Source organism: Pleurodeles waltl, chromosome 9, assembly GCF_031143425.1.
Source record: "Pleurodeles waltl isolate 20211129_DDA chromosome 9, aPleWal1.hap1.20221129, whole genome shotgun sequence".
Lineage (NCBI taxonomy): Eukaryota > Metazoa > Chordata > Amphibia > Caudata > Salamandridae > Pleurodeles > Pleurodeles waltl.
In genome coordinates, this window is record NC_090448.1 from 536,538,247 (window position 1) to 537,691,679 (window position 1,153,433).

At 44.4% G+C, this 1,153,433-nt stretch overlaps 2 protein-coding genes across 3 annotated transcripts in view; both read right to left on the bottom strand.

Annotated features, from left to right (window-relative positions):
* Positions 1-101,232: 101,232 nt before the first annotated feature.
* On the bottom strand, positions 101,233-721,508 carry SLC35F4 (solute carrier family 35 member F4). 2 transcript variants are annotated; one of them, XM_069205978.1, is made up of 8 exons: positions 720,651-721,508; positions 352,442-352,630; positions 331,882-332,176; positions 188,076-188,295; positions 167,298-167,423; positions 151,621-151,813; positions 108,248-108,337; positions 101,233-101,670 (listed from the first exon to the last, which is right to left on the bottom strand). In XM_069205978.1, the coding sequence occupies exons 1-8, from the start codon at positions 720,751-720,753 to the stop codon at positions 101,429-101,431; spliced, it is 1,458 nt and encodes a 485-aa protein (XP_069062079.1). In that variant the 5' UTR covers positions 720,754-721,508; the 3' UTR covers positions 101,233-101,428. The 2 variants fall into 2 exon arrangements, with proteins under 2 accessions (XP_069062079.1, XP_069062080.1); XM_069205979.1 differs by lacking the exon at positions 720,651-721,508 and adding an exon at positions 412,303-412,488 and having other exon boundaries at positions 101,239-101,670.
* Positions 721,509-1,072,961: 351,453 nt separating this feature from the next.
* The window catches only part of LOC138259608 (potassium channel subfamily K member 1-like), a 190,282-nt gene continuing 109,810 nt past the window's right edge, over positions 1,072,962-1,153,433 (bottom strand). The window contains exons 2-3 of the mRNA XM_069207444.1: positions 1,109,773-1,110,168; positions 1,072,962-1,074,417 (exon numbers count right to left, since the gene is read on the bottom strand). Of these exons, the coding sequence (XP_069063545.1) occupies positions 1,074,149-1,074,417; positions 1,109,773-1,110,168 (665 nt within the window). The 3' untranslated portion in view covers positions 1,072,962-1,074,148. The remainder of the gene's footprint in view (positions 1,074,418-1,109,772; positions 1,110,169-1,153,433) is intronic.

Sequence of the window (1,153,433 nt, forward strand, 5' to 3'; positions counted from 1 at the left end):
AATAATGCAAATTGGAGGCATGATGTGCCCCTAAGTCCCAAATGACTTTCCCAGAATCTTGGAGCTTGCCTAAGTGAGTTGGGTACGTTCTTGGCGTTCTAGTGATAATATGTGTGGTGTAGAATTTGCGCTTGCTCAGCTTATGCATATAGCAGGTGAATTGTGAGGTTTGTGTGAATTTAGGCCAGGTAATGTTTTAGTAGGAGTGGGCGTACTCCGCAGTATGAGAGTAGGGAAGTCGGCGAACTTCATGTGAGTGTGGCGCTTCGTGATAAAAAAAATGTCCATATGGTTGTTGGTGATGTACGGACCCGGCGTGGTCTGGGACTCCGGAGTATATTGAGAAGTGTATGAGACACTTGGTTTATGTTGTAATTTGTGCGGTTTAATAGGTCAATCGGGCGTGGTTGACAAGTCTGGTTTGAGTCAAGGTGTGCGAGTGAAACCTTCGATGGAGATTTGGCAATTTCTAAAGTGCACTAGAATGAACCATTGACAAGTCGAGAGTAGGATTTGCGGGTCAAATTCTGCTTGCGAGTGCGGGATCTGAGAAGGAGAGAGTAGCGGCCGAGGCTTCAAGTGAAATCTCTGTAAAGTTCTAAAGCGATTGTGTTACCCTTCCTGTAGTAAACCGGCAAATTTGAGTTTGTTGTTGGAGTACTTGCAATATATTGCATTCGTTTTGTGTGGATTTAGAGTGAGGAAGACAAGCCGCAAGACTTTGTCCTACGCAGTGTGTGTGTGTGACGTCATTGGAGCCGCGCTGGGATAGGTCAGTTGCCGAGAGGGGTCGCGCACGGATTGGCAGCCGTCCATAAGAGGCAATTGGTTGAGAAGGTAGGCGAAGAGTGTTCTGGGAATTAAAGTCACTTCCTGATTAGATTCTAAGCAAACTAAAAGACGCAAAAAGGAAGTTTTTCAAGGCTCTAAAGAGTGCTTTGAGGGGAGATACATATATTACCGCGAGTGTGGGGGAGCCTACACCGCCAGAGGATACTCTGGCTTATACTGTAATGGAGGAGAAGGGAGTCGCGCCATGTCTTTGGCTAAAGCAGTGGTGCAAAATGACAGAAAAGGAGGGCTGTTTGGAGTTTCCAGAATATGGAACGTTTAATATAAGGATTTTTGAGAATTTGTGGAGAGTGTTAAGTGAGCAAAAACCGCCTCCGAGACCAGCTCAGTTTGAGGCATTAGCAATTTGGGATCTAATGGCCATACAACAGAGGCAGCAGAAATTCGTAAGGAGAATGAGAAAAGCAGAAAAGACTCTAGCGGAGGCTAGATGGGATAATGAGACCAAGATGTGGAGAAGGGGAATAGTAGACGGAGTTAGGATGTTTCCGGCAATAACTCAAGAAGCCGAAACACAGGGAAAAAAGGCCACTTGTAAAACCAACAAGGGCTCTAGTAAGCCAAAGGAGACTCAGAAGTCTTGGGTGGATGCAGATGATTCAGACGATGATGAGTTTCTAAATCAGTTGTTACATGATCGACCGCCACCTTATGCCATGAATGATAATGAACCGAGTACTAGTGTGGATCCTGAAGATCCGACACAAAATAAGGGAATCATGAATGCAGTACAGACGAGCAATACAGTTCCGATACAGAATGGTGTCAGTGTATCCACTCCACCAGACACGCAGATACAGTTGCAGCCACCACCAATTCAGAGGCTTTACCCTGATGTCCCAGTACTAGAGACAACTACGAACTTAATGGTGCCGCCTGATCCGGTATACACAAGATCAAAGTTAATGCAGATCGAGCCAACTCCACAATTGCTGCCCCAGCCGCAGCAACAGGTGGTTCCGAATTACACTTTGGTCACAGGACCGCAGTCAGTAGCTACAGCACCCATGATGAATCAAGCTGTGGGAGTTAATGTTCCACAGGGTTTGGGGACCGGACAGACACCAGCTGCTATATCATTGCCAATTACTGTTGGCCCGCCAATAACGCTGTATGCGCAAGCAAAGCATAACGTATGCGACCAAGGGGTAATGACTCAAGAGGCGATAAGAGGAGGGTTTGCAGGAAGCTCCCAAGTAATAACGCAAGGAGAAAAGACGACCGAAAAGTCTAGATCTTTGTTGGACTTCAGTCCGATTGGGGTTCCTTTAGAGACAATGAGGCAAGCAGGGTTGGGTACACTAACCCCACAGGTAATGAGTGCAAATACGTCACAGACATCAATGATGCAATCTGGAAATGTTTTGTTGCAAGGCTTAACAGCGCAACAGTTGAACGAGTGGTTAGATAAACTCAACACTCCGCAGACTACTTCAGTGACCACAGAGCGATCAGAAAGAATTTTGTGAGGCTGGGTGTGGAAGCCACAGAGTTAGTAGAAGGAACGATGGTGGTGAACAGAGTAGAGGCATACCCTGAAGCGGAATTGAGGTTTCTGTGCCCCAAAATAACCAAAGAAGTGAGCAGGGTACATCAAAGGTTGGTAAACCTAGCGGACAAATACGGTATAGACTTAGACAAATCTAAGCATTTAAAGAGGAGTTATAGGTTAGACTTTGAACCTAAGGATTTCGATCACTCAGATCCACTGGAATTAAGGCACACCTCAAAGAGATATTGCAGAGCGCTCAAATTTTGGGAGCATTAGAGGAGTGGGAAGGCAGATGGGCAAAGAAGCAGGCGAAAGCTGTGCCGGACACGGGAACAATACAAATGTTACCAATGAGAGAAACAGCTGGAGGGGTACTAGTCCATGTACCGTGGTCTAGAGGTGACATTCTGTCATTCACAAATGACTATTCCAGGTTGAGGGAGAAACCAATAGAGTGGTATCAGCAGACTGACAGGTTTGTGAAGCTCGCGAAGTGCCTTTGGGAAGACTTGAATACCCTGTTTGAGATTATAGTTCCAGCAGATTTATGGCTTGAATGCAAGAGGGGTGTGGATTGGCCAACAGAGGAACCGGCAAGGGACAAGATTACTGGGGCACCGTCTTCTGAAGTGATGAGGTATTACCATAAAGTGATTGAGTTTTTGAAGCAGAAGGTGTCACCGAAAGTCACTGATTGGCAGAAGATTGATCGAACATCACAGGAAGGCAAAGAGTCGATACATGCTTACTATGAGAGGTTGTTGAAGGCATTCAAGCACTATCGTGGCACTGAGGTCATAGAACCGAAAGACATGAATCACCTTGTGTTCAGATTTGTCGAAGGGTTGAGGCCAGAGATTAGCCAGATGATTAAGAATCATTTGATCTGTTGGCAAGCAAAGCCAATTGATGAGGTTTTGCAGTATGCAAAATACTGTATCAATGAGATTGAATTGAAGCAGAAAAAGTTGAAAGAGAAGGTGATGGTGATGCAAATCAGAGCAGCTCAAACAGGGATGCAGGGAAATGGAGTACAGCAGATGGTACAGCAGCAACAGCAAGGAAACGGGATGTTTCAGACACAACCGAGGGGACGAGGTCGAGGAGGTTTTGTGAACTGTGGTCCAGATTTGTATACCGTTGTAGTTCAAAATGATGTGCAGGGAATGAAAAAGATGTTGCCATGCGTGCGGGGGTGTGGGACACTGGAAGCGGGAGTGCCCAATGATGGTGCAGGATGGTGCTGTTCAACAAAGCAATGATGTCGGTACATTTCAAAATGTAAGGGGTCCGAGAATGAGGGGTTCAAATCCAAACTTTCAGAATAATTTGGTTCAGATGCAGGGTCTCCAACCTATGCAACAAATACAAATGCCACTTGTTCAACCAGCACAGATGCAGCAGGTACAGCAGCAGATTCCCATTGTACCTAGACAGCAAATGCAGTTACCATTAGCTCCAATGGGACAACAACAGGGGATGCTTCCTCAACAGGTCACAGGCCAAACAATGAGTCAAAATAACACAGTACAACAGTTTCCATTGTGTGATGAGGATGGAATAAACGATGAATGGTCAGATGATTGTTCAGATAGTGAGGAGTGCAGGCTTGCAGCGTCCCTAGAAGTAGATCAGAGGGGACCTTACGTGCAAGGAAAGGTGATGGGTCACAAGGTTTTGTTCCCAGTTGATACAGGAGCTACACACTCTACAGTCAAAAGTGCAGAGGTTCTGAAATTGCCGCTTTCAGGGCGTACCATAAGGGTGGTGGGAGTAGCAAATCAGCTCCTGACAAATCCGAATACAGATCCGGTTCAAGTTGAAATTGGTACCTTCCAGGGATTACATAGATTTGTAGTCTGTGATTCAAGTCCCGTATCCCTCCTGGGAAGAGACTTTCTGTGTAAGACGAGGTGTTCGATCACCTGTTCCAATGAAGGGATTGAGGTGCAGACAAACAGTGATGATGAAGGGGAGGATGGTCAGATCTCAGAACCAGAGACGGAGACTGTAGATGAGGAATACCCTTTGATAACCTTCTTCCCGATGTTCACAGTTACTGATTTGCCAGACGAATTGCAGGGAACAGTAACAGAGAAGGTGTGGGACCTGACAGGAAAAGAAGTGAGATTAATAAAAGGGGTAGAACCAGTCAAGGTAGAAGTGAAGCCAAATGCAGTGTTTCCTCAAGTACTGCAGTACCACATGGCACAAGATGTCCTAATACAGGTGACGCAGATAATCGCAGACTTTGTGAAGCAAGGGGTCCTAAAAGAAGTGATGAGCAGCCTGTGTAATTCACCAATAATGGGTCTGAAAAAGCCTTGTGGGAAAGATCGAATTGTCCAAGACCTGAGAAAAGTTAATGAGATTGTGGTAAAATGTTGCCCCATAGTCCCAAATCCAGCTGTGATTATGTTTCAGGTTCCGTGTGATGCAGAGTGGTTCACAGTTGTGGACCTGTCTCAAGCATTCTTTTCAGTGCCTCTTCATGAGGACAGACAATTTCTCTTCAGTTTCAAATTCCTGGACAATGTTTATAGTTGGTGTCGAATTCCTCAAGGGTTTTCGGAATCACCTTTCATCTTCATCCAGATATTGAAGAAGGACTTGGAATCATTAGAATTGCCTTTTGGTTCTACTTTAGTACAGTACATTGATGATTTGTTAATTGCGTCCAAAACGAAAGATGACTGCAGGTACGATACTATTGCCCTACTGAATCATTTGGGAAAGAACGGACATAAAGTGTCCCCAAAGAAGCTACAGTACTGTCAGAAAGAGGTGAAGTACTTGGGTCACCTGATTGAAAAAGGGTCAAGGAAAATATCCAAGGAAAGGGTGACAGCCATGTTACAGATGACTCCCCTGACAACCAAGAGGGACGTTAGGATGTTTTTGGGATTGGTGGGCTACTGACGTCAGTGGATTCCCAACTTCTCAATTATCTCTAAGCCTTTGGTGAGGTTGACTGTCAAAGAAATTCAGGATGGTCCGGGTGCCATAACCATGTCCGAGAAAGAAATGAAGGCATTCATTGAAGTGAGGGAAAGCATGTGCAGGGCACCAGCTTTAGGTATGCCTGATTACACGAAACCTTTTGTATTGTTTTGTCTTGAACGTGATGCTTGTTCTTTGTCTGTCTTGAGGCAGGTCCATGGAGGTGCAAACCTCACAGTAGCATATTTTTCAGCTACTTTGGACCCAGTCGCAGCAGCCTTACCGGGTTGTTCGCGTGCAGTTGGTCAAAGGCTCACTCAGTGTGAAGGTATAGTGATGGGACATCCCTTTACAATAATGGTCCCACATTCAGTGGGAATTCTGTTGACACGAACAAAGACTCAGCATATGACGAATGCTCGTCTGACTAAGTATGAAACAATTATACTGGGGTCACCTAATGTATCTTTAGAGAGATTTACTGTGTTGAACCCGGCAACTTTGCTTCCTAATGAAAATGCAGATATTGATGATGCTGAGGAGGTAGAACATGATTGTCTTGAGGTAACAGATCTGTGCACCAAACCGAGACCTGACATTAAAGACACCCAGTTGGAAGAGAATGATTACATTATCTTTGTTGATGGTACATGCCTGAGAGACTCAGTAGGAGTACTGAGAGCCGGATATGCCGTGAGCTCAAGTGGCTGAACTGGTTGCTCTTACAAGGGCATGCCATGCCGCCGAAAATTTGAAAGTCAATATCTATACTGACAGCAGATACGGATTCGGAATTGCCAATGACTTTGGCCAGCTATGGTCACAGAGGGGTTTCCTGACCTCTTCTGGTTCTCCAGTGAAAAATGGCAAAAGTATCAATGAATTGTTGCATGCGATTCAGTTACCTCTTGAAATTGCCGGGGTGAAATGCAATGCTCATGTAAAATCACAAGACTTTGTGTCAATGGGAAATGGATATGCAGATCAAGTCGGAAGGTTTTGTGCATTGAACTGTATATCGTTCCAAGACCAGTGGGAATTGTTACCTGAAACTGAAAACGAAACATGCTCAAGTTATGCATTAAGGGTGGTTGACACACTGGAAGAGTTAAAATCGTTCCAGGGACGAGCCAGCAGAGAGGAGAAACGCTCTTGGATCAAAATGCAATGTGTACAAAGACCTGATGATTTATGGGTTTCAGAGGAGGGGAAAATGGTTTTGCCAAACAGCTTTTTGTCACAATTTGCGAGGTTTTACCATGGTCAAGAACATGGTGGGAGAGACGCAATGATCAGGTTGTTCAAAGTCGATTGGTTCAATCCGAAATTCAGACAAGCTGCATAAGCTGTCTGTCACAGGTGCATCATCTGTCAGCAGATGAATGCGGGAAAAGGGACCGTGGTGAATCTGAGCCACATTGGGAGAGCAGGAGGTCCATTTAGCAGAATGCAAATGGATTTTATTGAGATGCCTGTGTGTGGAGGTCTGAGGTACGTGTTGGTGATTGTGTGCATTTTCAGTCACTGTATTGAAGCCTACCCTACACGTAGAAATGACAGTCTCACAGTAGCGAAGCTGCTGCTTAGAGAGTTGATACCACGTTTCGGGTCTCCAATCTCTTTAGAATCAGATAGGGGAAGGCACTTCAACAATGAGGTGATTAAGCTCTTGTGTGCTGCAGTGAACAGAAGTTGCACTGTAGCTACCGCCCTGAAGCATCAGGACTAGTGGAGCAAATGAATGGTACCTTGAAATCGAGAATGGCAAAAATGTGTACAGCTACAAATCTGAAATGGCCAGATGCACTGCTCTTAGTCCTAATGTCAATGAGAAATACACCCGACAAGAAAACAGGACTGTCTCCTCATGAAATTCTCATGGGCCGAGCTATGAGGTTGCCCGCAGTGCCTGCAAATGCTGGTGTGAATTTCACTGATGATATGGTTGGACTACTCAAAGGGTCTGGCTGACAGGGTCCGCTCTTTTTCTCACCAGGTGGAAGCAACCACACTGCCACCGATAAATGATCCAGGTCACACTCTGAAAGCCAGTGACTGGGTTGTTGTTAAGAAACATGTGGGGAAGTCGTGTTTGTAGGCACGTTGGAAGGGGCCGTATCAAGTGATACTGACAACTACTACTGCTGTGAAATGTGCAGGTCTTCCAAACTGGATCCATGCCAGTCTCACAAAGAAGGTGACATGTCCAACTGATGAGGAACTTGAGTTGTCAAAAACAACAGCTGCAGAAAAGAAGTCTCAGGGCCCGAGAGTAATCAAAGGGGAACTGAGACTGAAGGAGAGCCTGTTGAGGACAGCTTGGTCACTCAACCAGCAAACTAAATCCAGAGGGGTGACGGTGAGCCTATCTCAACTGAGGCACCAGGAGGACCGACCCAAAGAGAGGTTCTCCCAGAAGCAGACGGTTACAGGTTTGAAGTTGAACCCCTGACAGACCCTGAAGGCGAAGGAGGTGAGGCAGAAGGAGGTCAAAGTGTTCAGACTCCTCCTGAGGCGCTTGCAGATCCATCAAGAGAAAACACCATAGCACAAGAGGAGGGCACTGGTCAACATCCTGAAAAGACGAGTGGTAGCTAAACACTTCAAAGAGATAACTGGCCGGAACCACAAGCTGCAAAGAAGAAAGTGGTCCTTAACAAAACAATAGAGGAAGAAGTTGACACAACAAGGAAAGAAGATCTCAGTGAAGGAGAGTTGCAGGGTGATCGCAAACTTAAAAGAAAGAGAGTTGCAAACAGGAGATACGCAGGTCCTGAATGGGCTTATGCGACAACAGCTGAGTGGCAACAAGAATTCTTGGCATTTTGTTTTGATTGTGAAATTCCAGGTCAATATTATGGTACTTGAAGTTGCCCGCAAATAAGAAACTGTGTTAAGCTGAAATTGAATAAAGAAAGAAACCTGAGAAAAGAGACTGATAAATTACCGGATGTGACACTGTTAACCTGAATTGACTCTGAAAAAACGATTATGACAAACTGCTAACCTGATTTGACAAAGGGTCCTGGGAGTGAGTGAAACGCTGTAAATACATGCTAAAGAAAGACTTTGCTCGAAAAAAAAAAAAAAAAGGGAGCTTTAGATCTTCCTCAAATTGATTGGTTGCTTTATATTATTCCATTCTCTGATTCTTTACAGATCATGAGTAACATTAGAGATAATGATAATAGGGGTAGGATTCGTAGTTGGTTGAGTGTTATTTTGGGTGTTGTGAGTGCAATAGTTATTATAGGTGTGATTGTGGGAATGCCATTGGTGGATAAGCGTGTGGGTAACAGCGCTCTGACTCCTGAGACTGCTACACTAACACCATGAGAGAGGTTTGAGCAGGATATGAAATATTTGCATGAGGGAACTAACACAAAAAGGGAACTATCTACTAATGTTTTCTACCGCTTGCTGAATGAGTATGTTGAAACAAAGGATGCGAAGAATTGTTATATGTGCACAAAGATTCCTTCGTCAGTACAAGAAGGGGTTACTTACCATAGTTTGCCTCTAACCTACGGTATAAGTTGTAGTTTGCTATTAACAAGGTTTTATAATCAAGAATACATTCAGTACTTCTATTCTAATCTTGATGTAGTGTTTTCTTTTGTGCCTATAAATGAATATTTAAGCAAGATAGCTAGAGATAATAGTATAAAAATAGTTAGGGGTTTCTTTGAACCTACATTGACATTTGGCACGGCTTATGCGCATCGCAATAATCTAAACTGCTTATTAACGCCTGTAGAAAAGAGCTTTTTAGATCACACTGATGATAGAAGAAAAGCGTTAAAGGAAAAGCTAGAAAAGGGATTAGGAAAACAGACGTTTGCAAATGATTATGCTTATAGTGCAATAAAGACGCAAGGCAAGTTAGCTATAGATGCATTACACGTAGGAAAGCTTTGTATATATAGGCCAAAATCTGATCATTACACTTTATTTGTGGGAACGAGTGAGTGCAGACGTGTTTTTGTTTCAGAGTAAGTGGATGTTCATGCTAGATGGACAGGATCCAGCGATCCCTGGGATCTATTATATATGTGGACTCAAAGCTTATTACTGTCTTCCAAGGGGATGGTATGGGACATGTTATTTGGGAATAGTTTTCCCAAAGATTTACCAAATTGATGATTTAAAGGAGTTTCCTAAGATGTCTGAATTACATTATACTAGACAGAAGAGAGAGACAGCGGCTGCTGTCGTAGGTGATATATTTGGAGCCATAATTCCTTCAGTGGGGGCTATCTTAAACTCCATAAAGATTTGAAAGTTGTCTATTATTGTGGATAACATGCTGACAAACTTCACAGGGGCTATACTCCTGATGGATACTGAACTTTCTGCGGAGAGGGCTATGACTCTTCAAAACCGGCTTGCTTTAGATATTCTTTTAGCGAAAAGTGGCGGAGTCTGAAGGATGCTTAATAAGCGCCATTGTTGTACATTCATACCTGACAATAGTAATAACATTAGGAGTATGCTTACTAACCTAACAAGAGATAGTACAGATTTGAAGGAGCTGAAGGAACCTGGAGTTTGGGAAAAGGTTGGAAAGGGACTTGCTAAAGTGGGAAGCTGGTTTGGTAGCGTTTGGAATGGGATACTTGCAAAAATAATATGGGGAACATTGATTGTTCTAGCTTGTTTATTGGGACTATGGTTATCATGCAAAATGAGTAAAAGAGTTAGAGAAAAATTGGCAAAACGCAAAAAGAGGAAAGAGGAGAAGAAAAAGGAGAAAATATTCAAAGAAATTTATGAAAAGTCAAAAAGGGGGGAGGAAATTGAAATGCGTGAACTAAGAAAGTGAAAGGTTGTGAAGAGAAAGGTTTATGTGTGATGACAGGTGTCATCAGAGGAGGTATTGTTGGAGCGTAGCTCTTATAATGAAAATTAACATGAGAATGTTTATGAACTAATGCATAATAATGCCGCATAGAAAATGTATTAATGTATTTTACTAAACGTGCGTTTGAAACGTGCCCACGGAGTGTGGCCACCATTATATACAGTGATTAATAAAATTGACTAATAATGAATTATTGATGCACTAATGTATGATTTTGTATTAGTATTAAGAGTTATACATTAAGGTTTTACTAATTAAATCACTAGGCCTTAGTTAGCATGAGTCGGGGCCTAGCTGCCCGGTTTCATATTAAATGTGTTTTTCTAACGTGCAGTGTGCAGATTTGCTGAAGGACATGTAATCGTATTTTCCAGAAGCTAAAAGACGAGTGTAACTGTAGTAGATCCGTTCTCGTGAAATGTGACTTGCTCAAGGAAACATTCTTGCTGAATGCAACAGTGTAGACTCGCAACAGGTACAAGGTTGCCTAAACTAGTACAGACAATGGAACTACTAACTGAGGATGCGAAAGGACCACGAGAATATGAAATCATACCGGACATTCTACCCATTGGAGACGTCAATCACAAGAACCAATGAACTACGTGAGAACTGTTATGAGGTGACAATTTTGATAGGATGATCAGAAAACCATTGGACGGAGATAGTGGTGTGCCAAACCTGCCCAATTGGAAATTAGGGGACTGTACAACAGAAAAGGGATAAAAACCTTTGACACGAGGAGCCATTGGAGATGCCATTGCGAACTATTCTTGCTATTACCCAGACACTTTGTCACCCTGCCTAAAGACTTTGCTGTGATTCTTCAAACCATCCTCACCCTTATCTTGCCCGTTCTGTACTTCTCCTCCTTATGAGGGAAGTGTCCCTACTTACCCTGTCTTACTGAATCTTTGCAGTGTTTCCTGGCTGATGGCGAATCAATTGATGTCCTGAGGACGAAGATTGACTCTGTATGCTGACCCATTACGGAGGGTAACTATATGATGACGATATTGTAATTGTCTGTTTGCCTTTCCTTTCTAGGTACCAACTGCTTCTTTTGACAGAGACCATAGTTAGATTTTTTCTAAATTTGTGTTACCAAAAGTGTTTTGCATGAAGCCCAACATGCCAATGCTAATTCGAGGTTAGTTAAGGGGTTCATTAAACTGACGCAAATAGACAAATGACTGAATCTATGTTTTGTTGAACAAAGGCGCTAATAATACTCTGCTAAAATTACTCCATGCTGACGTCGTGCTATGTTCTAATATTCATAATCTTCGCTTTGCTGAAATCTTATTCGAGTTGCCATATTATGACAATGTGGATGTGCTTCTTGGCTTTGAGACTAATAAACTTGCTGGTAGAGTGTAATCAATAGGGAATAAACATCACTAACTTGCTAAATCTGGTGTGGTTATTCATGACTGAAAGGTCATGGTGTGTCCTGATTCTCATTAATGCTATTGAATTGACTTGCTATGGTGAATATTGATGACGTTATTGACATATTGATTGACATGTGGATTAGTTATCTCGTCTTAAGGTGTCTTCAATCAGGCTCAAAAGATTCATCGACCTAAAACGAGTCCCAGAGTGAATAAATTATCTAGTTTGGGACGCGTTATCAGTTCTAATACATTTGTGAATCATCAGACTGATTTGTTTCAAGGGTGTTTATTTAGGGGCTAATAAGTATAGGGGTATGTGCAAGGGGCTGGGGTGATGGTGGAGGAAGGTCCATGGTAGACTCCAGTCTCTTGGTATCACATGTGCATTGTCCAAGGGGGCATAGGAAGGGGAGCAATGAAAGTTCAAGGTGGACAGGGTAACAGAGTGGGACAGATGGGTGACAATCAGGAGGGTCCTATTTCCTAACGGGGGTCTTGGCAATGTTCTCAGTCTTCTGCCTGGATCGCAGGGACCGTTTGCGGGGTGGTTCTCCTTCTACAGGGGGTGGGATGCTGGTGGCCTGTTGGCCCTGTGGCGGGGTCTCCTGTCCACTAGCGCGGGCGGAGGTGGAAGGCTGTTCCTCGGTTTGGCTAGTGTCAGGGGCCCTTTGTTGTGCCTCTGCCTCCCTCATGGTCTTGCCCATATCAGCCAACACTCCTGCTATGGTGAACAGGATGGTGTAGATTTCTGTGAGGTCATCCCTGTTCCTCATGTACTGTCCCTCCTGCAGCTGCTGGGTCTCCTGAAACTTGGCGATTACCGTGTCCATGGTCTCCTGGGAATAGTGGTATGCTCCAATTATGTTTTAGAGTGCCTCATGGAGGTTCGGTTCCCTGGGCCTGTCTTTCCCCTGTCTCACAGCGGTCCTCCCAGCTTCCCTGTTGTCCTGTGCCTCTGTCCCCTGATCCGTGTGCCCACTGCCACTGACCCCAGGTCCCTGATCGTCCTGGGTTAGTGGGGTTGCCTGGGGTCCCTGTAGTGGTGGACACACTGCTGATTGATGTGTCCTGGGGACAGTGGCATGGGCCAGCAGGGTGGGTGCTGTGGCGGTGTTTCCTAAGGGGGGGGGCTCTGTGGTGGGTTGGGACTGTGGCAGGGGAACCGGCTGTCCCGAGGCCCTAGATGGGCCAGGTTGGTCATCGTGATCCAGGTGTGCAGAGCTGCTGTCATCACTGTGGGCCTCTTCTGGGGGAGGACTGGATGTAGCTAGCACCTCCTGTCCGGTGATGTTGGATAGGGGTCCTGTTGGGATGCAAATGCATTGTTATTGTATCTGTGTGTGCCATCTTGTGCAATGGTTGTGTTTCCCTTATAGAATTGTGCTTTCCCTGTTGCCTTGGCCTTGTGTGATTACGGATTGTGTGGGCTGGGTGAGTCTCTCTACTGGGCATAATGTGGTGATGGGTGTCCATGCAGGGCGGTGATGGGTGTCCATGCATTGTTGTGGCATGCAGGGCTTGGTATTGGGATGGGTGGGTTATGCTAGTGGGGTATATGTGAGTTGGTGGAGTTATGCGGGTGAGGGTAGGTGTAGGAGTTTGTGATAGCATGCAGGTAGGGTAGGGGGGATAAAGTAGTAAAGATTTGACTTACCAGAAACCAGTCCTCCTGCTACTCCTGCAAGGCCCTCAGGATGCATGATCGCCAAGACTTGCTCCTCCCATGTTGTTAGTTTTGGGGGAGGAGGTGGGGGTCAACCGCCAGTCCTCTGTACTGCCATCTGGTGTCTTGATACCATCGAACGCACCTTCCCCCATAGGTCGTTCCACCTCTTCCTGGAGTCATCCCTGGTTCTTGGATGCTGTCCCACGGGGTTAACCCTGTCGACGACTCTCCGCCATAGCTCCATCTTCCTTGCAATGGTCATCTGCTGCACCTGTGATCCGAGTAGTTGTGGCTCTACCCCGATGATTTCCTCCACCATGACCCTTAGCTCCTCCTCAGAAAACCTGGGGTGTCTTTGAGGTGCCATGATGTGGTGTGAGTGATATGTGTGAGGTGATGTATGGGGTGATGTGTTGGGATGTATAATGTGATGTGGGTGGATGGTGTATGAGTGATGGTGTTCTGTGCCTCTGAGTGATTGTGTGCTCTATGCTTGCCTCTCTCTGCTTGCTATCTTTTTTCACTGTAAGGGGTTGTGGGTAATGTGGGTGTGTGTTTTATAGTGGTGTGGGTGTGTGGGTGTGGTGTGTGTATGTGTGTCAGGTGTGTGTAGTATGAATTGTCCCATGTGGTGTAGTTTTGTAAGTGTGTGTGTATTTTGAGTGCGGAGGTGTGTTCCGCCAATGGTTTACCGCGGTTGAAAGACCGCTGCGTTGATTCGTGGGTCGTGATACTGTGGCCGCATTCCTGTTGCCGTGACGGTGTGGGTTTTGCTATCGCCAGTTTATCACTGACCTTTGGTTTGGCGGACTTGTGTGGGTGTCTGTATTGTGGCTGTATTCTCTGTGTGGGTCATAATAACCATAGTGGAATACAGCCGCGGTCACGGTATGTTGGCGGGCCGTCAGCACGGCAGCTGTTGCTGGGAATGAGGTGGAGACTGCAATGCAGCAAGCAGGAGTGGAAACTGTTGATTTTGAACACTTAGCAGCACAACTGAACAATGACCAGAAAGTAATTTATATTGAAGTAAAAGATAAAATAGACCATGAATTTCTACATGGCAAGACATAATGGGAATGCTCTTCGTTTAAGCCAATACTACTATGCATCAGTGTCAAGCTGGTACTGGGAAAAGCTTTCTAATTAAAGTTCTCACCGCTTATCTACAGAGGAGTACAGAATCAAATTTGTGATGTGTAGTAACAGCACAAACAGGATTAGCTGCACATAACATTAAAGGAATTACTCTACATCAACTACTTATGCTACCTGTTGAACATGACAATAAACTGGAATACCAGAAGCTTGTCATGAGATGTCAAGAGTATTGAAAATAATGAAGCTTTTAATCATTGATGAGGTGAGCATGGTATTGAACTTAATCCTTGCCATCATACACTTAAGAATGCAGCAGATTTTAGGGACAGACTATGATGTACCTTTTGGAGGAAAGCAGGTAACTGTGTTCGATGACCAAATGCAACTAACCCCTGTAAAAGAACAACCTTTTTTCAAAACACTTCTCCATAATGAAACAAGAAAGGATTTGGGGAGTACTGGCAACGTAAATACTTGATCAAACTTCAAATACAAAGAACTAGTGAAAAATGTGTGTCAAGCATCTGATGTTGAATATGGAAATATTCTTAAGGACATTAGAGTGGGACTTCTGACAAAGGATAGAAAATCTGCTGTAGGAAATCGTCTTATCCAGAAACTATTTCCATCTAAAATCACAGCAGCAGAACTAGTGTACAATTTCATCAAAGAAGAGAAATCTATAGTCTGTTTAATGTCAAGACACTTCAAGAATGCTCCAACTTCAGCAAACAATTGCTAAAACTGGAGAAAGAAGATATTTTGGAAATTACAGTTATCGATAAAGTGGAACATCAGAGAGAGACAATACAGCTCATAGAGAAACTACATGCAAACTTTGGATTTTTTTTAGAAAAATGTGTATCCAGGTCTGCAGGATTAGAAAAGCGTTTATGAGTGTGCAAAAACTTTTGAGTAATTTTGCAGCACAATTTAAATGTTGAGGAAGGGTTAATAAATGGTGCAATGGGTAAAGTTATTGATTTCAATATTTTTTTCACATAGAGATGAGGTACAATATTTGGCTATAAAATCTGATCAGATTGATGGCGTGAAGCAGTTTGGCTGATGTACTGTACGTTTTTTACGTGTAAAAGACATATATCGGTTGGCAACAGTCCCCACTCTCTCTAGCATATTCTGTAACTATCCATAAATCTCAAGGATGAAGTGTAGATGCAGATTTTATTAATAATGGAAGAACAGTATTTAAGGAAGGTATGTCATATATAGCATTATCTCACGTTAGAACATTGTCCAGTTTGTTTTTGGTTGAATTTGATGATAGGAAAGTTAGTGCTGATCTAAGCTGTGTAAGAGAGTACAATGGTGAAGAAATCTACATCCTCCTCATTTAGGTCAATACTCTATTTATGAGAAACTGATAATTTGTCCAAAGCGGAAGCTTACAAAAGAATCAGCGGCTGTTCTAGAAAAGAAGGAAAAGAAGGACAAGCTAGAAGACGTTAAGAATGAAAAAACTGGAAATTGAAGACAATATTGTAGGCTAAAAGCTTGAAACAGTTTAGATGTCAACTGCTATGTAAATGTTGATCTCAATTTACTCTTTCATTTATCACATTTTGTAAATGGAATTCAACAAAAAATAGAAAACAAATAGTTTCCGCACTGCATCATTGCTACAACATTTACTCAGTGATAGGATTGTAATACATTCTGCTTCAAGCATTCGAGGCCTTATAGGTACAGGTAGTAGATCAGTAGTATTTACTCTCAACAGTCAACAAGCTGCACAAGAGAAAAGAACAAGTAACTATTGTTGAGTTATTTGGACTGACTTTCAAATGCTACCATGACTGTGAAGATTTCTCTTTTACATCTGGTACTCAAATAAATTCTGAGTGATTTCTGTACTTAACTCTACTGGATTGCAAAACTGTACCTTTTGACAAATTGATTAAAATGCTAACCAAAATTTCCTGCCCAAATTGTAGATCAGATGTTGTGTATATGTTACATCTACAAAGAACTGGAAAATACCTTATGCTAATGTTACAATGAAGAAGTGTAGATGGATCTAAATTGGAAATTTCAGGAAAAACCTAAACTACTATAGCTATTAATTTTCTCGAAGGAGATAATATAACATCTGAACACTACTCCGTCTATTTAAAGAGTGAAAGTGGATGAATGGAATGCAATGTTAGTAATCTTATGTTCAAGCCAAAACTGCCTTTCAAACTACAAAAATCATACCTTTTGTTTCTTCAACCAACTCTCTGAGAAGTATGTCTGGAACAAATAATGGACAAGTTTCTTCTATGTGTATAGTCAGTGCTTTAGACATAATTCGGCCTACCATGGGTGATGCCTTTAGAAAGCTCTCAAAATTGAGGAATCCTTTTATCTTCCAGGGAAGAGTTAGTTAAACATCTAGACACACAATACTCTAATTCAAGAGTGTCACTGGATGGATACAATGCAATCATTTCAACCTTAAACTGATACAAGGGCAGCCATTCAAAGTACAAACTTGACAGCTTTTGTTTCAGCAAAACTAACTTCTATGAAATATTTCTATAAAAAAATTAATATAACACATTTCATCTACAAGGATCATCAGTGTTTTAGACATCATTCGGCATATCAGGGTTGATGTCTTCAAAAACATCTCCAAAACAGAAATTTCAGTTATATGTATTATTACTGTACCAGGTACAATAATAATAGATTTAGACACATTTGAATAGATTAGTTTCAAATTGTACGTACAACAATTAATTAAGTGTTTTTTAGTGAATGCAATGTGTAGTGTTGTAGTGATATACTGTGCACTTTTGTTTTTTTCTACAATCCATGCATTCCCCCACTGTTCAATGATGAATATTTATATGCAGCAACACTTAAGATGTATAAGTATAAAAGCTGAGAACAGAAAAAAAGGAAAAATAAAATGTTTCATAAAATGTAATATACTGTTACAGCATAAGCAATGTGCAATGGTCTGTTTCTCAAATTGTATAAATGTAATACGAATTCATATTTATATTCTTTTTGTTGTTTACAGTGGTTGGTGTGATATCTCTTCATATGTATCAATATACTTAGGGCCGAATTTGAGAAAAGTGGTGCTGCATACAATGCAGCACCACTTTTCTTGCACCTCACTGCGCCACCCTAATGCCACCATGTGTACGCCGCATTTAAGATACAGAGCACCATGGTGGTAGTTAGAACAATAGCATCAACTTTTTTGACGCTATTGTAGCACTTTGCTTCACCAGCGTCCAAAATTTAGACACTAGTGCAGCAAAGTGCAAGGATTGATTTAAATGGGTGTGTCATATTAACGCCTGCTCAGAGCTGGCGTTAAAAATGACAGAAAATATGACGCAGTAAAATCTTATAAATTTCACTTCACCATTTTTTTGGGCCTCCTAATGGGGTAACACCCCCCCCTTACATACATTATACCTGGTGCAGGCATAATGTGGCCCAATGGATTACAAAGTGGCACATGCCTACATTGCACCACTTTGTAACTGTGGGGTTTGGAAAAGGCCACCTTAGCGCCGCCTAAGCGTAAAAATAAATTACGCTAAGGCAGCGCTAAAGTGGCGCAAGCAGCTCTTAAATCTGCTCCCTTGCAGTGCAACAAAAGTATTTGTTGAGATAGCCCTGAAGATGGTCTTCTTGCATAAAGAGTACTTCACATAGTTTTCAACTATTTACTGTTCCCTGTATCACATGCTCAAAATCTGCTGTGCAATTTACTGTCACTTTGCTAAAGGTCAGCCCTTCAGATACCTATGTTCAACAGGATGTGGCAACTGATTTTCACTGATACCAGTTATGCATATAATAACTAACACACCCCGTCACTCTACTATGTAACTACTAATACACCCAATCACTTGCACATACAGTTACAAAAACATCCTATCACTCCTCTGAACAGAGAAGTATCAACTTACTTACTTACCTATACACCTACATTAATAGACACTCACATACACACTAATACAGTACTCATTTATACAGCCACTCACACACCCACCTGCCATTCACTCAATCATAGAGCCACTCACACACCCAGTATCTCACTCATAAAGAAATTCACACCCCATGCATTCACTTATACAGACATTCACAGAACCAGTCCTTCACTCATACATCTACTCACACAACCACTCAATCACTGATACAGCCAGTACTCACACAGATACTCAATCACTGATACAGCTACTGACACACCCATTGGCTCACCCATACAGCCTATCTCACACCCACTCACTCAGTCATACAGACATTCACACACCCATATAGACATGCACACACCCAGTCACTCAAACAGCCATTCACACACCCAGTGACTCACCCATACAGTCACTCACACACCCAGTGATACACTCATACAGCAACTCACACACCCACTGTCTCACTTATTCATACAGCAGCTCACGCCTCGATCGTTCAGTTATACAGCCACTCATAGTCACTCAATTAAAAGGCCACTCACACACCCAGTCACTTACTCACAAATCCACTCACATCCACAGTGACTCACGAATACAGACACTCACACTTCCAATCACGCACTCATACAGGCACTCACAAACCCACTGCCTCAGACATGCAACAGCTCACAACTCCACTTGTTCACTCATACATCTACTCACACAGCCACTCACTCATAGACCCACTCACACACCCAGTAATTCACCCCCACAGGCACTGAGACACCCAGTCACTCACATATACAGACACTCATCCAGACAGTCTCTCACTCATGCAGGCACCATCACACACAGTCACTCATCCATACAGTCATCCACACTCCCAGTCACTCATCCATACAGCCACTTCCACTTCGATTCAGTCACCCATGCATCTACTCACGCTCCTAGTCACTCAATCATACAGCTGGTTATGTATCAATTCCCTCACCCATACAGCCACTCACACTCCCAGTCACTCACCCATACAGCTTCTCACACCACCATTAGGTCAGTCACACAGGCACTCACACTCCCAGTCACTCACCCATACTGACACTCACACACCCAGTGACTCCCCCCATACAGCCACTCACAATGACAGGCACTCACTCCTACAGTTACTCACATCCACAGTCAATCACTCACACAGGCACTCACACAAACAGTCACTCACTTATACAGTCACTAACACAGACACTCACTCACACATACAGCTACTCTCACACTCACCGACACCCATACACCTATTTACACTTCAGTCAGTCACATATAATACCACTCACACTTCCAGTCACTGACCTATACAACCACTCACACAACCACTGACCCATACAACCACTCACACTCTCCGACAGTCACTCTTACAGCCACTCATGTTACCAGTTGGTCAATCACACAAACATTCACACAGTCACTCGCTCATACAGCCACTAATGCAGCCAGTCACTCATCCATACAGCCACTCACACAGTCAGTCACTCACTCATACAGACACTCACACACCCACTCACTCAGCCATATAGACACACATACAGTCACTCACTCATACAGCCACTCACACAACCACTCACTCAATCACAAAGGCATTCACACACCAACTTCCTCAATTCTACCTGCACCCACACACCCACTCACTCACCCATATAAAAGCTCACACACTCACCTTTACAGATATTCACAATGATAGACCCACTCACACACCCAGTCACTCACTCATACAACTCACATGCCCACTATCTCACTCATACAACAGCTCATGCCCCACGTGTTCAGTCAAACAGACACTCGCACAGTCACTCACTCATAAAGCCACTCACACACCCAGTTACTTACTCATAGACCCACTCCCACACCCAGTCACTCACCCCTAAAACCATTCAAACACCCAGTCACTCACCAGTACAGACACTCACACACCCAGTCACTCACCCATACAGCCACTCAAAATTTCTATCACTCACTCATACAGTCACGCACATCCCCAGTTGGGCACTCACACAGACACTCACACTCTCAGTCACTCACTCACAGAACAACTCACACTTCCAGTCACTCACTCATACAGTCAGTCACCCACCCACTTTGTCAGTCATAGAGCTCTAACACAGGCACTCAGTGACCCATACACAATACTCACCTAACTACTCACTCACCCATACTGCCACTCACAATCACAGTCACTCACTCATACTAGCACTCATACTCCCAGTCACTCACCCGTACAAACAATTACACTCTTAGACACACACTCATATAGCTATTCACATCCACAGTCACTCACTTGTACAGCGACTCAATCACTCCTACAGCCACTAACACACCCAATCACTCACCCATATAGTCACTTACACACCCATTCACTCATTTATATAACCACTCTTTCTTATACATACACTCACATACAGTTTATCTTTTTTTAACCATAAATTGCGGTTCAAACAAAAACCTTTTTTCTGAAATATTTGTTATTGTTTTTTTGCAAGTTTTGTAAAATTTTGTATTTTTGTATTTTTTTGTTCTTTTAAAAAAATGGCAACTGGAAAAAATGTAATAGAAAATCAAAAAGGGGATAACGAACTTAATGTAACAGGAAAAAAATCAACACTTGTGGTCTTTAGCTGTCTGCAAAATTATATCAACTGACTGTTCTTCCACAGTTAGGACTTTAATACAATCAAGACAAAAATTGCCAATCCTCTTGAGTTCTGGAGTTTTTTCTGGCAGGTGTTGTTGAACCTCAGCAGGGATAGGCTCGACTGGTGTTAACATTGCAGCTCTTGATGTAGAAGGTTCAGTCGCACTCAGTTCCCTCTGGGCGCTTCCCAAGTGCCTACTATGGTAAGAGTTTAGATGGGTTAGCAATGCTTTAAATGGGCCGGTACTCTCCGGTACTGAGTACCGGCACTTTTTTATTTTGAGAGGGAAAGTACCGGCACATCTCAAGAAAAACGTAATACTTTTAATTGGAGAGTACCGGCACTTCTCAGAAACAAGCAGGTACTCTTGTACAGAGTACCTACACTTCTATTTTTCCATTTAAAGCAATGGTTAGCATGCTGGTGGTCCCACACGAGTACTTTTTGGAAGTGCCCCTACACAAAGTTTTGCCACAAAGAGAGCACTTGACATGTTTCATTACGGTCTTCTTCTCCCCAGAGGGGATAGTAAAAAAAAAACAAGCAATTGATTGTTTGTTTTGCAGGAGGTTCATCCTCTGAAGAAGTATCCTCCTCATGGTGTGGCTCCTGCTCTCCATTGCCACCAAATGCAATTGTATACTTTGAAAGGAAACTAACGTGCAACATTTTTTGTAAGGAGAAACTGCAGCACTGCAGGTGTAAAGAAAAGGAAACTGAGTGGGTTCTTCCTTTCCAGGATACTGAAAAATGCCTTGCCCAATGAAATCACATTGTTTGATAGTCATGTGATATTCGCGAATGCCAATATCGTTACGAATCCCAACATCATCACGAGTACGGGAAATGTAATAAAAAAGTCTTCTAACATAAAATTAACTATAAATAGTTCAGTTATGATGTTTTATAAGTGAGCTACGGACATCAAACATTAATTAGAATGTCTGCATATATGTTATTTACACTTTGTCAAAAACATGCCAAATGCACGAATATCCAGGACACCAGAACTTACGTTACGTAACATTTCACAACACATTTGTGAATAATAACAAATATTGAAAAAATATTGGAGTAAGCAGAACACTAAATAGACTCCTTATATTCACAGCACTGAGTAAAATCACAGAGCAATGACAGAGATATATTTTACTAATTCTCCAAAAAAGTGCCCAATTTCGCTCTTAAAACATATTCATAAGGGTAGAATTAATTATGTGCTACAAATTCTTTGCCTCAATGTAACTGGTCTAAGACCTGGAACATGGAGAAGTACTACTAAACATACAAAACTCCGCATCTTCCAATATTACAATTATTATTCACTACTATGACTCTCTTAGAACCTAAAAAACATATCTGATGCATCATGTAATAGACAAACATTATACTTACAGTTTTTTATGTAAAAAATATAGAAAATCACTCAAGTGCTCCGAGCCCAGTTTTGTGCTTAGCTACCTATCTTTCCCTCCTTCTCACTGTTTCCCATTGCTCTCAGCTCTGTTTTGTGTGTGCCTGCTGAATGCCTTTACATCCTTCTCACTGCTTTCTTCTCACTATCTGCCTCGTTTTCTGCATGCCTTCTGTGTACCTTTCCCTTCTTGTTGCGGCTTTTCCTTCCCTCTCAGCCTCGTTTTGTGCGTGCACGCTGCGTACCTTTCCCTCCTTCTTCCTGCTTTCTCCTCTCTGTCAGCTCTGTTTTTTGAGCGCCTCCTGCATGCCTTTTACTCCTTCCCACTGCTTTCTTCTCACTCTCAGCCCTAATTTGTGTGTGCCTGCTGCATACCTTTTTCTCCTTGTCACTGCTTTCTCCTCCCTCTCAGGCCCCGTATTGTGTGTGCTTGCTGCGTGCCTTTGTATCTTTCCTACTGCTTTCTCCTCGCTCTCAACCTGTTTTGTGTGCCTTCTGCATGACTTTCCCTGCTTCTAACTGCTTTTGCCTCGTTCTCAGACCTGTTTTGTGTGTTCCTGCTGTGTTCATTTCCCTCCTTCTCACTGCTTTCATCTCCCTCTCAACTCCTTTTTGTGCATACTGCATGTCTTTCCCAACTTCTCACTGCAGACTCATCGCTCTCATCCCCATTTTGTGCATGTCAGTGCGTGCCGTTCCCTCCTTGTCACAACCTTTTGGAGGACACGTTCTAGATGCACAGGTAAATGATTATATCTTCAACAAACAAAAGAGAACCTCATGAGTGCCACGGGGTAGGCCGCAGGGTTGGGTGGGTATAGGATGTTGGCTGCAGGCCCTTTGGTTTCTTCTCACTCTCTGCCTCGTTTTCTGAATGCCTACTGTGTACTTTTCCCTTCTTGTTGCTGCTTTCCCTTCCCTCTCAGCCTCGTTTTGTGCGTGCCACCTGCGTACCTCCCCCTCCTTCTTCCTGTACTCTCCTGTCTGTCAGCCCTTTTTTGTAAGTGCCTACTGCATGCCTTTTCCTCCTTCCCACTGCTTTCTCCTCACTCTCAGCCATGTTTTGTGTGTACCTGTTGCATATCTTTCTCTCCTTGTCACTGCTTTCTCCTCCCTCTCAGGCCCCGTACTGTGTGTGCCTCCTGCGTGCCTTTGTATCTTTCCTACTGCTTTCTCCTTGCTCTCAACCTGTTTTGTGTGCCTACTGTGTGCCTTTCCCTGCTTCTCACTGCTTTTGCCTCACTTTCAGCCCTTTTTGTGTGTGTGTCTGCTGTGTACATTTCCCTCCTTCTCACTGCCTTCACCTCCCTCTCAGCTCCTTTTAGTGCATACCTACTGCATGTCTTTCCCAACTTCTCACTGCTTTCTCATCGCTTTCAACCCCCTTTCGTGCATGCCAGTGGGTGCCTTTTACTCCTTGTCCCAACTTTTTGGAGACACACGTCCTTGATGCACAGGAATATGGTTACATCTCCAACAAACAAAGAAGAACATCATGAGTGCCATGGGGTAGGCCGCAGGGTTGGGTGGGTATAGGAGGTTGGCTGCAGGGCCTTGCGCACACCAAAGGCTGCGTGTGGCAGGGGTTGGATTAAAGTAAAGTAATTAAACTTACTTTATGGTAAAAAAAACTTCGAAATTCACTGAAAAAAACAAAGGTTACAGGGACTTTAAAGTTGAGAAATAAATTTAAAAAAACTTAGAAATTCACTGAAAAACCAAAGGTTACAGGTACACAAAACAAAATACAAATTCAGCTGTTATAGTTACCAGCCCGAACTATAACTTACACCCCCTAAATACACTGCTTATGACCGCTAATATTACTTCACTTGTGACATGGTCAGTGGCATCACCTATGACATCACTGATGACATCTCAAATGACATTACTGATGACATCACTGATGACATCATCCACCTAAAGGCACTCACACCCCACTCACACGCTCATACAAAATTCTCATACAGTCACTCACACAACTACTCACATACCCATTCACACACTCATACAACTACACACAAAAATACTCACTCACACCCATAAATTCACTCATACACCCACTTACTTAACAATACAGCAACACAGACACCCAGTGATACAGATATACAACCAGCCAGACAGAGTCACTCACCCATAAAAGTACTTGTACACCCACTCACTCATACACACAAAAAATAATACAACCAGACACTAACCTACACAGTTACTCACTGTTAGAAATGGGGTCTTTGGTTGGCAGTCAGGTTACCCCCTGTCCAAGCAAGGACCCTCACTCTAGTCAGGGTAAGTCACACACAATCCAAATTATCCTGTGCCCACCCTCTGGTAGCTTGGCACTGAGCAGTCAGGCTTAACTTAGAAGGCAATGTGTAAAGTATTTGTGCAATAAATCATACACTAACACAATATAGCACCACACAAATACACCACACAGTGTTTAGAAAAATACATAATATTTATCTGCGCATTTGCAGGTCAAAATGATAAAAGATGCAATATGAAATTGTAGAGGTATCACTGAAAAGTGATATAAAGGGGGTCATTCTGACCTCGGCGGTAAAAGGCGCTTACCGCCGGTAAGAAGACCGCCATAACACCGCCGCGGCCGCAGTAAACCGCCACAGTCATTCTGACCCGCAACTGGCAAACCGCCAAAAACCCGACATCCACAAAAGTCCGCCACACCAAAGGTCAGCGCAAAAATGGCGATGAACAAACCTCCACCGTCACGCCAACAGAAATACGCCCATACCATTCCGACCCACAAATCCACGCGGCGGTCTTTCAAACGCGGTATTCCATTGGCGGTACACACCGTCGCGCTCAAAATACACACACACATAGAAAACTCAGCCACATTGGTCAGTTTGAAATACACACACCTGATACACATACTAACACCACTCCCACACACCCAACACAATATAAAACACACACCCACATCACCCACAAGCCCCTACGACCTGAAATTATTGACGAAGGCTAGAGAGAGAGCACAGAATAGACAATCCCACAACACAGTGGCACACAACACCATCACCCACACAGAATCCACGCACCAATCACCACACACCACCACACGCACCACACTCATCACCACAAACGCCACCCCACACCTCAACCACACCACCCCATGGCACCCCAAAGACACCCCAGGTTCAGTGACGCCGAACTCAGGGTCATGGTGGAGAAAATAGTCTGTGTAGAGCCCCAGCTCTTCGGGGCACAGGTGCAGCACACCACAATTGCCAGGAAGATGGAGCTATGGCAAAGGATAGTGGACAGGGTTAACGCGGTGGGACAGCATCCACGCAATCGGGAGGACATCAGGAAGAGATGGAACTACCTACGGGGGAAGGTGCGTTCCATGGTATCAAGGCACAACATTGCGGTGCAGAAGACTGGCGGCGGACCCCCACCTCCTCCCCCCGAATTTACCGCATGGGAGGAGGAAGTCTTGCACATCCTGCATCCTGAGGGCCTCGCAGGAGTAGGCGGAGGAATGGACTCTGGTAAGTCAAATCTTCACTACTGCTTCCCACCCCCACCCCACCTGCATGCCAAATCATACCCCCACCCTCACCCCCACCCCCATCACACCAACACCTAGCAAAAGGCTCACCATCACAACCCACCCATCCCAACACCAAGCCCTGCATGCGACCACAAAGCATGGACACCCATCACCAAAGCATGCCCACTGCACACACACATCACCCCCACAAGCCACCCTCACAAAAGCCCCCACAAGGAAATGCCTGCACTTGGGTACACGGACACCCACCCATCACACGAAATGCCACACACAGAAGCAATAACCATACCTTTATACCCCTGCAGGACCCGAATGCCACCACACCGCCACTGAGGGTCCAGAGATGTCCATCCCACCCCCAGAAGAGGCCCCCAGCGATGACAGCGGCTCTGTCTCCCTGGAGCCAGATGACCAGCCCGGCCCATCAGGGACCTCTGGACAGTCGGTTCCCCACAGACAGCCACAGGCTACACCAGACCCAACCCCCTCTGGGAACACCAGCAAAGCTCCCACCCAGCGGGCCCATGCCTCTGTCTCCAGGACACGTAAATCAGCGGTGTGTCCACCACTACAGGGCATCCAGGTTGACCCACCACCCCAACAACAACAGGGACCTGGGGGCAGTGGTAGTGGGCACCCCGTCCAGGGGACAGAGGCCCAGAAACACAGGGGAACTGGGAGGGCTGCTGTGCAACAGGGGGGGACAGGCCTGGGGAACCGACTCTCCAAGAGGCCCTCTCCTCCATCATGGGAGCATACCACCGCTCCCAGGAGACGATGGCGACGGTACTGGCCCGGTTCCAGGAGATCCAGGAACTGCAGGAGGAACGGTACATGGGGTTCAGGGAGGAACTGAGGAACATCGGTTCCGCAATGGGGACCATCGTCGTGGCCCTTACCCAGATCGTCACCACATTGCGGGACCATGTGGCACCCCAAAGGGCCCCTGTCACTAGCCCAGGCCAGGAACAGCCTACCACCTCCGCCGGCGCTAGTGGACAGGAGGCCCCCACACAACGACAGGCCACCAGAACCCCACCTCCTGCAGAAGAAGAACCACCCGCAAGCGGAACCTGAGATCTCACAAGAAGACAGAGTAGGATTGCAAGCCCCCCGCCAGCCTAAGATACCCCCTGATGTCATCCCACTATCCCACATTGTCACCCTGTCCAACCTTGAACTGCCCCTGCTCCATTCTTTCCCAGGCATATGGACAATGCACCTGTGCGACTGAGAACTGGACTCTGCCATGGACATTACTCCACCCCCACCCATCACTGTTTCCCAATCATGTACCTATATGTAGCACTTAAAATAAATCACTTATTGCACTTAAAATAACAGGAGTCTGCTTGTATTCTTAACAAATGTATTACACATAACGGTGCAATAATGTCCAGTTACTTTGTGATGACAACATACCAATTTCAATAAGCTTTAGTCCATGGGCAAACAAAGCTGAAGTCAGGCAGTGGGTCATACAGCTCTGAAAAGGGAAGGGAAAGTCACAAATCAGTTAACAGGAACTGGGGGGAAACACAGACAGTAGAGACGCATGAGGCCTTAAGTAAATGTAAAATGGCGTGGCTGATTCTTACCTGTGTGCTACTGAAAATATGGTTGTATGACTGTATCCCTGTTGTCTGTGTCGTCCCCGTCGTCTTCCTCCTCTTCACTCTCCACAGGCTCCACAGCTGCTACAACACCACCGTCTGGACCATCCTCCTGCAGAAAAGGCACCTGGCGTCGCAAAGCAAGATTGTGAAGCATACAGCAGGCCACGATGATCTGGCACACCTTCTTTGGTGAGTACATGAGGGATCCCCCTGTCATATGCAGGCACCTAAACCTGGCCTTCAGGACCCGAAGGTCCTTTCTATGATCCTCCTAGTTCGCCCATGGACCTCATTGTACCGTTCCTCTGCTCTGGTCCGGGGATTCCTCACTGGGGTCAGTAGCCACGACAGGTTGGGGTAACCAGAGTCACCAATTAGCCACACACTTTGTCTCTGTAGCTGTTCCATCACATAAGGGATGCTGCTATTTCGCATGACATACGCGTCATGCACTGACCCAGGGAACTTGGCATTTACATGGGAGATGTACTGGTCAGCCAAACAGACCACCTGGACATTCATCGAATGATAACTTTTTCTGTTTCTGTACACCTGCTCACTTTCTTTGGGGGGAACCAAAGCCACATGGGTCCCATCAATGGCACCAATGATGTTGGGGATATGTCCAAGGGCATAGAAATCACCCTTCACTGTAGCCAATTCGCCCACCTCAGGGAAAATAATGTAGCTCCGCATGTATTTCATCAGGGCAGACAACACTCTGGACAAAACCTTAGAAAACATAGGCTGAGACATCCCAGATGATATGGCCACTGTTGTCTGAAAAGACCCACTTGCCAAAAAATGGAGTACTGACAGAACCTGCACCAGAGGGGGAATCCCTGTGGGTTGGCGGATGGGGGACATCAGGTCTGGCTCCAGCTGGGCACATAGTTCATGTATAGTTGCTCTGTCAAGCCTGTATGTAAGTATGATATGTCGTTCTTCCATTGTCGACAGGTCCACCAGCGGTCGGTACACGGGAGGATTCATCCTTCTCCTCGCAAGTCCCAGCGGACGGTGCCTAGGAAGGACAACATGGAGCACAGAGTCAAGCAACCCACAGGTTCGTTCACACAGCTTGCACAGTACACGAATCGCTATGCATTGAAAGGCTTGTATGAGTGGCAATGCAAGGCCTAGGCCTGTGTCACGCAGTAGAAATCATGCCATGTGGGCCCTTGAAATGGCGGCTGCCTGACCTGTGAAGTGTGACAGTGGGATGTGAGGTCACTGCGCTGGCGTGGCACACCGTGGCGGTAGGCGGTCGAAGACCGCGGCGCAAAGCAGCATTGGTTAACATTGAACCCTATGGGTCTCAGGAGCCAATGACGATGTGCGCCGGCGGTCGCGGTACGCACTGCCGCGGTACGCACCGCCGCAGGCGTGACCGCCATTTTCTATCTGATTAATCACTCAAGACCTGATCATCCACAGGAAAGGACCTATACTGCAAGTGCTGCTGTGACCTCGGTCTGGGAGATACAATGGCTGCTGCGACTGGGGAAAGGCCCCCTGCCTTCACTTCCGAAGAATTGGAGAGACTTATTGATGGGGTCCTCCCCCAGTATGCGCTACTCTACGGTCCTCCAGACCAACAGGTTAGTACACAGGGTGCACGTTGAATGGGCTATGCCTGTGTTGAGTGGGGTGTATGTAAGATGGTGGGGAGCGGAGCGAATGAGGAGTGCAACGCACGAAGGATGAGAGCATGTGCCACATGGCAAGGTTGGGGAGGGGGGGGCCACTCACATTGACCAGGCAGAAAACTGATGCGATTTCCTTTACCACCCTGTACATGTCACATAGGTCAGCGCCCATCAGAAGATCGACATTTGGCGTGCCATCGCCAAGGACGTCCGGGCCCTGGGGGTCCACAACAGACGGGGCACCCACTGCCGAAAGAGGTAGGAGGACATCCGCCGCGGGACCAGAAAGACTGCCGAGTCTCTGCTGGGGATGGCCTCCCAACGTAGGAGGGGTGCCAGCCGCCAATTGACCCCCCTGATGTCCCGGATCCTGGCGGTGGCCTACCCCGATTTGGATGGGCGCGTGAGGACATCACAGCAGACACAAGGGGGTGAGTATCAGCACATTCTGCTATCTTTGCGCGCAGTGAAGGTGTCTGGGTGGGGGAGGAGGGCTGTGGCTATCTCCAGGCCAGGGCGCATTCTGTAGGCTAGGCCCCTCCGTTAGACACGGCCCTGTGCCCCCGCCCCCCACCTCTGTAGGGTGCCAAGTACAGCTATCCATGGTCCGGCCTCACCCATGTGTGCATTTGTCGTCCATAGACCTGTAGGCCTAGTCACAATAACTGAGTAGTGTACCCCGATTGCGCGGCCTAGTTCAGGGGGCTTCTGTGTCTGTCCTCTCCGACAACGGTGTTGCCAATGCATGCACTCAACCTGTCTTCATTTCTCCCTCCCCCCATTTTCTTTGTCTTCCTGTTCATGTGTGCATTAGCATCATCAGGCGGAGGAGAAGTGGCATCGGCGCACGAGGGAGCTGCATCTCACATGGCCCCGGAGGGCCATACAACAGACTCCGAGTACACCAGTGAGACGGAGGGCGAGTGGAGCTCCACAACGGGGACCCGTGGAGACGTCAGCGACACCGACACGTCCTCGGAAGGGAGCTCCCTAGCGGTGGCGGCAACATCCGTGCCCACCGCCACAACAGGTACAGCCGCCACCCAGCACACCAGCCCCGCCCTCCCAGCAGCCCCTCAGCCTTCGCTCCGTGCCCGCTCGGCCAGGAAGGCGGGCATCTCCTTCGCCCCAGGCACCTCAGACCCTGCCCCAGTTACCCATGCTGCCCTCAGTGAGGAGGTCATTGACCTCCTCAGGACACTCATTGTTGGGCAGTCTACCCTTTTGAATGCCATCCAGGGTGTAGAAAGGGAGGTGCATCAGAGCAATGCATACCTGGAGGGCATTCATTCGGGTCAGGCTGCCCATCAGCGATCGTTCAACGCTCTGGCCTCAGCACTGACGGCAGCCATTGTCCCTGTCTCCAGCCTCCCTCTTCTGACTCCCTCCACCCAGTCCCAGTCTCCTGTTCCTCTGCCTATCCCATCCACACCATCAGACCAGCCTGCACACACCTCTACACCCAAGGGCAGCTCATCCAGACATAAGCATCACAGATCCCACAAGCATTCACCCAAGTAACATCCAGATGCAGACATGCCAACAGTCACTACCACCTCTGTGTCCCCCACCTCCTCATCTCCCTCCTCCCTCCCTGTGACGTCTCCACTCACACCTGCATGCACACCACCATCAGCCAGTACTTCCATCACCAGCACACCCTCCATTACAGTCCGCACACGTGCAGTCACCACCCCCACTGCCATTTACACGTCCCCTGTGTCCTCTCCCAGTGTGTCTGTCACCCCCTCTTCCAAAGCACACAAACGCAGGTAGCCACCCACCCAACAGCCATCCACCTCACGACAACCTCCGTCACAAGCACCTGTACCCAAAGACAGCACACTTGACTCTCCTACAACCACATCCTCTTCCTCCACTCCCATACCCACTACACCTACCCGTCCCTGTCCTTCCCAAGTCGTTTTCCTTTCCAACCTTGAGCTCGTTCCAATCACTGACCCACCCCCTCCATCTGGTAAGAGTAAAAAAAGCACCTCAGCCACCACCAGTCCTGCATCTACTGTGACCATAGTGCAGGGCTATTGGAGTCCACCAGCTCCTAGGGCAGGAACATCGGCCAGCAGCAAGGGGACAGCCAGCCCACCCCCTGGGAAGAGGACAAAAAAAAAAAAGCCCGGCACGACAAGACTGAGACGGCTGCCACCAAGGACAGTAGCCTTGCCCCGTCACCTGCCACATCATCCAAGGGAGGCAAGGGCCACAGAGCTTCAGCAAAGGAGGGCAAGGGTAGCAGGGCGGAGAAGTCAGGCAGCAGGCGAGCTGCCCAGGAGGGCCCCACCAGCCCCATTCCGGTTGTGACGGACGACACCCACGGGCCCAGGACTCCATCACAGGAGGGCCCCGCGACCGCAAGTTCGGATGGCGAATGAGCGGGAAGTCTTGCCCAGGTCTGGCTCCCTAGACACACAGGACAAGCACCGCTGAACAGGGCCCCGCCGGGAGGAGCACCGCTGAACAGGGCCCCGCCGGGAGGAGCACCGCTGAACAGGGGCCCGCCAGGACAAGAACCGCTGAACAGGGGCCCGCCGGGACAAGCACCGCTGAACAGGGGCCCGCCGGGACAAGAATCGCTGAACAGGGGCCGGCCGGGACAAGCACCGCTGAACAGGGCTCCGCCGGGAGGAGCACCGCTGAACAGGGGCCCGCTGGGAGGAGCACCGCTGAACAGGGCCCCGCCGGGAGGAGCACCGCTGAACAGGGGCCCGCCGGGACAAGAACCACTGAACAGGGGCCCGCCGGGACAAGCAACGCTGAACAGGGGCCCGCCGGGACAAGCAACGCTGAACAGGGGCCCGCCGGGACAAGAACCGCTCCGCTGGGCCCTTCATCTCAAGCACCGCTCTGCTGGGCCCCGCCGTCTCTGCACCGCTCCGCTGGGCCCTTCCTGTCAAGCACCGCTCCGCTGGGCCCCGCCGTCTCTGCACCGCTCCGCTGGGCCCTTCATCTCAAGCACCGCTCCGCTGGGCCCCGCCGTCTCCGCACCGCTCCGCTGGGCCCTTCCTGTCAAGCACCGCTCCGCTGGGCCCCGCCGTCTCTCCACCGCTCCGCTGGGCCCTTCATCTCAAGCACCGCTCCGCTGGGCCCTTCCTGTCAAGCACCACTCCGCTGGGCCCCGCCGTCTCTGCACCGCTCTGCTGGGCCCTTCCTGTCAAGCACCGCTCCGCTGGGCCCCGCCATCTCTGCACCGCTCCGCTGGGCCCTTCCTGTCAAGCACCGCTCCGCTGGGCCCCGCCGTGTCAAGCACCGCTCCGCTGGGCCCTTCCTGTCAAGCACCGCTCCGCTGGGCCCCGCCGTCTCTGCACCGCTCCACTGGGCCCTTCATCTCAAGCACCGCTCCGCTGGGCCCTTCATCTCAAGCACCGCTCCGCTTGGCCCTTCCTGTCAAGCACCGCTCCGCTGGGCCCCGCCGTCTCTGCACCGCTCCGCTGGGCCCTTCCTGTCAAGCACCGCTCCGCTGGGCCCCGCCGTCTCAAACACCGCTCCGCTGGGCCCTTCCTGTCAAGCACCGCTCTGCTGGGCCCTTCATCTCAAGCACCGCTCCACTGGGCCCTTCATCTCAAGCACCGCTCCGCTGGGCCCCGCCGTCTCTGCACCGCTCCGCTGGGCCCTTCATCTCAAGCACCGCTCCGCTGGGCCCTTCCTGTCAAGCACCGCTCCGCTGGGCCCCGCCGTCTCTGCACCGCTCCGCTGGGCCCTTCCTGTCAAGCACCGCTCCGCTGGGCCCCGCCGTCTCAAGCACCGCTCCGCTGGTCCCTTCCTGTCAAGCACCGCTCCGCTGGGCCCCGCCGTCTCTGCACCGCTCCGCTGGGCCCTTCCTGTCAAGCACCGCTCCGCTGGGCCCCGCCGTCTCTGCACCGCTCTGCTGGGCCCTTCCTGTCAAGCACCGCTCCGCTGGGCCCCGCTGTCTCTGCACTGCTCCGCTGGGCCCTTCCTGTCAAGCACCGCTCCGCTGGGCCCGCCGTCTCAAGCACCGCTCCGCTGGGCCCTTCCTGTCAAGCACCGCTCCGTGTCAAGCACCGCTCCACTGGCCCCCGCCGTCTCTGCACCACTCCGCTGGGCCCTTCCTGTCAAGCACCGCTCCGCTGGGCCCCGCCGTCTCAAGCACCGCTCCGCTGGGCCCTTCCTGTCAAGCACCGCTCCGCTGGGCCCCGCCGTCTCTGCACCGCTCCGCTGGGCCCTTCCTGTCAAGCACCGCTACGCTGGGCCCCGCCGTCTCAAGCACCGCTCCGCTGGGCCCTTCCTGTCAAGCACCGCTCCGCTGGGCCCTTCATCTCAAGCACCGCTCCGCTGGGGCCTTCATCTCAAGCACGCTGGCCCATTGACAGTGCCGGTTCTGTGTCGAGCAGGGCTTCAGGAAGCACTCTGGGCACCATGCCTCCTCCATTAACAGTGGAGTCGGTAATCCATCTGATGGACTGTGGCTTGGCACTTCCCAGGATGGAACAGTGGCCAACCCACCCACTGTAGAGACTTGAGAGACTGTGGCTTTGCACTCCCCAGGATGGAACAGTGGGCAAGCCACCCACTGTAGAGACTTGAGAGACTGTGGCTTTGCACTCCACAGGATGGGACAGTGGGCAAGTCACCCACTGTAGGGACTTGAGAGACTGTGGCTTTGCACTCCCCAGGATGGTACAGTGGGCAACCCACCCACTGTAGAGACTTGTGAGACTGTGGCTTTGCACTCCCCAGGATGGGACAGTGGGCATGGAGGCCCCTCGTGGATCTGGCGTCAAGGACTCATGTGGCTGAGGTGCCCCCCCTTCCCTTCCCCCTGAGGTGCCTGTAGTTTTATCATCTGATGCCCCAGCAGTGTTCTCTCCAATGGTATCTGGTCTCCTATGTGGGCTTTGCCCATGTGTTTGTGCACATTGGCCCACGGACTATGGAACTTTGACGGAATGTGCAGGACTTATTGCTTATGTATTAATTGTTGACTATGTTCATTCCTTATTTTTGTATCTTTTATATAGCATATTTCCCATACCTTTAATGGAGCTATTTATACATATATTTTATAGATCATTTTAATTGTGTCTTTGCATTATTCCGGTGGGTTTGGGTGGTGTCACTCTGACTTGTTGCTCGGCATTGGGGTGTAGGTATTTGTGGTGGGGGGGTGAGTGTATGGCGCATGTGTGTGCCCGTAAGCTTTCCTCCTCCCCCCTCCCCTGTGTCGTAGGTGCAGTACTCACCGTTGTCGTCTGCGCCGGCGTTCGTACTCCTGGTAGATGAGCAGGTAGACAATAGTTGGTAGGATGTTTAATTCGGGTTCCATGCTGTCCTCCTTCCTCGTGGAGTGTGTATAGGTGAGCGTTTTCCCGTTCGTAGTCTGTTTCCGCCGTGTTTTTATCGGCGGGGCTCCCGCCCCGGAAAAGGTGGCGGATTGGTGAGTTGTGATAGGGTGGGCGGTACATTGTCTGCCGCCTGCCTGTTGGCGGTGACCGCTGCGCTGTTTGTCTGTCCCGCCATGGAGGTCGGAGTGTTAAAGTAGCGGGCTGTGTTGGCGGTTCCCGCCAGGGTCAGAATTCCTTTTTTTTGACCGCCTGCCTGTCGGCGGGTTGGCCGCCGCTTTATCACCGACCGCCAGGGTCAGAATGACCCCCAAAGTCTCTTTCAAGCACAAAGTACCTGGTTTGGAGTGGGAAATCTCCCCAAAGGGCCGCTGAGGAGGGGATATGTGGAAAAATGGTGTGTGCATCGGTTTCGCCCCTTCACACACGGACTTGCGTTTTCCGGCACGCGGACAGTCTCCTTCTGTTGGTCACGGGATTACTAGATGTCCTGGGGTCTGTGCGTGGAATCCTGGGCTTGTTATCCGGCTGCGCGTCGTTCCGGTGGGCTGTGCGTGGAATCTTCTCCCTCACGGCAGGCGTTGCGTCGATTTCCTCTCTGGAAGTCGTGCGGCATTGTCCAGGCGGGCCGTGCGTCGAAGTTCCGGTCGCTCCGCAGGCGTCGCGTCGATCTTTTCCTTGCGAGGTCGAGCGGCGTCTTTCCGGATCGGTGTGCAGTGAATTTTCCACCGCGGAGCAAGCTGTGCATCGAATTTGGCGGCGCACAAGGAGTCCAGTTGAAAAAGAGAAGTCTTTTTGGTCCTGAGACTTCAGGGAACAGGAGGCAAGCTCTTTCCAAGCCTTTGGAGAGCAGTTCTGCAGCAAGGCAAGAGTTCAGCAAGGCAGCAGGGCAACAGCAAGGCAGCAGTCCTTTGAATAAAGCAGTCAGGTGAGTCCTCTAGGCAGCCAGGCAGGTCTTCTTGGCAGGATACAGGTTCTGGTTCAGGTTTCTTCTCCAGCACGTGTCTGAGGTGGTAGGGCAGAGGCCCTGTTTTATACCCAAATGTGCCTTTGAAGTGGGGGAGACTTCAAAGAGTGGCTAAGAAGTTCACCAGGTCCCCTTTCAGTTCAATCCTGTCTGCCAGGGTCCCAGTAGGGAGTGTGGCAGTCCTTTATGTGAGAGCAGGCCCTCCACCCTCCCAGCCCAGGAAGACCCATTCAAAATGCAGATGTATGCAAGTGAGGCTGAGTACCCTGTGTTTGGGGTGTGTCTGAGTGAATGCACAAGGAGCTGTCAACTAAACCCAGCCAGACATGGATTGTAAGGCACAGAAAGATTTAAGTGCAAAGAAATGCTCACTTTCTAAAAGTGGCATTTCTAGAATAGTAATATTAAATCCAACTTCACCAGTCAGCAGGATTTTGTATTACCATTCTGGCCATACTAAATATCACCTTCCTACTCCTTTCAGATCAGCAGCTACCCCTTCAATAATGTATGAGGGCGGCCCCAATGTTAGCCTATGAAGGGAGCAGGCCTCACAGTAGTGTAAAAACGAAGTTAGGAGTTTTACACTACCAGGACATGTAAACTACACAGGTACATGTCCTACCCTTTACCCACACAGCACCCTGCTCTAGGGGTTACCTAGGGCACACATTAGAGGTGACTTATATGTGGAGAAAGGGGAGGTTTAGGACTTGGCAAGTACTTTTAAATGCCAAGTCGAGGTGACAGTGAAACTGCACACACAGGCCTTGCAGTGGCAGGCCTGAGACAAGGTAAAGGGGCTACTTAAGTGGGTGGTACAACCAGTGCTGCAGGCCCACTAATAGCATTTAATCTACAGGCCGTGGGCACATACAGTGCACATTACTAGGGACTTATAAGTAAATTAAATAGTCCAATCAGGTATGATCCAAGGTTACCATGTTTAAAGGGAGAGAGCATATGCACTTTAGCACTGGTTAGCAGTGGTAAAGTGCGCAGAGTCTAAAAACCAGCAAAACTGAGGTCAGAAAAAGAGAAGGAGGAAGGCAAAAAGTCTGGGGATAACCCTGCAGAAGGGCCATTTCCAACATATCCCCCTTCCAGCCTAAAGCCAGGGTAGACTAATCAACACTCTGATGAACTTCCCTGGCGATAGAACATGGACAATGGCCCACTACTGCAGGAGCACTTGCCAGTTCTACGCCTTTCTGAACTCAGTGAGGCTTCTTTGTCTATACTCTCTGGGGCCACTGAACTGGCCCATGGGGAACCCTTCTCATCACCTGAGGACCCCATCTGTAAAGCTCCTAACTTTAATTTGCTCACAGATGCATCCCAGTATGCAGACAGTACGACCATGGCTAACAATGTGATGTGGCCCATTCCATTCCTTGGGTCTGACTTCTGTCCCCAACCCAGGGAAAACTCTGCCCACAAGGACAGAAACCAACAGATGCCGCTGACAGCTGTCAGTGTCATGAGCCAGGCCCCAGACAATCCACTGCTAAGTGGAGACCCTGAGGGGGGGCGTTGGATGAGCTTCTCCTCCAGCTGGGGGGCTGGTAGAGAGCTCCCAAGGGGCTCCTGAAGCATCCCAGAATGGGGGGCAGTAGCCCCAGGGGTCTTGCACCCCTTCTCCATTCTCACCAGGTCAGGGGTGGGTCCCTGATACTGGTTACCTAGCCCAGGGTCTGTACCCTGAGGCTGAACAGAGGACAGGGGTTAGTCCTTCCTCACCATGCCTCCCCATCTGGGCTCACATACCCTCCTCTGGGGAGTGGTACTGCCAGACATCTGAACTGTCAGGGCACCCTTAGGGGTCAACCCTCTCAGCTCTCCTGACACTAAGGGAAACTCATTCCCCAGAATGCAGTCAATGGGCAGCTGAGGACTAACTATGACCCTCCTCTGGGACATCTCCCACCCCACTCTAGGGACACCAGGGCCATGGGGCGGAAGAAATCTTCCCCAATGGCTGGAGTCACTCTACACACCTGTCCGGTGTACTGCTCTGGTGACACTAGTCCCTCCACTATCATGGTAAGACTTGCCCCTGTGTCTCTCAGAGCGGTGACTGGGACCCCATTCACTCCCACCTGGTGGAAGTGACGACCCCCTCCCTCGGGGATCACCAGTTTACCCTCTGAATCCACCTCCCAACTAAAGGAGATGAAGGCATGGTCTATGACCTGTCCCCGGGGACTACTTTCCCCTAAGGCCACATTGGCCACCCCTGAAGAGGTCCCAATACTGGGTGATCTATTTGGACAGACAGAGTCCCCCTTCCTGTGTCCTAGCTGAGAACACTCAAAGCAGCGGGGTTGGGAATGGGATGCTTTGGGCCACTGCCCACCAGAACCACCACCCTGTTTTTCAGATGGGGCACGGGAACCCTTTCCTCCCCCCTTACTCTGGGACTCGTCTGGGTCATCTCTAACCTCCCCCTCACTCTGTCGGGGGAACCGGAACCACCCTTCTTGGGGTCACTCCCAGATACCTTTTTGGACACTCTGGTGCTAGCCCAGAGGTCCTCCTCCTCAGCAAGCTTCCTGGGATCAGTCAGCTTACTGTCTACTAGGTGCTGGCGCAACTCTGTAAAACAAATACTGAGCATATGCTCTCTCATAATCAAATTATATAATCCTGTGTAATCATCTACTTTGCAGCCCGCACCCATCCATTCAGTGTCTTACTGGAAAAGTCAAAGAAATCTACCCATGTTTGTGTGGATAGTTTGGTGCTGTCCCTGAACCTCTGACGGGTATTTCTCAGGGGTCAGCCCAAACCTGGCAAGTAAAATGGCTTTCTGAAGTGGGTATGTGTTTTGATCCTTTATATCCAAGGTGAGAAGTGTGTCCCTCCCCAAAGGTGGCACATAACTCCACATAGCTGTACCCCATTGCCCTTCAGGAACCTCATGAGCCCTTAGTGCAACTTCATAAGCAGCTAACCATTTATCTATGTCATCTCCCACCACAAAACTGGGCACCACATTTTTGGGTATACGAACCTTCTTTTCTCCAGCAGGTCCTGTCTGTATGCTGCCACCATTACTGCTGGATTCAGACTGCTTTGCCTTGAGATCCAGCTCCTTGAGACTCAGTTCATGAGCCAACAAAAGTTTCTTTTCAGCCAAGGCTCTCTCAGCTGCTCTCTCTGCCCTTCTTTCCGCCTGTTGAGCCTCAATTTTCAACCTTGCCATTTGCAATTGAAACTCCCTCTATTCTCTCCTTTCCTCTGCGGTCAGGCCTTGCTCAGAGATACTGCCCCCTGGTCTGGAAGGGGGCACAATTGCAGTGGTAACATCACCCACTGATGGCAACAAATCCTCTAAGGGGCCATTTTCTGGCTCCTCTTCCTCATCATCCTCCTCTAAATGGGCTTCTGCCCAGGCCCTCAGCGCCACTTGAAAGTCCTCCTTTCTGGAGGCCCCTTGGGTGGGTACTCTCATCACCCTGCAGAACCATTTTAGCTGTTTGACAGTATATGTCTCCAACAGGGCTAGGTCAAAATCTCCTGCTTGAGACCCAGCCAGAAACATGTTGAGTGAGGATTTAGATTTAGAAAATTGTCAGGAAAAAATGAATTTGCAAAAGAGATAAAAATCAAGTTGACCTTTGTAGGAAAGTACCATCTTGCCTGGCATGTTACCCCCATTTTTCACTGTATATATGTTGTTTTAGTTGTATGTGTCACTGGGACCCTGCCAGCCAGGGCCCCAGTGCTCATAAGTGTGCCTGTATGTGTTACATGTGTTATGACTAACTGTCTCACTGAGGCTCTGCTAATCAGAACCTCAGTGGTTATGCTCTCTCATTTCTTTCAAATTGTCACTAACATGCTAGTGACCAATTTTACCTATTTACATTGGCATACTGGAACACCCTTATAATTCCCTAGTATATGGTACTGAGGTACCCAGGGTATTCGGGTTCCAGGAGATCCCTATGGGCTGCAGCATTTCTTTTGCCACCCATAGGGAGCTCTGACAATTCTTACACAGGCCTGCCACTGCAGCCTGAGTGAAATAAAATCCACGTTATTTCACAGCCATTTTACACTGCACTTAAGTAAGTTATAAGTCACCTATATGTCTAACCTTTACCTGGTAAAGGTTGGGTGCTAAGTTACTTAGTGTGTGGGCACCCTGGCACTAGCCAAGGTGCCCCCACATTGTTCAGGGCCAATTCCCCGGACTTTGTGAGTGCGGGGACACCATTACACGCTTCACAATGGTAACTCCGAATATGGCCATGTAACATGTCTATGATCATGGAATTGCCCCCTCTATGCCATCCTGGCATAGTTGGCACAATCCCATGATCCCACAGGTCTGTAGCTCAGACCTGGGTACTGCCAAACTGCCTTTCCCGGGGTTTCACTGCAGCTGCTGCTGCTGCCAACCCCTCAGACAGGTTTCTGCCCTCCTGGGGTCCAGCCAGGCTTGGCCCAGGAAGGCAGAACAAAGGACTTCCTCAGAGAGAGGGTGTTACACCCTCTCCCTTTGGAAAATGGTGTTAGGGCTGGGGAGGAGTAGCCTCCCCCAGCCTCTGGAAATGCTTTCATGGGCACAGATGGTGCCCATTTCTGCATAAGCCAGTCTACACCGGTTCAGGGACCCCTCAGCCCTGCTCTGGCGTGAATCTGGACAAAGGAAAGGAGAGTGACCACTCCCCTGACCTGCACCTCCCCTGGGAGGTGCCCAGAGCTCCTCCAGTGTGCTCCAGACCTCTGCCATCTTGGAAACAGAGGTGCTGCTGGCACACTGGACTGCTCTGAGTGGCCAGGGCCAGCAGGTGACGTCAGAGACTCCTTCTGATAGGCTCCTTCAGGTGTTGCTAGCCTATCTTCTCTCCTAAATAGCCAAACCCTCTTTTCTGGCTATTTAGGGTCTCTGCTTTGGGGATTTCCTTAGATAACGAATGCAAGAGCTCATCCGAGTTCCTCTGCATCTCTCTCTTCACCTTCTGCCAAGGAATCGACTGCTGACCACGCTGGAAGCCTGCAAAACTGCAACAAAGTAGCGAAGATTACTACTGCAACTCTGTAACGCTGATCCAGCCGCCTTCTCGACTGTTTTCCTGGTGGTGCATGCTGTGGGGGTAGTCTGCCTCCTCTCTGCACTAGAAGCTCTGAAGAAATCTCCCGTGGGTCGACGGAATCGTCCCCCTGCAACCGCAGGCACCAAAGAACTGCGTCACCGGTACCCTGGGTCTCCTCTCAGCACGACGAGCGAGGTCCCTTGAATCCAGCAACTCTGTCCAAGTGACTCCCACAGTCCAGTGACTCTTCAGTCCAAGTTTGGTGGAGGTAAGTCCTTGCCTCCCCACGCCAGACTGCATTGCTGGGAACCGCGACTTTTGCAACTACTCCGGCCTCCGTGCATTTCCGGCGGAAATCCTTTGTGCACAGTCCAGCCTGGGTCCACGGCACTCTAACCTGCATTGCACGACCTCCTAAGTTGTCCTCCGGCAGCGTGGGACTCCTTTGTGCAACTTCGGGTGAGCACCATTTCACTCCACTTCGTAGTGCCTGTTCCAGCACTTCTGCAGGGCTGCCTGCTTCTGAGAGGGCTCCTTGTCTTGCTCGACGTCCCCTCTGTCCCCAGACGCAATTGGCGACATCCTGGTCCCTCCTGGGCCACAGCAGCATCCAAAAATCTTAACTGCACAATTTGCAGCTAGCAAGGCTTGTTGGCGGTCTTTCTTCAGGAAAACACTTCTGCACGACTCTCCACGGCGTGGGGGATCCATTCTCCAAAGGGAAAGTCTCTACCCTTGTCGTTCCTGTAGAATCCTCAGCTTCTACTGTTCAGTAGCAGCTTCTTTGCACCCACAGCTGGTATTTCCTGGGCATCTGCCCATCTCCGACTTGCTTGTGACTTTTGGACTTGGTCCCCTTGTTCCACAGGTACCCTCGACTGGAAATCCATTGTTGTTGCATTGCTGGTTTGTGTCTTTCCTGCAGAATTCCCCTATCACGACTTCTATGTCCTTTGGGGAACTTTAGTGCACTTTGCACTCACTTTTCAGGGTCTTGGGGTGGGCTATTTTTTTTACCCTAACTGTTTTCTTACAGTCCCAGCGACCCTCTACAAGGTCACATAGGTTTGGGGTCCATTTGTGGTTCGCATTCCACTTTTGGAGTATATGGTTTGTGTTGCCCCTATCCCTATGTGTCCCCATTGCATCCTATTGTAACTATACATTGTTTGCACTGTTTTCTAATACTATTACTGCATATTTTGGTATTGTGTACATATATCTTGTGTATATTTGCTATCTTCATATCTTCATACTGAGGGTACTCACTGAGATACTTTTGGCATATTGTCATAAAAATAAAGTACCTTTATTTTTAGTATATCTGTGTATTGTGTTTTCATATGATATTGTGCATATGACACTAGTGGTACTGTAGGAGCTTCACTCGTCTCCTAGTTCAGCCTAAGCTGCTCTGCTAAGCTACCATTATCTATCAGCCTAAGCTGCTAGACACCCTATACACTAATAAGGGATAACTGGGCCTGGCGCAAGGTGTAAGTACCCCTTGGTACTCACTACAAGCCAGTCCAGCGTCCTACAACCTTCAACTGTAGGTAGGTAGTGAAATACTTAGCTACTGTATGTCACTGCACAAATACAAGTCCTATCCTCACCGCTGATCACCAATGTTATAAATGGGGTCTTTGGTTGGCAGTCAGGTTACCCCCTGTCCAAGCAAGGACCCTCACTGTAGCCATGGTAAGTCACACACAATCCAAATTATCCTGTGCCCACCCTCTGGTAGCTTGGTACTGAGCAGTCAGGCTTAACTTAGAAGGCAATGTGTAAAGTATTTGTGCAATAAATCATACAATAACACAATGTAGCACCACAAAAATACACCACACAGTGTTTAGAAAAATATATAATATTTATCTGGGTATTTGCAGGTCAAAACAATAAAAGATGCAATATGAAATTGTAGAGGTATCGCTGAAAAGTGATATAAAGTGTCTTAAGTGTTTAAAAAGCAAACAAAGTCTCTTTCAAGCACAAAGTACCTGGTTTGGAGTGGAAAATCTCAGCAAAGGGCCGCAGAGGAGGGGATACGTGGAAAAATGGTGTGTGCGTCGGTTTCGCCCCTTCACACATGGACTTATGTCGTTATTTTTCACGCGGGGAAGTCATGCGTCATTTTCTGGTGCGCGGACAGTCTCCTTCTGTGGGTCGTGGGATTACCAGATGTCCCGGGGTCTGTGCGTGGAATCCTGGGCTTGTTGTCCGGCTGCGCGTCGTTCCGGTGGGCTGTGCGTGGAATCTTCTCCCTCTTGAAGGCGTCGCATTGATTTCTTCTCTGGAAGTCGGGCGGAGTTGTCCAGGCGGGCCATGCGTCAAAGTTCCGGTCGCACCGCAGGTGTCGCGGCGTCTTCCGGATCGGCGTGCAGTGAATTTTTCACCACAGAGCAAGCTGTGCACCAAATTTTTCTCGGCGCACAAGGAGTCCAGTTGAAAAAGAGAAGTCTTTTTGGTCCTGAGACTTAAGGGAACAGGAGGCAAGCTCTATCCAAGCCCTTGGAGAGCACTTCTGCAGCAAGGCAAGAGTTCAGCAAGGCAGCAGGGCAACAGCAAGGCAGCAGTCCTTTGTAGAAAGCAATCAGGTGAGTCCTTTAGGCAGCCAGGCAGTTCTTCTTGGCAGGATGCAGGTTCTGGTTCAGGTTTCTTCTCCAGCAAGTGTCTGAGGTGGTAGGGCAGAGGCCCTGTTTTATACCCAAATGTGCCTTTGAAGTGGGGGAGACTTCAAAGAGTGGCTAAAAGTGCACCAGGTCCCCTTTCAGTTCAATCCTGTCTGCCAGGGTCCCAGTAGGGGGTGTGGCAGTCCTTTGTGTGAGAGCAGACCCTCAACCCTCCCAGCCCAGGAAGACCCATTCAAAATGCAGATATATGCAAGTGAGGCTGAGTACCCTGTGTTTGGCGTGTGTTATAGTTAGGTTCTGAATCTACTCGAACAAAAACCATAGAAATTCTACTGTTAGAGTTCATTCAAGTAACTATAAATCGCGCCCTAAGGTACCTATAACTCGCGCTCCTGCCATTCACAGTTTTCTTATCAATAATGTTAATGCTAACGTTACAGTGATATCAGAGATGCCATACAAGATCTCATCAATGACATAGTATGTGGAGTATTTAGCTGTGCATGGCGAAAGCGTAAGTTATAGTTACCTTAGGGAAAAAAATGAGAGCGTTGGTGAAACAGGTGATAGAATTCTTTTTGCTAGACAGAAGCTTAGGTGGGAAAGTCAGGAAAGTTGAGCATGTGCCAAAGTATTTATCTGACCATTCTGCTATCAGGTTATATCTCACCTTGGATACAATGTATGCTCTTGCTAGACGGACGGTAAACCATTCCTTGTTTTTGCTTCAGATGGCCATGAATGGTTTAAAGCAAGGCACAAGGGAAATTCTTTGATTTAAACTACAGCTCCACTTCTCTTCAGGTGGGTTGGGATGCATACAAGGCTTTATCAGGGGCAGGCTGGTTAGTATGACCGCATATGCTCACAAATAGGAAAGAAATCAGTTAAGGGGGTTTGAGTTGTCCATCCTGAAATTGCAGTGCAAAGCTGGTTCAACATTGGAAGAGCAGAAATCACTTAAACTAGAAGGACAGATTAAGGCAGCCAGTGCTGAGTTAGATACAATCCGAGAAATTAAAAATAGGAAAAGATGGTAAAGTAGTAGATTTGCTCATTATGAGTATGGCGAGGGGTGTGGTCAGCTATTGGCTTGGAAGAGTAATGTAGAGCAAACGGGAAATAATTTTATTAGTGTTTTGAATGAAGATACAGGGACTAAGTTCACAGAACAGGTGTTTACCTCCTTCTTTCAGAAGCTATATATCAGATGATTTAGAATTCTCAAGTGGCCAGATAAAGGAGTTTCTCATTAAGACTCCGGTCCCCTGTTTAGAAGATGACCTGAGGCAGAAATTGGAAGTGGAGTTTTAGTACGGATGAGATGTATGTAGTAATAAAGAGTCTGAAGAGGGGGAAAGCACCTGGCCGAGATAGCTTACCAAACAAGGCTTATATCCTGCTTAAAGATGAGCTGTTACCAATTATGGTAGAGATAGTTAATATTGTTTTCTCCAAAGGGTCAGAGGCACCAAAGTCTTGGGATGAGGCCATCATCAGTCCAATTTCAAAACCAAATAAGAACCCTGTATTACGTACATCTTATAGGCCTGTCTCACTTTTAAATTCTGATTACAAGATCTGTACCCACATTTTAGCAAGGCACCTGGAGAAGGTGATTGGCTTAATGGCTCACGAAGATCAAAAGGTCATGTTAAGCATCGAGAACTTTTTGAGTTAACAGACAGTTTACTGGGTGCTATAGATCTTGCAGTTAAAAATACCCTTCCACTGGCAGTGCTTACTTTTGATGCCACCAAAGAACTCAATCAAGTTAGCTAGCCTTTTTTGCATGCAGTGGTTGCCCTCTCTAGATTTGGAGATATCTTCTCCAGGGCAATTAGGACACTGTATAAGAATCCAGTGGCAAAGATATTGATTGATGGCAATCCCTCTCAACAAATTAAGATAGGTAGGGGGGCCGTCAAGGTTGCCCGTTCTCTCTACTACTTTTTAATCTGTAAATTGAGCCCTTAGCAACTAAGATTAGAATTAACCAAGTTATTATTCCTTTTCAATACAAAGGTTGGGAGAAGCAAGTGGCACTTTATGCTGACGACCTACACAAGTAATTTGGCCGCATCACTTCAAAGTATTTTGTATTCATCAGAGGAGTTTGGGAAGGTGTCGGGGTACTCTGTTAATCAACAAAAAAACTGAGATTATGCAGTGGAATACTAGTTATGACAATCCCATGGTTAAGGAGAAAATTAGATATTTGGGGATTCATATAATGACTAACTTGAATAAAATTGCTCAGGTCAAATTCAACAAAACATTGTTAGCTATTAGGAAACTGCTAAAGGCCTGGGCTGTGCTCCCGCTCTCTTTTATAGGGAGATCAAACATTTTGAAGATGATTATAACCCAAACTTTGCTTTCATATTTAATGTGACCCCTTAAAGTTTAAACTGGCACAGTTCAAGAAATTACAGGGAGAATTGAGCAGTTTTGTGTGGTCATCACGAGGAGTTCGAATGGCCTGGGAAAAACTATTTCAACTGAGAGAGCTAGGGGGTATCGAAAGTCCAGACCTTTTAAGTATTACTTGCCATTTCAGTTAAAGAACTTCAGAGGGTTACTGAGTGACAATTCCCACTTTGCCCCTCTTTTGAAGGCCATGACTAAGCATCTTCCCGACGGAAGCGATAATTTTTTATTTAAATTTGACCATCCAAAGTTTTTTTTAAAGATCAGACTAAAGATTTTGGTGGCAGCTTTGTAAACTCTGGTTTCATGTTTGGCAGCATTAGAAATAGGGTCTTTGGTTGGCAGTCAGGTTACCGGCTGTCCAAGCAAGGACCCTAACTTGAGTCAGGGTAAGTCACACACAATCTAAATTATCCTGTGCCTACCCTCTGGTAGCTTGGCACTGAGCAGTCAGGCTTGACTTAGAAGGCAATGTGTAAAGTATTTGTACAATAAATCATACAATACCACCATATAGCACCTCAAAAATACACCGCACAGTGTTTAGAAAAATATATAATATTTATCTGGATAAATGCAGGTCAAAACGATTAAAATGCAATAAGTAAATGTTGAGATATCACTGAAAAGTAATATAAAGTGTCTTAAGTCTTTTATAAGCAAACAAAGGGGGTTATTCTAACTTTGGAGGAGGTGTTAATCCGTCCCAAAAGTGACGGAAAAGTGACGGATTTACCACCAGCCGTATTACGAGTCCATTATATCCTATGGAACTCGTAATACGGCTGGTGGTATATCCGTCACTTTACCGTCACTTTTGGGACGGATTAACACTCCTCCAAAGTTAGAATAACCCCCAAAGTCTTTTTCAAGCACAAAGTACTTGGTTCGTGTGAAAAATCTCCGCAAAGGGCCGCAAAGGAGGAGAAGCGTGGAAACAAAGGGGTGTGCATCGATTTCTCGGGCCGCACACGGCAATGCGTCATTTAGTTTCCATGCAGGGACGCCTATGCGTTGATTTCCGGCTCTCGTTCATTGATCCCTTTCAGGCTGCGGGGTTTTTCAGACGCCCCGCGGACGGTGCGTGGATTTCCTGCGCTGGCAGGACGAAGTCATAGGAGCTGCGTCGATCCGTTAGGCGTTGCAGCTAATTTTCTACCGCATGGCAGGCGCTGCATCGTTTCCTCTCTGGAAGTTGGGGTGCGTCGTTCCAGTGGGCCACGCATCGAATTTCCGGTCGCTACTCTGGTGCTGCGTCGATCTTCTCATTGCGAAGTCGAACTGCGTTGTTCCGGTTCGGCATGCAGTGGAATTTTCACCACTGTGCAGGCTGTGCACCGTTTCTGGCAGGCTGTGCGTCGAATTTCACCGCTCAAGGAGTCCTTCTTGAAGAGATGAAGTATTTTTGGTCCTGAGACTTCAGAGAAAAGGAGGCATGCTCTATCCAAGCCCTTGGAGAGCACTTCTTCACCAAGGCAGAGAGCAGCAAGGCAGCAGGACAACAGCAGAAAGGCAGCAGTCCTTCACAGAAAGCAGTCAGGTGAGTCCTTTGGGCAGCTAGGCAGTTCTTCTTGGCAGGATATAAGTTCTGGTTAGAAGTTTCTTCTCCAGGAAGTGTCTGAGTTGGTAGGGGCAGAGGCCCTGTTTATAAACCCAAATGTGTCTTTGAAGTGGGGGAGACTTCAAAGAGTGGCTTAGAATTGCACCAGGTACCCTTTCCGTTCATTCCTGTCTGCCAGGGTCCCAGTAGGGGGTGTGGCAGTCCTTTGTGTGAGAGCAGGCCCTCCAGCCTCCGAGCCCAGGAAGGCCCATTCACAATTCAGATGTATGCAAGCAAGGCTGAGTATCCTGTGTTTGGGGTGTGTCTGAGTGAATGCACAAGGAGCTGTCAACTAAACCCAGCCAGACATGGTGTTATGCTATTAATTGTGTTTGACCAATGACTTTGTGTTTCACCACTGCGCATATTAGTTGCTCAATGTTCACCAGTAGCACATTACATGTTGTATTCAGTTTAGCTGCCTATTGGCTTTAACGTGGCATTAGAAATTACATTTGGTATTTAGGTTAGCTGCCTATTGGCTTTAACATGGCATTAGACATTACATTTGGTATGTAGGTCAGCTGCCTATTGGCTTTAACATGGCATTAGACATTACATTTGGTATTTAGGTTAGCTGCCTATTGGCTTTAACGTGGAGTTAGACATTGCAGTTGAGGCATTGCAGATGAGCTGTGTTTTTCCAAGCTGTGTTTTTCCACATGATAGACCAAGCTGTGTTTTTCAAATTGAATTCACACCAAACCCTAGCTGATAAGAGAATGTACATTTGGTGTTTTCCTTTCTGCTCAGCCTTGGGAAGAGGAGGGGTCTAGGAGATCTGGCCAGTCTCCAAAGGCTTGTTTTCCTTTCTCGAGTCTGAGAGGAGGAGGCACGGTTTTGGAACGATGGCCCTGGGCAGCAGCGGGGGGAGAGATCTTGAATTCAGGCAGGAACGGACGTCAGTTGCCTGTCTCCCGTTTTGGTGGAAAATCTCTTTCTCGCAGTTGAACCGAAGTCATCAACTTGCAGCCAATAGAAAGATGAAGCAGAGTGATAGGCCCTACGGTGATGCAATTTTGACTTTTATGCTTTGCTTTGAAGTTATGCTATAATATATTCACATGTATTTGCTGTCTACATTGCAACTGAGAAGTACTTTGATATATTTTGCTTTAATTGTTGCGACTACTTTTAAACGTGTGCTTCCAATGTACTAATCTCCTCTTTCAGGAACCTCGTGGTGAAGTAATAATAATAATAAATGTCTTCTTTAAACTAAGAAGTGCATTCTAGAAAGGTTTTGTAAGCTCGGTCATATGATAAGAGAAGGAACGCAGAACACATGGTGTGAGGCACAGAAAGATTAAAGTGCAGAGAAATGCTCACTTTCTAAAAGTGGCATTTCTAAAATAGTAATATTAAATCCAACTTCACCAGTCAGCAGGATTCAATGTCACCATTCTGGCCATACTAAATATGACCTTCTTACTCCGTTCAGATCAGCAGCTACCACTCAAACAATGTATGAGGGCAGCCCCAATGTTAGCCTATGAAGGGAGCAGGCCTTACAGCAGTGTAAAAACGAATTTAGGAGTGTTACACTACCAGGACATGTCAACTACATAGGTACATGTCCTGCCTTTTGCCTACACAGCACCATGCCCAATGGATTACCTAGGGGTGTTTTATATGTAGAAAAAGGGGCGTTTTAGGCTTGGCAAGTACTTTTAAATGCCAAGTCGAATTGGATGTGAAACTGCACACACAGGCCTTGCAATGAAAGGCCTGAGACAAGGTTCAGGGGCTACTGAAGTGGGTGGCACAATCAGTGCTGCAGGCCCTCTAGTAGCATTTAATCTACAGGCCCTGGGCACACATAGTGCACTCTACTAGGGACTTATAAGTAAATTAAATAGTCAAATTAGGTATGATCCAATGTTACCATGTTTAAAGGGAGAGAGCATATGCACTTTAGCACTGGTTAGCAGTGGTAAAGTTTGCAGAGTCTTAAAACGAGCAAAAACAGTATCTAAAAAGTGGAGGAAGGCAGGCAAAAACATTAGGGGTGACCACCCTAAGGCTCTCAGGTCTAACAGGTGGGTTCTAGTTATACCGTATTACAGTAGCCTTGCTCCTATTTGGGACTCACCGGACACTCCTGGATAAGCTATCCATCTTTTTGAGGGAAAAAGGAATTGTGGAATGGGGACAAATCCTGGAGGATAACATGCTGATATCCAGGTCAACACTTACAGAACCTAAGGAGGGCACTGTTTCAAAATTGAAATACTACCCGCTTGTAAAGTGGGCAAGAGCTCCACCTAAGGAATGCCGGGGGATGATACTTGGGGAAAAAACTGCTCCAGAAACCCCCCCGCCGCATTGTGGTATTGGATGCTGATGGAGGCTCCGATCTTGTCATTAGCTAAGTGCGGGAAGGACCTACCATCGCAGGACGTTATCACCCTTTGGCAAGTATCAATGGCCATGCTTTGGGTTACAACTAAATCTGTCTCCTTAAGCTTAAAAAAGAATCATCAAGAGTTTGATGGCACTAGGAACGTGAAAGAAGAAGAAGTGCCCTAGATAGGATGAAGAGAGGGCAGATGATGTCCATATGTTCTTGTAGTCTCAAATGCCTAATCATTTCTGGCATGATGTGTGTAAGGTGTTTGTAGATGTGATTAGTCCAGAAGGAAAGGTAATCCTTCCCTTAATCATTTTTGGGTGCTGGATAGTTAAGGGGAAATTAAAAAAACTCAATAAGAATTAAAGGTCACTCTTGTTTGTATTGGTTCTGCTGGCCCGTCGGGAAATCTGTTTGAAAAGGATACTGCCTTCACCCCGTACGGTGCATGAATGGCTCATGTCAGTAACAAAGTTTCATTGACTAGATCAGAGCGGCCTCACAAGTAAGAGGAGGAGGTTTTGGTTGCTGTAGGACAACTGGTGTAATGCGTAGATGCATGATGGTGGGTTGCCCCCCCATGAATCAAATCTGGCAGTCCCCTTAGCCAATTGAATTTACAATGAGGTCACAAAAAAAACGTGAATACGAGTATGTAGGAAAGTACCATCTTGCCTGGCATGTTACCCCCATATTTCACTGTATATATGTTGTTTTAGTCTATGTGTCACTGGGACCCTGCCAAGCAGGGCCCCAGTGCTCATAAGTATGTGCCCTGTATGTGTTCCCTGTGTGATGCCTAACTGTCTCACTGCTAACCAGAACCTCAGTGGTTATGCTCTCTCTGCTTTCCAAATTTGTCACTATCAGGCTAGTGACTAAATTTACCAATTCACATTGGCATACTGGTACACCCATATAATTCCCTAGTATATGGTACTGAGGTACCCAGGGTATTGGGGTTCCAGGAGATCCCTATGGACTGCAGCATTTCTTTTGCCACCCATAGGGAGCTCTGACAATTCTCACACAGGCCTGCCACTGCAACCTGCGTGAAATAACGTCCACATTATTTCACAGCCATTTACCACTGCACTTAAGTAACTTATAAGTCACCTATATGTCTAACCTTCACCTGGTGAAGGTTGGGTGCCAAGTTACTTAGTGTGTGGGCACCCTGGCACTAGCCAAGGTGCCCCCACATCGTTCAGGGCAAATTCCCCGGACTTTGTGAGTGAGGGGACACCATTACACGCGTGCACTGTACATAGGTCACTACCTATGTACAGCGTCACAATGGTAACTCCGAACATGGCCATGTAACATGTCTAAGATCATGGAATTGTTTCCCCAATGCCATTCTGGCAATGGGGGGACAATTCCATGATTCCCCCGGGTCTCAGGCACAGAGCCCGGGTAATGCCAAACTGCCTTTCCGGGGTCTCCACTGCAGCTGCTGCTGCTGCCAAACCCTCAGACAGGTTTCTGCCCTCCTGGGGTCCAGGCAGCCCTGGCCCAGGAAGGCAGAACAAAGGACTTCCTCTGAGAGAGGGTGTAACACCCTCTCCCTTTGGAAATAGGTGTGAAGGCTGGGCAGGAGTATCCTCCCCCAGCCTCTGGAAATGCTTTGATGGGCACAGATGGTGCCCATCTCTGCATAAGCCAGTCTACACCAGTTCAGGGATCCCCCGGCCCTGCTCTGGCGTGAAACTGAACAAAGGAAAGGGGAGTGACCACTCCCCTGACCTGCACCTCCCAGGGGAGGTGCCCAGAGCTCCTCCAGTGTGTCCCAGACCTCTGCCATCTTGGAAACAGAGGTGCCCGTGGCACACTGGACTGCTCTGAGTGCCAGTGCCAGCAGGTGACGTCAGAGGCTCCTTCTGATAGGCTCTTACCTCTCTTGGTAGCCATTCCTCCTTCCTAGGTAGCCAAACCTCCTTTTCTGGCTATTTAGGGTCTCTGCTTTGGGGAATTCTTCAGATGACGAATGCAAGAGCTCGTCAGAGTTCCTCTGCATCTCCCTCTTCACCTTCTGCCAAAGGATCGACCGCTGACTGCTCAGGACGCCTGCAAAACCGCAACAAAGTAGCAAGACGACTACTAGCAACCTTGTATCGCTTCATCCTGCCGGCTTTCTCAACTGTTTCCAGGTGGTGCATGCTCTGGGGGTATCCTGCCTCCTCTCTGCACCAGGAGCTCTGAAGAAATCTCCCGTGGGTCGACAGAATCTTCCGCCTGCAACCACAGGCACCAAAAGACTGCATCACTGGTCCTCTGGGTCCCCTCTCAGCACGACGAGCGTGGTCCCTGGAACTCAGCAACCCTGTCCAATTGACTCCCACAGTCCAGTGACTCTTCATTCCAAGTTTGGTGGAGGTAAGCCCTTGCCTCCCCACGCTAGACTGCATTGCCTGGTACCGCGTGATTTGCAGCTGCTCCGGCTCCTGTGCACTCTTCCAGGATTTCCTTTGTGCACAGCCAAGCCTGGGTCACCATCACTCCTTCCTGCAGTGCACAACCTTCTGAGTTGTCCTCCGGCGTTGTGGGACTCCCTTTTGTGACTTTGGGTAGACTCCAGTTCACTTTTCAGGTACTTCTGCGGGTGCTGCCTGCTTCTGTGAGGGTTCCCTGAGTTGCTGGGCGCCCCCTCTGTCTCCTCCTCCAGGTGGCAACATCCTGGTCCCTCCTGGGCCACAGCAGCACCCAAAAACCTCTACTGCAACCCTTGCAGCTAGCAAGGCTTGTTTGCAGTCTTTCTGCATGGGAATACCTCTGCACACTTCATCACAACGTGGGACATCTGTAAAGAAATGGCTCCCTGTTGCAGTTACCCCCCACTTTTTGCCTGATACTGATGCTGACTTGACTGAGAAGTGTGTTGGGACCCTGCTAACCAGGCCCCAGCACCAGTGTTCTTTCACCTAAAATGTACGATTGTTTCCACAATTGGCACAACCCTGGCACCTAGGTAAGTCCCTTGTAACTGGTACCCCTGGTACCAAGGGCCCTGATGCCAGGAAGGTCTCTAAGGGCTGCAGCATGTCTTATGCCACCCTAGGGACCCCTCACTCAGCACAGACACACTGCTTACCAGCTTGTGTGTGCTGGTGGGGAGAAAATGACTAAGTCGATATGGCACTCCACTCCCCTCCCCTATGCCAACCTCACACTGCCTGTGGCATAGGTAAGTCACCCCTCTAGCAGGCCTTACAGCCCTAAGGCAGGGTGCACTATACCACAGGTGAGGGCATATGTGCATGAGCACTATGCCCCTACAGTGTCTAAGCAAAACCTTAGACATTGTAAGTGCAGGGTAGCCATAAGAGTATATGGTCTGGGAGTCTGTCAAAAACGAACTCCACAGCTCCATAATGGCTACACTGAATACTGGGAAGTTTAGTATCAAACTTCTCAGAATAATAAACCCACACTGATGCCAGTGTTGGATTTATTAAAAAATGCACACAGAGGGCCTCTTAGAGATGCCCCCTGTATTTTACCCAATTGTTCAGTGCAGGACTGACTGGTCTCTGCCAGCCTGCTGCTGAGAGACGAGTTTCTGACCCCATGCGGTGAGAGCCTTTGTGCTCTCTGAGGACAGAAACAAAGCCTGCTCTGGGTGGAGGTGCTTCACACCTCCCCCCTGCAGGAACTGTAACACCTAACAGTGAGCTTCAAAGGCTCAAGCTTCATGTTACAATGCCCCAGGGCACTCCAGCTAGTGGAGATGCCCGCCCCCTGGACACAGCCCCCACTTTTGGCGGCAAGTCCAGGAGAGATAATGAGAAAAACAAGGAGGAGTCACTGGCCAGTCAGGACAGCCCCTAAGGTGTCCTGAGCTGAGGTGACTCTGACTTTTAGAAATCCTCCATCTTGCAGATGGAGGATTCCCCCAATAGGGATAGGAATGTGACCCCCTCCCCTTGGGAGGAGGCACAAAGAGGGTGTACCCACCCTCAGGGCTAGTAGCCATTGTCTACTAACCCCCCAGACCTAAACACGCCCTTAAATTTAGTATTTAAGGGCTTCCCTGAACCTAAGAATTTAGATTCCTGCAACTACAAGAAGAAGAGGACTGCTGAGCTGAAAGACCCCTGCAGAAGAGGAAAAGAAGACACCAACTGCTTTGGCCCCAGTCCTACCGGCCTGTCTCCTGCCTTCTAAAGAACCCTGCTCTAGCGACTCTTTCCCCAGGACCAGCGACCTCTGAATCCTCAGAGGACTGACCTGCTTCAAGAGGAACAAGAAACTCCCGAGGACAGCGGCCCTGTTCCAAAAAGACTGCAACTTTGTTTCAGAGGAGCAGATTTAAAGACCCCCTGCAATCCCCGCAAGAAGCGTGAGACTTGCAACACTGCACCCGGCGACCTCGACTCAACTGGTGGAGAACCAACACCTCAGGGAGGACCCTCCGGCGACTCCGAGACTGTGAGTAACCAAAGTTGTCCCCCCTGAGCCCCCTCAGCGACGCCTGCAGAGGGAATCCCGAGGCTCCCCCTGACCGCGACTGCCTGACTCTAAAATCCCGATGGCTGGAAAAGACCCTGCACCCGCAGCCCCCAGCACCTGAAGGATCGGAACTCCAGTGCAGGAGTGACCCCCAGGAGGCCCTCTCCCTTGCCCAGGTGGTGGCTACCCCGAGGAGCCCCCCCTTGCCTGCCTGCATCGCGGAAGAGACCCCTTGGTCTCTCATTGAAACCTATTGAAAACCCGACGTGTGTTTGCACACTGCACCCGGCCGCCCCCGCGCTGCTGAGGGTGTACTTTCTGTGTGGACTTGTGTCCCCCCCGGTGCCCTACAAAACCCCCCTGGTCTACCCTCCGAAGACGCGGGTACTTACCTGCTGGCAGACCGGACCCGGGGCACCCCCTTCTCTCCATTGAAGCCTATGCGTTTTGGGCACCACTTTGAACTCTGCACCTGACCGGCCCTGAGCTGCTGGTGTCGTGACTTTGGGGTTGCTCTGAACCCCCAACGGTGGGCTACCTTGGACCCTAATCTTAACCCCGTAGGTGGTTTACTTACCTGCAAAAACTAACATTACTTTACCCCCCCCAGGAACTGTGAAAATTGCACTGTGTCCACTTTTGAAATAGCTATATGTGTTTTATGTAAAAAGTATATATGCTATTGTGATTGTTCAAAGTTCCTAAAGTACTTACCTGCAATACCTTTCAAATGAGATATTACATGTAGAATTTGAACCTGTGGTTCTTAAAATAAACTAAGAAAAGATATTTTTCTATAACAAAAACCTATTGGCCTGGAATTGTTTCTGAGTGTGTGTTCCTCATTTATTGCCTGTGTGTATGTACAACAAATGCTTAACACTACTCCTTTGATAAGCCTACTGCTCGACCACACTACCACAAAATAGAGCATTAGTATTATCTCTTTTTGCCACTATCTTACCTTTAAGGGGAACCTTGGACTCTGTGCATACTATTCCTTACTTTGAAATAGTGCATACAGAGCCAACTTCCTACAACATCCATCCTCCAAAGGGGAAGTTCCGAGTCCTCTTCTTTCTTGCAGAACTCCAAGCTTCTTCCAACAGGTGGCAGCTTCCTTGCACCCTCAGATGGCATTTCCTGGGCTCCTGCCCACTCTGGACACTGTCGCGACTATTGGACTTGGTCCTCTTGTCTTACAGGTACTCAGGTCCGGAAGTCCACTGTTGCATTGCTGGTGTTTGTTCTTCTTGCAGAATCCCCCTATCACGACTTCTGTGCTCTCTGGGGGTAGTAGGTGCACTTTACATCTACCTTTCAGGGTCTTGGGGTGGGCTATTTTTCTAAACCTCACTGTTTTCTTACAGTCCCAGCGACCCTCTACAAGCTCACATAGGTTTGGGGTCCATTTGTGGTTCACATTCCACTTTTGGAGTATATGGTTTGTGTTGCCCCTATACCTATGTGCTCCTATTGCAATCTACTGTAATCTCACACTGCTTGCATTACTTTTCTTGCTATTACCTGCATAATTTTGATTGGTGTACATATATCTTGTGTATATAACTTATCCTCATACTGAGGGTACTCACTGAGATACTTTTGGCATATTGTCATAAAAATAAAGTACCTTTATTTTTAGTACTTCTGTGTATTGTGTTTTCTAATGATATTGTGCATATGACACCAGTGGTATAGTAGGAGCTTTACATGTCTCCTAGTTCAGCCTAAGCTGCTTTGCCAGAGCTACCTTCTATCAGCCTAAGCTGCTAGAAACACCCCTTCTACACTAATAAGGGATAACTGGACCTGGCACAAGGTGTAAGTACTTCTGGTACCCACTACAAGCCAGGCCAGCCTCCTACAGAGTATTATTCACTATTAGTATAATAAAAAATGGCAGAAAAGGAGGGTGAGCCCTGACAGACACTCCCATAAAGGAGAGCCTTCCCTTTGTTCTTGCTTTTCACTTTGCTCTCTGAGGCCAGTGGTTGCAAAGGCAGTGCCAGGGGTCGCAAGAGGTAAACCAGGGGTGCAGTTGCGACCCCTGGTGGCCCCAAAATGACATCCATGTTGCTCAACAAAGATGCCTGTTTCCAATGGCTAGGTATAAGGTGCAGCTATTGGAAGGAATATGTAGAGATAGACACTGGCAGAGAAGAACGAGTGCAATTGTCATCCGAATCACCCGAAAAGCCTGTAACACTTTACCCTAATTCAGTCACATACAGTAGTCGATGGAAAGAAATTTGTACCATGACAGAGAGAACGGGGCAGAAAATACAACAGTGATGCTCCCCCTGCTGGCTGTTCAGGACACTTGTCACAAGAATGATAGGACATTTCCTGGGGAAACACGACAGAGGGATTACTCAAATAAGGAAATGATGTCGAAACTAACGTAAACCCTTATAAAAGAATGCATCATATGTGCTTGCCAAGAATCAAGAGTGAAGTGAGCTTCAACCACCTTGAGAAGGGCTTTTTGAGTGAATCACCCTAAACTTTATTGATAATTGAAATTCCGCATGAGGAAATGCATGGGTCAATTTTTAAAATGTTTACATTTCGTAACAAAAGACTTACTTTTGAAAGTTAATTAATTAATAAATTGCGTGTGGCACAAATTCCAATCAGATTAAATGTATACCTAGGTTCATGCAGCTCAGTGCTTAATTTGTGCTTGTTGTATCCGGTACTGAGCAAAGGCGCTTATTTTTGAGGGCCGGGGCTTATTCTTCTGCCTCCAGCATTTGCTGCGAGCAAAAGACACAAATGAGAAAGAGAAAAACGAAAAAGCGTCGCAAAGGGAGAAAACAGAAACCTGCTAGAGTGAGCTGAAGGGGCAGGGAGTGGCTTTATATAATTTGAAGAGTTATCCATGTTCTCACATTTAATTGCAGCAGCCGCGTGTTTAAAAGGAGAGCTTTGAGCACCGGCACGTTTTTATTTACAAAATCAGCACTGATGCAGCTGTTATATGATAGAAGAGCTACTGGTCATCAAAGTTTTTTAAATCTATTGGACCACTAAAATAAAAAGAAACCTTGTCAATGAGTGGATCTAAAATGAAGGTAATGTTATTTGGCAGTCGCTTTGGTAGGTTTTCAGCTAATTAGTTGTGCCTCCTAGAATCTTACCAGTACCTTCGTTTAGTTTTATAGATCTTTAAACTCCCTATTATATTTTAATAAACTCTAATTAAGATCATATACGGGATTGAAAGTGGCGAATAAGTGAGAAACAAGATGGTTAAGGGCTATTTTCTAACCGCTTCATTAAGGATATCTAGCACGAAAGGTTTTACATTCTTCTATATACAGTCCCTTATTGCTAGAGTTGAATGTGATTAGGGTGAGAGTTTTATCCACACCGTCATTAATTTTCTACATTTTTATAAGCACTTATAAAGAGTCACTTTGCCCAGACCCAGCTCACAAACTGCAGCCGGTTCATAGCTCTTCTAATCAAATTTCAGCTATTGGTGTAGTGGCGATGTGTTGATACCACTAAGCCTAAATTTCATATTTCAATTAATGAAAAGAATCAAACGTGCAGAGATTAATAAAAATAGGAACTAGCTGTCACATATTTGGAGAATTTGAACTCTTAAAATAACTTTCCAAAGTAGGTAATAATCACATTAAGTACAATTTTATACAGTTCAGTTTAGGCAGTAGTACATCTGTCATCTGGGAGGGGCCAGGCATAAGATTGCCAAACAAAATAAAATGTGTCCATTGTGCTAAGTTTTCTAGGAATCCGTCAAATGCATTTTCTTGTTTTTCTTCATTCGAATTCCTCTGTACAGACATTTCCTTAAACCAGCGTGTTTATCTTCAGGTTTAAAATAGAACAAGAGACCACTGTGATATTCAGTAAGGCTGTAAAGTGTTTTAAATTAGTGAATAAATAATTGAAAATATGGAAATATATGGAAATACATTTTGGATGTAAGCTAAGTTCTGTTCATTATATTCCTATTTATTTGGTTAAACCCATCAAATTTACATGAACGAGAATACTGATAATAACTCAGTCATGCAAAATAATAGCAAATATAATGTGTCAATTTTTGTGTACAAGTTAACAGTAAAACATTTTGGGCCAGATATAATAAGGCATTTTGCATTCATAAACAGATTTGTCAAATTGTACCAGTTGCAAATACAAGCATTTTGGTATGTACTAAAGGCATTTGCTTTGGTAGTTGGCAAATGGAATGGTTACAGAATCAGTAAAATTACAACTCCAAATAAGGAATCACATTTTGTGATTTTCTATTATTGATTCCTTATTTCAATGTACGAAGCATTCACACATTGTGACTAGTCGCAGAATGTTCGTTTTGCACGTGCTATTTACCACCAACTCGAAACAAGTGGTGACTAGGTGTAACATATATTAACAGCCCCAGAATGCCTTTGTGTTTTCTACAATAGGCACTGTAGATAATGGTGAGGAGAAGGCCACTAGTTGGTTTAAAGAGAAGGGGGAGGAGACAGGAGTACGTTTTTAGAGTTACAGGTACTATTTTTGGCTAAACAAAGGAGTTTAATAGCTAAAATTCTACCTCAACTGGAGCAAAAACAGGCAGGAGCAATTCGGTTTCCCCCCATGTGCAGGTATTATGCTCACTGTGCCTCTGAGCTAGTAGGGTGTAGTGGCTGCTGCAGGGAGGGTTTCACAAACTGCATTCTCATGCTTTTTACTGGGAATTTCTAGATGCAATGCTGTCTAAAATCAATGATTATAATACATTTCCTACAGCAGCACAGACATTGCAGGTAACAAAATTAGGGGCTTATTTACAAGCCCCTTGCACCGCCGTTCAATCTTTTTTTTTGATGCAGTGATGGTGCAAAGCAGTCCCCTACAGTGCACCACATTTACAAACTGGTGCAATGGGTCCTTTGCACCAGTTTGTAAAGCCTTGCGCCACACTATACCTGCACCAGGTATAATGTTTGCAAGCTAGACATTCCCCTGATGAAAGCCACGTTAAACCGGCACAGTGAAATTTACAAGATTTCACCAGGCAATTCTGCACCTTCACAGTGTAAAATTTTTAATGCCTGCTCGGAGCAGGTGTTAAAGTGATGCTGTTTTTTTTAAGATTGGACCCCCCGCATTGCTGGAGCAGCATTATTTTTTTTTTACGCTGGTCCATCAATGCGTCAGTTTATTGCCACAGAAGCATTAGAATTTCTGACGCTTGTGTCAAAACGTGCGTCATGGAGCACTGTATCATAAATACAGCACTACCAAGGCATCGTTAGGGGGTCCAGGGCTGGTGCAAGAGAACTGGTGCATCGATTCGGATGCTCTCGTTTCGTGTAACCGAGGCCTAAATGTTATCAGATAGCTCAATTTCCTCATGTCATTGACTGTATTTATGGGACTCGTGTTCAAATATGCCCTCAACATGAGAATGTGTTATATTTAGAAATCCTAAAAATACTAATTCTTTAATTTAAGCATTCAAGTTGTTTGCAGTGCCTCAAGTATAATTTCAGATATAATGGACAGATTCCCAGAAAGTACACGATTCCTACATTTTTAGGCATAGTGGGGTTTACACGTGTCTTCTTAGAGGATAATTTGGTGATATTATTTGAAAACATATATGCTGAATACCTACATCCATTTGCATACAAAAATACATTTTACTTTAACATTGTAGAAGACAGTGTTTATGCTTTGCACCGGATTTTAACACCGTCTCTGAACCCTGCATCACCAAGTGAGCGTCGCTACAGTGCTGCCTATAAATTGACCATAACTGTAGTTGAGATTAATTTTGGAGTGCTCAAAAGCCAATCTTGATGTATTCACAAAAGCGGTGGGGCACTCTAATATGGATCAGACACCAGCTGCAAGATAGTGGCAACATGTGCTATTTTGCACAATATTGCAACCCCTGAAGGGAATACTTGTCAGCTTGTCCGATCTTGAGTCAGATACAGATCACCACAACATTACCCTCAGGATGGCTCAGGGGCAGGAGAAGGCAGAGAACAAGTGCTGACACCACAAGAAGTTATTTGTAAAGTACGTTTCACATTAAAAGTTATGCAGAAATGACATACAACTATGCTTCTTTAACAATAATATTTTAAAAACCTTTGATTCAGGTGTTATGTACTTTTTATATTTTTTAAATAAAACAATAGCAGATGCTCATAATGTGCAAAATAAAATGTGCCTATTTTGACATAACAAATATTTTTAACTGTACATATTAGAAACAATTGCAGAAACATGTTGCTACTGCTTCTTTCCTTTACACCTCTCACGGCACTTGCCCCTTCTTTGTGCTCAACATTGTGAGTTTGGGAGAAAATCGGTAGATGCACTTTGCCTGTAACTGCAACGAAGTCTCATAGGTTCTGGTGCTGAAATTCTACCGAAGCTTGACATCTCCTTACTTTGCTCTCCATCTAACTCCCCAGCTTCAGAGACGCGGGAAGTGTGAATATTTTCTAATGCACTGGTGACATGCACTAGGTCACATGCTACGTCGCCACTGTAGTGATGTATCCCCGCCTGCAAGTGCACCAAGATAATGTTGCTGTAGCCTGTATGAGCCAGGAAAGAGACCTCTTGAATCCATCTAATCAGCTCATTAGCTGATGATGATGGTGGCGTCTGTGAATGATGTGATCCTGCTCCATTATGCTGTATAAGTTGTAACAGCCTCTTTGAGTTGTTTAAAATTACCTGCAACCAGTTTTTGCCACTTCTCAACAGCGTTATTCAGCTTATTTAAGTCTTAATTAATACGTTCAATGTTTTAATTCATGGACACTAAGGCCCATATTTATACTTTTTTAGTGCCGCATTTGCGTAATTTTTTTACGCAAAGCGGCACAACCGTACAAAATACAATTATATTTTGTAAGTTTGCGCCGCTTTTGCATCAAAAATGACAAAAATGCGGCGCTAAAAAGTATATATATGAGCCCAACTGTCTTAACTGATTTAATGTCCCTATATATTGGGCGCTGCACAGACGGCATTGACATTTCGAAGCACCAAAAGAGCTGCAGTGTCACCTTCATCTGCAGACCAAGGAAGGCCTAACCCTTGTCTTCTGGTTGCATTGAATCGGTGTTGAAGAAGGGTCTAATGCATTTGTATGCCTCTTCTAACACTATGGGTTCCAGGCATGTCTGTTGTTTAGTTCTTTGACTCGTCAGGAAAAATCAGGCAGTGGAGAGACTTCTGCTCAGTGTCTGGGTGGCACAGGTGGTGTTGGTGTGGTTGTGGTAGCATTATCTTCCTCCATGTCTGAAGGAGTGTCCTGAGTTGCCTCATGCTCACATTCTTCAACTCGAGTGGATGGGTAATGTGTAAGATATGAGAAGATTTTAATTTTACTCAATATCAGAATAATGTTTGGGTTTTACTGATTAACACAAATTAAAAGTTCATTTCTACAAATTCTCTTCTCAACGTCTTTCCACTCACTAATAAATGTTTATCAATGATGAAAAAAAAATCACATATTTATGCTATATTGCATGAACAATAGTTCCTAGACATGAAAAATAAACTATGTTTTGCTTAAAATGGTTGCTGGGTCTACTATTAAAGTGGATGTTTCAATACCAAAACTTTTAACAGGATTATCATCAGGACTCTTGCTATAACAAAACCCGAGCGCTTAAGATGGAACTATGACTTTTACAAAACTCTGAAACAGATTGCACACTGAAACTACACTAAGGGCCAGATGTAGGAAGACGGCAAATTGCGACTTGCAATTTGCGAGTCCGAGCGACTCGCAAATTGCAACTCGCAATTTGCTAAGCAGAACAGTGTCTCAGACACCGTCTGCGAGTCGCTATGGGGTCGCAAAGACCCACGTCATTAATATTAATGAGGTGGGTCGCATTTTGCGCCCCCATAGCGACTATGGGCACTCACGGGGATGGAGGCCTGCTGGGAACAGCAGACCTCCATATCCGTGACTGCTTTTAAATAAAGCAGTTTTTTTTTTCCAAGTGTAGCCCGTTTTCCTTAAAGGAAAACGAGCTGCACTTAGAAAAAAAAAAAAAAAACTTTAGTTTCGGATTTTTTCAGGGCAGGTAGTGGTCCCTTGGACCACTGCCTGCTCTGAAAAAATATTTTGGGGTCCACTCACAAAGGGGAACTCACTCCAGTTTGCGAGTGGGTTACCATCCACTTCAAGTGGATGGTAACTGCGACTCCATTTGCGACCGCATACGCGGTCCCAAATGGAATTGCATACCACTGCGAGTCGCAAATAGGAAGGGAACACCCCTTCCTATTTGCGAGTCGGAAATGCATTTTGCGAGTCGGTTCCGACTCACAAAATGCATTTCTGCATAGCAAACACACGTTTGCGACTCGCAAATGGAGATTTTCGCCGTTTGCGACTCGCAAACTGTTTGCTACATCTGGCCCTAAATGTGGAAGGTTCACAGGACGTGGAATCTAGATATGCCCGTACCCTTCAATGCGTATGTCTAATGTCCCCAAAGGCCATTAAGAATTGGGCGGGAAAACTTGTGGTGCCAGAGAATTAGGGGCCGATGAGAGTGGCTGGCTCAGAGGGAAACAGAACTGTGTTCCAGCAAAGGTCTTGGGTGGGCAGGTGAGGGACGTCACCAGAAGCAGTGAGTGTGGAAGCCATACTCTGGGATTCAGTTATAGCAAGAGTACCGATGGCAATCCTGTTATGGGATTGAAACATCAACTTTAAATGCGGACCCCACCACATTGGTTATAATTGATTAATGGGCTGTGCTATTTTCGGGTTTTCAGATACGTACATTGATCACTATTCTCACACATGTGTATCGCTTGTGAGAGTGCACCAAGCACGTGTTTTTACCTACATCCTCTGTGCGGTCTTTTATGTTTGTTGATAGAATCATTTTCCATTGCTATAGATATATATACCGTTTGGTTGCATAACATTGTTTATGGTACATTTCTAGTGACCATTGTTCATGTAATGGTTACCTAAGGTGCCTGAAGACACTTAGGTCCCTTTGTTAATTAGAACTACAAATTAATGTCAAGCCTAATGTAAAGTCCATGGACTGCAACTCCCTTAATGCTTCATAAGGTTATTCTAAGCATTTCTCAAGATTGTATTTTTGTCAAAAGGTTGTTTTGATGAGGCCGTCCAGGGGTGTTGAATATTGCTGGGTTGAGGGTCCCCCACACGATCCATGGGCCTCTGGAAGCTGGCTTACCACTTTCTCTTTTTCGTGTGAACCCAGATCCTACCAACGTTTCCTCACCTCTTCAGTGGTAAGCTCTGTCACTCCCACAGCACATATGTTGTCCAGTGTGCCCTTGAAGACTTTGCTTTTCTGGCTGTCTGGAACCTGGAAAAATGTTTTGTCAGAAAGTGCATTGTGATGTGCCATGCATTTTTTAATGAGCCCTTCAGTTCCTTCTCACTGAAATTGAGCTTCCTTTTGAACTCTTCTGCTTCCTTCTCAATATTTTCTGAAAAGAGTTTCTCCAAAAATCTGTCCAAAAGGCCCCAAACACTCAGTAAGGTACTCTGCTTCCACAGCCTCCCTCAACTCAAATCAAGTGCTAATTTTTCGGATGCAATTTAGTCCCTTTTTGTGATTCCGAATTATCACAGCATTAAATCCAAACCATTAATCTGCTTTAAAGCTTTAATCTGTCACCCTGACTTTCCTTCTCTGAAGCCTTCTTTATTCTGAAAGAAACTACAACAGAATGTATTCTGTCATGGTGGGTTATTCCTGTGGTGGGATAATCCTAGGTTCTGTGTCTTTAATAGAATCCAGATTTTCTACCACCCAGGCTGTGGAAAATCTACATTTTATGTCAGGACATGGAGGCTAATATTATTTAAAGTGCAGATAGAATAGTGTCAATTGCATTCACAACAGGTTTAAAGTAGCAGCTTCTGAACATGTTGAAATATCTTAAAATGTCCTGCAATCCACCACCCTTTACCAAAGTCTTTGATGCTGATGCACCTCTAAGCGAATGTACTCCAAATCTAGTCACATCCACACCTGCCGCTCTCATCACCTCTTTTACCCATTGTTCTAAAGCTGGTCGTGAAACTGCCTTATGAGGCCACCTTTAGGAGAGTTCTGACATGTTCAACATTATTGCTCAAACTTTTAGTTCATCTTTGATATTCCTTCAGACACTTAACCACGCCCAGTCTTTCAGTTGACTCAAAATATAGGTACAATATAGTCCTTGATAAGGTTTTCACTCTTCTCTTAATGTAAAACCACCTTCTAACTGATAGGCCCTAATTGTAACATATAGAGCCCTCGCATCGGAAGTCCTCCTAAACAACACTAAACAATGTAGAAGCGTCAGATTCCAAGAAATCTGTCTTAGAGTCAGGTTTAAATTATCACCCAACTTACTAAAACCTCTAACACCAGTCTAACATCCCGTAATGAAGTATATTTTGCCATAGACAGGTTCAACACCCTCATACTACTCATTATTTTCTTAGTCAGTAAATTCTAATGGACAGACACATAGGGGGTTATTACAACTTTGGAGGAGGTGTTAATCCGTCCCAAAAGTGACGGTAAAGTGACGGATATACCACCAGCCGTATTACGAGTTCCATAGGATATAATGGACTCGTAATACGGCTGGTGGTATATCCGTCACTTTACCGTCACTTTTGGGACGGATTAACACCTCCTCCAAAGTTGTAATAACCCCCATAATTTGCTAAGCAATGGCCTGCCGCTATAGCTGACCTATAGACATTTACTGTTGTGTACGATAGGCCAGTTTCAAACCATGCAGTTACATAATTAACCACATGAACTATATCTCTTGAAATGGGATCATAATCCTGTTGGATACAGCAACAAACCCAGTTCTACCAAACCAATCTGTATGCCATTTTAGTTCCTGATGGCCAGGACTCCGATATGAGTCTGAAAAATTCTGCCGAAAGTCCTGGCATTTCCCACTTTTTCCTGAAATCCTCCATGACATCAAATCTAGAATTCCTTGTTCTACCAGACTGTGAAACTCTCCTCCTGTTCCTAGAATTCCCTCTCTTAACCTCAGTATCAAGACAGGAAAATATATTTCCATTTCAAGCATGACTGGAAACCAAGCTTGTGACCTCCAAACTGTAGTTATAACCATTACAGTCTCCCTGTATCTGTGTTTTTGCAATGGAACTCTCTGCAACATTGCAAACAGAGAGAAAGCATAAGGTGCTAATCCCCTCTAATCTTACAGGAAAGCTTGCACTCCCCAAGCTTCACGGTCTGGTCTCCAGCTAGAAAACCTTCTCAACTCTGTGTTCTGCCTGTCTGCAAAATGGTCAACGCCTAAAGGTCCCCATTTCTCTTGAATCCCCAGAAATATCTCTCTGTTCGTCCACTAGTTGCTTGAATCTCTAAAATTCCTCAGGAACCAATCTGCTACACGATTGCTTAGACCAGGAACATGTTTTGCCACAACTGAAATTCCCTTGCTCAAACGGTATTCCCAAAAGCCTTTTGCCAAATCCTCTAGGCTCTTTGACATGGGCTGCCCATCCTGCTGATGTATCTCACCACTGACATATTGTCCATGTGGAATATTACACAACATTTTATCATTCTCTGGGTAAAACAACATATTGCGAATTCAACTGCCAACAATTCTAAACAATGGATACATAACCTCTTCTCTTGAACTGTCTAACGTCCACCTGTGGATGAGTTCCCACATCTTGCTCCCCATCCTTCCAAACATGCATCCGACTCTATCAAAACCTCTGGGTTCTCTCCAAAAATAGCCCTGCCATTCCATGCTTTCGCATTCCTGAGTCACCATCTTATTTCCTTCCTCAACTCCTTATTCAATGTTATTAGTTGAGAATAAGACCAGCTGACTTGCAAACGCCTCAGTTTCAATCTCTGCAGGGCCCAATAACACTGCAGCCCAGGGAATATTGCCTGAATTGATAAGAATAACCGACCTACAATCCTTGCTGAGATCCTCAAAGGTATCACCTTCATTCCTAATGCCTTCCTCAATTCCTTCTGTAACCTCTTCATCTTCTCTCTCAATAGCTTCAGTTCTGCCTGAACTATGTCCACAACAAACCCCAGAATCCGAGTTTCCTAAATTGGGATCAAGGAAGATTTCTTTCTGTTTATCACAATGCCCAAAAGGTCTAGCAATTCCATAGCCATATCTGTATGGCTCAAAACTACTTCCTTGTCTTGACCCATTATTAGAATATTGTCCAGACCTATAAAATGTCACGGTCTGTCGCGGCTCTGGGCGGTTCTGTCAGGACTCCAGGCGGAGCACCCCTGGAGGTCTCCCTCTGGATGTAGTGTACCGAAGCAGAGGAGCAGATAAAGGCATACACCAGTGATGAACAGCCATACGAAAGCACAGAAGCAGGATAGTGAAGCCAGAGCAACCTTAGTGTGAACAAACAGGGAATGGATCAGTAATGGACACTCACACTGGGGTTACCACTAAGGTTGTACACAGGTACAGCTCAGAACTTCCCACAGCAACAGGGAACATCAATGCCTCTGTGCAGATTACTCTTACAGATAGTCACCCCACAAGCCCTATAGAAAGGAGGCAGCAGAACTGATTCTTTCTCTGGACCCTTAGGGCACAAACAAGATTTGTACTTACATATATAAGACAAGCCCTTGTGAGTCCAACCGGAGACACAGTGGCAATTCCTGGAAAACAGCAGTGGCACACTGTCACAGAAAAGCACTTAAAACTACATACAACACAAGACATAGGACAGGGCAGGAATTGCCTCCTGAAAACCAGGAGCCAAACCCTGTACAAAGGAAAACACTGTAGCAAGCAGGAACAGGACTGGAAAATGGGACACAGGCTCTGGCTGAAGCAAGCAGGAACAGGTCTCGTAAACAGGGCACAGGCTTTACCTGAAGCAAGCAGGAACAGGACTGGAAAACAGGACACAGGCTCTGGCTGATGCAAGCAGGAACAGGACTGGAAAACAGGACATAGGCTCTGGCTGATGCAAGCAGGAACAGGACTGGAAAACAAGGCACAGGCTTGGGCTGAAGCAAGCAGGAACAGTACTGGAAAACAGGCCAACAAGAATTCCGGTACACAAAGGAAACAAACTCCTATACACAACAGGGAACTTAAGGAAATGGCAGCTTATAAGCCGTTCCAGGCAGCAGCAAGCCCATGGCTGGTCTGTACAAGAGTGGTCACAGGTGTGTGCAGTTCCAGTCTCTCACAGGTCCTGGAGGAGAGAATCCAGTACAAAGGAACTGCAGGATTCTTCCCATAGGAAGCAATGGGCAGCAGAATCCCAGTCTTACTGACTACTAGGCAGTGCAATATGGGAACTGAAGTCCATTGAAGCAAATATAGTTCTTCAATAGCATACAATATCGAAATGGGAAGAAAGAAGGAGTCAGAAAGGGACTCTGAATGAGTGTTAATGATGATTCCCAGGCTGCAGATAGTCCGTGTACAGTGCCCTCCAGAGATGGGACGACAAGTCGTAACATAAAACCTTTCTCCTCACAACTGTAGCTATGCTGCTACTGGGGAAAGCACGTTCGTAAAGCACAAAGGTGCTCAGGACAGATAGAATGGAGGACTTCTGAATTGCCATAACTTCCCCATCCATTTGAACTGGTGGAATCTCCGATGTGATGCCCAATTCAGGATAGTCAAATACACATCCATCAGATACAACCTTGCTAACAAATGTCCTTTCCTTAACACATCTCTTAACAGATAAATGCCCTCCATCTTGAAGTGGTGATATACCACTCATCAGTTCCATACCTTTGCCTTTTTTCTCGACCAAAACTATATTGCTGAGGAACCCTAGAGCGCTATCCATGACCTCCTCTATGGCTGCCTTTGCCAGTAAGTCCTCTACCTCTTGCGTAACCATCCTCATATCCACCTCCAAGAATTTTCTTTCCCGAGGTGTCCTCATCTGTACAGAAATATCTATAAACTCCAGTTTGTATCCTTTGACAGTCTCCAAAACCCAGGGATCCTGGGTCAACAAATTCCAGTTCCCTCAAAACTGGGTCAACCTGCTCCCCACCACTATTGGGGTATCTGAACAGACTTTGGATACTGTGACCTGTTGACATTCCTCTTTGTCTCTGATCCCCTCTGGATGATCTGTCTCAAAACCTCTGTTTCTGGGGATACAACCCCTGATGAGATCCATGCCCTGTCTGGGTGTACCTTGCACCACGTCCTGAGGAGGGTCTTGATCCAGACTGTCCTTGGTTGAGGAACCAACCCCTCGTTCTCCCGGTCCTACAAAAAATGCTATCTGCAAAAACCTTTTTGATATCCTTCTGGGACTTCTGAATTGTGCTAAAAACCCCAGTATATTTTGCAATATATCTTTAACAAACTCATCTCCAAAAAGCTGGCCCTGTGAGAAAGAACCCCCTTCCTTACTCGCCAGTCCACTAACCTAGAATGAATTTTAAATAGTATGCTCTTCCTCCATTCATTCGGAAGTGCTGTATTAGCATTGCCAATAGGCAAATGGCCCTCTGCACCCAGTGGAGTAATTCCTTTGAATCCACAGGATTCTCACTGAGATAGGCCCCTTCTACCATTTCAAAGATCTTTGTTAGGTGTACAATTATGTCTCAAAGATGATCCTGAGTAGATTTTAACCATCCGTTTCATGGGTCCTTTCCACTTTTATTAATGAATGCCACTACATTTGTATCAAATTCTAGGGTCATAGCAACTTTGCCAGATAAAGACGGGCATGGAAACTCAAATCTCATTTGAGACTTGACCTCTTTACGTAGCTCCCTCCTTACCCAGAAGGAGATTTTGGGCCTGATTTAGAGTTTCACAGAGGGGTTTGCTCCGCCACAAATAGGAGGGATAGCCCATCATCTGCTGTATTACGAGTCCATTATATCCTATGGACACCATAATATGGTAGACAGGATATCCGTCACAATTGTCAATCAATCAATCATAGCTTTGTAAAGCACAGCACTATCACCCCTAAGTGTATCTGGGTGCTGAGGGTGCTGAGTCTCCATCAAAAACCATGTCTTGAATCTCCTTCTGAAGTCCGCCAGGGACGGAGATGTTCAGATGTGGAGGGGCAAGCTGTTCCAGGACTCAGCTGCTGTGTAGGAGAAGGAGGGGCCTCCCCTTCAGCTGCGATGGATGTGGGGTGTGTGTGTGAGGTTTAGTGAGGTGGAGCGTAGTTGTCTTGCTGGGATGTAGAACCTCAGTCAGTGGTTGATGTAGGACAGTCCTAGGTTGTGGAGAGCCTTGTATGCAAGTGTGAGGATTATGAATTGGCATCTATTCTGGATGGGGAGCCAGTGGAGGTTCCTGAGGTGTTGGGTGATGCTTGAGCGCTTAGGGAGATTGAGGAAGTGTCTGGCTGCAGTGTTCTGTAGAGTCTGGAGTCTTTTAAGTAGCTGGGAGGACATTTCAGCATAGAAAGCATTGCCATAGTGAAGGCGGCTGGTGACTGCCTTTCAGGTGTCAGTAGGGATCCATTTGAAGATGTAGCAGAGCATATGGAGGATGTTGTAACCTGTCCAGTTTGTGATGGTTTGACCTTTCCGCCAAACTCTAATTCAGCCCTTCAGTTAGCCACATGCTGTGATGGTGCCCATTCTGAGGATAGAGTATGTTTTATTAAAAGAGGATCAAACGTTTCACCCCCCAAAGGGTCAACTATGCCAATTTATAACCCCGAAGCCTTACCTGCCTCTTCTGGGGTTCCTCTTCTTTTGACCTTGATTACTTTGTGGTTGAAGTCAAACCCTGCAGAATATGACAGATGAATTTCCTGCTCTCAAGCCTCAACACTGTCCAATGATGCCGGAACACTCAGGCATTTATTTTGCCAATCCACAGAGCCACCCACAAAGCAGCCCTCAGTGACTTCCACCGGCAAATCAAGGATACCAAGAGAGCAGCCATCACAGCCCGCATCGACACAGCAGACAATCACACGAAATAACTATTCAAAACAGTTAAGGGATACAATCTGGCAGTCACAGAGAACACACTCCACCCTTCCCAAGAACTCTGAGACATCCTCTCTGAATATTTTCACATCAAGATTGCCACCATATACCCAAACTTTGACCCCCAACCCATAGTTCTCAACCTCAACGGTCTCGTCCAAACAGCGCACACCAGCCAAACGATCTCTGCATCGACATCCCAGACAAACCACCACAGGCATCATGTCATCTATCCACTCCGGAGCACCCACTGACCCATGCTCCCACCACTTTTTCAACCACAGAACCAATCACATCAGCATCGAACTCACCAGCATTCTTAACACCTCCTTTACCACTGCAGTCTTCCCAGACAGAAGAAAACACGCAGAGATCAGACCACTCCTAAAGATAACCTCCGTCGACCCCAGCAAACTAAAAAAAATGTACGATCCCTCTATTCCCTTACCCTGCCAAAGTACTTGAGAAGGCCATCAATCAACAGCTCACTGAATATCCAGAAAAAAAACAATCTGCTTGACATCTCCCAATCAGGCTTCTGAGCCAACCCCACCACTGAGACTGCACTGATTGCATCCACTGATGACATCAGAACACTCCTCGATTAGGGGGAGACTGCTGCCTTGATCCTCCTCAACATCTCAGTAGCATTTGACACCATATCGCACCACACCCTCATCAACAGTCTCCACAACATCTACATACAAAAGAATGCCCTCAAATGGATCGCCTCCTGCGTTACAGGACTTACTCAGAGCATCTGGCTGCCTACCTTCACCTCTGAACCCAAGAGCATCACATGCGGTGTACCCCAAGGATCACCCCTCAGCCCCACACTGTCCAACATCTACATGACATCATCAGATCCCACAGTCTCAACATCCTATCCTACACAGACGACACACAGCTCATCCTCTCGCTCACTGAAGATGCCCCACCACCACTACCAGAACATACTTGTGTGACGCCATGACCCACATAGCCAACTGGACGAAAGCTAATTGTTTCAAACTTAGCTCTGACAAAACAGAAGTACTGATCTTCGGGAGAAACACATCAATTTGGGTGGCCAGACAAACTCGGACCCACCTCTGCGTCAACACCATGCACACAACTTCAACATCATCCTTGACACTGGACTGACTATGAAGCAACAAATCAAAGTAGTCGCCTCCACCTGCTTCCACACCCTCTTCACCTTCCGCAAAATCTTCAGGTGGATCCCAGTCAACACCAGAAACAGCATCACCTAGCCCCTGGTTAAACACCCACCTCAACTACGGCAACACACTCTACTCTGAAATCTCCACCCAACTCCGCAAAAGACTACAGACCGCGGAAGCTAGACTTATCCTGTACCACCCCAATTCGGCCCACATAACCTCCCACCTCAGAAACCTTCACTGGCTCCTGATCCAGAAGAGATGTCAGTTCAAGATCCTTGCGCATGCCTACAGGACCTTATATGGTCATGGACTGGCCTACATCTCCACCGACTGAACTTCCATCAACCCATCAGACACCTTTGCTCCTTCTCACTAGCCCTTGCACACACACTGAATCCATTGCAACCACAGAGGTGGGTGTTCCTTCTCCTACATTGCCACCAAGACCTGGACCAACCTGCCCTCTACCTTTGAACCGCACTCTCCCTTGCAGACTTCAGAAAGAAGCTCAATACCTGGCCGTTCAACTGGGACCTTGCACCACAGCACCCTGATAACCCCAGGGGTAACAGTGCTTTGCCCTACAAATACTGATTGATTAACTGATTGATTGACTACTGGACAAGTTGTTATATCCACACCATCATCTATTAATCTTTCTTCTCCTACCTTTCCTTTCTTAGTCTTGTTATGATGGTCGCCCCCTGGGGTTCTTTTTTACTGAACCTTATTTACCCAGCCTGAGCATTCTGCTGGTTCTACAGCCTTCCTTTCTCTGGTGCCTGATATTTTTGAAACTCTCTGTTTTTCAGCTAGTGCCTGAAACCTACTCTCGGTGGTATTAGTTAGCGACCCATCAACTTCCCCAATGCTTTACTCAACATTCCTTCTCATTTTTTCTCTAGTCTGCCCTCTAACTGTTCCTCAGACATTTGTGATACACAATATTATATTCTAATATGATAGAAAATATAAAATAAACTGTCTGTTCTTATTATCCTGACCAAAAACTCCTTAAACTTAAAACTCCTAAGCCACTTACCAAAATCTCCCCTTAATGCTTCTCAAACAAGTTCCTGGCCAATGAACTGCAACTGCCAACATTTCTTTTACATGATGCATTGCTGTGTCTCAAACACTCAAAATGTCCATCTGTGCAGTAAGGTCTGTGTATTCCCAAAGTTCCAAAATGACAGCTGACTCGCCGGTCATGTGTGAGGTGACCAGTGTGTTCGGCCCTTGCCATGGGTGTTTCTTTAATTAATGTTTTGTCCCCCCAACAGCAGCTGGAACTTCAAAATGAGCACACCGCTCGATGACAGGCCGAATGAGGTAGCTGCACTGTGAACAGCTCAAACCGCATTACTCGAGTGTCAAGAGAGGACGCGTGGCAGCTCTGGAAAGTGGAGCGCATTTTCAAAAGGCGTTGGCGACACTGCAGTTCAAACGGGGCTGAGACATATACTGCATCGGAGTCCACACAGTAAGTTAGACGAATTAAGACTTATCAGAGGCATACATGAAAAATAAAAGAAAAGGCAATACTAATATGCTACAACATATGTCTTGATAACAGCAATCCCATCCATACACATGACTAAAAAACTTTCAATTAAAGTAATCCCAAAGTGAGATTAATGGGGATACTTATCTTGTGAGCAGCAGCTTCAACAAAAGGAAGATTGCTGCATAATGCTGGACTTTATAGATTAATGGAATGTGATAAAGGTTCTGAGTTCTTTCTATTGTAGCTGCTGTGAGTGGGCAATAAAAGGTTTATTGCATAATATTATCCTCCATGCCATGCCATAAAATTGTTTACATTATTCTATCAAATGAGGCAAACCCAAGTAACCCTTAGATCTGGGTAATTAAATCAAAAATGAAAAATCTTTGGTCCTCAGGGAGAAGTGTAAGCCTACACAGCACCTTTAACTTTCTATTCAGAGGCTATTTATAACCAAACATACCATCGTTAATCAGTATAAATTACTTTTTATTTGTATCATCTTAACCGAATCATTCTTTAATTGCAAGAAACGTTTTCATTTTTAAATCATGAACCTTAAGTGCTCCTACAATATAACGGCACAGTGCATTGATTGTAGTGATCATTAAAGTGCCATAGTGTTTGATACAGTATTTACAACAATGTGGTTAAAAACAATCAAGAAAACAAAACAAAAATAGTGAACTTCAAAAGGACCCCTTTACTCCAGGTGTCTTGAAATCACGTTATACGTTAAACCACATTTAATAGTCAACGTTTCGACCCTGTATAGAATTAATTAAATGGTCATCTTCAGGACTAAGAGTTTTTTATGTCGGTCGCACCTCTATTTGTAAGGTTTTTTTCTTTAGTTCCATTAATTTCTTCCAATCAATTACATTTTTATAACTTTCACTGTGTTGAGCAAAATAATCTAATCATCCAGTTATTCACTGTCGTGGCGCAGAGTCATATGTGCCCTAGTATCCTTTTGGAGCACTTCGTTTTAATCTTTGCCGTGTGTGCCTTAACGTGGTCGCCTGTCGTCTAAACAGAGGCTTACACTTCTCCCTGAGGACCAAAGATTTTTTATATTTGATAAAATTGTTGACAGGAACTGCTTGAGATGATTTTTGAATTTCTAGTCTAATATACAAGCGGAGCATATTGTCTTGGAATAAATCACACACATGTGAAGATTAGATGGGGTAAGAACAGAAAATGATTATTTTGAGACAAATTATATGTGTGTACAGTACACTATGTTTGATTTCACATTGTTATCCTTTGTTCATACTTTTCATTTTCCAACTACTTAAGATTAGGATGGACTGTATGATTGTGAATATGATATATAATACAACGCCCTCAGTTTAAGCATATAGATATATAGTAATGCATTGTCGTTGGGGTGATATGTAATTGGAATACAGGTTTGGAAGTTCATTTTATATTATGGGTCCATAACCCTCCTGGGATGGATAACATGTGTTTGTGGATTGTTACTGTTAGACCTGACAACCTTAGGGTGGTCACCCCCAACTTTTTGCCTGCCTCCCTTCACTTTTCTGACAATGCTTTTGCTGGTTTTAGGACTCTACCCACTTAACCACTGCTAACCAGTGCCAAAGTGCATATGCTCTCTCCCTTCAAACATGGTAAAATTGGCTCAGACCCAATTGGCATATTTAATTTACTTGTAAGTCCCTAGCAAAGTGCACTAGATGTGCCCAGGGCCTGTAAATTAAATGCTACTAGTGGGCTTGCAGCACTGATTGTGCCACCCACATAAGTAGCCCCATAACCATGTCTCAGGCCTGCTGTTGCAAGGCCTGTGTGTGCAGTTTTAATGCCACTTTGACTTCTTGACTTTTAAAAGTACTTGCCAAGCCTTAAACTTCCCTTTTTTTAACATGTCACCCCTAAGCCTGTCTCCAATCAACATCTAGGATGGGCTGGTTGACAGCTCCCTTGTGCATTTCTCCCAGACAACCACAAACACAGGATACTCAGTCACACATGCACTCATCTGCATACTGAATGGGTCTTCCTGGGCTGGAAGGGTTGAGGGCCTGATACTTAAATTTCGAAGGCTAGTGGCCTGCCCTGACACAATGGACTGCCAAATCCCCAATTGGGACCCTGGCAGACAGAACTGTACTAAAAGGGGACATTGTGATATTGTGATATTCAAAATCACTCTATGAAGCCTCCCCTACTTCAAAGGCATTTTTGGGTATATAAACTGGGTCTCTGACGCCACCAAATCAGACACTGATTGCCTGTCAAGAGGAATTGCCTGGCTGCCCAAAGGACTCACCTGGACTGCTTTGCTGTGAAAGACTGCTGCCTTGCTGTTGCCCTGCTGCTTTGCTGGCCTCTGACTTTGCTGAGAAGTGCTCTACAAGGGCTTGGATTGAGCCTGCCTCCTGTTTTCTGAAGTCTCAGGGCCAAAAAGACTTCATCTCTTCAAGTAAACTCCTTGTGTGCCGACGCACAGCCTGCTGGAAACGACGCACAGCTTGCCCTGAGACAAGAAAATTGCTGCACAGCCGAACCAGAACGATGCAGCCCGACTCCCCGAGCGAAGATCGATGCAGTGCCTGCATTGTGACCGGAAATTAGACATACATCCCTACCCAACCAATGCACAGCTGTGCCCGAATGACACAGCCTGACTTCTTGAGTGAAGATTCGATGCAGCACCTCCTGTGAGACAGAAAATTAGACGCATCACCTACTGGGTCAACACAAAGCCTGTGACTTCGTCCCAAACGATTTCCGTGCATCGTCCCTGGGTGTCAAAAGAACCCTGCATCGCAGTGAGGACCCTAGAATGCGCGCCGGAATTCGACGCAAAGCCCCTTGCAGCATGGAAAGAAATAACGCACTGTCTGTGCCGCGTCGGAATATCCAACGCACACCCTATTGTTCCATGCATCTCTTACTGTGCGGTCTCCGTGTGTGTAATTTTGATGCAAACCAGGTACTTTGTGCACACAAGAGACAACTATTTATTTTTAAGATTTAAGACTTCATCTCTTCAAGTAAACTCCTTGTGTGCCAATGCACAGCTTGCCATGAGACAAGAAAATCGCTGCACAGCCGACCCGGAACAATGCAGCCTGACTTCCCGAGTGAAGATCGATGCAGTGCCTGCATTGTGACCGGAAATTAGACACACATCCCTACCCAACCAATGCACAGCTGAGCCCGAACGACGCAGCCTGACTTCTTGAGTGAAGATTCGACGCACACCTCCTGTGATGCAGAAAATTAGATGCATCACCTACTGGGTCGACACAAAGCCTGTGACTTCGTCCCAAACGCTCCGGATTTCCATGCATCATCCCTGGGTGTCAAAAGAACCCTGCATCGCAGTGAGGACCCTAGAATGTGTACCAGAAATCGACGCAAAGCCCTTTGCAGCGTGGAAAGAAATAACGCACTGTCTGTGCTGTGTCGGAAAATCCAACGCACACCCTATTGTTCCATGCATCTCTTACTGTGCAGTCTCCGTGTGTGTAATTTTGATGCAAACCAGGTACTTTGTGCACACAAAATTCTTCTTAACATTTCAAAAGTGATATTTCAACTTTGGCTTATTGACTCATTATTGTTTTGACCTTAATTTAACTAAATAAATATCATGTATTTTTCTAAACCTGTGTGGTGTATTTTTGTGGTGTTTTCACTGTGTTATTGCATGATTAATTGCACAACTACTTTACACATTGCATTCTAAGTTAAGCCTGACTGCTCAGTGCCAAGCTACCTGCGGGTGGGCACAGGATAATTTGGATTGTGTATGATTTACCCTGACTAGGATTATGGACCCTATTTGGACAAAGGTGTACACCTCTACTAACTAGAGACCCCATTTCTAACATTGGTGATTAGCAGTGAGGATAGGACTTGTGTTTTGCAGTAACAGACAATAGCTACTTGAACACTACCTACCCGCAGTTAAAGATCAATTTGATTTTTTTCTCTTTTTATTGCAATTTCTCACGCCTTGACATTTTTAATCCAATCCTAAACAACATGTCTCTAGCTGGGTCTTAAGGAGGAGCTAGAGAGTTTGACCTATCTAAGCTGAAGGCATACACTGTCAGCCAGCTGAAAGGGTTCTGCAAGGGGATGGGAGTACCTACCAGGGGTGCCTCAAGAAAGGAGGATTACCAAAAGGCACTGAGGGCCTGGGCGGAAACCCAATCACAAGATTATGTTGAGGTGGAAGAGCGATTTGTGCCCCCTGAGAAAGCAGGGAGCAATCAAGGCCTGACCGCAGAGGAAAGGAGGGAGGAGAGACAATTTCAACTGCAGTTGCCAAGGTTAAAAATTGAAGCTCAACAGGAGGAGTGGAGGGCAGAAAGAGAAGCCAAACAAGATGAGGCTGCAGCTGAGAGGGTCTTTGCTGAAAAGAAACTACTTTTCTCATAAACTGAGATCCAGATTTAAGCTTTGTGACGCAAAACTGCGCTAATTGCGTCAAAAAGCTTAGAGCTGACTAGCTACATTTTTTAATCCCACCCGGGCATCATATTTATACTATGGCGCTGGGTGGCGCTAAAAATAGTTTAGAGTCAATTTTATTGATGTTAACCATTGCACCTTGTTGTAAGGCAACATGATGTTGACGCCAGAAAAATGACTCTAACCCATTTTACGACAAGTAAACCTGTTGCAAAACGGAAATGCACTATTTTTACCCGTATCAGCGTCAAATACAGATGCTAACAGAGAAAACAGTGCAAAGGAGAGGTAAAATGGAGCCAGAAAGCCAGGAGAGACCCCAGGGTGACCCCAATCAACCAGGAACCTGGCAGGAGGACACAGACAAGAACCACGGGAGGGAGAAGAAAAAGAGAAAGTGTTGTTTCAGTGCTGAGGAGCACAAAATACTGGAGAGAGAGGTTATGGAGCATCAACATCAACTCTTCATAACCTCAAAAATTGCCAATTGGCAGGAGAGAGGCAATTTGGCAGTAGATAGTAGACAAGATTAACAGTGTGGCAGAGGTGAGGAGAACTGTAACAGAATGCAAGAAATGCTGCCATGATTGTAAGTGAACGGCAAAGGAAAAAATTGCAAGGAACAGGAAGGCAGCACTGCAGAATGGAGGTGGGAGTCCAGCACCATAAGAGGACTCGGACAAGATGGTTGCAGCGGTCATCCCAGAGGAACTGGTCACTGGAATTGCAGGACAGCGCTGACTACCAGGAAACACCACAAATGCAGGGTAAGTTGCATAGGGAAATTAATGCTAAAATGTCAAGTGCAAGAAGGGGTAGGCACATAGGACTCACACAATGCATGTCAAAGTAGCGCAGAGGGACACATTGTATATGAAGCAAGTAGCACCAGGTTAACGTAAGCTACACATGTACCTAGGCCTTGGTATTGCCATGCACCATCACACATACACAACCTGGACAGATGTCAATCACCAGGCCTAAAGACCTACATGTACATATGCAGTACATGGGATGGATGGCATGTATAATGACTGTGCCTCTGGCTGTGTCATCACAACATCTCTTGAATATAGTCATATCAGCCCTACCGACACAACCAAGACTTCAGAGAGTAGATAGTCATTCCTGGGGTTATGTCATGATGGTGTCCCTTGCAGTAACACATTGCAACTGCCTAGCCTCATTGCCCAAACACATGTGTACTGCAGCTTAAAGCACACAATTTATTGCAACTGTCCCAACAGTTCCCAGACATGTGCCGGTAACACCACCACCCCGCACATTGACAACTCATCCACATAAGGCAGCCACCACTCCATCATGCAATAAGGATGCCCCCTGGGTGCAGGGAACAATAATCTGAGCAGGTGCTGGGGGAATAGCAGGCTGGTCATGTATCACTGGAAACATGCCACTACCTGATCAACTAAACTGGTGTAGTATTGAACCACACATCTTGATGCTGAACAGAAATGTGCCACTACAGAAAATATGTACCACAGATAGCAAACTGTAGGTCACAACAGTTACAGGCTGAGCCCACAACTACTCGGACACAACCCTGTGAGACACAAAGGAATGGGGAAATAAACACACACATACAACACATGGTGTATGACTGTGAACATAATGGCATATAATTCCACATTGACGGGCGGGGAATGGTGCATTGGCAAGTCTGGTATTGGTAAGAATGCCAGTGCTTTGTACCCTTTGCGGATGGCATGATGAGTCACACGTTGGGATGGCGGATGGAAATCTGTCTGCTCATGATAGCTCTGTGGGGCACTTAGCACCATACTGTTGATGGATCAAATAGAGTCAGTGCCAGTCTTGGGGTGCGTTGGGTGTGACAGGACACTGCAAGTCAGGCAGTGGAAAGGGCAAAGGGGCAGGGCATGGGACCCCCTGCACTGTCCATGCCAGGTGCATGGGCTCTGCAGGTGCACCCAGGGGCACACCACACCACATCCCCACCAACCTTTGCATGGGGCTTTCACCGCCATGCAAAGGCTAGTGGAAATGTGGTAACAGACCTGGAGTGTAGCGCTGAACGTAATACTGGTCTGGTGTCACAAGACAGATGGCATTGCCAGTCTGTAAGCTGTTGGAAACCTACCAGTGCCAGGCCATTGGCACATGGGGCATTCTCCATTGCAACAGTTGCCACTAGCACCTGTGCTGTTGGGAGTGGTCATATAGACAATGGCAGTCAGGTGGTCATAGGACTTCCACACTTGAAATGAGGGACCCGTAGGACTACCTGCAAAATCATCATCAAACTACCTTGTGGCTCTGACCTAAGTTCAACTCCAGTTAACTGGCTATGTCGATAAACTCATTTACCATCAGGCACTGTCACATACATAATGATGTAAACAGCAAAAATATTATACCCGTGCTGGCCATCCCTGGGTCTACCCCTGTGCCGTTGTCAAAATAGCTGCACTGCCACCATGCTGCTTCTCATGTATCATAGAGTAAGGATGGCTGCATTGAGGGGGAGATCATGGGTGAGTAGCAAGGTGCACCTACCTGCACAGACAGAAGATGAAATTGAACTCTGCTAGATCCATGTGTGCTGTGCAATGTAGCACACTTACACATACATCAACGTGAGGAGCTATCAATGGTAACAAGAGCATAGTGTCCTGGCAATGCTATCCCTGGGGTGGTGCAAGGTTTCAGCACCACATGGGTGTATGTGGAACATGTAAGACTGGGACAGGGGCATATTGCCATGTGTGGTGCTGTGGCTTGAGCACTGCAACACCCATTGCAAGGCCTCACCATGCAAATGGATGCATAGGGAAGGTTGACAATGACAGGAAGGTGTAAGTCCACAAAAAGGAAATACATCACACCTAGTAGATATGACTCAGCCAATTGCGCCTCCTGATCTTCCCCTCATGTGACACTCAGGTGTGGATGCATGGATTCCAGCAGTGCCCGAGGGACATAGCTGCTGCCATAAGGGAGAGGCCACAATAACTGCCCTCCCAAACTGGCAGTAGCGTGATTGAGAACAAGCTGGACTCCATGTCTCTCCCAGGACAGACATGGCTGCCTACCACAGGGATGTTGCTGCTATCCTCACAAATCAGCTGTTCCTTCTTGCTGCAGTGATGCCATATGTTGTTTCACAGACTGCAGCTGCCGGGAATTGGGAGTCCACATCTCGAACCACTGAAGTGTGTGTGGCCCTCTGTACCTACCCACCACCACCAATAAGGTCAGAGGAGACACCACACACATCGCAGGATGAAGATGTTGAACAGATCATCTTCACCCGTAAGAGTTCCTGGTAGCACCAGCCCATGCCACATGGGCAGTGTTTACCTTTGTCCTGTGCTTTAAATCATGCCAGTGTTAGCACAGTTATGTATGTGCACTCTTCAAAGATACACTGTTGACCTGTTTGCTATGGACTGTCCTTGTTTCTCACCTACAAATTGGCAAATCATGTTCCTCTGTACTTGACGACACTTCACCCAAGCATGTCCCATGACATGTCTCTCAAACCTGGACTTGTGTTGTGTCACAATTGCATGGATTTCACTAATGGGGTCACAGACCTGGACATTGTAAATATTGCACTACAACACTTGTAAATAAACACCTCCTACACAAACAGCATGCCTTTGTGTATTGTGACACATCTACTACGCTTAGGAATTGTGATGTGTGTAACCATGTCATTAGTCACAGAGTGTCAGTACAAGAGTGCAGGAATATGGGGGCACATATCTGTGCATAGGGTCCCTACATGATAAATGACAATGTTGGTAACATGACCTACAAGCAACACACTGAGTATGTCAAAAATGTAGAACACATGTATGTTTCACTCACTAAATACTGCAAAACTGGCTGTGAAACAGTTCTCGGGCAATATTGTCAGCTGGGAGTACCAGTAGAACACATTGGTGTGAAACACAGGTACATAACCTTATCTGTAATGGCCACTGGTCAGTTTTGCAGGATAGATTTTAAATGTAGGCTGTTGTCAGATGTGCCACAGTGCCCAACATTCCTACACAGTACCCTAACACTGACAGCTGAATTACCATACCAACCTGTCCAATACAAAGTAAACATTGTCACCTTGAGTGGTGGGTACACTGGATGGCAGATGTATAGACAAGTAGATGTGTTGTTGCTGCTAATGTGACAGCTCAGTTATAAACAGGTGATGAACATGTCAAGAGAGGGATTTAGAGGCAGGACGTGATCCCTAGGCCAACACAATTTTCATTGTGCACTCATGGGAGGACCCTGAGACACAAGCATATGACACAAAAAGGGAAGGAGTACCCAGAAATGTTTATTAACCTATTCTAAATATACTTAACCAACAACTAAACCTAACTACCCTATGCTAAACGTATCTAACACATTTAAAACCACACTCTAAACATTGCCCTCCCCTTAAGTTATGAGACACATGCAGGACAACATATACTAAACTACACATTTACTAACTATATCTAAACAAATATATATATTTTTTGTATTTTTGTATTCTTTGTATTTATTTATTTATTTTAAAACACATATTTAACCCAAAATGACCACCCACAAATTAACATGTAAAAAGTGAAAAAACCCACCCACCAAATCCACGCATCCTATCTAAACTACATATCGACACTAACCTAACACTAACTATCTAAAACCCACTATAAAACATGAATAACAATGAGGAGGGAGGGGTGTAGTGTGGTCAGTTTTATGTATCCTTTGTGCGTTAGCTTCAGGCTTTAGGCCTTTGTGCACTTTGCCCTGGATGTATTTTATTCCTTTGCTCGCAGCTTAGAGCCTCTGTGCACTTTGCTATAAATGCTTTTTATTCGGCGTTGTACTGTTATTTTTCAAATAACCAGTTCACCGGTCTTGTTTTATTTTTTATATCACACTGTTTAGCCTACTTCAGCACTGGAGTTCTAAATAACACATTCTTGTTCACTCTGTGCTTCAGTCAAGGATACAGTCTGGTACATTGCCGATAGACGTGGTAGGAGTTTAGTCTTTGGCATTCTTGCGTAGGGACATTTTGTGATCACACTGACATGTTAGTTATAAAAACACTTCCTTGTCCCAATACAAGAGAGAGGGAGATTCCGACCAGGGAACCACAACTAGACGCTGACTGCCTCGTTGCAGATGCTGAACCAGATCACAGGCCTTTGCTCAGGTATGAGGGGTTATGGCTTCCCAGGGAATCTGAAAGGCAAGTTAGAAGCTTAACATGCTGTGCTCGAAATAGAACTATCTGAGAAAGAGTAGAAATTATTAACACCATGATAGCGTTATTCTTATGTTTCACTCTCCTCGTGACTATTTCAATCCTACTGTGTTGTATGGTTCTGGTTATTGCGGCTCACACCTTAATATCTAAAATGCAGTCGTTTTATTAAAACAATCTATAAAACTCAAACTGCCTTTGTCATTTGTATATGAGATCGTACTGTAAATGAGAGAGCTGGTTTGGATCTGAGTGACCACGACTTCCCTGAGAAGTTCTAAGATGTCATGCGCTCGGCTGCCAAATCATCCCTTCCCCTTGGGAGAGATAAGGCACTGCTAGTTAGCCGGAGGAAAACCGGATTTAGGGTGACAGAGGTCCTTCCAAGTGGGTCAGACTCAGTCTCCCACACCGTGAACGATCCTGCTACCTAGAAATCCAGTAGTCTCATTTAGGATAATGAGAGCCCACGCGACAGGGGAAAGAACTGGGAGGTGAGTGTTCCAAAGGCACTTTATAGTTTTGCCTTCTTGTGGGTTTTCTTAATGTATTTCAGTCTCTTTGTATTTGCTGTCACCTCCTTCTCCAAACTGTCCAACCATTGCAATGCAAGTGAGATGTCCCTCTGCAGATCCTGCAACATTTTAGGGTCTATGGCAGCAGGTGGTGTGGGCTGATGCATCGAGATCGATGCTATTGCAGTTGTGGGTGTTGTCGTGGTGGCAACTGTGCCCCCCTGCACTGCTGTGGAGCTGGGTCTCTTCTGTTTGGCCACTGCCAGTGTGGGGCCCCCTTGTGTGAATGCCCCCCATTCCCCTGTTGATCTCTCAGCATGATAGTGGTGAGCCATCCTCTGTAACCTAGATTCCACTGCCAGGATATGGCTGTAGCGGACTGCCCTATTTTGGAACGCATGCAGTTCCTCATTGGTCATGTTGGCAGCTGTTAAATGGAGACAGGAAGCCATCAGTGTCAGCATTGTGTGGAGTATATACAGATTATTGGCTTACACTCTACATCTAATTACACATGCACTCCAACTCACATTCCAGAAGAGACAATGGGCCTGATAAATGTAACGACAATGCTGCCTTAGCATCATTTCATTGACACCAAAGCGACAAAGAACAAGCTTATGAACCAAACCAATGGAGGTATGCATTGCTTTTGCGTAATATGTAATGATACAAAGGCAGTGTAAACTTCACAAAGATCAGGCCTAAACATCCTCATGATCTGTGTCAATTTTCAACCAAATATCACCAGTAACATGAACATGTTATTAGGAGGATGGGATGTTGTTGGTAAGCACAAGAGGTCATTGCTGATAGGTACACATGGAAGCCTGATCAATATGACGGTCACCTACACTGTGAGCATCACATCTACCTACAAATTTGGTATTCCCCTCCCCCTGTGCCTAAGGGGGGATGGCCATACAATCCATCATCTCATCATCCACCAAAGCATACCCACTCACTGTTGTGTGTGATGAGCTATTGATGCACAAGTCGGCAACATGGTTGTACAGGATATGTTGTGGTCCATACATTGTGTCCTTCAGTTATCACATACCAGTGATGAGGCTATTAGGGATGTTTGTGATGGTGGCAGTAGAATCTTACACATCACATATGATGTTACAACAGTACTTGTCAGATTTGTATTTGTAACATGCTCCATAAGGTTAGACTCACAATCCTATGGTATATGTAGTGGAGACTGACGAGACCAAATCAGGATTGGCTGTATAAGTGAAGTGTTTTTTAACAAAATTGACAAGGTTATTTAAGTGGTTCTTAAGTGAAAAAGTTCTCAAATATGTGCTGTCTCCAGCGTAGCCCAGCAGCTGTGTTATGCTGTTCCCCCTCCATTTCTACACAACCATCCTCCTCCTCAGGCAGCTCATCAACCTGGTCATACATGGGGACGTTCATCCGCACACATATGTTGTGCAGGATAACACATGTCATGATGATTTTGCAGAAAATGTGTGGGGCATATAGGAGGCTGCCTCCTGTGATGTCCGGGCACCTGAATCTTGACTTCAGTATGCCAAATATCCTCTCCACAATATTCTGTGTCCTACGATGTGCCTCATTGTATGCACGCTCTGCTGCTGTGCTTGGGTTTGCAAATTAGGTCATAATCCGTGGCTGTAAGCCATAACCCTGATCCTTTGCAAAAGATAATAGGAGTGAGTTGTTAAAGCTTGCAACAGGTTTGTCATGTAGCATGGCAGTTGTAATTTTGAGGTGGTTGTGACTCATGTGTGTTTGTGGTATGATGTGAGTTCCTGGCCTTCGGCAAAGTTTTCTTAGCACTGTGTGGATGGACGTGACCATCTTGAGTATTGACCTGGGACATATGATTTGGAATCCTAACTGATGGTCAGTATGTATGTGCCATGCGTTTTGTAGTGCACCTTTGTATCAGTGTGCTATCACTAGAGGGGACATGACACATCCTCACAACACAATGGGGCAGATGTGGTGGCAACATGGTAGCACTACAGAGCCTGGACATCCCAGTCATTTTGACATGTGTCATTACAGATGAAGTGCAACACTTAGGCCCATTTAAATGAGTAAGTGACAATGCACAACACAGCTCCAATATTGGCAGCACTGTGCTGCAATATTTTGACTGTGCAGGAATGCACCATGTATGACATGTTACTAGGCACACCTTTATTGTCCCCTGCACCACTGGCTTATTTGCAGCCGTGCAGCAACACTACCAACCTTGCATCAGGGTGCTTGGCTAGCTGCCCTGTGGAGGTGAATGTATCTGTGCAGGAAGGGACACCTCCCTTTACATATGCTGTTTTGATGGACAATTGGCTCTTTCTGTGTGTGCATCAGTATGCAGCATGCGTTGGTTGGCACATTCATATGAGTTCATATCACAGTCTATTTCCTTATTGCAACCTGCAAAAGGCACCCCTGGGGTGGTGTTTGATGTTGGCACTACCTCAGGTTTTAGGTGTCACCTAGATCCGAGTCAGCATCATCTAGCTATGTATCTTGTGGTGATAGACCTGCAGCAACACACATTGCACGCCCTGATTTCCAATGTGACTTCAAGTCATGTATGAGTGGTCATCCAGAAACTTGTACATACAGTGCAGGCCATGACAATGTCACTGGGGGCTCTTACATAAGTCCCTTAGTGATCCTGAGTGGCAGCTGATGTTTGTGCCAGCCATCAGGTGCCCAAGGGTGTGTATCACATTGTTTCAGGATGATCATTTTACTACCAGTGTCTCTCCTATAACATGATTCAGCATTTATACTGTCGACACATGCACAGTGGAAGCTATAAGATGGTGCTCAGCTAGTTAGCAAATGTGTCCCTTGGCAGGTCAGTGATGCCCTCTATACTCCTACAGGGTCCCACTATGGCATCCATGATCTGGACTGTTTAACAGTGTCTCTGCCCCATGGTGGGCCATTTATTGTTTATGGTACAAACATGATGGTGTTGTGGGTCAGTAAGTGGCACATGTGAAGTGGCACTACAGTAGGTATGGAGCCACTTCTCACAAATCTGGGACATGGTATGTGATGGGCATTAATTTTGGATTCTTGTGTGTGACCCAATGCGTCAGGAAGATGTATATGCACACTCCAGGTAAGTCATGTATGTGTTGATGAGAGGTAGTTGGCATTGGCACCAGTTGTCTACCATTTGATGTTTGTTCTGGCAGTGACCTACATGACATGATTTGAGGGATCTGTGCCTATGTGAGACTTACATGAGCATGGTGTATGCCATTGACATTGCTGTGTTATTCTTTGTTTGGCGTACTGTGTGTGAAGAGTGCGTAGTAGGCAACCTGTGGACACTTTCAGTGGTTTGTGTAATTCTTCTGTTGGCAAAGGGTACATATCTGCACCTGTCCTTCACGTGGTGTGTCTGTCAAGTTGTGGGTGTGTTACTTACGTATGGGTGTATGTGTTTGTGGTGTGCACTGATTGTGCTGTACTCCAGCATGGTGCATATGTGTTGTTAACTGCACATCTGTGTTACCCTGGCCATATTTTTGTAGTGGTGTATGTCTTGTGCGTCCTACAGGATTGGTGTGTTGTGTATATATTGCTAGGTTTGGTGGCTTACCACAAGTAGGCCTTTTCCATATTGTCCATCCTGGAAGTGTTTGTTGATCCTGCTGTGCCGGAATATGTAGGCGTATTGGAGTTAACGTCAGTTTTTGGCTCCGCCTCCCACCCATGCGTCATTTTTGCCTGGGTGGATAAATATATCTTTTGGGGCCTAGAGTCATTTTTTGAACTGGAACGCCTACCTTGCATCTCATTGAAGCAAGGAGGTTTCACACATCCAAAAAATGACCTCAACTCCAATATTTTGACGCTAGAAAGCTAGGTTAGGGTTCCCACCAGAAGAAGGAGGGGGAAGAAAAACTTAAAAATAAGGAGTTCTCAACAGGCCCCCAAAATAATTCTCATGGGGATAGTGGTGACCAGCCCCAACCGGATTCTGCAAAGAAACCAGGATTCTTTGACCATAAAAAAGGGCGGTTTGTACCCCAATGCATGGAGTGCACCAAGTATGGTCACTCCATGGGTGACTCCAAGTGTCTAAAGAGGGCACAGCCCCTCTCTGGAGGGCAGACACCTGGGTTGGCTAGTGTAGCGCTCTAGGAAGAGGTAGCCCCAGATAGTTTTGGGGAGTAGATAGAGGTAACCCTAGTGTCCCTGGGAGATGAGGAAATGTTGCCAAAAGCCCACACGCCTGCTAATACTTCTAAGTATAGGCAGTGGGTCACCATTAATGGGGCAAAGGGTGGAGGCTCTGTGTGACACAGAAGCCAGTATGACTACTGTCAGGGGTCAGCTGGTGTCAGCAGAGGAGGTTATCCCCAAAACATTCCACCAGGTTCTAGTCGCTGACAATTGCAAGAGCCACCTACCAGTAGCTCTGGTTCCCTTTGAGTGCAGGGGGTCTCTGGGACCCTGAAAGTAGCTGTGAGTCCTGCCATGCCTGTAGATTGTCTGTTAGGCAATGACCTTGAGCACACTACCTGGAAGGAGGTATAGCTCAGGTCTCACCTAGAGATGTTAGGTTCGCCTAAGTGGGTCTGCAAGACCACAAGGTCCATGGCTGCCCGAGATTTTTTTGACGGAGACACGAGGGACGTAGACTCATGATGCGCGGCGCTCCAATGTACAGGCAATAAAATACTCTTTTGTGATGCTCTGCATTGCATGAGAGGTACATGCGAATCACATCGTCTCCCAGTTGAGATCAGGGAGTTAAAGTAAAATTAAGGAATGCTTCAGAGCATGGCATAGGGGCGGGTCTAGCACAGCTGAATGAGGAGGACCTAAACCAACCAGTAGCCTTTTTTAGCAGAAGGCTTTACCACAGGAACAGAGGTGAAGTGCCATAGAGAGAGAATAATTTGCTGTTGTCTGGAAACGGAAGAAGCTGAGACATTACCTGTTTGGGCCTCACTTCCGGGTTCAGACAGACCACAGGCCTCTCCGATGGCTCATGCAGATGAGGGGTAAAAATACTAAGGGCCATATCTATACATTTCGACGCACAACTGTGCCAACCCAGTTGTGCGTCAAAAAATCTAACGCCGGCTAACGCCATTTTGAAGCGCCATGCGAGCGCCGTATTTATTCAATGACTTTAGCCTTCGTTAGCCGGCGGAGCTGTCTGGTGTGCGTAAAAAAAATGACTTACACCAGGCAGCGCCGGCGTAGGGGAATATGGAGCTTGGGCGTCAAAAAATGGGGCAAGTCAGGCTGAGGCAAAATTTTCGCCTCAACCCGATTTGCACCATTTTTTTTTACTCCCAACCCCCATTGAAATGACTCCTGTCTTAGCAAAGACAGGAGTCATGCCACCTTGCCCAATGGCCATGCCCAGGGGACTTATGTCCCCTGGGCATGGTCATTGGGCATAGTGGCATGTAGGGGGGCACAAATCAGGCCCCCCTATGCCACAAAAAAAAATACTTACCTGAACTTACCTTAAGTTCCCTGGGATGGGTCCCTCCATCCTTGGGCGTCCTCCTGGGGTGGGCAAGGGTGGCAGGGGGTATCCCTGGGGGCATGGGAGGGCACCTCTGGGCTCCTTCCGAGCCCACAGGTCCCTTAACGCCTGCCCTGACCAGGCGCTAAAAAACGACGCAAAAGCGGCTGGACGTCATTTTTTTTGACCCGCCCACTCCCGGGTGTCATTTTTGCCCGGGAGTGTAAATACGCCGCACATGCCTCAGAGTCATTTTTTAGAAGGGAACGCCTACCTTGCATATCATTAACGCAAAGTAGGTGTCCACGCTAAAAAATGACGCAAACTCCATGAACTTTGGCGCTAGATGCGTCTAACGCCAGAGTATAAATATGGAGTTTGTTTTGCGTCGAATTTGCGTCAAAAAAACGACGCAAATCCGGCGCAAACAGAGTATAAATATGGCCCTAAATTCTTGTCCCTTGCAGAGAATTTCAATACAAACCAGGTACTTTGTGCTTGCAAGAGAAACTTGTTGCTTTTTAAAGACTAAAGACACTTTATATAATTTGTTTCACTGAATTTCAATGTATACTTTTGAATCTTGATAGTTTTTGACCTGCATCTTACCAGATGAATATTATATATTTTTCTAAACACTGTGTGGTGTATTTTTGTGGTGTTCTACTGTGTGATTGCATGATTTATTGCACAAATATTTTACATATTACCTTCTAAGTTAAGCCTGACTGCTCAGTGCCAAGCTACCTGAGGGTGGGCACAGGATAATTTGGATTGTGTGTGATTTACCCTGACTAGAGTGGGAGTCCTTGCTTTGGTCAGGGGGTAACCTGACTGCCAACCAAAGTCCCCATTTCTAACAAATGGTAATACTCCGGAAACAAAATAGGAAGCACAAGCCTAGAAGTAAATTCAGAGGAAGGATTTCTACCTATTAATTGAATTAGCAATAATAGTTCAGATCATAGCTCTGCCTGCTCATATCTAAAAGTAAGACTCTGATGGTAAGGCTGAGGAACCACTTTCCGTCAGGCATTGGTGTAACGAAACATGAGGGGGGCCCCTGCGAAGTAGATAGAGGGGCACCCCTGTGGACTCAATCAGGAGCTCTCAGGCCAGGGTCCTGTGCTGAGGGGGGGCCCTGGAACTAAGGGACCTCCACACAGCAGGGCGGATGCAGGTCCTTTGTTATGCCACTGCTATCAGGCTAGTATGTCTGAGAATTGTTGAAACATTTCAAGTAACAACAGACTGACGAATCAGATTAAGAGGGAGCTGTAGTGCCCCTGAGATCAGTTGATCAAGAGTGGTGTGGATTGTAAACTCTTTTCAGCCAGTGGGAATACACTTTCAAAGAAGGAAAAAACATGTCATCATGCAGTTGCTTTCTCTACAGGAGATATTGTGAAACAAACTTTTTGAGGTATATTAATCTTGCAAGAACCAGATTCGAATTATGCCTTTCCGACGAGGTGCCTGTGATGAGAAACGTAGTGTAAGTCTTCCTAGGAGGATAGCCTACCACTCTACTATATGAAGACATTACCTCTTCTCAGCCAAGTGATGCAGATCCCATCCACTTACACAGGCTGATGCAAAGGAAGACACTAATGAACACAAAATTGGTAATGAAGGACTAGCTTTCCAGAAAGGAATACTACATCCGAAGCTAAAGAAAACAGCACCAAATTATTCTACACTAGGGCTCAAAGAACACATTGCCAGGAACAGCAAAAAAAAAAATCCAACTCTCTTGCTTGATAATTGAAACATTTCCTCCCTGGAGATGATTTCGAGAATGGCAGTTCAAGTCCTAGGCCTCTGCCACCTAGATGGAGGCAGCACACTGTTCCACAGCATACAGACCCCCCCACCTTCCACCTTTGCTCACCTGAAAGGCATCTTTCAGGCTGCAGCACACCTCAAAGGACTGGAGAAATCTGACCAATTCACCCATGAGCTAAAGGCTCTATACAGACTCACCCCGCTAAACCTTTGGGTACTCTGGTCTTCTGAAATAATTTATAGGTTATACGGCGTGTTGAATGCAACACTAATTGAGGCACAATGCTTTGCCAGTTTTCAAATTCTTTGAATGTAAAGATAACACCTGTTATGCTTTAATATCAGAAATAAACTTTGGGCATATGTGAAGCAATACAATGAAATCCAGTTTATTCTGAGAAGTCGATTACTAGTATAGATTGTAAAATGTATGCACACATTTACAGAAAATGCTCTCTTTTGTAGGTTCCATTTGAAGCCGTTGACATATACAATGAATTCTAAACGTACTTATTAACTGCCATCTCAGAATATAACAGGCCTCCATAGCTTGTTATTTCTGGATACTAGGCCATTGCTTCCAGCGGGTCTTTAAAGATCTGAGGGTGACGGTGTTTCGGTGGTTGGCAGTCCACGGTGATGACGGCTTTCTCCTACTTTTCTTGGGTCTCCGCAGCCCCAAAGGAGACTCTGGAATGCAGGTGGTGCTCTAGGAACAGCCAGTTTTCAGCTCTCCTGTCACGCAGGTCTCTGTGGTGCAGCGGGTGACAGAATATTTTAGCCTTTTCTGTCAGTGAGTGCCACACAGCTGTTATTGGCGCAGCATCGGCACTCCTTGACACTGAGATTGGAGGGTGTGACTTTGGATAGGCAACGGGTGACGAATGGTTCCCAAGATTGTGGACGAGAGCAGCAGGATGCCATCTATTACTTTTGAAAATATTTGGATATAGAGGACGTTACAGAGCAGGGTGGAAGAAGGTGGCAGGGACTTCAGGTGTGTTTGTATGTTTGAAGGGACGCTGTATAGCAGATTGTGGTGAAGATAACGGCAATGCATCTGGCATTTTATTTCAATATTTGACAGAGAAAGGGGGGATATAGCCAGGGAGTAGTGAGAATAAGTGACAGGACACCAGGTAGACACTAGTTTACAGCTTGTAGGTCTGGGGCTGAGAGAAGAGTGGACTCCATGGTTTCCCGTGAACCTGTAAATTCTCTTAGTCTGTATAGCAGGCCCTTTTGAAGAGCTGGGCAGCGGACGAGGATTTAGACAGAATATTGCCCTACCCATCCTGAATTCTATATTTTTTCAAGCAATATATCAATTAAATTCTAGAACAATAAGGATAAATAAAAGCATAGAATTATGAACAATTGTATTCTGTTTTCAAACAATGTCACAAAAAAGAGGAAACTAAAGACGAATGTGGAATTCACTACACAGTGAGTAGTGCTATTTTAAATAGGGGAATCTGTTGCTGAAAGGGCGCCCAAAGGTTCACATAGAGATTTCTTTGCATCATTTTTTTCGGCACTTTTAATGCCCGCTCAGAGCAGGCGTTAAAAGGAGGCACACCATTGTTTACAATGGGCCTCAATGGGCTTTGCAGGATTAGCGTCAACATTTTTCACGCTAATCCTGCAAAGTTCCGGCTAGCGTAAAAAAATCTGCAGCTAGTTCCTTAACTACTGCCATGGTGTGCTGTATCTTAGATACAGTGCACACATGGTGGCGTTAGGGGGAGGCACTAAGAGGTGCAGCTAAAGTGGCGCTGCAATGGTGCAGCACCACTTTTCTTAAATCAGGCCCAACATACTATGCTTAAACATAGTTTATAACTTTTACTACAACTGATGTGTGCTTAGTAGATAGAGCTTTATGTCATGGGAAACTCCCTTGATACAAAGCAATGCTACTCAACAGTGGTGCTACCTTGCCTGACTTTAGGGGTACTTTCCAGCGCAAATAAAAATATGCCAATTACCTATTTGCACTGATTTGTGTCATTTTGGTAATGCAAACCAGGTGCAATAGTAACATTCCCCATTGTACTGAAGAGTGGTGAATGCTAGTACAAGTACTCATCTCTGCTGATATTCAGAATGCACAACAGTCAAAGTCACGAGGTCGCACAGGTATGGAGGTATGGAATTCACAAGTGTCAAAGTATTGTGTCACAAATGTACGAATTTGAAAACTGGCAAAGCACTGTGCCTTCCAAATGTGGAATTCATAACTGTAAAAGTTTCATGACATACAGGCACGGTATACACAACTGTCGAAGTAAAATGTCTGGCAGGCAGCAATGGCATTCGCAGCGGTGAAAGTATTGTGCCTTCCCATGGAATTCAGAACGAGGAACGCGACTCTGAGCTGTTATAGTGCTGCAACTCAATACTTAAGGCATTCATGCCTATCAAAGGTTCAGTATCCCACATGCACTCAACCTATTTGAAGCATTTAAACTAGCTTTACTGCCTCTCTTATAGAGGCACAACGTCAGCAAAATTGCTAAAAGCAACGTGCAAACGCATATGTCAACACATATACAAAGTGACTATTGCAACAGTAAACAATTCGTCGTAAAACTACATTAGAGATTATATTGTATATATTATATAAACCAGACAAAGCTAAAATCAATAAAGTATATAAGTAGAAAGGAGCTGATACAACGCTTACTTGGCATATCCACCGAATTCCGAGAAAATCTAACATTAAAACGAGGTATTGTTGACAAAGTTTTGCATCTGATTTTTGCAATGATTAACCAGCAAAAAAGAGGCAACCATTTAAAAGATGTGAAATTTTCCTGAGAAGGTAGCAGAATGGAGCTTCATCTATGCCCGTTTCCGGAGGGCAGTGCCACCCACTTATGTGTTCCCAGAGCGGGAAGGGCACCTAGTTATTATGATACAAAAACAACAAGGTGATGTATTCAATGCTTGACTTAATCTCAGCCACTGGCGATCGCTGGATGCCCCATCCCGATCCATCTTTTTGTGATACTTCACGTTCAAAAAGAAAAAGAAAGATGAACTCAAAACAGTGCTGCATTTGTAAAAGAATAAGTGCTGGGCACCCAAGTTTTCCTCAGAAGGCCACGGCCGGCACTACCGAGTATCAGCAGGTGTGTAGTCTTGATTCCACCTCCATGCCTCCTTCGTCCACCACCAGACACTCATCTCAGACATTTATCTCAATTGAAGGTTCCTTTTCATCCTTGCTTTGCCCCTTCATCACTGTTTTTCTGTCTTTCTGTTGCTCTTTGTTTTCCCCTTTAGCGTTTTTCTTTTTCACTTGCTCTAAATGAAAGTCTGTTGATCAAAAATAAGAGCTGGTGCCCAATAATTAGTGCTGGTGGGTCCTACCTGCAACCCACGGCTCAAAGTAAGCACTGGCTCAAAAGCTCCAAGACCTTTCTCATCTTAAAAAAGAGATTGGGTCTAGCCTTAGAGAATAGTGGGATAGAAAACAAGCTAAATGGTCTCATGCGTGACAACGTTCAGTGACCAAAAAGAGGTAGGACTTTTAAGGTGTTTAAGTTGCTAATTAGCACATTGATGACATCACGGGAATTTATATCACATTACTTTTTAACAGTGATGACATCAGTGCGACTCTCAGGAAGAACCCACACTAGCATGTTGTAGAGGACAGGGGCTGTCAACAGCTATTGTACTTACATATCTGTTTCAACAAGCTCGTGCAAAGCCATGAAGGTCTGGCCTTGGCAAGCTGGTGCAATTGTTAAATTTCTTTTTCTCGTTTTTTTACCGACAGCAAATGCCACAAAAATAATGGTGCCAAAACGTGAAGCATTACGTTTACAACAAAAATCCTAAATTTAAAAATAATTTATTAATCACATAATATTTTAATAGAATAGTATGGGTACTCCTAATTCGGCAAATGTTCCTAGAGCAAAAACACTTTTTAATGTATTAGCACATCACAGAAACATATGATTGTTATTGACCCAAAGGAAAGGTACTGTTGACTTTGATTTATTTTAACCTGAAGACAAGGGCTTAAACACACAAGAAAGACTAAAAATAAAGATCACAAAAGTGCAAACAATTGAAAGGAAAAATAATAGACCTGTATTTCATGCTTACCACTGAAAGTGAGGTTGCAGATCTGTTGACTTCAGCTGTAAACTGTTGCAATGAATGAAAGAGCCCCCTTGAGGCTGAGTGGGTGGTGTCATCTAGAGTCACTATGTCATACTGTGCTTCAATTTATGAGGTCAAAAATCAGCACAGCCTCTCATCCAAATACAAGTTTCCTGGCAAAGCATAAATTCAATGCACTTTACAGACACAGTCCTCTTGCTCTTTAGCTCAAACTATCCAATTTGATTTATAATGATGTATAAACCAATATAACAAAAAAGAGAGAGATATCATTTAAAAGCTGGCCCTAAATGCATTGGCCCTCACCTCAATACCCTGCTTCGTTCCCCTATGGAAGGTGCTTCTAGGGCAGCCATGGACCTCGGAGTCATACAGCCCGATTCAGACATGCCTAACATCTCCAGGTGCGACCAGAGCTCCACTTCTTTCATGACAGTGTGCTCTAAGTCATTGCCCAACAGACAATCTACAGTCATGGCAGAGCTCACAGCTACTGTTAAAGATCTGAGGACCACCTCCTTCAAAGGGAACCAGAGCCACTGGGTTTATGACTCTCATGTTTGTCTGAGACTATGACCTGGTGGAATGTTTAGGGATGACCTGCTCTGAGAACACTACATGACACCTTACAGTAGTCAAATAGGCTCCTGTGTCTCTCACAGCCTCCACCCTGTGCCAACAGATGGTGAACCACTGCCTATACGTAGAACTATTTGAAGGCATAAGGGCTTTGGCACCATCTCTCTATCCTTTAGGAACACTGAGGTAACTTCTGCTCTCTCTCTCTCCCATGCTAACTGGAACCACCTCCTCCCCAAGGACTACACTGACCTGCCGAGGTGTCTGCCCACAATTGTGGGGGGGCTGTGCCCTCTTGGGACATTTGGGGCAGATTTACAAGGCCCTAGTGGCACCAGAGTGTCACCTTTTGTGACGCTCAGGTGGCGCTGTGCAGTATCCACTTTTTGTGTCTTAACACCACCTTTTGAATACAGCCCCTTCACACGCAACACTTTGCATGGAAATGGCGTGCAATGGGAGTTGCTGTGAGCATTCCCCAGCAACGCCCATTGAATTTTTATGCTGCCCCAGATTTACGTGATTTTGTAAATTTGAGGCAGCGCCAAAATCTAACGCCGCCCCAGGGGTGGAGTTGCATGGCACAACAAGGAGAAATGCTTTCTCCTCTTTTTTTGCTCTTTCTATGTGTGCTGCACTCTGTTGCCCACATAGAAAGAACAAATTGTCATAGAAGATTGTTTTTGTGCAGGAAGGTGTACCTTCCTGCACAACAACAATCTCCCCCTCAACGCAGACATCCTTGCACCGTGGGGCAAGGGTTGCTGTGTTGCACTTGGCAGCAACTTTAGCACAGGGGGAAGCACAGGGGTGCGCCGTTGTATTGTAAATATGGAGTATCCCTGTATTTCCAAAATAGTACAGTGGGGCACTGCTAATTTTGGCGCAGCACTGCACTGCACTAGTTTATTGTAATTCTTGCCCTTGGTGTCTCCCTAGGAGTGTCCATACTTGTAGCACTTAGTCCAGTGGGAGACAAACCTCCTTGTCTGCTTATAAAATAACCCCTTCTTCTTTGGTTCAGAGTGGGACTAGTCACTGTTGTTCCCCTTATAATTCTGGGGGCCTTTAGAGAACTTCTTATTGTTAAGTTTTCCTCCCTGCCCTTACGTCTTGTGGTACCCCTGACCACCTTTTTGGTGATCCCCCCAGACACATTTTTGTACACTCAGGTGCTGACCCAAAGGTCCGCTTCCATAGCAAACTCTCTAGGGTCAGTGAACTTACTTTCAATCAGGTGCTGATGTAACTCCATAAAACAGATATTGAAAAAGTGCTCTCTCTCAGAATCAGATTAAACAACCCAGTAAGATCATAAACTTTGCTACCCCACACCCAACTGTTCAGAGCCTTGCTTGTGTAATCAAGAAAATGCATCCAGGACTGGTTCTGCATCTTTTGGCTATCACTGAATTTTATGTGGCACCTCTTAGGGGTGATCCCAAATTCGGTGAGAACGATGATTTTCATTGGAGTTTACGTCATCTGGTCCCACACTTGCAGTGAAAGCAATGTAGCCCATTCCTCTGTAGGTATGTGTTTCTAGAGTGAAAGCCCAGAAAACTCTTCTGAGACCCTGTGCATCCTAAGGGGTGACCTCATATGCAGAAAACAAACCTCTTGTCAATGTCATTCCCTACCACATAGCTGAACACCAGACCCTTGGGTAAGTGAACCTTCTTGTCACTTTCAGACACTTTGGGCATGTTGCCAACATTGTTAATTGACTCTGTTTGCCTAGCTCTTATGTCCAGCTCTCTCAGAATCAGCTCATGTGCCATTCTCCTTTCCTCCATGGCTATTCTCTTTTCCTCCAAGGTTCTTTCAGCCTCAGACTTCCTCTCCTCCACTTCCAAGTTGAGCTTGGCCATTTGCAGCTTATCCTCCCTCTCTCTACTTCCCTGCCTGCTAACTCCTCTGGGGGCAGGCCTTGTGAAGACAAACAGCTCTCTGCTCTATCAGGATGTTCCAACTCAGGAGACAAGTCACCCCCTCCCCTGGGGGCTGCAACTCAGGGCTTGCATCCAGACACTGATCCTCCATACCATCCTCATCTTCTTACTGTCTGGATGTTAGCAACTGGTGAACTTCCGCCCAGGCCCTCAGAGCTTTATGAAGCTCCAGCTTCTTTCTGCCTTTCTTCATTGGAAGTCCCATTTCCTTCCAAAACTGATTGAGCTCAAACATAGAGTAGCCTAAATTCCAATTCTGAAGGTATAGCCACAGACATTCAGGTAGAATGAGAATGGAATTGGAATAAACAAATGAGGCAATTAAGGAGAATTTAAAGAACTCAAACTGTTATCAAAGTATTTATCTGGGATTTTTGTGTAATACAAAATCACCCTGTGGAACTGCACAAACACAAGCCCTTTTTTCACAGCTGAAAACCAAATTAGGAAATTGGGTTATTGGGTTTCCACCAGTGCAAAACTAAACTCTAACAATAACTGTCCGGGTTGCCCGACAGGATCTTCACACTACAGTGGTGACCATCTATGGACCATACACTATCTGCTCCTGCACCTGTGAACCTAATTATTTGTGCTGGACTTTTGAAGGTAATTCTTTCAGCAGGACTAACCCAGTCCCTGTATCCAGCCTGTGCTCCATCACGGTCAGTGTGAAGTTGTGATTTTCACCTGATCTTGCATGACCTGATTACTACAAGTGGCGCTTTGCTTTTAGGCACTATACTTATCTGAAATCTTTGAAACTGCATATCTTTGTTTCTATTGACTGGGTTTTTGTTTTTTTGGTCTCATATCATTTATTCAATTTTACTCTATTTTTCTAAATTTGTGTGTGATTTTTCTTGTGTTGTGTGTTCACTTTATTACCGTTTGATGTGCTGCATAAATACTTTACGAATTGCCTCTAAATTAAGCCTGACTGCTTCATGCCAAGGTACCAGATGGTAGAGCACAGGCTAATTTGGGGTTTGCTTGTGTTTCACCCTGACAAGAATTGTAGTTGCTGCTTCAGTAATCACCCAGTAACCCAATTTCCTACAACCATCAAATAACATTTTCTGGAAAAACGCTTTACATCATACTAGTTTATGTAATGCAGAGGTACCACAATTTGTGGAGGATCCACTGTATGAATCAATATTTAGGATATAGCAGGATAAAAACAAAACTCGGTTATGCTAGTGACATAGTTCTCTGGATTAATTCAAAACAGGTTAACGAGTCATTGGGAAAGGGATTATTACGTCATCTTTTATCCCCCACCAAATACTCCAGCGATGGGAACGTCTCCCTAAATACTTAACAGATTAAGATAGCACAGACTACAACAAGAAAACGGGTTTGCCATCTATTTACACCTTCTGTTTACTCCTTTCTGCTCATTACTTCAGATCAGGCTTGTGTTGTTGAAACATAATCCATATTTGTATAATGCAGCTTGTATTACTGATCAGTTTGGTAGCTATCCTTCTTTTTCTAACTTGGGATATAAAGTTTTTATATGCGATGTTTCCTCCAACTAGCTTATTCATGCTATATGATCCTTTAATCTCTACCATGATGTGCTTGCTTCTCAGCATTACAAAGGTTCCTGAAAGCAGGCACTCGACAGCAGGAAAGGTGTCCCTACAAAAAGGTTATAGGGAACATTTTACTGGTGTTGCATATGAGAATCCTGAAACACATTTTACACCTTTTAGCTCTTTCATAAAGCCTTTTTTGAGGAATTTTTCACCAGCCACTTTTTGTTACACTTTACCTTCTTTACGAAGCTGTCACTGGTTTAAACAACATTAGGAAGTAGGTGAAGTAAAACCTTTCCGACTTCATAAACCGCTAAGAATGACGTCCTATTTCACAAAGCCAATGACGTACTCAACAGAGGGTGGGGGTGGGTGGGGAGGGGGCTGGTGGTAGGCGGGGGGGATGTGTGTGATGAGGTGAACAGGGATATAACAGAAATCTGGCACAGTCCTGCCATGTTTCCAAGGCCCGTATACGACTAATTCATCTGCCACACGTGTCTTTTAACAATAAATGAAATTACATGAATGAATTCTTAGGTGCAGTTTTTTTCTTGCATTCTGGGACCAGAATGCCCTCCTTAGCATGAGCATCAAATGAGATTGACTGTGGCACATGTAGTCTACAAGAATAATTCCCTCTCTCTGCCTTGGAACTGCAACGATATTGGAATCAATTGTGCAACTTAATGGTAACTATAGACAGAGATAGTGTCCTGAAGGCTGGGCGAAAGCAGGGCCTCGTAATGCACGAGTCATCAAGGTTTATGGGGCTGTCTGACTGCCAATTAAGGAAGGGGCATAAAAACAGAGCATTGAAGCTTCACATCCTGCATCAGATATTGCTTTTCGAAGATATTATATGCAGGATATACTAAAGACTCAGCAATCAGCAATGCTTTCCATTTTTAGATCCACTGCACATGGGCAGATAAGCATAGCAGGTACATAATGGCAGTGCAGGTAGTCAATGGGTAGACCTAAACAATATTTAATGTAATGTCTACAAAATATCTCGACTCAATAACAGCACGTATGCTAAATTGTGCCTATCCGAGGGGTGGGGGCATGGGGGAAGGTGGCACAATAATTGGGGGATGCTTAATGGAGTGATGGAAATGGATCTAGGTAGACAAGTGGCATGAACACAGAATCAGGTAAGAGAGATGTATTGTCAGTGTTTGTAACATTACTGGGCCGAAAAATATAGGGCTTGATTTAAGAAAAGTGGCGCAGCAACCAGTGCAGCGCCACTTTTCTTGCACCACTTAGCGCCCCCCTAACACCTCCATGTATGCACCCTCTCTGAAATACGGTGCACCACGGCGGTAGTTAGGGGAACTAGCGTCAACATTTTTGACGCTAGTTTGGAGTTTTGCAGGATTAGAGTAAAAAATGCTGACGCTAATCCTGCAAAGCCTATTGAGGACCATTGTAAACAATGGTGTGCCTTCTTTTAAAGCCTGCTCTGAGCAGGCATTAAAAGTGCCCTAACAGGGGAATGCCCCCTTTGCATACATTATGCCTGTCGCAGGCATAATGAAGCGCAAAGGGTTACAAAGTGACACAATATATGCATTGTGCCACTTTGTAAATGTGGTGTGGTGATTTTGGCCTCGTTGGGCCACATTAGCGTTAAAAAAATGACGTTAATGTGGTGCACGGAGGCACTAAGAGCTCTTAAATCTACCATATATTTCACAGTTAGCATCCGTAAGACATTCTGTTTACCTATACACCACTCTTCTAGACTAGGTTCTTTTTTATTGAAAAAAACATATGCCCATTTTGGTAGTTTGGGCACAAAACCTAGCCAACTGTATTTTTGGATCACTCCTCTGTGCAGCTCTAAAACCCCTATATGGCTGAAACATAAACAGATATTTGGAGACTGAGTTCCACATGACTGAACAATGACCAATGAGTGGAATACAGGAGGCAAGAGACTATTTTCAATTACATATGGGAATAGTTGACTCACGTCAAATCATGTGGGAGGCAACTAAACCACTGCTTAGGGTCAAGGCAATGGTATTCCTAAAACAGACAGACAGGAAGAAACTGAAGGAGAAAGGTTTACCAATGCCAATAACGCTTGAATTAGAGAAGCAATGCAGAAAGGACACAACGAAGTAGGGACGAAGTAGGGACACAGAAGACTTCCCTTAAACACATCATCATGGATACTTCCAGGGCAGTCTGGAGCATAGTGGGTATTTCAACTAGGTACCTTCTGATTCGGCTTAACTACCTGTACCAAATGTCGAATACCTGAGTAAAACTTTGTAATACGAAGCAGGATCACTTGTCCAACCGCCGAAGGTGCTTTTCTGAAGGAGGAGACTTAATTCATACAGCGGGGCAATGCTCTATGCATTTCTGGGGATATAAGAAAGGTTTTATCTACAGTAGTGAGAAATTAATTGACATAGACCCCAAAAATCACTATTCGATAGTTACTGGAGGATCTTGAAAGTGCCAAGCAACATGAAATCCTGATTAAAATTTGTTTGCTCATCACAAAGGAAGATATATTTCAGAGAATTAAAGAGAGACAGTTGAGGATTAGCTTTGTGGTATGGATAGGTGTATGATAACGAACCGCTTCCGCATAACGGTGGAGGTTGTGCGCAGAGGTACTGTAAAATATTGATGCCCAGGATGACACACTTCAATGCCGAGTAACTACCACGGGATGTATGCAGCTTGGATTCTGCCCCTTCTCTGTGGATTACCACTGGTATGGATTTGCCGTACAGAGCACTGATGTGGGCCGCACATATGTTTTTAAGAAAAGCACAAAGGCTGACATGCCATGTTTTCAATTTCTATAGCATTAATGTGACAGTCTATGTAACTTTGAAAATGCCAACAAAGGAGTATAAAAAGATCAACAGAGAAATAAAAAGTAAAATAACTTACAGTTGGAAAACGTTCAGTATAAAAACTTTTATTGTGGCCATTTACACCTGTTCCTTTATAACTGTATAAATCTGAACATTTATTTTTTTCAATTAAGTAATAATTCATCTCATATTAATACTGTCATTTAAGCATACAAGTAGTGAGAAAGGTCAATTATATTCACAGAATATACATTCACGTGCATTCAAAATGTCGGCAGTTCTAAGCCAGCGGAATCGACACTATCCCGTTGGCTCGGCTTCTGCTCCTTGGATGCACACTAGAGTCTGCCATGTCCTCTGGGTGTTCTTCGGCTTTCTTTTCCTTCAGACTGTTGATGAATTTTAGCGTGATCTCGTCCCACTCCTCAGGAAGAAGCATCAATAGAAACCCAACGCATATGATGATGGTGGCACCCAGTCTAACCACACTAAATATCACTTCGTGTTTCAGAAGATCGATCGCTAAAATGCATTAAAGAATGGTTAATTATTAATTTTTCCGGTATGCATGCATGGCTAAACCGTGTTACTTCTATTACCAACAAAGCTCTCAATAAGACCTCTTTTCTTTATTCCAATTACAAAATATACGTCATTACCAACAAAAGACCGAGAACAAGACACAAACTAGACAAATAAATGACCTCCCTGGGTGAACATTGCAAAAGGGAAGCAATTTTTCGTGACTCCTAGGAAGTGCACTTCTTCTTCAGGTTAACTCTGAGATAAAATATGTCCTTGATCAGCCGTGTGTTTTTTTAAATAATGTAATAATAATTTACGTATTAAACTCTTTGTAAATATCTAATTATAGGCTGTAACAATCGGGTATTGACAGAGCTGCATGCTTTCAGCTCCACGTTGAGATTCTTGAACTAAGATGATATATAAGAAGGTGATGTTTCTGAAGATTAACATTGGCTACTCTTGCGAGCAAAAATTGGGTTTTAGGCGTCAGCCGACCGAAGGGAAGGTGTGCCTCCCAGGGACTTTGGGAATGGGTGCAGTCAAAATTGACAACATTCCACATCGTATTGGACTTGGCCTATTTCTAAGCCCAATGTAGCATCATTTCATATTGAGTGGTGTTTTTTGGGTAGCCAGCTACTATTAGGTTTTTAGGTGACCTGGTGGCTGAGTTTTTGTTTCCTGTTTCCAAATTTGGTTTTTGGAACATGGAGTCATCTGTGGCGAAGGTGGTCGAGGCCATGTGGCAGGTATGGGAATCAGGTTGCATGGACTTTCTAGTGCAGGATACGGGGACAATAGGATGGCCGGTGTGAAAGGTGTCGGACTTCGTAGCGGTGGCGAACATAGCCTTTCTCATGCCGTACAAAGTGAGGGTGGCCCCACCACAGGTGAGAAGGTGAACCGGTGTTGCTCTGCAGCACACGGCCTTGCATGAGGACACTGGTAGGCTAAACAGCGCGGAGGGGGAAAGCACACCTGAGGATGGGAAAAGCACCTGTGCACCCCCGCCGCCTGCTTCCAAGCTGAGAGGGGCACTAAAACAAAGGTGGCCATTGTGAGGGAGACAGCTGCACACAGGGGAGCAGCACATCCCTCACCAGAGTACATGCACACCCCAGGTGTGTGAATGGGACCATAAAACCCTCGGAGAATGGGTGGGGGGGCCATCGACTCGCTGGCTCAAGTGGCAATTAATTTATTGGTGGCAGGCCATGGCTAAGGGAACAATTGGGGTGTGCCTATGGTGCCTCCAAGTGATGAGATGCTTTGGGACAGGGGTTGAAGGAGTTGATGCTTTAAAAAGTACCCTGGTTGATGTTTGCGGGGTCCATGTAGTTAAAAGGGCACCACAGAGTAAGGCAGCAGAGTGGCCCCATTTAGGGGTGGCAGATAGGGATAAGGACCCTTGGTCAGGATGGTGGGACTGGCTTCAGAGGGCCACACAGGCACTACAAGGGTAGTGGGCGGACGGTGGTCCTGGGGTGACAGCGCTGTTGAAACACGTAACGCTGGGCAGCAAGGGGCAGGGTGCGAGGTACAGGACACAGAGGTGCGCCAAGTGCAGGTTTCAGCAATAGAGGCAAGTTACGGTAGTGGGCCTCACTAGGAATGCAGCCCCCATTTGTAAGTATGAGCAAGGCAAACAGAACAGGTGAGAGTGGGCCACAGATCCAGGTACAGGACTGGACGGTTGGGAGCGGGGTGCCAGAACAGTCCTGTCTTCTGTTTTTCAGGTCAATAACCAACAGTTTTTTCCAGACTCGTCTGAGTAAGGAGCAGCTCAGAAGTGTCGGGATGCAGAGATGGCTGGGCCCAGCATGGTTTGACGGACACACGCGGGAGATTCGGGTGCAGTCAGTGCAAGTAGGTTCATGATTACCTCATTGTCTCCAACAATGGGTAGGTCCAGGGTGACCCCCAGTCACGATGGAGTAATGGATGGATGAGTGGTGTCCGCAGATCGGTATGGTAGGGTCCTAGCAGCCCTCCTGGGCACCAAGTGCAGGCCCACAGTTGGGGGATAATGCCTCATTTCCAGTAGGGTATGGAGGAGGAGGTCCAAGTTAGTTTAGGGAGGAAGACACATGGAGTATGTCCATGGTAGATTACGGCGAGGACAGCGGGTGGATGCAGGTTGTGGCACAGGGGAGGGGGATAGATTGAGTAAAGGTAAGTATGTCACAGATGTAGAGGTGGGCACAGAGGTGGAGATTAGCCCTGTGGCTCTAGCAGGGTCAGAGGGAATGAGTAAAGGAGGCAAAGGAGCACAGAGCGAGGGGGGAGCAAGGGCCAGTTGTGTGCAAAGTACAGACAAGGGAGGCAGTAAAAAAGAAGGGCCTGAGAACAAGCAGCTGAAGGTAAAGCACTTACCCTACACGGTAATGAGCCTATGGAGGCATACTTAATGCTAGCAACAAAGAAAACAATTTGAAAAGGGGAATATGTAGAGATGCTTACGTTGATACATAGGGAAGTGCATTCAAAGGAGGGGTACCCCTAACAATAGAAAATTGGACAGCAGCGTTTCTAATATATGCCAGTGTATATTGCAAAAAGCTTCCTGAGGACTGTGTAGCCAGGTTTACATACATGGACGTCATTCGCGAAGCCTAGCTTACATTTGGTGGTTATGCACAGGCACAATACAATGAGGAATTCAGGGCCCGAATGGCCTGGGACCCAGAGGCAAAATGGGGGGAGTTGGACGCTGACCTTTGGCAGCATTCCATGGGCCCGTGAAATTTGGTAAGACATTCTTCACAGCTAGCAGACTCCCCATAGTCTACAAACCCATGAGGGGGGTTGGGGGTGGGGTGGGGAGGAGGGACAATCTCCAAAGCAAACTGAAGGGAACCAAAGGGGCGTGCTGGGGTTTTAATAAGGGACTGTGCACTAGAGAATACCGCAAATTTCGGCATCAGTGCTCTAAGGGCCTGATTTATACTTTTTTAGCATCGCATTAGTGTCATTTTTTGATGCAAAAGCGGCACGAACGTACAAAATTCAATTTCATTTTGTAAGCTTGCGCTGCTTTTGCGTAAAAAAATAATGCAAATGCGGCGCTAAGGGGAGGCAGGGGGTGCAAAGACCTAATGCTAAAGGCTCATATGCCAATTGATATGGAGAAATTGGAATATTGGTGGGTCTCTTATGACCAAACACAAGAGGCACAATTTTTTTGAAGGAGGTCAGACAGGATTTTCATTTGGGTTATGAGGGCCCCAGGGCGAGGAGATGGGCAGACAACTTGTGCTTGGCAAAGGATCACAAACAGGCAGTACAGGTAAAACTAGACAAGGAAATTGCAGAAGGGATGATGGAAGGCACCTTTTAGGATTGGCTTATGGACAATTTGATTATGTCGCCTATTGGTGTTGTACCCAAAAAGATTCATCATTTGTCCTGGCCAGATGGCGGATTGGTGAATGATTTTATTCCAGAAGAAATGGTGTCAGTGTCCTACTCATCCATGGATGTGGCCATGTCTCTAGGTGTGGCAGCCAGGAGAGGGTCGAAGTTGGCAAAATGCAACATAAAGTCAGCCTTTTAGTTGCTCTGAGTACACCCAGATGAGTTCGTTATTAGACATGCAATTCAAAGGAAGACGGTATGTGGACAAGGCCCTGCCCATGAGATGCTGTATATCTTGTTGTCTCTTTGAGTGCTTCAGGTCTTTCCTACAGTGGCTTTTCCCATGGCAAATGGGCCATAGCTTGGTGACCCATTATCTGGATGATTTTCTGTTTGTGGGGGGCACCTGGCTCGGTAGACTGTCAGCAGGTGTTGGCAAGATTCCAGGAGCTCATGGGTGACTTGGGGGCTCCTTTGGCACCTGAAAAAACAATAGGTCAGAGCACAGTGCTGTCTTTATTGGGGATAGAGTTGGATGTGGAAAGGATGGAGGCAAGGCTACCCCAGGACAAAAAGGAAACCATGCAGGAGTTGTTGGTAGCTCTGCTGGCAAAAGAAAAGGTGAAGATGAGAGACATACAAGTCCTGCTAGATCACCTAAATTTCGCTTGCAGGGTGGTCGGGACTGGAAGGACTTTCTCTAGGAGGTTTGGTCTGGCCCTCTCAGGAGGTAGGCTACTGCACTATCATGTGCGGCTATCAGCTGGGGTCAAAGAGGACCTCAGGATGTGGTCTTTCTTCTTGAGCTCTTTCTATGGCATCCCACTGGCCAGACGGGAGGACCTAGACTGGGACATACAATTTTTTTCTGACGCGGCTGGCGGTTTGGGTTTCGGCCTATATTGGCAAGGCAGGTGATGCATATAAGAGTGGACAGAATAATGGAAAGCTGGTGGCAGAAGCATTGCTTTTCTGATATTCTTCCCCTTGGTAGTGGCTATTTCACTGTGTGGTGAACAGGTGGCACACTGGAACTTTATGTTCCAAATTTTTGTTCAGGTTTGCCTGCAATATCACATCTCTTTCAAGGTGCAACAGGTCCCAATGGTGGAGAAGGACATTGTGGATGCTCTGTCTTGTTTTCATTGGGAGAGATACTGTAGGCTGACCAAGGATGCAGACAGATGCAGGATGCCCATCCCATTGGAATTGTGGTCAGTAGATAACAAAGAGCCAAAGGCTGGTACAGTTGGTTTTAGGCTCCCTAAAGGAATCAACTAGAAGAGCATACATGCAGGCATGGATGAGTCCTTAACTATGCACAGGCCACCAGGGTGGCGTAGGAGAGAAGATGTAGTGCAATTGATTCTGGGCTTGATGGAGAAAGGGCTCTCGTGGGTGACTATCACAGGGAAGCTAGCAGGCATTGGTTTAATGGGAAAACTGCTGGAGGCATACACCCTGTCGGCTGGAGAGTTGGGGCACAGGATGCTCGAGGGATGGGCCCAGGTGCAAGGTCACCTAGAGTGGCCCAGGCCTCCTCTTCCCTGAGATCTCGCTGGTCGGCTCATCTGTCACCTGCCCCAGGTATGCCAGGGAAGAGAGGAGAGACATATATCCTCCACATTAGTGGAAGAATCTCATGTAGGCCTGGCTTCCTATGGGGTCCCTGTAATGTAGCTAGTGCATCAACAATATCAGGCTCTACAGTGAATTTGGGTCTCATGACCGGGTTGTCCTGAGCCACAGTAAGTCCACTCCTTGGAGTTTTAAAATTAGAGACCAAACATCACGCCTACCATGGCATCCGATCTAAGTGTGGGAACCATGCCAGAGCTCCTCAGCTTTGCATCCAACTGAGCGCTCAGCTGATTGTGTTCACCAGCAGAGATTTTTTTATTTTAAAGTGCCTCCAAACCTGACTGCATGAGTCTGATTCACAAAGTCAAGATGAACATACAAATCCAATGGATTGAATTATGAGTGCCAGGATCTCACAAAATGTGAACTCAAATTAAATTCCCCCAATGCGTATTATTATCCTTCTGTGGTGTATAGTTGAACATGGCTAACTCTCCATTAGATGGGTGAGGAGTGTAAGTCCTACTCAGTGGGAATGCAAGAAAAAGTTGAGGAAAGAGCATACTCACTGGAAGTGGTAGTCCAGAGCTGTCTTGTATTTCTAAGGATACTTGGTACGCAATCATAGCAGCCACAAGCCCCTAGAATTTGGGAATCTAACAATGCTGAAACAGACAAGCTAAGGGAAAGGTTAAAGTTGGAGCCGCAAGTCTAATAAGATGTAGCAATTGAATTAAGATTTAGGCCCATATTTATACTTTTTTAGCAGCCCCTTTGTGTAATTTTTTGACGCACAAGCAGCACAAACTTACAAAATAAGGCCCATATTTATACTTTTTTAGTGCCGCATTTGCGTCATTTTTTGACGCAAAAGCAGTGCAAACTTACAAAATACAATACAATTGTATTTTGTAAGTTTGCGCTCATTTTGCATCAAAAAATGACGCAAATGCGGCGCTAAAAAGTATAAATATGGGCCCAAGTTTGTAAATTTGCGCCGATTTTGCGACAAAAAACGACGCAAATGCGCCACTAAAAAAGTATAAATATGGGCCTTAGAGAGGTGCGTCGTGCCCACAAAGTACTCTGTAGCCACTGCATATTTCTACCACTGAGTGCAATAAGTTGAAATTGTGCACTTAAAGACGATGCAATGACCCATCATGTCGGAGCATAGCACTTTTGTAAAATGTTGCTGTTATCTCATCGTTCTCAAATGACTTTAATAAATTAAGGCATGTCCCTAGAATTTAGGAGGCCATTTAGAAAAGTCACGGTGAAACTGAAGCTTGATTTTTGAAAATACATCCGTGATTTCGAAAGTGTACGTAAAAATGGAACTCTGCTCAAGAACTTATGATAGAAACCAACATTTTGAAATTATGACTAATTTTTAATTCAGCCCACGCTCAATATTGCCTTCAAATGGACGTGCGTTACGTGCCTGATATATGGATGGGAACCTCTATTCTAAGCACATTTCAGCACCTCCCCCTTTAATGCGCACATAGTATAATACATTTACTAAAATAAAAACAACTGATGGTACTGATTGTGAGCAGTACAAAGACATTCTCTGAATAATATAGTAAAAACAATACTGTGACATGGTTTCTAAATCATTTAGTATAGTTACCTGCATTACCAGGAACACTGAGAACAGTACCGATCGAAATTAGTATTGGATAGGTAAGCATCACGCCGACATTTATCAACACATTAAAAGCTGGAAAGAAAAACAAGGATAGACATGGTTAAAAGTAAGGACAGAAGCAAATGTCGCCAGTTATTTCTATTTTACATAACATCTTTGGTATTATTTCCCATCTCAAGTGCAACGAAAGCTCTTGAAGCAATTTAATTGAGCATCATGATGACTTGAACAAATGTTACAGAGCAGACAATTTAAGGAACTGATTGATCAGTGATTAGACCACTAAATAAAGAATAACGAACAAAGTACAACTAGTGTTCATATATTAGAATGTACATTTTTAGCTCTAAAAGGGTGACCAAAAGGGGTATTTATTTTTTTGCAGGCATCCTGCATGCCTGCTTGTGCGACCAAAGGTAAGATCCTCTACTGTGATGACAGAAGACATCCAGCAAAGTTTAGAGGTTCCCCACTGGATGGCAAGTAACTCCAGGCATCAACTCTTATTCTCTATCTCGAAACCTGAAAATATGAATTCTCCCCATGATCTTCTGTAGCAATTCCTAGAATTGTTGCTTCCAAAACAGAGTGAATAAGCAGAGTATGGCATAGATGGTAATTGTGGATTAAAGGAATTCAATTATATTTAAGAGAACCTGCTTCTTAGATACTTCACCCACTCCTTAGATCCAATTTCCTTTGAATTTATAGGAAGAAATTGTAAACGAGAAGAACTGATGATTGTAAGGAGGCTGGCCTGGTTTGTAGTGGGTACTTATGGTACTTACACCTTTTAACAGGTCCAGTTATCCCTTATTAGTGAAATGAAGACAGTGTCTAGAAGCCAGGCTCTTTAGAGGCAGCTGTGGTTGGGCAGCCAATGCTTATCTATGAGCCATGCAAAGCTCATGCAATACCACTGTAGTCATACAGTACTCACACACATGAAAGCAAACACTCAGTGTTACAAAAATAAAGGTACTTTGTTTTGGTGACACAAATACCAAATATACCATAGAGACTATACTCCCTTAGGAGGTAAGTAATACACAAATTAAATACACTAGTATGCAGAAATAGGCATAAAACAGTTAGAAAACAGTGCAATGAGTGAAAATCACAATAGTTAGAAATGGGCCTTGGGGGAATGCAAACAATGTACCAAGAAAGTGGAATGCGAATGTCGGTTTCCCGCCTAGGCAAGTGTAGTGTGCAGAGAGGATCTGGGAGTACTATAAAACACCAAAGGTAAGTACTAGAACCCACCCCAGTGCTCATGAAAGCAGGAGTAAAACACAGTAGCTTTCTCAGAACACACACAGAAATGAAAAAGACTATGCAAGAACCAAAAGAGACTGCCAGACACCAACAGTGGATTCCTGGACCTGAGGACCTGTGGAAGAAGGGGACCAAGTCCAAGAAGCATGGAATAATCCAGGGAGAACAGGAGCCCCTGCTAACCAGGATCAAGGTGCAAAAGAAGAACCACCGGTGAAGAACAACAGTCAGTACTGCACCCAAGAAGACAGAGTCGGGTTCCTGGTTGGTACAAATGATGTCCCATGCTGGATGGAGGATTGCAGTCTGGTTTGTGTCGCTGGAGTCCACCAACAAGCCTTGGCACACCCAAAGCTCACGGTTAGCAGAAAATGGCACTGCCCGGGACCAGGCAGGACCAGGTTGACTCTATCCAGGAGGGGGAGCCAGAGGGAGCTCTCGGCAACTCAGAGAGTCCACAGAAGACCAGGCAGTGTGCACAGGAGTCCCACAGCACGAGGACAGAGAAGGTGCAAAAGAGGCACTATAACAAAGGCTCCCACGCCACCAGAGAACCACTCAGGAAGATGTGCATCTCAGGATAGAGTGCTGGGGGCAGGAGCTGGAAGGATGCCAACAAGCCTTGCCAACTGCAAAACACACGGTGCACGGGGGTACTGTCTTGCGTGGGGAGGCAAGCTCTTATCTCCACCAAAGTTGGACAGTGGGACGTCAGGACCGTCGGGACCACTCCAGTCCACCACTCGTGATGCAGGATCCAGGCAGCTCAGCAGGAGAGGGGATCCACGCAGATGGTTGTTGTTGCAGTAGGTGCCTACTGAAGGAGGGGTGTGACTCCTTCATCCAAAGGGAGATTCCTTTGTGTTTCTGGTGCAGGCTGAAGATGGGCTGTCCTCAGAGGATGCACAACCGGGAAACAGTTGCAGTTGCTGGCAGGGGCTGAAGATACAATGTTGCAGAAGGAGTCTTGCTTCTTTGTTGCAGTTTCTAGAGTTCCTGGAGGGTCCATATGCAGTTTCTTCGGTGAGAAGTTGAAGTGGAGGATGCAGAGGATTCCTGCTGGAGTCTTGCAATCTGAATCTGAAGGACCACACAAAGGAGGGAACCTAAATAGCTCTGAAAGGGGAGTTGGTCACCTAACCAGGTAAGCACCTATGAGGGGAGGGCTCTGACATCATCTACTGGCACTGGCCACTCAGATGCTCCCAGAGTTCCCTGCCAACCTTGAATCCAGGATGGCTAAACCCAGGGACCCTCAGGAGGAGCTCTGAGCACCATCCCTGGGGTGGTGATGGACAGGGGGGTAGTCACTCCCCTTTCCTTTGTCCAGTTTCGCGCCAGAGCAGAGATTGTGGGTCCCTGAACTGGTGTAGACTGAATTATGCAAGGAGGGCACCAAATGTGTCCTTCAAAGCATTTCCAGTGGCTTGGGGAAGCTACCCCTCCCAAGCCTGTAACACCTATTTCTAAAAGGAGAGGGTGTAACACCCCTCTTCCAAAGTTCTGCCTTCCTGAGCTCAAGCTTTTCCATAACAGGAGGGCAGAGGCCTGTCTGTGAGGTGGCAGCAGCTAGGGTTGCCTGGAAAACCTCAGAAGGCTGTAATAGCTATGCCTGGGGTCCTCTAAGGAGCCCCCAGAGTGCATGGAATCATACAACCAATGCTTTGATACCAAACATGTCTATGTTCAGATTTATCATTTTGGAGCTGGACATAGGTAGTGACCTATGTCCAGTACACGTGTAAAATGGTGTCCCCGCACTAACAAAGGGCCTCATTCCGACCCTGGTGGTCATGGACCGCCAGGGCCGGGGACGGAGGAAGCACCGCCAACAGGCTGGCGGTGCTTCTGGGGCAATTCTGACCACGGCGGTAAAGCCGCGGTCAGAAGAGGGGAACCGGCGGTTTCCCGCCGGTTTTCCCCTGCCCCAGGGAATCCTCCACGGCGGCGCTGCAAGCAGCGCCGCCATGGGGATTCCGACCCCCTTCCCGCCAGCCAAACCGCCAGGAAGAGGCTGGCGGGAACGGGTGTCGTGGAGCCCCTGGGGGCCCCTGCAGTGCCCATGCCACTGGCATGGGCACTGCAGGGGCCCCCTAACAGGGCCCCATTCAGATTTTCAGTGTCTGCAAAGCAGACACTGAAAATCGCGACGGGTGCCACTGCACCCGTCGCACACCAGCAACTCCGCCGGCTCCATTCGGAGCCGGCTTCATCGTTGCTGGGGCTTTCCCGCTGGGCGGGCGGGCGGCCTTTTGGCGGTCGCCCACCCAGCGGGAAAGTCAGAATGACCGCCGCGGTCAATTGACCGCGGTGCGGTCTTCTGGCGGTCTCCGCCTGGCGGGCACCGCCCGCCGGGGTCGGAATGACCTCCAATGTCTGGGAAAATGGTCCTGGAGGTCGTGGGGGCACCTCTGCTAGTGCAAGGGTGCCCTCAGACACAGGTACTTTGCACCCTGCCCGAAGATCTGGAGGCCTTGCTTGAGGGGTGACTTATAAGTTACCTGGTGCTGTGTAAATGACGGTGAAAGGGTGATTGCACCTTTTCACCCAGGCTGCAATGGCAGTCCTGCAAAAGACTTTGTATGGGCTCCCTATGGGTGGTAAAATATATGCTGCAGCCCATAGGGATCCCTTGGAACCCCAATGCTCTGGGTACCTAGGTATCATATACTAGGGACTTATAGGGGGGGGCACCAGTATGCCAAATGTGGGTGAAATACTGTGTTAACAGTACGTAACAACCAAATTTAGAGGAGAGATAGCATAATCACTGTGGCCCTGGTTAGCAGGATCCTAGTGAACACAGTCAAGCACACTGACATCAGGCAGAAAATGGGGGTAACCATGCCAAGAAAGAGGGTATGTTCCTACAATGACACCATACAGAGCACAGAGCTGACCATGCCTTAGGCAAGGAGACTTTAAAACCCCAAAAAGGTCAAATGAAGCACAAGCTATGGAGCACACATAAGGAACAAGAGCTTAAAGAAGATATGGCGATTTGTCTTTATGGCCAACTTTGGCACCTCCCTATTTGTGGCAATGCTAGAAAATGACGCAGACACTGCCCTATGTGTGATAGATTGGTCTCGATTACCTTAAAGAAACAGTTGCTCACATCAAAAGTAGAGCTGGCAAGCGAATCCAGCAGACAATTTAGACCCTTAGAGAAATGGCTACAAAAGGAACAAGGGCTGGTTGTGGTGTTGTAGGCTAAACTACTTAAGGGAGTACTGCTTCATTGATTTGTGTTTCTCCCTTGTTTACAATGCTGATCTCCTCCTTATATTGTTTTCCATATGCGATTAGGACATAATAAATATTTTTCTTCTCACATACTCCTGTGGCTCACTTTTCCACTGTAAATCGCCTATGGGCGTTGATTTTTGGTATGTGAGTCAGTAAAATACACGTCATGTGATTTAGATATTTCAAGAGTGAAGGTCACTCTATTCATTGGTAGAAGGTTTTGTTGTTTATGTGACCTTTTTGGGTTGCTCGACTGGAGTCTTCACTTTCTGTGGTGGGTCTGGTTATGTAAGTGTGTTTTTCTTTGAAGTATCTGCTCTCTCTTTAGAGCTGTGAAAGACTTTTTAATGGCAACGTGCTTCCTTCCCTTTTGTTGCTGTAAAGCTCACTTTCTGGTTGTAATGGCTATGACTTTTCCAGCTATACCTGGCTTCGTGATATCGCAACTTTGCCAAATCCTTATTTGCTCTATGGTACCAAAATATATTAATACTACAGATACCAAATACCTACTAGAATTAAAAAGTTGGCACTCATACCATCCCTGTGCTGGAAAAGACTCTCAGAGATCAATTTAAGAAGCAGTGTATTTTTGGAGTCACATCATTTTTGGATGTGTGGTCTGGTCTTTCCTTCAGTTTTGATATTTCCTGGTGATTTTGATTTGTTATGATTTGTGTGGGAAAACGACAGATCAGTGTAAATAAATTGTGTTCCATCACGGATACTGTTTTGTGGTTAGGCACGCTTACTTTGATGAGGCATATCATCAAACTCTTTACAGTATGGAGTAAAGGTACTTGACATGCTGTATGCAGTTATTCGTTTCATCCCAGGCATACAATCAGTAGCTTTGGGGGAGATGCTAATTTTTTCACCATAATTTTACATATTGGGCCGGTTTTCAGTCACTCCATAATATTTTGAAATGTTCTTTTTTGTTTTCCAATGTCAGCAAGAGCAGCAGGAATGTGACTGAGTCATAAGTTGGTTAGCCAACGTAGCGGGCAAATAGAAGCAAAGGTGCGGTTTCATTGGTGGATACAGAGACCAAGTTGCGAACACATGTATAGGATTATATGGGATGCAAGGGGGCTTGTTGTGATTGTCTGGGGAACCTAATTTAAAGGCATATTGTTTTGATTGAGGCACAATCCTGTACATGTTCGTGCCTATAGTCAGTACATGTGCCTTTACATGTGACCTGGAGCCGTAAGAACTGTAATTCCAGTCATAGTGACGTTTAACGCTGTGCTTCATTTTGTGCTCACAAGCCCGCTTCATGGAACTGTTGCCATGACTGCAGGTGTTTCACAGCCTGCTTTCTAGGTCATTCTACATGATGCTTTGAATACAAAGCCGAGGCTTGCTTCAACGTTCATTACTTCCCATTAGAATTTACTGAAGTCACCACTGAAAAAGTGCAATTCGTCTTCAGCGGGATACCCAAAAGCTGTGGAAGCTGTAGTCTACACAAAGTGTGCCTTTTATCACCTCACATGGTGAACAGATGTTCGAAACTGTAAAAAGTACCAGTGCACAAAACAATTGTACTGGAGAAGCAATGTGGCCTTCTGTGTAGACTACTCAACTTCGTCCTGAGTCCTGGCTCGGTTCAATATCTTGTGATTCTGTGACATCCACACTATCGTCCTGTGCTTAAAAATTAAAAAAAATAGTACAACAGAGTCTGGTTCTGTTGTAAAACTACCGAATACCCTTGGCAAAGTTGGGAGTTATTAAACAAAAGCCCGAACTGTTCATAGCTCATCAGAACACCAATAGTTCCTTGTCAGCACGTAAAGCATTTTTTATATGTAAGTAGCAGTTATGATGGGGTCATGATGAATTTTTGACAAGAAGGGAACTGATTGCTTGATGACTTGATATTTGTTTCTAATTTATTATAACAAAGTTGTCTTTTGTGGTGACACTGCCTATCCTCTCAGACCTTGACTGCTATTGTTATTCCCTACATCAACATGACATTATTAACCTATTTAATATATTTTGTAGGCGTCAATCAAATACTGCATTTAAACAAGGCGCTGCATATGGAACTTTCAAAGAGACATGTATTAAGCTTAAACCACTGACAATGGCTTTTCTTTCTTAGAATCCGATGACGCAAATGTATTTTGAAAGTACAGAATGAATAGATTCGTAATGTTTTAGCTTTCTCATACATTCAGCTTGCATAAGAAAATAAAGTAATGAAATATGAGTCTGATCTTTTCAAAGTGTTTCCTTATGAATACGTTTGTTAATAGAAGTGTATGGGAAATGGAGTGACATCACTAAGTTATGTACTGTTCTTACATGACCTGTTTTGTCTTATAGAAAAGAAACACTGAGAGAAAATGCTGAATTGATAGTTGTGTTAGGTATTGTAGTATTGTAAGAAAACAGGCTTTTTGCAGGTTTCTGTCATCTTTTTGGCCAACTTTGGACTATTATCTACTGGTTTGCGTCTTTCCTTTTCAAAATGGTATGTTTAATTGGGTGTCCCCATTTTGAATGTGCTGACTAGTCCCTAGTATATGGCACCCAGATATCCTGGACAGGTAAGGCTGGCTGTCCAGACATGAGCTGCAGCACTGGTTGTGCCAGTGTGTGCATAACAATGCAAAAACACGACTTTCAGCTGCCATTGCAGACTGATGAGGCTGCGCATGCTTTGCACACTCTACTTTGCCATTACCACTAATGTCAAAGTGCCCCAGTCCCTTAACTATATGTATGTCTCCTCTGAAGCAAGCATATGAAGCCCTATTGCAAGAAGCGGTAAATTCTCAAGGCAGATATTATCTAGTGCCGGTCGCCATTTGGTAGGTATAGTTAGGACCATATTTCCATAGAAAAAGCGATTTTTTACTTGTCTATATCTTCGGCACTGTTTGACGAATCTTCACCAAATTTTCCCAAAAAAGTGTTGCAGTGATTCTTGTTGCACACACAAAGTTTTGGGGTGTTCTGTCAAGCAGTGGCTGGAAAAAAGAGAGGCTGAAAAAAGGTGTGTTTCCCATGTTAATTCCAATAGGAACTTTCAATATGTCTAAAGCCGAACCGCTGGACGGATTACACCAAATTTGGCACAAAGCTAGCTTTCGCTACGCAGATCACACTTTCGCTTATTTGGTGTGAAACCGTTCAGTAGTTTTTGAGATATTAAAGGGAAAATAAATTTGTATATCACTGGCTGTGATGACTTCAAAAATATTTGCAAATAATTTGCGAATATTCATGAATACGCGTGCAACAAGAATCACTGCAATTGGGTGACCACAACCTTACTAGGATGTTGCAGCCGCCATTTTATTTCACAAGACACAGTCCCTGGGGGTGAAAATCCAAATTGAAAGTGGCATAAGGGGTAAAGGTGAAGGTACCCTAACCCCTGGGGTGTGATGTAGGTGTGTATTAGGGTCAAATTATATGTTTAAAATAATTTTTCATCACCATGTCCAAATTTTCACGAATTATTCACAAAATATTCGCAAAATGAAACAATTTGAAAGAAAAGTCATACACTTATTCATACACTAATTCATTCACTCATAGATGCACTCAGAGACTCAGGCGCCCACTCACACACCTACTCATACCAACTCATAAACTCACACACCGACTTTCAGACCAACTCAGACACTCACGCACCCACTCGCAGATCCACTGACAGACACAGGCCTTGTGGCCAACCTGCGCTCCGCACTGCCAAAAGCTGTGCGTGGCGCCGGGTTGGGTGGGTGCTTGACTGGAAGGCCTGGCTGCATGCCTAAGGCCATGCACGTCGGGGTTGGAATAACGTATAGTAATTAAAATTACTTTACATTAAAAAAAAACATAGAAATTCACTGAAAAAAACAAAGGTTACAAGGACGTTATGGTTAGGTTCTAAATTTACTTATAGAAAACCATGGAATTTCAGCAGTTATAGTTCTTTCAAGTAACTATAACTCACGCCATATGGTAACTATAACTCGCGCCTTTGCCATGCAAAGATAATTACTCCACATATTACATCACTGATGATATCTTGGATGGCATCTTTGATATTATCACTGCAGCATTTGCAATACAATTATTGATAAGAAAACTGTGCATGGCAAGGGAGCGAGTTATAGTTACGTCAGGGCGCGAGTTATGGTTACTTGAAAGAACTCTTAACTAGAACTGCTGAATTTCCATAGTTTTGTACAAGTAAATTCAGAACTTAACTATAACACCTGTAACATTTGTTTTTTTCAGTGAATATATACATGGGTATGTCTCTACAGCAAAGCCCTAAAGTGTGGTTTTAATGAGGACAGTTAAGTAGCCTTATAAAGTAATTGCAGGGTTAACGGTTGGCACTCCAATGCTTCTAACTCCTGAGATAGGCTATCTAACTATACTAAGTAAGGTATCAAATTAAGGAGGACATTAACTGTGACTCAATAGTGCAGTCAACATTTAAGTCAAATTTAATGCTTGCAACGTTTGCAAAAGTTGCCATTCTTTGACCCAGCTGGCCCAGTGACTTTGCAGAGGAACTGGACTAAGACAGGTTTCTTTCCGTCTAGGGAAACTTGTGAATGACTCCCCTGCTGGAAACACTGGCTGTTGCCACACTGTAGGTGTGACCCCCCAATCCCACAGGGTGGGTTGGCAAGGGTCTTAGTCCAAAAGGCAGACATCAAAAGTGACCTCACTTCCTCACAGGAAGCATTTTATTTCCCCCACACATGTTACAGTCAGGGCAAAGGGAGGGAAAACCAGTTTCAGAAGTAGTTTTCCATGGATGTGCTGTCCATAGTAGCCCCACCCCCAGGAAGTGGGCTACCAAGGTCCTTGCACTCAAGGAAGTCTTCAGCCATGCTGTTTGTGGTATGCAAGTTGCACTCTGGGATAGTCAGATGCCACACATCACTGGAACTGTGTCACTAGATAGGAGGAGACCTACTAGCCCATTGGCTAGTGACTGTGTTGTCCCTACAGGCACTTTACTTCGATATAATAGGCACCCTTGGGACCCAAGACTTCAGTACTCACTGGATTTGGATCAAGGACGAGAAGAAGATGCTTTGCACCAGTTAGAGCAACACAAGAGAATAATGGACAAAATGCTGAAACTTTTCAGACACTCATCCCCAGTAACAGATCTGGGTTCAATCCATCATCCATTTTCTCACAATGCCACCCCAGTTTGAACCCAGCCATATACAAATCATTCTTGACTATGTTCCCCATTAGAACAGTCCAGACTGATCTGCACCTCCTGGTCTTCCCTAAACTGGAAACAAACATCTTGGGACAGGTTTCAGGCTATCACATTTCATCAACCAGGCTAACTTGAATCCAGTGGCATATTGGGCTCAGGACCCACATCAGGCCATACCCTTCCCACTTAGGGCAATTTTAGCAACACAAAAGGATAAAGAAGGGAGTGCTAAAACTTTTCAAACACTCACTCCCAGTCAAAGATCTAGGTTTAATACATCATTATTTTGCTCACCATGCCACACCAGTTTGGACCCAACCATATGCAAATCAGTCTTGACCCTGTTCCCTATGGTAACAGTCCAGCCCGAACTGCCAGGCAAGATCTTCCCTGGACCGGAAAAAGCATTCTTGGACCAGTTTCAGGGTATCACCCTTCATCACCCAGGCTAGCTTGAATCCAGTGGCACAGTGAGCACAGGACCCACATCTGGCCATACCCTTTCGATTTAGGGCAGTTTTAGCAACACAAAAGGATGATGGAAGGAGTGTTTGCTTTTGTTGCCCTAAGTGCACTGGGTATGCCCAGACTTGGGTCCCCGGTTCACTGTTCCACTGGATTCAAGCTAGCCTGTACCCATTGGGAACAGGGTCAAGACTGATTTACATTTAGCTGGGTCCAAACTGGGGTGGCGAGGTGAGTAAAATAATTGATGGATTAAACTTAGTCCCATATTTATACTTTTTTAGCGCCACATTTGCGCCGCTATTTGATGCAAAATCGGCGCAAACTTACAAAACATAGTTGTCTTTTGTAAGTTTGCGCCGCTTTTGCATCAAAAAATGACACAAATGCGGCGCTAAAAAAAGTATAAATATGGGCCTTAGTTCTGTGACAGGGGGTGAATGTTTGATTGGTTCCACATTCTGTTCATCATTTGTGTTTGTTTACTTTTGTTGCCCTAAGTGCACTGGGTAAGGCCAGATGTGAGTCCTGGTGTCACTATGCCACTGGATTCAAGCTAGCTTGGCTGATGAAGGGTGATACTCTAAAACGGTGCCGACGTGCTTGTTTTTGGTTCAGGGAGGACCTGTCCTGGCAGTTTGGGTTGGACTGTTCCCATGCGGAATGGGATCAAGACTGGGTCGGCGTAGTAAGCAAAGACTTGATGGAATAAACCCAGATCTGTGACTGCGGGTGAGTGTTTCATTGGTTCCACATTATGTCCATCTTTTGTGTTTGTTTGCTTTTATTGCCCTAAGTGCACCAGTATGCCCAGACGTGGGTCCCAGGCTCACTTTGCCACTGGTTTCAAGCTAGCTTAGCTGATGAAGTGTGATACCCTGAAACCAGTCCCAGGATGCTTGTTTCTGGTCCAGGGAGGACCTGGCCTCGCAGTTCGGACTGGACTGTTCCCATTGGGAACAGGGTCAAGCCTGATTTGCATATGGCTGGGTCCAAACTGAGGTGGCGTGCAAAAGAATTGATGTATTAATCCCAGATCTGTGACTGGGGGTTAATGTTTGATTGGTTCCACATTCGTCCATCATTTGTGTTTGTTTGCTTTTATTGCCTTAAGTGCACCAGGTATGCCCAGATGTGAGTCCCAGGCTCACTACGCCACTGGATTCAAGATAGCTTTGCTGATTAAGGGTGATATTCTAAAACTGTGCCAGGATGCTTGTTTTTGGTCCAGGGAGGACCTGGCCTGGAAGTTTGTGCTGGACTGCTCCTATGGGGAATTGGGTCAAGACTACATTTGTCTGGCTCTGAACTGGGGTGGTGAAGTGAGCAAAAGAATTGATGGATTAAACCCAGACCTGTGATAGGGGGTGAATGATTGATGGGTTCAACATTCTGTCCATCATTTGTGTTTGTTTGCTTTTGTTGCCCAAAGTGCACCGGGTATGCCCAGATGTGCGTTCTGGGCTCGCTATGCCACTGGATTCAAGCTAGCTTGGCTGATGAAGGGTGATACTCTGAAACCGGGCCTGGCAGTTTGGGCTGGACTATTCCCATGGGCAACAGGGTCAAGACTGATTTGCATATGGCTGGGTCCACACTGGGCGGCGTGGTGAGCAAAATAATTGATGGATTCACCCAGATCTGTGACTAGAGGCGAATGTTTGATTGCTTCCACATTCTCTCCATCATTTGCGCTTGTTTGCTTTTGTTGCCCAAAGTGCACTGGGTATGCCCAGATGTGAGTCCCAGGCTCACTATGCAACTGGATTCAAGCTAACTTGGTTGATGAAGGATGATACCCTAGAACGTTGCCAGGCTATTTGTTTTTGGGCCAGGGAGACCTGGCCCTGAAGTTTGGGTTGGATTGTTCCTGTGGAGAACAGAGTCAAGACTGGGGTGGCGTGGTGAGCAAAAGTTGATGGATTCAACCCAGATCTGTGACTCTGGGAAAATGTTTGATTGGATCCACATTATGTCCGTCATTTGTGTTTGTTTGCTTTTGTTGCCCTAAGTGCACTGGATATGCCCAGATGTGGGGCCCGGGCTCACTATGCCACTGGATTCAAGCTAGCTTGGATTATGAAGGGTGATACCCTGAAACCGGTCCTAGGATGCTTGTTTCTGGTCCAGGGAGTACCTGGCCTGGCAGTTCAGGCTGGACTGTTTCCATTGGGAACAGGGTCAGAACTGATTTGCATATAACTGGGTCCAAACTGGGGTGGCATGCAAAAGAATTGATGTATTAAACCCAGTCCGTGACTGAGGGTGAATGTCTGATTGGTTTCACATTCCATCCATCATTTGTGTTTGTTTCCCTTTGTTGCCCCCGCTGCACTGGGTATGCCCAAATGTGAGTCCCAGGCTCACTGCGCTATTGGATTCAAGCTAGCCTGGCTGATGTAGGGTGATACTCTGAAACTGGTCCCAGGATGCTTGTTTCTGGTCCAAGGAGGGCCTGGCCTGGCAGTCTGGGTTGGACTGTTCCCATGGTGAACAGGGTCAAGACAGATTTGCATACGGCTGGGTCCAAACTTGGGTGGGGTGGTGAGCAAAAGAAATGATGGATTAAACCCAGATCTGTGACAGGGGGTGAATGTCTGATTGGTTCCAAGGCCCATCCATCATTTGTGTTTGCTTGCTTTTGCTGCCCTAAATGCACCAGGTATGCCGAGACATGGGTCCCGGGCTCAATATGCCACTGGATTTAAGCTAGCCTGGCTGATGAAGTGTGATATATTAAAACCAGTACCAGAGTCCTTGTTTCCGGTCCAGGGAGGACCTGGCCTGGCAGTTCGGGCTGGACTGTTACCATGACGAACAGGGTCAAGACTGATTTGCATATGTTTAGGTCCAAACTGGGATAGTGTGGTGAGCAGAAGAACTGATGGATTAAACCCAGATCCATGACTGGGAGAGAATGTTTGATTATTCCCACATTCCATCCATCATTTGTGTTTGTTTGCTTTTGCTGCTCTAAGTGCACCGGGTATTGAATTCAAGCTAGCCTGGCTGATGAAGGGTAATACCCTGAAACTGGTCCCAGGATGCTTGTTTCCAGTCCAGGGAGGACCTGGCCTCGCAGTTCAGGCTGGACTGTTCCCATCGTCATCAGGGTCAAGACTAAATTTTATATGGCTGGGTCCAAACTGCTGTGGCGCGGTGAGCAAAAGCATTGATGGATTAAACTCACATCTGTGACTGAAGGTGAATGTTTAAATGGTTCCACATTCTGTCCATCATTTGTGTTTGTTTGCTTCTGCACCAGTTGGAAGTGCGATGTTGGGTGCGACTGCACCTGCTGCACTTTGGGCTACTGAAGGTGGGAACCTGTACTGCGTGCCTGGCTTGGGGAAAAGTCCATTCCCAGCCCAACATGAAGCAGAGACTCCAAGGGTCAGTTGGCTGCCCCTCCAGAATAGTGCTGGGGACATCAAGGCTGGAAGGACCCAAACCGCACCTCTAGTAGCCATCACAGCTGTTTGGCTGCTACCGGATTCCCAACACTTTGAAGGACTATTTGGGAATAGCCTGAATTTGCATCTGAATCTGCTGGACCTGTGGGTGTTGGCGGTGAATGGATTCGTCCACACCAAGGGACACTAGTCCCCATCAAAGTTTTGCACCATAACCGCTGTGTTGCAAGAATGAAAGGTCTGCATAGGCATCCCTTTGACACCTGCATAGAGGACTTCAGGAGACCCCGAGAACCAATGGCTGGAGTCACCCCTACTCACCTCTGGACTGAGAATGTGACCAGACTTCACCATATGGAGCATCCATTGAGCATCCTTAAGTTTGCATCCCTCAACATCAGGACCACTCCATAGAAGTCAACAGCGGCTGTCCTGTAAAGTTTGGAACTCACTCTAAAAATGCTCTGGTGGCCAGGTAACTGTCTAAAGAAATCATTTAGGCCTCCAAGACCTCTTTCCTGTTGGATTTGGTCACCCGACCTGGGTCAAAATTGCTGAACTCAGTGCTACAAACGTTTACAAACTTTTCAAAAGTTTTCAAAGTTTTGACTTGCCAATGCTTGTTTGTGGTTGATGTCAAAGTTTTTAAATGCTTTGAAAATTCACATCTCTGGAATCCTCCAGTGGATTTTGGTCATCAAGAACTCTAAAAATTCGTAGATATACTGTATGCTCTATGTTTTATACATTATTGTGTCTTTTTCTTGTTTGGTGACTTTCTTATTCCGCTGTTTGGTGCTGTTAAATGCTTTACACATTGTTGCTTTGCTAAGCCTTGCTGCTCTGTGCCATAGCTACCAAAGGGATGAGCTGAAGGTTAAGAAAATAACTCTGCCTGGACCCAAGGAAATAAGGCCCCAACCCTATCATACAGTACACCAATTTTCTTACAAGTATATTGTATCATATGCTTAGAATGCTCTTTGTTAAGTTTGCTAAATCGACAGAAGCTGTCCTGTTCCCTTGAATTTTTTTTTTTTCCTGTTGGTCCAGATACCCGATTATCATTGAAAAGTCAACACAAAATGTTGCCTTCTACTGATATGTACTCACTTAAAAACCACATGCTCCCAGGCTAGAAGAGAGAGGACTTGAGACAACTGAGACTGAGACTCAGTGGCTCTGAGCACCACATTCACTTGCCTTTCCTAGACCTACTAGGGACCCTTTATTTTCATACTTCCTTGAGAGCCCTTCAGTTCGGACACATTCTGTCCCAGACTCTTTGCTGATGTTGCTTTGACACTCTACTGAGTTTCTTGAACCTCTCTTTGTGGAAAGTTCTGTGAACAATTGAGTATATAAATATAAAAATATTTAAAATACGGTAAACCATGTTGGAGGGTAGGGGGCAATAGTGTCATCTTTTTGACGCTATTGATGTACCCTGTAGCACCACCATTTTGGCGCTACTCCTGCATAGTACATAGGGGCCCATTATAAATAATCGAAGCCCCCTTTTAAGGCCTGCTCTTTCCAGGAAATAAAAGTGTCAAAAAAATGGCGCAAGGAAAGCTTAGATTTGCTTGCACCATTTTTTCAGCCCCTCCCCCTTATTGGAAGAAGGCTCCCCCCATGCATACATTATGTAAATATGGCGTGGGAAAAATGCCACTTTAGCGCCACCTTAGCATAAAAAAAATGACACAATAGCGGCACTAAGGTGGCACTAGGGGCTCTTAAATGTGCCCATTTATGCTTTCACATCTCAAATTTAGAACTCTTCACGGGTTCTGCTGATGCTTTTCTCCACTCTTTTTAGCTTACAATAGGGATATACTTTTAGGAACTTGGTTCATGCTTTGTTCTGTATCGTACTGATATTTTAATTGATTGATTTCTTACAATAAAGAAACAATTGCTAAAAGACGTTAATAAAGCTTTAAAACTATATCAAAATCTCATCATTCACTCCTATCAAAGTTGAATCATATTTAAAATGCTGATAACTTGATGATTTGCAGCTCCTGATTAATTTCTCATAGCTTCCAAAGTCCAACCTCTTTGGCCCAGTCGAGTTGGGAACTTCATGTTTCTGAGTGGTCATTAAATGTTGGAGTTTCCCAATAGGCCTCTTCGTCAAAGCTGATAGAAGAGGACGTTTAGATGAGGGAAAAACAGAGCTGCAGAAACTAAAAAGTGCCCGAGGTAGATAAAAGCCCATGTCCAATTGCCCAAAAGCTCGAACTTAAAGGCTGTGGGAGAGCATTTTTCATAGATGGTTGCAGATCTGGAGGTGTGAGTATTAATAGGGTTATGCACTGAAAATTGACAGTTAATTATTGATTATGGTGGTTTTCTTAAAAAACTTGTTTGGTGAGCTGCCCTGATTGTATTACTGAAGCTTATAAAATTGTGCTTATGAAATTGCTCATGCTTATACGCTTTTGTCAGAGAAATATAAAGAGATTATCAGACTAAGAAGTAGTCCAAGATCCGAGGATGGGGTGATAAATAACAGATTATTTATGGTATTCTTGGCTGCCAATGATCTGTGGTGCAGGTCATGAGATGTCATCAACTGCTCTTTGAGAAAGGGACAGTAGCAAATAGTTGTGATTGCGTAATACTGGTCGGTGTTAGTGAAACCTGATGCACAAAGGTGGCACTGCATTGGTCAGGTGATTTCCCGCTGGTTGAGATTTCATCGGTCTGTGTAAAAACTATTTTTGAATGAAATGTCCAAAAGATGTCCAAAACCTAAAATTTCCAGTTGTTAATTTGTTATTTTGTTTTCTTTAGAATAGGCAAACAAAAACTGGTATTCCATGTTGCTTAGTTACTAGAAATGATGCTTTGTGTGAGTACATAGAAATTGTAAAGAGGATGAGCCGCTGCAGGGCGCAGGTTGTTGCATCATATTGTACTGTGCTGGTATTAGTCCACTGATGTGAAACACTGCACTGAAATTGGTTGAGCTACCCTAAGAGCGGTGCTGTGATTGGTTGATTAGTTTACAGAGCAGCGCTGGGATTGGGAGACGGGCCTATTGAAATCTGACATTACGGAACTGTATCAAAAGTTTGAAAAAGTGTATTCATTTTCACAGCATTTTGTAATGTGAATTGGAAATCATAAAACCTTTGAAACATACTAGGAGTCTAATGTGGATGATCTGAGCATTCCTGTTTGGGAAGGCGAAAAACCACCTCCTGAGGGTAGATCAGCTCACCAAATGATGATTAAGGAAGTATTATCATGGGTATGGTTTTTTTTTTCAGTAGAGCGGGATCACTGCGAAAGAGGGCCCACTGAGTTTTCGTAGATGGGGTATATTTACTTTGACGATTATAGACAATTTACGAAAAACACTTTGTGAAATGAAGTCTTCTCTTAGACCAACTCAATTTGAAGGACTAATTGCATGGGACAAAATGGCTCATACTAGAGAGCTAGGGACATATCAGAGATGAACAAAAACAGTAATGAGAAACTACACAGATGCAATTTGGGATAACCAACAGCAGAGGTGGAGAAAGAATGTTGTAGAGGGAGTTAAACTGTATACTGCAATTACAAATGGGGGATATGAACAATCAGAAAAATAAGAAAAAACTGATAGGCATAAAAGGAAAAAAAGAAATAAAAGATTAAACAAAATCAGAGTCTAACACTGGTCGGGAGATGATATTTTAGATGAGCTATTGGCTACAAGTCCACCACCTCATGTGGGTCCTTGAACAGATATTGCTGGGACAAGTACTGATGGGACTTCAGCTGGTAATGTGCAGTAGCTACAGCTCCTGTTGATCCAAATGCATATCAAATTGAGAGTTCATAAAAATGACCTAGTCTATTGCAACATAGCTTGTTGTAACACATCCCATTGTAACACAGCTGGTTGCAGCTTAGCCTGGAGTAGCACAGCCTGTTATGACAAAGCCTGCTGCTCAATCTATTGTACCAAACAATGTGCATGTTCTAGTTAAAAAATGTACAAGCAATAATGCCTGCAAATATGACTGCTTCCATTGTGACTGTACCTGCTCCTATTGCTACGGTAGTAACGGCACAGCCAGTAGAGGTGTGTGCTTCTATCCTACCCAATGCAGTGACTCATAGTGGTACTGAAAGAACAACAGTGACTGTAGTTATTCCAACTTCACAAAATTCACAAATTATTGTGGGGACACCACCACAGACTATACAGGCACTTGGGGAAGGAGGGAGTTTTGTCTTTATAACACAAACAATGCGAGGTGGGACAAACTCAATTGAAGGTGGGATTGTATCACTTTAAGAAACCGACAGGAGAAATGTCGATATTGAGAGCAAAGAGAGTCCAGGTACTAGTCAGGGTACTGAAAGGGAGAAACCCCTAAATGTCACAAGATTAAAAACTAGAGCTGGAAGAAATAATTAGAGGGTGTTTGGATATGGTTCTTGCAAATCAGTATCTAAGTTATTTATGTAAGGAAATTACGAGGCGAGCTGCATCTATTTGGAAAGATTGGGCACACTGCCTGAGTTGGCAAATAAATATGATGCTGCTATTTAAAGAAGCGTTCCATTACGGAAAGATTTCAGGCACAGGTAGATGAATCAATTGAAATGATGCATTCATCAGGAATGCGATTACACATTAGCAAATTGGTGAAATGTGTTTGCAGATGGAGTGATTTTGAAATACAAGAAAGCAAATGGGCAAACAAATAGGAAAAGAAAAAACCGACAGAGGAGGCTGAAGAAAAAAGAAAGCCACCTTGAGATAGCATGGATCAGGGAGAAGTTTTGGTTTATCCATTAAGGAAAAAACAAGGGGGAGGGTATGTTCATGTGCCTTAGAGTAGGGGAGATCTTGCAGCATTTACGAACAGTTTTCCTAAATTGAGAGAGAATCCAATGCAGTGGTATAAACGTAAACTTCACACTTGTATAGCGCACTACTCACCCGTTAGCGTCTCAAGGCACTGTACGCATACCACTGTGGAACCCCTCCTGGCTTTTCCCTGTGAGGTTCCCACTCCTGGACAGCCCCAGGGTGAAGCCAGGCATCCAAGCGCTGTCAGGGCCGTTGTGGAGATTAAGCAAGCTATTGCCCAGAGTTACAGAGCAGGACCCATTAATTAGATTAGGCACCGAGGCAAGAATTATCTGGGCCAAGGGAATTGAGCCCAAGACCCGCCAAAGCGGGAATTAAACCCTGGTCCTGGGCCAGATCTCTGCATCAGGGTCTGCCGCTCTAACCATTGTGCCACACTTCTCCACATGTATACAGGTTGAAAGTTTTGTGAGGATTTCAAAAGTGCTGTGGATTGATTTGAATACATTCTTTGATATTGTGGTCCCAAGTGATTTATGGTCCGAATGGAAAATTGCTGTTCAATGGCCAGATACAGAACCCCCGGGAGATACTCATACAGGTGCACCATTGCCTACTGTGATGGAGAAATATAATGAGGTAATTACCTTCATGAAGAGCAGAGCTCTTTCAAGGGATTTGTATTATGTGAGGTTAAACAGGATTCAGCAGGAGGTTAAAGAGTCTGCACATGAGTACTATGAGAGGTGGTTGAAAGCATTACAGCAGCATACAGGGCAGACACATCTTGAACCAAATTATATGGGATTTTTCATTTTGCAATTTGCTCTTGGATTGAGACCTGAGATTAGTCAGCATATACAGCAGAATGTGATTTGTTGGCAGACAAAGACATTAGATGAGATTCTGAAGTACACTAAGGCCCAAATTTAAGAAGGCCTAGCACCACCTTAGAGTCACTTTTTGACAGTAATGTGGTGTTAGGCTTGCAAAATCGCAGCACCATATTGACAAAGTGGTGCAATGCACGTGTTGCGCCACTTTGCGACCCTTCGCACCACATTATGCATATGCCTTGTATAATGTATGCAAAGGGGGCTTTCCGGCGCAAGGAGGCTTGCAAAAATGGCGCAATGAAATAAGTGGTGCAATGAAATCTACAAGATTTCATTGCACCATTTTTGGTGTCATTTTTAACACCTGCTGAAAGCAGACGTTAAAAGGACGCACCCATTGGAATCAATAGGCCTCCTTGCACTTTGCTCCATTAGCGCCAGAATTTTTGAGCAACAAATGTTAGTGTTTTGAATCCTAGTACATTGATCTAACTACCTGAAAATGATGCATCAAATAGATTTGAACATATCTGTCTTGATGTCCCCTCCAATTTGAAGCAAGCTTCTTTGCTCCAAATAAAACAAAAAAAACCTAACCTCAATGCCTTTGATCCCAACATTCACAGGCCAATACCTAGTTTGCCATTTCCTATGTAAATAAAAGAAAATATCATGAATAATCAAATAACTAACTACATTGAAAATAATCATATACTAGATCCCACACAATTCAGATTTAGATCAGGACACAGCACTGAGGCAGTGCTTATTAATGCCACAGAGGAAGTAAGGACTGCACTTGATCAAGAGGTGAGAGTTGCACTGATTCCTCTTAAACCTATCTGCAGAATTTGATACGGCCGATCGCAGGCTGCTGCTTCTTCTCTCCCAGACTGTGATCAAAGGGTTAGCTTGGGATCTCCCCAGCTCCTTCCCCAAGGATAGTGAACAATCAGTGGCCCTACGTAAATTTACCTCACCTTCCTTTTCTCTGTCCTGTGGGGTCCCCCTGAGATCTTCATTGAGCCCAACACTGTTCAATATATATGTGACTTCCCTGGCTGATTTAATAAGATCAGGTGGCTTTTCTCTTACAACCTACACTGTCAATACCCTTATTGTAGTCTCTGTGGCAAACAACAACACAAAAACTGGATCCAGATTCCACAACTGCATGTCAGCGGTTAGTGACTAGATAAATAAAAATTGCTTGAAACTAAATTCAGGGAACATGGAGGTTCTCCTGTTTGGTAGTCAAACCTCCCTCTTGTCTTCAGGTTGGTGGCCATAGAAAGTGGGCACACTCCTATCCACCTGCACAAAACCGTTGTTAGTTCACTGGTTTTGACAAAACTTGACTACTGTAACAGCCTACATCTCAATATGCAATGATTGGTAAGCAGACTACAAATGTTGCAGAATGCCGCAGCAAGGTTGACTGATAAAATCCCTACTTTTCAGTCAGCTTCCAAGGCTCTCAGAACCTGCACTAGCTTCCAGTCAAACAAAGAATTGTTTTTAAAGCCCTGATACCAATACAAGGCATAGCATTGCACGGGTCCTGCCTACTTGAAGAATCTCCTTAACTGGCACATTCCATCAAGGACCTTATGTTCAGCTTTATTAAAAAACCTTTTTATCCCCAGATGTAAGAAAACCTCATGGGGAGGCAGGAGTTTCATACTGGGAGCTACCAAAGAGTGGAACTCCCTTCTTCTCAGTACTAAATCTTCAAATCTCCTTGCCTTTTAAAAGGCCTTAAAAACCTGGCTTTTAAAAGAATAGAATTTGATTTCGACCTAATTGATGGAGCAGCTGAGCTAGCCCCAGGACACCTAGAAGTAATCGAGCACTCTGCAAGAATTTATACCATAACAAGTCACAGATTTATGCAGCAAGCCAAAACTGGACAAAAAAGATGAACCTTTAATAAGCCCTGATTATATCCTTTTATTTGGACAGCTCATGCCTATGAACAAATGATGGTTCCCTGAGTGTGGCCTATGCAGTTTGTGCAATTCAAGAAACTGTAGACGCTTCATGGCTTCCAGAAGTTTCCACAGTACAAGTCGCAGAGTTAATTGCTCTTACTTAAGCTTGCAGCTTGACAGCCCAGATGAGAGTGTTTACTTTACAGACAGTCAATATGGCTTTAGTGTGGTCCACGACTGTGGTCAGTTATGGTGACACAGAGGTTTCATGACCTCGCCTTAAAAACGGGGAGCATGTAAGAAAATTGTTAGAGACTCTGCAACTCTCAATTGAAATTGCTGTTGTGAAATGTGCAGCACACAGAAGCGGCAATAGATATGTCACAGTTGACTGCAGATATGCAGACGAAGTGGCACAGAATTGTGCAATTGTGACCTGTACATTTAATAGAAAATTCACAGATGAATCTCAAAAGGACAATGTTGATGTCCATAGCTGACACATGGGAAGAGCTAAAAGCTTTGGAGGAAAATGTGATTGAAGCAGAACATCAGGGTTGGACCAGAGAAGGATGCTGAAAGAATGCAAATGACATTTGGGTTTCACCCGATGGAAGACTAGTGTTGCCAGATAGTTTGCTATCTCCCATGAAGCCACACTTTAGGCAGGGATGCCACAGTCAGATCATTCAGACAAAACTGGTTTAATCCCAGATTTAGATCTCAGGCAGAAGGACTAGGTCGCCATTGTGTAACATGCCAACAGATAAATGTAGGAAAACAAACACCAGTCACATTGAGTTACGTAGGGAGATCACGTGGTCCCGTCAACCGAATGCAGATGGAGTTTATCAAGAGGCCTGTTTGTAATGGGCTGAGATATGTCCTGGTTATAGTGTACATTTTCTCTAGATGAGCGGAAGCCTGCCCAACAAACTGAAATGACAGTCTCACTGTAGCTAAAATGTTGTTGAGGGAACTGGTACCAAGGTACAGCATATCGGTTTCTCTGGAGTCAGATCGAGTAACTCACTTTAACAGTGAGTTAATCAAGATGTCATGTGCAGCACTACAAGTGGAGAGAAAATTACATTGTAGCTTGCAACCTGAAGCTTCTGGCATTGTAGAGCAGATCAACGGTACAATTAATTCCTGCTTGGCAAAAGTCTATGCATCTACTTCATTAAAATGGCGTAATGCTTTGCCTTCGGTGCTGATGAATCTTCGAAGTACACCTTACAGGATGACAGATCTATTCCCACATCAGATTCTCATGGGGAGAGCATTGAGACTACCTGCTGTACCTGCAAATGCACATGTGAACATAACCCATGACATGGTACTTGATTACTACAAAGGGTTGCCTGATGTGGTGTGCTCTGTTTCTTGACAGGTCAAAGCTGTCACTGCAAATCCTCATGAAGAACAGTGCCACAATTTGTGCCCAGGAGACTGAATACTCATCAAGAAACATGTGAGAAGTCCTGTCTGGAGCCGAGGTGGAAAGGCCCCTACCAAGTAGTTTTAATTAGGAACACTGCTGTCAAATGTGCTGGAGCGTCAAACTGGGTCATGCTTCACATACCCAGAGAATTGGAGATCCATATGAATAAATAGTGTTCTTTGAGCCAGAACCAAAAATACTGGTGAATGTACCTCCGCAAGTTGTACAAGTTAGGCAAGTTTGCGGTGCACAACAGTCAGAAGGAGAAAGGGTGAAGAACTGCAGAAAGGTGAAGAAATCAAATTGTCGGATATCTTATAGAGTGGCATTGGAGGTCTTGGTGTAGAATGTGAAGAGGCCAATATTCAAGCTGAAACGACAGTTGAAACGTCTTCAGAGCAATAAGAAGATCCAGGAGAAGGAACAAGTACTGAGTTAAAACCAAAAAGAGATGTCTACAATGCTTAGTGGGCAAAAGCCTATAGTCGAAAGAAATTTAAATCAAGTGTGTTATTTGATCCATACCGCCAACAGTTGATGAGGGAATACAGTCAAGTGGTATAAGAGACACAGAAGATCAACAAACACCCAGGAGATCGAAAAGAGCTAGAGTACCTTGCCGAAGATATTCAGCACCTGAATGCACCCACTAAATGAGCTAAGTGCTAAATATTCCAATATCAGTCTTGCTTGACTGGAATAAAGAACTACCTGAGCCACCTTGATATTGTCCTGAACACAGATAAGATAGCTACTGAAAAGCTAATTGAATGAACTGTGCAAACAGACTGAGACAAAACTCAGAAATTGTCAAAAGAATTAAGAAGATTACCTAGGTCAAAGGCAGAAGTAGAAGAGTAGGAATAACATTTTTAGAAGAACATGAAGTAGGGTTAGGGAAGATTGCTCTAAATAAAGCTGCAAGAAACTAACTTCTATCGCAAAAAGAAGATTATTAGAAATTGTTTGCTTATTAAAATAAAGACACTAACTTTGCTGTTAAATTCACCACACTTGAAGAATCTGACTCTAGACAAATGTGTATGCTAACCAGAAATACATGCACGATTATTCAGGGTGTCATACTTTTATTGATAGTTTTATTAGCTGTACTAATATTATTACTGATACATTTGATAGCAGAGATAGAGAAGTCTGTATTCTCATTTACTAACACAACATCTAAATCAGATCTGGATGAGGATAAATTGTAGGCTTAAATTGTAGATTACATGAAGGAGGCTTATTCAACAAATATTTATTCTAGATTAGTTAGAGTATACATGAGCTACGGATGCAAAGTACTGTTATGTTTGTGCACACTTGCCTTAATCAACTGATGAGGAGGTGGCATACCATCACATTCCTCTTTCTTATGCTACACCATGCAGTGTCTTACTTAACTTTGACATGATTCTTTCAAAGTACCTTTAATGGAAAGCATGAATTTGCATCCACAGGCAAAAAAAATGGAAACAGCTAGCCATTATGTCTGACACCTTCTTCCTATAAACACTGTTAAGGCTTATGAAAACAATCTAACCTGTTAATTGAACCCATTACAGAAGACTTTTATTATGGTGTTAGAGGAAAGAAGAACACATTTTGAACCGAATGCTTACAAAAATGAAGATGATTTGAAGAATGTATGAAGAAAAGATGATTATAGAAAGAAAATGTCTATTCTGAGATTGAAGCAAGAAAAGAGACACAAGGGGAAAGTATGTGTGTTTAAAAGAAGAATTTTTGAATTATCAGGGAGAATGTTGCCAATCTTGCAGGGGGGTGATCCACCTATACCTGGAGTCTACTTTATCTGTGGAGAAAATGCTTGCTTTAGATTGCCTGCTGATTGGGAGAATTCTTTTTTAGCTATTATACTAGCAGTAGGGGTGATACGAAATGATGAAAAGATTAGAAAGCTCTCAACATTAGGGGATAAACAGGCAACTATTACTTCTGGAGCTCTATTAGTAGAAAACATTGAATTTGTAGCAATCAGATCAATGATTTTGGAAAACAGATATGCTTTGGACATTTTGCACGCAGAAAACTGTGGAGTCTGCACGATGCTTAAGATAGAGAATTGTTCTACTTACATATCTGAAGGGAGTAAGAAGATTATAGAATATGCTAAGAATATTTCTGATTAAAAGCTACTACTATAGCCCAAAGCATCACCTAAGAAATTTCTGTAATATGCAACTGGATTAAAGCAGCAGGAGGAAAAATTCTTAACACAATTTTAGTACCGGTATTAATAGTAGTTGTTTCTTGTCTACACTAGCTGCCTATAAAGCTACAAAAAGCATTATTGAAAAAAAAAGAAAACAGAGAAACGAATAAAAGAATGAAGAAAGATTTAGAATTAAGTGAGCGTATTAACAAGGAATATAATAGACTAAAATAAAGGGAAAACTTGAATAGCAGGAGAAAGGATTCAGCTGAAGATGAGAGTGAACTTTGAATTCACTTGTGAATGAAAAATGTATGATGGTTAGGAACCATCAGACGCGGGAGGTTGTGGAAGCGTTTTCACAAATTTAAACTTAACACAATCACCCTGTATGATACATTTTGTAGGCTTTAATTAAATGCTGCATTTAAATGAGGTGTTGCACATCAAGCTTTCACAGAGACATGTATTTAGCTTAAACCGCAGACAATTGCTTTTCTTTCTTTTCCTTTTCCTCTTTGTTTTGCTCGACCTGTGTCAGGGTCATAAAGAGCAAAATCTAATGATGCAAATGTATTTTGAAACAACAGAATGAGTAGAAGATGTGTATTGTTTTAGCTTTCTCACATATTCAGCTTTCATAAGAAAATAAGAATGTAGTGAAATGTAAATCTAATCTTAATAAAATGTTTTCTTATGAATAAGTTTATCAATATAAGTGTATGGGAAAGAGTAACATCACTAAGTTATGTAATGTATGGTGATGTCATATCGCTCGCTATGCACACTGGGGAGTAACTCTAAATTACTTAGCAAGGCTTAGTAAGATCCTAGCAGGATGACTACTTGAATGCCTTCCCTCTTTGGTCCACAGGGACCAAAATGGCTTCATCCCAGGTAAATCAACCACTCTTAATATACACCAGACTCCATAGAGTGATGGAACTAGCACTGGCCCAATGGCCATACACGACTTGTTTAGTATTAGACCTGGAGAAGGCACTCAGGGCCTCATTTACAAGATCCTAATGGTACACTGCCACACTGGAATGTCAATTTCTTTTTACGCTCTGGTGGCGCAGTGTGCCGGCCCATATGTACAAGGTCACACAAAGGCACCTTGCTTGGCTCTTTATAGCCTTGTGAATATGGACCCTTTTCATGCATGGACCCTTTGCATAACACTGTGTGAAAGAGGCATTCCGTGTGTTTGCTTGGGGTGTTCCGACTGATGCAACGGGGAGAAATATCTTTATTTTTTCCTCTTTCTATGTCTGCTGCATTCTGCTGCAGACATAGAAAGAGGAAAAACCTCTTGTGATTGCTTTTGTGCAGGAAGGATTCCTTTCCTGCACAAAAACAATCACCCCTGCAATGCAGGCAATCTTGCACCAAGGTGCCATGGTGCCTGCGTTTGCGCCTGGCAGCAATTTGTGTGCCATCACAGGGGGAGAGGACAGAAATACGCTGTATCTTGTAGAGACAAAGCATTTCTGCCCTTTCCCAGTGGTGCAGGGCGATGCAGCAAGGCACTTGCTGCGCCAACCTGCACCACAGGCCTTGTAAATGAGGACCGCAATACTGCAGACTAGGAGTTCATGTTTGTGATACTATGGGCATCACAGGTAGGTTCCAGAGCCTCATTAGACTCTTCTGGATGGACCCCATAGCCCCTATGAAGATTGGACAGTGCATTTGAGACCCTAAAACGGTAAGCAGAGGAACACGTCATGGATGTACTTTATCCCAGCTCCTCTTTGCTCTAACAATGGAACCCCTGGCGCAGCAGCTCAGACAACAAGGGCAGACATGGGGCATACTGGTCGGTGAAATACATATCGTTTCTGTCTATGCAGACAATCTACCCATCTATATCCGAGACATACGAAATGGGATAATTTTTTTAAGGGGTGGGGGGTTGGGTAGTTTAGGGTAGGAGGGTTGTGCCATTTTTTTTAGGTTTTCGGGATGGGGTGGATTAAGGGCTTGGGGTGGGTGGGGGGTTGGGCTATTTTTTTTTAGGTTTGGGATGGGGCTTTGGCTATTTTAGGGTAGGGGTGGCACTTTTTTTTTAGGTGTTAGGAGGGGTGGATTAAGGGCTTGGGGTGGGGGAAGGTTAGGCTACTTTTTTTTTAAGGGAGGGGTGGAGGGATTTGGGTATTTTAGGGTAGGAGGCTCAAGCTATTTTTTTTAGGTTTTAGGGGTGGGGTGGATTAAGGGCTTGGGGTGGGTGGGGAGTTGGCCTACTTTTTTTTTAAGGGTCAGGATGGGGGGATTTGGGTATTTTGGGATGGGGGTTGCTTTTTTTTTTTTAGGTTTTAGGGTTCGGGTAGATTAAGGGCTTGAGATTTTTTTTCAAGGGGCAGGGATGGGGGGTTTGGTCATTTGGGGTAGGGTGGTCATGCTATTTTGTTTTAGGTTTTCAGGGTGGGGTGTATTAAGGGCTTGGGGTGGGTGGGGGGTTGGTCTATTTTCTTTTTAGGTACAGAGTGAGGGTTTGGGTATTTTAAGGGAGGGGAGGGGAGTTGTGCTATTTTTGGGGGTTTTAGGGGTGGGGTGGATTAAGAGCTTGGGGTGGGTGGGGAGGTTGGGCTACTCCTTTTTTAAGGGGTGGAGTGGGGCAATTGGGTATTTTAGGGTAGGGGGTCACGTTATTTTTTTAGGTTTTCAGGGTGGTGTGGAATAAGGGCTTGGGTGGGTGGGGAGGTTGGGCTACTTTTTTTTAAGGGACGGGGTGGGGGATTTGGGTATTTTAGGGTAGGACAGTCACGCTATTTTTTTTAGGTTTTCGGGGTGGGGTGGTTGAAGGACTTGGGGTGGGTGGGTGGGGCGTTTGGACAATTTCTTTTAGGTATGGGTTAGACTATTCTACGGTATGGGGTTGCGCTATTCTTTTAGGTTTTAGGGGTGAGGTGGATTAAGGGCTTGGGGTGGGTAGGGAGATTGGGCTAATTTTTTAGGTATGGGGTGGGGGTTGGGTATTTTAGGGTAGGGGGTTGCTCTTTTTTTTAGGTTTTAGGGGTGGGGTGGATGAAGGGTTTGGGGTGGGTGGGGAGGTTGGGCTACTTTTTTTAAGGGTTGAGGGTTTGGGTATTTTAGTGTAGGAGGGCCACGCAATTTTTGTTAGGTTTTCTGGGTGGGGTGAGTTAAGGGTTTATGGGTGCGTGGGGGGTTGGGCTATTTTTTTTAAGAGGTGGGTGGTGGGGTTTTGGGTATTTTAGGGTAGGGGGTGGCATTTATTTTGTATTTTTTTAGGTTTCAGGGGTGGGGGTAGATTAAGGGCTTGGATTATTTTTTTAATGGGCAGAGGTGAGTGGAGTTTGGGTATTTTGGGGTAGGGTGGTTGTGCTATTTATTTTAGGTTTTAGGGGTGGCAGTGGATTAAGGGCTGAGGGTGGGTGGAAGTTTGGTCAATTTGTTTTAGGGGTTTGGGGGCTTGGGTATTTTAGAGTGGGGGGTTGCGCAATTTTATTTTGGTTTTAGGGGTGGAGTAGAGTAAGGGCTTGGGGTGAGTTGGGGATTTGGGCTATTTTTCTTTAGGGGCAGGGTTGAAGGGGTTTGGGTATTTTAGGGTAGGGCATTGAGCTATTTTTTTTAGGTTTTAGGGGTGGGGTGGATTAAGAGTTTGGGGTGGGTGGGGGTTGGGCTATTTTGTTTTTTAGGAGTGGGGCGGGGGAGTATGGCTGTTTTTTTTCAAATCAAGGGTGGGAGTGGGGGTTTGAGTATTTTAGGGTGGGAGGTTGGGCTATTCTTTTTAGGTTATAGGGGTGGGGGTGGATTAAGGCCTTGGGGTGGGTGGGGGTTGGGCTATTTTGTTGTTTTTACGGGTGGGGTGGGGGAGTATGGCTATTTTTTTTATTTGGGAGCTCGGGGTGGGTAGTTAATTAGGGGGAAGGTTTTAGGACTCGGTGGGGGGGGCAGGTAGTTAGTTTTTAGGGGCAGAGGTGGGGGTTGGGATAGTTTTGTCTTTAGGGCGGGTGGGGTCGTTTTGGGCCTCATGGCAGGTGGTGGTGGTTGTATGATAATACCATGCATGCTGTTTCCACACATGCCTTTACTAGGCATGCTTTTACAAGGAAAAATCGTTGTAAAGGCATGCGTGGTACAGGCATGCATGGAAACCTTGCAGTTGTGGTTCTGACTGCCTTGTTAAGGCATGCATGGTTCCAGCATGCGTGGCTCCATCATACATTCAAGGTACAGTGCCCCTATCTAAAATGGTGATACTCCATTCTTTTTTGGGGATATCTGTTTTCCATAATCTTGCAGTGCACATATGCCGTAGTCCATTTTGTTCCCTGTATGGTATGCTAAGGGGCTTCCTCTACAATTAAAGTAGGCGATGTGTCGCTTTACACAAGGTGCAGCTTCCAGTGGGAAAAAGGGGGCTCGGAGCCCCCAAATTTGAACACTATTATTTAGAGATGCAATTGCAATGGCCTTCTCGCTGGTTAGCAGGATGCCTGCTGGAAGGACTGGGATTGCCCACGACTGATCGAGCACGGCACATGGTGCATGAGGGTTTTCTACCACAAGGACGAGTACCCCATGAGTCCAGCAACCACCTGCAAGTAGCACACACAGTTTTTTAAGGAGTGTGTGCTTAATGACGACCCTAACGTAATACACACCAGAGATTTGATTAGTTCCATACAACCCTTACAGGGAGGGAGGGACTGCCGACATGGGAGGCCACTTGGTCAGACACCCTAAGCACCCCTTCTCAAAAACAGCGTGCTAATCATTTCCACAGTTACAGGCAGATAGCGAGTTTCCAGCTGGCCACTACTTGGCACATAGCAGAGGGGAGTCCTGGGCTTGTTCAGGCATAAAATGGCTGGGAGCGCTACCAACTGCTTTATCGAATTGGTGCTGCTCATAGTCCAGAGGTCCATTGCTGTGCACTGGAAGGCCAACACACTACCTGAATTTAAAACACAGGTGCGCACCAACAGTTAAGTGGGATAGGGCTGAATCCTTGGCCCTCCAACGGGAGGAGACGGAGGCCTGCATAGAGTCCACATAGCAGGCGAATGGGACACTATGCTACACAACCTGCAAGAATTCAAAGAGGACCTTCCTGATTGAGGGAACTCACTGACAGGGCACCAGCCAGTGATGTACTGATGGGATATGGTGATTCCACTAGCCCAACTTCCCCTCAAGGGGAGCTCTCATGTGCTGTTGATATTATATACAGGTAGTTTCAGATCAGCATAGACATGGCACTGCCCCACTGGGATCAAGTTTGATTACGGAAAAGGAGGTTTACTCTAAGGGCTGACAAACAAAATACACTGATTCTTAATTACTTATCTTTGAATATGCGGCTGTTATGACCTAAATGTCCTCATTGTTTATTTACTTGTTTGTAATCTAGGACCAAGTACTTCTGTCGGACTATGCATGTTGCTATACAGAAACTGAGCCCATAGTGGGAACACATACTATGTGTTTGTAACTTAGATCCGCAATCTTATGAATTGCTTATGTGACCTATTGAAAATCAATAAATATTGGTTTGAAAAAAAAAAGTTATGTACTGTACTTACCTTGACTTGTTTTGTCTTATAGAGAAGAAGCACTGACCGAAAACACTGAATTGATAGTTGTGTTACAAGTTGTTGTATATTGTATCATATGTTTAGGTTGCTCATTGTTAAGTTTGTTAAATCGACGGAAGCTGACCTGTTCTCATGAAGACATCCTTTTCCTATTGGTCCAGATGCCAGATTATCACTGAAAAGTAAACACAAAGGCCCATATTTATACTTTTTGAGTGCCGCATTTGTGTCATTTTTTGACGCAAAAGCAGCGCAAACTTCCAATATACGTTTGTATTTTGTAAGTTTGCGCTGGTTTTGCGTCAAAAAACGACGCAAATGCGGCTCAAAAAAAGTATAAATATGGGCCTAAATGTTGCCTTCTGCTGATATGTACTCATATAAAAAACACATATTCCCAGGCTAGAAGAGAGAGGACTTGGGAGAACCGAGACTGAGACATTGACTCACTCACTCGTTCTGAGCAGCACATTTGCCTGCCGTTCATGGACCCACTAGAGAGTCTTTTTTTTCAGACTTCCTTGAGAGCCCTTTAATTCAGATACATTCAGACCCAGGCTCTTTGCAGATGCTGCTTTGAAACTCTACGGTTTTCTTGAGTCTCTCTTTATGAGAAGTTATGAGAACGATTAAAATGTATGCTAAAGACTATCGTTTCCCATCTCAAATTTAAAACTCTTCACAGGTTCTGTTGGTGCTTTTCGTCACTCTTCTTAGCCCAGAATAGGGCTATCCTTTATGCAACACGCTTCATGCTTTGTTCTGTATTGTACCAATATTTTCATTTTTCAGTTCAAGTTAATTAATGTTTAGACAAAAGTACTTAAAACAATAAATACAAAACATACACATTAAAATGTACCCCACCTTCCCTCTCCAATGTGCCCATTCCAAAAACCCAAACTACTCACAGGACTCCACAAAGTCCGCTCTACACAGCAAAGCTAAAGTACACATATTATCACTGTATAATACTTCTATCCTACAGTCCATTGGATGTGACTTCAGCTAATTTAACCAGACTAAAATTTGCAATCCTTGCATTACTAACCCAAGCTTATTTTTAAGAATTTTGCGCGGGTACATGCAACATTCAAGAATTACATGTTCACTAAAAGCACAAGTGTTTCATTTTTAAGATATATTTAATTTTATATTAGCGGTTTTAAAATCACAGATTGAATCCTATAAAAATGTACACAATCTAATAAAAAATTAACGTTAACATTTTGAAATCCTAATCCACATGTACAGGTGTACTCAGCATCCAAAAGTGCATTAAACCTCTCTGACCTTAAATACCGAACATTCAAAGTGACCCAGAATTTTAACAATAATAGGCATAACTGGGCATTCGACAAGTCAACAATATATATATATATACGGGAACACCCTCTTGTTATCCAAAGATTCCAACATATAATTTGCTGAGGGGTCACTGTTTACATAGCCCAAGTCAGACAGCATTGACGCTATTCTTGAGGCCTCTTTCAATTCACCTTTTGAGAGGAGGGAGACCTCTGTCAACTTCAAGCTATCCATTTGTAAAGCCATAGCAATTTTTCCTAATCTTTTTCTGGCCTGCACTGCCCATCTTAACTCACTCCTCACAATTTGCTTTAAACATAGAAGTGATACCTTTTTGACCTCCAAGGATCAAAGTTTATCCCAGAATCGCAGGGTTTATTTGCAGGTCAGGAAATTCCAAACCGGAGATCCCCTTCCAATCTTATGGCTGAGCCCATTGCACTTTTTGGCAGACCTATCAATTTTTTCAAGCATTTGCCCTCACACTTCTCTCCACTTACGTCTGTGCCTAAGGTCAGTAACTCAGCCCCATGTAGGCATTGGGAGGGGACCATCACATTATAGACAGTTAGGAGCGGGGTCCATGAGGTCCAACAAAAGTGTTTTTTAAATATTCCAGTCCTCCTATGGTCGAAGCTGCATGCATCACTACAATATTTCTAGAAGGTTACCACTGCTGCCATTCTATTACCCAAAAACCACTTAAACAGTTTTGAATTTTTTCCCCAAAAATGATCTTCGCTTTTTCCAGGGTAACCTTGAGTTTGTTGGCCTCACAATAGATATTACATCTGTGCAATTTCCTCTGTAGGCCTACTTCAGTCAGGTCTAAAATGGCTAAATCATCTGCACAAAACAGGCATGGAAGGTGTCTGCCTACCATTTTCTGAAAAAATGAATTGGGGGTAGCAGGGGCTGTAGGGAGATCTGCAAGAAACAAAGAAAACAAACCTGGGGGCCAGAACACAGCCCTGCCTCAGCCCATTTTCCAAGGGAATTCTTTTCGATAAGGCCCCATTTAGGTCAAGCTGTGAATGTAGTTCCTGAAGTATTGCTAATAAGATAGTGGGAATTGCCAGTTGTTGTAGCTTCTCCCAGATAATACTACGATCCACTAGATCAAAGGCTGAGCTGAAGTCAACAAAACATCGTCTCCATTGCTTTTAGGCCTAAAGCCCACAGTGATCAACCTTTGAATGCCCTTGCTTGAAGCCTCCCTGTTCCATAGGGAACATATAATGACCCTTGATCCAGTTCTTTAGAGAGATAAAGATTACCTTTTAGTACATTCTTGCACCAATGTCAAGGAGTCTTGTGAAGCACAGATTGCCGGGTCATTTTTCACCTTTTTTATGTACTTAATTTGACTGACAATAAGCCTGCTTCTTAGCACTAATCAACACACCATACTCCTTTTTCATGGAGTTATAATCTTCTTTTCTTCTTTTGCCCTTCCTGCTTTCCTCAACTTCTTCCTAGCGTTTAAGCACTCCTTAACAAACCAGGGCTGTTTTAACCCACTCGGCTTATCCCTTTAGGCCTCATGATTGCACGTCCTACCTGGGGGGCAGTCAATCGTTTAACTACCTCTGCAATGGTCTCAGAGTTCCAGTACAGCGTTTTGAGTCCCAGTTACCCACCAAGTCCCAGATCATTGGACACTTGATATTGCATTAGTAGGGACATGTATCTTTCATCATTTCTTGTCATCAGACCTTTTGGGTAAGATACTTCCACCGGGGTCACCTGCTCCTGATGGTATGAACAAGCAAGTAAAGAAATTTTTAAGACCCAATGGTCACTGCCCCTTATTCTTAACACCTCAAAACGTGTACAGATGTTAAAAATCCAAGCCTGTATAAACATATTGATAATAGGGCAGCTCTGATTTCCATACACGAACATTTGGGCTGCCAGCATATCCCACCTAAAACGGTCATTTAGCTGACAAAACCTAACTCGCAGAGAGATTTTATTAGTTGCAAATCATACTTTCATTGAGTGCACTCTGGGAGGATTGCATTTGGAATTTCATAGCTCTCTAGCATGTCGCTACCACCAACCTCAACCTGGGTTGTGGCTAAACAATGATTAAAATCTCCTACTAAGAGGATCAAAGGGCTTCCGGAAACTCAAAGCCATCAAATCCCTCTGAAATACCTCCCACATTTCATTATGGGACTCACACTGATTTACACAGACGTTGGCAATTATTTAACTATTGAGATGGTGGCACCCATCGCACAAGTCCAGGAAGCGAGCCAGGAGCTAGTCACTACTTGTCAATATAACTCTTGCTCTTTTGCTACATTATGTAGACACCAGGGTCATCAGCCCACCTTTTAAGGGCCCTGCCCCCACTTTTGCTCCCCTTTTTACAAATTGCATGAACCCACTCAGATCGATTTGTTCACCCGTCAACTAGGATCTGTAGTTCTATATAGGTTTTCCAGCCCATATACATAACAAGAAAGAACTCCCAAGTTGGTAGTTGCGGCCACTACCTAAACCCCCTGTGTCCCCCAGGAGGCCAGCATGATTAACCAATAAAGACAGCTCTAAACCGCTAATTTCTGGCATCCAATACAAGTCCAACAACACTGAGGAACTAAAACTAACTTGTGTGACTTCTCTCCCTGCTTAGGATTCTCCGAAGGCTACTTGCTCTATGTCCCTTGTCGTGACCACCTCCAGTGCCTTATAGGCTGAGAATTCCTTTAACAAGCTTGGCCTGCTCAACGATTTCCATTTACTTTCTTTTTTCCCCTTTTTTGTCACATCCAAAAACAGATATATTGCTCTGAGATCCCTATGGAGCCCCTGTGTCTGCCCTTGGTCCCATTCATGATGAACTTGTCTATTTGTTATACTATCTTGACACTTCCTAATCTTAAGATTCCTTTCTATGTGCAGGGAGGCATTTCTCCCAGATCCCTGAACCACACTCCCTGGTCCTGTACTGCCCTTAATTCCTTTCTTGCCTCCCATTAACCTAGACATTTGGGTGGTGTTTCTTATGTTTTACCCTTTCTCATTCCTTTCCTACCATTACAGTACCACAAGCGCCAGGTTCCAGCCTGCCATAATACTACCTTCTCACCAACTCTGGCCTTATTGATACATAGACACTTCCCTAATCCCCCCTTGCGCCAGAGCCTCCTCATTAGACTCCAGAGACTGGCAAGCTACCGGCCTTATGAGTGTAGGCATGCAAGAAATTATTGAATTTACCTCACCAAGAATCTCCTAAAGTATACCAGACTCCACTTTCAACCACTCATTTGTAGCCAAGGATGATTCAAACAGTCCATGCAATGTTTACTGCATAAGAAGGAGAACGTCTAGCGTCGGAGAAGGACCAGTCAATAGAGACTCAATATTTGTTGCAGAAGTTGCCAAAGCCCCTTGGTCCACACCATGAGGGGACACACCTTCCAAAATGAACGCAGCAGCTGCTGTTCTCCTGGGGTGTCTGTTATCGGGTTATTTCCCTACTGCTTGTATTCTCCTCTGTACCCTGTGGTGCCCCTGACCCCTCTTCTGAGCCCGCAAAGCTCAGTTCTGCAGGACAGATCAGACAAGGAGAAGACGAAATACAGGGTGCAACATTTCAGGATCTTCTATCAAGTCCAGAACCTCCTTTTCCTGGGTATCAAGTATCTCCATGGGACCACCTGAGTGGATGCCACTTGCCTCACCTTTACGGGACCATGAATCGCTATGGTCCTGAAGTGCTTCCCCACAAAGTCCTTAATCAACACTGCCAGGGATTTTTCTGAGGACTGCACATTTTCGCATGTGGGAGAATGTTCTGGACCAATGTGGTTTGCCTCATCCTGACATGAGGGCGAGTTGAACTCAGGGACAAGAGTATCTCTGTCTTCAAATGTATTAACTATCACACTACCGATTTTTCTGATTTTTGGATTTGGCAGGGGCTTGATGCCGCTTTCCCTTTGTGGAGGCATCCCTGGTCAATCTTATCAGAGATTTCAAACTTTTTTTTAAAAGGAAACAGAAAAAAATATATATTTTGTTTACAAAACGTTTGCTTATCTCTTCCTTCTGCTCGCAATGACTACAGCTGTGCTACGGAGCTGCCACCACCACTCTTTACAGCCATTTTCCTGATGGCCACAGCTCTAAGTGTATGCCCTTTACACACTCCCTCTCCTTATTCCAGTTCTTCTCAGGTAACAAAGTAACCACTGAATGCCTCTCAGGTATTACAAGAACCGGCCCCTTCCTGCGCTATGTGGCACAATTCATCAGCTTACCACTATGGAGTGGGCTGATACTGGCTCCAGCCAGCAGCTCGCTTTGCCTGGCTTGCCATTTATGCGATTTGCAGTGGTTGTCAAATGTTGTTTAGCATTTAAGCGTTTAGACATTTAGCCATTGTGTCCAATTGGCCGCCGCAAGAAATAAAAAGAAGGAAGAAGTTAACTCAAGCAGTGCGGAGGAACAGAGCTACTGCGTGTCGGGTGCCACAAAATGCAGGCTATCGGGAGACAACATGAAGCAGCGATGCAGCTAGCGGGCGGGTACGCTGAAACAATACATTAATTTACTTACTTACTCACCTAATGTAATGAAATAACAAAGCCTTTCCAATGTCTATGAAATATATTACTTATACTTATGAAATATTATTAATGTTAAATTTATAGGTTTGCATATGATATGTGTTTTACTGAAAATAATTAAGTGCATTTTATATTTTTCCTTGTGTTAGCATAATTGAGGCCTACAGAGCTTGCAATTGCAGTCATGCAAAAGTATTAAATTATTTTTTCATAACGTGAAGTCTTCTTTCAGATTTCGTACCCTTGAGAAGCAACGTCCTTTTATTTAATTGTGGAGAATAATATCCATTTGTCCTTGGAAACATTATAATGCAGGAACACGATCTGAGATCAAAATCATTTTTTTCAAACCACTTTGGAGTCACAAGGAAAGATGATGTTCCCATTATAGACTTTGGAAATTGTCAAACTGTTGCAACTTGGAGTCTTGTGATAATTTATGATTGGATGATGCCTATTCAATGTAATATGAACTGACACCTTTGATAAATCGGAACACTTTTTGTGAATAGATATACCCATGGACAATTGGAACTTTGAGCGGTCTTTGTCCAGACTCAGTCTCGGTCTTGGTCAGCCCTGGATGCTTTCCTGATGTTTGCAGATGCCGTGCTGACCAGATGCTTTACTGATGAAGATTCCCTGAATGCAGTATCCCTTGGAGAGGTGTCTTCCTCTCTGCCATTTGCAAATGCCCCTTGAAATGCCCTTTAGGTTGAAAACGCCATTATGCCGATGCTTATTTTTCTTTTTCTTTTAGTTAGTGACCTGTAGCCCGAGTTATTCATTTTCTAAATTATTTTTGTTCTCGTTGCACTTTTCATATTTTTCCCCACACATGTATTTCCCTAATTTGGTTAGTTGTATGGTTGACCTCTGCCCAGCCAAATATTATTTACTCTGCTAAATTTGATTCGACTAATGATTGCAATTTCTGAGCACCGTGTAATTTCCGTGTCACAGATATTCCTGCGGATGCTATGCATTATTCTTCTTGAATGCTTATTTTCATTAATGTTAGTTCAACTGAATCTATTTTGTTGCCTTGGGCAAACCCTGGTGATTATGTATCTTTATAATTTGGTTTCGCGCACTGTGTACATGACTTTGAGATTATGCTTGTAATAAATCTTTTAACTTTATTTCTGATTGGAGTTTTCCTTCTGTGGCCACGTTGGTTATGGTGTCTAAATTGTTGGGGTAGTGTTGAAATATTGTAGGTGGTTCAACGCACATCTTTCTGGGTCCAAAGGTCTGTCGACCTAATTGCGCATTTGCTTCCTGTGGAGGATTTAAAATGAGTTCACATTACAATGTTAATAACTTGTTGATTTGCAGCTCCTGATTAATTTCCTATTGCATGCAAGGTCCAACCTCTTGGGCCCAGTGGGGTGAGGGAACTTCATGTTTGTGACTGGTAATTAATTATTGGAGTTACCTAATAAGTCCCTTCATCACTCCCACCTATACACCCTTTTGTGCTCAAATGAGTAGACATTTGGGGACAGATCTGCAATGCCCTCACATTGCCTTTGTGTCACGCATGGTGACTAAGGCAACACAAGGGTTTAAGTGAGATTTACTAAGCCATGCAAAGCTACCTTGTGTGGCTGTGCGTGGCTTAGTAAATCCAGAGCAACGCAAGGTAGTAAGTACAATTTGCTGCCATGCTTTACTCTGTGCTGGGAAAGAGTTCAATGGGTTTGCATGCACCCACCCATGGATTCTGGCGCATTCCCAGATTTACAAAGACTTGCAAACCTGGAAATGCATCAAATTGGTACACTTCCCAAACAGAGGTGCAATGAAGAGAAATATCTTTTATCTCCTCGTTATTTTGTAGTATCTCAAAGCATTGGTTTGTGCAGGAAGGTGTCACAGAACAATCCTGCCTGCAACCAGGCACCGTTGAGCAAGGGTGCCCCTGTTGGCACAGAGAGAGAGAGCAGGAATGTTAGATATGACGTATTCCTGCTCCCTCCCTGTCACACAGCACAGCAAGTTGTCCTGCTGTGTTTTGTTTCATGACTTCTTCTTAAATCCTCTCTTTGGAGTGCTGCAAAGTAGGCTCTACTTGCACATCGGAGGTGGGCTTTAGTGCTCACCCTAGATAAGATATGTCACGTGGTGGGACATGCTTCTTAACATTGTATCAAAATACCAAATGATTCTTCAAATATAGGCGAGGAGAACTGTGAGAGAGAAACCAGTTAAAAATACCTTTAAACGTGTAATAGCAATAAGAATTATATCAACAGTTCTGTACTGTTCGAAATCGTTTTTGGAAAGGATGCTTAGGTATCTTTGTATTATGGTTGTTTTTTAACCAAAAATATACATTTTCACGCACCTTTGCCAGCAGCCTATGCAGTTTTGCTACTATAAGATACAATTTTGTATACTATAAAGTTGGGGTGTTATCTTGTAATTGAAACACTTCAGTGAAGCTGTAAATATATCTTAACAAAAAACATGGAAAATAGAAGAATTTGCACCTCTAAAGAACATACCTGTTCTAAAGAATACATGTTCTTTTTACTAAACACCGTATGTGATGTTGTCAGCACTTGATAATCCCCTAATGCCTGTGCTAATTAAATGTGTGCAAATAATACTATATAGGCATAAATGATTCTCAGAAACTGAAACAGTAATGAGACCGGTGGGTAAACATCAAAACACAGATGATGTCAGAATTACACATCTGGAGAGAAACAACTTCACCTCTTCACTGACAAAACAAATGTCTGGTACCAGCTAAATTGTGGACTGCTCTATCAGGGGCATATTTACTTTCCACCTCATTAGTAGAGGCAAGAAAGCATCAGGAGAATTGTTTGTTATGTTCAATTCATCTGTATCTGTTGTTCAGTTGCTATTGCAGTAATCAGTGCAATACCTGTGCCCCCCCGCACAGTGCATGAAGGCCCCCCTCCGAAGTCACTCATGCCAGGGTACTTGGCTGAAACCCCCCTGGAGCTCAGGGTTACCCCTCTCCCCGCACCGCGGTGGCTGTGGGGCCTTTGTTACGCCACTGGTGCTAATCAATATTACCTCAATGAGGCTCCCCATGCTTTCTTCTATTGAGGACTTGAGCACCTTATCGAGATTCAGGCCCATATTTATACTTTTTTAGCGACTAATTTGCGTCATTGTTTGACGCAAAATCGGCACAAACTTACAAAATACAATTGTATTTTGTAAGTTTGCACCGATTTTGCATCAAAAAATGGCGTTAATGCAGTGCTAAAAAAGTATAAATATGGGCCTCAGTCTCTTTCAGAGGGGCAGCATTGGCTCAGCCTATTTTTCAGCTGATGCTGTGAGGCAATCAATACTTTCCCAACATGCATTAATTCACGCAACATTGATGGACGGCCCAAGGACGCCATTACAAGTTGCTGATGGGGCAGGTGATGGATTTCACAGTCCCATTAGTTATATGTTATCAAGTTTCACCTGGAGGCTCTGGCTGCTGAAAGCTGTCAAAATATCTGACTGATACTCTAGTGGAGAATGCAGAATAACCAGTGGAATCAGGGACTGTGTTACAGATCCACCCAGAAATTCCTCATTTCTAAGTGAAAACTAAGCTTTCTTCTTGTTAATAAATTGGTTCATTATATTCACCTGCTCACCTTCTCTTACTCTTCCAAACTAAATTAATCAAGTACATCCTCAATAGTTCTTTCTATTATTCCTACATCTGGAAATTCTGGTGGTATTATACAAGTGAAATGATCCAGCACATTCCTAACAAGATCTCTGCTAGTTTGTTCACGGGGCATTTTCCATACGTCTCAAAAATGTTGTGGAATTCAAAACTGCAGGCAGCCCTGGTATGATTCAGGCATCATGCTTCATGAGTTCTTGTACAGGACTCGGCTAAACATATACCTACCCTCTCTAGTGACTTATTTTTGCAACTTCTTTTACAGGAATAACAATAATCCCACGAGGTGCAACATTACTGAATACAGTGCAGTAATTTACTAAAACAATATTTAACTCTGTGAGAAGTGAGGTAATATTAGTGACAGGGGGTTTTAATGCTCCGTTTACTTAGGCCATACCAGACGTTACCATGAACATCTGAACTTTCATCAAGGCAAGCATTTGGTTGATGGGCTTTTATGGCGTCCCGGATTGACATCCTGTGGCATCTCATCCAGCATCCAGAGTGATCTGTCTGGCGTTCTCTGTGGTGTCCTTCATCCATCCCATCGGACATACTCTCAGGCATAGCGACCTCCTTCCTGTGTAGCGTTTTCAATGAGTTCTTTTCTGGACTCCTAACTGCATACGGCCTGGCTTCTTGGCTACAGTCTATGCCAACAGATGCTTCCAGACTCGAGCAGATCTATAGATTGAAGAACCTTTAATTCGATTCTAGAGATTTCAAAGTTCCACGGTGGCCATCGTTTACTCTGAGTGTTCGTTAACCTCCAAATATTTTTCATTTTCATTTTTGTTTATCATGCAGTCGTTACTCCATGTCTATGATGGCTCATTTTGATAAAGACGCTGCATTCGCCTTTAGCATAATTGTTTACCAAATTGTGCCAATCGTGCAGCCACTGGGGTATTCTCTCTTTGACAAGTACTTTCCCAGCATGGTTAAAATATTACTTTTGCAAAAGTTGTCAGAACTCTTCTAAAATTCCAAAGGAAAAGTTGAGAGAATCATTGTAAGGAACTCAAAAACAAAAACCTTGTGATACAAATGATGCAAAATGAAATGTGAAGACAATGTATGTTCGTATGACTGTCGATTGCAGCTGAAGATAAAGTAGCTAACAGTTTGCCTGGCCTCAAGTACCTCTAGCCTGGCAGCAATTATTCCAGACTTTCAATTATGCAGCAATCCCCTGGCATTCAATTGCAGCGCTCTCTCCAAATCTTACCTAAATTAAAAAAACCTTTGTAACTGCCAAATGTCCTGCTGTGCAGTATTGCATCTGTGTGAACGCATAGAATAGGCACACAATATATTCAGTAGTCAATAAAAAGATAAAGGATGACTCTGGCTCATCTTTTGGACTTTGGGAACACATCTGCAAATTCCATCTACAATTACAGCTGGAGTCAAGTAAAATATATAGAGACGACCAGTTGCAGAACACACTTAAGACTCATGAAAATCGTCAACATCAATGTCTTCTTTAAAACAGATCACAAACATTGACTTCGAATCTGGAGAAACTTGAATTGTAAATTGCCTAAGGCCTTTAGACTATTACAAAATTGGTTCGATCCTCCACATTTTAAACTGATATTTTATATACACTGCGATCTATAGAAGTATTTTGCTCCTTGATTCTTTTATTTGCACTTCTGAGAGATTTCAGGACTTGACAGTACACAAGAAGGGCAAACCTGGAGCCCTGGATAGACATGCACCAGTCAGGGGATTGATAAAAGGATTTTTGTACATTTGTACAGACAGAAAATATGCATTAGTTAACTTGATTTGATATTATTGACAAAGAAAGCATACATATTTTACAGACACACAAAATATATGCAAAAATAAAAAAGTGAAAAGGTGAGCAGAGTGAATAAGCAGTGATCGTGAGTATGAGAGCGTGAAACTCACATAGTTCGATTAAGCATAATTATGCAAAATACATCTCACATTAAAAAAATTACACAAACGGTCCATTTGGGTATAAATTCAAATTAAAAATGTAATTTAGAGTTGATTTCTGGTTGCTTGCTTTAAAACACTGCTGTTAGCATTCATATTTGTTGTTTTTCTCTAAAAAAATACCAGAACACCCTGCTCTGGTTAAAAAGCTACCTACAATGTTTGTTGACCATATATGTTAAAGGAACTGCCACTCGCAATAAAAACATAGCCACTCACATTCGGATTTGTAGTTTTGCATTCAAAAATTTCCCCAGCGGTCAGTTCAGGTAAGAAATCTACCTGAAAGGCCACTCACATTCAAAAATTACCCAAACCGTAATCTTACAATGCAGCATAATACCTTAATTTCAGTAATTCCACATAATTTTTGTTACACAAAATTAAGCACATTATGGCAGTGTCATTAAAATTTCACCAGGACCTAAATATGTCAGGGCATAATAAAAAAGAAAGGACCTCATTACAAGTCTGGCGGTGGTCCGAGTGCCACATTACAACCCTGGCGGTCGGGCCACCAGGGAAACGTCAGCCCCAACAGGATCAGAGATGCCGGCGATCTAGAGGTAGGTGGGGGTCCTAATCCACCAGGGCAGCACTGCAAGAAGCACTGCCATGGGGATTAGCAACCTCGTTCTCCTCCAGCCTTTTCATTGTGGTAGCACGGCCATGAAAAGACTGGTGGAAAAAGTGTTTCATGAGGCCCCAGGGGGGCCCCTGCACTGCCCATGCAACTGGCATGGGCAGTGCAGGGCCCCTCCCTTGCCAGCACCCTCGCAATGTTGCGACGGTGCACCCTGCAGGCTACTGCATTGCTGCCGGCTCGATTACGAGCCAGAGACAATGCTGTAGCCTGTTTACCACTAGGCCAGTGGGTGGAACTCAGGTTTACGCTCGCTGGCCTCTCGGGAAGCTCTTAATAACTCTGGCAGAGAGATCAGCGCGTAGGTGGCGGTCACCCTGTCGGGAGTTTGGCACACAGAGTTTTCAGTCCGCCAAACTCAAAATCGGGCCCAAAGTGTTCAATTAAATTATATACTCTACAGTATCAACCTGCAACAACAGAATAAAGCATTTAGGGTCCCAAACGTATGCTAACCATGATGACATTGTGCGAGTTGATATCTTGAAGTCTATATTTTTGCAGGTCAACGGCACATACTAAAGACTTTCAACTAAAATGAGCGTTATCATGCACTGCATTGACCACAATGCATCCAAGCAAATTATATATTGGTATGCCAGACAGTATGCTCCCTCCCCTCATTTTGTTAATATTTTGTGATCAGTATTATGGAACACAGCAATCTGAAAAAATTGAACTACATTTCCCATACACAAATTCTAACACATATATCTGACAGAAGCTGTAAAAATATTATTTGGTAATTACCAGATATTCAAATATACTTCAAATTCAAACTTGCAATACTTACCTAACCATAGTCCAGCCATTCCACAGAGGTAGCCCCAAGGCAGTGTTGAGAATGAAGACCAGTATTCCACTTTGGTAAAATACAGAATTATTGGTGTGCAGGAAATGAAAATTAAATTAAAGAAACCCAAAGTTGAGAAAAAGTGTGCTGCTTCACCAAAGTTTGCAGTCCCAAGAAACATCTTGAATAAAACCTATAACAGAAAGAAAAACATACAGGGTTGTCAAAATTGCTACTTTTAGCAAAGGAATGTAAATTGTTCATTCAGGATTACCGATGTACCTGTTAAACTTGTAAACTAAAATACTAAAGACAACAAAATAGAGATTTTTGCAACACATTAATGACTAACGCTAATTTTAGCTTCACTAAAGTCCTCTCGTGCCAACATCATTTCTCAATTGGATCCAAAATGACAGTTAACATACCTTCACTAAAAAGCCAGCCACCCCTAACTAATTTTCTTACTATTTTAAACATAAACAAGCACATCATAATTTGATCCCAAAAGGATATCACCTAACCTCCAAACATCTTACTCATTTAGACTCCAGCAGGTCTGTAACATGGTGATGAAATGTATCTTGTTAATTACAAAATGTAAACATTGTGCCTCCTGCAACTCGCAAATGTGTCGCATAAATGTACCTATCCCATTTTCCTTAGAGCTGCACTCATATTCACTGCTTTGTAAATCAATTGCCCCTGCAACCATGTTGAGAGCATCACAAGACCAAGTCATTTATCTGAGATGTGCTAATCACAGACCTCTAATTTAAACATCCTGGTGAGTGCATCACATGCCCATGTCATTTGACTGCGATGTCCTCAGTAAAAAAACTCTAATTTAAACATCTTATTTTGTGAAGCCTGTTTACTCTACTGCTGCAGTTGGAATGGATTTTGCTTAGATTCCTAGCATAAGAAACATATCGGGACAGATTTACTATGTTTTCATGCGCCGCGGTGCAAGGGTGCCTGCTTTGCGAGCAGAATCGTGTTTGTGCATGAAGAAACACCTTCTTGCACAAAAATAGTCCTGAAAGGCATTTCCCTCTTTGTATGTCTGCTGCAAAATGCAGCAGACATACAAAGATAAAGTAATGGGGAGAAATACAAATATTTCTCCTTGTTATGCCTAGGTTTGAGGAAGTGCACCATTTTGGATCAATCCCAGGTTTATAGACCTTTGTAATTCTGGGATTGTGTCAAAACCATGGTGGATGCATGGGAACGCTCATACTTCACCTACAAAATAACCCCCGCCACAAGTTAATGCAAGGCAACGATATACATTGCCTTGCATTACTATGGAATTGTTAAACCACACAGAGCGACACAAGCTTTCTTTACATGGATTAGTAAATCCCACTCAAGGACCTGCATTGCCTTACAAAGTCTTGCATCACACAAGTGCAATGCAAGCTCTCACAAAATCTGGCCCATTATGCTTATGGGTCTTGTAGCTCCTTATGGCTTACAGTCAAGTTAGAGTATGCAGGATATATTTATAAGCCCCTTGTGCCACTGGTGTGTCACTCTTTGTGACACAACGGCAGCACAGACCTTGCAACCAAGTCTGTGTCAAAGCCACTTTGCATGGCTTTGAATGGCCTCTTTGATATGGACTAAAGCAAGGCAGCGCACATCACTGCATTGCCTTACTCTGTGCAAGGGAGGGTTTCCATGGGCACTGCAGTGGGTGTTCCCACGCAACACCCATGCATTTTGATGCATCCCAGGATTTACCAACCCTGGTAAACCTGAGGATGCGCCAAAATCCTACGCCTCCACAGGGGAGGCGTAAGTAGGAAAAATATCTGTATTTCTTTTTGTTTCTTCCTTTCTATATATGCTGCATTCTTCTTTGAAACTAGGCACCAGCACAGTGGGAAGGGGCAGAAGAGTGCCATATTGCTTAAATATGGTGCATTCCTGCCCTTTCCTTTTGACGCAGGGCAGTTCAGCTAGGTGACTTGCTGCGATGCCCTGTGCCAAAAGTTTGTAAATTTGGCCCTGAGGGAGGTGAGGAGAGAGATGCCTCCCTATACACTTGACATAGTCTTCTGTAGTCCCTCCCCGCTGCTGCCATCCAGACACCTAGCACCGAAAAGCATAGAAACCCCCTTAATCAAAAAAATTAAGGACAGGGTTGGCCTGTTTAGTTACCTATTTTATTTTGAACACGTCTAGATGGTTAAACCTATTCCAAAACTGAAATAGCAATTTGAAGAGGAGCAATTTTAAAGATCATAAAAACTGAGAGTACAACTAATTTAGAGGACATGTACTCTCTTCCTTCTTGTCTGCCATCCCAGACAAGGAAGGTGAGAGAGCCTAATTACCTGCCTTTAACAGTTGGAGAAAATATATTTTTGGAAAATGTGAAATCTCTTTAATAGTACAGCTGGTCCCCCCCCCCTGTCAGAAGTGGACCAAATTGGCATCACATCGCACCTGCACCTGAATACCCTAGTTTTAAGTGTTTCTGGAGGGCTCAAAGCTGGAAAGCTCTTGAAAAGCCATAAAAGGTGATGAGGAGGCTGTTCTGTATGACAAAAGGATGTGTGTTATACTTAGATTTGGCACATCATCAGTTTTCACCTTCACCTGAACCAAGTGGTCACCAGAATAAACCAGATCACAATATCGAATATTTGGAGGAGGAACCCCCAGCTGACGACCCCTAATAACGCAAAATGGGTGCTGTCATACTCTACTGGGCGGTACAGTGGCAGGGCGGCAATTTATGGTTGGAGTGTGTCTGAAGGATGATGTGCCTCCCTCTCTGGTCAACTCTGACCTCTGTTGCCTCGGTTTACTCCCCTTCCTTGTTTGATCCACTTATGTAGTCACAGATTGGATTCGGCTGACCCTGATAAGATTCTAGCGGACAAGATATTGTTGGCTGGTCTGGTGCTGTGCAGCGGCTGTTCTCTCTTTACACTTATATCTGGTAATGTGATTTACAGTATCACAGTTTAATTATTAAAAGTTAATATACTATGCATTGTATCGATATGGGCAGGATAGCCCACCACTACTGTATGCCACTGTTATGTAGTACCAGCGCTTTGTATAAACATTATTGTATTACCTGGACATGTATATTATAGGTAACATGTCGAACATGTACACGACTACCTAACTTGTTCTAAATCTATGTTATAATTCATGGAACGGAATAAGATATATGGTTCATGTGCTGAGATTCACAACTAGTGCAAATATTTTTAAGTTGTGATACTTGCATAAATAAAACTGGGAAAAAAAATGGAATATTTGCAGTTGCTAGAAGTGCGACTCACATTCAAACATGCAATTTTGTCACATTCTGCTGCCAAAATTGTCAATAAAACATAACAAGAGCTAATATTACAAACTGAAATTTTCAAATGCAAATGACATTCATTACCTCAAGTATTTGTATGCAAAGGGGTGAAACTTTATTCCTAATCTTTATGAAAACACAAGAAATGCTTTCTTTCTGCTGATGGCACAAATATTCCCTTCATTCATCATAAACATTTGAGAATCGAGGAATATTTAAGCGAATAACATTTATTTCCTGGTGTGGAATTTTTGTTGAAATGCAATACTAAACCCAGATTTACCAAGCAACGCAATGCCAAATTGTGTGGTCCTGGGTTGATCGATATATCTGGAGTAACACAATGCAGAGCAAGTTACTGCCTTGAGTTACTCTGCCCTGGGAAAGCATTCCATGGGTGAAGTGGGGCTGTTGTCACAAATTCACCCATGGATTTACTAAGACTGGTAAACCTGGGAATGCATCAAAATGCTGTGCCGTCCTGATAGAGGTGCAAGGTTCCTCTTTCTAAATGTCCTCCGTTCTCCAGCACACTTAGAAAAATGAAAAAACCTCAGAGGACTATTCTTGTGCAGGATCCTGCACAAAAACAACCCTGCCTGCAATGCCTGCCTGCAATGCCTGAATTGGCACTAGGCAGCAGATTGTGTGTCACTGCAGGTAGGGAACAGGAATGCACCATATGTTGATAAATATGGTACATTCCTTCCCTCTCCCTTTCACAAGGAGCAGTGCAGCAAATTGTCTTGCTGTGTTGTTTGAAGGATTAATAAATCTGTCCTTTTGTGCTCAATGTTGCTTTCATTTCAGTTAAAAGATGGTGAGCTAATTGCATCTCGAAAATCATAAGTGGGTGACATCATAGGGATAATGGCAATGGAATGAATATCAAGCAACATGCGTGTCCAGTGAGCTCAGGTTTGCTAGGAACCTTTTAATTTAAATGAGTGGGTAGTCATGAGTGTGGTTTGAATCAAAGCATGAATTGTACAATTTCTGATACGGTTTCTTATTTACAGTTAAAATGGATGTTTGTTGCCCTGATGAAGGCTAACTAAGATACCCTAAACATGCAAATAAATGAACTTTACGTAGTACAAATATTTCTGGAAACTAATACTTTTTGTTGAAATATAATGAAAGCAGTATTAAGCTCAAAGTTTGCATTGCTGAAATACTTTGAACACATTTGTAAAATCTGAGTATATGAATTGAAGAAAAATATATATATAGTTAATAAATGTTGAGGGGCGTGACCAAGGGTCCGGAGATGGCGCACGCCTAAATCCCTCACTCCGGAGGGGCCGACTTGAAAGTGGAGTAGAAGCGTGCCATCTCCGGGCCGATTCGGGCTCAAGCGAGAGCGCAGAGTCGGGGGCTGGCCCGGGAGCTGCTGTGCCCTTGCCGCGACTCCGGGAGGAGTTCTTGGGCGGAACCGGGCCGGCCGGCCGGAGAGGGACCGGCGGCCTAGTTCCGCGATCGGAGCCACAGCCTCGAGTTACGGGGCGAGCCACCGCGGTGCGGGGGCGAACGGCCCGGAGGCGGCTTGGACCCCGGCCGGGTCTCCCTTCTGCCTCGGAGGTGCTGGGGCGGCCAGTGGGAGCCCGGGGGGCCTGCCCATGGAAGCGGAAGGGCGGCGCTGCAGCGGGATGCGGGCGCGGCCCCTGTAAACGCTGGGGCCGGCCCGCAAAGACACCGGGAGGCGGTGCGGCCCTGAGGCTGAACCGAGCCGGGACCGGGGGCCACATCGACGAGAGAGGGCTAGTGCCCTGAGTGAGGAGCGAGCAGCGGGGGACCCGGCTGCCGGGGGGCCGCTAGGGGCCGCTGAGGAACCATTGGAGGCCGGTGAGGCGTAGGGGAGTGGGTCCCAGCTTCGGACAGAAACCAACTTGCGAAAGCATTGAGTTGTGGTCCCTCGGGGCTTGGCTGGGAACGGGGGGGGGCTGGCCCCCTTGGCAGGACTTAACCAGCGAGGGAGAGAGAAAGCCCCGAGAAGGTGCCAAGGAAGAAGGCAAACCCTACAAAAGAAGCAAAGGGCGGACTATCTGGCTGGTGGAGCCCGCGGACCGCTCCAAGCGCCCCGGGGCGCCGGCGGCCCCCTATGCGAGTAGCACTGCGGATGGAACCCGAGGGGTGAGTGAACGAGCATGATCGAGACGCTGGTGATGCAGGGGGAACAGTGAAGAAGTGGCTGAGATACCACGGGGAAGGGCGACCGAACCGAAACCACGACGCACTAAAGGGCCCGAGTGGAGGGGCGTAACACTAGACATGCAGTGCGCGGCGGAGCGAACAGGACCACCGGAGCTGAAAAGAGTGGCAGGTTGCCATGAACCGACAACGGGGGGCCCCCGGCTACGTAACCGGAAATCAGAGGTGACCGGTGGGGTGGCTGGAACCTACCTGGGTCCATCTGGGAGCTACGGAACGACCTACTAAGACCAGGGAGAGGTGCCAAGGACGGAGAGGCACACACGATAACGTTTGAACCGTTGCCGGGGCCCTGGGGGTGTGACTCCTGATTCGCCTGATGTCCCCCAAGAGCCGCCACAAGAATAGAACCATGGACCCCACGGTACCGCCGGGGCACAAAGAAGCGGACGCACAGGGCCATGCGCAAGTTAAAGTACAGGACACCTTAGATAAAATACTAGGTGCGATAGAAGACACAAAGACAACATTACAACGGGACATCAACCAAGTCGCGGTTGAGGTGGGTCTACTAAGAGCGGATCACCACAAACTGGTGGACAGAGTCAAAGAAACAGAATCCACGTTGGCGGACATCGTACTGAAGCAAAAAATTTGGCAGCTGAAGTGACTTCTCTTGCTGACAGAGTGGCACGACTTGAAAAGAGAGCTGAGGACGCGGAAGGCAGGAACAGGAGGAACAATGTACGCGTGGTGGGCCTCCCGGAGGGGGCCGAGGGGTCGAATATGATGGAATTTCTGGAGAAGTGGTTCAACACGACAGTTGCACCTGGGTGCCTGACTCCTTTTTACACGCTCGAGCGGGTGCACCGGGTGCCATTGAGGCCTCTTGCCCCTGGTAGACCTCCCCGCGCTGTGATCGCCAAACTATTACACTATAGAGACAGAGACACTCTCTTGCAGAAGGCCAGAGAGTCTGGCCCGTTTAAAGTAGCGAACGGGGAGGTGACACTATTCCCGGACTTTACACTGGAGGTTCAGAACAAACGTGCATCATTTCTGGCAGTCAAGAGGGCCCTAAGAGAGGAGGGAATCCAGTACTCGCTGCTCTATCTGGCCAGATTAAGAGTGATGTTGAAAGGGAAGACCACGTTCCTCCAGTCTCCAGAGGAGGCATGGGATTGGCTGGAGGCACATGGGTCCCAAGCGGGGTGTTCAGGGCGAGGGGACCCGGCTGGGGGTGGGCTTCGCCGGGCCCCGACGGGAGGGAGAACCAGAGATCGCCCACGACTAACGCCAACGCAAACACAGAAAGAAAAGGGCAGGAAAGCGGCCCTGGAGGCGGCAGCCCGCGTGGGTGGAGAGGCGTCTCCCCAGGAGGGCTCCGAGGGGGAATCGGACGACACACTGGTGTCCTCTGCCGGAGAGATGGAGTGCTCGGCTCGTGCCCCGAAGGTGACTCCGCAGACGGCTGACGAACTTGGCTAATCCAAAGCCGCAAAAGGCCCTGGTGATATGGCACAACGTGAGAACAAGCGGCCCCTCCGGACCTGGCTGCCCCCTGATCAGAACCTCGCCTGCCTAGCCAGGCTGGCGAGTACTGCTGGTACACGTTTGAACAAGTTGCACTGTTGCACACGTTACTGGGCAACCTACAGTTTGGGAGGCGCCCTGGGGTTTGGGAGTTCAGGAACACAGTTACAAGTTAAAATGGCAAAGTGGGTGGTGAAGCCCGGCTATAGCAGAAGGCTGAATATGCGAATGGGCAAATCCGAGCCCCGGGAGAGCCGGGGACACTTTTTTCAGACTGATACACAGAGATGGCAGACTACAATCTCTTAACATGGAACGTCAGGGGGATGGGCACGCCGGCTAAGAGACACAGAATTCTCTCCTACCTAAAGAGAAAGGGGGTACAGGTGGCAATGCTTCAGGAGACCCATCTGGCATCAGGGGAGGGAGAAAAACTGAGGCGCAGATGGAGGGGGCAGGAGTTTGCCACAGAGTATTCGGCTTACGCAAGGGGTGTGCTAATATGGATCAGAGCTGGGGTCCCGCTTACAGTAGATGCCTCCAAAATAGACCGGGAGGGCAGATTTGTGATTCTGGAGGGGAGGCTACATGCTACCCCGATAGTCCTGAGTTGCATCTACGCCCCTAACCAGGACCAGGTCTCCTTCATGACAGGTTTATCAGGCCACCTCACCCGCCAATGCACTGGAGAACTATTAATTGAGGGAGACTTCAATGCAGTACTTGACATAACATAAACTCGGATAGGTCAACCCCGCCACTGCAAGGGGCAGTGGCAACAAAAACAGCCAAAAGACTATGCGAATGGTTGAGCACCTGGGGGCTGACAGATGTCTGGCGAGAGCAACATCCAAATGTTAGAGACTACTCGTATTACTCGGGCCTCCACCGAGTGCACACTAGAATTGATAGAGTGGTATGCACTCCGGGGCTGACGAGTAGTGTGATACGCTCTGAATACCTGGCCCGCACGTTATCTGACCATAACCCCCTGTTGCTGACGTTGAGGGCATCAGAGGACAGGCCCCCCATACCATCGTGGAGATTAAACCCCGTAGCACTTGAGGATCAGGCATATAGAGAGGCCCTGCACTGTCACCTGGCAGAACATATCGAGGTAAACAGGGGTTCCACCCCTTCTAGGGCTACGGAATGGGAAACACTTAAGGTGGCGACGAGGGGCTTCTGCTTGGGGCAGTCGGTGGGGGTGAAACGTACACTCGAAAAAGAATTGGCTACCCTAGAGAAGGACATGCATGAGGGGGAGCTGAGACAGGGTCTTGCAGCTCAGGAGAACGAGGAATATAACCGGGTCCGCAGAGAGCACTCCCGGATTGAGGAGCAGCTCAGGTGCCATAGCAGGCAAAAATACCTGGCATCCCTAGAATCGGAGGAGGGCAGATCGTAGAGACTGCTGGCGTGGCTGGTGCGCCCAGGCGGATATAGCGAGACCATTACGAGTGTACTAGATGGGGGGGGACACCGCAGACCAGGCCCCATAAATGATGCATTTAGGGAATATTATACACAGCTGTATGGAAGGCCTGGTGACCTGGGTCCGGAGGCCTTTGATAAATTTCTACAGCACATCCCATTGCCAACACTGAACCCAGAAGAGAGAGATAGCCTGGGGGGGCCAGTGACAGCGGAGGAGATAGGCGAGGCCATAGAGCAATTAGCCCCCGGGAAGACCCCTGGTACAGACGGTCTCCCTATGGATTTTTATAAGAAATATAAATCTCTGTTGGCACCCCAACTTGTGGAAATGTACTCGGAGGCATTACACTGTGGGAAGTTACCATGCACATTGCGTGAGGCCTTGGTGGTGCCACTCCCCAAGACAAACGCCAAGGAAGCAACGGTGACGGACTTTCGTCCTTTATCGAAGCTAAACAGCGATTTTAAGATCCTGAGTAAGATCATGGCCGGCCGGTTGCTCCCTCTCATGACCACACTTGTGCATGCGGACCAGAACGGCTTTGTTCCTGGTCGTAACACCTCCCTGAACCTGAGGCGGATCTTTGCTGTTCTGCACATGCCTAACGAGTTGAAGCCGCCAGCGGGGGTCTTGCTCGCAGTGGACTTTGAGAAGGCCTTCGACTCGATCAGGTGGGACTTCTTGAGAGCCGTGATGCTGAAAATGGGACTCGGGGAGGGTTGGGTAAAATGGGTGGACCTATTGTATTCGTCCCCACTAGCAAGAGTGAAGACGGGCAGGACGATATCTAGCGCATACCCAGTATTCCGTGGAACCAGACAGGAATGCCCCCTGTCCCCATTATTATTTGCCCTGGCAATTGAACCCCTAGCGTCCCGACTGCGGCAGGAAGGTGTAGGTAAGGGAATTGAATGGGGACCAACTGAACACATTGTCTCTTTGTATGCCAACGATATACTAGTTTATTTGAGAGACGGGGCTGATGGACTCCCATGGGTTCTGGAGCTCCTGGAAGACTTTGGAGTGTTATCGGGGCTCCGCCTCAACCGAGGAAAGATAATCGTATTTCCTATGCGGCTTGGAGGAGCACGCCCCGAAGCATGCCCAGCGGACATGAGATGAGCCCGCGGACCTTTAAATATCTGGGCATTCAACTGTTCCACAAACTAAGGGAGCTCCGGGATGGTAACCTTGGCAGGGCACTCCGATCCCTGCGGTCCTCGGTTGGGTTCTGGCGCTTACTAAAGTTAACAATAATGGCCAGAGTAGCGCTATCTAAAATGATTATGCTTCCTCGCCTGCTCTATTACTTCGCTAATTTACCTCTATTGGTCCCCTCTGCGTGGTTTCGCGAGTTGAACGCTTTGCTCAGGGAGTTAATATAGCATGCCGGCCGTAGACACACAGCATTGGAGACCACTTGCAGGCCGACTCGTATGGGTGGACTGGGTGCCCCTGACATTGAGGCATATTATCTAGCATCTCAACTACAATGGGTGGCCGGTTGGTTGGTGGGCAGGGGACATCTGGATTTGTGCACTTCCCACGGCGAGATAGACATAGTTCGGATCATGGCAAGTATGGCAGGCAGGAAGTTTCCCCTCATAGGGGACAGTGTAATGAACAGTGTTGCAATGAAATGCTGGAAACAGTGCATGAGAAGGGTTGGAGTGGGCCCCCCATACTCCCCGGCTCTGCCACTGTCGGTCCTTGCACTGGACCCGGGAAGGAAAGGACAGGAGGGCCTGGGGTTGGGACCGTGGACGGGTGCAGGAGTAGTGACAGGGGGGGTGCTTTTCAAAGAGGGGGTGCTGAGGAGCTTCACTGACCTATCGGGGGGGGAGTGCCTCAGGGACAGTTTTTACTCCATAGGAGGTTAGTGCACACCTTGAAAGACCATTGGGATACGATTAACGCGGAGCCCACTATCAACGGAGTTTTACATCTCCTGATGACCTCAGGGGAGGAACCCCATTTGGTGGCTAAAATATACCGAGCCCAGATTGAGGCTGCATTAGACCCTCAGCACCCGCTAAGAGAAAGGTGGGCGAGAACAATTGAGCGGGATATGTCTGAAGCAGAATGGAACAGAGCACTGGCTAGTCCCCGGACGATCTCACGCAACACGAGATTAAGATACATCCAATACAATTACCTACATAGGACATACCTCACTCCCCACCGACTGTTCCGTATATATGGGGGGACCCCCAGGACATGCCCCAGATGTAGTGACGGGGAAGCTGACTTTGAACACATGGTGTGGGGATGCCCGGTACTCCAGACTGGTTGGGGGGAGATGATGGCGGTCCTGTCAGAATTATTTGAGACGGAACTGCAGCCAACGCCTGCTGTGTGCTTACTGGGCCTCAGGGCGGGTGCCACGCAGGGGAAGCTGAGGGGACGCTTCTTGGACCTGACTGTGGCTCTGTATAAAAGATTGATCACAAGGGGATGGAAGGCCTCCAGTCACCCCTCGTTGGCTGAATGGAAAGGCGATGTTACGAGATGGACCAGGGCTGAACTGCAGGTATTAAAAGCGGAGGAAGCCAGGGGAGTGCGCCAGACCCCCATTGCCCCGGAATGGGAAGACTTAGTGACAAGCTGGGATGACCTGATGAAGAGACAGATAGCTCCCGAGGGGGTAGGATGAGTTGGCCAATACACCAATCAGACTTGGCCCCTGGGGAAGGCTCTTGGAACTAGAACTGGGGAATTGACGGACACACTAACAGGCCGCACCCAAAGACAAGGGGAGGAGATGGATTGGTCACAAATAGCAACGTATCTACTGGAAGGGGGGGAGTACAGATGGCTGCCCATCCCCGACCACTGAAGTGCCCCGGCCGAGTCTCCCCCTTAAAGATGCGAAGCCCCACCCACATAAGCCATTAAGTTTATATATAGTTTGAAGTTGAGTTAAGACTGTTGTGAGGACACATAATTCGAAACGGTAACAAGAAATCACAGAATGAATAACCACCTAAAGTAGGAAAGTTAATATATTAGAAATACTGTCTAACGAACACTAAATGGCAATCAAAATGACTAAAGAATTAAGTAACAGAGTATCTGTAAAGTATAACAGTAATACGGATTGTTGGTTTGATGTGCATGACAAAAGCAAGATGTTACCGCAAATGGACCTACATATGTATAACAGCGAAAAGTTAATAAACACATATTTAAATTTAAAAAAATATATATATATAGTAAATAAATGTTGAATACAAATATATAAAAGGGGAATTCTGGAAAGAAACGTAGTATGCTTGCCTGCCACTAGGAAATGTTCAGAGCCTGCGAATGTCTAGACATGCACTGCAAGTAATATGAACAATATTGTTGATTACAAACAATTAATCAAGTAAATAGGTGTGCTGCTAACACACAGTGAAATATGAAAATATCAAAAAGTCCTCCTCACCCATGCCCCAATAACAGAACTGCAGATGAGACCAGTGATTTCCTCATCATGTCCATCTTTTTGTTTATTTTGCTGGAATGATTGTGTAGTCAGCAGCTCAAGAATAGAAGGGTAAAACTAAGAGATGCCAGACATGGACACAGAGGGGGTCATTACCAGTCTGGTGGTCAATAGACTACCAGACTCGCGGCGGTGGTCGGACCACCGCCAATGTGGCGGTCCGAGTGCCATATGACCACGGTGGTCATGCTGCAGTCAGACCGCCAGCACCTCCAGGATCAGAGATCCCAGCGGCCTGGTGGTTGTGTTATCCTAATCCGCCAGGGCAGCACTGCACGAAGCGATGTCCTGGAGATTACGACCTCATTCTCCGCCAGCGATTTCATGGCGGTAATACCACCATGAAAAGGCTGATGGAGAACGGGTGAAGGGGGCCCCGGGGGGGACCTGCACTGCCCATGCACTTGCCCTGGGCAGTGCAGGGGTCTCCCTGGCCAGCACCCTTGCAATGTTCACTGTCTGCTTTGCAGACAGTGAACATTCCGAGGGTGCTGGTGCAACCTGCATCCTAAAGCATTGCAGCCGGCTCCATTCCGAGCCGGAGACAATACTGTAGAGTATTTTCAACCAGGCCAGCGCGCAGAAACTCAGGTTTCCCCCCACTGACCTAGCATGGGAACTCTTAATGGGCCTGGCAGGGAGGTAGCCACTATGGCGTCAGCCATCTCATCGGAAGTTTGGCGGACGGCCTAAACCATCCGCCGAACTCGTAATGTGGCCCGGAATGTTTAGCAGTGTTACACAATGAAAGACACCCAAAATCCCAGACACTGTAAGGGCTTCAAGAACTTTACATAGTTGATAGGCCTGACACAAACAAGCATTGGCAAAGCCAACAGATCTGGCTTGGTCTCAGAATAAAATAAGTGGTACTCTTCTTTTTTAGATTGCAATGTTTATATATGACATTTCCCAAATATACACCAGAAATACTGTAAACAAGCAAGCATTGAAAATAATTGTATGTTTTGTCATGTCAAAAACATTGTAGTGTTTTGCACTACATGTGAGACACTGAGTGAGCACCAGAGTGCAATACTATAAGTCATTAAAGGATGACTTTTATGCCTTTTCTGCAGCAGAGAAAATGAAGGTCAGCGTAGTGTTATTTTTATAGCACTCAATCTGTTATCGATATGGCCTTGCACTGCTTTTCAATTGTTTGGAAGTGCATTTCCAGGAAAAGCTGAGGTCTACAGACCAACCAGAGCCTGATTTGGTATGTGGAGACATGAAGTCAGTAGAGTGAACAATGAGATAACACTGTTAGGTGAATGTGTCAGCATTAAAGAAGTGAGAGTTTGAATTTGTAGTCACTATTGTTGTTTAGTACAGTAGTAACAGTTAACAATGCCTTGAAAATGTGATAATAGAGGAGCTTCATTTACAGTGGTGACGAAAGGAGAATGATAATCTGCAATGAAATACACTTTTTTGTAGAGGGACACTTGCTTTGTGCATTAACATACTTCGGTACAATGAAACTCATGTTTGTCCAACTATGCACAGTAATTGAGTTATTTTGCATAACACAAATGTGCTTATCAAAACTCATTTAATTGCACTGTAACAATTCTATACGACAAGACATAAATGCACAAGTAGTAGGAAAAAATAAAGAGTTTCATAACTGTGTGCCCTAAAGGAAATGCATGAAAACCAATATATGACCTTCTACAACCTAAGACAGCACCATCAAAAGGGCCCAATTACAAAAAACTTTGGCAGCTATGCTTGTGAACAAGCCCATTAAAACGAATAAAATAAGAAGGAGCTCGTAATTTCTTCACTAGAACACATGAAAGGCTGTTTTTAAAGCTGTCCCACCTGTTCCTATCCCCACCAAGGCAGCGAAGTAACATCTATTTCAGAATGAATGTGCTGTTTTCTGATGTAAACCAAAAAAGAAAACTAAAAAAATCAGAGCAAAATGAAATAAAACTCTAACACAGAACAAAGGGCCAGGTGTACAAAGAATGTTTGAGGCTGCAAAAGCCCCAATTTGCAGAAAATGTACAAACACCAAAATGTGATTCATTAACTTGTTACCAAATTGTATTTGGGGTTAGGACCAAATATCGATTCAGGATTTGGTAGGGACGTATTTGGAGTGTTAATTCCAAATTCCGTATCGTAGTGGTATGTATTAATGTTTTGCACACAAAATGTGGTTGTAAAACATTGATATTTTACTCAAAGGAGGTGGTAACCCATTCTCAAACTGAATGTTAAAAAATAACAATTACACTTTCAATACTTCTTTCGTTTAAATGCATACGGTTTTCCTTTAAGGAAAACAGGTTCCATTTAAAGAAACAAATGCTTTATTTAAAAGCAATCACAGACATTGTGGTCTGCTGACTTTCGCATGCCAGCATCCAAGTGATGGCTGGGATTGCTAGTGGGTCACAATTTGCAATTTACCTCATTAATATTCATAAGAAAGTTCGAATTGCGACCCGCTACCAATTGGTAACTAGCAAAATAACCTATTCGTACATAGTTCGCTTGCCAAATTACCACCTTGGTCACAAAAATACTGGTCACAAATTTAACAGTGTTGTGCGACCAGTTGTACGTACATCTGTCCCAAAATAGTGGATAATACATCAGACATTAGAAGTAAAACTTAACATCAAATGCAACAGATTAGACATTACAGGAAGGAATTCCAAAATATATTTTTTGGTTTTCAAAACACTAGAGCCCTCCCATTGAGTTGATCAAATACTTTTTCAGTGGTTAAATGGCAATCACGTGGGGCCTAATTCACAAAACTCAGGTCTAGATTTACCTATGCTTTGCATCGGGTTTGTGTTACTTTTGTAGTGTGAACCCGCTGCAAAGTGTTATGGTTACGATGGATTCACAATGAATAGTACTGCAAAGTAATGCAAAGTTTCACTATACCCTGCCTTGCATTAGTTTTTGTCAAGGGGCTATTCCATGGGTAGTCATGGGCATTCCCAGGTAACTACTCATGGGTTTTGACACAATCCCTTATCTACACAGAATTGTAGGCATGGATTTGGCTAAAATTCCAATGCCTCCTCAAGGCAGGCACAACCTTGTATTTCATTTCTCCTACTTTTTCCTACTTTGCATATGTGTAGTATTATACAACACATGTACAAAGTGGAAAAAGTGTTACAGTAAAGTTTTTGTACTGGAAGGGACCCCCTTCCAGTATAAAACCTATGCTTCAGACAATGCAGACACCTTTGCACTACAGCACAAGGATGTGTGCATTGGCACAAGGCTGCCAAAAGTGAGCCACAACAATGCCACATCTTAGTAGATATGGTGCTGTTTTGCTTTCTCCCCTTCATGTAACACAAGCCAGCAAAACTTTAGTTGCTGGTCTACCTTGTTAGACTAATTAGTAAATCTTACCCTCAGAATGCACTACTGTTATTTACTTCTCAGCCTGGAGAAAATGTCCAACTTTGTCAGAAAGCAGAAAATTTGCTGGTATGCTTCAGAAAAGCTGTGACTGCCTCGCTTACCAGAAGAATATTTCCAGAATTTGTGTGTGAACTGGACAACCCCCAGGGCGTTCCTGAAGAAAGATGCCTCATACTACCTGAAGATTTTAATTGCCAATGCCTTTCAAATCTCATCTGTTAAATAAGAAACTATGCTATATTTTCTCTGTGCATCCATATGGCATTTATAGGTCAGTTTGAGTCAATCCTCATCTTCACGTACTCATTTTGAAGAACGGATATGGTCCTTACCTTGTACATTGCTGATGTGGAAGCAGACCCAACAGCGAATGCCACACCGATAATTGAATCACCATGGAAGCCATCTGCATAAGCCATCATAACAATTCCTGTTATTGCCATTATTGCCGCAACTATCTGTGCAATATAAGACAGTTATCTTTAAAACGTAAACAAATTAAATAATGCATTCAATTACTCTAGATTACACATTATACATTTGCACAACTTGCAATCTTGTCACAAGTAGACTTATTTAGTGATAATCTAAATGTTCTATAATAAAATAATATTATATTATGTATAGATATGCATATATATGAACATTGAAACTGAACCATACAGGACCAATTTCACAGAGGCATTTATGGCCATACGTTTGTGCTTGCAGCTACATAGGGGTAAAACCCTGTATGACACGAGGTTCATAATTCAGGACATATTGGTAATGTTATAGCGCTGGGTTAGTGTCTGGTATCCTGGCTACCTGATATATTTTTGGCTCATAACATTATATAGGTGCCCGGCACTTACCAGTGAAGATGTGACAGCAATACCATACATCCCCTGGCAATTTTTGAAAATTTCTCTTTGCACAATTGACTTGCAGAAACCATGTTGCTGCCAGCTCTTCCCGAATTTTAACAGCTGCTTCTAAGTACAGAAAAGTGGTTGCTCATGGTTCTGATGCTGGTGCAGTAATTTCCAACCTATTTTCTACTCATCTTGTGGGGGAGAGTGCTTGCCTTTCAGTAGCAGTAAGGAGTACTGTGGAACGTATGCAGAAGTGTGCCAGATTTGATTAACACAGTCTTCACTGAATAAGTACCTCTTACTTATTGGAAGAGATAGGAAGCAGCCTAGGCAAAATATAACATTAGATGATGAAAGAATGGCAGAAGAATTAAACCTGTTTATCCTGATGGCTTTGCCAGTGAGTTTTATAAATCACTGGAGGATGGCGCGAAAACCATATCCTCATCCTCATGGAGCAATCAATTTCATTATTATTATTATTATTGTATTTGTGAAGAGAGGCAGACACCTCACTATTCTCAGTGTATACACTGCACTGCTAAAGTATTGCTGTATATTACACTCTTGAGCACAAGCAGTTGGAGGTGCTATGGACGCAACTGCATCAATTGTCTCTACATCACGAAGGTATGTAACTACCAACATGACCACACAACCCTGACCCTACTCCAATCCCACAACCACCTCAACTGCTTTTTGATTACGTTTATTTTAATTAATTATTGTTAATTTCCTTAAGTAACTATTTATTTCTAACTGTAACTGTAACCCTATCACATACTTATTATAATTATGATCACTATCCTTATCCTATCCTCAATAATAACCGTACCCCCTTTATTTGTTTAATCTTTATTTTTGTGATAGTAGTACCCTTACCATTGCCATACCATAGCAATAAAATCTACTCTTAATTAATTGTCATTAAATAAATAATTATTTCACCTTAGCACTAACCTTTAAATCATGCATGTAATTTAAAATTGATCACATAGATCAATGGTCCTTACTGTAATCCTAATATAAGCCTTAACCCTAACTCCAGATTCATTTTATGTAAATATAATTAAATTTGTTTAGTCATTCTTTACCTGGCTAACTGTAACCCTTAACTGAATTAAATTAAGCTAACATCCTTAATGGGGATTTATTTAGCCTTAATAATTCAACATTTATAAAAACAAATGTATGAATTATCCTTTACCTAGCTTTCAATATAGCTCTTGAATAATGTCCTTTGTAGGAAGAAATATAATTATTTACTCTTTATGTAACCTTAATACTAACTCTGTCCCTAAATCTCAATTAATTTACAGTAAACTAAATTAAACAAATATTTTAATGAAACTCTAATACTGGCACTACCACTAACACTTAGTTTCTAGTACAATAAATACATTTACTGAAATAACATTATTCTAATCCAAATAATATACCAAACCATATTCCTTAAATAATTTACATTAAATAAAAATGATTTAAATATATATAATTAACCTAACCCTAATATGGACATAATCCTAACTCTTAATTTAAATAAATGTAATTACAATAAATAAGTAACCATTAATCTTTTTTAATGCAACAGTTATAATTTAAAACTTGTTTAATAATATCAATCATATTACCTCATTCAATGTAAAGTCAATGCCTGTAGTCATAATCCCATCATTGTAATGCCATTGGTGTAGTAAGGGTATAACCTAATATATATGTATTAGATGCAAATGAAAATGGAAAGATCTAGCCAGATATTTTTAGGAATATTGCTGTTCATGAAGCTAAAGAATGGAAGATATACAGCCACACATATGTTGGACCAGACCACTGTGAAAATGCTGCCTCATAAATACTACAAACTTCATAGAATTACATACATAGTACATAGAATTAGGGATCACCACATTTAATCATTAGAAGACATTTACCAAATATGTTAGTTATAAATGAAGTTAACATTGGATAATAATTATAGAAATAAATTATGAATTTTACAAGTTCTTACTTCTCACTGCCCCTAAACAAAGATATCTTCTGATGTAAAATTAGGGCAATGCTTTACTACTCAACAGGGCACTATACTGGGAGTACACTTGTGAAACAATGGTATGTTTGTTGAGGTGTCAAGCAACAGCCACAATCTCTGTCAGGGTGAACCAAAAAAATCACTAAATTTACCTGTGCTTAAAATCCTTGTGGTTTGGCACTAAAGTACTAAGGCTTAACTTAGAGGCAATGTTTACAGTATTTAAGCAGCACACAGACAGCAATAACGTGAAAACATAACAAAAGAAAATCCAACACCAATATATATTAATTGAGTAAATGTTAATAAATTATCTGACACCAAAACAACACAAATCCAATTAGTAGAACCGAACCTAAGAATTTTTAAAGTTTAAATTAAAAACTAGTGCCTAAATGATCAAAGCCCCATCCACGGACATTCGTTAGCATGACACCGAATCAGAGTAAAAAAATATGACAGACCACAAGGGATCACAAGTCGGACACAAGAAGTGGATTGGGCCTGGTCAGGGCTTACGTTTGGACTTTGGAGATTTCAACAAAAATGTTCGGAGATGGTAGAAGTTCGTTGACGCAAGGCTGCAGACTGTGTCTAAATAGGAAGCATCATTGTTGGGGAGCCACTGGATGAAGTTGAGGTGAAAATCTTAGCGTTCGGACTTAGAGCCTGAGTTAGATCTTGGCGGACGCGTTACTCCGTCACAGCGGTGATGGATATCCCATCCTCAGCAATATAAATCCCATTATATTCTATGGGATTTGTATTTCGGTGAATGGGATATCTGTCACCGTTCAGGCCCTTAGTCTCTTTTTTTTGGAAGTCGAAAATCTCCAGTGGGACGAGGGCGGAGGCTGTAGCCAAGAAGGGCTCCAAAAAGCAGGATATCCCATCTGCAAAGGACCACTGAACAGGATTTACTGCTGCAAAGAAGAACATAATGGAAGGTGACGTGAAGTCAGGCCAACTGGCGATGCGCCATGGGCGTATAGAAAAGCCCGTTGGTCCCTGACTCCTCTCAGTTCTTGGAGAAGTTTTTTGCCAAAAATATTCCCAGGTTTTGGGATTTGGCAATCTGGGCACCTTTAACACCACTTCCCAGGGTCCAGGGATAGATGGGTACCACTTGGAAGGTTGGTATACATTTAGCCTCGTTCTAGGTGCGGGTTCAAGATGGTTGGAGCCCTTTTGTCCCTCATGCTCTAATCAGGCAGCCAGTCAACTAGCCCTTGGAGTCACTCCAGGAGTCCTGTGTTTAAGAGATGGGACAGGGCTCAAGCAGCAGGGCACGCCTCTGAGGGTTCAAGGAAGGCTTCAGGCAGGCCAGCAGTCCTTCCAGGTGCAGCAAAGCAAACTTCTGAAGTACACAGTAGGCCACAGCAGTAGGCAGTCCTCTGAGAGTCCTTCAGCAGGCCCAGAAAGTGAACTGAAGTACACCGAGGGTCCTACATTTTATAACTGGTGCCTTCTTTGAAGTAGAAGACGTTTTCAGAGAATTCCCTTTGAAGTGCTTGAGGTTTCCTGCTTAACTTTCCTTGCCTCCTCGCTGTCTGCATCAACAGTGCAGGGATGACAAGTCCTTTGTGTGAAAGCAGGGCAAAGCCTATTGATTTGCAATTGGGGCTGTGCCCAGCTCTGCTTACAATACTGTCAGTGATTGCCCATCCAGGCACACCTAATCCCTCTATTGTGTGGCTGTCCGGGAGGAATAAACAAAGTCCAGCTGCAAGCTACACCTACTCATGTGAGCCAGGAACAGTCTTCAGGCACAAAATAGCTAGAAAAGGCATTTTCAAAATGATAACTTAAAATGTGAATTTACCATTAATGAGGATTTTAAATTACAATTTCTTAGACACCAAACGTGAAATCTCTGCTCTGAATCAAATATTAGCACTTATTAAATTAAAGAAGGCAGCCCAATATTATCCAATGGGAGAGGTAGACATCACAGTAGTCAAAAATTAACATGTGAGTTGTCCACTACCAAGACATGTAAAATGCAAAAGCACATGTCACACTTTTAATTACAATGCATCCTGCCTTATAGGCTACCTAGGGCCTACCTTAAAGGTGACATATATGTATTAAAAGAGGAGATTAAGGTTTGGCAGGGGGTTGTATACAAGTTGAATAGGCAAGGAAGCAGGGCAGCTGACAGCAAGGGAAGAGGGAAACAAGGCAGCAAAGTGGCAGTCCTTCTTGCAGCAGAGAGGCACAGCAGTCCTTGGTCTGTAGTATTCACAGGTCCAGAGGTGTGCTAAGGAGTTGATCATAAGGGTCTAATATTTAAAGCTGGTGCCCACTTTGAAGTAGGGGAAGTTTCTAGAGAATTCCCTTTGAGGTCTCCTGCCTCCCCTGGCTCCAAGTTGGCCTTATTTACCATGTAGCCTATTTCTTTTGCAGGTGGGGCTGTGCATAGCTCCACCTCCTATCCTACCAGTGATGGCCCATCCTGGCACACCTAATCCCTCTATTGACTGTCTGGGAGAATAAACAAAGTTTAACTGCCAACTACACCCAGTCATGTCACCCAGTAATAGTCTACAGGCACCAAATGGTAGGCACAAGCAAATGCCAACTATCTAATAGTGGCATTTTCAGAATAGTGACTTATCTAACTTTACAATTAAAGAGGGCTTTAAATTGCAATTCTTTAGACACCAAGCTCTATATGTGCATCTGTTCCCAATTGAAGTTATCACTTATAAACTGTAATAAGATAACCATTGTTATACTATGCAAGAAGTAAACCTTGCAGTAGTGTTTCACAACCAGGACATGCAAACTTAAAAGTACATGTCACACATTTTTTTTAAACTGCACCCTATTCTATGGGCTATTTAGGGCCTACTGTAATGGTGACTTATATATATTAGAAGGACGGTCTGGGCCTGGCAAAGATGTATTTTCCAGGTCCAAATTGCAGTGTTAAACTGCATACACAGGCAGCAATGACTGGCTTGACACATGTTTGAAATGGATACTTAAGTAGGTGGCACAATCAGTGCTGCAGGCCCATTAGTAGCATTTAATTTACTGACCCTGGGTACATTTAGAACTAATTCACTAGAGATTTACAGATAAATTAAATGTGCCAATTGAGTGCAAGCCAATGTCAGCATTTTTAAAGGAGAGTGCACAAGCACTTTAGATCTGGGTAGCAGTCGTAAGCACACATGCCTAAAAGACAAAAAAACACAGAATCAGCAAAAATAGAGGAGTAAGGAAAAGGTTTAAGGGAAGACCGCCCTAAAGCCGACTGGTCTAACAGTAATCAATACAAAGGCCACAATATAATGTCAAAAACATGATGTGTGATGTATGAAATAAGGTTCCTCTCCAACCCCTGGATTACAACTATTTAGTGGGCCTATGTTATTTAGTATTATTCCTCTGTCAAAAACGTAAAACCTCACTCGAAATGGAAGCAGTGGTAAAGTGCACAGAGGCCTAAAAGACAACAAAAATGGAATCAGCAAAAATAGAGGAGTAAGGAAAAGGTTTAGGGGAAGACCACCCTATAGCTGACTGGTCTAGCAGTAATCAATAGAAAGGCCAAGATAGACTGTCAAAAACATGATGTGTGATGTGTGAAGAAAGGTTCCCCTCCAACCCATGGATTACAACTATTTAGACAGGGCCAATGTTATTTATTATTATCCCTCTGTCAAAAATGCAAAAACCCACTTGAAATGGATGTCACCTCAACCTGACCTGCTGCAGTGTAAGGACAAAGGAGATGTACACATGTGCACAAATAGTGGTTGTGAAGTTTTTTTATGACATGTCTTGCGTTCAATGGTCATATCGTTAACTCATATGTTTACCCTCTCAAAAGCACAGTATTTGTGCCTTAGCCACAGCATGCGCTTGTCTTAGAAAATATATCTCTCATCCTATGCCACTACCTGTTGTAATCATCGGTTTATAAGATCTACATGTGTAAGTATGAAATAGGTACCAGTTGCTGCACCTCTTCTTTTATGGTATTATACCCTGATGATGAGAAAGCCATTTTTATCAAACACAATTCTAACAGTCTCAGAGGGATGTTGATGTGTTCAGAAGATTCAGTTGTCTTGCTTGTAGAAATAATTTGCATTTTATTGGTCTCTTCTTGATGTATGATGTCTTATATGTGATACGGATACATTTATTCTGACGAATAGGTAGCCCTCTTGACAAAAGCTTCCTTTAAGTTTGGTCAAATGGTTTTGTCCTGTGCATATAAATTCAAGCAGGTGACAAATGGGGCAAAAACGGGTCGAACATTTTAGAGGTACTTTCTAATAATTCACTGTTACACGACATAATCAAGCATTAGAGTGGACTTTGCAAATTCTCTATGATAAGGAGGTAATATATAGTTGGGATCAATGGGTGACCTGTGTTTATAGATTTCAATTCTCCATTTATGGTCAGACTATCTTCACATTATTTAATCAGCATATCATGATACTCCTGTTTGATCTCATCGCCCGATTTTTCATCAGAGTTGGATATGATTGTAGACCATAAAGTTGTCTTATACCTTCTCAAAAATATTTGCTGGTGTATTATTATAACTATGTTTTTACCTTCTTCATCAGATGGCTTGGTCAGATTATTTTCACCTTCCTTCAAATACGTAATCAGTGGTCATTCTGAATTATATTTACAATCATAATAATGGTCGCTCCATTTGTTAACAAAGGTATAAAAGTGCTTGTGCCGTGTGACATGGACAAGGCTGTGAGAGGTAACGTGAAATCAGATTGCAGCGCAACAATCACCTGCACAATAATTGCCTGTAATGTCTGCATCACTAATAACAGGGTGATAACAAAATACTTATCTTCTTGGGTGCCTTTAAAAGGGTGGTGATGCAGTCCAGGCCAGTTAATAGATCGTCAACGTTTTGCTCCATGTGTAACATGGTTACTACAAACCTTTCAAAGGGGTCTTTATCAGGACACATGAATGAGGCAACCTGGAGTCAAATGAACACGTATCCCAAAATAGAGTATATTCTTAAAATGGAAGATGGCAGTGAGCTCATCTAAACGGACCATATATTTCAGTACAGGGGATCTAATTCAAAGGTGTTTGTGCAAGACAATCAGGCCCCTAAACTTCAGTGCAGAAGGAGTGCTGCCTGGTGTGCTCAAACGTCCCTTGGTGCGGCCTTATGGAGGGAAGTTTGAACACGCCAGGCAGCATTGGGTTTGGAGTGCCTGATTTTCTATTGCCTCACTTGCGCAAATACATTTGATTTGTGTCTCTTTATTTACAACTATGACTTTTTATCTAAATATTTTGATGGTATGTCAGGACCAATTGTTATCTGTGAGTATAGCATAAAGCAGGTCCACCTAGAGCTTAAAGATGATAAGAGACATCATGGAGCCCTGGGGGACTCTGCAGGTGATACAATTCTTTTGGGACCTGGAGGTGCTCGTTTGAACAAACTGGGGTTTGTTAGAAAGGTAGGAGAAGGTCAAGTGAAAAACATTGATGGAGAATTCCTATCAAGACTCCATGGCGTGTTTAAAGATAGGAAGGTTGACTGTGGAAGGCATTTCAAAGGTCCTGAATCAGGTGACAGAGGTCATATTCATCTGTTGTCAAGAAGGCACCAAGTAGGATTTGTAAGTTAGAGGTCTCTGTGCTGCAGTGTGTTCTGAAGCTACACTGGTTGCGTGCTGGGGCTGGTTATCAGATATAGGACCTTGGAGTTGCATTTTCAATGATCCAGCTGAAAAATGACAGGTGCGTGATGGGCTGGACTGTTTTGAGAGCCTCTGGGAAGTTGCCTTGAGTGAGGAGGTTTTGCTAAAGGTGAGAGAGCGTCCCCAGAGAGAGTTTTAATGAAGGAAGACATCACCTTCACAAGAAGTGTCAATGCAATTATGACCCACATCAGCTTTTATTATGCTATATTTTAACCACTATCATTCAAGCACACATTCAAGAGAAAACATATGATTTAAATTAGGCTGCCAGAAACAAAATACACACGTATGATATTATTACAACATTTGTCTAAAATTGATGACAGAGGTCTGAATGTCAGCCAACGCTTTCGGAAATCTGAAAATAAAATACAAAGGTTTAACATCATTTCCATAATGCCATAATGACTACAATGTGTACATACCTTTTTACTTTGTTATGGTTTATTGCTCGCATCATTTTGCTAGCCAGTAGCTCAAGTACATTTGCCATTTATCAAAACCTCTCTGGAGTATAATACTGCTGATGCAATTAAAAGGCAAAACGCTATTATCGATTTTCCCCAATCTGATGCCACACTAAAATATCATTAGGATTTACCATTGTAGTGAAGGCAAGTGAATTCAATGCTTCAGTTCTAATGTTAACAGATTTTCAGTCTCCCTTAACACTTTGTTGTAATAGCAAGTATTCCGAGTTTCCTTGTCAGGATTAAATCTAGACAGCAGTATAACAAACACAGTTTATAGGCCTCTGAAGTAGATGGTTTGGAAACTCCCCAGGGGAGTGTGCATAGCTGCCGCCGCATCGGTACTTTTTCAAATCTCAACAAATGTGAATCTCAGGAGTGGATATTGACTTTTCATTAATAAACACCAGGGACGTCATTCCAGAGTCCCAATATTTCGGGAGGTTACACTGACCAACTAAAGCATTTACATAGTTTGTTTTTGCAAACCTACAAAACAAATAACAAAAATATATATAATTATGTGAAATGCAAAGCTTTACATGCAAGCTTTACAAAATGCATTTAGCTTTACGTTGTAGAGCATTTCACACAAAAAATATCGCAAAAACACAAGTGCCATAAACAATAGTCACTCATGTTATGGTCCATCCCATTGGTCCTGTGCTTCTGCCTTAAGTCATGTTGCATAGCAAGCATAATGTGAAACTTGAGAAATTGAGCAAGATTACACTGGTATAACAGGGAAATTTCGCCCAAGCCCAGCAAATACTAATACTACAAGTTGTGTTTTTACTGGGTTTAATACTGCCTGCACAATCACATGTGGTACCTTTAAATGGGGACTAATGTGGTGATGCCACACATTTTCTCCATTTAGGAGTAGAAAAACTTTGAATACTGTGTTTTTCCCTTGAGAAAAACCTAGGGCAATTTCTGTGGGGATAAATTATGACATTTTAGCACTACATATACTTCCCAATGGGCATAGAGATCTTTATTTTTACGATTGTTCCTATTATCTCTTAAGCAATGCATGCATTGACAGATTCTGCACCATTTTTTCTTTAGAGGTCAACATTGTGTTCAGAGAGGACGCGAAAGGTTCACACTTTGCATGACAAAACGATAGGGATCTGAGGATGCACAGCAGCTGGCTAGTCTAGTGGTAATGATGAGGCTGCAACTTGGACTAGCAGTAAAATCTCAGTTTTCACTGCGTTTTTGAGGGCCTCTTGTAGAGTAGCCAATCCTTCATGTGTGCCAAGGAGCCACAAACCTGATACTGCATTTCGGAATCACGAATTGGACCCTTAGGTGGCTCTAGTTGTCATCAGCATAAAGATGGAAGGCTTGCAAGTCCCCAGCAAGGGCAAAGAGTCCGTGTTGGATCATCTCATGGGTTCGAAAACCTCACCCATGGCCTAGTATTTTGGTTTATTGCTGTGAACAGGATGGATTGCTGGCCCTGGTGAGCATGGGATTATTGTAAACAACCTTAGAGGTGAGAGTATTATCACATTGGCATTAACACTTTGTAAAAGATGAATCTGTGTGTACTTGTAGTTAATGATTTGAGTATGTGTGTTGTTACTTATTGGTATAAATGTTGTGAGATAATATCTAGTGCATTTGATCTGTGTTGTGTTCAGCCATGCACAGCAAGGACTGACCACTGGGTATGGCCTATGGCCTATAGCCAATCCCTCTAGGCATGCCCTTAGGGCCTGTAGCCAACGTTCACTAAGAATTATCAAAGGGCATGGTCAGGGGGTCAGGCCAGAGGGGCTGGCCATAGTGCTTGGCCATAGGTCATACTCAGTGGTCGATCCTTGCCTCCCTAGCACCTTCTCACACTTGCTTATTTTTCCACAGTCCCAGATCTTTGTCACCCATTGCTTGTCTCCTTCCTCTTTTCTCTCTTTATCTCCTTTACCCTCTTATTCTCTCACTTGTGTTGCCCCTTTTTTGCTCAAGTTTTCACTCTCACAAGCTTTTGACAATGTTTAAATCATTCACTTTTGACTCATGAATTTGTTTCATGCTTGTTTTTCCTTTTTCTCTCCCAGGATTGACTCTCTTTTATTCACTCGTTTTTTTACTCTGTTTTTTATCAGTTGTTTTTACCACCTTCTCACCCAGTTTGCCTTTATCTTTGCTACCTTTGCCTTTGTGCCTATTTTTCCAGTTTTTTTCTTATCTGCCCTTTGCTGTCTTTCTTCTGCCCCACTCACGGTGCTCCTCTCAAGGTACTGCCCAGCCCACCCCCTACAGGATTTCCTTCCCAATCTTCTGACCTTTAAAATGGCAGGATGCGTGCAGTGGGTGGCATGCAAAAGTCACGCATGTCTGGGCCAGACCACAATCCGCCCATGCCCAGTGTCCGAAATCCTGATCCTCCAGCCACCAATATCGGTCACAGATGCCACGACTTGGCCCAGAATCTCATCTCCCTCAACCCTGGGCACCCTCCTTCTCACTGCAGCAGGGTCACCCCTGCTTGGATGGTTGGAGCCTTTTGCCTCATTTGGCATTTCTCCTGCACTACCCCCACATCTCCTACCTCAACACACAATGCACATCCCACTCCCTGGGGTACTCAGCGAGCACCAAGGACCCCAAAACACACAGCTCTCTCAAATGCCTCCTCCTCAATATCTGCTCCCTGGTCAAGCACATCATTGAAGTCTGGAACTTCCTGGACAACCTCACCTGTGACCTGCTCTTTCTTATGAAAATCTGGCTCAACTCTACAACTAGACATAGCCATCAAATCTCCACCCCAATTACACCATAACCAAACCTGGCACAGCCAATAAACCATTTGTGACACTCTCCTCTATTGAACCCCTGAACTCACTTAATTCTGCCCTCACCAAATTCATTGCCCCCAGGATGCTAGCAACCAATGCCTTCATCCTGCTTAGCGACCTCAACTTCCACCTAGATGACCAGATTGACACTAACTCCACCAACCACCTAGCAGACCTCTTGATCCAGATCTCCAGCCACATAGCGGGTCACCTTCTCGACCCAATCTTCACCAACTTCCTTAAGATCTAGGTGGACACGCCCATCTCATCTGCACCAACCACTACTACCTCATGCAACGACTAACTACCTAATCAGGTAAAAGCTGCTAAGATCTGGACCACAAATTAGCAATGAAACAACCTTACTGATGACAACTGTAACTCTGAACTGCTTGCTTGCAGGACCCTCCACCCCATCAGCCTTAACCACACCATCAATAACTTCAATGAATGGATAACCACCTAAGATGACTCCTTGGCCCTGGTCCATACCAACTCTAAAACCTGGACCACGCATTGTGCCAGCTACACCGACCAACTCTGAGTCAGGAAACACCACTGAGAACAACTGGAAAATTTCCGGTGTCTCTCGTGCAACACCTAGTTGGTCCTAAGGACCGACCACCAATGCCTCAAAGCTGCCAACCATCTGCTCTCTTTTCTTGCATTCAGAACAGCGAGAACTCTACAAAATGATCTTTGACATTGTCAAAGAACTCACATGCGCACCGGTCAGCACCACAACTATGATCCCTTGATCCCCTCTCAGCACGTGTGCAATAACCTCCCCATCCTCTCCTTGGAAATATCAAGACTATCTATAAACTGCAACCCACCAACCAGATCCAGAATCTCTCAATCTCCACTACACTGCTACCAGCGTCATGCCAGATCCCCAATTGTGTTGATGGATAGAAATCTCAACAAGGGAAACTACCAATACCATACAATCCATCAAATTCGGAGCTCCCTTTGACCCCTGCCCTCACTACATCTTCATGAGAGGACTAGACATCATCTGCTTAGCGCTCACTTCAATACTCAACCTCTCAGTCACCATCATCACCTTTCTGGACATCTGGAAACATGCTACTGTCAAACCTTCAGATGAACCCATGATCATGTCTAACTACCAATCTCCCTTCTACCAAACCCTGCCAATGTCTTTGAAAAACTGATCAACTCTCCCCTTGCCCACTACCTTCAGACAATCCTCCTCCTCAACTCTTCACAATTGAACTTCAGAGCCAGCCACAGCACAATGACAGTCCTAAACTCTGTCATGGACAACATAACCCTCATCACCTACAAGGAGGCCATGGCAGCCCACATCCAAATTAACTTTACTGCAACCTTCAACACTCTCACCCCGATCCGCATCCAGAGACCCCACAAGTCTGGTATCCAAGCCCGCCTTAAAATGGCTAATGTCTGACCTTCTAGGTGCAATCAGGGATCTGAACTGAGCTACTAGTAATATGATATTAGGTCACTCAAGGGCTAAATGGGTCCCTAAATCAGGGTGAACTGTATAATTGGTAGTTGAAGACTCATGAAGCCCTTAATGCTAAGCCCAGGAATCAGCATCATATTGCAGAAGCAAGGCAAGTTTACAAACAATCAATCAGCGATCAAGAAGGAAAGCTGGGAAATGTAACCCACATATGTAAAGTGAATAGCACAAAGGGACTCTGGGCAACGGCAAATAGAAGGAAGGTTTCTTCCCCCACTTCAGAGGGGTTGAGATCTAATTAGTTCTGACAAGTGAATAGAACATTTTTGATTTATTCTTTAAAGAATAGCTCCAAGGCAGTTGACGTGGATGGTGTACTACAGTTCCCTTTGCAGATTAGATCTGAGTTGGCCAAGGTTACTGTTGCAATGTTGGCTGGTCCATCGAACAAGGCGCTGGACCCATACATGGTGCCTAAGGACCTTTAGAAGGGGACTATCCAACGGTGGGCGTCTGTAATTACTAATGTTCTAAATGCGCAGCTTCTTTCAGCATCCCTACCTCTGACAGACTGCCACGATTGTGCCCATATTTAAGAAAGGTAATCAACAGGGCCCCTGTTGTTACAAGCCAAGATCGCTTTTGGATTCTATGGTTAAGATAATGGGGTGTATCATTTTGAAAGAATCGAGGATTGGGTGGAGCAAAATGGCCCCGTCTGTACCACTGAATTAGGTTTCCGGGAAGGCTGGGGGACCTTGAAAAGTGATTGAATTTGCACCTTAAAATAGAGAAATATTAAGTTGCAAAGAAGGGTCCCTTTTCCTTAGCTTTTATGGCCCTCAGTAGTAAAACCGACTGTGTCAATTGCTCCAAGCTATGGAGCATTTTAGCTAATACTGGCCTACCCTCACCTTTGGTGGATTTCTTACGTGCGCTGCACAACGGTATCAGTGCTTCTGTAAGATATAGAACTGAGGGTGCACACACCCTTTTCTGTTGTCCCGGGGTGTTTGCCAGGGCTGTGTCTTTGCCCCTGAATTATTTATTTTGTATATCAATGGCTTAAATTTGTTTTTGGCATCACAGGGAAAGGACATGCCCAAGGGAAACTCAACTTTTATCTCAGCCCTACATTATGACAATGATGCAGTCTTAGTTTCCCGAACACCAAATGGTGTAAGTGGTCTTATTGACTCCTCTGACTCCTTTGTTGCATTCATGGATAACGTAGGTTTTGAAATTAACTGCTAAACCAATTATATGGTTTTAGGGAAGCAGAACTGTAAAATCAGCCCAATTTCCATCAAGGGTAAAATCATCACATGGTTATTGAGTTTCCGTATTTAGCTATCACTTTTGATTCAAGGACTAGCTGATTACCCTGCCTTGAAATCTGTTGTTTGCATTTTAGTCAATCATTAGGGGTTCTGTTTGGACTGTCAGCTAAAGTGGGGAGCAAGCCTATATTGCCTCTGTTGGAGGTCTATAGACTTAAGTGTCCATCAATTTTGACTTATGGGGCAGCCATATGGGGTACCAGGACTATCTTATGAGGAAGACCAAATACAACTTGCCGTACTACTTTTATAGATGGTGGTGTGGAGTAGCCATCATACCGCCCTCTATCACAAGGGGATCTTAGGTTGTTTAGGCTGTGAAAATGGTCATAGGATCCCATGGTTGGCTTAAATAAAGAACACACCTGAGGCTTTGGGCAAGACTCACCTCTATTGCTCTCCTCATAATTGAGGTAAGGGTGAGGGCGTTAAGGTCAAAGAATTATTCATGAGCTCCATGTATGCCATCAAGGTGGGAAGGCAATTGGGTAAACTGACCCTGAAAGATTATTTAGCCACTAAAGTCAGTGTTGGTCCTGAGCCCTATCTCTCCATGCTGAGAAATGCCTGGGAACGGTCCCTTCTAACTAAGTTTCGGGTAGGCTCAATCATAAGTCATTACTGCTTCCCATTAGGCCAGTATGATTTGAAAAGCAAGTTAGTTAGCGCCTGTTGAAAATGGCCTTTTCTGCAGTGCCACCCACAAACATTTTGCCTTTTTATTCTCCACTTTTGCGGAATTTGTTTTTGTTGGCCTTAGGACTCTGAGCACTTAGCCACTGCTGACCAGTGCTAATGTGCATATGCTTCTCCCCTAAACATGGTATTTCTGGTGTATAGCCAATTGGTATATTTAGTTTACTTGTAAGTCCCTTGTAAAGTGATATACTATATATCCAGGGCCTGTAACCCAAATGCTACTAGTGGGCCTGCAGCACTGATTGTGTCACCCACACCAGTAGCCTTTCAAACTTGTCTCAGGCCTGCCATTGAAGGGTTTGTGTGTGCAGTTTACTGCCACTTCAACTTGCCATTTAAAACTACTTGCCAAGCCTTAAACTCCCCTCTTATTACACATAGGTCACCCCTATTGTAGGCCCTATGTAGCCCTGAGGGCAGGGTGCTGTGTAAGTAAAAGTTAGGGCATGTACTTTTAAGTTTTACATGTCCTGGTAGTGACAAACAACCAAATGTGTTGTTCACTACTGTGAGGCCTACTCCTGTCATAGGCTAGCAGTGGGAATCCCTTAATACACTTTTAAGCTGTAATTCCTGATTAGAAAGTAGCTAAATCATAGGTCCATACGCTGAATATCAGAAACCACAATTCCTCTCTGCAGATGCTAGGGCACCTTTGTTCTGTAGGTATTATGAGCCCTTTTAGTGAGGACATTTACTGCCTATTCTTATAGCTTTTGAGTTTCAGCAACACTGACCGGCATTTTTCTCTGTATGATGTCCATGTCAGCTGTTTGCTATTCTTTGGGAGGATTTTAAAAAAGTGTTCTGCGCTGGTGCAACACAGTGAATTTCTAGATCTGTATTTTAGCTCTTGTTTATTCTTTATTGGCCTGCCCCTTCTCCAAAACAGATAGTGAAAAATCTAGAGGTATGACTGGACCACAATCTAACCATGAAAGAGCAGATTTTATCAACGGTGGGTACTTGTTACCACACATTACGTGTGCTAAGGAAAGCCCTCCCATTTCTACCACTATCAGCCAGAAACATTTTAGTCCAGGGGCTTATATGTAGTAGGTTGGACTACTGCGATGCTCTGTTAGCCTCTGATAACAACAGCCTACTTGCAAAACTTCAAGTAGTCCAAAATACAGCTGCCCGCTTATATGAAACCAACCACCTGACTCAGCCTCATTACCCCTCCTCAAATCACTATATTGGTTGCCAATTAGAAAAAGAATAATCTTTAAAACTTGCTGCCTTACCCATAAAGCTCTCATTGGAACAGGCCCCCACCTACCTTACCCAGATGTTTACACCTTACCATTCCGTGAGACCTTTGAGAGCCAGTGACAAAGCACTTCTGACAATTCCTCGTGTAAACAAATCCAATGCAGGTGGTAGAGCTTCTTCATACCTGGCCCCATTTTATTGCAACAAACTGCCATATGAAATCCAAACCTGTACAGATCATCTCTCCTACAAGAAAATGCTCAAGACTACTTTATTATAACACTGCTAACCCTTCGCTGTCCTAGGAGTGCCAAGATACTCCTCTTGGGATGATTCAATCACTATTATAAATAAAACTAACATAACATAAAATAACCTGTTATGTATAAAACACTTTTTGATGGTCAGGTTATGTTATGATCATTTCTTGTTTTTTATGTATTTTAGCTGATTTTATGATGTGTCATTTTATTATTGTTCTTTTATGATTATTATTTATTCATCAAATAAAGATTGAAAGATGAGGCTCCACCCAGTCAATTATGTTTGCATCTTCTAGCATGCTTAAATACCCTCTAGGGTGATTAGCCCACCTTACAAATCCCTATAACATAACATAATACAACACGACATAACATGACGACATAACATAGGTGCATACTTTTAGTCAGATTTGAATAGTCAGGTTTTGGGTGTACAGTGCTTTCTATTAGACTTATTGAAAATGAAAAAAAACATTTCTTTTTAATAGGAAAACCCTCTCCTTTGAGATGTCTAACCATTCATCACTTAAGTTTTAATTTTTTGGCAATATGCATGTGTAATCCACAGTCAGTGAATGTATTGGAAAATTAATTATACTCAAAATTAAACTGCATTTTTGATTTTGCCATGGGCCACAGGTAGAATCCTAAGTGGTTCACGCAGAATTGGTGGAACACTAAGTGGTCCATTTAGAACTGAAAAGTATTCATGAATTTGCGGAAAAGTTTTTTTTTGTTTACAGTCACTGTTAGAAATGGGCTCTTTGGTTGACAGTCAGGTGACCCCCTGTTCAAGCAAAGACCCTCACTCTTGTCAGGGTAAAAGAGAATCACCCTCAGCTAATCCCGTGCTTACCCCCTTTGTAGCTTGGCAGAGCAGTAGGCTCAACTTCAGAGTGCTAGGTGTAAAGTATTTGTACCAACACACACAGTAACTTCATGAAAACACTAAAAATGACACAACATAGGTTTAAAAAAATAGGAAATATTTATCTAAACAAAACAAGACCAAAACAACAAAAAAACATAATACACAAGTTAAGTTAATCAATTAAAAAGCAAAAGGAGTCTTTAAGTAGTTTTAAACACACACTAACACTGTTAGCCTGAAAATGTACCTTGGGAGCGCCAATAATAACTCCGCACAGGTGAGTGTGCGTCAAAAAGGGCTTGCCTTGCATCAATTCCACTCACGAGTACGACCTTGCATTGTTTCTCCTTTCGTCGGGTCGGGCGTGTTGTTTCTTCTCTCCAGAGGAGAGCGATGCGTCGATCCGGTCAGCACTCTCAGGTCCAGGCAGGCCTTGCGTTGTTTTTACATGCCCAGTGGTGTTTGCGTTGGAAATCCAGCCGCACGATGATCTGAAAACCACGCAGCGCGGGTTGCAATCTCTCAGCCTCCTTCAGCGATGCTGTGCGTCGTTTCTCCTGCTCCATGCGTCAATTCTTCGGTCGCGTTTCCGGCGAGCATCGAATTTGCAGCCGCAGATCTGGCGGCACGTCGTTTCTTCAGCCGCAGATCGGAGTCGCGTCAATCTTTTCCTCACACGGCGCTCTGTGCGTAGATTTCCTCCTCTTAGGCTGTCAGCTTCTCCTTTCAGGGTCCCAGGAACTGGATGGGCACCACAGGGCAGAGTAGCAGTCTCTCCAGGGACTCGAGGTGCTGGCAGAGAGAAGTCTTTGCTGTCCCTGAGACTTCAAACAACAGGAGGCAAGCTCAAAATCAAGCCCTTGGAGAGTTCTTCTCAAGATGGAAGGCACACAAAGTCCAGTCTTTGCCCTCTTACTCCGGCAGAAGCAGCAACTGCAGGATAGCTCCACAAAACACAGTCACAGGCCGGGCAACTCTTCTTCCTCAGGTCTTCAGCTCTTCTCCAGGCAGAGGTTCCTCTTGTTTCCAGAAGTGTTTCTAAAGTCTGTGGTTTTGGGTGCCCTTCTCATACCCAATTTCTCCTTTGAAGTAGGCCTACTTCAAAGTAAAGTCTCTTTTGAATGTGAAATCCTGCCTTGTCCAGCCTAGGCCCCAGACACTCACCAGGGGGTTGGACACAATCTTAAAATCAACTTTACTAAAAGATGTATTTTTAAATTCTGAGCTCAGAGACCCCAAACTCCACATGCCCATCTGCTCCCAAAGGGAATCTACACTTTAATCAGATTTAAAGGTAGCCCCCTTGTTAACCTATGAGAGGGACAGGCCTTGCAACAGTGAAAAATGAATTTACCAATATTTCACTGTCAGGACATATAAAACACATTACTATGTGTCCTACCTTAACCATACACTGCACCCTGCCCTTGGGGCTACCGAGGTCCTACCTTAGGGGTGTCTGACATGTAAGAAAAGGGAAGGTTTAGGCCTAGTACACATGCCAAGCCGAATTTACAGTTAAAACTGCACACACAGACACTGCAGTGGCAGGTCTGAGACATGATTACAGAGCTATGTATGTGGGTGGCACAACCAGTGCTGCAGGCCCACTAGTAGCATTTGATTTACAGGCCCTGGCACCTCCAGTGCACTCTACTAGGGACTTACTAGTAAATCAAATATGCCAATCATGGATAAGCCAATTAAATACAATTTACACAGAGAGCATATGCACTTTAGCACTGGTTAGCAGTGGTAAAGTGCTCAGAGTTCAAAAGCCAACAGCAACAGGTCGGAGAAAATAGGAGGCAGGAGGCAAAAAGATTGGGGATGACCCTGCATAAGCAAAAAAGTCCAACAGTGACTTTACTGTCTATTACTGTTCAAATAAAAGTATTTTCATCACATACCCGACCTCACTATTTGAAATGTCGTGAAGCTCCGGGTATGATACCTTTGCTACATCTAAAATTGCATAAATGTGGGTGCCATTTTGGCACCTATGAGGTTGTGATATCCAGAAAAGTAAAAATTTATAAAAAATATTCCAGGAACTTCCAAGAAATGGGAAAAACACATCCCACCATTTGCCTTTCATTGTTAAATTATTATACCCTTATTTGTTTATCCTGCTTTGTAGAATATTTGTAAAGAACTGGCAATACTATCTGGGCTTCCAAAAGAGGATTCAATATTGAACAATGTTAAGAGCGATGACAACAGCTCTTCAATCAAAAAAATATATAAAAAGCAAGAAGAAACATATATTGTATGAAAAGTTAGTATGCCAACCATCCACATATGATAAAAGTGGATAATCCCATCCACTCCACAGACATTTAACTTGTTCTTATATCTGTTAATCCTAACTCATCTAGGTCCTCATTACAAATTGTACAGACGAGGATATAGACTTCACCATACCGAGTAAATGCCATTACTCTGGAGTAATACAATTACTAAGGTGTGGAAAACACAACCTATTCGGAGTTTTTAAATTGGAAATCAGGCATAACATGCATTATCTGGATGTAACAAACAAAATTCCACATATTTGTCAATTCTGGTATACATTTTACGCAGAAATGTTTTGCCAAAATCTATCAGAGGGAAAACAGTGTGGCTGAGACAATTAGCACACAGGTCGGAATTTCAATCCCTAAGCAAACACTTGTTTGAACACAGATCAGGCTTTAATTCACAGCATGTGATAAGGGCACTAGTGTGATTCAATGTGCATACTTATGATATCATTTTGACCCACTTGGGATTGGCAAGTAGCTACATATTTTATGGAGACTAAATCAAACATGGGCATGTTTTACATGACATATGGAAATGATTACAATGGGAACTACCCAATGTAATTAAAACAATATTACTAAATTACATAATTATGGCAGTGAAATAAAATAGGGTATACTAGCATAGAGTTTCCTAACATTGTACTGTTATTGTTTACATGTTTTGTCCCAGCAGATGGTTAGTGCCAACAGCTGTTAAAGAGATTTTGATGTATACTAATGTAAAAGTTACATTGTAATATATAGCCAAACAACCATGTGTCCCATGTACCTACCATGCAGTATCAAACAGAGTTAAGAACCATTGCTTGATAATATATTTGAACAAACTAAGTTATACTGTTGTGAATATTATAGTATGACTCTAAGTGTCAAGGCAAGAATCCAATGATAATTTTTTTAAGTGGAGCACAATATGCTACAATTGTGTACATCCCTAGCATTACTTTGAAGTTGATCTCAGCCATGTTAATACAAAAGCGGTAAGTCTTTGCAAAAGAGAACTATAACATAATTTGACACAACAATAATTTTGAAATGACAAATATAAACTGTAAAAGATAAATGTTGTTTGTTGTACATTACCCTTACTCCCATGAACTTGTCTTTCAGCACAATCCAAGAAAGTAAGAAGACAAAGGCTTTGTTACAACAGAATAGAGCAGAGACATCAGTTGCTGTCAACTTCTTTAAAGCCAGCAAATATAGGTAATTAGTCAATGTCCATAGAATGGAAAATGGAGCACTTCGTTTCAGGAATAGCTTCAACGTCAAACCTTCTTCACCAAAAATACGACTGCATTCCCTAGGAAAATAAAACACCCAGCTGTGATTTTGGGAATTATTGAAATGTACACTTACAGAATGTAATTAGTTCACACATTACTATATACATTACATATATTGATAATGATTAACTTATGCAAATAACTTGCCATATCATTACTTCATTGTTTTGTGAAAAATGTAATGTGCTCACTGACCTCCCTTTTCTCTCTCTCTAGTTAGTCCAATTAAAATGGCATTCTTCTGGGCAGAAACATCAATCTCCTATAGCAAACACAGTGTAGTTTTGCACAGGAAAAGTTCCTATAGTAAATACAGTATAGTTTTGTGCAGGTCAAAAGGCATCTCCTGCCCAGTAGGCTGGGTACGATGGACTGATTTCATAGCTGAATGAGCTGTGATACTTTTTCCTCTTCCAGTTCTTTCAGAAGTCAGAGTGGTACACAATGTTCAGAAAATAATATAGACATGATTTAGAAAAGTTTTTCCCAAGCATACATGCCTGTTTTTAAACCGAAAAAGAGCAGCTTAAGTTGGAAACAAATACTTGTAAATCTGGCTCAAACTACTATTTCTCTTGGAGGATAGTCTTACTATGGTTTATGTTGTGATTTCTAGTGCCTTATCAATTAAGCAAAGTTTGAAATGCTCCGTCATAAAATACATTTGTTTACATACTTACAAGTTAAGTCTTCTGAAATTGCTGTATTATTTGGCATCAGTTTGAAAAGTACATTTGAAAGACTTTTGAGTTTGTGTCATTCTAAGTGCATGATTTAGAAAAGATGTTTTCATTTTTAGTATCAACATAGCATTTATTAAATTACCAAACAAACCACTATACAGAATAGGAACTACACCATGGCATATTTAAGGGTCATTGGCAAACATTATGGTACCTAATAATATAAAACCCTCAAGTATTCTAGTCTCAACAGATGACTGAATGAGGTATAAGAGAAGAGAGGGACAAAGATACAATTTCAATTTCATTTTATTCTTTAAAGATGTCATATATAAGTAGAAATTAGGTGGCGAAGAATGACAAAGATTAATAAAAATATATTACACACATTTACCCATAACTACGAAAATAGTTAGAACATATGGTGTTGGAGGTACTTTTATCACTTCTGAAATGAGCGAAGGTTCCTTCTTAAGCAGTGAAAGGATTGGTCCATTATTGTATAAATGGCTAGTTTTGACAAATTCTAGATTCATATGATAATCTTTTTAGCAAGCACTAGAGGTTTAGCTTGCACAGCAACATTATGTTCTTAATGATATTTTCTGCAGAATGTGTAGAGGTTTCAGGTTAGGACAGGTCTATGTGTATGTATCTAAAGGTCACATCAAGTCGATGAACATTTGTATAAGTTTATATCAATGTTCCAGGATTCGAAAGATATTCTTCCCTTAAAGGAAAACGATAAAAGTAAGATACTAGAAATGGGATAACATAACTCTATGTAAGTACTGTCCAGAAAGGAATAGTTTACAGGAATAAATCTAAAGTGGCTGTTCCTGTCATACTGGATTAAAAATGCCTTTACATGATCAACTTTTCTTGGAAGCTGAGACAACTGTGTGTCTCTGGATTGTATGTAATTTCATAGAAAAATGATTTCAGGGAATACCGTTACTGAGAAACCATTTCATCTAAACTGTTTAATGGAAATTATCAGAATGAATGGCATTTATCTGTTAGTAGAAACAAATTCATAGAATATCTTTTTGGTCAAAATTGGCTTTTGTACGCTTATTTTTTAAGTGTAAATGCAATGGTTGCAGGTGTTACTTTCAGAAACCCTTTTGTTTGAGATATTTATTTTATTGATTTAAATCAAGGGACATTATTTCATATTAATATTTTTAACATTGTAAAACAATTTATTTGGGTGCTTTTAATTCGCTGATCGTTCACGACCCGCACACACCACCCATCGCTGACCACTCAAAACCCTTAAACACCATCACTGCCTACCCCAAAACCCTCCACTACACCTAAACTTCACTCATCTCTGAAGCCCAAAAGCCCTTTCTACTCAAATCTCCACCATCCCTGAACCTTCACCATCCCATCTCTAATATCACTCACTACAACTAACCCCACCCATTCCTGAACCTTAAAAACCCCTTTCAGTGACCAACCCCACCCATCCCATACCCATCCCATACCTGTTAAAACATCTCAGCACTACCAAATCCCATCCATCCCTGAACAGTAAAAAAACCCTTACTGCCCTCAAACACCAGCCATCCACGACACATAGAAACGCCTCATCACCCTCAAAACACCTCACCATCCTAAACTTCACCCCCATGCTGAACCCCAAAAGCTCTTCACCACCATAGCCATTACCCATATTTGAACCTTAAAAACCCTCACCAGCCCTAAACTCAGCCCATCTATGAACCCTAAAATCCCGCAATACCCCTAATGATCACCCATCTCTGAACCCTAAAAAACCCTTTCTATGCCCAAACTCCAAATTTCCTGACCCCAAAAAACCCTTATCTCACTAAACATTACCAATCCCTGAACCAGAAAACCCACAGAAGTCCTAAGCTCCACCCAAGTTTAATATAATATTGGATTATCCTTAAAATTATATTTCGCAAAAAAGTTTCCTATCATTTTAGAATTTTTTTATTTTCTTAAAATTGGCTTTCCTTAACATTGGGTTTCCATGATTTAGTTTCCTTCAATGTGGTTTCTTCATTTTCGTTTTCCATTAATTCACACCCATCAGTCTCTCAGTTGTGAATAGGAATAGTATTTGCTTGAAACTATTTATGATGTTTGATTTTTTTAAATTTCTCAAGGTATTATCAATATATTAGAATGAACTTGGGAAAACTGGTACTAAGATCTAGGCAGTGTGATACCTTTCCTCAATAAATATTGATACATCTCAGTATTTCTTTATATGTGAGGAAAGGCTAATGAACCTTAACCATGGTGTCTAGTGCATACAACACAAACTATTGAAAACATAGCAATGCAGAGTATTGTACATATTACCAAATAAATAATCAAACAAACAAAATACCTAAATAAATAAACAAATAACTCACAAATCATTCAATACTGCCCTTTTTGCACTGATTTATAGTCACCTCTACTCTCCTTTAGGGAGGGGAGTTTCTTTTATGTGTATAGTTCTTTAAAAATGCTGTGTTCTTGAATTCATAAGACACAACTTGAAAGGAAGTGTGAAATAAAAAATATATTTTTTGAGGTATCATTGTAGTTGCTTTAGTGTTGGAGTGATGAAGTTGTACATTGTAAGTTGCAATGTGCTATTTTATCAAGCCATGAAAGTAGTTGTTAAAGTTGTGTGTGTGTGCAACAATCCGAGTGCAGATTAACCACCAAACCAGTTAATGTTTTTAGAGCTGTCCTAAGCTCTGCCACTACTCTAACATGGTCCAAAGCTATAATTGTCCCAATCTTTAAAAAGGGGAATAGGAATGACCCTACGTGCTATCGCCCAATCTCCGTGATTGATGCCACCGCAAAAATATTTGGGTGGTTCCTTTTGGACCACCTGGAAGCGTGGTCTTTTGATAACAATATCCTTTCAAAGTCCCAGTGTGGTTTCCGGAAAGCGGTGGGGACAGTTGACCAATGTCTGAATCTTCATTTGCTTAGAGAAAAGTATGTGGGAGCTAAACAAGGTTGTTTATATTTGTCATTTTGAACCTCTCAGCGGCGTTTGATAATGTTGTCAGAAGCAAATTATGAGCAATGCTGATTAGCAAAGGAGCCAACCCAAGGATAGTGTCTCTGCTGGCCGAGCTTCACAGTAAAGTGGAAGCTAAGGTTAGATTTGGACAACGGGGAGAATGTACTAGCTCATTTAAGGTTAGCAAAGGGGTATGACAAGTATGTGTCTTAGCGTCCTTTTGGTTCACATTTTACATAAATGACCTTGAAGAAGCCCTGATAGATGAAAAAGCAGATCCCCCTAGGATTTCTGGTAGACCTCAACCGGTCTTAATGTATGCCGATGATTGTGTCCTTGTGGCCGGAACCAGGAGGAGCTTTCAAAAATTGCTAAAAACAATCGTGGAGTTTATGACTGCGTTAGGATTAACTACTAACAAAGCAAAATCATAGATTTGAACCTTAAACTATATACAAACTGGGGAAACAACCATTCATCAAACAAATAAATAGATAATTAAATATTTTATTTTATTTACAAACATAAAAAAAAATCAACATTGTAATTTTAATGGGAAAGGTGGAGATCTTAATTGAGGCCAATCATCATCCAACCTACATTCTGTTTGATGTAGTTGCACTGCTCCCATCAGTCAATCTCATGATACAAACTTAATTTGTTGTTTCCATTTTCAAATGTCTTCACACTTAGAGAATGTTTAAAATTTTCAATTTTGCTTTTTTATTGTATATCTACTTTCCTAATCTCTTAATATTATTTAATTTTCTAAACAGTTATGAACCCTTTGAGAAGTCATAGCAGACCCTAGGGGTCAACAGACCACACACGTTAAGAACAACGGCCTTAAACAAAAACTGAATTCAAGAGTACGTTTTCATCAGCCATCAAGTTGGAGGAAATAAAAATTCCCAAATAATGTACTGAAAACTAAAGTAATCAGAACTACAAACAGTTTGGTTTGGACAGAAAAAAATGTAATCCAAATTTAGCAAGTGACCTCACATAGACACACACTAAAATGTCACTATATATTGTTTTTACCAACGCAGGCAGAAATCTACAAAGTAAGTTTGAACTATATAAGTGTTTTTGGATTTGCATCCATACAAAACAAAGACAAAAGTACTACTATAGGATGAATTGCCGCATGAGTGTAAACCAGCAATGGTTTACAATATTATTTGTTTTAGATGCTTAACCTTTCTCAGAAAATGGTCAAAAAGGCAACATGTTGTAAAACATTTATAGTCTATAACCTTGTTCACATCAAACCCATCGTGGTCTAAAACAGCAGCAAATGGAATTTCATAATAATTTGCAAAAAAACAGTCTGCTAAGTATTAGAATGTGAGTGTAAAAACATACATAGTCATACATCTTTGCACACACTAAGTAAGACTCTCAGGTAAACAGACACTTGTGGCCAACTGACCTTTCGAATCATGAAGGGAGGAGCGAACTATCCTGAATCATAAATGCCTGCCGGCTGTTTTTACACAAAGTGGGGGTTGTTACAAAACGCATGAAACTATAACAGGAGTCATGCTTTTAAGTACTATGTAAGTTATCAACATGCAAACTTCTGTAGCTTCTCCAGCAATAGAGCATTTGAGCCTTTGTTCGCCTTTCTACATTGAAGTTGGATTGAGTCACATGTTTTAAATCTGAACAATATGCAGCTAGTCCTTGCTTTCACATGAAACTTTGATAGCTGACAAACCTGAAGTCAGCGTTACCATTTAAATGTCAAAACATGTTAGCTTGAACGTTCCAGCACTTTGCCATGGCTGCTTTTCAGGGCATGGGTTTTTGCCCCGCACATAAATGGAAAAAGCTTTATGTAGCCCTTAAGGGGTGTTTGACTCTTACAACACCTGTGTAGATAGTGAATACATACAATGGATCTAGGCAAAGTCAAATCTGTCAATTCGTTTGTCAAAAGTTGTTTTTAAGCTTTAAGCGAAAGGCACAAGCATTAACAGGTGTTACACAACCTCCCATTTCCAAAATAGAAAATGCCACCAACTAAGGTTCATAGAAAACCCTAAAATTCAAGAAAAGCAAGGAAAAAAGCATACCTACTACAATAGCATAGCACACATTATTGAAACACTAAGAACAGAGAGCGTAATGAGAATTGTGTTTATAAATTACAAAAGGCAAAAATGAATAAAGAACAATATCACTTTCAAGTTATCAACAGAAAAATACATTGAAAGAACAAACAAAATGGTCCCAACATATTGGTAACCGCCCCAAAAACAAATAAACCTAAAAAGTCAAACAGTACAAGAAAGTTGTACATGTTAAGGATGTGTGCCACCAAACACAGGAACATCTCATTATCCAAGAACATCTCATTATTCTCCTATAGTCTCGTAGTAAAACAGGATACATTTGAATGCAATTCCAAAACTGAAGACCTAGATATTGTAAGGGGCAAATTTGGTGGTGGTGGTGGTGGGGCTGTGACTAATCAGAGAAAGGCACTTCTTAAAGTTACTATGTCTAGTCTCTCACAATGAGAACATCCTTGCCAAGGATGGCCTTGCTCAATTTGCTGAATGGAAAACCAGACACCCAGAATTCCTCCCAGTTTTAGAATCTAGTAGATAACCTCAACAAGTCCCATGTCTAAAAGTAGAGAGAGAAAGTATGCAGAAAAACTTCAGTATTGTGCTATCAATGAACTACAACCACTATTACCTACATTGAGATAAGAGTGCCACTAATATTCGGCAGCCATGTCAGCATCACTCACAAATAAGGAGTGAAGACTTCCTCCAAGTTGGGTAATACACCACCAATCTAGGGTCTGGATTAGGGGATATCTTCTTGTTTTCAGTAATGTTGCTCATAATTAAAAAGTAATAGCTGACATGCATCTGAGAATGTCCACACATATTGAAAGCAATATTGGCATCCAGTATAGAAGAAGGTTAACAATGCACCATACCAACTATGCATTCCTGGAATTTGCCACCTTTATGTCTCACCTACTCTTCTTCTGACTACTGCTGCTGTTGATGAGCCACACCATCAAGGTGGGCACATAGAGTGAGCCCTCAGATAGTCATAACTGTCACAACCATAACCTACCATTGCAATAGCACATTTTGTGGCTGGCTAAGTCATGAAAATAATCTTCATTTACACCAAAATGATGCTTTTAGTAAACCAACTTGGCCTTGGCACAGTGATTACCTTTTCTGATAGTAAACTTCAAGTCCTACCACATAATTCCTGTGTATTTGATGTGCCTGTTCTTCTGACTCCAGCTTAAAGTCTATTGCCGTGTAATGTAATGCCACAAATTGTTCTTAAAGTGTGGTTGCTCTCTCCATTTATCGACATAATGGTGGCATTTGTCCACAAATGTACCACTACTCCCATCAGCATCTCTTGTACCTGTAAATTGTCCTGGTTATCTTGTCAGATTTTACTTTTCTATAACTATGCTGCTTAATGTGCTCTTCAGCAAGGGCATCAGTTACAAAGGCTACACAGCAGCTAGATCAATGAATGCCTAATGAGTAGGCAGAAGCATTGTGCAAAGTGGGCAACTGTGCACCTCTGTGCAGGAGTACAAATTCCTAACGTTTTTATGTGATAAAACATTAGGGACTACTGATGCTACAACAGGTGATGCACATTGAACAAGGTTGAGTTGCACTGAAATGCAGACTCCTAGAGCAATTGATGATGTAGTGAGCTGTTCACTTGCTCCAGTCAGTGAAGTCATTGTAAGTAACATCGAAGCAGCTAAAAGAAAAGTAAGTCTTCTTAGTACTATCCTGGTATTCTTAAACTCCTGTGTGCAGCTCAGGCCAATTTGTGTGACTTTGCAATGTTTTCATACTGCAGGAATCTGTCTGACTTCCATGTCAAACTATTAGTAAATTCAGAAACATTTGGAAAGTTAGTGAAGGTTCAATTCAGTCATAATGTTAGAAGGCTTTGCTTCAACAAAAGTTTCAACTGGAGTAACAGCTGCTGCAGGAATGGTAAGAGACGCAACTAGGGATAGTAAAGGGATGTAGAGTAAGTATTGGGCAAGGGGGTAAAGATAATTAGAGAATTTTAAGGAACTAAAAACTATTATTATGCAAACCCCCAACCATTATGCTTCAAGGGAATTCTACTTCAGGCAGCATAGAGCCTTATATACATGGTGTTGAGTTGACATTGTGATCTTTAATTACATTTTCAAATTTGTTAGGATTTGCTCTTAATATTAACATATTATTGCTGAGTGCAGACATCCAAATATTCTCTAATTTAATGGCACTCACATACTATGCCTATGAACACTGCGCCATACCAACACCCTCTTCTGTAGCACCCTTTTCCCTTTGGATAAATTGTTCATTTTATGAACTATTTCAGTTTCCCGAATGCCAATTTTTAAAAATGTATTTTATGCATGTCTGCAGATTGGTTTCTTTGGCACAAAGAGTAGATACAGTGTAATACTGCGAACCCTTACTCTCTGAAGCAACCATTGTCTCTCTATAATAAATACATAAATTGGTATAAAGGGCATGAGGGATAACAGGCATGGGATCAATCAGAAGTAGCTACCATAAACCAACTTTCTTTAAGCTAAGACCTTTATCTGACCTAAGTAAGTTAAATGAAGAAATTTACCACTCTTCTATTGTACAAACAGGTACCCTTACCTACCTATATATCGGTATAATTATTCTCTTTTTTGGTATTTGTTACTTACCATTATCTATTGTGGTGTGATTGGCTTGTGCTTTCACTGCAATGTTTCTCTATCTTGAATGAAAGACAGCAGGTGTTGCTGCTATTTCAATGTAATTTCCGTAACCACTTTTCCAGAATACCGTGTTACCAATGTTTTTTTAAATCATTTCAGTCCTACATTTCGAGCGAGCTAGGGCAAGCAAATACCCATGTTTTCAGGCTTTGCCTCTTGTGAACCATTTTGATTTTGGGCTTCAAATGACTTCAACCTTTCAACTCAATTACAGCTGCTGTAACTTAGAAAGGTTATTAACAGATGGCAGCCAATCAGCCTAACCCTAAATATACCAAAGGCTCAGGTCAGTAGCAAACAGCAATCAATTAAAAAAGGGAATCTGTTCCACGCGGAGCCTGATTAAACAAATGAGCCCCTGAGTATTTTTCTGCCCCTTCGCACTGCTTACTTTATGTGGGTTTTTGCTAATGAAATTAAAATATATAATTATGTTCTCTCTGTAAAACTATGCCATGTCCAGCCCATTTAAATGCTGTCACATAATTAGTAAATCACAGATAGTAGCCCAGTAATAGCGTTCACATTACTTTCTAAATGCATTCTGGGAGTTGCAGCCCTGCAAATATCTTCGAAAACAGCATTACAATTATCAGAATGCATTATATTATAACTTTAAACTAAGTTTTGTCATAGTTTTCTATATATCATTCTAACCTACAAAGAACCATATTTTCTCAGTTTCCTCAAAAAAGAGGGTGCCTCCCCCAACTAATGGAAAACCTATAATGGTTCAGTTTAGGTTACCTCAGCTCTATCCTAGACTCAAACAAAACTACGTGGCACCAACAATGGCCATCGCACTCTATCCTGAAATTGTAAAAACAGCACTTCAGACCTACACTCACATTCCCTTCAAAACTCCTAAGTGGATTTTCAGGCCAGGTCTTACTTTTGTGGAAAAGCTGGTCTGCAATTAACAGAATGCATTAGAATTTGAGTTCGAAAACCACAACTGAATTAAAATATAGCTGTTAAGTTACCCATTCATATGTCTGGGATTGTGGTCCAGCACTGCTTTTCATTTTCCCTTCCAAATGCATTATGGGACTTGCAGACCTGCAAAATGAGAAAAGCATACTCGTGGTAACTATATTATGCAGCCAACTGATGGTTCACTGATCACCTACACAACATGATAAGGGCCGCGGAAAAAGCCATGATTCTTATTCCTCCACTGCTTGGTTGCAATAACTTAAACTTTTTCTCACACTATGAAAAAAATAAGGGCAAACAGATATGCGTTATTGATTAAATCATCCTGGAAAACGTTATCAAGCGAGGCATTCTGAAAGCAAGATATGGCATTATAGATCCTAACTGTGAGGCAGTGAAGAGGTCCTTTACTAGCAGTTCTGGTGATACGATCTTCCACATCTATTTTCTCCATAATGTACGTCACCACCTCCTTAAACTATCAACCTGCCCACAAAAGGCAAGTACATTCAAACACTGGTCCTCAAATGAGGTAAACACAATTATCTCTAAGACTTTTGTTACAGGTTAGGACTGAGCATTTGGCACACTTTTCCTAATCAGTCACTTGACATAACCGCACTAAAAAATAAAGATATAACTGATATAGCAGAAACTTTAGTACTGTCCCTCATGTCACAGTGATAACCTATACGTGACAATTCATGCGTTATGTTAATCAAAGTACTAATAGTTTGAATGTAAAATTATGCACTGAGACGCTATGTTGGTGTGCATTTGTCTTAGACTACTTATTGAAATATAGGTGGTATTGAGAATAAATTACATATTTGACTAAATAACCTGTCATTATTTTAGTCTGAATTAATAGTCTGTTTTGAAACAATATTGAATTTTATATAATAAATGGTTTAAATACCTGTGTAAAAAAAGAGAAATGCACTTCTGCGCCACACTGACTGAAACGCATTACCTGAGTCATTTTGTTTAAAGTTACTGTAACCCAAATGCTGAAGAAGACTTATTAATGTAGACTTTCTAGTTTGCATATTAAAGTGTTTTATTAATGTTCTGTTTAATTTATTCACATTAGCCTAAGTGAGGCCTGGTAGGCGCAGTATTTCATGACTGTGCAGAGAATGTCAAGTCTTCTTGCTAACGTGTACCTTTCTTTCAGATTTTGTTCTCATGACAAGACTAGTTTGGCAATAGATGTCTATTTTTTTACACTCAGAGAGCTGTGAGAAATTGACCTTGGATGTTTAACATCCTGGATTGTGGACTGAAAATGTAAACATTTGTTTCAACCTTACATGGAGCTTTACGAAGCGACGCTACTGTCATGGCAAGCCTGAGAAAGCATGCAGATGTTTAAAGTTGGAGTCACATGATCGGCTTCTGTTGGATGTTGCCCTTTCAACGTCAAATGAACTGTTGCATTGACGAATCAGCGTGCTTTATGAACTGGACTTAGATCAGATCTCATCAGATTCAGAATCACTGAAACTCCGAGATGAGTCCTTTGCCCCATATCCTGAATGCTGAGCCCCTTGGAGAGGAATCTTCCTCTTTGCCCTTGCCCCTTTGAAATGCCTTGCTCAGACTTAAAGATTTTCTCCCTAGCCCTCAAAGGAGACTCTTGATAGAGCTTATGATAAGCTGGTGCTTTCCCTTTTTACCTACTTTTTGCCCCCTTAGCTAGAAACCTGTTGCCGGAGATTACCTTTTTTCCAAATTCTTTTGTCCCTCTTTCTTTGCTCTTTTTGTGTTTTGCTGCACGTGTTCCGCCCCACACACGTCATTTCCTGACTGGCTAAACCGTAGGGCTTTTCCTGTGCCCAGCCAAATTAAACTTTGATGGCTTGAATTGCCTTAATGCTTATTAAAACAGAGCAATGTTTTTTCCATTCATCAAGTTCTCTTACAGATGTTCTGTGTCGTCTTTGTTAAGTGCCTGGTTCTTTTAATGTTAGTCTGTCTGAACTTATTTTGTCACCTTGGACAGCCCTTGGTGGTTCTGTATCTTTAAAACTTTGTCTTACGAATTGTCTACATGACTCTGAGCATAAGTTTGTAATAAACTGCTTAACGTTACTCCTGACTGGAGATTTCCTTGTATGGCCAGATTGATCATGTGAAAATTAATTGCCTTGTATTGAAAATTTGCTGCTTACTTCTACCTCATCCTATGCAGTGTTCAAAGATCTGTTGACCTCGTGGGTATTGATTCTTAAGAAGGATGAACTGATTCATCAGATCTGGTAGCAGAGGAATGGTTTGTCCCACAAGGAGGGAGAACCATTAACCTCTTAGCTGCTGGGCCTTTTCCTCCCCCAGTGCTGAGCCATTTTTTGGCTATTTGGGGTAGTTCGCGCTTAGGCCTTCATAGCTTTTTGTCCACATAAGCTATCTACGCCAAATTTGCGTCCTTTTTTTCCAACATCCTAGGGATTCTAATGGTACCCAGAGTTTGTGGTTTCCCCTGGAGGAGACCAAGAAATTAGCCAAAATACAGTGAAAAGTTTTTTTTTTTTAAACAGATGGGGAAAAAGGGCTGCGGAAGAAGGCTTTTGGTTTTTTCCCTGAAAATGGCATCAACAAAGGGTTTCTGGTGCTAAAATCACCATCTTCCCACCTTTCAGGAACGGGCATACTTGAATCCGAAAACCAAATTTTTCAACACAATTTTGGCATTTTACTGGGACATACCCCATTTTTACTATTTTTGGTGCTTTCAGTCTCCTTCCAGTTAGTAACAGGAATGGGTGTGAAACCAATGCTGGATCCCGGAAACCTAAACATTTCTGAAAAGTAGACAAAATTCTGAATTCAGCAAGGGGTCATTTGTGAAGATACTACAAGGTTTTCCTACAGAAAATAACAGCTGAAATAAAGAAATATTGAAAGTGAGCTGAAAAAAACCAGCAATTTTTCTCCACGTTTTACTCTGTAACTTTTTCCTGCAATGTCAGATTTTTTAAAGCAATATACCGTTACGTGTGCTGGACTCTTACGGTTGCGAGAATATATAGGGCTTGTAGGTTCATCAAGATCCCTAGGTACCCAGAGCCAATAAATGAGGTGCACCTTGCAATGGGTTTTAATTCTATACCCAGTATACAGCAATTCATTTGCTTAAATATAAAGAGTGAAGAATAGGTATCAAGAAAACCTTTGTATTTCCAAAATGGGCATAAGATAAGGTGTTGAGAAGCAGTGGTTATTTGCACATCTCTGAATTCTGGGGTGCCCATACTAGCATGTGAATTACAGGCCATTTCTCAAATAGATGTTTTTTTTACACACTGTCTTAGATTTGGAAGGAAAAAATGTAGAGAAAGACAAGGGGCAATAACACTTGTTTTGCTATTCTGTGTTCCCCCAAGTCTCCCGATAAAAATGGTACCTCACTTTCGTGGGTAGGCCTAATGCTCGCGACAGGAAACGCAACATGGACACATCACATTTTTACATTGAAATCTGACGTGTTTTTTGCAGAGTGCCTAGCTGTAGATTTTGGCCTCTAGCTCAGCCGGCACCTAGGCAACCCTAGCAAACCTTGGCATTTTTTAAAACTAGACACCTAGGGGAATCCAAGATGGGGTGACTTGTGGGGCTCTGACCAGGTTCTGTTATCCAGAATCCTTTGCAAACCTCAAAATTTGGCTAAAAGAACACATTTTCCTCACATTTCGGTGACAGAAAGTTCTGGAATCTGAGAGGAGCCTCAAATTTCCTTCCACCCAGCGTTCCCCCAAGTCTCCCAATAAAATTGATACCTCACTTGTGTGGTTAGGCCTAGCGCCCGCGACAGGAAATGCCCCAAAACACAACGTGGACACATCCCATTGTTTGACAGAAAAAAGAGGTGTTTTTTGCAGAGTGCCTACTTGTAGATTTTGGCCTCTAGCTCAGCCGGCACCTAGGGAAGCCTACCAAACCTGTGCATTTTTGAAAATTAGAGACCTAAGGGAATCCAAGATGGGGTGACTTGTGGGGCTCTGACCAGGTTCTGTTACCCAGAATCCTTTGCAAACCTCACAATTTGGCAAAAAAAACACATTTTCCTCACATTTCGGTGACAGAAAGTTCTCGAATCTGAGAGGAGCCACAAATTTCCTTCCACCCAGCATTCCCCCAAGTCTCCCGATAAAATTGATACCTCACTTGTGTGGGTAGGCCTGGCGCCCGCAACTGGAAACGCCCCAAAACACAACGTGGACACATCCCATTTTTTTACAGAAAACAGAGGTGTTTTTTGCAGAGTGCCTACCTGTAGAGTTTGGCCTCTACCTCAGCCGGCACCTAGGGAACCCTACCAAACCTGTGCATTTTTTAAAACTAGAGACCTAGGGGAATCCAAGATGGGGTGACTTGTGGGGCTCTGACAAGGTTCTGTTACCCAGAATCCTTTGCAAACCTCAACATTTGACTAAAAAAACACATTTTCCTCACATTTCGGTGACAGAAAGTTCTGGAATCTGAGAGGAGCCACGAATTTCCTTCCACCCAGCGTTCCCCCAAGTCTCCCGATAAAAATGGTACCTCACTTGTGTGGGTAGGCCTGGTGCCAGCGACAGGAATAGATCACACAACGGTCAATGTTGGTCCTTACATGAGGCAGCTGTTGACCCTGGGGTGATCCATTCCTGATGCAGGCACTAGGTGTAGGCACTCAAGTGGGGTAGTATTTTTATCAGGACAAGTGAGGAATCACTGGGTGGCAGGAATTTTGTGGATCCCAGCATATTCCTGTAGTTTGTGTGACAGAAATGCGAGAAAAATAGAGTTTTTATTCAACATTTCAGCTTTGCAGGGTATTCTGGGTAAGAAAACTTTGTGGAATCCACACAAGTCACACCTCTGTGGACTCCCCCGAATGTCTAGTTTCCAGAAATATTTGGGTTTAGTGTGTTTCTCTATATGGCCGCCGAACCCAGGACCAAAAACACAGGTGCCTGACTTACAAAACCAGTTTGTTTTGTGATAGATAATTTTGATGTCTCCACAATACGATTTGGGCAGTGGAATTTGGGGCTGTACTAAATTGGGGAGCTCCCAAGAGAGCACTCTCTCTCTCTGCTTGCCGCCGCATTCACCTGCTCAATGGGTTGGGCTAACCCACTATTACCCCGTTGCACAGACTGTGCTTGCGAAGGGACAGCAGGACTCTCCTCATCACCTCCCTCATAATTTACTGGAAGAGGAGTTATCGTATGGGACTCCTCCGACTGAAAAATCACTCCCAGAGTTTGCGCCATTGTCCTATCCCTCAGATGCTGTCTCGGTATCTAATGTCTCAGTCTCTGATCCTATGTCAGAGCTGTCCTCTATAACCCGAGTGACGGCAGCAGTCATCCATCAAGATGCCATCTCTGCTATTGGCTAAACTGTTGCTCTAAAACACTAGCCTACGTAGACAGTCACAAAATCGATGGTGTGTGTGAGATATGTGCAACAGTAGAGGCCACCTTACCTGTGCTTCTTCCCTCAATCAGCACGTTCTTTCAAGACACTGAAAAAACACCTTGTCACATACCATTCGTCACAGTCCTGCGCCCAGTCCAACAATCATTATTGGTGCTCCCACTCCCTCCTCCTCGGATTCCCTCATTACCACCCAGCAAAAGTGCCCTTCATCTCTCCATAGCCGCCCACCACCCGCACATACATTTCATTTGTATTATAGCGCAGGTAATGGCTGACTTTACTAATGTACTCAGCTATTTACATAAAATACAGATTTGCTCTTTGCAGTAGGCATATAAACCTTCTGCGCTTCTTTATGGCACTAAAACTGCCACTAGACCAAAGTCTGACCCTTTTGTAGCAGAAACATAATCACAATACTTACTTGACTTTTTTATTGCTGCCTAAAAGCTACAGTTGAAATGCGTCAGTTGAAGTATGTGCATTGCTTTGAAGACGCAAGCTGCAACTGCAAGACAACTGGTGGCATATATATATATATATATATATATATATAGATCACTTTTATATGTGGGTCTGGTTTTCCTGTGGGCCGATCGCAGCCCCCAGGGAAACCACACATGTATTGACAAAAGTGATTTATATATATATATATATATATATAGATATATATATCCATGTAGATAGATATATCTACATATATATATCTATATATATATATATCTATATATATATATAGATAATTTTTTTTTAGGGAAACCCTACAACAACTAAAAAAAATATTGCCCCCACAGGGGGTCGCCCTGCCCACGGGCGAACCCCTGTCCATTTCTTTATTTATTTTTTTAAATAAAATTTAGCCCCTGGGGGGGCGCGATCACAAGCGATCGCCACCCCCAAGGGACACCTACCTTTTTAAAAAAAAGAAATATGCCCCTGGGGCGGGGCGGCCCATTTTCCGAGGGGGCCGACCACCCCAAGTGAAATCATAGGTGTCTAGTGGTGTTTCCTGGCCAGGAAACACTTTCAGGAAGGCCTCGTAAGAAAGGGGAGAGTCTCCCCTTTCTTACGAGGCCTTCCCGAAAGTGGGGAAGGCTGTTTGGGGCTCTTTTCCACATTGGAGCAGGAAGCGGCCACAAGGCTGCTTCCTGCTCCGATGGGGAAATAAACAAAGTGATGTCAGCGCGCCTGGCGGCACGCTGATGTCACAAAGGGGCAGGTGGGGGGCAGGGGAGACTTCCGTGTCTCCGGGGGTAAAAAAAAAAAACATCCTCGGGTGCGACTCACCCGGGGGTTTATTAACCCCCTCCCTGGTGTCGGCCACTGGTCGTGACCCGCACCAGGGAGGTAGTGCGGGCGTCCGCCAGTGGCCGACGCCCGCACCCAAAGGGTTAAAGTATAGTGTTAGGGAGACAGGATTGGTACCATGCAATTGCCCAGGCTAAATTTTGCCCACCCCAAATTCTGTCCCATGGTTTGTTCCGAAGACTGATGAAGTTCCAGCATCATTCTTGTGAGAGACGGATGTGTTAGTATTAATAGCGTTTTATGCTTAGATTGCTTTTGGCTTGAAGATTGCAGTAAAGTGTGATGTTGAGAGTTGTTGTACTTGTTTGATTGTGGCGTTTGTTGATAAAAAAATTTGTGGGTGTTGTTGTTATGGATGGGTCCGTTGTGGTCTAAGAGCCTGGGATAACGCAAAAGTGTAAAAGACGACATTGCTAATAGTTTTCCTTGAATGAGTGTGAGTTTTGGTCAGTATTAAATGATTCCTCAGGGTTCAAGGAGGATCTGTATCAACCGGATTGGTCAAGTTTCATTTGTTGTGTAAAGCATATCTCCATACAGCTTTGAAGTGTTTGTGTTCCTATCCGATAGTATGCAGATAGGTTGTTGGTGTGGCTACGCAATATTTTTGCATTAGGTGTGTGTGAGAGAATTGCAAAGCAACTTCACTGCTGAAGGAAGTGAGCCGTGATGGTATAGGTCAGTTGGTGTGAAGCTGCACTGGTATTGGTGGACAGTGCTGCATTGTTATTGGTTGAGATCATTGAGAGAAAAGGATTGTGGGATTTAAATTACTTCCTGATTCGAACAAAAATTTATTGTGAATTATTGAATTAGATTAAAAATTAAATTACTTAAAGCATTAGAAAGTGCATTAAGAGGAGATGTGTTTATTCCCATTAGAGAGGGTATAGAGACCGAACCCTGAGGTACTCCAGGTCATTATGTATCATCTGTAAAGGAATTTCATGCATATTTGTGGCTTGAACAATGGCGCAATTGGTTTGGCTTGAACAATGGTGCAAAATGAGAAAAAAGAGGATTCATAATTCCCCTGTTATGGACCATTATATCTAAGAATTCTAGACAATCTGAGGCGAGTGCTTAAAGAGATGAAACCAGAAGAGATCAGCACAATTTGCAGCCCTCGGGATTTGGGAACTCATAGCACCCCAGAAAATGATAATCAAATATGAGAACAAAATGCAGAAAGCAATCAAGGCACTTGCAAAGGCTGGATGGAATGCAGAACAAAAATCAGGAGTGCAGACATAATTGAGGGAGTCAGAATGTATCCAGCTATTTCTAGTGAGGCTGGAGAAAGCACTAAACCAAAGCTATGAAAAAGACAGGAAAAGCAGAGCAGACAACTGATACCAAGGATAAAAAGACAGTGACATATGAGAGTGATTCAGATGATGAGTTTATAAATGATATCTTGTTGAATAGTCCACCTCTGTACCATTCTGTTGAGGTAGGAGCAAGAAGTGAAGCTGCACAAAATGTAATCCCAAATGTGCCAACTGCTCCAGCTTACTGCTCCAGCCTTTCCATGGTGGATAGGGGACTCGGGGGGGCCCTATGGTCCTCTGCACTGCCCATTGGCGCGGCTCCATTTGGAGCTGGCGTCAATGTTAAGGCCCTATTTACCGCAGGGCCGGCGAGCGGAAACACTGTTTCTGCCTGCAGGCCCTGCTGTGAAGTCCTGTTAGAGCTGGCAAGTTTCCACCGCCCACCAAACTCTTAACGATTCCCTATGTCTTATTTGTTGGTGGTTCCTGTTTAAGAGATGAAGATGATACCCTGACAGCTGGTTATGCTGTCTGCACAGTTTCAGGTGTGATTGAAGCCTCCTGGCTTTGAGGAGTCTTTTCTGCCCAAGTAGCCGAATTGGTTGCTCTTATCAGAGCATGCTGTGTTTCTGAACAGCTCAGTGACAATCTTCACTGATAGTCAGTTTGGTTTTGGTGTCGTTCATGATTTTGGACAGTTGTGGTCCCAAAAAGGGTTCATGACCTCCTCTGGATCACCTATCAGCAACAGTTCTAATATCTATAATTTGTTGAATGCATTACAGCTGCCTGCAAAAACAGATGTAGTAAAGTGTGTCACCCATGAGAAATCTATTGACTTTGTACCCTTAGGTAATTCTTATGCTGATGAGGTTGAGAGATATTGTACCCTAAGTTGTACTTCCTTTAATGGAGAATGGAATAATAATGCAAATGATGACAGAAATTAAAATTTCCTGTTAACTGCTGTTGATACGTGGGAAGAGGTTAAAAGGTTGCAGGAAGAGCAGCAAAGTTGTTTTAGAGCAGGATGTGTCAAGAGAAATGAGGATGATATTTGAGTTTCAAGTGATGGAAGAGCAGTGCTGTCTAAAAGCTTACTGTCACCCGTGGCTAGACATTATCATGGACAGGCACATATAGGTAGAGATACAATGATCAGAACCTTTAGACAGACGTGGTTTAACCCCAGATTCAGAGTGACTGTGAAAGCTGTGTGCCACAGATCTATCACATGCCAGCAGATGACTGTAGGAAAACGCACAGTTGTTGCACTGAGTCACATAGTTAGATCAGGAAGACCGTTCAACAGGACGAAGCTGGATTTCATGGAGCTGCCTCTGTGCACTGGACTGAGATGCATTTTAGGCATTGTATGCATTTTTCCACACTGGGTTGAAGCCTACCCAACCAGGAGAAATCATAGTCTCACAGCAGCAAAGCTGTTAACTAGGGAGCAGTTTGGATTTGTGACTTCTCTGGAGTCAGACTGAGGAACCCATTTCAACAGTAAAATATTGAAATTACTGAGTGCAGCATTACAAATTGAGCAAAGAATACACTAGAGCCATAGGCCTTAGGCTTCTAGATGTGTCAAGCAGATAAATGGTACCCTGAAGTCCAGACTAGCAAACGTATGTGCACCCACCACTCTGAAATGGCCAGAAGCACTGCCTCTTTTCTTGATGAGCATGCGCAGTACACCCAACAGAAAGAATGGGCTGTCCCGTCATGAAATCATCATGGGGAGGGCCATGAGCTTGCCCGCAGTGGCTGTGAATTCGCTTGTGAACATTACAGATGACTAGGTGCTGGATTATTGCAAAGGACTGGCTGAGGTGGTTTGTTCTTTGTCTCGTCAGGTTGGAAAAGCTACAGCACAGCTGCAACAGAAGCTTTGCCATGACCTATCTCCAGGCAACTGGGTCATGGAAAAAAGCATGTAAGAAAACCATGCTTGGAACCACATTGAGAGAGGGATTTTGGTGACCACTACATTTGTGAAGTGTACTGGTCTCCCTAAATGGGTACACGATAGCTGCACTCACAAAGTTCCAGGTCCCCTAGATGATATAGCACCTGTTCCAGAAGGGTCGGTTACAGTGAGTGAGAGGGATCAGGTTACTCAATTGTTGGGGCTGGACAATTGAATGCTACAGCACAAGTACGGTCTGAGGGGGGTACTGGGGGGGCACTGAGTGAGTCAACAACAGTGGATGGTACAGAAGGGTCGAGACAGAATCAGTTGCCTCATGCAAGCTCGGAAGATGACGAAGGACCAGTTGCTGGAGATAAAAGAGCTGTACCAGGAGACAATTGGCCTAGTGAGCCCTCAGTGCCAGCTGTACAAGTATCTCCGACTATTGCTGAAGAGTTGAATCAAAATGACAGTGGTGCTGAGGGTTGAGTAAACAGAGGATTATAGAAAAAGAGAGCACCAAGCCAAAACTACTCAGCACCTGGATGGATATATTTTGCTCCAAATGACTGGGAGAAAGAGTTTGGAACCTTTCGTTTTAATAATTCAAAGTCAGTTCAATGTTCTTGAGTTTGAAATTGCGGTGGAGCTGAACTTTGAAATCTCATAGCCATATGATGAATAAAGACGATGCGGATTGGAACTGATTATTAGTGATTACGAGCTGTGCCTTTATTAGAGACATTTGAACTTTTAGTAGAAGCTTTCTGAACATTTACAAGTAGAGAACATTCTTAATGAACTTTCTAGAAGACCAAGGAACTTTTTGTAAATAATGTGAACCTTTAAAGAGACTATTTTTTATTTTGTTTAGCGCATAAATAAAAAGGACTGAAAAGAGACAGTGGTCTATTAAAACAGCTTTGCATTTTTGATTTTTGAGTTCAAACTTTTGGGTCTGAAATTAGTAAACTCATGGAGTAGAACAAAATAGAGGTAGCACATGCAAATACATATGTATAAGTTTAGTGGTATTGACAGTTACCACGGTCATATTATTGTTCATTGGATTCTGTCTACCCATAACAAGTAATTCAGGGAACATTACTTTTACAGGTGCCCTAAATGTAGCAAATCCCATTGCAGATCAAAATTCCCTGTACAGTCATGAGGAATACTTAAACACTGATGGCTCTAAAGGTGATTTATCCACAAATGTGTATTATAAGTGTTGTATGAATATGTAGATACCATGGAACTACAAACTGCTATATATGCACACAAGTGCCTTCATCAGTGAGTGAGGGAATCACATGTCATAGTTTCTCCCTAACTTATGGAATTTCATGTAGCCTGTCACTAACACTTTTGTATCAGCAGAAATATTATCAATATTATTACCCGAATTATGACCTAAGGCCTGATTTAGATCCTAGCTGAAGAGGTCACTCAATCACAAACGTGACAGATATCCCGCCCGCCATATTATGATCCCATTATAGCCTAAGGGGATGACAATACAGCAGATGGGATATCCATCACATTTGTGTTGGAGTATTCCCTCTGCAAGGATCTAAATCAGGCCCTTCGTGTTTTCATTTGTTCCAATTATAAAACATTTGAACAACATTGCAAAGGCGAAATACATTGAAACAATGGGAGGATTCTTTAACATTTAGTACAGTGTATTCCCACAAGAACAATCTGACCTGTATTCTTATCTCAATAGAGAAGGAGTTCATTAGACAAGATGAGGAAAGTAGAAGACTAAAATAGAAAAGGGATTCATTTTACAAATTTGGGAAAGGGATGAAATGTATTCAGTAGCTTGAAATCAAAGATTTCTTGCTTTAGATTGGCAACAAGTAGGAATGGTATGTGTATATAGACCTAGATCAAACATTGACACACATTTTTGGGGAAAAAGTGAATTTAGACATGTGTTTTTGTTTAAGAGTGTGAGGACCTTTATGTTGAATGGACAAGACCACACCATACCAGGTGTTTATTTCAGATGTGGAAAGAATGCCTATTACAGGCTGCCGAAAGGCTTGTATGGTACATGTTCCCTGGGAGTAGTTTTCCCAAAGATATATCATGTGGACCATTTTAATGATCCAATCTTGGATAAGAAACCAAACACCACAGTCAAGAGAGGTGCTACTGCTTCAGCGATTGTAGGAGATATTTTTGGTGCCATAATTCCAGCAGTATATGTCATCTTGAATGATCTACAGATTAAGAAGTTGTCAACAATATAGGATAAGCTATCTATAGGCACTGCAGATGCAATATTGTTAAAGGACACAGAAATATATGCAGCAAGATCAATTGTTTTACAAAATTGCCTTGTGTTAGACATTCTTCTCGCAAAGGAGGGTGGAGTTTGTGAAATGTTGCAAGTCCAACAGTCTTACATTCCTGATAATAGTAAGGAGATAAGAAAATAAATTGCAAACATGACGGATTTGAAGCAGGACCTGAAAGAGCTGACAGTGACAGGTGCATTGAAAGCAATAGGTAATGGTTCTTCAGCAATTAGAATGTGGTTTGGAAATCTAGGGAAATAATTTGTTGGAACTATTTTGAGACCCCTATTAATTATGGCTTTGTGTGCCTTAGTTGCTGTTGGTCTTTACAAACTGTTCAAGAAGCTGAAAGAGAGAAGAACAAAGAGTAAACAGAGAAGAGAGGAGACTGAGATGGAGCCCAGAAGGAGCATATACTAACATCAAGTAGTTAGAGGAGTTCAGAAGTCCATACCTGAATAAAACTCTGACATTTTGCGGCGTCTCATTGAAAATGAGAGTTATAGTATTTTGTGATAGTTTCATTGACCATCAGAGGGGGCACTGATGTTGCAGAAACTTTAGTACTGTCCCTCATGTCAGAGTGATCATCCATACATGCATTATGTTAATCAAAGTACTAATAATCTGAATGCAGAATGATGCACTGAGAAGCTATGGTGTGCACTTGTCTTAGACTACATATTGAAACTTAGGTGGTATTGAGATGAAATTACATGTTTGATTAATTAAACTGCCATTATGTTATACTTTAGAATCTAAACTAATAGTCTGTATTGCAGCGATATCGAATTTCATATAATAAATGCTTTAAATGCGTGTGCAAAAGTAGAGAAATGCAGTTCTGCACCACATAGACAGAAATGTATGAACAGTCATTTTGTTCAAAGTTGCTGTAACTCAAATGCTAATGAAGACTTATTAATGTAGAATTTATAGTTTGCGTATAAAATGTGTTTTAATTGAATGTATTAACATGCTCTTTAATTCATGTGCATTAGGTTAAATGAGGCCTGCTAGGACCTGTATTTTGTGACTGTGCAGAGAATGTCAAGTTATGTTGCTAACTTGTAAGTTTCTTTCAGACTTTGTTCCCATAAGAAGACTAGTTTGGTAATGGATGTCTATTGTTTTACACATAGAAAGTTGTGAGAAATTTACCTTGGATGTAGGACATCCTGGATTGTGGACTGAAAATGTAAACATTAGTTTTAACCTTGCGTGGAGCTATACAGATGGATGCTGTTCTCCTGACAAACATGGGACAGCATGTAGATGTTTCAAATTGGAGTTGTATGATCAATTTCTATTGGATGTTGCCCCTTCAACGTCAAATGAACTGTTGCATTGATGAAGCAGCATTCTTTATGAACTTTAAAATATTGATTCCCGGCTGGACTCAGATCACATACCATCAGATTCAGAATCTCAAAAGCTCCAAGAAGAATCCTTTGCCCTGTATCCTGAATGCTGAGCCCCTTGGATAGGTATCTTCCTATATGCCCTTGCCCCTTTGAAATGCCTTGCTGGAACTTAGAGATTTTCTCCCTAGCCCTCATACAAGACTCTTGACCGAGCTTCTGGAATGCTGACGCTTTCCCTTCTTATCAACTTTTTGCCCCTCTTAGTTAGTAACCTGCTTCCTGAAATTACCTTTTTTTCAAATTCTTTTCTCTCATTTTTTTTTCTTCTTGTCTTTTGCTGGCATGTGTTCCCCCTGCACATGTTATTCCCTGATTTGATAAGCTGTAGGGTTATTCCTGTGTCCAACTGAATTAAACTTTGGTGATTTGAAGTGCGTTAATGCTTATTAAAACTGAGCAACATTTGTTTTCCATTCATCAAGTTATTTTACTAATGTTTCTGTATTGTCTTTGTTGAGTTCCTAGTTTTCTTAATGTTAGTCAGCCTGAACTTATTTTGTCACCTTGGGCAGCACTTGGTGATTTTGCATCTTTATAACTTTGTGCTTTATAACTCTGAGCTTAAGTTTGTAATAAACTCCTTAACTTTATACTTGACTGGAGTTTTTCTTGTATGGCCACATTGTTTGTACTGTAAAATGTAACTGTTTTGTATAGAAAATTGTTGTTTGGGCCTACCTCATCTTATGCAGCATCCAGAGATCTGTTGACCTTGTTAGTCATTGATTCCTGCGAAGGATGAAAATGCTCCAGCATAACCATTTAGCATGTTTAGATAGCAAACTATCACAATTCTGAGTAAGGAACAAAGTATGAACCTCGTCAAAAAAACTATAATGCCTTGTAAAGGGCAGGTTTCTGAGCAACTCCCTTTATTGTGGTTTACATCTATAATCTTTCTTTTGATATTTTCTAACCTGCTCATCTCAAGCTCTGTACCTTCACATAGGACACAACCACACATTACTTACATGACATATAATCTACTACGGATAAAAGGACAGAATAGTACTGCTTTGCTACTGCTGTTTAGAATGCACATGTTTTGAAAATTTCAACCACCAACCCCTTTTTGAAAACAACTAAACTGGATTGGAGAAATGGGCAGGAAAACTTTAGAATGAATGGCCTTCTAAAATCCAATTTGTGACACAAGGTTTCAGTAGACATACAGATAAAACATTAGAAGTAAAAAAGGAGGCACTTGATTCACAGGGTGTTATCAACAATATGCGATTTCCCATTCATCATTTTTCTTTCTAAGCGTTACATAATATTTTAAGGAGCCTGTTGCCAGACAAAACTAGTAGTTTTCAGGAACACTCTGATAAGAGCCACTGTTTCTAGGAAGATGAAATATAAGTGTGAGAAAATTGGCTAGTTGCTTGGACCACAACAGCCTTGCCTACTGTGCCTGGATGACTAAAAAGAACCATTCACTATTTTAATATACAAGGTAGCACTCCACACCATTATGGGCCCTAGTCACAAAGGTGTATTATATTGTGTAAAGTAGTAATTCAGTAGTACTCTTTAGTGTAGTACTCTTTAATATACTCTTACACTTAGTACAACTAGAAAGGCCTGCGCTCTCTTTTTTTTGTAACCAAGTTTTAGTATTGGTTGTTGAAAATAGTGTACACACAGCATGTTCCATTGGTGGCAATTAAATCTACATATCAAATTTCACATTCCATTCCATGTCCACTTGCTTCTCCTGGCAACCTCAGGCGGCATAAATCAGATTTTCTTGAGCGCACACCAATCCAGCCCCACCCTCCATCCCACTATCGATGCTCTACATACGGGCTATATCCCTTTTAGCTATGAGGCATGCTACTCCTATAAATATCCACTCCGTGCGAGGGTCCCCCAGTTTCTCCACTAGTCCAAATTTTGCTGTTTTTGGGCTCAAGGCCATGGGATGCCCCAAAACCTCTGATATCTCTCCCAGTAGGGCCTTAGCTGGGGACAGCTCCAGATCACATGGATGAAGTCTCCCCTGGGGAGGTTGCATCTAGCGCAAGTTGGATGCGTCATGGGGGTTATTCTCAGTAGTCTTTCTGAGGTTATGTGAGTTGCGTGGAAGCAATTGAATTGTATCATGCGCAGTCTTGCTGAGATGTTTAGCTCCTTGGGGGCCAGGGATGCCTCCCCTCAGTCATCGTCATCTATTTCCCCAACCCACTTTGTCCATTTCTGTCTCAGATGGTCCAAGCCATCTGGGACATTCGTAAGTACTGACCTATAAGTTTTAGATACTGCTTTTTTCCCCAATTTACCCATTAGTATTTTAGCTTCTAGCGGATTACATTCAGGGAGGTGAGTTACTGAGGGAACATGAGCCCCCAGGGCATGTCGTATTTGTAGATTGCAGACAAATTGAGTCTTATTCAGTCCATATTATTCTTTCAGATCTTGAAAAGACATAAGGCTACCCCTTCTATAGACATCCCCCAGGTAGCTAATCCCTATCAAATCCCAGCAGTGGAGGCCTTTAAATGCTGTAAGCTGGTGCAGCCATTCCCCGTGCCACAGGAGAGTCTTTTGAGTCAAGTGCAGGTCCCAGTTTATAAAGCAGAGGGCCGCTCTCCAGCTACCAATAGCAACCTGAGTACATGAAGGCATCTGTTTGAAGAGTTCATCCCCATAGAGCATACCCAGAAGTTCATTAAAACCCACTGAATTTATTTCACGCCGGTAAGCGGGGTCGTTCCATCCTCCTGTAAACGAATCATCAACAGGCACCTGCTGTGCTGATAGATAGTAAATGTATAAGTCTGGAATCCCCAACCCCCCCTCAAAAGGAGACTTCCGCGCAGTATTAAAGGCTACTTTATGTCGCCCCCGTTCCATTTACAATTTGTGATTTTAGTTGTGAGTGGTCTGAACCACTCTCATGGTATAGGATATGGGTAGTTCATCAAAACATAAAGGTAGCGGGGGAGACACATCATTTTAAGGAGAGCTGTACATCCCTTCGGGTTTAAGGGCAGACTCTTTTAAAGCTGTAGGTCTTGATCCAAGTTCGAGGTCAAGCCCCGAAACTTTAGTACTCATGTCAACTCAGGGAGAGGTGAGATGTGAATCCCCAGGTATTTGAAAGCATTCCTCCGCACCGGAAATGTGGGGCACCAACGTTATCTGTCTGCGTCGTCCTGCATTCTCACCAGTGTTAATTTACCACCATTGACAAGAAGCCCCCATGTCTGTCCGTACATATTCAATAGCTCCAAGCACCTAGGACCCGACAAGGGTAGATCACCCAGAAACACCGGGACATCATTTGCGTATAGTGCCACCCTGTCTTCCAGTCGGTTCCCCTATCCCCAGCCCCACATTAGAGGGTCCCTACGCAGCAAGCATGCCAGGGGCTGTATAGCTACGACGAGGAGCAACAGGGAGAAGGGACATCCCTGGGGCATTCCATGCTGAATTGGAAACGGGGAGGACAGAACTCTGTTCACCTGGACCTCGGCTGTAAGTTGTTGATATAAGATGCGGATCATTTGGTGAAATCTCTTTCCTAACCCCATAAGCAATAGGACCACCTCCATACATTCCCATGAGATCCTGTCAAATGCTTTACAGAAATCAATGAGAAGCAGGGCTAGTTTACCACGTGGTTTTGGGCCTCGGGACAGAGACGCTTGGACTTGATGGATACAGAGCCTCATGCTTCCACCTGGCATGAAGCCACATTGATCTGGGTGGATGAGGTGCGGCAGTGTGCGGGTAAGACGTGTTGCCGGTATTTTGGCATATATCTTTATATCGCCATTAATAAGAGAGATTGGTCAATATGATGCACATTGGTCACAGGGCAGTCCATCTTTCGGCAGGACCACAATCGTGGCACAGTCTAGTTCAGGCAGAAATGTGCCCTTCGACAACGCCTCCTCATAGAGGTTGAGAAGATGATGCACTAAAAGTAAACAGAACATTTTATAGTATTGTATAGAGTACCCGTCTGGTCCTGCGGTTCCCCTCCTTAAGATCAGGTATAGCAGCCTCTACTTCCTCTTTCGTCAGCGGCTGATCCAATTCTTGAGCAAGGGAGGGTGGAATACTTCGTACTGGGATGTACCTGACTATAGAATCCTCCTCTGTTAAATGTGGTTGGAGACACCTAGTATAAAGATCTTGGTAGAAGGTCGCAAAAGTTTGAGCTATCGCAGACAACTCCACTTGGCTGTTCCCCTCCCGATCACATATGGTTGGCACCACTTTGGCTGGTGCCTCTCATGTTGCCAGCCAGTAGAGCAACTTGTCGGGTTTGTCGCCCACCCCATAGATTCTACTGGTAGAATCCAGCCAGCATTGTTTTGCCTTTTCAAGAGATATTTGTCACAGTTCAGTCCGTGCCCGCACCAGCTGACGTTGTATCACCTGTGTTTCTGATCGTCGGGCATGTCTCTCTAACTCAAGATTCCTAATCTCTAGGTCTCTGCATTTCTCCCTCTGCTGCCATTCTCATGTACAGATGTAGTCTTTGAGTATTACCCGCATTGTAGGTTTGCATGCCGCCCAAAGCATCGTCCTAGAGTCTACTGAGCCCTCATTACAAAGGAAGAAAGCATTAAGTTCCCCCTCTACAAAATGGAAGCATTCAGGGGACTTCAAATACCATGCATTGAGTCTCCAAGTTGGCCACTGTGCCGGCTGCACCATCCCCCAATCCGCTAAAGTGGCGCATGGTCTGATATGCCCCTAGGAAGTATGCAAACGGATCTCAGAGTCATCACATCCGTTGCCGGTGCCCATATGAGGTCTATTCGGGCTTCAGTATGATAAGCTGTGACCTGTGGGTGTAGGCACGTTCCTTCGGGTGCCAGACCTGCTATGCATCACAGAGACCCAAGGATTCTGCCCAGGCTTTCAGGCACGCAGACCGGCTGCGGCACCTGGGCTCCGCGAGACATCCCAGAGCGGGCCCGGGACCGCACTGAAGTCTCCTCCCACCGCAGTGAAGCCGGCAGTGAGCGATGTCAGGAGCGATCCAAGAGTCTCAAACATGGGCTGCAAAAGTTGTGGGGAAATGTAGCAGGACCACAGATTGTATTGCTTAGCTTCCATTTGTCATGCCACACATATATACCTCCCAAAGGGGTCCTCATGAACCTTGGCCACTGTCAGCGGAAGTGATTTCTGCAGCAGTAGGGCTACTCCCCTGGAGCCTCGCGCAAAGGCTGAATGGTAAACCCTGTCATATCCAAAGCACCCTAGGAAGGAACATTGGGTCCCTATTAGATTTGTCTCCTGTAGTAATATCACCCCTGGGGGAGTGCCTCATTATGTACCTGGAGATCTGCAGTTCGATGAATGCAGTCTAGCAGCTCATTATCATTCCACAAAAGGATGAGATTATTATAAGTACAAGGATTAGGGTGTGCAGCCCGTTGGGTTTCCCAATGGATAGAGGTCGACCTCTGGGGACATTCGACTATAAGGGCCTGGCCCTTTGGAACAGCACGGTGTATGCCTCGATGCAGCTGCACATGTGTGAAGTGAGCATCAGTGGTACACATATTCATTTTGCGAACTAGAAGAGAACAATCGGTAATAGCAACCTTAATTGAAAAAACAGTTCCCCAACTCCCCCCTCCCCATACTGCCTCCCTAGAAGCATCTGTCGCCCTTATATTGACCATTATATATAACTGTAAAAACTTATGAAGGTGATCTACAAAATGAACTTGTATAACTCCCATCCATGCACAGATGCTTCGCCAGTACTTTCAATCCCACCCTGGAGTTCCAGTACTTCATCTCTCCGGATATCCCAGGATGAAAATGGCTCACGGCAACAAACAACCACAGCTCGGCACATATCAATGTATATTACAGTTTCAGAACAAGTTCCCTTTTTCTAGATCGTTCAAGGCCAAATTCCGGGGGACCCCCGTCCGAGTGAAATATGGCCGATGTATCGGACAGGGAGGTCTCCTGAGTCACTGCACCTGACTGCTCAAACCCCGGAGCTGGGCTTGCCGACGCCCCCCCTCCATGCCCTCGTGAGGGGTACCTCCTCCTAGACCCTGGGCGGTGCTCTCAGGGCTCTCTGGCAGGCCGTAGCAGCTGAGCTCTGGGTCCATCCATTGGGTCCACTGCCGGTCCACTCCAAGGATGCAATTATTGCTGTTCCATCGTCCATTCCCATGCCTGCTGCGGCATTTCAAAGAAGAACATGGAGGCCCCATGGATGATCACTAGCTTGGCGGGGAAAAGGAACATATAGCGCACATTCAGCACATGCAGCTTCTGTTTTACTTCCTCATAAGAGCAACAAAGTTGTTGGCCAGCTCGAGTATCGTCTGGGAAGATCAGGATTTTTGTGTTTGAGTACTGTATCTTTCTCTGGGACAGGGCCTCTCTGAGAATAGTGTCCCAGTCTCTGTAGTTCAGGAGCCGGATCACCACGGCCAGGGAGGAGCCCCGGCGGAGGCCTTTTTGACAATACTCGATGCGCCCGCTCCACCATGAAGCAGCGAGACAACCAGTCTTGAGGTACCCAAGAGCGGATCCAGGTCTCCATTAGTTCCTCAACGCTGCCCCCTTCTATTCCTTCCGGCAAGCCCACCAGACAGAGATTATTTCTGTGAGAATGGTTCTTGGCGTCCTCACCCCCTTCTTCCAGGGTGGTCACCTCTGAGGTAAGCTGGGAGACTCGTGTCTGGAGGATGATCACTTCATCTTCTGCTGTAGATGGCCTAGCCTCGGCCTCCGTCACTCTCTCGCCCAATCGCCTGAAGTCTTGGCGCACCAGGGAAAGATCAATATGGACACTGTCGACCTTGGACTCAACTGCCTCCCTTGATTCCTGAATTGCCTTCAGGAGTACCCCCATATCTGGTGGGAGAGAGGACACTGTCGCCTCCCGTGTCAGTCCGTCCGCTGAGCCTCCGCCAGTTGCCTTGGGCGCAGTATACTGGTCCATTTTAATTTGCGCTGCCTTAGTATGAGGGGGCTTGCATGCCCCATGTGCCCAGGGGATGTCAGTCAAACTGATATATCCCGGGGGGAGATCACCCCGGTCCCACCTCACCATCAGCAGTAGTCAGGCAGGCCCCCTGAAGGCCAGAGGGCCCTGGGTCCACTGACAGTCGGTCACAGGTCACCAATCACCAGGGCAGAAGCGCAAACCTCTGGAAGGGACGGCCCACCGCAGCACACCACCTTTACGGCCCCTCACTGGGCGCGCCGACCTCTACCCGCTTGAATTTAGAGACCGATCAGGGAGCCACGGAACCCCCAGGCCCAAGAGAGCCCCCAGGGGCCCCAAGTGCAGTGCCTTCCTTCACCTTGTGAGCGTCGACACCTGATCTTCTCCCACTCCCCCCAGTGCCAGCACCAACCTCCAGTCCAGGGCCGGGGGCCTCACCCCAACAGGATCCCCAGTCTCCAACATGTGGGTCTCCCAGTTGCAGGCCGCGGCTCCAGCCCAACTGTTGACTGGTCCAGCCCAACAGGCCCTGTGTTCAGATGTGCCCGTGCGTGCTCCCCTCAGCCCAGCTCTGGCCTCTCCTCCACAGCTGGGGACCACACCCCACACACAGGCCAGGCCTCATGGCTGCTGCCGTTTTAATCAACGATGACGGAGTCATCTGCCGTAGAGACGCTAGGCCCCAGCCACTTACGCCTGGTCAGGCCACGGCCTTCCGAGGCCGGCCCATTATGGACCCCACCCACAGCTCCCTTGCGTGCGATCCACCTCTCGCTTGCAGCCTAAGCAGATTTCCACCCCCTCCAGACGTCTCATCCGTCAGTTAGGAGTAGCGGGCTGCGCTCTGCAGTCAGACAGGATGGTTCATCGGATTGGAGGAGCGGGAGCCCCTTCAAGTTGAGGCCGCCATGATGGCTCCCTTGGTCACGCCCCCACTATCTTTGCAATTTTTCCAATGGGGGGTATATTTCAGGGTCAATTCAGAAAGGCATGTAAGAATACATGACAGAGTAATCCTGTAGTACTACCACCATACACAAAAATACCCTTGTGAATCAGCCCAATTGTTATCTTAAATCAATACATTACAACTGTGGCCAAAACTTTCATCAGTATCAACTCTTCTGCTTGGATGTGTAGCAGGTGTTTGACCATTAAGAGAGAACTGAAATTCAGAATAAAACTCCATAACCAGAGTCCCCAGTACAGAATACTGCGGCCCATCTATTAATTTAATGTGGAGTCTAGGATAGCCCTATGTGTTTACACTGGTTGCCAAATCATCACTACACAACCTATAATAGTCCCTGTTTAAACAATGATGGATTAAAAAGTGGTCCAACTTTACTTTAAAAACATTCAAAATAACATTTGCATTGAGCTACAAATAAAGACAAGATTTGGAATGATAAATATGTTTTTAAATAATTTGGAATAATAGCCACCTCTAATAAAAGATGTAAGCTGTTACATCTATCGGACCTCTAACGACTGGATAAATTCAAATTCATTAATTTCATCAAGAAGCTGTAAAACCACTTACCACATAAGAAGCATAGCATTTGATAAATTTACGTACATATTAGTAACCTTATTTAGTTGGGAATTAAACAAACATCCATCAAGTAAAGTGTATAGTAGAATTGAATCTGGAAAATTATTAATAAAGAAACAAAGCCGCCTGAGTGACCAATCTAACACTCAACATCAAAAGCAGCTTTGCACCAAAAGGAATAAAGGAGACATACAATTTGTCCTTTCAAACAGTTGCTGGTGCACTATCTCTGGGTAAAACAGCAATCGTCTACCAAACAATATCACTAAACACACCCATCACAAATAAAAAGATAAAGACATGTTTACATTTTCAAATGGCCCAAAACAGGAATAACCAAAATACAACTTTTTATCAACAAGACAGAAACGATGACAAACAATATAACAATCTCAAAGGAAGATGGGCAGCACAGCATATTGCTCCTAGGTCAACTACAATGTCTATAGTATTAGTGCTAGGCATTTAAAATATTGCTCAGAATGACTTTCACCACTTCCCAGAAAGTAAAACCGTGTTCCTTACACTTGCAGGCCAACTCATGTCACATACTTTAATCTCTTCAGATCTTAGAAGGATATTTACTAGACTAAGGGGGTCATTCTGACTCCCGCCGGCCGCGGTAACCGCTGGGCCGGCGGGAGCCGCCAGAATACCGCTGCGCGGTCAGAAGACCGCCGCGGTTATTCTGGGTTTCCCGCTGGGCTGGCGGGCGACCGCCAGAAGGCCGCCCGCCAGCCCAGCGGGAAACACCCTTCCATGAGGATGCCGGCTCCGAATGGAGCCGGCGGAGTGGAAGGGGTGCGACGGGTGCAGTTGCACCCGTCGGGATTTTCAGTGTCTGCATGGCAGACACTGAAAATCTTTGTGGGGCCCTGTTAGGGGGCCCCTGCAGTGCCCATGCCAATGGCATGGGCACTGCAGGGGCCCCCAGGGGCCCCACGACACCCCATACCGCCATCCTGTTCCTGGCGGCCGAAACCGCCAGGAACAGGATGGCGGTATGGGGGTCGGAATCCCCATGGCGGCGCAGCAAGCTGCGCCGCCATGGAGGATTCCCCAGGGCAGCGGAAAACCAGCGAAAAACCGGCGGTACACCGCCGGTTTTCCGTTTCTGACCGCGGCTGTACCGCCGCGGTCAGAATGCCCATGGGAGCACCGCTGGCCTGTTGGCAGTGCTCCTGCGGTCCCCAACCCTGGCGGTCTCGGACCGCCAGGGTTGGAATGACCGCCTAAATGTCACAAACCCCTGCTACCACTATAAATGTAACCTCCATTACCTTTCCGCAGCCTGCTATATCATAGTCTCTTGCCAGATGTTTGGGATCTGCACTGAAAACCACATGCTTCCTGTTCCTCCCTTCTATTCTTCCTGTCTAAGTTCTAAAACATTCTAGTTCCTTGTGATTAGCTTGGATAGTAGAGGTACTTTACATAGCACCTGTCTAAAGATGCAGTCACTAAATGGCTTTAGAAGAGGAGTTTGCCATGGTAACTGCATTCTAGGATGGGTGTTTTACGTCTGAGATTCTCCATGATAAGTGGACTTCTAGAGACAACTTACTCAATGAGGACAAAGCAAAATCTATTCAAAGCAAGCAAGCCTCAGTCTCATTTTGAAAAGGCATTGTATTCATTAGCCAATAGTGCAGGCTTAATGGTGAATAGGAAAGGTAATCAAAACCTCCTTTACTTTGAGCACCCCTCCTGGAAAACCAGATGAACAAACTTACTATTAAGCCTCCTTTAGATGACAAGAATACTTTCATTTTGTTCGATCTGTGTAACCTTCTGAAACAGTGTTTGATTCTCCTAATAAAGAAATTCAAATGGAGATCAAAGCAGAGTCCATACTCAATGAGTTCTACAATGTGCAGAGCAATAACTTGTTGAGTTATCTTTGAGGGGTTCTCATACTGAATGTTAAGCCCGTGAGATGAGGCAAAATGAAAAGGAACCACCCTTCTAAAATGTATTAATGGATATAAGGATTAAAAGGTCAAAAATAAAACACAGAGGCTACTAAAACCCAAACCTGTTATGTCAAAGATGGTAGACATTAGAGATATTCTACCTAATATCTGTAAAATGAATCAAGGTTAATAATTGCAACATACTTTAAGAAACTGACTCAGCAACTACGTCCAGTTATGATTCATATTCAGTTTGAGGAGAAACACTTACACACCACGAAGGAAACAGGAGGAAATGAAGCTTCTTATCTAACGCGGACAAAATATATAACATATATTAAAAGTTCTGAGGAAATAAATGAAGGAATATTCTGGTAAGACTATGCAGATGGCTTTTGGAATCCAAATAGAATTGCTGAAAAGAAAAACAAAGTGAAAGACATATATAAAAGAACAATAAATCTTAATGACACCCCTCTGGATTGATTAAAAGGAGGAGGCAGCTGTGATCATAGCCCGGGACATCAATGTGTGTTTTGAGCCCTACGGATTGCTAAGGGAAAATCACAACCGATGAAGATCAATACTGGGGTATTCCCCAAACCCTAGACCCCAGCTTAATAACCTTACACAGGGCAACTCAGCAGTTGTTGGATCTCTGCATGTGCTGCCAACTGACAACCTGAAATGGCAGAACCAAGTTGGACGAAGAGAGGCGCCCCACCTTTAGAAGGAACTCCTACTGGAGTTGCATCAATTACATCTTGGTGGATCTTCGTTGGTTAGAGAGCGATCACTATTCATTGCGCCCCTCTCCTTGTGGTAATGTAGATATTGAATATCATGTGGAGAGTTGTCAATTAGTAATAACAGGAGGAAGGTAAAAGGGGAGAACGTAGTAATCAACGAGAACCTACTTGCCCAGTTGTATTAGGGATTGATTCCCATCTTGCCCCTACTTCCTGATCCTGATAGAGCTCCTGATGCTATCATGGATGTCCATACCAAATGGTCTGAGAAATTGAAAATGCAGTTTTTTATTAAACCTTTGTCTCACTAGAGTTCCCTCCTTGATACCAGAAGGTACATGGTATAATAGGGAGTGAAGGGTCGTGGAGAGTCACCTCCTCAACGCACTTAAAGGTGGGAATAGACAAGAAATTCAAGTGGCTAAAGCCTCCTATAACCTAGTATTAAAGCATACAAAAACCACATAGGATACTGATATTTGAAGTGACATTTTAACAGCTGTACACTCAGGGAACCAGTCAGCTGTCTGGCATGAAGTCAACAAGGATGAAGTCTTAATCCCTTATCCCCCTACATGACTGGGTTAATCATTTTGAATCTTTGTATAGCAGTTCTTCTCCTTATATTTATTCTAAGGCCTCCGTCAAGCTTGGCATTAAGAAGTGCTCAGCTTATGCATATCGCAACTGAAGTCAGCAACAACTTGTTTTACTCCCTACCGGTCTGATCCCTCTAAAATTGATGGGTTTTTCACACTGGCAGAAACAAGATTAGCCATTAGCTCGCAGAACACTGCCAAGGCCCAGGGGCTAGACAAAATGCCAGTAGACCTCTTTACCTCCAAACCTGTCATTTGGGCGCCTTATCTTACTCGTGTTGCTAATGCCATTATGGCATGCGCTGAAATGCCTAAATCTTGGTCAGGTGCTGAAGTTATTCCCATCCACAAAAAGGGTTTCAAGTCAGACCCAGCGAACTACCGCCCAATTAGCTTGATAGATTCCAGCCAAATATTATTCTACAAGCTAATACTTGATCGGTTACTAGCCTGGATGTCCGAAAATGAGATTCTGAACCAGTTTCAGGCTGTTTTTCATACTAAAACTAGTATGTGGACTAGGGTTTTAGGTTCCAACTAACTAGATGTTAATCTAGATCTAAACAGAGAAAGCCTTTATCCCACCTTTGTTGATCTAACGGTGGCATTTGATATGGTCCCTAGAGATAAATGATGGAGTATTCTTAGAGATCTATGGCTTTGTGGTCATCTTTTCGATATAATTATTCAGCTCCATAGTGACAACTATGCACACATTTGTTGGGGAACAAATGAGGAAATTACCAAACCTTCTACGGTTGTTATAGAAGTTAGACAAGTTTGAGTACTTGCTCCAATGTTGTTTTTGCTGTTTATTAATGGTTGTATAGATCACCTAATGGGCTGCGACAACAATTTTCTGGTACTTGGGGCACTAAGGTACTGGAACTATTGTTTAGAGATGATACTTCCATAGCATACAAAACCCCTAAAGGCCTTGGGACCCTCCAGAAGACGTTTAGGGGGTCATTCTGACCCTGGCGGCCGGTGGCCGCCAGGGCCACCGGCCACGGGAGCACCGCCAACAGGCTGGCGGTGCTCCCACGAGCAATCTGACTGCGGCGGTTCAGCCGTGGTCAGAAGCGGAAAGTCGGCGGTCTCCCGCCGACTTTCCGCTGCTCGGGGGAATCCTCCATGGCTGCAGAGCGCGCTCCGCAGCCATGGGGATTCTGACACCCCCTACCGCCATCCTGTTCCTGGCGGGTCTCCCGCCAGGAACAGGATGGCGGTAGGGGGTGCCGCGGGGCCCCTGGGGGACCCTGCAGTGCCCATGGCATGGGCACTGCAGGGGCCCCCGTAAGAGGGCCCCGCAAAGTATTTCAGTGTCTGCCATGCAGACACTGAAATACGCGACGGGTGCAAACTGCACCCGTCGCACCCCTGCAACTACGCCGGCTCAATTCTGAGCCGGCGTCCTCGTTGCAGGGGCATTTCCTCTGGGCCGGCGGGCGCTCTTTTGGAGAGCGCCCGCCGGCCCAGAGGAAATGTTAGAATGGCCGCCGCGGTCTTGTGACCGCGGTGCGGTCATTTGGCGGCGGAACCTTGGCGGACGGCCTCCGCCGTCCGCCAAGGTTAAAATCAGGCCCTTAATTTATTTTGTTCAAATCATGGCTTGGTAATTAATGCATCTAAAATGAAGTACATTGCTATTCATCCGCATAGAGGATTCAGAGGGGTATTTTCTCTAGATGGGAGGAGCTGGAACGAATGCTCGAATTTGATTATTTAGATATCCGTCTATCCAGTACAAACTCCTGGAGTAATCAAGTCACCAAAAGCCTTCTCATACTGAACAATGGGCCAGTGATGATTGAAAAATTTGGAAATAGGAACACTCTGCATCCAATCTCTCCCTTACTTGAAGTTTGGAGGGCCCAAGCTGTAGCTGCTGCACCCTATGGTGCCAAACTATGGGGCTTTAGTAACAGAAATACACTAAAAGTCTCAAACTTTTGCAGAGTAACCCCATTGCTTTCAAACAAGATCTGGGGTTTTCGGTCTATAGCCTCCTTAGTTCGTCTCAAACTGATTTTATATTGGTTGCAAGTCTGGTCTACACCCAAGTTGGTACACTGTTGGGTAGGCCTAAAAGATGTTTTGGAAACGAAGCAGCAAAGGGTGTTGCTACCTGGACTGAAGCATGCAAAACAGACTGTCTATTCTCTGTGCTTGCAAGAACACTGGTTAGATTCAAACGATATCACGCCTCTGTATCAAAAAACACTGAAGTTTGTTTACTGAGAGCAGGAGGAGAATAAACTGTCTATTTAGACAGGATTGGGACACATAACCAAACGCTACTTAAACTTCAAACCATTACCTTCCTTTGAGGCATTCATGGATGAGATAGAGCCCCATTTTCCTAAAACTCTGTACTTAAGTTTAGGTTGGGCTCATTTCCACTGGCCACGTTTACCGCAAAATGGAAGTGTAGCAATGGAGATAGCAACATCTGCCTTGTATGTAGTAGAGGTGAAGAAACGGATGACCACTTATTGTTCTTCTGCCCCAAATACTTTAAGCAGCGTAAGCAATTAATTATCCCCCTATGTCAATACTGGGTTGGCCTGAGAATCTGCAGAGCTGATACATCCCCCGTTATTTTTTTTTCCATTGCTAAGTACCTAGCGAGTATTTGGCCAATACGGCGAAAAATTCTCTCCTCCTTGGCCAGAAACAGCTTAATCCCCACCCTAGTCATCTATGACCCCGGATTGTGTCTTTCTTGCGTTCTTTTTTACTCTATCAATGTACTGTACGCCTTCTTTGGTTTTTATCACTGTTATCAATTGCACTGCTGCTTCGTAAGAGTACTATTTTTTTTAATGAATGTTTTAACGACTATAAAGATGTGATGCTATTTTATTGTATTGTTGACTTGATACTTTATGTTCAATGACCGAAATAAAGCTGCTCTAAAAGGCGCCAAAAAGACTACAGAGCCATGAACTCAATGTGATTTAGCTGTATTAAGATGGATGGTAAGTACACACTTATTGTGTATCCTGTAGGACACCGTACCAGTTTTAGAACTGTGTACTATGATGTGATCAGCTGGCATTCTAGAATGTCAGCTGGTGGTTAAGAGAGATGTGAGGAGAGAGTGAGATTAGACGCATCAGATTTTCCTCCATCCCTGTTTTACAAGTGTGCTGGTGTAAACGACATCAAATAAAGAAATTCAACAAGTTCTGAGTGGAGTCGATCTTTACAAGCTGTAACTAAATAGTCAAACTGCGTTTCATTGCTAGTAAGGTGAAGATACTCTAAAAGATTATCCCAAGCCCTAAATTACAGGATAGAAAAAGATCTTTCGCTTCTCCTAGCCAGCCCAAACCTGGGCGTAGAGTCAAAAAATGCCTTGAATAATTACAGCAGTCTAGTGGATGTGTATTGAACCACTCGACATGGCCATATTTGGGGCCTGTAGCTATAAGTCTCAACCACTATTTTACGCATCTCTGTCGGAAGCATCTGAAGATATTTCTTCAATGCCCAAAGCTATGCATAGTTTATGCCTAAATCTTCAATGATTTTGGGCCGATAGGAAAGTTGGTTGTCAAATTCAACCCCAGATTTGTATCAACAGTAGCCAGCTGCAGAGGCGGAGGTAACCTGCTGATCCAGTAGTTCTCTAACCAGTTATCTGGAGTGGAGCCGAAGAGTAGGATCTCAGGCTTGCCCGAGTTACATTTGAGATTCAAAGTTACATTTGAGATAATTGTTAGGCAATAAAGGCACGCGCACAGTTAGAAATTATTTGTGGAAGAAACAGATTACTGTGGGGGTGATTCTGATTCATCCGCCGCCCGCCAGAATTCCGCCCTCCATTATACCGCTCCGCGGTCAGAAGACCGCGGAGGGTATTATGAGTTTTTCCCTGGGCTGGCGGGCGGTCTCCAAAAGACCGCCCGCCAGCCCAGGGAAAAACTCCCTTCCCACGAGGATGCCGGCTCGTAATCGAGCCGGCGGAGTGGGAAGGTGCGACGGGTGCAGTGGCACCCGTCGCGTATTTCAGTGTCTGCAAGGCAGACACTGAAATACTTTGCCAGGCCCTCTTACTGGGGCCCCTGCCGTGCCCATGCCATTGGCATGGGCACGGCAGGGGCCCCCAGGGGCCCCGCGACCCCCCCTACCGCCATCCTGTTCATGGCGGCTTTCCCGCCATGAACAGGATGGCGGTAGGGGGGGTCAGAATCCCCTCGGCGGCGCAGCGAGCTGCGCCGCCTTGGAGGATTCTTAGGGGCAGCGGAAAACCGGCGGGAGACCGCCGGTTTTCCTGCACTGACCGCGGCCAAAGCGCCGCGGTCAGAATGCCCTGCGGGGCACCGCCGGCCTGTCGGCGGTGCTCCCGCCGACCCTGGGGTCAGAATCACCCCCTGTATGTATTATCCACATTATTATTGGTTACTGAATTACCAATGGTTAGAGTAAGTAGGTGTGCTCAGCATGTTTACAAAGAAATACAATGTGTGTAAATTGTATACTTGTTCAGGATTGAGGATACACAGGGACATTATTTGGAAGGAAATATCAAGCTACTCGTTTTGGAAATTAGTTCTGAAGGGCATGGCCTCTACTGCTGTTCAACACATGACATTTTTTGTAGAAATGAATTTGGCTTCGTTGTTTACATTCCTAGTTGCACTTAGATAAATGTAAAATATAACTATGACGTCTCCCTATCAAAACTTACTTTTCACCATGCACGTTCTACACTCACACTATTAGAAAACTTAAATGTTATGCGCACATTCATTTCGGTGTGTTGAGACAAAGCAGCATTTTTTAAATCTATGAAATGTGCTTCAAACAAGAAGCAGTTGCTTAATGAAGAGAAAGATATTGGAGACGCACCACATAGTTGTTTGACAGTGCAATATTCAATGAGGTGAATATTGTGACAAACAGATGGACTACAAAAATATAATTTTTATAATAATCAGCAAAAACCTGGTTCTTTTAATATGTTCTCCTCTTATTTCATCCCGGAAAAAGCCGAGTCTTCTTCCCCAAAGTCGTCTCAACTCTGCATTTCTTTTTCTAATTCGCTAGAAGGGTCCCCTGAATTTTCGACGCTGAGTTTGTTGTCATTGATGCAAACTACTTTTAAGGGTACATTAAAAGTTTTAGTGTTGTCTATTTCTTAGCAGGTTAAGCAGAGTTTGTTGCTAGAAAACATCACGTCAGCTCTTGACCGAAAATGTAACCGCCACTGAGTCAGAGTCAGATGTGCATCATCTTTGTATTCCTCAGAGGGAGCTGATAATATCTATGTATTCCAGCATCATGGGATGGTATCCCACCTGGGAGAAAGGTACAGAAAAAATAGGGGTTTCTCCTGATTTAGCCTCTCCAATGTTGTGAAAAGTCGAGAATGGCCACCGAAAGGACTGCACCAACAAAGTCTTGTGAACATTTTAGATCAGTTGGGTCTTCCTCATCCGCAGGCCAAGGCCTAGGCAAACACCCATAAGGGCAGGTAAGAGGAGAAAGACACCCTTCAAGGAAAAGAGGGTGATAGTCCTTACCCAAAGTCTGCAAATCCCAGGTAAGCAGTCACTTCAATCAAAACATGTGAGGTGAAAGTTGACCTGTCCAGACAGAGGGTTTGGGGCTTAAGGGCAAGTAGAAAATAACAAAAAAAACAGAGTTCATATCTACATTACTGAACTCCAATCTTTATTTTAAACCTAATGCAAAGCTTTAAACTAAAAAAAAAAAAAAACACTGAAATTCACGATTTCCGGTTTAATTAAAGTAACTATAACTTTCACCCTCACCATGCACTGCTTATGACCGCACATATTACAACACTCATGACATTATGATAACCTCATTGATGATAGCTGGAATTACGTCATTTACGGTATTATTGTGCATGGCGAGGGAGCAAGTTATAGATTCTTAAACAATTATAACAGGTGAATTTCAGAGATTTTTGGAGTTTAAAATGTCATGTTTTAACTGACTGTTTCACCTAATTATAACGTCACTGTAATCTTTGGTATTTACAGTGAATTTATATATGTATGTATGTTTAACTAGAGGAACTTTCACAACATTTTGGGCAGGCACTGACTTAGATTAAACATTTCAGACTGCATCAGCACAAGGTGAAGGAATTTGATAAGCTCTTGCTTAAATATGAATTATCTTGCTGAAATTAAACTTTTAACTTAAGAACACTTTAATGGAATGAAACCATATAAGGGTACCGGGGTTTAGGGTTATAACAATGTTAGTGCCCTGCAGGTCGAGGAAAACCGCTTACGGAGGTGGCTCTTTAGTCTCCCGCCTTCCAGTTCTCGTTTCATCATTCACTGGGAGCTAAAGTTGGAGTACATAGCTGATAAAGCTAGGCTGGCCCTAAAGCCAGCTTTAATAGAGACATCATTTTAGACTGCCTTAGTATGGTTTCCATCCCCAGGCTGAGATATGTGTAAAAACCTTAAAAGAGTTGGAAAGGCCCTATCCATACTAAAGCATGCAATGTTTAAAGCACTTGCCAATATACAAAACAGCGATAAGTTAAAAGTCAAGCACAGTTTCCTTGAGCTTTGTCTATCCCAAAGAACAGATATGGAGATTTCTGAAAGCTCTTTCAGGATTTATTACTTCTTCCTGGCTCCGTGTGTTCCTTCTATGTATTTAACCATGGACCTCACACGCTGGGAAAGATTGCTTAAAATGTGTTTCAGGGCCGGTTCGTATGGTGCCTTTGGTGTTTCCCAGAGCTTTATGGCTCTCAGGGAAGCAATGTTGCTGCCTTCCCATGACGGGTCATCAGAGCAAGCTCTAATGCATTTTATGTTTTTCTGTAAATTCTATGGTCTCTTTTTTCTGGTCCTTTTTAAAACCAAGCTCCTGGGGTTTCACAACTACTGAACTGCAATCACCAAACAATAGAAAATACATTTTTGCGTTGGTTACTTGCTGTGCCTATGAGCACGGCCAGCCTTGTTAATCACCTGGAAGCTGGCCTGTCCTTCATGAAGGCCAGTGCCCAGGTTGCACCGTTGTTATTATTGTTAAAGATTTGGCTATGGTCCCGTATTTCTTTTTCCCAACTGATTCTCACAGACTGCCTTAGACAACACAGGCGGCCTCAATTCCCCGGCTTTCCTATGTCCAAAAGACTTTTTCTGCTTTAAGGATGTCCAAATTTTCCTTCGCCCACACAAAATAAATAAGACCTTGAAAAATGTGGTAAGATCACTTTTCTTTTCTGCCAGAATGCAACTTAGACTTGTGAAATGTTAGTCAATGTCTTCAGTTGCCTGCTATTTAGAAGTAAAGCAAGTTGAGGGTGTGGAATCCTATCTTATTTGGGTCACACACTCTGAATGTAGATTTCTCTTGACCCGCTTTAGGTTGGGTACCCTGCACTACCTGGTAGCCTGTTGTGATGTATAACTGGAATGCCGAGCTGTACTCGGCATTCTAAGATGCTGTGAGCGTTCTCTCTCGGGCTATTGGCTGCGGTCGGAGAGGGAGCACTGATAGCGTCGTCCGCGTTCAAGAAATAAATATATTGATTATTCAACTAGAAAGGAAAGCGAGATTTCATTCTAACACTGGCGACGAGCTCCGAGCACTCGAGCTTGGACGCAGTCAGTGTTAAAGAACCCGTGTGTGCAGTGGAAAGAAAGCATAATTTGAGGAAGCAGTCAAGTTCAGTTTGGCCGCATTTCAACAGATTAAAATAGTTTTCTTACCTTGGTGGTCTGAGCACGCGCAAACTGCATTTCAAGGTTGAAATTGGACTTTCTTGGTACCAAGGGATTCTGGAAGTGAGCATGCCCAACTCCCTGTAGAAACACACGGGTGGCCATTTTGAGCGAAACAAGGCCTAATTCCTTCTGAAATCGGACTGAAGGTAGTAATTTGGCAGCTATCTTAGCTGTTTGGGATGGTTTACATTAAGTCCTATGGAGACAGCGTTGTTCCAGCGAGCTATTGATGAAAAGAACAGTGAAATGGGAGAAAGTGTTTTGAAATATAATTTTATTAAATAAACTAACTTCATACCGGATACAAAAAAAAAAAGAAAAAACAATTTTGAGCGGCGGAGAAGACGTGAAGTACTGTCTTGATTTACTGATACAAAAGAAGAGAGAGGTGCATTTGGAAGCAATATTACATATTGATAAGAGTGATTATGGAAGGGACTGTTATTCTCCCACCGGTGTTCTTAGCACAACCAGGAACTCCACTGATTGAATGGGAAGAATGGGTGGAGATCTTTGAAAATTATATTGAAGCTTTAGATGGAAGAGAGTTCCATCTGGCGAGGAAGAAAGCGTTACTATTGCTTACATTAGGCAACAAAGGGCAACATGTATTCAAATATTTGCCTACGGCGCTTGGTGAGGAAGGTCAACCACTGGCCGATGTATATGCAGGACAGGAATGTAGTGATGTGTCGGTATACATTTTATACCCAGCCACAGGGAAGTGAGGAGACTATTGAACAATTTGTTACAAGACTACGAGAACTGTCATTAAAATGTCAATTTGGGAATATGAGGGATGAAATGATACGTGACTAATTGATATTCCAATGCAAAAATAAGAGGACGCAAGAAAGACTGTGGGCGGCTAAAAATCCTTCACTACAAGATGCTTAAGAGATTGCAAAGGTGGTGGAACAGTCAGAGCAATGTATGAAGGAAATGGAACGAAAAACTGATGACAATGTGTCTTATGTAGATAAAGACAAGAAAGGAAGTTCGAGCACCAATAGGGGATATGTTGTGATTTAAAAGAAAAATGGTGCTTATGGGAAAGGAAACAATGTTAACCTGAAGATGGAAAAAACATGCATGAGGTGTGGCAGTAGCTATCATACTTCAGACTCGAAGAATTGTGTTGCCGTGGGCAAAGATTGTAAAAAGTGTGGACGAATAGAGCACTTCGCACGTAAAGTTGCAACAATTGATGATGATGGAGAGGAGGAGGAAGTGAATGAAGACCGGATCTTATGTGTGTTGGATACTATGGCGGAGGTAGGGAGATATAACAGACCAAAGGCTATGTTTACCGTGAGGAACAAAAAAGTTCAATTGATGGTAGATTCGGGATCACTACATACAATCGTACCCAAAGACTTGTTTAGGCTGCATTGGCCCGAAGTAAGTTTACTTCCCAAGGATATTAACCCTGGAGGTTATCAGGGGGAGAAAATAGAAATTATAGGCTCTATGTTAGCAAAGATTGAGTTTCAAGACCTTTATATAAAAGGAAAGGTTTACGTAACTGAAAATGGACCTCCAATATTGGGTTGGAAACATCAGTATGATCTGCAATTGATAATCAATCCCAGGTCACCTAGCCAAGTTATGATAGTGGATGAGATTACCGTAGGGCAGGTACTGGAAGGGGCGAGTGCAGCATTTTCAGCGGATATAGGAAAACTCAAGGGCTATGTGCACAGTATAAGGCTTAAACCCTCTGCGATTCCAGTGCAACATAAAGTGAGGAGAGTTCCTATAGCAGCCAGACTGGAAGTTAAGAGGATGCTTAAGGAGATGGAGGATCGAGGTATCATCAAATCAATAGAGACGTCAAGTTGGATCTCTCCTATTGTTCTTACCAAGAAATCGGATGGTATCTTTAGACTTTGTGTGGACTTGCGCACTCTGAACCAGAATATAATAACAGATAATTTTCCCCTTCATAATATCAATGAGCTAATTTTAATGCTTAAGGGGGGGAAGTATTTCTCCAAGTTAGACTTGAGAAGCGCATATCACCAGATAAGGCTCCGTGATGATTCCAAACAACTTACAGCTTTTATAACGACTGAAGGGGGTATTCCAGTTTACTAGAATGCCTTTTGGATTGGTCTCTGCTGCTGGAGTTTTTCAAAGGATGATTGGCAGAATTTTGAAGGGGATCGAAGGTGTCGTGTATTTTCAAGATGACATTTTTATTTTTTCGGATACTATGGAAAACCATTCTGTATTACTCAAAAGGGTGTTGGATCGGATAATTGAAGCCGGCCTAACGCTTAAGCAAGAGAAATGCACATTTTGTGTTGAAGAAGTGGAGTATTTGGGGTACTGTCAGAGTCACCAGATCCTCTGGGCCTGTGCACGTTCCCAACACTTCCACCACAAGACAGCGCCAATACTCTGATTAGAATTGTCACAGAGTCTAAGAGAGTCCAAGTGGGGAAATGAGGAATAGGAAGGGAACAGCTGGGAAGGAGACCTGTAGGGAGGAAAAAGGTTAAAACACACAATATCAAGATTATATCATTTGAATCAATACTAGGCTATGACTCTAAGCATTGTCATTCTGAAAACATGGACAATCCAAGCATAGACTTAAAATGTTTAGACTTCAAGATGACTGGATACTTGTGAGGGAATCAAGAAAGGTTAAATGCAACTTTCAAATTCAAGTATTATCTTTTACATGAGGATCAGGAAATAATCTGAATGATTTCTAAACCATCATATGAATCGAGTTTGAAAAACATATTATGTACACATAACATTATATCTAGAACTCTAGCTTTTTTGTTTTCTCAAATTGCCGGAACATGAATTGCGCACATTGCAGATTTTTACATAGGTTGTAAATACCTTAGAATGATGGTGCACCATGAATAACACAAATTAGACTCGAGAAATAAATCACGCGTCTTGCCAACTCGAAAGCCATCAAGTAAATGCCTTAAAATGGTAGCGCATAATGAACACTGTGATTTTAAACACAGAAAAGGAATCGCGCGGCTTGCCGATTCGAATGTCACCATATGAATGTCAGGAAATGGTAGCGTACAATGAATAACATGAATTATACACAGAAAATGAATTGCGCGTCTTCCGATTCGAATGTCACCATATGAATGTCAGGGAATGGTAGCGTACAATGAATAACATGAATTATACACAGAAAATGAATCACGCGTCTTGCCGATTCGAATGCCACCATGTAACTGCCAAGAAATGGTAGCGCACAATGAACATCAAGGGTTAAAGCACAAGAAAAGAATCGCGCTTCTTGCCGATTCGAATGCCACCATGTAACTGCCAAGAAATGGTAGCGCACAATGAATATCAAGGATTAAAGCACGAGAAACGAATCGCGCGTCTTGCTGATTCGAATGCCACCATGTAACTGCCAAGGAATGGTAGCACACAATGAATATCAAGGGTTACAGCACGAGAAAAAGGAATCGCGCGTCTTGCCGATGTAAATGCCAAGCAATGGTAGCGTACAATGAATAACATGAATTAAGCATGAGAAATGAATTGCGCGTCTTGCCGATTCAAATGTTACCTTGCAAATGCCATAAAATGGTAGCGCACAATTGTTAACACACAAGCAAAGAATGGTGCGTCTTGCCGATTCAAGTATCAGCATGTAAATGCCATGAAACGAACAATCGCACATTCACACGCACAAGAGTAAAATTGTTTATCATGCAAAATTAGGCCCAAGAACTTGAAAGTCTTCGATAACGGGATCAGGGGCCCAGCCTGACCTCCGTCCTACCGCCCTGATCAAGAATAACCCATTAAGTGAAAAGGGCAAGGCCTGGAGGATCAAAGTAGGCAACCGGAACAGGAGCTCAGGAAGTTGCTGCTGCTCTGCACCAGGACCTCTGAATAGTGAGCACGTGGAGCTGGGCTGGCTCCCTTATATAGAGTCTTGGTCCAGCCCACAAACCACACCCAGGCATGCTGCAGGGAAGGCTTCTAGAAGGTCCTGGAAGGGGACCACACCCTGACACAGTCTGAGAGCCTGCAGCAGTACATCACATGTGAACAGTATTTATATGCATGCTGAACATAAGTCTTCACGATTAAACTCTGCAATGCAAAAGGTTAAGCAACATCATATCAGCACAATGCATAAATTATGTTAGCTTGAAATTGTTAGGTTTTTGCATTCTAGTCGCCCGTAGATCGCGTACTGCCCTGATGTTGACAGGTACACATTGTCGTCGTTTTGAGTGAGGCCAAAACAAGACTTACTAGAGGCGATAAGGAAGGCACCAGGTCCTTCAGATAAGGATCAATTGAGATCTTTTCTAGGCCTTATCAAATTCTATTCAAAATTTGTGAAATATTTTGCAGAGAAAACCGAGAGTATGAAGAGATTGTTAAGAAAGGGATGGAAGTTTGAGTGGATGGCTTTTGAAGACATAAAGGATGAGATGTGTTCTGCTGTCATTTTAGCTCCATTTGATACTAAATTCACACCTATAATAACGGTGGATGCCAGTGCGGTGGGGATAGGTGTTGTACTAACGCAGAAGCATAGAGATGGTGAGAGAACAGTAGCATTCGCTTCGCGTTTATTGACGCACACTGAACGCAACCATGCTGTCATAGAAAGGGAAGCGTTAGCAGCGGCTTGGGCTGTGGAATATTTCAGGATGTATATTTGGGGTTCACTGATAATAATTTGCACAGATCACAAGCCACTAGTGAGAGTTTTGGTACTGGGTAGACCTGGGAAGGTGTCGGCAAGATTGGCTAGGTTGGCAGCATGCTTGCAGGAATTCCAATACACAGTAGAGTATATCCCTGGGTGGAGGAATGTTCAAGCAGATGGGTTGTCAAGGTCACCTTTGCCATGGCACGAAGTAGACAAGACTATGGTTGAAGCAAGTGAAGGTGAGGATGTGGTTGCTAGTATAGAAGATGTGGTTGAATGCGCTCAGGGAGCAGTGAAGGAAGAAACGTGGTATGACTGTATGGACAAAGATGCAGTTTTAATACAGGTCATGGAGTTAATGATCAAGGGGGTGAGGAGATAGAATACGGTGCCATTTCCAGTTAGGCCGTATTTGAAGGTGATAGATGAGTAGGTGGTCTGTGACAATAAAATTAGGGTAAGAGGGGATAAGATAGTGCCACCTGAAGTTTTGAGATCTGTGTTATTTAAAATCGCACATGAGGGGCATTTGGGTCAGACCTTAACTAAAAAAAAGGCTGAGAGAACATTTTTGGTGGCTGGGTATGGATCAGAATGTGAATGAGTGGGTGGAACGATGCGGTGACTGCAAGGTAGGGGAGAAAATATTGAGAGTAGGGGAGCAAGTTGTGATGGGTGCTATAGGTGATCCAGGTAGTCCATAACAATTGGGTTGCTTGGATTTTATAGGACCTATGGGGAAAGTGAGTTGCGATTTGAGATATGCTTTGGTGATGATGGATGTTCATAGGAGATGGTTGGTCGTGAAGTTCATGCAAGATATTACTACTCAAAGTACGATCAGGACACTAGAGGACATTTTCAAAGAGAAGGGATATCCATGTAAAATGATCACTGACAATAGTGTCTGAGGAAATGACTAAATATCTGGAATATAGTGTGATTTATCATACGTGCACCTCGTTGTATAATCCCCAAGCCAATGGTATGGTGGAAAGGGCTAACCACATGGTGGAAGGTGTAGTTCAAATGGCTATAGAAAAAAAGAAAGTGTAAGGAAAATGGTGTCTGATTTAGTATGGGCTTATAGTACGACTAGTAATAGTTCTACAGGAAAAGTGCCTTTTGAGGTGATGAGAGGGAGGAAAGCGAACACGAGAATGTGTCCGTCCTGGATGAAGAATGTGATGGGTGGAGATTTAGCTAAAGAACAAAGAGAGAAGGGAAGCAGTGGAGGTCAGAAACAGAGAGAGAAAGAAAGTAGGATTGAAACTGGAGATTGGGTGAAAGTGAAACCTGGTATGATTAGTGGGGGGCTAACCAAATTTCGAGGCCTGTATAAAGTAAAAAAGGTACATGAGTCATTCATTGTTTTGGAGAATGGAGAAAAGTGGAATATGCGTAGGGTAGCGTTGTATCGAAAAGAGAAGGATAGATGTATGGTTGGAAGGGAGAATGCAAACAGGTCAAAGTGCAGTGGGTTTATGTTAATGGATGATAGAGAGTTGTTGGGTAGTGCGGAGAATGAACGAGGTGCATTATCTGGCACTGAAGAACGTTCGAATAAAATAAGGAGTGTCAGACTGAGAGTACCACCCAAATATTTGGCAGGTTATGTATGTTAATATAACAAGTGTTTATAGTTGTTATTATAGTTGTTATTCCTCGTTGTTATTCATTTTTTTGGTAGAAAATAATTAATTTGTTGATTGTAAAGGAAGAGGATATGTTGTGATGTATTACTGGAATGCCGAGCTATACTCGGCATTCTAAGATGCTGTGAGCGTTCTCTCTTGGGCTGTTGGCGGTTGGCTGCGGCCGGAGAGGGAGCACTGATAGCGTCATCCGCGTTCAAGAAATAAATATAATGCTTATTCAACTAGAAAGGAAAGAGATATTTCATTCTAACATAGCCCATGCTAAACAGAGCTCGATGTTTCTGCCTTACCTCCTTGCCCTTGTAATTATACTTCCAAGCAAACCCTGGCTCATTTTATGATTTTTTGTGTTTTTTTGTACTAGGGCACGGGTGCATTTTGTATGTTCCTTGCTGTGTACCATTGGCTCTAGCTCTTTTACTGCTTGTTCGCATCGTCTCCAAGTAGAGTCAGAATTTTGTTGTGCTTCTGGATTAGATTATGTACATCAACCTTTTAAAATTAGGAAAACTGCAACCCTTACCAGCGACTAACGCTAAGTTGCTTTCCTATCCTAAACATTTACATTTATGACAATAGGCGTTATATGACCTGTGTTAATGTTTTCTTTCAAACTGTATTGCTGCTGATACTGATAGGATAGTGATAATGGAGCTGCTGGGCGTCCTGTGTTAGTATTGTATGAACTGTTTTATTACGCTTCAATTTTAATATTATATAATATAATATTTAAAAACATATATGTATTCTATTTATCTTTCTTATGGCCTTGTGCCGAATAAAATTATTTGATTGACTGTTTGGCATGGAGTTACACGCTTTTATGCTTACATCCCACGTATAATGTTAGATACAGTTATTCATTTGCTAAGTCAAGTCAAGTTTATTTTTTAATATTATTCCATAAACAGTCATCATATGCATAGAATATAAACTATAAATAAAACAGACTAAGCTCTAAGAAAAACATAAAATATTTACAAATCTCTTAAAACAACAATTTCATCAATTTCATCAATGTACAAAGTCTAATTTCTTATAAGGAAACACCAGCTCTAAAATACAATGGCTAAAACGCGGCATTTTTAAATAATACATTTCTTCCTTTGATTCCAGACAAGAAAATATACTTCGAGATGGCAAGTATTACTCCTACAGTTTTACATAGTTGAAATTCTATTGTATATTCTCTGACCCCAATAATCTTCAGGCACGGTATCAAATATATTTTCCTAAATACTGCAAAAAAAGGGACAGGAGAATAAAAAGTATAGACTTCCTTCCATCTCAGCTGTCAATCCACAAGATGAGAAAGCATCATTGGGGATGCTATTATTACACCAAGACAGGGTGAATTTACCAATATATTTTTTCTACAAAATCCAGATATGCTTTACACATAGGTGCATCCTTTCAGATAAGTAAATTTAGCTACTGGCAGGGTTCCAATACTATTTTTTTTCTACAAAACTCAGATATGCTTCACACATAGGTTCATCCTTTAAGATGGGATCAATTTCAGCCAGCCTGTTAAGAGACGGATGACAAAATGTATTGTACACAACAGGCTAAACAAGAAGATTTAACAAACAGGGTGGTTTGAATGTAAATTTCTTTCCAGTGTAAGGTTGCTCAAAGTCAGGGTCCCACAAAATGTTTTATGGGGGTTGAAGGTCGGGAACTTGCTCTATGCTTAGTTAATAAATAATCCCTGAGCATTACAACAGATCTAGAAGTGGGCAAATAAATCTTGTAGACCAGTGGGGTATGTTAGATTAGCAAGGCGGCATCAGCAAATAGGATTGTAAAGATCATTCAATCACCTTGAGCATGTGTATAATTAGTACAATGTTTTAGCCAGCACACCACACTATTATTATAGAGTGTGAATAGGGCTGGGGCAAGAACACATTACTGCCTACCTCCCTGGGTGACGTGAAACAGCTAGCTTAGTCATTTCACCATTCCTATCCTACCAGACTCAATTTGTGTTAGTGCATGCAAGTGGATTAATCATTGATGTGGGTGGTACTCCATCACAAGTAATAATGTCACTATTTTTGTTAGGTCTAGTAAAGGTTTCAAATATTTCAACCTGAGCTCCCCCCATGGTATCTATGCCACAGAGGACACAGGCTTAACTTAAGAAAATGATTAGCACTTAGAAGTACTAACAATAGTTAAAAGGTCAAGCATACAACACAATAAAATTCACACTATAATTTATAAAAATAGAGAATAATGTAAGGAACAAAATAACACAAAAACAACAAAAATCCAAGAAGGCAAGCCAAGCCATGATTTCTTTTTTAAATTTTCAATAAAAATACCAAAATGAGAAAAGAGCTAACCGTGGGCAACTCGTCACGTTAGACTGGGGCAAAGGTGAATTTTAAGGCCACCCACGATGGAGTGCAGGTCAGATACAAGGACAAGATTTGTCCTGGTCGAAGAATTACCTTCTGACTTAAAAAATGCCAAAGAAGGTAGTGTCCTAAGCGGGGCAAGAAAGCAGGTTGGATATAAAGGCGAGGTCATCGAAGATTGGTGGCAGTAGGTCAAGGCCTGAGTGAAGATGTTGATGAAGGTAAGAAAAGCTTAGAGTTGGAAAAATCAAGAGTTTGCCCTCAGGGAGCCTTCAGATGAATCATATGCTTCTAGGCGTCGGGTCTGGTGACGTTTTCTATCTTCTGACTCTGCCTCTTTTCTGGAAGTTGGTACCTTTGGCAGAGCCCACTGCCTACTGCTGTGGAGGAGACTATAAAGGGAGCAGTGTGAAGTCAGACCCACCGGTGATGCACCCTCACTGGATTGGCTTGGGAAGCTTGTCTTGGTCTTCTGTTGGCTCTCCAGACAAAAACATGTGAGAGGTTTTTAAGTCCCATAGGGTTAGGCAAGAGGAGTACACTTTGACACCAGCCAAGAGTTCCAGGACCCTACAACAGCACTTAGGGGTCAGGACGCACTCCTCAGAAGACACCATCAGGAGCCAGTGTAGGTCCAGTTGAAACTGGTCAGATGGGTTCCTTCAGGAAAGTGGGCTTCCTGCAACTTTTGTGTCCCTGTAGCTTAACAGGAGGTCAGCCAACTGGGCTTCCCTTACAGGCCTCAACAGCAGATACAGCACTTCTTCTGCATTCCAAAAGCCCAAGTAGTGTTTTGAAGAAGGTGCTCATGGGTGCCACATTTGAGCGTGGCACTAACATGTATGTGGGTGAGACTCCTGGTCCCTCCCTGACCAACAGGGAAAAGGTTCCCAGGTTAACTCTACCAATTTTTGCAAACATTCCTGTGTGCCTTACTGTAAACAATCCAAGAGTGCTCCTCTCTACCAAAATCCAACATTTTAGAACCTTCCCTCCTTTATGCAGAGTTCCTGTGCCCATGTATGAGGAGCAAATCCTCCCCCATAGTCACTGAAAACTGGTTCTGGGGGCAGGCCCAGGTGCAACCTACATCCGCCTGTGATAGGACAGGCCCCTTTGATGATAATTAAGTTCCTGGACCGTGCCCAGATGGTCATTCTGTTAGAGGAGAAGGATACCTACCCACACCCAAACCCTCTGTCCCAGCTCCAGGAGCCAGTTGACACCTAATCGAGGAGCAAATCAGCTCTTGGGTGACTGGTGGAAGCTCAGGCAAATGGACTTCTAGAAGCTTTAGGCACGCTAAATGTAACTTTAAAAGTACCTTTGGTAAAATATTTGCTACAAATCAAACTTTACTAATGAACTGCATTTGCACTAAATAATTTAAAAAGTCCAAGAATTAAATATTTATCTAGTTGCTAAGTAGAGGTAACTTTATTTACTTTAATAACATATCCCAATGCCATTCAGATGGAATAGCCAAACCTGCTACAGTGAAAATAGTTATTTTGGGCCTTTTCAGAGTAAGGATATGTTTGACACTAAACTTTTACATATTTTACTTTTAAACACCATCCAGCCTTATGGGCATTCAAGGCCTACTTAGGGGTGGCATATTAATATTTAAAAGAAGGATGTAGGTGTGTCAAAGAGGGTTATTTTGACAGATCGAATTTGCAGTTGAAATCTGTAGATCCAAGTTATTGATGGCAGGCCTGCAGTCATGTTTTGCATTGTCATTTTAGTGGTGGTGCAACATATGCTGCAGTCCCCTAATTATATTCAACTTATAGGCCCAGAGTACATTTTGTACCATGTATTAGGAACTTATAGATATGTTACATGTGCCAATCAGAAAGTTTTGGGCACCTTTTAGGTGTCAGAGTACATGTCTGGTTAGAAAAATCCCAGTGCACACAGACAGAAAACCAGTCAAAACAGTGGAGAGGATTATACCAAAAAGAGGCAATTTCTTACAGATACCTATCTGACTCAAAAGTAAATTTCAAGGAACAGTTTCATACAGTTCTACCATTTACTGATTTTATACTGCGTTAAGAGACTGCAAATGTAATTGATCTGCAACTTTAGTAAGGCATTTAACGATTGGATATCGAGTCACAGAAACGCTCCAAATCTTATCCTCTAATTTGGTTAAATTAGCCCTTCTCTCTATAGGTGTAAACTTAGTATTGAAATCACCTATTAACATCTCCTTCCACTACTATAAAGGAAGACAAATCACATAGCATTACTCTTTTTGAAACTTGGTCATCCAACAATTCCCCTAAAAATAGTAGAGGGTAATAAACATTACAGATAGTCAATGCTTCATTAGCAGGTAAGATAATTTCAAGTAATTGAAGATCCTCCTTAAGGCATTTATGTGGATTTACTCTTACAATTTAATTCATTATGTATCTGAACAGTAAAATCAGCACAGGCCCTGCCACTAGTCAAAGCAACAGCAGGAATACTATAGCATGTAATGTTCTGAATATAAAGAGGGATCAGGCAACATATCTGTCTGAAAAAGACAGATATGGTGTTGCACTACAAAACTTCTCCAGTCTGAGTCATTGTTTAATGGGGAAGTCCACCACATTCCAAGAAATAATCTTTAGGTTTTGCTTCAACAGCACCACACAGGAGTCACCACTAATAGATTTTGATTTAATGAAACCATTATACTAGACTCAATTTCTCTTCGATGATTATCAGATGCAGGGATACTAAAAGTATCATTCCCAGTCAGTCAACGCTCTCAAGCAGAGAGGCATCCACAGAGCCCCTGAATAGTTTGCCTAGGGCCTCCAAATCACAGGGCTGTTGGAGGGTATATGCATGAGCAGTGCTACCACTTTCAAGTGGCTCTGGGTGATTAATTGAGGGGTTAGTATTGAAGAATAAGGTATTAGATTGCTCAGGTTGGCAGACTATTCTCTAATCTTTCATAACATGCTTATTAAGATGTGAACTATGAGGGAGAAGCTTAAACTGATGAGGAGGTATAGTTTTATACTCAATATGCTTCAGACCCTCTGTAGGATCCATAACCACTAACTGAAATGATATATGATAGAGTTTGTCATAAATCTTACTATGCCTCGTAACTCTGCAGCTATCAATACGTACTATAGAGTAGCAGTGTCCGACTTCTCTGACACAGCACATAGGGCCAGATGTATCATACAACCGATTTGCGATTCTCAAATAGCGACTTTTAAGAAATTGCTATTTCAGAAATGCAAAAAGGTATGTATGATTTTTGCGATTCGGTAATAGCGATTTCTTAAAAATCGCAAATGCTATTACCGAATCGCAAATAGAGAATCTGTCCCCATTCGCACCTATGGGCCTGTTGGCCCAGATCTGCGAATGTTTTGCATTTTCAAAATTGCAATTTCTTAACCAGAAATCGCAATTTTGGAAATGCAAAACCCCAGAAAAATTTTTGGGGGGGACATGTAAGGTGCACACATGCCAAAAGGGCATGTGTGCTTTACATGTACAGTTTAAAAATGCATTTTAAATGCATTTCAAAATTTTGCACATGGTTACCACCAGGTTCAACCTGGTGGTAAATAGTGATTCCTAAATGCCCAAATCGCATTTAGGAATGGCTTCATACATGTGCTAAGAAATCGCAAATAAGGAATCCTTATTTGCGATTTCTTATTTAGAGAGTCGCAATTTGCGACCCTCTAAACAGGGTCGCAATTTTAAGAAATCGCTATTTTTGCGATTCCTTAAAATTGCATTCAGAATATCTTTCATACATTCTGAATTGGCTTTTTGCATTCGCAAACGGCCATTCGCACCGTTTGCAAATGCAAAAAACCTTGATACATCTGGCCCATAGTTTTATTAATTAATGATTGCTCTGATTCGACCCTATAGCCCAGAGGAAGCTTTGACACTTGCACCATAAAACTCATCACTGAATTAATATGTTTAAACTTTGATTTACTTGGTGAATTCTAAGGCTACCTATGGCCTTTATCAACAAAGTGAAGGAAAGGAATGGTTGGTTTATTTCTATCTTATTCATTTTGATTTACCAAGCAGGGCTGCTCCAATCCAACTTGCTGTTTATTAGGGTCACTAAGCATACATTGTGCCTTGTTGGTGTACGTATTAGTAATATTAGTTTACTCACAAATATTTCCCACAATATCTTCAGCATGGCACAGGGGTGCTACACGCTCCTTCCTAAGAACATTTAAAACAAAATCTAAATTATCTTCCATGAACTTGACTCAACCAAACAGATCCTGCATAACATCACCAAACATTTCTGGGGAAAAACTGGAACGGCAACAATTGTCACTGACAGCATTGCTACCTACATCATCTGTACAAATTGCCCTAGATTTGTGTAGCTACTGTAGTCATTGATTTGTTTCTAACCACCTTGGATATTCCTTTAGATTTAACAATGCGGCCTTCATATTGTGAAACATTATTATCGTCAAAATATGATAGTGCTTTGAACAATTTGGGACACAGCATGTTGGTAACTGTTTTTTACCATTTTTCCTTCCAAGCGTGATTTCTGTACCGGGAATACAATTATTGCACATTCTGGTGCAATAAGTGGGGAAACATCCTTAACAATGCTTCTTTAAGGACGCGGACATTTCCCACAAAAGCATAACCATGCTTTCCTGAACAACACATGGCTTTTTCCATGCCTTAACCACGCATGTGCTGAGCTATGCATATGAGTGGTTAAGGCATAGAAAAAGCCATGCGTTGTTCGGGAGAGGACGTGGAGGACGTAGTGAGGTAAGTGGGGATGGGGCACGGGTGGGTTTAGGTGGCGGGCTATTTTGTTTTTTTAAGGGGTGAGGTGGTGGTTTAGGTATTTTTTTTAAGGGCTTAGGGTGGTGGGTCAGGCTACTTTTTTTTTTTAGGGGCGGGAGTGGGGGGTTTGGGTAATTTTTTATTTAGGGCTTAGGGTGGGGGTGGGTAGTTTATTTTAAAAGGGGTGTGAGAAAGTTTAAGGTAGGGTGGGAGGAGGGAGGAGAGAAGAGGAGGAAGGATTGGGAGAGGACGCAGTGAGGTAAGTGGGATTGGGGCTGGGTTGGTGGGTAATTTTTAGCGGTGTGGGTGGATTTAGGGCTTAGGGTGGGTGTGGAGTTTTGGGGTACATTAGTTTTTAGTGGAGGGGTGGGAGGTCGATGTATTTTTTTTAGGGCTCAGGGAGGGTGAGGGGTCGAGGTAATTTAGTTTTCAGGGGCGGGGTGGGGGTCGCATAGTTTGTTTTTTTAGGGCTTAGGGTGGGTGGGGGGTCAGGGTACTTTACTTATTAGGGGGAGGTTTTAGGGCTTAGGGCAGGTAGGTGGTGGATAATTTAGTTTGGTTTTCCCCACAACAGAGTGCCAACTTAGATGGCTCTTACTTTGGAAGGAAGCCCCCACCAACATCATTCCTATTTTCCATGATAAGCTGTAGACAGGTGCCCACTTTTTTCACCTCAGGACACACTCATCATTGTTTGAGACGCATGGTGGGTACTTATACCAGGTTGTCCAGTACTATTCACTTCTTCAGATCCAAAGTGGCTTATGGTGGGAGCCACAACACCACCTTGCAATTTGACTTCAGGTATTTTTGACAATTTACTTAAATGCATATCTGACGTAATGTGCCTTTTTTTTGTTATAATTGGGGAGAGCTTCACTTTTCCTTTTCCCTATTGATTATGCATGGTAAGCACATTGATTCAAATAGGAACAAACACAACCTCAAGAACCAAGAACAACAATAAAAAAGGGAAGGTTTCTCTCATCTTCGTGCTAAAAACAGGGACCACAGTAGGTGGCCCAGTTCAGCCTCTTCTGGCCTGTGATGGGCCGCTGACTAGCCAAGATGAGGGCACTTTATAGTGCTGTGTTTTTGAAGGCTTTGAACCCTTCCTCCACAGTAGTTTCTGGTAGATGCTGTTAGCTCCTGCTGCCCCAATTAAAACAGAAGCAACAGCAATAGAGGTCCCCCTCACTGGGCTGTTAAAGGGCATTTTATAGTGCTGTGATGTTGGTGGGTTTCACCTCCATCTGTCCCTCTCAGGAGATAGAGTTTGCTCTTCTGTCCCAATTAAAACAACAACAATAACACAAAAGTCCCATGGAGTGGGATGGACAAGGGTGCTTTACCTCTGTGTGAGGGTGACTGGCCCAATCGCCTCCTGACTCTCTCTGTGGCTTCTGGAAGATGGAGTTCACCCCTCTGTCACATTACACCAGCAACAATAGCACAGGAGTACCCCACAGCAGGCTGGCCAACAGTGCCTTGTGGAGCTGTGATGCTGAAGAGCTCTGGCTCCCCCTGTCTGTCTCAGTGGCTTCTGGGAGATGGAATTCATACCCCCATCCAAATTGAAAAAACAGCTTCACTCCTTATAGTAATTATTATTGATAAAGTAGTGGCAATAGAAAAATGACTATGTATACAATAATACTGTTTCTGATCAGAAGGAGAGTTATCAAAGCTTCTGCTTATCACTGCACAACATTACCCCAAGATGGAGTTAAAATCATAAATTACCCCTGCATTAAAATGTGTATGAATTGCCTTTACAAAGATGTGTTTAGATATCTTCATTGCCATTTGACATGACACAATAATAATCAATGCTTAGGCGACATGCTACACGAGTTTGCAACCTCATAGTTGCCGTACGCACTTAAATGTAATATATGAAATCCAGTGCATCACCATCCAGCAATATAGGATATAGAGTATAACCTGAAGTACTTCATAACCAGAACAAGTAACCCTTCCATCCCCCTGTCCTCCAACCTTCAAACCAGTCATCAATTTCCATTGCTACCTCCCACATTCTAATGATACTGCCCTGACCAATAAAGAGTAGCAGGTCTCTCTCTCAGCAGCTGCACTATATCACAGACCCCCCAAGACTGTTCCCATCCCCTATGCCTCTCAACAAGTAGACCTAGTATCCGGAGAATCAGTAAGATCTTGAATCATGGCTTCCTCAGCAACTGAGTCATTTACCAGCTTTTCATCTCTTCTCCTCAACTCCATATGTGCCTCCACTGCAACTACCCATTTCTTGAGACCACTTTGCCACCCCTCTAATTTAGGGGGTGTTGGAAAATGGGTTATTGGTAGGGCAGGTAGGTACCTACACCTAGCAACAAGCCACTAACCTCCACATAGGTACAGTTAGGTCTCAGTAAATTAATCCCAGCTCACCCTTGGTAGCTTGGCAACGAGCGTCAAGGCTTAACTTAGGAGACAAAGTGTAAAGCATTCAAATATCACAAAACAGTAATTAAATAAAACACAGGAAACAGTTTAAAAATCCAAAACCAATTTATAAAAATAGCTTATATTTTTATCTTTAAAATGACACAAAAACGATTAAAATCGGCTCAGGGGAACCGGAGATATGAATTTTTAAAGTATTATTATTTTCTAGCGCTTAGAAACAAAAAGCGCCAATCGGGTCATCTGGTTGCACCAGGACCGGGGCAAAGTCAAACTTTCAGGCCGACCGCAATGGAGCCCTGCTCGGCTACAAGTCGCGGGAGGCCTCGCTTAAAAAGTTACCTTCTGACTTAGTCTCTTTTTTGATGTTTTTCTTCCCCGGGACGAACCTGCCAGTTGAATCCGACCTCCTGGAGCCCTTGTCCGGATACGCGAAGTCGGTTTCCTCGGTGGTGATTTTTACCTTCGGACTTAGTCGTTTTTTCGAGATGAAAATCCTTCGACCGGGGTAAACCTGGATCTTGATCCGACGTCCGTGGAGCCCTTCTCGGATTCGATGGCTGGGAGGTCCCGGTCAACTTTTTACCTTCGGACTTAGTCTCTTTTTTGGATGTTTTTCTTTACCGGGACGAACCACGAAGTCAGGCCGGGTCGCGGTTGAGGCAAGCCGGCTAGAATTTCCGCGTCGGGTCGGTCACTTTATGGAGCTTTTTTTCAAAAATTCTCCAATCTTTCCCAAACTTCTGGGGCTTCACCCAGATGTTCTTTCAAGGTTCTTTTGGGGTCCACAGCTCACCCCAAGGGTCCAGAAGTTCTGTGATGGTCCTTGGGAAGTGCGGACTTCAACTCCCAGAATGCACCTGGCGCATACTCCTTTTTGGCCACTGGACAGTGGTCAGCTGGTCACTTTTTCAGGAGTTGGTGCAGGGGACTCTGGTTTAGCAATTTTTCACCTGTAGCAAACAGGGAGTCCCTCCTTGAACCAGTTGAAGCCAGGCAAAGTCCTTCTTGTGGTGAAGCCCTAGTGTGCAGCTGGTGCAGTCCTTCTGAGTGCAGGGTCCAGGTGCAGGCCAGGGGTCCAGCAGGGCAGTCCTTCTTCTTCTTTAGTTCCTTTCTTGTTGAATTCTGGAGGGGATCTGAGGTGTGGGGGCAGGTCTGCCAGTTTTATTCTTGCTCCTGGGTGAAAAGCAGGGGGGCCCTGGTTCTCCAATCAGGTACAGGGTCGTCCCCCTGTGATGACCACTTCCTGGGAAGTGTGGCAAAAATCCATCCCAAAAGGCAACAGTCTCTAAAAATCCAACATGGCTGAATCTGATTTTTGGAGGTTACATCTGGCTGAGCCCACCCACTGGTGTGCCTAAAAATCATAAACACACCCCTCTCCTGCCCTCTCCTAATCTAATCAAGGGGGCACCTAATTGTCTGGGGTTGCAGGATGTGGGGGTGTTGCTGGGTGCTGCAAATGTCCTTCTCTGCCTTTGAAGACCAGTTTGGCAGCCCTCCCCCTTCCTGCCTCACCATCTGCTGAGGGGAGATTCTCTCCCCCAAGCACATTCCTTTGTGTGAAGTCTGGCCACTTCACACCTCATCAAGGCAGCCTGGCAGAAGCTGCTGCAGGCTGGCCAATCAGAGCACAGCAGCAAAAACAATGCAGAGCTGAAATTGGCAACTTTTTAGGTAAAGTCTAAACTTTTTACCTGGACAAGTTATATTAAATCCAACAACTGGAAGTTGTGGGATTTATTACAACAATCAATTTGATACCAAATTCTTGGTATGTAACATTTAAGGAGACTTTAAAATTTAAAATAAAGTCTGCCCATTCTAGCCTATGAAGGCCATTTACTTCAATGAGGGAAAAACGAATTTGGCTGTTTTTACCTCACCAGGGCTTATACATCTATTTTTATAAAGTCCCTGCTTATAGTTACATGGCACCCAGCCCTAGGGGCACATAGGGCACACCTTAGGGGTGACTTATATGTAAAAATAAGGTAGTTTAAGACTTTGGAAGTACCTTTAATTCCAAAGTCGAATTTGCATATAACTTTAATTTAAAAGCAGCCAGCAAGGCAGGCTTGCTTTTAAAATAACACTGGGCACCTCAGCAATGCACCTAGGTGTGCACCACCTATGCTGTGGTCCCTAAACCTACATGCCCTACCATATACTAGGGACTTATAGGTAGGTTAACTTAGCCAATTATAATTAGCCTAATTTGCATATCCATTTTACACAGAGCACAGGCCCTGGGACTGGTTAGCAGTACCCAGGGCACCATCAGAGTCAGGAAAACACCAGCATAAAGTGGAAAATGGGGGCAAAAAGTTATGGGGCCACTGCAATCAGCCCTAGTTTCTCACAGGGGGGGTCAGAGTCAGCCACCTAATCGCAATACGCTTCTAAGACAAAACCAAGCCTAGCATTAACATTTTTCTGTCAGTTTCATGTTATTTTTCTGGAATGAGACCAAGTAGGCATTCCTTAATCGTGAGCCCAGCCTCTGAACCTGCTGAGCTGCTCAAGCATCGTTTCCCAGAATTTCACAATAATCGGACAGCCACACTACATGGAAGAAATCAGCCACCACACATCCACACCGCACACACCCCGGATCTCTTGTCAGGTATGTATCATGTAGTAGCTTAGGGGAAAGATAGGCAATGTACAAAATTATAATGTATATTGTATGAGCTTGATCTTGAATTTATTAACCTCTCCCACACCCCATGGTGTATTTGGGCCCAGACCTCAGCCATAATCGGGACATCACAAAACCACCACCAGGTATCTTTGAACTTCAGTGGGGATACAGGCCTGTCGGCCCAGAGGGGCCAGTACATATGAGTGATTTTTTCTGCCCCTGCCATAGATAGCTTAGTGACCAACACTTGCATAGGTCTCAGGGGCCTAAGGGAATGAGAGGAACAGTACCCATGCCATGGCGACAATCTTAGTGTATTGCAGAAACTGTCCGCTTCCCAACGCATATGTCGTGAACGCTTCTTTCATGGTTTTAAACCTTGCTGCAGCAGGGCCTTCATTAACGCTGGTGGCTCCCAGTGTGACAATCATTTCTATGTTCATCCCCCTCATCCTTCCCTCCATACCCCATGACCTCTTCCTCAGATTCCCTCACTACCACCAGGTAAAAGTGCTCATCATCTCTTCGCAGAATCTCTCTCACTTACATTTCATTTGTTTTACATAACTGGTAAAGGCTGGTTTTACTTATAAGAATGTTTATCTAACCAAACAAACCATTTTTAGCTACATTAGGAATAGATAATGAAAAATTGGGGAAAAAACATAACATCCTTACCTATTTTATGCAATTTGGATGCAGCTCTTTGATGACAGTTCGCAACAGTTACTGTTACCCATGAGATTTATATCTCCTGAACTGCTGTAACAAAAATATCTCTCTGACAAAAGCAGTAATCCACTCAGCCATCCACATAAAATACAGATTTGTGATCTGCGTCATATGTGTGCATTGCAGCAGGCAGATTAACCCTCTGCACTACCTTATGGAGAGTCAAGACTGCCACTATATAAAACTCTGATCGATCTCTTTCTCTAGCGGGAACATTAATCACAATAGTTATTATGATGTTTTCATTGCTGCCTGAAATCTGGAAGCAAGAGGAATTCTGCAGCAGGTTTTTTTAAATCGTAAATTGTTGCTAAACACAGACCCCCACTAAGGTCAGCACTCACTTCCCCAGGTCAGCGCACAGTGAGGCCACACTAGTCGCACTGCCCTACAGCTGGCCCTGTGCTATTGGATAAAGATTCGTCAATGTCCTACATCTGCCATCCCGCCAACAATCAATTACCATAGTCTGGGAAATCATTGCAACAGGTCTCACCAACCAGAGATTGAGTTTTGGTGCAAACTGTGCTCTTCACAAGACCCCCTGAACTGCCCTCTCCCATAACTGATACACAAGGCGGATCAAGTGCGGAGTGGTCTCAGGGACTCTTTTAACCCTCAACAGTAATGTCCCCAGGTTTGGTCATTGTGGGTTCTACTAAGTAAATATTTCTCCCAATTTTCTTCCTCATTTAGCCACTGAATAGCATTTTGGGGCTGGGTCACCAAGTAGTAGAGCTCAAGATCAGGAACATCCATGCCTCATTTATGCCATTCCAGTTTTAACAGCCCCACCCTACTGCTTTTCCCTGCCCATAAGAGCTCGACCAGGAGACGGTCCAAATCCTGACACACCTGGCAGGGGGTAATATATATGGTGCCCTGAAGGATGTATAGAGAGCTGGGAAGCACTATTATTTTGATCAGCGCTATTTTCCCTATTAGTGAGAGCTTGAGGGTGTTCCAAAATTTTATAGAGGGATAGAGGTTCTCAATAACCCTCCCCAAGTTCAAGTCATGACATTGTTGCACCCAATGGGCTATTCGTAAACCCAGGTATCAGATGCTTTCCATTTCCCATTACAGCCCCGTCTCCGGGAGGAAATCACCATCCACTCCCTTCAATTGCCCCTGTAGGAACAGAGTGGATTTGGAATGATTGACATGTAGTCTGGAAATCTTCCCAAATTCCTGCTTAACGTTTAGTAGGGTCGGGACAGATAGATGAGGCTGGCGGAGATATATCATCACCTCAGCTGCATACAGTCAGACGACATGAACCCTCCGGATCACCAGGAGGGCCTGAGAAGGCAACACAGAATTGGCTCCTTCTCAAGGGCAAATAGCAAGGGGGATAAAGGGCACCCCTTTCATGTACCCTGACAGAGCAGTAACCTGTCTGATACATGTCACCCAGTCCTCACCCACGCTATCAGTTGCATACAAAGAATCTAAATCCAACAAATATGTTTGGGTCCTATCCACATGTTCAAAACTGCCCAGACATAAGCCCAACTAACCGAGTCAAAGGTCTGTTCCATATTTAAAAAAACCAACGCATATTGGTCCCCTTCCCCACAGGGGGCATGCATGACATGGGCCAAGTGGCGCAAATTACAGAGAGTATTCCTGCGCAGGATGAATCCCAACTGGTCCACCTGAACCAGCTTTTGGGAGGAGCATCGCGAGCCACACCGCCAGACATGACTAAGATTTTTTAGGTCTCCGTTTAATATAAGAGCAGACAAATGGAGATGACCTCTAATGGGTCCATTCCTGGTTTGAGTATCAAGATGATACAGGCCTCTTTCATGGAATCTGGCAGCACTCTCCTCTCATATGTCTCAGCAAAAACAGACAGTAGTTTCTCTGCCAGAGTCCCAGGGAAGGCTCTGTACAACTCAACTGGGAGTCCATCACCACCCAGAGCATTAGCAGTCTTAAGGGAGTCTACTGAACAAAGAAACTTCTGTTTGGTTAATGGAGCATCCAGCTCTTCACACTCCAAGGCTGTCAGCTGGGCAAGTGGCAGAGCTCAACATAGGAAGCAATTGTTGAGTTATCAGGCTGCATAGAGTATAGACCCCTTTCATGTACTCCACGAACATGCCATTTATAGCTTGCTACATGTAGACATGTCTTCCCGCTCAATCCCTAATGGATAAAATTGGCTGGGCATGGATCTCATTTTCTTTAAGTCGTGCCAGCATACGCTCTGCCCTGTGGCCCTCCCTGTGGAGTCTATATTGAAAGGAAATTCAGATGTGCTTCTCACATTGTGAGGAGTTGCCTTCTAGCTCTCCCCCGTTCCTCCAAGACCCCCTGGGTAAGTCGGCAACGCTGCTTCTAGCGGGACCAACTTCCCTTTTTGTGCAGCCAGATCTCTCTCAAGTGTTTGACATATGCCTGTAGTTGTGGCTATACACACACCCCTCAACACTACTTTCATTGCATCCCATTCATTCTCTCTGCTTAATGTGCTGTCCCAGTTGGTCTCAAAGTAACTAGTCAGGGCCTCCACTGCCGTTTCCAAGAATACTAGGTCCATATGGCCCTCTGCTCTTCATCACCACAGAGGTACCCGGGGATTGGTCAGGCTATGGAGTAACCAGTAACAGTGAGTGATCTGAAAAGTATCTAACTAAATAAGCTAGAGCATTCACCCACTGTGCAGCACCCACCTGTATTAGAGAATAGTAAGTCTGCTATAAGTACCATCTGCCGGAATATAGCAGGAATAAGCAAGCGTTTGAGGGTAATGTACCATTCAGGTGTATACTAATCCCAATCCCGTCATCAGCTGCCTGAGTGAATTGTTGAGTTTGGCTTGGTGCCCTGCCTAGGGGAGATTTGTCCACCTTGCCGTTGACCACACAGTTTAAGTCACCAGCTAGGACAACCTCCGCTGTCACAAACACCTGGGTCTCCAAGTGAACTGCTCCAAAGTACTCAGAACTATCCACATTAGGAACATAGGCATTGATGAAAAAGAATTCTTGACCATCTAGAGTTACTGCCAGGATAACATAACGCCCCCCCCGATCCACCTGGGCCTGTGATTTTGAAATGGGACCCCAGGAGCCACCCAGATGAGGGCGCCTTGGGCGAACCCAAGTAGGAAGTGGCATATACCTGGTCTCTCTATTTCTCCCACAAGCAACTGATACGATCACCCAGTTTCCTGCAACATTGCAATCAAGATACAACAACAATTTGAGTATGCATGTACTCCCCACCGTGGGCATGTACCTCCAAAAGCTACCCCCTCCAACACTCTTCAGGAACCTTGTGCATTTAGAGAACCACCTCATAGGCTGCGAAGCACTTCTATATGTCACATAACTAGACACCCAAATCCTTTGGGATGTGGACCCTCTCTTCACAAGCAAACGCTGTAGGTATGCTGCCACCATCCCTGATGGACTTAGCCTGCCTGTCCTTGATGTCCATCTCTCTCATACTGAGCTCATGGGCCAGAAGTAGTTTCCTTTCCTCAAAGGTCCTTTGTTCCTCTTCTGCCTCCTTAGCAAACCATTTCTCCTCCAAGTCTTTCTCCAATTTGAGCTTAGCCAGCACCAGTCTCAATTTCCTCTCCTCCCCCTTGTCCTCCAGATTCTCTGGGGACAGGCCTCTTGATGACACACTGCTCCCTGCCTGGGTTGGAATCACCAATCCTTTCTGGGTCCTGCTCCAATTCATCCTCCCCATCCTGCTCCTCCTCTGGGTACACTCCCTGACTTTGCAGCTCCACCTTCCTGGTGGAGCTCTTTACAGGAACCCCAAAGTTCTTGCAGAAATCTCTGAGCTGGGCCCCTCAAGTTTGGCCAGCTCGAAATCCATTCTTGCAGGTGCCGGTGTAGAACCTCCAGTCAGAGACGTGATTGTAGGAAAATGCAAAAATGACAATCAGGGACAATAGTAAGATGAAAAAAATGTCAATCAGAGAGGTTATGGAAAACATTTTTGGTAATGGGGATCAGAGACAAATGATTCAAATTGGTTTTGTATGTGGACGGTAGTGTACACCAAATACTGTAGGGCACTGCACAAACACAAGACCTAGCCTCACCGCTGTTCATCTATGTTATAAATTGGGTCTCTAGTTGGCAGAGGTAGGCACCCTGCCCAAGTAGGGATCACAGTCCTAGTTAGGTTAAGTCAGATACACACCCAAGATTAACCTGTGCTCACCCTCTGATAGCTTGGCCCAGAGCAATAATGCTTAACTTTAGAGGCAATATGAAAAGCATTTGTGCAACAATTAAAACAGTAAAGCAGTGAAAACACCACACAAACATTATCCACACCAAGTTAGAAAAATAGGCCTTAATTTAATTAACAAAACAAGATCAAAACGACAAACATCCAATGAGTAGCTTTTTTTATCTAGCCACCATCATGTGTCGCATGCATGCTCCAGGAAAAGGCTTGTCCCAGTCTGCATTGCCGTACAGGTAAAGCGTGCCAACTTGGCTGAAGCTTACATCAGATGATGTGAATTAACAGATTTTTAAGCTGGCAAAAAAAGGATCTTGCTCATTCCCAAATTGGTGTGATTCTGAGGGATTTACATGGGTCGCTTTGTTACTGCACTGCAACAAAATCTTGAGAATACTGTCAGATCTAACATGAGGGAACATCAGACTGTACTTTTATTACGTTCCCTCAGCTTCCTTTTAAATGGCAGGAGGTTTTTCCTTAGACCCACCACCCTCCAGGTGTAGTCTGGGAAAATAAGAATTAGCTTGTCCTCAAAAGTTGAAGGACTGTGAGCACGCACATGCTGCAAAATAGCATAAGGATCTCTATAGTTAAAAAGTCTTGTTATGAGAGCTTGAGGTGGTGCCCCAGGCCTTCGGACCACCACCAAAGCTATGTGCACCCATTCAATTGTGAAAGACTTTGAGAGTTGACCTGGCTTAAAGACGTTAACAATCCGATCTTGAAAAAACAGTTCTGCTGAGGGGCCCTCTGCCAGCTCTGGAAGCCCTCAATCCTTATATTTCTGCACCTAGAGGGGCCCTCAGCATCCTCCAGACATCCCTCCATGTGTGAAGAGCTACATTTATGGCTAGCTACCTCCGCCTTGTGGGTTTTGATCTCATTTTATCAAAACGTCCACATCCCACTCTGGCACCATGACCCTGTCAACCACTTTTTGCAAATCCACATGCAGATGGTTCAGTTCAATGGCCATTGTTCCCATCTTGGTTTTGAATGCTGTAGGAGGCTTGCCTACTTTGTAGCGGGTACCTATGGTACTTTCACCTTATACCAGGTCCAGTTATCCCTTTTTAGTGAAATGTAGATACAGGTTCCTAGTTGGTGCAGAAGATGTCCCATGCCAGATGGATGAATGCAGTCTGGTTTGCGTTATGGGATTCCGCCAACAACATTGGTAAACGCAAAACTCGCATTTCACAAAAAATAGTGCTGTCCGGGCCCAGGAAAGACCAGGTCGACTCTGCTCAGGAGAGAGAAACAGAGGGGGCTCTCAGCAACTTAGAGAGCTCTCAGAAGACCAGACAGTGGGCACAGGAGTCTCACAGCACGGGGACAAAGTAGTTGCAAATGGCAGCCATTGCAGCACTATACAAAGGGATCCTACACTGCCGGGGAACAACTCACGGAGCTGAGCATCACAGGATAGAGTGCTGGGGACCTGGGCTACACTGTGCATGAAGGATTTCTTGGAAAAGTGCACAGAAGCCCTAGGAGCTGCAAAACACTCAGTGCACAGGGTACTGTCTGGCACAGGGAGGCAAGCTCTTACCTCCACCAAATTTGAACAGCTGGATCTTTGGACAGTCAGTGTCACTATAGTCCACCAACTGTGTTCCAGAATCCAAGCTCGTCATCGGGAGAGGGGACCAAGAGTACCTGTCGTCACTGCAGAGAGCTGCCTGCTGAAGCAGGGAAGTGAACTCCACTGGAGATTCCTTCGGTTCTTCTGGTGTAGGATGAAGACAAGCAGTCCTCAGAGCACAACCTGGAAACTGTTACAGTTGCTGGCAGGAGTTGAAGTTAAAAGGTCGCAGAAGTCGTCTTTGTAGCTTAGTTGCAGTTTTGTAGAGTTCCTGGAGCAGTCAGCAGTTGATCTGTCAGTAGAAGATGAAGTAAAGATTCAGAGGAATCCTGCTTGCAATCCCATTATGAGGAAACACCCACAGGAGAGACCATAAATAGCCCTGAGAGGGGGACTGGTCACCTAACCAGGTAGGGACCTATCAGGAGGGGTTTCTGACATCACCTTCTGGCACTGGCTACTCAGATGCTCCCAGAGTTCCCTGACCATCCTGAAAACAAGATGGCATAACCCAGGGACACTCTGGAGGAGCTCTGGGCACCACCCCTGGGGTGGTGATGGACAGGGGAGTGGTCACTCCCCCTTCCTTTGTCCAGTTTCGTGCCAGAGCAGGGACTCGGGGTCCCTGAACCGGTGTACACTGGATTATGCAAGGAGGGCACCATCTGAGCACTTCAAAGCACTTCCAGAGGCTCTGGGAGGAAACCCTTTCCATGCGTGTAACACCTATTTCCAAAGGGAGATGGTGTAACACCCCTCTTCTAAAGGAAATGCATTGATCTGCCTTCCTGGGATTGAGCTGCTCAAGCCCCAGGAGAGCAGAAGCCTGTCTGTGAGGAGGCAGCAGCTGGGGCTGCAGTGAAAACATCAGAAGACTGAAATGGCAGTACTGGGGGTCCATGGTGGAGCCCCCAGGGTGCATGGAATTGCCCTCCTCAACACCAGAATCAGATTGGGGGTACAATTTCCAGTTCCTAAACACCTCACATGGCCATATTCGGAGTTACCATTGTGAAGATAAATCTATGCATTGACCTATATGTGGTGAACACTTAGAATGGCGTCCCTGCACTCACAATGTCTGGAAAAATGGACTCCAGTGACACAGTCAAGCATACTGACAAAACAGTAAAAACATACTGACATGTAGGTCACAAACTATGAGCACTGGGGTCCTGAATAGAAGGATCCCAGTGAGACAGTAGAAACACACTGACAAACACTGACAAACAGGCCAAAAATGGGGGTAACCAGGATAGGAAGAGGCTACTTTCTCACAAATGTATTTGGAATCCTTGTATGGCAGCAAGTATTTCAGCAGTGGTTGGAGTTTGGGCCTGCATGTCAGTCCTGTTGTTATGCCCAGATGCTCTTGTCGGGGTCTGGGACACGTGAACGTGTACTGATTGATTTTGTTGAATTGTGCTGCTTTCATTCCTCTCTCTTTACCCATTTTAACATACAGCTGCACCACGCACTATTGCTCAGCCAGACCGTGGCAGCAGGGCATGTGCACTTTCTCTGCTATATCAATGCCTAGTGGACACCTGCTTCGCTAGCACTCCACGTGACAAACAGCACTGCACACTTCCCCAGCCAAGCACTGTTAGGGTACTCTCAATGCTGGCTGACTGGAGGGGTCAAGTATCAGTATTTTGGTGCTCAAGGGCGACTCAAGATCCTCCAACCACACTGGCCACCCACATCACCAGTCTGGGAGAGTTCACCATCCACAATGGCCCCCCTCACTCCTAGAGGGTAACATCGATGCCACAGGCACCTCCACTCAGTTTTTCTCATACCTGGCAGGGGCCCCCAGCAGCCCTCTGGGACAGCTTTCAAGCCACTGGGATCTCTATCCATTCAGCAGTCCTCCTCTAAACAGTGTCTACCACTGCATGGGCCACAGGCAGCTGCCACCCGCTTCCTTTTTGCCCAGTGCACCTGATCACGAGGCCTGTGAGCCATGGGATGTGCCCACAGGAGGATCCAGGGCAACCAGTAGCCCGCTGTCCCAAAGTTTCACAGTTGGCTCAGCCCCGACACCGACAGGCCAAATCCAATGTGGAAGGACCTTTATTGCCCGCACCCCAGGCTCTGTAGGTATGCCTCCTCCAAGCATCCTCAGTGTCGGGGCCTCCAGCGCCGGCAGCTACAGCCTCTTCTTGGTTTCTCAGTCCGTCAAATGACTCCCTTACTCCCAAAGGGTCTGGATCAGCCCGTCCAGTCCTCCTGTCAGGTTCCGGCCAGTGCATCCGCAAGCACCCAGTCCCAGCGAGGGTGCACCATGACTCATGGCCCACCCACCATTTACGGTTAGGGCACCATCAGTCCCACCACACGGCTGCCGGGCCATTTCAGTTTGCATTCTTTGGGGCCCTGACTGTCAACTGTGGGCCAGGGTGAGGCTTTCCAATTCATGCCAACACTCACCCCGGCAACCTGTCCCAGCGTCCCGGGTTTCGCTGCATGTCCTGCACAGCCCGCCATAGCAGTCCGGCCAAGGACCACTCTTGTATCACTGTGGCCACAGTGCTCATTTCAGGGTTGCTGCAAAATGTTCATAGCTGCCGCCATGTGCTAACCATATGACAGCAGCGTCATTTCAGGGTCCTTGGCAAGGCTTTCACCCCAGGATGTTGCGGGATTCTGTACTTCATGCTGGTAGCACAAAGAAAACACATTTATCCAGACATCTTGGTTGGCCATTCCCCTACCTTTTGTAAAGATATCAAAAATTTTAATGTGTATATTTTTTATTAGACAAATAGGAAGTGTATGCAGAGACCAACATTTTGAATGGATGAATAGACTGAATGAATGAATGACACTATGTGCATCACCATTTGGCACCGAAAATTGTAGTACACATTTGTGCAGTGTAAATTTTGGCTTTCAAAATTTTGTCAGGAATAAGGAAACACCTATCTGTCAACTAGTGCTAGAAATATGCAGTGGAGGTGTCATAACAAACATTTCACACAATTACTGCCTAATACTTGTGCATACCACACAGTCCTCAAGCAGGAGACATTGTCATGCAATTCATCATTTTAGAGGTAGTACTAGTAGCCTGCATGACAAGTGTATTATGTTATGACTGCAAACTATTGTACATCCATACAAAGAACTGTCATGAGCAGCGGTATTCTGCATATTTTATAATTTTTTTATAGAAGAATGTGGAACAGTTCACATGTTTTCATAAATCAGCAGGCACTTGTGGACATTTTGGAAATCATGTTGCAAAATCTTGGCTACCACACACATGTTGGCTTCCAACATTAAATGCTATTCATCCACTATCTAGAACTGATAGAGAGATTCAAACAACTACAGAGTTGAGCTCCAAATATTAGACAATCTACCAGCATTACAGAAAGTCACAGGGCAACCCAGAACTGGTGTGTTATGACAAAAAGGTATAAGAGTTTAATTCCAAAGAGGTATCATTCTGTATTGATTCACAGATACTATTATCACCATCACTCAACCAGAATGCAGATATTGAAGCCTGGTAGAACCCTTGGTCATAGACTTACTGTAAATAAAGTAAACTCACCTTCTACCACTGTCACCTACCTACTTATATCAAGTGCTCACACAAACATGGGATAATATGGAATGGCAAGATTATTGATACTCACTGACTGATGAATAATGTTCTGAATGTTAAAGGCTATGTCAAAAACGCTTCATAATGAGGCACATTAAAACACGTATTTAGCAAAACATAAAACAAGTGTTGCCAAAGTTGACAACAACCTAAAACAGACCTTACGCTTTCATGTATTAGCAAAGAAAGAAACTACTGAATATCAATCCTGGGTAAGGGAATCCGGAGTCTGATTGAAATTCCACCTTGACTCCATACTTCCATATTGATTATCAGAAAAGATATTTGCATGCATAGGTTTTACACTACTCACGGAGCAAGTAAGTACGTCATTGTCGTCACAGGAAGTTGAAAGTGGTGAATCAAAGTACTTGAAAGAGATAAACACGTTCATCTAATTTATACAAGACAACTCGACAAAATAAATGAAAAGTCCCTCTTAGGAAAACTATGGAAAGGCAGCCATACAATGACATTTGAGTCCATGTTGCATCCCTTTGATAGACAACCAGAAATTATTTTTAATTCAGTAAGCAGATTACCTGATGCAATGGAAAAGTGAATTGAATTCTGAGTAACAGATCATGACCTGCCAACCACGCAATGATATAAATTTAGGTCATAAAACAAAACTTTTATTTACAATATCCACCCGTAATGGTGGTTCAAGCAAATCACAATGATTTTGAACAGGGGAGTGTGTCTTCACTGATGTGCTGAAATTGACCATGATAACATAACTTAGAAAATCTTTCTCATAAATAAAATGTAGATAAGAGAGAATACAGAGAAATGTTTACAAATACACATCCAGTAATACAAAAAAAAACATTGGAAGAGCAAAATTGGCAGCTGCACAGGTGTTAGTGCTTAGAGTGTAAGGATACAGCACTCTACCTCCCAATGGTACGATTGCACAGAGAACCAATACCAAAATCCATACAAATAAGGGAGTGCTTGGAAGGTCGAAAGTAGTTTCCTTAAGTGTTCAAAAAATACTAGAACAATTCTCTTAAGTCTTATTGTAAAAATACAGTCTTTCTTAAAAATCCAGTGAAGCGGGAGCCATGATATAGTGTTTCAATCCAAAATTGTTTCTTTACTCCTTTAATGTCCATTCAGCATCAGCCCAGCCAATGCATTTCGTCCCCTAGACAGGACTTCATCAGGGATTTTTATTCACTTTATCACTGTTTCTCTGACGATTCTTCTTCTATAGCACATGTCAAACAATGCTTAGGTTTCCTTTTCTGCAGTGGGACCTGTGCATGTTGCACTGAAAGATGCGATATCTCCTCTCCACTGAGCCTTCCTGTGACATTGAATAATACCAAATTTGCTTTTAGTGCTGTAAAATCTTTAGCAAATAAGTGTCATTATGAAGTCCAATTACTGTGTTTAACTACCCTTAGTGCATACTGATTCTTTTTTCACTATCATTACCAACATTTTAGGAATAAAACATGCTTCATGCCTGAAGATAATAATGGCTGAGTAATGCTGATTCTAAGATGTATACTTGTGTCTTGGCTAACAGACTAACAATGGCAATATCCAAATTGGTATCTGAGAACCAGCATGGGTTTATTCTGGTGCGGAACACTGCGGCACATGTCAACATGGTAATTACTGCTCTCATGGAAAGTTCAGTTCAGGGAAATCCAGCTGGAAAGATAGCACTGGATGCAGAAAAGGCTTTTGACCAGGTCTCTTGGACATTTCCCTGGGCTCCCATGAGGGCATCAGGATTTGGCCTGCTGTTTATAACTTGGGTTCGCCAAAGCCTTACTGCTAAAGTTCTCCATTTGGGTAGTCCAAGGGGCTCTGTTCTGATCAACCAAAGCACCCACAGGGGTTCCCGTTGTCACTCCAGCTTTTTGTGCATTATATTGAACCCTTCATTCAAGACCTTAAGAGATCTTGTGATACTCTTCCATTGCGAATCCTCCAACTAGAGCTCAAAGTTCCTGCATATGCAGATGATCTTGCTATCTTGACCTCAGCTCCAGCAGTCTCTTTATCAGCAGTTGAAACTATAGCAATTGAATTTGGGACTATATCAGGGTGTAAATTCAACATTGATGATACTCTGGTCTTGCCAAATACAGCTCTCTCTAGACAAGATCAGTGCTCGGTCAGCTTGGCAAATTACTTAGGGTAGAAATTTCTCTGAGGATGGAATAGGTAATCAAGTTCAGTTTTGGACAACATTTCACAAGACCGATTGAGATATTTAGTAAGTGCAATAGATTATTTACTGGGTGAATTTGAAGGTGCAACCTTATTAATATGATTATATCGCCACAATACACATATATCTTTTTGATGCATAGCTCTTTATTTATCTAAAGCCTTTTCTTCTCAGGTTGAGGCCTTTGGGCAAAAATTTACATTGGGGAACCTAAAGCCTAGATCCAGCATAATACTGCTTCAGAGACCTCGGGAAAAGGGAAGTATCTCATTACCAGAACTATGAATTTATTAACTAGCTGCATTTATGGCTCGCCTAACCAAGGTTTTGGGGAGCAAATCGTGAAAGTTAGGTCATATGTTCCCAGAATATTTCCAGGCAGACGAATCATTGATACAGTATATTTCAAAAGGACACTGTTTAAGACTTTGCAGGTCATCCATTCCATATGGGCATATCTGAAAATGAAAACTTTGGGCATTACTCTCTATAATACATACCTATACTAAGGCTATTACCCTAATTTTCCTCTGCAAGTACAAAATAGTTTTATAGACTCCTGGGAGGCTGCCAGCTGGATCACTTCCATGAGGGTGATACTCTTTTTTCATATAAAACACTATCTAAAAGATTTACTCATCCCCGTTATGGGCTCTTCCGCTATCTTTAGCTTCAGCATATTTTTAGGTATTTGAAGACAGAGGACGTTGATTTCTCCCCTAACACCTTCTTGGATTAATTGTGGTGCAGCACGCATAAAAAGGGCATCAGCTTGGATTATAAAATGATCTTGTCAGCCGAAGTTGGACGGCGGCCTGATCTTTTTCAACAGGCTGTAGATAAGTTGGGCCGCCATCTCAGTGTGGAAGTTACCTCTGACGACATAAGGTGCAGAAACGTTTTTGTGCATACTATCTTAAACGTCTCGTGGGTCAAAACCCATCAGTTTAAATTCATTAATAACTTCTACTATACCCCCTACCACCTACATATCATGAATCTTAGGCAATCTATTTAAAACTGCAAAGAGCAACTCAATCATTACAGAGGTCTTGATGGCAACTCACGTTTCCTGGCTAAATATGAAATTTTTATGTTCCTTGTGACAGTTGTAGATTAAAGATGGCAAGAGTGCAATAAAAAAATGAAAGTCTGAATGCTAAATTTTCAATGTGTCTCTTCATGCAGAAACTGCACATGACGATAGTGAATCTCACTTGAAATATTTAGTTTGCTTTGTCTTAATATGAATTTGATATGAATGATTTGATATGAATTTGAGGGCTGTTCTTGAGCATCAAGCTAAAATGTGAGAAACAGTGCTATTCTAAATGACTAAATTAATACACTACAAATGAGTGTAGCGGCTTAGAGACTATCATTTTTTTTTTTCACACAGTCATAAACTAATCGACCAAGAGTTATATATATTTAGGAAAAAAACACAAATCTTGAGCCAGAATTAGGTACTAGTGATTTGTTATTGATAAATACATTTTTAAATGCTAAACTGCAAATATATTTTTTAATACACACAAAATTTATGAACAGGTCAAGAACACATTGTCATTGTCTGGAATTAATAACAAAAGTTTTATACAGTCTAGATTAGCCCCCCTCTACCAACTCATCAGGTACTAGCTTGCATTCAATTGGGTTGAATTCTGGGAGTGCCGTCAGCCTATCTTTGTAGAAATCCAAGGCATGCTGCAGATGAAGGTAGTGATAAAACTGGTGGGGGTGGAGGCTAAGGGGCATATTTATACTCTGTTTGCACCAAATTAGCGTCATTTGTTTTTACTCTAATTCGGTGCAAAACTAACTCCATATTTATACTTTGGTGCTAGACCCGTCTAGCGCCAAATTTATGGAGTTAATGTCATTTTCTGGAAGTGGAGGCCTACCTTGCCTTAATGAGATGCGAGGTAGGCGTTCCCGTGCAAAAAATGACTCTATGGCCTTAACTCCATATTTAGGGGCATATTTATATTCTGCGGCATATTTATACTCTGTTTGCACCGAATTAGTGTCATTTTTGTTACTCTAATTCGGTGCAAAACTAACTCCATATTTATACTTTGGTGCTAGACACGTCTAGCCACAAGGCCCTGATTTATACTTTTTTTGCGCCGCATGAACGTCATTTTTGGATGCAAAAGTGGTGCAAACTTTCAAAATATTGGCCCTTATTTATACTTTTTGTTGCAAAACTGCACTAACTCAGTTTTGCACCAAAAAGTTTAGCACCGGCTTGCACCATTTCTGTGCACCAGCCGGGCACCATATTTATGGAATGGTGCAAGCCGGTGCAAAGGGTAGGCTAGAGTAAAAAAAAAAAGACTTTAGTCGGGTGGGGCTGGCAGTATAGAAGAAGAGGGTTTAGCACCAAAACTGACTATAGGCAGGTTAGAGTAAAAAAAAAAAAATGACTCTAACCAGATTAGCTTCATTATATGGTGCTAAACCTACCATGCCACAGGACTCCTACTTTAGAAAAGGCAGGAGTCACGCCCACCACCCCAATGGCCAGCAAAGAGGACAAGGGTCCCCTTGGCATGGCCATTGCACCCTGTGCCATGTATAGGGCCTATTTCAGGGCCCCATATGGCACTTTCAAAAATAAAATGCAGTCTTACCTGTACTTACCTGGGATGGGGTCCCCCATCCTCCGCAGTCCCTCTAGTGTGGGTGGGGGTGCCCCTAGGGACTAGGGAGGGCACCTGTGGGTTTATTCCATGGTCTTCCACCATGGAAATAGGCCCACAGGTCCCCTAACACCTGCCCTTGCCCAGGCTTTAAAAAATGGGACAAAGCAAGCTTTGCGCCATTTTTTGACCCCTCCTCCCTCCCTTGCACCATTTTTGCATGGGAGTATAAATATGGAGTTAAGGCCATAGAGTCATTTTGTGCACGGGAACACCTACCTTGCATCTCATTAAGGCAAGGTAGGTTTCCACTTCCAAAAAATGACTTTAACTCCATAAATTTGGCGCTAAAAGGGTCTAGCACCAAAGTATAAATATGGAGTTAGCTTTGCACCGAATTAGAGTAAAATAAAAGTGTCGCTAATTCAGTGCAAATCAACTTGCCCGCCTTATCCCCCATTTCGTAGATCCGGCCCAGGGTATGAAACTTACAAAATTTTGCAGAATCTAGTAATTTATGGCAGAAGTCCAGGTACACCCATGACAACCTGCGCTATTTTGTCTGCCTAAGTGGAGCACCTGTGGCACCCTCTAGAGCTGTAATCTAATTTTTTAAACACAGCAGGTCTTCCTCCCTACGCCTCATGCGCCACCCGATAGATGAAAATGCCCAGCCTCTGAGTACCTTCTTGAACGCCTTCCACACCATCACCGGAGAGGATAAGAAACCCTTATTGAACTCAAAATAATCTGTGATGGTACCCCTCATCTTGTCTGCAAAATCCTCGTCCCACATCCATCACACATTCAGCCACCCCAGCCCCGTCTCTCCTATACCACCCACCATCAGCAATACCAGAGAGTGGTCCAATAACGCTCTGGAAAGGGTGCAGGAAACTGTGATCAGCCCAATAAAAGAGGAAATAGTCTAGGAGCAAGGATGTGCTGTGTGTGGGGGGAGTGATAGGTATACTGTCTCTCAGCACGATGCTGGAATCTACAAGCATCCACTAATCCCAGAGCTTCTGCCCAGGATCTAAGCCAAGCAGTCCGAGAGGCTGCCGAGTGGATGTTATGTCAACCGGGTCAATCAGAGCACTGAAATCCCCCCAGGAGTGTGAACCTAGGGACAGCTGCTGTTAAGAGCCCTGCCACTGCCTCCAGGCTCGCTCCCAGCAATTGCGGCAGTGAATACACACTCCCCAAAGTTCATGCCACACCATCCAATATCCCATGGAACAAGACAAATCTCCCCTGCTGAACATCGTTTTACCTCATGCACCACCAAAGGGAAGGTGTGTTTCTGTAAAATGGCTAGCCCCCTTGACCCTTTTGTGTGTCCTGAGTGGTAAACCAGAGCATATCCATATCTCACCAGATGAGAGCACCTAGGGCCGTATTTATACTTTTTGGCGCACAACTGCGCCAACGCAGTTGTGCGTCAAAAAATTTAACGCCGGCTAACGCCATTCCAAAGCACCATGCGGGCGCCTTATTTATGGAATGGCGTTAGCCGGCGGAGCTTCCTGGTGTGCGTAAAAAAAAATGACTTACACCAGGCAGCGTCGGCGTAGGGGAAAATGGAGCTTGGGCGCCAAAAAATGGGGCAAGTCAGACTGAGGCAAAATTTTCGCCTCAACCCGATTAGCGCCATTTTTTTTTACTCCCAACCACCATTGAAATGACTCCTGTCTTAGCAAAGACAGGAGTCATGCCCCCTTGCCCAATGGCCATGCCCAGGGGACTTATGTCTGGGCATGGTCATTGGGCATAGTGGCATGTAGGGGGGCACAAATCAGGCCCCACTATGCCACAAAAAAAAGAAAATACTTACCTGAACTTACCTTAAGTTCCGTGGGATGGGAGGGCACCTATGGGCTCCTTCCGAGCCCACAGGTCCCTTAACGCCTGCCCTGACCAGGCGTTAAAAAATGACGCTAAAACGGATGGACGTCATTTTTTTTGACCCGCCCACTCCCGGGCGTCATTTTTGCCCGGGAGTATAAATACGTCGCACATGCCTCGGAGTCATTTTTTAGACGGGAACGCCTACCTTGCATATCGTTAACGCAAGGTAGGTGTCCACGCTAAAAAATGACGCAAACTCCAAGATCTTTGGCGCTAGATGGGTCTAACGCCAAAGTATAAATATGGAGTTAGTTTTGCGTCGGATTTGCATTAAAAAAAAACGACGCAATTCCGGCGCAAACAGAGTATAAATATGCCCCCTAGTCCCCAGCATATTTGTCTCTTGGAAGAAGATGACCATGGAGCTATGCCTTTTAATATATGCCATGACCACCCGCATTTGGTCTTATTGTTGAGACATTTGACATTCCATGTAACAATCTTGTATTCCCCTACATGACCTGCCATTGCCGATAGCTCCAGTGTGCTAAAATATGCATGTAAACTCCTATCAAAAATAAGCGTGACCCCAGACATGTAGACTATACAACTGAACAAGAAAAACTGAAACACCCCAACCAAATACTGGAAATGGGGCAACAGACAGCCACATGACCCCTAACACCCCTTCCACCCTACACCCCTCCCCCCGAACCATCTGTTGCTATGAAAATAAAAATATAACATAAGTCATCTGGCCCTCAGTCAATAAGGATGTTGCAGAATATTGTGACCACCTAAAAGAAAGTCCATCTTACATCAAGTAGGAGCATTTACTCCCTCTCCCCACCAGGGCTCGGGGACCTATCTGCTGAGGCCAAATACAGTCATCGTGGGCAGTAAGGAGTTCTGTCCTCAGACCTGTGGTGACCTCTGGCTTTCCTGTTATGCTGAGGCAGTGGCTTCCAAGCACAGCCGCTTTGTTTCTGGCAGCTGTAGGGGACTTCTCGCGGCAACTGAGGCCCAGGACCAGCGCTCCTCCACCCAGGCACTCTCTGGGGTACTAAAGAACAGTGTATAGTTATGAATGACCCTGAGATGTGCTGGGAATGGCAGCATGTATGTGATCTGCATAGCACTGATCTTCTCCTTGACTGCCTGGAAAGTGCATCTCAGCTATTGTACCTTCAGCTCATAATCAGGAAAATGCATGACCTTGTGTCCCCTACAGAGCAGTTTGCCTTTCTTTCTGGCCTCATGGAGAATTGTGTCTCTATCAACAAAGTTAAGGAGCCATGCAATGAACAGTCGAGGAGGTGCCCCCGGGAGCAGCCTCGCCCCCAGGGACGCCCTTTCCACTACAAAGCAAGTTGACAGGGATTCTTGTGGGACCCATAAGCAAAGCCATTCTGTAATGAAGATAATTGGGCAGGGCCCCTCCGTGACCTCCACTATGCAGATATTGTTGTATGGCTTCGGCATCCTTTGCGCTGGACTCCATGAAGCCCACTCACTGCCAGAGCGTTATCAGTTCAGTTCGGACTGACTTGGTAGTATCTTTGACCTCAGTCAGCCACCCTTCAGCGACTCTCACCACCATATTGAAGCGATCTTGGCAGAGTAGTGAGAGGTCAGCAATCAATTCCCTTCTCTTACTCTCAAGGGAGGAGTGGGAATCATGTATTGTTTGCAGTATTGCCACCGTAGATTCCGACTGAGCTGGGCCAGACAGTTGTTTTTCATCCCCGCCACCTTTCCTGTCCATGACGGGCTTGGTGAACTTATTAATCATCCCCTGAACCAAGGCCTCTGCTTTGTCCTTAACCATAGTCAATGCCAGCCCTCCTGACCCAGGAATCTGGTGCCGTCTGATCAGGCAATGGAGTCCGCCTCCAGAGGCCACCTACCCCTCGATGGGACACCCTATCAGGGAGCAGCAACCACTGGGCAGTCTGTCCTCCCCGGATGGCCACAACTGCTCAGGTGTCCTGCCAAAGGTAAACACCCAGCCACCACACACCCCAATGTACAATTAGGAAGGTGGAGGTCATGGTTATGCGGCCACCATCTTAGCCGCTAGCCACACGCCCCCAACTGTTGTTTTTTTCAGCATATCAGAAAAGAAATTAAGAGCCTAATTTAGAGTATGGCAGATAGGTATTTACTTCATCAGCATGATGGAGTAAAGTACTGCATCGCCCTGTGCGAGTACCCACCCACCACATTTTGAGATGTCTGCCGGCCCAACTAACGTCTCTTGTGTTTACAGGAACCGTCATCATGGAGGTTCCTGTGAATGCATTGAAAGTGTGATGGATCTCACAGTCAACTTGGGAAGCCGTGCAGCAAACATTCAATGTTTTTTTATTTTCAAAAAGAAAATCCCACAGTGATTTTCTTTTTCAAAAACCAAAAAAAAAACAAATTCCCCTCTCGCCATGGGAGTTTCTCCCGTGACCTGGAGTCATTTTACACTTTTCTATGCCCCATACCACCAGGGGCATTGAAAACAATTGCTTTAAGTTTCCCTCACTTCTAGGGAAAGAGGGTCTTACTACTTCACCACAATACATGCCCTAAGTTTAATAGTTTGAAAAGGTTTTTTTCTGAGCCTTCTGAATGGATAGTTAAGATGCGTTTTTGGTACATGGCTCAAAGAATTATAGATGTTACAGTCTTATATTCATAGATCCCTGTCATAATGTTTAATAGGTTTGAACACCCGTGGATGAATTGTCTGTCATGTGGTAAACCTTCAGGCTAGCAGAGAACCTGTTCTGCATCTGTTCCTTGCTCCACAGTCATCATTTGTGTATAGTGCAGAGGATGGTGAATTTCATTTAGGATCCAACCAGAAGCCAATGCAATGCTTTAAAAGTGGTTCTCACGTGATCAAGTGTTTTTCAAATTAAGTGCTACTCTGGCTGTCTAGTTTTATATTTGTTGCATCGTACTAATGAACTTCTTAAGAGGGATGATGTGTGTTAGAAATGGGGTTTTTGGTTGGCAGTCAGGTTACCCCCTGTCCAAGCAAAAGCCCTCACTCTAGTCAGGGTAATTCACACACAATCCAAGATTATCCTGTGCCCACCCTCTGGTAGCTTGGCACGAGCAGTCAGGCTTAACTTAGAAGGCAATGTGTAAAGTGTTTGTGCAATAAATCATACAATACCACCATATAGCACCACAAAAATACACCACACAGTGTTTAGAAAAATATATAATATTTATCAGGATAATTGTAGGTCAAAACGAATAAAGTTGCAATGTGAATTTGTAGAGATATCACTGAAAAGCGATATAAAGTATCTTAAGTCTTTAAAAAGCAAACAAAGTGGGTCATTCTGACCCTGGCGGTAATTACCGCCATGGCGGAGGTCGGCGGTAGCACCGCCAACAGGCTGGCGGTGCACCGCTGGGCATTCTGACTGCGGCGGTTCAGCCGCGGCCAGAAACGGAAAGTCGGCGGTGTACCGCCGACTTTCCGCTGCCCTTGAGAATCCTCCATGGCGGCGGAGCGTGCTCCGCCGCCATGGGGATTCTGACACCCCCTACCGCCATCCAGTTCCTGGCGGTTCTCCCGCCGGGAACAGGATGGCGGTAGGGGGTGCCGCGGGTCCCCTGGGGGCCCCTGCAGTGCCCATGCCAATGGCACTGCAGGGGCACTGCAGGGGCCCCCGTAAGAGGGCCCCAAAAAGAATTTCAGTGTCTGCCTAGCAGACACTGAAATTCGCGACGGGTGCAACTGCACCCGTCGCACCTTCCCACACCGCCGGCTCAATTCTGAGTCGGCGTCCTCGTGGGAAGGGTGTTTCCCGCTGGGCTGGCGGGCGGACTTTCGGCGGTCGCCCGCCAGCCCAGTGGGAAAGCCAGAATGACCGCCGCGGTCTTTTGACCGCGGAGCGGTCTTTCGGCGGGAACCGCGTGGCGGGCGGCGACCGCCGTCCGCCGCAGTCAGAATCACCCCCAAAGTCTCTTTCAAGCACAAAGTACCTGGTTTGGAGTGGAAAATCTCCTCAGAGAGCCACAAAAGAAGAGATACTTGGAAAAAGGGTGTGTGCGTCGATTTCTCCCCAGCACACACGGACTTGCGTCGTTATTTTTCACGCGGGGAAGTCATGCGTCGTTTTACAGCGCGCGGACAGTCTCTTTCTGTGGATCGCGGGGATTACCAGATGTCCCGGGTCTGTGCATGGATTTTCCGGCTTGTTTTCCGGCTGCGCGTCGTTTTGTGGGGCTGTGCGTCGAAATTTCTATCTCACGGCAGGCATTGCGTCGATTTCTCCTTTGGAGGTCAGGCGGCGTTGTCCTTGCGAAGCCGTGCGTCGAAGTTCCGGTCGTCCCGAAGGCGTTACGTCGATCAGCGTCGGTGTGCGGCGTTTTTCTCGCCGCGGAACAAGCTGTGCGTCGAAAATTTCGCCGCACGGAGCGTCCAAGTGAAAAAGAGAAGTCTTTTCGGTCCTGAGACTTCAGGGAACAGGAGGCAAGCTCTATCCAAGCTCTTGGAGAGCACTTTCACAGCTAGACAAGAGTTCAGCAAGGTAGCAGGCCAACAGCAAGGCAGCAGTCCTTTGTAGAAAGCAGACAGGTGAGTCCTTTGAGCAGCCAGGCAGTTCTTCTTGGCAGGATGAAGTTTCTGGTTCAGGTTTCTTCTCCAGCAAGTGTCTGATGAGGTAGGGCAGAGGCCCTGTTTTATACCCAAATGTGCCTTTGAAGTGGGGGAGACTTCAAAGAGTGGCTAAGAAGTGCACCAGGTCCCCTTTCACTTCAATCCTGTCTGCCAGGGTCCCAGTAGGGGGTGTGGCAGTCCTTTGTGTGAGAGCAGGCCCTCCACCCTCCCAGCCCAGGAAGACCCATTCAAAATGCAGATGTATGCAAGTGAAGCTGAGTACCCTGTATTTGGGGTGTGTCTGAGTGAATGCACAAGGAGCTGTCAACTAAGCCCAGCCAGACGTGGATTGTAAGGCACAGAAAGATTTAAGTGCAAAGAAGTGCTCACTTTCTAAAAGTGGCATTTCTAGAATAGTAATATTAAATCCAACTTCACCAGTCAGCAGGATTTTATATTACCATTCTGGCCATACTAAATATGACCTTCCTACTCCTTTCAGATCAGCAGCTACCACTTTAATACTGTATGAGGGCAGCCCCAATGTTAGCCTATGAAGGGAGCAGGCCTCACAGTAGTGCAAAAACGAATTTTGGAGTTTTACACTACCAGGACATGTAAACTACACAGGTACATGTCCTGCCTTTCACACACACAGCACCCTGCTCTAGGGGTTACCTAGGGCACACATTAGAGGTGACTTATATGTGGAGAAAACGGAGGGTTAGGCTTGGCAAGTACTTTTAAATGCCAAGTCGAGGTGACAGTGAAACTGCACACACAGGCCTTGCAGTGGCAGGCCTGAGACAAAGAAAAGGGGCTACTTAAGTGGTTGGCACAACCAGTGCTGCAGGCCCACTAGTAGCATTTAATCTACAGGCCCTAGGCACAGAGAGTGCACATTACTAGGGACTTATAAGTAAATTAAATAGTCCAATCAGGTATGATTCAAGGTTACCATGTTTAAAGGGAGAGAGCATATGCACTTTAGCACTGGTTAGCAGTGGTAAAGTGCGCAGAGTCTAAAAGCCAGCAAAAACAGTGTCCAAAAAGTGGAGGGAGGCAGGCAAACAGTTAGGGGTGACCACCCTAAGGCTGTCAGGTCTAACAGTGTGAATTATGATGCCATTGTCCAAGCCTCTCATGGTCTTGCCTCTTGTCTGCGGCACCTGGTGATTTGTTTGAGAATGGTTACATTTTACGTGGAATACATGAATATTGGGAGCATAACTTTCTACTCTGTTCAGCAACTTTTAGAATAACTCTTCTGAACCATAACAGTACGAAATATATGTTTTATTACGTTCAGCGCGCTGACAGAGGAGGAGGCGGCGTCACTGGTACTCAGGGCAGGAGCCCTTTAAAACTCAAATCTCGCTCCCGCTACCACGGGAAGCGCGCTGACAGAGGAGGAGGTGGCGTTACTGGTACTCAGGGCAGGAGCCCTTTAAAACTCAAATCGCGCTCCCGCTACCTGACGGAGGAGGAGGCGGCGTCACTGGTACTCAGGGCAGGAGCCCTTTAAAGCTCAAATGCACCTTGCCAGCATCTGGGTTGTGATGTTACTATTTTATTGTCAAAACTTCGCAAAATGATTCAGGAGATTTTATCCCCCGTTGTGGCGAAATTATCGGCCATAGAAAAGGCAGTATCTCTGATATCTGTGCAAGGAAGTCAGGGGAGGCACTGCGTAGGTGGATGTGTGGCCCCGACCAGGCGATCCCATCCCTGTGAGGAGCTGCTCCTGCCGGAGGACGTTGCGGGGTCATTGGGGCCTCTGGGAAAATCATCTCAGCTATTGGTTAATCCTGGAAATTCTGGAAATTCTGGGGGTCAGGGCGCTCGTGTTGAAATTGCTCCGGCTGCACCAACTTCTATATTAAGGGCGGATAGGATGGTCAATAGGCTTAGCTGTAGTAGGCAGCCTGATCCTGATTCTGTGGTAGTTGGGGGGGTTGGCCAACAGCTGGTTGGGAACAATAATCTGAATCTGCTGACGGCCAGGCCTACATTGGCCTGTTTGGATCTCCTCCCAGCTTGTGCCCCCTATGTGGTGGTGTTGACGAATGTACCTGCTCTTGCTCCTGGGGTAACTGAGTCCACGGCCCAACTCACAAACAAGGTTGGATATTGGTTGAGTAAGAACTGTGATTTCTCATGTAAGGATTTCAAGGATATTCTGTTTGCCAGAAGAATTGGCTGGGTCGGGCCCAAAAATAAGGTGGGGGATGAAGATTGTGTTATTATAAATGTTAGATACCCAGCCCTGAGTCAAAGGCTCCTTTCTACTTATCGTCCTGCTGTATTTAGAGCTGGTACAATAGGTTTGGCCCTTTTGGGTTATTTTTATGACCACATGCGATTGAGTGCAGGGGTGTCTCCTGGCTCTGGTAGGAATCCCCCCTGGGTCAGAATAGCCTCCAGGTAACCAGCAGAAGAACTGTCACTAACAGTAATTTATCCTTGGAAGGGGTGGACTGACAATGCACCGAGACCCTGGCTATACGGGAAGAGGTGCCCCCACAGTGTAAACTTATTTCATGGAATATTGCGGGCTATGATGCTAAGTTATCTGATCAGGCGTGGATTAGGTGTGTGACTAAGTATGATGTGATCATGCTTCAGGAAACCTGGTCGGAGGGGTTGTCTGTGTGGGATGGGTATAACAGATTTGCAATTCCAGCTGTGCAGTGTCTTGGTGGCCGCTCAAAAGGTGGCCTGGTTACCCTAATTCGCCTCTCTAAGATAGTGGGTGCTTTTCAAATGAACTGCAATCACCAAGGTATATTGCTGGTATGGGTAATTTTCTCCAATAATTTTAATATTTTACTGGTAAACTTTTATAACGCTGTGTGGGATGTGGGGTGCCAAATTGGGGCCCTGTTCTCCGTTCTTCAGGTTTTGAAACACAGAATGGAGGAGATGGGGCTAAAATTCTGTGCTATTGTCTCTGGAGACTTTAATGCTAAGTTGGGGAGGCTCAGTACTGTGGTTAATCCCTTTATCTGTGACTGCGAGGATTATTTAGTGGATGGTCTGCAGGACTCCAGAGGCAGGGTTCTAATTAAGGAACTCAGGAAGATGGGCCTTCTGAATTTGTGTGATATAGAAGCCGTAGGCACTCATCAACTCCCAACCTATGTGGGAAGAGGATCTGAATCCACTATTGACTATATTTTTATGTCTCCACCTATGAAAGACCTGGTGATTGGGGGTGAGGTGCTGGGGGAGTGTTTCAGTGATCATAATCCCCTTATAGTATTCTTTAAACTCCCTGTGGCTCTACGTAAATTAGGACGAGGTAGGCCTGTAGTAGTGGAGATAAAGGAACAGGGTAAGTGGCTTGGGTGGAAGCAAGTGGATTCCCAAAAAGTTGTAGAAAGGGTGGTGGGGGAAAATTTACATTTATTTATGGACACACTCTTGACAGAGGCTCCTAATCCTAAAACTGTTATGGACGCATACCAGTAGTAAATGCAGCAGTGAGAGACTGCCTTTTTTCAGTAGGCAGCCAACCTAGTAAACGTAAATGTGGTTGGTATGACAAGACCTGCTATGTTGCAAGGGCAAACCTGAAGATGGCCACTAAGAATCATCCTAGAGATTGGGTCCTCGTAAAAGAAGCTAGAATGAAGTATAAGAGGGCCCTGAGGGACAGCAAGATAAAACATAAAGATAAAGCCTGGGAAGAGTTAGAACGTGCCATAGCTCTGAAGGATCCTGGCCTGTTTTGGAAAGTGGTAAATAGAGGTTCCTTTGGAACAGATACATCTGAGGACCTTGGCTGTAACATCACCCCGGAGGCATGGGTAATTCACTTTTGTAGTATTTTTGAGGGTACTCCCCTAAGAAATAACCGGGAGAACGAGTATGATATGGCTCCCAACCTAGCAATTAGGTTTTCGCTCCAGGAGGTTATGGATGCGATACAGAGTAGTGCGAGTAATAAAGCTCCGGGTCCGGATTCGATCCCTATGGACTTGTATAAAGCTAACCCCCAGTTATGGGCACCTATTCTCTTAAATGTCCTTAATGCAGCAGTTACTGTGGGTATTCCTGCCTCTTGGAGACTGGCATGTATTGTCCCAGTGTTTAAAAAGGGCGACCAAAATGATCCTAAGTCCTACCGACCTATTTCTCTCCTGGACTCTTCTGTGAAGATTCTGGGACGGATTATTTTAAGGCGTCTGGAGTCCTGGATGATAGGGAATGATATTTTAAGCTGGGATCAGTATGGTTTTAGGGAAGGCCTCTGCACGCAAGATCAATGTCTCAACCTACTGATGATGATCGGCAAATACATGCAGGCCAGGAAAGGTACGCTCTATCTTGCTTTTATGGATCTTAGCTGTGCCTTCGATAAGGTGAACCGGTCTATATTATGGGAGAGGTTAAATCAGCTAGGGTTGGATCCTAATATTGTAGAGCTGCTCCGATATCTACATTCTGGGACGGTTGCAAATGTGAGGGTGGGGTCTAATGGGGAATGCTCAGAGGCTTTTAAGCTTTCAAGGGGTGTGCACCAGGGGTGTGTTCTGGTTCCTACTTTGTTCCTTCTATATACAAATGGATTGTCTGATTTTCTGATGGAACATTGTAGGGATGTTCCAAAGGTGAATGGTACTGTTATCCCTGTGCTGACGTACGCGGATGACGTGGTGCTCATGGCCCGCACTATGAATGGTCTCCGGGAAATAGTTAGAGCTTATGCCTCCTTTATGTCAGCTTTGGGTTTAGAGGTCAATTTTAAGAAATCACATTTTATGGTTTGTGGAAGACCCTTGAGTAGGGTGGGGGAGCTAAGGGTGGAGGATCAAATTATTAGTAGGGTCCATGAGTTTCCATACTTAGGGATTATTTTTGATGAGAAAGGATCTTGGAAACCTTGTATTGCCAGAAGGGGTGTGCTTTTTCATGCAACAGTTGGTGCGACTTTTGACTTTGCTGTAAGGGTAGGTAGTAAACCTATCAAGCCTCTGCTTGAAATCTATAGGTGGAAATGCCTCCCTGTCCTGCTGTATGGTGCTGCACTTTGGGGGTATAGGGACACCCGAGCCCTTAGGGTGGAAGAAAATCCATTCTGTAGAAGGCTATTGGGAGTTGGACAAAATATCCCTGGTTTTAGCCTTCATTTGGAACTGGAGCTTGAGTTTGTGCAGGACACTATTCAGTTGGCTCCCCTTCTGCTATGGATCTCAATTTGGAGTAACGAACATGGCACTCTTAATAGGGATATCTTAAGGGATTGTTTGGCTTGTGACAATGTAAAGAATATTCCCTGGCTGATGCACATAAGGAAGATGGCTCGTGATTTTGGGCGGCCTGAATTGTTTGACTATCCTGAGGGCCTGACCAGTTGTGAGAAGAAATGAGTTAAGGATATTTTTTTAAGAATCCAGGAGAACAGGAGGGAGGGGGAGGCCTTAGGGAAAAAATCGATCAGGGATTTCATCATGTTAAAGATGTGGGTAGGTCCTGAGCGCTATCTCTTAGAGATAAAGGATGTGAGGGAAAGGTCTCTCATAACCGGTTTCCGTTTGGGGATCATCAGAAGTAATCTGTGTTTCCCGTTAGGTCAGTATGGGGACAAATGTATTAGACCCTGCCCCTGTGATGGGGTGTCTCAACAGACCTTGTCCCATTTTACATTGTTTTGTGTTTTTTATGCACCATTTAGAACTCGATTTTTATTACCTCTCCTAAGGCCCAAGGGTTTCATGCAATATCGTCCTGCTTTTATGTGGTTGCAGATGGCCTTAGATGTATTGGTGTGGAAGGGGCTGGGATCATTCCTGAAGGGAGCCATTACTTGGCGTAATAATGTTGAGTTTTTAGAATGAATTTTTCTATTTTATTGCTTTCTATGAATGAGGTTATATATGTTTATATTCTTGATGGGTGTTTTTATTATATATGGTTTTATTGCTATTTTTAACAAATGTATTGGTGATTATTTGTTGTAATGGATGAATTTTTTCATACCGAATAAAAGTTATTATTATTATTATTATTATTACGTTCATTTTGTGTGTATTTCATGTATCATGACTATAAATATATCAAGAAAAGGAAATGAAGAACACAAAGGGAATGTTAAGTAATGAGCATGCATAATTATGAGTCATTCTTTCACATATGGAAATTCTCATTTTTCTGTCTACTTTCAAATAATTATTACCATAACTACATTCCAAATTCAACTCTTTACACCATCCATTGGGAGTATATATTTTTTTTCCACATAACGAAGTCTCATAAACACTCCAACCAAAGGAGAGATAAACTGTGATTTGCCATTCCTTAACTGACATGAATACGGAAGCAGATATTAGGCTGTCTTTAAATTGGCCCAGGGAACCATTAATTGGCTTATAAGGCAACTTAATGCCATTGTCGAAATAATGTCAAAGTATTTTTGTTTAAATTAAATGTAAAATAAAATAAAACAGACTGTCTTTTTTCTTTTTTCCTACTATCAAACACGATTTCATATTCTTTTCAAATGATTTGTTTTGTATTTCCTGACGGATCTTTCACCGGAAATGATCTGTACTTCAGAAAATAAATAGTGACAAGATAACAATGTGTTGTGGCAAGCTGTTTTGAAAGTGAGTGGCTGCTCTGTAGCTGCACATGTCACACTGTTGACTCTGGATATCTGATGATCTCTTGTGTTGAATATCACCGAGAAGTGGAACATTGCCAGGGTGACTTTTTCCTCCTTTGTATGACATCACAAGCAGCTTATTTGACATTAAAGAGTGCAATTGTCATACATCATCCTAGCCTGAATGTACAATGCCTTTACAAGCGTACATACCAAATTAATCCAAACAGAAATTCAAGACACTTGCATTTTCAATGAATCTCACGCAATCCACTGAAGTAGTAATTACTGAAATATTTTGCAACATAAACATCGCCATTTCCCATTCCACTCATATGCATATGTATCCTTACACGAACATTTTTATGTCATAAAGCATTATTGTCTACCAGTTTCATGCTAACTGCAAAAGATCTAAACCAGCCCAGTGATCAAAACGTCCAGAGAACACCCCAGTCACAGCCCTGAGGCTGACAAACCACAAGGAAATCTAACTATACAAAAACCTGCAGCAACTGTTTTAATGCCCCACTGCTAATTTCCCTCCCCACCTCAGCTAAATAACACCAGGTCACCAAGCACAGAACTGGAGAGCTCTAACTTTATTTATTTGATTTTTTCATTTACCAATATCTCTCAAAGTACTTAAAATTCAACCGAATGTAAGAGAGTAACAAATATGAGATTAGCAGCAGGGATTCAGCACAGGATAAGCGAAATTTACTCCCCCATTAATGTAAAGGAGAAGCTGCACACTGTAGAAACCACGGGAGGAAAACTGTCCCGAATCTCTGTGACTAATCAGTTTCAACACTACTGACCGACAAATGATTTTCCCTAGATTGTGAAAAGTGACAAGCACTGCAAGTGCAGCTAATCACTGATTCGTCTCTGTCTGACAGACAAATACTTGGAAACTGTGACCTTCCTCACCTTTTTAAGATTTGACCAACTCAATAAAAAATCGGTACAAATATAATGGCCATAAAAGTACATAAAATACATCGTCAATAAATATAAAATCATAAGAACACATCAATGCAATGTAAAAAACAGTGCAAAGCTTCCAAGCCTCTACCTTGTACTGTTCGATACAATAAAATACTTTTCCTGAGATGTATTGCCCCATATAAACATTGCAGTGTTATAACATACAGCGAGGTCCTCAAGTGCAAACTAATAGTGTAAAGTTTATAGTCCCTAACATTCTATGCAGGAAACATTGGTTTGAGACAGTATCTCCTTACGTTCTTATGGAAATCACAGAATAGTATAAAGAGCTAAGTACTTTGCTTCAAAAGACTGTCACAGGGGCAAGAAATCATATCTAACAATCTTATTTGCATTTCGGGGAAGGCAACTACATGGTGTATCATACCGAACTGCAACTTGGTTAAAACAAAAACGATGCTGGAAACAGGAGCAGCTAGCGGGGCTTTGTTGGGGCGGGACAGCGCAGAGGGTGCGGAGGAGCACAGTGGCAAATTTATAAAAAACATATTTTTTTAAATCACTTACCTGCTTCTCTGCCGCGCTGCTCCTCTGCTGCATTGCAGGCACAGGCTCCCAGATTGTCCTGCAGCCAATCCTGACCCTGATCAAAGCAGCATCAGGATTGTCTGGGAGTGCCCAGCCTGGGCACTCCCAGGCAGATTGGGAGCCTCTGCCTGCTCTCTCCAGCCTGGCAAGTGTGTTGCTGGGCTGGAGAGAACCTACTGCTCTTGTATGTTTGGCTGGCCCGAGACGGCCGGCCAAACATACATGCTCAGTGAGGGGAGTGCACAGTGCAGTCCCCTCAGCAGCGTCAACCCCAATGCCTCACCCATTTAACAAACGAAACGCTAATAAACATAGTTTATTAGCGTTTCGTTTGTTAAAGGTGATTTGCACCGGCAGTTGCTGGCGGGGGGCGACGCTCTTCCAATCTAACGGAGGAGCCGCGCCTGGCTGGATATTAGTCACCCAGGTCAAATAAAGTTGACATCTCTCCTGCAAATCATTCGAAACATTTATGAAATGACCATAGGCTTCCTGGATTTGTCACGCATTCCGCACTCCTGTCTATATTTTACAAAAACGTCCTTAATCACACTCTTATCATGGGATAATATTTAATCGGGGTCTTGCCATACGGGTATATTGAACAGAAATTTAATGAATTAATTGACATAGGAAAGCCAGCGGATTTTACAAACATGATGTAGAGCTAAGCAATCGAAATAACACATTTGGTAAAACATGTTTCAGCTTTTGCCCAGATAGAAAACCAAAGTAATAAAGGTTTCAATAAAAGCAAGTCTTCCAAAAAGTGTATCCCAACGTCCTTATGAGCAATGAAAGATGACGTGGAGGCTGGTGTGCATAACAATTTCCCAAGGAAGGAATTATTTTCAACGGGAAGGGAGTTGCTAGGTGCATAACCCCACAGCCCTCTCCCACATGTAGCAATTGACAGTTCTCTCGCCTCTTATATGCCCTTCATTTCTTTAACAAGGCGACTACTAACTTTGAACATGAAAATTCCCTTGCAAATTCGACTCATCTTCGACAAAACATTTAAAATTTGTTGGTACTATGTGCCATTACAATCCCTAAAAATACAAATGAGTTTACTCTCACAATGGTGAACCCCTGATATAAAAGGTCTTGCACTTCTGCACCTTTTTCCCACAGACCACTGTGTTGTTTTTGTCTTGCTGATCTTCTGTTTCTAGCTTCCATGAAGTCACCAAATGCATCCATCAATTTCTGCAGGCCTATGGGCGTCCTTGATAGCAGGATGGCGTTGATGGCGTACAACAGCATGGGAACCAAAAAACTCTTGATGGTAAGTGCGTAGGCCTGCAGGGCCTGAAGGGTACTATTGACCCCAAAAATAAAGAGTGAAAACAGAAAAAGTACCAATGCACAACCCTGCCTGATTCCCCTCTAAATTCTGAATAAAGAGGAACAATTCCCATTAGGGCCCTCTTGGACCCTAGTAGACAGATCTTCATACAGCTGTGCAAGGAAACAGACTGCCCATGCCAGTGGCATGGGCAGTGCAGGGGCCCCCAGGGGCCCCGTGACTCCCCGTACCGCCAGCCTTTTCCTGGCGGTTCAAACCGCCAGGAAAAGATTGGCAGTACGGGGACTCGTAATCCCCTGGGCAGCGCTGCAAGCAGCGCTGCCCTGGTGGATTATCACCGCCGGGGCAAATGTGGCGGGAAACCGCTGGCCCCAGCGGTGCGACATCGGTGCTACCGCCGCGATCGTAATCCCCTCTGAAGCACCGCCAGCCTGTTGGCGGTGCTTCAGGTTGTAATGAGGGCCTAAATCCTCTGGGGCGCCAAGGGAAATCAAGGAAGACCAAAGCATTGAGTGGTCTACCAAATCTAAAGAGCTTCTTAATTCAGCAAAACATAAATAAAGAGACCCTGCCTTAGCTTTAGTATACTTCCCAATAAGCACCTTGAGATTTGTACACTGCCACACTGTACTCCTCTTCTAAATCCAGACTGCACATCTGACAAGACACCAACTGGTACCCCATTGGGTCCTCTGGTGCCTTCCACCCTGCACACTGTTCTAGAGCAAGGAGGATCTCCTCCAGAGTGATATGCAAGGGCAAATGGTGCCAGCACAACTCCCTCCTGCCCTTTGCTGACCAAACATCCTCCTTAGCAGAATCAAGAATGCCAGAGAAGTGAATGACCCATGCTTCGTAAGAAACAAGGGAAGTAAATTCAGGAAGTAAATACATTTTTGAAGAAGGGACATTTACTGTGCTCCAAAACAATGTCATGTCCTTTGTCTCAGCAGCCTGGGCCATATTTGACCAGGTCTTCTCTTGTAACAGCCTCTTCCTAGCAGCTAGTACAATACTTGCAATTCTGACATACATGCTTGATAGCTAAATAATTACTATGGGAGCTATGCTGGGCAGTTCTCTGAAGTTTGGAAGCCTGGGTACACGAGTGATCAAACCACCCACAGTTCCTTGCTTTACTTGGTCTTGAAGGTCGTGTGAGTAATGTACTGAGTGACCTAGTAATCTGCCCAAGGGCATACAGTAGCCTCTTGTGATCCACCTTCTCATTCAGACAGTTACTGAACTCAGCTGAGTTTATAACTTGTTTGTGTACTATTTAGGAGTAGGCTGCAGTAACTTGTTTGTGCTCTATTTAGTAGTAGGCTGCACTAACTTGTTTGTGTTCTATTTAGGAGTAGGCTGCACTAACTTGTTTGTGTTCAGCTGAGTTTAAAGTTAGCAGTTTTTGCAACATACTACATGGATCAATCCCTGCATGTTTCACATGAACACTACTAGGCCTGACTGGGATGACATGTGTAGTACATGCAGTTTCTTTAACAGTTTAAACCCCTGAGTGTCATTGATATGACTAATGGGTTATGGTCACTCTCCACTGTTGCAATAATACTTTGTATACTTGCCAGATTCCCAGCAGAGGTGGAGATAGAAACATGGTTTGATAATAGTATGAGCATCTCTACCGATAAAGGAAGGAATCTTTCCAAAAGCACCTGTGCATCTACTTTCCAGCAATATATGCTCATATTTAAAGATGAAGGAACTCAATGCTTTTTCATAGTTTTGTGTGGTAAATATGGCATTCCTACCCCCTCTACATTGGCTACACCATGCACTCGCTTTGCAGGAAGGGAACATTACTGAATTATAAAGTCACCTGCCCAAAAAAAAAAAAATAGAGTAAATAGGGCACAAGAATGTTTCCAAACCTGCATCAAGGGCATGAACAACAGCACTAAGGGAAAAGATAAATATGTTATTATAGAAATTGACCACCACCAAATCAGGACCATGCTTAAATATTAACCATAGAGGTTGGGAATGAGGTAAAATAGACACTGACCTTCTAGTGGTGACAGGTGACAGTTTGGTATTAAAATATGTAGCAGCGAGAACCCTTCAACATGAATTGGGTTCAAACGCCAAATTTCCTGAACACAAATCACGTCAGAAACAGAGGTGATGTGAAGCCAATCTGGGGAATTCAACTTATTTTGGAGCCTACACACGTTCAAGGTAGTAATATGACATACTCCTTCATAGATCTGACAATTAACTTTCGGAGTTAACTCTGGGGTCTTAGATGTGACTGAATTAGCATACATAGATGACTGATAGAAATGAATAGAAACAGGAAATACGGGTGCAGTCAAACATGTGATGTCAAGGCTTAGGGGCTGCATAACCTGGTCAGCCAATCTGCCCATTTAGCTGCCCGTGTTGCTAGAAGGAAGGAATTCCTCAGCAGTATAAAATCAGTCATTCTACTGCAATGTGTTCATTACCTGAAACATGTTAGACAAAGGAATATAAGGTGGATTACTGGAAACGAACAGCTGATCATTTGATCGGTCAACTGACGATTTTGATGCCCAGCACTGGTGGCCATAGAAATAGCCCAGTGGGAGGAGTGCACTGTTCTTGACAGAGACAATCCCGCAAATCTGTGTTGCTTGAATTTGATAATAACACATTCCCCTTAAGAGCTTTCTTGGTTTGGTCTAGTACACCTTACTCTTCTTGTCAACAAATTTAATTGGTTTTAGTGGATGGAAATATGAACTTAGATTAAATGCAATGTAGAACTTTATCCTTTAGCTAGACAGGAGTTTCATTTGTACTAGTGGTCAGAGGAAGAACGTTGTCTTTTTCTGCCACATAAGGGCAATAGGCCAGAGGCGGATTAATGGTCACTGGGTTGGGGAGGTCCTCATTACCATTTCTATTCACATTTCCTAGGACTTGGGGTGGCCGCCAGGGGAAGTGGGGGGAATTCAAACAGTTGTTTCGTATTTGAGTTCTCCACAAGACTTTCAGATGCAGTTAATTGGGGATGGGGCTGGCTGATCTGGGTTGACCCCCCCCCCTCTCTGACAGGAGTAGACCTCCCATATCACATGGCTCAGGAGCATATTGAATGTTTCAAAGATGGTGCAATATTGGAACATTGCTACCTGTAAAGTTGCCTTTGGCACAATTAAAAGGTGGGTTTTGGATACCTGTAGGTATTACAGAAACTAGTTGCATGGCCCCTGACTGGGGGGAATGGGCAGCTAGACCAACAGAGTGCTGGCTCCTAATATTTTGCAGAAGATCTTCAATCTTCCCCAGACATTTGGTAATGGGTAGGAGTAGTCTTTCCATTAACCTCTTTACACTGTCCATGACTCTACTCTGGAATGTATCCAGGTCCCCAGCTAAAGGTGTAGGTATGAGGACTGAACCAGTGGCAGAATTGGTGACAGCTTGAGAATCTAGGGATGGACTCCCTTTCTTTGTCCCCTGGCATCTTTTAATTTTGGCCAGAGGGGCGTTATTGTGAGGCGATACTGACAGCAAACTGTTAACATGGCAATGGTAGTTGGCGTACTAACTGCAAGAGGCTCTGTATGTAAAACCTGCGGGGCTGACCCTGACAGGGGAACCAAAGCAGTTTTGGGGGTGGGGTCAGTTCCAATCTGTAGCATTATCTTTGGAGAAGACAGGAGCCCGGGGGCGAATGCAATAATAACAGATAGGTAGCGTTCAGTGTGTTCAATTTCTTTGCTCAAAGCGCCCAGTACCTTTCTAATATAGCTATCCAAGGTTGTTGTGCTTGTTCCAGTCTTTGCTGTACAGTGGGCCTTCACCATCATAAGGTAGATGGAAAAACAGTGATTAAGAGAAAATAATATGGATAGTACCTTAAAGAGTTGCTAGAAAGGAGAATCCAGAGGTGTGGCCCACCTCAGTCTCTTCTGGGTGACTTCTGGGAGCCGGGCGACTCATGCCCGTGTCCAACCCAGTGGGAAGCATGCCGTACTTTGAAGCGGTGTCAGGGAGACTACTGAAATTCGAGACAAGGCCTGTATTTCCCAGCACATGCAGATTTTGGTGTAGTAAGCATGCTATTCCCCTTTACTCACCATTATAGTGGACAAACTTGTAATGGGGTATTATTTATCCCACCCAATAAATTAGGACAAAGTAGAGTCAGATTTTATTAGGTCCGATAAATATATTTCCAAACACAAGCAAAAATGCGGGCAGAATGTTCAGTCTTTGTTTAATGAACATGGAGAAGTGGTGGTTCTTTGATATAGCTGTACATAAACCAGGTCCCTATTTCTTACCCTTCTCCAGCTGCACCTTGCTAGGAGGAAGCCCTAATTCCCATTGTTGCTGAGGGCAGACAGAATTTTTGTTCATGTTTAGGACCTGAGTTAGGCAATATATCTTTCACTGGGGGTTCTTCCCTCCAACCTTCTTCCTTGCAGTGTTTAATTTGTTACTGGGTTGTGCCCAAGGCAGGGATCTTGTGAGATTCATCTTTAATGGGAATGCTGTTCAAACCTTGTAGTCAGAGCACTCAGCCTCTTCTAACCTACTAGACTGTCTCTTTCAGGTCATGGCAGGAAGTCTGACCTGGGAACACAGGAGATGACACTCAATATTTTATCCAGCTCCTTGGCCAAAGGGTGTGGTGATTCTGTGATGGAAAAATAGAAAGTATTATGGGTTAGGCAAACACCCAATTCCTCTTTAGATGATAGGGTATCGGAACCATATCGCTGTATAAGAGCTGAACAATCCATTTTGAGCCAGAGAGATACTAAGGCATTGCTAAAGTGGCTGATTAAGGAACAAGACAGTCTCTACACAGGCCCTGACCAGATTTGTTGAAATGTATATGTTTACATTGTGGTACTTCTTCAAATGTACCATTTTTAGGACCGGAGGTAGGAGGAATTCCATGCAGAGATTCAGAGTAGCTGGAATTACGATTATCGGCCAATAGCTCTGCATGGAATTCCAATTATTATGAGTAAGACCCGTCAGAATCGAGAATAACTGTGCAGTCAAACCTGGTCCAGGCAGCAGAGACTAATGATGTCCTGTTGGTTGTATCCCTGAATTAACATCGCTTGTTTCTCTCCAAGCATGGGTTGACCATTATGAAATGATCTTCGATCCTGGTGCCAGCATCGATCCGGTGCATACCCAGCTGGTCTTAGTGGAGGTAGGCATGAGCATCAATCCTATTAGCAGCAGGCTCCTTATATTTACTTTCAACAAGGTCTTTCGAGCTGTGGATGGCTGTACTAGAGTTAAAGCTCCTGGGCCTCATGTTGATGCTTTTAAAGACTTGAGTAAACTATGGAGACCCATCCTCACTCGACTGTTTAATGCAGTGGTAATGGGCATAAAACCTGCTAGCTCAGCTAACTCCATTATTGTTCCTATTTTTAAGAAGGGAAACTGGTCTGACCCAAAGAGTACCAACCCATTTCCCTCCTGGCCTTGTCTGCGAAATTGTTTCGCAGGGTTCTTCTGCAGAAACTGGAGACATGGGACTTTGATAATTCTATTCAGTATGGATTCAGGTGGGGGATGGGGAAAGTGGAACAATGTGTAAATCTTGATCTCCTTATTGGGAAATACACTAAGGCTAAATCAGGTTCTACCCACATGTGCTTTGCTGACCTCAGCAATGCTTTTGACGTGGTGAACCACTCAGTTCTGTGGTATATTCTCCATTCACTTGGGCCCCCTGAAAACATTGTTTTTTTCCTCTCTCGGCTATATGTGAATCTTTTTACCAAGGTTTGATATGGTACCAACGGAGAATGCTCTCCATCAAACTAAGAAGTGTGTCAGACAGGGTTGCATTTTGGGCCCTCTTTTGTTTTCACTTTTTATAAATGGTGCTGATGGAGCCCTACAGTCCCTGCAGGCCGATGCACCAGTTGCTACCGTTCGATCAGTCCCTGTGCTTTAGTATGACAACGACACGGTCCTTAAGTCTGGGATCTCCGTCGACCTTCAGAGACTTATGCATACCTTTGCTGAATTTATGGAGGCCAGGAAGTTTGAGATAGAAAACTAAAACATTTACAATGTCTTGTGGGAAAAACACCCAGAAGTGGAGGACATTTTTCATTAAGGGTATTCTCATCGGGAAGGTCAATTCTTTTTGTTATTTGGTTGTTCTTTTTTCCTGTAATTGTTCATGGTCTCAACACATATAAAATGCTTGATCTAAAATTAGTAGAGTGTGTTGAGGTTTTCCCGTAAACTTGGCTGCTGCCACATCAGGGAAAGGATTAATATCTATAGACAAAAGCATTGTGAGCTGCATTGGTAGGGGGGCCTCTGGGGTTATATATATTGCGGTCCTCTCAAGGTTGAGGACAAAGCCTTTTTAAGGCATCTTTTGTGCATCCCCACCTCAACACCAGCTTCAATTATTCATAAGGAAGTGAGGCTAACTCACCTCTATCACCTGCTTTTGCTTGAACCTATTTTATTATGGCACTCAATATGGGCTAAAACTGAGACAGAGTTCACAAAGGCATTTATTTTGGATTGTTTAGAGCTTGATCATTCTTTTAATATTACGTGGCTTTACTGTATCAATGATATTTCTAAACTGATGTTTGGCTCTCTTGGGCTTCAAGAGCCTTTTAGAACTCTTGCTTTTCAGAAGTCTGAGGTTAAGGCCTTCTTTATAGGTGCTTGGTCCGAAGAAAAGAGCCCTTGCTGATGCCAGGAAACCCACTTTTGTAAATATTTGTTATATGCTTTCCTGGAGGGCTTTCAACTATATCTGTCGTTGGTGACAAATACCCAACACCGCTTTGTTTTAACAAGGCTGAGGTATGGTATAGTACATCACCTTGTCACCATGAATCAGTAACATTTGGTCATGACACTGTGCCCTTGTGACAGCACCTCGAAACAGAGCACTCAGCACTTTATGTTGTTATTCTACTGATTTTATGATGGTTTAAGGAAGCATATTTTGAAAACAATCTTTATCGAGAACAACATTAGGGATTACAATGTTGCCCTATGATTTCTGTGTACCTTGGAGGAGCCCATGAGATGCTTTAATGTTGCTTCTTGTATTTGAGAAGCGATTTGAATGAGGAAAAGTATTTTTACCTAACTGTAGTATTTGTTTTCATATGCTTTTGAATACTGTGTAAATATCCAAATTGTTTTTCTGTTTTAACCTTATGGATGTACTGTATTTTTATACCATTTGCTATATTATGACCTACTGTGATAGTGCTTAATAAAGATTTTGAAATCGAATAGAGTCCTGTGTACTTTCTTTAGTTCTATGCCGTGTACCTACACAGCACTGTTAACGTGCAAAGTGTGCAGTGGTGGGTGGTGACATTTGAAAGTGGTAGGGCGTAAAAGTTGGGTATGAGTTTTATGTTGTGAGTGAAGCGCGCAAGCCTAATAGACAAACTCGGGGTCCAGGGTGGGTCCTCCCAAGAAAAAAAATTAAAAAGATGGACAAATTGTGCATTTTAATGCAAATGAGTTTAGTGAGAAAGTAAGGTTTATAAAGCAGTGCGAATGTATAGCTTTGAAGCATTAAACACATTAAAATTGCCCTATATCTTACTGCAATAATAAGTTCAACAGTTATTTTAATGTGCAAATTGTACAGCGCAACAACTTCAGGCCCTTTAAAGTGTGTGCTTTCACAGTGTCTTGCACTTAAAGTGGCATCAATTTTGGAAGAGAATGTTCTAACCAGGTATCAGGAAGCACCCACAGCTGCTGGCTTCATTCAGTCATACAGAAATATGTGCAGAAAGGTCTTTAATTGGGAAGAAAAAAGTGGGGGTTCTCTAAAAGGGACATTTAAAATACATTTCTGTGAATCCCTTAGTGTGCCACCTCACCTGTATTTTGGTTTCTGTCTGAGATTTTATCGCATCCAGAAATATAACTCAACTGACATATATACCTAAAACATGTCAATCCTATTGTCTTTGTCAATGGTTATCTGTTTAAGATAAATGAGTAACAACAATAATTTGTTATAAATGATTAACACTGAAAATGTTTCAATTCTGAAATTGTGAGACTATAAATTAAATATTATTGAGGCCTGTGGAATCAGTATGGCCTTCAGTTATGTGTGCTTTGTGTTAGACATGTATGCCCTTTGTCTCTGCACATCTCATCCATCTGCATGTTTTCAAGCTCTTCTCTTTCTTCTTCAGCACCCTCCTTTCACTCTCACCTGAATGCACTTCCTCGCATCTCCCTCGTTTTACCATCTCAAACATACACTGCCCTTACACATATTTAAGCACTTATTTCCTTTTGCTTTCACCTTCTAAATATTTTGACATCTTTGCACAACCTTCGGACCCATTTAAACTGAATTGTAATTGGAATACATGACCAATTTTTCTGTGTGCTATGCAGACGCGCCAATCCACTGTCAGGCACAGTACTTTGCCGGCTTCAGCCTCAGCGGCAGCGCTCTATCAAAGCCCTTCATAAACACCTGGCAAAAGTCAAAGTATGCACTATTGAAGAGTAATAAGATGCATGAAAAAAAATACAGAAACACAGCAAGATGAAACAGTTAACTCTTTTGGGGATTGCAATATTAAGTAAAGCGTGAAAAAAAGAGAGGAACAAAATCCCAGACGAACGAGTTACTTACCTTCGGTAACGACTTTTCTGGTGGATACATTAGCTACCTGTGGATTCCTCACCTAATGAATACTCCCATGGCGCCAGCATTTGACGGAAATCTTCTTACTAGTCTCTGCACGTCGACGAGGACGTCACTCTAGCCCACGCGACGCCGTCTGACGTCATACAGGCAATAAGAAGTCCTCGCCGACGTGCCGATGACAGTACCAACATTTTTTACGTGCATGAGAATAATAATAATAACCCAATGCAATGAAAGAGCAAAGCAACATCTCTTAATATTGTAAATCACACAACATTGCAATAAAATAGCTGTAGATTTAATATAACCTTTTTTTTTTTTTTTTTAAACAAATAAATATATTTATACATACGAATCATGTATATACCCAATATATATATAGATTTATATATAAATATACACATATATACAAATATCATACATGCAAAATGTATTGCAACTTTGAAGACCAAAAGGAGCACACTCAAGGATTGCTTGGAGAGACCAAAAAGGCAACGGGGAGGCGGGTGGGACCGTGAGGAATCCACAGGTAGCTAATGTATCCACCAGAAAAGTCGTTACCGAAGGTAAGTAACTCGTTCTTCTGATGGATACAACTACCTGTGGATTCCTCACCTAATGAATAGAGTCCCAAAGCAGTACCACGCCCGGCGGTGGGTGCCTAAATGGTCAAACCAAGAAATCCTGCAGCACTGACCGTGCAAAATGACCGTCCCTTCTGACCTCAGAGTCCAAACAGTAATGTTTCACAAAAGTGTGAAGGGACGACCAAGTTGCGGCCTTGCAGATGTCAACCACAGGAACACCCCTGGCCAAGGCCGAAGAGGCCGACTTAGCTCTGGTGGAGTGAGCTCTAATGCCCTCAGGCGGATCCTTCTTTGCCAAAGAGTAACAGATTTTAATGCAAAGAACAACCCACCTGGAGAGTGTTCTCTTGTGGACTGCCTTTCCTCTCCTCTTGCCCACGTATCCGACAAACAGCTGATCCTCCAGCCTGATGAACGAGTTACTTACCTTCGGTAACGACTTTTCTGGTGGATACATTAGCTACCTGTGGATTCCTCACCTAATGAATACTCCCATGGCGCCAGCATTTGACGGAAATCTTCTTACTAGTCTCTGCACGTCGACGAGGACGTCACTCTAGCCCACGCGACGCCGTCTGACGTCATACAGGCAATAAGAAGTCCTCGCCGACGTGCCGATGACAGTACCAACATTTTTTACGTGCATGAGAATAATAATAATAACCCAATGCAATGAAAGAGCAAAGCAACATCTCTTAATATTGTAAATCACACAACATTGCAATAAAATAGCTGTAGATTTAATATAACCTTTTTTTTTTTTTTTTTTTTTAAACAAATAAATATATTTATACATACGAATCATGTATATACCCAATATATATATAGATTTATATATAAATATACACATATATACAAATATCATACATGCAAAATGTATTGCAACTTTGAAGACCAAAAGGAGCACACTCAAGGATTGCTTGGAGAGACCAAAAAGGCAACGGGGAGGCGGGTGGGACCGTGAGGAATCCACAGGTAGCTAATGTATCCACCAGAAAAGTCGTTACCGAAGGTAAGTAACTCGTTCTTCTGATGGATACAACTACCTGTGGATTCCTCACCTAATGAATAGAGTCCCAAAGCAGTACCACGCCCGGCGGTGGGTGCCTAAATGGTCAAACCAAGAAATCCTGCAGCACTGACCGTGCAAAATGACCGTCCCTTCTGACCTCAGAGTCCAAACAGTAATGTTTCACAAAAGTGTGAAGGGACGACCAAGTTGCGGCCTTGCAGATGTCAACCACAGGAACACCCCTGGCCAAGGCCGAAGAGGCCGACTTAGCTCTGGTGGAGTGAGCTCTAATGCCCTCAGGCGGATCCTTCTTTGCCAAAGAGTAACAGATTTTAATGCAAAGAACAACCCACCTGGAGAGTGTTCTCTTGTGGACTGCCTTTCCTCTCCTCTTGCCCACGTATCCGACAAACAGCTGATCCTCCAGCCTGATATCCTTCATTCTGTCGATATAGAAGCTCAACGCCCTTTTTGGGTCCAGGCGATGTAGTCTTTCTTCCTCCTTTGAAGGATGAGGCGGAGGATAAAACGTGGACAAAGTGATTGTCTGAGCCAAATGGAAGGGTGAAACAACCTTCGGAAGGAAAGCAGCCTTGGTCCTCAACACCACCTTATCCCCATAAAACGTTATATAAGGGGGTTTAACCGATAAGGCCTGCAACTCACTCACTCTCCTTGCAGATGTTATAGCTACCAGGAATACTGTTTTAATAACCAAATACCTTAAGGGGCAAGAATGCATAGGCTCAAAAGGGGACCCCATAAGGAAAGTCAGGACCAAGGACAAATCCCATTGAGGCATAACGAATGGTTTTGGAGGATATTGATTCAGAAGACCTTTCAAGAATCTGAGAACAATAGGGGATTTAAATAACGATGGTTGGTCTGGAAGACAAATGAAGGCTGACAAGGCCGACAAATAACCCTTAATGGTAGCTACTGCACAACCTTTCTGCGCTAGAGACAGTGCAAAAGACAAAACATGTGACAGATGAGCATGTAAGGGATCAATCTGTCTCTCTCCACACCACATAACAAATTTAGACCACCTATTAGCGTAGATAGATTTAGTGGAGTGTCGCCTGGCCGCTAAGATAACATCCACTACATCAGGCGGGAGAGAGAAGGAACTCAGGTTGCCCCGTTCAATCTCCAAGCATGTAGGTGCAGACTCTGGAGGTTGGGGTGTAAAACCTGCCCCTGCGACTGCGAGAGGAGGTCTGCCCTGAGAGGGAGACGGAGCGGAGGGCACAGTGAGAGTTGGAGAAGGTCGGAGTACCATACCCTCCTTGGCCAATCCGGAGCTATTAAGATGACTTGGGCCCGGTCTTGGCGAATTTTCCTCAACACTCGAGGAATCAAGGGTATGGGGGGAAACGCGTAAAGCAACTGGTCGCACCAGGTTATCTGAAACGCGTCCCCCAACGCTCCCTGCATCGGATACTGGAGGCTGCAGAATAACGGGCAATGCGCGTTCTCCCGAGTGGCAAACAGATCTATCCGAGGAAACCCCCACATCTGGAAGATTAAACAGACTTGATCTGGATGGAGACGCCACTCGTGGTCTGCCGAGAATTGGCGACTGAGACTGTCCGCACGTACATTCAAGACCCCGGCCAGATGATTTGCCACCAAGCAAATCTGATGGTCCTTTGCCCAGGACCATAGCCGAAGAGCTTCTCTGCAGAGAAGGTACGACCCTACTCCTCCCTGTTTGTTTATGTACCACATCGTGGTAGTATTGTCCGTCAGGACCTGTACCGACTGACCACGAAGGGATGGGAGGAAGGCCTTGAGAGCCAAACGTACAGCCCGTAACTCCAACAGATTGATATGAAACACCTGTTCCTCTGGAGACCAAAGCCCTTTGATCTCCAGATCCCCCAGATGAGCTCCCCATCCTAGGGTGGAGGCATCCGTTATTACCGTGGCCACTGGTGGCGACTGCGCGAACGGCTTCCCCTGTGAAAGATTGTTGCCCGCAATCCACCACTTCAATTCCACAGCAGCATCTCTGGAGATCTTGACAGTACCTTCTAAATCTCCCTTGTGTTGAGACCACTGCCTTCGGAGGCACCACTGAAGAGCCCTCATGTGCCAGCGAGCATGCGTGACCAACAGAATGCAGGAGGCGAACAGACCGAGCAGACGAAGGACCTTGAGGACTGGAACTACCGCTCCATTTCGAAACATTGGAACCAATTCCTGAATATCTTGAATCCGCTGAGGCGGAGGAAAGGCTCGACTCAATGTTGTATCCAGTACTGCCCCTATGAACAGGAGGCGCTGAGAGGGCTCCAGGTGAGATTTGGGCACGTTCACCGAAAAGCCCAGGTCGAACAACAACTGGGTTGTTGACTGCAGATGATGCGACACAAGCTCCGGGGACTTGGCTTTGATCAACCAGTCGTCCAAGTAAGGGAATACTGCTATCCCCTTCCTTCTGAGCTCCGCCGCAACCACTGACATCACCTTTGTGAAGACTCGAGGTGCTGAAGTAAGACCAAACGGGAGGACCGCAAACTGATAGTGCTGCGACCCTACCACAAACCGGAGATACTTCCTGTGCGACTTGAGTATCGGGATATGAAAGTAAGCATCCTGCAAGTCGACAGACACCATCCAATCTTCCTTGTTCAACGCCAAAAGCACCTGTGCTAGGGTCAGCATCTTGAACTTTTCCTGTTTGAGGAACCAATTCAAGATCCTCAGATCCAGGATTGGTCTCAACTGACCATCCTTTTTGGGAATCAGGAAGTATCTGGAGTAACAACCTCGACCCTTTTCCTGCTCTGGGACCAACTCTACCGCGCCCTTTGAAAGGAGGACTTGAACCTCCTGTTCTAGCAACAGGAGGTGTTCTTCTGAACAATAAGATGGGCGGGGCGGGATGAGGGGCGGGAACTCCCGAAAGGGAAGGGCGTAGCCTTTTCCCACAATGCCGAGAACCCAAGTGTCCGTTGTGATAGACTTCCACTTGTGGAGAAAACGCTGTAATCTTCCCCCTACAGGAGAGGAGTGAGTGGGAAACGGTGGAAGCCTAAGGCTGCTTCCCCTGCTGCACCCCTCCAGAGGACGAGGAAGAGGCAGAGTGCTGTTGAGAGGCTCCTCTGGTACGGACCCCACCCCTCCCCCTCCCTCTAAATGACCTATAGGGGAGGGAAGAGGCGGGTTGCTGGAACCTCCCCCGAAAGGAAGAGGAATAAGAGCCACGCCCAAATCCCCGAAACCTCCTGAAAATTCTAGAAGAGGCAGAGGAAGAAGGAGCTTGCAGTCCTAACGATTTGGCTGTGGCTCTGCTCTCCTTAAATCGTTCCAAGGCTGAATCTGCCTTGGCTCCAAACAGTCTGTCCCCATCAAACGGGAGGTCCAGCAGGGTCGACTGCACATCCGCAGAGAACCCTGAGTTTCGGAGCCAGGCCTGTCTTCTTGCCACCACAGCCGTGCCCATCGCCCTGGCCACCGAGTCGGTCGTGTCCAGCCCAGACTGGATAATCTGGGTCGCGGCAGCCTGGGCGTCCGAGACCACATCCAAAAGACCCTGGGGAAGCTCCGTGAATGAAGACGAAATATCATCCATCAGCGCATGGATGTACCTCCCCAGAATGCACGTGGCGTTGGTGGCCTTCAACGCCAAACTGCATGACGAAAATATTTTCTTGGACTGCGCATCCAGTTTCTTGGAGTCTCTGTCTCCAGGCACCGTCGGGAAGGAACCAGGCGCTGACTTTGAGGAACAGGAGGCTTGCACCACCAAGCTCTCCGGCGTAGGGTGTCTAGAGAGAAAGCCAGGGTCAGATGGTGCAGCTCGATACCTCCTGGCCACAGCCCTATGAACGGCCGAGGAAGACACCGGCTTCTTCCACACCTCCAACACCGGATCCAGCAAAGCCTCATTAAATGGCAAGAGAGGCTCAGCTGCAGCAGAGGCCGGATGCAATACCTCTGTCAGCAAATTCTGCTTTGCCTCTGCCACCGGCAAAGGCAGGTCCAAAAAGCTCGCTGCCTTCCTCACCACAGCATGAAAGGAAGCAGCCTCCTCCGTATATTCCCCTGGAGATGAAAGGTCCCACTCAGGGGAAGTGTCCAGCCCACTGGCTGTATCCAGACCATGCAGTCCGTCAGAGTCCTCAATCTCTCCCTCCTCTAGGACTCGCTGGTACTCTTGCTCTTCTAAAAGACGGAGAGCACGCCTCCTCGAATGAAGTCTCTCCTCGATACGCGGAGTCGACATGGCCTCCGCCGACGTCGAAGAACGGCGCCGATCTCCAGAAGCATCTGACGCCGCGTCCGGCGCCACAGGCAGCTTCGGCGCCGAGGCAGGAGCCGGAGGACGAGGTCTTGGAGCCGATGGACCAACCGGAGTCACAGGGCAAAATCCTGACTTCGACGGAGGGGCAACCTCCGGGGCCGAAACATCCGAAGCCACCGGAGCGGCCACCGACGCCGGCACCGGCGCCGAGCCCACATTCCCAAAAGGGAGAAAGGGCATAAAGGGTGCCGGCCGAAGAGGCGCAGGATCACCCAACGAAAAGGCCAAGGGCCCCGAAGGACCAGCCGGAGCAGCTCCTGGAGCCATCTGCTGAAAGATGGTATACATCGCATTAAGAAACGCGGTACTATCGGCTCCAGGAGTGGGAAAAGCCGGATACTGGGGTGCCTGGATCGAGGGCGACCCCGACGCCGGCCTCGACGTCTGCGACGCCGGAGAAAACACAAGAGGCTGCACCACCTCATTCTGATGGATACAACTACCTGTGGATTCCTCACCTAATGAATACTCCCATGGCGCCAGCATTTGACGGAAATCTTCTTACTAGTCTCTGCACGTCGACGAGGACGTCACTCTAGCCCACGCGACGCCGTCTGACGTCATACAGGCAATAAGAAGTCCTCGCCGACGTGCCGATGACAGTTCCCTTTTTTCCGTGCATTCGAAACGGTTATCTTCGAGGGAGTTACTGTTACCTTCGTGGTTACAGTGTATTGTCTGCTGCGTAGTCTTCTCTGCGGTAACAATGTCTCAGAGGAAGTCGGGTTTCAAGCCCTGTCGAGAGTGTGGGGGCAAGATGTCAGTTACAGATCCTCACTCCGACTGTCTATGGTGTTTGAGCTCCGACCACGACGTCTCGACTTGCGATTCATGTCAACACATGAATCCGAAGGCCCTCAAAGAGCGCGAGGCCAAGTTATTCATGGCAAAGTCAAAGAAGAAGGAGAAACATCATAAGAAGTCTTCTTCGCCAAGGTCTCACCGGCGTCATCGAGACTCCCGGCGCCGTAGAGACTCACGACGTCACTCCAGCAAGGAGTCTCGTTCGAGGTCACCTTCGGCTCGGCGTCGGAGGACTTGGGAGGTCAGCCCCACGGTCACGCCGCATCCATCGACGGCGTTGCCCTCTCCGGCGTCACCGACTTCGCCTGGTCAGGCGTCAGTGATTGAGGTGGTGCAGCCTCTTGTGTTTTCTCCGGCGTCGCAGACGTCGAGGCCGGCGTCGGGGTCGCCCTCGATCCAGGCACCCCAGTATCCGGCTTTTCCCACTCCTGGAGCCGATAGTACCGCGTTTCTTAATGCGATGTATACCATCTTTCAGCAGATGGCTCCAGGAGCTGCTCCGGCTGGTCCTTCGGGGCCCTTGGCCTTTTCGTTGGGTGATCCTGCGCCTCTTCGGCCGGCACCCTTTATGCCCTTTCTCCCTTTTGGGAATGTGGGCTCGGCGCCGGTGCCGGCGTCGGTGGCCGCTCCGGTGGCTTCGGATGTTTCGGCCCCGGAGGTTGCCCCTCCGTCGAAGTCAGGATTTTGCCCTGTGACTCCGGTTGGTCCATCGGCTCCAAGACCTCGTCCTCCGGCTCCTGCCTCGGCGCCGAAGCTGCCTGTGGCGCCGGACGCGGCGTCAGATGCTTCTGGAGATCGGCGCCGTTCTTCGACGTCGGCGGAGGCCATGTCGACTCCGCGTATCGAGGAGAGACTTCATTCGAGGAGGCGTGCTCTCCGTCTTTTAGAAGAGCAAGAGTACCAGCGAGTCCTAGAGGAGGGAGAGATTGAGGACTCTGACGGACTGCATGGTCTGGATACAGCCAGTGGGCTGGACACTTCCCCTGAGTGGGACCTTTCATCTCCAGGGGAATATACGGAGGAGGCTGCTTCCTTTCATGCTGTGGTGAGGAAGGCAGCGAGCTTTTTGGACCTGCCTTTGCCGGTGGCAGAGGCAAAGCAGAATTTGCTGACAGAGGTATTGCATCCGGCCTCTGCTGCAGCTGAGCCTCTCTTGCCATTTAATGAGGCTTTGCTGGATCCGGTGTTGGAGGTGTGGAAGAAGCCGGTGTCTTCCTCGGCCGTTCATAGGGCTGTGGCCAGGAGGTATCGAGCTGCACCATCTGACCCTGGCTTTCTCTCTAGACACCCTACGCCGGAGAGCTTGGTGGTGCAAGCCTCCTGTTCCTCAAAGTCAGCGCCTGGTTCCTTCCCGACGGTGCCTGGAGACAGAGACTCCAAGAAACTGGATGCGCAGTCCAAGAAAATATTTTCGTCATGCAGTTTGGCGTTGAAGGCCACCAACGCCACGTGCATTCTGGGGAGGTACATCCATGCGCTGATGGATGATATTTCGTCTTCATTCACGGAGCTTCCCCAGGGTCTTTTGGATGTGGTCTCGGACGCCCAGGCTGCCGCGACCCAGATTATCCAGTCTGGGCTGGACACGACCGACTCGGTGGCCAGGGCGATGGGCACGGCTGTGGTGGCAAGAAGACAGGCCTGGCTCCGAAACTCAGGGTTCTCTGCGGATGTGCAGTCGACCCTGCTGGACCTCCCGTTTGATGGGGACAGACTGTTTGGAGCCAAGGCAGATTCAGCCTTGGAACGATTTAAGGAGAGCAGAGCCACAGCCAAATCGTTAGGACTGCAAGCTCCTTCTTCCTCTGCCTCTTCTAGAATTTTCAGGAGGTTTCGGGGATTTGGGCGTGGCTCTTATTCCTCTTCCTTTCGGGGGAGGTTCCAGCAACCCGCCTCTTCCCTCCCCTATAGGTCATTTAGAGGGAGGGGGAGGGGTGGGGTCCGTACCAGAGGAGCCTCTCAACAGCACTCTGCCTCTTCCTCGTCCTCTGGAGGGGTGCAGCAGGGGAAGCAGCCTTAGGCTTCCACCGTTTCCCACTCACTCCTCTCCTGTAGGGGGAAGATTACAGCGTTTTCTCCACAAGTGGAAGTCTATCACAACGGACACTTGGGTTCTCGGCATTGTGGGAAAAGGCTACGCCCTTCCCTTTCGGGAGTTCCCGCCCCTCATCCCGCCCCGCCCATCTTATTGTTCAGAAGAACACCTCCTGTTGCTAGAACAGGAGGTTCAAGTCCTCCTTTCAAAGGGCGTGGTAGAGTTGGTCCCAGAGCAGGAAAAGGGTCGAGGTTGTTACTCAAGATACTTCCTGATTCCCAAAAAGGATGGTCAGTTGAGACCAATCCTGGATCTGAGGATCTTGAATTGGTTCCTCAAACAGGAAAAGTTCAAGATGCTGACCCTAGCACAGGTGCTTTTGGCGTTGAACAAGGAAGATTGGATGGTGTCTGTCGACTTGCAGGATGCTTACTTTCATATCCCGATACTCAAGTCGCACAGGAAGTATCTCCGGTTTGTGGTAGGGTCGCAGCACTATCAGTTTGCGGTCCTCCCGTTTGGTCTTACTTCAGCACCTCGAGTCTTCACAAAGGTGATGTCAGTGGTTGCGGCGGAGCTCAGAAGGAAGGGGATAGCAGTATTCCCTTACTTGGACGACTGGTTGATCAAAGCCAAGTCCCCGGAGCTTGTGTCGCATCATCTGCAGTCAACAACCCAGTTGTTGTTCGACCTGGGCTTTTCGGTGAACGTGCCCAAATCTCACCTGGAGCCCTCTCAGCGCCTCCTGTTCATAGGGGCAGTACTGGATACAACATTGAGTCGAGCCTTTCCTCCGCCTCAGCGGATTCAAGATATTCAGGAATTGGTTCCAATGTTTCGAAATGGAGCGGTAGTTCCAGTCCTCAAGGTCCTTCGTCTGCTCGGTCTGTTCGCCTCCTGCATTCTGTTGGTCACGCATGCTCGCTGGCACATGAGGGCTCTTCAGTGGTGCCTCCGAAGGCAGTGGTCTCAACACAAGGGAGATTTAGAAGGTACTGTCAAGATCTCCAGAGATGCTGCTGTGGAATTGAAGTGGTGGATTGCGGGCAACAATCTTTCACAGGGGAAGCCGTTCGCGCAGTCGCCACCAGTGGCCACGGTAATAACGGATGCCTCCACCCTAGGATGGGGAGCTCATCTGGGGGATCTGGAGATCAAAGGGCTTTGGTCTCCAGAGGAACAGGTGTTTCATATCAATCTGTTGGAGTTACGGGCTGTACGTTTGGCTCTCAAGGCCTTCCTCCCATCCCTTCGTGGTCAGTCGGTACAGGTCCTGACGGACAATACTACCACGATGTGGTACATAAACAAACAGGGAGGAGTAGGGTCGTACCTTCTCTGCAGAGAAGCTCTTCGGCTATGGTCCTGGGCAAAGGACCATCAGATTTGCTTGGTGGCAAATCATCTGGCCGGGGTCTTGAATGTACGTGCGGACAGTCTCAGTCGCCAATTCTCGGCAGACCACGAGTGGCGTCTCCATCCAGATCAAGTCTGTTTAATCTTCCAGATGTGGGGGTTTCCTCGGATAGATCTGTTTGCCACTCGGGAGAACGCGCATTGCCCGTTATTCTGCAGCCTCCAGTATCCGATGCAGGGAGCGTTGGGGGACGCGTTTCAGATAACCTGGTGCGACCAGTTGCTTTACGCGTTTCCCCCCATACCCTTGATTCCTCGAGTGTTGAGGAAAATTCGCCAAGACCGGGCCCAAGTCATCTTAATAGCTCCGGATTGGCCAAGGAGGGTATGGTACTCCGACCTTCTCCAACTCTCACTGTGCCCTCCGCTCCGTCTCCCTCTCAGGGCAGACCTCCTCTCGCAGTCGCAGGGGCAGGTTTTACACCCCAACCTCCAGAGTCTGCACCTACATGCTTGGAGATTGAACGGGGCAACCTGAGTTCCTTCTCTCTCCCGCCTGATGTAGTGGATGTTATCTTAGCGGCCAGGCGACACTCCACTAAATCTATCTACGCTAATAGGTGGTCTAAATTTGTTATGTGGTGTGGAGAGAGACAGATTGATCCCTTACATGCTCATCTGTCACATGTTTTGTCTTTTGCACTGTCTCTAGCGCAGAAAGGTTGTGCAGTAGCTACCATTAAGGGTTATTTGTCGGCCTTGTCAGCCTTCATTTGTCTTCCAGACCAACCATCGTTATTTAAATCCCCTATTGTTCTCAGATTCTTGAAAGGTCTTCTGAATCAATATCCTCCAAAACCATTCGTTATGCCTCAATGGGATTTGTCCTTGGTCCTGACTTTCCTTATGGGGTCCCCTTTTGAGCCTATGCATTCTTGCCCCTTAAGGTATTTGGTTATTAAAACAGTATTCCTGGTAGCTATAACATCTGCAAGGAGAGTGAGTGAGTTGCAGGCCTTATCGGTTAAACCCCCTTATATAACGTTTTATGGGGATAAGGTGGTGTTGAGGACCAAGGCTGCTTTCCTTCCGAAGGTTGTTTCACCCTTCCATTTGGCTCAGACAATCACTTTGTCCACGTTTTATCCTCCGCCTCATCCTTCAAAGGAGGAAGAAAGACTACATCGCCTGGACCCAAAAAGGGCGTTGAGCTTCTATATCGACAGAATGAAGGATATCAGGCTGGAGGATCAGCTGTTTGTCGGATACGTGGGCAAGAGGAGAGGAAAGGCAGTCCACAAGAGAACACTCTCCAGGTGGGTTGTTCTTTGCATTAAAATCTGTTACTCTTTGGCAAAGAAGGATCCGCCTGAGGGCATTAGAGCTCACTCCACCAGAGCTAAGTCGGCCTCTTCGACCTTGGCCAGGGGTGTTCCTGTGGTTGACATCTGCAAGGCCGCAACTTGGTCGTCCCTTCACACTTTTGTGAAACATTACTGTTTGGACTCTGAGGTCAGAAGGGACGGTCATTTTGCACGGTCAGTGCTGCAGGATTTCTTGGTTTGACCATTTAGGCACCCACCGCCGGGCGTGGTACTGCTTTGGGACTCTATTCATTAGGTGAGGAATCCACAGGTAGTTGTATCCATCAGAAGAACGAGTTACTTACCTTCGGTAACGACTTTTCTGGTGGATACATTAGCTACCTGTGGATTCCTCACGGTCCCACCCGCCTCCCCGTTGCCTTTTTGGTCTCTCCAAGCAATCCTTGAGTGTGCTCCTTTTGGTCTTCAAAGTTGCAATACATTTTGCATGTATGATATTTGTATATATGTGTATATTTATATATAAATCTATATATATATTGGGTATATACATGATTCGTATGTATAAATATATTTATTTGTTTAAAAAAAAAAAAAAAAAAAAAGGTTATATTAAATCTACAGCTATTTTATTGCAATGTTGTGTGATTTACAATATTAAGAGATGTTGCTTTGCTCTTTCATTGCATTGGGTTATTATTATTATTCTCATGCACGTAAAAAATGTTGGTACTGTCATCGGCACGTCGGCGAGGACTTCTTATTGCCTGTATGACGTCAGACGGCGTCGCGTGGGCTAGAGTGACGTCCTCGTCGACGTGCAGAGACTAGTAAGAAGATTTCCGTCAAATGCTGGCGCCATGGGAGTATTCATTAGGTGAGGAATCCACAGGTAGCTAATGTATCCACCAGAAAAGTCGTTACCGAAGGTAAGTAACTCGTTCATCACTGACGCCTGACCAGGCGAAGTCGGTGACGCCGGAGAGGGCAACGCCGTCGATGGATGCGGCGTGACCGTGGGGCTGACCTCCCAAGTCCTCCGACGCCGAGCCGAAGGTGACCTCGAACGAGACTCCTTGCTGGAGTGACGTCGTGAGTCTCTACGGCGCCGGGAGTCTCGATGACGCCGGTGAGACCTTGGCGAAGAAGACTTCTTATGATGTTTCTCCTTCTTCTTTGACTTTGCCATGAATAACTTGGCCTCGCGCTCTTTGAGGGCCTTCGGATTCATGTGTTGACATGAATCGCAAGTCGAGACGTCGTGGTCGGAGCTCAAACACCATAGACAGTCGGAGTGAGGATCTGTAACTGACATCTTGCCCCCACACTCTCGACAGGGCTTGAAACCCGACTTCCTCTGAGACATTGTTACCGCAGAGAAGACTACGCAGCAGACAATACACTGTAACCACGAAGGTAACAGTAACTCCCTCGAAGATAACCGTTTCGAATGCACGGAAAAAAGGGAACTGTCATCGGCACGTCGGCGAGGACTTCTTATTGCCTGTATGACGTCAGACGGCGTCGCGTGGGCTAGAGTGACGTCCTCGTCGACGTGCAGAGACTAGTAAGAAGATTTCCGTCAAATGCTGGCGCCATGGGAGTATTCATTAGGTGAGGAATCCACAGGTAGTTGTATCCATCAGAAATCCTTCATTCTGTCGATATAGAAGCTCAACGCCCTTTTTGGGTCCAGGCGATGTAGTCTTTCTTCCTCCTTTGAAGGATGAGGCGGAGGATAAAACGTGGACAAAGTGATTGTCTGAGCCAAATGGAAGGGTGAAACAACCTTCGGAAGGAAAGCAGCCTTGGTCCTCAACACCACCTTATCCCCATAAAACGTTATATAAGGGGGTTTAACCGATAAGGCCTGCAACTCACTCACTCTCCTTGCAGATGTTATAGCTACCAGGAATACTGTTTTAATAACCAAATACCTTAAGGGGCAAGAATGCATAGGCTCAAAAGGGGACCCCATAAGGAAAGTCAGGACCAAGGACAAATCCCATTGAGGCATAACGAATGGTTTTGGAGGATATTGATTCAGAAGACCTTTCAAGAATCTGAGAACAATAGGGGATTTAAATAACGATGGTTGGTCTGGAAGACAAATGAAGGCTGACAAGGCCGACAAATAACCCTTAATGGTAGCTACTGCACAACCTTTCTGCGCTAGAGACAGTGCAAAAGACAAAACATGTGACAGATGAGCATGTAAGGGATCAATCTGTCTCTCTCCACACCACATAACAAATTTAGACCACCTATTAGCGTAGATAGATTTAGTGGAGTGTCGCCTGGCCGCTAAGATAACATCCACTACATCAGGCGGGAGAGAGAAGGAACTCAGGTTGCCCCGTTCAATCTCCAAGCATGTAGGTGCAGACTCTGGAGGTTGGGGTGTAAAACCTGCCCCTGCGACTGCGAGAGGAGGTCTGCCCTGAGAGGGAGACGGAGCGGAGGGCACAGTGAGAGTTGGAGAAGGTCGGAGTACCATACCCTCCTTGGCCAATCCGGAGCTATTAAGATGACTTGGGCCCGGTCTTGGCGAATTTTCCTCAACACTCGAGGAATCAAGGGTATGGGGGGAAACGCGTAAAGCAACTGGTCGCACCAGGTTATCTGAAACGCGTCCCCCAACGCTCCCTGCATCGGATACTGGAGGCTGCAGAATAACGGGCAATGCGCGTTCTCCCGAGTGGCAAACAGATCTATCCGAGGAAACCCCCACATCTGGAAGATTAAACAGACTTGATCTGGATGGAGACGCCACTCGTGGTCTGCCGAGAATTGGCGACTGAGACTGTCCGCACGTACATTCAAGACCCCGGCCAGATGATTTGCCACCAAGCAAATCTGATGGTCCTTTGCCCAGGACCATAGCCGAAGAGCTTCTCTGCAGAGAAGGTACGACCCTACTCCTCCCTGTTTGTTTATGTACCACATCGTGGTAGTATTGTCCGTCAGGACCTGTACCGACTGACCACGAAGGGATGGGAGGAAGGCCTTGAGAGCCAAACGTACAGCCCGTAACTCCAACAGATTGATATGAAACACCTGTTCCTCTGGAGACCAAAGCCCTTTGATCTCCAGATCCCCCAGATGAGCTCCCCATCCTAGGGTGGAGGCATCCGTTATTACCGTGGCCACTGGTGGCGACTGCGCGAACGGCTTCCCCTGTGAAAGATTGTTGCCCGCAATCCACCACTTCAATTCCACAGCAGCATCTCTGGAGATCTTGACAGTACCTTCTAAATCTCCCTTGTGTTGAGACCACTGCCTTCGGAGGCACCACTGAAGAGCCCTCATGTGCCAGCGAGCATGCGTGACCAACAGAATGCAGGAGGCGAACAGACCGAGCAGACGAAGGACCTTGAGGACTGGAACTACCGCTCCATTTCGAAACATTGGAACCAATTCCTGAATATCTTGAATCCGCTGAGGCGGAGGAAAGGCTCGACTCAATGTTGTATCCAGTACTGCCCCTATGAACAGGAGGCGCTGAGAGGGCTCCAGGTGAGATTTGGGCACGTTCACCGAAAAGCCCAGGTCGAACAACAACTGGGTTGTTGACTGCAGATGATGCGACACAAGCTCCGGGGACTTGGCTTTGATCAACCAGTCGTCCAAGTAAGGGAATACTGCTATCCCCTTCCTTCTGAGCTCCGCCGCAACCACTGACATCACCTTTGTGAAGACTCGAGGTGCTGAAGTAAGACCAAACGGGAGGACCGCAAACTGATAGTGCTGCGACCCTACCACAAACCGGAGATACTTCCTGTGCGACTTGAGTATCGGGATATGAAAGTAAGCATCCTGCAAGTCGACAGACACCATCCAATCTTCCTTGTTCAACGCCAAAAGCACCTGTGCTAGGGTCAGCATCTTGAACTTTTCCTGTTTGAGGAACCAATTCAAGATCCTCAGATCCAGGATTGGTCTCAACTGACCATCCTTTTTGGGAATCAGGAAGTATCTGGAGTAACAACCTCGACCCTTTTCCTGCTCTGGGACCAACTCTACCGCGCCCTTTGAAAGGAGGACTTGAACCTCCTGTTCTAGCAACAGGAGGTGTTCTTCTGAACAATAAGATGGGCGGGGCGGGATGAGGGGCGGGAACTCCCGAAAGGGAAGGGCGTAGCCTTTTCCCACAATGCCGAGAACCCAAGTGTCCGTTGTGATAGACTTCCACTTGTGGAGAAAACGCTGTAATCTTCCCCCTACAGGAGAGGAGTGAGTGGGAAACGGTGGAAGCCTAAGGCTGCTTCCCCTGCTGCACCCCTCCAGAGGACGAGGAAGAGGCAGAGTGCTGTTGAGAGGCTCCTCTGGTACGGACCCCACCCCTCCCCCTCCCTCTAAATGACCTATAGGGGAGGGAAGAGGCGGGTTGCTGGAACCTCCCCCGAAAGGAAGAGGAATAAGAGCCACGCCCAAATCCCCGAAACCTCCTGAAAATTCTAGAAGAGGCAGAGGAAGAAGGAGCTTGCAGTCCTAACGATTTGGCTGTGGCTCTGCTCTCCTTAAATCGTTCCAAGGCTGAATCTGCCTTGGCTCCAAACAGTCTGTCCCCATCAAACGGGAGGTCCAGCAGGGTCGACTGCACATCCGCAGAGAACCCTGAGTTTCGGAGCCAGGCCTGTCTTCTTGCCACCACAGCCGTGCCCATCGCCCTGGCCACCGAGTCGGTCGTGTCCAGCCCAGACTGGATAATCTGGGTCGCGGCAGCCTGGGCGTCCGAGACCACATCCAAAAGACCCTGGGGAAGCTCCGTGAATGAAGACGAAATATCATCCATCAGCGCATGGATGTACCTCCCCAGAATGCACGTGGCGTTGGTGGCCTTCAACGCCAAACTGCATGACGAAAATATTTTCTTGGACTGCGCATCCAGTTTCTTGGAGTCTCTGTCTCCAGGCACCGTCGGGAAGGAACCAGGCGCTGACTTTGAGGAACAGGAGGCTTGCACCACCAAGCTCTCCGGCGTAGGGTGTCTAGAGAGAAAGCCAGGGTCAGATGGTGCAGCTCGATACCTCCTGGCCACAGCCCTATGAACGGCCGAGGAAGACACCGGCTTCTTCCACACCTCCAACACCGGATCCAGCAAAGCCTCATTAAATGGCAAGAGAGGCTCAGCTGCAGCAGAGGCCGGATGCAATACCTCTGTCAGCAAATTCTGCTTTGCCTCTGCCACCGGCAAAGGCAGGTCCAAAAAGCTCGCTGCCTTCCTCACCACAGCATGAAAGGAAGCAGCCTCCTCCGTATATTCCCCTGGAGATGAAAGGTCCCACTCAGGGGAAGTGTCCAGCCCACTGGCTGTATCCAGACCATGCAGTCCGTCAGAGTCCTCAATCTCTCCCTCCTCTAGGACTCGCTGGTACTCTTGCTCTTCTAAAAGACGGAGAGCACGCCTCCTCGAATGAAGTCTCTCCTCGATACGCGGAGTCGACATGGCCTCCGCCGACGTCGAAGAACGGCGCCGATCTCCAGAAGCATCTGACGCCGCGTCCGGCGCCACAGGCAGCTTCGGCGCCGAGGCAGGAGCCGGAGGACGAGGTCTTGGAGCCGATGGACCAACCGGAGTCACAGGGCAAAATCCTGACTTCGACGGAGGGGCAACCTCCGGGGCCGAAACATCCGAAGCCACCGGAGCGGCCACCGACGCCGGCACCGGCGCCGAGCCCACATTCCCAAAAGGGAGAAAGGGCATAAAGGGTGCCGGCCGAAGAGGCGCAGGATCACCCAACGAAAAGGCCAAGGGCCCCGAAGGACCAGCCGGAGCAGCTCCTGGAGCCATCTGCTGAAAGATGGTATACATCGCATTAAGAAACGCGGTACTATCGGCTCCAGGAGTGGGAAAAGCCGGATACTGGGGTGCCTGGATCGAGGGCGACCCCGACGCCGGCCTCGACGTCTGCGACGCCGGAGAAAACACAAGAGGCTGCACCACCTCATTCTGATGGATACAACTACCTGTGGATTCCTCACCTAATGAATACTCCCATGGCGCCAGCATTTGACGGAAATCTTCTTACTAGTCTCTGCACGTCGACGAGGACGTCACTCTAGCCCACGCGACGCCGTCTGACGTCATACAGGCAATAAGAAGTCCTCGCCGACGTGCCGATGACAGTTCCCTTTTTTCCGTGCATTCGAAACGGTTATCTTCGAGGGAGTTACTGTTACCTTCGTGGTTACAGTGTATTGTCTGCTGCGTAGTCTTCTCTGCGGTAACAATGTCTCAGAGGAAGTCGGGTTTCAAGCCCTGTCGAGAGTGTGGGGGCAAGATGTCAGTTACAGATCCTCACTCCGACTGTCTATGGTGTTTGAGCTCCGACCACGACGTCTCGACTTGCGATTCATGTCAACACATGAATCCGAAGGCCCTCAAAGAGCGCGAGGCCAAGTTATTCATGGCAAAGTCAAAGAAGAAGGAGAAACATCATAAGAAGTCTTCTTCGCCAAGGTCTCACCGGCGTCATCGAGACTCCCGGCGCCGTAGAGACTCACGACGTCACTCCAGCAAGGAGTCTCGTTCGAGGTCACCTTCGGCTCGGCGTCGGAGGACTTGGGAGGTCAGCCCCACGGTCACGCCGCATCCATCGACGGCGTTGCCCTCTCCGGCGTCACCGACTTCGCCTGGTCAGGCGTCAGTGATTGAGGTGGTGCAGCCTCTTGTGTTTTCTCCGGCGTCGCAGACGTCGAGGCCGGCGTCGGGGTCGCCCTCGATCCAGGCACCCCAGTATCCGGCTTTTCCCACTCCTGGAGCCGATAGTACCGCGTTTCTTAATGCGATGTATACCATCTTTCAGCAGATGGCTCCAGGAGCTGCTCCGGCTGGTCCTTCGGGGCCCTTGGCCTTTTCGTTGGGTGATCCTGCGCCTCTTCGGCCGGCACCCTTTATGCCCTTTCTCCCTTTTGGGAATGTGGGCTCGGCGCCGGTGCCGGCGTCGGTGGCCGCTCCGGTGGCTTCGGATGTTTCGGCCCCGGAGGTTGCCCCTCCGTCGAAGTCAGGATTTTGCCCTGTGACTCCGGTTGGTCCATCGGCTCCAAGACCTCGTCCTCCGGCTCCTGCCTCGGCGCCGAAGCTGCCTGTGGCGCCGGACGCGGCGTCAGATGCTTCTGGAGATCGGCGCCGTTCTTCGACGTCGGCGGAGGCCATGTCGACTCCGCGTATCGAGGAGAGACTTCATTCGAGGAGGCGTGCTCTCCGTCTTTTAGAAGAGCAAGAGTACCAGCGAGTCCTAGAGGAGGGAGAGATTGAGGACTCTGACGGACTGCATGGTCTGGATACAGCCAGTGGGCTGGACACTTCCCCTGAGTGGGACCTTTCATCTCCAGGGGAATATACGGAGGAGGCTGCTTCCTTTCATGCTGTGGTGAGGAAGGCAGCGAGCTTTTTGGACCTGCCTTTGCCGGTGGCAGAGGCAAAGCAGAATTTGCTGACAGAGGTATTGCATCCGGCCTCTGCTGCAGCTGAGCCTCTCTTGCCATTTAATGAGGCTTTGCTGGATCCGGTGTTGGAGGTGTGGAAGAAGCCGGTGTCTTCCTCGGCCGTTCATAGGGCTGTGGCCAGGAGGTATCGAGCTGCACCATCTGACCCTGGCTTTCTCTCTAGACACCCTACGCCGGAGAGCTTGGTGGTGCAAGCCTCCTGTTCCTCAAAGTCAGCGCCTGGTTCCTTCCCGACGGTGCCTGGAGACAGAGACTCCAAGAAACTGGATGCGCAGTCCAAGAAAATATTTTCGTCATGCAGTTTGGCGTTGAAGGCCACCAACGCCACGTGCATTCTGGGGAGGTACATCCATGCGCTGATGGATGATATTTCGTCTTCATTCACGGAGCTTCCCCAGGGTCTTTTGGATGTGGTCTCGGACGCCCAGGCTGCCGCGACCCAGATTATCCAGTCTGGGCTGGACACGACCGACTCGGTGGCCAGGGCGATGGGCACGGCTGTGGTGGCAAGAAGACAGGCCTGGCTCCGAAACTCAGGGTTCTCTGCGGATGTGCAGTCGACCCTGCTGGACCTCCCGTTTGATGGGGACAGACTGTTTGGAGCCAAGGCAGATTCAGCCTTGGAACGATTTAAGGAGAGCAGAGCCACAGCCAAATCGTTAGGACTGCAAGCTCCTTCTTCCTCTGCCTCTTCTAGAATTTTCAGGAGGTTTCGGGGATTTGGGCGTGGCTCTTATTCCTCTTCCTTTCGGGGGAGGTTCCAGCAACCCGCCTCTTCCCTCCCCTATAGGTCATTTAGAGGGAGGGGGAGGGGTGGGGTCCGTACCAGAGGAGCCTCTCAACAGCACTCTGCCTCTTCCTCGTCCTCTGGAGGGGTGCAGCAGGGGAAGCAGCCTTAGGCTTCCACCGTTTCCCACTCACTCCTCTCCTGTAGGGGGAAGATTACAGCGTTTTCTCCACAAGTGGAAGTCTATCACAACGGACACTTGGGTTCTCGGCATTGTGGGAAAAGGCTACGCCCTTCCCTTTCGGGAGTTCCCGCCCCTCATCCCGCCCCGCCCATCTTATTGTTCAGAAGAACACCTCCTGTTGCTAGAACAGGAGGTTCAAGTCCTCCTTTCAAAGGGCGTGGTAGAGTTGGTCCCAGAGCAGGAAAAGGGTCGAGGTTGTTACTCAAGATACTTCCTGATTCCCAAAAAGGATGGTCAGTTGAGACCAATCCTGGATCTGAGGATCTTGAATTGGTTCCTCAAACAGGAAAAGTTCAAGATGCTGACCCTAGCACAGGTGCTTTTGGCGTTGAACAAGGAAGATTGGATGGTGTCTGTCGACTTGCAGGATGCTTACTTTCATATCCCGATACTCAAGTCGCACAGGAAGTATCTCCGGTTTGTGGTAGGGTCGCAGCACTATCAGTTTGCGGTCCTCCCGTTTGGTCTTACTTCAGCACCTCGAGTCTTCACAAAGGTGATGTCAGTGGTTGCGGCGGAGCTCAGAAGGAAGGGGATAGCAGTATTCCCTTACTTGGACGACTGGTTGATCAAAGCCAAGTCCCCGGAGCTTGTGTCGCATCATCTGCAGTCAACAACCCAGTTGTTGTTCGACCTGGGCTTTTCGGTGAACGTGCCCAAATCTCACCTGGAGCCCTCTCAGCGCCTCCTGTTCATAGGGGCAGTACTGGATACAACATTGAGTCGAGCCTTTCCTCCGCCTCAGCGGATTCAAGATATTCAGGAATTGGTTCCAATGTTTCGAAATGGAGCGGTAGTTCCAGTCCTCAAGGTCCTTCGTCTGCTCGGTCTGTTCGCCTCCTGCATTCTGTTGGTCACGCATGCTCGCTGGCACATGAGGGCTCTTCAGTGGTGCCTCCGAAGGCAGTGGTCTCAACACAAGGGAGATTTAGAAGGTACTGTCAAGATCTCCAGAGATGCTGCTGTGGAATTGAAGTGGTGGATTGCGGGCAACAATCTTTCACAGGGGAAGCCGTTCGCGCAGTCGCCACCAGTGGCCACGGTAATAACGGATGCCTCCACCCTAGGATGGGGAGCTCATCTGGGGGATCTGGAGATCAAAGGGCTTTGGTCTCCAGAGGAACAGGTGTTTCATATCAATCTGTTGGAGTTACGGGCTGTACGTTTGGCTCTCAAGGCCTTCCTCCCATCCCTTCGTGGTCAGTCGGTACAGGTCCTGACGGACAATACTACCACGATGTGGTACATAAACAAACAGGGAGGAGTAGGGTCGTACCTTCTCTGCAGAGAAGCTCTTCGGCTATGGTCCTGGGCAAAGGACCATCAGATTTGCTTGGTGGCAAATCATCTGGCCGGGGTCTTGAATGTACGTGCGGACAGTCTCAGTCGCCAATTCTCGGCAGACCACGAGTGGCGTCTCCATCCAGATCAAGTCTGTTTAATCTTCCAGATGTGGGGGTTTCCTCGGATAGATCTGTTTGCCACTCGGGAGAACGCGCATTGCCCGTTATTCTGCAGCCTCCAGTATCCGATGCAGGGAGCGTTGGGGGACGCGTTTCAGATAACCTGGTGCGACCAGTTGCTTTACGCGTTTCCCCCCATACCCTTGATTCCTCGAGTGTTGAGGAAAATTCGCCAAGACCGGGCCCAAGTCATCTTAATAGCTCCGGATTGGCCAAGGAGGGTATGGTACTCCGACCTTCTCCAACTCTCACTGTGCCCTCCGCTCCGTCTCCCTCTCAGGGCAGACCTCCTCTCGCAGTCGCAGGGGCAGGTTTTACACCCCAACCTCCAGAGTCTGCACCTACATGCTTGGAGATTGAACGGGGCAACCTGAGTTCCTTCTCTCTCCCGCCTGATGTAGGGGATGTTATCTTAGCGGTCAGGCGACACTCCACTAAATCTATCTACGCTAATAGGTGGTCTAAATTTGTTATGTGGTGTGGAGAGAGACAGATTGATCCCTTACATGCTCATCTGTCACATGTTTTGTCTTTTGCACTGTCTCTAGCGCAGAAAGGTTGTGCAGTAGCTACCATTAAGGGTTATTTGTCGGCCTTGTCAGCCTTCATTTGTCTTCCAGACCAACCATCGTTATTTAAATCCCCTATTGTTCTCAGATTCTTGAAAGGTCTTCTGAATCAATATCCTCCAAAACCATTCGTTATGCCTCAATGGGATTTGTCCTTGGTCCTGACTTTCCTTATGGGGTCCCCTTTTGAGCCTATGCATTCTTGCCCCTTAAGGTATTTGGTTATTAAAACAGTATTCCTGGTAGCTATAACATCTGCAAGGAGAGTGAGTGAGTTGCAGGCCTTATCGGTTAAACCCCCTTATATAACGTTTTATGGGGATAAGGTGGTGTTGAGGACCAAGGCTGCTTTCCTTCCGAAGGTTGTTTCACCCTTCCATTTGGCTCAGACAATCACTTTGTCCACGTTTTATCCTCCGCCTCATCCTTCAAAGGAGGAAGAAAGACTACATCGCCTGGACCCAAAAAGGGCGTTGAGCTTCTATATCGACAGAATGAAGGATATCAGGCTGGAGGATCAGCTGTTTGTCGGATACGTGGGCAAGAGGAGAGGAAAGGCAGTCCACAAGAGAACACTCTCCAGGTGGGTTGTTCTTTGCATTAAAATCTGTTACTCTTTGGCAAAGAAGGATCCGCCTGAGGGCATTAGAGCTCACTCCACCAGAGCTAAGTCGGCCTCTTCGGCCTTGGCCAGGGGTGTTCCTGTGGTTGACATCTGCAAGGCCGCAACTTGGTCGTCCCTTCACACTTTTGTGAAACATTACTGTTTGGACTCTGAGGTCAGAAGGGACGGTCATTTTGCACGGTCAGTGCTGCAGGATTTCTTGGTTTGACCATTTAGGCACCCACCGCCGGGCGTGGTACTGCTTTGGGACTCTATTCATTAGGTGAGGAATCCACAGGTAGTTGTATCCATCAGAAGAACGAGTTACTTACCTTCGGTAACGACTTTTCTGGTGGATACATTAGCTACCTGTGGATTCCTCACGGTCCCACCCGCCTCCCCGTTGCCTTTTTGGTCTCTCCAAGCAATCCTTGAGTGTGCTCCTTTTGGTCTTCAAAGTTGCAATACATTTTGCATGTATGATATTTGTATATATGTGTATATTTATATATAAATCTATATATATATTGGGTATATACATGATTCGTATGTATAAATATATTTATTTGTTTAAAAAAAAAAAAAAAAAAAAAGGTTATATTAAATCTACAGCTATTTTATTGCAATGTTGTGTGATTTACAATATTAAGAGATGTTGCTTTGCTCTTTCATTGCATTGGGTTATTATTATTATTCTCATGCACGTAAAAAATGTTGGTACTGTCATCGGCACGTCGGCGAGGACTTCTTATTGCCTGTATGACGTCAGACGGCGTCGCGTGGGCTAGAGTGACGTCCTCGTCGACGTGCAGAGACTAGTAAGAAGATTTCCGTCAAATGCTGGCGCCATGGGAGTATTCATTAGGTGAGGAATCCACAGGTAGCTAATGTATCCACCAGAAAAGTCGTTACCGAAGGTAAGTAACTCGTTCATCACTGACGCCTGACCAGGCGAAGTCGGTGACGCCGGAGAGGGCAACGCCGTCGATGGATGCGGCGTGACCGTGGGGCTGACCTCCCAAGTCCTCCGACGCCGAGCCGAAGGTGACCTCGAACGAGACTCCTTGCTGGAGTGACGTCGTGAGTCTCTACGGCGCCGGGAGTCTCGATGACGCCGGTGAGACCTTGGCGAAGAAGACTTCTTATGATGTTTCTCCTTCTTCTTTGACTTTGCCATGAATAACTTGGCCTCGCGCTCTTTGAGGGCCTTCGGATTCATGTGTTGACATGAATCGCAAGTCGAGACGTCGTGGTCGGAGCTCAAACACCATAGACAGTCGGAGTGAGGATCTGTAACTGACATCTTGCCCCCACACTCTCGACAGGGCTTGAAACCCGACTTCCTCTGAGACATTGTTACCGCAGAGAAGACTACGCAGCAGACAATACACTGTAACCACGAAGGTAACAGTAACTCCCTCGAAGATAACCGTTTCGAATGCACGGAAAAAAGGGAACTGTCATCGGCACGTCGGCGAGGACTTCTTATTGCCTGTATGACGTCAGACGGCGTCGCGTGGGCTAGAGTGACGTCCTCGTCGACGTGCAGAGACTAGTAAGAAGATTTCCGTCAAATGCTGGCGCCATGGGAGTATTCATTAGGTGAGGAATCCACAGGTAGTTGTATCCATCAGAAATCCTTCATTCTGTCGATATAGAAGCTCAACGCCCTTTTTGGGTCCAGGCGATGTAGTCTTTCTTCCTCCTTTGAAGGATGAGGCGGAGGATAAAACGTGGACAAAGTGATTGTCTGAGCCAAATGGAAGGGTGAAACAACCTTCGGAAGGAAAGCAGCCTTGGTCCTCAACACCACCTTATCCCCATAAAACGTTATATAAGGGGGTTTAACCGATAAGGCCTGCAACTCACTCACTCTCCTTGCAGATGTTATAGCTACCAGGAATACTGTTTTAATAACCAAATACCTTAAGGGGCAAGAATGCATAGGCTCAAAAGGGGACCCCATAAGGAAAGTCAGGACCAAGGACAAATCCCATTGAGGCATAACGAATGGTTTTGGAGGATATTGATTCAGAAGACCTTTCAAGAATCTGAGAACAATAGGGGATTTAAATAACGATGGTTGGTCTGGAAGACAAATGAAGGCTGACAAGGCCGACAAATAACCCTTAATGGTAGCTACTGCACAACCTTTCTGCGCTAGAGACAGTGCAAAAGACAAAACATGTGACAGATGAGCATGTAAGGGATCAATCTGTCTCTCTCCACACCACATAACAAATTTAGACCACCTATTAGCGTAGATAGATTTAGTGGAGTGTCGCCTGGCCGCTAAGATAACATCCACTACATCAGGCGGGAGAGAGAAGGAACTCAGGTTGCCCCGTTCAATCTCCAAGCATGTAGGTGCAGACTCTGGAGGTTGGGGTGTAAAACCTGCCCCTGCGACTGCGAGAGGAGGTCTGCCCTGAGAGGGAGACGGAGCGGAGGGCACAGTGAGAGTTGGAGAAGGTCGGAGTACCATACCCTCCTTGGCCAATCCGGAGCTATTAAGATGACTTGGGCCCGGTCTTGGCGAATTTTCCTCAACACTCGAGGAATCAAGGGTATGGGGGGAAACGCGTAAAGCAACTGGTCGCACCAGGTTATCTGAAACGCGTCCCCCAACGCTCCCTGCATCGGATACTGGAGGCTGCAGAATAACGGGCAATGCGCGTTCTCCCGAGTGGCAAACAGATCTATCCGAGGAAACCCCCACATCTGGAAGATTAAACAGACTTGATCTGGATGGAGACGCCACTCGTGGTCTGCCGAGAATTGGCGACTGAGACTGTCCGCACGTACATTCAAGACCCCGGCCAGATGATTTGCCACCAAGCAAATCTGATGGTCCTTTGCCCAGGACCATAGCCGAAGAGCTTCTCTGCAGAGAAGGTACGACCCTACTCCTCCCTGTTTGTTTATGTACCACATCGTGGTAGTATTGTCCGTCAGGACCTGTACCGACTGACCACGAAGGGATGGGAGGAAGGCCTTGAGAGCCAAACGTACAGCCCGTAACTCCAACAGATTGATATGAAACACCTGTTCCTCTGGAGACCAAAGCCCTTTGATCTCCAGATCCCCCAGATGAGCTCCCCATCCTAGGGTGGAGGCATCCGTTATTACCGTGGCCACTGGTGGCGACTGCGCGAACGGCTTCCCCTGTGAAAGATTGTTGCCCGCAATCCACCACTTCAATTCCACAGCAGCATCTCTGGAGATCTTGACAGTACCTTCTAAATCTCCCTTGTGTTGAGACCACTGCCTTCGGAGGCACCACTGAAGAGCCCTCATGTGCCAGCGAGCATGCGTGACCAACAGAATGCAGGAGGCGAACAGACCGAGCAGACGAAGGACCTTGAGGACTGGAACTACCGCTCCATTTCGAAACATTGGAACCAATTCCTGAATATCTTGAATCCGCTGAGGCGGAGGAAAGGCTCGACTCAATGTTGTATCCAGTACTGCCCCTATGAACAGGAGGCGCTGAGAGGGCTCCAGGTGAGATTTGGGCACGTTCACCGAAAAGCCCAGGTCGAACAACAACTGGGTTGTTGACTGCAGATGATGCGACACAAGCTCCGGGGACTTGGCTTTGATCAACCAGTCGTCCAAGTAAGGGAATACTGCTATCCCCTTCCTTCTGAGCTCCGCCGCAACCACTGACATCACCTTTGTGAAGACTCGAGGTGCTGAAGTAAGACCAAACGGGAGGACCGCAAACTGATAGTGCTGCGACCCTACCACAAACCGGAGATACTTCCTGTGCGACTTGAGTATCGGGATATGAAAGTAAGCATCCTGCAAGTCGACAGACACCATCCAATCTTCCTTGTTCAACGCCAAAAGCACCTGTGCTAGGGTCAGCATCTTGAACTTTTCCTGTTTGAGGAACCAATTCAAGATCCTCAGATCCAGGATTGGTCTCAACTGACCATCCTTTTTGGGAATCAGGAAGTATCTGGAGTAACAACCTCGACCCTTTTCCTGCTCTGGGACCAACTCTACCGCGCCCTTTGAAAGGAGGACTTGAACCTCCTGTTCTAGCAACAGGAGGTGTTCTTCTGAACAATAAGATGGGCGGGGCGGGATGAGGGGCGGGAACTCCCGAAAGGGAAGGGCGTAGCCTTTTCCCACAATGCCGAGAACCCAAGTGTCCGTTGTGATAGACTTCCACTTGTGGAGAAAACGCTGTAATCTTCCCCCTACAGGAGAGGAGTGAGTGGGAAACGGTGGAAGCCTAAGGCTGCTTCCCCTGCTGCACCCCTCCAGAGGACGAGGAAGAGGCAGAGTGCTGTTGAGAGGCTCCTCTGGTACGGACCCCACCCCTCCCCCTCCCTCTAAATGACCTATAGGGGAGGGAAGAGGCGGGTTGCTGGAACCTCCCCCGAAAGGAAGAGGAATAAGAGCCACGCCCAAATCCCCGAAACCTCCTGAAAATTCTAGAAGAGGCAGAGGAAGAAGGAGCTTGCAGTCCTAACGATTTGGCTGTGGCTCTGCTCTCCTTAAATCGTTCCAAGGCTGAATCTGCCTTGGCTCCAAACAGTCTGTCCCCATCAAACGGGAGGTCCAGCAGGGTCGACTGCACATCCGCAGAGAACCCTGAGTTTCGGAGCCAGGCCTGTCTTCTTGCCACCACAGCCGTGCCCATCGCCCTGGCCACCGAGTCGGTCGTGTCCAGCCCAGACTGGATAATCTGGGTCGCGGCAGCCTGGGCGTCCGAGACCACATCCAAAAGACCCTGGGGAAGCTCCGTGAATGAAGACGAAATATCATCCATCAGCGCATGGATGTACCTCCCCAGAATGCACGTGGCGTTGGTGGCCTTCAACGCCAAACTGCATGACGAAAATATTTTCTTGGACTGCGCATCCAGTTTCTTGGAGTCTCTGTCTCCAGGCACCGTCGGGAAGGAACCAGGCGCTGACTTTGAGGAACAGGAGGCTTGCACCACCAAGCTCTCCGGCGTAGGGTGTCTAGAGAGAAAGCCAGGGTCAGATGGTGCAGCTCGATACCTCCTGGCCACAGCCCTATGAACGGCCGAGGAAGACACCGGCTTCTTCCACACCTCCAACACCGGATCCAGCAAAGCCTCATTAAATGGCAAGAGAGGCTCAGCTGCAGCAGAGGCCGGATGCAATACCTCTGTCAGCAAATTCTGCTTTGCCTCTGCCACCGGCAAAGGCAGGTCCAAAAAGCTCGCTGCCTTCCTCACCACAGCATGAAAGGAAGCAGCCTCCTCCGTATATTCCCCTGGAGATGAAAGGTCCCACTCAGGGGAAGTGTCCAGCCCACTGGCTGTATCCAGACCATGCAGTCCGTCAGAGTCCTCAATCTCTCCCTCCTCTAGGACTCGCTGGTACTCTTGCTCTTCTAAAAGACGGAGAGCACGCCTCCTCGAATGAAGTCTCTCCTCGATACGCGGAGTCGACATGGCCTCCGCCGACGTCGAAGAACGGCGCCGATCTCCAGAAGCATCTGACGCCGCGTCCGGCGCCACAGGCAGCTTCGGCGCCGAGGCAGGAGCCGGAGGACGAGGTCTTGGAGCCGATGGACCAACCGGAGTCACAGGGCAAAATCCTGACTTCGACGGAGGGGCAACCTCCGGGGCCGAAACATCCGAAGCCACCGGAGCGGCCACCGACGCCGGCACCGGCGCCGAGCCCACATTCCCAAAAGGGAGAAAGGGCATAAAGGGTGCCGGCCGAAGAGGCGCAGGATCACCCAACGAAAAGGCCAAGGGCCCCGAAGGACCAGCCGGAGCAGCTCCTGGAGCCATCTGCTGAAAGATGGTATACATCGCATTAAGAAACGCGGTACTATCGGCTCCAGGAGTGGGAAAAGCCGGATACTGGGGTGCCTGGATCGAGGGCGACCCCGACGCCGGCCTCGACGTCTGCGACGCCGGAGAAAACACAAGAGGCTGCACCACCTCAATCACTGACGCCTGACCCTGCGAAGTCGGTGACGCCGGAGAGGGCAACGCCGTCGATGGATGCGGCGTGACCGTGGGGCTGACCTCCCAAGTCCTCCGACGCCGAGCCGAAGGTGACCTCGAACGAGACTCCTTGCTGGAGTGACGTCGTGAGTCTCTACGGCGCCGGGAGTCTCGATGACGCCGGTGAGACCTTGGCGAAGAAGACTTCTTATGATGTTTCTCCTTCTTCTTTGACTTTGCCATGAATAACTTGGCCTCGCGCTCTTTGAGGGCCTTCGGATTCATGTGTTGACATGAATCGCAAGTCGAGACGTCGTGGTCGGAGCTCAAACACCATAGACAGTCGGAGTGAGGATCTGTAACTGACATCTTGCCCCCACACTCTCGACAGGGCTTGAAACCCGACTTCCTCTGAGACATTGTTACCGCAGAGAAGACTACGCAGCAGACAATACACTGTAACCACGAAGGTAACAGTAACTCCCTCGAAGATAACCGTTTCGAATGCACGGAAAAAAGGGAACTGTCATCGGCACGTCGGCGAGGACTTCTTATTGCCTGTATGACGTCAGACGGCGTCGCGTGGGCTAGAGTGACGTCCTCGTCGACGTGCAGAGACTAGTAAGAAGATTTCCGTCAAATGCTGGCGCCATGGGAGTATTCATTAGGTGAGGAATCCACAGGTAGTTGTATCCATCAGAAACATATTACCTTACAGTTTTTAACATTCATTGCTCGCAAAGCAATCCACGTTTTTGGTATTAATGTTAGGACATGAAGACAGGGCCAGTTTTAACACGATACAGCAGATAACTGCCTTTCCTGTAAGCACATATTTCTAGCTTTGATCTTGACTTGGATATTTGGATACACTTCACAAGGGAAATCAGAACCCTGATGGTCTTTTGGAACAATTTAGCTGGGGAAGAAATATAGCAGCTCCACTTCTGAAGGGGGTAGCGATCTGCAGCCAGGGCCTGGGGTGTCACAGTGGGGGAGGTTAAGGTGTCAAAGAGTCACAGCTCAATTTAAACAACTCAAGATAAGCATTATAACACTTACCATTACTGAACTCAAAGCACTAAGTTACACATGCTTGCATTCACTCCTACTGTGTGACGAATGGAAAAGGGTGGAATCTATGCCTGTGAATGATGGATTGCTGCCCTCACGCAATGATGAAGATGCCTAGGCCTGAAAGCATTACACTAAAAGCGTCACTGGCCTACAGTGGATACTAACATAGAACACAATGGAAACAAAGGGCTTTAGAAAGCTAAGCCCTGCCTCATGAGTCACAGTACAGAAAAGTTGATTTACTGCCTGGCTTCCGTCTCCTACTTCAAAGTGAGGCGGGCAGGCAGGCAGCCAAGGAATGATAGCCCAGAGTTAAATGCACCGACTTTTTTGGAGATACAAACAAATCCATCTATTTCATATTTTTTTATGTAGATGTTCAGGAATTTCAGAGGGGCGCAACCCCTTAGCCCTAAAGGTGAACCCACCCCTGAAAGTGAGGGAAAATGGATCAACGCTCTAATATCATTGTGGCCTTAATGGGTGCATGACTTGTTTTCTGCAAATACAGGCGCTTTGGTTAATCGATAGTCCCACAAATGGCATCTCCAAGATTAAATTAAGACTGACTTAGAGAACTATATCAAAGTCTAAAACCTTAATTTCTTTGTCTGTCCTTGACTCATAATACTTACTGTATCTTTCAATAAACTATTCACTAAAATCCAAAATAATGTTTTCAAACTGCAGTGTTAGGAGGTGTAATCTCAAACCACCTCATTTACTGAGGGGGAGCAATGATGTGGTGAGGAAGTGAAACACATTGGGAGCATGAAGTCTTTTGAAAGAGTATGATAGGAAAATATTTGACCTTGGGTTTTTCTAGGAAGAGTAGAAGCTAAGGGGAGGCCACACAGTGGGTGATGGCAGAGCAGCAGTATGGTTGGAATGCACATGTGAAGTATGGGAATGCAAATAGTTTTTGATGGTCAGCAAAGAGGTAATACTTGTAACTTAAAGAGGAGATGACAGCTCAGTAGGAACCTCTGTATATTGAGAACAGAAAAGGGTCTAGTTATTGGGGAGATGGTGGCCATGGGTATGACTCAGCCCAATAAGATCAACAGTCATGACCCACAGACGACACCTGCAAGCAGACACTTCTAGCCTATACTATTCTGCACCCATTTCTTTCTTTGTGTTCTTTTTTTTTCTCACTAAAGATTACCATCTCAGAACCTGAGGGAAATATGAACATAGATTAAATCCTGAACCTGATGGATGTTGAAATTGCTTTACAGAAAATGTATCAATTAATTGTGATTTATTTCCTCCCCGCGTCCCCCTTTTACCCAGTTCTTTATTTTATCCTGTACTATATTAGGATTTTTTTTGGTTCTCTTGCTTTTTATGCCTTGCATTGTTTTACGCAATCTCATAGATTGAAGACACAAGGTTTCTTAGTTGTAATGTGCACAGGTGTCCTCTAGGGCATGGATACTCAAAGTACGGACCGTGGGCAGCAGGCGGCCCCTCTGACCAAAACACGCTGCCCCCTGAGCAACAGGAGCACCGGACAGCTGTTTGCTCGACTCAGCACTAACAATAAAAATATTAAATAGACAAGCAATCATTTATTTCAAACTTAATTGGTGTTAAGGAACAGAAGTAACTATAGACTCCAGCGCTTACCTTAAGAAATGCCTTCATCTTTAAAAGCACCTTGCAGCATAAGTGTAAAACTATGAAAGTCTCTTCAAAATTAAAACTTTTTATTTAGTTAACATGTGTACCTTTTCAGATTAGTACAATTTTATCAGTGCATTCAGATGTATTCATTTAGAAGTGATAGTTTTCAAACATAAATATGGAAACATGAATTCTTCCTCTTACCCTGACAACAACACCAATAGTAAATTAAAGAGGCAAGTCACTTGTTATGTTTACTTTATGGGTTGCCTGGGTTCCAATCATACATGAACAACATTATAGTTTATAAAATCAAACACAGAAGCGGGTTTTGTGCAGTGCACACCATAAAATCATGTACTTTGAGGTTTCTTTATGTGATAATGCAGAAAAAGGAGGGAAAGCGAAAATAAACAATTGCCTAGGATCACACAGTTTCGAAAAATGGGGAAGCTGGGATTAATTCCAGGTTTTCTGATTTCTGATTGCTCATTTCAGCCGCTAGATGTATATCCTTTGCTTCTCATACACATACCTTGCCGCCAATCCCCCCAGCTACCTCACCCAACGGCCACTGCCCTGATATCAATGCATCCCACGAGCACATCACAGACCAATCTTTCTGGCACCTGGGCAAAATTTGCGTGTACCCATGCCCTAGGGTAAGAGTAGTGGTAAATGAAAATCATAACAAATAGATAAATAAACAGTGGATGGGTGTAAGGCAGCATCTTGCATGATGTGTTAATCTTCTCTCATTTTGACATCAATCTGCATACGATTTCAGGATCAGACAGCACTAAGGGTCAGTATGACATTGGTTTGAGGCCTGTCTACACACTAGACAGAACCCCTTGCAATTTTTCGCAATTTCTGGCCGGGAGTAGTGATCGACCCTCATGCAGACTGGCAGTAGTGAGCCCTCATGATGATTCGGGAGGACCACAAGGCCACCACTGTCTCAAGCTGACTGTGAGCTTCCATTGAGTCAGTCAACACCCAGGCACCCCTCTCTTTCTGATTGGTATATTTCAGGCTGCGGATGCATGCTGAGATCTGAACATGTCCTTGCTGGGAGAGGGACTATTAATAGACCGACGTAGCAGCTGGCTTGTTAACACTTAGCCAGAGATCCCAGCAAATTCTCCACAGTTAGCCAACTCATCTACAGTGAGTCTGACACTAATCACTGCTGGCCAGAGGTGCAGCTCATGCAGGCCCCTGGAACCCCTACGGCACATAGAGGCCTACCCTTTATGGGGGCCCAACCCTTCAGTGGGTCCCTGTTTGGCCCAAGGCCAAAGAATATTTGTGAGACCGAGGGATGGGGCTTATCCCATTCTGTGGGGGGCGGGGCATCATTTTAAGTTATGCTACTGCTGCTGGCCTGACAATTAATATTATATAAAATACTAATTCAGAATTGTGCACAAAGTGAAAAATGGGTGCAGTAGTTTCTGTGCTCTGCTTTGCACGTTACGTCTTTTACCGGATGAGACCTAAAATCACCCAGTCAGGATTATTGAGCGTTCTGTCTCGCTCGTGCCCTATACGAAAGAAACTCATGTGACTAATCAATTGCAAATCCGCTTTTGCATGCTGTATCTACAGCAACTGTAATAAGTCGGGAACAAAAAAAATCACTACTAAGTGCAACAAGTATTCATTCATACGGGGGAAGGGGAGTTACAACCGTTTTTAACCTTTTAACTCGCAATGAGACCATAAATCCTACGGCAAGTACTTCAACACTACATGCACCAGCAGTCAGTATACCAGTGATGTCAGTGAAATATTAGCTGGGTCCGATTCAGATTCATATTTATTAATAAAGTGCATATTCAATTAAAGCGATTATACATAAATATACATAACAACGTAGCAATAAAGGAAGGAAAAATACACATTCAACAGTCATTGGATTAGAATAAAAGGAAATTATTACGGAAAACCGCTGATTACCGACAGGCAGGTTACTTATTTAGGATGCTATTTCCGTGTTTGAAGTTCAGTCTTGCTTTCTTTCACGAGTGTGAGCACTTGCTTTGGAATCAAATAATTATACGAATTTTACAGCCCTTGTGTTCCTGCGTGTCTGTTTGGGGGTAAGGCCCTTTATAAGTGTTGGTCTACAGGTTCTTATTCCAGCTCCAATGAAGGGGCCCCTCAGCAGTTTCCTTCTTTCAGGGAGTAACATTGGGCAGGATGTGGATCTTCAATTGCTTTCCCATCTCGCAAAGCCCGCACTCATCACTGTCCGATGTTCTGGACCATGATGAAATCCAGTCCAGGGTTGGATGAACCCCAAAACGAAGGTGCAGGAATGCTTACCTTCAGATGAAGATTTAACCCTATGGTGCTATGCGAAAGCTTTTCTTCTATGCCATGAGGCATTATAAAACGTATAAAAAATCCTCATTTGCATCTTATGTCACTTTTCATTGCCTGGTGCTCGCAAAACGACTAAATATGCGCCCCTTCAAATTCTTAATTTGAATTAATAAGCGGTACATAAATACAATACTAGCCTTTGCCACTTTGCAGGCACTACCAAGGCATACATACTTTCCGCTTCAAGACTCTCTTCCAGTGCAGCACTTCCTTTCATCGATGACTAACGCGAGTTTGCACGGTACACTGCCAGGGTGAAAGAACCCAGGGCCGCCTTTAGTGCTGGTAGTGCAGGGAAAATGGGGGTTGTGCGTCAAAAAATGGTGCTAGTTAGGTCTGAGGCAAAAATAAGGCCTCAAACCGAACTTGCGCCATTTTTTTTACACACAACCCCCATTGACATGACTCCTATCTTAGCAAAGACAGGAGTCATGCCCCCTTGCCCAATGGCCATGCCCAGGGGACTTGTGTCCCCTGGGCATGGTCATTGGACATAGTGGCATGTAGGGGGCCCAAAATAGGCCCCCCTATGCCACTTAATAAAAAAGTTAAACAATACTTACCTGAACTTACTTTTACTTCCATGGGATGGGTCCCCCCATCCAAGGGTGTCCTCCAGGGGTGGGTGAGGGTGGCAGGGGGGGTCCCTGGGGGCAGGGGAGGACTTCTCTGGGCTCCTTCTGAGCCCACACATCCCATAACGCCTGCCCTGACCCAGGTGTTAAAAAACAGCGCACAACAGGCTGTGCGCCGTTTTTTAAGGCCCACCCCCTCCTGTGCGTCAAAATGACGCTGGGGTATAAATAAGGCGTATGGGCCTTAAAGTCATTGTTTGGAAGGGAACGCATACCTTGCATATCATTAACGCAAGGCAGTTTCCCCCTTCCAAAAAATGACGCACGTGGTGGAATTTTGACATCCGCGGGGTCGGGCGTCAAAGTATAAATATGGGGCAGGGTTTGCGCCGAATGTGCATCAAAATGTTTGACGTACATTCGGCGCAAACAGAGTATAAATATGCCCCTATATTTTAACAGTGCTTGGTCAGCAGAAGCACAAACTCAGGATTGAAAACGTAACACAATGGCTGGAGTTGGCTTTACTAATAAAAATGCATTTCTACCCAAACCAGTCCTTTTTAGCAGCATTAGGATAATGATAGACTGGGGGTAAACCACAATGTTCTAACCTGTACCTTTCAGTTTGCATGTAACTCCTCGGTGACACTTCATAGTTCACTGTGCTAGTTTAGGATTGGTACTTAGGAACTGCAATTAACAAAAAGGATCTCTGTAACAATAACCCACTGAGCTATTTACATAAAATACATTCTGTAACCTGCATGGTACACTTCCTTGCAGCAGTCATATTAAACCGCTGCACTACTTTTATGACGAGTCAAACCTACCACTAGACAAAATTCCAATCTTTCCAGCAAGTACATTAATCACCGGCGTTATCTTTTTTTTTTTTTTTTTTTGGTCCTCCTTCTCATGATCCCCTGGTCTGGGTCCCTAAGACAGCAAACCCATCTGGGTTTCTTCTATATCGGCTGGATGAAGAGACTCCCAGAGGGGGGAATAGTCCATCTCGGGGCAAAGTTACCCTCTGGAACACAGACAATCTCGTTCCTCTGGACTTTAGAGTATTTAATCATAGGACCAATTTGCCTATTTATCAAACCAATTTCTTAACGGCTTCCGAAATTCAAGACTTTTCTCTCAAATTCCTCTCCCCTTCGTATCATAAACCATATTATATAATAACAAATCTTTCCATTCCCTTATCGATGGGTGTTAGAAATGGGGTCATTGGTTGACAGTCAGGTTACCCCCTGTTCAAGCAAGGACCCTCATTCTAGTCAGGGTAAAATAGAATCACCCTCAGCTAACCCCTGCTTACCCCCTTGGTAGCTTGGCAGAGCAGTAGGCTTAACTTCAGAGTGCTAGGTGTAAAGTATTTGTACCAACACACACAGTAAATTAATGAAAACACTACAAAATGACACAACACCAGTTTAGAAAAATAGGAAATATTTATATAAACAAAACAAGACCACAACAACAAAAATCCAACAGACACAAGTCAAGTTATGAATTTTTAAAGATTAAAATAAAAAATAGCGCTTAGAAACCAAAAATGCTTCGATAAGTTGTTAACATGGCGTTGTGACGGAGTCGTTCCCAACAAGCCGATCCAGCGGCGCCGGACACAAAGTCGCCTAGACCCCCAAGTACAGTACCTTTGGTGAAGAGTGAAAACAAGTCGATGCACGAAGTTGGGGATCGCGACGTCTGTGCGAAACGTTGGTCACGATGTGGTGCGGCGACTTCCACGGAGTCGCGGACTTCAGCGGGGCTGCAGCAGCGTCGGGCCTGTGAAGGTCGTCGCGTTCCAGCGAAGATCACGGAGTCGGTTGCAGGCGGCATCACCAGATGCAGCAGCGGCGTCGGTCCGAAGTCATCCGAAGTCGATTTCCTTGGATTTTCCACCAGCTTTCCTTTCAAGGGCCCAGGGACTGGATAGGGCACCACTTGACAGAGCAGGAGTCTCTCCAGAGACTCCAGGTGCTGGCAGAGAGAAGTCTTTGCTGTCCCTGAGACTTCAAAAAACAGGAGGCAAGCTCTAAATCAAGCCCTTGGAGATTTCTTCACAAGATGGAAGGCACACAAAGTCTAGTCTTTGCCTTCTTACTCTGGCAGAAGCAGCAACTGCAGGATAGCTTCACAAAACACAGTCACAGGCAGGGCAGCACTTCTCCTCAGCTCTTTAGCTCTTCTCCAGACCAGAAGTGATCTAAAGTCTGTGGTTTTGGGTGCCCTTCTTATACCCAATTTCTCATTTGAAGTAGGCCTACTTCAAAGTAAAGTCTCTTTTGAATGTGAAATCCTACCTTGCCCAGGCCAGGCCCCAGTCACTCACCAGGGGGTCGGAGACTGCATTGTGTGAGGACAGGCACAGTCCTTTCAGGTGTAAGTGACCACTCATCCCTCCTTCCTAGCACAGATGGCTCATCAGGAAATGCAGACTACATCGCAGCTTCCTTTGTGTCACTATCTAGTGTGAGGTGCAACCAGCCGAACTGTCAAACTGACCCAGACAGGGAATGCACAAACAGGCAGAGTCACAGAAATGGTATAAGCAAGAAAATGCTCACTTTCTAAAAGTGGCATTTTCAAACACACAATCTTAAAATCAACTTTACTAAAAGATGTATTTTTAAATTGCGAGCTCAGAGAACCCAAACTCCACATGTCCATCCACTCCCAAAGGGAATCTACACTTTAATCAGATTTAAAGGTAGCCCCCATGTTAACCTATGATAGGGACAGGCCTTGCAACAGTGAAAAACAAATTTAGCAATATTTCACTGTCAGGACATATAAAACACATTACTATATGTCCTACCTTAACCATACACTGCACCCTGACGTTGGGGCTACTTAGGGCCTACCTTAGGGGTGCCTTACATGTAAGAAAAGGGAAGGTTTAGGCCTGGCAAGTGGGTACACTTGCCAAGTCAAATTTACAGTTAAAACTGCACTCACAGACACTGCAGTGGCAGGTCTGATACATGATTACAGAGCTACTTAGGTGAGTGGTACAACCAGTGCTGCAGGCCCACTAGTAGCATTTTATTTACAGACCCTGGCACCTCTAGTGCACCTTACTAGGGACTTACTAGTAAATCAAATATGCCTATCATGGATAAACCAATTAACCATTCAATTTACACAGGGAGCATATGCACTTTAGCACTGGTTAGTAGTGGTAAAGTGCTCAGAGTTCAAAAGCCAACAGGAACAGGTCAGAAAAAATAGGAGGCAGGAGGCAAAAAGATTGGGGATGACCCTGTATAAGCAAAAAAGTCCAACAATGGGGGCAACGGGCTAATCCATTTTTTGCATATTTCTCTTCTAGCCAGCAGTATCATATAAAATAACAATTTAGCACTGTCTTTTTTTAACTTACTATCTCCCTGTATACAATCGAAAATAATGAGAGAGGAGGTTACCTTACACTTCAAGGGTATAATCTGACTAATGCATTCATCCACCTCAGTCCAAAATCCCAAGAGACGGGGGCAATCCGTAAACATATGCACATTGCCTACAGCTTCAACACCACATTTCTGGCAGCAAGCCTTGCCACCCTCTTTTAGCCTTGACAATTTCTCTGGGGTCCAAAAAGCCCTATGAATTGTAAATGAATGATTCCTTCTCAAACAAGCAGGTTTAACTGTAGAATACAACAACGTTATGGATACTCAGCACATCTCTGTTATCTGTTTACCTCACAAAAATTATTTTCAGGTATCCTCGAACTTCGAGGCTTCACCATCCATCGTCTTCAGGAGAGTCCACTACCATATTGCTAGTTCTTTTTTTCCCAAATCGCTCTTCTGGAGAAGTTCCTCCACCAGATTAGTACCACCTACTCCTCCTTTGCAACCTTTCACCCAACTCCTTATTTGCCAGAACTTAAATCTAGATAAGTTCCTACTGTATCCCTTAAAAGGTCGCTATAGGAAATCTGGCCTTCTGTTGTACACAACTGTCCCCATTGACAGACCCCAGCCTCCCTCAAAGGGGCTGCTAGCAAATCCTTATTCCATTCAGGGGAGCCCGGTGAATTCCAAATGGGGGCAAATGTACTATAATACGGCAAGTGGGTGTTCCTTCTCAAGTCATACCATGTTTTTACTGAGTCCACCAATAGTCTGAATCTCACCTTCTTGAATAATTTCGGATCCCCAAATTTAGACAGAAAACCCTCCTCAACAACCTTCTCGCCCTAATTCAGAAGGTGAAGCTCCCCCACAAGCCCCCCTTGTATTTTTTATAAATGTTGCCCAAGCATACAATTGTAAGTCTGGTAACACTAATCCACCTTTCTCCTTCCTGCACTTCAACTTTTTCCAAGCAATCCGGACCCCCTTATTGCCCTAAGTAAAACTGCTGATCTTCCCTTGAAAATTCTTCATCCAATCTTTTTCAAATCTTAACGGAATAGCATTAAAGATAAATAGCATGTTCGGCAACAGAATCATTTTAACCAGATTCACCCTTCCTAAAATCGCGAGAGGCAAATTAGCCCACTTCTTCATCTGCTTACATGACTCAATCATGACTCTACAGAGATTTTTCTCAGCTATCCTCCCTGGATCCCTTACTATTGTAATACCCAAGTATTTCAGCTCTCTGGTCGTATTGACACTCTCCACATTTGTATTTTCGGGCATATTCCAAACCATAACTTCAGTTTTGCTTTTATTAACCACATTTCCCGCAATTTCCCCAAAGTCCGTTATCAACTCCTCCAAAACCGGCAGGGATTGCTTAAGATTAGTCATATAGACCATCAAATCGTCTGCATATAGTGCTACTTTACTATACCAGCTTCTGCACTGGAAGGGGAGTATCATCGGATTACTTCTAATTTTACAAGCCAGGGGTTCTATATATAGGTCGAATAATAGGGGCGACAGAGGGCACCCCTGTCTAGTTCCCCTCTCAATCCTAAAGGGACGAGTCCGGGAACTGTTGACTAAAATTCTAGCCACTGGATTATGATATTTCAGACTCAAAACCCTTATAAATCTACTACCCAAGTTAAGAAACTCACAAAGGAGAATCAGATAGTCCCAATTAACCATGTCAAAAGCCTTGGCCGCATCTATCGTCACCACCGCAGGGGGTACCTTACATGTACTCGCCATATCTATGGCCCCTATCACACCATGGGTCAGCTCATGTAGAAATCTACCCATTATGAACCCTTTCTGATCTACCTGGGTCAGTTTCTCGACCACCGTACCTAATCTTCTCGCTAACATTTTAGCAAAAATGTTAAAATCAGAGTTTAATAAAGAGATTGGTCTATAAGACTCACAACGTGTAGGATCTTTCCCAGGTTTTAATATAAGGGTAATTGTTGCATCCCTCCAAGAGGGGGGAAAAGCTGCCCCCTCCTTAACAATAGTATCAAACAACCACGCAAGAACCTTAGTTCTGCTATCCCCTAGACTCTTTTAAACTTCAAGGGGTAAACCATCAGGACCTGGTGCCTTCCCTAATTTTCCAGAACTTATCACCTCTTCCACTTCAGCCTGGTTTACTCACTCCTTCGTTCAAGATATTCCTATCCTCATCCTCATCTCCCAAGGCTATGAGATTTACACCTTGTAGCCAGGATAGAACTAATCCTGGGGAAGTAACTAATCCCTCTGCATACAGATCCTCGAAATGATCCCGGAATGCCTCTTGTATCTCCCTATTCCCCCTGCAGGGGCCTTTTCTGTATCCTCCTGAATCTCCACTTTATACCTCATCAATTTTGATTTTATTTGCCAAGCTAGTATTTTTCCACAGCTTTCACCGTATTAAAAAAAAGTAATCCTATTAGCTTCGTATCTCTCCTTAATTCTCCTATCTAGTATGGCTTCAAGCTAATTACAGGATTCTTGGAGTACCTTGGCCAGTACCTTTTCCTCTTCTTGTCCCTTTTCATCCATCAGCTCTTTTTCTACCAACTGTATGCGCTCGTCTATAACACTGATCATATTGTTATATGCTTTCTTTTTAAAGGAGGCTGCTCTCAACAATCTCCCTCTCAAAAAGGCCTTATAGGCATCCCACGCCACCTCTAATGCAGCTGGTCCAACATTTAACTTAAAAAATTCTTATGTGTCTTTTTTCAGATCTGCCACTGTATCTTCATCTATAAGGAGAGTTCTGTCTAACGTCCATCTAGAGCTCACATGACTCCCTCTGAGCTTAAAGCTCACACTCACTGCAAAATGATCTGACAGGTAGGCTCCAACATGTGATATCCTATCCACACACTCTTTCTACCTCCAGTCAACCAATATATAATCAAGCCTGGAATAATGTTTATACTTCTTCTTGTTAAAAGTATATCCTCGCCGTGTTCCCATCGCCTCCCTCCAAATGTCATGCAGCCCAAATATGACATCATATAAATCACCTGGGACCTTATTTTCTCATTCATTTTTGCTCAACTCCCCTTGGACCTGTCCAGGTCGTAGTCCAGCACTATGTTAAAATCCCCCACCCATAATATCGGATCAGTGTGCAATAGCAAGTGCTGATACAGCTCTCGCAGAGGCTGAACCTCGCCCCTCTTCGGACCATAATAACCGACCAGGGTAAAAACTTGATTAAAGGCCACCAATCTCCCTATTACCCATCCAACAGCTTTATCCACTACGTCTCCCTGAATAGATATCTCCGGGTGATTTTTAACTAATATAGCCACCCCTTTACTACCACCCGCCTGAGTAGAGCACAAAATGTCCTGGACCCACCCTAATGGCTTAAACAAGTTACTACACTCTTCACTAGATAGATGCGTTTCCTGTAGAATTATTACCATGGCTCGGACATCCCTACAATATTGGACTGACCTCTTTTACCTGTCTCTTACCCTTAAGCCGTTAACATTCTAAGACAGCAGCCTTAATTCGTTATTCTTCATACTATTTTCCTACCCTTCCCCACATTCTACCACATCACCAGAGGTTAACAAAAACAACCAATTCTTTACCGATACATCAGAAGAAGGATTCAATTTTTTAAAAATTTTTTCCCCATGCTCCCCATCCTGTGCAACACCCCCTCCTCCCTATTCCCCCATCCTCTACCTTCCCTCCAACCCATCCCTGAAAGAACCCACCCAATCTCCTCACTCAGCGAACTCGCCATGGGAGGCTCCTTCTGCCGGACTTTAGCTCACATATGTCAAATACCGTGCCCCATTAACCTAATGGCTGATAATCCTTGTCCAACGTCTTAATCAGACCATCTACCTCTCTAGTATCTCTAAATATATACATCTTGTTGTTTACCATCACCCTCAGGGAAGCAGGGAATCTCAACTGGGCTGTGGCCCCTAATTGCTTCAAAACATTGATTCTTTTCCCTAATTCACACTGTTGATTCAATGTCATAGAGGACAGGTCAGACCTAATCTCAAAATCCATACCTTCTGCAGTTAAAGATTTCTTCTTTAAGGCGGCAGCTAAAATACGCTCTTTAATGGCATAGGTATGGAAACACACAAACATTTTCCTAGGTTTACCCCTGCTGGGATTTTTCCTAAAGGGGTCTCTATGCACTTGCTTTAACAAATCTTTTTCCTTATCTTCCACCTGAGTGGCTTGTTTAATCAGGTGGACAAAAAAAACTCTTCAAATCCCCGTCTTCCAGATCCTCAGGTACTATTAAAAACCTCAGGTTGTTCCTCCTCAGTCTATTCTCCATCATTTCAAGCTTTACTTGTGCATCCTGCTCCCTCAATTTCACTTGATGGATTGCCTCCTTATTCTCTTCCATGTCTCCTTTTAGATCTGAGACTTCCAATTCCAGCGCAGCCGTTCTTTCTGCCAGATCATCGAATTTCTGCCCATGGAGGGGGCGGCCCAACCTAAGGGGGCAAAAACCCTTTCAAGTTAGAGCTCTTATTAGAACTCCTTAATGATTAGTTCAGTTCTCACTTCCTCCCAGCTCCGCTTCCTCCCCTCTTTTTAGCCGAATTCACCCCCTTCGTGTTCTGCATGCTAAGGTTGTAATAATTGTCAACATCCTGGGGGATAGATAACTTGTAAATCTCTGGAGCAACAGTGGGCCCCTCCACAGAACCCAAATACCTTCCTTCCTTGGGTCTATTGTCTGTTCAGCCGATCCTCTCCATGACTTAAACTTTAATAGAATTGGCATCTTCCAGTCTGCCTCACCGCATGTGCTGGCTCTGGCTTTACTGCCCGGGAGGGAGATTCTGGCAGAAACACGCCTCCCACGCTAAACGTCCCAAGCGGCCTGCATCCAAGTCGCATGCCCAAATTTGTCTGCAACCTTCTCCTCCAGGGTGAGTTTGTTTTGTTAAACTAATTCCGCATTTTCTTTAAAAAAATTAAATAAAATTGTGAATAAGATGCCGGAGCGCAGTGCACGGCAGTGCACGGCATAATTGTTTCAATCGCTTGCCGGTACGGAGCCCCTCCACGGCCAGCGACTAGCAAATTGCTGGAAGCACAAGGAACTTTGCAGCAGCTGCTTTTAAATCCTAAGATATTTTAAACACAGCACCCCCTGACCCCTGAGCTCAATGCCCAGTGCGGTGGCACTTATTGCTCCTCCCTAAAGCGGAACATAACAGAATCTTTGTATTAAGTCACACCTGCAGAACATAAGAGGCACATATACGTATCTTTTGAATCATTTACAAATAGTGCCTGCATTTTGACAAAGATGATAATAGACAGACCAGGTGAAATATATATATATATTTGAAAATCAATGCAATTCAACAGATGATCATTGAACAAGATACATTTAAATTAATCTAGTTAAATAAATGGAACTGACCTGATTTTCTTTATTGGAGATTGTTTTTCTTGTGCTGTGGCCAAGTGCCCAGAGTAATATATAGGGAAAAACATAATGTTCCAATTTGTTGAGAACCAAGTCATGAAAAAGGGGCAATAAAAGTTCTTGTAAGTGATTTTCACTATCTGTGTGGTTCCAACCCAAGATGATGAAACAGACAAAATAATGAGAAATCCCCAGACGATCTTAAGGAACGTAGTAGCACACGACTGACATCGGGTCTTTTCTTGATTTTCCTGGCTGTCCTCTGTATTTGCTTGTGTTCCATCACCTCCTATAGAGAAATAAGAAATTGTGATGTTAATGCAAAGTTTAAAGATAGTTTTGATCAAAGTGGAGGACAATTTGTAATATTTTATTCTTCAACATTGTTCAGTCCTCAAACAGTGTGTTTGTGCAATGAAAATATTAAAACATTTGTATGGGCTTAGACATCCTTAGCTCACCTGATCCTAAGTAATTAACAATTTAAAATTTCTTTACATAGGAGAACCCCGCCACTAAATTGGAATGGTGCTTCCAGCATATGTCTCCTACAGCTAAGTCCATGCCAGATATACAGGTTAAGCACTGATTATGTCACTTTAGATTAATTTTAAGCAAAGCTGGCTTAGGTGGACGCCCTGAAAATGTGGCATGGATAAGGCACTCATGGAGCAGCCCGTAACTAATGTACACACAAATATATGTTTTTCCTCATCTGATATGCTTCTATCCTTTCCAGCACAACCTTTTTTTAAGAGGAGGGGTGCGGCCAGGAGGACCCCATCCAACAGCCCTGTTGAGATAATTGATGACATCACTGTTCATGGTGGGGGTACGAGTTATAGTTTCTTTAGGTCATGAGTTATAGTTTATTGAGATAACTATAACTGGTAAATTTCAATTGTTTTACTATTTAAAATGTTATGTTTTTACTTACATTTGTACCTAACTATAACATCACTTCAACATTTGTGTTTTGCCAGTGAATTTCTGTAAAAGGCTTAGTGAGGGGGCTGCGTACCCCATCCCCTTTTGTAAATTATAGGTCCCAGAAGATGAGGGTCCCTGGGGCCTGTTTAAGGCTCAAGGATGTGGGGTATGCAACTTTTATAATATGTTCAATACCGCTACACAGCTATGGTACATTAGAAACACATGTATTTTGTAAATATCTAAACCCATTAGCTGTATAGAATTAGGTAGAAAAGTATTATGATAATTACCTGCCACTACGTAAAGTATAAAACAAACTAGCACACTTATTGGATGGTGTCATCGATGATATAAGCAGTAATGTCATCAATGATGTAATCAGTGATGTCATCAATTACGTCATTTGAGATGTCATGAGTGAATACATAAATGATGTCCTAGAACATGTCATGAGTGATGCATTTGTGAGGTCATAACCAGTACATGGCGGGGGCACAAGTTAGAGTTAGTGCTGCTAACTATACCTGCTGAATTTCTGTGTCTTTTGGGTTCAAAATGTTAACATTTTCACTGAGAAATTCACCTAGCTATAATTTTACTTTAACCTTGGGTTTTTTTCAGTGAATTTCTAAGGTTTATTTTTAAACGAAAACAGATATTTTTACTACACCAAACTATAACACTACGTTAACATTTGTTTTTTTTCAGTGGGTTTCTAGGGCTTTTTTTAAAGTAAATTAATAATTTTTGTGAGTGTATGTATGGTAGAATCACTTTATAATATATGTTGTATTCGGACATTATTTTGTAAAAATAAAGTTTTTTTACTGTAACTTAACAGGATATGATTCACAATTTGCAAAATCTTTCTGAAATGTGTGTAACTATTAAACAGATAGATATTCAATATTTCAATTGAAATTGTTTATTTGCTACATTATGGTAACTGATACTGAGGCATGTTACCAGCAATCTTTTTTTGAGATGCCATAACTCTTGCCAGAGCCTTGCGAGATGTTCGCAGGGTTGTAAAGTGCTATATAGTTCATTGGAATCTATTTTATATGGTTCTTTATCATGTTTTTAGTCAGTAATTAATACTAATCCATAATAGAGTAGTAAATAAATAAAAGATGGTGGGATAGTTTTCTGTTTTTTGTTAAAGTGATGGGTCTCACAAGACTCCCACTGGAGCCGCATGTGGCCTCTGAGGGGGCTGTACTTCCTGTTCGGCTCTCCCGAACCACTCGCAAGATCGTATATTTAGAATTAAGTTAATTACAGTGATTTACTGTAATTTTAAACAAAATAGAACATTAGACATGAAATGAATTATGCATTGTTCTCTCTCTCAGATGACAACTGTGCATAGTAGAGTGTGGGGACGGACTGGCCTCTCCATTCAGACCTCTCTATCAGATGATGGGTGTGCATGGTAGGGTATGTGGAGAGACACTTGCCTCTCTGCTGAGACCTCTCTCTTAGATGACGGGTGTGCGTAGTAATTTGGGTGGAGTTACAGGCCTATCCTTCTAGACCTCTATCTCAGATGATAGGTGTGTATAGTACATTATGTGGATGGACTGGTTCTTCCTTTAAGACCTGTCTCTCAGATAACAGGTGTGCATAGTAGGGTGTGTGGATAGACTGGCTTTTCCTTTCAGACTTCTGTCTCAGATGACGGGTTTGTGTAGTAGTGTGTGGAGAATGACAGGCTTATTCTTTCACATCTCTATCTCAGATGAATGCTGTGCATATTAGTGTGTGGGGAAGGACTGACCTCTCCTGTCAATCCTCTTTCCCAGATAACAACTGTGCCTAGTAGGGTGTGGGGAGAAAAGGGCTTCTTCTTTAGACTTCTCTCTCAGATGACAGATGTGCATAGTAGGTGTGTGGTGGACGGCCACTCCCTTTAGACCTCTCTCTTAGATGACGGGCGGTCATAGTAGGGTGTATGGATGGACTGCCTCTCCACTCAGACCTCTTTCTCAGATGATGAGTGTGTGTAATAGTGTGTGGAGAAGGACAGGCTTGTCCTTTCACACCTCTCTCTCAGATGACGGGTGTGTGTTGTAGATAGTGTGAATAGGGACTGTCCTCTCCATTGTGACCCCTCTCTTGAATAATGCGTGTGCATAGAATACTTAGCTCAGGGGCTGTCCTTCCCACTAAGACCCCTCTCTCTGCTAATGGGTGTTCACAGCAGAGTGTGGGAAGAGACTGTCCTCTACCCACAACTCTTATCAAGCCGATGGGTGTAAATAGTAGACTCTGATAAACACTCTCTCCAGTGAGAGTCCTTCCTCCAGTAGCAAGTGTGCATGCTACAGTGCATTCAAAGATCATCTTCTTCTTTCTACTTTACCCAATCCTGCGAGAGTCCCACATGATTGCAACATTAAAAAAAATATAAATTATTCATCTACTCATCACAGTACTTATCTTGTGCACACTTCCTCTTAAAAAGGACCACAATATGCATTCCTAATAATAGAGTGCATTGAGAACTCATCTAGTCCTTCTTTCTATTTGCGATCCAGCTAAATTCCAGCAATATTGTAAAAATTAAAGACAATATACATTTATTATCTTCACAGTAGTTTTCCCTTCCTCTCTAAATCTAAATGGATGTCATGCCTTTCTGGTATCTCCTTATATATCTTTTTTACTTCACTTACACAACATATCTAATTTTCACAGTAATTACTATTGGCGGTAATGTTATGTCTAACATTACAACAACCAGTCAATCAGATCGCTCACTCTTGTAGGCCTCGCAGGAGTCCCTTGCTCCTGGGATAGCGGGAAGGCTCATGGGAAAAATGGGCCTCTCGACCAATTACAGGGTTCCATGCTTGATTTTGCACTCTCGCTGGAGGCTCACGGGACTCTTGCGAGCGCACCTGCCAAAATATACAATTATCTTTTTAACCTTAAATTTCTCAAAAACTACTGAACAATCTGCACCTAATCATAAAACACACAATCTGTTGACCGAAATGTAGCTTCCTGATGAATATGATGTAATTCCATTAAGCAGTTTTTGCTGAAGCTCTGCCTAAAGAAAGCTATAGAAAAATCATGGGGATTTTATGTTAGGGGACCCTCCTTTTTATTCTCAGCCCCTCTTGACAAATCACCGCAAAGCTTTCCAGGAAGGAGCTGAGGTGGAATTTTTTTTTATTTTGACAGTTTCATGAAGTTTCGTCAAACAAGGCCAAAGTTATTAGCTTCTAACCAAAAAACTCTATGTCTATGGAAAAGCATATCAAACTATAACTACCTAGTGGCAACCTCCACTAGGTAATATATATATTCAGTACAGGAGGGTGTTTACAATGAATGCACCCCGCTGCCGAAGGTGCAAGAAAAACTGATCAAATGCGTTATGCACTAATCTGTTGAACACCTCAGTCAGTACTCACGGCCAACCTGTGTTATGCATTTCGAAGGATGTGTAGCAGACGTCGGCAGTCTGTGACAGGTTAGCAAATTATTCGTTGTTGCCACTAACTCTACCTCCTATTGATGGATTTGAAGAAATTCCATACAGGCTAAGCTAAATATGCTACGGTTCTGCCAAATTTCATACCTGTCATTGATACAAAACCAAAGATATTAGCAAATAGAATCATTTTTTGACCCCACTTAAACTTCATCCCCTTTGTCAGATATGTCTGAAAGTGGAGATTCCTGCACTAGGCTAAACTTCCCAACAACATATAAAATATCATTTTGATTCATTCAGCAGCACCAAAGATATGTGCAAATGAACACTTTTTGACCCTTCAATTTAACACAGCCTCTAATTGATAGATAGCATGATACTCAATGTAAATCAAGACTACATTAAACACGATAAGGGCCTGCAAATGTTTGTTTAGATCTTTGGTAACACTCCAAAGTTTTTTGCATATGAAAGATTTTGTTGCACCCCACTCCCCATGTAAATTTGCTCCCTCTGGATAGATATGCATGAAACTTGACATGCTGATTTGCCAAATTTTATGCTGATTGGTGATTTTTTTTTCATAAATGTCATCAGAAATTACATTTGAGGTATAATCATTCATGTCATAAGTGTTTTAATGTGCGAGGTCATAAGAAGAGCGAAGCAGGTGTGCAAGTTATAGTTAGTTCAATAAATTAAACTGGTAATTTCTGTTTTGTTTTGTTCTTATCTTATTTCAACACATAACTATAAAACAACATTAACATTTGCTTTCCCACGCATACCAAAGCATGACAGAAAAAGCAGAAAACCATAAGATTGCATTAAGGTTGCAATAATTACTGAAACACGCTAACAAAATTATGACCAGTAAGCGATTAATTTACCAAAGGAGAAGGATGGTGGCACCCTGGGACATAGCAAGAGCTGGCCCTGGGGGGTGGACCATCAGAGGCTGCTCGAGAGGGGCCCCCTCCAATGAGGACTTAGCCCGAAGGGTGGTGGTCCCCAGGGTGCGATGGGGCCACGTGGCCCCCCGCTCCAACTACAGTCTTGCCCGGGGGGGTGGTGGTCCCCAGGGTGTGGAGGTCCAAGACAGACCCCCTTTATTTTTTTAAACATTTGCCCCGGGGAATGGTGGTCCCCGGGGGCCACGTGGCCCCCGCTCCAACTAAAGTCTTGCTCTGAGGGACTGTGGTCCCTGGGGCAGTGGCCCCCCTGCATTAATTACAAGATCGCCCGGGGAGGTGGAGTTCTACGGAGCAGCAGGAGGAGGCCAGGAGGCCTCCTCCCCCATATTACAATAAAGCCCAGGGGAGGTGGCCGTCCCGAGGGTATCGAGGGGGCCACTGGCCCTCCCGCATCACAAAAATATGAGCCCCAGGGAGGTGGTTGTCCCCGAGACTTGGCCCATCCGGGACATTAGACTAACAAAGAGCGGGAGTCCGCAATTTGTTTTTTAAAATGTTACGAGCGGATTCGCGGATCCACTGCGTCTCCACTCGTAAAAAAAACAAAATGCTTTTTAGCCCAGGGGTGGGATGGTCCCTTTGGGACTCCAGTACCACAGCTGGGGGCTCAGGGTGTTTGTACCCTGGCCCCTTTTGCTTTTTTTACCTTTTATTTTTGGACTCGGTTAAAACCGAGTCCCAAGATGGCTAACATCATTTCAACAGCTTCTGTTATTGAAGTGTTATCAGCCAATCAGTTCTCAGCACAAAATCGTTAGGGGTCACGAATACTTTGCATCCCTAGATATACAAATCTATTTTCCCCTTAATTTCTCAAAAAATACTGAACAGAATTACACCAAAACAAAAATAAAAAGAAGTCTTTCTGGACCAGGACCCACCTTCCTTGCAAATTCGGTGTAATTCCGTCCAGTAGTTTTTGCGCTATTGCTGTTCAAAATCCCTATGGAAAAATGAATCGGGAAAACGTGTTTTGGGACCCCCTTTTTTTCTTGGTCCCCCTGGGCAGAACACCCCAAAATTTCCATCAAGCGGTGCCAAAGATATAGTCAAGTAAAATTGTGCTATTTGTATAGAAACCTGATCCTACCTATAACTACGTAGTGGCGACCACCACTAGGTAATATATGAAATATATAGGCTGAGATTTATGGTGTTTCTATTGCTATAATTTGTCTGGCAACTACTTGGGCTACACCTAACATCTTTGCATGCCATTCTCTTTTGCATATTATGTTATCTTATTCTACCAATTTGGGAATGGGGGTGCTGCATTCTGTCTTGTCCTAAGTTTCTCAACTATCTAAATAAATAACTGTTGAGTGTTGAAATCAATAGTGGTCTCTATCATCTTCTGTGGTGGTTTGCTGAGCTTGAAGGCCGCCTCGGTCTGTTTTGGTATTCCTCATTAGAAAGGAATGAGACGAGGACAAGGCTGACCCGGGGGTAATGTCGTATTACTAATTGGTAAGTTTCAATACTGCTACTTCTGTTGTCCTCATCCCGTTCATCAGGCCCCTCTCTCCATCTGTTGATCAGGACTTCAGCTATGGGGTCTTGGGATTTCAGGAGGAATGCTGGCTATTCTGCCTATATAGGCACCAGTCTTTTCAGAGGGGCACATACTTTTTGCATTCTTCTTGTTCTTTTTTTCTGTCATGCGAACTTGAATCACCTCATTAGTGATGAATGGGACGAGGGCAACAGGACCAGGAGTAATGAAGATTACCAGTAAATAATACAACAGTATCCCCACTCCAGTCTGTGCAACAGTAAAAAAAAGCTTTTGACTTCTGAGGGGTTAAAGTTACTATTCCCACCCCAAACAGTGCAACAGTAAGGGAAGTATTGAGTTTCGGATGGGTGCAATTTACTATTCCCAGTCCAGTCTGTGCAACAGTAAGAAAATAGTTAGACCTTGGATGGGTTAAATGTATTATTTCCACTCTAAGCAGCACAACAGTAGGGAAAGTGTTGTACTTCAGAGAGGTCAAATTTACAATTCCTATTCCTGCATGAGCCACAGTAGGGAAAAGCATTAGTCTTCGGATAGGTTAAATGTATTATTCCGACCCCAAACAGGGCAACAGAAGAGAAAGCAGCAGACTTTAGAGGGATAAACTTTGCTATTCCCACTCCAATCTGTGCAACAGTAGGGAAAGTGTTGGACTTCAGATGGATTGCATTTACTATTCAAATTCCAAATAAAACAACAGTAGGAAAAAAATGGATTTTGGAGTGCTAAAATGTACTACTCACAACAGCGCAACAGTTGGGAAAGCATTGGACTTTGATGGGGCAAAATTAATTATTCCCACTCCAGTCTGGGCAATAGTAGGGGAAGCGCTGGATTTCAGAGGGGTGAAATTTACTATTCCCACTCCAAACAGCGCAACAATAGGGAAAGTGTGGAACTGCAAAGAGGTTAATTTTACTATTGCTACTGCAGTAGAAGCAAGGCCTTCACTTCAAACGCATTACACAGAAGTAACCCCATTAATGTAAAAAAATATTAAACTCATAATATCAAAATTATTAACTAACCCGAAAAAAACCATATATATATATATATATATATATATATATATATATATATATATATACATTGAAAACACTAAAAACAATTACTCAATTTACATATTTACAATTCAATAAAATAATTATGACTTAATAAATATTTGTTATTCAATTATTATTTGATAAATGTCCCACCCTACCCCTAGAAACCTAGCAGCCCGCACCTAAAATATAACACAAAAAGTATGCCATAATTTACATATTTAAATCAAATGAATACTTAATTACTAAATAATAATCAATTGTTACTGAAATATCACTTAATTATCTTCCCACCCTAGAACCCTAAAAACCTAATAGCCTGCAACTATAATATAATAAAAATAAATATGTATTCCATAATTTACAGATTTAAAATTCAATTGAGTCATTTACAAATAATAATGAATTGATGATTAATTATTACTAAATGAACTTACCACCACCTGCAATTACAATATAAGCACAAAAAATCAGCATTCCAAATTTTGCATAATTAAAATCAACTAGATAATTAAATAACAATTAATAATGAATTGTTAATTAATTTTTACTTTATTACCTTTCCACCCAAGGACACCAAGAACACTACACACCTATCAGCCTGCACCTAATATATATGTAACATAAGTATTTGATAAATTACATAATTAAAAATCAATTCAATAATTAATTTACAATTAAGAAATCATTACTGCTTAATTAACTTCTCATCTTATACCCCACAAATCTAACTGCCGCAAATATCAAAAAACAAAAATCAATCAGTATTACATAATTTACATAATAATACCAATCATATAATTCCCTATTCATGGTTCAAGAAGGTAAACTCCCTCTTGTCGTGTTTCCATTGGAATGGTGGTGCACACTGCATTGCCTTAACCACATCCTCTCAATGCACATACGTGGGGGTTATAGTAGCCGCAGGCATATTCTCCTATTATTCCACAGAACACTTGGTGATCAAAAATGAATGGTGGCATGATCATCATCGGGATCCTGCATAAATGGCTGAGAAGCAGGCGATGGCCAACACACCTTTATTGGATTACCTCTATGGTACAACCGAGACAATGTCCTTGCCTCCAGCCACATAGGTGGTGTCCCAGCAATGGCGAACTGCCCTGTGGCGCATGGGCTAATGGAAGCGGCTGATGGACATAACACCACTATGATGGGGCATGCAGCAGCCCCAGGTGGCCAGTCTGGAAGGATTAAGCAGATGAAACCTTATAGGGATTGGTACTCTGGGTGACATAATGTGCAACACAGGACTTAAATCTTTCCAGGACCTACAGCAAGAATTTCTACTATCTCCAACTCAGGCACGCTATTGCCCCTTACATCAGGAACCTAGATTCACTCCCTGAATACAATCCACTGGAGGGCAAGCTTCTCTTGGAGCACCTACGGGCCCACAAAATAACACAGATTTATTTTACCTTAGTACGCAACAGCTATCACACCCTATCAGCCATGCCGGGTGGCAGGGAGGCGCATCTGGGCCAGATGGATGACAATGATTAAGCGGACACAGCACACTCCCACCGGGAGGCAGCCATTTCAGTTCGCCTCTGCCTCATACAATTAAAATACTTGCACAGGGCATATTACACAAGACACTGACTATGGAGAATAAGTGTTATAGCCTCACGCAATTCCTAAGCTGTCAATCTGAAGACGGCACTTTCCTACACACTTTCTGGAGCTGCACGGAGGGGCACTGCTGCCTGCCTAGGGGAGCTACTAGTGTGACCATTCCCCTAGACCCCAAGCTAACTCTCCTTCACATCACAGTAGGCCTTAGTGACAACAGTTATAAGCATGCATTACTTCTTCTGAGTCTCACCACTGCCAAACCAGGCATGGCTAAAGCCTGGAAAGCCGATGGTGCCCCGTCCTTTGCTGCTTGGAAAAGATGACCAGATTTCTGTATGGGTATGGAGATAGTCGTATATCAGGTGAGAGTTTGTCCCCAAAAGCACCCACAAATTTGGCAGAAGGGGGCGGACTATAGAGGTATCACCCTAGCTCATGTACAATCACACACCTCTGCCACAGATGACAAAATGTATACCTATGGGTTGCCCACTACCTGAGGCAACATATTACACCGCAGTCATTCTCATATTGCTTCTAACTGCATTGGACAGACCCCCTAGATGGGCGGGTGGATGGGACCTAATCCTGCCAACATTTAGGTTTTGTTTCTAACACTGTTTCAATTTGCTAATAATTGGCCTCCTGGCCGTTTTGGCGTGGTAACTTTAAAATTCCAATAAAATTCAGTAAAAAAAATAAAATTAAACATTCTAAATCACTAAAAAAATACATGCTAAATTTTTGAAAAAATAATCACATTTACATAAACAATAGTAATACATAACACTACTACATCAAGTAACACTATTTCCGATACTTCTGTCAGGCAATATATTTAACTCAATAGTTTGTCCAAACACCTTCCAGAATTCTGCTATTGAGCATCTATCGATTCATCCAGAGCTCTGCTCATGAAAACACAGAGACTCACTCAGGACCTTTCTTCAGATTACATATTCTCTGCCAGAGCTGTAAAGATATCCTTGGAGCTCAGTTACTGCTAATAGTCAGACTCAGTCTAGTGCTCTTGACAATATTCAAGCTCACTCAGAACTCTTCACGGACTGACTGACAACTTGGGTTTTGATACTGATGAAACACAGAAGCAGTTATAGTCCTGCTCTTGGCAATACCCAGAATCACTCAGACGGTGGACATTGTAGCCTGCTGATGCTGTCACGAGGAAAACTGGTATCAAGTAGGCTGAGTTTTCTTGCCTATGTTGCTTCACACATCTCTCACATGAACAAAGCCTTCCCTGTGCATTTCTCTTATGGCGTAGATCCCTCACTAAGGAAGACCACTGCCACCCTTTCCTGCAGCTACAGTAGGTACCAGGAAGTGCCACAATGAGTCGATATGCCAGCGGCAAGCCAACTGCCCAGAGAAAAAGCTTAACATAGAATTCTCTATAGAAATCCCGGCAGAGCTACAACTTCACCATTTACTCTTGAAAATGAAAATTAAATGAGTTGTGACAAACGTATTTTAATTGTTTATGTAAAACAATTCAGCAATTGCTAAGATATATATATTTATAATAGCATTAGTAACTAGTAGCATTAGAATCAATCATATTTTCATTCATTTCTGTAGCTCCTAAACGTGCGTTGAATTTGGTAGCATTACATTCCTTATATCAACTTAGGCCATCTAAACAGCACAGAAACCTTAACAATAATGTGCACCTTGTGCACGTTTGTACTCAGTCAGGATAGAAGTACAGATAGCAAGAAGCTGTGTCAATGATTGGCATGGTAGTTCAATAGTTCAATTGTTTGATGCACCTACTGTACAAATGCCAAAATATTCCAGACTAAGAAGAAAACCTATATATACCCCATATGAAAACCAGCTGCAATAGCATAACATATCATAACATAACATATTATACAATGAAACATCACAAAAATATTCCCACATTCCAGGAAACACAAGTTAAAAAAAGTCATAATATGTAAGTGTAGGACCTGTAACATGGTATGCAAGTGATGCCTTAAATATACTAATGCAGTCTCAAGATACCCTGATTAATGTGTCAACAATTTCCTCATTTTAAACCCAGTTAAGAAGATATTTAAAAAGAGCCATGATAAATCAATCAAAAGTTTAGAACTGAAGTTAACAAGATTTTTCTTCTCGTTTGCATATGTTATGACATTTACATTCCTCTTTTTTCACCATTTCCAGTCACTCAGCAAGAGTATCATTAAAATGCCAAATAGCAAAATGCCGTGGCTTTGAATTCGAACAATGTAAACATCTATCTAAGTGATAAAATAATAAGTAATGTGCACTCATCGTCTGCACTATAATCACACTTCCCACAACTATTTATTTTGAATTCATGGCCACAAAATGTCTCATCAATGTAAATAACTCCCTAATTTTACTTACCATCTACCCTGCTACAAAATATTAAGGGCCTCATTTGCAAGCCCCTTGCGCTGCAGCTGCATCACTTTTTTTTTACGCAGCATCGGCGCTAGCAGTGCACTACACTGCTCCATATTTACAAACGGACGCATTGGGACCAATGCATCAGTTTGTAAAGTCCTGCATAACTTTATACCTGCGCCAGGAGTAATGTATGAAAAGTAGGCATTCCCAGGGAAACAGTCACACAGAACTGATGCTGTGAAATTTACATTTCACTGTGTCACTCTACAACTTCACTGCATCAAAATTTTACCACCTGCTCAGACAAGGCGTAAAACGGACACAGTGCTTTTTCCAAAGGGACCCTCCTGGCATTGCTGTAGTTGCGTCAGTTTAATGACGCAACTCCAGCAAAGTATCACTTTAGCACCAACAGCTGCATCAGACGTTTTGATGCATCTGTGAAAATGTGCACCACGGAGCACTTTATTGTAAATACAGCACATCCATGGGGTTGTTAGTTTCTTGCAGGTGCAAGAAACCTGATGCATTGATGACAATGCATCAGTTTCTTGTAAATGAGGCCCTCAGTTCAATTCACTGAGTCGACATATTCCACCATTCTCAAAACAAGTGGTTTACATAGATGTTGTGCTACTTAGAAAAGGCAAAACTGTAAAAATAAAATGAGGAAATGTGGCTAAACTGGTGCTAAGCTTAGGAGTGGGTGTAACGGGTATACTTTGCTGTAGCATAATTATGCAAAATTACAGTAAAATTATGCAAGATTATGCAGAGCATTTAGTGCTATTTGCTTAGTGAAAATGCTCTGATGCATCCAAAACGAACTTGAGGATGCATTTTGTGCTAAGAAAATAGTGCTGCATGCAATAGAACAGGAACAACAGAAGCCAGCACCCATTCACACTCACTAAGTTTATTGTTCCTGTGGGTTCTAAGGTATGGGTTGTGTGTCAAGTTACTCATGATTATGAAAATAGGAAAATTCATGTCATTTTCAGTAATTTTTTGGCAAACGAGTAATGCAAAAATACCAAAATGACTCCAATTACTCTAGCGTATTTTAAATTTCACCCAGTCCTACCTAAGTTATTATGCTCCTCCCATGGTCAAGGCTATAATACATTAAATGCATGAAAGAAGTAATAATAACAATATATAGCAAGTGCCAGAATCCAACCAAACCATTTTTTTCTATTTCCAAATGTGTAGCAGACAAGGATTAAAGTGAAATGTTAACCATTTGCAAGCCATAGATGGCATTTTGTATCCTTTATTCTCCTCCAAATAATTGACATCAGAAGCATAATTTAAGCACTGCTAGTTTCAGAAGAGTCTAATCCAACATTTGTTACCCGGAAATTAATCTTTATGTACTGGTTTCAATCAAGAATGTTTTAGAGATTTGTAAAGCTCTACAAAGCTCTGCCCTGCGGAACAACCATTCCACAAAGATGAACCGCACAGGGATCTCTGTGCCTCAAGAGCATCCACTGATGTCGCAGATGTACTGAAGGCACAGGCTAATTAAGAGCTGGTGCCATATTTGTTTAGCCAGTCTGTATTAATATTTTTGCTTTTCTGAAACAAATTGTAAAAGCAGAAAACACCGAATATTAATGGGCCATACTCAAAGAGAAGCTCTGTGTGTGCTAGGGCCACTGTTTGTTTTTCTTTCCCGGGATCGCCAGATGATGTCTCTGTATTTCAATTCTGTATTCAGTTTGGTATTACAGCTATAGGAAAAGTGACAATGAATTGTTTAGCTAGGTTACAGGTTAACTGTGAGTGTTTAGGTTAGAGAATGTTGAAGAGATTATGGGGGTCATTATGACCCCAGCGGTAAAAACCGCCTACTGACGCGGCGACGACCGCCAAAAGACTGTCGCTGTGGTTACTAGCCGTCCAGTGGAATATGACCACAGCCGGATTTCCGCCAGAATGATGGCAAAAATCCGGCTGTGGTCATGGCAGCGGATGAGAATAATACAGCCTGGCAGTGTTCTGCTGGCAGACGCTGCTGCTGGCCGCAGCGCTACATCCTGTCTCCTGCCGGAAGACCCCCTGACTACAGGTAAGTTGGGTGCTCCGACAGGTGAGGCAGTGGGGAGTGTTGTGTGTGTGTGGGGGGGTGTTTGTGTATGTCTGCGGGTGTGTGTTGCGTGTATGTGGGTGTGTGTTGCGTGTTGTATGTGTGTGCATGTTTGGGGGTGTGAGTGCGTGTATGTATGTTGAGTTGGGTGAATGCATGTCTGCGTGTGTGTATGTCAGTGTGTGTGAATGGATGTATGCATGTGTGGATGAACGTTGGAATGGGTGTGTGTATGCATGTGTGCGTGTGTAAAGGGGGGTGTTTATGAAGGGGGGTCTGGAGAGGAAGGGGGTTGGGGGAAACCTGGGGAGGGGGGTGGGGAAGACCCTATCAGTGATAGGGCGCTGGGATTCCCTGTCACTGATAGTGCCTACCGCCATGGTTTTCATGGCAGTAAGGATGCCACAAAAACCATGGCGCTAGGTGGGACCATGATCCCGCAAGCGCGCAAGTAACAGCCGTCGGGCTGGAGAGTGAAGTCTCCAGCACGGCGGGTGTTACCACCATGGCGGTCAGTGTGGTACATTGGCGGTTTGGCTTCAGCCAAACCGTCAATGTCATAATATGGAGGAAAGTACCACCAGCCTGTTGGCAGTACTTTCCTCCATAATAAGGCCAACTGCCGGGGTCATAATGACCCCCCTATGTTCCTTCACATCTAGGTGAGATTCCTTATCAAAATTGTGTTTGATAAATACACAAGTTGAGCAGTATAGAGGCCACAGAGCAGTGGATACAAAGTAACCTGCTGCCTTGGCAGTAAGATGTTTGAAGAGGAACTAAATGTTGATTCCATGGCATTGATGAATGTGATGGTAACCTTCATAATGTTAAATGAAGGCTGCGGGTAACCTAGTACCCAGTAAGTGACATACAGCCCAAATCATAAGGATTTTTCTTTGAGTGGGTGTGACTTTCTTTCACCTTACTCTTGACAAACGTATTTATTTCCAAAAGCAAACTTCATGGAGAGGTGCTTGGTGAATCAAGTTCATAAAAGTTTATATCACTGAGAATGAGGGTGAAGTATGTTTTTAAGAAAGGTAGAAATAACAGGTGATTGGTGATGATGTCTGACTTCCATGTGGTTGGCACTAGCAGAGTAACAATTGAATAATATGATGATTGCAGTTGAGCTGGATATTTTAACATATGCATATGTGCATATGTGATACGGCGACTGTGATTTGAAAAATAGTAGTGGTAATGTCTCTATAAGGAGTTTAGTGCTATTTGTTAAAGATGATTAGGATTAGCTATAGATGTGAGTGATCTGTCAAGAGACAGGTCCACCCTGGTTTAAAAGGCAAGTGGGTGTGCAGAATGAATGTGGGAATTGTAGGAGTTAGGAATTTGTGGGTGAGAGCAATATGCTAGTTAGGCAACAGTACAGATTTAGGCAGCAGCTTGGACTGAATGGGCAGATGCAAAGTGCAGGGGTGCAGGGTTGTGGGCAACAGTAATGATTCCAAATAGGTGGGGTATGAGCATAAATGAAGTTTAATATTCACTCTCACTGGGAATCTCATTGGTCACTTGATTCTCCTCCTGCTCACTGAGACTTGAAATTAAACGTGTGGGTCTGAGCCGTATTGTCATGGGTTCATCTTAAACATATTATCATATCAGGGCTGTACTCAGAACACAACATGTTTTGTTATAGAAACACCACAGAGGCCGAAGAAGGTTAGAGGGGACATTCCAGTCAACCATTTTATGCTGTGTATCTCTTCATCGCAGCTTTGCTGATCTTGACCTTGCCTTTCCAGCCAACCAGGAGGACTCCAAGCAGATAAAAGGCAGACCCCTGCTTGTTCTTCAGGTTTGGGGATAGGGAGGTCCTTCCAGGGACTAGTACAGGCAGAAAGAGCTATCACTGCTAAGCTCTCACGTTAGATACTAGAAGTGTAGGTAGGAATTCTTAGATGTATGTTTGTCAGGATGCTGGGACTGTTTATCTATTTTACTCTAATGGTCACAATCATAAATGTATTATGTTTAATCTTTCTAATAATTGCAGCTCATGCCTCTTTACGTAGAATGCAATTGTTTCAATAAAATCCATTGAAACCTACCCTGCATTTCTCTGTCTGTCTTTCCATGTATGAGACTTGTGCAAATGAGAGAAAGGGATAGAATCTGTTTTACCACGACTTCCCCAAGGAGTCAGAGAGTCATGCATCAGGCTGCCACAAATCACCATTACTTTCTAGATTTGGGTGAGGTGCTGCTAGCTAGCCGAGAAGGTCATGCCAACAGCTTCCAGTTGGTGTGGGACTGACTCAGTCCCCCACACGCGGTGGTGCTGCCTCCCAAAACTGAGCAGTCTTACACCCTTGGTAAGAGTCTTACGACAGTATATGCTGTTAGCAATCAGACAAGCACAGAACCAGAACCTCTTTTTGGCCTACGGAGGGAATGGGTCAGTAACTCTTGGAGATTGGTTATTGGTACTTACATCTACACCACAGAGGGATGCGCACTCAGAACACTCAGCCTCTGAGAGTCTGCTCTCCAGAGCTTTCATCTGCAGCTCAGATCATGTCAGAAATATGAGCAATTGCTAGTAATTCTGTGCAAAATGTTCAAAGTTAGTTCCAAATTATTCATTTTTCAATGGTAAGCTTACAAGCTCAATCATGTAAATTGATGTGTCTTCTTCCAATCAATACTTACAATTGGGAAACAAAACCTTTTGAAGATTCTGATGGTTTTGACTGTTAAATGAGAAATTTCTTGGTGGACTTATGTCCTGATTTATACTTTTTGGTGCAAAACTGCACCAAAAAGTTTAGCAACGCCGTGCACCATTTCTGAGCAGCAGATGGGCACCATATTTATGGAATGGTGCAAGCTTGTGCAAATGGTAGGCTAGTGTAAAAAAAAAAAAGGCATTAGCCGGGTGGGGCTGGCGGTATGGAAGAAGGTGGTTTTGCACCAAAAAGTGACATTAGGCAGGTTACAGTAAAAAAAAAATGACTCTAACCAGCCTAGAATCATTTTCTTAAGCAAAACCATCCATACCACATGACTCCTGTCTTACAAAAGACAGGAGTCATGGCCACCACCACAATGGCCATCACAGGGGGCCAGGGTCCCCTGGTCATGGCCATTCCACCCAGTGCCATGTACGGGTGCCCACTTCAGGGCCCCCAGTGGCACTTAAAAAAAATACTTACCTGTACTTACCTACTTAACTGGGATGGGGTCCTTCATCCTCTGCTGTCCCTCTCGTGTGGGTGGGATGTCCCTGGGGCCTGGAGAGGGCACCTGTGGGCTTACTCCATGGTGTTACAGCATGGAAATAGGCCCACAGGTCCCCTAACGCCTGCCCTGACCAGGGCGTTAAATAATGATGCAATGAAAGCTTTGCACCATTATTTGATCCCTCCTCCCCGTGCGTGGTTTTAGCACAGGGGATAAATATGGCACTAAGGCCATAGAGTCATATTTTTACACGGGAACATCTACTTTGCATCTCATTGATGCAAAGTAGCTTTCCACGTCCAAAAAATGACTTTAACACCATAATTTTGGTGCTCGATGGGTCTAGCGCCAAAGTATAAATATAGAGTTAGTTTTGTACCGAATTTGCGTAAAAAAAGATGATGCAAATTCGGCGCAAAACATGCATAAATATGCCTCTTAGATTCCTAGACTTTACCCTAGCTGTGAGTTTAGTAAGGCCGAAGTGCAGTAGTTCACCTCTCCACCACCAGGAAATGTCTGTTCTCATCACTTGCCCAGCAGAGAAACTACTTCATAAAAAAATTGTAACACTATGCTATCACCTACAGTGTTTTATTCAATTGCTGCAGATATAATGAAGGGTGAAGATGCCAGCCATGAGCCTCCCAGCTCAGTTTGCCACTTAGAATGCTTGCAGTCTCTCTCCTAGGCCAGTATTAAATTATGCACCACCAGAGTCTCTCAAAACATGAGACAGGCATAGGCTACAGGCATTATTTTAATCAGCGCTAAGCACAATTTAGAAATGCAGCCTATCTTCTACATCATATATTTGCCCTTCACTTCAATAAGCGTGACCCAATATTGAGTTCTCAAACAAAACCCAATAGGGTATCAGTACTTGCGTGCACCTGAAGTACTTGTTAGATAATAGAAGTCTGGAGTTGAAAACCCAGAACTTGAGTTTGGATTAATGAGAGGAAACCAAGGATTATTTAATCCATAACTTGGGTTCTTATACCAAGAACTAGAGATCACGTAGTGTACAAGTTTCATGTTCATGAGCCCATACTCTCAATTGTTTTCATTCACCAATGTTCTAGGTTAAAGATCCCATCTCAGGATACAAAAGGCTCAAATTCTGTGGTCAAAGTCAGATTCTCAACCCACAACTTGAATTTTCAACCCATAATTAAAATAGTACTGGTATGGTGTTTGAGAATCCTTAACTTGGGTTTGAGCATATATAAAATAGGCTCAAACAAGGCTGGCAAATGAAGTCAGATTGCAAAGCCAGTTTTCAGTAATTTAGAAATAAAGGCTCAGGTTCCAAAATTCAGCCACATAATAAAAAGTCTGGTTCAGAATTTCAAAAGTAGAGTCCTTGCTTCTTGACTTTTGGAGCCCAGAACTTCCACTTTCATTTACTTATCAAACAAAACAAGTGAAAACAACCATCATTGGAGAGTTGTTAAATGTGGCTGCTAATAAAAGTGTTTTGTTATGTTGGTGAAAAACCCTTGGAAATTCAAAATTCTGTAAATTAACTTTAGTTGAAGGAGTGCTATAGCTCCAGAGCAAGATATCAAAAGCGTTATATCATGCCATTTAAAGTAGATAGTCAAAAACGAATTCATCAATAACTTTTCACCAATATACTTCCATTTTCCAATGAATGACATCATATATCACATCAGTACTCAGGGATTACATCAGAAATGCCATCATCAATGTCAAGAGTTGTCATCATAAGTAATATCACCAGTGCCTCTTCACTGTCTCAATAACTATAAGCCTGTACCTAAAAGCACATCATAAAACAAAAACAATGTGTACTGCTGAGGAGCAGTGAAACATAAGAGACAACTATATTGAATAAGATAGGAAGAATAAAAATAAGAAAAGGGGTCTAGGTGTTGTGTTGGGGTGGGTGGATCATTTACAGGTTCATTTTTAAATACCAACTGCTGATTTTGCACCACATCATATTGTATTTCATGGTTTATTTTTCTTGTTTTTACCAGATGCCCATATAAGGCTAGCTTTTTAGGCATGACGTGGACCTGGTGCTATATCAAATATTAAGCAATGTCTTTGGATTATTTTGGTTGTGAGAGTTTAAATGTCATATCCAACCTAGGCTCACCTATCGATATATGTTGCCATATCCCTTCATTTTATTTAGGACATCAGATTCCTGATTCAGAAATGAGAGCATTTAAGTAGCACACCACCTGCATAACAAGACAAGAGAATTTGTATACTTTAGTTACTTCTTTTATTTGTTATCAATATATAATGTATTTTAACGTAATTGAAGTATAAATAAATACACTCAGATGAAATGCTATATAACATCTATAAGATAAGTTACACTAAATACTCATCTAATATTGGATAAAAGAAAGAGGTAATAGATGAATGTATTAGAGAAAACTGTAAATATTCTCGGATACAAACTGAATAAAATTAACCATTTTTTCAGCATTTCTCTTAAGTTGATGATGGCAGCATGACATCTTAGAAAGACTACCCCTGAAAAGGGGAAAAGATCTAGAATTCAATTAACAAAGGATCACAATTAGGAAAAATCCTGCCTTTTCACAAGTTAAGAAAAATTGCCTAATTAAAGACAACGAAAAAGATCTGGGAAATAAGAATAAACACTAAAAGTGAAGCTTGATCTAAAGTATTAACAACACTTTTCACCTTGAAGACAGCCACACAGATCTTAAGACATAATGAAGGCCTTTCATGGAGGACATGAAAATAACTGTTAGATTCATATAATTTAAAAGGCTGAAAGTCTGAAAACATAAGATGGTTATTTCTAGAGTGACACAATGTTAGGCCCTGTGGGCTTCCAAAATAAGAGACTGATTTACAAAGCAATGGCAGATGCTCCTGGATTCAGACATTAATTCCGTATTGGTTCTTCTTATGTCATTCTGAGGATAAACATGTATTAGACCTTTGAGGAAAGAAAGAGCTGGTTGCACATGCATGTTGCCTAATAGACTACCAAAACAGTAAAAAACGGAAAAGCATTTTAAATGATCCATATGATTTTTTTCCATTCAGGATTGTGTTGCTACCATGCTGTTTACAATGTGATTAAGGTTTACATCTTACCTATAAATCTGCTAAAATTACTGTGCACACCTACTACTGAGATGGTGGTGTTTTGTCCCTTGAAGCCGTTCTTTGAACAAATACAGGACGGGCTCTGTTATGATTCTGATGCCTAGGGGCAGAGAGGCCACGCTAATGCCTCATTGCAGTGCACAGGTCAGTTTCAAGATTGATAAAAGATATGTTCATAGCCATGCCATTAAGCTTGTCATCCGATATGCCTACCTGAACAGCTCTGCCTCTCGGCTCGTCTGTGTTCAAACACTCCAGTGGGACCTCGATTTCGAAGTTCAAGCATAGTAACAGCAGAATCTTCAACTGCAGATAAAGAGGTGGGCTTCTTAAGGGAACCATTGTGCATATTAGAGCAGCTGAGTCCAGGCTGGCATCGGGAGACAGAAGGTTGGGAGGCATCTGAGAAGAAAGAGTTTTTATGAGATTTGTTCTAATTGTAGCAATAGATGATTCAGGTCTCAAACATCCTGACAGAGAAATGCATGTGTGATATATGAACAATTAAAGTAACTGAAAAATGTAAATTAAATGATCAACTAGGTCTTTTACTCAAAAAAGTGTCCATGTACATAACTATTTCTAGGGTTAAACCCCTTATTCCTAAATAATGACAAGTACATGTATAAACATTCTAGAAGCATGAAAGGTAATTGGAAATAAATGTGTTCTAATACACCTGATTATTGGTTACAAAGTCTGAGTGTTACTGAAGAACATTTTCGAAGAACTGTTGCTTTTCTACCAGTGCTGGTGGTGGAAGACAAATTACAGGGCTGCATCAGCACTGAAACTTCACCTGGAAGTCTTCTACTGTTCATAGATGCAACTGGTGATCTTCATCAGACATTAAACCACATTGTTTGCCATTACAAATGTGGTTTTCAATAGAATCAAATCATTTCTGAGACTGGAATCATAGTTTCTTGAGAAAAATTATCTTTCCCCAAACTTTTGCAGTCATACTAGAAGAAAGCAAACCTAAGTCACAAGGATAAGAAGTTGATGACATCTTCTCTTCAGTTAATTATAACAGTAATACGTCAATGCCTTTATTTCTATTCATTAGATAGTATGTGTGAATTAGTGGATTTTGGGGAAATATGCTGTGCAGTTGCCATTCTTTAGTGCTATTTTACATAATGGTAGCATGAAATAATGTCCAATGGGCAAATACACAGTATAAGGAATCTACTTTCTATCTAATCACTCTGCAAATTAAAATATACGCTACTGAAGAAACATAAGAAATGAATTAGATGGTCAATTTAAATCATGGTTTACATTATACAAATGTGTTTAAAACACACACAATATTATTTTTCAGCCACTGATGGACACACTGATATATTAAAAGATAAGTCAGTTTATCAATAACTACTTCACAATTTGTAAATAGATAGCTAAAATACAAATGGCTGTGATACTTGAAAAATGCATTACTGATGGACATTTACCTGCCTGTATAAACCATGAAGTATGCTACATGCACTTTCATACATAAAAACGTGTTGTAGACACTATTCAGGGGTGGAATCTAAATTAGAAAAAGAGACTTCTTGAATTGGGCATACATTGAGCTTACTTACTGTCTTTACATTCTGTATATAAACTGCAATAGCAATATAACAAGTATTTGTGTAAGCAGGCAATTGATGCTATAATTATCTCAATCTGCCACTTACACCTTGTAGAAAAAGACTTCCTTTATCAAAAGTCAACAAGTGGTAAGTATATATTAATGAAATGCTTTCAACAAATGAGCTACATGCAACTTAATTTATTCTATCCTGGGATATTCAAAATGTGTCTAAGTATTACTATATGCTTTTCCTTATGCAAACTTTTATGTAGTAAGTCTCAAAGGTATTACAGTACAGTGCCCAGTTGTTTAGAAATGTTGAATACTGGTTACACGCCGCTCTAATTCTTTCTCGAATTCAGATTGATAATCTAACAGACTTTCTGCTAGTAGTTATCAATATATTCAGCAGCCAGTTACTGACAAAGCAGAAATCTATTTTATTTAATTTAACAGTTGTAACTTGAACCCAGATTTGTATGTCACCATATAATGTATAGTGCTGTTTTTTAACTAATACTATAGCCTTGGAAAAAGCTGTGCTACAATTTAGTATGGAGGAAAAGGAGATTAGAGGCAATAATGTTGAGCCTCAAGACAGATAAAATAGGAGTTTAATTAGTTTGTGGGAGAAGTATGAGGACATGTCAGAGCTCTTTTCCAACAACCATCCCCCTCCTTCTGATTCACATTATTTTACATAATCATACTTGTACTGCTTGCCACATCCAAAAAGGAATGCATTACATTGTCAGGTGAATCAATTCCCTTCTGTCTCAGTAACCTGTTTTTAATGCAACTAGTGTGTGAGTCAGATGTTTTTTGGACACCACACAGGTGTTCAGAGTAAAGTATTACACCTAATACCTAGGCAAGCAAGAATCGTGCTGTGGGATTTTTGATCTTGCAGGACTTTAGGCCTGATACAAGGATTGTTGCCACCATAGGTGAAGTACCATTGTGACGCTCATCTCCTCCACATGACAGGGCTTTTGTAGAAAATGTGGCGCCTATTTGATAGTTATGACTGCCAGCTATTGACTTGTCATAAAATCACACCTGAAGGGTTCACTGATTCAATTCCTCAAGTGGAAAAGAGGCAAAGATACAAGCTAGTGAAAAATGGCAATTAAATTCAGATGTTCCTTATTTCTCTAATGTTAATAACCTAGTCCCTGCAGTTAGGAGTGATTAAAGCGCCAATAACTAAAACAGAATGATAAAGATACTCATAATTAAGATTACTTTTTATTATGGAGATTGGTATCGCACTATTGAAGATTCTCCTATGAATAGCCATCCCAGGCTGCTACTAAAAGCCTATGCTTGTCAATGATAAAATAGCACCTGGTGACCAACATATTTCTTTCTTCATTCTTTGATCAGCTGAGCACCCAAATTGATCAATATTTCTTTAAGGTACTGCAGTTATCATAGAAAAAACTATTTTAGAAGAAAAGGTTCATTTCAATAGCAAAGCTGTGTGATTGTTTGCCAAGTTTGTGCTTGAAAGATGTTTTCAAGACTCACAAAGATAATGTGAATGGAATTAATGTAGTTTTTATTCCCTTTATGCACCAGATTAATCCAATAATGACGATCTACTATGGTCATCATCAAGAGGATATTACCACCAAAAGCAGGCAGCAATTACCATGGATTAAGGAATTTATTTATTGAACAAAAGAGGGCTTGTCATATTCGAAATATGATTAAAGAAAGGGAACAATATAAACAGTTATTACAATGGGGTTTGCACATTGTGAATGTCCGGATAATCCTTTTTGAATAAAATCATAAAATAAAAACATCAAAAATCAATGCATAATTGTCAAAGTTACATACAATTTAGTGTCTCACTCGATAAACACATCACCTGTCATCATATTTAATCTGAATTCAAGGTAAGGTCCATAACAGTGAAACATTTGCAAAGAGAATAGTTTTTAAAGTTCCAAAAACTATACTAACAGGTTTCATTACATACCCCCTTGAGCAAAAGCATTCCATTAAAAGTAAGAAAACACTTTGATGCTCTCAAATCAGCAATAAAGTGTGTGAGGCAGAACAAAAGAGAAGAAGACGCAAAAAGCTTAACAATCACTTAATAATGTGATAGTAATGCATTAAAAAGTGTGGTATAGCTTGATAAATATCACCAATGGAATAGTTCATTAAGGCTAGCTACTCCGCAACTATGCCATAAATTAAAACAGAAAACACAACCTATATATAGTTCATGCAAAGTACTTCAATACAATCCATGCAAAGAAGGCATCAAAAGGACCGTGCAGACCATCCTTTCCATTACTAATGTAAAAGCTGCCTGCTTAAGGTCAGCAGCTACTTTTACTGAAGCATCCAACTCTTGCAAATGTAAGCAGCATTCTGTTTTGTGGTGTGCATTTATGCATACATTTGTGTGTATCTTTATGTGTCCATCTGCTTTTATATATTTCTATTATTTGCAATTGTCACATCTGTTGCTATCTCTATAGGCACAGTCTTCCTGACCAACTTCATTAGGAAACTCACTGAATCAGTCCGCCCAAACTGCTGTTGGAAAGGAGCAGAAATATAATGGAAAATGGAAATTGATGGCATTACTGCCCCTTGCAGTCTACTCTGCAGAGCACACACAAGCAAATGCTTTTTAACTTTGATCCACTCACTATTGGTGGCAATAAAGTGGCGCTGCCTTCTTTAGACCCTTAAAGCACTCATGAGACTTCATTCTACCTAGGTCAGGAAGCTGCCCACTTCATATGGTCTTACAGGGATAGGGCCATCAATTTTTCCTCTCCAGACTGTTTTATTATCAGCAGCATTCAGTACCATTCATGTTGGAATCCCTGGCATGCACAAAAATGCATTGTTGTTAGAGGGAGATCACTAAGATAGTTCACTTCATGCGTAATTCATCACTCCCTAATTATCAGAATGGATGACTCTATGTTCACCCCCTCACACACACTCTCCTTTTATGGCCCCACAAGGCTCCATCTTAGTGCTATCACTAAATCTATCTAAGAAGCCTCTATGATAGGAAGTAGATGGACTGAGTTGGATTATGCACAAGTATACTAATGATATACCGCTTTAAATCAACATCATATTCGAAAATAACATTACTTCAGTAACACAGGGTGTGGAAAAGATCCAACACTTGATGGCACAACACCATTGTAAGCCTTATCCCCATAAGACCCACTTCCCGCTCTCTGCTACTATCATTTCCATATCCAAAAATGACTGAACCCACCCCCCTCAGCTCACTAGAGAACGAACCCTTTATCGCCAAAAATTCAAACTCGTTTGGAATCCCTTAGAGATCAAGTTCCACTGGCCTGCATCATAAAAATATGGTAAAAGGGACATAGTTTAAGTTCCTTACACGCAAAAGTATGAAAAACGTTATCCTACAGAGTATTTTAAATCAGCAGTTCAAGCCCTGATACTTTCAGGGGTGAACTACAGTAACCCATAACTCATTGGTCTACCAATAACTCATAATGTGTCCTGTAAAAGCTGCTTTACATGCTGCAGCTAGGCTGATCTTTGCCACCACATCACAAGTCCTGCCCTGGTCATGACCAGTGCAATTTTTATATGGGTGAACAGAACATAGTAAGGTAGCCAAACAATGTTATTACGTATTGCCGAGCAGGCATAGACATTTCTTTAAAGGCATTAGATCATAGTCCAAAGAAGAAGAGCAAAGGTCGAAGGCCTGACATCCACACAGTGATTTACATATTAAGTTGTTGCCACAGTGGGTTTATGGGAATTAGACAGGAAGACCCAATAGACGCTGGTAGAAGTTATCAAGAGGTGCAATATGAAGGGTAAGATTTATTCAGCACCATAGTTTGTTCACTGACTCTATATAGTTACAAAGGGTTGATTAAAGTTATGAAGTGCATATGTAGACTTCATCAGAATTAAACTCTTCTTTTACATTTGTTTAACCTAAAAGCCAGTAGTGCCAAATGCTATTCCAAGACAATGGCGTTTTCTGATGTGATGCTCCTAATCATGAAATGTTTACTTTGTTGGCGTGTATGCTCATGACATCTAGTGATAATAAGAGATCTTGATTAGCTTTATTTTGATCTTTAATTTCTTTATTTTGCAGATGTACAACTAGACCCACACCACAAGGTGATGGTAGGTATACAGAGGCTCTGACCTGCATTAGAAAAGTCCAATTACAACACACCAGTCATCCTTCCGAAACAGTGAAATGATCTTACCACAAATAGAATCAGGGTTCCACATTTGCTCAAAGAGGTTTTTGAAACTCATTTGTAAGGCAGTAGACTCCAAGTTAAAATTAAAATAATTCAAGATGGTTCTTGCAGTTAAAAATGTGACCCACCATAAGATGGCAATGTTAACCTCTTTCACTCAGCTGGAAGTATTGTCTGCAACCAAAAGTATAGCAGGGAAATTGAGAAAGCTCTCACTGTCTTTGCAACATTTTGTATATTAAGTTTAGCAAGACTCTGGAAGACCTGATGCTTTCTGCTTGCCGATTTTGTTATTTATTATTTTCTGTTCCAGTGATGACCTTCTTTGTATAGCGGCAATGCTCTACTTCTTGTACCAAGCAACCCTTCCCATATGCTTTAATCATTTTGATATCCTGTCTGAGTGATTTGGGATGTGTTCCTTGGTGTATTTATGCACAATATCGCTTGTATGTCTTCAGTGAAATAGAGGGTGCCTTATGTTTAATTTTAATAATTGTCATTTACCATTTTCTGCAGACCATGCAAGATTTTGTCTTTGTGGGCACACCATTTGTGGCGGAGGATCTTAGCAGCTGTCCTTATGTTGCATGAATTCGTTTGATTGCAGGAATAAGCATTCATATTATCTTGTTTCAAATTCAGTAATTAAACATTTCCATGAGATTAAACAAATCAGTGATCGCAAAGATTGAAGTTGTCTAACACTAAACTAAAGTTGAAGCACATATTTGTTTAGAGGAAATAGAGGAAACTCATAGAATAAGAATATAAATTCAAGCATTAGAAGACTTTACACTCTGAAATAAAAACAATTCAATTCACTCCTAAACAAAATGGCAAATTGAACAGTCCTTTTAATATATAGGCAAACTACTAAGAATGACTACGACAATATACATTGGAGCCTTTCTACTCCTTCTCACGGAACGACGATACATTAATTCATATATGTGAAAATATTCGGAAGTGGTTTAAGGTTAAGAAGCATAACATTAAATTAAAATTTGAATTAATTTTAAATTATTTTAATTAAAAATAAATCTTACAGAATCAGACAAATTAGGAAATCCAACACACTCACCCAGTCCTGAATTACACTAGATGGCCTGGGGTATTTTTTTAATGTAATATTCGTTTATATCAGATTTAAAAAATCAGGCCCCAATATCATGTTACTATGTCTGTAACATGGTACTTGCCAATATTAAATAACAGGAATGGTTGGCTTGATGAGGAATGTTGAGGCTTAGGGAAGTTGATGAAAAAGGTATAATAGTTACTCTTGAGTACTAAAAAGGAAGTTGATTTGGAGTATAAATCCAGCTGGGTTGTTCTGCAATTACTCATTGCCTCACAGTATGGGAGGTTTACCAGAGATATGTAAAATGAATGGACAACTTATAGTGTTGTTTGTATTATTCTGGAAAGCCTTTGCTACAGCAGATAGGTCTTTATTGTGGGAAAAGTTAGTTAAGCGGAATACCCTTTCTGGCCATCTGCATATTATTTAGCTTCTCCATTCAGATAAGTGGATTCTAGATGAGGTATCCTTCAAAGGCAGGCTGGCATTGAAAACACCAATGAGCAATGGCCTTAGGCAGTGTTTTCTATTAGTGTACAGTTTTTGTCTTTTTGTCTCATATTATCAATTAGCCATCTTCACTCCAAAAATAGGCAATTACCTTCAAGGTAGCCTCCTTTATGACTTGGAACAAGTGGGTGTTACTTCTCTGCGTTTACAGCGTAAGTTCTCGACATTGGAGGGATATTGGAAGGAAAATAAACTCAAATTTAGCATAGCAAAAACCTAGTCTTTGGCAGAAGGAAAGTACATTCAGAAGAGTCAATCAGTTAGAAATGAATTAAAGGTTATTGACCATTATCATTACTTGGGAATGACCTTTAGAAGAGCTTTAAAATGGCACCTCAACTGAGATAGAATAGGTTCAAAAGCCTCTAGTAATGCGGCAACCCTGGTAAGATTTAATAAGCAGTATGGTGACTTTGATCCTCTAATCAATTCCATCAAAAATACATTTGACCCATTAGTGCTCCTTGGTAGCGGGTTGTCCTTATTGAATGGTGACTTAAGGTTTGCTATAATAGAAAGAAAAATCTTTAAAAATGCACATTTCCACCTTGGGCATTCAGAAAATAAAATTGCGTGCAGGGGAAATGTTAACAGGAAGGAAGGTTTTGAATCTTATACTAGAATGAAATAATTCAAAAGGGGATCGGTGTCCAAAGATTAGAGCCTGTTTGCTTGCATCCCTTGAGATACAACATCTTTGCACCTTTGAGCGTAGTCCCAGTATGTTAGTCCAGTAGCAATAAAGATGATTTGGAGAAAAGCAAGCATTATTCCTATTCAAATTAATGATGGAGCATATGTTGAGAAGAAGACATTGCTAGTATTGACAAGAGTATCATTGATTATTTGAGAGAATGTAGAATGTATTATTCTGAAACATATCCGGACCCAGCTTGGCATATGATTATTTTGTACTGGAGGATTGGTAATAACCTTTGCAGATCTCAGGAAGCATTAATGGCTATACCAAATATAAAGGATGGTCTACATACATACATAGCAATATTGGAAGTCAGTAATTGATGAATGAAGCCATAGGCTTGCGATCCTTCTTAGTGGGCATAATGTTTTAAATTGTATTATGAAGATTTTAATCAATCATTTTAATATGTGTATGGTGCAATGGAATCTACCTTAAATTCTCTGCTTTATATGATCATATTATGTTAGTTGATCTTTGGTCTATGTAAATAAACAAACATGCAAATAATCTAAATGTAGTTCTTCAAATGAATATGGATATTCTATACCCATACTTAAAATTCACTATAAACATCAATTCATATTAGCAACATATTACCAACTACTACATTAGTCTTATGCCTTTGCCACATTATTTTGAAAGGCTTCCACAAACTACATACTGTTTCACAGCCCTCCTATTATAGGAGTTCACAAGAACTTTAATCCATCCCTATCACACCTAATTTTAAATGAAACAAGTAAGTGTTCATAAAGCAGCTCATGGAGGTTACTAAACATTGAACCATGCAAAAGACCATGTGTAGAATCTTTACTAACAAGTTTACAAAGCGTGTAACAAGCATTCTTAGGTGTCTTAGCCAAACCCACATTAAGGACAGCCATGACGTCCTGTTGGCGATAAATTCCAAGTATGCTACTAGGTAAATTAAGTAAATTGTTTGATGTATGTACATGTTTGAGTCGACACTTCTTAGTCTGTCACCTTAGAAAACAAAACAAATTTCTCATAACTTATTTCTATATATTAAACTCTGGCAATTCATAAATCCATACCCCAAAATCTAAAATCCAAATATAATATGACAAATTTTACCCGCTCCCATACTGTTCTTTGTCTGCATGATTTTACCACATTACCTTTAAAATAGAGAAATATACCAGGCTGACATAAATCTCAGCATGCCATTTCTGCTAGAATTGCCTTAAAAACATGAAACAACTTATTCAGTTTCGATCTATTTATTGTGTCAATGATTGACTGAGATAGGGGGGCGGAATGTTTTGTTCCTCCTGCGGAGCTGGTGGAAGTTGGCAACTTTCATGTTACTCTTGTAGTGTGGTGTTCCAGTCAAATCCCGCCAATTGCTGTGTGGCAGAATTTTTTCCCATAAGGCTCTAGAAATGCAAGCACAGGCGGGCAAGAGTTAGCATACCCCAGCACCATTTTCTAACATGGGCAATTGCAGGTGTTCGTAGTCTGATGGCTGCTTTATAAGTAGATTTGATGCTGCTCAAGTATATTTTCTACCCAACTGGTAACAACATCAATTCGAATGGCAGCGTGCTCTTGTGCACAGCATAGTGCTGTTAGCACTGAATTTTCAGTGCTGTTCACTCTACTACCATTAAATTGCAGTGTGAATAGCTTGGCATGCACATTTCTGCCCTTCTATGGAATTCAGCAGAATATTTCAGAGTTGTTATGTAACTCTGAGGAATTCTGCTGAGTGAAACTCTAATGGAAACCATGATCGTGCATCAAACACTATAAAAAATATGAATTTGGACAATTGGCTTAATAAGCAGTTCGAGCTGAAAGCCTTCACACACAATAGCATGAGGACATTAGTCTGGATTTGGAGTGCAATTATTTTTCCTTCATCAGGGGTTTCCTGATCATTAGCCGAAATTATTGTGTCTTGTGCTGACCCTCAGATATAAACAGAAATCGATCCAACTTGTATAAAATGCTGCATTCAACAAATGTATTATATTTGCCAACTGACCATATAGATCACAGCACGTCCATTTAATTTCCTTATCTTCATATTACTGCATAAAGACAATATCAAATCACCTGTCTATAAAATAGGAATTCCTTGGTGTATATATTATTTTTTTACTCCTGTATTGCAAAATCGTGTTTTATCTGTACACAGAGGCAGACACGATGACATGATTTTGGAGGTCTGTGTTGAATAAGACAAAATATCACAAGCCAAAGAAGATTATTTCTAAACAAATGTTGATATATGGATATTGTTTGTGTTACTTTGGAGACCCGCAGAGTATCAATGTGGGGCAGAAATTGATTTCTAGCATAAACGTTAAGGAATGTCTAGGATTGCCTTGTAGATAGAATTGAAACATAATTCCAACAATTGAAATACATAAGCAAATAGCATCCACAAGCATATGCAAATATGTGATTTGTAAGAGGGTCAATCAGAGACTGTATTACAAAGAAACCTGTACTAGTTCTACTAAGAACCAAACAGCATAATATGAGTATGCTCTGCTACCTAGTCAATTGGACAGGCAAAGACAGAGAGAGTGGGAGAGAGCTAGAGAGAAGGACGGGAGAAAGCTAGCGAGAGAACACGAGAAAGAGTAAGAGTGTTTGTGTGTGAGTGTGTATATGGGTGTGTGGGTGTTTGTGTGCGTGTGTCTGTGTGTGTGCGTTACAACTGGGGTTTCTGGTTCTCAGAGTATGTACCATGTACAAGCAGGAACCAACACTTCTAGTCAGGTTAAGTCAGAAACACACCTTACATTAACCTGTGCTCACCCTCTGGTAGCTTGGCACAGAGCAGTCAGGCTTAATTTAAGAGGCAATGTATAATGTATTTGTGCAACACAGCACACAGCAACACAATAATAACACCACAAAAACATGCTACACAGGTTTAGAAAAATAGAGAATATTCATCTGAGTAAAGCACAACCAAATCGACAAAAACTCAATTAGGAGAAGTTGGGATATGAATTTGTAAAGATGAAACTAAAAGTAGTGCGTAGAAGTCACTAGCGGTCAAAAGGTTACTCGAGGTTGTGAGGGATCAGTGAAAATGTAAATGTTCAGGCCGACTGTGATGGAAGGTAGGATGGCTACAGAATCCACGCAGGGTCCCCTGAAAAGTACATTAAAAGGAGCAAAGTGTTTACATTGGGGAGCAAATGTGAAGGTGATGCATCAATATTTTTCAAGCAGTCGGGTACCGCATCGGCGTCGATCTCTGTTGAAATGAGTGTGATGCATTGTCATCGAGCAGCGCAGAGTGTTGTTGCCAGGCTGCGCAGGAGGTGAATCTGCAGTCATCAAACAGCCTTTGTGTCGAAGACCAGCAGAGTGGTGACGATGCGTCGGTTTTTGCAGAAAGCAGTTCAGAACCAACTTATAAGGCCCTGGACTGGAGGGGACACCTCCGGCAAGGGTAGAACTCATAGATGGCAGAGTCCATCAGCAAAGGGATAGTTGCAGGCAGTTGTTGATGTTCCTGAGACTGCAGGAATCACTCTGGGTCAAAGTGAGATGGGTCCAATCCTCAGCAGGGCAGAGATCAGCAGGTAGCACGGCAGCTCAGCAAAATAGAGAAGTAGTTCTACAGAACAGTTAGTCAAGGCAAAGTGTCAATCCTTACAGCACAGCAGTCTTTAGTCCAGCAGAGTTCTTCACAGGTCCAGCAGTGTACTGATTTGGAAGGGTCAGAGCACCAGTACCTACCCCAAATGTGGCTTTGAACTAGAGGTGACTTCAAAGCAGCTCCTTGAAGTGCACAGGTCCCCCTTACATCCCAGGGCTCCAGTATCAGTGGGGGTAATTAGCCCTTTGTGTGGGGACGAGCACTTCCCTTTTCATGTGTGTCATCTCCGCTCCACCCTTCTTGGCCAGAAAAGCCCCTCACGATGCAGATGAATGCAGATGAATGATCAGACAAACCTAACCTTCCTGTGTTTGTGGCTGTCCAGTGGGAATGCACAAAGTGTAGCTGTCACCTACCCCAGACATGTGTTGGAGACAGGCTATAAGGCACATACAGAGTAATAGCAGAGAAATGTCCACTTTCTAAATGTGACATTTTTAAAATAGTATGTTAAATCTAACTTTACCATTAAAGAAGATTTATCAATACCATGCCTGTTGGAAATGGCCCTTTTCGAATGGTTATCCCCAAATATTTTGCTTCTGACTCTCTGTTTTTAATCCTGTGCTGAATTTTGTTTTTGCTGACTTGACGATTCTGGGCACTTTACCACTGCTGACCAGTGCAAATGTGCCAGTGCTCCCTCTCTAAATGGTACATAGGGTGCACTATACTAGGGACTTACCAGTAAGTCCCTAGTATAGTGCACCCTATGTGCCCAGGACCTGTAATTCAAATGATACCAAAGGGCCTGCAATACTGATTGTGCCACCTACATGAGTAGCCCTGTAAACATGTCATAGACCTGCCACTGCAGTGTCTGTGTTGTCAGTTTTTAACTGTTCCACAAAAGAACCACAGGTCAAACAGGCACTATTAATAGTAGAAGACAGAGCCCTCACACACCCAATGGGTGTCGTGCTTCATCATAGGGTCTGTTCCTCGTTGGGCTAGCACTGAAATGTGAAACATGTTGACCACTATTTATGGTCATAGGACTAAGCTTCCTTTTCCCTATTTTTTGTGGTAGAGTGTAGGAACATTATTCCCCCTGATGACTCCCTGTGATTTTAACCTTGACCTAGACTCTTTCTAAGGAACCAGTACATTGGTGTGAGGATTTAGAGTAAATTTTAACCCTTTCCCTCCAGCTTCTTACCTCATTGTGTAGGTCTGAAATCCACCCCTACACATAACAACGTACCTCTTCATAAAAGATCTCTGGAAAAGAGCCCCTTTCAGGGGTCCGTCGGACATTGCAGCGCCAGCCTGACAAGGAGCAGACCATATGATGAAGCATGACACGCATTGCGTTTGTGAGGGCTCTGTCTTCTACTACTAATAGTGCCTGTTTTACCTGTGGTTCTCCTGTGCACCCTACTTTTGGTTACTTAATGTTGGAAGACCGTGCACTGGAGCAGTTTAAATAATCTCTCTCTGTCCTTCCTTTTTTCCATAGTTAGTTTTTAACTGTCATTTCGACCTGGCTAGTGTACCGACTTGCCAAGCCCAAACCTTCCCTTTTACTACATGTAAGTCACCCCTAAGGTAGGCCCAAGACAGCCTCATGGGCAGGGTGCAGTGTATGTGAAAGATAGGACATGCACTGGTGTGTTTTACATGCCCTGATAGTGAAATACACCCAAAAAGGCTAGTCTCTCCCATAGCGTAACATGGGGATTGTCTTGAAATATCTTTTAAGTGTGATTTCCCATTGGGAGCAGATAGGGATATGGAGTATGTGGTCTATGAACTCACATTTTAAAATATATCTTTTGGTGAAGTTGTTTTTTTAAATTGTAAGTTTGAAAATGCCACTTTTAGAAAGTGAGCTTTTTCTTGCTTAACCATTCTGTGCTTCTGCCTGTCTGTGGAATACATGTGTGGGTCACGATGACAGTTGGGCTGTTTGTGAATTCCCCATAGACAGTCACACAAAGTTTGCTAAGGTGTTTACTGCATATCCGGATGGATCTTCCTGAGCTAGAGTTGTGCCTGACACTTGCTGACACATGAATAGGGCTGTGCCTGTACACAAAGCACTCTCCAACCCCCTGGAGTGTTTCTGGGATCAGAACAGGAAAGGCAGGGTCTTGTGAACTACAAAGACTTTTATTTTAAGTTTGCCTACTTCAAAGGCAGAAATAGGTATAAGTACTGGTATAAGTACTGGACCTCTGACCCCACAAAGATAGAACACTTGTGGACTGAGGACATTCTGTCAGGGAGAAGAATTGTATGATGTAGGAGGGACTGCCACTCTGCCTGTTGCTTTGTTGTGCTGGCATGCTGCGTGCTGCTTCTGTCCTGGGAGCAAAACGACTGGACTTTGCTTTCTTCACCCTGCTTTCCAAGGTCCTCTAGGGGCTTGAAATGAACTTGCCTCCTGTTGGGAAGTCTCAGGGACATCAAGGACTTAGGCCCTCATTCTGACCCTGGCGGTCGGCGGAGAGACGGCGGTCGGACCGCGAACAGGCCGGCGGTATTAAAAATGGCATTCTGACCGCGGCGGTCCCCGCCGCGACCGACCGCTACTTCTCCACTCCGACCGCCACGGCGGTCATGACCGCGGGGCTGGATTTTGCGCACTCCGGCCCGGCGGTCGTCCCAAGACCGCCAAGGGTATTATGACCCTGCCTACCGCCGCGGTTTCTTGCGGGCGGGAACCGCCGTGCGAACCATGGCGGTAAGCACTATCGGGGCCAGGGAATTCCTTCCCTGGCACTGATAGGGGTCTCCCCCACCCCCCACTGCCCCCCCGAGTCCTCCCCCCACACCCTCCACCCCCCTGCCACCCCCCAGAGGTGGTACGAACCCCCTCCCCACCCCCACCCCGACATGCACATACATGTACCCCGACATGCACACACCCCCAACATGCACATATACACACCCCCTACACACACATACACAACGGGGACACATACCCGCACACATACATGCCGACACGCGCACCTGCCGAACAGCACACATTACCCATAGACACAGCAGCACCCCCCGCCCGCATACACGCACTCACACACCCCCTCTACACACTCACACGCACACCCCCATGCACACCCACATCACACAACACCCCCCCACCCCCTCCCCTCACGGACGATCAACTTACCTTGTGCGTTGGTCCTCCGGGAGGTGACGGGAGCCATAGGGACGTGACCGCCAACAGAAGACCGCCACACAGAAATGTGGGTCGTAATTCTGTGGGCGGTGTTCTGCTGGCGTGGCGGTGGAGGTTGACCAGTCTCCACTTTCCCGCCGACCGCCAGTGTGGCTGCTGGCGGTTTTCCGGCGGAACGCTCCCAGCGGTCAGAATGCGCACAGCGGCACACCGCCGCGGTCGGCGGTCTTCACCGCGGCGGTAACTCAGCGGTCTTGCGAAAAGACCGCCAAGGTCAGAATGAGGGCCTTAATCTGCTAGTGTCTGGGCTCTCCTGCTCAGACTTGCCAAGTGGTGCCAAATCCAGCCCCTGGGCCCTGGGAAGTAGAAGCTGGCAACCTGAAAAAGAAAATCCACGCATCACCTGCCCTGCAGCGGAAAAATCATCGCAGCAAGGCTCTCTCAGAAGAAGAACCAGCACATTGCCTGTCTCAGCGCGGATTCATCAACACATCACGTCTGGATTTTCCACGCATCGACCCCGCACTGCAGTAAGGAACTGCTGCATGGCCTCACCTGTGAGGAAAGGATTGATGCATCACCTCACTTGCAAGCAAATAATCAAAGTGATATATTTATTTGTGAATGTTGGATTTTTGTTGTTTTGGTCTTGTTTAAATCAGATAAATATTGGCAATTTTTCTAAACTGGTATGTAGTCCTTTTGTAGTGTTTTTACTCTGTCACTCTGTGCGTGTTTACAAATACTTTACACATTGCCTCTGAGATAAGCCTGACAGCTTGATCCAAGCTACCAAGAGGCTGAGCATGGGTTATCTCAGCTGTTTGAGTCCCTTAGCCTGACTGGAGTGAGGGTCCCTACTTGGACAGGGTGCAAACCACTGCCAACTAGAGACCCCATTTCTAACAATTCCAAAGATATGAAACATCACCAAGGTACTCCTTGCTGATCAGGAATTACAGCTTAAATGTATATTAAGGAATTTCTAATGCTGGCCTATAAGAGGAGTAGGCCTCATATTAGTGAAAAACAACTTTGGGAGTTTTTCACTACCAGGACAAGTAAAACTTGAAAGTACATGTCCTGCTTTTTACTTACATAGCACTCTACTAGGGCTTACCGTAGGGGTTACCTATATCTAATAAAAGGGAAATGTGAGGCTTGGCAAGAGGTTTCAATGCCAAGTCGAAGTGGCAGTCTACTGCACATACAGGCCCTGCAATGGCAGGCTTGGGATAGGTTTAAAAGGCTACGGGTGTAGGTGGGACAATCAGTGCTGCAGACCCACTAGTAGAATGTAATTGACCGACGCTGGGTAAATGGTATACCACTTTACAAGGGACTTACAAATATGTCAATTTTATATACACCAATGTTATCATGTTTCAGGGGAGAAGCACAAGCAATTTAGCACTGGTAAGCAGTGGTAAAGTGCTTAGTGTCCGAATGCCAACAAAAAGATACAGCAAAAATGTGAGGCAAACAGGCAAAATGTTTGGGGGAAGACCACCTTAAGTTTGTCAAGTCTAACACTGTCCGCCCCCACTGAAAATAGGGAGAATCACTCAACATCTAGGGCGTTCTCATCTCTAACTTGGAAAAACCTGGAAAGACCATCATCATTGGCGGGGTCTACCCCTGTGTTAGTGTTCTAACCTAAACTCCATACCCTGTAGGAAAATGGACCACCCAATAGTTTGGGATTCTCACCACTCATTTGTATAAGCCACCTGAGGGGACTGTGGTCAGTCTGAATCAGAAAGTGAGTGCTAAATAGGTATGGCCTCAATTTCTTCAGGACCCAAAACACAGCCAAAGCTTCTCTTTCTCAGCATTCCACCTCTGTTCCCGGGGAAGTAACCTCCTAGAGATGAAAGTGACAGGTTGGTTCAATCCTTCTTCATTGAGCTGTGATAAAACTGCCCCATGCCATGCTCTGATGCATCTGTCTGAAAGATAAACTCCTTGGAGAAGTCAGTGGCCTTGCGCACAGGGGCTGTGCACATGGCTTGCTTCAGGGAGTCAAATGCTTTTTGGTCTGCCTCTGTATAAATCACATTTCTGGGCTGCTTCTTTGAAATCAGCTCTATCAAGGAGGCAACAAGGGTGCCATATCCCTTGACAACCCTCTTATAGAACTGAATGAGGCCCAAGAATTTCCTGACCTTAGTTTGAGTTTTGGGGGCTCCCAGGCCAGGATATTGTCTATCCCAGCCTGGAGGGGCTGCACCTTAACCCTTCCCACCAGGTGTCCCAAGTACACCACAGACCCCTGTCCTATCTAGCACTTACTGACTTTGATAGTCAGGCCTGCCTGTTGCAAAGACTGAAGCATTTCCTGGAGGTGAAAGAGGTGGTTCTTTCAGGTACTACTTAATACAGCTATGTCAGTCAGATAGACAGCTGAGAAGGCCTCCATACCAGCAAGTACCTGGTTCACCAACCTCTGGAAGAAAATTGGTAATGGCCCTCTGGAGTGGACCTGGCACCGTCTGTTAGGGCAATCTGCCAGTACTGTGATGAAAGATCAAAGGTACTTAAGTACCGGGTAGCTCCTAACCAATCAACCAGCTCATCACCCCGGGGGATGGGATGAACATCTATCTTGGTCACAGAATTTAGACCTCTGCAATCCACACAGAACCTCAGTTCAGGTGTGGTACCCGGTGGGGCAGCTTTTGGTACCTGAACCATAGGACTGGACCAAAGGCTATGGGAGGGTTCTATCACCACTGACTACAGCATTTTAGAGACTTCACTCTTATGCTGGCCCTCACCTTATCCGACAACATGTAACACTTATATTTGACAGGGAGGTTGTCTCCTGCGTACACTTCACCGATACATAGGCAGGTAACCCCAAGAGCAAGGGAGAGCAGAGGAGCAAACTAACCCAACACTTGTTGGCAGTTGCTTTGTTGTTCAGGAGTTAGACCAAGGGAAAGAGTTACTCCTTCCACAGGCCTATCTTTCTCTTTGGAGTCTAAGAGGTCAGGGAGAGGTTCACTCTCCTGTTCCTCCCCTCCATCTTTCATGAACAGAATGGTGAAATCAGAAGTGGGATTTGAGGTGATTGATGTAGAGCACCCTGGGGGGGGGGGGGGGGTTGCATAGGGGCCTTAGGGTCCACCAGGTAGGTGTTCAAGCCCTAACTCTCAATCACCGCATTTGGCCCAGTCTGGAGGTCCTGGGGGGCACTAAGTTTCCACAGGTCCCATAACCCAAACTTTCTGCCCAGGCTGGAATTCCACAATGGTAGAATGTTGGTCATACCACTCTTTCATTACAACATGGCTGGCTTCTAATTTGTCAGAAGCTTACTTCCACAACTTAGCCATTTGGTTACAGAAGACCAGCATGTAGCTTATTACATCCGTGGGGATCTTCCTGAGACCTTGCTCCAAGCCTTCCTTGACCAAATTCAGAGGTCCTCTGAAAGAGTGCCCATACAGAAGCTAAAAGGGGATAAAGCCAAATACCTTCTGTGGCACCTCCCTTTAAGCAAACTACAGGCATGGCAAGAGGATATCCCACTTTTTCTTTATGACCTCAGGAAGGTCTCTGGCCATGTCTTTGATGGTCCTGTTGAATCTCTCAACAAGCCCAATGGTTTGTGGCAGGTAAGGAGTGGAGAACCTGCAGGTTATCCCACACTGACTGCATGTAAGCAGACATGAAGTTTGTGCCCCTGTCAGACACAACTTTCTTGAGGAAACACATTTAGCTAAAACCCCCCATAAGGGCCTTGGCCACTGCAGGTGCAGTAGTGGTATACAGAGGGATTGCCTCTGGGTACCTAGTTGCATGATCCACCAAGACCAGAATAAACCTGTGACCAGAGGTAGTCTGGGGATTCACAGGCCCAACAATGTTAATGGCCACCCACTCAAAGAGTGTGACAAAGACAGGCCAGGGATTAAGGGGAGCCTCTGCCCTTTCTTCACACTGGCCTAGCAGGTAACACATGTCCTGCAGAAGGTATCTGAGGAAGTTCTGATCTAGGGCAAGTAGACGTGGGAAGCAAGCCTTACAAAGGTCTTGCCTTGACCCAGGTGTCCTGCCAGGGGGGATCTTGTGAGCCAGCTTCAGTTGGAAGGCCATGTAGCATTAGGGGACCACCGGGGCCCTTGCTGTCCCATGCACAGGGGCTTTAGGCTCACTGTAAAGGAGGTTGTCATCCCAGTAAATGTGGTATTTCCCAGACATAATACATGCTGCTTGGCTTCAGCCTGGTGCCTCATGTCCTCAAGGGATTATCACTCCTTTTGTGCCCTACAGAACTCCTCCTTGGTTTGACCTTCTTTTACATTCCATCCATCAAGTGTAGTCAAGTCACCAAGAGAAGCAGTGTCCTTCTCAGTGGACTCCGAGGTGGCTACTGCAGGTGCCCCATCCATATCACTGAGGGGCTGGTTTCCCAGACCCTTGACCTTTCCCCCTTTTAGCAGCTGGCTGAGCCATTATTACAGGTTCCAGCCCTTCATGACTCCCTTCCCGAGCAGCCATGGACCTTGTGGTAGCACAGATCCAATCAGGTAACCCCAACATATCCACATGAGCCTTGAGTTCCACTTCTTTCCAAATAGTGGACTCTAGATCATTACCCAACAAATAGTCCACAGGTATGGCAGGGCTCACAACAACCTTCAGAAGCCATGAAGCCACCTCCCCCCAAACTTTAATGGAACAAGGGCCACTAGATATTGATGCTTTCTGCTGTCAGCCACCACAGCTTGGTGGAATGCATGGGGAATCATCTGCTCTGGGGACACCAGTTGACTCCTTACCATAGTCATGCTGCCAACTGTGTCCCTCAGAGTCTCACACCTTGCCCACTGATGGTGACCCATTGCCTATACTTTGTAGTATCTGAGGCACATTTAGGAACCATCTCACTGTCACCCAGGAACACTAGGGTAACCCCAATGAACTCCCCTCCATTAACTGGGACAAACACCTCCTCCCACATTGCTACACTAACCACCCCTGGGGTTTTCCCTCCAGTGTGAGGTGGTGCTCGTTTTGGACACTTAGGATGGCACTCATTGCACTTGGGATTTTAGGGCTTCTGACTTTTGTCAGAGTATTTTTTTTTGGTAGCTGGACTGGGAATAAGAACCAGACCCTTTCCACTAAGAGTTGTTTTGGGGGACTATAGAGAACACTGGAGGCCTTCCTTCTACTGGTGGGACTCTGACCACGCTTTCAGGAGTCCCCCCAGATGCCTTTTTGGACACTCTAATGCTGACTCAGATGTCAGCCTACTCAGTAAGTTTCCTGGGGTCAGTAAGCTTGTCATCAACCAGGTGATGGTGCAGCTCTGGAAAACAAGTATCAAACATGTGCTCCTTTAAAATTAAGTCAGACAGCCCTGAACAATCATCAACCTTGCTGGCATAATCTAAGAAATCCACCCATGTTTGTGATGAGATCTTGTGGCTGCCCCTGAATCTGAGCCTATACCTCTCAAGGGTCAGTACAAACTTACTGACTAGGATGGCCTTCATTGCAATGTATCAAGTCCGGTCCTCTATCTTTAGTGTAAGGGGTGTGTCCCTCCCCACAATGGAAATATACCTCCAAAGACTACCACCCCAAACTCCTGTGGAGCCTTGTGCACTCTCAGAGCCACTTCATAGGCTGCAAACCATTTGTCTATATTATTCATCACCACATGACTGGGCACCAAATCCTTGGGTATCCTGACTATGAGCTCACCATAGTTGTTGCTGGATCCTTCTGTCATGGCTCTGCTGTCCAGTTCTCTCATGCTGAGCTCTGAGTCTTTTTCTCTCCTCCACAGCCAGCTTTTTCTCCTCTAGAGCTTGCCTTTTCTCCATTTTAGCCAGGGCTCACTCCTTCTCTAGCTTGGCAAGCGCCTGTTCCTGCTCCAATTTCCATTTTGCAAGCTTTAGCTTCCTCTCCTCCCTTCCGTCCTCCAGCTACTCTGGGGACAGGTTCCATGAAGACACACTGACGTCTGGTCTGCTGTGGGCTTTGAGTCATGTGAAGATATTACCTCCCACATCATTATACTGCATGACAGGACCTCCAGACAGGTCCTGCTCCAATTCCTCCTCAGACTCAGACCCCTCCTCCTCATTTATTTCTCTATCTGGGTGGGCTGCTGCCCATCTCTTAAGGCTTTCTGAAACTCTGCCTTCCTAGCACTTCTATTAAGAAACACTCTTCTCTCCTGGTAGAACCTTTTGAGCTGGGCCACTGTGGAGGATTCCAGAATGGCCAGTTTGAATCTCATATTGGCAGATAAGGCCACAGACATTGTAGGGAAAAGGAGAATGGGACAGAAAGACTTTTGGAAACATCGAAGATATATAGCATCCTGCCCTTTGGTCTACCTATGACCCACCTTAGGTGTGATATATATGTAATAAAAGGAGAGTTTAAGGCTTGGCAAGAGATATTAAATGCCAAGTCAAAATAGCAGTGAACTGCACACACAGGCCCTGCAATGTCAGACCTGAGACTGCTTGGAAAGGCTACTGGTGTGGGGTGCACAATCAGTGTTGCAGGCCCACTATTTAATTGACAGGCCATGGGTATATGTTATACCACTTTACAAGGGACTTACAAGTTGTTAAATATGCAAATTGTGTATGCACCAATTTTACCGTGTTTTAGGGGAAAAGCACATGCACTTTAGCACTGGCCAGCAGTGGTAAAGTGCTCAGAGTTGTAAGGCCAACAACAAGATATAGCAGAAATGTGAGGCAAACAGGCAAAAAAATTGGGGTAGGACCAACCTAAGGGTGTCAGGTCTAACAGTGTGGGCTCACTCTGACTCAATGTCAATGCAAGTGCTAAATTGCTCACAAATTCCACTTGCAACTGTGGCTCTAAATGACATCAGCAGTGCAAACACGGCCCATATTCCATGTGCTACTGTGCTTGCATTCATGTTATGACCTAAAGGACGCCAAAAGTGCCTTATGTACCCCACCTGAAATATGCAGTACCTTTATAGTGCTTTCACATGTGTATTATTTTCTAAAAATGTATTAATAATTGCACTTTATTGTCTGAACCACCTTAATACATTCCGAACAACCACTAATAATATGTAAATTACTCACAAAAAATATTGTTTACAGCAGCTGTGACTTCAGTTGTAATTCCAAAAATACCTATTTACTGCCTGTCATGCCACAGTTGGTTAACCTGTGCAGTATGCTTGATAGAAATATAAAAGCTGGTAAAATGGTTGAATAGCTATGCTTTTCTCTGCTGATTTTTAAACACAATTGATTTGTGTGCAGTTGTTGTTTTTCTATATAGAAAAACAACAGAAGCCAACTATGTAACCAGCTGCCTGAACTATCCTTTTCTTACAGCAGTGGTCATGAGTTACACACAGGATCACAGGAATTGCTGGGATCCCATTTTTAGTGTAAACATGGTAACCTTAAACAACATGGTGACTCACAAAGACAATTTAGAGATACAAAGAACAAAAGGCATATTTACATAGTACATCACCCAAACAAATGCATATGAATCCATTCGACTGTTTGACATTCCTTTCTATTACGTTTCTCTCTTCTCTACCCAGGTCAAAAGCAGGCAAAGGACAGCTCTGATTGGCTGTCTCAAGCAAACCATGCCTTAGAAGTTCTAGTTCTTCACATCTACCTCTAGCCTTACTTTATCACCTATAAAGTCAAGCCACTCCCTCACTACCAGTGGCCGAGGAGACCCCTGGAGAGGGTGCTCTCTAAAGCATTACCATAACTACATTTCTTATACTTTGGTCAACTCATCTCCAACTTCCTTTCTTTTCTTCTTCCCTTATTGCGCTCAGGCCTTCCTATTTGTTCCTGGCTGCATACCCCTACTGACCTTACACCTTTCACCTGCCAGATTCCCTTCCCTTATCTCGCTCTGTTCATTCCTCCTCTCTCTCTCTCTCTCCCTCTCTCCTTTTTTCATCTGACATGCCCCTATGCTGATCTCTTCTGAAATCTCTTCCTATACTTTCTAATTCATTAGCTCACATTCATCTGCTGTCTTTCACTCTCTGTCTGTGGCTTGGCAGCATTTATTTTTCTTCATCTGATGGCATCAGTACAACAAAAGAGAACCAAATGTTACACATTTTTGTTTTTAAAGTATGGGGAGATTATAGGGGAAATGTACTAATACTTTGAGCAGGGTTTTTATCACAAATGTGACGCAAACTCAACATAACATTGTGTGTTGGGATTTACTTACTAACACAAATCCTGATATGAGTTGAAAGGTATCCTACATTAATGCAACATAGTGAATAGCGCTACTTTGCATCAATGGGGCTATCCACAGGTGGACTATGGGCTTTACTATGAAAACACCATTGCACATTTTGGCTTATTAAGCACGGTAGGATTAGGTGATTTGCCCAGAATTACAGGATGTTGAGATGAGGTTGAGATTAGAACCTGGTTCTGAATTTCCAAGGTTCACAGCTCTAGCTGCCAAAGACAGTGCTGCAAAAAAAGCAGCAAAAGAGCAGCTGACACATACGTCAATCATCTATGATAAGTTAGTTATCCGGTTCCGACAGTAGGAGGAACCAGATACAATCTGGTTCCTCATAGGGAGAGTATATGTACTTGAGGCCATGGCTACCGACTTCGGAACTCAGGAACCAGGTTTGAATCCCGAAATTGGCTCAACATCTTCTGATACTCGGCACATCACTTCATCTGCCTCTGCAAGAAAAAAATCAGGCAACCTTGTGTAATGTAACTTGTGCTCATGTAAAGCATTCCATTGCTCCTGGGTTGAGCTCACTGTATATAACAACTGCAAATAAATAATACCCAGTTGTCTCTCCTTCGTCAGTACAGTTGCTGTAAATGGCACACTGCCTGTAAAGGGTGAAAGAGGACCAAAGGGGAGTGAGGAGAGAGAATCACAAGAGCTTTATCTCCAGTCACAGCTATTTCGTCTCTAGAAAACTGAATTTAGAATGTCTCTGGTTTCAACAGAGGCTTAGTCTGCCACCAGTGATTACAATCAAGAACATGGAAGAAGCCCTGCATGCTGCTGCTGCATCCTGGGATGTAGCCAACCACATCACAAGCAGACCCTGATAAGACCAACAGAGGCACATTCCTTCAGCAAGCACGATAGGACAGGGGCAGGACTGGAAAACAAAGGCAGCCCTGGCAAAGCTGTCAGAGAAACCCCCATACTGCATGCAGAGAGCAAGCATAGCAAGCAAGTGTGATCCCTGCAAGAGAGATTTGTGAGGGTTTTCCTCCCAAGAAGTTTGCATTTAAAATTGTAAATATGATGTGTTTTACAACAGAGTTTTCATATTATAACCTTGTCTGATCATTGAATGGTTAAATGGAGACTGGAGCCAGGGGTGCAATGCTCAGTGAATGAAGAGTTACATGGTAAGGAGTGGGTGGTGAACCAATTCATGAATAGATGACAACGAAAAGACTCTTAGATACATGGAGCAAATGGTCTCAATGCCCTGAGCGAGGGTGGATGCTCTGGTTTTCATTTTAGATTCTGAATTAAAACATTATCCACCTCAAACACTACAACCACCTATCGTTATGAAACATGCATAACTTGGGTGTATTTAACATGGTGCACTGATTTAGTGGCTCAAAGAATTAAACAGAGAGAGAGAAAGATATGACCATAAAGTGGCTGAATTGTACACACTGAAAAACGAAAATCTTACATTAGTCCTGGCTTCCGCTGGACCACATTGTGTAATCCTAGGCAATTACATTTTTTACAGTACCCTATTTTCGTTCCTCATCTCATGAAATACACCAGTTCTAGGTGTGTGCAGCACAACAGCAAAGACTATAATGTTACACCATCTCTAGTAACACCCTCAGCCATGTATTGAGGAAAAAGACACCTCACTTTCTTCTTTGTTCACTAATGGCATCTACTTCATGGCAGTAGTGGTGGGGTCATGAATGTTTCTAAGTTCATGATTAGAATCTGTCATATGTAACATTTGCTACTAAATATAATGGCATAATTTAATACAGTAAACTGAAATGTAATGCAAAAATCAGTTTCGAATTCTGAAGAGACAACCAACAGCAAATGCCTCAATACCCCCTCCCACAAAGCCCTTGAGGTCAGTGCTGCATATGGCAACACTGCAGGAGACAGGAACCAACCTAATGCAAAAACCGGTGAATTTGAAGTGAGAGGGTCCGACAGAGCACCCTTTAAAACCATTTGTTTGGCACTGTTTATTTTTCAAGCATCAAACCGATTGCTAGACCTGACAGACTTAGGGTGGTCTTCACTAAATCTTTTTGCATGTTTACCTCATTTTTGCTGCATCTTTTTGATGGCCTTAGGACTCTGAGAACGTTACCACTGCTGCCCAGTGCTGAAGTGCATGTGCTTCTCCCCTAAAACATGGTAACATTGGTGTATACACAATTGGCATATTTAATTTACTTGTAAGTCCCATGTAAAGTGGTATACCATATATTTAGGGCACGTCAATGAAATGCTATTAGTGGGCCTGCAGCACTGATTATGCCACCCACACCAGTAGCCTTTCAGACCTGTCTCAGGCCTGCCATTGCCGAGCCTGTGCATGCAGTTCACTGCCTCTCCAACTTGATATTTAAAATCTCTTGCCAAGCCTTAAACTCCCACTTTATTACATATAAGTCATCCATAAGGTAGGCCCCAGGTAGTCCACAGGAGAGGGTGCTTTATATTTAAAAGGCAGGACATTTACTTTTAAGTTTTACACGTCCCGGTAGTAAAAAAAGTAGTTTTTCACTACTGTGAGGCCTACTCTATTCTATTATATTCTATTTTTGCAGAACACATAGCTACCGAACCGGGTGTCCCAGCGCTAACTCAACCACATCAACAGAGGCAACGTACCAAGTTGAGTGCACTGAATGAAATTAGCGTGGGATCATTCCCTGCATGCGCCGTGTCTTCTATTGTTATTATTTCTGACGCAGAAAGCAGATTTAGAATTTTAAGAATCTTGTTCTGAAAATATTACAGCATCAGGGGTAGCTTCACCTTTTAGCCAGTTTTCAGTTAGGAACAAGACATCTGGCCTATTATCTTCATAGAACATGAATATCTGTGTGCTGCATTTTGAGAGTGCACCTAAATCAAACAGGAGAGGTGGCGTATCAGGTTACCACTCAGCTTCCCAACCAAAAGTCTTTTAATAGCAACAGGAGAGTAATCACTTATCATTGACCTCAAGACTTGTCTAACGTCTTTTTTTAGTAGAAGTAAAAGCAACTTTTTTGCCTTGGTTCCTCTAAAAATTGCAGCTAGTTCCTAGACTCCATAGTAGCAACAAGCAGGGCCTTAACACTTAACTACATCCATATTCTTTAGATTTATTTAGAAAGCTAAGCAAGTGTGGGCTTGACCAGCAGTTGGAGAGATAGTTATTTTTTTATTTTTTGCCCTTGTTTAATTTTTCCAAGATTCCAATGATATAAAGGAATTAATACAATAAGGATTAGGATGTAGGGTAATTTCTGATAAAAAAATAGGTTGGTTGATTATACGTAAGGAGGAGAGCTACTAGCTCGACTTGAATAATAGCATACACTAGAGGAAAGTGTATTCACTCCTTTTCCTAGTTTTCCTAAAGAAATCAGTTTTACAATTTATCAGGGCATTGAAGCTAATCCTTTTTTTAAATATATGCATTAAATATAAACATAGCGTTTACAGAGGGATTTCGTTGCTTTCTCGTGCAGCAGCTAAATCGAACTGTCTGATCCACAGCTGTGTGGAATCATAGGTTTATTTCCATAGCTTATAAAGAAACAGAACAGGCCACAGTTTGTAACTATCTGGTCATACAAGCTGCAGGGTGAGTGAATCCACGGACATTAACACAAGTAGGTGGAGGAGCACATAACAATGGAGGCATTAATAATGTTTCGAAGAATTGACCTCTGCAAGTTAAGAATGAGTGGTGAGCCATAATTCACTGCTAGTTTTCTATTCAGAGCGTGTCTTGATGCTGTAGTTGTTAGAATAGAGAAGCCATTTAACTGTGTTGCCCTCTTCAAAAGAAAGGCCTTCTCTCTGTTTAGTATAATTGCTGGTTTTCATGAGTTAATATTAGAGTTTTAAGAGATAAAATAAACATATTTTAGTGTGTGAAAGAGACAAGCTTGAAAATCTTTGTGACTACAATTCTCATTACAAGGGCATTAAGAGGAGACAGCCCCTACTTTGTGAGTGGGTTTGGCCTGTTTGTTGAAATAATGCAGAGGCATTTTGCCACATATTAATGTTTGGGGACATTTAAAGCCAAATTTTGGTGCTTTTAAACAGCAGCATATGACTGCGAAGTGGTTATTTTAACCAAGAGCCTTTTAGGAATAGAATGGGCAGGTTGTTTTAGCGTGCAGAAAGATTTATAACTTTTTTATAAGTTGATGCAATTATTGAGGCCATTACAGATAAGTGAATACAGAATCACCAACAGAACCGCAGTTTTTTTATTGTTGCCTGATGCAAGTATGGGCATCCAATGTAAGGAAAGTTTTCCTATTGTGATAATGCCCATCTATTCAAATTACTTTATGGAAAGCAGACTAACAGAGGAAGGTTCAGGCAAAGGCTATTATAAGTATGAACAGATTAACAATGTTCACATCTGCTTCTTTTTATAGTGATGGAAAACATCAAGAGATGTGACTGTAAAAACAGAAGAAGTAGGTGATTCTCTGAATAAGGTAGGTGGAATGGGAGATAACTGTGTGTGTGAATAAAGGAGGTCATCTTTGAAGTCAGGGGGGTTGCCATATAAAAAGAGGAATTTTCTCCTTTTTATTTTTATGTTTATTTTCTTGTTGACTATGTAAATACATTTTGAATATGTGGTATATGTTAGTTGATCTAGGGTTATACACAAAGTAAGGCATGAGTTAACACCTTCAAATTAGAAGAAGGTGTGAAAGTAGTTATATCAAAGACATTTGATTAATTCATGATATGACTTCTATATATATGTCTTCACCATAGGAGCAGTTGGGCACCACAAGTTTGGAGCGTGTGAAGTCATCGCAGTAGATTGAGAAGTCCTGGAAGGTAAAATTCATATCTGGGCACTTTGAGATCTGTAAATTCTTTGGTCCTAAAGAAAGCCTGTGATCCTTTTGTGCAAGATTGGGCTGAGACATGTCGACCTGACCTGGCACATGTGACGGGCATGTAATTCATTCCTATTACAGTATATTTGTTTTTAAACAGACCCTATCCCAGCCACAGTAAAGTTGGATTGTAGCTGAGTGATTGAGGTATTTTTTAGATCACTTTCTCACTTTCACTGCACTTATTTAGAATTTTTGTTCACGGATCCCTAATAGTTTCCTGGACTTGTGTGGAAACTACCTCTGTGGTTAGGGGAAGGAGGAGACCCTAAGATGATGCTATTAGCTATGAGTACATCAGAGAAATAATATACTTTTGGTAGAAAATAGCTGGTGAGGGTCTCCCGGAAGAAACTAGAGGGACTCCTTGGTGAATACTGGGCAAGTGGTTACACTCCTGTTGATATTAAAAGTATTTTGACCGTGACCTGCAGTTTAATAAATACATTTTGATTGAATTATTGTGTGGTTGTTTTTTAGTTTGTGCTTTAAATTCGGTGGTAGGTAAGAACCTGGTTTCTCTTTACAAGAATTACATGCAATGGGTAGGTCAGATGGAGATGTGTCCTGCGTACATGTCTTTCCCACTCCCTTATTATATTGGAATAGGTCCACAGAGGAGTACACTAACCTCGACTGTGATCGCAGCAGCATTTCTGGTCCCTGGCCAGATGCGGACGGGCACTTTGACATGCTGTGTTGACTTTTAAATACCGGGCCGGGCTATGGAATCCCTGAAGAACAACTAGACCTCATCGCAGGATGGTGGCTATGCGTGGCAACAGGAGTTGGCTCTGAACATGGTCACAAAACCCTCGCCTTTTCTTATCAGTATAATTTCCAGCAATATAATCAAAGTAGGTCAGTGAAACTATAAAATTCTCAAAACTAAAACATTAAAAATACATCAACAAGATTTAAAAGTAGTAAGTACTGCTTGCAATTACATTAAAGTGCTGAGTACCTCTGTAAGTGGGATCATGGGCCATGGTGAAGTTTAAATACTGGGCTGGGCAATCCCTGAAGAACAACTAGACAGCCTCCCAAGATGGCGGCTATTTGTGGCAACAAAGGATGATTCTGAACATGGCCAAACAACCCTTGCCTTACCTCATCAGTATAATTCCCAGCAATAAAATCAAAGTACGTCAGTGAAACTATAAAATCCCAAAAAATAAAAAATGAAAAATACATCAACAAGATTTAAATGTAGTGAGCACTGCTCACAATTACTGAAGTGCTAAGTGCCTCTGTAAGTGGGATTCTGGTCTCCTCTCATTTGCCAGAACTGTGAATTACTTAATACACTTTCAAGCTGTAATTCCTGATCAGAAAGGAGTAGCTTGGTCATGTTTCATATATTTGGAATTGTAATGATAAATCCTCTTTAATGTAAAGTCAAATTTAACATTACTATTTTTGAAATGCCACTTTTAGAAAGGGGGCATCTTTCTGCTCTTGCTGCTCTGTGTGCCTTGAAGCCTGTCTCCAATAACTGTCTTTGCTAGGTGACAGCTGCACTTTGTGCATTCCTCTAGACAGCCACAAACACAGGAAGAGAGGGTGTGACTGTCATGGTCCCAGCTGTGAGCAGGGCTAGTCATGCCTTAGTCATGCCTCCCCCCACCCATGAGTGATATCAGAGATGTTGTTATTTTCTTTTCATCACAGTACCAGTTTGAATCATGTTATGCCTTCGAAACCTTGTGCAATTCATTGTTAACATAATGGTAATGTTTAAAGCAGACCTAGACCAATGCTTGTGGTCAAGATAACTTCTGAACACCTGGGCTTCACCCAGGTAATACAGGAAGCACATGTCTACTGTCTTCAACCACCTGGGTCTCACCCAGGTTATCCAGGAAGCACATGTCAACTGTCAACAACTGCTGGTTCTTTATTTGATCCACCTAATGTAAAAAAGATAGTTGAGAAATGAACAATTACAATAATGACTAACAAGTTCCTCTGTTTTCCCCGTGTGTTTTCTAGCACCTGGTTCGGGCCGACTATAAAAGCTGGCATTTCAGACTAAAGCCTACTTAGCTTTGTTTAACTTGGAAGCGTTGCTTACCTGTCTCCAGTCTTTGGCAGCCTTCCCTTCGCAGCTGCAGTCCTCTCATCGCAGTGGCATCCATACCTTCACAGCGACTGGCTCTTCCTCTCGCAGCAACGTGCTTTCCGAGTTCTGACCTACTATTTATGATCTTCTCCACAGTTATCACAGTACCTGTAAAAGGTGGGCAGCTTGCATTTCATCTCTTGCACTGTGCTTTCTTGCACTGGTAAAAAGACACGAGTCACCCCAAATAAGGTAGCAGAAGTTTTTCTGTTTAATTTGGGATCTTGGGCAGCACTAATTAATCAAACTTATCTAAAGCCAGCAATAATATTCAGATCAATCTCATGACTGTAAAGACATGAGAGAAAAGTTGTAATTATTGTAATAACTGTTCCTTCCTGCTCATAGTTGGTTTTTAATCTGTGTTTTCTTGATCAGAATCTGATGTTGGTGTTCTAAAGACTTTTGGGACAAATGAAAACTATAATCTGATTGCCATTGCATATTTGCATGTGAACCCTGGACTCTTGAGACTCTTGTACTACTGAAGAATTTGAAGTAGTTTTGTCATGATTAACCTAGTTATTTTCTCTCTGTTGAAATCCTTGTACATGATAATTCCAGTTCATGGTAATCCCTGGATAATTCTTGAATCACAGTAAATGCCAAAGATCTGTTTCATTTTTTCAGTTTTAAAGTGTGTTTTCATTACAGGGAAATCCGAGTCCAGACCCTTGTATCTGAATAATCCTGATAGCCAGTATCCTAAATCCAGAACCGGAATCCAGATATCCTTCAACTCAGCAGGGCCGGAGTAGAGAAAAACGAATACGCAGAAGCCTTGGTAATTCTCTCTTTCTCTTTCATCCCAACCCTACTTCCCTTTGAAAACTCCTACGGTTACAGTGTGTCCTTCATTGCTACACTGCCAGTTCTCATTGGGATTCAGGGATTATTGTTGCCCCATCAAAACCACAGGAGTTCAGGTGAGTGGCTCACAACAGTTACAAAGGACTCCTCTGCATTCAACTGCATTCTGATGGGCCTTTTGGGCAGGAATAGTGGAACAGAAGTGACACTTACACTTGAATAGGGAAGTGTCTGAACCCACATAAAGGGCTGATCACCCCCTACTGATAGTCTGGAGCTAGGGCTGGGATGAAAGAGGGACCTGTGCACTTCAAGGAGCCGCTTTGACGTCACCCCCAATTCAAAGTCACATTTGACCTAGTACAATACTGGACCTGGGAAGAATTCCGCTGAAGTAAAGACTGCTGTGTTGTAAGGATTGCCACTTTGTGAAGATTGACTGTTCAAAGGAACTGCTTCTGTACTTTGCTGAGCTGCCATGCTGCCTGCTGATTTCTGCCCTGCTGAGGACAAGGACTGGACCAATCTCACTTGAACCTAGAGTGACTCCAAGGGCTTGCTGGCTTGTCCGCTGTTCTCATGCAGTCTCAGGGACATGAAAAACTGCTTGATACTCTCCTGGTGCTGCGGGACTCTGCCATCCTTGCAACCTACCTTTGCTTGAGGTGCCCCCTTCACTCCTGGGCCTCAGAAGTTTATTTGTAACTGCTGTCTGCTAAAATATGACACATCGTCACCACTGCATCAAAGACTGCCTGCTACTCTCCTGGTGCTGCTGGACTCTGCCATCTGTGCCACCTACCATTGCCTGAGGTGCCTCCTTCACTCCTGGGTCTCAGAAGTGGGTTTGCAGCTACTGTCTGCTAATATCTGATGCATTGTCACCACAGCACCTTTCGATGACAGAGGATTCACATCCTGTGCGGCCTGACAAGGACCATCTGTACGACTCAACTACAAAACATTACATTCATCTCAATGGAGTTCGACACCGACTCAGGACCCAACTGCATGGAAAATATCAACGGATCACCTTCGCATTTGCTCCTTGATGTTGATGCTTGCTCCATACAAGGTACTTCTTCAGTAGACCCTGCGTGGGTTTGTAGACGGCCTACCATCTTACTGCGGTCAGCCTGAATGCGCACCGTCCCTCGTGACCTCAAGTAACCTTTAGACGGCTAGTGAATTCTAAGCACTATTTTTAGTTTAAATCTTACAAATTCATATCTCGACTTCTACTGAGTGGCGTTTGTCATTTTGGTCTTGTTATTCTCAGATCAATATTCTTTATTTTTCTAAACCTGTGTGGGGTATATTTTCGGTGTTTTTATTGTGTATGGGTTGCACAAATACCTTACAGATTACCTCTTAAAGTAAACCTGCTTGCTCTTTGCCAGAGGGTGAACACAGGTTAATTTAAAGTGTGTATCTGACTTACCCTGACTAGGATTGTGGTCCCTACTTGGACAGGGTGCATACCTGTGCCAACTAGAGACCCAATTTATAATGCTGATGCAGGCAGGAAATGCGTCCGGTCCCCAAAAACAAAACCAGCCAACACCAAAAGTGAAACAGTCCCTACCCTGCCAGCCCACTGGGAAATTGCCCAGTGCTCAGTAGGGCCAGTTCGGGGCCCAGACAAACTTGACCCAAGCGGAGCAATGATGAGAAAACAAACTAACATATATTGCACAAAAAAGGGGCTAGGAGCAAATTGAATTGAAAGACAAGCAAGCACTAGAGGGAGACACAGAGCTGCCAGGAAATTCCTCCCTGCCAGACTGCTCTTGTACCAACATGGCATCCATGAAATAGAAGAGTTATAAACTGCAATTCCAGTACTTATTGTGTTCTGCCTTAGGAGCTGCAAAGGATGCCATTCATTTCCCTAAAGGTGAGATCATTGTCTCTAACAAATTGGATACTTCCCTTGTCATACTACTCTGAAATGCTTCGGAACAGCACCTGCATCAATTGAGTGTCAAGGGAGCAATATCTCAAATAAAATCATGTTCAGTCATCATTATTTATTATTACATTGCCCAGGAAATACAATGAGAGATCAGTCAGGAGGACTCAAGTACAGACACCACTGACACACAAACACTACACACTGAGACAAGATAGTCCGGTGAGGACCACACGTATTTTCGCTATTGAGGACCAATACTGTGCGCTGGGAAATGTCAGTCAAGCAATGGTCTCTGGCGCTGATGGCATAAGTAGATCAGCACTATGAATTGAAATAGGTCATTCATGTTGAAGCCTTAGGTACTGCGACTACCAGCGGATGAACACTGTCGACTGGAGCATGGAGTTTAGGCAGGAGACATCCTTTCCATTCCTACCAGTAGGTAAGCTGTATATCCTTTGGGCAGGACAGCGAGAGAGGTATCACTGGGCTGCCATTGCAACCTAATGAATAGCAATAGCCCCTACAGACCAGACTGTGACGCACAAACTTAAGGTACTGGACACACCAGCAGACAACGCCAGTAAGGCACATAAGGGAGAGGGACTATTGAATCTAAGACGAAACAGTCTTTTACTTGAATCATTTATCGCACCATCAATTCAAAACTAAGTGAAAGGTAATTGGAAATCATCAATCAAAGTGAAACTTACACAACTTAAGTTTCAACTGTCAGAGCTTGTTGGAAATCACATTACTGGCCCTGCAAACTCTGTAAAGGTTGAGGTTATAGGTCTGAATCCTTGTCTGACATTATTTGTGTATGCCCACATCTAAAAGAACTTCTTAAAAAATTCTTAAAAACCCAATTTTTTAACACTTGGGCTCCGCACACTTGAAGATACTTGTGCTACTTGCTTATTGGGCAAGACATTCAACTAATTTGCAGGCTAGGTAAATAGTCGAACCTTGCTGTCAATGAACTAGGAAAAGTTAATAAAACAATGCACGCCCAGGACTGTTTGGAATTAAAATATTGACTAAAAAACAGAATAGGTAAGCTGTAAATGCAGAAGCTCCATTTGCACCTCAGGTACTCAAAGAGTAGATCGGAATGTCTCCAGTTAAGTTAAAATATCCTGCAAAACAGTCAGAAAGACGTTCTCTACTGGGCATGCGAAGATGACACGCACTAACATACATTTCCATCCACCCAATGCCTATCGAATTTACGCCTTAACAGAATAAACTAGTTGTTTCTTTAATACGTAAGATTTTTTACTTGAACTATATCTGTGCCGTTTTTTTTCCACGGTAGTCGGTTGTTGATCTGGTGCTACGTGGTTCTCTTGTGTTTTGATTCCAACAGACACTGTCCATCATTTTGAAGTAGCTTTGTTTGTACAGCTTGAAATCCTTGGACAATGCATTTCACGCTATTGATTTCCAAAATCTAGAGTTATAGCTTGACAGAGGGACACACTGAGATGCTGTACAATCTTATCTGTGATTTTCATGTGTGTTGCGATTCTACAGATTATCGGCAGTCTATTTCTGAAGGGTCATTCATTAGAGCATGTAATTGCTTTACATAATGAATGTTACATTAAGTATAAATGCACGTGGCAATTAAAACATTGTTAGAGGAATTATGCATTTGTTAATAATAGTAAATTTCATAATTTCCTACATGGAACATTTGTAAATAAAGATGCAAACTGCACCGCATCGAATAACATTTTGTAGCACTCTATTTATGACTGGCCCTCTATGTGTGCAATTTGGCAAGCATTCAATCAAAACATATATATTACCGCAATATGTCTGTTTCAACATTATCAAAAATGTCCATTTGGTTGGGTAAGGGATAACACAACTGCTACAGGGTTTTAGGTGTGACATACGGGTCACGGGTTCAAAACCACATGGGCTAATCTCACATCCCAATGTAGAATAGTCTATGTTATTGGTTGGAAGGGAAAACTTTCTAGCAACTGAACTTTTTGTCTCTTACACACCATTGCAAACAATTGTGAAAATTAGTGAGAAACACACCTGCTGAATATGACAAAAACTCCAGTGTTCACAGCATGTTTTCGCTTGAAAGGTGAGCTTTAACGCCTTTGCTGCTAGGCCTTTTCCCTCGAGTGCTAAGCTTTTTTTTGGCTATTTGGGGTAGTTTGTGCTTAGGCCTCCACTACTTTTTGTCCACATAAGGTATCCATGTCAAATCTGAATCCTTTTTTCCAGCATCCTGAGGATTCTAAAGGTACTCAGGCCCATATTTATACTTCTTCACGCAAAACTGTGCTAATGCAGTTTTGCATCAAAAAGTATACCAACGGCTTGCGCCATTCCACAGTGCCAGCCAGTCTCCATATTTAAGGAATGGCACAAGCCGGCGTTAAGGCTGGACTAACGTCAATGAAAATGATATAGGCCAGGTGGGGTTGGCAGTATGGGGGAAGCGAGTTTTGCACAGTAAAAAAAAAAATGCTTCTAACCAGCCTAGCGTCATTTCTCGACGCAAAACCTACCATACCACATGACTCCTGTCTTAGAAAAGATTGAGTCATGCCCATCACCCCAATGGCCAGCACAATGGACAAGGGTCCCCTGGTCATGGCCATTGCACCCAGTGTCATGTATGGGGCCCATTTCAAATTAACCAAATACTTACCTCTACTTACCTATACTTACCTGGGTTGGGGTTCCCACATCCTCCGCTGTCCCTCTGGTGTGGGTGAGGCTGTACCTGGGGCCTGGGAAGGGCACCTGTGGGCTTATTCCATGGTGTTCCACCACGGATATAGACCCACAGGTTCTCTAACGTCTGCCATGAACCTGGCGTTAAATAATGGCTCTAAGCAAGCTTAGCGCCATTATTTAGGCCCGCCTCCCCCCGTGCACCATTTTTGCACAGGAGAATAAATAATGTGCTAGGGCCTTAGAGTAATGTTTTGCCCGGGAACCCCTACATTGACTCCTTTTTTACATTCTGTCTTACATTTGAAATGCAGAGAAAGACATTTGGCAATAACACTCGTTCTACTGTTCTGTGTTCCTCCAAGTCTCCCAACAAAAATAGTACCTCACTAGTGTGGGTAGGCCTAGTGCCCGCAACAGTGAATGGCCCAAAACGCAACATGGGCACATCACATTCTTCCACTGAAAAGTGACCCTTTTTTGCAGTGTACCTAGATGTGGATTTTGGAACTTAGCTCAGCCAGCACCTAGGGAAATCTAGCTCACCTGTACATTTTTGAAAAATAGACACACAGGGGAATCCAGGATGTAGTGACTTGTGTGGCTGTAGCTATGTTCTGTTACCCAGAATCCCTTACAAATCTCAAAATTTTCGATGCACATGAGCACTGCTGTATCAGACTGTTCCTGGACATCCGACGCATACAAAGGGTTAAAGTAATATCTGGCTGAGGTAATTCTGTCCCCAGTTAATCCTCAAAACAGAAGAACAAGCACCAAATATGGGAAATTGAGAGCTGGTAATAGCAACAGCAGATCTGCCGTTTCCAATCTACTTTACGCCTCCGTCTCCCATTGTTTAGAATCTGATGTTATGAACACTTCTAATTTGGGTAAAAGTAACATTTTGTATTAAAATCACTGCACAGTAGAAAACTGTGAACACAACTGCTGCACAAACGTTATTATTTTCCTCAGCATAAGTGTAGTAAAAGATTTTCTTTTTTCTGATTGCAAAACCTTGAGAAATGCTCATGCAGCAGGGCAAAAAGGAGAGAGAGATCCTACATCAGCTGAAACCAGACTATTTTAAAATGATATTAGCAGAGAATCCCACATTTTGAATTTACTTATCAGAACAAAAATGTTGCTCACAACTTTAAGGCACCCTGCACAGGTACGAGTTCTAATCATTAGCATTAATTGCTTCTTTTTCTTGATTTGGGCGGCAATTGATTATCACAATATCTTGCTTTTCCACTTATGCAGTAAAATTTGCTAACCACAAAACACCTCTTAAGATTAGGTTACACAAAAAAAATCTAATGGTTATCCGTGAAGCAAAGCAATACATATGAAATTCACTGCATAAACCTTTGAATTTATACTGGTTTAACAAGGCTTGGATCACTTCTATTAGAGTCATTCATTTAATGGTAAAGTCATAAACAATATATTTTAAAGTACTCTAATTGGAACAGCAGAACTAAAAAAAAAAATCTAATTTCTTTCTCCTGTGGATTTTAAGACCCTACACATACCATTTGAACTGGAGGCCCTCGTTACCAGGGGCCTGCTGGGGATACTTTATAAGCCAGATAAATGCTGATACCCCAGAGATTTGTATTGATAGAGTTTGGCAAATAACTCATATTACAAGTTTTTTCCCATCCAAATGGGGAAAACACATGGATTTTGGTCGGACAGCACTAAAATCTACATGCTGGAAAAATCCAACTAACTTCTAATTACGACCCCTGCATAAACAGTTATTTGCTCAGAAGTCACAATTTACAAGGCAACTCGTAATGAGAGTCAGAGAGATTTAATTTCAAATGGTCAGCGACTCAGATTCTATCTATGCTTCTAGTCCAAAAGCAAGTCCAGCTTCATTATACAGTAATAGATGGTCATGCAACTTTGGCGAATCTGGTTACAGACTTGCTCAAGAGGCTTTTCCTTTCCGAACTGAACATTTATTTTCCACAATTTTATAAACGCCCAAATGAAGACCAATCAGTATATCATAGAAAGAAAACATGCAGGATCCCTATGCGAGAGCTTCTTTTAAATGACAACTTCATGGAGAAAATTCGAAACAAGCCCACCAATGGAGATACCACCAGTTTACACTTCCACCCTTTTTAAAATATTTCTATTGACCCTATTTAATTTTGTTCTCTACATACATTGCACACATCGAGGATAACTGAACAACAGTGTGCATTGTACCCAGTCATTTCTACAATACACGGATCAAGTAGTGTTAGCTCATCAGAGTTGATACACAGTGAGTAATGCAAATCCTGGCAGGTGTCACTTGTGGGCCAACATTGTATGGCACATCCGCTAGTGTTGAGCTATCAGTGTATTTCATGTTTTTTAGTTCTTGGCATCATTAATGTAGAAGGCCAGTCATCAGTTTTGCCCTACACTGCTGACAGCTGAGTCTCCCATCGTTTAAGCTCTGCAGTAAGATGTTGACCTCCTATTGTGCTCTTAAACATCTCTGTCTTGGACCTGCTTCATTTCTCTAAAACCATCAACCATTTGCTAATGTCTAAAGATTGCAGCACCTCTCACGCCAGGGCTATGGCGCGTTTAAACCTAGCTCTATGTTTATGGTTCTTTAGACATGTTAGTATGCCTAGCAGGCATTTCTTTTAAGTTGTGGTCTATTAGTATGCCCTTGGGTTCCTTCAGATTTGTCATAATGTGCACCCAATATCATGTTATTGTGTCACATGACCACACATGGGCATGAAGTCAACAACTGACGATCGGCAACATGGACAAGTATCCAGGGACCCGGGGTACATTTTTGCCACCCATCTCTGTGTCAAAGTACTCATGGTGTAAGTAATTGAACTGGGTGTACTTGGAGCATGGGTTTCTTATCAGGATTTTGGTTAGTAGTAAAATCTTTTCTCAGTAGTCAGCATTCTTGCTATTAAGTGACTTTTCCCATTTGCGTTTGGCAAGGTCTAAGATCTAACATAGTGGCATGGAAATTGATCCCTGGAAGTTTGTTATAGCCCACCCTCAATCCTGTGTGTATGGAGTATGTGTAGCGTGACGTCGGTGGGAGGCTCAATTACCTCTATGCCCCACGTGTCCTTGATCACAACCAGTAGTGCACTATGCGTGAGGAGGTGACAGTAGCTAGTTCCCAGCTGTCTACCAAAGTTTCATAATGTGTGAAGGGTGCAGCTGGAGAAAAGGTCTCCAAGAGTAATTAAACCTGCATTAATCCACGCTTGATGATTGTGATGCACTGACGATTCTTTAGATCTCGGGGTGAGCCAGAGATGGATCTTCAGAATGTATACTGAGCTCAGTTTTGCCAGTTTCATAAACTGTTGACAGTATCTACTCACCACTCACACCTCCCTGGGAGTATTTGTGGGTACATGGAGCTAGGCACCATCAATATTGTTAGTTCTGATTGCACTGGTGTGAGCCAGCGCATCAGCCATTGAAGCCGTACCGCCAAATAGTAGGCCTCATGGTTTGGAGCCCCAAGGGCTCCCATATCTATTGGCCGTTGTAGCATGGTTAGCACTACTCTGCATCTTCCAGACCTTCAGATCAGTTGTCAGAGTGCAGTATCAATGGCTCAGAAGAATCTTGGTGCCAATTGGAGCAGTAACAAAGCGAAGTAATAAAGAACCCTAAGTAGTAATAACATCTTGGCAATTGCTATCCTGCTGTTAGGTGAGATCTCTAGTGCACACCAAAAAGCCATAGACTACTGAGCATTAGCTAGCACATTACCTAAATTACCATTGTAGTGCCTAGATTCATCTCTGTATATTTGTACCCCCAAATATCGGAACGTCTGTTCTTCCCATGGTATTGTCTCAGCCAAGTTCAGCTGCATAGTTGGACTAGGTGTCAAGCCCTGTGGGAACAGGCGAGATTTATTCCAGTTTACTTTCAAAACCGGACACCCGGACAAATTGCATTAGCACAGTCATCACCTCTGGCAGTGAGTGCTCCAGATTTTAGATATATAGCAAAGTATCATCTGTGTACATAGATACTGTATGGGGGGTCTGGGGCAGTTAGATGCCTCTGAGATTGTGGGAGGGGCCCTGACTCAAATGCATCCCTAAACACAGTGAGAAGTCTGTTGAGCTTTATATGCTGAGTAGAATTTGGCCGGAAGGCCGTCGGACACTGTAGCTTTCCCTCATCAGGAGTTGTTTGTTTACTGTCATTATTTCTTCCAGCGTGATGAGGGCTTCAAGAGCCATCCTTTGAGTCTTGGTAATCCTAGGAGATCCAGGTATTCTAAATACCTTACACCTTTATTTCTGGCTGTTCAGTGGGGGGGTGTAGAGTGATTGATAGTTTTGCATAAAGATATCATTTATTTGAGCTTCAGTATGTTTGAGCTCCCCTGTTCCATCTTGGATTGTGTAGATTGTTTGACTTTTAGGAGACAAGCCAGAAAACTCCCTGCCCTGTTGCCTTCACAACTTATTCTCTGTAAAGCACCTTTTGCAGTATGACTACATTTTCATTGTAATGTTGCCTTGTTGCAACAAGGGTTTATAGGTGTCAGGTCAGTGGCAGTGCATCATTCAGCGTCATGCATATCCTTTTCAAGGGTGTTGAATTCACACTGGGACACTTTTTTGATCATGTAAGTGATCTGTATGCAATAGCTGCATATCATCTTAAACATGTCCTACCCAACCCCTCTCAATTGCGTCATTTCATCATTTAGAGAGGAGTATTGATGTATGTGCTTCCCGATCTCTGCACGGAATGGGGTATTGCAAAGCACCTCTAGCGACAATCGCCACATAGGGATCAGGGGGTGTAGCTGGACCCATCTCAAGGTGGTTAGCTAAGGGTTATGATCAAATGCCTTCCATGCCAGGTATTAGCTGCCTCCACTGCCAGAGTCATCTCCCCATCCCATAAAAAGAGATCCAATCTAGTGTGAACCCTGTGCACCGGGAAATAAAAGGAGTACTCTTTGTTATTGGGGTGTTGGCCGCCCCAAATGTTTTGTACCTGCCACTGTTGTAGCTCATCTGCACGTTTATTGGCAAGTGAGACCGCAGGGGCCACATGCAAGGGTGAGTGTAACCTATATTTATCACAGTTGTTAATCATGTTAAAGTCCCCTCCCCATAATTGTGCTGATGTAGTATAGCAAAGGAAGAGTGGGGTCAGGGTGTTTAAGAATTATGTGTGCTGCACATTCAAGGCATAGAAACTGGCTAGGACCAGCACTCTGTCCTCCAGTGTGCATTCAAACACAGTGTTGTGGCCTGTATGTGTAGTGTGTATGACATATGGGATTCCCTTTGCAATCTGTTAGACCTGGAATCCTTGGCATGGTCTCTCTGTCTTTTTTGCCTCTGCTTCCCATTTGTTGACTGTGTGCTGGACTCTGTGTTGTATTAGGTACTCTGGGCACTTTACCTCTGCTGACCAGTGCTAAAGTGTAAGTGCTCCTGTGTAAAATGTATGTGTAATTGGCTTTTCCATGATTGGCATATTTTATTTTCTAGTAAGTCTCTAGTAACGGGCACTAGAGATGCCCAGGGCCTGTAAATCAAATGCTACTAGTGGTCCTGCAACACTGGTTGTGCCAGCCACATTAGTAGCCCTGTAAACATGGCTCATATCTGCCACTGCAGTGTCTGTGTGTGCAGTTTTAACCTGCCAATTGGACTTGGCAAGTGTACCAACTTAAAGGCCTAAACCTTCCCTTTTTATGCGTGTAAGAAACCCCTAAGTTAGGCCCTGGGTTGCGCCAGGTGTAGGGTGCAGTGTATGTTAAAGGTTCAACATGTGGTGATGTGTTTTACATGTCCTAACAGTGAAATACTGCCAAATTTGGTTCTCACTGTTGTAAGGCCTAGCTCTCTCATAGGTTACCATGGGGGCTGCCTTTAAATATTCTTAAAGTGTAGTTTCTCATTGAGAGCAGATAGAACTATGGAGTTTGGTGTCACTGCACTCACAATTTAAAAATACATCTTTTGGTAAAGTTATTTTTTTAATTGTTTCTTTGAAAATGCCACTTTTAGAAAGTAGGCATTTTCTTGCTTTACCCATTCTGTGACTCTGCCTGTTTGTGGATTCCCTGCCGAATTCCGTGATGCCGCCTGCAAACAAAGCCGTGGTCCTCGCTGGAGTGTGATGATCCTTCAGTCCCGATGCCGCTGTAGCCCCGCCGAAGTCCGCTACTCCATAGAAGTCGCTGCAACATGCCGTGACAGCCCGACATCAATTCCACCAGAAGTTTATGGATCCAACGCTTCGCACCAATGCCCTTTCACCTCCACTGCTCAGCAGCAAGGACCCGATGCCTCTCAGTGACGCCTCTGCTCCTTCGCTCCGCAGCACCGGAACCAACGCCACCTCGGAGCCAGCGACACCGTGATCCTGACTCCGCGCACCGGCTTGTTTCATGATTCTCACAAAGTACTGTACCTGGGGGGTCAGTGTGACTCAGTGACGGTCGCCATTGGTGTCGGATTGTTGGGAACCACTCCGTCACAATGCCATGATATCACCTAATCAAAAAACTTGTGTTTCTAAGTGCTATTTTTGTGTTTAATCTTTGAAAATTCATAACTTAACTTGTGTATGTTGGATTTTTGTGGTTTTGGTCTTGTTTTGTTCAGATAAATATTGGCTATTTCTCATTATCGTATGTGTTGGTACAAATACTTTACACATTGCTTCTGGGTTAAGCCTTTCAGCTCATACCAAGGGGGTGAGCGGGGGTTAACCAGGTGTGTTTCTCCTTGGCCCTGACTAGAGTGAGGGCCCTTGCTTGAACAGGAGGTAACCTAACTGCCAACTAAAGACCCCATTTCTAACACTACCCAAATCTCCGTGCCTCTAGAAAATGAGGAATAGGTTGTGCAATAGAGCTTTTCATGCCACTTCTTTCTCAGTTTAGTTGGTTCAGAGAGTGTTTCTTGTAAGAGGCCTATCTAAATCTGATGTCTTTTTACATATGTGAGGATCTGGTGTCCCCAGGCCTATAACATTCTAATTAATACACTTAAAGGTTTCCATCAGTATACAGTATAGGGTTAATGTTGAGTCCTTTCTCAGCCCACCAGAGTCGCCCCTACCCCAGATCTTCATCCAAAATGTTGTGCTCCTGCCATTCTCCTCCCGTTATCAATGCTGCAGTGACAATCTCTGAATAGGGTGCAATTTTGACAATAGGGTCTAAATAAACTCCCTCCCCAGGCAAAGATATGAAATCTGTCTTGCCCACCCAAACTTGTAACAAAATAACCCATGTGAATAGGGTTATAAACTGTGTCCATACAGTTGGTGTTGATGTCGTGTATCACTTGAGGGGCAGGTATGAGTATTGTGCAGGCCTCCCAAGCATGCCCCGCTCCTATTGTGCAGTTGTATCATATTGTGGGTAAGTTTTCCGCCGCCGGGAATACGTTGGCACACCCAGCATTAATGCACTGCATCTGTGGGAGCTCTGCAGTGGGCAGCAAACCATAGTCTGCTTGCACACCTGTGATGCCGTGCACCCTCCCCTCGGAATCTCAATGTTCCCCCAGTGCACCCAGTGGAAGCACTAGTTACATACATCACCTATCAAATGAGTTTGTCAGCAGTTCCTGAAGTTAAAACTGGGATGCAGAAGAGGCCCGCCAGATTGTGAGTCCCCACTGTCTCCACCTGCTTTAACTTGTGCGACATTGCAGTGTCTACTCAGTGGGTCTACTGAGGCTCCAGGGAAGCGTCAATGGGTCCGGAGATCAAGGCTTGTTCCGTGGCAACTTGTTCCTTTGTGAGATAAGCCACTGTCCATTCACGATCCAAGAGATTCTCTCGCCGTTGTCTGCTTCCTCCGCCTCTTCTTGGCGGGGTTCCATCCATGATGACCACTCCAATGGTATCCAGCCAGGGCACACACCTTTTAAGTGGTATCAAAAAAGTGTGTCCTGTTGTTATGCACTATTCGTAGCTTAGCTGCAAATAGTAGAAGATACAGGAGTTCAAGCTGACACAGTTTCCATTTAAAAGACAGGAATGAGCCTTGCAGCCTCTGTATTTCCATCCCATAGTCAGGAAAAACTTGCACCATGCCACTACCTATGTACTATGGGACATGATGCTGTGCCCCTCTGAAGGACCCAGTCTTGTTTTGATGATTTGAACAGGTGACAAGGGTAAACTTGAACAATGTGCCCAGTGGTTGAACAATAGGTCCACAGACATACCTTTTACTATATCACAGGAATTATTTTTTGGACACTATTAAAGTAGAAGATGAAAAACTCTACACTACTCCGCAAACTCACAGAACGCAATACACTGTTGAGATATATTAGTCACCATCCTATGATTTTACGTGACAATCTTCCTTACGGGCAATTCCTGAGGATCAGAAGGATTTGTTCATGCATGGTAGGCTATTTTAGTGAACTGACATCCTCATCAACAGTTTCCATGATGGAGAGTATCCCAAAGGACTACTGAAACCCTCACGCAATAGAGCCTGGTATTGCCCACGGGAGACTTTGCTGCTACTCTGAATAGAACAGACAACAAAAGCGAGAGAATGATATGTAGAAGTACTTTTTGCAGTCACAGTAATGATATCAAGAGAATCATCAACAGGCATTGGGGACTGGTCTGTGATGAACTTGATACAATAAGCAAATCTCAGTTTGCCTATACAATAGGCAGAGATCATGTCACATGTCCTATTGAGTACACCTGACCTGCTTATCTATTATCACAATAGCGTTTGCTTCCTATTTTGGTGCATTTAAGTGTGGGAAATGTAAGCCATGTGACCAGGCCATTGAGACAATGGAATTTGTTCATGACAATAGAAAATAGGAAATACATTCTGAGGAATCACACCAATTGTAGCAGCACAGGTGTTATTTACTTAATTAAATGTTCATATAGTCTAGCATCTGTTGATCAGACTAGGCATTTTACCACAGTGAGTAGAAAACTTTGCAAGACACATGGGTCACCTTTAGTTGAACATTTCACCCAGGTTGGTCATTCTGCCAACTGCCTCAAGTGATTTGTTCTTTTCTTTCATAGCCCTTCTTCAACTCCCGGCGAGTCATATCCTAGGATGTACATTTTTACAAGTTTTTACTGGTTTCCAGCAATTTTCTATCCATGAGGTTTGAAATTAAAAACTCAAACACACAGGTTGTTCCATATTCTGTCCTGATGAAGATCAGTCATGATGTGAAGAAAGCACATGTTTCCTAAGCGGGTCAAAACATCAACTGTTTTACACTCAGCCTATACTAATAAATTCCAGGTTCTTGACATATTAAGCACTGATGAATTAAGCCCACCAATGAAAGATTACACATTTGAATATATTGGACAGGGCTACTAAAGAACCGAATTATACTTTTCTTCACCTATTGCCTTTGGAGCACCTAAATGTTTAATTTATTTGATTTTTATTTTATCAACTAAATACATATCATTTTCAGTAATTGAGTTGTTTGGACCTCCCTGTTTCCATTTTACCCTACTTTTGTAGAGGATCTAACAGTGTAAGCAGCTGTGTATATGCTTCATTGTAAAAGCAAGTAATGAGTGTTCTATCTATCCGTCAGAACCAATTTTTCTTTTTATAACCAATGTTCACAATGTCAGAATTGTAAACTTTAACACCCTCAGCACCATCACTACATAACATAACATTGGGACTTCTATTTTGACTCAACATCATCATTTTAGTATTAGTTACATTGATAATTACATACTTATTATTATTCTTAACAGTGCATGCAAGGCATTCTCATTGCAAGCAGTCTCCAAGAAAGGACATGCAGGTACCCATTCACACATACCAATATTAATGCAGGTATATAAGCATACATACAAACATTCATGCGCATACATACACATAACACTGACACATATATTTAAACACATAGAGAACAGAAATACTCTTGAAAACAGCACCAGCGTGGATGGGGGACTCGCAGACAAACATATGAAGAGGCAGACTGAGAAATTGATGGCGTTATCCATGCACACATAGGTCATCATACTTCAACTTAGACATTTAGGCCCATATTTATACTTTTTTTTGCACCGCATTTGCGTCATTTTTTGATGCAAAAGTGGCACAAACTTACAAAATACAACTGTATTTTGTACATTTGCGCCGTTTTGTGTCAAAAAGCGGCGCAAAAAAAGTATAAATACGGGCCTTAATCACATGTATTAACAGACATATAGGCACCGCTGCACACACATAAACAGCGCTGATGCACACAGATGGCCTAAAGACACCCATGCTCACAAACCAACAGACCTGCATGCATCTAAATGCACAGAACAACAACTATACAGGCACTCATCAATACTGACACAAAGACAAAAAAGTTTCTGTGCCCACACACCTACAGAAAAAAAGGCACCCGTGCTCCCAAATTGACATAGGAACATTAACACATGTAAGAATATCTGCAGCAATGCAAAGGAACCAACAGATATATAGCTATCCATGTGCATGCTAATACTCCAACAATGTAGATGCATTTCCACTCACACAGACTAACAAAAACATAGATGCACACGCACACACACAGAAAGCAACACATTAACACACCCTGCATTGCACACATAGAGTCAATGTCAGCAGATGTCAGCAGACACGCCATCACACACAATGGTCCGGATGGATAAATGGGTGGATGGAGGGTAAAGAAGAAGTGCGATCTTCATTCATTAACTTTACCACATTTTAACAGCCTGATGAAAAATGCTTTTAAATATGCGCAAGCGAAATCATGATTTAGTAACAGGTTACCGAATCTCAAAGTGAGTTTGCTATTCATGTTTGGAAGGGGCATGTTTAGGGCGTCCCTTCCAAATACCGAATCTGAATGGGATTTAAGAATGTTTTGTGACCGACTTACCGTTGCAAAACATTCAGATTTTGCTGATTCCTTGAATGAGGTGTTAACACATTCGCAAATAGGAAACAAATATTTTTCAAGATCAGACAGTGGGCCCACAGACTCCTGCCTATTCATAAAAAATGAAACTTCAAAGGTTATTTTTTCTAAACACGTCCCACTTTCCTTTAAGGAAAATGGGCTGTGTTTAGGATAAAAAAGATTGTTTTATTTAAAAATAACACAGACATGGTGGTCTGCTGATCCCAATAGGCCACCATACCTGTAATGGCTGCGATTCTTAAAAGGACACAAATTGCGACCTACCTCATTATTATTCATGAGGAAGGTCTATTTGCGACCCAATAGGAATCACAAAAAACCTCAAAAGAGTTTCATACATTTGAAATAGCGATTTCCTAATTGCCATTCGCAGTATATCGCAAATAGGAATTTGCTATTTCATATCTTCGTACACGTAGCCTTCAGAGTTTTGCAGAGTGGGAGTCTAGCTGTATATCAGGCAGAACGCCTCCAACCCATCAAACTGGTGTTTTTCACAGCTCTATTTCGAGTCAGAGGAAGTGCTGGGTTTACAATGGCTCCACCAGTGTAAAGCTTTGACCTCACAACACTTAAAAGAGAACACAAGATCTTAGTGACTATTGTCCTTCCCAACAGAGGGCAGAACTACAGTCACTCATTTTCCTTGCCCTTGACTGGCATGCGATGCACACATTTTATACTTGTTCTTGAGTCCTGGCGGTGCCTGGTGGACACAGGTAGGGGAAGAGGTGTCTGCCAGTGGTCAGTCATTTTTTAGAGAGTGTTTACAGAGTGACTGGGAATGAGAAGCAGTTCCCCTTCACAATGAGAATGTTTACAACTAGTGTGAAGTGGATCTGAACTAACAATTTACAATGAGCAATGAACAACTAATATGCAGTGGCTCTGAACTAGGAACAGACTATTTCCAAAGCAATTCAGTCCGTGGTCCTCATTAATGGTAATGGGGTTCACTAGTTTTAACTTTGGAACAAAAGACAAACGAGAATGCTAATTTTGGACTCCAGAATCATTTGAAAACTATTTTTCACTACTTAGATCAAAGGTGGCTCACCCTTAGGGGTGTTGGGGCATTGCTCTCTTTGAGTTCTGCTCCTATTTTATTAAAGCAGTAGTGCATTTTACCAATTATTCACTAGTAGCAAAACTTTAAAAAAACACTGCCGCTCCCTGCAAGAGAGAAGCAGCAGGGTCAAGCAGTAAACTTGTCTAATGGCAGGTGTAGGCACGAGGAGGCACCACCACCAGTCATCAGAGAGACTGTCCCAAGCCTTGCATTAGGGTTTTGACATGGATCAGTGTCATCCCATTGTGACACATTTGCAAGTCTGCTTGTGGCCCTGGCATACTGAAGGTATTTCTTGGCATATGAGATACCCATGGCAAAACGTTTGAGCTGGGCAATTAAAAAAATTCTTGGCACATGGGGTATCCAGTGTAAAATCCAACTGCTGGCACACTGAGGTTAAAGTGTTGGTGCTAGAGTGTTGCAGGTACTTCTGGGCAAATGGGAGGTCGGCAGCAAAGTTCTAGAGCTGGCAAATTGGAGGGAGTGCTCTTTATATGGGGTAACCATGACAAAAGCTGGAGGTGGAATAATGGAGTTAATTCTTGACACATGGAATACCAATGGCAAAATGGAGGGAGTTTTTGGCATAAAAGAGGACAACTATGGCATAGTGGGCATGGTGTAGGTAGCTGTGACAAAATGCTGGCCATGACATCCTAGAGGTAAGTTTATGACATATGGACAAGTCATAGTATATAGCTGGCACAAAAGCAGAATTCTGACACTGGCATACTGTATGGTATGAGAGGCCTCTCATCTCATATGGGGGCATCAATGACATGAGGTTCGACCTGGGTCAATTAAGGTAATTATTGACTAAAGGGTGGCACCTACTGCACAGTTTTACAAAATTGGGCTAATTCCTGGGGAGCGTAAGGCTAAATTACCTTGGCACATCAATGTTTTTTTAACCAATTTGTGTGAAAGTTGTGCTTTGCAATACACCATTTGACCCCATGTTTTTCCAAATTTTCTTAGTGGGAGAAGGCTTGCTGAACCCTCCTAAAGAAGTTAGACTTTCTTGCTATGATGTTCGTTGAAATTCATGGCTAATATTTTGCCCTGCCACTCTCACAGATCAACAGCTGCCACTGACTTTAATAAGGTGCTGGTTTTAACATTATTATACAAATTCATTGTATTCATGACTTATGTTATGTTGAATTTATAGCACACTCATCATCCAAGAGGGTATCCAGGCACTTTGGCAGGTGTGTAGGTGGGTGGTCTCTGAGGTGCTTATATGAAGAGCCATGTCTTAGGCTTATTGCAAAAATCAAATGAGGAGGGGGCCCTGATGTGTTGAGGGAGGTTATTCTATGTCTTGGGTGTGATGTGATGTAGGAGAATGAGCGACCACCTGTTTTGTTTTTGCGGATGCGAGGACTGAGTGTGAGTGAAAGTGAGGCAGAACGTAGGTGTCTGGTGGGTTGGTGAAAGTGCATGTGGCTAATTCTGGTCCTGTGTTGTGTATGGCTTTATATGTGTGTGTGACAAGTTTGAATTAGCTGCACTTGTGAATGAGGAGCCAGTGAAGCTTTCAGAGGTGTGGTGTGATGTGGGTACGGCAGGGGAGGTTGAGTGTAAGTCTTATGGCAGTGTACTAGAGGGTCTGGAGACTGGGTAGGAGTTGTTTGGAGATTCCAGTATAGAGAGTGTTGCCGTAGTCCTGCCTGCTGGTGATGAGTGCTAGCCTGGTGGTCCGTCTGTGGCAACCATTTGAAGATCTTTTGCAGCATGCATAGGACATGGAAGCAGAAGGTGCACACTGCATTAACCTGAGCTCTCATGTTGAGCTTGTCATCTAGGACGATCTCTAGATGTCTTGCATGGACTGTGGGTGTGGTTGCTGGTCCTAGCTCATAAGGCCACCAGGTGGAGTCCCATGGAGAGCTCTTGTTGTCAAAGACCAGTACTTGTGTCTTCTCGGAGATGATCTCTAGGCAGCTGGTTCGCCTTCAGTCTGCTACCATTGTCATGCTGTTGGTGACGGTGATTCTGTTGATGGTTGTCTTTTCCGTCAGGGAGAGGATGAGTTGGGTGTCATCAGCATGGGAGATGATGGTGATATCGTTTGATCAGATGATGTTCGGGAGCAGAGTCATGCATACTTCAAAAAGGGTGTGGCTGGGGGACAATCTCCGTGGGACACCACATATCAGTTTCTTTGTCTCTGATGTGAATGGTGGCAGCCTGACCCTTTGGGTTTTTCCTGTGAGGAAGGAACAGATCCATTTGAGAGTGGATTCTTGTATGCCAATCTCATGGAGTCTTCTGATGAGAGTGTTATGGGAGACAGTGCCAAAGGGTGTGAGCAAAGTGAGGGCCGCTGTTTCTCCACTGTCCAGGATGATTCAAATGTCATTGTGACCATGATGAATGCTGTTTCAAAGCTGTGGTTCTGTCTGAATCCTGATTGGATGTTGTCTAAAAGATGGTGAAGTTTGAGGTGAATTGGTTGTTGATGGTCTTCTTAATCACTTTGGCTGGTTAGGGGAGCAGGGAGATGAGTTGGAAGTTGAGTTGGGTCAACTGTGGGCTTCTTGAGGACGGCGTTGATTTGTTCAAGTTTCCATTCATCCTGGAAAGTGGCAGATGTGATGGAGGTGCTGATGATGCAGGTCAGGGTGATGTTTATTTTTTGATGTTCCCAGGTTGTAGATGTAGTTGGGGCATGGGTCTATTGGGTCCCTTGAGAAGATGGTTTCCATGGTTGCCACTGTGTTTTTTCAGGTGAGGGTTGTCCATTCGGTCAAGTGATCCTCTTAAGCCAAGGTAGAACTTAAAAATAAATAGTGTGCAATCACCTACATTGACAGATCAGGCGGTCATTATCTAATTACTATGTCTTTTTTGGCCAGGGCAATAACATAATAATGCCTTTTTCATGTATAAATGAAAACTGGGCAGGTGGAACCGTTTTAGAAATACATCCCTGATGCTCATTTTGTCTGCTGAGCCTTCTTCAAAGTTCTCAAATACTAGCAGAATAGGTGACCCAAGCACAGGGAGTGTTGGGATTTGGTCTGGGTGAAATGGTTTGTAAATAAGGAGAATTAAGACTGCAGTGCACTACTGCTAGCGCTAAGGGCTGTAACTTTCACATTACAGCATATTTCAGTAAAAAAGACTGTGAAACGGGGCAATGTGTATTGGGTTCCAGTACAATTTTGCAAATTCACAGCAGCTTTTAGCTTGATTTTAAAGATTACCAATTTTGCCAAAAAAACAGGGGAAGAGCAATAAATTAAAAAAAGATTGACAAAGAGCACACTATTTGGCCATGTTAGGGGGCTTGGATTGAAACCTAGGGCCAGATATACAAGGCCCTTGCACATCTTAGTGCCACATTTGAGGCAACATTTTTGCTTCAAATGTAGAACTAATGGGCCACTACCATAGCCCCATATTGACAAGGTGGCGCAAACTAGGTTTGCACCACCTTGTAAACCCTTTGTGCCACATGATGCATTTAATATGCATGATGTAAGCAAAGGGGGCATTCCCTCGTTTGAGGGTCGCTAAAAATGGCGCAATGGAATCTACAAGATTCCAATGTGCCATTTCTAGCATCCTTTTTAACACCTGCTTAAAGCAGGCCTTAAAATGAGGCTCCCTTTGATTTCAATGGGCTTCTTAACACTTTACTGGATTAGCGTCATTTTTTTTCGCTAATCCAGTATAGTGTTACAATAGCGTCACAAAAAATGACATTATTGCTCCTAACGTGTATTGTAAATACTGTGCTACCGTTGTGGCTCTAGGGGATGCAAGGGGGCCGCAAAAAAAGTGGTGCATCACTAGTGATGCGCCACTTTCTTGTAACTATGGCCCCTAGTTCCCCTGGTTCCATAGTTTCCAGCTTGCTGACTATACCACAAATTAGGTGGATGTGGTTCAGATGATTAGCCTGACATACTGGCCTCCCCATGGAAATACCTCTGTGTTTTGGGTCTTACTTAGTTTTGTAATTCAGTGTATGATATAAAGAGTTGATGAAAGGCATTGGCAGCCGGTGAGTCCAAATGAGAGGGGGCGGGAGTGTGGAGGTGCGCACATACATGCACACTGACACCCATGTATTCACATCCAGACACATGCACACACACTCATTCACAACACTCACTCACAAATACACATACTTTAATACATACACGCACTGACCAGTCAATAAAAGGCAACACTTACCTGCACTGCAGCTTGGGATGAGAAGCCTTGGTGGTGCCAGGAGGGCTGGGACTGCTGCCTCCCCTTATTGGCTCACCTTAGGTCAGCTAATGAGTGGAGGCAGCAGTCCCTACCTCGTCACAGAGCAGGATGGGGTCAGACAGACTGCTGACCCCAACCACTCTGTGACGAGGTATCAGTGATAGACACTCCGCCCTGGGCACTGGGCACTTCAGGGCTTAAACCTCGTTGGGAGGGGTAAGGCCTTGGGGACCTTAGCGAGCTGAGGAGGTCATGCCCACAGGAGCTGTGACTTCACCAGCCCAGGAAGCAGGCAGCATTGAGCCTGCACATTTAGCACATTTCTCGCTCATGGCTGCCGGGCCTGAAAGTAAAGATTGCCTGACCTTTGCTCAGCCTGACGGACCCTCTTTATGTCCAATGGTGCAGGGTGGGCTGCTGCTGATGGAAGGTTTAGACGGCAACAGGAAACACATGAAAACACATGAAAACCACTAATTTTAGCATTTGGTAGCTTTTTGCTGCACTCCTTGTATGGTGAGCTGCTGCATGCCTTCAGCGCACACAGACTTGCCGCAAGGCACAGAGACCTTTCATTACTGCACACCGTAGAAAAGAGTTAATGGGAACATTACAGCTGAGCCATTTTTAAGCTGAGGTTGAAGCCTACTTTTGTGAGGTAATTCACTTAATAGTACTACATAAACCTGACCCTGTGAAGGCAGGACTTATTTTTTAATCACGCCACAGTGAAAACAGCTGATGCCACACCGGCATGGAGTAACAGCTAGCATGCTTCTCTTATTTTTCAATCACAAAGCCTCAATTTTTCCCACTGCATGTCCATGTAGCTTTATGTTATATCTGCAAATAATTTGTTATAAATACATCAAACGACATTAATGAAGCCAAACCTAAAAAAAATTATTGAAACTACACACCGCATCTTGTTGGCTAATACAATAAGGTGTGTGTGTCATTTGTGCCTACTCGACTGCCTGCAGTCTGACGACTTTAGATACAGTTGATACATTCTATTCAAATGTTGATAAGAATATGCAGCTAAATCATAAGAGTTTGTCATATATACACACATTGATAGACAACTGACCTTGTTTTCTCATATGAAATATTCATCTGTGTAAGCTGTCTAGAGGCCTAACTCTCGTGTGGATAAACCAGATGCATTTTTATTTTAAGTATCTTAACAATGCTCCCCTTTTTACACTAAGCACCTACTTTTGTTTTATGCATCACATCAAGCTTGTCTCAAACTGGTAGCTTATCAACCTTTTTAGTGTTTGCACTGTACAGGGAAACATGCAACCATTTGATTATCACACAGCACAGAATATTAATAATAACAATAATAATGATGATGATGATGATAGTAATAATAATAATAATAATAATAATAATAATAATAATAATAATAATAATAATAATAATAAAAGTAATAATAATAATCATCGTCATTATATTAGCAATAATAATAATAAAAATAATGCTACTAATAATAATAATCTGTGTTAGTATTCGTCTGAACCAGTATCTCCAAAATGCAATCACAACACAGGATACTACCACGCACAGTTGTGTTCGCAAATGTCATGTGGGAAATGTGCTGTTGCCTGTTATACACTAAATTTAAGGCAAGTTAGAAATGTATTATTTGAATCTGTTTGGCAGAACTTCATTTTTAGGGATTTTTACCCCAAAGTTTCCATATGGTGATAAAGTAAGGATTTTGGAGAATAGCATTTGGACATTAGGGAAATACATTTCTCTGCCTCCCGAGTTTACAAGTCTGAACCAACATTTTGTCACTATTCAACATACATTTACACCCATAAATCATCCATTTTGACATATTATTTGAACTTAGGTTCACAAATGGTTTTGGGAATCAAAGACTTTGATTCTAAAAGTCGGTGGACCCTAATTTATGTTGTGAAAGGAACAAGACATCTGCTAACTAACGAGGTAGCTCAGGCTAACACATACTGTACACTAACACCACAGAGTCTCTATGAATCATTGTTTTCCTAGTGCCCCCTGATGTGTTATTTCTCATTGTACCGATCCGAGATCACTACAATTTTGTATTCTGATATGAGTCCTCGTGTTGCCTTGTGAGGTACCAATGAGCAGATGATTCCTTAATCCCATCTTGATTTCTCATCTTTCCCTCTGGATTAGTGTAAATAACCTTGCCCTTCATTATCATATTATGAATTGCTTTTATTAGCTAATATCATGATTCTGCCCATTTGGTAGGCGGTGGCATTAACAAGAGTACATGTATTAAATGTCCTCATCCTGCACCAAAGCAGAATGACCCAAGTGGCTCATCACTATCAGCAGATGTGTTTCTTCTACAGTTTCTGACCTAGATATATTGTCTAGAACCCCCACTTTATTTGTCATGGGTCAACCCTGTATAGTCAATAGTGAATCTAGATTTGGCACAAAAATGCTCCAAACCATAACAGAAACCTAGCTACTTCTGCTTTCATTTCCTGCGGATCGTCACTGTGATTTTTCTTTGGAAGGAGAAGGGATAAGGCACATGTGCTCTTTACACTGGGCTACAACAAACTCTGGTGGCCCACATGTAATATTTGACAAATATTTCTAGCGTCTTCCATTGTGTATTCTAAATATTGCCATTCAAATTAATGTCCAACATCTGCAGAAGCTTCTTAGTTATATCTGTGAAGCCTATTTGCATGATTGTTAATTTTTCTAGGTCATCTAAATCTTTCTCTTTTGTCTCTGCTTTCCTGCACCTTTCCGCTAGTGTTAAAGTTAGTCAAACACACAATAATTTCCATTTTCATGGGTCTTCCTCCTTTTTCATTCACAAAAACGATGTGGTCTCACCCATTCAGTTTGCGTGAGCTTCTAAGTAGGGGTGGGTGATAAATTTAACTCCGCCGGCAGAGTTTTTGAAGTTTTGGCCACTCTGCATTATGCATTATGCGTAACACGGCCAAATTTCACACTCCGCCTGTTGGATCTCTTTTGCAGGGAATGGAAGTCTGCACTTGCTTTTTTTTTGTCAGAGAGGGAACATTGCTTTGTAACTGCTGCATTGTACATGTTCTGCGAGGAAGCAAAGCTTTCACTGCTACTACCCAATCTGTACATGTCCTGTAACGGAGGAAGCTTGCGCTAGCTACATCAGGCCTCTGATGGAGCGAAGCCTGCATTGTTTCTGCCACGGTGTACCTCTGTTTGATGAAGGATCAGTGTTTCCAATGCTGTTGTCTCATCATACGAGAAAACAAAGGATATATTGAATGCACTTGATTAACATGCCATATGATTTAGAGACTCTTTCACAATATTTGATGTCAGATCCCAAGATCTATAGTCCTGAGGAAGGTGCCTGACCATGTACTCAGTGCTTAATTTGAGCCAGTGTCTTCTGGTGATAGCCACCTCACCTTGATTCTCAACACCAGCACTAAGGACAGTCCACCAAATGGTTGCACTGTCTATCTAAATAATATCTGAATAATATTTGCCACCCACACCATTTTTATAAGTGTGGGTGGTGTGGAATTATTAAAATTGCCACACTTGTAGGAGTGCAATGGTCGGCAGTTATGTTGGTACTGTCATTGACACCACTGGGGGGTGGGGTGAGGTGCAAGCTGCAGTGGCCTTCAGAGAAGGGCCCTAGCACTCAATATTTTACAAATTAAGCAGTCCCTGTAGGAGCAGTATTCCAGAGCTAAAACATGTTGACAGAGAAAGGAATTAGGATCCATTGCTCAATACTTCTGTTTTGAATCCTGTCGTATGTAAACACTAATACAAATATGTTTAGCTCACCACACAGAATAATATAGATCTGACAGTTTAACAAAGGGAGAACATAAAAGTCAATGTAAGTGACATAGAGGGTAATTCTGACCCGGGCGGGCGGCAGTCGCCGCCCGCCTGGCGGGAACCGCCAAATGGCCGCCCCGCGGTCAAAAGACCGCGGGGCCATTCTGACTTTGCCGCTGGGCCGGCGGGTGCCCGCCAAGGGAGCGCCCGCCGGCCCAGCGGGAAAGGGCCTGCAACACAGAAGCCGGCTCCGAATGGAGCCGGCGGTGTTGCAGGTGTGCGACGGGTGCAGTAGCACCTGTCGCGATTTTCACTGTATGCTATGCAGACAGTGAAAATCATGCTGGGGCCCCCAGGGGCCCCACGACACCCGTTCCCGCCATCCTGTTCCTGGCGGTAAGAACCGCCAGAAACAGGCTGGCGGGAAGGGGGTCGGAATCCCCATGGCGGCGCTGCTTGCAGCGCCGCCATGGAGGTTCAACCCAGCCAGGGGAAATCCGGCGGTAAACCGCCGGATCCCCTTTTCTGACCGCGGCTTTACCGCCGCGGTCAGAATGGGCAATGAAGCACCGCCAGCCTGTTGGCGGTGCTTCCGTTGCCCGCGGCCCTGGAGGTCTTGGACCGCCAGGGTCGGAATGAGGGCCATAATCTCATCCAAAATACAGAAGCCATAACCAGACGAATGTACAACTAGTAAACACGAGTAGTTTCAAACACTTCCCAGTGCTTGGTGTGGAACCTAGTGATGATGCTCACCACACCTGGTAAGCAAAGGTGCATCATACTATGTAATTACAGAGAAGTATGGTAATATAATAAAAGTGTCGCTGTTTCTCCACGAGTTTGGACTTCTTGTATTTATATGTCTGTTTAAGGATGATGTACAGCAGATCTATAACTCTTCTCGCTCCCTCTTTGTTATGTTAGCTACCTATGCTTTACCTGTCAAGTAGGAGGTTCATATGATATGCCTTATACTACTGTCACCTGTTCTTTATTTACATTTTGAGTTAGGGAAGGCAGTGCTGCTGTAATGCATGCTGTGTCTTTGTTACACTGTGAAGCTCACATAAAACTTTCCACTATATAAAAGACAAAATTATTCACATTCCCAACACTTGTTTTAATGCATGATGTGAATTAAAGAGTGAACCCTGACAAAACATGCATGCAAAATTTACTTTTGGTTTTACTTGAAATAAGCAGTTTTTAAATAAACTTATCTTTGTACACTTTTAAAGCATTGATCACAAGTATTTCCATGCCCTGTATAACACCTTCAGCCAATTCTCGCATTTTAGGCAGCAGCACTGTGCATACGGAGTTTTAAGCCTATAATGAAGTGTAGAAAGCAAACCTGCAAGCCCTAAAATTGAATATGCTGTTGGTGGAGAAGCCAGGAATAGTTAGTGGTATCACATGTTGTGGCACCAATTGACAGGCTTGTAAAATACAAAGTAAAAAGTAGTTGCTGACTTTCGGCTTCATTCATGTAGACAATCAAAGGTAAGCTGTCCAGTGAGTTGAATGTCAGACTTTCAAATACAAATGCGAGCATCTCACTGCTAACAGGCTAACATTAACCCTCCTTGGATACACAAACTGAGATGTTAAAAAGAAGTTACCAGAACAATGCATGCAGCAACCCCCAGCCATGTCTGAAGAGCCACTGATGAAGGAAAGCCAATATGTTGCTACTACCTCCTTTTCAGAGCCTATCCTCAGCTTAAAGGTTAGTCTGATCAGTGGTGAAAATGGAACGGTTGTGGCGGTTTTGACTCAACATAAAGGAACACAGGGGTTCAATGTGCCTGTTACAAAGCACAACGTGTACCGTGCAAATCAAAGATTGTTATTTTATGTACATAGCTCAGAGGGTTACTGCTGCTCACAGAGATCCTTTTATGGGCATGGTTTGACAGAGCAGATGTCACCAGAAGATTTTGTGAGAATTACCAAGAGAAGGGCTTTGGCACACCCACATGTTGAGAGCCATGAGTATGTTCGATTGGCCAGAAGTTCTGTTGTGCCACAAAAGAGTGCTTGCCCTCCACATAGCTGCGATCATTTTGTTTATTTTTCTAACTATCTGTGCTTGAACTGCCAGGGGCACACACATGCCATTGTAAGGCTATTAGAGTGTCTTAGATAACTAAAACATTTATGAGATTTTTTTTCGCACTAGCACCGATGGGAGGTGGGCAGTCATTAATGTACATGGATTTTTAGGTCTGGCTTGACAGTGTGTTCATAGGCCTAACACATTGGCATTGCTAATGCTTCTCTCACTTGCCGTTTATAAGTTACAATCCTTCTGGTACCGCACAGTGAAGTGTGATCAAGGAGCTGGATGAAAACAAGGCATAACTTTAGAACATTTGTTTTCACAGTCTTTTGTTACTCTACGGGTGCAAAGGGGATTCATTTTGATAGTAACAAAGTGTTATTAGTACAGACAACCCCAGCACTGTGTCTTTGAATTTTGACTCTGTCCAGACTAAGCACTCTTAAAATATAATGCCTAGCAGTGTGGATGATATGTGACTCCTCCACCTTGTAACTTTCATTATCTTTTGTAATATTCCTTGTGCATTGATTTAAGCACTTGTATGATTTATTGTCTCTGTATAATAGGTGTGTGATGTGAAACTGTCTGCCACCCTACATTGGGATGAGTAGCACTATAGAAGAAATTAAATTTAAAAAAATAGCAAGTGCTATTTTAAACATTATTAGTGTAATGATTCATACAGACAGATACATCTGACATTCTTACAGTGAAGGCATATGTTTATACATAGGGTTGAGTAAAGTTAAAAACCTGCCTCAAAATCATAGTTTCTCTTAAGCACTTCTGTACTACAAGCTGAGTGCTTTTGTTTCCCTCCATTGTACCGACGTCTAGGTGTTAGGTTCCAGAAAGGACCCAGATTGAAAAAAAGGAGGGCTTATGGCCCTTTAAGTGAGGTGTTATATTGGACCCAGTTGGAAGTAAAAATAAGAACCCACCTTCACCCTCTGCAGGCTGCTGCTCCGAATGGGAAGCAGACAATGTGAGAGCCCTGCCAAATGTGTCCTGGTGTCAGCAAACTGCAACAGGGCAAATTCAGTATATTTCGCTGGGGCCCGCTCAGTGCCAGCTCAATAATAGCTGTCTGATCTGGGGTCCAGGTGGATTACCCTCCTTTCTTGCACCGGGAGTGATTGAGGTGAACCACCTGCAGCGTGCAGCATGTTCTACAGGTGCTGCCCCAGGAAAGCCACCAGTGGTACCTATTCCTCTGCCACACACAGCCTTCATGCCCATCGCCACTCTTTGCTCCTTGTCTCCCATGCATGTTTCTGATCTCAAGGACCTGCTTACAAGACAGGCCATGGTACCAAAGGCAGCACAGTGACCACTCTTAGCTCATCCCTCCGAAGCCATCTCCACCTAATATATCAGTGACTACATAAGTAATCATGCGATCAAGTGCTTGTTTAATTTGGCGCAGGTTATGTTGTGAGGAAAGGTGAATAATTCAGAAATCATTACTAATCTTTAGGGCAACCGTCTATTTAGAGATGTGAATAACTAACCTTTCAATAATTGCGTTTTATATTCATTGAGAAACAAAGTTTTGAACTTAAGACGCGTGCTGCCCCAGGTCCCCTTAATGGACTGCATACTTAAATATTAAAATCAATATTTTTTCAAAATAACGCTTTTTCTCAAATATATTTTTACCATTGAAACAAAGTCACTGCGCATGCGCCTTTGCATAAGTGTAGCAGGCGGACAGCACTTTCGTGACGCCCAGCAGTGCTTGTGAATTTCTGCGAACGCTAATCATGTCGGGTGTGTTGTCTCCTGACGATTAAACTCACCATTCCCTAAACGCACTTGGGTTGGAAACCTCACTGCAACAGAAAAACACATTTGCCTCTTGGAAAGTGTCTGCTTTCATTTGCTTGCATCTAATGGACAATTTTTGCTTAATAACGTGCCAGCACAGTGGAAGAAAGGAACATTTAGACAATTAAACTTGCGGGAGAAACACAGTTCGAGTGAGAACGGTTTTTAGATTAAGGTCACAAAAACCTTTGGAATTTCTTTTTTGCAAGTTGTGATCCTACACTTACTATCATTTTATATTTTAGTATACTTTTCAAACTTTACAATATTAAATACATCCACATAACACATAATGGCACGTTGCTAGACAATGAATCAATTAATACACGGCAAAGTACAACTTCTACACCAATACACCTAAAGCATGAGATGCAATTTAAAGGCAGAATAACACACCAAAAATACCGATTGAAACAACACAAAATGACTTATTATGCTCGTCATAAACACCTTTGGTAACGAAGAGAGGCCGCCAGAAAACTAAACAGCAGACTCTGATAAGCAGACACATAAAAAAAAAAAACATGTACCGTCTGCGTCTGTTGCATTGAGTCCTGGGCCGCTGTAAGGTGATATAGGTATCACCCTGGCTGTGTGTTTCCTCATCCTCTGCGGTTATTTCCCCATTGAATATTGTCATTCAACGCGTCTACGGCGCATTTGGTCCAGGACAGCAGGGTCGCGTCCAGACCTGCTGCTGCAGTCGGCGAAGAGATGATGGTTTGGAGATGCTGCAGAATGCTGTGAGCACTGATTGGCTGTTTCCAGGGGAGACCATTTGCAACGCCTTCAAACAATACTTAACCTGCTCGAACACGTCTGGCAGTTCTCATTTGTTGAGCGCACCATTTACCATAACTGATGCACTAATCAAAACCCTTCTCACGCTCCAAAGAAACAAAATCTCTAAACAAAAAAAGCGGCGTTTTGGGCCATACATTGCAAACGAAAACTAATTCGGGGAAACTGTTTAATACAAGCCTTCCTTTCCTCCTGTTAATATGGCGTTGTAATACTCGCACGTACTCGCTCCTCCACTGTATAACTTTTGTATCATTTGTAGTGTGGTCATTTGTAAAGCGATCAGTTCTACATGGGGTCTGGTTTATGAAATTATTTAAATACGTCTAATATAAATAAAATCCATGGAACAAACAAACGCCTCGGACATTCCCGGGGATGGTTTAACAGAATCTCTACAATATTTTTTTTAAATAAATTTGGGCGCTCAAATTACTTCACAGCACAATTTTGCAATGAATTAGCCAAAAAGTTGTAGGCATTACGGACACTTCACAGATGAAACTCACAAAACATTTCAATACTTATGGCATAGCACCGAGCAGCACTCCCCACAGTAGCATCTAAAAGCTACAAACAAGCATTTGCAATGTAATGGGTCTCGCATTTGCTCCAGTTAGAACTATTGGCGTTGTAAATTCCTAAATGGACTTTTCTTACAACATAAATTGAAAATGAAAAATAAAACATTAGTTGACATAAGCAAGCGGATTTAAAGCGCCATGGCCGTCATGAGCGCAAAGGAGAAACACAAAAGGAAAAATAAGTTTGCTCCCAGTCAAAAATATCAGAAATTGCGCAATTATCCATGTAACAGGGTCAGTCTGCAAGGTGGTAACAAAACCTCCCAAAGGAGGGACAAACGTTAAGCATTTACCAATGAAGACAAAGGATTTTTGAAAGGGAAGCCTACGAACGAGTGAAAGTGATGGGCGTGTGGTGGGTGTGGTTAAAAGCCCACAATACTCACAACAGGTCATTTGCTTGCGCTTGACTTAAAAATGACATTATGTAACATAACTGGTGCTCTGGTAAGGCGTTCCAATAACTTCGTGTTAAGTTTGCCCTATATAAAACTGTAAAAAAAAAAAAACATACACACACCAGGAGCAACTGTCAAAAATGTATGTCAGACTTAATTTTACCATTCTTCACAAGGTTTTAACTTCCTATGCCTCCCAAAAATTGGCCTTATAGGACAATCGACATTATTGCAGCGTACAGGCACAAAATCACCTTCATAAAATTCAGGAATATTGAGTTTGGGACTCTATATATATGAAACAACGAAGCCGAACGTATTCACAAACAACACTTATTTTACTTTTCACATTCTACCATATCACCCACTACAAGGTACGTTTAGAACTCTCAGTCATATATTTGAGAGTGCGCCAGACGCATGCACCAAAACTAGCAGGATGAGGCACGGCAGTGTTTTGCAAAGGGAAAATGTGAAACTCGATATAGCAGGAATTTCCTGAGTCACTGGGTAGAGGTGGCGGGATAAAAATGCTTTTTAAAGTATCGCCCCAGTCGCTTTTTTGATTCGGCTTTCGACAACAGAGCTACATGTCACCCATATTCTCGAATACATTTCTGATTAATTGAAGGGCCCATAAGGTAACATGGTCTCCATTTTCTCTGCAAAAAGTTATCTATCATCTTAACCCTAGCGTTCGAAAGGCAAGTGAGAGGAATTCTCTGCTTTCTCAGAAATGCAGCTATGAAGCAAGATGGATTTTTTAAGCAGGATGAAGCAGAAAACAAGTTAACCAATAACCAACCTGCGTTCCTGCTACAGCCAGAGCTCACAAACAAAGAATGCGGCTACAATGCTTGGGCAGAAAACTGATGATGTTACCTACTGCAAGTCTGCAACTTTGGTTCATCTGGCCTGCAGTGCCAGAGTCTCTTGTGAGAAATGTACACACTGGACTCCTATCTTACAGAGCGGCACTTTACCTCTTACTAGTCTTTCAGTGTGTAATGCAATACCGAGGCAACCTGTTCCCCCATAGGCATTTACATAGCTTCCTGCAGATCACCCGATGCGTATGGCATCGAGCAGGGTTTGTCGATTTGCTGAGACTTCGTCGCTGGTAATCTGAAAGGACTAAACGTGTTCCCACCCCTGCTAGCTATCTTTTGACAACAGCACCCAGGAGCAAAAAAAAAAAAAAAAAAAAAAGAGTGGCAACTGAGAAAGGACGACTTCACAGAATAAAATAAAGCTAGCATTAAAAAAAAAAACTTTGCAGTTTTGTTTGTGTTGGCTACGCTGTTCCCAGTCACAAGCCTTCTGTTCAAGAAGCACTGGAAGTTAGAACACAATAGTACCTCTATCATGACGGGAGCAGCGGACAGGCACTAATTAAATTGAAATCAACTAGTGCTTGATCCCTGCTCCACACAGAGGAACAGAAATGATGCCAGGCATGCCTTGACAAATTACGAGGCTGTAAAGAAGAGTGCCATCCTAACCAACAAATGGGAGCGACAGGCGGGCTCCAAGCCCTTTGCTGAACACAACAGCGTCTTGCATATGAGATGCATGCGCAATCGCATACACTCGCAGACTCGACCCTAAAAATGCAATATTCCCTTGGAACAGATACAGGGCTACAAGGGCTGTTTTTGAATCCCAGCCAGCGCAGAAAGCAGGTTAGATTTACACGGCTATACCTCAAAGTACTCCTCTATAATATTGCAATGTTATATTGACATTCTCGAGCCATAGCTTAGTCGTTCCTTCAAGTTGTGAATACTTCTGAGAGTAATGAAAAATACTGTTTCTGTTCTAATATGACCCATATTTTAATTCACTCTTTTTAGGGGTTTAGCGCTGCCCACTCCCCTATTTTTCAAAGCCCAATTCTCTCCTCACCATTGATTTTAAGAGAGGCAACAGCCTCAATTGGTGCATTCTGTACTTGGATGAAACATTTGAATTGAGTGTATTAACTAGCAGAAAGTGGTTTGGTGCTGTTCACTTCTAAGCCGACTGCTCCCATTACGAGTCAAATTCTTTATTTTGCATGGTGCAATTCAAGCTTTTTACAATGGATATATGTTCCAATGACGAAAAAAGTTCTGTGTCTTTGCTACATATAGATAATTTGTTTTAGGAGAACTTTTTTATGTTTCAACCCTAACCTTTGTTTTACTTACATAGTCATGGAAGAAATGTTTTCCTTTTTCGATGCTGTACTTCTCTATTTTCATGAATGCATCACTGTCGCCCAAATAATTGTTTGTTCTTTCAATCCACATGGACAGGTGACATCAGCTTGACCTCCTTGGAGCAGTTTGTTGAGCTAATTGACGAGTAGGTGAAATTGTTTGGGACCAAGGACTACCCTGTCCTTCCCCTTCAAATGACATGGGGCTCTGGCCTGCACATGTGCCCCCCTATCCTTAGCCTAGTTGCGATATCAGGCTATTGGGACTACATTGTAATAACCAGTGCTGAGTCCAGACCCTGCCTTGATAGTTTCTTCCATAGCTTGGTGATAAATCTTGTTAGAATGAATGGATGAATAATGTAGATTCCTAGAGTGCTACAGTTACCCAAGGGTCACCTGGCGCTAGTAGACCTTACAACAAAACTTAAAGGAAACAAGGCAATTCTGAGATGGAGTTAAACACGGACAATGCTTTAAAATAGTCAGGTTTGGCGATTACCTTAAAAAAAGAAGGTGATTTTGAATTTCATGCATATGCAAGGGAAGTGAGACCCACGGTTTAGCTGATATAAAATGAGCAGGATATGCCTCCTGTTTGTGCTGCATCTTATTTTTTGAACGTTTAGTAACGAAAATGTGGTGGAATAAAGCAATCTAGCAGGTTTATAGACATACCAGCTGGTTCTTTGAGTAGACAAGACCTGAGTTGTAAAGGCTCTAAGCATAAAGCGCAAGACTTTAAACTGAGTACGCTTATGCACCAGCAACACATGCAGATCCTTGAGATGTGCTTCGACTGATGACTGTCTGGGACGACTGAGGATCAGGCAGGCCGCTGCATTTTGCAATAACTATAAATGTTGGGTAAGATATAGAGGCACTTCCAACTATAGCACACTGCAATAGTCTATTCTAGAAGAGATTAATGTCTGTGCAACTTCTTATGCACATTTATGGGTAGCAGCAGAAAATGGTGTAGTGTTTTTGCAGTAGAAGGGAGCATGTTGTTTGCAAACATGTGGAGGTTATCAAATAGAATTCCTAGATTCTTGGCTGAACATCCTGGAACATGAATATGCCCAGGTCTTTGGGTCACCTGGAGGGGGACAAAGTAGAGATTTGTTTCCCCAAGAAAAGGATTTCAATATGTTTCGCCATTAGGTTTCATATAATTGTTGTGCTTCCAATCAGCAATTTGCTGACATGCACTGTTGGTAGATTGTGCTAGCAATATCTTAATGTGCCAAATGAACCCAATCATGTGTGTCTCATTAGCATAGGGGAACAACACCAGGCCGAAAGATCTTACTATGGCAGACAAAACAGACATGTAGATGTTGAATAACGTAGGGCTGAGGGATTAGTCTTGCAGAACACCACAAATGAAAGAAAAAAACATGGACCATAAAGAAGTGCAGATTACAGTCTGAGATCTCTTGGTTAGAAAGTGTTGGACTTTTTTACTTATGCAGGGTCATCTCCAGTCTTTTTGCCTCCTGCCTCCTATTTTTTCAGACCTGTCGCTGTTGGCTCTAGGACTCTGAGCACTTTATCACTGCTGACCAGTGCTAAAGTGCAGGTGCTTTCCCATCTAAAGTTGGTATGATTGGCTTATACCTAATTGGCATATTTAATTTACCTATAAGTCCCTTGTACAGTGGTATCTCTATACCTAGGGCCTGTATATTAAATACCACTAGTGGGCCTGCAGTGCTGCTTGCGGCACCCATGAAGTAGACTTTCAAACCTGTCTCAGGCCTGTGTGCGCAGTTTCTAAATTTACTTGCCAGGCCCAGAACTCCCCTTTTACTACATACAAGTCACCCCTAAGGTACGCCCTAGCTAGTCCTATGGGCAGGGTGCCATGTATGTAGAAGGCAGGACATGTGCCAGGTTGCTTGGCCTGTCCTCGTAGTGGCAAACAGCCTAACTTGGTGTCTCACTGCTGTGAGTGCTGCCTTCTCATAGGATTGCATTAGAAATTCCCTGCCTTATGGGTAAGGGGTATTGTCTGATTTATGAGGGGTAGCGTAGGCATATTTGGTATGGTTGTGAGGGTGATAATAAATGCTGCTTACTGGTGTAGGTGTATTTTTTATTACTATTACAGAAATGCCACTTCTAGAAAGTGTGCATTTCTCTGGGCTTATGACTCTGGTGTTTTGCAGCTTGACTCCAATCCATATCTGGGCAGAGTGACAGTTGGCCCTTTGTGCATACTTTTCAGACAGCCTGTACACAAGGAGGGTGGAGGTGTGTTAGACCTGACATGCCTTAGGGTGGTCACCCCTAACTTTTTGCCTGCCTCCCTCCACTTTTTGGACTCTGTTTTTGCTGGCTTTTAGACTCTGCGCACTTTACCACTGCTAACCAGTGCTAAAGTGCATATGCTCTCTCCCTTTAAACATGGTAACTTTGGATCATACCCAATTGGACTATTTAATATACTTATAAGTCCCTAGTAATGTGCATTGTATGTGCCTAGGGCCTGTAGATTAAATGCTACTAGTGGGTCTGCAGCACTGGTTGTGCCACCCACTCAAGTAGCCCCTTTACCTTGTCCCAGGCCTGCCATGGCAAGGCCTGTGTGTGCAGTTTCACTGCCACTTCGACTAGGCATTTAAAAATACTTGCCAAGCCTAAAGCTCCCCTTTTTCTACACATAAGTCACCCCTAATGTGTGCCCTAGGTAACCCCTAGAGCAGGGTGCTGTGTGGGTAAAAGGCAGGACATGTACCTGTGTAGTTTACATGTCCTGGTAGTGTAAAACTCCTAAATTCGTTTTTACACTACTGTGAGGCCTGTTTCCTTCATAGGCTAACATTGGGGCTGCCCTCAAACATTGTTGAAGTGGCAGCTGCTGATCTGAAGGGAGTAGGAAGGTCATATTTAGTATGGCCAGAATGGTAATACAAAATCCTGCTGACTGGTGAAGTTGGATTTAATATTACTATTTTAGAAATGCCACTTTTAGAAAGTGAGCATTTCTCTGCACTTAAATATTTCTGTGCCTTACAATCCACGTCTGGCTAGGTTTAGTTGACAGCTCCTTGTGCATTCACTCAGACACACCCCAAACACAGGGTACTCAGCCTCACTTGCATGCATCTGCATTTTGAATGGGTCTTCCTGGGCTGGGAGGGTGGAGGGCCTGCTCTGACACAAAGGACTGCCACACCCCCTACTGGGACCTTGGAAGACAGGATTGAACTGAAAGGGGACCTGGTGCACTTCTAAACCACTCTTTGAAGTCTCCCCCACTTCGAAGGCACATTTGGGTATAAAACAGGGCCTCTGCCCTACCACCTCAGACACTTGCTGGAGAAGAAACCTGAACCAGAACCTGCATCCTGCCAAGAAGAACTGCCTGACTGCTCAAAGGACTCACCTGTCTGCTTTCTACAAAGGACTGGTGCCTTGCTGTTGGCCTGCTGCCTTGCTGAACTCTTGTCTGGCTGCCAAAGTGCTCTCCAAGGGCTTGGATAGAGCTTGCCTCCTGTTCCCTGAAGTCTCAGGACCAAAAAGACTTATCTTTTTCATTTGGACTCCTCGTGCGCCGAAAAATTCGACACACAGCTTACTCCGCGGTGAGAAAATCGCCGCACGCCGACGCTGCCCGACGCGACGCCCACAGGGCGACCGGAACTTCGATGCACGGCCTCGCATGGACAACGTCACCCGGCTTCCAGAGATGAAATCGAAGCGACGCCTGCCGTGAGAAGGAAAATTCCACGCACAGCCTCCCGGAACGACGCGCAGCCGGATAACAAGCCGAGGAATCCACGCACAGACTCTGGGACATCTGGTAATCCCACGAACCATAGAAGGAGTCGGCCCACATGCCAGAAAACGACGCACGTCTTCCCCGAGTGAAAAATAACGACGTAAGTCCGTGTGTGAAGGGGCGAAACCGACGCACACACCATTTTTCTTCCCGCAGAACGACGCACGTCTCCCAGCGTGAAAAATAACAACGCAAGCCCGTGTGTGAAGGGGCGAAACCGACTCACACACCATTTTTTCACGCATCTCCCCCTCTGCGGCCCTCTGCGGAGATTTTCCACCCCAAACCAGGTACTTTGTGCTTGAAAGAGACTTTGTTTGCTTTTTAAAGACTTAAGACACTTTATATCACTTTGCAGTGATACTTCTACAAATTCTTATTGCATCCTTTATTGTGTTGATCTACAAATATCCAGATAAATATTCTACATTTTTCTAAACACTGCGTGGTGTATTTTTGTGGTGCTATATGTTGTTATTGTATGATTTATTCAACAAATACTTTACACATTGCCTTCTAAGTTAGGCCTGACTGCTCGTGCCAAGTTACCAGAGGGTGGGCACAGGATAATTTGGATTGTATGTGACTTACCCTGACGAGAGTGAGGGTTCTTGCTTGGACAGAGGGTAACCTGACTGCCAACCAAAAAAACCCATTTCTAACAAGGTGTCACAGAGGTGCATCTGCATACTGAATAGTCTTCTTGGACTGACAGAAGGGAGAGGTGGGCCTCACCTATATTTGTAAAGGCTGTTCCCTGGCCTCACACAATAGGGTAGTTTACCTCCCACTGATGTTTGGAGCCTGTGCTGGAGGAGAGAGGGGGCACTCCCAGAACCAGTTGTAACTGGTTGGAACCTTCTCTCCCTACCATTGTAAAACACTGTAAGGACTGAGTATAAGTACAGGGGAATTTTCCCCACAATTTGGAGACTCTTAGAATCATCTTGGAACTGGACCCAAAGGACTGGAAGGACAAACCAGGAACCGCCAAGGACTGCTGTTGTTGTGCTGACCTGTGACCTGCTTGGTCACTGTAAAGAACTTGCCACCTGCATACATCCTCTGTGCTGGCCTGTTGCTGGGCCCCTCCCCTTGTGGGCCTTTTTCTAGGACTCTTGTCCCCCAGGGGCAGAATGCTGTGGCCCATGACCCCTGCAACGATCTTCCGACATGAGGAGTGCTTCAACCTATAGTTGTGATTAGCGCTTTGTAAAGCGCTGCTGCTGTGATGGGGCCAGCGCTTGATAAGCGCTCTTCCAAATTGTGGCCTGAAATTCAGCGCCGCGACCTGGGCTTAATTTAATGCCCTAGTGCTTTGAAAAGCGCGTTGTGGTGTCTGGAATCACCGCAGAACGGGAGGCTGTTCGACCCAAGCGTGAGTGAAGCGCGCTTCGCAGTGCCCCCGGGGAACAAAGGAAATCTCTTTTCTGAAGACAGGAGCAAGCGTGCTCCTATTGGTGCCCCCAGGGCAAGGTCTGCCCCGTAGAGTGCCCCCGGGGCACCAGAAGGCCCTGACTCGGGCCTGAAACCTCGCCGAGAGGCAGGAAGGAGAGGAGGATGCCTCTCCTTAACCTGCTGAGCCCAGAAGGGCTCTTTGTGGGATCGCGGGTGGGGTGGCGGCCTCGCCAGAGCCTAGCCCGCACCACAGGTCCCTTGTTGGCCCCTTGTGGGCCAGTGACCGAGCTGTGGTTCCCCCTCGCCTTGGAGGGCCAGTGTAGGCCCAGGGAGGGACCCCAAGAGATGGCGGGCCCCAGGAGTGGCCCATCACCAATCGGAGGGGGTGCGTGGCGCCCCCTACGCTATTCTGGGGAATTTGCCCCCCCCTCGTGAGGGCTGGTTGAGGCCCTGTGGGGCGCCCAGTGATCTTGGGCTGCTGAAGGGGCCTGCCAATTGCACAGAGGAGGTGCGTGCCGTCCCCTCTGCCTCAAGGGATATCAGAGGCCCCCGTTGAGCACAGAGGAGCACCGGGGGCCCCTTGGTTTCGTTTCCCAGGCACTGGAGGTGCCTTTATCATCAGACCAGGTATTTTGAAACGGAAAACATATAACATAGGTTCTTTTTAAAGACTTTGTTGATGTATATGTTACTTACCTAGGTTTATGATGTTTTATGTATGTATGCAAATGTTCCTATTATGGACATACCATACTAATATGTTTTTATGACTTGCCATATGGTTTATAATGTTCCTACTATGGGCGTTTATGATATTCTTATGACAAGTGCTTTGGCGTAATAACGCGTTTCCTGACTATTGCTTATGTTGCAGAATACTGAGTAACCTGTGTGTTATATGTGACTACTGCTAGTTTGCAGAGTAACTAATGTGTAACGTTCTGACAACTGCTAAGATAGCAGGATACTACTGATATGTGATGTTTGGTCTAATAATTGCTTTGTGTACAATACAGTATATTTTCATATAACTTGGTGTTGTGTTTCCTTTGTGGTGGGGATAGTGCGTTATGTGTGTTGTGTGTGTTGTGCAAACGCTTTACACATTGCCTCTGGGATAGGCCTGACTGCTCATGCCAAGCTACCAAGAGGGTGAGCAGGGGTTATCTTGGACGTGTAACTCCCTTGCCCTGACTAGAGTGGATCGGTTTTGCTTGGCTGAGGTGCATACCGTAGCCAACCAGAAACCCCATTTCTAACAGAAAGGATTTAAATTAAGTCAGTACCTTTTTCTAAATGCCAAAATCTGTAAGATTAGAGAGAAAGACCGGATGTGGGACCATCCAAACGCTGCAGAGAGGTCCAAAAGAGTAGTGAAGCCAAAATACCCCATTCTAGGATGACTCTGAGATCATCAGTTGTGGCCAGAAGGGCTTAGGCCCATATTTATACTTTTTTAGCGCCGCATTTGCATCATTTTTTGACGCAAAAACAGGGAAAATTTACAAAATACAATTGTTTGCACCGTTTTTGCATCAAAAAGCGGCACAAATGCGGCGCTAAAAAAAGTATAAATATGGGCCTTACTATGTTTTGTGGAGTCACCTAAAGCCTAGTTGACAGAGACTAGGAACGCGTTCTCTTCTAGGTGGGAAGAAAGTTGCGTATTGACTGTCTTTACGAGGATTTTTGCAGGAAGAGGTAGTATAGAAATAAGGGCCATATTTAAAAGTATCATTTTTTTACACTCTAGTGGCACAGAGTGCAGACCCATATCTACACGGCCAGGCAAAGCCACTTTTCGTGGCTTTTCATGGCCTTATAGATATGCAATGCAGTGGAAGGTGCTATGTTGTCTTACACTGCATCAGGGGGGTGTTCCATGGGCATTACAGTGGATTTTCCCAAGCAATAACCTTGGGTTTTGACGCATTCCCGGATTTACAAGGATCTGAATGTGTCAAAACCGTACATCTCGCCACGGAAGGCATAACAAGGAGAAATATCTTTAGTTCTCATCGTTTTTGTTCTCTTTTTATATTTTCTGCATTCTGCAGCACACATAGAAAGAGAAAAAAGCCTCCTTGGATTGTTTTTGTGTAGGAAGATGTCCCTGCCTGCACAAAAACAATCCTGCCAACATGCATACACCCTTGCACCCAGGTGCAAGGATGCCTATGTGGCTCTAAGCACCAAATTGTGCACCAGTGCTGGCTGAAAGGACAAGAATGCACTTTATCTTGTAAATACGGTGCATTCATGCCCTTTCAAATTGGCATAAGGCAGCACAACAAAAAGATCTGCGGCACTGCCTATGCCACTTTTTTCGTAAATATGCCCCTAAATCTAGAGTTAGAGAGAAGGGCGGGGTCAGCTGTCTTTTTGTGATAAAAAACAATCAGTTTTCTTTCCAGATTTGGGACGTGGGGAGGGGTGGCTACGCAGATTCCAGAGAAACATTGAAAATGGCTGTAAGAATATGTCCTACCTCAATGGCCAAGAGCCGAAATATATAATGGGGCAACAGGTCCTTAGCGGAACCAGGCTTTACCACCAGCAAATTGGATATTACTTCTTGTTGTGTTACTGGTTTATGTTCCTTGAGGCTAGTCCCAGCATAGGAATGAAAAAAAGTGGTATTCTGTCAAATGTAACTCATCATGAGACATTGAAGAAATATTTTTATTTTCTTTGTAAAGAAAAGTGCTAAATTGTCATATATGACTGAAAGGCGAAGACCTTAGTCCTTTCCACCCCAATACATCTGAGATTGTTTACAATGGCAAATAAATATTTTGTTGAGTTTTTAGATTTAGTGATGGTATCTTCATATTAATTAGCTTCGGCTAATCTAGTAAGGGTTTTCATTTATTTTAGAGTGGAATGCCTACAAATATTTTTGGCTACAGTTGAATACCTTGTTTGCAAGTTACATTCTAGTTTCTTAGATCTACAAGATTATACCTCAAAATAGTAAACAATAGTTTTAAATTTGATCAAGTGAAACATTTATAAATTGCTAAATATATCAAAACGTAGGTGGCTAGTGTAGTAGCCAGATGAAAAAGACTGAGACAAAACAAAAAACGAAATACTGAAAAATCTACTAACTTGCCAAAATTGTTTTAACATCTTAGAACGACAAGCACTACTGACAATATTCCCAACCTATTGCATTGGTCTATTGAAATAAATTGTTCTTTTATTCTAAAATGAGTAAAATTGGACAGAAAATAGATCAATTCACCATATGTTTATAGACTATACGACGAAACAGAATCTAATACACTCTTACTGCTCTGGGGACTCATGCACACCTCTAACTCTGATAAAACACTCGGCAGATTTCTTCAGCGTCTACAGCACTTCAATCATCACTAGGACGAGTGCGTGGACTCCATAATGAAGCAATTATGGGCTCGCCTTATGAATATGCAGTTTATTTAACCAGAAAAATAGATAAAGAAAATTCTATCATTGTAGCAGGTAGCCATTAAGCTTTTGTCAAAAATGTGTATTACATATGTATTTTTGTGCCAGATATCTTTTGAACAGCTCATCAACTTAATTGTGTAATAAATGCGGATTAACTGAATTCACGTGCAAGCACATTCCAAAGTGGTCAATTGGTTTGTAACCAATTTCAAACTAATCATTTTAACATCTATTCTGTTAGGAAGCATAACATTCTTAGAATTTTTTAATAACATTTTTTATTTAAGCACTAACTGGTCATATCCTCAGTTGCCCTTTAATTAAAAAAATGAAACCATACTGGTTCTTAAACCGTTCAGTAGCGACTCACCGTGCGTAGTGAGGGCGGGGCGGCGCGGGGGTGTGAAAAATAAATACATTTTAAAAAACGTAACTGAATGCGCCTCTGTCGCCACCACTATCGTGCAGCTCCTTTTTCCTTTGCCACAGGTACAGGCTCCCAGCCTGCTCTGCGGCCAATCTGAACTCTACTGACATGCTGCATGACAGCAGCATTTGGATTGGTTGGAGTGCACAGCCAGAGTCTGCCTGCTCTCTCCAAACCGGCACTGCGTTGCCGGGTTGGACAGAGCTTAGTGCGCGTGTATGTTTGGCCGGCCTGAGATGGCCGGCCAAACATACGTGCGTACTGAGGGGGAGTGCTGAGCACTCCCCCCACTGTGCTCGTCACGGCCTGTGGCCCCACCCCTTCTACAATACTACGATAATAAACATTGTTTTTATCGTTGTGTTGTAGAAGTTTGGCAGCTGCTGCTGCTGACTGGGGGAGGTGACGCTCCTCCGCCCAAATTGAGGAGCCGTCCCTGAAACCGTTGCTCCAGTTATCACACTGTCATTGGGAAAGTAGTAGAAAATTTCTCCTGTCTACCACTTCAGCATTATATGAAAGAACATGCTTTTCAGAGAAATGAGAAGTTATGATTCGATCCTACAAATAGTAAATAAACAACACTTCTGAATATCACGGATTAGTTTAGGAAGAAGGCAACGCTATGGGCCAACTAGATTGGCTGCAGTCCAAGCCTACCCAATTCAATTATTTAATGGTGCTCGGAATAGATTTCCATAATGACTAGAGCAGCTTTCGAGAGCACAACATGAGGGAATAAAGTGTAAATGTACTGGCTAATGAATGGCAGCATTGCGTGTTAGAAAAGCGAGAATGGAGGGCAGTATGGAAAGGCCAGAAACTCTTATTTACTGCTTACTCGTATCACAAAGTTTGTTGACTCTCTGTAAAATGTGTCATTCTGTGACAGTGATATCTATAGAGATTATGAGCCACTAACACCCTGTGTGGATTCCTTTTCAGTACCAGGTTTTATAGTCCGCTGCTGCCCTGATGTCTTCAGTGGAGATATCATCATTTCAATGTTGTAATATTTAGTAGTTTAGTGGTTTCCAAACTGAATTGTATCTATTTTAGCTGAGAAAAAAACTCAATGGATGTCATTATCATAAAAATTAGCAGTGAGACGTATTTTATTTGACACACATGGAAAAACCACTCTGTTGTCCTACCTGTGTGTGTGGGATTCCACATGACATCCAGCTACTTGATAACACAGACGAAGTTATGAATCTTGTCATCTGACTTACAAATAGCTTCAATACCATAATCATGGATGATTCATGAGATAAACAACACAAGTCAAAATCCTGAACATCAATAGTAAATTTCAGCAGATGTTTCAACATTACAACCCCCTTCTCTGCTTATGATTTTATGGGCGTTGAAAGCCACCACAATACAGAATAATATCATCTTTCCGCGCTATACATTCAGCCTAAGGCTGCAAAAGCAGCTAATTCCACCAACTTCCACTTCTGATCCCAGGACAATTTCAGTCATGTACTGTTCAGCACAATCTGATTGTTGTTGGAGCTATCTAATTCATGACATTAGAATCCTAAAATGTCCTTCCACTGGAAATGTAGAAAAAAGTCATAAATGTTCTGAAAGATACTAAACATAGCAATTAGAAATCAAGGGCCAGATGTATGAATCTGGCCCATTGCGATTCGGTAATTGCGTTTTTTAAGAAATCGCAATTACCGACTCGCAAAGGGCCATGTATCACATTTGCGATTCGGTAATTGCGATTTCTTAAAAATCGCAAATGCAATTACCGAATCGCAAATTGCGATACTGGCCCCATTTCTGCGAATTGTTTGCATTTCGCAAATTGCGATTTCTGAAACAGAAATCGCAATTTGGGAAAAGCAAAGGGCCAGGGTGCTGGGGGCCTAAGGCCCCCTCTCCTGCACCCCATTTTTTTTTTCCACATGTAAAGTACACACATGCCAAAAGGGCATGTGTGCTTTACATATCAAATTTAAAAATGCAGTTTTACTGCATTTTTAAATTTTGCACCAGGTTACCACCTGGTTGCAGGTCATGGTATTTTGCACTTGCAAAATACCATTCTGCGAAAAATCGCAATTTGCGATTTTTTGCAGAATTGCATTGCGACCTGGATTTTGCGAATCGCAAATTGCGATTTGCAAAATCCAGGTCGCAACGCAGAAAATCGAAATTTTTGCGATTTTCTGTTTTTGGTCTGCGAATGCAGTTGATGCATTGCAGACCCCAATTTTGCACTCGCAAACGGCCGATTTCGCTGTTTGCGAGTGCAAAATCAGATGATACATCTGGCCCCAAATCTACTGGTGCAGCCAGTTCCCACATAAAACCATTTCATGTTAAAGGCACTGACTTCTGTTTTAACCAAAAACTATTGACCAATAAACCACTGGAAAATTACATTTATACTTACAGCATAAACTCTTTAACCACATTAAATGTTCTGCCCTTGGTTTTGCCAGGAACACTGCAATCATGTTAAGTGCAAGACTAACAGAAGATGGATGCCCAACTAAATATGATGTGTCTAATAACTGCAACTCAGTGCTCAATACCATTATGTAGTGGGGCCACAGTTGTGAAGCTATGCATTATCAAGTGTTGAAAACGTTATCTTTGTGAAGGGACTGATACTTCCAGCTGCATCTCAAATCCCAGAGGTGAAAATTATCGATCTGCAACAATATCAAATAAACTATATTGACCAGTGCGTTTTTTGGCAAAGCAAGTATATAGATTAGAAAGTGTAGATTTACTGTTCTTAATTCAACATCTACTTAAATTGATGATTTATTTGTAGATTTACTATTCTTAACTAAACATCTACTTAAATTGATGAACTATATTGTCAAGGTAAGTAAACCTACACATATCGAAATAAACTTAGTTTGGTGGTAGCTGATGTTGTGTAGTCGATATTTTTGCAGGACAGTTTTGTTGTGCCACATTACGTTTCCCGTAGGAAGATCCACTTTATATACTGAAACCACTCACACAGGAACAGCAAAGTGGAACACAGACATAGAGCGGACAGTTCTTTTGAAAACCTGGACTTCTATTTGAAACAAACATAGCACCATCCTAAAAAAAAAAGTGATATGCAAGCTTTAGGCGAACCTGTAATTTGTGTCTCGTGCATTTTCTTTGACTGATGCAAAGAAAGTCTACATTTTAGTAATAATACAAATACATATATTACTGCTATCCCCACTATCCTACAATGTACATACATTGATACACAGAACGTTCTGAAATTCTGGCATTCAAGCCCATTATGTCAATTCAATTAATTTATTTCACGATTTGGAACTCAGCAGAGGCCAACATGTTCACCCAACGTTTAAACAAAGGTATAAATAATGTGGTCCAATATATACACCCCCATCATTAGTACTATTTAAAAGACAAAGGCGGTGATTCTAACCGCGGCGGGCGGCGGTCGCCGCCCGCCATGCGGTTACCGCCAAATGACAGCACCGCGGTCACAAGACCGCGGCGGCCATTCTGGCTTTCCCGCTGTGCTGGCGGGCGACCGCCAAAAGGCCGCCCGCCAGCACAGCGGGAAAGACCCAGCAACGATGAAGCCGGCTCCGAATGGAGCCGGCGGAGTTGCTGGAGTGCGACGGGTGCAGTAGCACCCGTCGCGAATTTCAGTGTCTGCTAGGCAGACACTGACATTCTTTTTGGGGCCCTCTTACGAGGGCCCCTGCAGTGCCCATGCCATTGGCATGGGCACTGCAGGGGCCCCCAGGGGCCCCGCGGCACCCCCTACCGCCATCCTGTTCCTGGCGGGAGACCCACCAGGAACAGGATGGCGGTAGGGGGTGTCAGAATCCCGCCATGGAGGATTCTCAAGGGCAGTGGAAAGTCGGCGGTACACCGCCGACTTTCCGTTTCTGGCCGCGGCTGAACCGCCGCGGTCAGAATGCCCAGCGGTGCACCGCCAGCCTGTTGGCGGTGCTACCGCGGTCATTCGCCCTGGCGGTTTTTACCGCCAGGGTTAGAATGACCACCAAAGACATAAAACAGAAAAGTATATCAGTACAAAGTAATCAGGCCACAACCCAACATTTGTAAGTTAAACATCATACAGTATTTACATAAAAAACACTATTTGATAAATAATCAATTTAAAATAGAGAATAAAATACCAATTAACAGGAGAGTTGATGCCTGCACCCAGACCAAAGGGCCTATCATACATCCCGAAATAAAAATACCAAAACATTCAAAATTGTGACTGTAAATTATAACTACCAAAGTCAATAAATATTTAAAAAAGGCCTTAAAAAATTTAAACATCCTAAAACAAATAATTCATTCAGAGGATTATACTTGAATTTCAATACCCCATCATAAGAACGTATGTTGAATTTCACACATAATGGTTTCAACCATTTTTTCCTTAACTCATTTAAGGATGGACAAACAAATAACACAGGCATAACATTTTGTATCCCTCGCTGGCAAAGATCACAAATATTCGAGGAACCATCCCACTTAGCAGTTACATCTCTCAGAGGTAATTTATTAAATCTCAACAAGATGAGGAAATGTCTTACTCTGTGTGGTAAATTCCACTGTAAGTAGGGTTGTGGATAATTATAAATCGCCTAATTTGTTAGTGCCCTTAACCTCCACTTTTTAATGCAAAACTCCATGTCCAATAAGAAACTTTATTCCCTTGTAGCTTCTTTTAGACTCTTTTTAAATGACAAGTGTTGTTGAGATAACAACAAATGAACATCTAACTGAAGAATGTGCATTGCACGGCTAATATTTCTATAAAAGTGAGAATTATCTCTTAGTGAGCCTAATATTTCTTTATAGGCTAGGGATCTTAAAGATTGTGCTGTACTCTGGGCTAAACAGTATGATCTCCGAATTACTGCAGCTAGGCCCTGTATATAGATCCTCTGAAAACCAAATTCTAACCTTAAAGCTGCCACAGAAACTGAATTATTACAGGCAGCCAGGCTTCTTAGAATCCAGCCTTCAATTTTATTCAGAAAATCCCATTTTGAGATTTTGATTCCCTCGATGGCATACAGGATAGAAGACAGAATTTTTGCTTGATAAACAGATAGTAGGTTTGAGAAATGCCACCGTCCTACTGCTTTGTAAAAGGCTAATATCCCCTGAGATTGAGACAGAGCCTTACTACTATTCTTACATATGTGATCTTGATCACTAAGGGAATAGGTCAGGATTTTTCCCAAAAAAACTGTAAGATTTCACCCGCTCCAGACTCTGCTGCCCCACCGACCATATAAAGTTAAATTTTTTCATGGGATTTAGTCCCCTGAAAGCATACTACTTGGGACTTTGACACATTTATTTTTAGGTGTTGCTGATTCGAAAAATCATGTAAGGCCACAAGTCGCCTATTGAGACCTTTCGGGGTGAGATCGAGCACGACAATGTCGTCGGCATAAAGAAGGCAAGAAATTGGAGTGCCTCCAATTGTGGGCGCAAACCCTTGGGTGTTCCCTAATACAGATGGCAAGTCGTAAATATATAAGGAAAAGAGAAGAGGTGCCAATAGGCAACCCTGTTTTAACCCATTTTTTGTCTCCAATTTAGAAGAAAGACCCTGCTCTCCACCTAGCAGCATTTTACACCACGTTGAAGTATGCAAGGCTATAATATTCGCAGCAAATTTAAAGGAACGCCCAATTTTGATAATTTCTTCCATAATATCTTACGGGCTACCCTGTCAAAAGCTGTGGAAAAGTCAATAAAAGCGGCATATACAACCCCACCCCTAAGCAGAACATATTTTTCATTTATGATCTGCATTAAAAAATATTGTCTAGGGCGTTATGCTCCTTCCTGAAGCCTGCCTGCTCAATAGGGAGGATTGAGTTTTCTTCTACCCAATAGGTTGGATGTACAAGTATGCTTTTAGCGAAGATCTTACCAATTGCGTCCAACAGTGCTATTTGCCGATAGTTTATCGTTAAATATTTATCGCCCTTTTTATACAAAGCGACAATGATACTCCCTGTCCAAGACACCGGGATAGTACCATACAAATAGCAAGAGTGGAATAGCGGGTAAGGATCTTTGCCCAGAGCTAGGGCTCTTTTTTAATTACTGCCATGGGGACTTGATCTGGACCCATCGCTTCTGAGGCACTCATCAACCTTATATACCCATCTATCTCGAGGATTGTGGGGGCACCAAAAGCATCAGGTTCTAACCAACAACTGGTCTTTAGGTCTAATTCATCTAATTCCACAACCTCATTTTCCACATAAAGGGAGAGGATATAGTCCCTCCATTCGAACTCAGCAATTGGTGGTGCTGAGGGAGTTTTACGAGACCCACAGCCTTCAGAGATAAGTGACCAGAATTTGCGACTGTCTTTCACCCTGGCTGCTTCCCTGCAGAGTAATCCAGTGGTGATCTACTTCCTCCTTCCTTATTCTCACCTTCATCCATACTCTTCTCCTCTTGAGAAGGGAAATTCTTCTACCCCTCTCCTCCACTTCCCACCCATACTGTAACCTAACTAGTCTATTAATTTCCCTGTTCAATAGGAGAAGAGGGAGCCTTAATTCCTGTTGTGGAGATTTTCTGAATAATATTTCCCATAAATTCGGAAAAAGATTTTAGCGGATCTTTATGCCAGACAACAATATTTCTCCACACTATTTCAAGTAATTCCTTTAGGGACAAAATTTTCAGAGATGTCCAATGGATTTGACCCATTTTTGCATTAAAGTTCAAATTTTGACTCTTAAGGTTCCAGGTTTCAATAGGAGACATCTGGAGTTTTAGTGAGAGGCTCAAAATCTTATGGTCACTAAGTGAAGTACCCCTGATCAGCATATCCTCCACAATTTGACATACGGATTAGGAGGCCAGAAAATAATCAATGATGGAATTACTCAAACGTCGCATGGGAGTCCGACTGAAATCGGCCATTCAAAATTATACAGCTAAGTTCCCTCAAACCCTTTAGCAATGCATACCCCCTTTTGCCTGTCCTAATTCCGTGAGGAAAACGAATAGGTGGAATATTAAGGAGGGATTCCCTTTCTATATCACTAAAGATCGAGAGGGATGCATTCGAAATTGTGCAATTTAATCCCCCACTATTAATACTTAAAATACTGTTGCATGTGAACTTAAAAAAGTAAAGATACAATTAAACATATGCAATAACATCCTATCATGCTCCTTGTCAGGGGGAATATAAGCATTTACCACTAAAATTGGCATTTTTCGACCATACTTCAGTATAGGCACGATTCCAATTATCTTCTAAGAATTGTGTAGAGTCGGAATGATTTCAATCTCCCATTTGTGATTATCACTTAAGAATATTGCAGTACCCCCTTTTGCATGCCCTAACTTAGACAGTTGTTCTTTTTGACTCAGGACCGCGTACCCCGGGCAAGAAATATTAGTTACGCTCCGAGTCACCTGGATGCAGATTAGATCCGCTTGAAGAGAGCAGATATGGTCTAATTTACCTATATAATTCTCTAATCCCGCAGCATTCTAGGAGACCACATGAAGGTTATGGTTAAAAACCATGTTGTGGGTTGTACCCCTTCACCTTACTATTATTTAATGCCCCTGCCAACCAGCTCCAATTATTTTGGGGGGGAGGGGTCCGGGTGGGAGACTGCGTCTCTTTAACAAGCTTCACCACTCTTCCTCCCTGGGAAAGCGAGACCTTCATACTTTCCGGGGGAGGAGCCCGAGACCCACACCCAAGGGTGATGTTGCTTTTATTCACGCCTGGCACCGGGGGGACTGGATTCTATGAAATTGGAAATGGGGGTCCATCTTCATAACTGGGACCACATCTATACCTCTACGTTGCAATTGTTCACAATTGACTAAGATCAAATTTGCAATAGCTTTGGAGTAAAACTAGACTCTTGATTTTGCAGAGTCATGTTCCTGCATTAAAGATACCCGAGCAATATAACCACTTTAAATTAAACCTAACTACGGAGTATCTGCAAAAGATGATATTAAAAGAGAACGATTTAAAGATACATATGAGTCAAATAAAACGCAAAACTCAAGGCACGACATTGACCCAGAAAAATTGAGAGGATTCTCCCTCTCCCCATTAGAAACTCCACCACCCATGTTGTCCGGAATTAATTGCAAGGTATTACAGAACACATCAGCATGTGGATTAAGGGAAGAGGTCACCTTCTTTATACTCAATAGTTCATCTGATTTGTCCACAGGAAGATCCCAAAAGGGAGTTAAAGCGAGTTCTTCTTTAAAAGAGGTTGGTACTATGGCTTCCTGGTTTGCATAAACATTCATCCTCTCCTCAATTGGATCTTTGTTGATGACATCTATGGGGGGAGAGATTCCTGAAAGAGTCTGGCCGTCAAACTTTACCTTTCTAGGTTTTCTTTCAGGAATCCGCCTTTTTGTTTTTCTTCCCTGCCTTTTCCCTTTTTGGGGTTTTCCCATATTCCCTTCATTGGCTACTTGTTCAATCGATTCCATCCTCTTGCACTCCGCACTTGGACAGATGGAGAGTAACTTAGACTTAGGTAGAAAGATAGGAAATGGAGCCATGGACGAGGATGATTTTAATTCCGAGTTTACTAACACAGGCATATTCGACTGTGGAAGTGAGAGAGAGAATAACTTTTTCAGGGAATAATCAGAACTTTCCAAGTCAAAACCTTCCTCACACTTCACCGGAGTAGAGGACACTTGAGGTTTCCCAGCCTGGGTTCCTCTGGTAAACAAAACAGGTGGTTTAATTGAGTTTGGGTAGAGGTTTGCATCCAAGGAGTCCTGAGGTATACTAGGACAACTGCCCCCTATTCCTTGGAGGCCTTCTTTAAAGTAGACAGAGTTTCCTCAATTGGGGTTGAACCCTCCTTTTTTTGACCAGTTAGGACTTTCAATATAGCTAACAGAGTATCTTGTAAATGATCAAAGCTATTTATCGATTTTTCCAAAAGCGCTAAGATAGACAAAAATATTCTCTCTAGGCATTTAAAGGACTCCAATATTACTGTCTGTTGATCCAGGGGGGAACTTGGCAAATATCTAGAGGACAAAAACTCAGGGGTCAGTGAGGGAAATCCTGTAGATAGAGAGAGATCCGAAGGTGTACTACTAATAAGTCTTAGGCAAGGGGATTCCTCTTTTCCCTCCAGGGACGGAGACGCCTGATGAAGAGACAAGCTCTTTGTGAGAAACATCCCTTTTACCTCAATGTCCGGCAGGGTAAAGTCTTCCACATCCGGGGGAGGACCCATGTTAAAAGAAGGGAGAATCGTGTTCTCTAGATCGCCCCCAGCAATAATCGTCTGACTAAAAGAAGGAGGTGTGGCCAGAATCTTCCCGGAGTTATAGAGATGATCAAAACCCACTGGGTTTACAGGAGCTTCCTCAATAGGAGGGGGATCACCAAAAGTTTCCTTTTGCAAAAAGAGAAGAATAGTGCAGGAGTCTTTTGTATTCAAATGAGACATAGGCTTGTTTATTAAGAGATTCGATTTAGTCTTTTTGCAGGCCCGGTTGATTAAAACTCTGCCTATACTTAGGCGTTTGGCCGTCATAGCCCAGGGAGGGATTGACTTAGGCAGCTGGACAACAGTTCTTTTTCCTCTCAGCCCCTGAAACCGGGATACTCAGACTCTTTGACTACAGGCGCTACCCGAGGTTTTAGGTAGCCAAGCAGGAGACTCCCAGAAAATATTTATGGCTGTATAGGCTATTTAAACAATGTTGTCCTTCTTCTGGATTTCCCAGGGTTTTCATGAAGCTGATTCTCCCGGGGTGGGCACTAAACGGGGATGCGACAAAGGCCGGCAATCCTCCAGCCCACTGCAACAGTGCCATTATGTCCCTCCATTGAAATTATATATCTAGCAAATCATGCTCATGTGATAATCTTATGGTAGAATTGAGACTGTACTGCTAAATGTTTGACTGCATTGATTCCACAGATCCAATATTCCTTTACTACGAGACCCCACTATTCAGTCATCTTGCATATTTTTCATTACCTGAAGATCCTATTCATTCTGTCACACCCTATCCTGTCGTCAAGCTCCTTGACCTTGTTTTGTTGCTCTTGTCAAGAAATTCTCTTCTTGTTTCACTGTACAGATGAAGGGTTTTTGATGTGATTACAGCTTCCTTATAATTCTGCTGGCATTCAATCAATCAATCAATCATGCATTGTAAAGGGTGACTTGTCACCCGTGATAGAATCCAGGCACTGAGAATGGGCTCATTGGAAAAACCATGTTCTGAGCCCTTTCTTGAAGTTTCTCAGTGAAGGGGCGGTACGGAGGTGGAGGGTGTTCCAGGCCTTGGTGGCGAGAAAGGAGAAGGAGCATTCTCCGGTGAAACAGTAACAAGTGCAAGGGATCTGTGCGAGGGCCTAGTGTGCGGAGCAGAGGTTCCTGCTGAGGTGGTGGAAGTGCAGGTGCTGGTTCAGGTAGGAGGGTCCTTGGTCATGGAAGTGACCTCCCTTCTGGACCGGGCATCAGTGGAGGTCTTTCAGGTGCTGGGAGATGTGGGCTCTCCTGGAAAGGTCGAGAACAAGTCTGGCTGCAGTGTTCTGTATTGTTTGGAACCTTTGCATGAGTTAGGGGGAGATGCCAGCATAAAGTACGTTGCCGTAGTGGAGCAGGCTAGTAATGAGAGCATGGGTAACTGTCCTTCTTGTGTTAAAGGGAAGCCACTTGGAAAACTTTCTGAGCATGCAAAACATGTGGAAGAAGGCTGAGGCGACAGAGTGGACCTGACGTATAAGGCATATGCCGCATGTATTAGCAATCTGCTTGTCTGTAAACACTGCAATCAAATTTGTAGCATCTTTGCAATATACAGGAGAACTCCCTATTTGTATTGTGCACAATTTTGTGTGTGTATGTGTGTTTATGTGCACACACGTGTTTGCATTTATGTGTTTCAATGTATCTTTATATATATATATCTATATATATATATAGATAGATATACATAGATATAAATATACATATTGTATATATGCATATTATCTACTGGTAGTCACCAGTAGGTACTTATAATTAGGACTGTGTTTCCATAGGAAAAGTATTTTTTGACTTGCCTGTATCTTTGAATCTTCACGAAATGTTCCCAAAAAAGTGTGCCAGGGATTCTTGTTGCACATGGAAAGTTTTGGGGAGATCCATCAAGCAGGGGCGAGATAAAAGGGGGGGGTCAAAAAAAGTGTGTTTCCCATGCTAAATTCCAAAGGCGTTTTGAACACGACTACAGCCCAAACCGCCGGATCTGTTCAGTAGTTTTTGAGAAATCAAAGGAAAAATGCATTTGTATATCTAAGGTCGCAGATCTGTTGTGATGTTGTTGAGATCATCACGGTGTATTCGCGAATGCACGTGACTCTAGGAATGCTGTGATTGGATGGCCGCAACCTGACCAGAAAGTTGCGGCCGCCATTTTAGATTACAGGACACAGTCCCCAAGGCTGAAAAATAAAAATAAAAAGTGGTTTAAGGAGTCAGGGTGGAGGTACTCTGACCCCAGGGGTGTGACAAAGGGATCTTTGAGGATCAAATTGTAACTTTAAAATTATTTTGTTCACCATGCGCAAGAGTCACAAATACGTGGTGACTCTCTGTGTTGCCCCCCATGTAACATCACGACGAATTCGCAAATATTAGAGAGAACATTTTTTAAAAATTCACTGACTCACGTACTAAATCATTCACTCATAAATCACTCCGACATTTATGCACCCACTCACAGACTCACTCAGAAAGTCATATTGCCACTTTCAGACCCAGTCAGACACTCACACACCCACTCACAGACCCAATCAGACACTCATGTACCCACTGACAGACCCACTGAGACCCTCACACACCCACTCACAGACCCACTCAGATACTCACACACCCACTCACAGACCCACTCATACACCCACTCACAGACCCACTCACATCCTCACACACCCACTCACAGACCCACTGAGACACTAACGCACACACTCACAGACGCACTGAGACTCTCACGCACCCACTCAGACACACATGCACCCACTCACAGACCCACTGAGAGTCATGCACCCACTCACAGAGCCACTCAGACACTGATGCACCCCCTCACAGACCCTCACACATCCACTCACAGGCCCCTCAGACCCTCACGCACCTACTCTCACACCCAGAGACACCCTCTCACGCCTAGTCTCACACCTAGAGAGACAGACCCTGTGGCCAACCCCCTTTGCTCACAGCCAAAGGCAGTACAAAGCTTGGGATGGGTGTTTATAGGGGGTTGGTCATGCATGGTTAAAATTGGTTGGATTAACATATAGTAATTAAAATTACTTTACGTTAAAAAAAACATAGAAATTCACTGAAAAAAAACCAAAGGTTAGAGGGACATTATAGTTAAGAAAAATAATTTTAAAAAACATTGAAATTCACTTAAGAAAACCAAAGGTTACAGGGACGTTATAGTTGGGTTCTGAATCTACTTGTATAGAACCATAGAAATTCAGCAGTTATAGTTATTTTAAGTAACTATAACTCACACCCTCACCATGCACTGTGAATTATCTCAGAAATTACAGCACTCATAACTACTTTTATAACTTCAATAAAAATATAAATGAAACATTAGCAGTCAAATTACTTCACAAACATAAGAGATGACATGATGTTTCTGCCTCTTCACTGTTTCTACCTACACTTGCTATAGGGTATTTCTTAAAATATATTGTAGTTTTGTTACACAACCCATGCACTTTCTTTGAGGCCAACCTTGCTACTGAGGGCAGTTCTTCTCTATTGATGTTATTGATGTTATGGGCACAACTGCATTATTGAGAGGAATTTGCTAAATCCTCCCTCCCACCCCAGCCTCCTTGATTTTCTTTTTTTTGAGCCTTGACTAAGTAGTATTTTGAGGATGAAACGTGTTGGCTGGAATTCTGCAACTACGTGTTCAAGTGCGGACTACAGAGGTATGCAACTATTCTACCACTATCTCAACCCCATTTAGTCATTTAGTTGTAGGTTGCAGACTAGCCCATGGCAATAGAGGAATTAAAGCTTCTAACACATATTTATTCTCAACAAGGAATCAATAATCAATTTATTTCGGCATGAGACAATTCTAATATTTACACCTCATATGTTACTATAACAAACACAATATTTTCAGTTCATCCAACTACTACTGTCTAGACTTATATTGAATTTCATAACACATGCAAAATAATTATTGTTAGAAATGGGGTATTTGGTTGACAGTCAGGTTACCCCCTGTTCAAGCAAGGACCCTCACTCTAGTCAGGGTAAAAGAGAATCACCCTCAGCTAACCCCTGCTTACCCCCTTGGTAGCTTGGCAGAGCAGTAGGCTTAACTTCAGAGTGCTAGGTGTAAAGAATTTGTACCAACACACACAGTAGCTTGTTGAAAACACTTCAAAATGACACAACACCAGTTTAGAAAAATAGGAAATATTTATCTAAACAAAACAAGACCAAAATGACAAAAATCCGACATACACAAGTCAGGTTATGAATTTTTAAAGATTAAACTAAAAAATAGCGCTTAGAAACACAAAATGCTTCGATGAGGTGTTAACACGGCGTCGTGACGGAGCCGTTCCCAACCAGCCGACACCAGCAGCACAGACACAGAGTCGCATAGACCCCCCAAGTACAGTACCTTTGGTGAAGAGTGAAAACAAGTCGATGCACGAAGTCAGGGATCGCGGTGTCTGTGCAAAACTTTGAATCCGCGCACTTCGAGTGGCATCGGTCATGACATCGTGCGGCGACTTCCTCGGAGTTGCGGACTTCAGAGGGGCTGCAGCGGCATCGGGCTTGTGAAGGTTGTCACGTTCCAGCGAAGATCACAGAGTCGGTTGCAGGTGATGTCACCGGATTCAGCAGCGGCGTCGGTCCGAAGTCATCCAAAGTCGATTTCCTTGGATTTCCACCAGCTTTCCTTTTAAGGGCCCAGGGACTGGATAGGGCACCACTTGTCAGAGCAGGAGTCTCTCCAGCACAGGTGCTGTGCATATGGCAGCCTTCAGAGCATCAAAAGGGTTCTGGAAAGCCTCTGTCCAGATCACTTTCCTGGGTTGCTTCTTAGAAGTCAACACAGTTAAGGGGTAACAATGGTACCATATCCCTTAACAAACCTCCTGTAATATCATGTGAGACCTAAAAAGGCTCTCACTTCAGTCTGGGTCTTGGGAGGCCAGAATAGTGTCAATCTTAGGCTGTAGGGGTGCCACCTGGCCACTCCCCACGTGGTGTCCTAAGTACACCACAGAACCCTGCCCTATTTGGCACTTTCTCGCCTTAATAGTGAGGCCTGCCTTCTGCAGGGCCTCTAACACTCGCCAGAGGTGTTGCAGGTGTTCCTCCCATGTGGAACTAAACACAGCAATGTCATCCAGGTAGGTGGCACTGAACTCATCCAGCCCAGCCAACACCTGGTTGACCAACCTCTGAAAGGAGGCAGGGGCATTCTTCATCACAAATGGTATCACTTTAAATTGAAAGCAGCCATCTGGAGTAGAGGATGCTGACTTCTCCTTGGTCCCCTCAGTTGAGGCAATCTGCCAGTACCCAGATGTTAAATCAAATGTACTGTGGTACTTGGCAGCTCCCAACCGGTCAATGAGCTCATCAGCTCAGGGGATGGGGTGTGTACCAGTCTTGTTGACCGGGTTGAGTCCCCGGTAGTCCACACAGAACCTGAGTTCTGGAGTGGTACCAGGTGCAACAGCCTTTGGGACCAATACCACTGGGCTGGCCCAAGGACTGCTGAAGTGCTCAATAACCCCCAGGGTAAGTATTTTGGATACCTCATCCTTAATGCATGCCCTGACCCTGTCAGTCACCCTGTAAATCTTCTGTTTAATAGGTGTACTGTCCCCAGTTTCCACATCATGTGTGCACAAGTGTGTGACACATGGGATCAGGGAAAACAGTGAGTAAAACTGTCCCAACACGTGGCAACAGTCACCTTGCTTCTCCTCAGTCCGGGAGGGGGAGAGGATCACTCCCTCCACTGACCCATCTTTTTCTCCTGCAGGCAGGAGGTCAGGAAGAGGCTCACTCTCCTCTTCTACCCCATCATCTGTCTCTAGGAGCATGGACAGTTCAGTCTGCTGGAAGTGAGGTTTGAGGTGGTTGACATGCATGACCCTTAAAGGGTTCCTTGGAGACTGCAAGTCCACTAGGTAGGTGACTTCGCTCTTGCGCTCCACCACCTCAAATGGCCCAGTCCACTTATCCTGGAGCCCCCTAGGCTCCACTGGTGCCATCACCCACACTTTTTGTCCAGGTTGAAACTCGACCAGAGTGGCATTCTGGTCATACCAGAGTTTCCTGTCCTCCTGGCTTGCTTCCAGGTTTTCCTGAGCAAGACTCCTGAAGCGGGCAGCCTGGTTTCTTAGAGCCAGCATGTAACTGAATACATCCTGGGGGGGTTTACTAGGAGCTTTCTCCAAAGCTTCCTTAACCAGACTCAAAGGTCCCCTCACAGGGTGGCCATAAATCAGCTCAAAGGGGCTAAACCCAAGTCCCCTTTGAGGCACCTCCCTGTAGGCAAACAGAAGGCATGGCAAGAGGACATCCCACTTCCGCCTCAAGGGCTCTGACAGGCCCATGATCATGCCTTTTAAGGTGCAGTTGAATCTCTCAACCAGACCATTACTTTGGGGTGCTAGGGGGTGGTGAACTTGTAGGTTACCCCACACTCCTTCCACAGAGACTTCATATACGTGGATATGAAGTTTGTACCCCTATCAGATACCACTTCCTTGGGGACCCCCATGCGGGTAAACTCCATCAATGCACGACCCACCACAGGGGTGGTGATTGATCTCAAAGGAATGGCTTCTGGGTACAGGGTGGCGTGGTCCACCAAGACCAGGATAAACCTGTTGCCCATGGCTGTCTTGGGATCCAGAGGCCCCACAGTCTCAACACCTACCCTCTCAAAGAGAGTGCTGACAACAGGCAAAGGCTGGAGGGGAGCTTTGCATTTCCTCCCACTCTTGCCACTTGCCTGACAAGTCCGACAAGACCTGCAATGTGCATCTGAGTGCCTGCGCATTAGGGGCCAGTAAAAGTGGGTGACAAGGCTCTCAAAGGTCTTGTCCTGCCCCAAATGTCCAGATAAAGACACATCATGAGCCAACCCCAGTAGGAAGCGCCTGAAGCACTGGGGTACCACCAGCACACGGGCTGACCCAGGCTCATGGACCTTAGGCTCGCTATACAGGAGGTCATCCTCCCAATAAATCAGGTGTGATCCTGGCTCCTTGCCAGCCACCTGGTCTGCAGCCTGCTGCCGCAAACCCTCCGAAGTAGGGCATGTCTTCTGTGCTTCACAGAATGCTTCCCTGGTGGGCCCCCCTTCCTGCTGCCACTGCAACAGCTCGGGGACCTTCCCCAGTTCAGCCACCTGTTCCCCTGTAGGGTCTGGGGTGTCACCCTCAGCCTCTGCCTCCTCCAGGACCGTGGGAACTTCTGGGGCCGGTTTCCTGCGCCTCCTGCCCTTCCTCTTCTTGGCGGTCCCCTGGGTCACTGTTTCAGGCTCCAGGGGCTCTTCATTACCCTGACGGGCTGCCATTGACTGGGTGGATACGCATACCCACCCAGGGAGACCCAACATCTCCAAGTGAGACCTGTGTTCCACCTCCTTCCAAGAGGAATCCTCCAGGTCATTGCCTATCAAACAATCAACAGGCATGGTTGGACTCACAGCTACCTTCAAGGAACCTGAGACCCCCCCATTCAAAGGGAACCTGCGCCACTCTGCACAGGCACTCTGAGTTGTCCACTGCAACTACTTGGTGAAGTACCCGGGGATATAGCTGCTCTTCAGACACCAGCTGACTCCTCACTGTAGTCACACTGGCTCCTGTGTCCCTCAGAGCCTCCACCATCTTTCCATTAATAGTCACCCATTGCCTGTACTTCTTAGTGTTTTCAGACACTAGGGTTCTCTGGACCATCTCACTGTCCCCTAGTAAGGCAAGGGTCATCTCAGCTGGTTCCCACCCACCTGAAACCAACTCCTCCCGAAGCGCTACACTGGCCAAACCCTGGGACGGCACACCAGTGGGTGCTGGTGTACTTTTGGGGCATTTGGGGTCCCCCCTCACATGACCCACCTGGGCACATGCATAGCACTTACGTGGGGGACCACCTGCCACTGGCTTCCCTTTGGAGAACCATGGCTTCTTTTCACTGGGGGGTTGGGAATCCTTACCCTGGGAATCAGTTTGGGGCCCTTTAGAGAACTCCCCCTGTTTACCCTTACCCTCCCCCTTTCTTCTGAGAGGGACCCTGCCCACCCTTGGTGTGGTCTCCCCCATACCTCTTCAGGACCTGGTGCTCTCCCAGTGGTCTGCTTCCTGTGCAAGCTTCCTGGGGTCAGTCAGCTTGCTGTCAATCAGGTGCTGGTGCAGCTCTGGAAAACATAAACTGTACAAGTGCGCCCAAGCAATCAGATTCGTAAGCCCCTCATACGTAGTTACCTTACTGCCCTTCACCCAACCATCCAGTGACATGCAATAAGAATCAACACATTCCAACCATGTTTGGGATTCCTTCTTCTTGTAGGACCTAAGCCAATTCTTGTACTGCTCAGGGGTAAGACCATACCTTGTAAGCAAGGCATCCTTCATGCTAGAGTAGGTGAGATTCTGAGCATCCCCTAAGGATGTCAGTTTATCCCTCCCCTCTACCTCAAAGTGCTTCCACAGACCCCCCCCCCCAATGAGCTTCAGGGACCAGATTAATGTGGAGAGCAGACTCATACCCCTTGAACCACAAGTATATGTCATCTTCCCTCTTGTAATATTTCACAAGGTCTTTAGGAATGTGCACCCTCCTCTCAGGCTGCACTGCAGGGTTGCTGCCACCATCTCTACTGGACTGGCTTCTATGAGCCATCTCTCTCAAGCTAAGCTCATGAGCCATCGCTAACTTCTCTCCTCAAGGGCTAGCCTTCTCTGCTCCAATTGGTTCTCCCTTTCTGCCTGTCTGTCCTGTAACTCCTCAGTTGTCAGACCCTTAGGTGAGACACTGCTACCTGCCCTGGAGACCTTCTCCCTGGACATGACAGGCCCACCCACAATACCATTGTGTACGGAACACTCTTTCTCCTCCTCCTCATCTCCCTCATCCTCTGTGTGCCCTTCAGTTCTCTTGGCTGTCACCCAGGTCCTCAGCGCCTTTTTCAGCTCCTCCTTCCTGGATGGGACAGTCAAAACCTTTACAGAACTGCTTCAACTGAGCTTTGGTATAACACTGCAATTTCTAACGGTCAAAGTCAGCTCCAACTGATGCATCTCCAGCTTGGGACAAGTGTAAGGTTCTAAAGGCAGAAAAGCAAGTTCCCAAATGAAGTTTCAAAGAAAGTCAATCAAGGAATCAGTGAAAAAATTGAAGTAGAACAAAAACAGTCCCAAAGAGAAAAAAACAAAACATCACCAAACAAGTAGTATGTGGTCACGTAGTGGTCTGAACTCAAACAGTAGTGTACACTTAATCACTGTATGTCAAGTACAAATACAAGTCCAAATCCCAACCGCTGATCACCAATGTTAGAAATGGGGTCTTTGGTTGACAGTCAGGTTACCCCCTGTTCAAGCAAGGACCCTCACTCTAGTCAGGGTAAAAGAGAATCACCCTCAGCTAGCCCCAGCTTACCCCCTTGGTAGCTTGGCAGAGCAGTAGGCTTAACTTCAGAGTGCTAGGTGTAAAGTATTTGTACCAACACACACAGTAACTTAATGAAAACACTACAAAATGACACAACACCAGTTTAGAAAAATAGGAAATATTTATCTAAACAAAACAAGACCAAAACGACATAAATCCGACATACACAAGTCAAGTTATGCATTTTTAAAGATTAAACTCAAAAATAGCACTTAGAAACACAAAATGCTTCGATGAGGTGTTAACACGGCGTCGTGACGGAGTCGTTCCCAACCAGCCGACACCAGCGGCGCCGGACACATAGTCGCCTAGACCCCCTAAGTACAGTACCTTTGGTGAAGAGTGAAAACAAGTCGATGCGTGAAGTCGGGGATCGCGGTGTCTGTGCGAAACGTTGAATCCGTGCACTTCGAGCGGCGTCGGTCACGACGTGGTGCGGCGACTTCCACTGTGTCACGGACTTCAGCGGGGCTGCAGCGGCATCGGGCCTGCAAAGGTCGTCGCGTTCCAGCGAAGATCACGGAGTCGGTTGAAGGCGGCGTCACCGGATTCAGCAGCGCCGTCGTTCCGAAGTCGTCCGAAGTCGATTACCTTGGATTTCCACCAGCTTTCCTTTCAAGGGCCCAGGGACTGGATAGGGCACCACTTGTCAGAGCAGGAAGCTCTTCAGAGACTCCAGGTGCTGGCTGAAAGAAATCTTTGCTGTCCCTGAGACTTCAAACAACAGGAGGCAAGCTCTAAATCAAGCCCTTGAAGATTTCTTCACAAGATGGAAGGCACACAAAGTCCAGTCTTTGCCCTCTTACTCTGGCAGAAGCAGCAACTGCAGGATAGCTCCACAAAGCACAGTCACAGGCAGGGCAGCACTTCTCCTCAGCTCTTCAGCTCTTCTCCAGGCAGAGGTTCCTCTTGATGTCCAGAAGTGATCTAAAGTCTGTGGTTTTGGGTGCCCTTCTTATACCCAATGTCTACTTTGAAGTAGGCCTACTTCAAAGTAAAGTCTCTTTTGAATGTGAAATCCTGCCGTGCCCAGGCCAGGCCCCAGACACTCACCAGGGGGTCGGAGACTGCATTGTGTGAGGACAGGCGCAGCCCTTTCAGGTGTAAGTGACCACTCCTCCCCTCCCTCCTAGCACAGATGGCTCATCAGGAAATGCAGACTACACCCCAGCTCCTTTTGTGTCACTGTCTAGTGTGAGGTGCAACCAGCCCAACTCTGAAACTGACCCAGACAGGCAGAGTCACAGAAATGGTATAAGCAAAAAAATGCTCACTTTCTAAAAGTGGCATTTTCAAACACACAATCTTAAAATCAACTTTATTAAAATATGTATTTTTAAATTGTGAGCTCAGAGACCCCAAACTCCACATGTCCATCCACTCCCAAAGGTACTCTACACTTTAATCAGATTTAAAGGTAGCCCCCATTTTGTTAATCTATGAGAGGGACAGGCCTTGCAACAGTGAAAAACGAATTTAGCAATATTTCACTGTCAGGACATATAAAACACATTACTATATGTCCTACCTTAACCATACACTGCACCCTGCCCTTGGGGCTACCTAGGGCCTACCTTAGGGGTGTCTGACATGTAAGAAAAGGGAAGGTTTAGGGCTGGCAAGTGGGTACACTTGCCAAGTCGAATTTACAGTTAAAACTGCACACACAGACACTGCAGTGGCAGGTCTGAGACATGATTACAGAGCTACTTATGTGGGTGGCACAACCAGTGCTGCAGGCCCACTAGTAGCATTTGATTTACAGGCCCTGGCACCTCTAGTGCACTTTACTAGGGACTTACTAGGAAACCAAACGTGCCAATCATGGATAAACCAATTACATACACATTTTGTAAAGGAGCACTTGCACTTTAGCACTGGTTAGCAGTGGTGAAGTGCCCAGAGTAACAAAAACAGTAAAATCAGAATCCAGCACACATCAACAACCTAGGGAACAGAGTCAAAAAGTTAAGGGAGACCACGGCAAGAATGAAAAGTCTAACAATTATGATACTGATTGCTCATGGAGGAAAGTTTTTTTGTACCTGTAGAAAAGTCAATGATTGCCTCCTAATAGGCAAGGCAAAGTTTAGTTTTCATTGTCTTTAACAAGTGACGAGTAGCCTCTCCAAGGGACGGCAGCATGTTTCAGCCCCCACACAATTCATGGGTCTCCCAGGCCAGTTGCGATCAAGGACTAATCTTTGGAGGCACACACTTCATGCAGCTAATCACAGCAACTTGGTCACCACAATACAAAGCTGGCACACTGCTGTCATCTCATCCTGCTTATAGTCCAGAGTATAAGTGTGCAGAGTTCTTCTAAATAGAACTGCGTGGTGCGGGATGCTGAAGGAGAGAATGTGCCTCTTTTCATAAATTCCTTGAGGGATGTGCCTCTTTAAGAAGTCCAGGGCAATGCATCTATGACCAGTTGTTTTGCTAAATTCTTAACACAGACTATGACCTCTGGCCAGTTTTTATCAGGATTAAGAAGGAGAACATTACATTAAGGAATATTCTCAGAATGGCAAATGGGCAAAACTTGCAAAATATGCACAGTTGATCTTGTGTTGAAAAACAACCTCTGGCAGCAGGCTTCATTGAGGAACCCCATAGTGCTTTCTGTGGAAACAAATCTCCAAGGACACTGGAAAATTACTGACTCCATTGAACTGCAACCAGCATGATACGCATATAAAATGGTGTTGCCATGCAGCTGATCAAATTACACCAAGACAGGAAAGGAGAAGAGAAACCTAAATCAATCTAAAGTGTAAAAACAGAGCATTATTTACTATATCCATATAACAAAACATGCTTATTCCTAGAGCAAATCATTTTCTTCCTGTATCCATTTTCGAGTAAATTTAACACCCCAATTCGAGACGAAAATCAGTCTGAATGAGATTATGTCTTGCGTATAGCCTCGCTTGTAGGTGAGCGTACAGTCGTCTCCAGGATTCTGGGGCCTCCCGTACCAGTTCAAAGAGTTAAATACTATGTGATCCCTCCCAATGTATTAAATATGGGACTCGTTTGGAGCCTGGGTTCCGAGGCTGTACTACATTTTCAATGTCAGAAATGGGTATGAAGTGATTAAGGCTCCCACCAGCTTGACAGCCTTTCTTAATTCTCGTAATCATAGTGCTGGTGCATTATGATGCCCAACACAATACATCCAAATGACGAGCCAGCTCATCAATATAGATGTTGTTTGGGTTTCCACTACTTTGTTTTCTCTCCGCTCTTTCCTACACTAATAGTGAATAATGCTTTATTATTCATTATTTGTGTAATAGAAAATGGAGTACAATTAGCTGGAATATGATTTTCCGGGCAGTGAGGTAAGTAAAAACATGCTCTTACATGTATTTTGTGTGTGTGCTAGCCAGTGTGTGTTTACGTGAGAGAGAGAGTATGTGTAAGTGTGAATGTAGGTGTAGGTGTAAGTATGTGTGTTTGAGTGAAGGTGAAGATCAAAGAGCGCAAGATGTCACTTTTCAATGTTTGATGCTTAGAATTTCTCAATAGATGAAATTGCTCCACAATGACAACAACTAGGGGAGATTGTCACTGATTCCCTGGTAAGGCTTCTCCCTTCTTAAGTCGCCTTTTCATTACTTTTTTTTTAACTTCTATTCTATTTCTACTTGTAGGTGGTCTGGCCCGTGTAATTTCATCGGCTTCACCCCTTTTTCAATTTGACATTCTTTTTTTCAGACTATTATCCCCATTTCAAGCATCCTATGCAGTTCTGCGAACAAGGTTTGTTTAAGAGGATTCACAACAGTCTAAGACTGATCTAAAGGAAGTCACTTCATGCTTAAATGTGCCTAATTAGAATTGTGCCCATTTTAGTAAGCTTCATTTCAGGCATCGGTTTAGCCAAGACATTTTGGTATTGCTAACATTATATTTATAATTAACTTATAATGTAAACGATGTATAATTTCCTTATAGGGGTTTGATAAAGCCTTCTTCCTCTATGGGTTTGTTATTGTGTGAGTCACAATTTTCTTATGACTACTTTAGCAAACAGCATGGGTCAGCACTCTGCAGCAACTGGCTAATTTCACAGTGAGTGAAGACATTCTGCCCTTTCACAAGGAGTACATCCACCTACAAAATGGTGCCCTTAAGTGTCAGAGACTAGAGTGTGTTTTTTTAGACCAAACATATTTTTGTATTCAGTTGGTTATTTTTTTAAAGTTTGAAGAGCCAACTGCTTCCCTAACAAAAAGGTTTGCATAAATACCTGACAAAATAAAACAGGCATTCACAAAACTGAAAATGCACTGACAAAGCCAAAATGCTGGTGGCCAACACCAGTCCTGTTCGCTTTGCCCATGCTTGGTGGCAAAAATGTCCACACACTTAACAACCCTTCCAATTTCGTTCCCATATATATTTTTTATTTTCTTCTTCACCCTAGGGTCCCAATGAGAAACCTAGGCATGTGTATGCAGTAAATGTAGTTGAATATCTTTGCACATCTACACAGCCTTTAATAGTTGTTAACACTGATCTGAGGTCATTAGTGCATTATCCACATAGCAGGATGGATGAAAGCCAACTGCCTGAAACTCAACATGGATAACACAGAAGTGCTGATCTTCGGAAACACAAACACCTCCTGGGACTCCACCTGGTCGCCATTGGAGCTCGGACCTACTCCATCACCCACCAACCACGCTCACAAAGTGGGTATCATATTAGGTGACAAACTCGACATGAATGCACAGGTGAATACAATTAGCTCCTTCTGCTTCCACATGCTATGCTTCTATTAAAAAATCTTTAAATGGTTTTCCAAAAGCATCAGACGTGCCATCACTCAAGCCCTAACCAACAGCAACCTTGACTATGGCAAAGCACTTTTTGCCTGAACACCTCCTCCACCATCTTCAGACCATCCAGAACACTGCTGCTGGACTTGTCCCAGACCTTCTCAGTGCATCCTCATCACACCTCACCTCAGAGGTCTCCATTGGCTGCTGTTACACAAAAGCTGCCAATTCAAACTCCTCACACAAGCATACAAGGCATTGCACAACATTGGGCCACCGCACCTCAACTCCTGCCTCTACTTCCACAAGCCCACCAAACACCAATTTCTCTCTCACACACACACTCTGCAGAAGCAGAACAGGAGAGCCAGTCTTCTCACACCTCTCACCAAAAACCTGGAACGACCTCCCCTTACACCTGAGTCTCCTCCTCATTTCTGGAATTCTGTAAAAAGCTAAAGACCTGGCTCATGACACTGCAGACGGCCTTCACACCTGCTCCAGCACCTGGATAACCTTTGGGCGATTAGTCGTGCTATATGAATTTTTGTTACATAGCATAACATAACATAACATAACTAGGAGGAACAACATAGTAGTTCATGCGTGGCATTTAAGTATGTACACACTATCATGAAGTATATGTTTTTAATCTATAGTTGAAGGTTAGCCACTAAAAATCTCTCGTTTAATTTCCAAGTAAGAATAAATGTGGATTTGATGGCTTCAAATATTGCATACATGAGCTGATGCTAAATAGTCTGCCCAGTCGAGCAGACTGGTACAGTCCTAACTAAATTACGTGATATTCAAACCTGTTCGGTTTGTAGCTAATTACAGTTATTTTTTGAATTCCCCGAGCAAAAGAGTAAAACGTTTTTCACACTGCTTTGAGGAAACTCAAAAAGCCACTATTTTAACACTGTACAGTTTCAATCTTATTTCCGCTAAACTTGACGTTCTACTTGTTTGGTGTTTTCAACGCGAGCATTTGGACTTCACATTAAACACTCTTGACAGAGTTTCAACCCAAGACAGATGTTGTTATAGTCGGTCAATGAATTGAAATTCTCGTCTCTGCCTTGCAGTATCAGAAGAAAAGGCATCAGAGAGCAACCTGTAAGTGTGTTGTGTGTGTGCTGTGTGACCAACAACGGGGAATCAAGAAATGAAAATATCCAGAGGAAAACACGGAAGACACCATACTATTTCACAAAATTAAAAATATAATTATTCTATTTGAAGTTGGAATAGAACTTAAGGAAACACCGAAATCACTTAATTCTGGAGATTGGCGTGTGGGTAGTTGCAATATCTAAGTTATTGTTTCTTGCAATAAGGGGGTAGTAGTGCACTAAACATGTCTCCCCGTATATATTTTAATAGTTTAAATGAGCTGCGTAGACAAGAGCAGCCTAATTGCAGTGTTTAAAATACACCACATAAGAGCTAGTTCTAAGAATTTCAGAAACACGTGTCTTTCAGTAAGCATTATAAAACATGAATATTAACAAAAGGTAGAGAAGTGTATCAGATTAAAAAACAATTGTGGAATATCTGCGGTGAAGGGGCTGATTTTGTATTTTCAAATGAGCAGAAAGCATGGCGTTTCTCAGTAACATTCTATTTTCTCCCCTTTGTGTTTGTGTTGTAATAGAGTGGCACTGACCTGGACGGACACTATTTGCTTCAAAATGTCAATGCGAATAGAAAACATGAACTTGCTTTAAATACGTGTTTAGTACACCACTGTAGTGAAATGGCGTATGGTTCAGTGGATCCCTTTGTGGATCACAAATGTAACCAAGATGAACACCCAGTGCATCTCCATAAGCATCACTGTAATGGCTCAATAGAGATAGAAAGAGAGATAGATCGATCCTTGTTCATGTTTTTGGAAATACCTACAGAGCACTCAGATACTTTATATAGTATACATATTGTATATATTTTACTTTGTGTAGAAGGCACTGCTTCCCCCTTGATCCAAAATTATGATGAAATGTGTGCAGGTGGGAATACATTTTCGATGACTACACGTTAGTATCATAGGGAAAATTCATGACACTACTGATCTGTAAGCATTTGAGTATTTTGAGGTTTGACATTGGATAACATGCTTATGGTCATAAGAATGGACATAGTACCAAGTTCTCAGATATTGCCTTCAGGACTCTAGCCATTCTACACGATATGATGGATTTTACGGGCTTGAATAACACATCAGTAGATGGTTAGCTGCAGCGTTAAAAACGGCCACAATCTTTATACTGCGAAATTAGAGGTCAACTTCTATAATGACACTGGACGAATGGCATTAAAAAAATGTGCTGGATAGCTGCATGTGAACGTGCATGTGAACGAGTAATCCATAAGGAAAATGATCAAATGGATAAACCAGAGTAGATTTGGTCCTCTTATTTACATTCACTGGAAGCCAAGAGTAGGAAATGTATTATCATCCGTTTAGAACTGACACCTACATTTTATAGTCAAGTTCCATAAGTTTGATTAGGTTACTGGAAATATCAGAGGGCTGTGAAAAAAGGGATACATTTTGGACTGTGACATGGAAATTTAACATCGAGCATGGGATTAATGAGCCTGTTTGATACCTGCAGGTATTACCGTGTGAATCTGTTGGTAGGTTTGCATACTTGCCAGGTGATTTGTCCTAACCAGACACTGTGACACCACATGATCTGCTTAGATTTGTCGTTTTTCGACAATGTGATGTGATTACTGGTGTCATATCTTCAGTTATCCTATGCTAAATTAAACCTTCTCTTACTGAACTACTATTCAAATGTATATTGAGCAGTATATGTTTTGTTTTTCGCATAAAATAAAATACGAAAAAATTATTGCAAAAAACAATGATTATAGGCATGTTTAGTGCATCAGGTACCAAAATAAAACATTTTGCCTGGTATAAGAGTGACAGCACCTTCTTTCCTGACTCATTTCTTCTCTACATATACATGCAATCCTTCTGAAATGCTGGCAGCTTGGATTGAACCAGCATGTGTTTTTCAACGTTATTGTAAGATGATCTGTGGCTAAGTTGAACCTCTAAGGGACCCCCCGCTAACCCCTTCATGGACATTATAATGTACCGTGTTATACCATGAACTCATGTCTGTAAACCTACCCGTTCCTCATTTTGTCTCTCTTCCAAGCCAAAAGATATCCCCTTGTCCCTAATGAGCATCCTACATTTTCTATTGTGCTATCTGTCATCCATAAAGAAAGGTTTGCTACTGCTCTTTCCACGATAGGGATGAGAAGTTGTTCTGAGCATGAAGGGATGAGTGAGACAATGACAATATTTCGAAATGGTTAATTTGGCATCACAGAGAACACGCCTTTGTACCAATGTTTAAACAGTCCATTCTTGAGGTACTGGGCTGAGAGTTATAGCAAAATCTGGCCTGGATATTCAGGTGCTCCCACACTCCTCTCCCTCCTTTAGCAAACATGGAAGGAGCCCCTACACCTTCCGAAAAACCACAGGTCATACTACTCTGGAAACTGCCCCACCACCCCATTCCCTTACCTGAGAGGTTGACTGACACGTCACATCACTGACTGTTAAACTCTGGCACTAGTTAAACCTTACGAGCATCAGTAAGCCTTCAGGTGATGCCTTAGGAGCCACTCCAGAAAAAACGGGATGGGCCAGAGACTGGAGTGCTAGGTCAGGACATTTGGCAACAACCACACCATAATCAGTTAATTAGGTTCCTTGGATTCAGCACGGCTGGAAAGCAGGGGACACTATTATCCATTATTCGCCCCTATTTTGGTTTATTTCCAATTTTACCTCTTCATACAAACTATGTATGTTTGAGTATTGATTTTTATTCTGACGGACACAGTTGAAAAGGCTTTGGCACAGTGACTACTCTGAAAAACGTGTTGCCTCTACAAAGACTGTGTTCTTTACCAACAAAACGCTGGGGACTGAAAACTCCACCAAGGAGATATTTCAAATTGTGAGCACCTTCTCCTCTCCTAAATGTGCTAACACATTTGAGAATACTTGGAAGTTAAAGTTGGAAGATAAATTGTTGAACTTTTTCAAAGATAACATCTTTACTATTCTTAACTCTTTGATTCACCCTGGTGAGTCTTCATCTCCATGGGGAGACTGTACACTAATCTTGATTAACGTGGCAGGGATTTGGCTACAACGACTAGTACCTCAAAGAAGGGCACCTATTTGGCCCATTGGGAGCCTCTACCTTTAAAACAGTTCATTTCTATTGCTAGCTCATCAACATCCATGTCACCCCTAGATGCTTTGCCTCCATCCCAGTGGATAGCGGGAAATGAAGTCCTTGGACCACCACTACTTGGGTTTGTAACAGCTCCTTAATAATTTGCTATGTAGAAGAAGTGTGGATAAAAGCCTTGATAGTGCCCTTGCTGAAATATAAGGATGAAAGTGCCCTTGCTGAAACATAAGGAGAACTGACCACTCTATCCTTTCTAAGTTTCAACCAATACCCTTTGCTGGTAAGATCCTGGAGAAGTATGTCATCCAACTTCTGTCTGAATAACTGGTGAAAGGACAAATTTTGGACTCTACCCAGTTCGGGTTTTATCCATTACACAGACTTAGCATAGGTTGATGACCTACGACTGCTGACAGACAGAGCAGAGCCATTGGCTCTTGTGCTATTAGAAGTGTCTGTATTTTTTGATACGGTATGCATACCATACTTCTCACCTTGCAACAAGAGATTGGTGTTGGGGATAAGGCACTCTATTGGTGCAGATATAGGCTGAAGAGTAGTTTCTACTGCTGATTGTGCCTGAATATAAGACACTACACTAAGGGTCCTTCCAAAGTCAGCATTAAGCCCAACCCTTCTCAACTTCCATATACACAATTGGTGAAGTTGGTGAAATCTTTCAGCCTTTGTTGTATGAACCATGCAGACATCACCCGACTTATCATCTCAGTGGAAAGGCCATGAGCTGACCCTTTTGAAACTTTCCATCAGTGAATGGATGCGGGGGTCATTTTAGCTTCAATAGTTTAATTCTGACAAAACTGTGGTGCTTTGGAAAAGAAACTCTTGCCTTTCGAGGCCCTTCCCAAGGAACTTCTGGCCTCATACTTGGCCCGGTTTGACTGCCCCGACTAAAAGTTTAAAAATCTGGGGCTATATCTTGAGCCAGAACATTTTCTATCTGGGCAGGTCAAATATTTTGTGCTGATCTGTTTTCTCTTTCAGGACAATTCTGCCCTTCCTCCCAAAGAATGTCCACTGTTTGGTGATCTAGGCTACCATACTGAGTCAGCTGGATTACTACAAATCTCTCTTTTTAGTTCTGGACTTTGGCTTAATTAAGACATTGCAGAGGCTCAAGAATGCAGCTGCCGGACTGGCCATTGGACTCCCATGATTTTCTTCTGCCTTTGTAGTCTTAAAGGCCCTTCACTGGCTTCCAATGGAAAAGGGGTGCTTTTAAGTCTTTCTGCCACATTTTCAACGCAGTCCACCATGCAAGCCCTGACTACTAATCGTAATATTTTACCAATTACTTACATTCACACTCTCTGCAATCCTCTGATGCCCAGCAGCTTATCTTACTAAGAATTAAGTGGACCCGCTCAGGCGGCAAAGCATTCTACATCGGGGCTGAAAAACTCTGGAATGAACTCCCTTTCACACTTTGTAAGATCTCCCTTTTAGGAAATTCTTAAAGACCTGGCTTTTTAGGACTTAGGACTCTTTACAACAATTGGCAGTTATTTGATGTTTCGTTAGTGCCAGGAAACTTCCCGGGGTATTTGTTGCTCTTTAGAAATCTTAAAACATAACACAACATAACATAAGATAACATAACACAGCATAATATAACATAACATATTGTTAGAAATGGGGTCTTTGGTTGACAGTCAGGTTACCCCCTGTTCAAGCAAGGACCCTCACTCTAGTCAGGGTAAAAGAGAATCACCCTCAGTTAACCCCTGTCTACCCCCTTGTAGCTTGGCAGAGCAGTAGGCTTAATTTCAGAGTGCTAGGTGTAAAGTATTTGTACCAACACACACTGTAACTTAATGAAAACAGTAACTTAATGAAAAGACTACAAAATGACACAACACCAGTTTGGAAAAATAGGAAATATTTATCTAAACAAAACAAGACCAAAACGACAAAAATCCGACATACACAAGTCAAGTTATGAATTTTTAAAGATTAAACTAAAAAAAAACTCTTAGAAACACAAAATGCTTCGACGAGGTGTTAACACGGCGTCGTGACAGAGTCGTCCCCAACAAGCCAACACCAGCGGCGCCGGACACGGAGTCGCGTAGACCCCCAAGTACAGAACCTTTGGTGAAGAGTGAAAACAAGTCGATGCGCGAAGTCAAGGATCGCGGCGTCTGTGCGAAACGTTGAATCCGCGTACTTCGAGCGACGTCGGGCACGACGTGGTGCGGCGACTTCCACGGAGTCGCAGACTTCAGTGGGGCTGCAGCGGCGTCTGGCCTGCGAAGGTCGTTGCGTTCCAGCGAGGATCACAGAGTCGGTTGCAGGCAGTGTAACCGGATTCAGCAGCGGCATCGGTCCGAAGTTGACTTCCTGGATTTCCACCAGCTTTCCTTTCAAGGGCCCAGGGACTGGAGAGGGCATCACTTGTCAGAGCAGGAGTCTCTCCAGAGACTCCAGGTGCTGGCAGAGAGAAGTCTTTGAGACTTCAAACAACAGGAGGCAAGCTCTAAATCAAGCCCTTGGAGATTTCTTCACAAGATGGAAGGCACACAAAGTCCAGTCTTTGCCCTCTGACAAAAGCAGCAACTGCAGGATAGCTCCACAAAGCACAGTCACAGACAGGGCAGCACTTCTCCTCAGCTCTTCAGCTCTTCTCCAGGCAGAGGTTCCTCTTGATGTCCAGAAGTGATCTAAAGTCTGTTTTGGGTGCCCTTCTCATACCCAATTTCTCCTTGAAGTAGGCCTACTTAAAAGTAAAGTCTCTTTTGAATGTCAAATCCTGCCTTGCCCAGGCCAGGCTCCAGACACTCACCAGGGGGTCGGAGACTGCATTGTGTGAGGACAGGCACAGCCCTTTCAGGTGTAAGTGACCACTCCTCCCCTCCCTCCTAGCACAGATGGCTCATCAGGAAATGCAGACTACACCCCAGCTCCTTTTGTGTCACTGTCTAGTGTGAGGTGCAACCAGCCCAACTGTCAAACTGACCCAGACAGGGAATCCACAAACAGGCAGAGTCACAGAAATGGTATAAGCAAGAAAATGCTCACTTTCTAAAAGTGGCATTTTCAAACTCACAATCTTAAAATCAACTTTACTATAAGATGTATTTTTAAATTGTGAGCTCAGAGCCCCCAAACTCCACATGTCCATCCGCTCCCAAAGGGAATCTACACTTTAATCAGATTTAAAAGTAGCCCCCATGTTAACCTATGAGAGGGACAGGCCTTGCAGCAGTGAAAAGCGAATTTAGCAATATTTCACTGTCAGGACATATAAACACATTACTATATGTCCTACCTTAACCATACGCTGCACCCTGTCCTTGGGGCTACCTAGGGCCTACCTTAGGAGTGCCTTACATGTAAGAAAAGGGAAGGTTTGGGCCTGGCAAGTGGGTACACTTGCCAAATCGAATTTACAGTGAAAACTGCACACACATACACTGCAGTGGCAGGTCTGAGATATGATTACAGAGCTAGTCATGTGGGTGGCACAACCAGTGCTGCAGGCCCACTAGTAGCATTTGATTTATAGGCCCTGGCACCTCTAGTGCACTTTACTAGGGACTTACTAGTAAACCAAATATGCCAATCATGGATAAGCCAATTACATACAAATTCTGTAAAGGAGCACTTGCACTTTAGCACTGGTTAACAGCGGTAAAGTGCCCAGAGTGACTAAAACAGCAAAATCAGAGTCTAGCACACATCAACAACCTGGGGAACAGAGGCAAAAAGTTAAAGGAGACCACGCCAAAGATGAAAAGTCTAACACACATTATTTATGAACCTTTTGAATTTCTTGTCCTGGGATTCGTCAATGGGCATTTCAAAAGTTAAGGTATCACTTTATGTCTCCCTCCTCGAGTGAAGATATTTTGTGGCTCAACAGAAGTGTCATAAGTTCTTAATCCTCTATCACAGAGGTCTTCAAACTGGGGGGCACCACAGTTTGTATGATGCGTGAGGCCCTAGGGGAGCCTCAAGCATTATACAGATAAACAGGGCTTTGTTTTAAGCAGAAGCATGTTATTGTATTACTAAAAAGGTAACAGTACTTAACTGCTTAAAGGTGGCATATTTAAGCATTGCCATCTTTATAAAATAACTGTGAAAATTCTGAAGGGGGGCAATGATTTTTATTTTTCAACCGGGGGGCACAGCAGTAAAAAGTTTGGAGACCACTGCTCTATCATGTGTGTGAGCCTGTTCTCACGCCACTTAGAACACTGGGTACACACAGTGAAACTAAATAAATGTGTGGGGAAAAACAAGCAAAATGTGTTCCCAATCTGAGCTAGGAGACAGCTCAGGTGTCTCTCTGTACCACCTTACTGTCATCATGCAATACATCATAGCTTAAATTGACCTGGGGTTATTGTTCTCAATGTTGCATAACCTCTCCTTTTTTATGGGCGAGCGCAAAGTGCTCTGTCCATGATGTAATCTCTCTTTGGACTTCAAACCACGCCCAGGTCAGGTCAGTCACTTTCATTAGTTCCTGGGCTTGCTCTTTAAAATTTGCTTGCTTTCATTTGTTAAAGGCATGCATATGTCATGCCTTTTCCGGTGCTTGGCCCACCTACACAGCACCTGTAAAGTACTGAAACGATTCGAGGCTAGATGTTTTCAGCCCGGGTTTCCGGACTACTTTATCTGTTTATTTTCCAGCAGCATGATTGCGCTGGGGTTTACATAGCGCAATCATGCTCCGTTTTTACGTTTTCAATTTCAGTGCAATCGCGCTGCATTTTACATAGCACGATCGCGCTGTGTTTTTTTTTCTTTTAATTTGTGTCAAGAAAAGTCCGTTTAGGAGTTTACAATGCGAATAGCTCTAACTCGCACAAATGCGAGCCACGTTGCATTGTAAATGCTTTTCTTACCCTCCTTGTTATATGTGACACGGAGAGCTACAGGAAACACTTAGCACTTGTGTCTTTAGTAACCGCTTTGCTTCTTGGTATTTGTAACACTCAGCTTTGATATAGGCCCCTTGTTTGCAGTGTATGATGATCCGACTTCTATATAACTATGATTGCCGTGTCGTCGCACTGTCGCCTTACGTTGCATTTTGAGAAAACTGCTAATAAAAAGATTATGAGCACAAAAAAATGTAGCATCATGAAAATCAAATGTGAATGCTTAAAATGTGCGGAGGTTGCAATTAACATGATTTCCAAGCTGGCTAATTTGAGGAGCAGGGGTATTATAATAGCTAGCATTTCAAATTAAAGCACAGAAGCACTTAAAGGTATTAGTATAGATGATGCAAGGACGTTGCCTACCTATGGGCAATTTTGATTTTAGACAATCTCTTGGCTTGAATTGGCTAATATAGTATGCTCTCCACCTCAAAAAGAGGAAATGAAAAAGAGAGAGAAAAAAGGAAAAAAGAAAACAGGATTAGAGACGACGATTAACAAAGACAATAAAACCAGAATGGAGCCCCTTTCTTCAAGCTAGACAGCAACATTTTGAAAGAGAAATGGGTGAACAAGGCTCCACGTACTCTGAGCTCATTATAAACACCACAGAAAACTAGAAATGATTAGCCCATTTAAATGTTAATATTCTAAAAGTGTTTGAATACAAATTTAAACTACTGAAAGATCAAAATGAAAAAAATAAAGATTGAACAAATAACAAACTCTATCCCAAGTTCTAGCCAACATACATACCAGGGGACTGTGATGCTTAGGGAGCCCCATCACTGATAGGCACACGTATCCAGAGCATGTCATCTGCAGCCAACAACAAATTCTACACCTGCAATACACTACATAAATCAGCCGCATCCTATCCCCACAAAATAACCTGTCCACATACCCACAATAGCCTGTCGCAAGGAGACAGCAATGTATTCAAGAAATAGCCTAGAAAGAAAATAATTTGGTTTTTGAAAAACTGACCTTTCAAAGGTTCCCGCCTCTGCATAAGATTAGCCATTTCGAATGGCTTTTAGTAAAATATTACAACAAAACATCCCATGATGGCCACCCATGCTTGCATAACTTCGAATGTTTTAGAGACCAATGAAAGATGGGCAAAATCAGCTGACTTCATAGGATGCGGAGCAATGCATGCAACAGCAAGGACTCAGTAGTTGTTAGGGAGCTGACGGACTCTCGCAAAATAAAACAACGTTTTCATTATAAGAGAAACTACTGTATTCATGTTAAAAAGGACACACTGATCCATCAGTCCCTATAACTAGAGGGAACTACATTTCTAGCACATGTGCACATTGTGCATAGGAAAAATGTTGTAATTCGCAGAAAGGGGAGCCAGTAGCTGAAATGGGGTGACTCACTGCTATATGCATTATGCCTGGGTGGGAAAAAGTAAATGGTAACAACACAACACATGAACAATGACTAAGGAGGAATAACTGAAAACCCCTCCATATATTTATGCACGTTTTTATTTTTTTCAGAATTTTGCTTGAAAAAAATAGGTAGTATTGGCTAACGTCAGTCCTAAAAACAAAGTACTTCTTACACACCTGATAAATCATAGGCTTACTCTCTCCCACAAAGAGGAGCTTACCCTGGGATCTAGGAACTCGACCACGTATGGGCATATAAATGGCCTTTAAGGCTATGTATGATGGTGGAATAGACATAAATCCCCTAAGCTCCTGCAGTAGGGACAAAATACTGCACCATCCTGGGTAATCCACGTCCAGGTGGTTACTGTTTGGAGGTGCCCGACCCTCCTGCAGGTGGCGGTCCGACGGAGGTCCCTCGAGATTGCCTGATTCCGGGCGAGGTTGGTGGCCTGGGCCCGGGGGACTGGACTCAGCTGCTGATGAGACAGGCAGTGACAGAGAGGCAGAGTGCAGACTAGGAGACGCTCTGTTCAGGCCCAACGAAACTTGGGCAGCCAAGATGAGCCTGAAGGTTTCCGACAGGAATTGATGCCCTGCCCAGAGAAAACTTGAAGACAGAACGGGCTGGAGCCCTGACGCAAGATGCTGGCTGCAGCGGAGCACTGCAGCTATTGGGCTGCTGGCCTGGGCCCAAGAGTAGCAGGGACGGATCAGAGCCAGAGTGCGGGCGTGGGAACCCTGGTCCAGACGGCCGCTGGTGTTGTGGGGCACTGCTGAGCTGGGAGGCTTAATTGGGTGCCACCCCTCGGGTAGCAATACATGAACTCAGGAAAACATCATTGAAGAAGGGGGCGAGTGACACACAAGAGTGCCAACTTTGTGAGGAGCCCTTTGTGGATTGCGAACTGGGCCTAAAAAGATGTGGCGGATGCCTCCCTCCCACGCAGTGCTTGGAGGTCAGTGATACACAAGCAACAAGGCCCAAAAACTGAGAAAGTGTGCAGAAGACATTAATATTTACAAATAGCTCAGGTAATATCCGGAATTCTCCCCTGTGCACGCAGGGCTGCTTCATTTTGGTGCTTTCATAATTACCACAGCATTGGGCACTCCTCCTACATTGCCCTATGTAAGGGTGACATGGTCCCCCAGTAAAGGACTCTACTGGTGTGCGGATGCAGGCTTGTGCTGCATGTCCCTTTTTAGGGACGAATATCTTGAACATTTCAAAATTCGGCTGGTGGTTGGCCCCTGGGCTCTGGCTGCAACCCAAGGTGAGAAAAATGGGAAAGAACAGGGGCCAAGACAAGCGCAATCCAACATAGCTCATTACATGGTCTTTGGGCAGACAATGGCGAGTACACCGCAGGAGGAGAGACTAGCCCAGGCACAGAAGACCCAATCCTTGGCGACATTGGAAATTTCAGTCATGGATGTCAATCACCTCTGACTTGACTTGCGCAAGGTGGCAGAATAAGTAACTGGCAATGAAGAGAATATACAGACACTACAACAAGAGGTTAAAACGCTGCAGGCAACTGTTGCGGGTCTGCAATGCAGTGCTTCTTATATGGATGATAGGCTGGAGGACGCTGAGGGGTGCTCCCGTCAAAATAACATACACTGGGTGGGCTTCCCTGAGCTGGCGGAGGGCCCTTCTGCAGAACCTTTCCTGAAGGATTGGATAGATAACAGCCTTCAGCCCAAGGGCCTTTCAAAGATCTTTACCGTCGAAGGAGCACACCATTCTCATTTGGCCATGCCACGCCTGGGTATGCCTCCCAGGGCCTTAATTGTGAGGTTACTTAACTACAGAGAGTGCAACGCTATCCTGCAACATGTTCGCACTCATACCCCGACATTTGAGGATAAACAAATCCTTTTTTTCCCAGACTATACCCGCAGGGTTCAGGGCATTCACAAAAATCTTTTACCAATCAAACACCGTCTACGTGAGGCTAGCATTAAATACAGCCTGATATACTCTGCTAAGCTCCGGATCCAACACAAGGGTTCAGTGCAATTCTTCGAAACTGCTAAAGATACTGTGAATGGATTGAAGCACAAGGTATTGAGCAGAGACAGCAATCCATGGAATTTCGGGGCAACAGCTGCGAGCCTTGGCACGCTCCAATAGGCATAAGGCAGCCCAGAGGCACCTTACTCTGCAACCTCCGAAGGGAGTTGGTGGCCACAAATTAGGTTGTTCTGATGGAACATTGCGGGAGGAGACGCTGGAAGTGCCTACCCAGAACTCTTTCTCAACATTGTGCAACGGACCAGATGTCTTGAGTGACAGCACAGATGTGGAGAGGAAGGGGGGTTCGGGCTGGCCGCCGACACCTGGTGTCAGTGAAACCTGATGGCCGGCACCTCCTCTATAATATCCTTTGACAGGTATTTGCTAAGTGAAGCGGCTGATTTCTGGGAGGTAAATTGAGGGTTGAGCAATTAAAAGGACTGATTGGATGTGACAATTACTTACCTGTTAAATACATCTCTATGGGAGGGTCTAGACACCTAGCTCTACTGAACAGCTACAGTGTGCTCTTGAAGGACTTGCGGCCGAGGTGGGGCAGCAGTATCGCAGATAGAAACTACAATTTGAATTGACATTTATCATGGTTACTTGAGAAAGGGAGGGGCGTGACACGGGGAGGGGAACTGGGGCAGGTAGTGGGGAATTACAGACCACAAGTTGTGCCTGGGGGACTCTATCTATTCCTCCTATGGGTGAGTTTGTGGGGGATGAAGGGAACAATCAGTGTTACTGTTTGGGTTGTTGTTTGGGGAAACTTCCAGTTTTTTCTACATTGCTATCTAGAAGGATGCATGTGGGTACTGTACCATTGAGACGATATGCAAACATGTACTACCAAACATAAGCAATAGATACAATTGTTAGAAATTCCTCACCTGGAACGTACGAGGTCTAAACAGGCCTGCGGAACACAGTCAGGTTCACTCATACCTTAAAAGATATGAGGTAAACATAGCATTCCTCGAGGAAACACATACATGGGGGAATTGCATTCAAGCATTAAGGAGAAAATGGCGAGGACACATTTATGCCACCTCTTACACTGGCTATGCCTGGGGGACACTCATATGGGTGGCACCAGGAATACCGTAAAGCAATACCAGGGTACACGTAGACAAAGAGGGCGGCATGTGATACTAGAGGTCAAGCTGGATGGACAAGATCTTTGTTTGGTGAATGTGAATGCGCCAATGTAGACAATGGGAAATTTTATGGTCAACTATTAAAGCCAATGGGGTTATCTGCTGACATTGAGATAATCATACAAGGACTTCAATTGTGTCCCAGACAGCACACTAGAGCGTATTCCCCCACCTCCGAAATGAGGTTAAACCCAACATGTTGGTCTCTCTGACACAGCTATGTGGCGCAACAGGACTGGTGGATGTCTGGCCGCTGTGACACCCAAGCACCCAAGAATTCTCCTGTTATACACCTGTGTTGGGCACACATAGCAGAATTGATAATTTCCTGGTCCAGGAGGCCGCTTTGCACCATATCCATGATGTTTCCTTTCTTGGAAGTCATATTTCGGACTACACTCCATTATTATTAACATATTCATTACAACAACAGTCTCATGTGTTACCACTCTGCTGTCTCCAGGCTGAGGCGCTTACAGATCCCATTTTCCTCTGTGGAAGGAATTGTCGAACTACATTGATATCAACTGGGGTAGCGCAACTGGTCAAGCGATGGAATGGGAGGTGCTCAAAGTTGGTTTTAGGGGAGTGTGCTTTTCTGCCACATTGGGTATTAGCCGTGTGTTAGAACAGGAACTGCGACAGGATGAAAAAGAACTAGCCAGATTGGAAAAAGTACAGGCTGAGAAGCCTGAGCATAAACAAGAGTGGGATAGACAATGATACAAGGTATGCGAAACGTGGGACCGGCTTGAAAAATACACTCAAGAACATAAGAGACAAGGCTATATATAGATGGGGACAAAGCTGATTGATTATTAACATGCCTAAAAAGTGGAATTCCAATCGCACCCGATACTTACAATATACAATTCTGAAGCACGAATTGTAGTGACAGAACAAGAAATAATGTTCTTGCTGCCCATCTGTGGTTGGTCTACACAGCACTACCCAATCTAAAATTAAGTGGACTGCCCGATTATTTGAGTGACATGTCCTTGCAGCCACTGACAGAGGCAGACAGAGGGGTGCTCGGGGCCCCACTAACACAGCAGGAAATTACTGAAGCCATAAAACGTCTTAAGACTACAAAAACTCCCAGGTGTGATGGATTCCCTGTAGAATTTAAAAAAGTTTACTTAGATGTGGTGGTGGAAAAATTGCACGCTGTGTATGGGAAGGCACTTGAGAGGGGGATGCTCCCCCCATCTATGAGAGTGAACGTCATAGTCTTGATCTCAAAGCCGGGAAGGGACCCGCTGAAGCTGGACTCCTAACGGCCACTATCAATGATCAATTTTGATTTAAAGCAACTTGGCACAGTGCTGGCGACGAGGCTACTTCAGTTTTTGCCACAGTTGGTACACAATAACCAATCTGGATTAATTCACTGATGAAACACCTTGTGTAACATACAGCGCATTGCGCATGTGATGCACTCTCCCAACTTGACCCAAGACACCTACGTCCTGGCATTCCTAAATATAGAGCAGGCATTTCATTCTGTCTACTGGGAATACCTGTGGCAGGTGCTGTAGGTTTTTGGTTTGAGCCACGCTTATATTGGATGGGTGAGGTTATTGTATGAATGCCCAATGGCAAGGGTGTGAACAGGCCGATGTGTCTCTAGCTCAACCACATTGCAATGGGGAACACGGCAGGGGTTGTGGCCACTGCTGTTTGCTCTGGTGAAGGAGCCCCTGGCCCATTGTCCGAGAAAGATCATAAGGGGATGGGTCATTCAATTGTCGGAGGCTGGTATACAGTGGAGGACAGACAAGGTGCGCTACCTGGGAATCCAGATCACCCATGGCAAACTGGCCACATTGGAGCTCAACTTTGGTTGGGTGATGAAGGCCCTGTATTCAACTGTTGCATTTTGGAACAAACTACACTTATCCCTAATGGGAAAAATAGCACTAATAAAAATGGTAGTGCTCCCTCACTGTCTTTATGTCATGCAGTGGGCCATGAACAAATTTTCACGGCCCATTTGACAAGAGTTAGATCAACTGTTATTGCAATTATTATGAAATGGTAAACACAGCAGGGTGGGACTTGCTACCCTCGAAGACAGTGGGATAAAGGCAGACTAGAAGTTCCAGATCTGGAACTTTATTACCTGGCAGCCCATCTACAGCATGCAATGCATTGGTTGCACAGTGGCAACAAGTGAAAATGGGCCCTCTTAGTGGAATCGCATGGTGGCCACCAGTTAGGAGAGTTGCTGATGACGGGGCAGTGCACCCAGACTCCATACTGCACATCATCAAGCCAACTGTGAGATAGGGGGGGTTTGGCAGGTGATAAGGCGAATGCCATGTGCAGCAGATTTAGATCCATAGATATTGCCCCATTTGCACAAATCTAGCAGGTAATAGTGGTGGATAGATGGCGGAAAAGGGGCTGTATCATGGCCTCTATCCCGGCAATCATTTTATCACTTTGCAGGACGCTTGCAAAACATTTGCCTGGGACATGGCCACATTTCTGCAATATGCAAAATTGGCTGCCACTGCTAGGCAGCTGTGGCATTCCTTCCCAGATGCCCCTCCACCTACACATATGCTGGTCATGCTGTTGCCCTTTGCTGGAGGTCGGCAATTGATTTCACATATATTTAAGGCACTCTGGGAAGATAGAAAACATCCACCACTCTGTTTCAAAGAAAAATGTCAGGGTGCTGGAAATAAACAGATAACTCCAAGAAATTGGGAGACAATACATGCAGGAGTGAAAGACGTATCTGTTAATGCAAGAGTGAAGCTAATCTAATATAATTATATCTACATGTGTACCTTACCCCAAAGAGGCTATACAAAATATACCCCTACAGAGACTAACACTGCATGAGCTGTGGTACAATGTAGGCAAATTTCATCCATATGGTGTGGGAGTGCTCGGTCATTACGAAGTTCTGGGAGGAAATTGTGGCCCATATAACAAAGGCGATGGGATGGGCAGTACCATTACGGATTAAGCATTGTATCCTGGGTATACTTCCTGTCAAGCCAAAAAAGAGATTAAGCAGAAAATATACTCTACTGGGGATGATGGCTGCCAAGAGGCATAGCGATACATTTGTTGAGTCCTAAGCCACCAGCAATGCTGAAATGACGGGATGACATTGTGGAATGGGCGGAGGCAGAGGAAGCTCAGATGCAGCAGACCAGACTAGATGACCGACTACAGGACAATCTTCTAGCTTGGGAAACAATTACACAAACCTTAATAACGGTGTTATAGGACTCCTGAGGGCTGGAGATAAATGTCTCTTTGGAAGTGGGGGGACAACCTGCATTCAGCATGATGTGTATGCCGGGGGGGTTCATGGGCTTAGGAACGGTGGCCCATGATGATGTTGAAGTTGTGGTATGTCCACAGCACATGGAGAGACATTGACACAATTGCATCAGATAGCTATTGAAGCTCAGGGGGAGTTCTGTTTGGATAATGCTGTTAAATATTGGCACTGCCTTCTTGGGCCACCTTCTTAGGAGCGGTAATACTGTACAACGATCAGGCCTAATACTGATAATCAATGTGGGCTTTGATTTGTATGTATCTGCTGTGGAATATTTTCTGAAATGTCAATAAAAAATGTTTTAAAAAATATATCTTTAATCAGAATCCTGTAGTCACAGAAATATTAATAGAAAAATACCCCCCTGAACATTCCTACAGATTTTTACACCCTGACATTCTTCAATCACTTAAACATCAGGAGAGTGCAAACAAACAGCCACTTTTCATCAGCACAAACAAACCCACAAGGATTTTTTTTCTGTTATTTTAAAATAAATATTGTTGTTGACATTGCAGCATAAAATGGCGTTTCACTTAAACCTTGTTTATCTACGTTCAGTTGTTTGTCACTGAAAAGACAATATACGGAGTCCAAAGTACTAATTTCCTACATCTTAAAGAAATGACTAGCTCAGTTGATCTATTTTCCTACTGCCCACCCAACTCATTGACTCTCATGATCTAACATGAAAAATAGACAAAGTAAGGGCAGGGCATGTTTTTTTCAAAGGCTAAATAAATCCAACAAGGAGTTATCAAGTAGGAATAAACAAAAGCCTCAAACAAACACCCAACTTCAAAGAAGTAGCTACTCTACCAAAAAACCCACTTCCCAGTATTTTGAAGTTTCAAATATGGAACCATCAAGGGCCACCACTGGCTGTCGATGCCTAGATGCACTGCCTTTCAGGTGTTGTGCCTTGTTCTCAGAGCTTTTAGGCAAAGTCCAACCAATATAAGTATATATGTGAATGGTATTTCTGTAGCGCAAACCTAGCCAAAAGGCAGAGGAGTGCCATAGAAGGACAAGCCTAAAGTCAACGCGTATAAGAAAAGAATGGTGGGGTGTGGACTGTTATTTCATTGTGATGTAATATTCTTTAAAGAGATGAGTCTTCAATACTTTCCTAAACTGGACTAACTTTCAAAAGCTTTCTCCTAAAATTCAGTCTATTGAATCAAAGAGCTCTGTAGAAAATCAGATCAAAGCTTCAAAATTCAGGAACATTAAAATTAAATCTGAGACATGGTCTTTCATAGGTCAAGACTTCTGATCACTTATATTGACTACATATCTTCTTAAATTATGCTTTTAATATGCTTTTTTTATTTTGCTTTTCTTCACTTTTTATAAGCATTTTACAGTCTCAAGTTTTTAATGGATATTATTTGTAAAAAATATATACACTGGGCATGCCAGAGGGTTCAGAAGGTCTTATTCAGTCACTTCCTGTGATAGAAGTCGTTCAAAGGGCGTGTGGTGCAACTTTCACTACCCCTATAATTTTAGTGGAATGAAACTAGTGTGACTAAATAATTTGATGAAACAGTTAAGTGGTAAAAACTAAAAAAAAAAACTATATCGCAGAATGTTCTTTGGCGTCTTCATATGTTGATAAAATATATATTTTAAAACTAAAATCCATAAACAAAATAAAATAAAGCAAAGCTATCTGTACAAATAGATCATAATAGAAATTAAGGTTTTCATCACATATAATTAAGTAATGAATTATGTCAATATTATACAATTTATACATTTCAGAATCACTGTGGAGAAAAAGCTATAAACTGAAAAAAATAATTAGCTATTACCCACCACACAAGAAATTTGCATTATCCATACATTCTAGGTAGCCAAGCAGGTAATTTTCTTTTCAGAAAGGTAGATGAGAAAGTGATCACCTGTGACAGCGATCTCCCGTGTGTACCCTTCCCTGTATAAGTGAGATAATAGGTCTGTGCATTGTGCATTCCAGCCAGATATCCACAAGGGCTTTAAAAATCAAACAATGGAAAGTGGCTTCCTTGACAACTGCGTAAACACTTCGACAAAACACCACAGCCAGGGAAAAAGCACTTCTCCGTAATGGAGACTATTTAGGAAAGATGAGATAAATATTTGCTTTGGAAAGTAAATTTATATGATTCAGGCTTACAGTACTAGAATGGCACCAGTAGAAAAGGGGGTGTCAGCAACCACAGGAGATAGGAAGTGAAAAATGGATAATTTGTAACAATATTTACTTCACCTTGAACACTGCTTTACTCTGTACTCATTTGTACGTAATACAACTAGTATCCTGCCAGGATTCAGCACACCATGGTCAAGACGGCTTGCCAATGACAACTGGATTGTCCTGAAGGTCATTAATTTAAATGATGGCAAGGCAAACTTAAACTTATTTCCATGGATGGTAAATTGAGTTCCATTAAATGTTCCAATACAAACATTTGTTCTTAGAAATGGCATACATGCCTCCCTCAAGCCTTGGGCCAAATTGATCAAACTGTCACCCATCGCTGTGTAGCAGCCTAAAATGCTGTGCTGCTTTGAATGACAGAGAAACAGCAGGAGAGCACTATGTCTACAAAGATATGGCAGTCTCCTCCCCTTTCCCTAGCAAGGAGAGCACTATGTCTACAAAGGTATTACAGTCTCCTCCCCTTTCCCTAGCACGGTGCAGACTTTTACTTCTGTGCTCCACGCAAACACCTTAGCGCAATAGTACAAAGGTGTGGGCGTGAGTCTAGCACAGGTTTTTTATTGGAGGGATAACCTTCCAGTACAAAATACTATGCCCTGACTACTTTTAAAGTTTCAAAACAAGCATTCACTTGAAACTCATTTTGCAATATTGATATGGTTGAACAGGAAGTACTGCATGGAATCAATCAATAAAAAAGATTTCTATTAAGACAGTACAAGTATCCTTACTCCATATTAATAGGTAGGCAACAACCAGTATATCATTATATTACTCAATCAGACTAGATTGAGTTTTATTTATATATGCACAAAATGCAGCAAAGACCACAAAGTAACAACTGGTGAGTGGTGAAAAAGTAGCAAGCACACCGTGAAGTGACCCAAAACCAAAGAAAAAAGAAGGCTGATCAAAACGTAAGAATAATTGGTATATTGGTTTCAAATTCATAGACTAGCACAATGCATTTAAAGAAATAGTCGCACTGGACAAATCATGTAAAATTAAGTGGATATGACAGGTAAAAGATACACTGACTAACCTTGGCCTTGGTGAGTTATGGTCTGACAACATTCATTTTCCACAACTTACCAGAGAGGCACTTGAGGAGGCATTTTGTGAGTGCAAATGGGAACAGGATGTGAGGAATGTGAACCAAGACTACCCCACATCAAACCTTACAAGGCTACCCAACATCAAACTAATTTTGTAGTGATTCCATATTAGCTTTTCTTGGGACTAAGGAGATTAATTTAGCCCTTTGGCTTGCAGACCTGTGCCTCTGTCACCTAGTGACTTTTAACCTACTTAGCATGCTCTGTTTTAGTCCATTTATTTTATTATTTATTTTAAGATGGCTGCTATTGTTCATAGTTATAAAAATATTTGATTTGCATTATCAGTGCGTTATCAGTGCCATTCTGTGAAGCCGTCACTATCAGTGTCATAATCAAGTGATGTACGTAGGTATTCACATCATGTCCCTTTCTCACTTATGTATGACAGGAACATTATGTACACTAGTTGGGGATTGTTTATGTAATTGCTGCCACAAGCCTGCCTCCTTCTCAATTGCTCGGGACCATACCTGCACCAGGGGTCGTACCTGATCTGTGTAAATACATCCTACACGGACAAGGTTTTTAGAGGGATTCCTTCCAGGTGCCATCTACACTGCACATCACCTTGCTGCAGAAATCAGCTTTGTGTCACCACAGAGTCTGACCTAAAGACCTCATTCTAAGATAACAAGGGTTGGGGTGGCGCTTCTCATGGACATGGTACTGGCAGATTCGTTTTTTTCACACATAGCTCTCATTAGGTTAGAGATTAGGTTCTCCAGGCTAGGGATTTTACGTTTCATGTTTATTGCAAGATGGTGGGGGTCGTTGTATTGACAACTCTCATCTTCACAATTATGCTTCTTTTATTGCTCGTTATCCTAATCATTGCAGTTCATCTATTTTACAGCACATTACAGTCTTTTCAATACACCTATTGAAAACTTTCCTGCATCTCATTTATTGCCTGTGTGTGAATGATACTTATAGCTAACGTGAGAAACGGGTAACTTCCGTTCCACCATGACTCCCCTGAGATGTCGCACTCTAAAGTCCATGCATAAGTCTGCCAGAAATCACCTTTTACTGTTTGGGTTTTTGGTGAGGTACTGCTTGTGAGCCGGGAGGGTTGGGCCAAGAGTTGCGACTTGTTGTAGGAGGGGCTTAGTCACTGACAAACAAAAGTCCTGTCATCCCTAAACCAGCAGTCTCGCCTAGGAGCGACAGTGCAACTGCGACAATTTCCCCGACATCAAGCCTCACAAAGAATTAGAGCCTTTTCTCAACTATTTGCTTCCACTTGCCACCAGACAACTGTATCTCAGATTTTGGTATGGCACACTACCACTCCTAACTTTTTGCTCCAAATGGAAATATAATGCTGACAAGGGTACAGTGTGCCCGGTATGCCTGCAGACGGAAGAATACTTGTCTTATTTTGTTCTGTCCCAGCTATGCCCATACCAGGAAAAGCTGGATTGTCCCAATCTGTAGGAAGCTTGGGTGCGGGCAATATCTCTTGCCGCTTAGGCTCCTATGCACTGAGACCAGGGAGTCGATTGTCTGTGCAGTTGCCAAATACCTCCATTGGAGCTGTTCCATTAGAGTAAAAAACACTGGGATAGTTTTCTATTGGTAAGTGGCAACAGTGGGCCACCTTCCTGAGTAACCTTCTTATTTTTTCAACACTGCTTATGCTACACCACTACACAATATTGCTGGATAGGTTTTCTGTTACCTTTCTTTAAACTGTGTTTCGTGTTCCTGAGATTTGTAGTGGCATTTTATATTCATCATACTGTATTCTACTTATGTCAGTTATTAACTGCTTTTATGGTTCTTGATGTCCCTATTAACTGTTTCTGTCACTTTACAATTGTTTATTATCTTTGGAATTCTGTCTGACCTTTCATATTATGGTTGGGGTATAATGTGTATTTATTTGTGATGTACTTTTTTTTTGTTTTTAAGTTTTGCCTAAGCTGAGCAAAGTATAAATGTATTTGTAAATTAGGAGATATGTTTGCTGACTCCTTATGTAAAGCAAGTTTATATGTCACTGATTCCGGTAATGCAGGTGTTATCCCTTCTTTCCATTCCCCTAAAGACCATAAACTGGGGACACATGGAACACAGCCAAGTAAAAATTCACACCAGATGCAAACAAGTAGCTGAAAAGACAATAGGTCTGACTTTAATGTGGTAACAAAGGCAAAATTTATACCATAATTAGTTTGCATGCTGTACATCCTGTTTGCATGCATTAGCACAGCGGTTTTGACCTTTTAACTGGTGTGGAACATCACTGAATAATTATTGGAGGCCAGGGAACTCCCACTGAATCATTATTGGAACCCAGGGTCCGCCTGCCTAAGCAATTTTTTGATTTGAACCTCAAAAACATAACAATTCCAAAACAAGTATACTCCTAAAAATACAAAAACAAGCATACTCCAAAATAAATGTTCAAATATTGAAATATCTTATTTAAATTCAAAAGCAAATATAGAAAAAAGTTAAAAAAATTTTAATGTAGCCTTTTTTATTTGTATATACTTTGATTAATTGATTAATAGTAACAATTAATTTTGTAAAGCAGTCGCGGGCACCTTGAGTAGGCCTCAAGGACCACCAAGGGTCCTCGGATCACAGGTTAAGAACCACTCCATTAGAAAATTAAAGACAGAACTGTTGGCTTTGCCAATGCCTTCTATCCAATGCAATCCATTACTATAGTTCCCTCTTGAGTCAGGCACAGGACCCCAAAAAGCCATTAACAGAATTTACCAAAAAAGTAATATAATGGGGAGCCGCGGCCACCGGCCAATTGGTCAACTGAGCTGCGGAAACAGAGTGTGAAATTTTTCCATTAAAAAAGAGTTTGAACAGAAAGATCTGCCTTGTCAAAGTCTGTTAGGTATGGTACCAGAACATTGTGGCCCAAATATTGTGTGACAAAAGTATAGTGTCCTAAACATCATCTACAAAACTATAAACCCTTTGATGTAAATAGAAAAGCTACACCCATTAGAGTAATATATTGTGAAGGCACAATATTTATGTATGACAAAATCTTTGTTATTGAAATTTTAGCATACAGCTGGCAAACTATTTCCAAAACCTTCAACCGAATGGAAGTGGAAATGTGCAGTACAGAGGCATACTAAAGATCCTAATTTGCCTTGGGAAATATTCTGTATTCAAAAGATTATAGGGTTAGGTTGGTGCATGCACACAACTTTCTGTCAAAAGAAACAAAGTGCTTTCTATGCTCTTTTAGTCACACAAGTTATCCACAAATGCAATATCACTGTGGCAAGGTACCGTGAAAATTCAAAAAGTTTATTAAACTTGGAAAAAAATTGTAAAAACAATTTTTGGTAAATATTATTATAATTGAATTGCATATATTTATTTTAAATGTGGAACTGAATAAAAAATGCTACAGTATTAATGACTTATTTTTTAATAAAACCTTTAAATAACAGTTTTAAATATATTCAATTAAATTAAAATTATTTTGCTGAAGCCTAAATAAAAATAATAATTTTCACCTAAAGTTAAAAAAATATTTTTGATTATGCAATAATAATTATTAAGTGATTCACAGAATTAAGTAAAATTAATTGAATAATATTCTAATAAATTATTTTAACATTCATTTTAAATGCAAAAAAGTAGTTCAAATATTTTATAATGAACTTACAAAATATGCGCTATTTTATCAATTACTGTTACCATTAAAATATCATTATTTATATTTTTAATTATTTTAAGCAATTTAATTTCTGTAAATTGATCCTTACGGGGTTTTATTTTAAGTTGCTTACTCCATTATTTTATGGGAAATTGCTGCAGTACACAGTGGTTGGCCATGTGTAATCTAGGCACCACACGCTTTTTCAGGTGGGCGAAAAGTGTATGTTTACAGACTTACACTAAGGTTGTGTGAATAACAAGATGTAGCAAAGTTACTCAAGGTGTAAGAGTAAATTACATGTGTAGATTTACTCACATGTGTAATTTGGGTTTATGGTGGTGCGACCAGTGCAGCAACATCTGCCGCTGATCTCATGAGAGACGCAGTGTTCAGAAATTACTTTTGGTTTTAAAAGCGCCTATTGCTTACTTGCATCCAAGAACATCTTAGGGAAATTGAAGGCTCTGGACCAAATGTATTTCGGGGGCCTATGTTCAGAACTACTTTGAATTTATGATCCAAATTGAGAACCTGCATGCCCTGTTTGGCCAGGTCACTGACACTGCACAGGCACAATCGTCCAAATTCTAAATATGTTCACATCTAATAATAAAACAGAGCAGCAGCTCACTATTATTACGGCAAATAATCTCTGTGACATCCTCCCATTTCTCCTATGTGATGTCCTGTTTTGATCTGAAAGAAACTTCTTTATGAATGTTGCATGAAACATAAACTCAACATTTCTCTGCAAAATGTCTGTAATAGACTCACACATAACACACGTTCAAAATAAATTAGAATAAAATGGAATTTAAAACAATCTGTTTAAGAATTACTCAAGGTCAGCAGGGTAAGCATCTGCAGTACTGAGCTGGTTCTATCAAGCCACACCCTAAAACTGGAGCCCCGGGCCAGAGCCCACTTTGCCCATTAAAATGTCTCTGCTTGCTTCCAGAAGTTTTCAGGCACAAATAAAGCATGTCAAGAAAATGGTGATTAATGGTTCTGCTGTAGAGAGATCGAGTTTTGTCTAGTGGCAGTTTTGACTCATCATGAAGTAGCACAGACAGTTTATATGCCCGCTACACAGAACATATACATGCAGATCACCGACCGGTAATCCTCATTGTCTTGTGTCACATTTCCCATAGACTGATCTACACATGTAAGATTCATTGCCTCTGTATAAAATGTGCGTGATGTAAAGCGTAGTAATGAGTGGAACTGTTGGATGGTGATAGCGAGGGAATCTGTGGAGAAGGAGGTGGGGTCTGGTGCCCCAAGAGATTGCTGCATCAGCACCTCTAACTCTAAAGCAGGTCCTGTGAATATCCTTAGAGTGTTTTTCCACCAAAGTGGGTTGTCGTGAGTTTGGCAGATTTGTAACCACTGCCTTAGAGAAGACAGTGATTCCTTTACCTTGGCAGATGGAATGTCCGCTAGCTATACTCTGAATCAGGCAAACAGTGTTAGAAATGTTATTTAATCAAAGTGTAAACAAGACAATCTGTACCACTTTTCACTGCCCATTCCGTTCAGGTTTTTGATGTTTACTACACTCATTTATTAAGTTCTTGATGTAAATTGAAAATATACTTTGATCTAAACGTGACACTGGTGCTTTCAGGTAGTTTTTCATAAAACTAGTGCAAGGGTCTGCAAATGCATTTTATATTACATCATAGCACTCTAGATTTTTTAAAAAGGGCCTATTCACAAAAGAATATTCAGACTTAATGATACGTTTATAATTAGATCCAGGAATGTGTATTAACAAGTGCAGAGAAAAACACCCTAATAAATCCAACTCAATGGGTGGAAATGTGGGCAATCCGGGGCATTTGAAGGTACATTGGCCTCTGGAGATTTGTGAATACCAACAAACAATTATGTGGAGGCCATCCACAACCTCCTGCCATTCCCATTTCCAATATGGAAAGGGTCAGATTTGTTATACCAGCAGGCATAAATACCTCTTCCTGGGTGGGTAGGGGAAAAAAACATACCATATCTGGTGAGGATATAGTGGAAGAGGTTTATCCAGAGCAAAGATATTTTCCCAAAGTTCAGACCCAATGCAATGTAATCTTGAATGATCCCTTATTTTCACAGTAAATGTCGAGATTTATATAGAAACGTGCATGGGGGACTATGGACATGCCTGCCTCATCACCCACTGCCTTTGCAAATGGGTCGAGGTGCAACTCCTGGATGACAAGACTAAATTTACTACAAATTTCATCTTTGTTTTGGGCTGCCAAGCGGTAGCCTGACTCAACCAAATGAAAAAAACTGATATGTACTACACACACATGCTAAAAGTAAACACCAAGGGCCATATTTATCATTGTGTTGAGTCACATTTTCGCCACACAGGTGGTTGCAATGGCCAGACAGCAACAGAGTAAGAATTATCAAGCCATGCAAGGCCACCTTGTGTAGTCCTGAGCTGATTGATAAATCTGAAGTAATGCAAGGTAGCGCAAATCTCTCCCTTGTGTTACTTTGCTGCAGGGAGCCGTTCCATGGGTGGGGCATGGGTGTTCTATCACATCCACCCATGGATTTTGGTGCATTTACAGATTCACCTGCTATGCCTTCCCAGGGGAGGCACAACATGGAGAAATATTTTTATTTCTCCTTGTTGTTTCCTCTTTCTAAGAGTGGTGCATTCCTGCCTTTAAGGATTGTTTTTGTGCGGGAAGGTGGCCCCTTCCTGCACAAACACAATCTTGCTGGTAACCCACGCACCCTTACAGTATGGTGCAAGGGTGTCTGCATTGGCGCAAGGCAGCACATTGTGCGCCAACGCAAGGAAATTAAAGGAATGCACCATATCATGTTAAATACGGCACATTCATGCCCATTTCCTTTCATGAGGCACAGTGCAGTGCAGGAAGGTGGCTTGCTTGGCTGTGCAGCATGAAATAATGATAAATCTGCCCCAAGTGTTTTTGTCCTTAACTATCCATTGCATTCACAATCCTCTGTTATTCCCAGTGTACAAAAGTGAGTGGTAACTGGTTTTATTTATTTGCTAACACTTTAGTGTAGCAAATAAAAAAACAACAAGGTGATGGATGGAATGCTAGAAATGAATTTCAGCCACTGGCGATTGCTCGGGCCACATCCCAGTCTATCCAACAAGGGGTGATTACTGTTTAGTGCACTCTTTGTCGTTGACAATTATTATCATTCTTTATTTGCCACAGAACAGGTGAACATTCCAGCATTAAATATTGTGTTGAACATATGCCATCCTAGATACTAACTTACTGAAGGATGTTTTTTACATCGCCATCAAAATAGCACTTAACTCAACTACCAGACTGTTCATATCTTACTATTTCACCTCTGCAACCTGCTGTCAATCGACAAAGTCAATAAATCATTTGCCTCTGTGGATAGCTCAGATTAATTCCTCATTTACATATTACCCATTTCTCTGTTCACCAGTCTCACAGCTCTCTAGTGTGCATAGCTCTGTATAACAGTGAGAGGAAATTAGGTTGGTTTCCAGATCTTTTCCCACCACTAATCTAGTTTTAGAATATTCTATTTTACAAATCATGTGATGGACCTCCTTTTAGCTAACCTTTAATACAACATACTTAAGAATCACCCTATCTTGTCTCCAAAAGTCTAACATAATGTGCTCACTCTCAGCTGCTGTCTATGGACTATATATGCTTCAAATTTATCATATACCTCAACTAATTCCTTCTAAAATCTAGGACGATACTTGCCCCTTTTATTGGGAGTTGATGCCTGTGTTTTAAACCCATGAATCCATCTGTAGGCTCTGGGACATTAAGATCCTGTTTCAAGCTTTAGATTTTCAACTTCTAAAAAGAATCCTTCATCAGTAACCTTAAAACCCTTCCAGCATATAGTTACATTTTATAGGCCGCTAATCAATTTCTTTGTTCAACCAGCCAACAACTCATTAATTTACTACTGATTTAAAGTTCAAGTACCATCTTAATTAGGAAGAGCCTTCTAGCTGTATATCTAGAACAGGGGCAACTAGTGAATACTCCAAAAGGATCTTTGATAGTATCGGCATACACATTCTCTTCATGCTTGCCCAAACAATTGAGGTAAAGAGACATTTATGTTTCCAAGTGATCAAAACTGTGTATCATATGTTTAATTATAGTCCTATTTTGAAATGTAGTTTGGTGAATAACCCCTTGCTCATTCCTGGGATGTGAACCTAGCCCAACTGGTATATTAAGGTCTCCATTATGCTTGTGGCAAAAGTAAAAGAACCATGTCCTTCTTAGCATCCTACACTACTCATCTTTCATATGTACTTATACAGTATTGCTCAAATGAGACACTTGGCCATTTACATACCAGCTGACCCAATGCTTACCACATGAGAGATCAAAGACCTATTACAAATTTGCAGTTCTTAAAAATGCACATGGTATTCATGGGTTAAATGTGGTTCCTGCATATTTTCCCTTTTAAAGGCATGTAACAACCCATAATGTTTCTTGAGTAAAACTTAAACATCTTCCCCAGTACTTAACCCATGGTTGTCATGGCAATCATCCATACAAATAGTCCACCATATCTTCATAGCCCAAACTCTCCTTCACCACAACCATCAATATTCAGGGCAAGTCAGGAATGAGTTCCATCTCTATCAACTCCTCAGACTGCCAGTAGATCCTTAGGAAGCATTACCTGTATGCTGCAAAAAAACATTTTGCAACTGGAAGACCCATTCCAATACCTACTAGAATCGAGATAACAATCTTTTAAAGATAGTCCCAAATCAAACCAGTGAAAGAAAACAAGGAACAATAGGAGTAGAAACCTATTTCCTCTCTTTCCCCGGACAACCGGTAAATTGGGCAGGAGATTTTCAGTCTCAAGCCAGAGTAGTGTATATGATCACCATCAGCTTCAGAGGTTCTAGGAAATAAACATTCTTTCATTTCTCGATGAACATCTGGAGCTCTCATCACCTATCTGCTGTTTCTCTGCAATGCCATTACAAAACTAATTTATGACTCCATCTCAGGATTTGGTAGGGTAGCCAAAGACTGCAGCTTCTAAAAGTGTCCCAAGAAGGTAACACTTTTATGCAGTTTCAAATCACTGTTATTTATTTAAATGAAAATTGACAAGCCCTTTTAAAAGTTCAGCCCAGGTCTCAGCCTAATGTGTTCCATGAAAGTATTCTGCAACAATTTATTATCCACATTATACAACAAACATTTCTGACAGGCTTTTTAGCTAGATTTCAACCTTTCCCAGATTTTGTTTAATCATCTGAAGGATTCATTCTCCTTTGTACATTATCAATTTTCAGATGGTGGAACTCCTACCACCTTCATTTCCTCTCATATAGATATAAATACCAAAATGAGTTGTGTCAAGTGGAATAACTTTCAACCGTATCTTTGGAAAAAGAGTAATCGTTTACCTTTACTGGGAGTATAGGAGCTGTTTCACTTAGTGGAGTCTTTTTAATTGTTCACAAATGCTTTATAGTCAGGTTTCTCCTGGAGATGACACAGTTTTGTACCAACTGTGCTTTATCCACTGCTGCAGTCTCTGAAGAGTATGGAGATTAATTGTAACTATTCATGAAAGATAATATAGCTGTGCGCTCACACTATGATTGAGATTGTGATGCATCTCCTGAAGTTTGCCACTGCCGTCATGGGATGACCTATCCTTTTTTGGGGCATATTTGTACTTTTTGATGCAAAACTGAACTAACGCAGTTTTGCACCAAAACGTTTTGCATTGGCTTGCGACATTCCTGAGTGCCAGCCGGGCGCCATATTTATGGAATGGTGCAAGCCGGCGATAAGCTTGGGCTAACATCAACAAAAATGATGCTAGCTGGGTGGGGGTGGGGGTGGCGGTACGGGTGAAGGAGTTTTTGCCTCAAATTATGACGCTAGGCTGATTAGAGGCAAAAAATGCCTCTAACCAGCCTAGCGTAATTTCCTGATGCAACATCATGCATACCACATGACTCCTGTCATAAAAACCAGGAGTCATGCCCACCACCACAGTGGCCAGCACAGGGGACAATGGTCCCCTGGGCATGGCCATTGCACCTAGTGCCATGCAGGGGGCTCCATGTTAGGGCCCCCAATGGTACTTAACATTTTTTTTAAATAATTACATGGTGTTTAACTATGGAAATGGGTCCACAGGTCCCCTAATGCCTGGTCTGTCCAGGCATTAAATAATGGTGCAAAGCAAGCTTTGCACCATTATTTAGCCCCTCCTCACACCCATGCGTAATTTTAGAACAGGGGAATAAATATGGGGCTAGCACATTTTTCAGATGGGAACGCCTACCTTGAATCTCATTGACGCACGGTAGGTGTACGCATCCAAAACATTTCCCTAACTCCATTATTTTGATGCTAGGCGCGTCTAGCATCAAAATATAATTATGGAGGAAGGTTTGTCCCGAACTTGGGTCAAAGAAATGACGCAAATTTGGCACAATAGAAGTATAAATATGGGCCTTTGTGTCTTAAAAACTTTCAAGCATTGGTCTAACACCGCACTGTGCAAAGGTTGCTACTGAACGCCATATGGGTTTGAAATCCTCACATTTATTATTTGTATCATCTGAGACATGCTGCTTTACTTTCTCAAGTGATCACTCTGTCTTAATGGGCCAATCAATACTGACTGATGGATGCCTGGACTCAGCGTCTCACGTCGAGGTCCACAACCCAGAACCACCACCCATCTTCTCTATCTTTCTTCAGACCAGGTTTACTCAATACATGCCTTTTTTATTTACTCTTACACCAGAGCAGAAGAGATTTTTGAACTTTTGTACCTACGCTGATTCTACTTGCAATAGGAAATGTGAAATGTTTTGTTTCAATGACAAATTTCTATCTAAAAAGGTAATACCTTTGGCCCAAGCAACTCATGGACCAATTGAGGATGATGAAAGGCACTGATATATAAACAATGAATCATTGTCTGAACTTGTTACTTTAGAATCTGTTTTTTTAGAACATCATTACTGAAGGGTTTCCCAGTCCCAATTACGCTACCCCCATCATAAATAGACTTAAAATAGAATGTTTGTGAAGTTAATCCCCTTAAGGACTATTGTTACAAGAGATATGCATTTCACAATTGTTATTGATCATGAGGCAGAGGGTTTTACTGCAATGTCAAGCACTGTACATAGAAAGCTAGTAAATATTTACCTGACTTCGCTTTTAGGACAATATTATCACTGTAAACTGGCTGTCAAGCAAAGAAATGCTCCCAACATTTCCACATCACCACAGCCTTGAAAAAGTAGGACAGGTACCTCTACTATGTGGATAGGACCAAGGAACTTTAATGACCAAAAGAGACCGCCCTACCTATACCAACAGAGTGACAGTGACATTGAAGAAGAGACGCCTCCTTTGCTGCTGCTCTTTGTACTAACCATCCCTACAAACATTTGTCAGTGGCCAATAAGAATGCAGCATTCGGCATGGCTTAGGAGAGTAGAATTTGAAGGCAGCATGGTCTAAACATCACGTATTGAATCAAGACTGTGCTAGCGCTGAACCTATTGACTAAAAGAGTTACAGAAATAAATACAACTAGTATGTTTCACAGGTGATGGCCAGGGATTCCACTGGTCCTAATAGAGTAAGTGATTTTGACTTTCAAAGAGCTGAGTAGGGATGCATAAATTAGGATTTTCCACATACTCTGGCAACCTTTGTGGGGACTAGTGACAGCAAGACATTAGCAGGTGCCATAGCACCCAAAGTACATGTACTGGTAGGAAGTGCAAAACACAGCAAAAATACATAGGTGTGAACCTACAAATAAGTATTGGCCAACCAATCGAAAAGATACCTTCTTAGAGTATGGGAAGATGCTGGAAAATGATTTCATCAAAATCAAACAAATGTGAGCAATGACAAAATATTTTACACTCTGATGAACCTGTAGATGTTTGTAGTGCAACAGTCTCAAAAGAGAGACTATCTTCTGCAATACAAAAGATAGTCTATTAGTTATTTCTGGAGCTCCATTATTGTCTGTAGCTCCATTGACATCCATAGATACAAAATGGGGCTATCATTTACAATTGTAACTAGAGCCCTCCTGTTACAAATAGGGGAGAGTAAGAGGCTGGGCAGAAACCCCCAGCTTGTGAGCAGTGTGTATGGGGGGTCACTAAAGCAGTACAGGATTGTGGAGCCCTACATTCTCTTGCAGGGCATTATTGAAATTAATACTTTTTATTTAAAACAAATGCGCATCTAACTTGGCCTGTCACACTTTTAAAAAGTTTGGTAAGCCGTCAAAGTCATGTGTAACCTAAAGTTCAAAGATCAGCTGAATATGTTGACCCAACTCTATGCAGACACACACAACCTTAAATCAAATTGACCAAGACACTTTTATGATTGTAACATATGAGGTCAAGTAGGTCAAATGTGAATATTCAGCTGTGGGCTTTTTTAACTACAGTGCAGAATGAGCATTTATTGGGATTTCCCATGAAGAATGTTTCAATGGTCACTGTGACTTAGGGTCTACTTTAGAGTTTGGCAGACAGGTCACTCTTTCACAAACTCTGTCTACCCACCCTAATAAGAGTGAGCAGTGGCAGCTCCTCTGCTAGGGTGGAGGAGCATCGCCCCCCTGCCAGCAGCAACCACTACAAATCCTTTAACAAGGAAAGGATAATGAACCACGTTTATTATCCTTTCCTTGTTAAAGGACGGGCATGTGGGGTGAGGAGTAGTGAGGGGAGTTTACTGTGCACTCTGCTCACTGCGCATGTATGTTTGGCCAGCTGTCTTGGACTGGCAAAATACACATGCGCAGTAGGCTCTCTCCAGCCCAGCAATACAGTTGCCGGGCTGGAGACAGCCTGCACAGGCTCTCAGTCTCCTTGGGAGTGCCCTGACTGGGCGCTCCCAGCCAATCCTGACACGCTGGGAGCCTGTACCTGCAGCAACGGAGGAGAGGAGCAGTGCGCGGAGCGGAGGACCGTTTTTTAAAATGTTATTTATTTTTTAATGTTTCTAATGTCCCCCCACCACCTCGCCACACCACCTCCTGTGACCCCCCTGCGAGCCGTGACTGAGAGTCGGGTGTACCTTAAACTTTCCATGGGCTGTGCCCCCTTGGCCCTGGTCACAGAAAGATTACTCTGATGGCCTGACAAAATGCTGGCCACCGGAGTAAGAGCATCACAGTGCCTGATCTGCTTAAGGATGATGGTACTTTTTTCCTGTCTGCCACTGCAAGGAAAAACTCAGTGGTGACAAACAGAGAAATTCAAATACTGATCCACCACTCAGGGAAAATCTCCCTGGGTCGGTGTGGGGTAATTAATTATTTGTTTTTCAAAACAAACTCCAACTTTTGGGCAACTGTCCACTAAACTTCTGGAACTTTCTCAGAAATTATTATGACAGCAGCTCCTCGGTACAGTGGTCACGGCTGTGCTGGCAGGTGGTAGTCTGTCAGAGTAGCAGATGAAATGTCCTCCTCCACCCTGACAGATGTCGGGCTGCCCATCAAACCTTAAGTCAGGCTCTAGTTGTTCATTCCCTCTGGCACCTGACATTTCTACTAAAGACCTAAGATGAAACCAACAGTTTCAATAAAAGTCCCTTCTCCTTTGCTAAGAGGGGGACATGAAGTTAGAATTATTAATTCAGATGATGAAGTTTATACACATGTTGAGTTCTAACTAAAAACTAGTACAGAATCATTCGACTGTGAACCAGTGTGTGTGATTACCTCTTATATCTGATTAATACAAAACTGCTTGCATAGCTCTCCATTCATTTGTTTCTCTTTCAAGCGCACAAGCAGTTTAAAAATCACAGTTACATGTACATTGAAAGGTAAATACGAAGGAACCTTCATCTCCTGCACAAGTCAAGTAAAAATACATCCAATACATCCATGTAACATCCCTAATTAGTCTTCAGATTTCCAAACAGCCCAATACTTTGGCTGTAGCCCTTGCAACCACCAATGAGAGTTTAATTTGTGTTGATGGTGGATGCTGGTTGTGGGCATTAGCACTCATGTTTATGGACCTGGATTTATTTTTCATCATCAGACATTGATCGAGAACACATGACAGAAAGGCAAAAAATAGAGACAGGAGAATGAAGCAAAAAATAGCAAAATATTGACAAATGGAGAATGTATGATTTAAAGGGTGATGAAAAAAGAGGCATGAGGTGGAATTAAGATTAGGTAGCCTTGGTATTCAGCAATGGTCAATGAGCAGCCCTTGTGGTGGGCTTCTAAAAAACACCTTTGAATCCCTGCACTCACCTTTTTTTTAAAGAAAATTTAAGCAGTGCTGCCAACATTTGCACTGAAAATGGTCATAGTGATCCACCACACACATTATGGGCCTGATTACAACTTTGGAGGAGGTGTTAATCCGTCCCAAAAGTGATGGTAAAGTGACGGATATACCACCAGCCGTATTACGAGTCCATTATATCCTATGGAACTCGTAATACGGCTGGTGGTATATCCGTCACATTTGGGACGGATTAACACCTCCTCCAAAGTTGTAATCAGGCCCTATGTGTTGACAACTCTTGAAGATCCTTTTTTTATCAGATTTAATGTTTTCTCAGTTGAAAAATTTCACCAATTTCTATCATGACCAGAAAATAAAATGGTATGTTTTACAAATTTTTTATATTTGTATTAAAATGTTATTTATTTTATTATATGTACTTTGATCTCTGAGTAAATCCACATCTTAAATAATAAAATTTTGAGTCTCTGAATCCAAACCTCATCTGGTGTGACTACAGTGTGCAATGCTGGATTTTATTTCTTTGGAAAATCTATGTCTCCTAAAAGGGTTACATATATAGGCCCTCATTACGACCTTGGCCCACCAAGATCGGACCGCCGGGCGGCCACCAATGCGGCCGCACCCCCGCCGTGGCCATTTGGAGATCCCCGCTGGGCCGGCGGGCGGAAACCTAGTCCCAGCGGGGATCTCGGCTGCAACACAGGAGCCGGCTCCAAATGGAGCCGGCGGTGTTGTGGCTGTGCGACGGGTGCAGTTGCACCCAGGGGGCCCTGTCAGGGGGCCCCGCGACTCCCCGTACTGCCAGCCATTTCCTGGAGGTTCAAACCGCCAGGAAAAGGCTGGCGGTAAGGGACTCGTAATCCCCTGGGCGCCGGGGCCATTGTGGTGGGAAACCGCCGCAGTCGTAATGCCATGGGAAGCACTGCCAGACTGTTGGTGGTGCTTCCCTCAAAACAGCCCTGGCGGTCCTTGACCACCAGGGTTGTAATGACCCCCATAGTGTGTAAATGAGGAAAGAAACAGCTGCAGATTTGTAGGTTCTTTATTGGAGAAAACAGCTCATCCACCAATACAGCTTGCCTGCGTCCTTCAACTGCTGAAGACTCTCTCAACATTTTGGAGTCTTTATCACAATAACATTCTTCTTTCTTTCTCCACTAATTAATATATCCTAGATACCAACTTTGTACCATACTCAAGATACCATACACCTCCCCATTATACAAACAACAGTAACAACATTGTAACAAATGCATGCAGAAAGAAAAGTAGAACAAAACAAAAAGAAAACAATAAATTAAATATACATAATCCTAACGCTTGACGCTTACAACCCTATTAAGATTCCAAACCCTTCCATCTTCCACCTTCACAGCATTGCGGAAAAGCTTGATGACCTTGAAAGGACCCATGAAGTTAGATTCACTCTTGGACCCCACTTTTTTTTTTTACCAAAACCGAATCTCCAATATCAAAGGGCACACTTTTTGTACATGTGCGACCATCATAATATGCTTTTCTTTAATCCACACATTTTTTTCTCTATCATTGCCCCCACTCATCAATTTCCATGACACTTCATCACTCTTACTCCAGTGCAACCAACCAGGAGACAAAAGTGTGTTGGGCTTCCTTCCTCAAAAGGAACCTCTCCAGTAGTCACATGTGGAGAAAATCTATAGGCTTTCAGGAATTTGTTTAAACCTTCCTTCCAACTCCTCCCCGCTCCCAATTCCAATCGAATACATTCTTTAACACTCTTGTTGAACCTTTCAATAGTACTATTTCATCCTGGATGATACAGCGAGCACTTCCTGTGAAAAATATCATGTGTGCTCAAAAAGTTCTGCATCATGGAAGACACAAACTGGGGGCCATTGTCAGTCAATGTAGTTTTGGGTAGACCTTCCCGATTGATTACTTCACTTAGGAACTCAATGATTCTACTCGTCTCTGTGCTACTAACAACTCCAATCTCTGCCCATCTGGAAAATTGATCAATCAAGGTTAGAAGAAAGTTTGTCCCATATTTAGAGTGTATCGGTCCTATTATATCAATAGCAGCATTGTCCCATGGCTTGGAGGGAAGGTCTCTAGCAACCATGGGTGGAGTTCTTACTTTATGTATCTTGTCACTGTGACAACAATCAGCACAATCTCTGATTAGCCTCTCACTCATCAAGTCCATACCAGGCCATCTGTAGCTAAGTCAAATTCTCGCCTTAGTCTTGTACATTCCTTGATCCTAGATTCATCACTTTGTCACTCAGTTCCAAAGGTACAATAAGCCTCAAACCACGTAACAGTATCCCATTATCATTAGAGATCTCATCTTTAATCTTCCAGTAACTAGCTAAATGTTGATTCCTTTTCAGCTCAACATTCCATCCATGTAACAAAGCTTCATTGACCAGTTGCAATGCATGGTCATTAGCAACAGCTCTGACCCAATCATCATGAGGTATACAACTGTCAGTGATGCTGCATACTTGCACACTATCCTCATCCTCCAACACTTCTTCCACTGTCAATCCAAGTCTCGAAAGACAATCTGCAACATCATTGCATGATCCTGGAGCATAGAGTACACTAAAACAAAAATCCTGCAACCCCATAATCCTTTTGCAGATGTGCATGGAAATTGCGTCAAGACCCTTCTTAGTAAAAACTTCTACTAAGGGCTTGTGATCAGTGTAGACTACAAATTCTCTACCCCACAAGATGTTCTTAAGTTTTTTCACAGCCCAATAAACACCTAACGCTTCCTTCTCAATGGTAGAGTACTTCTCTTCAGCTCCATGTAAAGATCTTGACACATACACTACAAGCCTAAGATGAGAACACTTTTCATCTTCCTGCAAAGTACAGCCCCTATGCCCTTAACACTAGCATCTGAAGTCACATAACAACTTTTATTTGGATCAAAACAATTTAAGCATTCAACACCACTCAAATCTCGCTTGATGTTTGAAAATTCAACATCACACTCTGCTCCACACAAACTAAGTTCTTTTTTAAAGATGTTTCCTCATCTCAACACTCTTTGATGCTAGATTCAGTAAAAACTTTGCATGAAACTCTACCATACCCAAAAACAAAAGTAATTCCCTCTTGTTAGAAATGGGGTTTCTGGTTGGCTAGGGTATGTACCTCAGCCAGGCAGAACTTACCCACTCTAGTCAGGGCAAGGGAGTTACACGTCCAAGATAACCCCTGCTCACCCCCTTGGTAGCTTGGCACGAGCAGTCAGGCTTAACCCGGAGGCAATGCGTAAAGCGTTTGCACAACACACACATACATGTGACGCAATATCCCCACCACAAAGGAAACACAACACCAGATTATATGAAAATACACTGTATTGTACACAACGTAATTATTAGACCAACATCACATAACAGTACTATCCTGCTACCTTAGCAGTTGTCAGAACACGTTACACATTAATTACTCTGCAAACTAGCAGTAGTCACACATAACACACAGGTTACTCAGTATTCTGCAACATAAGCAGTAGTCAGGAAACACGTAATTACATTAGAACACTTGTCATAAGGATATCATAAAACGCCCATAGTAGGAACATTAGAAAACCTATGGCAAGTTAAGCAAACATATTAGCAAGTCATGCCCATAAAAGGAACATGTGCACACATATGTAAACACATCATAGGACAGGCAGGCAATATAACATAATTACAAAGTCTGTAAAAAGAACTTTAAATCAACGTTACATTAGTCCCTTTTAAAGTACCTGAAAATGATGAAAAGGCACCTCCAGTGCCTAAAACGAATAATGGGGCCCCCGGCGCTCTTCTGCGCAAAACGGGGGCCTCCCTGATCATGGCAGTCCGAGAGGGGCGGCACGCACCCTCTCTGACTTCTTGACGGGCCCCTTCTGGGACCCGTGATCAATGGGGGGCCCCCCGGGCATCCACCGGCTCTCTCCAGGGGGGCCAAGGTTACCCAATACTTCAAAGGGGGAGGGGGGCGCCTCGCGCTCCCTCCTCGCTGAAACGCAGGCCCCTCTGGGGACCCGCTAACTCCTGGGGTCTCCCTGGACCTCCGTGGCCCTGCCACTACGGGAGACCCCTAGAGAAAATACTCCTGGCCCGCGAGGGGGCCAACAATAGAGCCGGGGGCCAGGGCGAGCCTCCGGTGAGGCTGCCGCCCGGCCCGGAATGGCAGGAGAGTCTTCCGGGACTCCTGCACGCGAGGGAGAGGCGTCCTCCTCTCCCTCTGCGTCCAGATGACGTCGCGGCCCAAGGTGGGGCCTGTTGGTGCCCCGGGGGCGCTCCTCGGAGCGATCCCTACCCCGGGGGCACCGCGAGGAGCGCGCTGGCTCCTAAAAACACAGAGAAGGTTGTCTTCGTGCCCTGGGGGCACTGGTAAACACGCAATGCTCGCGTTATACCAATTAACTTCTCCGGGCTGCGGCGGTGATCCGAACGGAGCGCTTTTCACAGCGCTAGAAAGATTATGCAGCCTGGGCTGCGGCGGTGATCTTAACGAAGCGCTTTTCACAGCGCTAGGAAGATTATGTAGCCTGGGCTGCGGCGGTGATCTTCTGCAGCATTTCCACAAGAGCGCTTTTCCCCTAAGCGCTAAGGCAATATCATAGAAGATCGGTGCAGGGGTCAGGGGCCACAGCACCCTGCCCCTGGGAACAATAATCAAGGAAAAGGTACAGGGCTGGTGTGCCCAGCTACAGGCCAGCACAAGGGGTGCAGATGGTGGCAGTTCCTCCTAGTGACCAGGCAGGTCACAGGTCAGCACAGCAGCAGCAGTCCATGGCGGTTTCCTGGTGAGTCCATTCATCAGCGTTCTGTGTCCAGTTTCAAGTTCCAAGAATGTTCAAATTGTGGGGAAAATTCCCCTGTACTTATAGTCAGTTCTTACAGTGTTTTACAGTGGTAGGGAGAGGAGGTTCCAGCCAGTTACAACTGGTTCTGGGAGTGCCCCCTCTCTCCTTTCAGCACAGGCTCCAAACATCAGTGGGGGGTTAACGACCCTATTGTGTGAGGCCAGGACACAGCCTTTACAAATGTAGGTGTGCCCCGCCTCTCCCTTCTCTCAGCCCAGGAAGACTATTCAGTATGTAGATGCACCTCAGTGACACCTCCACCCTCCCTGTGTACAGGCTGTCTGAAAAGTATGCACAAAGCCCCAACTGTCACTCTGCCCAGACGTGGATTGGAGTCAAGCTGCAAAACACCAGAATCATAAGCACAGATAAATGCGCACTTTCTAGAAGTGGCATTTCTGTGATAGTAATAAAAAATACACCCACACCAGTAAGCAGTATTTATTATCACCATCACAACCATACCAAACACGCCTACGCTAGCCCTCATAAATCAGACAATACCCCTACACATAAGGCAGGGCATTTCTAATGCAATCCTATGAGAAGGCAGCACTCACAGCAGTGAGACACCAAGTTAGGCTGTTTGTCACTACCAGGACAGGCCATGCAATATGGCACATGTCCTGCCTTTCTACATACATGGCACCCTGCCCACAGGGCGTACTTTAGGGGTGACTTACATGTAGTAAAAGGGGAGTCCTGGGCCTGGCAAGTAAATTTAGATGCCAGGTCCCTGTGGCAGAAAACTGCGCACACAGGCCCTGCGCTAGCAGGCCTGAGACAGGTTTGAAAGTCTACTTCAGTGGGTGGCGCAAGCAGCGCTGCAGGCCCACTAGTAGTATTTAATTTACAGGCCCTGGGTATAGAGATACCACTGTACAAGGGACTTATAGGTAAATTAAATATGCCAATCAGGTATAAGCCAATCATACCAACTTTAGATGGGAGAGCACCTGCACTTTAACACTGGTCAGCAGTGATAAAGTGCTCAGAGTCCTAGAGCCAACAGCGAAAGGTCAGAAAAACCAGGAGGAAGGAGGCAAAAAGACTAGGGATGACCATGCGTATGGCCAAAAGTCCAACACAACCCCCTACCAGCCAAAATCCAGGGGAGAACAATCAATACCTTGATGTACTTTCCTGATTGGGGCGATAGAACAAGGACCCAGGCCCACAACAGCAGGGGCATGTTCCAGTTCTACGCCTTCCTGACTCCACTGGGATCTCTCTGTCAATGCGTCCCAGGCAGCCTAGACCAACCCACGGGGATTCTCTAGCTGCCAATGGCCAGAACCAGGCCCCAGGCCATCTAGGAGCCTCTGGTCTCTGAAACCATAATGAGTGGGGGGCGGTAGCCCCAGGTGCAAAGCAACCTGTCTCCACTCCCTTTCCGATCAGTTCAGGGGCTCTACCCTGCCACTGATCCACCAACCTAGGGTCCGCACCCATAGGTTCTACAGGGGCTAGAGGCGAGGCTCTCCTCCCTCTACCCCTCCTTCTAGGATCCCGCCCTCCTCTCCTAGGAGGGGTATCACCAGAATCCACACTTGCCAGGGTGCTGGGTACAGCAGCCCTGCACAACTTTCTTGCCAGCCCAGGATCACTACCTGGCGACTGACCACCCAACCCAGGGACGACACCCTTGGGTTGCACCGGGGTCCGGGGCGGGCTTCCCCCTCCCTGAACCCCACTTCCAGAGTCCTGCGTCTCCCCACCTCGGGAGAAGCCACCAGAAGTTTCACACAGGGGGGTGAGCACACTAACCGCCCCCCCAACCAGGTCAGAGTTTACCCCCTGAACCTGTCTATCTAGTCCAGGGACGACACCCTTAGACTGGACCATTGCCCAGCGAACCAGGACTTCCTTGGGAGCACACCTACCCCCTACCAGATCAGAGCTTACCCCCTGAATCTGGCAATCCAACCCAGAGTCACTACCCTGCGGTTGAACCACTGCCTGGCGCACCAGGACTTCCTGGGGAGCACACGTACTCCCCATCAGGTCAGAGTTTACCCCCTGAACCTGATCATCCAACCCAGAGTCACCACCCTGCGGTTGAATCATTGCCTGGCGCACCAGGACTTCCTGGGGGGCACACCTACCCCCCACCAGGGAAACACTTTCCCCAAGGGCCACACAAGAGTCTGGCTGGCGCAAGTCTCCTGACCTCTGCCCATCGGACAGAGTCTGGATTCCCCCCAGCCCAGAAATGGTCTCACCAAGGTCATTCCTGGGGGGCTCTGCACTCAGAGCTGACCCCTGACCCTCCAGGTTCTCCACTGGGGCCCGCAGCCCCCTCTCAACCCTATGTCTGGATTTCCGCCTCCTCCGCTGTAGAGCGAGACTACCAGACACCAGGACCGGCGGAACGCTATCACCAGCCACCCGCCTAAATCCTAATGACAAAATGGGATCCTTCTGAACAGCTGGCCCTACGGCACAGGTTAGGCTCACCTCCTGGCGTTCACTCATGGAACCTTCAGGGGCCTGGGACGGTATCTTGGGCACCTTGGGCCTCAGCCCAGCCCCATTCCCTCTCCTCAGAGACGGGACATGGGGTCCCTCACCCATCCCAGTCCACTGGGACCTACCTGGGACACTCCATTCCTTTCCCACCACACCTTGTTGGGAAACACCTAGACCACTCTCATTAGGAACACCCCCTAATGTCACACCAGACCCTCTGGTACGCAACCAGAAGTCTGCCTCCTTTGCAAGCTCCCTGGGGTCAGAGAGCTCACACACTGACAAGTGTTGGCGTAACTCTGATAAACAACAACGAAACAGGTGCTCTCTGAGAATCAGATTAAACAGCCCTTCAAAATTGTTTACTGTGCTACCCTTCACCCATCCATCTAGTGCCATGCAGCAAGCCTCCACAAACTCCTCCCAAGACTGGTGGGACAGTTTCTTACCACCCCTAAACCTTTTTCTGTATTCCTCAGGGGAAAAACCATACTTCACAATCAGTGCGTTCTTCACAGCGGAGTACCCCTCCCTGTCACTCTCTTCTAGAGTCAGTAGGGCATCCCTCCCCTCCTCAGGAATAAAACTCCCTAGGCCAGTTCCCCAATCCTTCTCAGGGATCCTGCGCTCTACCAGAGCCTTCTCATATTCCTTTAACCACTGACGTATGTCACCCCCCTCTTGGAACCTAGGTACCAGATCTATGGGTATGTGAGGAACCTCTTTGCTACAGCACTGTACATTGCTGCCACCACTGGACTCCACCTGCAGCGCTGGTGAGTCCAGAACCTTCAGACTGCGCTCTAGAGCGAGTCTTTCTCTGGCAAAGGCCCTCTCTGCCTCTGCCATTCTCTCCTGTACTAAGGCCTTCTCTACCTCAGCCCTTCTCTCCTCAACAGCTAGGCGCGCTAACTGCAACTTCAGGTCCCTCTCTTCCCGCCTATCTCTTAGCTCATCAGGCGTCAAGGAATGAGAGGTAGCCCTGCTTCTTACACTGGACCCAGCAAGGGACTCCCTATCACTGGGGCCTTCCCTGTCAACTGGCGTCCCCAACCGGTCATTCTCACCCTCCTGATCAGTCTCTCTACCACTCTCTAGGGATGAGGTCTGGGAGCCCTCCCATTGGGAACCCTCGCTACACTCAGGATCCTCTGGGTACCCCCTAAGCACACTCCCTCCCTGGGTAAATGTCACAAACCTTTCAAAGAAATTCAGAGATCTCCTGAGGTCCCCTTCTACAGGCAGCCCTCTCTCTCTACAGAACCCCTCTAATTCCTCCTGCGTGTAAAACGGCAGGTCCTCTAAATCAAAGGTAAGCCCCATCTTGAAAAGGTACAAATAACTCAACTGTGACAACCACAATACCCAAGCGTAAGAACTGAAAACAGGAAAAATGACCAAAGAGAGAAAGTTAAGAGAAGCCAAACATGTGATGGTCTAAACGCAATCCTTGTAGTGAAATAATGAGTCACAATGGTATTGTGCAAGCGCAAGTCCTATCCTCACCGCTGACTTCCAATGTTAGAAATGGGGTTTCTGGTTGGCTAGGGTATGTACCTCAGCCAGGCAGAACTTACCCACTCTAGTCAGGGCAAGGGAGTTACACGTCCAAGATAACCCCTGCTCACCCCCTTGGTAGCTTGGCACGAGCAGTCAGGCTTAACCCGGAGGCAATGCGTAAAGCGTTTGCACAACACACACATACATGTGACGCAATATCCCCACCACAAAGGAAACACAACACCAGATTATATGAAAATACACTGTATTGTACACAACGTAATTATTAGACCAACATCACATAACAGTACTATCCTGCTACCTTAGCAGTTGTCAGAACACGTTACACATTAATTACTCTGCAAACTAGCAGTAGTCACACATAACACACAGGTTACTCAGTATTCTGCAACATAAGCAGTAGACAGGAAACACGTAATTACATTAGAACACTTGTCATAAGGATATCATAAAACGCCCATAGTAGGAACATTAGAAAACCTATGGCAAGTTAAGCAAACATATTAGCAAGTCATGCCCATAAAAGGAACATGTGCACACATATGTAAACACATCATAGGACAGGCAGGCAATATAACATAATTACAAAGTCTGTAAAAAGAACTTTAAATCAACGTTACATTAGTCCCTTTTAAAGTACCTGAAAATGATGAAAAGGCACCTCCAGTGCCTAAAACGAATAATGGGGCCCCCGGCGCTCTTCTGCGCAAAACGGGGGCCTCCCTGATCATGGCATTCCGAGAGGGGCGGCACGCACCCTCTCTGACTTCTTGACGGGCCCCTTCTGGGACCCGTGATCACTGGGGGGCCCCCCGGGCATCCACCGGCTCTCTCCAGGGGGGCCAAGGTTACCCAATACTTCAAAGGGGGAGGGGGGCGCCTCGCGCTCCCTCCTCGCTGAAACGCAGGCCCCTCTGGGGACCCGCTAACTCCTGGGGTCTCCCTGGACCTCCGTGGCCCTGCCACTACGGGAGACCCCTAGAGAAAATACTCCTGGCCCGCGAGGGGGCCAACAATAGAGCCGGGGGCCAGGGCGAGCCTCCGGTGAGGCTGCCGCCCGGCCCGGAATGGCAGGAGAGTCTTCCGGGACTCCTGCACGCGAGGGAGAGGCGTCCTCCTCTCCCTCTGCGTCCAGATGACGTCGCGGCCCAAGGTGGGGCCTGTTGGTGCCCCGGGGGCGCTCCTCGGAGCGATCCCTACCCCGGGGGCACCGCGAGGAGCGCGCTGGCTCCTAAAAACACAGAGAAGGTTGTCTTCGTGCCCTGGGGGCACTGGTAAACACGCAATGCTCGCGTTATACCAATTAACTTCTCCGGGCTGCGGCGGTGATCCGAACGGAGCGCTTTTCACAGCGCTAGAAAGATTATGCAGCCTGGGCTGCGGCGGTGATCTCAACGAAGCGCTTTTCACAGCGCTAGGAAGATTATGTAGCCTGGGCTGCGGCGGTGATCTTCTGCAGCATTTCCACAAGAGCGCTTTTCCCCTAAGCGCTAAGGCAATATCATAGAAGATCGGTGCAGGGGTCAGGGGCCACAGCACCCTGCCCCTGGGAACAATAATCAAGGAAAAGGTACAGGGCTGGTGGGCCCAGCTACAGGCCAGCACAAGGGGTGCAGATGGTGGCAGTTCCTCCTAGTGACCAGGCAGGTCACAGGTCAGCACAGCAGCAGCAGTCCATGGCGGTTTCCTGGTGAGTCCATTCATCAGCGTTCTGTGTCCAGTTTCAAGTTCCAAGAATGTTCAAATTGTGGGGAAAATTCCCCTGTACTTATAGTCAGTTCTTACAGTGTTTTACAGTGGTAGGGAGAGGAGGTTCCAGCCAGTTACAACTGGTTCTGGGAGTGCCCCCTCTCTCCTTTCAGCACAGGCTCCAAACATCAGTGGGGGGTTAACGACCCTATTGTGTGAGGCCAGGACACAGCCTTTACAAATGTAGGTGTGCCCCGCCTCTCCCTTCTCTCAGCCCAGGAAGACTATTCAGTATGTAGATGCACCTCAGTGACACCTCCACCCTCCCTGTGTACAGGCTGTCTGAAAAGTATGCACAAAGCCCCAACTGTCACTCTGCCCAGACGTGGATTGGAGTCAAGCTGCAAAACACCAGAATCATAAGCACAGATAAATGCGCACTTTCTAGAAGTGGCATTTCTGTGATAGTAATAAAAAATACACCCACACCAGTAAGCAGTATTTATTATCACCATCACAACCATACCAAACACGCCTACGCTAGCCCTCATAAATCAGACAATACCCCTACACATAAGGCAGGGCATTTCTAATGCAATCCTATGAGAAGGCAGCACTCACAGCAGTGAGACACCAAGTTAGGCTGTTTGTCACTACCAGGACAGGCCATGCAATATGGCACATGTCCTGCCTTTCTACATACATGGCACCCTGCCCACAGGGCGTACTTTAGGGGTGACTTACATGTAGTAAAAGGGGAGTCCTGGGCCTGGCAAGTAAATTTAGATGCCAGGTCCCTGTGGCAGAAAACTGCGCACACAGGCCCTGCGCTAGCAGGCCTGAGACAGGTTTGAAAGTCTACTTCAGTGGGTGGCGCAAGCAGCGCTGCAGGCCCACTAGTAGTATTTAATTTACAGGCCCTGGGTATAGAGATACCACTGTACAAGGGACTTATAGGTAAATTAAATATGCCAATCAGGTATAAGCCAATCATACCAACTTTAGATGGGAGAGCACCTGCACTTTAACACTGGTCAGCAGTGATAAAGTGCTCAGAGTCCTAGAGCCAACAGCGAAAGGTCAGAAAAACCAGGAGGAAGGAGGCAAAAAGACTAGGGATGACCATGCGTATGGCCAAAAGTCCAACACCTCTTTCGACTCTGGAGCACGTAATTCCATTATAATCTCAGCCAACTCTTTTTTAGGAAAGATCCCTTCACTATTGACTCTATGACCTAGATGTTCAATCTCACTCATACCAAAAGAGCACTTGTTCAATTTGAGAGCCAAATCACTATCTCTCAATTTCCTCAAAACCTATTTACCTCTTTCATCATGTGTCAGTCTGTTCTCGCCATAAATAAGTATATCATCCTGGAAACACTTTATGCCAAGCATTTCCCCAAACAACTCATACATGACACGTTGGAAGACAGCAGCTGCAGATACCAAACCAAAGGGCATCCGAGCATAACGATAAGTACCAAAAAGAGTGATAAAGGTTGTAAGACTTTTTGAGTCAGGATGTAGTCTGATCTGGTGGTACGCAGCAGTCAAATCTGGGGTGGTGAAAAACTTTGCTCCATGCAGTAAAGTAACGATTTCCGAAATATTAGGCAGAGGAAAATGATCACTTATTACACACTCATTGAGAGCTCTCAAATCAACCCATAAATGAACTTCACTGGAATGCTTTCGTGCTACCACAATAGGAGCCACCCACTCTGAACATTCCACAGGTTCAATTACTTCCATCTCACACAACTTCTTAATCTCAGTTTCAAGAGAATCTCTCACAGATAGAGGAACTGGGCGAACCTTGGCTATCACTGGAGTAACACCCTGTCTCAGTTTGATCTGATGTACATACCCCTTCAGATACCCTATGTTCCCAGTGAAAACTTCAGGAAATTCTTTCTCTAGTTGTGAGTAATCATATTGTGGATCCAGAACCTTCAATTCACGCACACTCATTTGTTCTCTCATAAACATAACAGGAGTGGAAGAATTGGGGTCAAGAATGACCTCAAGCTCCTTTTGATGAGGCCAACTGATAACACTGTCCCCCTTCACAGGAACATAGACTTCACCACATAAAGACCTGTTTTTAACGTTAATTCAGATTCGAAATATCCTTTCAAATCTATGGTTTGACCTCCATAGGCTCCAGGAATTACATCAGGATCTAGTAATTCTACTTTGATACTAAATCAAACAACATTTCAAGATTTATACCATTTAATGTAACTAGTTCCTTGGGATGACTCTTATGACCACATTTAGGAGTAACAGACAGTATGCAATCATCAACAGACTTAACAAAATTTTGTTTGGAATCCAACGATGATTTGCAACATTTTGCAAAGTGCCCTTTCTTGTTGCAAATTTTACACACAGCATTAAAGCAGGACAATACTTTAATGATGCAAAATGTCCAGAATTTTCACATCTGTAACACACACCACCTCTTGTTCTGGAAGATGAATTGTGTGCGTTTCTGTCCTTGTCACTTTCTTTATTTTTACTTTCTTCTGTTCCAATCCCCACTTTGTTGATAGAGACATTCTTGTTTTTTTCTAACTCCTTTACACAGGCTTGAGTGTGCCCTACTCGTTTTGCGATAGATATCACTTCCTGAAAAGGAGGGTTATCCTTGGTCCACAACTCATGTATAATTTTGTCACTACGACATCTCATCATAAACTGATCTCTAATTCATTCTTGCAAGGTTGAACCAAAATTCCAAGTGGAAGACAATTTCCTTAACGACGTACAGTTTTTTTTAAACACATTTCAAATTCATTTAGGTCTGTAACTTCATCCTCTATGTCTGGAAGATTTTCAAAAACTTCTTGGCCTTCACTACCTTAACAATGTAACAAAAGAGATGAGTTTCTTTCACTTGAAAGATTGGTCCCACAAACCCTTGCATAGTGTAAAAATGTCTTCTTCCATTTGCTGCATCTGATAGGAGGTTCCCCAGGAGAAGTGAGAAAAAAAGGTGGTGGTGTGACTGTTAGACCTGACAGCCTTAGGGTAGTCACCCCTAACTTTTTGCCTGCCTCCCTCCTCGTTTTGGATACTGTTTTTGCTGGTTTTTAGACTCTGCGCACTTTACCACTGCTAACCAGTGATAAAGTGTATATGCTCTCTCTCTGTAAACATGGTAACTTTGGATCATACCTGATTGAACTATTTAATCTACTTATAAGTCCCCAGTCATGTGCACTCCAGCTGCCTAGGGCATATAGATTAAATGCTACTAGTGGACCTGCAGCACGGATTGTGCCACCCACTTAAGTAGCCCCTTTTCCTTGTCTCAGGCCTACCATTGCTAGGCCTGTGTGTGCAGTTTCACTGCCACCTCGACTTGGCATTTAAAAGTACTTGCCAAGCCTAGAACTCCCCTTTTTCTGCATATAAGTCACCCTTAATGTGTGCCCTGGGTATCCCCTAGAGCAGGGTGCTGTGTAGGTAAAAGACAGGACATGTACCTGTGTAGTTATATGTCCTGGTAGTGTAAAACTCCTAAATTCGTTTTTGCACTACTGGGAGACCTGCTCCCTTCATAGGCTAACATTGGGGCTGCCCTCATACACTGTTGAAGTGGCAGCTGCTGATCTGAAAGGAGCAGGGAGGTCATATTTAGTATGGCCAGAATGGTAATACAAAATCCTACTGACTGGTGAAGTCGGATTTAATATTACTATTCTAGAAATGCCACTTTGAGAAAGTGAGCATTTCTTTGCACTTAAATCCTTCTGTGCCTTACAATCCACGTCTGGCTAGGTTTAGTTGACAGCTCCTTGTGCATTCACTCAGACACACCCCAAACACAGGGTACTCAGCCTCACTTGCATACATCTGCATTTTGAATGGGTCTTCCTGGGCTGGGAGGGTGGAGGGCCTGCCCTCACACAAAGGACTGCCACACCCCCTACTGGGACCCTGGCAGACAGGATTGAACTGAAAGGGGACCTGGTGCACTTCTTAGCCACTCTTTGAAGTCTCCCCCACTTCAAAGGCACATTTGGGTATAAAACAGGGCCTCTGCCCTACCTCATGAGACACTTGATGGAGAAGAAACCGGAACCAGAAACTACATCCTGCCAAGAAGAACTGCCTGGCTGCTCAAAGGACTCACCTGTCTGCTTTCTACAAAGGACTGCTGTCTTGCTGTTGCCCTGCTGCCTTGCTGAACTCTTGTCTGGCTGTGAAAGTGCTCTCCAAGGGCTTGGATAGAGCTTGCCTCCTGTTCCTTGAAGTCTCAGGACCAAAAAGACTTCTTCCTTTCACTTGGACGCTCCGTGCGCCGAAAATTTCGACGCACAGCTTGTTTCGCGGCGAGAAAAACGCCGCACACCGACGCTGATCGACGCGACGCCCTCGGGACGATCGAGACTTCGACGCACAACCTCGCAAGGACAAAGCCGCTCGACTTTCCAGGAGAAATCGACGAAACGCCCACTGTGAGTGCGAAACTTTGACGCACGGCCTCGCAAGGACAACGCCGCCCGACTTCCAAGGAGAAATCGACGCGACGCCTGCCGTGAGACCAAACTTTCGACGCACGGCCTCGCAAGGACAACGCCGCCCGACTTCCAAGGAGAAATCGACGCGACGCCTACCGTGAGATCGAAACTTCGACGCGTAGCCCCGCAGAACGACGCGCAGCCGGAAAACAAGCAGGAGAATCCACGCACAGACCCGGGACATCTGGTAATCCCCGCGATCCACAAAAAGAGACTGTCTGCGCGCCGGAAAACGACGCCCGACTTCCCCGCGTGGAAAAGACCGACGCAAGTCTGTGTGTGCTGAGGAGAAATCGACGCACACACCCCTTTTTCCCCGCATCTCTTCTCCTGTGGCCCTCTGAGGAGATTTTCCACCAGAAACCAGGTACTTTGTGCTTGAAAGACCCTGTATTGCATTCTAAAGACTTAAGACACTTTATATCACTTCCCTGTGATATTTCTACAATTTTCCATTGCAACTTTATTCTTTTTGACCTACAATTATCCTGATAAATATTATATATTTTTCTAAACACTGTGTGGTGTATTTTTGTGGTGCTATATGGTGGTATTGTATGATTTATTGCACAAATACTTTACACATTGCCTTCTAAGTTAAGCCTGACTGCTCGTGCCAAGCTACCAGAGGGTGGGCACAGGATAATCTTGGATAGTGTGTGACTTACCCTGACTAGAGTGAGGGCTTTTGCTTGGACAGGAGGTAACCTGACTGCCAACCAAAAACCCCATTTCTAACATTGGTGATCAGCGGTGAGGATAGGACTTGTATTTGTGCAGTGACATACAGTAGCTAAGTATTTCACTACATACCCACAGTTGAAGGTCAACTTGGTTTTTATCTCTTTTTGAAAATCCGTTTTTTCCTGACAATTTTCAAAAACTAAATCCTCACTCAACATGTCTCTGACTGGGTCTCAGACAGGGGACTTTGACCTAGTCCAGTTGGATACATACACGGTCAAACAACTAAGAGGATTCTGCAGGGCATTAAGGGTACCCACCCAAGGGGCCTCCAGAAAGGAGGACTTTCAAGTGGCGCTGAGGGCCTGGGCAGAAGCCCATTTAGAGGATGATGAGGAAGAGGAGCCAGAAAATGGCCCCTCAGAAGGATTTTCACTATCTATGGATGGTGTTACCACTGCAATTGTGCACCCTTCCAGACCAGGGAGCAGTGTCTCCATGCAAAGCCTGACCGCAGAGGAAAGGAGAGAGGAAAGGGAGTTCCAATTGCAAATGGCAAAACTGAAAATTGAGGCACAACAGGAGGAGAGGAGGGCAGAAAGAGAAGCCAAACAAGCTGAGGCTGAAAGAGCAGCCAAACAGATTGAAGCTGAAAGAACAGCCAAACAGATTCAAGCAGAAGCTGAAAGGGCAGCCAAACAAGCAGAAGCTGAAAGAGCAGCCAAACAAGTGGAAGCTGAAAGAGCGTTGGCTGAAAAGAAACTATTGTTGGCTCATGAACTGAGTCTCAAGGAGCTGGAGATCAAGGCAAGACAGTCTGAATACAGCAATAATGGTGGCAGCATACAGACAGGACCTGCTGGAGAAAAGAAGGTTCGTATACCCAAAAATGTGGTGCCCAGTTTTGTGGTGGGAGATGACATAGATAAATGGTTAGCTGCTTATGAAGTTGCACTAAGGGCTCATGAGGTTCCTGAAGGGCAATGGGGGGTAGCTATGTGGGGTTATGTGCCGCCATTGGGGAGGGACACACTTCTCACATTGGATCCACCGGATCAAAACACATACCCACTCCAGAAAGCCACTTTACTTGCCAAGTTTGGGCTGACCCCTGAGGGATACCGTCAGAGGTTCAGGGACAGCACCAAACAAACCACACAAACATGGGTAGATTTCTTTGATTTCTCTAGTAAGGCACTGAATGGATGGGTGCGGGGCAACAAAGTAGCAGATTATAAAGGTTTATATGACTTGATCCTGAGAGAGCATATGCTTAATGTTATTTATACCGATTTGCGCCAGCACCTAGTGGATAGTAAGCTGACTGATCCCAGGAAGCTTGCTGAGGAGGCGGACCTCTGGGTTAGCACCAGAGTGTCCAAAAAGGTACCTGGGGGGGACTCCCACAAAGGTGGTCAGGGTTCCCAACAGAAGAAAGAGGGGGGAGATAAACTTACAGATAAGGAACTCTCTAAAGGCCCCCAAAAGAATTCCCAGGGAGGGGGTGGCAACCCTTCCTTTTCCAAATTTGGGAAGAAGCCAGGGACATTTGACAGGTCAGGAAAATCTAGCCCCAAATGCATGGAGTGTTACCAATATGGTCACTACAAAGGCGATCCACAGTGCCCCAAGAGGGCACCGTCCACTACCGGACAGGCGCCTGGGTTGACTAGTGTAGCACTCGGGGGGGAGATGGACCCCACTAGCTTTGGGGAGCAGGTAGAGATTTCCCTAGTGTCCCTGGGAGAAGGAGAAATGATGTCCAAGGTCCACATGCCTAAAAATACTTCCAAGTACCGGCAGTGGGTCCTCATTGATGGGCAGAAGGTGGAGGCTCTGCGTGACACAGGAGCCAGTATGACTACTATCAAGAGTCAGCTGGTGTCCACAGAGCAGATAATCCCTAATACATTCCACCAGGTCATAGTCGCTGACAATCGCGAGAGTCACCTACCGGTGGCTCGGGTTCCCTTTGAGTGGGGGGGGGTCTCTGGTACTCTGAAAGTAGCTGTGAGTCCTGCCATGCCTGTAGATTGTCTGTTAGGCAATGATCTAGAGCATACTGCTTGGAAAGAAGTAGAGCTCAGATCTCACCTGGAGATGTTAGGGTTACCTGAGTGGGTCTGCATGACCACCCGGTCCATGGCTGACCGAGAGGGAAGTCAAGGGCATCTGGAGCCTGGAACGATGGCCCAGGGAGCTGCCAAGAGGAGGGACGAGGGGCGCGGGAAACCGGCCCCAGAAGTTCCCACAGTGGCTGACGGGGCTCCTGAGGAGGAGACTCCCGAGCCAACTGGGGAAGACATTGCCACCCTAGGTGACTTACCGGAGCTTGCTGGCTGGCAAGTTGAGGGTGGACCCACCAGGGAGGAATTCTGCAAGGCGCAGAAAGAGTGTCCCACTCTAGAAGGGTTGAGGAAACAAGCCTTAAACCAGGCAGCAGGTGACGCCTCTGGCAATCACCACCTATATTGGGAGAATGATCTCCTCTACAGTGAGCCTAGGGTTCCGGTCTTTGGGGCAGCACGTGTGCTGGTGGTCCCCCAATGTTACCGAGCCTTCCTACTGGGTCTGGCTCACGACATTCCCCTGGCAGGACATTTGGGACAAGACAAGACCTTCAACAGGCTTGTCACCCACTTTCACTGGCCCAAAATGAGGACACACTCAGACAAATTCTGCAGGGCTTGTCCTACCTGCCAGGCTAGTGGTAAAGCAGGAAAGAGGGTTAAAACCCCCCTGATTCCACTTCCTGTCGTTGGCACCCCCTTTGAAAGGGTGGGCGTCGACATTGTTGGCCCCTTGGACCCCAAAACTGCCTTAGGCAACAGGTTTATCCTGGTTTTGGTGGACCATGCCACCCGGTACCCAGAGGCAATCCCTCTGAGGACCGTAACTGCATCGGTGGTAGCCAGAACCCTGATGGGGATATTTACCCGTGTGGGATTCCCCAAGGAGATAGTGTCTGACAGAGGCACTAACTTCATGTCCGCGTACATGAAGCATCTGTGGGATGCGTGTGGTGTAACCTACAAGTTCACCACACCCTATCACCCCCAGTCTAATGGGCTTGTGGAGAGATTCAACAAGACCCTGAAAGGCATGATTGGTGGCCTCCCTGAGGCCATGAGGCGTAAATGGGACGTCCTCTTACCATGCCTTCTCTTTGCTTACAGAGAGGTCCCCCAGAGGGGGGTAGGGTTCAGTCCCTTTGAGCTTCTCTATGGGTACCCCGTCAGGGGACCCTTAAGCATTGTCAAGGAGGGATTGGAGAACGCTCCAAAGACACCCCCTCAGGACGTGGTCAGCTACATGTTGGCCCTCCGCAATCAGATGACCCGCTTCTGGAAAGAGGCCCAAAGTAACCTGGAGGCCAGTCAAGAGGTGATGAAACAATGGTATGACCAGAAGGCCACTCTGGTAGAGTTTCAACCTGGAGACAAAGTGTGGGTAATGGAGCCAGTAGAGCCCAGAGCTCTCCAGGACCGCTGGTCTGGCCCATTTGAAATAAAGGAGCGGAAAGGGGAGGCCACTTACCTAGTGGACCTCCAAACCCCTAGGAACCCCCTAAGGGTGCTCCACGTGAACCGACTAAAAGCTCATTTTGAGAGGTCGGAGATCAACATGCTTCTGGTCACAGATGAAGGAATGGAAGAGGAGAGTGAACCTCTCCCTGACCTCCTCTCTGCCCAAGAAGGTGATGGGTCCGTAAGCGGGGTCATTCTGTCTGACTCCCTGACTCTAAACCAGAAAGGAGACTGCTATGAGCTGTTGGAGCAGTTCTCCCCCCTCTTCTCCCTTACTCCGGGACTGACCCACCTCTGTGTTCATGATATTGACACCGGTGACAGTCTCCCTGTGAAGAACAAAATTTACAGGTTGTCAGATAAGGTGAAGGCCAGCATCAAGGAGGAGGTCTCCAAGATGTTGACGCTAGGGGTTATTGAGAAGTCCAGTAGTCCCTGGGCCAGCCCAGTGGTGTTGGTCCCCAAGGCTACTGCCCCAGGCGCGAAGCCAGAACTCCGGTTCTGCGTGGACTACCGGGGTCTCAACTCAGTCACACGGACTGATGCTCACCCCATCCCCCGAGCTGATGAGCTCGTGGACAGGCTAGGCGCTGCCAAGTTCCTGAGTACGTTTGATCTTACTTCAGGGTACTGGCAGATCGCCCTGACTGAGGGGGCTAAGGAAAGGTCTGCCTTTTCCACCCCTGACGGCCATTACCAGTTCCGGGTGATGCCGTTTGGATTGAAAAATGCCCCCGCTACCTTCCAACGGTTGGTTAACGGGGTCCTGGCTGGCAAGGATGCCTTCTGTGCAGCCTACCTGGATGACATAGCTGTCTACAGTTCCAGCTGGGAGGAACACCTGCTCCACCTCAAGGAGGTGCTTCAGGCCCTGCAACAGGCAGGCCTGACCATCAAGGCTAGTAAGTGCCAGATTGGGCAGGGTTCCGTGGTGTACTTGGGACACCTAGTAGGTGGTGGCAAGGTGCAGCCACTCCAGGCCAAGATCGAAACTATCAAGGCCTGGCAACCACCTCGAACCCAGACTGAGGTGAGAGCCTTTTTAGGCCTCACCGGATACTACCGCAGGTTTGTCAAGGGCTATGGTACCATTGTGTCCCCCTTGACAGAACTCACGTCCAAGAAGCAACCTAGGTTGGTGAATTGGACAGAGGCTTGTCAGAAAGCCTTTGACGCCCTAAAGGAAGCCATGTGCACGGCCCCCGTGCTCAAGGCCCCTGACTACTCCCAGGAATTTATCGTGCAGACAGACGCTTCAGAGCATGGCATAGGGGCAGTCCTAGCACAGCTAAATGAGGAGGGCCAAGATCAACCGGTAGTCTTTATTAGCAGAAGGCTATTACCACGGGAACAGAGGTGGAGTGCTATTGAAAGAGAAGCTTTTGCTGTGGTCTGGGCACTGAAGAAGCTGAGGCCCTACCTGTTTGGGACTCACTTCCTAGTTCAGACAGACCACAGGCCCCTCAGATGGCTCATGCAGATGAGGGGTGAGAATCCAAAACTTCTGAGGTGGTCCATTTCCCTACAGGGGATGGACTTTACGGTGGAACATCGCCCAGGGGTTGACCACGCCAATGCTGATGGTCTCTCCAGGTACTTCCGCCTTAGCGATGAGAGCTCCCAGGAGGTCGGGTAGCTCTCCCCACTTTCAGCTGGGGGGGACACATGTTAGACCTGACAGCCTTAGGGTAGTCACCCCTAACTTTTTGCCTGCCTCCCTCCTCGTTTTGGATACTGTTTTTGCTGGTTTTTAGACTCTGCGCACTTTACCACTGCTAACCAGTGATAAAGTGTGTTGGACCTGGCTTTTTGACAGGGACATCCCCAAACTTTTTTGCCTCCTTCCTCCTATTTTTTCTGACCTGTTGGTGTTGGCTTTTGACCTCTGAGCACTTTACCACTGCTAACCAGGGCTAAAGTGCATATGCTCTCTGTGTAAATTGTACTATTGATTGGTTTATCCATGATTGACTATTTAATTTACCTGTAAGTCCCTATTAGAGTGCACTACATGTGCCTAGGGCATGTAGATTAAATGCTACTAGTGGGCCTGCAGCACTGGTTGTGCCACCCACCTCAGTAGCCCCTTAACCTTGTCTCAGGCCTGCCATTGCAAGGCCTGTGTGTGCAGTTTCACTGCCACTTCGACTTGGCATTTAAAAGTACTTGCCAAGCCTAGAACTCCCCTTTTTCTACATATAAGTCATCCCTAATGTGTGCCCTAGGTATCCCCTAGAGCAGGGTGCTGTGTAGGTAAAAGGCAGGACATGTACCTGTGTAGTTATATGTCCTGGTAGTGTAAAACTCCTAAATTCGTTTTTACACTACTGTGAGGCCTGCTCCTTTCATAGGCTAACATTGGGGCTGCCCTCATACACTGTTGAAGTGGCAGCTGCTGATCTGAAAGGAGCAGGAAGGTCATATTTAGTATGGCCAGAATGGTAATACAAAATCCTGCTGACTGGTGAAGTCGGATTTAATATTACTATTCTAGAAATGCCACTTTTAGAAAGTGAGCATTTCTTTGCACTAAAATCTTGTTGTGCCCTTCAATCCACGTCTGGCTAGGTTTAGTGACAGCTCCTTGTGCATTCACTCAGACACACCCCAAACACAGGGTACTCAGCCTCACTTGCATACATCTGCATTTTGAATGGGTCTTCCTGGGCTGGGAGGGTGGAGGGCCTGCCCTCACACAAAGGACTGCCACACCCCCTACTGGGACTCTGGCAGACAGGATTGAGCTGAAAGGGAACTTGGTGCATTTCTTAGAGACTCTTTGAAGTCACCCCCACTTCAAAGGCACAACTTAGTATAAAACAGGGCCTCTGCCCTACCTCATCAGACACTTGCTGGAGAAGAAACCGGAACCAGAAACTACATCCTGCCAAGACAAACTGCCTGGCTGCTCAAAGGACTCACCTGTCTGCTTTCTACAAAGGACTGCTGTCTTGCTGTTGCCCTGCTGCCTTGCTGAACTCTTGTCTGGCTGTGAAAGTGCTCTCCAAGGGCTTGGATAGAGCTTGCCTCCTGTTCCTTGAAGTCTCAGGACCAAAAAGACTTCTTCCTTTCACTTGGACGCTCCGTGCGCCGAAAATTTCGACGCACAGCTTGTTTCGCGGCGAGAAAAACGCTGCACACCGACGCTGATCGACGCGACGCCCTCGGGACGATCGAGACTTCGACGCACAACCTCGCAAGGACAAAGCCGCCCGACTTCCAAGGAGAAATCGACGCGACGCTTACCGTGAGTGCGAAACTTTGACGCACGGCCTCGCAAGGACAACGCCGCCCGACTTCCAAGGAGAAATCGACGCGACGCCTGCCGTGAGACTAAAATTTCGACGCACGGCCTCGCAAGGACAACGCCGCCCGACTTCCAAGGAGAAATCGACGCGACGCCTACCGTGAGATCGAAACTTCGACGCGCAGCCCCGCAGAACGACGCGCAGCCGGAAAACAAGCAGGAGAATCCACGCACAGACCCGGGACATCTGGTAATCCCCGCGATCCACAAAAAGAGACTGTCCGCACGCCGGAAAACGACGCCCGACTTCCCCGCGTGGAAAAGAACGACGCAAGTCTGTGTGTGCTGAGGAGAAATCGACGCACACACCCCTTTTTCCACGCATCTCTTCTCCTGTGGCCCTCTGAGGAGATTTCCCACCAGAAACCAGGTACTCTGTGCTTGAAAGACACTTTATTGCTTTTTAAAGACTTAAAGACACTTAATATCACTTCTCAGTGATATCTTTACAAATTCGTATTGCAACTTTGATCGTGTTGACCTACAATTATCCAGATAAATATTCTATATTTTTCTAAACACTGTGTGGTGTATTTTTGTGGTGTTATACTATGGTGTTGTATGATTTATTGCACAAATGCTTTACACATTGCCTTCTAAGTTAAGCCTGACTGCTCGTGCCAAGCTACCGGAGGGTGAGCACAGGCTGATTTTGGATTGTGTGTGACTTACCCTGACTAGAGTGAGGGTTCTTGCTTGGACAGAGGGCAACCTATCTGCCAACCAAAAACCCCATTTCTAACATTGGTGATCAGCGGTGAGGATAGGACTTGTGTTTGTGCAGTGACATACAGTAGCTAAGTATTTCACTACCTACCCACAGTTGAAGGTCAACTTGATTTTTCATCTCTTTTGACTTTTGGTCTCTGATGTCCTCCTGGATATACTATTGATATTTTGGACTTTGGATTTTGGTTTTTGCTGGTAAGATCCTATCAGAATGGGATCGCTTACCTACTTATTCTTTTTGCCTACTGACCACCTCACTAAGGCTGACCTAAGGAAGCTTTGCAGAGAATGTGGCCTTCCTGTAGCAAAGAGATCTACTAAAGCAGAGATGCTACATGCCTACATAGTCTGGGAGGAAGACAGATGGGCAGAGAGAGAGGCAGCAAGAAACCAAATGACTAAGTACCCCTCAGAGGAGGAGGAGGACTACTCACATGAGGAGGAAGACGACTCAGATGAGGAAAGAGACCCAGTGAAAAAAGAATGGCTCATGGCTCAAGCACGGTGGATGGAAGAGCTAGATGAGTTTCTTGAAAAGGCTGAGGCAGCAAGTCTCTTAGCCCTGGAAGAAGAAAAGATTGCAGCTCAAGAGCTGAGCTGTAAAGAGCTGAAACTGGAGGCCGGAAGGGCTGAGTCCAGTTCAGATGGTGGCAGCAAAAATCTTGCATCTAGTACTGCTGAAGAAGGGCACAAGCCCAGAGATGTGGTGCCCAACTTGAAGAAGGGAGTTGACACACCCCAGGCAGTTCAAGAGTATGAGGTAGTTCCCGTTATGCACAGGGTCCCTGAGAAGAATTGGGGAACTGGCACAGGGAGTCATATTCCTACTGGGGGGAGGGACACTTTACTGACTCTAGCAGAGAGTGACAGAGAAAAGGGTTCCCCCCTGGTGGACGTCCTGGATATAGAGTGTAGAGACATCCCAGAAGAGTTTGGGTTGAGTGTCAGGGACAGACAGAAACTGTCTCACCAGTCTCAAGAGGGTGATGTAGAGTGCTTTTCCAAGGCTGAGTTACTAGGTGGTTGGGTGAAGGGTACTGTGGTTAATACATGTGAAGGGCAGAGTGATGTAATTACTGGAGAGCATATGTCTGGTCCTTATTTTCCAGAGCTACGCCAACACCAGGTGGAGTGTGAGTTCTCTGACCCCAGGGAACTTACAGTGGAGGCAGACTTTTGGGTGAGTACCAGAGAGTCTGAAGAGGCATTTGGGGGTGCTCCTGAAGGGAGTGGTCTAGGTGGTTCCCGACCAAGTGAGGTGGGAGAGGATTGTAGTGTCCCAGGTAGGTCTCAGAGCCTAACCTGTACCGTAGGGCCACCTTTTGAGGGAAGCCCCGCAGTGTCAGAAGAACTTGGGGGGATGACTGTGGACAGCATCCCAACAGTTCTGGTGTCTGGCAGTACCACTCCTAGTGAAGGGGTGCAGAAGTCCAGACATAGGGTTGAGAGGGGGTGGCAGACCCCAGTGGAGGATCTTGAAAGTCAGGGGTCAGCTCTGAGAGCAGAGCCCCCCAGGAATGACCCAGGTGAGACCGTTTCTGGTTTGGGGGAAACCCAGACTCTGCCGGATGGGCAGAGGTCGGGAGACCTGCGCCAACCAGACTCTTGTGTGGCCCTTGGGGACGACGTGTCCCTTGTGGGGGGTGAGAGTGCCCCCCAGGAAGTCCTGGCATGCCAGGCAAAGATTCAACCTCAGGGTGGTGACTCTGGGTTGGATAGCCGGGTTCAGAGGTTAAACTTTGACCTGGTGGGGGGTAGATGTGCCCCCCAGAAAGTCCTGGAATGCCAGGCAATGGCTCAACCTCAGGGTGGTGACTCTGGGTTGGCTTACCAGGTGAAGAGGTCAAACTCTGACCTGGTGGGGGGTAGGTGTGCCCCCCAGAAAGTCCTGGCGTGCCAGGCAGTTGTCCAACCTCAGGGTGTCGACTCTGGGTTGGATGGCCAGGTTCAGAGGTTAAACTCTGACCTGGTGGGGGGTAGGTGTGCCCCCCAGAAAGTCCTGGTATACCAGGCAATGGTTCAACCTCAGGGTGGTGACCCTGGGTTGGAGAACCAGGCTCAGAGGTTAAACTCTGACCTGGTGGGAGGTAGGTGTGCCTCCCTGAAAGTCCTGGCCTGCAAGGCAATGGTTCAACCTCAGGGTGGTGACTCTGGGTTGGATATCCAGGTTCAGAGGTTGACCTCTGACCTGGTGGGGGGTAGGTGTGCCCCCCAGAAAGCCCTGGTGTACCAGGCAGTTGTCCAACCTCAGGATGGTGACCCTAGGTTGGAGGACCAGGTTCAGAGGTTAAACTCTGACCTGGTGGAGGGTCAGTGTGCCCTCCAGGAAGTCCTGGCGTGCCAGGCGATTGTTCTACTTCAGGGTGGTAACTCTGAGTTGAATGGCCCAGTTCAGAGGTTAAACTCTGACCTGGTGGAGGGTCAGAGTGCCCTCCCGAAAGTCCTGGCGTGCCAGGCAATTGTTCAACCTCAGAGTGCTGACTCTGGGTTGGATACCCAGGTTCAGAGGTTAAACTCTGACCTGGTGGGAGGTAGGTGTGCCTCCCAAGAAGCCCTGCTGTGCCAGGCAATTATCCAACCTCAGGGTGTTGACTCTGGGTTGGATGACCAGGTTCAGAGGTTAAACTCTGACCTGGTGGGGGGTAGGTGTGCCCCCCAGAAAGTCCTGGCGTGCCAGGCAATTGCCCAACCTCAGGGTGATGACCCTGGGTTGGGGAACCAGGCTCAGAGGTTAAACTCTGACCTGGTGGGAGGTAGGTGTGCCTCCCAGGAAGTCCTGGTGCGCCAGGCAATTGTTCAACTTCAGGGTGGTGACTCTGAGTTGAATGGTCAGGTGCAGAGGTTAAAATCTGACCTGGTGGAGGGTCAGTGTGCCCTCCAGGAAGTCCTGGTGTGCCAGGCAATTGTTCAACTTCAGGGTGGTGACTCTGAGTTGAATGGTCAGGTGCAGAGGTTAAACTCTGACCTGGTGGAGGGTCAGTGTGCCCTCCAGGAAGTCCTGGCGTGCCAGGCAATTGTTCAACTTCAGGGTGGTGACTCTGAGTTGAACGGGCAGGTGCAGAGGTTAAACTCTGACCTGGTGGGGGGTAGGTATGCCTCCCAGGAAGTCCTGGTTTGCCAGGCGGTGATCCAGTCTGAGGGTACAGACCCTGGGCTGGAAGACCAGGTTCAGGGTGTCCCCCCGGACCTGGAGGGAGGGGCTACTGATAACAGTGTCCCTACCATGTTGTCTTCTGAGGAGGCCACTCCTAGTTGGAGGGTGCTGGACCCCAGAAGGGAGGGCAGGGGGAGGGAAGCCTCACCCCGGGCCCTAGTCCAACCTGAAGGTACAGACCCCAGGTTGGAGGGCCAGTGGCAGGTTAACAGCCCTGCACTGGTGGAGGAATGGTACAGGGCGACTTCTGTAAGCCCCCTGGCCATGTTGGACTCTGGGGGTACCGCTCCAGGAGGGAGGGTACAAAGCCCCAGAGGGGAGGACCAGGTTCAGGCTGCCATCCCTGACCTGGTGGAAGGGAGAGTGGTTCAAGGGTGCCCAGCACCTGGGGCTACCGCCCCCCACTCTCCACAGCCACAGTGGTTGGAGAGCTTTGAGAGGCCTGGGGCCTGGCTCTCATCCCTGGCAGCTGTCAGTAATCACTGTGGCTTGCTGTCCGGGTGGACAGAGTTATCCCTGGGGAGGGGACAAGTGTCACACCCCAGGGGTAGAGTGGGCAACACCACTATGTTGGTCATGGGGGTACTATCCTGCTCCTGGGATACATCTGTGAGCAAAGTAAGGTTAGGTGCTGCACAGATGGGATCCGCAGGAAAGGAGAAAGGTTCCCCATGGATGGGCTTAGTGGGCCCTGAGAGTATGGACAGAGGGATCCAATGGGAGTCAGGAAGGCGAAGAACTGGAGCATGCCCCTGCTGTTGTGGGCCTGGGTCCTTGTTCTGTCGCCTCAAACAGGGAAGTACATCAGGATAGTGATTGTTCTCCCCTGGCTTTAGGCTGGTAGGGGGTCATGTTGGACCTGGCTTTTTGACAGGGACATCCCCAAACTTTTTTGCCTCCTTCCTCCTATTTTTTCTGACCTGTTGGTGTTGGCTTTTGACCTCTGAGCATTTTACCACTGCTAACCAGGGCTAAAGTGCATATGCTCTCTGTGTAAATTGTACTATTGATTGGTTTATCCATGATTGACTATTTAATTTACCTGTAAGTCCCTATTAGAGTGCACTACATGTGCCTAGGGCATGTAGATTAAATGCTACTAGTGGGCCTGCAGCACTGGTTGTGCCACCCACCTCAGTAGCCCCTTAACCTTGTCTCAGGCCTGCCATTGCAAGGCCTGTGTGTGCAGTTTCACTGCCACTTCGACTTGGCATTTAAAAGTACTTGCCAAGCCTAGAACTCCCCTTTTTCTACATATAAGTCATCCCTAATGTGTGCCCTAGGTATCCCCTAGAGCAGGGTGCTGTGTAGGTAAAAGGCAGGACATGTACCTGTGTAGTTATATGTCCTGGTAGTGTAAAACTCCTAAATTCGTTTTTACACTACTGTGAGGCCTGCTCCTTTCATAGGCTAACATTGGGGCTGCCCTCATACACTGTTGAAGTGGCAGCTGCTGATCTGAAAGGAGCAGGAAGGTCATATTTAGTATGGCCAGAATGGTAATACAAAATCCTGCTGACTGGTGAAGTCGGATTTAATATTACTATTCTAGAAATGCCACTTTTAGAAAGTGAGCATTTCTTTGCACTAAAATCTTGTTGTGCCCTTCAATCCACGTCTGGCTAGGTTTAGTGACAGCTCCTTGTGCATTCACTCAGACACACCCCAAACACAGGGTACTCAGCCTCACTTGCATACATCTGCATTTTGAATGGGTCTTCCTGGGCTGGGAGGGTGGAGGGCCTGCCCTCACACAAAGGACTGCCACACCCCCTACTGGGACTCTGGCAGACAGGATTGAGCTGAAAGGGAACTTGGTGCATTTCTTAGAGACTCTTTGAAGTCACCCCCACTTCAAAGGCACAACTTAGTATAAAACAGGGCCTCTGCCCTACCTCATCAGACACTTGCTGGAGAAGAAACCGGAACCAGAAACTACATCCTGCCAAGACGAACTGCCTGGCTGCTCAAAGGACTCACCTGTCTGCTTTCTACAAAGGACTGCTGTCTTGCTGTTGCCCTGCTGCCTTGCTGAACTCTTGTCTGGCTGTGAAAGTGCTCTCCAAGGGCTTTGATAGAGCTTGCCTCCTGTTCCTTGAAGTCTCAGGACCAAAAAGACTTCTTCCTTTCACTTGGACGCTCCGTGCGCCGAAAATTTCGACGCACAGCTTGTTTCGCGGCGAGAAAAACGGCGCACACCGACGCTGATCGACGCGACGCCCTCGGGACGATCGAGACTTCGACGCACAACCTCGCAAGGACAAAGCCGCCCGACTTCCAAGGAGAAATCGACGCGACGCTTACCGTGAGTGCGAAACTTTGACGCACGGCCTCGCAAGGACAACGCCGCCCGACTTCCAAGGAGAAATCGACGCGACGCCTGCCGTGAGACTAAAATTTCGACGCACGGCCTCGCAAGGACAACGCCGCCCGACTTCCAAGGAGAAATCGACGCGACGCCTACCGTGAGATCGAAACTTCGACGCGCAGCCCCGCAGAACGACGCGCAGCCGGAAAACAAGCAGGAGAATCCACGCACAGACCCGGGACATCTGGTAATCCCCGCGATCCACAAAAAGAGACTGTCCGCGCGCCGGAAAACGACGCCCGACTTCCCCGCGTGGAAAAGAACGACGCAAGTCTGTGTGTGCTGAGGAGAAATCGACGCACACACCCCTTTTTCCACGCATCTCTTCTCCTGTGGCCCTCTGAGGAGATTTCCCACCAGAAACCAGGTACTCTGTGCTTGAAAGACACTTTATTGCTTTTTAAAGACTTAAAGACACTTAATATCACTTCTCAGTGATATCTTTACAAATTCGTATTGCAACTTTGATCGTGTTGACCTACAATTATCCAGATAAATATTCTATATTTTTCTAAACACTGTGTGGTGTATTTTTGTGGTGTTATACTATGGTGTTGTATGATTTATTGCACAAATGCTTTACACATTGCCTTCTAAGTTAAGCCTGACTGCTCGTGCCAAGCTACCGGAGGGTGAGCACAGGCTGATTTTGGATTGTGTGTGACTTACCCTGACTAGAGTGAGGGTTCTTGCTTGGACAGAGGGCAACCTATCTGCCAACCAAAAACCCCATTTCTAACAAAGTGTATATGCTCTCTCTCTGTAAACATGGTAACTTTGGATCATACCTGATTGAACTATTTAATCTACTTATAAGTCCCCAGTCATGTGCACTCCAGGTGCCTAGGGCATATAGATTAAATGCTACTAGTGGACCTGCAGCACGGATTGTGCCACCCACTTAAGTAGCCCCTTTTCCTTGTCTCAGGCCTACCATTGCTAGGCCTGTGTGTGCAGTTTCACTGCCACCTCGACTTGGCATTTAAAAGTACTTGCCAAGCCTAGAACTCCCCTTTTTCTGCATATAAGTCACCCTTAATGTGTGCCCTGGGTATCCCCTAGAGCAGGGTGCTGTGTAGGTAAAAGACAGGACATGTACCTGTGTAGTTATATGTCCTGGTAGTGTAAAACTCCTAAATTCGTTTTTGCACTACAGGGAGACCTGCTCCCTTCATAGGCTAACATTGGGGCTGCCCTCATACACTGTTGAAGTGGCAGCTGCTGATCTGAAAGGAGCAGGGAGGTCATATTTAGTATGGCCAGAATGGTAATACAAAATCCTACTGACTGGTGAAGTCGGATTTAATATTACTATTCTAGAAATGCCACTTTGAGAAAGTGAGCATTTCTTTGCACTTAAATCCTTCTGTGCCTTACAATCCACGTCTGGCTAGGTTTAGTTGACAGCTCCTTGTGCATTCACTCAGACACACCCCAAACACAGGGTACTCAGCCTCACTTGCATACATCTGCATTTTGAATGGGTCTTCCTGGGCTGGGAGGGTGGAGGGCCTGCCCTCACACAAAGGACTGCCACACCCCCTACTGGGACCCTGGCAGACAGGATTGAACTGAAAGGGGACCTGGTGCACTTCTTAGCCACTCTTTGAAGTCTCCCCCACTTCAAAGGCACATTTGGGTATAAAACAGGGCCTCTGCCCTACCTCATGAGACACTTGCTGGACAAGAAACCGGAACCAGAAACTACATCCTGCCAAGAAGAACTGCCTGGCTGCTCAAAGGACTCACCTGTCTGCTTTCTACAAAGGACTGCTGTCTTGCTGTTGCCCTGCTGCCTTGCTGAACTCTTGTCTGGCTGTGAAAGTGCTCTCCAAGGGCTTGGATAGAGCTTGCCTCCTGTTCCTTGAAGTCTCAGGACCAAAAAGACTTCTTCCTTCCACTTGGACGCTCCGTGCGCCGAAAATTTCGACGCACAGCTTGTTTCGCGGCGAGAAAAATGCCGCACACCGACGGTGATCGACGCGACGCCCTCGGGACGATCGAGACTTCGACGCACAACCTCGCAAGGACAAAGCCGCTCGACTTTCCAGGAGAAATCGACGCGACGCCCACCGTGAGTGCGAAACTTTGACGCACGGCCTCGCAAGGACAACGCCGCCCGACTTCCAAGGAGAAATCGACGCGACGCCTGCCGTGAGACCAAACTTTCGACGCACGGCCTCGCAAGGACAACGCCGCCCGATTTCCAAGGAGAAATCGACGCGACGCCTACCGTGAGATCGAAACTTCGACGCGCAGCCCCGCAGAACGACGCGCAGCCGGAAAACAAGCAGGAGAATCCACGCACAGACCCGGGACATCTGGTAATCCCCGCGATCCACAAAAAGAGACTGTCTGCGCGCCAGAAAACGACGCCCGACTTCCCCGCGTGGAAAAGACCGACGCAAGTCTGTGTGTGCTGAGGAGAAATCGACACACACACCCCTTTTTCCACGCATCTCTTCTCCTGTGGCCCTCTGAGGAGATTTTCCACCAGAAACCAGGTACTTTGTGCTTGAAAGACCCTGTATTGCATTCTAAAGACTTAAGACACTTTATATCACTTCCCTGTGATATTTCTACAATTTTCCATTGCAACTTTATTCTTTTTGACCTACAATTATCCTGATAAATATTATATATTTTTCTAAACACTGTGTGGTGTATTTTTGTGGTGCTATATGGTGGTATTGTATGATTTATTGCACAAATACTTTACACATTGCCTTCTAAGTTAAGCCTGACTGCTCGTGCCAAGCTACCAGAGGGTGGGCACAGGATAATCTTGGATAGTGTGTGACTTACCCTGACTAGAGTGAGGGCTTTTGCTTGGACAGGAGGTAACCTGACTGCCAACCAAAAACCCCATTTCTAACAGTGACTTTTTGCATAGTTAGGAAAGTTACAATTACTATTATAAGTCACTTTTGCTGATAAGAATGTCAAATAAAAGTGAATGAGTAATCGAAAAGCATGTGCATTCCTAAGCGGCAAATGTATAAGCAGAAAAGAAGCTTCCTCTGCTTAATAATTAGTTGCTAGCAACAAGTTATAATATACGCGCGAGGAAAATCTTGGGCGCATCCTTTGTTTGAAATTCAGTTCAGTAGCACAAAGTTGTTGTATATGCGCGAGAGAAATCTTGAGCGCGTACTTTTGTTGTGAAGTTCAGCGTGTGGTCAGTTGCTAAGCAACGTCTACTTGTATACGCACTTGGGAGGAAAATCTCGAGCGCGTCTTCAGCGTTTGCTGGGTTGCTAAGCAACGTATGTTTTCGAGTACATCTTCAGTGTTCATCGCGTTTGTGAAAAATAAAAGAAAATCAATTTCCCTTACCTATAAACAGAAGGGAATCTTGACTCTTAGATCGCGCTTCAAATGTAATGAGTATTTTCCATCGAAGTTGCCGCAGCTTGTCAGAAAACTCAAAAGGCAGGCAACCCACAACACAATAGGTAGCATAAATCCAAGGAAAATGGTGTTGAGCTGTTCCTCTAGAAGTCCACTCGTCGCCAGTGTAATGAGGAAAGAAACAGCTGCAGATTTGTAGGTTCTTTATTGGAGAAAACAGCACATCCACCAGTACAGTTTGCCTGCGTCCTTCAACTGTTGAAGACTCCCTCAACATTCTGGAGTCTTTATCACAGTAACATTCTTCTTTCTTTCTCCACTAATTAATCTATCCTAGATACCAACTTTGTACCATACTCAAGATACCACATAGTTGCTGAAACAATCAGCTGAAAAATGAGTTTGAGGACATGGGAATTTAGCCCTGACATTTTATCTGTGCAATACTCAACATTTCAACCTTCAAATTTAATTCCTGCGCAGGTAAGGTCAATTTAAGCTAGTGCTTAAATTGTTCTGGTGTTTGCTGGTGCTTGGCACTAGCACTTTTTTATTAACACCAACATATTTAAGAGAGCCCACCACATGGTGGCACTGTCAGTTCATTTTTAAATAATCAGTGTTTAACTAGTTATTTTATAATTAAAATTAAAAGAAAATGCCAGTGTGCCCAAGCCATTCCAATATCTTTAGATTACCTGGAAAAGCTCACTTTTTTTTTATAGGAGAGTAATGGTTAGTGATTGGTGTTGTTTCTGGTATTTGGCTGCACTGGCAGTGACCGTAGTGATGCAAGCTGCACTGGCCTCGTCAGGAATATTTTGGGCCCTGGTAATTTTTTTTCCAAATTAAGCACCAATTTAGGCAGGACTGCTCCAAACACATGACCAATGGGACTGGTGAAAAACTGCATGGGCAAGAAGGTGTCTCCTTCCATGGTGGCTTAACCAGTTGTAAGACAGAATGTCATAACAAAAGATATTTGTATTGTCTGGTAGAAATATTGTGTCCTAAATACATATTTACAAACATTCTGTTCCGTAGGATGTGGATTTACTATTATTAACTCCAATTGGACAGAATTTTTGTAAATTATATTTAGGACACAATATTTTGGTCAGATAAGATTTTGGTTATGATATTCTCGTGCTATACCTGCTCTACCAAGGGGCTCTGTTCATGGGTGGATGTCAGAAAAGGTTCAACTGGTCAACATTCTGTTGTTTCACTGAGTGGGGCAGACAGGGCTTGTCATAGAAACGTTTGGAGTGCTACTCTTGGATAAGTGATAATGAAACTCCAACTCTACCCGTGCCATTATGCTTACTCGAATACTTTGCTCAGTTGAGGTGGGCCAATGTGAGGTGGGGTATTATTTTAGCTGACAAAGTATGTGAAATCTGCAAATCACAGACTCAGCCTTTCGTCCTTCATACAGTGATGAAATGTGCATTTTCAAGTAGGATCAAAGTCTCGTCTGTTGCTAAAGAAGCATACACCATGCAAGGTTCTAACACTGCATAAAAACATCTGCTCTCATCACAATATAAACACAGCATACTCCTAGGATTTTTTTTTAGACAAAGTGGGACTCTAATATAAATAGCAAAACCTCTGCTGCTGTCCTTGCAGAATCTCTGCTTTAAACTTAGTTTGCAAATTCATGAACAGGACATAAAGGACGACAAATGAAAATCTAAAATTATATATAAGCACATCCCTAAGGGCATATTATGAACCTCAAAAAGAAATTCTAAAAGTTAACATAAATCATTTCAGATGGCCGTGGAAGAAAGTGCGCCGTCAGCTTGTACTCAAGGAAATGTAAAGTGAATCGTATCAAAGAATGCAGCAGAGGTCTAAGAGAAGGATCCAATCAAAAAGCGAACGACTGATGTCAATCAGTCAAAGAAGTTTTTTTTGCAATGCCACTCAATAAATTATGCAGACTGCTTGAATAAAACTCATTACGAAAACACTGAAAAGTCTAATAATTGTTTGAAAATACATTTTACCAAAGTGCAGATGGCAAAAAAAAAAATATATATATTTAGGGGCCTGATGTAGTAAAGTAATTTTCCCATTTTATCTATGGGAAATGTGTTGTTAGATATGGGTCTGTATTTCATAAATAGGCACTGCAGCTGATTGTGCGAATTTAGGACATTCATCACCATTTAGTTCTTTTTGTCCACAACAAGATGTAAGATAGAGGGGTTCTATGTGAGAACATTGGGCGAGGGCGAAAAATGTTCTACAAAATACTGGAGCCTATATATGGACTACAAAACACTGTAAAGGTAAGTATGTAATGGTAACCACAGATTGATTATTATTAACACCACATCTACATATTGTAAACCTATATATTGTCAAGATAAATCTATGTGACGTTAGGAATAGTAACCCTAGTCTTACCTGTATGTACTTACCTTCACAATGTTTTGTAGTAGATATTCACACGGTATTTAAAGCTTTAAGTGTAGAAAAATCCAATTGTATAATATTCGGAAATCAAAGAGCCAATTTGAACAAAAGTAATAGACACTGAAGTATCTGTTAGCGCGCCTGGTCCTTAGTAAGTAAACTTCAAGGGGACGCGTATAGGCCGATTAACCTTTTGGATTCCATGGAGTATCCTAGCCATGTAGTGACCAGTGTAATCAATAGATCAATAATACAATCAATAACCTTTAATAGAAAACATTAGTCAACTGATAATTTCATCACTAATTCATGAGTAAACACAACACAATAAAGCATTTAACAATTTTTATTTCCATATTGATTACAATTCTAATGCACCTGGTTAACTCAAACTTTGTTTAATCATCTCGGAATTAGTTTATTAGCGACCACCAATAACATAATCTAATCAGAACCTGGGGAAACATGTTGTCATAAAGCTTCAACATAATCCAACAAAGATGAACATATTGTCATTAATACCAGAGTTCAGCAATTAGTTAGTCAATCAGTTGTCACTGTCAACGTCACCCAGAAAGAAGCTAACTAACCCAGATTAGCATCAGCATGTGGGATTTCATGCGAGAACAATTTAGAAAAACATGCATTTGAAAAATATCTAGCTAGAAGAAAAACTATAAAACAGCGCAGTTGGTACCTAGAAGAAAAGGCACAAGTTAATCAGTCACATTATCATAGCTACCTATCCACTGAATGGATCAGCAACAAAGTCAGTCTTTGTCTTCAGGTCATCAATAGATCAGCAACGCATTAGGCTCTCAAGAGTCTGAGCCCAACGACAGAATCCCGAATCGCGTCTCCTGACGTCACCAAAACTCCCCTCTCATCTGATTCTAATGCATCTGGTTAACTCAAACTTTATTTAATCAGCTCGGAATTAGCTCGGAATTAGTTTATTAGCGACCACCAATAACATAATCTAATCAGAACCTGGGGAAACGTGCTCATAAAGCTTCAACATAAGCCAACAAACATGAACATATCGTCATTAATAGAGTTCAGCAATTAGTTTGTCAATCAGTTGTCACTGTCAACGTCACCCAGAAAGAACCTAACTAACCCAGATTAGCATCACCATGTGGGATATCATGCTAAAACAATTTAGAAAAACATGAATTTGGAAAACATCTAGCTAGAAGAAAAGCTATAAAAAAGCGCAGTTGGTACCTAAAAGAAAAGGCACAAGTTAATCAGTCACATTATCGTAGCTACCTATCCACTGAATGGATCAGCAACAAAGTCAGTCTTTGTCTTCAGGTCATCAATAGATCAGCAACGCATTAGGCTCTCAAGAGTCTGAGCCCAACGACAAAATCCCGAATCGCGTCTCCTGACGTCATCAAAACTCCCCTCACATCTGAAGTTTTAGGCCCTTGTCAAGACTTTTTAGTTTAGTTTTTCAGTCCATACTCCTAATTCCTAATTGGGCAGTCAATCAGCAGATATGACTCTAACCTATAATATTAATTTTACAAATCTATGAGTCCTAATATTTCTTCATTCTCAGTTCATGGATTGGTCCACTGTACGATGTCTTCATCATTCGGCTCTTCAGGTATCGAAAATGTTGCATGTTCCTCTTCAGTCAGTGCTCTCATTGTTCAAGTCCTGGGAAAGTACATTTAGCCTACTCTACTCATAATTGTATCAAATTGACTTCATCATCTCCTGTCCGGTACATTGCAGAAAATTCTAGCTAAACAGCTTTAACATGGGGTGATTCAAGGTCAGGTCAGCATTGTCGCTTTCCTCCAGCATGCTCTATTAAATGAGCTTCTGTTTGAGGCCTGGTGAGTAGGCCACGACTTCAGCTAAGTTAGTTCTACAAATTAATGCAAAACAGGTTATACATCTCAATATGACATATTACTACATTATTCAGATATATTTTCAGTATTCCACACATTTTAATTAATTTTAGTAGATGTCCACACGGTATTTAAAGCTTTCAATGTAGAAAAATCCAATTGTATAATAATCGGAAATCACAGAGCCAATTTGAAACGTGCAACACATTTTGTAAGCAGAAAGCATACATCTTTACACCTCAAAAGTAATAGACAATGAAATATCGAATTCGCAGTATCTAAATAAGCCATAAAACACCAGTATGACGACGTCTTAAAACTGGTACCAACCAAATGCCATAGCAGATGGCTCATAAGTGGAAGGAATTTAATATCACAAATGTTATAAACATATAAGCCATTCTCTGAATTCTTGTCAAAATGGATGAATTGGCTACTGGGCAAAATCACTTTCTGTATGAACACTGTAAATCACTATTATTATTACTAGTTCGGTGAGAAATTGTAAAATTGTATTTCTTCTGTAAAAATATAGCAAAATTATATGACATTTCTTGACATTCTCTTCACAGTATTTCGGTTTAAAAATAGAACATGGGATCATTCTTCACATTCAAAAATCAAACGAGATCCAAGCTACTGGTTCAAATAAACAATTTTCCCGACAGACAGTCTGATTGAACTAATTTCCTGGCAGATATTCTCAGTTTGAAACAGTGCTTCGCCGTAAAACATTGTATAATATTTTGCACCTATGATATAGCCAATTTATTGACATCATACACATAAAAAAATGCTGTCGCAGTTATCGTGGGCTTTGAACTTGCCCGCAGCAGATCACAAAAATGATACCCACAGTAGTTTACTCACTCCACCAAATTGCCAGACAATTAGCTTAATATATTTGGAATACATTTTAAAAAAAATAGTTTCGTTGTTGTTTCACTTAAATGTACATATTGCTAAATGACTTGCAAATAGATTTTGAAACAATTAAATAAAAAATGTCTCCTCAACCACTTCAAACAGATGTTCCATACCCGCGCATCTTTGCCTTACTCTAGAAGAGTAGAGCAATTAAAAAAAGAAAAACCTGAGCTAAGTGGAAACTATCTTTCAGTGTCTCATTGCATACTTGAGTTAGCACAAAGTCATGTGTCTACCTAAATATACTTCTCACTTTGTGTACATTTCCAAAACCTATTTATGGCAGCATACACGGTGTACTAATTGCAAGTATTTTCTTCTCTGTCCACTAGGTGGTCTTCCTGCTCCATTTTCTGGTTTTGTAACATATTACTTTATTCTCTACTCTGCAAAACCCGTAAAGGCTTTTAATAGCTGACACCTTCCCGTCAAAGGGTCCAGGATCCACGTGGCAATGCCCCTGGCAGGCAACAAAGACATTACGGTATCCTGAGTGCTGCTTACCATGTAACAAACGCCAAAGAATCTTTGGGGATGTGCCTTAGCAGGAAGTATGAGAGTTTGGGAGCTGAGCTTGTGCTGATGATGAATGCAAAAGTTGTAAGAACTAGGATTGGGCATTTCTTGTCATTCAAGAGTAGAAAAGAATGTGGGAAGTACCCAATGAATCTGCAAACATCCTGGTTCGTGGGTACTTCTGGTCGTTTTTAGTTCACATGAAGCCAACTCTGTTTCGCCTGCAAAGAAATTTGAAATTACGTGTGTTTTTTCAATTCAACTGAGATAATAATCACATTTCTCCCATTTCTCCATTTACTATTTTTTTGTTATGTCCGCCTCTCGAATACATCGTAAGAATCCTCACCACCAAGCGTTCTCAGTCATTGGAGGAGATAGGGCTTCTGCTTACAGCATAGACAATCTCATTCCAAAAGGACTCTGTCACACTTATTATTTTGTTAATGTCGACACTCCCGCATCCTCAGAAAATACAGCTTCATGTAAGCCAGAAGTACTCACAAACAATTCCTAACGGGCCAAAAAGTATGCTTTGGGATTGAGTGAGGACTACACTTATGATGCCAAAACCAAAAACCAAATAAAGATAAATCCACTAGAATAAGGAAGCAGCGAAGCAAGGTATTATTGAAATCATAATATGTATATGCTTTCTTCTGACACATACTTAAAACATTAGAAAGGAAGTTTTCTTTCATGAAATTTGTGAGGTTTGGTAGTCATATGGTGCATTCTATAGGGACCATTATTTATTTGTTCCAAGGTGGATAGGCTAAGATGGCAACTGCAAATTGGTGTTTGTATTCCACCACAAAAAAGCTAAATAAAACAATACAGCAAAATGTTGCATTTTAAAGTAGAAAAGTCCCATTAAATTTGGCAAAAGATAATAGATCTTAAATTCCAGTTCAATTGCGCTCTTCGGTGGATATGCCAAGAAACCATTTAAAAGTGTACTTGAGCATTTAAAACACGTTTTGAACAAAGAGACTTTGGTAATATTTATTTTCTTAAGCTCATCTCTACACAACACACACTTCACCCTACAAAGAGGTTCGGCCAGACACCAAGCCCTGAGTAAAATGTCCTCATAAGTCCCTTTGTGCTTAAAGGTTTCACTCCGAAGATCTCCTGGAAAATAGGCCCCGTTGCAAGACTAAATCCTCAGACTAGGCATGTAAAACATTTGACAAGCAGGAGTAAGAAATTCCTCCCAGTTCCTTGTGTAGGTTACCCCTCTCCTCCAGGGTGAAAGTAACTTCTCTGGTTATGGAAGAACATTTTTTACTAGACTGAATGAAAAGAGCAATTATGACCTGTGAAATATTGCTATTGCCATCACAGCAGCCTTCTGCACATGAGGTCCTGCTCACAGACCTAGGCCACTGTGCACCAACAGTATTCTGATCCGAGCATGTATGATCTGCCAGCAGCACCTCCAATTTCTACTACACGCTCCATCCCAGAGTCTCTACATAACGGCAGTATTGGTCTTCCTTGCGACCGACTGGAAAAAGTTGCCAACCACCCTCCTGCTCAGGCCACAAAAGCATACAAAGACCCCACATTGGCTGGCCTTACTGTGCCTAGCCAATGTTACAGACCTGCAAGCAGGAGCCGAACTTGAGTGGCGTAAGCAGAAAGTCCAGTTAACTTTCATATGGTGTGTCTGTGCACATAGGGTGGACGTGCAGCAGAGGAATCTGCACAGAAGTGGCAGACATTGTGCTTGTGTCATGATCACTGCACATTGGATACTGATACGTTCATTGTGCACACCTATCAGAATAATGAAAATACAACCACCATAGCTAAAATTCCAGTCTTGTCCCCCACCCGCAACCCCCCACACATTGTGCCCATGTGCAGTGCATCTTTATGGGAGCAACTAATTTTGCTCTTTCTTCAGGACTGATTCAAAGCTATTGGATTGAAAATTAATACTTGCAGGTAGATGAGAATGGGACACCTTTCCAAGCCTGACCACTTCAGCTAGACCGGGCTTTTTTAGCCAACAACATTTTGCACGCTGGGAGTTTTGAGTTTGCACAAAAACTGTTACCATCAGTACTGCAAGTTCAATATTACTAACGACTGAGGGAAGCACTGTATGAACATGATTCTCCCCTCATTGGGTACGAAATCAGAGAAGTAAGAGGAGTGTTTTTGGTTATTGTCAATATAAAATGAAATTAAAAAGATTATTTAAAAAAATGCAATAGACTAATGCCAAAAATGCAAGTACAGGCAGATGGCGTAGAAAATTACATGATGCCCCAGTATATGTGCACATAAGAGATTAATGAGAACCTCAAATTAAATAAAATGGACAGCGAAACTGCATGTGTTAAGCTTAAAATCAGTTGTAAAAATAAAGTTGGGCCCATACTACTGGCAAAGCCTTGCCACAGACTATATGTGACAAGCACAGTATTTATGTACTGCATCCTGCCTACATCTATGATGTAGTCTAACCTTCAGTAGCGTCCCTCATGTCACAAAAGGTCATCAGAATGTGACAGTTTATGCTTTATATTAATTGCAGTTAAGCGGCTAAACAGAAAGCTGCACTGACATGCATTTTAAATATGCACTTGCTTGTATTTCGAAGTTCCACTTAGGTGGCATTTAAATTAAATTGCCCGTTAGAGGGATAAAACCTGTGTTATAATTAAATTTAGACTCTATTCTAACAGTACATATAGAAATGATATTGAATTTTTGTGATTAGTATATAAATAATAAGTTTTTAAAAATATGCGCAAAGTGAGATAAATTCACTTCTCTGTGGTACCTAATGAAATGCAGTAACAAATCTTTTTCACTTCAAATTAAATGTATTATTCATATTAATGAAATATTATTAATGCTGAATTTCAAGGTTTGCATATAACGTTTGTTTTACTAAAATGTATTAATTAAATTATTTTTTTAATTTCTCATGCATTAGCATGAGTGAGATCTGTTGAAGTTGGGTATTTGTGATCTGTGCTACGAAATGCTGACTCATTTTCTAATATGAACTTTCTTCAGGTTATGCTCTCATGAGAAGCATAGCTAGTTGGTAATAGGTTCTATTGTTTTAAGATAGAGAGGCTGAAGCGTAGTGTGCTTGACGGAAGAACAGTGTGAAACATGGACTGGTTTAGTACACAGTTGTTTCAAATGTGCTTAGAGTCACACGGATGGAAGGTGCTCCCATAACAGAACTGAGAAGAAATTGGACTGTTTCAATTTGGAGTGATACAATTAGTTCCCTTTGGATGATGCCCATTCAACATGACATGAACTGATACCTTTGACGAATCAGAGAGGTTTGTGAATTCTAAAAGATCAATGGACATTTGAACTTTGGAGCAGTCCTGAGCAGTTCCTTGCAGACCCTTACCGATGTTGTTCTGATGCTTGCAGACCCTGAAGCTTTGTTGATAATGATTCCCTGAATGCTGTATCCTTGGCGAGGCATCTTCCTCACTGCCATTGCCCTTTGAAACGCTCTCTTTGATTTTGTAATCCATTTTTTTTCCCCCTCCGAAGAATCTTGACTGAACTTCTGAAATGCTGACACTTTCACTTTTTACTTATCCTTTTCCTAACTTAGTGATTTGCACTCCAAGATAATCTTTTTCCAAATTATTTTTCCCTTTTTATGCTTTTTGTATTTTGCCTACATGTGTTTCTCCCCACACACGTATTTCCATAGGTCGGTTGGTTGTAGGGTTGACCTGTGCCCTGCCAAAGATTATTGACTCACATTGACCAGTGATTGTTAACTCTGAGCAAATTATCATCTTGGTGTCTCAGATATTCTTATTGATGTTATGCCTTATTCTTCTTGAATGCTTAGTTTTAGTAATATTAGTGTGCCTATATCTCCGATGACTTAGGCAACCCTTGGTGATCATGTATCTTTATAATTTGGTTTCGAGCACTGTCTACATTACTTTGAGTCTACGTTTGTAATAAATCTTTAACTTTATTTCTGAATGGAGTTTACCTTCCACGTTCTCATTAGTAGGGTTTTGCACTTGTGATGCTTAGGCTTGACGATTGCCGTCAAGTGTGATGTTGTGATGTGTTTTGTGGAGTTGTTGTTCTCGAAGTGTTTGTGGCAATTTTTGCTCAAAAATGTCTGCCGTTGTTGTTGTTGATGGGTCTGTCATGGCCTAAGATCCCAGGATAACGCACAAGTGTAGAAGACACTTGGTTAATTTATTGTTTGCAGTAAAGTACTTGTCATAAGATGTCGTTGACAGTGCCATTAGTTTGTCTTGAGTGATTGTTGATATTTAGGGAATCCTGAGTGCACATGGAGGTTCTATATCAACCGGAGTGAGAATTGCTGGTGAAGTATCACTCGCTGTGTAATTGTGAAAGCTACAGTCGGAAAAGTGTAAGGTCGTACAGCTTTGAAGTGTTTGAGTTCCTCCTGTAGCGTGCAGACAAGTTGTTGGTTTTTGCTCGTGATACTTTGCTTTAGATGCGAGTGGGCGATTGTGTGAGAGACAATTGCAGATGTTTAACAAAGTAAGTGTGACGTCATATTGTGCCGCACCAGTATAGGTCAGTTAGTGTGAAGCCACACTGGTATTGGTGGGCACTGCCACATTGCTATTGGTTGAGATCCACAAGCGCAAAGGATTGTGGGATTGAAATTACTTCCTGACTCAATCGTAAATTGTGAAATTAATTAAATCTGACCTGAAAATGAAATTTTTCAAAGCATTAAAAAATGCATTAATAGGAGATGTGTTTATTCCAGTTAGAGATGGTATTGAAACACCACCAGAAGTAACTCCAGGGTACATTGTGTCATCCACTAAAGGGTTCCATGCATGTACTTGACTTGAAAATGTTCAAAATTACTGAGAAAGAAGGTGCTTTAGCTTTTCCCCGATATGAAACATTTAATTTGAGAATTGTAGATAATTTGAGACAAATAATATATGAAATGAAGCTGCCTCCAAGACCTGTACAATTTGAAGCCCTCAGTATTTGGGAACTTGTTGCCAGTGAAAGAATGTCAGCAAAATATGAAAATAGGATGCAGAAAGCAATTAAGACACTTTCAGAAGCTAGATGGGATGCACAGCAGAAAATGTGGAGAATGTTTCCAGCCATTTCAAAGGAAGGTGATTGGAGTGAAAAACCTAAGACTCAAAAGAAACAAACAGAGAAAACAGGACAGCAGAAGAAGCCAGGACTAAACAGACAGTAATGTATGACAGTGATTCAGGTGATGAGTTCATAAATCAGTTATTGATGAATTGTTCACCACTGTATCATTCAGTTGAAAAAGGAACGGGAAGTGAAGCAGTACAGAATGCACTAACAGTTCCCATGACTATATGACTATAGGACCAGTTGTTCCCTCATATGCTTCAGACAATTCTGGAAGTACTGCCCATTCAATAAATGTTTTGACTGTTCCTAAACACAAGGTACATCTGCTGGGATATCACCAATTGGTATGCAGAGATCAGTATATTCATATAATTCAGAGATGGAGAGAACAACTTCTCTTGACCCCTACACAAATTGCTAAACCTAACCAGATGTAAAATCAGGCAGGACCCGTTCTTGATGAGAGATTTCTTCAGGGAATCCCACTGTATTCCAAGCTCAGACCAGATCAGATTCCGAATGCACATTGCAGTACACTATAAGATGCACCCCAGATAAATAATATCAGTTTGCAAGTATTTACAGCACAGCAATTAACAGATTGGTTAAATAGCTTGAGTTCACAAGGTGCAACATTATTCACAAATGGCAATGCCAGGATAGAAGCGACACCAGAGAGAGAGACAGATCAGTGAATGTGCCCAGATTGAAATTAGAATTGAATGAATTGATTCTGGGAAAATTGGACATAGCTCAATTGGAAACTTACACAGATGGCAAACAGCGGTTCATGTGTAAAGATGTTACTCAATGTGCAGGACAGGCCTAAGAGAGATTAGCTAAATTAGCCGAGAAATATGGTGTAGATTTAGAGAACTCAAAACCCTTAAAGAGAAGGTACAGATTAGAGTTAAGTTCAAAAGACATAGTTAACATGCGATCACCTGGAATCAAATTGCACATTAAGGAATTGATAACGTACATACGGGCATGGGGAGTGTTAGATAAATGGGAAGGTAGATGGATTAAGAAAAGGTATACGAAAAAAGCACAGTCAAATGTGCATCTGGCAAGGGTGATTCAAGCTGAGGACAATGTGAAAATGATGCCCATGAGAGAAATACCAGGTGGAGGTTATGTTCATGTACCTTGAAGTAGGGGTGATATACTGTAATTTATTAATGATGATCTGAGATTGAGACACTAGCCTGTGGAATAGTACAAGCAGTCAGAGAGATTTGTGAAACTGTCAAAATGCCTGTGGGAAGATCTGAATACATTGTTTGACATTGTATTTCAAACTGATTTATGGAAAACATGTAAAGTGCATGTTTAATGGCCTGAATGTGAACATACGAGAGATCTGATAACAGGTGCACCATTGGAAGACGTAGTGAAAAAGTATTACAAGGTAATTAAGTCCCCGAAAGATAAAGTGTCCCCAAAATATATTGATTGGCAGAAAATTAACAGAACAGCCAAGGAGATGAAAGAATCGATGTATGCTTACTATGAGAGAGTGTTGCAAGCTTTCAAGCAACACAGTGGTACTAAGACTATAGAAGCTAAATGTATGGGTCATTTTGTGTTCAGATTTGTACAGATATTGAGACCAGACATAAGCTAAATGATTCAGCAGCACCTGATTCAGCAGCACCTGTTGGCAGAATAAACCGATTGATGAGAAACTGTGTTATGGGAAATAATGATAAGATAGAGTTGAAACAGAAAAAGCTGAGAGAAAAAGTCACGATTATGCAATTGAAAGCTGCACAGAAAGCAAATCAGAATTCGCAGATGATGGTGAACACCAGTGCGATGCAAGGAGCACCACATCAGGTGATGCATGTTGTGTAGTCTAGAGGTAGAAGACGTGGTGGTAGTTTTTGAAGAAGACTAATCCATGTCATGAGTGTGGAAATTTGGGTCATTGGAGACAGGAATGTCCATATAATAATGTGAACGTTCAAGTGCAGGATGCTGGAGTTGCTCAGACTCACGGTAATAATCAGGATCCAATTCAAAGAGTTCAAAGATCCTGAATTCAGAATGTATTTGTATCCCCAGGACAACAGATGCAGGTACCATAAGCCCCAATGGCACAGCAGCAGGAGCTTGTTCTTCAGCAAAACATGAATCAGATGGTGAATGCAAATGTGAATCAGATAGCACCACAATTTCCCTTAATTGATCTGAGTGATGAGGAATTCAGAGAAACCTTTTTCTGTGATAGTTCTGATGATGAGGTTCACATGCTAGGTGCATCCTTAGAGTTAGATCAATGTGGTCCCTGTGTAAATGCAAACATTTTGGGCCAAAATGTGTCCTTTTTAGTTGACACTGGAGAATCACATTCTGTGTCCACATTGGTCATGGTGTTTAAATTATTTGGGGTGATATTGAAATCCTGTTGATGGTTCACCACACTACTTACTGGGTCCAAAGATTCATCCACCTCAAAGAGCATCAATTCCTGCGAAGGATGAAAATGCTACAGCAACTACATATGCATTTCTTTAACTCTTCCTTCTGCTTCATTAATCATACTACACAGTATAAGATTTATCACAAAGGGACTGAAAAGTCTGTCTGATGAACTCATTGTATGTTTAACTTAAATTACAAAATAAACAGCATTTTTAAAACCTCAAGCTGGAAAAACTACGTCTAGCACTCTACTTTAAAAAACCTGCAGTTACAACAGAAGCACAGTAGATGTTGTTTATAAGGGGGAGCTCAAGGAATGGTGTGTCAGGCCGTACAATGAGTGTCAATGGTGTAAGCAGTGTGCTTGACCAAACCCCCGCTTTGCATTACGTTGCCTACAGATAGACCTCCTTTGCCCTCTTACACAGATTGAGTAAACTCAATCTGTCAGGAGCCAGAGGCGTGCCAGAGGCAAGCCCGTCTGCACCTGTCTGCGCCTGGACCGCGCCCAGCGCCGGTCCCCCTGGTCCTCTCAACCCTAACCCCCCCAGACAACACTACTCAGCCACCACACTACATGCCCTCAACCCAGGTCTACACCCCACCTGCGCCCATGCCAACCCCAAGCACACACATGGAACCTTTACATGCTATGCTTACCGGTTCTCCAGCACCCCCACAAACACCATAAACACCCACACGCCCCATGCCAACCCCAACACGCCCCACAACAACGCTAGCACGCTCTACAAAAACAACAATACCCCAACGCACAACAACACTCACAGCCCCCACAGCAACACCATCATGCATCACAACAACAACACCAAAAACACCCACACGCCCCACGCCAACCCCAACAAGCCCCACAATAATTCTAGCACACTCTACAACAACACTACCACAACCCACATCAACACCAACACCCCCCTCAACAACACCATCACGCAACACAAAAACAACAGTCCCTGCAATCACCTTAACTGCATACTCCTAAACACCCGCTCCATACACAGACATGCCATCGAGCTCTGGGACCTTATCACGTCACACTCTCCGGACATTGCCTTTCACACAGAAACTTGGATGAATCCCTCATCTGAGCCCGACATAGCCATATCCATCCCAGAAGGCTAAAAAATCCATCGTACAGATCGTCTAAACAAACCAGGAGGTGGCATCGCCATTGAACATAAACACACCATAAAGATCACCACCAACACACTCAACACCCTAGACAGCGCAGAACACCTGCACTTCCTAATTCACATAAACACCAACATCACCCTCAGAGGAACCCTCATTTACAGACCACCAGGACCTCGCCCCCCTTCTATGACGCCATCGCTGACACCATCAGCCCCCACGTCCTCACTTCCACAGACTACATCCTCCTTGGTGACATCAACTTTCACCTGGAGAACCACCACAATTCCACATCCCTACTAGACAACCTCACAAACCTAGGACTCAAACAACTAGTCACATCACCCACCCACTCTGCAGGACACACGCTAGATACGATTTTCACCTCCAGCAACCACATAACCTACACACACACCACTGAACTCCACTGGACCGACCATCACTGCGTCCAATTTTCCTTCTCGAAACCCCCCACACACCACCACCAACACACCACACCCTACCGCATGTGGGACAAGATCCCCGCAGAACACCTGAACGCCCAGCTCACACAAAACGCCACCCCCAACACCAACGACCCCCAACATGACTGCCCTTAACCTCACACAATGGATTATAACATGCACAGACTCACTCACCCCTCTTAGAAGAAACATCACCACCTGCAACATCAAGAACGCCCCATTGGTCGCCACTGAACTCCAAGCCTCCAAGCGTGAATGTCGCAAAACAGAAAAAGCTTGGCACCAGGAACCCTCTATGACCAACTTCTCTACCCTCAAAATCACTATACGCAAACATCACAAACTCATAAGTACCACCAAAAGGGCCTACTACAAGGAACGCATAGACAGTAACTCACATAACAGCAAGGAACTCTTTACCATTATCAAAGAGCTCACCAAACCCAAATCCTGCAACATCGACCCCACTCACACACAGAACCTCTGCAACTCCCTCTCCAACCACTTCCATCTCATAATCTTAGACATACACAACAGCTTCACACCACCAGCACCCACCACCTCCGACACGACCAACAACAACACACCCTCCCTCCTCAACCTTCTACACACCTGGGCCCCCACCAACGATGAAGAAACCGAAGTAACAATGAATTCCATCCACTCAGGCTCCCCCTCGGACCGCTGCCCCCACCACATCTTCAACAAAGCCAGCTCAACCATCGCTCCCAAGCTTCACGTCATAATCAACAGCTCCTTCAACGACGCCACCTTCCCAGACTCCTGGAAGCACGCAGAAGTAACTGCACTCCTGAAAAAAGCCAAAGCAAACCCTGATGACCTCACGAACTACTGCCCAATCTCTCTTCTCCCCTTCCCCGTCAAGGTCGCTGAGAAGTTAGTGAACGCCGCCTGTCTCACTTCCTAGAGGAAAACAACTCACTCAACGCCTCCCAGTCTGGATTCTGCAAGAACCACAGCACTGAGACCGCCCTCATCGCCTGTACTGACAACTTCAGAACCAGAGTAGACAAAGGCGAGACCGTCACACTCATCTTCCTTGACCTCTCCACAGCCTTCGACACTTTCTGCCACCAAATACTCCGTACACGCCTCTACAACGCAGGAATCTGACACAAGGCCCTGGACTGGCTCGCCTCCTTCCTCGCTGAAAGGACCCAGAAAGTCCGCCTCCCTCCCTTCCAATCCCCAGCAACCAAGATCATCTGCGGAGTTCCCCAAGGATACTCCCTCAGCCCCACCCTCTTCAACATTTACATGGCCCGCTTGCCAACATCCTCCGCCCACACAGAATCACCATCATATCCTACGCAGACGACACCCAGCTCATCATCTCCCTCACCAGGAAGCCCACCACCGCCAAAACAAACCAACCATGCCGGACTCCTAGACACCGCCAAATGGATGACAGCAAGCCACCTCAAACTAAACTCCAACAAAACCAAAATCATCATCTTCGGCCCCAACAAAACAATATGGGACGACTCCTGGTGGCCCACCACCCTAGGACCACCGCCAACACCCGCCACCCACGCACTCATCTTTGGCATCATCTTAGATTCTTCTCTCTCCATGACCCTGCAAATCAACTCAATCACCTCGTCCTGCTTCAACACCCTCCGCATGCTGCGAAAAACCTTCAAATGGATACCCATAGAAATCAGAAAGACCATCACCCATGCACTCATCAGCAGCAGGCTAGACTACGGAAACACCCTCTATGCTGGCACCACAGTCAAGCTTCAGCAGAAACTCCAGAGGATCCAAAACACAGCCATACGCCTCATCCTGAACCTCCCACACCATGAACACATCTCCGCCCACCTCAGATCTCTCCACTGGCTTCCTATCAACAACAGGGTCATCTTCAAAGTCCTCATCCACGCACACAAATCCCTCCACAACACTGGACCAGCCTACCTCAACGAAAGAGTGAACTTCCACATTCCCACCCGCCACCTCCGCTCCGCCGGCCTCACCCTCGCCACAGTTCCTCACATCCAACGCACAACCTGCAGAGGCAGGTCCTTCTCCTACCTCGCCCCCAAAACCTGGAACTCCCTCCCCACCAACCTCTGCAAGACCCAGGACCTCCTGTCTTTTAGAAAACACCTCAAGACATGGCTTTTTGAACAGTAAAACAGCAGCCCACCCTCACCCCCAATCTCCCCCCTCACCCCCTCGCGCCTTGAGTCTCTTACGGGTGAATAGCGGCTCTATAAATTTTTTGATTAATTGATTGAAAATGGCGAATGGTTGTTGGTTCTATATTCTGCCCATGTGTTCTAGTAAATAATAATAACACAAACGTAGTTAAATAAGCTGTGTTCATTGCCCAACTTCCCTGAAACACTCTTTAGCAATTGGAGAGGGGGGGTGTTATATGCTCTCTGAGATGTGCACACCAACTTACTGTACTTAATTTGCAGAAAGATAGGTGCCGGGGATCCAAAGTTTTATTTAGGAGCCTGCCACGTTTAAAAAAAATGCCATGTTTGGAAAGTACTAAAGCTTCCGAGTCTTGATTCTTTCTCATTCTTCTCTCTCTCACCATCCTACAGTTTCTGTCTCTTTATCTGCCACGTCTAGGTTCTTTTTAATTGTTGTTTCTACCATTGCCACTGTTTTACTACCTTTTTAATCAGACTTTATTCTACCTATTTGGACGTGCTCTCTCTTGCTCTGAACAGAACTCAAAGTATGAGAATTAAGTCCCATAAAATGAGTGCTGATGTGACCACTTGCAACCACCAACACAAAACACAGCATCTAGCATACTTTACCACGTTTTAGCATTTTCCTCCAAGACGTTCCTGTTCAGCATGACAGGCAGAACTCCAAAGAGTTCCCGAACTCAAGGCTATGTTATACTGAAACTTCTATTCACAAATTTTGCTGAAATGCCCATTCATTCGTAAATCAGGGCTGGACAGACTGCACAAATGTTGTTCGCATATCACGTTAGGGCCATCTGTCCTTTCCTCCAGTGTTTGCTACTTATGTGTGAGAAAACAGGGCTGATTGCAGAGGCCCCATAACTTTTTGCCCCCATTTTCCTCTTTTTGCTGGTGTTTTCCTGACTTTGATGGTGCCCTGGGTACTGCTAACCAGTCCCAGGGCCTGTGCTCTGTGTAAAATGGATATGCAAATTAGGCTAATTATAATTGGCTAAGTTAACCTACCTATAAGTCCCTAGTATATGGTAGGGCATGTAGGTTTAGGGACCACAGCATAGGTGGTGCACACCTAGGTGCATTGCTGAGGTGCCCAGTGTCATTTTAAAAGCAAGCCTGCCTTGCTGGCTGCTTTTAAATTAAAGTTATATGCAAATTCGACTTTGGAATTAAAGGTACTTCCAAAGTCTTAAACTACCTTATTTTTACATATAAGTCACCCCTAAGGTGTGCCCTATGTGCCCCTAGGGCTGGGTGCCATGTAACTATAAGCAGGGACTTTATAAAAATAGATTTATAAGCCCTGGTGAGGTAAAAACAGCCAAATTCGTTTTTCCCTCATTGAAGTAAATGGCCTTCATAGGCTAGAATGGGCAGACTTTATTTTAAATTTTAAAGTCTCCTTAAATGTTGCATACCAAGAATTTGGTATCAAATTAATTGTTGTAATAAATCCTACAACTTCCAGTTGTTGGATTTAATATAACTAGTTCAGGTAAAAAGTTTAGACTTTACCTAAAAAGTTGCCAATTTCAGCTCTGCATTGTTTTTGCTGCTGTGCTCTGATTGGCCAGCCTGCAGCAGCTTCTGCCAGGCTGCCTTGATGAGGTGTGAAGTGGCCAGGCTTCACACAAAGGAATGTGCTTGGGGGAGAGAATCTCCCCTCAGCAGATGGTGAGGCAGGAAGGGGGAGGGCTGCCAAACTGGTCTTCAAAGGCAGAGAAGGACATTTGCAGCACCCAGCAACACCCCCACATCCTGCAACCCCAGACAGCTAGGTGCCCCCTTGATTAGATTAGGAGAGGGCAGGAGAGGGGTGTGTTTATGATTTTTAGCCACACCAGTGGGTGGGCTCAGCCAGATGTAACCTCCAAAAATCAGATTCATCCATGTTGGATTTTTAGAGACTGTTGCCTTCTGGGATGGATTTTTGCCACACTTCCCAGGAAGTGGTCATCACAGGGGGACGACCCTGTCCCTGATTGGAGAACCAGGGCCCCCCTGCTTTTCACCCAGGAGCAAGGATAAAACTGGCAGACCTGCACCCACACCTCAGATCCCCACCAAATTTCAAGAAGAAGGAACTAAAGGAGAAGAAGGACTGCCCTGCTGGACCCTGGCCTGCACCTGGAACCTGCACTCAGAAGGACTGCACCAGCTGCACACTTGGGCTTCACCACAAGAAGGACTTTGCCTGGCTTCAACTGGTTCAAGGAGGGACTCCCTGTTTGCTACAGGTGAAAAATTGCTAACCAGAGTCCCCTGCACCAACTCCTGAAGAAAGCGACCAGCTGACCACTGTCCAGTGGCCAAAAAGGAGTTTGCGCCAGGTGCATTCTGGGAGTTGAAGTCCGCACCCCCCAAGGACCATCACAGAACTTCTGGACCCTTGGGGTGAGCTGTGGACCCCAAAAGAACCTTAAAAGAACATCTGGGTGAAGCCCCAGAAGTTTGGAGAAGATTTGACAAATTTTGTAAAAAAAGCTCCAGAGAGGGACCGACCCGCCGCGGAAATTCTAGCCGGCTTGCCTCAACCGCGACCCGGCCTGATTTGGTGGTTCGTCCCGGTAAAGAAAAATCTCAGAAAAAGAGACTAAGTCTGAAGGTAAAAAGTTGACCGGGACCTCCCAGCCATCGTAGCCAAGAAGGGCTCCATGGACGTCGGATCAAGATCCAGGTTTACCCCGGTCGAAGGATTTTCACCTCGAAAAAACGACTAAGTCCGAAGGTAAAAATCTCCACAGAGGAATCCAGCATCGCGTATCCGGACAAGGGCTCCAGGAGGTCGGATTCGACTGGCAGGTTCGTCCCGCTGAAGAAAATCTTCAAAATAAAGACTAAGTCAGAAGGTAACTTTTTAACCGAGGCCTCCCGCGACCTGTAGCCGAGCAGGGCTCCATCGCGGTCGGCCTGAAAGTTTGACTTTGCCCCGGTCGAGGTGCAACCAGATGACCCGATTGGCGCTTTTTGTTTCTAAGCGCTAGAAAAGTAATAATTCTTTAAAAATTCATATCTCCGGTTCCCCTGAACCGATTTTAATCGCTTTTGTGTCATTTTAAAGATAAAAATATAAACTATTTTTATAAATTGGTTTTGGATTTTTAAACTGTTTCCTGTGTTTTATTTAATTACTGTTTTGTGATATTTGAATGCTTTACACTTTGTCTCCTAAGTTAAGCCTTGACGCTCGTTGCCAAGCTACCAAGGGTTGAGCTGGGATTAATTTACTGAGACCTAACTGTACCTAGGTGGAGGTTAGTGGCTTGTTGCTAGGTGTAGGTACCTACCTGCCCTACCAATAACTCATTTTCCAACATTATGTATAGCTACTGCATAAGGTGTTGCCAACTACTGCTTTAGACTGTTGTTCTACTGTTGGTTACTGGAGTATCAGTGACAGGGGTTTCCAGGTTACTAGTAAAGACTTTCAGAAGGAAGAAGGGGACAAGGTGTTTTAGGTAAGAACCCCTAGTTATCACCTGTGTCCATCATGATGTGTAGTACACTGAGTTATATTATGCTATATTGGCATTGTTTATCACAGAGCCCACAACTGTCCCCGATACGTCAGCTTGGCATTGTTAAAAATTGACAACATTGAATAACCATATTGAGTTCAGACTACCTACTTTTATAAATTTATGAGGCCAGACGTAGGACGCCATTTTTATGGTCACAAACAGCGAAAACCACTGTTTGCAACTACAAAGTGGCCCTGTACAATGTACCATCCCTATTTTGCAAGTCGCTATCCAGTTACCAACTCGCAAAATAGGGATTGCGATTCACAATTAGGAAGGGGTATCCAGAGGGCATCCCTTAGGGCATCCCTTCCCAATTGCGACTCACAGGGGGATTATGATTGTTTTTTGACCGTGAATACAGTCGGAAAGCAATCACAGTTATCACCAATTTCAAACTGATGTTAACCCATTCGCAAACGGGAAGAGGTCCCCACAAGAACTTTAGCAAAATACATTTTTCAGAGCAGGCACTGGTCCCAAGGTCCACTGCCTACTCGGAAAAAATTTAAAAAACTTTTCATTTTCATTTTTGAAATAAATCCTGTTTTCCTTTAAGGAAAACGGGCTGCATTTTTTAAAAATAGAACTGCTTTATTTAAAAAGCAGTAACAGACATTGTGGTCTTCTGTCTCCAGCAGGCCACTATTGCTGTGAGTGCGTCCATTCCCAAATGGGTCGCAATTTCCGACTTGCCTCATGAATATTAATGAGGCAGGTCCCTTGCAACCCACTTGGGAATGGCAAACTGTGTGGTTAACATTTGTGACTTGCAATTAGCGATTTGCAAACAGATTGAAAATTGCAAGTCACAAAACAAAAGGTCGTATAACTCGCCCATAGTCTTCATTCAGGGAATTTGAAAATGATCAACTTTTTCATGAACACTAGGCAGTCTTTAATCGCTCTAACAATAAGTGGAAGCACATTCTATGCCTTTCCTGCTTCTGCTTAGAATGTTGTGACCATTTCCTGTGGTTAAGATTTGAGTTTTCATGGCAGAAACAATTTTTAAGCCTCAGCTACGGACAGTTCTAGCTGTCTTTTGGCCAGTCCTGTTGTTTCCAAAACACACAATGGGTTTTTGGTCAGCTACTCGCTTGTTATTGGATTTATTGTCTATCTCAATTGTCTACCTTTCATTCAGTGGCTTTCCTCTATATTTTTATGTTTCTTCTGTCCAGGAGCATTTTAGTTCAACAGTGTTTTGATTTGTTGACTTGTATCCTTCCACTGCTGGTGTTGCTTAAATTAAGGGAGCTACTTTTCTCTTTTACTTTAGGCGCTTCATGGGAGTGCATGTATGTTGTTACTGTCTCCATTGTGTACTGCTTGCGCTTCACTTTCCCTGCCCCCAGTTTGCATGCTGCTTCTCCCCTCCATCCAGCTCCTCCATTGCTTCCCCTCACCTTACCTCCTTTTTTAATATCCACCTACCCATGATTATCCTTTTCTCTTCTGCCATTTTTTTATAAAGTTATTTGTCCCTGCTTGGCTATTGTCAGGTGCCCATGTTAAAATATATTTTTTACCTAATTCCAAATATCTGCCCTTGAGTATGTATGCACAGTTAGGCTTAGTGGACAACAAGAAATGGGTATTATATTAACAAACCCATTGAAAGATCACCACAGTGGATGCGTGTGCAGCTACAGTGATCATCTTTGAATGAGTTTGTTAAAAAATTACAAAGGCTTTTAAAGGTGGCTGTTCCAGATGTGTGTGCATTAATAAGAGCAATATTTCATTGCATTTGTAATGTATGTATATGGTGCCACTGTGTAGTTCTAGTGAGCTCAGACTTACCTGAAGAACAACATTTTATGTTTCACTATTAACTTTGGCAGGGTTTGCTGATTCTTCATGAAACTTTCCAAAAACGTTCATCCACTTCTACTCCTTTCTAAAAAGTTTTGGTGTGGTCTACCAGCTGGGGACTGGGAAAAGTGGGGGGTCCCAAAGCACAATTTCCCCATTAAATTTCCATAGCAATTTCTGAACAGCGATACAGAGAAAACAGCAGAACAGAATTACACTCAATTTGGCAGAAAGCAAGACCTTTACCCAGAAAGATTTTTTTGTGGTTTGATGTAAATCTGTTCAGCAATTTTGGAGAAATAAAGGTTAACCATATAGAGATATCTGGATGGTTGATCATGTGGGAGTCCCAAAAGACCACAAATTAAAAAAATAGAGCATTTTGCATGAGGGCTTTTTTTTCCTGTCAGAAGGACTTGCGGAACTCAGTGGTCCCACAGGAACTAACGATTCTATGGTCTTCCCTCAAAATGAAAGTAAATGAAGGAATGTATTGCAGCTACCATTATATGGCATGGAGCCCCAGTACCCATGCCCTGAAACTTAAACAATTAAGGTAGTAGAGACAAGGGTAGGAGTACACTAATCCATTGGCATATATAGGAGGGGCTGATTCCAGAGGGTCAAAATAATAAAAAAATCATCCTGCCAGTCCTGCAGATTTTGATAGCTGTGGGAAGATTCCTGTGGGATCCAGTATGCCACTACCGCACCCCCCACCCCTCATGTGCACATGCTTGGGAGCCAGTGTAACTGCTGGCCTGGGAAAAAGACATTAAAAAGAAGAATGTGGATTTGCGTTTTGTGGGCAGTTGGTCACTCACGGGTGCTTGGAGGCCAGCCCTACAGCCAATCCTGGTGGGGGCTGGACACCTGCAGGGGCCTGGCCATAGGCCAGGACCTGCGGCCATGTACACACTGCACACGGTCGGGTGGTTGGCTGTCCATGGGGGATTGGGTGCAAGTCAGGACCTGCTGCATACCCCATGCCACACTTTGTCTTTTGTGGGCTGTTGGCCTCTGACGAGTTTTGGTATAATGTTTAATATTAAAAAACAGAAATTAACTGAAAATCCAAAGGTTAAACTAATGTTATAGTTAGGTATGGTAATAACATCTGTCTTTACGTAAACAAACCTAGAAATGCATACAAAACACACAGGTTAAAGTGACTTTGCAGTTTGTGAAAAATGTCAGTCATAACATCACATTTTAACCGCCAAAAAACCCACAGAAATTCACCAGTTATCATTTGTCAAGCTAACCACTGAACAGTAGAACTTGGAGGCCTTCTGAAGCAGCAATATCAAAGTTAACAGGACTGTCCACTGGCTCTTAGCTAACATCACTTATTAACAAGGGAAACAATTTAAAAATTGCAGAAACAACAGAGCGGCGGACAAAGAGTCTGTTATGTCATGGAGACATGAAACTCAGAAGGTCACAGATGGTAAAAGAGGAAATATGAAAGTAGGAGAGGAGGTGAGTGATGCAGAGAGGAGAGGTAAGAGGTGAGATAGGGAAGAAGGAGAGAGGGAAGGTAGTAAGCAAAGCAGAATGATGGATGGGGTAGAAAAGGTGTCAAAAGCAGTGTACTAAGGAAATAATAAATGTGGAAAAGGATGGGAAAACCATTAAGGATATCATAAAACTGTTAATTGTTAAAATAGAGTACTTTCCTACCAGACGTTTTCAGTGCAGATATTTGGGTTGCTTTGGTCAAAGGTCTTTAAATATAATTCATACCATTTTAATGTTATCTTTTACATAATGGGGAAGACAGCAGTGGGACAGCCAAAGTCGTAATCAGCCCCAAATTGAGAGATTGCTTTAACAGGCTCCAAATGTGCTTTTGCCTGTGCCATTATGCTGACTTTCACGTAATCACTATAAGAGATAAAAAGTGAGTGAACAACAAGGCAGAATCCTGATGGATGAAGAGGTTTTAACTTTTTTAAGCAATTGAACGAATCTGGATAATTTTACAGTATTTTCAATATGAAATGACAGGGTAACTGAGGGTCAAGCCAGAACCCCAGCAGGTGTGAATCCAAGGCCCATATTTATACTTTTTTGGCGCCGCATTTGCGTAATTTTTCATCGCAAAAGCGGCACAAACTTGCAAAATACAGTTGTATTCTGTAAATTTGCGCTGTTTTTGGTTCAAAAAGCGGCGCAAATGTGGCGCAAAAAAATTATAAATATGGACCTAACTGTCTTTAGTTCCTACAACCAGCCTTCACAGATTCTGACATCATGAGACTGTTAATGACGTACGGATTCATTTTTTGGTATTAGGCCTCAATAAATTACAGGACATCCAGTTTTTAGACTTTGCAGTTTTATAAACGTGAATATGTTGAATTGTATACGTTTTAAACAGAGTTGGTTATAGTCTGCGTACATGTGAATTCTATCCCTGTAATCTCCATCAATATTCGGAATGGTTCAAGAAGAGGCTGCAAAAATTGGATCACTGAAGGAACCTTACTGTATGGAACATTAGATTGAATAGGTGTTAGATGATAACTTGCCCATCATGGCTAGGTGTTGCTGTTGGTGAGAAAAGAAGTTAACTCACTCGGCCCACTAAATTAATGGTAGGTAGTACCAAAGGCTACTGAAAAGCCCAAGACAATGAAAAGGCACTCATCCCCTTTGTCAAGCATGGAGAATGTGTCACATAATATTGCTACAATGTTTACAGAAACCGACTGGTATGGGGAAAATAGTTTTCCTTTGATGACTTTAGTAAGGTATTCTCCAGAGATTGGATTATCACAAGCCACGAGTAAGTGGAGACCGGCGGTAGGTAATCATCAGTAGAAGATTTGGGTGTATTGAAAACTGAATCTCTAAGTATTGAAAATATATGTCTGAAAAAGTATTAAAATACTCTGCATTTGGACTTGGAAAGAGATAGTGTTAGCTTGATTAGTGTTTTGGAGTTATTTTTAACTGCTTCAATTAGTTCTTTCAGCCTAATGAGGAATTTATGGATTTTGGTTTTCAGGAAAATAGTTTTTGTGTTAATGATGTCTAGTTTGTATGTTTATTTGTTTGTGGCTTTCAGAGCAGATAGATTCGTTGGTGTTATATTATATCTGTATTTTTGTTCTAGCTTTAGGAGTGCAACTCCTTTGAAGAAAACCTGATCAGAAAACTAGGGACAGAAAGCCCTTAATTTTGTTGATAGACTTTCTTTAAGCATCCATGTAACCAGGGAATGATCAATTAACATCATTAATAATACCTCAGAGACGAAAATGGGGTGTGTGGATTAAAACAGTACAGCACCAAGGTATACTCCAAAACACTAGAACCCCCATTGATGTCAACATTTACAGGGAACAAAGAAATAGATTGGAGGGACTCTTGCTGATTATTCTAAAATGAAAATTTGTTTATTTTTGCTCACAGTGTACGTCAGATCTAATCTTAAAATCCTATCACAACAATGTACACTTTGTATATACAGTTCATTATAATGTAATGTTCATCTTGATGAGTACACATATTTAAATTTCAAAACAAAGGTCCTTCTCATCGCTTTCCACTTCTTTGAGAAATTTTTGTATTAAGGAGGTAACTTCACCCACAAAGCACACCAAATCCTAACATGCTCAAACTAGCAATGTGCCAGGTCTCTTTATAAGAAACTGTAAACGTTGTCAGGAAATACAGCCATATTTGATGCTGCTGTACCATTCTGTCAAAAAAGCAGTGAGCCCTCCAGAAAGCCACATGGGCAGCCATCCGCCACCCAAAACTTGCACAGCTGAATGGTAGCACAACTATTGGCCAAGTAACTATAGAAGGTATTGCCAGTGCAGAAGTGCAACATTCGGAAACAGGTAGATTGACCAGCCTTAAGAAAGGTGTGAGGGCTCATCAAAGAAGAATTCATATGCATCACCAAGTGCAGACCCCAATCAACAAATTAGGAACATGCATGGATTCCCATAAACTATTAACAGACATGGAGTGGCTTGTTGGCACAGGCTAATAGCCTTAGCAGAGGAGGATGGCTGCATCAAGTATTCTAGTGAAAGGAGGAATCATGGATATTCATCACACAGCTGACACTTGATGAAGCAAAATGGGCCAAAACACCCTTGGCTCTTAGAATCTGTGACTTTCGAGGCACATGCTTGACAGGGAGCAGAAAGTGGTGTCCTCACTCCATTAATGAATCTTTAGAAGGGAGTTGGGTCCTTAGAGCAGCAACACGGTCTACTTTTAAAATGGAGAACCTTCATTAGAATTAGCTTGCCAACCTCTGTGGTCCTTTCCTGCACCATCTTCGTGGCCTGACTGCAGGTCAGCTTCCCCTTCCTCACCAGTCTCCGTTTCACTACTTACATCTCTACCTCCTTTCTCTTCACTACTTGTAACCTGGGTTGTTTAAATGACAGAGTGAGGGATAATGAATGGATGGGATGTGACTGCAATTAATTCCAGGCCCTTAGCATTGTCATCACAGATAACCTGTAATCAGAAAATCTGATAAACCCTTCACATATTTGTGTGTGTTTGTATGACTTTGAGAGTAATATCACACATCATTACCTTTTATTCATTCATACAAAGCAGACAGCACTAAATACTGATGGGTTGAACCAGATTCAAAGTGCTACTTTTGTCAAGATGTTAAGGGTAAATCAATAGTTGCATAAACGCAATAACATTTAGTTATTTGTACTAAACAATATATTTGCACATCAACTGATAACTTTGGGTCAAAGATGCAATTACTGCATTCAGTCTCTCTGCAGCTATGATGAATTAAAACAATATTGCCCTTTTGTAGAAAACACAAATATTTGGTTTCTGATGTGTTGTCACATGTTAACTTTGTTTATAAAACAACTTAAAGGCTAAGCAGATTTGATCTTAAATGAAAATTATAATAGGAGAAAGAATACAAGCAAATTAGCCAAAGATTTTTTAAAAATATCTGGCTAGCACATCTTTGCCAGGAACTTCCCTATTTTTATCATAATTTTCAAATTAGCTTTGTAATATAAGAAATTATTGCTTTACAGAAAACTGTGGCTAAAAAGGTTGGGACCTCTAAAAGGGGTGCAGCCCAACAATTGTCCCTGAGTCGAGCCCTGCGGAACTATGGGTGCAACTTAATACTTGTTAAACATATACTTGACAAATCTTAGGTCTTGCTGGACCAAAATAACCTGTGACAGCATTCAGCAAGATATCTATTTAACAGTTTGCGTAACAGCATTATCTGGCTCATAAGCAACAAAATATGACTAGGCACACTGCAAATTAAGTGGTATCTTCACTGCTTGCTATAGCTAACCTTATAGATGCATGTGTACAAAGGAGAGAGCTTGGATAATCAATTAGAATAAAAAAGTGTCTTAGTACCTCTGAAACTAAAGGTAATGCCCGCCCACCTAGCGACACTGTCCACGTGTGAGAAAGGGAATTTCAGGTGATGCACCACTGCTTCTGCATGTCAAAGGTAGGTAAGTACTGTGTTTTTCCCTGCGTTGTTAGAACTTAGTCTAGTCAGGCAATTACCTAAACAGAGCAATGCCCTATAATCAGAGGGATATGCAGTTTAGGGTAACATATTTCATATTAAAGAGTTTTACATGTTTATTGCACGTGGACAGCTAGGAAGTCAACTAGGAATTGCCACAGTACCATTTGATACCCCTTGCTTGACTTTTGGAACTCTTGGCAATGCCCTTACTTCCCTATGCCTCAGTGAACATCAAGGCAGACATTAAAGTAGGATCTAAGAGCCTTATATTCTTCCTGTATGTTCCATTACATTCCTTTCCAGAGTCCCTAAACAACAAAATCGCAGGCTTTTTGAGGGGCTTAGCTCTGGACAGAGCCAGGCTCCTATGTCATCGGTGAATTTGATGAACAGAAGTCCACAGATGTCCATGACCGGCTAGTAGATTATCTATTGCAGCACGCAATCTTTCCTGTGATCAAAGTGGTCAAATAGGACTGGGTAGATCCCTTAGTTTGTGTACTGACTGCCTTTGATGTCGGAGACTGATATCTGCATCTCGGTATTCGAAGAGGAAGTTTCTTTCTCATAATTGTTTGAGGAATCCAAAATGATTTTTTTCTGGAAATGTGTGAATGGTTTTCCAGGCAGGACAGTTGTTTTTTACATTGGATTATACTTGGGCCTAGGTAACTGTCGGACCTCAATCCGAATGGATATGTTGTCACCATAGCCACGACAGGAGACAATAATACCTTGACATGTATGTGTGCCTTTTTGCTGATATTGTAAAATACAAAACAGAGTAAGTGTGATTTTGGATGCTATTAGAACCGGTAAACAAAATTGCAAAAATCAAGACAATTTTGAGGAGAAGTGAATAAACTGAGCAAAATAAATCATGGGATGCCACCTTACCAATTTGACAAAAAATATCATAAAAATGGAGGAGTCATTTACTTTGTGGGTTGATAATTTATTAAAAGCAATTGTTCTCCAAAGTTTCAATGTCTGTCAACAATTGTGGAATCTAAAAAATATGAAACACTGATGATCAAAGAGAGAATACATTAGAAAAAAGGGTAATGAGACATTTGCTCTGAATTAAAAATCCTTAAAATAAAAAAACTCATTAATAAATATTTTTCTCCTTACATTCTTTAATGCTCTCATTAAAGACACCAATACTGACACAGCCCCAACAAATTCTGTTGGGAAATTGAAAACTAAACTTTACTAGTGGGCCTTCAAATTGCAGCTCAGACTATCTCAAGCATAATTCATTATAGTATGCGGCATTTCAATGCAGTTGCAAAGAGGTATGATAAATGAGAGAATTACATTAAAAAACATTTAAAATATAACATTAAGGTATGGTGAAAAATATTAAACAGTTGTCAATTTTATTTTATGCTGTTAATTGATATTGCTTTGTTAATATGTTGTATGTGATTATGAGATTTAGTTGTACTCTTTTATAACAATCTTGTAAAAGTAGCTTTAAGCTGTAAATCAAGCACTGGCCATGTGTAAATTGGGATGATGTATATTGACTGTTGATATGTTGTGGATCATACGTTTTTCAGGCAGTGGTTACTTAATCAATACTAGCATGTTTCTATGGAATTAAAACAACATCATCCACACATCAATATCTCCATCATTTAGGGATCACACAGTTTTTATTGATCATGGCAGCAGGTGTCATATATGGAATATTGGCATCTGTGAGTAAAGAGGTTTATTATAGCGTTACTACAGTAGAAATGACAATTTGAGTGTTTTTACTCCAAGAACATGTCAAACACATGTCCCACTTTCACTTTTTAATATATAGCACTCTGTCATAGGACCCAACAGGCCTGCCTTAGAGGTGGCATATATATTTGAAAGGAAGGCCTCAACTTTGTCATTGTTTTAAGTGTCATGGTCGAGTTGCCAGCCAGCAATGGCAGGCTAGGAGTCTTGCTTTGCTTTGTCACTCTTGTAGTAGCACAATAAGGGATTCTATTCATGAGGGACACTTTAACTTACAGGCCCTGGGTACCTCTGGTACCATAAAGTAGAGGCTTAAAAGTTAGTTAATTTATGCCAATTATAGGTGAGCCAATCAGACGTATACATATTAAGGATCAGATCAGTGGCACTGTGGTCTGTTTAACAGGGCTTTGTGCATTTGTAGACCGAAGGAACGAGCAGCATCATTCTAATGGAGCCATTTTCTTACCTCATCATATTGCAAACCACCTGCAAGGTGTTGTGCATTCACAATCCTAATAATATTAAAACAATGCCAGTCTTATCAAATAAAATCCATCATTGCAGTCTTGGGACTATAGTAATCTCGCACATACTTTGTTCTGAACATAAAAGCATGCAGTTATTGAATTAAAAAAAGCTTAGCTGGAGCCCTAAGCTATATCAGGTCTTCTGGCCTACAGAGTCATCACTGCATTTTCAGGAGATGATAGGAACAAGTCCTCTTTCAGAAAGCTGATATAACATGCTCAGACAGGATGCTTTTTATATATTCAAGTTCAGAAACAAACCATTAAAAGAAAACCAAATCTAGTCTGTTTATGTCATGAGACATATAACTTGGAGAACTATGACTTTTGTTTTAGTGTTAATGGGCCTCTGTTCATCAGCCTGTATTGTGAGGATTAGGGCATGGAAGAAGCAAGTGGCGGAATGTGTACAACAGAGGCACATCTGCAAACACTTGCAGATTTATTTCCCTTCATATTTTATGAGAAAGCTGTACATAAAATCAATGTATTTATTTATTTATAACTCAACCAGTTCATGAAATAAGGCTATAAAAATCCATACATTTCTTTATCACTACAAAGCATAATATGCAATATACTCAATCTCAAACGTATCAATATGAATAGTGCTAGCACCTTTTTTCCTAATGTATAAATTCAAAGTGCTTTGGACAGTTCGGGAGCATTAAGCATTTTTTGCTGCTCAACTGGACCTGTCCAACATATTGATTCAATAAAATTCAAACATTAATGTAAAGAACATTAGCCTTTAAAATGAAGACTGACAATATTATAAGCAAATCATGAAGGGTTTTTAAAAGGCTTAACGGCATTACAGAAAGACAAATAAATGGTTAGAAGTCAGCCACTTAATCAATACCTTGACGCTCAGAATAAAATGCAAGAAATGAATTAGCAGAACCAAATACAGTTCAGCTCTAAGAAAATAGATCAAAGTTATAAATCAAAGGTCGGACTGATGTGGAGTCACCTACTACAAGTTAAGATAGAGTGAGCCCCAAACCCTCAGGGATTGGCTTCTTTCATTATGCAAATTACAATAAATTCATACATGAATACATATATTAAAATCGCACACATTAAACCAGTCAGGATAAGAAAGAACAATACCGTTTCTGAAATGTATTTTGTTGCCACTATCCCACAAATTCACATAATGTAGTTCCCATCCCTGGTGCTCTTCAGGCACCTCAATAGTTAGCTCAAATATTGCTCGTTACGTTTTATACACATCAGTTTCTCGTGAGAATCACACTGTGGTCCCAATAGGTGAGGCCTTGGAAATAAGCTCTCTCTTTAAATCAGTGTGCTACAGATTCCAGAAATGTAATATCAATCTGTACATTGTGAGAATAATTTCAAAACCTTCTTTATAGAATTACTGCTGCATGAATAATGTGTGTGCAAAATAAGACAGAAAAGAAATAATAACTGCCTGCTGAAACATAACTGCAAGCCGATTTGCCATTTTGAATTTGAGCCTTACATTCACTAATACCAGCATGAGCATAGTTTCCTTCAACATACTGCTTTCATTTCAACTACGCATTAATCATATCATGCAACAGAATAAACAATATATTTTATCCAAATACAAAAGACCAGATATTCTTGTTCCGTGGTGCATCCTTCTAGTACTATATCATAGAAATCTGAGTTCCTTAGGAAGAATGATGAGTGGTATGACTGTTGTCACCCTAAATAAGAAACGTCATTGGAGCAGCTAGCCCTTTAATTTCTTGCACAAATTAACTACTGTGCTAAAGCTTTCTGCTATTGAGTGGAGCCTAATCCAGCATGTATTTCCCTTTTTCCATGGTCACTTCTGCGCTGTTGGGCTGCCTAACTATTGTAACACTTTATGCAATTACCTACCTCAAGGTAGACTGGATAACCGCTGTTCTTCAACCTAAACGCTTATCAAAATTCTTCTCTATTGAGCGGGCCCACAGGGCACTGGCATGTCAGCATGGAGCTCCCCCGCACACATTTATCTTCAATTACAGAGACAGGGAGGCCATTTTGCAACATGTAAGGGCACATGGTCCTTCCCCACTAAAGGATAACCTTATTCGGATCATTCCAGACTGCACGAGGAAGGTCCAGGATATCCAGAAAACTTCATGGAGGTTAAGCAGACACTCTGAAAACATGGTGTACAATACACCTTGCTCTTTGCGGCCAAACTCCAGATAAAGTATCAAGGCAAAGTCTATTTTCACAGATCACCCCAAGAGGCTGTTGTGTGGATGGACTTGGTTGGCCTCCCTGGCAAGAAGGGACCGACGACCTGGCAGGATCAGAGGCGGAGGGGCCCACGAAGATCCAATTGACAAAACACAGCAGACAGCAGGCAGAAGCCCAGGGCGACAGCTCATCCAGAACTTATCCTTGTTTGCCAGGATTTCACGCTGCAAGCTGAACCAGCCCTTCTGCCTACCCAAAACTCCTTCCCTCCCTTCTGCTGCATGCAGGACACCCAGAGCAGTGACCTTGGGACTGAGTGAGTGGAATGTTTCCATTATCGGGGTAAGACCTGATTTCTCCCTGGCTTCCTACTTATACCCAGCCTCCTCTTTTCTCCCCCTTTAACCACTGCAACGCTCCAAGGCACATTAATGACCGGGCAAGGCCCTAAGGGCCAACTACAGCAGATTTACATACCTGTATGTTGGTTGGATAACCTTGATATTCTTTATATTTGACCAGAATTGCTATGTGCTAGACCCAACTCCATGCTACAGAGATTGGGGTTCAGGGTCTGGTCTGGTGAGTGGCCTCGGGATCTCTATTGCTGGGAGCCTGGTGCTCACATTAGACTGAGAGCCTGAGCTTGAACAATATTGACTATAAAACTGCTACAACGTTAACTATTCCTTGACTGGTTGGGAGGGCGATTGTGGTGGGGTTCTTGCTTCCTCTTGGTAGCGGGTTACTCCAGGAGGGTAAGCAGACACTGTCCAGGGGTGGGACTGCAGAGAGACCTCTAAATGGGATCTCTGTTATGTTTTGATGTTATTGCATGTTCGTTGATGTTCCAGGGGGTGATTGGATGAAAATGGTCTCCATAACTATGGGCCGTATGTACGAACACATTTTCCCATAGACACAAAATGGGTAAAACCCTTTGCTACATCTTGCCCTATGTCCTTTTATTTAATTATATGTGACTGGTACGTTAGCTCTCATGCACTGCGACACGAGGGGCACCCTGCGAAGATTATGGGTAGGGGATACAAGTTTCTGACCTGGAATGTCTGGGGCATTAATAATCCAGTGAAAAGGAATAAGGTGTATGCCTACTTGCGCTGCTATAGAGTAGTGATAGCCTTTTTACAGGAGACACACATTGGGGGGCCTGTATTGTACATCTTCGAAAGAGATGACGGAGCCTTGTGTGCGCCACATCTCTGAATATGCGCGTGGTGCTCTCATAGGGGTGGACCCTCGGGTCCCGTTTAAACATTCTTGCACTGCCTTAAACAATGAGGGGAAATTTGTAATACTTGAGAGTACCCTAGATGCACACAAACTCTGCTTAATTCATGTATATGCCCCCAATATAGATGATAAGGAACTTCCTCTGCAGGATATTGGCTTTGGCGCACATTCACCCTATGGCTGAGCTACTCATGGCAGGCTACTTCACCTGTGTCCTTGATAGGCAATTAGACATGTTCCCCCGCGCAATGACACCAAACCCCAAATGACTGCTGTGTTATTGCACTCGCTTGTCTCTTTATCACTTGGAAATATTTGGCACTCACGGCACTCACATACATTTGCTTAGTCTTGCCTTACTCCACCGGCAGCAACTCTTGGCCACTTGGACTAGTTTTTTATCCATACCACCGCAGCAAAATGACTCCTAGACATCTGGCAAGATACATCTCAAACCACTTGTCGGCACTTATCTCTAGCCAAAATACCATTACGCCGACTGAATACGAAGGCACTGATTGACCAGGTGTTTAGGCATACAATCTCCTAAGTCCTGATCCAATACTTCAATGACAATTGGGGCACTGATCTTAGTAGAGCTTGCAGAATGGGATGCAAAGAAGGTGGTGGTCCAAGGGGTGTGTCCATCTACCACAGTTGGCAGAATGAAGCCTTAGTACAGGATCTCATACAAGGAGAAAAACAGCTAGCAGAGACTGAACAGGCCTTAGCAACTGACTCCAGTCAGATGGTCACTTGGGACAAAAGGCAAATACTAAACAAAGTATGGGACTAACTTGAAAAATATACCTGAGCAGTGAATCGGAAGAGGTGGTTCATACAAGGCGACAAGGCAGTGTCCATCCTGGCCTGCCTGATTAACTCTGAACATGTCCCCGACCCATTCTAGCAATACAAAATAAACAAGGTCTGATAATACATCCCCAGGAAGCAATTAAAAACACAATTGTAGCTCACCTACAGGTAATATATGGTAGGGCCTGTTGACTGATGCTGAGACCCCCCTCCCTGAGTACCTTGCGGCCCTACCCTTACAATGGCTGTCACAACAGAATGGCAACTCCCTAACTGTCCCCATATCATGGCAGGAAATCCTGGAAGTGATTACCGCCCTCAAAACAGCCAAAACCCCTGGTGCTGATGGGCTCCCTGAAGAATTCTATAAAGCTTTCTCGACTTCGCTAGCTGACAAACGTTTGCCTGTGTTTAACGAGGCCCTGATAGCAGGCTCCCTGCCTGACTCTTATTGTCATGTTCCCCAAATCGGACAGGGACCCAATAGACCCATCCTGTTACAGACCTATCTCTCTGCTAAATGTGGATCAGAGGATACTGAGTCACGTATTGGTGCTGCAGCTGCTCCTGCACCTCCCACACTTAGTACACACTGATCAATCAGGATTTATCCCTCAAAGAAATATATTGTGCAATCTGCGGAGACTAACTCATGTTCTACACCTGCCTGCAATACAGGAGAACCCCTACGCACTGGCGCTCCTGGATCACGAACAGGCATTCGATTTGGTTCTGTGGAACTACTTATGCCAGGTGCTAGAGGTGATGAATCTGGGTCACAAATGTAACTGCTGGGTTCACCTGCTGTATCAGTCCTCCAGCGCCGGAGTGCACACAGGCCGATATGTATCAGATCCTATCGAACTACAATGTGGCACACAACAGGGCTGTCCCCATTGCTCTTTTGCCTTGGTAATGGAATCACTAGCCTACAGGTTGTGACAGGTCCTCCGTGGGTGGGGCATGGACGTAGGCAAAACTGAACATATTGGGTCAATATATACAGACAACGCATTGGTTTATCTCCATCAACCAGATATTTCTGTACCACTGCTATTTAACCTCATGTCTGAATTCTGGGAATACTCTGGACTATGACTCAATAATACTAAGTCCCTCCTGTTCCTGGTCGGCCTCCTTGAGGGCCATGTAGCCCAGCAGCTGTCCAAGGTGGAACTACCTTGGACAGTAGACTCTGTTAAGTACCTGGGGATATATATTGCACTAACCGAACAGATGGTCTTTGATTTGAGTCTGGGTAGAGTGATTAAAAAACCTTTGCTCCTTGTTCCAATTCTGGAATACCCTTAAATTATCCCTGATAGTGAAGATAGCCTTAACTAAAATGGTAATTAGTCCAAGATGTCTCTATGCCCAACAGGGCGCAATGTATGAGATACCCCAAAAAGTGTTTAAGGAACTTGACTCATTATTGCTTGACTTCCTCTGGTCAGTAACTAGACGCAGGGTCAGCCTTGCAGTACTTCAGAGGGAATGAAGTAAGGGCAGTATGGAGGTCCCTGACTTAGAATTACATTATTTTGCGGCCCATCTACAGCACGCAACTCATTGGTTGGAAGGAGAGCCGAACTAGGAGAACTCCCTATTTGAAGGTACCCATGATCGTTATCTACTAGGGAAGCCTTGTTCAAGGGTTGGCTTGTCCCCGAACCTTGCCTGTTCCGGATATGTCAAATGGGGAGCATATGGGAGAGGGTTGCTCGCCGGATAGTGGGACGCACCCCTTATGCTCCAGACCTTGATATTTGGATTTTGCGCGCATTTGACCAAATAGCATCATTTACAACTGGCAGGAGGGAGTCTGCTTGTCACTGTCTGATTTATACCCAGAAGGGCGCTTCATAACTATGCAAGAGGCAATTGACACATTTGGACTGGGACGTGGCCAATTTCTTCATTACTCCAAAACTGCTGCAACAGCCAGACAGTTGTGGCCCTGGTTCCCAGATGCACCTGATCTCTCCCTTATGGTGGTGACCATGTTGAACATGGCCGGTGGGCACCGCCTCATAACACATTGATAAAGGCCCCTCCGAGCTGGCAGATTGATGCCCGCTGTCGGTGGAGGAGAGGTGGTGAGACATATGTGATGACCCCTATTACACGGACGCAATGGGGTAGGATCCATGAGGGGGTTCATAGAGTACCCACATGTGATTGCTTCAAACAAATCCAATACAACATAGTGCACATTACCTATCTTTCACCCAAATGCCTTCACACCATTTACCCTGACAGAGGCCCCCATAGTCCCTGTTAATGGGTGACTATTGCAGACTTCATTCACCTCCTCTGGTACTGCCAGCAAGTGATCCTGTTCTGGGACAAAACGCTTGTGTGTATTCAGGACATCACAGGGTGGATAATACCACAACAACCCATTAGGCTTACTGGGCCTACTCCCTGAGAACCCCAAAAAGACTCTTAGCAGATGATATACAATCTTGGGGCTCATAGTGGCCAAACGTAACATCGCGATTCACTGCTTAGCCCCTGGTCCCTAACAATAAAAGATGGGAAGAAAGACTTAGCGGCATATTTATACCCTGAGCTGAATTTGCGTCTTTTTTTTTAATGCAAATTCAGCGCAAACTTAACTCCATATTTATATTTTGCCGCTAGACTCGTCTAGCGTCAAAATATGGGAGTTAACGTCACTTTTTGGATGTGTGAAACCTCCTTGCATCTATGAGATGCAAGGTAGGAGTTCCCGTCCAAAAAATGACTCTAAGACCCTAGCGCCTTATTTATCCTCCCGTGCAAAAATGGTACACGGGGGAGGCGGGCCTAAATAATGGTACTAAGCCATTATTTAGGGCAGGCGTTAGGGGACCTGTGGCCCATTTCCATGGTCAAACATCATGGAAGGAGCCCACAGGTGCCCACCCCAAGCCCCAGAAACACACACCCACACCAGAGGGACACCAGAGGATGGGGGGACCCCATCCCAGGTAAATAAGGTAAGTGGAGGTAAGTATTTTAAACATTTTGTAAAGTGCCATTGGCAGCCCTGAAATTGGCCCCCCTATATGGCACTGGGTGCAGATGCCATGCCCATGGGACCCTTGTCCCATGTGATGGTCATTGGGGTGGTGGGCATGACCCCTGTCTTTTATAAGACAGGATTCATGTGGTATGGATGGTTTTACATCAGGAAATGGCGCTAGACAGGTTAAAGGCATTGTTTTTGCCTCTAACCAGCCTAATGTCATTTTTTGAGGCAAAACCCCCTTCCCCCTGCCACCACACCCACCCGGCTCACATAATTTTCCCCAGACACTAGCCCACCCTTTGCGCTGGCTTGCAGGATTCCATAAATGTAGCGCCCTGCTGGCGCTCTGGAATGATGCAAGCTGGCGCTATACTTTTTGACGCAACACTGCGTTTGCCAGGTTTTGCATCAAAAAGTATAAATATGGGCCTTAATTGGAGGAGGCACAGATGAGGCGGACAAAAACAGATAATAATAAGGTGGATGCCCTGCTGGCCTGGGGGTGATGACAAAGGTCTTGGTTGAGTATACAGAGGGAGGCCAGGCAGAAGGGGATTATCAAGATAAAAATAAAACTAGACCCTAGCACTCTTAACTCTAGGTATCTCACCATATTCATTGTTTCTCTCCACCCTGGGAGGGATAAAATGTGTCCTTCGTGCAATATATCTAACCCTGTCACTGGACTAATGTGTGTAATTTGATGACTGTATTTTTGGAAGGACGCTAAAGTTCTTGGAAGACCAAAGGGAGGGGGTAGTTCCTGATGTCCCTGCTTAATTGTTGATTGACCATGGTTATTGACATTTCTCTTATTGAAATGTACAATACGGGTTCTGGGATCACACAGGAGCCCATGGGGCGATCCCTGCAAATGTCTTTGTTGGACCTGGCTTTCTGACAGGGACATCCCCAAACTTTTTGCCTCCTTCCTCCTATTTTTTCTGACCTGTTGTTGTTGGCTTTTGACCTCTGGGCACTTTACCACTGCTAACCAGTGCTAAAGTGCATATGCTCTCTGTGTAAATTGTACTACTGATTGGTTTATCCATGATTGACTATTTAATTTACTTGTAAGTCCCTGGTAGAGTGCACTACATGTGCCTAGGGCAGGTAGATTAAATGCTACTAGTGGGCCTGCAGCACTGGTTGTGCCACCCACCTCAGTAGCCCCTTAACCTTGTCTCAGGCCTGCCATTGCAAGGCCTGTGTGTGCAGTTTCACCTCCACTTCGACTTGGCATTTAAAGGTACTTGCCAAGCCTAGAACTCCCCTTTTTCTATACATAAGTCACCCCTAATGTGTGCCCTAGGTAACCCCTAGAGCAGGGTGCTGTGTGGGTAAAAGGCAGGACATGTACTTGTGTGGTTATATGTCCTGGTAGTGTAAAACTCCTAAATTCGTTTTTACACTACTGTGAGGCCTGCTCCCTTCATAGGCTAACATTGGGGCTGCTCTCATACATTGTTGAAGTGGCAGCTGCTGATCTGAAAGGAGCAGGAAGGTCATATTTAGTATGGCCAGAATGGTAATATAAAATCCTGCTGACTGGTGAAGTCGGATTTAATATTACTATTCTAGAAATGCCACTTTTAGAAAGTGAGCATTTCTTTGCACTAAAACCTTGTTGTGCCCTTCAATCCACGTCTGGCTAGGTTTAGTTGACAACTCCTTGTGCATTCACTCAGACACACCCCAAACACAGGGTACTCAGCCTCACTTGCATACATCTGCATTTTGAATGGGTCTTCCTGGGCTGGGAGGGTGGAGGGCCTGCCCTCACACAAAGGACTGCCACACCCCCTACTGGGACTCTGGCAGACAGGATTGAACTGAAAGGGGGCTTGGTGCATTTCTTAGACACTCTTTGAAGTCACCCCCACTTCAAAGGCACAACTTAGTATAAAACAGGGCCTCTGCCCTACCTCATCAGACACTTGCTGGAGAAGAAACCTGAACCAGAAACTACATCCTGCCAAGAAGAACGGCCTGGCTGCTCAAAGGACTCACCTGTCTGCTTTTCTACAAAGGACTGCTGCCTTGCTGTTGGCCTGCTGCCTTGCTGAACTCTTGTCTGGCTGTAAAAGTGCTCTCCAAGGGCTTGGATAGAGCTTGCCTCCTGTTCCCTGAAGTCTCAGGACCAAAAAGACTTCTCTCTTCCTCTTGGACGCTCCGTGCGCCGAACTTTTCGATGCACAGCTTGTTCTGCGGCAAGAAAAACGCCGCACACCGACGCTGATCGACGCGACGCCTTCGGGACGACCGAAACTTTGACGCAAGGCCTCGCAAGGACAACGCCGCCCGACTTCCCGGGAGAAATCGACGCGACGCCTGCCGTGAGATCGAAACTTCGACGCGCAGCCCCGCAGAACGACGCGCAGCCGGAAAACAAGCAGGAAAATCCACGCACAGACCCGGGACATCTGGTACTCCCCGCAAACCACAGTAAGAGACTGTCCGCGCGCCGGAAAACGACGCACGACTCCCCGCGTGGAAAATAACTACGCAAGTCCGTGTGTGCTGAGGAGAAATCGACGCACACACCAGTTTTCCACGTACCTCTTCTCCTTTGGCCCTCTGAGGAGATTTTCCACCAGAAACCAGGTACTTTGTGTTTGAAAGAGACTTTGTTTACTTTCTAAAGTCTTAAGACACTTTATATCACTTTTCAGTGATATCTTTACAAATTCGTATTGCAACTTTGATCGTTTTGACCTGAAGATACCCAGATAAATATTATATATTTTTCTAAACACTGTGTGGTGTATTTTTGTGGTGTTATGCTATGGTGCTGTATGATTTATTGCACAAATGCTTTACACATTGCCTTCTAAGTTAAGCCTGACTGCTCATGCCAAGCTACCGGAGGGTGAGCACAGGCTGATTTTGGATTGTGTGTGACTTACCCTGACTAGAGTGAGGGTTCTTGCTTGGACAGAGGGCAACCTGACTGCCAACCAAAAACCCCATTTCTAACAGTCTTTATTTGCCTGTTGCACAGTTCCAGATCTATACTGTCACATTCTATCAATGTAATGTACTTAAATGACTGTCAATAAAAAATAAAAAAATAAAACAAATCTATTACTGTTTTTTTCCCACAAAAAATTACTTACCTCAAAATTAACTCCTTAAATATGTTTTTTACAAATTAAAATGAAGGAAAATCCCAGACTGTCTTTGACTTTCTTGTTCTATATCAAGCAATAAGAATTACACATTGACCCGTGTGCAAGTACTGGGCTACTCTTCCTTCAGCATAAACTATACACCTGTTGTCAAACTAAAAGGTTACCTTCACAAGGTTTCATCTTTTATCACACTAGACATGCTAGGGTTAATACCTGTAAAAGACTCTGCTTTTGATTGAGAGGTGTGAAAACACTTCTCAAGCAATTACCACAATCCTTTTCATGGTGAACCACAAAAGTCACTAAATTAACCTGTGCTTAACCCTCTAGTTGGTTGGTACAAATCCAGTCAGGCTTAACTTAGAGGCAATGTGTAAGGTATTTATCCAGCACTCAAACATTACTAAAATGAAAACACAGCACAAGAAAAATGCCATACCAGTTTGCAAAAGCACAGAAAAATGTAATAAACTACTTGATAGTGGCGTTTTCAGAACTGTGACTTAAAATCTGACTTTACCAGATTTATACTTTTTGTTGCAAAACTGTGCAAACGCAGTTTTGTGGCAAAAAGTATAGAGCCAGCTTGTGCCATTCCACAGCGCCAAGAGGGGGTTGTGTGTCAAAAAATTACGCTAGCCTGGTTAGAGGCAAAACAATGCCTCTAACCAGACTAGCACCATTTCCTGGCACCCAACCACCAAAAACATGACTCCTGTCTTAGGAAAGACAGGAGTCGTGCCCACCACCCCAATGGCCAGCACAGGGGACATGTGTCCCTGGGCTTGGCCATTGCACCCTCTGCCATGCAGGGGGCCCCAAGTTAGGGCTCCTGATGGCAAAAAAAAATAATGTTTTTTTGCCCAACTGGTGGGGGTTTTCCTGGGGCTTGGGGTGGGCACCTGTAGGCCCATTCCATGGCAATTAGCCATGGAAATACGTCCACAGGTATCCTAACGGCTGATCAGACCCAGGTGTTAAGCAAGCTTTGCACCATTATTTAACCCCTCCTCCCACCCGTGCGTCATTTTAGCCCCGGGGGTAATAAATATGGGGCTATAGGGAAAGCACACTGTTTTAGATGGGAACGCCTACCTTGCATCTCATTGACGCAAGGTAGGTTCATGCATCCAAATAATGGTGCAAACTCCAATATAATGACGTGTCTAGCGTCAAAATATAAATATGGAGTTAAGTTTGCATTGAATTTGCGTAAAAAAATATGCAAATTGGGCGCAAACAGAGTATAAACATGCCCCTTGGAGCCTGGTAACCGAGAAAATGAGATGTAACAACGCACCTGGAAAACTGGTATACCATTTACTACGGTAGTTCCTAGGTACATTACTAGCTCTAAATTTCAATTTCCGTGCCTAAGGATCAGGAATAAAGTGAATGTGTTCTGCCTTCAGAATTTCAAAACTCGAAATGTGCACGATTTTACCAGAACGAATTTCAACAGGTTTTACCCAGCGAAAATGGTGTGAAAAAAAGGGTGTTATGATAGAACAAATTGTGATCTCAATTTGTGAGCAAAATCCGGTTTTCACCCGAATAGGGATAACCAGCTGGATGACAATGAGATGATTGCACAATCAAAATAGAAAGGCCTGGAATGGAAACCCGCTTTATAAGTCGACCCAAAAACCTATAGACTAGGCATACATCAACGAAGAAGTGTACTTGTGCTTCACCACGGACACACCAATGAAAATCAGAAGTAGCACATGGTCAACGACTTAGAATATTGTCAAAGAATATGTAATGTTCACTAACAACGTCTCTGTTTCATCAACTCTGGACTTAAAACTAAAATATTGTGGTATTTTCAAGCATCTGTGAATTACTAAAAAACGAGCTTCCTAACATAGAATTTAAAAAAAGCAACACAATTCAGCCACAAATAAGCGATTAGCATACTAATGGCTCTCCTTGCTTTGCTGAGCATACCTAAACAGTATATTAATCCATCAATTTAACTTCAAGTGGCGGGACTGCCTACTCATGCGAAATTGAAAGCACTTCATTTTTGGGCTTCACTTAGGCCTGATAATGAAAACCAATGCCGTGATTTAATGTCCACACAGTTTGGCGAAGCCAGCAGTTTGCTGGCACTTTTGTCTAGTGAAGGAATGCCTCCGATACTGAGTTATTATTTCACACGGATTTTTAGCACAAACGTATTTCAGTGACAATATAAAATGGACCCGAAAATTAACTAATACTACCACCGAAGATAAATTTGTGCAGTGCCCTTCTTGTGAAAAGGCAAGTCTTTGACTGAAGTATAATTTGTTTTAAAAATTAATACTTTAGGTGTGGTTAGCGGGGAGTAGTAAGACATCCTAATTGCAATGGTATAATTTCTATAACCCAAATATTTTTAAAAAAAATGGAAATTCTCCAGTCAACACAGCCTTAACTCCCACCCCAGCTATCAGGTTTGAATAAAAAAAGAAGAAAGTGTAACGTGTAGAAGTTAACAAGGGTATTCCCTGAAATCGTAAGGGGCCCAGGATTACAAAGTTCAGGAAAGATACAAGGGTACAACAAAATACTAAGGAATATTCTTAAGAACATTTAATGTAAGAAATAAATCAGAGTATGCATATGTATATACATGACAAAACTCTCGGTTTTGTGTGAGTGAAAAAACGTGTTCGCTGCTCAAACGTGATAAACAACGTGACAGAGAGTGTTTGTGATAAACGACCTGGATAACAAAAGTAATAAATCTGGGGTTCGTAAAGAACAAAGTCGATGGCGTTTCGATCCCCTAAGTGTATAGGATCATCATCAGGGCTCAAGATAGAAGAAGACCGAGAGCGAATAATGAATTGTATGATAGTCGCAGAAGGTCCACACTGCAGTCTAATCCAATTAATGGGGGCGCATCAAGGGCTGCGTAAATAATCTGTCGAGGGATACCCAGGATGGGCCTGGCAGTGGACTCCAGTGCAGGTAACAGAGGAGTCGAGATACACAAATAAATTATCTTGCAGCAGTCGGCAAAAGCCAAATACAATCCAGACCTGTTGGCATTGCCAGTGCTTCTTAGCAATATTAGCCTGCGGTTTCAGCTACCCAGGACGCATTTGCATGGCTGGCAGGCTCTGGTCTCTTTCTCCCAGTCAGTGAAGTCACGCTGCCCTCTTTCTCCTTGGAGTTCTGATTGGTGGGGGTAGACTGGGCAGTGATATCCCTTTTAAAATATGTGCCACTCTCACCACTGCCCAGCAGGTGAGGGCAAGTAACATTCCAGATTTTGACTGGTCTAAAATGGCTTGTGGGTTGAAGGGCCTGCTGGAGGAGGCGAATCAGTGGCTCTTCCCGGCCAGGGGCGCAACTATATTCAACCTACAGGGAAGGGGGAGGGGTTGGAGTTAATACTTCCAGGACAAGCATTTCCATAAGTGAGGTCAGAGACAATATAAGAAAAAAACCGACAAACGGTGCATTTTAAACATATTGGACAAACCTGCTATTATACCAAACATGTTTTTGTAGATTTGACACTGTTCCTAGGACACTCACAGTGATCTTTAAAAAGCAGATTAATTACACAGACAACTAAAAAACAGCTTCTACACATTTTAATCCAAAGTACATAAGACACGTTTTCACCAAGATATTTCAAGACAACACCCTTTTTGTCAATTCACTGATCCAGTCTGTGGGAGAACAATTTGCTTGTAAAATATTTATAATTCCATGTCCAGAAAAAGGCTTCTGTCCAATTAACCTCTGAAGGTACAATTTAGCTTACCAAATAAGATATTGCAAAATATTCATGGGTGAGGCTGCCCTTATGTATAAGTCTAAAAATATTAGGCTTAGGGGCAGTGCCTAATTTGAGCCAGTGGTTACATGTAGAGACCACCGTGCACTATTTTTTTGGTGGTCTCCAATTATTTTTCCTCATCAGACTTTGTTATAGAACAAGAGAGAGAAAATACTAAAGCGGTAAAGGAGAAATAGATGAAAAAATTGTAAGAAATGGAGAAAGGCAAGACTAAATAAGGAACCTGCAGGAGCCTGATAAAGGGGTAAGGAGTGTCTAGTGGTGGATGAAAGTGGCACACGGTAGAATCACATCTAGGCAGTCTTAGTATTCAGCTAACCCGACACTTGAAATTGGAGAAAACAGGATCCTGAGAAATTCTTTGGGCACCGGTATTTACTATTTTACAGATTAAGGACTGCATAGTGGATTATCACATGTTTAGTTGGGACATGTTACTGGTAAATCAAAGGTTTAATTCCCCAAATATCATTCCTTCTTCCTCAATTCATTGTGTGCCAATGAGTTTGTAATATTGTCGCCTGTAAATGCACTGCCACACACCTGTGCTATATTAAAAAAAACTCAAACCATGTTAAGTAGTTCCTGTATATGTGGCTGATTGAGCCATATCCATGCAGGAATGCACCAGGGTGCTATTGACGTGCTGGCAAAAAAAGCTGCCATCTAGAGAGTATTACAGGCTGAGTGCCAGTCTAAATGGTAAAGGCCTGGCTAACTACAGAAACAAAGTTATTTATTTAAGAAGATTTGGCCAGTTTCAAGACTCTGTAGAGATGAACAGAATCAAAGACAAGGCAGAGGTCAAACAATAGGCCTGTCAGTACTCCATCTGAATTAATTGTAGTTTTTAAATCACTGCATGTGAAAGTCAGAGGCTGCTGTGCTTTTGTGTCACACCCACACTAGAATCTGTTTTGGTAATCTAAGAGAAGGTTACTTACTTAGATGAATGTAGCTATTTGTCTTGACACTGATCTTTCAGTCTTTTTGCCTAGACACAGTTGGTTATTAGCTGAAAGTTAGGAGGATCCCTTGTTTGAAGGATTCTTTTTTCAGGAAGGTCTTTCAAGAGACCTTTAACAAGGAGTTGTTGTTACCTCTGGCTGGATTAGCTTCAGAGCTATAAATGAGGATATTGGGCCTGATTACAACTTTGGAGGAGGTGTTAATCCGTCCCAAATGTGACGGATATACCACCAGCCGTATTACGAGTTCCATAGCATATCATGGACTCGTAATACGGCTGGGGGTATATTCGTCACATTTGGGATGGATTAACACCTTCCTCCAAAGTTGTAATCAGGCCCATTGTCACTTATAAGAGCAAGGCATGGGTCTGCAGGTGATCATGCAGATCTACAAGGTTTTGCAGTCCTGAAAAAGTTCAGTGTGGTCAGGAGGTTAAAGGTGAGTGTTTTCTTGAGTGGTTTTCTAGTGACTGCTGGAATTTTGACTGAGCAATTGAGAGGGAAGCATGGGGTCTAAAATCATTTGGAGGATCAGTAGTAATGCAGATGTATCAGGCACACCACAAGGCCCTCTGAGGCCTTTGACTGTGCTGCCAAGAAATTACAATGCTCTGAAGTACTGCCACTTCAGGTACCGTAGTTAAGGAAAAGAAAATGAAGCATCCCTGATGCTCACCATATAATAGTTGAGCAGTGGCTATTAGTATAGATGTGTGCTGTATATACATTGACAATTATTGGAAAGAATATATATTGAGTTTAATGATTATACATTATTGATTGTACATTGAGACACAATTATACTTCAGTTTAGTATCCATGCAATGACACTTTTAATGTAGTCTACTAAATGTGTACGGGGTGAGCACATCATAAGAGAGCCAACTTTATTTAGGAAAGATATAATATAGAATGAATATGCTCTCTAAATAAAAAAGGACACATATTCCGACAGCACAACTGTGCACTGTGCTCTAGCTAGTTCCATGTAGTCACTTTCATTCACTTACTAAGATTTAAATGAGAGTCAAAGGCACAGTGGGTGCAGACAGGAACTGTGCATGATTATTAGTAATAAATGCATGAAAGGAAAGAAATGAAAACAATATGCTTTTGAATAAAACTGAAAGTGTTATAAAACCACTGCACTGCTTCTGGTTATGAGTGATGTAATGGCAACCCATGACATAAATCCAAGCGGTTATCTGGAAAAGTTAGGATACTTGTATAGTGCTGTGATGCCCTTTGCTTAAAGCACAATAGTTAATGGATGTGTTTCAGAACTTCTCAGATTCAGAGATTTACTTTTTGGGTCCGACTTCAAATTAAAGCAGTCACCTGACCTTATGTTTATCCAATGAAAAAGAGCTTTAAGAAGCACACCTGAGGGAGGGACTTTGTTTCCATCCATGTATTGGTTACCTTGACTACAGTATTTAATTGAGCAGAAGGTGTAACAATTCTTGTAGAACTCCTGTTGGCTCCTGAGGGGAGTACAGTCACCTAAAACCACATAATGATGTGGTGGTTTGCAATGGGAAGACCCATCTACCATCCTGTAGCATTGGTGAATAATATTTCTAAAGCATCATGGCATGCATGCTCACTGTGTGCATTAACTACAGCGTGGGCAATGTTTTTATTGATAGGCTAAGCCTTTTGACAAATAGTGCTTAATAAGGATGTTCACTCTTTCAAAGTGGCAATGGCAACCACCATTATGGAGCAAAGACATCTGTGCATGTTTTTTTCCACTTTTACGTTTGTGCTGTGCAGAATGAACAGTTGTTCTGCCCTCCCATCCCACCACTGAGATGGACACGCCATTGCTGCTGCCTCAATACTATAATGATAAACCTTCGTCCTGCACGAATCCACTCACTTTGCTTTTCCTAACAACAGCAGCCTGCACATGGCCAGCCCCCGTCAGCCATGGGAGCCAAATCACAGAGTTCTTGGGATAGCTTGAGCCACATGATGCAATTTTGACTATATATCAGAAACAAGAACACGTGGGGGAAGAGATTGTCAAGCCGAGCCACTTTTGAAATGCAAGCAATTACATCCATTTTACGATTAGACAATGCGCTTGTTTCATTGCCAGATCTCTGGTCCTGTCCTTTCTGCAGACACAGTAGGCTCTCTACTCTTAAAATGCCACCTCTGCACCCTGCCAATTCAGCTCTCTACAGCTGGTTTAAGATCTTTGTAAGTGGTACAGTGTGATACACCCCCCCCCCACCCCCGAATTCCAGCAAGCAAAACAAGTGAAACGATTTCTTGAAGGCGGTTTCTTGGAGAGTGTGCTCCTCCTCTGAGATTGTTTTGGAAACATTTAGATCAAATTAGGTAAAACGCCAAAGACTGTGTGTTAGAAATTGGGTCTCTAGTTAGCAGAGGTATACACCCTTATCCAAGTAGAGACCATGGGCCAGATGTATGAAAAGTTTTTGCACTCGCAAACGGTGCGAATCGCAAAAATCGTCCGTTTGCGAGTGCAAAAATGTGGTCTGCGATGCATGAAAGGCATTCGCAGACCAAAAATAAGAAATCGCAAAAATTGCGATTTTTTGCGGTGCGACAGGGTTTTGCGAGTCGCATTTTGCGATTCAGTATTTCCAGTAGGAAATTGCGAGGTGCAAAATGCGAATCGCAAAATCCAAATCGCAAATAGATGCATCAAAAAAATCGCAATGAGCGATTTTTCGCAGAATGGCATTTTGCACATGCAAAATACCACTAAGTGAAACCAGGTGGTAACCAGGTGCAACCTATATAAAGAGGCCCAGAATGCCTCAGACTCTACCACAATGGCTGCACTCTACGTCATGGCGAGGAGGATGAGGATCCTGGCAGGTTTGAGGAGAGGGAGGAGGACACAGGAGCGCATTTTCAGAGTGCGAATTACACTTTTTGACCTGACAGAGGAGGAAGTATATGAGAGGTATAGGTTGAACTCAGCCATGATACTTGACCTAATAGCTGAGCTACAACCCCTACTGCAGCGCAGAACACTAAGGACACATAGTATCCCCAGCCATGTGCAGGTATTATGCTCCTTACACCTACTCACCTCAGGGAGCTATCAAGGGGTCATAGCAGCGCCTGGGGGGGTGTCACAGAGCACCCTCTCCAGATTCTTCAATGCATTTATCAAAGCCATGCTAAGCAAACTCCAACAGTACATCCGATTCCCCCACACCCCACAGGAAATACAGCAGACAAAAATTTAGTTTTATCAGATAGCACAGTTCCCCCACGTCTTAGGTGACATAGATGCCACACATGTGGCAATATGTCCACCTTCTGTCACAGAGTATGTGTACAGAAACCGTAAACACCAACATTCCATGAATATACAGGTGATATGCAATGCCTCCCATATCATAACTGATCTCGTGGCCAGGTACCCAGGGAGCACACATGATTCATACATCTTTCGCCACAGCGGCATTCACACAAGACTGGTAGCTGGGGAGTTTGGTGAAGGATATCTACTAGGTAATGTCACTCTTTACAATGGCGCATAGATAACAAACCCTTGTCAGATGGCTGAGTGTTAGAAATGGGGTTTCTGGTTGGCTAGGGTATGCACCTCAGCCAGGCAGAACCTACCCACTCTAGTCAGGGCTTGGGAGTTACACGTCCAAGATAACCCCTGCTCACCCCCTTGGTAGCTTGGCACGAGCAATCAGGCTTAACCTGGAGGCAATGTGCAAAGCGTTTGCACAACACACAACACACGTGATGCAAGATGTACACCACAAAGTAAACACAACACTGAGCTATGTAAAAATAATCTGTATTGCACAAAACATAATTAGACCAACATCACACGTAAATAATACCTGCTACTTTAGCAGTTGTCAGAAGGTTACACCAGTTACTAATACTCTGCAAGAATATGCAGTTGTCACATTAGCACACCTAAGTACTCAGGATTCTGCCACATAAGCAGTAGTCAGGAATTATAGTAAGAGGTATATGCACTTGTCATGAACAAATCTTAAATACCCATGAAAAGAACATTAGAGAATATACCACAAGTCATATACATACACATCAGCTAGGCATGCCTAGAAAAGGAACATTAGCACATATATGTATCACCAGTAAACAAGTAGAAAATAGCAAACATCTGTAAGTTTGTATTAGGCTCCTAGAGCCTAGATTTTCTAAAGAGTACCTGTTTCTAGTGGATTAGGGCACTTCCAGTGCCTAAAGGTATGGGGCCCCCGGTGCTCCGGCACGCAAAACGGGGGCCACGCGATGTCTTGGAGGGAGGGGGGCGGTTAGCACCCTCTCTTCCTGAACGGGCCCTTCTGGGGGGCCTCCGTTCTGGGTGAGGACCTGCCTCGGCCTCCGCACACCCTGTCCATGGGGTGGGGGGGCCGGGCGCGGCTCACTAAATGTTTCTGGGGGGCCAAGACGGGAAGGGACCTCCGTCGAGATCTCCCTTCCTGATTTTAGGAGAAAGAAATGCCCCCGAAAAAGGAAAGGAGCGTCCCGCTCCTGTCGCAGCGACCGGGGAAGGGGGCGCTCCCTGCGCCTCCCCCGAGTCCTGCTTCGCTTGTGGATGGAAACTCGGACCCCTCCGGGGGCCCGAGGAAACACTTGCCCGCACCCGATGTGGTGCACGAGTGAAGGAAGCCTCTCCCGAGCCGCCGGGAGGCTTCCTGTAGGATTGCAGGTGGCTGGTGCCCCTGGGGCACTCCCGGAAGCGGGAGGTGCTTCGGGGGCGCCGAGAGGAGCACACTTGCTCCGAATCCTTTGCTAAGGTGCCCCGGGGGCACTAGAATCAGCGCAGTCCCGGCGCTGAAGAGAAAAAGCCCGGGTGGCAGCAGTGATTGTTTTTGGACGCAGCACACAGCGCTTGATACAACGCGAAAGCCAAACATGCAGCCTGGGCGGCGGCGGTGATATTTTTCAGATCAAAGAGAGTTTATAGGTTTTAAGGCCAATTTGAGGCCCGGGCTGCGGCGGTGATCTCTTGCAGAAAATTCCTTAGGGGTGAGTGCTTCTCTCCCAGCGCTAGGAAAATGTGGAGAGATCGGTACAGGGGTCAGGGGCACAGTACCCTGCCCCTGGGAGCAATCAGGAGGCCAAAGGAGCACAGGACTGGTGGGCCCAACTGCAGACCAGCACAAGGAGGGCAGATAGTGGCAGTTCCTTCTAGTGACCAGGCAGGTCACAGGTCAGCACAACAGCAGCAGTCCAATGTGGTTTCCTTGTGAGTCCATTACTCAGCGTCCTGTGTCCAGTTTCCAGTTCCAAGAATGTTCCAATTGTGGGGAAAATTCACCCGTACTTATAGTCAGTTTTTACAGTGTCTCACAATGGTAGGGAGAGGAGGTTCCAGCCAGTTACAACTGGTTCTGGGAGTGCCCCCGCTCTCCTTTCAGCACAGGCTCCAAACATCAGTGGGGGGTTAACGACCCTATTGTGTGAGGCCAGGGCACAGTCTTTACAAATGCAGGCGTGCCCCGCCTCTCCCTCCTCTCAGCCCTTAGGCTTTACAATATGTAGATGCACCTCTGTGTCACCTCCACCCTCCCTGTGTTCAGGCTGTCTGAGAAGTATGCACAAAGCCCCAACTGTCAGTCTGCCCAGACGTTGATTGGAGACAAACTGCAAAACACCAAAGTTATAAGTACAGATAAATGCACACTTTCTAGAAGTGGCATTTCTGTGACAGTAATAACAAATACACCTACACCAGTAAGTAGCATGTCTTACCACTGTCACAACCATACCAAACATGCCTACGCTACCCCTCATAAATCAGACAATACCCATTCCACATAATGCAGGGCATTTCCAATGCAATCCTATGAGGGGGCAGCACTCACAGTAGTGAGACACCAAGTTAGGCTGTTTGTCACCACCAGGACAGGCCACGCAACATGGCACATGTCCTGCCTTCTACATGCATGGCACCCTGCCCAGAGGGCTAACTAGGGCGTACCTTAGGGGTGACTTACATGTAGTAAAAGGGGAGTTCTGGGCCTGGCAAGTATATTTAGATGCCAGGTCCCTGTGGCAGGAAACTGCGCACACAGGCTCTGCGCTAGCAGGCCTTAAATAGGTTTGTCAGGCTACTTCAGTGGGTGGCGCAAGCAGCGCTGCAGGCCCACTAGTAGCATTTAATTTACAGGCCCTGGGTATAGAGATACCACTTTACAAGGGACTTATAGGTAAATTAAATATGCCAATCAGGTATAATCCAATCATACCAAATTTGTAAGAGAGAGCACATGCACTTTAGCACTGGTTAGCATGAAAAAGTGCTCAGAGTCAAAACGTCAGCCAACAAAGGTCAGAAAAATAAGGAGGTAAAAGCAAAAAGTCTGGGGAATGACCCTGTAAAAGGGCCAGGTCCAACACTGAGGTACTCATCAAACCTTCTGTCCCTTTCAGGAGACAGTGCCTATGCAGTGCGCACCTACATGATGACGCCCTACCTCAATCCCACCACACTGGCAGAACGTAGATACAATGCAGCACACAGGGCAACCCGCAAGTTGGTGGAGTGCACATTTGGCCTCCTGAAGAGTCGCTTCCGTTGCCTCCACAAGAGTGGAGGGGCACTACAGTACAGTCCAGAAACCACATGTAGAATAGTGGCTACTTGTGCAATCTTGCACAATATAGCTACAACCAGGGGCATACCTATAGAAATCAGTGACACTGAATCAGATGAGGATGACGATCCCATACCACCTCTACAGCCAGCAGACAGGACCAGTGCAGCAGAGGGACGGCAAAGGCGTGCTGACATCACACACAACCATTTCAGACGTGAGTATGTATAACAAAACTCCACTGACAACTGTACCTGTAGTGATAGAAATTTATTACCTTACGTCAGGTAATTAATTGTGATGAAAGAAGTAAAAAGGTGAATAAGAAAAATGAATATAAACAAAAGAACTGAGTCCCACACTATTACTTCATAGTGGGGACACCAGTGTCAATGTCGCAAGAGTCACTTCCTCCTCCCTCGCACACCACTGGGGTGCCCAGTTGACTCACTGGCACCCTGAATGTCACCCTCAGTGGCAGTGCTGCGCCTGGCACTGCACCGTCTGGTGTCTGAAGCAGGTACTTGCACACTACTGAGGCTCGAACTGTCCTCCGTGTCCCCCAAGGCAACCTCACTGGGAGTGGCCGACCTCTGTCCCATGACTAGTTCAATCACATTGGTGATTTGGACAAGGCCCTGGACCACATACCTGCTGGTGTGTGCAGCCTCAACCTGGGCCGCCACAGCACGACGGGCGATGAGGGTGGTGGAGTTGGCCATCCTATTTGAGGACCTGCAGTAGTTCGCAAACATGGTTCGGAAACGGTGATCATGTCTGCGTCGACTCACTCTTTCATGGCGCAGCTCCTCACACAGGTCACGCACTGCACTGGTCAGCTCCCTAGTGTCCTGAGAGGCCTGCACCTGTCCCTCACGCAGCTGGGTGATATTGTCGTTCAGGGTGTCAATTCGCCGATGCAGGCCAACCATATGTCTGTTGTGGACTCTAAGGTTTCTGTCCAGACTCAGAATTCTCCTGTTTTGCAGAGGCTGTTGCTGCAGCATAGCAGCCTCAAGTCCACCAAACAAGGATGTACCCTCAGCTGCCTCCTGCAGTTGCTGCTGGGACACTGTGGCACTTCTGCGATGTGCTGAATGACCCCTGTCCTCTGGTATCTGGCTGCGTCTATCGGGTGCAGATGGTGTGCTTGGCCCCTCCTGCTGCACATCGGAGTCACCACTGAGGTCTGGAAGTGGCAATGGCCTGGGCCTGTGGCGCACAGTGGAGACATTGACGGACCCACTGGTGTTGGTGTCAGAGGGCAGCTGTGTGTCCGTCTCCCCTACACACGCAATTTCTGTGGCTGCTGTGCTAGGCCCACCTGCAACAACAATATGCAGCATGTCAGTTCTGTATGTTACATTATCTGTCCAGAAATGGCAATAAAGCTATAGGTACTGCTCTACATGGTGTAGTGTGTGTTGTGTAACCTTGGGTGTCACTATGCTTGCTTACATTGTCATGCCACTGTCTGTACTAGTTTGTGGACCACGACTCCCATAATGCATTGTTGTGCTGCTACTAAGATGTGGAGTGGACTACTTCACACACTACTTCACATTACATGCTAATTCCTAAGGGGCTTTTATGCATGCACATATTGGGTTCACACAACAACATTGCACTTACCTTGGATGGTACTTGGTTGAGCGGAGGTGTCTACATGTGACCCCTGTCACTGCTTCCGGTAGGAGTGTCGATTCTACCAGGTCCTCCAGTGGTGTGGCAGGTGGCTCGGTTGGTGGTCCTCCTCCTGTGCTCCTGGCCTCTGCTTTGCCCGGGACCGCAGGTCATACCAGCGTTTCTTGATCTCATCAATGGAGCGCTGTGCCACTCAAATAGCGCAGATTTTACTTTGGATCTCAAGCCATAGTCTTCTATTCTCACTCTCTGGCACCTGGAGGGATGATTTGCCAAACAGGCGGTCATGGCTCCTCACCACCTCTTCTGTTAATACCTCCAGCTCCTGCTCACTGAACTTCAGTTTGCGCTTCCTCTCCTGCTTCTCCTGTGCTGGACCTTGGGGCTCCATTGTGGCTCAGGTGATGCTGCTCCTTCAGAGTGCTGCTCAATGTGGCTGGGCTGCTCTCACGCAGGATGCTGGTTTGGGTGTGGCACCTGTAACTGCCTGGGATGACTCATTTCCTGCTGGTGATGTCATCAGGCTCCTCCAGGTGTGCATTCTCGAACTTTCTCGCATTTTGCGATTTTTCACTGAATCGCTAAAAAAATCGCAAATTGCGAGAATGCAAATTGCGATTCGGTAAATGGGCCACGCAAACTACAAATAGCGATTTTTAAGAAATCGCTAATTCCGAATCGCAATTTTGTTACATGGCCAATTGCGACTCGGAAATAGCGATTTCTTAAAAATCGTATTTTGCGAATCGCAGACCCCAGTTTTCATACATCTGGCCCCATATTCCTAGTCAGGGTAAGTCACAAAACAACCTAAATTATCCTGTGCTCACCCTCTGGTAGCTTGGCACAGAGCAGGCAGTCTTAACATAGAAGGCAATGTGTAAAATATTTGTGCAATAACTCATACAGTAACACAGTGAATACACAACTAAAATACACCACACAGGTTTAGAAAAATAGATAATATCTAACTGAATAAAATAAGGTTGGAACGATGCAAATCTAATGTACACAAGCAATGTTATGGATTTTGAAAGATTAAGGGCCAGATGTAGGTAGACAGCAAATTGCGACTTGCAATTTGCGAGTCAGAGCGACTCGCAAATTGCAAGTCGCAATTTGCTATGCAGAAAGGTGTCTCAGACACCTTCTGCGACTCGCAATGGGATCACAAAGACCCACCTCAATAATATAAGCTGCAAAAGTGATGGGTGAATGGAGTATCTGTGTGAGCACAGGCTGAGCATGGTGACCGTGTGAGTGCAGGGTCAAAGAAGGGAGTAGTGTGATTCCAGGGAGAGTGATGTGCGTATTTGAGAGGTGTGAGTGCAGGCTGAGTGGTGTGCCCATATGAGCTGTGTGAGTGACTGGACTTTCTATGTGAGTGCAGAGTGAGCGATGTATCCTTGTGAAAGTAGGGTTCAGAGGAGTGAGTGCAGGGTGAGTGATGTGAGTGCTGGGTGAATAATGTGCCCATTCAAGTTTGGAAAGTGGAAAGAAGGAATGCATGGTGAGCGATGTGCATGTTTGCAATTGGGTGTAGGGTGAGTGTTGATACTGCAGTGTGAATAGTGAGAGTGACAGTTGAGTGGAGTGTCATGTAAATGCAGGGTTAGTGGGGTGCTCGTGAGAGTGCAGGGTAAGGGGATGTGAACATCATAAGTGCATGGTGAACAGTGTGGGTGCATGGTAAGTGGTGTGAATACAGTGTGATTGCTGTGAGTGCAGGGTGAGCAGAGACAATGACATGCGATGGAGTGTCGTGGACAGAGAGTGAGTGGTGTGCTCATTTGCGTGCAGCATTGAAGGAGTGTGAACATTGAAGAGTGAGTGATGAGAATGATGAGTGAGTTGTCTGAATGCAGGATGTACTCCTAGACACACTGAGTAATTCAGCATTCTGTCTGCAGTTGGTGAGCTGGGTTTCAGATATAATTAAAACTATTGCTATTATGCAAGGGCACATGAATTATGTGGCAGAGGAAGGTCAACCTTTACAAAGGACCTTCAACTGTGCGGAAATTCGTGTTCCTGCACCTTTAGTAACTTTTGAACCATTTGAGCGAGAAACACATTTTTTGTTAAAATCTGCAAATTAAAGCAGGTGATGGATTAAGTAGCAAATGTGGCAAAACTAACAATAATTATGCAAAATATGCGCTGGTCACACAATCACATAATTCCAGTTGACCTGTTATTATGGCATCAATCAGGATGGAGGGTGAAGGAAATAAATGACTTGTGGATCCTGCAACAAAGTTTCAGCCTCTTATTATGCCTGTAGGGTTGGGCGAAAAACAGCGCAAATTTGTTATTGTTCTAAGGTTCACACGTGACCATTATGTATTCATCTGTAATCTGACTTTTCTGCCTTTGTTTAATTATTAGTTAGGGATCATTAACATGGCTTTAGAACACATTTAAAGGTGCTTTCTGTTTATATGTACAGGTTGAAGTATCAACAAATATGGGCTAAAATGCCAATGATAACTGACTTTGCTTATTTTTTTACAGGCCAGGGCATTAAAATACCACATTGCCAGCTTTATGGGCCAGATGTATAATTCTTTACAATAGCGATTACCAAATTGCGTTTTTTTGCGAATCGCAATTAAGTAATCGCTATTGGAATGTATGAAACTCTAGGAGTTTCGTATAGCGATTCGCAAGGGCTTGCAAATGGCCCTACCTCACTAATATTCATGAGGTAGGTCACAATTTGCGATCCATTGAGAATGGCTACAATCACAGGGATGGTGACCTACTGGGCTCAGCAGACCACCGTGTCTGTGATTGCTTTTCAATAAAGCAATCTTTTTTCTTTTTAAAATGGAGCCCAGAAAAATGAAAAGTTTTCTTTTAATTTTGTAAGCGTAGGCGGTGGTCCGTGGGACCACTGCCTGCTCCTGAAATTTTTTTTGCATGCATTCACAGAGGGGAAGAGGTCCCTTGGGGACCTCTTCCTATTCGCTAATGGGTTACCACCAATTTGAAATTGATGGTAACTGCAATTGTTTTGCAACCGCATTCACAGTCACAAAACAATCATACACATGTCTGTGATTTGGTATTGGGAAGGGACGCCCCTAATACAAATCGGTATGTAGTCATAAATCCAATTTGTGATTCGGTAAAAAGTTACAGAATCACAAATTGGACTTGTTACATCCCAAAATCCATTTTTGCGATCACAAAAATGTTTGATAAATCTGGCCCTATATGCCTAACCTTACTTTTTTCTGAAATGCTTTCTTCTACGGTGGCAGTAAAAGTAATTTACAAATGTAAGGAATAGGAAGTGTCTGGGAACTTGTGTAAAAAACAGGAAAGCCTTGTTAACAAGTAAATGGTCTTTTTAAAGACATGTGAAAATCTCAGATGAGGCTGAGATAAGGTGCCAGCCACTACCCAGCCATTCCTCCTCAGCTCAAGCTCTGGGTGTCCTGGAGGCTGCGTCAGCCCGGGCTAATACACAACAGGGTGGGCTAAAGCCCTTTCAGTCCTATGGGTGTTGGATACCTGCTCCTGGCTGTGGTTAAAACATCCTGAAAAATACACACTACCCACTGGCAGGACCTCACCATCACAGATCACTGTGAGGGTTGAATGCAGCATCTGTCTGGGTGGGCACGACAACAGGGAACAAAGAATGACTTGCCATCACCAGTAAGTCAATCACTGTCTGTGGTGTATGGTCATTTGTGCTGAAAACAGCAGGTGCTGGATTCATGTGAGGCTGAGTCCAGATTGATATGGGCTGTTGAGTATGTTTTTTTTCTCACTTTGACGTGTGACTAGATGAATGTGTTGCCCAGAGAGGCCGGGTTTGGTGCAAAATGCAGACATCACACTCGCAGTAGTGCAACTTGTAACACTTTGTAGCTGCTGGTGCATTTTCATCCATCGCAGAAATCAATGCTCATCAAGGCCGTTTGACCTTTGGGTTGTGCAAAAGGGTGTTATAGAACCACTCAACTCAATTTCAATATAGACCAATTAAATGAAATAGTATGACCCATTTGGCCATGCAAGAAAAACTCCAGTCAGGAATAAAGCTAAGGGATTTATAACAAACACAAGCTCAAAGTCATGCAGACAACTCTCAGTACAAAAATATAAAGATACAGAAGCACCAAGGCTTACCCAATGCGACAAAAAATGTTCAGGCGAATTAACATCAATATGACTAAGCATTCACTAAAAAAGTACAGAAGCTTAAGACAATCAGTTGTAATATAGAAATCACAAGTTGCTCAGGCTTATCAAGCATCAGTCAGTTTCAAATCATTAAAGTTATAATTTCAGCTGAACTCAGTGAACCCCCTACCATAACCAAATTAAAGATGAACATGTGTGGGGTGGAACACATCTGGATAAAAGACAAAAAGGGCAAAAAGAATATGGAAAAAGGAAATCTCGGGCAACAAGGTACTAACTAAAGTAGGCAAAGCTAGGTTAAAAGGGAAAGCATCAGCATGTCAGAATCTCAGCCAAGAGCCTTCTGAAGGGGATAGGAAGATAATCTCTAAGTCTGTGCAGGACACGTCAAAGAGGCAGTGCAGAGAGGAAGATACCTCTCCAAAGGGCTCAGCATACAGGGTTCTTCAGCAGCAAGGGTTCTGTTCCAAAGGCATCTGGAAATTTGACCAAAGTCCAACTGCTCAACAGTACATTCAAATTCATAAAGCAATTTAATTCACTGTGGAAAAGCAGTTCATTTTACATTAAAGGGGCAACATCCAATAGTAATTGGTCACATGACACCAGGTTGTAATATCAACTTCCATTTCCATGTCTGGTCATCGGAACCTCATCCATGTAGCTCCACACAGGTTTGAAACATTTGTATAATTTGTTAGTCCACATACTCAGGATGTTTCAAACTCAAGGTCACAGCTACATATTCTCTCTATGTCTGAACAATAGGGCCTATTGCCAAAGCTAGTCTTCTCTAGGGAACAAAGTCTGAAAGAAAGCTCATGTTATGAAAATGAATCAACATTTTCTGCACAGTCAAGAAATACAAGACTAACAGGCCTCACTTAGGCTAAAGCAAGTGAATTAAAGCAATACATTTAATTAATACATTTTAATAAGCATACTTTTAAAATGCAAACATGTATTCAACATCAATAATGCTTCAATATGGTGGATGTTACATTCATTTTATTATGAAAATCCTCTACTAATGCATTATAATTGCTCTAACGTAGAACTACACCTCTATTTTTCCACACATATTTAAATCATTAATCATCAGAAATTCAATATTAATTCAATATAATCTGTTAGTTTAAGTTCTAAATGATAACATAATATCAATTACATCTTGCAAATATTTGATTTGTAAGCAGTACCACCCGGGTTTCTAGCACATGTTTAAACAAATGCTCAGAATGATTTCTTATGGCATTTTTCTACCTTCAAACTATTAGTACTTTGGTTAACAAAATGCTTGTATTGTCATGTATTAATGACTTCTGTGACATGAGGGACAGCTCTAAGTTATGGGCTACATCACAACTAATGCTCACCACACCCAACCCTGCCAAGGACAAATGGCAGCAGCACAGCCAAAGCAAACCGAAGGAGCACTGACTGCTTTTATTATGTAGTTTGTTGAACACCTCATAAAAGGTCTAGAGGAGCTACAATTTTAACCTAAAGCATTTAAGTGCAGTGATGCAGACCCCAGCACTAAAATATGTTAGTCTAACCCCTGGCACATTGCAGGGGTGCTTCTTTCAGGTGAAGGGAGCAAAGCATCACACATTATTTGAGGGAGGGATCCTTGTATAAAGTGAGGGCCACTTATTTAGGTTGAAGCTAGCTAGATTACATAACAGTAAGGTTTGGTGCAGTACAATAACCTGCCAGAACAGACATGTTTTCTGGATTACAGAAAGCCTATGTCAAAACTGGAAAAAGAAGGGGTGAGGTTCAGACAGTTGAGCCTTGTACACACAGCATTCAGCCCAAAGACTTGCTTTTTCTTTTAGAGATGATAAATGTTGTGTTATAGATCCTTCATTGTGTGCTCTAGCAATATAGGCCCAAATTTAAGGAAAGTGGTGCTGCATTATATGCAGCACCACTTTTCTTGTGGCCGTCCGTGCCCCCCTAACACCACCATGTGTGCGCCGTATTAAACATACGGCGCACCATGGCGCAGGTTAGGGACAATAGCGTCATCATTTTGAACGCTATTTTAGTACATTGCAAGATTTAGATTAATCCTGCAAGGTACATAGGGGCACGTTAAAAATAATGCTGTGCCCCATTTTAATGCCTGAACTGTGCAGGTGTTAAAAATAGCCACTAAAACGGGGGAACACCCCCTTGCAAACATTATGCTTGGTGAAGGCATAATGTGTCGCAAGGGGTTACAAAGTGGGGCAATGCATGCATTGGGAACTTTGTAAATCTAGTGTGGCGAATTTGGCCTCATTGAGGCACATTAGCGTGTTAAAAAATTATGGTAATGTACCACAAGGAGGCGCTAGGCCTTCTTAAATCTGTAAGCCCCAGGACTAATTATGCAAAGAAAACTGCCTAAAAGTTAGGGAAAAGCTGAAGAAAGAGCCAGGTTTTTAGGTTTCATCTCAATTTTGACAGCGATGTCTCAGAGCAAAGGTACAAGAGCAGGGAATATCAGAGTTCCAGAGCACAGAATGATCATGCATTAGCAAAGCCAATAGGTTTCACCTATGCAAAATGTATTGGCTTTTTCAATTTTCTTTTACCTGTTATACAGCACTGCTGCAAGTAAAATTACAAGCAAGAGTATGGCAGAAATGTGGAGAGGAATGTGCTTGTTAACAGTGGAGAAATGATGTCTGAAATGTTTAAACTGAAGAGGGTAACATTTGTAGCGGTCACAGAAAAGCAAAAGTTGAGGGATCAAATGTGACATCTATTGATGGGAATAACCAGTAGTGGCCGAAAAGGGAGTATGACCCAGAAAGCAATTTTTCGGGTGGGAGGGCCGGCAAATGGTGCATAGACGAAACGGGAGGCAAATGTGAGGCAAAGTATAGTACACCAGGGAAGGTGCGGTGTGTAATGTAACCAGAAATGCTGCCTGCTGAACTCGGAAACTAGGTTTGAGTCTCAGCATTGGCTCAACATCCTGTGATTTTGTCCAAATCACTGAAACCCCCCCAGGTGAAAACAAAATGGGTGTTTTCATTCATTCGTTTAAACTATCTTTGTAAAAAAAGCCACAATGAATGAAAAGAAATGCGAGCAGTTTCTAATGGTTTTAAATTGGACATAAATTTGGCTATTCTCCTAACACAACACCCCTTGCTCTCTGTCTCCGCTGCATTTTACTGGAAGGCCCTAGCAAGCAGCGGCCTCCGACAGCCTTTACTGGGTAGCATGAGACAATGAACTCTGCGGAGATTTATGCATTACTGACACTTGGCCCTCATTTTCCCAATTATATATTTGTATTTTATTTTGGAAGCAGAAAGTCAAGAGGGTGAGAGTATCCTGCTTCTGGTCCGTATGCACATGCAGCACTGTATCCTTCTACAAAAGGGGATATTTAAGGTCCCGCTGTACTGAAACACACACTCAAAGCAAGGTTTTCAGTGACATTGCAGTTGGAAATTAAAGCCTTCACCTCAGAGCAAGACAGGGGAAAATGAATTTATCGAAGACATTCAGGAAAATTGCTTATGACAACAAGCTGAGATGAGAGAAGACGGTCTGCAGAAGCACTCGTATGGAGTGCTTGTTTGTAATGGACAAAGAGGTACCCACAGAGTGAGTAGCCAGCGGAAGAACACTGGCCAGTGACCGGACTGTGTATTTTGTCCATGTGCCATGCAATGGCATGGTCGGCAAAAGCAGAGCAGGAAGTGAAAGCAGACAACCTGCTGGCCAATGAGAAGCAAGTAAATTAGAGCAATGGTAGAATCAATGAATGGTAGGTTAAGGAAAGTATTGGTTGGGTTCTAAGCCCCTTTTACATTTTTTTATTTAAATACAAAATACTTTGTAAGCATAGTGCAAGCACTGTGCAGGCGAAACATAAAAACTTAAACTGGCGGACCTGCTCTTCTGTATTCAGAGGGCTCCTTAGAAAATGACCCTCTAAGGAATGAAGAACCCTCTAACCACAGTACTTCAGGAAGCGTTTTGTTTATAAAGCAGCGTGCCTCACGATAAACCATCTTTTGCACTAGACAGAGTACCTTAACAGTGTGGAAACATATGCATATAACAAAAATAAGTCCAGCCATTAAATAATTAACATAAATAATATGAGCATAGCTATCATAACACAATAGGATCTACAAAGCTTAGTGGAGCACTTCTGTTGGACTAACTACAAATGTGTCATGCCAAGACAATTTGGTGAGCAAAGGTATGACAAATACCTAAAAAGGAAAAACAAGCCTAACAGTAACCGTTTGTGGGAAGGAATAGTGTATGAAATGCTTTTAAATTCAAACCCTTAAGGCCGATCTTCACATTCAGTAACCAGTCAGTGGAAATGCATTATTCATACTAGAGGGGCAGGAGAGAAGGGTAGATATTAAGCCATTGGTTATTCTCCATTCGGTGACAATGAACATGAAAATGTACTAAAAGTGAAAGCGAAAATGGTAGTAATCAATTTAAGGGAGTGTTTGTTTCTTAAAACATACTCACACATTTTTTCTGCTTGTAGCCTAGTGTTTCGATTAACAAGCAGCAAAAGAAAGACTAAAAGAATATATGAAGCATGGAAATAGGGTAGTTAGCAGAACACGTTTAAGATATGTTGACAGCCTAGAAATAGGATGGCTTCCACACTTGGTTGAGTCTTGAGGGTATATGGAAGATTTGGGTAGTCACAGTATTAGCAGGACTAGGTAAGAAAAGTCACTGATGTTTTCTTCTTTTAGCAGAATTGAAGTAAGCGCCTTAACCTAAGCATTCCCAAGTTTTTCATCAATCTCTTTCAACTTCTCCAGAATTCTGTGGCTCGCCTCTCAAAGGTCAGCAGACTTAATCACATCTCCCATATCTTGCACATCTTACCATGACTCCCAGTCAGTTTTATGACAGAACCACGCATGCCGGAACAACACATGCCTTAACAATGCAGTTGAAACCACAACCGCGTCATTTCCACGCATGCCTTTACCACACATGAATTACAACAACTTTTGTTGTAAAAGCATGCCTAGTAAAATTAAAAGCTAAACTACCCTGACCCCACACCCACCCTACGCCCTAAAAAAATTACCCCAAGCCCCCCTAAAAACTAAACTGCCCAACACCCCTCATCCGCCCTGAGGCCAAAAACGACCCCACTCCTAATAACTAAACTATACCCGACCCACCCACCCACACTAAGCCCTGAACAAAAACTACCCCGACCCCCCAACCACACCCCTAAAAACTAACCTACACCAACACCCCCACCCGCCCTGAGCCCTAAAACCTTCTCTCACCCCTAATAACTAAACCACCCTGAACCCCCACCCATCCTAGGATCTAAAAAAAAAATACCCCAATCCCGCACCCCACCCCTAAAAATTAAACTACCCCGACACCCCCCACCCGTCCTGAGCCCTAAAAACAACCCACACCCCTAATGGTTAAACTACCCCACCCCCTAAGCCCTAAAAAATAAAACAACCCCAATCCCCCACCCCGCCCCTAAAACATAAATTACCACGCCCCCACCCTAACCTCTAAAAAAAACTACCATGACCTCCCCACCCTCGCCCCTAAAAAATAAGCTACTCGATCCACCCCACCCACAGTAAGCCATAAAAACTAAAATTCCCCAAACACCCTATAAAAAATAATAGCCTGACCCCCAACAGCCCTTAATCCACTGCACCCCTAAAAACTATCCCCCAACCCTGCCGCAGCCTTACTTACCTCACCGCATTCTCTCCTGCTCTTTGTTTTTTTCTGTGCCTTAACCACGCATATGTGTAGTTTGGCACACACGTGGTTAAAGCACAGAAAAAGGCAGTCGTTATTCTGGAAAGTGTGGTTACGCTGGCATGGTAAACGTCCACGTTGTTTACAGCACGTGGTTAAAGACGTTTCCCCTCCCAGTCCCACTGTCCAGCTGCATTAGATTCAAAACCTTGAGTATCGTCCACAGCGTATTCCAGTTGCTGGGCCCAGATGTGTTGAGAGAGCTCTATAACTGCTGCCTGTTGTTTTTGTTTCCCTTCCCCACAGAAGATAATTTATTTCAGTCGTTAATAATTAAAATGTAAATTTGGCTTGCTTATTTTGCATGACTTTTACAAGGCCATGTATTAATTTACAGTTGTTGGGCTCAACAGGACTTTGTGCAGGTTATTTTGGCACACGCCTTTGCAATTAGGGCTAGCAATAATGTTTTCTACTCAAATTGAGAAATCCTTCGAATTTTTCTTGCTCATAACAGCAAACAAAATATGGAATGAAACATTTCAACTTCTAGTCCTGAAAATAGAAATTCAATAGGTTAAATGTATCTAATTTTTCATGCTGTGAATTTCAGAAAATGTAAGCGTTCTGAAGTCTGATGGAGAGAAAAACACATCATACTGTATCCGAAAAGCATTTTAGGTCTACGACAGTAATGCATGGTGTTTCAAATTTTTTGGGTAAGACAAATTGAACGTAATAACGTAATAACCCATTTGAGGATGACATGGAGAGAAAAGTTTATTATACTGAATGGGAAAATGGAAATATAAGTATTATGATAGGAGACAACATAAAACTGGCAAGACACATGATTAGGATTTAGGGCCATATGTACAAATCATTTGGCAGAATCGGGCTGTTTTCCAACCACAAAAAGGCCTTTACATATGTACAAATCACAAATTGTGATTTGGAAACATGTTTCTGAATAGAAAAATGTGTTGTGATTTAGTATTTGGAAGGGATGTGTTAAATATAGAATCGCAGTGGTATGTATAAATATGTTTGCCACTGAATTTTCGGTTGCAAAACATTCAACTTTTGCCAACACAAAACATTCAACCTTTGCCAACACCTCAAAGGAATTGTTAACAATTTGTAAATGCGAAGGGGTCACCCACGTACCTCTTCCCCTTTGTGAATGTTGAAACAAATATTTTTGAAAAGCAAGCTGTGGTTCGATGGACCATAGCCTACTCTTAATAAAGGAAACTTGAAAGTTTCATTTTCTTTTTTTTAAACGCATCCTGTTTTCCTTTAAGGAAAATAGGCTGCATTAAAAAAAGCTTGCTTTATTAAAAAGCAGACATGGACATAGTGGTCTGCTGACCTATAAAGACCATCATCACTGCAATGGCCACGATTCCTAATGAATCGCGAGTGGCGACCTACCTTATTAATATTCGTGAAGGGGGGGCCATTTGGGAAATCTTTATTTTGTACATAGGGAATTGTGATTTCCTTATTGTGATGTGGTAACAATCACAATTAGGTAACTGAAATTCCAAAATTCTGTGCATATGGCCCGAATTACATTACACACTTTTAAAAATGATACGAGCCCCAGTTAAAGTAATCTCAGTTAGCTAGAAAACTAGGCTAATTGGAAATAAATCACCTTGAAAATACCTGGCTTATGGGTGGGTGTAAAGATGAAACTAGAAAGAAATTGGAAAGGCATAAAATCCAGTACATATTACATTGGCAAGGAAAAACGTGTATACACCTTTCTTTAAATTTCCCTAAATGCTCCCATTTAGGAGTAAGTACTCTCAACCTTTCAGCTATGCTCCCTTGCATCCATCTCATTTACTACTAAAATTACTGTCTGGGGTGGGGGGGAGATCTCCACACTAGAGACCATAGAGGCAGAGGTCTTGGCCCCACTGGTTTGTGAACAGTATTTTGAAGCACATGAGGATTACTATTTTAATACTACTTTACATACTTATAAATAGAGTTTGTGCATTGACCCTGTTAGAAATTGGATTTTCTAATTGGCTGAGGTATGCACCATGTCTAAGCAGGAACCACAATCCCAGTCAGGGTTAAGTCACAAACACACCCTAAATTAACCTATGCTCACCCCCTGGTAGCTTGGCACAGAGCAGTCAGGCTTAACTTAAGAGGCAATGGCTTAAGTATTTGTGCAACAGTAAAAACACCACACAAAAAGACACCACACCAGGTTGGTAAAATAGATCTTAATTTAATTAACAAAACAAGACAAAAAAAACAAGCATCCAATAATTAGAAGTTAACATATGAATGTTTAAATAATAAACTTAGTTGTAGTGCTTAGAAGCATTGTGAAAAAGTAGCCTCTTTCTAGCGTGGTTACCCCAATTTTTAGCCTGTTTGTCAGTGTGTTTTTACTGTCTAGCCAGGACCCCAGTGCTCATAGTTTGAAACCTATTTGTCAGTGTGTTTTTACTGTCTCACTGGGATCCTGCTAGCCAGAAACCCAGTGCTCATAGTTTGTGGCCTATGTGTGTTGTCAGTATGCTTGACTGTGTCACTGGAGTTCTATTAACCAGAACTCCAGTGCGTATGCTCTCTCTGTGTACCAAATTGGTCACTATAGTTTAGTGACTCTATATTCCAATTCTGATTGGAACACTGGACCCCTCCGTATAAGTCCCTACTATATGGTACCTTGGTACCCAGGGCATTGGGGTTCCAGGAGATCCTGATGGGCTGCAGCATTTCTTTTGCCACCCATAAGGAGCTCAAAAAAACCTTTCATCAGCCACTGCAGCCTGAGTGAAATAGTGCACACTCTATTTCACAGCCATTTTTCACTTTTGCACCAGGTAACATATAAGTGATCTATATGTCTAACCTTCATTTACTGAAGGCTAGGTGCAAAGTTACTGTGTGTGAGGGCACCCTTGCACTAGCAAAGGGGACCGCACATTGTCCACGGCCAATTACCCGGCCTTGGTGAGTGTGGGGACACCATTATAAGCGTGCACTACATATATGTCAATACATATATGTAGCTTCACAATGGTAACTCTGAATATGGCCATGTGAGGTGTCTAAGATTATGGAATTGAACCCCCAATCCAAATCTGGTATTGGGGGGCCAACTTCATGCACCCCAACTCCACCACGGACCCCCAGTACTGCCAAACCAGCTTTCTGAGGTTTCCACTGCAGCCCCAACTGCTGCCACCTCACAGACAGGTTCCTGCCCTCCTGGGGATTGAGCAGCTCAATCCCAAGCAGGCAGAACAACGCATTTCCTTTAGGAGAGGGATGTTACACCCTCTCTCATTGGAAATAGGTGTGACCGCCATGGGAGGGGTATTCTCCCAGAGCCTCTGGAAATCCTTTGAATGGCACAAACGGTGCCCTCCTTGCATAATCCAGTCTACACCGGTACAGGGAACCCCAGTCCCTCCTCTGGTGCAAAACTGGACAAAGGAAAGGGGAGTGACCACTCCCCTATCCATCAGCGCTCCAGTGGGGGTGCCCAGAGCTCCTTCAGAGTGTCCCTGGTGTTAGCGATCTTGGATTCCAAGGTGTGGGGACCCTCTGGAGACCCCTGAGTGGCCAGTGCCAGCAGGTGACATCAGAGACCCCTCCTGATAGGTGCATACCTAGGTAGGTAGCCAGTCTCCCTCTCAGGGCTATTTAGGTTCTCTCCTCTGCGTGTTTCCTCAGATTCGGTTTGCAAGTTTCTTCCAGGACTCCTCTGCATCCTCTGCTTCAGCTTCTGACCATCGGATCAACGGCCGATTGCTCCAGGAACTGCTGTAACTGCAACAAAGTATCCAGGAAGACTCCTGTGACCTGCAACTTCAGCACCAGACAGAACTTGCAACAGTTAAGGTGTGTATGCTACAAGGACTGCCTGTCTTTACCCTGCACCAGAAGAACTGAAGGAATCACCCGTGGAGTGACGGAGTCACCGGTACTCTGGGACTCCTCTCCTGTCGATGAGCGTGATCCTTGGATCACATGTGGTGGACCGAAGTGACCCAGACTGTCCAAAGGTCCAGCTGTCCCAATCTGACTAAGAGTTTGCCTCCCCCTGCAGCGACAGCACCCCTGTGCACTGCGTCTTCTGCAGCTCCTTGGGCTTCTGAGCACTTCTTCCAAAAGTTCTTTGTGCACAGCATAGCCCAGGCCACCAGCACTCCACCCTGCAACGCACAGCTCTATGAGTTGTTCCCCGGTGGTGTGGGATCCTCCTGTGTAGTGCTGCGATGACCGCACTTTGCATCTCCTTTGTCCCTGTGTTCTGGGACTCCCGTGGGTGCTGCCTGGTCTTCTGGGGGCTCTCTGAAGTGCTGAGAGCCCCCTCTGTTTCCTCAGTCCCAGTTGAGACCCCCAGGTCCCTCCTGGGTCCAGGCAGCTCCTCTTTGACAAAAACTTGCATGAACCAAGGATTGTTGTTGAAATCCAGTGACACAAACAGCCTGCATTCAACAACTCGACGTGGGACACCTCTTGCACCAAGCAGGAATCAGCAGCTATCTTCTTTGGTACATTTCTGTACTTTTCTTCCAACCAGAGAATCCACTTTTGCACCTTCTTCCAGGTGGGCACGGGCTCCTGTTCTTCCTGGACTCTTCTTCGACTTCTGGACTTGGTCTCCTCTCTCCACAGGTCTTCAGGTCTAGGAATCCAACATTGGTTACTTGCAGTCTTGCTTGGTTCTTGCATAATTCTTAATCACGACTTGTAGTGTGTTCTTAGGAAACTTGCTGTATTTTACTCCTGCTTTCCTGGGCTCTGGGGTGGGGTACTTTACTTACCTTTGGTGTTTTCTTACACTCCCAGCGCCCCTCTACACACTACACTTGCCTAAGGGGGAATTCGACATTTGGATTCCACTATTTTAGTATATGGTTTGGGTTGCCCCTAGGCCTATTGCAATCTATTGTATTTTCTATTGTTTGCACTGGTCTATGACTGTTTACTTACCTAATTTTGGTTACTAGTGTATATATTGTGTATAATACTTACCTCCAGAAGTATTGCCTCTAAGATATTTTTGGCCTTGTGTCACTAAAATAAAGTACCTTTATTTTTGGTAACATTGAGTATTGTCTTTTATTGTGTATAAATACTGTGTAACTATAGTGGTATTGCAAAAGCTTTGCATGTCTCCTAGTTCAGCCTTGGCTGCTCTGCTACAGCTACCCCTAGACAGCCTAAGCTGATAGACACTGCCTACAACTTACTGATAAGGGATAACTGGATCTGGTATAAGGTTTGAGTACCTTAGGTACCCACTACAAACCAGGCCAGCCTCCTACAGGCATAAATAGCCAACTGGGACTATCTGATCGTGCTAGACCGGGTCAAACCTGAAAAGGCAAGCCAATCACAATGGAGTGCAAGTTGTATACAGGGGCCTTGGCCCGTTGGAAACAGTGCCTTAGTTCAGAGTTGCATCAATGTCGAGGACAAGATGTGAGGACCGCAGGAGGTGATGAACTGGCATCAATCCTGTAGGTGTAGGTGATGCATTGCTCCGAGCCACCTAAAGTCAGAGATGCGTTAGGAATGGCAGTGATGCATCACACAGTTGGTAATGTGGTGGCCCCAATCCTCGCAGCAGTGATGATGCGGTTGTGTTGACAGTTATGCGGTATCCTTAATCCTTGCAGTAGCAGTTCTGAGCCGTGCAACAGCATCAATGCATAGGTTCTGGCAGTTGCAGCACTTTATTCCCACTTCCAAGGGCCCAGGACTGGATTGGCACTACGTGGCAGGGCAAGGCTTGCAGCAAAGTCTAGGTGCTGTTGTAAGGTCAAGAGTAGTCTTTGATGTCCCTGAGACTTCAGAAGAACAGGAGGCAAGCCATCAAACCCTTGGAGCCGCTTTGGTTCTGGGTTGGAGAGATTCAGGCTACTGAAGTGGGTGGCACAATTAGTGCTGCAGGCCCACTAGTAGCATTTAATTTACAGAGTCTTGGCACATGTAGTGAACTTTTCTAGGGACTTAAAAGTAAATCACATATGTCAATTGCGGATTAGCCAATGTTACCATATTTTAAGTGGAGGGCACATGCACTTTAGCACTAGTTAGCAGTGGCAAGGTGCCCAGAGTCCTAAAGCCAGAAAAACGAGGACAGCAAACATGAGGCCTGATGGCAAAAAGTCAGGAGAAACCACACCAAGGATGCCAGGTCTAACAGGCCCCAAAGTCCCAAACAAACAGGTAGCCAGGTTCCAATACTAAAAATAAATAGAAGAGCTTAGTGGCAGTCCCTTGAGCCATTGGCAGTTAACAAGCTATTTGCTTTTTGAGTCAATCCACAGAGCAACATTCATAAAATTAGGCAATGTGTCACGGTCATTCAGCCATTGACTTTCTATCCAGTGTCATTCACAAGTGATTCATCCCAAAGGAGAGCCATTTAAACTTTGGTGTATTTGGCTGTATGACTGACTTCCATTTCCCTATTTACATTTGCGTCTACATCACTAGCGCAACATTAAAATAAGCCTTGCTAAACTTAGAGCTTGTTAAACTTTTTCGATACCAAACACTGGGAGTCTGAATATATTTCTGCCTCGGATGCTCCCAGCAAAGAAAGTAGAGAAGGAATAGTGTGGCACATCGTACTATATGGCCACTTGCTTCTTGTCGCATTCTCTGAAAGTGAGTCTTCGATACTGCTTCTTAAGGTGGAGACAGGGTTGCAAGAAACAAGCCAATATGCCGCAGGTCTAAGGGCCTGCTCTTGCCAAGCTCAGAGCAACTCATGATCTATTAAAATATCTCATCAGACACACACTCTAATTGCTAGGTGCATTGGCACCTAAGTGGACTCTGAAATGCTTGGATGTTCTCTTTGGCAGTGTCACAGCTGTTCGAAGCTTAACGCAACAACTTTACTTGAATGCTGTGCTCATCTTGGAACAGGAATGTTGTCATCATCGTTACAAACTGGGTATGTTCCCATTCCAATATGGCTGCCATATTCACATGCACCTGCCAAGTGCCTCTGTCCATGAGAACAGTCAATAGAACTGCCTTTAATGAGGCACATGACGGCACAGATATAAAGGTAAGTTGATGTTTTATCATTGTTCTCATTTGTTGTATGCACAGTTTCAACCTGTGGCATTTACACTGTGTTAAAATTTAAAATAGCAAACACTGGAATAGACAACAGGTCTCGCCTATGACAACTATTACCTTTAGCAATGATTTTTAGTCATGTTGTACAGCAGAGCGGTTTCTGCAGCATGGCTAAAATTATTTTTGTATTAAAACGCTACGATGCAGCCAGTGTTAATGTACTTTTTTATTGGCGGGTGAGGCAATACCAAGGGAGGGAGAGCAGGAGAGAAAGACATTGGTGGACGAAGAAACATAAGAGACAATGGGGAAGCACACAGAAAATGGAGGCAGGTGCAAGGGTTGGGTAGGCACACAGACAATGGAAGGTGGATGGGAGGGGCTGGGCTGGGGAAGCAAACAGACAACAGAGCATGGGTGGAAGGGCCTGGGGAAGCAAGCTGACATTGGAGGGCGGGCAGGAGGGAAAGGGAAGTAAGGTGACAACGGAACAAGGGAGGTAAGGTATTGGGAAGCAAGCTGATAACAGAGGGTGGCCCGGAAGTGATGGGTAATAAACTGGCAATGAAGGGTGTGCAGAAGGGATATAGCAGCAAAGTGTCAATGGGGAGCAGGCAGGAGAGTAAGAGGCAGCACACAGACAATAGAGAGCAGTCTGGGGGAGCTCAAAGAGCAAGCTGACAGGGTGGGAGAAAGGGACTGGGAGAGCAAGCTGGAAATGCTAGGCCGGAGGGGCTGGGCAAGCATAATGACAATGGAGGGCAGACGGGAGCGAAGGTGAAGCAAGTTGACAATGAAGGACGGGCAGGAGGGGATGGGGAGGCACCCTAACAAAGGAGGGCAAGCAGTAGTGAGTGTGGAAGCAAGGTGGTTAACAAAGTGCTTAGGGGATGGGAACATAAACCAAAAATAGCAGGTGGGTGAGAGGGGCTGGGGAAGCAAGCTAACAATGGATTGCTGCTGGGAGGGGCTAGGGCAGCAAGCTGACAAAGGAGGGCAGGCAAGAGAGGATGGGGAAGTAAGCTGACAATGGAAGGAGGGTGGGAGGGACTGGGGAAGCAAGGTGTGAACCGAGGGTGGGAGGGAAGGGATGGGGCAGCACATGGACATTGGTGGAGGGGATGGGGAAGAACATGGACAATGGAGGATGGCAACAGTGGATTGGGAAACATACAGACAACATAGAGTGAGTGGTTGGAGTGGAGAACGAAACAGACTATGTGGAGTGGGCAGGCAGGGCTGGGAGAGCAAACAGACAAGAAGGAAAATGGGCAGGGAGAAAGTAAGAACATCAACTGTGTTAGGGCAAGAAAAAGAAAAACAGAGGGGAGGAGAATTACACAAGGGAGCCAGCTGGATAAGACAAGCACTCTCATAAAGCAAATTAAATAAAGAGAAAAAAGGTACCAGTTCCTCAGTGTTCTTTTCCAATCAGCACTTATTCAGGGAGGATCCCAGCATGTCTTTATTTCAAGCATACCCCCTTAATTTACCAGAACTGGTCACAAGCACATTGTGCTGTGTGGTGGGCCTAATTAATAAGCACAACATGCCAGGCAGTTGTGAGCCTCAATACCCAGCTAGGCAAAGAAGACTCAGGCAGTGGTCATACTATGAGTATTCTCTTATAGATTCAAGGGGATCGAGTCCACCGAATTTCCAGGCAGACGACCTGATATGGTTGTTTTATTTTTTAATAATTGTTGCCAACAATTTCCTATAACATGAAGTGTCTACATCCTACACATTAATATTGGATTTACACTACAGAATACCTTTCACTGAAGTATCACACATTCCCTGCAAGGAGCACTTTACCTGTATTAAAATAGCTTAATTTAGACAAAGGTCTTAAAAGCTTTAGCAAACAGAAATAAGAGACTCAATAAAGCAGTTTAGAGATTAACATAAAATCAAGAAATAGACGTATCAAACATTCATTGTAGAATAACGAGTGTTCCCAGGTGGTCTATTTAGAGCAGTTAAACCTAAACCTGCGGTCTTCTGTGTAAACAAACCATGAAAATATAGGCTCATTAATAGCAGTGAAGCAGAGGCTACAGCTAAATCTAATTTACAAAGCAGTGTCTGCAATCACCACAGGGCTGTTTTTATTTCCACCCTAGCTACTGAAATAGCCTTTTGTAGATCGGAATAAAGCAAAAGAACAAAAGCTGGTCTGATGTTTTTCTTACGATCATATCCGGGAACTGCACTTAATGCACCTCAGTTAACAAGCATAGTTATCAGTGTTATCAGATCTAAAATAATTGAGGTTTTACAAATTATAGTTATGTTACCAACAAAGAAATCCACAAACTTTAAAGACAAAGGGCCTGATTACGAACCTGGAATGCCATATAATGACCGTGGGGGTTGCGTCACGTTCGGACTCGCAGCACCACCAGGATTAGTTGTCCCGGTGCTCTAGCAGTCATGGTGGCCCTGAGGATTGCAACTTCGTTCTCTACCAGCGAGCACCGCCATGAAAAGGATGGCGGAGAATGGTTGCAGGGGGCCCCAGAAGGGCCCCTGCACTGCCCATGCATTGGCATGGGCAGTGCAGGGGCCTCACTGGCCAGCACCATCGCTTTGCAGACAGTGAACATTGAGAGGGTGCTGGTGCACCCTGCATCCTACAACATTGCCGCCAGCTCTATTACGAGCCGGAGACAATTCTGTAGGCTGTTTCCCGCTTGGCCAGCGGGTGGAAAGTGAAGTTTTCTCCCACTGACCCAGCGGGAAACTCGTAATGGGCCCGGCAGAGAGGCAGCCACTGGCTTTTCCGTCTACCGAAATCGTAATGAGGCCCATGGTGTACCTATCAAGAGTACATTGTGTGCAGTAGCACAGCGGCTCAGAGGCATAAGTGGCCCAAAGCACCCTAATTTTAGCTGCCTTTTTCTATTTAAAAAGCAGTATCAGGGACATTTTCCTTGCTTGTTTTTGGTGCTAGGAATCGTTACTATGCCATTTTTAGGTATGGTGTTAGCTAAGATATTTTGATTTCACTAAAATGACATGTATAACATACTTACATAAAGGGGCACACAGCCACTGCTCTTCATCCATTTTTCTGTTCTTGTCTCATTAACATTTTGCTTCCACGCACAACAGCATACAGCATCAGGCAATATGTCACCCTTCTTCAGCTGCTAGCTAACTTTAATTTGAGTAACAGCATTTAGCCCTTTCACGAGGAGCAAATCCACACAATTCCCTTCAGTGCCAGTGTTTTTTGTTTTTAATGTATAATTACTTTAGTGTAGCCTTTGTTTTTAGAGCTTGATGTGATACCAGTTTACTTTCTTCCAGATGAGTGTGCAACAGGTGTTCCAAGTAGAACAAAAACAGATATGAATGTTCGATTGATCAGTATTAAATCACACAGAAAACACAATCATGAATATTCATTAATATTCCACCCACTTTTCTGTATCAGAATGACTACTTTATTGGTTTTGATCATTTTTCAACAATAGATATTTCCACAAATCAGTACTCAGTTTTTAGGTGGGCACACAATAAATAAAAAAAAGGTGAACACACTGTGAAAAAAGGAGAAATGTACACGGTTTGTTTAAAAAGAAGAATAACAACAAAGTAAAAATGCAATAATTGTTAGTAATAAATACAACTCAACTTTTACATTTCTAACGAACAAGCAACAAGATTCTTCTCCAATTGTGGGAAGCGTCAACAGCGTTTGAACCCTGGTAAATTAACCTGTCATCATCGGGTCCTTAAAAGTTTTAGGCGAGCAAGAGCTGGTTTCCTGTATACCAAGGCATCTCGTTTAAGTCTATGTGCCAAGTGCATAAAACAATATATGCCAACAGCCGCCGCTTTCATCTCCTGTTCAGTGGTACCATCCACCACATACCTTAATATCCGCACATCAATGCCTCATACAAAACCAGAAGATCAAGTGCTCCTCCGTAGGTATTAAGGCTTTATCAGTAGCCGCACAAGATAATTGCAACACCCTTCACTCTGAAAAGAATCTGCTCAAATCTGGAAGGGACAAAAGAACGTGGCTCTATCTGTACAAGTTGCCTCTGTTGAATGTTGCACTCTTCAAATCAAGAATTACAAAATACAAATATAAGTGGCCCCACGTCATGTGTGAAACCTTCAGCCAATCCAGGGGTTTAAAACAGGAGCACTTTTCTTATAATTCTGAGGAAAAGTATAACTCACAGAATGCAAATTGCTTTGGTTAAAAGGATAGAACTAGCTGAAGATGTCTCACATAAGTGATTGGCAGCTACACATATGTATGAATGGATGAAAATCTAAAACCAAAAAGCTACATGTATTTGTTATCGTTGAAAGTTTTGCTTCGCATTTGAGTTGCTGCTTTAAAGAATTTTCTTCATTTAACAACACAACGTGTTTTAACGTATGCCTATATAATTTCACTTATTCCCATTTAAATCACTGTTCTCAAATCTTTTCATAACCAATGTTTACATTTGAATGAAGTCTTGTGACTAGCACGCAATACATTGTGAAAATGGTATGTATTACAATAACTGAATTGTGTTTATCAGGAACTGCCTTCTGTGCGTGACTGCACTTCTCTTAAACCATATCCCAGTGAAAGCATGCAGGACTGAACCACAAAAGATTGTTGAGCAGTGCTATAACATGTCATTATTGGTAACAAACGCAGTGCTTGGTACAAACATGTTTACCACTATGTTATGAAAGCAGATTCCTGGGGGTGATAATGTGTGACAAGAATGCATGTGCGTATGAGTCATTTTGAATTTTGTTTGTGTTTTGTCTGCTGTGTTTTGTGCTGGATTATTACATCCTTTTGTTGTTGTGTTGCACTTTGTTGTTTTGATTGTTGTTTGTGTTCCGTTGAGGCTGTTGTGTTGTGTCCTGCCTGTGTTTTGTTATCTTGTTATGTTGTTTTGTTTTCTTTAGAGATCTCAGTAAATTCTGCTACATTTGCTGCCAAAAGCAGCAAATTCCCCTAAAGTTCCAGTGACTATCGAATACCACTGTCTAAGGTGGTAAAATATCACGGTGACAACTCTTCGGCTATTTAGCACAACAGTTACCCTACAACCGTGGCAGAGTGTGTCTTAAATTATCACTTCCATTGCTCACCTTATGTCATATGGCCCCAGATGTAACATTAGCACGTCCAAAGAACTAAACTCAGTTCCTGAAGCTCAATAGTTGCCCCATCTCTCACACAACCATTCAGAAAGACAGTAATTTTGTATAGCACATCTAGGTTGCTTATTTTAACACCTGGAAAGGAATTTGAATATGAATATGAATGATACTGTCAGCATCCAATAAGCAAATTTAAAAATAGAAATAAAGTAGGGGTACACCGTGATAGTGTTTTTTTTTCCTAGTAATCTGTAAGGCACTGAGTTCTAGTTTCAATCTTTAATACTATGAGGATGATTCCTCAGTAAGTGAAAGGCAACCTCGCTTGCCATAAATTTAAAAATCTAGGCATGCGGATGTTTTTTCCTCTTGTAATATTAAATACATGCTGGAACCAGTGTTGAAAATACTCCAACACAGAAGGACTGTAAAATAGAAGAATATATTTTTGATGAATAATGTACTAAATAATTAACACATCATACTGCTTCTTCATAACACATCTTATTGTCATGTTTTGATAAGTTGTCTGATTTTATATACCACCCTCCTTCCATTGTTATTGCCACGTGGATTTGTAGGTACTCACAGATGTGCACGGACCACACATGACTGTTAATATTTCTAGAGCAAAGCCTGATTCAACATGAATAGGTGGGAGGAGGTGGAAGTGGTACTGGTCGGATTAAGGATGGCTAATATGTTCCTTACAGTTACTTTTTTACGAGTGTGATTGATCCAACCCCAGTGTCTACCTACCACAGTGTGCATATTTGTGTTTTTCTCCCTCAGTGTATGTGTTCTCCTTCACAGTGTATCTATTGTTATTTCTTTCCAAGTGTTCATTACAGTATATCCTTGTCCAAGTACATGTGCTGACACCATAAGTAGAGCCAAGGGCAAAAATCACTTGCCTAGGTAAGTGGGCTGATAGTGGGTGGTACATGGTTACATAAATATGTTGAAAGACAGCAAGTAGAAACTCCAGGCACATTAACACTCATCCAGATCAAGGTTCTCAACTAATTGGCAAACACTTGTGCCCCTGCCTTGAGGAGCAATGGGAGTACCAGCTGTACTCACACATCACACAGATTGCAACCCCTTAAACAAAATACCCACTTGCATTCTGCAAAATTCAGTAATGGAATGATTGCACTTGTGTGCTACTCCTGTAAATCTGCAAGTTTGTGCCTTGTCCAAAGATGTGAATGTGCTCACAAACCTTCTTAGCTCTTCAATGAAAGGTTCTCCAAATAAACCTTCCTGAGCCACAGCACCCACTTCTGAATTATCCAGGCCTCCCAGCTTAGGGTCAACCTTTATTAACAAAGAGCAGCGATGCTCAGTTTGCATTGTCCAGGAAAATAATAGCGCATTGCGCTCAACCTGAGAGAATCTCTGGAGCTACCAAAGCCCCAGAGGCTTTAGCATCCTCAGCCATTTCTAGGATTTTTGTTATCGGCCCAGGACATCCAGGAGTTTATCCTGACAAGCACGCCAGAATCTATCAATTCCCTTTTTAGGGTCTTTAAAAAAACTTTTGTAGGAATGTGGACATTCTGGAATCCAATTCAGAAGTTAGGGCAACCTTATTTAATAAAAAAGGTCAGAGACACTCACCTCTGAGGCAATTACAGAGTTCCTTCTCCAACGGTTTCCGGATGCGTCCCACTACATAATTAGCGACCTTGTGAGACGGGGCCAATTCGGAATACTGAGGATGAACAATTTCATTGGGATCCAGCACATCAGAAATTTCTGGTACATAGTCCTGAGGTGGAGGTTGAGAAGAAGGAAGCCAAGGTCCACATGGACTGGCATCATCATCTGGATCACCAGAAGAATCAGTGCCCTGATGGGACGGGGAGTGGAGAGATTGAACATCTAGAAGACCTAAGGGATCAAGGGAAAGAGAGGGTTCCAGTTGGATTAAAAGAGAATATTTGACACGGTCAACTCCTGCATTGTGACAATGCTTTGCAGGAGTTACGCCAATAGATGAAGGTTGGGAATCATTAGGAGGTAAAGGAGGTGATGAGGGAAATAGGGGAGAAGCTGAAAGCTTGACACACTCATGTGCTATCTGTTACAAACACCTGTCCTCGAAGGGACCAATGGCCTGGGAAACTGCCCTGTAAATAAATGCATCACAGCATCATAGAATTCCTCCTCATCATTGATCTCCATTATTTTAGTAAGAATGAGATTAAATCAAGGCAACAAAAACACTAAAAATGGTAGTACAGGACAAACGGTGAAAAAAACTGTATGAATTATAAATATATATATGGGTAAACCCTTGTTTAACGGGGAGCTGGGCGACAGTCTAAATGATTTTAAGTGGGCGAAGCCACACTGCAAGAGGGTCTCAGCCCGGGAGACTTCCCCCCTGGTTCATTCAAATTTAATATTATGGGATTATTGCCTGGGAGCGTGTCCCACCAGGGCAATATTATGCCCAAAATGACAGACCTTATTTTGGTGTCTAGAATAGTAGTACAGACCCTGTGTATTCAAAAAGGGCATCAAGTCAATAAATATTACAGCTCAGGACCCCAAAGGAGAACTGGGACGTAACCCTCCAGGCAGCAGAGGCTCTGATGAAATTGATGCACGGCTTCGATCTCGATGTGAGGAAAAACGAAGCTGCGCTTCTATTTCAGCGAATTTACCTCAGCGCAGGTGTTCTAAACGTACGCCACCTAGTGGCCTCAGAACACTGCAGGAGCAGCACCTCGTCAAGATAAAGCCACAAAGGAGCGATATCGTTCCTACGGCTGAAAATAACAGCGTACCAACTATGCAAAATACATTAACATTAAAAATATACATGAACCTGTACAAATAAACACTAAGGAAATAAACATTAAGTAAAGGTAAATAAGTAAGGAAAACGGAGAGCAAACTTAACTCAGCTGCGAGCAGCGAAGAAAGAGGAAGGGGAGAAACAGACAATAGACAATAGACAATATTCTGGACTACTATTATCTGATGGGTCATGTTACTCACCTAATTCTTATTGGATGTTTTTTCCTGTACTTCGATTCCCAATGTTTCATGGGAATAGTAGTTTATTGATGTTTTTGTGATTGGCTGCTATTCAATAAGGGGGAAGCATCCCGAACAACAAGTCCTGAACAACAAAGTCATGGAAAACGAAAGCGGAACAACGCTTTCATTTTCAACCACGCATGTGCTGAACCACGTACATGCGTGGTTAAGGCACAGAAGGACGACGCGATCAAGGAGGAGGTAAGTTGGGCTGGGACTTGGGCTGTTTTTTGGGGGGTGGGGTGGGGTAGGGGGCTCGGTTTAGGGGCGGAGGAGGGGGAGGTCAGGGTTTAAGTTGTAGGGGTGGGGTGGGGGTTTGGGGTGCTTTAGGTTTCAGTGGCAGGGGTGGGGAGTCGGGGTATTTTTAGTTTTTGGGGGTGGGGTGTTCGGGGTGATTAAGTTTTAGGGGTGGGGAGGGGGGTCAGGGTTTAGGTTTTAGGGGGTGGGGTTGGGGTGCTTTAGGTTTTAGGGGAGGAGGGTTGGGGTTGCGGTACTTTTTGGGGGTGGGGGTTGAGGTGGTTGTGGGGGTGGGGGGATCGCAGTAATTTTTACGGGTGGGGGGTCAGGGGGGATGCATGCTGGAACCATGCATGCTGTTCACTAATGCCTTTACCAGGAATGCCTTTACAATAAAAAATCGTTGTTAAGGCATTCGTGGTAAAGGCATTAGTGGTAACAACGAGGTCGTTGTTCCGACCTCGTTGTTAAGGCATGCGTGGTTCGAGCATGCGTTGTTCCGACATTTAACCTCGATAAAGTGGTTAAAGGCAAGCACAATCCTCGCCTCCAGTACTGATGCAGAATTAAAACTGTGTTTCTTTTTTTTTTTGCAGTTGTATTGGGATTGTTTTTAAGGCAGTCATTTGAAGAGCACAGTGTTCGTTTGTGTATAGCAACGTAGGTGATGGTTATAATATGTAGGTATTGCGGTTGTGTCCTTTTTGATGTGTTACAAGGGCATTTCTGAAACATCCGCATGAATGTTTGCTTGTGATGGAAGTTTCATTGCGCGGTGGTACCCTCTTCTCTCCTCGTTACCCTGTTTATATGCACGTCTCATGGTGAGGCTGCTGATTGATGTGTCCTTGTGGGCGTTCAAGGATAAAAGAGATGCACTTTGCTAGCATAAAGATTTTGTTGTATCTATTGAATATTATTACTTTCTATTGTGCTGCCAATGTGGTGAGATCTGTTGGACTTCGGGGCGCATGTGTGCGCAAAAAAGTGTGCGTTTGCGTGTACATAGAATATACACTTTTTGCGCGTTTGTGTGTACATAGGATGTACAGTTTTTTGTTACATAAAATGTAGCGTTGTTGCAAAGGGATCATTTTCTAAATTGTATTTTGATGATGCTGCGTTGTGTTTGAACATAAATGTTTACTTTTCCTAATTATAGCTATTTTGCTGCTGTATGTTTCATGCTGGATGTCTTAACGTTTTTATGCAGTGCCCATACATGGTCGAATCTGTGTGGGCATGATATTTGACAATGTATTCTGAAGGGTGTGTTTCTGGCCACATCACTGTACAGTAGTTGTCTGTACTTTGTTATATTTTTTGTGATACTTGGAGATATTTAAAAGTATTGCACATTGAGCTTGCCATCCATTGGCTAAACTGACACGCGTTCCTGCTCAGCCACATAGCTCCCAATGTTAGTCTTCAAGAATTCTGTATGGTTTCCAGCATTATTATCAGCTCTTCCTAGATTTGCCTCTTGATATTTTCCAAATCTGTTGTTTTATTATTTCTATTAAATGAATCCATCACAAGCCACACACATGTTCACCCCCAAAAAAACTAAGCACATCATGACTGTGCAGGCTCATTTTAAAAACCAGCAAATTTTAGCAAACCAATCAAGTTCTCTAGCTATTTACACTCCCAGTGAATACAACATGCTGTTCAATCATAATGTCTCCACAGAACAAGCGCAGGGAGAGCAACAGAAAATGAGCTTTCTGGTACTTTCAATTACAATTTCGACCAGCCATATAATGAATCATGTCAACTCGCTAAGTACATTTCGTATTGTAGGCTGTCAGCAGGAGCTTGCACATTTTCACAACCGCATTTTCAGTTCTGGAATGAAAAACTGTCAGTGTTGACAAATTGAACGGGAAAAGGTCTGCTGCTTTCATGGACATTTTCGATTTACAGACTCTGTATCCACATACAAAATGGCGGCAACGTCACCAGCCGATTTATTTCTCACTAAATCATCAGTGTCTTAATACTGACCTCACAATGCCATTAAAGTTCGCTAAAGCGTGAAGGTGGCCCAAAATCGACATGGAGCAACGCGCAGAAAGTGAATAAAAATAAAACGACAAAAAGCATGTAAGGCCAATCCGATTCTCATCGCATATTATTGGTCGCATAAAGTCCAGGAAAACAGCTGGGATACAGTGAGCCTAGTAAGTGGTCCCGGAATGAATATCTACAAATGGTTGCGAGCTTGTATTTTACAGAACGTACTTCCACCCAGAGAAGTCACAACGTTTAATATTCATGGAACTTTTTCTATGGATGTTTCACTGTACAGTGCATGCTCCACTATTTGCCACAGTTGCCTTGGTAAACTTTTCCTAGGTAAAGGTAACTACGAAACTTCCCGCAGAAGGAGAAGTTGTTCAGGATAACAAAGCAGCCGGGACCCAGAGATTTTGGTCAAATATAGATCGCTCAACCATGGATTCATGTGGGAGGGGGTAGGCATCAGGGGCCAGATGTATCAAGAATCCATTTTGCGATTCTCAAATAGCGATTGTTAAGAAATCGTTATTTCAGAGTCGCAAAATGGTATGCATCATACTTGTGATTTAGCAATAGCGATTTCTTAAAAATCGCAAATGCTATTATCGAATTGCAAATAGCGATTCTGACCCCATTCGCACCAATGGCCTTGTAGGCCCATATTTGCAAATTTTTTGCATGTCCCAAATTGCAAAATCCTAACTGGAATTCTCAATTTCGGAAATGCAAACCCCAGGGTGCTGGGGGCCTAAGGCCCCCTCTGTTGCACCCCCGAAAATTATTTTAGGACATGTAAGGCGCAAACATGTGTGCGTTACATGTCAATTTTAAAAATGCATTTTTAATGCATTTTAAAAATTTGCACATGGTTAATTGTGATTCCTTAATGCCCATTTTGCATTAAGGAAAAGCTTGATACATGTGCTTAAGAAATTGCAAATAAGGATTCCTTATTTGTGATTTCTTATTTAGAGAAGTGCAATTTGTGATTCTCTAAACGGGGTCGCAATTTTAAGGAATCGCGATTTTAGCGATTCCTTAAAATTGCATAGCAAAGGCCTTTCATACATAATGAAAGGCATTTTTGCATTCGCAAACGACCATTCGCACTGTTTGCGAATGCGAAAACGCTTGACACATCTGGCCCCAGATTTTTTCCCACCTTGATTTTGACCAGACACTCCCTCCCCAGGATGATGGCCATGTGATGGAGCATGTATTGTGCAGTGTGTGCCATTATATGGGGGGGCTCCCTCCCCAGATATAATCCTGGTAGCACCTATGGTGTCAACTATTAATGCATTACCTCAACTTTTCCAATCTGCTGCCTAGTGATTGAGTTTATTTAATCATTTATTTACACTATCATGTATACTGAACACTGGACACAAATATAATGAAAAATGATTTAAACTGCTTAAAACAATAATATATTGTAAAAGGTCTGGTGGACACGTTCAGTTTAGAAAGTGCTAAAGAGATAAAAAAAAAGAAAACCAAACTCTAGATAGAAGCAGAAGGGAGAGAGCTCAAGAACAACTGGAGGACAATTTGAGAACACCATCAGAATTAAATACAGAACTTCATGCTGCAGAATTAAATACAGAACTGCATGCTAGCATAAAAAGATTACCTAACAGCATGCTGAAAGGAGACATCACAGGACAATTGCACAGTTGATAAAAGATAACTTCACAATAAAACAGGTATGTAGAGACCGCCCCTTGAGCCTGATTACAGTAACATTGGATTTAAATAACTAAGACACCAAAAGCTTTGCCAGTCTGTACTTTCCGCAGCATGTCAATCATGCTCTACCTCCAGCGGCACAGTAATATCATATGTGCAGGTCATTCAACCTGGAATCTGGTCTTGCCAGAGGAGCGGAATTAGAGAACACCAACCCATCTCCTTAGATGAATGCACAATTGCCTTCTAAATCCCGGTGAATCTCTACAAGCATATAAAATAGCAGACAACCAAAAAGTACTACCATGACTACATGAATGGATATGAATCTGATGAACACTCTGGTAACTGATCAAAGATGTTCTCTGACCAACGAGATTGAAGTAGCACACTAATCTCTAGCAATAGGAAATAACATGAAGACTTCTGCAAACATATGTAGTATTCTCCTAGTTGCTCCCTGTCAGCTTGTGCCTCGTAGTACAGGTCTTTTGATCACACCCATTCCAGGACGAAAAGTGCACAGACAGCACAAACCTACAACGATTTCTGAAGAGTTGAGTAAGGAATCACAATAGCATCATCTCATGCCTGGAGATGATTTATTTTTGGACAAGGCTAGTGTTCTATGCCCACTTCGGTTCAAGTCAAAAGTCACCCTGAAAGGGTGTCATCTGTGAGGGGGGCTAAGTATTTTTCATCCATCGATCTGTCGAATGCGTATCACCAAGTACGGTTACACCCATCATCTAAGAAATTAACGTCTTTTATTACCCCTGAGGGCATTTTTCAGTGTGTTCGTATGCCATTTGGGTTGGCATCAGCATCTTCAGTCTTTCAAAGAATCATGAAAAGTATATTATCAGGAATTGAGAAAGCTGAAGTGTTCCAAGACGACATTTTAGTATGGGGTAAGGATATAAGCGACCACAATGAAATGTTGACCGAAGTTCTGCAAAGGTTACAAGATTCCAGTCTTACCATCAGTACGGATAAATGCAAGTTTGGTGTAGAGCAAATAGAATATCTTGGTCACATGTTATCTGAAGATGGTGTGATGCCAAAGAAAAAATTGCTCGATGCCATCAAAAATGCGCCAGCTCCGGGGAACAAGGATCAACTACGATCCTTTTTGGGTCTGGCGGAATATTATTCCAAATTTGTTCCACAATTTGCCACAAAAGTACATGTTTTGAGGACACTTATGAAAACAAGGGTTCAATTTCTTTGGTCAAGGGAATGCCAGGAAGCTTTTGACTTAGTAAAAAGGGAAATTTCAGAGTCTGTAAGTCTTAAACCATTTGATCCCAATGATCAGTCCATCATTGCAGTGGATGCTAGTGCATATGGTCTTGGTGCGGGTTTGATGCAAAAAAGGAAGGGTCAAGAAAGAGTGGTGGCCTTTGCGCCGCGTACCCTTAAAGGAGCGGAGGCTACGTATTCGGTAATTGAGAGGGAGGCACTGGCTTGTTGGTGGGGTGTCAATTACTTCAAAATATATGTATGGGGGAATCGGTTTGAGGTTAGAACAGATCACAAACCCCTAATTGACATATTTTCCACTAAAGGAGCTGGCAATGCCACTCCTAGGATAGCTAAATGGATGTATCGTTTGCAATATTATGATTTTGAGTTAACATATGTGCCGGGATTGAGTAACAGGTATGCCGATTGTTTGTCGCGCATTCCCTTACAGGGTGTTGAGGAAGATGAGGAAGACCTTAATGGCGAAGAATGGGTAGTGGCCAGTGTTAGTGAATGGTGGTATGACTGGGATGAAAAGGAGAGTGCGGGTAGATTTTTGGTGGCCGGGTATGGACAAAGATATAGAGAGGTGTGTTCGTAACTGCGTACCATGCATGTGTAGCGATAAATCCCATGTGGTAAGAGAATCTTCTATATCGAGTACCAAATATCCGGAACAACCCTGGCAGAAGGTGTCCATTGACATTTGTGGGCCATTTGTTTCCAAAGGTATAATGGGAAGGTATGCTCTAGTATTGGTAGATTACTTTTCTAAATGGCCAGAGGTGGCATTTGTGAAAGATGTGAAAACTGACAGTGTGATTGATTTTTGTGAAGAGGTGTTCCGTAGGGAGGGTTATCCAGAGTGTGTAGTTTCAGATAATGGTCCGCAATTTGTGTCTGAACAGTTCAGGGACTATTTGAAGAATTTGAAGATGGAACATTATACTATTGCTGTATACAATCCTAGGGAGAATGGTCTTGTAGAGAGATTCAATAGAATGTTGAAAGAGTGTGTTCAGTTGAGTGAAGAACAAGGTATGGACTGCAAAGAAGCGGTCAAAGAAATGATGTGGAGTTATCGTAATACCCCCCATGCTGCTACCGGCGACACTCCTTTTTCCCTGTTAAAAGGGAGGGTAGCAGGTACCAAATTAACACCGCCATGGATGAACAAAGCTAAGGTTAAAATGGTTGATAGAAAGGAGATAGAGGAAAGAGTCGAAGAGTATCAGGACAAATATGTCAACAGACACAACGACTGTGTGAGAAGAAAGCAATGTATGTACAATGAAGGAGACTGGGTTAGGTCATGGGTGCCGAGTGGTCAAAGGAGGAGTTTGTCTAAATGGTCTAAACCCAAACAAGTTGTGGTTGGGTTAGGAAACAACGTGTGGATAAGTGATGGTAAAAAATGGAATGTGCGAAAGATTACTAAGTGTAGTGAGAAGGAGTGTAAAGTGAAGGATGTGGTAATTAACGGAGGAAGGCCAAATTTAATGGATGGTAATGTGAGGAAAAACAGTAGATCTACAATCAACCCATCGTGGATGAGTGATTATCATGTTGGTAAGCCAGTTAAGTAACAAGTGAGGTGTATTTGGTGGCACCTGTGTTCTGGGGAATATTTGTCTTTAGTATAATTATATTTAGCACTGTATGACATTCTTCGTTTATTTAAAAAAAAAATTTAAAAAAATTATATTTATTATAATAATAATTTAGTAGAAGGGGGGAGATGTGTTGTATCCTGTTGTATCCTAGTAACCAGTTCAGGGGTTTAGAATGTGGGTGAAAGCAGACGAGGAAGGCAGTGGTACCGGTTGCGTCTCTGAACCCTGGCAGGGGTTGCTCCTGTTAACTTAATAAAGAAGACTTTTCTCATACATGGTCGGCATCGCCTGGTACTTTAACAGAAGGCAATTCCTGATACCCATTCGTACTTTCAGCCTAGTCATGTTCCAAAGTCTCCTTTGATCAGAATAAGGTAAAACAGTCTATTCAGGTCCTCCCAACAGACAATTCATACATTTCCAGGCAATATGTAGCAAAGTCACAAAAAAAGCTTTCACCACTAAGAGTGTGGCTAAACAGAACCCATTCTGATGATCTCAACTGGTTCCCAGTAAAACAAAGAATTCATCTTTTGGAGCTGTGCACAATGACCTAGAATCTCTGGATATTCCAGATCACAAAGCTTGCTTTTGAAATTAAGGCCCATATTTATACTTTTTTAGTGCCGCATTTGCATCACTTTTTGACGCAAAAGCGTTGCAAACCTACAAAATACAACTGTATTTGGTAAGTTTGCGGCACTTTTGCGTTAAAAAGCGGTGCAAACGCGGCGCTAAAAAAGTATAAATACGGGCCTAAATGTATGCATCTCTCCTTAATTCTGATAAACATAAGGGCAAGGGCACAAGGTATCGCTTAGCATGCAACTACAGTTTGTACCTCCCACTGCCCCTTAAAACAGCACTGCCATGTGATAGGACTGCCATACAAGTGTCACTGTTCAGAATTAGGTGCTGGTGCTAAGCACTGGCAAACAACAGCACGGATTAAGTACTGTGTAAAATTGCAAGTTTAAATGCATGATTTAACATGTCGAGAGACGTGTTCACATTGTATCCACTAGCAGTGGATTTGCATGGGAAGGTACTAGAAGGTAATAGAGGTTCAATGATGCTTGAATCATACCATACTGGCGGTTGGAGGTGCAGTGGAGGTTTCTCTGCTGGGACTGCCACGTCAACACAACACTGCCACGCCTATTAAGACTTAGTAGGTGTGGTGGTGTTGTGTTGGCGGGGAGCTGGCGGCAGACGAAGCACTATGAACCCCGTTCCCTCCCGGACGACCAGCGCAACCACCGTGACCACCAGGTAAGGTGATCGACTGACAACGGAGTGAGGGGTGTTGAGTGTTGTGTGCGTGAATGAGGGTGTGTGTTTGCGTGAATGGAGGGGGGTGTTGTGTGTGTTTGTGTGCATGTGTATGCAAGTGTATGTGTGCGTGTGTGAATGCGTGTATGCGGGGGTAGGGGAGTGCTGGAATGGGGATCGGGTGGGGGTGTTGGAATGGGGATTGGGGGTGTCACGGCTTGAGGGGGTGGAGGGCTTCAGATGGGGGTCAGGGGGTGGGGGGAGGGTCCTACATGGAGGGAGGGGTTGGGGAGTCCTGCAGTGGCGACAGGAATGAGCATTCCTGTCCACCAGCATCGTTACTGCCAGGGATTCCGTGGCAAGGCTGCCGCCATGGAATCCCTGGTGGTAAGAATGCACATAATACGTGGGCAGTGTTTAGTGGACCGCCAGGTCGAAGGTGGTCTACCTTCGGACAGGCGGTCCTACCACCCAGGTGGTACAGGTGGTGAACTGGCTACAATACGGCCAGTTCACTATCAATGTCAAAATTTGGCAGTCCTGCACCGCCACACTGTTGGCGGTCTGGCCGCCACAGCCGGCGTGGTAGTGCAGGACCGCCAGGGTCATAATGACGCCCTATATATATTGAAAATATTTTGAATATTTAGATATAGTATAATAAGCTCCACATATATGTACTTTGATGCTTCAACGTATGTAGATAGGGAGGTAAGATTAGTAAATCTGTATTTACATATATTTTTTTATGGTCTCTGCATTTTGGTCCTCTTTTTTGCCCACGATATCATGGAACAGCGATATACGTGCAACGATATTTTAACATACACCCACCAATGTTTCATTTTGGCTTCTCTTTTTAAAATATGTCCAATTAAAGCAAAAGCTATTTGTAAGATAAATAGGACTGAAGGGAAGCTCTTCAAACTTTGAGCTTATTTTGTTTTCTTGTTTTATCTATTTATTCCATCTGTTGACAGGAGCAAATTCCGACTGTCTTTGCTCTGTGTTTTCACATTCCCTTTTATACCAGCTCATGTATAAATCTTTTTGTTACCAAGGGCACATGACATGATGGCTTCTGTGCACAGGAAAGCGTACTGCCTCATATTGACTATCCAATGTAGAGAAAGAAGAAGCTGTATTGTAACTGCTAGCTTCATCTTCTGTAAACAGACAGGTAGCTTCTATCACTTTTTTTGTCGTGTTTCTCCACTGGAATATTACAAATATTTCAAGGTTAGACTGTGGGAGGAATTCAGGTAGTTGCAAGTCTGTAAAATTCTTCTCAATTATTACTATTATTAATATTATTATTAACAAGATGGCACCTTCTACCTGGCAATGAAAACGAACACATTTTGTGGACAAGTAAAACACAGCGAGCGACATAACAACTGCTACTGTTTGGCCTGTTTTCCAATTTTTTGGAAGTAGAAACATTCGGTCATGATCCTCACTTTAAAGTAATAAAAATAAGGAAAACAACTATTCTTTACAAAGTTATCTCTATCATTTTACCTTAATCACGATGGAAGCAGATGGGCATTTTCCTTTTCTTTTAAACTTCTCATATATCCAGGAATGGTGCCCTTATTCTACTCCCCTAGACACGCAATACTCAAGGAGTGTGTTTTTTCTTTTCAAACAGTCTTTATTGATATTGAGAGTCAGGACTATTTAAGCCTGATGACCTTAGGTCAGGCCTCTTTTGGTCTCCCCACCTGTTATGCCAGAATAGTTACCCGCCCTTGCAGCACTGTTTGTCATTTGTGCAGTAAGAAGTCAGTTGGGGATGTGTGCATTTGAATTTCTCTGTTTCCCAAAGTATTACAACTGAATGGTCTGGCCTGAGCATCGATGAGAAAATTAAGGCATCCAAGCCTTCATTCTGAACGCTCTGAATGTTTTCTGCACTACCAGAATTTAAATTTGGCCATGGTGAGTGGAGGCTGGTGTTGGAGCAGATATGCTAATATGAGAAATTTCGAATGATTTGCGTATACATACTAATGAGATATGTTGATAAAAGAAACTAATAATTGAAAATAACGTGTATGAGTAAAATGTGCCCACAGGGAGTGGTCACCATGTGTGTTAACAATGCTAAAATAATGTGAAATAATAAAAATTATGTATTAATATGTCATATTTGAATATATAACCTATGTTTTATGATGCTTCATATTCCTAACTTAGCCGAACTTGAGGCCTGGTCGGCGCTGGGCCTTGCTTGCTTAAACTTGGAGACGAGATGAGTTGCTGAGGACTGGAACTGGAGAAAATGACCTTGAACTGCACAGAGTTCAGACGGGCTCTGCTAGAAATTTCTGCAAATGTACCAGAGGACAGGAGATGATTTAAACAAAGCGACACAATTATGTGTAGAGTAGACTAAACGTACTTTCCCAGGACTTGAGCAATAGAGGCTCTGACTAAAAGACTGTGGGCTACAATTTTGTTACCTGAAGAGCCGGATGGTGTCCTCATCGACAGAAGGACCAATCATATTAATGGAACTTGATACTTGAACCGACGCAAACAAGTGGTAAACAAAAAGTATAGGTTAGAATCATAACCCATGAGGAGGTTGACCAATTAGCGATTTGTGGGACGGACTGAGAGACCCTAATAAAAAGTCATGATAAGGGAAGGAAAATCAGACCGGAGAGGCGAAAGTTGATGACGTCAGGAGACACTGTCCGAAGTGCTGATAATTGGGCTTACTCACTGTGAGCCTGATACTTGCTGATGACTGATGACCTGGAGACGAAGACTGACTTGTTGCTGATCTATCTTGGATAGTTAGCTATAACACTGTGACTGACTAACATGTGCTTTTTCTTCTAGGAACCAACTGCGCTGTTTTAAAAGGTTTTTCTCTCTTAGATAGTTTTTTCCCAAATTAATGATTTTTGTCTAAATTGTTTTCGCATGCAGACCCAAATGCTGATGTTAATTTGAGTTAGGTAGGCTGACAAGGGTGACTTAACGGTGACAGTTGAGTGACTGACTTGCATTGCTGAATTATTCAAAATGTTAAAAATTTGCTGACTTATGTTGATGCTCGTTTTTGCATATCAATGAATCTTGGTGAATAGTTGCTTATGATGTCAATAAAGTTTGATTAACAATAAAGTTGAATAAAGGTTTTTGATTAGAATTGTAACTAATAGGGAATAAAAACGATTAACCTATTTGAGAGTGTTGGTATTTTCTTATTATATAGGGCTTTTCTTGATGTTTCGGGTTGATTGATATGTTTACAGATGATCCATTGGTTACCGCTAGACTAGGATACTACATGCAATCCAAAAGGTTCATCGACCTATACGCATCCCCTTGAATTTAAATTTGGCCATGGTGAGTGGAGGCTGGTTTGAGGACAAAGTTCGACATATGCCCATCACCTCGTTGCTTTGAAATTTTGTAGTTCATTTCGGTTTGTGTTTGTTGAGAGCTAAATAGAAGACATTCTGAAACACGAGACTTCATTCTGAACTGTTTTGACCTTTTCTTGTGCTAACTTTTGTGAGTGGCAGTCACTGTGTGGATAAACTTGTCCACGGACCCTTTTCCTCCAATTGCATTTGCTGAGAGCTGGCTAGCAGACATTAAGCAAGTCAAGTCTTTACTCTGAACAGTTTTGACCTTCCAAAGCAGAGACTGTGATGTCACCTACCTCTTGTGCTGAATGAGGGAGGACTGGGGGCAAAGTTGATAATTTGGCCTTGGCTTCTATGCTCTGCCACCAGGTTAGTCATTGGGAATATGCTGATTTGGAGCAGAGCAGTGGCAGTAATTTGTACTCAATGCTCGCTCCTTGTATCTTTATGTACTGGTATTGTGTTTAGAAATGAATGCTTATATCATGGAATAGAATGTCCCAAATGACGTCAAAGCACTCATTAAACATACGGTTTCTGGTTTTCTGATTGTAAATATAAGCACAAAAGGTATTTACAGACCTCCTGATTAATTCTTATTGGCAGTCATTATGGCTGATGTCCCAACTAACATTGATGCCAGAGTTGAACTACATTTACTGACTGGGGTGGAAGTTCTGGACATTTAGGGTTCAATGGAAGATTTTGGAATGGTGAAGAGAAGGTCATATACACTCATGGTGGTAATCCAAATATGACAGACCGTTGCTGCTAGGGGGCACATTGAGTCCATGGAAGAGCTGTGGGAGGATTTCCGAGCTGTGCTGGTTTGTTTAGCATCAACTGAGGCATCGTAATAATGGTATACTCTGATCCTGGTAACAAGAATGAGATAGAACAGTCAATGTTGTACGATAAGGTCTTTCTTGAAATGATGACATTAGATTGCCTTCATCATGCTTAAGCACTGTATAAGCTCCATAATGATGATGATGTTGATGATTATCAAAAGCTGCAACAAAGACAAGCAGGGAGTTGGATAAGAGGACCACCAAAGTAAAAAGGCAGAGGAAAGGATATTACATGCCTTTGAGATGTGTACCAGTAGCCTCTTATCACAGAAAGGCTGAGGACATAATGTCAGAGCAAAAGCTTGAGGGTGGAGCTCAGCGTGAAGACTGATCAGCAACAATATCACCAGAGATCTTAGAAGATGAGAGGGTGTATAAATTAGACAGGACTTTCTAAGTGCAACCTCTTTGGCTTTCTTGACACCATCTGCTAATACTGGATCCGTTCTCTCATCAGTTTCCCTCTGCCCAAATTGCAATGCTTAATTGAAGGAGACAGCATTTTGTTGCAATAGACCGAGTTATAAAAATTGTCTACTTTTAAAAGTTGATTTTAAAAAAAAGTATTAATAATTACTAGAAGAAAAAAGAACTAAATTCAGGTTTTCCATAAGAGAGTAGCTATATGTGTTTATTTATGTGTATTATTTTATACATTTTATGTTTGTGGATTCTTTCCTTTTTTAATCAAAAAAATAGAATGGATCTGGCAGCGGACAGAGAAATTGATAAATATGAACCGAATAAGAACTGTACGATTTCCTTTCAAAAAGAGCCATCCATGAGTTGACTAAGAGAGGAATAAGGGAAATTCATTGCCAATTACACCTCTGAGCTAGGGAAGTTCACAGGAGACCAGAGCAAGAGGTAAAAACCAATGACATGTCTTGATCAGCATGATTATGATTTGCAATATGTCTATTATGAAATGCATTACCGGAATCCATCCACTGATGCAAACACGTCCAGAACACTAGCCTCATTCAGTACTATGATGTTCACCCTAATACCCAAACAGCTCAAGACAGCCTCCAAAGAAATATGGGCCTGCTGTAAAGAGCCATTTTGGGTCAAAAAGCCTGCGACTGTCAAATCACAGGGTCTTTAACCACAAAATGGCTATTTGTTATTTGCTAAACCTATTTTGTGATTCGGTAACAAGTTACTGAATTGAATGAGGGGTTTCTAAACCCATAACAAATAACAATCTGGAAAGGGTGTGTTTAGGGCGTTAGGGAGTAGGCAGTAGTCCAGGAGAGTACTGTCAACTCTCAAACCAGCTTTGCTACTGAGATAGAAAACACACACAGGACCCCTATGTCCTGACAAATTGGGGCAATCTACGCTTGGTTGCCGCTGTAAACGGTTCCGGTCCCAGGATACCCCAATATTTGTATTGCCTGTCTTGCTTCACTGGGGTAGAATCGGAGCCCTATTTGGCCAGGATGGTTTGCTTTGCTGCGCAGAGGGCAAGAAAAATTGCTTTACCTTGCTCTGATGATAACAGGTATGTCAAGAAATTGGGGAGGCCTAGCAGGATATAGCTGGGAAAACGCAGGATGTCAGTGTCATACATTCCATTGATGTCTGCCAGGACTTTGGTCTAGAAGGTTTTAAGTTTAGGGCACTGCCAGAGGATATGTGTCAGTGTCCCTGTTAGGCCTCCAAGTCGCCAACATTCATCCGACCCTCCTTGTTTCCAACTCCCCAGACATGCTGGCGTACAATACCAATACTATACAATTTTTGCAAGTGTTTCAGTGCAGCTGGCGCTAATGGCTGAGGAGGGTGTCTGGCATATGATATTGACCATTCCTTAGGAGAAAAAGGGTGGCTGCACTCTGTCTCCCACCTTCGTTGTGAAGAGGAGGGTGACTTTTGTGTCAGTGTATTTAGAAAGGTGTATATATCTGACAGGATCTTTTGGTCTGTGGTGTGAGTCAAAAGCCATCGCTCAAAAGGTGTCAGGGGGCAGTTGGCATGTGGCCTAATATGTGGTTGTGTGATGCAGTTCCCGATGGCTAAATACTGGCATAGGGTGTCATGGGGGGCAGAGAGGAGTCTGGGTTCCCAAGGATTGGCATCATTGACAAAATGCAAGAAGAGAGATTCACCCTTTGTTGGACCACGTCCCAGGTACCCACTGCGGCCCATAATACAGGAGAGATGTATATGCCCGACAGTCTGTGTTGTTTAGTGAAGTCATGGCACTTTCCAAAAGTGCATTCCTGTAACTGCTTGGTCAGTGAAGCACTAGTAGTGCTTCTCCGTCTCAGGTTTAATCCACTCGACCATATATTGCAGCTGTGTTGCCTCAGAGTATTTTGTAGGGATTACCAACCCACCCTCCCTCAGGGGTCAATACCTCTGCTGTTCAGCCATACATGCCTTTCCCCTCCATTGAGCACCACCAGGCTTCCCGTCCATGAAAGGGAGTTTCCCAATCAGGAACCCAGCTCTGTTCGAGACATGGAGAGGAGCGTCCCATAGTTTTGTTCTGCCTTTTTCCTCCAGTGTGGAGTGAGTTTGTAGACCCAGGTATGGGACCTCCCCCCGTGTTTCCCAGGAAAAGGGGAAAAGTTGAGGAAGTTGTTGGTGGTCCACGTGTGGGATCGTAAGTCCCAACACCGTTTTTTGGAGGTTGACTTTGAATCCGGAGACTCTGCCAAAAGATTCCAGCTCCGATAGCAAAGGAGGGAGGGAAGTGTAGGGATTCATGAGGGATAACATGATGTTGTCTGCATACATGGCCTGATAATGGCATTTCTCGTTGTATCAGTGAGCATCCCCCAGGTTCTAAAGGAGTTGTATAGCCGCACCAAGAGGGGGGCAGGAGTTGTCGCAAAAGCTTTGTAAAAGCCAGACAGATAGCCATCTTGACACAGTGCCTTACTGGGCTGAAGCCAGGCTATGGCCACTAGGACGTCCGTAGTGTGGATATCTCTGTCAAGATGTGAGGCATCAGGATCTGGGATGCATGCCAGAGCAGTGGATTCAAGATACTTGTGTGTACCAGTTAAGGCTAGCAGTTCTGCTGTATAATGAGCAGAATAGAAGTGTTCAAATTCTTGGGCTATTTGGTAGTCCTGGCACACAATGTCACCCTGTTCCATTGCTATCTCTGATTCCTTATGTTTGAGGGCTTGAGCTCACAGCCTGTGCGCCAGCAGTCTCCGTGATTTATTACCACCAAATAAAAAGGTTGTTTCTTGCATAATAGGGCATATTCTGCTTTGTCTCATATCAAGAGCCTCAAACTCCTTACGCGTCACTACAAGGTGGCGGCGCATATGATGTGAGCCTTTCCTTTTGTGATCCTCACCCAACCCTCTAGCTGTTGTCTCTAGTCTTTCCTGTCTTTGTTGTATCATGCTGATATGGCAATAAATGTGCCCGTGACAACTGCTTTGAAGGTATCCCAAAGAAGTGCAATGAGGGTGTTAGAGATGTTGTTAAGATTGAGGTATTGCAGTAGTAAGTTCTGTAGTGGTTGCATCGTATTGTAAGATCTTGGCGTTAAATCTCCAGCTGTTGAGCTGACGGAAAGTGTGTGGGGTATATAGCATAATAATAATGTGTGAGTGATCGGAGAAGGCAGCAACTCCTATTTCCACTATTTTGATAGTTGCCATCAGGTGCTTTGTCACAAGGAAGAAATCTATGCAAGCATAGGTTTTGTGAGTAGCAGACAAGAAGGTGTATCCCCTGTTCGTGGGATGTCAAACACGCCAGGCATCTATGAGCCCCATGTCTTGCAACCACTGGAGACCAGCTGCTGTCATGGCCCCTGCCTGTCCTATCCTTTGAAACAACCTATCCAGGAGTGCGTTAGGGGCTAAATTAAAGTCACCATCTATCAGCACATCAGTATGCAGGGATGTCATGACCCTACCCAAAGCACCTAGGAGGACGGGCGCCTAATGTTCGTTAGGTTCATATAGTGTGGACACTGTGGAAGTGTAGGTGTGTATAGAGATGCAGACAGGTGCATCACATTTAGGTTGTGGGGGCAGGCCGCCATCGCTGGTAGAAAGTCCCACTATGGGTTGCACAGGTCACAGCCTGAGTCGCGCTCCACCACTCTGTTGGGGACTGCCGTCAGATGTCTGGGGCTTTTGCATAGTTCCTCGTGCAGGCCTACAATGAAGGCTTGCGGCAGCGAAGGGGACCCGTCCGTATGGTGTGCGGGGACCAGCATGCATCCCCACCCCAAATCTGCATGGCACCTCAGGCATGCCCACGGATGCCAATAGGTTTTGCGACAATCAGGGGAGGGAGGTCAGGGCAGGCACGTTCCTACAGGCCTGTAGCCCAGCAGCAGGCGGTCGTCGTCTCCTCTGAGGACTCTGCTGCAGGTGAGCCCCTCACAAGGGCTGAGCTCGGGTCAAGGTCGGTGTCCCTCGCTGCACACAGCACCTCTCAGGATACTGCTGCCACGCTCACCTGATGATGGAGGCGGAGTGTGGGCACCGGGGCCCTAGAAGACTTCTGCCTCCCATCAAGAAGGCCCCGGGTGTTGTTTTATTTGCTCCAGTGGCATCCGACACTGCGTTGCTACAGGGCTGCTTCCCGTCAGAATCATTGGTCTGACACCAGGGCTCACCTTACCTGTGCAGTCCAATGCTACAGAACCACTCCTGCAGGGTAAGGACCCCCACGGCACCGTCAACAGCGCTTTCTCCTGTGTCGCATGACAGAGCTGTAAGAGGGGGCCGCTACCATGTTGCCATCTTGGACACACCTTCTCCTGAGACATTTGTTTTAAGGGGGTTACGTAAGGCTGCAGGGCCACTAGTAGCAATTATTTTACCAGCAATGGGTATAAGGTATGCCACTCTACTAAGGTCTTATAAGTACATTAAATATACCAATCAGGTGTAAACCAAGTTTACCATGTTATAACGAGTGAGAACAAACACTTTAGCACACAGTCCTAAGGCCAACAGAATTAAATCACCAAAATATGAGGCATGCAGGAAAAAAGCAAACAAAGTAATGTCAATCTGTGGGCAAAGCTGAAATGTATTTATTTATTTATGTATTTATATATTTGGATTCAATATCAGACTTTAGTTCAGAAATTGATCCATTACAGCGTGAAAAAAACAGTCGAGCACAATTTAAGGAAGGCTACTACAAGCCTCATTAAACTGAACAGTGTCAAGAGCATATCGCACAATGAAAAGAACTAGATGGTTAATTCGAAGGACAAAAACACAGACTAAAAAGTAAAGAAAATATGACGGCACCTCATTAGTGGTAGAGAGCAGGGAAAATAATAAATTTTCTAAAATAGTTTATGTAACAAAAGAAATCTGTTGAAGGACAGTTAAGTAAACCATGAATTACAATCTATCATGCAGCGTTTATTTTTTTACATCTAATACACAACACATTCAAAAAGCTGCAAATCGAATAAGAAGAGAGCCACGTGATCTAAAACATTTTAGACATAAGGCATGTGCCTGGCTATTGAGTTAACCAAATAATCACCCACTGCGTTTTTACTTTGTCAATCTCTGCTGTCTTATTTACAGATACCAACAAAAAAACAAAAATAAATTTTGTTTCCGCCCAACAGATCAAAAAGGTACCATAAGTGGTGTCATGCAGTGGCAGACCCTTTGCAGAGGATAGCTGGCCACCTTTCACCTAATCTTCACCTTCATCTGACCTTTCTGATTGCTTATGCAGGTGTAAAACTGGTACCAGTGAACAGAAACCTTTGACAGACTGGGACTTTAATACAGAAACAATTATCGGCCTACAGGCATAATAACATTGAAAAACTGAGAAAAGGAAACATTTTCGGAGAAGCAAAATGATAACCTAAGAGAAGTTACTTGGGAAGACCATTGCTCGTAAAATAGCACTGTGGAAAAATCCCTAACCTGCATTTCATTAACAATATCTGCAAACAACTTGGGTACGTTTTCTAAATGTAGCTTTCTTTGTCTGCGTTTGCTTATTAAGAAGGTAATCGGTAAAGAAGCGACCAAGGTCATCAATAATTTAAAAAATCAGTTTTGGGCCAATAGTGATACAACTGATTTTAGTGGAAAGAGTATAGTTATTAAGAATTGTGAGCCATTTAATGCATTCCTTCAATAGTTAACGCTGCAATCGTGTGCAAATGCATAAGCACCAACAAATCTTCTAGGGTTGCCCAAAATACTGATAATTAAGATTATCCCCATTGCAAATCACTGATAGTAACAGCTGAAGGCATGCTATGTAATAAATGCACCTAACACCTAGTTCTGATCTCAAGGCACTTTAAAAAAATTGTTTTATTGACAGTTTTCTGAACATACTCAGCAAATTGCCAACCGTTAACAATCCAGTAGGATTACACTGGTGAGCTACAGCATCACACAGTTTTGCGTAGACTCCTGTGGACCACAGCAAGGGAAGGGAAGGGGGAAGGGAGCCAGCAATATTTCCCTCTCCCTAGACCCATCCTCATACATCATCTCATTGCTCCCAATCTTTACAATTGAACCACAGCGCTGGCTCTCGTTCCCACCTACCAGCCATCAGCACTCCCATCACTAGTAAGAGCTTCACTGCCCCCTTCTGAGTGCACTGGGCTCCCAAAAGACTCTCTATCACACTCATCCAAGCTTCTAAGCTTTTCTCCCCATATTTCCAGTTTGCGTTCTGCATTTTCATCTTGCCCCACCTTTTTCAACCTGTATTCCTCCATCACTGCCTATCTCCTGAGGTTTGCTAGCCAACAAATCAAGGTCGGTGGCACAGTGCTCGCCCAGTGGACAGCGATCCAACTCCTTGCAAACACCAGATCCAGCAAAGCAAAGCAATATCTTATCTTTTGTTCCTTAGCCGGGTGTGGCAGCAAGCCCAAAAGGCAGAGCTTTATGGTCTTCTCCACACGGGTGCCTGACATCCAGCGCAATTTATCCACCACCCCCTTCCAGTGTAACCCCAGATCAGGGCAGTTCCATACCATATGCATGAGGTGGGCAGGTAAACCTCCACATCTAGGGCAGTCAAGTGGCCTGGTGGGGAAAATCCTATTCAATCTCTGTGGCCTAAGGCAGGCACAATGCTGGTAAAAGAACTGGGTGAGCTTGAATAGCGCATTTCCTCACTGCATCTCGAACCTGCGCCCATGCACGCTTCCTTTCCCCATCCGTGAACTGATCCCCCAGCACCTCAGTCCCGCCCTGATGGGTCTTCTCCAGGTACAACTGTCTGTCCCCCTTCATTGCCACATATAGAAGTAAGATCAGGCCTCTATCTAACGTCAGTGTAAGCACATGGGATACCTCCGGTTTGGCCAGAAAATTCTTCCAGATCTCACAGATCATTTTGAACATCTTTGTGTACTGGCAGCACTGCCCAGAGCGAGGCAGAAACAAGTCGGTGGCCTCAGCTATCGTGAGGAGCATCCCATTTTGGTACATATTTCCTACACAATGGCATCCACCCGCAGTCCACTGGGACATGTCCATCAGCACTGTAATGTCTCGAAAGGGTTGCAGCCACAAGAGCGGGAGTAATTTCACATAAGGAGGCCTCCTCAGTACACTTGTGACTGTCATCTCCCAGACCTTGGCCATTTGATGTACAATATACGGGGTGTCCGCTGCAATGAGTGTGACACTCATTAGAAGCATAGGCAGATCTCTCTCTTCCACCAGGCACGCTTACAGGTGTTTCTCCCTGTTGTCCCCATCAGTCCACCATAGCACACAATGCTGCAATTGTCCTGCTATGTAGTAGAGTTTCAAATCTGGAAGGCCAAGGTTGCCTTGGATTGTGTCCAGTTAGAGTATTTCAAGTCAGAACCTGCTCCTACATCCTGCCCATACTAGCAAGACCAGGCGACTATCCACAGCCCGGACATTGGACTTTGGTGTAGCACAGAAAGAGTTTTGAAGGATATCCAAACAAACAGCAGGGAAGAAAGACCATCTTACTCAGGGCCACTCTACCCATAACCAAGAGCAGCAGTGTATTCCAGAGACCCATGGAAATCCTGAGACCAGTTATCACCCTGCCCATGTAGAGCCAATATTGACCCTCCTCCATGTGAGCAATCCTGATCCCCAAATAGAGGAAGCTTTCAATCTCCCAGGTTAGCCCTGTCTCCGGGAGAACTGTCGCCAGGAGTCCCTCCAAGCTTTCCAGCAGGAAGAGGATAGTCTTCCGTGGATTTATACGTAAACCTGACGTGCAACCATATGACTCCATAATCCCCATCAGCAGCTGCACCGATTGAGCTGGGCTGCTAAGATATACGAGTGTATCATCTGTGTACATTGGAACCACCTGGGAAGTGTCTCCAGTCTTAATCTCCCATTTCACAAGGTTCCAATGTATTCTTTCCTCTAACATCTCCATTGTTAATGCAAAGAGCATGAGGGATCTCAAGGCTAGCTTTGAGATTAAAACTGAAAGATTCAAAAGAGTATGTAGAAATCTGTATAAGGCAATCAGGAGACATATAAGACTTGCAACGCCGTACATTTTTACACCATGAAACGCCACTGAGGGAGCATTAACCTCATATGCTGTATGTGAATGCAAAACTACACACGCTCTGAATTCTTTATTGAAGCACAAAACGAGAGCACATTGTGGGATCAATATCATTTGGTTCAGTGGTACCAGAGAACATCAACCTCACTATTCTTAAAACACCAAAGTAATCAAAAGTCATTGCAGTCCTAGTTGTGGTCCTAGTCGGGTTCCAGTGGATTCTATTAAGGTAGTATGGAATTTTATTCTGGGGCCAAAAGCCATACTCTTGCACTTCGCATCATTAATAATAAATTCTTTATACAGTAATAACTTCTTGAGTGCATGTTATTGGAACCCTATCAACTATATGCAGAAAGAAAAACTGGCAGAGGACTGTGACTAATTTTCAAGACAACAGCCTTAACTAAAATCAAACTTTCATTAACAGAGTTGATGTAGAAGTTCAACAACATCTATGCTGAGACACAACAATGACGTACACCTAAGGTGAAATTAATTTTACCAGTCAAATTACCCCTCTGCCCAAAATGCACCCAAGCTGTGCTCTCGACATACAAAAGAGTGACAAAAAGGTTAAAACGTCTGCATCACATACCAACACAGCACCTTTCATTTCTTGTAAGACACTTTGGGCCTGATTACAACTTTGGAGGAGGTGTTAATCCGTCCCAAACGTGACGGATATACCACCAGCCGTTTTACGAGTTCCATAGGATATAATGGACTCGTAATACGGCTGGTGGTATATCCGTCACATTTGGGACAGATTAACACCTTCCTCCAAAGTTGTAATCAGGCCCTTTGTGTCAGTCGTGGAGTGCCTGGCTCCCGGTAAATGCCATATTTGAAGTGCTATCGCCCTGTTATTTTTATTGTTAATGATTTTGCATGGTCTCACTTTTCTTTTAACTTGCTGTTTCATTTCAAGTATAGGAGTTGGTCGCTGAACTCGAGTTAGCAATTTTTGGTTACCCACCTGTTTTTAATCCAAAGCGCTCAATCAATGTTAGTGTTTAGCCACGCCCCTGGCCACATCCCTCGATGTCGACCTTCAAAAGAGACCGAGGAATACGTTCACTGTGCTGATGCGCACAGTGGATGCACCAAAGGCAAGCACTTCTGTGCCCATTCGCGCCTGGACTGCTCCCAACAGAGGCACTCAAAGGAGAAACTTTTTGAGATTAACTTGCCAAGTAGGAATATCTCATGAAAAACTTTGTACAATAGCACTGAGTGTTTTCTTTGCAAAAACTGCCATTTTCCTTTTATAATCTACACTTCTTCCTCAGATGGAGCATCTAACCAACCTCATACAGCTCTGAGATCCGTAACCAAAAGCTGCCCAGTAAAAACTCCTGTGACTTGCTTAATGCTTGTTCACTAATTAAACAGAATATGATTTTACTGAATACGTGGACAACAACTTCCATGAAATAGTATTTGTCACTAAAACATGGACCGATCAGACTTCGGCCTGACCTACCAGACGCATTTCCAGCCACTTACAATGTTTTCAGGCTGGATTGCACCACACAAAGCAGAGGAGGGCTAGGGCTTATTTAACATAGCCATTTAGAAATTTTGTTTGAGTCTGTCACTCAACTAGCTTGTGATGCACTTATTTTCCAATTTAAGCCACTTAATAACTATGTTTTTAATGGTCTGTTAATTTATCGACATCCTGGCCCTAGAGCTAATTTCTTACACTCTCTTAGTGAATTAATTGAATCATGTGTCCAGTTCCCTAACTTACCCAATATTAGGTGACTTTAATTTTCACCTAGAAGATTTAACTAATAAAGAGACAATCAATTAACAATATGTTCTGTTTTGACCTTAATAACAGGTTAATTCCACCACTCACTCAGCAGGCCATACACTTAATGGCATTTTTTTCTAGCAATCAGGATCTAAATTTTGAATCAGTCATGCCCCTAGCTGGGTCAGATCATAAAGCAGTTTGCTTTACATTTAAAAATACCTGCGAAAAATACACTAGTTAATAAGACCCCATGGATTATTAAAGCTTATGTCTGGTATAAAATTAATGAAAATAAACTTAATTAAATACTATCAGACACACAACCTATTTTGGTGAATGATCTAGATAAAGCCACGACTAATTACACAGAATTGATCAATTCAGTAATCACTCAACTAGCCCTGTTAAAAAATTATTTTAGCGATCATAGAAATAAACATTCCACTTCCTGGTATTCCTCTAAGATAAGACTACTTGAATAAAAATGTAGAAGACAGGAACGAAAATGGAGGGAAAAATATACTCAAGTAGGACGAAAGAAATATAAAAAATATATTCAAGAATTTAAGAGCACAATTATACCTGAAAAAGCAAATTCCTTCATTGAGAAAATTAATTTGGTCAAAAACACAACCAAATAATTATTTAAAAAGGTTAAAAAGATCTCCAGTCCAAACAGAATAACAACCATGGCACCCAATCAATCTATGTGTGATAATTTAGCAAATTAGTTCAAACTAAGGTAAAGGAAATGTATTGTGAGTTTGACTCTAGTCGGAACACTAACCCGTACGTACCTAGGACTGAGAGTTCAAACAATACAAGCAGTACTTTCAGTGAGTTCCCCCTTCTCAATATTGAGGTGGTAACCAAACTAATCTTGTCCACTAACTCAGACCCATGCCTCCTAAAATTCTTCATGCTATAGCTGGAACAGTGGCATTTCACCTTACCAATCTCCTAAAAGGAATAATCTTTGCTGGACATTTTCCTAATGATTGTAATAAAGGCCTCCATTCTTGTTCTGTTAAAAAATATATATATCTCATCCCAAATGAGGTAAAAAAATACGGATCTATTTCTTGTCTCCCCATGCCAGCAAAAATCTTAGAAAAACATTTAAATGCAGAACTCTCATATTATCTGGACAAGAATGAAGTACTTGATAGTGCTCAGTTTGGCTTTAGGAAAACCATAGCACAAAATCTGATCTGATTGCAGCAACAAAGGAAAACAGAATGATTGTGGACAATTGTGAAAAGGCAGCTCTTATCCTTTTGGATCTTACCACAACTTTTGACAGAGTATTCCACGCATTGCCCACTGGACAGTGAGAGGACATAGGACTAGGTGGTTTGGCCTGGAACCTCTTACTTCTCACCAACAAAGAACCGTCAGTATCTAGCATATTTCACATCAAAATCCTTTTCATTGCCTTGTGGATTACCCCAGGGATTCTCATTAAGCACTATGCTTTTTAATACATATGTAGCTTCACTGGCCAAACTCATCCGATCCTTTGGTTTCTCCACAATCTCATATGCTGACAACACTCAAATCATAGTCTCCATTTCAAGTGACCTTGGAGAGGTTGCAAATCACTTCAGCAACTGCATGATAGATGTAGCTGGATGGATGAGGGAAAACTATCTCAAATTAAACAAAGGCTGCTGAATAAATTGCAGGTATTACTGAACGAAGCAGTAAGTCTTCTAATGAGGATTCCAAAATTCAATTCAGTTTCTCAAACCATTGTGGATCTTCACTGGTTTCCTGTAAGAAAGCGGGTAGCTTTCAAGGCTCTCTACCTTGCCCACAAAGCCTTTTATGATACTTTCCCAGAATATCTAAGGAAGAAATTCCATTGTTACATCCCCAGGGGAATTCTTCAATCATCATCCACTAAAACTGTGGTACGTACTGCCCAAGATCAGCAAAGTATCTTGGGGTGGTAGAAGTTTTGTCTCGAATACCTACAAACTGTGGAATGAGCTACCTGGGATCCTTAAAGGTCAATCCAGTCTTTTGAAATTTCTGAAAGCTCAAAACTTGGTTGTTTTCACATCCTCTGACTTATTAGATCATCACTTCATCTGAAAGCAGACACTAGCACCAAGATGCCTTTGGGCAATCATGCACTTTATAAAATAATATCAATATAATTAAAGTTATGAATCAGGAAAAATGTGTTAATATAGTTTCAATAGTTGCTGATAAATAGTCAAATCTGAGACAACAGGCCAAAAAGGCTTGAAAATGATAGAAAGCCATTGGTACTGGGGGAAACAGGGGCCTTTAAATGAGTCGTCAAACAGTTCCTTGATTAGTAAGAAGTAAAATGTATGAATTTTAGTTGTGACCTTACAGCTGAGCAAAGAAAGTTCCATAGCTTTGGCACATCTATTTCCAGGCTTTTACCTCTTTTACATCTTTATAAGGTTCTTCAGTGGGCCAATATAGATCATATTGGCATAGCCAACTGAGCCAAAACTGCGGATGTGGAGGGCTTCATTTTATATTCTGTCTTACAAAGTGGTATGAAAATGTTAAAGGCCGGAATCAAAAATTACTCTGTGTTTCTAATCTTTTGGGCTCATCTCTGGATGATTCCAGTGCTTGCGATCAAGTAAATGTTTTTTTTTTAAATAGGACAATGCAGTAGATTCCCACTTTTATTCCAGCTGAAGCACTGTCTAGCCCAGTGAAACATGTAGGCTGAACCATCTGAGATGTTCAGTTGTGTTGCATGGCACAGATGAGTATCTTCTGTATACATATTGAGTTGTACGTGTTGATTGTTAGTTATTTCTCAGGCACCATCCCAGGCTGCTTTTTTTTTTTTTTGCTCACTATGCCATCTCAGACAGGAACTAAACGTACACAAAACACCCATGTTCCTTCTTCAAAAGGGATGGTCGGTCCAAACTGTCAAGTCAGTTCTCCTCCGAACAGGAACACAATGAACCCCAAGCCAGTTTTGACCTAATTAAGCCTCATCAGGGAGGTGTAGCTCGGGTTTCCTGGCACAGTGTGCACAGGACCCGCATATGGGAATACCCATCGCATTTAGCGTGTCTCAATGAGGAACAGAAAAAAGTGATGGGTGAAATGCTTGAATTAATCTCAGCTGCTGGTAATTGCTCTGGTTAGGGTACAGCCTATTTAGATCTCGTCAGTTGGGTGTCTTGATGTGACTTTACTTTTTATTTACCTTTTTAGTATGACCAGTGATCATGACAACTACTATTTTGTCCACAGCTAAAACCTTGAAAATGATTCCTTCAATCTCCTTTCCCCACATTGCACGTAAAAAATCACGTCTCCCTTGTCTTTACTGCGCCATCTAAACATATTAGTTGTAGCTTTGTGAGACTATATCATTCTCTACAAGAATTCAAAACAACACTGAAAGACACTATTGGCAACTTAACAGAATAAGGTGATTACTCCGGGCCTTTCAAAACATGTTTAATTATTGTCTGTATGATCCCCTGGCTAGTATCAGGATGAAGTTTTTGTTTAATGGTTTGTTGTTGTCAATCTCAACCATAGGCCTGGCTCAGCAATTGTTATTTTGTCAAACAGACAGCTCGCTTAATGTTTTGGCTGGACAGAGTTTACTCAGGGGGAAATTAGATTGCTACGGAGTAACTGCTTGCCAAATTTAGATATGACCACCAAGCCGGCTGTCATTTTTTAAGACCTGTCAGGAACTGCCCTCCTGTAAAAAGCTTTTCAACATGTCAAACGTTTTTTTTAATAAAGAAAATCCTAAAACGGGATTTTCTTTTTGAAAACAAAGAAACTTCTCTCCTTACCTTGGGAGTCATCTGCCATGGTGAGGAGGGTATTTTTAGTTTTTTTACTGCCCCTTACCACCATGGTTTGCCTGGCAGTGATGAGGAAGTAAAAAACAGCTATATGTCTGTCCATCAAAACTGGGTAGCTGGACTTACACCCAGTTGTCCAACACTCCTTACTTTGTCAGGCCATCTGAAAGGTGTGTCCACAGTGGAGACAAAGTAGTCTCTGCCATTGCCAAACTATGGTCCGCCCGCAAATAAATTTGGTGGGTGGACAATTATATTGGGGGTAAGCATACTCCATCTCAGTTGTGACTAAGTTAGCTTATTGCCAATATTTAAATCAGTATGTTAACCATTCCATCCTCACCAATTTCTGTACAATCATCAATGTTATATAAAACATTTTAGATCAAACTGCTGCTGCTACCAAATAAATACATACATAAATAAATAGCTCAATGTTGGAGGAAATAAATGCTCTCAATAAGCTGTCCCATTCCACAGGTCTTACACATTGTCTGGTTACACTTAAGGAACATAGGGCCAGATGTAGGAAAAAAGCAAATTGCGACTTGCAATTTGCGAGTCCGTGCGACTCGCAAATTGCAAGTCGCAATTTGCTATGCAGAAAGGTGTCTCAGACACCTTCTGCAACTCGCAATGGGGTCGCAAAGACCCACCTCATAAATATTTATGAGGTGGGTCGCAGTTTGCGACCCCATTGCGAGTATGGGCACTCACGGGGATGGTGGCCTGCTGGAGACAGCAGACCACCATGTCCGTGACTGCTTTTTAATAAAGCAGTTTTTTTTTTTCTATCTGCAGCCCGTTTTCCTTAAAGGAAAACGAGCTGCACTTAGAAAAAAAAACGAAACCTTTTGTTTCGGTATTTTTCAGAGCAGGCAGTGGTCCATAGGACCACTACCTGCTCTGAAAAATAGTTTTTGTGATCATTCACAAAGGGGAAGGGGTCCCATGGGGACCCCTTCCCGTTTGCGAATGGGTTACCATCCACTTCAAGTGGATGGTAACAGCGATTTCATTTGCGACCGCTTTCGCGGACGCAAATGAAATTGCATAGCATTGCGAGTCGCAAAAAGGAAGGGAACACCCCTTCCTATTTGCGAGTCGGAAATGCATTTTGCGAGTCGGATCCGACTCGCAAAATGCATTTCTGCATAGCAGAGAGGCGTTTGCGCCTCGCAAACGGCGTTTTTCGCCGTTTGCGAGGCGCAAACCCTTTTCTACATCTGGCCCATTCATCTTTAAAGCACTATGGTTCTTTGGTGCTTTCTTCCAGTATTTTGTAAGAACGTAATTTGTCTGTTCACCAACAGTTCGATCTCTTCTCGAAAGAGCCGTGTGTTCTCAACACGATGAAGGATGTAAAGTAAATCACACAGCAAAAAGTGAGCAACAAATCTAACAACTAAACGGGTAAGATGAATGAATTAATGTGTGTGCCTTAGAGAAGAATGTGCGCATTTGCCAACCTCTTTAGGGATATACACTGCTTATGTGTTTTTTTTTTTTAATGAATAAGTTTAAGTGCCCAAATTGTTTCGAAGATCTTGCTGTTCGTATTACTAAATGCTGGGGTTTGCTGAATATCAAGCCTGTCTGTTCTTGATTCCCTCTCATTACTCTTTATTCCATACTCTTCCTGTCTCTTTAGCTCAGTCTTGAAAGGTATTTTCCTTCCTGCGTTCTTGCCTTGCCAGTGTTGTCCTATCTTCCCCTTCCTCCCTTTTTTATCTCCCTACTCTGCCTTTCTCACTCGTGCTCTGGGACAAAGTCTCTTTAAGAAAAAAATCACTACCCCCAAAATGATTATCTGTGCCCACCACTTACAACTGCTGGCAAACCTTAGGCATTGGGCAAATGATGAGCAGAATGGTGAGCTGTGAAATATTCTCTGTTATTTGGCGCATTGCACTACAGTGATTTGGTGGCAGCAAATATTGAATTAAAATGTATATACATGGAGACAACTATGAGGGAAATATGTATTTAAACAAAGGTGGGACCACTCCCGTCTCCTGGATTGCTGCGTAATAGCGTTTCTTGAAAAATCCAAATATATAGATAGAAGAGTACAATCGCTAGTTATTACTACCACAGAAGTAAAAACAGATCACTGCATCTCACTACATGAACAAAAGTGGGTCATTTTACACCCCGAGGGAGAGATGAGTGCTCTCTCCACCTTGTGTTAACCTACTTTGCCGCAGAGTGCAGTTGCTGTGCTTCAGCTAATTAAGCAAATATTCTGAAACAAACAACTGCTTGCGATTTTCATACAATACCTCTAGATAGTTGTTTCTAAAGTGCATGCAGCTACAGTATGCTGATATATGTTATAGTGCAGGGAATGTGTACTAAACTCAAAATGCCAACAAAATAGCATTGATGTCAATAGCCAGAGATGACCAGAGTGTGTACAGATCCATCACAAATGCTCAGGAATATCACTGATGGTGGAAATAAGTTCCATTCAGTTTCAGTGCATGAAGATATTTTATAAGGATGATATGGAAATCTAGCATGGATCCGGCCCACATGGACATGTATCCTCCTTCTGTTGTAGCAATCTGTCTTACACTTAACATAAAGGAGGCAGGCAATAGAACAAAATATGCCTATTTATGGCTCTCTTTAAATGAAGCAACAAAGTCGAACCTGGGGTGAAATTTCACTGATGAAGGGCTTTGTGGTGCTGTCTGAATTGTACATTTTCTTCTCTCAGTTGGGTTGATGTTGTTCCTAAGCATAGTTTTTATCAACATTAAATTAGTGGTCAGAATATTTCCGCTAGAGTTTCTGTATCATTTTCCTAATCTGAAGATTTTCAATTAATAGGCAATATTTCAATTACAATGTCAGTTTGATCTAATGCGATAATTTGGTATGAGAGATTTTAATGCCGCCAAGTTTGAGGCAAAATCATACTCTTAAACAAGACATATAAAACAACACATGGAAAAGCATAAAAAAGCAGTATTAACAAACGGATTTTCAAAGGTGTACCTGATAAATGTCTAATGCCATTTCCTTTGAAGCCAACAAAAAAAATCTCACAAACAAGTTTTTGCAGTATGTTCAGAGAAACTCATTTCCGAGCCTTCTTGTTTAAGTGGTGAGGACATAAATGCTTGTTCCATAATGTTTACACTACTTCAACACACTTCGGTACAGTTTGAAATATACACATCAATTATATTGCTTCTTCATTTTTTACACAAACTTTGTCTGGAGGATTGTGCTTGAAGAATACAGAATGAATTCTCAAAAAAGCAATCAGGGGACTTAAAAACCAGAAAAACATCCTTCAACTGTGACTTCTGTCCATTTCTGGAGAGCTTCAAATCAAGATAAATAGCCCAGAAGTGCCAATTAATTACTAACAGCTACTTCAAAACATATCTCGAAATAAGTTCATGGTGCAAAACAAGTGCAGCATAGTAGAGAGGAGGTTTGTTGTAAGGTGAGGATTTCCAACCAGTCGTGTGGAGAGGAGAGAAAAATAAATTCGTACTCATTTGGGCGAATTTCCAGTGTTTGTGTTTTTCTAGGCAATGATATTGGAGCAGTGTATCTACAAGGCATCTATTTTTAAATAATGTGAATCTTCCAAGTGGCACATGCTATTCCACTTATACCTGTGAGAAAGTCAATCAGGATAAATATGCATTAAAGTATTCAGTCTTTAAAAAAAAAAAAAATAGCAAACAGTTTAAATTACTGAATAAAATGTATTTTTATGATGAACTACGTATCCGACTTAGGCTGCGCTGTAAATGAGACCAAATTAATATGACCATTTTGAGTAATTTTGATATTTAAACTCCATATACTTCAATACTTTACATCCTGTATATTAGTAGGAATGTCTTCGAACTGACAACCACTCGATTTAGTACACCTAGCTTACCCATACTGACGTCACAGGGGGCATATAGCCTCCAACTATACCTACCAGCCATTTATTAGACAGTATGCATGATCTACCCAAGTGGCCAAAAGGCCGAATATCAGTGCAACATAAAATACTGAAATAAATAAGTTAATTGATAACCAATTTAGCTATATTGGCCCACATGTGAGTAGTATACTGCCAAAATTGGCACATATGTTGCTTGTTCATAAAAGGATATCTTTGTGATCATGTTGCAACTCATGAGAAACAACTAGCTCCTCACAACAGGCAGTAAATACCAAAGCAGGTCATTGATGAAGCAGCAAGCAAGAGAATGCTCAAGGGAAACACATTTGACTCCTGCGGGGAACCTCTGAAAGATTGTCATTCACAATGTCAAGGTCTTTGAAGATTGTTTGCAAAAACAATCCCAGCAAACAACAAGACGAAGGGATTAGGCTGCGGGAAGAACAATTACATGCAAATTGCAGGTTTCAGAAAAGGCAGCTTTGCTCTCAAGAAGAGAGGTGTCAGAGAACAAAGGCTAATGTATGAAAACTGACGTTTCGAGACGCTGGATTGTGTATATTTACACTCATATCGGTCACAAAATCACCACAAACTACTTATTTTGAAAAATATATCTTGGAATTACATACATGCGTTTAATGAAATATTTGAAATCTCGTACTTGATCAGTAATGGAAACATATGGTTTGTAAATCTGAATTCAGGGTTGTGATGGCTGTTTCTCTATAGTTTCTTTATCTCCAATGACATAGTACATTTAATGTACATTTTGCATTCTATTTCATAATGGAAATTTAACAAGGAAACAAAGTTAATCCTCAATAAATTTGATATTTTGGATATAGTAAACGACTGGTATATTTTGATAGCTTGAGGTTATTCCACAACCTCATTTCTAGTCATAATTGTCCTTCTTTTCAACTGAGGTTTCATTCTACTACCCTACATTCTTCTTTTGGAAGATGTCCGAATTGAAAACCCCAGTGCCCAGTTAACAGGTCTAGCAAGTTTCTGGTGACTGGTGCCAATGGGCAATAGACACAGTTTATGGATAGATGATATACTACTGCTCTAAGTGGTCTCCAAAGCCACAAATGGGCATTAGTGGTGCTGGTTATGGGATAGCACCAACATCAGGAACTTGGAATTACAAAATTCTAGGGACCGCTCTCCTGTCGATGGTTGGTCACAGTCAAAGATTTCAGGTGTAGGTGGTGGTCAGAACAGTATCTCGAGCACTCACAGTGTTCACTTCTTCCCATTAAAAATGGGTGAATTGGTATTAAGGGTTAGGGCCCTGTTACATTGTGATATCTCAGGAATGGTAATGGACCAACAGAATTTTCAAGCAGTTACAACGTCATGGCAACCAAAGTCGATCTGTGTGGCCCTTCCCTAAGAAGAGTGAATACCAATAAGACCTGTGTCCCTCTTTTGGTCCGGAAAAATAATACTTGTCCCTAAAACGTCATTCAATGGTGATGGGTATACAAGGGTGATGCAGGTTTCCCACACTTGTATATTCAGAATCTCCAGCAGGTTCTCAACTATCTTGCAAAGACCATGACTTCAGTTCATTTATGCCCAGATGGGAAAAAAGGTTCCTGTACTCTGGTTGACTCACTTCCTTGAGATGAGACAACGTGTCAACATCAGGGCAGTGCACACTCTACGGGCGACTAAAATGCAAAAACCCAGCCTTTATACAAGAGCATAATTCATGCATTGTGTTTATATGCAATATGTTAACCTTTTGCATTGCAGACTTTAACCTTGAAAAACACTATTAATGATGTTTGCAATAACTGTTCTTTTGCAAGGTATTGCTGCAGACTTACTGAGTGTGTTAGGGTGTGGTCCCTTTCTAGGGCCTTCCAGAAGCTTTCTCTGCAGCATAACTGGGTGTGGTTGTGGGCTGGGCCAGACTCTATATAAGGAAGCTAGCCCAGCTCCACGTGCTCACTATTCAGAGGTCCCGGTGCAGAGCAGTAGCATTTTCCTGAGCTCCTGTTCCGGAGGCCTACCTTGGAGTTCAAGGCCTGCCCTTCATTCTTTTGGTGATCCTTGAGCAGGGTGGTAAGACGAAGGTCGGGCTGGGCGCCCGACCCCGTTCTAAGAGACACTTGAGTTTTGGGGCCTACTCGTAAAACTTTCAGAGTACGCAAATCATTGCTCTGATTCAGATCTTGGTGTTCGGATCGGCAAAGGCTTGCACGATCATTGCATGGCATTTGCATATTCTTGTTGAGATCGGCAGTGTGTGCGATTCATTCCTGCATTTAAAACCTTGATGTTCAGATCACTTAGAGTGAGCGATCATTTCATGGCATTTGCATATTCTTGTTGAGATCGGCAGTGTGCGGATTAATTCCTGCATTTAAAACCTTGATGTTCAGATCGCTTACAGAGTGTGCGATCATTTCATGGCATTTGCATATTCTTGTTGAGATCGCCAGTGTGCGCGATTCGTTCCTGCATTTAAGCCATGCTGTGCAGATCGCTTACAGAGTGCACGATCATTTCATGGCATTTGTATATACTTGTTGGAGTCGGCAGTGCGCGCAATTCATTTCCCGCATTTAAATCTAGGTGTTCAGATTGCTTACAGTGTGTGCGATCATTTCATGGCATTTGCATGTACTTGTTGGAATCGGCAGTGTGAGCGATTCATTTCCTGCATTTGAACCTTGATGTTCAGATCGCTTACCGTGTATGCGACCATTTCATGGCAATTAAAACTTTGAAGTGTAGTGTTTCCTGAAGTGCACACAATTATCCAGGGCCTTTTGAATTTTCTGCAAAGGTGTTAAATTCAAGATGTTACATTCTATGTGCATGTTATGTCCTTAGTACAATTCCTATTGTTTTCCAGGGAATGTTTAGATTACCTTTTGTTCTCATGTAAAAAGGCAATGTTTGTTCTGAAACATAATTCTAGAAGGTTCTTATATTCCTAGACAGTATGTGACATTTCATGAAAAGTTCATATGAAACATTGCATTAACCATTCTTGATTCCTTCCCAGGTCCCCAGACATCTTGAGATCTAGTTATAGTCCTTTCTTAAGTTATCCATGGTTACAGTATGACAATGCTTAGAATCATAGTCTAGTAAAAATCAATGTGATAATATCTTGATATTGGGTTGTTTAACCTTTTGCTTCCTACAGGTCTCCTTCCCAGCTGTTCCTCTCCTAATCCCCTTTTCCCCCGCTTGGACTCTCTCAGGCTCTGTGATATTTCTATCAGAGTTTTGGAGCTGTCTAGTGGTAGACATGTTGGGAGCATACGCAGGCCCTGAGAATCTGGTCTCCGTGACAGAATAGTGAGCCCATTAATTAAGTATCCTCCTGGTTTGCGTGTGTTCTCAGCATGGCCACATTGGACGAGCTAGTCAAGGTTATCACGCAGCTCCAGGTAGTGTCATCAAAGGATATAGCTGCCAGCCTAGCTGAGAGAGTGAGTCAGTTGCAGAAAAGAATAGAAAAGAAGGAACAAAGGGCCAGACGTATGAAAAAGGCCTTTTGCGAATTGGAAATAGCGAATTTTAAGAAATCGCTATTTCTGATTCGCAAAATGCAATGTACCACATTTGTGATTCGGTAATTTCTATTTCTTAAAAATCGCAAATGCTATTACCGAATCGCAAATTGCGATACCGGCCCCCATTCGCACCTATGGGCCTGTAGGCCCGTATTTGCGAATTTTTTGCATTTCCAAAATTGCGAATTCCTAACTGGAATTTGCAATTTTTGGAAATGCAAAGTCCAGGGTGCTGGGGGCCTTAGACCCCCTCTGCTGCACCCCAAAATATTTTTTTACAACATGTAAGGTGCACACATGCCAAAAGGGCATGTGTGCTTTACATGTACATTTTAAAAATGCATTTTAAATGCATTTTTAAAATTCGCACATAGTTACCACCAATTTCAACTTGGTGGTAAATAGCGATTCCTTAATGCCCATTTCGCATTAAGGAATTACTTGCTATATGTGCTTTACAAATCGCAAATAAGGATTCCTTATTTGCGATTTCTTATTTAGAGAGTCGCAATTTGCGACTCTCTAAACAGGGTCGCAATTTTAAGGAATCGCTATTTTAGCGATTACTTAAAATTGCATTCAGAACGCCTTTGATACATTCTGAAATGGCTTTTTGCATTCGCAAATGGGCATTTGCACCATTTGCAAATGCAAAAAGCTTTGATACATCTGGCCCAAAGTCCTTTGGGAGTGTCTTGGCCTGGTCCTTCTTCTGAAGCTTCTGGAGGTAATCCTCCTACAACATTTCCCTCAACGTTCCTTCAGCCATTCCCCTAGCTTTTCCAGAACGTTTCTCAGGCGATCCCCTGAAAGCGCAATCTTTCCTGGTTCAAGTGGAATTACATTTTACCTGCCGACCCCACACTTTCCCTGATGCCCAATCCAGGGTTGCCTTCTTGTTATCATACCTGACGGGGGACGCAGCCACCTGGGCAATTCCTCTTGTAACTAAAGACAGTCCCCTGCTTTACAATTGGAGAAATGTTGTTCGTGAGTTTGAACCAGTGTTTGATCGTTGAACTGTGACATTGTCGGCAGATCGTGAAATATTTGACTTGCGAAAAGGTAACCAGGATCTAGTGTCTTACTTAGTTAACTTTAATCGGCTGGTAGCCGAGACATCCTGGCCTGAAGAAAAGCAAGCAGCCTTGTTTTACAAAGGAGTCAAGGATGAATAAAGACATCCTTGCTCAAATAGACCCGCAGCCTACAGATTGTCGAGATCTAATAAATCTCGTTGTGAGACTGGATCATCGTTTAGCAGAACGAAGGGAAACATGCAAAAAGACTGCGAAACATTCCTGGCGTGTTCACGACAAATAGAGAATCAAGAGCCCAGAATGAAAGAACTCCAGAACCTATGGAAATCGGAACAATCAGGAAGCCTTTGACCAAAGATGAAAAGGACCTGCGTAGAAAGAATGGACAATGTCTTTATTGCGGGCGCAAGGGTCATTTAGCCAAAGAGTGTCCAATCAAACCAAAGAGCAAACAAGGTCCTGTCCAGAAACTTGCAGCCAATACACAAGTCGAGCTGGAAAACTAAATCACCCAAGATGTAAAGAAGGGTTGCTTTTGGGTGTCACCGTGGACCCTTCACAGTCTAAACATCTCAAGCTGGGCATAAAAGTTAAAGTAAATAAAAATAACTATTTCAAGAAGGCCCTTGTAGATTCTGGGGCTACCGGGAACTTTGTTGATGCCCAATTGGTTCACGCATAGGGGATCCCATGCACCGAGAGAAAGACTCCAGAAATAATGCAAGCACTAGATGGAAAACTCTTGACTGGAGGCCCAGTAACTCTTCAGACTGTCCCCTTGCCGCTGATCTGTGAGGGGGGGAAATCAAAGAACCAAACATAGAGAGAAACTTATCTCTGACGTGATCCATGCTCCTCAGTATGTAATTATCCTTGGCTTACCCTGGTTAACTCATCACAATCCTGAGATTAACTGGGCAGAATGAGAAGTTGTGTTTTCTTCTGCCCTATGTTATAAAAAATGCTTCCAGACGTCTCAAGGAACCAAAAATTGCAACTCTTACATAGCCACTGCAGCAGAGTAAGAAGTAAAGTTGCCCAGACAGTATTCGTCCTATGAAGATGTATTTGATGAAAAATAAGCAGAAACCTTGCCTCCTCATAGACCTTATGACTTTCCAAATTGATCTAACACCAGGTGCGACACTCCCCAGCTGTCGTGTATATGCCTTGTCAGAACATGAAAATCAACATTTACGAAAGTATCTAGATCAATTCTTAGAGAATGGTTTCTGCCGCCCTTCCAAGTCTCCTGCAGCCTCTCCTTTGTTTTGTGTCCCTAAGGCGAATGGGGACCTTCGAACCTGTATTGACTATAGGGGTTTGAACAAGGTCACAATCAAGAACAAATACCCCTTGCCCCTGATTCCTGTCTTGCTGGAACAAGTAAAAAAAGCAAAAATCTACACTAAACTCGATCTACGAGGTGCTTACCATTTAGTCAGAATGAGAGAAGGCGACAAATGGAAAACTGCGTTCAAGACAAGATATGGTCTCTTTGAATACACCGTCATGCCTTTTGGTCTGTGCAATGCTCCAGCAGCATTTAAATTTTTCCTGAATGACGTTCTTAGAGAGTATCTCAACATATTTGCAATAGTCTATATCGATGACATTTTGATCTACTCTGACAATGAAACCGAACATGTACAACATGTCAAGAAAATTCTCACAGCTCTCCGAAAACATCATTTATATTGCAAACTAACCAAGTGTGAGTTTAACTTTACCACAGTTGAGTTTTTAGGGGTTATCCTTACCTCTCAAGGTATGGTCATGGCAGAAAAGAAAGTACAAGCTGCATCTGATTGGGCCACTCCAAAGACTGTTCGAGATGTACAATGTTTTCTGGGGTTTGTACATTTTTATCGTAGGTTTATAAACCATTTCTCTCAAACAGTGGTCCCAATCACCAAGTTATTGAGAAAGAAAGAAAATGTTCTATGGTCTCCAGATGCTGACCAAGCCTTTTCAACTTTGAAAGAAGCTTTTTCCACTGCCCCAGTCTTGACTCATCCTGATGTGGATCATCCATTCATTGTGGAAGCTGATGCCTCAGATGTGGCAATTGGAGCAGTCTTGTCACTACGAAGTAAAGACACTGGCCAACTTCATCCTGTAGCCTACATGTCTCGAAAGCTGAACGAAGCCGAACAGAACTATTTAATTGCTGAAAAAGAGCTTCTGGCAATCCGTGATGCCTTTAAAGAATGGAGACATCATTTGTTGGGTGCCAAGTACACTGTCACAGTATATATATACTGATCATCACAATCTCCAGTTCATGAGTTCAGCCAGACTTTTGACTCCTCGGCAATTATGAAGGATGTTGTTTTTTGCCGAATTCGATTTTGTGGTAACTTTTCATCCTGGTAAAGACAATCGCAAAGCAGACGCCTTGTCCCGCCAAGAGTCTACCACATTGCCTACAGTCCAACCTTCCAGCGCTATCATTGCTCCAGACAAAGTCCTATGCATCATAAAAACTGAAGATTTCTTTGAAGACATACGTAATTCCTTCACCACTGAGAAATGGCAGGCATGGGCTCAAGCATATCCCAAAAGAACAATCAAGCAAGGACTACTTTTCCATGGCGCTCGTTTGTTCATGCCCACTACCAAGCTTCGCAAGTTAGTATTTCATTGGTTGCATGTTCTACCTATGGCAGGTCATCCAGGTACTCCTAAAACTCTTGAATTAATCCAACGCTACTTTGGTGGCCTACTCTGACAAAAGACGTCAAAACAATGGTAAATAACTGCGAAGTCTGTGCTCGCTTCCAGACAAGCCATTCAAAACCAAACGGTTTGTTGCATCCGCTCCCAACTCCATGTCGACCTTGGGAACACATCTCTTTAGACTTCATAACAGGACTACCAGTGGTTCAACAACACTCAGTAATCCTTGTGGTGGTAGATAGTCTCACGAAATATGGACATTTCATTGCCTGTAAGAAATTGCCCACCTCCAGTGAACTGGCAACCATCTTACTGAATAGAGCGGTCCGTTATCACAGGCTGCCAAACATTATTCTATCCGATCGAGGGTCGCAATTTGCCTCCAATTTCTGGAAAACGTGGTGCAAAATGCTTCAAGTCATGTCCACACTATCTACTAGCCATCATCCTCAAACAGATGGTCAAACTGAGAGACTAAATCAGACATTGAAGCAATATCTGCGTGCTTACACTGAGAAAGCAATTCATTCCTGGACATCAATGCTCTGGTTTGCTGACTTAGCCTACAATAACTCATATCACACCTTCACTGGTGTTACACCCTTTTTTGGTTTGTTTGGCTATCATCCTGACACCTTGCCCATCACGATTCCTCAAGAAAGTTCTCTTACACCAGCTGTGTCGGAAACGATTCAACACCTCCACCAAACCCAGAAACTGATTCAACAGCATTTAGAAAAAGCTTAACAAAAATACAAAAAGCACTACGACAAGAAACATTGTGAAGGACGTCAGTACCAACCAGGTGATAAAGTGTGGCTTTCTACATGACATATAGACTTTTAAAAAAGCACATGTTTAACCCCAAATTCATAGGTCCTTACACTGTCCTCCAGCAAATGAATCCAGTGACCTATAAACTGCAGTTGCCCCGGTCACTGCGTATTCAACCAGTGTTCCATACTTCCCTCCTTAAAAAAGCAGTCCAGAAGGTACACTCACAACCAGCTCCAGTTCTAATAGAGGGGGAAGTGGAGTACGAAGTCAAACAGGTGTTGGATTCCAAACTTCGAGGTTGTAACCTGTGGTATCTGATCTCTTGGAAAGGTTACGGTCCTGAAAGTAACTCATGGGTTTCCACATCTGATGTTCATGCTCCACGACTAGTGAGATGTTTTCATCGTCTTAACCCAGGCAAACCAGGCCCTAGAGCGCACTTGGGAAAGGGGAGTACTGTCAACATCAGGGCAGTGCGCGCTCTATGGGCGACTAAAATGCAAAAACCCAGCCTTTATGCAAGAGCATAATTCATGCATTGTGTTTATATGCAGTATGTTAACCTTTTGCATTGCAGACTTTAACCTTGAAAAACACTATTAATGATGTTTGCAATAACTGTTCTTTTGCAAGGTATTGCTGCAGACTTACTGAGTGTGTTAGGGTGTGGTTCCTTTCTAGGGCCTTCCAGTAGCTTTCTCTGCAGCATGACTGGGTGTGGTTTTGGGCTGGGCCAGACTCTATATAATGGAGCTAGCCCAGCTCCACGTGCTCACTATTCAGAGGTCCCGGTGCAGAGCAGCAGCATTTTCCTGAGATCCTGTTCCGGAGGCCTACCTTGGCGTTCAAGGCCTGCCCTGCATTCTTTTGGTGATCCTTGAGCAGGGTGGTAAGACGGAGGTCAGGCTGGGCGCCCGACCCCGTTCTAAGAGACTCTTGAGTTTTTTGAGCCTACTCGTAAAACTTTCAGAGTACGCAAATAATTGCTCTGATTCAGATCTTGGTGTTCAGATCGGCAAAGGCTTGTGCGATCATTTCATGGCATTTGCATATTCTTGTTGAGTTCGGCAGTGTGCGCGATTCATTCCCGCATTTAAATCTTGATGTTCAGATCGCTTACAGAGTGCGCGATCATTTCCTGGCCTTTGCATATTCTTGTTGAGATCAGCAGTGTGCATGATTCATTCCCGCATTTAAAACCTTGATGTTCAGAGCCTTACAGAGTGTGCAATCACTTCATGGCATTGCATATTCTTGTTGAGATCAGCAGTGTGTGCGATTCATTCCTGCATTTAAAACCTTGATGTTCAGATCACTTACAGAGTGAGCGATCCTTTCATGGCATTTACATATTCTTGTTGAGATCGGCAGTGTATGCAATTCATTCCCGCATTTAAACCTTGATGTTCAGATCGCTTACAGAGTGCGCGATCATTTCATGGCATTTGCATGTTCTTGTTGAGATCGGCAGTGTGTGCGATTCATTCCCGCATTTAAAACCTTGATGTTCAGATTGCTTACAGAGTGCGCGAACATTTCATGGCATTTGCATATTCTTGTTGAGATTGTCAGTGTGCACGATTCGTTCCCGCATTTAAACCTTGATGTTCAGATCGCTTACAGAGTGCGCGAACATTTCATGGCATTTGCATATACTTGTTGGAATCGGCAGTGTGCGCAATTCATTTCCCACATTTAAATCTAGGTGTTCAGATCACTTACAGTGTGTGCAATCATTTCATGGCATTTGTCTGTATTTGTTGGAATCGGCAGTGTGCGTAATTCATTTCCCGCATTTAAACCTTGATGTTCAGATCGCTTACACTGTGCGCGATCATTTCATGGCAATTAAAACTTTGATGTGTAGTGTTTCCTGAAGTGCACACGATTATCCAGGGCCTTTTGAATTTTCTGCAAAGGTGTTAAATTCAAGATATTACATTCTATGTGCATGTTAAGTCCTTAGTACAATTCCTATTGTTTTCCAGGGAATGTTTAGATTACCTTTTGTTCTCATGTAAAGAGCTGATGTTTGTTATGAAACATAATTCTAGAAGGTTCTTATATTCCTAGACAGTATGTGACATTTCATGAAAAGTTCATATGAAACATTGTATTAACCATTCGTGATTCCTTCCCAGGTACCCAGACATCTTGAGGTCTAGTTATAGTCCTTTCTTAAGTTATCCATGGTTACAGTATGACAATGCTTAGAATCATAGTCTAGTAAAAATCAATGTGATAATATCTTGATATTGTGTTGTTTAACCTTTTGCTTCCTACAGGTCTCCTTCCCAGCTGTTCCCATCCTAATCCCCTTTCCCCCCGCTTGGCCTCTCTCAGGCTCTGTGATATTTCTATCAGAGTTTTGGAGCTGCCTAGTGGTGGACATGTTTGGAGCGTACGCAGTCCCCGAGTATCTGGTCTCCCTAACACAACCTCTAAGTGAGTTATAGCCAGTGTTGTGGTAGGCTGTTCTCCAGCTGTACAGGTAAAAAATCCAGTGCTGTTCCAGTGGCATTTCAACTGTCATCATCCCGCAGTCTCATAGTAGCTTTGTCAGCCGCTGCCTACTCCGAGCGAACACACTTTGTGTGCACTGCTAGTCTAGCAGAGTCTTGTGCACTGCAGGTGAGCAATACAAAAGCACATGGGCCAGCTCCACTGAAGGGATAAAATATGGTCGACCAGAAACTTGAATAAAAGTGCTGGACTGCACAGCAATCTGCGTGGCTCATGAATTTTCATCCTGCATTCAAATGTAACCTTTGTGAAGTTCCATAAAAGTCAAACTAGATTAATGAGAACAATGTTCTCTCCTTTTGTTTGTAATACTTGCCACAGTTTGTCTTTGTTAACATTTTCTATAGCTGCTTTATAATCAAAAAAGACAGAAAATAGTTATTTTTCTGTAAGAGCATGAAGTTCTGTGTCACACTTCTTGGTCATTCTTGGTGGGTATGAATGGATTTACTACTGCAGACTCATAAATTCCGATCAAGTCCTGAATTCCTATGAGTGGTTTGCCTTGGATGTTTTAAAACGCTAACAAACATACATTTGTGGGTGTTTGAAATGTGATCTCTAGTGGTTTGTACCCTGGCCAAATAGGCACCCTCACTCTAGTGAGAGTGTCGCGTTGGCTCTCATTATCCTAAATGAGACTACTGGATTTCTAGGTAGCAGGGTCGTTCCTGGTGTGGGGGACTGAGTCTGACCCACTAAGAAGGACCCCTGTCACCTTCAATCTGTTTTTGCTCCGGCTAACTAGCAGTGCCCCATCTCTCCCAAGTGGAAGGGATGATTGGGCAGCAGAGCACATGACATCTTTAGAACTTCTCAGGGAAGTCATGGTTGCTCAGATCCCAACCAGCTCTCTCATTCACGGTATAATCTCATATACAAATGTCAAAGGCAGTTTAAGTTTTATAGATTGATTTAATAAAACGACTGCATTTTAGATAATAAGGCGTGAGCCGCAATAACCAGAACCATACAACACAGTAGGATTGAAATAGTCACGAGAAGAGTGAAACATAAGAATAACGCTATCATAGTGTTAATAGATTACGTTCTCTCTAATTAAGTTCTATTTCGAGCACAGCATGTTATGCTCTAAGCTTGCCTTTCAGATTCCCTGGGAAGACATCAACCCTCATACCTGAGCAAAGGCCTGTGATCTGGATCAGCATCCGCAACAGGGCAGTCAGTGTCTAGTTGTGGTTCCCTGTTCGGAATCTCCCTCTTGCGTGTATTAGGACAAGGAAGTGTTTTTATAACTAACATGTCGATGTGGTAACAAAACGTCCCTACGCAAGAATGTATATCGTCTACAACCCAAAGACTAAACTCCTACCACGTCTATCGGCAATGTACCAGACTGTATCCTTGACTGAAGACAGAGTGAGCAAGAATGTGTTATTGAGAACTCCGGTGCTGAAGTAGGCTAAACAGTGTGATATAAAAAAATAAAACAAGACCGTAGAACTGGCTATTGAAAAATAACAGTACGAAGCTGAATAAAATGCATCTAGAGCAAAGTGCACAGAGGCCCGATGCTGCGAGCAAAGGAATAAAATGCATCCAGGGCAAAGTGCACAAAGGCCTAACGCCTGACGCAAACGCGCAAAGGCTACATAAAAATGGCTACACTACACCCTCCCCTTGTCGGTACAAAGTGGTTCTAATCAAAGCGTAAAATAAAAAATATATATATATGCCCCAGATATAAAAATCTACAAAACACATTTCGACAAGTCCAGAGGACACCAAAGCACAAAAAACTCTAAATTAAAAAATTTAAGCATGTGACTTGAAAGCCAAATTCATACAATGTCAATTTTGAATAAATCCAATTCAAATGGAAGTCACGGAAAGCAGGATATTCTCCACTTCGGCAGATGACAAGACCGGAAAATCCACGCCAAACACAAAACAAAAGCAGGTGCGTTCCATAGCCCCAGAACCATCCAAGGCGGCATCCCGTGCAGGACCTATGAACGAGTTAATATCATCTTCGTCCAGGAAGGGAATCTCGTAAACTGCCTCACGAAGCAAACGCAGCCGCAGGGCGCATGTCTGGGAATGAGCCCTGACCGGGAACATCAACAGATCAGCATCAACCACTGGGGGGCGCTGCAGTGAGAGACAGAGAGCTAGTGCATGTTCAAATGAGCACCAAAGGCACCGAAACACGGGTTGCACACAATCAAAAACCGGTCTGAATGACAGGGACCAGTCACACTCCAAATGTCCCAGGAGTGTTGCTCCAAAATGCTGCATCACGCGTTCACGACACAGCTGCACCGGTGGAAACGCCCACATTCAATCTTGTTGCGGCGGGACAGCCATTGCGGAAGAACAACAGCAACAGCAAAACACCAGCCAATAAAGCCAACGTTATCGGAAATCCTCCAAAAATGCTTCCGAAAATAGAATGAATAGCCGAAGGTATCAAACCGAATATGGAAGAGAAGGCATGAGCAAAACCAACACCAACGGCTTTGAAAAAACGTGTTATCCCAGCAGTGCTGAATGCATTAAATATACGTGCCACGAGTTCACCAAAGTGGCTCGGAAAGTTAGTATTTAACAGGGACTGTATTTCTGCTGATGACCTCGCCACCTGAAGTGCGTAGGTCTCGCGTGCAGATGTATTGGCCACATGCTTTTGAAACAATAGAACCTTTAGTCGACTCAACTTGTCGAAATTCACCTTGGAAGTAGGAATGTGAGGCCACCTTTAGATAGCAAGTCAAGTTCACAACCGAGGCATTACACACCCCATGCAAGGACAGCTGCTTACAAACCATCGAATGGCTGACAGACGTTTCGCATGCACTACCGCTAAGAAAAACCTCTCTCATGCCATTAAGACATCTGTATAAAAAGGGAAGCTCCCACACCTCATGTATGTAACTGTCTCCCAATCTTTCATATCTGCCCACCGGAACATGTTTCAAACAAGAAGTGAATTGTAATGTGGAAATAGGCAGATTAATAACCCCGTGTATTAACCATTCAGCTGAAGGAACCTCGGCCACGGTAAAAGGCAACCTCTCCAATTTTTCAATATTCAACATAACATATGTCGCTTCCTTTTTCGCCATCAGCTGTTGTTGACGTGTCAAATTAAAAGAAAAAATATCTCCCTGGCACTGATGTGCTGCCACGGAACGCGACCTGCCTTCAGTGTCTGAAGTGTCCAACCCAACTGCATAATGGATCGTGTCTGACTCTGTCCATGATACAAAGAAGACATATCTGATCTAATAATGTCTATAGCAGAGGAAACAATGTTGTCAATCGTATATATACGGTCGGACAAGGTATGTATTCCATTATCCATAACAGATAAGACTTGTTTCAAATTCTCTTGATCTATCTGCCTCAACCGGGCCACTGCCTCCTGTTGGGAAAGTTTCCATATCTCATTGTACACTTCCTACAAAAAACGTTTTCTCAGGGGCACACTCGGGCCTGACAAAAAATCTTGCAAGTCAGTATAATTAGACAGAAGCGTGAGATGTGTTTTAACTGCATCAAGCGTGGATGATTTTAACCATTGTTGACATAGTTTCCCGACGCTATATGTAGTAATGACATCAGCATGTTCAGGTGATATGTAGCGAGGGTCTGCCTTACTTGTCCTGAAACCCCTTGAGGAGGTGACAAAACGCTGATGACACCCATTTGTGTCTATGGGCCACAATAACCACCCGCCTGAACGTGTCAATGAAGTGTCAAACTTACCATTCTGGACCCACTCTGTAAGCTCACTAAAAGTGGCATTGATATATCGCTGCCAATCTTTCATTTTGGAAGGGACAGGTATGCCAGTCATATTCAATTCTCTAATTGTTGCTCAGCCCAAACAGCTAGTCTGTTGTACAGTGTCATTTAAGAAAATCATTTGGACAGGAATGAGACATGCTCTAAACAATGTTTCTCTACCCTGCGTCTGCCAATGTTTTGTTCCCCAAACACTTTTCAAATCAACATTTTTTGACCAATACTCATACCCCTCAATAGACAGTTGGGAAAAAAACAAATTTGAATACAGGAATTCTGTATTAGTCAACAGTATTTGCTTATTTGCATGCGGAGTTAATTTAAAATAATAGGACTTAGCACTTGTTTGATGATGCCCAGAAAAGTATGCAAATTTGTCAGAATAAGTTTTAGAACTCCCTCGTGGAGGAGTCGGGCAATGTTCCCATTGCATATAGTCAAATATTGTTTTAGGACTACTGGCTTTATGAATAAAGTGGTGCCCATAATAATTGTAACAAAACATGTCACCATCATTATCTCTATATTGGTAAGCATCTTCATTTTCATAGACAGTATAATATTGCAACTCTGTCAACATAGAATCAACTGTCTTCACGTCCCAATCATCAGATACAATGCCTGGTATTACTAGTATGGCTATCATTCATTGATAACTTTAGAACATATGGTATTTGAATTATCTCAGTGGGACCATATATATCAAACATTACTCTATCCCACACAATCCCATCCGGAATAGGCACAGCGGAAATGTTCACAAAGGACAAGTCTCTTCGAACCTTATGTGATGAAAAATGTGGCTTCAACACCTCTTCCACCTGCTCAACCTCTGATCTCTCAGGAAGAAAATGACCATGTATTACTAGAAAAAAGGTAACGACAAACCCTATCCACAGAAAAAAAGCCATCAGAGTCATGAAAAGCCACAGATAGTTCCAAGGAAAAACAAAATATGTATCTTTAAGCCAATACAGCAGCTTACGTGGACCCGGGTCAGGTGTTAAAGAGGACAAAGAGTCCGATATACCATCATCGTTGGTATTAAAGCATCCAGAGGCAGTTCTCGCAAAAGGTGCCACCGTAAACAAAGGAGTAGCAGGTGTCTCTCACCGTGGTACACTGTAGATAACACCCTCGGCAACATCAGTAGTCACAGCGACTTGATCAAAGGATTCCAAATTATTTGCTGTCAGTGGAATAATAGTAAGATCATCTTCCACCCTCCCCAAGCTCGGAGAGGAAACAGCGTTGGTGCAAATCACCTGCAGCGGAACATCTTCCCGAGTAGTGAGAGGGATTCGGGAACTACTGGGCTTTCCTCTTGGTCTGCTGTGCAGAATCGGCCACATGTTGTAACTTGACATTGTCAATGGAGACAAAGCGATTTTCCTTGGCTCCTTGCAACGGCGGCAAAATCACAGTCCTTGTTCCGTGGATTCCCAGTACAGGGACTGGTGCTCGATACGAAGGGCAAAATTCTTCTTTCACTGCGACCTTTTCACGCACAAGATCCCCAACTCTGGGAATCCAACCAGTAGGCGTAACTGGCTCATCCTTAATTCCAGTGGAGGCAGTACTTGCAGAAGAGTTATCTTCACAGAATTGTTGTAAATCCTGCAAAACAGTGACACGATCATTTATGTCAAAAGGCGTTTCCGACGCCTCCGCAACAGGACCATCTAGATCTGGAACAAACATTCGTGTTCCGAACAGGCACTCATATGAAGTACGACCCCCCAGGGACCTTCTAGGCAAGTTATTCAGTGCTCTCTGTACGCCATACAGGTGGGTTAGCCAACTACGACCCGTACCTATAACTCTAGCCGTTAAGGGTTGCTTTAAATCGCGATTTAAATGCTCCACAACAGAATTTCCCTTGGGATGAAATGGAGATGAGAACTGGAGCTGGACCCCCAACGAAGCCATGGCGTCCCTGAATGCCTTAGAAGCAAAAGCAGGGCCCTGGTCCGAATGGAAAGCCGCAACTGCATATGTACGGACAAAGATGCGCAAATCTTTAATAACAGTTTGAGCGTCAGCCGAGCGCTGTGGCCACACCCACACAAACCTGGAGCACGAATCTACAGCTACCAAAATATATTTGTATGCACTATCTGGTGTCAGCGGACCACAATGATCTACACACTTAATTAGAGAGAACATAATCTATTAACACAGTGATAGCGTTATTCTTATGTTTCACTCTTCTCGTGACTATTTCAATCCTACTGTGTTGTATGGTTCTGGTTATTGCGGCTCACGCCTTGTTATCTAAAATGCAGTTGTTTTATTAAATCAATCTATAAAACTTAAACTGCCTTTGTCATTTGTATATGATACACACACTGTAATGGTTTATTTGATATCAGAAGAGGTGTCCGCGGCGGGCGCTTAGCCGTCGAAACTTTAATTTGTTGACAGATGTCACAACAAAGGACATACTGCTTCGTCTCTTTATAAAGACCAGGCCGCCAATACCGGGCCTGTAACAGCGAAATTGTGGCAGCCACGGCAGCATGTGCAGATGCTGCCCCCTCATGTGCTGCAGTAATTAATTGTGGTTGCACTATTTTATTGGGCATGTCGCGTACACCTACGCCTGGAATCTTAACCTCAGCGTTCAGCATACCACCCATTGAGTAATGATATTTAGATGGAAATCCTCTAGGATAAGGCGTGCCATCAGCCGTAGCTTTTATGGCTGCCAAAATCTCTGTGTCTGGTTTGGAACTCGAACGAGTTACTGCGGCCACAGTGGCAACAGCCACTGCCGATTTCGCGGCTTCATCAGCCAAAGTATTTCCAGCAACGTGTATCCCAACGTGCTGGTGTCCAAGAGTATGTACAACATAGACTTTAGGAAGCGTCTCCTTCAGATCCTCTACCTTCCCCCACAGTAATCTGTGTTTTATGGTGTTACCCTTGGAATCTCTGAACCCATTTAACCTCCAGTAATGCAAATATTCATTGAAAGACTGAACACAGTAATAGGAGTCACAAACAAGCAGTGTAAACTGTGCCGGATCCGTATGTTCCAAGGCCAATAATAGAGCTTTCAGCTCAGCCAACTGTGCTGTACAGTCCCCCAACGTATGTGTATAAGTATGTTGGGGGCAGAACTTCTCCCCCTCCATATAGCCTCTCACCACCGCACATGCAGCAGAATATTGGTGTTTTGTCCCCACCATTGGTTGCGCAGAGCCATCGGTGTACATGACTACTTGATATTGATCAATAGGCAACGTGCCAATGGGAACAGGGTATTCTATCTCATATTGGAGAAATTCCTGTGTCTGTAGCTTTGGGTCAAAAATGTAATCTACATCAGTGGCTGTCAAAGACGTAGCCCATTGTATCCATCGCGGGTGTAATGCTTTCGCATTAGGAACACTTGCCTTCGTAACAGCCTCTAGGGCCGGAATCGGGGAAACGACAATGATGCGTTTGCCCTGGGTAAGAGGTCGTTCTTTAATAACAGCCATCTGTACAGCAGTGAGAATCTTCTCTGTTTGTGCAAAACGTTGTTCTGCAGTAGAATACAAGTGAGACTTGTATCCTATCGGGACTGTCTCACCTTCATTAAAGGTGACATACGTAAACCCAACGGCCCCAGCTATAACCCTGATGACCAGATGTGTCTTATTGTCCCGTGTGTGTAAATGCTTTGCAGCTAGGAGAATATTTTGCAAGTCTCGAAGAGTATGTGTAAGCTCAATCGTCCAAAATCTACTCGAGAAATCTGGGCGAATCAACTCGTACAATGGTTTTATACATGTAGCATAATCAGGAATGTAAGTTCTGCCAAAATTTAGAAATCCCAACAATGACTGGAGTTTCTTAATCGTATTAGGAAGCTGCAATTGTGCACATTTTTCCAAAAAGTGTGGCGCTAGGCTCTTACCTTCATTAGACAGCTCAAATCCCAAGAAAATGATGCTGAGGAAGGCAATTTTCGATTTTTTGAAGTTGAATTTGTAGCCAATATCTGCAAATCCCACAACAATGTGGGCTACCCGCCTTTAAATGTTGTAGTAACTCGTCATCTGTGAGATATATATCATCAACATATGACAATGCTTCAGGGTCCAGTTCGTGCAATATTTCAGTCACACGAGCCGAAAACAGTCCTGGGCTATTCTTATACCCCTGAGGCAAATGACAATTTTTTTTCTGAGAGCCAAATGCACTGAAGCTCGTAAAATCCCTGCTTTCGGGCACTATATTCTGGCAGAAGAAACCATTCAAGATATCTAAAGTGGTTTTGTATTTTTTACGCACAATATTATTCATGAGTGCTGCGCTATGTTAATTTTGTATAACATATGTACGTGCATGTCCGTTCAAATGTCTGTAGTCCACCACTATTCTATAAGAATGGTCCGGTTTAGCTACAGGGAATAAGGGATTATTCATCGGCGAGACACAGGGTTCAATAACTCCCTGGTACTCCAACTGTGTAAGTATGTTTCTCACCGATGCCCTCGCTTCATATTTAATAGGATATTGCGGTTGTGGCTGAGATTCGCCCTTAATCGGAATTACATGATAAGGAGAATCCCTATCCCACCCCACAGGATTTCTATATAAGGCGGGTGCTTGTGCCAGAGCCCATTTGATGCTATAGAACTCTGCGAGTTCTCCTGGAACGAGAGGTGAGAACAAAGGTGTAATAACCTCCTCCCCAACTGGACAGTCACGTACAAAGTCAGGGGGCCAATCCTGTTCGGCCAGCAAAATGTCATATATCTTGACTACACGATCCCAAAAGATTGCGTTTATAGTGCGCTCAATCTCCCCTTCCAATTGTAAAGTTACTGTATAAACTCTGTCGGGATCAGAGACACGCAAATCTGCTGTTTCAACTTGTATGAAGTCATCAGTTGCTTTCACCTCCAGATGCTCTAGAAGATTCCGGCGAACTATTGTGACCTCTGCCGCGCTGTCTAACAGTGCTAGTGCCCATGTCTTGTTCTTCAAGAGAACTCTCTTCCTGTGTGGCATGTCTAACTGAGACTGACGCCACTTTTTTCTTTTTAAACTGTTGTTTTTGTTGGATTGGTTTCTCTTCCTTCTTTACAGAAACCTCCGACGAGCGTTGTGAAACCTGTCTTGGCTTCACGTACTCTGTTCTCCACTCTGATCGCCCACCTCTCTCACCTCTGTTTTCCGATGAGTCCTGAAAGGAACGAGATTGGCGTGTTTCAGTGTATTGATATTTATCAGGCGTCTTCAAATTATCCCTATTTCTACGGTTACATTTGGACTGAGGGGTCTCCTGTCTCGGAGATTCTCCCCTTTCTTTTTTAGGTGTCTGTTGTTTTTTCTCCCAGTGCTTTTTATTACCCTCAGGTTCCTGTTGTTTAGTAGTATCCTTACTACCCTTACCCTGAAACTGTGGTTTCTGCGGTCTAGCACCAAGGCTATCACGACCTATACTGGAATATGTTTCCGCTATTATTCTCGCCAGCTCTCGCTCCTGATCTAGTTGCGAGACGTCACGAAGACGCATACGCACCGCTAGTGCCACTGCCTCCCCTTTTAGATTACTCAATATGATGGAAGAAACCGTGGCAAAATTGCCTATCAGTTGCATCCCCAAATCTAAGGCTGGGGCAGCCCCATATTCATCTTGAATTTGTTTGAGCACTTCCGGTAAGTTGGCCAATGTCAGTGTACCGTGTGCTGTAGTGTAGAGTGCGGCACGTGCCCCATGTATTACAATGGTCCACTGTGGGAACCATACCAAACGGTAAACACATCGTTAATATTCTATGTTTATCCTGAGGTCCCGTATGGGGAAATACCGCCTCCAGCGTATTAATTTTTTGCGCCAGCCAAAATGGAGTCTCCTCTCATTTAGCCGGTACTTTGCCCATAACAGAGTGTACAGTCGCCGGATTGATACCCGGAACTACTGCATGTTGTTGAGCTGGAGCAGCACGCGCTGGGTTTGTGTTAAGTGTCTGCATCACAAATTGTACTAAGCGTCCATATGTAGCTGTTAAGTCTATATATAAACGACGAACTTCAGCCACCGCCAAGTTAGCAACCGCCGGATGTGGTGTATATGTGGCCAATAAAGGCCAAGTAGGACCATTGTTACTAAGTGGACCTAGCCTAACATGTGCTATGGTGTGGGGTAGGGCGCCATCAAGCCAATTATTATGTTCTTGATAAGATAGAGGTATTTCTAAATATGCATATGCCCTGTGCTGTCCAGGGGCATTCGCAAACGTGTAATTGTGAACTGTGTTTGAATTCCCATCAACTGCTGGAAATGGACCCAAGAATAAAAAAGTTCTGTTCTATAGGCTGCATGGGCGTCCACCACAAATGTGACTGGACCCCGCTGGTTTGTTAGACCATGTGCTAGCAAATGAACCGTGAGCGGTTGTCGCATATTAACTGCTATTTGTATTGCCTGGGGATTCGCCATTATGAAAACAGCGACGGTTCACAGAAGGCACACCAATATCAGGGTGTTCCTTTCAGAGTTCAAGCTTGAACGACCTACAGCTACAATTAGGATCTACCTATATTGTGGTGGCGGAAGTCCTCAGTGCCACGGACGTCTCCGTTAACGGAACTGAGGAGTCAATATATATATGAGACCGAGAGAGTCAGCCGGACCCGAAAATTAGAGCCAGACCAATCGTTGGCGGTGCCATGTCGCGTTGGCTCTCATTATCCTAAATGAGACTACTGGATTTCTAGGTAGCAGGGTCGTTCCTGGTGTGGGGGACTGAGTCTGACCCACTAAGAAGGACCCCTGTCACCTTCAATCCGGTTTTGCTCCGGCTAACTAGCAGTGCCTCATCTCTCCCAAGGGGAAGGGATGATTGGGCAGCCGAGCACATGACATCTTTAGAACTTCTCAGGGAAGTCGTGGTTGCTCAGGTCCCAACCAGCTCTCTCATTTACGGTATGATCTCATATACAAATGACAAAGGCAGTTTAAGTTTTATAGATTGATTTAATAAAATGACTGCATTTTAGATAATAAGGCATGAGCCGCAATAACCAGAACCATACAACACAGTAGGATTGAAATAGTCACGAGAAGAGTGAAACATAAGAATAACGCTATCATAGTGTTAATAGATTACGTTCTCTCTAATTAAGTTCTATTTCGAGCACAGCATGTTAAGCTCTAAGCTTGCCTTTCAGATTCCCTGGGAAGACATCAACCCTCATACCTGAGCAAAGGCCTGTGATCTGGATCAGCATCTGCAACAGGGCAGTCAGTGTCTAGTTGTGGTTCCCAGGTCGGAATCTCCCTCTTGCGTGTATTAGGACAAGGAAGTGTTTTTATAACTAACATGTCGATGTGGTAACAAAACGTCCCTACGCAAGAATGTATATCGTCTACAACCCAAAGACTAAACTCCTACCACGTCTATCGGCAATGTACCAGAATGTATCCTTGACTGAAGCACAGAGTGAGCAAGAATGTGTTATTGAGAACTCCGGTGCTGAAGTAGGCTAAACAGTGTGATATAAAAAAATAAAACAAGACCGTAGAACTGGCTATTGAAAAATAACAGTATGAAGCTCAATAAAATGCATCTAGAGCAAAGTGCACAGAGGCCCGATGCTGCGAGCAAAGGAATAAAATGCATCCAGGGCAAAGTGCACAAAGGCCGAACGCCTGAAGCAAAAGCGCAAAGGAAATGGCTACACTACAAGAGTAAGGGAGCTAAATAGCTAAAATAACCCAGGCTCGCCCCCTTGGTAGCTTGGCAGGAGCAATCAGGCTCATCTCAGAGGCAATGTGTAAAGTATTGGTACATACACACAGTAACACAGTGAAAACACCATAAAAGGACTCCACACCAGTTTAGAAAAATAGCCAATATTTATCTGAATTAAACAAGACCAAAACGAAAAAACATCTAAAATACACAAAATGTCACTTCTTAATCCATAGGAATCAATGATTGTATCCTTTTAGCACAATGTACCTGGGAGTCGTCAAAAACAAAGACGAGGCGGGTCGCAGGGGATGTGAGGTGCGTTGACTCTTTCCTCACAAAAGAGATGATGCGTCGGTTCCTTACTGGCAAGAAAAGTGATGCATCGATTCTTTCCTCACAGGAAAGGCGATGCATTGATTTCCAGATATGCAGCCTCAGTTCTTCACTGCAGCGCAGGGGTCGATGAGAAATTGACACCCCGGATACAATGCGTGGAAAATCCAGACGCGCTGTGTTGATGAAGCTGTGGGGAAACAGGTGCTGCCTTGATTCTGCAGCCGTAAGACAGGCACTGCTTTGATTCTCCAGCCGTGGAACAGGTGCTGCGTCAATTTTTCTACAGCAGCACGTCAGTGCATGAATTTTCTTCTTCAGGTCCCCAGCTTACACTTCCAATGGCCTAGGGACCGAAGTTGGCACCACTTGGCAAGTCAGGAAAGAGCCCAGGCACTGGCAGGTCAAATCTTTGATGTAGCTGAGACTTCTTAACAGGAGGCAAGCTCAGTTCAAGCCCTTGGAGAACCTTGGAAAGCAGGATGTAGAAAGCAAAGTCCAGTTCTTTCACTCCCAGGACAGGAGCAGCAGGCAAGCACAGCAGAGCAACATGCAGTTCCTCCTTCAGCATCCTGTCCTTGTTCCTGGCAGAATGTCCTCAGTCCAAAAGGATTCTAAAGTTGTGGTCTCATTTCTGCCTTTGAAGTTGGCAAACTTCAAAGGAGTCTTTATAGTGCATAAGACCCTGCCCTTCCTGCCCTGGCTCCAGGCACACTCCAAGGGGTGGGAGACTGTGTTTAGTAAGGACAGGCAGAGCCCTATTCAGGTGCTAGTATCAGACCCTCCCACCACTCTAGCCCAGGAAGACCCATCAGGAAATGGAGGACACACCTCAGCTCCCTTTGTGTGACTGTCTAGAGTGAATTCATAAACAGCCTAACTGTCATCCTGACCCAGGCGTGTATTCCACAGAAAGGCAGAGGCACAGAATGGTTAAGCAACAAAATGCCCACTTTTTATAAGTGTCATTTTCAACTTTACAATTTAAAAAACAGCTTCACCAAAAGATGTATTTTTATATTGCCAGTTCAGAGACCCCAAACTCCAGATCTCTACCTGCTCACAATGGGAAGTTACACTTGAAAGATATTCCAAGGCAATCCCCATGTTAACCTATGGGAGAGATAAACCTTGCAATAGTGAAAAACGAATTTAGCAGTATTTCATTGTCAGGACATGTAAACCACACCATTACATGCCCTACCTTTTAAACACACTGCACCCTGCCTTTGGCCTACCTTAGGGGTGACACATGTAGTAAAAGGGAAGGTTTGGGCCTGGCAAGTGGATGCTCTTGCAAGGTCGAACTGGCAGTTTATAACTGCATACACTGACAATGCAGTGGCAGGCCTGAAACATGTTGACAGGGTTACTCATGTGGGTGGCACAATCTGTGCTGCAGACCCACTAGCAGCATTTTACTTCCAGGCCCTGGGCACACAAAGTGCACTTTACCAAGGACCTACTAGTACATCAAATATGCCAAACATGGGTAACACACTTACCAATACAATTTAGACAGAAGGCACTTATACTTTAGCACTTGTCAGCAAAGTGCCCAGAGTCCTAAAGCCAGCAAAAACAAAATTCAGCACAGGATCAAAAACAGGAGATCAGAAGCAAAAGGTTTGGGGATTATCCTGCAAAAAAGGTCCTTTCTAAAAGTGGGCATTCTCAAACCCCGTAGAAAATCCCAGGATGGGAAGATGAATGGACCAACCATAGCTCGGTTCCTTGGAAAACAAAGTTCAACCATACTACAGGTCATGACTACATAACGACATACACACAATTTGGCATAACCCAAAAGCTTATGCAAATTATGATAAATAGCGTGATTTTAAGCAGACCACAAAAAGCAACATGATAAAACATAATATAATTGCCTATGCTATACAAGAGTGGTAGTAAAGACTTTGGGCCTGATTTAGATACTGTTGGATGGTTTATTTCGTCAAAACGGTGACGGGTATCCCATCTCCCGACATCTGAATCCCATAGGATTTAATGGGATTTAGATTTTGGTGGACAGGAGATACATCACTGTTGTGACGGAGTAACCCGTCTCCCAATATCTAAATCAGACTCTTTGTCCTTACAGCAGGCAAATAGCCTGCTGTGATGTCAGCCCTTCAGCCTGCAATGTAAGGACAGAGCATTGGGATAAAAATAATCGTCTCAAACAACACCGTAGGCAGACTATAAGCCTGCGTTGCACTTGAGTCAGAATCGCCATAAACAGAGACTTGGAGCGAAATTAAACCAAAATGGAAAACTAAACAATTCAAAATACAGGGATCCACAGCCACATGTTGATTAAAACATTTTCCCAAACATCAGGAGATTCTCTCTATAGCTGATACAGCGAGGCAAGGAGTTCCATAGTTTGGGAATGTAAAAGTGGAAGCATTTACCACTAGTAGTTGGACTGTTCATGCTTCTTGTTCTGTGAACTATTCCTGCATGTGGTCACCCGTTTTTTGCCAGTTACAGTATTAAGGGGAGAATTATGATGCAGATGGTATTTGCTGAGTCATTTAGTAGGGAACTGCAGTAGCCATTATTTAATATAAATCAATGACAATCATTTTTTTCGCTGACAATAACAATGCAGTAACCTCAGAGGTTGAGAATTTCAGGACTGGCGTGCATGAACTAAAATTTACAAAGAAGCTATTCACATTTTCAAATAAAAGTTAGGACTCTTCCAAATGATCCAGATATCTGCTCTTTGGCTAAACTATTCATATATGTGACTACTTTTACACTTAAAACTATTTATATATCTGACTGATTGTACATATTAACGCATAAATTGACATGCTATCCTTCATTTCATTACCATTCCTTGAAATTACTTAATCGTATTATCCTAGAAATAAGAATGCCCTTTATTTTCCCAAAAGGCTACAGGAAACTATTGTATAAAATAAAAACGTACCCATAGTAAGATAGAATTTGTTACATTTGGAAATTTTAAATACAATACTATTTCTTACATGATATTTTTACATTGTATGGTTTTTGTATTTGTATACTTTATGCGAGGTTACAGGCTGAACCGATTAAAGGTAATTAACTGCCCTAAATTGTATGTGGATCCTGGATGCGCATGGCGTGCATAGTTGAAAAGGTATTGTTTGTGTTGTGGCCCATAATGGACGAGTTCTATGAGATGCACATGAGTTTTGGCAATGTAGTGGGAACGCAGTGCATCGACTATTGCAATGCAGAATTATTGGGTGTATGCAGGTACTCATCCTAAGGAGTGGCCAACAGCATATGTAGAAACCACCGTTGACACATATCAGTGGGGCTCACTAGGGTATTTTGGAGTCCACTCAGTAGCACCAAGAGACTCAACTGGCTGGGGGCATTGTTAAATTACAGAGGAAATACTATATGAAGTTCACCCAAAAGACAAAGAGGGCCTACCATACTGCAAGCACTGCTATGCCAACTGGGAGTGTGATATGGAGTCCACCGAAGAGCAACAGAAAAAAACATTGAATGCACAATCCAGGAACAGGTGGCCAGAATCAAGTAGGGATATAAGAGTGGCGTAGGCAGGGAATCTGGCTCACTGTCGTTAAAGCTCTAGAAGCTGCCACATGAAGTTTCCCTTATTCTCTCTGTCCTTTAGTGTTCTTCCGGGTTCAACACCTTGGGAGGAGAGGTTAAGAAAGGCTATGTGGAGGAAGGGGAGGAGCAACCACCACCAGTTACCTTCTTAGGTCAAGCCTAGGCAGCGCGCATACGCTGTCTGCCAGACTTGTTGGAATGAGTAAAGGAGTTTGCTCCCACCTGCAGTTTACCATAGGTTGAAGGTAGTTTCGCTCTTCTTTGCTGTCTCCTAACTGGTTTGGCAGCCGACACGTCACTTCCTATCCCTGGCTGAGCAACACCGGCCAGGTGCAGTTTAATTTCACTTGGATTGTTTTTCTGTTGTTTGGACTGGCTATTTTTTTCAGTGTTTCCTGCCTCTCATGTTTCTCAGTAAGCACTCGTATTCACACGTGTGGTTCGTTTTCCGCGTTTGACGTTCACTTGTTCCCTACTTTAAATAATCAGTAATTACATGTAGTTGTGTCTTGTGTGTGTGTTTTGTTGTGTTTGTGGCTTTATATAGCATGAAATTGACCCAGGTATTGAATCCTCATTGAATCCTCAACAGCGGCTGTACCTGCACAGCAGGAGAGCAAATACTATCATATTCACTGCATTTGGGGAAACCCACACCGTAATGCTTTGCAGGCATTCCTTTTACAACACATTGTTGCCCATAACTCAGCCTGTGGTGGTCCTAGGACAATGGGACCACCACCAAAACATTCAGAACGATGTGCTCTGTCTGTCCTTCTAGGTCACACTAGGTTAGAGGGGGGCGCAACATCATAACCTCTTCCACCATTCAATGTATACATAAATCATCTTGTGGCTGAAACGTTTGCTTGCATAGCTGAGAGGAGCTTGTGTTATAAGGGTCTTGTTTGTAATAATATTCTGACAGCCCTGCTAGGCGTGCAAATGTGTAATGCACTATGCTCTCCTGGGGCTGAAGGATGATACCTGCCCAAAGACACAACTAATTCAGTCAAAAGCTACACTTGATCTTAGGCTAAAGGCATATGCTGCTTCAGACCTGGGATATCTCCAGCAGTGGCATACTTGAGGTCCCCACTCACTTGGGAGCTCCCAGGCATTTATTAAACCGCTTGCACTGGGGATACAGTGTCCTCAAAAGAACTTCTGGCAACATTCTGTGACACTTTACTCTAAGTGCTTTTGGCGCCACAGGGACATCTAGCCACGACCGGTGGTACTGCACCTTCTGCTGTTGACTCTACAGGGTCATCTAGCCTGACCAGTGTTACTGCACCTTCTGCTGTTGACTCTACAGGGACATCTAGTACCGACCTGCGGCACTGTACCCTTGTGCCACTGACTCCACAGGTAAATGTTATTTAAAAGGCCTGCTAGGCCTGAAAATGTGTAATACACTATGCCCTCAAGGGGCTGATTATATGGTTGCACTGCAATGTTCTTTGCCATCCTTTTTTCATGTGATTATGCCCTCTAGGGGCTGACTATATGGTTACATGACCATGTTTCTTCCAGATGCTGTTATTACTGTGGTGCACACTAGGGGATGTTCTGACCATTACAGTCTAATGTCAAGTGCATTAAGGAATGCACAAACACAGTTTATTTCTGACTAAGGTTTAATGTGCTGCATGGCTAAATATTTAAAAGTTTCCAAAGGCGAGATTGTCATTATCATTTACAATGCCAACAGCTCTATCTCTCGCTAATGAAAGACCTATTGCATTGCAAATGCTTGTTTTTTGGTTGCAGTTTTATATAGCATGCACTTGGCCTAAGGGCATTGGAGCCCTTTATATATGCGCCAGTAACATACACAAGGTCAAATTTTTATTTTTTTAGGCACAGGAAGATGAAGTGATTTGCCCTGAACCATAGGATTTTAAAACAATGGGGCACTCTGACCGCAATGCTGTATCCTCTTCTCTCCCACCATGGCCATTAAAAGAGGCTGTGGGGTAGGAAGGAAGAACAAGCCCTGGCAAAGAAAATAGGTCTCACCTATGCAATTGTGTTTTAGCTATGTTGTACACCAGTGTGGCTGCTGTTCGTCATGGCTAAAGGTTAGTGGCAGGGAGTAGGGTGGGGAAGGGTAGACTAGGTCAGAGTGGGACAGGGTACATTGGGGGTAGATGGGAGTGGGGTAGATTGGCAAAGAGTGGATTGGGGTAGATTGGAGTGGGGGAGTTGGGTAGAGTAGCAAGGTAGATTGAATTGGGGTAGATTGGGGTGGGGGTGGAGTGGAGTAGACTGGGGTAGATAATAGTTGGGTAGACTGGAGTGGGGTAGGTTGGAGAGAGATATATTAGGGTAGATTGGAGGGGAGTGGGGTAGATTGGGGAAGAGTGGAGCACAGTGAATTTGAGTAGATTGGAGTGGGGTAGATTGGACTGGGGTAAATTGGAGTTGTGTAGAGTAGAGTGGGGTAGATTGGAGTGGAGTGGAGTGGGGTAGAGAGGGTAGATTAGGGTTGACTGGAGTGAGATAGTTCTGAGTGGGATAGACTGCGGTAGATTGGTGTTGAATGTGGCATTTTGGAATGGAGTAGGTTAGAATTGAATTGGATAGAGTGGTGCGTGGTAGATCAGGATAGGGTGGGGCAGATTAGAATAGGGTAGATTGGGTTAGGGTGGGGTAGATTGGAGTGGCATGAAGGGATTGGAGTGAAGTAAACTGTGGTAGATTCAAGTGGGGCGGGTCGGATGGGGTAGATTGAAGTAGGTTAGTTTGATGTGGAGTGGCGAAAGGTAGTCTGGTGTGGGGTAGGGTAGGGGATTTGAGTGAAGTGGGTTAGACTGGACTGAAGTGAGGTAGATTTGAGTGGCATGCGGTAGTATGGAGTGAAGTGGATTGGGGTTTATTGGGTAGAGTAGAATTGAGCGCGGTTAATTGCAGCAGAGTGGTTTGAGGTAGATTGGAGTGGTGTGGGGTGGAGTTGGATTGATTAGAGTGGAGCGGAGATTTGAGTGAGATAGATTGGGGAACAATGGAGTGTAGTGGGGTAGAGTAATGGGAATGGTATAGATTGAGTAGATTAATGTAAGGTACATTAGAGTGGAGTAGATTGAAGAGGTATGATTGGAGTGGGGTAGTTTGGAGTGAAGTACATTGCAGTGGAGTGGGGTAGATTGGAGTGGAGTGGGGTGGACTGAAGTGGAGTAGAGTGGGGTGGGGTAAATTGCAGTGGTGTGGAGTGGAGTGGGGTGAAGCAGGTAGATTGGAGTGGAGGGGTAGACTGGAGAAGGGTAGGTAGGGGTAGATTTGGGGGGGTAGATTGAGAAGGGGTAGAATGGAGTAGGGTAGATTGCGTGGAGTGGGGTAGGGCAGACTGGAGTGGAGTGAATTGGGGTGGAGTGGGTTTGGTTGGAGAGGAGTTGGGTAGAATATGGCAAACTGGAGTGGGGCAGATTGTGGTAAATTGGAGTTGGGTAGATTGTGGTGGAGTGGGGTAGAATAGAGTGGAGAGGAGTTGGATAACTTGCGAAGGAGTTTGGAGTGTGTTGGGGTAAATTGGAATGAAGTGGGTTAAATTAGACAGGGGTAGACTGGAGTGCGGTAGATTCCAGTGGATTGGAGTGGAGTGAGGTAGACTGGGGTAGATAGGAGCAGAGCGGGGTAGATTTGAGTATAAGGCAGCAGACTGGGGTTGAGTGGGTTGGGTTTGATTGGGTTAGATTGAGTCAAGTGGGGTACAATAGAGTGGAGAGGAGCTGGAAACACTGCAGTGGAGTTTGGAGGGTAGTGGCGTAAATTTTAATGAGGTGGGGTAAATTGGACAGGGGTAGACTTTTGTGGAGTGGAGTAGATTGGAGAAGCGTAGATTGTAGTGGATTCAGGTAGCCTGGAGTGTATTCAGATAGATTGGAGTGGAGTGGGCTGTACTGAGTCCACTGGAGTGGGGTGGATTAGGGTAGGTTGGAATGGGGCAGACTACAGTGGATTGGGGTGGGTTGGGGTAGATAGGAGAAGAGTGGATTAGATTTGAGTGGAATGCAGTAAAATGGGGTGGAGTGGGGTGGGGTGGGGTTGACTGGGTTAGAAACTTTTAGTAAAAAAGGATGAATGCAAAGATTTCACGTAAGTGAAGCACATGCGGAATGTGGCGGTTGATACATTTGCTACCAAAAAAATCTACAAAAACAAATTTGTGAATCAAGTGTTGGAGGCAGCTGAGATTCTCCACCTACCAATAAAAAGCCCAAACAACTATAGTTTGGGAATGTCTATTAAGAACTGCATATCTATACTCAAAATGGCTACAACATCACGTGTCACTTCTTGAAAGACGTCTTTTTAGGTCTAGAGACAGCTTCATCTGTCCCTAGCCTCGTGTAATCAAAACATTCAGAAATAAATATTTACTCATCGGGGCTTTGGGTCAACCCTCTGAATCCTCTGCCATGTCCAACTATCAGTCACATTTTCATTCTGCCCACGACATCATATAACATGGGATAATGGAGGACACATACCATTATAGGCTGGCTTGCACTCTGAGTGATTGTGTTTTTCATGATCACATGTGCATTCCCACCTAAACCTTTTTTCTGTTTTCGTTTTAGCCATCTTTGTGTGTTTAAACGTGGGTTACAGTAATCTCTAGGGAATGTTACCTATTCTTTGTGCCAGTAAGTTTCTTATTTTCCTGTGATGTGCCTTAACACTAGAAAGTCCTTTGTGCTTGTTCTAAGTACAGCTGTGCTGTCTGCTAAAATAAGCCTGAACAGCTCTATTTACTTAAATATGCCATGGTTATTTTTTTTAAATTATAAATGCAAGCATTAAGCCACCACGTTTAGGCAGAAGACTGATTCATTTTTTACTATTTTTATTTTTGTGCCTTGTGTTTGCAATAAAAAATAATCATAGTATCATCTTAACAAGACCTACAGAAATAGTAGGGTGCAGGGTGGTGGAAAAAAGAGTCCTGAGATGTAATCAAGATTAGACAGCCTTGGTGTTTAGAAACCCTTTCTCTTTCGCTCACTTTTACAGGTTCCATTTCATCCATGCTTTTTCTTTATGTTACTGTTTTACTTTCTATTCTTTCATATTTATTCCTTTGCTGCACTTTCTATCTCTTGCTCTGGGACAAAGTGTGATTTAGAAATATAAGTCCCAATCCCCACAAATCAACACTCGTCAACCTCATTGTGCAACCACCAGCACATATTAAGCTCTCATATATGGCCAATAAAATGGAATGCCACATTCAACAATTAATAATGATGACAGGTTATTTGGTAAATATTGTGGCCTATATTTATCATAGTGGTGCAAGGGTGATACAACACTAAAGTCAGATTTATCAAGCCATGCAAGGCCACCTTGCATGACCCTGCACGGCTTAATAAATCTAGAGAAACGCAAGGCAGCGCAAATTCTAGCCTTGCTGTACTTTGCTCTAGGGAGGCGCCCTATGTGTGGAAGTGTGGGTATTCCCACGCCATTTGTTTTGGAGCATTCACAGAATTATCATTAGTGGGAGACCTGGGAATTTGTCAAAATGCTACGCCTCACCAGGGGAGGTTTAACGATGAGAAATATATTTATTTCTTCTAGTTTTTCATTATCTTTGTGTGCTGCATTCTGCAGGGGATACCAGAGCTGGAAACAATTATACCAGATGTAATCTCCCCATTAAATAACAGGATTACATGTTAATCTTACTGGAATGAGGAATAACATGCCAATGTGGAAAACTATGTCCAATTCTGCATATTTTCCCTTTTCTAGGGGAAATAACAGGCCCAAATCTGAAAACATTTACCACCTACTTGCAGCTGACTTCATTTTGTGCCAGGAGATATAAAGTGGTTTGGTGATATAGGCAGGTTCCCCTTTACTTCAGCTAGGGGGAAGCTTCTTCTCTCTGTAACTGAAGGATGGGCGGAGAGAAGTCAGGCACTACAGCGGCTTGCAGCCCCTACATCTCCACAGGGAAGTCCATGCCTGATGTCTCTGGTGCCCATAGTTATCAGGTCTGGATTATTGCAGGATCAGACATACCAAACAAGACATAGTTAAGTGCAACTATATCAACCTACAGGATACTGCTCCTGTGAAATGGTAATCAGGCCCTGTGTCAGAGCTCCCTAAAATCAGTCCCTGAAAGCATTGAGGATGCATATACAGATCTCTTCCTCAAACTGTTTGTCCTGCTACATTTCCTCTACTGTTAGAAACTTAGGGCCTGATTTAAATATTGGCAGAGGGTGCTTGTGCTGTTGCAATGGCAGAGCACTTTACTCCCACTGTAGAGAGGGTACTCTGTCTGCCACATTTAGGGATATCTGTCAGTCCTGTGGACAACGCTTGCATTTATAAGCACCGTCATCATAGTGGTTCCTGTAAATGCAATGAAAGTGTGCCTTGCTGCTTCATCAACATGAACATTGGAGCAAAACAGCCCTAACTACCAGTACAAGTTTTACTCTGAGGCCACAGACTACAAGAAGCTGAAGAAGGAAGGGCCCGATTATTAAGGCACAAACCACACCCCCAGTGATTTGTACAGAAGAATGATGGTCTTCCACAAGCTGATTAACACAAATCTCTCTAAATATGCATGATTTCATTTTCGTTTTTTTATTTTTGAAAACAAAAATCTAAAGCGGGATTTTGTTTTTGAAAATAAGAAAGCAATGTCCCTCTCGTAGTGGAAGTGTTCTCCCATGGCGTGAGGGAGTAATTGAAATCTTTTTACTTTTACATATGCCACATTTTAGGTGACAGTTTTTAAAAGTAAAAACTGGCCATGTGTCACCCACTCTGTTTCATGTGAGTAGGTGTATGGTCAAACCTCTGCTGACCCTTACTTTGTTGGGCCGTTAGGGTGGTGTGCAGGCTGGGGAGACGTAGTAGTTTCCGCCATCTACATATTTAAGGTTCACCCATCTGTAAATCAGGTGGCAGGACTTTAGGTTGGTGGAAGGGGTACTCCTTCTCTGTTGCCTCCAACATCTAAATCAGGCTTCTGACAACATTTTAATGTCTTCAAAGCAACATGAAAGAGGCATTGCTTCCCTCCATTTTCAGAAATTATACATGGCTCTCTGAGAAGGAAATGTTGCACCTCTATCTCACCACTGGTGAATAGCCTTAGTTGCAACTTTGTCTCGCACTAGAGAAAAACATTTTTCATATAAGATAAGATCATCAACAGTAGATGGCATCATTATAGAAACAAATTCAGTGCAATCTATGGAGTGGGTGAAATGTATTAAAAACTGCCTATTTTTTATTTCACCAGGTCTCTGATAATTTCCTCGTACTGTCATGCCTACATCTAATTTAAACCCCCTTTGATGCAATATCTGTATATTGTATTGTATTTCTATATTGCCCAAGTAAGAATTGAGCACTGATGCATTAAATTAAACGAATGCAGAAATTGGCTTGAATATGTCAAAGTCAAGTATAATTTCAAAATCCCTCGAAGGTACCTCCTATCACTCTGAAAAACAAATTACTGAATCCAGCAACTTTTCTTGCTTTCAATGAAAACCATTGGATTGAAACAAATTAAGTAAGTGAAGCAGTAGAGGGAATTTCTTAAATTCCCCATTAACATTTGTCCTAAACTTGTCACCACAACTGTGTTGAATTCTAGTTCTGAATCATATATTCAGCTACAATATCCACAACTTTTATTATCACTGCCAACGGGAGAAAGGACACTCAAGGCTAAGAGCCGTGTCACATAAATTGAGAACTAGAAGTGCTAATTTAAGGCAGGTTCCAGCCACACTTTTAGACTCACTCCGTTGTTAAATAGTTGAAGCTCTTGAGCATTGCTATTTTAACACCTTAGACAGTGGTTAATCGTTGCATGACACTGGAAACCTAAAGGTACTGTTACATTTGTGTGAAAATGTAGCTGCATTTGTTGACATCACTAATGTAAACAAAAGAGTATGACAGAGAACATACTCAAAGCAATATGACAAGACCATAAAAACATAACAGCAAAATCACAACAAAACAGTCAAACCTGAACGCAAACAAATAACCACAGCAAAACTCTTGATCAAGTTGCAAAAATGTAGAATGAAATCAAAAAAGCACAAAAAAACACGTCACTACCCCAAGAAAATGCCACATATCAAATATGCACAAACAATACTGTCAAAGATTGCCACCTCCAGAAATCTGATTTCCTAATACGATGGTAAGCACTATCTTAAATCACCACCAAGGACAAGAAAGTAATCCAATCAGAAAATGTTTGGAGAACCAGCTCTCACTGTTTAAGAAATCAGTCTTGGAAATGACACCCACATGAACTGACTGAACATTGAAGTGACTTGGCTTACATCAACTTAACTCTTATGTCTATTACCAGCTGTAGGTACCGACAGTCTTCATTAAAGAAACTAAACCGGACAGTGTACTTGCATACATCACTGTCTACATTGTTGTCAATTGAAAAAAACGTTTATGCTCCATATATATATATATATATATATATATATATATATATATATATATATATATATATATGTATATATATATATGTATATATATATATATATATATGTATATATATATATATATATATTTGCTCCTTTTCTTGTACTGGGCCACTTATCCTTTTCTACCACAATTTAGCACAGCTGTTTTCATTTACGATGTGAAATGGGAGGAAAATATAACTTATTTAAGTTCTAAATATAGCAGGCCTTCAGATCCATCCATCACTTCATAATTAAGTGTGCCTTATTACATTAGTGCAGCGGTGGCTCCTCCAAGTGTTGCCCCCTCACCAGCAGCAGAAGCTGCAAAACCCCTAAACAAACGAAACAATAATAAACTATGTTTATTATCGTTTTGTTTGTTAAAGGGACACGACCACAGGGGTGACGAGCAGTGACAGGAGTTCACTGTGCACTCCCCTCAGTGCGCATGTATGTTTGGCCGGCCATCTCGGCCCGGCCAAACCCACATGTGCAGTTGTTGCTGGGCTGGAGAGAGCATGCACAGGCTCCCAGTCTGCCTGGGAGTGACTTGGCTGGGCGCTCCCAGTAAATCCTGGCGCTGCTATTAGCAGCGTCAGGATTGGATGCCGGGCAGGCTTGAAGCCTCTGCCTGCCTGCAGGTACGGGAGAAAGAGGAACAGCACGGCAGATCACATACGTTTTTATTTATTTTTTTAATTAAATTTTACCCCTGGCCACCCCTGTGTGCCCCACCCGCCACACCCCGCCCGATTGAAGCGAGCTGCTACTGCATTAGAGTAAAAACATCCAGACAAATTGACTTAATTAAAAAGCCTTAATAGTTGTTTTTGGTGAAGGATTGTGACAGTACACCCTGGACTCCCTTTCATAAAGATTAGTCAGCAATCTCTGCAGGCATGGGCAAGTACCTATATTTTGCAGAGCTTTCTGATTTCTATCTATTTCTCAAATCATCACATAGAGGCAAGTGGAAACTCAGATTTCCCCACTTTGCCACCAATCTGCTCTTACCTCCAAGTCCACCTTGTTGATTCACCAAATTGTCATGGGAAGCGGAAGTAACATCACACACCCTCTGACCTTATTGACATCAAAGGAAGTGACATCATGTGACCTTTGACCCTGAATCTTTCTAGGAAGTGATGTAACTTGACCTTAACTTGGATGACATCACGATAACTGACATCACTGAAGTTATATTATAAATGTGTTATTAAAATAAAAAAACACAAATGTTTCTTTTGGATCCATATATATTCGGGTGCTGCCATAACCTTTGAAAGTGAATGTAATACAATAATTGCCCTAATTGTAGTGAGCAAAGCAAACAAACCAGATCTCTTTTGAATGGGTTCTCCCCACAAGAAAACTTGTAAAATTGTACATTTTAAACTTTTCACATGAATCTGCTTAAAAGCGACAAGCTATGAAAAGGCACTTGTTAAATATATTAATCCCTTCATGGTGTGCCAGGTCAGTGAACCCTGATGCACCACATAAATTGACCCCTTTTTTAAATTTGCTATAGGTATCCCATATGCCTAAAATAACCTCCATTTTGCCACGGGTGCCCCCTTATACTCCATGGGTGCGCCCCAGTGCCAACAATTACATATAATATGCCAGTCCCGGAATTTTGCTACTAATGTTATGCCATGGGTGACTCTTAGGCCAAAACTTACCTCTAGACTGATCTGGCAAGAATTTTGGGTTGTTTGGGATGCTTTTGCTATGGATCTCTATTATATCAAGTATTATCTGTAGCATCTGTAGTATGCCTGGTCCCTGTCTCTTACTAATTGCCTCTGATATGTCAACACCAGTATTTTGCAAAGGCCAAAATCAGACTCGCAAGCATGCCACAGTCTCACTCATGCTCATTTACAGTTACTAACTCACATTCAGTCTCACATATTAACTCCTACTCAACCATTCACACTGATTTGCACTCATTTATTCTCACGCTGTTGCACTCAATCTTACAGTCACTTGTTCTTACACTAATTAACTCACAGCTACTCACTCATACCGACTTGCACTCACTCTTATCCTTACGTCATCATCCTCACTCACTTTGACTTGCTCATACTGACTTATGACATTTAGGGCCTCATTCTGAGGCCGGCGGGCGGCGGTCACCGCCCGCCTGGCGGGAACCGCCATATGGCCGCTCCGCGGTCGAAAGACCGCGGAGGCCATTCTGGCTTTCCCGCTGGGCTGGCGGGCGACCGCCAGAAGGCCGCCCGCCAGCCCAGCAGGAAACCCCTTCCCACAAGGAAGCCGGCTCCGAATGGAGCCAGCGGAGTGGGAAGGTGCAACGGGTGCAGTTGCACCCGTCGCGAATTTCAGTGTCTGCTAAGCAGACACGGAAATTCTTTGTGGGGCCCTCTTACAGGGGTCCCTGCAGTGCCCATGCCATTGGCATGGGCACTGCAGGGGCCCCCAGGGGCCCCACGACACCCCATACCGCCATCCTGTTGAACAGGATGGCGGTATGGGGTGTCGGAATCCCCATGGTGGCGCAGCAAGCTGCGCCGCCATGGAGGATTCCTGAGGGCAGCGGAAAACCGGCGGGAGACCGCCGGTTTTCCCTTTCTGACCGCGGCCAAACCGCCGCGGTCAGAATGCCCTTGAGAGCACCGCCAGCCTGTTGGCGGTGCTCTCGTGGTCGTTGACCCTGACGGTCAATGACCGCCAGGGTCAGAATGACCCCCTTAATCTAACTTATTGCCACTCCTATCACTGACTGTCATTTTCACTTCCACATACACGCTCACATACAAACACATACTTGCATCTTGTACATAAACACTCCCACAAACACACTCTCACCCTGAAACAGACAAACAACATACATTTTACTTACATGATGCTCCGGATTTTATCTCACTAATAGTGAGTACAATTCAAATATTTAATGTTAGAGTAATTTTAGGAGTAAAATTAATGTCAAAGCTGAAAATATTTTCAAACATCACGTAAAATATGATACTATCTCTTTAAGATTTAAAAAGTATATTTCTTTAACATGCAGAAGCTTTGACATTAATAGTCACATTATAGCACTGCACTCACTAAAAGTGATAGTTCTGTACAACTAGTTGTCTGCGCTCATTTATTTGAAAGTGCTTACATACACGATAATGAAGAAAAAATACTTTTGAAATAAAATGTTAGCCTAAGATCCCACAATTTAAGCAGGGAAGCTGCGTTTTATTCAGGTTTTCTGGTTTCACTTTGTACACATCAGTCAGTAAATGGGTATATTAAGGCTTTATTTTTACCTCTTAGTGCAGATTTGAAATGTAATGCAAACTCAAAGGCTGAGCTCTACACATGAGTGCTAATTACATTTCCCAAGGTCACATGCATTATTTATAGGCATGGGGATATTAAGTGATTTGCTGAAGAATCACAGGATGTTGAGCCGACGTCGAGACTCAAACCTGGTATCTCAATTCCTCAGTCGGAAGCTCTCCCTGTAACACCACATCGTGGGTAGAGTTACTGAGGGAGACAGGTAGAAGGCACATGAAAGCTCGGCTCGGGGTTCCACCAGGACCCCAAGCTGAGCCAAAGCCAGGCTTCAGGCTCGAGTCTGACTCAGGCCTTCAGTGGCTTACCCCTCTATAGAAAAGTAAGTAGTTAATGGATGGTGCTATTTAACACAGTGCCCAAAAATGCATCAGCTAGGATAGGAGACTTTCTGCCCAAGTAGAATTTTAGGGCAGGATAATTAATTTACGATAGGTCAACCAGTACTCAAGGACACACACACTCCTCCCCCTCCCCCCACACACCCTGGAAGTATCACACAATAGGGCACTGTCCTCCTTGAAACCTTTCCTTGACTAGGAAAACTCAAGTTGCATGCAACGATGACACAACACTTATTGAAATAAACATATCCAGGCAGACCTAAATGAACGTGCATGTGCTAGAGCAGTGATGCTTATTGGAAGTAGGTAGGGCCTCTTACCTCGCATGGTGCTGCTGGAGCTGTGACCAGTGCTACTGCTGGGGTAAGTCCTTGGCACCATGGCTCAAACTGGAAATCGACGATGCCTCAGAGGTGGCTCAATCAGTGCCAAGAAGATTGGGGCAGCTTTGCACACGGGCTTTAAGATCCAAGCTAGACCTTTGGTTTGCCTCCGGCTCGATTCTTAATGTTAATTTGTTAGCTCACCCACCTGAACTTTTCAACAGAAATATCCAACAGCTACCAAATGTTTCCTTTAAAGGTGATTGGGTAACGCTGTTGTTGCATTGGCTTTGGTCGACAAGCATGCAGAGTCTGTGCAATGTGATATTTTCTGCTTTCTTCTTAGCCTTTGTATGCAGATCAATGGTGATTTTTGGCTACAGAGTAATGGCACAAGCATGCTTGGGAAGTATGCACTTCTGCTGAAGCTGATCTCTGACCTTGTGTGCTGAACCGGCTCTTAACCCACCTCCATCTTTGAACCTCAGCAGGTTAAGTTTGTTATGTCTGTGTTTATTTAAAATGTGAAACTTTAACTTTCTGTTCTGTAGTTTGTGTAAAAAGCTCATCAGAAAGTATCAGGTGAAATTTTTCAAATATTCAGAACCTTGACTGAAGACAAAGCCTTTTTGCAGAGTACCACTCCTCTCAGCAGGGTAGTCTCTAGCCTGAGAACCCACAACAGACACACTAAGAGGTGTGAACTTTCCACATCTCGATACATGCATGCCAAAAGACCTGGTTCAGGGAGGAGACCTGCCAAATGGCATTATTTTAATTGTCTACCAACTAAAATTGCCTTTGCTTCAATCATGTCAATTAGGAAAATGAAGTTCCCTGATTTAGTTTATGATCTCCTTCTTTCTTGTATTAAAATGTTAGCATGTATGTGGATCTCAACAGCAACACAAGCAGTGATCAGGAAAAGAGACAAAAGGCTGGCCTCACCCAAAGAAACCTTCACACTATGAACAGTAAAGAATGCAGTCCCCACGCTTCACCCCCACCATTCTAAGTGTCTGTGGTACAGAAAAACCTATTGCAGCCACTCAAAACAAGCGAACCTAATCAAACAGAAGAGTCCTGTTCTCTCTGTCCTCACGTCAGTGTCTAGATCTACTCCCTCCAGCTTCAAAATGTCACCAAAACACTTCTACTGTCTGGGGAAAAACACCTTACTTCTATCTTGTGCACATAGACATGCCAGGCCTTTCAAAATGGAACACACAGGCCTTCCTTACTCTGCGTCACATATACATAAAATGCACATACCACACCGGTTGCATACTGAAACATGAACAACATATACTTGAGATGTTAGTGCTAAGTACCTTTCGCTTCTACGGTTGCTCTGCTGTGCCATAGAAAGAACGTTCAGTGAGATTAAGTAACAAAACAAGGTATAAATCTGATACTCACAGCCAGTACCAAATAACTCATATTTAGTGAGTGAGTGAAAAAAACTATAAAACAGAATAGTGATGGAAGATCTTTAAATGAGGCCTTTTTGTTTTTTTCTGCATCATCTCACCTTATCCATGGTACAAACCTTGTACCAAGGTTAGGATACTCCAGTCTATACTGAAAGAACTGCCCTATGCTTGACACACAGCAGGCTCAGGCTCTGTATATTCAAACTCGTATGTTTAAGCTGTCTGCCTTGGACATGGAGCACTATATATAATGTTGTTTCTTCTACAGCTCACTTTTTCAGACTGCTTTCTATCTCAGAAAGCCATTTCCCATTATAGTACTAAAAAATGCATGATAAATTAACCTTGACTTACTTCTGATTATTTTCACTCCGTTCTTTCTTCAAAGTGACACCCGCCTTACTTTCCATCCTCTGCATGACTCCTCTGAGGACGGCCATGTCTCATTCTCATGCTCTGCTGCTTAATCTTTATTGTAATTATGCAAATGGCTCACACCTCATTTCATTGATCACAACCTCGCCTTTTTTAAAACCCTTCAACATAACAATAACTAACCTTAGCCAGCCTATCTCTTTATCTTACTAACCATTTGCTGGAAACGATACCGGCCCCACTAATGATCACATCTAACTAGTGTCAATTTTAAACTACCACAAGGAAACTGGAGTAAATACCTTGATGTTCTGTTCAGAATACATGATTAATCCCAATACCTAACACCACTGGATTAAACACTAATCTTGTCTCCCGTAGTAGCATACAACTTACTTTAAAACACTTGAGTGTCTCGTCAAGGATACTGGGAGTTATATAAATGCAAATACAATGCAATTATGTAAAATGACAAACAAATCAACTTGGCTCATGTACTATATACTTGGTGCTGGATAGAAATTACTGGGGATTATACCACATGTAAAGAATCCTTCCCACATGTGTGCTTCTTAGCTAGTCATTGAATTTAGAACTTTTTTGTTTCCATCTCACGGGTAATACTACTGTTTGCAAAACTGTAAGATATGGAGGCGAAAACAGAAAGACCATAGCTCACTTTCAATTACATTCATGATCCAGTAATTTGCAGATAACAAAGATGCAAAAGTAACACCTTTTACAGATCAGATTCTGAAGTTATAAAGGGGCCTTCAGTGATTCGTCTATGAAGCTACAGAAGCAGACATACTTAACAAGGATTTTGTTTCGTAAGGCGTTTTTCTGTTATTTCACAGGTTTACAGCAAGTAACATCTATTAGAGAGAAAATGTGCAACATATAATGTGGCATTGTTAGAAATTGGGCTTCTTGTTGGCAGAGGTATGCACCCTGTCAAAGCAGGGACCACAATCCTCATCAGCGTAAATCACCAAAACACCGTAAATTAACTTGTGCTCACACCCTGGCACCTTGACACAGAGCAGTCAGGCTTAAATTGAGAGGCAATGTATTAAGTGTTTATGCAAAACTTCAAAAGGTAAAACAGTGAAAACGCCACACAAAAAGATACCACAGCTGGTTAGAAACATAGAGCTTGATTTAATGAACACAACAAGACCAAAATGCCAAAAATCCAATTAGTAGAACTCGAAATATGATTTTTTTCAGAATAAACTGAAATGCAGTGCTTAATAGCATATATTGTGAACTGGGCCATCTGGTCACGCTGGACTAGGACAAATCTGAAAAGTCAGGCCGACCGCATAGGAGCGCCAGTCAGATACAGGGACCAGCCTTGGCCTGCTGAAAAAGTACCTTGGGTCGTGGTTGATTCAACGTCGAGAACAAGATGCAAGGAGCAATGGAGTCATTGGCATCGATCCCAAGAATGTAGGCAATGCGCCGGCTCCGAGCCAGATAAAGTCAGGGTTGCATCGGAAAAGGAGGCAATATGCTGCACAGTCGGCGATGCATTGTTCCCGATCCTCCCAGCAGCGGTGATGCGCCAGCTTTGACAGTGATGAAATGTCCTTGATCCTCACAGCAGCAGCAATGCATCAGCAACAATGAAGATGCGCTGGTTCCGAGTGGTGCAATAGCGTTGATGCATGCGTTTTGGCAGTTGCAGCACTCTATACCCACTTCCAAGGACCCAGGGCTGGATTAGCACCACTTGGCAGGGCAAGACTCTCAGATGGCAGAGTCCAGGTGCTCTAGGTGATGGGTTGGAAGTCCTTTGTGTCCCTGAGACTTTGGAAGAACAGGAGGCAAGCCAGTAAGCCCTTGGATGCACTGTGGTTCAGGGTTTAAGTATTGTGGGTCCAGTCCTTCTCACCAGGCAGCAGGATAACACAGCAAGAAAGCAGTTCTTCCAGAGCAGTAGTCCAGCAGAGGTGTAGTAGCGAAGCAGTCCTTCCTGGCAAAGTATCCATAGTCCAGAAGTGTATTGAGTGGTATAGTCAGAAGACCAGTTCTTATACCCTGTGGTGCCTTTGAAGTGGGGAAACCTTCAATAAAGGGCTTTGAAATGCACAGAGGTCCTCTCTTCCTGCCCTGGCTCCAGACTCACTTCAGGGGGATAAGCAGTCCTTTGTGTGGGGTCAGGGCACAGCCTATTGAGGTGTAAGTGTGGGGCTGTGGCCCACTCCTCCCTCCGATCCTGCTCATCAGGATGTTGATGGCTAATCTGTCACACCTAAGCTCCCTTTGTGTGTAGCTGTCTATAGGGATTGCACAAGCCCAGCTGTTACCCCACCCCACATGTGTAATGGAGACAGGCTGCAGGCACACAGGGCTAAAATAAGGAAATGGTAACTTTCTAAAAGTAGCATTTTCAAGATTGTAACAACAAATCCGGCTTTACCATTAGAGAGGATTATCATTACTATTCTATAGGTACGAAATATGACAGGTCTACCTTTTCCCAATCAGGAATTACAGCTTATTAAACTTAATAAGGAATCCCCTATGTTATCCTATTGGAGGTGTAGGCCTCACAGTAATGAAAAATGATTTTCAGAGGTTTTCACTACCAGGATATGTAGAACTTAAAAGTATATGTCTAGCCTTTGGATTACATAGCACTCTGCCCCATGACCTACCTACAGCCTACCTTAGGTGTGAAGTATATGTAATAAATTGGGAATTTAAGGCTTGGCAAGGGGTTTTAAACGTCAAGTCGACATGGCAGTGTGACACTACCTTCAGGTAGGCCTGAGACATGCTTTAAAGTGCTACTTAGGCAGGTGGCACAAGCAGTGCTGCAGACCCACTAGAAGCATATCATTCACAGACCCTGGGTACATGTAGTGCACCTTACTAGGGGCTTAAAAGTAAAAATAAATATGCCAATTAGGTATATGTCAATCAAACCATGTTTTAGGATTATAACACATGTGTTTTAGCACAGGTAAGCAGTGGTTAAGTGCTCAGAGTCCTAAGGCCAACAAAATAAAATCAGCAAAATACGAGACAAGCATTCAAAAAGTTTGAGGGAAGACCACCCTAAGGCTGTCAAGTCTAAAATGCATGAAATGGAATGTTCAGGAAAAAATACAAGGAGCCAGGAGTCAGGAGCAGCAGGAAGGACCAGGGACATGCCGGAGGGACTCAATTCACGAGGCTGCTTAGCACTTCCACAGTGTGGGACATCAACAGGAGTCAGGAGCAGCAGGAAGGACCTTGGACTTTCCATGGCACTCAAATGACCCGAGTACACAGTGCCTACAAGTCCAGCACAGCATCAGCACAACAGCTCTAAAGGCTGCATAGCACTCCCATGTTGTAAGATGCCAATGGGAGCTGGATGCTAGAGGCAGCAGGAAGGACCCAGAATGAGTTGGGATCTCAACTGACTAGAGTCATCAGTGTCTACAAACCGTGGCCACCATGAGCATGGCAGCTCTAAAGACCACCTTGCACTCCTCCAGCACTGGACACCAACTGAAGCAAGGAGCAGGCAATAGCAGAAAGGACGCAGGATGTGCTGGGGGACTCAAATGACCAGAGTCCACGTGCCTACAAGTCCCCTTCACACCCACCATCAGAGTGGCAGCACTAATGACTACCCAGCACTACCACGATATTGACTGCACCTGAGTTGTACAGGGCAAATCCTGGGCCATGAGGGGGTCTGTCCAAGGCCCATCAGAGTCTGAAGGAGACTGGGCTGGGCCTTTTCTCTTAATTATTTAATTTTCAAAACACATACACTGGACATGTTGAAACACAACTGACCAAGCACTGTAAAGATAAAAAATTGCAAACAGCTGTTCTGACTGTAATGTCTCCTATGGGTCTATGTACACTTTCTGAGGCCGTCTTACACAAAGGGGCGAAGTGGGTATTTGCACTCCCTTTGCTCGCACAAAGGGCACTTTGATAATATAGAAGGGGCCACAGATGCGTGTGAGGCCCCTTCTGTAATACAGATAGTGCTGGTGCACATATAGCACCAGAAACTATCATTAGAAGGCATTCCATTATTTGCATGGTGGTGTGGCCAGTGCAAATGAGGGAATCTCTTTGCCTCTGCGCCTTCACCATCTTACCGGCATGGGCACAGAGGCAAACATGCATTTAGAAGGCACACTGAAAGTGCGCCACAAAAAGGTGGCGCTCTTTCAGTACCCCTTCTTGAGGCAGCCCTCTGGAGGGATGAAAAGCGGTCCCATGGGCCACCCAGACATCCACTTGCAGGTGCATGTAGTGACTAACTGCACCCGCCTGCAAGTGGATCTCTAATCCCTCTGAAAAATGCAGGTGGGTTGCCGCCTGCACAGAGAAACACGGGCAGCTTTTAAATGGCTGCTCCATATTTCTCATGAATGGGCTGCCCTCTGGGCAGTACAAGTTTGCTGCTGCCCAGAGAGTAGCTCATTCTGCCTAATAGGGCACACTTTCCCAGTTTGCACTCTGTGCACCTGCCTTCAGTGCACCATGGAACAAACCAGGAAAGTGCGCCCTTTGGGTAATGCGGGCACTGGTGTCCTTTCTAACAATGGTAATCCAGAGGCACTACATGCTGACTTGCCTCCAATGGGCAAGTCTGTCAAGGAGCAAGATCCATATGTATAAATCTGTGTCCTGAAAATAAAGTTCCATCTACCTCTCAAACTGCATGTAATTTGTTGTTACCTTTATGGATTTTATTATAATGTTCCACAAGATTCTGGAGGTTTCGACACTGGCTATTAACAATTGAGATTCAACTTTTCCCATCGGTCAACTGTTTGTATTACTCGTTTCTTGTTCTGACACTCGGATAGGTCAATAACAAGGTCCAAACCAACAAGCCATTACTTATTGCTCAGGATACGATCAAAAAGGCCCTGAACCTTCATATACTCTGTTGGAAAGAGGTTTAGGGCCTTCGTCTTCCGGAATTGTACAACACAGCTCAAATACGCTCAGCTCCCTGGATATTTGACTACCACAACCAATGTACTATTGCATCTTCCCCAGGCAACCCCTTATCTAACTGTGTTTGTTGAGGTGACAGCTTATGGAATTGGGTTCTAGAAGATATTGTCTTACTTTTTCATAAAGAATCCGTTTGTTGGATAAAAAAACTCATTGATGAATACCATCTAACAGGCTCTGATGTGTTGATATCTCAATTTGTGCTGAGCCCCACAAACCAAGCAGAGTATGTGCTGGATCAGATATTTTTGATTAAGCTATTAGATTTTGATTCTCCCATGCCGCAAATGTGGACCAACCACCATGTGATTACATTTAAATGGGTGAGCATAGGGAAGGTTCAACCACAAGCAGCAATAGCACCCCATGTCTCTAGAGCATTTCATAAAATCCAGCCAGACATGTTCATTAATTAGAGTACCTTTAGAAGGTGTTCCTGCTCTTTCGGGTGGCATTGAAAGAGAAGTTTGTCTGCTGGACAGTTGGATTAGCATTACTGCGCATGAACTGACTTTCTGCCAGGAACACTCGGCTAAATGGTGCGAACAGCTAGAACATTACTTCCAGAACAAGATCATCAGCATTTAGTCCAGTCCCTCCTCTAGTATGCAGTCAGAGGGGACTAAACAGGAAAGATTGTATGCAGATGTGACACATAAGCCTACTGCGACTCTGTCAAGATTTGAAACTATCTCCCTGGAGGAATCATCTACGGCTATATGTGGCCTAAAATCTGGATCCCTAGCACACGCCCCCGCCCCAACATGTTAGCGCTAGGGACAAGTGTTGTTAATCCCTTGGCCAACAAACCTTTAAATGATTCTTTACCAGCTGCATTACTGACTGCCTCCTGGAAACAGACTAAAATCTTACGTTTATTGAAGAAACCCCAGGCAGACACAGGTAAACAACCCAATTACAGACCCCATATCTCTGCTTTCAGCTCTATCTAAAGTTCTCAAGAAGCATGTCAATTGTCAGCTCTCTCAATACCTGGAAAGCAATCATTTATTACATCTGAGCCGGTCGGGCTTTCAGCCCAGCTTTAGCACAGAGACGGCGCTAGTCGAGGGGGCAGATTTCATCAGATGAATGTTAAGATGTCGGAGGGAAGGCAGTTTTGATTATGCTACATATTTCTGCAGCCTTCAACACGGTACCCCATGCCACACTCCAAACTGCCTTCAATCTATTGGAATTGAGGTAAGAGGTCTGGATTCCTCCTTTCTCATCTGGGATTCATGAATTGCAAGTGGGAGTACCACAGGCCTCTGCCCTGAGCCCCTCACTGTTTAACAATTATCTTATTCCTCTTGCCCTACTCCCCAAGGCTTTGGGAGCAAAAATAATTTCATATGCTGATGACAGTCAGTTACTTTTTTCCTGGGGAAAAAGAGCAGAGTATTCCTGTCAGCTGTCTTTAAGTGGCTTAGGCAACATCAGCTCAAATGTAATGCATAAAATACAGATCTGCTTTTCTTTGGCATAGAGGCCACGGAGACATGGCAGACTTTTTGGCCTGAAGATGCCCCTTCGCCTAGGCGGCAGGCGAACTCAGTAAAGAATCTGGGCGTCAAATTTGATGACTGTCTCTCTTTTCTACCACAGGTTTATTCAGTGGTTGGGACCTGCTTTGGACTATTTTACGGACGTTTTTACACTTTCTCTATCACTTCAAGTCAGGAAACTTGTCATACAGGCTCTAATAATATCAAGGTTGGACCATAGCAATGCCTTATATTTGGGCCTCACTGTATCCCTGTCCAATAAATTGCTGGTGGTCCAAAATGCAGCAGCTCGCACTCGCTTGGCCTTGCCGCTGACACCACCTGTGTCCCTGTACCTTAGAGCTCTTCACTGGCTCCCTGTAAAAGAGAGAATTATACTTAAGACTCTTGTCTATATCCACAGAGCCCTTCACCAGTCTGGCACAGGGTACCTCAGGGCTAGGATTAGTTTCTATGCTTCTTCTAGGCGTTGCACTCAGCCAATGCCTTTTTGGCTAAAATACCTAGGATCAGGCGTTCTAGGCCCGGTAGTAGGTCCTTCTCCTTTTTAGGGCAGGCAGTCTGGAATAACCTGCTTTTGGAGTTGCAGACCATTTCAGCACCCGCTCAGTTCTGAAAGAAGCTGAAAATGTGGCTCTTTAATCAGGTGTAACTGTCTGTTGCTATACTGGAAATTTCAATAGAGGTACAGGGCTCCAGGATACTTCTCGGAGTGCCAGTGCACTATATAAGTGGCCTTTCATTCATTACTTCATGAAGCTTGAGCTGGGCCTAACAAGAAAAATAATGCTGCAGAATCCATTGTTCTGAGTTTTCGGATTTCACATGTGGGTGAGCAAACATTATACCAGACCAAAGGAGTATTTCCCCTGGGACCCTCTTTCCTCTGGGTTTCTTTACATGCCTTATTTGCATCTGGTACAAGGACTCAACTAATGCAAGAAATAGGAGTGTCTCTGTGGGTGAGCAGTGTCAATGGGCCTCTTGAGCTCGGGCTGATGATGTCAGAAACACTACACAAATTGATTCAGCTAGTATTATAAGGCCCTTCTAACAACAACGAGACTCCATATGTCAACTGAAGCTCAGTCAAACTCCAAGTTGTGACCTGCCATTGCAAACTAAGATCAATTCTTTATTCTTGTGGACTTAAATGATAGACACATACTATAAGATTGCTGGACCTGGCCCTTTCTGCATGGTTACCCCCAAGCATTTTGCATTCACCCTCCTGTTTTTCAAACCCATTTTTGTTGGCTGTTAGATCTCTGAGCATTTTACTACTGCAAACAAATGCTAAAGGGGTTGAGCTTCCTCCTTTAACCATGATAACACAGGATTACACCCAAAGGGCATATTTAATTTACTTATAAGTCCCTAGTAAAGGGGTACTACAGGTACCTGGGGCCTGTAAATTAAATGCTACTAGTAGGCCTGCAGCATGTATTTTGCCACCCACTTAAGTAGCCTCTTTAAACGTGTGTCAGATCTGCAAGTACAACCTGTGCATACTGTTTTTTAAACCGCCATTTTGACCTGGCAAAAAGAATACATTTTTCAAGACCTAAACCTTCCTTTTTAATAAATATGTCACTCCTAGACTATGTGCTAAACAGTCCATAAAGGAACAATGCATTTACATATTTAGACATTTACTTTTAAGACTTACATGTTCTGGTAGTGAGAAACTCTCAAATTTGTTTTTTCACTATTTCAAGGCCTACCACTCCAATAGCATAACATTTGGTTAACTTATTACATTTAATAAGTGATAACTTTTGATTGGGAGCAGGAAGGAAAGTCATGTTTAGTGTCTGAGGAATTGTAATTTTAAACCCTCTTTAATAGTAAAGTCAGCCTTTAAGTCACAAATCTGAAAATGCCACTTTTACAAAGTTGTAATTTTCTTGTCCTAACCATTTGGTGCTGTCAGGAATCCCCAAGGTGCCTCCTGCATTATCTGTCAGCAGCCCCAGGGATTAGGGTTAAATTATATCTCTGTTCTTAGTTAAACCTTCATGTTTCTAAGTAAACATAATGTGCTGTGTTACACAATTGGTTTTAACAATGCTTGTTTTACCAATGCTTGTTGCTAATGTGAGCAGGTGTAGACATATGCTTCTAATTGGGTGTGGTGTAGACATGCGCTTCTAATTGGGTGTGGTGACTCAACCATATGTGGAAACTCAACTGCTTTCCTGATTGGCTATGAATAGCAGAGTGAAGCATGCCTCCCTGCTTGGCTGTGTTTTGCTTCCTGATCTCAGCATCTGGCAGTCCAGCCCTTGCTGTCATCCTCGTATTCAGGACGTTTGAGGCAATTCTTCTCTTTGTTTCTGTACCAGCTGACACCAGGCATTCCTCCAGCACTCCGGAAAAGACTGCAGTTAAGTGACTAGTATACTCCAGTGAGTTTGTTCTTTGAGCGCCACACTTTCCTAGAACAGCTGGTGTATTTCAGACCTCGAGTGCTTATCTTGAAGAGACAAATGCATTTCTGAACATTCTACATTGCTATTGTAGTTACTTGCCCAAATGAGCTTCAGGAAATCTGCTCGGGCTCAAGTACTACAAAAAGTAACAGTACAATTTTAAAAGAGCATTTACGTGACTTTTCTTTCTCTAATAGCATAACTCTTGGATTTAAATTGTGTCATTTATGCCTGTGTTTCAGGTTTGAGGAATTTGCTTTTGAAGGGTTTTTCACACACACAGTGAAAACAAACCAAACTGTGCCACCCTGTTCAAACCCAGAGTGGACATTTGTATTTCTTGGATTGTTTTTGTTCCTGTTAGTTTAACCCTATGCATCCAGGAAAGTTACACGTGATATAATTAATGCCCTTGTTTGTCTTTCTTGTGCATGATAAGTGCAACCACAGTTCTAAGTGTAGTGTGCAACAGTGAATCTCTGTGTAGCCAGCCCTAGTGTCTCAGTACTTATTGTTATGGTACTCAGTTTGGGTTTTCGGTAATGCAGTGTTAGTAATTGTGGCAACAGTTATTATTATCCAAGAAAAGTGCTGGAGCGTCCCGGTGTTCTTCTACCGCTCCCATGCCCATATCAGAAAGAGAGATTCAGTTTCAAGGAAGTTGAGTGCACTAACTCTACTATCACTCTGTCAACAACGACCTGCCCCCCTGAAGGTACGGGGTGCCTGGCTGGACCAGCAAAACGTGGCAGTGTTTTGTCTCTTTCTCTTCCACTCCCCCTTTCCTTTTGGGACACCTGCCAGGGTTTCTGTGTCCACCAGGAAGTGCTGAGAGGTGTTCCAGGAGGTCGGGGGCATACCATCGCCCCTGCAGACATCCTGTTTTTCAGGTGAGTGGCCCCGTCTCAACAGGTGCCAGCAGCCTATACCCAAGTCATATGATGAGATTTAGTTGGCAGTTGGCCTTGTGTATTTCTGCAGACAGTATCACAATAAAGAGTCTAGGTGTTGGCAGAATGGGCCATCCTAGCTTGATGGGGGGCAGCTATCACCTACCACACCTCCACTTCAAAGGCACTGGCCCAGTTCACTCACAAAGAATTTCTCACTAGCCTATAATGCCCCGAGACAAACTGAAACCAGGGCAGGGAGGCAAGAAATTCCAGGCTCCTCCGTACGGGGAAAACTCCAGACAATTCTCCCACTTCAAAGGGGACACATGTGTAACTTTGCACAAGAGAGTTATACCTTCTGGTGAGTTTTGGTCCTGGGTGAATGACCACCTTATGTCACCTCTGCAAAAGGAGTTAGACAAAGATGTGTCCTGGTCCAGTTTCTGTTCAGCTTTACATAAATAAAGTGGAGTGGGGTTTATTGCAGAAAAATGCAGACCAGCTAAGTTCAATCAGATGGGGCTCTCCTTAATACGCTATGCAGATTATTCAGTCCTGTCATCATAAAGCCCGAGTGGAAGGCAACGGCTGGGTAACAGATGTGTTCTTAATGGGGTCTCTGTAACTAGGGGCCATATGTACTAAAGCATTTCCTGGCCCTAGTTAAATCAAAGGTAACAGCAATGGGACCCATATGCCCAAATTTAAATCTATTAAAATCAGTTTCTACCAGCATGATTGAGTCAAATCTTTCCTTTATCTCTGAATTATTTTTTACTTTAAATTTAATTTAAAAGCTTCTTCTACTAGTATTATCCAGTAAAATTAACAGATTTACCAGTGGGATTTACTCTTTTACTCTAAGGTAAGATGCTTATCATATTCCAGGTGTACAATGAAAACTCTGTGGGACAGCCACTTGTGCTGGTATTTGAGGTTATTACTAACATACAACTACAGACTTTTGAGAATAATTTCTTTTAAAAATGTTGGGCCGACCACATCCACGTTTCCCTCTCATGAGCAAATAGAGCTGTTCTATGTTACAGATAATATCAAATAAGTCCTCATTTTACTGTGGTTATCAGTATAGAGAAACTCCTATGGCTCACTCACAAGAGAGTTAATTGGGTAGTCGATGAAACACCCCAACAATTACCTTATTCCCTGTATATCCCATCTAAGAAAATATGGGGGTCATTACGACCCCGGCGGTCAGTGATAATGTGGCAGTAAGTACCGCCAACAGGCTGGCGGTACTTACCGTCACATTATGACATTAGCGGGTTGGCTGAAGCCAACCCGTCAAGTACCACTCTGACCACCACGGTAGCGACAGCTGCCGGGCTGGAGATATTCATCTCCAGCCCGGCGGCCGACATTGTTTTGCCTGCAGGATTATGACCCCGCCTACCACCATGGTTTTCGTGGTGTTCATAACACCACGAAAACCATGGCGGTAGGCCATATCAGTGACAGGGAATTCCTTCCCTGTCACTGATAGGGGTCTCCCCCACCTCTCTATTTACCCCCACCCCCTCCTACCTCTCCAGTTAACCCCACACCCCCCTACATCCACGCCCGTCCCTACACACACACACACACAAATACATACACCCATTCACACATACATACACACATGCATACATCCAATCACACCCACACACACTCCAAAACGTATACGCAGACACGCATTCACATTTCACAATATACACGCACTCACACGTCCGTACATGCACACATGCATTAAACACTCAACACACACCCGCATTCACGCATACACATACATTCACACCCCCAGCACACACACACAACACCCCCCTCTCCTGTCGGAGACCCGACTTACCTGGATCCAGGGGGTCATCTGGCAGAGATGGGACGAGGCGGTGCTACCGCCAGCAGAGCCTGCCTGCAGAACACCGCCAGGCCGTATTATTTTTCATAATACGGCTGGCGGTACCAGTGCCATCTTACTGCCATCCGCTGGCATGGCCACAGCCAGATTTCTGCCCTTCTTGTGGCGGAAATCCGGCTACGCTCATAATATGGCGGGTGGCTGGTACCGCGACGACAGTCTTTTGGTGGCCGTCGCTGAGGCGGAAGGCAGTTTTTACCGCCAAAGGTAAAATGAGGGCCTATGTCTGTCATAGGTTGTCGACAGATTCTTCGGGGTGCTACTCATTTTTCTGTTAACGATGATAACCATGTATTGTCAGACTCAAGGAGGACGCAGAATTCAAAAGAGAAAACAAAGAGTTAATCAAACCAAATGTTTGAGCCTATATCTTAGTTAACTGTATTTGGGATTAAAGTCCAGTTTGACTGGATGAGTAGTAAGCAAAAGTTGTTTTTATTAACTCGATTAAGGATGAGGATGGTTGCAGAATCAGTCACTTTCCCCAGAATCAGATATTCTGTAAACAGTGCCCCCTTTTTTTCTATTGAACCCCATGTCTAAACAGTCTTCTGTGCGTTTTGTTGTCAGTCATTTATCATTCCTCTACAGCACTTTTAAATGTCAGCACTAAAGAAAGTGGGCCTTTGGGAACATAGACTTTATCAGTTACCTAAACTTATCGACTCTGCATGGCAGTATCTTGTTTTCTCAAGATGGCAATGCAACACCAGAAAGTCTCAGGCTAGGATTTTTTGATTTTTGATAATGTGAGATGTCTCTTGGAAGTTTCTTTTGATATTTCATGATATCTCAAAAATATTCATAGCGATTCACGAAAGATCTGCAAATCCTGTGAATTATTTTTAAGAAAACAAAGTGTGGGCGCCTGTGCTTCTTTATTCTGAAACCAGCGGGTGGGCCAAGTCCCAGGGACGTTGCTAATTTAATGCGGGGGTGTCAGCCCCGGGACCACCAACTCCGTGGGGCTTTAGAGAAGTATGGTGCAGGTGCTGCGCCCCTCCCCCATAGCACCGGGGACAACCACCTCCCTGGGGCTATAAAAAAGAATGAAGGGGTTGCTTTCAGACCCCCTACCCACAGGGACCACCACCTACCCGGGGCTGTGTAACATTGGAGGGGGGTTGCGCGGACCCCCTTGAGGAGAGAATAATGGCCCCAGAGACTGCCAGAGCCAGCTCTTGCTATGTCCCAGGGTGCCCACCCCCAGGGCATAGCTGTTTGCTTTTGCCTGGTGGGTGCTGAGAGCCCCGAGCAAGTAAAAACAAACAAATCCACTTTCTGACAACGAGAGCTGTCAAACAGCTCCTGCTGCCAGAAAGCGGAGTTTTCTTCTGTCTTCCCTGCATGCATATTTGCATGCAGGGAAGACAGAAGAAAACCTTGCTCACACAAGCAGGGTGCTACTATTACAAGCATTCTAAGCATATCATCCATCAAAGCCTAAAATAAATCTGTCTCTCTTTCTTTCTCTCTCTCTTTCAATTTCTTTCTCCCTCTCACACACCCACTCAGACCCTTACGCACCCACTCATAGACTCACTCAGACACTCACACACCCACTCACAGACCCACTCAGACTCTCATGCACCTGCTCACAGCCCCAATCAAACCCTCATGCACCCACTCACAGACCCACTCAGACACTCATGCACCCACTCACAGACCCACTCAGACTCTCACACACCCAGTCACAGACTCACCGACGCTCTCATGCACCCCCTCACAGTCCTGGGCACACACTGATGCACTCACTAAGATACTGATGCACGCACTCTCGCACCCAGACAGAGACTCACAGCCACTCTCATTCCCAGATACACCCTCTCACGCCTATTCTCACAGTCAGAGAGACAGGCTGTGGCCAAATACCTCTGGGCATGGCCAAAGGGCTGTGTGCAGTGTAGGGATGGGCAGTTAAGGGGGTTGGTCGCAGGGTCTGTCTGCAGGCATGGGTAAATGCCATGTATGGTGCAAGGTTAGGAGCTTTTAGGGGGTTGGCCAGGCCCTGTTGCCAACCGCAGCCATACACGGAGATAGGTCATGCGCGGCAGTGGTTGGATTAACATATAATAATAAAAATTACAATACGTCAAAAAAAAATCACTGAAAAAAGCAAAGGTTACAGGCAGGTTATAGTTAGAAAATAGAATTGAAAAAAACATAGAAATTCACGGAAAAAACAAACGCTACATGGACATTATTAAAAATACAAAGCCATAGAAATTCACCTGTTATATCTATACTACGGGGTGCCAGTTATAGTTACCTTAGGGCACAAGCTAAAGTTACTTGATATAACCCTAACTATAACAAGTGAATTTCTATGGTTTTGGGTTTCGTACATTTAAAATGTGAGCCTAACTGTAACGTTCTCATAACAACCTATACATATATATATATATATATATATATATATATATATATATATATATATATATATGTGTGTATAAATAAAGGTACATAGACATGGATTAGGTATAGAAAATGTATACATACTTGCCTGTTGATATTTTAATCCTCAATATCCTGGTAACAATATTGTGACTGCTCAATATACCTTCCCTGATATGTTGGGCCCACACCACATTTTATAAATGTTCTGAAGAGATTCAAAATACTTATGTATTATACCTTGTAATATGATAAAATGCAACATAATCTGAAAATATAAGATAAATAGAACTTAAAAGAGCAATGTATATCAATATGTAGGTTCTTGGTATAGCCAAGTATTAGAAATTGGATTGTTGTTTGACTAGGGTATAAGCTATGGTCAAGCAGCAATCACAGTCCTTGCCAAGGTAAGGCACAAGCATACCCTAAATTACCCTGTGCTCACCCTCTGGTAACTTGGCACAGAGCAGTTAGGCTTAACTTAGAGTTTTAAACAAGGGGTAACCCTGTTACCCTGGGACCAGGGCAGGACAGGTTTACCTTAGAGGCAATATGTAAAGTAATTGTGCAACATTTCAAACAGTAAAACGGTAAACCCCACACAAACAAATTCCACACAAGGTTAGAAAAATAGAGCAAGATTAAATAAATAACATTTGGGTAAAATGACAAAAATACAAAATATACAAAAATATAAGTAAAATTGGATATATTGACATTCAAAGTTATTAGCAAAAATAGAGCAAGAAGCAAAAAGCACTACTGGGGCCTATCGGGTCGCTTCGGACCGGGATAAAGTCAAGCGTTCAGGCTGAAGGCGATGGAGTGTGTGCCGGCTACAGGGACCCAGTTTGGCTGCTGAACTAAAGTCCCTTGAATCCTGGTTGCGGGGCGTTGGGTGGATCTGCGTCATAGACACGCCACACAGCAAAGGCAATGCGTTGGTTCTGAGATTTTGCAAGGTTGTGGCGCGAGGTCCTGTTTCTCAATGTGGAGGATCCTGCTGACCGGGCTTGTGATGTGGTTTGCAGTTGAGGCAGTGGGTCAATTATGACGATGGGTGAAGCTGTGATGCAGAGTTTCATCATTGTTGTCGAGCCTCCGTCTATGGACGATGTAAGAAGCTTGTGCTGGGAAAAGTGTCAAGCGGTGCTGGTTCTGAAGGAGATGCATCAAACCCAAGATGCAGAATGCAACGGCAATACAAGTCTTTTGTAAGAGGTCCAAATCCACACACCAGCAACGATGAGCCGGTTCTGCTTGAGGATTGGACGCTCAGCCAAGGAGATGGGTCAGTTCTGCTTGGGGATGCGTCACTCAGCAGAGGAGGAAGCCAGCCAGCTAGACTTTGGTGTCACTCTGGGTTCAAGTGATTCAGGTCCAGTCTTTCTTATCCAGGCAGGGTAACAGCAAACAGTAGGGCAGCAAAGCAAGGCAGGAGTTCAAGAAAGCAGTAGTCCAGCAGAGTCACAGCCCTTTGGTAACGGTTTCTGAGGTATAGTTCTGATACCCAGTGGTGCCTTTGAAGTGAAGGAGACTTCAAAGACAGGCCTTTGAAGAACACAATGACCCTGCTTTGGCTCCAGGCTCACTACAGGGGGTGTGCAGCTCTTTATTTGGGGACAGGACACAGGCTATACAGGTGTAAATGAGGTTGTGCAGCTCTTCCCTCCCATCCTGCAAGGATGACCCATCAAGTCACACCTAAGCTCCCACAGTAAGTGGCTGTCTAGGGGAAATACAAAATCCAGCTGTCACCCACCCCGGACATGTGGCATTTTCAGAATTGCAATAAAAAATCCAACTTCACATAAGTTTGGACTTTAAATTGTCATTCCAGAGACACCAAACATAATAAAGTCTATCACTTCACAATTGGGAATTACACTTATAAAGTGTGAAAAAGTAATCCTAATGTTATCCTAATGTTATCCTATGGAAGAGCTAGGCCTTGCAGTAGTGGAAAAGAACTATGGAATTTTTTCAATACCAGGACATGTAAAACGTAAAAGTATATGTCCTGAGTTTTAAACACATTTTTCCTTACCCTCTGGGTTGTCCAGGGCCTACCTTAGGGGAGACATATGTATAAAAAAGGAAGGTATGGGCTGGCAAAAGGCGTATTTTGCCAGAACAACATGGCATTGTAAACGGCACACACAGGCTCTGCAATGGCAGGTCTGAGACATGGTAAAGGGACTACTTAAGTGCATGGCTCAATCAGTGCTGCAGGCCTACTAGCAGCATTTAACTTAAAGGCCCTGGATACATATAGTAATTCTTTAATAGGGACTTAGAAGTAAATAAAATATGCCAGTTGGGGATGAGCCAATATTACCATGTTTAGGGGATAAGGCACAAGCACGTTAGCAGTGGTTGGCAGTGGTAATGTGCACAGAGTCCTAATACCAGCAAACATTAGGACAGAAAAGTGAAGGAGGTAGGCAAAAAAGTGGGGTGAAGGCTATCCTAAGGCTGTCAGATTTACACTGACAATCTAACCTTTAGAGGTGAACGTGAATTGTATTTACCGTCTATGGAAAAATGTCTATTTACTTGTGACACAATGTAGAGGAAGGTCACATTTCCTAAAACTGTAAGGAACAACAGTCATGCGATTTGAATCCCACCTCTGAGAAAGCTTCTGCTTCAAATTTAATATTTAAAACATGTATCAGTCTGTTGCCATAAAGTTAGGAAAGGAACATTGATATATTATACAGGTGTGAGTCACACATAACAGCAGCCATTGCAATGAAAATGGCAGTCTAATTCACTTTTCAAAGACAGCTGCGTTATTTCCCTTTCACTGTAGTTACACAGGTGTTGGCAGATTGACAAAAGGATCCACACAAAAAGTTCTACCAGAGCGAAAACAAAAGAAGGGGTGTGTGGGGGTCGATAAGAGGAGATATGCATTGAGGTCACCAGTGCATCAGGCATGATTCGAAATGGTGATGAGATCTACAGAAGTTAAACCCAAAGTCAAGGTGCCTGTGTGTGCAAATAATTCTTGTAGACTTCATGCCAGTCTAATTAGAGTATCTTCAGGGAGCCATTAGCAATCACTGCGGATAAACAAATGACTGTTGTTTGGCAAGGTAGCACTGATAAGAAGAGGGGAGGATTGGTGCCTCGATAAGGAGAGGTATGGGAGGTGCTTCAATGCTTCACCAGCGGGAGGCAGCAAAGGGTGTCATACTTCAGATGGGGGAGAAGGCCATAAGCAAAAGTGCATTTTTGCCTGGAGGGCCAATAATCCATGCGCCATTCCTGGATGAGGACCCGGTGTTATTCCTTTATGAATAACTGGAGCATTTAAAATAAAAGACATTACATTCTCTGGTTGTCGCCAATACTATGCTGATTAACGTATATATACGTTGATATTTCTGAATGGCTTTGTAGCTAAAAACGTAATTAAGGTCATTTAGCATAGATTTCAAATCTGATGTAAAAAGAATAAACATGTTCTATGACTAGGGCATGTGTTACTTATGAACACTGGAGACGTAATGGGCTTCACTAACAATGTGCAAAATAGTAGATAATTAGTCTCGATTCTTTGGTCTCCCCAAAGGCTCTAAAACCACCCACCTGGCAAAGTAAGAGCATGACCTTCATTGGCCGATTATGTGAGGAATTCCTTCACAGAGAAAATGAATTCCATCAAGACAGAAATAATGACACACCCACTTCTGGCTCAAACCCTTGCACAAGTTCTGTCATCTTTGATTACCTCAGCCCATCGATTAGAGAGAGGTCTTGAAAATCATCTTCTCTCTCAAGTAGACCAAACGCATTTGGAAAATACAGTATGCCATATTGACCCACCAGTACTCCTCACGCCTGAAAACAAATCTTATCCTCATTGACTTCCACTTTAGACTGAAGGGATCCTGCAAAGCACATGGAAGAAATGCTCACCACCGTGGAGTAAAGGAGTACCTGAGCCATTATGCTGCCAGACGTATCCACAGCTTTAAAAAACTATTGATCAAAGGGATCGTATACTACCTTAAGGTGGAAGGCAGAGCAGAGGGCACTACCTTGATGTGTACTTTATCATTTCTAATTTTTGCACCTTCCAGATTATGGCATCACCATTCCTCTTACGTCACAACACTCTCCACAGTAATCATGTTCTACGATCATGTGTTCTTGGTTGTCCATACCCCACCTGCCTGTGTGGTACATGTAGGCCAGTGACACCAACATCCACCCACACAAGAAATACAGGTTGCAGGACCAACAACATATTGGTGGCTTCTTGTGCCATATCAAAACATGGTGGGCCCTGATCAGACACCATTTCAAGGCCTCTACACTGAAGATCTTGATACTAAGTCTGTTGGCCCTGCAGCCCTACCGTGCAAACAGCGAGTCTCAATTTTTCACTTCCCCACTATCAAGAGAGAAGACCAGCAACTTTATGGCAATTTTTGCTGCCATTCTGACCGACATATTCCAATTCAAAGTGATCACCAAGAGTTCCATTATCTCCTTCTATTACTAACCATGTCAAACTGAATGAGTATCATGCTGTCTTTCCTATCTTTGTGCTAAAAGGTGTGAACCACATCACCCTTACATTGAAAGCACTACAATAGCTGATGACATGAGAAAGATTACAGTTGAAGGTACTGTCTATGGATCACAGTGTGATACTCACTGTTTGGGAATAGAAACATTCACTGAGAAGGATCTTTCCTGTATAAAGCTCTCCTGTGCTCTCTTCATTTATAGGTAGACTTTCTACAGTCTGCAGTGGACTAACAACTCAAATGTTCTCTTTGGCCTATATCCTTCCTTCCACATAGAAGAAAAAGCAGGACCAAGGAACTTACCCCCTATTTTGATGACGCATCCATGTTACCCTTGTCATGATACGAAGGGGTTGAGATGCTATATAATGTTTGGAGACCAGTGCCCAAAGGATGATGAGCAAAGTACACCTCACATCTTCTTGATAAACTGCATCTACCTGTTATATGGTGATCTGTCCCCAACAGACATATGACCAACTGTGCCCAGTTGGTACTGCCACACCATGACCACGTGCTTCATGGTGATCTGTGCCCACACATTGCCAATAACAGGCTACTACCTATTTTGGATAATGTCTCTTCACCTGCAGCCCTATTAAGTGCAACCATATGTGCCTAGTGTAACCCAGAGTATTCTAGCAATTTGCCTATGACCTCCATGTGTCCTTGGCATCGATAAACCTCTCCTTCCCGTCACCAGAATTTAGCAAGAATCCATGCTTTCCACCTAAATGTACTCACCCTCTTACTTATTTCTCCCTGCGAGAGCCTCTGGCCTCTTCTGTCACTCATGATTTCAAATTCTTTCCCCTTGCCCACTTTCACAGTAATCCTGATCTCCTTGTCCTACTAGTGGCCCTCACTAGGAGTTCCAGAAAACTCTCTACAAACATTGTAACTCCCCACCCTCAGCCTGAACATCAAAGGGCTTTCACTTCAGTAAAAAAGACATTTCCCACACAATCAGTCTTCAGTTGTCTTTAGAATGCATGATCTAAAACAAGACCACTTTGGTTACTGATGATTTCAACCCCAAATACCACATTTTCTTCACCCATTGTAACTTGGATTGGTCCCAAAGCACCCACTGCTCTTTACATCAATCTGGCTACTCTCTTGTACATAACTTTAAGTCGTTGAGGGGTTGCAGTGTTGATCTCTTACTCAGGAAGTCTCTCATGTCCACTCCAAACAACCCTGGGAAATTATACTTTAATAGATCAGAATGGTATCACTATGTTCTCACTGTTTATACTTCACATTTTTTCTATATATATTGATCTATAGGAACTTGCAGATCTTGAATAGATGATTTTGACCCGAGTCACTTTTCTTCTTATCAATTTAGATGAATTCAACATCAAAACTGGGAACGGGGTAATCAATACTTCTAAATCACTCCTCTCTGGCCACTTTCTTTCTGACATTACTCCAGCTCCACAAACACCCGCAAAAAGCCTCTGAGACATATCCTCAATGGAAATTCAATATAGAATCCCCTCTCAAACTAATGGTCCCCTCTCCTTCTAACAGTGCCTTCACCCAAATGTTCAACTTGATTTAGACATCAGAGCCATAAAACATATATAGATTTGTAGAATGATAACTGTAAACAATGTTGATGTTTCCCTTGGTGGGATGCTCCTTTGCTTATAGACAACAAGCGCAAAAGTCAAGGGATCTATGATGCCACTCAAAATGTAACAAGCATTTGCAATGCAATAGGTCTCGCATATTTGGAACAAGTTAATTTGAATCTTTTGACAACAGGGCCCACAAGCAAAAACAAAAGAAAACATGAGAAGAACCTGAGTAATGACGACTTGACAAAATAACAGAAAGCTAGCTTTCAAAAAGAAAACTTAGCAATTTTGTACCTGCTGGACACGTTTTTGCCTGTCACAAGCCTTCTGTTTGTGGGCACTTGAAGTTAAAAAGAACAAAAATTACCTCAATCACGTCGGGAGCAGCGGATGGGCACTAATTAAGTTGCATCAATTAGTACTTGATCCCTGCTCAACACAGAGAAACAGAAACGATGCCAGGCGCCCTTGACGAATGATGAAGCTGTAAAGAACAGTGCCACGCAAACCAACGAATGGTGAGTGACGCGGGGGCTCCAAGCCCTTTACGAAACACAACAGACTCACGCAAGTGAGACGTATGCGCTAGTGCATGCACTCACAGGTTAGACCCTAAAAATGGAAATTATTTCCTTTGTTGCTGCCTAGAGTATTGGCTCTAGACTCCCGGGAGTTGTTCTCACAATGTAAAGGGTGAGGCTAAATGCCACAATGTCACAAAGCAGCCATAAATAATGTTACACATATCTTGTATTTCTTGTCATTTTCTGTCTCCTATAAAAAGATAAACCTGGATTCCTGCTACCCTCCCACACCTCTCCTAGCTGGAAGAATCGTTTGTTTTGTATATGGATGCCATCCCCAACAAAGTGTTTGGTGACATATGTTGAGTTTGAAATATACACTCTATTGTACAATGCTGTACAACAGTTAATTTAAATAAATAAATAAATAAAAATGTAACGTGTGCTACACTGTAATATTTAAGGAGAAATTGCATACTTTAAAGGCACATCAATTTCCAATCACTTCAAACACATCCCAAAAAACATGTATTATATACTACAATCACTTTACTCAATTTTCATCTAGGCATTTTATCACAATACTTAATAGAACTACCTTAAATCAGATCCCTTTCGATAGTGAGCTCCAGCCAATATTAACAAATCTCTGAAAAACAATTTAAAAAGTCTGCGAAATGACAGCAAATTAACAACATGTTCTAGTGATACAAGATGCATATATTTAAAACTATTACAGCTTGGAAAACACAACTAAGCACCTCTTCCTGCAAGCTATAGATGTTTATTAAAACATTCACTTATTGAAATGGGTTACTGGCTGGGTACGTTTGAAGTCGCTTAAAATCGAAACTAAAACAGAGGAAATCGGATCGGGAGGGGAGCTGTACAGAACGACGGAGGACGACGACGACGACGCAGGTGCCGGGTGGCTCGCGTCTTGGTTTCGCCGCGGAGGGTGAGCCGTGAACGTACCACCGCTGCCGCTGCTGCTGGCGACCTCGGACGGTGTGTGCTCCCGGCAGCATTTCGGCAGTATTTCGGCAGAGGGTGAGGGCTCCTTTCCAGCGTCGTGGTCTTGGCGCGGATTGGGGTGCGAGGAGCCAGAAAGGAGCCACAAGGAGCCACAAGGAGCCACAGGGAGCCTGAGGGAGTCTTCTGCCTCCCCTGCGGACCCCCTGCAGACGCAGCCCGGACCAGGTGAGCAGACCAGGAGAGCAGCTGGTCTGGCTGTTTTTGGGGGGGGGGATCCCTGTTCAGATCCTGTCGTATGGGACACTTCTTGGCCACTTGATCCTCCCTCCGTCTCTACTCTCGGCTCCGGCCCCTGGTGCTCAGTCGCGTCGTCTCACCTAGCCCCACCCAGCCCCATCCAGCCTCGGCTCTAGCCCCAGCTTTAGCCTTGGCCTTGGACCTGGCGTTGTTGTTGGTGGATGTTGTTGGTGGTCCGGCTGGTGGTCTATCCTAAAGACTAAGTAAGGAAGGAAGCTAGTAAGGAACTAAGGAGCCAAGTGGGTGGGGAGCGAACGGTGAACGGAGAAGCCCTCGAAGATGGTTGGGACAAGAGGAAAAACAAAGAAGGCCAGGGAGACCAACGAGGTGCTCGTTCACCCAGTGAAATTCCAAAAATTCCAAAAATCAGAGCAGGAACTCAATAGTTCACAAGGTCTGGGGTTTGACCAGGACCAGGACCCCAGAATCGTCCAGTTACCCCAGGGGGGGGTCATAAATCTAGGAGAGGACACAGCAGAGGGTGTCCAAATCGGGATTCCTGGCGACGAAAGCGAATGCGAGCCTGGAGAAGTGTTGGGTGGGACACCAGAAGCGGTGTCAGCGCCTCGGCTGCCAGCCCATATTGTCTCCGATGACGTGGGGTGTGCATTACTGTGCGCAGGGGAAACTGTGGGGGGCCTTGCAAGTCCTCTGTGTAGGAGACAACAGTATACACCGATGTACCCGGGCCCGGGTGGAATCACGGGAGTAAGGAAAACTAGATTAAAAATAAACACTATTACCAACTACTATAACCAAGTGAACTTAAACCCCGAACAGCTGCAAATGCAAAGTTCCAAAGCCAGTGATCTCCCATTACAGCCATCGGGGGAAAAGGGTGGCAGCAATGTGGGGGGGGGTGAACTGGAGCTATCAGAGACCGGGCTCCAGGACACTCGCCTATTCCAGCAGCAACTGGCTGGCTTATCGCGACTATCCTGTCCAATGAATAACCCCCTTGGGGATGGCGAAGTGGAGTCAAATAACTTCCCAAAGTGGGGCAATTTTTCGGGAGAGCAAAGGAAAAGCAACAAATCACTTTATCCTGAACCCCAAATAGGACTATCAAACTCCGGGAATCTCTCATTAACATTTCCTCCACGATGTGCCCAAGCAGATTTTATAGCACTCCAGAATACAATGGGTCCGGAAATAGATCAATTACCATCCAAACAGACCCATAAACTATCAGCGCCACAGCCTCACTGCGAAAGCCAAATTGTAAAAACGAATTTAACTAATTTAATGCTGGGCAGTCTCAATAGTAGTACCTTCAGTCTGGAGCTGTCCTCGCCTGACAACTCCGTTATTGGCAATATAGATCCCCAACTAAACAGCATAACATCAGAAGATCTAAACTTTCTGGAAGGTAGCATAATAAAAGGCCACAGAGGAGAGGAAGATAATAACCTAGGAGGCCAGATAACCAACGAGCAAAGTGGGCAAAATTGGGGAAACAGAGATGACCCTTCATTAGATCAACCAATTCTTAGCATCATGAAAGTTATATGTACAACACTGGGCTCAATTGCAACAACGATTATGGCCCAGTCTCAAAAATTTGACGACCAACTTGAGCTGATTAAACAATTTACAACCTCAATACAATCTATAGATTACAGGATGGCCCTAGTAGAGGGTGTAATAAGGGAAAACCTGTTGCACCAGGCAGCGGCTGACAAGATGGACAAGACGGACAGACAAGCCTGTGGACCACTGCTGGAAAAATTACTGGAAGTCCCGAAAGTAATCAAAGACATAATCGAAGATTGCAAACATAGCCTCAAAAGCACACAGGTGTGCAATTGCGAGTCAGGAAAAACAGAATCTAGATTAACTGAAAGGCCAACAGACAGAGAAGAAAGAGAAAGGCACCCTGTCCCAGGACGAGAGAATTGCCCAGATGCAAAAAAATCAGACAGACAAGATGGAGAGGACCAACGGAAGTCCTGAACTTGGAACCAAAGCCCCAAATATAGTAGAAAAAAGGACCCCGAGTAAAAGGCCTCAACCAATAGGCAGATGGAAAAATACAGGGAAGAAAGCTAGAGGAAATAAAAAAGCACCAGCAAAAAAGGTTTTAAACATGCTACAACAGATAAGCCCAATAGGAGAAATCAGGAACACATGTGATGAGACTGCCCAACAGCAGCAAAGAGATGAAAGCATTAAGGGGGTGATTCTAACCCTGGCGGTCGGTGTTAAAGAGGCGGCCAACCCGCCAACAGGCTGGCGGTAAAAAATATGGAATTCTGACCCTGGCGGGAACCGCCAACACAGACAGCCACTTTAATACTCCGCCCGCCACGGCGGTACAAACAAACAGTGCGGCGGTCACCGCCAACAGCCAGGCGGCAGACAATGTACCGCCCACCCTATCACAACTCACCAATCCGCCACCTTTTCCGGGGCGGGAGCACCGCCGATAAAAACACGGCGGAAACAGACTACGAACGGGAAAACGCTCACCACTACGCACTCCAGGAGGAAGGAGGACAGCATGGAACCCGAATTAAACATCCTACCTGCTCTCGTCTACCTTCTCATCTACCACGAGTACGAAGTCCGGCGCAGACGACAACGGTGAGTACTGCACCTACGACACACGGGAGGGGGGAGGACGAAAGGTTACGGGCACACACATATGCGACCCCCCCCCCCAACTATGTACACACCAATGCAGAGCAACAAGTCACAGTGACACCACCCAAACACCCCAGAAAAATGCTAGGACATAATCAAATTTGGAATAAATATTTATGTACCAAAAAGGTCCTGAAAAATATCGTACAACCATGAAAGATATTCACAAGAAAACAAATGACATACACATCAGTGTATAACTGAAGTAACAAGTCCTGCACATCCTACGAATTCATCATGTCCGTGGCCCAAAGTTTTGAGAAACAAGGGCAAAGCCCACACAGGAGACCTGAGTCCTTTGGAGAGAACACTGGAGGGGCATCAGATGTAAAAACTACAGGCACCTCAGGGGGAAGGGAAGGGGGGGGCACCACAGCCACATGAGTCCACGACGCCAGATCCACGAGGAGCCACCATGCCCACTGGACCATCCTGGGGAGTGCAAAGCCACAGTCTCTCAATGTCTCTACAGTGGGTGGGCTGCCCACTGGACCATCCTGGGGAGTGCAAAGCCACAGTCTCTCAATGTCTCTACAGTGGGTGGGCTGCCCACTGGACCATCCTGGGGAGTGCAAAGCCACAGTCTCTCAATGTCTCTACAGTGGGTGGGCTGCCCACTGGACCATCCTGGGGAGTGCAAAGCCACAGTCCATCAGGTGGATGACAGTCTCCACTGGTCAAGGAGGAGGCATGGTGGGCACAGTGAACCATAAACAGTGATTGAGACGGCGGTGCCCAGCGGAGCGGTGCTTGAGAAGAAGGGCCCAGCGGAGCGGTGCTTGAGAGGAAGGGCCCAGCGGAGCGGTGCTTGAGAAGAAGGGCCCAGCGGAGCGGTGCTTGAGACGGCGGTGCCCAGCGGAGCGGTGCTTGAGAGGAAGGGCCCAGCGGAGCGGTCCTTGAGGCGGCGGTGCCCAGCGGAGCGGTGCTTGAGAAGAAGGGCCCAGCGGAGCGGTGCTTGAGACGGCGGTGCCCAGCGGAGCGGTGCTTGAGAGGAAGGGCCCAGCGGAGCGGTGCTTGAGAAGAAGGGCCCAGCAGAGCGGTGCTTGAGACGGCGGTGCCCAGCGGAGCGGTGCTTGAGAGGAAGGGCCCAGCGGAGCGGTGCTTGAGAAGAAGGGCCCAGCGGAGCGGTGCTTGAGACGGCGGTGCCCAGCGGAGCGGTGCTTGAGAGGAAGGGCCCAGCGGAGCGGTGCTTGAGAAGAAGGGCCCAGCGGAGCGGTGCTTGAGACGGCGGTGCCCAGCGGAGCGGTGCTTGAGAAGAAGGGCCCAGCGGAGCGGTGCTTGAGACGGCGGTGCCCAGCAGAGCGGTGCTTGAGAGGAAGGGCCCAGCGGAGCGGTGCTTGAGAGGAAGGGCCCAGCGGAGCGGTGCTTGAGACGGCGGTGCCCAGCGGAGCGGTGCTTGAGAGGAAGGGCCCAGCGGAGCGGTGCTTGAGAGGAAGGGCCCAGCGGAGCGGTGCTTGAGACGGCGGTGCCCAGCGGAGCGGTGCTTGAGAAGAAGGGCCCAGCGGAGCGGTGCTTGAGAAGAAGGGCCCAGCGGAGCGGTGCTTGAGACGGCGGTGCCCAGCGGAGCGGTGCTTGAGAAGAAGGGCCCAGCGGAGCTGGTGCTTGAGACGGCGGTGCCCAGCGGAGCGGTGCTTGAGAGGAAGGGCCCAGCGGAGCGGTCCTTGAGACGGCGGTGCCCAGCGGAGCGGTGCTTGAGAAGAAGGGCCCAGCGGAGCGGTGCTTGAGAGGAAGGGCCCAGCGGAGCGGTCCTTGAGACGGCGGTGCCCAGCGGAGCGGTGCTTGAGAAGAAGGGCCCTGTTCAGCGGTGCTCTTCTCCACGGCGGGCCCTGTTCAGCGGTGCTCTTCTTCACCGCGGGCCCTGTTCAGCGGTGCTCTCCTCCACGGCGGGCCCTGTTCAGCGGTGCTCTTCTCCACGGTGGGCCCTGTTCAGCGGTGCTCTTCTCCACGGCGGGCCCTGTTCAGCGGTGCTCTTCTTCACCGCGGGCCCTATTCAGCGGTGCTCTTCTTCACCGCGGGCCCTGTTCAGCGGTGCTCTTCTCCACGGCGGGCCGTGTTCAGCGGTGCTCTTCTCCACGGCGGGCCCTGTTCAGCGGTGCTCTTCTTCACCGCGGGCCCTGTTCAGCGGTGCTCTTCTCCACGGCGGGCCCTGTTCAGCGGTGCTCTTCTCCACGGCGGGCCCTGTTCAGCGGTGCTCTTCTCCACGGCGGGCCCTGTTCAGCGGTGCTCTTCTCCACGGCGGGCCCTGTTCAGCGGTGCTCTTCTCCACGGCGGGCCCTGTTCAGCGGTGCTCTTCTTCACCGCGGGCCCTATTCAGCGGTGCTCTTCTTCACCGCGGGCCCTGTTCAGCGGTGCTCTTCCCACGGCGGGCCCTGTTCAGCGGTGCTCTTCTTCACCGCGGGCCCTGTTCAGCGGTGCTCTTCCCACGGCGGGCCCTGTTCAGCGGTGCTCTTCTTCACCGCGGGCCCTGTTCAGCGGTGCTCTTCTTCACCGCGGGCCCTGTTCAGCGGTGCTCTTCTCCACGGCGGGCCCTGTTCAGCGGTGCTCTTCTTCACCGCGGGCCCTGTTCAGCGGTGCTCTTCCCCACGGCGGGCCCTGTTCAGCAGTGCTCTTCTCCACGGCGGGCCCTGTTCAGCGGTGCTCTTCTCCACGGCGGGCCCTGTTCAGCGGTGCTCTTCTTCACCGCGGGCCCTGTTCAGCGGTGCTCTTCTCCACGGCGGGCCCTGTTCAGCGGTGCTCTTCTCCACGGCGGGCCCTGTTCAGCGGTGCTCTTCTTCACCGCGGGCCCTGTTCAGCGGTGCTCATCCAGCAGGTCAAGGGAGCCAGACCTGGCCTGGACTCCCTGCTCAGTCGCCCTCGGACCGTGACGTTTCTGGACCCTTCGGGGACGGACTCCTGGCCTCCTTAGTGTCCTCCTTCCCAGCTGGGATGTGGCATGTGGGGTCCACCTTCTCCGCGCTCCTGCTGCCCTTCCGCTCCTTTGATGGGGCTCTCGGGCCCTTGCCTCCCCTAGATGGTGTGGGTGGTGAAGTGGCCGCACATTGCTCCTTGGGGGCAGCCCTGTCGGTCCTCGCACGGCGGCCCTTGTTTTTGCGGGTCCTCTTGCCGGGGGTGGGCTGGACGTGTCCTTGCTGCTGATCGATGTGTCACTGCTGGCAAAGGGTGGGCTCCAGAACCCATGCACAACAGTGACACCCGAAGCTGGGCTGGTGGTGGCTGCGGTGCTCTTGGGACTCTTTGAAGATCGATGTGGAGCTCATCGGGGGGAAAGAGGTCAAGGTTAGCCATGAAAAGTTTCTTAGGGCCAAGGTAAAGGGTAGGAGAAGTGGAGATGGAAGTGGAGGTAGAGGAGGTGGTTGTAGGAGAGTCAGGTGTGCTGTCATTGGGTGAAGGTGCTGGTGCTGTAGGCTGTCGTGAGGTGGATGGCTGTTGGGTGGGTGGCTGCCTGCGTTTGTGTGTCTTGGAAGAGGGGGTGACAGACACAGTGGGAGAGGACACAGGGGACGTGTAAATGGCAGTGGGGGTGGTGACTGCACGAGTGTGGACTGTACTGGAGGGTGAGGTGGTGATGGAAGCACTGGCTGATGTTGGGGTGCATGCAGGTGTGAGTGTAGATGTCACAGGGAGGGAGGAGGGAGACGAGGAGGAGGGCGACACAGGGGTGGCAGTGGCTGTTGGCATGTCTGCATCTGGGTGTTGCTTGGGTGAGTGTTTGTGGGATCTGTGGTGCTTGTGTTTGGATGAGCTGCTCTTGGGTGTTGAGGTGTGTGCAGGCTGGTCTGATGGTGTGGATGGGATAGGCTGAGGGACAGGAGACAGAGAAAGGCTGGAGGCAGTAAGAAGAGGGAGGCTGGAAACAGGGACAATGGCTGCCATCAGTGCTGAGGCCAGAGCAGTGAACGCTCGTTGATGGGCAGCCTGACCCGAATGAATGCCCTCCAGGTACGCATTGCTCTGTTGCACCTCCCTTTGCACACCCTGGATGGCATTCAAAAGGGTCGTCTGCCCAACAATGAGCGTCCTTACCAGGTCAATGAGCTCCGCACTGAGGGCAGCAGGGGCAACAGGGGCAGGGGCTGAGGTGCCTGGGGCGAAGGAGACGCGCGCCTTCCTGGGCGAACGGGCACGGAGCGAAGACTGAGGGGCTGCTGGGAGGGCGGGGCTGGTGCGCTGGGTGGCGGCTGTATCTGTAGAGGCGGGGGGCACGGATGTTGCCGCCACCCCTAGGGAGCTCCCATCCGAGGACGTGTCGCTTTCGCTGCTCTCACCAGCGGTCCCCGTCGTGGTGCTCCCCTCACCCTCCGGATCACTGGTGCCCTCGGTGTCTGTTCCTGGGCCCACCGGGGCCTTGTGTCCTGCAGCTCCCTCGTGCTCCGATGCCAAATCTCCTCCGCCTGATGATGCTAATGCACACATGCACAAGAAGATGAAGAGAAAGGGTGGGGGGAGAAAAAAGAAGACCAGGTTGAGTGCATGCAATGTCAACACCGTTGGCGGAGAGGACAGACACAGGTGCCTAATGCACTAAGCCGCGCATTCGGGGTACACTACTCAGTACTACTGACTAAGACAACAGGCCAAGAGACGTCAAACGCGCACATGGGAGATGCTGGACCTTCAATGGCTGTACTTGTCACCCTACCGAGGTGGGGGCCGGGGGCACAGGGCCATGCCTAAGGGAGAGGACTACACTACAGAAAGCGCCCTGGCCTAATGTCACCCACAGCCCTCCTCCCCCACCCATACGCCTCCACTGCGCAGAAAGATAGGAGAATGTGCTGATACTCACCCCCTTGTGTCTGCTGTGATGTCTTAAAGCGCCCATCCAATTCAGGGTAGGCCACCGCCAGGATCCGGGACATCAGGGTGGTCATGGTGCGACTGGCACCCCTCCTAGGTTGGGAGGCCATCCCCAGCAGTGTTTCTGCGGTCTTCCTTGTTCCGCGGCGTATGTCCTCCCACCTCTTGCGGCAGTGGGTGCCCCGTCTGTTGTGGACCCCCAAGTTCCGGACTTCCTTGGCGATGGCACGCCAAATCTCGATCTTCTGATGGGCGCTGACCTATTTGACATGTACAGGGTGGAAAGGAGGAAATCATCAATGACCTGCATGTTAGATGTGATTGGCCCCCCCCTCCAACTTTGCCATATGGCACATGCTCTCATCTGTCGGGCGTTGCACTCCTCATTCGCCCCCCACCCCACCAACTTACATCCACCCAAATCCACACAGGCATAGCCCATTCCATGTGCACCCGGTGTACTCACATGTTGGTCTGGAGGACCGTAGAGTAGCGCATACTGGGGGAGGACCCCATCCAAGAGCTTCTCCAACTCTTCAGACGTGAAGGCAGGGGCCCTTTCCCCAGTCGCAGCAGCCATTGTATCTTCCAGACCGAGGTCACAGCAGCACTTGCAGTATAGGTCCTCTCCTGTGGATGATCAGGTCTCGAGTGATTAAGCAGATAGAAAATGGCGGTCACGCCCGTGGCGGTGCGTACCGCGGCGGTGCGTACCGCGACCGCCGGTGCACTTCGTCATTGGCTCGTGAAACCCATAGGCTTCAATGTTAACCAATGCGGCTTTGCGCCGCGGTCTTCGTCCGCCTACCGCCACGGTGTGCCCCGCCAGCGCATTGACCTCACATCCCATTGTCCCACTTCACAGGTCAGGCAGCCGCCATTTCAAGGGCCTACATGGCTTAATTTTGACTGCGACACACAGGCCTAGGCCTTGCATTGCCACACATACACGCCTTTCAACCCATTGCCATTCTTTAACTGTGCAAGCTGTCTGTACGTACCTGTGGTTTGGCTGACTCTGTGCTCCATGTTGTCCTTCCTAGGCACCGTCCGCTGGGACTTGGGATGAGAAGGAGGAATCCTTGCGTGTACCGACCGCTGGTGGACCTGTCGACAATGGAAGAACGCCATATAATACTTCGATACAGACTTGACCGTGCCACTATCCATGAACTGTGTGCCCAGCTGGAGCCAGACCTGATGTCCCCCATCCGCCAACCCACAGGGATTCCCCCTCTGGTGCAGGTTTTGTCAGTCCTCCATTTTTTGGCAAGTGGGTCATTCCAGACCAAAGTGGCCATGTCATCTGGAATGTCTCAGCCTATGTTTTCTAAGATTTTGAGCAGAGTGTTGTCTGCCCTGATGAAACTCATGCGGAGCTACATCATTTTCCCAGAGGAGGGTGATTTGCCTACAGTGAAGGTGATTTCTATGCCCTTGGACATATCCCCAACATCATTGGTGCCATTGATGGGACCCATGTGGCTTTGGTACCCCCAAAAGACGATGAGCAGGTGTACCGAAACAGAAAAAGTTATCATTCGATTAATGTCCAGGTGGTCTGTTTGGCTGACCAGTACATCTCCCATGTAAATGGCAAGTTCCCAGGGTCAGTGCATGACGCGTATGTGATGCGAAATAGCAGCATGATGTGATGGAGCAGCTACAGAGACAACGTGTGTGGCTAATAGGTGACTCTGGTTACCCCAACCTGCCGTGGCTACTGACCCCAGTGAGGAATCCCCGGACAAGGGCAGAGGAACGCTACAATGAGGCCCATGGGCGTACTAGGAGGGTGATTGAGCGAACCTTTGGCCTCCTGAAGGCCAGGTTTAGGTGCCTGCATATGACCGGTGGATCCCTAATGTACTCACCAAAGAAGGTGTGCCATATCATCGTGGCGTGCTGTATGCTTCACAACCTGGCTTTGCGACGCCAGGTGCCTTTCCTGCAGGAGGATGGTCCAGATGGTGGTGTTGTAGAAGCCGTGGAGCCTGTGGAGAGTGAAGAGGAGGAAGACTCAGAGGACGACACAGACAATAGGGACAGAGTGATACAACAGTATTTCCAGTAACACCCAGGTAAGAATCACCCACGCCATTTCACTATTGCTTATAGCCTCCTGCATCTGTACTTTCTGTAGTTCCCACCAGATCTTTTTGGGTAATTTTTGTTTTTCCCTTCCCTTCTCAGTGCTGTATGACTCAGTGCCTGACTTCTGCTTGGTTTGCCCATGAACTACAGCGTATTGACATTGGTATGTTGTCATCACTAATTGACAGAACAGATATTGAACAGTAATATGTAAAACATTTGCTAATAATACAGCATGACTCCAAACTGATTTGTGTGCAATATGTGATTTATTTACAGTGCTAGATATTGGTACATGTGATTATAAGGGTGATGGGTGGGGGTGGAGTAATGTCCATGGCAGAGTCCAGTTCTCAGTCTCACAGGTGCATTGTCCTTTTGCCTGTGGAAGGATGGAGCAGAGGCAGTTCATGGTTGGACAGGGTGGCAATGTGGGACAGTGGGAAGAGTTCAGGGGGTATGTCCTGCTGGCGGGGGTCTTGACATCCTACTGTGTCTTTTTTTTGGATCTCAGGCTCCTCTTACGGGGTGGTTGTTCTTCAGCAGGAGGTGGGGTTCTGGTGGCCTGTCGTGGTGTTGGGGCCTCCTGTCCACTTGCGCCGGCAGAGGTGGTAGGCTGTTCCTGGTCCGGGCTAGTGACAGGGGCCCTGTGTGGTGCCACATGGTCCCGCAACGCGTCTTCTATCCTGTTGAGGGCCAGGACGATGGTCCCCATTGCGGTCCCGATGATTCTCAGCTCCTCCCTGAACCCCATGTAGCGTTCCTCCTGCTGTGCCTGGATCTCCGTGAACCTGGCCAGTACCGTCGCCATCGTCTCTTGGGAGTGGTGGTAGGCCCCCATGATGGTGGTGAGGGCCTCTTGGAGAGTGGGTTCCCTGGGCCTCTCCTCCCCCCCCCCCTGTCGCACAGCAGCCCTCCGAGCTGCCCGGTTTCCCCCGGCCTCTGTCTCCTGGACGGTGTGCCCGCTCCCACTGCCCCCAGGTCCCTGTTGTTGTTGGGGTGTTGGGTTAGCCTGGGTGCCCTGTAGTGGCAGACACACCGCTGATTGACGTGTCCTAGAGACAGAGGCATGGGCCCGCTGGGTGGGAGCTGTGCTGGTGTTGGCAGAGGGGGTCGGGTCTGGTGTGGCCTGTGGCTGCCTGAGGGGAACTGACTGCCCAGAGGTCCCCGATGGTCCGGGCTGGTCATCAGGTTCAGTGTCGACAGAGCTGCTGTCCTCACTGTGGGCCTGTTCCGGGGGTGGGATGGACATTTCTGGACCCTCCTGGCTGGTGTGTTGGCGTTCGGGTCCTGCATGGGGTAAGAGAGTTTGGTTATTGTTTCTGTGTGTGCAATGGCGTGCGTGTTATGGGTGCCCTCGTCCCCCAGTGCAGGCATTCCCTTGAGGGAGGTGTTGTGAGGGTAGTTAGTGGGGGGGGGGTAAGTGCAGTGGTCATGCTTGGGTGATGGGTGTCCATGGATTGTGTTGGCATGCAGGAGTTGGTGATGGGATGGGTGGGTTGTGCTGGTGAGACATTGTCAGGGAGGATGTGTGCTGGGGGTTTGGGGGTGAGGGTGGGGGTGTGGGTTGGCATGCTGGTGGGGTGGGGGGGATATAGTAGTTGAGATTGGACTTACCAGAGTCCATTCCTCCGGCTACTCCTGCGAGGCCCTGAGGATGCAGGATGTTGAAGACCTCTTGCTCCCATGATGTAAATTCGGGAGGGGTGGGTGGGGGTCCGCCGCCAGTCTACTGGACCGCGATGTTGTGCCTGGAGACCATCAATCGGACCTTCCCCCGTAGGTCGTTCCATCGTTTGCGGATGTCCTCCCTATTCCTGGGATGCTGTCCCACCGCGTTGACCCTGTCCACGATCCGCTGCCATAGCTCCGCCTTCCTAGCTATACTGGTGTGCTGCACCTGTGAGCCGAAGAGCTGGGGTTCCACTCTTAGGATTTCCTCCACCATCACCCGGAGTTCTTGGTCCGAAAAGCGTGGGTGCCTTTGGGGTGCCATGGCGTGGTGTGGGTGAGGTGTGGGGTGGTGTATGTGATGATGAGTATGTTGGTGTGTGGTGCTTTGTGCTACTATGTGGTGTGTGTGATGGTGTAGTGTGCCTCAGTGTGTATTGCTATGGATTGTCTGCTGTGTCTCTCTCTCCTTCTCTCAGTAATTGTGGTCGTAGGGGTTTGTGGGTGATGTGGGGGTGTGTTTTATAGTTGATTGATTGTGTGGGAGTGGGTTGTGTATGTGTATCAGGTGTGTGTATTTGTAATTGTCCAATGTGCCTGTGTTTTGGTGCTGTGTGTGTATTTTGACCGCGGCTGTGTGTACCGCCAATGGAATACCGCGTTGGAAAGCCCGCCGCGTTGATTCGTGGGTCGAAATGGCATGGGCGTATTTCTGTTGGCGTGACGGTGGAGGTTTGGTCATCTCCAGTTTATCGCTGCCCGCTGATGTGGCGGCCTGCAGTGGAGGTCGGATTTTTGGAGGTTTGGCCGTTGTGGGTCAGAATGACCGTGGCGGCTTTCCGCGGCCGCGGCGGTTTTATGGCGGTCTTCTGACCGGCGGTAAGCGCCTTTTACCGCCGAGGTCAGAATGACCCCCTAAGTCTGAGAGTCTTGAGAAACCTACTGACAAAGTCATTAATTTTATAAATAAAAATCCTGGTTTACTATGCGACAAAAGTTGCACTCACCATTCCCATATAAATCGCATACCCACTGGCCCCAGGGGACACCAAGCATCTGGGCATGACTTAGATAAAGGAAGGTGGTCTGAAAAAGATCCTGGAACAAATCAGGGGACAAACGAGGCAAATGAGGCAAACGACCCCCTAGCCAATGGACAACCCAAAGGGAGCCCAGAAACAACAAAATCAAGTACTGGCATCGATAAGTACCTCTCAGCTATAAAAATAGAACACTCAGCCCAGGTACATTACTCAAACATAGTAGGAGATCTCCATGGAAAATGCCAGCAGCCTCCAAACTCCATTACTGAGGGGGTAGAACAAGATAACAGCATAGGTGAAAGCAGAAGGGCAGAGACCCCAAAGCACATAGGAAGCAAACAAAGTATAAGAACAACCATGTGTGTGGACAACACAATAGCCCCGGTTCCTGCACCCCGGACAAAGGTAAAATATTGCCCTCAGGTTAGCCCTGGAAATTACAATCTCAGTAACCAGCCTGGGTGGATCACTGATTCGCTTGCTCTACCGCGCCCAGCACTGGACCTGGAAACCAAAGGAAAAAGGGATAACTGGCTTCCAAAAAGGCAACCTAATGAAGAACATAGGTACAAAGAGTTGCAACTTGGGAGGGAAAAATGCCAGGTAGAACGATCATTGACTAGTCGGGCTGTTACCACTCATAACAGACAAAATGAAGATAATGAACTCCAAGGAAGACGGTCGCAGTGAGGTGGTGGGCATACTGAGATCTGCACTGAAATAACTAAAGAGCTTGAAGCCATGATCACGTTTATCCCTGAGTACTCTTCAAGAGGAAGTCACGACATCCTGAACAGGTCTAACATCCTACATTTGGTCAACTCCCTGCCAGCCGTACAGAATGTAACATCTAAAGACCTCCTCTCAGTAAGATTCATACCAAAAAAAGAATTAGAGAACGGGGAATCAACCGAAACAGTTTGGGCCTCACCTTGGATAGCAGAACAGATCGTAAAATGTTCTAACATGATGAAGACCTGGGGAATATCCATTGCTATTCCACAAAAGGAACCATATCCAACAATATTTCTCGAAAAAGCTTCAAACCAAAACATGTTGGGTAGGCAAAAGGTAAAAGGCAATCCTGGTTCGATACTCCAGGGAGCAATTAGCTCCAAACAACAACTCCCTGAACGAATAAATCTGAGTAATATGAGGTTCTGCCTGTTGGCTAATTCCCCTAGAAACAGCAGGGGCAATCCTCCACAGTCACAGAATCGCGAAGAGCAACCATCTAGAAGCTTGTAGCAAAAAATGGACGGCTTGAACACAAAAGATAAAACTAGTCCCAGATTAAAAATTCTAAGCTGGAACATTGCAGGCCTAAAAAACAAAATGGAAGATAAGGACTGGGTTGAATTCATTAAAAAACAAGACATCAGCTGTTTCCAAGAAACTTGGTCTATTCATGCTATTGACCTAGATGGGTTCTCCACTTTCCACTCACCCGCTATCAAGCAAAAAAAAGGAAGACCATCGGGAGGTCTGATCATTTGGATCAGAACTTCACTACTGGGAAACTCCGTAGTAACTCATGCTGTATTAAGCAAGGAAATCCAGACGCTTGCAGTAAAATATGAGGAGTGGTCACTCGAAATAGTAGACGTGTATTTCCCTCCTATCAGCCGGGTTCAAGTCATGCCAGGTGTGCGGCTCCTTAAGGAACATATCCTAAATAAAAGAACTAAGGGTTGGAGGAACCCAGCACTAGGTCACACGAACAACCGCTCTCCTCAGCCTTGTAAAACAGTTCTACTGATATGCGGTGATTTCAACACTAAACCTCATTCTATCCTCTGGGATGAACAAGTAGTAGAGGAGGACCATGCTTGGAATATTCCAACGCCTCTCACCCAACGTTGTAAAGACTCCAAGAAAGGAGAACTAATCTTTGAAGCATTAATAGAAGGAGGAATCCGCACATTAAATGGAAGAACAAATTCAGATAGAACTTTTAAATCTACCTTTCGAACTGGAAAAAGGCAAAGTATAATCGACTACATGGCAATAAACATCGAAGCCTGGCATTATGTCATCGATATGGAAATAATTGACAGGATTGAGAGTGATCACGACCCACTGCCAATGGAGATAGTCCATCCGGACATGAGCCCAGGGAAGGCTGAGTCTCCATTCAATGGAAATAGCTTAACAATAACCATGAGACCAAACAGGAAAAACATATTAAGGTCAAATGAGGACGAACCTTATATGAGTGCACCTAGTCAAACCTGGTTGCTATCACTTAGCACGTTTTTAAACCTACCAGTTAACGAAGCCTCACCCCTCCTGCATAATTTTAATAATTTGCTAGTACAAACAAAAAAGGAAAAGACCAAGCATCTTCAAATTAATCCTAAAATGATGGAGGGCTGGTTCGATGAAGAGTGTTTGAAGCTAAAAAAGACCTTATCACAAGCACTAAAGAACCGGCATTTGAACGACTTCAATGAGCAATATTTTCATGAATGCAGGCAACAGTACAAAAAATTACTGAGATACAAAAGGAAGATATTCCCACATAAACTCTGGAAAATTCTACTGCAGGCAATATCGGCAGGGAACTGCAAAAAGTTTTGGGAGATAGTCAGGTGGGGATGCGAAGGTCCTTCGAAAAATCTAGAACTGAATATCAACCCACAACTTTGGGTAAAGCATTTTACCGCCTTGTACCAGGAAGTGGCCAAGACGGCATCCGGGAGCACCAATAACTCAAACACTCTCACTCAAGGGCTGGTAGGCAGAAATCAAAGATCAACTAAGGTATTTCCACCTCAAAAGACTTATGCAGTATCTTCAAATTGGCTTGCTAGATTAGCAAATGAAACCCAGAATGAATTAGTCCCTAACGAATTCCCCAGCACAAATTCCATGCAGGTAGCCTATGCCATTCCATGTGTAATGGAGCTAATACCGGAATTCAGTGAGAAAGAGATTAAACAAGTTATCCTCCTCCAAAAGCCGCATAAGGCCGCAGGCCCAGACGGCATTCCTTTAGACGCTTACCGTAACCAGCTAGCGTTATGGTTACCTGCTCTAGCCCGTCTATTTAACAGTGTTTGGCACCACGAGGTAATCCCTACCTCTTGGAAGAAATCAATAATTGTTCCAATTCACAAAAAAGGGCCTCGGATATGGTGAGCAATTACAGGCCTATTTCACTGCTTGATAGTGTTGGAAAGATTTTTGCCAAAATGATTCAGTCGCGCCTAGACCAATGGTTAGAGGATGGAGATCTAATATCAACACACCAAAATGGTTTTAGGAGAGGCCAAAGTACAACAGATCAACTTTTTAAGCTAAACATGATCTGCGCTAAATATGCCACCCTTAAAGATTGTCCATTATATCTGGTCTTTGTGGATCTTCAAACAGCCTTTGACAGCGTAAATCGCCAAACTCTATGGCAATTATTGTCGGAAATGGGCATACAAGGAAACATTTTAAGGCTGTTAATTCTATTGCATACAGGAAATACTGCCAGGGTCAGATACACCACGAGAAATGATTATACGGCAGAAATTCCAATCGAGCGAGGTGTAAAACAAGACTGTGTTTTGGCCCCAACCTTATTTAATTGTTATATAAATGAAGTAAGTCAAGTCCTGAGGGAATTAAATCTGGATGTGCCAAAACTAGCCAATGAAAGCATACCTATCCTGCTCTTTGCTGATGACGCTGTACTACTAGCAAGAACGGAGATAGCAATGCATCGACTACTCAGGGGTTTCGAATCATTTTGTACCTCAAGGAGCATGGTAATCAACGAGGGGAAAACAAAGTTTATGGTTCTTAACCAAAAACAGACGATGCAATCGACTTTTAGGGCAAACAACAAGCCTTTGGCCCGAGTGGCTACTTATGATTACCTGGGTTGCAGATTAGACGAAAAACAGACATGGAAACCACAAATCTATAAAAGTAGTATTTCCTTGGCCCAACAAGCTGGAGCAGTACTCAGATTTGCAAAAGCTACAGGCAACCATTCTGTGAGTTCTGCACTGCTTGCATATAAAACAAAAGCAAGAGCTGCAGCACTTTACAGCGCAGAGATCTGGGGATTCAGAAAGACGCCATCAATACAAGTAACCGAGAATAAATTTTTACGCCGATTACTTTGCTTAGGCAATGCTACACCAATGAATGCAATAAGACTTGATCTTCAAATGAGAAAGGTTGAGGACTACATTGCTCTGGCTCCAGTAAGATACTGGATCCGTGTTTGGTCAAAAGAGGAACTTAAACCATATAGAGACGTACTTAAGGACATCATGAAGCTACAAAGCCATCGGAAATTGCCCTGGTTCAAACATATCTCAACTACCCTGGCTGCTATCGGCCAGGGAGACCTCTGGCTCCATCCAGAAAAAATCAGAAGGCCTAGTTTAGCTGTCATAAAAAAGGCATATTGGGAGCAAAAGACTGAGATTATGTGTGAGTCACCTAGCCCTTTATTTAAGCGCTACATTTTGTTTAACCAAGAACTTAAACCAGCAATATTCATAGACAATATTTTTCCGGAGGAAAAAAGGGTTCTCTATTTTAAATTCCGTATGGGCACACTACCTGTGACGGCGGTGGTAAACAGATGGCAACCCGTTCCTCTGGGTAGATTAGAATGTTGTCCATGTCTTCATGGTGGCCCAGAAACACTTTCCCACTTCCTTTTATTATGTCACTTTACGCTCAAACTCCGCAAATTGTATTTACGCCCACTTTTCAGATCTTACGGAGTTAGGAAGTGCAAGGAGGCGGAAGTGTTATGTATGCGATCAGACGAGAAACACATCGTGACAAAGGTTTCAACTTATATCTTGGAAGCATGGAAGTTACGTTCATCAATGCACCCACAGTTGGCACAGGCATAATCGCTTATGTCATCCCATAGCTATCCAGCTTGGGAAATCGGTGCAGGGTGGTGTAAAACTGGGTTAGGCCTCGGGCTTCCATTAAACGTTTGGCAGACACTGCAAGGTCCCAAATGATTTGTGCCAGAACAAGATATTTAAATTTTAGATTTATAACGTTTTTTAGAATAAGTTAAGTTTTTATGTAAATTATGGTTATATATTATGTTTTATGATAATGTAGGGTAAATCGGATACATTTCGGCACATGTTAAATCAATAACTTAAGCACAGTTTCCTTTTCTACTGAGATGTTTTATTAATGTTATTTTTACCGAGTGTGATGGATTGATATTTATTGTGTGATTATTGTTATGGCCGGATAGGCTAACAACAATTAAATAAATGGAAATGGTTTATTAAAACAGATGTCTAATATTCAATGCTAGCAAAGGAGTTTAAAGATTATTTTACTAAACCTATATTATTCTAGGCCTGATCGCAATAGATTCGAGAATTGATCAAAACCGATTCTAACTGCAGTCCTACTAGATTCTAACTATACTGTTGCTCAACATGTCGAAGTACAGGCAGCAAACAATCCCTTCAGATTGATGTGGTCCTATCGTCTAAATGTTTTAATCTGCCTTCTGCAAGCCAGAAGCTGCAGACATTAGAATCCAGCATACTTTAGCCTCATATCCACGAAGGAGTGAAATAAGAGTGCATCGCTCATGCGTGAAATTACATTTTTATACTTCTTGCAGCCGCCGAAAAGCTTATACCCAAAGCACTGTCAGTGTCACCTAATTCAAAGTCTGCTACAGTCACACCCAAATAATGGCATTTTCTTTACTAAATCAATTTGCATTGCACTCATGCCAGTTTTGAAGTTGTTTCTCAGTACTGAAAACAATGATTTTCATCCTAATATATTTATACTCTGCTGGTTTATCTCATTTTATCTCTCAAATATATATTTATTACCATGAACATGCAAACCTATGTAGAATCATTTGATACGTTGCCTGCATACAACAGAATAATTAGGGACCTTGGCCCTTATCGGAGAGGAAAGGTATGAAAATTCTCAATACTTTAACCTACGTCAGTTATATAAAGGCTGAACATTGTGGGTACCTTTCTAGCGTCTTGTGACAAGACGGTATGAGCTGTGGCTGCTTTCGTGATTTTAAGCATGTGGTCCAATATCCCACTTCTCAATGGATTTGGAAGTAAGTTGACAGTCTACAAATGGATACCAAGCTCTATCGCCCACAAAGATAGCTATTTTCTGTAGCACACGCCAATTGATTAAGGAAAATGTTAGGCCTACAAATCATGCTTGCAAATCCGTTGCGTTCGGTCTGTTTGTTTAGGAGGCTAAACATAGAGATGTGAGAAATGTATCATCTGTGCTGGCAACTTGATGCTTGAAAGTAAGAAATACATTTTTCTCCACTGCCTTGCCTCTCAGATGTTCCATTGCAATAGAGGCAAAAATCGTGTTCTAGTTTCCAAGAGCATAATTAAGCTGTCATTTCAGATAGGTAAAGCAGACCCTAATAATATATCAGAAGGAGGAGACTCCCCTTTCAAACAATACCCATAAAGGGGCAATCAGAAGAACTATGTGAGGCTAAGTCTCAAAACAAAGGAATTCGTCATCAAATAAAGGTACATTCAGGAATGCTATTTTTTTAGATTAAGGACTGCCCAAAGAGAAATGGTTTCCCTCTATGCTGGGTGAACCCTTTAAGTCTTCTTTTTTCAATAGGGGTAAAGATAAAGATGGGTGATAAAATCATGAGACTGGACCTGCACTGAAGATTATATTGCAATATTTCATTAACTCTAGGACCTGAAGCCTTAGAGATCTATATCGGCTATACTTTCATCTCAACAGAAAAGATTGAATCACATATTTATGTTCTCCTAGGTTGAAGGAATAATACATGACACGTGCTTCAAGGATCTTTTTCTTCTACCCCAAGCCGTATCCCAAATTAGGTGGAAGCCTTTAGATTTAGAGGTAGTAATCACATGTTGGTCTATCCTGAACATATTTCATTAATATTATCTAGTGACTGGGAAATATTACATAGAGTTGGAAATGTCCCATCTTTTTGGTCTATTTAATCCAGATTATTACATTGTATTTCTGTGATTACCAATAAATGCCATCCTTCCAATATTGGTAGATTATATGAAAAGTTTGTCAATCCGCCAAAAGCACTTTTCAACAGCTGACACCAAAAGTCTTTCATGGGTTTATTTTCTCATGTGTAAATCAATAATTCGTTTTGATGTCCTCTTGGGGCAAGTTGGCCCATTTTTGGGTCATGCCATTGGTTAAAAAACTCAAGGAAAAAAATATGATGCCTGGTAGATTGACGGTATATGCTTCTCATCCATTATTTTTAGATCCTTAAATGTACCTCCGTATCCAGGAACACAGAGGCATCATCTAAAAGAATTATCTCACAGAGCAGCATAAGTAAAATGTGCAAGCAGGTCCTACTTAAAGTGCCCATGTAATGCTGACTTTATGGCTGATCAATTTCTTGTATTGATTGAGATTCATCCTTATTAATTTGTACAGATGAAGGTTTGGAGCAGAATCATCTACTACATCAAAATCACAAGTGGTCATAAGGTTCTATTATTTCGAATAACATCTTTCTTAACCCAATAGAGGCTGAAGATCTCAAAAGGCAAAACGTGTTATGTTATATTGTTATATAGTATATATGAATCACACATATATTGGAGTTTCATAGTGCTGTAGTGAGGCACAACATAACCAAGACTGTAATATTTTAAACAGAAGCTTTAATATTAACAAGAAAATGCAATTAAAAGGGACCCTAATGTTTCAGATTAAAAAGCAAAGTGTTCAACTTTTGTAAAATTCTGAACGAGATCAAAGACAGAGCCCAATAGGAAGTGTGTTCCATACCTTGGCGTCCGTAAAAAAAGGCTCCATCTCCAAAACAGACATGTTTTGTTCTGGGTAAATGCAGCAATGACTTGCTAGTACATAGGTACAGTACATAGTAACTAAACATAGCTAAAACTCCTCAGCTCATCTGATTTGGGGATGTGAAATGCAACTATAAATAAGACGTGTCTTCAACTGCTAGAATTTACAGACTCCTCTGGAAATATTTATCAGTTATCTATCCTGTAATTAGTCGATTCCAGGCAGTTTATTAGCTAACTGCTCAAATACACAAAACACTATTTCAAAAAGTGCAACATGTCATGTTTCGGGCAAACCTATATTTTGATATTGCTTGCAAGTTGTGGCCAATCACAGAGAGTGCTAGACAAGTTTTCAAGAAATCTTTTCAGTAGCAGCTCAACATCAGTCTGCGAGCCTAAAGGATGTGAATCCAGTTTGATTGTCCATTAATCTTATGTTTGAGATTATCTCTGTGGTGGATCTCTAGCAATAGATGTTTCACTAAAAAAGAACATCTTGAAGTCTCAAGCCCCCGAAAGCTACACACCACTCTCCAATGTAGCTTTCCTTAATAAACTTTTGGAAAGAACAGCCTTTAGCCAGTTCTGGGAATTCATAGAAGAAACCAAACAATTTTCACATTGGCAAACAGGTTTCTGCCTAAGAGAAGGACCGAATCTGCCCTAATCACAATTTAAGATTACCTAAAAACATAGTTGACAAAAATGGTGTAGCTGTATTACTACTTCTGGAGCTTTGGGCATCTTTTGACATAATGCACCATGACACATTTTTTCTTAGACTGATAGAAGTCGGTATAGATAGTCACACTCTAAACTGGACTTCCTCTTACATAAACATTTGATTATACCAGATTCACACAATGTATTTTTCTTCAAATACTTGCTGCATAAAAACACGAGTTCCACAAGGATCTATCATCCCAATTACACTTTTTAACATATACAGGAAACTACTGCTCAATCTTATCAGCAGCTCCAAACTCATCTACTACAACTATGCATACAATACATAATTTGTAAACTAGAGAAGACTAAAGACATAGGAACATCAAACCTTGACACCTACCCCAGACCAATAGATCAACAGATGATGTGCAACCATTTGAAGGCAGATGCTGCAAAAACTGAAATACTGAACTGTGATGAATGGTAAAATTATGACCCTATAACTTTCCGGCCAGAGGAACGGGACCCCAACAAAAATAGCTACAAGTGTAAAAAATCTCAGAATCGTCTTTGACTCTACACTTTTATGAAACTCAAGTGCACAGGAGACATCTTTCTGTCTCTTGGATTTCCTCAAACGTGTAAGCAACTTTATCACCCATCCTCTTAAAACTTGACTACGCTAGAGGACTATACCACAGCATTCCACTCTCAACCACCAGAAGGTTAAAAAAAATCAAAAAGTCAGCAACAAGACTTCTACTAAATATAAATATACAAACCCACAGCTATCTCGTCCTGAAGGTTCTCTACTAGCTCCCAAGTGCAAAAGATTATCTTCAAACTACTGTGCATCATACACAGAGCTAATAATGGCAAAGGTCCAAAAATAATTTAAGCAAAAATCACAAAATACTCCCAATCCAGGAAATTATTTTACAGACTGGCACCGCGCTTACTAATTCCTGCTTACAGGTAGAAAATCATTGGTACCATTATTTTCTCCATGAAAAGGAAAAGCTATGGAATTAACAACCTGAAAAGAACAGAGCCACTGAAAATCACTTAAGACTTCAGAATGCTGGTTAACACCTGGTAATTCCCAATGTGATCTAACAAAGAATCCACACATTCTCATTTTCTGCCTCCAGATATTTACCCTGCAGCACCCTCTAACATCAAAGGAGTTCTATATCAGCCAAAACTATTTACTGCTACTATATAAGGGAGAACCACATCTGCCTAGAAACTTACCACCATGCATCTGTCTGAAACTAACACGCAATCGAATAATTCTGTGTTACCCCAGAGGCTGCCCTTCCTCAAAATCTTACCAGACAAACTTAAAAGATCAGCGATCCGGGCATATCACGTAACTCAATGCCCCATATTTAAAAAATAGTACAAAATGAAACAATTTCAACAATGTTTAATATCTCTTTAAAAAACGGGAAAACTTTAACACCACCATCACCTACAGCGAAATGGAACACCTAGGAAGCAACAACTTGTTTCACCTGCCCCCAGGTAATCAACTTTTAATCTTTCTTTCTAATCTACTTCCCTAGATTGCATACTATCTCAATATTTCCAAAAAATCATTCAACAAAAATTAACCTGATTTATAGCGAGGGCTTATTCTCTCCCCAGTCTTAACTTATTCTTACACACACTTCTGTGCCTGTAATGGTGCCTTACTATAAACCCTACTTTAGCACATGCCTGCCACCAAACTCTCTACTAGACTTCAGTAAACTAAGCAAAACCCTCCTTACAAATCATACATTTTTTTTCTCAGTAGCCATTCTTGCCTACCTAGCTTGTTCTAAATTATCAACTCATCACACTGCCATATAACACAATTTCTTGTTCTGTGAAACCTCTCACAATAAGAACCACTGAGTTAACCACTAGCTTGGGTTACAGAGTAGCATGCTACCCACTGTAAAGAACATTTACTTCGCCTGGGGTAATAAGAGCTATATAAAAACATTTACAGTTAAGATGCTTCTCCTCATTGAAGGGAATACTAAACAGTCAATTGACTCGTGATTTAAATGTAATGGGAACTCACTATCTCGAAATTTAAAAGGATGTCCGTGGTTCTGTCTGGAAATACAAGCTTTCAAAAGTAGAACTTAAAAAATTATCAATTTTTAGATTCAAAAATAAAGATCATATAATGTGCAAAATACAAAAATGTTGACCTGCTAATTCCTAAATCAGGTTCAATTCCAGTGCAACTTTTTTAAAGGCACGAAAACCATATTACAGAAGAAAACTGTACATTCACACGGATTACCTTTCTTGCTTTGAAAAAGATAGCCATGTCATCATGTGTTGCAACTCCCAGTAAAACAATATCGAACGTTTATAGATCTTTATAAAGCCGAGAACTCGTATAACAGCTTTATGATAATCCCATGGTTAAAACTGATTTCAGCACGTTGTGACTGGTAGGCACTCTCGGATGAAAATAAAAAAACTTGTCATTTCCACGTGAAGATATATTGGGCCTGATTCACACAGCTTTTCCTATTTGTAGGGGATAACTGCTGACAACCAATTACAGTGTAAATTGTTTGCTGTTGTCCTTTAATCACGGTTGAATTGGCAAGTCACTGTGAGATGTCTGTGCGATTGCGTTTTATGTGCGGTGTTTTAGCACTTTGTGCTGTCTCTACAATTAAAGCATCTTGTCTGATTTGAATTAAAAGCGTGGAATACGTTTCCGTCGCTTTAGAACAACCCTACCTCCTTGAGCGAAATTAATAACGATTTCTCAAAACGATAACTAGGAAATCCGCTAATCATCGGGGGAGACAAGGCCAGATCAATTTACATTAACATCTGTAAAAATATTGGTAACGTACAGTCTCAAATGTTCTTCCGTGTTGTGTGTTTTTTTTTTTTTGTTAATACACACTGCCTGAACTATGAATTTTAAAATAAAATAGCAAATAAGGCAAAACCCTGGAGAGCTTTTGTTGTATACATAGTTCAAATTACAGGCATGCTGCAGACAATTAATTACAAAGAGAGTGTCTGAATACCTCATATGATGACAAGAAAGCAACCAAGAGATAGTAAACCGAAGCAGGTGTTCCAATAACAAACTTGGGTACGTTAAAAAAGCACCCAGGAGACCCCTTCGAGGAAACGCAGAAAAGATCCAATACAGCTCATCTTGGAGTATACTTCATATTTGAAGGTGATTCAACCAAAAGCCACATCCTGCTTTAACGCATCAGTACAGCCCCTGAAAACAACCCAGGCCACACAGCACTGAACGCGTGTGCCTTTGAGTTCGGTGCTCTTTCTGTCTCGGATTTGTGATGTCAGCTGTCCCTATCGGCCTGGTGTCGCTGCATTGCTCGAGGTTTGCAAATAAACCCAGGCCTCCTCCTACGATGGATCCCAGAGCTCAATGCAAAAGCGTAATTCAATTTGGTGAAAACTGCCAGTACGTAATGCATTAGCAACACGGTCAAACCAGCTGCTTCCCGCCGAATACAGAACGACTGCGTTTAATTAGAAAGAAGTACTGCCAACCCGCCCCCACAACCGATACGGCTTGTAGAAAAAGAGCAGTTTTTATCAATGATACTCCGTGTCATAAATGTTTACTATTTTAACCGGGATGCAAGTTAGTCGTGTGGCCTATCGAAGTCTCTCCTAATAACCCGGTGGGACTGCCTTTTTTAAAGTAAACCTTTTGGTCAGGAACTGCAATGGTGTCTGGGCGTCATTGCAACCGATGTCTGGACTCAGTACATCTTATGCTGCGAAGGGACTTCTCTGCAATGACTCTTGCCACAGGGGTCAATGATGCAGGGTTCATACTGTTGTGGTTTGTGCTAAAGGGGTCTCCGCCTCAGGGTCCCATGCTGGGGGCATCCATGCCGTGGAGGCCAATAGTGTAAGAAAAATACTGCAGTGGTCCATGCCATGCTGGTACATGCTGCAGGAGTTCACTCTGCAGAGGCCTGCGTTGTGGACATTCATGCTACAGGAGCCAATGTTGCAGGCCGATACTGCGGGGGCTTATTCCTGGGTGGTAGATACTGCAGAGATCCACGCTGCAGGGCCCCATCCTGCATGCTCCATAATTATGGGGTCCAGATACATGCTCTAGTACACATATCAAGACCCATGCTTCCGAGCCCATGCTTTAAAAGTCCATGATGCATAGGCCAACATTGCAAGGGTCCCTTTTGCAGAGGGTCCCTGCCGAGAGATACAGGCTAAAGGAGTCCATGCTGCCAGAGTCTATGCAGCAGGACTTATGACGGAGGATCAGTACTGTGTATGCTTTTTTAGCAGTGGCACATGCTTCAAGAGTCCATCCTGTAGGAAGCTGGACTGGTGTGTGGTGGACACCTATGGTGTTATCACCCTATACCATGTATCCCCTATTAGTGAAGTGTAGGCAGTGTCTAGGAAGCCAGGGCTCTCTAGAGGTAGCTGTGGATGAGTAGCCAAGACTTATCTAGGAGACATGCAAAGCTTATGCAATACACTGTAGCCACCCAGCACTATAACACAGAACCACAGAGTATTACAAAAATAAAGGTATGTTATTATGGTAACACAATACTAGAATACTGAATAGGCAATCTTCTCAACTGGAGATAAGTAAACACACTATTATATACACATTAGCAATCAGTGAAGAGCATAGAAAGCAATAAGCATTGGCAAAAGTATAGGTAAACAGGGAGCCCCAGGGGAGGGCCAAACCATATACTAAAAAAGCGGAATGTGAAAGGCAGTCCCCCACCCAAGGATGTGGGATCAGTAGAGGGGGGCTGGAGTAACTAGGAACCCCAAGAGGTGAGTACCAGAGTTACCCCCAGTGACCAGGAGAGCAGAGGTAAGTACCTGCTTTTTCCCAAAACCAACAGGACTTTTGAAAAGGGTTATGCAAGACCCAAACCAGACTGGAAGAACCCAAAGGCGGATCCTGACAGAAGAGAACCTGCAAGGAAGGGGACCAAGTCAAGTTCACGTTGGAGTGTCCGGTGGTGGCAGGAGCCACTACCCACCCTTCTGTGGATGCAGGACCAGGTCGACAAAGAAGGTCAGCAGTGCAGCACAGGAGATGAAGAGAGGACCCAGAAGTGATGCAAGTGATGTCCCATGTCGGCGGTCGAGATGCAGTCCATTAGTGATGCTGGAAAACAACCAACAAACCTTGGCAAATGCAAAAGATGGAGGATAAGGTTTGCAACGCTGAAGAGGACCAGCAAGGCCCAGGGGACTCAACCCAAGGAGCGGAGTCCGGGGTGACCCTCAGCAGTTGGGAGAGTCAAAGGAAGAGGAGGCAGCCCCCACAGGAAACCCACTGCAGCAAACACAGCAGTTGCGTTGAGGCCGAAACAGCATACATGAAGAGGAGTCCCACGTCGCTGGAGCATCAGGCAGGAGACTGTGCTTTGCAGGAAGGTGTGCTGGGGGCCGGGGCTACACGGAGCCTGAAGATTCCTTGGAGGAGGAGCAAACAAGCCTTGGTAGCTGCAAGAGTTGCAATGCACATGGGTACTGTTCTGCAAGGACTTACCGTCTCCGAAGTTGGACAGCTGGTAGAGAGGACCAAGTGGACCACTCCAGACCACCACCTGCAATGCAGATCCACGCAGCCGGTCATCTTTGGAGTCAGTGCCTGCAGATGCAGGGGAGTGACGCCTTCACTCCAAGGGAGATTCCTTCTTACTGTTTGTGCAGACTGAACACTCGCCTCAGAGGATGCACAGCCAGGGAAATGTTGCATTTGCTGTAAGGAGCCAGAGAAACAATGTTGCAGAGCGGAGTCATCACTGAAGTTGTAGATTGTTGGATCCTGGAGGATACAGTTGCAGTCCCAGTGGCCAGAAGATGAAGTAACCGATGCAGAGGAGTCCTGCTGGAATCTTGCATGTCGAATCTGAGGACCCTCCTAAGAGGGAGATCCTAAATAGCCCAGGAAGGGGGAATTGGTCCCCTACCAGGGGGATCACCTATCAGGAGGGGGCTGTGATGTCACCTATCTGACCTGGTCACTCAGATGCTCCAAGGGACCTCTGCCCACCTTGGATTCAAGATGGCAGACTCAAGTGGCCACCTGGAGGAGCTCTGGGCACCACCCCTAGGGTGGTGATGGACAGGGGAGTGGTCACTCCCCCTTCCTTTGTCAAGTTTCATGCCAGAGCTGGGACCTGGGGTCCCTGGACTGGTGCATACCGGTTTGTGTAAGGAGGGAACCAAATGTGCCCTTCAAAGCATACCGGTGGCTTGGAGAGGCTACCCCTCCCAAGCTATATAACACCTATTTCGAAGGTAGAGGGTGTTACCTCCCTCTCCCACAGGAAATCCTTTGTTCTGCCTTCCTCTGTCTGAGCTGGTCAAGCAGCAGAAGGGCAGAAACCTGTCTGAGGGGTGGGAGTAGCGCTGACTGCTTGGAAAACCCCAGAAGACTGGTAGGAGCAATGCTGGGTGTCCTCTAAGGAGCCCCCAGAGTGCATGGAATCATATTACCAATACCGGCAACAGTATTGCGGTTTGAATCTGACATCTTTGATACCAAACATGCCAAGGTTCTGAGTTACCATTAAGTAGCTGAACCTGTGTCCAGTACACAGGTAAAATAGCTCCCCTGCACTTACGAAGTCCAGTGCAATGGAGCTGGAGTTTGTAGGGGCACCTCTGCTTATGTAGGGGTGCCCTCACAAACTGGTACCTGCACTCGGCCCTCTGGGTTAGAAGGGCCTAACATAGGGGTAACTTACAGTGACCTGTAGTGAAAGGGTGCATGCATCTTTTCACGCAGCTGCAATGGCAGGCCTGCAGACACATTTTGCATGGGCTGCCTTGGGTGGCACAATACATGCTGCAGCCCATGGGGAACCTCTGGTGCCCCATTGCCCTGGGTACCTAAGTACCATATACTAGGGACTTATATGGTGACACTAGTGAGCCAATTGTGGGGTGTGCAAAGTCCTTAGCAACCAAGTTTAGAAGGAGAAAGCACAATCACTGTGTTCCTGGTTAGCGATATCCCAGTGAAAACAAAGCATACTGACAGCAGGCAGAGAGTGGGGGTAACCATGCCAAAAAGAGAGTACTTTCCTACACATCCTACAATGAGCCATGCAGCACTGGTCCCTGCTGCTGGAGTCCTTTCTACAATGACCCATGCTGCAGGGGTCAATGCTGTGGAATCCATCCTACTATGACCCATGCTGCAGGTGTGAGTGCCAGAGGAGTCTATCCTACAATGATCTACTCTGCAGATGTGAGTGTGTAAGTGTCCATTGTACAACAACCCCTGCTTCAGGTCTGATTGCTGCGGGACTCCATCCTACAATGACCCCTGCTGCAGGAGGATATTCTACAATAGCCAATGCTACAGGTTTGAGTGCTGAAGCAGTCCATTCTACAATGACCCATGCTGCAGTGGTCAATGCTAAGGAGTCCACCCTACAATAACCCATCCTACAGGTGTGATTGCTACAGGAGTCCACCCTGCAATGACGCATGCTGCACGGTCCATGCTGAGGAGGTCACCCTACATCGACCGATTCTGCAGATGTGAGTGATCTAGAAGTCCATCCTACAATGACCCATGCTGCAGGAGACCTTTCTACCAAGACCCATGCTGCAGTGGTCAAAGCTAAGCAGTCTATCCTACGATGACTCATGCTGCAGGTGCGAGTGCTCTGGGAGGCCATCCTTTAATGACCCATGCAGTACTGGTCTCTCCTGCAAGAGTCATTCCTACAATTACCCATGCTGCAGGGGTCCGTGCTGAGGAATCCATTCTACAATGACCCATGTTGCAGGATTCCAACCTACAATAACCCTTGCTACAGGTATGCATGATGCAGGTGTCTATCCTACAATGACCCATGCTGCAGGTGTGCATACTGCAGGAGTCCACCCAACAAAAACTCATGAGGCAGGCGTGCATGCCATCCTACAATGACCCATGCAGCAGGTGTACATAATGAAGGATCCCATCTTACAATAACTCATTCTGTAGGTGTGCATGATGCAGGGGGTCATCTTACAATGACCCATGCTGTAGGTGTGAGTGATGCAGAAGTCCATCCTACAATGACCGATGCTGCAGGAGACCTTCCTACCAAGACCCATGCTGCTGGGGTCAAAGCTCAGTAGTCTATCCCACGTTGACCCATGCTGCAGGTGCGAGTGCTGTGGGAGGCCATCCTTTAAAGACTCATGCAGTACTGGTCCCTGCTGCAGGAGTCATTCCTACAATTCCCCGTGCTGCAGGAGTCCATGCTGAGGAATCCATCCTACAATAACCCTTGCTACAGGTATGCATTATGCAGAGGTCTATCCTACAATGACCCATGCTGCAGGTGTGTGTACTGCAGGAGTCCATCCAACAATAACTCATGCGGCAGGCGTGCATGCCATCCTAAAATGACCCATGCAGCAGGTGTACATAATGAAGGATCCCATCCTACAATAACTCATGCTGCAAGTGTGCATGATGCAGGGGGTCATCCTACAGTGACCCAGGCTGCAGGAGTCCATCCTACAGTGACCCATGCTGCATGTGTGCACGCTGCAGGTGTCCATCCTATAATGACCCATGCTGCCTGTCTGCATTCTGCAGGAGTCTTTCTTACAATGACCATTGTTGCATGAGTCAATGCTGAGGAGTCCATCCTACAATGACCCCTGCTGCAGGGGCCCATACAGAGGAATCCACCCTACAAAGACCTATGCTGCCGGTGTGAATTCTGCAGGAGTCTTTCCTATAATGACCTTTGCTGCAGGGGTCCTACAATGACTCAGGCTGCAGGAGTCCATCCTGCAATGACCCATGCTGCAAGTGTTCATGCTGGAGGGATCCATCCTTCAATAACCCCTATTGCAAGAGTTTATCCTACAATAGCCAATGCGGAAGGTGTGCAATCTGCAGGGGTCCATCCTACAATGACCAAAGATGCTAGTCTACATTCTGCAGGAGTCTTTCCTACAATTACCCTTGTTGCAGGAGTCCATGCTGAGGAGTCCATTCTACAATGACCCCTACTGCAGGGGTCCATACTGAGGAATCCATCCTACAATGACCGTTGCTGCAGGTGTGAATGCTGCAGGAGTATTTTCTTTAATAGCCTGTGCTGATTGGGCCCATGCTTCTCCTAAAATGATCTATGATGAAGGGGCCAATGCAGCAGGAGTTCATCCTACAATGACCACATGCTGCAGAGGTCCATGCTGCAATCACAACTCATATAGGGGGGCATATTTTAGAGCCCATGTTCTGGAGCTCCTTAATAAAGAGGCACTTGTTTCAAGGAGAGAGTTTGAAACTGCAGGGTTACATGTTGCATGGAAACTATTGAAACAGAAGCCCAGGGGCATATGTTGCAGAGACCCACGGTATAGGGGCCTAAGCTTGCCGGGTCTATATCAAAGGTATACATGCTACAGAAGCCCTGCCAGGGCCCATATTGCAGGGGTCTATACTGCAACGACCCCTACTGGCGTTGCCCAGTGTGTAAGGGTCCAAGTTGTAAGAGTCCTACAAAGGTTCTAGTAATTTGGACTATATGGGACTTTTTTCCCCTTCCCTTGTGGACACTATAAAATTATCCGAAGTTGCCATATACTGCTGCCGTTGCACATATTAAGCCCCTTGTTATAAATACGGTGTCGGTTTAAAACACATTTGACAACATGTCCTTATTATGTTGCAACAGTCTTCTGTTGACACTCTTGTTTTGGACTCGAGAAGTCACCGTGGAAATGTGCTATGAATTATAGAAACCTGTCCCCCGTCAGCAGCGTCAGACCAGTGATCCAGAAGATAAAGGCCCTTGTGGCTGAGTATTAGCACGAGATACCAGACCCCCAGGGTTGCGGAACGTGCTGCGCTTCCATAAATTCTCAGCTGGGAGCGCCTGGGAAACCGCACCTGGATTTTGACCTCATCCTGAGTTATTTTATTTGCAGCTAAACACTGAGAGGGAGGCTCAGAATCCGGGTGTTAGTATATTAAGACGTCAGAACAGAACGGTGACACGCTCGGTACAAATACACAGAGCTGCCAGGCAGGGTGAGATGAGGTGAACACGGTACGCTGGGTAGGCCTCGACGCCCCGCACACTTTATACAGGCAGGAATTATTCTCTACTAGGGTGAAAAGTGTTCCCCTAGGAAGTGTTCTCTGTCCCGGGGAGAGGTTATTCAGAGGTGCCCTGACTTAACTCAAAAACCAGGAGGAGCATGTCATCTTTCAGCACGAGGAAAGCCGCAGAGAGGTGAACCCAGAGTTAATGTCCCCAGGGCCCTACTTCTGTGTCTAGGGTCCCAGGAGAAATTTGTAACAACCACCTCTCTAAGTTTCCTTTCTTAGCGTCTCAGGCCAGGCTCGTGGCCCAAGGAGGAGGGTTCAAAGCCAGGCCTAGCAGTCTGTTTCGTCTCTGTCCCGGGACCAGGCACGTAAAGCAGGCCCCTGCAGACCCTGGGTGCAGGGGTGGTGGGCAACCCTCCAGGGCCTCCCCGTCTCTTCAACGGGGGCATATTAAGCCGAAGGCCAATGAAAATCTGGAAAGTGCAGGATACTCAGGGTCTCCTCATGCCATTCTGCTGGGGGGCTCGTCATTTTGCGTTATGCCACGGCCCGTGACCGATAATCACTGGCTGTGCACCTCTTTCTATTGTGTTTCTTCCACATATCTGCATCTGCCCCTTCAGTGGAGCAGCACTCTTTCCCCGGGGTCAATTGTCGCCACAGCGCAGAACCCACATAATAATGGACTGCCCTAGGATTACCTGCGCCCACGACCTAGTCACGTAGGCACAGCTGAGGGGCTCCATTCATAGTCAAGGGTGAGTGCCCCACTCCACATGGGGAGGTCCATTCACCGCGCGGCGTCATTGCACCCACTCACAGAGCAAATCCCCACGCACAGCCCTGCTTTAGTGTTCCTAGTCCAACTGTGAACTTCTACCCACAGTCCAGCGACATTGCCCCAGTAGCCAGGAGACGAGGTCCATTAACTCAGTGCCCTCACAAATCTATCCCAGAGGGTAGACCTTCAGACACCATTTCGAGGTGCCTCCATTCGCAGCCAACCTCAGACACTTTTCTCAGAAAAAAAAACTCTACTCGTAGCCCGACATCCCTACTAATTCCCCAAGAGAGTTCCCTTCATACCAGGTATCTTACCCATGTCTCCTCCCAGCTCCCGGGACCCCATTACTAGTCCACCTAACTGTCCTTTTCTTCTCAGGGGAGCTCTGTTCCCACCACGACCTCACTATATAGGTCGCAAGGGGTGTTCCAGCCACAACCTCCATCTCTGGCTGTCACCCAATTCAGCTCCATTCACAACCTGGGCCAAATCCCCCCAGTAGCCCCCCCCCCCCCCGGCTGCTGCTGTCTTTTGGGGAGCATCACTTATCGCCCTGCCACGCTCCCATTTATCCTTAGAGGAGCTTAATCCCCAGTCCTTCGCGGAAGCTCTATTCCTAGCCCGGTCTCACAGCCCCATTCACCATAGGAGCTGCATTCATAATCCACCCTGCTTCATGTTATCCACGAGGTCTTTTCCTCGCAGGCCTCGCTGCACCTGCCCAGGGGGGAGTTTCACTTCTACTGCTGCCTCGCTGCCGCTGTCCCAGGGCATTACATAAAATGTCTTATGCTAATTACTTTGGCTAAACAAAAAAAAAAAAAACGTCCACTTGACTTATTCACTCGCGTACACACCCTTAGCGGTAGTATATTAGGCTAAAAAACGCTCGAATGAAGCATTGTATTTTTGAGCGTTAATATATCCCGGTTCAGATCTGAGGAAGGGTATCGCTAGTTCATAACCAGGCCTCGCTGTCCCTGTTCCTAGTGAAGTTTACTCCAGTCTTTTTCTGGATATGGGCTTCACCCCTGTCCGGCCTCCCTGCCATTGACGGGGGGTGGGGGGTTGTACTCTTTGGGGCATATTTATACTCCGTTTGCGCCGAATTAGCGTCGTTTTTTTCGACGCAAATTCGGCGCAAAACTAACGCCATATTTATACTTTGGCGTTAGACGCGTCTAGCGCCAAAGTATGGGCAAATAAAGTCATTTTTTTGCGTGAACGCCTTCCTTGCGTTAATGAGATGCAAGGAAGGCGTTCCCGTCTAAAAAAATGACGGCGACGCAAATGCGTCGTATTTATACTCCCGGGCAAAAATCACGCCCGGGAGTGGTCGGGTCAAAAAACCCCGCATTTGCGCCACTTTTTAACGCCTGGGTCAGAGTAGGCGTTAAGGTGCCTGTGGGCTCAAAATGAGCCCACAGGTGCCCTCCCCTGCCCCCAGGGACCCCCCCTGCCACCCTTGCCCACCCCAGAGGACACCCAAGGATGGAGGGACCCATCCCAGGGACATTCAGGTAAGTTCAGGTAAGTATAATTATTATTTTTTTGGGTGGCATAGGGGGGCCTTATTTGTGCCCCCCTACATGCCACTATGCCCAATGACCATGCCCAGGGGACAGAAGTCCCCTGGGCATGGCCATTGGGAAAGGTGGCATGACTCCTGTCTTTACTAAGACAGGAGTCATGTAAATGGCGTCTGGGCGTCGTTTAAAATGGCGCAAATCGGGTTAAGACGATTTTTTTGCATCAACCTGACTTGCGCCATTTTTAAGAAGCCCTAACGCCATTTTTCCCTACGCCGGCGCTGCCTGGTGTACGTGGTTTTTTTCCACGCACACCAGGCAGCGCCGGTCTGATTGCGCCGGCTAACGCCATTCAATAAATACGGCGCCGGCATGGTGCTTCAGAATGGCGTTAGCCGGCGCAAACATTTTTGACGCTAAACTGCGTTAGCGCAGTTTAGCGTCAAAAAGTATAAATACGGGCCTTTATTCCTAGGCTGTCGTTGCTCATGTCTTAAGTGACGCTTCATCCCCAACCGAGCCTCGCTGCTCCATTCCTCTGGAACTTAACTTGGCTTCACTGCCCTTGACCCAAATGAGCTTGCTTCATTCCTAATTCGCCCCGCTGCACCTGTACCTGGGGTACCTTACCTCAGCGCAACTGCCTTTTTCCACAGGGGAACTTCACTTCGAGTCCCGGCTGGCTTCACCTGACTTCAAGAGTGTTTACCTAAATCCCACCTCCCCTACCCCGAGAAAGGTCCCACTGTCTCTCTGCCAGGCCTCTGTCCATGCTCTCACATTCTCACCACAACACTTACAGTCGTGAGAACTTTACTAGCTGCTCTCAGCGCTGCACATTGCTCTCAGCGCTGCACATTTTGCAGTCGGATCAGATGAAAACACCAGCCCAGCCGCTCATGTTCCAGCAGCCACTGCCCTCCCTCTGGTGATCATAATAAATGATCGGCTTCTGTTTTCTCCAGTCTGCTCTCCATGGGACTGAGGCGAGCTTCTCTGGCGCCCTCCCCCAGGTGAGCGTGTGCAGCTCAGCTGCTACTGCTGCAGTTCCCCTGCACCATCCCGAGTCTCAGGGGACACCACGGAGACCACATGCCAATGCACGGCGCTTAAACGTTCTTTCCAATCCTCTCTGGAGATGCAGTGTCACAGAAGCACAATATACACACATTGTATTTGCCAAGTTAACCGGACACAATGCTGGAGTACGGATAATGTACACAAACACACTGCAGTGCCCGTGCACTGCGCACACTTAAAGGCACGAGCCAACCTCTGCAGCACACGCGCTGGCGCCTTACTTTTCTGGCTCGAATAGCCCGGGTAGTAGCCATAGTAGCCGGTGATCCGCAGGATCCGGTCCTCGATGGTAGCCACCCCGTTAGGGGCTGCTTTGATATCCATAGAACAGGAGGTTCAGCGAGAGACCGGTGCAGCCCTCCTCCCGTACAGCTCTCCCTCCTCAGTGTGCAGCTCGCCGCACTCCCACCTGCTCCGGTTCCCCTCGCGGCGTTGGGGCGCTGATACCCTGCCTCTGCGGCACTCGGGCTCCGGGTCCTCACCGCAGCTGCTGCTCCTGATCCTGCAGCTCTATTGGTCGTGCAGTCCTTTCTGCTACTGCTACACGCACAGCCTGGTCCCGGTCCGCCTTCAGACTGTCGCTATCTGTGCAACACACTATCTGCTCCTGCAGCACTTGAGTTCCTGCAGCACGTGCTGCTCCTGTAGCTCCAGGGCTTCTGGCCCTGTCACCCTGGAGCACTGACTGCTCCTGGCTCAGCAGCACTTACTGCCCGTGCTGTCCGGTGGTTTCTGGTCCTGCAGCACTGGGGCTTCTGGCCCTGAAGCAGGAGGTCCTGTCCTGAAGTGCTGACTGCTATTGGCTCAACAGCAGTTTTATCTTGTGCAGCAACGGGCCTCCTGGTTCATCAGCATCGACTGTTGCTGGTCCTGCAGCACTGGGGCTCTCTGGTCCTATTGCAGCACTGACGGGTCCTGGTTCTCTCGAAGGTGGGGTGCCTGGTCCTGTATCACACATTGGCTGCTCCTGTCTGGTGCTTTCGGTCCCCTGGCAGCCCTCTCACTCTCTCTCTGCTCCTCTGTTGCAGACGGCCCAGTCCCTCCTCACACATTCCTCAACTGCCCGCCGTGGCTTCTGTGCTGATGAGCGGCATTTCCAGGCCGCCACCGTCAGACCTGGGGGGCGCAACACCCCCGAGCGTGTCCTTGAATGGGCTCAGTCCTCCGACAGCAGACGAACTGCCAGGAAGCGAGTGCGCAGCACTCTTGCCTAGAAAGGACCTACAACCACATGCTCTCAAGGAACAGTGTGAGGGCTCGGAGTATGTGTACACATATCCCCGTCATCTCAGCAGTGATAGGAGGATAGGGAAATATGCTTGGAAAAATACAATAAATAACAAACGTACCAGGTGAGATTTGTGATTGGTTTAACTATTTAATATAACTTGGCTGAACATCCAGTAACCTCATAGCATTATTCACTGTAGAGCCTGAATTAAGCCATTCTATATCCCGGGATGCTACAAATATGCTGGCAAGGCAGACGATAAGTACGCAATGGTGGCTAAATTGTGTGAAAAGAACAGGGAAATGATTCGGCACACCATTGCAATTTCTGTGGCAGTGTTCTTTCACTATTTTGACGTTTTAAAACATATCATACAGCAGATATAGGCTTATGTGGCAAATGTTGTTAATGTAAATTCATAGTTATGCAGAAGTACCATGGGCACAGGATCACATGATTACAATAGCCACACTTTAACAAACATTAAAAAGTTTGGGCACATGTTCTACCTTATTTGCACCAGTTTAATACCTGAAAACAGCAATCATCATCTGAAAAGAGGCCTGCTACAGTGCATCCCTATGTTTTACCCTTTTAATTACTTGGCTTTAGAAACTTTCAATTCGTTTGAAATATATATATATATATATATATATATATATATATATATATATATATATATATACATATATATTGTTGCAATATGCAGATTAAGTAGCAGGCGATGTATAATAATAGAAGTGCTATGATTTAACAAGAGCAACTCCTCAATACCAAGTGGCCAGGGTTAAAAACTAAAATTCAGAAACCCTCACCAGTGTACCTCAAATTAACCTCTCATTGAGCATCCACTCACCAGTAACATATTGATATGATTCAAAAAGCCACTGAATGAATCATGTACAAAAACTATACTCTTACCACACAGATAGATAAGACATGTATAGATATGTATAAATTGAAGGTCCCAAAGAAGGTGGACACTAATAGTTCTCTCTACCGAATTGTGTCAACGATTTTAGCTTCACAATTTACCCCCACTGATTGATTTTACACAACAAAACAGTGCATATTTGTACAGTGACACACAGTGGCAAATGTGCTATTTTTAATGACTAATGAATTTATTTGTCAATTTTAATTCTTCAGTAGTGCCAGTCTTAGGGAGGTCTTCCTCTTCCCTCAAACATTTTGCCTTCTCCCCCCCTGTTTCGCATTTTTTTGTTGGCCTTAGGGCTCTACACTCTACCACTGCTAACCAGTGCTAACATGCTTGATCTCACTCCCTAAAACATGGCAAAAATGGCTTACACCTCATTGGCATATCCAATTTACTTATAAGTTCCTAATATAGTGGTATACCATACACCCAGAGCCCATTAATTATTAAATACTATTAGTGGGCCTGCAGCACTTGTTGTGCAACGCACTTACGCAGCCCTTTAAAACATGTCTTAGGCTTGACAATGCTGCCTGTGTGCAGCTTTAAACTGCTAATTCAACCTGGCAAAATAAACCCCATACCAGGCGTTAAACTCCCTTTTATTGCATATATGTTGCCTTAATGTAGGCCCTGAACAACTCATAGGGCAGGATGAATTGTATTTAAAAAGTTGGACATGTACTTTTAAGTTTTGCATGTCCTGGCAGTGACAAAACTCACTTTTAGATCGGACAGCCTTAGGGTGACTTTCCCCACAATGTTTTGCTACCTCTTCTGCTTTTCTAACCTCATTTTTGCTAGCTTTAAGTCTATGTGCACTTTAGCACTGCTAACCAGTGCTAAAGTGCTTGTGCTTTCTCCCCTAAACATGCTAACACTGGCTTATCCCCATTTGGCATATTTAATTTACTTGTAAGTCCCTAGTTAAAATGGTGCATTACATGTGCCAAGGGCCTGTAAATTAAATGCCACTTGTGGGCCTGCAGCACTGATTGTGCCACCCACTCAAATAGCCCTTTAATCATGTCTCAGGCCTGCCATTGCAGAGCTGTGTGTGCAATTTTACACCACCATGTCTATCTGGGGAAATAACCAATTTGTCAGGCCAAAACCTGCCCTTTTCATACATATGTCACCCCTAAGTTAGGCACTGAACAACCCAGCGGGCAGAGGTCATTGTATTTAAAAGGCACAATATGTATCTTTAAGTTGTAAATGTCCTGGCAGTGAAAAACTCCCAGAGTCGTTTTTCACTACAGCAAGGCCTATCTCTACCATAGGTGAACATCAGGATTACCTTATTACATTTTATACGTGCAATTCACAATTTGGAAGAGATCACATTTTCAAGTTTGGTGTCGCTGAATCACAATTTGAAATCACAAACTATGGTGAAGTCAGTTTTTAAATTGTAATTCTGAAAGGCCACTTTTGGAAAGTTGGCATTTTCTTACTTTAGTCATTTGGTGCCTACCTCCTGTCTCTGATCACTTGTCTGGGGTGGGTGACAGCTTGGCTTTGTAAATTCACTCTAGACAATCACACATAATGGGAGCTTAGGTGTGACTTGATGGGCCATCCTAAGAGGATGGAAGAGAGGAGATGGCCACAGCCTTACTTACACCTCAATAGGCAATGCCTTGTCCTCACACAAAGGGCTGCGTGCCCCCTGTAATAAGTCTGGAACCAGGGCAGGAAAGGCAAGACCTCTGTGCACTTCAAAGGTCTGTCTATGAAGTTCCCCACTTTAAAGGCCAAACTGGGTATGAGTACTGGATCTCTGACCACATCAATTTAGTAAGTGTTTGGACCTGAGGATACCCTGCCAGAAAGAAGGGCTGCTGTGGTGCTGTGCTGCTACAAGGACTGCCACTCTGTTGGACTGATACTCTTTTGAACTCCTCCTTTGCTGTGTTGCCTGCTGCCCTCTTGCCTGTCTGGGAGTGAGCAGGACTAGACATGCATCTCTCCAATCCAGAACCCAGAGTGACTCCAAGAGCCAGCTGACTGGTATCCTGATCTGAAGTCTCAGGGACATCAAAAAACTCCCAAGATACCTCGGCACATGGACTCTGCCTTTTGTGAGTCTGCCCTTCCAAGTGGTGCCACCCCAGTCCTGGACCCTTGGAAGTGGACCTAAGGTGTTTGCTGCAGCCAAACCGACGCATCATCAGGCAATCCGACGCATCGCCATCACTACATAGATCAGAATCAGCCCATCGTACCCGTTGTGTAATCGGAACCAGAGCATTGCCTCTGCTGCGGGGATCAGCTGATGCATCGCTGCTATTGCAGGAACTGGAGCATCGCCTTGGGACCTGTCGCATCTCAGAATTTATGCATTGCCTATCGCATGGAGACAATCAACGCATCACCTCTGCTACGAGGATCGACACCCTGCATCTTTGTTGATGAGGCAACTAGGATTAAGGTACTTTTTCAGTGGGCCTCACTGGGTCCCTGTATCTGGCCTGGCTCCATCTCGGTTGGCCTGAACTTTTGACCTTGTCTAAAGTAACCAGATACCTCTGGTTGGTGTTTCTTGCTTCTAAGCGCTATTTTACAGTTTAATCTCTAAAAACATAATTACTCAAGATCTACTTATTGGATTTTTGTTGTTTTGGTCTTGTTTTATTTATAAAACTAAGTTCTACTTTTCTAACCAGGTGTGGTATCTTTTGTGCGGTGTTTTCAGTGTTCTTCTGTTTGAAGTGTTGCACAAATACTTTACACATTGCCTCTTAGTTAAACCTCACTGCTCTGTGCCAAGCTACCGGAGGGTGAGCACAGGTTAATTTAGGGTTGCCTGACACCCTGGCTAGGATTGTGGTTTGTGCATGAGCAGGGTGTGTACCTCTGTCAACTAAAAACACAATTTCTAACACTCACAAATTATTTTTTCACAACTGTGAGCCCTACCTCTCCCATAGGATAATGTTGATCTACCTTATTACATTTAATAAGTTATAACTTTTGTTTGGGAGCAGGTAGAAATGTCGTGTTTGGAGTCGTAGGAATTGTAACTTCAAAATTCTCTTTAATGGCAAGGTCAGATTTTAAGTCACAATTCAGAAAATGCCACTATTAGAAAGTTGCCATTTGTTTGTCCTTACCATATGGTGCCTGCAGCCTATTCCTGAGTCACATGACCAGGTGTAGGTGGCAGTTAAGCCTTTGGACAGCCACACAATAGGGGGATTGGGTGTTGGCAAGATGACCTTACCATTCACACGTTTGAATTGATATCTAAGTGTTTTGATTAGGGTCCTACATTGGCCAATCAAAGAGATTATCAAGGTCTAGAGGGTCTCCCAGGATTGGGCAATCTCCCAATTTTGACAGTTTTATGTATCATTCACCTTGCTGTCTTTTGTATTATGTATTGGAGGATGCAAATGTAAACAGCCCACATTTTCCTCTCGGTCCCCTGCCCCCTATGAAGCTATGGTGTCATTTGTTTAGGTTTGGCAGGATGAGACTTCCTGGCAGGATGCGAGGATGGAGCTGCACACTGCCCCACTTGCAATTCAAAGACACTTCCTCAGCTCACACACAAAGAACTTTACTCTAGCCCTTTGTGACTCCAGACATCCTGAGACAAGGGCAGGGAGGAAGGAAATTCGAGCCGTTTCTGTGAGGGAAACCTCCAGAAGTTTCTTCCACTTCAAAGTTTGCACCAGGTATAAAACTAGGACCCCAGATCCACTCTTCAGTTCACATCTGAACCTGCAGAAGGGTACTCAGAGGATTGCCCTCCTGCCTGTGGCATGCTGTGTTCTTCAGAGGACTACCTTTGCTGCCCAAGAGGACTGCTCTGCAGTTGGAAGCCTGCCTTGTGCCCTCAGAGGACCACCCTACTACACAAGACCTGCTTTTCTGCTTAAACCCAGGGCTACCAGAGTGACTCTGGTCATGGAAGACTAGATGTCCATGATTGGCGTTTTAAACTTTTAGGTGCTGTTTTTCTCTTTAAACTTTAAAAAATCATAACTTGTTGTTTTGGTGTCAAATCATTTATTAACTTTTACTCTATTATTCTAAATTGGTGAGGGGTTTTCTTGTGTTGTGTTTTCACTTTATTACTGTTTGAGTGCTACATAAATACTTTATACATTGCCTCTAAGTTATGCCTGACTGTTTTTGTGCCAAACTACCAGAGGGTTAAGCACAGGCTGATTTAGTGACTTTTGTAGTTCACTTTAACGAGGCCTGTGTGGGTTTCTTGAGAAGGGCTTACACCCCTCTCAACCGACAACTCAAAGGGGAGCTGCTAAGCCTTCATTAATATAAAGAAAACACCATTACACTAATATTACTCAATATCATGGAATATACTTCAGCCTGTTAACATGCACAGTGTTCTTATAATGATGTAATTTGAGATGTTCTGAGATTCCTTATGAATGCTATCTTTTAACATGCAATCATTGATATACTATGAAAGGGTTTAAGCTGTGCATGGGGAAAGCGTGAGTAATGGTTCTTATAGTATGGCTAGCAAGGTGATACAATGGAGTATGAATCTGGGTAAGTTATGGTACATTTCGATCGGAGCAGAAATTATAAATGTAAGATAACTATGCCTGTAGGATTTCTAATGTTTGTGTAGTTTCAGTTGGTTTTGTGTAGGAAAAAGTAATAAAGTTTACCTAACCATAACTTAGCCTTAACCTTAGTTTTTTTCTTTGAATTTCAATTAAAAATAAATAAAAATAGGTCTCAAATCGTAGAGTGTATTGTTGTTTGGTGGAGTGTTTTAGAGAGGAATGAAGTCAAGCATAGTGTCATAGAGTGGCATAGAAAAGAGACTAGTATCATAGTGTGGAATGGTGTAGAGTTTAGTGCCACAGAGTGGCGTATCAGAGTGTGTCAGAGTGGAGTAGAGTGGAGTCGCATACAGTGGAGTAGTGTTGTACAGTGGAGTATTGTACAGTGTCGTAGAGTGTGGTAGAATAGAGTGGCATAGGGTGTCGTAGAGTGGAGTGGCATACATTGATGTAGAGTGTAGTGGAACAGAGGAGTATTGTGTCATACAGTAGAATGTACTAAAGATGTACTAAAGTGGCATGGGGTGGCATAGAAAGAGTTGTGTAGAGTATCGTAGAGTGGAGTAGAATGCCTTAAGAGGTGAATAGAGTGGCCTAGAGTGAAGTGAGTGCTGTAGAGTGCAGTGCCATAGAGTGGGGTACATTGTCATAGAGTAGAGGTGTGTAGAGTGTTGTAGAATGAAGTACAGCATCATATAGTATGGTAGAGTGGAGTGGCATAGAGAGGAGTGGCGTGGAGTGTCATGACATAGAGTGTTGTGGTGTAGACTGTCATGGTACGAAGTGCCTGGCATAGAGTGTTGTGGTGCAGAGCGGTATGTTGTAGAGTACATTGGAGTGGCGTAGAGTGGAGTGGTGTGTGGTACAGTAGAGTAGAATGTTAGGAGGTGGTGGAGTGGACTGGCATAAAGTGGAGTGGGATGTCATAGAGTGCAATGGTATATCGGAGTGGAGTGTGGTAGAGAGGAGAGTCGTACAGTGGGGTGTTGTGAGTTCCTGTGTATGCTGCTTCCACAGGCAATGAAGTAGAGGCAGCTGATTCAGGTGTGTTCGCTGCATGTGGCCTAAGTGGACTGCAATCTGAGGTCGAAGAGTTCCTCACATATGGTTGCACCACTGCAGCGACCGGAGGATCTTTGCTGCTCCTCCTTGCCGGGTAAGTCTCAAGCCTCCGAACGATGTGGGGGGGGGGGGAGGAAGATTCAGAAATCCATCCCGCGGCCGGTTCACAGAGGTCCCCATGGAGGCTTCACTCCACTCCAGATGATGACAAGGTCACACATCTTTCTGGTCCCAAGGATTCCCTCTGGCATAAGGGGTCACTGTATCCTCAGTGTACATGGGCTCTGGTCTGATCAGTTCAGGAAAGTCCTCAGTGGCGGCACCTCTTGGGTTGCAGCTCTCCACTGCACAAGGGCTACAGCACTCACAGCATGGAAATCTTTTCATGGCAGCTCCTCCTGGCATACAGGGTAACCGGCTCCTCACTATGCTGGGCTACAGCTCAATTAGTGCAGCGATGAACAAAGTTCAATTCACTGTGGCCCTCCTCTCACATACGAGGGTCTCTGACTTTGTCATGCACAGGGAAACAATCTGATCAGTGCAACATCCCCAAAGGGAGTCCCCCTGACAGGGCTTCCCACTGGACCTTGCTCTGTCCAACACTTTCCTCTTCCTCACAGGGTATACTGGTCTTGGCAGGCAGGCAGGCAGTGGTGCTCCAGGCTCCAGGTCAGGTGATTTTGGATTCCCTGGATGTTTCCCCTCACCCAGCAGGGAGACTAGCAGGCCTTGGCCCACAGTCCTGGTCACAGGCAAAAGAACTGCAGAGCTTCTTTTCCTCACAGACTTGTAACGCTATGTGTATTTGACCACCAACTCAATCTTGACCATTGACTCCATTTTGTGCTTAACTTCTGGTGCCGTCACAGTGGCGGCGCAGGGTTGTTTCCACACAGAGCTTGTTTTCCACACAGAACATGAAGATAATATGGGGATGTGGAAGGTAGACATAATAGGAGAGTCTCAGGTTGGAAATGTTTTCATCAAGGAAAAGCACAGCTCTGTCTCTGGAATGCGCACTGGGGCAGGGCCCGTTCCTTTGTGTGTTTTCGACACAGACTAAGTACAGCCAGTGTTTGAATTTCATAACTGCAGTGTGGGGTGGTACTAGAATCTTCCTCTTGAGTTGTTTAAGGCATATAACACAGGGAAACATGGCATATAGAAAGGAACTCATCTGAGACACACTGCTCAGAAGTCCCATTTGGGGACGTTCTCCTGCCTCAGCCATTCAGAGTTCCTTGGCTTGGTGCTGACAAGGATGATGAATTTAACCTCTATGGTGATGCATTTTAATTCTTAATTATTTAGCTTAAATATATATATGTTGACTAAGTATATTCACTGCTGATGTATTGCACATTTTTTGACTGCCGTTGTTTAACTACTGTGAGTATTTTGGCACATTCACATTTTTCACTGCATTTGATTTAGAAATTCACTGAAAACATAAAAATGTTCAAAAGGTTCAGACCTCGTGGACACCAGCGCGGAGGCCTCTTCAATATATGGAAATCCGAAAAAGTTCACAGTTCAGCACAACACCATCACAGGTTTGGGTGGAAAGCAAAACCCTGCTGTGAAAACAAATGTTCAAATGAAAATAGGGAGAATGCCAAAAAGAGAATACACTGCTTTGATTTTGCCCATTTTAGGGTATATTTTTGAAGTGATGTTCTGAAGGTAATGACTTTATATTTGAAGGATGGTTGTTATCCATTTGGATCAAAGATATACATTTCAGTGGCAGCCGTGAGGGTGGGTCATCTGAAGATACCCTCTGTGAAGGTGCCCCCAGCAACCAAGGTGGTTCATTTGAAACAGTACCAAATCCCGGGAGAGCATGAGGAGATAAGTAAGACCATACAGGATTTGATAGAGACAGGTGTGGTGGCTCCAGTCACCACTGAGTGGAACAATCCTTTGCGATTCGTACCCAAACCGGATGGGAGCTTTGGAATGCTGATCGATTATACAGAATTGAACAAATATATTTCCCCTTTGACTGCCGGAGTCCCTGATACCATCACTTTGATTGAAAGGATACAAAAACATACAGGGACCTGGTATGCAACCAGTGATATTGCTAATGCTTTTTTTTCCATACCATTGGTCCCTGAGAGCCAGGAGCAATTTTATTTTTAGCACCTTGGAAGACAATTTAAAATGTAACGTATGTCTATAGGGTATATACAGAGTCTCACCATCTGCCACCGGCTGGTGGCAGAATACCTGGATGAAGTACCTGTCATTCTAGGGGAGCATTTGTCTCATTATATCGATGATGGGATGATTCAGGAAGAAGCACAAGAACAGGTGCAGACTCAGTTGGACAGGGTCGGGGAACTTTTGTAAAGCAAAGGGTGGATGATCAATCCAGATAAGACTCAAGGATCCTCTCAAAATGTGAATTTTCTAGACATTCAGTGGAATCAGGGACATAGGGAGGCATTGACGCAGGTAGACAAAAGATAATAAGCAGGAAACTCAGCGATTCATTGGAATGTTTGGATCTTGGAGACAGCAAATCCCTCATTTGAATCAGATTTTGACCCCTTTGTACAAAGTGATTGGAAGACACATAAGTTTGAATGGGGAGAGCAGCAGCAGTGTGCATTTGAATTGGCAAAGGAGGTGATTCAACAGGCTTTAGACTTATGACCAGTACAGGAAGGAGACATTGAGTTACATGTAACTGTTCAGGGGCAATATGCAAAGTGGAGTATGTGTCAAAACAGGGAAGAGAGAGGGTGCCCCTGGGCTTTTGGACCAAAATGTTACCAGATACTGGAGAGCGGTATACTCTCTTTGAGAAACAGTTACTACAGTGTTACTGGGCTCTAAAGGATACTGAGCAAATGACCATACACGTAATTTGATTCTGAGACCCGAGACCCCAATAATGCAATGGGTAATGAGTTCACCAAAAACTCACCAAAGAGGACATGCACAGGAAGCAAGTGTCATTAGGTGGAAATTGTAAATACGGGACAGGGTCCGAGTGGGACCAGCAGGGAACAGCAGCCCTGCATGAACAGGTGACACAGGCCCCCGTACAGGATGATGAGGTGTTGCAGGAGGTACACAAGATAAAAGAATCACCTGTGAGGTGGGGTGAGCCATTTGAATCCTTATCCCCTGAGGATAGGAAGCATGTATGGTTCACTGATGGTTCAGCCAAGTATTTGGGGGCCAAGAGACAGTGGAAGACAGTGTCATATAATCTTATAACTAAGAAGCTGCTTTCCTCTATAGGTGAAGGGAAAAGTAGTATGCAGAATTGTATGCTGTATATCAAGCTTTAAAACAAGAATTACCTGGTGTTAGAAATGGGGTTTTTGGTTGGCAGTCAGGTTGCCCTCTGTCCAAGCAAGAACCCTCACTCTAGTCAGGGTAAGTCACACACAATCTAAAATCAGCCTGTGCTCACCCTCCGGTAGCTTGGCACGAGCAGTCAGGCTTAACTTAGAAGGCAATGTGTAAAGCATTTGTGCAATAAATCATACAACAGCATAGCATAACACCACAAAAATACACCACTCAGTGTTTAGAAAAATATATAATATTTATCTGGGTATCTTCAGGTCAAAACGATCAAAGTTGCAATATGAATTTGTAAAGATATCACTGAAAAGTGATATAAAGTGTCTTAAGTCTTTAGAAAGTAAACAAAGTCTCTTTCAAACACAAAGTACCTGGTTTCTTGTGGAAAATCTCCTCAGAGGGCCACAGGAGAGAAGGTACGTGGAAAACTGGTGTGTGCGTCGATTTCTCCTCAGCACACACAGACTTGCGTCGTTATTTTCCACGCGGGGAGTCGTGCGTCGTTTTCCGGTGCGCGGACAGTCTCTTTCTGTGGTTCGCGGGGAGTACCAGATGTCCCGGGTCTGTGCGTGGATTTTACTGCTTGTTTTCCAGCTGCGCATCGTTCTGCAGGGCTGCGCGTCGAAGTTTCGATCTCACGGCAGGCATCGCGTCGATTTCTCTTGGGGAGTCGGGCGGCGTTGTCCTTGCGAGGCCGTGCGTCAAAGTTTTGATCTCACGGCAGGCGTCGCGTCGATTTCTCCTGGGAAGTCGGGTGGCGTTGTCCTTGCGAGGCCGTGCGTCAAAGTTTCGATCTCACGGCAGCCGTCGCGTCGATTTCTCCCGGGAAGTCGGGCGGCGTTGTCCTTGCAAGGCCTTGCGTCAAAGTTTCGGTCGTCCCGAAGGCGTCGCGTCGATCAGCGTCGGTGTGCGGTGTTTTTCTTGCCGCGGAACAAGCTGTGTGTCGAAAAGTTCGGCGCACGGAGCGTCCAAGAGGAAGGGAGAAGTCTTTTTGGTCCTGAGACTTCAGGGAACAGGAGGCAAGCTCTATCCAAGCCCTTGGAGAGCACTTTTACAGCCAGACAAGAGTTCAGCAAGGCAGCAGGCCAACAGCAAGGCAGCAGTCCTTTGTAGAAAAGCAGACAGGTGAGTCCTTTGAACAGCCAGGCAGTTCAGCAAGGCAGCAGGCCAACAGCAAGGCAGCAGTCCTTTGTAGAAAAGCAGACAGGTGAGTCCTTTGAGCAGCCAAGCAGTTCTTCTTGGCAGGATGTAGTTTCTGGTTCAGGTTTCTTCTCCAGCAAGTGTCTGATGAGGTAGGGCAGAGGCCCTGTTTTATACTAAGTTGTGCCTTTGAAGTGGGGGTGACTTCAAAGAGTGTCTAAGAAATACACCAAGCCCCCTTTCAGTTCAATCCTGTCTGCCAGAGTCCCAGTAGGGGGTGTGGCAGTCCTTTGTGTGAGGGCAGGCCCCCCCACTCTCCCAGCCCAGGAAGACCCATTCAAAATGCAGATGTATGCAAGTGAGGCTGAGTACCCTGTGTTTGGGGTGTGTCTGAGTGAATGCACAAGGAGCTGTCAACTAAACCTAGCCAGACGTGGATTGAAGGGCACAACAAGATTTTAGTGCAAAGAAATGCTCACTTTCTAAAAGTGGCATTTCTAGAATAGTAATATTAAATCCGACTTCACCAGTCAGCAGGACTTTATATTACCATTCTGGCCATACTAAATATGACCTTCCTGCTCGTTTCAGATCAGCAGCTGCCACTTCAACAGCGTATGAGGGCAGCCCCAATGTTAGCCTAGGAAGGGAGCAGGCCTCACAGTAGTGTAAAAACGAATTTAGGAGTTTTACAGTACCAGGACATATAACTACACAGGTACATGTCCTGCCTTTTACCTACACAGCACCCTGCTCTAGGGGTTACCTAGGGCACACATTAGGGATGACTTATATGTAGAAAAAGGGGAGTTCTAGGCTTGGCATGTACTTTTAAATGCCAAGTCGGAGTGGCAGTGAAACTGCACACACAGGCCTTGCAATGGCAGGCCTGAGCCAGGGTTAAGGGGTTACTGAGGTGGGTGGCACAACCAGTGCTGCAGGCCCACTAGTAGCATTTAATCTACCTGCCCTAGGCACATGTAGTGCACTCTACCAGGGACTTACAAGTAAATTAAATAGTCAATCATGGATAAACCAATCAGTAGTACAATTTACACAGAGAGCATATGCACTTTAGCACTGGTTAGCAGCGGTAAAGTGCCCAGAGGTCAAAAGCCAACAACAACAGGTCAGAAAAAATAGGAGGAAGGAGGCAAAAAGTTTGGGGATGTCCCTGTCAAAAAGCCAGGTCCAACACCTGGGAAATGTCACATTTATACTGATTCTTGGTCTACTGCCAATGGGTTGGTTACCTGGCCTCCCACGTGCATGCACACTACTGGCAAATACATTCCAAGGAGGGCAAAGCATTGCAGCAGAAAATTTGTGTAATGCTAGAGCAAAGTACCGTTACTGTATATCAGGTAGATGCCCACTGTCCCACCAACCCACTAGAACAATGGTTTAATTCCTTTGCATGCGACAAAGCCAACATCTCAGAGGCAGAAGCGTCAATACAGGATTCTGACTTGGTGGGGATGGCTAAGTCGGGGCACCAAAAATGCAGACACCTAGGAGAGAAGGCCACTAACAGGTGGGCAGAGATTAGAGGGATGCACATTCCACTAGATGTGATTAAAACAGTTATCATTCAGTGTCCTATTTGTCAACACACACAACAGAGATCTGTCCCACAAACTGTCGAAGGTCAGTTGAGGACAGGGAAGTAGCCAGGGCAGATATGGCAAATTGATTAAATTGGGCCACTACCAAATAGTCACTGGTGTCAATATGCCTGCACGGTGGTGTATACTTATTCTGGATATCTGATTGCGTTCCCATGCAAACATACTACTCAGTTTAACACCATCAAAATTCTGCACTTGTTAATGTTGTATTACAGAGTCCCACTTCAGTTCCAGAGCAGAGCAACAATGGGCCTCATTTAAAGGTAAATTGGTGTAATAGTATTGTTCACAACACAACACAGAATGGATGTATCATATTCCATATTACCCACAAGCTGTAGGATTGATTGAGAGAATGAATGGTTTACTAAAAGCCCAATTACGAAAACTACCTGACGGCAACCTGAGGTATTGGAGAGATCATTTGAATGAGGCCTTGTTGATAATTAATAATAGACCCTTGACAAATGCAGAAACACCATTAATGTGAATGTTAACCCCAGTATTACAGATACAACCCCATGTAGCAACAAATACCACCATGTTTTGGGAGACAAAAACAGGAGACTTAGCTCCATACTGAGTAACACCAGAATCTGCAGGTTTTGATTTGTATGCTTTGAACATGTACAGATTGAACCTACGAGACATTGTGCTTATTGAAACAGGTGTTGGGATACAGTTTCCCCTAGAGCATTTCTGATTGATTGCCCCTCGATCTGGTTTGGCACTCAGAGGTATGCAGGTCTTGGGAGGATGATCAATGCAGACTACCAAGGAGAAATGAAAACCATTTTACTGAACAGTGGAGACGCTGATTTGATAATACAACCTGGAGACAGAAGTTCTTAGATTGTCATCATTCCAGTGTATGGAAGAATAGTTAAAAAGGGGACTGCCCCTGCCCTTTTGACAGTGTGTGGGGAGGGAGGCTTTGGATCAACTACAAAAATCCCAGTGCTATGGTGTGGGTAGAATCCCCAAATGGTCCTCCTAAACCAGCAGAAATCATAGCCAATGGCAAAAGCAATGTTTTTTTTGTCATAAAACCAGGAGATGAGACAAGCGAGTAAGTGCCAGCTGATAAATGTTATTTGCAAGAATGATCAGACTTGTCTTTTTTACAGAACATACTATGAGGTGTCTTTGTGCTAGCTGTTCTGAGTGGTCTCCCTTTGGATGCATCCGTGTTGTGACCAACAGCACCGATCGACACCTCTGCTGAACCGACCAGAGAAAGTATGGATTTATCAGGCACAAACTGTGCTGAACAGGTCAGATTTCTGCATAACAAATATGGAAAGTACCGTTGATGTCATTTCCATCTGCCTGGTGGTGATTCCAACTCCCATCAGTGTTCTACTGCAAATATTTAATGCCACCAACAAGGATGGAGTGGTGGAAGAAAGTGATACGTTGACACACTTTACACTTTATGAATACTGCTGGTTTTGCCAAGAGACAACGGATGAAAATTGGATAATCTGACACAAGTGATCACTTACAATATTACTGCTGGTGATGTCTGCTACAACTTAATCTGTGACACTTACAAAATCGGAAAGTATGCTCAAATGAGCCTTTAAGCAACCATGGAGTCTCCTCAAGAGATCCTGTGGAAACAAGTACTATGTCAACAAAGAAGTGATAAAACGTATAGAAATGTAAATAACAGCATGTCTTGTAAGAAGATAGTGACTGCTGCTAGTCACATCAAGCATGTTAAATTACCTGTTGGATGGTTATTTTCTTGTGGAAATATCACTTATACGTACATTCCTGCCAATATAACTGGAGGACCGTGTACATTTATGCGGTTAGAACTCATGATATTTCCATTTCACTCCATATTATGTACTAGAAACACAAGGTTTCAGTTAATATCTATATCAGAATATGTAAGCTTAGGTTTTTCTATGGTAGGAGTTCCAGGATTAGCTTTCTATAATACTCAAGTAATTAACAACCTAGCATGTTTGATGGTTAAAACATTAACCACACATCTATTGCTTTAGCAGAGCTATTACTAGATATGTGATGCACTAGAAAAGCTGCATTGCAAAACAGGGCAGCCATTGACTACTTGCTATTAAAGCACGATCATGGTTGCTCAGACTTTGAAGGGATGTGTTGTTTTAACTTGTCAGATCATTCTAAGTCTATCCAATCTCACATTGAAGCTGTTAGAAATAGGGTCTTTGGTTGGTAGTCAGGTTATCCCCTGTCCAAGCAAGGACCCTCACTCTAGTCAGGGTAAAGGAGAATCACCCTCAGTTAACCCCCGCTCACCCCCTTGGTAGCTTGGCACAAGCAGGCAGGCTTAACTCCAGAGTTTTAGGTGTAAAGTATTTGTACCAACACACACAGTAACGCAATGAAAACACTACAAAATTACACAACACAGGTTTAGAAAAATAGGAAGTATTTATCTAAACAAAACAAGACCAAAAAGACAAAAATCCAACATACACAAGTCAAGTTATTAATTTTAAAAGCAAAGGAGTCTTAAATCCTTTTGTAAACAGATAAAACACTTTTAGCGTTGGAAAGTACCTGGGAAGAGTCGAAATAACACGCACGGGTGAGTGTGCATCGAAAAAGGTAAGCGATGGGTTGATTTCTCAACCGAAAGCGAGACCATGCGTCGTTTCTCCTTCTCTGGTCGGGTCAGTGTGCGTTGTTTTTCCTCCCTGCAGGGGAGCGATGCATCGATCCGGGCAGCACTCGGGCCTGGGCAGGCGTTGGGTAGTTTTTCCACGCCCAGCAAGGGTTGCGTGGAAAATCCTGCCACACGGCGTTAACAAAACCACGCTGTGTGAGTTGCGATGTTACCAGCCTCCGATAGCGATGCAGCACGTCGTTTCTCCAGCCGCATGCATCGATCTTCCAGCCGCGCTGTAGGCGGTGCGTTAATTTCAGCCGCGGAGCCGGCAGCGCGTCGTTTCTTCAGCCGCGTCTCGGAGGTCGCATCGGAAATTTCCCCATATGTAGGTCAGTGCAGGGATTTTCTGTCTTGGTCTGCCAGTTTCACCTGTCAAGGTCCCAGGAACTGGTTAGGGCACCACTTTGCATGGCAGGAGTCTCAGCAGAGACTCCAGGTGCTGGCAGGGGAAGTCTTTGATGGCCCTGAGACTTCAACAACAGGAGGCAAGCTCAGGAAAAGCCCTTGGAGATTTCCTCACAAGCAGGAAGGCACACAAAGTCCAGTCTTTGTCACCTGGCACAGGCAGAAGCAGCAACTACAGGATAGCTCCACAAAGCACAGTCTCAGGCAGGGCAGCACTTGTTCTCAACTCTTCAGCTGTTCTCCAGGCAGAGGTTCCTCTTGCTGTCCAGAAGTGATCTAAAGTCTGTGGTTTTGGGTGCCCTTCTTATATCCATTTGGCCTTTAAAGTAGGCTTACTTCAAAGGAAAGTTTCTCTTGCTTGTGAAATCCTGCCTTACCCAGGCCAAGCCCCAAACACACACCAGGGGTTGAAGATTGCATTGTGTGGGGACAGGCACAGCCCTTTCAGGTGTAAGTGACCACTCCTCCCCTCCCTCCTAGCACAGATGGCTCATCAGGATATGCAGGCTATACCCCAGCTCCCTTTGTGTCACCGTCTAGAGAGCGGTGCCAACAGCCCAACTGTCAAACTGACCCAGACAGGGAATCCACAAACAGGCAGAGACACAGAATGGTTTAAGCAAGAAAATGCCCACTTTCTAAAAGTGGCATTTTCAAACACACAATCTTAAAACCAACTTTACTAAAATATGTATTTTTAAATTGTGAGCTCAGAGACCCCAAACTCCACATATCTCTCTACTCCCAAAGGGAATCTACGCTTTAATCATTTTTAAAGGCAGCCTCCATGTTAACCTATGAGAGAGATTGGCCTTGCAATAGTGAAAACCGAATTTGGCAGTATTTCACTGTCAGGACATATAAAACACATTAGTATATGTCCTACCTTAAACATACACTGCACCCTGCCCACGGGGCTACCTAGGGCCTACCTCAGGGGTGTTTTACATATAAGGAAAGGGAAGGTTTAAGCCTGGCAATTGGGCACACTTGCCAAGTTAAATTGGCAGTTTAAAACTGCACACACAGACACTGCAGTGGCAGGTCTGAGACATGATTACAACGCTACTAAAGTGGGGGGGCACAACCAGGGCTGCAGTACCACTAGTAGCATTTGAGTTACAGTCCCTGGGCACCTCTAGTGCACTGTACTAGGGACGTATAAGTAAATCAAACATGCCAATCATGGAGATCCAATTACATAAACATTTTATATAGGAGCACTTGCACTTTTACCAGTGGTTAGCAGTGGTAAAGGGCTAAAGTGGTAAAGTGCCCAGAGTGACAAAAACAGCAAAAACAGAGTCCAGCACACATCAACAACCTGGGAGACAGAGGCAAAAAGTTAGGGGAGACCACACCAAGGATGCCAAGTTTAACATGTGTCCCCCCCAGCTGAAAGTTGGGAGCAACTACCCAACCTCATGGGAGTTCTCCTCACTAAGGCAGAAGAATCTGGACAGACCATCAGCATTGGCGTGTTCTGTGCCAGGGCGGTGTTCCAACGTAAAGTCCATCCCCTGTAGGGTAATGGACCACCTCAACAGTTTTGGATTCTCACCCCTCATCTGCATTAACCATCTGAGGGGTCTGTGGTCGGTCTGAACCCGGAAGTGAGTCCTAAACAAGTAGGGCCTTAGCTTCTTCAGCGCCCAGACCACAGCAAAAGCTTCACATTCTATGGCAGTCCACCTAAGTTCCCTGGGAAGTAACCTCCTGCTAATGAAGGCTACGGGTTGATGTAGCCTCTCTTCATTAAGCTGTGAGAGTACTGCTCTAATACCATGCTCTGAGGCGCCTGTTACCATGCTCTGAGGCATCTGTCCTTGGAGTAGTCAGGTGCCTTCAGCACAGGTGCTGTGCACATGGCAGCCTTCAGGGCATCAAAAGCTGTCTGGCAAGCCTTTGTCCTGATCACCTTCTTTGGTTGCTTCTTAGAAGTCAACTCAGTCATGGGGGTAACAATGGTACCATACCCCTTGACAAACCTCCTGTAGTAGCCAGTGCGGCCTAAAAAGGCTCTCACCTCAGTCTGGGTTGTAGGAGGCTCCCAAGCCAGAATGGTGTCAATTTTTTGGTGTAGGGGTGCCACCTGGCCACTCCCTACATAGTGTCCCAAGTACACCACAGAACCCTGCCCTATTTGGCACTTGCTTGCCTTAATAGTGAGGCCTGCCTTTTGCAGGGCCTCTAACACTCTGCAGAAGTGTTGCAGATGTTCCTCCCATGTGGAACTAAAAACAGCAATGTCATCCAGGTAGGCGGCACTGAACTCACCCAGCCCAGCCAACACCTGGTTGACCAACCTCCGAAAGGTGGCAGGGGCATTCTTCATTCAAAATGGCATCACTTTAAATTGAAAGTGCCCATCTGGGATAGAAAATGTGGACCTCTCCTTGACCCCCTCAGTCAAGGCAATCTGCCAATACCCAGGCGTTAAGTCAAATGTGCTGAGGTAGGTGGCAGCTTCCAACCGATCTATGAGCTCATCAGCTCGGGGGATGGGGTGCGCATCAGTCTTACTGACCACATTGAGTCCCCGGAAGTCCACACAGAACCGGAGTTTTGGAGTGGCACCAGGTGCAGCAGCCTCTGGGACTAATACCACAGGGCTGGCCCAAGGACTGCTGGAATGCTCAATAACCCCTAGGGCTAACATCTTGGCTACCTCATCCGTAATGCTAGCCCTGACCTTGTCAGTCAACCTGTAAACTTTCTGTTTAATGGGTGCACTGTCCCCAGTGTCCACATCATGTGTGCACAAGTGTGTGAACCTTGGGATCAAGGAAAACAGGGAGGTGAACTGTCCCAACACCCCGTGACAGTCCCTCTGCTGCTCTGCAGTCAGGGAGGGGGAGAGGATCACTCTCTCCACAGACCCATCTTTTTCTCCTGCAGCGAGGAGGTCAGGAAGAGTCTCACTCTCCTCCTCATCATCTGTTGCAAGGAGCATGGACAGTTCAGTTCGCTCAAAGTGTGGCTTGAGTGGGTTAACATGTAGGACTAAAGGGTTCCTGGAAGGCTGCAAGTCCACCAGATAGGTGACTTCACTCTTGCACTCCACCACCTCAAAAGGCCCAGTCCACTTGTCTTGGAGTGCCCTTTGCTCCACTGGTGCCATCACCCACACTTTTTGACCAGGTTGAAACTCGACCAGAGGGGCATTCCGGTCATACCACCATTTCATATTCTCCTGGCTTGCATCTAGGTTCTCCTGTGCGAGACTCCTGAATCGGGCAGTCTGGTTTCCCAGAGCCAGCATGTAGCTAAATACATCCTGGGGGGTTTACTAGGAGCTTTTTCCAAAGCCTCCGTCACCAGACTTGAAGGTCCCCTCACAGGGTGGCCATAGATCAGCTCAAAGGGACTAAACCCAAGTCCCTTTTGAGGCACCTCCCTGTAAGCGAACAGAAAGCATGGCAAGAGGATGTCCACTTCCGCCTCAAGGGCTCTGACAGGCCCATAATTATGCCTTTCAAGGTGCGGTTGAATCTCTCAACCAGACCATTGTTTTGAGGGTGGTAAGTGGTGGTGAACTTGCAGCTTACCCCACACTCCTTCCACAGAGACTTCTCATATATAGATATGAAGTTGGTATCCCCTATCAGATTCCACTTCCTCAGGGAATCCCATGCGGATAAAAACCCCCATCAATGCATGACCCACCACAGGGGAAGTGATTGACCTCAGAGGAATGGCTTCTGGGTACCGGGTGGCATGGTCCACCAAGACCAGGATGAACCTGTTGCCCATGGCTGTCTTGGGATCCAGAGGCCCCACAATGTCAATACCAACCCTTTCAAAGGGAGCACTAACAACAGGAAAAGGTTGGAGGGGAGCCTTACATTTCCTCCCACTCTTGCCACTTGCCTGACAAGTTTGGCAAGACCTACAATGAGCATCAGAGTGCATGCGCATTAGGGGCCAGGAAAAGTGGGTGACAAACCTCTCAAAGGTCTTGTCCTGCCCCAAATGTCCTGCTAAAGGCACATCATGAGCCAACCCCAGTAGGAAGGCCCTGAAGCACTGGGAGACCACCAGCACACGGGCTGACCCAGGCTCAGGAACCTTAGGCTCACTATACAGGAGGTCATCCTCCCAGAAGATCAGGTGACAGCCTGGCTCCTTGTCAGCCACCTGGTCTGCAGCCTGCTGCAGCAAACCCTCCAGAGTGGGGCATGTCATCGGTGCTGCACAGAATGCTTCCTTGGTGGGGCCCCCTTCCTGCTGCCACTGCGACAGCTCAGGGACCTCCCCCAGTTCAGCCATCTGTTCCCCTGTGGGTTCTGGGGCGTCACCCTCAGGCTCCGCCTCCTCCTGGACCGTGGGAACTTCTGGGGCCAGTTTCCCATTCTCCCTGCCCTACCTCTTTTTGGCGGTCCCCTGGACCACTGTTTCAGGCTCCAGGAGCTCTTGACCACCCTGACGGGCTACCATTGACCTGGTGGATATGCATACCCACCCAGGCAAACCCAACATCTCCAAGTGTGACCTGTGTTCCACCTCCTTCCAAGGGGAATCCTCCAGGTCATTGCCAAGCAAACAATCTACAGGCATGGTTGGACTCACAGCTACCTTCAAGGGACCTGAGCCCCCCCCCCCTTTCAAAGGGAACCTGTGCCACTCTACACAGTTGCTCTGAGTTGTCCACTGCAACTACTTGGTGCAGTACCCGGGGATCAATCTGCTCCCTTTAGACACCAGGTGACTCCTCACTGTAGTCACACTGGCTCCTGTGTCTCTCAGAGCCTCCACCCTCTGTCCATTGATGGTCACCCACTGCCTGTACTTCTTAGTGTTCTCAGGCACTAGGGTTCTCTGAACCATCTCACTGTCCCCTAGTGAGACAAGGGTCATCTCAGCTGGCTCCCACCCACCTGGAACCAATTCCTCCCCAAGCGCTACACTAGCCAAACCCTGGGACTGCGCACCAGTGGGTGCCGGTGTACTCTTGGGGCATTTGGGGTTCCCCATCACATGACCCACTTCGTTACATGCATAACACTTACGTGGGGGACCCCCTGCCACTGGTTTCCCTTTGGAGAACCATTGCTTCTTCTCAATGGGGGGCTGGGAATCTTTACCCTGGGAATCAGATTGGGGCCCTTTATAGAACTGCCCCTGTTTACCCTTACCCCCCTTTCTTCTGAGAGGGACCCTGCCCACCCTTGGCGTGGTCTCCCCCATACCTCTTTTGGACCCTGGTGCTCTCCTAGCGGTCCGCTTCCTGTGCAAGCTTCCTGGGATCAGTCAGCTTGCTGTCAATTAGGTGCTGGCACAGCTCTGGAAAACATAAACTGTACAAGTGCTCCCAAGCAATCAAATTGTAAAGTCCCTCATACGTTGTTACCTTACTGCCCTTCACCCAACCATCCTGTGAACTGCAGAATGAATCAACACACTCCAACCATGTTTGGGATTCCTTCTTCTTATAGGACCTGAACTTGTCCTTATACTGCTCAGGGGTGAGACCATATCTTGCCAGTAGGGCATCCTTTATGATAGAGAAAGTGAGCCCCTGAGAACCCCTAAGAATGTCAGAGTATCCCTCCCCTCTACCTCAAAGTGCATTCACAGACCCACCCCCCAATGAGCTTCAGGAACCAGATTCATGTGGAGAGCAGACTCATACCCTTTGAACCACAAGTATATGTCATCCTCCCTCTTGTAATCCTTCACTAGGTCTTTTGGAATGTGTACCCTCCTCTCAAGCTGCACTGTGCTGTTGCTGCAACCATCTCTGCTGGACTGGCGCCTATAATCTACCTCTCTCAAACTAAGCTCATAAGCCAGCAGTAGCTTCTTCTCCTCAAGGGCCATCTTGAACTTGAGCTTCTCTAGCTCCAATTGGTACTCTCTCTCTCTGCCTGTCTGTCCTGTAACTCTTCAGGGGTCAGACCCTTGGAGGACACACTGCTACCTGCCCTGGAGACTCTCTCCCTGGACATAAGAGGCCCACCCACTATACCATTGTGAATGGATTGCTCCTCTTCCTTCTCCTCCTGCTCCTCCTCCTCCTCCTCCTCTGTGTGCCCCTCTGCTTCTTTGGCTGTCACCCAGGTGCTCAGCCCCTTTTGCAGCTCCTCCTTCTTGGCGGAGCCCTTAATTGGACAGGCAAAATCCTTACAGAACTAATTCAACTTAGCCACTGTATAGCTCTCTAGTTTCCCTAGGTCAAAAGCAGCTCCAGCTGATGCATCTCCAGATTGGTGCATGATGAAAAGTCAACAAGGTGCAAAGTTCCATAGGCAGAAAAGAAGTTCCCAGTGAAGTTCAAGAAAAGTCAATCAAGGGATCAGCCACAAAATTAGAACAAAAAACAGTCCTCAGAAAAAAGAAACAAAATCACAAGACAAGTAGTATGTGGTCACGTAGTGGTCTGAACTCAAAACAGTAGTGTACACTTAATCACTGTATGTCAAGTACAAATACAAGTCCAATCCCAACCGCTGATCACCAATGTTAGAAATAAGGTCTTTGGTTGGCAGTCACGTTACCCCCTGTGCAAGCAAGGACCCACACCCTAGTCAGGGTAAAGGAGAATCACCCTCAGTAAGCCCCCGCTCACCCCCTTGGTAGCTTGGCACAAGCAGGCAGGATTAACTTCAGAGTTTTAGGAGTAAAGTATTTATACCAACATACACAGTAACTCAATGAAAACACTACAAAATGACACAACACAGGTTTAGAAAAATAGGAAATGTTCATCTAAACAAAACAAGACCAAAACGACAAAAATCCAACATACACAAGTCAAGTTATTCATTTTAAAAGCAAAAGAGTCTTAAATCCTTTTGTAAACAGATAAAACACTGTTAGCATTGGAAAGTACCTGGGTAGCGTCAAAATAACACGCACGGGCGAGTGTGCGTCAAATAAGGTGAGCCGTGCGTCGATTTCTCACCCGCAAGCTAGACCGTGCGTCGTTTCTCCTTCTCCGGTCGGGTCGGCGTGCAACGTTTTTCCTCCCCGCAGGGGAGCGATGCGTTGATCTGGGCAGCACTCAGGTCCGGGCAGGCGTTGCGTCATTTTTCCACACCCAGCAAGGTTTGCATCGAAAATCCTGCTGCACGGCATTAGCAAAACCGCGCTGTGTGGATTGCAATGTTACCAGCCTCTGATAGCGATGCGGCGTGCCGTTTCTCCAGCAGCGTGCGTTGATCTTCCAGCCGCTCTGTAGGCGGTGTGTTGATTTTAGCCACGGAGCCGGGTGCATCGTTTCTTCAGCCGCGTCTCGGAGGTTGCGTTGGAAACTTCCCAGCGCGGTGGTCGGTGCGTGGATTTTCAGTTTTGGTCTGCCAGCTTCACCTGTCAAGGCCCCAGGAACTGAATAGGGCACCACTTGGTAGGGCAGGAGTCTCAGCAGAGAATCCAGGTGCTGGCAGGGGAAGTTTGTGATGGCTCTGAGACTTCAACAACAAGAGGCAAGCTCAGGACAAGCCCTTGGAGATTTCTTCACAAGCAGGAAGGCACACAAAGTCCAGTCTTTGTCCCCTGGCACAGGCAGAAGCAGCAACTGCAGGATAGCACCACAAAGCACAGTCTCAGGCAGGGCAGCACTTCTCCTCAGCTCTTCAGCTCTTCTCCAGGCAGGGGTTCTTCTTGATGTCCAGAAGTGATCTAAGTCTTTGGTTTTGGGTGCCCTTCTTATACACATTTTGGCCTTTGAAGTAGGCTTACTTCAAAGGAAAGTTTCTCTTGCTTGTGAAATCCTGCCTTGCCCAGGCCAGGTCCCAGACACACAACAGGGGGTTGGAGACTGCAGTGTGTGAGGGCAGGCACAGCCCTTTCAGGTATAAGTGACCACTTCTCTGCTCCCTCCTAGCACAGATGGCTCTTCAGGATATGCAGGCTACACCCCAGCTCCCTTTGTGTCACTGTCTAGAGAGAGGTGCCAACAGCCCAACTGTCAAACTGACCCAGACAGGGAATCCACAAACAGGCAGAGTCACAGAATGGTTTAGGCAAGAAAATGCCCACTTTCTAAAAGTGGCATTTTCAAACACACAATCGTAAAACCAACTTTACTAAAAGATGTATTTTTAAATTGTGAGCTCAGAGACCCCAAACTCCTCATGTCTATCTACGCTTTAATCATTTTTAAAGTTAGCCCCCATGTTAACCTATGAGAGAGATAGGCCTTGCAACAGTGTAATCCACATTTGGCAGTATTTCACTGTCAGGACATATAAAACACATTAGTAAATGTCCTACCTTAAACATACACTGCACCCTGCCCACAGGGCTACCTAAGGCCTACCTTAGGGGTGTCTTACATGTAAGGAAAGGGAAGGTTTAGGCCTGGCAAGTGGGTACAGTTGCCAAGCCGAAATGGCAGTTTAAAACTGCAGACACAGACATTGCAGTGGCAGGTCTGAGACATGATTACAGAGCTACTAAAGTGGGGGCCACAACCAGTGTTGCAGTCCCTCTAGTAGGAGTTGATTTACAGGCCCAGGGCACCTCTAGTGCACTGTACTAGGGACTTACCAGTAACTCAAAGATGCCAATCATGGAGATCCAAATACATACATATTTTATATAGGAGCACTTGCACTTTAGCACTGGTTAGCAGTGGTAAAGTGCCCAGAGTGACAAAAACAGAGTCCAGCACACATCAACAACCTGGGAAACAGATTCAAAAAGTTAGGGGAGACCACGCCAAGGATGCCAAGTCTAACAGAAGCCTTGCATGAATTGGTGAAGGGAGTGAAGCAAGATGTAGACAAAGGGTGGTGGGATTGGTTATTTAGCTTGCTGACTGATGTTGGTCCAATTCGTTCTATTTTAGGTGGAATACTTGTAGTAATTTGTAGTATAATATTGCTGTGTGGCTGTATACAATACATACCTAACATAATTATTATGTTTAGATCAAAAAGGGTTACTTTGAGACCAGTATGTGATGAGAGTCACTGGTCCAAGGGTGGAGTGTAATGCTAGTGTATTTGACCACCGACTCCATCTTGACCATTGACTCTATTTTGTGCTTTGCTTCCAGTGCCGTCATAATGGCGGTGCAGGGTTTTTTCCACATAGAGCTTGTTTTCCACACACAAAGTATTTGTGCTTTTCTCACCAGAACAGGGTTACACCGTGCCAGAACATATTATGGGGGATGTGGAAGGTAGACATGATAAAAGAGTCTCAGGCAGGGAATGTTTTCATCAAGGAAAAGTACAGTTCTGTCTCTGGAATGCACATTGAGGCAGGGCCCATTCCTTTGCGTGTTTTCGACACAGACCAAGTACAGCCAGTGTTTGAATTTCATAACTGAAGGGAGGGGTTTACTAGATTCTTCCTCTTGAGTTGTTTAAGGTATATAAGACGGGGAAACTTGGCACCGAGGAAGGAGCTCGTCTAAGAGTGGATACACTGCTCAGGAATCCCATTTGGGGACATTCTCCTGCCTCAGCCATTCAGGGTTCCTCGGTTTGGTGGTGGCATGAAAGATGGATTTAACCCATATGGTGATGCATTTTAATTCTTAATTATTTAGCTTAAATATATATAGGTTCACTGCACATATTCACTGCTGATGTATTGCACATTTTTTGCCTGTCATTGTTTAACTGCTGTGAATATTTTGGCATATTCATGTGTTTCACTGCATTCGAGTTAAATGCTTAGTTTCATCTATTTGTGTGATTTTATTTGATATCTGGAAAGTGCCTTAATAAATTAATTACCCATTCTTTGGCCTAGTTTCCTCATAGTTTAAAGCAGAGCAACACAGGAGCCCATCTGGGTGCTTAGCAATTCACAATTTAGGGGTCTCAAGCTCCCCCTTCTTATAGTCCATTTCTAGACACATGCGAAATTGAGAGTCTTATGCCTTCATCACGTGTTTCGCAGTGTGAGTACCGCCATGGTGGCGGTGGCAGTCGCACCGCTGCCAGTCCGGTGGTGCAGACCGCCACATTATGACCATGGTGGTCTGCCCAATGGAACGCAGCCAATTCACTCCCAGTACCGCCAGTGCGGAGGGGCTGCCGCAGACGGTGGTAGGCATCTCCAGGCCAGCGGGGACCATGTTTCCACTGGGCGTATTACAAGGTTGCATACCGCCAGGATTTCCAGCGCGGTCACACCGCCACCAAAACCATGGCGGAACTGAACGCTATACAAGGAGACACTCACCTTTAGGAACACAGACACATTCGGAGATGCCATGGAAGCAGAACTTGAAGACTTTCCACTGCTCCTGATCAGCCTGCTTTTCTGGACCCAGCGATGACGAAGAAGACAACTACCGTAAGTACACCCACCAAGCATAACCTGGAGGGAAAGGTATTAGAACATACGCACACAAAACACACATATAATGGATGGCTAGCAACTGCCACACACACACGCAACTACACACCCATACCAAGACACACACACCTACACACACACGCAAACACAAAACACACACATGCACACGAACATTACACACACCACCCCACACACACAGATCACCGTCACAGGCTAACTCACATATACACAACACCGCCGAGTCACACTACATCACAATCGCAACTACACAAATGCATTGCCACCCCATAGCACTACACACCTACACAAGACAACACATACTGACAACACGCAAAGACACCTCGCAACCAATCAACAACATCACACATTCAACATACGAAATACCACACCACACAAATTAAAATGCAAATGATATAGCCATCACCACATACATGGACCCCCACACAACAACCACACACTGGCACACAACACCACCACAACACATCACTCCACGTACAACGCACAACTTAGCTACATACATGCATGGAACAACACAATCAGAACACAGGCACAAAACACACCAATTACAGCGGGACCAATGGCAGGGCCACATACACATGCAGCCAGGCAAAACATATAGCACAAACAACACACACAACTCAGACACAGACAAACCAAAGCCCACAAACACAAAACATCCATGTCGAAGGAAAGCCAGGACAACCATGTTACCATCGATACCAAAACCAGGTTGGACCAGATATATTCAGACACAAAAGTTCATAAAAACTATATACAAATATGAGGAGATTGGCCAATGAATAGTTCATGGTGCCTGTGGCACAAATGGCACCAAAATTTGCCCCAACTTGACTCATGACTGCAAAATTACCTCCACAGTATTGGGGCATCAAGGGGGCACGCAGGCACCTCATGGGTGAGGGGGGTGTGGAGGGGGGGTTTCGGGCTTGAGAGGGGGGGTCCTTGGGTTTGGGTTTTGGTTTGGGTTTGGGCGGGGGGCCTTAGGTTAGGTTTTGCCTTGGTAGGAGGCTCCTTGGGTTTGGCCTTGGGAGGGGGTACCTTGGGTTTGGGGGGTCAGACTTTCCAGAAGGGGGAGGCATGGGCAACACTGGGGGTGGCAGGGGAAGACTTGGAGGTGGAAGGGCTGAACATGGAGAGGGACACAGGGTACTTCGGGGAATCATGGAGTGAGAGAGGGGGAGGGAACAGGGAAAACTCATAAAGGAAACGTTTCTTAGGGACACAAGGGTGGTCATGGGAAAAGCATTTGGGAGTGGAGGGAGAGGGAGTGGTGGTAAGATGTGTCTTTGTGGGTGTCTTGCGTGAGGGTGCGTGCATGGAATGCTTGTGTGTGCTGGGTGTCTGTTGGGTGGGTGAGTGCTGGCGTTTTGTTGTCTTGGGAGGAGGGGGGGAGGCGGTGCTGTGAGATGCCATGCTGGATGGGTGACTGTTGGGGTGGTGTCTGCAGGTATGGTACATGTGCTGCATGTGGGGGTGTCAGTGATTGTGGTGAGTGCGGATGGGGTGACTGGGGTGGATGTCTGTAGGCCTGTTAATGTGCTGACTGTGGGTATGATGGGACTTGTGGCTGGATCAGGAAGTTTTGTTGTTGTGCCAGCAGGTGTGAGTGGTGTAGTGTCTATGAAGGAGGGGGTGATAGGGGAGTCTGTGCAGGGAATGGATGTTGCTGTGTCTGCTGGTGGGCGTTGTCTGTGTGCATGCTGGTGGTGGGTCCTGTGGTGCTTGTGTTTGTCAGTGCCAACAGTGTCTGTTGGTGTGGATGCATGGCTGTGTGAATGTGTGCTTTGAATGGGTGTGGAGAGAGGGCTTTGGGATTGGGAAGAGGTAGGTGGAGGGGGGAATGGGAAACAAAGGGTGACTGGCTGCCATTAGTGAGGTGGCAACAGCCTGAAAGGATCTTGGAGGTCAGCCAGGGCACCGTAAATGCCTTCCAGGAACGCATTGCTCTGTTGGAGTTGAGCTGCCAGTCCTTGGTTGGCATTCATGATGGTGGACTGACCCACAGAGATCGACCTCAGGAGGTCAATAGCCTCCTCACTGAGGGCACCAGGGCTGGCTGGGGCAGAGGTGCCTGCGGCAAAGGAGATGCCCACCCTCCTGGGTGTGCAGTGACAGGCAACTGGGTGGGGAGCAACAGGGAGGCAGTGCTAGTAAGGGGGGTGGCACACAGTGATGTTGCTGGGGTGGTACCAGATGGGTCCGCCACCACCAGAGAGTGTCCATCGGAGGAGGAATTGGAAGATGATGTTGTCGATCCGGTGTCCCCCATAGCATTCCCCTCGTCATCCGTCCCACCGGGTCCCTTGGCCTCACTGGTATCAGCCTCCTGGGTTCTGTGGGCTGCTGCTTCCCCACTCACCTGTGCCCCTTCTCCTATGCCTGATGATGCTGATGCACACAAAGAGAGAGAGAAAGAGAGGGATGGAGAGACAGAAAGATATGGTGGATACGGGTCAATACATACCTCCCATAGACACATATCAACATTTACATCTCAGATGTATCAATGCAGGCCATACCATTACTAGTGCACTCCAAGTCTAATACCACCTATTGGCCAAGGCAAGTTGTAATGGGAATTGAACATCAGATGTGCACACAACTTGACATATTGACATGATGAAGCCAATGACTATGCATAGCAGCATGGGAATTGCCAGTGCTATGTCATACATGACATGAAAACACTATTGTGATACTTGAGGGACCTCCCCGGTGACTTACCACGTCTAGTACCATCCCATTGTTGTAAGTGCAAGTCAACACAATGATAGCTCTAAATACTACATTTGCTATGCAATCTGGACTCATGAAATCTCTGATACCAATATCCCATGAGTGTTTCCCTACACATGCCCTACACTCCTAAGCTAACATATGTTTGCCTCGTGAGGCCCTACATGTGGTGGAACTGTGACGCCAGCCCCACAATCAGTCCATGCCAGCTACAGTAGGATATCTAAATTGTTTCAAATACTGAAGGAGACTACCACAGATGGGATTGCACTTACACCTCAGTTACACTGATGCAGATGGATGGAGCTGGTCAGACACAATGACTAGGGTGGTCCAAACCTACAGAACCATTTGAAATATGAATTCTACGACCACTGACAGCATAGTATTGTCACACATCTACAAAATGTATCCTGCCAGGGTGACTGATACCCAATGTTGATATGCATGTACCAATGACTACAATCACAGCTGTCCACTAGTAAACCACCCAATCCCACTGAAGCCCTGTCATGTGCGAGGAAACAGTCAGTACTTACCCCCTTGTGGCTGCTGTGATGCCCTCAAGCGCCCATCCACCTCAGGGTAGGCCACCGCCAAAATGCGAGCCATGTGGGGGGGTCAGGGTCCGACAGACATCCCTCCCTTCGTTGGGAGGGCATCCCAGCTGGGCATCCGCTGTCTTCTGGGCCCAGCGCCTCAGGTCCTCGGACCGCTTCTGACAATGGGTGCTCGTTCCCTCCCAAATCCATTGTAATAGCACACATGCCTTAACTCCATGTCCCAAGCATGCATGTACCCTGTGGCCGGTATGCCTACGCCATTCACACTGTCATACACCTCTATCACACATGACAATGGCATGGGGTTCACCGGTTCCTCTGGTGCCCCATGTAGCTGTCCATACAGGGGTAGGACCCCTTCGACCATCTTATCCAGCTCTTTTTCGGTGAAGGCTGGGGCCCCATCACCTGCAGGATGTGGCATGATGGCTCCCAGTTCCCCATAGGCAGCAATGTAAACCAATGAGAAGCCGCACAGCGGTTACGACCGCCTACCGCCATGATGGCATACGCCAAAGGACTTGCATTACTTCCATCTGTCCTGTGCTTCAGGATAGGTGGCTGCCATTTTATGTACAGTCAATGGCTTGTAGCAGTTAAATATAAGTGCGTCATAGTACTAATATGTCCTGAATGCTGTGCAGGCCCATGTTGTGTGAACATGGTTAGGCTCATACATGTCAAGGCACAGTGCTGACAAATGGCCGGATGTCACATGTGGTGCATGTCCACCTAATCGCTGCCTCGTAGGCAGTGTGACCACCTAGGTCACTGACATTTCTACATACATGGTCCATGTGGGACCCATCTGTGCACACAACATGCAATATAACACTTGTGTTGTGTGCCAGAAACTATAGTACAGGGCCAGCAATTGGCGTCAAAGATGGTTGGAATGGTGCTCCTGCATACACTATTTAGTATGTGTCCACTGTTCATGCATGTCTGCAGTGTTAGGTGTGTGGCACAAGATTTTGTACAGCTAACATGTGTTGAGTGCTTGACACATTGTACTGTCTCTCCTCTCTATCCTAGATTCAATGTCATGAGGATAAGGAAGAATGCACCAGAGTACCGACTGCTAGTTGACCTTGCTACCTTGGAAAAAAGACACATCATCCAGACCTATCGTCTGAATCGTCTGACCATCATAGACCTATGTGCCCAGCTGGAGCCAGATTTACTGCCTGTCATCCGCAATCCCTATGCCATCCCTCCCACAGTACAAGTGTTGTCATTGCTACACTTCCTTTCGGGTTATGGTGGGCCTGGCTGCAGGGATGTCACAGCATATGTTCAGCATTGTGTTGCAGGATGTACTGTGTACTTTTCTGAAACACCTGGACAGCTACATCAGGTTCCCACAACCTGCTGATTTGCCCACTGTGAAGGCAGACTTAAATAAGCTTGGGCACATCCCTCATGTGATAGAGGCCATTGATGGCACCCATATTGCTTTGTTCTCTCCCAGTTTTAACCAACAAGCATATAGGAACAGGAAAAGCAATCACTCGATCAATGTTAAGGGGGTGTGCCTAGCGGACCAGTACATCTCCCAAGTGACAGCCAAGTTTCCTGGATCTGTGCATGATGCCTACATTCTGAGGAACAGAAATGTCCCACACATGATGGCACTATTACAGAGAGAGAGGGCTTGGCTCATTGGTACGTATCAATATGGATGATTGTCTCTGTTGTTGCACGTCAACACAATCTTCCCTGTAGCTGTACCTGGATTGTAACAAGTCCTACCTTAATTCACACAGGTGACTAAGGCTATCCTAACCTTCTCTGGCTGTTAATACCAGTGAGAAACACTGCCTTGGATGGTGAAACCCGTTTCAATGAGGCCCACGGCATGTTGAGGGGTATGATAGAAAGGACTTATGGGCCACTTAAGGCAAGATGCCGGTGTCTACACTTCTCTGGAGGTGCCCTCCTCTACTATCCTCCAAATGTGTGCCAGATCACAGTTGCCTGCTGCATGCTCCACAGTATGGCCTGAGACGTATGATACCCTTACTGGCAGATGAGGAGGTGGTCGCTGCACCAGTGGGTGATGATGGTGACATGGAAAGTGATGAGGCACATGAGTATGGTGCAGCTGACTCTAGGACAGAGCTGATGAATAAGTACTTCCAGTGACATCCAGGTATTTTGTGTGTGTTGTAGCAGGTGACATACTTACACTTTGTTTACTGACAATTGGCTCCTTGTCAGGTACATCAGTGGAGATGTACAATTTTCCTATCCCAATATGTGGGTGTTGGTAGATGACAAATTGCATGTCAGGAGCAGTGTTAGTGGTCTAAACTCAGACATATGTTCTCAATGCACAATGCTAGTTTAACATCACCTATGGACAGTCCTGTAGTGTGCTATGCTTGCTGTCACCTCATGTCCAGATGTGAATCCAGCTATGCACTGTGTACAGTGTGTCCTTTCCTCTCCTACCAGTTGCCTGAGTCATTCATGTCCATTTGATTTTGCTCACAGGTAGAAGTGTTGAGTTGAGGCGTTTACAGCTGTCAGCTAGTGTGTGTTACTCATTAGTTTATTGTGTTTGTTGGAGTAGAAGTGTTCTCTGTTGTGCCCTGTTTCCCTGACAATCCACAATGATGACAATAACAATGGACTGTATATGTGCTTTGAGTGCCACCATGCCTACATTCCTGATGTGTGTCCCTGTGTTGTTATTTTTTCAGGTTGCATAAGTCGATATGCTCTGGTGTGTGGCTGGACTACTGTATCCCTTACAAATGATTAATGTGACTTCTCTGATGTACCATGTCCCCTGCAGAGGATGTCTCCCTCTACTATTATTTGCACTGACTGTTGTTGAGGGATATTACCACACATTATATACTGGTAACCACACATTTGTACATGACACAATCAAGACACAAATTCATTTGCTGTGATCTACAGTGTGTATTGTGCATATTTTGTCAAACAGTTCTTGAGTGGGGTCATCAATCAATCAGTTTTTGTAGAGCACAACTACTCACCCATGAGGGTCTCAAGAGGCTGGGGTGGCGTCAGAGCCTCATTCGAAGATCCCTGTCTTGAGGTTCTTTCTGAAGAAGGTGAGCGATGGGCTCTGTCTGAGGTCCTGGGTAGGTTGTGCCAGCTCTTTGCTGCGAGGTAGGTGAAGGACCGTTCTTCGGCGGTGGTTTCCGTATGCGTAGGATGGTGGCCAGTGTTTGCTGAGTGGAGCAGAGGGGTCTGGTGGGGTGGTGGAAGGAGACGCAGTGGTTTAGGTAGGCCAGTTCGGTATTGTGAATGGCTTTCTAGGTTTGGGTGAGTAACTTGAAGATGATTTGTTTTTCCACTAGGAGCCAGTGGAGGGTCCTTAGGTGCTGAGAGATATGTTCCTTGCGGGAGAGGTTCAGGACGAGTCTGGTGGCAGCGTTTTGGATGAGTTGCAGCTTTCTGATGGTTTTTGTTGTGGTATCGGCATACAGTGCGTTGCCGTAGTCGAACTTGCTTGTGACTAAGGCGTGGGTGACTGTCCTGAGGCAGTCTACTGGGGTCCATTTTAAAATCTTTCTGAGTTGGCAGAGGGTGTGCCAGCAGGCGGAGGTGACCGTGTTTACCTGTCGGGTCATTGATAGGGAGAAGCCGAGGATGATTCCTATGTTGAGGGCGTGGTCATTTGGAGCAGGTGGGGTGCTGAGAGATGTGGGCCACCAGGAGTTGTCCAAGGCTGAGGTGGAGTTTCTGAAGATGATGAGCTCGGTCTTGTCTGAGTTGAGCTTGAGGCAGCTCTCTCTCATCCAGGCGGAGACTGCTTCCATTCCTGTGTGGAAGTTTCTTGTGGCGTTGTCCGGGTTTTAAGTGAAGGATTTGATCAGTTGTGTGTGATCGGCGTATGACACAATGTTCATTCTGTGGCCTCTGATGATGGTTGCGAGTGAGGCCGTGTATATGTTGAAGAGTGTTGGGCTCAGGGAGGATCCCTCAGGAAATTCCGCAGCTGATTTCTGTAGGTTTGGATGTGTATGGTGGGAGCCTCGCTCTCTGTGTTCTTCCAGAGATGGGGAGTGGATCCATTGCAGGGCTTTTCTGCGGATTCCTGCGTCGTGGAGTCTAGTGCATAGGGTGCTGTGGGAGACCATGTCGAAGGCTGCTCAGAGGTCAAGGAGTATGAGTGCTGCAGTGTGGCAGCGGTCTAGGAGTGTGTGGATGTCATCAGTGGCTGCAAGAAGAGCTGTCTCTGTGCTGTGGTTTCTGTGGAACCCAGACACAGAGGTGTCCAGTGAGTAGTTCTCGATGAATTGCTGCAGCTGTGAGTTGATGGCCTTTTCCAGTACTTTGACCTGGTAGGGTAACAGCGAGATGGGCCGAAAATTCTTTAGCTCTGATGGGTCAGCCAAGGGTTTCTTCAGGAGGGTGCATACCTTGTTGTGTTTCCAGTCTTTGGGGTAAGTGGCTGTGTTGATGGAGCAGTTCATTGTCTCGCGAAGCTCGGGGCAATGGATGTGCTGGCTCTGATGTGGATGTTATCAGGGCAGGGGTCCGTGGGGGCTCCGGAGTGAGTTCTGATCATGATGCTTTGTTTCCTCAGTGGTGAGAGTGGACCAGCTGTGGATGGTTTGGGTGAGTTCTGGAAGGGTGGGTCGGTTATCGGTTCTGACGCTGGATTGGTTCTCTGGGAGGAAATTGTTGTAAATGTCCTTGATCTTGCGGTGGAAGAAAGTGGCAAGTCTGTTGCAGAGGTCTTGAGACGGGGGGATGCTGCTGGCTTTGGAGGGGGGGGGGGTTGGTGAATTAGTTGATAATCATGAAGAGTTCCTTTGTGTTGTGTGTGGATGAGTTGATGCGTTCCTGCAGTGCGTTTTTTTTTTCTTGTTCTTTATGCGTCAGTGGTGGATGGTGATGGCAGCTCTGAAGGAGGCGAGGTCTTCGCTGGTTTGACTGTTTCTCCATTTCCTTTCTAGGAGTCCGCAGATGCGCTTGGATTCTAGGAGTTTGGTGGTGAACCAACTGGCTTTCTTTGGGATGCACTTGGCTGATGTGAAACAGAGGGTGGCTAGGGCGTCAGCGCATTTGATGATCCAGGAGTTGAGGTTGCAATGGTGATTTGGTGAGTGTTGCACTGAGTTGCTCATCAGTGATTTCATTCCATTTCCTCTGGCGGGCTCTGCGGGTGTGGGTGCTGGGTGCGGTGATGGTGAAGTGTAGGGAGTGGTGGTCTGTCCAGTCTGGGGTGGAGATGGTTTTGATGGTAATCCGTTTGCTTGAGGTAAAGATGGGGTCCAGTGTGTGTCCTGCGGCGTGCATGGGTGCAGTGATCAGCTGCCTGAGGCCGAGGGTGGTGACGTTGTCTAGTAGGAGTTTTGTTCATTGCGGTCCTCGAGGTGAAATTTCAGGTCACAGAGGAGGAGGTAGTTGGAGGACACCAGAGCCTGGGTGATGGTGATGTCTACAATGGCGTTGATGAATGCTGGACGGAGACCAGGCGGGCTGTAGACCAGGGTGCCGCTGATGGAGGAGTTGTGATCGGCGTGGATCAGGAAGTGAAGGTGTTCCATTGAGGTGCTTTGCTCCTCCATGTTGGCCGTGATGCATAGTGAGGAGTTGTGTACAATATCAAGTCCTCCCCCGTTATGGGAGCTGCGGTCCTTCCTTAGGATGCTGTAGCCATCCGGGATAGCAATGGCAATGTCTGGTCCAGAGGTGGGGTTGGTCCAGGTCTTGGTAAGGAAAGCAATGTCTGGTCTGGCGGAGTCAATTAGGTCCCAGAGTTTGGTGGCGTGCTTATGGAGGGAGCGTATATTCAAAAGGAAGCAGTTGATGAGGTTGTGGTGCACATCAGAGTTTCCAGGTGTAGGGAGTTTCTTCTGATTGTAGTAGCTGCAACTGAAGAAAGGTCCGTGGGTGACCTTGGCAGATGTGATGCAGCAGTTGCTGAGATGTTTGGTGTTGAGGCGGTGGAGGGTCTGGGCCTCGTAATGGAGGGTGGCCTGCAGACGGCTCATCAGAGATCCAGGGTTTCTGGCGCTGGGCGCGGTCCAGGCGTGGACGGGCACAGACGCGCTTGCCATTGGCACACCAGTGGCACGCCCGCTGAGCGTGACTGCCATTAAGGAGGGGAGGGAGGTGGGGGAATTTGGTCAGCTGGGAGGCGGGAGGACGTGAAAGGCGCTTTGTGGGGGTATTGGGGTGGGGCCGCAGGGGCAGCAGAGGCACGGAGGGAAAGGGCCAATCAGGAGGAGGAGGACAGGAGAAAAGGAGTAAAAGGAATAAAAGGAAAAAAGGAGAAAAGGAGATGAAAAGGATTAAAAAAAGGAGAGAAAGAGTGAAAGAGCGGAGATGCTTACTTGTGGATGGCCACTGGGCCACCAGGGATGAGGCACAGGCAGGAGCCTGTGGGTGGATGACGGCCTCGGACTGGGATGGCTCTAAGTCTGATCCTGGAATCAGAGGAGCAGCAACAGTGGCAGCAGCAGGAGGAGCTGGGGAGGGCAACAGATGCTGACCAGAGGTCAGAGGAGTTGCCCTCTCATAGATGTGCATCCACCATTAAAAAGGGGAAGGAGGCAGGGGTTTGGTCAGATTGGAGGCAGGAGGAGCTTCACGGGGGAGGGCGGTGGGGCCACAGGGGCAGCAGTGGCGCGGGAGGGAGAGGGCCGATCAGGAGGAGAAGGGCAGGAGAAAAGGAGTAAAAGGAGTAAAAGAAGAAAAGGAGAAAAAGAGGGTCATGGTGGATGGAATCATCAGAGTTGATGGCCTAGCTGTAGGTAGTACAGGACCAGTGTCCAAGGGCCATGGGAAAAAGGAGACATGATGTTGAACAGTCAACTGGATGTGTCAGTGGCACACAAGGGAGGATGTTCAGGAGAGGTTCACTTCCTGGCAGTGGGTTTGATCTTGGCATTACTGGTAGGCTCCCAGGACTTGTGAAATGGACTCCTGGTCAGTTAGCTCCCTTGGCTGCCCCTTCCTCTGGCACAAAGCTGCCCTCCCATGGCCCCTGTGCCTGTGCCACTGACACAGTGTGACCATTCCCAGTGTCACCAGGAGCTTCATTGTCTTGGGTTTGAGGGGTCGACTCCAGTCCCTGTACTATTGGGCACACCTGATTGAACAGTCCTTGTGACTCAGGTTTGTGGACGAGGGCTTGGCTGTACTGTTGTTGCCACTAGGTGTGGGGGGGTTGATGTGGGCAGGGTGAGGCTGGGAGTGGTGGACTGACCAAGGGCCCCAATGGGCCATGTATGTTGTCATTGTCCAGACATCCAGATGCGTAGTCCTCACTGGGTCCTTCATCCTGGGGAGGGCTGGCTGTGTCTGGTATCCTCTCCATGGTGGCAATAGGAGGGGTACCTGTGGATGGAGTGGAAGAGAGTTACATAGTGGAGGTGTGATTGGGTGTCTCTTTGTCTGATGCATACAGTGGCTTGAGTTGATTCCCAGTCATGGCAATGACAGATGCAGCACTGCAGGTATTGTCTGAGGGTAGCGGATTGTGAGCTAGGTACCATGTTCTATTGAGGGTTGAGGTATGAGTATTACATTGCTGTCATTGCCATGTCTTGGTCCTCAGTTGAAGCATCCAGTTGGTGTGGCTGGTGTAATGGTTGTACATGCAGGAGTTGCTCTGTGCAGTGGACATAGGAGGTTTACTTGTAGATGGGCAGGTGCATTGTGGGAGTTGTAGTGATTGTTCTTGGCAGTCGCATCCGTTCACTTGGGAGGGACTGTGTGGGCATTGTGGCTGGGTGATGGTGTGGCACACAGGGAAGGGGTACTGGTGAATGGGTGTGAGGTGAATAGGTAGATGATTGACTTGGGGAGTGATAGGGAGGTAGGGATGCATGCTGGACAGGAGAACTTAGTGCCAGGGGAGTGTTAGTTTCTTACCAGACTCCAGTCCTTTGGGTATTCCAGTCAGGCCCTCATAATGCAGTATTGCCAAGACCTTCTCCTCCCATGTTGCAAAATCGGGGCGAGGTGGTGGGGGCCCACAGCCAGTCTTCTGTTCAGCAATTTGGTATTGTGATGCCATGAAACGCACCTTCCCCCGTAGATTGTTCCACCTCTTCCAGATATCCTCCCTTGCGTGTGGATGGTTGCCCACTGAGTTCACCCTGTCGACAATTCTCTGCCATAACTCCTTTTTTCAAAAAGACCACCAAACTCGTAATAAGAGCCTGAGTCTTTGAAGTTTATGTTGGGAGTCTGCTTTCTTTTGCAGTGCCCAGTCCTCTGCCCTTCCTCCTGAAAGCAGTGTGTCACAGCAGGAGTGTCATATGGTCTGGCACATGGCTCGGATACGGATAACAAAATGTATTGCACGCCTTAGTTATTTGCTTATTGTTTTCTATAAATTCTCTATATGTCTTGCGTTTTCCTCCTTTGACTTTTGTTTTGTCACAATTGTCTTTGTTTTCCTCTTCCCTCTAGGATCGACTGGAGCGGACCACTGTGGTTGGCGTGCCCCCCAGATAGAAGTGAAAGAACTACAGGTAAGTTAATATTCCTTAATGTTAGCTATAGAATGGGGGTGGGAGTGAGAGATACAATCACCAACTTGCCCTATCCTGTCACCGTGTTGTCATGTAATCCTTTCTTGTCTTTCTAACGGTTACAAGTGGGGCATGCAACTCTCATTCTCATCTGCTAAACAAGATGGGGAATCCACCGCTTAGACGGGTGACCCCTCTCCAGTGGAAATGTTCCTGTTCCTGCAGCTACCTGTTTGGTGCTTCTCTCTCCCACACTCGTCGGTACTCCTCGCTTCTGAATTAGTCCTGCCTCCTATTTCAGGCCACCATTCATCAGGGGGCTGATCAGCGTCACACACTATACTATGCCCTTCCACCTATAGAGGCTTTAAAGGGACAGGCATCCCAGGTAGTCTGCAAAAAAAAAACACAGGTGCATCTTGGGGTACAGAAAGAGAAGGGAAGGGCCAGGATGAAGCCTCATCAATACTGTCAATACAAGAAGCGACTCCAAACCCGATAGCTCCACTACACAGGCCATGTCAGTGACTAGAGGTCTTCCCTGAATGTCAGCCACAGTGATATGTTTATCAAAAGGTTAGCCAAGGGCTTCATCCTACTCTTTATCAGCCTCATCTCCTTCCTAAGATGTAGTCAGGCCCCTTCTTTGTGACCTGTCTTTGAATCAAAGAACACCCTCTGAAGTTTATGTGGGAAGCCTGGCTCGCCCCTCCCAGTGTGTCCCACCCAGCTTACAGGAATGCAACAATACACAAATCTTTTTGTGGGGATTCCTACACCACAAGTTTCATCTTGCAGGCCTGGGTCTCCCAAAATGGAACCCATGGTCATCCATGCATTGTACCATTCAGAGGCATACACCGAGTGCATGTATACAGCATGCACACACTGCACAGCATTACACACTTTATTTATTGTACCACTCACAGATACACCCAGTACATGCACATAACCTACACACACTGCCCAGTGCTCATTTGTAGTGTATTAGTCCCAAGCACACATGCATCCAGCACATGCACATGACATACACACACTGCACAGTACTGCCTGATCCCGGTATTGTACCAGCATTGCACACACATACACTGAGCACATGTAAAACATACATGCGTTGCACAGTAATACAGACCAAAGCGATGTATGCCAAGCGTGGGTTAAGCACACAGCAGCGGGACTTTAAAATGAGTAAGCCTGTAAGCCTCACTCCAGTGAGGCAGGTTAAAATGAACCTGTTCACTCCTACTGATCACTACTCCCACACCGTCACGCCAACAGGAATACGCCCACAGTATCAACCCACAAATCAACGCAGTGGTCTTTCAACCGTGGAAAACCAATGGCAGTACACACCGCCACGCTCAAAATACACATGCACTTACAAAACACACCCACATTGGACAATTCAAACTACACACACCTGATACACATACACACACCACACCCACAACACTATAAAACACACACCCACAATACCCACAACCCCTTACAACCAAAAAAAGAGCCCAAGCACAGAGAGACAAGCAAAGAGCACACACTCACTCAGAGACACAGAACACCATCATGCATACACCATCCACGCACATCACATTATACATCCCAACACATCACCCCACACATCACCACACACATATCACTCACACCACATCATGGCACCTCAAAGACACCCCAGGTTTTCTGAGGAGAAGCTAAGGGTCATGGTGGAGGAAATCATCCGGGTGAAGCCACAGCTATTCGGATCACAGGTGCAGCAGACGTCCATTGCAAGGAAGATGGAGCTATGGCGGAGAGTCGTGGACAGGGTCAACGCCGTGGGACAGCATCCAAGAACAAGGGATGATATCAGGAAGAGGTGGAACGACCTACGGGGGGAAGGTGCGTTCGTGGTATCAAGACACCAGACAGCAGTACAGAGGACTGGTGGTGGACCCCCACAACTAACAACATGGGAGGAGCAAGTCTTGGAGATTATGCATCCTGAGGGCCTTGCAGGAGTAGCAGGAGGACTGGACTCTGGTAAGGCAAATCTTTACTACTTTATCCCCCCCACCCTACCTGCATGCTATCACAGTAGAGAGACCCCCCAAGCCCACACAATCAGCAATCACACAAGGCCAAGGCGACAGGGAAAGCACAAATCTAGAAGGGAAACACACCCATGGCACAAGATGGCACACACAGATACAATAACAATGCATTTACATCCCAACAGGACCCCTACCCGATGTCACCGGACAGGAGGTGCCAGCTACATCCAGTCCTCCCACAGAAGAGGCCCACAGTGATGACAGCAGCTCTGCACGCCTGGATCATGATGACCTACCTGGCCCCTCTGGGACCTCTGGACAGTCGGTTACCCTGCCACAGTCCCAAACCACCACAGAGCCTCCCCCCTCAGGAAACACCACCACACAGCACCCACCCAGCAGGCCCATGCCACTGTCCCCAGGACACGACAATCAGCAGTGTGTCCACAACTACAGGGACCCCAGCCAACCCCACTAACCCAGGATGATCAGGGACCTGGGGTCAGTGGCAGTGGGCAAACGGTTCAGGGGACAGAGGCACAGGACAACAGGGAAGCTGGGAGGACTGCTGTGCGACAGGGGAGGACAGGCCCAGGGAACCGACCCTCCAGGAGACACTCTCAAACATCATGGGAACATACCACCATTCCCAGGAGACCATGGGCATGATACTGGAGACCCAGCGGCTGCAGGAGGGATCAGGACCACTACATAGGGATCAGGGATGACCTCAGAAAAATCTACACCATCCTGGTCACCATAACAGGGGTGCTGCCTGATATGGGCAAGACCATGAGGAAGGCAGTGGCACAACAAAGGGCCCATGACACTAGCCAAACCGATGAACAGCCTTCCACCTCTGTCGGCGCTAGTGGACAGGAGGCCCCGCCACAGGACCAACAGGCCACCAGCACCCCACCCCCTGCAGAAGGAGAACCACCACGCAAGCGGTCCCTGAGATCCAGGCAGAAGACAGACAACATTGCCAAGACCCCTGCCAGGAAATAGGACCCTCCTGATTGTCACTCTTCTGTCCCACTATGTTACCCTGTCCACCTTGAACTGCCATTGCTCCCCTTCCTATGCCCCCTTGGACAATGCACCTGTGATACAAAGAGAACGGACTCTACCATGGCTCTTCCTCCACGATCACCCCAGCCCCTTGCACATACCCCTATACTTATTAGCACCTTCAATAAACACCATTGAAACAAAGACCAATCTGGAGTCCGTCGGATGATTCACAAATGTATTACTACAACATTAGCAAAGCATTGCAAGGTTTATGTTCATTTACACATACCAGTGTATGACAGTTGTTGGGCAGCAGTACACTTAGCATAAGCCAGAATGGGGTACACAGATCTGAAAAAAAGGACACCCAAAGGGAACAGTCAGTGTCCATAGACAGAGGGTAAGAGGCTGCCATGTACAATGTCCTAAAGTATACTGAAATGTGAAGAGGAGTTCCAGTCTCTTACCTGTGTGTCACTGGAAGTACTGCAGGATAATGTTTGTTTTGTTGTCAACATCTTCTTCCTCTGCCTCCCCTTCCTCACTGTCCACAGGCTCCACCGCTGCCACAAGACCATCACCAGGCTCATCCTCCAGCAGAAAAGGCACCTGGCATCTCAATGCTAGGTTGTGCAACATACAGCATGCCACGATGATCTGGCACACCTTCTTGGGTGAGTAGGACAGCTACCTGTATGATGGAGGCACCGGAATCTGGCTTTCAGGAGGCCGAATGTCCTCTCAATAATCCTCCTAGTTCGCCCATGTGCCTCAATGTAACGTTCCTCTGCCCTTGTCCTGGGATTCCTCACTGGGGTCAGTAGACATGAGAGGTAGGGGTAACCAGTCACCTGCAAATATTTGAGGGATACCTGTTAGACACACACTAACCCTTAGGGACAGCCCCATACCCAGACACCTACTCATACTGTGTGGGGACCTTGGGCTCACATATTAGCCACACCCGGTGCCTCTGGAGTTGGCCCATCACATAAGGGATGCAGCTATTTCGCAAGATATAGGCGTCATGCACAGAGCCAGGATATTTGGCATTCACATGGGAGATGTACTGGTCCGCCAAACACACCATTTGCACATTCATCGAATAATAGCTTTTTCTATTCCTGTACACCTGTTCATTTCTGCAGGGGAACAAATGGCACCAATGATGTTGGGGATATGTCCCAGGGCATAGAAGTCAGCTTTCACTGTGGCCAAATGCTCGACCTGGGGGAACACGATGTAGCTGTGCATATGTTTCAGCAGGGCAGACAACACCCTGCTCAACACGTTTGAGAACATGGGCTGAGACATCCCTGATGCCAAGGCCACTGTTGTTTGGAAGGAGCCACTTGCCAGGAAATGGAGCACTGACAGGACCTGCACTAGAGGGGGGATTCCTGTGAGCTGCCGGATAGCTGACATCAGGTCTGGCTCCAATTGGGCACACAGTTCTTGGATTGTGGCCCGATCAAGTCTGTATGTGATTATAGTGTGTCTATCCTCCATTGTCAACAGGTCCACCAGGGGTCTGTACACCAGAGGATGCCGCCATCTCATATGCTGCCTCAGCGGTTGCAGCCTATGGAGGAGAACGGTGAGCAGAAGGTCATTCACCACATAGATAGCACAACTGTGTCTGAATCAATGTTACAGAAGCAGGGTGTGAAATCGAGAGTCAGTATATGTGCCAATATGTGTTGTGACGCAGTTAGGTGCCAAGGCATGTGCCCCCCTGAAATGGCTGCTGCCTGACCTGTGAGGAGGGACAAGGGGAAATGAGGTAACTGCGCTGGCATTGTGCAGCGTTGCGGTAGTCTGTCGAAGACCGCCGTGCAACTCGGCATTGGTTATCATTGGGCCCTATGGGTTCCAGGAGCCAATGGTGATGTACGCCTGCGGTGACGGTACGCACCGCCACGGACGTCACCGCCATTTTCTACCCATTCACTCACTTGATACCTGACCATCAACAGGAGAGGACCTACACTGCAAGTGCTGCTGTGACCTGAGCCTGGCAGCGACAATGGCTAGAGTGTCTGGGGAAAGGGCCCCTGCCTTCACTGCGGAGGAGTTGGAGAAACTGGTGGATGGGGTCCTCCCCAGTACACGCTACTCTACGGTCCTCCAGACAAACAGGTGAGTACACTGTGAGCATGATGCGTGGGCAATGCCTGTTTGGCGTGGTATGGAAGGAAGCCACATGTTGGGGGGTGCTATGGCGTCCTGGCCTGAATGCTGCTTGAGAGGTGGTCACTGTATGTGCTTCAGGGCATGGGTGGGAACTGGTGGGCAATGAGTATGACGCTCCAGACGGGTGAGTAATTACATATTCCACTGTCTTTTCCCTCTAGGTCAGCGCCCACCAGAAGAAGGGTATTTGGTGTGCCATCGCCAAGGAGGAGCGGACCCTGGGGGTCTATCACAGGCGGAGCACCCACTGCCACAAAAGATGGGAGGACCTGCGCCGCTGGAGCAAGAAGACGGCGTAGGCCCAGCTGGGGCTGGCCTCCCAACGTGGAAGGGGTGCCCATCGCACCATGACCCCCCTGATGTTCCGCATCCTGGCGGTGGCCTGTCTGAAGTTGGATGGGCGCTTGAGGGCATCACAGCAGCCACAAGGGGTCCTGTGGGTGTCAGGTGTGCAGGTGTTGGCGTTAGGCATTGTACCCCATGGGCTGGTGACTACCTTAGTGAGTGTTTGGGCATGGCCTAGTGCATAGGGAAGCTCAGTGTGTGTTCTGTATGCCAACAGTAGTGGTGTTGCTGGCATTGACCATGTGTGTCCTCTGTCTAGCCCCCCCTTCTTGTTTTGTCACCCTGTCCTTGTGTGCATAAGCATCATCTGGCGGAGGAGCAGAGGCACCGGCGACGGAGGGAGCTGAATCCCACATGGCCCAGGAGGGTGAAGCCACAGAGGGTGAAGCCACCAGTGGGTCAGAGGGCGAGGGGAGGTCCACGACGGGAACAGCAGGGGAGACCAGTGACAGTGACTCCTCCTCTGATAGAAGCTCCCTGGCGGTGGCGGACACATCTGTGCCCACCCCAACAGGTACAGCCGCCACCCCCCCTACCAGCACCGCCCTCCCAGCAGCCCCTCAGCATGTTTCCCATGCCCCCTCACCCAGGAGGGTGGGCATCTCCTTTGCCCCAGGCACCTCAGGCCCTGCCCCAGTCAGCCCTGCTGCCCTCAGTGAGGAGGCTATTGACCTCCTGAGATCCCTCACTGTTGGGCAGTCAACCATTCTGAATGCCATCCAGGGTGTCGAGAGACATTTACAACAAACAAATGCATACCTGGAGGGAATTCACTGTGGCGTGGCAGCCCAACAGAGAGCATTTCAGGCTCTGGCCTCAGCACTGATGGCAGCCATTGTCCCTGTGTCCAGCCTCCCCCCTCCAACTTCCACTACCCAGACCCAATCCCCTCTACCTCACCCTATCCCAAGCACACCTTCAGACCAGCATGCACACACATCAACACACAAAGGTGGCTCAGGAAAACATAAGCACCACACATCATCACACAGGCACTCACACAAGCACCATACCCATGCACACATACCAACAGCAACTGCCTCTACTGTGTCCCCCTCCTCCTCTTTCTCCACCTCCCTCCCAGTATCGTCTCCATTCACACCTGCATGCACTACATCATCAGCCACTGACTCCAACACGCCCATCACAACACAACCCTCACGAGCAATCACCACCCCCACAACCATTCACACGTCCCCTGTGTCCTCTCCCAGTGTGTCTGTGAGCCCTCCTCTCAAAGTACACAAACGCAGGCACACACCCACTCAACAGCCATCCACCTCACAACAGCCTCCAGCCCATGCACCTTCACCCAAACTCAGCAGACGTACACCTCCTACAACCACTACCTCTTCCTCCAATCCCACACCCCCTCCATCTTCCCGTCCCAATGTGTCAAAAAAACTTGTCATAGCTAACATTGACCTCTTCCCTACACCTCCCCCCCGTCCTTCCCCTAGGGCCAGGATGTCTAGATCCCAGCCCAGCACCTCATCCACCGAATCGGCATCCGCAGTGGTCCCTGCAAATCCAGGAGGATCGAAGGGGGCACCTGTCAGGGCTGCCAGTGTGCCACCTACAGATGGTAAGGACCACCTAATTCTGCCACCTGCCAAGGTTAAGAAGGGGCCGGCATGCAGCAGGGAAAAGTTGCACCACCCACCCAGCAAGGCCTCATCCAAACACAAAGAGGACAGTGCCAAGGTCCCAGCAGCGACTACCAAGGTAAGGAAGGGCCACAAAAGCAAGGGCAAGTCACCTCAGGGCACGATCCTCCTGGTGATGGGCTGGTGACCACCATTTCCCCAGACAGGCCAGCAACCTGTACCACGGTCAGCACCGCCACACCGACCACCACCTGCACTGCCACCTGCCCCGCCATCTGCACAATCCCCTGCACCGCCGCTGCCTCAACGTCAGTCGGCAGCATCCTCCACAGTGATCAGCCGTCCGAGGCTGCCGGAGACAGTATGGTGTCTCCCTTCACTACTACAGACACCTGCACCATGGGCAGCACCATCAGCATCTCCGCCGCAGCCACCACCACCCGCACCGCCATCTGCACCGCCACGTGCCCAGCCGGTGCCACAACATCAGACATCATCATCATCCCCAGTGGGCAGCCGTCCGAGGCTGCAGGAGACGTCCTGAACCCTGCACACACCACATGAGGCACCACCACCAGCACAGGCTCTACCAGCAGTTTGCAGCCTAAGTCGCCACAGGATGGAGTGTGGCTCTGCCTCCATGGAGTATCATGCTACCTGTTCCCTGCACATCTCGTAGCTAAGACACCCAGGTGAGGGTACGGGAACTGCCACACCCCAGGTGCAGCATCACTGGGCACAAAGCCCCCTCCAGAACCAGTGGAGAGATGCATCCACTCACCCCTTCCTTGGCAGGATGAAGCACACTGGGCACAAAGCCCCCTCCAGAACCAGTGGAGAGATGCATCCACTCAACCCTTCCTTGGCAGGATGAAGCACACTGGGCACAAGGCCCCCTCCAGAACCAGTGGAAGAAGGCATCCACTAGAGAGAGTGTGGCTTTGCACTTCCCAGGACCAAGCAGTGGGCAAACCACCCACTTGAGAGACTGTGGCTTTGCACTCCCCAGGACCAAGCAGTGGGCAAACCGCCCACTTGAGAGACTGTGGCCTTGCACTCCCCAGGACCAAGCAGTGGGCAAACCACCCACTTGAGAGACTGTGGCTTGCACTCCCCAGGACCAAGCAGTGGGCATGGTGCCCCCACCATGAGCAGTGTCGTAGTACCATCTTCCGGCTGAGGTGCCCCCCCTTCCGCCTGAGATGCCTGTGTTTTTTCCGTTTTGAGTCAGGTGTTATGTGTGGGCTTTGCCCATGATTTTTGGGACCAGTGGTCCACAGACATTTACAAGGGACAGTGTACGGCCTTTTGTACATAATGTAAATATTTGTATAAACTGAATTATTTTTAATCGATTGCTATATCTGAATGTTCCTAATTATCACTGGTTAAACTCATTTCCTTTTGTCCTTGCATTCTTCTGGGGGTGACAAGGTGTATCTGTCATGTTGTTTGATGTGTTAGTGTGTAAGGTGTTGTGGTGAGGGTGGAGGGTGGGGGTGTTGCGTTCCGCGTGTGTGTGTAACTCTCTTTTACCTCTCCCCTGTGTGCTAGGTGCAGTACTCACCATCGTAGTTGCCGCCGCCTTCTTTCTATTTCCAGGTGTATTAGTAGATACACCAAAATGGGGAGGACCTGCAATTCGGGCTCCATGGCGTCCAGGTTCTTCGTGGAGTGTCGGAAGGTGAGTGGTTCCCCTTCAATGTAGTGTTTCAGCCGTGCTTTTGATGTAGTTAGTACTGCCCCGGAAAAGCTGGCGGATTGGCCTCGCATAATAGTGTGGGCGGGACATTGTCTTCCGCCTGTCTGTTGGCGGTGACCGCCGCACTGTTTGTTGCTACCGCCGTGGCGGTCGGTGTGTTAAAGTGGCTGGCTTTGTTGGCGGTTTCCGCTGTGGTCGTAATCCCATTTTTTTTGCCGCCGGCCTGTTGGCGGTGTTACCGCCGCTTTAACACTGACCGCCAGGGTTGTAATGAGGGCCTACGTTTTTAATCAACGATTAAAAAAATACACACCCTCGCCAGCATTTTTATTTAATTTTAAAATTATTAAATATTCCCTTGGGCCATCAGGCCCCCACTGGAGTCAGACTGCCACTGGAGCGAGTGATTTGATTGGCTGACAGCAACATGAGAAAAATTTTGCTAGCAGCCATTACAGGACTCGAGGACTTAGTCCCCTGTTCTGAACATGTAAATAAAAATATATAAGGTGGCAAGGTAGCGATACCCTTCCCCCTTAGCCTCTTTGGAGGGGGGACCTAGAGGGACAACCTCTGGGTTCAAAATAAAAAGAAATGGCAGTTTCTTCCACGATCCCTCAGAATAAAAAGTTTTAAAAAGTGGCGGCTGGGGCTTTTTTCTTCCATTAAGGGGAGGGAGGATTGCAGCCCCCCTTCCTCGAGCCATTATGGGACTGGGGATCCCACTCCCCGGCCCACAATCAATATGGGGACGAGGACCTCCTCCCGGAGCCATTTTATTCCCCACGGAGCCCACCCCTAGGGTTGAAATCATCAAAAAAGGGGAGGGGGCCATGTCCAAAGCCAATATAGGCCCCAGGCCATCCACCCTGGGCCACAATTTACCAAACATCGGAGTGGCCCGCGAGCCTCCCTCACCAAGCTTCTAAGGGTCCCGGACACTATCCACTGGGGCCAATTACTTTTTAAAAAGGGCCTTCAATTACCCACGGGATCCCATCCCCAGGGCTCGCTTGCATGCTGTGTCCTGGGAAGCCCACCACTGGACACAGCGGTTTCCCTGCCCGCACCTGGGTTTGATGCCTCTTGGTGCAAGCATTTTTTAATCTCCCACCACGTCGGAGCAAACAGAATGTTTTCTACCAGCCGGCGGGAGTTTGTAAAATGATCCCGCCAGCTGGAAGAAAACAATTGATCTGGTTCCCCGTGTACAAGCAGATCATGAGATTGCTCTGGACAGAAGGGAGCTGCTCCATGTGTGAGGAGCAATGCCGGCTCCCGCAGCATGCAGGGAAGCTGGTGGGCCGCGGGGCCCTTGGCGCTCCCCCGCAACCCCAGATTGTATGGTGGTTGCCCTGGGTGGACACGAGAGCACTGATCTTTAAATAATGTGGACCCGGGGGGATGGGGTAACCGGGGCCAAAAATGGCCCAGGGAGCAGGGCTGCGTGGCCATACCCCTGTATTTTAAGTTGAGGCCGTGGTGGATGGGGTCCCCAGGGCCTAATAAGGCTTGGGGAATGAACTATGCTGCCCTCTTGCCCGTTAAAATATATATGGTCCTGTGGGATGGTGTCCCCAGGGCCATACCAGGCTCATAGAAGGGGAGCCACTTGGCCTTCCTCCTCCTTTTTTTTTTAACTTCAATTAACTTTATTGAATTTTATGTAAAAGAAAAGAACAAGCAAAATTGCATGGGAAATCAGTTACATGTTTGGTAGAGTAGGAACATTGAAATATAGACTTCATTGTATAACAGTATTCGTGACTATAAAAAGAAAAATCCAAATAACTTCAAATACAGAATGAAATATGAAACAGTAAATTAAATAATTGGCAGGTCAGAACAGGAACGAGTAGCCTTGAGACTGGTCGAAGACAAGAAAGAAAAAGAAGGTGAAGAAAAGGCGTAAATCAAAGAATTATGACTATAGGCATAACAGCCTAGGAATGTTAGGAGTATGGAGTAAACTAGTACCAATCTGAGAAAATCTTGCCATGAGCCATAGGCAACACTGATAGAAAACCAACTCAGTATATTTAAACCAACTCAAAATATATATATATATATATATGTATATATATATATATATATATATATATATATATATATATATATATATATATATATCCCACACTCTCTTCCCAAAATCCAAAAGTACGGCACTCCACGAGCGTTAAGAGTATAGTGGTTTATTTACACACAGGAACGCGTTTCGGCATAACTGCCTTTCTCAACCCGGTGGTCGCCATCTTGGCTGACCTTATATATCATGTGATCGCATAAGAAAATCACTTGGTACAATTTTGACATTAGATATCCCCTCCAATATCTACGAAAAAGCAAGGATTGCCACAGAAGACATTTCTAATTTTCTACTCGGAATAAATCTAAATCTCTAGGTGCAGGAAAGACATGCATGAGGCTGTTTCATGGAGAGTTTTGCCAGCTGTGGAGCACTTGTTGTATTTGCATTTGATGTGTCTGAAGTCAAAATAAATGACTCTGAATTTCAGAATGTTAATGCATGAAATGGCACAGCACGAGTCAAAAATACTGAGCGATCGTTGCCTCACTCTCTTTCGGACTTGTTCAGTATAAATGTCATGCATTAACTCGGTGAAATTCCAAGTTAAGCGAAAATGCAAAAATCAAGAGCTCGGCTGTGCTCTAAGGCACTGCAGCTGTTCATGATATGGCTCTAGTTGTTTAAAAAAGGCATTGCTTTCATGAAAAGGGTGCACTTTAATTCACTATTGCACAATGATATGTACACAATGTTATTTTATTTCAAACTGTAAATGAAAAATTGTAAATGCACTTTTCCCTTATTGGTTCTAAATACCACTAAGTACAGAACTCACAAAATATGAGTATTTAATATAAGACACAGGGCAAAGAGTCCTCAACAAAGTGCAAATAAGTAAACTGAAGGTCCAAAAGGTCCAATTGATCATATTGGTAAATCATCAGAAAATCATTGGAGATGCTATAACAAAGTGATGATCTTTCTCTTGATTTTATTAGCAGCGTATTCCTCTTCCACTGATTAGCATAGGGTATTTTCACTTTGTATATGCCTCTCAGGCCAGTCAGTGGCAAATGCAACACTTATCAGGGGAATAGTCAGATGAATAGTCTGGCAATTTGCATAAAGAATAGATGATGGATGGAGTGCTGAACAAATCAAACATTTTCTCCCCCAGTCACAGATCTGGGGTAAATCCATTGTTTTTTTGCTCACCACACAACCCTGAACTGCGAGGCCAGGTCCTCCCTGAACTGAAACAAACATCCTGCGACTGGTTGCAGGGTATCACCCCACATCAGCCAGGCTAATTTGAATCCAGTGGCACAGTGAGTACGGGACCCATGTCTGGGAATAGGGCTACAAAAAGAACAGATGATGGATGGAATGATAAACAAATCAGAGATTCACCCCCAGTCACAGACCTGGGTTTAATTCATTGTTTTTTTGCTCACCACGCCATCCCAGTTTGGAGCCAGCCATTTGCAAATCTGTATTGACCGTGCTCCCCATGGGAACAGTTCAGTCCTAACTATCAGGCGAGGGAATCCCTGGACAGGGAAGAAGTATCCTGGGACCTGTTTTGGGGTATCACCCCATATCAGCCAGGTTATTGTTCCAGACTGTTTCTGGAATGGATTTTAAAGGCACAGCTTCTATGGGCCAAGTTTAAAATTTCATGGTCTCCATCTTAGGATGAGGGAACACAATTTCTAAAGGGCCAAAAACATGCAATATAAAATAGATGTAATGGTAACAAGGTGCAGAACATATACAGCACAAGCAGAGGGGCTGCTATAGATAGGTAATATCCCAAACCCTACACAGTAGCCAAATATGGATGTATTGGACGAGAGGGAGCCCAGACAAAAAAAAAAACTGATAAGGAGGCAACAAAGGAGGACTCCTCAATAAAAGGTCATGAAACCGGGGGACTGAAAGGAACAGAATAAAGGACAAAACAGCAAAAGTCAAGGGTTGAACAAGTTGAGTGCAAACTACTGCGAAAACGAAGAGTCACAAAAACTGCTGTTGGCAGTTAAGGGAACTCGTGAGAGATGGGGGTAGAGGTACTTAGTTTGCCACTATTTTTCTGGAAGGGTGTCTGATTGTGCTGGCTCACCAGTGGCTGGGGCTGTGCATGTGAGTGTGGGAAAATGTGGTCTTTCAAATGCACATGCATATTTTCCACCTTCCTTTGTGCCATCTCTTGCATGATCCCAGTCATTTGCGCAGAACGGTATCCTGAGACCTGACACATTAACGTTGGGATTAAATGTTTGGTGGCTGCAATTGGATTGACAGTGAGACACAACTCAATACACCCGAAAACAGTGATAGTGATGGCCCCACATACAATGATTGCAGCACATGTGACATTACCAGGGGTGAATTCAAACAAGCAGGATAGGCAACTGTATAGCATTGCAGTATACTTAATGTCACCCTATTGGCCACATCAGATCCCAGTGATACATAAGAAGCAAGTCTTGTTGCTCCACAGGAACTTCTAGGATGATGAAGTGGTACCAATTCGAGCACTGAAAGGGAGACCTCACATAAGGCAGTCGAGGCCTATGAAAGCACAGTCAAGTGATCACTGAGGCTGGAAAGTGGTGCTACTCTCATGTAGAACACTGTGGCTCACCATCTGTGCTGTTCACTAGGATGTGGCATGCTTTCACCATAGAAGTAAAACGAGCAAGGCCATACCATCAACAATGAAAATCATTGATATTCTACTAAACAAGATTGAAGACATTGAACTCAAAAAAGCAGTTGTAGACCTAAAAATAGTTTTAAAGCCAGTCAAAAATCCAGAGTTGATTGCTTTAAAATGTGTGACACATCGGGTGTGTTACAAGCATAAATACAGCACCAAGGAGGTGATCAAAATGAGTTGGAAACAATGGGGGTTATTCCAACTTTGGAGGAGGTGTTAATCCGTCCCAAAAAGTGACGGTAAAGTGACGGATATACCACCAGCCGTATTACGAGTTCCATAGGATATAATGGACTCGTAATACGGCTGGTGGTAAATCCGTCACTTTTCCGTCACTTTTGGGACGGATTAACACCTCCTCCAAAGTTGGAATAACCCCCAATGTGTAAAAAACACTGTATCTCCACTGCAAAATGTGGAGTTTAGAAGTCAATAAGGTTTTGCTATTGAGGTCAAACACACCTCTTTTCTTGTTAGAATAAGGAGCACCCTAATCAAATTTATTGTTAGATTGACCTTTGGACATATCGCAACATCAGAAGTCCTCCAAGGTGTTTTATGGTCTTTCCACAAAATAAAGTGTTGCTGTGAAAAAAAGACGTAGCTATAATTTTTTTAAAGAGCATGCCAAAAGAACATGACTGAAAGGACGGAAAGAGTGCAGGTACAGCCGGGACCCTGCAAGCAAGGACAGGCTTAAAAAACATTACAAGATCCATGAGCTGTTATTTTTTTGCAAGAAAATGAATTCCCTAGAGTGTAAGTGAGAAAAGCTGTGCTAATTAAAGCATGATGTCCATTTGCTAGACAATTGAATTTTAAGGGAAAATACAAATTATATTAAAGAAATTTGTTACACATTCATTCATACCACCCCACGGAGGGGTGTTTCTGACAGCCATAAGAATGAAAGGCAGTGATACATAAGGAAAATACTCCATGCAACAGCCACATGGAATGTGGACAGTCTGTAGGGAGGGGAGAAGGGGAAGCTCTCAGTCTGCTCAGCCTGAAAAAGACTGTACAACACCTCTTTCTCAGAGACAACTTGTTGTTATGTAGTGAGATTATGGGGGTCATTCTGACCCTGGCGGCCGGTGATAAAGCGGCGGCCAACCCGCCAACAGGCAGGCAGTAAAAAAAAAGGTATTCTGACCCTGGCGGGAACCGCCAACACAGGCCGCCACTTTAACACTCCGCCCGCCACGGCGGGACAGACAAACAGCTCGGCGGTCACCGCCAACAGCCAGGCGGCAGACAATGTACCGCCCACCCTATCACGACCCACCAATCCGCCACCTTTTCCGGGGCGGGAGCCCCGCCGATAAAAACACGGCGGAAACAGACTACGAACGGGAAAACGCTCACCCATACACACTCAACGAGGAAGGAGGACAGCATGGAGCCCGAATTACACATCCTACCGGCTATTGTCTATCTGCTCATCTACCACGAGTACGAACGCCGGCGCAGACGACAACGGTGAGTACTGCACCTACGACACAGGGGAGGGGGGAGGAGGAAAGCTTACGGGCACACACATATGCGACCCCCCCCCCAACTATCTACACACCAATGCAGAGCACCAAGTCACAGTGACACCACCCAAACCCCCCGGAATAATGCAAAGACATAATTAAAGTGAGAAACAACATTTATGTATATAAGAGGTTCTTTGAAGTCATGGTAAAATAGCAATATGAATAGTAAAAAAACAAGTAAGAAAATAACGAAACCGATAAACATAGGCAATAAGTCCTGCACAGTCACCTAAATTTCCACTGTCCGTGGGCCAAAGTGGATCAACACATGGGCAAAGCCCACACAGGAGACCTGAGTCCGTTGGAGAGAACACTGCTGGGGCATCAGATGACAAAACTACAGGCACCTCAGGGGGAAGGGAAGGGGGGGCACCTCAGCCACATGAGTCCACGACGCCAGATCCACGAAGGGTCCACCATGCCCACTGTGCCATCCTGGGGAGTGCAAAGCCACAGTCTCACAAGTCTCTACAGTGGGTGGGTTGCCCACCGTGCCATCCTGGGGAGTGCAAAGCCACAGTCTCACAAGTCTCTACAGTGGGTGGGTTGCCCACCGTGCCATCCTGGGGAGTGCAAAGCCACAGTCTCACAAGTCTCTACAGTGGGTGGGTTGCCCACCGTGCCATCCTGGGGAGTGCAAAGCCACAGTCTCACAAGTCTCTACAGTGGGTGGGTTGGCCACCGGGCCATCCTGGGGAGAGCAAAGCCACAGTCTCACAAGTCTCTACAGTGGGTGGATTGCCCACTGTTACATCCTGGGGAGTGCAAAGCCACAGTCCATCAGGTGGATTACAGAGACCACTGGTCATGGAGGAGCCATGGTGGGCAGAGTGCGGCGTGAAGGCCTGCCCGACACAGAACCGGGACTGCCAATGGGCCAGCGGTGCTTGAGACGGCGGGGCCCAGCGGAGCGGTGCTTGACAGGAAGGGCCCAGCGGAGCGGTGCTTGAGACGGCGGGGCCCAGCGGAGCGGTGCTTGACAGGAAGGGCCCAGCGGAGCGGTGCTTGAGACGGCGGGGCCCAGCGGAGCGGTGCTTGAAAGGAAGGGCCCAGCGGAGCGGTGCTTGAGACGGCGGGGCCCAGCGGAGCGGTGCTTGACAGGAAGGGCCCAGCGGAGCGGTGCTTGACAGGAATGGCCCAGCGGAGCGGTGCTTGAGACGGCGGGGCCCAGCGGAGCGGTGCTTCACAGGAAGGGCCCAGCGGAGCGGTGCTTGACAGGAAGGGCCCAGCGGAGCGGTGCTTGAGACGGCGGGGCCCAGCGGAGCGGTGCTTGAGAGGAAGGGCCCAGCGGAACGGTGCTTGACAGGAAGGGCCCAGCGGAGCGGTGCTTGAGACGGCGGGGCCCAGCGGAGCGGTGATTGACAGGAAGGGCCCAGCGGAGCGGTGCTTGACAGGAAGGGCCCAGCGGAGCGGTGCTTGAGACGGCGGGGCCCAGCGGAGCGGTAGTTGAAAGGAAGGGCCCAGCGGAGCAGTGCTTGAGACGGCGGGGCCCAGCGGAGCGGTGCTTGACAGGAAGGGCCCAGCGGAGCGGTGCTTGAGACGGCGGGGCCCAGCGGAGCAGTGCTTGACAGGAAGGGCCCAGCGGAGCGGTGCTTGACAGGAATGGCCCAGCGGAGCGGTGCTTGAGACGGCGGGGCCCAGCGGAGCGGTGCTTGACAGGAAGGGCCCAGCGGAGCGGTGCTTGACAGGAAGGGCCCAGCGGAGCGGTGCTTGAAAGGAAGGGCCCAGCGGAGCGGTGCTTGACAGGAAGGGCCCAGCGGAGCGGTGCTTGAGACGGCGGGGCCCAGCGGAGCGGTGCTTGAAAGGAAGGGCCCAGCGGAGCGGTGCTTGAGACGGCGGGGCCCAGCGGAGCGGTGCTTGACAGGAAGGGCCCAGCGGAGCGGTGCTTGACAGGAAGGGCCCAGCGGAGCGGTGCTTGAAAGGAAGGGCCCAGCGGAGCGGTGCTTGACAGGAAGGGCCCAGCGGAGCGGTGCTTGAGACGGCGGGGCCCAGCGGAGTGGTGCTTGACAGGAAGGGCCCAGCGGAGCGGTGCTTGAAAGGAAGGGCCCAGCGGAGCGGTGCTTGAAAGGAAGGGCCCAGCAGAGCGGTGCTTGACAGGAAGGGCCCAGCGGAGCGGTGCTTGAGACGGCGGGGCCCAGCAGAGCGGTGCTTGACAGGAAGGGCCCAGCGGAGCGGTGCTTGAGACGGCGGGGCCCTCTTCAGCGGTGTCTTTCTGCACGGCGGGGCCCTCTTCAGCGGTGTCTTTCTGCACGGCGGGGCCCTCTTCAGCGGTGCCTCTCTGCACGGCGGGCCCTCGCAGCGGTGCTTGTCCAGTCATCCCAGGGAGCCAGACCTGGCCAGGACTCCCTGCTTAGTCGCCCTCCGACCGTGCAGTTGCTGGACCCTTCTGTGACGGAGTCCTGGGCCCGTGGGTGTCCTCCCTCACACCCGGGATGGGGCTTGTAGGGCCCTCCTGGTCCGCGCCCCTGCTGGCTGACTTCTCCGCCCTGTTGCCCTTGCTCTCCTTCGATGAGGCTCTCTGGCCCTTGCCTCCCCTGGATGTTGTGGCAGGTGAGGGCCCAGGATTTCGCTCCTTGGGGGCAGCCGTGTCAGTCTTCTCGCGGCGGCCCCTGAATTTACGGGTCCTCTTCCCAGGGGGGGGGGCTGGCTGTTCCCTTGCTGCTGGCCGATGTATCTGTGCTGGGAAAGGGTGGACTCCAAAACCCCTGCACAATGGTGACACTTGAAGCAGGGCTGGTGGTGGCTGAGGTGCTCTTGGGACTCTTAGCAGATGGAGGGGGTGGGTCAGGTGGGGCAAAGAGGTTAAGTTTGGAGAGGTGAAGTTTTTTAGGACCAATGTAAAGGGTAGGTGTAGTGGGTATGGGAGTGGAGGAAGAGGATGTGGTTGTAGGAGAGTCAGGTGTGCTGTCTTTGGGTGCAGGTGCTTGTGACGTAGGCTGTCGTGAGGTGGTTGGCTGTTGGGTGGGTGGCTGCCTGCGTTTGTGTGTCTTGGAAGAGGGGGTGACAGACACAGTGGGAGAGGACACAGGGGACGTGTAAATGGCAGTGGGAGTGGTGACTGCACGTGGGCGGACTGTACTGGAGAGTGTGCTGGTGATGGAAGTACTGGCTGATGGTGGTGTGCATGCAGGTGTGAGTGGAGACGTCACAGGGAGGGAGGAGGGAGACGAGGAGGTGGGGGACACAGGGGTGGTAGTGACTGTTGGCATGTCTGCATCTGGGTGTTGCTTGGGTGAATGCTTGTGTGATCTGTGGTGCTTATGTCTGGATGAGCTGCCCTTGGGTGTTGAGGTGTGTGCAGGCTGGTCTGATGGTATGGATGGGATAGGCTGAGGAACAGGAGACAGAGACAGGGTGGAGGCAGATAGAAGAGGGAGGCTGGAAACAGGGACAATGGCTGCCGTCAGTGCTGAGGCTAGAGCATTGAACGATCATTGATGGGCAGCCTGACCCGAATGAATGCCCTCCAGGTATGCATTGCTCCGATGCACCTCCCTCTCTACCCCCTGGATGGCATTCAAAAGGGTAGACTGCCCAACAATGATGGTCTGTAGTAGGTCAATGACCTCCGCACTGAGGGCAGCAGGGGTAACAGGGGCAGGGCCTGAGGTGCCTGGGGCGAAGGAGATGCCCGCCTTCTTGGGCAAGCGGGCACGGAGCGAAGGCTGAGGGGCTGCTGGGAGGGCAGAGCTGGTGCGCTGGGTGGCGGCTGTACCTGTAGAGGCGGGGGCCCGGATGTTGCCGCCACCGCTAGGGAGCTCCCTTCCGAGGACGTGTCGGTGTCGCTGGTGTCACCACGGGTCCCCGTTGTGGTGCTCCCCTCGCCCTCCGTATCACTGGTGACCTCGGTGTCTGTACCATGGCCCACCGGGGCCTTGTGAGTTGCAGGTCCCTCGTGCTCCAATGCCAATTCTCCTCCGCCTGATGATGCTAATGCACACATGCACAAGAAGACAAAGAAAAAGGGTGGGGGGAGAAATAAAAACAGGTTGAGTGTATGCATTGTCAACACCGTTGGCGGAGAGGACAGACACAGGAGCCTCATGCACTACGCCGCGCAATCGGGGTACACTACTCAGTACTTGTGACTAGGCCAACAGGTCTATGGACAACATATGCGCACATGGGTGATGCAGGACCATGGATTGCTGTACTTGGCACCCTACAGAGGTGGGGGGCGGGGGCACAGGGCCATGCCTAAAGGAGGGGACTACACTACAGAAAGCGCCCTGGCCTAATGTCACCCACAGCCCTCCTCCACCACCCAGGCACCTCCACTGCGCGTAAAGATAGCAGTATGTGCTGGTACTCACCCCCTTGTGTCTGCTGTGATGTCCTCACGCGCCCATCCAATTCGGGGTAGGCCACCGCCAGGATCCGGGACATCAGGGGGGACAAGGTACGACTGGCACCCCTCCTACGTTGGGAGGCCATCCCCAGCAGTGACTCAGCGGTCTTCCTGGTCCCGCGGCGGATGTCCTCCCACCTCTTTCGGCAGTGGGTGCCCCGTCTTGTGTGGACCCACAGGGCCCGGACTTCCTTGGCGATGGCACGCCAAATGTCGACTTTCTGATGGGCGCTGACCTATTTGACATGTACAGGGTGGGAAAGGAAATTTCAACATATTTCTGCATGTTAGATGTGATTGCCCCCCCCTCCCCAACCCTGCCATGTGGCACATGCTCTCATCTGTCGTGCCTTGCACTCCTCATTCGCTCCCCACCCCACCATCTTACATCCACCATACACGACCCAGGCATAGTCCATTCAACGTGCACCCAGTGTACTTACCTGTTGGTCTGGAGGACCGTAGAGTAGCGCATACTGGGGTAGGACCCCATCCACAAGTTTCTCCAACTCTTCTGAAGTGAAGGCAGGGGCCCTTTCCCCAGTCGCAGCAGCCATTGTCTCTTCCAGACCGAGGTCACAGCAGCACTTGCAGTGTAGGTCCTCTCCTGTGGATGATCAGGTCTCGAGTGATTAAGCAGATAGAAAATGGCGGTCACGCCCGCGGCGGTGCGTACCGCGACCGCCGGCGCACATCGTCATTGGCTCCTGAGACCCATAGGGTTCAATGTTAACCAATGCTGCTTTGCGCCGTGGTCTTCGACCGCCTACCACCACGGTGAGCCACGCCAGCGCAGTGACCTCACATCCCACTGTCACACTTCACACGTCAGGCAGCCGCCATTTCAAGGGCCCACATGGCCTGATTTCTACTGCGTCACACAGGCCTAGGCCTTGCATTGCCACTCATACAAGCCATTCAATGCATAGCGAATCGTGTAATGTGCAAGCTGTGGGAAAGAACCTGATGGTTGCTTGACTCTGTGCTCCATGTTGTCCTTCCTAGGCACCGTCCGCTGGGACTTGCGAGGAGAAGGATGAATCCTCCCGTGTACCGACCGCTGGTGGAACTGTCGACAATGGAAGAACGACATATTATACTTCGATACCGACTTGACCGAGCCACTATACATGAACTGTGTGCCCAGCTGGAGCCAGACCTGATGTCCCCCATCCGCCAACCCACAGGGATTCCCCCTCTGGTGCAGGTTCTGTCAGTACTCCATTTTTTGGCTAGTGGCTCTTTTCAGACAACAGTGGCCATGTCATCAGGGATGTCTCAGCCTATGTTTTCTAAGGTTTTGTCCAGAGTGTTGTCTGCCCTGATGAAATACATGCGGAGATACATTGTTTTCCCTGAGGAGGGTGATTTGGCCACTGTGAAGGGTGATTTCTATGCCCTTGGACATATCCCCAACATCATTGGTGCCATTGATGGGACCCATGTAGCTTTAGTACCCCCAAAAGACAATGAGCAGGTGTACAGAAATAGAAAAAGTTACCATTCGATGAATGTCCAGGTGGTCTGTTTGGCTGACCAGTACATCTCCCATCTAAATGCCAAGTTCCCTGGGTCAGTGCATGACGCGTATGTCATGCGAAATAGCAGCATCCCTTATGTGATGGAACAGCTACAGAGACACCGTGTGTGGCTAATAGGGGACTCTGGTTACCCCAACCTGCCTTGGCTATTGACCCCAGTGAGGAATCCCCGGACCAGGGCAGAGGAACGGTACAATGAGGCCCATGGGCGAACTAGGAGGATCATAGAAAGGACCTTCGGGGTCCTGAAGGCCAGGTTTAGGTGCCTGCATATGACAGGGGGATCCCTCATCTACTCACCAAAGAAGGTGTGTCATATCATCATGGCCTACTGTATGCTTCACAACCTGGCTTTGCGACGCCAGGTGCCTTTCCTGCAGGAGGATGGTCCAGATGGTGGTGTTGTAGCAGCTGTGGAGCCTGTGGAGAGTGAAGAGGAGGAAGACGACGGGGACGACACGGACAACAGGGACACAGTTATACAACAGTATTTTCACTAGCACCCAGGTAAGAATCATCCACGCCATTTTACATTTACTTCTGGCCTCCTGCATCTCTACTTTCTGTATCCCCCCAGTTCCTTTTCACTGAATTTTGACTTTCCCTTCCCTTTTCAGAGGTGTATGACCCACAGCGTGACTTCTGCTTTGTTTGCCCATGGACTAATGCTTCTTGACACTGGTATGTTGTCATCACAATGTAAAAGAACATTATTGCACCGTTATGTGTGATACATTTGTAAAGAATACAAGCAGACTCCTGACATTTGAAGTGCAATTGGTGATTTATTTTAAGTGCTGCGTATAGGTCCGTGATAGTAAAACGGTGATGGGTGGAGTAATGTCCATGGCAGAGTCCAGTTCTCAGTAGCACAGGTGCGATGTCCATATGCCTGTGGAAGGATGGAGCAGGGGCAGTTCAAGGTTGGACAGGGTGCCAATGTGGGACAGTGGGATGACATCAGGGGGTATCTTAGGCTGGCGGGGGTCTTGGCATCCTACTCTGTCTTCTTGTGTGATCTCAGGTTCCGCTTGCGGGGTGGTTGATCTTCAGCAGGAGGTGGGGTTCTGGTGGCCTGTCGGGGTGTGGGGGCCTCCTGTCCACTTACGCCAGCGGAGGTGGTAGGCTGTTCGTCGTCCGGGCTGGTGACAGGGGCCCTTTGGGGTGCCACATGGTCCCGCAATGTGGTGACTATCTGGTTGAGGGCCAGGACGATGGTCCCCATTGCGGTCCCGATGTGCCGGAGTTCGTCTCGGAACCCCATGTACCGTTCCTCCTGCTGTGCCTGGATCTCCTGGAACCTGGCCAGTACCGTCACCATCGTCTCCTGGGAGCGGTGGTATGCTCCCATGATGGTGGTGAGGGCCTCTTGGAGAGTGGGTTCCCTGGGCCGGTCAACCCCCTCTGGCACAGCAGCCCTCCCAGTTGCCCTGTTTCCCCGGGCCTCTGTCCCCTGGACGGTGTGCCCACTACCACTGCCCCCAGGTCCCTGTTGTTGTTGTTGGGGTGGTGGGTCAGCCTGGGTGCCCTGTAGTGGTGGACACACCGCTGATTGACGCGTCCTGGAGACAGTGGCATGGGCCCGCTGGGTGGGAGCTGTGCTGGTATTCCCAGAGGGGGTTGGGTCTGCTGCGGCCTGTGTCTGTGTGTGGGGAACCGACTGCCCAGAGGTCCCCGATGGTCCGGGCTGGTCATCAGGTTCCAGGTCGACAGAGCTGCTGTCATCACTGGGGGCCTGTTCTGGGGGCGGGATGGACAAATCTGGACCCTCCTGGCCGGTGTGTTGGCGTTCGGGCCCTGCAGGGGTAAAAGAGTATGGTTATTGCTTCTGTGTGTGCCATGGCGTGCGATTTGTGGGTGCCCTTGTCCCCCTGTGCTGGCATTCCCTTGTGGGAGGAGTTGTGAGGGTGGTTTGGGGGGGGGGGTTGGGTATGTGCAGTGGTCATGCTTGGGTGATGGGTGTCCATGGTTTGTGTTGGCATTCAGGGATTGGTGTTGTGTTGGGTGGGTTGTGCTGGTGAGACATTGGCAGGGTGGAAGTGTGCTGGGGGGTTGGGGGTGAGGGTGGGGTGCGGGTTGGCATGCTGGTGGTTGGGGGGGGTGAAGTATTTGGGATTAGACTTACCAGAGTCCATTCCTCCGCCTACTCCAGCGAGGCCCGCAGGATGCAGGATGTTCAAGATCTCTTGCTCCCATGATGTGAATTCGGGTGGAGTGGGTGGGGGTCCGCCGCCAGTCTTCTGCACAGCGATGTTGTGTCTTGACACCATCGACCGCACCTTACCCCGTAGGTCGTTCCACCGCTTTCGGATGTCTTCCCGGTTTCTGGTATGCTGTCCCACAGCGTTGACCCTGTCGACGATCCTTTGCCATAGCTCCGCCTTCCTGGCTATTGTGGTGTGCTGCACCTGTGTGCCGAATAGCTGGGGCTCTACCCTGATTATTTCCTCCACCATTACCCTGAGTTCTTGGTCCGAGAACCTGGGGTGTCTTTGGGGTGCCATGGGGTGGTGTGGGGTGGTGTTTGTGGTGATGAGTGTGGTGTGTGTGGTGGTGTGTGGTGTTTTGTGCGTGGATGTGGTGTGGGTGATGATGTTGTGTTCCTCTGTGTGTTGGGGTTTGCATTAGCTGTGCTCTCTCTCTCTCTCTCTCTCTCTCTCGCTCGCCTTCTCTCCGAATTTCTAGTAGTGGGGGTTTGTGGGTGATGTGGGTGTGTGTTTTATAGTTGATTGGATGTGTGGGTGTGGTGTGTGTATGTGTATCAGGTGTGTGTATTTCGAATTGTCCAATGTGGCTGTGTTTTGTAAAGGTGTGTGTATTTTGACCGCGGCGGTGTGTACCGCCAATGGAATACCGCGGTTGAAAGACCGCCGCGTGGATTCGTGGGTCGTAACGGCATGGGCGTGTTCGTGTTGGCGTGACGGTGGAGGTTTGGTCATCTCCAGTTTATCGCTGACCGCTGATGAGGCGGCCTTCCGTGGATGTGAGGTTTTTGGCGGTTTGGAAGTTGTGGGTCAGAATGACCGTGGCGGTTTGCCGCGGCCGCGGCGGTAGAATGGCGGACTTCTGACCGGCGGTAAGAGCCTTTTACCACCGAGGTCAGAATGACCCCCTATATGTCAGAAATGGAGCAATTTTGCTAATAAAAGACCAGGGCACTTTAAACACTTTAGGTGCCTATAATGCCAACTTAGTAGAGCACACATTTGAGCTTGTCCATGTTGCAACAGGGGCATAACTATCCATGGTGCAGTCAGTGCAGTGGTATTGGGCCCAGAGCTGTGAGGAGGCTGTGGGGGCCCAGCCTGCTCTGCATTTCACCCGCTCTGAATGACTTAAACACAGCGTCTGCCAGGCACTTAGCACTGAGTTTACTCTTGAGAGAGGGGATGGGTGTAGGGATTTTGAGGAAAAGCAAACAAGAAGAGAAACAGAGGAAGGGATAGGCAGGAGAGAGGGTGAAGTGAGGGTGATATGAGAAAGGGATTGAGAGAGGGAAGAGGAGGGAAAAGACAGATAGATTGAGGATAATAGAGAACTGCATCTACCATTAGTGCAGCAGCTGTGGTGACACATGGGTACAAGGGATGGTACAGAACATATTCTGCATTATTTCTCTATCAGCCTCCCTTATTCTGTCATCATCTTCTCTTGCTGAATGGGCTCTTTACTGTTTAATTGCTGCCTAGATTAATGTTGCAATAAACCACTTTTTCCTCAGCACTCACTGTGCCAAACAACTACAACGACCTTTTAAGGCATGTCCCAGGACTGCCATTTCACCCTGTAGTGCAGTTTGAAACTGCTAATTCAAAGGGGCAAAGTAAGCCTTTTGCCAGGCCTAAACCTTGCTTTTTAATACATATGTCACCCCTAAGGTAGGCTCTAAGCTGGCCATAGGTCAGCCTGCTTTGTATTTAAAAAGTAGTACATGCATTTTTATGTTTTACACTTCCTGGTAGTGAAAAACTCCTAACTTTGTTTTCACTACTTTACGGCCTACCTCATTCATAGGATAACAGTGGCTTACTACATTTAATAAGTGCTAACTTTTGATTGGGAGCAGGTAGGGATATCATGTTTGGATTTAAGTTAATGTTACGTTAAAATCCTCTTTAATGGTAATGTTGAATTTTAGATTACTATTTTTAAAATGACACTTTTAGAAAGTTGCCATTTTCCTGCACTAAACTTTCTAAGGCATTGTAGGAGTTTCCAGCTGCCCGGGCCTGTTAATTTCTTCCCTATCAGGACGCACATTGGGCCCAGACAGTGAACAACAGGACCTGGGTGTAGCTTGGACAGGGCCATCAAGCCAGGATAGCTGAGGCCACAGTTGTTTCCTGCTCTACGTACACTTCAAAAGGCAGACTCCAGCACACACAGAAAGGAACCTGACACTAGTCTTTTGTTACCCCAGACTTCTTGGAGCCTTGGTAGGGGAAGGGAAGAACTTTCCAAAACTAGATGTGACATTAGCCTGGAAGATTCCGCCACATCAAAGGCAGACACCAAGTAGAAATATTGGACCCACAGAATACCGCTTCAGTGCACTGTAACACCTGCAGAACAAAGACTGCCTTGCTCCCCAGATGCTGTCCCACTGCTTGAGATTTGCCTTGTTCCCCAGAGGACAACCCTGCTGCTTTAGGCTTGCCTTATTCCACAGAAGACTGCCCTTCTGTTTGAGGCATGCCTTGTTTCACAGAGGACTGCCCTGCTTCTACGAGAGGACTGTCCTGCTGCTTGAAGCTTGCCTTGTTCCCCCAGAGGACTGCCCTTCTGCTTGAGGCCTGCCTTATGCCACATAAAACTGCCCTGCTGCTTGAGGCCTGCCATTCTCTGTGAGACGGAAAACTGGGCCTGATCCCTCATCTCAGGCTAACCTGAGTGACTGCAAGGGTCAGTTGGCTGATCTGGTAATGAGGGTGCATTTAGAAGTAGTAATTGAAGGCCTTTATTCATTAAGCCAGTGACTCCCAAATGTGGTGCTCCCTCCACCACTCAGCAAGCAACTGCTGGTGGGTAGAACCCTACAAAAGATGACAATATAATTGGAATGCCTGTGAGTACAGGTATTCTGATCTCAAAGCAATAGATAAATATACTGCAAGTAAATTACAGCACATCCCCTTTCATTATTAATTTAAGTTAATCAATAATGCAAGGAAACGGATATAAAAATAATAAATAAAATGCATTTTGACTATTGGTTAACATGCGTATCTATAAACTAACAAGTCATATGAAAATATACATGACATGTTTGCTATACTGTAACAAGTCTTACAAAATCTTGAAGATAAACAGGTGGTCTTCTTAGCCTGAGAATTCTGCTGACTAAATTTTTATCCCTCTCTAGTCAACATTTGAAGCATTTACATTACCTTTACCACCATCCATCCTGGTACCATTTGAGTTAACAACTATACGTGAAGTGCTCCCAAGCTCCGCATCTCGAAATCAACATAAAACCATTGCATCCTTCATTCTCATCATCATCTTCCCTTTTGATCTCCCTGATCTACCACATTTTGCAACTCTCCTCAAATTCCAAAGTTCACCATTAACACTACAGTTAACACTACATGCAACCTATGTACATCCTTCACTTCAGAAGGCCCTCGAAATCTGCACAACCTTTTCTTGACATGCCCAGATTTTATCTTGACCAAATCACCCAGCGCAATCCTAGTTCTGTAATTAACTACTGATTGTTCACTGTTAGCCTGAACGCTCCTTGCCTCAATCAAATCTTGCGAATGATTGAGCTTAGAGGTGATTTTTCTTCCCCTCATAATACAGAAAGGAAAATTCCCAGTAACTGAATTTTATGTAAAACTATAGGCCCAAACCAAGTCAGAGATCATGTCCTCCACATCCAAGCTGTATGCTACCGCCAATTGTAATGCCCCTTTGATCGTGTCGTTTGCTCTCCCCACAAATCTGTTGGCCTTGGGGGGTTACATAAAGCAGTAAGTGAATGCTTTAGCCCAGAAGAAAGTAAAAAATCATGTCTTCTGATGTTAAATGAGTATCGCTATCCATGATAAGGACTCCTGGGAAACCCCCATCTCAGACAACTCAATGTCAGGCATTTATGGTCATTCTTGTAGAAATTTCAGATAGAAATTTCACTACCAGCCACCTCAAATGCACATCCACCATCACCATGGCAAATCTTTTTTCACAACCTAAGTTAGACTTTGGACCTGTAAAGACCATACAAACACTGTACCATGTTACTCAAGAGTCATGACTACTGCCGGGCTCTGCTTGCAAGCTTTCATTCTTTTCTCACTCTCTTTACAATCAGCACATCTTTCCACCCGATTCCTTATGTTGCTGTCCATTGTTGGCCATCAAATGTCATTCCCAACATTTCTTTGGTAACGGTTTGTCCCAAATGTCCTTTGTGAGTTATTTTGAATGGTCTTTTCCGTACTTCACAAGGTGGTACAATCTTGCCACCCAGCATAATCACTTTACCCTCCACTTCAGACATCTCAATAATTTTTCCAAAAGGCTGCAATGCAATGGGAAAGATACTTTCTTTCCTTCCTGACCATTTCCACAAACTTTTTAGCACATCATCATTATTCATGGCACTGGACCGTTCTGCTTACTCACTGCGACACGACTCCAATGTATCACTTCTTCCGCACTAGCCACTTCACCTTCTTGTTCACTGCAAGTTTCACCCTTCTCATCTGCATACCTCCAGTCCTCAGGCAGGCGTGAGAAACAGTCTGTCTGAACATTTTTCCAACCAAATATATAGTCAATGCTGTAATTCAATTACTGTAAAGCTAGCCTGGCATGCCTTGCTAAGCCTTTACCTGCCCCTCTTGGTGACAATATCTTCATGTGGTTTTTGTTATCTGTACGCAGAATGATGTGACACCCCCACACATAGGTCCTGAAGTACTCTACCCCTCCATTCCACTGCCAGCTTCACCCTTTCAATTACAGCGTAATGATGTTCTGTCATTGTCAAAGAGCGTGAGGCAAGGCTACAGTTTGCGTGGACCCATCCAATCGTGAAAACACTGCCCCTATGCCGGTGGCACTTGCATCAACTGAGACTATAGATCTTTTCTTCTTATCATATGGGACTAACATACCTGCTTTGCACACTTTTTCCGCAATATGTTGGAAACAATCCTGTTGCTTTTGGCCCCCGCATGAAATTTTACTTTCGCATTAGCATTTTTAAACATTCCACCTTACTAGCAAAGTTTCTCAAATTTGGAATAAAATTCTATTAGCCATGGCAAGAGTGCTACTGATCCTTGTTTTTGGGCATAAGTGCAGATTTTATATCATATAAAAAATCTTTCATAGGTTTATCACTATCTGCTGTCAAAGTGTCCCCAGGGTACTCAATCTCTTCCACCAGAAATTTACATTTCTCTTAATGTAACATTAAACCTGATTTTGATAATCTGTCCAAAGCCATCTTTAATCTAACATTGGGACTCTCCACACTATCTCCAAAGACCAGGATATAATTGTGAAAGTAGATAATTTTGTCCAAGCCCCTAAACACCTCATTAATCATCACCTAGAAGACAGCTGCTACTGACAATAATCCGAATGGCATTCTGGAAAATTGGTAAGTGCCTTCCATGGTAATGAGTGCTGTTAAGGGCGTGGCATGACTGTGGAGACGTATCTGGTATTATGCATGTTTGGGGTCTAATTTTGAAAATATTTTTCTTCCTTTGAGTAATGTGAGGTGATGGAAAATAATCTGTCACAGTGTTCTGATTCAAACTTCTTAGGTCCACACAGAACCACAAATTTCCATTTTCTTCTATAATCACAACAGTGGAAATCCAATTGGATGTTTTAATTGGTTCAATCATCCCACTCTAAAGCATATCCACCAAAGGTTTTCTAACCTCCTCCCTCACCAAAATGGGCACTTTCATGACCTTTTATTATAAGGGAACTTCTCCATGATTCAATTTAATCTCATGTACATACACCTTCGATTGTCACATCTCCTCCTTGAAAACATTTTTGCCCCCAATAGAATTTCCTCAAGTGTACTGTCTTTGACACCATTATCTGGGTGGACGCTCGTGGATTTTTGATGATGTGAAGATCATATTGGTGGACCCACCCCAAAACAGAAAGTCTCAATTCAGGCTCGTACACATTACCCTTTAAGTGTCTGTTCTTAAAGTTGATATCTGTAACCATGTACCCTATGACATCAATTTGTTCTCATTGGTACCTACCAGGGTTGATATCCTTCGGTAACAACTGTGCACAGGCTACTTACTCAAACATATCTTAGGTATAATGGTGCACAACAAGCCTGAACCAACCATTAACTCAACTGTCTTGTTCCTGATGTTGAACTGTGCTTTTTGTCTATTCAACCTGCCCACAGTCTCATGATTATCACCTTCACACAACACTCTGTTTGAAGATGTACCAAAGGTGTTTGTAGTGTCTTCGATTAATGTTGCTACTTTTCCTTTCCTATTGTTCTTGTCCCTGCACATCCTGGCAAAATGTCCCTTTCGCTCACACTTCCTACACTCCTTTCCTATGGTCTAACAATTCTTGTCATCTGAAGAATGATAGTTACTACCCCACCTATTACAAGTTTTGCAGGATGTTTTGCTATTTTTTCTACTTCTTGAATTTTTAGCTCCCCACTTAGATGTTGAGGCAACTTCTCCTTCTATAGATGATACGTCTCCTCCCCTTTGACTTCCTTCCATTCCATCTCCTACTTGCAGCATTTTGACTCCTCTAAAACTTTTGCGATTCCTATAGTATCTTTCAAAGAGGATTCTTTTGCTGCCCATCACCTATCTTGTACTTCTCTACTCCTTCACTGTACAATGAGCTGGTCTCTAATTATTTTATCTGCCTTGGCCCCAAGTTTGCACTTGACCAACAACTCCCTGATAGTGTTATAAACTCATCCACAGATTCACCGTACTTTTCTGGTTTAGTGTAACCTTTGTATCTCCTCATACCATGTTAAATGTTTTTGCAAACTTCAATGCTAATTTTTTTCTTGCTTAACAATATACACCTTCAATTGCACGCCCTTCCTTATCAACTGCTATTGGTAAATATGGGAACACATGCTGCTCTTCTTTCTCCAGCATACTCAACAGTGTGGCCTTTTTACTGCTAGAGCAAAATTCCTACCGGTCTAGAGCTTCTAAGTAGTTGTCAAAATATCTACCTGCTCTTCCCACTCTACAGGTGGAATACATGGTTGTGCAAGAAAAAGTGGTGGTGGTGTTATTACTAACACCTCCATGACCAATACTTATGTTGTTATAATTGAGTACACAAACTGAATACTTCTAACAATAGTAAAACACAGTGTTAACAATATTTTAACTTGTACCAATAAGAATAATATGTACTATCAACAGCTGTTTTCTTCCTTGATTCTTCAGGAAATGACATGGCCTTTTAAGTTGATAATGTACGATCCATTCCTCAGTAGGATGAGAAGTCCATGCCTGGATGGACGATAGACCTCACAGGAAACGTGGGCCTTATCACAAGTGTGGTGGTTTTGAGACCACCACACTCGCGGTGTAGGTCGGACCGCCGCCAAAGTGGTGGTCTGACTGCCATATTACCACCTTGACGGAGCTGCCATGGTCGGATGGCCGGCACTGCCAGGTTGCCGCCGGTCTACAGCCTGGCAGTTCCTGCGGTCTTAATCCACCATGGCAGCCCTCCCAATTACACGTCCCATGTCCACCATCTTTTGCATGGCGGTTCGACCGTCATGCAAAGGCTGGCAGAGATGGGGTGCGGGGGCCTGTGGGGGCCCCTGCACTACAAGGGCAGTACAGGGGCCCCAATGGACAGCCCACTGTGCTTTTTACTGCCTGCAAAGCAGGCAGTGAAAAGCGTGATGGGTGGTGTCTCACCTGACACACTGCAACATTGCTGCTGCCTCGTAATCGCAATTTTGTGGCCTGTTTCCTGATGGGCCAGTGGGTGGAAACAGCAGCGGGAAACTCGTAATAGGGCCAGTGGGCGGAAAACCGGAGTGGCGGTTTTCTGACCCAAAGAGTTTGGCAGGCAGACACAGGTGCCAGTATCACTTTGGTGACTGAAAACCTAGTGTCACCTGCACAACACCTCCTTGGACAGAAGTACCAAGTTAATGATGTCAATTACTCCACTCAGTCACTCCCCTTAGCTGTAGTTCAACTTAGTTGGGGTGGAGTTACTGGCTCTAAGCAGGTGGTGGTATCATCTAGCTTACCTGTAGATTGTCTCTTAAGGAATTAACTAGAGGCCTCAGGTTGGGCTGAGGTAGAGTTTAGGACCCATGCATCCATGCTGGGTATCCCTGAGGAATTGTTTCCTCTCATTTCTGGTGAAATGAAAAAGCAAAGGAGAGAAAAGGGCCTGAAAACTCAGGATTCCTCTCAACCAACAGATAAAAAGGGTATCAAAGTATCCCTTCCCCACCCCCTGCCACCATTCCTATGGTGATAGAAACCTCTCCTGGGGTGGAACCTGTACCAAAGGAGCCCTCAGCTACCACAGCTGGACTCCAAGAGGTAAAAGTACCTCTATGTGGAACTACTAATCCAGATGTGCAAAATTGCACAATTTTAGTAAATATGGAGCATCTCTCCAGCCCTCCCGGAGAAACTTTAGTGCAGTAGCCCTGCACTGCTTTTAAACACTCAGGACAGCAACCCTGTCCTAGTGTGGAGCTTATAGGACAGCAGCCCTGCCCTGCTCCAACTCAAGAGAAACAGCAACCCTGTTCTCTCTTACAGCAATATGGACAAACCTTTTGCCCAGCTATGGCTTTGTTGAGACAGCATCCCTGTCTAGCATTTACTGCATTTGACAAAGGCCCAGTGGACCAATCCTACTGCCCAACTTTAAAACATATAAATAGGAACTCAGAGAATTTACACTCACACTGTTGGTTAGGTAAAAATCTCCAAACAGGATGGTTTACATCCCCACAGGGAAGTAACGATACAGTGGATGATAAAGGGAGTAACCACTGTATTGCATATCTACTCTCCACTTATCACCACTTAGACAATAAAGTGTCAACTGGCCAAGGTTAGCCTTATTGTCCTTCGTTTGGGAGGGGTTATGTGACAAAGTAGCCTCTTCTAGCATGTTTACCCCCACATTTGGCCTGTTTGTGAGTGTGTGTCACTGTGTTTTTACTGTGTCACAGGGATCCTGCTAGCCAGGACCCCAGTGCTCATAGATAAAAACCTATATGTCAGTGTGTTTTGCCTGTCTCACTGGGATCCTGCTAGCCAGGACCCCAGGGCTCATAGTTTGTGGCCTAATGTGTGTGTTGTCAGTAGTGCTTAACTGTGCCACTGAGGCTCTGCTAACCAGAACCTCAGTGCTTATGTTCTCTCTGCTTTTAAGTTAGTCACTATGGGCTAGTGACTTCATTTACCAATTTCAATTGGCACACTGGACCTCCCTTATATGTCCCTATGATATGGTACCTAGCTACCCAGGGCATTGGGGTTACAGGAGATGCTTATGGGTTCCAGCATTTCTTTTGCCACCCATAGGGAGCTCAGACAAACCCTTTCACAGGACTGCCACTGCAGCCTGCGTGAAATAAAGCACATGTTATTTCACAGCCACTTTAACTGCACTTAAGTAACTTATATGTCTAACCTTCACTTGCTGAAGGTTAGGTGAAAAGTTACTAAGTGTGAGGGCACCCTTGCACTAATAAAGGTGCCCCCAAATAGTTCAGGGCCATTTCCCGGGACTTTGTGAGTGCGGGGACGCCATTACATGCGCGCACTACTTATAGGTCAACACCTATATGTAGCTTCACAATGGTGACTCCGAATATGGCCATGTAAGGTGTCTAAGATCATGGAATTGTCCCCCTATTCCAAATCTGGTACTGGGGAGCCAATTCCATTCATCCTGGGGGCTCCACTATGGACCCCCAGTACTGCCAAACCAGCTCTCTGAGGCTTGCACTGCAGCTACAGCTGCTGCCGCCTCACATACAGGGTTCTGCCCTCCTGGGGTCTGAGCAGCTCAGTCCTGGGAAGGCAAAACAAAGCATTTCTTTTGGGAGCAGGGTGTTACACCCTCTTCCTTTGGAAATAGGTCTTACAGGCTGGGGAGGGGTCATCTCGCCCTAGCCTCTGGAAATGCTTTGAAGGGCACAGATGGTGCCCTCCTTGCATAAGCCAGTCTACACCGGTTCAGGGACCCACTGTCCCATGCTCTGGCGCGAAACTGGACAAAGGAAAGGGGAGTGACCACTACCCTGTCCATCACCACCCCAGGGGTGGTGCCCAGAGCTCCACCAGTGTGTCCCAGACTTCAGCCATCTTGCTTTGCAAGGTGTGGGGGCACTCTGGAGGGCTCTGAGCAGCCAGTGCCAGCAGATAACGTCAGAGACCCCTCCTGGTAGGTCCTCTCCTGATAATGTAGCCAATCCCCCTCTCAGGGCTATTTAGGGTCTCTCCTGTGGGTTCTCTTCAGATTCTACTTGCAGGGTTCCAGTAGGAATCCTCTGCAACTACTACTTCATCCTCTGACCTCGGATCAACTGCAGTCTGCTCCAGGAACCACTGTAACAGCAACAAAGTATCCACAAGGGATATTTTTCTTCTGCAACTTCAGCTCCAGCCAGCAACTGCAAAAGTTTCCATGGTGTGCACGCTCTGAGGACTCCCTGTCTTCATCCTGCACCAGAAGGACCAAAGAAATCTCCTGTGGGGTGACGGAGTCACTCCCCAGCTCACGCAGGCACCTTCTAAGTCAACGACCCATACTCCTGGACTCCTCTCACAGCGACGAGCATGCTCCTGGACACACAGAGGGTGGACCATATCAACACAGACTCTCCTGAGGTCCTGCTGATGCAATTTGGAGGAGGTAAGACCTTCCCTGAGAACGACAGTACCCCTGTGCACCACGTCTTCTTCACCTGCTGAGTTCTCTGTGCACTATTTGCAAAATTCCTTCATGCACAGCCTGGCCCAGGTCCCCAGCACTCTATCCTGCGACACTCAACTTGCTGAGTTGACCTCCGGCGGCATGGGACCCTTCTTTGCAGTGCTGCACCAACTGCGTTTTGCACCTCCTTTGTCCCCATGTCCTGGGACTCCCATGGGTGCTATCTGGCATCCTGAGGGCTCTCCAAAGTGCTGAGAGCCCCCTCTTCCTCCTTGCACAGAACGGAGGCCCCCAGGTCCCTCCTGGGTTCAGCCAGTGCCATTTTGACGCAAAATAAAACATTGTCATAACCAAGGCTTGTTGGTGACTTCCAACATGAAATCACATCTGCATCCATCTTCATGTCATGGGACATCCTTTGCATCATGCAGGAACCCACTGGCATCTTCCTAGGGTGCATTCATGCAGTCTTCATCCAACCAGGGACTCTTCTTTTGCACCCTCTTCTGGGTTGGCAGGGGCTCCTGTCCTTCCTGGAACTTCTTTCGACTTCTGGACTTGGTCCCCTTCTTTTGCAGGTCTTCAGGTCCAGGAATCCAGCAGTTGTTGTTTGCAGACTTGGTTGGTTACTGCAATAATCCACAACACAAGGTGTAGTGTGTCCTAAGGAAACTTGCAGTACTTTACTCCTGCTTTTCTGGGCTCTGGGGTTGGGTAATTTACTTACCTTTACTGTATTCTTACTCTCCAGGCGATTCTGCACACACTACACTTGTCTAGGGGGGAATTTGTGATTCACATTCCACTTTCTTAGTATATGGTTTGTGTTGCCCCTAGACCTATTTTCCCCCATTACATTCTATAGCATTTCCTATTGTTTGCACTATCCTTTGTCTAAATAATTGCCTTATTTTGGTGTCTAGTGTATATATTGTGTATAATACTTACCTTCAGAAGGAGTATTGCCTCTAAGATATTTTTGGTACTGTGTCACCCAAATAAATACCTTTATTTTTAGTAACACTGAGTATTGTCTTTACTTGTGTATAAGTACTGTGTAACTGTACGTGGTATTGCATGAGCTTTGCATGTCTCCTTGTTCAGCCTAAGCTGCTCTGCTATAGCTACCTCTATCAGCCTAGGCTGCTAGAACATTACTACCTCACTAATAAGGGATAACTGGACCTGGTATAAGGTGTAAGTACCTAAGGTACCCACTACAAACTAGGCCAGCCTCCTACACTGCCCCACCGTCCCTAAGAAGCTTTTCTTTGCCCAACTTGACCTCTTCCCTCCCTCGCCCTCCCCCCATCCTGCTCATAAGAGCAGGGTCCCAATGACCCAGCCCAGCACATTAGCCAAACAGTCCACGGGGACAGTGGAGGCACGTACTCGTCGTGGAGACAGTGAAGGATTCCACTCCGCTAGACAGGAAGGGTAAGGATCCCAATCCACCAACCAGGAAGGGGAAGGATCCCACTCCACCAGCCAGGAAGGGGAAGGACCCCACTCCACCAGCCCCACCAGTCAGGAAGGGGAAGGATTCCACTCCACCAGCCAGGAAGGGGAAGGGTCCCACTCCAGCAGCCAGGAAGGGGAAGGATCCCACACCAACAGCCAAGAAGGGGAAGGATCCCACTCCAACAGCCAGGACAGGGAAGAAGCCCTCACCTCCTGCCATGAAAGTGGAGAAGCCCTCACCTCCAGCTGCCACACAGCAGCCCTCGCCTCCAATGGAGGCTGCCCAGGAGGAACCTGCCACAGCTGAGACACAGCAGCCCTCACCTCCTGCAGAGGCTGCCCAGGAGGCACCTTCCACAGTTGAGACACAGCAGCCCTCACCTCCAGCAGAGGCTGTCCAGGAGGCACCTTCCACAGCTGAGAAACAGCAGCACTCACCTCCTGCAGAGGCTTGCAGGGTATCACCACCACTAGTGGTCACGGAGCCCTCATCTCCAGCTGATACGGTGCATCCCTTTCCTCCAACAGCGGACATGTAGGCCACCCTCCAGGGACTGCTGTGCAAGGAGCCCCCTCCAGAAGCAGTAGGCGAGTTCTCCACCACAAAGACTGTGACCTTGCACTCCACAGCAAAGGAAAATGGGCATGGGGCCCCGTCCAGAACCAGTGGGCGAGTTCCCCACCTGAGAGACTGTGACCTTGCACTCCCCAGCAAAGGAAAATGGGCATAGAGCCCCCTCCATAACCAGTAGGCAAGTTCCCCACCTGAGAGACTGTGACCTTACACTCCCCAGCAAAGGGAAATGGGCATAGAACCCCCTCCAGAACCAGTGAGCAAGTTCTTGACTTTGGCTGAGGTGCCCCCCATACCCATCCCCCTGAGGTGCCTGCCCACTTCAATAACGATGCCCCTGCACAGTTCTGTGAGGATGTCATCAGGAAACAAGTTGGGCCTTGGACTATGCCCTGTGGCCATGTGAGCCCTTAGTACTTTGGACTGGGCTTTGGCCCTTTGTGTACAATTGTACATATCTGGTTCATGTGGTGGCTTTTGCCTTCCTAATACATTTTCAGTACTTCTGAAATCTAGTCCTTGTTTTATTATGCCGTGAGTCATGTGCCATTGTTTTTCTTCTGCAGCTGGTTGTGTGTATGGTATGTGTGTGTCTGGTGTGTGTTGTGCGTCTGTGTGTGTCACTCTCCTTTTCTCCCCTCCCTTCCTTGTGTGCTAGGCGGCTGTACTCACCGTCATCGTCTTCGTCGGCTTTGGTGTTCTAAGTGGAGCATGGCGTAGAAAAGCATCGGGAAGATTTACAGTTCTGGTTCCATGGCAGTGTTGTTCTTCTCTGTGTTTCTGATGGGGAGTCTTTGCTCTTCTGTGCAGTGTTTCCGCCAGGTTTTTGATGGCATTGGTTCCGCCCTGGAAATCGTGGCAGATTGCAAGTGCATGATATGGTGGGCGGTACCTTGTCTTCGGGCTGGCTTTTGTTGCCTACCAGCGTGGTGAGTGGTGTTCACGCCCTGGCGGATGGTGTGGTACACTGACTGTCTATGGGAGTTCTCACCGCTATGGTCGTAATTTGGCAGTAATTACCGCCAGCCTGTTGGCAGTATTTCTGCTACTTTATCACTCACCGCCAATGTCATAATGACCACCCAGACTGCCAGACTGCCATTTTGGCGGTCAAGAAAAGAACACCACACTGGCAGTCCCTCAGACTGCTGTATTACAAGTTAGACAGGCAGGACAGCCAAGCAAAAAATGTAGACTGCCAGCGGCACGCCAGCCTGGATATCGGCGGTCTGACCTCCAGCACCGTCAGCGTTGCGGCCAACCACTGAGCATATTACAATCACAGTCACTGTGGTGGTCCACTAGTGGCAGTCAGCCAATGGCGGTCAACCATGGCAGTTACAGGTCAGCAAAGTAACAGACAACTGCACACTAGATGAATTAAAAAACAAGACATATGACACACATTGGCCATGTGGACAAACCTGCAAAGCATATTATAAAACACACCCATTCACAGACAACAATCCTTTGCATCTCTACTGCAAGACAAAGAAGCCTAAGCACCTTTTTTGTCGAGTATATAAATTAGACAGCCCTTTTGTTCACCATCCCATAGAACACCCTACACACACTTTTGTCCATTCACACCCTATTGCACGTCCACTGTTAAGAAAGTCCCTGTCACCCTTTTCCCCCACCATGTCATATTAAAAAATCACAGTTTTTCAGAAGATGAGTTAAGAGTCATAGCGGATGAAATCATAGGAGTAGAGCCACAATTGTTTGGATCACAAGACCAGCACACTCCTCTCAGTATGAAAATGTAAATGTGGGACAGGATCATCGACAGAGTGAAAGCTGTAGGCAGCACCCTGAGCACAAAGGAGGGCATTATTAAGAGGTGGAACGACCTCAGGCTCAAGGACCTTTCCCTGGTCTCCAGGCACCAGCTGCAGGCCAAGAAGATTGGAGGTGGCCCTCCCAGTGCCCTATTACAACACTTTCCCTGGGAGAAGGTCTTGGCCATCCTGCATCCTAAGAGCTTGGCAGAAATACCTAGGGGAGTGGAGTCTGATGAGCTACAACACAAAAAATGTCACAAAAAGGCAATGTAGTACATGCTCACCTTTACCCACTGTCTTGTTCATGTACCTCGCCAACATTCAGTACCCAGAGGATCTGATCTTTAACACTGTCAATGTATATCATTGGGCCCAACATCACAGTTACCAAGGGCCATCTCCTGCCATATATCTAAATGGTGCCTGGAAATCTCACAGTAACAAAAACACATTTGAAGATTCATGGTATGTCCCAAAATGTAAATGTATGCTCAAACCAAAATGCAGCCTACATACAGATATGTAATACACAACAGTTGTCAAGTGTTGGGGAGTAGAGAGAGTGACCTGACTGCAACTCCCAGCAGGCCCTGTTTCAATAACTCCAACCACCAGCACAGTGGTCACATGTCCCAATACATCTGTAAGAAAACTCTCAATTGAAGTTTACTCACCTGGGAGTATACCAATTGTCAAGTGTTGAGCAGTAGAGGGAGTGACCTGACTGAAAAGCTCAATAGGCCCTGTTTCTCTAACTCCAACCACCAGCACAGTGGTCACTTGCCCGATTACCCCTGTCTCTTAACTCTCAATTGAAGTTTACTCACCTTTGGGGATACCATTTGTCAAGTATTGGGGAGTAGAGTGACTTGACTGCAACTCCCATCAGGTCCTGTTTCTGTAACTCCAAAGACCAGTCCAGTATCCAGTTGTCCAAAGACCTATGTTTGTCAACTCCCAAACTAAGTGTACTCGCCTGGGAGTGATCAAACGCAGATCATGCTCAAATCAGAGATGTGTCTGTCTACCCAGCTCCATCTTGATCTGCTTACCCAAGATGAAACTATTGAGGACAGGAATGGCACCTTACCCAGTGTGCACAACAAGTATTGCTAAGGCCTCAAGATACATCACCAGATTGGAATCAGCAGCAGACACATTGACACAGTACTGTGCACATGATGACTCCAGTCACATATACAAGAGTCCTGATCTGCATGCTTCTCATTGAACTAGGCCTCAAAATGGTCAAAGCCATATCTTGCCTCTCCACTGTGTTGGCTGCACTGGTAGCAAGATATCATTTTCAGGCCATCCTCCAAAGTGTACCTGATCTGCACATCTCAGTAGCTGCTTGAGTAAAATTGGGTTGGCATGCTTCACACGTCATCACGTCATGTCAAATCACCCAGTACCACTTTATTAACTGCAACTTAACTTTGTCAAAGTAACAACGTACGTTTTACATCAACAGGTAAATCTGCCGCTGGGCACACAGAGGCGACGGAACAGACTGCCACTACCCCCCTGGATGACGACTACATCCTGGACATCTGGACATGGAGGACAGTTCTGGCCCATCTGGGCAACCTGGTCAGAAGGCAATAGTGAGTCTTACTGTGCCCACAACGTCTCCTCCCAGCCCTATTGCTTCAACATCCCAGGCAACCATTCGCCCCCCCCAACCTGTGTCCCTAGCAGTGTTCACCATCTCGTGCCCCCTAGTCCTGAATCCTCAGTTGCAGTGCAACACTTCAGACAATGAGGGTCCAGGAATGAGTTGGAGGGGAAACACTGTGGCAAGGGCACAGGCCCCTGGGGATAAGGTGTGTGGGAGGGATGCTGTGCACCAGCGGGGTGAGGCCACTGGGCTCCTGACAGCCAGGACACCATCAGCCACTTCTTGGGGGTCTATCCAGAGTCCCAAGGTACAATGGGCCAGGTGTTGACTGAACTCTGGGAAAGCAGATACACAGGGACATGCACAGGGACATGCATAGGGACATGCGGGTTCATTTGGAGGCCCACAATACCAACATAGTCTCCCTAACAGGACTTTTGAGGGAGATACACACCACCCTGGGAAGGGCTTTCCAACACCAGTCCACCCCTTCCTTTGGCTCATCAACAGCAGCCCCATCAACATTGGTGCCAGCCATTGTAAGGAAGGCCCTGCCAGAGGAACAACAAGCCCTAGACACTACTGCCTCTGTAGCAGCAGATCCCCACCCCGCAAGCGGGACATCCAGTAAAGAATACAGGAGGTGCGGATGGCAAGACACCCACCACTGCCAGTAATAACCCTCTTCCTTAAGGACTTCCTTTTGTGTATTACACATTCACTCTGGACTGTCCTGAACCACCTACCATTTCCAGTGGGGGGAGTACGCTTGACTTTGGACTCCCAATGTTGCGGCATCTACTACAATGATTTCATTCACCATGACTGACCCCTTCACATTTGAATATTTGTTGAGTCATATCATGTATATTTTCTGTAAGTCAGAGCTGCACAATAAAATCACCCTTAACTGACTCGTAGTCTGCTGATTTTGATTTCATATTTAGCCATGTAGATATGTCAGAACATGTGAACCATACAATGATGATCCAAGGTACTTGTTCAAGATGGGATATGTTGCATGTACACAGTATCCAGCTCAGGATTACAACCTTTCCACACAAACACATACATACAAGTGTCTGCTCCAACTAAATCATTTTATTACAGTGTTCAGCACATAGGCTTTCAATATGTCTAAACTACTGGAAATCATAAATTATTGACTAAGAGGGAGTAAATGAACATAGACAGATACAAACATCCAGACCACAGAAGGAAGAAGGAAGGGATTTTTCAGACATTGTCCTGTAGAATAAGCAAACATTGGTGTGGTTGATGTCAGCAACTTCATACCACACCAAAGTAATTCAAAATCACATCATCCAAGATACAGACAGATGGCAGTACACCAGTCCCTAATCACAGGGCCATTATAATCCAATGCCCATGCATCTGGTGGTATGACACAAACATATGTCAGTGTTGTGGTATAGGCACTGTAGCCTACAATGATGAAACACATCTACAGCTACATACAAGTCATACAAAAAGAGTGTTTAGCCAATGTGAAGGGAAAATGACTTGATCATAATCTAGGACTACATATTTGATGACCACATGATGTCACACATGATGCATCAGGCCCACCACAGCACACAAAACAAGTCCAATGATAATGTCTGACCTTCCACCCAAACACTGTGTAAGCTGTCTTGGCACAGGTCTCATACACCCAAACTCTGAACCTTACATTACTTGGATCAATCCATGTCCGTATTTCGGAACAGCATCACATACCTGCCAAGGTCACAATACTGAAATGCCCACATGAAGATGTCATGATGAAGGTACCTGTACAGTGAACAAAGCAATGAGTATAGGCTTGAAACCATAAATATGACACGTCATTTAGCAAGCATCTGGAAAACAAAGTACACTGCAAGCCTGCAAGGAAACTGATAAAAAAAAGCAACATCATCAAGGTGGGGATGTGTCAAAAGCTATCTTATCAAGCAGCCTCTGGCTAATTATTGCAGAGTATCAGCTCCCTAACTGTATCCAAAACACTCAACTCCACACATTCTCACAACTACAGTTCATGGTACAGGTACAGTCATGACGTCACATGCCATACTTCCACTCATGAGAAGTTGCTGTGTATGAAATCTTCTCTCAAGTCAGCTTCTGCCTCTTCACCACTGTCATCCTCAGTTGGCATTTCAGGATTCTCACCCGGTGGTCCCCCTCCTCTGGGATGTATGGGATATTCTCCGAAGGGAGATGTTGTGGAGCATGCAGCGTGCCACAGTGATCTGACACACTTTTCCGGGTGAGCGGAGGAGGGCTCCACTAATCCTGTCCAGACACCGAAATCTGGCCTCAGGTGCCCAAACGCCCGCTCCATTGTCCACCCTCTTCTTCCATGAGCCTCAGTGAAGTCGACTTCCCCTGGCTTATTTAGATTCCCCAGCAGCGTCAACAACCAAGGACAGTTTGGATATTCTGAGTCTCCTGTTAGGGGATGGGACATAAATGCACCAATAAGTCACTCACTTCATGATTGTAGCACCTGACATTGCTCACACACAATCAGGACAGGTGTGACATACCTCCCAACCAGGCCCTCTCTGTGTGCAGTTGTGACATCAGCTGGGGTATGGCGGTAATCCGCATTATGAAGGAATCATGGGCTGATACAGGATAACGGGCACACATATTTGAGATGGAGAGATCCGCCAAACAGACAACCTGCACATTGATGAATGGAGTTTATTCCTGTTGCGATAGAATTGTTCAGTGGCCAGCGGTGGCACCAAGCCAACATGTGTACCTTCAATTGTCCCCACCACATGTGGGAGGCAGGCAAAACCATAAAAGTCAGCCTTTACATTGGCTAAATCCTCACGCCGGGGGAACCTGATATAGCTGTCAATTTGTTTCAGCATTGGTGAGAGGAAATCCTTCAACACCAGATGAATATAGGTTGGGACATACCAGCAGAGAGGACCACTGTATGTTGGAAGGACCCTGTGGCCAGGAAGTGCAATACTGACATGACTTGTACAATGGGTTGTATACAGGTTGGATTACTGTTAGCTGGCATCAGATCTGGCTCCAACTGATGGCATGAGTCCACTATTATTTTCCTATCCAGGATGTATGACTGGATGATGTGGCATTCCTCCATGGTCTGACAGTCTGGCAGAGGATGGTAGACAGGAGGTTGTCACATCCTCCCTGTCCCACGGTACCTATGTGTGACAAGACATGATTTGTAACATTAGTCAGTGTGCCCACAGCAACATACTTGATCCATGCCAACAATATCATGTGACAAATAATTTCTGACTGGATAGACATGGCACACAGTACACATCCCAGCAGGCGAGTACACAAGGGTCACATGTGACTCCCATGGTTGTCAACACATGTGTCTACAACATGGATTTGGGTAAAACCCAACTAACTTCTACACAATTGCCCCTCGAAATGTGACTGTATTTTCCGACTGCCAAAAATACAGTTGGTGGTGGTGGACCGTTCACCGCCGTGATATGCCATTTGGGCCCTGCAACATACTAAACTGGTAGTTGTGTAGTAGGACCTACATAACGAGACAGAATAAAGGATGTTCGTGATGATCCAATACATATACTGTAGGTGTGACGCAGTGTATAAAGCCATATACAGTATTTCAGGTTGCCAAAAATGGCGGATGCCTGACCTATTCCACTGGACATTAGGAACTGCCCGCGACCCACGGCGGAAGTCGTCTGTGCGGTTGGCAATTCCAACCGTGGTGGACACAGCCATAGGCTAACACAGTTGCCTATGCCTGTCAAGGCCCAAAGGCTGTGTCTGTTGGCAGTGATGAATGTGTACATGGTGGACGTGATCCCCATGTTGTGCAAAACCAGTCACTTCGCTCCTGACACTGCTGCCAGCAACACCTCCACTACTTCAGCTGCTGTGTGCAGCCTCTGAAAACAATCGTGCCACGTCCAGCAGGTGAAAGGGCCCCTGCCTTCTCTCCAGAGAAGCTGGAGAGGCTTGTGAATGAGGTCCTTCCCAGGTATGGACAGCTCTAGGGCTAAAGAGAGGAGCAGGAAAGTACCTCATGTGCATAATTAACTCTGTTCAACACCATCCTTTCCCTCTTCACAAGATATAGGCCCTCATTACAACCTTGGCGGTCTTTTGAAAAGACCGCCGAGGCTGCGGGAGCCAGAATACCGCCAGTGCCAGCGGTATTTTTGGCTCCCTATTATGTCTTTTCCGCTGGCCCAGCGGAAAAGTCACATCAACATTGTTGCCGGCTCGTAATAGAGCCGGCGGCAATGCTGATGTGCAGCGGGTGCAGTAGTACCTGTCGTGCATTTCACTGCCCGAAATTTGAGCAGTGAAATGCGCAACGGGGCTATGCCTGGGGGCCCCTGCACTGCCCATGGCAAGTGCATGGGTTGTGCAGGGGCCCCCAGGGGCACCCCAATTCCCCCTTACCGCCAGCCGTTCCATGGCGGTGTTTACCGCCGTGGCCAGGCTGGCAGTCAGGGACTCATAATCCCCAGGGCAGCAGTGCTTGCACCGCTGCCCTGGGGATTATGACGGTATGGCCGTGGCTATTGCGCCACAGTCATAATAGCTGGCGGAACACCACCAGCCTATTGGCGGTGTTACCATCAGCTTACCGCCGGCCGCCAGGGTGATAATGAGGCCCATAATGTGACATTTCTTTGTTTCTGATGGTTCTAAATGTTAGGCAACATGTTTGTGCATGACAGCATAAGCTGTGTATGCATCATGTCTGAGTCATTTGAGGACCGTATAAGCAATGTGTATAGTACCACAGATCTTTCAACCCACATCTGGCCTTGCCAAACTGTTGTCTGGAAGGCATATTATGACTCACTCTGCCCTTCAAGTTACCTCAAAAACCACAAACCACGTTGATGAGGGCAACATGATGTTCTGTCAAGCATGGAAGTGATGGAAATGTGAGTGACATGTAGGTTCTGTATACTCATCCTGCAGACATCAGGACTCCCAGTATGGGACATAGTGGCTATGCAACTGTGGCACTGTGCCCACTCCCTGTACACCAGCAGATCCTATCATGTGGCCTATATGAGACTCTAGTTGCAACACTTGCCCCGAATCTGTCAGTCTATTGACTACATTGGGAATGGGTATGGAAGTAAATCCCAGAACGAGTCCATATGTGCATTTTGCATGTCTGTCAATGTGTGTCTTTGACTCATGACAGGCTCTTTACTCTCACAGCTCTCTTTTCATCTTCACAGAGGTCATATGTGTCCTGTACAGGCATATTGCACAATTGACAAACCCACCACAATTGACAAACCCACAGGGCAGACAGTGTGTAAATTCCTGGGTGGCCAGGACATGTGACTCAGTAGCTTGGTTACATAGCAGAAACTTGACAAGGCATACCTTTGTATGTTGGATGCCATCTCTGTAGTTTAGACACATATCCCCAAAGGATTGTTCGGTGGTACAGGTACATACCACAGCAACTCCCTCTGAAGTGTCATGAGTCAGCATTTGGTAGGCCACATGTCCACACATGCACAAGGAAGACACTTTCTGTACCCACCATGCCAGCCCTTCATTGTCACTCAAGATTAAGGGTGAAGTCTGTACTATGGAAGCTGGTTGTAGGGGCTGTATGCAATGGGTCAATCATGTAGAGTGTAAATGTGTTGGTCCAGGCAGGCCCAAGGAGTTTACCCTTCAGAAGCCACATGTCTGTAGTGTTTCATTTTGGCTCACATCACAATATATGTTGCTGGAGCATGGGCTACCTGATGTGAGTAGGCTTGCTTAGTCATTGGAGGCCATGAGCAGGGTAGTGGGTTAGTCTGCAGATGTATGCAAAATTATGCAGTCATGTCCCTGTAATTATAGGCATATGTGCTTTACACTTGTGATGTGTTGACAAATTTAAAAAATTTTGCTTGGTGTTTCTGAAATGTGTGTGACAACCATTTTGGCAAAACTTGTGATTTTAATCACTGATTTGTCTCTTGTATCTGTACAGGTAAACACTCATCAGAAGAAGAAGATATGTAGAGCCATCGCCCGGAAGGTGCGGACCTTAGTGATCCACAGCCAGCGGAGCACCCACTGTTGCAAGAGGTAGGAAGACCTGAGACGCTGGGCCCGGAAGATCTCAGCAGTCCAGCTGGGGCTGTCCTCCCAATGTGGGCGGGTACACATCAGACCATGACCCCCCCCTTAATGGCCCGCATTCTGGCAGCGGTATACCCGGACCTTGAAAGGGATTTGATGGGAACACAGCAGCCACATAGGTGAATATAGGGCATATTCCTGCCTGTCCCATTACAAAGTTGATGTGTTAGGTTCTGACATCTTGCCCTGACGATTAGAGATCAGCCATGTGTGGCACAGTAGATAAGTAACTGTTTGTGTAGATATGTAATGTGGTGCATACTGATATGCCTTGTCTATTGGCCTAGGATACAACTGTGTACAATCCACAAACAATTTGCTCTCCATAGACAACACATGGATGTGTACATTAATCAATCAAGTAATGTGTGCTGCAGTAGCAGGTGTAAATTCTACGCTACAGACCGCTACTCCTCAGTCTTACAGGCCAAAGAGAAAGACGTGATGAATCACTGTCCTTAGCCATATGTCTGCTCAAATGAGGAAATTGGAATCTGTCCTCCCCAGGGGACACTTGTCTTCAGTGTGTGACGAGTGCTGGTGCCTCACTACTGTCTGTAATGTGAAGATGGCCATCAAACATGTGAGAGAACATACATTGTTCTTTGGGTCAGCTACAGACCAATATCTTCTCTTGGTAAGTGGGGAATGTCCATTGACATGATTTATGTGCTATCACTGTTGCCAACATTCCTTGGCCAACATGTTAGCATGTGTCCCTTTCTCTTTTGACAAAATATGTACACTGTGGTTTCATGCAGGGTCTACCTGTGTTAATGTGATCATTTCTGTATTCCCTCAAATATATGTGCATGACCACCTGTGTTTCAAATAGGACATTTGCAATAGGGCTACATTTCATGTGGTGCCAGACAGGAGCATGTCACCATTGATTGTTGGCTCACACATACCCTCACCCTTCATAGCATGGCATTTGGCACACACAACTGCAATTGCAATGAGAGACATGTCAGGTAAGACTAGAGTTATTACACACTGTCATTTCCATCCCATTGATGTGGCATCATGTGGAAAAGTGTACTTCACATGTATAATGGGGAAGGTTTGTTACCTGTCAGTTGGCATGCACCATGGAGTGACTTGCAGTTATGATGAACTCATATGTGTTGAGTACAGCCATTCATCCACAGACATCTGGGTTTGCAGGACTGAAATGGAGACAGTGATGTAGCTTCCCATTGGACAACATGTTGAGGATCTTCTACAAGTACTTGTAAATCTCTGGGCCTCTCCAAAATGCAAAGGACTAATGGTGTCTACTAATGCAATCAGAGTATGCCATTGTAAGGGGTGCCAGACATTAGTGGTGCTTTTCCCAGGGCTTGCAGATTCATTGTGTTGTGGATTTTAGGGACATATGTCCCTGACAATTTGCACATTTTGTCTATATTGTACATTTCCATGCCAAATGGGTAGCATATCTGAGCAACATTAGTACTACCTTCATGACTCCATTAGGACAAATTACACATGGTGGACTGTGCATTGTTGATATGTTCCAGTTTGACATGAGTATTTCCATGTCACCTTCTCCAGGCTACTGTACTGCTGTCAGCAACATAGAAGGTTTTAGGAGCATCATTTCTTACTGTCGGGTTATTGTGTATGTGACAAATAGATGTCTGCATGACCTTGTGTGGGATCTTTGGGAATAAACTTGGCATTGGCCTACTATTGTGTGACAACAGGTAACTGAGGTATGCTCCATGAGGCAAAGCATTGAAGGTGATGTGGTCTCCAACTTGTTCATTTCATACAGTGATTGCACAACTTCAGCAATGCAACTGCAGTTGTCTGACATCCTGATGTTCTTGTGGGCAACTATTGACAGTTCAGATGGCATGCATGCATATGGTATGATACATATAGGAGGCACTTTGATGTAGTTTGTGGCTGGGGCCTACTTGACTTCATGGTACTGTTTGATGATCACAGCTGTTCAAGTGTGATCAGGAACATGTGGTGACCCTTTTCCTCTTTGTATTTGCAGTATCAACCCAGACAAGTGAGGGAGAGAGGGCACAACCAAGTGGGGAAGCATCTGGCCACGGTACCTCGAGTCATGACACCAACAACATGAAGGGACCTGGTGGCCCGGAGGGTGAGGGGAGTGCCACGGAGGAGACAGGATCAACATCGTCATCATCAGATTCTTCCTCCAGCAGCCACTCCCTAGTGGTGGTGGATCCATCAGGACCTGCTCCTGTACCATCTTTGTCTGCCACCCCCAGTTCTATCGCCACCCTCCCTATTGCTCCCTACCCAGTTGGCTGTGCCTGCTCACCACAGGTGACATCTCCTTTGCCGCAGGCACCTCACCCACAGCCCCTGTTACCCCTGCTGCCCTGAGTAAGGAGGCTACTAACCTCAGAGAAGTATCTCTGCCATTGTGAAAGCCATCCAGGGGTTGGCCAGTTAACTTCGGCAGACCAATGCTTTCCTGGAAGGCACTCATAGTACAATGTCTGGCCTAAAGAGATCTATTCAGGCTCAGTCCTCCTCACTGACGGCATTCAGTCACCCCCCATATTCCTCCCTGTCCACCTCCTCATCCTAATCCAAATCTCCTACTCCCCTACCTGTCCCAAGCACACAGCCACATCCACATGATCAACACACACAAGCAGCACACAACGACATAAACACCACAAGACACACTGCATGCAGGCACTCAACATACACCCACAAACACATCAGCCATCATTTCACCAGACGCCACTACCACCCTACTGACCCACACACCACATCCAGCATACCCACAGATACCACCTCAACAGCCAGTGACACATGCACCATACCTAGACACCAACACAACACAGACACATCCACCATACCCACACAAACCACACCCACAGACACATCCAGCATACTCGCAGCCACCACCCCAAAAGACACACAAACATCCACCACATCCAACTTACCTGCAGACACCACCCCAACAGACACACAAGCATCCTCCAATTCCAGCATACCCGCAGACACCACCTCAACAGACACACAAACATCAACCACATTCAGCACACCCACAGACACCACCCCAACAGACACACACACATCCACCACACCCACATCACCCATCACCTCCACTTCCCAGCCACCCAAGACACTCAAACACCCACACTCACACATGCAACAGACGCCACCCAAACAGAAGCATACCTCACACATGCAGACATTCAAAGCATCTATACCCACACACAACCACCCCCTCAACCTCCAAATCCCTGACCCCTTCTGCAGACTGTCCCTGTTTTCCCAAGGAGAGTTTCCTTTTTGAGCTTGCCCTTTCTCCTGTTCCCTCCACCCTCCCTCCCAAACCCAAGAGGCCCTCACCATCCTACCTGCCCCCTGCAAGCATCCATACCCCTCCTCCACAAGAAGACCCCCCCTCCGAACCCACCCATCCCAAATCCAACCCCACCCCACCCAAGGATGATCCCTGTGGTGGCCTACCTGCTCACTTGATGCCCCTTCCTGTGGATGTCCCCTGGCAGTGATTGGAGTGAAGTGTGGGCACTGTAATGTGAATGGACATTTTAATTGAACTAGCCAATCACCTTTGCTCTAATGAATTTTGAGAAAATAAAGCCAAATTATTTTTTGGGTACACGTTTGTCCTGCAATTCCTTTTCTACGTTTATGTTGGTCCTGATTAACTTGTGTTGCATGCCTACAGTTGTATGTGTTTCAGCCTGATTGCTGATCCATTTGCTGTTGTTTACAATATCTGACTTTGTGGGTAGTGCTGGTGTCACCCAAGACAAAGGTGGATGTTGACTGTATGGATATGTGTGTGTTAATCCAAATGGGGTGTCATAGCATTGTGTTATGTTTGGTATGGTAAGCATGTCATCTTGTGAGGTCCAATGTCAGCATGAATGGTGTCAGACTTGTCCCCCTGATATGGATCATTTGTCTCATGTGTGGAAGCTGGAGTTTTGTTTGTCCACACATGGAGGGTGTTCAATTGTGCTAGCTTACTTTGAATTTGACTGAGCATGTGTCCATGTTGATGTGTGTACCTTGCTGCTACTTCATCTAGATGCATGGCCCATGCTATTGCTGTAGTATTTGCTTTCTTGACTTTCATTTCCACATTATGCAGATAAGCATGTTGCTCGGCTCGACTATTGTTTGTCCCCGAGAGACATGAAGGCCCAGTTCCTTTACAAATGTTGTTTTAGGGGCATGTGCAAAGTGCACTGTGTCCCAGGGCAGCATCCTTCCATGAGTGCTCCTAATCCCCCCATCCCTATTGTGCAGGTATTATTTGCACAGTGAGCTTTAGGTCTTTTGTCTCTCAAACTATTGTAAATCCCATTGTCCTGCCTTTGTGTTGCAGTGTGGGTGATGTGTGGGCCCATTGCAGGGCTGTTTCATGGGAGGGATGTTTGTGTTCTGTGACACATCCTTACATATGTGTGTTCAATCTGACGACAGTCCATGGCATGTGTGCAATGTGAGGATATCAGTTGAATTGTTAGATGTGATGTTGCTGTGGTGTTGCAGTTGTACAACACAATGTTATGTACACGTCACTGTACGTGTGCCTGAGATGGTCAGACTTGTGTTTTTGTGGAGTGTTGCGGTGTAGCGTCTGTGACCTGCCCAAAGGGGGCGTTTTGACGCAGTGAATGTATCATTTTGTGAATGACTGCAACTGTGGACACAATGACATGTGTACTTGGTGCCCGCAGCGTGAACCCCATATCATGTAGATGACAGCACGATGGCCTGTTGTTGAGCTTACTGACACAGATAGATGTGTGTGCTTACCGTCAGTTGTGTCCACAGTGGCGTGGATTTTGGGCATCTTTAATGACCAGCAGCGTCAGGACGTGTGTGATGGGCTCCATTGTGGCACAGGACGTGTAACGCTGCCTGCGGGTGAGTTGCTCCCTTTATACTCTCTGTGTCCACCTGCTGATATGTGGTGGTTGGACTACTATGGTCACATTGGTGGTGTGCACCTTCATAATGTGTCCGGCGGAAACACTGTCTCAGTCTGCCTGTTTGACCTGCCTTGTCACCACAGTGGTCTGTGGTGCCTGGCGGTGCCATCGGGACCGTGGCTGTCTTTGCTCTCTGCGACCATCAACATCGTAATACAGTGGTCCGACCGCCTAAACAATGGCAATCGGACCGCCGCCATAGCCGTGCACGGACCGCCAAACTCGTAATCAGGCCATTAGTGTTTCATAAAAATATTTTTCTTACTTAAAATTTCTCTCATTTAAAACAAATAACTGCATTTTTCACTTATAAATATGGCACAGTGTCTACTGGCCACTGGGAGCAAGAGGCAATCTGTTTGTTAATGCACTATTTTGAAAAGGGAGAAAATTAAAATAAATATCTAAAGTATTCATTAAGGTAACTGTTCATGTTAATTTTCTCCCATTTAAAAGCATTCAGAGACATCATTGTCTTCTCACACGCCAATACTGAGTTCACAAGAACATTTTTTAAGAGTTAAATACCTCAGTGCTTCAACTCCTCACCTCTGTGCTGCAGCCTGGGCAATAAATCTGACAATAACATTATCAGGTCCTGCTATCTGCAACCTGATGATAATAATGTAAAATAAACACAGCCTTCCCTTAACTTGAAAAGGAAAATATGACTCTGTGCTTATTTAACAATGAATGCAAAGCTGTGAGCTACTCTGAAAGTGTCTAAGAGCTACTGATAGCTCATGATCGACTGGTTGGAGGCACCTGGCTTAGGTACTGTGATTCAGGCACTATATTTTGGTAAAAAAATCAATTTGAAATCTCCAAAGTTATTTTATTTTTTTCCTAAAAAACAATTGCTATCAGTCCAATACTGTGTGTTTTTTACACCACATGTATGTATGCTCACATTTTAATAATCCAGCAGGATTCTATAGGTTTTCAACACCGGAAAAATAGAATATTTGTGGCTGAATGACAAGGCACTATCACACCCTGATCCAGGATGGTCCTTAGAAAGTGCTATGCCCATAGTTTTAATAGAAATTGATTTGTATCTGTGGTTCGCTTAAAAAAAAATCACAGTTGGCACAGAGGGCCTTATTACAACATAGACAGGGGGGTTTCCTCCATCACAAATGTGGCGGATATTCCGTCTGCCGTATTATGAGCCCATTATATTTAATGAGGATGGCAATACAACGGATGGGATATCCGTCACATTTGTGATGGAGAAAACTCCTCTGTTAAGGTCGAAATAAGGCCCAGAGTCTTTATCCCACCCACCTTCTATATAGAACTGGAGCTTGCTTCAAAGTCCACCCACATGCTCATCAGGATATGCAGGCCACACCCCAGCTCCCTTTGTGTCACTGTCTAGAGAAGATTCACAAACAGCCCAACTGTCAAACTGACCCAGACAGGCAATCCACAAACAGACAGAGTCACAGAATGGTTTAAGCAAGAAAATGCCTACTTTCTAAAAGTGGCATTTTCAAACTAACTATCTAAAAACCAACTTCACTAAAAATGTATTTTTGAATTGTGAGTTCAGAGACCCTAAACTCCACATTTCTATTTGCTCTCAAAGGGAATCTGCACTTTAAAGGTTTTTAAAGGCAGCTCCCATGTTAACCTATGAGAGATAAGCCTTGCAACAGTGAAGACTGAATTTAGTTTCACTGTTAGGACATGTAACAGACATCAGTACATGTCCCACCTCTAACATACACTGCACCCTGCCCATGAGGCTACCTAGGGCCTACCTTAGGGGTGCCTTACATGTACAAAAAGGGAATGTTTAGGCCTGGCAAGTAGGTACACTTGCCAAGTCGAATTGGCAGTTTAAAACTGCACACACAGACTGCAGTGGCAGGTCTGAGCCATGTTTAAAGGGCTACTACTGTGGGTGCCACAACCAGTGCTGCAGGCCCATTAGTAGCATTGATTTACAGGCCCTGTGAACTTCTAGTGCACTTTACTAGGCACTTACTAGTAAATCAAATATTCCAATCACGGATAAGCCAATTTACACTTATAATTTATACAGGGAACATGTACACTTTAGCACTGGTCAGCAGTGGTAAAGTGTCCAGAGCAAACAAAACAGCAAAACAGAGTCCAGCACACAGAAACAACCTGGGAAGCAGAGGCAAAAGGTTAGGGGAGACCACGTCAAGGATGCCAAGTCTAACAAGTCAAATTCACTATAACATATGGAAACAACTGCTTAATACTAGTGTATGGCCAAGAGATAGCATCAAAATGAACCACCAACTTCATTCCTAAATCAACCACCAGGGCGGCCCCATGTTCATTTTGTATTTGTTTAAAACTTTCCAATAATACCGCCAAAGAGGCCGTGCCATCTATTGTCGAATATATATTAGCAAGCATAGTTCTGCATGAAGTACAATCTTTTATGAGTGATACTATCCCAAGAGGAATGAACGCATATAATCAAAATTCTATGTCTATTTTGAGGTGTTGTTTGAGGACAGGCCACTTCCAGATTTCATCTTGCTTTGTGGGTATTTTGCCCATGACTGAATGTATAGGCTGTGGATTACTTGCTTTTGAGAACTTGCCTGCAAAGCACCAGAGGCTGCAACATTAACCCAAGCATCTATAAACAATCACTAACTCATTGAGTATCTGTTGCAATTGAGCTTGATTTACGTTTCTAGCATCTGGTTATGGGGTATAAAGAGCCAGCGCTGGCCAGATAGCTCCTAAAAGGCTTAAAGGATCCATTTTTATTGGTATGTACTAAATGTGGTAACTCTCCTTCAAACCATATTGCACGTTCTTGGAAGCCTAAGGGAAGTTCTTATTTCTCATAGGCTACATAATGTGGTGGAATAAGAGTGGGCTCATTCGTTGTGAAATGTGCAGCGTCTTGATCTACTGGAACATGGATCACACTCAATCGTGAGGAAAATATTTCAAGAGGATTAGCTGGGCTCACTGTAACTATTGGAATTACTTCATCCCCTGCCTCAGGGAAACCGCGCTCTGTAAGCTGCCATTTTAACACAGATTCAGAATAAAATTAAAAGTTTGATTAAATAGGGCTATTAGTTTAACAGTCAAACCCTTCAGAAGATGGGAGTTTCAATCTAAACTGAAGGAGAAGACCAATATCACAACAGGTGTCTCAACATTAGCAATAATTGGTACGTACATTTGTGGTCCTTAATTGTATTCAGACACCCAGCCCTATCTTTGGTGCCAAAATTTCCTTAAAAGCTAGGGATATAGAGGTTCAGGATAGTCTATGATTATAAAAGACATCATACCATTGAGTTGTAAAATAAATATTAGATGCATTTTTCCAATTCAATGTAACTTGTTAGAGAGCAATTACAATCACAAAGTGCACTTCACTCCACGAAGGGTAAGTAATTACATCAACTACCCATGAAAATTTCAGGGAGATCATGAGAGAAATAGCAATATGAACAATTAGGCTAATTTGCTTCCACACCTCTGTCCAGAATTTATGAAAAACAGGAAATGAGAAAAGCATATGTTATAGATACAAAAATACAGTCTTAGTTGTATCAGTTGCAAATGAGATTTTACCAATTTGAACCATATATCAAAATTGAAATGTAGTAGATTCGGAGACATTAAGAGACCTTAATCCGGAATTCATTCAACTGCAGAATTTAGTTTGTCAACCTTGAAACTTTTGAGAGATTTCTATATGAGAGAGGCTTTTGGTGTCTGTTTTAGCATTTGAATTAGGTCACATTTGAAAGGCCCTCCCCATCGTGATCCCCAGATGCAAGTTTTGAGAGCTGTGCACTATGTTTACTGATCTCATTTGGGAGGGGAAGGTAGGTAATGAGTGGGCCTTACAAAAGGTCCACACCCTGTTCAGGACAGGGGCTTTCACCTTTCAGGCATATTAACTAGTGGCCCAGTTGCAGTGGGACGATAGGTGGATAGACAACAGAACTCAGGATGGCCTATCGGAGGAGGGAGGCACCCCTTGCCATAGGTGACACACTGTTACTTGAGTCTAAACTGGCTAAGGCCGAACCTTGCAACCGGTTGCTAAATACAGCTGGGTATGGTGTTCACAGAAAGCAGGGGTGTCTGCCCCCTATTTCCCTGACTGCTCGTATGTTGGTTGTCCCACTTCTTCTGGGAAGATACTACTCATCTGTTGGGGGAGTGGGTGGCTCTCAGGATTCAAACAATTGGAGATTACTTTGTGTCTGAACTGTTGCGGGCCTTTGAGGACATGTAGGTGGTTTATGACCTGCCAGTGGGCCACTTTCTTTATTTAGGGGCACTCACTGTGCTGATCAGGCAGCGGTGGCACTGTGGACAGGAAGCGACAGCCATGCTACAAGGCTGCCATACCCTTTGTACAACATCGGTAGATACTGAGCCATTACAGGATTGTACACAGGGTTGCGGACAGACACATACGTTCCACTTCACAACCTTAGAGACGCATGGGCTGCTGATACTGACATCTCTATTACAGATGTGGACTGGGTTAAAATCTTTCTCTTTCTAGTAATGCACATTATAAATTGGTCAGTTTCTATTGTATTGACAGAGAATATCTCACTCCAGAGAGGATCAACAAATTTTACGCGGGCACTGCTCGCAGTGCCCCATGTGTGGCCTGGTGTGGGTGGTTTTGAGTTGCATCGTGTGAAGCTGCCTGCAATCGGGGGAGTTTTGGGAGGCAGTGATGGCACTTGTAAACAAAATTACGGAGCGTAATTTGCCCATTTCCCCCTCAGCCTGTCTACTGGGGCTGTTCCAGAGACCAGCTAAACGTAGGATTACTACTAAAGTTGTTGATCTCACCATAATTCTGGTGAAGCATCAAATCACACTAATTGGAAGAGTGCAAAGAGCCCAAAGTTCTCAAAGTGGAGGACGGACTTGTTAAAACAGGTGGATTATGAGAGCCCAATTCTACTTTGAGAAGCAAAGCAGAGGCATTGCCCTTTGAAAGTGTCTCAGGCCTGGGATACTTCGATGAAGCAGTTACCCTCTGAGGGGGCCCACTCAGAGGCTGCTTCCCAGGGAGCCAAGCTACCTTAGCGGTTCACTTTGCTGCGCCCCGTACCCCCTGTTTGGAGGTGGGACCCCCTCCCTGTCTCCTTTGGGACAAAGTTTGCTCCCCACGCTGGGACCCCTCCACTGCCTCCATTTTACTTCCTTTGCCTCGCCTTGCCTTTCTTGCAAGGAGGACCACCCATGATGCTGTTGTATAGGACTTGTGCTGTTTTTGGACCAAGATATGGGTGAGGGGTGTTGGGGTAGATGGGATTGTTTACTGGATGTGTTATTGTATGAGAGATTGATTCTTGGTTAGACAGGCCCAAGGACATTAGGTACTTCTGTCATTTGCCTGACCACAATGTGCACAGGCTTTATTGTTATATATTAATAATGTGGCAACAATTCCTACACCTGGGTCAGAATGTACATTGTGCATTGGACCCTTGTCGAATGTGTCTCAAGAAAAATGTCAATAAAATATTTTGGGGAAAAAGTCACAACTTTTCAGTATTATCGCTCATACTTTTAATTACTTCTAAAACAACTGCTAAATGATCAGAATAATTATGGAAGTAACAATTTGAAAAAACAAAATTATATTGATATTAATATTATTTTACAGAGTGCATGATTGCCCAAAGGCGTCTTGGTGCTGGCGACTGACTACTTATTAAACAAGCATTTACAATGCAACGGGTCTCGCGTTTGCTCATGTTAGAGCTGATCGCGTTATAAACTCCTAACCCGACTTTTCACCTATCGGGCAAAAGTGCATTTATGTACACAACCCGAAAAGTGAAATTAACTATGTAAAGCGCTCGACTTCTGCCAAGCGAGATTGCGCTCATAACTTAGAGAAAAAGAAGTCCACGAGCCCGATGGAAAACAGCGAGCCCCGCATGTTTTCTGTACTTGGTCGCTGCGCTCGAGGAGGGCTACCCACCGGAAAAGGCATGACGTATGCTTGCCTTCGACTAATGAAAGCAAGCAGATTTTATTAGGCAAGCCCACGAACCAATACAAAACACTGACGTGAAGTTGACAGGGCTCCGAGCCCTTTTCTAAATACAAAAGCGTCTTGCTGCGATACGCATGCGCGAGCGCACGCAACGCAGGCTCCACCCTAAAAAGGGCAGACTAATGAGGCAAAGAATACATAAACAGCCAGGATTCGAGCAGCTTTCTGAATCACGTAGATTGGACTAAGCTTTAAAGCGCCAAGGCAGCTTGTTCTACAATTATCAGGTGGAAGGGACAAAACGTCTACAATCCCAGGATGATTTGCTGATCTTCGGCATCACCACGGTTTTAGCAGCAGATGATCAAAGAGTTCTCCTGGGAATGTACAAGTGAAAAATCTTCAGGGGATATTCTGGGCCAGTATCATAGAGGAGGAATTAATCAGCTGTTTAAGGATAAAGAAGAGCATATTATCGGATAATAGTTTAGTCTGCTTAATGACTAGACCCATTAAGTGGAAATTAAAGTCACCTAATATCATGAAGATAAGGAGCTGCATACATGATTCAGTGAATTCATTTAGTGAGTGTAAACAATTAGCTCTAGGCTTTGATTGTAGCAACGGGAAGGACATCTTTGTTTTAAATATATCATGGATGCATGTAAGCTCTTTCTGCCTCCAAGAATTCCAAAATAGTTGTCCATTCTTTATTGTAACTTGCTTATTATACTAAATAGAATAATTCAAAAAGTCATCTATTTCAGACCCATTCTTTTATTTGAAAGCCTTCCTAGAAGGTCTATGGGAATCTAAAACAAATTCATCAAAAAAGTGAAATGCAACATTTTTCTACATCCAACCACACAGTTAGCAGTATATTTGGAATTCATCATTTTTAAGGAGCAAAATTAATTTGTTCACCCTGAAATTAATCATTCAATCTTTTGTAAAATAATCAATATCTTAAGATCTATTGTGTCATGTACTGAATTACTAAACCAAATTCCCAAATATTTATTTGTTGTAGAACTTGAAGACGGACCATACCCATCCAAGAGGGATTTAACAACATTGAAGAGAAAGGATTTTGGATTTATCTAGATTTAGTTTATGACCCAAAAGGTTCAGCCCTTTAACCACTTGTGTGCTCAGGACAGAACAGTTCCGTCCTCAGCCACAGTGGTCCTGTACTGAGGACGGAACTATTCCGTTCTCTGCACATGTGCAGGCAATCCCTCTGCTGTTCACAGCCACCACAGTCTTTCTGCCCCTCTGGGGGGTGGATTCGAACAATTTCCCCCATCTGTCCCTCTGGCAGGTGGGCGGCATAAAGCCCAATAGACTCTTTGGATTACTATTTTTTAATTAGTATCAGTGGGGGCTGCCCAGCATGGGCATGGCCATCCCCCCAACCACAACCAAAAAAAGGAAACAGAATTTCTGCCCCCCTGGGTTGGGGCCAGAAAGTCCACTAGACACTGGGGATTCAATTTCTTTGTAGCGGTGGGGGCTGCCCAGCTTGGGCATGGCCATGCCCCCACCACCTCATAAATGGATAAACAGTCTTTCTGCTCTCCTGCAGACTGAAGCATCTCATTCCAACAGCAAGCAAGAGGATATTTGTTTCTTTTGGGCGTTGTTTTTACAAATGGGCCAGGAGAGTTTGGCTAACTCCCGGTATCATTCCACGTGCAATTGTGAACAGCTGCAATTTTTGGGCTTGGGTAAGCTGCCACCCGGGAAAACCTACCAGACCCAGACAGTTCTGAAAGCTAGACATCTGGGGGAGTCCGGGGTGGTGTGCTTCCCATGCATTCCACTTTCTGACCAACAATGCCCTGCAAACCTCAAATGGTGACTAAAAACAAACATTTTTTCTCACATTTCTGTGATGGAAACTTCCGGAATCCACAGGAATAGACAAAATTCTTACCACCCAGCATTGCCCAACTTCTGCCAATAGAGATGCTGAGCCACTTGAGTGGTTGGACCTAGTGCCAACGTGAGAAGCGTATCAAACTGATGTCATTAGGAGTCCCCACATAAGGGCTCCCATTGCCCTTGGTTTAATAAGTTCCTGTCATTGGCACTAGGCCCAGCCACACAAGTGGCACAGCAATTTTATTGGTAGAAGTGGGGCAATGCTGGGTGGTAGGAATTTTGTGGGTTCCTGCGGCTTCCAAAAGATTCCATCACAGAAATGTGAGGAACGTGTGATTTCAAACAAAGTTTAAGGTGTGCTGGGCATTGTGGATAAAAAAACCTCATGGGATCCATGCAAATCATGCCATCCCTAATTCCCTTAGGCACCTAGTTTTCCAAAATGTAGAGGTTTGCTAGGTTTCCTAGGGTGCTGACTGAGCTAGGGCCCAAAAACCACAGCTCCGCACTTTGCAAAAAAATGGTAATTTTTTCTGGGAAAATTTGATGTATCCATGTTGTGTTTTGGGCCGTTTTCTATACCGGTCACAAGGCCTGCCGACATAAGTGACTTAGGAGAATGCTGGGTGGAAGTACGATTGCGGCTGTGGGCAGATTCCAGAACTTTCAATTCAGAAATGTTAGGAAAATTTGTTTTTTCAGTCAAAGTTTGTAGTTTGCAAGGGATTCTGGGTAACACAACCTGGTGAAAGCAGTGCAAGTTACCCCATCCTGGATTTCCCTAGGTATCTAGTTTCCAAACTGTGCATGTTTGCTATGTTTCCCTAGGTGCCAGCCGAGCTAGGCCCAAAAACCACAGAAACCCACTTTGCAAAAAACAGGTCAGTTTTGTATGGAAAGATTTGATGTATCCATGTTTTGTTTTGGGTTGTTTCCTGTAGCAGGCACTAGGCTACCCTTACAAGTAAGGTACCACTTCTACTGAGAAACGTAGGAGAATGCTGGGTGGAAGGAAATGTGTGGTTCTGTGCAGATTCCAGTACTTTCCATCACAGAACTGTGAGGAAAAAAGTGTTTTTTTGTCAACATTTGAGGTTTACAAGGGATTCTGGGTAAAGCATCCTGGTGAGAGCCATGCAAGTCACCCCATCCTTGATTCCCGGGTGTCTAGTTTTAAAAAATGTACAGGTTTGCTAGGATTTCCTAGATGCCGGCTGAGCTAGGGCCCAAAAACATCAGTTGCCAACTTTGCCAAAAACAGATCCGTTTTGTGTGGAAAAATTTGATATATCCATGTTGCATTTTGGGTCATCTCCTGTTGCTGGCACTAGACCTACCGACAAAAGTGAGGAACCATTTTTATTGGGAGACATAGGGGAACACAGAATAGTAGAACAAGTATTATTACCAATTGTATTTCTCTGCATTTGCACCTTCTAACTGTAAGAAAATGTGTCAGAAAGAAGTATTTTTGAGAAATACCCTAATAAGCTAAGTATGCTAGTACTTAGCAAATTCAGACATGGGCAAATAACCCCTGCTTCTAAACTCCATATCTTGTGACAATTTCAGGAATAAATAGGTTTCCGTGATACCTATTTTTCATTACTTATATTTTACCATATGAATTGCCCAATACCTGGCTCACAATGAGAAACCATTGAAAGGTGCAACTCAGTTATTGGCTCTGAGTACCTTGAGTTTTTGGAAAACCCACAAACCCTAAATATCCTCATAACCAGAAGGGTTTAGCACATGTAATGATATATAGCTGGAGGCAGAGCTCGCCATGCTCGAAAATGTCCGCACTGTAGCAACGCTCCGCCGGTTGATCCTTCCTGCAGCGAAAACCATGCAATTCTGTTGGTGCCAGCCTACCCACACTCCCCGGACAGCTCTCAAGTGCTGGGCTCCTTCAGCAGCCCCTCAAAGTGGAGTTCTGTGTGTGAGTACTGCAATGCTGGAGCAGCACCGGTGGAGCAAGGAAGAACAATCACATGGAGCTGCTGCCCTGGCGACCTACCTCTACCCTCTGGTAGAGACCAGGCAGTGGCTGTTTTCAGCAGGCAGACCTGGGAGGCAACGGAATGGCCTGACTGAGGCCTGGTACTGGGAAGTGCGGCCTATGGCACACGAGCAACAAAGTGAGTGGCAGCAGGTGCTGGAGGCGGAAAGTGGCAGCCCATGGGTGTGATCCTGCGTGCCAGACTTAGAGCGGGGTGGGTGTACCTGGAGGGTGGTCACCCCCAGTCTGGTGAGTTCTGAAGGACATGGTGATAGCAAGACTTGCTGCGCCTCATAGATGCTACACCTACTCAGCACTACGAGGGTAACTTGCTGCTGGGTGAGGCTGAACATTACCAGAGAAAATTGTCGAGCACAGAAGTTGGACACACACTTTTAACTGGTGTGGGATCCTCCGAAACTGGGAGGGCTGCATTTGGCTTGTGCTGGGATGTGCCCACACAAGGGGTGTTGCATGTGGTAATGGGCAAAACTAACAAAGTGCCACAGAAGCTCCAGTTTGACCTTCTGAAAACATCAAAGGCTCGGGAAGGGGAGGCTGCTTCGACTGGAGATATAGCCTGGGTTTCAGTAGCAGAAGTTGACATGGATCTAAAGCAAATCCTAATGGTGATGCAGCAGAACCTCACAAAGATTAATTGTAAAATAGATGCTTTCACGTTCTACATGGACCGTATGACACAGAGGCTGGCTAAGCATGCTGAGGACCTTGGTATTGCGGAGCGGAGAGTCTCGGAGATTGAGGATGAACTGGTCTCAGCAGCAGCTGCTCAGAAAAAAATGGATCAAATTCTCCTTATGCTACAAGCCAAAGCAGAAGATCTGGAAGCGCGATCTAGATGAAACAATTTGAGAAATTACCAACATAGACATCTTGGAGCACTTTGTGTAGCAATTGCTTATGGACCTCCTGGGGTGCGAATCCTTCTTGGATATGTTTGTCGTGGAGAGGGCACACCGTTCCCTCATGCCACGCCCGGTCCCTGGGGCACCGCTGCAGCCAATAAGGGCAAGGTTACTGAATTACAGGGATGTGGCTTGGAATGTAAAAGGCTTAAATGACTGTAGGAAATTTCATAAGATAATGGCCTATCTTAAATGACATGCTGTGGATGTAGCTATCCTACAAGAAAAAAATTTGGCCACAGAGAGTAGCATGTTAACACCCGTAGGCTGCAGCGTCATTTCTGCACTGCAAGATTCACCGCAAATGCTAGAGGGGTACTGATTTGGACCCGTTGAGACTCGGATGTCACACTACAGGAGGTATGTGTGGACCCCCGTGGGAGATTCACGGTGGTGCCCTGCAGTAAAGATGACCTGATGGTCTTGTTGGTTGGCGAATATGGCCCTAACTATGATGACTCACAATTTTACTATTCCCTAAGTGCTCGGCTAGCTCAGTGGACTGGTGTACTCCAGCTACAGGGTGGAGACTTCAATTGTGTGCTTTGCCCTGAGAGTGACCGGTGTAGGGGTCTGCGGTAACGCACGGGCTTTCATACATATTGCGGCGCAGAGCAGGCTATTAGATGTGTGGTGTCATCATTCTTCAGATGCCTCAGGATATGCTCATCATTCCTCCGTACACAACATCCACAACTTTTGGCTATTGTCCCGCGAGCTGCTCCTACGAGTTTTCCAATGTGAGCCACTTCCCAACACGTATTTGACTAGAGTTGTGAACCCCGCAATAGGCCCCATTTACATGGCACTTCCTCCCATATTCATTATTAGACACATCGTTTAGGGAGGAATTGCTCCAAGCCATAGAAGAGTTTTTTCATACTAATATCGGGTCAGTGGATAAGTTTGTCACGATCTGGGAAACTTTTTAATTTTATATCAGCGGCATCACCTTGCCCAAGCATGTTGGAGTCCACAGCTCTATCCGCAATCGTCTAGCACAGTTAGACTTAGAACTAGCAGAATTGGAATGGCAACATATGGAGACTGAGGAGAGGCACCTATTAGCTAGCATCAAAACTAAGATCGATGAGTGTCACAAGGTGTCCCAGAGTGAGGTTAATCATCTAGGGAAGTATGCAGTGGCTCGGGTGTATGGTGAAGGTGAACGCCCGGGTGCCACCCTGGCTGCCTTGCTGCAACCTTTTTAAGACAATGATGCCATATTAGAAGTGTAGGATGAACAGGGACAATCAGTGCACACCACTAAGGCCATAGCAGATCGTTATCACAGATATTATACCACACTCTACATGGCATAGCCAACCACAGACGAGGATTCTACGGTAGACTACCTTGTGCATATAACGATGAAGTAGCTCACCAATGAACAGAGGAAGAGACTGATGGCTCTGCTGCAGCCAGGAGAGATCTGGGCTGCTCTGAAGGATATGCCGTATGGGAGGGCATCTAGTATGGGTGGGCTTTTGGTAGCCTTCCATAAAGCCTATCAGGATTTAATGATACTCCACCCTTTCACTCTTTCTGAAGAGATGGCCGCTTAAGAAAGGATGCCCCCCACTATGAGGGAGGTGCTTCTTGTCACAATCCCGAAATTGGGGAAACCAGCGAATGCATGCTCTTCACATCGACCGCTGTCACTATTGAAAATAGATATGAAACTGTATGCTAAAGTACTTGTCATTTGTCTGGTGCTAAAACTGCCATCTGTGATGGGGTTGGAAGAGTCGGGGTTCATCCTGAGGCACACTCTGGTGTATAAACTCAGAACATTCATTGGCGTAGTGCAGAACCTGAAACTCGATGCGCAGGCCATAACGGTCTTTATATATGCTGAAAAGGCATTAGACTCAGTAGCATGGGGTTTCAGGCGGGTGGTATTGAGGAGAATCAGAGTAGGAGATGCGTTCCTTCAATTTGGTAACATACTTTATATGCAGCTGACTGCTTGAATCAAAATCAATGGTACAATTTTGGCACCTATTGATATTGGCAGAGGCACTCGACAGGGGTGCCCACTCTCCCCACTGCTGTATGCACTGGTGGCGGAACTGTTGGCTTATGTGCTACAGAAGGTCAATGCGCATCGTGGTCTTCTGTTTCCCCATTATAATTTATCTCAGCATATGCTGACGACACGTTGCTGTACATTTGAGATCCAGAGTGCAATCTGACGCTGGTGCTATGGGAAGTGACTCTGTTTGGGGGTATTGGGGGCTCTGCATAAACTGGGATAAATCCCTAATCTTCCCACTTACTCAAGTCACGGTTTCCGATGCAAACAGAATACCCATCGCAGTGGACAACAGATGTGATCCGCTATTTGGAGATCCAGGTGCACACGGACCCAGAGGTCGTACTGCTAGAAAATTAAGGGAAAGCTGTACAAAAGTTAACAGAAGCGGAGGACTGCTGGATAAAACTGCCACTTTTGCTGGTCCGTCGAGTGGTCATTATGAAAATGGTAGTACTCCCCCCCTCTTGTTCCTGTTTATGAACATCACCACTCCTGCTGCCAGAATCCATATGGGACACGCTACAGGTGCTAATAATCTGCCTAGCTTGGGTGGGGAAACAACCATGAGTACGCTGGGACACTCTACCACATGGTAAGGGTGAGTTGAATGCCCCCGATCTTGAAGCTTACTTTAATTTGGTGCAGTGTGGTGTGGCTCATTACTGGGTGCACAGATCGCAGGATCTTCCCCGCTTACGGCTGGAAGGCGCTTTGGCGGCCCCCCTTGCCCTACCACAGGTACTTTTACACATGCCTGTGCATCGTCACTGCATTTTCGACTCTTTAAATGTCACAATTTGCTCATGGTGGGGTTATTTCAAGTGACAAGCTGGTGAACTTCTGTACTCCACGTGTGCCCGATTGAACTGGTGCCTATAATTCCCACTGGGGCAAGAAAAGAGCGTTGCGTAGGCCTTTAGTTCCCTGGATATACACTCTATGGGAGATTTTTTGAGAGAGGAGTGATGTGTAGTTGGGACCAGGTCTCCGCCCTAGCCACTGCACTCACTGCGTTAACGCATTTCCATTATTACAGAGACAGACAGGTAGTGTGCAAGCTCCTTACTGAAGATTCACATGAACCCTTGGAGTTACAGGCTTTGTACTCATTGCTACAATCACCCACTCCTATCCATATTGCCACTAGACTGTATACACATACACAGAAGGCCCATAGACCAGGCCTGACTAAGGCGAGACTGGAATGGCAAAGGAGCCTGGGCATCAACATTATAGACAAACTATGGCAATATTGTTGCTTGGTTACACAGTCGGTTTCTCTAAATAGTAGACTAGATTAGTCCACTTCAAATATATATAAATAAGGTGCACTACAAGCTGGTTAGGCTCGCCAGGTAGGGACTGCATGAGAATGCACAATGTATGAATTGTGGGGAGGATGATGCTGGGTTTGCACATCTGGCTTGATACTGCCCAGGGTCCAGGACTTCGGGAAGGAGGTGTTCCGAGCCCTACTGGCCATTATGACAGGCTCCTTGGTCACCACTGGCACCACTAATACAACCCTAGCACCATTATCACCTGCACCTCACCATTATCAGCACAATTAACATAACCATTACCACCACCACCTTATCAGCACAATTGCAAAAGGCACTACTACAATTACCACCACCAGAACCATCATCGCAATCAACATTACTACCACCACTATTACCGTTACCACTACCATCAACTTTACCACCACAATTACAACATCCATCATTAACTCCAACATTACCAAAACCATCTCACAATTACCTAAAGCATCATTTCCACCATTACCACAACTATCACACCCCACAACATTAATATTACAACAGCACCACTACTATTATTAGCACCATTGCCAGCACTCTTCCTAGCACCTCAACCACCATCACTATTGTTAGTTCTGCCATTTATTATTTCCATTTTACATTACCACAACCACCACCATTACCACTATCACAATTGTGACTATCATTACCATGACCATTACAATGACACCATTACAGCCACCAGAGTTAAATCTACCAACATTACCACCACCATAAACATCAGCACAGGCATCACCACGACCACTGCCATCGTTACTGCAACCACCCTACCATTACCATCACTAACATTACCACCATTACAACTATTACCACCATAATCACTCCCACCACCAACATTACCATCTTTACGAGTACTAGTGCCATTATCACTACTAACACAATTATCACCCCTGCCAATATAACCTTTGCAAAGTTGCAATTACAACCACCCCGAAAACCCCCACCATCACCACCACCACCACCTTTAACATCAGCACCATCATGTTGAGCACCATTACTAGCACTTTCGCCATCACTGACAACATTACTACCAAGTATCATTATCACTACCAACCTTACAAAAAGCATCATTACAACCATTACAATTACTGCCATCATTACCACCACTTCTATTAATAGAATTATTACCACCAATACCATGTCAAAGGCATCACCATCAACACAACTATCATTAACACAACCATTACTACACCGCCTCCACCATTATCATAGCTACCACTGCCACCACGTTCACCAAATACCAAGTAATTTGGATTCACCTTAGACAGCAACCTCACCCTAACAGAACACATTTAAAAAAGATATAGATGCCTAGTAATCGCTCTGTCTTCTAAAGAAAGTATAATAGTTTCCATTTAAATTTAACATTTATAAGTCAACATTTTGCACCGGGTGGAAGGACACAGAGTCTGACAGCTGCAGAGCGTGTTCACCTTGGATTTTGTAATCAGTTGTTCGTCATCAAAAGCAGATCTGTACTTTTAACATGTCATAAGATTATTCTTTACGCACTTGACCTATGGTGAGAGGTGACAATTAGCATGGTCCTGATGAAGACTCTTCAACAAGTGCATTTATAGGGGTCGAAATGTCAACATATAAATGTTGACTTTAAATGGATGTTTACTAATAATTTAAAGCTTATGATTTAAATGTTTAACGTGTAAATCAATGTTTTAATTTTTTTAATATGTTGTAATCGCATAAGTTGAACTAGCATGCATTGTAGGGGCATGTGTGGTAAAAGTTGTTTTAATATAACTTCATTGCAATTAGTTGTAAAGATATGCATGGTAAAGTCATGCGCTGTAAGGCCATGCAATCCAATGTCACAGATTCTTCTGAAAAGTCACAGTATTTTGAGCCGAGACCATAGGGTCACAAAGAAAACTCCTTTTGCTTTGTTTAGGAGTAGGCAACCCAATACTATTTTGGAACCATCTTGGGTTAATACATATTTGAGTAACAGGGGGAAGAAGGTGTTCTCCGAGAACTGGTCTGCCAGGGAGGAAGCCGTCAGAGAAGCTGGAAAGAGGAATTTTAATAAAAGACGAGCAGTCAAAGTAACTGAGGTTGGTGAGGTGACTGGGTTAAAATAAAGTTACCAGGTGTGAAGGAAAGTGTGAGTAAGTGGTTGAAATGTATGACAGTGATTAAAATGTTCAAAAATGCTGCGAAAACAGAAGATCATCGCATCTGGAATTTGAACAGAGTGGTGAATTGCAGCAGATTGATGAGTCGGAAGGAAGATGGACTGTGGTTGCAGCGAGACATCTCTCAGGATAAGGAGCTGGAAATCGCCAAGAGGAGTTTTGGAAGAATCAATAGAAGACCAGCTCATCTTAGAGACTATATTTTAACATAATATTGTTACTTTCTAAGTTTCTTCTTAGATATTTTTTTTTTGTACAGTCCTTCTTTATTGTAGTATTCTCTTATTCTCTGTGTTGAAAGTTATGGAAGGGAGGTGTGTGGTAATCTCCAAACCACTAGCATAAAGGAGACTCTGGTGTGTGAATGTAGAAAAGTGTTTGAGTGTGGTTGTCATGGTGGTGTGAGAATTCCATTGCCATAGGAGCCATTCGAAACAGATGTGTGGACGGTGTTTGAAGGTGGCTGGGTGAAGCGTCGCTTCTATCTCCATTAAATCATTTCAAATTTCACTTACTTCATTTTGGAACGGTGTCCTCATTTCATGTGAAAACAACACAACTTCTCTTAAGAGTTCTTAATATAACACATCCACTGGATACTGAGAAAAGACAGTCTCTGACCGTGGTCTGATTTAATTCCAGATCAGGATTTGACCAAAGTTTAAACCAGCTGACTACTGGGGCAAGGGCCAGTTTATCAGAGATATGGTCCAAGCCCAGTTCCTCATGTCAACAAAGGTAGAAACCAACTGTAGGAGACAGAGCAATCTTCTCATGAAGGCGTTCGCCACTCTTTGTATCTTTCTACAGCCCTTGTAAACTCATAGCCCACTACCATAACTCACTATTGCCAAACACTTGGCACTGCAGAGTTTCAAATTAGCCGGCACCGGTCTAGCCCCCAACCTAGAAGCAAATTCAAAAAGTGAGGTCACTGCCCTGGCCATCGCATTTCTCTTTTCCCTTCTCTGTGGGGCCCAAGATCCTACCGCATCAAAAATGACTGCTAAGTAGGGAAAAGTTAAGACCCTCGTCACCTCCAGCCCTGGTCAAAAATGTCTTTATTACACTTGTTTAAGTTCCCAATTGCCACAACATGGGACTAGGAGTAATTTACCCCCATATCCAGAGAGGACATAAAATCATTAAAGGAGTCAAGGAGGCTTTAGAGACCCACCGTAGTTCTGGCCAACAAAACTGTATCGTCTGCATACACCAAAGCGGGTTTCATCCGCAACCCAACCCAAGGAATATCCTTGGAGGGGGAGCTTAGCACAAAGCACATATTGTTAATGTATAGAGTGAACAATAAAGGGGCCAGGATACAACCCTACCTCACCCCTTTGTGTATTTTAGGGGCCGTTAAGGACCCTTCATGATTATATCTAACCCTCACCATAAGGTCCTGATGAAGAATATGCAGAAAATTAACAATACTACGACCCAGGCCCATATCAATGAGCTCAGACCATAGGTTAGCTCTATCTAGCTGGTCAGACAGCAACAACAGGTCCATGAAGGCTAGATGTAACCTTTCACTTTTAGCCACTGTATATATATCTACTATAAGATGCAGGTTGAGACATTGGTCCAGAGTACCCCTACCCAACCTAAACCCATACTGAAAACAGGAAATCACATCCCTTTGGTCTAACCAAACTGTTAATCTGGCCAAAATTGCTCTGCCCAATAACTTAACATACGAATCAATTAGCGAGAAAGGTCTGTACTATTTGGGATCAGATCTTACCCCTTTTTTAAACACTGGGATAATAACTGAACATTGCCAGGTTGATGGAGGACCTACTCGCTAAGCCGCATTAAAAACACAGGATAGGACTTTAGCCCAAAGGCGAATATCCTGACAAAATAAATCAGCCATCACCCCATCACGACCAGGGACCTTATATTTCGAAATAGCAGACCAAATGGGGAGGTCTTTCCTGAAGTTACTAAGCTCTACAGGGGTCGCCCACTCCTCTGTACTACCATAAATTGTAAAGAAGTGCTTAATCAAGTCTTCAGCTGGAATATAGCAGTCTATAGTCCTGTTCAACTAACCAGAAAAGAAAGACGGTTAATTACTTCCAAGACCAAGGCACTATTATTTAGTATATAGGGGTTCAACAAATTCTCCCAAGCTTGTTCCCTAATCTCGTTTTTGTGAGCTTTAACAGCTAATTTAAAAGCCTTCCATCTACTAATAATTTGTGTACTATCTCTGGGTTCCTGCTTAAGCACCACTTTCAGATTATAAAGGGCCATAGAACACTTGGAATTAAACCACCTTTCACCCAGGGGCTGGCCCTGCCACCTAATAACTTTAAGATTGCTTTCAATCTTCTTACAAATCCTACCAGAAGCCTCAAGAAGCACTCTATCATCCTCTGAATCATTCAAACACACTTTGATATCTGATTTGGTTACATTGTACAAGGTGTCTAAGAAAACATCGTGTGATACGTGGCTCCATTTCAACCTAAGCTTCTGATCATGTGGGGTAACCTCCTTATTTGAAGGGCCTGTCACTGCTGACCTAACCTCTCAGGATCCCCGGTCCATATAGAGCCGATGGATTGTGGTCGCTAAACCCTGACCAGTGTACTTCATAACTATGGACAAACCTCACCAAAAAGGCAGAGACAAAAATATAAACAATGGTCGTGTTGGACCCTCTGCCTTTAAAGGCTGGAACTGGCAGCCCTTCAATGCCCTACCCGACGTATACTAAATTAAAATCAGCCAAAACCTCATCCAAAAGACTGCCCTCAAGAGAGTGCTCAAAGTGGTTACCATGTCTAAATCACCATCTGTAGTCCGTTCAGTTCCCTAACAATTCAAGGGGTAAGGATGCAGATTAAAATCATCCATAAGAACCAAAACATAAGGGTCTTTATACTTCCCTTCGAAGGATTGAAAAGCTGCACATAGAAAACCTAGGTGTTCAATAAGAAATCCCCCCTCATATTAGCTATAGAAATTTAACAGGAAAATACTTGGGAGACCCTCAAAGTCTAATTTAACTGCAAACAAATGCCTGGTATCATAAGGGATATTAAAAAATGGAGACCTCCTCTGGCTCTACCCATCAGGGACGGCTCTGCTGATACCGAAAAGGCGGCATACCCCTCTAAAAAGAAAAAATACACTGCTTCCCATGTCTCCTGCAAACCCACAATATCAAAGTCTTTAATTTCCCTTATCGAAGCTATATGATGTTTCTTTTTGCCTGGCTATATTCCAACTACAGTAGGATTTTTTAGTAGTGGTAATTGCTTACTCAGGGCCTCAACCTGGAGGATAACCCCTTCCTGGGAAAGACCATTAAGAGCCATGCTTTGTCAGCCATTACCATCAATCTCCTCCAGTGGCTGATACCTGTTCCTCAATTCCAACAATAGTGAAGGCCACCTATTGCTACTAAGGTCCCCCTGGGGGTTGCTGAAAATTTTTATAAACACTTGGCTGTAAACCCCCAACTGGAGGATAAAAAAAGCCCAACGGGAGAACTTTAATATCCGACCTCCCCCACCCCCTCAGATAAACAACGGGAGATCAGCTGCCCAGATAGATCTACTTGATTAAAGTTCAACACAACACAATCACCCTTAAACAGTTTTTCCTCCGAGCCTAGCCACCACACTCTTCTGGCCATAATGATGTTTCCACAATTGTGGTCAGGCAAACCTCCCTTCCATGAACACCAATGTCTGGCTTTATGAATAAGTTTACCTGTGGGTTCATCAACCCCTGCACTCAGAAGAGTAACGCTCACCAGAATGGCCACAAAGGGTGTAGAAGCGGGAGAAGGATGCAACCTAGATGATAGGACCCAAAGCATGTTATGAGCTGGTCTCACAGAGGGTCTATTCCCAGTTCCATGGCTACTAACACCCCTGAGTATAGAAGATGCCACCAGCAAGGGCTGTTCCTAGGAGGTAAACTGGCCATCGATCTTCTCAATCTCTGGACCTTCTTTCTATTGTCTGCTGCCAGTTTTAATCCCGACAACATGAGTGGTGGGCTTGTCTATGCCTCTGTGCATAACTAACTGCCTTTCTGAAGTTGGTTCCCCTAAAGCACCCCTATGTCCAGACAAGCGGCTCCATCCATTCGCAGGCAGAGAAAGGGAAGGGGCACCATGATCTAATGCATTTCTTCTGGGTGCCCCCCAAAGTGATTGACAGAGGAACTCTAAGGGTGACTTGATTAAATCCAAGCGGGCTCCAATGGGGATTAAGTGGGCATACATAATCGGCTCTAGCTACTTAATAACGTCCTCCATTTAGATAGCCAAGAGGTGGGAATTAACTGCCCCTTTTGTACCCCCTGCTGCCACCAGGTAAGATTTCTTCCTGACACAACGCAGTCCCTGTTTTTTCCTTTTGGTGGCATGTTCAACCAGGGAAGGGCGATTTTCTTCCCATAAGGGTCTCTTATCGCTTACCAGGGAGGCACCTCCACACAATGGTACCATGCCGCAACCAGGTGACGAAGCCCCCTCAGCTACCACCTTAGCGCCAGGGCTTGAATGGCCAGCACAGTCTCCCTCATCTCCCAGTCTATCAACCTGCCCCAGGAACAGTCTCTTTTCAGTCAAATCAATTTTGTTTGTCTCTACCCCAATCACCTGCTCCAGCATAGTATCAATACTGGTAGGCTTACGAGGAGCAGCTGGTCAGAGGGGTGGCCCAGCCCAGCCTCATCCAGACGCAGATGGGTGCAGACAGGCCCGCTCTTGGCCCAGTCTTCACCTAGGCACCCATCCGGGCGCGTACAGCGCAGCCGGGCCCAGGGAGTACTTTTATTGCGCCTCCAGCTGCGTAGATAATGATGAAATAGCTCTCCTGCTGCGTGTGCTGCTGGAGCTTGTTGTCGTGGCCTGCTGATGAAGCGCCCTGTGCTATGGGGCCCAGGGAGTACTTTTATTGCACCTCCGGGTGGTACATAATGATGATGAAGCTACCCTCCTGCCACGTGTGCTGCTGGAGCTTGTGGTCCTTGCCTCCTGGCCTGCCAATAGAGCATCCCGCACAGCGGGGCGCAGGGAGTACTTTTATTGCACCTCCGGGCACGTAGATAATGATGAAGTGGCCCTCTTGCCGCTTGTGCTGCTGGAGCTTTTGGTCCTGCCCCCTCGGCCTGCCGACAGAGCTTCACTTCTTATTTCAAAACTGATGAAAATTTCTAGTCATGCTTACACCAATCAGCAAGTAGAAAAAGTACAAACCTGTGACATGTCTTGCACTTTGCTAACCCAGACTCCTTGCATCTTTAACAATCTACAAAAGGTCTTCACTTCCAAACTGGGGACGTGTGCATTTTAGCGCACTATATAAACACCAGTGCAACAAATATCCCACAACCGCAACTATCCTTGCACTGGGATCAACATGCGCTGTTTGATGTCCCCAAGAAGGGCTCCTCTCTTACCGAACCTGACTAAAAAGACACACATGAATTACTCTTTAAATCCATGTCCTGTTTTAAGAAGCATTCCCAGGTTTAATTTTATATTCCTCCCACTGACTGCTGAAAAGCTCTACTGCTACAGCACTTTCCAGGACATCGCAGCCTTTGTAATTCGGAAGGCCCAGTGTTTTGCTGAGGGCGCTATTTCCACTGCTGCTGAGATTCCATTTGGCTTCCAGTCCGTGCCTGCTTCTCGCGGTACCTCTGCCGAAGCCCCCACTGTGGTGCAGCTCCAGTGCCAAGCAATCCATCTCTCAGCCCAGGGCTGGCATTGGCTTCCGGAGAGCTGTCGCTTTTTACCTGACCCTGTCGGCTCGAGCCTTTCCAAAACGAAAAGCCGCAAATTAATAGACCTTCAATTATGCGTGCAGGTGTATTTCTGAGCTGTTTCGGACTGGCAGGAGAAAGGAACTCGTACAATTTGCAAGTCTGTTCATGTTGAGCTGCCCAGTTCTTAAAAATCAGCAACTTATTGTACTTTTTTTTTTTTTTTTCAAGGCCGAACATTTTACTGACCTCAACAATAGTACATAGAGAGGGTGACCTTTAGGTGACATATATAGACAGTGACTGTGACGGATGAGGAAATGTGATAAAAAAAGTAATGACTACACAAGCGAAACAAGTGCTGGGAAATATAAGGAAACTGTGATACTGGATGCAAAAGGGACAAAGCCGGAGACATGAGTAGAAAGAACAAACTAGTACAAAGCCGTTTTTATGTCGAGCGTGGAAGCCCCCAATCTATCTGTGGGCTTTTAACCACGCCGACTGCACGCCCATCACTATCACTCCTTCATGGGCTTGCCTTTAAAAAACTATTTGTTATCATTGGTAAATGCTTTATGTTTGTCCCCCCTTGGCGCAGTTTTGTTACACCATGGCCATCGACCCTGTTATATGGATAACTGCACTTTTGCCGTTATGTTTGACTGCGAGCAAACTTCTTTTTCCTTTTGTGTCTCTCCTTCCCGCACATGCTCATGAGGCCATGGTGCTTTGAATTGACTTGCATATGTTAACTATTTTACTTTTCATTTTCAATTTCTGTGTAAAGAAAAGCCCAGGTACAAATTTACAAAGCTAATAGTTCTAAATCGAGGAAACGCGAGACCCATTGTATTACAAATGCTTGTTAAAGGTTTCCATTAAGAGGACACATTCCAGAACTGTTAACTCCCTAAGAGCACTTCTCAAAAACGAATAAATCTGTTGCTCTTAATTTCAATTTAGACTGTTAATTAAAACCTATACTGGATCAAAAGCAATGATAAGAACTTTACCCCTGATGAAGGGCCTTTGTCCGAAATGCATTGGGTTGCATATCGACTCGTGCTGTGAAATAGTCAAGATTATGGGCCTCATTACAACCCTGGCGGTTAAAGTGGCGTTCGTACCGGCAACAGGCTGGCGATATGAATTGCCATATTATGCCCGCGGCGGTACGCCACGGTCACACCGATGGGACTGGCGGTTTACCGCCATGGATGTCCCAGCGGTCACAATCCACCAGGGCAGCGCTGCCCTGGGGATTTTGACTCCCCTTTCCGTCAGCCTGTCCATGGCGGTAATCACCGCCATGGACAGGCTGGCGGTAAGGGGTGTCGCACTTGGCATGGGCATGGCAGGGGCCCCCAGGCACAGCCCCGTCGCGCTTTTCACTGTCTTCCTGGCAGACAGTGAAAAGCGCGACGGGTGCAGCTGCTTCCGCCCGCCATCCCAGGAGGGAGGTCCAAATGCAGCCAGCGGGTTTCTGGCCGCATGGGCGGCTGACTGGCAGTTCAGGGCCTATATTCCTTGGATTGTTTGGAAGTTTTTGGATTTCTTACAAAAAATTTGATTGACGTGATGCACACTTGAATAAACAGATGATTGACTAACATGTACAACTGTCGTTTGAAGTTGGAAATTTCTTCAAAGAGGGCACTAGGGGGACATTTCCCTATTTGGGGAGATGCTGTTTGTACTTTTAGAAAGTTGTCATTTTCCTTTTCTTAGCCCTGTGTGCCTGCAGCCTGTCTCTAATCACTTGTCTGTGATGGGTGACAGCGGGACATTGTGTATTCCATGTAGACAGCCCCACACAATGGGAGCTCAAGTGTGACTTGATGGTCCCTGATGGGCCATCAGGACAGGATGGGAGGGAGGAGCTGGCCAGATCCTCACACCAACACCTGAAAAGGCTGGGTTGTGACCCCACAAAAAGGGCTGCATATCCCCTGTACTGATTCTGGAGCCAGGGAAGGAAGGGAAGACTTCTGTTCACTTCAAAGACTCCTTTGAAGACTCCACCACTTCAAAGGCACCACTGGGTATAAGAACTGTACCTCAGAACCTACCACGTCGGTACATTTCTGGACCTGTGAATACTCTGCCAGGAAGAAGGACTGCTGTGCTGCTGAAGGACTGCCACTTTGCTAAACTTCTGCTGTGGAAGAACTGTTTCTTATTGTGCTCGCCTGCTGCCTAGAGCCCTCCTTGCCTGGACCAGAAGGACTGGATTCACATCACTTAAGCCAAGGAACCCATGGTGACTTCAAGGGCCAGCTGACTGGTCTCCTGTTTTCTGAAGTCACAGGGACATAGAAGACTTCCAGCTCACCTATATCTTCATCTGGACTCTGCCATCTGTGAGTCTGCCCTGCCAAGTGTTGTCACCCCAGTCATGGACCCTTGGAAGTGAGCCTAAGATGTTTGCTGCAGCTGAAACTTGCATCACTTCCGCTGTGTGGATCAGAACTAGCGCATCATCCCTGTTACATAGATCAGAACCAGTGCTTTGGCCCAGGCAGAAACACCTTCTTCAGTGCCATTGCTTCTTCTGCCTAATTGAAGGGGCAGTAAAGGATAACACATTGTACCTGGTTGTGTCATGGGTTAATTTTCGAGCCTAGTTTGGGCATACATATTTTAGCTCAGGCCTGCAGCCTGTGCCCTATTACCTAGTCATATGCTTTATTTCATATATTCATTTTTATTCATTGTAGCATATCTGGCTTTTAAGCAGGGATTTTCTACTTTCTAATCAGCTGCTATTCTGCAAAAGTGTTGTTATCGCTTTCCTTGCACGACATTTCACCATGCGCCTCTGCCCAGCGCTGCTCAAGGGTGTAAATGATAATCTATTTGGTATTGCTGCCACAAGATTGCACAACCAGCCTCAACACTTAGACACATATCAGGTCAGGCCTGTTTCTCGGAACACAACATTTTTTTAAAATAAAAAACATCACACAGACCAAAGAAAGTTAGGGAGATCGTTCCAGACAGAGGATCCATCCTGAGCTGTATGCCACTTCATTGCCACGTTGCTGACCTCAGACCTGTCTCTACAGCCAACCTAGGAGATGGCAGGCAGACCCCTGTTTCCAGGTATGGCTCTGGGTGTTCCTTCCATGGACTAAGTGCTGGCAGAGAAAGGACTATCACTGCTATGCTCTCATGTAGACGCTAGAAAGTGCAGGTAGGAATTCTCAGGCACAGGTTTTTTCCAATATGCCAGGATTGTTTATCTGCTTTTCACTCATGGTAACAATTCTAACTGCTATATTTATTTTCCTAATAATCACAGCTCCTATATTTATCATAGATTGCTGTCTCTTCAATAAATTAATTGAAAAACTGTCATGCATCTTTTGTCTGCCTATGTGTGTGTGTGAGACCTGTGCTAATGAGAGAAAGGGGCAGGTTTTGCCAATCACGACTTCCCTGAGGAGTCAAAGAGTGTCATACGTCAAGCTTCCACAAATCACCTTTAATTCTAAGTTTGGGTGAGCTGCTGCTAGCTAGCCAAAAGGGTCAGGCTGACAGATACCAGACGGTGCGGGTTTGACTCAGTCCCCTACATATGTTCGTGCTGCAGCCCAAAACCAGCAGTCTTGTCCCCATGACAAGAGTCCTACAACAGTTTTGTCCCTTGATACTGAAAAGGCATTTGCCACCTTGGGATGGTCATATCTTATGATAGTACTTAAAAGAATGGCCATGAGATAACAATTTCAGAGATGGATGCAGCTGTTATATACAGGACTGGTGGTAAGGGTATGCACAGGTGAGGTGATTTGCAAACTAATCAGCATAAGCACAGGCACCAGACAAGGGTGCCCTCTATTGCCCATTGTTTTTGTACAACAATGGAAACCATGGCATGTTTGCCAAGGCAGAAAGACCTGATCGGGGAATAAAGCTGATCAATAGATGGCAGATCACCTCACTGTACACAGATGATGTGCTTATTTACTTGTGAAACACTTGTGACATTTTGCCCGCAGTACTGGCCATGCTGGATGAATTTTACAACATGTCAGAGCTAAAAGTAATCTGGGCTAAGTCATGTTTGTTCCAGCCCAGACACGTCAGATAGAGAGATGCGAGGTACTAGTTTGGTGTAGAAGTTTGACACTTTCAAGTACAGGAAGTGAATAAATACCATACTGTGACAACCTTATTAAGGGTCACTTGGATTGGGTAATAACAGCAATCTATATCATTCTGGATCACTCTTCCAGTCTCTCCAATGGGAAGGGGTGCAATAGCAAGCTGTTGGTCCTCCATAGATGCTGAACCTTTTTGAAGCATTACCTGTGACAATAAGGTCTGGTTCTTTGAAAAGCTGAATAGTGCTGTCTATGATCTAATATGGGGGAGTAGAAGGAAAAGAGTGGTGCTCCACAAAACACAAAACCTCCTAAACGAGGAAGGCCTTGTAGCTCCGAACTATGAACTGAGTTATGCAACAGCTGTGCTGCATTGGCCAAGAAATTGGTTGAATGGTACCCTGAAATGGAAATGTTCTACAGAAGTTACAAGGATGTGCAATTAAAGATTCATTAATGAGTCCAATGGCAATTAGTCTAAATAGAACAAACTAGCAGGTTTGGCTAAATTTTATTGGAATACATATGTACAGCTGAGGAGGCAACCCCTCAATACGGTTCAGACATGCCCCTGAATTCGGATACATAGCTGCTGCACATGATAGACCATGAACGAGAGGAAACCTGGCGGCAATGGGTGACATGATTACATGTGACACTACTCATGTTTCAGGGTATTGGTGATATGTATGGGATAGGTCCAGGTCAATTCATGATGCACTACATGCTGATTAAAGCAGAACAAAATAATTAATCCCACAAGTCAAATGTGCTGCAGCTTCCACTAAGTCAGGGCTGTGGGAGAAAAGCAATCACTTCATGTTGGACTTTTGGCCCTACGCATGGTCATCCCTAGTCTTTTTGCCTCCTTCCTCCTGGTTTTTCTGACCTCTCGCTGTTGGCTCTAGGACTCTGAGCACTTTATCACTGCTGACCAGTGCTAAAGTGCAGGTGCTCTCCCATCTAAAGTTGGTATGATTGGTTTATACCTAATTGGCATATTTAATTTACCTATAAGTCCCTTGTACAGTGGTATCTCTATACCCAGGGCCTGTAAATTAAATACTACTAGTGGGCCTGCAGCGCTGCTTGCGCCACCCACTGAGGTAGACTTTCAAACCTGTCTCAGGCCTGCTAGCGCAGGGCCTGTGTGCGCAGTTTTCTGCCACAGGGACCTGGCATCTAAATTTACTTGCCAGGCCCAGAACTCCCCTTTTACTACATGTAAGTCACCCCTAAAGTACGCCCTAGCTAGCCCTATGGGCAGGGTGCCATGTATGTAGAAAGGCAGGACATGTGCCATATTGCATGGCCTGTCCTGGTAGTGACAAACAGCCTAACTTGGTGTCTCACTGCTGTGAGTGCTGCCTTCTCATAGGATTGCATTAGAAATGCCCTGCTTTATGTGTAAAGGGTATTGTCTGATTTATGAGGGGTAGCGTAGGCGTGTTTGGTATGGTTGTGATGGTGATAATAAATACTGCTTACTGGTGTGGGGGTATTTTTTATTACTATCACAGAAATGCCACTTCTAGAAAGTGCGCATTTATCTGTGCTTATAATTCTGGTGTTTTGCAGCTTGACTCCAATCCACGTCTGGGCAGAGTGACAGTTGGGGCTTTGTGCATACTTTTCAGACAGCCTGTACACAGGGAGGGTGGAGGTGTCACTGAGGTGCATCTACATACTGAATAGTCTTCCTGGGCTGAGAGAAGGGAGAGGCGGGCACACCTACATTTGTAAAGGCTGTGCCCTGGCCTCACACAATAGGGTCGTTAACCCCCCACTGATGTTTGGAGCCTGTGCTGAAAGGAGAGAGGGGGCACTCCCAGAACCAGTTGTAACTGGCTGGAACCTCCTCTCCCTATCATTGTAAAACACTGTAAAACAGGACTATAAGTACAGGGGAATTTTCCCCACAATTTGAACATTCTTGGAACTTGAAACTGGACACAGAACGCTGATGAATGGACTCACCAGGAAACCGCCATGGACTGCTGCTGATGTGCTGACCTGTGACCTGCCTGGTCACTAAGAGGAACTGCCACCATCTGCACCCCTTGTGCTGGCCTGTAGCTGGGCCCACCAGCCCTGTGCTCTTTCTTGTTTGGTTGTTCCCAGGGGCAGGGTGCTGTGGCCCCTGACCCCTGCAACGCTCTTTTTAAACCTTGGCGCAGAACGCTGTAACCAGGATCCAGGCATTTCTTCAAATTGCTGGGCTGTTGATGTGCCATAGCGCTTTGAAAGCGCTTTTCTTTTCTTAAAGGAAATCACCGCCGCAGCCCGGGCTTTAAATTATGCCCTTGTGCTTCCTGGTCGGCATCTCTGTTAAAAGAAAATCACCGCCGCAGCCCAGGCTGCATAATTTCTCTAAGCGCTGTGAAAAGCGCTTCTTGGCGAAAATCACCGCCGCAGACCGGGGATGTAATTTCTGTTCAGTGCGAGGATCGCGCTCAGCTCCGTGCCCTGGGGAGCAAGGAAACCCCTTTCGAAGTGCCGAGGAGCAAGCCGGCTCCTAGCGGTGCCCCCGGGGTAGGGATCGCTCCAAGGAGCGCCCCCGGGGCACCGGCCGGCCCGACCTGGTGCCGGCGTTGTTTTCAAGCAGGAGGGAGAGGAGGACGCCTCTCCCTCACCTGCTCCAGCCCCGGAGGGCTCTCCCTGTGCGTGCGGGCGGGGCAGCAGCCTCATCGGAGGCTCGCCCGTGCCGCAGGCACTCTGGTGGGCCCCCTCGTGGGCCCGAAGCAATTGGGAAGGGGTCTCCCTTCGAGGACGGGCCACGGAGGCCCGGGGAGACCCCAGGAATTAGCAGGCCCCCGGAGGGGCCCGTTTTGCAACCCTGAGGGGGTGCGTGGCGCCCCCCCTCCCCCGCAAGAGATTTCTCTGGCCTGGGCCCCCCTCGAGAGGGCCGGTGGAGGCCTAGGGGGGCCCCAGTGTTTACGGACCCCAGAGGGGCCCATTTTTGTCATAGAGGAGGTGCGTGCCGCCCTCCCCTAACCCCAGGAGATCAGGGAGGCCCCCGTTTTGCGCAGAAGAGCGCCGGGGGCCCCATTATTCGTTTTAGGCACTGGAGGTGCCTCTTCATCAAGCCAGGTACTCGTAAAAGGACCAGTATAACCGTAATTGAAGTTCTTGCTACAGACTTTATTAATTGTGTTATATTACCTGCCTGTACTATGATGCTTTTACATATGTGTGCACATGTTCCTTTTATGGACATGACTTGCTAATATGTTTGTTTAACTTGCCATAGGTTTTCTAATGTTCCTACTATGGGCATTTTATGATATGCTTATGACAAGTGTTCTAATGTGATAACGTGTTTCCTGACTACTGCTTATGTTGCAGAATACTGAGTAACCTGTGTGTTATGTGTGACTACTGCTAGTTTGCAGAGTAACTAATGTGTAACGTTCTGACAACTGCTAAGGTAGCAGGATAGTACTGTTATGTGATGTTGGTCTGATAATTACGTTGTGTACAATACAGTATATTTTCATATAATCTGGTGTTGTGTTTCCTTTGTGGTGGGGATATTGCGTCACATGTATGTGTGTGTTGTGCAAACGCTTTACACATTGCCTCCGGGTTAAGCCTGACTGCTCGTGCCAAGCTACCAAGGGGGTGAGCAGGGGTTATCTTGGACGTGTAACTCCCTTGCCCTGACTAGAGTGGGTAAGTTCTGCCTGGCTGAGGTGCATACCCTAGCCAACCAGAAACCCCATTTCTAACACTTCACTATATAGTTCATTAGTATCACAACAGAAATGCAAATGCCGCATTCTAAGGATAAGCAGATAGAATGCATGAGTCAGGTGTTGTCAGACTAGCAATGGGCGTCCTCGCTGGAATTCATCAAAAAGTTATTCAGAAACCCAATATTAAAATATATGCAGTTTAACTTTCTACACCAAACATACATTACTCCAAAACCTATTAGGTGAATGTTTGAGGGTACCCTGATGGAGGACATCAGACTTAACCATCCAGAGTCAGACCTATACCATATGGTATGGTCATGTACACAGATAACTCAACTCTGGACAGGGGCAGTGAGTGAGGAGGCTGAACTAACCGGGAGATTAATGGTTCTTGAGTACCTGATATGTTGTCTGTGCTTAGTGCCCATAACGAAGAAAATATGTGTGCAAACAAATGTAGGCGTTGCACTCATTCTGCTAAAAATGTAATGCCATGGCTTGGAAATTGCCCAGAGCTCCAGATGTATGCAGTGAGGTGAGGAAATGGGCAGCTGCTGAAGCACATACATATAGTAAATTACACAAATTGAGGAAAAAATACCCAGTGGCCAAGATATGGAATAAATACCTAATAGCACTTGAAGCTAAGTCAGATGTTAGAATGTCCTGAATGTGACATGTATACACTGGTATAGACTGTGTTGAAATTCGTTTCCGCCCACACCATATTTCTTTGCTTTTCTGGACTTTTTACTGTGAGTGAGTTTCACTACCGATGTCTCATCCAAAGTAATCACATGGCAAATGGACTGCACATGTTTACCACCAGTTTCCGCCTTTTCAGATAAGGTCACTGCGCCACAACAAGGGTGGTTAAATGTGAATGCGTGTGGACATGTGTGGGCTGGCGTTGAAGAATAGTAACAGCCTGGTAACTGCGCACATGTATCCAGATGTGGAGGGAAATCTGTTGGGCTAGGTGATGACCAGGGATAGGCCTTATAATATTAGTGCGTATTCATAGGTAAAGTCAGTATGGTTTACAGTTTTGTCTGCAGTGAAACTGTATTATACATATAGGGGCAAATCTGCCTTAGAGTGCAGTTTCCCTTCCCTTAGGCCAACAAAATGCTGTTAGGTATGAAATTGGGGCGAAACATGTGTGCCCATTTTGATTACGTAGATTCCAAGAACATTCATGTACACCTTATGTGTGTCGTCCAGAATTTTCATATTTCTCTGGCTCAGCTCAGGATCAGAGTGTAATGCTTTTGTCACACTGCTGGGCTCTGCTCCCCTGCAGAGGAAACAAAGGCATCCCCACACATAAGCAGTAATTAACAGTGCCTCCCCCAGCTCTTGAGGAGGAAGGGTTGGGGACGAAAATCTGTATCTGTTAATTAGCTGTCGCACTGTACCAGGGCTGGGATAGTTCACGTCCACTGAACAAAGTAGTAAGCCCAGACCTCTGAAGCCAACACAAGAGGGTTCTCTCCTCTGAGGGTTTGGTGGGGAAGACCCTGACAGTAATGTGAGCTTGGGGCGAAGCTGAGGACCCCAGAAGGGATGTGAACATTGACTTCTTGACAACACCATCTTGAATTGTCCCAGCATGCTGTGCAAGAGGGTTGGGATGAGTCAGAGCTTTAATATGGCACCCTAGCATTCACCAAGGGTGTCCGGCTTTTAGAATATTTCACTCTTGTACAAAAACCCTTACACAAGAGAGAGTTATTATTGATGAACTTTGGACCTGTACTGCAGCAGGGGCAACACCATGGAGAACAGATGCCCTAATGGACTAAGGACTCTGCCTACACTTGACCCCAGGACAATTGGGTCTCAACAGGACTAGGAAAGCTGGTTCCCTTACACCTCCCAATGACCAGTTTGGGGAAGATCTGGACTTCTGTACTCCAGCAGGAGGAGAGGATCACCAGAGATAAAAAGGAAAGGATGAGAGCTGGTATATAGAGCCAGTGGAAACCGCTCCTTTCAGAATGCAGAGTTAGACCTCACCACCAAGATACAAATTAGCCCAAGATCTTTAAAATAGGCCTATTTGGCCCAAGATAACCACATTTGAAGATTCTTGGCCTTTGACCAAGGAAGAAGGACGAGCACAGGGAAGCTGCCTGGGTCGTAGGGTCCTTGTGGCTCCCCTTCATGGCCCTAATGGCAGCACGTACCTTGGGGGTGGCCCGTGTGGGACCGGGCACATCCGGATGGATAGAAAACAAATAAAGGAAAAAGGTGCATGGCACAAAGCTGTGCACTGGTAAGGAAAGAGGCTCTCCTGAACAGCGAGAGAGCTGCACTTCACATTTTCAATGCTCCGTCAGAAGGAATGCCAGATAATGTCTTGTAGGGCTTCATTTGCATTAAATGTCTCTTTCTTCTGGTGACCCTGAGAGGACAACAGTACCACAAATATCATTAAAAATTTGCTTGGTGTCTGCAAGAGCGCAGCAGACCCCTGTTGGGGGCAGCATTTTTTGGTTGGCTGAGGCGAGGCCCTAGCCAGGCAGACCCTGCCACTCCCATCTGGGGTGGGTGAATACACTCGCTGTATATAACCTGCGCTCACCCTTGGGTAGCTTGCCACAGAGCAGTCAGGCTTCTCACAGAGGCAATGTGTAAAGCAATGGCACAGCATTTCCCCACCACAACCCTTCTGAGCGGCACAAATGTATAAAGCATGTAGGTATACAGAAATTGTATTCAACACATAAACTGTCAACACAGACTAAGGGGGTCATTCCAACCCTGGCGGTCAATGACCGCCGGGTTGGAGGACCGCGGGAGCACCGCCGACAGGCCGGCGGTGCTCCCAAGGGCATTCCGACCGCGGCGGTAAAGCCGCGGTCGGACCGGCAACACTGGCGGTCTCCCGCCAGTGTACCGCCGCCCTTTGGAATCCTCCAAGGCGGCGCAGCTAGCTGCGCCGCCGAGGGGATTCCGACCCCCCCTACCGCCATCCAGTTCCCGGCGGTCCGCCCGCCGGGAACCGGATGGCGGTAGGGGGGGTCGCAGGGACCCTGGGGGCCCCTGCAGTGCCCATGCCACTGGCATGGGCACTGCAGGGGCCCCCGTAAGAGGGCCCCTACAAGTATTTCACTGTCTGCTTGACAGACAGTGAAATACGCGACGGGTGCAACAGCACCCGTCGCACCTTCCCACTTCGCCGGCTCGATTATGAGCCGGCATCCTCGTGGGAAGGGAGTTTTTCCCTGGGCTGGCGGGCGGTCTTTTGGCGACCGCCCGCCAGCCCAGGGAAAAACTTAGAATACCCTCCGCGGTCTTTCGACCGCGGAGCGGTATTTCGGAGGGGGGAAGTCTGGCGGGCGGCCTCCGCCGCCCGCCAGACTTGGAATGACCCCCTAAGTGTCATGTAAACCTGGACATAAATCACTTTTAGCAATAGAATTCACAATATTAGGCCCACAATATTAGGTGTGCCACACCAACTACTGTATGTGCAAGTGAGAAACAATACTTTCCCTCCCCGTGCCCTCATGTGGTGCCAAACGTTGTCAGCACAAGACCTACCCTAGAGTTTATCAACTTCAGTGTAACACAGAAATTCATGGTGCACCCTGGTTCCTAATGTTAGCAGCAATAAGTAGTACATTAAGTACATACAAGGTGTGGAACACTTTAACATAGCACTTCGGCTGCACTAGTAAATTGTAATGCCAACCTCAGGTATTCACTGCCAGAAGAATGTGACCAGCAACACCATGTTGCTGCCCTTGCATTCACCCGCAATCACATCTGCACATCCACTCTGAACTGCCATGCAGTGCCACGGGTACCAGTCGGCTCGTGTACACACACTCTTAGGCACTCGCAACGGGCACCCTAATGTGGCGCCCTAATATCCAGCTAGTGGATGCCACAGTGTCTGCAGGCACACTGGGTCCCAAACCGCCTCCACCCACCAACTGGCTTCCGCTATCCCACCCCACCATGAACCAAAGATTGAGTTAACCTTCCCCTGGATACTAGGCCGCTCGCAGCCAAAGTCACACTTTGCAGGATCCCATGGGCAAGGTGGGGAGGGAGGAAAGACAACAGCCGATCCGGCAGCAATTAGCAAAGACGTTTGGGCTCCCAGTAGGAGGCTCAATCAGAGATCTGCAACACACAGGAGGAGGGTCACTGGGGTCGCCCGCTACCCACCACTGCGCCCAGCCAGGAAATCCAATGTTACCAAATAGTTACCAATTTGAGCACTTCTGGAACGGAGGTGCACTGTCGAGGCATGTTGACTTGAGTCGCCCTCGACAATTCAGGTTGCACACGAAGAGTTACTAGGTCTGCACCACCTGTACAAGGAGGCGTTGGGTCTGCTGCACTAAGGCTTGAGTTGCACAAGATGGTTATGATCCAATGTGAAAAGTGCTCAGTGCTGTACCTTCACAAAAATGAAGCACAACGCAAAGGGGCCCTAAGAACTGGGTTGTCCCTGACCATACGATCACTCCAAAGACAATTCCCAATGTGGTTCATCCTCGGAAAGAGGCATGAGTCTGCTGTGTGATGACTTGAACCACACCAGACAATTCTGGACTCTCTTACAGAGAACGTAAATCCTACACCCAAAAGGAATGAGGCACAAAGTCCAGCGCTTGATAACTTCAGTCACTCTAGACAATCTGGTCACACAAGGAACTAATTTCGGTATCTCCCTGAAATGAGGCACAATGTCTGGTACGCAATGACTTTAGTCCCACCAGACTCCCTGGTCACACACTTCAACGCAAGTTCAGCTGTGCCATACAAGGCAGAGTATAGCACAACTCCAGTGGCACCCCCACCTCCGAGGGTTGGCACCTACGAATGAGGCATGGCACACAATGAGCGTGCAGCCGAGGGTCATGAGAGAAATGCGACGCCCTCAACAACCGCAAGCCATGCAGGGTCCCTCACTGGGTGATCCTGGTCACACCACAAGACGTTTAGGCATGCAGTGGTCTTCACGATGAAGGGCCACTCACCTGAAGTGCGACAGCACTTGGCAAGCTCCGCACCAAGCAATTCCGTTCTCCAGGCACAATACTTAGTCCATGCTCATGCTGCTGCTGCCAAGTGGAGTCCAGCATATGATGTAGGTGCAGGAGAGGGCACCACTCTCCAGATGATACCGGGAGACGTTGCAGGACCCGTGCCGGAGGTCTTTGATGTCCCTGAGCCCTTGTCAGAGAAAAGGGGGCATGCCAACCTGCCCTCAGAACCACACTTCATGTTACTATACAGCAGCAGACAGTTGACTCAGGCCACCCACAATAAAGGAAGGGTGCTCAGATCCCCTCCTTGGACAGGTATGCTCCTCGTGCACAAGACTCCTCTGGCCATGCATACCATGTGGTCCAGCTGTACCGGCTCGCATTGCCGTAGATGCAACTCACCCTTGCTGGAGAGTAGTAGCCCTAGTTTCACTACTGCATGCTTTTGAACTTCGGGTTGGTTGAAATGGTTCTCCTTTGAACCACAGATGTCTCCCCTAAAATTCATCTGCTCCGCCCAAAGCTATGGAAGGTAGATTTTTAGCTTCAGTGGGGCCATGCTCTGACTTTGAGAGACCAAGTGTCAGAAACCTCTCTGTCAAATTGATCTATCCCAGGCCCAAAGTGGCATGGGTCTGTCGTTCTGGATGTCCAAGTTTTAATACTGTCACTTGGGGAAATGCACTTATGTGCTCTTCCCCTGCAACAAATAGAATGAAGCTGAATTTACAGGACACACAAAGCATTCTATAACCTATAAATGCCCAGTTCATAGAAGTGGCACTTCTGGGGCATAGATAACAAACCACCTTTGTCATCAGAGGGGGTTTGTCATTTGGAATCCAATAATACTAAACATCATGAGGCTACCCCCTGCAATCCACTATTGCAGCGAGACCTAATAAGACTCTTTCTCCCATGTTACCCCATGGGCAGAGCAGCTCTCATGGGCTGTGTGAACATGCATGGGTATTCCACACTCCGTTTGCACATGTGCCTTGGTGCACACAACAGCTTGCAGAGGCAGGCTGGACACAGGTTAAAGCCAGCACAAGGAGTAAGTGTGCCTCTACTGGCCTGCACTATCAGGGTCAGTTCCTATGTTAGAATACCGGTGTGCAAAATTGCACACCCTGGCAAGTGATGCCAGATCCATTATCTATATAGGAAACCACCCGTGTGCCAGTATGCACACACGGGCTAGTGAGGCCAGTCTCCATCTACACATGGTAACAGCCATGTACAAGTATGCACACACTGGTAAGTTGTGCCAGACTACCTATATGTATGGCACCCTGGTGCAGGTAGGTACCTAAAGTGCACACCCTGGGACCTGCCATGACTGACCCCGCACATGTTAGTTAGAGCCACTTCTCACCTCATAGAGGACATGCGCATGCATGTTGACCCTGCACATACAGGGATACAGTGCCTCTGCTCCAAGGCCACTACAAAAGATCAGCCTAGTACCATGGGCGTGGCCGATCCCCCCAGGTAGGGGACACCCACTTGGAGGTCTTCCCCACCAGGGTAGAGTACACCTTTGAATACCTGTCCTACGCCTAACACATGCCCAACCCTTGGGGCCCTTCAGGAGTGGTGTTAGGCCGGCTCAGGGTTGCTCCTCACATAGGCATTGCCACCTTGAACGCAGGAGCACTAGCTTCCCGCAGGCCTATCAAATAGGACCTAAGACATAGTTGACAAGGTCTTCTAGGGGGTGGCACACACAGTGCAAAGTCCCCCTAGTGGCCAGGGCCGTACCTTCCATGGGTATGTGGTGTACCTTTTTTATAGGGTCCTCATGGGTACAGCACCTCAACAACATCCATAACGCTCCTTACTAACATAGGTAGGAAGGGTGCGTGCACTTTCCCACTGCCATACAGTGGAGACGTGCCCAGGGTCCTATGGTCATGCATAGGGTGTCAGCAAAGACTGGGAGAAAAAAGCCAAATGTTTCAGGAAAATTCCGTAAGAAGTGCCATGTCCAACAACCCCCTTTCCTTAAGTTTTGCAAACTAACCCTATGTTTGTGAGGTTCAAGAAATTAGACAGTCCCAGGATTTTTACCATTATTTGAAAATACTCACAAGGCTAGAGCTTTTGCTCTTTATCTGGGAGTCCAGTACCTCTAGTGGTTGGTTTTATGCCTGCAGTTTATGTGGCTGAAGATACATAAAACACAGACATGTGTGAAGTTTATTTCAAATGCTTTATTGATAACATAATGCTGCCAGTGATTTCCGCTGATTATTGTTAAAATGCTTTTTTGATATTACTCAGTGCATTCACACAATTGTATTGATTACAGTGAAATGATGGTTGTTTTAACATGTGGTGAATCTTCAACAAAGCCAATAAGCTTTCTTTATATATCATTGTGATGGCCATTGACAAAGCCAATAGGCCTGTTTTATTCAAAATAATACCCTTTTTTTACTGTGATGTTCTATTTGGTATGTGTAGGGGGGTTACTGTGATTTTGGGAGTTGAGTTCCTTCAGGGGTCAAATGTGATTTCAGATAGTCACCAAGGTATTTTTTTCTGCCTTATGTATATATTTGTAAATTAATGTATAGTATGTGTGTAGTAAATTTACTTTTCCTATTCTAAAGAAAAAGCACTGGCTGGACAATCATTTATTGAGTGCTATTACTGCTGGCCCGAGAATGTTGGTTACTACCCCCCTTCCGAGAAGGCATTGAACTGCTCTGCTTCGCTACCCTGAGAGAGTCAAGCACTGCAATGGAGTGCTTTCTTCCCAGTAAAGAGACATTGTCGACCTATTACTTGTGCAGGTCTCACATCCTGCACAACTAATGACTCAATTTCTTACAGTAGGTGCAAGATAATTATGGGTATGGGGTTGAGTCCTGGTGTGAGTTAGGGTGGCAAAGCCCAGTCTAGTCCCTGCGAGGGGTCAGGGAGACAATGTTGAGTTGGTCTTCCCTGTTGGTCACTTCATAGGCGATCGCTCTGCACAGTCTTGAATTTAGGAATCATTGAAGGATGTGCACACATGTTTCCCAAGGTACGACACACTTCTGAATGCATGCATACCAAGAGGCATTAGATAAATGACTTCTGACATGGTCCTAATGTTGAATTGTTTAAGTTATTGTCATATTTCATGTTCTTTGTTTTTCTGGTTGCTTATCGTGCATATGTGATACACAAATAACCTTCTATTGAATTAGATGTTTAAGTTACTCTTCATTTGTTAGAAATCATGTCTTTAGTTGGCAGTGGTTTGCACCCAGTCCAAGTAGGGAACACCCACTCTAGTCAGGGTAACGGAGTCACACAGCTAAGGTAACCTCTGGTCACTATCTTGGTAGCTTGGCAAGAGCAGTCCAGCTTATCTTAGAGGCATTTAGTAAAGTATTTGAACACACACACACACATGTGCACACGCAGTAACACAGTGAAAACACTCAAAAGGGACTCCACAACAGCTTACAAAAATTGTCAATATTTGTCTGAGTAAAAAAAGATCAGAACGATAAAAATCCAACATACACAAGTCGAGATATCACTTTTAAAAGTTTTAGCAAGTTTAGTCTATAGAAATCAATGAATGCGTTTGTCTCAGGGCTAAGTACTTGAGATGCGCTATTAAAATAGAACAGGTTCAGCAGAGGTGACTCATCTGTTCCCTACTGTCGCAAGGAGGTGACGCATCTGTTCCTTACTGCAAGGGGAGCTGAAGGGTCAGTTTCCAGACCCGGAGCCATGGATCCTTACTGCCATGTGATGTTGATGAAGAAAGCAGTGCCCAGGGACGATGTGTTAAAAATCCAGCGGCGCTGTGTTGGTCTACAGCAGTGAAGCAGGTGCTGTGTTAATTCTGCGGCGGCAGTGCAGGCGCTGCATAGACTCCCAGTGGGAAAGCAGTCCCTTTGTCAGATCCTTGCAGGGTTGCATTGTTTTACAGCAAAGCTGGGAGCCAATGCGTGGATTTTCTCCTCAAGATCACCAGAACTCACTTCCAAGGGCCCAGGGACTGGATCTGGCACCACTTGGCAAGTCAGGACTCCCAGTGAGAGAGCCCTGGTGCTGGCAGGTGAAGTCTTTGATGGCCCTGAGACTTCTGAACAGAGCGGAAGCTCAACTCAAGCCCTTAGAGAACCTTGGAAACAGGATGTAGAAAGCAATGTCCAGTCCTTTTACTCCTAGGACAGAAGCAGCAAGCAGCAGGCGAGCACAACAAAACAACAGACAGGGTGGCAGTACCTCCTACAGCATCCAGCTCTTCTTCATGGCAGAATGTCCACAATACCGAAGTGTTCTAACGATGTGGTGTCAGAGGTCCAGTACTTACACCCATTTCTGTCTTTGAAGTAGGCAAACTTCAAAGAGAAGTCTTTGTAGTGCACACAAAATTACCTTTCCCTGATGTGGCCCCAGACACACTCCAGGGGGTTGGGGACTGCTTTGTGTGAGGACAGGCATTCAGGTGCAAGTGTGAACTCTTACCACCACTCTAGCTCCGGAAGACCCATCAGCCTGGTGATGGCCCATCAGGATATGCAGGGCACACCTCAGCTCCCTTTCTGTAACGGTCTAGAGTGAATGCACAGACAGCCCAACTGTCATCCTGATCCAGATGTGTATTCAGCAGATAGGCAGAGGCACAGAATGGCTAAGCAACAAAAAGCCTACTTTCCAAAAGTGGATTTTTCAAACTTACAATTCAAAAGCCAACTTCACTAAAGGATGTAGTTTTATCTTGTGAGTTCAGAGACCCCCAAATTCCATATATCTATCTGCTTTCAAAGGGAAATTACACGTAAAAGATATTTCAAGGCAATCCCCATATTACCCTATTTGAGAGATAGGCCTTGCAATAGTGAAAACCGAAATTATCAGTATTTCACTGTCAGGGCATGTAAACACACCATTACATGTCCTACCTTTTTAATACCCTGTACCCTGCCCGTGGGGCTACCTTGGGCCTATTTTAGGAATAACGTACAGGTAATAAAAGGGAAGGTTTGTTCCTGGCAAGTGGGTGCAATTGCCAGGCCGACATGGCAGTTTAAAACTTCACACTGCAGTGACAGGCCTTAGACATATTTACAGGGCTACTTATGTGGTTGGCACAATTAGTGCTGCAGGCCCACTAGTATAATTTGGTTTACAGGCCCTGGGCACACACCGTGCACTGTACTAGGGACTTTCTAGTAACTCAAATATGCCAATCATGGAGGAACCAATCACTAATACGTTTTAGACAGAGATAATTTGCACTTTAGCACTGGTTAGCAGTGGTAAAGTGCCTAGAGTCCAAAAGCCAACAACAAGGGTTAGAAAAAATAGGAGGAAGAAGGCAACAAGTTCGGGGATAACCCTGCACAAAGGGCCAGGTCCAAAAACAATACTATAAGTCCAATACCTGTTTGTTCTTTATACCTAAAAAACAAATAAAAAATACAGGATAAAATGAGTCTAGCTGGGTTTATGACTTTGGAGGTGGACTATTACTATGTTGTCATGTAGTGTTCTTTAAAAAGGTATGTCTTTGGCTTTTTCCTAAATTGGAGCAGAGTATGGGTGTTCCTGATGATTAGAGGATGTTATTACAGACCTTGGGTTTATAGGTGAAGAAAGACAATTGCCTTGTTTCTTCTGTTTTTGCACTTCCCTTTTTCACTTCCTGGTGTTTCCACATCCCAGCATATAATATTACAGCATTATATACACGCCTGATGAAATGTTGTGCAGAAATCAAACAGTGATAAAGGCACATTCTTGAAAACACTAAATAAATGCTGTACTCATGATTTTATGTGACTTAAAGTGAATGCCTTTCTAGAGGAAGACTTCAACACAACCTGCCCTCCTACATCTCAGTAAACGCACACTCTGTTGGCCATTGTTTCCAAAACTTACCTGACGTCAATGAAGGGTCTCCTACATGCGGTGGTGTGTCGCACAGATCTACATAAGTGTGATTAAATGTCCCCACCCGGAAAAATACTTCATCGTCTGAAACGCAGCCAATACTTTAAATGGTCAATATGTTTTCCACCAGGTTATCTTTGTGAAGCTCTCTCCATTCGCCAGCATAAAGCTTCCTAGTTTACAAATGCCCCTAAAAAGTTTTTCTCTAGATGGGTAATTGTCACTGCATATCAAGTACTGTTTCAATCAAATCAAACACAGTCAAGTTGGAAAACCTATGTGGAATTTCTATCCACAAGTGTAAGTTTTGTGGCGCTTTTCTGTACACAATAGAGAACTGTTACTGTTTTCTGTGAAGTATATCTTGTAAATTGTCATCTGGTTGGTCATAGCTGCCAAGTTTCCCAGGTCCATGTGTGATGCGCTGCTCCAGTCCAGATTTTTCCTTTTAATTCTGGAACTTGTAGTCCTGTTTTATAATGAAATAAACAAGACTACAAGTACCAGAATTCAAAGAAAAAACCTGGAATGGAGCAGCACATCATGCATGGGCCTTGAAAACTTGCATGGCAGATTGTTGTTAAAGGAGGATACATGCACTTTACCGGGTCTCAAAAATCACAGTTTTCATGTGGAGACTTATTTGAATTCTGGGATATGCCGACATAAACGAAACCTCATCAATAACAGTGACTTCAAAGTCTCCATGAATCTGAAGGAATAGCATACACTATTTGGCAGTATCTTGTGTGAAGTCCGTAGACCAAATCACAACACAAAGCACGATGACCAGCAACGACGATACTTGGAGACTTATTTGCACACAGACTTCACAGTTGATGGGTGGGAAGGACAGTAAGCATGAGAGCAAACAATAGAATGTAAAGATCAATGCAGATACATAAAAGGAACGCAGAAGAAAATAACTCAGTGTCGAACTGTCTGGAGCTATTGTTTCAAATGTAAAAGAGAAAGAATGAGACTTCATAAGACAAAATATGCCCAAGTCACGGAATAATGCTAAATACCAGAAGGCGAGGCCCCTGCAGTGGTCAGGGACCGGTGACATTCTATCTGACAGCACCTGCAACAAACCTGCCAGAAACAACAACCACCAAGGTCAGAGAAACCCACCAGAAGACCAAGAATGCTCACAATAAACATGTAAAGATTCAAGATGGGGACGACAAGGCTTGGGCATAAAAAGGTAACGATGTCAGGTATGTATTTAGGACTCTAAAGAAGGGTCAGATCATGTCATGGAAATGCGACTACTTCCCGGAGGGACGAAGAACAAGAGGTGGAGAGAGAATGGCAAGGAAATGTACGTTCATTATTATGTACTTGCACATGAACATGTACCTATACACTCTGCTTCAACTCCTTTCTCTTGGCACAAGGAGAAAGTATCCCTCTGGTGTTGGAATCCTTCTCTTCTCCTCTGACCTTTCTTTTTGACTTGGCATAAATGCACGGATTGGCTCATCTTCTGTTGCATCTGTCATACTGTAATGTGACACTCCTTTGAAGGCAAGCTGGACCCAGCAGATGCTATTTAAAAAAAATCAATGACAAAGTATGTGAGTGTTTGGTATTTATATGCAGGATAGAACACTTCTGGATTAAAGATAACACAGACAATACATGATTGGAGGGTAGCTGGTATCTAAGAGTGAAAGTGGAATGTTACTACATCATGATATAGCGTTCTTTGAAGATGGGTGTCTTCAGCTCTTTTATGAATTTGAGCAGTCCTGATGGATACAAGGCTGTTGTTTCAAACCCTGGGCGCACAGTCACCGGAAATGCTGAGCTTGTCAGTCAGATAAGGGGATGGCTTCGTAGAAGATGCTGGTTTTGAAGATTGTGCCAGTCAGTAAGTGTAGACAGTGGAGTTTTGTCAAGGTGGAGGTGGTGTGGTCATATTTCTTCAATGCCTTGAAGTATCACTATACAGTCAAGAGTACTGGCCCCTTAAGGCAAGTCATCATTACTGGAATGCACAAAGGAGGAACGGCATTTTGGAGGCTTTAGCTCTAGGTCCTCCATACATTTAATTATGGAGTCTACATGGCTGCACATGAAGTGTTAAATAGCCGATTTAAACTGCACAGCAGTTGAGAATACCAGAGCTGTGCGCTTTTTTAATTGCCTTAAATTACAGTCAATCTATCCATAAAGCACTTAAGTATAAATTAAGAGTTAAAAATAAACTATCTGTAAATGGAGACCTGATAATACATATTTGATAAAATTGCGTGCGAGATCTTATGCATCTATAAGATTCAAGTATACATTTAGCGCCCCTTTAAAAACTTTTTAGTGAAAAATAATGAAAAATAAAATTACTCACGGTGCTGCACGGTGCTGCATGCTGATATTATTTTTCTGCATTTGGCCTGCTGCACCTGAACAACTGTAAGGTATATTTAGCAACAATCATTCGGCCAGATTGTCAAGAAAGCCTAAATCACGGGTTTGAGCTTTTTTAGCATAGTATGGAAAGGGACATCGCAGCGCCATCTCCCAAACGTGCAATTCCATTAAACTGTCAGCATGATAGATGGCAGATATAAAGCACTGTAGAAGGGAAACATTGCTGCAGACTGAACTCGATTTTTAACCGTGAAACAAAAAGAATCTAGAATAATGTGACCTATTACCACAGAAATAATCTTCCTATGCTGGAAAATTATTAAACGTGGAAACTAATAACTTTCACTTCCAACCGCAGGCTACCGTTACTGAATATATTAGGTATAATGTGAGCCTGTTCTTCGCTTACATTTGTTTTGGAACTAGTTGAAGTTGACTATTAACAAGTCCTGTTTGCATTAGTAATAACAATCCAAAAAATAAAAATATCATAAAACGGAGGACCTCCCCTAGACAAGGCAGGTTGTGCCTGTACTTGTCTAATACCAAGCACTACTTCACCAGTCTCCCACCACTGCCACAGGAGGTATTTTCCCTCAATTACAGATTCAGTCATACCATGGGGAGATTGAGGCAGTGATGGGCATCAGTGTGGTGGTGCTTCGCCAAACTTACCCCCACATTCATCCTAGTGGCCCTGGAGTACGCCAGAGGGAACCTGGTAAAGGCCACAGTGCCCTGGGGTATCCCCCGAATTCCCCCTGCAACATGGATCATTCATGTTCCATCCTGCTATCAAAATCTGACCCCTATGGTTGGGCAAAGCCAGGGTGCAATTATAAATCTTCCTGCTGGTGACCAATCCAGGTCATTTTGGGCTTAAGAACCTCTGTGTTTTAATGTCCCTCTGTGTAGAAAATTAGAAAAAAACGTATTTTAGCCTTACTGTTGATTAATTTTTTGCACGTTTATGATTATATGATGGAACCAGGCAAGCCGGAAAAACGCATGCCTTCACAACAAGGTCGGAACCACGACTTTGTCATTTCCACGCATGCCTTTACCACGTATGCCTTTACGACAAATTTTGTTGTAAAAGCACGCCTGATAAAGGCATATGTGAAAACGGCATGCGTGGTTCTGTCATACAACCCCCCCACCCTAAGGACCCAAAATTACCCCCACCCCTAATACCTAAACTACCCAGATTCCCCACCCGCCCTGAGCCCTACAAAAAGACTATCCCAATACCCCCACCCGCCCCTAAAAACTAAAGTACCCCATCCCCCACCTGCCCTGAACCCTAAAAAAACTACCTCGACCCCGCCACCCCATAAAAATAAAGTACCCCAACCTCCCACCCAACCTGAACCATAAAAAAACTATCCCCAACCGCCCCTAAACACTAAACTACCGTTACCCCCACCCACCATCAGCCAAAAAAATACTACCGACTCTCCCACCCACCCTAAGCCCTAAAAATAAAACTACCCCAACCCCCCACCCAGGCCCCTTAAAACTAAACTTCTCCAACACCCCCTACCCGCCCGGAGCCCTAAAACCTCCCCCAATAAGTAAATTACCCTGGCCCCCCCATCCACCCCAAGCCCTAAAAAAAAACCTATCCTAACCCCCACTTGCCCCTAAAAACTAAATTACCCTGATCCCCTACCTGCCCTTGAAAAATATCACCCGACCCTCCACTCCTGCCCCTAAAAACTAAACTATCCCAACACCCCCCACCCACCCTATGCCCTAAATCCAAGTCCTTAATATGTTACAATTAACATGGAGAACCTCTTTGGCAGAGGGTCGGTTTATCAATGCATATAAACAAAGGAAATCCCCCATGTATACCACCAAGAAACTTTACTTATCCTAGAGGGCTGGGGTTAGCTATAAATACAAACCAAGAGGATGCCCTCATTGATACAATCAAGAATTTTCGAATTGATCAAGAAAATAGTTAATTTTCAGTATAATATTGATGTTTTTTCTGCATATCATTCAAAAACATGGTCCGGAAATGGGATTTATAGATGCTCTGGCACCAAATACCTAGTCAATATCCCAACCTGAGACAGAGAACCTGGTGTGCTGTAACCACCTGCAACACACTGAGCATTATTTGAGTGAGGTGAGTTCTAGGTAACGATCAGTCCTGTGAGATTTCACAGGAATAACTAGTAGAACCCCAACACTCTTTAATCATGAATAGGCACACTCAAGAACCCTAGGAAACTAGTCCTAGGTGGAAATATAATTTCACTTGTGGAGGTGGGGGGTTTGGCTAACTGTGCGTTATGCATGTAATGCGGCGTTCCTGTCAAATTCTGCCATCCGGCGCATGGCAGGGTTATATTCCCATTGAGGCATTCAAGGCTCAGTTAACGCACGCTTGCGAGCACGACCAAAATTTGCAGCCCACTAGCGAGACTTCTGTTTGCCACAGAGCCTTCTAGCGCCATTTTGTGACACCAGTGATCACAAGCAGTTGTGTCTCTGCTTCTTGAGTAGATGTTCTCGAGAAATAGGTAAGTCAACTCAAAAATACCTTTTAGAGTAAATATTCTACTGGAATGGAAGGTTCAAGTTGTTTTTTTAGTGCAAAAAGCATTTTCTGATTTTACTTTTTTTTAAATAAGGAAGTGCACCAGGGACACTAACTTCCTCTTCCTGTACAGAAGACTCCTCCAAGTGCTTTGTACATCTCCTGGTCACTTTTCATCTAGATTTTAAGGTGAAAGGATCACTCTGTTTGCCATATCTGCTGTATATATACCAACAGATTTTAAGGACTTCGGTTTTGTGAAATCACAACAAGTCCCAAAACATTTGTATAAGGTTGCTTTTTGATAGAGGGCATGCACCAGTATTTATTTGTACTTTTATTCAATTTTAAAATTTGATTATGGTTGTGGTGGGTGGCCTGAAGTTTCATTAGGGGTGTAGTATTTTTTGCATTTAATTGTTTACCTTTTATAGGAAAACATATTGCACAGTTAAGTGCATTTTCTCCATGTCTTTATTTTACCATGCAGTTTAGTCTGCCCATGGGCCATTCAGTCAGTGCTATTCATTGGGTATATGTAACAACTGTTTCTGTGGTATATGTTGTTTTACAACATCTGTAGTTTAGGCCAGGGATGGCATTAGATCAAAAAGAAAATTTGTATTTCACTTATTTTTGTTGCAAAAAGTGTAGTTTCGCAGGGGAATATCATGCCTTGGGAGGATGTGTGTTGTTGTAAACATTTTTACAACTGACTTAATTTTTGGTATTGCTGAATTAATGGTAGTGTTTTCTTCATTGTTTACCATGCCTCCTTTGTCTGGTGGGTGGGTGTGTGTTTGCATAGGCCACCATTTTCTCTTTGTTCTCCAAGGCATGTGGCCAGAAGCCACTTTGTGCAGCCAGGCCTTCATTTGTTGTTGTTGTCCATGCCTCCTTGCTTGTTGTTCTTGTTTGACCCTGTGTCCAGTGGCAATTTTGTTTAGCCAGTCAGTGTACTTTTGAAATAGGCCTGCATGTATTCTTTGTTGTCCATGCCACCTTGCTTGTTGTTGTTCTTTAACCATGTGGCCCTTGGCCAATATGTGCTGTCAATCAGTATGCTTTTGCCATAGGAATGCATGTGTTTTTGTTGTCCATGCCTCCTTGTTTGTTATTGTTGCTTGACCCTGTGTCCAGTGGCCATTTTGTTTAGCCAGTCAGTGTGTATTTTCCATAGGCCTGCATGTGTTCTTTGTTGTCAATGCCTCATTGTTTTTTGTTGTTGTTTGACCATGTGGCAAGCACCCATTTTGTGCAGCCAGTCAGTGTGATTTTGCCATAGGCCTGGATGTGGTATTTGTTGTTTAAGCATTCTTGTTTGTTGTTCTTATTTGACCATTTAGCCGGCAGCCATGTTGTGCATCTGGTCACTGTGTTAAATCCTTTTTTCCAACTTCAAAGCCCTTTTTTAGGGACATTGATACAAGAGTCCTATGCATTTTTGTTTTCGTCCATTTTTTACATTTTTCTTTAATATCAGTTTAATGTGCTTCAGGATCATTGTAGAATACATATGAACAGTGTTTATATAATATTATATGCATTTTTTCAATTTTTACCGTGCACCTCCCTGCCTCCAAATGGGTTTCTCATAGTTCTTATAGATACAACAGCAATTACTCTTTTTTTAACATTTTCTCTCCACCCCCTGCCTGCCATGGGTCCCTTAGGGCATAGGCGCACAACAGCATTTATTTTGTAAGGATTATGTTGTTTTCCTCTGTACCCCCCTGCCTGCCATAGGCCCACATCAGCATCCATGTTTTAAGGGTTATTCCATTTTTCCCCGCTCCCTGTGCCGGCCATAAGCCCACACCAGCATCCATTTTTTAAGGATGATTTCATTTTCCCCGATCCTCTGCCTGCACACACCAGCATTTGTTTTTTAAGGATTATTCCATTTTCCCCTGCACCCCCTGCCTGCCATAGGCACACACAACATTCACTTTTTTAAGGATTATGGGCCTGATTATGACCCTGGCGGACGGCGGAGGCCGTCCGCCAAGGTACCGCCGCTGAATGACCGCACCGCGGTCAAAAGACCGCAGCGGCCATTTAGACATTTCCTCTGGGCCGGCGGGCGCTCTCCAAAAGAGCGCCCGCCGGCCCGGAGGAAATGCCCCTGCAACGAGGACGCCGGCTCAGAATTGAGCCGGCGGAGTTGCAGGGGTGCGACGGGTGCAGTTGCACCCCTCGCGTATTTCAGTGTCTGCTTAGCAGACACTGAAATACTTTGCGGGGCCCTCTTACGGGGGCCCCTGCCGTGCCCATGCCATTGGCATGGGCACGGCAGGGGCCCCCAGGGGCCCCGCGGCACCCCCTACCGCCATCCTGTTCCTGGCGGGCGAACCGCCAGGAACAGGATGGCGGTAGGGGGTGTCAGAAAACCGCGGCCGAACCGCCGCGGTCAGAATGCCCTGCGGGGCACCGCCGGCCTGTCGGCGGTGCTCCCGCCGACGCTGGCCCCGGCGGTCTTAGACCGCCGGGGTCAGAATGACCCCCCATATCATTTTCCCCTGCACTCCTCTGCTTGCCATACAAGCACACCAGCATTCATTATTCAAGGATTATTCCATGTTCTCCTACACCCCCCTGCCTGCCATATCCACACACCATCATTCATTTTTTAAGGATTATTTCATTTTGCCCTGCACCCCCTGCCTACCAGAGGCGCACACCAGCATTCATGTTTAAGGATTATTCCATGTTCCCCATACCCCTCTGCCTGCCACAGGCGTCTCCCCTTAGATGCACATAAAGCAAACAGTTACATCTGTATGTGTAATCCTGACTGAAATATTATGTTGTGGTGTGGATTGGAATGCATACACTATCATTGTTAATTATTTGGGATAACCTCACTAAATGATATTGTCTTTGTTATGATTAATTCAAACTACAAAATTGCCATATTTCACTAACTTTTTTTCTTGTTTGTTTGCTTTTAGGTGCACAAGAGACATCACCCACAGTACTGAAAAACTGAAATTCTATACAGCCACAAACATTGTAGAAGACTTTAACAGCAATGTGTTTGAATGGCTGCGACCCAGAGGTCTCAGAATCGGAGTTGTTGCCACAGACAATGGCAGTAATATAGTCAAGGCTACGGCAGATTGGGAATATTTCAGGGTTGTGTTTTGATGCATTGCATCTACTTGATTGTGCAGGACTTTCTTTAAAAAGAAAACATAGTCAGCAACATGCTGGTCTCTTACAGAAGAATCTGTGCTCATTTCAGCCATTCTTTTAAGCCCGGAAGCAGTTGAGGATCATTCAGCATGCTAATAGGGTACCAGCCAAAGCCTTCATCCAGGAGATGCCAACACGTTGGAACTTGACCTACTACATGTTGCACCATCTGATTGAGCAGTACAGACCAATCACTGGCTGTGTCCTTCAAAGATGAGAGGATGCTCCTGGGCAAAACATGACCACGGACATGGACAAATGGGGCCTAGTCAAATGCCTGACATAGATGGTACTTCCTTTTGAGGTTTTCACGCAGGAAGTCAGCAAGAAAGACAGCACGAGGAGCCAGGCTATCCTATTGTTGCAGCTGCTACAGGACTAGTTAAAAAAGGTGTTACAAAGGTTCACTGGTGTGAAAAATAAGCATATGAGTTAGTTGAGAGCTTAATCCTTTTCTTGGATGGAGATCCAAGGCTGCAATGAGAGATTTTATCCTCCAAAGAGTACATCTGTGTCACAATACTTGATCCACAATACAACAAAATACTGCCCACTTTAATTCCTTTTTTAGAAGAGGATGATACACTATATAGGACATGGATTGCTGAGCAAGTGAGAGAATTGGAAGAAGAATGGGTGAAAACTAGAAGCCCAGGCAGAAGTTCCTGCATGCAGCCTTCAACCTCCAGAGAGGCAGTGCTGTTTTCTCACAACAGCCAACACCAGCAACAACAACACAGGCAACAGCAACACCAGCAACAGTAGAATAAGACCCAACTTCTACAATGGCTTGATTTCAAGAGCCAGGGCTTACGTCAAGTGTAGAGGCGAAGACAACAGAGGTCAAGCAAGTAGCAGCACTGATGACCAATCAGAGGATGTCCCAAGACTATATGGATGACCCACAAGAGGTCTACTTGGATCAAAACCCATTGGTCTATTGGTATGGGAAGATGCGCCAATTGCCAGCGCTCAGCACTTCACTTCATACCACAAGATTACACTGTTTCTGAAACAGCACAAGAGGAGGGCAATTGGTCATACTCAAGTGCATTAGCTGACCAACCTCTGGGCGAACCTCCTAAGTTTGAGGATGAACTCTACTTCCCTGGCTGAGTAGGCCACAAAATACCTTTTGCATTATCATCGAACTGCTTTACAAAAATAAATAGATATATGTAGAGAAACATTATATATTTGGTGTCTAAATTATGCTTCACCGGAGAGAGGTACATTGATATGGGAAATGCTAAGCAGTGTGCTGGCTCAATTGTCAAACTCCTGTAATGAAGTGGTTGTGGTTGAGGCCGTAACTGGAGACAGACATATCACATGATCGATGCACTTGGGTACATGTGATAACAGTTGTGAGATTTATCAGCCAAGTACATGCGACTACTTGTCTGGGATTGGTTGTAAAACTGTTCTCACTTCTCAGTTAATCGTACATGAGTCATCATGCAATGGATTGCACTGTAGCAGCCTATGCTCTTGCTCTGCCCATTGGTCCACTCCTTATGAAGGTTACCTTCTCCTTGACTCTACAATATTGACATTTACTTTTTTCCCATCCACAGGCCTTCTTCTTCTTCTGCACAAAAGCTCCAACACTCCTGCTTACCATTCCAGACCTGTTCAGACATGCACCTAAAAAGGACATTACAAGATGAATGCAGATACAGTGCCCAATTTGGCAGTTATATAAGTATCCTTTTTCTTTTAACAGTCATTATTTTTAGAACTTTGTGGGTTCACTCCTCGATAATTTGTATTTTTCAGACCTACATGATGGAACATTTAGTTAATAATAACTCAGGTCTCCGGGGCTGAAGGGCTGTTTGCCATGCATTTAACTGAACTGTGCAATTCCTTCATTCCTCCCACTATAGATTGGGTTTCATGATGATGATGTGCGCTTCATCGTCCTAATGAATATTGTTGCTTTGTAGTGTTTGCTTTTGTCACACCTTTCCCCAACTCCCCATTCCTATCCATTCATCAAACACTTAATCCTCTTCCCCCAGGCTGTATGACATATTGAGGTGTGATTTATGAATTTACACCATAAATGGATCACACACTTGGTGGAGCAGTGAAAGCAACACCAACTCACTGTGGGATTTTCTTATCAGAGCAATAGCCCATGCCAGCCCCACTTAATCACCCATGTATGAAAGGGATATAGCATTATTCAATTCATTATCACAGTGCAGAGTCAGAAAAGTGAGTGTTCCATGATAAGTAATAGTACTAGTCTGCACTATCTTGCCTGATTCACAAAGGTAAATTTGAACTTTTGCTGTAAGTTCACGTTTGCAGTTTAACAGAAATACCAGATGTTTACCACTACAAGTAGAAACCTTAAAAGTAGTAGTAGTAGTAACTCCTTTTAAAATAAGTCATAGGGATTACTACTATTACTACTTGCAGAATTTCTACTCAAAGTTAATGATGAAAAAGTTACCATTCGTAAACTTACACTGCAAGAGTCAATAAACTAATACCAAAAGTGCAACATTCTTTACATTTCTGAATCAGGCCTTGTGTTGCTTAAATGCTTAACCTTCTTCTGAGTCCACTCCTGACTCGAGGATTTGGTAAGTTTAGTTTCATCGTTTTAATGAATTAAATGCAAGCTTCCAATTGCCTAGAAAGTTACTACCACTAATTATTCTAATTTCAGGTCTCTGGGCCATGGTGGTGGTCTGGTCTCAGTCTCTGATAAGTTGTGATAATAAGTAACTCACTAACTCTATGTTTTCTTTTAGTCTAGTTGCCTATGTTGGATAATCCTTCTGAATAATCCTACAGTTGGAGTTCACCTAGGTGGGAGCGGCATCATGCTTGTGATGTCTTCCCTGTTAGTTCCAGCCCACTGCTACCACCACCGTTAAGAAGGCCCCTTGATAAAGCCTGCAATAAGGTTTGGGAAGACTGAGAGCAGTAGCCGCTATCACTTCATCTATTCAGGTAAGAGAACTAAGAAGTGAAGTGAACTAGTTTAGTTTGTAACTTCTACTGAAGTTGTCTGGCAAGCAGAGATAAGAATAACATTTTGTTATGTATCTTGTAGGCAATAGGCATAGGTTCACTAGTGATCACTATAGTTGTAGAGGGTTGGAGGGCAAGAGTATTATATTATAAATAACTGGTATATACTTTGGTAAATGGCTGGGTGCTGCAAATGTGGCAAAAGTTGACCTCTTCATGCAAATGACAGACCTAGATTGTGTTGTTCCCACACTTATAGCGGGGCATTGTTAGGGTATAAGTAAGTAACCTAGCAAATAAAAATATGGAAAGGAACCTTAGAATCAGATAGCAAAAGTCTAGGGAGAAAAGTCAATGTACTGTATGTGACTGTTCAGAGGGAAGCTTTTTGTCAGTAAAAAAACACAAGACTGTCCTGAAAAAGCAGTATAAAGACAAAAGACAGATGATGAGTGATATGCATATTAGAAGAAAACTAGGCATTTGTTTTACAAAGAAAACCCACCCTCTCCATCTACAACAAAAGGCCCATCCCTCTCCCCAAATAAATAGCCCTAATGTCTCATCAATGTCCAAACGTTTTTCCAACTTTCCTTTTCAAATCCCACCCTCTCCAACCACAACAAAACAGTCCCTCCCACCAAAAAAGTCTATTAAAAAATGGGCTTCTTATAGGGTATCCAGGCAGGTGTGAAGGCGTGCCACCTGTCAAGCCAGGTTCTACTGACCTACACAATTAAGCGCCAGCTCACACGGGGTGCGGTAAAGGAGGCAGTCTGTTGTCAATGACAACAACGAGGAGGGGGTGGTGTTCTGCTGGGCGGCAACAGTGGTGGAACCTGGCTGATGGCGGCACTGGTGATGGTGTGGTTGGGTTGCAGGCTGGCCATAGCTAATGTTGACAGAACAGAGGAGTCAGCATCAATTCTTAAATAATCAGCCCAAGCAAGCACAGAGTACCTGTTTACCTCAAGTTGGATCATGTTCAGAATCCAGACAGAATCATTAATTTGATATTCACTTCACTTCTGCGGCACAACACCCTCCTATCAGGCTGAGCCTCACACCATGCACCGCTACTCCCTCCCAGCCCAAGGCCAAGATTTATCAAGGCTTTGTTGTTTACATTGGCCTTGCCTATAAGTATTGTTTTTGTGAAGGGACCTGTACAAACAATCCAGGGTGCTGTGTAATGTATGTAGCACCCTTGCACCATGGCGCAAGGGTGACTGCATTGCTTAGGGAGTACCAGAAAAAATGCAACATATCTTTATAGTTGTCTTGCTGTCCTGCGCTGTGTGAAATAAATTTTAATAACTCTGTGTCCTGATGCACTCAGCAAAGTGTACAGAATAGATGACAGATAAACGCCGGTGAATTATTACATCGCAAGCCCACTTCTTTCAGAAGAAAGACAGTGGACAGTGGACACACACAACTGCAAGCCCTCTCTTATGCCATTGCTAAGTGCATTTATTTAGGTGAGTGTCACACAGTAATATAACCACTTGGAACTAGTTGCATCAGCATTGTAATGGGACCACGCTCATGAATAAAATGTCCTTTTTGCACCAGCGGCCACATGTATTTAATTATTGCAATGATGTATCAATATTTATACATATATTGTATATATTTATATATATGTTTATACACACAGACTAACATGCGTATTATAAACACACACGTTTACATTTGTAATTGACAAATTCACATTATATATGTGCACTATTGCACTGTTTTATTGATAAATTAATAATTCAATACATTAGATCCGGAGAAAACCTGAATGGCAGAATGTCTGTTTCCTGGAGCCCAATGTTTGATGTTGAGGAGTTTGCTGCATAAAGGGGCATATGCAAGGAGGTGAGCATGAATATATATATGAATATATATATATATATATATATATATATATATATATATATATTTGCACTGAAAAAAACAGAGGTTACAGGGATGGATAGATTGACATTTTACCCATACAAAACAATAGAAATTCAGCAGTTATAATTATACTTATTATGTTAAGAAACTATAACACATTGGCCAAAGTTACTTTTTGGCATGAGTTATAGTTTCTTCAGTTAAGTATGACTATAAGTATAACTATAACTGCTGTATTTCTATGGTTTTGTATGGGTAAAACGTCAACCTAACTTTAACGTCTCTGTAACCTTTGTTTTTTCCACTGAGTTTCTATTGTTTCTTAACACGCACGTTAATATTTCTGTCAGGTTGCGGCCAACCAATCAGGGCCTCTAGATATACAAAATGTGTTTTCCCTAATAACTCCAAAATTGCTGAACGGATTTACACCAAATGACAAAAAGTGTGCTTTCCGGATCAAATGCTACTTTTCTGCCAAATTTGGTGTAATTCCGTCCAGCGGTTTGGGCTGTGGTCGTGTTCAAAATTACTACAGGAATGACCATGGGGATTACACTTTTTTTTATCCCCACCCCTTTTTCTCAGCCCCTGCTTCCCATGTACAACAAGATCCTTGGGCACACATTTTTTGAAAAAATTCATAAAGATTCATCAAACGGCACCAAAGATATAGCCAATTTAAAAAAAAAAACTTTTTTAAATGGAAACTAGGTCCTAAATATACCTACTGGCGATCACCAGTAGGTAATCTTTATATATATATATATATAAATATATATATATATATATATATATATAGATATAAAACCTATTGGCTATATATATATATATATATATTTTTCTCACATTGTGAAACATAAATATGCACACTTAACCAGTGTGAAATATATTTATTTTTACAATTAGAAAAAAATAAACATTGTCTATACATATGTTCACTAAAAAAACAAAGGTTACTGGGACGTTATAGTTAGGTTCAGAATTTACACGTATAAAACCATAGAAATCCAGCTGTTATAGTTAGAGTTATTTCAACTAACTATAATTCATGCCTTAAGGTAAATATAATGTCCCTATAACGTCCCTATCACCTTTGGATTTTTTCAGTGAATTTCTAATGTTTTTGTTAATGCTAATTCCTAACTGTAATGTCCCTGTAACCTGCGGCCAGGCCCTGCCCTGACTCGCCACATGCTGCCAACCCTGCAGGCAAGTTGGCTGCTGGGCCTGGCTATGTAGGGTTGGTTGAGTGAGTGCATATATTTGTTTTTCTCATTGGCCACTAGGTCCATGAAAGTACCACAGATTTACACTGGGGGTTGTGCTGAGCTCTTGGGTGGATCCACAAATCGGCCAAAAAACATTGGGGGCAATTTCTTGCCCATGAGAGGTCCGTCAGAGATCCCTCCAGCTGTCCTATGGAGTCAGGGTACCTCTATCCTGACCCCTTATCTCCCTTTTCACTTTTATTCCCCCACGCACCGAGCTGATATACAAAATAGAAGTCGCAACATTTATCTCAGGTTGCTGCCAGCCAATCAAAGCCTTGCTTTTCCCCCAGATTCTCAGATCCCTGTGGATGGATCTGAAGAGGATCCGCATCCCTGGAAATCTATTTTTCTTTTTCCTCTAACCTCTCCAAAACTACTGAATGGATTTACACCAAAAAATAAAAAGGACGCTCTCAGGACCAACAACTAGCTTTTTCCCAAATTTTGTGTAATTCTGTCCAGCGGTTTGGGCTGTAGTTGTGTCTAAAAAATCCCTATGGAAATTGTATGGAGAAAAAGCGTTTTCGGAACCACTTTTTTTGTGGCCCCCACTTGATGATTCACTCCAAAACTTTCAAGCCAGCAGATGAAGTGAGTAGCCTACTAGTTTCTATAAAGTATTTTAACACTTTTAACTTTATGACTACTTACACTATTTACCTACCATCAAAAATTACCATTTACTCCTCATAATAGAAATCTTACTGCCACATCAGATCTGCATCCATTCAACGACTTTCGCACTATGCATTTCAAGTGCCACACTCCACTGCATGCCATTGCACTCTATGCCATTCCACTCTATGCCACTCCAGTCTATACCACTCCATTCTACACTACTGCACTGTATGACATTCCACTCTACCCTGCTCCACTCTATGACACTCCACTCTATGCTACTGCACTCTACGCCACCCCACTCTTCACCACTCCAGTCTACACTATTCCACTGTGTGCCACTCCACTCTATGCCACTCCACACTAGGCTAGTGTACTGTATGGCACTCCACTTTACACTGTTCCACTGCATAACACTGCACCCTATGCCACTCCACTGTACGCCACTACGCTCATTTGCTAGGTCACTTTACACCACTTCACTCTATACTACTCCACTGCATGCCGCTCCACTCTATGCTACGCTAGTCTTCGCCACTCCATTGTATGCTATTCCACTGTACACCACCCAGTCTACACCACTGTACTGTGCACCACTCCACGATACGTCATTCCACTGTATGACACTCCACTGTTTGCTATTATACAGTATATGCCACTACAATGTATGCCACTCTACTCTACGCTCTCCATTCTATGCTATTCCAATGTATGCCACTCCACTCTATTCTATTTCACTGTATGCCACTCCGCTTTATGCCACTCCACCTTAGACCACTATACTAAATGCTATTCTACTCTACACCACTCCACTCTATGCTATTACTCTGTAAGCTACTACACTCTACCCAACTCCACTCTATGCTATTCTACTCTATGTCATGGCACTTTTTACAACACTCCAGTCTTCACTTCTCCACTCTGTGCCACTCCACTATATGCAACTCTATTTCCCACCACTCCACTCTTCACTATTCCACTCTGTGCCATTCTAGTGTACTGTACACTACTATATGCCCCTCCACTGTTTACTATTCAACTGTAAGCTACTTCACTGTACCACACTGCAGTCTACTCCCCTCCACTACAATACTGTCATCCACTCTACTGTATGACATACTACCTAATGACACTCCATTGTACACCACACCACTGTACACTATTACACTGTACACATATCCAATTTATGCCACAACAATGTATGCCACTCCCCTCTGTGCTGCTCCACTGCATTCCACTCCACTTTACATCACTCTACTCTACATCACTTCATGCTCTGCTAGTGGACTGTATGTCACTCCACCCTATGCCACACTAGTGTACATCACTACACTCAGTGGTATTCCACTCTACACAACTCCACTCTACCCTACTCCACTGCATGCCACACCACTCTACACTATTACACTGTATGCCACTCCACTCTTTTCTATTCCATTCTACCCTGCTCCACTCTACGCTATTCCACTCTATGATACTGCACTCTACACCATTCCACTCTTTGCCACTGTAGTCTAGACTACTCCTCTAAATGCCACTCCACTATACACCACTCACTGTATTCTACTACACTGAACATCACTCAATTCTACGTCACTCCAGTCTGTATCCTTACAATGTATGCCACTCCACTCCACGCTAAGCTACTCCACTGTACACCACTCCACTGTATGCCACTTCACTTTACCGAAGCCCACTCTACTCCACACCACTCCACACTATTACAATGTATGCTACTGTGCTCTAGCTCACTCCACTTTATGCCAATATACCCTAAGCTATTCGACTGTATGCAGCTCCATTCTATGTGACTCCAGTCTTCACCACTTCAGTCTACACCACTCCACTGTGCAACACTCAGCCCTGTGCTATTTCACTGTAGGCCACTCCACTCTTCTTCACTTCACTCTACAACACTACACTCTACAAAACTATACCGCACAGCGCTTTTCTCCACTATACTGTATGACACTCCAGTTACCAATACTCAACTCGACGACTCAAAACTCTATCTTTTGGAATATATAGTTATTAAAATAAAAAAAACAATAAAATTCAATGAAAAAACAAAGTTTAAATCCCTGTTATTGTTAGGAAATCTGTCTTTCTTCTTTCAATACAAACCAAACTTAAACTTCACAAACATTGCTAAATCTAAAGTTATAGTTATACCTTAAATGTATAATTTACGCACCACCTTTAAGTTACTATAACTTTATTCTTTAGATATGAACCAACTAAAATTACACAAATATTAGAAATTCCATACCTTTAATTTAAAATTTACTCAACATCTTCAAATAATTATAACTTGCGCACCTTTGTAGCAGTGTATTTAACTTGGTAGCTACATTAACTACATCAGTGCGCTTTCTCCATGCACTGCTTTAACCCTTTTATATTATATTAGTTATTCCTCATAAAATAAGAGCCTTTACAGAAACACTTATGACATTGCAAATCACATCATTTGTGAGAAAACAGTGCATGGTAGAGCAGCATGTTATAGTTAATGCATAGTGTCTATGGAGATGAATAAGTTATTCTTAAGTGCACATATATGCTGGAGGATCTGTTTATGAACGTTTTAATTATGTACTCCCTATGTACATCTTTCCACCGGGACAAGGCAAACAATTATAACATCCTTTAAAATCTCCAATTGAATTAGGGTTAGTAACTGAAGAATGGAATTCAATTCTAACTAAATGATCTCTCCTTGAAGATACCCTTCTATATGTAATCAAGAGGCATTTAGGGACTTTGTCACCAATAACTAAATCATTAAGTATCAGATCCCATCGTTTGCGTTGGATTTTACTTATGGTATTATGTTGGATGTTAAAAGTGGTTATTAATCTTGGCCCTTTGTTATCTGAATTGTTCAGCATTTTTCCTAAACACAAAGTCTTCTCAAGCCACCTTTTCAGAATTCCGCAGAGCTCTTTGAAGAGTATCTTGATTATACCCCATTCCTCAAATGTGTTATTTTAATGGCTTGCTCCCTTTTCAACAACTCTTGATCACTGCATATCTGTTTTGCCCTTAAAATTAACAATAAATTATGTTCTTTTAATAAGGCTCTCAAGGCATGTAGTGTGTAATTCCCAAATGTTGTTTTCCTAAAAACAGACATACAACTGTTATAATTTTTTATTGTGATTTTGGTGTAAAAAAATTCTACTTCATGCTTACTTATTGTAGCTTTAAATTGTAAGTTAACATTTTTGACATTAATCTGTCTGGCAAGTGCCTGCCACTCACCTGGACCCATTCCATATAAGGAGCAGAACATCAATAAAATGACTCATAGTACAACTTTGTTATTCGAGTTCTCGCTATGTTGCATATGGCGCTACTGTTAATGCGTCCCTTTATGCCAATTTTACACACATTAGGACTCATTTTAGGCCAATGAATCTTTTGACCCAGTGGTGAGAAACTGTAGGACGAGATAACTGATCAATATGTCGAGCAGTATGTTATTTCTTATAATCGACATTAGTTTATGTGCACAATAGTAATTTCACGCTTTGTAATCATAATTCAGATACATTAAGCAACTACTATTCATTGTCGTTTTTATATGCAGCTTTGTTACGTGTCTATATAAGCATTTCACGTTTAACATATGTAATAATTAGATTACGCTCTCTCAGTCCCTCCTCTGATGACGCTCGTCATCACACGAACATTTCCCTTTGACCTTTCACTTTAAATTTTTCACCTTGCGCATAATACGCATTTCAACATCTTGCCCTTTATGTGAACTTTCCCAGATTTCATTGAATATTTTCTCTCTTTCACTTTCTTAGTTTCTTCTGGTTCTCTTAATCCAATTTTTCTTTATTTTGTAATTAATTTTGCATGCCCCCCATAATCCTAATAGATAGACCAAAACAATTAATAGACCCATCAGTATTTTTGCAACTACCCAATTCCAAATGATGGTAAACCAACTCCCAACTCTGGCAATTCCCTTTCCAAATTTCTCCCAAACACCAAGTTCTTTCAAGTCCTTTAAATCTGTACTATCTCTAGTAAGGTTAGTAAGCATATTTCTAATCTTTTTACTGATATCTGGAATGAATAAACAACAATGACGCTCATTGAGCATCTTGCAGACTCCTCCACTTTTAGCTAAAAGAATATCTAAAGCAAGTCGATTTTGAAGGGTCATTTTGGCCTATATATACAAAGTCTACCTACTTGTAATGCATCTATAGCTAATTTACCTTGTGTTTTGATGGCAGTGTAAGCATAATCATTTGCGTATGTGCGTTTCTCTAACCCATTTTCTAATCTTTCCTTCAATGCTTTGCGTCTATCATCAGTGTGATCTAAAAAGCTTTTCTCAACAGGTAATAATAAGCATGTCAAGTTATTGCGATGTGCATAGGCTGTCCCAAATGTAAGCGTCTGCTCAAAGAATCCTCTAACTATTTTTATATCATGTTCCTTAGCTAACTTGTTTAAAAACTCAATTACAGGCACAAAAGAAAACACAACATCTAAGTTTGAATAAAAGTATTGCACATGCTCTTGATTATAGAATCTTGTTAGTAGCAGGCTGCAACTAATACCGTAAGTAAGAGGGAGGCTATGATATGTAAATCCCTCCTGCACAGATGAAGGAATCTTAGTACATACATAACAATCTTTCGCATCCATCGTTTCCACATACTCATTTAGTAAGTTGTAGAAGACATTAGTAGAAAGTTCCCCCTTTGCATTAGTTCCCTCATGCATGTGTCTTGCATCCTGCTCAAATCTTTCCCATGGTGTTAGTGTGGTAGTTTCAGGTTTTGAAGTAGCGTTAGTAGTTTCTTTCTCTAGCCATGGCATTCCTACAATCACTCCCACGATTATCACTGCACACAAAACACCTATTATAAGCCCTAGCCAACCACACACTTTACCTCCCTTGCTACTATTTCTATTGTAAGTCATGTTCGTATAGAATCAGATAGTAGATCAACAATCAGCTTGAGGATGATTTAGAATATTCTCTTCCTTTCTGCGTATATTTACAGCTTCTTCATTCACTCCAGGACCCTTTTGTCAAATCAGGTTAGCAGCTTGTCGTAATCAGGTTTTAAAAGTCAATCCGGTTCTAGTGTCACTTTCAGTAATTTATAATGTCTCTTTTCAGTTTTCAAATTTTCAGAACTTTAACCAAGCTTTCCTCAGATTCATTCAGGTACCGTAGTATTGGCCTGGTACTTCTCGATCAAAACAGAAAGCTAGGAATTCTTGTTGCCATTCAGATGTTGTAGCATACGCCCATTCAGGACCTGTATACCTTCTGTTTGCGACTCTTTTTCTTTTCAGCCTTCGTTCACCCTGTTGTTCTCCTTCACTTAGATCTTCCACTCGAAATGTATCGTTCTCTTCTATTATTGTGTCGTTTGATACGTCTCTTGTCTTGAAGAGTGGTCTATCTGGCCAGTTATTACCTTTATGCGTCTTCTCTTGATGTGTCTTTTCAGGACTCTGGACAACACCCTCCTCTTGTGATATGGTGTTTTCACTTGATGGACCTGCAGCTGGCTAAGGAGATTCTAGTACGTTCTGATTTCTTTCTACAATTTCTCCTTCTTCTTCTTCTTCTTCCGGGTCTGTGCCGGGTTCGGGCTCTAACCCGTATTTGTCTACTTCGGGGAGAATTTCTCTTTGATTTGATTCTCCTGCCACCTCTACTGAGATAGGCACTCTGTCACCTCTCTCGAACTCATTGACTGCTTGAGGGACAAGGCTGTTCTCAGTGGGCTCTCCGATCATCTCAGTTCCTTCTTGACTGTTTTCTGGCCCTGAGACTTCTCTTTCTGAAGTTGTTGTGCCGGAAATTTCAAGTTCCTCTTCAACAGAACACGTTACCCTTTTCGTGTGACTGGCATGTTTCCAGTTGGGAACTCCGGCACACTTCACAGCAGTAGTAGTTGTCAAGATTACTTGATATGGCCCTTTCCAATGTGGTTCTAGACACGATTTTCTTACATGCTTCTTGACAACCACCCAGTCACCAGCTTGGAGAGAGTGGCCTGTATCGCCAATCGGTGGCAATGTATTGGCTTCCACCTGGTGAGAGAAAGAGCGAATCACATCAACCAAACCTTTGCAGTAATCCAACACCATATCATCCGTAATATTCACTAGCGCATTTGCAGGTACTGCTGGTAATCTCATAGCTCTACCCATGAGGATTCATGGGGGGATAGTCCAGTTTTCTTGTCTGGGGTATTTCTCATTGACATCAACACTAGAGGCAAGGCATCTGGCCATTTCATGTTAGTTGCTGCACACATTTTTGCCATTCTCGATTTCAAAGTACCGTTCATTTGTTCTACTAGCCCTGATGCTTCGGAGCGGTAGCTACAATGCAGCTTTTGTTCAATGTTAAGTGCGGCACACAGGAGTTTAATCACCTCATTGTCGAAGTGTCTACCCCTATCCGACTCTATAGAAACCGGAAACCCGAAACTTGGAATCAGTTCCCTAAGTAGTAATTTTGCAACTGTAAGACTGTCATTTCTACATGTGGGATATGCCTCAATCCAGTGACTGAAAACACACACAATCACCAACACGTACTTCAATCCTCCACAAACAGGCATTTCAATGAAGTCCATTTGCATCTTGTTGAATGGACCTCCAGCTCTCCCAATGTGGCTCAAAGTTACCATGGTTCCCTTTCCGGCATTCATCTGTTGACAGATGATGCACCTGTGACAGGTCATTTCTGTGGCATGTCTGAATTTTGGGTTAAACCAATCAATTTTTAATGACCTGATCATTGCGTCTCTCCCAAGGTGAGCCTGCCCATGATAGAGCCTGGCGAATTGGGATAGAAGACTGTTTGGTAAAACTAGTTTCCCTTCTTCCGAGACCCACAAATCATCAGCCCTCTGTACACATTGCATTCTTTGCCAAGAGCGTTTCTCTTCTTTGCTCGCACGGCTCTGTAATGTTTTTAACTCATCTAGGGCCAGATGTAGCAAAGGGTTTTTCCCATTCTGTGCCAATGGGAAAATGTGTTCGTACATCTGGCCCCTAATGTGTAAACTACCCGCAATGCAAGGTTCAAACATATGTCATTTTCAGTTTGTGGTAATAATTCCCATTGTTCTTTGAATGATATACAGTTCAATGCGCAAAATCTTGCGACTTGATCTGCATAGCCGTTTCCCATGGACACAAAGTCTTGTGATCTAATATGAGCACTGCATTTCACCACGGCAATTTCAAGAGGTAACTGAATCGCATGTAACAAATCCTTTATTTGTTCACCATTCTTCACAGGGGAACCAGATGAGGTCATAAAACCTCTCTGTAACCAAAGTTGGCCAAAATCATGTACAATTCCGAATCCGTATCTGCTGTCAGTATAGATAGTGACTTTCAAATTTACAACTGCGTGGCATTCCTTAGTAAGGGCAATCCGTTCTGCCACTTGTGCGGAAAACACTCTTTCGAGCCAGGAGGCTTCGACGATACCAGTCATGGTACATACCGCATAACCAGCTCTCAGTGTTCCAGCAGAATCTCTTAGACAGGACCCATCGACAAACATGATACAGTCATTTTCTTTTAACTGGGTGTCCTGAATATCTGGGTGAGGTTTGGTACACAGCTCAGTTACTTCAAGACAATCATGTTCAAACTCTTCCTCATTTTTGATTTCAGTATTTTCATTAGTAAGTAAAGTTGCCGGGTTCAATACATTACAACGCTTGAGGGTGACATTCGGTGATCCCAGTATGATTGTCTCATACCTAGTGAGGCGAGCATTTGTCATGTGTTGAGTTTTAGTTCGAGTCAACAGAATTTCAACTGAATGTGGAACCATTACTGTTAAGGGGTATCCCATGACTATGCCTTCACATTGTGTAAGGCTCTGACCAACTGCTGCGACTGCACGCAAACAACCCGGTAAGGCTGCTGCAACAGGGTCCAAGGTAGCTGAAAAATATGCTACAGGGCGGTTTGCATCTCCATGGACCTGTGTTAAGACAGACAAAGAACAAGCATCACTTTCATGACAAAACAACAGGAAAGGTTTCTCATATTCTGGCATTCCTAATGCCGGTGCCTTGCACATGCATTCTCTTAACTCCATAAATGACTCATGTTCTTCCTTAAACAAGGTTATAGTATATGGCTCATCCTTGATTTCTTTGCCCGTCAGTTTTATCAATGTTTTTGAAATTATCGAGAAGTTGGGTATCCACTGGCGACAGTAGCCCACCATTCCCCAAAACATCCTGACGTCTCTTTTTGTCGTTGGGGGGTTCATTTGCAAAACAGCTGTTATTCTTTCCTTTGATATTCTCCTGGAGCCCTTTTCAATTAAGTGCCCTAAGTATTTCACCTCCTTCTGACAGTATTGTAGCTTTCTGGGTGATACCTTATGTCCGTTCTTTCCCAGATGATTAAGCAATGCAATAGTATCATACTTACAACTGTCTCTAGTTTTGGACGCAATTAGCAAGTCGTCAATGTACTGCACAAGAGTTGAATTAAAAGGCAGCACCAGTGGCTCCAAATCCTTCTTTAATATCTGATTGAAGATATACGGTGACTCAGAAAATCCCTGAGGAATTCTGCACCAACTGTACACCTTATCCAGGAATTTGAAACTGAACAAAGATTGGCTGCCCTCATGAAGAGGTATTGAAAAGAAGGCTTGTGATAGGTCTACCACGGTAAACCATTCAGCATCACAGGGGACCTGGAACATTATTACTGCTGGGTTGGGCACCACAGGACAACATTTTATCACAATTTTGTTTATTTTTCTCAAATCCTGCACAATTCGAACCTTTCCACAGGGCTTCTTTAAACTCATTATGGGGGAGTTACATGGACTGCTCAAGACCTCTTTCAGAACTCCCTGCCTGAGAAAGTCTGCAATTATTTGTGACACTTCGATGAGAACATCTTGGGTCATGTGGTGTTGTGGCACTTGAGGGAATACTGCATTTGGTTTTATTTGGACTCTAACTGGTTCCACCCCTCTTATCAATCCTACCTCTTTCCCGGTCAAGTCCCACACTCTCTCTGTTACTGTCCCTTGTAGTTCGACAGGCAGGTCAATCAAGGTATGCATCGGGAATAGAGTAATTAGAGGGTAGTCTTCATTTGTTCCTGTTTCTTCCTCTAAAAACTGACTTGCATCACCTTCATCGTCACTATTTGTCTGTACTTCAATTCCGTCATTGGAACAGGTAATTGAACATTTTGTCTTGCACAGTAAGGGCCTGATTCTAACTTTGGAGGACGGTGTTAAACCGTCCCAAAAGTGGCGGATATACCACCTACCGTATTACGAGTCCATTATATCCTATGGAACTCGTAATACGGTAGGTGGTATATCCGCCACTTTTGGGACGGTTTAACACCGTCCTCCAAAGTTAGAATCAGGCCCTAAGTCTCTTCCCAGCAGGGATACTGGACTCGAGTCACAGACTACAAACCTATGTAGCCCCTGGAAGTTGCCAATCTCAACCTGCACTGGATCTGTCATCGGGTTAGTCAGATACTGATTTGCTACTCCTACCACTCTTATAGTATGCCCTGAGAGAGGCAATCTTGGAACTTCTGCACTTCTAACTGTGGAGCGTGTGGCTCCTGTGTCGACCAGGAATGAAACCTTGTAACCCATCACCTTTCCTTCTACATATGGGCCTCTTTGATCCACTTCTAAGGAGGCTGCAAGCCTGCACTCCTAACTGTCTGAACTATCATCTGACCAATCCTCATTCATGCCATTTTCGCCACGTAATGGGAACTGTTGTACAGTGTTATTTTGATTTGTTACCTGGCCTGTGACCTGCTGAGGAAGTATCACCTGTTGCTGTCCCATCAGAGCCATTGCTAATTGCATTTGCTGTCTAGGCACCATAGGAATCTGCTGCTGCACTGGTTGCATTTGTACTGACTGAAAACGTGGCATTTGCATTTGTTGCATGGGCTGTACCCCTTGCATTTGTACCAGATTGTTCTGAAAATTCGGGTTTTGATGTCTCAATTTCGAACCTCGTGTATTTTGTAATGTACTGACATTAGCACCTTGATGAACAGTACCATCCTGCACCATATTCGGGCACTCCCGTTTCCAGTGCCCCACGCCCCCGCACGCGTGACATGGTGACATCTTTTTAATCCCTTGAACATCATTTTGAATTACAACCGTATTTAAGTCTGAACTGCGGTTCACAAACCCTCTGCCTCGACCTCTCGGTTGCGCCTGAAACACACCATTCATCTGTAGTTGCTGCTGTATCATCTGTTGGATTCCATTTCCCTGTATTCCAGCCTGTGCGGCCTTTATCTGCATCACCATCACCTTTCCTTTCAGCTTCTTTTGCTTCAATTCAATCTCATCACTACAGTATTTCGCATACTGTAACACCTCATCAATCGGTTTTGCTTGCCAACAAATCAAATGATTCTTAATCATCTGGCTAACTTCCGGTCGCAACCCTTCAACAAATCTAAACACGAGATGGTTCATATCCTTTAGTTCAATAGTTTCAGTAACACTGTAGTGTTTGAATGCTTTTAGCAGTCTTTCGTAATAAGCATGTATCGACTCTTTAGCCTCTTGACAGGTCCGGTCGATTTTCTGCCAATCAGTCACCTTCAGCGACACCTTTTGTTTCAAAAACTCAATCACCTTATGATAATACTTCATCACCTCTTCAGAGGGTGCCCCGGTCACCTTATCTCTTGCCGGCTCCTTTGTCGGCCAATCTACCCCTCTCTTGCACTCGAGCCACAAATCAGGCGGAACAATGATTTCAAACACGGTATTCAAATCTTCCCAGAGACACTTTGCAAGTTTCACAAACCTATCTGTTTGCTGATACCACTCGATCGGTTTCTCTCTCAATCTGGGATAATCGTTAGTAAAGGATAGAATGTCTCCTCTGGTCCAAGGCACATGAACTAGGACACCACCAGCTGTCTCTCTCATAGGTAATATTTTTACTGATTCCAAATCAGGTGAGGCCTTGGCTTGATTAGACCCTGGGCTATCACCTTTTCCCTTGTCTCTTTTCATTGCCCATCTGCCTTCCCATTTCTCCAAAGCTCCCCAAATTTGCGCGCTTTGTAATAATTCTCTCAAATGTGCCTTCATTCCTGCAGACCTCATGTGTTCAAAATCTTTTGAGTCAAAATCGAATCTGTAACTTCTTTTCAAATGTTTAGTGTTTCCGATATCAATGTTGTATTTATCTGCCAGGTTTAAATCTCTGATGTATCTTGCCTACCTTTTTGGTAATCTTAGGGCATAGGTATCTCAATTCTGCCTCTGTGTATGACTCCAATCTATTTACTCCCATTGTCCCTTCCACTAATTCAACAGCTTCTGCCCCTGGTCTTACAAAATTCAGGTATTCGTCTTGTTTTAATTTCTCTGGTTCGACTGTAACCACTGCAGTCTTCTGTGAAGTATAAGTCTTTTCTAACCATTCATTTAGCTGTTGGACTGTAAAACCCTGCAACGAAATGTTCCCTGCATGCATCATTGGGGAATGTGAGGTATTAGTACTCATTGTTTGTGGCGTTAAAACTCCTAAACCTGCTTGTCGCATAGCTTCGAGAGGTGCTCCCACTTGGCTAAGGTCCATTAGAGACCTCTGTTGTTTGATCGCTTGCTCTCCTGGGGCCATTATCTGTGGAGTTCCCATGGACCCTCCTCTTATCGCATCCTGAGTCATAACTCCCTGATCACACACGCCTGTTTCACCCTGTGCATACAATGGCACTGATGGACCAACAGTAATTGGTAACGATATGGCGGCAGGTGTCTGACCCGGTCCCAGACTCCGTGGAGCAGTGACTCCATAGGTCTGTTCAAAGGTACCCGGAACTGGTACTAATGGGGGTCCAGCCACAGGGTTGTACCCTGGTACCAGCTGTGGTTGTGGTTGGGATAATAATTTTGGAGTTGATTCAATCTGTACTAACTTTGATTTCGTGTATATCGGGTCTGGCGGCACTATCAAATTCGTAGTCGTCTCGAGTACTGGGACATCTGGGTAGATTCTCTGTATCTGCGGCGAAGGTTGCAACTGTATCGGTATGTCTGGTGCAGTGGGTACACTGACACCATTCTGTATCGAAGCCGTATCACTAGTCTGTACCGTATCAGCAACTCCCTTTTCCTGCGTCTGGTTCCCAGGATCCATGCTAGTGCTTGGAGCACTATCGCTCACCACATAAGGTGGCGGGCGATCATGTAATAACCTATCCATAAATTCCTCATCGTCAGAATCATCTTCCTCTTCCCAAGGTCTTTTATTTTCTTTAGATTTGCCTGTGTCTTTATCTGTCTTACAGGAGGCTTTCTTTCCCTGTGATTCTTCTCCCTGTATTATTGCTGGGAACAGTTTTATTCCATCGACTATTCCCCTTCTCCACATCTTACTCTCGTCATCCCATCTAGCCTCTGCATATGATTTTTCTGCCCTTCTCAATCTTCTCTGAAACTTTTCTTGCCTTTGTTTAAGAGCCATTAGATCCCAAACCGCTAATGCCTCATACTGAGCTGGTCTCGGAGGTGGCTTCTGTGTACTTTACATCCACCTCAAGTTTTCAAGAATCCTCGTATTGAACGTTCCATGTTACGGAAACGCTAAACATCCGTCCTTCTCTGTTAATTTGTGCCACTGTTTTATCCATAAACATGGCGCAACACCTTTCTCTTCCATGACTATATAAGCTGGAGTACCCTCAGGTGGTGTAGGTTCCCCATTGGTTGCTACAATATATACGTCTCCCTTTAGAGCACTCTTGAATGCTTTAACAAAATTCATTTCCGCGATTCTCTCTTAGTTTTGTATTTAATCAGAAGTGACTTAGTTCCCAGGACACTCTTCACCCACCTTCCTCAACCTATTGCCTCTCACAGACGGCAGCCAATCCGTGCGCGACCCCTCTCGACAACTGACCTATCTCAGCGTGGCACCACTGACGTCACACTCACACACACTGCAGCTGACAAAGTCTTGCGGCTTGTCCGCTCCTCACTAAACCCATATAAACCCACACAACTAATGCAAATTATTGTGAGCACTTTAAATGACAATACCAATCTGCCAGTTTACTACAGGAAGGGTAACACATTCGCTTCAGAACTTTACAGAGATTTCACTTGAAGCCTCGACCGCTACTCTCTCCTTATCAGTTCCCGCATACGCAAGCAGAATTCGACCCGCAAATTCTACTCTCGACTTCTCAATGACTCCTTCTAATGCACTTTAGAACTTGTCAAATCTCCATCAAAGGTTTCATACATACATTATGACTCAAGTTCGACTTGTCAACCATGCCCGATTGACCTATTAAACCATACAGATTACAACATAGATCACACTTGTCTACATACTCCAGAGTCTTAGACCTCAACAGGTCCGTACATAACAACCAACCACGTGGATAATTTTGAGCATTAAGCCCCACATTCACATGAAGTACGCCGACTTCCCTACTCTCATACTGCAGAGTACGCCCACTCCTCCTAAAAACATTTACTTGGCCTAAATAAACCCAAATTTCACAATCACCTGCAAAAGGCATAAACTAAGCAAGCGCAAAAACCCTAAACCACATACATTATGGCACCGAGAACATTCCCAACTCACTTAGGCAGGCTCCGAGATCCCGGGAAAGTCATGGTGAACTTAGAAACCCATCATACCTTCAATTTGCATTATCACAGAAAAACAAATTAAACAATGATTCTCCGTCCTAGGGCCCTCAAGGGCCAAACCGTCGCTCTGCTACCAGAACTGTTAACGCGTCCCTTTATGCCAATTTTATACACATTAGGACTCGTTTTAGGCCAATGAATCTTTTGACCCAGTGGTGAGACACCGTAGGACGAGATAACTGATCAATATGTCGAGCAGTATGTCAATAATGTCACCAATATTTATCACCACGATATACTTTACTTTGGATAAAGACATTGATTAAACTGTCGGCGCAACCATGACCTTTCAGCCATTAATAATCACACCCTTTGATAGAACTTTATGAATTTTATTCCCTATTGATCACAATCTACTAGTAAAAGTGTCAATCTCAAAACCAAAAAGCATAAGAACATAATCACAATGTGGCAACTGTAATAAGATTTCACTAATGCAAGAATCACGAACATAAGAATATAACATAGCGTAAACATAGATTAGAACACAGAGAATATAATGCAGTCTCAGTTCAGCATAGCGCAACGTCAGTTTTGTCTATATGTGTCCGTCAAGGTGGTCACCTAGCCTAACCACTGATTAGCATCAGCATGTTGGGCTTCATGCAAAATAATTTAGAACACCAATTTGGAATAACATCTAAACTATGGCCTCTATTCAAAAATACAGCAGTTGGTACCTAGAAAGTAAAAGCAAACAGACAAATTTCAATAGCATTGTCATAATTACCCTCCAAGGATTAAGTCAGCACACAGGATCAGTCTTCGTCTTCAGGACATCAGTCGCATCGCCATCAGTCTAACTTAGTCTAGTGGAGAGGGGACACTTCCCTCATAAGGAGGAGAATCAGAAAAGGGCAGTCTATGGGTGAGGACAGTTTATTAAGTCTCAAATCACCAAACAGAGTGACAGAGTTTCTGGATGAAATCGATAGCATTCCCTACCTAGTTCTGACGACCCTTCTGTGACATGAGTTTTTATCCCTTTTTCGTAACACCTTCCCCCAAAATTCTATTGGATATTCGCTATACCCCACTATCTTTGACCTATCAAATTATACATTAGGTAATCCCAATTGTCACCCCACGATAATTTATAACACTTTGATTGGTCTTCATAATTGACGTCTTCGTAGGTGGCACATCCGGGGGGTTTCATCACCGTTTTGGTACATCTCTAGGGTCATGAGCTTCTTTATCCATGGTCAATTGTCCTTGTACATTCTTTCGTATACTTTTGTTTCAAAATCTGTATAAAACTCATACTAAAGCAACTAGCATGCGGATGGGAACAGGATGAAGTTAGCTACATAAAACGAAGGAAAATAACAAATGCTGGGTCGTGGCCCTTTACGAGTTAGCACACTGAAAAACAGAAAATATGCTTTAATATGAGAGCTACACGGCTAAATCGTCAACTTACGCTAACTTAAGGCCTATGGGTTTTAGTACAAATGCAATATTTGTAAACGTTAATATATATATTCGACTAATCATGGTACAAGCAATTATTTCTTATAATCGACATTAGTTTATGTGCACAATAGTAATTTCACGCTTTGTAATCATAATTCAGATACATTAAGCAACTACTATTCATTGTCGTTTTTATATGCAGCTTTGTTAGGTGTCTATATAAGCATTTCACGTTTAACATATGTAATAATTAGATTACGCTCTCTCACTACTATATAATAATGAGGTAATATGCACCTTATAAGCTTAAAATTGCTTTCCAAGTTGATATCATAAACCCTTATTTGGAAGCCTAAGGTATAATTATAAATACACTGGTAGCACTTCTATATGAGGTCTTAGAAAATAATCAATGTATATAGACCTATTTTCCAACTTATCCCCTGTAACTGAAATAAATGGCCTCCCTGGGAACTTAAGTGGATCTTTATGTGTTTTCGGTAGTAAATACAATGTGAGAATAACAGGTCTATCATCTTTCAAATACATAAATTCATCATATGTTAAATGTCCCTGTTCTGACCGCTGCTGGAGAGATGATAGCAACACCCTTTTCACTCTCAAATATTCAACATGGCAAATTAATTCATAACTGGAGTCAACTGTTAATTGCCTTTGCATTTTCTTTAATTATAAGGTTTTGGCCACAGTACAATGTTACTCCCTTTATCAGATGGTTTAATTATAACATTTGACTATTTTATTGTTTCTTAACAACCTCAAACCTTCTATATAGTTTATTCATTGTGTTACGCTTATTGTATAATTTTCACAGCTCTTTCACAAGTATATTGGGGAAAACATCAGTAGCATCAAGGGGTGCCTGTGGTAGGATCTACGTTTGAAAGGTGTACTCACACTATCACCAACATACATGCTGTGTACCATAAGGTCAGAGTAGATTTTGTTTTCTTCTGGATTTTTTTTTCAAATTGATCAGATTGCACATCAATTATATATCTCAGTTTGAAGATTACTACCCCTGTCACTCATGCTCATCTCGGAAATAGTGAGACTTCCTGTCATGTACAGTGAAATGTTTGTACAATTTCAATGTACTTATGTATTTAGTATTTACAGATGTCAATTTATAAATATATATAGTCAAAGCATTTTTTGCAGGGCAGAATGATAAACCCAAAGATAGAATTTGGATTTCTGCCCTTTCCAATATTCTGTCACTCAAGTAATCTTTCGTATATACCTCAGTTTCTGCAATATTCATATATTCTGTGTCATCAATCTCAGTTGTTATTACTTCACATGTCCCCTCCGTGCCCATGTGTTATCAGGTTTTGCTCTTGATTTTCTTATCCACCACAACTGCATTTTCTCTTTCCTTTTTCTCTAGTTTTCATGTGTTTTCTGACGTTCCTTCTGTTTGTCAAGTGTATAGCTTTGAATTCCTTTAAAAAAAGTAGTCTTCTTATGTGTTTGTCTATTACTTTTTTCCATAGTGTCACTGTTTAATGCTGAACTTATTTTAGAACCCGATTCCTGCCTTTGCCTGTTCAAATCACACATCTGCTCCTTTTGCATATAATCAAAGCTCTGACCAAATGTACATACTCCTCCGTTAGTATAATCATTTTTGTTCTGTTGGTATTTTTTTGCTTTCTTTCTGAACACCCTCCTCCAATTTACTCAAAGGTATTTCCATCTCTTTACAGAATATCTCAGTGGCATCCTTGGCAGTTCCTTTCAATAATATAGCATTTAAAGACTCAATTTCTTTAAAATATGTGTCTCTGTCTATGACAGCATATTTACCTGAACCTATATATACATTACAGATTCTGCACATTTGGATGTCTTGAAATCTCTGTAAAGACCAGAGACAGAATTTGATTACATCCTTTGTATGATTTGATCTCCGAGGTTTTGACTATTGAATATTTTGAAACTATTTGGCCTCGAAATAAGCGCTACGAAACATAATGGTGTACAGACAGTACTACAAATGTTATATATATGGACTGTTAACGGGAGATTATAGTATTATTTCTGCCTTAAAAAGTGGTTAGTCCTCAAAACACGTTGGCTGTGGAAGACAAGATTTTAAAATTTGAAATATTTTAATTTTGAAGAATGATCATGGATCACTCCTCAGTTTTAAAACTGGCAGATTCATAAACTTTTGCCAAGAAAAAACTCACATTAGGTATTGTGACAACATGGTACTTCTCATCATCTGAATAAAATTGATATTTATAAATGCATATACACAAAAATAAGCAATGTGTGTGTGTGTGCATGTACCTCTCATATTTATCATTTTCTATTATCTTTTGTACAACACCTCATGAAAACTAACAAATTTGACTAATAGAACAAGTGATTAGCTAACATTTAGCAATCAGTTTATTATCCTTCAAGATGTTCCTGTGAACGTCTCTTCTTCCCTGACCACCTATTCAGATAAAAAAAAACATCTGCATTCCTAAGTACTCTCTTGTGGATATATGATCCAACTCTAGAAGGTAAAAGGTATCTTAACTATGTTTTATTTTATTTACTGTCTTTTCTCACTCAGTGTTTATTTTGTACCTTTTGATGTAACAAACAGGTCTTCATCCATGTAAATATTCATATATCTTTTCAATTCATTCTAACACATAGTTTCATTTATAAGCATTAATTGTGCTGAACCTTTTCGAGCCAAGAAGAGTAAATGTTTCTCCTACATGTATGGAAATGTCTTCACACACCCATATTAATTACAGGGATCAATATCAATTAATGCATGTTAATTCTATAAATTCTAAGAAAAAGAAACAAGTTCCTAGCCATTTGAAGGGTGTGGTAGACAATATTGATGTCTATAATATTGAGCTATATGAACATCCACTGCAGATTATAGTCTACCATAGTACTGTGAAGATAAATCTATATAAGTGCAATTCTTAACTCCATAACTACTTACATTGTAAATGTGGTAGAAGCATTTTTATGGTTATTGAAAGTAAAATAGCAAGCAAATCAATTTTATGGTGTTAAGTGAAAGGAAAGTTGCATGTAAAGTACTTATTTTAAATTCTTCAGCAGTTAGTGCTTCTAGATAAACAGGACAAAATTGTGCCTTCAAATTATTTTATCAGTAGTGTATGATTGTTGATCAATGGTTATTGAAAACTAAATGATAATTCCATGAATGCGAATAAAATTTGATGGAGTCTGTGTGAAAATATATTGAATATATATATGTGTGTGTGTTTTACAGAGTGGAAATAGCAACTCTGTAGTTTTAGTAAGGGTGACCAGAGATATGACTTTTTCAGATTTTTGTCCCTTTATAACTTTGCACCCTTTTGATGAATGGGTGTGAAACTTTGCAGACCTGCAGCCTCTGTTTCATTTTGGGAGGGCTGAAAGTTTGCAGTGTTTGGTTTAGGAGGTACAAGGAAAAAAAGGCGAGGTCCCAAAATGGGCTTCAAATCCAATGCATTTTCCACAGACTTTTGTTTTTGGATTGCACAACAAATGTCAGCTGGATTTTTATGAAATTTGATTTGACAATATTACATATAAGGGGTTGCAGATGATTCTGTGGGGGTTCTGCAGGTAAGCAGAGTAAGTAAATGTTAAGTTATACGGTATTTTAACTTAGTGATATATGTGGCCATGGTAGTACAGTGGTACTACACCGGTATTTAGCAATGACAAAACATTATCTTATTGGCTAATGTGTTCTTTTCCAACAAATGAAGGCAGCCATGTTGTTTTATAGAGCTCTTTGTGTGTTTGCATGTGTTTTGCTTAGTATAGTGGTGGTAGGGGAAATTATGTAAAAATGGCTTTGTGTTTTTTTTTGTTTTTAAATATGGAGTAGATCAGTACTACATCAAAAGTTTCTAGAAAGTACTACTGCACCGTAAAACTCTTTTTGAAAAAAAAAGCCATATATTTTCACATTTACTAATTTAGCTATTAGGTAGGCTCTTAAAAGAGCTTTTGATTACAAGTGCTTAATTTGATTTAGATATGGTGGAGCAGCAGCTGGCGGATGTTATTAATGAACACATTATTGCATCTGAGGTCAAATGTACACCAGCTGCGTGATATAGACAAGGTTTCGCAAACACAATGTTTAGGTGATATATGGAAGACACACTGTGATCTCTTAGGAAGGCAGACGCCATTTTGTTTATATGTGTGTGCATTTTCTCATACTTTCCAGCATTTGCTAATGAAACTTCCATTATATCCTGTGCCAAATATGTGAAAAAGCAAAATGGGTGTGAGGAAATAGAGACATTAAAGATGTAAAAGTAACTTTCATCTCTATGGTGATTCAAACACCAGTGAGGTGACCGATATAATGGCCTCCAAAATTAAAAATTATAAAGTGGGAATGTGCTCAAGAAGTAAGATATTAAATAAGAGGTAGTATGTTATTCCACCTTAAACTTCTTTGAGCTACCCATGTTATCTCAATGTTTGCCAAACCTAAATTATTCTAAATTCCACGCTTTTTGGCATACTCTCTAGCCCATACTACAGTGCCCACTTATCCACTCTGAAATCATGTTATTTGAAGACTGGCAAAAAGGTTGAAGAAACACTGATTGGATCAAGGAAAGTAATACACAGAGCTACAAGATTGTCCAATAAGATACTATTTACCATATCACAGTCATGAAAGAAACAGTCTGATTAGGTATTTGTAAGATTGGGCTACTAACATAGCCCAAACACTAATAAAGAAGCACATTGAGTAACAAATAGGCTAGACTGTATTCTTTTATTTTGGTAAAGGTTTTCTGTCCTCATTCACGTCAGGTTACCCCTCTAAGATCTTTTCTTGTTTGTGCACTTATCTTAAAGGGAGCCACAAATTGGGAGGGGTATATTGCTGATTCTTCGGTGAACCATGGCTTTATCCCTAGTATTGAAATTCCAAAGCAGCAATTGGGTATAATCATGGGACAAGCTCTAACTGCCATCACTCAATCGATTCCTGCTATTTCCACTACCCTTTCACTCTAGCTACTTCTTTAGCGGCAACCAGAACTTATATCTATTATCCTCCAAACATATTGCATCCATTTGTAAGTTGTATGTGATCGACCCCACCCAATCACTATACATCAGTGGGAGACAACTTAGCCACTTTCTGCAAATTTACCTGCAAGCCAGGAGGATTATGCAGAAAAGTAGTTTTGCTCTATTATTGTTCAACTTAACCTGGCCCTCCAGGGTCCCAAAGATAGCAAGGGAAAGGCTTACCTGGATATTTACTGTACGAATGTCACACAGGGCATTGCACATTTCTTCCTAAATGCTATGAATATCTGGGCATTCCACAAACACATGGATTTAATTTGCCTTCTTAAGCTCACACTTTGCACAATTCAATACACCACCTCTTCCCAGCTTTGACATTCTGTCAGGAGTCCAATACACACGGTGAAAGGAAAAGAGATGGTTTCTCCTTAAACAACCAGGCTTGACAGTGACTTATAAAAGATTCATAGATACTTGCTATATATCTCTTAACTGCATCCCCGGCAAGTGTGTTCCCCAGAGCTCTTCTGGCAGTGAGAAATCTCAGTCTGCTAAATCCAACAGCAACCAGTACCATTGTCCTTCTTTTTTTAGTTTTCCCTTAAGTAGTACCTCTTCCAGCTCATTCAAGTCCCCTATGTGGATACTCAGGCTCTGAGATCAGCTGTTTAATTGGAGGTATTTAAACTTTGAAATTTTGCTCTTCTGCCACTTTCCAAAGCTTCTCCCATGGTAAAAGCATGCCATCCTGGAATAGCCGCCCCATTTTTGGAAACCAGTTTGTCCTTAACCCACTTAGAGAAACCAGGAGAGTCCCAAAAAAAGCAAATCTGCTAAAATAGGGAAGACTGGTAGCCTTCCTGATGTGATACCACAACTCAGCCAAGTCCTGCAACTCCTTGAGCCTCACCTCCTTGTAATATTTGGGATCACCAAATATATATATAAAGTAAATGTCCCACCAACGTCATTTAACATACCCTTAAACATACTTCTTATCTCTGAGCTGTCTGTGCTATTTAACAGCATTTCCCTTTCTGTAATAGGAAAGTCCATGCATACTACCTTTTCTCTTTTCCTTTGCAACTTTTCCAGGCAATCGTTGCCCTCTTTGAGTCCAAGATGAAACTGTCTTACCCTATAGCTTATCTAACCACTCTTTCTTAAATATCAAGGGGATTGCATTGAATATAAACATAGATTTTGTCAAAATACACATTTTAACCAGTTTAATTCTTCCTAGTATGGTGAGCGGTAAATGGGCCCAGGTTGTCATCAACCTTTATTACCCCACCATAGTTTTGAAACAATTCCGGGAGTTTCCTGATGTCCCTCATAATCTTTACACCTATGTACCTCATCTCCTCTTTTTTTTTTTTTTTTTTCCTCATTTCGTCACCCACGCTTTGGTTAAAAGGGAAAAGCACAGGGCACGGGAAACAACAACATGCCTCCAGGTATATGATCCATACCTCAGTTGAGCCGTCCCACCTGTTCTACTTGTTGTTCTTTCCCCAATCGTATGCCATCAACCAAGTATTATTACTTTCTTAGACCTGATCATAACCAAAGCAGCACCCAAAAGGGTAAGGGGAGTTCTAATCATTGGACTTAAGATTTCAAGATTTCAGGAGGATGAGACCAAACAAAAAAAAGACCTATACAACACAAAATGATACACTATTGATAAACATTTTCCCAGTACATCCAAAAACTGTCTTTTCTAGAAAGGGGACCTCGTTGTTCCATTATACACATTCGATTTACAGATGTTTGCCAGTCCAGAGCACGGGGAGGAAGAGGTTCAATCCATTTACGACATATTTCTCGTCTAGCTAAAAGGATTAATATAAACAACAAATGTTCCTGGTGTACTGACAATCTCTGGTACTTTATACCCTGTTCACAAACCCCAAACACCACCATAGAGAGATTTAATTTTAAGTTAACGTTAAAGATTACCTTTAAGATGTTTCCTATATCCCCCCAATAATTCAACAACCTAGAACACTGCCAAAACATGTGAATATCATCTGCCTTGTCTTCCCCACATCTTGGACAGTTTTTCTGAATTTTCCCAATAGCTGTTAACCTAGCCGGTGTCCAATAAACCCTATGGAGTGTGAACAGGTGATTTTTCTTCAACCCTGCTGGATTAGTAGTAAACCACAGTTCTGAACAGGACTTTTGCCACAATGCTATAACATCTAGGGTTGGAAAAATTGCCCCCCACTTCGACAAGGGAAGGGATGCACTATCCTCTGCTGTTTCCAACAAAGCATGGTACCTCAATGCAACCTCTTTATTAATGATTTTCTGGTTTAATTTCCCTTCCCCTACGCTCCTCCCTATTTCTCCTGTTCGTCGAGATTTTACCCAACTAGATATCTGAAAATACTTAAATCTGGAAACTGTCCCTCCAGTACCTTCCTGGAATGCAGACCAACTTAACAATTTAGGGCCATATGTACAAACACATTTTCCCATTGACACAGAATGGGAAAAACCCTTTGCTACATCTGGCCCTTAGATCCTTCTATTATCTGACCCCATCTTACCATCCCACTCACTCTCAAGGGAATTGATAATTTGTCGATAAAGCATTCAGGGGTACCAGGTGAATCCCAGATGGGAGCAGAACTACAGAAATAAGGTATCTCTAACGCCCTCCGAAAATACATCCAAACATTACATGCATGTCTGGGGAGCTTCAAACGTACCTTCTTAAAGTACTTAGGGTGTCCAAATTTATATAAGAAATGATCTGCTCCTTCCTCAAGATGTGCTGTTAAAGCTCTCCAGACTAAATCATACTCTGACTTCTTATTCAATAAAATTCTAATGTTTTTTAGTTGAAAGGCCAAATAATACCTAAACAAGTCCGGAGACGCAATACCCCCCCCCACTCTTTTTTTCTACTCATCTTTTTCCACGAAATCCTTACTCCCTTTGAAGCCCATACAAATGAGGATAAATCCCCCTGTAGTTTTTTAAACCAGCTCTTCTTAAACTCTAGTGGAATAGTGTTAAACATAAAGGTAAATTTTGGGAGAATACACATCTTCAAAATGTTAGATCTTCCGATTATCGTAAGAGGAAGAGCGGCCCACGCCTTTAGCAGTTTTTTGGTTTCCCTATATGTTATGTTGAAATTCAATTTAGCTACCTCATTAAGATCAGTTGTTAATCGAATACCCAAGTATCTAATCTCCTGTTTAACTAAAGGAGAAGCATAAGTCAAGTTCCAACACATTATTTCCGTCTTTTCTGTGTTTATACTGTAACCGGAAAATCTACCAAATTGTTCCATCAAGGTGTTGACCCTAGGTAAAGTAGACCTGACATCACTCGTATATATCATCAGATCGTCTGCATATAACGCTACTTTTTTTTCCCAACCCCCAATTCGAAATGGAGTAATATCCTTACAAGACCGAAGTAAAGTAGCCAAGGGTTCAATGTATAAATTGAAAAGCAAGGGAGATAGGGGACACCCCTGTCGCGTACCCCGCCAGATCCTAAATTCCTGTGATAATTGGCCCTTGACCAGGACTCTCGCTGAGGGGCATCTATACAATTCCCCTACCGCCCTAACAAAAGGGATTCCCAAGCCCGCTTTTTCCAGCACGGCCCTTAAGAAAAACCAATTAACACGATCAAAGGCCTTTGCCGCATCAAAAGTCAAGATCGCCAATGGAGCCTTTTCTTGTTCCACCAGGTCTATTGCAGCAAATAACTTGTGAGTTACCTCATGGAGGTGCCTCCCCTTCATAAAACCCTTTTGATCCAAGTGAATCAGATTGCCAATGGCTCTCCCCAATCTCCTAGCTAAAATCCCTGTATAACGTTTGTAATCCGCATTCAACAAGGAGATGGGCCTATAGGATGAACAAGACGTTGAGTCCTTACCTGGCTTTAACAATAAACAAATTATCGCCTCTCTCCAGGAATTAGGTATGTGGGCCCCTTCTACCAACATAGAATTAAATAACTCTAATAAGAATGGAATAAGTTCATCCCCAAAACCTTATATAATTCATTAGGTAGATTATCTGGACCAACTGCCTTTCCTTTTTTCAACGCCTTTATGCCTTCAACAAGCTCAGCCTCATTTATCTTACAATTCAATAAGAGCATTTCAGATTCCTCTAAAGCTAGGAGATACGCTTTATCTAAGAATTCTCTGACCGACTCTTCCGAATTAACCAAGCTTTCTGAATATATTTCCTGAAAAAAGGATACAAATGCCCCCTCGATCTCTTCTTGCTCCATACAGATCCGGTTCGTAAGATCAGATTTAAATGATAAGATATGCCTTTGAGAAAGGTCAGACTTAACCTTCCACGCTAACAGTTTACTACAACCTTCTCCATATTCATAGTGTGCATATCGACTACTTTCCCATTTTAACCTACTGCGATTCTCCAAAAAAGCATCTAAGCTAATCCGAACCTTTTCCTCTTGGCATATCAGCTCCTCTAATAGATCGTTTTTCCCTTCTAATCGTGCATTATGCATTGAGGCTTGAAGAGTTTTTAGTAACGATTCCATATTTCCCAGCTTTTCCCTTTCTTCCCGATACTTATATGTTGCCAGGCTCACTAACCTCCCTCTTATATAGGCCTTAAACGCGTCCCAAACACACCATAAACTTGCTGTTCCTTGATTCAAGTAAAAAAAATCTCTTGTATCTTTTTTTAACATTTCTACTATTGAGTCGTCTAGGAATAAAGCGCGATTAATTTTACTCCTAATACCCTTACTTATGACCCTGATGTCCAAGTGTAGTATTACTGCTGAATGATCTGAAAGGTGTGCTATGTTGTGGGCTACCCTTCTCACCTCTGGGCATAAACTTTTATGTATTAGAAAAAAAAATATTCTAGATCTATGCCCATATTTTTTATTGTAAAATGTGTATCTATCTCCTTCGCCCCCTCTCCAATGCCATACATCTACCATACCTAAATCCTGCATGGCTTGTTTCACCAATGCCCTCGTTTTAGGTGAATTAACCATACCCTGGGGGGTTGACTTATCATGAGCAGGATCTAACTGTATATTAAAATCCCCACCTAATACCACTGGGTACCTAGCTAAAAGTAGAATATTAAATAGATCTTGAAATGGCGTTGGATCATCAATATTTGGCCCGTAGTAACCCGCCACTGTGACCCAGTAACCGCATACACACAGTTCTACCACTACCCATCTTCCCTTAGAGTCGACTTGCACCGCTCCTACCTTAAACCTTGTAGATTTTTTAATCAGGACTGCCACACCTTTTATTGTGCTAGTTTGGGAAGAACCTACGCTGAAAGAAACCCAGTTCAACCGTTTAAGCCAGCTCTCCCACTCACTTTGTTGAAGATGGGTTTCTTGCAATATAATGATCTCCTCCTCCGCCAATCGTAAATATTCAAAGATCTTCCTCCTCCTACCTAGCACCCTTAAACCGTTCACATTCCAAGAGAGGAATTTCAACCTTAAATTGCCATACTTAGACATTCCTAAAGGGAAGGAAAAGAAAAATCATGAACACAGAACCCCCCATCCTACTCAGGCAAGTTATGAGGACTTTCTTATATTTATCGTTTTCAACCCACCTAACCCAAACCAAACCCCTACACCCAGTGCCTCCCACACCCACACCCAACACCAACACACCACCAAACCCACCCCCCCCAGGGGAACCCTCCCTATTTCTACTAGGATAACCATCCTGTTATCCTCACTTCGAACTCCCCGTCGGATGGGACTTTCCACTAGATCTTATTGAGACGCCTTAATCTGATCTATAAATGTGCTGACCTCCCCGGGGTCTCTCATATTATACATTTTATTCTTCCACATGATACGGAGAGTGGCCGGGAACCTTAATTGGACTGTAGCCCCAAGAGCACGAAGCTCCCGCATAAAGTTTCCCAGTTCCCACTGCCTATCTAACGTTGCTTTAGACACATTTGATCTTATCCTAAAAGACCAATCCCCCTTGGGGAAAACCCCAACTTTAAGGGCTTCAGACAAGATTCTTTCCTTAATAGAGTATGTATTGAAGTTTATCAAAATCCTCCTGGAGTTTTTCCTTCCGGGATTTTTCTTGAACGGATCACGATGGACTCTCTGAATATCCTCTTCCAGATTAATCCCTACTATATTAGGGAAGACCTCCTTAATCAAAGCGATCACATAGCCCTTAATGTCATCCCCTTCCACTCCCTCCGGGACTCCCAAAAGCCTAATATTATTTCTCCTCATGTTGTTTTCCAATGTCTCTAATTTATCCTGCAACATCTTTTCTCCACGTTTTAATTGTAAAATATCCTTAGATTGAGCTAACACGCGCTCCTCATGGGCCTCCACCACAGCCTCCAGCTTACCCAACCGGTCTGTTAGCAAATTTATTTTACTTTCCAAAGCTTCACAGGCTTCCCGAATCCTAGTTTGATTAGTTTCTGAAATCTCAAATTTTTCCCTAATCTCTTTAGTAAGAGAGATTAACAAAGCCTGTACATCCATGTCGTGAGATATTGATCCACTAGAGGGATTACCCTCTGCTTCTAACAAGGCTAATTTCTTAGAAGAGCCCTCTCTCTGCCTATCTAGTTCCTTGTCTGATGGATTTTGGGCTGAACCTACAGCTAAACAGCCTTCAGCTAGATGTAATGCCCCTAACTCGCCTAGGACCGGTTGCGCGTCTGCCATGACTTGTGGTGGAAGAATTGTAGTCTGAAAATACCTTGTGATCAAAGATTCGCTCCTTCCCTGAGGCTCAATTTGACTTTCCTCCAGGAGGGGTAGGGGGTGCTCCCCGAATGATATTGTATGATCAATCCCCCTTACAAAGCCCTCACCGTGAGTCTTAGGTTCGAAGTCTGCTGCACCTGTTGCTACAGTCTCGGATAGCTGAGTCCGGGGGTTAACACTCACACCCAGGGGGCCGGGCTTACTTTTCCTCGCACCAACCAAGTCTTTAACTTCTGCCCGAACACCCCTGGGGCGACGTTTAATTGGAGACATACACCGTGAGGCTCCACCACTCTCACAATCCCCTCTTGCCCAACTCCCATTTAAGTTTCTTCTGGTGAAAAACCCCGGAGTCTCCGGTAAACTCCCACAAAGAGAACAGCGAGAGGTATAGGATCTCCCACGTCGCACACCCCTCACTGCTTCTGTCCAAATACTGGAGTTTGATGCCTGCTTCCAGGACACCACCTCACCACCTCTCGCCGAAGCCAACAACCCCCCCTTCTTGTTCGCCGTTTTCTCTTTTTTTTTTAATTTTTCCCAACCTAGGCCGGAAAAACAACACAGAGGGGTAAATTACGGTAATAACGTAGCCTAGTAGAAAAAAACCACACAAAAAATATATATATATATTTATTTTTTTCAGATCACCAGCCCACCATGCAGATTTCCAGACCCACCAAGCTGCAACCAGGGAGAAGCCAAGTTAAAAACACTATTATCCAATATCCTTATGCCCGTGACGTACTCAAAGAGAAGGGCACTGGTAATGCTAGGAAACAAAGTAAAAGGTTTAAGGAACCGACCTCTAACAAGCCCCTCCCAAAGAAAACCAAGCTAGATGATAATGCCACACTTCCTGTCGCAAGAGCTTATAAATCTGAAATAATCCAAATAAAGCAGTAATTTATGGTCTTCAGCACTTCGTACGTAACCATGCTCTACCTCAAGAATACTAAAACGTTAGGTAAGCGGCCTCTATTTGTCCCGCAATACAATTCAGTGCATTAGATCACTTTGATCAGTCTAGCAACAAATTTTGTAAGTATTTGTAAAGTGTCGAAGTATGCCGAAACTTAACAATTCCTGACAGAATGCAGCTTGTAAAAATGCAGTACCAAGAGCACGGTGCTCAGCTTTTCCACGAAAATTCTTGTACCTACATGTACCTACTTGTATAGCTGCGTGACAGGCGACATGTATTAGATAAAACACGATGATGAATTCTGCCTCTGACCTGCTTAAGACGGGCACCAACAAAAAAGTAAATACCCTGTTTCTCCTGGGGAGGCAGACACGTTGATAAATTCTGCCTCTGCCTGCTTAAAATGGGCACCAACCAAAAAGTAAATACCCCGTTTCTCCTGGGGAGGCAGACCGTTGTTACCGCTCCTCGCTATGCTCAGAGGATTTCCCTGTCGAACGACTCTAAGGGCCCCCAAGCGCCGGTCGGGAGCTCCGGCTCTCAGACCCGGCGCGCAACGCTGATACTTTGAATGGCGTGCAGGGGAAATTCTTCAGGGTTCCCCCCTGGTGTCTCTCCAGTCTCTCCAGCCTCAACCCCCCGCCGGGGGCTCCTCTGCCGAAACGCGGAACCGCAGCAACTCTCCCGAGCGCTGGCCGGAGAGATCTGCCTCGCGTCTCGAATCACGTGATGTTTGGCGTCTCTTGTCCGATGAGAGTTCACGGGCAGCGCGTTAGCTGGCCGTCATGTTCCCCGTCAGCGTACCCCACGCCGACCTCATCTCCTCTTTGATCAGACCATTTTACCTCAGTACATTCCAAACATGATTTCTGCCTTGGTGTTTTTGACAGAATACCCTGCAATCTGTCCAAAATCTGAGGTCAGCCTCTCAATTATTAATAAAGCAGCATGCATTTCTGAAGTGTAGACCATAAGATCATCTGCATATAAAGCCACCTTCTTTTGCCAACAGTTACAACTAAAAGGGGAAATTGATTTTTCTTTTCTGATTTTACACGCTGATGGTTTGATATACAAATTGAACAATAAAGGTGATAATGGACATCCATGCCTCGTTCCCCTAGTTATTCAGGAGGGCAAGGTAAGACTCCCATTTACCAGAACTCTAGCACTGGGGTTCTGGTAAATCAGTTGTAGCGTCCTACATAAATTCAACTCCACACTATATTATTTAAGCATAGTTTCAAGGTAAATCAAATTCACTCCATTGAATGCTTTGGTAGCATCCAGCATTACCACTGCCAAAGGTGCCTTGTAAACCATAGGCAGATCTATTGAGCCAATTAAACCATAGGTCAGCTCGTGTAGGGCTCTACCCTTAAGAAAACCCTTCTGATCACCATGCAGGAAACCCCCAATCACACCATTCAGCCTCTCAGACGAAACATAAGCAAAGATTTTGTAATCACAATTTAGGAGCAAGATTAACATATATGATTCACAACTCTTTGGTCAGGATTAAAGTGACTATAGCTTCATTCCACGACTGAGATAACTGAGATACTGTCTCAAAAATCTCCCCAAATCACCTAGTCATGACCGGCAGGATGATGTCACCCAACACCCTATAATTCAAGTGGTAGATCAACTGGGCCTCCTGCTTTGCCTGATTTGCCAGTCCTAATTGCCCATTTAAACTCAGAGAGTGTGACATGACTATTGTTAAGGGTGTTCCATTCTTCGTTAAAATAGCTAGGTCTTCTTCATTTACCCAGCTCCTCACCCTCTCTTCTGTGACCGCTAAACTTTCTGAGTAAAGATCTTCAAGAAACAGTTGGAAAGCATTTTCAATTTCCCCACTCCTTCTTAGAGTTGCCCCAGTCTTGTTGCATTTTATTTCAGTAAAAGAAATCCTTGCTAGGTGTGATTTTATCTTCCAGGCTATAAGGTACCTGCAGTTTTCCCAGTACTCGAAGTGGGTAAATGTTCGGGCTTCCCATCTTTTCCTAACTCTGCCTTCCACAACTGCCATCAACTTTTCTTTTATAGTTTGTAATGACTCGTTCACTCTTTCTCTAGGGTCAAGCATCTGTTGAGTCAGTTTGCCCTCTACCTCCTGACGTTCTGACATTGATCTCTTTATTGAAGAACTCCCTCTTCAAGGGGACTACGCTAGTGATTCTTCCCCTCAAAAAGGCTTTAAAGGAATCCCATATCATACCCAAAAATGTTGAGACTAAATTAGTACAGAAAAACAGATCTGTTTCCAATCGGAGTACCTTTACAGCCTACTTAACCAGCAGGAGCTTGTGGTCTGACCTCCACCTCCACTAATCGACCCTAGTAGCTGGATTAAGGTCAAGGCAAATTGCAAAGTGGTTTGACATGTGGGCCCCTATCTGTTTAATGGCTTGAGCCTGCTCTCTTATAGCCTGGTCAACTAAAAAGTACTTGATTCCTGACTGATGAGCATATTTTTTATTGCTATAGATATATCCTCATCTTTGTGGCACCCTTTCTCTCTATTCGTTGCGTAGCCCCTACTGCTTCATAGTGGTTTTTATCAAAGTTAACATTTTCGTATTTGCACTCAATCCATATTTTGTTTGTCTATCTATTATGTTACTCAAAGCTACACTGAAATCACCGTCAGTATAATAGGATCAGAGAAATGCAGTAGATTCAAGAACATTTACCTAAGTGGTTCTGTGTCATTTATTTAGGGGCCATAATAGCCTGCAAGGGTAGAGTTTTGATCACACGCTACCAGCTTTTTAATGTCCCATCTCTCTGCCTTATGCATGACACTTTCTTTAATGGACACTTTCAGATGCTTCTTAGTCAAGATAGCGACACCTTTCGTGCTAACATTATGACCCATGCAAACCAGTTGTTGTTCCCATTTTCAAGATTTATATAAATCGGTGCACTCTAACTCAGTCAGCTGATTCTCCAGCAAGATGATGATATGGGCTGGGGAGTCCCTTGGAGCAGTCTTTCCCACCTACCTTTCACCCATAACCTGTTTATATTCCATGACAACATTTTTATGGGTACTGCCAAATCATATCTTTCCCCTCTGCCCAGTGGGTGTTATCCCCACACCCTTGATGCCTTGTGAATAAAAAGGCCTCTAAAATACCTGAATGCTCCTCGCCCAGTGCCCTTACCTCTACCCACAAAATCCCACCCTTGGAATTCCTCTCTGTCTTCTTCATGGCCTAGAGTCTTTGGAAGCACCACATCCAGACTGTGCATACAAAAAGCAAAACCAGACCGTGAAAATCCAATAGTGTCTCTAAGACTCCAAAAACCCTGATAGAATAAAGTCCATAAAATTGTGACACAAAAAAATAAAAAATAAAGAATATCTAATCTCAACTATTTCACCTACTGCATTATTCTCAACTGCCACTGTTAATATCCTTGCAGCAGTCAGTGTGCATTTCAAGGGTTATAGGCTGAGGGACCTCTGCACTACCCATGTAATGAGCATGGGCAGTGCAGGGGACCCTCTGTGGCCAGACCGCCACAAAAAGGCTGGTGGAGAACAAGGTTGTTCAGCGCCGCCCTGGCTGGGGATGGCGGTAGGTTGGCGGGTCTGCCCACCAACCTCTTAATGTGGCATTCGGACCACCACAACAGCGGCAGTCCGACCCCCAACATAAGGCTGGCGATCTTCGGACCACCAGCCTCGTAATAAGGCTCTTAGTCTGTGCACTAAAAGGAAAGGTTTTTCTACCATTTGATTTAAAAAAACATTCAAACTGTAGACGTAGGGTGCAAATTAGAAGAACCTTTAGTTGTACTAATTAATGGAGTGCCAACAAAAGTTTTAAAAAGTTGGCAAGAATTAATAGGCAATTCTAAAATACAAGATGCTCTTTCATACCTATTACAAAATAATGTATACCACCAAAATGTTAAAATTAATGACTTCATAGATATCACTGAACTACTATCTACAAATGAAACTAACTTTGAATAGTTTGAGAAAATTTGTAAAGAACGCTGAAAAGAAAAAAGAAATATATCAGCACTATAGTGTATAACCTCTGCATTCCACAGAATTAATGGGTGATGCCATAGAACTCTATCAAATGAGAGATGCTACAGGAGAACCAGTTAGTATCTGAGAAAAACAAATTCAGTTTATAGTTATTAGGCACCCAACCATAGGGACCCATAGGGCACACCCTAGAGGTGACTTATATGTAAAAAAATAAGTAAAGAAATGTTTACTTATATGTAAAAATAATGTAGTTTAAGTACTTTTAATTCCAAAGTCGAATTTGCATATAACTTTAATTCAAAGGCAGCCAGCAAGGCAGACCTGTCTTTAAAATGACCCTGGGCACCTCAGAGGTGAACCTATGGGTGCACTACCTATGAAAAGGTCCCTAAACCTACATGCCCTACCTTATACTAGGGACTTATAGGTAGGTAAACATAGCCAATTATAAATAGCCTAATTTGCATACTCATTTTACACAAAGCACAGACCCTGGGACTGGTTAGCAGTACCCAGGGCACCATCAGAGTCAGGAAAACACCAGCAAAAAGTGAAAAACGGGGTGGGGGCAAAATGTTAGGGGGCCTCTGCAATCAGCCATGTTTTCTCACTATATATCATATATATATATATATATATATATATATATATATATATATAAAACCAAGAAAGTGGTTATGCATTTCTGAAGAGTTCTCAGGACTGCATGGATTCCACATTCCAATTGGAATCTTCACTCATGATTCTTTTTGAAAATCCAGCAGTGTCAGCTGTGCAGCCACTGAGCAAACCATCTTGTACTACTTGAGGAAGGCGGAAGCCGAAACGTTGTAATGGAAATATATGTTTGTTCTTTGGTGAGACCATCTTTTTGAGCTGTTTGAGTCACTTCTTTCTTGGATATTTCATTTTCTTGTGACTCATTGTATCCTTTGGGATCCAGATTTGTGTCCTGGCTGGCTGTTGTTTTCTTGTGGTCCTTCATCTTCTAATAGCTAGAAAAATCCATTTGGCAACAAAAATGTAGCCCACTCTTGGAAACAAAAAAGCACACATTGGTTATACTACTCCAAATTCTATATATAGATAAATATTTATTTATATATATGTATGTATATATATATATCTATATATATATATATATAAAACTCAAATTAATCACATAATAAAAAGTATTTTCAAAGGCAATACATATATTATAAAACATTTATTTGGTGACATTTTATATATGTAGTACTTTTAAAATAAATAATAAAACAAATTAACAAACATAGGGCCCGATTACGAGTTTGGCGGTCCTAAGACCATCAAACTCACTGTGGCAGTCCGACCGCCGCAGTTCTGGCGGTCTAACCGCCTGATTGCGATCCTGGTAGTCAGACCGCCAGGAGAACACCACCACTGCCAGGAGCAGTGATCCTGACAGGTTGGCAGCAGTGAAAGTCATTGTCAGCCACAGCGGGCCGAGTTTGCCATTGCCGTGTTGATCATGATTTTCCTTTCTGCCCAGCCTTTTCATGGCTGGGTCCCCGCCATGAAAAGTCTGGAGGAAAGTCAGAGTTATGACCACGAGGGTCCCCCTGCACTGCCCATGACCATGTTGCCGGCAGTGCGGGGGCTCCCCTGTTAGCACCCTCAGAATGCACATTGTCTGCTATGGTAGACAGTGCGCCTTCCAAGGGTGCTGTGTGTGAAGGCATTGGCCTTGGTTCCCTAAGTGAGCCAAGGACAATACCAACGCACTGGTCCTACCTGTCAGCCCGGCGGAAACATTGTAATATGACGGTGGGGAGGCCGCTGGCTTGATGGCCGCCTCCCCATCGCCGTATTGGAGTTCTGGTGGTTCAACCACCAAATTCATAATCTGCTCCTTATTCTAATTTTACATCATCTTTCATAAAAAAAATCATATATTGAAATTTACAACTTCTAAAAACTCATGAAACTCACACATAAAAGCAGAGTTTACAATGAGCTATAGTTAGTGGTTATTATAATATTCCGCACTTACACGGCACACTTGAACTACACAAATATTAGAAATACAATAGTTATAATCATTTTTTATGCCTTTAATTGCAACATTATTTGTCCGACTTCTACTACAGCCCACAGCATAGCAGCAAATCTAACTGTCACTCATACACTCAAGCAACTATAACTTTCCAATTACATCTCTATTTTACTTGTTTAAAAAAAAATTAAATTGCCGTTCATAAATACAATATTATATACCAATGAACACATTTTCTTCTACAGTTTATATAAATGTGGTGAGTTATAGTTGCTTGAGTGTAGTTGAGATTGCAAGTTACTCTGCAGGCTATATTATGAGCAAGACAAATAATGTTGTAGTTAAATGCAGAGAAAAATAACTATAACTATTGTACTTCTAATGTTTGTGTAGTTTAAATGTGGTCTGTAATTGTGGACTATTATAATAGCCCCTAACCTTCACTTGTAACCTTTGTTTTTTTAAATCAATTGTATATATATATATATATATATATATATATATATATATATATATACATAGAGAGAGAGAGAGAGAGATAAACATATCATGAGCATTGTAATATATGAGGTGTGAGAGTGTGAATTTTCTAACATGTTTCTTAGTGATTTTGGTATACTAAATGTATAATGAATTAACGTGTAAACGGGTGACTTTTGGAAATGGTTGCCACAGTTCATTCTCTGTTCCTGAGCAAAATTCTAACTAAATGTTGTGGTTATTTTCCATAGTTCAATGCTTACATAAAAGTGTATTCGATGCTTTAATAGATGTGTACACAGCTACCCCTAGCGGGTTGCTGCATTATGTCTTACTTTGCCGTGTTTTAACTGAGCATTGCATAAGATGAATGTTCCATTATTTGAGAATGTTACTAACATGATTTTTTCCTCGAGGATGGGAGTAAAAGTTGCAACTGTGAAGAGAAGTTTAGTTGAGATGGAACAATGGAGCTACAGACGAGACGGAAGAGGAAAAGTTACTTTTGAGAAAATGTTCTAGTCCGTGTAATAATGTAGAATTTTAGGTTATTAATTACATTTCAAATTGTCCAAAGCGTAACCACCCCATGAACTGACCAGTCATACACTTTTTGAAGATTAGTATAACAACGGGAGTAGGATTTTTTAGAAATTAGAAGATGCTAGTCTTTAGACTGAAGACGTTAGATGCCAGAGTTCCTGCTAATGATTCGAGCCATATTAGCAGTGCAGGTTTAGCTGTTCTTAGGCCTGATTCTTCTGAAGACATACCTGATGGTGTCCCCTTGTTGAAGTAGACTGCATGTTATGGTCAAATAGGGTAATGTATGTCATTGTAATGTTATATGGGTCTCTTTTGTTTTCCAGGTACCAGCTGCAACTTATAATTTGATTGCTGCATATCAATAACAATTTTTTAATGATCCGATTTTAAGAGTTTTTCTAAATTTATGTTTCTAAATTCTTTTTACATGAAGCCCAACATGTTATGCTAATTTGTGGTTAGTGAGGGAATTAACTTAGAATGCTCACGATTTTCATTGACACCTTTTGAGTGTTGCACTAATGTATACTTTACCATTATTACCAGATCTGGTATTATCAATAAGTGTAATTCTCTTGGAGATTATTTGTTTGGTTGTTTTGATTAAACTGAGATATATTAGACACTCTAATCAACCACTATTAATTCTATATGCTTATCATTTGTCTTTGAGAGTTATTTGCGTAACATTAGCATTGATAATATAGTGAAATACATTTTATAATTCTTCTTAATAAATTGGTGTGGTTATTGATTGAGGTTTAGTATCTTTGGTTATGTTGAATATTGATGACGCTTTCATTTGACATTGATGACATCCCCTCACACCTATGTCGCCTCGATCCATTGACCTCTAGCGCAGAATCCACTATACAGTATAAATGATAGCTGGGATTCCGTGGCGCTGCAGCAGAAGTAATTAGCAGTGCATGCAAGGAGGCGAGTTATAGTTACTATACGGCACAAGTTAGAATTACTTGAGCTAAATGTAACTGGTGAATTTCAGTAGTTTGGTACATTTAAAATGGTATGTGTTAAAATTAAATTTTCTCCATTCCTTTCATCTGTGATTTCTTTCAGTGAATGTCTAAGGTTTCTTTGAAATATAAAGTAACATATTATTACAATTCCTAATCTACTGCCAGGCCTTTTTGCCATGGACAGAATCCCTCGCTGGCACCCAAAACTCTGCTGCGAACAACCTTTGGCTATGTGGGGATGCCCCTAAGCCTGGCTGGAATTAATCCTCACAATATACAATATAAATATATTTTAAGGAAGGCAGACTTACTGACTTTGTCAAAGAATCAGAACACCAAAATATAGTAAGTGAGCCCATTGGCTTGATCAAGTGGTCAGTATACCAACATATATATAGAGCAGACCTATAGTCTTTGTCAGAAAAAGCACCAATAATTATAATCAAATGTATATTTCATTAATTCACACTTTGCAATGTTTAATAAAAGTGATTATCATACAAAGTGTAATAAAATGAAATGTAAAAAATCATCATGAATTCTAGTGGCAACACTAGGATCTAGCTAAATCAGTCAAAAGTCCTCGTAAAGGCATTATGGGTCCTCCATGCCAGACCAGAGAATAATAAATGAGCAGCTCCTACTGCTTATTTATTACTCTTTTTTTTTTTTTTTTTAGTTTTTGGATGTCCCTGTTCCCACCTAGGACATCCATAATTTTAAAATTGTTGGAGGGTGTTGGAGCCCTATGGCCACTGCAACCACATGCTACAGCCCCATGTGCTCTGCAGGAGCTGGTAACATGAATTTATTTAAATTTACAGTTTTTAAAATAAACTATGGTGTGCTGGTTCCCACATGGGGCAGCCACCTACATTTTCATGGTTGGGGCTGTAAGGGGAGCCCAAAGGCACCCACAGACCCACTGGTTTCCCTACCAACACCCATTTCTGGGTGCATTGGTCCCCCTGGCAAGAGCAGCTTTTCTTTTGCTCCTGCCCGGTGGGAGAAATTCTATGTTTCCCATGCCGCAAGAACGTGGACAGTAAAAACCTTTTGTGCTCAGCCCACTAGGAGCTTTCTGGTGCGTGAAATACCGAATTATTTTGGGCTCTAACACTACTGAATGGAGTTACACCAAATCACAAAAAATCAGGACTGCTAAAGCAGGTGTTTTAATAAAAATATTAATGAATATTCATGTATTCTGAGTAATGGATTTGAAAATGTAATAATATAGAGAAAAATAATGCACACATTTAAAAATGTGTCCATGTGAGTGGCCGTCAGTGTTCACAAAGTGTACTTATTAATGGCTTATTACTATGAAGCATGGAGCTTATGTTTGATTAATGTAGTAATACATCATATTAAGGGTTATGCATTATGTATTAGCTTTATTAATTGTAGGCCTTAACTTAACAGAGGTCCTGGCCTAGTTGCACGGCCTAATGTCCAGCTGCATTTCTTAAACATTTAATAAAATGGCTGGTCAGAGAATTAAACTGTGACTTTCCACTGTGCTGATCAAATGTGCTTGTAGCTATCAGTTTTTCTGATGAGAACCACTTGCTAGAAGATGCTGTTCTTGCTAAATTAAACAAAATGGTTGTAATGTATGTAAGACTGACTTTCTCGGAGGAGAACAATGAAGACACTAACTGGAGTACAAGCTGCAACAATATTGTTACCTGACAAGTGGGATGATGAGGACATTACAAGAGAAGCCAATCAGCGGCATGTAAACCGAGTATTAGTAGAAATGATATAGATTTGAAGTTTTAGTTTATTTGTAAGTGTCAACATGCGATCCCTTGACCAACAGGGACTTGGGAAATAGTTTTAGGAAATATAACTTAGCCAGACTGCACTGATGGAACTTAGCCCATTTGCCCATTTTCTCTCTGGCTGAAAGGTCGTTATTTTCTTGAGCGTCTTGACAAGAGACGTGCTTAATTTTACTGCGTAAAGACTTTGCCTTTTCTGAACTTTGATGCTGAATCCTGATGCCTGGCTGACCGAACTGATGTCCTGATGACGAAGACTATCTTAGCTTGCCGTTCGATTTGAGGAGAGGTAAATTATTACTGATGCGTTTCATAAGACTTTTTGCGTTTCCTTTCTAGGTACTAACCACACTATTTTGATAGAGCCATAGTTAGATGGTTTCCAAATTTGTGTTTACTAAATTGTTTTGCATGAAGCCCAACATGCTGATGCCAATCTGGTGTTAGTTAAGGGATCCTTATTAATGAAAGTCTGTTGTAGGGAATAACACTTGATATCTTTTCTTTGCTGAATCTAAATGTATGTGATATTGTTTGCGCAAATGTTCTTACTATTAATTTGAGCTGTAACTCTTGAATGCGTAGTGGTTCAAGCATTGATTAGATTACACTTCTTTCGTTACTTTGGAAAGCAAGTGTTGTTTCTGTATGTTTATCATTTGATTTTGAGATTATTTTACGTGACATTATCATTGTTATTATAGGGAAATCAATACTCTAACTTTTATTAAAAGGTGTGATTATTCATGACCAAGAGGCCATGGTGTGTGACAATTACTGACTCCAATTGATTACTAGTGCTATTGATTATCATTGATTATTATTGATATTGATTGATTATTGATCTACATGTACTAGAGTTATGATGGGAACATCTTAAATGTGAATCAATAGGTTCATCATCTTATTTGCGTCCCCTTGTAAGTTTACTTATTAAGGTCAGAAGCGCTAACAGAGATGGTAGCAGAGGTGATGGTTCATCTCCTTAAGAGCCCATCATAGATGTTCAGTATAGCTGGTATTAACAGAGATAGTTGAAAGATTGATGGTTTGTCCCCTTAAGAGGTCTACAGAGACAGTAGCAGAAAGACATAAAGATCAGTGGAGATGGTAATAGTTTGATTATTTGGTCCTTTGAGATTTCATTATTACTGAGGTTTTGATTTATTGTTCAAATGATACAACTTGGAGAGAAAATGTTTCCCTAAGTCCTGAAATGACTTTCCCATAATCTTCGAGACTGCCAATGGTTGTTTGAGGATGATCTCAGAGTTCTAGTGAAAGAGTGAATGAAGTAGGTTCTTCGCTTGCACAGCTTATGCAAATTGCAGGTGAATTGTGAGGGTTGTGAGGGTTAAGGGAGTTTGCGTACTCCAAATGAAGTTGTAGAAGGAGTGTGCGTACTCCGCAGTGTGAGCGTAGGGAAGTCGGCGAACATCACAAGTGTTAGGCGCTTTGTGCTCAAAAATTGTCCACGCGGTTGTTGATGTACGAACTCTGCGTGGTCTAAGACTCCGGAGTACATTGAAAACTGTATGAGACACTTGGTTTTATGTTGTAATTTGTCTGGTTTAATAGGTCAATCGGGCGTGGTCGACAAGTCTGAGGGTGAGTCAAAGTGAGTGAAAGAAAATTTGGACTGAGATCTGGCGAGTCCTATGTGCACCAGGACAGACCCACTGATCAGTTGAGAGTAAAATTTGCGGGATGAATTTTGCTTGCGAATCTGGGAGACTGAGAAAGAGGTAGTAGCTGTAAGTGCGGGAAAAGCCGCCAGTGAAAAATCTGTAAAGTTTCTGAAGCGATTGTGTTACCTTTCCTGTAGTAAACCAGCAGATTTTTTTTTGGTTTTGGGTTTAGTCCTCGCAAATTTTGCAATAGTTTTGTGTGAATTGAAGTTTGAGAGGACAAGCCATGAGACTTTGTCAGCTGCAGTATGTGTGAGTGTGACGTCATTGGAGCCGCACTGGGATAGGTCAGTTAGTGAGAAGGGTAGCGCACGGATTGGCAACCATCCGTGAGGCACAATTGGTTGAGAAGGTGGGTGAAGAGAATTCTGGGATTGAAAGTCACTTCCTGATTTGATCTTGAATAATATAAAGGTCGAAAAGATGACATTTTTCAAGGCTTGAAAGAAAGAGCGCTTTAAGGGGAGATACGTACATTACAGCGGGTATAGGCGAGGCTACACCGCCAGAAGGTACACCAGCTTACATTATAATGGAAGAGAAGGGTATTGCGCCATGTCTTTGGCTAAAGCAATGGTGCAAGGTGACAGAGAAAAATGGGAGTTTAGCGTTTCCTACCAACGGGACTTTCAATTTGAGGGTTTTAGAGCATTTGAGGATGGTGTTATATGAATCGAAGCCCCTTACGAGACCAGCACAGTTTGAGGCATTAGCAATCTGGGAGCTAGTGGCCAGACAGCAACGGCAACAGAAATTTGAGAGGACAATGAGAAAGGCAGAAAATACATTAACATAAGCTAGCTCGGACAATGTTCAGAGAATTTGGAGAAATTAGACTTTGCACAGAATTGAGTTGTTTCCAGCGATTACGCAGGACAATGAGAAGGAAGGAAAGAAAGCTACTAGAAAGACTAACAGAAGCCCACCCGAATGTAGGGAAGCTAAAAAGTCTTCAACAGTGGAGGAAGAATCAAATGATGATTAATTTATTTTACAGTTATTGAGAAATCATCCACTACCTTATGCAGCACATGAGATGAGAGTGATCTCAGCACCAATGCTGATCCCTCAGCTCCGACACAGGACAGTGAGAACAGTGCAGGTTAATACTAGCCTGTCCCAGAATACGATCAGGGTAGTCTTAACACGCCTACTACTCCAGTAGCACAAAATCTGGTGCGACCGCCACAGGTCCAGAGAATTAACCCTGATGTACCCATCATGGAAACGGCTACAAACGTAATGGTGCCTACAGAACAGGATTTCCCAAGACCGATGTTGATTCAGACAGAACCAACTCCACTTTTACTGCCCCAAATGCAGCCACAAGTCACAGTCAGATATGTCTTCCATGATGAATCAGAACACGGAATTACTCTCCCACAGAAGTTAAGTACCAGAGCAACCCCAGATGCCATATCTGTACCTATTACTGTTGGTCCAGCCGTACCCTTATTTGCACAGAAGAAACCCAGTGGATGTAAACAGGCTGTCATGACACAGAATGCAATGGGGGGAGGACATAAAGAAAATACTCGAGTAGTTTCTCATGTGGGACAGACTTTTGACGGATCGAGATCACTGCTAGACCTTAGTCAATTCAGAGTACTTCCAGATACTCTGGCAGAGTCAAACGTTAGCCAGAGCTTGAAATTGCTGACACCGCAGAACCCGAATGGAGTTGCACAGCAGGCGACACCTGTCCAAGCCAGCAACATCTCACTGCAAGGTTTGACTGCTCAGCAGTTGACTGATGCTTAGATAAGCTGAAAACCCTGCAGAGTGCTCCTAAGGGAGAGGAATGTTTGAACTATGCTAGGCTAAGCATGGAAGCGGTGAGCTCATTGAGGGGACTATAGGTGTGAACAGGTTAGAATCCTACACAAAAGCAGAGTTGAGATATCTATGCCAAAGATTACAAGGGAAGTGAGCAATGTTCATCAGAAGCTAGCAGACCTGGCAAAGAAGAACGGCATACAAATAGAGAAAATGAAACATTTGAAAAGGTGTTACAGATTAGATTTCAAGACTGAAGATTTTGAACACATGAGATATGCCTGAATGAAGGCACACCTTAGGGAATTACTTCAAAGTGCCCAGACTTGGGGAACATTAGACAAATGGGAAGGCAGATAGGTAAAGAAAAGAGACAAAAGGAAAAGGGATTCTGTGAAGCTGACTGCAAATGTGCAGCAAGGCCAAGATCCAGTGAAGATTTTAATAATGAGAGAGATTACAGGGGGGAATTTTGTTCAGGTCCCTTGGAGCAGAAGTGATATTCTATCATTTACAAATGACTATCCAAAATTGAGGGAGAAGCCAGTAGAGTGGTACCAGCAGACTGTTAGGTTTGAAAAACTTGCAAAGTGCCTGTGGGAGGACTTGAACACCTTATTAGAGATAGTAGTCCCAGCTGATCTGTGGATAGAGTGCAAGAGGAGTGTAAATTTGCCAACCAGAGAGAGATAAACAGGAGCACTGTCTCCCGAGGTAATGAAATATTATGATAAGGTGATTGACTATTTGAAAACGAGAATTTCGCCCAAGAATATTGATTGACAGAGAATTGAGAGGACAGCTAAGGAAGCCAAAGAGTTGATACATGCGTATTATGAGAGATTGTTACAGGTGTTCAAGCATTACAGTGGTGCAGAGACAATTGAGGCAAAGGACATGATTCATTTTGTGTTCAGAATTGTGGAAGGATTGAGACCTGAAATTAGCCAGATGATTATTAATCATTTGATTTACTGGCAAGCGAAGCCAATAGATGAGGTGTTGCAGTATGCAAAATATTGTAACGATGAGATTAGGTTCAAGCAGAGAAAGCTGAAAGAGAAGGAGATGGTGATGCAGAATAAAGCTGCTCAGACAGGCATGCAAGGGAGTTTTCCACAACAGCTACCACAGTAGCAGCAGGGAAACATAGTGTTTCAGTCCCATATGAGAGATAAAGGTCACAGAGTTAGTATGAATTGCAGGCCACACTTGGGTACTGTAGTAGTTCAGACTGATGTACAAGGAATGAAGAAATTATTGTCTTGTCACGCTTGCAGAGCCGTCGGACATTGGAAATGGTAGTGTCCAATGTTGGTGCAGGAAGGTGTTGTTCAGCAAACTAATGATGTCAATTTGTTCCAGAACATGAGAAGACTGAGAGTGAGAGATCCTAATTTGAATTTTCAAAATAATGTGAATCAAGTGCAGAATTTTCAACCCTTGCAGCAGGTGCAAATGCCACATGTCCAAATGACACAGTTGCAGCTAATGCTGCAGCAGGTTCCCATGGTACCTAGACAGCAAATTCAAATACCTCAAGCCCCAATGAAACAGCAGCAAATGATGCTTTCTCAACAGGTCACAGGTCAGAAACGTAAACAAAGTAATAACACAGTACACCAACTCCTGTTACACAATGAGAATGGAATTAACGATGATAGGGTAGGCGAAAGTTCGGGTTAGGAGCCATGTGTGCTTGCAACCTCCTTAGAAGTAGATCAAAGAGGTCCCTATGTGAAGGGAAAAGTCATGGGTCACAGAGTTTCATTCATGGTTGACACAGGAGCTACACGCTCTACAGTAAGATCAGTTAAAGCCCTGAATTTGCCCCTTTCAGGTAAAATAGTCCAGATTGTAGGGGTAGCAAATCAGTATTTGACTAATCCAATTACAGAACCAGTTCAGGTTACAATTGGCAACTTCCAGGGATTGCACAAATTCCTAGTCTACGATTCAAGTCCAGTATCCCTACTGGGAAGAGACTTGCTGTGTAAAACAAGATGCTGGATTCCTTGTTAAAATGATGGAATTGAGATTCAGACAAATAGTGATGATGAAGATGACCAAGCTCCAGAAATAGAATGGGAGACTACAAATGAGGAATACCCTCTGATTGATTTTTTCCCAGTATTCACAGTGAAGGAGCTCTATCCTGACTTGCAGGGAACGGTTAAAGAGAAGGTGTGGGATCTGACAGGAAAAAAGATAGGTCTGATAAAGGGAGTTGACCCATTTAAATTTACTGTGAAGCCGAATGCTATTTTTCCTCAAATTCCCCAGTACCACATGCCACAAGAAGTTCTTATGAGGGTCGCCCAAATAATTGCAGACTTTGTAAAATAAGGGGTTTTGAAGGAAGTATTGAGCTGCCCATGTAACTCACTGATAATGCGTTTGAAAAAGCCCTGTGGAAAAGTTTGAATTGTCCAAGATTTGAGAAACATAAATGACATTGTGGTCAAATGTTGTCCCGTGGTACCAAATCCAGCCGTGATAATGTTTCAGATTCCATGTGATGCTGAGTGGTTCACTGTCATTGACTTGTCGCAAGCCTTCTTTTCTGTGTCTCTTCATGAGGACAGCCAATTTCTCTTTTGTTTAAAATTTTTGAACCAAGTTTACTGTTGGTGTCGAATTCCTCAAGGGTTTTCAGAGACACCTTCCATATTCAATCAGATCTTGAAAAAGAATTTGGAATCGTTGGAATTGCCTTTCCAATCGACCTTGGTACAGTACATTGATGACTTGCTGATTGCGTCCAAAACAAGGGACGAGTGCAAGTATGACACAATTGCCTTGCTGAACTATTTGGGAAAGAATGGTCATAAAGTATCCCAGCTTAAATTGCAATACTGTCAGAAAGAAGTGAAATACGTAGGTCATCAGATTGAAAAGGGAGAGAGAAAGATATCCGGAGAAAGGGTTACAACCATATTGCAGATTAATCTCCCGACCACACAGAGAGATGTCAGGATGTTTCTTGGGATGGTAGGCTATTGTCGCCAATGGATTCCCAATTTTTCAGTAATTTCAAGACCACTGCACAAGCTGACTCACAAAGAAGTCACTGATCCCATAGTGTTAGACCAGCTGGAACGAAAGCTTTAACTGAATTGAGAAAGAGTCTGTGCAAAGCACCAGCTTTGGGTATGCCTCAGTACACAAACCCTTTCACATTGTTTCATTATGAACATGATATATGGTCTTTGTCTGGCTTGACATAGGTCCATGCAGGTGTAAACTGCCCGGTAGCATACTTTTCAGCTACTTTGGACCCAGTTGCAGCAGCCTTATCAGGTTGTTTGCGAGCAGTTGCAGGAGGTAGACAAAGCCTTACACAGTGTGAGGGCATTGTGATGGGATATCCTTTGACTATAATGGGCCCTCACTATATTGAGATCCTACTTACAAAGACAAACACCCAACATTTAACAGGTGCAAGATTGACCAGATATGAAATGAGCATTCTATGGTCACCAAATGTGTCATTGAAAAGATGTACAGTGCTGAGCCCAGCAACCTTACTTCCAAATGAAAATGTTGAAATTGAAAAATTGGAAGATGTCTAGCATGATTGTCTTGAAGTAACTGACTTGTGCACAAAACCAAGACCTGACCTTAGAGACACTGGATTGGAAGAGAATGACCAAATTATCTTTGTTAATGGTTCTTGTCTAAGAGACAATCCAGGGATACTAAGAGCAGGATATGCTGTGTGCACAATAACTGGTACCCTGGAAGCTTCTTGGCTTTGAGGAGTGTATTCTGCCCAAGCAGCGGAATTGGCAGCCCTTCTGGAGCGTGCCATGTTTCTGACCAGCTGAAAACGACAATCTATACGGATAACCAGTATGGATTTGAAAAAGTCTATGATTTTGGCCAGAGAGAGGTTTCAAGAACTCTTCTGGTTCACCAGTGAGAAATGGTGAGAGAATTAGAGATCTGTTGCATGCTATTCAAATGCCTGTAAAGATTGCTGTGGTGAAATGCAGTGCACAACTGATGTCTCAGGACTTTGTGTCATTGGGAAAGGGATATGTGGATCAAGTCGCAAGGTTTTGCTCATTGAACTGTACATCGTTCAAATATAAGTGGGAACTGTTACCTGAAGAAGATGAAACTTGTCTAAGTTTTGCTATGAAAGTAATTGATACGTTGGAGAAATTGAAAATGTTGCAGAATAATGTTGACAGGGAGGAGAAACGTTCATGGAGCAAAATGAAATGTGTACAGTGACAAGATGAATTGTGGGTTTCAGAAGAGGGTCAATTAGTTTTGCCTAATAGTCTGTTGTTTCAAGTGGCTGGGTATTATCATAGTCAAGCACATGTTGGGAGTGATGCCATGATTCGGTTGTTCAAGCACGATTGGTTCAACCCAAGGTTTAGACAGATTGCTGAAGCAGTTTGCCATCATTGTATCATTTGCCATCAAATGAGCGTGGGGAAAGGGACAGTGGTTAATTTGAGCAACATTGGAAGAACAGGAGGTCCATTCAGCAGAATGCAGATGGATTTTATTGAGATGCCTGTTTGTGGAGGTTTGAGATATGTGTTGGTGATTGTTTGCATTTTTAGTACCTGGATTGAAGCTTACCCTACATGAATAAATGAGTCTTACAGTAACGAAACTACTGCTTAGGGAACTGATACCACATTTTGGGTTTCCGATCCCTTTAGAATCAGATAGGGGAAGTCACTTCAACAATGAAGTAATTAAGTTACTGTGTTCAGCATTGAGCAGAAGTTGCATTGTAGTTACCGCCCTGAAGCATCAGGACTATCAGAACAGATCAATGGTACCTTGAAGTCAAGAGTTGCAAAGATGTGTGTGTCCATGAATCTGAAATGGCCTGACACACTGCCTTTAGTTCTGATGACAATGAGAAACACACCCGACAGGAAGACAGGATTGTCGCCGCATGAGATCCTTATGGGCCGAGCCATGAGGTTGCCAGCGGTGCCTGCAAATGCACATGTCAACCTTACAGATGATATGGTGTTGGACTTCGGCTAAGGTCTGGCTGATATGGTTCACTCTTTCTCTCAGCAGGTGGAAGCCACCGCACTGCCACCGATCCATGACCCAGGGCACAATCTGAGGGCTAATGACTGGGTTGCGGTCCGGAAACACGTGAGGAAAACGTGTTTGGACCCTCGTTGAAAAGGACCTTTCCAGGTAGTTCTGACAACTACCACAGCTGTAAAGTGCACTGGTGTTCCAAATTGGATCCATGCCAGTCACATGAAGAAAGTGATATGCCCAACTGATGAGGAGGCAGAGTTGTTGAAAGTACCAACAACAGCAAACCAAGTCTCAGGGCCAGAAGGAAAACAGAGGGGAACTGAGACCGGATCGGAGCCCGTTGAGGACGGTTCAGTCAGTCCTGTGAGAGACGAAAGAGAAGACCTCTAGGAGAGTGACGGTGAGCCTATCTCAAATGAGGCATCAGGAGAGCCTAGTCAGAGGAGGGCTTTTCCAGAAGCAGGCGATTTTGAGAGACAAACAGAGCAATTTTCAGACCCTGAGGGGAAGGAGTTGAGGCGGGTCAAAGTCACTGTTATCTGACTCCTCCTGAACCAGTTGCAGGTCCGTCAAGAGAAAACACCAAAGAGCAAGGAGAAGTTAAAAGTTCAACACTGAAAAGAACATTGACCAAGGGTCCACTGAAAGGAGATAAGTGGCCGGAGTCACAAGCAAAGAGAAAGGAAGTAGTTGTTGAAACAACAATTGCAGAAGAAGTGGATGCAACAAGGAGAGAAGATCTAAGTAAAGGAGAATTGAATGGTGATTGAAAGTTGAAAAGAAAGAGAATAGCAAGTTAAAGATACGCGGGTCCTGAATGGGCGTATGCAAATACAAGTGAATGGCAGAAAGAATTTTTGTCTTTTTGTTTCGATAGAGACATTCCAGGTCAATATTTTGGCACTTGAAGAAAGCTGATGAACTGAACTGTTGCAACAATCTGAGAAAGTTCTTGAGAAGAGACTGTTTAAAGTAACTGGAGAAGACTTTGATAACCTGATTTGACCTTTTTGAAATCTGATTTTGACAAGCTGCTTATCGATTTTTGACAAGAGATCCTGGAAGTGAGACTGAAAGCTGTAAATAACGGCCGAAAGAAAAAAAAAATGTTTTTGATTTTTGCTGAAGTTTATTTTTCTAAATTTCTCTTCTGCTTTCTGATTCTTTACAGATCATGAGTGACTTTAGCCAGCAGGGTAGGAAAAATAGGTGCAGTAAATATATGAGTATTGGTTTGGCGATTGTATGTGGGATATTGTTTGTGGTATTGATTGTAGGAATGTCTGTTTTTGATAACAGTAAAGCCAAGCATACTAATGCTTTTGAAACAACTACTGCACTAACAGCAATAGAGAAGTTTAGGTTAGATGAGAAGTATTTGCATGAGGGTACTAATGCCCGAGGAGAACTTTCTCCTAATGTCTTCTATCGCTTGTTGAATGAGTGTTTTGAGACAATGGATGCAAAGAATTGTTATGATTGTACGTAGATTCTGTCATCAGTTGAGGTAGGAGTTACTAATCATAGTTTGCCATTAACGTATGGGATTAGTTGTAGTTTGTTACTAACAAGATTCTATAACCAGGAGTACATTCAGTACTTTTACTCAAACTATGATGTTGTGTTTTCATTTGTCCCTATAATTAGATACTTGAGTAGAACAGCTAAGGATAATGACATAATGCTAGTTTGGAGGGTGCTTTGAGCCTACATTGACATTTGGCAAAGCTTATGCTCACCGCAACAACCTAACATGCTTGCTTTCACCTTTAGAGAAGAGCTTCTTAGATCACACAGATGACAGGAGAAAGACATTGAAGGAGAAGTTAGAAAAAGGATTAGAGAAAAGGACTTACAAGAATGATTATGCTTATAGTGCAATTAAAACATAAAGGAAATTAGCTCTAGATGCGCAACGTTTAGGGAGACTTTGTATATGTATATAGGCCTAAATCACGCACTGACACTTTATTTGTGGGAACGAGTAAATGTAGACATGTGTTTTTGTTTCAGAGTAAATGGACATTTATTTTGAATGGACAGGATCCAGCGAGTCCTGAGATATATCTGTGGTCCTAATGCTTTTTACCGTCTTCCAAAAGGATAGTATGGGACATGTTATTTGGGAATAGTTTTCCCAAAGATTTTTCAAATGGATGACCTAAACAATTTTCCGAAAGTGATTGAATTTTATCATGTGAGACAGAGGAGGGATTCTTCTTCTGCTATAGTGGGAGATATATTTGGAGCAATGATTCCTTCAGTGGGAGTTGTTATGAATTCAATAAAGATTCGAAAGTTGTCTACTATTGTGGATAACATGCTGACATCATTTTCAGGAGCCATACTCCCGATAGATACTGAATTATCTGCCAAAAGAGCTATGACTCTTCAGAATTGGCTTGCTTTAGACATTCTTTTAGCAAAGGATGGCGGAGTTTATAGGATGCTTAATTCTAGGCATTGTTGTTAGTTCATTCCTGTTAATAGCATAGAAATTAGAGGCTTACTTACTAACCTGACTAATTAAAGTGCTGATTTGAAACAATTGAAAGAACCAGGTGTTTGGGGAAAAGTTGGTAAAGGTTTTGCTTCAGTGGAAATTGCTCAGCAACATTGGGGAAGGGATCTTATTGAAAATGATACAGGGGATATTGAGTATCATGGTTTGCCTAATTGGAATATGGGGAATATGTAAAATGTGTAAAAGAATACAATTGTAAAAGTTAAAGAATTTTTAAGAGGAGGAAAGAAACAAAAAGAGAAAATAATTTTAGGGAAAATTCGAAAAGGGAACAAAAGCATGAAGGGATTGAAAAGACAGGATTTTAGCTGATGCAAACATTTGTGAGTGATAGTTTAGAGTGATGACATATTTAGTCATCAGAGGAGGGATTGCTAAAGCAGGTGTTTTAATAAAAATATTAATGAATATTCATGTATTCTGAGTAATGGATTTGCATAGAAAATGTAATAATATAGAGAACAATAATGCACGCATTTGAAAATGTGTCCACGTGAGTGGCCACCAATGTTCACAAAGTGTATTTAATAATGGCTTTTTAACATGAAACATGGAACTCATGTTTAATTAATGTAGTAATACATCATATTAAGAGTTATGCATTATGTATTAGCTTTATGAATTGTAGGCCTTAACTTAGTGGAGGTCCTGGCCTAGTTGCACGGCCTCATGTCAAGCTGCATTTCATAAATGTTTAATAAAATGGCTGTTCAGAGAATTAAACTGTGACTTTTCACTGTGCTGATCAAATGTGGTTGTAGCTAAAAGTCTTTCTCATGAGAACCGCTTGCTAGAAGATGCTGTTCTTGATAAATTTAACAAAATGAGTGTAATGTATGTAAGACTGACTTTCTCAGGAGGAGAACAATGAAGACACTTACTGGAGTACAAGCTGCAACAATATTGTTACCTGACGAGTCGGATGATGAGGAAATTACAAGAGAAGCCAATCAGCGAAATGTGAACTCAGTATTAGTAGAAATTATAGATTTGAAGTTTTAGTTTATTGGACAAAGTGTTAGCGTGCGATCCCTTGACCAATAGGGAATTGGGAAATAGTTTTAGGAAATATAACTTAGCCAGACTGCACTGATTGAACATAGCCCATTTGCCCATTTTCTCTCTGTCCGAAAGGTTGTTATTTTCTTGAGAGTCTTGACAAGAGATGTGCTTAATTTTACTGCTTAAATACTTTGCCTTTTCTGAACTTTGATACTGAATCCTGATGCCTTGCTGACCGAACTGATGTCTTGATGACGAAGACTATCTTAGCTTGCTGATCCATTTGAGGAGAGGTATATTATTACTGATGTGTTTCATAAGACTGTTTGCTTTTCCTTTCTAGGTACCAACCACACTATTTTGGTAGAGCCATAGCTAGATGTTTTCCAAATTTGTGTTTACTAAATTGTTTTGCATGAAGCCCAACATGCTAGTGCTAATCTGGTGTTAATTAAGGGATCCTTATTAATGAAAGTCTGCTATAGGGAATAACGTTTGATGTCTTTTCTTTGTTGAATCTAAATGTATATGATATCGTTTGCGCAATTGTTCTTACTTTTAATTTGCTCTGTAACTCTAGAATGCGTAGTGGTTCAAGCTTTGATTAGATTACGCTTCTTTTGTCACTTTGGAAAGCCAGTGTTGTTTCTGTATGTTTATCATTTGATTTTGTGATTATCTTACGTGACATTAGCATTGTTAATACAGGGATGTAAATATTCTAACCTTTACTAAACAGTGTGGTTATTCATGACCAAGAGGTCATGGTGTGTGACAATTACTGACTCCAATTGATTACTAGTGCTATTGATTATCATTGATTATTATTGATTGATATTGATGATTGATCTACATGTACTTGAGTTATGGTGGGAACATCTTAAATGCGAGTCAAAAGGTTCATCAACTTATTCGCGTCCCCTTGTAAGTTTACTTAATAAGGTGAGATGCGCTAACAGTACCAAGATCTAACTGTCAGCCAAATTTGGTAGAATTCACTTCAGCCATTCTAGCTGTGTCTAATTTTCCTATGGAAAAATGAATGGGGAAAATACATTTTGGGACACCTCCTTTTTCTCAGCCCCCTCTTGATGGATCACCCTGAAAAATACCAGGAAGAAGCTGAGGTGGAGGAGACATTTGTGGGAAAATAACTAGTTTTTTGATGCAACCAACTTTTGTAATGTTGGACAAATCATTTAATTTACTTATGAGACAATTTTTGGATGTGCCAAAATTGGAAGCTCGTATAACCAGGTTACTTTCTCTATGAAGCATTATCTACAAAAATTGTTGTATGTCACTGTTTTATTTTTATTATATGAAATTACTTTTTATCATTACATGTTTTAGATTAATATCAACTTATAATAGTTATAATTTAATTGACCTTTTTTTTTGGATGTTTTTATTACCATAAGCAATATGTTTTAATGCAAAGATTTCACTTTCTACTAATGTTTTATGACATTATTTGTGGGGTGAGGGAGAGTTATTGAACATACTTTTCAAAGTTTTAAACTTAATAAGGCCACAATTCATATAAAAATTAACATAATCTAAAAGTAATTCTCAAGTAGTGTTTATGATATATATAGGTGTGAACTTTATATTTATTCAGCAATGCAATGAAAAATTAAAAATGGCATTTATTATTTTCAAATGTTAAAATACATAAAAATGCAACCAATATCAACATTGTAAGCCATCAAAGCCTAGTTATGAGCAGGGCTCACACCTTACAGGACAGTGCTCTCTGCACTGACAGCAGTTATATAGCAGTGGAATTTACCTATGAAAATGCAGATATTACAAAAAATAAACAATTATTTGTTTATATTTTGCTTCGCTTTCAAAAATGAATATATAAATATACGTCATACATATTTATTTAATTTATATATTTTAGAGCCATCCCTCGATTTAAACTTAAAAAGAGTGGTGGGGAATATGTCTGAAACACTTTTGTGAGGAAAAAGTCTGAATACTACTTGAAAAGAACAGATAAAGGACAACTTAATCAAGAAACAATCACTAATAATTTCTGTATTTTAAAATGTATAACACGTGAGGGAGTTCACTAGAAAAAACACCAGGACTTTCTTCATTCTATCAGGGCATGAGTGTTTTTTACGATCTCATCGAGGGTACAAGTATACCAAGGAAAATGAAAAAAATGCAGTGGAAATGTATAAAATAATAATTGAGATGGTGTATATGAAGAGCTTCTATAACTGGAGTGCTTGTCTCCAAATTCACTGTTCTAATCATGCAGTTTCAGTTGCCGAAAATGAGGTTAGAAGTGCTCTAGAGAAAGTTTAAAATCATAACTAATACCTCAGAGCAATCAACAGGGGAAATAAAAAGTATTTTAAACGCCACCAATATATTGCTGCTCAAATGCCACCAATCTGGAACTTAAAAGAATATTAAGTAGCAAAAGAGAGAAATGCAAATGATTTACAAACAGAAATAGATTTAACATTACTTCAGAGCCATACAAGACTGCTAATTAGTCTTGTTACTCCTATGCCTTCAAGACAGGAGAAACAGCATAGTGTAACAATATTGTAATGCTGGGGTACCTTTCTCTAGTTGTTTTCTCCACCTCCCGTTTACAGCTACTGTACAACCAAAGTAATCAAAATAATAGGCCCTTTCCAGCAATATATTTCTTTGGGTAAAATGAATGCCTAAATCATTTCTGAGGACTGTAATCATGACTTGTAGATGCACTGATGTTCAAACCACCTGAACAATTGATCTCAGAAAATCTATTCAAGAAGATTGGCAGGCCCATCGGATATTTTAACGTTAAAAAGTTGTCAGCAGCAAAAAGCAGAGTATATATTTTTAGTCCTGTAAGTGAAGAGGCATCACGTAACTTATACACCTGTAAAGTGTATCAATAAATCCATTCATGAAAACAATACTTTGGGTAAGTGCTGGAGCTCACCCTTGCTATAGCCTCCAATCAGCTGGAATTTGTTGAGTTAATTTTCAGTTACCCTTACACAATGTTTAGTATGCAAGTGGATAATTAGATGTAGTTGACCTCCAGGTACACATAGCACCTTCCACAATGAAATCCGTGGAACAAACTCACAAATGCCACACACATAGAAGAGGTTTTGAGAAAAACAAACGTCCACAAAAGTAAATTAACTCTAACAACCTGATCAACAGTACCAACGTTTTCCCTAAAGCCTGCTTGAAAATGGGTGAGAATGTTAGTCTCCTCACTCCATTCGGTTAACTTACCAATACCATTTTTTGACAAATATCATTTAGGAAAATCAGCCTATAGTTGACAGGACCATTACGGCTTCTTTTTTTTTTAAAGCTTCTTTTAAAAAAAAAAAGATGTAATTTCAGCTCCTAACCACAAAGGGGGCACTGGGATACTTTAAGCAATAGCAATAATTTGGATAGGGGCCCCAAATCGCTAGTTCAGATTTAAACAAATCACCAGGAGTTTTAGCCAGCCCCAGAGATTAATCTGATTTCAAGCTCAAAAAGGCATAGAGAATGTGCTGGTGTGAAAAATTAACATTTATCACCATACTGAATCATGGGACTGTCTTCATTTTGATTATTATGTAAGCCAACTACCCCCAGAGAATCCTTGTTATCAAATGCAGATTTTTTTTTACCTCAGAACTCTGCCATGATATATATTTCCACTCTATTGACAGAGGAAAGGCTGCCAAGGATAACAATATGTTAGAATGTTCTACAATATTTAGGTTGGCACATTAAGGAAGTTGAATCTTCATTGCAATTCCCCCTTTTCCTCCTTATTTTTTAAAAGATGTGATGTTATGCAATGCTATGGCATGTCATGTGATGAGATGCTATGCTAAGCTTTACTATGGGATGTGATATGGTGTTGTGTTATAGTATGCTTTGTAATGTTATGCTATGCCATGCTATTGTATATTATGTTATGTTTGTATATGTAAAGTGCACAACCCACCAGGAGGTTATCCTGGTGCTGTAGCAGTAGCAGTATGGACCGAGTCAGGGTTCAGGGCCAGATGGAGAGCCAGGTCTTCAGCTTCTTGCGGAATAAAAGAACTAAGAAGGAAGAGGTTCATGTGTAGGGACAGGTCATTCCAAGCTTTAGAAGTGAGGTAGGAGAAGGCACAATGCCAATTCTGGTTCTCCATGTGTAGGAGGGGTGAGAAGGAGCGTGCGAGGAGTGATCAGGCTCAGCTGGAGGTGTTGCGTATGGTAGGTTTGTGGGAATGTATGTGGTTGTTGAGGTACATAGGGCCAATGCTGTGCACATCTTTGCATGTGTGTGTCAGGAGTTCGAAGAGTGCTGCTCGTTTGTGTGCTGGGAGTCAGTGGAGCTCTTTGATGTCTGGGGTGATGTGAGTGTCGGTGGGAGGTCGAGGGTGAGCATGGCTGTTGAGTTTTGTATGGTTTGGAGTCTTCTGGTCAGTTGAGTGATACAGCATAAAGGGTGTTGCCATAGTCCAGCTTGCTGCTGTTGATGATGGCTTGGATGACATTTCTGTGAGTGTTGGTGGGAGCCATTTGAAGATCTTCTTGAGTACATTTTGAGTGTGAGGAAGCACAAGACTGAGACTGCGTTTATGTGGCCAGTCATGGTGAGTTGGTTGTTGATTTCTATTCTTGGATTCATTGCATGGGTTGCTGGGAGGGAGTGGGTCTGAGTTCAGCAGGCTACTAAGTGGAGTCCTAGAAACTGGTCCAGGTGTCTTGTTGGAGAGGGAGAGTATGAGCTTGTTCATCATCTTTATAGCTTTTACTAAGTTCAAGCTTGGTTCTTTAAAGGAACAGCAGATAACAAACTAATCTTTGCTGCCTTACAATCCCTGTCGTGTCAGGGGCTGTTTTGATGAACAGTCCTTGTCAGACCTAGCAAAATATAATGTCCGTTTTTGAAGCATTAGGGTATGCATCTCCATAAGGGAGAAGCCACAATTTACCATCTAATACATTGCTCAAAATATGAAATTTGCGGCATTATATATAAGGAGTAAGATTTCACAATGTGCTATAAAATTCCTTTTAATTTGTTGGTGGGAGCCATTTGAAGATCTTCTTGAGTACATTTTGAGTGTGAGGAAGCACAAGACTGAGACTGCGTTTATGTGGCCAGTCATGGTGAGTTGGTTGTTGATTTCTATTCTTGAATTCATTGCATGGGTTGCTGGGAGGGAGTGGGTCTGAGTTCAGCAGGCTACTAAGTGGAGTCCTAGAAACTGGTCCAGGTGTCTTGTTGGAGAGGGAGAGTATGAGCTTGTTCATCATCTTTATAGCTTTTACTAAGTTCAAGCTTGGTTCTTTAAAGGAACAGCAGATAACAAACTAATCTTTGCTGCCTTACAATCCCTGTCGTGTCAGGGGCTGTTTTGATGAACAGTCCTTGTCAGACCTAGCAAAATATAATGTCCGTTTTTGAAGCATTAGGGTATGCATCTCCATAAGGGAGAAGCCACAATTTACCATCTAATACATTGCTCAAAATATGAAATTTGCGGCATTATATATAAGGAGTAAATTTCACAATGTGCTATAAAATTCTTTTTAATTTGTTTACGATCATTAGGTAAGTAAAGATTGGTTCCATTTTCTGGGCTATAATCACCAATGAAAAAATGCTCTCCCTTTAGTATTAAAAAGAGTGGCTCGTGGTCACTCTTGAGAATTTCAAGGATTCAACATACAATCAAGATGGAATGTCCAATGGACATTTTTATACCCTGGAGATTGGATAGCATCAAATGGTGTAAGACCACTCAAATCTCCTATAATCAGTACCTTGCTAACTTGGTGCTTCTTATTCTGGAGTGAGTCAAGCCTCTTTAAAGTTGGAGACTCCTTGGTCTGGTAATTACCCCTGGTGTAAATATTAATGAACAATGACATTTTTACTTAGAAATATTTTATTTAAACACTGAAGACCAACCAACCTGGCTAATCAATTTTAGCTAGAAATCCAGCCATATTACAATATGATAATTAAAGGAGCAGAAACTACTCTTGGCTGAGAGGTTATAGTAACAGGGAGTGCCCGTGGGGGAAAATTTATTACTGCTCAGGGGCCAGTCAGTCAATATCCTCCACTGCATCAGTTTTACTAGCCTGAGGTTTTAAAATGCTAACCACTCATTCATCAGGTATCTTTTTAGGCTGTTCAATAGATATTAAGAAATACCAGATACCGGGGACGGCTCCTCCACAATGGCGGGAGGAGGGTCGCCCCACTGGCCAAGAGACAACAGCAGAAAGATAAAACAATATTTGAATATTGTTTTATTTTTCTGCTGCTGGCTCAGCCAGCAGGTACAGGGAGAGGTGGGGGGGGCCTCGGGAGGTGGGAGGGGGGAATGAGGACTTGTGTGCACTAAGTGCTCATGTGTGTTTGGACTGCCTAAGACGGCTTAGGTTTCTGCAGCCCGTCTGTGTTCACAGCCTGGACCGGAGAAAGTGCACAGGCACCAGGGTTGTGTCCGAGTGGCAGTCACTGACGCTCAGACCAATGCCGATGCTGCTTACATGTTATTTTTGCATGTAAGCAGTACCAGGATTGCTGGGACACCAGAACAGGAAAGAAGGATGAATGAGACAGCAGCGTGGATGGAGGCAGCGATGAACGGTAAGTTCTTTTTTTTTTTTACTTATTACCCCCACACCCTTCACCTTGATATCTGAGGCAGGCGCCGCTGCCAGATACATTGCCATTCAACACACCCTAGTCAAACTTTAGTGGTTTACTTGTCTGCTGTGGGAATGCTGATTAGCAAAGGACGAGCAGTGGCCTGCCCGTGCCTCTGGTACAAGGTGTATTTCTGCCTACAGTGGCCAGGAAGTTCCTAGGGTTGTCAGTAGTCATCCTGTTTGTGCGCTGCGTTTTCCTCCTGACTGCGGCTGTTGGACGGGGACTGCTTGTCTATGAATTTTCACTCCAAGGAAGGGGGTGCTTCTACAGAACAGTGATGGGATTGCGGTATCACAGCCTCCTGCCTCTTTTCAGTTGTTCTGCATGAACAATTTGGTTGCTGGTCCTGAGAATTTCAGTTGTAAGAAATTCCCTGTAACATTTTACCAACTGGGTTAGAGCAATTTCTGCTTTGTAGTTCTAGATACCCTTGCCATCTCAGTATGGCGACAATTAGTTATGGTGATATCTCCTTCCATCTTTTGAGCTCTTTCTATTTAGGGGGTCTGGTATGTGATTTAGTGCATCACAGCGTTGCTCCATTCTAGTTGCTTGTTTTGTAACTTTCTGCTTCTTCTTGTTCAAGCGGCGTCTGCTATTCCTGCTGCCTGTCTTGGTCCCCATGCCTGAACACCCAGAGGCTTTTTTCCAGTTTTCCTTTTCCTCTTTAAACTGAAGTTTTTTCCATTCTGCATTTCTCCCGCTTTCCTAGTTCAGTGTTATAATTTATAATATAATTTCAGTGCAAGCGATAAATGATAAAGGCCGCAGACCATTTCTTGGAACGAAGAGAAGAAATGCAGCTTTACCTTCGTAAAGACCAGTTGCTGACAATAGGTAAAGGAGAAGTATTCAATCAGAGTGCTTTTATTTAGTAGGTAAAATATATTTCATCCGAATATTTGAGGGATAAGAAGTAAACATCCTGAAATCTAATGTTAGCCATCTGTTTCCGAGCCTAAAATCTGCGATTTGTAAATGTACAGATTCAAAAGGATCAGACTCACGTGAAATATGCTCAGCGTAAGTAATATCAGCTCTAATCACTGAGAAGTAGTGTCTCATGCTGCATGTCCAATGTACGCCTCAATAAGTGAAGTCCGATCTTCATACATCCCTTGTGTTAATTTGGGGACTCCGACCATGAAAACAGAATGCTCTTTATCCCTTTAAAATTGCCTACTATGTGGCATAGAATTCCATACAGCATTTGGTTTTCATATCCCACAAATTACCCAACCCTCTGAACATTACAATCTATAAAACCGATCTTCAATGGGTGGAAACTTCTTCTACCTTCTGTTTGTCATATACCAGTGAGGTGGAGGTCTGAAACAAATTTAGGCGGTCATTATGAACATGGCGGTGTGGCCCGCCATGCCGGTGGTGGCGGCTAAAACCGCCAGCCGGCATGGTGGGCCACACCGCCACATAATGAACCCTATGAGGGCCGCCATAGGCAGCCCTCACTCACTGCCAGGCTGCCTCCGTCAGGCAGCCTGACAGCGGTCGGAAACATTATCCGACAGGGCAGCGGTGCTGCCCCTCGGATAATATTTCCTCAGCCACCAGCCTTTCCCTGGTGGGTTTCCCTGCCAGGGAAAGGCTGACGGAAGGGGTGCACCGGGGCACACCTGGGGGCCCCTGCACTGCCCATGCACTTGGCATGGGCAGTGCAGGGGCCCCGGTGCAGTGCCCCATCGCGCAGGTCGCGATGGGTGCAGCTGCACCCGCTGCACAGAGGCATTGGCGGCAGCTCCATGTGGAGCCGCCGTCAATGTCCCGGCCAAGCTTCCTGTGGGCCGCCGCGCAGAAACAATGTTTCCTCCCGCCAGCCCACAGGAATGTTCTTTATGCGGCCGGCGGGGATCCGGGGATGCTGGCGGTCAGTGTTTTGACCGCCAGCATGAACATGCTGTTTCTTACCGCAGTGTTCATAATGACGCCCTTAATTTTTAATGGTCTGCTGAATAGCAGATGCTTTCCTGGACCCCTTATATGACCTATTACTAGCAGCAGGATCAGCAACATCTGGATTACCCTTACTCGAGTGTGCCTGATTATTGGAATCAACATGTTTACTAACCTGCCTAATACAGGAGTTACTACTTAATGGCTCATTTACTTGATTATTCTCAAGGTTAGGTTCAAGAGCATTGACCTTTTACATCAGTTTTTTGACAATTCAATAAACTTCTAGGAGTTTAGAAAAGGGTTGGTTTAATTGATCTGTTACAGCCATATCTTACTCAGATTTCTACATAGCATGGGAATTAACTATGCCACTTGGAGGGGCTACCATATCAAAATGATTGTTGCATAGCACAGCAGGAATACTGATGGTGCAAGGTGTCAACATTTCCGATTACGTTAATATCAGAGAGATTGGAGTGATTATTCTTTTCAAGGGAGTTGGACACAGTCAGGGACCACCTCAACAGTTATTGGACCCAATCTGAAATGTCTTATACCTGTACTACCAGTGTCTGAACTTTTCCCTTCTGTCTTGGGGTCAGAGGTGTCCACCTCTGCTATCCCTATCTTAAGGACAGGGCAACCCCTAGCTCACCCAAAGAGGCTATCCATAACTGGAGTAACCCCACCATGACCAACAGGGTCAGGGGGCTTAACTTACTATTTGGTATGGGGTCCGACCACCATGCCAAGGACAGTGCAGCCATAAAGGCTAACACCCAGCAGAGGCCACTGCTGTCAGTGCCCAGAACCACACCTTTAGCTCCATATCCACATGGGATAGGGCTAAGTTACAGGCTTCTTTGGGTTCAGGGTGCCTGTCTGCTGTAAGGAAGTGGGGGATCTCTACATCCTGCAGAGAACAACCCCCTTCCACTCTCTTTTCTGCCAGCTGAGCAGCAACCAACTCAGGCTGAGCAGGTACCTGACTAGTCAGGTTTTCTTGGGGGTCAAGCTGAGCTTCACCAGGTCCAACAGTGGAGTTCTTCCCTAATGGAGTAGACACCCCTTGGCTTTCTGGTGCCTTAGTTAAAGGTTGCCCACATTTCCTTTTCTTTTGTTTTTCCTTTTTTTTCTGGGGTCTACTTGCTCTTACTGCAGGGGCAGGACCTCCAGAATCTTTGGGAGAGGGCTGGCACTGGACCAGTTCCTCTTTTGTGCTCTGACCAACCTCAGGGTGGTCATTTCCAAGGAGATAGAAAAGGGTGAGGTCTGTACCGACTACCACCCTTCTCCAGCTAAGGGACCCATCTATCTCTATAAGCACTACAGCTACTGGCCTACCAGTGACTTTCCCTGGGACAACCCTTACCCTGACAGTATCTCTTGGGATATACTGGTTTGAGAGCACAGGCCAGTCATGCACAACTGTGTGACTGGCACAGGTGTCTCTCAGGCAGTGGTTGGGATTCCATTCACCAGTAGATGGTGGAAGTGGTTACTCCCCTCAGGAATCTCCAACTCACCTGTGGTGCCCACCTTCCAGTTAAAGGCTATGAGGACCTCCTCATCTGAGGAGTTATCCCCAATAGCTACACTGGCTACCCCTGGGGGTTTACTAGTGGGTTAGTTTTTGGGACAAAAAGTGTCCTTAGTGTGGTGCCCTGTCATCTGACATTTGTGGCACCATGCCTTAGTAGCATCCCAATTTTTACCTTGGTACCCACTTTTGTTTTGTGAGGTGTCTTTGGGCCCACCCTCTTGGTCAGAGTTTTGGGGGCCTAAGGACCCCGTTTCTTTATTTCTAGGGTGCTCCATCTTTTTCTCTTGGGGGCTTCCCTGACTCCTTCTTTTGGTCACCCCCTCCAGTTCTAGTTTTGGATACCCTAGTTCTTACTCAATGATCAGCCTTCCTCCCAAACTCTTGGGGGGAGACTGGCCCCAAATCTACTAGGTATTGGTTCAACGTTTCATGGGCACAATTACTTAAAAGGTGTTCTTTCATCATTAAATTGTACAGCCCTTTAAAATCATGTCCCTTGTTGCCTTCTAACCAACCACCCAGCCGTTTTACTGAGAAGTCCATAAATTCTACCCAGGACTGAGTCCCCCTGAATTTTATGTGGTATTCCTCAGTGGTAAATCCAAAACCCTCAATCAGGGTACCCTTCATGAGGTCAGAGGGTTTAGCATCTGTTTCACTCAGTGTCAGTCAGGACCCTATCCTTGGCCTTTCCTGAGAACAATTCCCATAATAGAGTGCTCCAGTGTTTCTTGTGGACATCCCTCCCCAAGCAGGCTCTCCCAACGGAAATGAACCATTTCTGAATACCATCTCCTTCCTGGTAGGGGAGGACAACTCCTTTGAGGTTGAAAGCTTTTTCTTCCTCCCTATTTATAAGTATGTTGCCACCAGAGATGAGTCCTAGCCTCAACTCCTTTCTTTGTTTTTCTAGCTCCAAAAGCTGCCTTTCTAAAGCCAGTCTTTTGGTCAGCCTGGGAAGTTCCAGGTCTGTGCCTGTGGGTGCTTTGGAGTTGCTGAGTGAGGAGGAGATACCCTTATCCCCATTCTCCACAGGATCTTCACCCACCTCAGATGTATCCTCATCATCTGGGGGTTGATCTCTTTCATACTGGGTCACCAGAAACCTAACTTTATCTGTTTTGGGGCTTTTTCCAGTCTGAATTTTGTATAGTCTGCAGAGTCCCCTTAATTGGTCATAGGTATATGCCTCATAAGGTTCCAGGTTGAACTCCTGGGTTCTGGCCTCTCTGTCAGACATTTTTATCTTACTAAAGTTGTGACCTTTTTAGATTTTAGAGTTCCCCTTTTTGGACAACCAACTAAAGCAAAAACTTTTAAACTTTTTCTAAACTTGGAGACCAATTTGTGTGTTAACACAATTGTAAAGGTGGTATTAGCAAACACAAAGGGGGTCATTCTGACCCTGGCGGTAAAAACCGCCAGGGCCAACGACCGCGGGAGCACCGCCAACAGGCTGGTGGTGCTGCCATGGGCATTCTGACCGCGGCAGTACAGCCGCGGTCAGAAACGGAAAACCGGCGGTGTACCGCCGGTTTCCCGCTGCCCTGGGGAATCCTCCATGGCGGCGCAGCTTGCTGCGCCGCCATGGGGATTCCGACCCCCATACCGCCATCCTGTTCCTGGCGGTTTTGGCCGCCAGGAAGAGAATGGCGGTATGGGGTGTCGTGGGGCCCCCGTAACAGGGCCCCACAAAGATTTTCAGTGTCTGCCATGCAGACACTGAAAATCGCGACGGGTGCAACTGCACCCGTCGCCCCCCCCCACCTCTTTTGGAGAGCGCCCGCCGGCCCAGAGGAAATGTTAGAATGGCCGCCGCGGTCTTGTGACCGCGGTGCGGTCATTTGGCGGCGGAACCTTGGCGGACGGCCTCCGCCGTCCGCCAAGGTTAAAATCAGGCCCCAAGGGATTGGGTGGAGTTAACATACCAAGCAATGGGGCGGGACCATCCACATCGCTAATATGATAAGGAGTCAGAATGTAACCATTCATTTACCACTGAATCATTCTTGCATTTACTCGCTTATCCCTCTGCGGTCCTGTAGGACTCCCTCACAAACTGCCAAACGCTGGCAAGGGCCTGGCAGAAAACAACACCTGCTATGTCCACCTAAGATGGCCTTGCAAGGATTATCCCAGTGCAAATTTCCAAGGGTTTGTTCAAGTACGTAACCAACACTAACATTTCATCTATAACAGTGATCCAGCGATTCTATGTAACAGAAATAAAAACCTGTGTACAGGTTTTAACACAGTGAAATAAGAATCCACTCTAAAGGTCTATTGGCTTTAGCATATGATTCTCACAATCATATCAGGTCTACTGCACCTGCTGTAATTTTTCATAATGAACAGAGAGAACTTATGGCATTGGACATTGATTACTTTTTCTTCATGAGCCAGTCGTAAAACCTTTATCACTAGCTCATCACCAAAATCAACTCAGTCCCACCATAACAGGCATAAGCTTTCTCACAAGGCAGGCATCAGGCAAAGAGTCAGCAAAATTATCAATACCTATAAAATTACTGTTGACAAAATTCCTTAGGAAGGTCTAACATGGACTATCACAGTGCTAACCTTCAACTCCATGGGTTTATTCATTGGGGAAGCTAATAGGAAAACCCTTGCCTATTAAAATAATTTTGTGAGAATCCACATAATGCAGTATCTGTCTACAGTCATGTTTGACACAGTGTTATAACAATCCTTCGTTAATCCATGACCCTTAAAACCTTTTATCTATACTTTGAAGTATTGGTATCAATTTATCCTCAGGATGTTGTCCGTCCCTTTGCTCACCAAGGTACCTCTACTCTCAAATGATGGTGCTATTAGGCTTCCAAGGTATGCTGGTCTCCTCCTCCCTCAGTGTAATGACCAGCTCCTCTCTCCTCACTATGCTAACTACACTTTTTGTTGGAGGATGCCCTTCTCAATGTGCTGTTTTTTTTCTAACTTGATTTCCTCCATGGGGCTGCTGCTCTCTTGTCTTCAGAATGTTCTTTCCTGTCACACTCATGGTCCAGCTGTCTCTAGAGGCATTGCCCTACGAAAGAAGTATTGCCCATGATGTGGTTGCTATATACAGCTCCTCATCAGGGTGGGAATCTCTCCCTTCAAGGTGGTGTCCTGTCATTCGAGCGTGCTACTATCTCCCTGGAAGCTGCCTCCCCATAGGTGGTATTTTTACCTCTGGATTCCCCAACATCCCTCACTAAAACACACATACTCTTGGGATGCTGCTGTTTCTTTGAGCTCTGCCCTATGCCTATCCGGTACTGCTTCACTAAGGAAATCCTTTTATGATGCTACCTTTCATTAGTGATAAGCACTCTCTGGGAAATCCTTTGCTGGGTGCTACTTTCTTTATATATTTATGGTGATGCTGTATCTCATGGTGCTGTCCCCTCCAACTGAAACCTCTCCTGGAGTGCACATTTTTCTGTTATCTCTTCCTAGTGACACCTATCTCAGTTTACTGTTCATATTTCTAGTACTGCTTTCTAAGGATGCTGATGCCCTCTCATCTTGGTGTTATTTCTCAGGTACTGTCCCTTCTCTGTGAAATCCCTATCAGGGTATGTTATTGAGTCTACCTTCTCAGAGTGTTGATGTCCCTTTATCTCTTTATGATATTGCCCTCTCTTAGATACAACCATGTCTCTCTACTGTCTTTAAAGCTGCTGTCTTGGCAATATGCTCCCCCTTCAAAATACTGTTCTGTTTTTCTTCTCAATGTGCTGCTCTCACTCGGGATTCAGTGCCATCCTTGAAAATCCTCCCTCTAAGTGCTGCTTTCTCTAAGTGTGCAGCTCAGGGATGCTGATAATACCCTCAATGGAGTACTGTCCCTTTGAGATGTTGCTACAGCCTTCTTGTGAAACCCGTCTCAGGACACTGCTCAGGCTTCCGGCTTAGGATATTGCTCGTGTGCCACTGCCCTCTCCTGTAATATACCTGATGATTCTATCCCCTCGCTCTGGAACGCTTGGAAGTACTGTTCTGTCTTCTCCTTTTCTGTGCTGCCTTTTCTTGGTTCACTGCCCTCTTCCTGTGAAATGGCTCTCTAGAAGCAGCTGTCTCTCACAGTGTTTCTCCATCCTAGGGGCAGTTCTCAGTGCACTCTTGTTGCAGGAGGTGTTACTCTGTCAAGGTGCTGCTGCCCTTCTCTTTTGTGCTGTATGTCAAAGTGCTTCTACTTCCTTCTGAAACACCTCTCAGGTCACTGCTTTTCTTTCTTCCTATCAGGGTGCTGCACTTGCTCAGAGCCCTACATCCTCTGCTACTTTGCAGTTCTTTCCATCTGCAAATCTCATGTTACTGTTCCCCTCATGCCACTGCTGGTCTCTTAAATGCACTCAGCTAGCTGTCCCATCCGCTCAGGTTGCTCTGTCTTTCTTTGTATATCTTTGCCATGGTATCTATTTGAGCCTTATTTGTCCCCGAATCGCACTGTTTCACACAGTTTTGCTTTTATGCAGTGAGCTTTGTGTCACAAAACTGGCACTAATATGATTGTGTCTTACAAGGGTCCATATGTTGTTACTCTGACCCTGCCTAAACTCAATTAGCCTTTTATGTATGCAAAACAGGTATGTGATTTACAAAAATCTAACACGCTCTTTTCACATTCTATTTGAAAATCTGTTTATTTTTTTCCGTTGTTTTTGACCTTGTTGTTTTCCATCCCTTAGCACTTCCTTCCTCATACCATCCATTGGCTGCCTACCAATCTCTGAACCATATTTCTCCTCCCTTCCACTGGTCCACTCACTAGCCTTCCCTTGGCATTGTCTCTGTGCCTATCCCTTGTCCCTCCTCCCAGCGCTCGCCTATCCACCCATCCCTTGTTCTTGCCTAACCATTCATCCATTCACCTTGTCTACCATTCATCCCTACGTTTTGCCTCTCTACCATTGGTTTGGCCCTCACTTTCCATCTTTGGCCTATCTCTCCACCCATTTCTTTATCTTGTCTCCAAAGCATGTCCTTGTCTTGGTCTCAACACCGGTGTGTCTCCTACTCTCTGTTTCACCACTAATCTTGGTCTCGTCTCACATCACAGGCCATGACTCACAACCCTCCCATTTTTCCTTCTGCCCATACTTTGACTTTGTTTTTCCTATCTTTAGCTTGTCTGCCCACCAATTCTTTCACCTTTGTTTCTCCATTGGTTGCTAGTATCGCCATCCACCTACAATCCTTCCGTCTGTCCCTGGCTTCATAGGCTATTCAGTCCCTTCAAACTTCCTTTGCCCTTATCCTCACGCTTGTCTCTTTCCATTCCATGCCCTCCACCATTCCATCATATCTCCCTGCTCTTATATCTAACCATTCCATGCCTGCCTGTGTGAGCGCGTCTGACCTTATTTGGGTCTTTTATACATTTTAATTATAATGGGACGTGTTAGTGGTTCGATAGACCTTTTGACTATGCTTGGAGGAATCTCACCATCATTAACCACAACCTGTTTCATAAACAATTTAGACCCCACAATGTATAAACAAATCAACTTATCAAACTTGAGTCAGTAAACATCACGGACCATGAATCATAACCACACCTTTTAGTAAAAGTTAGAATGTGTATTTCCCTAAATTAAGAATGCTAACAAAACATATATTCATCTCAAAACCAATTGATAAACATAGATGAATTACACTCGTTGACCAAATCTTCTAAATAATCTCAATTTAATTAAAGCATTCACAATTAGACCTTCAAGAGTAACAGTACAAATAAATATTAACAAAAGCTGCACAGTAGAAATAACATACATCTGGCTTCAGCAAGTGAACAAGATAAACTCAAAGGTAATCACATTAGTCACTATTAGGATTTCTTACTAACCCTCGAATTAGAATAGCATGTTTGGACATCATCCAAAACTATTTTGTCAAAGTTAATTTGGAAAAAACATCTAACTTTGGCTCTAGTTAAATAGCGGTTGGTACCTACAAACAAAAGAGCACAAAAATCTACAACAAACAAATAGCATTTTGTTATAACTCTCCTCACATGGATCAGCAAACTGTGATTCTCTTAGTCAGTTGGACATCCATCTGGTAGCCATCGATAATGGGCAGTGAAAGGGAATGGCTCAGAAACTGTCGGCAACTAAGGAGGATGGGTATAAAACAAAGGGCCATCAGGAACCATTCAGCTCCTCAAACAGAATAAAACAGAGCAAAACAGTGGCAAAATGAAAATAGCTAAATGGCCTTGGGGCAGATCAGCCTATTTTTGGAAGGCCCACCAGAGACCAGCCAAGATTTTGTTTTAAAAAAAAAGATGGTGGGGGTATGGCCATACCCCTACCACAAATAAATGGGGCCAAAGTTGTTCTGCCCACTGGTGGGTAGATGGGGCAATTACCCCCGATCCACTCCTTGGTGTGGGGGGGGGGCAGAGAGCCTACTTGATGCCAGGGAATTAAAAAAAAAAAAATAGTGGGGTGGTGGCTACCAACCAGTATGGGCATGGTTATGCCCCCACCCCAACTGAATGGGGTAACAGTCTTTCAGCTTTTCCCGGCACACTAAAACATCTTATCCCATGGCAAGCAAGAGGAAAGTTTATTATTTTGGGTTTTGGTTTTACATTTGAGCCTTGAGAACTTGTCTAATTCTCAAAATCGCCCCACTTGGAATGGTGAGGGCTGCACTTTTTGGACTTTGGGACGCTGCCATGTAGAAAAATCCAAAAGACCTAGACACATCTGAAAAATAAACATCTAGGTGAATCCAGGGTGGTGTGCTTCACATGCGCCTGGCACCATTTTCTTACCCACAATGCCCTGCAAACCTCCAGCTTTGCTGGAAATCACACATTTTTCCCACATTTCTGTGATGGAAACTTCCGAAATCTGCAGGAATCCACAAAATTCCTACCACCCAGCATTGTCGCATCTATACTGATAAAAAATCTGTCCCACATGTCAGCCTAAAAACGTTTTTTTTCAAACTGCCCTTTTGGATCCGCTTTGGTTCCCCCTCATTTTTTGACATGTTTTTGGCTCTTCCCTGTCACAGGCACTTGGCCAACCTACACAATAGAGGTATCATTTTTCCTGAGGAGACTGAGGGGAATGTTGGGTGGTAGGAAATTTGTGCCGGCGCGATGATCCCACACAGAAATGTGGGTAAAATGTCATATTTGAGCTAAATTTGAGGTTTTCGGAGGATTCTGGGTAAGAAAACACTAGGGGATCCACGCAAGTCACACCTCCCTGGATTCCCTCGGGTGTCTAGTGTTCAGAAATGTTTGGGTTTGATAGGTTTCCCTATATGGCTGCTGAGCCCAGGGCCAAAAATGCAGTTGCCCTCCCCCCCAGCAAAAACAGGCAGTTTTGTATTTGATAATTTTGATGTGTCCGCATAGTGTTGTGGGGCATTTCCTGTAGGCGGCACTAGGCCTACCCACACAAGTGAGGTACCCTTTTCATTTGGAGACCTGGGGGAACACTGGGTAGAAGGATGTTTGTGTCTCCCCTCAGATTCCATAACTGTGCAGCATCGAAATGTGAGGAAAAAGTGTTTTTTTGTGTGCAAATTTTGAGGTTTGCTAAGGATTTTGGGTAATAGAACCTTGTAAAAAACCCACAGGTCACCCCATCTTGGATTCCCCTAGGAGTCTAGTTTTAAAAAATGCAAAGGTTTGGTAGGTTTCCCTAGGTGCGGGCTGAGGTAGAGGTCAAAATCAACAGCTAGGCACTTTGCAAATACAGCTCTGTTTTCTTTGGGAAAATGTGATTTTAGCACCGCAAACCCTTTGTTGATGCCGTTTTCAGGGAAAAAAACGAAAGCCTTCTTCTGCTGCCATTTTTTCCGATAAAAAAAAAAGAAAAAAAACATTTTTGCTGTGTTTTGGCTAATTACTTGGTCTCCTTCAGGGGAACCCACAAACTCTGGGTACCTCTAGAATCTCTAGGATGTTGGAAAAAAAAGGACGCACATTTGGCATGGGTAGCTTTTGTAGACAGAACGTTATGAGGGCCTAAGCACAAATTGCCTCAAATAGCCAAAAAACGGCCTGGCACCTAGGGGGGAAAGGCCTGGAAGCGAAGGGGTTAAAGCCATGAAAAGCTTCATTTTCAGTAAATTTTTTACGCTACTTCAATCGAATCAGGAAGGTAATTTAAATCTCAAAATCCCTTTCGTCTGCCTTCTCAGACAATTATCGCTTCACGGTTGTCCACCAATCCATTGATGACCTTTCTCATTAACCGACCTATCCCAGCGCGGCTCTAGTGACATCACACTCACATATACAGAGGCTGACAAAGCCTTTAGGCCTGTCTTCTAAACCTCAGAATCGCACAAAACTAAATGCAAATATTGCGAGCACTAAATAAATTCAACACACAACTTGTCTGTTTTCTACAGATAGGTAACATTCGCTTCAGAAACCTTACTGATTTTTCACTGTGGCATTTTGCTCCAACTCCTTCTATCTCAGTTTCCCTGAACCACATGCAAAATTTTACCAGCAAATTCTACTCTTAACTGATCATTGGATCCTCCTGGTGCACATAGGCCTCACCAAATCTCAGTCAAAAAACTATCACTCACTTTAACACACTCTGAGTTTGTCAACCACGCCCGATAAACAAATTAAACAGACAAATTACAACATAGACCAAGTGTCTCATACACTTTTAAAATACTCCAGAGTCTTAGACAACACAGGGTCTGTATACCAACAACCACGTGGGCAATATCTTAGCACAGCAGGACGGGACATGGGGCCAGATGCAGGAAACGTTTTGCATGGCGCAAAGTGCGAAATTCGCAGTTTGCGCCATGCAAAACGCGCATTGCGATGCACTTTCCCATTTTGCAAGTCGGTAACTTGTTTACCGACTTGCAAAATGGGAATGCGACTCGCAAATAGGAAGGGGTGTTCCACTTCCTATCTGCGATTCGCATCACTAAATAGAATTGCTTTGTGATCGCGAACGCAAAGCAATTCGTAGTTAGCACCCATGTGAAGTGGGTGCTAACCCATTCGCAAAAGGACCCCTTCCCCTTTGTGAATGGCTCTAAAAATATTTTTTCAGAGCAGGCAGTGGTCCTATGGACCACTGCCTGCTCTGAAAAAATGAAACCAAATGGTTTCATTTTCATGAGTGTATTGCAACTCGTTTTCTCCAGCAGGCCACCATCCCTGTGAGTGCAGGGAATCGCAAGGGGGTCGCAAATTGTGACCCACCTCATTAAAATTAATGAGGTGGGTCTTTGCGACCCCCTTGCGATTCGCAGATGGTGTCAGGGACACCATCCTGCATATGGGATTGCGACTCGCAATTTGCGAGTCGCAATCCCATTTCTACCTACATCTAGCCCAAAGAATCATAGGTGCTTTTATTGGTTGCATCCTTTGGAGTTTTAACTTAACTTGGATCCCCTTAAGGGGTCACCTCTTTGATTTCCTATTACTGAATAGTGTCTAATACCCTAGAACATTTCTCCTCACCGGAGATCAGTACCCCATAAGGCTAATTGCATATATTGGTCCACCAACTATATTATTGTCATTTTGGTCTTTTGTATATCTAAGATATGCACTATTCTAGGATATTGGGTAGTGACCCACCTGTCCCACTAACGCTGGTTCCTTCTCTACTATTTGCTTACCTGCCATGGCCTTCCATTAGTACTTCGCTCTTTTAGGTTCAATGCTCCTTGTCTTTCACAGAGTGTGATTATAAGGGGCAACCCCCCTCCATTATAATCCAGACCAGAGGCGTACTGCCTTTGCTCGCAGGGTAAGTCCAAAACCTTTAGGCCACCCTGCCTCTTGGTCCTTAGTTTCTCCTGCATGCATTTGTATGTGATACCCACGGCATGTTTCAGACACCTCTGTGTGCTGTGTCTTTTTGATTTAGGTGGCACTATTTTTTCATCACGTTTTTCTTAATTCTTCCTGTAGGCCTCCCGTCTAAAAAAGAGACTCAGGTAGGCCCCTCATATATATTTAATTTCTATTCAACTTGAGCGCTTTCCATATTATTGTGCGTTTATCCACGATCTTTGTCCTTTAGAGATCCCAGACCCTGATGAACTCCCCAGACCTTCCAGCTCTTAGTGCAGGCAGAAACATGTTGGTCCCTTTCTTTTAGACTCCTTGAGTCATCATTCTCAACGGAGTCCCCACCCTGGTTTTATACTTACCTACGTACACCTACATTAAAAATCCCCAGCGAAATAGGTAATTTGTAAGGTAATTTTACTATTATTATTATTCACCAATTCTTTACCTGGATCCCTTGTATTATCCAGCTAGATCTAATTTCAGCACTCCCTCAGCAGTTCTTTTAGCAACGAGGTTGAGTCCACCCAGGTAGTATCATCTTACCTGGGTGGGGCTAGGTGGTCAAATGATGAAGCATGACACTATAATGTGTTTGAGACCACCTAGTCCGTAAAGGGAACTCCCTCCAAGGTACAGACATTCTTCACACCCTTTCCTTGCCCGCAGAATACGCGCCCAACTAGCGCTTCCTGAACAGGGCCTAATAGTCCAGTTCCCATCAGCATCACCCCACACTTTTTGTATGTTTATGGTTTTCTAGTTAAAATGGGAGCAGGTGTGGTGTTAAGTTGCTCCAGATACTCTCCTTTTGTGTGCCAATAGTATAGTACAGCGGTTAGCTGTAAGAGTTTATAAGTTATACGAATAATACCTCTGTGATAAGACCGAGACAACATTCAAACCAAGAATTATCATAACCATTAAGAGCGCCAGCTATATAGACCTTGAGCCATGACAGAAGGAATAGCCTACAATGAGGAGGAGCTCCAGGCCATCCTCGCTGCACCATCCTTGTTAGGGAACTCTTCGCTGACTAAAACAATAGCGCAAATGGGAGACTGGGACACCCTAATAGAATTTAAGAGGACAAAGATAAAAACTATTCTCCACGCCGCTGTCCTGACAGAATACCTGCGTAACAACGCGGCTCCAAATGGATTACTTGTGACCACTGAGCCTCGAATCTTCTTAGAAGATAGGGAATTCAGAAAAGATTGGTCACTGATAGCCTGGAAATGCACGCAAGATTGGCTTATCTTGATCATAAAAACAGTAACCAGGCTATCTGAAGCCCCTGTAATACAAATCAAGACAGCAGAAAGCAATCTAAAAACTTGATTGACAACGGCATCCTTCAAAAAGAAGTTAGAAGAAACTAATAAGACCATCAATGAATTTAAAGATAATCCAACCCAACGCAAAATCACAAAATTCCAAAAAGACTTGCAAAAATATGCATTAGAGAAAGTATACCCATCCTCAAAGGAAGATTATGTCGCCAAATCTTCCCTACCATCCGATACCTCCTCAGGAGGGTACACGAGGTCCGACTCAGACACAGACCTTACACAAACATCACGGCCGAGACGTGGGCAACGTGGTACCCTTAGGAATAGATGGAATCATCCACACTTTGTTTCCCAGTTTCTCCCATTAAATACGCAATCATGGGGATGGCCTCCCCAATATGGGCCACCCAAACAATTCCAACCCCCATTATACCCGGTACCACCGACACCCTGGGCTTACCCTAAGGCTCCTTTTTTAGGAGGAGGCACAGGAAGGGGGAGGGGGAAGAGGAGGGGAGTGAGCTGGAAACCAAGAGAGGAACAATCGGACAGCGAGATGCCCAGCACAAGCAAAATATAGCAGTTAGATCAACCACAGTGATCAATCTTAGCCAAAGGACATTAAAAGACACTGAACTAAAGGCCCTGGAGAAGGGCCTAGGTTTTGTCCCCAAACCAAAACTAGATATCTTTAAATTGAGAATCGAAATAGCAGAATTCTTTCGTAAAATAAGACTTAAGACATTCTTTCTGGACTGTCCTGAAGACACCACTGGACAAGACAGGAATACTGGGCTACGTCCTAAATCGAGATTTACCCCTCCAAGTCACCAAATGCCACCGGAGGTACTTGCCTTTGAGAAGCCAGTAAGTCGAAAAATAGACAACTTACGACAGAATCCCACTGAGGTATTCCATAATATAACTACCCAGGAAATAGCGGCTCTACGAGGACTGACTAATGACTTCTCAATAACAATCACACCAGTAGACAAGGGGGGGTGCTACAGTAATTATGCCAATGGTCATGTATAATTAAGAGTGCCTACGTCTACTAGAGAACACTCAGCACTATAAAAAACTTTTTAGAGACCCGACACAGGAGATCAAAGAAGAAATAGCCTTCCTAATAACCAAAGGCTTAGATAATGGATGGATCACTAAACATGAGGCAGCCTTCCTTAACCAAGAGAATCCAAAAATGCCATATTTTTACATTCTACCGAAAATACATAAGAACAAGCACCCACCTCCAGGGAGGCCATTAGTATCCGGGATAGGATCTATTCTCCAACCTCTCTCACAATTCTGCCATTGGTTCCTGCAACCATACGTAAAACAAATACCCACATACCTAAAAGATACCAAAGATGTTCTAGTTTTACTAGGCAGTTTAGAGTTTGACAAAGAAAACGAACTTCTGATGACGCTGGATGTCCTTCTACACGAACATTCCGCAGGAAGCCACCCTTGAAGTCATTTGCACCCTTCTGAATAACAGCATATGGGACTATAAAACACCCCCAGAGTTTGTCTTAGATCTTGCACATACAGCACTCACAAGAAACTTTTTTGAATTTAGCATAATTTCTATCTTCGGGTTCATGGGACATTGATGGGGGTTACCTTTGCCCCGAGTCTAGCCTGTCTGTATGTAGAGCATTTCGAGAGAGAATTCGTTTTAACTGAAGTAAACCCATACCTTGACCAAATCAGGATATGGGAATGTTACATCGATGACATCCTCCTGATTTGGATAGGCACAAAGGAAGAAGCAACCACCTTTGTGACATGGTTGAATGCTCTAAATCCCTTTTTAGGATTCACTTCAACCATCGGTAATCCAGAGGTTTCCTTCCTGGACCTCCTGATCTCCAAAAAAGATGGCTTCCTGAAAACAGAAGTCTTTTATAAACCAACTGATAGGAACAACTTACTACAATTCCAAAGTTTCCACCCACACTCTCTAAAAGAGAACCTACCGGTGGGCCAATTCTTGCACCTAAGACATAATTGTACAGAAATAACAGATTATAATAAACACGCCAAGAAACTCACCAATAAGCTACGGGCTAAAGGATATCCCGCACATCTCACGAGAAAAGCAGATAAACGATGAATGCTCAAGTCATAGGGATATACTACTGCAACCAGCAGTAAGAACCGACAACAAAGACAGAAAAATTTGTGTAACAACCTTTAATCTTGTATCCAATACAGTGAAAAAAATAATCAAAGATGACTGGAAAATCTTAACCTCTGGAGGCCTCCCCTTTCAACCTCCCCTCAACGCCTTCAAGAAAGCTAAAAGCATTTGCGACATGATTATTCACACCCCTCCGCGAGACAGGCCCCCTGTTAACAAACAAGGGACCCTATGGGACCTATCACCACCGAAAGCACACTTTCCCTGTGGTAATTGCAGTGTCTGTCAATTTACAAAGAAGACCCTTAAATTAGAATTGGGCCTACAGACACCATGGGAACTGAGGAATTTCACCAATTGCAACAGCAAAAACGTTATTTATATGATTAGGTGCCCCTGCCGACTCATGTATATTGGCATGACCACCAGGAGAGTGGGCACACGCATCTGCGAACATTGAAGCACAATCAGATGCACACGAGACGCTACCCACCTTACAGAACATTACATTTCTAACAACCACAATCCCAACTATATAGAGTGGTTTGTCATTGATAAACTCAATCATTCAACAATGAACTTGAAGCAAAAAATGCTGTTCTATGAACAAAGATGGGTGTGGAGGCTACATACAGACACCATGGGACTGAACAACCACATTCAATGGTCAGCCCTGTAAACACGACAGTACGTCCACCATCTTATGGTTTCTCTTCTCCCCTCGCCCTACCTTCCCCTCCGTATTTCTCCCTTTCTCTTCTCCCCTCTTTCTTCCTTCCCCCTTCCTCCCCCATTCTCACTCTTTTCTGTAATGGTGGGTTTCAATTCCCTTGTCTTTCTGTTTCGCCCCCTTTCCTTTTCCCTCTCTTCTTTCCCACTCCTTTCCCCCAACCCCACCCCCTTGTTTTGGCTGTCTTAGGTTGTCCCACGCCCCTTTTGTTCCCCCCTTATTCTGCTGGTTCACTGTCTTGTTGTTTCTCTCTTCCTACTCTCTTTCTCGCCCCAGGACACCCCCCTCTCCCCTTCTCGCTCCCTTTCCAATGGGCCTTTGTTCCCTGTGTCCTTTATTGTCTTTCTGTTTGTCCTTCCCTTGTTATTCCTTTCTCTTGTTCCCTCTTCTTTTTCTCCTTCCTTTTCCCATAACCTACATCCCCTGAAACAAACCCTCCCACCTTCCACCAACCACTCCCCCACCCCCTCCCATGAATGGGTGTCCTTCTGGTTTTCTGGTGGTTTTCTGATGGTTTCCTTCTATTTAGTCTATTTTCGTGTCTCCCCCTCCCCCTCTCTTCCTCTCTCTTTTTCCTTCCCTAACCTTTCTTTTTCTTACTCCCCCCTCCTTGTCCCGTCCCGCTTGGTCCTTATCACTGGAGCACAACCACGTGTGCCAGACCGCGAAAGTCTGCTCCTCTTAGCAGAGCGCGCAATTGGCCCAGTTGCGATGGCAACCATTAAACAAACGAGGCTCGGAGGCCAGGTACTTCACTTCCCAGCACGCCGAGTTTCGGCTAGACGCACGGCGTCACGTCAGACCACGTGACTCCGCTCCTCTTAGCGGAGCGCGCGATCGGCCCGGTTGCAATGGCAACCATTAAACAAACAAAGCTCGGAGGCCAGGGACTTCATTTTACAGCGCTCCGAACTTCGGCTAGATGCACGGCGTCACGTCATTTCCACTGCCACAGCCTCTCTACGGCAAGAGGAGGTCGAAGCCATTACTGAACATACCACCTGGTACGATTTCGACTAATTGGCATCTATTAGGTCCTTAAATCCCTAGCGCTCACGCATTGCAACAGTCGAGCGGCTGGATTTCGGACCGTAGGTGCTTCTATCGGTTGCATCCTTTGGAGTTGTAAGTTAACTTGGATCCCCTTAAGGGGGGCACCCTTTTGATTTTCCTATTACTGAATAGTGTCTACGACCCTAGAACATCTTTCCCCACCGGAGATCAGTACCCCCATAAGGCTAATTGCGTATAACGGTCCACCAACTATATATTTGTCATTTTGGTCTTTTGTATATCTAAGATATGCACTAATCTAGGATATTGGGTAGTGACCCAACTGTCCCACTAACGCTGGTTCCTTCTCTACTATTTGCTTACCTGCCATGGACTTACATTAGTACTTCGCTCTTTTAGGTTCAATGCTCCTTGTTTTTCACAGAGTGTGACTATAAGGGGCAACCCCCCTCCACTATAATCCAGACCAGAGGCGTACCGCCTTTGCTCGCAGGGTAAGTCCAAAACCTTTAGGCCACCCTGCCTCTTGGTCCTTAGTTTCTCCTGCATGCATTTGTATGTGATACTCATGGCATGTTTCAGACATCTCTGTGTGCTGTGTCTTTTTGATTGAGGTGGCACTCTTTTTTCATCACGTTTTTCTTAATTCTTCCTGTAGGCTTCCCCTCTAAAAAAGAGACTCAGGTAGGCCCCTCATATATATTTAATTTCTATTCAACTTGAGCACTTTCCATATTATAGAGCATGTAGTCACGATCTTTGTCCTTTAGAGATCCCAGACCCTGATGAACGCCCCAGACCTTCCAGCTCTTAGTGCGGGCAGAAACATGTTGGTCCCTTTCTTTTAGACTCCTTGAGTCACCATTCTCAATGGAGTCCCCACCCTGCTTTTATACTTACCTACGAACACCTACATTAAAAATCCCCAGCGAAATACGTGATTTGTAAGGTAATTTTATTATTATTATTCACCAATTCTTTACCTGGATCCCTTGTATTATTCAGCTAGATCGAATTTCAGCACTCCCTCCGCAGTTCTTTTAGCAACGAGATTGAGTCCGCCGAGGTAGTATCACCTTACCTGGGTGGGGCTAGGCGGTCATATGATGAAGCATGACACTATATTGTGTGTGAGACCACCTAGTCCGTAAAGGGAACTCCCTCCAAGGTACAGCCATTCTTCACACCCTTTCCTTGCCCGGAGAATACGCACCCAACTAGCGCTTCCTGAACAGGGCCTAATAGTCCAGTTCCCATTAGCATCACCCCACATTTTTTGTGTGTTTATGGTTTTCTAGTTAAAATGGGAGCAGGTGTGGGGTTAAGTTACTCCCGATACTCTCCTTTTGTGTGTCAATATGGACAAAGTGACAAAAACTCTCCTTGCAGTCAGACTAAGTTAGAATTCCCTATAGCATCTTCCCACATCGTCATTGGTCAGGAAATTGTACGTTTACAGTTGATCCAATGGAAACTAAAATCCAAATCCAAGATATAACTAAACTGTCTTTCACACGTCGATGATTGGCCCTTCTTCTCCTGTTCCCATCGTCAGGCTCGTCAGGTATCTTCTTTGTTGCAGTCCTCACTCTGGTCAGTGCATCCATTGTTAATTCCTGGGAACATTTCAGTCTCATGCATCAAGTTAACATTTGTATCTTTTCTAGTACAACATGATTCTACAAGCAGTTCTCATGAGACAGTTAAAGACATCTTCAAATTGTTTGGTCAGCACTGTGTGAACAATGCAGTTAGTAATTCTCTGGTCATATATTTCCCACTATTTTATTAAACATTGCAGCTTGACATTAGGCCTCGCAGACTAGCCCCAAACCTCGCCAATAACATAAATCTGTTAACGTGATATACTTCTACATTTTCCCAGTACACATGCACAACGATTAATAATATGCATTCTCTAAAACATTTACATAGTGCATGGTGGCCACTCAAGTGGGCACATTTTCCAAGTCGCACATTACTTTCTATATTAGGCTACTTCTATGCAAATTCCTACTTATTAATAAACAAAAATCATTAGTAATTGATTCAGCTTTCACACCTGTGCCACACCACTGCCACCTGTGCTCGGTCGGCTGCCTGTCCCTTTTCCCTCCACCCACCCCTTGGCTTTGAAGCTTCAGACAGTTCACATTTTAAATTAAGGACAAAACTGATTTGTTGCCAAAATTAAGAGACTTGTACATTCAATTCTAATATATAGTAACAAGATGGCACTGATTTAAATCCTTTTCATGAAAGCATGTTTAGCTCCTGAGGCAGCACTGCTGGTTAATGTGCTAGCTGCAGTAATCTCCATGTAGGCTGTGTGTTATGCTTACTTCCTGGTAACGCTGGTCTGGCTCAGTCTTTCAACCTTCTGAGGCTGGCAAAGTAGTATAATTTATGGAGGGTAAGAAATCCATCTGCTAAACAAAGAAATAGGGTGCAGCACTCACTCAGGGCCTTCAGGTCCCACTCTGCTGCCTCACTATCAGCACCTGATCCTCTAAGGGCCTCAGGTGTTGTTGGTTTCCCAAACGCACTCCCTTCCTTTCTCTATTCCTCACTTTCTCGTTCAGTTTCACTGCCCCAATGGAACACCTTTTAGGCTTGTGCTGCCCCTTAAATAATCATGTTCTCTGGGGTGGTCTGAGCCTGCTACTTAACCCCTTCGCTGTCAAGCCTTTTCCTCCCCTGAGGTGCCAGGCAATTTTGAGGCTATTTGGGACAGTTTGTACTTAGGCCCTCATAACTTTTTGTCCACATAAGCTACCCATACCTATTTTGCATACTTTTTTCCAACATCCTAAGAATTCTAGTGGTACCCAGAGGTTGTGGGTTCCCCTGGAGGAGACCAAGAAATTTGCCAAAATACAGCTAAAATTTCTTTAAAAAAAAAATGGGGAAAAGGGCTGCAGAAGAAATCTTGTGTTTTTTGCCCTGAAAATGGCATCAACAAAGGGTTTGCGGTGCAACAAACACCATCTTCCATGTGTTCAGGAACAGGCAGACTTAGTTCAGAAAACCCAATTTTTCAACACAATTTTGGAATTTTACTGGCACATACCCCATTTTTACTATTTTTTGTGCTTTCAGCCTCCTTCCAGTTAGCACCAGAAAAAAGTTCACAGGTGTGAAACCAGACAGTTAAGCATTTCTGAAAAGTAGACAAAATTCTGAATTCAGCAAGGGGTCATTTGTGTACATCCTTAAAGGTTTTCCCACAGAAAGTAACAGATAAAAAAATATATATATATTGAAATTGAGGTGAAAAAAGAGCCATTTCTACCCACGTTTTCTTCTATAACTTTTTCCAGCTATGGCAGATTTTTGAAAGAAATATACTGTTTAGTCTGCTGGACTCTTCTGGTGGCAGAGATATATAAAGCTCGTAGGTTCATCAAGAACCCTAAGTACCCAGAGATAATAAAGGAGCTGCACCTTGCAATGGGTTTTCATTGTGTACCGGGTATACAGCAATTCATTTGGTGAAACATAAAGAATGAAAAATAGGTATCAAGGAAACCTTTGTATTTCTAAAATAGGCACAAGAAAAGGTGTTGAGAAGTAGTGTTTTTTTGCACATCTCTGAATTCTGGGGTCTCCATACAAGCATGTGAATTACAGGGCATTTATCAAATAGACGTCTTTTTTACACACTGTCTCACATTTGAAATGAAAGAATGTAGAGACAAACAAGGGGCAATAACACTTGTTCTTCTATTCTGTGTTCCCCCAAGTCTCCCCGTAAAAATGGAACCTCATTTGCATGGGTAGGCCTAATGCCTGTGACAGGAAACGCAACATGGACACATCACATTTTACATTGAAAACTGACGTGCTTTTTGCAAAGTGCCTAGCTGTGGATTTTGGCCTCTAGCTCAGCCTGCACCTAGGGAAACCTACCAAACCTGTGCATTTTTGAAAAATAAAATCCTAGGGGAATCCAGGATGGGGTGACTTGTGGGTCTCTCACCAGGTTCTGTTACCCAGAATCCTTTGAAAACCTCAACATTTGGCAAAAAAACACTTTTTCCTCACATTTCAATGATAGAAAGTTCTGGAATCTGAGAGGAGCCACCAATTTCCTTCCACCCATCATTTCCCCAAGTATCCTGATAAAAATGGTGCCCCATGTGTGTGGGTAGGGATAGTGCCCGCAACAGGAAATGCCCCAAAACACAATGTGGACACATCATATATTCCCACAGAAAACTGACCTGTTTTTTGCAAAGTGCCTAGCTGTGGATTTTGACATGTAGCTCAGCCAGCACCTAGGGAAACCTACCAAACTTGTGTATTTTTGAAAACTAGACACCCAGGGAAACCCAGGATGGGGTAAGTTGTGGCGCTCTCAACAGGTTCTCTTAGCCAGAATCCTTAGCAAACCTCAAAATCTGGCAAAAAAAACCTTTTCCTCACATTTTGTTGATAGAAAGTACTTGAATCTGAGGGGAGCCACAAATTTCCTTCCACCCAGCATTCCCCCACATCTCCCAATATAAATGGTACCTCACTTGTATGGGTAGGTCTAGTTCCAGTGACAGGAAATGACCCAAAACATTGCCTGGACACATGAAAATTATGAAATACAAAACTACCTGTTTTTGCCGAGGGGGCACCTGCGTTTTTGGTACTAGGCTCAGCAGCCACCTAGGGAAACCTACCAAACCCAGACACTCCTGAAAACAAAACACAGAGGGAGTCCAGGGAGGAGTGAATTGCGTGGATCCCCCAGTGTTTTCTTACCCATAATCCTCAGCAAAACTCAAATTTAGCTTTAAAAAAATCACATTTCCGCCACATTTCTGTGTGGGATGACCGAACAGCACAAATTTCCTACTACCAAAAGTTTCCCTCAGTTTCCCGATAAAAATTATACCTCCTTTGTGTAGGTTGGCCAAGTGTCTATGACAGGGAAGAGCCAAAAACATGTCAAAATTGAGGGGGAACCAAAGCGGGTCCAAAAGGGCAGTTTGGAAAAAAAATGTTTTTAGGCTGGCAAGTTCAGCAGAATTTTTATCACTATAGATGAGACAATGGTGGGTAGTAGGGATTTTGTGGATTCCTGCAGATTCCGGAAGGTTCCATTACCAAAATGTGGGGAAAATGTGTGATTTCAAGCAAAGTTGGAGGTTTGCAGGGCATTGTGGGTAAGAAAATGGTGCGAGTGCATGTGAAGCACACCACCCTGGTCTCACCCTGATGTTTAGTTTTCAGATGTCTAGGTCTCATAGATTGTTCTATATGGCAGTGTCCCAAAGTCCAAAAAGTGCAGTCCTCACCATTCCAAGTGGGATGATTTTGAGAGTTACACAAGCTCTCATGGCCCATATGTAAAACCAAACCTCAAAACAATCAAATGTCCTCTTGCTTGCCGTTGGGATAAGATCTTTAACTGCGCGAGGGAGAGCTGAAAGACTGTTACCTCATTCAGTGGGGTGGGGGCATAACCCTACCCATACTGGTTGGAAGCCACCACCCCACTATTTTTTTTGTTTAATTCCCTGGCATTTAGTAGGCTTCCTGCCCCCCTGGGGAGTGGATCAGGGGTAATTGCCCCATCTGCCCACCGGTGGGCAGAACAACTCTGTCCCCATTTATTTCAGGTGGGGGTATGGCCATACCCCCACCCTCTTTTCTTGAAAAAAAATCTTCCCTGGTCTCTGCTGACCACCTTGGGCGCAGATGGGGCTTACAAACATACGCTGATCTGCCCCCAAGGTGGGGAGAAATGGCCAACAGTAATGTGCCCTTATGGTGAGCGACCCTTGCCTAAGGGGTTGCTTCCCTTGAGTGAAATTGGCGCAATAAAAACATCCCTGGTGTCTAGTGGTTTCTGCCCCTCTTTGGGACAGATCGGCCTAATTAAAATATGCCAATCTGCCCCCAAGGAGGGCAGAAATGTCCTAAAATAAAATTGCCCCCAGGGGAGCGAGCCTTGCCTAAGGGGTCACTCCCCATCTGTAATATTTTTTTTTTATCCCTTGTGCCTAGTGGTTTCTACTCCCCTTGGGGGCAGATCGTCCTAATTAAAATATGCCAATCTGCCCCCAAGGAGGGCACAAATTACCTAAAATAAATTTGCTCCCTAAGGGAGCGACCCTTGCCTCAGGGGCTACTCCCTCTGTGTGAAATTGGCACAAAACAAATCCCTGGTGTCTAGTGGGTTCAGCCCCCGTCAGGACAGATTGGCCTAAGAAAAATAGGCCTATATGTCCCCAAGGTGGGCAGAAATGTTCTAAAAAAAAATTGCCTCCAGGGGAGCGACCCTTGCCTAAGGGGTTGATCACCCTGTATGAAATTGGCACAAAAAAATATCCCTGGTGTCTAGTGGATTCTTCACCCTCGGGGGCAGATTAGCCTAAGAAAAATAGTCTGATCTGCTCCCAAGAGGGGCAGAAATGGCCTAAAAACAATTTGCCTCCCCAGGGGAGTGACCCTTGCCTAAGGGGTCGCTCCCCAAATGTAAATAAGTTAAACAAAACTCCCTTGTGTCTAGTGGTTTCTGCCCCTCTTGTTGACAGATTCTCTAAAGAAACATAGGCCGATCCGCCCCCAAGGTGGGCAGAAATGACCTAAAATAAAATTTACCCCCAGGAGAGTGACCCTTGCCTAAGGGGCCACTCCCCGTCTGTAAAAAAAATATGTTTAAAAAAATCCTGGGGCCTAGTGGTTTCTGCCCCCCTTGGGGGAAGTTCGGCCTAAGTAAACTAGGCCTATCTGTCCCTAAGGATGGCAGAAATGGCCTAAAAAATGTTTTCCCCCCCAGGGGTGCGACCCTTGCCTAAGGGGGTGCTCCCCTTGTGTGAAATTGGCACAAAAAATATCCCTAGAGTATAGTGGTTTCTGTCCCCCTTGGAGGCAGATTGGCCTAAGAAAAATAGGCGATCTGCCCCCACAGGGGGCAGAAATGGCCTAAAAACAATTTGCCCCCCAGGGTAAAGACCCTTGCTTAAGGGGTCACTCCCCAACTGTAAAAAATGTTTTTTTAAATCCCTGCTGCCTAGTGGTTTCTGCCCCCTTGGGGCAGATCAGCCTAATTAAAATAGGCTGATCTGCCCCCAAGGAGGGCAGAAATGGCCTAAAATAAATTTGCCCCCAGGGGAACGACCCTTGCCTAAGGGGTCGCGCCCCTTGCTTGAAGTTTGTGCAAAAACAAAAATCTCTGGTGTCTCGTGGTTTCTGCCCCCCTTGGGGGCAAATTGGCCTAAGAAAAATAAGCCGATCTTCCCCCAAGGTGGGCAGAAATGGCCTAAAATAAAATTGCCCACAAGGCAAATGACACCTGCCTAATGGGTCACTCCCCATCTGTAAATGCTTTAAAAAACTCCCTGGTGCCTTGTGGTCTCTGCCTTCCTTTGGGACAGATTGATCTAATTAAAATAGGCCAATCTGCCCCCAAGAAGGGCGGAAATGGCTTAAGATGAATTCACCCCCAAGAGACCGACCCTTGCCCAAGGGGTTTCTCCCCTTGCGAGAAATTATTGCAAAAAAAATTCCTGGTGTCTAGTGGTTTATTCCCCCTTGGGGTCAGATTGGCTTAAGATAAAATAGGCAATCTGCCCCTAAGGGGGGCAGAAATGGCCTAAAAACGATTTTCCCACGCGGGAAGTGACCTTTGCCTGAGGGGTCACTCCCCAACTGTGAATACATTTTTTTTTTAAATCCCTGGTGCCTAGTGGTTTCTGCCCCCCTTGGGGGCAGATTGGCCTAATTAAAATAGGCCAATCTGCCCCCAGGGGCCCAGAAATGGCCTAAAATAAATTCCCCCCCAGGGAGCGATCCTTGCCTAAGGGGTCCCTCCACTTTTGTGAAATTGTCATTAAAAAAAGTCCCTGGTGTCTAGTGGTTTCTGCCCCATTTGGGGGCAGATTGACCTAAGCAAAATAGGCCGATCTGCCCCCAAGGTGGGCAGAAATGGCCTAAAACAAAATTGCCCCATCTATAAAAAAAAAATTTAAACAAATCCCTGCTGTCTAGTGGTTTCTGCCCCCTTTGGGGCAGATCGCCCTAATTAAAATAGGCTGAGGGCAGAAATGGCCTAAAATCAATTTGCCCCCCAGCGGAATGACCCTTCCCTAAGGGGTCACTCCCCTTGCTTGAAGTTGTTGCAAAAACAAAAATCGCTGATGTCTAGTGGTTTCTGCCTAAGAAAAATAGGCTGCTCTTCCCCCAAGGTGGGCAGAAATGGCCTAAAATAAAATTGCCCCAAGGGGAACGACCCATGCCCAAGGGGTCACTCCCCATCTGTAAAAAAGTTTTTACAAAAAATCCCTGATGCCTTGTGGTTTCTGCACCCCATTGGGGCAGATCAGCCCAATTAAAATAGGCCGATCTGCCCCCAAGGAGGGCAGAAATGGCCAAAAATAAACTTTCCCCCCAGGGGAATGACCTTTGCTTAAGGGGTTGCTCCCCTTGCGTGAAATTGGCACAGAAAAAAAAAACTGGGGTCTAATAGTTTCTGTCCCCCTTGGGGGCAGACTGGCCTAAGAAAAATAGGCTGATCTTACTCCAAGGGGGGCAGAAATGGCCTAAAATAAAATTGCCCCAAGGGGAACGACCCCTGCCCAAGGGGTCACTCCCCATCTGTAAAAAAATGTTTAAAAAAAATCCCTGGTGCCTTGTGGTTTCTGCCCCCCTTTGGGGCAGATCAGCCTAATTAAAATAGGCCGATCTGTCGCCAAGGAGGACAGAAAAGGCCTAAAATAAATTTGCCCCCAAGGCAAACAACACCTGCCTAAAGGGTCACTCCCCATCTGTAAAAAAATGCTTTAAAAAAATCCCTGGTGCCTTGTGGTCTCTGCCATCCTTTGGGATGGATTGATCTAATTAAGATAGGCCAATCTGCCCCCAAAAAGGGCAAATATGCCTTAAAATAAATTTTCCCCCCAGGGGACCGACTCTTGCCCAAGGGGTTTCTCCCCTTGGGAAAAATTGCCGCAAAAAAAAATCCTTGGTGTCTAGGTGTTTATTCCCCCTTGTGGGCAGATTGACCTAAGAAAAATAAGCTGATCTGCCCCGAAGCGGGGCAGAAATTGCCTTAAAACAATTTGCCCCTCAGGGGAGTGACCCTTGCCTGAGGGGGTCACTTCCCAACTGTAAATAAATACATACAAAAAAATCCTGGTGCCTAGTGGTTTCTACCCCCCCCTTGGGGGCAGATCAACCTAATTAAAATAGGCCGATCTGCCCCCAAGGTGGGCAGAAATAGCCTAAAATAAATTTGCCCCCAAGGGGAGCGACCCTTGCTTAAGGGGTCACTCCCATTGCATGAAATTGTCATTAAAAAAACCTGGTGTCTAGTGGTTGCTGCCCCCCTTGGGGGCAGATTGGCCTAAGAAAAATAGGCCGATCTGCCCCCAAGGTGGGCAGAAATGGCCTAAAATAAAATAACCTAACAGGGGAGCGACCCTTGCCTAGGGGGTCGCTCCCTATCTGTAAACATTGTTTCCAAACAAATTCCCTGCAGCCTAGTGGTTTCTGCCTCCCTTGGTGGCAGATCAGCCTAATTAAAATATGCTGATCAGCCCCCAAGGAGGGCAAAAATGGCCTAAAATAAATTTGCCCCCAAGGGGAACAACCCTTGCCTAAGGGGTCGCTCCACTTGCATGAAATTGGTGCAAAAACAAAAAACCCTTGTGTCTAGTGGTTTCTGCCCCCCTTGAGGGGAGATCGGCCCAATTAAAATAGGCCGATCTGCCCCCAAGGAGGGCAGAAATGGCCAAAAATAAACTTTCCCCCCAGGGGAACAACCTTTGCTTAAGGGGTTGTTCCCCTTGTGTGAAATTGGCCCAGAAAAAAAAAACCTGGTGTCTAGTAGTTTCTGTCTCCCTTGGGAGCAGACTGGCCTAAGAAAAATAGACCGATCTGCCCCCAAGGTGGGCAGAAATGACCTAAAATAAATTTGCCTCCCAGGGGAGAGACCCTTGCCTAAGTGGTCACTCCCCATCTGTAACAAAAAAAAATTGTTTTCAATCCCTGGTGCCTAGTGGTTTCCCTCTCCTTGGTGGAAGATCGGCCTAATTAAAATAGGCCGATCTGCCTCCAAGGAAGGCAGAAATGGCCTAAAATAAATTTGCCCCCCCAGGGAAGTGACTGTTGCCTAAGGGGTCGTTCCCCTCTTGTGAAATTGGCGCCAAAATAAATCCCTGGTGTCTAGTGGTTTATTCCCCGTTGGGGGCAGATTGGCTTAGGAAAAATAGGCCTATCTGCCCCCAAGGGGGGCAGAAATGGCCTAAAAACTATTTGCCTCCCAGGGGAGTGACCCTTGCCTAAGGGGTCGCTCCCCAACTGTAAACATTTTTTTTTTAAATCCTTGTTGCCTAGTGGTTTCTGCTCCCCTTTGGGGCAGATCGGCCTAACTAAAATAGGCCGATCTGCCCCCAAGGGGGCAGAAATGGCCTAAATATAATTTGACACTCCCAGGGGAACAACCCTTGCCTGAGGGGTAACTCCCACTTGTACAAAATAAAAAAAAATAGTATCCCTGTTGTCTAGTGGCTTCTGCCCCCCCCCCCTTCCGGGGGCACATCGGCTTAGTTAAATAGGCTTGTCTGCCACCAGGAGGGGCAGAAAAGGGCTAATAAAAAATTGCCCCCCTGGGGCGACCCTTGCCTAGGGGGTCACTCCCCTTATCATTGTAAATTTTTAAAAAAACCCTGGTGTTTAGTGGGCATTCCTGGAGCCTGATCTCTAAGCGATCAGGCTCCAGGAATGCTCAGAGAGACATGAAAAGGAATGAAAAAGCCTTTCCTTTTCATGCCTTCTTGACCTCCCCTGTACCGAGTAGAAATGAAATAGTTCCTGCTTGGATCGCGATGAAGGTGACCTCTGATGAGGTCAGCGCGCGATCGGGTGCTGACATCATCAGATGTCACTGGAGGGGTTAGGGGGGGGCTTTGACGGGGAAGCGATTCCTCTTCCATCCCTGTCCCTCAGGCCCATGGGGGGAGCGCTGGGCCTGGTGCAGGATGTAACCATTACATCCTTGGCACCAAAGCACTGCTGCTGGGGACGTAACTGTTACATCTGAGGCACCGAAGGGGTTAACAGAAGTAGCGTTGCAGGTCATGCTTCCAGCCCATTCCCGCCAGGTCCCAACTTCACTTGCTAATTAGGCGGCTCCTAGCTAGTCAGCTGAAAAGAGTATGCTACTCATAAATGGCATGCAACGCTATGGATGAGTATTGAAGCCCCTGGAAGCTGAGCTAAAGCAACAGAGGGAATTCTGTCAAAAGAAACTGGTTCCCAGCATCCTCCATTACCACCATTCCCTTGATGTTCAGCTGCTGTAAATTCCATCTTCCTTCTTGATGACAGCTTCCAAACTGAGGTGAAATCCATGCCCTGAAGGAGAAGTTGCAGCCGGTCTGCAGCCCGGGCTGAATAAGGCGAAGGAGGGGGGCTGAAGCCCTTTTAGCCCAATGGGTGTTGCACACCTGGACACAGCAGTGCTAGTTGTAATAGATGGCTCACTTATAAGAACGACTTTTTCACCATACAGATGCTTGTTTGCTGGCCCATCTTTTCTTTTGGGAATAGCACGTTTAGCAGTATCAACATTGGAATTAGTTGACTGCCTAGGTTCGCCTGAATATTAGGCGTTTTAGGTACCTCTGAGACTTACGCAGTGGCTAGAAGGGGTTTAACCTTCTCAAATATAGTACACATTTTAATTAAGTATTCACCCCAGCACACTATGATTGTCTGTGCTGTGTTACCCGCTCCAGCACAGTGATGCCATTTCCTCTTTCCCATTCTCGCACCAGAGTCCTGCCTATTCTGGAAAAATTTCCTGGTAAATATATCAAAGAACACAAGAAAGAAACCAGTATAACTAGTTACAAGTACAACCACCATACTAATACTGGAAAAATAAAAAGGTCATGTTTACTATCAAAATAAACCCCTAGATAGGGCAAACGTAAACATACAAATAAAAATGTAAACTGAATTTCTTGCAACAAACCATTACATCTACTTATATATTTGCATGACACATAAACCTTTTCACAACTTGAATTAAATTGAACAAAAAAAACTGAAATGGATTTTAGAAGTACTTACACTTTTATTGAATCCACCATGGTTTTCAAAGCAAGCTAGAAGTAAAGTTAAAAAAAAAAGCTGAAAACTATTAGAATGTCTTAGACCTAACAGCATTAGGGTGGTCTTTCCCCAATTTTTTGCTGCCTCCATTAATTTTTCTGATCTTATTTTTGCTGGTTTTAGAATTCTGCACAGTTTACCACAGCTGATAAAGTGCTTGCACTCTTTCCCCTAAACTGGTAACATTGGCTCCTACCCAATTGGCATATTTAATTTACCTATAAGTCCCTAGTAAAGTGCACTATCTGTGCCCAAGGCCTGAAAATTAAATGCTACTAGTGGGCATGGAGCGCTGATTGTGCCCCTCACATTAGTAGCCCTTTAACCATGTCTCAGGCCTGTCATTTCAAGGCCTGTGTGTGCAGTTTTACTGACACTTCGACTTGACATTTAAAACTACTTGTCATGCCTTAAACTCCCCTTTTATTATATATGTCAGCCCTAGGGTAGCCCCTAGGTAGTCCATAGGGCAGGGTGCTATATAAGTAAAAGGCAGGACATGTACCTGTAAGTTTTACATGTGCTGGTAGTGAAAAACTTACAAAGTCATTTTTCACTATTGTGAAGCCTGCTCCTCTCATAGGCCAGCATTGGAAATTCCCTTATATACTTGTAATTGGTAAATTTTGATCTGAAAGGAATGGCATTGTCAAGTGCGGTATGGTTGGAATGGTATTGAGAAATCCTGCTTACTGGTGAAGTTGGATTAAACAATACTATTTTAGAAATGCCAGTTTTAGAAAGTAGGCATTTCCCTGCACTTACTGCTCTCTGTGCTTTACAGCTTGTCTTTAATCCAAGTCTGGTCTGTGCTGGTTGACAGCTTCCTTTGTGCACTCCTCCCAGACACCCATAAACACGGGACACTCAGCTGCATCTGTATACTGATGGGTCTTCATGATCAGGAAGGGTGGAGGGTCTCTCACTTACACTTCAACGTTTAGTGGCCTGACCGCACTAAAAGAACTGATAACCCCCCACAGATCTCCTGGCAGACAGGACTGGACCGAAAGGAAACTGGTGCACATCTGGGTATATATTCTGGGTCTGTGAACCCCTAAAATCAGACACTTCTGGACCTGCAATTGGACTCTATCAGAGTCCAGTGATATCTATCAGAGGCAGTGTTGCCTAAAACACTCAAATTTCCCTGCTGCCTGCTGCTTCCTGACTCTGCTGGAAGGACTTTGCCCTCCCACCACAAGTGATCTCCAAAGCCTTGTCAGCTTGCCTACTGTTAATAAGTCTCAGGGCCATCAACGACTTCGCCTAAAAGAGAACATCAACGCCAGCGCCAGACAAATCAATGCAACACCGGTCTTGGGGCTGAAAAATCAACCCAGCTCTTACAGAATTGATGTAAAGCCTGTTTCACGGCCGTTCCATCATAACAGCACATCTGGATTTTCCACGCATCGCCCCTGGGCATCAATTTGTCACTAACCTCCCACTTCAATATGAAACCGAGGCTGTGTCTGGAAATTGATGCGTCGCTTTTCTTGTGAAGAAAGAATTAGCATATCACCTTCCCTGTCAGTAAGGAACCAATGCATCTCTTTGCTTTTCTGGCACCTCACCTCCTCGGCAGTCCGCATCGTCTTTGTTTTTGACGCAGCCCAGGTACTTTGTGCTTAAGAGATACATCCATTGATTCCTTTGGATTGAGACTTGCTTAAACCCCTAAAATGTGATTTCCTTTGTGTATTGGACCGTTGTTGTTTTGGTCTTGTTTTATACAGATAAATATTATCTATTTTCTAAACTGGGTTAGAGTACTTTTTGTGGTGGTTTCACTGTGTTACTGTATGTGTTATTGTGCAAATTCTTTACACATTGCCTTCTAAATTAAGCCTGCCGGCCCTGTGCCAAGCTAGCAGACGGTGAGCACAGGATACTTTAGGTTGTGTTGTGACTTACCCTGACTAGGATTGTGGTCCCTATTGGACAGGGTGCAAACCTCTGCCCACTAGAGACACAATTTCTAAAATAAGGTAATTGTTAGACTCTGTTCGGGGTACACCGGATAAGTAAGGGTACCGGGCATCATCTGTGGGGGCTGGGGTCTTTTACCTCTGATGTCCCAGATCTGTTTTACTATGGATCTGCAATACTAAGCCAAGTACAACCTCTTCAGCACTTGATTTCCAGTATTAGCAATGATGAGCAGTCACAAACTTCTCAGGAAGGTAGCATAAGCTCCCAACAATCACCCAGCAGTGCAATGACTTATACTTTGGTAAAGAAAAATACTTACATTTACACACTTCCATAGAACATATCACAATTACAATTAGCACACTGGCACTTGGGCTACTATGCTTTGGATTTTGCCCCCAGTTCGTCCCTTCCTCTGGGTGTCACCACCTTTGGCACATATAGGCAAGGTCTGCCTGGGGAGATTAGCTTTTCTCTGAGAAGATGTCAAGGCTCAGGTGCAGATTACCCATTAGTTCAGTTTGTAGTGCTTAGTTATTCAACAGGTTTTCTTTTCAACCCAGTCTCACTTCAGTGCAGTCAATAGAGAGGCCTTTTCTTGGCAGCCAGCAGTGACTTGCAGCATGCATCTCTCCTAGCTTCTCTTCTGGGAGAAGACACACTGACTGGAGGGTAGAACCCGTGTTCCTGCAGAGGGCTTCAGCAGACAATAGCAGGTGCCACAGTCCAACGTCCTCGAAGACATGTGGTCACACCAGTCAAAGGGAAAGGTCTCTGGTAGACAACGAACTCACTTCTGGGTCACAGCTGAGTGAAGCAGTTGGGCAACCAAGGATCAAAGGTCATGGCACTTTAAGGACAGAGAAGTCTTCAGCTGCAGCTTGATGCTGATGGCCTGGTCTGCCTTAGGCACAATCTCTTGATAGTGGGGCAATCCATCTTGGACACAGTCTACCTTGAGCACAGTTTGTAGGTGCTGCATCACAGTCTACCTCCAGCACAGTTCATAGTTGCAGCAGTTCAGTTTGGCTTGGGAACAGTTCAAAGTGGCAGCAGCACAATTTGCTTTAGGCATGATTCTCGCATGCAGAGCAGATTATCACACACTATTTCCAACCAGAACCACTTAGTGAGAGGAACTGGGTTCATGCTCTGCAAGGCGCACAGATCACTATCACCAGTCTTCCTTCTTCTGGCAAACCCCCAGACCACCAGGGGTCAGCTGCATCAGATGTCACTGGGACAGTCACACCTCTCATAGGGTTGGCAGGCTCCTTCCCTTTCTCAGCAGACAGGCAGGTGGCTTATCAGCACTTCCGTCAGAGAAGTTGCTTCTTCCGTTAAGGTAGAACTGCCTTGGGGTGCTCCCTCATCTCTAGGAAGCTAGCATCCAGCCAGACAACAGATCTGTTGCACAGTAGTCCTCTCTGTACTCTCTGGAGCACTCCCTTCTTTGGTACAAGAGAAGTTGGAACTGGAATAAAGAGTTGGCTAGTCGCTCTCACACAGATGTTGTAAAAGCATACAGGAGATGTGAATCCACTTTCTGCATTTTCAGAACTGGCTTTGGCTGATCCTTCTTTGAAGTGTCCGTACCAGGCTTCTCTCCAGACACAACATTTGCATAAATTCATGCTGCTATGCATAGACTCCAGGTGGATGCACCCATAACAGAGACACAAATAGGTGTGAACTTTCTGCACCTGGCTATCACCAGCCACTCTGACCAGTGATGAAAGAAGGGCAGGCTAATGAAGTCCATTTCACCTTCACAATACAGCCTGTAGTTCTACCGTTCACCTCCACCCTCTACCAAATGGCAGTGTGACAGTGATACTAAGCAGTTGCTCTAAGCAAAAGGCCTATCTGAATTTCCAAAGGGGGCTTTGTATTCTTTTACCCCATTTCTTTGACTTAGTCACCTCCTTCTGGCATCAGGAATGTTAGCAATACCCTAACATTGCTAGGTTAATAACCTCACCTCCAACTTGGGCACAGCAACAGGCAAGGGGCTTCTAAACCTGAGGCCTCCATTACACTGAAACACATACTGCATGTACCACATGCACAAACATGTCCACTATACACTAGGGATGTTAGCGTTAGGATCTGGCTTAGCTCATAGAATTGGAACTCCACACAAGTGGGCAAGTAGGCCTCTACTCCAGTGGCATAGATAATCCAGTTAGGTCACAACTTTGGATTCAGGAGACACGTTACACTGCCACCACTGCTCTGCATACTACATTCATGATAGGAACAGTAGTCCACTGTCAGTAAATGAGGGTATGCTTGGTTTGCCTCTCTGGGTCCAGGATACCTCCAGGACCTGAATCATGTCAAAGGACAGGTCTATGCATCTGTGCTTACACTAGATTACTGAGTGGCTATGACCAAAATTACAAACCTGGTTACCAGATACTCACAGAAGGCACAAAGGGCAGCGGAACATAACAGTACACTACTGAAGGGAACATTCATGTACCAACAATAATTTAAAAAAATTAAAAGGCAGGAGGCCTGTGACTCCACCCGTGAATCTGTACTTGCATCACAATTTTGGGATTATCCAACTAAACTATGTAAATTGTACATATTTTACTTGACAGAAGCTCTGGACAATAGGGCTGGTGAGTTCCCCACACTGGCTCAGATGCCCATCCCTTATGGAGGATTTTTTGCACACGGTCTGGAGCTGTGCCATGGTTGCTATTTTTTAGGACGGAGATCTTCTTGAAGCTTGAGGAGGTGTTGAGGTGGCCCAGAGAACCTAAGATGACCCTGCAGCATATTTCTATTGATTTAGGTAGCAAGAGTTACAAACCTCTGCTGCTGAGTATTCATTTTTTGGTAGCCAAGAGACATTTCTCAGAACTGGAAAAGTGCTGGCTCGTTTCTCTGGAGACCCTGGGGAGAGGTCTTGACTGGTGCATGAGTCTCGAGAGGTCAGGCTATGCAGGCAGGGGGTGTCCCCAAAAGCATCTTATAACATTAAAAAAATGGGCTCATTAATGAGAAAGTGTTTTAGAATCCTGACCACAAAAAGACGAAGTTTTGAACCTTTCATTTGCATGTTTGTTACTGATACGTAATCTATATGGTAAGATATGGGAGTGGGGATTCCAGGTGTCAGATGGGCAGGGTGGATTGAGATGGTGTTGCTATTACTTAACAGCAATATTTGTGGATGCTGACATATCTCCTCTTTGTCCTTTTTGTTATTACCTAAAACAAATAAAAGTATTCTTAAGAAAATAAAAAAAATAGTTTAACAATGAAACAATAATTTAAAAAAATATACAGCAAGTAAGGCAAAATTAAGCAATGCAAAAAATAAAAACAAACAGTCTCCCAAAAATTATTTTTTAGGGGCCAGAGTTCCCTCCAATCCCTATTTTGTTTTAAAAAAAACTAAAAACATAACCCTAATAGAATACCAACACTTTAAAAATCTGAGGGGTAAATATTGTTTTTTTCAGGGGCAACACCACCTATTCTTGAAAACTGTGGTCCAAATGTGCTTTCTTGCTAGTTCTGTACCCTGAAAACACAATTAATTGCTAAGATACCACATACACACTATACCCAATCCACCTGCCACCCTTCCTAGCACACAATATTTCTACATCAACACAATACACTAATGCTACTATTACAAAAATATCACATGTTTCAATACCCTCACAGTGCATACATGCAAACATACCATAATTTGATATGACACACAGGTACATAAATACTGCACACAGTCCATCTATCATCTTAACACTCTTACTACCCATCCAAAAATACTAACAAACTTTATGATATTTAAAATAGTGACACTAATGTTCTCAGCTATTTTAAAAATACAAGTACAAAACTGTCTGTCAGGACACAGATCAAAGCTTCCTTTCCATCCTAGCTCTTTTGGTTTTAAAAATCAGAATTGTAAATAGCATTAAAGTATCTTACAAGATTCCTTCAAGATTTCCAGGGTTTATTTTCTTCCTTCTAGCCAATGCCATAAGACTTGAAATAACACAACCCAATGCAATGTTGGAGAAATGTAACAGAAAAAAATATTCAATTTCAATAGTGGTCAATGGGCAAACTAAATATTTTTATGTAGATATCCCATAAAAATCTTACAATAAATTCGAAAACAAGTTATTTATAGAAGATACCTAGATAGTTTACTTTTTAATTATTTTGTTCTATGTATATTTTTTATATTTTAGTGCCTTTATTGTAATTAAAAAATGTGCTAATTTTTAAAACGTATTCTGTATATTTGCTGGATCATTTAACATTGTTTATATTTTTGAAAAATAAATAATACTTTTTTTTATTTATCTGTCTTGTCCCCCCATTATTTTACTACTTATTAAACACATGCACTCCCATTCCTAAAGGCACATATTTCCTGAGTCCCCTTGAAATGTGTATGTGATCAAATCTATAAAATGCTTTCACTGAAAGTGCCTTAGTGGTACACACAAGCTGTGCAATTGATGAAATGTAAAAAAGGGTGTCATAATGAACGGATAGACGCAGGACACAGTTAATAAAATGCTTTCTTAAGTAGGTACAAAAAGAAAACAAATAGTGATTTGGCACTGGCTGCAAGCTTATTGGCTTTGTCAATGTTTGTTTTATTCTATCATAGTATTCTTTAAACTTTATTGTTGGAAGAGTTGCTGGGTCCTAGCTGGTATAACAAATCAACCATCAAGTGAAAGCAATTCCCAAAGTAGTCACTGTGATTGAAAGTACTTACTTTGTGGGGATGTGCTCCTTGTTAAAGGGCAAAATGCCATCACTCACAGTGAAGAAATGGCAGAAATGGGCTGATCGATTGCCCTATGCTGCATGCTGTAGTGGGTGGAAGACAAATGTGAATGACACAATGTCAGGAAACAAGAAATAAGGATGGTGGCAACGACGTACAGGATGGTACTATTTTAAACAACTGTGAGGACTTGGAACTCACCCTTGACAGTTACACTCTTTGTTTGGATCCGTATTCTAAAATCCAGATAAAACAACAACAGCTTTACTTTAACCCTACGCTCCGTTTTCCTTCCAGAACTGAAGGTCGGAGCCTAACTCTTCTGATTGGCCGCAGGTGGAGAAAAAAAAGGCACTGTCCCTTTAAATCGGATAGGACTTCGGAGGAGCATGTGAATGACGTGACAGCAGTGGAGACGCGACAATGAGGAGAAGATGCCAGAGATGGAGACCAAGGGAAGCATTCCACAAGGAAACCCACAGAAGGAGACACCTGTGACGAGACTTTCACAATAGCCGTAGGCCACCAGAGATGCAAATTGCCCGGTCACATTGCAGGAGGAACATGGCTCATGCAGGTACAGAAACGTCTCTTTGGGGAGAGGGAGCAAGGAAGCGGTCTGCACAAGGACTACCTGAATCAGGTTTCTCTTTTCCTCTTTTTTGCTTCTCTTTTGTTTTTGTTTTTTTGAATGCCACGCGTCAGATATGTTATTTAATATCCAACAGGGGAATCCTTACTAAAAGAGAACGGCTTGGAGAGGCCATTTGCATGCCTGACATGCGGGGAGAAGGCGTACCACTATACTGCATTAACAATTTTTACACTTTTAGAGTGGTAATTCATTTTCCTTTTTTCATTTCTCTTGCCTTCTGAGTTTCCTCCCCATTCCTTGATAATGGTTCCATGCCTGTTGAACTTCTGAAGTAATGTATAGTCGGCGCAGACGACAATCTTAGCACCACCCATTGTATCTGTCTTCACGTTCCTCTCGGTGGCACAACCATGGTGATGGGCATTGAGAAAGTGTCACCTAGAATTAATCCAAGTATAACTTGTAAGGTACACTTACCTGACCTTTCTCCTGCTTGTTTGTGAGGTGCATCTATCATTCCATGCAATCATATGGTGATCCCAACTGAACTACTCTTATAAGATATGAAAATTATATATGTTGGCAAAAAAGAAAGTCCACTCAGCTCAAGCCCAGTGTAGTAATTTCCTTATAGTCCCGTTTCGCCAGACAAGTGGTTGAGAATGCCGGTATAACTCCATTGGCACAAAAATGGAGGCAGTCATCGAGCAGCTGGTACAGGGCCAAAGAAAGCTAGAATGGGCCATGGAAAGACAAATGTCTTCCGCTAAAGCTGACTGTCAAATATTCAGAGACTCTATGAAGGCCCAAATCAATAGCCTTCTTATTGTGTTGTAGGATCAGATCCAACTTACCTCAAGTATATCCGGAAATTGTGGAACTACAGGCCCCAATGTTTAGCTACAAAAGTATGTAGCTGGTGTAGATCCGGATACTATCCTACTGAACTTTGAGAGAGCCACAACAGCCTGCAGTTGGCCCCCAGCCAAATGGCCATTTTTCTTAGCTCCTCCTTTAACGGGGGAAACCCAAATGGACAATGCCGATGGAAATACTCCCTATGAAGAAATCAGAACTATCATCCTGGATCACTTAGGTATGGACGCCAAATCCTACCGGGCTCACTTCCATAGGGAGAAGGGAAACCAGGGAGATAATCCTAAGACATTGTTCTTTAAACTGAAAATGGTTGCTGACAAGTGGCTAATACCAATGGAATGTAGCAAAGAGGACATAAATGAACAAAATCCATCCAGAGCAATATCTTGAGGCTCCACCTGTTACCACTCAATGTCAGCACTCCAATCTCACTGTGGAACAAGCTACTGAGATGGTATCAACCCTTTCTAGGGCACAGCCTAGAGTTTTCTCATGGGAGACTGAAACAACCCATCGTCCCGCATTATCTAACAGTGGAAGAAAACTTGAAAGAAAAGTGCTCAAGACCCCAGCCGAACCTACTAAAATCAAAATACACCCTCGGCTTGAGAGTCCGGTGTCCAAGGGACCCCAATGTTTTGATTGTGGGGAATAGGGACACATTTCCCGTTTTTGCCTTCTAAAATAAACTGGAGAAGAACCCATGGAGGTTAACTATGCCCCACGGTTCATCTTATATACACAAGATTTTGGGCACTGTTTTTAAGTACGTCTTCAGATAAGCAAACAGTGGGTCACTGCCCTTTTAGATTATGCTTGCAAGCAATTGGTAGTCCAAACAAATTTAGTAGACCCCTCACAAATACTCCTCAGAAGGGTTGTACACATCCAATGTGAACAGGGCGATGTTAAACCTTATCCCATGGCTCTCTTGTCTGTCATCACTAAGGAGGGACAGACAAAGTCTATAGAAGAGATAATCAACCGATAACCCTGATTTCTTATCCATGTTCATGGTCAATCTCGAGCAATGGATCCCTTAAAACAACCATTATGGTCAAAGTAGTCATAAGTGGGAACCAGTCTAAAGTACACGGGCACATCTACGCGTAGCTGAAGGCCGCAAGCTGAACAACACTTGCCTGAACAACGCGTATATGTCTGAAATACTCATTTGCGTGGTTAAGGTAGGCCGCATATGCGTGGTTCAGGCAGCGGTCTAGCTGTGCGGATGGGCATGCAAGCAGGAAGGAGCAGGAAGATGGATTAGTTGAGGTAAGTGGGGCTGTGTTTTTTTTAGGGGTGGGGGAGTTTTTTATGTTAGGGGTGTGTGGAGGGTGTTAGGGCTCAGGGCTGGGGGGTGGGGTAGATTAATTGGCGGGGGCAAAGGGGTTGGGGTAGTTTCATGGATGTCAGGGCCGGGGGGTCGGTGTAAATTATGGGGCAGGGGGCCGGGGAGGTTTTTAGGGATGCATGGGGGGTTTAGGGCTCAGGGTGGGGGACGGGTGGGCAAGCAGGAAGGAGCAGGAACAAGGATCGGTTGAGGTAAGTGGGGCAGGAGTTGTTTTTAGGGGTAGAGGATATTTAGGGGTTTTAGGAGTCTGCAGGGGGGTTTAGGGCTCTGGGCCGGGAGGGTGCTGGTGTATATTTATGGGGTGGTGGGCCAGGGGGGCTGGGGTAGTTTGATGGATTTAGGCCTCAGAGTGGGGGATGGAGGTAGGGGTAGTTTGGGGAGGGTAGGTTTTTAGGGGAGCATGGTGATTTTAGTGGTCAAGGCAGGGTAGTTTTAGGAATTTGGGCCCCAGGGTGGGGTGGGAGGATGGGGTAATTTGGGGAGATATTGAGAGGTGCATAGAGGGTTTGGGGCTCAGGGTGGGGAGGGTCAGGGTAGGTTTTGGAATTTGGGCTCAGTGCTGGGGGGGTCGGTGAAGCTTTGTGGATTTGGCTGTCAGGGCTGAGGGGTGGGGTAGTTTTAAGAGCAGGGGCGGGGTGGATGGCTGGTGTGTTTTAGGGCTCAGGGTGCGGGATGGGTTAGATTTAAGGGTAGAGGGGCCAGGGTAGCTTTGTGGATTTAGGCCTTAGGGTCGTTTTAAGAGCAGGGGAGTTCGGGGTTGTTTTTTAGGTTTAGGGCTCAGGGTGGGGTAGTTTTAAATACAGGGGTGTGTTAGGGTGCAGCGCAGGGGGGAATTTACTAAGCATATTACTTTATCACATATGTTTTTACAACAAAATGTGTTGAAGAGGCATACGTGGTAAAGCCATGCGTGGTAATGACATGGTTGTGATCCTGACTGCGTTGTTCAGGCATGCATTGTTTTTGCATGCCTAGTTGTGTCATATAACTGTCATAAGCCTCAGGATATGCTTCTTAACCTGAGCCCTGGGTTACTGAAAGAAACTTCAAACATGCACTACTGAATATAGTCTCTTTACAACACGCCTGACAACAGGCCCGTCTTACTGAAGGCCAAAAGCAACACTGTTTTCCTTTTTATTATAAACAATGGCTTATTAAACCGAATCGGGGAGGAAGGAGGTGATCCACAACTATTAGTTCCTCATGAGTTTCGGGAACAAATCATGTAATTTGCCCATTCACATTTCATCGCAGGTCATACCGATGCCCTCAAAACTTCTCAAGCTGTGTTAAGCCACTTTTATTGGGCAGGAATATATGCTACAATAAGGATATACTGTCAGGAATGTCCTATATGTCAGAAGAAAAACCCATATCGACCTCCTCCGGTACATTGTCAGCCTTTCCCTATCAGAGGAAAACCATTTGACCGTATTGGGATGGATCTCATTGGTCTATTACCAAAGTCCAGTAAAAGGCACCAATATGTATTAGTTTAAGTGAATTACTCCACTCAGTACCCAGAGGCACTACCTTTAAGAGCCCCTACTACTGCTAACATCGCTCCTGCATTGATCGAGGTCCTTAGCTGGGGGGGTTTCCTAGGGAGATCCTTACTGACCAAGGAACTCTCTTCATGTCCCGACTAATGCAACAAGTATGTAAAATACTAAACCTCTCACACATGAAGACTTCGGTATACCATCCACAGATGGATGGCATAGTAGAACGATAAAATGGCACCCTAAAACATACACTAAAAAAGATGTTAACTAGTGAGGGAAGAAACCGAGACCAGCTGTTGCCACTTGCCCTCTTTGTTATCAGGGGACAGGTACAAGGCAGTTTAGGCTGTTCTTCCTTTGAGCTGTAAACGACCAGAGAGGTATGGGAGAAGGACACTGAGGCGGAAGTGGGATCCCTATTAGACTATGCAAAGCAGTTCAAATCCAGAATTGGAAAACTCCAAGAGCTAGCCCACATGAATCTAGAAAAAAGGCAAAGACAGCAAAAAGCCATATATGATAAAGGTAAGAGGTGGCGTAGATTTCAAGTAGGAGAGTGGGGATTGGTCTTAATGCCCACCTCAACGCAAAAACTAAAAACAAAATGAAAGGGTCCATATAAGATGATTACAAAAATAGGTAAGGTTACCTACTGACTTCAACTGGCTCCTAAGAAACAACATACCCATTACTCTAACATGTTAAAGAAATGGTTATGCCCTCCACCGAAACAAGTACAGGTGCTACAAACGGTTGCTTCAGATGTTGGGACCCTGGAGCAGTTAATCATTAACAAATCCCTATCTCAAAAACAAAAAGACTAATTGACTGTCATCTTAGAATCCTTTGCTTCCTTATTTCCTGACAGTCCAGGAAGAACAGATTTAGCTGAACATGCAATTACAACTATTTCCAAAAAAATAATTAATGAAAGACCATACAGAATATACACAGCCCAAAGAGAAGCCATAGGCAGGGAGATATAATCCATGTTCGATATGGGGGTGACAAAACCTTAGAGCGATTGGTCCTCACCCATAGTATTAGTACCCAAAACCGATGGCTCTCTATGTTTCTGCATCAACTTCAGAACAGTGAATAAGATATCCAAATTCGATGTGCACCCCCTACCTAGAATAGAGGGGCTGAGCAACAAACTAGGTGATGCCTGGTATATCACTACTCTGGATCTTACAAAGCTGTACTGCCAGGCTTCCCTTAAACTGGAGGACCAGGAGAAAACTGCTTTTTCGACCGCTTCAAGTTTGTAGCAGTTCACTGTTCTTCCTTATGGTTTACACGGAGCTCCAGCCACATTCCATTGGCTTATGAATGGGTTTTACAAAAATATCTGACCTATTCATCAGCCTATTTGAACAATATTGTCATATTCAGCTCAACTTGGGAACAACACTTAGTCCATTGCCACAAAGTTTTTTCAAGCCTTACAGGAAGCTAACCTACATATAAATGCCAAGAAGTCAAAGGTGGGATTCCAGAAAGTGAAATACTTGGGCTTTGCCCTGGGGAATGGTCTCATCGAACATCATGAGGCAAAACTAAGAGCCATAACCAAAGCTCCCTTTCCAAAGTCCAAGAAGGACGTCAGGGCCTTCCTAGGTCTCTTGGGATATTATAGATGATTCCTTCCCCAATACGCTGACATAGCCAACCCTCTGAATGATTTCTTTAAAAAAGTGTAACCACAAAGACATACGACAACCCTCACTTAGGGTAATACAGGTCTTTCAACAACTAAAGGAAGCCATCACTACTAACTCCATCCTGTCCTTCCCAGGTTTTGATAAGCCCTTCATATTATAGACAGAAGCCTCCAAAATAGGGCTAGGAGCTGTCTTATCACAACTGAACAAGGAAGGATGCAAAGTCCCAGTCCTCCTTATCAGTTGTAAATTGTTTCCAAGAAAAACAGTGTATCCTATCATCAAAAAGGAGTGTCTTGCCATAAAGTGGGCAGTAGAAAAACTCCAGTATTACCTTGAGGGAAAAACCTTTCTACTCTACACCGACCATGCTCCCCTTACATGGATGAGCCAGAAGAAAGGCAACAACCCCAGAGTGTTAAGATGGTTCCTCTCCCTACAACTCTACCGCTTTGAGATTCATCATCATAAGGGAACTTCTCAGGGGAACGCCGACTTTCCTTCCAGGTTTCCCCTTGGGAAGACGGGGAATGAGGATGGTGGCAACGGCGTACGGGATGGTACTACTTTACAGTGACACTCTTTGTTTGCCATCTCCACAAAGCCAGATAAAAAATATGTCAGCGTCAGAACAACCCGACGCTCTGTTTCACTTCCAGAACTGGAGGTTGGACCCCAACTCCTCTGATTGGCCACAGGTGGAGGAAAACAAGCAAAGTCCCTTTAAATCGGAAAGGACTCCAGAGGAGCGTGTGAATGACGTGATGGCATTGGAGACTCAACAAGCGGGAGAAGATGCTCTAGACGCAGACCAAGGGAAGCAGTCCACGGGGAAACCCACGGAAAGAGGCACTCGTGCCAAGACTTTCATAACTCCAGGAGGCCACCGGAGACCTGAAACACCCTGCCACGTTCCAGGAGGAATGTGGCTCATGCAGGTACGGAAATGGCTCCTGGGAAGAGGGGAGGGGAAGCGGATCGCACAGGGGCTACCTGAACCGGGTTTTTCTTTTCTTCTTTCTTCTTTTTTCCTTTTGTTTTCTTTTTTTTTAAGGCAACACATTGAATATGTTATTTTAATATCCATCATGGGGAATACTTACTAAAAAAGAACGTCTCAGAGAGGCCATTTGCATGCCTGACACGTGGGGAGAAAGCGAACCGCTATACTGCGTTAACAATTTAATACACTTGTAGAGTGTTAAATTATTTTCCTTTTTTTAATTTCTCTTGATTTCTGAGTTTCCTCCCCATTCCTTGACAGTGGTACTATGCCGGTTGACCTCCTGAAGTCATGTATAGTCGGTGCTCATGACTATATTAACACCGCTCATTGTATCTGTCTTCATGTTCCTCTTGGTGGCGGTGGCACAACCATATTGATGGGCATTGAGGAACCGTCGCCTAGATGGAACAGGAACACTTACCTGACTCTTCTCCTTCTTGTTTCTGAGGGACATCTATCGTTCCATGCAGTCATCTGGTGGTCCTCTGTAGGAGACACGGTTTGAAGGAGGAAGAACAAGCAAGATCTCAAATGAACCACTCTTATAACATGTGAACAGTATATATGTTTGCAATAAACAAAAGTCCATCAGGTCAACCCTAGTGCAGTCATTTGCGAATAGTCCCATATCACTGGACACATAAGAACAGACCAATGGATGAAGAGGGTTTGCTGAAAGCCCTGATAACTAAGCATATCATACATATAATTTGAGTAAAATCAAAAGGTCTTGGCTAATGCCAAACCTAAGCATGGGTGTATGGAAGGCTAGAATTCAAAATGTTAAAACAAGAAGGGCAATAGAATGAAAATTACATTTTGTATAGTGAGTATGTTGAGTTACCAGGATAAAATTTAACTTTGAAAGGAGTTTCTGGGAAAGAGAATTGATTTAAACAAGAAACTGAATCTGAAAAGATAGCAAGCAATGGATAAATGTATGAACAATCCACTGATAACTGACTATTAAAATGAAAGACTGAAGCGAGGCAAAGGCACAGGGAAAATGTAAGCATTAGGAGGCATTTAAGACGTGTTTGCAAAGGTAACGAACAACAGAATTATAGATAGATTGTGGTGGGTACTGGGAACAGGCAGGAAGAGAGAGAAGCAGCAGCAATGAAGGTATGAAATGAATTTTACAAAAACGAGAATCATGATAGTTTGAAAAATACAGATTTTAACAGACACTGCATAATTAATCACAGCAAGTGTGGTCAGAGGAGAACATGTGAGCGGGAAACGAAAAAGATCTTATCTACATGGTAGGAAGAAAAATAGAGAGGAAACAAAGAAGCACGGCAGAGAGAAATAAGTTGTAGATGGTTGAACACAAGCATGGTGAGAGGGAGAATGAAATAATGTATTTTCGTTTGAATTATGGTGAAGACTGTGCAGAGACACCCATAACAGAATAACAGAAAGGCAGAGAGAAAACATAATTGAGAAGCTGAGGGAAGAAAGACTATTAATGCATATAAATACATTGATATCAGTGCATCATGAGCACCAGTCCCAAGAGATTTAAAGAGGAGATAGGTAGGTTACAAGGGTTATGAAGATATAACACAGAATTAGGGCAAGGACATTCTGTTGAGGAACACAACTTCAGAGAAAGAAAGTAGCAGAATAGATAGATCAGGCAACCAAGCAAATTAGTTGAGTAGTAGGATTAAGAGATTTACTGACTGGTGATACAGAAGTTAGTTGAAACTTAATGATCAAAAGAAGGTTTCCTGCCAAGAAAGATAAAATTGGTACACTCCTTTTCGGTTAAGTTAATTTACCCATATGTCCCTGGTATATGGCACCAAGTGTATCTAATGCATGAAAGTTAAATGACACTAGCAGACCGGAGCTCCTATTGTGTCATCCATTATTCTGATAGTGTAAAACATGGCTTCAGACCTATTATTGCAGCTGGACGAAAACAGCCTTTACACTACAATTCAACCTGTCAAACTACACCTTCTAAATATTAATGTCACCCTAAGTTGGCTGTGTTGCCCATATGGCAGGGTGCATAGTATTTAAAAGTACAACATGTAGAAATGTAATGTAAAGTATTTCTTTAAAGTAAAAAGGCCTCAAACACTATATTCACTGTATCAAGGATGGTTGTTCTGAAGGCAAGCCCTAGAATACAATATTTCATGAAACTGCTACAAATTCCATTCATAGACTCTGTCTAATATTTAAGCCCAATTCATTGATGAAGACAGATTTTTTAAAATAATTATTACGGAAAATGTACTTTTAGATGGATACCCATTTCTCTGTCTACAGTCTCCAGAGTTTAATTTTAATTAGCTTCCAGCTCAATGCACAACTCTGAATGAGACATGAAAACTGCTCCCAGAGCAGTAGACAAAGGCTTGGGTATGGGGAGATGTTTCTGTTCTTCTCCAGGATCACCATTTCAGCACTGCTCAAGAACCTCCTTAATTTCAAAGGAGCATCTGCTGTCACAGGCAATTGTCAGATGACATCTGCACAGACCGCTTCTTTGTTCCCTCAGTCAAGCAGGCTCCAATTCCAGTAGGGAGGGAACTGCTGTGAAATGACCACTGCGGTGAGGCTGGGGAGTTGCTTATTTCTGTGGCCACATCTCTGGGGTGGGCACACATGCTCTGCATAAGGAGAGAAGGGGTTCACCATCCTGGATTTAGAGGGAGAGGGGTACTGTGGATTTTTTTGTAATAGGGCATACATGAAAAGATGCAAATGTGGGTAGGATAACTCCTAGGAACTTTTACCCCCTTGATTAGCGAGGAGCCAGGAGTCAACTGCACCCTCAACCTGGTGCCGGCATAAATGGAGCATCCCAGTACTCTTCTCAGAACACTACTGGACCTGAAGAAGATCAGAAGAGGACTTAATCTTCTGTCCGAGACCTGAATGGACTAGACCTGCTCTCTTGTGTGCCCAGGACAAAGAAGTAGACTCCAGCAGTCATAAGGCTGACGTTCTGTTCAAGCTACAGGACACAACAAGGTACCATAGAACTTCCTGCAACTGCCCAGTTGACTACTTCACACTAAACATGCACTGGACCCTGGTGCTGGTCCCCAACTGTTGTTCCTGTGGCCCGGGAACCCTCTACTGTGTCCCGCTGGACTTCTCCTTCCACACCTGAAAATATGGGACTCAGAAAACTCCATACATCTCCAGAGGACTGGGACAAACCTTCCAAGCTCATCCAAAAGGGGTTGCATTGTATCTGAGCTTGGGATTCAGGCTTCTCTCAGCTTTTCTGCAGCTGCAAATTTATTTCAGGCAGACGTCATGGAAAAAGTATCTGGCCTCATAGAGCCCACATGGCTACAGCTTGCAGTGTTGCTGCGCTGGAAGAATTTGAGATCCAAAAAAGTGACTAAGGCGGTCATTCCAACCCTGGCGGTCCGAGACCGCCAGGGTTGGGGACCGCGGGAGCACCGCCAACAGGCTGGCGGTGCTCCCATGGGCATTCTGACCGCGGCGGTACAGCCGCGGTCAGAAACGGAAAACTGGCGGTGTACCGCCGGTTTTCCGCTGCCCTGGGGAATCCTCCATGGCGGCGCAGCTTGCTGCACCGCCATGGGGATTCCGACCCCCACACCGCCATCCTGTCCAGGAACAGGATGGCGGTATGGGGTGTCGTGGGGCCCCTGGGGGCCCCTGCAGTGCCCATGCCAATGGCATGGGCACTGCAGGGGCCCCCTAACAGGGCCCCACAAAGATTTTCAGTGTCTGCCATGCAGACACTGAAAATCGCGACGGGTGCAACTGCACCCGTCGCACCACTTCCACTCCGCCGGCTCCATTCGGAGCCGGCATCCTCATGGAAGGGTGTTTCCCGCTGGGCTGGCGGGCGGCCTTCTGGCGGTCGCCCGCCAGCCCAGCGGGAAACCCAGAATAACCGCGGCGGTCTTCTGACCGCGCAGCGGTATTCTGGCGGCTCCCGCCGGCCATGCGGTTACCGCGGCTGGCGGGAGTCAGAATGACCCCCTAAAAGTGTGAATGAATTAATCTTGACCGGCCAAAGAAGCCAAAGGCATATGGCTGGTGAGGGACCTTTCTAAGGTGCGAAATTAAAAGTTCTTCCCCTCAGAGCTTTCCCTGCAAAAACCAATAACTTCACTGGGACCTTAAATGACTGCTATCTGACCTCGTGACTCCTCGGCCATAACCTGCTGTCTTGTCCCTCTGAATATTTTGGACTTCCATTTTTGACACTAAGTCCCACGGTAAAACTTCTGACTGAGTTGAACCTGGTGACTGTATCTGAACCGCGCTCCATCAAAGTCAGACTCAAATTGAGCCTAGGTCCCATCTACCATAACCAGCTGACACAGTGGCATTTTTATTTTAAAATTTAGAAAATTCTTATCTTCGGTTCCCCTTATTGGATTTCTGACATATTTTCTAAATTGGCATGGATCTTTTTCTTGTGTTGAATTCTGACCATGGTACTGAATAAATACTTTACACATTGCTCCTTAGTTAAGGTTGTCTACTCTGTGCCATAGCTACCAGGGGGCAAACTCAGATGTATTTAGTGACTAGTGGCTCACCCTGACAAGGATTGTGATTATTACTTAAGGTGGGTAGTTACCCCCCTCAATGAATACTCCAATTACGTACAGTGCTGCACTTTAAATTCTGGAAAAGTACCATTAAAGATAGATTGAAAAGTGTGGTTAGGGAGGAAAGGAGACATGGGTAAACTAGAAAATAAGAGAAGAGTAAAGAGGTGTTTGGGTGCATGTGGCAATAGCATAGAAAAACAAAAAGGTGAGTACAGAGTCTGAAATATTATTAAACACCAGGTATGAGTAGAAGAGAGTAGGCAATACTAAAAGGAATGTGGTGGTGTTGCAAAAACAAAATACAAAAGTAAAGGATGTAGTAATATCAAGAGCTGCTGCAGATCAGCAGTAGACAGGATTGGGTTGTCATGGAAGATGCTGAATTCCACATAAGAAGAACAGCTCTGGTAAGGAACAATAGAAAGGTTCATGCACCAATATTAATGCTGAGTCACTGTCAAAGGGCTGAGTCATATGAGGACTGAAGATGACAGCAACAGGAAATATAATGAGAACTAAGAGTCTCTTATAAATTCTTCCTGAAAAATCGTGCTACATTCCAACTGAACCTGACGTGTGTGACTCATACTGGTTTACTCTGTTCTGATACTAAACCAAATAATATTGGGTTCTTCCTAATGTACGTGTGAACTTGTTTGAATAAAGCTGGAGGAGTTCCATCCTTCATAGGAATCAATGCTCATCGAGGCTAACTGATCTTTGGACCCTGCAATAGGGTGTGGTAGAACCATACAGCTTAATTTCAATACAAATTACTTAATGGTACTGTTGGACCTGTCCCTTTTTGCAGGGTTATCCCCAAACATCTTGCCTTCTTACTCCAGTTTTTCTAACCTGTTTTCATTGGCTTTAGGACTCTTGGCACTTTACCACTGCTATCCAGTGCTAAAGTGCATATACTTTCCGTCTAAAAGGTATTGGTGATTGTTTTTCCATGATTGACATATTTGATTTACATGTAAGTCCCTAGAACAGTGCACAGTGGGTGCCCATGGCCTGCAAATCAAATGCTACTAGTGGGCCTGCAGCACTGATTGTGCCACCCACACAAGTAGCCCTGTAAATATGGATCACGCTTGCCATTGCAGTGTCTGTGAGTGCAGTTTTAAACTGCCATTTCGACCTGGCAAGTGCAGCCACTTGCCAAACCCCAACCTTCCCTTTTATTATCCTTTAAGTCACCCCTAAGGTAGGCCAAAGGCAGCTCATGGGCAGGGTGCAGGGCATTTAAAAGGTAGGATATGTACTGGTGTGCTTTACATGTCCTGATAGTGAAATACTGCTAAATTTGTTTTTCACTATTGCAAAGCCTATCTCTCCCATAGGGTAATACAGGGATTGCCTTTAAATATCTTTTAGGTGTAATTTCCCATTTAGAGCAGATCGAGATATGGAGTTTGGGGTCTTTGAACTCATAGTTTAAAAATACATCTTTTGGTGAAGGTGGTTTTTGAACTGTGAGTTTGAAAAACCCACTTTTAGAAAGAAGGAATTTTCTTGCTTAAGCATTCTGTGCCTCTGCATGTCTGCTGAATACACATCTGGGTCAGGTTGACATTTGGGCTGTTTGTGTATTTACTCTAGATGGTCACACAAAGGGAGCTGAGGTGTGCCCTGCATTTCCTGATGGGTCTTCCTGAGTTAGAGTGGCAGAAGGAGCTGACACTTGCCCCTGAACAGGGCTGTGTCTGTCCTCACACAAAGCAGTCTCAAAACCTTTGGAGTGCATCTGTGGCCAGGGTAGGGTCTTGTGCTTGTGACTGCTCTTTGAAGTTTGCCTACTTCAAAGACAGAAATGGGTATAAGTACTGGACCTCTCACAACACATAGTTAGAATCCTTCTGGACTGGGAATATTCTGCCTGGAAGAAGAGCTGGGTGCTGTAGGGGGGACTGCCACTCCGTTTGTTGCTTTGTTGTGCTGGCCTGCTGCTTGCTGCTTCTGTCCTGGGATTAATAGGACTGGACTTGGTTTTCTACATCCTGCTTCGAAAGGTTCTCCAAGGGCTTGGACTAAGCTTGCCTCCTGGTAAGAAGTCTCAGGGACATCCGCACCTGTGGTGTGATTGCAACACCACAAAGTCAACGCCTCACGTCTTCATCCGCTGTATTTATTGGCCCAGCCTTGTGGTAAGGAACCAAAGCCTTGCCACCAACGCCGCATCACCTCCCCTGCAACCGTAAGGAACCAATGCCTCACCTCCCCCTCCCCCGGTAGCAGTAAGGAACCAATGCCAAACCAGCTCCAGCAACGCCTCACCTCCTCAACCCCATGCAGCGTCTTTGTTTTCTCATTTTCCAAGGTACTGTACCTGGGGTCTGTGCAACTATGTGACTGGCCTGTACTCCGTCATGAGTTGCATCAGACTGTTGTGAATGACTCCATCAAGACGTCGTGATTGACCCAGGTGGAGCTTACTAAGATTTAATCTTTGAAAATGTTTATCTTTTTTCTGTATGCTGGATATTTGGTCTTGTTTTAATTAGATACATTGCAGCTATTTTTCTAAACTGGTGGGTGGGGAGAGAGAGAGAGAGCGCGAGAGAGAGTGTGTGTGTGTGTGTGTGTGTGGTGTGTGTGGTGTGTGCATGATGTATGTGGTGTATGTGTGTGTGTGTGTGTGTGTAAATATGTTTACCTATTGCCTCCGAGATAAGCCTGATTGTTTGTGCCAAGATACCACGGGGTGAGCAGGGGTTATCTTAGCTGTGTGACTGCCTTCCAGAGTCTTGGCAGGGCATTTCAAAGGGGCAAAGCAAAAAGGAAGATAGCTCTCCAAGGGGCCCAGCTTTCAGGGAAAAGCTCTCAGCATCTCATCTTCATGCAGGATACTCTTTGAACTTGATACGACCAAAGTCCAACTGGTCACTGACTTATCAAAGTTCATAAGACAATCTGATTCATCCTGAAAGGCAGTCCAGTTTACGTTGAAGGGACATCATCCAATAGCAATCAATCACACAACTCCAGGTTTTAACACCAACATCTTTCCCAGGTCTGTCATGGAAACCTCATCCATCCATGAAGCTCCACACAGGATTGAAACAATTGTATAAATTGCCAGTTTGTGACTCAAGATGTTCCACATTCAAGGACACTGTTTCACTTCTCTCTGTGTCTAAGAAATTCGCTCCATTACCAAAGCTAGTCTTCTCATGGGAATGAAGTCTGAAAGAAAGCTCATGTTATGAAAACAAATCAGTATTTCCAGCACAGTCACGAAATACAAGACTAACAGGCCTCACTTAGGCCAATGCAAGTTAATTATAGCCATACATTTAATTAACACATTTTAATTGATACATTTCTAATATGCAAACGTGTAAATTCAACATTAATAATGCTTCTTTATTATGCATGTTACATTCATTTTAAACCAAAAGACTCTATTAATGCATTTCAAATGTTATAACAGAGAACTCTATTTTTGCACATGTATTTAAATCATGAATCATTAGAAATTTAATATCACTTGAGTACATTCTTTTAGTCCTAGGTCTAAATTATGGCATAATGTCAATTAAATCTTGAAAACATTTGATTTATAAGCGATACCACCAGGCTTTATAACACTAGTCTAAATGACTTCACAGTTACAATGGCTTCTCATGGGAGCATTAATGCACATGAAACATTTGGTACCTTCTTTTGTGAGGAGTATGTCTACTGCAAGGTAATTTTGCAAAATCATTGATCACGTAGCAACCATTTCCGTGTCCAATAACAATAAGGTACCTGCAGTGTTTGTAGATAACTTATCCACTAGTGTTGACAGCTTTCTAATCTTGATATCATTGAAGATCATACCTACTGATTGAATTATGCCACCAAAAATATCTCCCACAGTCTCTGGAGCACTAGCTTCTAATTTGACTCTGGAGTTTGATTTCTCATCCCAGACTGGATCATTAAAATGTTTCACATGTTATATCTTTGGAAAAACTACTCAGAGTAACATTTACCATACCAGCATTTCAGCAGCTTGTGGTAGGCCAAAAATTTATATACAAAAACACATCTACATTCACTAGTTCCTACACAAAGTGTGTGTGTCTTTGATCTAGGTCTATATACACATAATTTTCCTACATGTTGCCAATTTTAGTCCAGGAATCCTTGATTTCCAGCCACTGAATGTGTTGCATCCTTTTCCTAATTGTGTAAAACTATTTATTTTACTATTTTAGATTTCATAGCGTTTCTTCCCTGTTCAACTTGTCCAATGAACTCCCTCTCTACTGGACTAGGAATGCAGGTCAAATTGCTCTTTTGGGCATAAACCATTCCAAATGCCAATGTAGGCTCAAAGAAACCTCCCACTGTGTCAATGTTTTTTCATTTCTGCAATGTTACTCAAATGTTTCATGATGTTTCATGATGGGGACAATTGAAAATACTAGGTCATAATTTGAATAAAGGTATTAATAATACTCATGCTGATACAGCACGGTCAATAACAGATTGCAGGAAATTCCATAGGTTAGGGGTAAACTATGATATGTGATTTCTTCTGTTACTGATGAAGGCAACTGTGTGCACACATAACAATCTCTAGCTTCCATGGTTTTTACGTACTCATAAGGGAGCTTGTAATACATATTTGCTGACAAATCACCTCTAGAACCATCAGTGTGTGAATCCTTGTACAGGGGATCCTGATTTGCAATAGAATTTGCTAAGTTTGGGGCATTTGTGGATGTAAGTTTCTCAGAGTCATCTGTATGGAGAAACTCAATTCAATGAGCATTAATATAATCAAGATTACTGTCACTACTACTAAACCTATGCATATGTAATTGCATTTCTCTACTTCTATTGCTATTCAACTCCATGAGTTCTCTAATTTCAGACCAAAAATCCGGATTCAAAATTAATAATAAAAATCCATATCCAAATCCAAAAATGCAAAGCAGCTTTAGTGTATCTGTATCTTTTCAGTCCTGTTTATTTGTGAGAAAAGCAATAATCAAAAATAGTCTCATTAGAAATGGAAAATATTCACAAAGCTCCTTGATTTTTTAGAAAGTTAATCATGAGTTTTCTCTACTTGCAAATATTCAAAAAGGCTTCTACTAAAAGTTCAAATGTTCCTCATGAAGGCACAGCTGATAATCTCTGATAATCTCTTCCAAAATGTAATGTTTTTGTTCATCAAGCGGCAATGAGATTTCAAAGTTCAGCTCCACTGCAATTTCAAACTCAAGAAATTTGAACTGGATTCAAATTGTTAAAGAAAAAGGTTGCAACTTCCTACTCCCAGTCATTGCCAGCAAAATATGTCCATTCAGGTGCTGAGTATCTTTGACTTCATACTCCCTTTCTCTATGGTCTTTCTTTACTCGATCCTCAGTATCCCTGTCACTCTGACTTGACTCTCCAGTCTCCTCAGAGGTAGTTGGAGGCACTTGGATAGCTAGCACTGAGTGCTTTTTAGGCCAATTGTCTCATTGTACAGCTCTTTTATCTAACACAACTGGTCCTTCGTCAGCATCCGAGCTAACAGGAGTCAACTCATTCTGTCTTGACCCTTCTATAACATCTACTGCTGTTGACTCACTCAGGTCCCCACCAGACCGAGTTTGCACTGTAGCAGTCACTTGTCTAGTCCCAACAGCTTGACTAACCTGATCACCCTCACTCACTGTAACCAACTCTTCTGGAACGGGTGCAGTATCATCAAGTGGACCTTGAACTTTGTGAGTGTGGCTCAGGTGTACCCAATTCAGGAGACCAGCTGTCGTGGATACTAAAATCACCTGGTGCGGGCCTTTCCAAAGCAGTTCCAAGCACATTTTCACACATGCTTTTTGATCATGAACCAGTCGTCTGGGCATAGGTCATGGCGAAACTCCTGCTGCCGTTATGCTGTGGCTTTTCCAACCTGATAAGACAGAACAAATCACGTCAGCCAGTCCTACGATAATAATACAGAAGCAAATCATCTGTAATGTTAACAAGCACATTTCCAGGCACTGCAATCTCATGGCCCTCCTAATGATAATCTTGTGAGGGGACAACCTAGTCTTTCTGTCGGGTGTACTATGCATACTCATCGAGAGAAAAGACAACAGGTCTGGTCATTTCAAGATGGTTGATTCACATACTTTCGCCAATCTGGGCTTCAGGGTTCCATTAATCTGTTCTGCAAGCCCTGAAGCCTCAGGTCTGTAGCTGTAATGCAATCTTTGTTCAACCTGTAATGCTGCACACAACAATTTAAGGATCTCACTGTAGATGTTGGAAAACCGAAATGTGGTATCAACTCCCTGAGTAACAACTTTGTTACTGTGAGAGTATCATTTTCTTCTGGTCTGGTAAGCTTCAACCCAGTGTGAAAAAATGCAAACAATGACTAAGATGTTTCTCAGTGCATTGCATACAGGTAGTTCTATAAAGTCAAGCTGTATTCTGTTGAACGGTCCTCCTGACCTACCTATATGACTCAGTGCGACAACTGTGTGTTTCCCTACATTCATCTGCTGGCATGTGACACATCTGTGGCACACGGCTTCTGCAATCATTCAGAATTTGGGAGTAAGCCATGTCTGTCTGAACGTTCTGATCATTGTATTCCTACCTACATGTGCTTGTCCATGATAATGTCTACTCATAGGGGATAACAAACTAATTGGTAACACTGCTCTTCTGTCACTTGGAACCCAAACAACATCATCATTTCTTTTGACACATCCTGCTCTGACCCAACTCAGTTGTTACTCCTCTGTCATTTATTCCTGCAATCTCTTAACTTCTTCCAAGTATCATCAGTGGTTAACAGGAAACTTTGACTTGGTTCATCACTTGTCTCGTTGCCCCATTCCTCATTAAAGAAGGTGCAACTAAGGGCGCAATATCTCACCATTTCATCAGTGTATGTATTCCCTAAGGTTAGGTAGTCGGAACATTTTCTATGCATTGCACACTTCACAACAGCAATTTTTGCAGGTAACTGTAAAGCATTCAACAAATAGTAAATCTTATCACCAGTTCGGATAGGGGATCCAGAGCTCATGAACCCTCTCTGGAACCATAAGTACTATCAGTGAAAATGGTCACTTTAAGCTGTTCAGAAACACAGCAGGTTTTCGTAAGAGCAACCAATTCAGTTAAGTTTCTCAGAAAAGACTCCATGAAACCAGGAGGCACCTGAGACCATGCAAACCGCTGACAGAGTACCATGTTTATCTCTTAAACAGGAGCCATGAACAAACATCTTAGTCATTTTCATTTAAGGGGACATCTTGAATGTCAGGTAGTGGTTTGGTGCACAATTCAGTCAAATCGAGACAGTCAAGCTCAACCTCATCCTTCCCATCTTTAACACTTTCAACAAGATTTGGTAACAAAGTGTCAGGATTCGGAACTGAACAACCTTTGAGAATAACATTTGGTGGGGCATGCACAACTTCCTAGTAGCAAGACAAACATGCACTCATTCAGGGGATGCCTTTGCACTCCTCTATCTTGACGCTCAGTGCGGCTATGACTTTTAAACAATCAGGCAACACTGAAGCAACAAGGATCAAGAGTGGCAGAAAAATAAATTACAGGCTTGTTTGCATTTCCATGCAGCTATGTCAAAACTGAGAATGCACATCCATCCCTCTCACAGCAAAACAAAGAAAAACATGTGTTATAATCAGGCATTCCCAGAGCTGGGGCTCATCATAGGGTGTCCCTCAGCTATGTGAAGGCTTGCATGCAGTTGTCATCAAATAATACCAGGTCAGACACATCCTTGGTGTAAAGGCTTGATCGAAAGGAAAATATTTGGAATCCACTGGGGACAGTAGCCAACCATTCCAAGAAACATTCAGACTTATTTCTGTGTGACAGGGGGATTCATTTGCATGATTGCTGAGATTCTTTCTTGTGGCACCTTCCGTACACCTTTCTTTGTTACAATGTTGTAATTTTGCTGCAGAAAATTTATGTCCATTTCTCCTAAATGATTCAAGAGAGGTATTGTATGTCTCATGCATGCCGCAATGGTGTTTGATGCAACAAGGAAGTCGTCTATGCACTGGACTAGAACTGAGTGATAGGGCATTTTAAGGGGACCATAGATTATTTTTCAAGATCTGGTTGAATACGGATGGTGACTCCGTATACGCTTAAGGAGTTCGGCACCATGTCAAAACAGGACTGCTGAATTTAAACATGAAAATAAATTAGCTTTCCTCATGAAGGGGAATATAGAAGAAAGCATGGCAAAGATCAATTATAATAAACCATTCTGCTTCACAGGGTTTTGGACTAAAATAATTGCAGGATTTGGTACCACAGGACAAAATGGAACGACAATCTCATCCAATTTTCTCAGGTCCTGAACTATGCATTACTTTCCACTGGGCTTCCACAATCCTAGAAAGGGAGAATTAAATGGGCCTCCCAAAATGTCAGGATACCTTGTTCAATTAAACTATTAATTAAGGGTGTAATTCCAGCAATTGTCTCTGGTGTCATACTATATGTGGTGGTTTTGGATACACTGCATTTGGCTTCACTGTTATTTTAATTGTCTCAACTCCTTTAATGAGCCGTATGTTTTTTCCTAAACAATCCCAAACCTCAGATGTCACTGTGTCTTTTAAATTTTCAGGCAAATTAATACATGTCAACATTGGGTACAATGTGACATCCGGGTATTACTTTGCAATTTTACAGGGCACATCTTCTTCATTTGTAAGGATTTCAATTCTTTGGGATGTGCAGCTAAAAGAGCAGCTTAGTTGACACAATAGGTCATGTCCAAGTAAACTTACAGGACTTGAATCGCAAACCACAAATTGGTGCACATCTTCAAATGAACCTATTTTTACAGGGACATGTTCTGTTACAGTGTTGGTTAACTGCTTATTTGCGACTCCTAACACCTGAATTCTTTTTCCTGAAATGGGGAAATTTGGCACTTCTTCTGTTTTGACAGTTGAACGTGTAGCTCCAGTGTCAAGTAAGAATTCGCTCCATTACCAAAGCTAGTCATGTCCCATAACGTTGGCATTTACATAGGGACCAGGATCTAAGGATGCAGCTAACATACAACTCTCATCATCCGAGCTGTCTGCTTGAAGAATTTCTGAAAATTCCTCATTAGTCAAGGGAAACTGTTATGCTATCTGATTGATATTTGCATATCTGATCTGGTTCAGATTCTGTTGGGAAACAACCATATGCTGTTGAGCCATCGAGGCTTGTAGTACCTGCATTTGTTGTCCCGAGGACATATTCACATTTTGTACGTGGGGTCTTTGAACTCTCTGGATTTTAACCTGATTATTGTCTTGTGCATGAGCAACTCCAATATTATGCACTTGGTTATTTACAATATGAAAGGGACACTACCAATGTTAATGTCCAAAACTTCCGCAAGCATGACACGGATTAGTTCTCTTCAAAGTCTGAACATCAACAACACCTCCACTGATCAACGTCAACATGTCCTCTACTTCTGGACTGAACAACTTTTGTCACTTGCTGTGGCACACCTTGCATTCCACCATTATTCACCATCATCTGTGGGCTTTGACTAATTTTCTGTGCAGTGTTCAACTGCATCATTGTTACCTTTTCTTTCACCTTTTTCTGCTTCAATTCCAGTTCATCACTGCAGTAATTTGCATAGTGCAGGATCTCTTTAATTTGTTTGTTCTGCTAACAAAACAGGTGCTGCAGAATCATCTCACTAATGTCTGACTTCAATCATTGTACAAACCTGAACACAAAATGGCCCATGTCTTAGGCTTCTATTGTTTCAAACCACTATGCCATTTGAAAGCTTGCAACAGTCTTTCATTATAAGCATAAATCGTCCTGTCAATTTTCTGCCAATCAATATCTTTAGGGGACACTTTGTCAGAAACTCAATTACCTTGTGATATTTTTTTCATCACATCTTCAGATGCATCCATAGACAGATCTCTTAGAGGTTCACAATCAGGCAAATATATATTCACTTTGCACTAATTCCTCAAATCATTCAGAACCACAAAGTGTTCAAATCCTCCCACAGGCATTTTGATGGCTTCACGAATCTCTCTGTCTGCTTATACCACTCCACTGGTTTCTCTATCAATCTCGGGTAATCATTAGTGAATGACAAAATATCACTCCTTTTCCAGGGTACATGAACATAACCTCCACCTGGTATTTCTCTCATGGGCATCAGTTCCAGATTGTCCTTGTCTTAATTTGTTCCTGCCGGAGACACACTTGCCTTTGCTTTCTTCTGATTTTGCCCACTGCCTTTCCACTTATCTACAGCTCCCTATTTCTGAATGTATGTAATCAGTTTTTTAATATGTGTTTTCATTCCAGGAGATCTCATATTAACTATGGGGGTCATTCTGACCCTGGCGGTTATGGACTGCCAGGGCCAACGACCGCGGGAGCACCGCCAACAGGCTGGCGGTGCTCCCATGGCATTCTGACCGCGGCGGTACAGCTGCGGTCAGATACAGGAAACCGGCGGTGTACCGCCGGTTTCCCGCTGCCCAAGGGAATCCTCCATGGTGGCGCTGCAAGCAGCGCCGCCATGGGGATTCCGACCCCCTTACCGCCAGCCTTGTTCTGGCGGTTTTGACCGCCAGAACCTGGCTGGCGGTAACGGGTGTCGTGGGGCCCCTGGGGGCCCCTGCAGTGCCCATGCCAATGGCATGGGCACTGCAGGGGCCCCCTAACAGGGCCCCACCAAGATTTTCAGTGTCTGCCACGCAGACACTGAAAATCGCGACGGGTGCAACTGCACCCGTCGCACCCCTTCCACTCCGCCGGCTCCATTCGGAGCCGGCATCCTCATGGAAGGGGGTTTCCCGCTGGGCTGGCGGGCGGCCTTCTGGCGGTCGCCCGCCAGCCCAGCGGGAAACTCAGAATTAACGCGGCGGTCTTTTGACCGCGCAGCGGTATTCTGCCGGCGGGACTTTGGGGGGCGGCCTCCGCCGCCCGCCAAAGTCAGAATGACCCCCTATGTCTTTTGTGCTAACCTCCAATCTGTAACTTCTCTTCAGGGTTTTTGATTTCTCTAAATCCACATTATATTTCTCTGCTACTTCAGCTAACTGTCCTGCATGTTATGTAATGTCTTTGCACATGAATTGCAGTTTGTCTTCTGTGTAAGTCTGCAATTGGGCTGTGTCCAACGTGCTTAAAATCATTTCATTCAATTTTAATTTTAATCTGGATACACTCTTTGATCTATCTCTCTCTCTGGGGTCCCTTCTGTTCTCATATTGCAATTTGTTACACCTGTTGCACCTTGAAGATTCAAATTATTTAACCAATCTGTTAGTTGTTTTTTGATAAAACCTTGCAAACTGATATTATTTCTCTGTGGTACTTCTGCTGTTGACTGTCCCATATTCTGCTAACTTGGGGCATTAAAGTGTGACATGCTTTCCGGCATGTTAAAAGGTACTCCTCCTTGCGGAGTGCTGCAACATGCATCAGAATCTGATCAGATCTGGGCATTAAAGGAGGTGGGGTTCCCTGAGGAAACCTCACATCAGGAGTAAATCGTTTCTGACTTGTTAGATTTGTACCTACAATTTGTGTACGGTTTAACGGTCTGATAAAAGAAGCAGACCTCTCGATTTCTGAATTATTAGAGTATACTGTTCGCTGCATACCAATTAGTGATATCCCAGCTGAAGTAGCTGGTGTATTGGGAACTGTTGGGGCATTTATTGATTTATTAAGTTGGCATTGCTCCCAGACATACCTGAAGCATACAAAGGGACAACAAGACCTATGATCACAGGAACTGTTAATGCATCTGGAACGTTATGATTTGTCTGGTTCTGAGGAATTGTCATTCTTACACTCTGTCCTGTCAAGACAGTACTGAAACTTTCTCCTGTTTGACTCGAGGTAACATTCGGCATTGACTGAACTGGACTAAACATTGGCACAGGTTGAGTTGTGATACAATTTTTGTACAGACAGATTCACTAAGAGTAGCTGCACTGTCTCATTCACATTAGGAATCAGCACAACCTGGTTCACGGCTGAACTGTATTAGCACTTTGAACTGGTTGCTTTGCATCAAGAATCTATGTCACTGGATTTGCAGGTGTACTTGGTACTACCTGACTCGGGGTCTGTGCAACTGGGGCAGTTAGCATATTTGGGGTTACATTTTGTGCTGTTCCACTTGTTGTTCCTGCCTCAACTGAATGATAAGGAAGAGAATGATTCTTCAAGAGTTGATTTATAAATTCGTCCTCTGAATCCCTCTCATATGTCACTTTCTTTTTATGCTGAGATTCTGTTGACTGTCCTGCTTTTCCGTTTTCTTACATTTATTACAAACTGAATCTCAAAGTGATGTAAACAACTCTCAAAACTAAATTATAAAGAAACAGAATCATCAAGGGTTGACCAAGGAGATGAAATTGATTCAGGCAGACTAACATTAATAAAACTAAATATTCAATAAGTAAAATGCAAAACATTAACAAAATTAGCTGGGATTTAGAAATCAAACGTTGCTCAGGCTTAGCAAGCATCAGTTAGTTTCTAATCATCAAAGTTATAGTTTTAGCTGAGCAAAGGGAAAACCCTGCCAAGGCCAAATTAAGAATGAACATGTGTGGGGTGGAACACAAATGCAGACAATAGGCAAAAAGGACAAAAATGGCAAAACTAATTTTGAAAAAGGTAATCTCTGGCAACAAGGTACTAATAAAGCGGAGCAAAAGATAGGTAAAAAAGGGAGAGCATCAGAATTTCAAAAGCTCAATCAAGAGTCTTCTAAAAGGGGTAAGGTTGAAAATCTCCAAGTCGCAGCAGGGCATCTCAAAGGGGCAAAACAAAGAGGAATATACATCTAAACAATAGAGGGCTATTACCAAAGCTAGTCTTCTCATTGGAAAGAAGTCTGAAAGTAAGCTCAGGGAATGAAAATGAATCAGCCTTCATGCACAGTCACGAAATACAAGACTAACAGGCCTCACTTAGGCTAATGCAAGTGAATTATACAATACATTTAATTAATATGCTTTAATAGACTCATTTTTAATATGCACATTTATAAATTCAACATTAATAATGCTTCTTTAATGTGCATGTTACATTCATTTTAAACTAAAAGACTCTATTAATGCATTTCTGTTGATATAACCAAGAACTGCATTTCTCTATTTTTGCCCACATATTTAAATAATTAATCGTTTGAAATTCAGAATCATTTCAATACATTCTGTTAGTCTAAGGTCTAAGTTATAACATAATATAAATTAATTCTTGCAAATATTTGATTTATAAGCAATACCACCAGGGTTTCTAACTCTAGTCTAAACAAATCCATAGTTAAAATGGCTTTGCATGGCATCTTTCCACATTCAAACTATTAGTACTTTGTTTCACAAAACGCATATATTGTCACGCAGTGATGATTTCTGTGACATGAGGGACAGCACTAAAATTTCAACTACATCAGTAACTGTCTTGCTTTTTACAAGCTGGTGCCTAAACATGTCTTTCATAAAGAAGGGGTCGAGCCTTAAGCCAGAGCTTTTTAAAAGCAGGGGCAAAATGGGTAATTGCCCACTCTTTATCTCTCTCAACCTTTTTCCACAACTCTATGTGCTTACCTCTTCTCTCGTCCTCTCTCTCTCTCTAGCGTCCTCTCTCACACAGACCAGCATTAGCTTTCAGCTGTTTTGTTGTATCCCTATTCTAAAGTGTAATGAAAAATTAAATATTGTTTGATTTCATGAGGATTTAAATGAACTGGTAATGAGTCATTAATTCACTGATATGTACAGGGGTCCTAAAATATGCCTTGCGCAGTGCCCAAAAGCTCTTAGGGTCCGTCACCTAGGGCATAAGAGGGTTGATGGAGGGTGCAAGACCACAGTTTCTTGTAAAAACTACTGGTCATTTCAATCCATAGGGCTCTAGCTGTTTCATCACACTTGCCTAACAGTATTTTTGACATTGCCCCATCATCACTCCCACTGTGGCCAGTGCCATCTTCACAAATGGCATTACATTGTAAGGTCAGAACATGTAACATTTGTTCTCGTATCTGTTGATGTGTACAGGGCACCACTTCCCCCAAATAATATACAGTTTATCAACTTCGTCTTATGCAGTGCTTGGTATGCTCGGTAGCTGCCGGACCAGACTGGGACACCCTAAGGTCTGTGAAACATTTTAGGTTACAGATGTCTGCGAGCTGCACATGTTGGGTCACCAGTGAGCGGACTGGCTGGCGAGGCGATTTTCAGCCATGAAATAGGGATCGGCTGCAATTTACGACTTCAGACGCAAGTATGAATGTAAATGAAATGGGAGAGTGACTGGCATGCTAGGTGGCATTCTTCTGAGTCCTGGAGTTTGGCGCGAAGGAGAAAACCAAAATCAGTCCAAAAGTACCAAGGTGGCCAAAAGAAACGACTTTATCCGGGGTTTTTCAAAATTAAATTTTTTTACGTGAACTTTAATAAGATATCACTACACTCTGTCTTTTAGTATTCTTATAGTTTCACAGGTGGCGACCGTTAAAATATGCCCACACTCCTGCACGTTATAAAGATATTTCTTTATTGTTATGACCTAAATGATTCTCACCGTTATTAAGGTTGGAAGACAGGATGCTTCTTTGGGTCATGGGAAGGAGGTTCAAAACCTATGAGCTCATGCATTCAAACTAAAGAAAGTTAAATAGAAGTTCAGTTTAGAAAATACCTTTTTATTAAGCACTAAATATTAAGATATTCACGACTTGTGTATCAGTTGATTTTTTTTATTACCCTTTTCACCTGAGCTCATTTTTCTGCCTCCGAAGGCCGAAGAGGTACTGTTTTCACTCTGCAGGAGGCGCAATAATTTACTGAGCAATATCACCAGAATTGGATATAGTGACCTAGAGGTTACACACAAATCTCAGGAACATTACACCTCCAAACCACACTGGTATTGAAACCTCGATGTGTACCCTGGCACAATATTTTACTAGGACTGGAACACGTGACCTAGTAGCAACACAAAGACCCCCTTTGCTCAACTCCTTGAGTCATCATATTAGAGGCAGTATTTGCTACCCTGGGGTATACACAGATATCTTTAAGTAACCTATGTTACGTTAAGATGTCTTTATATAGGTCATGGAGTCTGCCGTAGCTTAATATGGCTTAAATTAATATAATTCCACACAGTGGTTTGACAAATCACCCCGGGTTATGCGGAACAAATAAAGAAATAAATCAACGTATCAAATATAAAGAACATGATCATTAAATGAGTTGCCACTGCTCAACTCAATGTTCATCTGAGATAAAAATCCGTGAATTTGCATTTTACACAGGTCTATGCACTAGATCCACTGATCCTCTGAGCTACCTTACAAGTTAAATGGACTGATTTAACATCACACTTTAAATCACATTGTATTCTATTCTAATTGCACTGTATTGCAAGCCCTGGAGAGGGCATTGATCACAGCAATGGAGGAGTATAACACTACACCATTAGGGTGTGCTTCAGTAGAAGGATGTTGGCTTTAGTGAGGCTTATGTAAAATGATTTTTGATGTGCGAGAATACTAGTGTTAGCGCATCTGACCTTATTTGGTTTCTTATGTTTAATTTATAAGGGGACGAGTTAGAGGTTCAATGGACCTTTTGACCGCGCTTAGGTGTTCCACCCCAAGTTTCAATTTTCACTACAAATCATCAACAATATCAATTTGTTGGAAAATGGGTTATTGGTAAGGGCAGGTAAGTACCTACACTTAGCAATAGGCCACTAACCTCCAGTTAGGTCTCAGTAAATTAAACCCAGCTCAACCCTTGGTAGCTTGGCAACGAGCGTCAAGGCTTAACTTAGGAGACAGAGGCCCTCATTCTGACCTTGGCGGTCGGCGGAGAGGCGGTGGTCGGACCGCGAACAGACCGGCGGTCCAAAAAATGGCATTCTGACCGCGGCGGTCACCGCCGCGATCGACCGCCACTTTCCCACTCCGACCGCCACGGCGGTCATGACCGACGGGCTGGAGTTTGCACACTCCGGCCCGGCGGTCGACCCAAGACCGCCAACCGTATCATGACCCTGCTTACCGCCGCGTTTTTTGGCGGTCGGGAACCGCCATGCGAACCATGGCGGTAGGCGCTATCGGGGCCAGGGAATTCCTTCCCTGGCACTGATAGGGGTCTCCCCCACCCCCCACTACCCCCCACGAGTCCTCCCCCCACACCCTCCACCCTCCCAGAGGTGGTACGAACCCCCTGCCCCCCCCACCCCGACATGCACATACACGCACCCCGACATGCACGCACCCCCAACATGCACATATGCACACCCCCTACACACACACATACACAACGGGGACACATACCCGCACACATACATGCCAACATGCGCACCCGCCGAACTACACACATTGCCCATAGGCACAGCAGCACCCCCCGCCCGCATGCACGCACTCACACACCCCCTCTACACACCCCCATGCACGCACACATCACACAACACCCCCCCCACCCCCTCCCCTCACGGACGATCAACTTACCTTGTGCATTGGCCCTCCGGGAGGCGACGGGAGCCATAGGGACGTGACCGCCAACAGAAGACCGCCAACAGAAGACCGCCACACAGAAATGTGGGTCGTAATTCTGGGGGCGGTGTTCTGCTGGCGTGGCGGTGGAGGTTGACCAGTCTCCACTTTCCCGCTGACCGCCAGTGTGGCTGCTGGCGGTTTTCCGGCGGAACGCTCCCAGCGGTCAGAATACGCGCAGCGGCATACCGCCGCGGTCGGCGGTCTTTACCGCGGCAGTAATTCGGCGGTCTTGCGAAAAGACCGCCAAGGTCAGAATGAGGGCCAGAGTGTAAAGCATTCAAATATCAAAAAACTGTTATTAAACAAAACACAGGAAACAGTTTAAAAATCCAAAACCAATTTATAAGAATAGATTAAATTTGTATCTTTAAAATGACACAAAAACGAATAAAATTGGATAAGGGGAACTCAAGATATGAATTTTTAAAGAGTTATTGTTTTTTTAGCGCCTAGAAACAAAAAGTGCCAATCGGGTCATCTGGTTGCACCTGGACCGGGGCAAAGTCAAAGTTTAAGGCCGACAGCGATGGAGCCCTGCTCGGCTACAGCTCGCGGGAGGCCTCGTTCAAAAGTTTACCTTCGGACTTAGTCTCCTTTCTGGAGATTTTCTTCAGCGAGACGAACCTGCCAGTCCAATCCGACCTCCTGGAACTCTTCTCCGGATTCGCGTCGCGGGAACTTGTGGTGGAGATTTTTACCTTCGGATTTAGTTGTTTTTTTGAGGTGAAAATCCTTCGACTGGGGTAAACCTGGATCTTGATCCGACGTCCTTGGAGCCCTCCTTGGATACGCTGGCTGGGAGGTCCCGGTCAACTTTTTACCTTTGGACTTAGTCTCTTTTTCGGAGATTTTCTTCAGCGGGACAAACCTGCAAATCAGGCCGGGTCGCGGTTGAGGCAATCCGGCTAGAGTTGCCGCAGCAGATTGGTCCCTCTATGGAGTTTTTTTCAAAAGTTCTTCAAACTTCTGGGGCTTCTCCCAGATGTTCTTTTAAGGTTCTTTTGGGGTCCACAGCTCACCCCAAGGGTCCAGAAGCTCTGAGATGATCCTTGGGGGTGAGGACTACAACTTCCAGAATGCACCTGGTGCAAACTCCTTTTTGGCCACTGGGCAGTGGTCAGCTGGTCGATTTCTTCAGGAGTTGGTGCAGGGGACTCTGGTTAGCAATTTTTCACCTGTAGCAAACAGGGAGTCCCTCCTTGAACCAGTTGAAGCCAGGCAAAGTCCTTCTTGTGGTGAAGCCCAAGTGTGCAGCTGGTGCAGTCCTTCTGAGTGCAGGTTCCAGGTGCAGGCCAGGGGTCCAACACGGCAGTCCTTCTTCTTCTGTAGTTCTTCCTGGTAGGGATGTGGTAGGGAACTGAGGTGTGGGTGCAGGTCTGCCAGTTTTATCCTTGCTCTTGGGTTTAAAAACAGGGGGGTCCTGATTCTCCAATCAGATGCAGGGTCCTTCCCCCTGTGATGAGCACTTCCTGGGAAGTGTGGCAAAAATCAATCCCAGGAGGCAACATTCGTCAAAAATCCATCATGGTTGAATCTGATTTTTGGAGGTTACATCTTGCAGAGCCCACCCACTGGTGTGGCTAAAAATCATAAACACACCTCTGTCCTGCCCTCTCCTAATTTAATCAAGGGGGCACCTAGTTGTCTGGGGTTGCAGGATGTGGGGACGTTGCTGGGGTGCTCCAAATGTCCTTCTCTGCCTTTGAAGACCAGTTTGGCAGCCCTCCCCTTCCTGCCTCACCATCTGCTGAGGGGAAATTCCCTCCCACAGGCACATCTCTTTGTGTGAAGCCAGGCTACTTCACACCTCATCAAGGCAGCCTGGCCAGGCTGCCAGAGGCTGGCCAATCAGGGCACAGCAGCAGAAACAATGCAGGGCTGAAATTGGCAACTTTTCAGGTAAAGTTTAAAACTGGAAGTTGTGGGATTTATTATAACAATTAATCCATTACTTAAGGGGACTTTAAAAATTTAAATAAAGTCTCCCAATTCTAGCCTATGAAGGCTATTCACTACAATGAGGGAAAAACGAATTTGGCTGTTTTTACCTCACCAGGGCTTATAAAACTACTTTTATAAAGTCCCTGCTTATAGTTACATAGCACCCAGCCCTAGGGGCACATAGGGCACACCTTAGGGGTGACTTATATGTAAAAATAAGGTCGTTTAAGACTTTGGAACTACTTTTAATTTCAAAGTCGAATTTGCATACAACTTTAATTTAAAAACAGCCAGCAAGGCAGGCCTGCCTTTAAAATGACACTGGGCCCCTCAGCAGTGCACCTATGGGTGCTCTACCTACTCTGTGGTCCCTAAACCTACATGCCCTACCACATACTAGGGACTTATAGGTAGGTTAACTGAGCCAATTATAATTAGCCTAATTTGCATATTGAATTTACACAGAGCACAGGACCTGGGACTGGTTAGCAGTACCCAGGGCACCATCAGAGTCAGGAAAACACCATCAAAAAGTGGAAAATGGGGGCAAAAAGTTAGGGGGCATCTGCAATCAGCCCTGTTTTCTCACACAATTGAAAATATCAATAATCTTTGGAGTCAGTAATCTCACACACCATAACCCCTTTGCCATGAATAACCACACCTTTAGGTAAAAGTTAAAATATTTATTTCCCTATATTAACAACGCTAAGGTCACGTGAATCAATCTCAAAACCAACTGATACACATATATGAACAGCACTGGTTGACCAAATCTTCTACAGAATCTCAATTTAGCCAGAACATTTATTACTAAATACTCAACAATAACAATAGAAATTAATAGCAAGAATAACTGAGTAACAGAGATTTCATACATTTAGATTCAGCAAAGAAACAACATCAACTGTTGTTAACAATTATCAAACATTATCTGTGGGTCTCTAGCTAACCTTCTGATTAGAATAGCATGTTTGGGTTTCACACAAAAATAGTTTTAATCAATGCAAATTTGGAAGACATCTAACCATGGCTCTATTAAAACAGCATTTGGTACCTAGAAACAAAGAACATAATCTACAACATTTTCATTAACATTTGTTATACCTCTCCTCAGTGTGGATCAGCAAACTGCGATTATCTTTGTCAGTCAGACATCAGCTCGATCAGCATAAGCAACCGGACAGTGAAAAGAGAATGGTTCAGAATCAGGACTCTAAGGTCTCCAAACCATTAGAAAAGCAATGTCTAAGGGATCAAGAATTCAGCATCAGAAGTTTAAGTAATAAAGTTAAAGATAGAAATAAAGTCATCAGGGATTGTTCAGCTCCTCAGACAGACTAAACAAGCTCCTCTCAGGAGGATATCAAAGTGAGAAAAAAAGGCTCTCTCCTCTCAGTGCAGTCAGGCTAAGTAAAAATCACCTAGAACACTTCCTGCATTGCCATTGGTCAAAGAATCGTAAGCTTACCATTAGTCCAATAAAATTAGAATTGCAAAACTAAGATATAATTAAACAGTCTTTCACGCGCTGATGATTGGCTCCTCTTTTCCTGTTCCCATCGTCAGACTCGTCAGGTAATAATTTTGTATCAGTCCACATGCTGGTCTGTGCTTCCATTGTCAGCTCATGGGAACATCACTCTCTCACACACTAAACTATACAATGTATCAATAACTAATATAAGAGATTCTAGCAAGCAGTTCTCATGGGAAAAAGAAAGACATCTGCTAGCGTTTGGTCAACTCAGAGAAAAACAATTCACGTATTCATTTCTTCAAGCGAACATTTCTCACAGCGTTATCTGATTAGTGAAGCTTAACATGAGGCTGTGCAACTAGGCCCAACACCTCGCTAACTTAAGGCCTACAACTGTTCATAACGCAAGATACATAACATTTAATCATTAGTATAACATTACATTTGCCTTTATACGAACATTTCAAATAACATTAATATGCAATTATTAAAAACACTGCAGGATTAATGACGATCACTCAGGTGGGCACATTGTCCAAGTCGCACATTATTTTCTCTGTTAATTCATTTCTATGCAAACTCTTAACTCAAAATACATTAATATTTATTAGTAATAAACTCAGCGCTCACACTAGAATAGTGCTCTTATCCTTTCATCAGCCTTCACACTTCACCTTGTAGTGGACAAGAAAACACTTGAGTAAGTTATTTTTTTTATAGTTTTATATAGCACGAACTCGACTCAAAGGTATTGGAGCTACTTTACGTGAGTACCTGTTCCATTACACAAAGCCACTTTGTGTTCTTATTGATTTTTATAGACACTAGGAGATTAAGGCCCTCACTACGACCCTGGCGGTTGGTGATAAAGTGGCGGTAATACTGCCAACAGGCTGGCAGTAAATCCATGACCATGGACCATGGCAGTGAAAACTCCCTTAGACAGCCAATGTACCACACCGTCCGCTAGGGTGGAAACAACAGGCACCACAGCGGTAGCCGCCTACAGCCAGGCGGAAGACAAAGTTCCGCCCACCATATTATGACTACACAAACCGCCACCTTTTCCAAGGTGGTACCAACGCCATCAAAAGGCTGACGGAAACAGAGCACAGAAGTGAAAGGACTCGCCATTGTAGACACAGGGAAGAACCATGCTGCCATGGAACCAGAACTGAAAGTCTTCCCAATTATCTTCTGCGTTATGCTCCACCACAAACACCAACGCTGGCGAAGACGACGACGGTGAGTACAGCTGCCTAGCACACAAGGGAGGGGGGGAGGAAAACGAGAGTGACACACACACACACACAACACACACCCCACACACATGCCATACACACAAACAGAAGCATTACAAAAACAATTTATCCCTGTAAATAGAAACCGCCTGAATAATACAAGGACAACAGGAATTGAGTGAAGTGATTGTAATAAGATCAACATCAATAGTAAAACATTGATTTGGCTATGCAAAAGATATGTACAAATGTACAAAAAAGGGATACTTTCCAGTCCTCAGTTCCCAGGGGCCACATGGCTACAGGAGAAAAGTCCAAGGCCCCACTCGTTCCCTGCACCAATATTGAGAGAACACTGCAGGGGCATCAGTTGGCAAATAGGCAGGCACCTCAGGGGGAGTGGGGGTACCTCAGCCGGATGCGGAAACAAGACCACTGGTTATGGAGGGGGCAACATGCCCTGTGCTTGGTCCTGGGGAGTGCAAGGCCACAGTCTCTCAAGTGGGTGTCTTCCCCACCGTTCTGGAGGGGGCAACATGCCCTGTGTTTGGTCCTGAGGAGTGCAAGGCCACTGTCTCTCGAGTGGGTGTCTTCCCCCCTAGTTCTGGAGGGGGCAACATGCCCTGTGCTTGGTCGTGGGGAGTGCATGGCCATAGTCTCTCGAGTGGGTGACTTGCCCACTGGTTCTGGAGGGGGCAGCCTGCATGGTAGCCCCTGGAGGGTGAACTACATGGCGTCCGCCGGCAGTGACGTCTGCACTGTGGTGGTGGTGGTTGTGGGAGGCTCCTGCACTGCCCCTGCACCCTCTGATGGCTGCACTCTGGTGGTGGTGGTGGTAGCCTCCTGCTCTGCCCCTGCACCCTCTTATGGCTGCACTCTGGTGGTGGTGGTGAGAGGCTCCTGCTCAGACCCTGGACCCTCAGATGGCTGCACTGTGGTGGTGGTGGTGGTGGGAGGCTCCTGCTCAGCCCCTGGACCCTCCGATGGCTGCACTGTGGTGGTGGGAGGCCCCTGCTCAGCCCCTGCATTCACTGATGGCTGCACAACCACGGCTGGCGGTGGGGCTCTGTGACAGCTGCTGGTGCAGGTTCCTTCCCCTTTTTCCCGGCTGGTGCAGGCTCCTTCCCCTTTCTGCTGGCTGGTGCAGGCTCCTTCCCCTTTCTGTTGTCTGGTGCAGGCTCCTTCCCTTTCAGTATTTGTGGCCTGGAATCCTTTCCACCACGAGTTGGTGCAGATGGAACAGGGCCTGTGGACTGTTTGGCTGAGGTGCTTGGCTAGGTTCTTGGTATCCTGGCCATACGTGCAGGACGGGGGCAAGGGGTAGGGAATAGGTCAATGGTAGAAAGGTAAAGCTTTTAAGGGACATTGGGGCAGGAAGAGGGAGAAGAAATGGGAGTGGAGGATGAGCGAGTGGTTGTTTGAGGTGTCTGTCTGCTGGATTTGGGTGCAGGTACATGGGCTGTATGCTGTTGTGAGGTGGATGGCTGTTGGGTGTCTGAGTGCTTGCATTTGTGTACTTTAGGAGGGGGGACAGACACAGTGGGAGAGGACACAGGGGATGTGTGCATGGATGTTGTGGAGGTATCTGCCACTGAGGTGTGTGTTCTGCTTGGTGTGGTGATGATGCTAGTCTTGGATGATGATGTAGTGCATGCAGGGGTGAGTGTGGATGTAACTGGTTGGGAGGTTGAGGAGGAGGAGGAGGGGGAAACAGTGGAAACAGTGGATGTTGTTTTGTCTGCAACTGGATGGTGTTTGTGTGAGTGCCTGTGGGATGAAGTGTGGTGCTCGTGTTTGCCTATGACACTCTTGGGTGTTGTCTTGTGTGCATGCTCATCTGGTTGTGTGCTTGGGATGGGTTGGGGTTGAGGAGAATGGGACTGGGAAGTGGAAGTTGGAGGGGGGATGGTTGAAACAGGTACAATGGCTGCAATTAGAGAGGAGGCCAGAGCCTGGATTGATCTCTGTTGGGCCGCCTAACCAGTGTGTATGACCTCCAGGAAAGCATTATATTGTTGCTTCTGGGCTGCCAGCCCCTGGATGGCATTCACAATAGTTGATTGCCCTACAGAGAAGGATCTCACAAGGTCAATAGCCTCCTCACTCAGTGCAGCAGGGCTCACAGGGGCAGGGCCTGAGGTGCCTAGGGCGAAGGAGATGCCCACCCTTCTGGGTGAGTGGGCACGGGCAACTCGCTGAGGGGCTGCTGGGAGGGCGGTGCTGGTACAGGGGGTGGCGGCTGTAACTATAGATGGGGTGGTCACAGAGGTGTCTGCCACCACCAGGGAGCAATCATGGGAAGAGTTATCAGAGTCTGTATTGTACCCTCCAGTCTCCACCGTGGTGCTCCCCTCGCCCTCCGTCCCACTGATACCCTCAGCGTCGGTGGACTCTGCCTCCTGGGTCCTGTGGGATGCAGCTCCCTTCGTCACCGGTGCCTCTGCTCCTCCGTCAGATGATGCCAATGCACATAAGGACAGGATGACAAAACAAGAAAGGGGGGAGAGAGACAAAGGATACACTGGGTCAATGACAGTAACACCATCACCATTGGTGTACACATCATCTTCACACACTTGGAACAGGCCTACGCACTAAACATTGTACTACCAGTGATATTTGTAGCCACCAAGGCATGAGGAGGAACACACACCGCCAACTGCAGCACACCTGGGACCCACACAGCTCTAACCAGTAGTGGATGCTAACAAGCTAGGTAGGCAGTATTTCCCCTTCAGACCCTTAGGCACCACAGGACCTACGCTGCTAGGTCTGGCCTGGCCTAGGGGCACCCACTGACACAACTACCACCCCGATAACACCCCTCCAGTCGTTTCCTTCAATGATGACCACTGTACTCACCCCCTTGTGGCTGCTGTGATGCCCTCAAGTGCCCATCTACCTCAGGATAGGCCACTGCCAGTATGCAGGCCATCAGGGGGGTCAGGGTTCGATGGACACCCCTTCCTCATTGGGAGGCCATCCCCAGCTGGGCCTCAGCGGTCTTCCGTGCCCAGCGTCTCAGGTCCTCCCACCATTTCTGACAGTGGGTGCTCCGCCTGCCATAGACCCCCAGGGTCCGCACCTCCTTGGCGATGGCACGCCATATACCCTTCTTTTGATGGGCAGTACAGACAGGAGAACACCATTAGACAAACAGTCCAGCCAGTAACACAAATGGCCCATCATATACGTTTCCAGCTCTATTGGCACACACATGGCCCAGCACTCAATGTGTAGCCTGCCAGGAGGACATCCCTCCCCCTTACACGATGCCTTCACACACACCTCCATACATGCATCGTGCCCACAGTGTACTCACCTGTTGGTCTGGAGGCCTATACAGCAGTGTACTGGGGTAGGACCCCATCCTCCTCTGAAGTGAAGGTTGGGCCCTTTCCCCAGTCACACGGGCCATGGTAGGTTCCAGACACAGGGCACAGCAGCACATGCAGTGTAGGTCCTCTCCCATGGAAGGTCAGGAAACAAGTGAGGAATAAGATAGAAAATGGCGGTCACATCCACGACGATGCATACCGTCACCGCCGGCGTAGATCACCAATGGCCACTGTACCCCATAGGGCCTAATAATAACCAATGAGGAATTGCACGGCGGTTCATGACTGCCTACCGCCAAGGCGCACAACGTCAGCGGCATTACCTCACTTACACCTGTCCTGCTACACAGGACAGGCAGATGCCATTTCAGGGGGGCAGGCCTATGGAATAAATATACATCACAGGAGAAACAGGCACATACTGGACAAATCACACTGACCCATGACATGTTTACAGATTGCAGACTACTGTTGTGGCTCCATTGTTCAGTTTGTGACAGCCTCCTCACTCTTATGTCCCGTAGATTTCTACCGCTGCGGATGAAGAGGAGATGGAGACATACTCCTGTGTACAGACCCCTGGTGGACTTGGCTACACTGGAGGACAGGCACATAATACTCACCTATAGACTGTATAGGGCCTCAATCACAGAACTGTGTGCCCAATTGGAGTCTGACCTGATATCTGCTATCCGTCACCTCACTGGGATCCCTCCTCTTGTGCAAATGCTATTGGTGCTCCATTTCCTGGCAACTGGTTCTTTCCAAGTGACAGTGGGCTTGGCAGCAGGATTGTCACAGCCAATGTTCTCAATAGTGCTGACAAGAGTGTTGTCTGCCTTGATAAAACACATGTGCAGCTACATTGCATTCCCCCAGGTTGAGGGTTTGGCCACTGTGAAGGCAGAGTTTTATCCAATGGGACATATCCCCAATATAACTGGTGCGATTGTTGGAACAAATATTCCATTTATCCCCCCCACCCCAGAACGAACAGGTGTTCAGGAATCGTAAGTGTTTCCACTCTATGAATGTGCAGATGGTGTGCTTGGCGGACCAGTATATCTCCCACGTCAATGCTAAGTATCCTGGGTTGTTGCATGATGCCTTTGTCCTGAGGAATAGCAGCATCCCCAATGTGATGGGCCAACAACAGAGGCACAGGGTGTGGCTAATAGGTGAGCCCTGGTACCCACCCAGTATATGTTGGTGTAAGCCTATGGTGTGGGCCATAGAGGATAGGGTGTGGCTAAATGTTGTCACTCAATATTTGCAGGTGACTCTGGTTACCCAAACCTATCATGGCTGCTTCCCCTGTGAGGAATGTCAGGACAAGGGCAGAAGAACATTATAATGAGGCACATGGGCAAACCAGAAGGATAATTGAGAGAACCTTTGGCCACAGGTGGATCCCTGTGCTACTCACCCAAGAAGTTCTGCCACTTAGTAGTGGCATGCTGCATGTTGCCTAACCTGGTCCTCAGGCGCCATGTCCCTTTTCTGCAGGAGGAGGAGACTGGATATGCCCCTGTGGCAGCAGTGGACTCTGTTGACAGTGAGGGTGAGGAGGCAGAGGATGAGGATGAGGACAACAGATCATCTGTAATCTGTAAGTACTTCCAATGACACACAGGTGAGACAGTGTAACTTTACATTTCAATGACTTTGGTTGTAGTCTGTGTGGCATTGGCATGCTGGTATTTCCCACTTCTATGCCCACTTACTGTTCCCTCTGGCTATTCATTTTGCAGATGTTGGTGATTTGACAAATACTCCTGGTGTGATCACAACAGCCAGCTACAGGACATTAATTCAATGTTCATTGTATGTGCAGTTCATTTTCAATGGTTGTACCTGTTTAAAGCAATACATATTTGAAATACACAACGTAGTCGAAATCAAGTTTTATCAAAAGGTGTTTATTGAAGTGCTAATATCTAGAGGGGAAAGTGCAATGAGATGGGGGATGGAGGAAAGTCCAGGGTAGTAATCCAGTCTGTTTGTAGCAATGGTGCATTGTCCAAGGGGACATAGGAAGCGGAGCAATGGCAGTGCAAGGGGGACAGGGTGACAGAGTGGGAGAGTCTAATTTCCTGGCGGTGGTCTTGGCAAGTGTCTCTGGCTTCTGTCTGGATCGCAGGGAACGTTTGTGGGGTGGTTCACCTTCTGCAGGGGGAGGGGTGCTGGAGGCCTGTGAGTCCTGTGGCGGGGCCTCCTGCCACTAGCTGCAGCGGAAGAGGAAGGCTGTTCAGATCTGGCTAGTGGCAGGGGCCCGCTGGTGTGAGACTGGCTCCCTCATAATGTTGGACATGTCTGCCAGCACCCCTGCTATGGAGATCAGGGTATTGTGAATGGCCTGCAAGTCATTCCTGATCCCCTGGTACTGTCCCTCCTGCAGGCACCTGTTCTCCTGCACGTTGTCTAGGATCTGGCCCATCGTATCCTGAGAATGTTGATAGGCTCCCAGGATCTCGGAGAGTGCCTCCTGGAGAGTTGGTTCCCTGGTCCTGTCCTCCCCCTGGCGCACAGCAGTCCTCCCAGAGTCCCTGGTGGTCTGTGCCTCTGTCCCCTGAACCATGTGCCCACTGCCACTGACCCCAGGTCCCTGATTGTCTTGAGTGTGAGGTGTAGTCTTGGGTCCCTGTACAGGTGGGCACACTGCTGTGTGACATGTCCTGGGGACAGAGGTTTGGATATGCTGGGTGCGTGCTGTGGTCTTAGTTCCTGATGGGGAGGCTCTGTGGTGGTGTGTGACTGGGCTTGGATAACCGGCTGTACAGTGGTCCCTGATGGGCCAGGTAGATCATCCAGATCCTGAAGTCCAGAGTTACTGTCATCACTGTGGGCTTCGTCAGTTGGGGGACTGGATAGTGGTGGCACCTCTTCTCCGGTGACATTGGCAGGGGTACCTGTGGGGATGTAAGTGATGTGTTATGGTTGATGTGTATGACATATTGTACATCCCTAGCTTCTCCTCTAAGGTTGTTGTTGCCCTGCCAACCTTTACTTGTGTATGTTGGTGTAGGATGGGATTGTTAGTTCTCTATGCTGCGCATGCTTTAGTGATGAGTGTCCATGCAGGGCTGTGAGGGGTGTCCATGCATTGGTATGGCATGCAAGGCTTGGCATTGGGGTTAGTGAGATGTGGTGGGGTGTGTGGGATGTAGTGGATTGATGGAGTGAGGGTGAGGGTATGTTTGGCATGCAGGTAGGGGGGTGATAATGGTAGAGAGTTGACATACCAGAATCCAGTCCTCCTCCAACCCGGCCAGGTCCTCAGGCTGCAGTATTGCCAAGACTTGCTCCTCCGATGCTGTGAGTTGGGGGGGAGGAGGTGGGGGTCCACTGACAGTCCTCTGGATAGCGAGCTGGTGTCTTGCTGCTATGGAACGTACCTTCCTCCGTAGGTCGTTCCACCTCTTCCTGATGTCGTCTCTTGTTCTGGGGTGCTGTCCAACGGCGTTGACCCTGTCCACAATTCTCTGCCATAGCTCCATCTTTCTGGCTATTGATATCTGCTGCACCTGTGCTGGAAATAGCTGTGGCTCTACCCTGACTATTTCCTCCACCATAACCCTTAACTCCTCCTTAGTGAAACAGGGGTGCCGTTGTGGTGCCATGGGTGTCATGTGATGTGTGTTGGTGAAGGTGTGTAGGGTAATGTGTTAGGCTGTGTGAAGTGGGGTGCGTGAGGGATGTATGGGTGTATGTGGTGTGTGTATGTAGTCGTGTCAGTGGTCTTGGTGTCAGTCTTGTGGCAATGAATTGTATTTGTAAAGCGTTGTGGGTACTGTGGGCATGTGTTTAATAGTGGTGTGGGTGTGGTGTGTGTATGGGTGTCCGGTGTGTGTCTTTAGTATTGGCCAATATGGTGTTGTTTTGTATGTGGGTCTATTGTGAGCGCGGCAGTATGAACCGCCAATGGTTTACTGCCATTGAATGTCCGCCGTGGTGATTCGTGGGTCATAATGTGGTGGGTGTTGTTCTGTTGGCGTAACGGTGTAGGTTTTGATACCACCACTTTTGCACTGACCTTTGGGCTAGCGGATTTGTGTATGTGGCTGTAATCTGTCGGATTGCTGTTTGTGTGTCATAATAGGGTGAATGGATATCCTCCACCGCAGCGGTAAGTTGGCGGCCGTCAGCATGCCAGTAAGCGGGATTTACCACCAGGATCATAATGAGGGCCTAAGTGATTTGCCCAGAGTCACAAGATTTACAGCTGACATCGAGACTTAAACCTGGTTCCTCAGTTCCAAGGTTGGCAGCTCTGGCTGTAAAGCTGCTTCCTCTGTCTTTGTTGTGTATGGTACGAAGGGTGTGTGCGGGCAAAGTCGGGAATGTTTTGATATTATGCGTCATGAGTCACTTCGATTGCTTAGCTATGTTTAGCTATGTTTAATTTGGAAACAAACTGAAATATAGATAGTTTCTCACGTAGTCACATTCTTGAGGGGGAAATGTTCTAGTTTTTGGGGTGGGATGGGGTCATCTAACGTCCATATTCTTCTTAAATGGGTGATTGGATCTCTATATTGTTCGGTGTGATCCTGCATCTTTGGCTTTGGGAAAAAAAACAGATTCTACCTTCTTTCTGAATGACAAATGCTCTTTGATATTTCTTGCCTTCCACAATTGTGGTTCTTGTAGGGAGAATGATGTTCCAGCTACCTGTCCGACCTTGTACTTGTTGAGTAGTATGATAAGCCAGGGTGCTATTCTGTAGGAGCTCATTAGAGATTTCAGTAGTGGAACACAACTGCATGGTGCAAGTCAGGAAACAGATGCATTGTGAGAATGCTCTGGAAATACTTCTGGAATAGCAATACAAGGTGAAGGTTGGGTAGAGGTGCACTTCAAAAGTGTTATGGAAGATTGTTTGGGATAGCAGTGCATGGTGTAGGTCGGGGTAGAGGTGCATTGTTGTAAGTCTGTGAAAGTTCTGTCGGTAGAGCAATGCAGGATACAAGGGGAAGGTAAACTGTGAGAGTTCTCTAGAAGCTTTACTGAAAAAAGCAGCATGTGCTGCAGGTCAGTGTAGAGATGCATTCCAAGACTTCTGTGGTTAAGGCTAGCAATGCAAGTTCAAGAGATGGTAGAGATGCATTTTGAGAGTTCAAGGGGCATATTAGTCCTGGGATAGCATTCAGCGGCGTAGCTTGGTCAGTAATATGTGGGGGTGGGAGGGTAAGCTTCAGGTTTAACTTAATTAGCTTCAAAGAGACATTCCTCATCACAGATAGGCATCACATGACAAAAACACAAACCCCTTGTTTGTTCTCCCAGTCAGGCAGGCTCTAATTCCAGTGAACTAGGAGGTGACCCCAGAACTGGTTTGAAGTGACCATTAAGGAGGGGTAGCTCATTTCCATGGTCACATCTCTGGGGTGGGCACGCATGCTCTGTACAAGGAGAGAAGGGGTTCACCATCTTGGATTTAGGCAGAGAGGGTGACTGTGGGATTATTTGTAGTAGGGCGCACAGGAAAGCCTGAAAACGTGGCTAGGGTAACTCCTAGGAACTTTTACCCCATCGGTTAGGGAGGAATCAGGACTTACCAACACCCACAAGCTGGTACTGGCACAAATGTGGCAGAGACAGTACCCTTCTCAGAACACTATGGGACCTGAGGAAGATCACAAGAGGACTGACCCTGCTGTCTGATACCTAAGAAGAGCCCTAAAGGACTAGACCTGCTCTGTCTTGTATCCAAGTAAAAGAAGTTCACTCCAGCGGTCATTAGGCTCACCTCCTGACTAAGATACTGGTCAGAACACACTACCAGAGAGCTTTCTTGCAACTGCCCAACTGATTAGTTCACCAGTTCACATTGGACCTACCTTGGACCCTGCTTTTAACCTGTGCTGGAGTGAGTCACGATCTTCAACTGCTGTTTCTGAAGTCCCAGATACCTTCATCGTGTCTGGCTGGACTTCTTGAAAATCTGGGAAACCTTTTGGCTCCAAACACTTGGGACAAACCTTCCAATTCGATCCAAAAGGGTTGTGTTGCCTCTGGGATGGAGGTTCAGGATTCTCTAACTCTGAGCTTTTCAGCAGCAGCCAATTTGATTCATCTGGATCTCGCGGAAAAGATATCTGGCGTCATGGAGCCCTCTGCAGCGTAGCCCCACTGAAAGAATTTGAGCTCCACAAGAGCGAATAAGTGTGAACAAATAGATCTTGACAGAGCAAAAGCACCAAAAATATTCTGCCAGTGAAAGACCTTCCTTATGTGTGACATTCAAGTTTCTCCTGCTCAGAGCTTTCCTGCCAGAAACCAATAGCTTCACTAGGACCTCGTTTGACACCTATCTGACCTTGTGGAACCCTCTTCTGTTACAGTGTGCTGCCTTGCCCCCCTGAAGATTTTGACTTCCATTTTTAGGACAAAGTAAAACTTCTAATTGGGTTGAACCTGGTTTCTGTATCTGGCTCGCCCTCAATCAAGGTTAGCCTCAAATTGCATCTACATCCTGTCTACCACGACCAGCTGACACAGCATAGAACTTAACGTTTTTTGTGATATTTGTATTTAAATATTTAAAAATTCATATCTCCTGGTTCCCTTATTGGATTTTTGACACTTAAGTGCCATTTTATTTGCTTGAGTTTTCTAAACTGATATAGAATTTTTCTTCTGTTGCTTTTTGACCTTATTATAATTTTGGTACTGTAGAAATACTTCACACATTGCTCCTTATTTAAGATTGTATACTCTGTGTCATAGCAACCAGTGGGTTGAGCTCAGGTTTATTTAGTGACTTTAGTGACTCACCCGGACAAGGATTGTGACTATTACTTGTGGTGGGTAGTTGCCCCCTCAACTAAAACTCCAATTTCGTACAAAGCTTCAGTTTAAATTCCAGGAAAAGTGCCACTATAGATAGACTGAAAAGTGCAGTAAGACAGGAAAAGAGACGCAGACAAACTATGGGATAAGAAAAGAGTAAAGAGGCAGTTGGGTACATGTGGGAATAGCAAAGTGTCATGAAACAGAGTGCACAGTCTGAAATAAGATTAAATGCCGGGCATGAGTAGAAGAAAGTAGGAGGTACTAAAAGGAATGTGGTGATGTTGAGAAAATAAATCACAAAGTCAACAATTTTAGAAAGTATGTACCAATATCAAAAGATGCTGTAGATCAGTAGTAGACAGGATCGAGAGTGCAGTAGGGTCTCACAGAAAATTCCACTCTGCTCGGAAAGTTTTCAGAATTCGGGCACTCCACATAATGTAGAACAGCATGAAGTTGCCAAAACCCACCATCCAGCACAAAGTGGAATTATTTCTTTCTGTTCACATGCAGGAGATTTGTTTTTGGCACTCACTTGCGAGCACCACAATATTATAAGGCTGCTAGTGAGCTTGAGATTTCGCAACAGTGACATTACAGTGCCACTGACGAGCACACCTTCAGTAGATTTTCTACTCGAGAAGCAGCTAGATCTACTCTAAACATTTTTCAGTGGATTTTCTCCTGGTCACTTTTCACTTGGAGTTTGAGGTGGAAAAATCACTTTCTTTGCTGTACATATATATTTGGATTTAAGGTCTTTGCTTTTGTGATATCACACAAGTAAGTTAAAAAACTATTCTATAAAGATGTTGTTTGTTTGAAGGGGCATGCACCAGTATTTCTTTGTACTTTTATTTGAGTTTTACATTTCATTGTGGTGGGTGGCCTGGAGTTTCAGTAGGGGCCTAGTTTGTGTTTTGCATTTCATTTTTCACCTTTTGTAAAGGAAAAATGTTGCACAGTTTAGTACCTTTTCTCCATCTTTGTTACATTTGAAATATTAATTTATTTTACTATGCAGCCTAGTCTTCCAATAGGCGATCCAGCCGGTAGGCTCAGCACTAGCCATCAGTGCATGAAAGAAATGTTTCTGTCTAATATGTTTTTTAAAACATCATTTGGGGCAGGGATTGCATTGGATTAAATTTAAAATGTTGGGTATTTTTTGTATTTCATGTTTCTTTCTGCAAAAAGTGTATATGTGGGGTGATATTTGACATCATAGGAGGATGTGTGTTGTTGAAAATTTTTCATAGCTCAGCTATTTTCATGTTTTGCATTGCTGATTTAATGGTAATGTTTTCTTCAGTGTTACATGCCTCTTTTTTCCAGTGTGTGTGTGTGTTTCCCATCGGCCACCATTTTTCTTTGTTCTCCATGCCATGTGGCCGTGGGCTATTTTGCAAGGTCAGTGATAGACCTGATTGTGTTGTTTGTTCTTCATGCCTCCTTGCTCCTCATTTCACTATGTGGCTGGTGGGAATTTTATGCAGCCACCCAGTATGCTTTTTGCCATATGCCTGCATGTGTTCTTTGTTCTCAATGCTTGTTGGTTAACTATGTGATTGGAGGCCATTTTGTGTACTCAGTCAGTGTGCTTTTGCCATAGGTTTACATGTGTCTTTGTTCTCCATGCCTCCTTGCTCGCTGTTTTTGTTTGACCATGTGGTAGTGGCCATTTTGTACAGCCAGCAAGTGTGCTTTTGCCATAGGCTTGCATGTGTTCTTTGTTCCACAAGTCTCCTTGCTTGCTGTTGTTGTTTGACCATGTGGTCAGAGGCCATTTTGTGTACTCAGCCAGTGTGCTTTTGCCATAGGCTTGTATGTGTTCTCCATACCTCCTTTCTCGCTGTGGTGGTTTGATCATGCCACTGGCGGACATTTTATGCATCTAGCCAGTGTGCTTTTGCCACAGGCTTGCTTGTGTTCTTTGTTCTCCATACCTCCTATCTCACTTTTGTTGTTTGACCATGCGACTGACATCATTTTGTGCATCCAGCCAGTGTGCTTTTGCCACCGGCTTGCATGGATGTGACTCTGAGTCTTGTGACATTTTGAGGTTATTTCATGCAGTGACTACACTTTACTCTACTGTATGTGTTACTATTATTTGGTATGGACATATTATATATTAATCATTTATTATAATTGTTAGCAGTGCTCTGCTACATTTTCGGTTCCAAATCCAATCATGGTGGGGGGACATGAGTAAGAAGAGGGTGACACCTTTATGCAGGGCAGCCCTGTCCCTGCAAGTGCACCAGCATCACCAGCCTCCACGACCTCAAAATGTCACAAGACTCAGAGTTAGATAGAGACACCATGGCATACAGTGATTGCCCCAAGAGGCACATAAGTGCCTACCACCTCCTACTTCTAAAAAGTCAGCTTCAGTTGTCCCAGAAAAGAAGAAGATCTAGTTTACTATTAAGGGCATGTTTATGCCGGAGGGGCTCTGAGAACGCAACCACTTAATGGCACATTTGTGCCATGGGAAGCTTGCTAAAATGTTAGCGCTGGACCTCCTCCCTTTTGTTTTGTGGAAGGAGTGGGATTTTTAGAATTTGTGACGGCCATCTGCCCAAAATGGAAGGTTCCAAGTCAGAACTATTTTGCCAGGGTTGCTGTTCCAGCACTCCATCATGATGTGCTGCAATTGGTTGGCCAAGCTTTGCAGCAAAGTGCTGTTCACACTATCCACCTGATGACCGATGTGGACCATTTGTAAGGCGACTGATTAAATGTCTATCACTGCACGCTGAATCTCTTTTGCAGGGGGTAAGCTAACAGCTATCTACAGCTCTTAGTCCTGAAGAAAGATTTAAGAGCTTTCAGTGACTTGAAACAGTAGCTATGTTCACCATGGAGAAATCACATACAGCTGAAACATCTTTGACAAATTTAACAGCAAGGTGTCTGATGGCTGCAACTCAGAGGTCTCAGAGTTGTATTTGTAGCTACAGACAACAGCAGTAATATAGTCAAGGCCATGGCAGACGGTGGCTATTTCAGGGTCCCGTGTTTGGCACATTACATCAACTTGGTTGTCCAGGAGTTGCTCAAAAAAGAAGACATAATCGGCAACAAACTGACCAGTTGTAGAAGATTTTGCACTCATTTCAGCCATTCTGTTTAAGCTGGAGGCAGTTGCAGATTATTCAGTGTGATAGTAGGGTACCAGTTAAAGCACTCATACAGGAGGTGCAAACACGTTGGAACTCGACCTATTACATGCTGCAGCGTCTGTTTGAGCAGTATAGAGAGATCAATGATTATGAGGGTCATTATGACCCTGGCAGTCACTAGACTGTCAGGGTCACGGTCGTGGTCGGACCACCACAGACAAACTGCCAACACCGCCAGACTGCCACCAGCCTGGGGATTACAAGTCCCCATCCGCCAGCCTGTCCATGACAGTATGGTATGGGGGCCTCTGGGGACCCCGTACACTGCTCATGCACTTGGCATGGGCAGTGCAGGGGTCCCCATGCACATCCCCATCACACATGCTGCTGCACTGCCACAATTCTGCCGGCTCCATTAGGAGCCAGATGCAATGTTAAGGCCCTGTTCCCTGCTGGGCCGGTGGGCGGAAACTCTGTTTCTGCCCGCCGGCCCAGCAGAGAAGCCATAATAGGGCTGGCAGGGTTCAGACCGCACAGATGGCCTGATGGCAGGATGGCATTGGCAGGCAGCCTCCACCACCCACCAATGTCATAATGAGGGCATGTGTCTTTCAAAGAGGAGAGCATGCAATTGAGAAACCTATGACCATCGATGAGGACAAATGGAGCCTAGCCAGATGGCTGACACAGATGCTACTCCCTTCTGAGGTTTCACACAGGAAGTTAACAAAGACAGTACAATGGGCCAAGCTATCCTGTTGTTGCATCTGCTACAGGACCAGCTAAAGAAAGTATTTGAAAGGTTTGAAGTCACAGCTGTGAATGAAAACCCAGAAGCGCATGATTTGGTTGGGAGCTTAATCCTTTGCTTGCCTTGCAAAGCAAGGCTTCAAAACATCATCATGTTGTCCAAAGAGTACATCTGTGCCACAGTGCCTAATCCACAGTACAAAACACTTCTGCCTACTTTGATTCTTTTTTCTGAAGGGGATGTTTCAAAATACAAGAGGTGGATTGTTAAACAAGCCGGAAACCTGGAAGAAGAATGGCTGGAAATGAGAGTCCCACTCTGAAGTTCTGGGGTGCCAGCTTCAACTTCCACAGAGGGCAGTCTTGTCTCACAGCAGCCAACACCAGCAACAAGAACACCGGCAAAACCTGGAACAGAAGAATTGGCTCCAACCTCTGCAGTGGCTTGGTTTAAAGTGGCAGGTCTTAATTCCAGTGCAGAGGCGAAGCCAAAAGAGGTCAAGCTAGTGGCAGCACCAATGACTATTCAGAGGATGTTCCAGGAGTATCTGGATGACCCAAAAGAGGTCTATATGGATACAAAACCCTGAGTTTGGGGACAAACTATACTTCCGTGTCTGAAAATGCCACCATAGAAATTTTTAATTATTGATCGTTGAACGTCTTACTTTGCCCCCCTGCCCCCCCATAAAAGTAGCTAGTGGAACATTATGTTTATGTCTGATTTATCATGCCCCACAATGTTTTAGTCACACGTATGGCCGGATTGGAGTTGGACCAGTGTACAGTGAAGAAGCCTCCACAATTCCTTCAGGACATTGGGACAATGCCTGTCCCCCTCACATGCCTATCCTTTTTTTTTTGCTTCACCTAGCAGGGCTGCCCCAGAAGATCATCGATTTCCAAGACCGCCAATGCCAAATGTCAATGTGTTACTTGCATCAAGATACAATTGTGTACCTACCTCCATGCTTAGATTGGAACTACAACTATTGCACCAATGAGTGATGATATATTATTGAGTGATTGTGAGTGAGGATTAATGATTTATGTGGTGGCAGACAGTGGGGAAAGGTGTTCAACTAATTTTTAAACTTGATTTCGGTGAAATGAAATGTTTGGTGCCTGATGGGGGATTATTTTTTCTGAATGTGATTGGCCCTTTCAAACGTAGTGAAACTGTATCTGCAGAGTTCACTTCTTCTTGTTCTTCAGAGACCAGACACTTTAGTTAACAAACACATATTTGCACAAAATACTGCAATTCGGTTTCTCTACTTGTTCTCCAACAGCAGTGCACTACAGGTCTATCTCACTTGAGTCGGGACTGGGACAGAGTTACTCGAAATCAGGAGGAAGATGGAATGATTCAGGGTGGAAGTACCTCAACAGCTAGAAAAAGGAAGTTAACTTCAAAATGAAAACTATGATGATGAGGACTCTATGGCCTAATACTCAGCTATATGTAATGGAGAGAGGTGTGTTGATTTAGGAAATGCTGCTGAGTGTGTGTGCTCCACTGCTGGCAAAACTGAAACTCCTCTTGTTTTTGCTCTGCCTCTGAGTCTTCTTGGTACATACTCATGAAGCTTACCTTACGTCTATCCTTCTCATTTACTCTACAATACAGTTTGTGTTTTACAATCTGCAGGCTTCTCCTCTCCTGCATGAACGAAAGGTGAAAGCGGAGCTCAACACTCCTGCTTACCTACCTGACCGGTTCAGACAGGCACCCAAGAGTAATGGACATTTCCAAGGAGAATGCAGATGCACTGACTAATTTGACAATACAGCATCATTTTTCTTTTATCAATCATATTTTTTTTAGAACAAGCTGGGTTCAGTTCACCCCTCCATGATTTGATTTTTTCAAACCTAAATGACAGAACATTTAGATATCTAATAACTTGGGTCTCCGGGGCAGAAGGACTGTTTGCAATGCATTTAACTGAACTGTGTCAGACTCATTCCTTTGTTTACTTCCACAAAAGATTGATGATGATGTGCTGCTTAAGGACCTAATGAATATTGTTCTTGTGTTGTGTTTGGTTTAGTCACACCTTTCCCCAAATCCCCTTTCCCATCCATTCATCAAACCCCTAATCTGCTTTCCCCAGGCTCACAGATTTTTCGAGGTGTGACTTAATTTACACCAAATGGATCACACACTTGGTGGGGCAGATGTAGTTAAATACAAACACAACTCTCTGTGGGATCTTCTATCACCTGAGCAATAGCCCACACCAGCCCCACTCACCCAACCACGCACAAGAATACCATTCATCAACGTCAACATCATCATTCAGGCCTTTGTAACACGTAAATACTTAATCTTGTTGACTACAGACTTTGAGTACACTTTTCCTGACTTCAGGATTTCATATCTTTGGTTTTCATTAAATTCCTGCTCACCATTGCTCAGAATAATTTACTATTGCTAGTTTTTGTTATAATATGTGGGGTTCTTTGATATGTCAGGGCAGTAGTAGTCTGTCCTCAGTTTTTCTAAAGTTATAATATAAATGTATATGTATAACCCAGTAACTATGTGCTTTTCTTTCAATTTAGTTGCCTGTGATGGTAATCCTTTTGATTAATCCTACAGTTGGAGATCACCTAGGTGGCAGTGGGATCTCACTTGTTGTGATGCCTTCCCTGTTAGCACACTACCACTACCATAAAGAAGGTGCCTAGGGAAACCCTCCAGTAAGGTGTTGGAAGATTGACAGAGGGAGCAGCCATCACTTCATATTTTCAAGTAAGAGAACTATGGGGTGAAGTGAACTAGTTAGTACGCAATAAAGTTCTATTGCAGATGAGATAAGTAACTGTTTATCTCCCTTTCTGTAGCCAATATATGGAAAGGCAGCATATGCTCCTAATGGTGAATGTCAGTAGTAAGAGCAGTAGGACATGGGTATAACTAATGTGCATAAACTTTGAGAATTAGATTAACAAAAGAGGATGGGCAAAGAGGCATCAGTACAAAGTTAAAGTAAAACACCAAAAAATTCTTCTGACATAAAGCAGAATAGAAAGTTGTTTTTCCATTACTAACAAAAAAAATCAAAAACTAAACCGACCCTCCCCACCCACAACAGGCCCACCCCGCTTCGACAATATCTTCCCATCCCCAACCAATGTCCAAAATAAATATCAATGTCCAAAAGTCAAAATATGCCCTCCCAATTCCTATCCTCTGCACCCACAACCAAACTCCCTACCAGAAAAACAAAAAATTAAAAAAGAGGTTTAGAAGAGGGCATGCTCAATGAGAGTCCACAGGTGTTGCAGCTCAGCCTTGAGGCGTGCCATCCTACCACCCAAGTGCGCCAGTTCACATAGCACTCTGTGATGGAGTAGCTGGTCTGAAGTGTGGGCGGCAATGGTGGTATGGGGAAGGACAGCTCCAAGCTGGAGGCACAGGTGGTTAGCTGGCAGAACTGGGGCCTGGGGGGGGCATGTGCCTCACCCTCTTCGTCCACCAGCCATTGGTACTGTGCCCAGGTGGCCTCCAATCTCTGCCACTGAAGCCTGGCTGCTATCTCTTGCCAGGTCAGTGGTGGTGGTGGGCCAGCAGGAGTAGCTATATCAAGAAAGAAAAAAGACAAATTGCACGTGTCTAAAATTACATAGTGGCACAGAGTAGTACATTGCTGGTCCCCTAGGGCCTTTGGAATTTTTGATGTGATTAGGTGAGTCACAGGGGCATGATGTTACCCACACATGCCTCACATGAAAGCACTCACTGTTTGAAAGGAGGCAGCAGAACACCATATTAAAAAAGAGAATTTTTTTTGTAAAAGATTTCCTAAAACAAAGAAACCACATAGACATTTTGTGTGGAAAAAAGAAAAATACCTCTCATTAATGAGTAAGGCATCATCCTCTATGGAGAAGTATTCTATTCTTGTTGAGCTAAATGACCGGAGTTGTGCTAGCTAGTGCATCAGGTACAACTTTGCTACTTTCTGCAGCCTGCAGCTGGGGCAGCTGCAATGGACAATTAATTATCTTTGATTCCAATGGCTCTACTCTTCTATAAATGCCTTTCAATTCTACCCTAACTTCAAAGAGGCGCATGAATAATATATGACACACATGTCATGTACAACATGCGGAGAATAGATATCCTGTCTACTGTAAGTAGACTGTGGGAAAAACAATGCCATGCAGTAAAGGGAAAGGAACGGGATATATAGATATTATTGGACACGTACCTCACAGAATATCTCATCTGCAAAACATGAAATCACAGACACTTAATCGCACTTTACTTCCTGGCCTTGGCCTCAAACACAAATTATTTCAATCATACACATTTGCTTTGTAGTAGGGAAGGAAACTTGACTTAGCCTGCTGTAGGGTAAGGTACAGCAAAAAGGCCGGATATGTATAGCAGAGGTTTTGCTGTAGAATAGTGTGGTGGGGGGGTCACTGATCATGTGGCTAAGCTTAGGCTTAGTCAATCACTAAGGTTTGAAACTTAAGGTTAATGAATGTCAAAAGGAAAAAATGTGAACAGGCATACATCCTTTATGGAAGCCATATGAACCACTTGTCCCGTAACATGCAGCAAATGCCAAAAATGTTTTTTTTCCAATGTTTTTGGTAGGCCGGGACCGTACTTAGGAACGGATTAAGGAGTGGGGTATTAGGAGGTGACTAAGTGGGCACTGGGAGGGAAGGGAAAAAACACCTTGTTTTCATTTCGATTTGCAATCCATTGAAAGCTTTGTACATGCTGCATTAACAGAAGCAGATGCACATTGCACAGCCAGCACTGCAGTGCCAAATTGAGCCATGATACAGTTAGTTTAAGTCATGTCCCATGAGTCATGGAATGCCATGGGCAAGGAGGTTCTGGTTTATGATGGGTGGGATCTGCCTTGCTTAACAAATACAGTGGCTATACTAGTAATTGTGAATACCTAAGCAAGGTGACTTACAATCACCCATCACTGCCGCCACAGAGACTCCTCCTTCAACTGCTGTTGCTGCTTCACCTGGTTGGCAGGCTCTGGCCCCGGCACTGGTGGTTTGTGTGGCTAGAAAAAACATTACACATTTTAGATGCCAGATCCACATCCCATTTTTTTTTTTTAAACAATATTTAGCCGGAATACATGACTATGGTTTGCTTTGCAGTATCTTCTCTTCCATTGAAAATATCACTTTGGGCATTTTGTTGGTTGACAATGTTAGAAAAGCCAGTAGTCAAGTCAACCGTAATCGAGGGGCAGAGATATGATGATGACTGTGAGTCATTTAAAGCACAATGAAAGGGTAGAATAAATTGGTCAGTTAAGGACACGTTTTTGGTTGGCAAATGCAACCATACTACTTTCCTGCCATGCTGCACTGCCATTGAAACTTCTGGGATACTGAATAATACATACATTGAGTAGGTCACAATAACCATGGCCACTATCTTGTCATTTGAGCATGAGCAAGAAATAGAAAGCCTTCTCAACAACAGGAAACTGCAATCTTCACAGTAGAATGCCTAACCTATTGTCTTAGTCTTGCATACCAGTCCACAGGGTATATAAGTTAGGGGAGAAGGAAAGCTTAATAACGAAGCTGGAGAAAGCTACAGATTAATATAGTCAGGAGGAATTCAGCTACAGAAATAAAAAAAGTCAACAAAAGGATAATGCAGGGAGGTATAACAAGAATTAATAAACATTAAATAGAATGAAGAGGATGAGAAAATACAAGTCACAGTTTAACAGAAACAAGGTAAAATTATTCTAATGGGGAAAGGCAAAAGTCAGAGAAATAAATAATATTAACAAGAACTTACTGGGGCCAGCAAAGTGAGGTGCTGTGCTTGTGGTGGCAGTGATAATTCCACCTGCTGTGGCACTGGTGGTGGCAGCCTCAGCCTGACCCTTTGGTGCCCCTTTCTTGCCCTTGGGTGCTGGTGTAAGAAATAAAGGAGAAAACAAAAATAGATTAGTAGTAAAGTTAATCTCCTAGAAAATATTTTAACATGCAAAGGCAAACGCAGTAACATATTGACCTTGTACTTTTCTAAATCAGATTGCCTATATTTATCAAGTTGACCTATTTCTAATTCCTGAAGCCTTACCTAAGCCCTATTCCAAATTTCCCAAACTATATTTGGAACTACTACTGTGCTGCAACAAATGATTGTTGCTTCTCAACCCCCTTTAATGGGCCAACTCAGTCGCTTTCCCTTTTCAATGCATAGATCCAAACTAACATCACTGTGAGATTGCTTGGGAATGTACAAGCTACATAAAAAGAAAGACAAAGAGAACGCTAACTCACTGATATTAGTACTTCTACCACAGTACCACGATCTAAGTGACAGGACAGAGGAGTCTGCATGAATTCTTAAATATTCAGCTCAAGCGAGTGCCTACAGCGAGGAGCAGCACTAGGTAGCACCGAGCACCTGGCTCACTCAAATTGGATCACATAATATTTATAATATTACATGAACTTAACTTGCCTCTCAGTATGAGCAGCGTGATATTTGAAATAAAAATGAGCATTGTAGGTTCAACAAAATTAGTGTTAGAAATTGGGTCTTTGGATGGCAGTCAGGTTACCCCCTGTCCAAGCAAGGACCCTCTCTTTAGTCAGCATAAGTCACACACAATCCAAATTATCCTGTGCCCACCCTCTGGTAGCTTGTCACTGAGCAGTCAGGCTTAAGTTAGAAGGCAATGTGTAAAGTATTTGTGCAATAAATCATGCAATAACACAGTATAAACACCACAAAAATACACCACACAGGTTTAGAAAATATAGAATATTTATCTGAGTAGATTAAGGTCGGAACGATCAAGATTTGATAACTACAAGGTGAAAGATCACTATTTCAATGATAAATAGAGGCTTTAGTTCTTAAAAAGCAATAAGTGTCTCTTGCAACCACAAAGTACCTGGTTTGCTCCTAAGTTATCCGAACAGGACCGCAGAGGAGGTGATGCGTGAAAGATGGGGAGGTGTGCATTAGTTTCTCTGGGCGCACACAGACAATGCGTCAATGTTTATCCACGCAGAAAGGGCTTTGCGTCAATTTCCGGCGCACAGGCTTGGATCCTCTTCGGGTTGTGGGGAATTTGGACGCCCCAGGGACGATGTGGAGACATCCTGGGTGTGCAGGATGAAGTGACAGAAGCTGTGTCGATCCAGTGGGCGATGCAGGGACATTTCTGTCACCTAGCAGGCACTGTGTCGATTCTTCTCGCAGGAAGTCAGGCTGCATCATTCCGGGTCGGCGATGTGTCGATCCAGTGGGCCGTGCATCGAAGTTCCGGTCACAATGCTGGCGCTGCGTCGGTCTCCACTTGGGGAGCCAGGCTGCGTCGTTCCAGTTTGGCGTGCAGTGAGTTTCTCACCTCAGGGTAGGCTGTGTGTCGATTCCTGCAGGCTGTGCATTGGATTTCACCGCACAATGAGTTATTTTGCAGAGATGAGGTCTTTTTGGTCCTGAGACTTCAAGAAAAAGGAGGCAAGCTCAATCCAAACCCTTGGAGAGCACTTCTCAGCACAGCCAGAGGGCAGCAAGGCAGCAGGGCAACAGCAAGGCAGCATTCCTTTTCAGCAAAGCAGTCAGGTGAGTCCTTTGGGCAGCCAGGTAGCTCATAAGTGCCTTTGAAGTGGGGGAGACTTCAAAGAGTGGCTTAGAAGTGCACAAGGTCCCCTTTCAGTTCCATCCTTTCTGCCAAGGTCCCAGTAGGGGGTTTGGCAGTCCACTGTGTGAGGGCAGGCCACTGTCAATTCAAATGTAAGTGCCAGGACCTTCACCCTCCCAGGCCAGGAAGACCCATTCAGTATGCAGATGTGTGCAGGTGTGACCGAGCATCCTGTGTTTGGGGTTGTCTAAGTGAAATGCACAAGGGAGCTGTCAACTAACCTAGTCAGACGTGGATTGTAAGGCACAGAAGGATTTAAGAGCAGAAAAAGTGGCATTTCTAAAACAGTAATATTAAATTTAACTTCACGAGTCAGCAGAATTTCGAATCACCATTCTGGCCATACTAACTATGACCCTGTTACTCCTTTCAGATCAGAATCTACCACTCAAACAGTATATAAGGGTAGCCCTAATGTTAGCCTATGAAAGGAGCAGGCCTCACAGCAGTGAAAAACAAATTTAGGAGTTTTACACTACCAGGACATATAAACTACACAGGTATATGCCCTGCCTTTTATCTACATAGCACCCTGCCCTATGGTTTACCTAGGGCCAACCTTAGGGGTGACTTATATGTAGAAAAGGGGGAGTTTAAGGCTTGGCAAGTACCTTTAAATGCCAAGTCGAAATCGCTTGCTGCCAGCATTGAGGACAGATGGCGCTGCGCAAAAAAACCCAGTGCAGCCATCTTCTCCTCATTGAAAACGGCATGGGTCTGTACCTCATGGCTGTGACGCTGACAACAAGGTGTGCGGTTGGCTGCTCCCCCCTTCACTGACGCCATCTCACCCACACTCTGTCATGGTGCTGGATGAGAAGAAAAAAAAGACAGAAAAGAGAAGAAATAGAAAGGAAGAAATTAGGATGTTAAGGGAAACAAAAAAAGGGAGAAAGTCACAAAAAACAAAATAAAAATGTAAAATACACAAATACACACACATGTAATAAATGCAAAACAGTGGAGGGTAAGCGGGCTGAGATAAGGACTGTAGAGATACAGACTGGATTCAAAAGTAGTCCCCGCACCATGCACAGAATAAGAAAAACAAGATGGCCACGTATGCATGGGACTGCATGGTGTCATTCAAGCTCACTGTGCAATGCGGAACTCGCTACTTGCACCAATCAGCGTGAACGGGCAGTCAAGCACAACTCCGCCCATTAGTGGAGTGAGGCAGAGTTCTCACTGTTTTTGAGGCACTCCCAGTAATTGGCCGTAGCAGAACTCCGCAAGCTCTGCCCAGGCCTGGTGTGCAGGGAAGATGCTAGATGCTGCATAAGAACACATCTAGTAAGAAGAATCCATCTCATGCAGTAATATTAACGCTGAGTCACTGCCGACAAGGCAGAGTCATATGAGGACTGAAAATAAGAGCAATGGGAAATGTAATAAGAACTACAGTATCTCTTATAAATCCTTCCTCCACAAAAAAATCCTTCCACATTCTAACTGAACCGGAGGCGTGTGACTCATAATAATTTACTCTGTTCTATTACTACGTCAAATATATCTAGGTTCTTTCTAATGCAGAAATATGAGCACGTTTGACTAATTTTCTTGCTTTTTGCAAGCTGGTGCATGTACATCTCGCTTAAAGAAGGGATCGAGCTTCAAGCCAGAGCTGTATTAAGGCATAGGCAAAGTGGGCAATTGCCAAGGGTTCTGACCTTCGAGGAGTCCTCCTGGTAAAGTGTGAACGAGCATAATATATTTTTTAAATTTAACAACTGAGCATGCTTGCCCTGCCCATCCTTCACCCTTGAACTCTCAGGCAGTTGGCACCTAAATTAAAAAATAATCTTCTGTCGTTCTCTCTTTACCTCATCCTCTCTTCATTTCTATCAATCTATCTGTACAACTCTATGGCCTTACCCGTTCCCTCTTCCTCTCTCTCTGACTCTCTCTATCACGCAGGCCAGCTTACCCCTATTCTAAAATGTAATTATTAATTCAAATTTGTTTGATTTCATGAGGACTTAAATAGACTGATAACGGGTCATCAATGTACTGTTCTATGCAGGGGGCCCTAAAACATGTCTTGCAGTGCGTAAAAGTCCTTAGGGTCAGTCACCTAGGGCATAAGGGGATTGTGGCGAGTGCAAGACCACAGTTTCTTATCAGAAAATTTAGGTTAAAGATGCCTGCCTGCTGCACATGTTGTGTCACCAGTGAGCGGACTGACCGGCGAGGCGATTATGAGCCATGAAATAGGGGTCGGCAGCAGTTTACAACTTCAGACGCTAGTATGAATGTAAATGAAATGAGAAAATGACTGGCATGTTGTGCCATTTTTCTGAGTCCTCGACAGAAGGGGCACAGCTTTGCAAGGCATAATAGCAAAACCAATCCGAAAGAACTCAAGTGGTCAAAAGAAACGACTCTATCCGGAGGTTTTCTAAATTACTCTTCTACCTGGATTCTTATGGTTTCACAGAGGAGGACCATTAGAATATGCCCACACCCGTACACATCATAAATATATTTCTCAGCTATGAGCTAAATGGTTCTCACTTCCACTTTATTAAGTTTGGAAGGCATGCTGCTTTTTGTACATTTTATAAAATACATTGCTTTTATTAATATATTCACGACTTGTGTATCAGTTGTTTTTAAGTTTATTACCCAGGTCATCTGAGCTCATTTTTATGCCTCAGTGTAGGAGGCTGGCCTGCCTTATAGTGGGTACCATGTGGTACTTACACCCTGTGCCAGGTCCAGTTATCCCTTATTAGTAGAATAGAGGTGTTTCTAGCAGCTTAGGCTGATAGAAGGTAGCTATGGCAAAGCTTAGGCTGAACTAGGAGACATGCAAAGCTCCTACTATACCACTTATATAGCACAATATCATAAGAAAACACAATACACAGAGTTACTAAATATAAAGGTACTTTATTTTTATGACAATATGCCACAAGTATCTCAGTGAGTACCCTCAGTTAGAAGGTAAGTATTATACACAAGTTATATGTACACAAACCCAAAACAGGTAAGTAAGAGTAAGAAAAGTAATGCAAACAGTGTAGAATTACAATAGGATGCAATAGGTAAACATAGGTCTAGGGATAACACAAACCATATACTCCAAAAGTGGAATGTGAATCATGAATCGACCCCAGACCTATGGGAGCTTGTAGAGGGTCGCTGGGACTGTAAGAAAACAGTCAGGGTGTCCAAGATACCCCACCACAAGACCCTGAAAAGTAGGAGTAAAGTACACCTACTACCCCAAAAGGACACAATAGTCGTGATAGGGTGATTCTGCAAGAACCGCAAACACCAGCAAAGCACTGAAGATGGATTCCTGGACCTGAGGAGCTGCAAGGCAAGGGGACCAAGTCCAAGAGTCGCGATAGTGTCCGGGGGGAGCAGGAGCCCGGGAAACCCCGGATGAAGGTGCAAGGAAGCTGCCTCCGGATGGAAGAAGCTTAGGATTCTGCAACAACGAAGAGAGCTAGGAACTTCTCCTTTGGAAGGAAGATGTCCCACGGCATGCTGAAGGTTCCCATGCAGAAATACCGCAAACAAGCCTTGCTAGCTGCAAGGGTTGCGGTAGATGTTTTTGGGTGCTGCTGGGGACCAGGAAGGACCAGGATGTCGCCCCTTGGAGGAGGAGACGGGAGGGGGGGCGCTCAGCAACTCATAGAGCCCCCACAGAAGCAGGAAGCACCCGCAGAAGTAGAGTCACAAAGGAGGGTCCCACGACGTCGGAGGTCAACTCAGAGGGTTGAGCACTGCAGGACAGAGTGCTGGGGACCCAGGCTAGGTTGTGCACGAAGGAATCCTTGGAGGAGTGCACAGGAGCCGGAGCAGCTGTAAATAATGCAGTACACAGATTTGCAGTCTAGCGTGGGAAGGCAAGGACTTACCTCCACCAAACTTGGACTGAAGGATTACTGGACTGTGGGGGTCACTTGGATAGAGTTCCTGTGTTCCAGGGACCACACTCGTCAGGATGAGAGGGGACCCAGAGGACCGGTGATGCAGTCTTTTGGTGCCTGCATTAGCAGGGGGAAGATTCCGTCGACCCACAGGAGATTTCTTTTTGGCTTCCAGTGCAGGGTGAAGGCAGGTGGCCCCCAGAGCATGCACCACCAGGAAACAGTCGAGAAAGCCGGCAGGATTAGGCGATACAATGTTGCTGGTAGTAATCTTGCTACTTTGTTGCGGTTTTGCAGGCGTCCTGGAGCAGTCAGCGGTCGATCCTTGGCAGAAGTCAAAGAGGGAAGTGCACTCTGGTGAGCTCTTGCATTCGTTTTCTGAAGAATTCCCCAGAGAAGAGACCCTAAATAGCCAAAAAAGGAGGTTTGGCTACCTAGAAAGGAGGATTGGCTACCAAGAGAGGTAAGAGCCTATCAGAGGGGGTCTCTGACGTCACCTGCTGGCATTGGCCACTCAGAGCAGTCCAGTGTGCCCCCAACACCTCTGTTTTCAAGATGGCAGAGGTCTGGGACACACTGGAGGAGCTCTGGGCACCTCCCTTGGGAGGTGCTGGTCAGGGGAGTGGTCACTCCCCTTTCCTTTGTCCAGTTTAACACCAGAGCAGGGCTGGGGGATCCCTGAACTGGTGTAGACTGGCTTATGCAGAGATGGGCACCATCTGTGCCCATCAAAGCATTTCCAGAGGCTGGGGGAGGCTACTCCTCCCCAGCCCTTCACACCTATTTCCAAAGGGAGAGGGTGTAACACCCTCTCTCAGAGGAAATCCTTTGCTCTGCCCTCCTGGGCCAGGGCTGCCTGGATCCCAGGAGGGCAGAATCATGTCTGAGGGGTTGGCAGCAGCAGCAGCTGCAGTGGAAACCCCGGAAAGGCAGTTTGGCAGCACCCGGGCTCTGTGCTAGAGACCCGGGGGATCATGGAATTGTCACCCCAATACCAGAATGGTATTGGGGTGACAATTCCATGATCTTAGACATGTTACATGGCCATGTTCGGAGTTACCATTGTGACGCTATACATAGGTAGTGACCTATGTATAGTGCACGCGTGTAATGGTGTCCCCGCACTCACAAAGTCCGGGAAATTTGCCCTGAACGATGTGGGGGCACCTTGCTAGTGCCAGGGTGCCCACACACTAAGTAACTTGGCACCCAACCTTCACCAGGTGAAGGTTAGACATATAGGTGACTTATAAGTTACTTATGTGCAGTGAAAAATGGCTGTGAAACAACGTGGACGTTATTTCACTCAGGCTGCAGTGGCAGGCCTGTGTAAGAATTGTCTGAGCTCCCTATGGGTGGCAAAAGAAATGCTGCAGCCCATAGGGATCTCCTGGAACCCCAATACCCTGGGTACCTAAGTACCATATACAAGGGAATTATATGGGTGTACCAGTGTGCCAATGAGAATTGGTAAATTTAGTCACTAGCCTGCAGTGACAAATGTAGAAAGCAGAGAGAGCATAAACACTGATGTTCTTGTTAGCAGAGCCTCAGTGATACAGTTAGGCACCACACAGGGAACACATACAGGGCACATACTATGAGCACTGGGGTCCTGCCTAGCAGGATCCCAGTGACACAGGGGCTAAAACATGCATACATATAGTGAAAATGGGGCTAACATGCCAGGCAAGATGGTACTTTCCTACACTCAGAATGCCGAATAGGTAATGTTTTAGTGATTCCAACCTGTGCTGAACAAAATGCATACAGATCTCTGCAGCAGGCCCTATAATTTACTGAGGTATATCACCAGGATTGGGTCTTGTGACCTAGAGGTACACCCAGATTGCCCTGCACAATATTTCACTAGCACTGGAAAACGTGATCTAGCAGTAACACAAAGACCTCAAGATCCGTGCTCAACTACTTGAGCCATCATATTGGAGTCAGAATCTGGTGCCTTGGAGTACACACAGATCCCTTTAAGTAACCTATGTTACTTTAAAACGTATATTGGTCATGGAGTCCGCCATAGTTTAATATGGCTTAATGTGGCTTAAATGAACATAATTCTACACAGTGGTTTGATAAATTCCTCCGGGTTATACAGAGAAAACAAACAAATAAATCTGCAAAGCAAATATAAAGTAGCTTATTTTAAAATTACTTACCACTGCTAAACTCAAAGGTAGTCATCGGAGATTATAATCAGTGAACTTTTAGGTTGCACAGGTATCTGCATTAGACTCTCTGAGCTACCTTACCAGTTAGATGGACTGGTTTAACAACATACTTTAAATCACACTGTATTTGATTGTAATTGCACTGTATTGCAAGCTCTAGAGAGGCTGTTAAGCATAATAATAGAGGTGTATAACACTACATCATAGGGTATGCTTAAGTAGAAGGATGTTTGCTTGTAGTGAGGCCTATGTGGGACATGTTTTGGTGTTGTGCGAGATGACTAGAATCACGCGCTTATCCTCTCATCGTCCTTCATACTTCAGCTTGTAGTTTAGAGGTATAGCAAACTTGAGCAGTACATTGTTTATTTTTTATTTTTTGCAGTTTTATATAGCACAAACTTGACTCAAAGTTATTCGAGCACTTTAAATGAGTACCAGTTCCATTACACAAGGTCGCATTCTTTGAAAAAAAAAATATATATATATTGATTTATTTTAGACACTAGGGGATTAGAGGCCTAATTTAGAATTTGGTGGACAGGTTACTCCGTCACAAAATGTGACGGATATCCTGTCCACCTTATTACGATCTTCATAGGTTATTATGGGATTGTTATACAGCGGATGGGCTATCCGTCACATTTGTGATGGAGTAACCCCCTTCACCAACCTCTAATTCAGGCCCTAAGTGATTTGTCCAGAATCACATGATGTACAGCTGACATCAAGACTCGAACCTGGGTTCCTTGTTCCAAGGTCGGCAGTTCTGTCTGTTAAGGCATTGTAGTGCTTTCCTCTTATCTAGTTTTAAAGCACTAACATAACACAACAGAAATGCACTTCTGAGGTCAAAGAAGACTTTTATTGTTGTTAATTCTTCCCCAACCACAATATTTATGAATGACGAATTAGTAGCTTTCAAGTCTGCGTTAATCAAACAAAATATATCAGTTTGCAATATACACAGCAGGTTATATTTATAAGATATTGAATGCAAAGCAAAACAAATACTTCACCGTGTGGGAACTATCTACAGCTTCATCTTTCTAAGGTCTGCAAGCTGATGACCCCTGTCAGCCGCGAGAAAGAGATTCATCTACCCACACGGGATTGCTGGCAGCTGGCGCCAAGCTCCAGCACGAGGTCCGGCAGATTCGAATCTGACCCTCTGCAGCCTGTTACATTCGTTACAAAGGTGTGCCCCCTCCTCTCAGACCTGGGAAACTGAGCAAGCCTTTTGGAGACTGGCCAGGTCTCCAAGACTACTCCTGTTCCCAAGCTCAAGCGAAGAAAAAACAACACCCATGTACTCTCTCTTATCATGTCTAGTCTACTGTGAGAAAAACATCTTGGTTCTCTGGTGCAAAAACACAGCTTAGAAAAATACAGCTTGGATTCTCAACTGCAATGTCTAACTCCACGTTAAAGGCAATGGGCAGCTAACCTAAATATCAAATGCAATGTCTAGTGTCATGTCAAAGCCAATAAGCATCTAAGCTGAATACAAAATGCAATGTATAATATCATGTCAAAGCCCATAGGCAGCTGAGCTGAATATAAAATGCAATGTATAATATCATGTCAAAGCCAATAGGCAGCTGAGCTGAATACAAAATGCAATATATAATATCATGTCAAAGCCCATAGGCAGCTAAGCTGAATATAAAATGCAATGTATAATATCATGTCAAAGCCAATAGGCAGCTGAGCTGAATACAAAATGCAATATATAATATCATGTCAAAGCCAATAGGCAGCTGAGCTGAATACAAAATGTAATATATGATATCATGTCAAAGCCAATAGGCAGAATATCTAATAGCATGTCAAAGTCAATAGGCAGCTAAACTGAATACATCATGTCAAAGCCAATAGGAATGCAATGTCAAAGCCAATAGGCGGCTAGACTGGATACAGCATGTCAAAGCCAATAGGCAGAATACAGAATGTAATGGCTAATGCAATGTCAAAGCCCATAGGCGGCTAAACTGAATACAGAAAGTAATGGCTAATGCCATGTCAAAGCCAATAGGCAGAATACAGAATGTAATGACTAATGCAATGTCAAAGCCCATAGGCGGCTAAACTGAATACAGAAAGTAATGGCTAATGCCATGTCAAAGCCCATAGGCGGCTCAACTGAACAAAACATACCATGTGCTACTGGTGAACATTGAGCAACTAATATGCGCAGTGGTGAAACACAAAGTCATTGGTCAAAACAAAACTTATCAAATGGCAGTACATTCCGCCCTTTGACCAATTAATTTTTGTTTCACATATCTCTTGTTTCAAAAAAAAAAAAAAAAAAACATCAGATCAAAGCAATCCCTGTAAAGCAATAGAAGTGGATTAACACATTGATTTCATAACCTTTCACATCAGATACATCTACATAGAAAAGACTGGGCAATTTTTTATACTCTGAGTGAGTCTCTAATTCAACAGTGTTAGCAATTTGATGTGGCATGAGTTCTGCTCATGTAAAGGTGCACGGTCCACCTGAAAGGTTTTCTGGAAGGTAAGCAAAAGTCAGAGTTCCATACGAGAAGGGAAAAAAAAGAAAAGAAAAAAAAAAAAAACACAGCTTAGTTCCAGTGGAAGAATGCAATCAAACAACTTGAACTTGAACTGAAGGCGCAGTTTGCGCAAAATGGATCCATGGTGCTGGCACTTTACTCAGCCAGGTTCAGGTTGGGGATTCGGTCCCTTCCCCGACCCCACACGCACACACCGGAAGGGGGACCACACAGCACACTCAGGGACAGTGGCGAAACGTGGTAGGATCTGCAAAAGAAACAAGTATGACTTTTCTTGCAAATAACATTTTTCATTTAAACTGCACCCTTCCTCTTTCTTTCCCTGTTTTATAATCAGCAGGACGTTTTTGAGGCCCTTTGTTATATTTTCTGCAGGTTCTGGAGGGTCACTTGGGGCTTCAGCCCACACATCAGCACTGAGGTTTTTATCTGCTGCACCACAGCTTCCCTTTTCTTGCACTGTCAGAAGGGCTGGGGCAGACTCCTTCTTTACCAAACCTCCATTCACTGCACTTTTGTCAATTTGGGCCATTCTGTCTCCAATTTGTTTGAATGAATCAGATTCTTTTCTAGGTATCAGCATAATTTCGATTTTTCCTTGGTAATCTGCAGCAATCACTCTCCCTAAAACCTGATCACTTTGCCATTCCTGTCCTGGTAACGTTCCTCTCCCCAACTGCTCTGTGACTGCTTGCATGACAGATTGCTTTTGTGCGTGCTGCACAGTTTTTATCAAAACTAGGGGAATGTGCATCTCTCTCATCTCTGCCCACCTGTAAGTGGCTTTTTCTCTCAGCTGTTCACATTTTTGGGGCACCCACTTAGCCATCCCCACTAAGGCAGAATTCTGGGTGTGCACTTCTCTCTCTGAATTTTTCTCATTAACATCTGCAAGGTAATTGAACCAGTTAGGTACTAAAACATTAGCAATGAACCAAAAATCAGCGTAAAAATGACACATCTCACGTAGCTCTTGCTTTAAAATCTGACACACATTATACAACTCCATTCCTTCTCCTGTGCCAGAAAACAACATTTCAGTCAATGAATCATTAGTAAAACAAACATGCTTTTTATCTTCAGTAGACACGAATTCAAATGGTGCACACAATTTCATTGATAATTCTTTTACCTGTGGTACTCTAGCCCTGTCTTGCAAGTACCAGATCCAGTGTATGATTCTAGCTAGGGGCACTATTTTCTTTCCTTGTTCTTGAATTACATGTACATAAGTATTTCCTTCTTGCACTGCGCAGAAACCTAAAGTCTGCATTATTTCATTTGCCAAATCACAAGCGCGCAGCTGCATATAATTTTTCACAGTGACCATATACAAAAGTGTTAGGATTTCACTCAAATGAGGGCTATTCTTTTTCCAAAAATCAAACAAGCTAATGAAACTCGGTGTCTCTTGCTCTAAAATCCTTCATTTTACTTGTGCATTTTGCAATGGTAACTCATAAATCACATTCTGGTCTCTCTTCGTGTTATCAGTTAAGGAATGCATTTTGTCTGCCAAAAACCCTGGCTCACAGGAAAACTCAGTGCATCTCGGAGCTGTCTTAACCCCCTCATTACTGGAATGGGACAAGAAAGATTGTAAATTCCTATTTTCATGTTCCAACTTCCTACATTTCTCCTGCATTTCTCTGTAAGCAGATAAAGGTATCCAGACCTTTCTGTCATCATTACTTCCAAAAGACACGTTTTCTACATATGTACAACCAAAATTATTTCTCAAAGCATTATCAGGCATTTTAGCTACACATGCATTCTCGGACATGGTCTGCAGTGCTTCTGTAATTCTCCAAACAACAAAAAACAATTTCTGTAATTCTCCAAACAACAAAAACAATTACACTTTTAAAGTGTGCACTTAGAAATCTACCAACTCGTCAACACCCTCTTAATCACCTCTTAATGACCGACCCCACGACTCCTGGTACCAATTGTAGTGCTTTCCTCTTATCTAGTTTTAAAGCACTAACATAACACAACAGAAATGCACTTCTGAGGTCAAAGAAGACTTTTATTGTTGTTAATTCTTCCCCAACCACAATATTTATGAATGACGAATTAGTAGCTTTCAAGTCCGCGTTAATCAAACAAAATATATCAGTTTGCAATATACACAGCAGGTTATATTTATAAGATATTGAATGCAAAGCAAAACAAATACTTCACCGTGTGGGAACTATCTACAGCTTCATCTTTCTAAGGTCTGCAAGCTGATGACCCCTGTCAGCCGCGAGAAAGAGATTCATCTACCCACACGGGATTGCTGGCAGCTGGCGCCAAGCTCCAGCACGAGGTCCGGCAGATTCGAATCTGACCCTCTGTAGCCTGTTACATTCGTTACAAAGGTGTGCCCCCTCCTCTCAGACCTGGGAAACTGAGCAAGCCTTTTGGAGACTGGCCAGGTCTCCAAGACTACTCCTGTTCCCAAGCTCAAGCGAAGAAAAAACAACACCCATGTACTCTCTCTTATCATGTTAGTCTACTGTGAGAAAAACATCTTGGTTCTCTGGTGCAAAAACACAGCTTGGAAAAATACAGCTTGGATTCTCAACTGCAATGTCTAACTCCACGTTAAAGGCAATGGGCAGCTAACCTAAATATCAAATGCAATGTCTAGTGTCATGTCAAAGCCAATAAGCATCTAAGCTGAATACAAAATGCAATGTATAATATCATGTCAAAGCCCATAGGCAGCTGAGCTGAATATAAAATGCAATGTATAATATCATGTCAAAGCCAATAGGCAGCTGAGCTGAATACAAAATGCAATATATAATATCATGTCAAAGCCCATAGGCAGCTAAGCTGAATATAAAATGCAATGTATAATATCATGTCAAAGCCAATAGGCAGCTGAGCTGAATACAAAATGCAATATATAATATCATGTCAAAGCCAATAGGCAGCTGAGCTGAATACAAAATGTAATATATGATATCATGTCAAAGCCAATAGGCAGAATATCTAATAGCATGTCAAAGTCAATAGGCAGCTAAACTGAATACATCATGTCAAAGCCAATAGGAATGCAATGTCAAAGCCAATAGGCGGCTAGACTGGATACAGCATGTCAAAGCCAATAGGCAGAATACAGAATGTAATGGCTAATGCAATGTCAAAGCCCATAGGCGGCTAAACTGAATACAGAAAGTAATGGCTAATGCCATGTCAAAGCCAATAGGCAGAATACAGAATGTAATGACTAATGCAATGTCAAAGCCCATAGGCGGCTAAACTGAATACAGAAAGTAATGGCTAATGCCATGTCAAAGCCCATAGGCGGCTCAACTGAACAAAACATACCATGTGCTACTGGTGAACATTGAGCAACTAATATGCGCAGTGGTGAAACACAAAGTCATTGGTCAAAACAAAACTTATCAAATGGCAGTACAGGCATATGCTCTGTTATTGTTGTGTATGTTTCGAAGAGTGTCTGCAGTGAGTGAGGCCAAAGATGGGAATGTTTTGATGTTATGCGTCAGGAGTAGCGGATTGAGCATCTCGCATCACTTCAATATTGTAGCTGTGTTTAATTTGGGAATAAAATGAAATAGTTAGAGATGGCATGATGCAAGTCAGGAAACAGATGCATTGTGAGAACGCTATGGAAATATTACTGGAATAGCAATGCAGGATGAAGATTGGGTAGAAGTGCACTGCAAAAGCTTTATTGAAGATTGTTTGGGACAGCAGTGCATAGTGAGGGTCAGGGTAGAGGTGCATTGTTGGATGTCTGTGAAAGCCCTATTGGTAGAACAATTTAAGGTACAGGATTGATGGTGGAGGTGCACTGTGAGAATGCTCTAGAGGCTTTACTGCGAAAGCAGCATGTGTTGCAGATCAGTGTAAAGATGCATCACAAGACTTCCGTGGTTAAGTGTTACTAGAAATGCATGTTCAAGAGAGAGTAGAGATGCATTTTGGGAGTTCCAAGGAAAAATTAGTCCTGGGATTGCATTATGCGGCACAAGTGAGGGTAGCTATGCATTGCAAGTGCTACTTTATAGTCTGCCTTGGCATAGCAGTGCATGGTGCAAGTGAGGACAGAGTTAAACTGTGAGAGCTTTGTGAGCGCCTGTGCTTAGATATGTATGGGAAAAATTAATCTTTGTGAGAAGGTTGTTGGTACTATGATAGTCTGAGTAACTGATAGTTGATGGCCTTTGTTGTGCATACTTTGCGCCACTAGATAATTCCACACAAGAGTTTCAGGACATGATGTTACAGGGTGATTGAAGCGGGCAGGGAATATGATAAAACAAGCATTGACAAAGCCAATAAATCTCGCCCCTGCTAGAGCTATTTTAGCTGTGTTGTACACCACTGAGGTTGTACAGTATTTTAAAGTTCTAAATTGCTATGAAACATCCATTATTCTTTTGTTACTTACTAATGTGTGAAGGATGGTATAAGCTTTGAATTAAAATGTGCAATGTTAGGGAAGTAGCAACATGGACAATGGTTGTCTTAAAAACGTTTTATGATATGTTGAGCACTGCACTTTTTTATGGGAGTACTTAATTTAGAGAATAGGATGAGTAGAGAGGTAGGTAATACGCAAGGTGGATAGTAAGGTTCTGTGATAGTCAATATGCATCATGTTTAGTGGAACGGACTGTTCAATTTTAATTTATGAAATAATTACATTTTACTTATCAGAAATGGTGCCAATTAATTACCGTGTACATGTAAAAAAGATGAATGAGATTCCCCCCTAACATTGCAAGAGAAAAGAGGTGAGAAGCACATTTTCTTATCTCAAAGGAAATGAAATGCAAAAGGAATGTGTGTATGACCGGCAAGCAGTTCCCCAAATGTGAGAGCATGTGTGCTTTAGCTCAGAATGAATGTGATTTGTTTTTAAAAGAACAGCAAATGTGTCTTTGAAGCTCATTTTTGGCACAGCAAAGTTGAAAAAAACTTAGGTTGAGGTGCAGTCGCAAATATTGTTTAAAGCTGTCTAACATAAATGAAAGGCAGCATTGCACAAGGTGGAGTAAAGGTAAATTTACAGCTGAATGTAAATATTGCCCTCTAGAACGGCTTTTGGGCACTCATAAGCTAAAATAAGTGATGGGTAAAACATTTCTGCGTTCCTTGCACACATTCTGTGCTTTTTCAGTCACAACTATTGTTTAAAGCTGTCTAACAAAATAATTGAAAGGCAGCATTGTGATGCAAACCGTGTGCAGAGTGGGATTTACTAGCCAACGCAAATCAGGATTTGCATTGGATAATACCCAAAATTAATGCAAAGCGCAGATTTGTGTTATTTTGTGTCAAGTGGGAATTCCATGGGTAATCCCCAACTACAAACATTGGGTGTACTGGAATTAGTGCACAAAATGTACACCTTCTCGAGGTAGTTGTAAAAAAACCCAGAAATTATCATTTCCCCTCATTTTTCCAACATTGCATGTGTGCTGCATTGTACAGCACACAAAGAAAGTGGGGATTGCCTTAAAGCATAATTTCATTACTGGAAAGGACACTTTTCAGTACAAAATCTATGCTTCAGAGAATGCACATACACTTACACCATAGCACAAGGGTGGGTACATTAGCGTGCTACAAAAAGTGCACCACCACACAGGGAGAGAAGAAATTCACCAAATCTTAATAGATATGGTGCATTTTTCTCTCTTCCTTTGACGCAAGCCAGATCAGCAACCTTGGTGCAGTGTTGCTGTGCGTCAAAGAATAGTAAATCTCACTCACTACCTGTCACAGACTCTAACTCACTTTCACTCACACACATGCTCACACATAGACACTTGCTCACTTACACACGCACTCACTTAGACACAATCTCACCGAGACGCATGCACACAACATACATTTAAAACAATTTTACTTACTAGCGCTGCCACCAAAGATCCGGTTTCAGCTAAATGTGGCCCATTATTTATTTATCTAAAGGTAAATAATGAAATAGGATTCACTATTAGTATAATGAAAAACGGGCAGAAAATAAGGAATGCAGAGGTGTTCCTGTGTTCTCTGCACTGATTTTGCCACCACTGAGGTCAAAGGCAGTGCCAAATCTCGCAAAGGGCAGTAGCGTAACAAAGGCTCCCACAGGTCCCATGGTGCGGGGCTCCTAGCTCCTGGGGCCCGCCCCCTCCGAATTTCGTTACGCCAGGGATCGCAGCATAGACCACTGGCGACCCACAAATGATGTCCATGCACTGATCAGAGTGAGGGTGCGTGTTGGGAGAGGGGCAACAACTCCCAGGGTCATCAACACATGGGAGGGGGGGACATCAAGGACACTATGACTGAGGCTCTGCAGTTTTCTAGTCCATGAGCACCTGTATCCGTATTTTTAGATTTTGTTTTAAAGCAAGTCTGTTGCCTTCACAAATGAGGTAGCTTACATGGTAATACCACTAGATGGTGCCAGATGCCAAAACAGCTGTGTTTTCTCTTTGCCTGAAGGACGTGATTTTTATCTTTAGAATCAGGTGATTAGGGTGCCTGGAAAAAATAGAAGCAGCTGCTTTTGGGAGGAGGTCTTAGGGACAGTTTAAAACATCTAAAAGCAATAGTGTCTGATGACATTGTGAACTGGTGGGATATTCTCTTTTGCTCAGCTCATCTCCCAGCCCCTCCCCTTACCTTCAATTTTTTGTTTTATTGAAATGTCCTCATGTATTGCAACTGTAGTCATTTTGGCGCTCTGCCTTTGATCGTGTCTTGTTGGTCTTGATCTTTAATGCAGGCCATCTTCGGATCCAGCATTAAGAGAGCCACTAGGTACCTTCGTCCAGTTACTTCTGTTTCAGTCCCTTCAATCCTAGTAATAATAAAGGGTCAATGTATTTAGTATAGTGTAATCTTTATTTGCTTTCATTCCAGAAGCTGCACCTGCCTTTCCCCCCAGAACTAAGAAGCATAGATAGAGACAGGCTCCCTTTTGGTACAAGCAGAGAGGCCAGTGAATGGCACTGCATTAAAGCAGATGTTACACTTGTTAAGTATGAACAACAGGGATGCAAAGTGTTAGAAATGGGGTCTTTGGTTGACAGTCAGGTTACCCCCTGTTCAAGCAAGGACCCTCACTCTAGTCAGGGTAAAAAAGAATCACCCTCAGCTAACCCCTGCTTACCCCATTGGTAGCTTGGCAGAGCAGTAGGCTTAACTTCAGAGTGCTAGGTGTAAAGTATTTGTACCAACACACACAGTAACTTAATGAAAACACTACAAAATGACAACACAGGTTTAGAAAAATAGGAGATATTTATCTAAACAAAACAAGACCAAAACGACAAAAATCCACAATACACAAGTCAAGTTATCAATAAAAATGCAAAAAGAGTCTTTAAGTAGTTTTAAAAACACACTAACGCTGCTAGAGTGAAAATGTACCTGGTGCACGTCAAAAATAACCCCGCACGGGCGGATGTGTGTCAAAAATAACTCAGCACAGCGGTACCCGAGTCGCAAATCCAGCCGCACGATGATCCGAAAATCCAACAGCGCAGGTTGTGATCTCCCAGCCTCCGTCAGCGATGCTGTGCGTCGTTTCTCCTGCTCCCGGTGTCGATTCTTCGGGCGCTTTCCTGCAAGCGTCACTTCTCAGCTGCGGAGCCGGGGGCGCGTTGTTTTTCTCAGCCGCAGATCGGATTTGCGTCAATCTTTTTCCCCCACGGCGCTCTGTGCGTGGTTTTTCTTGGCTTTAGGCTGCCAGCTTCTCCTTTCAGGGTCCCAGGAACTGGATGGGCACCACAGGGCAGAGTAGGAGTCTCTCCAGAGACTCCAGGTGCTGGCAGAGAGAAGTCTTTGCTGTCCCTGAGACTTCAAACAACAGGAGGCAAGCTCTAGATCAAGCCCTTGGAAATTTCTTCTCAAGATGGAAGGCACACAAAGTCCAGTCTTTGCCCTCTTACTCTGGCAGAAGCAGCAACTGCAGGATAGCTCCAAAAGCACAGTCACAGGCAGGGCAGCTCTTCTTCCTCAGCTATTCAGCTCTTCTCCAGGCAGAGGTTCCTCTTGGTTCCAGAAGTGTTTGTAAAGTCTGTGGTTTGGGTGCCCTTTTTATACCCAATTTCTCATTTGAAGTAGGCCTAATTCAAAGTAAAGTCTCTTTGGAATGTGAAATCCTGCCTTGCCCAGGCCAGGCCCCAGACACTCACCAGGGGGTTGGAGATCGCATTGCATGAGGGCAGGCACAGCCCTTTCAGGTGTTAATGACCACTCCTCCCCTCCCTCATAGCACAGATGGCTCATCAGGATATGCAGGCTACACCCCAGCTCCCTTTGTGTCACTGTCTAGTTTGAGGTGCAACCAGCCCAACTGTCAAACTGACCCAGACAGGGAATCCACAAACAGGCAGAGTCAGAGAAATGGTATAAGCAAGAAAATACCCACTTTCTACAAGTGGCATTTTCAAACACACAATCTTAAAATCAACTTTACTAAAAGATGTATTTTTAAATTGTGAGCTCAGAGACCCCAAACTCCACATGTCCATCCACCCCCAAAGGGAATCTACACTTTAATCAGATTTAAAGGTAGCCCCCATGTTAACCTATGAGAGGGACAGGCCTTGCAACAGTGAAAAACGAATTTAGCAATATTTCACTGTCAGGACATATAAAACACATTACTATATGCCCTACCTTAACCATACACTGCACCCTGCCCTTGGGGCTACCTAGGACCTACCTTAGGGGTGCCTTACATGTAAGAAAAGGGAAGGTTTAGGCCTGGCAAGTGGGTACACTTGCCAAGTCGAATTTAGAGTACAAACTGCACACACAGACACTGCAATGGCAGGTCTGAGATATGATTACAGAGCTACTTGTGTGGGTGGCACAACCAGTGCTGCAGGCCCACTAGTAGCATTTGATTTACAGGCCCTGGCACCTCTAGTGCACTTTACTAGGGACTTACTAGTAAATCAAAAATGCCAATCATGGATAAACCAATCAACAATACAATTTACACAGAGAGCATATGCACTTTAGCACTGGTTATCAGTGGTAAAGTGCTCAGAGTTAAAAAAAAACAACAGCAACAGGTCAGAAAAAATAGGAGGAAGGAGGCAAAAAAGATTGGGGATGACCCTGCATAAGCAAAAAAGTCCAACACAAACCATGTTTCAGGTCCCAGGATGGTGAGGGTAAATGACAGCAGCGATGATTCCGGATGCGGGAACGTGGTAGATGCACCAAATAAATGGAGAGAAGAATAGAAAAGCTGATGTGTTCACCAAAAGGCTTCTTTACATTAACCTCTTATAATGCCATTTAAATGCGCCTACGAAAACAATAAGGTAGAGAATTCGACAATAAATCGATTTTTGAAAACACTAAGGGCCTGATTCTAACCTTGGCGGACGGCGGAGGCCGTCCGCCAAGGTTCCGCCGCCAAATGACCGCACCGCGGTCACAAGACCGCGGTGGCCATTCTAACATTTCCTCTGGGCCGGCGGGCGCTCTCCAAAAGAGCGCCCGCCGGCCCAGAGGAAATGCCCCTGCAACGAGGACGCCGGCTCAGAATTGAGCCGGCGTAGTTGCAGGGGTGCGACGGGTGCAGTTGCACCCGTCGCGTATTTCAGTGTCTGCATGGCAGACACTGAAATACTTTGCGGGGCCCTCTTACGGGGGCCCCTGCAGTGCCCATGCCTTGGGCATGGGCACTGCAGGAGCCCCCATGGGCCCCACGGCACCCCCTACCGCCATCCTGTTCCTGGCGGGAGACCCGCCAGGAACAGGATGGCGGTAGGGGGTGTCAGAATCCCCATGGCTGCGGAGCGCGCTCCGCAGCCATGGAGGATTCCCCCGAGCAGCGGAAAGTCGGCGGGAGACCGCCGACTTTCCGCTTCTGACCGCAGCTGAAATGCCGCGGTCAGAATGCTCGTGGGAGCACCGCCAGCCTGTTGGCGGTGCTCCCGTGGTCGGTGGCCCTGGCGGCCACCGGCCGCCAGGGTCAGAATGACCCCCTAAGTGGTAAACATTTTAAAAGAAAGAAATAAGCACATCCCTAAAAAAAATATCATTACACAAAAATGCCATATAACAAAACATATGCGAACCCCGTTAGGCACCGGTCCTCCCAGGCCGGGTGTACTGAAGTTTGGGCTCTGGTTAAACAAACAAGATAAATAGATTCATATTTTCCTCCATTAAGTTAATTCTGCTGCCAAGCTCTGGACAAGAACTGTATTGTGACAAATATTATGTTGGGTCCTTTGTTCTTAAAAGGAATTCTATAGCCTCCATCAGAGTTCTCACCCATTTGATCAGAGCACGAGATTCAGACATATGCTATAGAGAGGACTAACAATTTGGAGGGACAAAAGGAGTGTATGACCTTCTTAATACACCACCACACAAATATATTCACCTTTGGCAATATAGTTTGATATGTGCAATTTAACAGCAAATGATAATTGCCCCATATGGAGTCTGGTGTGAAAGTGACAGAGGGGATCTGGATACATAATGGATAGAGACTGTTCAATTATTTTCTAAATACAGCACTGCTTGGGAGATACTCAAAAGTGCAGCCATACAGTTATCTAGATTTCCTGGGGCAGCGTTCTTAATGTGCCAAGTCCTCCTTTGATATAGCATCCAGAATGTCTCAAATACAACCTAGATCAAGGATCCCCTATAAAATTGTTAATGTAGTCTCACTACTTTGCGCAACAAAACGTTTAGGGGTTTGGTATTTCCACAATCCCTAAGTTCCATCTTGTAAAAGGCACCAACCATGGCACACCCCTGAGACACTTTACATGATTCTCAAAATTAGAAAAGGGTGTGAAGGAATAACACCCAGGAAGTCCCCCAATAAATGAAATATGCACAACTTTGGAATACCACCCAAACCTCTGTACTCCAATGGGTCAACTGGCTTTTACCAGGAATTTTGTATAAGTGTGTGGAATAACAATACCAGCATACATCTAGTACTTGTACCTTTATGGGAGCTGAGGTAGATCCACATTTAGCAAACACTCTAGTACAATATAAATCAGTCGAAGTCATGTATCCCCTTAAAGAAATGTTACATTGATGATGTCCTAAAAAAACTACAAAAAGAAGAACGGAATCCCTCTTGGTATGGCTTTACTCACGAGATGCATATCTACTCTTTGCTTAGTCATATAGAGTAAGTGATGTTATGCTACTTGCTGTATCTATTATATATTACATTTAAGGCAGGTCATGTTAACTCTGGTTGTAGAAAGATTACAAACAAGAATACTCAGTTACATTATAGTCCAAAAACTTCCAGGATAACTTACCAATTGACCAGTCATTACATTAGAGAAGAAACTGTGGCAACAATAATGTGTGCAATAACCAGACTGCGACCTTAAAGGTTAACCCACAACAAAAAAGTGTACAAATGAACACCAAAAAGCATTATTTAAAAGTAAAAACAAGGACATTTCTACAATTGCAGCTGTTTCAACACGTGACCTGTTAGCGAACCATGTAAGAAAACTGGATAAAAAAAACAACCGGATTTCTACAAGGGGTTATCAGTGATTTTGTTTTTTAAACTGTGGTTTGCATTGAGTCTTGGTGACTTCATTCAAGCCTCTATATTTCACACAGAATCACATTTCTGGTTTTGCTTCCTTGGAATTCGGCTAACGTACCAGGAGGACTACTGGGCTAGCCCTTAGACTACTAGAGGGCTCAAATACCCCGAACGCTAGCATCTTGGCAACCTCAGCTTTGATTCTAGCTTTGACCTGGTCTGAAAATCTCTTTATCTTACTTTTGACAGGCAGCTGTCACCGTTGTGCACACCATGGGCACACCATGTTGTCAAACCTGGGGTCAATAACTGACTGAGCAGGTTGTAACGGCCTTTTTGCGGTTGTTCTGTCGAAGTGGAAAAGAGAACTACTCTTCCACAGTCATCCTTAACATAGGTAGACAGGAGGTCAGGGGTAGGTTCACTCTCTTCATCTTCCCTTCCATCTGTTACCATGAGTGTAATGATGTCTCCCCAGTTAGGATGGATCCTGAACTTATTCACACATATCACCCTCTGGGGCTGTCTGGGGGGGAGGGGGTTTTCAAATCCACCAGATATGTGACTTCATCCTTCTTCTCTAAAACAGAGTAAGGCGCAGTCCACTTGTCTTGGAGGGCCCTGGGGGTGGGGGGAAACAGGCTCTAGAACCCACACCAGTTGTCCAGGTTGATGCTCAACCATTGAAGGCTTCTGGTCATACCAGTGCTTGACAAGCTTCTGGCTGGCCTCCAAGCTTCAGTTTGCTTTCTTCATATACTCAGCCCTTCTGGAGTGAACGCCAAGCACATAGTCCAAACCATCTTGTTTAGGTTCCTTGAGAGGTCTGTCTCAACCTTCTCTCACCTAACTCAAAGGACCTGTCACAGGGTGTCCAAGGAGTAGTTAAAACTGACTGAAACCTACTCCTTTCTCAGGGACCTCCCAGCATGCAAATAACAGCCATGGTAGGAGAACATGCCATCTCCTCCTGTTTTTCTCAGGCAAACCCATAATCATGCCTTTCATTGTATTGTCAAATCTTTCTAAAAGAATATTTCCTTGAGAATGGTAGGGGGAGGTGAACTTGAAAGTCACTCCATACTCATCCCTCATGGCTTTCTGATAGGCAGATGTGAAACCTGTGCCCCTGCCCGGGATGACCTTCTTAGGGAACCCACCTCTGGTGAAGATGCCAAGTACGGCTGTTGCTGGAGCAGTAGCTGTCCAAAGGGGAATAGCTTCAGCGTATTTCATGGCATGGTCCACTACCACCAAGACAAACCTATTGTCAGAGGGAGCAGGGGTTCTAGAGAACAAATAATATCGATCCCTACCCTTTCAAAGGGAGTCCTCACCAAAGGCAGTGGTATATGGAAAAAGTTTGGCTAGCCACTGGCTTGAAAAGTGACACAGAAGTGACAAAACATCTTCACTGACATCTGAGACCAGCCTCTCTCAGGTTTTGATCTGCCCCAGATGTCCAGCTAAGGGGATGTCATGGGCCAGGTTAAAGAGGAATTCTAGGTACTGTTGTGGAACCACCACTCTCCTGGATGACCCTGGTTTGGGGGTCCCTTGCCTCACGGTACAGGAGTCCCTCCTCTCACTATGCCTTATGGGTCCCAGTGACATCACCCTCCTCCTGTTTGACAGACAGCTGTCTCAGGCTTTCAAAGGTGGAACAAGTCCTTTGTCCCTGGCACAAGTCCTCTCTGGAGGGTCCACCTGTTCCTTGTAGCACTGCCAGGCCAAGCAGGCCTTCAAAGGAAGCAGCCTCCTGCTCAGACACCAGGCCCTCCCCCTGACACCCACCAACCACAACCACAACCTGGGATCATTCCTTGACTCATCGCTCTCCATGACCCAACAAGTCAACACCGTCTCATCCTCCTGCTTCAACACCCTCCACATGCTCCGCAAAATCTACCGGTGGATCTCTACCGAAACCAGAAGGATGGTCACCCAGGCCCTCGTCAGCAGCAGACTGGACTACAGCAACGCTCTCTATGTGGGAACCACGGTCGTTCTCCAGAAAAGACTGCAACATGTACAGAAAGCCTACGCATGCCTCATCCTCGACATCCCCAGCCACAGCAACATCACAGCCCACCTGAGAGACCTACACTGGCTCCCCGTCAACAAAAGGATCACATTCAAACTCCTAACCCACGCCCACAAAGCACTCCACAATGCTGGACCAGCACACCACAATGATCGTCTCACCTTCTACACCCCGAACCGTCAGCTCCGTTCAGCCGACCTCACCCTCACCACCGTCCCACGCATCCACAGGTCAACAACCGGTGGCAGATCATTCTCCTACCTCGCTGCCAAGACCTGAAAACCCTCCTCATCCACCTACGTCAGACCAAGGACCTGCTGACCTTCAGGGGACTCCTCAAGACCTGGCTGTTCAAGCAGTAGCAGTCCCCCACCCCCCAAAGCACCTTGAGACCCTCACGGGTGAGTAGCGCGCTCTATAAATGCAATGATTGATTGATTGATTGATTGACGGTTAGGCTACTTCTGGGTCTGTGGATTCTGGAAAGTCGCCTTGCTAAGCTTCCTGTCCTTCCTCTTGGAACAAGGGCCTTGGGTAATTTTCCATGCTCCAAAGTACCTTGACATTCCACTAAGGCCTTTAGTGATCTAGTGGAGACATACACCCATTCAGAGAGACCCAGCACTGCTGCATGAGTCCTTTTCTCCATCTCTGCCCAGGCAGAAGTTTCAAGGTTGCTGCCCAGCAGACACCCCACTAAAATGCTAGTGGACACAGCTATTGTCTTAGGGCCAGTAACCCCTTCTCACTGCAAGTCTACCACAGCTATGGGATATGACTTTGTAACATTGTCAGAGTTCACTATCTGGTACACATCAGGAATGATCTGACCTGTGGAAACCAGCTTAGCCATAACTATGGTAATGCTGGTATGTGTATCCCTCAACACCTGGACTTCAGTCCTATTGATTCTTGGCCACTGCCTATACTCTACCATGCTGACAGGCCAGAGGGCCAAGGGTTTAACTTCCTCCCCACCTATGAAGACTAAATTGGCTTCAGTGTACCCCTTGCAATTTCCAGAGACAACCTCCACCCTCATCCCTATACTGGCAATGCTCTTGGGATGGTCACCAGCGGGTGACCTCTTGGTGTATGCAGGATCCCAGTGGTACAATTGGTAAGTGTGTGTTCCTTAACCAACAAATTGCAGAGCCCCTCATAGGTATTGACCTCATTACCCTTTTTTCAGCCTTCCAGGGACTTCACAGAGGCATCTACAAAATCCAACCATATTTGAGTTGACCCCTTGTGTGTGTTCCTGAACATCTGTATCTATACCTCGAGGGTTAGACCAAACAGCTTGATGAGTGCCTCCTTCATGTGGGTGTATGACTCTGTCAGCTCATTGTCCAGTGTCAGCTGCTTATCCCTCCCCTCTGTTGGAATCAGTTCCCACAATAAGGACAAGCAATGTTGGGTACCCACCCTTCTAATCCTTAGAGACTTTCCTTGTTGCTGCCACCATGTTATGTTATATTCATTTGATATTGCGCACGAATCACCCCTACCAGTGGTGATTTCCTCAACACCTGGACTTCAGTCCCATTGATTCTTGGCCACTGCCTGCTTTCTATCATACTGACAAGCCAGTGGGCCAAGGGTTCAACTTCCTCCCCACCTGTGGAGACTAAAGTGGCTTCAGTGTACCCCTTGCAAATCCCAGGGACAACCTCGACCCCATCCCTATACTGGCAAAGCACTTGGGATGGTCACCAGTGGGTGACCTCTTGGGGCATGCAGGATCCCCCCTCTTGTGCCCTGGCTGTCAATAGTCATAGCACATCCAAGCCTTTGCAGGGTCAAAGTCATCCCCTAGGTGCCCCCTCCCCTTTGAATGGGATGTGGTTCTAGGCTCCCCCCCTTGGGAATCTTGGTGACTCTTTGGAATTATCTGACTTTTATGCTTGGCCCCATCTTTCCCCTGAAGGGGGCCTGTCCTCCCTTTTTGTGTTCACTACCTGCAGACTTTTTGAATACATTGGTGTGTTACCATGCATCAGCTAGCTTCCCCATCTCTCTGGAGCTAGATAGCATAGAATGTACCAGATGCTGGTGTAACTTCTCAGAGGTGCAATTTGTAAGTATGTGTTCCTTAACCACCAACTTGTAGAGCCCCTCATAGGTATCCACCTTATTATCCTTTTTCCAATCTTCTAGTGGCTTCACAGAGGCATCTACAAAGTCCGCCCATGTCTGAGTTGATTCCATGTGTGTGTTCCTGAACGCCTGCCTGTACTCCTCTGGGGTTAGACCAAATAGCCCAATGGGTGCCTCCTTCAAGTGGGTGTATGACTGCCACCTCATCATCTAGTGCCAGCTGCCTATCTCTCTCCTCTGTTGGAATCAGTTTCCAGAATAAGGATCCCCAATGTTGGGTATCCACCCTTCTAGAGACCTCTCATAGGATGTTAGCCACTTATCTATATTATACCCCTCTATATACTTAGGAACAATACCCTTGGGCAAATTGAGATCAGAGGCACCCCCTGCATTCACTTCTCTTTCCTCGTTGCTGCCATCATGTTATGTTAAATTAATTTGATATTGCTCACAGATCACCTCCATTAGGGGTATCTAGGTGTGTCCTAGGTAGTTGAGAGGTGAAATACAATTAGAACAAGACTGTTTTAAGGTTTTTCCTGAATTGAAAGTGGTCTGTGCATGTTCGAATGTCGTAGGGTAGTTAATTCCAATATACAGGGGAAAAGTAGCTCTTGACTAATTTCTGTGCGGAACAATCAATAAGGTTTTGTCACTGGATCTCAGGTGTCTCTTAGGGCAGTAAAAATTAAGCTTTTGGGAAAGGTATGTGGGACTTTTCCCGCTTTGTGAGTAAGGCAGCAGATTTAAAAAATCACCCTTTTTCTAATCGGCAACCAGTGCAACAATATCAAAAGGGGTGCTAATGGCGAGCCATCGGGTTCATTGCAAATAAGACGTGCTGCTGTGTTTTGCACTATTTGGAGTTTCACAAGTAAGGTCTCATTTGCACTGAGCAATAAAGCATTGCTATGTTCGAACCTATTGATAATGACCCCTGTACCACCAAACTTTTCCTTGCTGAAAGAGGCAGGAAAGGGAGAGCTTTCCTCAGAAAATGCAGCATGTGAAAGCATGTGCCAACTGTGGATACAATCTGTTATTTCATGGTTAGTGTAAGGCCCAAACCGACTCTGAGATTTTTCACTACTTGTTCGGGTATAGACGCAGGGCCTAATTCCTTTGGCCACTAGTCAGCCCAAGAGAGCTGTTGGGCCTTCCCAAACAGCATGACCTTGGTTTTACCCACATTCAGTTGGAGGCAATTGCTAGACATCCAAGCAGCAATTGCCTTCATTCCCATGGAAAATCTTTGTTTGATTTTGACTAGATCTTTATTTAAAAAAATCACCAGCTGATTGTCATCGGCATGTCCTTAGGGCATGAACCCCAGCTTGACCTTCTCCTCCTCTTTGGCCTGTTTTTTTTTCTTCCAGAACCAGCTTCCTCTCCTGGATCTCTAAGAGGCTGAGGTGAGCTTCTAGGTCCTCGAGCCTCCTTACAGCAATGGAGCTCTTTTCACTTTTGATGTGGAGCTATTCCTTGATCAAAATGTGGGGGCCACGCTCTCACTGTCCCCATCTGTTTCAAAGAGATCTCTACCATCTTCTTCATCCCCACTGTCACGGATGATACATCTGCTAGCTGGGCCTGGGCTCTCCTTGTTTCCTCCCAGGCTCAGATTGCTGTCTCCAGGTCCACCTTCTTGGCAGTGATAAGTGGGCTGACTTTTCTATCCCTGCACAGCACCCTTAAATCATTGATCTTCGGTGAGGGCTGGATGGACAATTCAATTTCCACGTTCTCCATGTTTTGCAGGCTTTGCAAAACCTTTTGCCACTTTGTGAAGAGGTTGTCGACTCTGCGTGAGCTTCTGAAAAACATTGCCTTGGATATCCATAAATTAGCAAATCTTTTAAAACTTCTTCTCAGTGTTGACTTGGCAGATATTTTTGGTGGGTGCTAACTTTTAATTGTCTACTACACTCAAACAACGGTTCTGGATCCCACTGCTAAACACCAATGTGAGGATTTGGGTTTAATGTATGGTATGGTTGTGCGACTTTGCAGTTTAATACACTTGCAAAAACTCTTGGTTTCAGTCAGTAGAATTTGTAAAACCTGAAGGTAAACCCTGAATAGCTATGGCTTTGAGCAGCAAGGCTTAAATAAAGGAACCACTGTAAAGCATTTAACGGTACCAAACAACAAAATAGGAAATCCACACAACACAAAAGAAATCCAACACCAATTTATACAAAAGATTATATTTTTATGATTTTTTAGAATCCAAGATGAGTAAAATTCACCAGAGGGTTCAGGTGAAATAGATTTTTAAAGAAAACTTAAATCCCAGTTTAATCACAGACAAGTGTTGGTAACTATAAAGATTGAAAAAACTTTTGAAAAGTTTGTAAGAGTTGTGTTCGATTACTCTGGCCTGACTTGGGCAACTAAATCCAACAAGGATACAGTCAGGGGTGGGGCAATAATGAGTATTAGTACAGTATCTGGCCATAAAAGTGTTTTCCAGTCTAGTCCCACATTTAACAGCACAACCACAATAGACTTTAATAGAGTGGGCCTGATGAAGCGGATACACAAGATGGAAAATGCTCAAGGGAGCTCTTAGCGCTGTGTGGTCAACAGAAGTGTCTTTGCAATTATTCCTTGGTCCACGAGTCAGGTGGGGTGACTTTGGCCAAAGAGGTCAGGATCCCTCGAAGTCCTATTTGAGCCAGTAGAAGGCCAGCTCTGACTGGGCTACCGGTCTCCATCCACAGCAGACCACATTGATATCCTTTAGTGGAGGCTGCTGTCCCTCTTTGGTGACCAATCTGGATTCAAACAATACTGCCAGGTCTGGCAGAGCCAGGTGCAAATCTTGGCCATTGAGGATCGGTCTCTTGGGGTGCCCAGCAGATGTCAGCGATGATTCTAAATAAGTGGCTACTGAGTTGCCACGTTGGGCTACTTCAGCTTTGATGGCCCTGGTGCTGGTTCCAGAGGATCAGCCAACTGACTCTTGGAGTCACTTCTTTGGTCTTGGGAGCAACTTTTCCCCAAGCCAGGAGCCACAGGCACAGTCCTATCTTCGCTAGCCCAAGGTGCAGCAGGCGCAATCCAGCAGACAGTGCAGCTTCTCTTTGCCAATTCCAGGGGTCATCAAGACAATCCTTTTACGGTCCTTTTTCCACTTCAGATATGACCTGAGGTTCGGGGTGCCATATTTACGCACAAACAGTGCCATGGTGATGATGGGGTCACTAGCCAATGGGCTACCGGGTCCCCTCCCACTCTGTGACAACTTTGCGGCTATGTGTGGCATTAAGCAATCCCAGAATGCACTATTATGCCATTCTCAATATGTCTAGAGGTGTGGCTACCTTTGGGCTACATGCTCATGGGACAACAGGTTTGGGTACTGGTCTCCCCCTCAAACCCTGCCACCAGCCTGTCTACCTGAACAAAGGCAAGCCCCTCAAAAGTGTAATCATCATTTGCCCATCAAAGTTGGCATCACCTCTGAAGATCACTTTTTGGGCTAACACCCTGAGTATCTTCCTGCTAAGGGGAGGTAACCCCTCACCCTGTAGGAGGCTGCTATTACTCCTAAGCTGGAGAGTCATTTGTACTACTCCCCGGGAGACACGAAAGCTGTCTGGTGGCCAGTGACAGTGTGAGGCCACAAGACAAACTGGGTTACAGAGTGGCAACTTTCTACATGTTCTATTTCTATAATACTATAATTAAATTTGACTTGGGCACCAAATTGTGCTTAATGTCATGATTAGTTTGATACCTTTCAGTAGCCATCTCAGTAGTCCTGTTCAGAAGTTGGCTGGGCTGAGTGGTGAGTCGGCAACTCTGTGTTAGCCAATGGGTCTATTAACTCTCCTTCAGTAACACAACAATTTGGATGTGTTGCTGTCTGGACATATATATAAAATAAATGTCCTACGGCCTTACAGCTCAATACGCCTTCCTTAGGGCAGACATATAGATTATTAAGGGAAGTGGTGTGTAGCCATTTATTTTTTTATAGCAAAGTCAAAATAGAAGTTTTAAGACTGCCCTTTCAGTCTGGAGTGACAGGCTGGGAGCCATGTTGTACTTTGTCACACACCGGGTGGCACAATCAGTGCTGCAGGCCTTGGTGAACACACTGGCTTACAAGCCATAGGTATCATTTATTAGAGAAGTATAAGTAAGTCAGCCTCTGCCAACTGAGGGTAGACAATTTGACATACACTTTGTAAGGGGTTAGAACACTGGCACTGAGATCTGGTTAAAATGCCTTAGTGCACTCTCAGAGTGGAAAAAAACAGCAGCATCAATCCAAATATATGGGGGTGAACATGCAAAAAGTGACATTGCCTTACAAAGGCCTAACTAGTTCAAACAAGACCTAATAAGAACAAAATGAAAGTCAAATCTATTGTACAAACTCAACCCTGATAATTGTAACTCATACTGTTCCAAAGACCTTGCACTGCCCATCACTTGCTATGTGCCTACAAATAACACCTTAGTGAGGTAACTATTTTTTGGTTTATTTGCTAACAAGTTACTTCCTTGTTATAAATTCTGGAATTGATTGTTTATGTCATCTTAACCCCTTCGCTGCCAGGCCTTTTCCCCCTCCTGTGCCAGACCTTTTTTTGGCTATTTGGGGCAGTTCGCACTTAGGCCCTCATAACGTTTTGTCCACATAAGCTAGCCAAGCCAAATTTGCGTCCTTTTTTTCCAACATCCTAGGGATTCCAGAGGTACCCAGACTTTGTGGGTTCCCCTGAAGGAGGCCAAGAAATTAGCCAAAATACAGTGAACATTTCGTTTTTTTTAAAAAAAATGGGAAAAAAAGGCTGCAGAAGAAGGCTTGTGCTTTTTTCCCTGAAAATGGCATCAACAAAGGGTTTGCGGTGCTAAAATCACCAGCTTTCCAGATTTCAGGAACAGGCAGACTTGATTCAGAAAACCCAATTTTTCAACACAAATTTGGCATTTTACTGGGACACACCCCATTTTAAAAAGAAATTGTGCGTTCAGCCTCCTTCCAGTCAGTGACAGAAATGGGCATGAAACCAATGCTGGATCCCAGAAACCTAAACGTTTCTGAAAAGTAGACAAGATTCTGAATTCAGCAAGGGGTCATTTGTGTAGATCCTACAAGGGTTTCCTACAGAAAATAACAACTGAAAAAGAAAAATATTGAAATTGAGGTGAAAAAAACAGCAATTTTTCTCTACGTTTTACTCTGTAACTTTTTCCTGCAATGTCAGATTTTCGAAAGCAATATACCGTTACGCCTGCTGGACTCCTCTGGTTGCGGGGATATATAGGGCTTATAGGTTCATCAAGAACCCTAGGTACCCAGAGCCAATAAATGAGCTGCACCCTGCAGTGCATTTTCATTCTATACAGGTATACAGCAATTCATTTGCTGAAATATAAAGAGTGAAAAATAGCTATCAAGAAAACCTTTGTATTTCCAAAATGGGCACAAGATAAGGTGTTGAGGAGCAGTGGTTATTTGCACATCTCTAAATTCCGGGGTGACCATACTAGCATGTGAATTACAGGGCATTTCTCAAATAGACTTCTTTTTTACACACTCTCTTATATTTGGAAGGAAAAAATTTAGGGAAGGGTCAATAACACTTGTTTTGCTATTCTATGTTCCCCCAAGTCTCCCAATAAAAATGATACCTCACCTGTGTGGGTAGGCCTAGCGCCCGCAACAGGAAATGCCCCAAAACACAACGTGGACACATCACATTTTTTTAAAGAAAACAGAGGTATTTTTTGCAAAGTGCCTACCTGTAGATTTTGGCCTCTAGCTCAGCCGGCACCTAGGGAAACCTACCAAACCTGTGCATTTTTGAAAACTAGAGACCTAGGGGAATCCAAGATGGGGTGACTTGTGGGGCTCTGACCAGGTTCTGTTACCCAGAATCCTTTGCAAACCTCACAATTTGGCTAAAAAAAAAAAACACTTTCCTCACATTTTGGTGGACACATCACATTTTTTCATAGAAAACAGTGCCTACCTGTGGATTTTGGCCTCTAGCTCAGCCGGCCCCAACAGGGGGGCAGAAATGGCCTAAAATAAATTTTTAACCCCTCCCCGGGAGCGACCCCTGCCTACGGGGTCGCTCCCCCTTGCGTGACATTGGCGACAAAAAAAAAAATCCCCGGTGCCTAGTGGTTTCTGCCCCCTTGGGGGCAGATTGACCGAAAATCGGCCAATCTGCCCCCAAGGAGGGCAGAAATGGTCTAAATACAATTTGCCCCCCAGGGGAGCGACCCTTGCCTAATGGGTCGCTCCCCATCTCTAAAAAAACAACAAAAAAAAACACAAACAAAAAATTTGCCCTGGCGCCTAGAGGTTTCTGCCCCCCCGGGAGCAGATCGGCCTAATAACAATAGGCCGATCTGCCCCCAGGGGGTGCAGAAATGGCCTAAAATAAATTTGCCCCCCACCCCTCCAAATCCCCCCCCGGGAGCGACCCTTGCCTACGGGGTCGCTCCCCCTGCGTGACATTGGCGCCAAAAAAAAATCCCTGGTGCCTAGTGGTTTCTGCCCCCTTGGAAGCAGATTGACCTAAAATCGGCCGATCTGCCCCCAAGGGGGGCAGAAATGGTCTAAATACAATTTGCCCCCCCCAGGGGAGTGACCCTTGCCTAATGGGTCGCTCCCCATCTCTAAAAAAACAAACAAACAAAAAAAAAACCACCAAAAAATAATTTGCACTGGAGTCTAGAGGTTTCTGCCCACCCCTGGGGGCAGATCGGCCTAACAATAGGTCGATCTGCCCCCAGGGGGGCAGAAATGGCCTAAAATAAATTTGCCCCCCCACCCCCTAACCCCTCCCCCTGGGAGCGACCCTGGCCTACGGGGTCGCTCCCCCTGCTTGACATTGGCGCAAAAAAAAATCCCCGGTGCCTAGTGGTTTCTGCCCCCCTTGGGAGCAGATTGGCATAGCAAAAATTGGCTGATCTGCCCCCAAATGGGGCAGAAAAGGCCTAAATAAAATTTTCCCCTCCAGGGGAGTGACCCTTGTCCATCTGTGAAACAAAAAAACAAAAAAAATCCCCGGTGCCTAGTGGTTTCTGCCCCCCCCCTTGGGGGCAGATCCGCTTGGGGCAGAAATGGCCAAAAATAAATTTTCCCCCAGGGGAGCGACCCTTGCCTTGCGTGAAATTCACGTAAAAAAAAAAAACTCCCTGGTGTCTAGTGGGTTCTGTCCCCCTTAGGGGCAGATTGGCCTCATAAAAATAGGCCAACCTGCCCCCAAACGGCCTAAATATAATTTGCCCCCTAGGGCCTAAGGGGTCGCTCCCCACCTAAAAAACAAACAAAAAAAAAAAAAGATCCCTGGAGCCTAGAAGTTTCTGCCCCCAGGGGGAGCAGAAAAGGCCTTCCAAAAAAATGCCCCGCCTGGGAGCGACCCTTGCCCAAGGGGTCGCTCCCTTATGTCCATTTCATTAAAAAAAAAAAAATCCCTGGTGTCTAGTGGGCGTTTCAAATGCTCTGAGAGACTTCAAAGGGAAGGAAATACATTTAATTCCCTTTGAAGCCTCTCTGGGCCTCTGGGCCTCCCCCATGTGATCAAAAGAGAAATGCTTTGCATTTCTACTTCGATCGCGCTGGAAGCTGAGCATCCAGCGTGATGGGAGGAGGCCCTCTGTGATTGTCAGCGTGTGATGCGCGCTGATGTCACAGGGGGGGTGGGGGGAGGTCGGGGGTGCAAAGGGAAAGGCTTCCCCTTCCATCCCTGCCTTGGGGGGGGGGGTGTGGAGCACAGGGGGGGGGGGAGCACTAGCTACGTCCTACACCTCAGTTCCCAGGTGTAGGACGAGGTGACCTTGTCCAAGGCACCCGGGAACCGGTGCCTTGGACAAGGTGACCTCGTCCAAGGCACCCGAGGGGTTAATAGGATCCCAAACTTGAAGTAAACACACCTTGAATGTAAAGACTTCAAATAATATATCTAATGATTGTACCTAATTTACTGACACTTAAGATACTTTTACTCAAAGACAGAAGGTTTCCAAAGTGTCTGAGGCTTTGGGAAGGTACTTTTCGGTAAAGTTAGAGCCAATATCTTCTCTTATAGGCTAGTTTTTTTATTTGGAAGATGAGGAATTCATTGCATTTGCCAGCCGATAGGTTTGCTGCAGACATATTTACAATGTTGTTGTGAAGCATGTGTACATCTTTATTTATTTTGCCTGGATGCCCTCATGGTTAACAAGCTGTGCTCTACAAATCTACCTTACATTATAGTTGATGACCAAGGTGAGAATTAAATGTGTGGTGTTCTCTTCCATCGTTTAGTTGGGTTCGGATTACAGGTGATTTTGAATTTTGCTGTGCCTATTTGAAGTTCTATATTTCTCTTCCTTTACAAAGAGCTCCCGTTAACTATGATTGACTTGGATCTTTGTGTTATTGTTTTTGCAAGATTGTGGCTAATGTGCCTATAATCTAGAGTAAATTGAGTCTTTTTTTACACTGTGGTTGATGTCTGCTGTTGTGTGAAGTCCTGCTGATAGAGAATTGAGGAAAACAGTTGATTTTAATTTGTACACATATTGATGAAAGAGGATGCACTCATTCATTTTTATGTAAATGTGTCTAATGCATAGACAGTATGGAAGATGTCACACTAGAAAGGGTACTGGAATGTTACTTTGCTAAACTTAATGAAACTCAGCATTCACTAATGGGCTATACCAAAAACTTAAGGCTTGCTACACATAGAAGTCAAAATGCTGCTAGAACAGACAAGGAAAGAAGCCCCATTAATGGAAGAACTTTTCATTCTACTGGATGAGAACAGTAAATTAACCAGTTCTGTGCGTCGGACAGCCAGGAGCCATCCAACAACATGGTGGGCGTATGTGTCAGACGGCTCCTAGCCATCCTAGCACCCACCCATGGGTGAAGCACTCACGCTCCCCGTGGGCCACCCTTGTGTTGTGTACCCCTCCACCAGGGATGGCTGCTGAAGCACTGCCTCTATCACTGCTGAACTCCCCCTCTGCAATCTGATGATGCTGGCTTGCATCGTGACGTTATCAAAACACCCCGGGACCATGCTGGAAGCCATTTGCTTCCAGAGTGGTCGGAGGAACAGTGAGTGTTTTTCCTCTAGGGAGGGTTTGTGCCAGCCAAAGAGGCATCTGGGGGAAGGAAAGGATTTTCCTTTCCCCTATGGCTTTTTGGAGTGCATTCCTGCTGTACTATCGCCATGAGGCAGCGAACGTGCAGCAGGAATGCACTCTAAACCACCAGGGAATTTATAGTTCTGCGCATTGTTTGTGTTTGGGGAGCGACCCCTTGGACAAGGGTCGCTCCCCTTTTGGCGGACAATATTTTAGCTGATTCTGACCTTTTTGGGGGAGGATCGGCCATATGATGTAGGCCCATCTGCCCCAAGGAGGGGGGGGGGGGGAGATAGAAATCCCTAGACATCAGGGATTTTTTTGTGATGGTCATTTTTTGTGTTTGAAGAGAGGCCCCCTTGGGCAAAGGTCGCTCCCCTTTCAGGGTAGAATATTTAGGCCGTTTCTGTCCCCTTGGGGGTAGATCAGCCATTATGATTTAGCCCTATCTGCTCACAAAGGGGGCAGAAGCCCACTAGACACCAGGGATTTATATTCATGCATGTTTGTGTTTGGGGAGCGGCCCCTAGGGCAAGGGTTTCTGCCCTTTTGGGGACAATATTTTGGCAATTTCTGCCCCATTTTGGCCAAAGGTCCTAGGCCTGATCGGCACATAAGGGGGGGGGGGGGGCAGCAGCCACTAGACACCATAGACTTTTATTGAATGTATGTTAACTGTTTTATTTCTCGTCATCATTTGCATCTGTGATCATAATGTTTTATTTCTCCTTTTTATTCCAGTCCAAAGCTTTTCATTCCTTTACTGTGACTCCTGCTTGTGGTTTTGGCAGTGGTAGATCTGCAATTTATGCAGTTGCAGATATTTGGTCAGAAAAACATTTTTGTACTGTTTACTCCAAATGAGTGTCAATGCCACGCATGAATGATTTTTCTGTAAATGGTGTAATAATAGCAGCATATTTAGCTTATGCTTTATCGTGTGTAAAATTCTCATTGAATTTGTGCAAAATGTGTGTTGTGTTTTCTTATGTGCAATTTTATTTTGTTTTTCCTTTTTAGTAGGATATCATTGGTGCTTGCTGTGTCTGTGCAGAGCAGATGCTGGTGAGTCTAGCTGTCTCTGGCAAGTGAGTCATATCGTTTGAGTATATAGGTTGTTGTGCTAAAGCCACACTTTGTTTATTACCTATTGTACACAGTGTTGGTGGTTATTAACTTATTTGTCAAGTTACTTTTCTTAGTAAGGATTATGGCTAGCCACAGGATAACTGCTCATTAGGTTGTTGGTATGCTTTGTGAATCTTCCTCTGACCATGATTATTAGATGGACTCTGCACCTGAGGCAAAGATTCTGGCAGTGACTTTTCTGTCCGAGAGGAATCATCTGATGATGAAGCCACTCAGTGCGGATGAAGTGCCAGTTTTAGAGGAGGACACTTATGTGCTGCTGCCTGGGGCTGAAAGGCTTCCCATTGCAAGAGCTAAACTCTGGGTTGCCCCAAACATGGTGCAGCTGGCGTTACCTGCCTTTACTGGTGTTGCAGGCTGTAGAGTGAATACTATAAACTTTTTGCCTATATATTTGTTTCTGTTGTATGTATTTTTGGGTGAGATTGTTGAGCAGACTACTTTGTATGCTGTATGCTGAACAATATTCAAGGGACTAAAGTTCCAGACTTAAGCCCCAACCTAGATCTATCCAGTGGACTCCCACAAATCTGAAAGAGTTGAAGTTCTTGAGATGAACTTTTTTTGATAGGCTTGATAAGGAAGCCGTTGATGTCTTCATATTGGCCTACCAGTCCCTTGATTGCAACAGCCATATTTCCTGCAATCATGAGTCGTGATTGGTATTTGCTTCTGCTTCGGATGCTGTATTTTGTTGATAATGCTTTAGCATTACCAAAAGACCACCATGACTGTGATCGTCTGTTTAAGATTCGACCTGTCCTTGATCACTTTGTAGATCGATTTTCAGAGATCTATGTTCCAGGGAAAGAAATAGCTGTGGGTGAGTCTTTGGTCCTGTTCAAGGGCTGTTTTTTTTTTTAGGCAGTATATTCCTAGCAAGAGGGCACGTTATGGAACCAAGAAGTATGTGCTGTCTGAGAGTAGTACAGGATATATCTACAATTTCAGGGTCTACACTGGTATGGACTCCACTATTGACTCACTGTCTATCCACTTTCGGAGTTAGTGAGAAAATTGTGTGGGAACTTGATAGAGGACTTTTTAACAAAGGTCACCATTTTTACTTAGATAGCATCTACACTGGTGTGCAATTGTTCAGGAATTATTCAGAGTGGATACTTGCTTGTGGCACAGTCTGCTCTAATCGTAAGGTAATCCAAAGAAGCTTGAAAAAAAAAAAAACTTGAGAGGGGACAGTGCAGTGCCTTGCAACGTTGATGAGCTACTAACTGTGAAATTTGCAGATATGAGGGACGTATACATGCGGACTACCATCCATGATGAAAGTACTTCACCTGTAGCTGTTTGGGGTCAGGTTGCAGAAGTGCATAAACCAGTGCGCTTTTTAGACTTCAATAAGCACATGGGTGGTGTAGATGGAGTAGATCAGCGGTTGAGACCTTGGACTGCTGTTCCGAAGGTTTACGTTTGGTATAAGAAGTTGGCTTTCCTTCCATTACATTTAGCAAACTTTAATGCTTTTTTTGTGTTCAAGGACTGTTCGCCAGAGTCAAAGATGACTTTTGTTCAGTTTCAGAAATCTGTGATAGGCAGCCTTGTTGTAGTGGAATAGGCAAGGCTTCCTAGAGTTGGAATGATGGAGGATGTGGCTAGATATGAAAGATCGCCACTCTGCTGATCACATTCCCCTTATGCTGAAATAAAACAATCCCTATAAGTGGTGTAGAGTCTGTATGCAAAGAGGCCTGCAGAAAGAGAGTGGTATGCACTGCCCTGATTGTCCTTCTAAACCTGGGCTGTGTGTGCCTGCTTGTTTTTAGAATGCATCACACGAAAAATAATTTTTGGGAGCACCCATGAGTGTTACCTGGTCAAAATCATTTTATATTTTTTGTTCAGCATTAGTGCATGGAGAGCATTAGTGTGATGTATTTAGTTAGAGCTATTGTGTTTGTAGTTTTGTATTTACTTACAGTTGGTTTGTGTTTTCGTTTCTGTTAAAAAAAAATATGTGAAGCCAGTGTGCATGGACTGGCACTTGACTGGTGGTGTGCTTGGCTGGTGTTGTGCATGGGCTGGCGCTTGGCTGGTGGTGTGTGTGAGCTGGCTCCTGGTTGGTGGTGTGTGAGTTGTGACTTTCTGCTGGTTCCTACATATACTGCTAGCCAAACACCAGTCCATCAGCTGGTGTGATTGCGGTGTTATGCATGTGCGAGTATAAAAGTAATGGGCCCTTGAATGTAATGTCTATCGATGTGAGTGTTGTGATGTGCTGGGCTTGCGGCTGGCGGTGTGAATGGTCCTGTATGTGTCACAAATGAAAGGTGAGTGAAAGGACTGTAAAGGTGATAGTGCCTTGACCAGCTGTACAGCTCTTCAGCTGGGAGTAATTCGTTCATTTTTTTGACTCTTCAATTACTAAAAGGGCATTTCATTTTTGTGAAATGTCTTGTTAATAAAATTTTATATATCGAACGATCATTTGTGCCAAATCCAACCAGTGTTTGTGTGTACTTGATGAATATATGGTTGTGCAGTAATAATTGTCTTTTGTGGCTTTCACTGCCAGGGTGCACATTGTCTCTACATTGTCCCTTGAAGGTAATGTCTATTGTTGTGAATGTTGTAATGTGCTGGGCCCGTAGTTGGAGGTGTGAATGGTCTTGTATGTGTCACGTATGAAAGGTGTGTGAATGGCCTATGAAGCAGTTGGTGCCTTGTTGCGGCTTCACAGCGCAGGAGTTGTGAATCATTGGTTCAGTTCTGTGACCTTTCAATTATTAAAAGTGCATTTCTTTTTTGTGAATTCTCTTCTTAACAAAATGGTATATATTGAACCATCACTCCTGCAAAATCCAACCAGTATGCATGTGTAAAAATAATGGTGGGTAGCCACAAGACGTTTTTATTGCACTTCTCTCAGTTGGGAATTCAATTCATGAAAAAACCTGCCCTCTGTAACCAGGGGTTGAAGTACACCCCTGACATGCTAGGTGGGACGCCAATGATGAAGTATGCCACCGACATGGTCTTTTTAAGAAAACCGAAGTGTGTGTGTGTTTTTTTTTTTTTTTTTTAACAATTTGAGTGTTTGGGACATCACAGAATCAAGTGACTTGGTAGCGTACTCACTTCTTGTCTAGGGGAAATCTACCAACTCGAGATATATCCAAAAACTAGACACAAGGGGAGTACAGGGTGGTGTGGTGTACGTCTCGTGGATCCCAACACGTTTCCTTACCCACACTGCCTTACAAACCTCAAAGTGTGTCTAAAATCACACATTTTCCTTGCATTTCTGTGCCATATTCTTACAGACACAAAAGTAAGCCACAAATTTCCTACCACCCAGCATACCCATCGTCTCCCGAAAACAGTGATACCTCACTTGTGTGGTGTCCAAAGCAGAGTCAGCCTACAAATGTTTTTTTTTAAACTGCCTTTATGAACATGCTTTCATGCCCCCTCAATCTTTTTTTAGTTTTTTGCCCTCTCTGTCAAAGGCACTTGACCCACCCAAACAAGTGAGATACCATTTTTATCGGGAGACCAAGGGGAACGCTGACTGGTAGTAAATTTGTGGCTTTCCTCAGATTCCAGAACTTTCCAACTTTTCATCACCCTATGCATCCTGGGACCGGTTTTTGAGTATCACCCCTTATCAGCCCGGCTAGCTTGATTCCAGGGGCACAGTGAGCACAGGGCCCACATTGGGCATACCCATCCCATTTAAGGTAACAAAAGCACAAAGAACAAAAAGATGGACGGAATGCAGAACAAATTAAACATTCACCCCCAGTCACTTATCTGGGTGCAATCCATCAGTTTTTTTTGCTCACCACCCCACCCCAGTTTGGACCCAGCCATTTGCAAATCCGTCTTGACCCTGCTCCCATGGGAACAGTCCAGCCCGAACTGCCAAGTCAGGTGCTCCCTGGACTGAAAATAAGCATCCTAGGACCAGTTTCAGGGTATCACCCCTCATCAGCCAAGCCACCTTGAATCCAGGGGCACAGTGAGCCCGGGACCCACGTCTGGGCATAGCCTTCCCATTAGGGTGCCAAAAGCAAAATGTAATTGGGGGGGGGGGGGGGGGGAATGGGGGACAATTTCCAAAATGTGGCTGGGCAAAGATCTTGCCAACTTAAAAAAAAAAATGCCACAATGACCCCCAAAATAACCACTCTATAATTGTCCCATACACTGCTCCAAAGATATACCACAAAATAGGTTTAGAGCAATAAGAAGAATGGATTAAAACTAATCAAATGTAATCCCACTTCCAAGTAGGTTCCCAAAAGAAGAGGACACTCACTACTGGTCAGTTTTTCAGACCATCTTCCTGAGATAAAATATGTTATCATAAAGAAGGAATATGTCTAATTTATTGATCCTAATACTACATTTGAAGTGGAGCCAGGGTGAACCTCACTGCATAAAAAGGGCAACTAACAGAAGGTGAGACAGTGTTGTGGGTGAAACTGACAGTTCTTCAATCTGCAACAGCATCTGCCAGGACTGTGATCTGTCTCCAATATTGTTTTGTTTTTTCATCAATAGTATGTTTGCTTGCATAGTCCTGTAACAGCAGACACATCATACTTGTTAGAGAAAATGTCATTTCTTTGCTTTTTGCAAATGATGTTCCAAAAATGTTCAACACCTTTATCAGTGTATGGAATCACTTAATAGGTTTAGCTCTGCTGTGTAATAAAAGGGGCCCACCAATCAACAAGGTTAAGTCAAAATACTTTGCCTGCAAGTCCCCTAACCAGAGCCATCCATTCGTAGTAGATTGAATGATGAAGGTGGCCATTGGGCAATAGTCATCATTTCTTTGCTTCTGTGTTTTAATCTGATACACTCCTTTTATTTGTCATCAGTGACACTATATGGTACTTTACATATGGATTTATACAATTTCATGTACCTCGACAAGGTCTTTTTTTAACATGTTATTTGGAGCTATTCACAAAAGTAGCTTACATTTGTGAGTTATTTATAGGTGTAATTTACTCTTAAACAGTTGAGTAAATTTACTATTTTTGGCTATTCACAAAATCAGAGTGTAAAGTTACTCAAAAGTTTAAGACTGCCCATTTCTACCTCCTATAAAAGGGGTTGGAGCTAAATTGCTCATCCCAAAGAAGACACAGTAGGAAGTCTGCCACCAAATATGGAAAATAATAGAGGTAGGGACTTAAAACAATCCCCAAAATGGTTGTTTCCTTTAGGTGAGAATTTAAAAAAAAATAACATATAAATGAAAGTTTACATTCATAATTAAATTAGTAGTGCTGTAGCTTTTTTTTTTTTTACTTTGTTCTACATTTAAAGTAAATCCATACAATTAACTTAGTAATATTAAACAAAAATATTTTTAATTACAAAATATTTTTTTGAAGCAAAATATATTCCGAAACTAAAGTGAAAATATTTTTATTATCAATAAATTGTTAAAAGCAAAGTATAGAATTAAAAGTAATTTAATTGTATTTTATTAAAAGTTAAGGTTGTAATAATTTATAAATTCTAAAAGGCTACAATATTGTATAATTAAATTATGAATGGTTTTATTTTCAGATTTTATTTTAACATTAAATAACATTTATTTACATTTGTAACTATGTTAAATCATTTCATTTGTGTGTGGCCAAGCAAGATGACCAACCGGACGTACAGCATGAGAGCTCCATCGTCCCCAGCCTGCATCCTCCGGTATCCTGCTGGGAGTGGGCAGTCATCTTGACACGGCTGAAAACGGGCTTCTCATGGGGCCTGCTGTCCTGATACCGTAGTTTGAGAGCCTCATGATTATGGTATATCCTTACTATACTCAGAAACTATGTCCAGGGGACCTGCAGTATATGCTGTTCTTTCCAACTTGCCTGAAGGTCCTGCTGAAAGGAAAGAGCTATTTCTTCGACTGCCCGGAGGAAGTGTGGGCAGGGCTAGAGATGTGGGAGAAAGCACGATCAGTTCAACAGCAGTTCCTGGTTCGCAAAATACTGACTTTTCCTAGAGTGCAGTGCATAAAAAAGATGAAAGGCAGGCAACACCAAATCCTCTTCCGACAGACTTGGCAGATCTCAACTAGAGAAGATGGGATGATAGTGAGGGCTGGGGAGTCTTCATCAAATGAATCTGAGCCTCTGCTCACAGGCCTGGTGTCTCTCTGGGGAGGCAAGGCAGACCATGAAGAGATGGGTGACACCCCTGCAATATCTTAGGGACAGTCTGGGCAAGGTGATGGCTCGAATGCCCTGTATGCTACTGAGGTGGTGCAGGGCATGATAATGACACTGTGTGACCTGGGGGTATTGACAGTACTACTATGGGTGGGGCCAACCCCTAAGAAAACCTGGAGCCAGCATCTCTCCTAGTTACTGACGGAGCACCCAATTGCTCTTCAGATGAGGGGCTGATCACAGGCATCTAATTGCTTACTTGGGCAAGAGCTGGCGGAGCTGACCAATAGAGTGGTCTCAGCTCAGCTGGTTCTCTGGTGGCTCAGGCACTACCTGCAATCTTGTTTCTTTACTTTTCCTTCTGTTCTATGCCAGAATTGGAGAGGGAAGCAATTTGCTCACTGTTGATGTTTAGGTTAACTATATGGGGAAGAGTACATAGTACTCCTGTGTATCAGGGGAACTAGTAGTACACCTGGGAGAGCTGTCAGTTGGGGTGGAGATTTGTTTGCTCAGCAGGAGTGTGGGTGGAGTAGTTATGTTAAATTGGGGGAAGGAAGGGTTTGTGGAAATGGTACAGTGTATTACAACTGGTCTGGGATGGTGGGGCAGGATGGCATCACAATGGACCCTCGTGTGAGGCAATAACCTGAATGTCTATGGTATGAAATGTGCATTAATGACCTAGAATGTTCGGGGAATGAATAGCTGCTCTAAGTGCTATACTGTAGAGTGCACTCCTACTTTAAGTGATGCAACGTGGATATTGTCACTATGCAGAAAATGCACCTGCTAGTTGCGGAGGTGAATAAGGTGGGAAAAAATTGGAGGGGACCTGTATATGTTGCCACCTATACAAACTATGCTAGGGGTGTGCTCATGTGGATTGCTTCTGGGGTTCCCTTTATGGAAAAGGAGCTAGACATAATTCTGAGAGGACAAAACCTACTGGTGGTCGGGATGTTGGATGATTTTGTTACAAGACTGAGCAATACATACACCCCAAAAGTAGATGACAAGACATTCTACCCAGATCTGATAAGGCTCATCACACTGTTCATGTAGACTAGGCTCATCTGGGTGGGAGATTTTAATTGCATTCTGGTCTGGTGACTGGACCTGCATACCCGCAGAAAGGCCCTGAAAATGCACATGGTGATGACCATGTGACAAGGGATGAATGCTCTGCAACCACTTGATGTGTGGCGCACTCACAACATTCACAGGCACATGGGGATACAGTAGACACTACACTATGTTGTGTGATGCAGGGAGGATGTAGCGGTGTTCCAACATTACGCATACCTGTACCTTTAAGATGACTCCCTTCTTCTGGTCACTATGGCTTCTAGGGAAGACAGGCCCACAAATCACACGATCGACACTGCTGGCTGAGGCACTGGTGGATTGAGGGTTTGTAGCCCTCATCAGGGACTTCCTTCTTGTTCTTCCAAGAGAACAGAGGGACTGCTTCAAGCAGGGAAGTGGATTGGAACACTTAAAAGGTGATATTGCATGTATAATGCGTTTGGGTTACAGGAAGAGCTTGAAAAGGAACTGCTCAGACTGGAATGCGCAGAGGCAGGGCTGTGCCTTGAACTGGACAAATTTTGCCAGTTATCTGATCTTAAACAGGTGAGGGAGGTCTGAAGCAAACTAGTGAAATACATGCATAAGACCTGCAGGCAGAGACCGTTCCGAGAGGAAGACAAGGTTTGGAGCATGATGGCGTGGCTGATATGGCAGGAATGCCCACAGATGGGTATCACTCATTTGAGAGAGAACAATAGGGAAATAATAATTGACAGAATCAAAGTAAAAGCTGTCTGTACACAATATCTAATTTCTGGGTTTGCTGGTGTGTACACAATTGTGGTAGAGACGCTCAGAGAGTAATTGTCAGGAGCAGGACTGCCGATGCTAATGGCAGACCAATGGCAATAACTCAAGGGTGTTGAAGTTGACACATCTGCAGGAGGTGCTCAAGACCCTTCCACTGGGAGAAAACCTCAGGAGCTGATGGCTTCCCAGTGGAGGTGTACTAACTGATGTTATCCCAACTACTGGAACATTTAATGGAGGTCTATCTAGAGGTGTGACTGGCGGGTGTGCTGCCTCTGTGCATGCGGAAGGCAGTGATGGCGTGGGGGACAGTGATGGAGACCAGGCAGGCTGGGTGGGACCCTGCCTGCCTGGCCTCCTACAGACTGCTGTCCATGCTTAACACAGAGGTAAAGCAGTTCTGTAAAGTACTGGTGAACAGACTACTCAAAGAGATTGGCTCCCTTATACGCTCTGATCTAGCAGGGTTCATCCCCAGTAGGAACACGACGTATAACATCCAGAGGCTCTGCCATGTGGTGCACTCACTGGCCAATTCTCAGGTACATGCCACAATGGCCATATTGGATTTGGAGCATGGGTTTGATATGGTGGGATGGCAATATTTGTGGGCAGTCCTGAGCACATGGGGTTCGGCCTCAATCATATTAAATTGGTGCTGCTATTACACATGGACCCAGTGGCTAGGGTGCACATTGGGAACATGGTCGGAGGTGAGTGGACTCTGGGCAGTGGGACCAAACAGAGGTGCCCGCTGTCCACTGTACTCTTTGCATTGGCAGCTGAGCCCCACACATGTTGGCTGAGCAAGAGAGTAAGGCCCCGGGAAATTGAACTGGGTGGACAAAAACATATTGCATATCTCTATGCTGAAGATCTCTTGATCTAGCTGAATGACCCTGGTGGGGTAATTGCCTTGCTGCTGCTGAAAGGGCTTGACAGTTCAGTTGAGCTTTCAGTCAGACTGCCACTGTCACTAATGGGCGGTGTCTCGGTGGCCAAAATGGTGTTTCTCCCTAGAAGTTTATATGTGATGCAAAATCTTAGGTGGATAATCCTAGCATTCCGCAGACTAGACCAGACGGTCAACCGGCTGGTGTGGGGCAGGAAAAGGAGTCAAGTGAAACTAGACACTACCCTAATGGAGGGTGAACTCCCAGACTTGTTTCTGTACTTCACAGCAACATAGCTGCAACATGAGGTCAGCTGGTTCGAAAATGACCCTAACTGGGAGTGAACCCTAATGGTGAAAACATGTGGGTTGTATTCGCTTCTGGACCTCTTCCTAATGGGCAGAGGAGTCCCTAGGGACTCCCAATATTTGATAAGGTACTTGGTAAAAATCTGCCATAGGGTGGTCAGTAAAACCCTGCGAAGGGCCCCCTTTGCTGACAATCTGCAGCTATGAAGGCTGCGTCCTTCTCTGCCCCGCAGAGGATAATGTCCTACGTCCAAAGGCACCAGGGAGGCTGTGAGACCATGGGAGACCTTTATTACAACAACAGATTTCTCACCTTCGAACAGTCACGGAAATGTTTGGAGTGAGAATAGGACAATTTCTGGCTCATGTTGCCTGTGAGTTGTGGAAGGTATTCACCGACAAGCCGCGTGAAAAGTGCGTGGTATGGCAGCTCACAGATCTTGCAGGATGCAAATGATTGATCATTCATATACACCGGGCGTTGCGAGAGGATAAGGGAGGCACAACAGAGGGCAAAGGACAGATGGGAGGTTGCCTGTCCAGACACGCTGACTGCACAGGACTGGATAAAGGCTTGCACTGCAATGAAATGAAATTGACATCTACTAATACCAGTTTCAAGTTAATACACTTTAACTATTTACACAAAACATATCTGATGTCTAACAGGTTGAACCCGATCAGTGATCAGGCCAGTGGTGTGCAGGAGGAGTGGGCTGCATGAAGTGGATTTCCTACATATAACATAGACATGTCCACTCCAACGAGTATCTGAAGAACAGTCACAGCTGAATTATCACGCATTACAGCAACCAGGTTGGAGGGGTTAATAAAGATGTGCATCCTTGGTGAAAGGCAACATGGACAATGTGGAAACTCATGGTGGCACTAGGCTTAGTGGTAGGCTAAACACAGGATTATGTTACATTTGGCAGCACCACAGGCCCCCCAGGTTCCAGCATGGGAAAAAGACTTACTCTCAAATACCCGACATATGAAGCGAGTGAGGCAAGATAATAAGGTGGTGCACTTCGGTGAAATGATAAATAAGATTATGCAACATGATGATGAAACTTTTAGTGAGTCCACGGATTTCCATCCATATATGAATATGGATGAATATGATATATTATATATATATATATGAATATTAAGTTGAAAAGACAATTAACCATGGAGCAGCAACTGGCACAGGTGGTGCGACCACACTGCACTATATATTTGCAATGTTTTGTACTTGTGAATACTACAGAGAGACTCTCATGGCTGATAAATGTACTGTGTGAACCCTGGCTTAACAACCTCATGGCCAGCCTAAACCATAACCAATATCAAATCCTCTCATTTACCTAGGCCTCATCAAGACATTCTGATGATAGGCATGGCCAGAATGCACAAGACTCTTTTTCCAGTCTGGCTGCCTTCTTCTTGGTGCTAGGAAGATTCGAGGCAATGACCATTAATTTGCAACTTTTGAAAAACAAACTCCCTCATGCTACAATATCACCCCTAAAAACAACATATATAAGTGGTTGAGGTGGCAGTGCTTTATGCATCTTCCACGAACAACACTGAAGTCCAAGCCAGAGGCTTTTTATCGATTAATGTGAAATCATAGGCTGAGTTATAAATATGAATAACATGTTTCTCTTAATTATCATCTAAAAACACCTGGGATATAACCACATATTCATAAACAAAATACTCAAGCAAGCCTTAAAATATAGAAACTGTTGTTCAGAAAAAACTTTTCAATGGGACACTTTAACCTAAGGATAAGAGTCCAGTTAGTAAATATGTCTCTGACGATCGAGAACACTAACTCCTTGGTCTTCTCACAAATGGTAAATGGGCTCTACCCACGATGAGAGTCATTCCTTGGACTTTGTGCTCATTCAATAACAAATCTGAATCATTAACGCTGAAGTCACATTTAAGATCAGACCTATCATTGATTACCTTATTTACAAAGGATTCCATCAATCTTCATACTGCATTAGTCTTTAAGCATATCTGCTCCCATTGAAAGTCTTTGATTATCACCCTTCATGGGAAGAGTTAAGCCATGGTATAATATCAAATCCAATAACAGGCGATGTATTGAGCACCAGGCTGAAATGACAAGGAAACACCAGAGCCGGGAATCGAAATGCCATTCTACCTTCTCTACAAATAAGAATGTCCAGTCAGTTAGATCCAGAACAGGAAATACTCCAAGGGAGGTCCTCAGGAAACATAAGCGTATGCACCAGACACATCAACAGAGCCCTGTATTGTACAAAAGAAATTAAAAAAAAAAACTTACAGCAAGTATCTAACTTGAAGTGCAAAAAGATTCAACCTGCACTCCCCATCCCAGCAACACTGAGAAGTTATACTAAACGTTTTGAGACTTGGGGCCAGATGCAAGTCGCAATTTACGACTCGCAAAATGGTATCCAACAAGAAAAAACAACTTCATTTTGCGACTCGCAAATGAAGTCGCACCGCAGATTGCGAGTCCGCTGTTTGCGAGGTCGCTTTTTGCAACCTCCCTAAAAACAGACACGCAAATTGCGACTGTGCTGCAAATTGCATGCAGGTGCAGCAGAACACTCTGGAAAACACTTCCTGGCTCTTGATGATGACATCACAGCCATGAAGTTTACTAATACACCTGGGAGGAGGGAGGACCACACCCATTTCCAACTGCTGAACAGCCAACAGGAGGAACAGCAGCAACAATGGAGGAATCAGCCAGAAAGAGGAAGATCAAATTTTCTGAAAAAGAACTGGAGGTGCTGACGGATGAATGCTGCCAGCACCATGATCAACTCTTTGGAAGAGCAGCCCTCAGTGTGCCAGAGCTGGAGAAAAGGAGGATTTGGACTGAAATACAAGACAAGGTGAATGCAATGGGGGTGAGCCACAGGAGCATTGATGAACTTAAAAAAAGGTGGTATGACCTGCGCTCTCGGACCAAGGAGATGGTGGCAGAGTGCCTCCGGGAGATGAGGGGCACTGGAGGAGGCCCATCTACCGTACCACCACCCACACCCTTGGAGGAAAGAGTGGAAGAGACCCTGGAGCCAGAGGCTGTGTCTGGATTAGGAGAGCTGGACACGTCAGCGCCAGGACCATAAACCAGTGAGTACCATGAAACATGCATGTACACCCATATCTGCCATACCCCCAACCCACCTATTACACAGCAGCATGCACAACCAAAATAGCTCCATTTCAGAGTAGCAACCACCAGAATGGTGCATTATGGGCAATGTAGTCAAGTAGGCAGCTGATAGGCAACAGTTTATTAGGAAGCATAAAACAGATGGTAGATACTGACAGTGTGTTCCCTATGTCCCACAGGTCTCCCACAAGACACCACCTCCAGCCACACCGTCCAGGGGTCAGAGGTCAGCCACCAGGCAGCACAGGACCCAGGAGCAGCCACCACAGAGACCTGCACCACCCATCCACAGTCCCCTCCAGATGCACCAGTGGCTATAGTGGAGACAGAGCCAGCACCCGGTCCCAGCCACAGTGCCAGCCAACGGGACACAGATCCACCACCGCGTCGCAGGCGACATGTCCTTGTCCCTACAGTGTCACAGGGAGAGGTAGGGGACGCCTCCATGTCCGCCGCTGAGGCTGCACTCATAGAAGGTCAGCGCCTTCAGACAAGGCAAATGAGACTGATTTCAGGGGCCATGCGGCGAATGGAAAGAAATCAGATAACAGGGCTGGCACAGGTCCACACAGAGCTACAACACCTGAACAGTAATGTAGGTGACCTTGCGCTCTCCATCAGACAACTAGTGGCTGAACTTGTCACGGAGAGAGAGGGTGCAAGACACCATGACCGGCAACTAATCCACCGACTAGACCGCATGGCTGCCTCCATCGCCCTCCTGGCTGTAAATACCACAGGGCTGTCACGCCGCACAGTCATCCTACAGGTGGACATGAGCCACTTTGCCAGCGATGTGGCTCGCGGGCTGGGACGCATAAGCCACGCTGTGGACATAATGGAAGCACGACAGGTGGCTAGGGGCGCGGCAGACACGCCGCAAGACAGTGAGGGGGGCTCTACTATACGTAGTGCATCTGCACAGACACCAGGGTGTTGCGTAGTGGAAGTGCACAGCAGGGAACTGCAGACGCTCCAGGCACCAGCCATGCTGGGCGTCCCAGGTGTAGGATGTGAGCTACGCACTGACAAACAATGGAAGCACATGAGGTTAATGTGTCCTCATAGCAGGTGAACTTTTACAGCCCCTGATCAATAGTTTATTGGTTCACATCATTAAAGTTCTTGTTTGTTCCACTTCACACCAGGGCTCTTTGTGTGTGACATTTGTGTGTGTGCTGACAGTTACCACATACCTTCCAAAGTATTGGTTTGCAATGTGGTCCCGTCTCTGTCTGTCTTGATTTGCAATGCTTCTATCCCCATGATGGCGATGTGGTAGCTCCTGCTCGTCATCCTCCGAATCTGGGTCTTCTGGGGTGAGATGTAGACCATGTCTAGTGGCAATGTTGTGCATTATAGCGCATGCGCCAACGATCTTGAATGCTGTTATTGGGGCATACTGGAGGGCACCTCCACTTCTGTGGAGGCATCGGAATCTTGCCTTCAACAGTCCAAAGGTCCTCTCTATAACATTTCGGGTCCTCCTATGTGCACTGTTGTATCGCCTCTCTATCTCATTGCTGGGTGTTAAGTACGGGGTAAGTATCCATGGTCGTAGTGCATATGCACTGTCACCTGTTTGGCACAAAATGAACAATATTGGCTGGGCATAGATGGGTTCCACATTGACCTGTGTGTATGTCTGCAAGGTGTATTCAGCTATACCTAGGAGATATCCGTCTCCAAACTCCCCACGTTCTAGGCGTTGGTGTATCCCACTGTGCCTGAAAATGTAGGAGTCATGTGTACTCCCTGGAAATTTGGCTACCATGTCAGTGATGACATAATGGGCGTCACATACCACCTGGATGTTCAGTGAGTGGGTACACTTCCGGTTGCGGAACAGATATTCCAGATTTGCAGGAGGGTATATTTGTATATGTGTCCCGTCTACACACCCTATTACATGTGGGAAGTTGGCAATCCTGTAGAATTTCAACTTGGTGCTGTTGATTTCTGCCTCATTCCTGGGTAGGTATATGTATCTGGACATGTGTGTGTGAGTATGGCATCTAGGAATGCTCTGAAGAACCGTGAGAGTGCCCTTTGAGATACCCCAACTGCCACAGCAATGACCCCGTTAGCTACCCGAGGCCAAGAGGTGCAGTGAGCATAGCACTTGCACATGTGTGGGGATGGCGCTGCCTCGCACAGTCTGGCGTTGAAGCTGCGGATTGAGCAGATCTATTAATTATATTGCTGCACTGCTGATTCTGTATTTATCATATATCTCCTCCTCAGTTTGTTGGAAAAGTGTCTGTCTGGTTCTGTAGATCTTCTCCTGTCTCTGGCTCCTCTTCCTCCTCATCTGCTGTGCGGCGTGGGCTCTCCTCCTCCTTGCTATCACATATATCTCCGCCATCTTGAGTGACCCAGGTGCCTTCTGGATCTCCTTTTATACTTTGGTTATGGTTACCACCTGCTCTGAGTTAGTGGTAAGTTGGAAGTGCAAAATGGGCTTTTTGTGACTATTCGCAATTTGCGAGTGGCTATTTCATATGGTTTGCGGGTCGCAAAATGGGGTCGCAATTTTTGCGAGTCGGTAATGGCTCGCGTCGCAATTTGCGATTCGGAAATGGGGTTTTTGCATCCCATTTCCAATTTTGCGGGGTCGCAAATTGCGATTCGGGCCATTTGCGACTCGCAAAATTTTGCTACATCTGGCCCTAAGTTCTTAATGACTAATTCATCACTACTAGCCAGTGTAGTCACTTTAGTTAACACTTACAAACACTCTTTTTCTATTTTTCCTGTTCAAGCTTAGAAGACTAAATGAGTGATCCAGTGCAATCCTGTTCAGCAACATTCATGAATAAGCTCTTATCCCATGGGGCGGATATCCCAAGCATAATTCACAATTCTCTTTTAAGCAGCATGTTTCCTAACTCATTGAAGCAATCACCCATCCTCCTCTTGAAGCACCCTGCTGTACACCCTGAACCTACTAATCAATTTCAGACCTTCCAAATAAGTAAGCAAAATCTGCAAAAGAGAAGTGAATGGACAAGTGTCAGCGTGTGCAAAAAAAGACCTCATCCTGAAAGATCACGAGCTGGGTTATCCTGGAGCACAGAATTAGGGCTGGCAAACAAAAAAATATCTCGATGATACTGGTGCAAGAGTGACTGATGCTCCTCGACTCAGCTGTTCACAACAGAAACCACAATAGACATTTCTGAGAACATACATCTTGCCTGTTTTGATGAAAGAAAGTGATGTCAATCTTAATGGATCAAAGACTGAAGTTCTAATTACTGTAGGGGCTGGTTCGGAGATACCTTTTTCAACTGGTCTTGTAACTCCCTATGCTACATCTTCCCAACAGAACAAAAACCTGGAGAATTATTTTTGATTTGGAACTGAACTTCATCCAATGACGCAATGCAGTAGTCAAGGAAATTAATTTACAACTATGTTACCTGGTGAAATTCCTCCTGCTCCTCTAAACTGACCACTAACTAAAGCTGACACAGCAAGCACTTTGGTCACATATAGTTTTGATTATTGTAACGTAGTCCACTCTCTTCTACCCCAAAAAAACTCATCAGCGGACTACAAAGAGGGGAAAAAGTAGGCACCAGGAATATGCACCTGTGAAAAACAATGTGACCATAGCAAATCAGGCCTGGACACTCTCCAATGGTTTCCTCTTGAATTCAGAGTAAAGATCAAAATGTTGTGCCCTATACACAACACATGCTGAGGACATGGTTCAGGCTACCTTTAAGTATTATCATGCCAATGCACTCAATTCTGAAATCGGCTTCTTCGTTTGTCCATCTGACAAAGGCTGTTTAAGAGACAACAGTGTTTAAGCAGATCCTTCAGTTTTCGTGGTCCAATGTTATGCAACAGTGTTAGCTCCCTTCTTTGAGCAGAATGCTCTTGTCTTCACTTCAAGAAGCTCTTTTCACCAGGCTTCCCATTAAAATCTTCACCTGCAAGGCGGTGACTCAATGTCAGATCTAGGCTGAAGTTAAATATCTAACTGATTCCAATTTGATGGCAAGGCACTGAGCCCAGTACCTAGTCATTTCCATTCATTGTATTTCAACCATGCAGCATCAAACATTTAAGTACTTTCCAGAACTCTTACCAAATATTGAGAGGCTCTAGAAATAATCAGAATTACAATCCATCTTCCTCCTGTTATTACTGTTCATGCTCAGATAAGTACTGCAAATGCACTGAGAAAGCTGGATAGAGGTTGATGTATAAACACAAGCTAATAATTTGAGTTTGATGATTTGTGACATTCTTGATGGAAGCACACCCTATTCAGACATATGTATAGTGTTTTATTTTTCTAAGATTAGAATAATATCTTATCTTTTATGGGTAACTGTTTTATCTTTGGAGCTGTTCAGTGCCTATTTTTGATACAACACCAACTGGCTTTGGGGCCATTCAGTTTAACAGTTTAGGCCTATAAGGTACCAAACATTAAGGAGGAGCTGCGCACTTATTTTTAAAGGTAATGCATCATGATGCCTAACACCCAAAGCTGCCATGCAAGCGAGTGTGCACTTTGCAGAGGAAGCACAATCAGTTGTGTTGCAGCAGCAGCATCCTAAAACTTTGGGAATAACATTTTTTAGATGATCCAGTCTCTTTTTTGCCATATTTTGGGAATTAGATTAGGCAATGATTGCTGCAAGTGAGTACACTAGCTTAGTACTGACAGGATCGATTGATGCACTGCACTAATTTGAATTCTATACAGATATGTAAAGAAAACTCGAAGAGTTAGATAGAACTGCAGTTAATAGTGTTGCAGATAATTTAAGGGAGGAAATGAAGGAGAGATTTGGAGGCTACTACTATAAATAGAAGTTATAATTGTGAAAGCAAATCTGGATAGGGTGGGCTCCTCAGGGTAACGAAATAATCTATTAGTCAGCAGGATATGGAGATTCAGATTTTCCTGGTACTTTTAAAGTAGGACAGACGATATTTGGAAGGAAACACAAAAAACACTAGAGCAAGAGAAAGATGAGACTAAATTCAGGGAAAAGGATCGGTCCAATTTGATGGATGATGATGACAATTTGATGATGGGACATGACAGTCTTTAGAAGCATAAGGAGGCTGGTACATTGAGCAAGCAATTGGGAAGGTCTCCAAAGTCTGCCAAGAGGACAGAGAAAAAATATATATGCATGTTTCCTGTGATAAATCTTCTTGCTATTGGTTATATGGTGCTAAACTGCTCCTCAGATAGGCTAAGAGGAGATGGGTATCTTGTGGGGAAAAAACATTGATTTATTGCATGAGGATATGTTTGATCCTCTTTTGATTCAACATGGTCTGTGTCCTCAATTTTTTCCAACATGCCATGTTGTGGAGAATGTGGAAAATTGAATAAGAAAGCAGATACTGAAAGAGGAGTGAACAAGAATGGTGCCAGAGTGCCCTAGGCCATACCTGAATTGGACGGCAGAGTTTTAGCTTTCCTGAATAGGTGTGAAAAAGCCCTAGAAAGGGTCTTGAGAAAGGCTAAAGACCTGCCAAGACCATCTTATGGGTGCCTTAGTACAATTAACAGGTAATTTTACTTGACAGAGAAAGCTTGTGTAACAGTCCATTTAGAATGATGCAAAGTTAAGGCAGTGGTTCCAAAGAGCAGTGAAACTGTTAGGGCAATTTTGATTCAAAGGCCCAGGTGTACTTTAATGAAGACAGATACAGTCTATGACAAAATTTGAAGGTGGGTCAGACATACAAGGCTTTTTGTTTGGAGCTGACTTTTTGAAAGATTTTCCTAAATGTGTGTGTACAGTTAATATCATACTGAACATTTTAAATGAGGTCTTTGTTGATGCAAGGTGAACACAGGCCTCCTTCCCCCCACCCAGTCAATACCGACTCATTACCCAAGCGTCTTTCATGCAGGAGTACAGATCCTTCAATGATCAACAGTAGTCATTGTTCTTTCCACAATGTGAGAGAAGAAGATTAAGTGGTGCAAGAAGCGAGCAGCGAACATGGACAGTTGCTGATATCTTGAATGCCAGATTTGTGTATTCATATAGAATGAGAATGCAGACTTAACCAGTTTTTGGGGAGACAAGACAGAACTCTAGGCTTTGGAAACAGTTCTGGGTTACCACAGGTTTCACAGGAATTTGGTTGCAGGGCAGTCAACTGAGAGAATTAGTATTCAGCAAGGTAGAGCAATAGCAGGTGAATCTAGAGATGCAAGAGTTGCGCGAGAAAGGGGCTACTGCTTTATATCACAACTGCGAGAAGTGTTGTATGAGCAACATTTTCATGGTCAGGAAAAATGGCAAAGATCTGAGATAGGTCATAAATCTGAGGAGTTTGAATGACTAGGTTGTATATTTCCATTTAGAAATGGGTGAAATCCCTCTTTTGAGAAATGTGTTAAAGTAAGGAAACTGATTAACCAGGTTAGACTTGAAATATGAAAATCCAATGTTTCCAGTGTGCAAGGAAGTTCATGATTCCCTTCAGGGTCACTGGGGTGGAAAGTTATGAAAATTTACAAGCCTCTAATTCGGTCTGGCTTCCACACCATGGTGCATTACAAAGGTGAGGAGATTGGTGGCGATGTGGTTAAGATCCTACAGGACACATCTGATTTATTTTTTATATGGCATTTTGATTATGGTTCAAAAGAAAAAGAGGCTAGAAAGACACAGAGATATTTGATCCATGTTGAACCAGAAAGCCTAAAGTTTGATTCCATCGTAGAGACAAAGGTTCTAGGGTTTGTACTGCAAACAGTAGGAATTCTGAGGTTACCGAGAGGAAAACCTGAAAAAGATAGAGAGAGAAATATGCGATTTTGTTGAGATCATTGGCAAGAACAATTTGTCTACTCTCTTTGTTGATACAAGCAGTATTTACAGGACATTTACATTATTGTGCACTCCAGAGGTCCAAAGGTTTGCACTAAAGTTTGGTGAAAAGGGTATTCAGAGAAGGATCCAAAGAATCAGACAGCTGAAGCAGAGGTAAACTTGCAGTCTGTGACTATGAAGCTTGGAATGGTTGGGTGATTTTTGAAGACTCACCTTAGTTGGTAATAGAATCGGATGTGAGTTTGGAGTGTTGGAGTGCATTTTGTGGAGAGAGTATGTAGAAGGTGGTCAGAAAGAAAGAAAACTACGCGAACAGACTGTTTGAATTACTGGATGAATGATTTCCAATCAGGAGTCTGATCAACACAGGATGAGATATAAATGTGCTCAAGAGGAACAACATTTCTTCTGTCAGGTATGTCAACAGATAAGCTAGACCTTGAACGAAGATATTATCAGTGGTGGTGAATGAGTTCTATGAGTTTAGCTTATACAGAGTCTGAGGGTGCGGGGACAGGATATTCAAGGGTTGGTGAACTGGGCTGCAAATCAGAATTCATGCGATTTCCAAGACTCAAACAATTGACACTTGAAGAGGGATATTTTCTTAGGAATTCAGAGTTTGTGTTTGTCCTTTGAAGACAGATTTGTTTAAGGATAGATTGAATACCCAGAAGGCACGACTCCTCAGTTGATACCCTGACCTGCTGACACACCGATTTACTGCTTTTGTGAAGTACTGGAGTGGGAAGGGCCCCTATGCTTTTCCTCCATTTTAATGATTCTATGAATATAAATTGACCTCAGGATATGCTCTGAGATTTTAGTAGTGGAAACTCCGCACATCACAAGCATGCTTTCTTTTGATAATGGAGTCGATAGGAGACTACTAATTGTTGGTGCTGTTGTTCCCAGACTTACTATTCTTCAGCTGGTGGCTTGGGGGATTTAATGAGATTGTGGCAGGGGCCAGGCCTTTTTGAGGCAGCTTAGGGACTTGTTAGAGAAGCTTGGGCTTGATGAATGTCAACAGCACAAACTGGCTTTGAGTAAATGGGACAGTTAGTGTATGGAATTTGACAAGAATCACGTTTCAGCTACAATGGTAAAGTGGATGAAATTTTTGGTGGCATTAGTTGAGCAGGGTTCAGCACATAAAGCAGTAAAATGTTATACCTCTGCCATTTCAGCTGGTCATGATGGAAAACTTAGTGGTAGGGCAGAATGTCTCAGCATGGATGTTGATGCGAAGTGTGCATGTTCCAAAACCTCCTATGCTGAAATAAAATTCCCTTTGGGATGTAAATTTGGTTTTGAGAAGGCTGAATAGATGGGAATCGAATGAGAGGAGATTGCTGAGAAAATCAGCAAATTAAGTTAGCAATACTGCATTCATTGGTCACATTTATCAGAGTGTATGATGGGAAAAGCATTGGATGTGACATCTAGGAGTTACCAGCCTCAGCCTTGTTTTTATTTTAAAAGCAGAAAAGACTGTCTACAAGTATGTTGTATCCATATTTTCTTGATGAGAGTTTGTGTGTTGTAAGGTGTTTGAATGAATGTGCAAGGAGTACTGTGAGTCAGAGAAGAAATTCAGTGTCAGATGTTTTCCTTTGAGCTTTTCAAGCTGGTGTCTTTGCCTACATTTATGTGAAATAGTTGATCAAGTAATCAGGTGTGGATGTCTCTGGTGATTATTCCATAGGACGTGCTGTGGCAAGGAAAGCATACCTCATAGGAGGTGCGTGGAGTAACATTTTGCGATCTGCAATTTGGTCGGGTGGTTCTGTTTATAAAATGGTCTAGTGCTTCTCTTTATAAAATATTTTATTTCAAATCAACTGTGACTAGCAAAAAAAATGTTATGGCAAGGTTTTGAAGTGGCATAATAATGGTCTCTGTGTCTAGCCATAAAATTCGGATTTTCCACAGCATGGCAGGAATTTAAGACACAATTTTATTAAAGACAAGGTGGCTAATTTTATCTCACCTTGAACTTTAATTTGTTCTTAGTAGTTTTCATATTGTTTTTCAAGAACTTCATTGGAATGGAATGGAATCAGCTAAAGGAGGTTGAGCTTCTTTACTTCGTAGATGGAATATTCTGTAGACAAGTCTGAAGGACAAATCGTTGCCACAAGCAATAAAAGAAATAAGACGGGTGGCTGTTCTGACGTTTTATAAAGGTCAGAATATTAGTTAAGAGTTCTGGAATATACTGAAGTGTTTGCTGCTGCATGAGTGGAAAAAATAAAAGGACATGGCATAATATTGGCTTCTGCGTCTAATACAATTGTAATTTTCTTGTGCTAGTATGGAAAAGCAGAAGTCTTCTGTACTAAAAACTTTGACAGTCCTGTTTTTCCCTTCGTTATTCATCATCCTGAAGAGTCCTCATAATGTATAAACTCCGAAAAAATAAATACCTGCAAGATGTTAAACTCACACAGTCTACAAGAACTACATAAATAGTTCTTCTATCCAAATATGTCCATACGTCATTAAAAATTGACATTTTACTTTTCCCATACCATTTATAGCTATATTAGTCCCAAAATCCACTTGATAATGGACTCAAACATTTCTTTCAATGCAACACTAGTCCCTGTAGCTATGTTCTCCTCACGTCACTAAGTCACTCATATACATTCTGATTATAGTCAAATTATCAGTTAACTTGGCAAATCCGATTACTACTTCAAAAGACAGAGGACATTGTGTGCTCGAGTAAGCACCTAATTTATAAGGAATTATTGCATAGATTTAATCTAGCTTTGCACTCTGTTTATGTTAACTGCTTTTTCATGAAACAACTTATTTTCAATAACTTTACTTGTAATATTTGCAAACATTTTATCAGATTAAAACATTTTCATATATAACCTAGTACTAAAACTCTTTTTCTTGATGTCTGATTCTGCCAGTTTACTGACATACTGAAAAGATCCAACAAAACTGTAGTATTTGTTTTTCGTAGCGCACTGTACAAAACTAGGTGGTGTTGCTGTTTGTCAAAATATTACTCTATGGTGCTACAGACAGGTATCAAATTTCAAGAGGTGAAATGTCAGGTACCTGGCATCATTTGGGGGATTGAACGGTTCAAGTACAAACACCTATGTAAGCAAAGGGAAACAGTCAGATGGGCTTTCATTGTAAATTGCCCTCTAGCCTGGGCAATTGCCTGGTCAGGTGATGGATCTCGTTGATTGTGTGAGACGCAGCAGGTAAAGTTGTCATGTGTTCATTTTCACACCCTACTTGGGCACACATATTTTAGCTTAGGCCTGTGGCATGTGCCCTTTTACCCAGATATATGCTCTAATTACAATTATTCTTTTTAGTTCAGCCTGCTTTTACAGCGGGGATGTTTCATTTTGCCTAATCAGTTGTGATTCTGCAAAAGCTTTATTATTTTTGTGCACAACATTTCAACATGTACTTCTTCCCAAGACTGACAAGAACAGTACATGATAGTGCATTTAGTATTGTTTCCACAAGAGTATGTAAACAGTCCGACACTTTGGCACATACTCATGTCAGGCATATTTCACAGAATATAAACATGTTTCTCATACAAAAAAACACCATACACGTCAGGGAAAGGGAGGGAGGTCATTTCAGCCAGAGTACCTAGCCACACCACTGTATGCTATTTCACTGCTGACCTCAGCCCTGTCTCTGCAACCAGCTAAGGAGGCAGCAGGGAGACCCCTGATCCCAGGTAATGGGGGAGGGTCTTTCTCTCATGTACTAAGTACAGACAGATTGAGCTATCACTGCTACGCTTTTGCTAGAAGCTAAGTGTTAGGTAAGATTCCATTAAGTAGGATTCCATTCCACATGTTTATTCCAAAATGCTTGGGTTGTTTGTTTTCTTCTCACTGATCATAACAATCCTGTTCTTGTTATGTCTTATTGCCCTAATGATTGCAGCTTATATATTTTACTGTAGATTGCAGTCTTTTCAATAAATGCATTGAAAGCCTTCCTGCATCTTTTCTCTGGCCTACGTGTGGGTGTATGAGACCTTTTACCAACAAGGGAAAAGGGTGAGATTTTTCAACCACGACTTCCCTGAGAGGTCACAGAGTGTCATGGGTGAGGCTGCCACAGACAAACTTTGCTTTCTATGTTTGGGTGAGGTGCTGCTAGCTAGCCGAAAGCGACTGGCGAACAGCTGTCAAGACAGTGTGGGATTGACTCAGTCACCCACAAGCGGTGGTGCTGCCACCCTGAATCCAGCAGTCTTATTACAATAATGAACACCTACGACAGAGTAGGGTTGTTTGGTGAGACAGGTGGTCAAAAGGATTTGTAAGAGCATGAGTTAACTCCTTAATATATTTTTTAAAGGGGAACAATATGTAGCATGCATGCTGGGATACAGTATTCCTAAAGCACAGCCATACCACTCTCAATGAGCAACCTGTAGAGCCAAGTGTTGCAGTAATCAACTTGGACCCCTATCGTGGCTCTGGTGAAGACCACCAACTTAACATATAAAACTCTCATTCATTTAAAGATATGCAGATGACATGTAACTGAGTTAACCGCTTAACTGATCTGACCTACAGTACTTATGATTCAAATAAACCCTTTATGGTTTCAGTTTAGAGAATGTTTGGATGTTAAATTGTAAATAAGTGGATACTGGTCTCCTTACATGCTGCAGCGTAGAAACTCGATCTCTGAATTGTTTAGACTTAAACTAACTCATCCAAAGCTACATATCCTTATATGTTGAAGAAGGATAAATCTGCAAGTGGATCCCCCAAGCAGTGATCAACTGGATGTCATCCACATCGGTAGGAAAACTTTCACCCAGATAACTTAACAGACCATGCTGCAATTCTACATTTAGTAGCAATGGTGAAAGGCATGAACCTTTACAATACCAGTGACATCACAAACCATTCAGAAGTAATACCTGCCTGAGGGACACAACCTCAAAATCCCTAAGGAATGCACAATACCATTCTAAGCCCTTGGCTGATAAACCAGCCAGTATGACCAATAGCTTGCCCTTGGAGCACGATGCAGTCCAGAGTGTTTAAGGCTACAGAAAGATCCAACTGGATCAATTACAGTAGTTTCCCAGTGTCTAAAATCTACAATGGACTATTGCGTGCATCAGTACGTGCTGTCCCTATGTACCTCTCCAGGGGTAGAAACCACACGTTTGGCTGCTTAGATTGACATTAACATCGAGGTAGGCCTAAAATTGTGCATTTGCACATTTAAACAGAATACGTAGGTCTAGATCAATGCAGTCTCTAGCTAATCCTTATTACTTTGCTCCGACCCCAACCACACCTCTAGACTTCTTACTATAACGATGTCAAAGTTAAGAACAGTTTACTGTTTCTTTTGTGTTCAAGGAAGTACTTCACAGCGTAATTTCTGTCAGGAATTACTTTATTTCTTTACTCATTTCTCTTCACATAAAAATATAAAGAAAATGTACATCAGGTGTTTCTACTCCCTATCACTACAACGGTGTAAACATGTGCAAAAGTCAAATAACAGCTGTGTTAAAATGATTTTAATATTATCCCCCAAAATACACACCCGAATGGCATAGTTACTAAACGGGAGACCGAATGGTAAAACCCATTAAGGACAGTAAATGAGGACAGTTAATTTGCAACCTATCATTTTGCAAGTCAAAACCAGTATAACAAAACATGGTTAATTTGTGATTGTAAAAAAGAAAGATTAATAGGTGATTGTTACAAAATTTAATTAGTACTTATTTAAGAATTCTAGAAATAATCATTTCCGATTCTAAAGAAAAACAAACCATTCATTCCAACCAACAATCTCAATTTTTTCTTCAAAAAAATATATTAATAGAGTTACATAAAAGGAAAAAAATCCTTCACAAAGTAATAATTTGCCCTTAGAGTTTGAATGAAAAGACAGTTAGGAAAAAATGACAAGTTACTATCCCTTAAATATTGCGATAACATAAACGTTGTTAGAGGGTAATCAAGTAACTCGAAATTTTTACGACCAGTCAGTCCAGGCGCTAGTTACTGGCACCGACACCGCCTCGTGCTGTCACTGAACAGATTTTCAGAACTCAGAATCTGTTCCTGGTTTTAGCAACCAGTGGCAAAGACGCCAACACTGCTTCATAGATCATCTTAAAGTTGCACCTCCATTGACCAACCAATCATATCTGCTACCAAGCAAATCCCTCCATGACAAATCATTACTCGTAACTGTCGAGCTGAACACTTATAGGCAAATCTTCTTGGGATATCAGACGTTGGTGCGTTTTAATAGTGCAAGACTGGACACCAAGTCGCACCTTTTCCTCCGAAAATTGTATGCACAAGGTATTTATTTTGTTCTTTATTATGCCTCATCTACCTTTGGCTCCTCTAGAAAGAGTAACCAGCCTTTAAAACTATTTCAATTGTGATCGAATTTAGTGTTGTGAATAGGAAAGTTTTAATGCTGTTCGTCAAGTGCACCATTCAGAAGGAAACAGTGATCGACACCTCGCAAAGTTAACTGCTGGTGTTTCTGTGATTCGCAAACCATCGTGGAAAGTCGCTATGCAAACAATTTGGAAGTCCATTGGTTTCTGTTATGAGTCACGAGGTGCATAGACGGAGCCGTATAGGTTTTCGCTTTGAGGAGAGAGTGAATGTGGAAGCCGCCTCCTTGCCTTATCCTTTGGCTTTGAAGGTAAGGCAGTAATTGCAGAAATGGGAGCAATGATCGGTTCGGTTTCATGGTCCTCTGCAACATTTCCACTTGTAAGCAGAAAAAATGTCAATATGTAGTTCGATTTCAAAATACTTTTCAAGGTTTCCAGGACAAGAATCATAGCAACCAGCCCAATTAGTAGGTAACCTGCAAAAGACAAAATATAAATCTATTTAAGGAGCCAATTTGATTCTTCCACATGTACATTTTAGCCAAAATATACAGCACACTTGGCTTATATCAACACGTGCGTACAGGTCATGTTGGTAACTAATTGTTTTTTTTAAATTGCATAGTACCGAGATTACATAAATGCTTAGTAAATAAAAGCCACAAAAGTCCAAAACAATTTAAAAAACAAAAGATGAGTGTGTTTATATTAAGGAATGCAAATGCAGCTTCTCAAAAGTGAACTTAGTCATTGTTCTCTTTTTAACAAAACATGTCTGATGCAGAAGAGGTTGGAGGATAGGTGGGTATTCAATTTGTTAAAAGGAAGGATGGTGCCTGCTTAAGGTGGGACAAGCAGCCTTAGGCGGCATCTATAAGTGGTGCCTGCCTACTAGAACATGAGCAAAAACTGATTTCCAGTGGATGGGGAAAGCTCAAGCAGCAAAATTATGTTTGCCTCAACTTCCAAACATGTTTCGGACATTCCTGTTAATTAGTAATACTTACTTTAGAACGTTAGATAGACTAAGACCATTAACAACGTAAAGTTAAAGAATGGAGATAGAAACGTACATTCATAGCAGTCTGCCATCTTCAGGTCTACACCTTGCTGCTGAAAGAATCCATGACTACTCATCACCAGGACTGTCCAATGCCCAGTGATCACAGACCTTATGAAACATGCCTACCCTCTATCCACATTATTCTGACAATCTAACATGGTCCTCTTGACCATGATTTGAGGTGTCCGCACACAACCAAAACTATATTGTTATTGAGGAATTTTTCATACATGCCAGAAGACTGATGTACTGCTTGTATGTCTCATATTATTTACATCTTCTTCCCAAAGTTACACAGGTATTCATGCAATGATTTGTTACTGATTCGGGTCAGACGTTTTGCCAGCTTCTATAAGCACATATCACACATGGTTAACAATCTATACCTTAAATAACTATCAAAGTACTTATCCCATGGCCTGTACTGCATGTTATACCCCACTTGAAATACCCCTTTCAGCTGTGCTCAAACATGTAAAAAGCTATATTAAATGCAGGTTTCTCTATACTAAATAATATGCCACGGCAATAGAGGGTCTAGGACTTTTTGAGTCTGTATGTATGATTCCTAGTCACTACGTTATCAAGTGTATGTTCTATACTAGGCTTTTGTTGTGTAAGGTAAGTCTTCAATGTAACATTGTAGTACTACACTTGACAGCAACATGTACACATCAATGACGTATTAAATGTATTGTCAGTTGGAGGAGGCACACATTTCTTCATGGCTAATGAAAGCATGTACTTAACAGTGTCTGGCACCTTCAATTACGAAAAGGCATTGGCAAAGATAAAACTTCTGGTGTCGGTTGCCAGCCTTTTAGCTATGTCAATGCTTGCTTTGTTTTGTCATTGATTTTGAAGACGTTTATTGTTGGAGGAGCTGCCAGGCCCTTGTCCGTATAAAAGAAAACACTGGCTTAAAGCAACGTTTTTTGGTCTCAAATAGCACCCACATTGCTACAGTAGCCTCTGAAGGGAGCTACTTTGCGTGTGGATGTGGACCTTATGAAAAAGAAGACTACCGTCACTCAGAGTGAAGTTAGACAATTGCTGAAGTGGGCTGACCCACTGCCCCATGCTGTATGCTATAGTGGGTAGGTTTAAAATGTGAATGACAACAACAGACCCATGGATGAAGAGAGTTGTCGAAAACCCCTATAAGCATAAGTATGTTTCAATCCTGAAAGGACCATGATGGAGAGCTTAAACATAAACCCCCTGCTCAAACATCTTATCAGAAATGGTACTAAGTCACATAAAATCTCCTATTCAGCCGACTTCTCAGAGTATTAAAAACCTTAAAACACAAGATAATGAAAGAATTACCAAAACAGTGTTTGCTGCTCAATAAAGCTGCAGTGGAAATGGATGCTTCAAGCCAGAGGGTCTTTTTTTTTTACACAAAACATACTACCAGTTGGCTGAAAATGTTCAATAAGGAGTTGAAAGTCGCAAAGTCCAAGCATATCCCCAGTAGAATATTAATCTCCGTCTATTATAATGAGAATATAATGATTTAATTCTCAGACAACACACTGACTCAGTCTGACCAATGATTCAAGAACTCCCTACAAGAGCAGAAAAGGACTTTTATTTCAACACCCCTCCAATACACCCTCAGCCCATGAAGAACACATCCCCCTGTTGTCTACATCCCCACCCTCATGCAAACATGCACTCTTCCTATGGCCGTCTCTCTCCACACACAGATTCCAATGTTTCAATTGAACTGTAACCTCACTTTTCATATTGAGTCAAACAGAACCGTTCCCACAACTCCATGCGATAGCCTTAGTTGTCCTCTTACACCACATCATAAACTATATTGTTCACAATTCAAACCAGAACACACAGCCCTAAGCCCAGCATAATTATTTTCTTCTACCTGAACCTCCCCAGTACACATCTGTGCTACTGAACTAAGGCCACAAGCCAACTACCATTTTGCACCTCAGTCTATGAACTCCCAAAATATTAAGCGAAGCTGAACTCTCTCAGCCCCAAATTTAAATTCCTTGCTGATACATTTCTACTCTTGATCAACAACGTCTCTTCCTTCGAACTCATAACTATTATATCACTCCTCCAAACCAGAGCACCACCTGCTCTCAAAGACCATTATCCAGACCATCATTCCGCCCACACACTTTCACTAACTACATTTCCCACAATTAGGATCCACGCCCCAAAAAAGCCACTCAAGATCCCCCAGATTAATACATTGATTATCTCCTACTATGTAAGTTCAACCCTCTCTTTTCTGAAGCTAGGATTTCCATCATCACAAGAAACAGATACTTTCCCCAGCAATCCACCAGCAACTCAGTTAATCCAAAGAACCTCATTACAATTTTGCTTCAAACAACTGCCAACTTCATTGTGGAGAAATTCTATGTTGGGTGCCTACTGGACACCAGTGATCATAATCCAAACACAATCTCAAAATCCAGACATAAATGAATCACAGAATGAGGATGTATTATTCATTACAGAAATCTTGCGTACAGACTCATCTCAACCCAATCTTGACCTTCTCATTGTATCAGGTTACAAAATTATCCTAACACAGATCAAGAAGAATATAGAGGGAAGGGGTGGGGAGCAGTGACAACTATTCACAGAAACCTTCATTCAGTGTAAGCCTCTAAAAGAATTCTAACCAATCTTCCAAATGCTCACCTGTATTAGTAAAAACAATGAAACCGAAGGCTACTGGTTTACACACTATATAATACACACCAGTAGAAAACTCCATTTGTGGAACAAATTATAACGTTCGTTGCAGAAAATACGACCTCCACTTCTTCCCCCATAATCAAGAAGACTTCAGTCTCCAGTGAAGTAACCTGCTAGATTTTCTTGTAAACAAAAAAAAACGAATTATGCTTATTCAATAACGACCTGGAAAAATCCTTAGTCTCTACCCTTACAAAAACAGTAGACTGGATAATCTCGAAAAGTGTAAACAGTCATGATTGACTCTCCCTTCTAGACCACTTATTAATATACTTCTAACTTCTGTGCACTAAAACATCTTGTGGTCAACCCAAATGCCCAAAGTGGTGGATCAGAAACTTCAGTGACATTCACCTATACACCTTTGAAAAAAAAATTATGTGAACCCCAGCTGGCCCCGAACTCCTGAATAGCCACTCTCAACTCAGTCACGCTGGAGTTGGCAAACAAAATGGCACCTTTGAAACAAAAATATGTTAATGACAAATAAAAGTCAGGAAATGGTTTTTCAAAGTTTACTTTGAAGAGGAGAAAGCCCTCAGAATAAATTAATGTGCATGGCACAAAAATCCCTCAAAACTGAACCTAGTAACTTTACACAACAAAAACAAAAAAATCACAAATACATTATGGAAGCAAAGGTAGACTACATCACATTCAGTACTGACATCTCTAAAATCATTGGAGAAAAGCATTTTCAACCTCATCAGAAATCATACCAATCCAAGTGTAGCCCCAACTATCCCCCAAGCACCAGACAGTCCAGCAACCCATTCTTCAAATTCTTCTCTTCTACTCTTAAATCAAAACAATTAAGCTCTTTGGATTCCATACCTGACCCAATTTCAACCAAACAACTATCCTGCAAATCTCCAAATAAATGGTCTGCATTAAAGGAAACAATACACTTGATGTCATATTGGCTAACACCAACCTAAAATACTCCAATCACTGTTCAGATCCAATTCCTCCCCAAAATAAAGGGTCATAAGGGACTCTCTTTCACAAGAAATTGTCCCAGATAGTCTCAAAGTAGGTGAAGCTGCCCCCCTCATTAAAAATCTGAATGCTGAGCTGGAGGACCTGAATAATGTTTTGTTTGGCAGCCCATTTCCCATTAATGACTAAAGTCACAGAAAGATGCAGGGAGAAATGTCTGAAAATCTCAAAGAAAACAACCTGCTTGATCTTAACCAAATGATTTCAGAAATACTGAATCTGTTAGACTACATATAATTGTTGATGTTCTCACCTTCCTAGACAGTGGTGAATCCTGCCAGGTTGTTATCCTAGATATCTGCAGCATTTGACACACTCAAACACCTCTGCTAAAAATCCTGAATGAGCAGATGAGTATAGTAGGCAAATGTCTCCTCTTGCTTGATTCATAACAATCTGGCAAATGTCAACTCAACCCCCACGCTCTTAGAACAAGGAGCTGCCCAAAGCTCCATCCTCACCCCTCCCCCATTTCAACTTATACATGGAAGCTCTCCTGAGTAAATCTAAGATATTGTTCCTGTTATAAGCAGAAGATACGTAACTATACCTGAAGGTCTACTCTCCTGATGACAGCTACACTGGGAAGTTTGATGAAGGAGTTACAATCATGGATAACCAATTGTCACCTTAAACTGAACCCTCAGAAGATGGAATTGCTTCTGATCTCACCGCATCACAATATCACTACAATACAAGCATAGTGAGATGCATCAAACTTTCTCAACTGTAAGCCAATCACTGTGGAGGCAGATATCCCAAGGATTCTCCTTGGACAAGAATATATATGTACAGGCACACATCTCTGGTCTAGCAAGGAATGTGAGTTACCTTTAATTGGTTTCTGACTTCAATGGGCAGTGTGGCAGGTTTAATTTGCCTAGTTTAACATGTGCTTGTTCTGATTCTACCCTCGCTGACCCGGACATCATCACAATCACACAATCACATTGCCTGAGAGGATCTCCTAAACTTCCGCTTCTGGTGCTGCTGTTGCTCCCAGCCACCCGAAAGTGAAACTTTTCATCAGTTCCTCACAGAGGACGAAGTAAGAGCTTTACTGTAAAAGAGAAGCATTAGCATTCCTTCTACAATGGCGATAATCAAAGCACCGTTCGTAGGCGATGGACTACGTACAGGAGGATTGGAGTAAATCGCCGAGCTGCCGAGTGTTTTGCTGCTGTTGATCGCCGAGCTATCGAGCACCCGCCGAGCTCGGGCTGATGGTGTTGGTTTTTCCAGGTCCCGCCGCTGTGCATGGAGGGCGAAGCTTGGCAGTGAGAGGGGCGCCCTGGAGAGGCTCAGGCACCGGATCAAAGCGGGGAGCAGGGTAAGATCGAAGTGTGAACCAGAAATCCGCCTTACATTGCCTGTAACTGGGGTCTGCACCGTTCTGAGGCGGCAGTTACATGGGATGTCAGGGTGTGGTAATTCACTCTATCCACGAGCAAAGACTACTGTCCTCACATGTCACATGCTTCTCTGCCGCTCTCACCTCTGGAAGGTGGCACTTCTCAATTCCTAGAAGACCGTGTGACTGGGAGCTCTCTGTCCGCAAAGACAACACGACACGCTGTGAATAAGGAGGCGCTTCGTGGGTGGACCGCTGCCTGAACGGTGCTTTGCACGTCTGGACCTATGTACTTGTTTTTTCTTTAATTTTGGGAAGTTTGACTGGCTAAAGTAGGGCTGCACGGGAAGCTGAGAGCGCCCTCCAGCCGGCCGAGGAATTTTCAGAAGGAACTCTTGTGAGGTCTCATCTACCAGACAGTGCGGAGAAGCTGGAGATTCGAGTGGTGAGACGAACAAACGAGAATCTGACTGCAGGAGGCGCAAGACTGAGTCTCCCTGAGGCACGTTCAGCATCGGGGGAGAAGCACCAAGCCTGTCCCGCGCTCCACAGCGGCCACAGCACTTGCGCCCAAGTGTGGAAAAAGGCCCAAAACGGGCTTCTTTTGACTTCTGCAGTACCCCGCTTCTCGGGAGCTGGCCAGGGCAGCTGGTGCCTCCACGACTGTCGTGTTTTGAGTGTATTTGTTTTACCTCCATTTTCCTGGTGACCTCAGCCAATACACCTGTTCAACATTATCTTGCCACTAGTGTGCTCAGCCCTGCTGTCCTTCTGGGCCCGGCCGGGCTCATGCCCAATTTTTGCTGACACAATTATCTCAGCAAAATCCACGCAGATTGGTGGTTTGGTGGGGCGTCTTTAGTGACTGGGAACTATGCCATATCATATCACAGCTGGTGATCACGAGCACAGCGATTTCGCTGTAATTTTACTACCACCCCCTCTCCTTACTACGTCTAAAAAAATCTTATAGGCCTGCACAAAGGTGGTGGGCTATATATCGACGATACAGCACAGCAAATTGGAGACTTTCAGATCCTCTGTTTAAAGAGCCATAGAGGCCACGAGAGAGGTGTTGGTGGCTCAACACTGCAAGGACTTTGATCTAACGTGCGAAGGACAAAATGACGGCTAAAAAATTTAGATCCGGTCATCTAGTTTTGGGGAGATCATGTTCAAAAACAAAATCTAATCCATTGCATAATAAAGTCTTAAATACCTCTGGCCTAAAATGCCAAAATCAAATTTTCTCTCTATGGGATAAAGAGAAGGCTCCCCTTATTCCTTCTAAGCCAGATTCTTTAGATCAAATGGGTTTTTCTTTACCAGAGGAATGCCTTTCCACCTGTCCATATCATAAGGAATCAGCCCCCATACATGTCTTTGCTGATCTAAATAAGAGCTCAGCTTTGTCTCGTACATCTTCCTCCATTCGTCAGCCTGTGGCTTGTTGCAAAGTCTCTTCACCTGCTTCAGCTATTACTCCTTTACCAAATCATGACGTGATCAGCTTACCCCCGGCAAAGGAACCTTCACTTCAGAATTCTGGCTCTGATGCCCTTCTTTCACGTACCAACCAGGAGAATCTTCACGGGGACTTAACCCTCCCTGATCTAGACTTAGAACTTATCCAAAGATATGGATCTCATCAGGAAGCTGCTCCTCCCCCGCCTTCGCCTCCCTCTCTACCCAAGGGATTACAGCTTTTCAGTAGTACACCCTCCAACCACTCCTCTTGTTCTCACCTTTCAGTAACACCTGATCTGAGTCTAAACATTAATCCCTTAAGCAATAATCTTGATCAAAAACTTTGGTCTCCTCTTCGCTCTCAAGCCTAGAGCGTCTTCTATCCTCCATTTTGAACCTTTTAGAAAAATTGGTTGGCAGGTCCGATTGTATTCTTGACCCCGTAACGACCATTTTAAAAGAATTTACAACTGGCAATTGAATAATTCCTGGTTTCCGCGCGCAGCACTGCAATAATCTCCTAGCACGGAACCACACCATTATAAACAGTGAAACACCCGCCGGTATTGACTTTGGTTTCCAGGCTGGAGCGCCGCAGGTGGTAGAACCCCCCACGTCTCTCATGCCTATTGAAAGCCCAGTTAACTCCATCAGATTTGTACTAAGAGACTTTACAACAGAAACAGAATCGGTCTGACAAAATCCCGAGACGGCTATGTTTCTAATCTTAAAAGCTTGTTCAAAGGCTAACATCTTAACTAGTACCTCGGATACCCTAGAGCAGCCTCCACTACATAAAAAGAAAAAAAAAAGCCCTACAAAATTAACCCGGAGACATCCCAAAAAAGGTCAGAGAAAGATATGTTTTCACAAGGTACAATCTGGCCTGCAAGATTCCTTAATCCAGGAGGACCCAGCTTTACATTCTTGCCTCGCACCTTCTGCCTCTCCGTCAACGTGCGTCCTCCACCCTCCTATCGATATTTCCGTAACGGCTAACCAAATTTTAACCTGTGAGCCTCCTACCTTTCAATCAACTAGGTTATCTTTGAATCGCCTTGCTCAATCTTTCGAAGCCACCACAGGTCCTACACCCGCCCAGAGCTGGCTGCAACCTGTTTCAATAGGACAGGGTCGCTCCCCTGTGGACACCTTAACATTAGATTTCATGCTCTTATTTGACAATGATCTCTTCTTAAACAGATCTCAATTGTTGAAATGTTTCTCCAGTATTGAACCCCTTAGAATTATTGAAAGTAAGGACATACATTTGGTTTTCTTGAAGGTCGCAGATTCTGGTTTGTCATCACGTGTATCATTTTTCTCCAATTTGACAGTTAACAAAATATTAAGCAATTTGGAGTCTTTACAACGTAAAGGTATTGATGTAGTTCCCGTTTTGAGCGAGATGGCTTTAAGGTTAACCAAGCGGGATCTCCAATTTTCCGATGGTGTGTGGAAACCTCTCCCCTCAGGCATCCCTTTGGTTAAACCGGACATAAACTCACACTTACCAGGACCTAAAAATTCACCTGGGGGCCTACGGATGGGAAGTATTATTTGGGGATCCTCCTGTTTGTTCACCTACTGGTTTAAGTATCAACCCCCACTCTTGGAATTGGTTACCAGCAGTTCTGAGTAGTTCTACTACAATTTCTAGACCAATAGCACCACTAATGTAGCAATGAGATTACCCTTGTATCCGGGAATGTGGCAGGTATAAAGTCTAAAGGGGGAAAAATAGATTTTCTGAAATCTCTCAATTCTGATTTAATTTGTCTCCAAGAAACTTGGTTTACTGGGGAGCTTCAGCCTAAAAATTACTATTCCTTTTGTTGTAAGGCCTCCCCCTCAAAGAGGGGTCACGGAAACTGGGGGGGGGGGGGGGGGTCACGTCTGCTCTCAAATAGACTACATTGGCAGCATGAATGCTTTAGGGATTCCAGTAATTTGTTTTTAGCAGTAACATTACACCGCATTGGAGTTGGAAACAAGGTAGTCTACCTCACTTTAATTAATTCTTATGTTCCGCCCGGTGTCTCTTTTAATACTCTCCTACTGAAGGTATTTCTTTACATTAAGGAACTTTATAACAGGGATCCAGAAGCACAAATTATATTGGTAGGAGACCTAAATTGTAAGATTTCTAACCCGGTGCTTGCATCCTTCTGGGATGAGGAAAAGGAAGAAGCATTTAGATTACCGCCTTGTATTTTCAACAAAAAAATTAAGTCTGATAAGCGTGGGAGGCTCTCTTTTAGAATATTTGAGAGAGGATGATTGCGTTATTGCTAGTGGTAGACTTCCATCTGACTCTCCAGCCCATCCGACCGATAAATCGACTGGGGGTGCCGCAATCCTGGACTACGTGGTAACAAGCTACCAGTCTGTCTCTATATTAAAGGATTTATTAGTAGTACAGACCACCCTTAGTGATCACAATGTTCTGGTAGTATCGCTTGATTTGAAGGTGCAACGTTCTGATACATGGAGTCTAGTAGGGCAGCACTCCCAGCTAAGCGTTAAAAATGGCAGAACTTATTGGTCTGCAAATAGTTTTAAGGGGCTTAAAGGTATTCTGGAACGTACCCTGATTGATCTCGGTAGCTGGGTAGGAAACAAAATGAAGAGTTTCATTTGTTTCATGCAACTAGTTGCTTCAATTTCTAGTCCAAAGCCTCTGAATAAATATATAGCAAAACCTCCCCCCTTTTATTAGTAAACAGAGAAATAAACGCTCTAATCCGTAAACAGTATAAGAATCATACATCCATGAGGCAATCCCCGTTAGATATTCTAAAAAGAAGGAGAAGGAGATTAAGAAAGCGCCTAAAAAAGGATGCCACAGATAGATCTTGGGTCGCAATAAGAGAAGCAGCCTCTTCCAGCTATACTAGGCGGTTTTGGTCCCTGATTGCCGAAGGGTGTGGTTCTAGAACCAAGCCCCTCCCAATAGCTATTTGTGAGTCAAGCTGGTCAACATTTCTATCCGTTCTTTATGCCTCTAATGGTACTACTATGGATCTCCCTCTAACAAGATCCGATTCCCAATACTCCTATCCAACCCTAAAAGAAATTGAGGCTACAATAAAAGGAATGCGTAGTTCCGCAGCAATGGGACCTGATGAAATCCCAATATTGTTAATAAAACATGACATATCCTCCTGGAGCCAGATTTTATTCCCGGTGTTCCAGCATTGTTATGAAGTCAGGGATGTCCCCCATTCTTGGAAGGGTAGCGTCATAGTCCCCTTGTATAAAAAAGGGGATCAAAACTGTCCTATGAATTACCGCCAGATTGCACTCTTGGATGCGGTCGTAGGATTTTTTGCCAAATTCCTGCTGTCACAGATTAATGATTGGGCAGAAAGGTGCAAAATTATTCCCTTAGAGCAGTCCGGTTTTTGGAAAAATCATGGCACAATTGACAAAATTTCCATTTTGCAAGTAATTAACAATATGTCTCTTTGAAAGGGGAGCAGATCTATGCAGCCTTCATAGATTTTTCCACAGCATTTGATGTGTTCTGTTATGGAAGAAGCTTTTAAGATTAGGCATGCCCAGCCCCCTCTTTGACCTCGTGGTATCTCTTTACTACTCCACCTGGTGCAGAGTTTTGCTAGGGGGTGAACTAGGTCTATCTCATGTTATACTAACTAAAAACGGCCTAAAACAAGGATGTATGTTAGCTCCACTGTTATTTTCTCTGTATCTTTCAGAGTTACCAGCACATTTAACTTCATGGGAGGGTTTTGCTCCCAAATTAGGAGGCAGATGGTTATGGTGTCTACTTTATGCAGATGACAATCATTTTAGATCGTACCCCCAACCGGGCTTAATAATAGGCTAAAAGTCCTCGAGCAATATTCTGAAGCGCACTTTTTAAAGATAAATTGCTCAAAAAGTAAAATATTGTGCTTTCATGGGAACAAAAAATTAAAGTACAGTAATGTTAATTGGACCTTGGGAGCTCAACAGCTTGAAAGAGTAACCTCTTACACATTTCTGGGCAAAATTGTCTGTGGGAATCTCAAAGAAAGAGAGCATATTGAGCATAATCAAAGAAAGGCCCAATCTCAAGCCAATGGTTTGAATACCCTCTATAGAGCAATGGGCAGAAGGCATTTTAGGCATCTCTTAGAGGTATATCGGGTAAAGATACCTCCATCGTTACTGTATGTTATTGAGCATATTGCAGTTTCTAAGTGGATCTTTCTCGACAAACTCGAAAGACGTGTTTTAAGAAATATTTTAACCGTAAACTCTGCCTTTTCGGCACCGTTACTAAGACTTGAGTTGGGCCTGCGTAGCGCTTTTATTCAAGGCCTGGCCGAAATAATTCGTTGGATGTTTAATCTGATGACGAGCTTTGACGACTCTTTTCGGTCACTGCTAAAAAAATAAATATTAGCTGGTCCCAAAGTAAAATATACCATCAGTAAAATATGCAATCTAGTTTCTTAGATGCCATGGATTTCTTACAACTAGATCCATCTGCAATTTTTACCCTCACACCAGCACAGTCTAAATTCGCTCTCAGGAAAGCAACTTGGGGAGTGAGTTTCAGCCAGGACAGTCAGGCCTGTACACATAGACAGAGTTTCCATATAATAGCTGACTCTTTAAGGCCAGGGGTCACGCAGCCCTACCTTATCTCGAACTTGCCTCATGCGGTGAGAAGATTCTGGCTCCTGCTACGACAGGGGCAGCTTCCCCTGAACACGTTACAAGCAAAATGGTTTGGCTCTTCCACCATTTGTAATCTATGCTATAATGTCGTTCAGGATTTGACGCATGTCTCAATTTGTTCGACCTTATTGCCTTATCGTCGCAAGTGGTTACACCTCATCTGTCTATCTCTCTCACTCACATCTGCATCAAATTTATTTGAAGCCTTATTTATTCCACCTAATGAATTGTTCTGTGCTAGAGTTTTCAACTATTTTAAGTGCTTTTTAACTTTGTATTAATTTATTTAAATTGTTATTTCTTATATTTCTTCTCATTGTGTATTTATGCTTTTATCTTATGTGGATCTCCATCGGAGTTCCGAAACATAATAAACTTGAACTTCAATCGGCAGCCAATTGAGGGTGGTCACTTGGGCAAAATGTGATCAGATTTTCTGGCAAGCTGCAGAGTTGATTGCTTCTCTTAGAGGTGCTAAGTGTATTTTGGGAATGCTAGTCAAAAGACTATTACCATAGTCAAGTTTTGTTAGGACTAGGAATGTAACTATTTTCTTATTGTTCAGCTAAAGGGAAAGGTTATTTTTTTCAAGGGATTCTGCCTGTGTTATGCATTATTGGAGACATAGGACATCAAAACAACCTAATCCACAAACCAATAAGTGATAAGGGTAGTGTCTTCATCTTGAAACCCCTCTTTTAAAAAAAGTCTCATACTTTGGTTCAGTCCTTCTGTGACAGCACATCCAAAATCTAGAAATCCAGCCCACCAACTTTAAGAAATAAACCCTCTTATGCCATCTTCAAGAAATAACTCAAATCATTTCCCATTGTGAGTTACGTCCAGTCTCATTTTGACTCCATTCAGACACTCCACCCGTTGGCCATCTTCCTAATTCAGGGAGGGATGCACAAAAACTATAAGAATGACTTTGAGGAGACACCAGAGTGTTTGCATTCATCATTCTCTAACCTATAATCTGCCTGGCCTGCTTTTCTATTACATTATAGACTTACTTACACTGGACAAACCCCTCCAGACCCTGCAACATATCTTTTAACCCCGTTTTGTAATTATTTAAAATATTTAATATAAATGTTAGAAAGCATTCTGATACTTACATGGGAGGTTATAAAAAAAAAACTCAAAAATATAATTTCATTACATCAATTGGAGCAGGGTGGTGCTAGATTAAAAAAAAAAACTATCTGATAGCTGAGGATCAAGTGTGTGGTGTTCTATGGACCAAAGAGCACTAGGTTCCCTGAATGTTCAGTTTGGAAGATATGGTCCACATCTTAATCCTTAGCTTAAGGGTCAAAACCCAGTACAGGGAAGGATTTCATGTAGGCCTATACTCTGCTTAGGTGGCATTAGTATAAACACTTCTGATAGACCTCCTCAGCACATCTATTTGGGCTTGCTCAGTCTTCTCCTTAAAGTTCAGAACACATATCTCATTTTACGTAGTCTCTAGATCAGTATCTACACTTTTCCCCATATAACCTTAGACAAAAGCAAGCAAGAGGAGGATTTAGTAACTCACATTTTTACATTTAACTGCAGTGACAGAGTCTTAGTACCACCCGGGTCAGGTGACGATGTGTAGTCTGTACTAAGCCTCTAAAGAGTGGAGTCTGCACTCCTGAAATATAACCCATATGCCTGACTACATAAGGACATCTAGAACTTAACAGTTTTTCACAAAGAATGCATTGATAAGGCAGCTTCTACGCCACACTCAGAATATAGGAATATGTAACATCCTTTAATGATAAGCCATTGCTCAACTTGCAGGAACCATCAGGTGCTGTTCTGACGCTTTATGGCGTTTGTAACACCAAATTTGTTACACCACCTATAAGCCTTTTGCTAGGACATAGCTGAGGTATGCTAATTACATTGCCTAATGTCTTTTTTATAGCATGAAACCTCCATGTTCACTGAAAACGTGTTACACAATACATGTATGACTAAACCCCGATAACTGTTAACCGAATAGGGAATGGATGTAAAACAGAGCCTCTTAACCGGTGGTCCAGGGACTCCTGGGTGACTGCAAAGCCTACTCGGGCGCTCCCTGACTACTTAGAAAATTAAATAATCTTAACAGATTAATAAAGTGTACATAAATGAAGAAGCAACATGCACTATAGAAAAATGCAAAACATTCTGTGCATGTAAAGGAATTTGAAAAAGAGGCTAAAATATAAGTCAGTATCCTCGGATGATGCATGGGGGCTGTGCAAGTGCATCAAACAGAATATAGCACAGATGATGAGTGGTCTGAATATAACTTCAAAAAGCCCCAACCTTCCTATTCAAGTTAAAACTTGAAATATTTGACTTCATTCACAAATATAAACATTCCATCATTTATATTTTTTGATGAATGTTTGTTTCTGTATTTTTTTTGCGTTTAAGCTATTGGAAATGCTTAGGTTGGGGTAGCCCGACAGTTGGGCTTTCTGTATTCCTCCTAGATAGACACACCCAGTAGCGCTTAGGTGTGCCTGGATAGGCCATTACGAGCAAGATGGGAGAATGCAGCTAGGCACAACCCTATTAGCCACTTAAGAAGTTGTGTCTTGCCTCCACACACAAAGGATTGCATATTTTCTTTAGTCTGGAGCCAGAGCAGGGCAGCAGCAAGCCTGTGGACCTCAAAGGGCAACCTCTAGAATATCCTCCCACTTCAAAGGAAGGCCTAGACACAAATATTCGACCTGAGACACTAACTCTTCAGTACACTTTTGGACCTGTGGACATGCTGCCTGGAAAAAGGACTGCTGTGCTACTTAAAGGACTACCACTTTCCTGTACTCATAACCTGCTTTGCTGACCTGCTGCACTCTTGCCCGGGCGAGAAGGACTGGACTTTCATCTGTTGAAACCAAGAACCAAGTGTGACTCCAAGGGCTAGTTGGCTGGCCTCCTGACTAGAGCCTCAGGGACAGAAGGCTTCCATCACCCTTTAACCCAGCATTTATCATCTGGGAGTCCGACCCTGCCAAGTGGTGCCACCCCAAGCCTAGAATCTAGGAAGTGGCCCTGAAGGTGCTCTGCCAGCCAATCTGCGGATCCAGCAGAGCCAATGCATCTCCTCTGTTGTAGGGTGCAATCCTAAACAGAACCAATGCATCACCTCTGCTTCTAGGTTTCTCTCAGTAGAAGGACTCTGCAATGACCTCACAGCCCACATCGGAACAGCCTCTGTGCCAAGCTTCTCCAATGCAGGCCCTCGCATCACAAATCTCTTGTTCACAGCAGCCTCGACACAACACATGTTCTTGCACTGAACCCTTAAAGTTCATCGGAATTGATGCATCACCTCGACTGTTGATGCATCCCTAATTCAGGACTTCGAATCACAAGCCCTCATCGACGGGATTCTTGATGACAAGATAGAACATCACATTGCAGCTTCTTGGAACAGACGCATTATCTCGGCTGAGTGACAAAGTATCTCGCAATGCTCTATAACTAGGATTTAAGGTACTCTTGTTCAGTGGCAATAACTGGGTACCTGTAGCCGACCCATGCTCCATCACGGTTGGCCTGACACTGTGACTCCCTCCTTGTCCAGCATGACCAGATAGCCACAATTTGTGTTTTGGGCTTTATTGCTGTATTTTCACTGAAAACTTTAAAACATCATATTCCCGGTTCTACTGATTGTGTTTTTGTCATTTTGGCGTTCCTTTATTTATTAAATATGAATCTATTTTTCTACATCTGTTGAGGCATATTTCTGAGATGTGTTACACTATGTTTCTGTTCAAAGTGTTGCACAAATACTTTACACATTGCCTCTATGTTAAGCCTGACAGCTCTGTGCCAAGCTATCTGGGTTGAGCACGGGTTACTTTGGGATTTGCTTGTGATTTCACCCTGACAAGGACTGTGGTTTCTGCTTGAGTAGGGTTTTATGCCCATCAATCAGCAACCCAATTTCTTACAATCGATAACAATACTAATGACATTTTAAATTACATCACATCATTTGTGAGAACACAGTGCATGGTAGAGTGGTGCTGTATAGTTAATGTAGACTGTGTTTGGAGGTGCACAACCTATAGGAAAGTGGTGGTTGAGTAGACTGTCGTACAGTGGCATAGAGTTTGTTAGAGTGTTACAGAGTGGACATGTCTAAAGTAGAGACAAGTCTTGTGGAGTGGCGTAAAGTGGAGTGTCGTACTGTGGTGTAGTAGGGTAAAGTGTTGCACAGTGCAGTGGCACAAAGTGGACTACAGTGTCATACAGTGGAGTGCCGTGTTGTACAGTTTAGTGCCATGGAGTACAGTGTTGTGGTGTAGCATAGACTGCTGTAAAGTGTCAGAGTGGTGTGGCATGTCGTACAGTGGAGTGGTATGTGGGAAACTGTTTTAGAATGTAGTACAGTGGACTGGCATAGAATGTAGTGCAGTGTTGTAGTGTGGCGTGAGGTAGAGTGGAGCAGTGTGTGGTACAGGGGAGCAGTATGGAGTGTTTTAGAGTCTAGTTACAAACAGTGTCATTGAGTGGAGCAGCAGTGGAATACTGTATTGTGCAGTGAAGTAGCATATGGTGGAATACAGTACAGTAGAGTGGAGGGGCGTAGAGTGCTGTGAAACAGAGTGTCGTACAGCCAGGTAGATTCAAGTAGCATAGACAGAAGTGGCGTAGAGTGCAGTATCATACAGTGTTGTGTTATAGAGTGTCATAGTGTACAATGTCATGGAGTGCTTTGTGTAGAGTGTTGTAACATATAATAAAATGGTGTGGAATGGACTACAGTGGAATAGCATGGTGTACAATGGAATAGCATATAATGGAGTGGCATAGTGTGGAGCAGCATACAGTGAAATATTGTACTCTGGAGTAGCACAGAGTGTGGCAGCGTAGAGTGGAGTTGCATATAGTAGACCAGAGTGGAGTGGCATATAGTGAAACAGTGTAGAGTGGAATGGTGTCTAGTAGAGTATCAAACAGTGTAGTGTACACAGGTGTGGCCTAGACTAAAGTGGTGTATAGTGGAGTGGGGTAGCATGGAATAACAGAGTAGAGTGGTGTAGAGTAGTGCAGCACACAGGTGAGTGGCATACAGTGCAATAACTGTTGAGTGACTTACAATGGAGTGGAATTGATTGGAGTGGCATAGAGTGGAGCTAGGTACAGTAGGTTAGCATAGACTAAAGTAGCGCAGACTCGATGTGCATACAGTGTAATAGCACAGAACACACTGGCAGAGAGGTGAAGTGTAGCATGAATTGGTGTACAGTAGAGTGGTGCACAGAGGAATAGCGTAGAGTTGAGCACAGTAGACAGGAGTGGTATAAATTGGAATAGCGTAGAGTGGACTTGCATACAGTGGAATAGCATAAAGGGGAGTTGAGTGTTGTGGTGTACACAGGAGTGGCACAGACTGGAGTGTTGTACAGTGAACTGGGGTTAAGTGTGGTGGCATACAGTGGAGTGGCATTGAGAGAACTTGTGTACAGTGGAATCACGTAGCAGGGAGTGGTGTAGAGTGGAGTGGCATACACTGCAGTGGCATAGAGTGAAATAGTGTAGAGAGAAGTGTCGGAGTGAAATAGTGTAGAGAGGAGTGGCATAGAGTGGACTGCTGTACAGTGGAGTGGGGTACAGTGGCGTGGCATAGAGTGAAGTTGCACAGAATTAAATAGTGTACAGTGGAACAGCACAGCATTGAGTGGAATGCCCTAGACCGGAGTGGAATATTGAAGAATAGCGCAGAGTAGAAGATCATACAGTGCAGTACTGGGGAATGGAGTAACATGCACTTGAGTGGCATACAGTGGAATAGCTTTCAGTAGAGTGAAGTAGAGTGGAACAGAGTAGAATGAAGGCCCAGAGTACAGCTGAGTGGCGTACAGTGGAACAGAGTGCAGTGGTGCATAGTGGCGGGACAGAGACGACCAGCATAGCACAGAGTGGAATACCATACAGTGGAATGGTGTACACTGGAATGGCATATAGTGGAATAGAAGAGAATAGAATGTAATGGTATATAGTGGAGTGGCATAGAGTGGAATACTTTAAAGTGAAGTAGCGTATAGTGGAGTAGACTCAAGTGGCATACAGTGAACTGACGTACAGCAGAATAGTGTAGAGTGGAGAGCAGAGTGTTGTAAAGTGGAGAGGAATATGGTGGAGTGATGTAACACTGCATTCTACAGCACACGCAGAAAGGGGAATATGACTACCAGGATTGTTTATGTGCAGGAAAGTGTTTCTTCCTGCACAAAAACAATCCTGCATGCAATGCAGGCATCCTTACACCATGGTGCAAGGGTGACTGCGTTAGTGCTAGGAAGCCCACAGTGGACCGGCGCATTGGAAAAGGACAGGAATGCACTCTATTGCCTTAAATACAGCATATTCCTGCCCTTTCCCCGTTGGGAAGTACCGTGCACTGCATGACTCATAAATGAGGCCCTAAGAATGTAGTCCACATATAGGGTACACATTTCTCAACTTGCCTCTTAGTTTACTGACAGCATTGCAATCAGGGCAGAGGCGTTTCTCAGTTTATGTTTAAACACTCACTTTTAATAAATAAAGTACTAAGGCATGATGTTGTATAACACTGTTATTTACAGACAGAAAATTTCCAAGGAATGTCCAAAACCCTTCCCTCTAACTTGCAGCTTTACTGATAAAACTATATAGTGTATTAACAATAATCTGGGACAATTGGGTTTCCGAAAACATAATCATTTGCACATCACAATTTTGTTTTTATCCCATTAAAATATTTTGTTCACTCAGAAGTACAAAAATGGGCTTTCACAACTACTGAAATATATTTTGGGATGTTTCTACAGTTGACTTATTCGCTATTTAAGCGTGTTAGGAGAAATCTGACACTCCCCAGCCTTACATTTGTGGGTTCACTTTATTACTGTTTGAGTGCTGCATACATTCTTTACACAGCGCTTCTAAGTTAAGCCTAACTGCTTTGTGCCAAACTATCAGAGGCTTAAGCACAGGTGTATTTAGTGAGGCTTGTGGCTCAGCCAGACAAGGACTGTGTTTATTATTTGAGTGGGGATTCCATCCCGCCCTCAACTAATAACCAACTTCTTACAGTAAAGATGTCCATATATTAATAGGTAATTTCCTAGCACATTTGAGGTCACTGAGGCAGGAAGTAAAAGTGCTAGCTATAATCTTGTATTGTATTTCACATATCTCCCTCTTCAATCTGTACAGCTGTCATAGCCAGGTGGATAGTCAAGTGCATCCAAACCTGCTAACACAAAGCGAAGAGAGTTATAACTGTCCCTCCCAAGGCACTCTCCACCCGTAATAATTCACAACCCCATATTTCTTAAGCAACATGCTGCTAGATGGCATCTGCAAAGGGCCTATGTGGTACAGCTCATACACATTTACCATACTATTCTGTGGCCATCCTGGACCGCCAACAGGCTATGGTTGGCCAAACAGAATGAAGGAGTTTATTTTTTACATTTGCATCAAGCACAAGCTAGCCACCACTATATGAGGGTGTTTCCAGTTAGACCTGCCAGCCTTAGGGTTGTCTTCCTCCAAACTTTTTGCCTGCTTTGTTTCACTCTTTCCTGATCAGTTTTTGTTGGCCTTAGGACTCTGGACACTTTACTACGATTATTCAGTGCTAAAGTGCATGAGCTAACTCCCCTAAAACATGGTAACATTGGTGCATCTACAATTGGCATATTTAATTTACTTATAAGTCCCTAGTAAAGTGCACTGTATGTGCCCAGGGCCTATAAATTAAATGCTACCAGTGGGCCTGGAGCACTGCTTGTGCCACCCACTTAAGTAGCCCTTTAAACATGTTGCAGGCATGACACTGCAGAGCCTGTGTGCGCAGTTTGACTGCCATGTCAACTTGGCCTTTAACATCCAATGCCAAGCTTTAAATTCTTCTTTTATTACATATAACTCACAATTAAGACAGGCCCTAGATAGTCCACAAGGCAGAGTGCGATGTAATTGAAAGGCAGGACATATTCTTTTAAGTTTTACGTGACCTGGTAGTGGAAAACTCCAGCATTTGTTTTTCATAGTGCCTACCTCTCTACCAGGTTAACATTGCGGATTCCTTACTACGTTGAATATGTATAATTCCAGACTGAGAAGGAGTAGACCTGTCATGTTCAGTAACTATAGAATTGTAGTGATAACTCCTCTTTAATGGAAAAGCCTGATTTACTATTACAATTTTGAGAATGTCACGTTTAGAAAGTTGTCATTTTCCAACTGTTAGGCCTGGGTGCCTACAGCCTGTATCCATTACATTTCTGGGCTCAGGTGACTGCTGGTTTCCTGCTTTCCCTTCGGACAGTCTCACACAAAGAAATGGTAGGTGTGACTCAGCTGCCATCTGAATCTTGATAGGCCATCTTGGGCAGGATGGAGGGAGGAGCTTACACACCTGAATAGTCAGTGTCCTGCTCTCACACAAAGGACTGCTTAACCCCCTGTAGTGAGCCTGGAATCAGGGCAGGAAGAAAGGACCTCTGTGCACTTCAAAGACACCTCTCTGAAGTCACCCCCACTTCAAACACACAATTGAGCATAAGAACTGGACACCTGACTCTACCAAGTCAGTACGCGTCTAACTGTGAAGAACTCTCAAAAGGACTGCTGTGTTTCTACAAGAAGTGCCGCTCTGGACTGCTGCTGTAGAATAACTGATTTTCTGCTGTGCTGCCCTGCTGAGGAAGGACTGGATTCATCTCACTAGAACCCAGAGTGACTCCAAGGGTTTGCAGATGCACAAAAGACTTCCAACACAACCTGCAACAGCACCTGGACATTGCCTGCTGCAAGTGTTGCCCTGCTAAGTGGTGCCAATCCAGTCCTGGAAGCAGGTATAAAGTACTGCAACTACCAAAATCCACGCATTGCAGTCATTGCACCGGTTGGAACTGACACATATCCTTCAATGTTGACGTATTGCAGCTTTAGGAGACCAGCTGCGCAGCTCATCAATGACACATTGCCTACACCTAAGGGGCTCAGTAGTGATGCATCCCTGATTGCGTGGTTCAGAACCGACGCATCGCCTACATTGCCAAGATCGACATTGCATCAGTTCAGCTGCTTCCCAGATCCTCCTTCGACACCCATATAACCCCAAACCGGGGAACTGATTTCTGCAGGACAAGGCTGGTCCTTGTATATGAGGCGCACTACATCGCGGTTGGCCTGACTTTTCAGATTTGAGCTGGTCTAGCACGACCAGATGGCCCTGCTTGGCACTTTGTATTTCTAAGCACTACATTGCAGAATTCTTTAGAAATCCATATCTCGACTTCTACTGATTGGAGTTTTGTTGTTTTGGTCTTGTTATTTGTTTTATACATTAAATTAGGTCCTATTCTTTTCTAACAAGGTGTGGTATCTTGTTGTGTAGTTTTCTCACTGTTTGAAGTCTTGCTCAAATAGTTTACGCACTGCCTCCAAAGTTAAGCTTGCCTGGTGTGTGCCAAGCTACCAAAGGGTGAGCACATATTAATTTGTAGTGTGTAATTTACTTACCCTAAATGGGATTATGGTCCCCACCTGGAAAAGGTGCATACCTCTGCCAAATAGAGACCCAATTTCTAACATTTTCCTTCCATGTGTAACATGTATCTATAGTCACACACGCTAAGAACGGAAAATGTAACAAATCCTGCAGGCATCAGTTCATAGCATCAAAGTGCTGTGGATTCAAATATACCCATCAGTCCTCCACAGAAGACCGTGTTCATCACAGATCTGTTCTACTATTTGCTAGTTAACTCTGGACAATGCACTTAGTACCCCGTGCAACACTCACTTGATCCACATACACATTCTCACCTGCTGTGCGAAAAACTACAAATATATTTTATCAATGTTAAACTTCTTACTTTAGTCCAGTCACTCACAGCACTGTCCTCTCCCTGGAAAATTTGCCGTGTAGGCCAATCCCAATGTCAACTGATCTCTTTTGGAAACCCTCTGGACCGACATTACACTCAAATTGGCTCAATTAGGTGCTAATTACACTGAGTGGTGCATGCTATTTTTCTGTAAGGGGAACGGTATAACTCAACATATCAAAACACAGTGGGTGTTTATTCTCCTATATTCACAAAGTACCCTCTGACGCAGCTTGTAGTAAAGTAGGGAACCTGAGCACCTGACCGGATGATAAGCTGTGACTCGTCATTGATTTTGGCAGTAGCAAACCAAATCCACTAAAATGTTTCTGTGCTGAGAAGGGGTTCCGGCCAGATATTGCAAAGTGCTTTAATGGCTCAAAAGTGTCCCAATAATATCAAACCCTGCCCCTACAAATATGTCAAGATGTGCTTACAGGCATTGCAGACGTTTTGGAGAAAGAGTAGCTCAGGACTCCCAGGTGAAGAAGCAAAGGGCTGCTTTCACTTGCACCAGTGATTTCCTTGTTTGATCTTGCCTACCTCAACTTTGAAGCCTGCTTATCGATTTACTATAAGTCACAGAGGTACACGGTTGGAGCCCAAGTGCAAAAAAGAAAAAGCCTACGGTTTTGGTAACTATCAGGTCCAGGAATATAGAGAGGAACTTCAACTACAACGCGTCTGCTTAACCCCTATGTCTAGCCTGGTACTTTCAAAGTGAGAGATATCAGAACACTCCCTGCTTTATTTGTGAAACAGAGCCCCAGTGACCGAACTCTGCTCAGAAGATCGTCGCCAGTGGAATTAAATGTCCGAGAGCAGAATACCAAGGCCGTTAGTTTTAAAACAACCTCACACCTCTTTAATCCACCACAAGCCACTTCCTCTCCTGCAGGATCCTGCTTTCGTCTTTTGTGACAGTTTTGACGTCTTTCCGATCTCATTAATTTCCCTCTCTTGAGCTCGGTAGATGATGTGAAAAATAAGTGCCGGACCCCGAAAACAAAATGTGCCAGTTCCCCCCACAAGCAACCACCGACTTAAACTAACCACTGTGGGCACAATAGCTAAGTGTTATGCTTTGTATCACCATGACAAAAAGAGAAACAGTTGCAGTAATTGTATAGAAATGGTGGAGTACAAAGGTTTCTAGAACAGGTGTAGAATTAAATGTGATGTACAATTGAAAGCTAATATGCTACCGGTCATTTACAGTACTAAAATTTTTTGTAATTGTACAAATGCTTAATCAAGATGATCTTTTATACAATTTTCACACCCGTTCATTCTAAACCTTTGCATTCCGTTTTACTAAACCTACCATGATAAAGCAGGGAGTTGTTTGAAACACATCCATGGCATGACAAGTTATATAAAATAGAAAAATCTGAACTCTGTCATAGGAACAAAACAGGGTTATAATAAAAGTTTGAAGACAGTATAACATCATCATAAAGGCTAAACAGGACACTGGGAGTTTTCACAAATGGCAGCTTTACTCAGTGCTCTGCAGAAAAAAAAAAAAAAAAACTTAGGGGGCACATTTATGAGAGGGTTGTGTCATGTTTGCACCACTCAACGTGGTACATGTGTGACGCTCACCTCTAACTCAGATTTTCGAAACCACTAAAAGCCACGTTGCATGGCTCTGAGGGGCTTCAAAAATTGGAGTATCAGCGCAAATAGCTGCAGTGCTTCACTCTGACCTGGGAAGTCTTTCCATGGGCGTTGCATGGGTATTCCCACACAACTCTCATGGATTTTGATGCATCCTCAGATTTACAAGAACTTGTAAACTTAGGGAAGTGCCAAAATCGTACACCTTCCCAAGGGAGGCGTAACGAGGAGAAATATCTCTATGCCTCCCAGGATTGTTTTTCTGCAGGAAAGTTCCCCTTCCTGCCCTAAAACAATCTTGCATGCAACACAAGCACCCCTACACTATTGTGCAAGGGTGCCTGCATTAGTGCTAGGCAGCCATAAGAGCACCAGCGCATGGGAACAGACGGGAATGTACTGCACTGAGAGAAATATGGCGCATTCCTGCCCTTTCCCGGTCACACAGTGCAGTGCAGCAAGGTGACTTGCTGTGCTGCACTGTATGATGTGGCCATAAATATGGCCCTTAATATGGCAGTCATGCAGATTTTTCATCAGATATTCAAATAATGGCCTCAGCTTGTGGCGCTCTTGAAGCATTTCTTTGCTTGAAGGCTTTTTAGATGAAATTGAACTGTAAATAGCTAAGACTTAAAATTGGATAAATTACCGCTGGCTGTGTTTCTTCAAGATGGTCCCTGGAAACACTGCAAACTGTTCTGCCCAATCTGAAGTAAACAGACGCACTTTTTAGGTTTTGCCTGCACAGCGCTATGCTTGTGAAATCTATTGTACTGTATATATCCTAAAAGGGGGCTTACATCCCGCCTTTACCTCTTATTTGCCCGGGTTCTTGTCAGTTTACTTTTCCTCCATTTATTTGTGGTAGCTTTCTCCCTTGTGTGTTTCTCTTATCAGTATCCCGTGGCCCAGGCAATCATTCTCATCCGCTTTGGTTGGTGGAACTTCTTTTTATTATATTAAGGCTGCACAGCATTTGCTGTTTATCTTTGTTTTGTTCACCTGGCTGCACCGTGTATAGAGTGATTTTAAATGTAATCTGATCCTTTGGCACGCATTTTTAGCATTGTTGTAAGACTTTTTTTTTTTTTTTTACTCAGACACCTTTGAACTACTTAACTCCTACTGTCCAGACTCGAACAGAGTTCCCCAGCATCAAAGATGCCTGCTCCAACCGTTACACCAGATCCCGTACCCCTGCCCCCCACATGCATACAAGTGCATCTATTTAAACTCAGTAGACAGTTTAATTGTATACTATCTCTGTCTAAAGATAATTACTGGCATAACATATTTTCCCCTCGTAAACATCCCTCTACACCCTGCCCGCAGCCCCCGCCTTACCTCTGTCCTCTAGTATGGGTTTCATGCACAGGCTGTGCTAGGGGCGTTTACTGTTTCAACTTTTGATTTGCGCTCTGTGTGATTTAAAAGCTTGAGTTTGTAGAAAATGTTGACCTCTGGGTCATTTTCGCCATCTGGTTTCTGGCTTTGCTTTAAGACTTGCAAGTCGATCAGGCTGCTGTTGCTCTGAATGCAAGATTTAAATAAGATGAATTCTGAGTAAAAAAAAAAAAAAATGCTCTTCTAATAAGAAAAGAGTGGTGCCTATGTAAAAATCGCAGTGACAGCTCCTAACAAGTTATTTCTGTGGAGCATTAGCTCCCACAATGACAGACAGCCTGGGATTGGGTGCTAAGTAACAACCAGGGTGCAAAAGGGCCTGCACCACGTTGCCACAACACATTGGGGGAATAGGGGATCAGCAGAGACCACTGACACCTTGTTGTGTGAAAAAGGCTGCTTTAATGAAACAGGTTCAGATCACATCATTGAACCGGGCCTTAAGGCTTACAAAATTAAAAGCCTCACTACATAATGGATTACCTAAATTACCCTCTCCCCCTCCTCTACAAATGTCCCTCCCCTCAACTTAACCTGCAGACCTGTACACCCTGTTTAGGGTTAAACTTCCTCCCTTGAGGCTTTCAACCTCCCATCCCATTTAAGTGCAACTATTAATCCTGTAACTAATTTAACTTGCTACTGAACTTTAAACTGTCTGCCTTGCCCAGGTGTACTATTGCCTACCAGTTCCCTTCATGTTTGGATCGCAGCTGCAAACAACAATAAACTTGGCTAACCCATGCCAACTTCTCTGCCAAATCGCCTATGCACCTGCTTCAAGCAACAACCATACAGTATTCCGACCCTGCACACTTGTTTAAAAAACAAAAAAAAAACTTAACCTGACAAAATCTGTCTTATCCTCTCCCATTCTTGGGAAGGGCCGGTGGGGAGGAAACAGATCCTGACACTACAACAAGCCACCATGCTAATTACTAACAAAATGGTGGCTGGCAGAATGAAATAGCTGTATAAATAGACATGTAGCCCAATATAGCCCAACTGTAGCCGACAGCCCAAGAAGCAGTCACTAGACTGCACCATTCCCCAAACTAGTACAGGGGGCAGACTTTGTGGTCAGCTGCCCCCCAATTTCCCATTCTGTGTAGGAATCCGGGTTTTCGTGATTTATTTTTCCCTTGAATAAGGTTGACGATTTATCTTTGCACAAGCTGCCCAGGAGCGCCAGCTCATTTGCTTTTCTTTGCAGTATCTGTGTCTTGTCACCCACATCAACACAAGGTAGCCATTATAGATGAGCAGTGCCAAGAGGTTAGTCATTTCAAGTTAAGCAGGTTGTTTGTTTACAAAAAACAAACTGAAAGGTAAAAAATGTACAGTGGTATGACCTTCTTTCCATGAAGAAAAGCAAAAATGTTTTTTTCTGTCTAAGAACAAGACAGTGGTAGAGGAGACAGTGTTATGAAGTCGATTAATAAGTTACCACTGCTAGGCATTGCAATGGACCATTAGCAAATGGTTGACCCCGTTGTGCCATATAGTTTTGGGGAAAAAAAAGATAAGAAACATTCTGTTTGATAAATAAGAGCCCACAAGCCAGATCTGAATGTTCTCTAGAATGCCAACATATTAAGCAAAGTAAGTAATAGGACCCTTTGTAATGGAAGGTGAAATGACTTAACAAGATGAAATTTACTTATGTGGCTGTGGTTTTCACGTTTGTGGCACATTGGGGCTGACTGAAGTCTTGGACGTGCCCATTATCTCCGTCCTTTTAGCAACACCTTTGTGTTATGGGCTTATACTTAATAAGTCACTACATTCTTGGAGTTGTCATCACCCTAATTAGACCAAGGTTCTAAATTGTTTTTAAGAAGTCTGCACAGAAATATGAGTTGCCGTTCATAGACTTCCTTCCACCAAAATGGCAGGGGAAGTGACATCACGCACCCTTTGACCTCCACTTTCACTCACATACTTAACATACACACAAATTCACACTTACAAACTCTCTCACATAAACACACTCTCAACCCCAAGCATATTTAAAAGCATGTTTACTTACCTCAGCGGCCATGGGAGGACAAATTCTAATTTTATTATACTAATAGTGAATAATATTGAATTATTCGCTATTAGTGTAATAAAAATTGACAGCAAACAAAGCGAATGGAGCCCCAACTGACTGTACTTTAGCATGGACGAGCTGGGCCGTTTATAATTAGTGGTGTGCTGGTGGCATCTGTGATTGACTCCACAGGTTCCATTATTATAAGTTCACAACTGCGACAAGTAATGCTCTGACTGTAGAGCTAGTCGGACCCTGCAGGAGTGGACCATCTTGGAGTCCGTGGTTGCTGCTCGCAAACCGTCTTGCTGAGCACCACTTCCAATGATTTGCAGCATTCAAGGCATTTCAATATTCTTGTATTTATAAATAAAAATAGATATTTAATTTGTATGAAAACTAAGCCTTTACATTACTAAATGTTCAAATGGTAACTCTCCTTTTAAACATCACATTTGTGCTGGTCAATTCACTGTGAACCCACTGTATTTCATTGCAAGTCGCACTTGCTCTTTCTCAGGGGACGTTTAACACTGTAAAAACTTACTGTGCCTATGCGTGCGTAAACTAGGCTATTTCTTGCTCATAGCTTTCTGTTCTTCAGGCTGTTTTTTGAGGGAATCCTTATTTGACAATATTCTAAGGGGCTCATGGAGTTGGGGGCATTATAGTTATTTCAACAGCAGCTCCCCTGTCATCTTGAGCCAGCCTTGTTTGGGTCCCTGAGAGCTGCCTGATTTGCAAGATGAAAATAAGTTACTTACTTATAACTGTAGTTCTCCAGTAATGGTATCTTTCATAGATTGACATGCTTGAATCACTCCCCGAAGTGGGAGTCCTACAGTAACGTAGAAAGCAGTAGAGTACAATCTAGTTAAAAACATTCACTTTTACAGCTTATTACTGTCATTATAAATGACCCAAAGTCCATCCTATCAGGAGACAACACCTTTATAACCCTCACCACAGAGGCTCAATTCCTTCAGAGTTTCCCGCATAAGGGTGAAATAGAAGCAATGAGTAATAAGGGGAGCCTCTATGGGAGGAGGGTGGATCGCATGTGGATCTATGAAAGATAATAGTACTGCAGAACTACAGTTACAGGTAAATAACTTTTTTTTTTCTTTAGTATTGGGGTATCTTTCATAGATTCACATGCTTGAATCAGAATAGTCAGCAGTTCGTATATGTAAATAAGTGTTTCAGAATAGAAATGGATGGTGGGAAAAAAGAAATTCGAATTTGGCTCACCTTATTGGAATATATGGGGTAAAACAGCTTGCCCAAATGCAGCATTCGACTCGTCCAGACAGTTATAGTGGTTGAAGGTGTGACTGTTAGACTATGTTGCCGCTCTGCAGATCTGCTGAAACAGGGCTGTGGATGGGTATGGCTCTTGTTCAGTGAGCCTTGACTCTACTCTTCAAGGGTTTTCCTGCTTTAATGTGGCCGAATTGGATGGCGGCTGCAAATCCACCTAGCTGTAGTGGACTTGGAAGCTGGAAATCATTTCCTTAAATTGCCAAATATTACAAACAGCTGGTTTGATTTTTGAAATTGTTGGGTTCTGTGTAAGCAGAACTTAATGCACTTTTTAACATCCAAGATGTGAAGAGATTGTTCTCCAAATCCTCAAACAGGGGCAGAACAATGTCTTTAAAACAATAGGCCTATTAAGATAAAACTTTGAGGGTATTTTAGGTATGCACTTAAGGTTAGTTCTCAAGACAAGACTGTTCTTTTTGAATTGTATAAAAGGCTCTTTTGCAGTAAAGGCCTGCAGTTACCCAACCCTTCCAGGTGATGTAAGTGCTAGTAGCAATGCTGTTTTCCAAGTGAGATATTTTAAATCTGCTTTGAGGACTGGTTCAAACAGGGCTTTCATTAATTGGCTTGATACAATATTGAGATGCCAAGCAGGAGTCGGTGCCTTCACAGGAGGGAAACCCTAAAAAGCCCTTTAGTGAATTGTTTGACGATCCTTGATGACCAAAGTGAGGGTGATTTGTCAGTTTTCTAAAGCGCGATATTGCTGCTAGAGGAACCCTTATGAATGAACGTGCAAGGCCAGATTTTGCCACATATAACAGATATGGCAAAATCTGTTCCGAGGTTAATGAGAATGGGTGTATACAGTTTGGTGGCACCAAAGATAAAAACGCTTCCACTTCAGCTTGCATAACTTGTTAATGGAGTCTGCTCTTGCTCTAGCCAGGGTTTCTCTACAATCTGTGGGAATGTCTAGATTTTCGAACTCATGGGACTCAGGACCCGATAAGTGTAGAGACGTCTGATTGTTGCGTAGTATCTGGCCCCTGTTCATTGTCAATGTTGGACTGGGCGTCAGTTGGATGTGAGGGTGTTCCGATAGTAGGATTAGCTCTGTGTACTAGAACAGCTTGGACCATCTGTGAGCAATGAGAATAAGCCTGCATGGATCTCTCTTCATTTTTCTTAGTATCTGCAGGATTAAAGGAATCGGGGGAAAAGCATAAGCAAATATTTTTGACCATCTTATCGAAAATGCATTCTTCCACGATCATTTCTGATGATGCCAGCTTGTGTAGTACTGGCATTTGTGTTTTTTTTCCTGGTCGCAAATAGGCCTAGCCATGGTGTGCCTCATCCACTGAAGATGTCTTGCAGGAGATGGTGGACGAGCTCCCACTCGGGGCAAGATGATATTGACCTGCTTAATGTGTCTTCTAGTACATTTGACGCATGTGGCAAGTGCTCTGGTCTCAGTGATATCTTGTTCTGTATGGCACACTTCCAGATTTCCTGTGCTTGTTGCGACAGGGCTGTCGATCTTGTTCCTCCCTGTTTAAATAGTGCATACTGGTGGTGTTGTCCATTCTGATGAGTACGTATGAGCCTGCAACTCTGGGAAGGAAAGAGAACAGAGTTAGAGCTATGGCCTTTATTTCCAGACAATTTATATGCATTCTCTTATCGGATGTGGACCATTTCCAGCTTATCGAGAGAGCCTGGAGATGAAGCCTCATCCCTCTAGGGACACGTCTGTTGTAACAAAGTATCCCACAGGTGGTCGGAATATCAATCCTTTTGATATGTTCTCCTTCTGAGCCCACTACTGCATGGAGGAGACCATTATTGGGGTAATTCAAATTGTATCATCGAAAGAACCCTGTGCTTGCATCTACTGCTTGTCTATTTCTTCCTGTAAATGATGTACGGATGTAAAGCCTGCAGTTTTGATCAGAGGAATGCAGGAAGATAGCATTCCTAGGAGAGACTTGTATAATCGCACTGAAGCAAACTCTTTTTTTGGCAAGCGTTTAGGCCAATTGTTGGATCTTTCTCGGTCATTCCAGGGAGACAGAAGCTTTGTCTGTTTTGGTGTGTAGAACTAGTTCGAGGAAGGTTAGCTCGGTTTTTAGAAAGAGATGATTTTTGCATGTTCATTGCAAGACCCAGTTCTTGAACACTGGTTGAGACACCAGTTTGTATAGGCTGTGGCTTTTGGAGATGTTGGAGGCTTGATTAACCAATCATCCCAGTATGGGAATACTTGCACTCCTTTTTGTCTGCGGTGGGATGCTACAGGTGCCAGAGATTTGGTGAATATACTTGGGGATGATTTTAATCCGAAAGGGAGGACCTTGAATTTGAAGTGGGTTCAGGCTACCTGGGATCGTAAGTACTTTTGATGTTAGGGATGAACAGGGATATGGAAATATGTGTCCTGCAGGTCTAGAGCTGTCATACGGTCCTCATGATTGAGAAGTTAAGACGTCTTGCAGGGTGACCATCCAAAAAGACAGATTTTTAAAATACTTGTTTGATTTTCAAAGATGTAAGCTTAGGCACCAGTTTCCTGGCTTTTTCCTGATGAGAAAGAAGTGCGAATAGAAAGCGGTTCCCTACTGAGACTTCAGAACTCTTTCTATTTCCCCATTGTTATCGTAAGAGAACCTCCACCAGTAACCTTTTTTTTTTTTTTTTTTGGACATGGAGGGGGTGGGGCATTTGGTGGTTGTTGACAAATTTGATGGTATGTCCCTGGGATATGACATCCAGAACCCATTTGTCTGTTATATTTGACCATTGATGTAGGAAGTGGGAAATACGACCCCGAGATGATCTGTGTTAGTGTAGGAGGTAGCCAGCACCTGCACAAGGTCACTGCTTCTTAGCAGTGTCTCGCCCTCTGGTGGGCTGTTTCCCTCTTGTTGTCTGTTTGTGAGTTGCTGGAGGAGGATGTCTGTATTGCTGCATGTATTGTGAATGATATTGTCCTTAATAAGGCTGATACTGCTGCCTCTAGGGTTGAAATCCTCCTCAATAGGGAAAGGTACACCTGCCCCTGGCTCCTCAAGGGCTGCCCCTTAATCTGCAATGTTCCCAAGGATCTGGGAGTATCCGTATTGGTCTTTATGGCTTGAAGAGTATCATCAATGTACTTACTAAACAACGATTTGCCATCGAACGGCATGGCTAAAATTTTGCTTTGTACCTCTGGTCTGAAGGATGTTGCCTTTAACTAGGCTTGCCTTCGAAGGACAGCTGCTCCAGCTAACTGCCGAAATCCTGTTAAGGAGCTATTGATGTCACAGTCCATTATCTCCACAGAGGCACCTCTCCTTCCTGGAGAATCTTTCTATCTTCTTCCTTAGATTCTTCTGGCAGAAGATCTATGAATTGGGACATATCTGACCACATTTGCCGGTCGCATATTCCTAGAATTGCTAGGGAATTAGCTGCCCGCACCGTAAGTGCTGCTATACTTAAAAACCTCTTCCCAATGAAGTCAAAGCAGCGCCTGTCTCTACCTGGTGGTGTAGTGATAGCTGTGTAAGAGGGTTTCTTTAAGCACCATTGAGCCAATTGACTGATCACAGAGTTTGGGTTGGGATGATGCACTAGGCATGCTGGTGCATCATCTGGTTATTCATATTTTTTTATCCAGTCTGGGCATGACTGCTAATACAGTGGCTGGATTTTTCTTAGTGTGATACCCTCTTGCCATATGACGTCTTATGGGCATTGCTTTTACCAACTTTTTCATTGGCTCCTTAAAATCGTACTGGAAGCAGTCTGCCTGTTTGGTGGTTAAGGGAAGTCGGAAGCCCTCCGCTGCTTGTTCCTTGATGTTATGAAAGCCACCTATACTGTCTGGTGGCGTACCCACTGGAGGTGGCAGAGGTGGAAATGGTGGGTATAGTATGCTACTGTGCCACTCAGTAGCTGTTGAAGCCGGATCTCTTACTCCCTTTCTTCCTCTTGATCCAATTCTGAGGTGTCAAGGTCATCTGCTGGTGGATCTTCCAATGGTAGCATTGACAAGGAAGGTACTGATAAAGGCAGTGTGGTAGGATGAAACAGTGGTGTTTGATGTGGCGATCTTGTAGGTGCGATGGAGGCGCAGATGGAGCAGGTTTAGCAAATAGTTTATAATAATTTATGAACATATCCTGAAGACATATCCTGAAGATTGGATATCAACTCTCATGGCATCTGAACTGTTTGCTCATGCAGATTTTGAGGAGAATAAACTTGATATTGTTCTTGTGCCTGTTCACCCAGATGAGTCGTCCTTATAGCAATGGTCCTCATCTTCCTCCTCATCTTGATATTTAACATGCAATTCTGAAGGGCTGTGTGGCACACCAAAAAGACCTTCCTCATCTAAGTCCTCATCTAAAAGATGTGGCGGCAAGAATGGAGTAATTTTGCTAGGTGATGTGTGTTCTGGAAGTAAAATTTATGTTGGAGATGTTTCAGAGAGTTACAAGCTTGGAGTAGGCATTAAAAGGTGTTAGAGGCGCCTTTGGTCTCTACATTTATGGTGACTTAGTTGTTTTTGTCCCCAATGATGGCTTCTTTATTGTGTCTGTAGCGGGAGTTATTTTCATTGAGGAAATCGTAGTTGACAGTGTGGTCTTCGACGGTGCCTTCATCGACAGGATTGTCGTCGACGGTGTCGGCAGCTCCAGTGATGGAGCTGGTGTTGGCAGTTTGCTGGTCGACGTGTCAATCAACTGTGGTGGTCGTGTTGTCAACGATCTCTTAGATGGCTGTTTTGTCATCTGCGAAATAGGGGTTTTCTTTGTGGATGGTGCCGTCAGCGTTAATTTATATGAGATTATCGTTGTCTACACTATTGGAGACGAGGAAATTATCATTAGTGACTCTGCAGTGGTAAACGTGATGGTGGTGTAAGTCGTCGACAATGAAATTTTAAAAATCTTTTAACACAAATATCCTCTTTTGACAAAAAGTGATTTTGAAGTTTGCCTGGGAGAAACTTCCTTCACTGCTGGTGTTGAAGGCTCTGAGGAGACCTTCACGGTATCCTTTGCTGCCTGGCCACATTTCCTCAAATTTTTTACTTTGTAAATGGTGAGACTTTTTAAGGACCTTTCTGGGTTGTACTGAAGGCTCGACTTCTTGTGCTGGGTCTCTTTTGCAGTATTTTTCTGTCTTTGATGGGTCATCACTGTCTTCCTTAGAAAGTAAGTTTTCCCTTGATTTAAGTCTCTGTAACCACAAGAGTAACCTACCCCCCCCTCCCGTGCATGTTTTCTTGGAAGATTGTGCAGCAGATCTTACAATCTTTAACTTTGTGCTCTGGATAGGGACAGTAAATACACTCTTTAAGAGGGTCCTCTGAGTGTAATCACTTTTTGCCACAGGTCTTACATGGCTTAAATAAACCATTTTTAGGATATTCTGACATGGTCAGTGAAACCTAGGTAAGTTGAAAATTAAATCTGACCTGAGAAGAATCTTCTCAAAAGTAGCTGTTCTGAAGGAATCACTGAGCAGAGCTCAGGGAGACTGCCATCACACAACATGCAGTAGACAATCTGATGGCCTGGACCCTCTGTGGTAAGGGTTCTAAGACTGGAGCCTCTGTGGTGAGAGTTCTAAAGGGTGCTGTTGGCTGATAAGATGGACTTAGGGTCATTTTTAATGATACTATTAAGCTATAAAAGTGAATGTCTTTAACAGGTTGTACTCTACTGCTTTCTAGGTTACCCTGGGTCTCCCACTTCGACAACTGGGAATGATTCAAGCATGTGAAATCAATGAAAGATCCCCAATGCTGGGGAATAAAGCGGTTTTAGTCCTTCAAAATTCTGTGGGCGATGTTTTTAACAGCCCACTAGCCTTTATCCTCTCACCCCTGCTGACACACACCAACAATACCATCATCAGCCTGTGGCCGCTGAGCTATTGGTGGTTCAGGTGAGCTGGGGGGGGGGGGGGGGGGGGAAAGGGGCAGAAACTTGGGGATGTTTGTGTTCAGAGGCCAGTCGCTGCCCATCCAGATGCTGACCAGTGAACACAAAAGGGACCCCCTGCAGCCTCATTTAATTCACTACCATCAGTAAGGGCACCAAATGTTTCTCCACCCAAAATGATATCTCAGCAAATGCCGGCTCTGGTCACACCACATGCATTTTTCCCTCCATTATGACATCACATGAAATTATATCACAGGTCCTTAGGGCACAATGACTTTACAGGAAAGGGAGTTTTGCTGATGATTGATGCTTATGGCGTCACTGGAAGCGTATAAGCGCTATAAGGTGCTATAATGTAGTCCTGGGTGTAGTTAACTAGGAGTTAAACATCTCAGTGAGGAAATCCTTTCATTTTCATATTTGATCACATTCTTTTGCTAGGGATTCCAATTCGTAAATTAATCGCATAGGTTGCATATTATAAGGTGTTATCGTTTTAATCACAACACATCATAAGGTCTTACTGTTATAAACAGTATATTAATGATTGTTATATGCCTGATTTTTTTAGGTTTTGCCTGCATGGCGCTTGGACTGTGTTTGTTTAGTTTTTCCTCCAACCTTTACCTAATCTCCCCGTGGCTGTACATATTTCAAGCATGCTTGTTGGCTGTTTTGTTTTTTTTCCTTTGTCCTCCGCCCTTTACTTAATCTCCCACTTTATATTACCAACAATTACAGCGCAATATATTGCCTCTCTCAATAAGCAAGTCATCACACTTTTACGGAGCTTGTTATAGTGCACAACAAGCTAAAATCTACAACAACAATAAAAATAAAAAAAACTTAGTAATAATCACATAAGCGAAACCTATTGCATTTGCCAAATGCTTGTTACATTTTGTACGTATTCTCACAGGCCTAGATCCAAGTGTCCCGCTCCTTACTTTCGAAATGGAGATTTTAAAAACGATTTAATTGCCTCCAGGTTTTACAGTACTCACTTCTTCATGGATGACTGGAGATTAACCTCCAACTATCAATTTAAATGAGACAAATTCCAATTTAACGATTATTTGTATTTGATAATTTCATCATTGTGTGATTTAGGGCTAATTTTGATTTATATTTCAACCATAAATTAATTATACTTAACGCTGCTTATTCATCAATTCACTTTATTCTGTTTATTATTTTATGGCATCATCAATTCACTTTATTCTGTTTATTTTTTTATGGCTCTATGTATAAAAAAAACATTTTGAACTTTAAAAGAATGCGCAACAAAGCAAAAATATGTTTACCACCAAGCATTTAATAATATGGTGCATTTAAAAATAATGTTACCTACCAGTCGCACATACTTTATATAGGGCAGGCATTCTTTGGCTTGCTTGTTCTCCAGGTACGTAGTCTCCTAATCCAATGGTGGTAAGTGAAATGAAACAGAAATATAAAGCATCTAGATAGCTCCAGTTTCCTTCAATCAGGCTGAAGACACAAGCAGGGATGAACAAAAACAGACATGTCACAAGACTGACGAAAGCAAATCCATGGAGAAAGGTAACCATAACCTTGGATAATCCAAACTGATGCCGTATGTAGCGTATTGGCATGTCATGCATCAGGATCAGCAGATTCTGAGATGTGATGGAGAGCACACACAAAGAAAATGGAATTCCAAAAATCAAGTACAAAAGGCAAAATACTTTTCCACCATCAGATATTGGAACTGGGTGCCCGAATCCTGTAGTTTGAAGAAAAATATAGAATACAACATTTTTAAAGACTTTATTGGCTGGCGGGTGAAAGTAGATGATAGTTTGGGCTCATGACGTTTTAATTTCCTGATTTGTTTCTAAGATGTACTTATTACAGTATAGATATTTCACATATGAAAATAGTGTAGATACAACATATTTGTCCAATTAAAAAAAACATACTGGTTATATTCACAAGTGTCAAAGAATGATGTAGTACCTAAACAAATGTACATTTCGAGGCATCAACAGAGAGTATATTTCCCCCAGAGGGTAGACAGTGTGTCTAGATCAGTAAGAACATATTAGCCGTGATTTGTCTCTAGTGCAGTAGTTCTTAGGGACCCCCCAGGGGTCTGCAAAGCCTACTCAGGGGGTTTGTGACTCCTTAGAACATTATTAATTTGCTTACGTTATGTATAGTGTATATAAAAAAAGAAGCAAAATGTAAACTTGAAGTTTAAGAAGTGATAAATATGAATGAATTTGAAATTCAAGGCTACAAATTAAGTGAATATCCTCAGAATATTCATAGGTGCTGTACAAGGGCATCAAACAGAATATAGATATATGGACGATGAGTTGTCTCAACTGAATTTCGAAAAGCTCAAAACTTCCCAATAAAATTGAAATATAGATTTTTTCATACTTGTTTGTGAATTAAATAAAATATTTAATCATTTGAGCATTTGTTTGATTAATGCTTGTTTCTGTGTTTTTGTCTATTGTTTTGTGGTTCAAATCATCTAGAAAGCTTGAGGGCCCTCGCTTTCCATTAATGACTCAGTGGGGGCCCGAAATAATGATTCAGCATGGAGTCCCTGGGTTACAGTAATGATTAGGTAGGTGGCTGCAGAAGAAGACAAAAGATTAAGAACTGCTGCTCTAGTGCATTCAGAGACTCGATGGAGTAGCGGCTGTTGCCAGGGAGGGGTGGGGGGAGGGGCAGCGCATAAGTGGGAGGGGTGTCAATAAAATTAAAAAACAAAATACTTACCTGCCACCATGTTCTGCCACTTTATCCGCCTCTCATCTTCTTCCTCCCCACCCAATTGAGACGCTTCTTTCACGCCGGGATTGGCCTGAGCCAGCAGAAATGCCACTCAGGGAGTGTGTGGGACACTGCACTTGGTCTCCACCCAGCTGTTCAACACAGCCATGTGGAGAGTTCTAAGTGCACATGTCAGTTTGCCTGGCCTCAGCTGGCCGACCAAACGAAAATGCACACTTAGAAACTCACCACCAGTCGTCCTCCACTTGTTGATGTGAAGGATGCTGGCCCTGCCCTGCCCTACGAAAGTGGGAAAATAAAGGGATAATGACGTGCTTTTATTATCCCTTTATTTTTTGCCAACATCAGGGGGGCAACACTCCTCTGCCATAGCGGAGGGGCTGCCCCTGCCAGTATGGAAAAGCACTTGTTGATGGCTGGACATTTTATATAGTGGGTCTGGTCTCTCCTATCCAGGGCCTCCAAAGACTTGTGCATGGCTGAGAAAATGGTCACACCAACAGGGTCTCCGAGCCATAGTTTCTACAGGGTACACCATAGTGTACTCCCCAAAAATCTTTCTTTCCGTTATCGGCTGGGAGCAGCAATCCTATAGTTCTGGAGTACAAATGGTAAAATTACTGCATCCAGGTTTGACACCTTCATTTTCGCTTCCTTTGTGCATATGAAGACCAGTGAAATCTGGTAACTTGAATCCCTTTGTGCTTATGTTCAGAAGCATTATCTGGAATGCAATGAGAAACACAAAGATCAGAACGAGTGACAAGAGGTGAAGGAGAGCAATCATCTTTACTGCCCCATCATCTTTTTGAATTAAAGTTGAATGCGAGACAAAGAATGACTGACTATAGAGAAACAAAAGGTTTACCCAACCCTCAATTCTTTATCTTTTTTTGTCAGGGTCTGCCTGGATGGAATACACGTTTCCCACCACAGCAGACACCATGAGAATGTACAAGCTTGGTATCACATAGGCACTAGCCCCAATAACAGATCATGGGAGAGAGGCAAGTATGCTCTTACCAGCAACCAGCTTGAAGAGAGATCATTTGCTCCATTCTGATGGGCTGGAATTTCTAACTAAAAGAGTGCACTTGAAATCCATATATTGGGATGCTGCACTAGTGCCAAGGACTATGAACATAGACCAGAGCCTCACTCTGTCAAATCTGCCCAGCCCGCATGGAGGTGGATTGAGCATCTTAAATGTGGCTCTGCACACTGCCAGTTTTCTTGTAATTTTCCTAAGGAGTGAAACCAAGTTAGGTTTATGAATACTATTTTCGAATGCACAATCATTGGTAGGGGCTTCACTATTCTCATTGTTTTCAACTGGAATTTTGAACAGAGCAGTCATTGTGACCAGCAATGTATTTTGAGTATAATGTTGGTATCCAGTGTTGATACTTTTATTAATGAGTCTTTTGTAGTTTTCAAAAGGATTGCTATCAGCTGGTGATCGCAAACAGTTTATTAGAAGGTATCATTGTTGGCAGAAAAAAAATCACTTTTCTGGTTCATCAGAACAAGCAAACCAATCGTGAAAAATATATTTTGACTATGACCTGCCTATCAAGTGGTGCAGCTTTTCTCATTAGAGAGAATTTTTTTGTTGTTCTCTTGAACGAAATGATTTCTTTAGTTTGGCAATATGTTTTTATTTCTCACATATCTAAGTGTTAAAAAGATGTTCACTTCGAAAAATAACCGCATGGACCTTAGACTCACTGACTCATTTGAACTAGGCCTTGACTGCCCTACGAAGCTCTTCTGAAGAGACGAGGAAAACTGAGAATGAAGGGGCCCATGGAGAGAGAGATTCGTTCTAGTCTCTCCGCTGGCACGTTCGGGAGGACAGGAAGTGGAGCAGGGGTGCCGGATTGGACGAAGGTAAGTGGGGGTGGGTTTTTAACGAGTGTTTATAAGGGGGGTGGGTCGGCCTCTTTTCCGTGCCGACCGTACTAGGAGGGGTGGAAGTTTGAGGTCCGTGGATCAGGCGAGTGAGAGGGTACATAAAGTTAAGGGTGGGCCGGGAAGTTTAAATTTTTCCTCCGATTGTGGTTTCCTTTGATTTGAAGCGCGAGGCTCTGCAGCCTCAGCGCGTTAACAGCAGGTGCCTCATGGGTGTCGGCTGGCGCGCGAGGCCAGACGGGCCCGCAACTGTTTTCCAATTCTAGGTATTTTTAAGCGCGAGTCTCGGCGGCCTCAGCACTTTGGGGACAGGGGTCCCAGGGATGTCAGTTTACGTGCGAGGCCAGGTGGGCCCCGCAAGTGTTTTGATTTTGGCAATTATTGAAGCGCGAGGCTTGGCGGCCTCAGCGTGTTAGAAGCAGGTGCCCCAGGGGGGTCGGCTTGTACACTGGGCCAGGCGGGCCCCGTGATCGTTTTACGGTTTCGGTATTTTTGTAGCGCCTGGCTCGGCGGCCTCAGCGCTTTAGTGGCAGGTGCCCCAGGGGGTCAGTTTGCACACGGGCCAGGCGGGCCCCGCGTTGTGTTACAATTCCATATATTGGAAGCGCGGGGCTCCGCGGCCTCAGCGCATTAGCGGCAGGTGCACCAGGGGTGTCTGCTTGCGCATGGGATCAGGAGTGCCCCGCGACTGTTTTATATTCCCGCGGCTCTCGCCGCTCGGACCGCGCAGCGCAATGGCAACCAGCCATGACGCTGAGGCGGTAAATGCCACGCTTAGCATTTTGGGCGAAGCCCGCCGCTCCGCTCTACTCAGGCCTGGGGTCTTGGACCAGGCCTGGGTTGGAATGACACGGCTGACGCGGGCTGCGTCGAGCCAGGTAGCGGCTGCAATTACCGCGTGCGAGTCCCAGGACTCAGATAAAGACAGGGAGGTGGGGGCCCAGGAACAGGAATCAGACACGGGGTGGGGGTGCTTAACGCGCCCAACCCCCTAATTTTCAGTGGGGAGGCTCAGGACACACAGGTGTCAGGTCCAGGGGCCATAGGAGATGGTAGCTCAGGCCCAATATTGGAGGGGCCCCCAGGGGCTGAAGGGGACATTGCGAATGGCGGGGTCCCTGTTTTACAGGCAGAGGAGGGTGAGCAGCCCTTGCCTGGGCCCAGTGGTGGGTGGGCCCCCTTAGACCTGTCCTGCCCAAGGGGGGGGTCCAACAGCTCCGGGGCCCCCGGGCCCCAGCCAAAAAGCGAGGGAAGTAAATGGGGAAAAACCGGGGGGGGGGCAGACCCAGGGCAGCCCCGAGACAAGCCAGATCAGCAAAGCCCAAGGTAGGCGGGGAGGACCTGGAAGCCAGGATTCGAGAGCAACGCAGGGTTGTGGTGGAAACTGAGGCCAGGTGGGCTCAGTTGTGCAACGACCGGGAAGAATCGGGTGCACGGTGTGATGCAATCAAAAGGGCTAGAGAGGTCCCAGATGCCAGGGGGTCGCAGCCATCTAGTTCTGGTGCGGGGAGATGGGTCTGGGTACCACAGGCTGAGGTGGGACGGGGTCAAGAGGCTAGTGCGGGCAAAGGGCCGGTCGGCGCTGGAAGCCCCAGTGGCGCACACAGCCACGTGGGAAGAAGTAAGTCAATGCCAACAGCTGAGGTTGGCAGAAGAAGGGCGATGCCAACGGGGCGCAACACGGCCCAAACACGTTGGTCCGAAGCACTAGAGGGGTCTGCGGTGGCCTTCTCTGCACCGCTGGAGCGTGGGTACTACAATGATGGTTTGCGCCATGTGGGTCACGAAACAACAGCTGCAATACCAACAAAGCCACAGGGGTATGTTGAAAACAGGTGTGAGTGGGTAGGCGATGAAGAGTTGGAATTGGATTATGAGGAAGACGGGGATGATTGGGAAGACGGAGAGATTCGGGATGAGGAGGTGAGGGTGTCAAGAATTGGGGGGCGTGGGTGCAAGTGCGGCGCAAACTCTTCCTCTGCTTTTGTTTTACAGGACACCGGTTTGGCTGAAGGGCCATCAGGAGTACGGCAAACAATGTCACATGGTAGATCAATGAGGAGAACGCTGCGCAATTTGGGGGAGACGGACGGCGGTAAGGGGAGATGGTGGTCAGTCTGGGGCGATGGGGGGGGGTTGCGAATGTGCCATGCACAAGCAAATCCATTGGTGTGGGGGATGGGTCAGTGTTGGAGACTACAGGGTTGGTTTCAGGACAGAAGGGAGACGCGAACAAGGACAATGAGGCCTCTTCCACAGCAGTTCCAGCAGCAGGTAGTCAGAAGACAGGGGACGACACGGGCACAGAGGACAAGGAGGGGGGAAGTCATAGGAAGCGACTCCCGTACATGGGTTTGGCCATGCCCCTGGGGTCTCATGTGGCTGACAAAACAAAGACGAGGATATGGAAGCATGAGTATGTAGATGTCTTTAAGCTTCTACATAGGGACATACAGGCCAAGGAGGGATCCAAGGAGGAAGAATGGGAATTGGCATGCAGGCCCAGGGTTCCTATCACAATGGACAATTGGACGTCCGCTTTTCTGATATTCGCCAGTATATATTGTGAGAAGTATCCGGACAGGGACATAGCACTTTTCATGGCTGAGTTATGATGAAGAGTTTAGGGCTCGGGTGAGAGTAATCTGGAGAAGCCTTGGGGGGATGTAGATCCAGAGTTATGGATGCAATGGATGGCATTGGCGCAATCTTCGGCGTCCACGCATACGGCGAGTGGGCTGCAGGTAGTGTATAAACCTTTTCAGTCACGCCCAGCCCCGGCTACCAAAACACCGGTGTCCACCACGGGGGCTTGTTGGAACTTCAACAAAGGTTTTTGCTCACGACCACAGTGTAGGTTTAAACATGACTGCTCCAAGTGCGGGGGCCGCCAACCAGTCAATCAATGTTTTTCCCTTTCCAGCCCGGCAGAACAATGGAGGGCGTCTAGAGGAAGGGGCACGCAAGGCGCTCCTGCGCCAAAGGGGTCCTACGCCAGTTAGACTGGCGATTCTGCTGCCTTGGTTACGCATCTATCCAGATGTGGATAAGGCTCATCAGTTGGAGTGGGGGTTTCGAGAAGGTTTCCAGGTGGGCTATCAAGGTCCCCGAAAGAGGAGGTGGGCAGACAACTTGCGGTCTGCTAAGGAGCAAGCCTTCTGCGTGACAAATTGGCAAAAGAGGTGGCACTGGGGAGAATAGCAGGGCCGTTTTATGATTGGCCAAGCGATCAATTGATGATACCCCCTTTGGGAGTTGTACCCAAAAAAGCACCGGGCAAGTTCTGCTTGATTCACCATTTGTCATGGCCTGAGGGTACGTCGGTCAATGACTTTATTGCGCAAGAAGACAATAAAGTGATTTATGCCTCTGTGGATGATGGAGTGAAGTTAGTTTTGAGGTGCGGGTGGAAGGCAGAAATGGCAAAATGTGACATACCTGCCTTTAGGCTGTTACCCATTCATCCAGCAGATTTTGACCTCCAGGGTATGCAGCTGGACAGAGCCATTTATGTGGACAGGGTGTTGCCCATGGGCTGTGCAATATCATGCGCTCTATTTGAAACTTCAGCACTTTCTTGCAGTGGGTTTTTGTCAGAATAAGTGGCCACCGGACGGTGACTCACTACCTGGACAATTTCTTATTTGTCGGGTCAGCCACATCCGGGGCCTGTGGTCGGGCGCTGGCAGATTTTCAGAGACTAGCTCAGCAGACAGGAGTGACGTTGGCCCCTGAAAAGACAGAGGGGCTGCTATCAGTTTTGACCTTCTTGGGCATTGAATTAGATGCAGATGCACTAGTGGCCAGATTGCCAGTGACAAAAGTGACAGAGATAATTGACTTTCTGGCGGTGGTGCAAACACTTGCAAGATGGATTTACGAACGGCTCAAAAATTGTTGGGATACCTTAATTTTGCATGTAGGATGGTGAGGGGAGGACGGACATTTTGCAGACGATTGGGGCTATCCATGTCAGGAGCAGTGCTACCACACCACAGGATAAGGGTTTCGTTGGCCTTGAGAGAGGACATCAAAGTATGGGAAACCTTTCAAAAATTCAATGGGGTACCCATGTCTTTCGGTGACATTGACACGGTGTGGCAGGTTCAATTTTTTTCTGATGCAGCGGGAGCTTCGGGTTTCGGTATTTACTGGGACATGAGGTGGTGCGCCGAGGCATGGCCACCGCAATGGCTGCAGCAAGGGAGGAGCATTGCTTTCCTTGAGATTAGTGGCACTGGCAGTCTGTGGTCAGGAACTGGCCAACAGGACAGTGGTTTTTCAGGTGGACAACATGCCAGTAGTGGAGTTAGTCAGCAGACAGAGGGCTAGGGATCTCAGAGTTTTGCGCTTATTACGCCAGTTTATGCTTAGATGTTTATCTCTAAATGTTATTTTTAAAGCTGCACACATACCCGGGGTTTACAACGAGATGGCAGATTCCCTGTCTCGTTCACAGTGGCGGCTTTTCCGCGAGCTGGCGCCAGGAGTGGAATGGAGCAACACTGCGGTCCCGGCAGACATTTGGGAGTGGGGGGCGTGATGATCACGGGGCTGGTGGAGATGTCTTTAGCGGTATCCACGCGGCGGAATTACAGGCTTGCATGGTTGGAGTTTCAATCTTTTGAGTTGTTTTTGGGCAATTTTGGGCACAAGGTCCACAGGCCCTCGAGGCACGGGCATTACGCTTTGTGCTTTTTCTGATTAAGGAGGGTTTATCCCCAGCTACAATAGGAGGGAAGCTGGCAGGGGTCTCATTTTATGGGAAACTTTTCTTTGGTTCTGATCCAGCGCGTAATGATTTGTTAGGAAGGATGTTGAAAGGCTGGGGCAGGGTCAGGGCTAGTGCGGTTAAATCAGCAAGAGGACCTATTACTTTTGAAATACTGCTGGAGTTATGGCATGTGTTGCCAGTATGTTGTGCGGATGAGTACGAAGTGGGTTTATTTCGCCTATGTATGGTTTGGATGTTTTTTGGTGCTTTTCGAGTATCTGAATTGTTGGGTGTAGGGAAAGAGATTGTGGTGAAGGTTAAGGAGATTTGCATGCATAGGGACAGGTTGGGTATTTGGCTCAGGCGTTCAAAGACTGATCAGTTGGGGAAAGGAAAATGGGTATGGCTGGATAGAGGGGGTGATCAGTTGGCGTGCCCAGTAAAAGAATGGATGGCGTTTAAGCAAAAGCTGCGTATGACGGGAGAAAGTGGGGTGTTTGTACATGGGTCAGGGAGGAAGCTTACTAGCTATCAGCTGTTGCAGGTTTTGAGGATGGCGCTTGGGCGGACAGGTCGGCGTTCAGTGGATTTTGGCACACATTTGTTCAGGATTGGCGCAGCTACAGCGGCAGCTCATTTAGGTTGAGACTGGGCTAAGATTAAGGCCATAGGTAGATGGAAATCCAGATGCTGCGAGCGTTATGTCAGGCCGTGATGTGTTTAAGGCGTCAGGAGGGTGGTCCAATAAACAAAGACATATTAAGGGGGGGGGGTATAGGTTTTCATGACAGCCTTTACAGTGTTTTTTCTTTGCAGGATGTGTGGCTGGGCCACAGAAAGACAAGATGGTGACATGGCTGGTCGGCCATTCCTTCGTTCACTGGGCAGCGAAGTTTGCGGAGAAACAAATTTACAGCAGGTCGATGGGACTGCCTAGCAGACACCACAAAGTTTGTTGGTGGGGGAAGAGTGGCATGAGGTGGGGAAGTTTGCTTCCATTTATCACTGGTAACATGCCGCAATGGGGATGTCCTGATTTATTGCCGATTCATCTGGGAGAAAATGACTTGGTGAAGCTATCGGGCTCACACTGATACAACTTATGCAGAGAGACTTGGAACTTTTGAAACAGAAGCTATGCGGGACATGTTTGGTGTGGACAGAATTTGTGCCCAGACGAGTGTGGAGAGGGGCAGTTAATCATGGAGTCATCGAGCGGGCTCGCAAAAAACTGAACAGGGCCATGAGGGTCTTTTGCTGGGCTCAGGGGATCAAGGTCCTGAGGCATGAGGACATTAAAGAACAAGATGAGACATTGTTCAGAGCGGATGGGGAGCATTTGTCACAATTGGGAAATGCATACTATTTGACAGAGTTAAGGTTGATGTTAGGGGATTTATGGGGCGAGAAGCTGTGGTTTAGGGTTCAAGTCTAGGAGTATATAAAAAAAATAATTAAAAAAAAACACCTGAGGACGGTTGCTTTTTTCCAGGGTGGGGCAACAAAACACCAAGCGGGTTTTGCTGGATGGCAGAAGATGGGGGAGGGTGGAGAGTCAGATGCGGGCTTGTCCACCCTTCCAAGGGGAAAAACAAGGAGGTGAAGGATCAGAGTGGGGGGGTGTTGTATTGGTGGTATTCATGTTTCTCATGGCTCATACCTTTCATCTGTAGCCATGGTTTTAGGGTTTGGAATCTTGGGGTTGCTAGGAGCGGGAGGCAAGGAGCTTCAGAGGGAGAGAGATGTTGAGGACTGGAGGTTGGCATGTTTATATGTCTTGATTGTATCGTCTGTTTCCGCCATTAAACTTGAAAGAAACTACTTCCTTTCGTGGACTTCATGCTACATTACACTGGCGACGAGCTGGGTCGACCTTCGCAGTGGAAGACGACATCCCAACTCCTTCCTTATTCAAAGGTAAACAACCAACGGCCTTTGATTTCGGTTTCAAGCAGCTGCTGTTTCTTTATTTTTTTCTCCTTCAGACAGTGTGCCAAGTTCATGCAGAGGCGCACCCCGCTTTTCCTGATTAGCTGTGCTTTTGGTCATCCTCGAGCGCACTTCTCTTTTTAATTGAGCGAAGTCGCGCAGCGCTGTAATCCGTGCTGAAGCGCTTCCCTTGTTTGAGGAAGTAGGCGCACCTCTCTTTTATGCGCTTTTCCCGAGAGACTCTCTGCGCACTTTTTTTTTTTTTTTACTCAGCGCTTAAGCACTTCCCTGGTTTGAGGAAGTCTGACCGGAGCCGTGGACCAGAGCCGCGGTTACTACAGGTGCGGCCGCAGGTGACGAGGCGGACGAGACCGTTACGACGGCTTCAGCCGCCTCGAGTCCATGAGCGGTGGCTACGGGGGCGGATACAGCTCCAGGGACTCATACAGCAGTAGCAGCACCTGGATCAGTGGTGGCTACAGAGGGAGGCTTTACAGGGACAGCCTCTACTCGCCTTTTACTGCACACAGGCGACTTCGCTGGATTGCCACTCAAAGCAGGAATTCATGCTGAGGCTGAGTTTGAACTGTTTTGACGTTTTCTTGGCTCTGCACAACATCGTCTCTACTACACGCCGGCTGCAATTGTAACTCCCTCACAAATTAAAACAGCGTACATGCTCTTTTGTCAGTAAAGGATCACAAGGCAAACATTGCTGTTTCTACATTTTCTTTCTTCCAGGGAGACCTCGTACTGTCATCTCTCGTTGCTCATTTAATTGCTGCCTTGTATCAAGTTGATGCCACATATGTGTATTGTATACTGAAGCTTGTAGCTAATTGTAATGCAGAACGTTGCATCTCCACCTTTCTTTCTTTCCACTCCTGGAGAACCTCCCACCAAATGGGGAAAATGGAAAAAGGTTTTCGAAAGATATGCCAGGGTTTGTGGTACATCCTTAAGTAATGAAAGAAGAACGGCATTGTTGCTTCACTGTTTGGGAACAGAGGGTCAAGAAAACCTTGATCATCTTCCCAATCTTCCAGATAGTGAAGCTATCAATCTCAATGAATATGAGATATGCATTAGAAAGTTAGACCTTCATTATCTCCCCAAGGTAAGTACTATCTTAGAAAGGTACTACTTTGGCAAGAGGCAACAAATGGAGGGTGAAACTGTTGAAAATTATGTTACAGAATTGAGGCATTTAGCACCTTCATGTAAGTTTGGATCAACTTTGGAGGAAAGGATTCGTGACCAATTCATGTTGGGTTGTAATATTGAAAAAGTACGCGAAGAATTATGGTTATTAGATGATCCTCAAATTGATAAAGTGGTATCACTTGCTAAGAGAATTGAGCACTCCCTTAAATGTGTCCAAGTTGTCAAAAGTAGTGATTCAAAAGATATCAATGTGGTTGGTAGTACAAAATCTAAACCTAACAAGTTTTCTGGCAGAGAAACAACTGGTACTAGTAGAAAGAAATGTTATAGATGCAGCCGAGAAGGTCACTTAGCAAACAGCAAACTTTGTCCAGCTATTAATGGTTCTTGTCTATTTTGCAAGAAGAAAGGACATTTTTCAGCTGTTTGCAATCTAAAAAGATCTAAGCAGACACGGAGTATCATTGATGATCACTCTAATGAGGTCAATGATGACTCAGACTTTGCGTGTGGCCAAATAGTTCTACAGGTTTCAGAGAAGAGTTTGGGTGGGCCTCTAGATTATATATCTGTAGAAGGAAGAAAAACTAAGGTGTTATTTGACTCGGGGGCAAAGATTACTAACACATTTTATCAGAATGAGTTAAACGGTAAAGTCAAATTGTTGCGGCCAGATATCACCCCCTGTGCTTATGGCGGTGAGCCAATAAATCGTCATGGATATTTTGTTGGATTAATTGAATATGAACGACGTTACGCTTCAGGGAAGATTTATGTATCTAAAAAGGGGGATAGTATTATAAGCTGGTGGCACCAGAAAGACCTGGGAGTGATGCTTGACCCTTACAGTTTTCCCCCTATTATATTAAGACAACTACAGAAGTCTGCAGAGGGAAGCATTATGTCTGCTTCTGTTCTTTCAGAGGAATTACGGAAAGAGTTTGATAAGGTCTTCAGTAGTAAAATCGGGTGCATGAAAGGGTACTCCCATAAAATCAATCTACTTCCAGGTGCTGTGCCTTACTGCAGTAAGGTTAGGAACGTTCCTTTTGCGGTGAGGGATGAATTACGTTCTGAACTTGAGAAGTTGAAAGATCAAGGTGTCATTGAGGAAGTGGAGGGGACTGATTGGTTGTCCCCTATTGTTATTGCTCAAAAATCTAATGGCAGCATTAGGCTTTGTGTGGACCTAAGTAGGCTTAACAAGAATGTGGTTGTAGACAAATACCCGCTTCCTAATATATATGAATTGTTGGTTATGGTGTCAGGGGCCAAGGTTTTCTCCACGATCGATCTAACGTCAGCCTATCACCAGATAAAACTAGACGAATCTTGCAGGAACCCAACAGCATTTATTACTCCTTTTGGAACGTACAGATTTATTTGTCTTCCTTTCGGTCTGATCTCTGCTGCATCTGTTTTTCAGAGGGCTATGGAATGGGTATTAAGAGGAATTAGTGGTGTCTGCGTTTACCCAGATGACATTTTGGTGTATGGTAAAAACAATTGTGAGCACAATGAGACTCTCAGGAGAGTCTTAAGTAGAATTTCTGAGCATGATTTAACCATTAAGGCTGAGAAGTATAAGTTTGCGGTTGATACAATTGACTACCTAGGTAATACCATTACTGGAGGTGGATTGATACCTAAGAAAGATCTTGTTGACACCATTCGTGGTTTGGCCTCACCCGCATCCAAAGAGGAACTTATGAGGTTTCTAGGAATGGCAGAGTACTACAATAAGTTTGTTAAAGATTTTGCTAGTTCTTGCTACAATATGAGACTCTTACTAAAAAAGGGCAAAGAATTTGTGTGGAATGACGATTGTGAGAAGGAATTTGTCGCACTAAAGAATAGTCTGTCCAATGCTCCCAAACTAAAAGACTTTGATCCCATCTTACAATCTATTCTAATAACCGATGCTAGTGGTAAAGGCTTAGGTGCAGTATTACAACAAGGTGTGTGTGGTCCTGAGAATACTATTGTGTTTATTTCTAGGAGCTTGAAGGTAGCAGAAACTAAGTATACAGTGACAGAGAGAGAAGTTCTGGCGGTATTTTGGGCGATTAGAAAATTAAAGAAGTTTCTGTGGGGTAGGTCCTTTGTAGTGAAAGCTGATCATAAACCTTTATGTGAAATCTTTAATTCCAAAGGTATGGAAGCGGTGTCGAGCAGGATCACTAGGTGGATAATAGCTTTCCAGTAGTATGACGTCATGGTGAAGTATGTTCCAGGTTCAGACAACTGTTCTGCTGATATGTTATCCAGATTAGTGCCACCTGCTTCATCTAATCCTGATGAGCCTAGTTTGGATGGGGAGTTAGAAGAGTTTGAAAGAGTGTGTGAAGTAGATTACGAAACTATTTCTGAAGAAAGGTGGCCTGATGAGACCAAATCGGACATGGTTTTACAGGAGGTGATGAAGTTAATACAGACAGGTTGGATAAGTAAAACCCAAGGTCGTGAAAGATGTGGAGCATTCTGGTGTGTGAGGGATCAATTGGCAGTAGATCATGATTTACTTCTTAGAGGTACGAGGTTGATACCTCCATCCAATGTGAGGAGCCAGTTCATTGATCGTGCACATAGTAGTCATTTGGGCATGTCCAAAACCAAGGAAAGGCTGCGGACATCTTATTGGTAGCCCGGCATGGATATTCAAGTTGAGAGGGTGGTTCGGGATTGTGTGCACTGTGCGATAAGCAAAAAAGCGATGAAACTGAGGGTACAGCCTATGTTGATAAGAAGTAAGCCTAAAGGACCATGGGAGGATATAACTTTGGATATTGTGGGTCCAATACATAGTGGAGGTTCATCTGATTATATCATTGTGGTGGTCGACATGTATTTGAGAAGGCCTGAAATCTGCTTCACCAAAGGCATTGAAACAGAGAAAGTAATTGCTTTTCCCAAAGACTTGATAACTAAGGAGGGCATTCTGAGCACACTTCTTACCGATAATGGTGTTCAATTGGTTTAAAAAGAAATGGAGAGTTTTCTTAGGGGGTGTGGTATCAAACACAAGTTGTGTGCTTTATATCACCCTGAGTGTAATGGATTAGTTGAAAGGTTTAACCGTGTTATTAAAGAAACAATCACCATGGCTAAAGACAGTCGGCTGAACTGGAAACAAGAAGTGATGAAAAAGATAGCTGTGTATAGACACTCCTCATTCCACCACGGGTCAAACGCCTTTTGTTCTATTTCGAGGAAGAAGAGGCAATACAGTTCTTGAGCCGAATTGTGTCAATGAATTTTTGAGTGGAAAAAGGCAGAATGTTACGGATTTTAATTGGAGAGGTAAGGAACAAGAGAAATCCTTAATAAGCAAACAAAATGTTGACAGAAAGAACTCTGTGAAAAAAACTGTCATCAAAATAGGTGATTGGGTCATGATCAATAGACCTCTTCTTAAAGGTTATGGGAAGAATTTATCATCTCCTATGAAAGTCCTGAAACTCTTCACCAATGCGGTGAAGACTGAAGATGGTCGAATTTGGAATTCAAATAGAGTCGTCAGATTTTGTGGCAACACCGTGGACTTGGAAAATTTAAAAAACACGACAAAGTAGAAGCTTGCATTCTCCGGAGGATGAAGTTTCAACAAAATATAAAAGGATTGTTACGGTGCCTTCTCATCTTAAAGACTATATTTTGACCTTGAGAGAGCGTAGCTTATATAATCTATATTAACATGAAATGTTTATGAATTAATGTAATGCTGCATAGAAACTATAATATTAATTTTGCTTAAACGTGTACTTGACATATGAGCACGGGGAGTGGCCGCCAATGTATACGTAGACTAATAATAATGACTAAAATGTTTATATAATGTTTAAATAAGTTTGTACTAATGATTGCGTTATTGAATCTGTGCTGAAATCCTCATAGGCCTTAAGTTAGCATGAGCCGAAGCTTAGCTGCTTGGCTCTCATATTAAATGTATTTTTCTATTTTGCAGTGTGCTGACTCAAAGGACACAACCCTGCATGTTCTTTTTTTTTCTTCTTTTTCTTCAAATTAGGAGATGAATGTAACCATGTTAGATCCGTTCCCAAGCATACTTTTCCTTGCTCGTGGAATAAATGTTAAAATAAACTGAAACAGTGTAGATTAATGTAATGTACAAGGTCATTCAAACCGGTGAAGACAATGGAGCTGCTGACCAAAAGATGTGCAAAGAATTACAGAAAGATGAAATCATACCGGATGTGCCACCTCTGAAGACGTCAATTATGAAGACCAATCAAAGACTTGTAAAATAATATGGGGTGAAGAGTTCGGTTACCTAATGTATTTTCGGATAGGTTAAAGATAGTGGGGTATAACAGATGACCAATAGAATTTTGGGGGAATGTACAATGGAAAAGGGATAAAAACCCATGTCACGGGGAGTCATTTGGAAGGGGTTAGGGAATGCTATTAATTTTATCCAGAAACTATGTCACTGTTTGGTGACTTGTTGGTTTACTTAAACCATCCTTGCCCTTAGCTTGTCCATTTTTACACTTTGCCTCCTTATAAGAGAAGTGCCCTTTTGCCCCGGAGCGGAGTCCTGACTGATGGCGAATTGACTGATGTCCTGAAGACGAAGACCGAACCTGTGTGCTGACCTAATTTTTGGAGGGTAATTATGACAATGAAATTGTGATTTGTCTGTTTGCTTTTCCTTTCTAGGTACCAACTGCGTACTTTTGAAAGAGACCATAGATAGATGTTTTCCAAATTGGTGTTCTAAATTGTTTTGCATGAAGCCCAACATGCAAATGCTAATCAGTGGTTAGGATAGGTATTCACCAAAACTGACGCAAATAGACAAATGACCGAATCTATGCTTTGTTGAATTGACGCATTATTGACACTCTACTAAATTGATCTACGTTCACGCCGTGTTATGTTTTGATGTTTGTGATTCTTGCTCTAATGAAATCTAACCAAAGGTGCCATATCGTGACTATGCTATTATGTTTCTTGATGTTGAGATTAACGCACCTGCTTTTAGACTGTAGTTAATAGGGAATAAAACTTATAAAAATTCTACTAAACTGGTGTGGTTATTCATGGCTGCAAGGTCATGGTAGAGTCTTGAATTGATTAATGCCTTTAACTAAAGTGAAATATATTGTCGTGATAAATATTGATGACATTGACGTATTGATTGATATATTGATTAGCTATCTCGTCCTAAGGTGTCTCCCAACTGGGTCAAAAGATTCATTGGCCTAAAATGAGTCCTGATATGTAATAAATTAACATAAAGGGACGCGTTAACAGTTCTGGTAGCAGAGCGACGGTTTGGCCCTTTGGGGCCCTAGGACGGAGAATTATTGTTTAGACTGTTTTTCTGAGATAATGCAAATTGGAGGTATGATGTGTTTCTAAATTCACCATGACTTTCCCGGGATCTTGGAGCCAGCCTAAGTGAGTTGGGGATGTTCTCGGCGTCATAGCATGTGTGGTGTGGGATTTGCGCTTGCTCAGCTTATGCATTTTTGCAGGTGATTTGTAAAGTTTGTGTATCTAGGCCAGGTAAATGTTGTTTTAGTAGGAGTGGGCGTACTCCACAGTATGAGAGTAGGGAAGTCGGCGTACTTCATATGAGTGAAGCGCTTTGTGCTCAAAATTATCCACGTGGTTGGTTGTTCATGTACGGACCCGTTGTGGGCTAAGACTCCGGAGTATATTGACAAGTGTAGGAGACACTTGGGTTTATGTTGTAATTTGTGCAGTTTAATTAGGTCAATCGGGCGTGGTTGACAAATCGAGTTTGAGTAAAATTGTATGTGTGAAACCTTCGATGGAGATTTGGCAAGTTCTAAAGTGCACTAGGACGAACCATTGACGAGTAGAGAGTAGGATTTGCGGGTCGAATTCTGCTTGCGTGAGCGGGAACTGAGAAAGAGAGAGTAGTGGCCAAGGCTTCAAGTGAAATCTCTGTAAAGTTCTGAAGCGAATGTGTACCCTTCCTGTAGTAAACCAGCAAATTTGTGTTGTTAAGGTGCTCGCAGTAATTTTGCATTAGTTTGGTGTGAATCCAGTGAGGGGCGGACGAGCAGCAATACTTTGTCAGCTGCAGCTTGTGAGTGTGACGTCAGTGGTGCCGCGCTGAGATAGGTCAGTTGTCAAGAGGGGTCGCGCACGTATTGGCTGCCATCCGTGAGAGGCAATATGTTGAGAAAGGTGGGTGAAGAGTGTCCTGGGAATTAAAGTCACTTCTTGATCAAATACAAACAAAAGAAAAGACTTAAAAATGAACTTTGTCAAAGTTTTTAAGAGTGCTCTGAAAGGAGATACATACATTATGACGAGTGAAGGGGAGCCTACACCGCCTGAGGGAACTCCAGCCTATATAGTTATGGAGGAAAAAGGTGTTGCGCCTTGTTTATTGATGAAACAATCAATACGAGTGTTCTAGAGAATTTAAGGTGGATGTTAAGTGTACAGAAGCCACCTCCGAGGCCAGCTCAGTATGAGGCTTTAGCAATTTGGGATTTAATGGCTATTAAACAGAGGCCAGAAAAATTCCAAAGAAGAATAAAAAGGGCAGAAAAGACTTTAGCGGAAGCCAGGTGGGACAATGAGCGCAAAATGTGGAGACGAGGAATAGTTGATGGATTAAAATTGTTCCCAGCTATAACACAGGGAGATGAGATGCAGGGAAAGAAAGCCACATGTAAAACAGACAAAGACTCTAGTAAGCCTAAAGAAACTAAGAGATCTTGGGAAGAAGATGATTCAGATAACGAAGAATTTCTAAATCAGATATTACATGATCGCCCGCCACCTTATGTGGTAAGCGACAATGGCCCGAGTACTAGTGCGGGTCCTGGGAACCAGACACAGGAGAAGGGAGTTACTGATACAGCACAAACTAGTGATACGAGTCCGATACAGAATGGTGTCAGTGTACCCACTGCGCCAGACATGCAGATACAGTTGCAACCTCCACCGCAGATACAGAGAATCTATCCAGACGTCCCAGTACTAGAGACTACTACAACCTGATAGTTCCGCCAGACCCGACATATACAAAATCGAGGTTAGTGCAGATTGATTCAACTCCGCAATTGCTGCCCCAGACGCAGCCACAACTGATACCAGGAAATAACCCAGCAGCAGGACCTCCATTAATACCTGCCCCAGCTTCAGAGAATCAGACCTTTGGAGTCCCTGCTCCACTGAGTTTTGGGCCAGGTCAGACACCAGCTGCCATATCATTGCCGATTACTGTTGGTCCACCGGTGCCATTGTATGCACAAGGTAAGCCTGGTGTATGTGATCAGGTAATAATGACCCAAGATACAATAAGAGGAGGGTCCATAGGAACTCCTCAGTTAAAGGCCCCAGGAGAGCAAGCGGTTGAAAAGCCGAGGTCTTTGATAGACCTTAGCCCAGTTGAAGCACCATTGGAGGCAATGAGACAGGCAGGGCTAGGTGTTCTGACCCCACAAACAATAAGTACGAATGCTCCACAGTCGCCAATAATGCATGCCGGGAATATTTCCCTGCAAGGTTTTATAGTACAACAATTGAATGAGTGGTTAAAGAAGACCTTTACTACGCAAAAGACTACAGTAACTGCAGTGGAACCGGAAAGGTTGGAGAAAGATGAGTACCTGAACTTTGTAAGGTTGGGTGTGGAAGCCGCTGAACTAGTGGATGGAACAATGGGGGTAAACAGACTAGAGTCATACACAGAAGCAGAATTGAGATATCTGTGCCCTAAGATTACTAAAGAAGTAGGCAAGGTACATCAGAAATTAGCAAACCTGGCAGACAAATACAATATTGATATTGAGAATACTAAACATTTGAAAAGAAGTTACAGGTTAGACTTTGATTCAAAAGACTGAGCACATGAGACTTGCCGGAATGAAAGCGCATTTAAAGGAAATATTGCAAAGTGAGCAAATCTGGGGAGCGTTAGAAAAGTGGGAAGGCAGATGGGCTAAGAAAAGAGACAAGGAGAAAGGTCACATCCCAGGATCAAGTAAAGCTAAAACTACACCAGATACGGAATCAGTAAAAATGCTACCAATGAGAGAAACAGCTGGTGGGGTTCTAATTCATGTACCGTGGTCCAGGGGAGACATCCTATCCTTCACTAATGATTATCCCAGATTGAGGGAAAAAACGATCGAGTGGTACCAACAGATAGGTTGTGAAGCTTGCGAAGTGTCTCTGGGAGGACCTGAATACCTTGTTTGAGATATTTGTTCCGCCTGATTTATGGCTTGAGTGCAAGCGAGGGGTAGACTGGCTGACACAGGAGTCGGCAAGGGATAAGGTGACTGGAGCACCCCTCTGAGGAGGTGATGAAGTATTATCACAAGGTGATTGAGTTTTTGAAGCAGAAAGTGTTGCCGAAAGTGACTGATTGGCAGAAAATCGACCGGACCTCACAGGAGGTTAAGGAATCAATACATGCTTACTATGAGAGGTTGTTGAAGGCATTCAAACATTACAGTGGTACTGAGACCATTGAGCCGAAAGACATGAACCATCTAGTGTTCAGATTTGTATGAGGGCTGAGACCAGAGGTTAGCCAGATGATTAAGAATCATTTCATCTGTTGGCAAGCGAAGCCGATTGATGAGGTGTTGCAGTATGCGAAATACTGTAGTGATGTGATTGAGCTGAAGCAGAAAAAGTTGAAGGAGAAAGTGATGGTGATGCAGATAAGGGCTGCACAGGCAGGTATGCAGGGGAATGGAATCCAGCAGATGATACAGCAGCAACCACAAGGGAATGGTGTGTTTCAGGCACAACCGAGAGGTTGAGGTTTTGTGAATCGCGGTCCAGATTTGAATACTGTGGTGGTTCAAAATGATGTGCAAGGGATGAAAAAGATGTCACCATGTCACGCGTGCGGGGGCGTGGGGCATTGGAAGCGGGAATGCCCAAATGTGGTGCAGTTTGGTGTCGTTTAACAAAGCACTTATGTTGGTACATCGCAAAATATGAGAGGTCCAAAACTGAGAAATCCAAATCCGAAATTCCAAAATAACATGGTTCAGATGCAAGGGTTACAGCCCATGCAGCAAATGGAAATGCTGCATGTTCAACCAGCACAAATGCAGCACGTACCACAGCTGGTTCCCATGGTACCTAGAGAGCAAATGCAACTACCAATGGCTCCAATGGGACAGCAACAGGTGCTGCTTCCTCAGCAGGTCACAGGTCAAGTGATGATCCAAAATAATACAGTACAGCAATTCACATTGCGTGGTGAAGATGGAATGAATGAGGAATGGTCAGATGACAGTTCAGACAGTGAAGACTGCAGGCTTGCACCGTCCCTAGAAGTAGATCAGAGGGGACCCTATGTAGAGGGAAAGGTAAAGGGTCACAAGGTTTCATTCTTGGTTGATACTGGAGCTACATGCTCCACAGTTAGGAGTGCAGAGGTTCTGAAATTGCCACTTTCGGGACGTACCATAAGAGCAGTTGGAGTAGCGAACCAATACTTGACAAACCCAATTACAGATCCAGTGCAAGTTGAGATTGGCAACTTCCAGGGACTGCATAAGTTTGTAGTCTGTGATTCAAGTCCGGTATCCCTATTGGGGAGAGACTTACTGTGCAAGACGAAATGCTCGATTACCTGTTCCAATGATGGAATTGAGGTGCAGACAAACAGTGATGATGAAGAGGATGATGGTCAGTTCTCAGAGTTAGAGACAGAAACCGCGACCGAAGATTACCCTTTGATAACATTATTCCCGATGCTTACAGTGACCGACTTACCAGCCGAGATACAGGGAACGGTGACGGAGAAGGTGTGGGACTTGACAGGAAAATAAGTGAGACTGATAAAAGGAGTAGAACCAGTTAAAGTACAAGTGAGGCCAAATGCGGTGTTTCCCCAGGTGCCGCAGTACCATATGGCACAAGATGTCCTTATTCAGGTGTCGCAAATAATTGCAGACTTTGTAAAACAGGGAGTCCTGAAAGAAGTATTGAGCAGCCCATGTAATTCACCAATAATGGGTCTGAAGAAACCTTGTGGGAAGGTTCGAATTGTACAGGATTTAAGAAAAATAAATGAGATTGTGGTGAAGTGTTGCCCCATAGTGCCAAATCCAGCAGTGATTATGTTTCAGGTTCCGTGCGATGCTGAATGGTTCACCGTTGTAGATTTGTCACAAGCATTCTTTTCGGTGCCTCTTCATGAGGACAGCCAGTTTTTATTCAGTTTCAAATTCCTGGACAAGGTGTACAGTTGGTGCAGAATTCCTCAAGGGTTTTCTGAGTCACCATCCATCTTCAATCAAATATTGAAAAAGGACTTAGAATCCTTAGTACTGCCTTTCAATTCGACACTAGTACAGTACATTGACGACTTGCTGATTGCGTCAAGGACAAAAGATGACTGTAAATATGACACAAATGCCTTATTGAATCATTTGGGAAAGAACAGACATAAAGTGTCGCCAAAGAAGCTGCAATACTGTCAGAAACAGGTGAAATACTTAGGACACTTGATTGAGAGAGGGTCCAGAAGAATATCGAAGGAAAGGGTGACAGCCATTTTGCAAATGAACCCCCCGACAACAAAAAGATGTCAGGATGTTTTTGGGAATGGTGGGCTACTGTCGCCAGTGGATAACCAACTTCTCAATTATCTCAAAACCCTTGATAAAGCTGACAGGCAAAGAGATTAAGGACGAACCGTACACCATAACCCTATCCAAAGAGGAGCTTGAGTCATTCATGGAATTGAGAGAGTGCATGTGCAGGGCACCAGCTTTGGGTACGTCTGATTACACGAATCCTTTTCTACTGTTTTGTCATGAACGTGATACTTGTTTTTTGTCTGTCTTAACACAGGTCCATGGAGGTGCAAACCGCCCTGTAGCATATTTTTCAGCTACCTTGGACCCCGTCGCAGCAGCCTTACTGGGTTGTTTGCGCGCAGTCGCAGCAGTTGGTCAAAGCCTCACGCAGTGTGAAGGCATAGTGATGGGACATCCCTTGACAGTAATGGTTCCACATTCAGTTGAAATTTTGTTGACTCGAACCAAAACTCAGCACATGACAAATGCCCGACTTATCAGATATGAGACAATTATACTGGGGTCACCTAATGTTTCACTGAAGCGATGTACTGTATTAAACCCGGCAACTCTACTTCCGGTTGAAAGTACTGAGGTTAATATTGAGGAGGAAGTGGAGCATGAATGTCTTGAGGTAACAGAACTGTGTACCAAGCCCAACCTGATATTCAAGATACGCAGTTAAAGGAAAATGACTGCATTATGTTTGTTGATGGATCCTGTTTGAGAGACTCAGTCGGAATGCTGGGAGCTGGTTACGCTGTGTGTACCATAGCTGGTATAATTGAAGCTTCCTGGCTCAAGAGAGTGTATTCCGCAAAAGTGGCAGAATTAATTGCCCTTACTAACGCATGCCACGCAGCTGAAAATCTGAGAGTCACTATCTACACTGACAGCAGATACGGATTTGGAATTGTACATGATTTTGCCCAATTGTGGTCACAGAGAGGTTTTATGACCTATTCTGGTTCTCCTGTGAAAAATGGTGAACACATTAAGGATTTGTTACATGCGATTCAGTTGCCTCTTGAAATTGCCGTGGTGAAATGCAATGCTCATGTTAAGTCGCAAGACTTCGTGTCCATGGGAAACGGCTATGCAGATCAAGTCACAAGATTTTGCGCATTGAACTGTATATCATTCAAGGATCAGTGGGAATTGTTACTGCAAACCGAAAATGACACATGTTTGAACCTTGCATTAAGGGTGGTTGACACACTAGATGAGCTAAAAAAACTACAGGGTCGTGCTAGCAAAGAGGAAAAACGCTCCTGGCAGAGAATGCAATGTGTACAAAGAGCTGATGACTTGTGGGTCTCAGAGGAGGAGAAACTAGTTTTGCCAAACAGTCTCCTGTCACAATTTGCGAGGCTTTACCATGGACAGGCACATCTTGGGAGAGATGCAATGATCAGGTCATTCAAGATTGACTGGTTTAACCCAAAATTCAGACATGCCGCAGAGGTTACTTGTCACAGGTGCATCATCTATCAACAGATGAATGCCGGAAAAGGGACTGTGGTAACTCTGAGCCACATAGGGAGAGCTGGCGGTCCATTTAGCAAGATGCAAATGGATTTCATAGAAATGCCTGCTTGTGGAGGATTGAAGTACGTGTTGGTGATTGTGTGTGTTTTCAGCCACTGGATTGAATCTTACCCCACACGTAGAAACAACAGTCTCACAGTTGCAAAGCTGCTGCTTAGGGAACTAATACCCAGGTTCGGGTTTCCGGTCTCTATAGAATCAGATAGGGGCAGACACTTTGATAATGAGGTGATTAAGCTCTTGTGTGCTGCGTTAGACATTGAACAGAAGCTGTATTGTAGCTACCGCCCTGAAGCATCAGGACTAGTAGAACAAATGAACGGTACCTTGAAATCGAGAATGGCGAAGATGTGTGCAGCTACCAATATGAAATGGCCAGATGCATTGCCCTTAGTGCTGATGTCAATGAGGAACACCCCTGATAAGAAGACAGGACTATCACCCCTCGAGATCCTTATGGGTAGAGCTATGAGGCTGCACGCGGTACCTGCAAATGCTCTTGTGAATATCACGGATGATATGGTGTTGGACTACTGCAAAGGCTTGGCTGATGTGGTTCGCTCTTTTTCTCACCAGGTGGAAGCTAACACATTGCCACCGATCAGTGATCCAGGTCACACTCTGCAAGCCGGTGACTGGGTGGTTGTCAAAAAGCACGTGAGAAAGTCGTGTTTGGAGCCGCGCTGGAAGGGGCCATATCAAGTAATACTGACAACAACTACTGCTGTGAAATGTGCAGGCGTTCCAAACTGGATACATGCCAGTCACACAAAGAAGGCAACGTGTCCAACTGATGAGGAACTTGAAGTTTCAGACTCAACAGTTCCAGAGAGGGAAGTCTCAGGGCCTGAAAATAGCCAAGAGGGAACTGATACGGCAGGAGAGCCCACTGAGAACAGCCTTGTCCCTCAAACAGTAAACAAGTTCGAGAGAGGTGACAATGTGCCTATCTCAGTAGAGGCAGCAGGAGAACTTAATCAAGGAGAGTTTCTCCCAGAAGCAGATGGATACGGGTTAGAGCTTGAGCTTGTTACAGATCCAGAAGAAGAAGAAGGGGAAATAGTAGAAAGAGACCAAAGTACACCGGCATCCCCTGAACCAATTGCAGGTCCATCAAGAGAAAACACCATAGCACAAGAGGAGGGTGCTGTTCAGCGTCCTGAAAGAACAAGCAGGAAAAAGACGCATAAGGGAGATAACCGGCCAGAAAAACAGGCTGTGAAATAAAGGATCGTACCAGGTGAAACAATAACAGAAGAAACCGACACCACAAGAACAGAAGATCTGAGTGAAGGAGAATTTCAAGGCGAACGCAGATTGAAAAGAAAAAGAACCGCAAATAGAAGGTACGCAGCTCCTGAATGGGCATATGCAACGACATCTGAATGGCAACAAGAATTCTTAGCGTTCAGCTTTGATCGAGAAGTACCAGGCCAATACTACGGTACCTGAAATCAATCAGGAAAAGACACTGTGTTAAAACTGAAATTGAAAAGAAATTGAAAGTTGGAAAAGCTGAGAAAGAGACTTATAAATTACCGGATGTGACACTGATAACCTGAATTGACTTTGAAAACCCAGTTATGACAAGCTGCTAACCTGATTTGACAAAAGGGTCCTGGAGTGAGTGAAACGCTGTAAATTACGCAGAGAGAAAGAGACTTTTTGCATTAAGAGAAAAAAAAAAAGGAGAGTGTTTTACATCGTCCTTAATTGATTATTGATCTGCTATCTGATTCTTTACAGACATGGCTTATAATAGAGGTAGTAATAAAAAGGGTAAGGTGTGTGGTTGGTTGAGTCTTATATTAGGTATTGTGTGTGCGATAATAATTGTGGGAGTGATTGTGGGAATGCAGTGGGTAGATAAGAAGGCAACTAACAATGCTTCAAAACCTGAGACTGCAACACTAACACCGTGGGAAAAGTTTGAGCAGGATGCAAGACACTTGCATGAGGGAACTAACTCAAAAGGGGAACTTTCCACTAATGTCTTCTATTGCTTGCTGAATGAGTATGTTGAGACAATGGATGCGAAATGTTATGTGTGTACCAAGATTCCTTCAACAGTGCAAGAGGGGGTCACTTACCATAGTCTTCCTCTAACTTACGGGATAAGTTGTAGCTTGCTATTAACAAGATTCTATAATCAAGAGCATGTGCAATATTTTTATTCAAATTTGGATGTGGTGTTTTCCTTTGTGCCTGTGATTGAGTTTCTGAACAAGTTAGCTAAGGAGCATAGTATAAAATTAGTTAGAGGTTTCTTTGAGCCGACGCTTACATTTGGGACAGCTTATGCACACCACAACAATCTGACTTGCTTATTGACACCTGTAGAGAAAAGCTTCTTAGATCACACTGATGATAGACGTAAAGCACTGAAGGAAAGATTAGAAAGGGGCTAGAAAAACGCACATATGCAAATGATTATGCATATACCGCAATCAAGATGCAAGGCAAATTAGCTATAGATGCATTACATGTAGGGAGGCTTTGTATATATAGGCCGCAATCTGAATATGACACTATTTGTGGGAACGAGTGAATGCAGGCATGTGTTTTTGTTTCAGAGTAAATGGACATTCATGTTAAATGGACAGGATCCAGCGATCCCTGGGATCTATTACATCTGTGGACTTAATGCTTATTACCGTCTCCCTAAGGGATGGTATGGGACATGTTATTTGGGAATAGTTTTCCCAAAGATTTATCAGATTGATGACTTGAAGCAAATACCTAAAACGTCTGAATTACAACATGCAAGACAAAAAAGAGAGACAGCGGCCGCTGTCGTTGGAGACATATTTGGAGCCATAATTCCTTCAGTAGGGGTTATCCTAAACTCCATAAAGATTCAAAAGTGGTCTAATATTGCGGATAACATGCTGACAAATTTTACAGGGGCTATACTCCAGATGGATACTGAACTTGCTGCGGAAAGAGCTATGACTCTTCAAAATCGGCTTGCCTTAGACATTCTTTTAGCAAAGAGCGGCGGAGTCTGCAAGATGCTCAACGAGCGTCATTGTTGCTCATATATACCTGATAATAATAAGAAGATTGGAAGTATGCTTACTAACCTAACTAAAGATAGTGCAGATCTGAAGGACTTGAAGGAACCCGGAGTATGGGAAAATTTGGAAAGGGAATTGCCAGAGTAGGGAGCTGGTTTAGTAACATTAGGAATGGGGTTCTTGCAAAAATATTAGGTGGTCTATTAATTGTTCTGGCCTGTCTATTAGGATTATGGGGAGCTTGCAAAATTAATGACAAAATTAAAAGAAATTGGACCAAGAGGAGTAAAAAGCATGAAGAAAATGAAAGGGAGAAAATGTTTAATGAAATTTGGGAGAGTTCACACAAGGGACAAGATGTTGAAATGCGCATTATGCGTAAAGTGAAGAATTAAAGTGAAAGGTCAAAGGGAAAGGTTTGTGTGATGACAAACGTCATCAGAGGAGGGACTGAGAGAGCGTAGCTTACATAATCTATATTAACATGAAATGTTTATGAATTCATGTAATGCTGCATAGAAATTATAATAATAATTTTGCTTAAACGTGCACTTGAAATATGACCACAGGGAGTGGCTGTCAATGTATACGTAGACTAATAATAATGACTAAAATGTTTATATTATGTTTAAATAAGTTTGTACTAATGATTGCGTTATTAAATCTGTGCTGAAATCCTTATAGGCCTTAAGTTAGCATGAGCTGAAGCTTAGCTGCTTGGTTCTCATATTAAATAGATTTTTCTATTTTTCAGTGTACTGACTCATAAAGGACACGACCCTGCGTGTTCTTTTTTTTTTCTTCTTTTTCTTCAAATTAGGAGATGAATGTAACCATGTTAGATCCATTCCCAAGCATACTTTTCCTTGCTCGTGGAATAAATGTTAAAATAAACTGAAACAGTGTAGATTAATGTAATGTACAAGGTCATTCAAACCGGTGAAGACAATGGAGCTGCTGACCAAAAGATGTGCAAAGAATTACAGAAAGATTAAATCATACCGGATGTGCCACCTCTGAAGACGTCAATTATGAAGACCAATCAAAGACTTGTAAAATAATATGGGGTGAAGAGTTAGGTTACCTAATGTATTTTCTGATAGGTTAAAGATAGTGGGGTATAACAGATGACCAATAGTATTTTGGGGGAATTTACAATGGAAAAGGGATAAAAACCCTTTTCACAGGGAGTCATTTGGAAGGGGTTAGGGAATGCTATTAATTTATCCAGAAACTCTGTCACTGTTTGGTGACCTGTTGGTTTACTTAAACCATCCTTGCCCTTAGCTTGTCCATTTTTACACTTTGCCTCCTTATGAGGGAAGTGCCCTTTTGCCCCGGAGCTGAGTCCTGACTGATGGCGAATTGACTGATGTCCTGAAGACGAAGACTGAACCTGTGTGCTGACCTAATCTTTGGAGGGTAATTATGACAATGAAATTGTGATTTGTCTGTTTGCTTTTCCTTTCTAGGTACTGACTGCTTACTTTTGACAGAGACCATAGATAGATGTTTTCCAAATTGGTGTTCTAAATTGTTTTGCATGAAGCCCAACATGCAAATGCTAATTAGTGCTTAGGACAGGTGTTCACCAAAACTGACGCAAATAGACAAATGACCGAATCTATGCTTTGTTGAATTGACGCATTATTGACACTCTACTAAATTGATCTACGTTCACGCCGTGTTATGTTTTGATGTTTGTGATTCTTGCTCTAATGAAATCTTACCAAAGTTGCCATATCGTGACTATGCTATTATGTTTGTTGATGTTGAGATTAACGCACCTGCTTTTAGACTGTAGTTAATAGGGAATAAAACTTATAAAAATTCTACTAAACTGGTGTGGTTATTCATGGCTGCAAGGTCATGGTAGAGTCTTGAATTGATTAATGCCTTTAACTAAAGTGAAATATATTGTCGTGATAAATATTGATGACATTATTGACGTATTGATTGATATACTGATTAGCTATCTCGTCCTAAGGTGTCTCTCAACTGGGTCAAAAGATTCATTGGCCTAAAGAGAGTCCTGATGTGTAATAAACTAACATAAAGGGACGCGTTAACAACCTGAAAGGTCTAAATGTAAATATTTGTATATCAAGTTATAGAATGTACTTTACTCTTTATAAATGTTTGTTCTCCTGTTCTTTCCTTTGTCAATTCAAATGGGAGGGAGATATGTTGTATTGGTTGTATTCATGTTTCTCATGGCTCAGAACTTTCATCTGTAGCCATGGTTTTAGGGCTTGGAATCTTGGGGTTGCAAGGAGCTTCAGAGGGCGAGAGATGTTGAGGACTGGAGGTTGGGATGTTTATATGTCTTGATTGTATCTTCTGTTTCCGCCATTAAACTTGAAAGAAACTACTTCCTTTTGTGGACTTCATGCTACATTACAGGGGCGTATGTTACAAGCAAGGAGGGCATGAGAGGAATAGGGGAGTGTCTAAGGGAGGAGAATTGAAGGGTGTTTTTGGAAGAGAGAAAGAGGATCAAGGGAATCTTTAAGAGTTAGGGTTTGTTAAAATGGGGGATACGGTTTGAAGTTTATTGATGTTCATGTTTAAATCCTGTCCTAAATAAATGACCTTTTACACCAATGATGGGTGTCACTGTATGTGTGTCCCGATGGAGGGGCCTGCGGAGAGAGAGAGACTCGTTCTAGTCTCTCTGTGGCACGTTCGGGGGTACAGGAAGTGGCGCAGGGGCACCGGATTGGACGAAGGTAAGTGGGGGTGGGTTTGTCGGCCTCTTTTCCGCGACGACCGTACTTGGAGGGGCGGAGGTTTAACCACCCACCCACCCGGCATTTTAAGGAGGGTGAGAAAGAAAAAATTACAGGGGGTAGGAACAGGGGGTGAAAAGAGGGGGTCTGAAGTCAGTTAGGGCAGGTGATTCTATAGGGTTCAGCAGAAGATGGGGGAGGGTGGAGAGCCAGATGTGGGCTTGTCCACCCTTCCAAGGGGAAAAACAAGGAGGTGAAGAATCAGAGTGGGGGGGGTATGTTACAAGCAAGGAGGTCATGAGAGGAATAGGGGAGTGTCTAGGGGAGGAGAATTGAAGGGAGGTTTTGGAAGAGAGAAAGAGGATCAAGGGAATCTTTCAGAGTTAGGGTTTGTTAAAATGGGGAATACAGTTTGAAGTTTATTGATGTTCATGTTTAAATCCTGTCCTAAATAAATGACCTTTTACACCACTGATGGGTGTCACTGTATGTGTGTCCTGAAGCAACTTTCAAGTCACGGAGTGAGCGGTATCGAGAAAGACTTACAATTTTCACTTTGATAATTAAGTGCCTTCAATTAGTTTTGACAACTGGGCAAACAGTTCAACAACTTCCTACCATAAGATTCAATTTACAATTTCTCTGTTTACAAGAACATACCGGGTATGTACTTTTACTGACAAAAGAGCTTCTTCTGGGTGCTGTCAACCAACATGGGAGCTGCAGTAGAGGCAGCTGTGCACACATGTTTGCTCAGATGCTCAGTCTGGCGAGTGGCACAAGATGCATCATGTGACATTACTTACCTTTTTTGGCATGTCAGTTCTTCTAGCATGTGCCATCGGTCTCTACTTGCTACGAGTCAAGTGGAACTCAGATATGCACCCCTACATTCAAAGGTGTCTATCGCAGGAGTGCAAAGTCACATCCCAGATCAGTTTCCAAGATGACAGCTGGCAGGAAAGTAGAACTAGTTACCACTGACCTCATCAAGCAAGCTGGTACACTTTATAGAATGACAAAGTGTTTAAAGTCATGAAGCTTTACAAACGTTCCCAAAGCACTCTCTGGACATGATACTGGTTTCCAAAAGACTAGAAAAATCTAGTGTGGAAGCATAGGGGATCTAACGATGCCAGCAGGATAACAAGGATAAATCCAACTATGCAGGTTTTTCCATTGCAAATTACATTTAAAAGAACGGAGGAGAAAACAGATGCTGTAGAATGAATGGCAGTTCATGAACCGATAGCAAATTAAGGTATCACAAATAACCCAAACCACAATTACAAATCAATTGCAAGGATGAAGCCCAGGCAACCGATTAATAAACCAGAGAATAAGCTGGCAAATAAGGAGGAAATAGAACGAGTGATGTGAAAATATTCCACAGCGACACAGACAATTTTCAATTGTGGCCACAACATATAGCTGTGAAGGATGTTTCAGTGATGGGAGCCCAAATGTGGCCGTGGGTGGGGTATTAGACAAGGTCATGTTAGTTCAGCTCTCAGTGGGCCCAGGTCAGGGATAAGGCATCTCAATGGCTTCTATTAGTAGCATTAAGGTTGAAGTGTCTTATAACTTGGATAATACAGAATGAAATAAGGAAGGTGGCACGAATATTTTAAGTAGGAAAGCATGTACTCAAAAGAATGGTGATAAGCTCAGAACACAGAAACAGAATTGCAGGTCGAATGATTTCACCTAAAACCTGCACACAAGGCACACAACGTGTTATTCAACTAGGCAATTAATAAGATCATCCCCAAGGCCTTATGCACAAGTGCAAGAGATAGATTCTTGAGAAACAATCAGGTAAAATGATTAGAAGTTAAATTTTCTTTATACTAAGCTAGGTCACAAAGCCAAGGATCTTCCACAAAAGGAATGTCAAGATACCAGTTGAATCACAGGAGTAATGAGGATCATTTAATAAATGTTTTGCTTTCTTTCTGTTCTGAATCACAGACATTACAGTGAAAAATCGGACCAAGGATGAGAGGAATCTAGCAATATACATGCACTGATCATAGAGAACCAAGCCAGTCGCTTTTGAGCGAGTACTTGTTGTGGTTGGAGGACAAAATGAACAATACTTACCTTCATTAATGCTCCTTCCGGTAGATACTCTAACAGCTGATTCCGCAACTTCAGAATATCCCCTGGCACCGGACTGGATCTGGAAGTGCTCAAAGCAGTGCTACTGCATGCCAGTAGGTGGCACAGCACAGAGCCACACTGTCTTCATTCTGCCCAGAAGTGATGGAGCGGAGCCTTATATAAGTGCCCTGTTGCAGCAGATATGCTAATATGAGAATATTCCAATGATTTGCGTATACATACTAATGAGAAAAATGACATTTGAAAACTAATTAATAAAAATAACATGTAATGTGCAAAATGTGCCCACGGGGAGTGGTCACCATCTGTGTTAACAGTACTAAAATAATGTGAAATTTGTAATAATACGCCATAACTGATGATATAACCTATGTTTTATGATGCTTCGTATCCTTATCTTAGCCGAACTAGAGGCCTGGTCGGCGCTGGGCCTTGCTTGCTTAAATGCGGGGAAGAGATGAGCCACAGAGGACTGAAACTGGAGAAAAAGACCTTGAACTGTGCAGAGTTCAGAGATGAGCTCTGCTAGAATTTTCTGCAAATTCACCAGCGGACAGGAGACTATCAGAACAAATTGATACAATTATGTGTAGAGTAGGCTAAATATACTTTCCCAGGATTTGAACAATAGAGGCACTGACTAAGAGACAGTAAGCAACAATTTTGTTACCTGAAGAGCCAGATGATGTACTCACTGATGGAGGGACCAATCATAGTGATGGAACTTGATGCTTGTACAGACGCTGACAAGTGGTAAACAAAAACTATAGGTTGGAGTCATAACCACTGATAAGGTTGACCAATTAGCAAATTGTGGAACGGACTGAGAGACCCTAATAAAAAGTCATGACACGAGAAGGAAAATCAGAGTGGAGAGGCGAAAGTTGGTGACGTCAGGAGACGCTGTCCGAAGTGCTGAAATTTGGGCTTTCTCCCTGTGAGCCCGAGCCTTGCTGATGACTGGAGACGAAGACTGACTCGTTGCTGATCTATCTTGGATAAGTAGCTATAAATGATTCACCAACCAATGTGTGCTTTTTCCTCCTAGGTACCAACTGCGCTGCTTAGAAATGTTTTTCTCTCTTAGTTATATATTTTTCCAAATTAATGATTTTGATTAAATTATTTTTCGCATGAAGACCCACATGCTGATGCTAATCTGAGATAGGTAGGCTGACAAGGGCGACTAAATGGTGACTTTGACTTTTGACTGACTGACTCGCATTGCTGTATTAATCAATGATTATGAAATTGCCATCTTAGATTGATGTTGTTTTTTCTTATTAATAAGATCTGGATGAACTATTGCTCACGATGCTAATAAAGTTTGATTAACCATGGATTCACTGAATAAAGGTTTTGATTAGAATTGTAACTAATAGGAATAAAAACGAACTAATTTTCAATGTGAGAGTGATGGTATTTTCTTATAAGTCTAGTTTTTTTTTGGTGTTATATGTTTGGTTGTGATTACTGTTGATGTTTCTCTGGTCACCACTTAGATAGGATACTCTATGCGATCCAAAAGATTCATCGACCTATACGCATTCCCTTGTAAGTTTACTTACTAAGGACAAGGCGCGCTAACAGTTTTGGTAGCAGCTTGATGGTCAGTTTCCTTAGGGAACTAGTTAGGTGGTGAGTAGAGGTTATGGTGGTAGTTTAAAAATCGAGTATAGTTGTTCAAATTTTATGAGGTTTGAATTTTGTTTTTCTAAAATGGCAATGGTAGCAAAGATGATGTTCCCTTAAGCCCAGAAATGACTTTCCCAGGTCCTGGATCCTATGGGTAAAGATTGAGTATGTTCTTGGCGTTGTTTGAAATAGTATGAGAGTAGTAGATTGCGCTTGCATAGGCTTATGCAGACCGCAGGTGAATTGTGATGTATACAAGTTAAAGTAGGGGGTCTGCATACTATAGTTTAGGGTTAGTAGGAGTGTGCGTACTCCAAAAGTGTGAGAGTAGGGAAGTAATCGAACTTCATATGTGTGTGGCGCTTTGTGCTAAAAAATTGTCCACGTGGTTGTTGGTGATGTACGGACCCTGCGTGGTCCAAGATTCTGGAGTATATTGACAAGTGTAGGAGACACTTGGGTATATGTTGTAATCTGTTTGGTTTAGTAGGTTGATCGGGTGTGGTCAACAAGTTGGAGTGAATGTTAGATGAATAAAAGAAGCTTTGACTGAGATTTGGTGAGTTCTATGTGCACCAGGACAGGAGCTAGAAAGTGCCATTAGTGAAAATCCGTAAGGTCCCTAAAGCGATTGTGTCCCTTCATGTAGTAAACCAGCAGGTTTGTTTTAATTATTATTTGGTGAAGACGCTCGCAATAATTGCATTAGTCGAGTGAAATTGAGCTGAGGAGGACGAGCCGCAAGACTTTGTCAGCCGTTGTGAGTCAGTGTGAAGTCAGTGTGTGCCGCGCTGGGATAGGTTGGTTAGTGAGAAGAGCCGCAACGGGATTGGCAGCTGTCCGCGAGAGGCAAGTGGTTGAGTAAGCGAGTGAAGGAAATCTTTGGAGTAAAAGTCCTTTCATTTATTGAATTTATAGTACACAAAAACAGGCAAGATGACGTTTTTCAAGGCATTAAAGAGTGTGGTGAGAGGTGATTCTTACATTAAAGCGTCAGTGGGGGAACCAACCCCCACGGAGGATTCTCCGGCGCATCTCGTGATGACAGAAAAGGGCATAGCTTCGTGTCTGTGGTTAAAGCAATTGAGTAAATTGACTGAGAACCAAGGGACATTAGCTTTTCCAGAGCATGGAACTTTCAATTTGAGAGTTTTGGATCAGTTGCGATTGTCACTGTATGACATGAAACCGTTACCGAGACCGGCACAGTTTGAGGCTTTAGCAGTTTGGGAGTTAGTGGCCAGACAGAAGCAAAAGCTGAAATTCAACAGAAGAATAAAAAAGATAGAAAAGTCACTAGCTGAGGCTAGGTGGGATTGGGAGCAAAAGAGATGGAGAATGGCAACTATTAAGGAGATTAAATTATTCCCCGCAATCACAGAGAGTGACGGATCAGATAAGGGGGACAATGACAAAGAAGAGGAAAGTGAGGGAAAGAAGGAAAGAAAGAAGTCCTATGTGGATGATGATGATTCTGATGTTGAGGATCTCATTACGCAGTTGTTGAGAGATAGACCTCCACCTATGATGACTTATGCAGGGGGTCCAGGAACTAATGATACAGCCCCTCCAGCTACTCCTGGGACGTCCCAGGGAGCTGCGGTTGTGGTACAAGCAGAAGGAGGACAGTTACCGGGATCAGACCACTTGCAGTAACGAGTGCAGTAGCTCAGGCGCAGGTACATACACCATCAGTAACAGGGATTTACCCAGGTGTGCCTGTTCTCAAGACTATTTTAAATATTGCGGTGCTGAGGGAGCAGCCAATGTTAGTCCAGACTGACCCGACTCCAGTGTTATTGCCACCAGCACAAACACAGAGTATGCCGAAGTTTAACCAGCTGACAGGGACTTCAGCAGATCTCAAGGTGCGGATGCTAGAGCAGCCCCAGATGCAATATCGCTACCAATCACTGTTGGTCCAGCGGTACCTTTATATGCTCAGAAGGCAGAAGTAGGAGGTGAGGCATAGATGTCACAGAGTTTGATGAGAAGGGGAGTGGGAGACTCCGTGCATTCGACTTCATCCTCAGGAACTTGTCCCGGGTGAGCTCAAATCTCCTGAAGGACTTAGTCCTCTTGTGACATTGCCAGATGCATCGAATGTCTCTAATGTAAATCAGAGTTTGAGAATTTTGACATCTCAAGTCTTGGGAACGGGGGCACAGCAGCTGCAAGTGACTAATGCGAGTAACATCTCATTGCAAGGGTTAACAGCTCAGCAGTTAACTAGTTGGCTGGATAGTCTAAATTCATCACAAGGTGCATCCAAAGGGGAAGATCAGTTGAACCGAGTGGGACTGAATATCGAAGCAAATGAGTTGGTTGAGGGAACAATGGGATTGCATAGGTTAGAGTCATACACTGAACAAGAGTTGAGGTACTTGTGCCCAAGGATTACAAAAGATGTAGGGAAAATACACCAGAAGTTAGCTGAAGTAGCAGAGAAGCCCAACATTGATCTTAAGATGATGAACCATTTGAGACGAAGTAACAGATTTTGAGGCAATGGATTTTGAACAAATGAGATCAGCAGGAATGAAAGCACATTTGAGGGACTTGCTGCAAAGTGCGCAGATTTGTGGAGCATTAGAGAAGTGGGAAGGCAGATGGGCAAGGAAAAAAGAGAAACGAAAAAGAGATTCTCAAGATGAAACTGAGGGAGCAGAGAAAGGGAAAGCAGTTAAAATGCTACCACTGAGAGAGATTCCAGGGGGGCAGTTTGTTCATGTCCCATGGCACCGAAGTGACATTTTGTCTTTTACGAACGATTATCCCAAATTGATTGAGAAGCCAGTTGAATGGTATCAGCAGACTGAGAGGTTTGTTAAACTCTAAATGTTTGTGGGAAGACTTGAATACCTTATTCGAGATAGTTGTGCCATCTGATTTATGGGTCGAATGTAAGAGGGCAGTAGACTGGCCAACGAGTGAACCTGAAAGGAACAAGGTTACTGGTGTACCGTCACCTGAGGTAATGAAAAATTATTATAAGGTAATTGAGTTTCTGAAAACTAGAATTTCTCAGAAAAACATTGATTGCTAAAGGCTTTCAAAGTGTACAGTGGCAAGGAAGCGGTCGAACCGAAAGACATGTTGCATTTTGTGTTGAGATTTTTTGAAGGGTTGAGACCTGAAGTAGGGCAGATGATTAAAAATCACTTGATTTGCTGGCAGGCGAAGCCGATTGATGAGGTATTGCAGTATGCTAAATATTGCAGCGATGAAATTGAATTGAAGCAAAAGAAACTGAAGGAAAAGGCAATGTTGATGCAGATTAAGGCAGCACAATCAGGAGTGCAAGGAGCTTTCGTGCTGCCGCAGCAGAAAGCTATCATGTTCCAGCCTCAAGTGAGGGGTAGAGGACGTGGTATGGATGTGATGCGTGGACCAGATCTAAGTACTGTGGTTGTTTGAAATGACATGCAGGGCATGAAAAGGATGTTCCCATGTCATCTGAGCGGAAACGTGGGACACTGGAAGCGGAAGTGCCCATTGATGGTGCAGGAAGGAATGGTTCAGCAAGGTGACGTTGGTACAGTTCAAACTGTAAGAGTCCCCAGAATAAGGGGCCCAATCCCAAATGCTCAAAATCGAGGTCAGAATTTCTTACCTGTATAACAGATGCAGGTGCCTCGAGCACAAATTACTTCTTTAACACCAGTACAGCAGCAGAATCCTATGGTGCCTAGACAGCAAATGCACATACCCCAAGCCCTGATGGAGCAGCAACAGGTTATGCTTACTCAACAGGTCACAGGTCAGAGACAAGATAACAGTAACAATAGAGTACACCAGTTCCCATTTCACAGTGAGGATAAAATAAACGATGAATGGATGAGTGACAGTTCGGATGAAGGAGCTTGTATTCTTGCCGCATCCCTAGCGGTAGATCAAAGATTGCCTTTTGTGAAGGGAAAGGAAATGGGACATAAGGTCTTGTTCTTGGTTGATACTGGAGCTACGCGATCCACAGTGAGGAGTGTGGAAGTACCAATTTTACCTCTTTCCAGAAGGACAGTTTAGGTTGTGGGAGTGGAGAATAGACAGTTAATGAATCCCATTACAGAACCAGTGCAAATTGAAATTGGAAATTATTTGGGACTGCACAGATTTGTGGTATGCGATTCAAGTCCTGTATCTTTGTTAGGCAGAGACTTACTGTGCAAGACCAAATGTTCCATAAATTGTACAGATGCAGGTATAGAAGTCCAGACAAACCGTGATGATGAAGAGGAGCAGGCGTCAGCCAGGGTTCTTAATGATGCATTCAAAGAGTACCTTTTGATTGAGATTTTTACGATGTTCACACTGAAGGAGTTGCGCGCAGACTTGCATGGAACAGTAAATGAAAAAGTCTGGGATTTGTCAGGGAAAGAAGTGGGATTGATCAAAGAAGTGGAACCACTTAAAATCACCTTGAAGCCGAATGTTGAGTTCCTGAAACTTCCGCAATATATTATGGCGCAGGATGTGATGATGAAAGTGGCACAGATAATTGGAGATTTCCTGAAGCAGGGAGTTCTAAAGGAAGTATTGAGCAGCCCATGTAATTCCCCGATAATAGGCTTGAAAAAGCCTTGTGGGAAAGTGCGAATTGTGCAGGATTTGCGAAAAGTGAATGACATGGTGGTTAAGTGTTGTCCGATTGTGCCCAATCCAGCAGTGATACCGTTTCAGATTCCATGGGAAGCAGAGTGGTTCACTGTAGTTGATCTGTCACAAGCTTTCTTTTCAGTGCCACTTCATGAGGATAGTCAGTTTCTTTTCAGTTTCAATTTCTTAGATAAAGTCTACAGCTGGTGTAGGCTTCCACAAGGGTATACGGAGTAACCATTGTTGTTCAATCAGATTTTGAAAAAAAACTTGGAGTTGTTAGAATTGTCTTGTCAATCAACTCTAGTGCAGTACATTGATGACTTATTCATTGCATCCAGAACAAGGGACGAGTGTAAGCATGATTCGATTGCCCTGTTAAATCATTTGGGAGAGTTTGGACACAAGGTTTCACCAGCAAAGTTGCAGTACTGTCAGAAGTCTTAAGTACTTCGGTCATCAAATTGAGAAAGGGCTGAGAAGAATCTCCCGGGAAAGGATTACAATGATTTTGCAAAGAAATCCTCTGACTTCCCAGAAGGATGTGCACATGCTTTTGGGAATGGTAGGATATTGTAGACAATGGATTCCGAACTTTGCTGATAGCAAAACCCTTTCAGCAGTTGACACACAAAGGAGTTACAGATCACATTAGTTTAGATGAGGATCAGATGAGGGCTTTTACTGAATTGAGAGAGAGTTTGTGCAAAGCTCCAGTATTGGGAATGCCAGATTACACAAAGCCTTTCACATTGTTTTGTCATGAACGTGATGCTTGTTCTTTGTCTGTTTTGACACAGGTCCATGGAGGTGCTTATCGCCCAAGCAGCTTATTTTTCAGCTACCTTGGACCCAGTTGCAGCAGCTTTACCAGGTTGTCTACAAGCAGTAGCCGCAGTTGGTCAGAGCCTTTCCCAATGTGAAGGGGTAGTCTTGGGATACCCAGTTCGGAGTAAGCACTTCCGGCTTTGGTGAGCGTGCGCAATGGGAGTTGGAGATGCCAACGGAGTTGGAGATGCTGAGGAGGAGTCTCGCGGTCTGCAGTGTGCTCTGTCGCTTATCGACCCAACGGAGGGTCTGCGGCCTGGCAGGAGCGGGGGCCAGGTAGAAGCCATGGGAGAGGCCATCCGACCGCGCCGGAACTGATGGATCTGAGCTGTGCCCAAGAAGCCGCGGTAGGCTTTAAAAGCATCTTTTGATTTGCTGGCTACCGGACTGTCGACGTTAAAGTTAAAATAGTGGCGTCGCCAAGCGAGCCTCAAGGTCTGAGCGTGGCTTGGCTACTGGAGACTATTGGCAGCCCTGTGGGGTCCCGTGGAGTTGAGTTGGTGACCTTTGCTTCTGCCACTGCTTCTGCCTCTGAGTAAGGCCTTTCTGTGTCTTTCTGTGTCTCTTTGGGCCCCCTCTACCCCTGTATCACCAAGCAGCAAGGAGCAGCAAGTTGCTGAAGGTGCAAAAAAAAAAAAAAAACGTTATTTATTAAACTTTGAAATTACTAAACTACTAAACCCATCATCATTGGAGGAATTAGTATCCTCCCACAAGGACCTGCCCTGGAAAAATACTGAGGAGAAAATATTCTAACCCAGGCAGAATACATTTTTGTCTGTTGGTCCAGTAGGTGCCTATGGTGCTCAGGTTATATTAGTTCTTTAATACTTAGAGCTTGAGCGGAGGGAGGCCCCGGAACCGAGCTTGTTGGAAGCAGCTAGTGCTGCAGCTCCGCCAGTGGTGGGGCGGAGGCGGCTGGTATTAGGCCAGTGCAGCTTGTCCCCTGCAGGGGTTTGACTCCCCCCGCTCTTTCCCGTGCGCTCCGTGTGTTCATCGCATGCTGTCTAAGAACTGAAGAACCTAAGAATTCAAGAAAGTAGACCTTGGGAAATTTTCCTCCAGAAGAAGAGCTACAATTATATCTCGGCAATAACTCGGAAATAACTCCAGAAATGTTCAACTAAGTACCAAACAGATTGGCAAGTTTAAGCCTAGGGTGTAGTCTGTCTCTGTGTCTTTTTGTGGTCTTGCGTGGGGAGTAATGCCCTAAAGAGTGATATATACTACTTGATACACATATATATATTTTGTTTATAGTACATTTATTATATATAGTATCTATAAGACACAGTATGCCGGCGAGTAAGGCAAGATCACGTGGTGGTGGAAAAAAGGGATTAAAATCACACCCCAATACAAAGGAGTTCATTGAGGAATGCCCGCCTCTATGGTCATCGCCGTTTGGAAATCAAGAAGGAGGCGGGGAGAAAGTACTTCAGTCATCTGTACAGGAGGAAACTTCGAGACATAATAGAGCGGATAGAGCTGTTAGGGATAACAATGAAAGATCCTCAGGAACCCCTCTCGGAGCATCAATTCGAGATTTTGTGGGGCGATACTTAAAAAAAAAAAAAAAAAAAAAAAAAAAAAAAAAACACCACACGTCACAGTTACAGTTATCAAAGGGGAGTAATATGTTTGATGCCAATCAGAGTAAAAGCGTACAATTTAGGAGGAATGAGTTCCCGATCTCAGACTCACTGCAAATGGAGGACTTGTTATTGGAGAGGAGGTCAGAGGAGGGGGGTGGGTGTGAAGGTTTGCTGGAGCCTAGGCAAATGTCACCCCCCTGCATCTCATCCCAGGAAAGGGATAGTATAAACTCTGAGGAGATGATACCGCTGGCTTTGTAAACGAGGGAGGTTTTTGGGGGCGGCTGGTGGTGGGGGGGGGGGGGGTGTTGCAGAAGGTAGTAAAAAGTTTGATATATTGTTGTCACCTATTTTGGGCAAACAATCTGCATCTATTTTTGATACTACTGATGTACAAGCTGAGTCACTACTAGAGGTAATGTTCCTAATGCAGAAGACTTTGCAGGCAATCTTGGAAGTACTGACTGCAAACAATAGTCTGAAGAAAGTACATAAAAATCGATTACAAGTGATAACAGTGAAGTTAAAATGTATTAATAGCAGTATGCCAACCCTAGTACGTCCTGTGCTAGAAAAAAAGAGATCAAGAAACCGCTACCCATGATACCCGGGAACTCAGTAACGAAAGAGGGGAAACAGATAAAATACATACATTAGACCAACCGTCAGTATATGTTTCCAAACAACCAATGCTGGTGATAAAGAGGAATCGTAGAAGGGGGAGAAAGGGTTATGGGTTCAATAGTTGTCACTATAAACTCCAAAGTAGGAAGCAAAGTAAACAAAGACACATTGGGAGGAAAACTTCAGTAGGGAGCGAGGGAAAGATAGCCCAGGCCAATACCGCAAGGACAGACCGAGGACAAGGGTGGGAAGTACCAGACCTAGAACAAGGGTCCACGTTACAAAAAGTACCTATTGTACCATACAGAGAAGTTAGCCAGCAAGGAAAAAGAAAGGAAGTTACTCATAGAACGGCTGTGGAGATGGAAGTAATGGAACCTAAAGGTCCTGAGGAAAAGAGGGAGTGGGAGAGCCCTAGCGGAAGTAAATGTAGGTGGATCTATCTAGCACCATGGGGAAGAGAGATTGAGAGGAAAAGGCGTAGAAAGTTAAACCCTCTGAGTCGTACCCGACTTCTAGAAGTCATGGCCCGGTGTCCAAGTTTATGTGAAATTGAGTTAGAAGATATAAAGCAAATAGGATTTATATTAAGCACGGAGGGGGAAGAGGTGACTAAAACACTCTTTTACTCTGAATGCATTAGATGTCTGGTACTGCAAGCAGTGGCGGAGTTAGGGAAGGAGGGTATAAGACTAGTACAACAAAGCAAGTTAGGGTGCGAGACTCAAGATGGAGGGTTCTTACGTGTCATGCAGGTCTGTTACCTAACCAAGTGCAGTGTAATTTGTTATACAATAACAATCTAAGAAGGTGCATGAATGGAAATAATGGCAGTTTAAGTGTAACTATCGTTACTCAAAATAATGACCCACAGTGGAGGAATCGCCATGAGCCCCTTGTAAACCCTCGTGATAATTATAGGAGGGGCGAATTGAGTGTCGTGGACTAGAAGTTAAGCCCGTCGCACAGCCATTTGATTTTGTCCTGGAATATGGGCGGTTATAAAAAGCATTTATAGCAAGACTTATTTAAAGGAGAGTTTAGAAAGTGTGATATAATGTTTTTCCAGGAAACTTGGTTGTGCGATGAACCTGATCCAGAAGATGGTTTCATGAGACTCTTCAGGGGAGCAACATGGCAAGGGTTAGGTCGCCCATCAGGGGGCCTAATAACCTTAGCCTCAACAAGAATAGCGAATAAGTTTATAGAGATAAAAACTAAATGTCGTTGGCTATTGGCAGGCCAGGTGGATCTATATAATACATTTGGAGGTGCTAAACGGTTAATAATAATTAATGTATATATACAACCGGCGAATATGTACGATTATGACATTCAGCGGGGTCTGTTTGAGGAAGATCTGGAATTATTAAGTATTGGTAAGCCAGGATACTTGACCCTTATGTTGGGAGAGTTTAATCACAAACGTAATCCCAATAGTATTGATAAACTGTATAAGGAGCTAATGGTTGTTGCACACTTTCCAAATAGCATCTTCCCAAAAGTAGAATGTTCTGCACGTGATTTGTCCTTAGTAAGAAACTTAGGATCCCAAGTTATGTTCTGTCTAAATGGTTGTATGAAGGAGGATCGCCTGGCAAAACAGACTTTTCGAATAGTCAACCAGATTTGCCTCATTGATTATGCTTTTGTAAATGCTTGGTCCTTTGAAGAAGTGCAGGACTTTGAAGTTGAGCATATAGAGGGCAGCGATCATTGGCCACTTCGATTAACAATACGACCAACTGATAAAAATCAGAGAGAAAAGACATTGATAGCGCTAGTTGTGTACCCTCATAGAATAACGACCCGTCTTACAGAGAGTAGTCTAGAAGCACTTAATGAATTGACAGTCAATTATCCAACCCTTACAATGGAGAAAGATCCAAGCGATGTGTTTAAAGATCATAATAGGGGCACTGTGTTAATGGTGGTCTGCCTAAAAACAAAATTTTAAAAACAGCAAGTGGGAAAGATGAAGGGAGAACCATATAAGATTAATAATAGTAAAGTATGGTCTAATTGGGAATGTAGGTGTAAAAAGAAAAAGATTTGAAGATTAGACAGGGGATTTAGGAAAAGACCCACTAGACACAGAAGTGCAGCTCTGTCAGGCAAAACAGAGATATAAAACGTTCATAAAACAGAAAAAATGGGAATATATTGGTAAAAATTGGGACACAATGATCGAAGTGATAAGAACAAGGAATATTAGGGGCTTCTGGCAGTTGGCAAGGGAGGGGAAGGAATCAGAAACCATGCGGTGTTTGGCTGGAGAAGAGGAATGGTATAAATATCTGTCTACCGTATATGATGGTATCGATACTGAGGAAGGATATGGTGTCATCAGGCAGATGGGTGAAAATATGAGATTAGCCTTTGCCCCACAAAAAATAAAATAAACTATTGTAGCACTTAAATTATCTAAAGCGGCTGGCCCAGACAATCTCCCAGCTATAATAATAATTAAAAAAACATTGATTGGTGGACTACATTTTCCAATGATACATTTTGTAAAATTCTTGATTACGGCCGTTTTCCAGAGAATTGGAAGGGAGCCATGATAAGACCGATCCATAAAAAGGAGGACCCAATACAACCAAAACATTATCGGTTGAAAAGTTTATTAGACGTGGGTGAAAAGGTATTCACAAAGGTATTGCTGGGGTTAATTAAAGAATGGGCAGAGGAAAATGATTGGATACCTGTAGAACAAGGCGGATTAAAGGAAGGGCACTCGACAATCGACCTCTGTTTTAGTTTGTGGTCTTTAGCAAAAAAAATAAAAAAAACAATGGAAATCCGAGGAAGCCTGTTCTGCTGTTTTGTGGATTTTCGTGCAGCATTTAATTTGGTAGTTAGGAATTTGCTATGGAACATGCTAAGACAGTTAGGGATTGATTTGGATTTATTATATCTCCTTCAGGGTCCGCATTCATAAAACTGGGGCCAAGTAATTTTAGACACAAGTGGCTTACTGTAAAAAAAGATCCCTATAAAGAACGGTTTGCGCCAAGGTTGTGTGTTGGCACCAATAATATTTACATTATTTTTGTTAGATTTGCCCGGGTTGCTGCAGGAGGTTAAAGGCCTAAGCCAAAAAATGGATGGTGTACATGTTTCCTGCCTATTATATGCTGATGATTTAGTGATAATGGATATGACGGAGTTAGGTCTACAAAGGAAATTAGAGGTGTTCCACTCAAAGCCAAAAGAAAAAAATGGTCGTAAATTTAAAAAAAACAATGATTATGTCTATAGGGAAAG

Excerpts from the sequence above, each read along its gene's own strand:
- SLC35F4 (XM_069205978.1), bottom strand. The coding sequence starts at position 720,753 with ATGGATATCAAAGCAGCCCCTAACGGGGTGGCTACCATCGAGGACCGG. Across the intron at positions 151,814-167,297 it reads CCACATCAGCAATGTACAAG|GTTTTATTCAAGATGTTTCT; the intron begins GTAAGGACCATA and ends TTTCTGTTATAG. Across the intron at positions 101,671-108,247 it reads CAGTGTTCCTGGTAATGCAG|CGATCGATCTTCTGAAACAC; the intron begins GTAACTATACTA and ends AATGCATTTTAG.